General features: G+C 41.4%; 2 protein-coding genes, 1 non-coding gene and 1 pseudogene across 5 annotated transcripts; 2 read left to right on the top strand and 2 right to left on the bottom strand.

The window, feature by feature from the left end:
* Positions 1–31,449: 31,449 nt before the first annotated feature.
* On the top strand, positions 31,450–295,963 carry LOC126416277 (probable ATP-dependent RNA helicase spindle-E). Of its 3 annotated transcripts, none has more exons than XM_050083917.1 (26): positions 31,450–31,578; positions 65,910–66,114; positions 72,958–73,143; positions 79,673–79,894; positions 80,043–80,246; positions 80,366–80,539; positions 86,798–86,985; positions 87,179–87,330; positions 87,451–87,617; positions 88,646–88,813; positions 106,766–106,928; positions 117,371–117,498; positions 121,289–121,507; positions 166,473–166,699; positions 171,319–171,465; positions 181,679–181,826; positions 185,761–185,994; positions 210,375–210,602; positions 212,612–212,749; positions 216,628–216,768; positions 223,944–224,086; positions 244,721–244,855; positions 249,945–250,083; positions 269,344–269,465; positions 284,884–285,102; positions 295,291–295,963. In XM_050083917.1, the coding sequence occupies exons 2-26, from the start codon at positions 65,929–65,931 to the stop codon at positions 295,418–295,420; spliced, it is 4,308 nt and encodes a 1,435-aa protein (XP_049939874.1). In that variant the 5' UTR covers positions 31,450–31,578; positions 65,910–65,928; the 3' UTR covers positions 295,421–295,963. The 3 variants fall into 3 exon arrangements, with proteins under 3 accessions (XP_049939874.1, XP_049939876.1, XP_049939873.1); XM_050083919.1 differs by having other exon boundaries at positions 31,525–31,542; XM_050083916.1 differs by lacking the exon at positions 31,450–31,578 and adding an exon at positions 31,607–31,625.
* Positions 295,964–343,510: 47,547 nt separating this feature from the next.
* LOC126416607 (low-density lipoprotein receptor-related protein 1) lies at positions 343,511–1,115,653 on the bottom strand. The gene is made up of 76 exons (XM_050084360.1): positions 1,115,422–1,115,653; positions 873,182–873,202; positions 712,685–712,807; positions 690,886–691,020; positions 690,648–690,794; positions 689,605–689,718; positions 682,642–682,764; positions 677,681–677,932; positions 659,603–659,765; positions 656,623–656,848; positions 656,350–656,521; positions 651,942–652,082; positions 651,670–651,847; positions 651,338–651,568; positions 651,009–651,222; positions 650,725–650,923; positions 645,693–645,968; positions 640,194–640,439; positions 633,885–634,027; positions 620,031–620,277; positions 614,570–614,743; positions 608,422–608,667; positions 602,524–602,724; positions 597,435–597,639; positions 597,114–597,284; positions 596,711–596,955; positions 596,434–596,562; positions 595,185–595,412; positions 590,763–591,065; positions 585,959–586,195; positions 579,574–579,747; positions 576,955–577,086; positions 550,286–550,417; positions 547,012–547,292; positions 531,236–531,384; positions 519,610–519,854; positions 513,995–514,228; positions 510,125–510,299; positions 509,777–509,981; positions 508,508–508,697; positions 499,556–499,810; positions 498,714–498,941; positions 489,551–489,691; positions 479,147–479,284; positions 475,086–475,205; positions 470,993–471,180; positions 467,026–467,206; positions 466,801–466,929; positions 465,678–465,926; positions 462,200–462,405; positions 460,945–461,132; positions 453,858–454,075; positions 432,531–432,725; positions 428,742–428,944; positions 426,542–426,703; positions 425,808–425,960; positions 425,520–425,644; positions 425,284–425,427; positions 420,117–420,362; positions 417,808–418,017; positions 417,308–417,396; positions 415,562–415,825; positions 412,323–412,630; positions 406,253–406,431; positions 405,946–406,169; positions 397,687–397,863; positions 397,418–397,563; positions 392,096–392,302; positions 387,277–387,415; positions 381,964–382,109; positions 380,390–380,495; positions 372,069–372,288; positions 364,855–365,088; positions 359,288–359,467; positions 352,505–352,631; positions 343,511–345,712 (listed from the first exon to the last, which is right to left on the bottom strand). Exons 1-76 carry the CDS (start codon positions 1,115,510–1,115,512, stop codon positions 345,554–345,556), a joined length of 14,082 nt encoding a protein of 4,693 aa, XP_049940317.1. The 5' UTR covers positions 1,115,513–1,115,653; the 3' UTR covers positions 343,511–345,553.
* Positions 943,300–943,417, top strand: LOC126417902 (5S ribosomal RNA; annotated as a pseudogene).
* Trnat-ugu (transfer RNA threonine (anticodon UGU)) lies at positions 1,052,447–1,052,520 on the bottom strand. The gene has a single exon. It is a non-coding gene; the product is annotated as a tRNA-Thr (tRNA).
* Positions 1,115,654–1,153,433: the final 37,780 nt, after the last annotated feature.

The following is a 1,153,433-nucleotide window of genomic DNA, read 5'->3' as shown; positions in this document are numbered from 1 at the left end:
AAACTGTGAAGGAACCCAAGGAGAAATTTAGAAAGTGATGTAAAATTCAGGGAGAAGAAATCACAACTTTTAAGTTCGTTTATGACTTTTTGACTGTGTCAGACATCTACATCTACTTTTACATCGACATCTACATCTATACTCCACAATCCACCATGAGGTGTACGGCAGTTATTAGGTTTTCGTTCTGTTCCATTCATGTATGGAGCATAGGAAGAATGATTGTTCGAATGCCTTTGTGCACCCGGTAGTTATTTTAATTTTATCTTCACGATCTCTATGTGAGCGATACATAGGAGACTGTAGTATATTCCTAGAGTAATCATTTACAGCTGGTTCTTGAAACTTCGTTAACAGACTTTTTCGGGATAGTTTACATCTATCTTCAACAGCCTTCCAGTTCACTTCCTTCAGCATCTCTGTGACACTCTACCACAGATTAAACAAAACTGTGACCATTCATGTTGCCTTTCTGTGTACACATTCAGTATCCCTGTTGGTTGTATGTGCTACAGGTTGCCCACACTTGAGCAATATTCTAGAACCAGTCACATGAATAGTTTGTAAGCAGTCTTCTTTGTAGATTGATTGGACTTCCCCAGAATTCTACCTCCTGCTTTACTCATGACTGAACCTATGTGATGATTCCATTTCATATCTCTACAAAGTGTTATACAAAGGTACTTGTATGAATTGGCCGATTCCAACAGTGACTCACTGATATTATAGTCATAGGACATTACGTTTTTTCGTTTTGGGAAATGCAAAATTTTAAATTTCTGAACATATAGAGCAAGTTGACAGTCTCTGCACCATGTTGAAATGTTATCAAGATCTGACTGAATATTTATGCAGCTTCTTTTGGATATTACTTAGATAGTACTTCATTGTAGGTAACTGCATCATGTACAATGAGCCTGATAATTTCTGCAAGGTCATTAATCCACAACATGAACAGAAAGGGTCCCAACACACTTCTCTGGGGCACACCCAAAGTTACTTCTACATCTGACAATGCATCTCCATCCAAGATAACATGTTGCATCCTCCCTACCTAAAAGTCCTCAATCCATCCATAAATTTCACTTGATACCCCATATGATTGTACTTTTGACAATAAGCATATATGTGGTATAGAGTCAAATGCTTTTCAGAAATCAAGAAGTACAGCATCTACTTGAGTGTCTTGATCCAAAGCTTTCAGCATGTCATACGAGAAAGTACGAGTTGGGTTTCACGTGATCAATGTTTTCATAATCCTTGGTGGTTGACATTGAGGAGGTTCTTTTGTTCGAGATACCTCATTATGTTTGAGCTCAGAATACGTTATAAGGTTCTACAACAAATGAATGTCAAGAATACTGAATGGTAGTTTTGTAGGTCACTTCTGTTATCCTTGTTGCAGAAGGGTGGGACCTGTGCCTTTTTCCGAGAACTGGTCACACTTATTTATTTGAGGGATCTGTAATAAATCTTATTTAGAAGAGAGGCTAGCTCAACTGTAAATTTGGTATAGAATCGGACAGGGACTCCATCGGGGCCTGGAGCTTTGTTCAATTTTAATGGTTTCGGCTGTTTCTCAACACCACTGACACTAATTCTTATTTCAGTCATCTTTTTCGTGGTACAAGGATTAAATTGGGGCAATTCTGCTGGGTTTTCCTTTCTAAAGGAGAATTTGAAAATGGAGTTAAGCATTTAACCTTTTACTTTGCTACCCTTCAATTTTTGTTCTTGTCTCATTCACTAGGGACTGGACACTAACTTTGGCGGCACTAACTGCCTTTACATACAACCTGACCTTCTTTGGTTTCTGTGAAAGAACACTTGGTGATATTCTGCTACAGCAGTCATCGAAGGAATCACGCAATGCTCTCTTGACAGCCTGAAATAGGTACACACAATGAAAATTGTAAATTTTAACATATTATCCAAGAGCGTAAGCATATATAAATTACAAACATGTATGTGTGAAAGAATGCTTCGAGGAAGCTATCACTGAGGCAAAGTATGTGTAAGAAAGAACTTATGTTAGGCCATGCAGTAGTAGGCAGTGGTTGCTCAAGAGCAGGCAGAGGAGCATTCCAGAGGCTGGCACTGTCTGTTGCAATGCTCCAGAGTCGACAGGAACTTAGTATTAAATATTCAGTGTAATAATTTCGGTGTTGGGTATTAATGATTTGTGGAAGAAAAAAGATTTGAAGTAAAATTGATGAAGAAAATACTACAAATATTGTAATGAAATTTTGATGAAGAATCTTTCCACATATTGTTACATCAATCTACAATAATGTAATCGATATTCATGTATTTATGCGCTTTTGCTGTATACAGAATTTGAACGAGACTAGCTTTGTATGTAACCCTAAGTTTTTTGTTCTATTCTTTGTGAAGAATATTTGCATAAATGTAATGTTTTATGATATGACTTAACAGTTGCAAGTCAGTTTCAGAATATAGTAAGTTTTTCAAGTAAGGTATCACAGTCATCTCCTCAGTCAAGTTCTGTCTCCAAATTCCAAGTCGTTTTTATTTAAACAAATTCTGTGTCTCAGTCAAATATATTGTATTTTGGTTTTTACAACTGTAGTTAGTTTTGTAGTGCTGATAGCAGAACAACACATTATCTAAGGTGACACTAATACAAGGTAAGAAATTTATTTCACACAGTTTATGGATTTTCGCACAGGGACCACTTTTGTACTTATTAAGATTTGCAGGGATGTAGTAAGATTGAGTAGATCTGAATATACTTACTTCTAATTTGTTATTCTCTTAGACAGGTTTTAATTAAACATATAACACGTCAGCCTCAGTTATGTTCAATTATCACAGTTGCTGACAGGGCTGCACAATGTTAAAAATTCTTAGGTTTTAATTAGTTTGTGTTTACTGATATTGCTTTCTTGCTAGGAGACAGACTGTTGAAAACAGGGTCATGTATTTACATGATACACATAATCAGATACACAGTCAGCACACCACTTGATATAACTGTTCTTTGTTAGATGTAAATATCACACCTTACTTTAGACATAAACGTTACACTTGGAGAAAACATTGTCAGGATTGTAACTCTCTGAGCATCTTTCGGTTATAACACGGTCATACTTACGTTCTGCTCTCACTTGCATAATGAGGAGTGTAGTTACAAATTTTTGTTGCTATGTATTAACTAATTTGTATTAATTTTTTCAGCAGGTCAATGGCAAATTTTTTGCTCGATTATATTGTTGTTCATTGCCTTTGTCTCGGTGATTGTTCTGTCATTGACTTTGTTAACTGAGTATGCTGTGCAAAACAGTGAACAGTCAGTAGCATGCTAATGTAACAAACACTAATAATATGTCCAATGCACAGAATAACTTTACTGGTGTGGAAAGAGATATTAATAATACTTCATTGCCTGTTGTGCAGCGTACAGCAGACAATGAACACACATCATTAGTGCCTAATGAACAGATTTTCTCAAATGTGACATTTCCTAGTAATGTGAACGATCAGACAGCACATTATGCTGAATCAGAAGTCACTGAAACAGAGACAGTGTTCAAAACCTAAATTCTGAACAAATGCACATAGATTGTGTCGATTGTAATACGAATGAAACTGCAACAGAGGTGTCCACAGACGACACAGTTGCGCAAACAACACATGATACAAGCTTAAACCCAGTAGATTCTGGAGAAATTACATCAGATTCCAATCCAAAGCTAAGTAATGATATTTCTGTGACTATGCATGAATCATCTCTCATGCAACAAAATATTTAAAGTACATCACACAGTGAAGTTCAGACGGGAAAATATCCCCTATTGATGATTCTTCAACAACTGAATAATAGTATGAATGAACGTTTTAATCAAATATCTGTGAAACAAGAAACCACAGCAAAACATTTAACTGAGAAATAATACAACATAGCAAAACAGTTAAGTGACGAGACTAAATCAGTTGCTCAGCAATGCAGTGACACTACCAAACAGTTATGTGACGATATTCAATCTTTCTCACAACAAATGAATGAACATTTTACAGGACAAGAAAATAAGCTTAATGAGCACTTCATGAGACACACCGAAGCACGTAACTCTCGTTACCACTAGTTTACACAACAACAGGACGAAACAGCCAAAAAGCTTCTCCAAATATTAAATGCAGACCCACAGGAAGATTATAAGAAACTTTTTAGTCAAGTTAAAACTTTTGTAGACGACAACATAAACACAGTTTCTGGTGCATGATACAAACATACAGATCCAAGCCGATCTAAATGAACACAAAACAGAAACCAATACTCGTCTTCAAAACACAAAAGATTTATAGATCATCACAGATAGAATTGAGAAGCTGTAACTCCTAAATGATTCTGTCGCATTTAAATTTGACATTAAGAAACTTACAAAGAACACATATAAGCTACAGAAGCATATTGACACTATTGATTCCAACAGTACAGCTAAATGCAATCGCTCACTGAGAGTTATGATGACCTGGCTACATGAGTGGAAGCTATGGAAAATCACAATATTGCTAAATCTGATGACACTTCACCTATACCATTTAACCATTCGCAAGAATATCAGTCAGTGCAGCATAGCGTTAATCAACTTGGCATACACAACATGTTACATGAGAAAATGAACAGTTCACATCAGGATGCTTCGATTAGGAATTTTGCGACGTTCAGTCAAAGTAATACTAAATCACAGTCAGAACAAACACAACATTTTGGGAATTCCCCTTTCGCACATAATATTGGTATATTACAGAGTGACAGAGAAACATACACTGAACACACATCAGCATGTAGGCACTTTCACTGTAGCGAACCTCTACAACACGTAAGACAAGATGGTTTTGACTCTAAGCATTTCCTCTCAGTTCGCAAGTTTAAAGTCTTTAGAAAAATAAATCAGAAATACTCCACTTAGACTGGATACCATGTAATTGGCCTGTCACCCCTAAATTAGAATTTATCTGCAGCTTTTTGGAAAGCAAGCTGACCACTCATGTGAGCTTGATCTCTAGACAATTTTATGCAGTAGAAGAGTTCCAGAATGCCTCAGTATCGGCCTACTGGTCTGAGGTACCCAAAGAGGCATAAAAGACCAATTAATTAGTCTACCGAATTTTGGAAATTCCAACTTTTCGACAATAATGTCATTCTCTGAACATATGGTTCAACAAAGTCACCACCTCACAGAACCTTACAGCCAATCTGCATTAGTACTACTTTCTATCTCTGAATTACCACAATATATCAGAGTATCACTTTTAACTAGCCAACAAAAGGAAAGCATTTCTGTCTTTCTGATTAATAATTCGCTAATAAGAATTTTTCTTGGGGTAATTACAATAATTGTATGAACAGACGTAACAACCAACCAGACCACTTCAATAACAAGGGTAATAACCCTTTCCATAATGACAGTAATTATCAAGGAAATTTCAAGAAACAGCATCATTACGACAATCAATTCCAGCCATACTAGCGAAAGTACCAAATAGTAATGACAATCAAGGATTGCAGCCTCATGTTCAACAACAAAACCAAGCCCTCAGACGAACTGATATGGCATCCAAGGTCAACATGACTTCAGCATTCCACCGCCGAATTTTGTGGCCGCACTATGGCACAGCAATTAGAAGCTGACTCAAAGCACTAACTTTGTGCAGAGAAACCACTTGTCGCACTTGCACTGCGATGCCCATACGAGAACAACTCTCACAGTAAGAAACGCATAAATCATAATCACAATTTTCAGCACAGTTATGGAAGCAGTAATTTCTTTCAAAACCAAACTCAACCTTGGAACAGCAATTTGTTTTAAATGAACCTGATGTTCTCTTTCATTCACAACAAAACTACACTGATGAGAATTACAGAACAGTGGAGATAGTTGAGATGCTGCAACAGGATCCGAATTGTAATTTGCAGCCAAACAGAACATGACTAGAAAATACACCCATTGCGTTTTCCAGCAACATAGGGCACACTTCGCAGCCTCTTCATATAAATAGTGAAAACGTAATAACATTAGATGACATAAGAGACACATTGTTACAGGAGAAACACCAAACCCAGTAAACCATTTCTCATCCTGTAATCGAGATTCTAATAGGAACACACTTGTATACAGAAATTATTGACTATTGTTCACATGTCTCAGAGATTAATGAAACAGCCTTTAATAAATGCAACCATAGTAATTATTGCACTAAGCAAAATTAAAGTAAGAGGAGCTACTTCAGCAAAGGAGTCCATGTCAACAAACATATTTATCATTTTCAATTGCAGGTATCACATTCCATTCGAACTTCTGGGATGTTCCCCTCCTCATCACTGATGGAATAACAGACATGGATTTCTTAGTTACACTTGATGCGATTATTGATTTTAAGAACTTATATCTGATGCTTAAGAAAGGCAAACAACAACTCCCTCTGGAGTTTAACAACACGCTTTCATCAGAAGACCAAGACATTAACCATATTGAGCTAATTTTTGCATCTAAAGACACCATTTGCCAAACAACATTTTTTACAGATACGTATTTTCGCAGTAATAATGATCTAGCAAATGATTTCGACTAAGACGTAGCACAAACAAATAATGAAAAGTAAGCAAAGCCAAGCAACTATGGATGATGATAGACAACTAAACAGTTACATGATATCTTAATGCAGCTCTCTCAGATACTTGATAACATTCCTGAAAATGTTTTCAGTCTCTCAGACAGAGCTGCTATGTCAATAATAAGGAAAACGCATAAGTTGAGTTCTGGCAACATGTAAGATTTGTCAAAAAGCAGAATGATCCACTGTATCTTATACTGCTCCACTGTATCCGATTGCTCCCATTAAATTACCCGCATGGCTGCTGTTGATATTTTTGGATCCATTCCAAGGATGAACAGAGGATTTTGTTATACTTTTGTTGCAGTTAAATTTACATCAAAATTTGTCTCATTTGCGCCACTAAGCATAGCAAGCGCCAAAGTCGTAGCAGGAGCATTTACCAAAGATTTTTTTGCCACATGTTGGTCACGTCCATAAGGTAATTTTTGATAATGTATCATAGTTTTCACCAGCGATTTGGAAATGCACATTGAGAGCTAAAAATATTTCTCCTATTTACATATCCCAATATCACGCATCTTCCAAACCCCTCTAGAATGTTTAATGAGGGAAATTGGTAAACTTTCTCGCATTTATTGCCACAAAAAACATACTGAATGGGACAGACACATTTCATCATTCCAAGATGTCATCAATTCCATGCCTAATGAATTAATAATGTTATCACAGTATCTTCATTTGAAAAATGTAGAACAACCAAACAAAATTAGAGAAATAGTATCTTTTCCAAAATCACACCGATTACACCACAATGAAATCATTGACATTTCTCTCAACAACATTACGTGAGCAGCACAGCACCACAAGAAATTACAGAAACAGGAGAGTAATTTTCGCGACTTCCAAGCTGGACAAAAAATATTGGCACACATGCATTATTTGTTGAATAACGGTAAAATTCGATGTAGCAAGTTAGAAATTCTTTATCTCGGACCTTAAAGGATTCGTAGTTTACCACACACAAATGTTATTCATATTGAAACATTGTGGACAAGGATGTCCAGAGCAACCATCATGTTTCTTACATAAAAAAATTTATTGAGTAAACTTTGTCTTTTCTCCCTATTATAATGCACCAGTTAGCATATGTGTCACAAATCAACATAAAATTTATTTAATTTACATAGATTTTCTATTTTAACATGTTTTGCAGTATGTCTAATGCCATTAACATATATTAACCATTTTCTATGTCCTTTTGATATGTTACTATGCTCTTACCTATATTATGTTATGTAGGATTAAGAACCTTTTTCACATTGTAATTTTTACTGTACACTTATCATCATCATTCATGTTCCACGCTCTGATGTGCTATGTAATTATACCGAAATATTGTCCCTTAAGTAAGTGCTAAATTCGCACTTGGATTGCACTGCCAATGAAAATAAATCATTAAGACAGAAACGCAGCAATACAAAACAAACTATATGGTGCAAAAATAATTCCTTTCACAAACTAATATTTTTTCTCCAGGTCTTGCAAAAAAAAAAAAAAAAAAAAAAATAAAATAAAATAAAATAAAATAAAATACAAAGATAAAACACCACTCACTATTTACCTTTTCTCTTACTCACTAACCATTTCTTTCAGTAACCCACCGGAACTAAGCAATTTGCCATGAAATACTTAGGTTAAGATTATTAATGGTGATGTTAGATTTAAGGAACCTTATGATGTTTATTATGTTTTGCTAGGAGGATATTTATGAAATGAAGCAAATATTAAGGTATGTACTGACACTATAGAGATTTTGTGAAATGAATGTTTACCTTTCTATAAGATATACAATGATGATGCTTTTTTATGATCTTATTTTATAATGTGCATGTCTGTACAATATTTCAAAGTTAACTTGTTTAAATCATTGTTAACACTGATTAGGACTGTTTTTGAGGAAAGTGACTAGGTGTAATACACTTATGCTGTTCATTTTTTTATGACCAGTAGATGAGATTTCTCATAGTTACAGCCTATAGCTAACTGCACTTTAAAATCTTCATTAGTTATCCTCACCCTTGTATGGTTTACTTTAATGCACTAGTATAATGTGGTTCTAGTTAATAATACTTTTTGCATGTCTATGTTATTTTGGCACTATTTTAGCTTAGCAATGTGATCACAAATTTTCATCTGTATTATTTTGTCTTGACTATTGACACATGACTATGGACGCTTACAATTTATATTTTTTAGCTACAAACTGCACTTTGTCTTACTATCTGTATCCCAGTAGACATGGGCACTCCCTAATACCTGATAACTTATTGTACAAATATTTACCCATAGAAGAACAACTATGTACTGTAGGTCTTAGCGTGCTACTTATTATTTAACACTCATGTATCTTGTTAGTGTTTACTGTGTATGTTAGGCCCTATGTTGTCACTTAACAATGAAAACTTTTACATATTATGGTCACAAGTTGTCACTTAGTGTACTATTCCATGAAGTTTCTATGGTTTGCTAGGCATTGTATGCCTTAGCTTGCCACATGTTATTTATCACTCATGTATCTTATCACTATGATCTGCTATGTACGATATGCCTCACATTGCCGTTTATTATCTGAAAGTTGAAGCATCTTTTTTGAGTCTCCTTCAGGAACTCACTATATACGTTTGTATAAATAGAGATTAGATACTGTAAGATGTAAGGCTGTAAATATTGCAGAATAGACTTTAATCATAGTGACAACTTCGCACTTCTAGATTACTAGCTTACATATAAACATTTTCTTTGATTTCCATGGTAAATTATTCAGTCTTTACCTATCTAGGTGTTCACCATCATTTTGTGCTAAATACCATTACTTATGAGTGTAATATTAGCTATCAGTTATTTATGATCCAGGAGTTGTCTATGTTTTCATACAGGCACAGCGATGATTTTGACATAAGATATACCAGACTGTCAGTTGCACCTTTTAGGTCATATTTCAAAGTGTTAGTACTTACCATTACCAATTAATCATTCAATTACAACCCTGTTCATCCTCATTGCCGTGGAATAATCAACTTACACACAAATCTACAATGAAATGTAACAATACCAATAACATGCTATTGACGAGATTCTTCAATAAACCATGAGCTGTGATGATACATGTCATTGCATCCAGAACTGGACCTACAAGACTTTAGTGTGTCAGGTGGTCAAACTATAATGGGTACTACAGTTTCCCATAGACATAACTGCATATGCTCTAGACCACAATACGCAACTTCAGTCGACTTTGTGTAATGAGCTTCGAGTAAAATGAGTTATTATAGTTACACTTCTGATGATATGGTACAGCCACTGTTTATGGACACTTAATGTGTGGAGTACATGAAAGCAGACTCATTTTAAATGACGACTGACTTCTATCTTGATTTTGTCCTTATTCCATTCTTTTTACTACATACCTCTTGTTATGATTTATTTTGCACTGACATTTCTAAGTAGGGTCATAGTCATATGTTGTTTGTGAGTCATTTGCCACGCTATTCACCAATGTGCAATATGTTTCAACAATTATAGTGCACATGAGCACTATTTGCAATGAATAATATCAATATTATCTTTTTTTCAATACTACACACATGATATAATGTCACTATTTCGTATCTTCAGTAACAAAACGTTTTGTAAAATTTAGATATTTTCACAACTCTAGTGCAATGGAGCACCACAGTCAGTTAATCTCTGTAAATTTTGTTAAAAAATCTTATGATTAGAACAACTGTATACGTAGCCAAATAATTTTGTACACTATTTTACTTCAATAACACTTTTTCTACTGCATATTAAGAATTTGTAGGTTTGTCATTACTACTAGCCATAACACCCCAGCCAGGTTCTTGCCAGGGTGGCTGTGGGCTTGTGAAATACGTACATATAATGAAAGTTGTAAATTTTAACGTATTATCCAAGAGCATAAGCGATATATCGATTACAAAGATGTATGTGTGAAAGAATGCTGTGAGGCATCTATTGCTGAGGCAGAGAACAAAGATGTTAGGTTGCGCAATAGTAGGCAGTGGTTGCTCAAGAACAGGAGGAGTAGCACAGCAGAGGCAGGCAGTGTCTGTTGCAGTGCTGGGGGGTGGGGAGTCGCTTAGTATTAAATATTCAGTGTAATAATTTCAGTGCTGGGTATTAATAATATTGACATATTTATGCGCTTTTGCTGTAGAACGGATTTGAATGAGACTAGCTTTGTATGTAACCCCAAGTTTTTTGTTGTATTTTTTGTAAACATCATTTGCATAAATGCATTTTTTATAATATGGCATAACAGCTGCAAGACAGTTTCAGAATATAGTAAGTTTTTAAAGTAAGATATAGTTAGTTTAGTAGTGCTGACAGCAGAACAACGCATTGTTCAAGGCGACACTAATATGAGGTAACATATTTGATTCACAGCATTTATGGATTTTCGCACAGGGACCACTTTTTTACTTATTAAGATTTACAGGGACATAGTAAGATCGAGAAGATCTGAATGTACTTACCTCTAATTTGTCATTATTGTACACAGGTTTTAATTTTTTATTTTGATAATAATTGTTGCTATGAGCACATCATGGTCACAGATACCAGTTTCGATGTGGACATTCTCAAAGAGGTCAGGACTATTTGTTGCCATTAGATCCAATATATTTCCATCATGAATGAGGTTCCAAACAATCTAGGTAGTTTTCAGAGAAGGCATTTAATGAAGTTTCACAGGATGTCTTGTGACACCAGCCACTAACAAAACAATATTTTTCCCAATTAATTTTTGGATAATTAAAGTCTCCACTGATGATTACAGTATGATTTATGTACAAGTGAACTGAGGTTTTCCCTAAGTTTTTCTGTTACATCAAGAGATGAGTCTGATGGGCTACAGAAGGCTGCAATTATCATTTTTTGTCTTCCCCTGATAATAAATGTCACACAATCAGTCTCACATGCATCTTCAATTTCTACATCAGTGATTTGAGTTTCTTGTCTACTGTGACAAATACACCACCTCCATTTCCCATTTGCCTATCCTTTCGGTATACATTTAAATTTTCTACAAAAATCTCACTGCTGTCGATTTCAGGTTTTAACCAGCTTTCTGTACCTAGTATTGTGTGAGATTTACTGCATTTCATGAGCACTTCAAACTCTGGCACTTTGTTGTGAATGCCTTGACAGTTTACCATTGGGATCTTAATATCCTCACTTGGGGGATGCATTTCTTTCGATCTTACATTGATGCTTCTGAGTTTCCTATAGCTATCTAAACTGGGTAGAGTATCGCTTGATCTAGAAAACCCTTGTGTAAAACCCACACACAGGAAGCTACCTGAGTGGCAGCCTCTGATGTGTAGTGCACACCTGAAAGTCCGAGCCTAGCTTGTCACAGAACATCTCTGGTTCAGATCTCCCTCTCGACTCAGGACCAAAGATCGATGATCACTTCTGGAACAACGCTGCAAATTGTGAATTTTGTTGAAGATCCATGTGCAAAGCTGGTCTTCTCAATCTTCGCTACCAGTCACTGGAATGACACAAGAATGACCTCAGAGCTAAGGAGCTAAGACAACAGGCATTGTTTGATCCAACAAACGCCACAATGTGCAGTTGGTTGCACCCTGTTCCCTCAATGGCTGCTGGAATAGCCTCTTCAACATGTTGAATGACGCCCCAGGCATACACAATGAGAACACCTGCTGTCCTTTCCTGTCCCTTGCTGCCATTTCCATAAGACGTACCTTCATTCGCCGTACATGTGAACTGCCGACGATTAATAAACACCTACCCTTTTGTGTTGGCCTCCTTCTGACGCTGGACAAAATAGATTCCCCCAAAACAGATGAAGTGAGTCCCAGTGGCTCAGTTTCGTTTTTATTGAAAGACACACCTCAAACTTGTTGGTTAGGGGGATCGATACAAAGCTCTGAGTCCTCCCTGGTCCCCATCCAGCCAGTACAGGACTCCTAGATCTACCGTTCACATGTCGCTCGCAGTCAAGTGGACAAATAATGACAGATCCTGTACGTTCTGCAGAGGAGAGAGGATCCACAGGAGAAGGAACCACTTGACATACCTCTGGTACAGCCATTGCAAGTACATGACTCTCAGGACCTCTTCCAACACATCGATTCACAGCAGCTGCCAATCCAGTCGTTTGATAGTAATCAGGGCGATTTCCAGCTGCTTACGAACATCAACCAACTCATCCCAGGCTTGAGAGCAGCGTTCAGAGTGCAGCTGCACTTTGGCTGTGCAATGTATTATAAGGCAGTGAACAAACAAATTTAGCTGCGTACATTGCCACAGTTCGCACGGCTCCCCAACTTCGGAGGTTCGAGCCCATCCTCAGGTGTGTGTGTGTGTGTTTTGTCCTTAGCATGGTTAATTTAAGTTAGATTAAGTAGTGTCTAGGCCTAGAGACCAGTGACATCAGAAGTTTGGTTTAATAGAAACTTACCACAAATTTCCAAATAACTTTAAATTAAGGCAGGCGAACTAAAAAGTTGCTAATTCCCTATAAGAATTGAATTAAATACATAAAACGGGATTTCTATTAATGTAACACAAAAACCTGTGGTAAAAACTACAAGTATTAGTTTCCTAAACCGTTTTGAGGTTGATTATAGTTGTTAGCAGACTCGAAAACAGAGTTTATTTATGAGAAATGCTGATATAATATAGTAATAATAGATGTAACATAAAATCTGCTACAGTAACTAAATCACAAACGCCGATTTGCTACAGATTGCTGAAACATAACAGTGTAATTGAAACCCATTTAAACACGTAAATTTTAACCATAAACAGTAATTTCTGACATAGAGGTGTATGGAAATGTGTACTTGTGCAAAAGTTCGAAGAAAATAATTATAGAATCTTAATTAGACTAATGTGTAGAAACTCTGTAAATGAAGGGAATATTTTCTACGAACGGAGTCTCTATTCATAAATAAAAAATGTAAATGTATTATTGTAAATACATATTTAAGAATTTATTCTCGAATAATATAACAGACATGTACTAATATCAAAGTGTACTAACTGTTTTGAAAGAAACACACGTTTATACACTCCTGGAAATTGAAATAAGAACACTGTGAATTCATTGTCCCAGGAAGGGGAAACTTTATTGACACATTCCTGGGGTCAGATACATCACATGATCACACTGACAGAACCACAGGCACATAGACACAGGCAACAGAGCATGCACAACGTCGGCACTAGTACAGTGTATATCCACCTTTCGCAGCAATGCAGGCTGCTATTCTCCCATGGAGACGATCGTAGAGATGCTGGATGTAGTCCTGTGGAACGGCTTGCCATGCCATTTCCACCTGGCGCCTCAGTTGGACCAGCGTTCGTGCTGGACGTGCAGACCGCGTGAGACGACGCTTCATCCAGTCCCAAACATGCTCAATGGGGGACAGATCCGGAGATCTTGCTGGCCAGGGTAGTTGACTTCCACCTTCTAGAGCACGTTGGGTGGCACGGGATACATGCGGACGTGCATTGTCCTGTTGGAACAGCAAGTTCCCTTTCCGGTCTAGGAATGGTAGAACGATGGGTTCGATGACGGTTTGGATGTACCGTGCACTATTCAGTGTCCCCTCGACGATCACCAGTGGTGTACGGCCAGTGTAGGAGATCGCTCCCCACACCATGATGCCGGGTGTTGGCCCTGTGTGCCTCGGTCGTATGCAGTCCTGATTGTGGCGCTCACCTGCACGGCGCCAAACACGCATACGACCATCATTGGCACCAAGGCAGAAGCGACTCTCATCGCTGAAGACGACACGTCTCCATTCGTCCCTCCATTCACGCCTGTCGCGACACCACTGGAGGCGGGCTGCACGATGTTGGGGCGTGAGCGGAAGACGGCCTAACGGTGTGCGGGACCGTAGCCCAGCTTCATGGAGACGGTTGCGAATGGTCCTCGCCGATACCCCAGGAGCAACAGTGTCCCTAATTTGCTGGGAAGTGGTGGTGCGGTCCCCTACGGCACTGCGTAGGATCCTACGGTCTTGGCGTGCATCCGTGCGTCGCTGCGGTCCGGTCCCAGGTCGACGGGCACGTGCACCTTCCGCCGACCACTGGCGACAACATCGATGTACTGTGGAGACCTCACGCGCCACGTGTTGAGCAATTCGGCGGTACGTCCACCCGGCCTCCCGCATGCCCACTATACGCCCTCGCTCAAAGTCCGTCAACTGCACATACGGTTCACGTCCACGCTGTCGCGGCATGCTACCAGTGTTAAAGACTGCGATGGGGCTCCGTATGCCACGGCAAACTGGCTGACACTGACGGCAGCGGTGCACAAATGCTGCGCAGCTAGCGCCATTCGACGGCCAACACCGCGGTTCCTGGTGTGTCCGCTGTGCCGTGCGTGTGATCATTGCTTGTACAGCCCTCTCGCAGTGTCCAGAGCAAGTATGGTGGGTCTGACACACCGGTGTCAATGTGTTCTTTTTTCCATTTTCAGGAGTGTATATGTATTTTCAATTTTTCTATGTCAATTTTAATTGTTAATTAATCAAAAAATGATTCTAATCAATGCCAAGGATTGTTCAGGATTGTTAAGAAAGTATAAATAGTTACAGCCATGTTGGCAAAGGGAGTCAGTGCTTTGTGTGATGTTGGACAGAAAGCATGTAGCTTGTGACTAAGATTCATTTCATTATTGTAAGTATGTTAGAAATTATTTGAGTTTTGTAAAGAAGGTTGGATTTTTCAAATAAACAATATTCTGAAACTTAATACTTGATTAATATTCATTTGACTTATAGTCTATTTTTATAGTTGTTGTTTAAGAATCTGAGACCATGGTTGCAGCATATATGGTATCTTCGAAATAAAGAACGATATAAGTGGTGTATGGAGCTGGGATGCAGTGTAATTCTGTAAACTAATCTTGTATTCTGTTTCAGAGTTAATTCGCTTGTTGAAATATTGGTCCATTTTTTCGAAAACTGAAAAACCAAGAAAGTGAGTAACCCTACAAATGACGTAATGAGACTTACATTGAAACGCAACTTGGAGAACCAACTGTAAGTACAAAACTTATTTGAATTTTTACTTTTGGAAATTGTTTTTTCGTCTGCAGTGTCATTATGGAGGATAATAGGAAGGTTAACAACAATAGGGTAGTTGACGATAATGGGGAGGTTAATGGAAACATGCAAAATAGTGTAGATATTACTGATAATAATATAGTAAATTGGGACAATGAAATCAGAGAGGATAGTGACCACAGTAGTCTATGTTCACCCTTTCGTGGATTTGAACCTAATGTATCAGCCTTGGATAGGTTAGTTCAGCTTACGGAAGAACAAAAACGGTCAATTGACGAGCATAGAGTCACTCTTGATCAAAAGCTTCATTCAATCGATACAAAATTAGACAAACAGGAACCTACATTTGCGAGACAAAAGAGAGTTTAGAAAAATGCTGGGAAAAAGTAGACGAAAATTCCACAACTGTGACGATATAGAAGGTGAAATTGTCACCTTGAAACAGGAATACCAGATATTTGAAGAGAGACTAGATTCCGTAGAAAATTTGGAAAAAGTTGCTACTGTAGAGGTGTTACAATTGCAAAAGCTCAACAAAGATTTTGTAAAGAAATTCACAGAAACAGACCAAAATATACAGAATTTCACTAAAATCGCAAATGAGAATTTCGCAGAATTAAAATAAGATGTAGGCACTTGTTTAGGCGAAATTTCGAACTTCAAACCTAAATTTCAAGAAATCAAAGATTCCATTGCTGTGAAATGTTTTTGTAGTTACAGTCCATTCTGGAACAATGTTAATAAATAATTTTCAGGGGATGGCAATATACATACAGCTGATTTCATGAACCAGATGAAACATAACTTTGAAAATAAAATTAGCGATAATTTGAAAATTAAATTTTTAAAAAATTTTTTAGATGCGGGGGCTTTGTCCTGGGGGAAACAATCAATCAAACCTGAAATGTTGTTTAATGAGGTAGAATGAGCTTTCATGAACAAATTCTGGTCAGAAACAAAACAAGCCAGAAATAAGTCAGAATTTTTGAATGGGCCAAATTTCAAACTGGGTAGTGGACACATGAAAATCTTGTGTGAACAACAATTACGAACTTTGTTACATCTTGATAGATCACTAGACGAGATGATCCAGATAGATGCATTAAAATGTAGATTGCCAAGCAGGGTACAGTGGACTCGGTACAGTGGACTCTTGTCTACGGATTGGATGTTACAATTGAACAATTTCTTAGATATATAGATAAATTAGACTTAGCATGAGAGAGAAATGACAGATGTAATGACAGATCTGATGATAGCAGGATTAACAATAACAGAGCTTTCAATGATCATTTTAATAGTAGATTCAGAAATGATGACAGAAGAAATGGGGAGAGGAATGATGGGGAGAGACCAGAGAACAGGAATTTCGAACCAAGAAGTAGGCAGTATGGAGCAAATTTAAGGAAACAATAGTAACAATTTTGAAAATAGAAGAAATGGTCTAGTAAACTAAGACCTGCACCTTTTGGAGACTGGCGAAAGGGGCAAAAAGACATGGGAATTACAATCAGGTACATGTAGTAATTCAAGATGGGGAAGAGGCAGAACAAATAGAACATACCAAAATTTTGTACCCAGCGTACAACATGAAGTGAGTAGAATGAAGTTTGCTAGGGAATTTTGGGAAAAATTTTTATCTGAAAACAAAGATGAACAAAAAAGTAAATATTCTAAATCCGAATTAGAAGAAAACACTTCAACAAATTTCTTTAACAGTGGTAATGCAGTAGTAGTTGTTGATAGTGATGAGAACAGACCTGATGAGTATGGTTTTGTGAGAATGTTGAGTGACTGTGAAATGAGAGAAAAAGCTGATACTGATGCTGTATGCGTGGAAGCTGGTATTCATGTGCTTGGTAATGGAAATGAGAATGACAGAGTAATTCCAAATGAAATTGCAGTAGGTAATAGGCAGGAAAATGAGGATGTGGTAGAATAGAGTAGTCACAGTGTTGAGGTTGTTGAGGAAGTGTTTGAAGAGAAAAATGAATTTGGTGTTGGAAATAATATTAAGTGTGATGGTGATGTTTCTAATGAGAATGTTTCAGATGATGATGATAATGATGTTGATGATGATATGTTACTTACAGAATTACATGGGATGGTTTATGTAGAAGTTAAAGTTGATGATTTGATGCTGAATGATTCTGTAAATTCTGGTGTGTGTTTGAGTAATGAATTAGAAACCAGTAGAGCAATGCATGATAGATTAATGTTACCAGTTGATGTTTGTGATGTTGTGTCTGAATGTGTTTCTGAAAATGGAAAAGAAGATCTAATTAGCGATAGAGTACTAAGTGTAGTCAATGACTATAGTAGCAAATGTCAGTATGGTAATCAAAAGTGTAAGGTCTTAAGTGAAATTTGTCAGTGTGTACTCAGATGATAAAATTGCCATAAAAAGTATGGAACAGTCTCGTGGTGGTAATATGATTAGTGAATGTATTCAAGTAGTGGAGGAAGGGAGTGTGTGTATTGAAATCAGTAGCTTGCCGACAGATTTGAGGGAGCTTTGCAAAAACAATTACCCAGTTAATGTAAGTACCACAAAACCGAATAAACAACCAGCAAATAGTAAACTTGTGTTGAAGAATGTATACTCTATGCCCCACAGACAAACCCATGCAGTACACATGTTAAGACACGTTATGAATATTCTGACCCAATAATAATAAAAACACTAATTGAAAGAAAATTGCAACTCATAAAAAGCTCAATTAATGTCCACTGCTTTCTGCGAATTCAAATACTGACAAGTGAGAAATCGGATAACTTAATACATTTGAAACTAATGCTGTAAAATTTATTTGTAGTTTATATTCATATTTCTTTTATGTGTGAATATTTGTATATTTTTACCTGTATTTTGTCTATTCATATAGTGGGGGTTGAAAAGAGTATTTTTGAACATTTGTATATGCTTTTACCCAGCATAGATTGGAGGTTGTTTGATGTTTATGTAGGACCATTTGAATTTGTTGTTATTTGGACTTAGGAATGTGACACAAGTGAAATTGTGCAGACAACCTTAATCACCTGTTTAGCATCATGATATTTGTTCTTTGATATTTGACACACCATTGGAAAATTATTTGTTATGCTTCTTAATTTACACAGTCAAGATCATACTGTATACTTTAGCAAACTCTATGGCGAGTAACCCAGTGGAAGTGAAATAAGCAATAAGAGGAAATTTATTTTCATTTTTGTTATTTCAGAACATTTGAACATTTTTTTGAATTATTATGTACATCATAAATTATGAATTAAATAGTGATTTGAGGAATTGAAATAGTTGAGAATACATTCTGTGCAATGTATAGTCAAGGCAAAATCTGGGGGTGAATATCCTCTCAGAAACAGTAGTTTTGTGGTGAAATTTAACAGATAGGGGATCTGTGGTACTTTCATAGGGGGAGTAGTAGAGGTGTTTGTGGGCGCACGACAGCAAGGTCTTCAGCGCGGTACTTTCATAGATACACAATGTGGCATATGGTGCCTTGCCCCAGACAGTGACTCCATATTTATTTTGTGGAATCACTTGCCTTTTACTATCCTATCATGTTAGTAAGAGCAGTTAGGATCATTCTACTATCCTAGAATATACAGTGTGCAATTTGTGAGACACAAGTCTATATCTTAACCAGGTACTTAACTTAGAGTGTGGAACAACAAAACAACACCAGTTTCAATTTTTTAAAGAAACTTGTATTTAAAAAAAAAGATGATATCCATTTTTCGTATTAAGATTCATTGTGTAGTGATTTGCTACTGTGTACCAGTAAAATATGAACATAGTAAATTAGTATATGGTCCTTCAATGTGAAGGAATAGGATTTATTACATGAAACTTTCAGTGAGAAAGTAGATAATGTGACTGAATGTTTGTCTGGTATGGATATTAAGTACATGACAGATGATGTTCAAAAATATTGTGTGATTCTATCAAAGCTATGAATTCTGATGAAACATATTGTGACAGGCATAACAATTATGTAAGAACAGTAAGAACTATTGCTATTTCAAATGATGACAACCTCAAATCATTCTAATGAAATCGTACACAGGAGGTTGTAAGCTCTTTTTGCAATTGGGGGGTGGCGAACCCAAGGCTTCAAGCTGGTGTGACTCTTTCCTTTTCAAGTCACATCCTCTCTTACTTTTCTGTACAAACTCACCTTCTTCCACTTTCTGATTTGGACGTATAGTTAGAGACTGGATGCCAAAAGGAACTGATGCACATATCTCATACTAAGTCAACTGCCCTTTTTGGTTATCTGGAAACGAGTACAAACTTTGAGCAGGTTTAATGATGTGTGGTTTAATAATACAACCAGAGTATGAATTTTGAGGAGAGTTGGTGTAATATTTACTTATCATGTCTGTACAGTTACTCTCACTATGCCGGTAACGTTATACTCTCATTGTGCTGATGATTTTGTGAAAAGTTGAAAAAATGTTTAGAGTTGGTATGAAGTTTACTCAAGATATCTGTGCTGTTATAGTGACATTCTATCACTTTACATCTGGGATGTGATTACAATTAGGTTAGACTGTGTGTAGTCTTATATATGTGTTCTCATTTGGTCTGTCCTGTTACTATACCTATTATGTGAAAGTCACTGAATAGATGTTGATTTACTATCAAGTACGAAAATACTCTATGTCATCATCTTGTCCTTAACATGTATTAGATATACTGTGTAATTGGAAAAGGAACATTTATCAGAAAGAAATTTATTATGTTTGTATTACTTCTGTAATCCATCTGTGGAGTATAAAAAATGGAATTTTATGTTGGAAATAGTTATTGGGACAGAAGTGTTCTGATTCCCAGGATTTAAGAATCACACATTTTTATTTTCATGTGATTTCTATCGCTCCAATGACCAAACCATTGGTAGTCTTATTTAATTATTCCATCTTAGTACTATAAGATAGGGATGATGTTTGCGACATGTCTGATATCTGTATTTGTCATGCTATCTCCTTAGTATAGATACAAGGTGTTCTTAGCCACAACGTCTACACAAATCTCAAGAAAAAAGATCTCAGCTATCAATTTTATGTGATACAAAATGTTTGATTTAGGTGCTGTTCAATACTGCAGTATGTTACAGCAAGTCATACAAATGTTAGCTTACAGTCTAATTCTTAATGAAAACTGGTTAAATTTCTCCAATATCTTATTGAAAATACTCTGATGACCACTAATGATTCATATGTAATGAGTAGCAAAGGAAAAACTAAACATTGAGGATTCCAATTCGTGGTATAGATGTGGTTCTTGCAGACATCTACTTTCAATTGAAGTCTAGTTGATTCATTAATACGTAACTGATGAGGAAATATATATTTATCATACCTTTAGAGTGGCTGAACTAACCATTTTACTCCTAATATTAACCCATTCATATTTAACCACTGGTACTTTACCCTTTGCCTAAAGCTATGTTGGAATTTACCTTACCTGTGCCCAATTTTATTTACTGTCTGATCTGATGTTGCTACATCATGTTTAATGTGGTGACAATGAACAAGAAGTCTGTCAACTGGTTATTGAGCAGTATATATTCTGGAAGTACCCTGCTGGTACTTAATTTACCAATGTAAATTTGATTCTACAGTGGCATGTGGCCATAGTGGTTCTCAGTCTCTAGAAGGAGATGCTGAAAAGTTTGGGATGTTAACTTTCAAGCTACAAGAACAAGGTGCCTTTGACAGTTATTGTGGGCAAATCCCTTTATCCGTCTTTGTGGTTTCCTGACTTGATATGTTAATGTCAGTTCAGTTGCTCTAAAGTCTGAGTTTGACTGGTAAAGAAACGAGGACGTTTGGTCCTACAAGTGGTACAGTTATTATGTAAATTTCAACAGTTGAAAACTAACATAATTCTCCCAAGAAACTAGAAGTCTAAAAGGCTAACAATTACTGTTTCTTATAAATTTCTTGACAACTACCTTTACATGATATGATGCATACTATAATTATCTATTTAATCTGGTCTACCTAGACTTAATATAATGATATACTGTTACATGCTACAATTTCACAAACCCTTTTTGGGGTTGTTCAAACGTAACAGTCTAATTTAAATCCATTTACACATGTAAATTTTAACCATAAACAGTAATTTCTGACATAGAGGTGTATGGAAATATGTACTTGTGGAAAAGTTACGAGGAAAATAATTATGGAATCTTAATTACACTAATGTGTAGAAGCTCTGTAAATGAAGGGAATGTTTTCCACGAAGGGAGTCTCTAGTAATAAATAAAAAATGAAATATTGTAAATACAAATTATTGTAAATACAAATTCAAGAATTTATTCGCCAATAAAATAACAGACATGTACTAATATCAATGTGTACTAGCTGTCCTGAAATAAACATACGTTTATATATGTATTTTCAAATTTTATATATAAATTTTAATTGTTAACTAATCAGAAAATGATTCCAAACAATGCTGAGGATTGTTCGGGATTGTTAAGAAAGTATGAATAGTTACAACCATGTTGGCAAAGGGAGTCAGTACTTTGTGTGATGTTGGACAGAAAGCATGTAGCTTGTTGAGTAAGATTCATTTCATTATTGTAAGTATGTTAGGAATTTTTTGAGTATTGTAAAGAAGGTTGAATTTTTCAAATAAACAATATTCTGAAACTTAATACTTGATTAATATTCATTTGACTTATAGTCTATTTTTATAGTTGTTGTTTAAGTATCTGGGACCATGGTTGCAGCATATATGGTTGAGTACAAACCCCAATTTTAATTATAACTACGAAATAATATATAGTGCTACTCTTCTTTAAGGACTCTTAGATCTACTGTTCACATGTCGCTCGCAGTCAAGTGGACAAATAATGACAGATCCTGTACTTTCTGCAGAGGAGAGAGGATCCACAGGCGAGGGAACCACTTGACATACCTCTGGTACAGCCGTTGCAAGTACATGATTCTTAGGACCTCTTCCAACACATCGATTCATAGCAGCTGCCAATCCAGTCGTTTGATAGTAATCAGGGCTATTTCCAGCTGCTTACGAACATCAACCAAATCATCCCAGGCTCGAGAGCAGCGTTCAGAGTGCAGCTGCACTTTGGCTGTGCAATGTATTATAAGGCAGTGAACAAACAAATTTAGCTGCGTACATTGCCACAGTTCACACGGCTCCCCCGCATCGGATGTTCGAGCCCATCCTCAGGTGTGTGTGTGTGTGTGTGTGTGTGTGTGTGTGTGTGTGTGTGTGTGTGTGTGTGTGTGTTGTCCTTAGCGTGTGTTAGTTTAAGTTAGATTAAGTAGTGTCTAAGCCTAGGGACCAGTGACCTCAGAAGTTTGGTTTAATAGAAACTTATGCAAATTTCCAAATAACTTTAAATTAAGGCAGGTGAACTAAAAAGTTGCTAATACCCTATAAGAATTGAATTAAATACACAAAACCAGATTTCTATTAATGTAACACAAAAACCTGTGGTAAAAACTACAAGTATTAGTTTCCTAAACCGTTTTGAGGTTGATTATAGTTGTTAGCAGACTCGAAAACAGAGTTTATTTATGAGAAATGCCTATAATATATAGCACTACTCTTCTTTAATGGAATAATAGATGTAACACAAAATCTGCTACAGTAACAAAATCACAAACGCCGATTTGCTACAGATTGCTCTTAGATCATGCAAAGGATTACGGTAGCTTCCCAAAATTCTCAAAATGCAAGTTTATTTGCTTTGATATACAATGAATATCAGGGTGATCTATTCTTTGGCAGAACTATGAACCACAAACGCTGATTGGCTATGACACTCATACTTGTAACTTGCGAAAATGTAGTTTTATAAGTGTCCAAAAATTATTAAAATAATCTGTTTCTCACAAAATTGTACAATGAAATTAAAGACCGATTGTTCTGAACCTGGATAGACCTACTGTTGTCAAGAAACTTTGAAGACCACAATTGAGTTTAAGCCTGCAATTGAGGACAACAGTACAAGTTTGTCACGGCACTCACATATGTTCAAAAATTCACAATATATATCACAATACAAATGGGCATTCGTATGATAAATGAAAGATTACCCAGAAACCACGCAAACAGTAAAATATGTGAATCTGGAACTTTAAATCGGCACACTATCTTGTACACGCAGTCTCATACAAAGGAAAATTCCTAACGCAGCTTTTACAATTAAACAAACGTGCGTACTGGACGAATTTCTTACTTGGCTGACTCTGTGCACACTTCTGCACTGATATGCCAAAGAAGAACACTGCAGCCTCAGTTTATCTCGATCAAAATCGCTAAAATGTACAGCACCAACAAAGCACGTTTTCTGTCTGTTGCAGCTAACAATGACATGGCAATGGATTGGAATGAGCTGTTCAATGGGTAGTGCCTTGAAAAGAGATTATAAGATGAACATCAACAAAAGCAAAATCAAATGTGCTCGATACAATTCAGGTGATGCTGTGGGAATTTAATTCATAAAGGAAGCTCTAAAAGTAGTTGATGAGTTTTGCTATTTGAGCATAAAATAGGTTAATTAGAGAGGATATAAAATACAGACTAGTACTAGCAAGACAAATGTATCTGAAAAAGAGAAAATTGTTGTCATCATATGTATATTTAAATGCTAGATGTCATTCCTGAAGGTATTTGTCTGGACAAATGAAATGCGGACAGTAAAAATTTCAGACAGGAAGGAATAGAAGTTCTTTAAATATGATGCTAAAGAACAGTGCTAAAGATTAGACGGTTTGATTGAATAATTTGTAAGGTGATACTGAATCCGATTTAGAAATAAAGAAATTGATGATGCAGTCTGAATTAAGAAGGGAACAGTTGATTTATTATCATCGATGCTTAATTACTATGTACACACATAATGTAACACTGTACTAAAACTAAATTTCTAATTAGGTATTACTTCTTTAGTAGATTTTTAATCACTTATTTATTGCACCTGTCGGCACTTGAGCGAGGTTCTTTAAACGCTCTGGTTGCGCCCACTTCCCCTACGTGGATAGTATGGGCTCCAACAGTCCAAGCAGTGTCCAAGTTTTTATTCGTTAAGGTCGTCCAATATTTTTAATGCAAGATATCGTTGACATTCCTCGTAAATGGTAAGGGGAGAGGGCTTGATGAGACAGATACATATTTCCTTGCATATAGAGTTTGTGCCTATGCCTCTGATCTTTAGAAAACAATACTTCTAATTATGTAAACCATAAGTAAAGAAAAGAAGAGACGAGCGCAGTGTGACATATTTACCATTCTTATCTTTCTCTCTTTTTAATATTCCTCTTCTGTTTTCTGATTGTACCTGTTCTTTGGCCAGCTTTTGTTTTGGGAACCAGATAATGACAAGGCATCGGCTTGTGACACTTACAATGGCTTGTCCCATATTACTTGTACACTGGCTGTATAATATGTCATCAACAGGAACAAATAAATAAATAAAATAAATAAATAAAGTGGTGTGTGCGAGACAAAACTCGTATTTCAGTCCTTTTAGTAGGGCGTATACCACTCCAATTAACAGTGGAGGTGTAGTTCAATAAGAATCCAGTAGCATTTAAATGCCGAAGTTAGTAACATACATGCACTGAATTTATAAATTGCTATTAAGCATCTCTACACATAGAAGTCTGTGGTTATGTGGCGTCTTCTGTCATCGTCCAGCGCCGACATCCTCGGGTGTTTGAAAGTACAGTGCTGCGAAACTTTCCCGCTGGACGCCAGAGACGTTATACACAAGCAACATTTGTTCTGTGTTTTATTCTTTGATCTTTGATTTCTGTTCCACGTTCTACTCCGTGGCGAAAGCGTGAATCCAAGTGTGTTAGATACGGAATAATTTACCGTACTGAACTTTTCTCACGCCTTCGCACGAGTTATCGATTGCAGTGTATTATTGTCTGTTCCGACCGCAGGGTTTCGTTAATAAATTATTCCATCAAGCTGAGACAAACCCACTTCTCTTAAGCCGGGTTCACACACGCAACGAACGTATCGCCACAAGTCAAGTCATTCTGGAGTGGCACTGTGAGCTACCGTTCACATAGGACGCTACAAATTCTTCGTAATTGCGCAGTTTGCAAAATGGCGTCACCTGTCTCAGCTGATTAAACGGCTGTACATATAACTAAATAAGATGTTTTGGAAACATAATAAATGTAAAATATTACTTACCAAAGTGTTTCTTGTCTCTCTTGTCTCTGTTGGAATTGTGTGAACAATATATTTCGTGTGTGACGGCGCAAAGTGCACTGCGTAAAACAGACCTCTTTGGCATTGTCTAACACTCTTTGTGTGCGCTAATTATTCTGTTGTGTTCGCTGTTCTTGAATGTGCAAATACAGTTATTAGTAAAATGTCCTTTTTTTCCTCCTTAATACTTATTCAGCTGCGCAAATTCCAAGAGGTTATGGGCACAGGCTGCGTTTGGAATAAGTATATCAATAAAATAGTAGGGAGAAAGTATTGGAAAAGTTCCAATTTACGTGAAGTGCGAGTTATCCTTACAAGACGATCGCAATTTTTTTCCGCATTATTTTTCGGTGTTCTTTATGGCAATAAAAAGCAAGTTACCGTTAAGAATGAGTGCGGCACAAATTCCACAGATTGAAAGACTTACAGGTCGCGAAAACTATGCAACCTGGAAGTTCGCAGTAGAAGCGTATTTACGTTTAGACGACCTATGGGACGTGGTAGATGGGACAATGAAATCCACAGATCAGAATTATTCAAGTAAGGATAGGAAAGCAAAATCAAAATTGATATTACTGATTGACTCGGCGAATTATGTTCACGTTGTAAAAGCTGCTACAGCGAAAGAAGTCTGGGACAATTTACGAAGTGCATTCGAGTATGGTGGTCTTACGAGAAAAGTAGGATTATTACGCGAGTTAATTACCACTCGTCTGGACAAATGTAAGAGTGTAGACGAATACGTTAACAAAATAATAACCACATCGAACAGACTAAGAAACATCAGATTCGAGATCGCTGACGAATGGATAGGAACATTGCTGTTGGCAGGACTGCCCGAAAGGTATGCACCTATGATTATGGAATTTGAAAGCTCGGGTATACCAATCACAGGCGACAGTGTTAAGGTGAAAATCCTGCAGGACATAAAGAGTGCTCCAAGCTGTTGTACATTGGAGAAGGAAGGTGCGTCTGCTCTCTACTCAAAAAACAAAAAGGAGAAACCGGTGAGGTGCTATAAATGTCAGAAGATGGGACATATTGCGTCTCAGTGCAAAGAAAAAGTAAGCCCAAGATCAGACACTCAGCAAAAGAGGTATGTTACTGATAGCCCAGAGAGAAGGACCAATAACAAAGGTAAGGCACTGTCATGTTTTTATTCTTTTGGTGGGATGAGTAATCGTGATATGGAATGGATTTTAGACTCAGGTGCATCTGTGCATATTGTTAAAGATAAATCACTTCTTTATGACATCAAAGATAAGACTCATATGGGAATATCTACTGTTGATGGCAACAAGCTCCAGTGTCACCTGGCTGGGAAGCTAGATCTACATGTCAGTGTCTATGGTGAGTCAGATACGATTACAGCACACAATGTTCATTATGTGAAAAATGTGGCAACTAACCTGCTGTCTGTAGGGGAAATTGTCAAGAAAGGAAATACAGTCACTTTTGACATGCAGGGTGCAAGAGTAATCAGTGAAAGTGGTGAAGTTATAGCTACAGCAAGTAACGAAAGGGGTATTTTTAAGTTGGGTACCATTGACAGTAAACATAAAAATGTTAGTGATTCAGTATATTCAGCAGAAGGTTTTTTTATGGCACCGGAGGCTTGGACATCTAAATAGAAAGAGTATGTCTATAATAAAGGATATGGCAAAGGGAATACAGAATTTTAGTGTGTCCAAGGATCCTTGTGAGACATGTATAAAGGGAAAACAAGCAAGGCTACCCTTCAAGACTAGTGAGAGTAAATCCACAGAAGTCTTACAGTTAATCCACACAGATGTATGTGGCCCGGTGGTGTGTGAATCCATAGATGGGAGTAATTATTTTCTTACATTTATTGATGATTACTCACGATATACTCATATTTATTTTCTTAGTTCTAACTACCAAGTGAGAGATATCTTTGAGGAATATTGCAATATGGTTGAAAGGTGGATGGGAAAGAAGATCAAGAGCATCAGGTCTGATAATGGGAGAGAATATATTAACCAGAAATTGAAGAAACTTCTGGCAGAAAAGGGAATCAGGCATCAAACTACCATAAGGTACATTCCATCTCAAAATGGGGTTGCTGAGAGGGCTAATAGGACCATTGTTGAGAAAGCAAGGAGCATGATGACTGACGCTGAATTATCCAAAGATTTTTGGGCAGAGGCAGTGTCAACAGCTGTATATTTGAACAATAGATCACCTACAAAAGCATTAAAGAATAGAACTCCTTATGAGATATGGAAAGAAACCTGATCTAAGCAATATAAGGGTTTTTGGGTGAGATACAATGGCACATATTCCAAAACAGCTAAGTGGAAAATGGGATCTGAAAGCTAGAAAGTATATTTTTGTGGGCTATTGTGAAAATTCAAAGGGCTACCGATTAATGGATCTATTGACTAAAAAGATTGTCACAAGTTGAGATGTAATATTCTTTGAAAATAAAAAGAACTCAAATGAGAGCAAAACCACTAAGTCAACTGTACCTAGTTCAGAAGGTGAAACCTTGTGTGAGGAAATAGAAAGTGAAGAAGAGGAAGACGACAGCCAAGGACAAATGGATACAATTTATGATGACAATGAGTTAGAGGATGAAAAAAATGAAGAAAACAATGTAAGGCGTTCTTCTCGTGTACCAAAGCCGAAGGAATATCCGCATTTTGAGATGTATACAGCACAGTCTTTTAATGATGAGCCAAGAACAGTAGACGAACCAATGAGTGGCCCAAACTCTCAAGAATGGAAAGAAGCGATGAAGAGAGAATTAGAATCTTTATATCAGAACGAAACCTTTGAATGGGTAGATATGTCAGGAGGTAAGAAACCACTGCAGGCAAGATGGGTATTCAATTTGAGGAACCCTGAAAATTCATCCCCAAAATACAAAGCAAGACTTGTGGTAAAAGGATATTCACAAAAACAAGGGGTAGATTACGAAGAAACTTTTTCACCTGTAGTCAAGTATGCATCATTGAGATATCTTTTAGCCTTGGCAGTAAAACGAAATTTAATAATTCATCATATGGATGTTAAAACGGCATATTTAAATGGGAAATTGGAGGAGGAGATATATGTCATTCCACCAAGGAAAGCCATAAAAACCAGATCAGAGAGTAAAAAAATTTGGCGTTTGAGAAAAAGTATTTATGGACTTAAACAAAGTGGACGTTGCTGGAATCGATGTCTACACGAAACTCTAATAAATATGAATATGAAGCAATCCAAGGCAGATCCCAGCATTTACTATAAGGAGAGATAAGAAGAAGTAATAATAATGGCGATATGGGTGGACGATTTCTTTATCCTGACTGAAAGTGAAGGCCAAATGAGAATTTTCAAGAAACAGCTGCAAACCAAATTTAAGGTGCATGATTTGGGAGAAGTCAACCGTTATTTAGGTATGGAGATTGCTAAGGATGAAGAAAGACAAGAATTGAGCATAAGTCAATCATCATACACGGAAAAAATATTAAAGAAATTTGGCATGAGTGATTGCAAACCCATAAGTACTCCAATGGAAGTAGGAGTGAAGTTAAGTGTAAATGGGACTGATGTGGAATGTGACAAGAATGTTCCTTATTTAGAAGCAGTAGGGAGTCTGTTATATTTGTCTCAAACGTCACGACCCGACATTGCTTTTGCCACCAATGCAGTGAGCAGATATTGCAGAGACCGAAAGGAACAGCACTGGAAAGCTGTAAAGAGGATATTCCGATACCTAAGAGGAACCTCAAACTATGAGTTAAAATATCATAGAGAAGGTAATGCAAAACTAGAGGGATATAGCGATGCGGACTGGGGGAGTGAATTGGGAGACAGATACTCCACCACTGGCTGCTGTTTTAAATTAATGGGGGGCCTCACATCATGGTCCTGTCAAAAGCAAAAAACTGTTGCATTGAGCACCATAGAGGCCGAGTATATGGCACTATCTTACACCAAAAAGGAAGCATTATGTCTACGAACATTAATAAGTGAAATAGAACCCAATTTAATTGAGGAACCTACAACCATCTTCTGTGACAATAAGGGAACCATAAACCTAGCTAAAATGATGTTACTAGTGTCAGGACAAAGCATATTGATATAAGGCACCATTTCATTTGGGACCACATAGAGCGACAGAACATTGCCGTGGACTATCTGCCCACAGAAGACATGTTAGCTGACCTTCTGACCAAACGCTTGGAAAGGCAGAAGTTTGTGGGACTATTGGGTTTATCTTGTGGAAGCAACACACAAAATATAAGTTCAAGGAGGGGTGTTGGAATTGTGTGAACAATATATTTCGTGTGTGACGGCGCAAAGTGCGCTGTGTAAAACAGAGGTCTTTGGCATTGTCTAACACTCTTTGTGTGCGCTAATTATTCTGTTGTGTTCGCTGTTCTTTAATGTGCAAATATAGTTATTAGTAAAATGTCCTTTTTTTCTCCTTAATACTTATTCAGCTGCGCAAATTCCAATAGTCTCGACTACATGTTTTAAGAACCGGCCTGCAGCTTCAAACCAAGCAAGGCTGGGTTATAAATACAGTCTGTAAACGCATCACTCTTAAGTGATTTCAGTACTTTTCTTATGCTCATTCATGTAAGCATTTCGATTGCTTCGAATTTTTAATTTTGTTGCAGCTAAATCAATTCCAGGTACATATTCACGCATACTGTTTACTATTTCAATTAATGCAGCATCTCTCAAATTTCTGTCTTTGTATGATTCGCTTTTGAGGTTCCAAAGGCATTCTCGTTCTTGATATACCTCCAAGAATCTCATAATTGTCGCTGTTGACCGCTTTTCCGACATATTAATAGCAAACGCAGAAACAAAAGCGCCATCTGCGAACGAATACGCACTAGAAAGGTTTGAATCCAGCCGCGAGGTAGCAATCGAATGACGTTATTCGATTGTGGAGAAGGCAAAATGGCGCAACGAAGTAGAACCAAGTTCAACTTTTTGTGGCGTGACAAAAGTTGCGCTTCTTAAATGGCGTCACCGAAATCTAGGAGTTCACACATGCAACTACAAAGCAACTGCAGGTCGCCATTAGCAGTGGCGATACTTTTGTTGCCTGTGTGAACCCGGCTTTATTCAGTCTACAATCACATACAGAAGTTAAACCGTCGATCGCGCTAATTCAAACCGGTACCGACAGTTGTAACATTTACAAACCAAAAGCTCCACTGAGAAATACAGCATGCTATTTGAGACCACCATGAAATGAACGTAATTTCAGCCTATAATTTATGGTATTTTTTTATCCGTCTATTACAACAGAACACAGCTACGGGGATCACCTTGCTAGTATTTTATAAAATCGTCTCATAGGTTTTTAATAATAAATAAACTGAGATACGGTAAATGCTTCTGGATTGTCCTGAAATCTGTTCTGAAATAACTTAGTAATTAATTATTAGAAATGCTCCTGAAAGATGATTCTTATGAATGTTTTTGAAGAAATTAATTGAATTTTTTGACACAATGTGTTGCAAAGGGGATATGATGTTTATTGGTAAGATCTTTGCTGTAGTTGTGATCGCTTTGTTATTGTTGATAGTGGTGGTGCGATTTAACTGAGGTAGCTGGTGATGTAGCTGAACTTCAACGAAATGTGATTGTCATGTTGGTTTTTTTCTTTTAGCTAGCTTTTAACAGTAGGTATGTCGTTACTGTTGCCGTGGATGCTATTAATGTACCGTAAATGTGTAAGTTTCAGAACCACATGTTGTGGGATGTTTATGTTGCAGACATGACTGCATCTTTTTGTGCCTGTAAATAAAAAAATAGAGGCTTCTGCAAGAGCTTTAATGCCGTCGCTGTTTGAGAAAATTATACTTATTTGAAGGCAACCTTGATTCATTTTCTGTAATTTTTATTGACTGTTTAGCTTTTTTATAATTTTTACATTACCGGTAATGGCAATGTGCACTAGATTAAATTTTACGTTAAAGAGGCCCAATGTTGAAACTTTCTGAAGTGCAGTATAATTAAAGAACGCGTATTCGAACATCTTAACTTACCCGGTTTCCTGGCCTTTGCCGTGTGGGTGCGCTTATGACTACTATACAGTTGTACGCTTTTTTATCCTCCAGGTCTCTGAGGTGTCGTTCCCATTTTCAGAGAAATCTTGTAAGTGAGCGAATCCTAAAACTTTTAGACGAAGAATCAACTGGTCAGTGTCAGGCCGACAGTGCTGAAGGCGAAGCAATTTGCTGATGATGAAAGTTGACATGGGAGCTATTTTCACCCTACGTCCGGGTTTAGGCGATTCGCCCTATCTTTGCAATAGTTCGGCTAAAAACTATATATAAAAAAGAAATAATTTTTATACTGCTCACCGCACCACAGCACTGGGTTCTTGAAGTCTATATATCTGGAACACTTCCTACATGTACCTGTAATTGTCACAAATAAGAGATACTACTGCCTTGTGACTGTGTGTAAATATAAATACCGTACACATTTTTTTTGCAGTTAAACGAACGAGAAATGATTGATATGACCGATACTGTGCAGATTACATCTACCTTATGGAATTAGTAACGACAATGTATTAATTATCAAATTTTTATTGTACAAAATACCCATATTTATTGACTGATGGAGAGATGTCAAATAATGAATTTGACTCAGAAAGTGACGTAATATTTAGGACAATTAAATAGAATGAGTTAAATCTCTAGGAAAGGTTCAGATATATATTCCGCCTTATGTGTGTGTGGAAGGGTCTTCAGACAGCAATTTCAGAATATATAATAGTAAAATACACACGTAGAAACCAGATTTAAACTGCAACAAACTTCCAGAGGGAGGTATAGTCTGTGACCATAATTTATAAATCCTCGTTAACTCCACAGGTAATTCTTGTGAATATTAATAATATTAATTGTAGTATTGCTGCACATTTATAATGTCATGACTGATTTCTTTCAAAAGAACATCATTAGAAACCATGGCCGAAATGTGGCATTATGACTTAAAAAAGTGTAGTTATCTGACATAATGTGAAAGGAAAATTGTGGAAAATGATCATCATATAAACACTCCATTGATTACCTGGCAGAAACATGGGAAGCAGTGAGTGCAAGCAATGTGGCATGCTGTACACACTATAGGTCCCCAGGCATGGAATTGACTTTTTGAAATCACCTATACAGTGGTGTTGGTTAGGGTGCCAGGTATCACCCACTGCCACCATTCACCCTACTGTGCTTTCGCTTGCGAGTAATGAAATATTACGGAATTTGTATGATGCAATAGAACCTACAGAAGTACAGTACTCATGTGCAGAAGGTTGTGGGTTTGAACCTCATCACATGCTTTAGTTTCTTTATTTTAAAATCTTTATTTAAATTATTCCACCAATTGGTTCAGCTGAATTCTTTGTCTCCGGCTGAGTCCTTCGTTACATCATTTTAATCATCGTATAAACTTTTTCGTTTTCTCAAATTTTTTCTTTGCATTATTTTTTTATTTGGATTTCTTGTTCGTGTGAGTTTAATTAATTATTTCTATGTATTAACTCTGTGCTTTGATTTATTTTCTTTTATCATCTTATATTTTTGTCCATGTTGTTGCATACATTATATTTGTTTCTTACTTTGCCTAAATTTTGTTGTACATATAACCCTCTTCTATTGTTTGAATCTTAATCTGTGTCATTTTGTCCATAGTGCAACAAGAATCTGTTTTTCACGTTTGTGTAATGTTTACCATCCAAAAAAGTAAATCTTACACTGAAAAATAAATTTTTAAATCCATTGCAGAGAGAATAAAAATAGACTATTTTGATTTTTAACCAATAGATTGGCATTTTCAGAGGGTTAACTATGATAAACAAAAATAATTAAAATCACATGCACAGAGATTCCATGTGGAGAACGACAATTAAGAGAGAAAAAGTGAGAGAAGTGGAAGAAGTTGATAAAGTGATCAAAATGACATGATCGAAGTCATTTTGCTCAAGATTTTAAAATAAACTTTTAAAGCACATTACAGAGCTCAAGAGCATTCACACAGGACTCAGAAAAAAAATTGTTGATTACTCATGAATAAGGGACCACTAGAGTGAATGGCTGCACGGAGTTGTACTTGGGACCCCAACCCACACCACCATATAGGTATTTCCAAATAATTGTCCCCCCCTCCCCCCACCTCCTTGAGACCTCTTTTTTTTGTCAGAGTCCTTTGTGATTATGGAAGACAGAAACCATCTACAAGAAAATTTTTATAGAAACCCCCTGAGAAAAGAGAAGCAGCTGTATGAACATAAAGCATCAGCAATGAACCAAACAAATGTTGGCTTGGTTCCTCCTTTCATGTTGTATGAACGGCTGTGTCAAGAGGGTCAGTGAGGAGTTAGAGAAGCTGCTTCGGGCAGCCACTTTGTCAGGTACGGGTTTTTCCCGTTGGTGCTACTGCTAGGTGGGACCTCACAAGACGTAGCCTGCATCTAAATGTGAAAGGAAAAGGCAAATTGGCCGGGATGATAGCAAATTCTTTAAGGTGTGGGGTAGGGGTTGGGCACTGAAACTCATAAACTCATGGGAGTACCTCTTTTTTGAAGTTCAGTGTCCAGTGATTCAGTATTAAATGAAATTAAGCATAATGGTAACGTCAGACGGGCAGGTACGAGAGATGTTAAAATATCACAAGATTCTGATAAAAATACAGTGAAAAATAATGCCAGTATATTACATAAGAATATCAGAGGATTAAAAAACAAAGTAGATGAACTTCTTGTTTGTTTAGATGATTTAGAAACTGAGGATGGAATAGGTATTCTATGCCTGTCTGAACATCATATAGTCACGGATATGAAAAAAGGTAAAGGTAGATTGATGTAAACAATCAGTACATGCAAGTAGAGACATTATGGAAGGAGAAAGAGTTACCGTGTATGTTAAAATTCGTAATAGTGTGAAAAATTTAGAAACTAAAAAAATTTATTTAGGACGACATATAGAAGCATGTGACTGTGAGCTTAAACTAAATAATGGTACTTTTATAAGCTGTGTATAGGTCCCCATTGGGAAATTATTAGCTATTTCTGAAAAATTTTGGTTCTTTGTTGTGTTATCTGTCAGACAGCAAATTATTGTTTGTGAGGGTTTCAGTGTAGATTTTCTGAAAGAGTGTGATAGAAAGAATGACCTTGAAGTATTGCTCGGTTCTCTCAATTTGACATCAGTAATTGATTTTCCTATTCGGATAGTACAGCAAAGCAGCACAATGGTGTATAACTTTTTTATAGATCAAGGTAAATTTGTCAGGTAAATGTTTTTCCTGTTAAGAATGGTCCTTCTGATCAGTATATGACACAGCTCTATACAGTAATGCAAAACAGTCCTCCAAAATAGCGTGTTCAGTTAACAGTTAACAACACCAAATTTTAGGGAAAGCTTGCAACGGTTAGACTGGGATGAAGTGTACAGGGAATCTGATGCTAATTTAAAATTTAACCTATTTCATAATGCCTTTGCAAGTATATGTGAAAATAGTTTCCCTAAGAAACAGTGAAACATAATTGTAAGGAACCATCCAAAAAGCTGTGGCCTCTAAAGGGATGAAAACACCTGAAACAGAAAAAGGAAGTTTATCTTATAGCTGAAGAAGCAATGATCCAGAAACAGTCAGACATTATGAAAACTCTGCACAGTATTAGGAAAAGTTATTAAAAAGTCTAGAAGTGTGCACATAATGTCTGAGATTAGTACCTCTGATAATAAAACTGAAACAATTTGGAAGATTGTTAAATGGGAAACAGGGCAACCGAGAGCACAAGAAGACTGTATTTCTATCAAACTGGATGAAAAATTTGTTTACAAAATGCCAGAAGTTGAAAATATTTTTAGTAATCCTTTATAAGTGTCGTAGAGAAAATATGAACCACCTGTTCATTAGCAAACACAAAGCTGTATGTGGAAGAGGCAATAACGCCTATGCAATGAGATAAAATTGAAATTCAACCCACCTCTCTCCACCTACTGAAATTAGGAAAATAATAAACTCCTTCAAAAGGAAAAGCTCACATAGAATTGATGGAATTTCCAAAAGAGAACTAAAAGCTTCTTCCCAACAGATAAGTGTGAGTTGATGGTTAGAGGTAGTCTGCAAAAACCAGTTGTTGGACACTGATGCATAGTTTATATGGATAGTGTTAACCCCCAAAGCATTAGCTAAGGCCTGAAGATGGTGCACTGAAGCACCAAAACTGGTAGCCATTCAATAAATGACATCATAAGGACGGTTGTAGCTGTTTCATTTTCTTACGTAGATAAACAGGATTCTCAGCCACATATGTAGTAGCTTACTGAAACAGCATTTTTCTGGATAGTCTGAAATGTGCTCTTGTTAAACCATTGCATACAAAGGGGGATAGGTCTGATGCTAACAACTGCGCCCCAACAACACTTCTGACAGCGTTATTCAAAATTCTTGAAAAATTAATGTGTTCAAGAGCAGCTTCACATATTTCTAAAAATGAAGTCCTCTCAAAATGTCAGTTTGGTTTTCAGAAATGCTTTTGACAGAAAATGCTGTATATGCTTTAAATGATCGAATATTAAATGCTCTGAATAACTGAATACCACCCACTTGGCTTGTGACTGTGTAAATCATGAAATTCCTCTATATAAGCTTAAGTGTTGAGGTATGAGTGGGACAGTGCACAAATGGTTTAATTCGAATTTAACTGGAAGAATGCAGAAGGTTGAAATTATCATTACAGATAGTCTGCAAAAATCAGCAGAGTCATCTAACTGGGGAAGTATCAAGAACGGGGTCCCACTGGGTTCAGTCTTGGCTCCTTATTGTTCTTAATATATATTAATAACTTGCCACTCTGTATTCATGAAGGTGCAAAGCTAGTTCTTTTTGCTGATTATACAAGTATGGTAATCACACCCAACAAACAAGAATTAACTGAGGAAATGGTAAATAATGTGTTTTAGTAAATTATTGACTAGTTCTCAGCAAATGGACTCTCACTAAATTTTGAGAAAACACAGTACATACAGTTCTCCACAGTAAATGCCATAACACCACTGATAAATATAAACTTTGAACAAGTCTGTTGCTAAGGCAGGATATTCAAAATTTCCAGGTGTTCGCATTGATGAGAAATTGAATTGGAAGAAACACATTGATGATCTGTTGAAACGTTTGAGTTCAGCTACTTATACTATTAGAATCATTGCAAATTTTGGTGATAAACATATGAGTAAATTAGGCTACTATGCCTGTTTTCATTCACTGCTTTCATATGATGTCATATTTTGGGGTAATTCATCATTAAGAAAATAAATTGTTCATTGTGCAAAAGCTGTAATCAGAATAATAGTTCGAGCCCACCCAAGATCACCTTGCAGGCATTTATTTAAGGAACTAGTGATATTCATGGTACCTTCACAATACATATATTCACTTTTGAAATTTGTTGCTAGAAACCAATCCCGGTTCAAAAATCTACAGCACCAGAAGAAAGAATGATCTTCACTTTTCTGGGTTAAATCTGACTTTGGCGCAGAAAGGGGTGAATTATACTGCCACAACAGTCTTTGGTCACATTACAAGTCTGACAGATACCCAACCATCATTTACAAACAAACTAAAAGAATTTCTGAGTGAGAACTACTACTACTCAGATGAATTTTTTAGATTACATAGTAATTGTAAAAAGTAGTAGTAGCAGTAATAATAATAATTTGCATTATATAGTGTAAAGAAACCTTACCTTAAACTGACACATTCCACATCATTATGAAGTGTTGTATTCATGATCCATGGAACACACTTTAATGTAATGTAGAGCTCAAGCAAAGAAGAGGAGGCTAAATACAGGTTCTTGAAACTTAGGAAGTAGGGCTTTGTGGAATAATTGGTATCTATCTTCAAATGTCTGCCAATTCAGATTTTTCAGCATTTCTGTGATGCTCTCCCATGAGTCAAACCAGCCATGCTACCATTTTGCCACTCTTATTTATATATATATATATATATATATATATATATATATATATATATATATATATATGTTAGTCCTATTTGTTATGAAAATCACATGCTTTTCTAAGATGGGACACAAGACTGATTTATAGGCAATCTAGTCATAAGATATTACTCCTCATCATTTTGTGAGCATACAGGTTTTCATTTCTGAACATTTAAGGCTAATTTGAATCATAATATCCAACTGGATTGTACAGCTTTTTTCAGACAGTACTACCTTTAGGTAACTGTATCATTTACCAACAGTCTGAGGTTAGTACTAATACTGTCTGATTTGTTATTAGTATACAATATGAACAAGGGTCCCAACACACTGCTCTGGGACACACATGAAGTTACTTTTATTTCGGCTCCCCATTCAAGATACCTTGCTGTATCCTCCCGACCAAGGGATCTTCAATCCAGTCACAAATTTTGTTTGATACCCCTGTGTAATTGTACTTTTGTTAATAAACGTCTGTGTCGAACCGAGTCAGATGCCTTTCAGAAATCAAGAAATACTGCAGTACTGTGCCTTTATCTGTGGCTTTCAGGCTGTCGTGTGAGAAAAGTGCATTTTGGGTTTTGCATTATTTGTGTGTCCGGAATCTGTGCTAGTTTGCATGCAGAAGGTCATTCTGTTCAAGATACCTTATTGCGTTGAGCCTAGAATGATTTCTAGGATTCTCTGGATGTCATTGACATTGGATGGTAGTTCTAAAGATCTCTTCTGATACTCTTATTGTAGATATGTGTAACGTGTGCATTCTTCTAATCACAAGTCATAGTTTCTTGTTTGTAATGAGGGATAATTCAGCTGCAAATTCTCTTTAGAAGCTGACAGGGATTCCATTGGTCACTGGTTAATTTTATTTGTTTCTTAAGGCCACTGACGCTAACACCTGTGTCACCCATCTTTGTAGTGGTGTGAAAGTTAATATGCGGCCTTACTTCTGTATTTTCTGTTGTAAAAGGTAGGTTTGCAAACTGAGTTCAACATTGTTGTTTGTTACCCTCAATTTCAATTCTTGTCTTTCATGAGTGTCTGAACACTAACTGTGGTGCCACTGACTGCCCCCACACAAATGACCAGTATTGCTTTGGCATTTGTGAGAAGTCTTTCGATAAGATTCTGCTTTGGTAGTCATTAAAGTTCAGGGAGAAGAAATAAAAAGTTTGCAGGTTGCTGATAACATTTTAATTCTGTCATATACAGCAAACGACTTGGAAGAGCAACTGATCAGAATGTCTTGAGTGTCATGAAAGGAAGATTTAAAATTACCACTAAAAATGTAAAGAGAGGGTAATGGAATATCTAGGTGAAATAAATCAGGTGATGAGGGAATTAGACTAGGAAATGATACACCATGAGTAGTTGATGAGTTTAGTTATCTGGGCAGAAAAATGACTGATGATGTACGAAGTAGAGGGGTTATAAAATGCGATTGGCAATTATAAGAAAAATATTGCTGAAAAAGCTGTATATTTTAATACTGAATATAAATTTAAGTGTTAGGAGATCTTTTCTGAAGCTATTGGTCTGGTTTGTGGCCTCATGTGGATGTACATCTTACTTGATAAAGAGCAAAGGTAAGAAAGAATTTTTTTTTGGTCATCAGTCTACTGACTGGTTTGATGCGGCCCGCCACGAATTCCTTTCCTGTGCTAACCTCTTCATCTCAGAGTAGCACTTGTAACCTATGTCCTCAGTTATTTGCTTGACGTATTCCAATCTCTGTCTTCCTGTACAGTTTTTGCCCTCTACAGCTCCCTCTAGTACCACGGAAGTCATTCCCTCATGTCTTAGCAGATGTCCTATCATCCTGTCCCTTCTCCTTATCAGTGTTTCCCACATATTCCTTTCCTCTCCGATTCTGCGTAGAACCTCCTCATTCCTTACCTTATCAGTCACCTAATTTTCAACATTCGTCTATAGCACTACATCTCAAATGCTTCGATTCTCTTCTGTTCCGGTTTTCCCACAGTCCATGTTTCACTACCATACAATGCTGTACTCCAGACGTACATCCTCAGAAATTTCTTCCTCAAATTAAGACCGGTATTTGATATTAGTAGACTTCTCTTGGCCAGAAATGCCTTTTTTGCCATAGCGAATCTGCTTTTGATGTCCTTCTTGCTCCGTCCATCATTGGTTATTTTACTGCCTAGGTAGCAGAATTCCTTAACTTCATTGACTTTGTGACCATCAATCCTGATGTTAAGTTTCTCGCTGTTCTCATTTCTACTACTTCTCATTACCTTCGTCTTTCTCCGATTTACTCTCAAACCATACTGTGTACTCATTAGACTGTTCATTCCGTTCAGCAGATCATTTAATTCTTCTTCACTTTCACTCAGGATAGCAATGTCATCAGTGATTCGTATCATTGATATCCTTTCACCTTGTATTTTAATTCCACTCCTGAACATTTCTTTTATTTACATCATTGCTTCCTCGATGTACAGATTGAAGAGTAGGGGCGAAAGGCTACAGCCTTGTCTTACACCCTTCTTAATACGAGCACTTCGTTCTTGATCGTCCACTATGATTATTCCCTCTTGGTTATTGTACATATTGTATATGACCTGTCTCTCCCTATAGCTTACCCCTACTTTTTTCAGAATTTCGAACAGCTTGAACCATTTTATATTGTCGAACGCTTTTTCCAAGCCGACAAATCCTATGAAAGTGTCTTGATTTTTCTTTAGCCTTGCTTCCATTATTAGCCGTAACGTCAGAATTGCCTCTCTCGTCCCTTTACTTTTCCTAAAGCCAAACTGATCGTCACCTAGCGCATTCTCAATTTTCTTTTCCATTCTTCTGTATATTATTCTTGTAAGCAGCTTCGATGCATGAGCTATTAAGCTGATTGTGCGATAATCCTCGCACTTGTCAGCCCTTGCTGTCTTCGGAATTGTGTGGATGATGCTTTTCCGAAAGTCAGATGGTATGTCGCCAGACTCATATATTCTACACACCAACGTGAATAGTCGTTATGTTGCCACTTCCCCCAATGATTTTAGAAATTCTGATGGAATGTTATCTATCCCTTCTGCCTTATTTGACCGAAGTCGTCCAAAGCTCTTTTAAATTCCTATTCTAATACTGGATCCCCTGTCTCTTCTAAATCGACTCCTGTTTCTTCTTCGATCACATCAGACAAATATTTACCCTCATAGAGGATTTCAATGTATTCTTTCCACCTATCCGCTCTCTCCTCTACATTTAACAGTGGAATTCCCGTTGCACTCTTAATGTTACCACCGTTGCTTTTAATGTCACCAAAGGTTGTTTTGACTTTCCTGTATGCTGAGTCTGTCCTTCCGACAATCATATCTTTTTTGATGTCTTCACATTTTTCCTGCAGCCATTTCGTCTTAGCTTCCCTGCACTTCCTATTTATTTCATTCCTCAGTGACTTGTATTTCTGTATTCGTGATTTTCCCGGAACATGTTTGTACTTCCTCCTTTCATCAATCAACTGAAGTATTTCTTCTGTTACCCATGGTTTCTTCGCAGCTACTCTCTTTGTACCTATGTTTTCCTTCCCAATAGAAATATTTGAAATGCTGTGATCCAGGAGAATGATGAAGATTAGATGGGTAGATTGCAAACTAGAGAACAGTTACAGAATTCAGTTGGAGAAAAGAGATTTATGTCACAACTTAGTAAAAGAAAGGATAGGATGACAGGACATTTCATGAGGGATCAAGAAATATTTGATTTGTTAAGGCAGTGGACTGAGGCTTAAATACAGTAAGCAGGCTCTAATGAAGGTGCAGGGTTGCCACATATTCTGGAAATCACCGAATTTCAAACACGTCAGAGAAATCAGGGACATTTGAAAAAAACACTAGAAAAATCTTGCTTTTGTCTCAATAGATGAAATGGTTTTCATATTGAGGTGTTATGCATTGCCACTGGCTGGGTGCAGCTAATAAGTGCACTGCTTTCCTACTTGCTCATTCCTACTGCTTCTCCCCTTCTCCTACAACTCCCCTCAGCTTGCAGTCAGTGCTGCCACCACTTCCAGCTGCTAGTCAAGGAGCTGCCGATGATAGGCAGGGAGTTATGAGAAGTGGTTTGCTTGGATCTGATTCTCAGAGACTGTAGATGCAGCGGCCAGAGACGGCAGTCATGTTTGCATGTGTTGTATCAGAGTGATTGTGTGAATGTGTGTGATCTCGTTTTCTGACAAAAGTTATGGCTGAAAGTTTAGTTGTGAGAGTGTGATTGTCTTTTCTACATGGCTGTCTGTGGCTCAGAAGTATTTGAACAAGTTATCTGTTGCATGGATTGATCATCATGGTCTCCTTTCATCGACATGCTGTCCGTGGCTCGTGAATAGCTGGCCACACGAGTGGTGCTCCTCAGCAGGCCAGAGGCCATGTGCAATGGATTTCAGGAATTGTGACTGTCTCACCGCAAGTACACTGTACAGTGTGATGCTTTATAGACATTATTGCACAATAAGTGTAAAATGATAGATGTAACACAATGGCTAATAACCGATAATAACAAACATTGTAGAACCAACATTTTATTCGCAGTCACCTACAGTGTTAGTTTACATAATTCTTCCCCGCTAAGCTTATTTCTGAAATCAGTGAAGGTATTCTAAACCTGTCTTGCGATTCCAAGGAAATACATATTTTTGTCACCATATGTGTTTCATTTTATTAAAATGAAATAACATCAGTGGTCTTAATGAAACACATAAACCATTTGGCTTGCTTTATCCATTTAAATCATTACAAAAGATGTTGATGTTAGTACTTACGATTGTTGCTCACATCAAGAAAAGCCGTATGCTTGAAAGTTGTTTTTTTTCCCCCTTCCTTTCTTTTGCACTATTGTTTCTTGTACTGTAGCTGCAAAGACAGATTGTCAACTTACGTCTTAACTTACCCTTGAGATCTCAAAATTTGTCAGGGAAAAATGCCAAACCTAGTCTGGAAATCAGGGAATTTCACTTGGGGAAACTTGTGGCAATCCTGAGGTAGGATGCAGTCATTAGATGCTTCACACATTTTTGTCTTGACATCTAAATGAGTTCATTCAGCATTTTTCTATCTGTAGCCCTGTGCTTTGTCTTACAGCTGGATGCAAGATGTGCATATCCGATTTCAAGAAGATTGTAATAATACCAGTACCAAAGAAGGCAAGTTCTAATAGGTCTATTATCAAAACCTCTGTTTGAAAAGTCTTGTTTGCAAAATACTAACAGGAATTTTCAGTATAATAATGAAACAGTTGATAGAACATGGCCTGTTGGGGATTATCTGTCTGGGTTTCGGAGTGTATTTACTTGCAAGGCAAAACTAACTGTACATCTTACCTTGGAAAATGTGATGAAGAAAACCAAACCCATCTCTACAACATTTATAGATTTAGGAAATGCTTTGCTTAGTGTTGATGGAAAATGTTCTTTAATTAGCTGAAATCATCATGGATAAATTTCAGAAAATGAATGTTATCTGCAACTTACACAGATACTAGAGTATGGCTGTATTAGTTGAAGATGATGAATGGGAAACAGTAGTTGAGAAGGAAAAGGAGATATTTGGGAGAAAAGGTGTTTTCACACGTAAAACATGCATATATAATATTAATACTGAAACTAATCCACAAAAAGAAGTATGAAATTTATAATGCAGTTCTGTGGAAACTACAGAGTCCAAGTGTACTATTCCTACACAATGTTGAAAGCTTAAGTGTTCAAGCGTTTGAAATTGTACAGAAGAAAAATTCCTGTGCATGTGTTTGCCTTTCTGATGATCACTGTGACTGAAATTCATTTGTGACGGACTTGCTTGCCTATCCAACAATGCTTACATGAATAACAGTACACCTGTATTAGTACATACACGTTATATGCAAAGATTACATTGAAAAACATCAACTTCTATTTTAATTATATATCAGTTCTTTTTTATTTCTCTCTTTCTTATTATCTTTAAATTCTTTTTTTCATGATTACGTCAGCCTACACTTCTTTCTATTCATCGTCCTGTCACAGTCACCATTTGACTGCATTGTTGCTTTTGTAAACCCCCATCCCCAGTCCTGTAAAGGCCGTGCTACTACTACTGTGGAGGCTGAGTTGCTGCTGTCATTACGATACGCTGAGTTTGAGATTTCGTGGAATGGCTTCTAGTGCAGTATACCACTAAGACAATTTCTCCCTGCCACTATTACACAGCTATGCCCCAGGGTCAGGTAACAGGATAGGAGAACGAAGGTTCTGCAATACACCACCAACAAATTAGTAACAAAGTCACACAGATGAGTTTAAAAGGTTTTTTGTGACTTGTTGAATAATTAAGTCTACAACAATGCATGTAATACAACACAAAAAAATGCCCTCAATGTCTGCGTGCAAATAATTGTTGGTAAACTTCACAGTATATAGTAAATGCAATTTACAACAACTGTCTGTTCATTTCTAAGAATTCATTAAATGATGTTCCCTGTCTTAAGTCAGCTCTGGACGATGATTTATAACCAAGTGGGTGAGGGCTGTTCTTATATGTTCCGAGTAGGCTTCTGTCCATTGTTGTCTGGGCATTTGTGGATTGTACTTGGCTGGCAGTTGGCTGAGCCGAGGTCGATATCTTCGTCCTCAGCACTGCCCGTAGCGCTGGTGGAGCTCTGAAAGTATCGAGTCTCTGTGGCACCGGGAGGAGCTAGTGTTTTTGTGCCTGTTGTGCTTTTGCCCTGGCTGTGTCTTGTTCGGATGACACAGCAGTGGAATGTCCTTAATTCACTAGAAAATAAATTACAGGCTACTGGTCTATTCTGTGATCTGTAAAAGGCATTTAACTGCATGAATCACAGCATCTTGTCGAGTAAATTATATGCTGGGGGAACTATTATGAACTTGTTTGATTCATATTTAGGTAACAGAAAATGCATGTCTTCCGTTTTAAATATTGTTTCATTCCCCTGCAGGCTATTGCCTCTAACTGAACAAGCAAGGAGGTCATGTGTCAATGAAAGTTTGATGGATGCTAAAAGCAGTGATCCAGTTGTGGTTTTACTACTCTGCTTACACAGCCAGGATAAAATCACATTTGCATACCTCTGTGTAGTACATTGCCCCCGCAAATATGATGTTTAGTCTTTTATGAAAACTTACCTTTCTTTTATGGCACTTGCAGGTTCCCTATATCAGTGTGACATATTTTGATGAAGACCTGATGAAGATTTGAATTAGGATGTACCCTTTTATTTTAGGTGCCAATGAGAAGCATGGTATGAGTTTTAAAATTTGGTTTTGAAGCAGATATGGAAAAAGACAAGCCGACATAAAAAATGAAATGAGAAGAATGACTGATGATGTAGGCTTGCAAGATGAAATTTATGAAATTTCAAAGAAGCAGGACAGGACTAACTAGAATGGATAGAGTTGAAAATAAGACAGTGAGAGAAATAATGAAAGAGGAACATATGCAAGAGACAATAGAAAGACAAGATTAAGATGGTATGGGCATGCTGAAAGGATGGGAGTTGGCAAGGTACCAAGACAGGCTTTCAAATGACAGTAGTAGGCAAGAGACCTAGTCGAAGACGGGACAGATGGATTGTTGGAGTGAAGGAATGTTTGAAGAAGTGAAGAGAAAAGTCAGGGATTGAGTGGGAACACAAAAGCACTGTGAGGGCAGGAGAGATAGAGAGGCTTATGTTTCAAGCAGAGGCAGCCAGTTGATGACTGATCAATGAAAAGGGGTAAAACCAGTGCCATCATTCTGATATTTGGTATTGTGTTTACTTCCATAACATCTTGAGGTGTAAAGTAAGACTGCACAGAAATCAATGTGCAGTTTTAATGTTCTAGCAGTTGCTCACGTGTCATTTGCAAGTAAGAGAAATTCCTGAGGGGCTAAGTGAAGTGATGCAGTTATTAGCCCAATGAACTTGCATCCAGGAGGAACATGGTTCAAATTTATACCTAACCATCCTGATTTAGTTTATTGTGGTTACCTTAAATCACTTCGGGTGAATGCTAGCAAGCATCCATAAACAAGGCCACAGCTGACATAATTTCCTATCCCTTGTGAGTTTTTGCTCTGTGTTTGATGATCTTGTTTCTGATGGAATACTAAGTTAATCTTCCTTCCTTCTTCTTTTCATTTTGTAATGGTCTTCTTGTCCTTCCCTGTAAATGTGCATAATATTCTCTGGGAATCTTTGTGCAAAGAAAATGCAGTGGAACTAGCATTGTTAGTTGCAGAGTTTTTCTTTGAATCTTAAGAAACCTGCTATGGATGATGATGATGATGATGATGATGATGATGATGATGATCATGTTTGGATTGTGGGGCACTCAACTGCGTGGTTATCAGCGCCCTTACAAATTTCCAACCTTTTCTCAGTCCAATCTTCCACTGGCATGAATGATGATGAAATGATGAGGACAACACAAACACCCAGTCATCTCGAGGCAGGTGAAAATCCCTGACCCCGCCGGGAATCGAACCCAGGACCCCGTGCTCGGGAAGCGAGAACGCGACTGCGAGACAACGAGCTGCGGACCTGCTATGGAAGTTGATACCTCAACACAGAACCAGAGGTAGCAGTGCTTAGGTAGATAATTGGGCTTACAGCTGCAGCTTACAGTTGCTACAAAATTGTCATTTCCTCCAATGTACCAGCATTGCATTTATCAGTAGTACATTGCTGGACATGCCTTATTAACTTACAAAGGTAATTCACTCAACATGTCCTCAGCCATTAAATTACCACTGTGCTTTTCCACTAACCCAAAACATTAGAAAAATGGGTTCACATCCACCAGACAAAGAAGAACTATTTCCAAGATGCAAAGGTATGAAAGACATTAGCTGCCACTGGGCATCGAATTATATCAGTAGGGCAAGTCGAAAATTTGTGCTGGACCAGCTTTCAAATCTGGGTCTCCTGCTTACCACTACGCCATCCGGATACAGTGGTCACCACAACCGCACTGACTACCCTAGCACGCCTCCTGTCACACCCAGATTCTCGACTTATACCACACACTGCTGATGTAGTGCCCCTGCTCATTAGCTTCATTACTTGCAGCCTCTCACTGACTGCTGGAAGTGTTTGAGCTTGGTGTGCATCTGCACTGAAGGGGATCATTGGCCATCATCACCATAATTATATATGTGGTGTCCGTTCTTTCAGATATGAATGGCTTTAAGACACAGGGTGAACTGAAATTTCTAACGCAGAAATTGCTACTATGCTTCCTTACAGTGGGTAAGGTCTAAACTACCATATTCCTTGATTTCATGAAGACATTTGATACAGTTCTACATTCTCGTTTGGTGAACAAAAGTATGAGCTTACCAAGTTTCGGACCAGCTATGTCTCTTGATTCTGAACTTGATTTCAGCTAGAACTCATCACCCTGCTCTTAATGGAACAAAATTGAAAGGTGTACTTCAGGAGTACTTCGAGGAAGTGTGATAGGACTGCTACTGTTAACAGCATGTATAAATGATCTAGATGAATAGTGTCATAAGCTCCATAATGCTGTTTCCAGGTTATGTGGTTGTCTATAAGAAGATAGCAACACCGGCAGCTGTAGCGAGTTGTAGGCAAATTTGCAGTGGATTGATGGTTGATGCAACAACTTTCTTTTTTTCTTTCCTCCCATCCTCATTTTCTCCCCACCAATTCGTCTCTTAAGGTGGTTCTTGAATTGGCCACTTAGCTGCTGTGTCCACCTATGTGCTTACCTTTGCCCAAGTCCCACCACATGAAGGCAGGCGTCCCTCTCTTTCTCTCTCCCTCTCTTTCTCTCTCCCTCTCTTTCTCTCTCCCTCTCTTTCTCTCTCCTCTCTTTCTCTCTCCCTCTCTTTCTCTCTCCCTCTCTTTCTCTCTCCTCTCTTTCTCTCTCCCTCTCTTTCTCTCTCCCTCTCTTTCTCTCTCCCTCTCTTTCTCTCTCCCTCTCTTTCTCTCTCCCTCTCTTTCTCTCTCTCTCTCTCTCCCCCCCCCCCCTCTCTCTCTCTCTCTCTCTCTCTCTCTCTCTCTCTCTCTCTCTCTCTCTCTCTCTCTCTCTCTCTCTCTCTCTCTCTCTCTCTCTCCCCCCCCCCCCCCTGCTCTCTGTCCCCCCCCCCCCACTCTCCCTTTCTTCTTTGTCTTCTTCTGTTCTTCACATAATTTAACATAAATTTTGAAAACAGAAGGATAAATAATGTTTTGATATTAAAGAAGGTGTATTGCATACTTATAGAGCATTTTTGTGGCAGTATGCAAGCCCTGTCTTATACTGCTTTAACTTGTATACAGGCTTAGAGTGCAGTATTGCAAGAATTTGCCTGCTCTAACTTATGTTCTGGTATAATTTATGTCAGTTGTCCAGTTTGTATGGTAGTAGGAGTGAGTGTCAGGAACAACATACTGAAAATCCTTGCTGCAGGGGCATGGGGGGTTAAAATGTCACTTTTTATGTTTTTTCTTGAATAACTCAAAAACCACAGCTTCTCATGAATATATTTCCTGGTGCAAAATTAAACTACATTAATTTTATACAGGAAAGGTCATGTTCATTTTTTTCTCTAGAGCTAATAGTGTCCATGCTGCATGGGCTGAAAAAAATTGGAGGTTATTAAAAGTAGTGTTGGTATAAAATCAATGTTTACCATTAAATCAACTGGGTTAAGAACAAGGATTAAAATACCTGTACAATGTATAAATGCAGTTGAGCCCTATTAAGGGTAAATTATAATCTGAGTGTGAACAGAGTGGAGAATAGAAGGGCGAGGGAAGGTAGGTTTCCAGTTTGCAGTCACGCACTTCACTCCATCGTAAGTCTGCAAATTCAAGATTGAGCAGTTGATTTTCCATTCTGTTTACCCCGCAGTGTTACAAGAAGCAACTACATGGTGTTTTATAAAGTTATACTGTCCCTCTGCAGCATACCACATGAATCGCTTGCACTGCAGTGCGCAGACGTGCCTGAGGCAGGGGGTTTATTTTAAACAAAATTGCGTTAACACTACATGGAATACAAACAAAAGTTACTAATAATATAATGCAACACATGCCTCTGGACAGAACCTCTGTAAATCTCCTCATATTGTTTTATGCTCCTTGTGGTAGAATTGATTCTTAGTCATTCTGTATGACATCTGTAGTGTTCTTACGGAAAGGTGATTTCCCCCTGCTCACTTTTCATTTTGCAGACAAACTATACCACAAATCCATGGTTGTGGCACAATCCTATGCCAACTTACTTATTTTTTCTGTCTAGAGAAATCCTACCTACCCAGTCAACAGCTAAAATCTCTTGAGTGGTTCAGACTCATTGATGGCATTTTCATGATCGTGACTCTCGGCAAGGACAACCATTGCTTTTTCCTCCATAACCTCAACATATATTGCAAAACCATTTCACAAGGTCCTTCTCAACTCATTGATCCCTCTTCCTAGATGTAGATCTCCACCTCTCAGATGGCTCCATAAATACGCCTGTCCATATTCAGTGCACCAACTACATTCCACTTTGACAGCTGTCACCAGTTCCATATCTAAAAGTCTCTAACCTTAGAACCTTACCATTGTGGACACCACATCTGCAGTGGAAAGTGGGAATAGTCAAAATATGCCGATAACCTTACCAGAGCCTTCCTGTCCAACTCATCTTAAACAAATCTCCTGTGCCATTTGCCCCTCTGACATCAGGAAACCCGTTAACAAGCCACCAATCATCACTCCCGCAAAGGTGTGTTCTGCCTCCCATACCTCCCATACAATCTACACAATATCCTTGTCCATCCCTAGCCCAATTCTGCATCCATAGGTGGTTGGTCCTGGTGCAAGACCTGTCGCATACACCCAGCCATCACTACCTACTGCACTCAAGTCACACATTTCCTACCCAATAAAAGACGGGGACTCGTGTGAAACCAGTCATGTTATATATAAACTATACTTGAGTTACTGTACAGCATTCTGTGTGGGCACAACGAGTAACGAGCTACTAACTTTCGCGTAAATGTCCACTGCTAAACTGTTGCAAACCACAAATGTGACCATCCAGTTGCTGAACACGCTGCACATCACAACAATGATTTCAGTAGTTGCATCACTACACAGGCCATTTGGATACTCCCTTCCAGCACAATAGCACAACTGGGAATTGTCTCTAGAGCATATCTGGCGCTCTCACAATCCTCCTGGCCTAAACCTCCATTTACCTCTTCCCACTGGCCTCTCCTAAACTTTTCCCTTCTCTCATCTTTCCACCACATCACTCTTCTTCCGTCCAGGTAGTGCACTGCCTTCCTCCACCACCCTTCGCCCCCTCCCATGGGGCATTCCCCCTTCCTCGCCCCCCCCCCCCCGCTCTCTCTCTCTCTCTCTCTCTCTCTCTCTCTCTCTCTCTCTCTCTCTCTCTCTCTCTCACACACACTCACTATCACCCTCACTTCCCTCTTTTTCACACCTCTCCCTTCCCTCCTCCTTCCCTTTCCATCTCTTCATTTTCTCCTTTTTCTCCCCCACCCTTCTCACTTCCCTCTCCAATTTTTTCCGTCCTATTCCCCTCTCCCTCTTGCTGCAGCACTTTTTCCTCTACCCTGTCTACTCATTTACGTCTTGTTGTGCAGCCACAGAGTCATCTGTCCAAAGACCTGCCTCTTTCCATTACCCCCTCGTTGTTTCTTTCCCTATCCTCTCCCCACCTTCATTAATCCAGGCAACAGCTTCCAGTTATTGAGTGCTAATATCAGTCTTGCTGTGACCACAGGAGTGTGTGTGTGTGTGTGTGTGTGTGTGTGTGTGTGTGTGGTGGAGGAATTGAGGGGGGACACATGGGTGCGCAAGCGTGCGCTTGTGCTAGAAAAAGAACTGTCGCTTGAAAGATAGTGTGAATGCTGTTTTCAGTTACATGTTTGTGTGTTCCATGCTTCAGTCACTATAAGTGAGTGGTTGCCCTTTCTTTGTTACATGTTGCTCCGTCCAGGAATTTCCATTATTGTTATGCTTGAACACCGCATGATTGCTTGTTTGATGTCTGTGTCCCGGATTGCTTATGAGGGGTTCCTTTTCAGTGATCACTTCCATAGTGTGTAGACTGGTATATTTTCTGCTATCTGAGTTTATTATTGCTGCACCATTTTGTGATAACATGTAGTGAGCCCTGCCTATTCCCGGATGGGTTGGGATTTTCTCCGCCCGGGGACTGGGTGTTTGTGTTGTCCACATCATTTCATCATTGTCATCATTCATTACAGTGGCTGGATTGCGGACTGTGTAAAAATTGAGTCTTTGTACGGGTGCTGATGACCACGTAGTTGAGCACCCCACAAACCAAACATCATCATGAAGTGAGCCACTGGTTTCTCCTCTAGCTGGTCTCCTGTCGTACAGAGACTGTGGCACCTCTAGTTGTCTTAACCTGGCAAACATAGCAGGGTGCAAGAGATTGTCAAAAGCTCTTGCAGTGTCTATCATTATGGTCATGACTTATTTGTTTATTGCATTCCTGACAATTTATAATGCTTTGGTTGATGAAATCGGAACCTTTGCCAAAGTGTTTGAGACATTTCGGATGATATGTATTTAGCTCTCTAGGATTTCTGTCTGCTGATTTTTTGATTATGACTGCTTTTTATGTTTTCCAAGCTGAAGCTACCCAGCCCAACCATAAGGTTCATTCAGTGATGTTAAAAAAGGGATTATCTGTGGTGTTAGTCTTTTGAGTGCCTGTGAATGAACACTATCTAGGCCAGGTGCCTTTTTGTTCTTAAGTTTCAAAATTGCTAATACAACTTATTGTTGCACAAAAGGACAAGTAACTGTGGGAGTGTTATATGGGATGTGTAGTTCTTTTCTGAGGGCAGCTTGGTGTTGTATGTCTGCGTTGATGAAGTCATCAGGAGCAGTTTATACAGGAGGAATTGTGGCATACTTCTCTGTACCTGTATCATCGTGCCATCATCCTGCATTAGCATATTCAGAACAAATGGGGTTTTTATGTTTTCTGTTGATATCTTGTATGATTCCCCCTAAATGTTTTGCTCTATTTGCATTGATATGAATCACACTCATTGTTGTTTGTATGAGTCAAATAGTGTCTATGTATCTCTTTTGCTGGCCTGTATACATTTAGTATTATTTGTTTGTCTCTATCTTGAATTGGCTGCTGTTGGTATACAGATGTTTTGTGTGTTTTTGTATTATTTATGTCAGAATGTGAGTCTTGTAGTCTGTCCGCACATGTTGTTCAGATCATGTTCCTTGACTTCTTCTGATTGTTTGTTCCAATCTATTTTATGAAATAGTAGTTGTGTGGTTGGTATTGTGTCCATTCTGTTCAGGTCTTGTATCAAAGTGAATGTTGTCGTGTTGTGGTCACTGTTGGTTATGATATCATGTACTCCCCAGTCCATTTTGTGTGTGATAGCAGCATTTTTTATGTGGGTAATGTCAATGTTGCTTTGTGTTCTGTCATGTCCTGAGTAAATAGGTGTTTGGTCTTTGTGTACTCAGTACACTAAATTGTGCTTCTTGTGTTGCCCATCAGTTTTATCTGAATTCCATAGGGAAGACTTGGAGTGGATGTCTGCATTTATTTACAGATTCCGTAATTGGCTCTATATCCTTATTTAAATTTGCTTAAGGCTGTATCCTATGGTTATACCGTGGATGCAGCGAGGCTGTCAGGCACGTTTCCCTACCGTGTGTTACATCCGGCATGACTAAATGTTGACTGCACAACTGATTCACCTTAAAAGTGTTTATGCTCTTATTGGTTGTAACTATTGCTATTTGCAGTCTACACCACAAGTTGCTGTGATTGCATTATCAGAAAGACGTTGTAAGCTACCCATTCCGTACATAAAATTCTTGTACACAGAGACTGTCCATATGCAGCTCTTGGCTCACTTTCAGGAGCTTAGCATTTACTAGTGTGCTCCTCATTGAATTGATCTGGAGGATTGTGACTATAGATGTTTAACATGGATCAAGCGTTTAGTGTCAGTTTGAGTGAAGTCAGAGTATGTTCTCTCATGTACCCTGATCCTTAAACATTTTTTCGAGATTAAGAGCCTCAGCTCTGCGAATCCAAGCACGGCGCATGGAATTGACTAATGACTCGGCAGAGGTGGGGAGACTTTTGATCCTCAGGTCAATACGGTCTCGTTAATCTGTTACTATAATGCACCTTTGGATGTAGTAGACAGATTAGCATTCAGTCTGACACTTTGAAAAATATCCTTTTTTCTATTCTATTTAATTGTAAATTTAATTCTAAGTTATCATAATTTGATTTCCATGTCATTGGATTTTGCTTGCCAGTTTCGTTTGGTGTTGTGCTTGGTGCGATGATATGAAATGCTATCTGCTTGTCTCTCGGGACTTCGTCTATCACCCAGTTTCCCTTACTTTTGCCACACCCATTTCTGCTAATATATATTTTTTTCATCAGTCTTCTGACTTGCTAACCTCTGTATCTCAGCACTTGCAACCTACATCCTCAATTATTTGCTGGCTGTATTCCAATCTCTGTTTTCCTCTACAATTTTTGCCCTCTACAGCTCCCTCTGGTACCATGGAAGTCATTCCCTCATGTCTTAACAGATGTCCTATCATCCTGTCCTTTCTCTTTATCAGTGTTTTCTACATGTTCCTTTCCTCTCCGATTCTGTGCAGAACCTCCAAATTCCTTATCAGTCCACCTAATTTTCGACATTTTTCTGTAGCACCACATCTCAGATGGTTTGATTCTCTTCTGTTTCGATTTTCACGCAGTCATTGTTTCACTACCATACACTGCTGTACTCCAGACGTACATTCTCAAATTTCTTCTTCAAAGTAAGGCCGATGTTTGATATTAGTAGCCTTCTCTTGGCCAGGAATGCCGTTTTTGCCATAGCGAGTCTGCTTTTGATGTCCTCCTTGCTCTGTCCGTCATTGGTTATTTTACTGCCTAGGTAGCAGAATTCCTTAACTTCATCTACTTCGTGACCATCAGTCCTGATGTTAAGTTTCTATTACTTCTCATTACCTTCATCTTTCTTTGATTTACTCTCAGTCCATGCTCTGTACTCATTAGACTGTTCATTCCTTTTGGCTGATCATGTTATTCTTCTTCACTTTCACTCGAGGTACCAATGTCATCAGCGAATGGTATCGTTAATATCCTTTCACCTTGAATTTTAATTCCACTCCTGAACCTTTCTTTTATTTCTATCATTGCTTCCTCGATGTATAGATTGAACAGTAGGGGAGAAAGGCTACATCCTTGTCATATACCCTTTTCAATATGACCATTTCGTTCTTGGTCGTCCACTCCTCTTGGCTGTTGTACACATTGTGTATGACCCGTCTCTCCCTATAGCTTACCCCTACTTTTTTCAAAATTTCAAACATCTTACACCATTTTACATTATCGAACGCTTTCTCCAAGTTGACAAATCCTATGAACGTGTCTTGATTTTTCTTTAGTCTTGCTTCCATTATTAACTGCAGTGTCAGGATTACCTCTCTGGTGCCTTTACCTTTCCTAAAGCCAAATTGATCGTCATCTAGTGCATCCTCAATGTTCTTTTCCATTCTTCTGTACATTTTTCTTGTAAGCAACTTGGATGCATGAGCCGTTAAGCTGATTGTGTGGTAATTCTCACACTTGTCAGCTCTTGATGTCTTTGAAATTGTGTGGATGATGCTTTTCCGAAAGCCAGATGGTACGTCGCCAGTCTCATACATTCTACACATCAATGAGAATAGTCGTTTTGTTGCCACTTCCCACGATGATTTTAGAAATTCTGATGGAATGTTGTCTATCTCTTCTGCCTTATTTGATCTTAACTCCTCCAAAGTTCTTTTAAATTCTGATTCTAATACTGGATCCCCTAACTTTTCTAAATCGACTCCTGTTTCTTCTTCTATCACGTCAGACAAATCTTCCCCCTCATAGAGGCTTTCAGTGTATTCTTTCCACCTACTGCTCTCTCTCTCCTCTGCATTTAACAGTGGAATTCCCGCTGCACTCTTAATGTTATCATCCTTCCTAGGTGACTTGTATTTCTGTATTCCTGAATTTCCCTGAATATTATTATACTTCCTTCTCTCATTGATTAACTAAAGTACTTCTTCTGTTACCCATGGTTTCTTTGTACTTACCTCCTTCGTAGCTATGTTTTCCTTTCCAACCTCTGTGTTTCACCTTTTTAGAGATGTCCATTCCCCTTCAACCATACTGCTTGCTGACCTATTCCTTATTGCACTACTACAGCCTTAGAGAACTTCAACCGTATCTCGTCATTCCTTAGTACTTCCATATCCCACTTCTTTGCGTATTGAATCTTCCTGACTAATGTCTTAAGCTTCAGCCTACTCTTCATCACTACTGTATTGTGATATGAGTCTATATCTGCTCCTGGGTACACCTTACAATCCAGTATCTGATTTCGGAATCTCTGTCTGACCATGATGTAATCTAACTGAAATCTTCCTGTATCACCCGGCCTTTTCCAAGTATACCTCCTCCTCTTGTGAATCTTGAACGGAGTATTTGCTATTACTAGCTGAAATGTGTTACAGAACTTAATTAGTCTTTCTCCTCTTTCATTCCCTGTCCCAAGCCCATATTCTCCTGTAACCTTTTCTTCTACTTCTTCCCCTACAGCTGCATTCCAGTCCCCCATGACTATTAGATTTTCATCTCCCTTTACATACTTAATTACTCTTTCAATATCCGTATACACTTTCTCTATCTCTTCATCTTCAGCTTGAAACATCGGCATGTATACCTGAACTATCGATGTCGGTGCGGGTTTCCTGTTGATTTTGATAAAAACAACCCTGTCACTGAACTGTTCACAGTAACACACTCTCTGCCCGACCTTCCTATTCATAACGAATCCTACTCCTGTTATATCATTTTCTGCTGCTGTTGATATTACCCTATATTCATCCGACTAGAAATCCTTGTCTTCTTTTCACTTCATGGGCCCCTGCTATATGTAGATTGAATCTTTGCATTTCCCTTTTCAGATTTTCTAGTTCCCTACCACATTCAAGCTTCTGACATTCTATGCCCTGACTCATAGAATGATATCTTTCTGTTGGTTATTCACTCTTTTTCTCGTGGTAACCTCCCTCTTGGCAGTCCCCTCCCAGAGATCCGAATGGGGGACTGTTCCGGAATCTTTTGCCAATGGAGAGATCATCATGACACTTCTTCAATTACAGGCCACATACCTGCTATGATTTTATCTTTAATAGTTATGCAGTTTCCCACGGTTTTGTCACATGTATTCCACTCAGGCCTGTTGTGGTACTGGATGTGGTTTGTCGTACTTCATATAATTCGTATGCACAAGTTTCTGTACATATTATCACACATATCTGGATATTCTCCATTCAGTATGTCTGCTCTGACAAGTCTATGTTTTGAGGTTTCTAATGTGTGTGCTTTTCCCTCTGCCAGTGTGTCTGTATGTTGAATTCCTTTGATAGGATTATGTTTTAGTGTGTTTTCTGACTTCTTATCATGCTCTGCCAATGTATCTATATGTTGGCTCCCTTTTTCGGGGTGAAAAATGCCTCCTGAGACATATTTCACTGGCTTAACATTTTATTCACTCTTATGTGTGTTACATAGTTTTCCAGATTGTGGTGTAAGGAATTTTACGGTATAGTGATTGGTATGTTGTTTTACATTAGGTTGGCTGCTTTGTTTGATCTGATGTTCTAGTTTTTGTAGTAGGCTCATCTGGAAGTTAACCCAATAGTACGTTTGTTTTTTTGATATGTTTTGCTGTTTTGTAGTGTATTGACCCACTGTTTTATTGATATACTTTGTCATGTTGATGTAGCTGTCGTGGAGTGTTAGTGTGTTTGTTAAGGAAGAGATCTGCTCATTTTCAGTGCAGTTATCTGGTCAAGGAACCTTGTGTCTCTGTCAGGATATTGCTCTTCAATAGAGGGACAGTTTTAAGCTTCACTTTTAGTTTATTGTAATACAACCAATCATATGTACAGCATCCAGTTTATTTTGCTGAACACCCATTTTGGTGTTTTTTCTTTCAGAGTCCACACTCTCTGAATGGTGTGTCCATATTAGAAAGTGGTCACTTCAATGAAGATGACCAATCAGTTACCACAGAGACAGCTGTGTGATAGTGTATTGACAGACTGAGAGCAAAAAATGACATAACAGTGCATGCACTTTTCAGAAGACGTACACCCTCTGAAAATATGAGATTTTGAAGAATTCAATCACTGGGGCAGGTGACGGTAGAACTCCAGAAAGGTGAATTATATTAGGTGCAAGGATTGACAGTTGGCCATGAACCTAAATAAATATAATGTTGTGCTCAGAGAGAGGTGAAGAAATCCACAACTGTACAATTCCACTATTGGGGGCAAATCATTGGAATCCATAACCACTGTAAAATATCTACAAGTAACCATCTGGAATGACCTAAAGTGGAATGACCACATAAAACAGATTGTAGGAAAAGCAGAAGCAACACTGAGATTCATATGCATAATCTTAAGAAAATGTAATTCATCCACAGAACTTACAAATTACTTGTTTGACCGAATCTTGAGTTTTGCTCATCAGTTTGCAAGCCTTACCAGGTTAGATTAACAAAAGAGGGAAGATTAGATTTTTAACGTCCCATTGGCAGTGAGGTCGTTAAGAGATGGAGCTTGAGCTGATATTAGGGAAGGGCTGGGAGGAAAATCAGGCGTGCCCTTCAAAGGGATCATCCTGGCGTTTTCGTGGAGTGATTTAGGGAAATCATAGATAATCAAAATCCGGATGGCCAGGCGGGGATTTGATCCATCATCTTTCTGAATCTGAGGCATGCTAACCATTGTGCTACCTTACTCATTACATTAGCTTGGTGGAAGAGGTAGGGAAGCTACAACAAAGATTGGTGTGTTTCGTCATAGGAGCATATAGTCAGTGTGAAAATGTTACAGAGATCTTCAACTAACTCCAGTGGCAGACACTATAAGAAAGACATTGTGCATCACAGAGAAGTTTACTGTTGAAATTCCTGGAAGAATCGAACAACATACTACTTCCTTTCATGAAGTGACCACAATAAGGGAAATCAATGAGCTAATGTGGAAGTTTAACAATGATTATTCTTTGCACGTGCCATTTGTGAATGGAACAGGGATGGTGGAACATACAGTGGTGCCAGAAGTATCATTCACCACACAGTGTGAGATGGCTTGTGTATTATACAGTGTGTCCATAATTAAAGTTCCTGCTTGAAAACACTGTAGAAAGGTAATCACTGCTTAGAATGTTGCCAAATTTGAATAGCAAATCATTGATGCAATGGGAAAAGTCGTGGGAGAAAAAAAAGGAAAATATGAAATAAAAAAAAAACAACGAAAATTTGACCAGTAGATGGCGCTCTAAGTGTCTGAATATAAAAACCAACAACCAACAGATTTGTGGCAAACGACTGTTCCTCAATTTATTTCCAGGTCGCTTAACTTGAATGTCTCCATGAGATATTGCACACTGCTGGCAAAGCTTTTTCTACAAGAACAGTGGCTGTGCACCAGTAGCCGTGCAGAAGTTCCAGACACTCATCGGTATGAAAAAAGAATTGGTCCAATGTCTGCTAAGGGTCTGGAGACAATGATTAACAAATTAAGAAAGAGATGGTCTTTTGATGTGCAATGCAGCAGAGGGAGGAAAGCAGTTCATTCGACATATGTCGAAGATTGCAGGAGGGATGAGCATTGGTGTGCAAAAATGCGGGGCATGGGGAATTGCCCAAACGTTGCACATGAGTGCGAGCACCATGCATAAAATTCTATGAAATGCATTGCCATCCATATAAAATCACCCACAATCAGGAGTTTCTTTCTTCTGACCTGCCAGAAAGACAAATGTTCACAATGGAATTTCTTGCTCACATGGAAGTGGACAATGAATGGCCATGGAAGAGTCTGTGGACAGACAAAGCCCCTTTCCATCTCCAAGGTTATGTCGATATGCAGAATTGCAGAATATGGACAATGGAAAATCTGGACACACATCAGCTGGTACCATTTCATTCTGAATAGTTGACTGTATGGTTGGGATTGATGGCATCGTTTTTCAAGGGGATGAGTCCTGTGGGTCTTGTCACCTGTGCTGTCACTGGTGAACGCTATCAAGGTCTTTTGCGCACCATCATCATTCCAACTCTTCAGCAGGATGGATGTCTGGGTAGGATCATTTTTGTGCAAGGTGGTGCTCTTTCATGCATTGCACAGCCAGTGAAGCAGCTGCTGTGAGGGATTTCAGAAATGCTAGAATTATCATCTGTCATTTCCCTAGAGCTTGGCCATCCGGATCACCTGAACGTAATCCGTGTGACTTCTGACTGCGGGGTTATCTGAAAAATGTTGTGTCTAGTGCTCCAATTATGATCATAGTGGAATTGAAGGCAAGTATTGTGCAACACATTCTAAATGTGACCACTGAGATACTCCAATCTGTTGTGGAACAAGCTGTTTCTCGATTTTAACTTGTAGTCGAAAGCAGTGGACGGAGTATTGAACATGACTTGCACCATTATCATGACAATTCGAAACTGTTGTTATGTTGCTTTTTATGTAAGAGTACAATTAAAAACCAATGTCATCTTGCTTTTTATGCAGTTTTGGCTTTAGGGCAGTTAAAAACCGATTTTTCCCATTCAATGTTGTACGACCTTGCTGTGGTGGATGGGCTTCCGTAGCTAATCATGCCACATCTGTTGACTGCCAAACTTGGGCAGTCATGTACATTGAACATAACAGATGGTGTAATAGCTGTTAGTGAACCTTTTGTGATGTGAGGTCGTGGTCCAAGAAACTCTTCTGTCCCTGACATTTCGTCCAGGACTGTGCTGGACATCCTCAGAGGTGCTTCTTTGCTGAGTCTTGCTGACTGAGTGGTCAGACGTCCGAGAGCAACATATATACTATAGGAAAGGCGGTGAGGTCGAAGTAACACGTGATGAACAGAGATAATCCTTGTCAAAGATGAAACTTGACTATTGATTGTCATCTTGTCAAAGATAAAATTGTCTAGCAATTCTGCAGAGCTACTGTCCATATGTCGCTAAGTTTCATTTCCTATTAAAATTATCCTGAGAGGAGGCAATGAAACTTGGCGACAGATGGACAGTAGCTCTGCAGAATCTCTAGACAGTTTTATCTTTGACAAGACGACAATCGATAAAGAAGTTGCATCTTTGACAAGGATTATCTCTGCTCATCACGTTACCTCAACCACGCCCCCTTTCCTCTAGTATATGTATCGCTGTTGGACTTCCGACCAGTCAGTCGGCAAGACTCAGGGGAGGAGCGCCTCTGAGGATGTCCAGTGCATTCCTGGACGAAATGTCAGGAACAGAAGAGTTTATTGGACCACAACCTCACATCCCGAAAGGTTTCCTAGCAGCTATGTTGTCCGGTCGTGAAAGCCTTCATTCTGTGAGATGGTGTAATGTGCAACTCAAACCATAGCCCTCATATTGCAATTCATCTATCATTTGTAGCCAGCCCCATTTATGTTAAGACGCTTACAGCACCACTACTGGCAAAATATTCTTAAATTTTTTTTCACATTCCCTTGACATTTTCCCCCATGTCAATAATATGCTGTTCAAAATTGGTGTCATTCCGAGGAGTGATTCTCTTTCTACAATATTTTGAAAGTGGATCTTTAATTTTGGACACCCTGTAGATGAAGACGTAGAATTAGATGCAAAGGCACTGACATGCATCTTATGTTAATTCTTTGTACCTCTATACCATCCTCAGGAGAATGTGCCAGAAGGTGATGTGGCATTCTTCATGAAATACATTTTAGCATTCTTTGTCTCAGCCATTCTTCTCTCTCAGTTACCAAAATTGCATTAGTGCTATGGTAACAAATGTGCTACCCAGTAGAGCGATATGTTTCCTCAGTCTGTCAGTACATTCTCACACAGCCGTCTCTGTGGCAGTTGATTGGTGATCTCTTTCTAATATGGGCACACCATTCAGACAGTGCTGTCTCTGAAAGAAAAACCACGAAGTGTGTGTGTGTGTGTGTGTGTGTGTGTGTGCGTGCGTGCGCACGCGCGCGCATATGCGTGCGTTTCCCCACAAGAAATATGGGTCATGGGGACAGTCTGATCTGTAGCATAGCCCTAGATCTACATTTGTTCCAAATTTAATAAATTTTTCATTATAATTCTGAGAAGTTGTGGTCCATTGTAGACATCTTGATCTTACTGTCCTCAAGATATACTTATCAAATAAAGACCTTTTATAGATGCTCATTTCTTACTAGTAAAAATACAATATATAGTGAGTTCCACTGGGCAGAACGTTTTGTGGACTTTATTGGCTGCATGTCATCGGATTAGATTGTTGTTGTTGTTGTTGTTGTTGTGGTCTTTAGTCCTGAGACTGGTTTGATGCAGCTCTCCATGCTACTCTATCCTGTGCAACCTTCTTCATCTCCCAATATATACTGCAACCTACATCCTCCTGAATCTGCTTAGTGTATTCATCTCTTGGTCTCCCTCTACGATTTTTACCCTCCACACTGTCCTCCAGTACCAAACTGGTGATCCCTTGATGCCTCAGAACATGTCCTACCAACCGATCCCTTCTTCTTGTCAAGTTGTGCCACAAACTTCTCTTCTCCCCAATTCTATTCAATACCTCCTCATTAGTTATGTGATCTGCCCATCTAATCTTCAGCATTCTTCTGTAGCACCACATTTCGAAAGCTTCTATTCTCTTCTTGTCCAAACTATTTATCGTCCACGTTTCACTTCCATACATGGCTACACTCCATACAAATACACTCCTGGAAATGGAAAAAAGAACACATTGACACCGGTGTGTCAGACCCACCATACTTGCTCCGGACACTGCGAGAGGGCTGTACAAGCAATGATTCCACGCACGGCACAGCGGACACACCAGGAACCGCGGTGTTGGCCGTCGAATGGCGCTAGCTGCGCAGCGTTTGTGCACTGCCGCCGTCAGTGTCAGCCAGTTTGCCGTGGCATACGGAGCTCCATCGCAGTCTTTAACACTGGTAGCATGCCGCGACAGCGTGGACGTGAACCGTATGTGCAGTTGACGGACTTTGAGCGAGGGCGTATAGTGGGCATGCGGGAGGCCGGGTGGATGTACCGCCGAATTGCTCAACACGTGGGGCGTGAGGTCTCCATAGTACATCGATGTTGTCGCCAGTGGTCGGCGGAAGGTGCACGTGCCCGTCGACCTGGGACCGGACCGCAGCGACGCACGGATGCACGCCAAGACCGTAGGATCCTACGCAGTGCCATAGGGGACCGCACCGCCACTTCCCAGCAAATTAGGGACACTGTTGCTCCTGGGGTATCGGCGAGGACCATTCGCAACCGTCTCCATGAAGCTGGGCTACGGTCCCGCACACCGTTAAGCCGTCTTCCGCTCACGCCCCAACATCGTGCAGCCCGCCTCCAGTGGTGTCGCGACAGGCGTGAATGGAGGGACGAATGGAGTGTCGTCTTCAGCGATGAGAGTCGCTTCTGCCTTGGTGCCAATGATGGTCGTATGCGTGTTTGGCGCCGTGCAGGTGAGCGCCACAATCAGGACTGCATACGACCGAGGCACACAGGGCCAACACCCGGCATCATGGTGTGGGGAGCGATCTCCTACACTGGCCGTACACCACTGGTGATCGTCGAGGGGACGCTGAATAGTGCACGGTACATCCAAACCGTCATCGAACCCATCGTTCTACCATTCCTAGACCGGAAAGGGAACTTGCTGTTCCAACAGGACAATGCACGTCCGCATGTATCCCGTGCCACCCAACGTGCTCTAAAAGGTGTAAGTCAACTACCCTGGCCAGCAAGATCTCCGGATCTGTCCCCCATTGAGCATGTTTGGGACTGGATGAAGCGTCGTCTCACGCGGTCTGCACGTCCAGCACGAACGCTGGTCCAACTGAGGCGCCAGATGGAAATGGCATGGCAAGCCGTTCCACAGGACTACATCCAGCATCTCTACGATAGTCTCCATGGGAGAATAGCAGCCTGCATTGCTGCGAAAGATGGATATACACTGTACTAGTGCCGACATTGTGCATGCTCTGTTGCCTGTGTCTATGTGCCTGTGGTTCTGTCAGTGTGATCATGTGATGTATCTGACCCCAGGAATGTGTCAATAAGGTTTCCCCTTCCTGGGACAATGAATTCACGGTGTTCTTATTTCAGTTTCCAGGAGTGTACTTTCAGAAACGACTTCCCCACACTTAAATCTATACTCGATGTTAACAAATTTCTCTTCTTCAGAAACGATTTCTTTGCCATTGCTAGTCTACATTTTATATCCTCTCTACTTTGACCATCACCGAGCGAGGTGGCGCAGTGGTTAGCACACTGGACTCGCATTCGGGAGGACGACGGTTCACTCCCGTCTCCGGCCATCCTGATTTAGGTTTTCCGTGATTTCCCTAAATCGTTTCAGGCGAATGCCGAGATGGTTCCTTTGAAAGGGCACGGCCGATTTCCTTCCCAATCCTTCCCTAACCCGAGCTTGCGCTCCGTCTCTAATGACCTCGTTGTCGACGGAACGTTAAACACTAACCACCACCACCACCTACTTTGACCATCATCAGTTATTTTGCTCCCCAAATAGCAAAACTCCTTTACTATGTTAAGTGTCTCATTTCCTAATCTAATTCCCGCAGCATCACCCGATTTAATTCGACTACATTCCATTATCCTCGTTTTGCTTTTGTTGATGTTCATCTTATACCCTCCTTTCAAGACACTGTCCATTCCATTCAACTGCTCTTCCAACTCCTTTGCTGTCTCTGACAGAATTACAATGTCATCAGCGAACCTCAAAGTTTTTATTTCTTCTCCACGCATTTTAATACCTACTCCGAATTTTTCTTTTGTTTCCTTTACTGCTTGCTCAATATACAGATTGAATAACCTTGGGGAGAGGCTACAACCCTGTCTCATTCCCTTCCCAACCGCTGCTTCCCTTTCATGTCCCTCGACACTCTATAACTGCCATCTGGTTTCTGTAAAAATTGTAAATAGCCTTTCGCTCCCTATATTTTACCCCTGCCACCTTTAGAATTTAAAAGAGAGTATTCCAGTCAACATTGTCAAAAGCTTTCTCTAAGTCTACAAATGCTAGAAATGTAGGTTTTGCATTTCCTTAATCTTTCTTCTAAGATAAGTCGTAGGGTAAGTATTGCCTCACGTGTTCCAATATTTCTACGGAATCCAAACTGATCTTTCCCAAGGTTGGCTTCTACTAGTTTTTCCATTCGTCTGTAAAGCATTCGCGTTAGTATTTTGCAGCTGTGGCTTATGTAACTGATTGTTCGGTAATTTTCACATCTGTCAACACCTGCTTTCTTTGGGATTGGAATTATTATATTCTTCTTGAAATCTGAGGGTGTTTCGCCTGTCTCATACATCTTGCTCACCAGATGGTAGAGTTTTGTCAGGACTGGCTCTCCCAAGGCCGTCAGTAGTTCTAATGGAATGTTGTCTACTCCCGGGGCCTTGTTTTGGCTCAGGTCTTTCAGTGCTCTGTCAAACTCTTCACGCAGTATCGTATCTCCCATTTCATCTTCATCTACATTCTCTTCCATTTTCAGAATATTGTCCTCAAGTACGTCGACCTTGTATAGACCCTCTATATACTCCTTCCATCTTTCTGCTTTCCCTTCTTTGCTTAGAACTGGGTTTCCATCTGAGCTCTTGAGATTCATACAAGTGGTTCTCTTTTCTCCAAAGGTCTCTTTAATTTTCCTGTAGGCAGTATCTATCTTACCCCTAGTGCATTACCTGCCATCAAACTGTGAAATATGGGGGAAGTGGTGGTGTTACAGTATGGAGATGTTTTTTGTGATTAGGGTGTGGTTCCCATGTTGCATTTAGAAAACACTAAATACAGAAGCATGTGAATGCATTTTACAGCATTGAGTACTGGGTACAGTAGGGGAACAGTTTGGAGATGAGTGTTTGTATCAGTATAATGCTCCCTGTCAAAAAACACCATCTGCGAGGCAATGGTTTGTAGATAATAACATTCCTGAAATGAACTGGCATGCCCAGAGCCCTGTTCTGAACCCAGTGGAACACTTTTAAGATAAGTTAGAATTACAACTTTACTCCAGACCCAGTGTTCATCATCATTACCATCTCTGGTTGTGCCTCTTCAGGGAAAATGGGCTGGCTGCCATTCATCCACAGGCATTCAGACAACACACTGAAAGTGTCCCCCAGGACAGTTCAAGTTGTCGAGAGAGGCAATACAATCTTGTCACAAAACATGTAAATGCATAGTACACTGAGGTGGATTGTGGCCATGCATCATCAAAGAAAAAATCTGTGTACTACATGTATTTACAGGTGTTACACCTGTGTGTAAAATTGTGAGGCACAAGCAACTCTCTCAACTGAAAATTATCAGTTAGAGTCCATGGGTAAAGAATGTATGAATAAATAAATAAATCATTTGTATTTCAGGCTTTGAAAGTAGTCAGTTTCTAGGTGTTAGTTATTAGTAAATGTTGGAAGTTGAACAGTTCTCTTAACATCATCTTATACTTTTTACTGCAGTGCAGGTCAAAATTTAAAGTGGAAAAAACTGTGTAAGATTGTAACATATGTCCTATAAGTCATCGTGGAAGAAAACATTGGTCTTGAAAGCCTGCTTTGAACTATTATCTTTCAATGATAACTGAGCTCATCCTACTCACAATTTTAATGACAGTGTTTTATTGGATGTAGACAAAGCTAGAAGATGTAACAAGTTTCATAAATTTTGTAGCACAGTTTAATAGTGGCATTTTTAAATTAACCATACAAGCATTACTTGTGTCATCATCAGTACATATTTGTAAACATATATTGTCTTTGTCTACCTAAGACTGTTGTAGATTTTTATTAAATATTTTCTTTATTTGTATAAATGACTGAATCTGCATGTGGCAATTTGTAATTTCTATTACTAATATTTCAATTTGATATTTCAGATTGACAAATACACACAGGATGGATTTAATGGACTTTTTTGATCTTTCAAAAGAGTTCAAACCTGTGCTTGTGGAAGGTAGTCAGACTCAAGTGCAGCTGAAGGAGCTCAGGCAAAATATTGTTATTGAAGAGTACAAAAAGACACACAAAGGAAAGGAATATGCCACAGAATATCAGAAAATGGAAGAAGAGGAAATAAAAGGGGTAGATAATTTAGTGAAGAGACTGAATATTTGTATGAGTATAAGTCAAATACAGATCACACACTTTAACTTGGCCCACGACTGGAGAATGTGGAACCTACGGATCAACATGTAGCACACTGTCTGGTGGGACAAGCCCTGCCTTCTCTTCCCAGGGCAGCCAGCTTATAGTTTATCAAAGAAACAAATATTTAATGCACGAATGTGTCCTTAGAAGGACCACGTACAGCCCCTGTGCTCATTTTTGTAAATAATGTTAACAATAAGTATGCGCGAGACCACACACAAATCAACATTAGAGTCACAGTTGCTACTTATTGCTGTGGCTCACATACTCTTATGTAGCTAAGGTTAGAAACGAGTGTAAATATTGTGGAGCGACATTGAGTCAGACAAACTTCACTGATCATAGAGGGATTAAGTTAAAGTGTGTGATCTGTATTAACAAGACTTCAATGTACTGAGTGTGCACTGTTGACAAGCATGTGAGACAATATGTATGACGTATGGGTGGGAATGTTAAGTGGGATGATGGTGGGTGGTTATACTTAGTAATGCACATAATGTCTGAACAACAGGTTCATTGTGTAACTGCACAATACAGAATCATCAAATGTCTTACTAGTGAAAACTTGAAATTCGCAGAAATTTTGTACTAACTGAAATCAGCATTCAGTGATGAAAGACTTCAAAGACGTAGTGTGCTTGCCTAGCATATCGCGTCCATAAATGGTTAATAATGAGAACTGTGATCGTAGTCCACAGATGAGCATTATAGTGAGAACAGTAATGTTATATTGAAGGCAACCAATATTTGACAATTTCCAAAACTGTGTTTTCTATTAAGTTGTGGTTGCTGTCAAGTTGTCATTACAAATGAACTAGATTACCAAAAAGTATACTCCACGTGGGTCTCGTGCCTTTTGACTGAAAAATAAAAGAGAAAAAGCGTGCAGGCTTGTGAAATGTGCTGAACAATGTCTGCAAATGAAAGGGATGATTTTTTGCCTGTGACAAAACTTGGATACACCCTCTACATTCCTGAGTCAAATCAAGCCAGATTCTCAGAGGAAGTATGAAGCCACTCCCATAAAACCCAAGCCTTGACTGTGAGCTGGTAAGCTGCTTGTGATAGGCTTTTCTGACTGGTATAGCATATTGCACATTGATTTCTTCCAGGGCTGTAACACCATCAACTCTGTGTATCACTATGATCTTTTTTAGAGAGGTTAGACTTACTTATCACAGTAAATGACAACTAACCAATATGAAAAGTCATTGTTCTTCACAACAATGTCCACCCCCATGCTGTAACTCTTTTATTTCGTAGAAATTAGAAGAAAATGAGAGGGGAACCAATCAACCACTTGTCTTACACTCCAGACATATTGCCCTACAAATTTCATGTCTTTAGGCCTCTAAAGGAGGCACTGATATGTATAAGATTCCAGGCTGATACAAATGTGGAATGACTTTGTGTACAATTAGCTAGTGACATGACATCATTCTTTTATTATGTCGTCAAGAAAATTCCAGTATGCTGAGCTAAGCACATTTCTGAAGTAGGAGGTTACATAGAAAAGTAATGTATACTTTTTATATTGTAAATTTAAAAATAAACCTGATTTATATTTGATAAGCTTTCATATTATATTTCGCAAATATTTAAACAACAGCATCTTTTCAGTATAGTATAAGCAAAGCTGTAACTTCGTTGGCATTTTTAATCTGTATTACAAGTCAGTATTTAATTATTTGGTAAACTCAGTTTTTATGGCTAAACATTACAGATGACTTTCCACATAGATGGCTTAAAGAGAAAATGATATTCCACATTGTATTTCTCAGGCTCTTTACTACACTGATCAGCCAGAACATTATGACCACTTACCTAATAGCCAGTAGTTTCACCTTTGGCACGGATAACAGTGGCAACACATCATCCCGTGGATGGAGCGAGGGCTTGGTAGGTCACTGGAGGGAGATGGACCACATCTGCCCACACAAGTCACCTGTTGTTGTTGTTGTTGTTGTTGTGGCCTTCAGTCCTGAGACTGGTTTGATGCAGCTCTCCATGCTACTCTAGCCTGTGCAACCTTCTTCATCTCCCAGTACTTACTGCAACCTACATCCTTCTGAATCTGCTTAGTGTATTCATCTCTTGGTCTCCCTCTACGATTTTTACCCTCCACGCTGCCCTCCAGTGCTAAATTTGTGATCCCTTGATGCCTCAGAACATGTCCTACCAACCGGTCCCTTCTTCTTGTCAAGTTGTGCCACAAACTCTTCTTCTCCCCAATTCTATTCAATACCTTCTCATTAGTTATATGATCTACCCATCTAATCTTCAGCATTCTTCTGTAGCACCACATTTCGAAAGCTTCTATTCGCTTCTTGTCCAAACTATTTATCGTCCATGTTTCACTTCCATACATGGCTACACTCCATACAAATACTTCCTGACACTTAAATCTATACTCGATGTTAACAAATTTCTCTTCTTCAGAAACGCTTTCCTTGCCATTGCCAGTCTACATTTTATATCCTCTCTACTTCGACCATCATCAGTTATTTTGTTCCCCAAATAGCAAAACTCCTTTACTACTTTAAGTGTCTCATTTCCTAATCTAATTCCCTCAGCACCACCTGACTTAATTCGACTACATTCCATTATCCTCGTTTTGGTTTTGTTGATGTTCATCTTATACCCTCCTTTCAAGACACTGTCCATTCCATTCAGCTGCCCTTCCAACTCCTTTGCTGTCTCTTACAGAATTACAATGTCATCGGCGAACCTCAAAGTTTTTATTTCTTCTCCATGGATTTTAATACCTACTCCGAATTTTTCTTTTGTTTCCTTTACTACTTGCTCAATATACAGATTGAATAACATCGGGGAGAGGCTACAACCCTGTCTCTCTCACTTCCCAACCACTGTTTCCCTTCATTTCCCTCGACTCTTATAACTGCCACCCCTGCTTAGCCATTTTGCACTTCCTGTCATCTCATTTTTGAGACTTCTCATCCCTCAAAACTACCCATTCTTCTTCTACTGTACCTCTTTCCTATGACATTACTGGGTCTATATTTGAAGGTGAATGTTTCTTTTGATAGCTTTCTTTACCACTATTCTGACTACATTGGTGTACTCTAGCTAGATTAGTGTCATGTCTCTTATAATTACTATTACTGCTATTGTTATTTATTAGCAAATTTTGACTTTCACTTTGATGTACATTCTCGTTCCTGTCTTTGTTTAGGGCATCAAGTGCATCTACAAAGGATAGTTATTCTTCTACAGTCTTCCACCCACTACATAATATACCTTTCCTAGCATAGATAGGTAATTGCCTTATTAAGATCCTAACTAAGCCTTCTTCCTCCATAGGTTTATCTAAGTACTTTTCCCATGATAAGTGCCAGTCAAAATACCTTCTCATTGTTCCCCACATACTGTTATAATACTTTGGATCCCGCAAATCAGATAATAATTTTTTTGGGCACTCATTGACCAATACTTCATCTTATACTTTTCCTGGAAGTCGGCCCAAGATGAAAAATTCTCCATGTTCGCAGTGCCCCATTCTGAAGCCTCTCCTAAAAGTTACCCTACTGTGAATTCTATCTTTTTAGAGTCTTCCCAGTTTTTTGGCAAGTCTAGGTTAAACAGTTTCAGAAAATGAGTTGGGTGTACATCCCCGTCTGGTTTAAATTTTGGTAACTGCCTGGGTAGTCCTGAATTTGCTCCCCATTGTAGGTCCGTTAATGCCTCACTGGTTAACACCACATTAGAAGAAATCACTTTTTTGTATACCTTATCCTGAAGAAGTTGGAATTCTTTCCATAAACTATCTATGCCTTTCTTTGTTTCATTAAGTTCCAAAGCTAAATCTGAAGAAATGTTGTTAGGAGCTACCCTCTCGGCCACTTTTCTGTCTATTAACTCTTCTACTTGTTCCTCCAGATTGCTTATATTTGAGGTATCTGATGTTGCTTGTTTCTCTTTAAAATCCCTTTCCGAGGTATCAAATTGAGTGTTGACACATGCAATTTGCGACTGAACAAAAGAAATTAGCTTATCTTGTTTCTCAATACGCTCCTTCAGGGTGTGCAACATCGAAGGTAACATTGCATACACTTTGAAATGATCCTAATTTTTCGGCAAGTTCTGTTTCTAAGTTGTTAAGTTTATCTTCAACGTCAAATTCTAATTTTTTAGTTAAATCTTGAAGTTGCTCATCCTGTCTCTGGTTAAATTCAGTAAATAGTTGTTTAGCATAAGTATTCAAAGAACTAGTGAGCTCACTCTTTATATCTAACTTCAGATTTTGTACCTTATCATTTAAATAATCAAATTCAGTCTTTAATAGAAGTATATTCGCTGCTCGACTGTTCAAGGTGTCACTCTGAGCCTTTAAATTAGAATGTACTAAACCTACTACTCTCCTTAGGGCTTCATTCTGAGCATTTAATTTTTCACTTAGAGTGGCTGAATCGGCCTTCTGGCCATCCAACTTAGCACTTTGGTCATCGAATCTAGCATTTAGTTAAGTATTTACTGAATCTAACTGTAGACTTAGTCTTTTAATTAAGTTTGCCATTTCAATCCAGTCTGGTGTGTCCCTATTCACTGTCATGGCCATGGCTGGCCCTGAAGTTTGTTGCTGTTCTTGATCCATAATTTTATTGATCTTAGACCTAGTGATCATCTAAAAGAAATTTCACCACTGAGTACAATAACTACACTAAAAGTTTATTATTCACTCATCCCCTCAACTTCTATAAAAAAATTATTGTTTTTCGCTCACCCAGAGTAGAGTTCTAGCTGTGTTGGTGAGTGAATGTGTAATCAGTGCCGGAGGACAGCACTGCTGCCGGTGGCATCGGACATTGGTTTCAGTGTCGTCATCGGTGAGTGGACGCGGAGTCAGCACTGGTGAGCAGCAGCTGGTGCAGTTGGCGTCAGTGACTGGTTACTGTGTTGGTGCCTGCGCGATGCACGCGTGTGAAGACTGCTTACTCCCCATAACTGATCTTCTTAGTCAAAACGTTGAGGTCTTCTCTCTAGTTTTCTTCGCTATTACTTTCCCACATCTTTTACAGTATTGCACTCGCGACTTTCTTCCATTTGTTTATTGGACTCAATACGATTTTTGGAAACAGTTCTCGTAACTTGTTAGGACTGGTTGCTATGGCAACGCTTAATATCTTCTTTCCATTTCTGGTTTTAAATCCCCGTTTTCTTTGGGTCCTGTCACTTAGGTCACCACATTCTAACGTTTTCAGACGACAAGAGACAGTGTGGTATTGGGTTGCAAGGCACACACGTGTCTCAGTTCAGTTAACTTGCACGTTGTGTGTAGCCAATCCTCTTCTCTGGGTAATCAGCTACGTCGACCTCCCACAAACTTCTTCTCCGAAGACTATAGCTGGTTAAGGGAATTTATTAAAATACTTCTCTATCCTTGAAATAATTTTGGTACTTTTATAATACTTTTCAGTTCCATCACTTTATATTTTCAGCTTTCACAGGTAATAACTCTGCAAGTTAACTTATCCCTTATATGTTGGACTGATTTATACATATTCAAATAGCATACATGCATCTTGTTTCGTTCGCAGCCAAGACATGAAAAAATTTGAAAGTCTCTAGTCTCAAGTCCAATACATGAATGTGCATAGCACACTATATTCAACTGTTCAGTAGTCTCTTTTTACAATCGCCACAGACACTAACACATCAAAGAATACGACATAAATATTCGTTGAGATCTCCTCATGTCTTCTGTGGCACTGGCGGCAAACGCTTGTCGTCGTCAGTGACTCTCCCCTCTTACAGTCTCCTAATAACAAACTTCTGACCTGCACATAGAAACAGGTGGATCGGTAGAAATGTTCTCATTGTCCCACCTCGTACTTAAAATATCGATTGTTCGAGACAGTGGAATGCCGAGTGTTTCTAGAATTCTCCCTGAAATTCTTAAGGCACTACACCATCATTCATGTGTGCATTTCTTATGCAGTTGACACATTCCACATCTTAACGGTTACCATGAGATTGATCAATGGAACACGTAACTATCTCTCTCTCTCTCTCTCTCTCTCTCTCTCTCTCTCTCTTATATGTGCGCGTGCATGCGGATAGGTGTGTGCATGCTGCTGGCTGGACGCTCAATACTGGGATGCAGTTCACACAGTGGTCTGGGATGGAGGTTATCAGATGGAGGGGGTGGAGAGAGAGGGACAGGAAGCTGGGGGGGGGGTGACAATTTTTCAGCACTCTTTTTCTGATATGCTGAATGAAATCTTCTGTTTGAGTGCTAGGTCTGCCATGTCTCTGATTATACACTTTCAAACCTGGGACATGTGTTTCAGAACTTATGACTTTCAAAGCTGTGATAGGAATTCAAACTTTTTAATTCAAAACATTGCACATGAACAAACTACCACTTACGCATTCCTGGGGTTGTGGAATCTCTGATAGGGACTTTTTCAGTTGCCCTCCCTTACACTTGTTATCTCTCTCCTGCTGGCTCCTCCATACACACCAAATTCTCAACATTGTGCAAGCATTGAGGTTTAGTAGTTTACTGTTATAAACTGGCCGATGTTCAAAAAATCTTGTTACATGCTACCAAATTTACTATCAAAATGATGATAACTATCCAAAAAATGTCTCTCTCAAAACCTGTTAATTAATTTTTATCCATTATAGGCTTTCGTGACATCAAGAAACAAACTGTATGTACACAAAAAGTAAATACATCTTCCAAATGCCCCTCCTCATTAGTAAAAATATTTCAGTATGATTATATATGCAAATTAAATAGAACTTGTCTTTCAGGCAGCACAAGCGGGCCCTGTAAAGTCAGGTGAGAATTATCTTTCTCAGTTGGAAGAATTAACAAGTGTTTTTTCAACTGGCAATATTGATGACCTTATGCAAGAGGAACTGACACAAGTTTATGATAAATATGACTTTGATCAGAAAGCTAAAAATGTCCTTCCTATTCTGGAACATAAGCAGAAGGTTTGTAATTTTCATTTAAAAATTTTGCCATTTGTTGTGTCTTATGATGTACTTTAGTTAAATTAATGGTGATACGTGATCCAATAAAATTTTTTTATGTGATGGTTTAAAGCAGTATGTAAATATATTACTTATCCATGCACTCATCAGTTACTCTTGTGTAACAGTGTTTTCATTCACCAAGGAGACAAGAGAGATAACAGAGAAAGAACATGAAAGGAATAGAATCCACTCTAATGCTCTTATTGTTGGTTGTATAACGAGATGTTTGCTAGTTACAGCAACTTACACACAGATAAAATCAAATAGTGGAAAATCCAGGATGGAAAATAACAATATGGAAAAGGATTCACTGCTACTCACCACACCGGACTGCAAGCAACTGCGTGTGATGAGAGAAGCAATCTCGGTGGGAAGGGTAAGGAGGAGGCTGGGGTTGGGATGAGAGGGATGACATGGAGGGGTGGGGAATGGTAAAGTATTTCTTGTAGGAGTATGCAGTGATGTGGTGGGGACAGGTGAAGGGGGGGGGGGGCAGACGAGCAGAAAAAAAGAAAAGTAGAAAATGGGAAAAAAGACTGTGGGTGTGTTGGTGGAATAGAAGGCTATTTAGTGCTGGAGTGGGAGTAGGGAAGGGGATAGGTGGGTGAAGGACAGGGACTAACAAAGAAGGTTGAGGCTGGGGGGGGGGGGGTTATGGGAATGATATATTGAAATTCAGAAAAGCAATTTGATTCTAGTGTTTGTAGGAAGGATCCAGATAGGCAGCTTTTGAAACAGTCATTGAAATGAAGCACGTTGTGTTGGGCAGCATGCTCAGCAACCAGGTGGTCTAGCTGTCTCTTGGCCACAGTTTGTTGGTGGCCATTCATGGTGACGGACAGCTTGTTGGTTGTCATGCCCATGAAGAATACAGTGCAGTGGTTGCAGCTTGGTTTTAGATCACTTTACTCCTTTCAGGTATAGCCCTGTCTTTGATGGGATAGGTGGTGCTTGTGACTGGAATGGAGTGGGTAGTGGTGGGAGGACATATGGGACAGGTCTTGCATCTACAGGGAAGGATTAGAGATGGATGAGGATATTTCAGAAATTCAGTGGGTGGCAAAATATTATTGTAGGATGGTTGGAAATTACAGTGTGCAGAATATTCCTTATTTCAGGCCACAACGAGAGTTAGTCAAAACCGTGACGAAAAGTGTCATTTAGTTGCTCCAGTTCTGGGTGATGCCGAGTAATGAGGGGAGTTCTCATTTGTGGCTGGACAGTGGGGCTCTAGGAGGTGGTGGGTAACTGGAAAGATAAGGCACAGGAGATCTGTTTCAGTATAAGTGAGGGAGGGTTATTTTGGTCTGTGAAGGTGTCATGAGGCCCTTGGTATATTTGGAGAGGGTCTGCTTGTCTCTACAGATACTACATCCACAAGTGGCTAGGCTCTGATGAAGGTACCGAAGTAGCCATCTTTGAGGTGGAGGTCAACATGAGAAAGGTGGCTTGTGGGGTTGAGGAGGATGAGATAAGCAAATGTGGAAGGAGGTGTGGATGTTCTGGAGGGATGGGGATAGGGTGTCCTCACACTCAGTCCAGAGCATGAAGATATCATCAGTGAATCTGCACCAGGTGAGGAGTTTAGGATTCTGGGTGGTGAGCAAGGATTCCTCTAGATAGCTCATAAATAGTTTGGCATAGGATGGTGTGTTGCAGGTTCCCATTGCCATACTACAAATTTGTTTGTAGGTGATGCCTTCAAAGGTGAAGTAACTATGGTGAGGATTTAGTTGTTCGTGGTGCCCATGAAGGAGGTTGTAGGTATGGAATCAGTCAGGCATTGGGAAAGGTAGGTTCAGTAGTGGCATCAATAGTGATTTGCAGGCTGCAGTGTGATAAAGGAAGAGGAACAGTGGAGAGTTGGGGGAGGGAATGATTGGTGTCTTTTATATACGGAGATAGGTTATGGGTAATACACTGAAGGTGCTGGTCTAGGAGAGCAAAGGTTCTCGCACTCAGTGAGGGCACAGTAACTGGCCACAATTGTGCATCCTGTGTGGTTGATTTTACAGACTTCGGGAAGCGTGTACAAGGTGGGAGTGCGGGGAGTGGTAGGGGTAGGGGAGGGAGAGAGAGAGAGAGAGAGAGAGAGAGAGAGAGAGAGAGAGAGAGAGGGGGGGGGGAGGAGGTTTATGGGATTGGCCTAAGGATTTGAGGAGAGATCTGAGATCCTGTTGGATTTCTGGAGTGGGTTCACTTTGGCAGGGCTTGTAGGTGGATGAATCCAACAGCTGGCAGAGTCCTTCTGCCTGGTAATCAGTCTGGTTCAAAACCACGGTGGTGGAGCCTTTGTCAGCAGGTAGAATTATAAGGTCGGGATCAAGTTTTAGGTGGTGGAGTGCAGTTCTTTTTGTGGATGTAAGGTTAGCTTCCATGATGAGGGATTTGGGTAATGATGATGATGCAAGATTTAAGGTTAAGAAATTCTGAAATATTAACAGAAGGTGATTTGGAGGCTGTGGGGGTGGGTGTCGTTTGGTTGGACGAGTGAACTGAGTCAGGCAGGATTTAACATTGGTGCTGGGTGGAGTCTGATAGGTAGGGTTAGTGGTGAAAAAGTATTTTCACTGTAGGGATGAGAAGTAGGAGAGAAGGTCTAAGTCCACCATTACTGAATTAGGGAGTGGGGCAAACAGTAAGGCCTTTATAAATGACTGATGTTTCTGTGGGGCTAAGACCAGTGCACCCACTGTCTTTTATCCCCTCCTCCACTTCTCTCCTCCACCCGCTATCTAACCTCCCGACTGCACCTAGCTGCCCTACGTTGTCCCCACCATGTCCCTGCATGCTCCCACAGACAGCACTTTTACTGTCCCCCACCCCAATGCTGCTATCCCTCCCCCTCCCTGACCCAACCTGCTCCTTATCCCAACCATGCAGACTGCTTATCTCATCAGGCATTGTTCCTAGCAGTCCGTCCTTAGTGGCCAGAGACCGTGGTCGTGTGTGTGTGTGTGTGTGTGTGTGTGTGTGTGTGTGTGTGTGTTGCCTACTGTAGAAGGAGACCTTTCAGCCAAAAGCTCACGTTTTTAGCAGTCATTTTGTTATGCCTGTCTGTGACTCGACATATCCTCTATATGCTGAGTACCAATCTATCCTTTTCATAAGATTAACGTATGGGTAACGTGTCCTTTTTGTAGTGTAAAAAATATCTTTTTTTTGGAAGAAATGAGAGAGAAGAAGGTGCAACAAAGTAAAGGACAATTCTGTATATCACTTGATGAAATGAATGCCATTTCATGGCAAAGGTGGAAAAAATAATTCTCTGATAAGATTCCAACACTTTTGTGAAAGTTCCTAGAACTTTTATTTCTCTACACGGGGAAGCAGGGGAAAATATTACGAGACAAGCAAAAGCCAAATATGTCTTCCACAACCCAAGTCAGTTAGAACCTGCCATATGCATGAAAGGAAGTTCATTCAGAGAAAAGAAACACCAATGAAATGAGACCAAAGGAGATTTTAGTACAGAAAGAGTGCACCAACTTTCCAGCTTAGCACCGACTGAGATGACACATTAAGGCACTGGATTAAAGTCCATCAATCCATATATAAGTGTTCAGTAGTTTCCTCAAATCACGCAAGATGAATACTGAAGTTTCCTGCAATGTCATGCCTTTTCTTCCTAAAGCAACAGAGTAAGGATGTACAGGCCCCTTCCTGCAACTGTTTTCCACTGTTCTAATGCAGACCAGAATCACCCCATTTGTTCTTGATGTACAATTGTATTGGTTCAGGATTAAGTGGAAATCATTGTCTGTTTTAGGGTACAGAGATTGTTTTATTGCTTGTCAGTAAATTTTAGGAAATATCATTAGACATTAATGTTGGCAAGGAGTGTCTCAAGAGCATGGCAGAGAGTGGAAAGGTGTGTTGAAGCTTAATTAACAAAAGCTCTGAACCTCGTAGTTATCTCAAGAGGCTGGGTACATCCAGCCGTCAAGACATTGGAGCAGGTAAGACATATTAGACCTACCAAAATCCATCTGCCCAGCCCATTAAGTGTGTTTCAGGCCACGATGAGCAGGTTTTCAGCTGAAAAACTTGTGCAGTGGCACAATGTGCTGCCCACCTACTTGTCATGTCTTTGCTATTGTGTAGGATCAATTGCTAATGGGAAAGTGACTGACTGGGTGTTGGAGATAACATACTGCCAACAGTGAAGCCATCTTCTTAGACTTCTGATTGGTAGTGTTTGTGATGTGGCTTATGGATGTTTGTTGTTGTGGTTTTCAGTTTGAAGACTGGTTTGATACAGCTCTCCACACTACTGTATCCTGTGAAAGCCTCTTCATCTCTGTACAGTGAATGCTACCTACATCCATTTGAACCTACTCGTTACTGTAGCTAAGCCTGGGCTAGCCTCTGCTATCCCTCCCCTTTCGCCACTTCCATCTGTTATCAAATTGGGATGCTGAGTTGAGTTGCAGATAGGCACAATAAAAAGACTGTCACACAATAAGCTTTTAGCCAATAAGGCATTGTTGACCAAGTCTGGCTTCAAGTGCCAGAGATTGTGGTCATTTAAATGTAAGTTGCATTTGCGTACATGCATGCGCATGTTTGCGTGTTTGTCTGTCTGTTTTGTGTTTATTTTTGACATCGGCCTTGTTGGCCCGTAGCTTATTGTGTGACAGTCTTTTTGTTATGCCTACCTGCGACTAAGCATCTCCACCGTATGGTAAGTAGTGTTGATGACTCAGGAGATGTCCTGTCAACTGTTCCCACTTTATTCAGATTTTGCCATAATTTTTTTCCTCCAGTTCACTTCAGTATCTCCTCATCAGTAATATAATCTAATCATCTTCAGCATTTTTCTGCAGTACCACATTTTAAAAATTTCTTCTTGTCTGACCTGTTAATTGTTAATGTTTCACTTCTGTACAAAGCTACACTCTAAACAAATACCTTCAGAAAAGCTTTCCTAACACTTAATATTCGAAATTAACAAATTTCTCTTTTTCTGGAACACTTTTCTTGTTATTGCTAATCTGCATTTTATATCCTCCCTACTTCAGCCATCACAAGTTAGTTTGCTGCCCATCTACTACTTTTAGTGTCTCATTTCCTATTGTAATTCCGTCAGCATCATCTGATTTCATTTGACTGTATTCCATTACCCCCATGTCACAACCACTTTTCAAGGCATTGTCCATCCTGTTCAGCTGCTTGTTCAAGTCCGTTGCTGTCTCGTACAGAGTCAAAAAATGAAAAATCTGGATGGAATAGCGACAGTATTATGAAAAGGATACAGTGCTACTTACCATATAGAGATGTTGAGACACAAAAAAAAGACTTCTATACATTTGAGCTTTTGGCCAAAAGACCTTCTTCTAAAATCGGAAACACACACACACACACACACACACACACACACAAAAATCACTCTGCCCACTGCTTCTGGCCACTGAGGTCGGACTCAGTGGCCAGAGACTTTGATCATGTGCTTGTGTTAGTGTGTATGTATTTTCTACTTTAAAAGAAAGCCTTTTAGTTCAAAGCTCAAATGTATTGCAGTTTTTTGTTGTGCCTGTCTGTGACTCAGTGTGTCTTTTTTTACAGCGAGTAGTAGTTGATCCTTTTCCTTACACTGTAAATATTCCAACCTGGACTTATAATATTATCAGAGTTACAATCTGAGTGTGAAATGTTGTTATAATTGTTCAGCTGCATATTAATATTTCTTTTGTAAATAAAAACCACCTTTGCTTGCTGCAGAAGATGGCCATGCAAACAAACTTGTTAGCAGCATATTATTTTGTGATACAGAGGTAATCTTGAGACCACCTGAGGACTTGCCCAATTTTTGTGGACAATTGCATGACTTGTGTTATGGACCTTATAAATTTCATTTGAGCTTCAAATTCACACTGAAACTCTTAGAAGTGCATAGCTCTCCTTAAGAGGCTAGCTTGAACCAGCCATAAGTGAACTATTTCTCAATTTGGAATTCTTTTTCGTATTTGATACACTTTTGTAATATGGTGTCTAGTTATAGGCCTATTTTTTCTATTTGAATGTAGTAATTGTTTCTCTGTTTTGTTTCTTTCGTACTGGGCAGTATTTATCACCTCATGCATTGCATGCTAACGCACATAACAGCAACTGCGTGTAATCATTTTCTAATATCAGGTGCATGGTATTCCTTTGCATGGACCGTTGTTGAATATGCTATGCTTATAATTGTCAAAACATTCACTGAAGTTTCAGATAATGCTCATTATGCAAGGTTTGAGATACTGATCTTGTTTGTGATGAACAGTGTTCAGTTCCATCGAATCAATGATTTATATTTTTAGACATTTCCCAAAGTCTTATTATATGAATCCTGGAATGATTTCGCTATGAAGGAGGCTGCTAATATCTTTGCTAATCTTTTGCAAAGTAGCTATAGCTTTATATGTGACACTGCCAATGTTAAGAACAGTAATAATCTCCATACTCCAGTAGGAAGTTACTATGACCTGTATTCACATTTTTTCAGATTGTTTCTGTTATTGAGACAAACCAGGTCACTATAATTCAAGGATCTACTGGGTGTGGGAAGACAACACAAGTGCCTCAGTTTATTTTAGATTCTTGTCGTGAGAAAAATAAGCCCTGCAGAATTATTGTGACTCAACCAAGAAGGATTGCAGCAATAACAGTTGCAAGACGAGTTTGCCAAGAACGTAATTGGGAACTAGGTTCTGTTGTTGGTTTCCAGGTAAGAGAGGCGATAACAATAATTTTAAACTCTCAAAATTGTTAAATGTTGACTTGTGATAGGTGTCATTACTGATAATCATCATGGAAGTGATCTTTAATTTTTCCTTGTAATTACGGAATTTTATTTTCTTCCATCTTTTCACTAGGTTGGTCTGAAAGCAGAAACTTCGAGTGATACTCTTATTCTGTACTGTACAACAGGTGTACTGCTTCAAAAATTGATTGGCACTAAACATATGAGTAACTTTACTCATGTCATATTAGATGAAGTCCACGAACGAGATGAAGATACAGATTTTGCATTGTTGGTTGTCCGTAGGCTGTTGCGCACAGCATCTCCACATGTTAAGGTACCACCTTGTTACCTTGTTACCTGACTGGAATGAATGACACATTAACAAGTTCCAGATGTTTATAAATGTCTTTCTGAATTTTTTACATAGTCTTAATACCTCAATTCTTTTCCCAGGTTGTTCTGATGTCTGCAACTATTAATGTTGGAAGATTTTCCAGTTACTTTTCATTTCCTATGAACAATAAATGGGAGCCAGCTCCTGTTATAGATCTTGATAAGTACAGAACAGGAAGACGTAATTACAGAATCAGTATTTACTATTTGTGTGAACTGAAGAAGATTGGGCCTGTAAGTACCCTTTTTAATAATATTTGATGTTAATATAGCCAAGAAATAGTGAGCTCTTTTTACAGAGAGGAACTGTTGCTATGAATTTTGGATTTGTCACATTTTGAAAAAAACTAGAAGAGGATATCAGAGGACAAAATTGCTGTTTGACGATTAAAATCAAGCAATAGAATATCCAGGATGGAATAATGACAATATTATGAATATTTGAATTTTGTAATATTGTGCTCTTTCATGAGTGTTATTCATATAGCCCCTGAACAAAGTGAGGAACTTAGATCGTGAATCTGCCCTTTTACTTGATACATATTACTATGCCCCCAAGACTTTTTCTTTGCGAACTGGAAGTTGTTCTCATTCCGTCTGCATCCAACATTGTGTCTTAAATAATTGTCTCTTGTGGTAACTTGATAAAGATTCATGAGCATAACATGGCCCTTTTATACCACTCTGAAATTTCACCAGACTTGGTCATACATGGAGCTTGTCAAAGGCACGAAGTCAGTGTCCAGATAGTCTTGTAAGAGACAGGAACTGAAATTGAGGGTATCAGAGCACAAACAGAAATGCTGGATGTAATTTTCAACTTTTATTTTACAAAGGAGGATACAGAAGTACTGCCTCCGTTTATATCTCACATGTTGCAAAGATGAGTGATATGAATGTTAGTACCAGTGCTGTCGAGAAACAGGCAGAATCGCCAAAAGAGAACAAGACCTAGTGCCGATAGAATCCCTATTGTATTCTGTGTGGAATTTGCATGGTTAATTTCTCAAGGTCCCCTGTACAAAAATTATGCCCAGTAGCTGTGAGAAAGAAATGGTCATGTCTGCCTACAAGAAAAATAGCAGATGTGATACAAAACATCGGCTGATGAGGCATCTGGTACCAAAACTGCCCAAGTCACTGAAGGTGTATTTTCCAGTGTGGATGGAAAACCTCTAGAGGTCAAACAGTGATGGTCACAAACATTTTTCTTTCATAGTTGCATTCTTAATGCTTTGATATTTTAGTTCTGTTGTTTTGTGAAATGTGATTTGTGACAAAACCTTTTTAATTTAAGTTTTGACGTGGTCATTTTTGTTGCAATTTTATATACTTTTCCTGCTTTTTTAAAAACCTGTACTCTTCTTAAATTCCAAAATCGTGTGACAAAACAGTTATATGAAAATAAAGTGACATTTTAACTACTTTTCTTTGTAGCAGTAAAAAATGCATTTCTACATTTCGTAACAACATATTGAAAAGAACATTAGAAAACTGAGGAGAAAACAAAATAGAGTTTTGTTTGTAGTTCAGTTTGATATTGAACATAACGCACAGAAAATTATTTGCAAATAAAGATGTATGTTGTTATAATCATTATTATGATAGACACTGTTTACACTTACTGAGTAATATTGTTGTTTAAGTCTTCAATTTGCTCTCATTTAGACTACAATATCAGGCATTTCACATGAACCATAACATTACACTACACAATAATGACAAAATGAAAGCACACAAGAAATAGGATTTGTTTCACACCAATTACAGTAAGAAAGCCGTACATATGGAAATTAATGCAAAAGGTTGGTATTGGCAAAGTACAAGTGAAGCATTATGACATCAAAGAATATACAATATAAGGAATTATTTAGCCTACAGCTATTGTCACATTGTTGTGAGTCTGGCCTTACAGCGAGAGACTATGTTTGTGTGTGTGTTGCATTTGTATGTGTGTTCTGATGAAAGCCTGTTTGACTGAAAGCTTTGCTTGACAGTCTTTTTCTTGTGCCTATCTGCGACAGCATCTCCACTACATGGTGAGTAGCAACTTCCTTTTTATAATACTGTCATTATACCATCTTGGATTTTCAATTTTTGTGTAATTCAACATCACAAGATTCCAAATAAAAAACTGAGACATGAAGGTTATTGTTCATTCCTTGCCATGGCTGGATATGAATTCACTGCCTGCAAGACTTAGCTCAGTCTGTTGCACAACAAGTGCTCTGTAATAGAAAGGCAGGGCGGATTTTTGAAGCATATTGTTATTTCAGCTGATAGTGATATATTTCTATTTTTGTAAATTTTGTGTCTTAGCTGGTTTTGATACTATAAGCCGCAGATGCAGAAGTAATTTCAGATGTGCTAAAGGTAGTGTGTTGAGACGCTTCCTGTCCATGTTGTTTCTTAATGACCTAGCAGTAAATATTAAGAGCAAAGTCAGACTTTTTGCAGATGATACAGTTATCTATGAAGAAGTAATATCTGAAAAAAGTAGCACAAATATTCTGTCAGACGTTGAAAAGATTTGCAAGTGGTGCAGATATTGGCAACTTGCCTTAAGCATTCAGAGTGTAAAATTGTGCACTTCACAAAATAAAAAAAGTAGTGTCCTATGAATAAAATATCGATGACTCACTACTGGAATCAGTCAATTCGTACGAATATGAAAAGAAGTGTCACAGTAGGATCAGTTATAGGTAAAGCATGCAGCAGGCTTTGGTTAATTGGTAGGTAACTGCAAAATTTCAATTAGTTTGAAAAGGAGGTTGCTTGCAAAACATTTTCACTACCAGTCCTAGAAAATTCCTTGTGTGTGGGACACGTACCAAGTAGGACAATCAGAGAATTTAGTATGTTTATAAAAATCAAACAATGGAAAATCCAGGATGGAATGTAACAATATTATGAGAAGGCCAGTTGCTACTCATCATATAGCAGAGATGCTGAGTCACAGGTAGGTACAACAAAAAGATTCTCTTGGCCATTAAGGACTTCGTCAACACCACACACACACACACACACACACACACACACACACACACACACACACGCACACGCAAATGCAAACGCAACTCTCACACACGATTGTAGTCTCAGGCAACTGAAACTACACTGGGAGCAACGGCACCAGTACATGATGGGAGTGGTGACTGGGTGGGGGTAAGGAGGAGGCTAGGGTGGGGAGGGGGAGGGATAGTGTGGTGAGGGTGGCAAACAGTGAAGTGCTGCAGGTTAGACGGAGGGAAGGGGGAAGGGGAGAGGTGGGGGGTGGGGGGGGGGAAGTAGCAGAAAAGGAGAGAAATAAAAAGACAGGATGTGGTGGTGGAATGATGGCTGTGTAGTGCTCGAATGGGAACAGGGAAGGGGCTGGATGGGTGAGGACAGTGACTAACGAAGGTTGAGGCCGGGAGGTTATAGGAATGTAGGATGTACTGCAGGGAAAGTTCCCACCTGTGCAGTTCAGAAAAGCTGGTTTTGGTGGGAAGGATCCATATGGCACAGGCTCTGAAGCAGTCATTGAAATGAAGGATATCATGTTTGACAGTGTGTTCAGCAACAGGGTGGTCCACTTATTTCTTGGCCACAGTTTGTCAGTGACCATTCCTGCAGGCAGACAGCTTGTTGGTTGTCATGCCTACACAGAATGCAGCACAGTGGCTTGTAGACCACATGAGTGGTTTCACAGGTAGCCCTGCCTTTGATAGGAGAGGTGATGTTAGTAAATGGACGGGAGTAGGTGGTGGTGGGAGGATGTATGGGACAGGTCTTGCACCTAGGACTATTACAGGCGTGTGAGCCATGAGGTAAGAGATTAGGAGCAGTGGTTGTGTAAGGATGGGCGAGTATATTGTGTAGGTTCAGTGGACAGCGGAATACCACTTTGGGGGAGGGGGGGGGTAAGGATAGTGGACAGGACATTTCTCAAGTGTCACAGAAGTGCTGAAAAACTGGAGCTGCAGACGATTGATGGTAGATGTCAACTATCCAACGAAAACATGCTTGCAAAGTTGTAGCAGTCATTGTTAAATGAAGACTCTAGGAATATTCCACAGCTCCCTAGTTACCTCTCCCGTAGAAACCTTGAATATGAAATTCAGTTAGGTATTCAGAGCACTTGTTCATCCTGCACTCCTTTTACAAATGTTATGGGAAGAAGCCTTAACTTGTGGTACTGTGGGAAATACGCTCTGCCACAAATTCCGTAATGATTTGCAGAGTATATATTGAGATGTAGACTATTTTACTGAATACAGTGGAGCCAAGGGATATGAGTATCCTGTGTGGAATTACAATAATAATTACAGTAAATAGTGGAATAATTTCCGCCAGTTAGTTGTTTGACTGGTAGGGTATTTGAAATATGAATGAATAAGAAGGACAGTTTTTCAGTCTAAAGACTTTGTTTGAACCTTGGTGGAATCAAATGTCTGTAGTGGTGTGAGACTGTTACCAATATATTAAAACTATCTACTGTAGCAGTATGAAGTATGATAAAAAATAACAGGAACTTTTTAATTTCGTGGGCTTTATTACATTCGATATTCAAAATTGTTTTTGTATGTTGTTGGTACCCATTTTCTGCTGTTTAAAATATTTAGTTTATTACTCATAGTCTAAAAGGTTAAACATATTTTCAAGTGCTTGGCAAATCTTTTTCTTTGGAAAAAGATAGATCGAAGAATTTGCATTAAATTTTTCTTGAAAAATGGAATAAAGTACAGCACCACATTTAAAATTATGACTGTGGCTTTTGGAGAATGTGCTATGAGTAAGACAAAAGTTTATGAATGGTATAAACATTTCCAAGAGGGTCAAGATGATGTTGAAGCCAACAGTCGCCCTGGACACCCTAGCACTTCAATTACTGATGACCGTGTGGAAGAAATAAAGAAAATGGTTCTGGAAAATTGCCGATGTTACAAAAACATCATTCAGAAATTGCCGAATGAAGTTGACAGTGATCCAGAACTTTTAAAGAGGGTTATAACAGATGATGAAACACTGGTGTACATGTATGACATCAAAACCAAGGGACAATTGTCCCAATTGAACCTCCCTGAAGAGCTAAGATAGAAAAAAGTTCTACGATATGTGAAGGTTCTTCTCAGTTACAACGGGATAGTACATCATGAGTTCTTGCCTTATGGTCATACAGTTAATAAGGAATACTGATTGGAAGTTATGTGCTGTTTGCATGAAGCAGTTCGAAGAATATGACCAGAATTGTGGCAGAATCACTCATGGAAATTGCGTCATGGTAATGCTACTGCTCACACCTCAATACTTGCTTATGATTTTCTGACAGAAATCAAAACCTTTATGTTGCCTCAACCACTATATCTGCCAGGCACGGCCTCTTGTGACTCCTTTCTATTGGTGTGGCTGAAGAGAACCATGATGAGATAAAAACAGAATCAGTGAAGGAGCTGAGTGCCATGGTGAAAAATAAGTGTCAGAAGTGCTTCCCGGAAAAAGTGCTGGCAGAAGTGTATTATATCAAAGAGAGATTACTTTGAAGGGGACAAAAATTGATGTTCATGAATAAATAAGGATTCTTTAAGGAAAACAAAAATTCTCATTACTTTATCATCACACCTCGTATGTCATTGAAATTCCTTGCTGCATTATAAGTTTACAAGCGCCCATGAGAATTCCCTGTATTGTTTAATAAAAGTATGTACCTAGGATAAAATACTTAAGAGTCAGTGGACATTTTCCTTAGATGCTATCAATGCTCTAAGAGTTTATTTCCTGTCCGCTACATGACATTTAATTGAATAATTTAAATTTGTTACACATTATGATTTAATTTGTTCATTATTAGTGTCTGACATTTGCGGTCCTGTGCCTTGTTATATAATAACTGTCACAATACCAACTAATAATATTCAGATAAATGTTAAATTATTGACAGAGAACAATAAAGTTCTGCAATAGTAAAGATGTTCCCACAGCTTATTTGGCTGTTGCAGATGTTTGGTAAATGTCTTTAAAAATTTAGGATTTAAACTGAACTTTTCTTGAACCTAGCACATACCTACATACCAAAATATAACACCAGGGGGAAAGCCACTTTACTATTGATGACTTAAGTTAGCAAATTATGTGCTCATGAAAAATATTGCCTTTTGAATTAAAGGTGCTTGCTGACAATAAGAACATGTTTGCAGAGAAACTGAAATCATTTTTGTGTGACAACCCATCCTACAGCATAAGTGAATTCTCTCTCTCTCTCTCTCTCTCTCTCTCTCTCTCTCTCTCTCTGTGTGTGTGTGTGTGTGTGTGTGTGTGTGTGTGTGTGTGTGTGAGGGGGGGTGGCGGAGCAGCACATTCCACATTATTGCGAGATGTTGTGAAATGATCCATGGAATGTGAAAATGACTAATTAACTGGTAATTTGCATATCTGTTATATGTTTCATTGTATTTAGAATACGTACTTTTTGACAAGGTATCAAACATGTGAAAAAAATGTGTTTTAAAAAAGCTTCCAGAAGTGAGAAAAGACGAGCCTTGTATAACAGAAGAAGGCTATAATGTGGCAACCCGCCTTATTAAAGAATTTGACCGGCTTGAAGAACAAGGAAACAATACATCAAAAGGTGCTGTCTTGGTATTTTTACCAGGGATTCTGGAAATAGAAAAACTTTATATACTTTTGGACAACTTCTCAAAGTAAGTTACCTTTGATTGTATTCTATTCCAGCTTTATTTCATTTAAATATCTATAGGAAGTCTGATGTTTTCTTGCCATAGCATTTTGCTGTAAAGACGGTTTAGAGGAAGTCCATAGCTTTCAATAAAAATGCTGATTGATAATCATTTTAACAACTTTTTTAAATTATTAAAAATCATGTGAACATTACAGGAATTACAAGTGGTGGGTGAAACCACTCCATTCAACAATCACAACAGACGAACAGGAAATGGTATTTCAGCGACCTCCCCCAGGTTACAGAAAAATAATCCTTTCCACAAATATTGCAGAGAGCTCTGTAACAGTTTCAGATATTGTATACGGTCAGTACTAAATTGTATTTATGCCAAATTACATGTTTAGGAGCTACTGAATTCGTCTCTTAGTGAACTGCCCCATTTGTTCATACTCATGTAGTGTTTTCCTTTACGTTCTGTTTTCAGTGATTGACTTCTGTTTGACCAAAGAACTTTTTTGTGATCCCGATACAAACTATTCGAGTTTGCAGTTGACATGGGCAGCTAAGACAAACTGTATTCAGCGTGCTGGTCGCTCTGGTCGAGTAGCTGATGGCCGAGTGTACAGACTTGTCCCAAGAGAATTTTACGATGTGAGTATCTTCACTGTTGGAGTTTTGGCGACTAACGTTTTAGTGTACTGAGAAGGATTGCAAATGAGCTGACAGAAACACAATAAACTGAATCTTAATTCTTAAAATCTCATGTTCATTATTTGGAAGATAGTACGTGAGTGGAGTGGAGAGGAAAAGAATTGGGGTGGTATTTTATTCTGAATGTCTCAGATTCAGTAGTTAATGTGCTTTTAGTATGATTGTCTAATGAGTATGCCAAGTATCACTATAATGTCAGTTTTATTCACAATGTCTTTGAAGAATGATTGAAAATGAGTATGGAAATGCAATTGAACTTTATTTGAGTTTTATATCTTGTGGACAAGATTGCGATTCTCGTTTTTGTTTGAAGGCAGATTCTCTGCTCTGAGGAAGGGAAACGTTTTGGTCTGTTATTGGAGTGTGTCCTTTTTGGTAACAAATGCATGCACGTGTTGGCATGCATCTACTGAAGCTGTATCAATGTCTTTGCACAGTTAAACGATTAACTTGCATATAGTTTTCTGCTGCTTACACCTACATTAGACAGAGACTCATAGGAGAACAGACTTTTACTTTTAGACATAAATTACTGGATGCAACAGAGTAAGGAAGAAGTTGTTTCTGGATCAGTAATGGGACTAACTTATTGAGAAGATTTTCTCCGTAGGTGTTAACTAATTACAGAGAAAAAGAGGTAATGTTGAAACAAATTTGTTGTTATTTAAGTGCTACCCTTTACTGTTTATAGGTGCATACTAGAATTCTGTACACCATTTTGTCTACACTTGCCCTAAATAATCAGTTTTCCTTTTTGTCTATGATATCAAGATGATATCTGGTTTTAAAAGATGGTTATTCATAATCAATGTTAGAATAATTGTTAAGTATTATCAACAATTCCTATGGTACTTATGTGGACAACTGTATTATCTGCCTCTTTATGGAACAAAAAGCGCCCCTTCCCCCTGCTCCACACATGTGCTCTTATGGAATGTGTAATTCCATTGTATGCTCTTATTTTGCAGAAATGCCTTGCACAGGAAGGCGTTCCTGAGATACTTCGTTGTCCTCTTGCAAAAACTGTTCTCCATGCAAAACTACTAAATATGGGAGAACCCAAAGCTTTACTTGCACTTGCAATGGATCCACCAGACCTCACTAATATTGAAAGCACCATCCTGTTACTCAAGGAGGTAGGCTGATCACACTCGTATTTTACTTGTTTATTTATAAATATATTAATTGTTTAATATTTAATATATGTTTTTGAGTGTTTTCAGGTCAAACTGTCCAGGCTGTTTAGTTGTGTAGCCATGTAACTTTGTGCACACTATGTCATATGCATTACGGAAGAGATCGGTATTCATTGACAAATGTTCAAAGGGTAGAAAAGCAGCTGTTTTTTGATAATTAGCCTTAAGACTTGCATAATCATGGCATGGGCTTCAAGACCAATGTAAGGAGTGACAACAAATGAATAGGATTAGCTTATGGGCTTGAAAGATAAGGTACTTCCATCAAAATATCGAACACCCATACCACATGCCATACATAAATAAATAGGCTAAATTCTTCATTACTAACCCTTCATTTGGGTTCCACTGACTGACAGTGTTTGTAATGCCTGCCAGAGTGAGCAGCCATTGGTCAGTCTGATATACACATACATCTATTTTTATTTTACCACAGAGAGATAAATATGCAAAATAGGGAAATGACAAAAGGCATTAGTAACATATTTTGTTTAATATATCTAATATTATATTAAAGCCCTATTTATATATGATATACAGTTGTATGTTGCTTAAAAGAACTATGGTTAACCAAGTTTAATACATCCTGAAAGTAAACACATAACAGAATTAGTTCACAGACAGTACCCAAATGAAAGAGCACACTATATGGGTGACACTGATTGCAACATTGAAATAAATGCAGTATTATATGCAGCTGGTTTAACAAAAAGTTGCATGTGTTGACAGAAAATTGCCATTTTTGTCAGAGGAGATATGAATATAATCAACAGTTTTGCAATGCAAGTCCCACACCAGTAAAGGTTTAGTCACATATTATTCATTTATCTGTGGTCTGATTATATTGGATAACATATTGTTGTTTATCTGTGGTCTGATTATCTTGGATAACATATACAATTAATCTTTCACTCTGCAGTGAACCATGCACTATTTTGAAACTCCCTGACAGATTGATCTGTATGATCTATCATTTATTTACACTGGAATATTTAAGCTGAAACTTGTGTTTTGTGGGCATTGCTGTGGATAGAGTTAAACCATTTGTTACATACAGGGTGACAGTTATTGTACTATGTGATATAAAATCATCATAACTTCTGAACGGTTTGCGTTAGGCTGTTCAAACTGCATGGTTGGCTGCAGGGCATGTTAGGAACTATACTCCATTCATCATAAAAATAAACCTGATGTAAAGAAACACAAACACAATGATTGGTCAGCAGCCGTAGCTCTCATACTCTGGTGTTGTTCCACTCTTCCATTTTGGAAACATCCCCCAGGCTGCGGCTAAGCCATGGCTCTGCAGTATCCTTTCTTCCAGGAGTGCTAGTTCTGTAAGGTTCGCAGGAGAGCTTCTGTGGAGTTTGGAAGGTAGGAGACGAAGTACTGGCGGAAGTAAAGCAGCGAGGACAGGGTGTGAGTTGTGCTTGGGTAGGTCAGATGGTAGAGCACTTGCCTGCGAAAGGCAAAGGTCCCGAGTTCGAGTCTTGGTCCGGCACACAGTTTTAATTGACTTTCTCAGGATAGTTTACATCTATCTTCAACAGTCTTCCAGTTCATTTGCCTTAGCATCTGATTAAATAAACCTGTGACCATTCATGCTGCCCTTCTCTGAATATGTTCAATATCCCCTGTTAGTCCTATTTGGTTTGGGTTCCACACACTTGAGCAATATTCTGGGACAGGTTGCACAAGTGATTTTTAAGCAGTCTCCTATGTAGATTGATTGCACTTCTCTACTATTCTACCAATAAACCAAAGTCCACCACATGCTTTAGACTGAACCTATGCGATCATTCCATTTCGTACCTCTACAGTGTGTTGCATTCAGGTATTTGTATGAGTTGGCTGATTCCAATGGTGACTCATTCATATTATAGTCATAGGATACATTTTTTCAGTTTGTGAAGCGCACAGTTTTACATTTCTGGACATTAGCAAGTTGCCAATCTCTGCACCATGTTGAAATCTTATAATGATCTGACTGACTTTCAGACAGTACTTCATTATAGATAACTGCTTCATCTGCAAAAACCCTTTTTTTTCTATTAGTATTGTTCACAAGACCATTAATATACACCATGAATAGCAAGGGTCCCAACACACTTTCCTGAGGCATACTCGAAATTACTTCTACATCAGATAGCGTCTCTCCATCCAAGATAACACGCTATGTCCTCCCTACCAAAAAGTCCTCAATCCAGTCACAAATTTCACTTGATACCTTGTACTTTTGACAATAAGTATACATGCGGTACTGAGTCAAATGCTTTTCGGAAATCAAGAAATACTGAATCTACCTGATTGCTTTGATCCAAAGCTTTCAGCATGTCATGTGAGAAAAGTGATAGTTGGGTTTCACGTGATCGATGTTTTCGAAATCCATGCTGGTTAACATTGAGGAGATCATTCTGTTGAAGATATCTCATTATTTTTGACCTCAGAGTCTACAACAAATCAGTGTCAAGGATATTGTATGGTAGTTTTGCGAATCACTTCTACTATCCTTATTGTAGACAAGTGTGACCTATGGCTTTTTCCAAGAACTGGGCACAGTTTTTTGTTTGAGGGATCTACAACAGACTATAGTTAGAAGAGGTGCTAACTCATCTGCAAATTCAATATATAATCTGACAGGGATTCCTTGGGGCCAGGACCTCTGTTCAGTTTTAATGATTTTGTCTGTTTCTCGACACTACTGACACTAATACTTATTCATCTTTTTAGTGGTATGAGGATTTTAGTCAAGCAATTCTCCTGGGTTTTCCTTTCTGAAGGAGCATTTGAAAATGGAGTTAACCATTTCAGCTTTTGCTTTGCTACCCTCAATTTCAGGTCCCGTCTCATTCACTAGGGACTGGCCACTAACTTTGGTGCCACTAACAGCTTTTACATATGACCAGAATTTCTGTTGGTTCTGTGAAGGATCACTTGACAGTATTCTTCTACAGCAGTCATTGAAGGCATCACCCATCGCTCTCTTAACACCCAAACATGTTTCATTCAGCATCTCTATGTCTATAGCCCTACGGGTGATCTAAATGATTAATGGAAAAACTCATATAAAGATGTGAAACAAATACAAACAAAGAGATACAGGGGCTGGCCAGTACTTACCTCAGCTCAGCACAGCCGATAGATACACACAAAACAGAACCAAAAATTTTACGTTCCTAGCTTTCGGAACAAATGTTCCTTCATCAGGGAGGAGAGAGGGGAAAGAAAGGGAAGAAGGGAAAGTAGATTCAGTTACTCACAACCCAGGTTATGTAGCAACAGGGAAAGGAAAACAGGGAGGGTAGCAAGGATGGAGGCATGGTTGTCAGAGGGAAGCCAAAGATATTCTACTGTAAGTACTGTGCCAGCTTCAAACCAAAGAGGATGCATACAGAAGTAAAGAGGTATATAGTATAAAGATAAACACAACTATGTAGGATGAAAAGATGCGTGAATGGCTAAAGACGAAAGGGAAAGAGGAGAAGACTGAAGAGTAAATGGGAGTGAGGTGGTTTAACGTAGGTTCAGTCCAGGGGGATGGCGGGATGAAAGGATGTGTTGCAAGTTCCCATCTCCGCAGTTCAGAGGGACTGGTGTTGGGTGGGAGAAGCCAAATGGCACCTACAGTGTAGCAGGTTCCTAGGTCCCTAGAATTATGCTGGAGGGCATGCTCTGCTACTGGGTATTGGACATCTCCTAGGCGGACAGTTCGTCTGTGTCCATTCATGCGCTCAGCCAGTTTAGTTGTTGTCATACCGATGTAAAAGGCTGTGCAGTGCAGGCATGTCAGTTGATAAATGACATGTGTAGTTTCACATGTGGCCCTGCCTTGAATTGTGTATGTTTTACCAGTAGCAGGGCTGTAGTAGGTGGTTGTGGGGGGATGCAAGGGGCAGGTTTTGCAGGGGGGTCGGTTACATGGGTAGGAACCCGTGGGTAGAGAAGGTAGTCTGGGAATATTGTAGGGTTTAACAAGGATGTTACGAAGGTTAGGGGAGCGACGAAAGGCAACTCTGGGGATGGTGTGGGGAGAATTTTGTCAAGGGACGATCTCATTTCAGGGGTTGACTTGAGAAAGTCATATCCCTGGCGGAGTAATTTGTTGATGTTTTCGAGGCCAGGATAATATTGGGTGACAAGGGGGATGCTTCTGTGTGGTCTGGGGATAGGAACATTGTTGTTGGACGGGGAGGAATGTATTGCTCGGGAGATCTGTTTGTGGACAAGGTCTGCAGGATAGTTGCGGGAGAGGAAAGCACTGGTTAGGTTATTGGTGTAATTGTTGAGGGATTCGTCACTGGAGCAGATACGTTTGGCACGAATACCTAGGCTGTAGGGAAGGGAGCGTTTGATGTGGAATGGATGGCAGCTATCAAAGTGAAGGTACTGTTGTTTGTTTGTGGGTTTGATATGGACAGAGGTGTGGATGTGAGCTTCAACAAGATGAAGGTCAACATTCAGGAAGGTGGCTTGGGTTTTGGAGAAGGACCAGGTGAAATTCAGATTCGAAAAGGAGTTGAGGTTATGGAAGAAATTAAGGAGTGTTTCTTCACCATGAGTCCAGACCACAAAGATGTCATCTATAAACCTATACCAGGCCACGGGAAGCAGCTGTTGGGTCTTCAGGAAAGCCTCCTCCGTGCGGCCCATGAAGAGGTTGGCATAGGACGGAGCCATCCTGGTTCTCATGGCCATTCCCCTGATTTGTTTGTAGGTCTGGCCTTCAAAAGTGAAGTAATTATGGGTGAGGATGAAGTTGGTAAGTGTGATAAGGAACAAGGTTTTTGGAAGATCTTCGGGTGGGCGGTGTTAGAGGTAGTGCTCAAGGGCAGAGAGACCATGGGTATGTGGGATGTTTGTGTAGAGGGATGTAGCATCTATGGTGACAAGAAAGGTTTCAGGTGGGAGAGGAGTGGGAATGGATTTGAGGCGTTCCAGGAAGTGGTTTGTGTCTTTGATGTAGGATGGGAGTCTCCGGGTGATAGGTTGGAGGTGTTGGTCTACCAGAGCTGAGATACGTTCTGTTGGGGCTTTGAAGCCTGCCACAATGGGACAGCCAGGATGGTTCTCTTTGTGGATTTTGGGTAATAGGTAGAAGGTAGGGGTACGTGGCTCAGGTGGAGTGAGTAAGTCTATGGAAGCCGTTGTGAGGCCTTGTGAGGGACCTTGGATTTTTAGGATTTTCTGCAGCTCAGTCTGGATGGAGGGAATGGGATCCTGGGTAACAGCTTTGCAGATTGAGGTGTCGGAGAGTTGACGCAGTCCTTCTGCCACATACTCCACACGGTCAGGTACGACAGTTGTGGAGCCTTTATCCGCCGGGAGGATGGCAATAGAGCGGTCTATTTTCAGCTCCTTAATGGCACGGGATTCAGCTGGGGTGATGTTGGGAGTTGTCGGGATGTTCTTCAAGAAGGACTGGGAGGCAACACCGGATGTGAGGAATTCCTGAAATGTCTGCAAGGGATGGTTTTGGGGGAGGGGAGGAGGATCCCTTTGAGAAGGCGGTCGGAACTGTTCTAGACAGGGTTCAACACTGGGTCTATTAATTGGGGGCTGTGTTTGGGTAGTGAAGTGATATTTCCAGTTGAGGTTCCGGGTGAATGAGAGGAGATCTTTAACCGGGGTAATGTGGTTGAATTTAGGTGTGGGGCTAAAGGTTAAGCCTTTTGATAGAACATATGTCTCTGGAGGAGAGAGGGATCTGGATGAGAGGTTTAGAACTGAATTGGGACTGGTGATATGTGCCATTTGACTGTGGTTATAGTTGAGATTTGGTCTGTGTGGGGTATGTGCTGGGATGGGGAGATTGAGTAGGGTGGCTAGGCTAGGTTTGTTGGCTATGAGGGGGGTTTGTTGAAGGTTCTGTTGTGGTTGGTGTTTGTGAGGGATAGGGAGAGGGACCCCACTTCTTAGGTGTTGCACTAGCACTGTGGATAGTTTTTTCAGGTGGTGTGTGGCATGGAACTCAAGTTTGCCGCTGGCTCCTAGGATGATGTTCCTGAGTGTGTTCTCCAAGGAAGGGTTTGAGAGGTGGAGGACTTTGAAGAGAGATGGGAGCTGTTGGGAGTGGTGGTTACATGAAGTAGTGTAGAGATTCAGGACAAGTTGGGTAAGGGCTAAGGATTGAAGGTTCTGGAAGTCCAGGAGAGACTGGTGGAAGGAGGAATTGCACCCTGAGATGGGAACTTTTAAGGTAAGTCCTTTAGGTGTAATTCCAAAGGTTAAGCAGGACCGGAGGAAAAGTATGTGGGATTGCAGTTTGGCTACGGTGAATGCATGTTTCCGGAATGAATGTAAATAATGTGGTATAGGATTAGGGTACATAGTGGGTAACTGGTGGGTAGGGAAATTAAATAACTAAAGTTAAAATAGTAATCATAAGAAGGAATAAAACACGGAGGGAAGGACGAGAAAGAAAGAAATTGTGTTGGTAATGTTCAATATCAAAGGAAGACCACTAAATAAGAAAAATACGGAAAAAGTTGACCAGACCAAGCAAGTATGTCCAGATCAGGGGAAAAGAACACACGTTGCTCAAAAACAGAGATCGCGCGTGCCGCAAAAGAGATCGCGAGTGCCGCAAAAAAGATCGCGCGTGCCGCAGAAATGTCCCAAAAAAATTTTCCTGTGGCAGAGAAAGATAGCCAATAGCACATCAAAGACACAAACCACTTCCTAGAACGCCTCAAATCCATTCCCACTCCTCTCCCACCTGAAACCTTTCTTGTCACCATAGATGCTACATCCCTTTACACAAACATCCCACATACCCATGGTCTCTCTGCCCTTGAGCACTACCTCTCCCACCGCCCACCCGAAGATCTTCCAAAAACCTTGTTCCTTATCACACTTACCAACTTCATCCTCACCCATAATTACTTCACTTTTGAAGGCCAGACCTACAAACAAATCAGGGGAACGGCCATGAGAACCAGGATGGCTCCATCCTATGCCAACCTCTTCATGGGCCGCACGGAGGAGGCTTTCCTGAAGACCCAACAGCTGCTTCCCGTGGCCTGGTATAGGTTTATAGATGACATCTTTGTGGTCTGGACTCATGGTGAAGAAACACTCCTTAATTTCTTCCATAACCTTCAACTCCTTTTCGAATCTGAATTTCACCTGGTCCTTCTCCAAAACCCAAGCCACCTTCCTGAATGTTGACCTTCATCTTGTTGAAGCTCACATCCACACCTCTGTCCATATCAAACCCACAAACAAACAACAGTACCTTCACTTTGATAGCTGCCATCCATTCCACATCAAACACTCCCTTCCCTACAGCCTAGGTATTCGTGCCAAACGTATCTGCTCCAGTGACGAATCCCTCAACAATTACACCAATAACCTAACCAGTGCTTTCCTCTCCCGCAACTATCCTGCAGACCTTGTCCACAAACAGATCTCCCGAGCAATACATTCCTCCCCGTCCAACAACAATGTTCCTACCCCAGACCACACAGAAGCATCCCCCTTGTCACCCAATATTATCCTGGCCTCGAAAACATCAACAAATTACTCCGCCAGGGATATGACTTTCTCAAGTCAACCCCTGAAATGAGATCGTCCCTTGACAAAATTCTCCCCACACCACCCAGAGTTGCCTTTCGTCGCCCCCCTAACCTTCGTAACATCCTTGTTAAACCCTACAATATTCCCAGACTACCTTCTCTACCCATGGGTTCGTACCCCTGTAACCGACCCTGCTGCAAAACCTGCCCCATGCATCCCCCCACAACCACCTACTACAGCCCTGCTACTGGTAAAACACACACAATTCAAGGCAGGGCCACATGTGAAACTACACATGTCATTTATCAACTGACATGCCTGCACTGCACAGCCTTTTACATCGGTATGACAACAACTAAACTGGCTGAGCGCATGAACGGACACAGACGAACTGTCCGCCTAGGAGATGTCCAATACCCAGTAGCAGAGCATGCCCTCCAGCATAATTCTAGGGACCTAGGAACCTGCTACACTGTATGTGCCATTTGGCTTCTTCCACCCAACACCAGTCCCTCTGAACTGCGGAGATGGGAACTTGCACTCCAACACATCCTTTCATCCCACCATCCCCCTGGACTGAACCTATGTTAAACCACCTCACTCCCATTTACTCTTCAGTCTTCTTCTCTTTCCCTTTCATCTTTAGCCATTCACGCATCTTTTCATCCTACATAGTTGTGTTTATCTTTATACTATATAGCTCTTTACTTCTGTATGCATCCGCTTTGGTTTGAAGCTGGCGCAGTACTTAGAGTAGAATATCTTTGGCTTCCCCCTGACAACCATGCCTCCATCCTTGCTACCCTCCCTGTTTTCCTTTCCCTGTTGCTACATAACCTGGGTTGTGAGTAACTGAATCTACTTTCCCTTCTTCCCTTTCTTTCCCCTCTCTCCCCCCTGATGAAGGAACATTTGTTCCGAAAGCTAGGAATGTAAATTTTTGGTTCTGTTTTTTGTGTATCTATCGGCTGTACTGAGCTGAGGTAAGTACTGGCCAGCCCCTCTATCTCTTTGTTAATATTTGTTTCACATTTATAGCCCTACACTTTGTTTTACACCTGTTATGCAGTAATCTCAGTTTCTTTAAAAGTTTCCTTACAGACACTGTATACCATTGATGAGATCTTTGTGATTTGGATTGAGGATGAGGACACTCTTTGCTTCACCCGATCGTCCTCAACCCAACAAGCCACCTTTATCGTTGTTGGCCTCCATCTCAAAGATGGCTACACCAATACCTCTGTCCATATCAAACGTGCCTAATACTAGCAATACCTCCACTTCGATGACTGTCAACCGTTCCATACCAAAAAGTCCTTTCCACACATCTTGGCCACCCATGGTTCTTGCATCTGCAGTGACAAGTAGTCCCCCTCCAAATATACTAAGGGTTTCACTGAGGTTCTCACAGACCAAAATTACCCTCTCAACCTTGTACAGAAACAGACCTCCTATGCCTTGTCTCTCCAGTTGCCTACCACCTTCCACATTCCCACCGTCCGGCCACAAAGGAGCACACCCATCATCACCTACTCTAGTCCAGTCACAGGCATCAACTATCCCATCAAAGGTAGGGCTATCTGTGAAAGCAGTTATCTAGTCTACAAAATAATCTGCAACCAATGTGCTGCTTCCTATGTGGACATAAACTAAAACTAAACTTCCCCCGCACAGGCCATGAAGGCCAAACGGTACCGACCGGCCACCGTGTTATCCTCAGCCCATAGGCGTCACTGGATGCGGATATGGAGGGGCATGTGGTCAGCACACCGCTCTCCCAGCCATATGTCAGTTGCCAAGACCGGAGCCGCTACTTCTCAATCAAGTAGCTCCTCAGTTTGCCTTACAAAGGCTGACTGCAGCCTGCTTGCCAACAGTGCCCGGCAGACCGGATGGTCACCCATCCAAGAGCTAGCCCATCCCGACAGTGCTTAACTTTGGTGATCATACGGGAACCGATGTTACCACTGCCACTGTGGCAAGGCTGTTGGCCCTGTGTGGACATGACACGACACAACAAAATGTGTCCAACGGACAACAGGATCACCCAGTTGCTGAGCATGCTGCTAAACACAACGCACTTCACTACAGTGACTGCCTGACAGCCTGCACCATCTGGATCCTCCCTACCAACACCAGCTTTGATTAAGTGCGCAGGTGGGAACTCTCCCTGTGATTGAGTCCATGCATAATATTGTGACCGATAGGTGTGCAGATGGCAGGGCATGCATGGGCAGTATAGTAGGGTGGGGACTGCAGGCATGCACTGGAGGGCAAATGCCAAGCACTGGAGCCCCCTGCGGGTTCGGGGGTAAGAATAGGCCCGCGGTATTCCTGCCTGTCGTAAGAGGCGACAAAAAGGAGTCTCAACTGTTTCGGCCTTTAATGTGATGGTCCCCTAAGGGGTTTGACCACTCCATTTCTAAATTTTTCCGTTAGTGCGTACCATTTGGGGAAGGACACCTTACGTGGTGCATCTTAAATCCATCTTGCCCTAAGATCTGGCACACCTGATTTTTCATGGAGTTGGACTTACATCGCGCTTCCGGCCACATCCACTGCAGTGTGTTCCGGGTGGCATACATTCCCTCCAATGTGCACTTCCATCTTTGCCCTCGTGATGTACATGGACATTTCGACACCCGACATCCAGCACAGTAGCCAGTCCGTTGTGGTGGGGTCGTCATGTGCCCTCTTGGTGGTAGCCCCCTGACTAAATAGGGATCGCACTGCTGATGCCTGAGCTGCTACCTCCCCACGCATGCCGAGGAGTAGATGCCTATCCCTCTGGGGCATCGGGACTCCCGGCAAAGGCCATCCTGCCAGGTGGTCTTTGCTGCAGCTGAGTGGCGCCTGTGGGGAGAGCCCCTGGTCGGAGTGGGTGGCATCAGGGCGGATGACCCGCAGTGAAGCATGGTACATCATCTCTCACTGGTGGGCCTCCACCAGCAGTCTCCAAGCGATCGAGGTCTAACCTCAACGGGAAGAAATTTGATCAGAGATCGTTTCCCTCCCTGGCCACTCCGTGGGAGGAAAGTATGGCTAAAGAAGGCAGTGGAGAATATTCCCCCCGGTACCTCGTGTGTACGCGGGTTGATGGGGAATCGTTTATGTCGACCAATCCCCAGTTTTTTGTGGAGCATTGAGAGGACAAGTTCAGGGAGGTGGAGGGCTTGTCCAAAATGCGCTCTGGTTCTGTGCTCATCAAAACGGCATCCTCTGCCCAGTCACGGATGTTGCTCAATTGTGACAAGTTGGGGGATGTTTCAGTTAGCATCACGCCGCATAAGAGTCTCAACATGGTCCAGGGTATTATATTCCACAGGGATCTTCTTCTGCAGTCCGACGATGAATTATGCGCCAACCTCAAACGACGAGGTCTTCACTTCGTCCGGCGCGTCCATCGGGGTCCGAGGGATAATCAGGTAGCCACCGGTGCCTTCATCTTGGCCTTCGAGGGTGATGTCTTACCCGAAAAGGTTAAGGTGATGGTTTACTGTTGTGATGTGAAGCCATATATCCCTCCTCCCATGCGGTGTTTTAAGTGCTGGAAGTTCGGGCACATGTCATCTCGCTGTACTTCCAGCATCACGTGTCGAGATTGTGGCTGTCCTTCCCATCCCGATACTCCATGTGCCCCGCCTCCTATCTGTGTTAACTGCGGAGAACACCATTCCCCCTGCTCACCGGACTGTAGGATCTTCCAGAAAGAAAGGAAGATAATGGAATATAAGACCCTGGACAGCCTGACCTACACTGAGGCAAGGAGGAAATATGAGCAGCTACATCCTGTGCAAATGACATCCACCTATGCCGCTGCTGCAACACCGGTACAATCCTCTCCCGTGTCATCACGTACTGTTGCCTCTCAGCTATGTCAGAATGAACCAGCCCCCTGGTTGTGGGGGACACTTCACTCCCTGTTGCTCCTGCTTCATCTACTTCAGGAGCAACACCCCCCACACCATCGGGGACATCAGTTCCCCTTCCCAGCCAGAGAAGCGTAAGACTTCTTCGGCTTCTCTCACCAGGAAGGGGTCCCTTGGGGACCTCCCTTTGCAAGTTCCGACCGGTTTAAAAGTGGACACCTGCAAATGGCTCAAGCAACCATCGGTCGCTGGTCGTAGGGCCTCACGGTCGTCGTCCGTCCCTGAGACTGAACCAGGGAAGCCCTCACAGCCTGCACCACCAAAGGCACGAAGCGAGACACAGACAAAGAAAAAGGTTCGTAAAAATCACGACAGTGCGGTGGCACCCGTCCCACTGCTTCCTACAACCTCTGCGTCTGAGGACGAGGTGGAGATTCTGGCGTCTGCTGAGGACCTCGATCTCACCGGTCCCTCAGACACCATTGATAGCACTAGCACTGGTGCTCCATCGGAGGCAGCAGATGACCCAGCGGCGTAATCTGCCTTCCCAGTCCCGTCACTCCTTTCTCAGCCATGGACAATGCCATCCTCCAGTGGAACTGCAGCGGTTGCTTCCACCATCTAGCTGAGCTCCGCCAACTTATCAGCCTTCACCCTTTCTTCTGCATTGCTCTTCAGGAAACTTGGTTTCCTGCAATGCGAACCCCTGCCCTCCGTGGCTATCGGGGTTATTACAAGAACCGGACAGCTTATGAAAGGGTGTCTGGTGGCGTCTGCATATATGTCCTTAACTCTCTTTACAGCGAGTCTGTCCCTCTACAAACAGCTTTAGAGGCTGTCGCTGTTCGGGTGTGGATGCCACAGGCTGTTACTGTCTGCAGTCTTTACCTTCCACCGGCTGGTGATGTCGCGCAGCATGTCCTGGCTGCGCTGATAGCCCAATTGCCGCCACCTTTCTTGTTACTGGGCGACTTCAACGCCCATAACCCTCTGTGGGGTGGGTCAGTGGTAAAAGGTCGAGGCGCCAGCGTTGAGCATTTATTGGCGCAGCTCGATCTCTCGATTTTGAATGATGGTGCCTTCACACACTTCAGTGTGGTGCATGGCACATACTCCGCCATTGACCTTTCGATCTGTAGCCCTAGCCTCTTACCATCTGTCCAATGGAATGTGCATGACGACCTGTGTGGTAGTGACCATTTTCCGATCTTTCTGTCACTGCCACGAAGTCACTCTTCTGGGCGCCCCAGCAGATGGGCTATGAATAAGGCTGACTGGGACTTGTTCTCCTCCACTGCCACTATTGAGCCTCTCTCTAATGATGACATTGATGCGGTGGTTCAATCAGTCACCACCGGCATCGTTACTGCCGCCGAATCTGCCATTCCCCGTTCTTCTGGGTCCCCTCGGCGGCGGACTGTGCCTTGGTGGTCGCCTGAGATCGCTGAAACGATTAAAGATCGCCGGCGGGCGCTCCAGCGTCACAAGCGACATCCCTCCATAGACCACCTTATCGCATTCAAACGGCTGCGTGCGCGAGCCCGCCTCCTTATCCGCCAAGGCAAGCAGGAGTGCTGGGAGCGGTATGTGTCCACTATTGGCCTCCATGTCACTCCATCGCAGGTCTGGGCCAAGATTCGACGCGTCTACGGCTATCGGACCCCTGTCAGTGTCCCTGCGCTCTCACTGAATGGAGCGGTTTGTACTGACTCCGACGTCATTGCAAACCGCTTGGCAGAGCATTTTGCTATGAGTTCCGCTTCTGCGAATTACCCCCTGGCCTTCCGCTCCATTAAAGAGCGGATGGAACGTTGGAGCCTTTCGTTTCGCACCATCCATCCAGGATCGTACAATGTTCCATTCAGTGAGTGGGAATTTCGCAGTGCCCTAGCCGCTTGCCCTGATACCGCTCCTGGGCCAGATGGCATCCACTGTCAGATGCTGAAATACCTTTCAGTGGACTGCCAGCGACGACTCCTCGACCTTTAAATCGTATTTGGGTCGAGGGTGAGTTTCCGTCGCAATGGCGGGAAAGTATTGTTATCCCCATTCTGAAACCTGGGAGGAACCCTTTGGACGTGGACAGCTATCGTCCCATTAGCCTCACCAACGTTCTTTGCAAGTTGCTTGAACGGAAGGTGAGCCGGCGGTTGAACTGAGTACTGGAGTCACGGGGCCTTCTAGCTCCATCTCAGGGTGGGTTCCGTAAAGGCCGCTCCGCCGCCGACAATCTGGTGAGCCTGGAGTCGGCCATCCGTACTGCCTTTGCCCACCGTCAGCACCTGGTCGCTGTCTTTTTCGACATGCGGAAGGCGTACAATACGACATGGTGTCATCACATCCTTTCTACGCTTCATGGATGGGGTCTTTGGGGCCCTCTGCCGATCTTTATCAGAAATTTTCTGTCGTATCGTACCTTCTGCATGCAAGTCGTGGCCTCCCATAGTTCCTCCCGAGTCCAGGAGAACGGTGTGCCCCAGGGATTTGTTTTAAGTGTCTGCCCATTTTTAATAGCCATTAACGGGCTCGCTGCGGCGGTGGGGACGTCTGTCTCAGTGTCCCTGTATGCTGACGACTTCTGCCTTTACTACAGCTCTATTGGCATTGCAGCTGCTGACCGTCAGCTACAGGGCGCTACCCGTAAGGCGCAGTCTTGGGCTGTAGCACATGGCTTTCAGTTTTCGGTTGCCAAGACCTGCGTTATGCATTTCTGCCGGCGATGCACTGTTCACCCGGAGCCGCGGCTTTATCTTGATGGCAAACTTCTTGCTGTGGTTGAGACACACAGGTTTTTGGGTGTAGTTTTTGATGCCCGGCTGCCTCATATTCGGCAGCTTAAACAGATGTGTTGGCGGCATCTAAATGCTCTGCGATGCCTGAGCCACACCAGGTGGGGCACCGACCGATCTACTCTCCTACAGCTCTACCAGGCGTTAATCCAGTCTCGTCTGGATTATGGGAGCCTGGCTTATGGCTCAGCATCCCCATCTGCGCTGCGGGTACTGGACCCTATCCTCCACAGTGGGATACGCCTTGCCACTGGTGCCTTCCGGACCAGCCCTGTGGACAGCATACTAGTGGAGGCAGGTGTTCCTCCCCTGCGGTTACGGTGCCAACGTTTGCTGGCCGCTTATGCTGCCCATGTTTTCAGCTTGCCCGGGCATCCTAACTACCGTCTACTATTCCAACAGTCACACGTCCATCTGCCAGAACGTCGGCCCAGGGCTGGATGTACGATCGCGGTTCGCGTCAGAGCGCTTCCCTCCGGGCTTGGGGCTTTACCTCTTCTGCCTCCTTTCCGGGCACATCTGTGTACACCCCGTGGTGTGTGCCTCGCCCTTGCCTTCAGCTGGCATTGGCACAGGGCCCGAAGGACTCAGTCCCTCTGGAGGCTTTCCGCCGCCGCTTTCTTTCTATCCTTGCAACGTATGAGGGCTCTGACATTGTTTACACTGACGGCTCGATGGTTGCTGGTCGTGTCGGTTATGCGCTCACTCTAGGGGACCATTCCGAACAACGTTCCTTGCCGGATGGCTGCAGCGTTTACACTGCTGAGCTGGTCGCCATCTTTCGAGCCCTAGAGTATATCCGCTCCTGCTCAGGTGAGTCCTTCATGATCTGTAGCGATTCCCTGAGCGGTTTACGAGCTCTCGATCAGTGTTTCCCTCGTTCTCGTCTGGTGATGGCTATCCAGGAGTCCCTGCATACTCTTGCCCGTTGCGGCCGCTCTGTGGTCTTAGTGTGGAGCCCCGGTCATGTCGGTATCCCGGGCAATGAACGTGTTGACCACCTGGCGAAAGAGGCCACCATTAAACCACCTCTGGAGCTTGGCCTCCTGGTGTCTGATTTGCGGGCAATCTTAACGCCGAAAACTTTTCGATATATGGGACACTGAATGGCGCAACCTGCCCATGCCCAACAAACTTCGCCGTATCAAGGCGACGACGACTGTGTGGCGGTCGTCCCTTCGGGTCTCCCGCCAGGAGTCTGTTGTCCTCTGCCGGCTGCGCATTGGGCACACTCGGCTGACACACGGCCACTTCTTGTGCCGTGAGGACCCAACTCTGTGTCGCTGCGGCTCCGTTTTATCTGTGGTCCACATTTTATTGGAGTGTCCGCTTTTAGCTGTGCTCAGGCAGACGTTCGCACTACCTGACACGCTCCCTGCCCTTTTAACAGATGACCCTGCTATGGCTGGCATAGTTTTGCGTTTTATTCGGGCAGGGGTTTTTTATCATTTAATCTGAGTGTTTGTGTTTTCTTTTATTGTCTTGTGTTGATTCTGGCGTTTGGCCTACGATTTTAAACTGAGTTTTTAATGTGTTCTCGGTGGTTGGCTTTTCCTTTTTTATCTCTATGGTTGGCCAACCACCGTCACACTCTGTGTGGTTTTAATTTGTTTTGTCAGTTCTTTGAGTTTTTCTTGTCCTGTGTCGTCTGTTGTCCCCATTATCCGTTTTTTTTACTCTGTGTTGTTGTTTTGGAGTTTTGGAACAAGGGACCGATGACCGTTGCTGTCTGGTCACTTAAACCCACAAACCAACCAACCAACTGTCACGACAACTGACATCCAGAACCACAGTTGGCTGTCCTCACCTGAGCTCATGGTGGACTGTCTACAAGAGCACTGAAGTTGGAGCCTTACAGTGCCGCAGAATATTTGGTGAGCGACCTTTTTCTGTCCCCTTACTGCCACCAGCACAGGATGCGGCCATGGCTCACAGTCCTGCAGATATGGCTCACTGTCCTGTGACTGTAGCTTACTGACCTGTGGCAGCAGCGACATCATGACTAGCTGACAAAGTGTCAACACTTCTTTTCAGCACATGCTTACTCGCAGCCATTGACAAACACCCTGAGACAGTTTCTAACTCTGTAAGCTCAACCTGAAAAATAAATGTTATTGCAGATAACACTGTGCCACTGATCCTTCAGTTGTAAACTGGACCACTCACGCACTCTCTGTGCTCGGCCTCCTGCACACGACAGGACCCCAGCACTCCGGGTCACAGCAGTTTGGAAAGTAGAGCACAGTGCCCAAACCCCATATTGGCTGTTATAAGTGATGCTATTGGTAATTGGTACAGGTGCCTTCGGATCTGGTGTATTACTTTTTGGAAAGCCCTCAGTATGACCTTGATGAAATTCAGCTAATTGCCTGTCTTGCATTTTACCAGGAACTTGTCATATTTACAAAGTTTACCAACCTTGTACAATGGTGGGATGTCAGGACCGGGAGAAAACTTGAATGTAGTCCAGTTCATGAGTGCCAACTATGCGGGTGCGCTGGGGCTCGAGCATCCACATACATAATCTTGTGGGTGTACCACACTGATAAAATTTTTAGTTTGGTAAAAACAAAATAAAATAAATATTTCTCACTTGTCTGCATCAGAAAGTAATGAACTCGTAAAACATTGAGATGGAAATTAAAATTACAACTCTGTTCGTTTCAGATGTCTTTGTGCAAAGGCAGCCAAGCACCACACTCCCTGCTGCTTGCGCTCCTCTGGCCAAATCAAAGGCATTCCCCACAATAACAGTCATATTATACTGTGAATGGAATCCTATCCTTTTGACTTGCTTTCATGTTTCCTCACAACTGACATATTACAATATGCCCATTACATTCGTCAGCAATTCTTTTAAAATAGCAGCTTACCAATATTGAGCGTAATAAAGAATAATCTAAGATGCAAGGCAGCTGATTGTTACAGACTACCTCGACAGGTTTTTTAAATTTTTTAAATGTGAAAACGGTATGGTTTAATATTTCAATGAAATTGTTTTCTCATAATGTGGATTGCTATCATTCTGTTTATTGAGATAATGGCTTGAAGGATGCAGGAGCTGTGCCATTGATATGCACTCACAGAAATTTTGAAAGTTGCCACCCTTGGTCCAGTTGCACCTCAGAATTGAATGAGTCAGAAAATGGTTTTTGCTTCTTTCTTCCCCCAAGGAAACTAAGACATATCATATGAGTTGAACAAGACCAGATACATCAACTATGGGGAATTAGTTCATGATTCCTCTTTAAACATCATTAAATAATGATTTTCTTTTATTTTTGGGAATGGCAATTATACTCATCATATTCCATCATTGCTTATCGCAGATTGTGTTGTATCTTGTTAAATGCAGATCTCATTCATATGCCGTAATACACAGAAGTATCTCCAGGTTGTTCTCATCTCTAGATCTTTATTTTTGAAATTGTATCGGCTCTTGATTAGTGATCTGTCCCATCTTACAGTAGAGCAGTCCACTGATTCAAAGATTAAATTGTATCTGGATTTCTATTTTGTTTTAACGTTTTACAGTGGTTTCTCTAGAGTCATGGAAAACTAGTCTTTGCACCAAAATATCTCATTCTTTATATTTTAACTTGTATTCAGTCTGGATGTTATGGACTTGTGCAGCCTGTGTAGATTGAGTAATATGAACTTTTGTTTTATACATTTTGTTTAATGGACAAGTCTTAATTAGTGCCATATTTTTGTTACAGGCAGGTGCACTTTTACCAACTGTGAGTGGTCAATATTCAGATCATGATGGTGATATTACTTTTATGGGACGTGTGATGGCCAGGTTACCTGTAGATGTTTACATTGGCAAACTTATTTTACTTGGACATGTTTTCAGTGTTCTTGGTGACTGTATTATAATGGGTGAGCCTCAACTTTGTAGGATATGTAGAATGTAAGAACTTCGTAAGTAGATTTTGTGTGCTGTTCAGAATATTTTAAATTTCAGCCATGACAGTCTTTCTGTAGGTAATTGATGTGGACTGGTTGTGAGTTTTACATTGACGGTTTCTTGTGCCAGCAGATGATAATATCTCCATACATTTTCAACGTGCTATTCTAAAGTATGTGGTTTCCATAAATTTGTGAACAACTTAGGAAATCATGTATTGTTTCCACAGACATTCTAGACAGTGGGTTGTTCAATAAATAATACCTAAAATAGGAGTACTGCTGGGTAATGGCTAAAGTAGGTTAAAGTGAAGTCCAAGATCAGCCATGTTAGGAATTTCATGTCACAGACACTTCTCCTGACAAGGTGAATTGCACAGGTGCCATTAATCATGTAGATTGGCTCATCACAAATCGACAATTGGCTCCACAGTTATTAGTGAGCAGTGGAAGTGCATGTGCAATGATTGAGACTCTAGCATATACAAAGATATGCTCAAGATAAGGTTGACAAAAGCTCACAACTAACCATAAGATTCAAAGAAAAAGCATTTCATCTGAACTGTTGGAGCAGTTTGAGGTCAGCAGAGAGGACCTTCTTCCATGGAACATTACAGGTGACAAAACATGGGTGTGTCACTTTGAGTGGGGAACAAAAAGACAGTCACTGGAGTGTACTCCCAACAATTTCCAGAAAGAAGAAATTCAAGGCAGCTCCCTCTGCTGACAACGGTACGATGACAATCTTTTGAGGTAGTGATGGTCTCATTCTTGTGGACGTCTCATCAAAAAGGGTTGGTAATTACGTTAGAGGCTTACGTGAAAACTCTAAGCAAACTCAAGAGTCGTTTCTGATTTGTTTGGACTGACAAGAATCGAAGAGAAATCTTGCTCCAACGTGATAATGCACATGTGCAGAAAAGTCTCAGAACCTGGAAACACACAGCCAAATTGACTTCTACGTTATTGCCTCATCCACCCTACATCCCAGACTTGGCATATTTTCATTTGCTCCGACCACTTAAGGATTCTCTATGTGGGAACATGCTTTCTGTGTAATAAGAGTGTAATTTATGCCATGAAAACATGGCTACAAACTCAGGACAAGAGCTTTTACTGACAAGGAATACATCCTCTTACACAATCCTGATGTAAGGATGTGGAACGTGATGAAGACTATGTAGAAAATAGTACACCTTAAAGAAATGTTGACTGCTACTGTTACAAAATTCTAACTCTTAAGAATAAATACGTCCTGAGAAAAATATTGTGGGGCATAATGTATTGAAAGACCCTCATATTATGGCTTGTGCCAGTGGATCTCTCTCTACCATAGAAGCAGGAGCCTGGATATGCACAGTGTTTTTGTTCCTTTAATAAGAATAGATGTTTTATTCAAATGTTTTTATTCCAGTCTTTGATCACAATATCAACTCCTTTGATGATGAATGGTGTCAGTCAATAATGACCATCTTAAGATCTACAATGTTGTTGTTGTGGTCTTCAGTCCTGAGACTGGTTTGATGCAGCTCTCCATGCTACTCTACCCTGTGCAAGCTTCTTCATCTCCCAGTACCTACTGCAACCTACATCCTTCTGAATCTGCTTAGTGTATTCATCTCTTGGTCTCCCTCTACGATTTTTACCCTCCACGCTGCCCTCCAATGCTAGATTTGTGGTCCCTTGATGCCTCAGAACATGTCCTACCAACCAATCCCTTCTTCTGGTCAAGCTGTGCCACGAACTTCTCTTCTCCCCAATCCTATTCAATACTTCCTCATTAGTTATGTGATCTACCTATCTAATCTTCAGCATTCTTCTGTAGCACCACATTTCGAAAGCTTCTATTCTCTTCTTGTCCAAACTATTTATCGTCCATGTTTCACTTCCATACAAAACCTTCCTGACACTTAAATCTATACTCGATGTTAACAAATTTCTCTTCTTCAGAAACGCTTTCCTTGCCATTGCCAGTCTACATTTTATATCCTCTCTACTTCGACCATCATCAGTTATTTTGTTCCCCAAATAGCAAAACTCCTTTACTATGTTAAGTGTCTCATTTCCTAATCTAATTCCCGCAGCATCACCCGATTTAATTCGACTACATTCCATTATCCTCGTTTTGCTTTTGTTGATGTTCATCTTATATCCTCCTTTCAAGACGCTATCCATTCCATTAAACTGCTCTTCCAAGTCCTTTGCTGTCTCTGACAGAATTACAATGTCATCGGCAAACCTTAAAGTTTTTATTTCTTCTCCATGGATTTTAATACCTACTCTGAATTTTTCTTTTGTTTCCTTTACTGCTTGCTCAATACACAGATTGAATAACATCGGGGAGAGGCTACAACCCTGTCTTACTCCCTTCCCAACAACTGCTTCCCTTTCATGTCTCTTGACTCTTATAACTGCCATCTGTTTTCTGTACAAATTGTAAATATCCTTTCGCTCCCTGTATTTTACCCCTGCCACCTTTAGAATTTGAAAGAGAGTATTCCAGTCAACATTGTCAAAAGCTTTCTCTAAGTCTACAAATGCTAGAAACGTAGTTTTGCCTTTCCTTAATCTTTCTTCTAAGATATGTCGTAAGGCCAGTATTGCCTCACGTGTTCCAGTATTTCTATGGAATCCAAACTGATCTTCCCCGAGGTCGGCTTCTACCAGTTTTTCCATTCGTCTGAAAGAATTCGTGTTAGTATTTTGCAGCTGTGACTTATTAAACTGATTGTTCGGTAATTTTCACATCTGTCAACACCTGCTTTCTTTGGGATTGGGATTATTATATTCTTCTTGAAGTCTAAGGGTATTTCACCTGTCTCATACATCTTGCTCACCAGATGGTAGAGTTTCGTCAGGAGTGGCTCTCCGAAGGCCGTCAGTAGTTCCAATGGAATGTTGTCTACTCCGGGGGCCTTGTTTCGACTCAGGTCTTTCAGTGCTCTGTCAAACTCTTCACGCAGTATCGTATCTCCCATTTCATCTTCATCTACATCCTCTTCCATTTCCATAATATTGTCCTCAAGTACATCGCCGTTGTGTAGACCCTCTATATACTCCTTCCACCTTTCTGCTTTCCCTTCTTTGCTTAGAACTGGGTTTCCATCCGAGCTCTTGATGTTCATACAAGTGGTTCTCTTATCTCCAAAGGTCTCTTTAATTTTCCTGTAGGCAGTATCTATCTTACCCCTAGTGAGATAAGGCTCTACATCTTTACATTTGTCCTCTAGCCATCCCTGCTTAGCCATTTTGCACTTCCTGTCAATCTCATTTTTGAGACGTTTGTATTCCTTTTTGCCTGCTTCATTTACTGCATATTTATATTTTCTCCTTTCATCAATTAAATTCAATATTTCTGCTGTTACCCAAGGATTTCTACTAGCCCTCATCTTTTTACCTACTTGATCCTCTGCTGCCTTCACTACTTCATCTCTCAAAGCTACCCATTCTTCTTCTACTGTATTTCTTTCCCCCATTCCTGTCAATTGTTCCCTTATGCTCTCCCTGAAACTCTGTACAACCTCTGGTTCTTTCAGTTTATCCAGGTCCCATGTCCTTAAGTTCCCACCTTTTTGCAGTTTCTTCAGTTTTAATCTACAGGTCATAACCAATAAATTGTGGTCAGAGTCCACATCTGCCCCTGGAAATGTCTTACAATTTAAAATATCTTGCAATTTAAATGTCTTACAATTTAAAATGTCTTACAATTTAAAACCTGGTTCCTAAATCTGTGTCTTACCATTATATAATCTATCTGATACCTTTTAGTATCTCCAGGGTTCTTACATGTATACAACCTTCTTTCATGATTCTTAAACCAAGTGTTAGATATGATTAAGTTGTGCTCTGTGCAAAATTCTACCAGGCGACTTCCTCTTTCACTTCTTAGCCCCAATCCATATTCACCTACTACGTTTCCTTCTCTCCCTTTTCCTACTATCGAATTCCAGTCACCCATGACTATTAAATTTTCGTCACCCTTCACTATCTGAATAATTTCTTTTATTTCATCATACATTTCTTCAATTTCTTCGTCATCTGCAGAGCTAGTTGGCATATAAACTTGAACTACTGTAGTAGGCGTGGGCTTCGTGTCTATCTTGGCCACAATAATGTTTTCACTATGCTGTTTGTAGTAGCTTGCCCGCATTCCTATTTTCCTATTCATTATTAAACCTACTCCTGCATTACCCCTATTTGATTTTGTGTTTATAACCCTGTAGTCACCTGACCAGAAGTCTTGTTCCTCCTGCCACCGAACTTCACTAATTCCCACTATATCTAACTTTAACCTATCCATTTCCCTTTTTAAATTTTCTAACCTACCTGCCTTATTAAGTGATCTGACATTCAACGCTCCGATCTGTAGAACGTCAGTTTTCTTTCTCCTGATAACGACATCCTCTTGAGTAGTCCCCGCCCGGAGATCTGAATGGGGGACTATTTTACCTCCGGAATATTTTACCCAAGAGGACGCAATCATCATTTATCCATACAGTAAAGCTGCATGCCCTCGGGAAAAATTACGGCCGTAGTTTCCCCTTGCTTTCAGCCGTTCGCAGTACCAGCACAGCAAGGCCGTTTTGGTTATTGTTACAAGGCCAGATCAGTCAATCATCCAGACCGTTGCCCTTGCAACTACTGAAAAGGCTGCTGCCCCTCTTCAGGAACCACCTGTTTGTCTGGCCTCTCAACAGATACCCCTCCACTGTGGTTGCACCTGCAGTACGGCTATCTGTATCACTGAGGCACGCAAGCCTCCCCACCAACGGCAAGGTCCTACAATATAAAAATATATATGTAGTGGGCAGTCTGTCTTTCAACACAATACAGCATTATATATCACACTATACTATCATACAACCAGGGAACTCTACAGATAAAATACGGTAAAGTGTACCTGTTCTACACCATGTCCTAATGTGATACGGCTGTAATGGCATCATCGAAACATATAAATATACTCAACACAGCATCGTCACAGAGATCTAAAATATAGTATAAAATAGGCCACATCTTCCACAGAGTCATTTTGCAACTGGCTACTGAGGTGCAGTAGCTACCAAAAATCTGTTTGCCTACATCCGTCATAGATGTCGCTACTGTGGGCTTTGATGTAGTCATCATTTACGTAAGAAACATAGTCTGATAAAAACACATTAGGTAAAATACATGTAGCAGACTTTTAAATATTGATAACTACTATAGAAACCAATTTTGATACAGTAAAAGACGAGTACAGTTACCCATATAAAATTTTTAAAAGGAAATATACAAAGATAATAGATCTGACACTTTTGTGGCAAATTTATGGTCAAAAATAAAATATATGTAATACATTGCCTGTAGCAAACTATAAATTACCTGTGAAAGATAAAATGTCTATATGACAAAATAACTGAAGAAAAGACAGGTCAATGATCAGTGCCGTCTGTTGGGTCACCAGCCAGGATGTTACGTAGGCACACAGCGATTGTGAGAACTTAACCACTAGAGGGCTTTTCATACATTGTGATTTGTCTCCCACAGAAAATGTTTATACAACATATTAATAGTCAATAAATAAAATTATATAGTCTGGCCATACATTCCATGACTAGGTAGGATATAATCAGTTACAGGATTAGGTTTTCTGCTTCAGTCTGGCTTACAACAGAGTCAACAGGCTCTGTAAACTGAAGCAGAAAATCAGTACTGAGGTAATGACTATTAGATTCAATAAGCTGTGTCTTGCAGTAGGTGTCACACCGAACTGTGTGAAAGTGAACATTAAACAGCGGTCAGCCATCGCCTTGTCAATTAAAGCCAAAAGTGAGATAAACTAGATTAGGGCTCAACTATGTGAATCGTATGAACATAAAGACTTGCTAAGTAAAGAAGCTTTTGATTTGCATTTGCAATTAAGTAACGAACTGGCTAGTACTCAGTTCCAATTTGTTTGGCAAGAAATTTCTAATAATGTTGAAAGAACAGAAAAGAGGCATAACAAAAAGTTAGGCGTACTGCTAAAGTGTGCTGTGCTGAGTATATTTATATGTTTTGATGATGCCATTACGACCATATCACATTAGGACATGGTGTAGAACAGGTACGCTTTACCGTATTTTATCTGTACATTTCCCTGGTTGTATGATAATATATTGTGATATGTAATGCTGTATTGTGTTGAAAGACAGACAGCCCAGAAGATATATATTTTTATATTGTAGATCTGAAGATGTCATTATTGACTGAAATTGATATTGTGATCAAAGACTGGAATAAAAAACATTTGACGATGTTGGATCACTGTTCATATTCGTGACTATGTCGCAGCTGGTGAAAATAGATGTTTTACTACAGTTGTTGTTCTGTTTTGTAAATCATTCTACAGTATATGATCAGGGCTAGCTACTATTTACCATTATTGTTATATTGTTTCTGTTTGGCACAAGGACACAGGATGGGAAGGAATTGCTTACTACTTGTCATATTTACACTAAGCCAGAGGTCTTCAAACTATGGCCCTTGGACTGCTAATGGCCTCTGAAGGGATTTTATCCGGCCCATGCTTGAGCAAAAGTGTATTAAAAATAGCATGATTTCTTTCGCTCGTTTAACTGTATGAAGCCGCTAGGAGTATCTTGTTCATAAATGACAGAGGTGCCACCAGGAACATCCTGCATGCAGCTGACTTTAACTCCCTGCCTCTGTTTAGTGTGTTGTTTTTCTTTCTTTCAAATACATATGAAATATGTCTATTGTTACTAAAAAGAGAAAAGTGGGTGGTGAGTGAAGTATCTTCAATACAATATGGACCGTGAAACACACTGAAGAGCAAAAGAAACCGATATGGGCACGCGTATTCAAATGTAGAGATATGTTTACAGGCAGAAGACAGCACTGCGGTTAACAATGGGATATAAGACGAGAAAGTGTCTGGCACAGTTGTTAGATCGTTTACTTCTGCTACAATGACAGGTTATCAAGATTTAAGTGAGTTTGAATGTGGTGTTATAATCGGGTCACGAGCTTTGGGACACAGCATCTCTGAGGTAGCAATGAAATGAGGATTTTCCTGTACAACAATTTCATAAGTGTACCGTGAATATCAGGAATCCAGTAAAACATCAAATCTCTGACATTGTTGTGGCCAGAAAAAGATCCTGCAAGAGCGAGACCAACGATGACTGAGGAGAATCGTTCAACGTGACAGAAGTCCAACCCTTGCGCAAATTGCAGCAGATTTCAATGCTGGGCCATCAGGTAGTGTCAGCGTGTGGACTATTCAATGAAACATCATCGATATGGGCTTTTGGAGCTGAAGGCCCACTCGTGTACCCATGATGACTGCACGACACAAAGCCTTACACCTCGCCTCGGCCCATCAAGACCGACATTGGTCTGTTGATGACTGGAAACATGTTTTCTGGTCGGATGAGCCTTGTTACAAACTGTATCAAGTGGATGGACCTATACGGGTATGGAGACAACCTGATGAATCCATAGACCCTGCATGTCAGCAGGGAACTGTTCAAGCTAGTGGAGGCTCTATAATGGTGTGGGGCATGTGCGATTGGAGTGATATGGGACCCCTGATACATCTAGATATGACTCTTGCAGGTGACAGTTACATAAACATTCTGTCTGATCATGTGCATCCATTCATGTCCATTGTGCATTCGGATGGACTTGGGCAATTCCAGGAGGAACACCCTACACATTCAGAATTGCTACAGAATCGCTCCAGGAGCACTCATCTGTGTTTAAACACTTCTGTTGGCCACCAAACTCCCCAGACATGAACATTATTGAGCATATGTGGGATGTCTTGCGACATGCTGTTCAGAAGAGCTCTCCAGCCCTTCGTACTTTTATGGATTTATGGCCGGCCTCGCAGGATTCACTGCGTCAATTCCCCCCAGCACTACTTCAGACATTAGACAAGTGCAAGCCACGTTATATTGCGACGCTTCTTCATGCTCGCGGGAGCTCTACACAAAATTAGGTAGGTGTACCAGTTTTGTGGCTCTTCAGTGTATTTTGTTGTGGAGAAAGACAACAAACTAATGTGTGTTATCTGCAACAAAGTTATTGCTGTTCTTAAGGGGTACAATACTAAATGCAACTACAAAAAAGACATGGTGCATAGTTAGATAAAGAGGTGCATTAATTTAATGACAGCTGAAGAACTGTTTCCTGAAAGTACTGAACAATGTAAAGCAGCCATTCTGTCAGAAAATACTGTGGCATGCGGAGTTGAAGACATTGCATTTAATTTATCCAGACGGTTGCAAGAAAAGGCATCTAAGTTTGCTTGGTGCTGTAGTCCTGGACAAATCTAGAGACATCTGATACTGCTCAAATCATCTTGTTTTTAGGGGTATTAACACAGACTTCAAGGTTATTGAGGAACTAGCAGATCTGATTTCCTTGCAGGTGCAGATGGGGAAAGAAAAGTGTGTGGCAAATATGCAGGTTTTGCTGAAAAATTAAACTCATAATGTGAAGCCAGTAGTGTTACCAGAACCTTGAAAATACACAGTGATATTTATCACGGAGCACTTTGTGCAAAGTCAGTGGATATAGCCTATATGATGAAGCATGTATTTTTTCTTGTCTATTTCATTCAATGCCAATTCAAATATTTCCTTGAAGAGATGGAATATTTGTCAAGTGATCTCTTATACCACAAGGCAGTTACATTAACTTGTGTTAAAATTTTGCCACTCTTCTTTTATTTGAGAATGGACTTCAAATATTTCTGAATCAGAAAAACAACCCTTTGGAAGGCCTGTTGGACAAAGAGTTGCTATGGAAACTACCTTTTGCATTTGACATTGCTCTTCCATTTCTATGAAATTAATAAAAAATTTCAAGAGGATCGCTGTGTCATTTGTGATCTTTACAAACACATTACATCTGTTAGACCAAAACTAATACTTTTTGAACAGGACGTCTGACAGAAAATTTTTGTGCACTTCTTCAAGTGACAGTCGTGAAAGGTGAACATGTTTCAAGATTTGCACTTTTGTTTGCAATGGAATTGCTTTGTGGTATGAAGAAAGTGTTCTGTTCCAGGTTCCTGGATTAAGATGCTTATTCCATGGAGTTCCCAATTTTCCAGAACCCATTTTTCTGCAATGTGGAAGATGCTCAGGTAGCAGGGCAAATGAAACTCTTAGATCTGTAGGTTTATAACACCACAAAAGACAAGTTTAAAGAAGGTAGTTCTTCAGTTCCTTCCTGAAGAAAACTACCCTAAGATCAAAGACTTTGCCCAAGGTTTGTCATCTGTATTTGGCACTACCTACGGCCAGGAACAAACTTTTTTTTTCTGAAATTTACAAAATATAAACACAAAAGTAACGGTACTGGCAAACATTTACGGACTATTTTAGGCGTAAACAGACTAAGTTAGAGCTGTAGTATGAGAAAATTTTGGATTCAAAAAACAAATTTCATATCTCTCACTAACCAAACTAAGAAGTAATAAAGTGTATCTGAGGTTTCCACTGAATATTGTGTTTGCTTTACACAACAATAAATTTCTTTATAATTTTCATCTCAAATTTCTGAAAAAAATATGTTGTCTGGTCCACAATGAGATTCACAACTTGATATGTGGCCCTTGTGCTGTAGTAATTTGGAGACCCTTGCTCTAAGCCCTCTCTCTTGTTTTAAGATAAAATTAGTTTTGGTGTAATGAATTCTTCACTTATCCTGCTTTCAGCTGGATATCTCCTTCAGTACTCTGTAAGGACATAATTTGTTAACCGAGAGAGAATACAAATGTGTGTTAGTAGCTTTCAGGAAGGCAAATTGCTTTTCTTTTGGAGAATATATCTGCAATACGGAAAGGATAGAGTGCTGCTAGACACGTAGAGGAAGCATTGAGTCACAGACAGGCATTGTGAAAAAGAATGCTAGAAATATTTCAGCTTTCAGACAAAGTCCTTCTTCTGAAGTAGAAAACTCGCATAACCACAACTGACATAGACATGACCACTGTCACCGAGTACTAAGGCCTAGAGACAATGGTCAAGTGGTTTTTGTGTGTGTGTGTGTGTGTGTGTGTGTGTGTGTGTGTGTGTGTGTGTGTTCCACTTCTGGAGGAGGACTTTATCCAAAAGCTGAAATATTCTTAGCATCCTTTAGCACTGTCCCTTTATTTGACTCAATCCCTCCTTGCTGTGGTGGTAGCATACTGTCCTTTCCATATTGGCATCTTTCCATTGTGGACTTTACATTCTTTGTAGCAATGAAAATGCTTAAATTGATTTTCTGAATAAAGATGATAAATTGGCAGGTCACAGAGTAATGCTGTGTGTTAATAGAAAGCTGTAAGTACTATATTATTTGGACTTTACCTCATGGTCTGCAAAAATGATAGTTACAAGTAACTTTAAATTATTTTCTTTTCTTTAATTATTTAGGTGCGGCTATGTCAGTGCGGAGTATGTTCAGCACTCCCTTCCGAGAGCGAATGGCAGCATACCACTCGAAACTGACATGGGCAGATAGCTCATGTTCCGACTGTATTGCATTTCTTAATGCTTACAAGGTAAGGATTATTCATAAAGAGGCAAAAGCAGTGTTCAAATTTCACTGTGTCCATAACATTTTTTAAGCTGTTTGCATCTCTTGATTATGAAAACTGACAGACATTTAGAATTCTCTGCTAAATTTGGCTGGTTGTAGATTTCCAAAATTGGGTTCCTAAGTGGAAGTGTGGTGATATCCTCCAGCCTCCTAACACCCCTTCTGCTTTGGCTGCTGTGGGAAATACTACTGTGCTAAATAGTGATACAGTATATATTAGATGTTGTTATGCTAAATAAGTCTACAGACTCCTTCAGCATCAAGTTTATTAAAGATCCAAGGGATAAATGTTTCTTGGTGCGGAACACTTGATACCACACAGCCTCTGGGACACTGCATGCACTCTGGCTCCACAAATCTTAACCAAAAGGTGTGAGGTGCTGCAAAATTTTATTTCCAATTTTAATTTTGCACCTCTGAAAGACTGTGTATGTTGTTCCCAAACATTTTTACCCTGGATAGCAGGGAGTTTTTTGAAATAGAGTAGTCTCGGCATAGTAAGAAGTACTTTAAAGGTGATGCTGATCATTGAAGTGGGTTTACTGCTATAATTGAAACTTATGTGTGAGGGATATTAATAAATAGATCAAACTTTTGAAACAGCTCACCAACCGCTAGAGTGAGCTTACTGCTGTTGAAGATCTCTTAGAAGTAAATTTTGACGTTAGATTACTTTTCACTGTGCTCCATTTTACATATTTATTTCTAGGGTGGAGCCATACAAATGTGCATATGTGGAAAATATCTGACAAATATCATTATTATCAATTTAATGAAAGAATAATTTGTGAAACTTTGTAGCAGAATACGGAAAGACAAATACGAGGGTGGTTTGAAAAGTTCTCGGAATCACCATGAGAGATGAGTGCTAGCGCAGTGAGTTGTTCATGTGATATTCATTGGACTGTTGCCTGTAAATACATGCCATGTCAGTGCTCTTGGAAGAGAGCTGTGGCAGTGATGTGACTCTGTTGTTGTTCCCGCTTAATGATTTGCGAAGATGGAAAAAATCGAGATTCGAGCAGTGATTAAGTACTTCGTGAAGAAAGGTATGAAAGCAAAGGACATTCATGTGAATTTCCAGAATATACTGTGGTATCTGCTCCTCCATAGTCAACTGTTGCGAAGAGGACAAATGAATTTAAATTTGGTTGGGAGAGCTTAGATGATGATCCGCGCAGTGGTCGGCCAAGATGTGTCACTATTCTAGAAATCATTGCAAAGTGAAAAAAATGGTCATGGAGGATTGCCAGTTGAAAGTGCATGAAATTGATCATGCTTGCCAGATGTCATCTGAAATGGTGTATTACATTTTAACTGAAGAATCAGAAATGAAAAAATTATCTGCGATATGGGTGCCATGACTCCTGATGTGTGCCTGCACACATGTGCCATCGCCATGGCAAAATTACACGAAGTAAGGTATGAATTGTTGCCACACTCTCCTTATTCACCTGATATGGCTCTGTCAGACTTCCATCTCTTCCCAAAACTGAAAATCTTTCTTGGTGGATGAAGATTCACTTCAAACGAAGATTGGATACCCGGAATTGGCAACTATTTTGCAGGCTTGGAGGAGACTCATTATCTAGATGGGATCAAGGCACTGGAACATCGTGGGACCAAGTGCATTAATCTACAAGGAGACTACATTGAAAAATAAAAAAAGTTGCAGTGATGTAAGTACTCTTTTTCTATTCTGTCCTGAGAACTTTTCAAACCACCCTTGTATAAACATTTGAGTTGCTTAAACAGGTGTTTGAAAAGTAATGTGTGTTTATGCTATGATTCATGGAGGTCATTAGTTTATGGTATAAGGGATTACTGATGGAGTGGATATCGTAGGTGGGTGGTGCTTTACAGTTTCAACAGGTAGACTTCACATGAATTGTGTCAGTACAAAATTTCTCTCTCACTTACTGTTTGAGAAACAGAGAAACATAACATACAAATCTTACAACCATGATCCCAAGCAGCATTTCTGCTGCTGAATGCTCGTTTGTGTGGTGAGTAGCACTTTATCCTTTCCATATTACTGTATTCCATCCTTCACTTTCCACCCTTTATCTTCTGGCAGAGGAACATGCAAGATGCTTGAGGAGGTACCTGCAAGGTACCCGAAGAAGTACCTACAAGATGACTGGGTGAACACCACATCTTATTCTTGTTGCTTACTTTTGTGCAATCAATACTTTTTTTATATGGGACAAATTATAGAAGGAATTATTCTGTAAGACATTACTGAGTGGAAATATGTAAAATATGTTAGGGGGTTGATTCATTTGTTTCCAAGACACAGTTATACAAAGAGCAAAAGTTGCTTTAAATTGGAACATTTTACACATTTTACTGATTCTTGTTCATATGCTACATCAATTCAGAATTGTTGAGGCTTTCATAGCCACTTGTTGGCATATTGCCTATTGACTTCTCTCTCAGGTTCTTGGCCGGCATTTGTTTGATGATTTTTCTGATGTTTTGTCAGCAATGGAGGATGAAGCTTTGACAGTGCCAGCCTCTCTTGTTGTCAGAAAAATCATAAAACAATTATTGGCCAAAGAACCCAGAATGGGCCAACAGGGAGTATGGCTACATCAGTTACTGTTGTGACTATTTTTTATACAGAACTAAATATAGTGTTTTTTCTCAAAATTTAGGAGGGTAGCGAAATGAAAGTGTGGTTGGGGTTAAAGTCTCCCTGTTTTCAGAATTTTCAGTTATACTGCTGACTTCGAGGAAGATTTTTCATCTGAGTTTCTTTGTACTTAGGTATCTTGCAGAGATGCAATTCTGTTTATATACACTTTCATAAAATTCCCATGAAATATGAATTTGTTAATTGAATTGACTTATGAAACAGCATAAAACTTACTATTAAAATACCACCTCCCAGGCCTAGGATTTCTAACACCTCAACAACTAAGACAAAAGTAATTAAATCTATTTTGGTATTAACCAAGGCTGTTCTGAAAAGTCACAATAGTTTTAACTGATTATCAAGTTTTTTGCAGCCAAGTCCTACAAAATGTACTACCTTCCAGAACTGACAACAACACTTTACTGATCACCGTAACATTGATTATTTTGCTTATGAGTTCTCCTGATGACAAGTAGCTCTTGCCAAGGGGTTCCAACCAGTTCTCTATGATTAGACAGTGACGAATCACTATATTGCCAATCTGAGGTATGATCCTCTCATTCTTACCTTAGGGTACTGTGGTAGTTGGTCTGATACTCAAGAATCTAATACTAGTTCTTTTGAATTCCTACCTCAAAATGAGCTTTGCATTCAATTGAAGAATGTCATTGTTAATCACCAAGGAGTTGCTGCAAGCTATAGGATTACATTTACAGAAAATATTTTGGAGTTTTCATTTTATTTAATGTTGACCAACTTCGTATCTAATAAGGCAGGAAACTTTGAATGAGTTACTGAATGAGGTCAATTTTTTTCTCTTGAGCCTCACATCGGCTAACATTGTACCATAACAGCTGATGTTGCATTAGACAATATTAGAACATCAGAATCTTTCAAGTCACTCTTTTGTGAATGCATCCAGCTTAAAAAATATATTGATTTCATCCACAACTGTAGCCCTTTAGAGTAATTGTAGAGTAGTAGTTTCAGCTTTTTTCCAGTTGTTAAGGAAAAAAACTGTTTGTAATGGTTGAAATAGTTGACAGTCATTTTCTACATTATTACAAGTGATATATGATCATTCATAGCAAACCGTCATCTTATCTCTCCACAGGTTTGGCATCATCATAAAGTGAGTGGTTTCTTTAAGCGGTCTGCTGGAGGTGGAGATCTTTCATGGTCAAAGCGCTATTTTATTCAGCTTAGTGCAATGCAGGAAGTGGATGTCCTTGTCACAGATCTCAAACAAAGATTGAAACAGATGGACATTGAAGAAACGGTAGGACCAGAGAGGGTTCGGTGGACGGAGACTGAATACTCATTGGTTTTGAAGGTAGGTGTTATTGCTCGCTACAAGTTTTTGTTTCAGTTTCTGCCGAGATGTACCCTGTTGTATAGTACTTTAAGATATGTACATACGTATTTTCAGTTAATTGAATTGCAATATTTTTGACTGCTTTTATTTTTTTGGTCACTTACAATTTTAAGATGCCCTGTTTTCAATCATAATGTAAAGTTTTGTAATGCTGCCTTAGTTTATAGAATATTAGTTCTTGTGTATTTTATCTGTGAAAGTGTAGGGGATGAAGATACATCTGGTAATTGCCATCTAATGAAGAAAGAAAACCATTCTTGATATAAACAAATCATTGAGCTACAGACCATTGTCTACGGCACATAAATGAGATTTTGAACCCTATGCTGTCTGGATATCCGTGCCAGCCATATCATTATGAGAGTGAATCATAGTACTCAGGATCTTGTTGTGTACCTATTTATTGCTCTATGCTACCTTCATACATTCGCCATTTTATTTTCTTACATCGTTGTTTGTATTCCGTAGAGCTTTTGTTTGGTAATCTGTTTGATAAGTGGAACCCTTGTTAGTTACCACTTTTATCATGGAATCTCTGGGTTTTGTCTTTAGTATATTATTAATGCAAATGGTAAAAATATCAAAAAGACTTTTTGTCGTAATTCACAATTTTTTTTCTTTTAAAGTGCCCCAACGAATGACACTAATTTAAACTTTTTACAAGTTTTATTGAGTTTTGTAATACAGGGTGTCGCATTTATCTTGACCACCCTAAATAACTGTTTGTCCAGATGCAAATTACAAAATGTTTCAAGCAAATGTTCTTTAGCCATCAGGGGACCATCAATCAGCATGGCTGCCTTCATTGTAGTTTTGTTTTTTACAAAGATATGAACAGAGGTATGACTTTTTTAAATGGCACTCTGTATTTTTTATTGGGTTATTCGTTTCCTCTCCTAAAGACCTATTCATAAATGTATCACAGTGTAACATTCACTGAAAAAATGTTATTAATTACATAACCCAACATTGACATTGACACTCTCAGCGCTTAGTGCAGGTACTCGGGGTAATGGAACACATCCACATGCTGGTGTTGACAGAGGACAAATGTAAACATAAGTAGAATGCACACTCGTCATTTCTTCAACCATCGTCAGTTGATGAGTTGCGCGAGTAGAATGTACACCAACGAAGAGAAGGTAGAAATGCTACTCATGTATATGGAATGTAAGTTAGCAGAACAGTAATTGCAATACTGTTTTCTTATGTATAGGGACATTTAGTACAGTAGTTTAGTCCTTTTAAATACTGTTGTGTAGAGTAGGCATACAGTAAAGGCTGTCCTTCCTACAAACTGCATCGACATAACGTTTCTTCTGTTGTTGTTGTTGAACGTAGGCGAAATGCTACACAGGCAGCGGAACTGTGCAGAGAGCGATACCCTGACAAGAACCCACCTTCCTGATAGATGTTTTCTCATCTTGTTGCGATGCTTCAGTAAATGGGAATTTTCAACCCATGACAACGCAATCGTCGTAGCACTCGCACAGACGTAGCTGCCGTAGCTGCCGAAGTTACTGTTCTTGCTTCTGTTGCTGTGAATCGACATGTGAGCAAACAACAGCTTGAACATGAGATTGGCATTCCTAAGACCTGTGTACATTGTATTCTTACACATCACTGGTTCCATCCGTACCATATACACCTACCTCAACAATTGCATGGGAATGATTTCCAGAATTTGTACAGTTCTGTCAGTGGGCACAGCAGCAAATCCTAGCCAACCTGAACTTCTTCTCCAATGTTCTATTTACTGATGAATGTTCCTTCTCAAACAAAGGACAGGTAAATACAATAAATATGTGTTATTGATCCAGTAACAACCCACGACCGGTGGAACATCAGCGTCGATGGAGGGCTAACATCTGGTGTGGGATGCTTGGTACTACAATTATTGACCATTATTTCATTAATGGCACAGCGTATGCCAACTTTCTCAGACGAACTCTTCCTCCTCTTCTGGTTGAAGTGCCGCTAAGAACCAGAATGCTTATATGGTATCAACACGATGGATGTCTAGCGCACAAGGCATTGTGTGCACATTGTGTTCTGAACCGAAGGTATCCTGCCAGATGGATTGGTCGAGGAGGAAAAGTTACTTGGCCTGGTAGGTCTCCTGATTTAAATCCTCTGGACTTTTTTCTTTGGGAATGCATTAAAGATGTTGTCTATCACAGTATTCCAACAACTCCAGAGGACATGCAGGAACTTATCGTGCTTGCTTGTAATTCTCTTCAGCAGGCAACACTGGAAGCAGTAAATAATTCTTTCACTCAACGAATGCACCAATGTATAGGTGTCCAGAGTGTTCTACTCCTGGGCAATGCTACAGGAGAGTCAAAGTCAATTTTATGTTATGTTTTTACTTGGTTTTCATTTGTTTTCCAGCAAGTGGACGAGTTTGTGATCCCAGGCTCAAAGTGAATGTTGTGTAATGTAATTAATAACATTGTGTTTCAGTGAATGGTACACGAATTACGGAATAAAAAATACCGGGTGTCATTTAAAAAAGTCGTACCACCGTTAATATATTTATAAAAAACAAAGATGCAATGAAGGCAGCCATGCTGATTGATGTCCCACTGATGGCGAAGGAACATTTGCTTGAAACATTTTGTAATTTGCTTCCGGACAAACAGTTATTTAGGGTGGTCAAGATAAATGGGACACCCTGTATACTGCAGACATGGTTGAAAGCTGTGCATTGACAGTAAATGGGCTTTTAGTCCACAATTTGATATTTAATCTCTTCATTTGGAAAATACTGATCAAATGCTTCATTCAGCCCTTTAAACGCTGAATAACATCTTCAATAAATGTGTCATTTCAACTTATTCCTCTTCTGGAAATCTTTTTATCATTAGGAAACAAACAGACCCAGTGAATGTATATAATGTCTTTTCTTGAAACAAGAATTTAATGTGAAGATTTACTTGGTGGTCGTGAAGGGTTAAATTAAGTTCACTGACCTGTGTAATAATATTGCTTAAATAGGCAATTTGAATCGGCCAGTTTCTATTAAATACTTGATCTTTCAATCCAAAATTTTGTTCTAATAAGAAATAATGTGTCTTGTTCCTCAGTTCAGAAATTGTCTTTCCTTGAGAAACCATCTGACCTGGATATGTAAAAGAAGAGATGTATGTACACTTGCCATGTCTTCACGTAGTATTTTAAATAAATGATTATTTAGTGGTTAAGACTTATTGAAATTTATAATTTTGATGACCACATTAAGAGCATTCTTATTTTGGCAGCAAGCACCTGCATATGGATCTTGCAGTGGCTACTGGAGTAATTTTTGCTGATTTTGTAGTAAGCTGTATAGCCCCAAGAATTTTGTGACTCATAGCCTTAGCTTCATCACACAAGTATCTATGCTATTTTCTTCTCTTCAAGAAAAGAATTTTGAAGAACAAATATTTCAACTGCAATAATACATAAAAAAGGTCCTCCAGTAACCTGTTTTCATGATGATATCTGCCTACTAGGAATGTGAATGTATGTCCCTTTTAATGACTAATTACATGACTTGAGACAAAAAGTAATTTCATTCTTTTTATTGGTTCTAAATCTCTGCTATACTGAAGAACTGTATCATTCAAAAGTAGGATCTTAGTTAATTCTCTTGCTGATTTTTCACATAATATAGCTGAAGATTTAAAAATTTTTCTGCACCTCAGTTGGTTTTTTGTTCACCATTTTCGTGGTGTTAGCCAAGCCAGAAACATTTTAAATTTGAAGAGCTTGTCACAGTTTCAAATGAAGAATTTGACATTTGTTTCTTTAAACTCACCACTAACATAATTGGCAACACTGCGCCGACGCGGACTCTTCGAGTATTTGCTGCATTAAGTAATTATAAAAAACGTTGTTACTAAGCTGTTTTTAAACGTTTACAGTTGTTATAAATTTAATCTAAGTGTTGTTAAATTAGTAGGAGTGTTAGTGAAGTATAAAATAAGATTAAACGGGGTAAGAAGCGTATTTTTCTTCTCGCGCCTGTAGCACGAATCCTAGGCCTAATTTCACGCGTGCGAATCATAAGTAAGCAGTGAATTAAACTTATAGGTAAACGTTTCCTGAGGGTATAAATATAAGTGTTGTTACATTAGTGGAAGTGTTAGTGAAGTGTTAAAGAAGATTAAATGGGGTAAGAAGTTTATTTTCCTTCTCGCGCGTATAGCACGGATTTTAGGCTTAATTTCAAGCGCGCGTATCGTAAGTAAACAGTGACTTAAACTTATATGTAACCACCAGTTTTTTTATTCAGTAGTCTTTCAATTTATTTATATCTGCTTGAATAGTTTCTAGGGTCCTTTGCTTATGTTTTAGTCAGTACTTATATCAATTTATATGATTTCTGTTTTTACCATGAGTGAGAAGTGTGTGACATGCCGTAGGATCGTTAGTTCCGGGGTGTGGTGCGATGGGTGCTGTAGTTTCTTTCATTGGGGCGAATGTAGTGGCGTGGGAAATGGGGACATAAATGAGGCTCATCAGTGGTATTGTAGGATCTGCAGTAGAGACAGGAAAATACTGGAACAGGAAGGGAAAATTGCAGCTCTTCAAGCTGACTTAGACAAGGCAAAGGAGGAACTGGACAGGTTAAAGAGGGAGAAGAGTGAACAGAGTTGGGAAGTGGCAACAGATAATAGGGGGAACAGGCAAAGGAGAACATCGGACAGCTTTGTCATAAATCTTGAAAATAGATTTGACCTGTTGCCTCAGTCAGAATCGGATGAGCCTCATGTAGCTGAAGCTGTAGAAAGGGCACAACAAGCTTTCAAGGACTTGAAAAAGGTAGGGAAATTTGTAAAGGTAGCTCCCATGGTAGAGGTGTTGGCCAACTACTGCAGGAAAATCTAGGTCCAGAGTACCAGTTCACAAACTTTTTCAAGCCTAGTGCAGATCTGAGTCAGGTAACAGAGGATGTAGGTTCTTTATGCAAAGATTTCACGAAGGAAATAGCATTGACAGAGACTCTGAATATTCCATAGAGAGTGACCTGGTGAAGATAGCATCAGCAACGAAGCATACGAGTGTGGGATTTGTGTCTGTGTTGAGACGCCATGATCGGCCTCATTTGAACTCTTCTGTCAGGAGGGTGAACTTGGAGCTTGAGTGGCTGCTTAGGACGGATGTAGGGTCCCATATTGGTTTGATTCCTGTGGATGCTATCGATAGGTGGGACTAAACTAGGCATGGCCTTCACCTCAATAGGAAAGGGAAGGGAAAACTGTCTGGGTTGATTGCAGAAAACATAGGGGGGGGGGGGGGGTGGCACTGTCACAAGGGGGGGGGGGGGGGCACTGTCACAAGTGGTAAAATACCAGTGGTCACAGGTGTCAGAGGAATGCCTTTTTAGGATAGGGAAGGGGGAAAGAAAACGAGTTTTAAGAGAGATTGGCAGACACACTCAGTTTGAGAAAACAGATGAACAGGAGTTAGATTTTAGCACACAGATTGCGTTTAAACAATGTTTAACAGAAAGTAATCAGAAACTGCCAGTTCATCTTCGCCAAAGCAGTTATAATCCCATTAGTATGCAGTATCAGTTATCTTTATTACACCAGAACATTCCGGGACTCAGAAATAAAATTGATGAACTACTCATTTGTATTGATGAAATGAATTCATCTAACCAAATTGACATAATCTGCCTCCCTGCACATCAAGTGACCACTGGCATAGATATGTTAGACCTTTCAGGATTTAAGCTAGCTTCCTACTTCTGCAGAGTAGATATGGATGGAGGAGGAGTTGCCACATTTATTAAAAACTGCCATAAATTCAAGAACATTGACATTAATAAATTCTGTTTAGACCAGCATCTAGAAGCATGTGCAACAGAAGTAGAGTTCCATAACAGATCCTATATAATAGTAACTATTTACCGAGCACCTGCAGGAAATTATAATCTATTCATAAATCATCTAGAAGCTCTTTTGGGTTATTTAACAGGAAGAAACAAAGATATTTTGATTGCTGGTGACTTTAATACAGATTTTCTAATGCAATCTTCCAGTAAACATTTACTGCAGTTAGTAATGTTGCCTTTCAATCTAACTCACACTGTAAACTTTCCAACTAGGATCACTAAATCCTCAAGGACAGGCATTGATAACAGTTTTATAGACAAAGCAAAAGAACAAAATCATATCATAAAACCTGTAATAAATGGACTATCAGATCATGACATGCAGCTCCTTGTTTTAGATGTAAATTCTGAGCAGATTATCAAGACTGCTAAGTCTGAGTACAGGAGAGTAGTCAGTCAACCAAATATTGAGTGTTTTAGAAAACTGCTCAAAGATATGAACTGGAAAGATGTTTATAGTGCCCAAGACATGAAAGAAAAATACAATACATTCATGAACAATGTCAGTACCATGTTTGAAAACTGTTTTCCCCTAAAAGTTACTCAAATTAAACAGAAGTCTATAATAAAACCATGGATTACACAAGCAATAAAGATTTCCTGTAAGTCAAAAAGGAAAATGTATCTGTCGACCAAGAATAGCTCCAATACTGATGATTTAGCAAAATACAAGGAATACTGTAAAATATTTAAAAAAGTAATTCAGACATCTAAGCAAATGCACTACGAGAAGAAGATAGCAATATCAGGGAACAAAATAAAACAATATGGGATATAGTGAAAGAGGAGACTGGTAGAACCAGAAAGGAACAGGGGCAAATAGCACTAACGGTAGATGACACATTAGTAACCGATGGGCATAGTGTGGCAAATTTATTTAACAAGTACTTTATATCCGTTACTGATAGTATGGGATTGTCAGGATCAGTAAATAATGCCCTTGAATATCTGAAACTAGCCTTTACAAATAGCTTCAGCTACATGAATAGGTCACACACTTCACCAAAAGAAATAACTTCCATAATAAAATCTTTGAAAACAAAGGATTCTAGTGGTTACGATGAAATATCAACAAAGTTAATTAAGGCATGTTCTTGTGAGTTTTGTACAATTCTAAGTTACTTGTGTAACCAGTCAATTATAACTGGGACATGTCCTGACTGGCTAAAATATGCAGATGTCAAGCCTCTATTCAAGAAAGGGGATAAAGAGATACCATCAAACTACAGACCGATTTCACTTTTGCCAGCATTCTCAAAAATTTTAGAAAAAGTAATGTACAGGCAGCTTCTCAACCATCTGACCACAAATAACATATTATCAAGAACACAGTTTGGATTTCTGAAGGGTTCTGATATCGAGAAGGCTATTTACACCTACAGTGAAAATGTACTTAATTCATTAAATAACGAATTACAAGCAGCAGGTATTTTCTGTGATTTGTCAAAGGCATTTGATTGTGTGAACCACAACATCCTTTTAAATAAATTAGAATTCAATGGTGTCACGGGCAGTGCTGCAAAATGGTTCAAGTCATACCTAGCTAACAGGAAACAAAGGGTGTCAGTACAAGGGACTAGTGAATTAAGTCATCAGTCATCATCAGAATGGGGAGAAATTACATGTGGTGTCCCACAAGGATCCATCTTAGGAACATTGCTTTTTCTTGTGTACATTAATGATCTCTCATCAGTTACACTGCCAGAAGCAGAGTTCGTTTTGTTTGCAGATGACACAAGTATTGCAATAAATAGTATGTCGAGTGTAGTTCTAGAAAGATCTGCTAATGATATTTTCATGGATATTAATAAATGGTTTAAAGCCAACTCATTGACATTAAACTTTGAAAAGACTCACTACATGCAATTCAGAACCTGTTAGAGGTTTCCACCCAGCATATGCATAAAATATCAAGAAGAGCAGATAGAAGAGGTTGACAGTCTTAAATTTCTGGGATTACAACTTGATAATAAATTCAGTTGGGAGGAGCACACCACAGAACTGCAGAAACGCCTTAACAAATCTGTGTTTGCAATTCGAGTGTTTGCAGATATAGGCGACATAAAAGTGAAAAAGCTTGCATACTTTGCCTACTTTCATTCCATAATGTCATATGGCATAATATTTTGGGGTAACTCTTCAAGTCAAACAAAAGTTTTAAGAGTCCAAAAGCGTGTAATACGTGTTATTTGTGGAGTAAATTCACGGACGTCATGTAGAAATCACTTTAAAGAACTGGGTATACTAACCACTGCCTCTCAGTATATTTACTCCTTAATGAAATTTGTCCTAAATAATATATCTCTTTTTCCAAGAAACAGCTCAGTTCATACATACAATACCAGGAAAAAAATGATCTGCACAAGGACTTAAAAGCACTTACTTTAGTCCGAAAAGGGGTCCACTACTCAGGAACACTCGTCTTCAATAATTTGCCAGCAAACACAAAAAATTTAGTTACAAATAAAGATCAATTTAAAAGGAGCCTGAAAGACTTACTAGTGGCCAACTCCTTCTACTCCATTGATGGATTTTTTAATAGAAACAAATGATGTATTGTGTATATTCATACTATTAGTATTGTTATTTCAGCTATATAAAATAAAGAAGTTGACATGTTCCACATCTACAGTGTCGGTTAGACCGTCAGTGAGAGAGCACTTCGATTTCCTGCTGCTAATAAGGCGAGTACACCGTTCGCTTGTTACACATTTTTGCGAGCTTCAAACAGGTACAACTTATTTTCAGTTATCTGGGTAGTTACTATTTTATTTTTGTAATTTCTTGCGTGTTGGAGTGCCTACTAGACACAACCGTTTATTTTAATAACAGTGTAGTGTACAGTATCGCCGTTGCTATCGACCCTCGTATCGTACAGGCTTTTGTTTGTTTGGTTAGAACAGCTCAGTGTCGGTTAGACCGTCAGTGAGAAAGCACTTCGATTTCCTGCTGCTAATAAGGCGAGTACACCGTTCGCTTGTAGGGTAAACATAGTCATGTGTAGGGACTGTGGTTGTTGTGAGTGGATGCAAGGAGAATTGGCCACTCTTCGCGGGCAGGTGGAGGCTTTGTCTGTTAGGCTCATCGAGCTCGAGGCGCAGGCGTCGGCTTGTAGTGGCGTTGGGGCAACTGTGGTGAGACCTATGCCTACTTCAGTGGCCTTGGAATCGCATGGAACCCCTGATGTCGCTGCGTCTTCCGGCAGTGAGCATCTTACCGGTCAGCCATCACTCCAGGGTGAATGGCGGACAGTGGTGGGCTCGCGCGTGCCTGGCCGAAAGGCGAAGGTGGGATCTGGCCGCGTGGCAGCTGCCTTACCCCTTTCCAACAGGTACGGGGTGCTTCCTAGTGGTGATGACATCGTTTCCGAGCCACCACAGGATGCCTCGCCTGTTGGGCCAGTGGCCGATTCTCCGGCAAGGTCCCGACAGTCACAGAGGGCGGGCCTATTAGTTATAGGGAGCTCCAACGTTAGGCGCGTTATGGAGCCCCTTAGGAAAATAGCAGGTAGGTCGGGGAAGAATGTCAGTGTGCACTCAGTGTGCTTGCCGGGGGGTCTCGTCCGTAATGTGGAGGAGGCCCTTCCGGCAGCTATTGAACGCACTGGGTGTGACCGGCTGCAGATAGTAGCACATGTCGGAACGAATGACGCCTGCCGCTTGGGTTCTGAGGCCATCCTTGGTTCCTTCCGGCGGCTGGCTGATTTGGTGAAGACAACCAGCATCGCACGCGGAGTGCAAGCTGAGCTTAATATCTGCAGCATAGTGCCCAGAGTCGATCGCGGTCCTCTGGTTTGGAGCCGTGTGGAGGGTCTAAACCAGAGGCTCAGACGACTCTGCGACTATAATGGTTGCAAATTCATCGACCTCCGTTATTGGGTGGAGAACTGTAGGGCCCCCCTAGACAGGTCAGGCGTGCACTACACACCGGAAGCAGCTACTAGGGTAGCAGAGTACGTGTGGCGTGCACACGGGGGTTTTTTAGGTTAGAGGGACCCCCCCTTGGGCGAAACGATAAAATACCTGACGGCTTACCAGAGAGGACATTATCATCGTTGATAAAGAACGTCCGTCCTCAGAGACCAAAAACAGGAAAAGTCAACGTAATATTGGTAAACTGCAGGAGTATCCAGGGCAAGGTTCCTGAATTAGTATCTCTTATTGAAGGAAATAGTGCGTATATAGTATTAGGAACGGAAAGTTGGTTAAAACCGGAAGTGAACAGTAACGAAATCCTAGACACAGAATGGAATATATACCGCAAGGATAGGATAAACGCCAATGATGGAGGAGTATTTATAGCAGTAAAGAATTCAATAACATCCAGTGAAGTTATTAGCGAATGCGAATGTGAAATAATCTGGGTTAAGTTAAGTATCAAAGGTGGGTCAGATATGATAGTCGGATGCTTCTACAGACCACCTGCATCAGCAACCGTAGTAGTTGAGCGCCTCAGAGAGAACCTGCAGAACGTCGTGAAGAAGTTTCGTGATCATACTATTGTAATAGGGGGAGACTTCAATCTACCAGGTATAGAATGGGATAGTCACACAATCAGAACTGGAGCCAGGGACAGAGACTCTTGTGACATTATCCTGACTGCCTTGTCCGAGGATTACTTCGAGCAGATAGTTAGAGAACCAACTCGTGAAGCTAACGTTTTAGACCTCATAGCAACAAATAGACCAGAACTTTTCGACTCCGTGAATGTAGAAGAGGGTATCAGTGATCATAAGTCAGTGGTTGCATCAATGACTACAAGTGTAATAAGAAATGCCAAGAAAGGAAGGAAAATATATTTGCTTAACAAGAGTGATAGGGCACAAATCGCAGAATATCTGAGTGACCACCATCAAACGTTCATTTCTGAGGAAGAGGATGTGGAACAAAAATGGAAAAAATTCAGAAACATTGTCCAGTACGCCTTAGATAAGTTCGTACCGACTAAGGTCCAAAGCGAGGGGAAAGATCCACCGTGGTATAACAATCATGTACGAAAGGTACTACGGAAACAAAGAAAGCTTCATCATAGGTTTAAGAGTAGTCGAATCATAGCTGATAAGGAAAAGCTGAACGAAGCGAAAAAGAGCGTAAAGAGAGCAATGAGAGAAGCATTCAACGAATTCGAACATAAAACATTGGCAAACAATCTAAACAAGAACCCTAAAAAGTTTTGGTCATATGTAAAATCGGTAAGCGGATCTAAATCCCCTATTCAGTCACTCGTTGACCACGATGGCACCGAAACAGAGGACGACCGAAGAAAGGCAGAAATACTGAATTCAGTGTTCCGAAACTGTTTCACTGCGGAAAATCGTAACACGGTCCCTGACTTCAGCTGTCGCACGGACGCCAAAATGGAAAATATTGAAATAAACGATATCGGAATTGAAAAACAACTGCTATCACTTAGTAGCGGAAAAGCATCCGGACCAGACGAGATACCCTTAAGATTCTACAGTGATTATGCTAAAGAACTTGCCCCCTTTCTATCAGCAATTTATCGTAGATCGCTGGAAGAACGTAAAGTACCTAGCAACTGGAAGAAAGTGCAGGTCGTTCCCATTTTCAAGAAGGGTCATAAATCAGATGCGAATAATTATAGGCCTATTTCGCTTACGTCAATCTGTTGTAGAATAATGGAACATGTTTTGTGTTCTCGTATTATGACGTTCTTAGATAATACAAATCTCCTTCATCATAACCAACATGGATTCCGCAAACAGAGATCATGTGAAACTCAGCTCGCCCTATTTGCCCAAGAAATTCACAGTGCCGTAGACACTGGCGAGCAGATTGATGCCATATTCCTGGACTTCAGGAAGGCATTTGATACGGTTCCGCACTTACGTTTAGTGAAAAAAATACGAGCTTACGGAATATCGGACCAGGTTTGTGATTGGATTCAGGATTTCCTAGAAGAAAGAACACAACATGTCATTCTTAACGGTTCAAAATCTGCAGATGTAGAGGTAATTTCGGGAGTACCGCAGGGAAGCGTGATAGGACCTTTATTGTTTACAATATACATAAATGACTTAGTTGACAACATCGGTAGCTCCGTGAGGCTATTTGCAGATGACACGGTTGTCTACAAGAAAGTAGCAACATCAGAAGACTCGTACGTACTCCAGGAGGACCTGCAGAGGATTAATGCATGGTGCGACAGCTGGCAGCTTTCCCTAAACGTAGATAAATGTAATATAATGCGCATACATAGGGGCAGAAATCCATTCCAGTACGATTATGCCATAGGTGGTAAATCATTGGAAGCGGTAATGACCGTAAAATACTTAGGAGTTACTATCCAGGGCGATCTGAAGTGGAATGATCACATAAAACAAATAGTGGGAAAAGCAGGCGCCAGGTTGAGATTCATAGGAAGAATTCTAAGAAAATGTGACACATCGACGAAAGAAGTAGCTTACAAAACGCTTGTTCGTCCGATTCTTGAGTATTGCTCATCAGTATGGGACCCTTACCAGGTTGGATTAATAGAAGAGATAGACATGATCCAGCGAAAAGCAGCGCGATTCGTCATGGGGACATTTAGTCAGCGCGAGAGCGTTACGGAGTTGCTGAACAAGCTCCAGTGGCGGACACTTCAAGAAAGGCGTTACGCAATACGGAGAGGTTTATTATCGAAATTACGAGAGAGCACATTCCGGGAAGAGATGGGCAACATATTACTACCGCCCACATATATCTCGCGTAATGATCACAACGAAAAGATCCGAGAAATTAGAGCAAATACGGAGACTTACAAGCAGTCGTTCTTCCCACGCACAATTCGTGAATGGAACAGGGAAGGGGGGATCAGATAGTGGTACAATAAGTACCCTCCGCCACACACCGTAAGGTGGCTCGCGGAGTATAGATGTAGATGTAGATGTAGATCTCCTCAGCATGGATCTATGGAACGAAAAACCAATCTAATCTAATCCAGGTGGCATGTTTGAGGTGACGCCATAGAGCTGTTTGGGAGTACTTTGCTGCATATAACCCACTGAGGATTATCATTATTGTCCATGAATACTTAAGGGATATAACTTCCTTCATACTAAAGTTTTTTAATAATTTGTCAGGATTGATTATGTGTAGAAGTCTGAACTGGCCTAACTTCTGTTGATTATTGTATCACTGTCATTACTACAATAATTATCTTCAGTGAAAGAGCTTCTAAGGCCGGAATATGTTTAATGGTTGCTTATGTTGATAGTATTGTTAACAAAAGAATATAAAAGTCTGACAGCAATTAACACAAACATACATTCCCCTTTTATATAATTTATTTAAGGGAGTGGGAAAGGAAGCAAGGCGGGGGTGGAAGTGGAGGGGTTGCAAAATGTTATGTAAACATTTATTATTTTTTCTTTAAAGTCAGTACTGCCATTAGACTGTTGTTTATTTACTGTGTTACATTTACAGTTACACAATCATGATTTCAGCTTCAGAGTGCCATTATCAAGTGTTTTATGAAAGCAGGTTAGACAATAACATAACAAGTGATATAACCGTATAAGAGTCCACATTTGTAATGCTTGCTTACAAGTTTTATAAATTGCCTAAGATGGCGTACTGTTGTATTACTATACAGTATTAGATACATTGTCTAAGAGTTGATATTTCTGGCAGAGCCTACTGCTTTGTTTCATTACTGAGTAATTGCACTGTTTCCTGGTCCTCCTCCGGTACTGCAACAGCGACTCATCAGTTGCAATTTGCAGTTAGGATGTTAGAAGAATGGGCTACAAAGATGGGTTTTCAATTTTCTGCAGATAGGTGTGTGTGTGTGAGTGTGTGTGTGTGTGTGTGTGTGTGTGTGTGTGTGTGTGTGTTTATTTTAATTGTTCTCGTTGTATTTTTAATTTACCTGACTTGCATATGAGGGACACCATTCTACATTTGGAAGACACAGTAAGACTTCTAGATCTCATTTTTGACTCAAAACTATTATGGATACCACATCTGGGAGATCTGAAAGCCAGAACCCAGAAGGCACTGAGTATTATAAAATGCCTTAGCGACAGGTTGTGAGGAGCGAACAGGGTGTGTCTGCTTTAGTTTTATAGGGCTTTTGTGCATTCACAGCTAGACTATGGATGCTCAGTGTACGAATCAGCAAGGCTTTCTTACTTGAGGATTATTGATGATATCCACCATGAGGGGCTAACCACAAGTGCTTGTAGGACAAGCCCCGTACTCAGTCTCTGTGCTGAGGCTGGGAACTACCGCTCACCATCTGGCAGCAGCTCCTTATGATACATCGGGCATAAAAGTTCTTCACAGCTCCAAATTCACCCGCATACCATACTATTGCTCGTCCACCTCTGGAATGCCTTTTCTCCCATCATCCATGAACATCAGTGTGTGCTGGCATCACTTCTTGTGGAACACGTCCAACCCCAGATCGACAGTTTTAACCACCTGCCACCATGGTTACTATGACACCCAGTGTAATTTTAGATTTAGTTTAGCACAGGAGAGATTGCGCTCCTCCTTATATTTTTAATTCTTTATTTTATCACATTTTAACTGAGCACCACAACTCTGCAGCAGTCTTTACAGATGGGTCAAAACAACGGGACTCTGTAGATTGCTCTGTTGTTTTCCCTGATCATGACCTCAAGATCAAACAACTTCAAGATTTTACTGTCTTTGATGCTGAACTGTATGCGATCTTGCGAGCACTGGAGCAGATGATGTGTGCTTCAGGTGCTAAATTCCTTGTCTGTTCATATTCTCTGAGTACCTTTCACTCCGTACAACACTGGTACCCAGCAGATAAAGTAGTCCAGAATATCCGGAACACCCTCCTCCAACTACAGTGGCTGTGGAAGGTGGTGTCTTTCTGTTGGATACAAGGGCACATGGGCATTGTGGGGAACAAAAGGGCAGATGTAGCAGCTAGGGATGCATGTCATGACCCTCAGTTAGTTCAGTATGGCCTGCCCCTGCATGCTCTCTTCTAGCTGTCGAGGTCCAGAATCAAGTGTTGATGTGAAGACGAGTGGCTGGAAGTGCCAGATAGTAAGCTGCATCTAGTAAAGCCCACTATGCGGTTGTGGCATACCTCCTTCCAGCCACAAAAATGGATTGAGGTCCTTCTTACTTGTCTTTGCATAGGCCATAGTCCTCTGACGCATGGCTGCTTGCTCCGGCATGACGGCCCTCGAGTGTGTGGTACTTTTGACATACAGATCACTGTGCACCACCTTTTACTAGAGAGTGTTTTATTCTCAGACCAAAGGGCAGTGGCAGTCTTGCTGGCAGATCTGCCCTCTATTTTAAGTGACATTGAAACAAATGTGGTTTGAGTTTTAAGTTTTTGTAATTTGTCCAACTTGTTTCCACAAATTTTGAGGAGATGATGTTAGTAAATTGAGGGTGACTGTCTCATCCTTGTTTTTTGTAAGTGGTCAGTGAGTCACATTTCCCTGCACTTTTGTTTAGCTCTTCTATGGTTTTACTTCTGTTTTAATTCCATGTCTAGCACCTTTCACCCTTCTCCGTCATATTACGGCCTGTGAGGTAGAGTGATGGTATGGGTCAACACAAGTGAGGTGGGAATTGGTGAATTAGTGTCATTTTATAGGTTTCCTCTTCACTGTGTGACAACAATTTTAAATGTTTTATCCACATTCATTTCTTTTGATATGTGTGGGGGAACTGATAACCTTGGCACTGAGTGCCCGTAATCTCCAAACACACACACACACACACACACACACACACTCAGTTCCAAGTATCTGCTGTATTTTGGTTTTATTGCCTTTCTTCAACTGATAAAGTGCTTCTCTTTTCGTGGTTTCTAATACCAGTGCACATATGCCTGGAATTACTAACAATCGTAGTAGCTCTCCTTGTTGAACTCTTGTGAATAATGTAGCTTGCTTCACAAGTTGCAATCTCTGAGTTCAAACATACTGTATCCTACAGCTGATGCTAATATACATTGGTGGTATGTTCTGATTGTGTTCAAGGGAAGTCAGAACTGCCTGTTTGCAATGATTATAATTTTGTTCCTCATGTCTGTACCTTATCTTCATACCTCGTGTATGATGTGCAAAGTTATGATGTTCTTCTAGGAACCCTCAAATACCTTGTTATTGCACTTTTTCTAATAGTTCCACTGTTTAATTTTATCTGAGAATTTCTTGCTGGGTTCCCTTTCAGCAAGAAATATATGGTTTTTTTTTTTTTTTTTTTTTTTTTTTTTTTTTTTTTTTGAGGTATTAGTGACAATTTGACACATTGACACCATCCTTCAAGTTCATGGAGCACAGCATTACTTTTGTCTTCTATAGTTCTTGTGGAGTCACCATTTACAGTGAATAATGTCTTTTGCAGGTGTTACCAGTTCACTTACATTAACACTCTCATGTAATTTCAGTAGTATGGGCTCCATTACAATATCCCAAAACCTTGGACCACGCACTGAGCGTGGTGGACAGTTTTTTGTTATGGTCATCGCTGTTTTACTTCCTGAGCACATCAAAGTTGCATGTTTCCCATGGCAATAGTCTCTCAGGCATTTGTAGAGCACTTCTGGACATTTTAACTCCATAAGGTGACCAAAGGAAGATGGTTATTAAAATCACCATTAAAATTGACCATCAGTGCTAGAGCATGTGTAGAATGAGTATCTGTCACTAGCAAGAGCACCTCATTAATTGCATCTTAAATTGACTTGCCTCTTCTAAACTCATCCTTTGTTGTCTGTGATCTTGTAATCTTTTGCATAGTAGTTTTTCAAATATCTTGCCAAGAACAGTCAGAGGATGAATTGGTCTGTAAGATTTTGGTGTCATCAGATCCTTGTCTTGCCCTTTACTTCTATGTGTACAACATTTGAAGCAGTATGTTTGGGGTCATGACAAAGGAGCTTGTTCGCTTCACTAATGTGGGAGAGAGCCATGCTAGAGCTGACTGTGCAAAAAGTATCTGATGGTAAGGTCTTTACCCACAACATGCAACGTCTGGCCTTGTGCTTTATTTATTGTCAAGGATTTCATAAGCTCGCTGGGAATTGCCACTGTTAAAATCGAAATGGGAAATTGTTAGGCATAAGCAAGATTCGGCGTGTACAAACTCACTCAACTACACCATTTACCAATCAAAATTTCCACTTGTATGATGATACGTAGGAGAGAAGTAACTTTAAGTCTCGTCTCATTACACACTTTTGGTGATCTTAAATTTCGCAACAGAATAATCGAGACACCATTTTTCAAATTAATTTTTTGCAATGGAATGATAGATGCACTAAAGGGGTTTAAACATTCAACTAGATTATTGGTAGGATCATCTTGCACCTTAACTCTGTCAGTAGAGATCTAGAAACTTATTCCTAAAATTATATTTGTGTATTCTATATTTTCTCCCTCAACATAAGTAAGTATGTCTGAGTTAATTCTTGCAGCTCGATCATTTTGAGGTGACAATAGAGCCCTTTCACAGACCCAAGAGTTTTCAAAGTTGATGCTTGCATTTGATTGTCGTGAATGAGATGTTGAAATGAAAGCACTGTATAGCATAAATTACCAGCCAAAACAGTTTGACTGTGTTCTTCTGGATAGAAGCCATGGCAAATATTTTAAACAATAAATCAGAAAACTCCTGCACACTTGTGTTGTCTCTTATTCATGGGCGCATGTTCACTGTTAAGTGCATCCGCATGATGTGTCGCTACAGATTTGAGCTCTTCAAGCATGCTCTCATCTCATCCACCCTTATTCCCTATGGTACATCTGGTAATGTCTGCCTAAAACTTCCACACACAAATTTTAACATCACCCATGTGTTGAGTATTTTGTCAAATGTCTCTGATGGTTCCATCAGTTGCCTCCAATGCTTTACAGTTACCTAGGGTGCACTCATATCATATTATTAAGCAGCAGTTGCTTATAACAGTGGCTTTGTCACAGTTCCTGGAGAACTGATATCCAAATCTACTGGGATTTTAAACATTGTATGAGCAGTTTTACCGTAGGGTAACAAAGTGGCTAGTATTTCCAATGAAGTCACAGTAAGAGCTATTTTTCCTTGGGCTCTTAATTGTGCCAATATGATTTAAGTGAGAAATATTTTTCCTCTCTCTAGGTGCATCCATAAACAGAGTTATCCCGTAATATTGTCGACTCTCTGACAAAGGTAATTGAATACTGTGCACTGTTCTTCCATTAGATTTTTTATGCTGTTTTGCAAAGTTTCCACAAGTTCTGCTGCATACTCTCTGGTGATGCATTTTCCTTCTATTTAGTGGTGTTGGCAATCCATACTGAGGAAGAGGATTTTCTCCTTTAAACCAGATTCTGAATAGCCACCAAGCATTGATTAAAAGCACTAATATGCAATCTATCATTCAGTTCACATTCATTATTTTGTCTGATATTTCTATAAAAGCCATCAGTCACCTTATCTTGATATTTCTACCACAACACTGCAGCATCAGAAAGGGCACAAAATACCAGCAAAATGGCAAACAAATGACACAAGCAATGTGGACTGTCACGAACCCGTGTTTCAGTCAGATCATAATCTAATTGTTTGTCATCATCAAGTAAGTGTCGGTCTTGGCCAGCATCTCAGAAAGTGGGATATTCGACACCATTAACTGTTTGCAAATTAGCAAAAGAAGTAGGTCCTCTTACTGTATGTAAAACCAAGTGCAAGTAGAAACATTCAGCATCGTTTGGATGAGAACTATGTACATTCTTCCCATAATCTGTTCTATGATGCTGGGCTTGCCATGTACAGCTCTTCCATGCCTTTTACAGTTGAAGACACCTCACTACTTGTCATAAGTATTGTATGATGGAACTTCATCATACAGCAGTTTTCGAAAAATAATCGGTTTCATAAAACCGAAAGTATGCTAACAAAGTTGTTTGTCTGAGTTTTCTGATCGATCTATAACTCAGTGTCTCTCCAAAAAATGTATATATACACTCATTTTATGACTGTAACACAAATATTTATCAAGATATGGAAATATTTCAAAATTCAAAATAATGCTAACAAATGTATAAATCAGCCATTTATTGAAAGTGTTCATATTGTTGGCCATTGTATTCTTTCTAGTCTTTATTTCGGCACATCCATTTTTAGTGGATGCATTCAGCTTATTGACAGTAGCTGGCCTTGTGGTAGCTGATTTTGTGCTATAAACAGTGAGCTTCACAGGCCCTCATAGGAAAAAGTCCATGGGGATCAAAGTTGGTGAGCGTGGGGGGTCTCGATATTGCATCTTCATCTTATATGTTGGTCTGGTAGGTGTTTGTCAAGGTAGGCGCTAACACCATTTTGGTAGTGTGGAGATGCTCCATCCTGCTGGAAATACCATTCTCCATACTAATATATCTCTTTGATATGTAATATGGCGTATTCCTGTAGTAAGTTCAGGTAATTTTCACCATTCATGGTATACTTGGGAAAAAAAGTGCAGTCAAACCAAATGTTTATAAACCACACCACTCCTGGTAGGCTCACATGGTGTTCCACTGTCATGGGAGGATTCTCAGATGCACGGTAGGTACAGTTGTGACGATTAATTGAGCCATTGAACTTAAAAGTGGTCTCATCACTCCAAACAGCCTTGTATGTGAATGTTTGTCCTGTGTGCATCTGTTTTGGTACCACTCAAAAAATTAAATTCTCTGGTTGTACTCAGTGTCATTTGGAGCACGTAGTTATCTAGGAATAAAACTTTTCCATTGGACACACTTCGAAATGCGACCGACAGCTGTATATGGAACTCCTGTCTCACAAGCTGCTTGCTGCACAGACTTTCGAGATTGCTGAAACCTATCAATGACTTCTTTCTCCTGTGTCATATACAAGTAATTGTTAGTCACTTTGTTGCATCCCACTGAAACTTCATCCTGAACTGTCTTCGCACATCACTTATATTCTCAGTCTTCCAGTAACACATCAGAATGAACTACTTTTTCTCAAGGATCAGTCCACCTTAACTCGTTATTCAAGCAGTCACAACTGAAAGAGGAGAAAAAAGTGTTGTATTATGAGCTGTGAAAGAGTATATACTATTTTTGGGACAGCCTGTATTTTCAGGGTTAAAATATACTTACTGTCCTCCTTCAAGGTAGACATTGAATTGTAGCAAGGTATCTTTTGTGAATGGAGAAGCTCAAAATGCATCTTACTGCCTCTGAAGAACATATGTATCAATCCAATTGAAACCTCATGACTTTGTCCTGTTCATTTCTCAAAGCAGATGTGGCTTGGTCACTGCCCTCGTTTACATACTTGCGTGTTTTTGCACATTTCAATGCTAATGTGAGCTTGAAATGATTTAGATATTATTGGCAAATAGGGTGCAACCCATCTGTTTTCCAAAACAATTTCTCAGCCTCATGATTTTATTGTTGCTGTAAACTTGCCTTGCTGAGGTGGACATTTATGACAGGATGGTATCCATCTACTTTCGTTGTCGTTTGCTCTGCCAGTGCTCTTTGATGTCTTTTAGAACATCACTCATCTTGTGTGCAAGGAGAGTTTGTTTGATGTCCCTCAAGGACTTTCAACCATTTGCGTCATATGATGTAAGGTAGTCTTAGGCCTGGGTTATGGTCCATAAATTCAGCCATTATCAGTTTACCGACATCAGTGGGATATTGTTTCATCCAGCCACAGGAGGCTATATGCATGAGGTAGGCCACACTTTTGACCCAATAATGCTTTCTTCTGTGATCCAATTGATCTGCAACTTCAATTTTCAGTGGCTGTTGTATCATGTCAACGGTATGATGCTTGTCCAGCAAAAGTGTGGCCTAGCCACCAGTGGATGATGGATCTTCGGTGATGAGAACTCGCTTTTCCAGCATACTGAAGGTCTCACAAAGGCCACAGCCAGACAATATCCCCAAACTCATCTGCAAACAGATTCCCTGTGCCACATCCTCACACACTCCTGGTACTCCCACCACCTCCAAGACTCTGCTACAAAGGAGTACCCCTCTCATCATCCAAAATCACCCTGGATTGGAACAAATTAACCATATCCTTCACCAGGGCCTTGATTATCTCTCATCCTGCCCTGAAATGAGGGACGTCCTACCCAAGACCCTTCCCACCCCTCCTAAAGTGGTGTTCCATCACCCACCCAACCTACACAACATCCTAGCCCATCACTATGTCACTCCCATACCCAACCCCTTGCCCTAGGGATCATATCTTTGTGGCAGACCAATGTGCAAGACCTGCTCAATCCATCCACCTAGCACCATCTATTCCAGTCCATCAGAGGCCGGGCCACCTTTGAAAGCAGCAGTGTCATATGCAGTTCTGCTACCACCACTACACAGCCTTTTATGTTGGTATGACTACCAACCAGCGGTCCATCAGGATGAAAGGCCACCCCACAAACTGTTGTCAAGAACAAAGTTGACCACCTGGTGGCACAACATGCAGCTGAGCACAATATGCTCAATTTCAGTGGCTGCTTCACAACCCAAGCCATCTGAATCCTTCCTTCCACCACCAATGTCTCTTTACTATGGAAATGGGCATTATCGTTACAACGCATCCTTCACTCCTGTAATCATTCTGTCGTGCGCCCAAAAAACCGCTCTACTACTACTACTACTACTACTGTAATCATTCTGGCCTGAGTGTCAGGTAACCCACTGTTCCTGTACCTTCCACCCTACAGTTTCCCCTTCCTGTGTCATGTCACTCCCTCCCGATTCCCATCTTCATCTCACCTTCAGCTTGTGCGGCTTCCCACCGGCCGCTACAATCATGCAGGCCCATATACCCACCACCCCTCCCTCCTGCATTCCTAGCCAGCAAACTGGTGTCAGTTCCCTCTGAGCTCCAGCCATGCATCCCCAGTTCCTCTCCCTGCCTCCCACCTCCCTCGCCCTCTCCCTCCACCAAGCAACAACCCGCACAACCAGTTCAATAGCGTTAGCACTGTCAGTCTTGTTGGAACCATGTAGGGTCATCGGTGTGTGTGTGTGTGTGTGTGTGTGTGTGTGTGTGTGTGTGTGTTTTAATCTAGCTTGTCAAAGGATGTATCTGAAAGATACAATTTTTCTTTCTTTTGTGAGTGCCTATCAACAATGCATTGCTTCTGCTTTTCTGTGCATGGTCTGTTTTAATCCTAAAGTATCTACATTCAACAAGAACTTCCCTGCAACATTGAAGTAGATATTAATATCCTTGATGTTGAGAAACAGCTAAAATTAAGCAAGACTTCATGGCCCAATGCATGCCCATCAGATTTTATATAAAATTTTCAGCCTGGTTAGTACCCAGTGGAGTCATGAGATACAGAAAATACCTTGAATAAAAATCTGTGCCCACTGATTGGAAAAATACACATTCCACACCGGTATACAAAAGGGTAACATCAGTGATCCCCAAAATTGTCATCTATTGTAGAAGTGTACAACATATTCTGAGCTCAAACATAATGAGATGTCTCAAACAGAAGGACCTCCTCCATGCCAGTTAGCATGGATTCCAGAAACATCACTCATGTGAAACCCAACTTGCAGTTCTTTCACATTACATCCTGAAAGCATTGATCAAGGAATCAAGGAGATACGGTATTTACTGACTTCAGAAAAGCATGTGGCTTGACACCACACCAATGTTATTATCAAAAGTATATTTATGTGGGGTATCAAACAAAATTTTTGATTGGGTCGAAAACTTCTTGACAGACAGGACACAACGTGGATGGAGAGTCATCAACAGAAGTGGAAATAATTTTGGACATACCTCATGGAAGTGTGTTGGGACCCTTGATGTTCATGTATCCTATAATTACAATATCATCGATACACACTTAGAATCAGTAAACTCATACAAATACTTGCATGTAACAATTTCTAGGAATACGTAATGGAATGATCACATTGGCTCAGTCATTAGTAAGATAGATGACAGACCTTGGTTCATTAACAGGATACTGGGAATGTACAGTAAGTCTACAAAGGACAGTGCTTACAAATTACTTGAGTGCCTCATCTTAGGATATTGCTGAAGTGTTTGGGATACATACAAAATAAGATTAATAGGGTACACTGATGAGCTAGAACAGTGTGACCACCTACCTAAGAGCTGGTATGTCCACCTTTGGCATGGATAACGGTGGCGATGGGGTTATCACATAGGAGGAATGAGGACTTTGTAGGTCGCTGAAGGGAGGTGGCACTACATCTGCCTGCATAAGTCACTTGTTGTTGCTCTTGTGGTCTTCAGTGCAAAGGCTGGTTTGATGCAGCTCTCCGTGCTACTGTATCCTGTAGCCTCTTCATCTCCGAGTAACTACTGAAACCTACATCCCTCTGAATCTACTCACTGTATTCCTCTCTTGGTCTCTCTCAATGTTTTTTATCCCACACACTTCCCTCCAGTATTAAATTGGTTATCCCGTGATGCCTCTGAATATGTCCTACCAACCAATCCCTTCTTTTGGTCAGTTTGTACCACAAATTTCTCTTCTCCTCAATTCTGTCTCCTTCATTAGTTACATGATTAACCCATCTAATCTTCAGCATCTTCTGTAGCAACAAAATTCAAAAGCTTTTATTCTCTTCTTGTTTAAATTGTTTATCATCCATGTTTCACTTCCACATGATTACACTCCATACAAATACTTTCACAAAGGACTTCCTGACACTTAAATATATACTTGATATTAAAAAATGTCTCTTCTTCAGAAACGCTTATCTTGCTATTGTCAGTCTACATTTTATGTCCTCCCTACTTCGAACGACATCAGTTATTTTGCTTCCCAAATAACAAAACACATTTACTACTTTAAATGTCTCATTTCCTAATCTAATTCCCTCAGCATCATCTGATTTATTTTGACAACATTCCATTATCCTCATTTTGCTTTTGTTTATGTCCATCTTATATCTTCCTTTGAAGACGCTATCGATTCTGTTCAACTGTTCTTCCAAGTCCTTTATTGTCTCTGACAAAATTGCAATGTCATCAGCAAACCTCAGCTTTTACTTCTTCTCCCTGGAGTTTAATTTCTGCTCCAAATTTTTCTTTTATTTCCTTTACTACTTCCTCAATATACAGATTGAATAACATGGGGATAGGCTAGAAGCCTGTCTCACTCCCTTCTCAACCACTGTTTCCCTCTCGTGCCCCTCGACTCCTGTAACTGCCATCTGGTTTCTGTACAAATTGTAAATAGCCTTTCGCTCCCTGTATTTTCCCCTGCCACCTTCAGAATTTGAAAGAGAGTTTTCCAGTGAACATTGTCAAAAGCTTTCTATAAGTCTACAAATGCTATAAACTTAGGTTTGCCTTTCCTTAACCTATCTTCTACGAGAAGTCGTAGGGTCAGTATTGCCTTGTGTGTTCCTACATTTCTTTGGAATATAAAGTGGCCTTCCCCAAGGTCGGCTTATACGAGTTTTTCCATTCTTCTGCAAAGGATTTGTGTTAGTGTTTTGCAGCCCTGACTTATTAAACTGATAGTTCGGTAGTTTTCCCACCTGTGAGCACCTGCTTGCTTTGCAATTGGGCTTATCATATTCTTACTTAAGTCTGAGGGTAATTCGCCTGTCTCATACATCTTGCTCACCAGATGGAATAATTTTGTCATGGCTGGCTCTCCTAAGGCTATCTGTAGCTCTAATGGAATGTTGTCTAGTCTCATACATCTTGCTCACCAGATGGAATAATTTTGTCATGGCTGGCTCTCCCAAGGCTGTCTGTAGCTCTAATGGAATGTTGTCTACTCCCGGGGCCTTGCTTCCACTTTGGTCTTTCAGTGCTTTGTGAGATTCTTCATGAAGTATCATATCTCGCTTCTCTTCTTCCTTTAAGTCCCCTTCCATTTCCATAATATTGCCTTCAAGTGCACAAGTGCATCTCTCATGTATAGACCCTCTACAAGGGAGATACTCCTTCCACCTTTCTGCTTTCAGTCCTTTGGTTGGGACTGGTTTTCCATCTGAGTTCTTACTATTCATGCAGGTGCTTCTGTTTTCTCCAAAGGTCTGTGTAATTTTCTTGTAGGGAGTATCTATCTTACCTCTAGTGATATATGCTTCTACATCCTTACATTTGTCCTCTAGCCATTCCTGTTTAGCCATTTTACACTTCCTGTCAATCTCGCTTCATCCGTTACATGTATTGCATTTTTATATTTTCTCCTTTCATCGATTAAATTCACTATCTCTTGTGTCACCCAAGAATTTCTACTAGCCCTCGTCTTTTTACCTGCTTGATCCTCTGCTGCCTTCACCATTTCATCTCTCAAACCTACCCATTCTTCTTCTATTTTAATCCTTTCCTCTGTTCTTGGCAATCGTTCCTTAATACTCTCATCTGCAACCCTCTACAACCTCTGGTTCTTTCAGTTTATCCAGGTTCCATTTCCTTAAATTCTTGCCCTTTTCCAGTTTCTTCACTTTTAATCTGCAGTTCATAACCAATAAACTGTGGTCAGAGTCCACATCTGCTCCTGGAAATGTCTTACAATTTAAAATCTGTTTCCTAAATCAATCTGAAATCTTCTGGTGTCTCTGGGTCTCTTCCACGTGTACATTCTTCCTCTTGATTCTTAAACCAAGTGTTAGCTATGGTTAAATTATGCTCTGTGCAAAATTCTATTAGGCAGCTTCCTCTTTCATTCCTTTCCCTCAGTCTTTATTCACCTACTACTTTTCCTTCTCCTCCTTTTGCTACTATCAAATTCCAGTCCCCCATGACTATCAAATTTTCAGCTCCCTTAAATAATGTCTTTTATCTCATCATACATTGTCTCAATCTCTTCCTCATCTGCGGAGCTAGTTGGCGTATAAACTTGTACTGCTGTGGTGGGTGTGGGCTTCGTGTCTGTCTTGGATACAATAATGTGTTCACTATGCTGTTCATAGTAGCTTATCTGCGTTCCTGTTTTTTTACTCATTATTAAACCTATTTGATTCTGTATTTATAACACTGCATTCACCTGACCAGAAGTCCTGTTCCTCCTGCCACCGAAATTCACTAATTCGCCTAATCTAACTTTAACCTATCCATTTCCCTCTTTAAGTTTTCTAACCTACCTGCCCGATGAAAGGATCTGACATTCCACGCTCTGATCTGTAGAATGCCAGTTTTGTTTCTCCTGATGATGTCGTCCTGAGTAGTCCCACCCGGAGATCCAGATAGGAGACTATTTTACCTTCGAAATATTTTACCCAAGAGGATGCCATATTTATTCAACCATACAGTAGAGCTGCATGCCCCTTGCTTTCAGTTGTTTGCAGGACCAGCACAGTAAGGCGGTTTTGGTTGATGTTACAAGGCCAGATCATTCAATCATCCAGACTGTTGCCCCTGTAACCCCTGAGAAGACTGCTGCCCCTCTTCAGGAACCACATGTTTGCCTGGCCTCTCAACAGATACCCCTCCATTGTGTTTGCACATAAGGTACGGCTATCTGTCTATATTGTTGAGGCACACAAGCCTCTCCACTAATGGCAAGGTCCATGGTTCACTTAATTCCCTTAAATTCCGGGGAGGAGGGTGATGAGCACTGACGCCGCATTTAATTGCATCCCAGATGTGTTTGATCGATTTCAGATCTGGCAAGGTGGGGGGACAGCACATCGACTGGAACTCGCCACTGTGTTCCTCAAACCCCTCCATCACATATAGATGCCCACATGAATGTTCCCGAGAGCATATTTGAATCACCGTTAGTTTGTCTGTATCACACAGTACAGATGTCGAGGAGCTGTTCCTCTGGAAGATGATGGATTTGTGCCCTCCCATTGGCATGATGTAAAAGGTGTTGGTAGTTATCAAAACGGGCAATGCTCTACCACTATGCCAACGTCCAGTGCCAATGGTCATGTGCACATTTCAGTCATAGTTGCCAGTGTCGTGGTGTTAACATTGGCACGTGCATGGGTCGTCGGCTGCAGAGGCCCATCGTTGGGAGTGTTCGGCAAAGTTCTCTTCAAACACGCTTGTACTCTGCCCAGCATTAAAGTCTGATGTTAGTTCTTCCACAGTTCGCCACCTGTCCTGTTTTACCAGTCTGCCCAGGATATGACATCGGACATGTGTAATGATGAGTGGCCACCCATCTCCATGACGTCTGGACATGGTTTCGCCACGTGTTGAAGACACTCATCACAGCAGTGCTTGAACACCTTGACATGTTGTGCAATTTCCAAAATGCTCTGGCGGAGCCTCCAGGCCACCACAATGTGCCTGTGGTCAAACTCAGATGACCATTCACATTCCCCATTCTACACACGGACAGCACATTGACCGATACTATGTGCACCGTGCATGTGTCTGACTAGCAGTCATTCCTTGCCAGGTGATGCTGCTATCACGTGGATGGGTTTATGTCAATAGTAGGTCATTGTTCATAATTGTTTCAGCTGATCAGTGTATGTGGAATGTATAAGAAGAAGGGTGGATCAAATGATCACTAGTTTATTTGGCTAATAGGACAACATCATGGAAATGTTGAAAACCTGAATTGGGAGGCTCTCAAAGACAGATGCCAATTCTCCATGGAAAGCCCACTTACAAGATTTCGAAATCTAGTATTAGGTGATTAATCTAGAGATGTGTTGCAGCCCTCCCTGTATCACTTCCACAGGAAACTGAAAAAAAATTAGACTAATTACCAATTTTGATTCCTTAAGAAACAGTTGTGCGCAGTGACCCTAGGCTGTAAGGAAGGGGAGGTCAGAGGCCCATTAGTTTTTATTATTCTTGCAAATCTAGGTTTCGGCTATAAATAGCTATCTTCAGTGCTAAAATGCAAGGAAAAATTACAGAACAAAAATTAATTTATGTTGCATGGAATAATGAGTCATACGTAGAACAATAAGTTGATGTCATATAGATATTTAAAAAATATATTATAAAACATAAAAAAGGGTTTTGTAACTGCTGTATTGAAACAAAACCTGTTAGTTAATTCAAAACATAGAGGGCATTACTGCAGCACATGACGTCAACTAAGGCTGTTGTATGTGCTATAAACAACCACCTGCCTATACACCTGTAAGACATGTACTGCCACGAATCTGTTGAATTGTAACTCAAGTGGTATGTTGACCAGAGTGAATTGTTCCTATTGGATAATGTGGTGTTTACTTATTGTTCTATTTTAAGTAAATTAGTTCTGATTGTATAATTTTCCTTGTATTTTAGAACTGAAGACGGCTGTTTATAGCTGAAATCTAGATTTGCAAGAGTAATAAAAAATAATGGGATTGTGACTGATTGCTGTGTGCCTTTCTTTCCTCTTAGACTAATTACCTTATGCCGAGAGGCATGTAAGCAGTCATTCTTTGTGCATCTCATGTGTAGTTGGAAAGGGAAGAAACCCCAACATGTAGGTCCATGCTAAGTATCCTCTGGCATGCACTTCTTAGTGGTTTGCACAGTATGTATGACCAAGTGAGGTGATGCAGTGGTTAACACACTGGACATGTGTTTGGGAGGATGATGATGATCGAAAACCATGGCTGGCCATCCTGAGTTAGGTTTTTCATGATTTCCCTAAATCACTTCGTGTAAACTGGGATGGTTCCTCTGAAAGGGCATGACCGATTCCTTCCCTAATCCGATGGGACCGATTACCTCACTGTTTGGTCCCCGCCCCTACATCAACCAACCAACCAATAATAGTACTTATGTAGAAGTAGACTGTTTGGAATCCGGCTGCAGGGTGAGACAGACGACAGTGACATATTCAGTGGCCAGCTATCATCATGCCTTATGTAGTCGTTACTTCATGGATGACTTTGGCATCTGCAGGATTGCCACCTGGTCTCTGATGAAGGCAGTCTTATTCCCTGTTGTTGTCACATTAGTGCTTACTCTTCGAATCAGTATGTGGAAGTGAGGGTTATAGTAATTGTTTTGTAATGAATTCTTTAATGCACTTATATACTGCATGTAAGGATTATCTTATGCATTTATCATCTTATTTACAACACTGATCTGGTAAGTTTTGTGTTCATCTACTGTAACTACCAGGCAAGTTGATAACATTACTACCAAATAAAGATAGACAAACTTTTTTATTACAAGATAATGCTAGGTTAATGCAATAGAACAGATGACTTATGTCTTTTGCCCCCAGAGAGAGAAAAGGGAAGGAGTAGGATGATTGTCACAAGAAAACAATGATGGGACAGGATGAGTAAGCATATCACAATGAGAGGCCATTAGTAGGGTAGGTTTCTAATCTTCAGTTGTTAGAGTAGCTAGGAGGAGCAGGACTGGCAATTAATGAATGAGAGGTAAGACAATGAAAGATTGAAAGCAGAAGTATAAATGAGATGAATATGTACACTGACAGAGTGCAAAACAGTGCAGCACTGTGGAGAAGATGATGGGGACAGAAGAGAGCACTTAAGTTACATGGACAAAGGAGACAAAGACAAAATGTGATGTGTGTGTGGGGGGGGGGGGGGCTGTAAACAAAAAAAAGAGGTGATGCCTGTCCAAAAGAAACAAGAAAGAAAATAAAGATGTAAAAAATAAAATGACATTCTAGTAGACACCATTATCGAGAAAACGGGGGTTGATGGAAATAGGCTAATGGGTACCAAGTTGAGGACAGTGAAAAGGTGAGAGATAATGTTGCAGAGCAAGTTCTCACTTGCAAGAGTTCTGGAACACTGGTGCTGGATGGGAGGATCAGAGTGCCATATTTGGTTTAGCGGAACTCATATCTCTTGCTTGATGCCGTAGAGAATGCTTAGTAACTGCATACAGGACATCACTAAGGAGTAGTACAGGCTGAAGTGTCCATTCTTGTGATTTACTAGTCCAGTGCTGACCCCCCTTCCACGCGTGCGCTCTCTCTCTCTCTCTCTCTCACACACACACACACACACACACACACACACACACACATTATATAGATAGTTGTGCAGTAAACATGTCAGCTTGTAAACAACATTATACTGCCCTTGTTATATCCCAGGTGAGATGTTCATTGCAAAATTGGGAAGCTCACTGTTGAAACTAACTCTGATATTTACTTTAAAAAGACCAATTTACTATGTTTGTTTTGTTCACCATTGCTGAAAACTAGCTTTAACCCTAAGGGCTGGGATGCACATGAGACTTTTTTGCTCTCAGGCAGTTTGGTGCTCTCAGATAGTACTTGCAGAATTGTTCACACTATTGGCAAATTTTATCTGATAGTTATTGTCAGATAGTAACTTCCGAGTACTTTCTGTAACTGTCTGAAAGTCTTTTGAGTGCAGATGTCAGAAGCGCTTATGCACAGCATGGCGAGTGAGTCTATTACTCTTCACGAGATTTTTCAAGTCTTTTTTGTGCATGAGAAAGAGGTTACGATGGAAGAGTGTCATGATGCAGTTGCACTTTTAATACTTATAGTTCGTGTTGGATAAGAGAGTGGATGAGGCAGTAGGATGATTTTGGAACATGTAAGAATCTAATTATATAGCTTATGACGGAAGATCCGCAACAGCATCAAAATTTTACAAGAATGACAGGTGATGGGAGGTGGAAGAAAGACTCCTTATAATTGCACCTGAATTTGCCAAGCAAGGCACTATTATGCATACATTCATTGGTGTTAAAGATAGGCTGCTTGTAACACTTAAGACTTTTACCACCACTTATGTTTATTCTCTCTAATATTTGGTAAAGTAAAAAGTATGATGAAATAACATTATACCAGGTTGCATCTTGATACCAAAGCTCATTTAGAAGCCAAGTTTGGCAGATATCTGATAAGTGAAGCATTTCCAGACATGCACTTATGTAAATGTTTTTACTTGTATTGACTTCAGCAATCCCTCATAAATTCTGCTCTTCAAAACATAGTATAATCATATAGTCAATAAATACTGTGCCATAAAAAAGTGTAGATGCAGGTATGGTACATGAAGTTAAATGGCAATTTTCTGAGTCCCAAAATGATTATTTTCAAACATAAATTCACCTGTTTCTCTATGTTAAGTAATCCATGTTATAAAACTACTTTGCTTGATTCCTTAAATTATGGATATTCTGGTAAATTTCTGTGTAGGTATTAAAAACTGTAGCCATTTCAGCCAGCAATCTTCACTTCTTATCTCAGTTTCTGTAACCCAGTAACTGTACATTCCATAATGCTGGCCTGACCTTGTACAAATTAAATGCACAACTTCATACTGAGTCCACTTCCTGGCAGCTTACTTCATCACTTTTGTTCGCTGACACATCACTGATATCCATTTCACTGTGTGTTCCACTGCAACAGATGTCTCAGCTGTCCTGACAGTGTTGGTACATATGTTGTCATATTTCTTGTGTTTTCATGTGTTCATGTCTTAAGAACTGCATGATACATTTGAAATCACAAGTTGTACTCACAGTTAAAAATTTGTCCATGCTGACAGATAAACCCACGTCACAGAAGACAAGCAAATATTAAAAATGATCTGCCTTCAATAAAACTAATTTTCAAAGTGGTTATTACTGAATAAAGATGAATGAGTCATGTAGTATGATTCAACAGCCATCTACTGTGCTGCCATAGTAACAACACTTACTTGCAAGCCCACTAGCTCACACGTTGTATCTTAACTCAGAAATTTAACAATTGTTATGTTCATTCCTGGATTTTCCATTGTTTTATTATTTTTGTGAAACCCTGCTGTAAGCTCACATGGCACTGGCGGACATGACACACAGTTTCAAAATCCCTGATTTAGAGAAACCCTTCCTAGTCATCCAGAATCCCAAACCCGACACCTAGTTGAAGTTTGATGACATTTTCATGATTTTAACTGGGGGTTAGAACACTCTATCCACATTCCTCCAGAACTTCAACACCTTCTTCTCTGTTCACTTCACATGATCCTTCTCAGTCCAGCAAACTACCTTCCCAATGTCAACCTCCGCCTCACAGACAACTCCACCAGTACCTCTGTCCACATAAACCCAGTCATCACCCACAGTGCCTCCATTTTAACAGCTGCTACCCATCCCACACAAAAAAATTTCTTCCACGAAGCCTAGCCACTGAGGTCATCATATTTGCAGTGATGAACAGTCCCTCACCAAACATGCCATTACACTCTCAATCATGTCCAGAAACAGACCTCCCCAGTTACCTCCATCCCCCACGTGCCCATTGTCCAGTCACAAAGGAGTACTCTTGTTGTGACTCTGCACCATCCAGGAGTGGAGGAAATGAATCACATTCTCTGCCAGGGTTTTGACTACTTGCCATCGTGCCCTCAAATGGAAATATCGTCCTGACTATTCTCGCCACCTCTCCCACAATGGTATTCTGCTGCCTACCCAACTTCTACAATATCCTTATCCACACCTGTCCCATACATACTAGTATGCTGTCTTGACTGAGGTGCAACCACTGGCTCCTTTCTGCATGGTCATGACAACTAACATGCTGCCCGGCCAGATAAAAGACAATCACCAGACGACGGCATGGATATAGCTGGACCACCCAGTTGCTGAGCATGCCAGCCAACGTGATGTGCTTCACTTTAATAGTTGCTTCACATCCTGTGCTATCTGGATCTACCCACCAGCAACATTTTTTCTGAAAGAGATAGGTGGGCACTCTCACTGCAACATCACCTTTGTTCCCATAACTCCCTTGCCTCAACCTTTGTTAGTCCCCGCTCTTCACTTTTTTTCCCCAACACAGCATCCCGATGTGGCACCTAGCAGCCCTGTTATGTCCCCACCATGTCCCTGTACACTCCCAAAGGCAGTCCTCGCATCTCCCCCAAGGTACCCTACTATCGCTCCTTCACCTTGCCCCATGCCACTTCTGTAACCTAACTATCCTTCCCAGCAAAGATTGCTGTTCACCTCAGACACAGTCACGGGTGGCCCTTAGGTCCATGGACAACAGTGGCCATGTATGTGTGAGCTGTCCGTGTGTGTGTTTTGCCTGTCTGCTGTTCTTTATCTGCTGTATATGGTGAGTAGCAATCTATCCAGATATTAAATACCAGGTTTTCCATAGTTTTATTTTCTGGAAAGCTTATTTGTTAAAATTAGATTAAGTCTAGTCAAAAATACAGGGTGTACATAAAGCCTGGGAACACTTTCAATTATTTATTGCACAAGGACCAAACTGCTTACAGATATAATACATATGTCATTTTGAAGAGAAACCCTGAAAGTTTTTTTGCCATGTATACCGCCACAGCACAGTTTGGTAATTTGCCGATAGTCAGTGCTAGGTGCAAACATGCCGATTTCATGTGTGGAACAAGCTTTCTGTTTGTTGGAGCTCGACAAAAACAAGTGTGCTATAGCTGTTCAATGGATGTTTAGAACCAAGTACGATACAAAGCCACCAACAAGAAAGGCCATTTACCACTGGCACAACAAATTCATTATGACAGGTTGCTTGTGCCCGACAAAGAGAAGCGGACGTCCCAGTGTGAGTGAACTGAATGTGGAGCGGGTACAAGAGCCATTCATAAGGTGTCCAAAGAAATCGGCGCATCGTGCATCCATTGAACTCGAAATGGCTCCAATGACAGTGTGGAAAGTCCTGCGACAGAAGCTGTCTATGAAACTATTCAAATTGGAGCTAGTGCAGAAGCTCGATGATGATGACAAGCATTTTGAGTTTTGTTCGCGCTTGCAACAGTTGAATGAGGGATGGGGATGGCATTGTTGATTGCTTAATTTTTGGCGACAAAGTCCTTTTTCACACTAATGGGAAAGTGAACAGGCATAATTGTCGAATCTGGGGTACAAAGCATCCACAGGAATGCATTGACTTTGAGCGTGATTCCCCAAAGATAAATGTTTTTGTGCCTTGTCGCGTTGAAATCTGTAAGGGCCATTCTTCTTCGCTGAGAGCACTGTCACTGGATATTCGTAATTGGACATGTTACAGCAATGCCAATGCCTCAAATGCAATCGGACTGTCTGTTATTTTTCAGCAGGATGGGGCTCTACCCCATTTTCATCGTGAAGTTCGTGGATACCTGAACACGGAGCTGCCGCATCGATAGATCGGCCGTGCTACAGAAGGGGATGCTGTTCCATGAAATGGCCCCCCTGATCACCAGATCTCACTCCGTGTGACTTTTTTTCTGTGGGGACACATTAAAGATTTGGTGTACGTACTGCCTCTACCATGTGATGTAGCAGAGCTCTGGGAGAGAATACGGAAAGCGACTGCCACAGTCGACGATGCCATGCTGGGACGGGTATGGCAAGAATTCGATTACCTTATTAACATCTGCCGGGTCACTCACGGTTCTCGTATTGAATGTTTGTAAAAAAAACTTTCAGAGTTTCTCTTCAAATTGCATTATGTATGACATCTGTACAATGTTTAGTTCTTGTGCAATAAATAACTGATAGAGTTCCCAGACTTTATTTACATCCTGTACGTAAACGATTTTCCTGCATTTACGACAGCCTACAAGTTTTTGTCAATTTTCATACCTGTACTGAGGTGACAAAAAGTCGTGAGATACCTCCTAAAATCATATTGGACCTCCTTTTGCCCCGCAGAGTGCAGCATAAGCGGCATGGTCTCAACAAGTTGTTAGAAGGCCCCTGCGGACATATTGAGCCATTCTATTTCTATAGCCATGCATGACTGGCATGAAAGAGTGGCTGGTACAGGATTTTGGTATGAACAGACGACTTGATTATGTCCCATAAATATTTGATGGGATTCATGTTGGGTGATCGTGGTGGCAAATCATTTGCTCAAATTATCCAGAATGTTCTTCAGATGAATTGTGAACATTTGTGGCCTTGTGGTGTCATGCATTGTCGTCCATAAAAATTCCATTATTGTTTGAGAATGTGAAATCTGTGAATGGCTGCAAATGGTCTCATGTGGTTCAACTAGAACAGAGGACCCAGTCCATTCCATGTAAACACAACTCACACCATTATGGAGCCACTACCAGCTTGCACAGTGCCTTGTTGCCAACTTGGATCCATGGCTTTGCTGGGTCTCCACCGCACTTGAAACCTACCAACTGAAATCTGGACTCATCTAACCAGGCTATGGTTTTCCTGTCTTCTATAGAGTCCAACTGATATAGTCACGAACCCAGGAGAGGCACTGCAGGCAGTGTCATGCTGTTAGCAAAGTCACTCATCAGCTGTCTACTGCCAGAATCCATTAATGCCAAATATCACTGCCCAATGGACATGTTCATTGTAAATCCCACATTGATTTCTGCAGTTATTCCACGCAATGTTAGTGTTGCTCATCCGTTAGCAGTGACAGCCCTACACAAATGACACTGTTTTTGGTCATTAAGTTAAGGCCATCGGCCATTGTGTTGCCAGGGGTGATGAGGTAATGCCTGAAATTTGGTATTCTTGGCACACTTTTGACACTATGGATCTTGGAATATTGAACTCCATAACAATTTCCAAAACTGAATGTCCCGTGCATCTAGCTCAAATTACCATACTGCTTTAAAAATCCTGCTACTTACTGCTATGTGGCCATAATCACATCGGAAACCTTTTCGCACGAATCACATGAGTGCAATGCACTGCAGTTTTATACCTTGTGTTCATGATACTACTGCCATTTATATATGTGCATATTGCTGTCTCTTGACAACTTTTGTCACTTCAGTGTGTGTATTATTTGAACCAGAAAATTAAATTACATAATTTTATTTGTAAACCCTTGTCTGCAATTTTTAATAAATGGTTACAAGCAGGAGTCATCCCTGATGCATCTGATGGGGTTTACTGGATTTGGAAAGGTATTCTGACCTGTTTCAGTTTTCCAATTTTTGAGCCTCGTGTGTACAATCAGTCATGTAAGTGATGCAAAAAGAGACAGCCAGAGTTGCAACTGAAATGGATATTTATGGTGACCGGTTTGCCAAGTAAAATGTCCGTAAAAATGGCATCACAATCTAAAATGAGTTGCTGTCCTACGTTACCCAGCACACTGGAGTTATGCAAGTATTTTGTAAAGAATAAGTTCCTCATCTGCAATCAGTCTGGTTTCTAGCTGGGTCAAAATGAATACTACTACTAATACTACTATACTGCCACCTTTAGTTAAAATAAGTGAATGATATCTCTTGCGGTATGTAATTTAACTAAAACATTCATTTTCTTTTTAACATTCTTCTTCCAAACCTTGAATTTTATGGGATATAGAGCCAATCTCGGCCTGCTATTAAGTCATTTGAAACACCACAACAATTTGAATCAGTTAAAAATAGATACTTTTCTCTTAAGGAAGTTAGGGCTGGTTTGCTATGGGACTTGGACCTGGGATTATTTATCTAGCATTGCAATAGATGCCTGTTAAGCAGATGACCACACACTACTTAAAATACACTGTCTAAAAATTGTCTATTATTCTTTGTTTGAAACTCCTGGGGGGGGGGGGGGGGAGGGGGGGGGGTTATTTCATCACAACTTTACAGAGCTGTGAGGTACTGTGCAGGATATGCTAATACCACACACATGATAGCACAGGTTTGCTGTTTTTGCCTAGCTCCATCTGTGAGTGGGACGGTAAAGTGAAAGATTAACAATGGTACCGAATACCTTGTGGCATGCCCTGTACTGTAGCCTGCAGAGTATATATGTAAATGGAAAAAGACTGTTCAAACATTCAACTAAAAAATTAAATTAGATCTTCATTCAAGGCAGACTCAAAAATACCAGGTGAAAGGGAAACAAGTTGTGAAACGTTGCCAGTAGAAATTACCCAAAAACTATTAAGGTAGGATTCTGAAATATAGTAGACATTAGAACGGGAAACTATGTCATGGTAAAGATTCTTTATGATTCTTAGATCTTCAGTTAATACTAGAATAAGATTCTGTTTTCAACACTTAAGAATACATATGGCAACTGTACCTTTGTACCATATTCCCATTATGCATATAACTTTTATTTAGAAAACAGAAGTTAATAGGATAGGTGCAAATGATATTTGTCCATATGAGAAGGGACTTTCAAAATATACTGAACAGTTGTTAATTGAAAATGAGAGAATGAGAAGAAATTCCAAATAGAGTGACAAAGAATTGAAACACATGTTCTCTCTCTCTCTCTCTCTCTCTCTCTCTCTCTTTCTTTTTCTCTAAGTACAGTTTAATTCTTCCCATTTTACTGTGTTTTTGCTTGCAGTGTTGTGTGCCTCACCTGCCTCTTTTATCGATGTTCTGCCACCACCTGTCACATATATAACAATCAGTCTTCTCATTTCATTACCCACTATATACTACCAAACATTTTCTTCCCGCTTTTTGCTTTTAATTTTGTTTTTGATTAATTTTTGCTGTCTTGTAAATGTTTCAACTTACTCGTGTATTTCTGTTTTCATAAACTACAAGGATTGGAACCTCAATAGTGGCAACTATTTATTTAAAATCTATATCAAATAGATACACGTTTCCGAGTTACATGGTGCTTCGGAGTAGTCACCAGGATTATGTACAACTCATTGCCCTTGATGTGGAAGTCATAGGATCCTTAGCAGTAACAGTTTTGTTGATGATTAGTGTAGTGCCATTTATTGCCCAATGAATCTCTGCTACTTCCTTCAGTTTAGGAATCAAATTGAGGTGACAAAAGTCTTAAGTCTGGGAGCATGGTGGGTAGTGGGAGGTACAGCATTTCCCAGCCCCGTCGAGGCAACAAATCCGTCATAACTTGGGCCATGTGCACCTGAGCATTGTCCTGTAAAAATGATGGGCAGGTCCTGCAGAAAGCTTCCCTGCTTCTTTCTCTAAGCTGGTTGCAGCCTGCATTCCAAAAATGAACAGCTTAGAGAAAGAAGTGGGAACACTTTCTGTAGGACCCACCCATCATTTTGCAGGTGAACATGTGAGTGCATGTGGCACAAGTTGTGACTGATTTGTTCAGTCTGTGGGACTGGGAAATGCTGTACCACCTGCCACACTCCCTGGGCTTAAGCCCTTGTGACTTCAGTTCGATTCCTAAATTGAAGGAAGCACTTCATGACATTTGATTCAGAACTATCACAGAGAATAGTTGGGCAATAGACCACTCCATTCCAACTGTCAACACAACTGGTGCTGCTAAGGATCCTATGACTTCCACATTACTGGTGATGGATTGTACACAATGGTGGTGACTACTCTGAACTACAGTCAGACTTTGAAACATGTATCTATTTTGTATAAATTGAGAATAAATAATTGCCATTATTGAAGTTCCAACCCTTCTATGTACAAAAATTCAAATGGTATTCAACTTCCTACTGGAACAATGTCTGCCATGTGAATCAAGTGAATTTTTCACCTAATTCTGTAAGAAAAGTACCTGCACTTAAAAACATTAAATTCATGTATTTTAATTATTTTGTATCAGTATTAGTTGTGGTCTGGATGTTGTAATATGGGATAAAATACACTGTTAGCTATTAAAATTGCAACACCATGAAGACGGCATGCAGTAAACATCTAATTGATATCAAGTGTACTAGATTCTATGGTATGCAGATGATTATAATTTCAGCATAGCTACACAAATTAGGTAAGAGTGATGCTTCTACAGTCTGTATGTAGGGATAGACGATGCAACAGATTTCTTGTTAGAAATGTTGGAAAGTTGTTTGTTTGTTAGTAAATTGTGTTAAGCCTTAGGTAAGTAGGAGAAATTTCTGCCAGCATGTGTCAGAATTCAACAGTGATTGGGTTGTGGCCCCCTGAAGACTGCTGTTCATTGTTCTGTGATATGGCTGTTTACATTGGTCAGGCCCCCACAACTGTAATGCAGATATGAAATCAATGAGTTTATGAGGGCTGTACTCAACACTTTGCGGAATCTAAGTGGCCCCATGTGATAAGCACCTAATAGGATGCACAGGATTATTCCCAGTAAAGGCACAGATATTTTGGTGGATCGTAAGATGATCATTTATTCATATTTGGTACATGGATACTTATGTGTTTTACCATTAAAACTATCAAACAGCACTGTCCTAACTCTAAATTGTCATTGCTTCCCTAGGCATGGTAGCAAAGAGAAATTGAGGAGAACGCCAAGCCAGATTTCATTTGTCTGTTTCATATGGTCCAGCACCGTTGTAATGGTACAATTTGCTGGTATTATTTGTTAAGGCTGGTGGCTGTATCCAATCTTCAAGGTCTCCATGACATTATCTTTCAAGAAGACAACCTATTCGTATACGGAGGATGTTTAATTGTTGTTCTTTGCATCGTGTTGTCCACATCTTTTACCCACTGGTAACATCCGGTATTTGTTACTAAGACATTTACATACCATCACTCACCAGCTACTGCAGTTGATCAACTTAAGTATTGATGTTTGTGTATCTGCCATCCAAGCTCCATTTGGTCAGTGCCCAGTTGTGTTAGAGCCACTGTTGATGCCAGAGAGGCAGCTCTTTGCACTAAATACCTTATATAACCCAAATCATTTACTGAAGGGACAATGAGTGCCTTCATAGAAAAATGTTAGTGGCTGCGTACGGAACTGTGATCGTACCCAGGCATACACCTCTTCGTCTGAAGCAAATCGAAGGCCATGAATGTGTGTCTTCATCAGGGCTCCAAAAATGTGTAAGTCTCATAGGGAGAAATTGGGACTGTATGGAGGATGTGTAACGGCTTCCCTGTGAAACTTCTCCAGCCAAGTTGAAATAACCATGGCAACATGTGGGTAGGCATTATCTTGCAGTGGAATGATACCATCTATCAATATTTAGGGTGTTTGGACTCGATGGTACATTTTAGTTTTTGCGAAGTGTCCATGTACCCCTGTGCATTAATTGTGGTGCTGTACTCCAGAAAGTCAATGAGCAGCAGGCCCTGCAATCAAAGAAAATCATCATGATTTTCCTGGAGCTGGCATGCACAGCTTTGGGTTTTTTCTGTGTGTGTGTGTGTGTGGGGGGGGGGGGGGGGGGGTTGAATACTTGTGCTTCCAATTTTGGCTCTGGCACCTGCTCTCCAGCTCAAAATGACGACGCCATGTTTCATCTCCCTTGACAACACGGGGAGGAGATGATATTCTTCATCATGATACCCTTTCAGATGCTGCAGTTTTGAGAGATTCTGTCCCACTTCTGCTCCTCCGCCATGTTCTGGGGAACCCATGTCCAAAGATTTTCCAGAACTTTAGTTGCTCTGTCGTGATGGTGTGAGCAGTACTATGATTGATACCCAAGATGAGCTGAATGACTTCCACCATCCAACATTGGTCATTTCTGCTGGCAGTATTCACCACAGAAGGGGTAATGACACACTGAGCCTGTTCTGGCCGACTGCAAACTTTCAATTAAATATGACCTCGAAATCGTTTATTCCATGCAAACACAAGTGCACATGGTATACTGTATTTGCCACACGCAGCAGACATTCGGGAATGAATTTCACTTCCTGTCACTTCTTCCACAGTTAAGAACCTTACTATACCTTGCTTTTCCTCTTTCTCGGCATCCATAGTGAATTTGGATGCGCAAACAACTTGCCGACCTCACATCGAGCACGTTGAACAGGCAGATGGCACATGGTTCCCAATACAGGACACTTCTGTACATACATTTACCTGCATTACCAACATCCATGCCCTGCTCATCATATAGTCTATTTTTCATTTGATTGCTTCTTATAATTTTATCTAGTATTCTTCCTACCTTGTGGAAGCGACAAAAAAAGTATGGAAAATTTAAAGGAACATGAAATCTCCAAGATTCATGTTTTACTGAAGCTTGAAACCTAATGTGGACTTCAATGTGAGATTCTTTTAATAGCTTCCACAACAAAATTGTGTGTTGAAATGTAACAGAAAATCCAAAGCAATTCTGCTCTAATTGCATGATACCAACAGTAATGTTATCAAAGGCAGAATCATTAAAGCAGAGTTGTTACACACAGTTTTCTGAAATTCCTTTGCCAAAGAAGACGAAGTAAATGTTCCAGAATTCTGTCAAGAACAGCTAACTCATAAGTAAATATCACTAGTGTAGTGAAGCAGCTTAAATCAATTAATAAAGGGAAGTCTTCCAGTCCAGTTCAATTCCTTTTGGAGTGTACTGATACAATAGCCATGTACTTGACAATCGTATACAACTGCTTGCTCACTAAAAGATCCATACTAAATGAATGGAAAGTTGTACAGGTCCCACTAGTTCTATAAGAGGAAATGGAATAGTCCGGTGAATTACATACCCATATCAGTTTGCTGTAAAATTTTGGAATATATTCTGTGTTCAAACATAATGAATTAACTTTGAAGGTACTTTGATCTGTTCACACTTAATCAGTATGGTTTCAGAAAATATCATCCTTGTAGAACACAACTAACTTGCATAGGGGAAAGAGTGTTGTGGATATGATAAGTGAGTTGGGTGGCTATCGACAGGGGAGCTTAACCTGATTCCATACTTCTAGATTTCCGGAAGGTGTTTGACCCCATTCCTCACAACACACTTCTAATTAAATTACATGCCTATGGAGTATCACTTTAGTTGTGCAACTGCATTCATGTTTTCATGTTGGAAAGATCACAGCATGTAGTAATCAGCAGAAAATCATGGAGTAAAACAGAAGCAATATATTGCGTTCTCCAAGGAAAAGTTATAGAACATCTACTGTTCCTAATCTATATAAAGTATTTAGGAGACAATCTGAGCAGCTGTCTTAGAGTGTTTACAGATGTTTCTGTCACTTACGTCTTGTAAAGTCATTAGAAGTTCAAAAACCAATTGCAAAATGTCTTAGATGTGATATCTGTATGGTGCAAAATGTGTAGTTGTTTCTTGTATGAGGAAAAGAGTGAGGACATCCGCATAGCACAAAAAGATATCCATTAAATTTCGGTTACATGATAAATCACTCAATTTTTGAGGCTGTCAATCCAACTAAATACTTAGGAATTACAAATAACTTCAGTTGGAATGATCACATAGCTAATGTTGGGGGAAGGCAGATCAAAGACTGTGTTTTGTTGGCAGAACACTTAGAAGACACAATAGGTCTAGTAAAGAGACTGCATACACTATGCTTGTCCATCTCCTGCTAGAGTACTGCTGTGAAGTATGGGATCCTTATCAGACAGAATTTATTGGGGGGGGGGGGGGATGATGATGACAGTGTAAAAGTACAAAGAAGGAAAGCTCATTTTGTATTAATGGGAAATGTAGGAAGGAGTGTCGCAGATATGGTAAGTGAGTTGGGCAATCATTAAAACAAAGGCATTTTTCATTTTGACAAGTTCTTTGCAAGCAATATCAATCACCAAATTTCTCCTCTGAATGTGAAAACATTTTACGGTTTCCATCCTATGTATAGAGAAGTGGTCATCATAATAAAATAAGAGAAATCAGAGCTAGTACAGAAAGATTTGAGTTATTTGTCCCACACACTTTAGAGATTGGAACAGTAGAGAAATAGTCTGAAGGTGACTCAAAGAACCCGCTGCCTTGCAGTTAAGTGTGAATTGCAGAGTAGTTATATATATATCTAAAAACAAAGATGATGTGACTTAACAACCGAAAGCGCTGGCAGGTCGATAGACACACAAACAAACACAAACATACACACAAAATTCAAGCTTTCGCATCCAATGGTTGCTTCATCAGGAAAGAGGGAAGGAGAGGGAAAGACGAAAGGATGTGGGTTTTAAGGGAGAGGGTAAGGAGTCATTCCAAACCTGGGAGCAGAAAGACTTACCTTAGGGGAAAGAAAGGACAGGTATACACTCGCACACACACCCATATCCAACCGCACATACACAGACACAAGCAGACATTTGTAAAGGCAAAGAGTTTCGGCAGAGATGTCAGTCGAGGCAGAAGTACAGAGGCAAAGATGTTGTTGAAAGACAGGTGAGGTATGAGCGGCGGCAACTTGAAATTAGCGGAGGTTGAGGCCTGGCGGATAACGAGAAGAGAGGATATACTGAAGGGCAAGTTCCCATCTCTGGAGTTCTGACAGGTTGGTGTTAGTGGGAAATGTCCAGATAACCTGGACTGTGTAACACTGTGCCAAGATGTGCTGGCCGTGCACCAAGGCATGTTTAGCCACCGGGTGATCCTCCTCACCAACAAACACTGTCTGCCTGTCTCCATTCATGCGAATGGACAGTTTGTTCCTGGTCATTCCCACATAGACAGCTTCACAGTGTGGGTGCTTTCACACGCGGCTCTGCCTTTGATCGTGTACACCTTCCGGGTTACAGGACTGGAGTAGGTGGTGGTGGGAGGGTGCATGGGACAGGTTTTACACCGGGGGCGGTTACAATGGTAGGAGCCAGAGGGTAGGGAAGGTGATTTGGGGATTTCATAAGGATGAACTAATAGGTTACGAAGGTTAGGTGGACAGCGGAAAGACACTCGTGGTGGAGTGGGGAGGATTTCATGAAGGATGGATCTCATTTCAGGGCAGGATTTGAGGAAGTAGTATTCCTGCTGGAGAGCCACATTCAGAGTCTGATCCAGTCCCAGAAAGTATCCTGTCACAAGTGGGGCACTTTTGTGGTTCTTCTGTGGGAGGTTCTGGGTTTGAGGGGATGAGGAAGTGGCTCTGGTTATTTGCTTCTGTACCAGGTCAGGAGGGTAGTTGCGGGATGCGAAAGCTGTTTTCAGATTGTTGGTGTAATGGTTCAGAGATTCCGGACTGGAGCAGATCCGTTTGCCATGAAGACCTAGGCTGTAGGGAAGGGACCGTTTGATGTGGAATGGGTGGCAGCTGTCATAATGGAGGTACTGTTGCTTGTTGGTGGGTTTGATGTGGACGGACGTGTGAAGCTGGCCATTGGACAGATGGAGGTCAACGTCAAGGAAAGTGGCATGGGATTTGAAGTAGGACCAGGTGAACCTGATGGAACCAAAGGAGTTGAGGTTGGAGAGGAAATTCTGGAGTTCTTCTTCACTGTGAGTCCAGATCATGAAGATGTCATCAATAAATCTGTACCAAACTTTGGGTTGGCAGGCCTGGGTAACCAAGAAGGCTTCCTCTAAGCGACCCATGAATAGGTTGGCGTACGAGGGGGCCATCCTGGTACCCATGGCTGTTCTCTTTAATTGTTGGTATGTCTGGCCTTCAAAAGTGAAGAAGTTGTGGGTCAGGATGAAGTAGTTATATAGATGTATATGTAGATAATGTATATACATGACAAGCAAAATTTTAACAACATAAGGAAAAGGGTAGATTGCTATTCACTGTAACAATTGTAAGTTGCTGACGTGCCCAATGAAAAGATTATTAAGATTTAGCTTTTGGCCAAAGCCTTCTTCAGACAACAAAACATATGCACACATTCATTTGCACAAGGTGTGTGTGTGTGTGTTAGTGTGTGTGTGTGTGTGTGTGTGTGTGTGTGTGTGCGTGTGCTTTTCTGAAGAAGGCTTTGGCCAAAAGCTAGATTGTAACAGTCTCTTTTCATTATGCATATCTGCAATTGAGTGCGTCATATTTATGGTGAGTTTGTTACTGATATTCCAAAGTATAGTTTTCATTGTTTGATGAGCAACATTTTACTTGATATCCTTCCAGTTGTTGCAATTTTAATGGGTAGCAGTGTACTTTGACGTGTCTCTCCCCTTTTATCTGCGCCACACATAGAGTTTTTATCTAATTATTCATTTGTTTCTTACTGTGAATGTTAACCAAATTGTTATGCAAAGTGTTGTGAATTTGAAGTATGTTTCTAGGACAGTGCTGTGGTAATTTGTAGAAATAATTTAGGAGTAAAGGAGACCACACTCCAAATAGCAGTAGCGTGAGTCGTCGGCTGGCACACATGAGAGAGAGAGAGAGAGAGAGAGAGAGAGAGAGAGAGAGAGAGAGAAAATTTGTTAGCTATGAGAATATATCCTTTGTTGAGCTTCCCCCCCCCCCCTCCCCCCTCCTCCTCTCTCCCCGTACATTGCGTGCAGCACAAGCACAATGTAGAATGTAGGGGCACAAATGTGTGTGTGCCACTCAACAACTCAACATTTTTGCTATTCAGTGAGTGGCCTCCTTTATTCCTAAATTAATAACATTCTGCCAGAACTTTCCTAATAATTTATACTGCTGTGATAGTTTTGGGAATCATTCATTGTTCTTTCCTCTTACTGTAGATAGTCATGGCTGGAGCGTTCTATCCCAACTACTTTGTGCGCAGTGCCCAAGGGGGACAAGTAGATGAACGTGAAGCTGTTAAAGAGTTGGCTGGACACAATCCCTACAATTCAGTTTTTCTTCAAGGCATGCCCATGAATCAACCTGGTATTTTGTATGTACGAAGCATCAAAGAAGCACTGAAAACATGTGCAAAGGACATGAAGGTGTCTTTTGATGGGTCGACGTGAGTAAGATAATATTTCTGTGGTTAATAATTCATCATTTTTAAAGAAATTTAATGAAGAGATTAATAACAAGAGTAAGGTTGTGTTTAGAACCATATTATTTATGAATTCTTATGTTTCACTCATAGAAGTCTAGTCATTTTGTGTTTGTACCTTATGTGATAGGGAAGCTAAAAATTTAATATATTTATTGACATAAAATGCAGTGATTGTGATAGTGGAGACAGTAAGGTGCTCCTATTGCACCAGAGATGCGTTACAAGCAACAAATGACACTTAGCAGTACAAGACATAATCCAAGTTTTAGCTAAGGTATGTTATTCATCCCAACTTGAAAGAACTGTAGGACTCAGACATGTGCCATTCTTTTTTGCCTTGGAATGATTGTTATGATATTCTGATATGTAATAAGAAATGTCAACAAATTAGTCAAGAAGAGATCTGTTGTAAAGTTTGAGTGACATCCAGTGGCACTTGGTTACCTAGCAGGGTATCATTTGTGCAGATGGAAGAGAGTGTACAGTTTGTGAGACTCCAGTCACTCCTGTTTCATTTATGTTGCTGTTTCCTTTGTTTCACATTTATGACATTCTTCCCACTGGTCCTACTTCCTCATAGATATTTTTGGTATTTCCTTTCTATACCTCTCTGTATGTGTGTCCACATCTCTCTGCATCTTTGCTTGCTGAGCAGTTTCCCTCTCCCATTTCACAAATTTGTCTTCTCACAAACATGTTCATTCCTTTCTACTTACTATCTGATCCAGTACACACTACTTTGTATTCCAGTCACTGTGACATTTTAATGTAACTATTTTGAGACAATCAGTGAATGTACAAAATGTTTAGATGTAACTAACAAAAATAATGAAAAGTCTTCATGTAACAGTTATTAGTTACTGGGAAAGAAACAAGAGTGGCGCCATTACAAGTGTAATAATGTGTGGTCAAGATTGAGGCATGGCCATATGTAACTGAAGCAACTGGAACTGTTTCAGTGAAAAATAATCAGTATTCGTAAAGTGCTGAACAATACAGAGGTCAAATAATGAATGAAAGACCACCAAGGAAGAAGCTTTATATCTTGAAACCTCTATTGTTCAAGGACAAGATGTAAAAACATCAGCCTGGCAGTGAGTGGCCATGTTATTAATAAAAAATGCAATTTGTAATGTAATCTTCTTTTAGGTCAACGTATTTCATCCAGTGTTGTTCTAGTGAATAGCTTCAATTCCTTAAATGTGTATGATGCCGCTTTCCTGAAGTTGGAATTGTATTTTGAGAGTGGTGATTATTTATGGTTGATACAGCATGTCTTTTAGCAACATGTGCCAAATCATTTAAATACAAATTTTTATAAATTGTTGGTTGATGGCTCAGTTCTGTTGACAATAGAAGGATATTATCTGTTTGTGGCATTAGATGGTTATGCCTGTTGCAGTATAATTAATTGATGAGCTGTTATTCAGTTATAATTATAGTTTGGTCCAAGATCGTGTAATTTCTCAAGTGAGTTTGGGTTCATTCTAACACTAAGATTTATACGTCTGAAAAAAATCTGAAATGTGCTGTTCATTTATTTCTATGTGTGTGTAGTTTCCACCACTTTCTACTATTAAATCATGCTCTCATTTTATTTTGCACATGGCTCTTACTGCTTTTATTAATATTCCTACAAGTGACTAAAAACTTCACTCCATGTGCAAATATTAGTCTAAAGCTACTGATATTGACATGGTGCACCGTTTCGAGTGTTGAATTTTACTGTTTATGGTATCTGTGGATGGTTTCCTGTTCACTGTTTCATTCACTGATAACAGAGTTGCACAGGGGGTCTACTTTATAGAGTTCATTTGTGTGCAAAAAGATCATGTGGTTAGTATTAGGTACTGTGGCTTTCAGAGCATAATGCAGATCTTGAATTAATAGTAAATGGACAGTTAGTAAAAAAGCAACTACATGCTTATAACTATTCAGTCCATGGAGGAATTATTTGTGCAATGGCAAGTCCATTGTATGTGTTGAAAACAAAACTTATTTATAATTGAAAACAAGACTTAATAATAACCTATTTCTACATCTATACTCTGCAAGCTATCATATGTACACTATATGATCAAAAGTATCCGGACACCCCCCCCCCCAAAACATGCGTCTTTCATATTAGATGCATTGTGCATGCCAGGTACTCCATTTCAGCGACCTCAGTAGTCATTAGACATCGTGAGAGAGCAGAATGGGGCACTCCGCGGAACTCACAGACTTCGAATGTGGTCATGCGATTGGGTGTCACTTGCACCATATGTCTGTACACAAGATTTCCACACTCCTAAACATCCCTAGGTCCACTGTTTCTGATGTGACAGTGAAGTGGAAACGTGAACGGACTCATACAGCACAAAATTGTACAGGCCGACCTTGCCTGTTGACTGACAGAGACCCTGACGGTTGAAGAGGGTTGTAATGTGTAATAGGCAGACATCTATCCAGACCATCACACAGGAATTCCAAACTGCATCAGGATCCACTGCAAGCACTATGACAGTCAGGTGGGACGTGAGAAAACCTCGATTTTATGGTCGAGCGACTGCTCGTAAGCCACACATCACGTGGGTAAATGGCAAACGACGCCTCACTTGGTGTAAGGAGCATAAACATGGGATGATTGAACAGTGGAAAAACATTATGTGGAGTGACGAATCATGGTACACAATGTGGCGATCCGAAGGTAGGGTGTGGGTATGGCGAATAATGCCCGGTGAACGTCATCTGCCAAGAATATGTAATGCCAACAGTAAAATTCGGAGGTGATGGTGTTATGGTGTGGTCATGTTTTTCATGGAGGGGGCTTGTACACCTTGTTGTTTTGCATGGCGCTATCACAGCGCAGGCCTAAATTTATGTTTTAAGCGCCTTCTTCCTTCCCATTGTTGGAGAGCAATTCGGGGATGGTGTTTGCATCTTTCAACACGATTGAGCACCTGTTCATAATGCGTGATCTGTGGTGGAGTGGTTACACGACAACAACATCCCTGTAATGGACTGGCCTGCACAGAGCCCTGACCTGAATCCTATAGAACACCTTTGGGATGTTTTGGGACGTATCATGCCAGGCCTCACCGACTGACTACAATACCTCTCCTCACCACAGCACTCTGTGAAGAATGGGCTGCCATTCTCCAAGAAACCTTCCAGCACCTGATTGAACGTATGCCTGCAAGAAACGAAGCTGTCATCAAGGCTAAGGGTGGGCCAACACAATATTGAATTCCAGCATTACCGATGGAGGGCGCCACAAACTTGTAAGTCGTTTTCAGCCAGGTGTTTAGATACTTTTGATCACATAGTTTATGTGGCAAAGGGCATACAACTACCTGTGTTATACCTTCCCCTCCCCTGTACATTTGCTGTTTGTAGTGGGTGCGTGGGAAAAGAGACTGTTGCTATCACTGCCTAAGAATAAAAAATTCTGTAATTTTAGCATTGTTGTCGTCACACGAGATGTGTGTCAAATCAAACAGCAGGTTTCTATAGTCTCTTGGAAAGTGGACCCTCAGAATTTTGTGACTAAGGTGTTCCATAGTGCACAACAGATTTCATAGTGTCGCACACTGCATTTTGTTGAGTGAATGAACATTTGATGAGCATTGTAGCTCTTCATTAAATCTTTTCTCTATCTTCAGTTCATCTAACCCAGTACAAGTCTGAGACAGACAGACCAACAAACAATACTCAGGAAATGGTCGAATAAGGGCTTTGTGAGCAACTGCCTGCTGTTAAATTTTTCAAATGAAGGCGTTAGTGATTGACATACAAAGATTGACCATATTATTTACAGATGTGCTGGGATTGTTGTGAAAGTAAGGAAACTATTTCACATCAACTGATCATGGCTTCTGTCTATTTATGTTATGACTAGTAGAGGTACAGGGTGACCTCCACCACGCGCCATACAGTGGCTTGCAGAGTATGTTTGTGGATGTAGATGTAGATGTAGATGTTGGGAAGACCATCTCTCCAATGAAATAGTTGATGGTTGTCTGTGTGTGTATGGGCGGAAGGAGAGGCTGCTTACAAAAGGTTGTGTCAGTTATGTATCTAAGTGAAATTGTATTTCATATGTTCAGATTCTTTGGTACCAAAATTGTACAAATGCACAAAGTGTCAAAAACTCCAACTGATTTGGCTAACAGTAATGAGCCATGAATGCCATTGGAAGCTTTACGTTTTAGATAGTTTTCCGTGAAGTAAAAAGTATTACCTATAATTGCCAATCACATGTTGGCCTTCAGGGAATACAAACAATAAAATATAGCACATTAGAAATAACTAAATGAATATTGCAAGTGATTACAGCAGCTGTATTTGGTTCCAGTAACAGAAGCTATAGACAGAATTTTATTTAATAAATATGGGAAATTACATCAAATGCAGACTTCAATATCATCTCTCAAATACTTGCATGTGACAATATAGTCTGCATCAACATTCAGTTGCACTTATATTCACTCTCTAGCCTAAAGTTGACATATTATTATGTGATTCTGAGTGTATGAACTAAAATGACTTCTAGCAGTTTCTAAAAATAATTACATTTGCTGTTTCTTTATACTACACAGGAAAGTATATATTGAATTTGGACAAACTTTCAATGAACGGGATGACCGTAACTTGGATGCGACTATACCAGGAAAAGTTTCCATGGCCGTATACAGAGCAGTAAAACTTCGCCAATTAAAAATACCAGTTATACTTAACTTGATGCTGTAAGTACTGCTATTGTAGCATATGATAATGCAAATTTTTTAAATAGATCATGACTTTAATTTTGTCACATTTATGTAATTGCCAGAGCCATATTGCTTTATTGATTGTCTCAGCCACTGAGAAGGAGTGATATGAGACCTTTTTTTTTTTTTTTTGCAAGTAATACTTTGTTCGGTCCTTCTTCAATGTGGAGAAAGTGTATTATACCATTTTCAGATGTGTCATATGCCCTGTACACAAATAAAGATTTCATGGGAATTTCCCCATATCGTTAAAGCCCTTCATTGCTAAGTGGTACTTCTGCCGTTGAGCTCATGACACGTTGTGGCCAATACTCTCTCCAGTATTCACTGTTTGAGGAAAACTCTTCTGTGTTCATTTCTTTCTTCTGTCTCATCCATTATTCTTCTGAATTACTGACTCTTAAAATATTGAAAAACTGGGCTAATATCAGTTTGTTTTAAATGTTCTGTAGGGGGAAGAAGAAAGAAAGAAAGAAACTGAATAGTCTATATTCAGATTGTTGTAATTTTTTTTAGTTTACCAGCACTTCAGATGAGGGATGTTTCAAATTTGAAATCCTTGGTGAGGCTCTGGGATGTTATTTGTGTAAAGACTGCCTCGCCTGCGTAATTTTAAATGTAGTGTCTGTAGGTGCTCGGCATTTTAAAAGTCTCAGTGGCAAGAACTGAGATCTCAGTCGAACTAGTATACCCACTTTTTCTAGTATATTAATTATGTCATAATGTGAATATGGTTGCATAGTATACAGATCTCTTAGACACTCCCATATAAATAGTTTAAATGTTACCCACCATGCGGCCATTAGACTTTCCACAGGGGCTTACCAAAACAATCCTGTACCTAGTCTTTGTGCTGAGGCTGGTGAGCTGTCATTTATTATGCAGCAGCCAGCTACACGTGGTTTGACATGCATGTAAAATAGAGTCTACACCAGAATCTGCACTATAGCTACACATTCTATACAGTGTTTGTTCAGCAACAACTGTCTTTTCCGCATGAACAAAAAAAATAAGTGGAGGAACTTGATGCAGCTAACATTTCAGTTCTTATACACAGCTGAAGTAAATAACCAGCATGGATGACTGTTAATCCAAGACTAAACTTGGTGATGGTAAGTGCAAGGTGATAAACACCCACCCATAACTCCTGGCAGGGGAATTCTGGTACTCATTGCTATGTCCTCTTACGGAATGTTGTATCCTATGTAACATAGTGTCGCTGTGAAACACTATGGAAGGAAGTGGCTGACAAGAAGTTGTAGTCAGTGAAGCCAACAATTTGACCATTGAACCCATCTTTCCAGCACCATAGCAGGGACAAAGTGGTCACCACTAGCCATTGAAGAACATTTATTCTGTCCAACAAGAAGACCCAAAGGAATACATACCAATTGGGGTAGCGATCACAGTGCACATTTTAGATTCCAGTATATTATATGTTGACAAGATGAAAACTTTGGCCTGACTTTAATTTTAGATGATAATGAGATGCTTATAAGTAAATTGTTAAATTTTTCTGTAATATTAGAGCCTTTTCCCAGTTTGTGCAGAGATTTTAACTTATGGCTGGTTTGTCTTATTAATTAATCAATCAGTCAACCATACATACCTATATCTGCATCATTCTTAAATCTTTCTGTACGAGTTCTGATTTCTCTTACTTTATTATGATGACCATTACTTCTTATGCAGGTTTTTGCATTTGGAGGAGATAGTTGATGATTGAAATTGCATTAAAAAAAAAAAAAAACTCGCCAAAATGAAAAATGTCTTGGTTTTAATGATTTCCACCTCAATTTGCTTATCATATCCGTGTTGCAGTCTTCCCTATTTCACGATATGCAAAACAAGCTGCACTTGTTTAGACTTTTTCAATGCCCTCCATCAATCTTATCTGGTAAGGATCCCACACTGCAAAGCAGTACTCTAGCAGAGGATGGACGTAGTGTTGTCAGTCTCTTTAATAGAAATGTTGTGTCTTCTAAGTGTTCTATAAATAAAATGTAGTCTTTGGTTTACCTTGTCCACAATATTATCTTTGTCATTGCTAAAATTTAAAATTTAAGTTTTTTGTAGTTTTAATTCCTAGGTATTTTGTTGAATTTTAATTTGTGTAATTTATTGTGTAACTAAAATTAAATGGATTTCTTTTTGTACGCATTTGGATGACCTCACACTTTTTCTTATTCAGAGACAGCTGTCACTTTTTTCAACATACAGATAATATGTCTAAGTCATTTTACAATTGGTTTTGATCTTCTGATGACTTAACTAGATAGTAAATGACAGTATCATCTGCAAGCAATCTAAGAGGGGCTGTTCAGATTGTCTCCTAAAACATTTATATAGATAAAGACCTTTCTGAAAGGAAATTATGAATCCAATTTCGCAACTGAGATGATACGTCATAGGCACACAATTTCATTAGATGTTGCTTGTGAGGAACTTTGGCAAAAACCTGGAAATTTCAAAATATGGGCTCAATTTGACATTCCTTGTCAGTAGAACTCATTACTTCATGCAAATAAAGATCTAGTTGTGTTTCACAAGAACAATATTTTCTGAATCCGTGGTGGCTATTTGTCAATGGTGGGACCTGTGCAATGTTCCAGTTTTTAGGTATGTATCATTTGTTGAGTGAGCAGTTGTATATGACTGTTAAGTATGGAGGTATTGTATCAGTGTATTCGGAAAGAAACCAACTTTTTTCTGGACTGGAGACCTTTTTTTTATTCAGTGATCTAACCTGCTTTGCTACATTAAGGATATCTATGTTTAAGTTATTCATATTGGTTGTTCTTGATTCAAATGCTGGAATATTTACTTCATTTCCTTTGGTGAAGGAATCTGGAAAACTGTGTTTAATAACTCTGGTTTAGTGGCACTGTCATCAGTAACATTACTATTGATTTCTCACAATGAAGGTAGTGATTGTGTCTTGTTGCTGGTGTACTTTACATAAAACCAGAATATCTTTGAGTTTCCTGCAAGATTTTGAGACAGAGTTTTGTTGTGGAAACTATTAACATGTTGAGGACTTGGCTGCTAGGGTGTAATTCATTTTGCTGCTACTGTGTATTTTCTGTTGTTCTGAATTTGGTGTAGCAGGTTTTACTGCGCAGAACTTAGATCAATTTACTGCATTTGAAAGGTGGATCTTTTTTGTATGAAATGCTGCAAAGAAACACAGACTTACATCAGTGACAATTTTTCTATGTTAAAAGGAAAATGTTTTGTTTTCAGAAAAACAACATAATTGTTTTCATCTTTAATTTCCTAAATGTAGAAAAGATTAGAATTTTTTGGTCTAAAAATAAAACTGTTTGAAAATTTTGTTTTCTGTACTGAAAATGTGGTTTAGTGTGAAAAATTTCAAATCATTCTCGAAAACGAAGTCCTCCATCACTTTCTTCTCAATATTATCTATCTCTCCTTGCCACTTAGCCAGATCTTGCCTCACTTCTTTCCACACAAACTTTGCATCTTCTCTGAGGCTATTTTGACTTTTCTGAAGCTGAAATTAATTTAGGAAACTGTCTTTCACTGAGTCTATTGAGAGGTGAAATGTTTTAGGTAGAATTTGATTCAACAAAGCCACCTTTGTTCAGCAAAACCTCTGCCAATTCAACAATGAACTCAGCAAGATGTTTATTAGGAGGCCTCGACTTTTTATATAAAAAATATGAATTTACAACTATTATCATAAAAAGATGAAGGGAAAAAAACTTTCTTCTACCACTTTATTTGTTTCCTCTCAAAAGTGGTGTAGCCTGTTAGCTGGTTGCTGTGGTCCACATGAGCCTTGTTTTTATTGTAATAAAAAATACAGTCTGCTTTCGTCTTCTCTATGATTCATAACTTCATTCTGACATTGACATTAATTGCTGTCATTTTGTGTTTGTTGTCTATACTGTTCACTGAGTTTTACAGTGTTTCACTTGTGCCAGACTGAATGTGGCCTCAATTTACCTGTTGCATTTATCTTGTCAGTGGTTGTTCTGAGTATAGTGGTTTGCCACGTGTTTTACCACCTACAGTAATTCTTAATCAGTAAGTGAAACTATCAGATACAGAAGAGTTCTGCTTAACTTGAATTTAAATTCCACACAATTCTTCAGAAACTGGAAGTTGTGGAACAGTGGGTTCTCATCGGTGTGTCCGCATCTGTCCACTGCCCAGTCAAAAGAGGCAGATTGGTAGCTGGAGACAGCATCAACATAAGCAGCTTCATCTTGAGAGTTCGCTGACACTTCACCATCTGAAATGCCTTCTTCTTCTATAGCATAAATTGTAAAAACTAGCTTTCAGGTGTACAGTAGACAATATGTACACTTACAGAAAAAATGTGATGAAACAAATAGCTTCCATCACTGCTTTCAAAACTAGAAATTTGTTCATCAAGCTCAGAATTGCTGTTGCTCAACAAAGACTCTTGCTTCATCACATGAGGCCATCTTGAAAACAGAGCACGAAGCTGACAACATAGACAACAATCAAGACCCTTTGCTCAGTGTATGACCTTGTGAGGTGCTGTGCATAGCAACAGGATAAATTGGAATGCTGCAGAGCAAGTAAAATTCCTTTCCCACTGATATGAGTGACAGTTGCTACCAATTTTTTTTTCTTTTGGTAGTGCAAGCATCACAGAGTACCTTTATAGAGATGACAGATGTGAAACAAATGTGATATGTTTGCAGACCTGAGAAATGGCCAACATAGGTCCTAGGTCGGTCAGCTTTTTGGAGTAAATCTGTCCAACATAGGAGCAATGTCACTTGTCTCCAATGTGTTAAAAGCATCTCATATTGAAGATAATGCTAAATTTTGAGCTTCTGTAAAACTTTGCCAATCTTGGTGAATTTTTCATAGCTGAAGTGCTTTTCCTTTACCCCTCCATTGGGGAACATTCTTGGAATGTTTTTGGGAATATGTTCTGCATTTTCAGCAGCATTACATCTGAACAGTGTCTCCAGTGTTGTTTGTTCCTTGTTTTCTTTCTTCATTCCCCTTCTCCTATCTATCCTCCACTATGGCATTTGAGGTTCCTCTTTTTCTTCTTCCTCCCTGTGGACTCCTGAAGGTCGGCCGATGTGGCTGATGTGTAACAGCTGACTGTGTAACATACAATTCACAGCCCTGGCTCGACAGTTAGGGTTCGCACATACCCTGTGGTACAGGCCAGGCCTAGGGAGGGGTGATTGCCTGAGTTGTTACCTTCCCAAATTTCCAGTTGTTCCCCTTTTCAGGTATTCAGAAGGTGTGACTTGAGATGTTTCCTGAGGTGTGAACAATCACCTAAGATGGGTGCAGCCCCCAGTTGGAAGGAGCGTACCTCTCTGACCAGGATGACATTGCAGTCCGTCGGATGATGAAAAAGGTAGATACATCCTTAGTGCCCACACACACTCTTTTTCCATTTGATAGAGCAGTGCTTCCATCAAAGATCAAAGCAGGCTATGAAGTTATCACAGTCCGACCATATATTACGAACCCAATGCGCTGCTACCAGTGTCATTGTTAAACCACACTCGAATGTCCTGTCAACATCTGGCCTAATATGTATAGATGCTCACAAGGGTGATTGTCCACTTCTTTCTCCCTACTGTATCAATTGCAATGGCTGCCATGCTGTCTCCTCCCAAGATTGTCCCATGTATTTCATTGAGCGATCCACTCAGGATATACACGTGAAGGAAATGGTGTCTTACCCTGTCACTTGCAAGTTGTTGGCTAGTCTGAAACCCTGGATTTTGCCATCTGATACTATTCTTGCTCCATCTTACCCCACAAATAAGATGACCATGCAGACATGTGACCTCAAATTCAGCACCATGGTTGTAAAATTACCCAGTGTCATGGCAGCCTCCCGGTTATCTCCTCCAGCTGTGCAACAAGCCACCAAACTTCTGCCTCACAGGGTGAAGTCACCTTCTACGCAACTGGCAGGCCAAAAAGGACAGAGGGAATACTCCCACGGAGACTTTTTACGTCCCTGCAAACAACAGTCATCTGAATTGTCATCTGCCACATGCAAAGGTTGCAAGAAATCAAGCAAAGGCAAATGATCCTCTCTTTCTCCAACTCGGAGATCCTCTTCAATGGTGTCGCTACTTGATACCATCACCCAGCCTACATCTGTGATGCCGGTGCGGTGCGCACTGCCAACCTCAATGAGGTGACACCCCTTAATTTTTTCCTTTCTTCTTTTCCTCATTATGACTCCACTCCAATGGAACGTTGCCAGCCTTAGGACCAATGAATAGTAAATACGGCTGCTCTTGAATTGCAGCACCCACTTGTTCTTTGCCTCCAGGAAACAAAATTGCATCCTCATGACCACTTTGACCTTCCCTCTGAAGATGGCATTCCACTTCATGGGGAAGTCATACTGCCCATCCAGGATGACATTCATAGTCAAACCATCTACCTGACTACCTGGCTTCAAGCTGTTGCAGTCTGTATTTTCCTTCCTCATTTGACCTTTTTCCATTGTACTGTTTACATCCCTCCACCATTCGGTGTCACCAGGGCAGACTTCCTCCAGCTTATTGGGTAACTCCCTCACCCCTTTCTGCTGCTTGGTGGCTGAAATGGCATCTCCCCCTTTTGGGTCCTCCCAGAACCTATTTGAGAAGTGCTCTCTTGGCTGACTCTCTCAGTCAAGTTAACCTCGTTTGCCTTAACACAGGAGTATCCACTTTCCTTTCAGACTCCACATACACCTATTCCCATTTGGACCTCTCCTTCTACACTGCTCGGCTTGCCTGTCATCTTGAGTGGTCTGTTCTCTCTGACACATACTCGAGCAATCGTTTCCTGTGTGATATCTATTTGCTGCCTCCTATCCCACATATGTGCAAAACCAAATGGCAGTTTTTTAAGACTGACCAGAGGCCTTACTCCTCCACGACAACCTTCCACGAAGACTATTTCCCCAGATTTGATGACCAGGTAGAATACCTTACGAACTTTTATCTTTATCACTGCAGAACATTTCATTCCTCGCACTTCATCTTTAACACAATGTGTCCTGGTCCCTTAGTGGACTGAGGTGTGCCATGACACAATTCGCGTGCGGAGATGTAATCGCCTTTTTAACGATCATCCTACAATGGCAAACTGCGTTCGTTACAAACAGTTACATGAGCAGTGTCTTCACATTCTTCACGATAGCAAAAAAGCTAGCTGAATTTCATGTAATAGTGCTTATAAAAGTTCCACTCTCTCTTCTGTCGTGTGGACCAACCTGTGAATGCTCTCTGAGACCAAGGTCCATTCCCCAATTTCCGGCCTGACCGAAGCATATGATGGCATAGTGGACCCTATTGCTATCTCCAATGCCTTGGGCCTCTTGTTTGCGTAGATTTCAAGCTCCATCCACTATAACCCTGTCTTCCTCCATTGAAGAAAGTGGAGGTGGCTCAGGTGATACCCTTCTTTTCTCAGAATCGTGAATGCTACAATGCCACATTTACTATGAGGGATCTAGATCATGCTCTCAATTCATCCTGATCCTTCGCCCCAGGACCGCACGATGTTCACATTCAGATGTTGCAGAGCCTTTCTCTAGTGGACAAGCACTTTCTACTTCATATATACAATTGCATCTGGGGAGAGGGCACATTTCCCAGACACAGGCACAAAGTCACTGTCATACCCATACCTAAGCCCAGTAAGGACAAACACCTTCCTTCTAGCTGCTGCCCCATTTCTCTCACCAGCTGTGTATGCAAGGTGATGGAATAAATGATTCATGCAGATAGACAATGCGCTAAACAAATTATTACCACCAGCTTTCAAATGGCGTAACCCATGTTTTGAATGGTTTTCTGTGGAAATATAAAATGTGGCCATGTTTTTCAATTTGGAGAAAGCATACAACACCTGTTGGAGGACTTGTATCCTTTGTACTATCTACACATGGGGCTTCCGAGGCCACATGCCCTGTTTCCTTCAGAAATTTTTGAAAGATCGAGTTTTCAAGGTACATGTGGATTCTGCCTTGTTGGAAACGTTTATCCATGAAACCTATGTGCCTCAGGGTTCTGTCCTGATTGTCATCTTCTTTGCTATTATCATTAATCCTGTTATGGGCTTTCTTCTGCTGGGCATCTCCGGCTCCCTTTTTGTTGACGATTTTGCCATCTATCGGTTCTCCACGGACTTGTCTCCTTGAGCAGGGTCTTCAGCAATATCTTGATGGTCTTTACTCATGGAGCATTGACAATGGCTTTCGCTTTTCCACTGACAAAACTGTTTCTATGAATTTCTGGTGGTGTAATTGGTTTCTTTCATTGTCTTTACATTTTGGGCCTGTTGCTCATCCGTTGTTTGAAACTATGAAATTGCTGGGGCTCATGTTCGGTAGGAAACCTTCTTGGTCCTCCCACATGTCTTAGCTGGCCACCTGCTGTACATGATCCCTCAGTGTCCTACGTTTCCTCAGCAGTACTATTTGTGGAGTGGATTGAACCACCATTCTCCATTTGGACCAGAGCCTCGTCCGTTCAAAACTAAACTATGGGTGTTTCATTTATGGATTTGCACATCTGTCCATCTTATGCCGCCTCAATAAAATTCACCATCGTGGCACCTGTTTGGCCACTGGCGTCTTTTTCACTGGATTTTCTCCTAAGCAGATACGCGTGTCGTTCTTCTGTGATGCCTAGCCATCCGTCATATGCCTCCTTCTTTGATGACTCCTTTGATCACCAGTATGTGGTGCATCCCTCTTCTCTGTTACCTCGTGGAATTCGTTTTTGGCTATAGCTCCAGCAGCTTAACTTTACGCTTCTTGCTGCTTTCCCATTGGGTTGAACCCTTCACCACCTTGGCTACGTGACAGTGGCCTGTTTTCACCTTGGACTTCATTTGCTTCCTAAGGACTCTACTTGAGACTCACTCTATCTACACTGATGGCTCTTGGGCTGACCATGGTGTCTGGTGTGCCTTTGTCATTGGCACGTACAATTTTTGATATTGGTTTCAGGAACACTACCCAGTATTTACAGTGGAGCTCTTCTCCCTCTATCAAGCCACGCAGTACATCCGGCGAAACAGGCTTTTCAAGTGTGCAGTCTGCTCCAACTCTCTCAGTGCCTCTGTGAGCTGTACACCACACATCCTTATTTCAACAGATGCAGGAAAGCTTTCACTTGCTCACTCTTGATGGAGCCACTGTGATGTGTGTGGGTTTCTGGTCACGTTGGTCTTGATGAAAAATGAGGCCGCTGACGCTTCTGCCAAGGCTGCAGTTCTTGTACCTCGGCCCACTAGTTCATCCACTCCCTCAGCAGGTAGTGTCACTTTGGCATCATCGCTGGTCTTCCCTTCATGGGAAAAAGCTCCGGGGAATTAAACCTCTCCCAGCAGCTTGGCCAACCTCCTCTCTGCACTCTTGTCATGAGGAGATCATTTAGCTAGGTTGCGTATTGGACACTGTCTTTTTAACCATCGCCATTTGTTATGTGGTGGTCCCCCACCACTTTGTGGTCATTTTCCTCAACCTTTAATGGTTCGCATTTCCTGACCAAATCCACTTTTTTTTTTCCTCATTTATGTTTGCCGTGTGATTGATCGGCCATCTTAGCGAATGACACACAGGCTGTTGACTGCATTTTACTTTTTATCCATTGCAGCAATATGCCAAAGGACATTTAATCTTTAGTTCAGGACCTCTGTTCTCTCTAAGGCTTATTTTATGGACTTTTCTCAAAGTCCCTGTTTTTTAGCTGTCTTTCCTTCTGTCAATTGAGCTTAATAGGTAGTTGCTTTTAACTCCTTTTTCATCTTCGTGTTCTATGGCTGTGACATGGGTGCGTATGACCCTAGTTGTTTTTGCGCACTAAAACAAAAAAACAATAATTGGCAATTTTGTGGTCTTTTAACTTTGGCTTGCTTGCTGGTTAGTGCTCAAAATCAAATGCATCCACTCATTTTATTATGCTGTTTGAATGTAAGAAGTAACATATTCTGATTAGTTACCATAGTTTTTAAATTCAGAGCATCTCAAAAATAAGTCACATATTGTATTTACATATGGAGAAAAAAAAATCTTAAGTGTGTTAAACATGGAAGGATTTATAATTTGATAAAATCTACTCACCTGCAGTAAGTTGTAAGAGCTTTTGATACATTGTTTGAAGCTTAAAAATTTCATGTACGCTAGTTTATGACTTTGCTTGTGTAGACCTCATCTGGCTGCTGAAAGGGTGAAGAAGTTGGGGTTGTCATCAAAGGGTGCTATGCTGTCTTTAGAGACGAGAGGCATAGAACGAAAAAGTGAGCAACTCCTCCCATCAATTTCGACAAGTTCCATGGAAATTGCAATAACGCATGTGAGTATGGAAACAAGTGTTACGCTAGTTTAATACTGCAAACTGTATTGAATAAAAATTGGAAACGTATTTTCAAAATTGTTGCAAAATTTTTCATGCCCTGATGAAAGGAGGTGGATTGAAACACATTATATAAACATAAATAACATTCTTACTGAGAGTTTTGCTTGTCCTATGTAGAACTTGTAAAATGCTCATTGTTTTCTCTGGATTGTACAACTTTAATACATGAATAGAATTATGTCATGTCCCGAGAAAGAATTCTTTTGAGTTAATAATGCATAGTGGACATTCCTCGTAGATACTAAAAATAAATAATAAATCAAACATTAATTTATCTTACAAAGTTATCTGTGATATGCTTTATTGCGATCAGTGTATTGTACTAAAAAATTCCTTCTGGATTTGAGGGATCTATCAGCCAGGTATTGAATGAGTAAGTGGATTAAAGCTCAGTTGTCTTCTAACCAAACACCAAGTTGAGGAAAGTCTTATTGTAAATGATGATAAACTTGCCTTCGTCTGACCTTTGAAATCGTTTAACCTGCCAGTTATAAGGGTACCTACAGTATAATGTGGACTCAGAACTGTGGTACATCTTCGAGCTTAACATGTTAACAGACCATTGACAGCAGTGATTTTCATCTGAAAATAGCAAAAATCATGTATACACAAAATATGCATTGCATAATGTGACTCACGTTATGGGGATGAATGCTGGCACAATCCCTATGTGAAATGTGATAGGTTTGAAAATAGTGGTAATTGTGTGGTGATGGTCATACTGTTTGCACATGATAGTGGTGATGACTGTCCCATGAATCACGGACCTTGCTGAGTGGGAGTGGCTCCCATGCGTCAGTGATACAGGTAGCTGGGCCTTAGGTGCAATTGCAATGGAGTGATGTCTGAAGGAGAGGTCAGACAAACATGAGCCCCCTGAGGAAGGGAGCAACGTTTTCAGTAGTTGCAAGGGCGACAGCCTTGATGATTGATTGATCTGTCTTTGTAACATCAGCTAAATGGCCTCACTGTTCTGGTACTGTGAACAGCTGAAAGCAAGCCAAACTACACTCAATATTTTTCCCAAGGGGATGCAGCTCTGCTTTCAGGTTAATATGATGATGATGTCCTTTTGTAGCATGGTAAATTTTAGAGCCCATAACTGGGGAGATAGGTTAGTGAATTTAAAAAGGGAAATGGATACGTTGAAGTCAAGTATAGTGGAAAGTAGTGGAGTTCGGTGGCAGCATGAACAGGATTTCTAATCAGGTAAGTACAGGGTTATCAATAAATAATCAAATAGGCTTAATGAAGGAGTAAGTATAATTATGAATAAGAAAATAAGACCGTGGTTAAATTATTATGTGCAGTGCAGTGAGTGTATTATCATATCCCAGATAGGCACGAAGCCAACACCCACCACAATGGTATGAATGATGAACAGAGTGAAAGAATTTATGATGAGATGAAAGAAATTACTCAGATAGTTAAGGGAGACGAAAATTTAGATGTGATGGGGGATTGGAATTCAACATTAGGAAAAGGAAGAGAAAGAAAAATAGTAGGAGAAAATGGCCAGGGAAAAAGGAATGAGAGAGAATCCCACATGGTAGAATTTTGCACATAAAATAATTTAATCATCGCTAACATATGGTTTAAGAATTGCAAAAGAAAGTTGTATACATGCAAGAGACCTGGAGTCACTGAAGGTTTCAGATTGAATATACAGGGCTGCTATAAATGATTCATTTGTTTCCAGTGTTGTATATTTTCCATGGTATTACAAGTTCAGATGTGATTGATACATGAATATAACTGTAAAATCACTCAGTTTGCATTGTTCCCTTCCCACTAATTGGCATTAATAGTGCAGTGCCTTGACAAAATGGTGACAAAGCAAGAAAAGAGTTTTTGTGTGTTGGAATATGCAAGTTGTTTATTTGTTGTTTTTCACCTATCTGGAAAGGTTAATTTCCACAATGTGAGAGTTTAGGGCACTGAAAATTGTCATAAAATTTTGACACATTAGTAGGATTCACTAGACATCAATGTTTTTTGCAGTGTCACAGACAAAGCAGTATGGGTCTTTTTTTTTCGCCATAAGACTCTGACAGGTATCACTTAACCTTGATATAGCTCCTAAGCTATCACAGGAGATAATGTATTTTATTGATGAAAGAAAAAATGTAAAAATGCACTAATTGAAACAGGTGAAAGAGAATACAGTCCTCTAAAAATGATATTGGCAGAATGTGCAGAATGGTTGAGAAGGAATAGCTAGAGGACAGAAGCAATACACATATATAACTACGGAAAGTATAGATACCCACTTAAGGAAATCTAAGGAGACATTTGGAGGAAAGAGGAGCAGCCTTAGGGATTTCAAGAGCTTGGGGGAAATCCAGTACTATGAAAAGAAGGGAAAGTTGAAATGTGAAATGGGTATGTAGAGGTTCTTTACAAGGGTAATGCACTGGATGGCAGTGTTATAGAATGGGAAGAGGAAGTAGAAGAAGAGGCGGGAGATATATCTGCGATAAGAATTTGACAGAGCAGTGAAAGACCTAAGTCAAAACAAGGTCGATACACTAGATGACATTCCCTCGGAATTATTGATCTGTGTGGGAGAGCCAGCGTTGATGAAACTATTGCACCCAGTGTACAAGATGTGTGTGTGACAAGCGAAATACTCTTGGACTTCAAGAAGCATGTAATAATTCCAAATCCAAGAAAAGAAGCTTCTGATAGGTGTGAATATTACCAAACTACCGATTAAATAAGTCATGGCTGCAAAGTACTGCCACAAAGTATTTGCAAACAAATGGAAGATCTAGTAAGTGCCAAAATGCTAATCATATGACTTACCTTGGAAGGTACGTTAAATAAACTCAAACTACATTTGTAGTAGTTGTAAACTGGAGAAAGCTTTTGACAATGTAGAATGGAGTACACTCTTTGAAGTTTTAAAGGTAGTAATGGTAAAATACAGGGTGTGAAAGGTTATTTATAACTTGCACAGAAATCTGAACACAGTAATAAAAGTCGAACGGAATGAAAGGGAAGGGAGTGAAAAAGGGTTGTAGCCTATCATTGACTTTGTTCAATCTATACATTGAGGAAGCAGTAAAGTAAACCAAAGACAAATTTGGAGAATTAATTAAAATTCATAGAGAGAAAATAAAAACTTTGAGCTTTCCCAATGATACCACATTTATGTCAGAGCCAGCAAAGAACTTAAAAGAACAAATGAGCAGAACGGACAGTGTGTTGAAAGGAGGATATAAGGTAAACATCAACAAAAGAAAAACAAGAGTTACAGAATGTAGTCAGATTACACAGGCTGTGCTAAAGAAATTAGATCAGGAAATGGGGCACTAACAGTAGTAAATTAGTACGTGGGCAGCTGGAATTTAAAAAAAATTTCTGTCTTTTGTCAAAGCATGTCTACTGCAGTTCCTCCTCTTGTTAGTAGTGATTTATCCTCATATAGTTAGTTTGGTCCGCCGTGCAACAAGTGGTGGGGGACACAGTGATTCACTTTAAGGCTGTGTGTTGTATGAATAGAGATCAGTATCTGCCTGTGATTGCCCATTCCTATAGACATCTTTGCACCTGCTATATGGATGTTGGAAGCAGAGCATGTGGTATGTCAAGGGTGTTTAAAGGGTTTCACTGGTAATCTGTCATCTAAAGATAAAACTGATTAACAATTACATCTGATTGATTTTTGCCCAAAATACATGCTTGTGGCAATGCTAAAATTGATGTGATGGTTTTGAAAATATTCATGTTTTATCCCTCTGTGAAGTAAGTCAACTGTAAATTACTATTGTTGATTTCTTGCCTTGAATTGAAATTGAATATGTAATTCTGTGTACTTTATCATTGTTGATGTGATTACCACATCTTATGTCCTTGGTTTTATTTTAAGGTGATTGATCCTGGTCATTTCTGGGGAAGAAAGGCCGATGAATACACTACACAAAGAGAAGTTTTATTGCTCACAGAACTGAACAATCAAATGCTACCATGTCTATCAGAACGACCAAAAATCGGGGCAGTTTATGTTGCTCCTTACAGCGACAATCCAAATGCACGTAAGCTGTACTATAGAGCACGAGTTAATGCAATCAATCCAAGAAAAGGAAAGGAACATTTAGTAGAGGTATGAATAGTCTATCATTTGTATCTTTAATTGTTACTGACTGTGTGTGTAGTAGATTTCATCAGTGGAGATGCCGAGTCATAGATAAACGCAATGGAAAGACTTCTATACATATTAGTTTTCAGCCAGAAAGCCTTCTTCTGAAGTAGAAAACACACACATTCCCACAAGCAAAACTCACGCACACATGACCACTATCTCTTGCTGCAGTGGCCGGACTGAACTGTAACTGTGCCTGATGGGAGAGCAGTAATCCAGTGTGGGTGATGGTGATAGGTGAGAGGAGGGGGTAGGGTGCGCTGGATGGAAGGTTTAGTGCTGCTTCCTCCATAGTGTCCCCCGACCTGTTGTATGAATGGATCTCCCATGTGATATGAAGGATCACACAGACCCCAATGTTCATTGCCACAGGTTTCATTCCTTTTCTGATGTGTACCAATGGCTCTAAGAATGATGAGAAAGTTGCCTATCTTTATTGACAAACTTTTTCAAACAATACTGTCTTCCCATTGTATGCAGTGTATGGAAGAATTAGTTGCAACACACAGAGCTTTCACACATGTAAACCTCGACTTTTCCAGAATTATTGTCCTTTGCAGCGATTCCCTCAATAGCTTAAAGGCAGTTTACAATTGCTCTCAGATTTGTCCATTAATCTCCCTCAGTCACAAACTTTTATATGACATCCGCAGCATAGGAACTTCCATAGTATCCCTCTGGATTCCAAGTCATATAAGCATCCCAGGCAATGATCGCACTGAATTATTAGCGGGGGGACATTCTGCAATGGACCTATTGGTAAGACAAATCCCAGTTGCTGATTTACAGGTACATCTCTCACAAAAGTGGTAAGAAGAGTGGGTGATCGTTCTAAATGGTAAAAGCATCCACCAGAAAATGGAGAACATGACTTTGCCTCTCTTGAAGAAAACATTTAGTCTTATTTTGCATCCATATTGACCACACCTGTTTCACACACAGCTACATACTATGTCGAGACGACTGTCCCTAGTGCATCTGCAGAATGGCTGCAGCTATTCAGACTCGTTCTACCTATGGTGTAGATTACATCTTGACAGGTCCCTACCACAGGTGTTACCTGATGATGCTATGAAAGTAGCCCACATTTTAACTTTCCTAGGGGAAAATGGATATCATCATATGGTTAATAGCTAAAGTGTGTGATGGAACGGGTTTGCATCCAACTGCAGGTTTTGCGTCACAGGTCTCCTCACCCATCTCCAGCCATTCTCATACATAAATTCTAAATCTCAAGTCCCTGTACTTGAAATCAATCGGTGTGTTATTCTTCCTCATCACCCACAATGTATTGTATGACTTCTGCCCTCCATACAATATCATCTTCTGGGAGGGGTATTCTGAAGTACATCATTAACCATAGTTCATGTCCAGGGGTGTGGCTTTAACTGTGCGCTTCCTCCCATTGCTCTACCTTCACCAGTGCGTGCTCTACATCTACTTGTACCGATACTCTCAATTCACAGTTTTCCACAAGTAATTTGTGACACATTCACAGCTCTTCACCTACCTCTGTCCTGTATTGCTGTCAAAACTTTACTCTTGGGTCATTAACTAGGAGGATAAAGGAACTAATAAAAAAAAATCCTCCACTGACATGAGTGGTGTAACAAGGCCATTCTGAAGAGCCTGGAACATTGTATAGGGAAGAGTCAGAGCTTTCCAGAATCTCAATACAGAAGATATGACCCAAAATAACACGCCTGTTCAGAATGCTGAACATCAACACATCTCTGAAAACAGCAACATTCAAGCAGCTGATCAGTCTTTTGGAAGAGAAAAACATCCGCATGTTAGTGTTAATATCTTAATAAAAAAATACCCTCAGCAGCACCAGAAGTAAGTATATTAAAAGATGTGAAAATGTGTGAGCCTTCAGAGTCAGTGACTCCTGCTTGAGGCAGAATGGTTCAAGGGAAAGGAAGAGGGATGAAGGAAAAGTATTGATGGAAATTAGGAAATGGGAAGAGTTACAAGAGACTTGAGTACCTGAGATCTTAAAGGTGGAAGATAGAATAATAAGCAACACAGAGATTACTGAAAAACGACATGAAAGAATCAACAAGAATGGAAAGCTAAGTGCATATGATATACCATAGTCAATGGAGGGCCTGGGGGAAAATACAGAGGTCAGAAAATAAACAATGAAAATACAAAACAAATAATAAAAGAGAGTGAAGTCAAGGAAAAGTTACTGCAAAGAAACATAGCTTTAGCCCATGTGGGTAACGAGAACCAAGCACATATTAAAACCAGTTCCCACTTGCGAAGTTTTCGGAAAGTGGTGTCAGGATCCACAGCTTGTTGTCTTGTTGTCAGCGTCACTGCCCTTAGATCATGGGGTATCATGTTCATTTCCTGACTGCGTCAAGGATTTTTATTTGCCTGGGAACTGGGTGTTTGTGTTATCCTCATTATTTCATCTCAACTTTATCAACATGAAAGTCACTAGAGTGGCATCAAATAGAAAGACTTGCAGCAGGCACCCAAACAACCCCAGATGGGGTCTTTGGCCAATGATGCCATAAAATCATTTTATTTTCAGTGCTGTCAGGCAGGAGAATCCAGGTGGCTTGTGTGGTGAAACAGGCACCAAGGTCTTGACTGTCATGTTGTAGAGCATCCTCTGCAACAGGACATTGTGTGTCATCAGTATGCTCATTCCTTTTTACTGATAACTTGGTGGTAGTAATATCCAAGTAGAAGGCCATATGGTTGTTACAAAAGTCTAGCAGTCAAAAAATGCATGCAATTCTGCAGAGGGACCTGAGAAAGAATGGTGAAGCAACATTGCATGTTAGGAATTCTTGGATAGCTTGTAAGGGTTGATTTGGAAGAGGTGGTGGTGGTTGTCATCGTGGGGGGGGGGGGGGGGGGGGGGAAGGGAAGGGTCAGATTGCAGTCATGGTTGAAACTGTTCAAGGCAGTGTTTAGAGAAGGTAAGATATCTTTTTGAAATGAGGTCTGGCCTGTCGTTGCTGTTAGTTGTTGACTTGCATGGTATCATCCATAAAGCCAACTATAAACTACAACAGTAGGCCAGACTTCACCTCCAAAAGCTATCCTACTTTCTCCTACACTAGCTCAACAATCGTGTTTTTATCTCTGTCCCACTCCAGCTCCCCAAACAGCCACATCTTCGACCACCATTCCTTTCCTATAACCGAGCTTTGGCTACCTCATCAATATCCTCCAGTCTGCACCACCACCTCCCACAGCAATAGCAACTCATGATCACAACCACCACCATTCTTTCTCAGGTCCCTACAATAAAACCCTAAACTGTCCTCTGCAGAATTCCAGGCACTTTGTTCCCTGAAAATTGGTGACTCCATCATTATTCTTCCGGTGGACAAGAGTGGGAGTGAGTGAGTAAGGGTCTACAGCAGCTTTCTGATACTTCTGCATGCACCATCTGCCATCAAGATCTCGCCACTGTGATACAAACTGACCTACAGTGCATCCTTAGTACCCCAGGCCCCCCACAAGGACTGACAGATCAGTCAGTAGAACTTCGTACCCCAACCAAACCACATGTACCCGCCATTTACCTTCTTCCTAAGATCGACAGTACCAACCATCCTGACCGTTCCATACTTGTTGACTTCAACGCACCCACTGAACATCTCTCTGCCTCAGTTGATCAACACTTGCAACATATAGAACAAATACTGCCTTCCTCTATTAAAGATACTAACTGTTCCCTAGATTGTCTGAAATCTGTCCCCCTACCACTCTCACCACACATCTTGCTTGTCACCATTGATACCACCTCTCTCTGCACCACCATCCGCCAGTGCTGGTTGAGGTAATGTATAAACATGGTCTATCTGCTGCTTGTTACCTCAACCAGCACTCGCGTGATTCCTAACCTATGAAGTTCTTTCTGCTTGTATTAATCAACTTTATACTACCAACAACTACTTTACCTTTGAGGACGGACATACAAACAGATCAGGATGTTATGACATCTTCAACTTTTGTGGTCCTGTCCTCCTCAGGATGTGCCCATGGGAACAAGGGTGGCTCCTCCTTATGCCAAACTTTTCATGGGTTGCTTGGAGGGGGCTGATGTTGACCACACCCTGATTGATGGCCAGTTATATACTTCTGTTCACATTAAACCTATAAACAAATAACAGTACATGTTATCATGCTTCCTATGTCTTATGTTCCCTCCCGTACAGTCTTGATGTTTGAGGCAAACATATTTGTTCAGATGCAGACTCTTTAACAGCAATACCCCACCATTGTCATGTCAACCTGTAATGTACATAATCATCCCACCAGTGTAGTTTGAAAGCGCATTTCCTGGGCCATCGCATCCAATCCTGGTACTGCTTATCCCTTCAAAAAATAATTTATATGTACACCACTTGTTACTCAGCACTAGCCTGGTCTTGAATGTATTAATCAGTTGCTTTGACAGGGCTCTGACTTGCAAAAATCATGCACCGAAGGTCCTGTCTGTCTGATGTTTTGCCCTCCCCTCCCCTCTCCTCCCCTCCACTCCCATCCCATCCCCTCCCCTCCCCTCCCCTCCCCCCCCTTCCCCCCCTCCCCTTGTGTTTGGTGGAATTCGAATTTATACTTTCGTAATACGAAAATATTCAGTGTGCATGGTGCTGCACATCAGACATCTTTCCAAAAAGTATTTTTTTCCCGTAGTTTTGTATTCTAAATTGACAGAAAATTCTACACTGGTGTATAAAACCATAACCATTCAAAGGATTGATAAGTTTAACAGTTCCAAGGAAAAGTATACTGTCACTTAACATGGAAAAAGTGTATTTTCATCCGGGAGAAAGTGTATTTTTAACTGGGAAACCCAGGAAAAATCCGGGAATTTTTTTTCGTCGTCCTTGTGTACACTCTGATACATAAAAAGTCAACAGCCATTTGAATTGTATGCATCTAAAATTTGTTATTTAGAAGGCAAAGATTACATTGGGTGATTTTTTTAAAAAAATCCAGGCCAATTAAATACGTTTGTTTTAACAGATAATGAGTTACTTTTTAGTCATGGAGATGTTGTTCAAAAGCTCTCTGTTACTCCTGGGGGTACCTGTGACTTTTGTATTCAAAGACATCATTTTTAAGTGTGATGTCTGTGAGTTAATGCAGTAAGAAACAAACAAAGTTCATCAGTTTAATGTTACAATAATGTAATTAGAGATATAACACTATTTGGGAAATAGAATAAAAATCACAATTCATGCAATATTCTTAATTTTGTACTAAACAAAACTTTTTTGAACCATGTAAACTTAACGTCTTATTCTTCTAGAAGCAAAACTGATTTTGTCTTGTCTCTGTTCACCCAAAGACTAATTAATAGAAGCAATAAAGAAATTAACTCTGCTGTTTCTCTTCAACTCACTTTGCAGGATGAATAGAAACATCAAGTTTTTATTTTATTTTTTGTTAGAAAATCATGAGCCAGGTCCAAAAACAAATTACAGTTTTAAAATTAGGCAGAAGACCCATAATCTTATATAATTTATATTTTCATTTTTCTTTTTAAATTTCTTAGTTTTTTCTTTTGAAGTTGAAATTTGTTCCTATTCACCCCATATTACACTATCTATTCCGAGGAGTGAACTGAAATACTATCCACGTACAATGTAGAAACCTCATTATACAACACTGTATGGATAGAAAATAATGAGACACCAGGTATGTTCCACACTTTGGTGAAACTGAATTTGGTGAAACTGAAAAAGATTTGGGGCATAACATGTTGAAGTATTATTATGTTTGTGTGTTTTGACTTGTAAAAAACAGTATTGTAGATGGGGTGAAAAGGGTTAAGGTGCTGTGTTGTTGAAATGGTTAGGATTGGTTCCCCTGGATCTCTAAACTAATTTGTGGTAGTTGCAAAAGTCACATTTTTTCATCTATTGTATCATTTCCTTATAGTTATTTTGAGTTTCCTTTTTGGGTTTAGTATCTGAATATACAGGGTGTTTGCAAACATTTATAGCAAATCCAGAATGAGATTTTCACTCTGCAGCGGAGTGTGCGCTGATATGAAACTTCCTGGCAGATTAAAACTGTGTGCCCGACCGAGACTCGAACTCGGGACCTTTGCCTTTCGCGGGCAAGTGCTCTACCATCTGAGCTACCGAAGCACGACTCACGCCCGGTACTCACAGCTTTACTTCTGTCAGTATCTCGTCTCCTACCTTCCAAACTTTACAGAAGCTCTCATTCTGGAAACATCCCCCAGGCTGTGGCTAAGCCATGTCTCCGCATTATCCTTTCTTTCAGGAGTGCTAGTTCTGCAAGTTTCGCAGGAGAGCTTCTGTAAAGTTTGGAAGGTAGGAGGCGAGATACTGGCAGAAGTAAAGCTGTGAGTACCGGGCGTGAGTCGTGCTTCGGTAGCTCAGATGGTAGAGCACTTGCCCGCGAAAGGCAAAGGTCCCGAGTTAGAGTCTTGGTCGGGCACACAGTTTTAATCTGCCAGGAAGTTTCATTTATAGCAAATGTTGAAAAAGGGGGAAGGGGATACCTAGAATCAAAACAGATGAATTGGTCGCATGAAACATGTTGCACAGATTATTGTTAATGAGAAGGGAATGGTCAGATTTGTTGTATTGAAATCTGTATTAATTTTTGTCCCACTATTAGCCAACTTAGTAAACATTCCGTATGCCGGATTTTAGTTGCAGACATGAACTAGAAGTTACTAAAAACGTCAATGAAATATGACAATGCATGTTTTCTATTCTTGGAACTCTCTAGTGTACAGCTCTGAATTCTCTCATTATTTGTTGTACTCTCTTGTCACTGCTTTCATTTGTTCATGAGATGAGCACTGAATCAGTGATACAAAACAGTCAAAAGACAGCTTTAAATTTGTAAAGAAACACAACTCATATTTTATTTGTATAAATCTTTCCAAATAGCTAGGAAGTATAGTCAAGCAAATAAATTTCCAACATGTCTGCACTAATTTTATTTATTTTAGCTACTGAAAAAATATGAAATATTGTCATTGCTCCATAAATATATACATATGTATTTCTTGTGTGCCATGAAAATACAATTAAGGACGACATTTGACAGCATTTAGTCGCAGAATGACATTGATGTTTTCATAGAAAACTGGGCTGGAGTTAGGGATTAGTCCAGCCTGTATATTTTGAAGAATGACACACACATTTAAGCAAATTTTGAAATCAAGGAGAGGAAAACTGATAGTGTACTAGTGATTTTTACTTAAGAATATTCTCATGGTAGCAGACTGGAAACAGCATTGTTATATCCGTAATAATTTTCTTTGTAAATATTCTGGAAAATGCTGTCCACTGACAAAAATACTCAGTCCAACAGTTGAAGTACATTTATCATACAAGGGGGAACCTGAAGTCTGACAAGGAACACCTCTTGTGCAAGGTTGCAAGTTCAGTCTTTAGTAAGGTGCATTTGATAGCGTTGTGCTGACAATTATGACAGGAAGAATATTAGCTGCTAATGACTCACCGTGTACTTCAGGAGGGCGACAGAAAATGGTCTGCAGGAGGTGCAGAGATTGACCTTCTATGGGATATAGGTATTACACTTCACAAAATGAACAATGTCAACATTCATGAAATATTCAAAGCAAACCATTAACTTACACCATGAATACCGAATGAAAAACGGCATGCCACATTGATTGTAAAGGTTCACCCCATCAAGATCAGAGGCAAACTCTGTGGGAGTTACAAACCATGCACGATGTTCAGTTAGGTATCTACATTTAAAGAAGGCATATAGTGTCATATTGGTGTAATGGGCTGATGAGAACTAATGGAATGTGGTCGTATGCAACTGAATGCAAAACAGTCTGTCATGGAACTTATCGTGAAACTGGCTGTCCTTTAAGGCATAGCTACAAGATAGTGCAATAATACATTTTATAGGAACGGAAAAGACAAGCACCCAGAGGCTGAATTTGTCCAGTGGTACCTCGTGGTATTAATTGCAATGGAACATACTTTTCAAGAGAGATAGTTTGCTCTAAAGGAGTATCTCCCAAGGGGACTTACCACTCTCTGGTGAGTTCGAGCTTGACTGCCATGGGGCCCCAACTTTCACAGCACCTCTTCACTTTTCATGCTCTGAGTGTCTCTACTCCTGTTCTTTTTCCCCTCCTGTGCGTAACATGTCCTAGTATTTTCTGAAATGGGTGTTGCAATTTCAATAGCCCAGCACTGGAACAGTCCCTCAACTGTTTTTCTTTCTTTCTTCATTCTCCATTTCTTCCCCTTTCTCCGCTACAGCCTGTGAGGTTACCCTTTTTTTCTTCTTCCTCTCTGTGCGCTCCTGAAGGCTAGCCTATTATAACAGGTGACTGGGTAATGCATAATTCTCAGCTCCCAGTTGACAGGTAGGGTTCGCATGTACTTCCTGGTACAGGCCAGCCCAGGAACAGGTGACTGCCTGAGCTGTTACCTTCCCAATTGCCAGGAGTTCAGGAGGTGTGACCTGAGGTGTAAACAATCACCTAAGGTGGATGAGCTCCCCTCCGTAGGGACCCCTAGTTAGAAGGTGCGTGCTGTTGGAGATGCTGGCAATTGTGGGAGATTTTTTCGCAATGATGCAATCACCATCTTAGTCTATATCTACTAAACGTAAACAGAATGAGGCTAAAGATTCAAAGACTCTCCCAGCTGCAACTCAGTTCCTCATGCTATCGTGTACCGAAGGAGGCCAGTCCTTTGCTATGGTTATTTCTGTTATTATTCAGAAAGGTGTTGATCCAATTGCAGGCCCTGTGAAATTCTGCCCTTGCTTATATAATGGGACTGTGCTTCTGGAGACCAATTGTGCTTTTCAAGCCCAGCAACCGCTTACAGCTTCGCTCCTCCAAGGCTGTACGGTTCGTGTCGAGGGCCATCGAATTCTGAGTTCTTCTTGTGGCATTATTTACACTCGGGTGCTTGATGGTTTGACCAACGGAAAAATCCAAATTTACCTCTCTGTCCAGGACATCACTGTAGTCCGTCAGGTAATGAGAAAGGTTGATGCCACCTTTGTATGTACACGTACTCTTTTTTCTCACATTTGATCGAGCAGTGCTTCCATCAGAGATCAGAGGAGGCTCTGAAGTCATCACAGTCTGACTGTGTGTTCCAGACCTGATGCATTGCTACCAGTGTCAATGTTACAACCACACTCACATGTCCTGTCAAAACAAGGCCAAATGTGCTACTTTTGAAAGGTATGCTCACAAGGGCATTGCACACCTTCTTCTCCTCACGGTATCAGTTGTAATGGTGACCATGCCGCCTCATCCCATGAATGTCCCATGTATCTTGATGAGTAGGCCACCAGGAGATACAGATGAAGGAAAAAGTACCTCACCCTGTTGCTTGCAAGTTGTTGGCTAGTCAAAAGCATTGCATTGTACCATCTGGCACTTATAGTACTGTTCTTGCTATGCCTTGTTCCACGAAGGACATGGCCAGGCAGACCTGCGACCTCCAATTCAGCACTGCAGTTGTAATATTGCCCAGTATCATGGTAGCATCCCCATCTCCTCCTCCTACAGCTGTGCAAAAAGCCAACAAATCTTTGCCCTCGGGGAATGAAATCACTTGCTACATAACCCACAGGATGGAAAGGACAAAAGTAATACTCCTGCGAAGACGTTTTACGTCCCTCTGGCGAACCTCTGCCAACCGTAAAGGCATTAAAAAATTGAATAAATGCAAATGGTCTTCTCCTGCCCTGACCCGGAGATCCTCTTCCGTGGTGTCACCGCGTAGTACCCTCACCCAGCTGATCTCCATTTGGCTGGTGTGCACCACCATCCATTTTTCTGCCATGAAGTCTGCTGACTAACCGACGGAGAATGCCAACACCTCTGTAGATCTCATGGAATACTATCCTCCAGCCTCTGTGCCACACAACAGTGAGTCTTCGAAGGCTGGCACTCGGCAGCTGCTGAGGTGACTGCCCTATATTTGTTCACTCCTCCCCATTCCCCATTATGACTCCTCCAATAGAACATTTGTGGCATTAGATCCAACAAGGAGGTATTATGGCTGCTTTTGGAATCAGCAGCCTGTTGTTACCTGCCTCCAGGAATTTCCTTCTGCTCCAATTTGACCTGCCAAACCATCTCACTGAACACCCAGCTGCAAGCTGTTGCAGTCCACATTTTCCTTTGTCACTTCACCTTTTCTATTAGTGACATCTGCATTCCTCTGTCATACACTGTTACCAGGGCAGACTTACTCTAGCTTAGGGTGTTAATCGACTCCCTCCTTCCGCCCTTTTTGCTGCTCGGTGACTTTAACGTGTACCATCCACTTTGGGGCTCTTCCAGAACCTGTCCGAGAGGTGCCCTCTTGGATAGCTTTCTAAATCAACTCAACCTTATCTGTCTTCACACCGAAGCATCCACATTCCTTTCAGGCCCCACGAATATCTACTGCCATTTGGATCTCTCGTTCTGCACTGCCCAACTTGCCCATCATCTCTAGTGGTCTGTTCTGTCTGACACGTGCTCAAGCAACCATTTCCTGTGCACTATCCGTTTGCTGACTCCTACCCCACCTCTGTGTAAACCCAACTGGCAGCTTTCTAAGGCTGACTGGAGGCTTTACTCCTCCCTGACAACCTTCGACGAATAATGTTTTCACAGTTGTGATGAACAGGTGGAGCACCTTACAAACGTTATCCTTACTGCTGCAGAAAATTCCATATCTTGTGCTTCATCTTTACTACGCTGTGTCCCTGACCCCTGGTGGACTGAGGTGTGCCGTGATGCGATTCGCACGCGGAGAAATATTCTCCATATTTTTAACAGTTATCCTATGAGGGAAAACTGTATTCGTTATTAACAGTTGCGTGCACATTGTTGTTGCATTCTTCGGGATAGCAAAAAAACTAGTTGGATTTCATTTGTTAATTATTTTAACAGTTTCGCTCTCTCTTCTGTTGTGTGGGGCAACCTCATTTGGCTCTCTGGGGCCAAGGTCCATTCCCTGGTATCCAGCCAGTCCATAACAGATGATGTCATTGTGGATCCTGTTGCTATCTCTGCACCTTGGGCCACTATTTTGTGGAGATTTCGAGCTTCACCCACTATCACCCCACCTTCCTCCTTTGGAAATAAGTGGAGGTGGCTTTTGAGATACCCTTCTCCTCTCAGAATCACGAATACTAAAATGCCACCTTTACTATGAGGGAGCTAGACCAAGCTCTTACTTCATCAGAATCTTCCTCCCCAGGACTGGACAATGTTCACATTCAGATGTTGCTGCACCTTTCTCTTTCAGGAAAGCACTTTCTCCTTCATACGTACAATTGTATTTGAACAGATGGCATGTTTCCGAGATGCTGGCATGAAGCCACTATCATATCCTTATCTAAACCTGGTAAGGGCAAACACCTTCCTTGTAGCTACTGCCCCATTTCTCTCACCAGGTGTGTTTGTGAAGTGATGGAACATAATGGTCAATTCAAAACTAAGAGTGTGTGTTTCGCTTATTCATCTGCACATTCTTCCATCTTATATCATCTTAATGCAATCCACCATCGTGGAATACATTTGGCCACTGGCACCTTCCACACTAGCCCGGTTGAGTGTCTCTATGCAGAAGCTGCTGAACTACCACTGTCATACAGGGGTGATACTGTCCTCAGTGGCTACACATGCTATTTGTCTGCCATGCACGACCACCCTTCCTTTTCCTTCTTCTTTGTTGACTCCTGTGACTGCCAGTATGGGGTGTGTCCTCCTTCTGTGTTACCTTCCAGAGTTCGCTTTCGGCTACTGCTCCAGCAGCTTAAATTCATGTTACCTGCCACGTTCCCAATGGGTGTGGACCATTCACTGCCTCGGCTTCATGTGGCAGCCTGTGTTCATCTTGGATTCCAGTCACTTCCCAAGGAAACTACTCCAGATCTGATCTATCGCAGTAATTTTCTCACCCTTCGCAAGCAGTTTAGCAATAGAACCTACGTGTCCACTGATGGATTGGAGACTAACAGTGGCATTGTGTGTGCCTTCATCATTGGCACCAAATTTTTGGTATTGGCCTCTAGAACACTGGTCAATATTTACAGCAGAGCCCTTTGCCTTCTATCAGCCACCCAGTACATCCGAAGACATAGGCTTTTTAATTGTGTCATATGCTCCGATTCTCTCTGTGTCCTTCAGAGCCTTTGTATGCTATACACAGTCCATCCCTAGTGCAGCAGGTCCAAGAAAGCTTTCACTTGCTCGCTGTTGAAGGAGGCATTGTGGTATTCCTGTGGGTTCCTGATCATGTTGGCCTGATGGGAAATGAGGCTGCTGACACTGCTGCCAAGGCTGCAGTCCTCCTGCCTTGCCCTGCTAGCTCTTCCATTCCTTCGGATGATCTCTGTGTTGCCGTCTGTCAGCAGGTGGCATCACTTTGGCATCACCACTGGTTTTCTCTTCACGGGAACAAGCTCCCAACAGCTTGGCCAACCTCCTCTCAGCTTTCTTGTCGTGAGGAGATCCTTCTGGCTGGGTTGCATATTGGGCACTGTCTTAGTCGCCACTGACATTTGTTAAATGGTGATCCCCACCACTTTGTGCTCATTGCCATCAACCTTTGATGGTTTGCATTTGCTGGCCAAATGCCCCTTTTTTTTATCCACTACATTCTAGCGTATGTTTGCCGTCTGAGTTATCAGCCGTTTTAACAAATGACACGCGGGCTGTCGACCGTGTTTTACTTTTTATCCGTCGTAGCAGTATGACGACAAACATTTAATCATTGGTTCAGTACCTCTACTGTTTCTAAGGTGTATTTTGTGGACCTTTCTCCAAGAGGTAGACCTTGTTTCTAGCTCTCTTTCCTTCCATCAATTGGTTTTAACATGTAGTTGCTTTTAACTTCTTTTCTTAGCGGATAGATCACCTCCAACTTCACACAGTGCAATAAATAACTTTCCAGCCAATTAACCATCTGGAATTACAATTGGCATAATTGTATACGAATCTGTTGAGGCATTGATGTTTGTTGGTCTTGATACAACTGTCTTGGTACCTTAATTTTCAGGGTTCCTTTCATATGCACTTCATTTTCAAAACGCAGATGGTCGGAGTTGGGGGGGGGGGGGGGGGGGGATCTTTACTGAACAGTGGGATAAGTTTGTTTAGCTCATCTACAGATTTTTTGGCCAATTCCACAGTTTGCTGTGCATTGTCAAGTTGACACTTTATTTGAAATTTCTTTATCTTACATCTTCCAATTCTGTAGCACTGCTTGAAGTTCTGCAACCATCCACTGCTTTCCTTGAAGTTACTGTAATCTGTGCCATGTGCAGTTTGATGTGCATAATGTAGTTCGTCACTATTGGTACACCCTGTAAATTGTATCAAGTATCCTTGAAATGTCAAACACCAGTTTTTGTATCAAGTGCACCTTTTCTTCCCTTACATATCTGTAGTTTTTTTATGCACTACACAGTCATATTGCTGTGGACTTATTCAAAATCTGTTGATAATTAGTTTTTTACTTTGCTATGGAGGATCTTCCATGTACGCAATTGTGTTTGGTACCCACTGCTTGGACAGTGTTGTCCTTTACTAACTTTTGCTGGAGATGGGATTAGTAGTTACCTGTCTGTCAAGGATGATGAATTACATGGTTTGATACCTGTTTCAATATCACTTACTGCAGACGTGTGTGTGTGTGTGTGTGTGTGTGTGTGTGTGTGTGTGTGTGTGTGTGTGTGTATTGTTGACAAAGGCCTTAATGGCTGAAAGATATAATTGTGTGAATCTTTTTGTTGTGCCTATCATGACTCGGCATCTCCGCTATATGGTGAGTAGCAACTTTCCTTCTCTAATATTGTTACTTTCACTTGTTAAGCACATATTGTCGTCATTATACTCCTCGTGTACATTGTCCGCACAGTTGAATGTATACTACACCATACATTCCACTGATTCATCTTGCAGAGATGCTGATATTTCATCTGCCACTCCTTTCTCACTACTTGGACAATGATTGTCCTTTAATACATTTTTCTGGAGATGGGGTTAGTAGCTACCTGTCTGTCAAGAATGGTGAACTACATGAAATTGCTTCGTGATGAAACATCAACTTCAACAACTGTTGTTGTCGATACAATGCGATATTTGCCTTGTTTAGCATTGCCATTGCTCCGCTTTGTATCACTGTTGTGAGTTACATATCAATAAGCAGTTCAATTGTGCTCTGTAGCCTCACACTATGCTCACCATTGTATGTCTCCAGTCCCACCCCCTGTTGCCATTAGCACCCAAAATTGTGGTTGCGTGTTAGACAATATGTGGGATGGCGATGTTGTGAACATCATTGGGCTTTTGTGACCTTGCACTCAAGGGGTCCTTGTGAATGAGTTCGAAATGCAGTTGATAATGATGCAGAAATGTGTTCAATTGGTTCATATCTGGTGAGCTGGAGGGCCAGCACATCAATTGGCACTCACCACTGTGTTCCTCGAACCACTCCATCACTGTCCTCTCCTTGTGACATGGCGCATTATCTTGTTGAAAAATGACACTGTCATTGGGAAACATCATCATCATGAAGAGGTATATGTGGCCTCCAAACTTTGTGCGATTCTTCTTGGTTGACATGGTGCTTGCATGAGCTCCACTGGCTCATGAATTCCCGCGTGAATGTTTCCCGAAGCATAATGAAGCTGCAACCAGCTTGTCTCCATCCCGCAGTTGTTCTCCTGGAAGACATCGGATTCACGCCCTCCCATCAACATGACGGAGGTACGGGATTCATCAGATGACACAGTGCTCTGTCAATGTGCCAATGTCATGTAACATCAGCTTGGTATCTCTCTTCACAAGTTGCCTCTAAGAGACTCCCTCGTAGGAGAAAAGTTTGAGCCATCGCTAACAAAGCTGTTTCAATCTGTGTTTACGTCAACCTGCTTTCTGTTCGATGGAAATTATTATGAACAGACAGACAGATTAACGATGGGCTGGCACCATCACCAGTCATAGCTAATATGATCATGGAGCCATTGAAGAAGCAGCCCTGGAGTTGGCAGTCTACAAGCCCTCCTACTTTTTTCAATGTGAATTGTGAATTGTTGACAGTCAACAACTCATTCGTATTGTGGTCACATGGATGACATCACCTACAAAACTTTCTGCAACACCTAAATTTGCTGCACCAGAATATCAAATTCACAATGGACATAGAGGAAAACCATGAACTTCCATTTCGGGACGTGCTTATCAAATGAAGACCAGACAGCACAATAGGATACAGCATCTACCATAAACTGACACATATAGATTTGTACTTGCAGGCCTCCAGCTGTCATGCCCCTTCGAACCCGAAGGTGTCCTAAGCAGCCTAGTGCAGAGAGCACATGAAATGTCATACTGTGACAGTCCAGCAGATAAACTGCAGCACTTACAGGTTGTGTTTCATATGAACAGTTACAGCAACTGCCAGGTACAACAGGCCTTAAAACAAAAGAAGCCAAAACCATAATGTGCTGAAGGCAAAGATAAATCAGTTGCATTGGGAAGACATCGGCAAAATTATGATGAATATTCTGGAAATACAATGTCAAGTGTGTGTTCTACTGACGAATCAAAATAACCTTTTAGGATCACTCAAGGCTATGTAATACTCGGCAAACTGGGAGTCTGCAGCATCCATTGCAGTGTGGGGAAATGCATGTAGGCCAGACTACCCGGACAATACAGGTGAGGTGCACTGAGCATAAACATCACACACACATTGTTCAGCCGACAAAGTCTGTTGTGGCAGAGCACTACATCTTCCATGGACATGAACTGTCACAGCACCAAGTTTTTGCAACACTCCAACACCTTCTGGCATTGTTTTCTCAAGAAACTGTAGAGCTCTGATGCCCTCGGGGGGATCGGCATTCGTTTGCTGAGTACGAGCTTGGTGACCCTGAGATTCCTGAGCTGGGGACTGGTAAGTGAAGCCAGCCCTGTCACCATAAGCTCTAGACATTCTTCAGCGACCATCGTGTGGCACAGTGGTGGAACGGAGATCTTGGCTTGACCACCTGGATCACAAGGATGGTGAAACCACTGTTTAAAAAAAATTGTCAATCACAAGGTGTACTGTGCGCAGATGGGGTGCATGGCCATTAAGGTGGAACAGTTGTCAGGAGGCAACCTCTGGGGAACCTTAGTCGTATAAGGCTTACTCAGGCACATGAGGCTCTCTCTGAGTGGACCCTTTTGTTTCCCTAGCTGCTCGTGGGACTGAGATGGAACCCTCAAAATCATTTCCCTCTCCTCCCAGTGGGAAGGATATACTGCCCGCGAGTGTTCACACCCATTCATCCAAGAGAATGAGAGAGGCTAGTCTCCCGATAGTAAGAACACTTTGGACTTCAGTAACATGGCTGATGGAGTCATGAATATTAATGTGTTTCTGGTGAACGTGGGGGCATTTGAAAAAGTGTTGCCCTTATATATCCATAAGGTTTTGGAAGGCCTTGCTGGCACCTTAAAATCTAGAAAATGACTGTGTAATGTCTCATTGTTGGTAGAAACTAACAAGTCAAAGCGGGTGGAACTTCTTCAGAAATCTCAGAAACTGGGTGAATAGAATATCATTGTAGAGATGCACACCTCTCTCAGTTCCATTAAGGGTGTTGTCACATGCCAAAATATAGTGGACATGGACTTAGCAGAACTGAAGCAAGAATGGGAATCCCAGGGGATAGTCGATGTGGACGAACAAAAGCAAAGGAATAATGGAGAAACTGAAAAGACAGCCACTTTCATTGTCACATTCAGTTCTCTGACACTGCCTGAACATATTATGGCGGGGTTCCATTCACTTAATGTTCAGCCTTACATTCTAACCCTGTGCAGTGTATAAATGCCAGTGTTTCGGCCATACAACCATGAGTTGTGGGGGTGATGCCAGGGTGTATACGACCCGGGACAACCGGGAGATCTGGGAAAAATTCGAGAATTTTTTCATCCGGGAGAAAACCGGGAAAAACCCTGGAATTGTTTACAATTCCGGGAATTTTTCATTGTTTTAGTTTTCAGTTAAATTTTTGTGATTTTGACTGGTAAGAACCAATACTCTTAACAAAGGATATTACTGTATCCGGCTACTGCAGTTAATACTGCGGCAACAAAACATGAACGAGGGGGGGGGGGGGGGGATGCAAATAAAACTCATGTTGCAAAGGAAATGCGCCGTATACAACAAAACACAGTGACATACAAGCGTCTGCCAACAGCAAAGTGTGTCAAAGGCTTTAGGAAGACTATGCAATACTTCATAACAACAAATTGCCTCCAATCGTGACGTGACAACTGTTTAAATTAGAATCGTTTGAGCAGTTGCGGGCGGGCTCTTGCGCTTGCGCAGTTGAGTCACATATGAGTAGTACCTTCTCTCGCTTCTGGTTACAGAAGTGTGGCTGGGCGCCACTATTTAATATCGCCCCGGTTCAGAAATATAGTAAATCTGGGGCTGATGCCCAGAGCAGTCCGAGTTGAGGTGGGGAGATGGGTCGTCTCCATGTGACGTGTTTACGTTCAGTGATTTTGTTGTTTCCTCTTCGTTTATTGCTCTCACGTTAAATGATAACAAACGGATTTTTGCGGCCGGAAGCTATCAAATGAATTAAAATACATTCGCATAATTACGGAAGACTAAAATATGTTATTAGTTTTAGATTTTATTTCTACTTTCCTGACAGTCGAGCATTAATCACCTTGCAGAACAATGAAGTTATTTTTGTCGGTTTGCTAAAGAGATTTGGCTTTCATTAATCTTTTCTGCTGAGGCAGTCAATTTACTTGAAACGAAGTGTTTAATTTCACACGATTAGCTAGTTCCAACTGTCCGCTGCATTTCAAGTGCACGTATGGCGTTATGCCATAATAAAGAACCAAACATTAGATGATACAGTACTGGTACCCCAAGAAAATTTACATACGAATGTGCATTTCAAACCGAATTATGCATTTTAGTACGGTTCACGAAATCCCGATGCGCTTCAAGTTTCTTTTATGACATAATGCAAGATCTTTTAATGTTTTATATGTACGAACATGGAGGCTTCCTGCATCATCGTAGTCGCACAAGCGCAGTGATGCCTGTTATCTGACGCTCTCTTCCAACTGATGAAATGAACCTATTTCTAACAGGTCACGGGAAAATATTGCTAATGGTGGTTTGAAAAGCGTTACATTCAAACCAAATTTCATTTTCAAGATGAACTATGTGCGAGAATGTACGATGAATTTCTTAAATCACAAAGCGTTTGACTCTCATTTAAAAATCCACTCTTTGAGGACGACCATTTAGAAGAATTTTGTTGCCAAACTTGTGTGATGTATCTTAAAGTGTAACACGTGCAAAAAAGATCAATATTGTATGTGGAAGCTTACCTTCTCTTCCACCTTATTAATCTTCGAGACCAGTATTATATGTGAATGCTATTTATATTAGTTTAAACCATTAAGTTTCCTTATTTGTGTTTTCGCGCTACTTGTGAGTGATCTTGCTATTGGCTGACTACATCACGTGTCCTGTGCTGTCATCAGCTGGCGAGATCACGTGACATGAGCTATGACTGGCTTACAAAAGTGCATCGCAATCTCGATTTCAGTGCTTCAGCAAGTGGCATGCAGTGTATGGTGGAATTCAAACTTATACCTTCGTAATACGGAAATATGCAGCGTACATGTTGCTGCACGTCAAAGGTCTTTCAAAACGTGTTTTTCCCCTAAGTTTCGTTTTCTAAAGCTCGGGGAAATTCTACGTCGGTATATAAAACCATAAATATTCAAAGGATTGACGAGTTTTACAGTGCCGAGGAACAGTAAACTGTCACTTAACACGGAAAAAGTATATTTTCACCTGGGAGAAAGTGTGTTTTTAACCGGGAAATCCGGGAAAAACCCCGGAAATTTTTTTTACTTGTCCACGTATACACCCTATGAAGCAATCTGCGGGAAGTGCGGAAAAGCTTCTCATGATGTTGGGACTGACTGTCCGCCTCCAGCGATCTGAATCAATTGCTCTGGGAACCACCCAGTCTGGAGCCAAGACCGCCCTGTTTTTGCTGAGGAACGGAAAATACAGGAAAAAAAAAAATTGACCAAGTGTATTGCCTATGCCGAAGACAAAAAAGAATATATGGTGACGAAACCCCCTGTCTTTGCCACCTTGTAGTATTCCATGGTGCAGAAACCTATTCCCAAGGCAGGCACTTCAACGCACACGGTGTCTAGTGTGCCTGTATCCACCACAAGCACCCATACTTGAACTTGTACATGCCAAGGGAAAAAGATTAAGGACAAAGCAATCCAGGCAGCTGCACCAGGAAAGACCAACAACAGTTCTGCAGTAGCATCCAGAAGGAACAAGAAAAGCAGAGTGCCTTTCAACATCCCCTTTCCCCTCATCCTTGAAGGTACAGGCTGCAAGGAAAGGCTCACAGTGTTCGGGTCAAAAGCTGTCCCGAGCTCCATCAGACATCATTTTTTCAAGTCTGACTGATAAGGAGGACATCATGGAGTTAGATACCTAGAATCCAGGCAGCCCCTCCACTCCCCCTCACTGTACATGTGCTTCACCTCCTTGGTGCAAAGATAGGGGTAAATTAAAACCACATCGATGAAGTGACTTCCATCCTCCACTGGAACTTACAAGGGTTCAGAATGCCTTGGATGAACTCCGTCTCTTATCTCAGGGTAGGCCATTGTGTCTGCACCTCCAGGAGACTAATTTCCATCAATTGCATGCCCCTGAGCTACAAGGCTATATCCTACACAGAAAAGTCGACCTGAGTGGAGAGAGAGGTAGAACAGGCATAGGTATTTTTGTCAGTACCGACTACCACTGCTCGCCCCTCTCACTTATGACGACTTTACAAGCAGTTGCTGTATCAGTGCACGTGTGCCTCGTCCATAGACAATATGTTCCCTTTACTTGCCCCCACATGATGTGCTCGATGAAGAGGCCCTAACTGACCTTATTACACACACACACACACACACACACACACGTAGTGATTTTGATACACACAATGTGCTTTGGGGCTCTGCAACTACTTGCTACAGGGATAGAGCAATTTTGAGGCTTATCATGTCATCATGACCATACGTTCTAAATACGGTACAGAGCATTTATTTCTGCACAGCAACTGGGTCGTTCTCTGCCATTGATCTGTCACTTTGCTCTCCAGCTCTTGCTCACAATGCTCAATGGGAAGTGGTTGACTTGCAAGAAGTGATCACTTCCCAATCTGGATTCATCTGCCAGATGGAGTGGAAACCGGAAAGAAAAACCACTGTGATGGGTGCTCAGTAGAGCAGACTGGACACTTTTTAGCCAGTTGGCCCAGTTTGAACTTTGTGCCAATGCCGGGGCTGTTGTAATGTGGAACAGCACTCCTCAAACCAACCCATGGGTGATTGCCTGGACTATGCCGGCCTAGTTTGCCACAGTTACTGCAAGTCAGAGTCCAGGTTTCAAATGCCATAGAGTGGATGCTGAGAGGTGTAGTTTGGACATCTGGTCCACCAGTGGTGAAGATAACACCTGCCCATTTTCCATGTGGGAGCTGAATTCTGCATTGTCTGTGGCTCGTGGCACGTCCTCTGGTCACGACAGAATCCATTATAGTATGTTGCAGCACCTCACAAGGTGAAGCAAAGATATCCTCCTCACACTTTTTAGTGCCATTTGGGTGTTGGGTTGCTTTTCCGACTTGTGTTGTGAGGCAATTTTAATTCCTCTTTTAAAACCTGGGAAAGACCATACATCCCCGAGTAGTTACCACAGTGTTGCCCTCACTAGCTCTGTGGGAAAGACCTTGGAGTAGATGGTCTACTGCCACCTTGTCCAGATCTTAGAATAAAGAGACCTCCTTAGTTGCTTTCAGTGTGGGTTGAGGAAGTATCGCTCCTCCTTTGATAACCTGACCCTCCTGGAGATGACTATATAAAAGGCATTCCTATGCCAGCATCACCTTCTGGGTTTATTTTTTTACATTGAGAAGGCATACGATACTACTTGGTGGCATCTTATCCTGGAGCAGTGTCACGAGTGGGGTTTTCATGGTTGTCTTCTCATTTTTAATCAGTCCTTCCTCTCGTTACGATATGTTAGATACCGAGTCAATGACATCCTGTCTGATCACTTTGGTAGGGGAACGGTGTCCCTCAAGGTAGCGTTTTAAATATGACTGTCTTTGTCATAGCTATTAATAACATTATGTCCGTAGTGAAAAGTCCTGTCCAGTGTTGTTTGTTTGTGAACGACTTCTCTATGTTTTGCTCTTCTTCAAGCCTCACAACGACAGCACGTCAGTTGCAAGTAACTATTTGACATTCGGATGAATGGGTGTGGAAGAGTGGTTTTAAGTATTACACCAAGAAGTCTGTATGTGTTCTTTTTAACTACTCTCTTTCCTGAATTGAGGATGAGGGACACTTTCCTTCCTTTTAAAGACTCTGTGAGGTTTCTGGGCCTCATGTTGGACTCTAAGCTTACATGGATACCACATTTTAAGGCTCTGAAAAACAGCTCACTTAAGGCTTTAAAGTATTTTAAAGAAGGGATTTGGTTGGCCACTGGGGCATTCAGAACAAGCCCCAAACCAAGCCTTTGTGCCGAGGCTGGTGAACTGCCACTTCACATCAGGTGATGGCTACTTATGGTGCGCCAGGCTTATAAAACACTGTCCACACCATGCACTCCCACATTCCATGCCACTGTTCAGCCTCCACTGGAAAGGCTGTTTGGTATCCTGCACACGATTGCTTTCTAGAAATGGGTGTGGCTGGTATTCATGTTTTACATTGCATTTGGAGCAGAGTTCCATCTTGTCTTCGCCAGAGGTCCAGACATATTTTAGATTGACGAATTTTAAGAAAGATCGTATGTCAGATTTTACACTTCTGTCTCCTTTTTTTAACATTGTACGTATGCCTCACAGTTTCACAGTGGTGTGCTCTGATGGCTCCAAAAAAAGGGGATTCCCTTGGCTGCTCTGTCATGTTCCAATATTGGCCTTCCTGACAAGTATACTGTTTTCTCAGCAGAGCTCCACACAATCCAGAAGGCACTGCAACAGATGCATTGTATTAAGGGCAAACGGTTTTGATTTGCTCCGATTCCACTAGTACCTGACAATCGTTACAGGACCTGTACCCAACTGAGGAGTTGGTCTGACTGATGTATGACCAACTGTACTTGCTCCGATGCCAGGGTAAGCAGGTATCATTCTGCAGGGTGCCACGTCATGTAGGGATATGGGGAAATGAACAGGCCGATCGGGCTGCCAAGGAGGTCTGCAGAGGACAGGGTGTGGCACAGTGTCCTATTCCCTTGCAGGCTGTCGTTTCTGTGCTACACAGGAAGTGCTACACGGGAAGTGCATACAGTACAATGGTTGGGCGGTAATGGCCAATAAGCTGCAGTTGGTAAAGTCAACAACCTGTACATGGCATTCCTCCTGCCAGTTGCTTAGGCAGAACGAAGTGACCCTCACGACTCTTAGAATTGGGCACTGCTCTCCTCCGACAAGAGGATCCTATGTTTTGTGATGCTTGTAGCATGCACATCTCTATCCACCATATTTTAACATGGTGTGTTTTGTACTATGATGCAAGGGCAGAAGCAAATATCAGTGGGAATATGCCCTGTATTTTAGCTGATGATGAGATTAGTGTGACTAAGGTTTCAAAGTTTTTTGATGTGTCTGGACTCTGGCCTAAACTTGTAGGCTGAAGGTTTTAGTGTGTTGCAAAGGGGCTGGCTCCTCCTTTTTTTGTTTTTGCAGTCAACCAGCCACACTGATATGCTCTATTGTTTTAGCTCCTTGTACCTCTTTCACCCTGTGTTGTTAATGTTGTAATATTGACACAATACTTTGTTCTGTGCTTCTGTGCAGTTACACACATACTTTTCCAATTTTTTTAACTTTGTTTTCCGCACTGTCTAGAGCTCTGACAGCTTGGTGGACCGTAAATAAGGACAGCAGTTTTCAATTAAGCAAGGCCTGGAACCCAGCCTTGAGTATCACAAGAGCACAGTGGCAGTCTACATGGAGTTCCACTCCTGTCAGCTGAATAGGATGAAGAAGCATTGTCACCATGCCAGCAGCAATTTGCATCTAGGTCTGGCCACAGTGTAACAGTGGTCCCGGCATATATCACTCAGACATCAGGAATGCCTGAAGATGGCAAGAAGTCAGCTTGCCAAAATATCACACTTCTTAGATGTCACCCACCTGAATACCAGAGAACTATTCAAAAATTAATATAACAATGGAAACTCAAGGTTGGAGTTTCAAAACTATAAGGGATCTTGAGAATGTAAGGAAAAAATAGTTCGATATTTACCATAAAGATGACACATTAAGTTGCAGACAGGCACAACTAAAAGACACTGACACATTAGCTTTTTGCCACAGCCTTCATCAGAAAAAGAAAGACAAACACGCACACACACAAGCACACGCACACGCACATGCACACCCAAGCATAACTCACAACTCACGCACACATAACCGTCATCCCCGGCAGCTTGGACCAGAATACCAGGATTCTGGTCCAAGCTGCTGGAGATGATGGTCAAGTGAGCATGAGTTGTGCTTGCTTGTATGAATGAATCTCTCTCTCTCTCTCTCTCTCTCTCTCTCTCTCTCTCTCTCTCTGTGTGTGTGTGTGTGTGTGTGTGTGTGTGTGTGTGTGTGTGTGTGTGTGTTTTTTTTTTTTTTTTTTGTGTGTGTGTGTTTCTTTTTTATGAGAAAGGTTGGACCAAAAGCTAATGTGTAAGTATTTTAATTGTGCCTGCCTGCAACTTAACCAAGTCCTCTTTACGGTAAGTAGCAATCTGTCTTTCCCTTACATTCCCAAAATTTAATACACAGTTTTCCCTATTTTTCTGAGGCCAGTGAAAGTGGCCTAAGGCTTAAACATTTCTTTTCACCAAGATGGGTGAGGTTAGCACCATCTCAGTACCGTCTGGTGAGCCCTTCTTAGGTTACCAAGTGGAATCACTCACTGTAAAATAACCCAACAAAAGCCTCAGCTCAGTACAGAGTTGGAAGTCTTGTAAATTCTTGGCTGTGCCATGTACAGTTTTGGTAGCACCTCACATGTTATTAATTTTTTCATGTACTAACTTCACATTTAATTAACCAATACAATTGCTAATTATTTCTGACAAGAAGAAATTACTATTGAGCACCTGTAGTTCACAAATTATTTATATTCCAATCTTCTTATGCTATTCTTAACTTTTTGGAATTTCTTCTATGATGTATTAAAAAGAAAATTGTATCCCTTGAATAACTGTTATAAATATTGTCTTATGCTGACTTCATTTTAGGTGTTTTTCATTGATTATGGAAATACAGAATTTGTGACATTAAGTGACCTGAGGAATTTCTCTGAGAAAAACATGGAAGATGGTGTGCATACAATCCTGCCACTTGCATGTGAGTTTGTGTTGTCTGAAATAAAACCATCTATTCTGAAAAATCCCCGAGGAGTTTGGTCAGATGAAGCCCATGAAGCATTCAGGGAGCTTACAGAAGGAAAAATATTTACAGCTGAGGTATGATCTTTAAACAAAACTTTTCTGTTTTTAGGTTGAGTATTTGTATGCATATTCTTTAGAAATAATTTTATGCTAATTGTTTAGATAGATACATGCAAGCTGAAAATTTTGCATAGGTTTTTTGTGGGAAACTCATTGTGAACAACTACAAAAGTATTCCAACTTGTCAATTCACAGGAATATGTTAAGACTTGCAGTAGTATATGTCCTTTTTGTAGTCAAAATTCAGAAGAAAAATAACAGCCAGCCTGTGAATAATACAAGACATGAAATGTGTCTTGCATTCAAGTATGATAAAATATAATACAAATCATGTTCAGTCGAGAATGAAATTTTCAGCAGTTGGGTTGTTAGCAGCATTTGCAAGCTATAAATCAGTGTTTGAAAATTAGCATAATAAATGCTTCCTACCAAATATTTAATTGTTAATTTTCCATTAGAGTGTCAGTTGTAGCCAGTTAACACTTTTGCATCATCTTATTACATTAATAATTGCACTAGAATAACAAAAAACAGTGGATTTGATATATCAGTGGAAGTAATCAATTTTTGAAAATATGATACGCTTGGATAGAGAAAAAAAATCTACTCACCAAATGGCACAAGGAGAAGACATACACAAATGTATGGAAATGTGAAAGCTTTCAGAGCCAGTGGTTCTGGTTAGACGGCTGGAGGGAAAGAAAGAGGAATTAAAATTTCGGTGCTTCATATAGTGTACCACAAAAATACACTGTTCTAACTCTCAGAACCATTATTTCTGAAAGCTGAGATAATGTTGCATATTTTGATACAAGCCAATCAGCAATACTGAAACTTCACCTGCAAACTGACCAGCAATTCTCTCCAATAATTTTATAGTTTTCTCAAGAGAATTTTCCTTTATATATCATTATGAAGCGTAACTAGTATGGAAATTTCAGGAGGGGGAAACAACAAACAAAAATGTGAATAGGCAATTATATATGGTGTGTAGTCACATGCATTAGTCCAGAGATTTGTAATATATGTCTATTTACCAAACACTTTTCAGATATAGGTAAGTAGTTGCCTATTCCCATTTTCTGTTTGTTGTGAATAGTTTGTGAGTAAGAGAAAAACTAAAATTTGTCAAGGTATGCCAAGGAGCGTACCCAAGCAACATGTTAAAACTTCCTTAAGAACATTGCTCTTCCACATGATATGACTCGTAATTTCTGTCATGTAATTCTTTGACACAACTATGTTTACATGAACTGTATAATGGAACTATTCCTAAGCAGATACTTTGTAACCAGTTGCCAAATTTTAATACTTATTAATTGTAAAACGTTCTGGTTCCTCCACACCCTTTTATCAAGTGAGTTTGGGTTTTAAACTTAAAACCCTACTTCATTCACTAATTTAAGTGTTTTTACCATTCTACTAGTAGTTTTAAGTTGTCGAATAGTTTTATGGCAAAGTATGTAATGATACTTATTTAACCTGCAAGTACTTGTTCTGACAGAGGCATTCTTAACACTGCGTGGCATGTATTCCTAAAAGCTTCTAATTTATTGATGCGGGATGACATAGAGCCTATTCCTCTCTGAAAAATGTTGAACGGACTGGTGACCTTTGTGGTATGGTCCCTTCAACCCCCACAAACCAACCAAAAGTTTGAAGTGTTGTTGCCATTCTCTGTTCTTATGAACAGAACTGAAGAGGTTATGGTTTATTATTTTTATTTTTTAAGTTTTGTTGTGAACTGTATATTTTTCTGAAATTCATTGAGGGGGCCACATTTCTGATTTAGTGCTTCATTACTATATTAAACTGTATAATTTTATTATCCAGATATCTGTAATAGTGTTCTGTGTTTGAACGAGTAGTTTATTTAATGAACATAATTGTTTCATCAAATGATTTATGAAAATTTCTGCTAAATATGCTGAAAGGCTGTTCTTTAAGGTAATTTCCTTTTCTTTGTTTGAAATGTACTAGGTATGTAAATTTTGTTATTTTTTCCCTTCTTTCTCCATTCACAGATCTACTCTGTTGTTCACGGGGTGATTTCTGTTGAGCTTTTTAAACATTATAATGGCCTGAAAACGAAGAGCAGTGTGAACAAGAACTTAATAGAGGAGGGTTATGCCGAACCGGCAGAGGAAAGCTTCTTGTCAAAGGTAATGTAAGAGATTTATGAGTCTGGGGCTTAAAAGCAGAGGGTATTAGTTCAAGGTGTGAAATTGTCATTTGCTGTACATATTGAAATCTGATGACAATTTATTTTTCGTTCCTTCTCATCCTTCCCCATCTTTCGTTTGACTGACAGCTACTATTAACTTTCAGAGTCTTTTCATCGTAACAGGTGCACTCTAACTTTTTCCTCTGTTTTGCCGACTGAAAAAACTTAAGATTTCAGAAGTTAATATATATGCCACATTTTGCACACGTCTGCCAGTCTGTTGCTGCTGCAAAGGTAGATAATTTTGTTCTGTCTTAATATCTTTGTATAATTCTTGTCTCTCTCTACTCAAACTGGATGGATCCCTCTCAAACTCAGGTTTGAGAGATCTGTTCCTTCTTTCTAACCTTTTACAAAGTATCCATCTTTCCTCCTAGAGGGGGAAACTTGCAGTTCCGAGAGCTAGGATAGTTTTTCTACTATTATTGGCAGTGTCATATCCAAAGGTAATCAGTGGCCAGCCAGTTTATCTTTTTGTTAGTTTATAGTTTCCTTATAAATATATTAAGTATTGGACTCCATTACAAGCCAATGCTATGTACCAATCCTTAAAAATCTTGTCAAGTGAGGATTGTCTGCTGGTGAATAGTCAGAAAAAAACGAGACTTTAAGGAAAATGAAGGTGTAAGTTCAAATGGGAAATAAAGCAAAATGTACTCTCTCTCTCTCTCTCTCTCTCTCTCTCTCTCTCTCTCTCAACATCACCACTACCACTGTGTTCCATGTCTGCACCGTGGAACCACTGACGTTGGGGAGTTGGATACTGATGACATGTGGAGTAAACCACATGCTCATTGTCTCTTTTGTTAATTTCCACAGGATATTTGGTACTTTGGCCATGGCTACTTGTGGTCATTTGTTTTGACACATTACCTCTTAAATGAAAATATGTTTCAACTTTTTAGCTAATTCCTCATTCATGAGGACCATTTTCCTTAGGCTCGGTGGTAGTAAAATTAGCATGCCTTTTTAAAAAATAAATATGGTTCATATATTCTTGTTTTGTGGTATGTTCCACATCGTTGAGAATGTCCTCAATACAAATCTGTGGAACAAAAAATACATCTAATCTAAAATGACAGCTCATTGGTAGTCATACTGACATACAGTGATAGGAAAAAAAATTGAGTTGTAAAAAAATAGGCAAAATTATCAGGTGTGTTGGTAGATAGTGTGTGATGTTCTAGGCTGTCCTTATACTGAAAAGATATATTTTACTATTTTTGGGCTGAAAACTGTAATATTTAAAAAATGAGCCAGTTTGCTGGGAGTTCTCGTGGATGGTGAATAAAATAGTTATCATCCTTCTTAAAGGCTGCAGATTGTGTACAGTTATAGTGAATAGTCAACTACAGTAGAAATTTACTCAATGGGTGAGTATTGAAACCAACAATGGAAGGATGACCTGTATGATTTGATTTTTGCTTGTTGAGAAATAGGTACAAAGTGGGAATTTGAACTTGAAGTTTAGTGCAGATCATAATGGATTCAGGAGTTTGTATCAAAATGAGACCAGAAGTTGTAGAAGAATTTTGACATTAGTTTGACTGTGTGTGGTGTCATCAGATAGTTGACAGTGGCAACATATCAAGGGCAACAGATCAATTACTGTTGTGCTCTGGTAAGTGAAAATCCAAAACCATCATTTTAAAAAAATGAAATAGGGTATATTAACAACAGTATGAAAAGGATAGATTGTTACTCAACATATAGAGGAGGCGTTGAGCAATCAGACTCATTGAGAAAATATTGCTATATAATTTGATTTTATCCAGCATCATTAATGGTTGGTAAAAGCCTGAAACTATCAAAACAATGGGTTTGTTTATAAAATAACTTTTTCTGCTACCAATCACAGTTTTCTCTTTGTTTGTTGCCTAATGCTTTTTTTGTAAATGGCTGCAATTTTCATGTGTGTTTTTCTTGCATTATACCCTCTTGAAAATGGGCAAACTACTACAGAACAAATATGTACACAACTATTGTACCAGAGAGAAATCAAATGTAATCCAAAAATATCACAGAATGACAGCCTATCAGAGAAGCACAATTAACATTGGTGTGATACTACACAGTAACATACCAGAGGAGATAAAAATTGCTACATATCCAATATTTAAAATTAAGCTAAAGGCATTTCTTATAAAACACTGTTTCTAGTCAGTAAAACAATTTCTGAGTATGTAACAAGAAAAAAGTTATTTGAAAATTAAATTGTAAGAATGGATACTTAATGTTAATTCACCTAGTCGCTAATACTATTTATTATTGCAACTTTTCTTTGACCTGTTCAGTATCAGTTGTACAAAGTGTACTGTGTGATAAAACTGGACCAATAAAAAAAATCAGTAAATCATCATGAATATATGGCACAACACACAAAAAACAAACTTTGAAATAGGACTCATTTCAGAAAATGCATCATACAAAATATAAACAGAAATAAAATTGTGACTGGTAGCAGAAAAAGTTATTTTATGAACAAACCGATTGACTACTAGGTATTATTAGGTATTAGGCTAAGTCCTTTGTCAGTCATAAAAATGTGTGTGTTCTTGTTTTGTTTTGTAGTGTCTGATGAGGGACTTAGTCCGATAGCTGACTATATGTAACATTTTTTGTCCAATGTGCCAGTCCACCACTCAGTGCCTCCATTATGAGATGAGCAGCAATCTATCCTATTTCATATAATTGTTATTCCAGCTCAAATTTTCTACTGTTTGATATAAAAAGAATAGTAACTGTCAGACCATAAACAAGCACAGAAGGAAGTGAAAGTAATCTAAATTTACTGTTTCATTCTATTCTGTTGTAATTTCTATGTTAAAAGCCAAACCATGTTGTAAAAATAAATAACACTTTAAAACTGTATTGAGGCATTTTTTCATGAAGTGTTAAATTTTAGACTTCTGAATAATTCTATTTTGTTGGCCAGGAGGATAATATATTTGTAATTTGCACACAACAAACCTCAAATTATTTCTCATATAATAAGCCACATTTCAAACGCAAAGTTTTATTTTTAGAGTTATGTAATTATTTATGTTGTCAGTGAGCCAGTTCTTTCTCAAGATTGAGATAATCTACTAATATCTGGAAACGTTACATTCCTAGCAGAGCTATAGACCTGTAAAGCCAGACATTACGTCTTACAGTTGTTGCTTTCATAGCTGCTGTTATAATGTTGTCTTTACCAGCAACATTCTTGGAAGATATGGCTTCTCAAACACAATTTTTACACAGACATTTCACCATTCACTGTATAAGTCACATGTTAAAAGGTTTAACAAATATTGCCACAAAATATCTGGCTGATGCATTGCTATCAAGAATCAACAGCCTTGTTATAAATCATGACTAATACTTTCATTAAAAAGGTTTGTGCCAGTTTGATGCATGTAATATTCAGACGACAGCAGTTGACATACCAGTGATATATTTGTTGAAATTTGTATTAAAAAATTACATGTTGCCAAGCAGGGCAATCCAAATGGCACCATTGTGGCATTATCTGAATACGGAGCAGTGTGATTTAATTTTAAACAACTCAGTCAATAATGTAGTAAAAGCCTTTGTTGTCAGTGACTGCCCTTATGTTTGTGATTTTCTTCATAATTGAAAGAAGAAAAACTTTAGGATGTTTATGACCATACAATAATGATATTGTGACTCAGTTATAACTTTCTTTCCACTCAAAAGTTTATGCATTACTAGTTAACATTAGGTTTTTTTATGTTATAAAAATGGTGATTTCTTGGGGCTTATTATAAGATTCAAGATGCATACTCATTATCCCATGAAACTCTTTAATTTCAGATAAACCATGATCTACGTCTTCAGCATAAAGAATGGACAAATGAGCAGAAGCTAGCTTACAACCGCCAACAAGAGACTAATTTGCCGTGGGTGGAGGAAATAGAGCCTGAACCGCCAAGACCTGAAGAATGTCGCATAAAGGTCAGTGATCTATCAAGAGATGTTATGATGCTTAATGTAACGTAATCCATGGACATTTTATTTTAGTGTCTACTTCCATTTCTGTTCCCACCTGACCACATGCCTGCTCTCTCCCATAGGCAGCACTAGCAACTTTGCAAACCCCTTCCCTGCTACCCTTCGCTCTCCCCACCACATGCCTCTTCTGTACTTCCAGCCACCATAACTAAGGATGCTGCTCGGCTCAAACACAGTCACAGTCTTACACTCCAGAGGCGACAGTGGCCCCTTGGTTGTGAGTTGTGATTTTGGAAATGTGTGTGTGTTTTCTACATCTGATGAAAGGCAGTCCAGAAGCTGAATATTTCTAGTATTCTTTTTCATTGCCTGTCTGCAGTTCGATGCCTCTTCTGTGTAGTGGGTATCAATCTATCCTTTCCATATAATTTTTATTCCATCCTGGAATTTATATGAATAAGTGCAGTGCATGCATTAGTTCTAATGGAACCGGTAAGTGTTTTTAGATGATTGTGAAGTGATTTTACGTTGTAGTTTTATCTTTCATGTACCAGCATAATGGAAGCCTATTATTCCACACATCTTTAATGATACCTTACAAATGCAGGTCTTGTATAATAGCAGGCAGATTACATTACAATTTCAGCTGTTTCGCAGTAATGGAATAACTTGTTGTCATTTGTTTACTGGGTTCTGTAGATCATTCTTAATAGCAAAGGGCTTGCAATAGGAGATATGTATTTCACAGTAACAGAGATGAACAAGTACTCATGGCTTTTAGAGTGCCTGTTAACTGGACATTTGTTTCTTGTTTTGATCCATACTACCATCTCTCAAAATACGGAATATATTTTTAAATTTTTTTTTCTCCTAGACACTGCTCTTCAAGACCTGTCCCATACATCCTCCCACCACCACGTACTTCAGTCTGGTCGCAATCATCACCTATCCCATCAAAAGCAGGGCTACGTTGGAAAGCCGTCATCTGATCAACACCTTAAGCTGCAACCACTGTGCTGCATTTTGAGTGAGGGTGATAACCAACAAGCTGTCTGTCCGCATGAATGGCCACTGACAAACTGTGTCCAAGATACAGCTGGACCATCCAGTTGCTGAGTGCGCTGCCTGACACTCTGTTCTTCATTTCAATGACTGCTTCTCAGCTTGCACAATTTGGATCCTTACCACCAACACCAGCTTTCGTGAATTGTGCAGATGGGAACTCTCCATGCAATATATCCTTCGTTCCCGTAATCCTCCTCACCTCACCATTTGTTTGTCATTGTCCTGTACTCACCTATTCCCATCCCTGTTCCCATTTCAGCACTACACAGCCTTCTGTTCCAACACACCCAAAGACTTTTTCCTTCTCTCTTTCTGCTGCCCCCCCCCCCCCCCTCTTTGCCCATCCTCTAACCTTCTGACTGCACCTAGCTGCCCCACCACCTTCCCCCACCTTGTCCCCGTACGCTCCCACAAGCAGCACTTCACTGTCCTCCACCCCTACTCTGCTGTCCCTCCCCCTCCCCACCCCAGCCTCCTCCTTACCCTCACCACACAGTTTGCTTCTACCATCATGCACTGCTGCTTGTAGTCTGGTCTCGGCAGACAGAGACTGTGCTTGTGTGTGTGTGTGTGTGTGTGTGTGTGTGTGTGTGTGTGTGCGCGCGCGCGCGTATTGTCTAATTACGATGAAGGCCTTTTTGGCTGAAAGCTTACTTGCTGACAGTCCTTCTTTTGTGCCTATTGTGACTCAGCATCTCCACTATATGGTATGTAGCAGCTATTCTTTTCAACAACTTTTCTTCCATGCCATAATCCAGTGCCGTTTTCCTTTGTTACTGTTTTCTAAGGCATTACTATACTCAGCGACTGTCCATCTTTCTCTTCTTTCATGTGTTTCACTTGACAACTTCAAAAACCTGCACTGCACACACTGCTTATAGGTCAATTGTCTCAGCTGCCCACAACAGCCAGTTACAAGACTGGGCTGATTGTTGGTGGAGCATGTCATGCCCCACATTACTCCCGCTGATATAATTAATTCTAGACCTTCAAATGGATCACTCTTCCTGTGTCAGCCTCGGCTTTTTCGCGTGTTTTTTTCCATATCTTCCTGTGCAACACGAACTTATATCTCATCCTACTAACCCCTCCCCACCCCCTCCCACCCTCCCCACTCCCCTCCCCACTCTCTCTCCTGTCTACTTCACTTTGCTAACTTCACCTAATCTAGTCACATCAGCTGTCCCCCTTGTTCACATTTATCCAACTTGAGACCTGCAACCCATATTACAATCTTTTTATTTATTTTTTATTCAATCTCATTGTGTTTTCTTGTTGATTTCAGTTGGTTTTGTCTTTTGCTATTGGCCCACTACCCTAGATTTCATCCAATTTCCCCATACTTCATTCATTTCACTCTTTTTGTGGTTTTACTGATGTGTTTTGGCATATTTTTGAGATTTTTTAACAACATATTTCTATGTTATTTATGTATTTTTAAGCATTTTTCTCCTCCACCATGGATCCTTACTCCTTCCATCCGTGTCAGTACAGTAAAGTTTCCTAATCGTTAGACAGAATCCTATCCCACATACTGTTCCTGCATTGTTGCTTGGCTCATGGAATCACCCAAATAGCCTTACATTCAAATTACTCACCTGCGGCTGTAAATTGTCCTTCCACAATGACCTCTACCTGTTCAGAGTCTGCCAGGCTTTAACCCTCACCAACATAAAACCATGTCAATCAGGCCCAAACCTCCTTGCAATACCATCTCTCCATCTATAAAATTCTCCTGCTATGCAATCCCAAATTCCTATATCCTATATCACACATTGAAACTCATGCTCTCCAGGAACTAGAGCAGCATGCACAACACCACCTCAAAAAACTTTCCACCCTGTTCACTTCCTTCTGCTGCCTTGGACTAACACTATCCATCACATCTACAACAACCTCCAAACCTCCCCCACATCACCTCATCGCTGACAGATGCTGCCTTGCAGACCTACTACATTTACCCCACCCTCAAAAACTCCCTCCCACCACTGTACGGAATCCAGAACCGAAACAGACTTGAAACACAGTCCTCTAGGAACCTTAGCCCCACAGAAGTGTCAATCCTTTCCAAAGGCCTCACCCTTTGTCCAACTCCCAAATTCAGTCATGCAGGACTCATTAAAGACATTCTTTCCTTCATCAGATCCCTACATTGGAAACACTTCTCAGTACCAACCCTACCAATCAGACTCAACCAGAGACCCATGTTGGACCCTGCCTGCCTCAGTTCACTTCTCCAACTAATCCTGATCCACGCCCAATGTGCCTTGAGTTACCCACTGTTAACTTTCCAGGATTTTGTAACATAGATCCTTGCCTCACCGTCATTCCCCAAATCCCTCAACATGCAAGCTAACTGTACATCCACAGAAAGAACCACAATCCAACACCTAAAACTGATCCTGACCTTATAATCCTACCTGCTGATGAAAGGCTCCACCACTATTGTTTTGAACTTAGAGGATTACCTGGTAGAAGGACTCTGCGAGCTGTCACATTCATCCACCTACAAACACTCCCACAGCGACCCCATTCCAGAAGTCCAGCAGGATCTCCAGTCTCCCCTCAAATCCTTTGGTCCATCCCAGAACCTCTCACCAGAGTCCATCTTCCTCCTCATGCCTGTCACTCCACGCACTCTTACATTCTACATGCTTAATAAAGTCCATAAACCTAACCACCATTGCAGCCAGTTACTGTACCCTCACTGAGAGAATCTCTGCTCTCGTAGACCCAACTTCTTCAGCCTATTACCCACAACCTGGCCTCCTACATAAAAGATCCCAACCATTTCCTTCCCTGACTCTCCACAGTTCCTATACCTTTACCATATGATGCCGTGCTCGTCACCGTTGATTCCACCTCCTTTTACATTAACATCCCTAATGCCCATGTCCTTACCACTATTGAACACTACTTTTCCCAACACTTGACGGGTTACAAACCTACAGCCTCCTTTTTAGTTGCCATGACTACCTATATCCTTACCCACAATACCTGTCCTTTCAAGACATCATCTACAAACAAATCTAGGGTACAGTTATGGTTACCTGCATGGCACCTTCCTACGCCAAGCTATTTATGGGCCATCTAGAAGCATCCTTTCTAACCACCCAGAATCCCAAAACCCTAACCTGGTTCAGATTCATTGATGACATCTTAGTGACCTGGATTTAGAGTGGGGATAGCCTATCCACATTCCTCCAGGACCTTAACACCTTCTCCCCCATTCGCTTCACCTGGTCCTCCTAAACCTAAGGAGCCACCTTCCTCAATGTTGACCTCCACCTCAAAGATGCCTACATTATTACCTCCACCCATATCAAACCTACCAACTACCAACAATTCTTCCATGTCGACAGCTGCCATCCATTCTATACCAAGAAGTCCCTTCTGTACAGCCTAGCCAGCCCATGACCATCACATCTTTAGTGATGAGCTGTCCCTCTCAGAACATACTGATATTCTCAAAAATGTTCAAATGTGTGTGAATTCCTAAGGGACCAAATTGCTGAGGTCATCAGTCCCTAGACTTACACACTACTTCAAACAAAATTATGCTATGAACAACACATACAACCATTCCTGAGGGAGGACTTGGACCTGCTGTGGGAGCGGCCGTGCAATTCATGACATGGCACCTCAAACCATGCTGCCCGAGATTCTCACTGAGGCCTTCAAAGATTGTAATTACTTTCTTGGCCTTATGCAGAAACAATGTCCTCTACCTTATCTATCCAATCACCCCCACCCCTTATTATTCGAGTACCACTCAGGACTGGAGCATCCGAATCACATACTCTGCCAGGCTTTCAGGTTTCTCGTCGTGCCCAGAAATGAGGAATGTCCTACTCACTATCCCTCCCCTGACTCTCCACAGTTCCTATACCTTTACCATATGATGCCGTGCTCGTCACCATTGATTCCACCTCCTTTTACATTAACATCCCTAATGCCCATGTCCTTACCACTATTGAACACTACTTTTCCCAACACTTGACGGTTTACAAACCTACAGCCTCCTTTTTAGTTGCCATGACTACCTATATCCTTACCCACAATACCTGATACTGCCCAACGAACATAAGCGATATCCACATCCATTCCTAAATAACCCCTGCTACCAACCTCTTGTCTCATGGCTTGTATCTTTGTAATAAACCTAAATGCAAGACCTGTCCCATACATCGTCTCACCACTACCTACTCTAGTCTGGTCACAAGCACCACCTATCCTATCAAAGGCAGGGCTACATGTAAAACCAGTCATGTTATCTATAAGCTAAGTTGCAACCACTGTGCTGCATTCTATATGGGCATGACAACCAACAAACTGTCTGTCCGCATGAATGGCCACTGACAAACTGTGGCCAAGAAACAGCTGGACCATGCAGTTGCTGAGCACCTGTCCAACACAACATTCTTCATTTCAATGACTGCTCACAGCCTGTGCCATCTAAATTCTTCCCACCAGCACTAGCTTTTTTGAACTGTGCAGTTGGGGAATCTCCCTGCAATATATCCTACATTCCCATAACCCTCCTAGTCTCAACCCTTGTTAGTCATTGTCCTATTCCCACTCCAGTATTACACAGCTCTCTCTTCCACCAATGCACTCAGTCTTTTTACTGCTCTCCTTTTCTGCTGCCCCCTTCTCCCCATCTAATATCCTGGCTGCACCAAGCTTCTCTCCCCATCTCATCCCTGTATGCTCTCACAAGCAGCACTTTACCATAACCTGTCCCTACGGTGCTGTCCCTGCCCCTCCTTGCCGCATCCTCCTCCTCACCCCCACCACGCAGTTAGCTTCTACTGTCACACGCTGTTGCCTGCAGCCTGGCCTCAGCAGCCATAGATAGTGGTCATGTCTGTGTGAATGTGTGTGTGTGTGTGTGTGTGTGTGGGTTGGTGGTCTAATTCCAATGAATGCCTTTTTGGCCAGAAGCTTACTTGCCGACAGTCTTTTTGTTGTGTCTATCTGTGACTCAGCATCACCACTATGTGGTGAGTAGCCACTATCCTTTTCATAATATTAAACCGTGGAAAAGCCAGGATGGAATGTAACAGTATTATGAAAAGGAAAGTTGCCACTCACCACATAGCAGAGTTGCTGAGTCGTGAGAGGCATAACAAAACAACTGTCACAAATAAAGCCGACTGAAAAGAATTGTTCAGCGGGACAGGAATGGAACCCTTCCATCAGCATGTGAAACATTCAATGAAACATCATCTATATGAGCTTTTTGGAGCCAAAGGCCCATTTACGTACCCTTGATGATAGCATGACACAAAGCGCTACGCCTTGCCTGGGCCTCTCAACACTGACATTGGACTGTTGATGATTGTAAACATGTTGCCTGGACGGATGAGTCTCGTTTCACATTGTATTGAGCAGGTGGATGTGTATGGGTATGGAGACAACCTCATGAATCCATGGACCCTGCATGTCAGCAGGGCACTGCTCAAGCTAGTGAAGGCTCTGTAGTGGCGTGGGACGTGTGCGGTTGGAGTGATATGGGATCCCTGATATATCCAGGTACAACTCTGGGAGGTGACATGTATGTAAGCATCCTGTCTGATTACCTGTATCCATTCGATTACCTGTATCCATTCATGTCCATTGCACATTCCAACGGACTTAGGTAATTCTAGTAGGGCAGTGTGACACCCCACAAGTCCAGAATTGCTACAGAGTGGCAGCAGGAACACTCTTCTGACTTTAAACACTTCCGCTGGCCACCAAACTCCCCAGACTTGATCATTATTCAGCATGTCTGAGATGCCTTGCAACTGGCTGTTCAGAAGAGATCTCCACCCCGTCGCACTCTTACTTATTTATGGATAGCCCTGCAGGATTCATGGTGGCGATTCCCTCCAGCACTACTTCAGGCGTTAGTAGAGTCCATGCCAAGTCATGGTGTGGGGACCCTTCAAGATATCAGGCAGGTGTACTAATTTCTTTGACTCTTCAATGTAGTAATTAGTAAAATTAATCTGGTGGGTTTGTGAACAGTGAATGCATAAAGCTGGAGGAGATGGGTAGACACAGATTTAATCTGTTACACCTTTATTTATGTTAGTGTTTGGACTTATAAAGGAATTGCTATTTTTCAGGTGGAATTAAAGGGACCCAGAAGCCCTCTAGAAATGAAATTATATAACCTGACCAGAGCTGGCCAGAGGAGAGATGTTGGTGTGGAGTGGAATTCTGTCAATTCCGTACTTCTTGACACAGATCCTCAAGATCCACATGAGAGGTGGGTTATAATTTTGCATCAGTATTTCTAAATCTGTTTAATGCAACCCCCCCCCCCCTCTCTCTCTCTCTCTCTCTCTCTCTCTCTCTCTCTCTCTCTCACACACACACACACACACTCACACACACACACACACACACACACACTCTTTTTACTTTTTGTAATACACAGTTTACTCTCACATTGGAGACAACTTGAATCAGTCCATATATACTTAAGTCTTCCAAATCGAGGTTTAACTTTGCAGCTTCCTCTTCTGCTCTCCAAGTCTGTTTCCCTTTGCTCATCAATTATGTTGTAGGTTTTTTGTTTACATATTTATAGTTTATATCTTATGTTGCTGTTCCTCAGAGTCACCTTTACTTCTCCATTCTGATTCATTGTGGACCTGTCTGAACCAGTTATTACTGATTTTGTGTTCCCAAAAGGTCTTGAATAATTGTTCCACTAGCTTGTTTTCTGGTAATCTTGATATATGGCAGAAAAGGGAATTCTCCTTTTTCAAATTGTACCAGTTACTGACCCACTTTCCTGATACACCAGTTTGTTCGATATCAGTTTCCACTGTTCGTATATTTGGTGTTTTCTTTAATGATCTTTTGCATGATTCTTCTATCTGCTTTCTGTATTTTATCTGTTGTTGATTTGGTATTCAACTTGAATAGTGTTTAACTTCTGTATTTTGATTTCTGTTTAACAATAGAACAATAGCATATCAGTTTGGTGTTCATTGAGAATGATTTTTTTCTTGTAGACTGGTCAAGAGTCACTTTGTACTTGTTTTTTATAGTTGTTCTGATTTCTATTGAGGCTTTCACCTTTGATTTCCACATTATGATTTCACCAAGATATTTGAACATACTTAGAATCTGAATTTGTTTCTTATTGTTCAGTTGAACATCTGACATTTCATCCTTGAAGGATGACAACATATATATTTTTTGAAATGAGATTTGCAATCCAACATCTGCTGTTATTCTTTCCAAGTCCTTCAGCTTGAAGCTTAGCTGCTTCCATAATGTTTACAAGTAGTGCAAGATCAGCTACAGATAATAGGCAATTAAGTTTGATGTTTTTACTGATCCTGATGTATTGTTGGCATTTCTTAGTCCATTCTCATGTGACATTCTCCAGTGTGAAGTTAAACAGTAATGGTGAGAGCCCATCACCCTGTCAAAGACCAGTTCAACTCCCACATGATCCAGACTGCGGGGTCCTGTCCATTCGTATTGTATAGGGTGCCTAAAGGATGCTGCTATACAACAATTCAAGCATATAACGTGTATAGTTTTATTTCAATGAATACTTAACTTTGTGTTTAGAAGAAGTGTCGTAAGCAATGGGCGACATGCAAACACTATTGTTTTTCGTTATAAACAAAGTCCAAACAAGCAATGGATGTGGACCACTAACAACTGTTCTCATAGAATTCTCTGTCAGGCCATGCTAATACTCTGTGAATGTTGTTGTTGTCTTCAGTACTGAGACTTGTTTGATGCAGCTCTCGATGCTACTCTGTCTTGTGCAAGCTTCTTCATCTCCAAGTAACTACTGCACCCTGCATCCTTCTGAATCTGCTTAGTGCATTCATCTCTTGGTCTCCCCTCTGTGATTTTTACCCTCCATGCTGCCCTCCAATACTAAATTGTGATTCCTTAATGCCTCAGACCATGTCCTACCAACTGATTCCTTCTTCTAGCCAAGTTGTGCCACAAATTACTCTTCTCCCCAATTCTATTCAGTACCTCCTCATTAGTTACATGATCTACCCATCTAATCTTCAGCATTCTTCTGTGGCACCACATTTCAAAAGCTTGTATTCTCCTCTTGTCCAAACTATTTATTGTCCGTGTTTCACATCCATACATGGCTACCCTCCATACAAATACTTTTAGAAAAGACATCCTGAAACTTAAATCTATACTCGATGTTAACAGATTTCTCTTCTTCAGAAACAATTTTCGTGCCGTTGCCAGTGTACAATTTATATCCTCTCTACTTCATCCATCATCAGTTATTTTTCTCCCCAAATAGCAAAACTAATCTACTACTATAAGTATTTCATTTCTGATTTAATTCCGTCAACATCACATGATTTAATTCGACTACATTCCATTATCCTCATTTTGCTTTTGTTGTTGTTCATCTTATATTCTCCTTTGAAGACACTGTCCATTCTGTTCTACTGCTCCTCCAGGTCCTTTTCTGTCTCTGACAGAATTACAATGTCATCAGCAAACCACAAAAGTTTTTATTTCATCTCCATGGATTTTAATTCCTACCCCAAATTTTTCTTTTGTTTCCTTTACTGCTTGCTCAGTATACAGATTGAATAACATCGGAGATAGGCTATAACCCTGTCTCACTTCCTTCTCAACCACTGCTTCCCTTTCATACCCCTTTTGTCTTATAACTGCCATCTAGTTTCTGTACAAATTGTAAATAGCCTTTCACTCTCTGTATTTGATCCCTGCCATTTTCAGAATTTGTAAGAGAGTATTCCAGTCAACATTGTCAAAAGCTTTCTGTAAGTCTAAAAATGCTATAAAAATAGGTTTGCCTTTCCTTAATTTATCTTCTAAGATAACTCATAGGGTCAGTATTTCCTCACGTGTTCCAACAATTCTACGGAATCCAGACTGATCTTCCCTGAGGTCAGCTTCTACCAGTTTTTCCATTCGTCTGTAAAGAATTTGTGTTAGTATTTTGCAATCATGACTTGTTAAACTGATAGTTTATAGATACACACAAAACAGAACCAAAAATTTTACGTTCCTAGCTTTCGGAACAAGTGTTCCTTCATCAGGGAGGAGAGAGGGGAAAGAAAGGGAAGAAGGGAAAGTAGATTCAGTCAGTCACAACCCAGGTTATGTAGCAACAGGGAAAGGAAAACAGGGAGGGTAGCAAGGATGGAGGCATGGTTGTCAGAGGGAAGCCAAAGATATTCTACTCTAAGTACTGTGCCAGCTTCAAACCAAAGAGGATGCATACAGAAGTAAAGAGCTATATAGTATAAAGATAAACACAACTATGTAGGATGAAAAGATGCGTGAATGGCTAAAGAGGAAAGGGAAAGAGGAGAAGACTGAAGAGTAAATGGGAGTGAGGTGGTTTAACGTAGGTTCAGTCCAGGGGGATGGCGGGATGAAAGGATGTGTTGCAAGTTCCCATCTCCGCAGTTCAGAGGGACTGGTGTTGGGTGGGAGAAGCCAAATGGCACCTACAGTTTAGCAGGTTCCTAGGTCCCTAGAATTATGCTGGAGGGCATGCTCTGCTACTGGGTATTGGACATCTCCTAGGCGGACAGTTCGTCTGTGTCCGTTCATGCGCTCAGCCAGTTTAGTTGTTATCATACCGATGTAAAAGGCTGTGCAGTGCAGGCATGTCAGTTGATAAATGACATATGTAGTTTCACATGTGGCCCTGCCTTGAATTGTGTATGTTTTACCAGTAGCGGGGCTGGAGTAGGTGTTTTTGGGGGGGGGGGGGGGGATGCATGGGGCAGGTTTTGCAGCGGGGTCGGTTACAGGGGTAGGAACCGCTGGGTAGAGAAGGTAGTCTGGGAATATTGTAGGGTTTAACAAGGATGTTACGGAGGTTAGGGGGGCGACGAAAGGCAACTCTGGTTGGTGTGGGGAGAATTTTGTCAAGGGATGATCTCATTTCAGGGGTTGACTTGAGAAAGTCATATCCCTGGCGGAGTAATTTGTTGATGTTTTCGAGGCCAGGATAATATTGGGTGACAAGGGGGATGCTTCTGTGTGGTCTGGGGATAGGAACATTGTTGTTGGACGGGGAGAAATGTATTGCTCGGGAGATCTGTTTGTGGACAAGGTCTGCAGGATAGTTGCGGGATAGGAAAGCACTGGTTAGGTTATAGGTGTAATTGTTGAGGGATTCGTCACTGGAGCAGATACGTTTGCCACGAATACCTAGGCTGTAGGGAAGGGAGCGTTTGATGTGGAATGGATGGCAGCTATCAAAGTGAAGGTACTGTTGTTTGTTTGTGGGTTTGATATGGACAGAGATGTGGATGTGAGCTTCAACAAGATGAAGGTCAACATCCAGGAAGGTGGCTTGGGTTTTGGAGAAGGACCAGGTGAAATTCAGATTCGAAAAGGAGTTGAGGTTATGGAGGAAATTAAGGAGTGTTTCTTCACCATGAGTCCAGACCACAAAGATGTCATCTATAAACCTATACCAGGCCAGGGGAAGCAGCTGTTGGGTCTTCAGGAAAGCCTCCTCCATGCAGTCCATGAAGAGGTTGGCATAGGACGGAGCCATCCTGGTTCCCATGGCCGTTCCCCTGATTTGTTTGTAGGTCTGGCCTTCAAAAGTGAAGTAATTATGGGTGTGGATGAAGTTGGTAAGTGTGATAAGGAACGAGGTTTTTGGAAGATCTTCGGGTGGGCGTTGGGAGAGGTAGTGCTCAAGGGCAGAGAGACCATGGGTATGTGGGATGTTTGTGTAAAGGGATGTAGCATCTATGGTGACAAGAAAGGTTTCAGGTGGGAAAAGAGTGGGAATGGATTTGAGGCGTTCTAGGAAGCGGTTTGTGTCTTTGATGTAGGATGGGAGTCTGTGGGTGATAGGTTGGAGGTGTTGGTCTACCAGAGCTGAGATACGTTCTGTTGGGGCTTTGAAGCCTACCACAATGGGACGGCCAGGATGGTTCTCTTTGTGGATTTTGGGTAATAGGTAGAAGGTAGGGGTACGTGGCTCAGGTGGAGTGAGTAAGTCTATGGAAGCTGTTGTGAGGCCTTGTGAGGGACCTTGGATTTTTAGGATTTTCTGCAGCTCAGTCTGGATGGAGGGAATGGGATCCTGGGTAACAGCTTTGTAGGTTGAGGTGTCGGAGAGTTGACGCAGTCCTTCTGCCACATACTCCACACGGTCAAGTACCACAGTTGTGGAGCCTTTATCCGCCGGGAGGATGACAATAGAACAGTCTATTTTCAGCTCCTTAATGGCACGGGATTCAGCTGGGGTGATGTTGGGGGTTGTCGGGATGTTCTTCAAGAAGGACTGGGAGGCAACACCGGATGTGAGGAATTCCTGAAATGTCTGCAAGGGATGGTTTTGGGGGAGGGGAGGAGGATCCCTTTGAGAAGGCAGTCGGAACTGTTCTAGACAGGGTTCAACACTGGGTCTAGTATTTGGGGGCTACCCAAACACAGCCCAGACAACTATCCCCAGACCACACAGAAGCATCCCCCTTGTCACCCAGTATTATCCTGGCCTCGAAAACATCAACAAATTACTCCGCCAGGGATATGACTTTCTCAAGTCAACCCCTGAAATGAGATCATCCCTTGACAAAATTCTCCCCACACCACCCAGAGTTGCCTTTCGTCGCCCCCCTAACCTCCGTAACATCCTTGTTAAACCCTACAATATTCCCAGACTACCTTCTCTACCCGGCGGTTCCTACCCCTGTAACCGACCCCGCTGCAAAACCTGCCCCATGCATCCCCCCACAACCACCTACTCCAGCCCCGCTACTGGTAAAACATACACAATTCAAGGCAGGGCCACATGTGAAACTACACATGTCATTTATCAACTGACATGCCTGCACTGCACAGCCTTTTACATCGGTATGACAACAACTAAACTGGCTGAGCGCATGAACGGACACAGACGAACTGTCCGCCTAGGAGATGTCCAATACCCAGTAGCAGAGCATGCCCTCCAGCATAATTCTAGGGACCTAGGAACCTGCTACACTGTAGGTGCCATTTGGCTTCTCCCACCCAACACCAGTCCCTCTGAACTGCGGAGATGGGAACTTGCAACACATCCTTTCATCCCGCCATCCCCCTGGACTGAACCTACGTTAAACCACCTCACTCCCATTTACTCTTCAGTCTTCTCCTCTTTCCCTTTCCTCTTTAGCCATTCACGCATCTTTTCATCCTACATAGTTGTGTTTATCTTTATACTATATAGCTCTTTACTTCTGTATGCATCCTCTTTGGTTTGAAGCTGGCACAGTACTTAGAGTAGAATATCTTTGGCTTCCCTCTGACAACCATGCCTCCATCCTTGCTACCCTCCCTGTTTTCCTTTCCCTGTTGCTACATAACCTGGGTTGTGAGTAACTGAATCTACTTTCCCTTCTTCCCTTTCTTTCCCCTCTCTCCTCCCTGATGAAGGAACATTTGTTCCGAAAGCTAGGAACGTAAAATTTTTGGTTCTGTTTTGTGTGTATCTATCGGCTGTACTGAGCTGAGGTAAGTACTGGCCAGCCCCTGTATCTCTTTGTTTGTATTTGTTTCACATCTTTATATGAGATTTTCCATTAATCATTTAAACTGATAGTTTGGTAGTTTTCACACCTGTCAACACCTGCTTTCTTTGGGATTGGTGTTGTTATATTCTTCTTGAAGTTTGTGGGTATTTTGCCTGTCTCGTTCATCTTGCTCACCAGATGGTAGTGTATTGTCGGGGCTGTCATTCCCGAGGCAATCAGTAATTCTAATGGAATGTTGTCTATTCCAGGGGCCTTGTTTCGACTTAGGTCTTTCAGTACTCTGTCAAATTCTTCATGCAGTATCATGTCTCCCATTTCATTTTTATCTACGTCCTCTTCCATTTCCATAATTTTGCTCTCAAGTCCATCGGCCTTGTAGAGACCCTCTATATCCTACGTCCACCTTTTTGCTTTCCCTTCTGTGCTTAGAACTGGTTTTCCATATGAGCTCTTGATATTCATACAAGTGGTTCTCTTTTCTCCAAAGGTCTCTTCAATTTTCCTGTAGGCAGTATCTATCCTACTCTTAGCGATATATGCCTTTACATCTTTACATTTGTCCGTCCCGGCTTAGCCATTTTGCACTTCCTGTCGCTCTCATTTTTGAGACATTTGTATTCCTGTTTGCCTACTTCATTTACTGCATTTTTATATTTTCTCCTTTCATCAGTTAAATTCAGTATGTCTTCTGTTACCCAAGGATTTCTACTAGCCCTCATCTTTTTACCTACTTGATCATCTGCTGCCTTCACTATTTCATCTCTCAAAGCTACCCATTCTTCTTCTACTGTTTTTCTTTCCCCCATTCTTCTCAGTCATTCCCTAATGCTCGCTCTGAAACTCTCTACAACTTGTGGTTCTTTCAGTTTATCCAGGTCCAATCTCCTTAAATTCCCACCTTTTGCAGTTTATTTAGTTTTAATCTACAATTCATAACCAATAGATGTGGTCAGAGTCCACATCTGCTCCTGGAAATGTCTTAAAATTTAAAACCTGGTTCCTAAATCTCTGTCTTACCATTATATAATCTATCTGAAACCTTCCAGTGTCTCCAGACCTCTTCCACGTGTAAAACCTTCTTTCATGATTCTTAAACCATGTGTTAGCTTTGATTAAGTTATGCTCTGTGCAAAATTATACCAAGCGACTTCTTCTTTCATTCCTTACCCCCATTCCATATTCACCTATTATTTTTCCTTCTATTTCTTTTGCTAGTATCGAATTCCAGTCCCCCATGACTAATAAATTTTCATCTCCCTTCACTATCTGAATAATTTCTTTTATTTCATTCTACATTTCTTCAATCATTTCTTCATCTGCAGAGCTAGTTGGTATATAAATTTGTACTACTGCAGTAAGCGTGGGCTTTGTGTCTATCTCGGCTACAATACTGTGTTCACTATGCTGTTCGTAGTAGCTTACCCACACTCCTATTTTTTTATTCACTGTTAAACCTACTCCTGCATTACCCCTATTTGATTTTGTATTTATAACCCTTTATTCATCCGACCAGAAGTCTTGTTCCTCCAGACACCAAACTTCACTAATTCCCACTATATCTAACTTTAACCTATCCATTTCCATTTTTAATTTTTCTAACCTACCTGCCCAATTAAGGGATACGACATTCCATGCTCCGATCCATAGAATGCCAGTTTTCGTTCTCCTGATAATGACGTTTTCCTGAGTAGTGGCCACCCAGAGAAACCAATGGGGGACTATTTTACCATACAGTAAAGTCGTTGCGAATACTGTCCACTAATGTCCGGCTGAGGCTGGCAGGAGCAGCACTTATATTCACTTTGGCTAGATGCTGCCCCTATCATGGCGATGTCCTGGTCTGCGTGCTATTGGCTGACGTCATCTCACCGCCTTCTGTGGTCTTGCATTCTTCTTCTTCTTCATTCCGATGTTTGTGGCTACACCAGAACACAGACAGTTCATCTCTAAATTGAACTTTTGATTTAGTATTCTTATGGTTTATTCCATAAAGTTTGAGTTTTTGGTGTAGACCAAAGTCCATAAAGGTGTTTTTTTTTTTTTTTTTTTTTTTTTTTTGTGAACAAAAGTGGTGAATGAACTACTTGTTTTGAACTCTATTATTTTTCAGGATCCACTTAAGATTGATACACGGATCAGAGAAGCTTCTTCGTGGTCAAAATCGTCCATGATATTCTCAGTTGAGTTGTTCCTGAAGTTTTGCGTATATAATCCTAGACAAAATCCTATATATGACCTCAAGTAGAGATATCCTGTGATATTTAATTGGGTCTCACTTCTTGTGTAATGGGTGCTTTTCTTATTTTTTATACAATTTTTATGCTATTCTTTCCAATTTCCTCCTCTTTTGTGTCCTACTTCATCTCTTTCTTCTTTTTGATTCATCTTTACTCCCATACCTTTTCTCTCGTCTCTGAACTGTTGCTGTCACAATGCTTACTAATTTACTATCTTAGATTTTCTTCTCTCTCTCTCTCTCTCTCTCTCTCTCTCTCTCTCTCTCTCTCTCTCATGAATTTTCTTCATATTTGGCTCTCCTCCCCCTTGTGCAAGATATTTCCCCCTTTGCCTGGGAGTGCAAGTGACTTGCCTGGCCCACCACACCCCCTTCCTTTTTTCATGGTCTACCAACCTCTTCCTCTCTGCTCCTCGAAGAAATCCTTTCTCCTCCTTGAAAGAAAAACCTGTCTTTGCCTCTAGCCAAGTGTGCTTTGATCTACTCAGATACTTTCTGTTGGCTTTACTGGGAAGGTTGTCTCCCAAATGTTCACTAAGTAATTCTCAGCCCAACTGTCTCTTCATAAAGTTAACAACTTTATGTACTGAAATGTGGTGCCACTAAAGATGCTGGTGATAAAATTGGTAGATTGGATAATTAATGAGGAGATACCAAATCAAATTGGGGAAAAAAGAAATTCATGGCACATCTGAACTAAAAGAAGGGATTCTTTAATGGGACACATCATCAGATGGCAAGGAAACAGGAAACTTCAGTCTGGTAGTGGAGAGAAGTGTTGAGGGAGAGTGGAGAGTATGGGGGGGGGGGGGGGGCAAAAATTGTTGAATGTGACCAACAAGGCTTGAGTGCTGTAAGTAGATTGAATGTGCTCTCAGTTGCAGGAGCTATGTAGAAATGAAGGGACTTGACAGGATAGACTAATGTGGAAATTCACATCAGATCATTATTTGGTGTGAAGGCGACAACAACAACAACAACAACAACAACATGAATTGAATCTGCCTTTTTACACAGTAAACAGTAGAAAAAGTACAATTATACCTGTGGAAGGCAGATAGCTATGTGACAAATGGAATGTGCACTAGGTAAATTATAATTGCAAGAGAAACAATCCAACAGCACTGAAATATGTGTATAAAAAATTATAAAGGCATATTTTTTGTTCATGATGGCATTCTGAAAAAGTTGTTATTTTAAATATATTTTCCTACTTTTTCTTTTGCTTTTTGTAAAATCAGTACATTTTGCACCCAATTGAGAAAGTGAGAGGATGTTAAAAGTGAAAGGTACATTTTTTCCCTGGATTAAATTGGCCCTTTCTTTATTTTGTTTGTGTAACTTACAGTCTGTACTGTTATATAATTGCCAGTCTATACTGCCCTACTGCTTTGCTCCCAAACATCCAAAGTGACTTTTAATGATAACATCAGTAAAGTAGATTTCTACTATTAATTTTTTGTAGCTACACACTGGAAATCCTCTTTTTTACAGATCATTTTACAACTACTAATTCTGAGTCTGTTATGTGCATTGCAGATTATGTCACCTCTGATGAGTTTTGTAAAATTCCTCTGATGCTCATTGTATGACAGTAGTTTTAGTTATTATGTGTTGATTATTTTCAGAATGGCAGTCATTGTCTTTGAAAAACCTTAATTGTTTCATCCTTGTTGGGTGGTGGTGTTACCAAATACAGTCTTTTACATTCCAAATTTCAGTGGCTGCTCTTACTATTCTTCTGGTAGTACCCTGTGAATCATATTGATTGAAGTCTAATACAGACAATCTTCAATGCTTTATCAATCAATGCTGTGCTGGCCTAATAAGCAAGACTGTATACTCGCCCTATCAAGAGCTCAGCATTTGTTTCCTGGGTACGGGATTGGCGACCTTGGGGTTCCTGAGCTGGAATGTAAGCACCACCAGTCCCCTGTCACCATAAGCTCTGGGCATGCTTTGGCGACCATTATGCGGCGCGGTAATGGAACGTTGTATCTCAGGGAACGCGGATCTTAGCCTGACTGCCCAGATCATAAGGATGGTAAAAACCTCTGTAATAAACCCCTCAGGCTTGAGATGTGCTGTGCACTGATGAGATGCATATCTATTGAGGTGGAAGAGTCGTTAGTGGGCAACCTCTAGGGTACCTGCTGCACCACAGACTTATTCAGGCACATGGGCTCTGACTGAGTTGACCCTTATTTCCCTGGCTGCTAGTTGGACTGAAATGGATCCTCCAAAATTTTCTTTTCCTCCTCCCAGTGGAAAGGGTGGGGTGCTGTAAGGTACCAACACCCAAACTAAAAAGTGGCTTGTATAGCCAGTCCTCCTGATTCAGTCAGTAGTAACATAATGCATGCTGTTCCACAGAATGTGTTTCTTATAGTAGTTTCGAGAAAGTTTCTCCATTTTACATACAGAAAGGCTTAGAAGGCATTGTGGGCACCTTAACATCTGTTAAGCACTTGCACAGTGGCACTGTGTTGGTTGAAACATCCAGCTCCCAACAAGTAAAGCACAAAGCCTCAGGGAGTGTGCAAACTGAATAGCACAACACCTTGAACTACGAAAGTGTTGTGAGTTGCAGGGATCTAGTTGACTTTCCCTGAGAAGAACTAGCTGAGTGATCCCAGGAAGGCATTGTCGACGTGCAAAATGTTATGTAATGGTTGGATAACAATCTTGTCAAATCAGACACTCTTTTAACAGCACAAAACTACCAATGCATGTCAAAGCGGGTTTCCTATGCCTAAGTGTATGACCTTATTTCCCAAACCCAGTGTGGTGTTTTAAATGTCAGAACTTTGGGCAAATTACTCTTGGTTGTAAAGGAGAAGCGACTTGTGGCAAATGTGGTAAAGCTGCTCAAGATGGTGTTGGTCATTTCTTTTCTCCAAAGTGTGTCAACTGCTCTGGGGATCACCCTGTCCGGAGTAGGGCCTGCAGAGTTTTCCTTGAAGAATGGAAGATCCATGATATAAAAATGACGAAGTACATCCCGTATGGTGAAGCCAAGAAGTTATACAAGTCCATGCAGGTGCCCATGTTCACTGCCTCATTATTTTCTGTTCTCAAACAGCAAGTCCAGAAAACTGATGCCACTACACAAACTGAGGTTGCTATTGTCAGCACTAGCACCTGTGCTTGTCTGTGCACTTGTGCTGCTGCAGTTTCCTTGAAGCCTGCTCCCTCCCCCCAAAATTTCAGAAAAGGACATGCTTCCTGACATCCTGTAACTACCTGCCCCTCCGAAGGTCAAGTCTTGCCCAATGCTCAGCACTGCTGCTACCACCACCACCACCACCACCACTTCAGAGGTTGTGGCTCCAAATCCACTTCAGACCAAAAAAATCGAAGTCCGAAGTCGAAGGCAAAGAATTGCTCACTGATGGAAGTATGCAGTCTGATGATATTGACGTCATCCTATCTGATGTCTTTCTTGAATCTTCTTCGGAGGTCATGGAGCTTGTGTCGGCTCGACGCGTATTTAAGGAGAGCAAGAAAAGGACATGGCTGGCGTTTCTGGGTTCTATCATTTGTTCCACTTGCCTTACAAAAGTGTGGGAAGCCATCCGGAGGAATTTCAGTGGACAAAGTCGTTTACTGATAGCAGCAGTGCGAATTGGGTGTCTTCAAACAACACTTGGAGATATTGTTCAAACGGTGATAGAGCATTTTGCGAAGACTGTAGCCCCTGCCAGCCAAGATCTGGCATTTTGCTGTTACTGTGCACCTGTAGAGAGGGGCAAGTTAGACTTCAGATCCCACAATTGAGTCTTACAACTGCCCTTTCTCCATGTGGGAGCTGGAATTGGCACTGTCTGAGACTCGTGATACTGCATCTGGTCATGATCAAATCTGGTTCTTCATGCTTTGACATTTGGCACCAGCATCAAAGGAAATCCTCCTTGAACGTTTTTAATTTTATATGACAGTAATGTCAATTCCCCAACTCATGGAGAGAGGCACTTTTGGTACCTCTCCTCAAACCAGGAATGGACCACGCATGTCCCAGTAGTTATTGGGGTATTGCCATAACAAACTGTGTAGAAAATACCCTGGAGTGAATTGTTAACCCTTGTCTGGTCTGGTTGTTAGAGACCAGGTAATTCCTTAGCGACCCTCAGTGTGGATTCCAGAGATTTCGGTCCACTGTCGATAACCTGACTCTGCTAGGGGTGGCTATTCAGCAGGCTTTCCTACGTAAACATCAATGTGTTGGTGTATTCTTCAATATCAGTAAGGCATACTATACTACTTGGAGCACTGTATTCTTGCACAATCACTTCAAGGGGTTTTTGTGGCTTCATAAAGTATTTCCTGTCTCAGCAGTTTTTTAGGAGTTGAGTTGGTGGCACACTGTCAGATGGTTTTTAGCCAGAGAATGGTGTCGCTCAGGGCAGTATTTTAAGTGATACCCTCTTTGCCATAGTCATAAACAGTATCACATCTATGAGAAAGAGACCTGTACAGTGCTCCTTATTTGTGGATGATTTTGCTGTATTCTGTTCCTCCTCCAGTTTTGAAAAAGTGAACCATCAATTGCAACTTACATTGCAGAGGTTAGAGGAGTGAGCTGCAAAGACAGGACTTCAGTATTCTCCAGATAAGTGTGTGTGTTCATTTTAGTCATTCTCGTCATATTTTTAATTTACTTAAGAGACTTGATGAGGTTTCTTGGCCTCGTTTTTTACTCCAGATTGTCGTAGTTGCCACACCTGAGAGACCTGAAAACCAGAACCCTCAAGGCACTGAACATCACAAAGTGCCTTAGCCACAGGACTTGGGGAGCATACAGGGCACATCTACATCTACATCTACATCTACATCTACATCCATACTCCGCAAGCCACCTGACGGTGTGTGGCGGAGGGTACCCTGAGTACCTCTATCGGTTCTCCCGTCTATTCCAGTCTCGTATTGTTCGTGGAAAGGAGTGTCGGTATGCTTCTGTGTGGGCTCTAATCTCTCTGATTTTATCCTGATGGTCTCTTCGCGAGATATACGTAGGAGGGAGCAATATACTGCTTGACTCTTCGGTGAAGGTACGCTCTCGAAACTTTAACAAAAGCCCGTACCGAGCTAATGAGCGTCTCTCCTGCAGAGTCTTCCACTGGAGTTTATCTATCATCTCCGTAACGCTTTCGCGATTACTAAATGATCCTGTAACGAAGTGCGCTGCTCTCCGTTGGATCTTCTCTATATCTTCTATCAACCCTATCTGGTACAGATCCCACACTGCTGAGCAGTATTCAAGCAGTGGGCGAACAAGTGTACTGTAACCTACTTCCTTTGTTTTCGGATTGCATTTCCTTAGGATTCTTCCAATGAATCTCAGTCTGGCATCTTCATTACTGACGAACAACTTTATATGATCATTCCATTTTAAATCACTCCTAATGCGTACTCCCAGATAATTTATGGAATTAACTGCTTGCAGTTTCTGACCTGCTATTTTGTAGCTAAATGATAAGGAATCTATCTTTCTATGTATTCGCAGCATATTATACTTGTCTACATTGAGATTCAATTGCCATTCCCTGCACCGTGCGGCAATTCGCTGCAGATCCTCCTGCATTTCAGTACAATTTTCCATTGTTACAACCTCTCGATACACCACAGCATCATCTGCAAAAAGCCTCGGTGAACTTCCGATGTCATCCAAAAGGTCATTTATGTTTATTGTGAATAGCAACGGTCCTATGACACTCCCCTGCGGCACACCTGAAATCACTCTTACTTCGGAAGACTTCTCTCCATTGAGAATGACATGCTGCGTTCTGTTATCTAGGAACTCTTCAATCCGATCACACAATTGGTCTGATAGTCCATATGCTCTTACTTTGTTCATTAAACGACTGTGGGGAACTGTATCGAACGCCTTGAGGAAGTCAAGAAACACGGCATCTACCTGTGAACACGTGTATGTGGCCCTCTGAGTCTCGTGGACGAATAGTGCGAGCTGGGTTTCACACGACCGTCTTTTTCAAAACCCATGCTGATTCCTACAGAGTAGATTTCTGGTCTCCAGAAAAGTCATTATACTCGAACATAATACATGTTCAAAAATTCTACAACTGATTGACGTTAGAGATATAGGTCTATAGTTCTGCACATCTGTTCGACGTCCCTTCTTGAAAACGGGGATGACCTGTGCCCTTTTCCAATCCTTTGGAATGCTACGCTATTCTAGAGACCTACGGTACACCGCTGCAACAAGGCGGGCAAGTTCCTTCGCGTACTCTGTGTAAAATCGAACTGGTATCCCATCAGGTCCAGTGGCCTTACCTCTTTTGAGCGATTTTAATTGTTTCTCTATCCCTCTGTCGTCTATTTCGATATCTACCATTTTGTCATCTGTGCGACAATGTAGAGAAGGAACTACAGTGCAGTCTTCCTCTGTGAAACAGCTTTGGAAAAAGGCATTTAGTATTTCGACCTTTAGTCTGTCATCCTCTGTTTCAGTACCATTTTGGTCACAGAGTGTCTGGATATTTTGTTTTGATCCACCTACTGCTTTGACATAAGACCAAAATTTCTTAGGATTTTCTGCCAAGTCAGTACATAGAACTTTACTTTCAAATTCATTGAACACCTCTCGCATAGCCCTCCTCACACTACATTTTGCTTCGCGTAATTTTTGTTTGTCTGCAAGGCTTTGGCTATGCTTATGGTTGCTGTGAAGTTCCCTTTGCTTCCGCAGCAGTTTTCTAACTCGGTTGTTGTACCACGGTGGCTCTTTTCCATCTCTTACGATCTTGCTTGGCACATACTCATGTAACGCATATTGTACGAAGGTTTTGAACTTTGTCCACTGATCCTCAACACTATCTGTACTTGAGACAAAACTTTTGTGTTGAGCTGCTTTTTGTCACTTTTGCTAAACAGAAAAATCTTCCTACCTTTTTTAATATTTCTGTTTACGGCTGAAATCATTGATGCCGTAACCGCTTTATGATCGCTGATTCCCTGTTCTGCGTTAACTGTTTCAAATAGTTTGGGTCTGTTTGTCACCAGAAGGTCTAATATGTTATCGCCATGAGTCGGTTCTCTGTTTAACTGCTCAAGGTAGTTTTCAGATAAAGCACTTAAAAAAATTTCACTGGATTCTTTGTCCCTGCCACCCGTTATGAACATTTGAGTCTCCCAGTCTATATCCGGCAAATTAAAATCTCCACCCAGAACTATAACATGGTGGGGAAATCTACTCGAAATATTTTTCAAATTATCCTTCAGGTGCTCAGCCACAACAGCTGCTGAGCCCGGGGGCCTATAGAGACATCCAATTACCATGTCTGAGCCTGCTTTAACCGTGACCTTCACCCAAATCATTTCACATTTCGGATCTCCGTCAATTTCCTTCGATACTATTGCACTTCTTATCGCTATAAACACGCCTCCCCCTTCACTGTCCAGCCTGTCTCTGCTTCAGTTTTATGAAGCTTTCATGCATTCCCAGCTGGACTATGGGGGCACAGTGTATGGATCAGAGAGGCCTTCTTATTTGAAGATCATGGATGCTGTCTACCATAAGGGGATTCGGCACGCCATGGGTGGTTGTAGGACCAGACCTATACCCAGACTCTGAGCTGAGGCTGGTGAACTGCCACTCACCATCCGGCAGAAGCTCCTCATGGTGTGTCAGGCACAGAAGTTCCTCATAGCTCCAACTTCACCCACATACCATGCTCTTACCCATCCGCCTCTGGAATGCCTTTTCTCCATCCGTCCATGAACCACAATGCCATTTGGGATCCGTGTGCTGTGGGTGCTGGAGTCACTTTGTGTGGAGTAAGTAAAAGCACAACTCCAGGGTTTTAACAGTCTGCCGCCGTGGTTTCTGCAGAGGCCCAGGATAATTTTGGACTTGGTGCCATACAGGAAAGATTACACTCCTGCTTCTGTTTTTAGTGCGATATTTTCTAACATTTTATGTGAGCACCGCAACTATGTAGCTGTCCTCACGGATGGGTCTAAACAGGGGGCCTCAGTATGTTGCTCTGTTGCTTTCCTGGATCGTGTTCTCAAGATCCAACTGGCTCAAGAATTTACCATCTTTGATGCAGAAGTATATGTGATCTTGAGGGTCCTGGAGCAGATGAGACATTCTTCCAGTGCTAAATTTCATGTGTCTTCCAATTCTGTGAGTGCCCTTCACTCTCTGAAACATTTGTACCCAGCAGACAACGTAGTACAGAATATCCAGGATGCCCCCCCTCCAGCTATGACGACTGGGGAAGGTGGTGTTTTCTGCTATACCAGGGCACATGGGGCTTGTGGCGATTGGAAGGGTGCATCTAGCAGCCAAGGAGGCATGTTGTTAACCTCATATATTTCAGTGCGCCATTGCCCTGCATGCTGTAACCTTGCTGTTGAGCTCCAGAGACTTGAGTAGGTGGGAGGATGAGTGCCTGGAAGTGACAGACAATAAGCTCCATGTAGTAAAGCCCACAATGTGGCCAGGGTATACCTCCTTCCAGCCATGTTGATGGGAAAAGGTCCTCCTTACTTGTCTTTGCATAGGCCACAGCAGTATGACGCATGGCCTCCTGCTCGGATGAGAGGACTTTCCTATGTGTGGTGCTTGTGGCGTCAGATAACTGTGTGCCTTATTTTATTGGACTGTGTTTTATTTTCCAACCTGTGGGTGGTGGCAGACTTGCTGCCAGATCTGCCCTCTATTTTAAGTAATGTTCAAATGAATGAGGTTCATGTTTTTAGGTTTTGTGAATTGGCCAACATTTTTCCCAAGATTTTAGGGCAATGGTTTAAATATGTTAACGGGGTGATTGGCTCACCCATATTTTTGTAATTGATCAGCCAGTCACATTTGCCTGTGCCTTTCTTTTAGCTCCTTTGTTGTTTCTACTTTTATTTTAATCTTATGTATAGCTACTTTTATTCTGTCTCCATTGTTTTAGAACATGTAAGATAGAGTGATTGTGTGCTCAGTTCGAGTGCATTTCTGATGAGCAATTTTTGAGGTTTTAGCCACATTTGTTTATTTTAATAAATGTATGGATGCTTTTATGACCTCGCTGTTGAGTGCTTATAAGCTCCAATCATCATCATCATCATCATCATCATCATGTGTTCATCCTCATTTATTTTTCCCTAAATTACTTAAAGTGGGTGTTTCGATTCCTTCATTAATTTTACAGTGGTTTATTTCCTCATCTCCCCATCTTCTACTGAGGTCATTGATGAGCTGCTACATTATGACCTTCAGTTTCCTACTTGTGAGCTCAGGAATTAAGTATACAGTTCAGTTTGACTCTTTCATTATATAAAGGTTTTTAACGTCTTAACGGCAATTTGTTGATTGGTTTGTCAGCTTCTGCTGTACCATCTGAATGGCTCTGCATCCATCTATATAGAAACAGTCATCTCACGCATCATTAGTCTTCAAGTTAAATATCTACCAGAGAAAATTCTGTAAAATGACAAAAAGCATCTGCTCAGCGATAGACATAAGATGAATTACTATGAAAATGTTTTGCCCATTTGTTTGAATGTGTGTGTGTGTGGGGGGGGGGGGGGGGGGGGCATTAATTTTGTTAGTATGAAAAACAGTAATGTCACATCTTTTGGAGCTCCATTTGAGGAAGTTTCATCATATACTTCATATACATTACTTGAATTATTTATCATGAATTCTTGCACTCATTTTATTAAATGTGATTATAGCCAATTGTTTGCTAATGCTGTAATGCAATGAAACCTTGATTTTTTCAAGCAGATGGTCAACTTTTTTACAGTATAATGCCTTGAACAATTCACAGAAATATGAACCGGAGTTATTTTATTGTTTAATATGCATAATATTTTGTGAGTGAATATATCAGTGGGGCAGCACATTAGCAGAGTAAATTGTGATTTACTAAATATATTATTTCTATTAAGGCAGTATATTGTTCTGGGGGAAGAAATAGAGAACGTCAATAATTAACTGATCAGTATTTATTGACACGTGGCCTGTAGCGTTTCTTATATATTTCGCCAGTCCAGAAATATTATTGTTGATAAGTTGGATACATATTGCCAGTTCCATGAAGCAGGCAATAATTCCTGCTTTAATGTTTAAGAGCATTTTGTTATTGTGTTGTTTCTTATTGTGTATGTTATCTGAGTACAGCCACAGTATTTCAGAGAGGGTATCAAAGTGAGAAAATAAAGTAGTTTTTGAAAACAGCCACAAGTCAGATTTATTATTTTTTATTGGTGGTTTTGATCCTCAAATGAGATAATACAGAAATTTACATTGACATAAACTTACATTGATGTAAAGTACATATTCTATTTCCAGTATGGTGGTATGGGATTTCCAGCATATTGTCTGAAATTTTTCGTAATGACTTGGAAATTTGGTTTCTGATAAATTCCCCAAAATAAAACAGAAAATAGTTTATTATCACTGGTATGTTGATGACAGTATATTTCTATTTAAAGGAACCAAGCAAGATTTAAATTATGTAATAGACAAACTCAACCACATCACCCAAAAATTAATTTCGCAGTTGAACATGAAAGAGAAAATAGCATCAATTTTCTCAATTTGCCAATTAGTAGATTGAATGGGAAACATATTTTTAAAGTTTTCGGGGTGCCTACATATTCAGATATAATTATTGGGAGTAATTCAAATTGTGCAATCCAGTACAAAAATGAATATTTCTATTCAACTTCACACAGAATGTTACAGTTACCAAAGATGAAGACAGAGCTACAGAATTACAGATAGTCAAAAAGATAGCTTTAGGGAACAATTACCAAGAAAGTGATATAATGAAAGTGTACCACACCATACAGAAAAATATTAAATGAAAGAAAAAAAACAATACAGGCGAGGCAGTAGAAAATAAAAGGTATATTTCACTCACATACAGAAGTCCTATAACAGACTGGATTGTGGGATGTTTCCCAAGACAGAAAGTTAAAGTAGCATTTCAAACTAGCATCTGCCTTAAAGGCATGCTAATACACAAAGAGAACGTACACAAAGGACACATACAATAGTTCAATAGTATATAAAATGAAATACTTAAATTGTCAGAGCATGTACATTGGTTAAACTGGAAGTTAGTTAGTTAGTTAGTTACTTTTAATACGTTTAAAATATTTTATATAGAACATTTCAATTTAAATTCAAATCCTACAGCACTGGATGAACATTTGTGGACAACTAAACATACAAGGACAAGATAGTATGAAAATTATTCACACACAGTTAAAGATCCTCTGCTAAATTTTTTGAAAGATTTGGAAATTATTGTAAAAAAGGAGAAAAACCCACAAGATCTATTAAATGAACAAAACAAATTTAATCTACATAGATTCTTCCATGTATTCATGACGTACTGTTGATAAGGAACCGAAATATAATACTTGCACAATATACTAACAGAAATATTTTTAAGAATGCTAATTCTGAATGTGTATTTATAAAGACATTTTTAAATATGCATTTTTTTTATTGTATTTTAAAAGATATTTTAATTTTTACAAATGTACTGATATCTTTTTGAAGATAAGCAGATATGTACAAGTATGAGATGTCTGTGCACAAACCAATAAAAGAGACAATTAAAATGCAAATTTCATTTTCTGTCTTTGGATACACTATACCTTAGATATTACACGTACTGTTGTTCAGTCAGTTTAATCTTTGGCATTGTCAATGTCATCATTTACTTCTGTACTGTAGTATAGCCAGTTCGAACTTTAGAGCTGCCAGCCAACTTTAAATATAATCTTTAATGCTATCAGCCAACTTTAGGTGCAAGTCACCATACTGGAAACAGCATATTGTACTTAACATCAGTGAAAGTTTGTCAATGTAAGTTTTCTGTATTATCTCAATTTGCATCTTTAACAGTGTATATTCTGGTGACACTTTTGTTCATTTGAACACAGAAACAGTTAAATAAAAAATACTAAGTCCTTCTTAGTCTAAGCAGTTGCTCCCCATGCAGGGAATGCCTGCTCATGCTAGACAAAATAAAGGATCTGTGAGTGTAGCAACAGGGTTTTCTCTTACTATAACTACAGTTTTGCATCAGTTTACTGCTGTGGCCCACTTATAGAATAGAAAGCGAAGTGACTTGACTTAATAATACATTTCCTGACCATATTTCTTTTACAGGATGCTTGTAGCAGCTACAGTTTCCTTAAACCCAGCTGGTGATCGTATGAACCTAAGGCATACCACATTGATGCCAAATATTCATGGGCTTCCAGCACTCTTGTGCCTTATTTTTGCCCCTGAAATAGAACTCAGGTAATACTGCTGCAGTTACTGTATATTTTGACAAATGAATTTATAATTTTTGTCTTGTTGAATTGAAGTGGTCCTGTAAAAAGACATGGTGTTGATACAGCATTCAAACTAGGAACCAGGGTGCACACCACCTGGATTCCACAGCAGACATGCATCTTCAGTTAGTCATGGGTGGAATAAACATTATCCACTGCACATTCTGTCAAATATACTTTGCAATCACTAAAAAAAGTATTTACACACAGCTTACCGCATGCTGGACCAGTGTAACACCATATAAATTCTCCAAGACTTTAGTTCTATCCAGACGTAACCATTCTTATACTAGTTGATGCAGAGGCAGTAAAAATTAAAAATGTGTGGAATAAGAGAAATGGACTAAGACTTAAATTAGACAAATTTTCCTCCTTGCTGTTGACAAAATAAACTCAACCAAAAATCAAACAATGGAAAATCCAGGGTGGAATGTAACAATATTATGAGAAGGAAAGTTGCTACTCACCATATAGTGAGACGCAGATAGGCACAACAAAAAGATTTTCCGACTTAAAGCTTTCGGACAATGGCCTTTGTCAACAACACACACACACACACACACACGCGCGCGCGCGCATGCAAACGCAACTCACACAAGCAACTGCAATTTCAGGCAACTGAAACCACACTACAAGCAGCAGCACCAGTGCATGATGGGAGTGGCAACTGGGTGGGGTGAAGGAGGCGGCTGGGGTAGGGAGGGGGAAGGATAGTATGGTGGGGATGGTGGACAGTAAAGTGCTGCAGGTTGGGAGGTGTGCAGAGAGAGGTGGGGGAAGTAGTGGAAAAGGAGAGACCTAGAGAGAAAAAGCTTTCTCTCTATGTGTCTCCTTTTCCGCTACATCCCCACCATACTATCCCTCTCCCTACCCACTCCAGGTGTGTGTGTGTGTGTGTGTGTGTGTGTGTGTGTGTGTGTGTGTGTGGGTGCGCGCGCGCACGTGTGCGCGTGCTTGCGTTCATGTGCATGTGCGTGCGTGCGCGTGCGTCCGTCTATTGTTGACGAAGGCCATTGGCTGAAAGCTTTAAGTGTGAAAATCTTTTGTTGTGCCTATTTGTTTCTCAGCATCTCCACTATGTGGTGAATGGCAACTTTCCTTCTCATAACATTGTAAACTCCACCAAACCTGCTCCAGGGACTGCTTTGTCCTGTATCTTTAATTTGTGACCCAGAATTTTTTAGAATTCCACGAATGTTTTAGATCGGAGTTAAATTTTTGTAATTTTCACTGGTAAGAACTGACACACTAACAAAAAAATTTACTTTATCTCAGTACTGCAGAATAGCAATGCAACAATAAAACATACATGAGAGAAAAACAGCAATGTAAAACTTAGCTTGCAAAGAAAATGCATCATTTACAACAAAACAACACTTAGTTTCAGTTTTCTGACTTTATTTTTTGCTGGCAATCAAGCATTACCGTATCTACTCGAATCTAAGCCGCACTCGAATCTAAGCCACACCTGAAAAATGAGACTCGAAATGAAGGAAAAAAAAAATTTCCCGAATCTAAGCCGCACCTGAAATTTGAGACTCGAAATTCAATGGGAGAGAAAAGTTTTAGGCCGCACCTCCAAATCGAAACAAAGTTGGTTCATTTTAATATGAGACACAATTTAGGTCGAATGAATGACGATACAGCTACAGTAGTTTGGTTCGAGTCGTAAGCTTTGCAGTTAAGCTTTACCAGGTAGCCATTGCTATGCATCAGGCGCTCCGGCGGTATTTATACGGGTCCCCTTCCTTTTTCTCGTGCTTCGTCTGGTTTGAATTGATTGCTTATTTTTCTTTGATCACATAAGCGCTGTTCTCTTTGCTATAGGTGTTTATGTCACTCTAAGCTGAAAATGCATTACTGTACTGTGTCATGCCTTGTTTGTCACATTCTGATAATGAGTGTTTACGGCCTGTCGCCGCTCGCGGCATGGCTTGGTTTTGTGCGCGCTACCGCTGCATTCAATTTAAAAAAAATTAAAAAAAAGAGGAATCATCTCATTAGCGAAACAATGGCAAGAGACTGCTTGTTACTTACACTGCTGCTTTCTTTGATAATGGTCAACAAGAACCAAATAATAGACTGTGTATGGTACAAGATGTTCTGAACGAGAGTTTAGAGAAAATTTTTCTCCGTTTGAAAAACTTTGCAGACGCCTCTTTAGTACATTACATTCTGCACAGAAATTAGAACCATCTTACATTAAAAAATCTAGTCAATTGCCGTGATTCATCTCTGACTGTATGACTATTAGGTACAAGAATAATGACATGATATGTATGTTCTTCCGCGTTTGCTGTTGTCTCACTCTAGTTTCATAGTTTATGAGGCAGACAGGATTTAAATGAGATAGCAGCCAACACAAAAGAATACATGGCAAAATGTTTATATTCATATTATTCTTGTGGTGAAGAGAAAACTGCATGTGATACACAATTCATGAAAGTTCCTATTAGCAACCATCTCTTCTCACAGGTAGGAAAAAATTCAGAATGTACAGTTGGCCATATTGACAAAAACCCCAAACAGTCTTGCCAGTCGGATTTTCGTAGTACATTGAAATGCTGCTACATTCGAAGATGAACAATACGGAATTTGTATTTACTTCGTTGGATAATGTATGAAAGTGCAGTGGTCGAAACTCTGGGCGGAGGAAGAAGCTCGCCTTCCATATTTTTTTTTTTTTTTTTTTAATGACGCAAAGGTTTTGGCGCTAGTATTTATCTTTGTGCCTGCAAAGCAAGCCTGTGTAGCGCTACATATATTCGACGGCAAAAGTTAGTTGTGGTGGCACCTACCAACATTTTTCAGAACTTCCCCTTACTTTGCACTCGATTCTAAGCCACAGGGGGGTTTTTTGGATTACAAAAACCGGAAAAAAAGTGCGGCTTACATTCGAGTAAATACAGTGAAGCAATTTTTGTCAGTTTTCTAAAGAAATTTGGCTTTTATTAATCTTTTCCATAGAGGCAGTCAAATGATTTGAAAGGAAGTGTTTCATTCCATACTAATAGCTAGTTTCAACTGTTCACTGAATTTCAAGTGCGCATTTTCATCTTCTGGCACGTATGGCATTATGTCACAATAAAGAACCAAACATGAGGTAATACAGTAATAGTACTCTAAGAAAATTGGCTTCCGGCTGGCCAAAAACCACAATGAAAAGCTTTAGTATAATTTTACATATCTGCCTTCCATGAAACGCAGTGTTTTTCGATCCCAAGAAATATTTCAACACTTGACTGGTACTGCCTCTAGGCCTGACGTTATTTCAGAATTTGTATTGTTTGCATTTTAAATCTACAGAACACCATTCTTCTGTAAATTATGGACTGACAACACACCATATTTTATCATTGTAACTCCCCACAAGGCTTTATATTTACTCCTGGAATATAATATAAACTGCCAGTTATGCAGTTCCTTGGCGTCACAAGTAACCTTGTTAAGCTTTATACGTTTTGATAAAGTTATAAAAAGCTTAATTTTCATAGTTCTGGTGTATACAAACAACAGTTTTTATTTTTTATTTTTGCAAGAAATTTGTAATCCTTCTTACTAGCTTTTTGCACTGCTGTTTTTGTTGAAGTCACCACGTAGCAAAATATTAGGGTACTTTGAACTGTAGTCTAGTTTTGAAATGCATATTGTGCCAAGCACTGCTTTCTAATTTTGCATTCCTTATCGGGATAGGATATGATAAAACAATTGCCCTAAGTACATTAACTCCCATGTCACCGCATTGCTTCACATGGTCACATGATGCCACGCTATGCACAAAATTCTAAACAGAAATGCGATGAAAGGTGTACGTGAAGAGCAAATACCAAGCACAGGCTTCCTGCATTATCACAGCTGCGTGTGCACAGTAACACCTGTCTTCTGGCATTCTATGGCAACTGCTCAAGCGAATCTCTTTCCAACAGGTTGCAGGAAAATATTGTGAATGACGGTTTGAGAAGAAATTAGCTTTTACGCAACATGAATTATGTTGTGTGAGAACATGTGATGAATTTCTTAAATCGCAGAACATTTGACACTCGTTAATAACATAACACATTGAGGACCAGCCACTTAGAAAAATTTTGGGCCCAGAAGACCTGACATTTAATGTCGTCATTTAATATTGTACTAGCTCATTTGTGTTTGAATTCTCTTAAAGGGTAACAAACACAAAAAGACCAATCTTACATGTGAAACCTTAGCTTTTCTTGTAGCTATGCTATGTATGTATTAATTTGAATTATGAACATTTCGTATTTGTGTATTCACACTACTTAACAGTCATGTTGCTATTTACTGAATGCATCAGGTGTCCTCTGAATATCTACTGTCTTGACTGGCAAGATAATGTGACATGTGCTGTGTTTGGTGGATCCTACATTTATATTTTCGTAATATGAAAATATGCAGCCTACATGTTGCTGCATATCAAAGATTTTTCCAAAAAGCATAATTTTATTTTGCTGGGTTTTGTTTCCTGAAGTGCTGGAGAGCTCTGTGGCAGTGTATAAAACCTTTACCATTCAACGGATTGATAAGTTTTACAGTTCCAGAAAAGTGTATTTTCACCATAAAAATATGTATTTTTAAGTGGGGAATGCAGAAAAAATCCAGGAATTTTTTTTTCTTTGTCCACGTGTACATTGTGCATATGGTGAAGAAATGATAAGTAGAAAAATACGCCTTACATCATAGCTTTAGTAGTGGTGGTGGTGGTGGTGGTGGTGGTGGTGGTGGTGGTTGTAGTAGTAGTAGTAGTAGTAGTAGTTAGTAGTAGTAACAACAACAACGTCACCCTTAAAGTGACCTAGAAACAAAAAATTCTGTGTAAATCAAAATATTTAAATTATAAATTCATATTTTCAGATTTGAGGCACTAATAGATACAAATGTGTCACATATTTAAACTTCTGTTTGCCAAACATGTTGTATAGACCAGTTTAGTTCAAGACTATTTGTGTGTGCATGCGTGCGTGTGTGTGCACGCCTGTTTTATTTAAGATCAGTTTCTTGTTCTGCTGTAGTTATTGTTTATGTCTCATTGTTTCCAGGACTAATGAGGCAGTAACACATTACACTGGTGCCTTATGCGGTCTGGGATGCAATCCAGACACAAACAAGCCTATATTCCCAGATCATGACCTGGAGGTCACATTTGACACAGAAATCACCATTAGTGATATTCAAAATGTAAGTGACATTCTGTTTTGGAATAGTTACCTATGATGTTTATTGAATTTTAGACTTTGCTAATGTTTGTAAGAAAATGAACTCTCAGTTTTAATCACATTTTAGCCTTTTCCTTTTATCTTGTTCTGTTTACTTTCATGTTTGGAAATTAAATTATTAACAGTGCTCATAACTTGCCTGGTTGACTTCAACTGATTCTTAAACAAATAGAAATTTTATGCCAGTAAATGGTTCTAGGTACTCAGTTAACTTTTTAGAACAGCAATGCATAGCATGTGGGCTGCATGCGGCCCACAATCAATCAGATGGCGGACCGTGCCTCAGTGTTCTTTCTTGTAATTCTTTTTTTACTCATCTTTCATCCTCTCCTTAAAATGGGAGTATGAGCCCTTGTGGAACTTAGTTCTTTTATGCCATGCAATAAAATATTTTTTTGTGAAACAAATGATGTGAACCACACACACACACACACACACACACACACACACACAGAGGGTTTTGTGATTTGCAGTATTAGTAAGTCCGTACACCCCTGGTTTAGAACATGCTTGCTTCTCCGCTGATGAGCATAATCTTGTATTAGTTTGTGTATCATCTTATGTTCAGAGTGCATTGAAAGAACTTCACCAAGTATTTATGTATTTGTTAATGTAACTCCAATTAATAATAAAATATAATATGCAGACTAGATATAACTATTGATCAGCAAGATTTCATGAATATTGCCAGGTTTAGTTAACTTAATGCAGTGTCATTTTGGCTGTGTTCTTCCTGACCATCTTTTGTGTGAGCCTAAGACTAATACAGTTGAATACACATTGACAGTTTATATACACAAACTGTGAGAAAGTAGTCATACACATATCAGGGAAGAATATCAGTCTCATTATGAATAACAGAGAATAACATTCGTCATGGGAGATTAGAAAAAGGGAATTTTGATATAGTTTTAGTTAATTACATTCATGGAAAGATCCCAGAACTAGTCACACATATAAATTGTAACAGTGCCCACATAGTGCAAGGGACAGAAAGGTGGATTAGATTAGATTAGTTTTTCGTTCCATAGATCCATGCTGAGGAGATCCTCGTGGATGTGGAACATGTCAACTTTTTTTTTTTTTAAAGCTGAAATAACAATACTAATAGTATGAATATATACAATACATCATTTGTTTCTATTAAAAAATTCGTCAATGGAGTAGAAGGAGTTGGCCACTAATAAGTCTTTCAGCAGCCACCACAGAAGAGACCAGCAACAGTTCTGTAGTGAGTGTCATGAAGGCACACAACAAGTAAAGTACCTCTCAATGCCCTCTTTCTCCCGCATCCTCGAAAGGACGGTGGAGGGAAAGGTTCATGAAGTTCGGGTCAAAAGCTATCCCGAGCACTATCAGACATTATTCTTTCACGTCTGACTGAGGAGGAGGACATCGTGGAGTTAGATGTCTTGGAGGATCCAGGCAGCCCCTTCACTCCTCCTCGCTCTACAAGTATTTCACCTCCGCAGTGCAAAAATAGGAGTAAATTAAAACCACATCGATGAAATGGCTCCCATCCTACAGTGGAACTTGCAGGGGTTCAGGACCTATGTGGATGAACTCCGTCTCTTATCTCAGGATAGACCACTGTGTGTATCTCCAGAAGACTCATATGGATCAATCGTACATGCCTGAGCTAAGAGGCTATGTACTCCACAAAAAGGATGACCTGAGTGGAGAGAGAGCTGGAGCAGGCGTAGGTATTGTTGTCAGTACCAACTACCACTGCTCGCGTCTCTCACTTACAAAGACCTTACAAGCAGTTGCTGTATCAGTACACATGCGTCATCCGTTGACAGTATGTTCCCTTTACTTGTCCCCATATGATGTGCTCGATGATGAGGCCCTAACTGGCCTTATAACACAGCTCCCTGCCCCTTCATTCCCTGTGGCAATTTTAATACACAAAATGTGCCTTAGGACTCTGCAACTACCTGCTCCAGGCGTAGAGCATGTCATCATGCGCATACTTGCTAAATACGGTACAGAGCATATATTTCTGCACAGCAACTGGGTCGTTTTCTGCCATTATTCTGTCACTTTGCTCTCGAGCTCTTGCTCACACAGCTCAATGGAAAGCGGTTGACAACTTGCACGGAAGTGATCACTTCCCAGTCTGAATTCATCTGACAGACAGAGTGGAAACCAAAAGAAAACCACTGTGATGGGTGCTTTGTAGAGCAGACTTGACAGTTTTTAGCCAGTTGGCCCAGTTGTGCCAATGTCGAGGCTTGGTTGGATCATATTACCAAAATGTCTCTGCAGCATTCGTTCCACAGACTACAGGACAACAGAAGAGGTAAACTGTCCCGTGGTGGATTGACAAATGCCGTTCTGCAATCAGGACTAGGTATATGGCTCTGCGTAGGTTCAAGTGTCGGCCAGACACAGAGAATCTTGCAGCCTTTTGGTTGGCGAGGTTAAAGTGTCACTGAACTATTCAAGAGAGCGAGAAGAGGTCATGGCTACAGTTCCTGAACACCATTAATCATGCCACCAAAAGTTCGATTGTATTGGAGACCATCAGGAGAATTTCTGGGAGAGGAGAAAGGTTCCCCATGGCTGCTGTAATGGGGAACGACACACTCCAAACCAATCTGCAGGACACTGCCCAGACTATAGTGGCGTATTTTGCCACAGTTACTGCAACAGCCAGACGGAATCCAGGTTTCAAATGCCATAGAGCGGTTGCTGAGAGTAGTAGTTTCGACTTCAGGTCCACCTCTAATGAAGATAACAACTGCCCATTTCCATGTGTGAGCTGGATTCTGCATCGTCTGTGGCTCAAGACACATCCCCTGGTCACAACAGGATCCATTGCAGTGTGCTGCAGCACCTCGCAAGGGGAAGCAAAGATATCCACCTCACACTTTTTAATGCCATTTATATGCTGGTCACTTTCCCAACTCGTGGCAGGGGGCAGTTTTAATTCCTCTTTTAAAACATGGCAAAGACCATACTTCCCCAAGTAGTTACCATAGTGTTGCCCTCACTAGCTGTGTGGGAAAGACCTTGGAGCAGATGGTCAACTGCCACCTTGTCTGGATCTTAGAATAAAGGAGCCTCCTTAGTTGCTTTCAGTGTGGGTTGAGGAAGTATCGCTCCACCTTTGATAACCTGGCCCTCCTGGAGGCGGCTATACAATAGGCATTCCTGCACCGGCATCACCTTCTAGGTATATTTTTTGACATCGAGAAGGCCTACAATACTACTTGGAGGCATCTTATCCTGGAGCTGCTTCACAAATGGGATTTTCATGGTTGTCTTCGCATTTTTATTCAGTCCTTCCTCTTGCCACAATATTTTAGATACCGAGTCGGTGATGTCCTGTCTGATTGCTTTGAGCAGGGGAGCGGTGTCTCTAAAGGTAGTGTTTTAAGTGTGACTGTCTTTGTCATAGCTATTAATAACATTACGTCCATAGTGAAAAGTCCTGTCCGGTGTTCTTTGTTTGTGGATGACTTCTCTATGTTTTGATCTTCTTCAAGCCTCACAACGTCAACACGTCAGTTGCAACTAATTCTTTGACATTTGAATGAATGGGCACAGAAGAGTGGTTTTGAGTTTTCCACCGAGACATCTGTATGTGTTCTTTTTAACCGTTCTCGTTCCATTTTAAACTTTCCTGAGTTGAGGATGAGGGACACTGTCCTTACTTTTAAAGACACAGTGAGGTTTCTGGGCCTCATATTGGACTCTAAGCTTACATGGTTACCACATCTTAAGGAACTGAAAAAATGCTCACTTAAGGCTTTAAGTATTTTAAAATGTGTTAGCCACAGTACATGGGGAGCAGACAGGACTTCTGCTCCAGTTTTACAGGGCACTTGTGCGATCTTGGCTCAATTAGGGATGCACGGCATATGGGCCTGCGAGACCTCTTATTTAAAGATGTTGGACCATGGTGCATCATGAAGGGATTTGGTTGGCCACTGGGGCATTCAAAACAAGCCCCATACTAAGCCTGTGTGCAGAGGCTGGTGAACTGCCACTTCACTTCAGGCAATGGCTGTTCATGGTGGGCCAGGCATATAAAACACTGTCCACACCATACACACCCACCTACCATACCACTGCTCAGCCTCCACTGGTAAGGCTTATTGGTAATTGGCAACAGGCAATGAGGCCCTGTGGGATTCCTGTACAGGATTGCCTTCTAGAGATGGGTGTTGCTGGTCTTCATGTTTCACATCGCGGTGGGGGCAGATTTCCATCTTGGCTTCTTCAGATGCCCAGATTTATTTTAGACTTGACGAATTTTAAGAAAGATCATATGTCTGATTTTACATTTCAATCTCTGTTTTTTAACGTTTTAGATATGCATCACAGTTTCACAGTAGTGAACACTGATGGCTTCAAAAAAAAGGAAATTCCTTTGGCTGCTCTGTCATGTTCCAAGATTCACCTTCCTGACAAGTATACCATTTTCTCAGCGGAGTTCCATGTGATCGTGAAGGCACTGGACCAGATGTGTTGTATTCGGGGCAAACAGTTTTTCATTTGCTCCAATTCCCTTAGTGCCTTACAATCGTTATAGGACCTGTACCCAGCTGAGAAGTTGGTCTGGCTGATATATGACCAATTGTACTTGCTCCAGTGGAAGGGTAAGCAGGTGTCATTCTGCTGGGTGCCAGGTCATCTAGGGATATGGGGAAGTGAACAGGCTGATTGGGCAGCCAAGGAGGCCTGCAGAAGAAAGGATGTGGCGCAGTGTCCTGTTCCCTTGCAGGCTGTCATTTCTGCACTACACAGGAAGTGCATGCAGTTGTGGGATGAGGAATGGCTGGCGGTGTAGGCCAATAAACTGTGGTTAGTGAAGTCAACAACCTGGCCGTGGCATTCTTCCTACCAGTTGCTCTGGTGGGATGAAGTGACACTTACACATCTTAGAATTGGGCACTGCCCTCTCACATGTAGCTTTTTAGTAAGGCGAGAGTGTACCCTGTTGTGAGATGCTTGTGGCATGTGCATCTCTATCCGCCATATTTTAAAGGATTGCATGGTATATCATGATGCAAGGGCATAAGCAAATATTGGTGGGGATCTGCTCTCTATTTTAGCTGATGATGAGACGAGTTGGTGTGAGATTTTAAAGTTTTGTGATGTGTCTAGACTCTGGCCTAAACTTTCAGGCTGGAGGTTGTAATGTGTTGCAGAGTGACTGGCTTCTCCTTTTTTTATTCTTGTGGTCAGCCAGCCATATCATCTGCTATATTGTTTTAGCTCATTATACCGCTTTCTTCCTGTGTTGTTAATGTTTTACTACTGACGCAATACTTAATTTTCTGACTTTTGTTACCTGTCTTATACGTGCTGTTTTATCTCCTGCTTTGTGTATTTTCCAGACATTCATCTCAATCTGTTTTTGCACAGGTGCTAAAGACCTTCCTGTTGTGTGCCCATACAAACGTGTCCACATCCAGGTCCACAGAATCGATTATCATAAATAGATTTCTGATTACCTAAGTTGTTAACATCAAACATCATCTCTGAGACTGAAAATTTTGAGCATAAATGGTCAAAGTTCAAGACAGCCATATTTTATGGACTATAAGATGCATTTTTTCCTTCAAAAAATTGCCCCCAAAATTCAGATGTGTCTTATACTCAGAATTGACATAAAAATGTCCAGTGTTTGATTTAAAATTCCCAACAGTTTTAAAAATGGCCATATCTTCAATGCCACGGGAAATTTATCTCTATCTGGCAGCGTATGATTGAACTGGCAGCAGCAGCGCACCAATGCAACGAATATCAGTTATAGGGATACACAAGCTTGGTAACACTGTCTCCTGTCCACCATGCCATCAAAAAGTGAGAACTCTGTCCAGCCTGTCATGCATCATTGCAGTATTTGGTGCCAGTGAACATGAATTGAAAGTGATTTGTGTTATCGGTAGCAGTATAATAATTTTGTTAGTAGCTAATTTTGTAATGGAAAAAATGAAAGTAATTCATGTGATGTGGGCTAAATATTGAAAGTAATAGCATATGCAAAAGAACATGGAAACAGAGCAGCTGAGTGGCAGATCTGTTATAACGTCAAGTTGAACACACATATTTCATGACGACACAACACATGTTAAGTCACAGAGCAAGTTGACAAAGCAAGACATGTGAACACGGTAACATTCAAATGAGCACTGAGTCCAAGTCTAGCGGCCGCTGGCTGGCTGGGCACAGGTGGCGCAGCTGCTGCATGACTGGCAGACAGCGCCGCATGTAGAGGACATGCGTAATTGCGCAGCGGCACTTTGAATGGTTGGCGAGTTACAACAATATCCATCAACAGAAAAAACCATTTGCAGTTGGCGGGCTAGTAAAGAAGAACTGAAAAATGGGGAGGACTAAATTCGCAAATAGAGGACTGAATGTAAAACGGTCAAACAAAAAAGGTGACATATTGAAATGGATTCAAGGATGGCACTGAAATTAATACAAAAATTATTGAAATACACACTTGCAAGCTAGCACTACAGTGGAACTTAACAGACTTTCAGGGTGGGGTTGGTTGGTGCAACAGGTTTATGAAGTGCCATGGACTTAGCATGCGAACAGAAGCCAGTATGTCACAGAAAATGCCTTAAGAATATGAAGAGAAAATATTATCTTTCCTTTGCTTTATTATTCAACACCAAAAGAAAACCAGTATGGAACTAAGCCAAATAGCAAATGCGGACAAAACTCCTCTGACATTTGATGTGCTGGGTAACAGAGCTGTTGCCATGAAAGGTGGTAAAACTGTAACCATAAAAACAAATGGACATGGCAAAATGCACTACCCTGTTGTTCTCTCATGTTGTGCTGACAGTGCTAAACTTAATCCAGTGATCATTTTCAATTGCAAAATAATGCGAACATCTTCTGAAATACTGCCAGAAGCTGGTGCTCACATACAAGACAAGGGTTAGATGGACAACGCTGGTATGAACTTATGAATTTAACAGAGTTTGGGAGAGAAGGAAAGGTGCTGTATTGAAGATGAGTTCTCTTCTTGTGTTTGATCAGGAGAGTACTCATTTGTAAAATTTTATGAAAGAGAAATTGAGACAGGAAAAAAACAAAGCTTGCTGCTATTTTGGGAGAACTTACTTCACAATTGCAACCTCCTGATATTTTGATAAATAAACCATTTGAAGTGTATGTAAGAGAGGAATGGAACAAATGCATGATGGATGAAACTCAGCGTGAAGTCACACCAAAGGGAGCTTCAAAACAAGCTACAGTCAAACTTTTTATATCAGTTGATAAAACGGTCATGGTGTGCAGTGAGAGGAGACATTATTGTGAAATTTTTCAAGAAGTGTTGCATAAGCAACACTCTTGATGCCAGTGAAGACCATCTTATATATGAAGAGGACAACAATGACAATGAAGAGGAAGAAGAAAGTTCAGATGATGATTTTCAGGGGTTTTAAAGATCAGGTTGGTTTTATAAACCAAGAATTTTTTTTTATTCTGCCTTTGTTGCAAAAAAAAAAAAAAAAAAAAAAAAAAAAAAAAAAAAAAAAAAAAAGGCAGCTTAAAAATTAAGGTGCATATAATAGTCTGTAGCATTTTATAGTCTGTAACATAAGCTATTGTACAACACTCATTAAATTGGTACATGTTGAGCAAGGTTTTGAGGGAAGTGAGGACCAGCATTGGTTCGACAGCTGTGTCAAAAAAAGCTGCTTCAAAGGAAAGTGAGCTTCATAATAAGAAACAAAATTGAATGAAGCCAAAATTAATGTGAAAAGAGCCATGTGTGATTGTTCAACAATTTCAAACATAAAATTCTATCTACCAATCTGGCAGAAGATCCAAAAAATTGTGGTCTTATGTTAATCAGGAAACAGATCAAAACCATCTGACCTGACTCTCAGTGATCATTATGACACTGAAACAGAGGCTAGCAGAGGTAAGGCAGAAGTACTCAGTTCCTTTTCTGAAATTGTTTCACGGAGGAAGATTGTAATACAATTCCTCCTTTCAGTCTTCACATGGAGGTAAAAATGATAGATATTGAAACAAGTGTCCATAAGATATAAAATCAACTAAAGTTCCTCATCAGTTGGACGGACCTGATGTGATACCTATATGATTATACACAGAGTATTCAAAAGAACTTGCACATAAGAAGTTGGATTGTTGGGCATTATGAAGGGGCAAGGTCCTGCGTAACACGTAATATACGAGCCAGTGGCATCATTCTCTGCCTCTGACTAAAGTATGTTCTTTGGTTGCACGCAGAACACTTAGTGTTGATTTTAATGTTAGTTCAGGTGTGGTGACAGTACTTAGCCACTTAAGTGTTCAAGTGGCATGAAGCAGATATGGCAGGTATTACATTAAGAAAGAACAGTGATAGTTTTCTGAGCATGCAAATTGTCTAAGGAGAGTCAGAATCAGAAACAGTGTCCCAATGTGGTGCCTAACCCAGTGACTCCAATTACTAGTGGAGGCCACATCTGGAGGTTGTGGATTGGGATAGAGATAGAGATCGTGTTGGTACACCGGCAAAGTATTCTCCATCCCCTTCTGTGCAAAATGCATCACGTATGCCACTTCTTTAGTGCACATCTCTATAGCAGCAGTCTACCATAGGTCATCGGAGGAACAAAATGTTGCTAAGGTCAGCCTGTTGTAGAATTTTAGGGCATAATGTAGCTGTGACATAAAGTCACGAAGGAGGTATATGACCATATTGAAAAATATATGTAGTGTGCTAAATTCTGCATAGGTCCTGAGGGAAAAGTCATTTACTGAGTGCAAAATGACTTTATTAATTCAATATTATGCATTTTGGTGTTTGCCATTATGAGATATTGTGGAACTTCAAGTAGCCAGTGGCCATAATAGTTGCAGGTTGTAGTGGTAACAAAAGTGAGCAGTTACCACAACAACACACAACTTTTATGCCCACTGGTTACTTGAAGTTCCAGGATACCTGACGATGCCAAATGTCGAAATGCAGAACTTTTGATTAATAGCGTCACTTCGCATTGAGTCAATGAATTTTCCCTCAGTGACCTATTCAGCATTTTGAAGACTACGCATATTGTAGAAAATGGTTTATGTTTTCTGGAGTCCAGAGATCTCATCTGTAGCAGCTCATGTAGATTCCGCTAATGACAATTGGGTTTTCCGCTAGTGGTGATTGTGTGAAACCAGACTTCCTCTGTTAATCTGAGAGATCTAGACCTTTCATTCTGCAGCAGTGTGTGTTTTCCTTTATTCCAGGAGTGCTAGACCACAAGGTATACAGGAGTACATCTGTGAAATTAAGTAGGAGAGAGGTAATAGCAGAAGCAAAATTGGGAGAGCAGATTGTGACTTGTCTGGAGTAGCTCAGCATCTGCACATGAAAGGCAAATGTTCTGTGGTCAGTTCAGCACTCAGTTTTAATCTTTTATCTCTTTTGTTGGTTACTATTTTCTGTTTTTTTTTCTTCATCCTTTTACAGTTTTTCTGTTGCTTGTCATACCTAGTTTTCATTATCTCATCTCACAATGTCACGTAGGCCTTACAAATACTTTTATTTAGTTCTTAGTGAGTATCGTACTGTGCCCCTGTTATCATTAGCTTAAAATTACCATCTTCTCTTTAATTGTGGTCTTGTTCCAATTGCATTGTATAACTTTCATTTTCAAAGATACTTAATTTTTTTTGGCAAAAAATCAAACACATTCTGTTAAAGAAAATATACTGTGCCTTAGTAAGTATTTTGTGGTTAGTTTCTTGCCCCCATTATTTACATTTGTGTTTGAATTTGTAGATTTGTGATTTGTTGTGATGGAAGGGGTAACAGTTGTATTATTAAGAATGACAACAAAATAAAGTGCTGGATGACAAGTCCAAACGATTCTCTGAAAATACAGTTACTGAATTTTCAACTTCTCCACATCATTTATGAAATGGTATAGTCACTGTATTACAGCTATGTCATCAGTTGCAGAGTTACTATTTGAGTACCAAAACTGTACAGATCATCTCCAAGCTCATGATCAATTGCAGAATCTTTGTGTTCTTGTAATGTCATTACAGTCAAATTCTTATCTTCACCTACCATACTGCATGTTACAAATTGAAGCAGAGAGGCTCTGATTGGCCCTCTGTCTGTGATGAATTGTGGCTGGTTCGCACCTATATTAGTTGCATCCTCAGAAGCATATGAACAAACTGTGAACTCGATTCCTCCAGAAGTTGCTGGAACCTGGACCTCCACCAACCACTTAAATGTGATTTGCAGAGTATCCGTGTAGATATATATCACTTACTGTCTAGCCATTTCACTACAAGAGGATTGATGCTAAACTACTGTTATGAGTAACTTGTCAAAATATTCAAAATCTGACAAGAAGGAGGTTGTTGCGATTAACATTGTTTTTGTCTCAGATACCAATTACAGCGAAAGTATGATCTGAATATGGTTACTGATCAACTGAAACTGTTATATAATTACTATTGTATTGGATTGTGATCAAGACTATTTAAATTTGTAATAAATAATATAGATTGCTTTGTCTCATTCACCTGACAATGTCAGCTATTACAGATAAGCAGTTCATATTTAATGTGCAGAAACTCTCACCATGCTTTCACTCATGAGGAACCACTTTTGCCACCTGGCCAATGTCCTTTGCGTACCATACTGTGCTCCTGACTTGCCTAGGAAACCTGTTAACAGTCCCAGAAAAACCATGCCATTATTAATTTCTACCACCATGAACTTGAGCAACTAAAGTTCAACTACTTCTAGGGCTTTGACAACTTTTTATTATTAGTTGAAACATGAAATAGCCTCCTCAAAATCTTTCCTACCCCTTCCCAAGTATTATTTATCTCTCTTCCACCTTCCAGATGATTCTTGGACACTAATACATTACTCCTGCTCCCATTACACATCATATACCTATGAAATTCTAGCTTATTTTTCAACTCATCATTTGAGTAGAAAGTCCTGGATCCAAAATGCCGTATTGTCTCAAGCTGTAGCATGTTTCAGCTTGAGTACCCATCGAAAGGCAGCTGAGTGCCCATGGGCAGAGATGGAAAGGAGCGGACAAACAGCTGAGGTGTGGCAGTCAAGCAGCTGGACTGTAACACACAAAACCATACTTCTTCACCAGTCAAGCACACATGGCCAAGTGGTTCGCACTTCTGTAGGAGAAGCCTATACGAGCTGTGCTTGTCCGAAGGCGAGCTGGAGAGGGGGGTCTGCCATGGGTCACGCGGTTTGGAGAAGTGTTGGAACACCCTGGGTTAGGTGGTCAACATCATCGTAACCATTGTTAAGGTTTCTTTGTATGTGTGACAATCAATAAAGTATCATTAGAATGCTAAACACCTAACTGGTGAAGGAAAGCTCCCAGTCACAAAGCGTGCCACATAAGGGGCTGAAGTTCCAGTTTCAAAACACTGTAGGAAGATTTCAGGAATTACTGCTACCAATCACAGTTTTTTCTTCAATTTTTATTTATTCATGACAGGTTTTGAATCGCCTGGCAATTCATCATTAGATGATACAATTTAGTTTGAAGTATTGTGGAGGGTCGTGCATCTGTGGCAAATACAGAGATGAAAAAGTGAGCACTGTATGTGGAAAGAATATTACGATTGTAAGATTAATTTGATGGTTTTACTCACTGTTTTTATTCTTGTGGCAGGTACTGCTCTGGAAAACATAATGTGTGCTTACCAGTATCATTAAATATCAAGTGAAACAGGCATTTTTCCACCAATGGCGACTCCCACATACTTTACAAAATATAAACTAACCAAAGTGTGTGGCTGTTGTTGTCTCCAAAGAGTTTTGTGAAGGCAGAGATTTTCTTTGTTAATTTTTCATTTTGTGTGACATTCGTAAGAAAATATATATTTATTACATTACTATCCTTATAAAAATTATCATCATGTTTTTACATTGCAAAATTTTCTTGTGCTGTTTACAAAATCTACAACAAAGTGTTAGGACAATATTTATGGTAGTGAAGTTATGTTTGACATGTTTCTCATTGCTCAATAAACAGGATAGTATACATATGGGGAGGGGAGGGGAGGGGGGGGGAAGGATGGAGGGATGGGGGGGAGGGGGTGGGAGAGAGAGAGAGAGAGAGAGAGAGAGAGAGAGAGAGATTGTGATTGTGTGTGTGTGTGTGTGTGTGTGTGTGTGTGTGTGAAAAGAGGTAGAGAGGAAGGTGTTTATGTGTGGTATGAGCAAGGTGGGAAATGGGTATGGGAGTGGACGAGTACAGTATTTATTAGTTTTTCAAATTTAAGGAACCTTTAAAATTTTGGAAGAAACGGTTGTTTGTTAAACCAATTTGTTCATTTAAGATGGTGTGGGGTGTTTTAGTGTTATGTGTGAAAATTTATAATTGTTCCAAGAGGTCCATTTTTATTATTTCTTTGTCTACAATGTGTAGAATGTGGAGGTTGGTTTTTATATCTGTGATTGAATGACTATTTTGGGGTAGATGGGCTGCAAAAGTGGATTTATTTATATTTTTTAAATGGAGTGTGTCAGTGTGCTCTTTGTATCGGATTTCAAAATTTCTTCTTGTCTGTCCTATACAGTAGCAAGAACAGCCATCACAAGTTAATTTGTATATACCTGATTTGTGATATAGTGGGCTGGTTGTTTTAATGCTGTGAATTATTTTGTTTTGTATCTTGTTGTTTGTGTGGAGACTGATTTTGACTTTGTGCGGTTTAAATAGTTTTGGAAGTTGATATGATACATTACCAAGGAAAGGCATACAGACATACTATGTTTCTTCTGGTGCTAAGGAATGGTTTGTTTATATTTTGCAAAGTATGTGGGAGTCGCCATCAGTGGAAAAGTGCCTGCTTCATTTGATATTTAATGATACTGGTAAGCACACGTTATGTTTTCCAGAGCAATGCCTGCCACAAGAATAAAAACTGTGAGTAATACCATCAAATTAATCTTACAATCATAATATTCTTTCCACATACAGTGCTCACTTTTTTGTCTCTATATTTCCTACAGATGCACGACACCCACAATACTGCAAACTAAATTGTATCATCTGATTATGAATCGCCAGGCGATTTGAAACTGGTTGTGAATAAATAAAAATTGAAGAAAAAATGACGATTGGTTGCAGTAATTCCTGAAACCCTTAACAAGACAGTCGCTGTGTTCCAAATCCAGAATGGATAAAAGTTTTACTGTAGAAAGAGAACTACTGCTCAGAAAGACATCAAATTTCAACAGCATATTAGTAATGCAGGGGGAAATGTCTTGGGGAAGGAAAAATAATTAATGAAAATTTACCAATAGATGGTGCTGTCTTAATGTGAGTGCGGCCCACTACAAATACAGATGAATCGCAGTATGACAACTGTGCTTTGAGTTGCATATTACACCATCCATACTGTTCACTGTCCATGACTGTTGGTTTCTAATTGTAGTGAGGCTGGCACAAGACATGTTCATGTGCTATCTACTGTTTTCTGCCACAAGTTGAAATCAAAGAAACAGCATGTTCTGCAACAGATCGGAGTGTCTCGGGGGTCATGTTCAGAATGCATTGCGCAATGTATCCCCGCAATTCAGCTACGTTCATAATTGGAGCACTGAACACATCTTTCAGATAACCCCACTGGTTAAGATCAGGTGATCTGGACAGTCAGGCTGTAGGGAAATGATGGCTGACAATTCTAAAATTTCCAAAATGTAACTGTTGCAGCCACTTTACAGGCTGTGCAATTTGCAGAGGAGTGCCATCTTGCGTAAAACTGATCCTACGTACACATCCATTCTGTTGAAGGGCTGGAAGGACATTGGTGGCTGGGCAAAAGACCCCTATAGTGTTTACCAATGACAGTACAGATAACAGGACTCATATCCTCACAAAATACAGTCCTATGATAAACAATGCTGTCACACAGGCACCTTTGCAGAATGAACTGGTACCAGCTGATGTGTGTGCAGACTTTCCATTGCCCGTATTCTGGAAGTCTGTGTATTTTCATGACCTTGGAGATGGATGTGGGCTTTGTATGTCCGCAGAGTGTTCCATGACCATTCATTGCCCACTCCCATGCCAGCAAGAAATTCCAGAGCAAATGTTTGTCCTGCCGGCAGGTCAGTGGGAAGCAGCTTCTGAACATTGGTGATTTTGTATGCATAGCATTGTAGGATGTTTTCAAACAGTGGAAACTGTAGGATGGAGTAATTACAATATTATGAAAAGGTTAGATTGCTATTCACGATGTAGTAGAGATGTTGGATTGCTGATAGGCACAACAAAAAGATGATCAAAAAAATAAGCTTTCAGCTAGAAAGACCTTCATCCGAATTATACAAAACAAACACACACACACACGTGTGCATCCCCCCTCCCACACACACATACACACACACCTTACATTGACAATGTAGGAAAAGATATATTGCTACTTGCTGTAAGTAGCAGACAGGCTAAAATACACTCACTCATAGCTTTCGGCCACAGCCTTTGTCCATAAAGAGGACACACACACACACACACACACACACACACACACACACACACACACACACACACAAAAGCAAGCACACTTCATTCACAGACGGCCGCTAACTCCAGCATCTCCTAGCTGGAATGCAACATCACGGGGGATGCAAGAAGCAATCTGGAGTGGCAGAGAAGGGGAAGGTATAGTAGAGTTATGGGTGGGGAGAGAGACGAACATTGTCTGGTGGAGTGTGCAGGGACAAGACTGCCGACAGGAGCAGCGTCAGGGGGTTATGGGACTGGGATGTGGGGGGAAAAAAGGAACAAAAAAGGAGAGAAGTGGGGAAAGACGGACGGATGCATTGGCAGAGGGCTCCAAATAAACAGGGAGGGAGATGAAAATGAGGAGGATATGGTAGGACAGAAGGGATGGAAACTATTGGGTGGAAGGTGTGGGGACTGTATGTTACCTTAGATTGAGGCCAGGATAATTAAGAGAGTGGATAATGTGTTGTAAGGATAACTCCCATCTGCGCAGTTCAGAAAAGCTGGTAGAGGAAGGAAGGATCCAGATGGCTCAGGTAGTGAAGCAGCCATTGAAATAAAAGTGTTTTATGTTCAGCTGCGTGTTGTGCCACAGGGTGGTCTACTTTGCTCTTGATTGTAGTGTGACCCTGGCTGTTCATCCTGGTGGACAGCCGGTTGATAGTCATTCCTATATAAAAAGCTGTGCAATGATTGCAGCAGAGCTGGTAAATGACGTGGCTGCTTTCACAGGAGGCCTGGCCGCTGATATGCCCAATCCACTCACCCAGCACTTGCTATTCCAGTCATGTCGCAGGTTTATCCTACACCATCAGTGGCTAGGTCACCTGTGAAAGCAGCCTTGTCATTTACCAGCTCTGCTGCAATCATTGCACAGCTTTTTATATTGGTGTGATTACCAACCAGCTGTCCACTAGGATAAACGGTCACCGCCGAACTGAGGCCAAGAGCAAAGTGCACTACCCTGTGGCACAAGAAGCAGCTGAACATAACACCCTTGATTTCAATGCTGTTTTACTACCCAAGCCATTTGGATCCTTCCCTCTACCACCAGCTTTTCTGGACTGTGCAAATGGGAGTTTCTCTTACAACACATTCTCCGCTCCCATAATTATCACAGCCTCAACATACAGTAACATATTGTTGCCACACCTCCACCCAACAGTTTCCACCCCTTATGTCCTATCGTATCCTCCTCATTCTCAGCTCCCACCCGATTTATTTGCAGCCCTCTGCCAACACGTCTGCCTGTCTTTCCCTGCTCCTCTCCTTTTTTGTTTCTTTTTCACCCACCTCCTGTCTCACAATCTCCTGACACTGTATCTGTTGGCAGTCTAGTCCCTGCACAAATCACCAGACAGCATTTGTCTCGTCCCCCACCCATACTCTCCCTTCCCATTCCCCACCCTCTCCAGATTGCTGGTTGCATCCCACGTGATGTTGCATCCCACGTGATGTTGCATCCCACGTGATGTTGCATTCCGGTCTGAGATGCTGGTATGTGAATGCTGTGTGTGTGTGTCTTCTTTACTGACGAAGGCTGTAGCCAAAAGCTATAAGTGAGTGTCTTTTAATCATGCCTGCCTGCAACTTGGCATGTCTTTTATATGGTAAGTAGCAATCTATTCTAGATTGATACTCACCATATAGTGGAGATGTTGAGTCACAGATAGGCACAATGAAAAGATGGTTAAACAAATAAGCTTTGATCCAGAAAGGCCTTCATCAAAATTACACACACACACACACACACACACACACACACACACACACACACACACATGACCACAGTGTCTGGCTGCTGTGGCCAGAGACTGTGATTTTGTGTGTGTGTGTGTGTGTGTGTGTGTGTGTGTGTGTGGTTTTTTTTTTTTTTTTTTTTTTTTTTTTCCTAATTTAGATGAAGGCCTTTCTGGCTGAACCTTACATGTTTTACAATCTTTTTGTTGTGCCTATCTGCAGCTCAACATCGCCAGTATATGGTGAGTAGCCGTGTATTCTCTTCATAATATTGTCAGTGGAGGATGTGTGTAGGATTTAATGTACCATGCTCACAGGCATGTCCAAAGTTCGAGCAATTCCACATGCACTGCATGTCTGCACACCACTGCTCCTCCCCCCCCCCCCCCTTCCCTCCCCTAGCCCCCCCTCCCCCCTGTTGTGCTGTGGCCACAGCTTCAACATATGTCAGATCAACTGCTTTCCTCCTCCTGTCTCATAGCACTTCAAAAGAACCTGTATTTCTGAATTTTGTAATCATTTACTCCAGAGCCTTAGCAGACATAGTTCAATGCCTGTTTTCATAGCCTTGAGTGTCCAGAAGTCTGCAGGGCTACTGGTGCACAGTCACTATTCTTTTAAAAGAACTTTACAAGCAGCATGTGATCCTTTATGGAGCCATTCATGATAGGTGTTGCAGTCCTGAACTTTGGAACATCCTTGTATTGCATGTTTGTCAGTTTGCAAATTTGCGTATTCATATACTTACAATATCATCTGTTAGTCAAATTTTCCCCTCATGACATTTCCCCCTGCATCAATAATGCACTGTCCAAATTTGACATCTTTCCGAGCAGTGGTTCTCTTTCTATATTGTTTTGAAAATGGAACTTTAATTATGAACACACTGTACTTACATGCTTCTCTGAGCTGCACAAATAGGATCTCCTCAAATTCCTACCCCACCTCTGCCACGACACACACACAAGTTGTTGTTATGCAACCTGTACTAGTATGTTTGCTCACTTGCTTCTGCCCCTTTTCCAGTCTTCTGCCATTACGTTTGTTATCACACCATTCGTCATTCCTTTGCCCAAACTAATTTCATATCTTACATGCTGCTCAATATATTTTGTTTGTTTATTTCACTCAATTCATCTCTTTCTCACTATTTTCTCAGAGCTGTTCCTCTATTATGGTCCTATCCCTTCTTTGCAAATGGGCTTGCCACTACTCAGTAATGCCTTGGTGTGCATTTTATCAAAGAAACTGTACTACTATAATAGATGGAAACATTCCACGTGGGAAAAATTATATATAAAAACAAAGATGAGGTGACTTACCGAACGAAAGCGCTGGCAGGTCGATAGACACACAAACAAACACAAACATACACACAAAATTCAAGCTTTTGCAACAAACTGTTGCCTCATCAGGAAAGAGGAAAGGAGAGGGGAAGACGAAAGGAAGTGGGTTTTAAGGGAGAGGGTAAGGAGTCATTCCAATCCCGGGAGCGGAAAGACTTACCTTAGGGGGAAAAAAGGACAGGTATACACTCGCACACACGCACATATCCATCCACACATGCAGACAGATACAGACACAAGCAGACTTCAATCCCGGGAGCGGAAAGACTTACCTTAGGGGGAAAAAAGGACAGGTATACACTCGCACACACGCACATATCCATCCACACATGCAGACAGATACAGACACAAGCAGACTTCAATCCCGGGAGCGGAAAGACTTACCTTAGGGGGAAAAAAGGACAGGTATACACTCGCACACACGCACATATCCATCCACACATACAGACAAGTCGCAGGTTCGAATCCTGCCTCGGGCATGGATGTGTGTGATGTCCTTAGGTTAGTTAGGTTTAAGTAGTTCTGCTTGTGTCTGTATGTGTGGATGGATATGTGCGTGTGTGCGAGTATATACCTGTCCTTTTTTCCCCCTAAGGTAAGTCTTTCCGCTCCCGGGATTGGAATGACTCCTTACCCTCTCCCTTAAAACCCACTTCCTTTCGTCTTCCCCTCTCCTTCCCTCTTTCCTGATGAGGCAACAGTTTGTTGCGAAAGCTTGAATTTTGTGTGTATGTTTGTGTTTGTTTGTGTGTCTATCGACCTGCCAGCGCTTTCGTTCGGTAAGTCACCTCATCTTTGTTTTTATATATAAACTGTACTACTACTTTTTTTTAACTATAGAATTAGAGCTGCTTTTTGTATTTCCTCCGCGCGACTGCTACGGTCGCAGGTTCGAATCCTGCCTCGGGCATGGATGTGTGTGATGTCCTTAGGTTAGTTAGGTTTAAGTAGTTCTAAGTTCTAGGGGACTGATGACCACAGCAGTTCAGTCCCATAGTGCTCAGAGTCATTTGAACCATTTTCTTTTTTTTTTTTTTTTGTATTTCCTATTCTTCCTCTAGGATCTGTGTTAAAACTTTAGGCTAGGCCAAAGTTGATAAGCTCCAGTAAAACAAATGAAAAGTATGTTGTTCTTGTTTCATTATTGTAACTCAGCTAGTAACTTGAAAGCGGTTCAGCCTATCCAAGTTTGTCAAATCGTATGCAGCTAAGAAAGCAACTTTTCTGCACAAATCTTTGTGTACACTTTGAAGTAACATATTTTGTGGGGGCTAAATACATTGATATGTGCATAAATTCTATGTAAAAGCTTTCAGTGAGCTTAGATATGACACTAATCTCTGAAATATAAGTGCATAACAAAACATTTTGATGGTGGTGGCGGTGGTGGTGGCAGCGCCCATCATCATCATCTATCTTCCCAAGATCAAGTTCCTTCCCAAACCTTGTCATTAGTGGTTTGTGTTTGTGTTTAGAAAATGTGTTCCTCTGGAACAAGTAAGAGAAAATGTGAAATCTGCTGCACAGGTATATGAAATCTACTGCATATCATATCCTGTGCTCATTCTGATACCATGTTAACTGTCTTCTAGTAGTCATTGTAGTCTGTTGTGTACCTCTCAATTTTTTGTTAATTTATAGATCAACCGACTTCGTTACTGGATGTCAATGGCACTTTACACCGAGGAATACCAAGAAACATTGGAAGCTGGAGCTTTGAATATTAATACATATCAGCGAAAAGTAAAGGAAATACTTTTTGAGTAAGTATGTTTTCTCATTAGTACAGTCCTGCCGTTTTCTCTAAACAAGAACTAAGAATAGTGGAAGTGTAAACAGAGATATGTAACTAACAATTGGATGACTTCTAAAATCAATAGCTAACTCTAAACAAAATGATGGATATTACAGAACAATTCAAGAAAAGGTGTTCATTTTGTGATGAATTCCCCCCATTTTTTAAAAAAAGTAACATTTAAAAAAAGGATAAATTGTAACTGAACATATTTTACACTACCTAAACTAATTGTAAGGTCCTACATTCTGTTTCTTTAACACATTTTTTGCATTGTAACAATTAAAGATATAAAGTAGTGAAAGTAGTGGACATTTAACTGCTTTTGCTAGGCAGTTAAAAGTCAATGCTGTATCATTCTGAAGAGTAGAACTTCATATTATAATTGTATACCATACATTAGGTTATTTAATGTAACTTACTAACATTTAATCAGTTAATACATGCTGTTCAATCTTGCTAACACTGATACTGGAAATATTGTTCGCTTTTGAAGTGATATCAGAGTGAACCAAATTATTTAAAGCTTGCTAACATTGACAGTGGAAATATCATTAACTATTGAATTGTTGTCAGAGTCAAGCAGATTATTTTATTGAAAACTGCTGTTTAATAGTTTCATTTTCAATATATTAGCTCTGATGAATTTGTAGCTGGTGAGGCACTGTCATTTCACAGAAGTCTATAAAATTAAACAACAGAAAATCCAGTATGGATTGTAACAATATTACGAAAAGGATAGTTGCTACTCACCACATGGCAGAGATGCTAAGTCACAGACAGGTACAATGAAAAGACTATCAAAAAGTGAGCTTTTGCCCTACAAGGCCTTTGTCAGAAATAGAACACACACACACACACACACACACACACACACACACACACGACCATAGTCTCTGGCTGTTGACGCTTCATGTGTGTGTGAATTCTGTTTGCATGAGTGTGTGTGTACATTGTCTATTTCTGAAGGTGGCCTTGTTGGCCGAACGCTCTCTTTCTGACAATCTTTTTGTTGTGCATATCTGAGATTCAGCAAGTATGTAAAATTATGAGACAGAACTGTAGGCCTGAAGTTACCTTCAAGAGGCGAAACATGTATTACTACTAATAGTCACAAATAAAATTACATACATATTCATCTTTTCGATTTGCAGCTCTTGTATTTCTTCCATGTTTGCAGTTAAAATTATTGGATACAGGTTCTGCCTTTTATGCAACACACTGCTTTTCTTGTTACCCAAACATGTTTCAACACCTCTATGCCATCATCAGTGGGTTTTATTTATTGGACAACTGTAAAAGTGAGCATATTTTAGGTTTACACAACACAGAACAACATAACACTCAGACAATGATTACATACAAGACACAACAGTGCAACACACACACACACACACACACAAACACACACACACACACACACACACACACACAAAACAAAATGGCACATACTCACCTACAGTAATAAAATTGTCCACAGAATAGACAACATAGTGGATTAACAGGGACTTCAAATAGGATACAGGGACTTCAAATAGGATACAGGGACTTCAAATAGGATACAGGGACTTCAAATAGGATACAGGGACTTCAAATAGGATACAGGGACTTCAAATAGGACACAGGGACTTCAAATAGGACACAGGGACTTCAAATAGGACACAGGGACTTCAAATAGGACACAGGGACTTGAAATAGGACACAGGGACTTCAAATAGGATACTGGAAAGATAACACAAGACAGAAGAAACTCGGACTGCAGGAGACACCCACAGATAAATTCAAGAGATCAGGAATGTATGAACTCACATGCAACACTTGCCAATCAGTATACATAGGACCAACATGGGAACTTTAAAACAAGATACTCAGAACACCTCAGCACCAATAGCACATTTGCTGACCACCTATTATCCCTTAACCACCATCCAACTACAAGCAACAGACTTAAAAACACTAAAATCCAGCCACAGCCTATACCGCAAACTAACAATAGAAGAAAACTTCCACATACAGAAGAAAGTGGCAGAAGGCAAATAAGTTTTAAATGAATTCACTACACTCTGAAAAGGCACATTATTTAAAACATTAAAGGAACTTTACAGAAAAGACAACACAAACAAAGAAGCTTACTCAAGCGCACAACCCCATGCACGCCCCCCACCCTTTCACCCCCCCCCCCCCACACACACACACACAGAGAGAGAGAGAGAGAGAGAGAGAGAGAGAGAGAGAGAGAGAGAGAGAGGGGGGGGGGGGGGGGGGTAAACAAAATTCAAATTCTGGACCAAACTCACTTGGGAACAAATAAATGCCGACAACATCGTGTACACTGTGTTCTGCAAAGTGAAAAGGTGACTGCAAAGCTGAAAATATGCTAAGTACATTTCATATGTGTGTGCAGTGCCCTTGGAATGAGAAAGGAGGATGATCAGTCACAACAAAACATTATTAATAACAAATAATTACATAAAACATGTTGGCACACCAAAATTATGTTTTTTTAAAATCAAGGGATAGGTTAGCTCACTGATAAAATTCACATCGACAGCGTTTGGTTTGCAGATGACAAGGTACCAATGCAGGACACCATACACATAATCGTGCAAAACCATGTAATATAAAATCAAGGTAAGAATAAAAACTGTCTTTAGGCCTCATTGTGTTAGATCAGTTACAACGTAAAATATTTTCAATTTTTCAGTTGCTCAATAAATAGACCATGCTGATGATGGCACAGAGGTACTGAAACATGTCTGGGTAACAAGAAAAACAGTGTAATGCATAAAAGGTGGAACGTATATCCTATAAATACAACTACATACACTATTGTAGCTTTCATACTTAATGATCTCTTCTTTGGGGATGAGAAGAGAAGGGATTGGGAAAGTTTAAAAGGAAGCACAGGTCACTCAGGCCTGTGATGAGAGGGACACACTGGTGTGAGGTTGAGAGGGGAGCTACTATTAATTGTTATCCACACACCCCTCCTACCTTTCCCTTACCCTGCCCCTCCCACTTACCCTGCCCCTCCCCCCTTAACCTGCTATCCCAAACCCACTAAGTGAATACTGGGCTGGTCCTCACATCCCACCTCAGTTACACGAATTGCAGACATTTGAAAAACATTCACACTATTTCATGGCTTACACTAGACGCAGACAGCTGGAGAACACTAATTCTGTCACGGGGGGAGGGGGGGGGGCCCAAAGGAAATGATAATGGTAAAGTTTTGATAGTGGAGAAAAATATGAATTATATTGATTGTCTTCTTTCCATGTGTATGTTAATAGAATGTAACGTGGATTATAATTAAAGAGTGGAAATGGAAAATGTGCTAAGCATCATATCTCACATTTGTCAGGAGGGAAAAAATTATGTATCTCATTTTGTACCTAACTTATTTGGATCCAAAAAATTGAGAAGATATTAAGATGCCCACCTCACCTGTGCAAAAAATAAGAGACAAATTAGAAAATGAACAATTTATTGAGAACATTCTGACAGTAAGATACTATGCAAAGAAAACTCTAAATATTGACTGCTGTTTCTTATACAACTTAATTAATGGGATCAGATATTCTAAAGTTTACTGTAAAATTCCCTGTGTTGTTGAGCAAGAAATGGCAACATCGTCAACTGGTCTTTTTATTTTACCTTTCTTACTGATGAAGTATGGTATGGCATACACCAGCCATGGTCTTTCCTTTTTTTGAATTCATTGACATTTTTTCACTCTTTTGTTGGGAATAAGATTTTTTTAAACATCTGTTTGAGACAGATGAGTATGAGAAACTTCAATCGTACTACATTTGGAGATCTTACCAATGTTTTAGCAGAATCTTTAAAATCAAATAAGTCAGTTGTATGCATGGGATGGCTTCGTAGCTTTAGCTGAATTTACAATCTTGTGTAAATCTTGCAGATGAAAGACCTCCTATACATTTCTTTATTCCTCAATGATTGCAAAATCTCTGTTACACCTCAAAAAGCTGTGGCCACTCACCAAAAACGTGTGTTATCTTTTAAAGGCATCTCTATGTTAATGGAGGAGACCTTAGAACTTTGGAAGGAAGCATGGCTTGTCACAAAAGGCATAACCTTCTAATAATGAATGTTTGAAACATTTTCTCCATGATTTGACATATGGAATAAGTCTGGAGACATGCAATGGAGTACTGTGAACACACTATCACTGAAGAAGCATTTTGTGAATAAATGACACTTGGAAGATTTTACATTCCCACTGTACAGTTAACGTTCTCTGTCCTGCAAAGATGAAACATGAAGAAAGTAGTATGCAGTTGTTATCATCTAATTCTCCTGAAGATCTGCATATGTGTGATTTGCTGGTTAATTTCTTGGGTTTTAATCGAATGATATTGACATTTCAGTAAAAAATTAGAAATGATCAGCAAAATAATTCTGACAGTTCAGAGAATTGTGATTCAATTGATGATAGTTGTTCAGATCAACAGTCCACAATGAGAATACTTTCCTAGCCCAAAGAAACTGTGCACTTTAATAACTTTTAGTGACAAGGAAAAGGCTGTGTGCTTTTGGTTAAATGAAAGAGAGGAAAAATGCTTCGAGTTGAGCAGTGTACAAATCTGATTCTGTTTTGTAAAATTTGTACACAAATTGTACTAATGGAAGCAAGAATTACATGAAGAATGAAATGTACACAAAAATGAAATTAGAAAAGTTCAAAAGTTTATCACTGCACAGAGGAGACAATGTGCCATTATCAATGGAAGTGTGAGTTATTGGTGGATTTGACTCAAAAGCAAACTGGACATTGATGATTCCAGGCTTTTTCAAACTGTTTAAGCAGACTCAAGGTAGTGTAGGGGAAGTCATAACATTACAAAGTTTACTTTAATTCTTTGACTACTGTTTATCAATTAATTGACTACACTGTACACATTAACTGGTCACATTCACCTGCTTCCCAAGAGCTGTGTATGAGTTTAAGTACAGCATTTGGAATTTCCTTCACTCTCGATGAATTAACTTGGGCCTCCTTGCTGACCCATGAGTGGTAATACAGGTACACGAGTGCTGTTTGAGTTTAAGTGTAGAGCGGAATTTCTGCCTTATATCTCAATAACTTCGCACAGTTCTGGCTGCAAAGTTGTGTTCAGGTAATTGTACTGTTACAGACTTGTTTTGCTGTATTCAACTTCACTTTGTCTTATTATTCATAAGGATTGGTATCTTCCTTCATCATCTATTCCGCAAACAAACTAGCTACGTGTTGTGGTCACAGGGATGGCTTATTCAAGGTCAAAATAAATGATAACACCTCCACAGATTCTGAAAACGACAGTACTGAACTGCCTACATCACCAGTTTTAACACTAAGTTTTGTGTTTTGACAAGGGGATGTAATTGATAGTTCTTTCAAAATGGAAAGTTATTGTAACATTCAGAGGTGTCTAGAAAAATTTCATCAGGAACTGTTATAGAAAATGCCATGTCTGCATTGACCATAAATTCACAGAAAAGCTCCAAAGCCATTAATGAAGAGAAGGAGACATTGCAGTAAGCACTCCAGAAATATTCAGCACAAGGTGAGGTAGGACACACAGGTAACCCTAGTCCAGGTAGAAACCCAAATACAGGATACATAGTGCAGGTAGATGCTTTAGGTGATATTGAGGTAGCACATGGCTTTGCTTGTTGCAAGCATGTCTGCAACAGCTGAAAGATTAAGGAAAACTGTGAAGGAGGTGTCATTAATCAGTAATATTATAGAGAGACTCATAGCTGATGCGAAGATGAAGCTTGCTGTTATCCCTGCAATGGCTGTGTATAACGCTGATCAGTCAGGTAATGTGTGTGTGGGGGGATGTGAAAATTGCACTTTTGCACTTTTTTTTAATGGTGAAAAATGAGTGTATTACTCATTCTAACACCTTTACATCTATCATGATTAAAAATTAAAAAAGAACTTTACTTGCAAAAATATTGTATTCTATATATCAGAATCTGGAGAAATACAAATGAGTAATTTTCAACATTTCATTCAAAGATTCTCACCAATTGCAAAAAAATAATTCTTTTCCTTTGTTGGAATCATGGCTTGGACATAACAACACATCTGGCTTTCAGAGGACAGCAGAAAGCCAACTGATATATCTTGGATTCCAAGAGTTTTGACAGTGAGAAGCATTTATCAGAAAATCGTTGGACAGTTAATTTTTGATAACTCTTTGTCATTTCAGATTTATCAGTAGAGCAGTGTTCTTAAACTTCAGTCATTTGTCCATTATCATTTTGTATTTCCACATTTTGCAAACTTGGTAAAGAATGCCTGGTACGTAGCAGAGTATGCAGGGCAGTGGCTAGGACCATTTCTTATCCCATCGGAATTCTGCTTAACAAAATTGGTAATTACTGTGAGGTGCATTACCTTTTCGTTCTTTAGGTGTGACTGGTCTAAGGAAAATGTTTGTTTTCATCACATAAAAGACATCCCCATTTTTGTTATGACTATAAGGAATAAGCAAAGAACTGTTTCTTTCTGAAGATGAGAAGACCTCAGTTATAGCTATCATAATTGGCTTACGTTTGGCAGCTAACTTATGTACCATCTAAAATGAATGACTCTTAAGATATGTTGGCTCACTAGTATCATATTTTTCAGAAAACTGCTCCTAAAGTTCGTGACACGCAAATTTGATGGGACCTGTAGATAATTAAAAATTAAGCATATTAATCATCATACATAGAGCCTGCAGGTGTTGTATTTTCAGAACTGAATTGCAGTTATGAAGCCTCAAAGAAAAATTGTAACTTGGTGATAACAATACGCTGGATACCATGGTTTTTTCTTTCTTTGAGTCACCTTTAGTAAGAATTACAGTGGTCCTTTATTGTCAATGCTGGACGTAATACGAAACCAAACTGGTTTTGTTCTGTCAGGCACAGTCATAATAAAACAAAAATAAATAAAGATACGCACATTTCCACTTGATAAACACACACAAAAAAAGCCTTACAAAAGATTCCACTGCAAACACTACACTTTCTTCTCATTTTAATCTTGCATAACACATTGTTGAACCAATTGGCCCTCCTCATAACTTAAGACACTTTTGAATGTGATTGGGCATACTTCTTACCACGTTGTCCAGATAAGCTTGTCAGATATTGTCCCATTCCTCCACAGTGATCTGTAATGTCTGGGACAGGTTAATTGAAAACCAGTCATTTTAGCATGGTCCACGCATTATCAATACAGTGAGATCTGGAGAAATAGAGGCCGTTCCATCCAACTGATTCTGTGCTCCACAAGGAAGATGTTCACAAGATTGTGACAATGGGGACATGCAAATGGTATCCATCAGCATGACTTCCCTCCACTCCAATATGTTCACCAAATGGAGGTACTTCACATCAGTCGTCTTCCCATGAATTGGCATAAGGTGTGCCCTGCACCAGATTTGACACCACCACAAAACATGACTGAACTGCCTTGATGATGGTGGCAGTCTACAATGCAGTTAGGGTGGAATTGTTGTCCTCATTGCCTCCACACACTAATAGCAGTATTTTCAGGGCTGGAGACTGATATGGGTGTCATCAGAAAAGTACATTGTGTTCCACTGTTGTCTAATCCACAAAGGCGGTTTTGTGCCCATGCGACACAGGCCCTCTGTAAACCCGATTTGGAGGAGGAGGTCTTCTGGCGCACAATCCCTGCTACTTGGTATCTTTTCTGTTGACACCTGCACTCGTATAGCTGTTTGGGACTATCACCACAGATATTTGCCATTGTGTTGTGGAGTTCTGCTTGTTGTTATAAACAGATATCGGTCCTGCACACCTGTTGTTTTTCCATTTCTTCTGCTGCTATTTATGTGAAGATCCTCAACTGATCCTGTTCCTGGAAACTAGTTCCAGATTGCAGAGACATCATTTTAACTCACAGCAACATTCGTTGTGACATCCACCTGTCTCATTCCCTGCTCCATTATACAGACTGTACAGAGCTTTGATTGTACATTATTGTTGTCCGAACCATCCTGAAGCAACACATCTCTCGCAATGAAACACAGCACAAGTACTGCAAGGTTTGCAGGTGAAATAGTTGCAATGGACTGCCCCATCATGGTAGAAATGTTGACTGTTTCCGCTATAATTAAATTGCAAGCAAACCAAGCTATTGATATGGCAATGTATTTCTGTATCTTTAGTATTAAAGTTTTGGCAATAAGCAACATCTATTTTAACCACTGTACATCTGCAACAGTTTAGCTGTTGATATGAACATTTTTGATGATCAGTGTTATATGTGAAAGCTTAGCTTTTTTTGAAGCTATACTGTATGTATATTAATTTAAACAATTAACTTTTCCTGTTTATGTGTTCACACTACTTAACAGTAATGTTACTATGACTGATGACATAATGTGTGCTACGCTCTGACTATTTGCTGTCATTGGCTGGTGAGATCACGTGACATGAGCTCTAATTGCGTGACAAAATCACATCATGCCATGCAAACTGATTTCAGTGCTTTGGAAGCTATCATGCTGTATTTGGTGGAATTCATATTTATACTTTCGTAATACAAAAATATACAGTGTACATGTTACCATTCGCAGGATTGATAAGTTTTACAGCTCGAGGCAACGTGTATTGTCACTTGAAATGGAAAAAAATGTACTTTTGCCTGGGGTATAGCATATTTTTACCTGGCAAATGTGTATTTTTAGCTGAGAAATCTAGGAATTCTGTCGTCTGCATGTACATAGTGGAGGTACATATCTATCAAATGCATGGTGAAGCATTCTTCTAAATATTTCTTCTACATGTTTCTCTCCATAACTAATTGTTTTGAGTTCATTATTGAGTTATGACAAATTCCTCTTTGTTTAGTTTTCTGAACATTCAGATCCATCTACTTGGTTTAGTTGGTCCTTGTGCTTTGGTAATCATTGTTACTACAACTACCTCATGGTCACTGATGCCAGTTTCAATGTGGACATCCTCAGAGTCGTCAGGTCTATTTGTTGCTATTAGATCCAGTGTATTTTCACCATGACTGGGCTTAGGAAGAATATGTTCTAGACAGTTCTCAGAGAAGAAAATTAGTAATGTTTCGAAGGATGATTGATCAAAGTCTCTTTCAATAATGACAGTATGATTGTGGGAATTGTGTATTGGTGAACTCAGGTTTTCTCTATAAGTGTCTGGTTATTCCTGGAGGTGAATCTTATAGTTGATAGAAGGCTCCAATTATAAGTTGATGCCCAGCTTTGATACTGAGACTTGCCCAGGCAATATTGCATGCAGTTTCAATTTGAGTTTCTTGCCTACTGCGTAAAATACATGACCTCCATTTACCATTAGTCTACCCTTTTATATACACATATCTAAAAACAAAGGTGATGTGACCTACCAAATGAAATTGCTGGCAGGTCGACAGACACACAAACAAACACAAACATACACACAAAATTCAAGCTTTCGCAACAAACTGTTGCCTCGTCAGGAAAGACGGAAGGAGAGGGAAAAGACAAAAGGATGTAGGTTTTAAGGGAGAGGGTAAGGAGTCATTCCAATCCCGGGAGCGGAAAGACTTACCTTAGGGGGAAAAAAGGACGGGTATACACTCGCACACACACACATATTCATCCACACATATACAGACACAAGCAGACATGTCTGCTTGTGTCTGTATATGTGTGGATGGATATGTGTGTGTGTGCGAGTGTATACCCGTCCTTTTTTCCCCCTAAGGTTAGTCTTTCCGCTCCCGGGATTGGAATGACTCCTTACCCTCTCCCTTAAAACCCACATCCTTTTGTCTTTTCCCTCTCCTTCCCTCTTTCCTGATGAGGCAACAGTTTGTTGTGAAAGCTTGAATTTTGTGTGTATGTTTGTGTTTGTTTGTGTGTCTGTCGACCTGCCAGCACTTTCATTTGGTAAGTCACATCACCTTTGTTTTTAGATATATATTTCCTACGTGGAATGTTTCCCTCTATTATAACCATATCTTTTATATACACATATATTTTTCTAAAAGCTTCCTTGCTTTCAATTTCAGATTGTAACCAGCTTTCAATACCCAGTATTATGTGAGCTCCACTGCTCTTCAGGAGTGCCTCAAATTCTGGCACATTGTTGTGAATCCTTCTGCAATGAATCAGTATGATTTTTATACTCTTGCTTGTGGGAGGCATTTCTTTAGATGTGACTCTGGCGTTTCAGGGTCCCATACAGCTATTGTTGTCTGGATTGGATGGAGAGCGACCTGATGTAAGAACCCCTTGTGTGCATCCCACACACAGTTACCTGGGTAGTGGCTTCTGATGTGTATGAAAATTGTGTGAGCAGGGCTGGTATTCTCATTGCTCTTTGTTAGTTGCTGGAATGATCTAAGTATGGCCTTGGAACTCAGACAACATTCTTTGTTTGTTCCAGTGTGTGTCACTGTCTGCAGTTGCTTGCATCCTCTTCCTTCTGTGGCAGCCAGAATAGTCTGTTCAGCATATTGACTGAGGCCCCCGATGTCTGCACTGAGTGCACCTGGTTTTCCTTTCCATACTTTGCTGCAATTTCCCTGAGGGTACCATTGTTCATTGTACGTTTGAACTGCTAACTATTAATAGACCCTACTCTTTTGTGTTTGGTTCTTCTCGACACAGGTACATCAGGTTTCCCACAAGTGAAGTTAGTCTCACTGGATCAGTTTCAGTGGAAGACAGTGCTTCAAACACATTGGTGCACAACAACATGAGGAAACATAAATTTCATTGAAAATCTGTGTTTTCTCATTTTGATATACACTAAAATTCAGGGTGAACGATTCTTTGAATGAAGATGCTACTGCTAAAATTGTATAAAGCGCATATGTTGTTTAAATCAGATGCATTTTTTGCAGCACTGTGTATGGTTTGGATGCAATCAACAAAGAAAACCTGCTTAAATTTGAGGTGAAGTTTTTGGACCTAAATTTTTGAGGCAAATTTAATTGATGTGTGATTTTACTCTTTACTTGAAATACTGAAAGGTGGCTTATATACATAAATAAAAGTAAATAAATGTGCAAATTGCATTGATTTTGCACTTAGCTGGTTTTGTGACATTGTAACATTAGTAAATCTCACAAAAATGACGTAATAATGAAGCACAACAAAGCAAGTCTTCCCCTTGGGGCAGCAAACAGTGCAACAATATTGACAGTCAGAAAGTGGGAGAAAGCCGCCACAAGAAAGAACAAAATGTTAGGCAATGTTCAGAATCTACATCCAGGATCGAAAATAAGTATGCCTCCAAAACCCAAAAGGACAGATTCTACATAAAGAAGTACCACCAGAGAAATATGATGCTATGCGGTATGTCCATTAATGACCACTTTGACTCTTTAAGTATCCTTTTTCCAAAATGTACAATGTTTAAGGAATTAAACCTACAAATTAGAAGTCTTCGTGAGTGTTCACCTCAGGGATATGCATGTGCATTATGCATAAGTGAGCATGGGCTGGAAAAAGGATTGGAATGCACGGCTAGTACTTCAGATTTTTAAGTCATTAGTGACTTTTAGTAGGAAAATAGGGCAACCATAAAAATAACAGTGACAAAAATTAAACATGTAAAATGTATTGAATGAAACTTTGAATATTGTTTTTGTGAATTAACTGTCGGTAAAGGTGTTAACGTGTGTTTGTACTGTTGGTGTCAGTGAACTTTATAATGCTTCCTGAAAATATTGAGAGGCTAATGAATGAACTGAAATATCATCATAAAATGTACACTTGTGCTCAATGATTTCAGTGTCAACTTTAAAGCAAAGCAACACTCTGCCATTCTGGCCTCAGAAAGGTCACTCAGAACTGACTAACTGCGATGTCACCTACGTCAGCGACATCATTGGATGGAGTATAGATGGATGTGGGGGCAGCACATTGCTCTCCTGGCTATTGCCAGCTTTCCTGACTGTGGAGCTGCTGCTTCTCGTTTGAGGGGCTCCTCAATCGGCATCACAAGCCTTAGTGCATCCTGGTCCAGACCTCGCACCACGGAAACAAAACTCTGGTGGTACTGGGAATCAGATCTTGGTCCTCTGCATATTAGTCAAACATGCTGACCACAGAGCTATAGAGGTGGACTTCAGCAAAAGCCATTAGATCTCTTCAGAAAGTATGACTGCAGCTGTGCATAAGTTTCACCAGTGCATAAGTTTCACCAGTGCATAAGTTTCACCAGAAATAAATAACAGTAATCTTGTTGATAATGCTCTGCAGATTAATAGACTATAGAGTGATTGAAAAGGGAAAACCAGATTTCAGTTGTTTATTACAGACAAACTATGAAAGATAGAAACAAATTGCATGTCATTGGATAGAGGAAGGTTCCTAGTTTTATGTTAGCACTGACACCCTACACTCGGTGTGAGCACCGTGCATTGTTTGAAAAACATGGAACAGTAGTTTGTTTGATTCCACACATGAATCAACAGCTCCCTGTTCATTAAATTGACAGCTTCAACAATTCGGTTTCTCAGCTATTGAAGAGTTGATGCCATAGGTTGGACAAAGACTGTGTCTTTTATGTACTCCCACAGAGGAAAGCACAAGCTGTGCAGTGTGGTGACCTGGGAGACCAAAAACAATGAACAAGATCTTGTTGTTAACCTACTCCAATTCGGCATTGTGGGACAGTGTTAAGATAACGCTGCACCTCGATGCGGAAGTGAGGTAGAGTGCCAATGGGCATAAAAATTGAATCTTTGTGGTGCTAAGGAAGCGAATAATTTTGCAGCATGTCCCGGTATCACATTCCTGTCACAGTTCCCACCGCAAAAAGTAAAGGTCCGTAAACTGTGCAAACCAAAATGGCAAAAAACACATTTAGTTTCGATGAGCTTCTTTCGTATTTGATGACAACACCAGTATTTTGTGACCCCCAAATTCTTACAGTATGGCAGTTTGCTTTACCCTGTATATGATATGTCAATTTGTCTGAAAAGATGAATTGTTCAGAAAAGTGTCATCTGCCATATCCTGCAGAATGGAAAATTCTTGCCTTCTGTTATGGTTGCCAGGATGCAATTGCTGCAGTAACTGGAACTCAATAGGCTTCATATGCAGGTGTAGTTTCAGTACACACCACACTGTTATTTGAGAAAGTTATGTTCCTGCCTCACCCATGTTATGGTCGTCCGAGAGCTGCATGTGAATGCATCTCAGGTACACTCGACATTTTCATTAGACTTGTGTGGCTCTTCCCTTTGCATGTGCAACCAACTTCCAAGAATTTTGTATGCCAGTCATAAATCGCTTTTGCAGAGGCAGCTTGTTACTGAATCAGCACTGGCGGAATGCACATTACACTTGAACACTGAATTGAATTCACATAAATTCCAATAAAGAAAATTATTTCTCTTGTATAGTTTCCATGTTGCTAGAAACAAACAACAGCATAGCTGTGTCAAAATTTTGATCCTTCTTCTATGCAGTGAAATGTGTAATGTGTTTCTAGCGTTTATAGTTTGTCTGTAATAAACAACTTAAATCTGTTGTCACCTGGTATTTAGTGAACACCATACAAGAGTATCCCAAAACTTGATTTAAAGCACTAGCTTTTCAACTCTCATTGTATAAGTTCATATGAATGAAAAAAGGAAAGAAGAGGAACTGTGTTTATGTATTCACAAACTCTTGTAAGAGTAAAAGGTGCTATTTACAAGTTGAAAAACAAAATGTCGTATGGCATTGACGGTATACCAGATAGAATACTCAACGCAGAGCAGAAAACACAATTTCTGCCCTTGCATTCATTACTGAAATCTCATTTTCCACAGGACTATTCACTAGTAATCTCAAAAACTTAACAGTGGAACTTTTTTGAAATAAGAGGACAGCTATGAAATAACAAACTACAGATCATTGTCATTGTTATCCAGATTCGCAAAAATCATTGAAAATATAATTTATGAAAGACCATCAGATTTCCTGAATCAAAGTAAAATACTTTTCTTATTTAAAGATGGTTTTAAGAAAACAAATCCACTGAAACTTCAGTATTATTTTGACACAAGTTTTCAGTGCTGTGGACTATAATGAACTAAACTGTGGCCTGTTTTCAGAAGGTCTTCAATGTCATATGTCGGTGATCATCTAGTCAGTAAGTTGTATTATTATGCAGCTTGGGGAATGGTCTGTGCCGGTTTAAGTCTTATCTGTCGGACAGATACCAGAGAGTGGAAGTATCTAACAGTGGTGGAGCTTTTATCCCAACCTTCAGAAAAGTTAATTAAGGAGTATCCCTGTGTGCTGTATTATGCCCTTTGCTGTTCTTAGTATTTATAAATGATTTACTACTACAGTTAACTGCAGCAGGAAACCCAAAGAGGTAGGAAAATGGTTTTGCTGTAAGTTTTTGGTAGTAAATGGCTGGATGAGATTCAGTCACTTACATTTAGGAAAACATAGGCTTTCTGAAGACCAATGAGCTCTCAGCAGTTTTAAATAGTAATGTTCACAGGTATGAAACAGTGAACATAGAATATTTTTAGAGAGAAGTGTGCAGAAACACCTAAATTGTTCACCATTGTTTTAAAGAACTACTATTTATAACCTCTAAGAACCAAAATGCAGAGACACAATGCATACATCATTTCTATATAAAGGCCACAGACAGTGATTTATAAGTAAAATCAAAAAAAGTTAAGTGTAAGAGGGAGAAACCAATGATAATTGACAATGATAACTGATTTTTCTTTAGAGCTTTGCCTCATAAGACTCGAGCAAATCTCAGGACTCATCAAAAAGGAAGTAAAAAACAGGCCCACAGTGAACACCTTCTAAAGCATTCATGAACTTAGGATACATCACCATTAAGTTAAGTATAATACATGAAACTGAGATGTAACTTATTCTGTGACATAAAATAAAATAGTTTCAGGGATAGTGCAATGTGACTAGTGACAATGATGTATAATTTGGTGTGTAATTTTATTCTTAGTGATCTAAATACTCATCACAAATAAATACAACACAATATGATCAAAGGTAGCTTACAATATTTACTATAGTATAGAGATATAAGCTGTACAAACATGTCTCATAAAATAATATATGGCAAATCGTGTGTAGGTATTTGTTGTTATTAAACAGTGCGTACATGTGCTTATTGAAACAGAGTATACTGAATCAGTGTACACACTAAGGTGACATCCACGCATTGTATATTTTCTACAGATGTATAAATAAATAGTGTTATTCAGCTTGTCAGTAGTTTATAGAATTTTAGTGTTTGCAGTCTCATTTGAACTTTTTTTGGAAAGAATTTCTTTAAACTGAATTCTTAGTATGTTTTTGCTGAATCTTCTATTGTTTCATTCATCAATTACATTTATTTTGATTTTTCAGGCTCCTCAAAGTAAAAAGAAAAGATGTTCCAATGGTTGTGCCATTGTCACAGTTTGCTTGGAAGTTGGCACCAAAACACCTCCTCCTCAGTCCAGGAGATGCTCCTGGGGTAGATCGTATTATATTCAGACTTCACTGGGCAATAGAACTGCAAGAAGAAGACGAACAACACGTCTGGATGAAGCAGCATCTTGAGCAGCTACACTCTCTTGTTAAAATGTATGTCATAAAAAAGAATCAACTGCCAAATTTTAAGAGAAGATGCACAATATTATTTTCTATGTCATACGATCACCGAAGTTAAGTGCTGTCAGGTGTGGTTGGCACTATCCAGGCCGCCATGCGCTGTTGCCATTTTTCGGGGTGCACCCAGCCTCGTCATGCCAATTGAGGAGCTACTCGACCGAATAGTAGCGACTTCGGTCAAGAATACCATCATAATGACCGGTAGAGCGGTGTGCTGACCCCACGCCCTTCCTATCCGCATCCTCCACTGAGGATGACATGGCGGTCAGATGGTCCCGGTAGGCCACTCGTGGCCTGAAGACGGAAAGTGTGTCATACTTTCTCTGTCAGCCTGGAAAAATATTGTTAACTGTATTCATTAATCATATTTTAAGCAAGCTAGCTCTGTTAGTATTTTTCATTCATTTGAGCTTTAATGAGTTTAAAAATTAGATTATTCCCTGACCATTATGATCAACAATCCATAGTTAAATGTAAAGGAGACATTGGTTGCAAAGAACCCGAAAGAATCCTTCGGCAAATCGGTAAACTCCAATCCCCACAATTTCTTTATGTTCAAAACGTGTCTTACAATGGTCAGACAGTGCCAAATATGTTGCAACTTTTTCACTATACCTCTTCAGTTGTATTTATTTCCAGTGTTTGTAATTCACTTTCTTTCCCAAATAGGATTATTACTCCCACTACCTTGTGGTTGTATGACTCTAAAATCTAATAATGTTTTGGAACCACTTTGTTCATTCCAAGAGTAGAAATTAATTTTTGAGTTACTCTTTTTAAGCATGAAAAATTATTTTCATTAGTGTGGTAATTACTACACTGCTGGTCTCCTACAATTATTTAAATTTGTTGCATACTTTTTTCACAATTTATTATATATATATAAAATCTCCCCCCTCCCCCTCAAATCATTTCTTGCTGTATGGTTTAGTTGTATGAGAATAGTCTTGTACTGTGGGAAATTGTGTGATAATTTATTTGGAGTGTATAGCATGTCTCTTTTTGCTGTCAGCAAACAGTGAATCATCAACAGAAAATTTTGTAATGTGGAAGACAATTTGTCTGATGTGGCGTGTTAAAAGTATTTTATTGTTTATACCTAAAAACAAAGATGATGTGACTTACCAAACGAAAGCGCTGGCACGTCGATAGACACACAAACAAACACAAACATACACACAAAATTCAAGCTTTCGCAACAAACTGTTGCCTCATCAGGAAAGAGGGAAGGAGAGGGAAAGACGTAAGGATGTGGGTTTTAAGGGAGAGGGTAAGGAGTCATTCCAATCCCGGGAGCGGAAAGACTTACCTTAGGGGGAAAAAAGGACAGGTATACACTCGCGCACACACACTCATATCCATCCGCACATACACAGACACAAGCAGACATTTGTAAAGGCAAAGAGTTTAGGCAGAGATGTCAGTCGAGGTGGAAGTGCAGAGGCAAAGATGTTGTTGAATGACAGGTGAGGTATGAGTGGCGGCAACTTGAAATTAGCGGAGATTGAGGCCTGGTGGATAACGGGAAGAGAGGATATATTGAAGAGCAAGTTCCCATCTCCGGAGTTCGGATAGGTTGGTGTTAGTGGGAAGTATCCAAATAACCCGGACGGTGTAAAACTGTGCCAAGATGTGCTGGCCATGCACCAGGGCATGTTTAGCCACAGGGTGATCCTCATTACCGACAAACACTGTCTGCCTGTGTCCATTCATGCGAATGGACAGTTTGTTGCTGGTCATTCCCACATAGAATGCGTCACAGTGTAGGCAGGTCAGTTGGTAAATCACGTGGGTGCTTTCACACGTGGCTCTGCCTTTGATCGTTTACACCTTCCGGGTTACAGGACTGGAGTAGGTGGTGGTGGGAGGGTGCATGGGACAGGTTTTACACCGGGGGCAGTTACAAGGGTAGGAGCCAGAGGGTAGGGAAGGTGGTTTGGGGATTTCATAGGGATGAACTAAGAGGTTACGAAGGTTAGGTGGACGGCGGAAAGACACTCGTGGTGGAGTGGGGAGGATTTCATGAAGGATGGATCTCATTTCAGGGCAGGATTTGAGGAAGTCGTATCCCTGCTGGAGAGCCACATTCAGAGTCTGATCCAGTCCCGGAAAGTATCCTGTCACAAGTGGGGCACTTTTGTGTTTCTTCTGTGGGAGGTTCTGGGTTTGAGAGGATGAGGAAGTGGCTCTGGTTATTTGCTTCTGTACCAGGTCGGGAGGGTAGTTGCGGGATGCGAAAGCTGTTGTCAGGTTGTTGGTGTAATGGTTCAGGAATTCCGGACTGGAGCAGATTCGTTTGCCACGAAGACCTAGGCTGTAGGGAAGGGACCGTTTGATGTGGAATGGGTGGCAGCTGTCATAATGGAGGTACTGTTGCTTGTTGGTGGGTTTGATGTGGACGGATGTGTGAAGCTGGCCATTGGACAGGTGGAGGTCAACATCAAGGAAAGTGGCATGGGATTTGGAGTAGGACCAGGTGAATCTGATGGAACCAAAGGAGTTGAGGTTGGAGAGGAAAATCTGGAGTTCTTCTTCACTGTGAGTCCAGATCATGAAGATGTCATCAATAAATCTGTACCAAACTTTGGGTTGGCAGGCTTGGGTAACCAAGAAGGCATCCTCTAAGCGACCCATGAATAGGTTGGCGTACGATGGGGCCATCCTGGTACCCATGGCTGTTCCATTTAATTGTTGGTGTGTCTGGCCTTCGAAAGTGAAGAAGTTGTGGGTCAGGATGAAGCTGGCTAAGGTAATGAGGAAAGAGGTTTTAGGTAGGGTGGCAGGTGATCGGCGTGAAAGGAAGTGCTCCATCGCAGCGAGGCCCTTGATGTGCGGGATATTTCTGTATAAGGAAGTGACATCAATGGTTACAAGGATGGTTTCCGGGGGTAACGGATTGGGTAAGGATTCCAGGCTTTTGAGAAAGTGGTTGGTGTCTTTGATGAAGGATGGGAGACTGCATGTAATGGGTTGAAGGTGTTGAACTACGTAGGCAGAGATACGTTCTGTGGGGGCTTGGTAACCAGCTACAATGGGGCGGCCGGGATGATTGGGTTTGTGAATTTTAGGAAGAAGGTAGAAGGTAGGGGTGTGGGGTGTCGGTGGGGTCAGGAGGTTGATGGAGTCAGGTGAAAGGTTTTGTAGGGGGCCTAAGGTTGTGAGGATTCCTTGAAGCTCCGCCTGGACATCAGGAATGGGATTACCTTGGCAAACTTTGTATGTGGTGTTGTCTGAAAGCTGATGCAGTCCCTCAGCCACATACTCCCGACGATCAAGTACCAGGGTCGTGGAACCCTTGTCCGCCGGAAGGATGACGATGGACCGGTCAGCTTTCAGATCACGGATAGCCTGGGCTTCAGCAGTGGTGATGTTGGGAGTAGGATTAAGGTTTTTTAAGAAGGATTGAGAGGCAAGGCTGGCAGTCAGAAATTCCTGGAAGGTTTGGAGAGGGTGATTTTGAGGAAGAGGAGGTGGGTCCCGCTGTGACGGAGGACGGAACTGTTCTAGGCAGGGTTCAATTTGGATAGTGTCTTGGGGAGTTGGATCATTAGGAGTAGGATTAGGATCATTTTTCTTCGTGGCAAAGTGATACTTCCAGCAGAGAGTACGAGTGTAGGACAGTAAATCTTTGACAAGGGCTGTTTGGTTGAATCTGGGAGTGGGGCTGAAGGTGAGGCCTTTGGATAGGACAGAGGTTTCGGATTGGGAGAGAGGTTTGGAGGAAAGGTTAACTAATGAATTAGGGTGTTGTGGTTCCAGATTGTGTTGATTGGAATTTTGAGGTTTTGGAGGGAGTGGAGCTGGAAGTGGGAGGTTGAGTAGATGGGAGAGACTGGGTTTGTGTGCAATGAGAGGAGGTTGAGGTTTGCTGGAAAGGTTGTGAAGGGTGAGTGAGTTGCCTTTCCGGAGGTGGGAAACCAGGAGATTGGATAGTTTTTTGAGGTGAAGGGTGGCATGCTGTTCTAATTTGCGGTTGGCCTGTAGGAGGATGCTCTGAACAGCCGGTGTGGATGTGGGAGAGGAAAGATTGAGGACTTTTATTAAGGATAGGAGTTGACGGGTGTGTTCATTGGCTGAGTTAATGTGTAGGTGAAGGATTAGGTGGGTGAGGGCAATGGATTGTTCAGTTTGGGACTGGTATAGGGACTGATGGAAGGAAGGGTTGCAGCCAGAGATGGGAACTTTAAGTGTGAGGCCTTTGGGGGTAATGCCAAATGTCAGACAAGCCTGAGAAAATAAAATATGCGAGCGTAATCTGGCTAGGGTGAAGGCATGTTTGCGGAGGGAATGTAAATAAAACTTAATGGGGTCGTTGTGGGGGTGTTGTGAGGGTGACATGGTATTAGAAGGTGGAAAATGTAACATGAGGTTGAAATGGATATGAAAATAACTGGAGAAAAAAGGCGAAAAAGTGTTGGATAAAGCTGGGCTATGTTGATCCTGTGGTGAACTTGGGTTGGTAGACAACGATGTGCACAAAGGTTACGTGGTTGTGTTGCCGCCAAAACACGTTAAAGGATGGAGAGATTTGGGAAAATTTCGAAAAAACGGCGTGTAAATGTATTAAGAAGAGTGGTTTTGTGGTGGCAGATTATGAAAATGAGGCTAACAATTGTCTGGTGAAGAAATAATGGCGTTAAAACCTGTGGGAAGCGGCTAAAAATTATCAGTGATGTAGGAAAAACGGAAATGGAAATAAAGCGAAAGTTATCTGACTTCCAGCCTTGCCTCTCAATCCTTCTTAAAAAAACCTTAATCCTACTCCCAACATCACCACTGCTGAAGCCCACGCTATCTGTGATCTGAAGGCTGACCGGTCCATCGTCATCCTTCCGGCGGACAAGGGTTCCACGACCGTGGTACTTGATCGTCGGGAGTATGTGGCTGAGGGACTGCGTCAGCTTTCAGACAACACCACATACAAAGTTTGCCAAGGTAACCCCATTCCTGATGTCCAGGCGGAGCTTCAAGGAATCCTCAGAACCTTAGGCCCCCTACAAAACCTTTCACCTGACTCCATCAACCTCCTGACCCCACCGACACCCCGCACCCCTACCTTCTACCTTCTTCCTAAAATTCACAAACCCAATCATCCCGGCCGCCCCATTGTAGCTGGTTACCAAGCCCCCACAGAACGTATCTCTGCCTACGTAGATCAACACCTTCAACCCATTACATGCAGTCTCCCATCCTTCATCAAAGACACCAACCACTTTCTCAAACGCCTGGAATCCTTACCCAATCTGTTACCCCCGGAAACCATCCTTGTAACCATTGATGCCACTTCCTTATACACAAATATCCCGCACGTCCAGGGCCTCGTTGCGATGGAGCACTTCCTTTCACGCCGATCACCTGCCACCCTACCTAAAACCTCTTTCCTCATTACCTTAGCCAGCTTCATCCTGACCCACAACTTCTTCACTTTCGAAGGCCAGACACACCAACAATTAAATGGAACAGCCATGGGTACCAGGATGGCCCCATCGTACGCCAACCTATTCATGGGTCGCTTAGAGGATGCCTTCTTGGTTACCCAAGCCTGCCAACCCAAAGTTTGGTACAGATTTATTGATGACATCTTCATGATCTGGACTCACAGTGATCTTCATGATCTGGACTCACAGTGATCTTCATGATCTGGACTCACAGTGATCTTCATGATCTGGACTCACAGTGAAGAAGAACTCCAGATTTTCCTCTCCAACCTCAACTCTTTTGGTTCCATCAGATTCACCTGGTCCTACTCCAAATCCCATGCCACTTTCCTTGATGTTGACCTCCACCTGTCCAAATGGCCAGCTTCACACATCCGTCCACATCAAACCCACCAACAAGCAACAGTACCTCCATTATGACAGCTGCCACCCATTCCACATCAAACGGTCCCTTCCCTACAGCCTAGGTCTTCGTGGCAAACGAATCTGCTCCAGTCCAGAATCCCTGAACCATTACACCAACAACCTGACAACAGCTTTCGCATCCCGCAACTACCCTCCCGACCTGGTACAGAAGCAAATAACCAGAGCCACTTCCTCATCCTCTCAAACCCAGAACCTCCCACAGAAGAAACACAAAAGTGCCCCACTTGTGACAGGATACTTTCCGGGACTGGAACAGACTCTGAATGTGGCTCTCCAGCAGGGATACGACTTCCTCAAATCCTGCCCTGAAATGAGATCCATCCTTCATGAAATCCTCCCCACTCCACCACGAGTGTCTTTCCGCCGTCCACCTAACCTTCGTAACCTCTTAGTTCATCCCTATGAAATCCCCAAACCACCTTCCCTACCCTCTGGCTCCTACCCTTGTAACCGCCCCCGGTGTAAAACCTGTCCCATGCACCCTCCCACCACCACCTACTCCAGTCCTGTAACCCGGAAGGTGTAAACGATCAAAGGCAGAGCCACGTGTGAAAGCACCCACGTGATTTACCAACTGACCTGCCTACACTGTGACGCATTCTATGTGGGAATGACCAGCAACAAACTGTCCATTCGCATGAATGGACACAGGCAGACAGTGTTTGTTGGTAATGAGGATCACCATGTGGCTAAACATGCCTTGGTGCATGGCCAGCACATCTTGGCACAGTGTTACACCGTCCGGGTTATCTGGATACTTCCCACTAACACCAACCTATCCGAACTCCGGAGATGGGAACTTGCTCTTCAATATATCCTCTCTTCCCGTTATCCACCAGGTCTCAATCTCCGCTAATTTCAAGTTGCCGCCACTCATACCTCACCTGTCATTCAACAACATCTTTGCCTCTGCACTTCCACCTCGACTGACATCTCTGCCCAAACTCTTTGCCTTTACAAATGTCTGCTTGTGTCTGTGTATGTGCGGATGGATATGAGTGTGTGTGCGAGTGTATACCTGTCATTTTTTCCCCCTAAGGTAAGTCTTTCCGCTCCCGGGATTGGAATGACTCCTTACCCTCTCCCTTAAAACCCACATCCTTTCGTCTTTCTCTCTCCTTCCCTCTTTCCTGATGAGGCAACACTTCGTTGCGAAAGCTTGAATTTTGTGTGTATGTTTGTGTTTGTTTGTGTGTCTATCGACGTGCCAGCGCTTTCGTTTGGTAAGTCACATCATCTTTGTTTTTAGGTATATTTTTCCCATGTGGAATGTTTCCCTCTAATAATTCATATCATGGATTTTATTGTTTTATGGATATGGTCCTAAAACATTTCAAAATTTTATGAATTCTCTTTTCTGGAAAATATTTGCAAGAAAACTATTATTTTGATGATGCACTTTGGGAGGATTGTGGAGTGCTTCATTTTTCGTTCTCTTGATGGCATTGTTGTAGTCTAAAAAAGTAAGGAGGATCTTCTTTTAAGTAATGTGAAAATTTACTCGTGGTAAAATGATGGTGATCTGCAAAAATACTTCTTTAGCATACAAGATAGTGCAAATATGGTCTCTCGGATCTCACTGACCTACCACAAAGCTACAAGCAGTGTTCCTGACAATAACTTGTTATCTTTGAGCAAGTAGAAATTTTAGGGTTCCCTGATACACACCTAACAGTTAAACACTTGACTGAGAGCCAGCATTTAGTCTGCAATAAGTCCATGAACCTGCATCATGAGCTGGATCCATTGCATGTTGACACACAGTGAAAGACTGAAGATGCAGTGTTGAAAATATATAAGCAAAAAAAGTCAATAGTTCAAGAATAAACACTAGATCACTTTCAGTTTCATCTAGCAGATATGATAAAGATGCCTTTCTCATCTAAAAAGATGTTTCGGAGTTTATTGAAATTTAGTTTTCTGCTTACAATGTGTTTAAAAAAGGACGATGGCTCAAACTCGCGTCCTTTCATCCCGATTTAGGTTTTCTATGACTTCCCTAAATCGCTTCAGGCAAATGCCAGGATGGTTCCTTTAAAAGAGTACCGCCAACTTCCTTACCCATACTTTTGTAATTCCTAATCCGATGGGACCGATAACCTCTGCCCCCCCCCCCCCCCCCCCCCAAATCAACCAACCAAAGAATGGATTGAATATTGCCACACAAAATGGTTCAAGTGGCTGTAAGCACTATGGGACTTAACATCCAAGGTCATCAGTCCTCCTAGACTTATAACTACTTATACCTAAATAACCTAAGGACATCACACACATCCATGCCTGAGGCAGGATTCGAACCTGCGACCGTAGCAGCAGCGCGGTTCTGGACTGAAGCGCCTAGAACCAATCGGCCACAGTGGCTGGCTTTGCCACACAGTATTATGTGTTGATGGGACTAAGCCTAAAGTTAAGTGTAAGAAGTGAGAAACAGCAAAAGGTGTTCCAATTCATCCATGACAGCATTCTAATAAATTTGTCCAAATTACCTCAACTCTGGTATCTGGCTCCGCTGAAGCTGAATGCTTGCCAGATGAAATGGGCCGAGATGGGATAGTATTGTCACTGTCTGACCACCTGAATCTACCCGCCAATAGTGTTTCTTGAGGCTATTGTAAATATGGCTGCCCAGCAAATGGTTAGTCAGTTCTGTACTCACATGTGATACTGTTGGTTACTATGTAAGGCAACTCAGGCAACTGTAGCCACACTAGCTACAGTTGTCTGAGACTGCAGTTGTGTGTGTGTGTGTGTGTGTGTGTGTGTGTGTGTGTGTGTGTGTGTGTGTGTTGTCTATTTTTGACAAAAGCCTTTTGGGCTGAAAGCTTTATTTGTGACAGTCTTTTTGTTGTGCCTATCTATGACTCAGCATTTCCACTATATGGTGAGTAGAAAGCAGCATACATCAGTCATCCACTGCTGCTAGTCGCATTGCAAACCGTGACATGGGGGAGTCAAAAGAAGAGAAAAGAGGTGTTGTTCGTGTTCTGACAGCAGAAGGAGTAGGAGGAACGGAAAATCATCGACTAATGTCACAAGTGAATGGCAAACACTGCATGTCCCTTGTTAGGATCAAGGTGTGGCACAAGCGTATCAGGGAAGGACGGGTGTCATTAGCCGATGGTGCATGGTGTGGAGCACTACACTGCATTACCAATGACATTGTCCAGCTGGTGGATACACTCATTACCCAGGACCACCAAGTGACAGTGAAAGCCATAGCTGCTGTGGTTGGATTGAGCATCAGAAGTGTTCACACCATCATGAAGGAATGACTGCACATGCACAAAGTAAGTGCCCAGTAGGTGCCCCACAGTCTTCAGTCACACCCTGGAAGCATGTCGAATGGCCCATTGTCTTGCTCATCTGCAGCATTTTGTTCAGGAAGGTAATGCATTCCTGGCATGAGTGGTGGTTGGAGAGGAGTCATGTTGTCATCACTTTGAATCAGAATCAAAATGACAGTCTCCAGTGGAAGCATCCAGGGTCACCACTACCCAAAAAAGCCAAAGCCATCCACATGAGTGCAGGAAAGGTTATGCTGACATTATTCTTTGACCAAGATGGCCACCTTCTGATTCACTTCCTGCAGCACGGGACAACAGTGAATGCCCAGTGTTACTCGCCAACCTTGACCACCCTTTGCCAAGCGATCAAAACAAAACAACCAGGCATTCTCAAATGTGGGGTGATTCTGCTCCATGACAATGCAAAGCCTTGTATGGCCAACACAGCTGCGGCACTCCTCCAGAAATTCAAAAGGGAGGTTCTCGGCCACCCTCCCTGTGATTATGCGATTTTTAGTCCCCTTAAAAAGGCTCTGAGGGGCAAAAGATTCAGCTCGAGTGACGACGTCTAGCTGTAGGTGCAGAACTGGTTAACATCGCAGCCCCAGGAATTTTATGAGACAGCCATTCACCACCTTGTGTCACAGTGGGACAAGTGTCTTAACAGCCAGGGTCAATACTTCTAACATACGGGTAATGGTTTCTGCAATTATGCCTCTGGTTCATTTCCTTTTGAATGCCTCTTATATCAATATACAGTGAAAAGAACAGGTGGTCATATTATGTGTGTGTGTGTGTGTGTGTGTGTGTGTGTGTGTGTGTGTGGAGGGAGAGAGAGAGAGAGAGAGAGAGAGAGAGAGAGAGAGAGAGAGAGAGAGAGAGAGCGCGCCCTTCTTCTGAGAAAGGCCATCGTCCAAAAGCTTGTAAGTTTCTAGTATTCTTTTCATATTGTTATTATTCCATCCTGGATGTTCCATTATGTGGGAAATTATTTTATGTATTTATTTTTTCAGGCCTCATCTGAAAAAAATAATTCAGTGTAAACTGTGTGATGTGGAAGTGAATGGGACATCTTCTCTGAAGATTCACTTGGAAACTGAATTGCATAAAGGGAAGGAGTCAACTTTTACACACTACTGTTAGTGTGTAGTATCAAAAGCCTCTTTATATTAGATAATGTCTTTTTTTGGATAGACTACATGTTCCTGTTGGAAGGTTATTGTGATGTAATATTTGTATTTTGGGACAATGTTGGGACTTGAATCTACTAGTTTTTATACAAAGAAGAATTTTTTATTTTATTTTGACGAAAGAGTGATTTGAAAGGAAAATGAAACAAAACTTTTGTACCATAATAAGTTTCTATATGGACAGTAAGTTTCATATAGTGTATGTAAAAGAAATGTGCCCAGAACTCAAGAATTTGTGTACAGATTTTTGCATTGTTTCACTTTATTATATTTATGTTGCACATTATTTTTCTGTGAAGGGAACAGGAATCATTTGTATTTTTCTCTTCATCTCACTTTATCTTAACTATTATTCCAAAGCTATTTCCAGTGTTTATATCAATCTTCAGTACTTAAATTATGTGCAGTAATTTGTTAGTTACAGTTTATTCATCAGTATTATAACAAAGACAATTGTAATTGTGAAACTCCTAGTTTGTGCAACTCTGTGAACAAGTGATTGTGATCTGTGTCATTGTTATTTGTAAATATTAAAATTGTATTGTAAGTATTTTGTTCGTAATATGTGTCATTGAATTTATAGTTACCTGAATTTCATTTGTGCAAATTAATTGGCACTTTTTGTGTAAAGCCTTTTTTTTGGGGGGGGGGGGGCATTTGCAGGGAAGCTGCTGAGAAAAAGCATTGTGGATGAGAGTCCATAGATGAAGGGAAGGCTGTGCCAGATATGGAGCTGATGAGGCAGAACATAGAATGAGATCAAAGACAGAGATTGGAGTAATACCTGGAACTATAGTAGTGTGCACAAAAGGTGAAGAATAATTCAGGGAGAGGAAGAGAATACATTTTGACATTACCAGTTTCTGCTCTATTTCTCTTCCTCTCTTAGTGACTGTGCTGTTGTGCATGTCCAGACAATGTATTTCCATGTGTTGTTGCTATTGTGATAAGACTGAGACCTGGAGGGTTACAGTACAAAAGGTGTGATGGAGGGATAGTTTCCAGCTACACAAATCAGACAAGCTGGTGGGTAGGACACATAGCTACAAGTTGGGAAGCAACCATCACTAGGTAGCCAATCTTGCCCTTATGGAAAGGTATAACTGCCATTTGACTGTATGACATGCTTTATTACACAATCTAGATTTCGGTCTTAGGCCATTTTCAAGTGTTATAAATGTAAAAAAATTATCTGAGTTGTGTGGAACGCAAGTCATCGTTAAAATATATATTGTCAGTTATATAAATCTGATGTTTTAAATTTTATAACCAAAGATATATATTTTAAAGATGACTTGTGTTCCACACAACTCGTATGATATTTGACATTTGTAACACTTGAAAATGGCCCAATGATGAAATCTAGAGCATGTATTAAAGTTTATCATACAGTCAAATGGTAATTATATCTTTCCATAAGTTTTTGTGATTGGGGCTCCAGGAAAAATCATCAATCTTGCCCTTGTCGACAGTTTAGCAATGACCATTCATATGGGGGACAGCCATCTAGAGTAGATACTGTAACTGCTGTAGCAATGTTACAGTGAGTAGAGCTACCACCAATGGCCTGGGATATACTGGGGGTGGGGGGTAAAGTGGAATATGTGTCTGTAAGGAGTGCCATAAAGATGGATCAGAAAATTCTGTGCATTGTGTGAGTGAGAAATCAATGCTTCCAGAGGAGTGGGAAGAAAGTGGCAAGGCCATACAAGAGAGAAATTTTGGTGGGAAAGGCTGGCAGATATCGAAGTGGAGGCTTTTTTGGCGAGTTTACTATGAACTGAGGCTTTTGTGAAACTGGGAGAGAGGTGGAGGTCGATGTCTGGGAAGGTGCTGCAAGGTCTCCATGTGTAATAGATATTTGTCATCTAACCACAACTCCATAGAAAGTGATGTAAGTGACATACAGTACAGCTAGTTGTTCCTTCCCATTCATGACTGCAAAAGTTAACGTGACCCTTCCTTGGATCAACTTCGTGAATTGATGCTTAGAACTCCTCCCCGTGTGTTCTATGCAGTTATCTCACTGATGAATCCGTTGAAAAGTTCTTGAAGCATATTGGATTTGATCAAAAATCTATTGATGTGGCTATAAGTGGAAGTACAGGTAGCTTATCTACTTTAAATAAATTCCAGGATGCCATTATGGTGCATTTATTGACAAACACTGCAAAATAATTGACATTCATACAATCAAACACAAACCACCCAAGAATTAAGGAAAACTGAGAGCATAATTTGCGTAGAGATTGTTTCTGGATTGCCTCCTAACCAATTGAAAAGATTGGTGTCCAACATAAATCTTTAGTACACTTTGTATGGTTTAGGAACTATTCGTACACTGTTGGCAGAATAATAATTTTCATTTGTTCTCTGATATAATTAGTTCACAGCATAGCACCACTGTAGAAGCAAATGTTTAATGACATGTAGGCTTTCCCTAGCGTTTATTATGCTCAAGTTGAGTTTTAATAATAATATTTAATAAACAAAAAAGTCTTAGTTTCATGCTAAATGTTGGTGGGTGGTCCTGTCATTGAGAATTGCAGAGTATGAGCCACTCTCACAGCTTACACATAGTTCCTACTACCACATGGCAGGACGAGTCTCTCTGCCTGTGTTCCAAACGTGAGAACTGCGTCTTACTTGTCACTGTAGCATTCTACATTACTACTCAAGGAAGCAAGTTATTCCTGTTGACTGGGGAGCATCCCATTTGTGTTGTAATAAAAAAATTATTATTACTAAATATGCATATGAAAACACTCTTTAAACTGATACAACACGATTGTGCTACTAGAAATGCCTGGGCGTCATTATTACCCATCGTACTTTATACCTAAAGTCGCACATCTTCATCATCCTACATACGAGAGAGTGTAAGAGTAAAAAATAAAATCATGTACGCGCATTCACAATTAACATCTCTGCCAACTCTTACATTCAATCAGTTCTCTCTCTCTCTCTCTCTCTCTCTCTCTCTCTCTCTCTCTCTCTCTCTCTCTCTCTCTGTCTCTCTTAATAAATACTAACTTCGCAATATCGTGGGGGTTCGTTCATCATGCACCTACACACAATACAGTGTTAAAATTACCAAGTAAAATGTTATCCAATATAAAAGGAGCGTCACATACCATCTTTGGTTTTTTCCTTCCCCCTCATGGCCACCCCCTCCCCTCCTCCCCAGTTAAAATAAGTAATGTCATGGTATTACAGTAAAAAAGAGTAGCCTTTACATTTAATCATTTCTCTCTACATAGCAAACATATGCATCCAGCATCAAAAACAGAATTTTAATTAAACCTGTTGAATAGTTATTTAACTTAAGTAACTAAGAAATGAATTTTCATTATGAACTTCCCTAAATGCAAATTCTTCATTAACTGATTTCCTTAGTGTCTTTACAAATTAAGCAAATTTTGCAAAATTACAGAAATGCCCTATAGTATCATTTACTTGTCTTTTCATTTTACTATGGTTTGTTACAGCTCATTCTGTTCATCGCAAGTCTTTCATGAAGCACTTATGACTATACAGTTGTTATTTTAGAATACAGTTCACTGAGCTTGCCCCCTTTTATTTATTTATTTTTTTTTTTTAACGATTCTGTCAAATCTGATTGTTTGCCATCATCACACAGCCTCCAACTACGTCCTTTTCTTTGCTGATTGGGTTTCTGATTTCCTTGAACCTTACTGATTTATTCACCATGGCTTCAATCGTGGACCAAGATTACAAAATAATTTTACATTTTCCATAATGCTTGTATATTTTTATTAACTATTTCCCCAAATCCCATATAAATATTATCAAAAATTTATTGAAAAAGACTAATTCATTGTTTTTATGTATCAAAAATAATTATCTCCAGATTAAGGATATCAATCCATTCCATGGTAAATATTCACATCTTATGTTTGCAAACATCTCCCATCGTGATACACCCATGCTTACGTCTTTGTGATCTCACTGCTAGCTCCAGCACTGACAGCTGGCTATCGTATTCCACAGGATAAGTATCGGGGAGACACACCTGTGTCCACTGTCCTTAAACATCACACCAGTCCATTCTCCACCCAATTCATTCATCGCAATGTCCTCAGAACTGGCAGCCTCTTATGCATTGATAAACTTTTAGCGGATTGGACATTATTTACTGTAACTATCTTGTTAACATGTTACTTTACATTTGTTGACTTACATTAGTTTGTGTGTGTGTGTGTGTGTGTGTGTGTGTGTGTGTGTGTGTGTGTGTTTTGTTTCTTCCTGTACACGGTATTCATGTTTATCATAGCCAAATGGCTTCCCCTTAATTACCTTGCTATTTTTTAATATCTACAATGTTATACACTTGTTTTACCAACTGGGACATTGCATGTGACACTTCCACTGCATTCAGATGAGGTACTCTGCTCTTCACGTATGGACTGTCGGAAACCTCATAAAATGTCTTTTATCTCAACATTAACATTGGAAGATTTTTCACGGTCTTTCATTAAACTTGCCCTGTTTGGAAACAGATTTTGGCATTTCAAAAGCAGATTCCTTAACTCTCCATTTAGACTTTTATTAATTACTCAAATTCTCTGTACATAAACCCTTGTTTCATTATTTGATACACTTGTTCCAATATTGATCTAACTATTCTTTCCTTTCTGTGAGGTATTTCTGTTGGATTTCCAGGGAAAAGATTCAATCATCACCTTCACATAGCATTGATTGTGTGCTTCTTTATGAGGACTTATTGTAATATCAATCTTTATTTTAAAGTTTGTACTATTTGCCTTCATGGACCTACTACCATTCTCAAAAACATATCCTTTTCTTTAACAAAACTGATACACAGATCTGGTACCACCGTGTCGATTTATTGATTGTTACCTCCGATGTCATCTGCAACCTTAAATCTCTGTATTGGTAATACAAGTACTCTCTCTGTTTCTTAATTATATACCTGAGAACTCTTTCTGCAATGGTGCTTAATTTTCTGCAAGTTTCAGGGACTACTACTGCTTCAATACTGATCATCTAATATTTGCTGTAAACTAATAATCCTCTTAACTATGCTTTCGACCTACCCATGTTTTTTTGACATGATCATTGTCCTGTCTATTACAATGACAATGTTAACTCTTCTCATCTGTATGTTTTCTCTGCCACAATCATTATGTAAGCTGTTATCATGCAAATGTGAATTCTCACCCCTGTTTGCTCGTTATAAACATTGTTTTGTCTACTATTATGGAAACATGAACCGCTTCATTTCCACATATTCCTTTTCTAGAAAAATGGTTACTCTTATCTCTCATTCTCAATTGTGAGAACATTGTTACAGTTTCCGTTCCCAGTATCCTTTGATTTCCATGTCGTGCCCTTCCAACTGTTACCCTTCATTGCTTTTTCTGACAAAGCAACTAACTGATACAGTACCTTCAAAACATATTGGTTTTCTGTCTGTTATTCCTGATGTGGCATACTTTTCTTATTTTATGGAAGGTACCAACTTTTCAAACAGTGGTCCATATTGCTGACATTTCCACTGTTATAAGGGTGATCAAAAAGTTTACATTTGAAGACTGTAAGGTCCAGAATCGTTATGCCAGTCAGGCAAAATCATTGTGAGTGTTGAGGCAATCATCCCACTAATGAACCACATTGAAGATACTTATTTGCTAAAATAGTGTGTCCTGCTATATGAAGAAGTCCGTAACCGAATGCTACACATCTACGTCCGACAGGAATCGTCCCTGCTTCAAGGTCTATGTAAAGGGACAGAAGGGGTGATAATCACATGGGGGGAGATGGGGACTCTAGGACGGGTGCATGACTGTCCCCCACTTGAATTTATGTAACTTCTGCATTAGACCATTTGCGATATGGGGACCGTGTTGTTAAGAAGCAGCAGCAGCCCTTGTTGTAGTTGTACCTTAATTGCACACATTCTTCAGTCTCCACTGGTGTTTATCTTTCTGTAGCCAAGAAAACAATAACAGCCTGTTTGTTCTATCTAGAGACATTTAGTAATAATGTCACCATAATTCACACTTCAATATTTACTGCACACACATAAGAAAGACACGAATACCACACTAATTCTTTGCCTACACGTTGGTGCTAATACAGGGTGATCAGAAACAGTCTCAAAAGCTTCTAAGGGTGTGCAGGGTGGGTTGTGCTGAGAAATGATTGTTAAGAAAAAATGTGATACATTCTGCTGTTCTGAGTTAATTACCATTGAAGTTAGCCAACCAGGGCCATTTAACGTGTAAATTGAAGCAGCCTGCCAGAGATGGTGTCACTAAAAGTATTCTCCATTTGGTTTCGTAAAACAGGACAAGAGAGCGATGTAAAAAATGAACACAAGACGGTAGTAGGGCTCAGACTCAGCCACATGCTGACCCGTCTCATGCACTATCATCTACACCATGAGAACATTTGCTCACATTTGAACGTGTAGGGCCTGACTGGCTAACTTCAGTGCTAATAACTCATATACGGTGCAACATACTGAATTGTTTTCTCAACAATTATTTCTCATTGCAAAATTTGTGGGCTTATTGTTATTGTTATTATTAGTGCAACCCTACTTTTCAACTTTTAATTTAACTTTTTATTTACATTTTCAGCAGAAAGTTCAGTGTCTGAGTTACTAAGATCACTGATCTCATGCCAAATACCATTAACCTTCTCAAACAACTGTTTTGCATTACTGACCCTTAGTTTGCAAAAATTAAAAACATTCTCATCTTCACTGACATTTTTTATATTGTTCAGTCTTAAGGGTTTCACTAGAACTCACTTTTTTTACAAAGTTATTTTTCATTAACATGTGCTTTACCATGAAACCAGTAATATTTTTTATTTAATTGTTTAAAGTTCTCTTTTCTATTCATAGCAGGTGTGTCTCCTCTCCCGCTCCCTCCCTCTCTCCCCCTCCCCCTTCCCCACCCTCCCCCCCTCTCTCTCTCCCCCCCCTCTCTCTCCCCATTGAAAGCTGCTTCCATTTTATCAAATTTATTTCTTGTGTCCCTTGTGAATGCTCGTTAGTCTCATTGATATCTTTCCTTATTAGATCAAACGTTTTATTAGTATCCCTAGAAGATTCTAGTCTTTTTGATATCCTTTCTTATTTCATCTAACCCAGTTTTAAATATCTGCACTGTTCCCCTTATCCTGCTTTCCTGCTTACGTTTTCTCTAGTTACTTCCTTATTAATAATTACCTCAGCACTTGTCTCAGCTATGTTATCTCCTGAACCAAAAGTTTCTAGACCCATGTCCTGCTCTTTGTTTTCTTCTACGGTACTCATCCTAGAGCTCTTTCCCTTCTTAGAGCTCTTAAGCAAATACATATATAACAATATTTAACCAATACTATTTTATCCCCTCTCATAAGTAATGTGAACTTTGACTTGCTTTTTGTACGCTGTGGATGATGTTGGTGATTGAAGGCTGCACTGGTGCTGCATCTGCGTACTGACTCTAGGCCTCTATATGTGTGCCTCAGCTATACCCCCTCACTGCTCCCAAGGCAGCTTGAACTGCCTCCCATGTGCTCCCTGCGCATAACAATTTTTCCTTGCCATATCTGCTGTCACTGTCTTCTGTCATCTTCCTCGCGTTGCCCTCTTGATGACTGATTGTGATGTCACTTGCAAAATGTGTGTAATCCTGGGATGCAAATTCAGTTTTTCAGTGAAGCAATCTTATTACTTCCCGTGACACACACTGGTACAAAAATTTGCATAATCAGATTACTTTACATTTAGAACTCTTTCACTCTTTGCATCATCATAACTTCATTTGTGGAAATTTTGATCTTTCTAGATGTACCGGGCCGCCCAACAATATTGTAGTTTATGCTTTGAAGTATTTGTATCTATATATCCCAATACATAATGAAGGAACTGAAGATAATTTAAAAAACTGTGGTTTGAAATTTACAGAGAAGATGCTGCTCTAAAGTCCATCAACATCAAAAACCCCAGAAGCGACAACTGAGATCCCATTTATTGTGCTAGATGTGCATCAGATCGCCATTTGCCTTTTGAGCATAAAGCTGTGAAGTCCTTCATTAAATTCCTCTAAATATTGCACAACTAGGAGTTAACAAAAAACACTATGTGCTGTGGCACTTTATTGTGTTTTAGCAAATATAAGCTTTATGCTAGTGGAAGCTGTATGGCCTCTGAAATAGGAAAGTGATAATTTTCAACATAAGGGGGGATATTTTGTGGTAACAGCCCCAAACCATTTCCTTCTAAATGCAAGAATCATCTAGTGTTGTTCTCCTGTTGCAGACCTATTTCAGTAGAAAGTGTGCTATTTTAACATTTTTTCATGTTCCATATGACAAAGAATGTTCATCAGAAGCAGCAGTCAGGTGAACGAAAGTCCTTGGTGGAATATGCAATGGCTATTCAGAAAGAAACTTATGTTTAGTCTCTGCTTGACAACAGATGGCATTAGTGTCTCCTTCTTGAATGTCAGAGCATCTATTGAATTTGTAAGCATCAGGTTGTAATTGTTTGCAGTTCGTGTTGGCTTTGTTTGTTGTGCATGTTTAAAATGTGTACTGCAATAGAAAATAATCAAGTTGTGAAGTGCGATCAGTGATGAGATTTTTGTTCACAAAAAGTTGGAACAAACTGAAATTTGTCAGGAACTTTATATGGTGTATGTAAATGACACGCGAGCAGAGAACACCTAGTCTTCCTAGAAAGACAGAAAAAAATCTAAGAAATTAAGATCACTCAGCATATGCCATATAAGTTGACAAGGAAGATGTATGCAGGCAATGCTATCCTGTTTATGAAATCATTCACATCAGTATCCAAACAGCCTGCTCCAAAGACTGATGTGAGCATACAAACAGATACCACAATTACCAGAGTCAACACCTGCACCTGCACCTGCACCTGTTAATGTAATTGTGGGGGCACGACCTTCAACAACAGATCAGTGATGGCAAAACTGGACAGAGCAACAACAAATGTAACCAATGCTGTCCAGGTAAGCATTTTCCCTCAGGAAATAAACAGGCAAGCTCAAAGTCTCTGACCACACAAAAACCCTCACAAAATAAACACTTAGAAAAAGGAACCTTTAAATCCAGAAAATCAGCTCCCAAAACCATCTGTCCATGTCTCACTATAGTTGGCTGATGACCCAAGAAAGTTCTCATAAAAACTATGATTGCTCCAGTGAATGCAAAAACCTGACTCTCAACCAGATATCAGTTAGTGATTAAAGGAGCCATGTACACCAATATGGAAGCCGATGGTGTGCTGCCAACCCTGTTGGAAAAGAAGAATGCCCCATCCAAGAATCAAAATCGTATCAGGAGAGAGAAGAAAAATGTAAAAGTCAAAGTGTTCCAGCAATACCAGCTTTCCCTGCTACAGCCTAACATAAACAACAGAATATGAACATTGACAATGCACCCCCAACCAAGCAGTGCAACAATTTAAATTCTAATTATGACACTGCTACAGTGGAACTGCAATGACTATTTCTGCGATTTAACTGAGTTCAACCATCTGTAACCTATTTAATGGTAGATGCACTACAGGAATGAGTTTCCCAGAAGATTGTCACCTTATCATCAAAAACTACAAAGCAAACCACAACCACCACACAAATACAGTCAGAGCAACTTGAGGAGAGTGTACATTAGTAAGCTCATAGATATTCAGTGAAAAATTGCACTCCCCAGCCACTGACATACCAGGAGCAGTAGTGGTTTCTGTTTGTGTATAAACAGGATTTAGTGTAGTTGTTCTCACATGCTTCTGCAAAGAAGTGAAATGTGTCTCAGAAATGTACTATGTTGACTAGTGTATACTGCCTTATTCTAAAATTTTGTGTGAATTTTACTGCATTTGCCTTGTGGAAGCTGACTCTGTAGTGTAGTAGGGGGAGGGGTTAGGTAGCGTAGCAGAACAACTGAGAGTGTGCCCAGTGACTCTTTGAGTTAGTATTATATTACTTGTGGTTTGACAAAAATTGATTAAAGATGGATAGGGAGGGTGTCTGTTGTGTATGGATCCAGGAAGACTTGGCCACTGTCTGTAAACAGATGGAGGTTGTGTTGGCAGTGGCCAGCCAGCTTCAGGCTGCTGCCTTTGGCTGCAGTGGCATTGGGGCAACTCGGAGATGCTTGGGCACCTCTGGAAGCTATAGTACCACCTGGGATCCCTGATTCCGCATCATCTTCCATTTCAGACATCCCAGCCGGTTGACACTTCCCTGACGATGGAGAGCAAAAGGTGGTGGCATCACAGATCTCTGGACAGCAGGCAAAAGTGGGTACTGGCCACACGTTTGTCCTCCTTTGCTTTAAAAACTAGTTTGAGGTGTTGTCTATCTGAGCCAGCACAGGATGCCTCATGTGTCGGGACTGGGGCTGATCTGCCTGAAAGATCCACCCAAACACAGAGGGTTGGATTACTTGTCATTGGGAACTCCAACATTACAAAGGTGATGGAGCCCCATCGCGAAATAGCAGGTCAGGAGAGAAGTCCAGTATCCATTGTTTGCTTTCCAGGGGAGGTCATGTCCGAGATGTAAAAGAGGCTTTGCTGGCAGCAGTTTGAGTGCTTAAACCATATGCTTAGATGATTCTCTGACAATCTTAGATGTGGCTTTCTTGACCAATTCTGTCAGGTGGAGAACTGTATGGCACCCTTAATAAGTCAGGTGGCCACTACATGCAGGATCGTGGAGTATATGTGGTATGCACTTGCGGATTTTTTTACTATAGAGAAATCTCTTCACAAGCCTGATAGATATGTTCTCATTTCTGACAGGGAAGAATATTTTTCAATTAATTAAAGGAAGTAGCATTCGTTATGACAGATTGAATAAAGAAAATATTATGGTAGCAGCTAACTGCAGCAGCGTCTGTGGAAAGGTCCCAGCCCTAGTCTTGCTTATAAACAATAGTAATTCTCATATAGTACTAGTGACTGGACACTGGATGAAACCACATTTTAATAACAATGAAATTCTAAATTTTGATTGGAATGTATATCACAAACATAGACTCAATGCCCATGGTGGAGGGATGTTGACAACCATATAAAATACAGTGATATCTAGTTAAATTAGTACACATTCCAAATGTAAAATAACTTGGTTGAAGATAAGTGTTAAAAGTGGATCAAACATGGTCATAGACCCCTGCCACAGGAGCAGTGGTGGTGGAACATGCAAGGGGAAACTTGGAGAATATTTGATGTAAATTACTTAGTCAGGTTATAGTATTAGTTGTAGGTTTCAACATATCAGCTATAGGCTGGGTGACTCAAGTGACTGAAGCAGTTATTAGTCATAAGGAATTATCTGAAATTGTTCTTCATGCCTTATACGAACATTACCTTGAGCAGCTAATCGGAGAACCAACTCGTTAAAAAAAAAAAAAACACATTATTCCCCTGGTCACCAATAGGCGCAAACGTTTCACTCAGTTAAAAGAACAGGGAATCAGTGGTCATACAGGTGCTGTAGCATCACTGAATACATCTGTAAATAGGAATATAAAGAAAAGTGGGTAGGTATTTCTGCTTAGTGAGTGTGACAAGAAACTGATGTCAAATTACTTGAGCACTCACCAGGAAATTTTCATCTGCTATTCTGACAATGTTGAGTATTGATGGACAAAGTTAGAAAGCGAGAAGACCTGGGTTCGAGTCCCAGCTGCAGCACAAATTTTAATTCACTTCTTCTGCTTCAATCATTATCGTAGTTAAAGTATTGCTGAATATGGTTGAGACAGGTAAGTGCCAAGCAAAGTTGTGAGGGATAGGAAAGACCCATTGTGATTCAACAAGTTAGAAGCTACTATAAAAGCAAAGAAATCGTCACTGCAAATTTTTAAATGCAGCCAAAGGCTCACAAACATCAAAAACTGACCGAAGCCAAAATTAGTGTAAGGAGAGCCATGCATGAAACATTCAACAAATAAAAAAATCTAATTACTCACCTGAAAGTAGTTCAGTCTTATGTTAAATTAATAAGTGGGTCGAAGTCATCTGTCCAGACATGCTGCAACCATAATGGTATTGGAATGGAGGGTGACAGAGAGAAGGCCAAAATACTAAACGTCCGTTTCCAAAACTATTTCACAGAGAAAGATTGTACTGTAGCTCCTCTTTAAATTTTAACAGAACATCAAAATGATACGTACTGAAATAAGTTACCACGGGATAGAAAAGAAACTGAAACTGCTGAATAAAGGAAAGGCCATTGGATCTGACATGATACTATTATGATTCTTTATACAGTATAGGCAAGAACTTGCACCTTCTTTTAGCAGCAGATCATTAATCCCTGTTGTCTATGGCCTGTAATGCACCACAGTTGTCTCTGTGCCAGTTTTGGGTAGAACCATTCTGCTTCGCGCAGTATGCTTAAATCACAGCAGCACTTGATCAGTTTGCAGACTTAAGTTATTTCAGAAATGCTTCCACCCTCAGCCCAAAGGCCAATGATCATGCCCTTTTGGATGTTAGATAAAGTGCTCTGCTTCCACAATCCTCTGACATTTTTTATATACCCTGTCCTGCTAATGGTGTCGTGTGCCATCTGTGAGTTGTTATTGCGCATTGGCATAAAACACAGACAGTGGTCATATCAATGTGACTAGACCACGTAGAACTTGGCTTCTGATTGTATGAGTGGAATGGTGAGAAGGAGAATGATTTCTTGTATGGTGATTTTACGTCAGTTGTATTTTCTGACGATGTCAAATGGAGAGCAAGCCACTGCGAAAAAGCAATAAAGCTCCTGCGAAGTCAGGCGGTGGTTAAGAGACAGTGCTTGTAGTTACTGTGGCAGTTACTGGGAGCATTGCAAGTGCTCTTGGCCCATAGGCTGGATGCTGCTGGGTTCCAAGACAATGGAAATGTGTAATCAATATCAATACAACTGACACATTCCTCAGTATCACATGGCAAAGAAATTCAGTTCATCTATGAGTGCTGATCTGCACACCAGCATCCAAATATTATTTATTACAAGAAAATGTGTTACAGTGAGACAGCAGCTAACAGTAAGTTCTCAATTATGACCACTGAAATTAATCTTTGTTTGCACGTCTGAAAGAACAGACCTTGTTAATGATCCACGGCTGTATAAAATAATTCAAAATTTATTCACTGACTGAATTCTTTGACATCAGCTGTATTAGATATAGATGTACTAATAGGTAGGAATGGATGTACTACCTATTAGGACATCTATACCTTATACAGCTGATGTCAAAGAATTCAGTCAGTGAATAAATTTCAAATTATTTTTTACATTGGATCATCAACAAGGACTGTTCTTTGTCTGTTCTTAAATACATGCACACAAAGAACACACTTACACATTTTACTTCAGTAATCAACTTGCTTCAATTGTGAGTGGATGGTGAAAAATTCTGATACTGGCTCAAAGATTGCTTTGATGTCAATGAAATCTCGTGTTTATTATGTAGGTGCATAATGCACAGAAACGTAAGTTAAGAGTAACTTGATCTATGAAATAATTTTGATTGTATGGCTTTATAAGTACCAGTAGTTACATTTAATTCAGACTGATATATTGTTTGTATCTGATGGACAGTTATCCAAAATTTATTGAGTTTTATTTGGAATCTGCTCTTTCATTTTTAGCTAACTGCTAAAATCAAATATAGAACTGAGTTCAAAGGGGGCTGTACTTCTTTTGAAACTGACCCACAAGAAGGATGCTGCAAATATGAAGCCACAGATAACATCTAGATAATAGAACTGAGGTCTTGAACAATTGGTAATTGAAGATGTATTGACACACACACACACACACACACACACACACACACACACACACATTACTTACATGACACACACACACACACACACACACACACACACACACACACACACACACATTACTTACATGACACACACACACACACACACACACACACACACACACACACACACACACACACACACACACACATTACTTACATGGAAAAAATTGCTGCAAGAAAGATTTGGGCATTAGGGGCTGTGCATTTGTTGAACGTTGACCCAAAATGTTCAAAAACACTTTCCAGCAACGTTTTAACCATTTTAAGTAGGATCAAACTCATTTTGTGTACAGATTTGCTACTGTGGATAAGATATCGATTAACTAACTCATGTCAAAAATTAAACAATAATGAAACTATTTTGTGGAAATTTGCTGAGAGTAAACAAAGCTAAATGGGTTGTGACCAGAGTATTCTGCAATGCAAAAGTTAAAATAATAACTAGAAAATGTTATGTTTTTTTTAGACCATGTGGATGAAAACAGTACACACAAAGAGTCTGGTTCATAAAAGGAAAAAAAATCATATTTCATCACAATAATGAATCTCTTGATGGAGCTACTTCGACAATGGTAAAACTGAAAGCTCTGGATTATGAGTTGGTCAAACAGCGACCTAATCTTCAGATTTGGCACCTTCTGTCTTTGACCTACTTGCAGCTGCAGAACATTTTGAGTCCAATGAAGGGAATAGTGGACAATTTGTTTTGACCTAACAGCATTTTTTTTTTATTCAAAAAAGACCACCATTCACTTGCAGACCACAGGCCTTTGCCTTCCGCCTTGCCTTTGTATCATCCGATAGAGGAATCTGTGTGTCCAGAATTAGATTTATTTTCTTTAATGATTTTTGTCCTTTGTCAGCTAACTACTAGTTATTTGCAGCCATTCACATTAATAAATTTAGTTCAAGCTAAGAAAAAAATATTACCCATTTCATCAAGGCCAGAAGAACTGTGAAGAATAGCCAATAGTGTTTAGGGACTTACAGTACAATGAAGCAATCATATTGTTTTCCAACTCCAAGAACACTCTTAGTTGAGTGGCTATGACATTAGGTGAATTGCTAGAAATCAAACATTATAATTCAGATCGATTTCTTGCTGATTGTTGCCAGTGTTGACTAGCAGACAACACTTTGTCTTGGGAATCTATATCTGTGAAACCAAAAGTCACATTGCTGAAATGTGTGTCACTGAGTTTGAAATCATCTTATTTGATGTCATATTAGATACATTAAACTATGTGCTGCTTACTAACTTAAATTGGTAGCTACTGGAAAAACGAGGGAGGTGGCGCAGTGGTTAGCACACTGGACTCGCATTCTGGAGGACAACTGTTTAATCCCGTGTCCGGCCATCCTGATTTAGGTATTCTGTGATTTCCCTAGATCACTTCAGGCAAATGCCGGGTTGGTTCCTTCGAAAGGGCACGGCCGATTTCCTTCCCCATCCTTCCCTAATCCGAGCTTGTGCTCCATCTCTAATGACCTCATTGTTGACAGGACGTTAAACACTAATCTCCTCCTCCCTCCTCTGCTGCTGGAAAGCATTCAATACCAGTCAATATATTTCAGCTTCTATCGATTCAGCTATTCCCATGAGCCATTTCACCAAGAGTCTTAATAAAGTATACAATAGTTACGAACTTGTCTACTGTAAACAAAAATATGATGATATAATGACCAGAAGGTATATTGTTAAGAGACAGTTTAGTCTGAAAGGTTCAAGAACGAGCTTTTACTGAATGTTTTGTGAGCAGCAGTAGTTTTGCTGTTATACATTTTTATAAGTATACACTGGGGTAATGTTAACTATCGATTGATTGTTTTGTTTCAGTTTTGTTTTAGGGAGCAAAAGGCACTAGGGTCACATGCGTCCATGTCAAAACTGTAGAACACGAAGATGAAGAGAGGAGTTAAAAATGACTACACATGAAGGAAGGTCTATAAAATACACCATAGAGAATCTCAGAGGTCCAGAACTAAAAATTAAATGACCCTCGCCATATTGCTACGACAAATAAAAAGCAAAACGTGGTTGACATCCCGCTTATCTTTCGCTAATATGGCCAATAACTCAGATGGCAAACACGAATGGGATGTAAGCGGTTAAAAAAAGGGCATTCCATCAGGAAATGGCAGACAGTCCAAAATTGAGAACAATGTGCACGAAGTGGTGAGGGAGCAGCACTTAACAAATTGTGATGGCTACAAGACAGTGCCCAATACGCAACCTAGTTAAAGTGATCTCACTGTGAGGGGGCCGAGAGAAAGTCGTCCAAGCCACTGTGAGAGTCTTAATATCCTGAACCTTGTTCCCATGAAGGGAGGTCCAGTGATGATGCCAAACTGACACCACCTGCTGACAGACAGCAACACAGAGATCATTGGAGGGCTTAAGACCTAGCAGGCTGAAGTACGAGGATTGCAGCCTTGGCAACAGCTTCAGCAAACTCGTTTCCTGTCAGAACAACACGATCAGGAACTCATGGAGTGTGTACATGACCATATGGATCATGGGGAAGGGGGAATAGTTATACAATTTAAGAGCTCAAAGAGATTAGGTAGTGAATAAAATATTTACAACACCAAAATGAACATTTGTGACAAGTTAAAACTTGATTGAATGGTCCAAGGGTGTACTACCAGCCCATAATGTCCAATGGGTACAACATTTCAGTGATCAGAGGTATCGCCATCTTCAGGTGCACTGATGAACTGAGCTCCTGAGGACATGCAGCCGACTTATACCTCTTCCCACCACAAGCCATTCCCTCTGTGGTCTGCACCCGACAGCTCATGTTTGCAGCTGCGGAGATGCTTGTGTTGGTGCCTGTGGTAGCATTGATCTAATTGATTTTTCCACCCTGGTTGCCAGATCACTGTTGGGTACTGAGAATCTTCTTAATTAAATCCAGTGCTGGTTCCCAAGTCTTGCTGAAATGTCCACAGAAGATGTCTTCAGAAGCTCAGTTCATCAGTGCACATGGCAATGGTGATACGTCTGATCACCAAAATATTGTGTCCGATCAACATATATGCTGGGAGAAACTGAAGAATCCCAACTTAAAACTTATTTCATACAAGCAATTGAACACAGCCATTTGTTGACAACATCTATGTGTAAATATTACTCTGGTCATAAAAAGCAGAAATCAGTATCCAAGTCCTGGTATGGCAGAAATTTCAATTTGTGAATAGTGTCCATTGCACTGTATAGTATACCAATGAGTGAATATATATGTTTAAGTGAGCTGCACACTGTCCACGAGGTGCAATAAATCTGTTCTTTTTCCTAAGTGCCATTTACACCGTTTAATAGATAGACCCAGCAGATTAAGTTGCACAGAATATTCAAGACACTGTCAACGTATTATAATATCCAGGGAACAAAGTTTTAAACTGCTTGGCATCTGGTAACATGGGTGAGCCAAAGAAATAAGCAAGCTGATATTGTGGCAAGTTCTTTTGGAATAGGTAGGATTAATAGAGTTAGTAGAAGATTCAAAGAAGACCTGCATGTTTCATCATGGCCTCAACTGGTCGGCCATAAGAGCATTGTAGAGATTCTCATCCAAGAGACACTGGACACCATGAATAAGCTTGCTGTAGAAGTTTTGAGCTCTGGTTTCTCTTATTTTATTACTATGGAATCATAAAAGGATAGCAAGAAGTGGTCAGGAGTGTACAATGAAAATGAATATAGGAAAGACAAAGTGATGAGAATAACATAAAAGTAAGTGCCAGTTAACATATTCTTAGACAGAAAGAAGATAGAACAAGTAAAATGTTTTCTGTGCTTGGAAAGTTTAACGACATGAAACAGAACCTGTATAGAAGAAATAAGGAGGGGGGTAACTATGGGAATTAGAGTATTTGAGAAAGTGAAAAAGTTACTAACAGCTAGAAGAATTCCAATGGAGCTTAGAGGATAAGAACTGCTAATTGTGTTATCTCAGGAGTGTAATACAGCAATGAATCATGACATATGAAAAGATAGAAGAAAGATAATTAGAAATTGTGACTATGGAAAAGAATGCTTAAGGGTTAGTGGACTGATGGACTTAAGAATGAAGAGGGAATGACAAAAATGGGGAAGAAAGAAGATTATTGGAAGTGATTAGAAAAAGGAAAAAATTCTGGCTGGGACTGCATAGCAATTGGCTCCAACACGATTATAGAGAGATAAAAGTGGAAGAAGTGAAGGGAAGAGGTAGGAAGAGAACTGGAATTGTTGATGACATTAGAAATGGACAAATGTACAAACAGATGAAGAAAGATGCTCAGAACAGGACACAATGGGGAGTGCCTAGTTGACACCCGTTATAAGACAGATACAATGAAGAAGAAGAAGAAGAAGGTGGAAGTCAATAATATACTTTTGGATTCAGATGAGAACCTTGGGATTAACATTTCATGAAAAGAGCTCATCATAACAAAAAATGGCTTTGTTTTAATGACTGCTGCTTGAACTTGCAAATCATATCTGTGATGCTCTGTCCCCATTTTGTAGCACTACAAAATGAGTTGCCCTTCTCTGAACTTTTTCAATGTCCTTGGACAATCACATCTGGCAAGGATCTCATACCACACAACAGTACTCCGGAAGAGAAATGACAAAAGTAGCATAAACAGTCTCTCTAACACACTTGTTGCACTTCATTGGTAAGCATTCTACCAATAACATATAGTCTTTGGCTTGCCTTCCTCAAAACATTTTCTGTGTACTGTCATTTCCTTTCCTGTTCCACTTGTGAATAGAGTAAGGGGACTGTGTATATGCCTCCGTATCATCCCAAATTTATCTTATTTTTGATAAGAAGCTGCCTATGAAGAACAATCTCAAAAGCCTTCTGGAAATCTAGAAGTTTGGAAAGTACACAACAGTGATCTGGCAACCAGGGTGGAAAAATCAATTATATCAATGCTACCACAGGCACCAACGCAAGCGTCTCCGCAGCTGCAAATATGAGCCAACAGATGTGGACCACAGAGGGAATGGCTTGTAGTGGGAGGAGGTATAAGTCGGCTGCATGTCCTCAGGAGCACAGTTCATCAGTGCACCGCAAAATGGCAGTACCTCTGATCACTGAAATGTTGTGTCCATTGTACACTATGGGCTGGTAGTACACCATTGGACCTTTCAATCAACTTTTAACTTGTCACAAATGTTAATTTTGGTGTTGTAAATATTTTATTCACTACTTCATCTCTTTGAGCTCTTAAATAAACTGTATAACTATTCCCCCTTCCCCAACACCCATATGGTTGTGTACACACTCCATGAGTTCCTGATCATGTCGTTCTGACAGGAAACGAGTTTACTGAAGCTGCTGCCAAGGCTGCAATCCTCGTACTTCAGCCTGCTAGTTCTTTATCCCTGTCAAAGATCTCTGTGTTGTCTGTCAGCAGGTAGTGTCAGTTTGGCATCACCACTGGACCTCCCTTCATGGGAACAAGGTCCAGGCTATTAAGACTCTCCCAGTGGCTTGGATAACCTCCTCTCGGCCCCCTCGCAGCAGGAGATCAATTTAACTAGGTTGCGTATTGGGCACTGTCTTTTTAGACATCACCATTTGTTAAGTGATGCTCCCTCACACATATTTTGGCAGACTGAAAGGAAGTACTTTCAAAAAGCACTATCTTGAACCTCAGTGACTTTTATGTCATCATCGGAAACTTTAGAACTATCTACAAACTGGGATCAGATGTAAATGTTGCCCTGTAAAAAATGCCATAAAACCTCCCCTTTCATTTCATTTCAAGCTTTCAAATAGAATATTAATTAAAAAGAAAGGTCAGAGCATAATTACTATTCAAGGGGAACAAAATTAGAACACTGGTGTAGGATGTGGCGAAAGTATCTGCAAGAAAGGTAAGTCAAGGATGGTCATGAATGCAGCAGAGACAGCTAAAGGTGTTGTGGCAAAAGCAGAAAAAAATCAAAGATGTAACAGCCACTTTAACAGAATCACTTTGGATCAGGTTGTACAGACATTCATGAACCTTTATTTACACAAGAGCAGATATGCTGAGTCGCAGAAAGGCACAATAAAGAGACTGTCACACAATTAGCTTTTGGCCAACAAGGCCTTTCTCAAAATTAGACAACATACACACTCTCACGCAAATGCAAAACACACACACACACACACATGCGCGCGTGACCATAATCTTTGGCAGTTGGAGCCAGACACACATTATTACATTCCATCCTGGATTTTCCATTGTTTTATTTTACAAAAATGTCTTCAACTGCAATATGGACCTGAACTTGATGAAAAATCTGATTTGAGAAAGCTACATGATGAGGCTTAAGAACATATCAGTAACTGATATAAAGAAGCAGTAATCTCATAATAATGTGCTACTTCAATATGAAGTTGATTATAGTTGTTCAAGAAAATTATTTACTTTTTATATATTATGCTATTTTTTTCCAGTGGTCACGAATAATTTTGTAATAGGAATAAATATTGCAAAAAGTTTGTTATTTTTCATTGGTACCCATAATTTTAAAACCAAAACCTTTCCAGAAACTGTTATGTCCAAGTTACAGTTCTAAAAGCCATTATGTTCAAAGTACAATATTTATTTTAAATGAAAATATTGTGGTCTGATTTGTGGGAAGTATAAATACACATCCAGAATATTGTCACGTAGAGGAAGGAGTAAATAGATGAATGACAAACACTAACTTCACTTAATGAGGGTTATTCAGCACTTGCACATATAAGAGTGCAGAGCAAACTGCCTCCGGCCAGAAAATATATATATATATATATATATATATATATTCTTCGTGAATTTGTGGCGGTACAAACTGCCTTAGACGACCCTGCGAACACCTCGTGGTTTATGCAAGATGGTGCCCGGCCACATCGCACGGCCGACGCCTTTAATTTCCTGAATGAATATTTCGATGATCGTGCGATTGCTTTGGGCTATCCGAAACATACAGGAGGCGGCGTGGATTGGCCTCCCTATTCGCCAGACATGAACCCCTGTGACTTCTTTCTGTGGGGACACTTGAAAGACCAGGTGTACCGCCAGAATCCAGAAACAATTGAACAGCTGAAGCAGTACACCTCATCTGCATGTGAAGCCATTCCGCCAGACACGTTGTCAAAGGTTTTGGGTAATTTCATTCAGAGACTACGCCATATTATTGCTAAGCATGGTGGATATGTGGAAAATATCGTACTATAGAGTTTCCCAGACCGCAGCGCCATCTGTTGTTGAAAATTGTAACTACTGTAATTTCGAAAGTTTGTCTGCCTGAAAATGTACTGTTGTCCCAAGCATATATATATATATATATGGTGTTTCAAAAATGACCGGTATATTTGAAACGGCAATAAAAACTAAATGAGCAGCGATACAAATACACCGTTTGTTGCAATATGCTTGGGACAACAGTACATTTTCAGGCAGACAAACTTTCGAAATTACAGTAGTTACAATTTTCAACAACAGATGGCCTTGCGGTCTGGGAAACTCTATAGTACGAAATTTTCCACATATCCTCCATGCATAGCAATAATATGGCGTAGTCTCTGAATGAAATTACCCGAAACCTTTGACAACGTGTCTGGCGGAATGGCTTCACATGCAGATGAGATGTACTGCTTCAGCTGTTCAATTGTTTCTGGATTCTGGCGGTACACCTGGTCTTTCAAGTGTCCCCACAGAAAGAAGTCACAGGGGTTCATGTCTGGCGAATAGGGAGGCCAATCCACGCCGCCTCCTGTATGTTTCGGATAGCCCAAAGCAATCGCACGATCATCGAAATATTCATTCAGGAAATTAAAGGCGTCGGCCGTGCGATGTGGCCGGGCACCATCTTGCATAAACCACGAGGTGTTCGCAGGGTCGTCTAAGGCAGTTTATACCGCCACAAATTCACGAAGAATGTCCAGATAGCGTGATGCAGTAATCGTTTCGGATCTGAAAAATGGGCCAATGATTCCTTTGGAAGAAATGGCAGCCCAGACCAGTACTTTTTGAGGATGCAGGGACGATGGGACTGCAACATAGGGCTTTTCGGTTCCCCATATGCGCCAGTTCTGTTTATTGATGAAGCCGTCCAGGTAAAAATAAGCTTCGTCAGTAAACCAAATGCTGCCCACGTGCATCTCGCCGTCATCAATCCTGTGCACTATATCGTTAGCGAATGTCTCTCGTGCAGCAATGGTAGCGGCGCTGAGGGGTTGCCGCGTTTGAATTTTGTATGGATAGAGGTGTAAACTCTGGCGCATGAGATGATACGTGGACGTTGGCGTCATTTGGACCGCAGCTGCAACACGGCGAACGTAAACCCGAGGCCGCTGTTGGATCACCTGCTGCACTAGCTGCGCTTTGCCCTCTGTGGTTGCCGTACACGGTCGCCCTACCTTTCCAGCACGTTCATCCGTCATGTTCCCAGTCCGTTGAAATTTTTCAAACAGATCCTTTATTGTATCGCTTTTCGGTCCTTTGGTTACATTAAACCTCCATTGAAAACTTCGTCTTGTTGCAACAACACTGTGTTCTAGGCGGTGGACAGAACATTCCAGTACAATGATTCTTGCCATTTATGGATACTTCTAGAATGTACTCGAATCGAATATAGAAATTAAAATTGCACAGTTCAGGTGAGTTTTGAACTCACAGCCTTCAATGCAACTTCTTCCGTGACATTGCTCCCTCCTTAAGAGAACAGCACCTCGATGTTACTTCCACCTAGTCCGAGAACAAGTCATTGGTCCTGTATACTCCGACTCCCGATGACTGATGTTCACCCTGGCAGTGATCTTCTTAGAACTTCCATTGGGTTGCAGGATCCTTAGAGGGCTTCAGTCAAAGGACGTGGACCATATCTCTTATCTTTCGTCGTTTCGTGTTGGGGTCAAAATCTTCAACTTCATAAGCAACATCAGACAACTGTCTTACAACCTTATAAGGTCCAAAGTAGCGCCTGAGGAGCTTCTCAGAGAGACCAACCTTCCAAACAGGAGTGAAGATCCAGACGAGGTCACCAGGCTGGTAGACAACATGGCGGTGGCTCGCATCATACCTTTGGCGATTGTTTTCTTGAGCCTACAGCGTGTGGAGTTGAGCTAACTGCCGAGCTTCCTCAGCTCTGGTTAACACCTGGCCGATGTAGTTATCGTCCGCATCATCAGGATGTAACAGAAACAGTGTCCACCTCGCGCCCATGCACCAGGAAAAATGGCATAAATCCTGTGGTGTCTTGTTTGGTGGTGTTGTAGGCAAACGTCATGAAAGGTAGCACCACATCCCAGTTGCTCTGCTCAACATTGATAGCATGTTGGCCAAGGTTAAGGCATTCAGTAAGCCCGTTAGTTTGCAGATGGTAGGCAGTTCATCATGTGATGAGTAATGTTGCACCGACGGTTTACCTCTGTCACAAGATTCGATTGAAAAACTTTTCCTTGATCCGTAATTAACAACCTTGGGGCATCTTCCACAATGAATTTGGCTACCTCGAATGCTTCAGCTGTTTTCACAGCTTTTGTAATGGCATTGCGTGTCAGATAATCAGTGCAAACAATAATCCATCTATTGCCACTAGCAGACATTGGAAATCATCCGAGGAGGTCAATCCTAACATGCTGGAAAGGCGTTTCAGCTGGTGGAATTGGTATGAGTCGGACAGGTGGTTTCTGAGGGACTGCTTTTCTCCTCTGGCACTCTCGACGGTGGAATGCATAGTGACGGACACTCCTAAGTAAACCTGGCCAGAAAAATCTCTTGCGGATCCTATCGTATGTCTTAATAAATCCTAAATGTCTGGCCTCAGGTGTGTCTTGGAATTTCTGTAGAACATCTAAGTGCATGTGTTTAGGAATCACTGGTGGCCACCTCTTTCCAAACGGATCAGTTTTTCTTGCAAAGTAATCCACTAACCACCTTAAATTGTCCTTTCAATCCTCTGTCCAATTTAAGGCAAGCATAATTTGAGATATCTTGGCATCCTTCTTCTGCTCAGCAGAGAGATCCTGGAGTGCAGCAAGACAGTCACTATCTTCATCAAAGTCTTGATGGCCTTGCACAGGGTTTCTTGAGAGACAGTTGGCATCTTGGTGTTTTCTTCCACTTTTGTACAGTATGGTAATGTCATATTCTTGAAGATGTAGTGCCCACCTGGCTAGCCGCTCTGTTGGATCCTTAAGACCTGTCAACCAACGATGTGAATGATGGTCTGTAACAACTGTGAATGGCCTTCCATAGAGATACTGTCAAAATTTGCACATTGCCCAGATCACAGCAAGACATTCTCTCTCTGTAGTTGAGTAGTTTCTCTCAGCTTTTGTAAGTGTCCTAGAAGCATAGGCTATAACCTATTTTCCATCCGAAATTTGCACCAGAACAGCACTGATTCCATACCCACTGGCATCTGTGTGTAGTTCTGTAGGTGCTCTCTCATCATACAGACCAAGTACAGCACATCGAAAGAATCTTGTTGAGAAACCCCCCCGCAGATAAACTTGGTGTCAGCTGCTTTTAACAACTCAACTCTTGAAGTGGCCTGGCTTTAATACTAAAGTCTTTGATAAAACAACGGTAATAAGAACACAATCCGAGGAAGCTTCTCACATCTCTAATACTTTTAGGAATAGGAAATTCCGTTATAGCTCTCGCCTTGTCTGGACCTGGCTGCAAACCTTCGTTTGACATGAGGTGCCCAAGTATTTTGATTTCTTTTGCTCCAAAGACACACTTTCTTGAATTAATTTTCAGTCCGGCTTGTTGGAGACACTTAAGAATGGCCTTCACAGTCTTTTTATGTGTTCATCAAATGTCTCTGAGAACACTATAATGTCATCTAAATAACAAAGGCACATAGTCTATTTCAGGTGCCTTAGAAGATTATCTATCATTCGTTCAAAAGTTGCAGGTGCATTACACAAACCAAACAGCATTACCTTAAACTCATACAGGCCTTCAGGGGTGATGAATGCAGTTTTCTCACGATCAGCCTCATCTCCTTCAATTTGCCAGTATCCTGAGTACATGTCCATGGTTGAGAAAAACTTAATCTCCCTTCAGACAATCTAGTGTATCGTCAATTTGTGGAAGAGGGTAAATGTCATTTTTAGTTATCTTATTAAGCTTCCTGTAATCAACACAAAAGCCCCAACTACCATCCTTCTTCCTGACGAGAGCTGCTGGTGATGACCATGGGCTCTGCGAAGGCTGAATGATGTCATTCTTCGTCATTTTCTCTACCTCGTCGCAAATTATTCAACGTTCCATTGCTGACACACGGTATGCTCTCTGGCTTATTGGTTGATGGTCTGCAGTGCTAATCCGGTGCTTCACTGTCGATTTGTCTAATTTGCTCTTCACCTGTGGATTGAAGCATTCAGAGAATTCTTGAAGAATGGCAAGTAGCTTCTTCTGTTGTTCCTTAGTGAGGTCTGGTGATAGTCGAGCTAGGAGATCTTGTCTCATAATGGTAGCACTAATTTCGCCCACAGACTCGACGCTCAGCTGTTCTGAAATTAACAACTCAGGATTTGCTATGCACATGCATCTTGGAAGGATCTGCGGTTCTCGGTGACAGTTAACTATCCACAGTTCATCGAATCTGTTCCTAAATGGGTCGACCGAGGCTGGAATGACCAAGTTATTCTTCAGTGGTATGCTTCGCTTACATTCCACTAAGAGATCCATGGGCTGATGCATGGCATGACACTTGACAGTTACATTTCTAGCGCTGACTGCAGGAATGATCACTTCATCCAGCACACATAGTCTCCACACACTTAGATGCGCATCTTCCTGTCCACAGCATCTCATCTCGTCTAGCACAATCTTCGAGTGCCCACAATCTTTTTTTTTTGCTTGAGAAGCTTTCAAAAAGTCCCATCCTAGAATGACGTCATGACTACAATCTTGTAAGACGATGGATTCTAAGGGCTGTGTTTGGCCACTTATACCCACATGAATGACACATCTTCCTGTGGGTTTTACATATTTCCCATTAGCTACCTTCAGCAGAGATGTTTTGTTGTTGACAAATACGGTTTTCTGCAACTGGTGACAGTACTTCTCTGAAATGACTGAATATGATGCTCCAGAGTCCACAAGAGCTTGGGCTGGTCGGCTATCCATAAGGATATCAACATAGTTTCCTATCATTTTTGTAGTGATTGACGGTCGGTGGCCTCACCTTCAAGGAAGGTCACACCCTTTAGTTTTCCAGGTTGTAGCAGCTAGGTGATCGGCTGGAGCTTCTAAATGGCAATGGAGACCTTGATCGGCATCTCCAGCATTGGCGTCGGCTAAGCTCAGTTTGTTGTCTTCTGGCGCAGGTGTCATCAAATATCCACCGCCTTTCTTGACAGTAGCAAACCACATGTCCTGGTCGTCTGCAGTGGAAACATACTGTTTGGTTATCCTGGGTCCTCCAGACATCAGTCTTCCTTGGTGTCCAAACAGTTTCCTCATGCAGCATTGTAGGAATGTAACTTCACCTGGGTCTTGATTTTTTTACCGTTTTAAAAGGAAATGAAGGATGAGAGATTGGGTTCAATGTCTGTTCCACTTCCTCCCTTATGACCTCTTGAAGCGTTTCGGTTTTTTTGCTTGCCGTGCAATCCAAGTGCCTTCTGAACTTCCTCTCTCCCTATCTGACAAAGAACACTTGTGAAATCAGTTTCTTCCTCCATCACAGACATCGATATGACATTTGGAAGCTGTTCAAACTTCTTGCATGTAATTCTTTTTTGATGCATTGTCTCGATATACTGGTACCATTTTATGAAGTCGTCTGCTGTCAAAGTAGGGCTTAATACATGTCCTCAGCAACACCCTTAGTGAGATGTGCAACCTTATCTTCCTGCTTCATTCGAGGATCCACTATTTTACACAGCTCCAAGACGTCTTGAATGTAGGATGCTGTCGTTTCTCCTGGATGCTGTGCCCTGCACGTCTGTCATTGTGTGTCTCCGAAATACTTGCACAGTTCTGCCTGGAATACTTGCCAGCTTGTGAACTTCTCCTCAGTGTTCTCATACCATTGCTTGGCAGTGCCCTCCAAGTAGAAAAATATGTCAGTCAAACACACGGTGTCATCCCATTTGTTAAATTTGGCTATACGCTCTTACACCTTCAGCCACTTGTTTGGATCTTGACCATTGTCACCAGAGAACCTGGAAGGATGTCTCATGTGGTGACACACAGCTGCTGTCATCATGATGTCCTCTTCTTCTTCTGTCTCTGATAGATTTCGATCTGTTGAATATGGATCAAACCCGGGTTTCTCGCCATGTAAACGGCGGCTCTGTCATGGCCTGATGGGAGTCACTGTGTCGTCGATGTGTGGTACCACAGTTCCAATGCCCAGCATCTCCACCAGAGTAATGTCACGTAGAGGAAGGAGTAAGCAGATGAGTTATGAACACTAACTTCACTTAACGAAGGTTTATTCACACTTTCACATACAAGACCACGGAGCAAACTGCCTCCAGCCTGAACACTTACAGTATATTTACAGCTACAGAACATTCCAGTACAATGACTCTTGCTGTTTGTGGATACTTCTAGAATGTACTCGAACTGAATATAGAAATTAAAATTGCACAGTGCAGGTGAGTTTTGCACTCACGACCTTCGATGCAACTGTTTAGTATCATATCCACTACACCATGGTGCTACTCAGGTTCTTCTGTGACAATATCAACAAACAGTGTAATAAACATACTGGTCAACGAGACTTTTTGTCTAGACAGTTATATCTAAATCAGTTAAGTAGAATTTTTGCCCAATTATAGGTAGCACTTGTAAACAGCAGCTAGGTAATGGAAGAGGAATGAATGTTTTCATAGTTCTCTCTATAGATGAACTGTTCAAAAAACTTTCCATCACTCCACTAACTATCACAGTTTGTGGTTTTATCGGAAACGTGTTTCTTAATATTCTCTCAATCACAGTACATAAATACCTACAGCCACATGCATATAATGAAGCTGCACCCTCCATGCAGCTCAATAGTGCATGATGTGTCTCCAGCTGTAACTGGGACATTGTGGTGTATGTACACTGTTCAGTATGTTATGTTCTTTGAAGGGACATTTTAAGCTTGGACTTTGCATACATTGTCGTTTTACAGGAAGGAGGACTGTCATCATGGGAAGTTGCTCACCAAATATGTATGCACAACAGCGACATCAACCACTGCTGTGAGAAAGAAAACATCAACTGTGTGTACAGCCAAGGCCTGTCACTTTCAATGTAGACCCATAATGTTTACTATATTTCCATTTCTCATTAAGATTTTACTTTCCATACTGAGTCATTCTAGCCGAGTACATGTGTTGCTACGTAAGTGTTACATTGATGGACCACGGAGCCTGAACAATGATGCAGCCTAACGCAGCATTCTTTTAATGAGCAATCAGGAGGCTTGGAAGTGTTAAGAAAACTTCTAAAATCTGCGTATTTTTTGTAATTGTTTGAGACACTACACAGAATACATTAAAGCACACGGCACAAGGAATGTCTGACTTCATATTTTATTTAAACAGTAACCAACTCATATTGCTCACTTATTACAAGAACAATTCATTGATACCAACGTGGCCTTACATTAACAGGCACATATTGCTTTTGTTTACGACACTCTTTTTCTTTAAATCGCCCCCAGGGGCTCAGCATTCATTTGCTGGGTACGGGCTTGGCGACCCCGGGGTTCCTGAGCTGGGGACTGGTAAGCGCCACCTGTCCCCCGTCACCGTAAGCTCTGAGTACACTTCAGCGACCACCGTGCGGCGCGGCGGTGGAATGTTGTGTGTCTCAGGGAATGGGGATCTTGGCTTGGCCGCCCGGATCGCGAGGATGGAACAAACCTCTATAAAAAACCCCTCAATCTTCCGGTGTGCTCCGCGCCTATGAGATGCATGGCTGTTGAGGTGGAACAGTCGCAAGCGGGCAACCTCTGGGGCACCTGCCACACCCCAGTTGTATAGGGCTTACTCAGGCATGCGGGGCTCTGTCTGAGCGGACCTTTAGTTCCCTAGCTGCTCGTGGGATCGAGATGGACCCCTCGAACTTTTCTTTTCCTCCCAGCGGAAAGGGTGGGCCGCTGGTAGGTTCTAACACCCAATCTAACAAGAGGGCTCGTGTAGCCAGTCCTCCTGATTCAGGTACTAGTAACAGAACGCATTCTGCTTCTCAGAATGTGTTTCTCATAATTAAAAGAAAAGATGGGAGTTTTGAAAAAGTTTCGCCATTTTATATACAGAAGGGCTTAGAGGGTATTGCTGGCACGTTAAAGTCTGTAAAGCGCCTGCGCAATGGCACCTTGCTGGTTGAAACATCTAGCTTCCAGCAAGTCCAGAACCTTCAGAAGGCACGCTTTCTTGGGGAGTTTGCGATAGAGACTGACTTTCACAACACCTTGAACTACAGCAAGGGTGTTGTGACTTGCAGAGATCTCGTCGACATTCCCCAAGACGAACTGAAGTCTGAATGGTCCCGGGAAGGAATTGTGGACGTGCAACACGTTATGAAACGGGTGGATGGTGCTCTCATAAAAACTGACTCCTTTATTCTTACATTTAACAGCACCAAATTGCCAGAGCATGTGAAGGCAGGTTTCCTACGTCTCAGTGTACGGCCTTATTACCCCAACCCCATGCGGTGTTTTAAATGCCAACACTTTGGCCACACTACTCTCGGCTGTAAAGGGGAAGCCACTTGTGGGAAATGTGGTAAAGCCGCTCATGAGGGAGTTGATTGCTCCTCTCCTCCCAAGTGTGTGAACTGCTCTGGGGATCACCCTGTGTGGAGTACGGAATGCAGAGTTTTCCTTGAGGAACGGAAGATCCAGGAACTTAAAACCACTAAACGCATCCCGTATGGTGAGGCAAAGAAAATCTACAAGTCCATGCAGCCGCCCACGTTCGCTGCCTCCTTTTCTTCCGTTCTGAAACAGCCTGTCTTGAAAACCGATGCCGCTACCCAAACGGAGGTTGCTACTGTCAGCACTAGCACCTGCGTTTGTCAGTGTACATGTGCTGCTGCCATTCCTGTGAAGCCTGCTGCTCCCTCCCGGCCTTCTGACCAGGCTGTGGTAGCTGACATCGTGGAACTTCCTGCCCCTTCCCGGGTCCAGTCTTGTGTACTGCCTAGTGCTGGTACACCCCCTACTGCTTCTGAGGTTTTGGCTCCAATGCCACCTCAGGCCAGAAAATCGAAGCCAAAGACAAAGGTGAAGACTCGCCCACTAAAGGAGACTGACGTTCTACAGTCTGCTGATGTGGATGTCATTCTCTCTGACGTCTCTCTCGACTCCTCTTCTGAGACGATGGAGGTAGATGTCAGACTGGGGCAATCGTCTCGCCCCAAAACTGAGCCTCCACCTGTTGTGGGCTCTCCTCCCCGGCAGAAAGTGCGACTGAAGGTACTCCCGCCCTGATAGATGGCTCCCATTATTCAGTGGAACATGAATGGATTCTGGGCACATGTGGAGGAACTGCACCTCCTAGCACAGCAACGCCCCCTGTGCTTGTGTTTACAGGAAACACATCTCAAACAATCTGATGCTCCTGTACTCAGGGGCTATAGGTTGTATCGCAAAGATGACCTGACTGGAGACAGGGCCAAAGGCGGAGTCGCCGTGTTTGTCGATAATGACCACCACTCCTCTGCTCTCCCCCTGGATACTGACCTGCAAGCAGTTGCAGTTGCAATTTATTCCGGTCGGAGGCTTACCGTTTGCTCCCTTTATTTACCCCCTCTGGATGCAGTGAACTTAGAGGCTCTCACAAACCTTATCGACCAACTCCCCCGCCCATTTCTCCTCCTGGGAGACTTCAATGCCCATCATGTCCTGTGGGGCTCCACTTCTCTTTGCGCTCGAGGTCGAATTTTGGAGGGCCTCCTAACATCTCAAGTGTTGTGCATCCTCAACACAGGTACTCCGACTCATTTCTCTAGTGCTACAGGGTCATTCTCAGCCATTGACCTATCTTTCTGCTCTCCAACCCTCACTGACTCCGTTCACTGGGAGGTCATTGACGACCTACATTCCAGCGATCACTTCCCTATCCGCATTCATCTCCTGGATGGTGTATTGCTGGAGCAGCGGCCACCATCGTGGATGATTGGCAGGGCTAACTGGCCACTGTTCACTCGGTTGGCTGTCTTTGACCGCCACGCCAGCGTACAGGAATGGGTGGATCACATCAAGCTTGTGATCCACCATGCTGCTGACCTGTCCATACCACAGTCTTCTGGCACTCTTAAGCGGCGCCTTGTGCCTTGGTGGACAGAAGAGTGCCGTTCAGCCATCCGTGACAGGCGTGCGGCTCTTCGCCGATTTAAATGCCGCCCAACAACGGTCAATCTTACCGCCTTTCGTATCGCGAGAGCCAGGGCACGCCGTGTCATTAAAGAGAGCAAGAAAAGGTCATGGCAGGAGTTTCTGGACTCCATCGACCGTTCCACTTGTTCCACAAAGGTATGGGAAGCCATCCGGAGGATTTCCGGTAAACGCAGCCGTTTACCAATAGCTGCAGTCCTGAACCGGGGATGCCTCCAAACGACACCCAGCGCCATAGCTCAGTCGCTGGCAGGGCATTTTGCACAAAGTACTGCCACTGCAACCCAGGATCCAGCGTTTCGTCGCTACCGTGCGACTGTCGAAAGAGCGAATTTGAACTTTCGGTCGAACGGTTCTGAGGCCTACAACTCCCCTTTCTCCATGTGGGAACTTGAGTCAGCTCTTACTGAGACTTCTGACACTGCACCAGGTTACGACCGCATCCGGTACTCCATGCTTAGACATCTTCCAGCGGCGTCCAAGGAAATCCTCCTTGAATGTTTTAATCTCATATGGCACACGGGAGTGTTCCCAACCTCGTGGAGGGAGGCAATCCTCATCCCTCTCCTCAAACCAGGAAAGGACCGCACATGTCCCAGTAGTTATCGTAGTATCGCCTTGACAAGCTGTGTCGGAAAGACCCTGGAACGGATGGTTAACCGTCGTCTGGTCTGGCTGCTAGAGACCAGACAGCTCCTTAGCCGCTTTCAGTGTGGATTCCGAAAATTTCGTTCCACAGTCGACAACCTGACCCTCCTCGAGGCGGCTATTCAGCAGGCTTTCCTCCGTCAGCATCACTGTATCGGTATCTTCTTTGATATCAGTAAGGCATATGATACTACTTGGAGACACTGTATTCTTGCACAACTGCATCAATGGGGCTTTCGTGGCCGCCTCCCCATTTTCATTCGGTCTTTCCTGTCTCAGCGGTTTTTTCGGACCCGCGTTGGTAACACACTGTCTGATCGCTTTGAGCAAGAGAACGGTGTCCCCCAGGGCAGTGTTTTAAGCGTTACCCTCTTTGCCATAGCAATCAACAGTATAACGTCTACAGTGCGGAGTCCAGTACAGTGCTCCTTGTTTGTGGACGACTTTGCTGTTTTCTGTTCCTCCTCTAGTGTTGCATCCGCGAGCCGTCAATTGCAACTAACGGTGCGGCGGTTAGAGGAGTGGGCTGCAAAGACGGGTTTTAGGTTTTCTGCCGATAAGTGTGTTTGTGTTCATTTTAATCGTTCTCGTCGTCTTTTTACGTTGCCTGCCTTGCATATGGGGGATACTGTCCTACAGTTTGGAGACACAGTGCGGTTTCTAGGCCTAATTTTTGACTCCAGGTTGTCATGGTTGCCACACCTACGTGACTTGAAAGCCAGAACGCTGAAGGCACTGAACATCCTCAAGTGCCTCAGCCACAGGTCTTGGGGAGCGGACAGGGCGCGTCTCCTTCAGTTTTATCGAGCTTTCGTGCGCTCACGGCTGGACTATGGCTGCACAGTATATGGGTCAGCGAGGCCGTCTTATTTGCGGATCCTTGACGCTGTTCACCATGCTGGGATTCGACTGGCTACGGGTGCTTATCGGACCAGTCCCGTACCCAGCCTCTGTGCTGAGGCTGGCGAACCGCCACTTACCATCCGGCGGCAGCTCCTGCTGGTGCGCCAAGCTTGTAAGTTTCTTGCAGCTCCCAGCTCGCCTGCTCACCATCTTGTTGCCCATCCACCTCTGGATCGCCTTTTTTCCCGCCGTCCCCGGGCTACGTTGCCGTTTGGGATCAGAGTGCACCGTGTGCTTGAGTCCCTCGGTGTGGAGTCTGTACAACCCCAAATCCTGGGTTTTAACCGCCTGCCTCCCTGGTTACTGAAGAGGCCACGTGTGATTTTAGATTTATTGCAGTACAAGAGAGATTGCACTCCTGCCACCGTTTTTAATGCAGCATTTTCTGCTATTTTATCTGAGCACCACGACTATGTAGCTGTTTTTACGGATGGGTCAAAACAAGGGGATTCCGTGGGTTGCTCAGTTGTTTTTCCGGATCGTGTCCTCAAGGTCCGCCTGCCTCAGACTTTTACTGTCTTTGATGCAGAATTGTCTGCGATCTTGCGGGCACTGGAGCCGATGCGACTTTCTTCCTCTCTTAAATTTCTTGTCTGTTCCGATTCACTCAGTGCCCTTCAATCCTTGCACCGTTTGTATCCGGCGGATAAACTAGTCCAGACCATCCAGGATGCCCTCCTCCGACTACAGCGACTAGGGAAGGTTGTAGCTTTCTGCTGGGTTCCGGGGCATGTCGGCATTGCTGGGAATGAACGGGCAGATCTCGCAGCCAAGGAGGCGTGTCTTGATCCACACGTATCTCAGTGTGCTATCCCGTTGCACGCACTCACCTCGCTGTTGAGCTCCAGAGTCATGTGTCGGTGGGAGGCTGAGTGGCTGGAAGTGACTGACAATAAGCTCCGTCTAGTCAAGCCCACAACGCGTGTGTGGTGTACTTCCTTTCAGCCCCATCGACGGGACGAGGTTCTCCTCACTCGGCTTCGAATAGGCCACAGCCCTATGACGCATGGCTTCCTGCTCCGGCGAGAGGACCCTCCACTGTGTGGTGCTTGCGGCATCCAGGTCACTGTGAGCCACATTTTACTGGATTGTGTTTTATTTTCTGACCAGCGGGCCTCGGCTGATTTGCCAGCGGACCTGCCAACTCTTTTAGGCAACACTCGGACGAATGTGGTTAAAGTTTTAAAGTTCTGTGCCTTGTCAAATGTTTTTCCAAAGATTTTAGGGAGCGGATTTTAATTTGCTCACTGTGTGCCAAGCTCGCCCATCTTTTCTGTAAGTGGCCAGCCAATGACACATTCCTGTGTCATTCTTGTTGCTATGTTTTCCCTTCCACTTTCTTATGTAGTAATTTCCCTCTTTTCCTGTTTTCCTTGAATGTGTTTTTCCGTTTTATTAGGTCTCTCCACATTCGTTCCTTTTAATGTGTGTCAGGGCGCTGATGACCTCGATGTTGAGCGCCCGTAAACCCCAACACACACACACACACTTTCTTTAAATCTCAACACATTCCCTTAAACAAAAGAATACTTTGCTATCTCACAACATATTTGTAACCATCTTCTTCTACTTCTTCTACCTGTGGCTTTACAACACTGTGTGGATCATCACCTCTTTAACATTTTCCTTCCATTCTGCTCATTCATTTATTTTCCTTCTCCATTCTCTGATTCCTAGGATTGTGATGTTTTCTTCCACGCCATCCAGCCATCATTTACTTAGTCTTACTATTAATCTTCTTCCTGTTGGTTTCCACTGGAAGATTTTTGTAGTTCTTGTGTCCTCCATCATCTGGATGTGCCACAGCCAGGCTCTTCTTTTGCTTTTAATTAGCCTTGTACAGTATCAGCTCCTTGTATGAGACAACCCAATTCATAATTGGTTCTTGCTCTCCAACTATCTTCATTATTTTGGATCCCTCCATAAACCTTCTATAGTAGTCTTCATTAAAATATTCAGAGTTGTTGTTCATCAGTATTGGTTAGCATCCAAGATCATTTTGAGCTGTCTAATTTACCATCTAAAATGTGATTAGCTTTGTGAGTGTTTGATAACACCTCTGAAAATATATATCTACTAAACAAATAAAAGATTTTAATTTCAATTAAACATAAACTTTTCTTTCAGTCTTTTAAAAGACTCTTTTGGAGATGTTTGTTTAGAATGTTAGAAAGTTGTTCTTGAGTTTGGCAGTATTGTATGAGGGTAATCCCGAAAGTAAGGTCTCCTAATTTTTTAATAAGTACATAGACCTGTTTATTTCTACAATGGTTTACATCAGTTTACAGCTTGAACATTTAGCTATTTTTCGACATAATCACCATTTCTATTGATGCATTTTTGTAAATGCTGTCCCAGTTTTTGTATGCCCATGTCATACCAGCTGGCTGCCATGCTGTTTAGAAAGTTATGAACCTCTTCTCTCACTTCGTCGTCGAAGCTCAATCACTGGGACCACAATTAATGCTGACAGGTACCGTGAGACTCTAAAAAAACTCAAACAGGCAATTCAGAACCGGAGAAGAGGAATGTTGAGCACAAGAGCGTACGCATTCTCCATGACAATGCTCGCCCATACATCGCTTGGCAAACCGTTGCTCTCCTGCAACAGTTTCAGTGGAATATAATCACCCACCCACCCTATAGTCCTGACTTGGCACCCAGTGACTATCACCTGTTCCCTAGGTTAAAAGAACATTTGGCCAGAAAGCGATTCATCTCCGACGACAAGGTGAAAGAAGAGGTTCATAGCTTTCTGAACAGCTTGGTGGTTAGCTGGTATGACATGGGCATACAAAAACTGCCACAACGTCTACAAAAATGCATCGCAGAAATGGTGATTATGTCAAAAAATAGCTAAATGTTCAAGTGGTAAACTGATGTAAACCATTGTAGAAATACACAGGTCTATGTACTTATAAAAAAATAGGAGACCTTGCTTTTGGGATTACCCTCGTATGTTGAATCAGCCGTGTTTCAATTCATCATTGATGACAAGATAACTTCACATCAATGTGAATGCTTTTTCTTGCCATTTCAAATGATTTTATCGTTTCCATTGCGCATTGGTTATCCACACAAAGTGTCATTTCCAAGTTTTTATTCAGCAATTCTTCTGTGAAAGTCTTCAAAACGTTCATCTGTTGACAACATTGAGCTGCAGGTATGTATGGTGCAACCACACACTATTTCTTGCAACACCAAGTGACTGGAGCATTATTGTACAGAAATATACTATATATCCTGTAGTACTTTTTCCGTCTTTCCTGTTCCCTGTAAAATCTGTATCAAGTAAGCCACTATTTCATGTTCTTTTTTTTCTGATGAGTAGAATATTCCACTCCCCATTGTTGAATTCAGGTATCTTAAAGTTCTCTTCAGATGATATGTGTCTGTGTGATTTAGCTTACAAATTGATCTGCTTTCATAGTTCACTGTAAATGTCAGGTTCAATCTGTTTTGCATGCTAAATTCAATAAACTGCCTATCACTTCACAATATTGAAAGCCTGACTTTGCCACACTAATTGCTTCAGCTTCTCCTTGTGGTGAAAATGGAGTTGTTACGGTTTTTGATTTTTCTATTCGGTACCTTTTCATCATCATTTTCTTAGCATATTTTTGTTGGTGAATATAGATAACTGCTTTTATTCTTTTGATTCAAATCCAAGACTTCCTGGATGGTAAATATCCCCCTGACCCACAGTTATGGACAACTTTTCCATAATTCTGCCCATTTCCTAAACCTCACTCGTCCTTTGCCTTCATCCCTCTTCCTTGCCCTTCAACTCTTCTGCCAGAAGAAAGAGCCACTGCATATTTCCTTAACTTTTATATGTGTTTGCTCCTGCCAGGTCTTGTGAGTAGATTTTTGTCTATCCAACTATACTATATTTTCAAAAATTGTTTTTTTTTTCCATTGACATACATTGTTGGTTCTCTATCAATTGTCAAAATTTTTCAATTTTTGCTGGAGATTTTTTTCTTTGACAGATGTCTTCTCCAAATAGAATCCCATCATCAACGCATACAGCAAGATATACTTTCTGCTCGGTATCTGATTTGTAAACACATTGGTCAGATTTCAGTTGGATGAGGTTTTCATTCTTAAGAAATTGACACAGTTTTTTATTCCATTGCAAAGGAGCTTGTTTTTTAATCCTAACAGTGCCTTTTTGAGATGCCTCTGGAACTTCCATAAAAACTTGTTCTTTCAGATCACCATTAAGAAAGGCTGCTTTGACATCAAATTTTGTGATTATCAAATCTTTTTGTGCAGCAAGTGTAAATAGGAATTTCAGGCTATTAATTCATACAATAGAAAAAAAGTATCTTTAAAATCCAGTTTTCCTTTATGCTCTTGACATCCCTTGGCAACTAGGCTAGCTTTTGTACTTTCCACTATCTTTTTTTTCTTCAAAATCAATTTTCCTTTAGTTATTTCATTTCCATGAGCATTTCTTTTATTTACCATAGATCACATTTCATTGTTCTTCAATAATGCTTTCTCTTTATTTGTGCCTTAATCCACTTTTCATTGTCTTTGTCTTCAATGCATTCCTTGTACATGAGCTTGACTAAATATCGTATCACTTTGGCAAATTTATATGATGTCCGATTTCTGATATGTTTTTTGACTTCCTGAAATTTTTCTACCTTCTTCTTGTGGATTTTCTCTTGTTCTTTCTCCTCCTCCTTCTTCCAAATCTTCTCTTCCTTCTTCTTCTTCAAATATTTAGTTTTCTACAGTTAGATTTATTCCTTATTCTTTGGTCTGCTCTTTTTTGCCTTCATATTAATGAATAAACTCACCATCTCTTGCTTCAGGAAATTTACAAGTCTTAGGATTCCATATGACATGGCCACTGTCCAGGTGTTGTGCAAGAACACCTCTGTCACCTCTTACCATTAGTTTTTGAAATACTCAACTTTTTTGTGAACGCCACGGATCCTAAGATACACCTCTGGATAAATTTTGTCTTATTCTGTACCACATGTGAACTGGAGTCACACCAACAGCTGTACTAGGAATTTTGTTCATGAGACAAATTGTTGTCAAGACTGTAGAGACTCACCTTTTGTTTCCAACTTTTGAATCAAACAACATGGTCCTTAATTTGTTCATGATAGTAAGATTTATTCTTTTTGTCAAGAAGACTAATTAATTGTGTAGTCAATTACTATACCTCTATTTTTATACCATACCTAAAAGTCAGTCCTTCTGTACAGTTCTCCTATGTCACATATTATTTTTTGTCTTTAGGTTGAAGTGAGCTTCACTTTCATTTAAATTTTACTTGAAGTGGTAATCTGTTTCATTTTTGTGCATGGTAAAATTTCAAAAAAAGTGTACACTCATGAAGACTTTAAAAATATTCTTCATTGAGATAAGATGATGAACTTATCTTACCACATACATCATTGTTTTAATCTCAAGGGGTCTCATTGCTCTGTGCTGTACAGTGTTGAATGATATTTGAATAAATTCTAGTGTCCGATTCCACCCATTGGCTTTGACCGGTGAAATCATTGCTACTCCAAAGATGCTACAGAGAGGAAATATTTGATAATAATGATGCTTATTCGGGAACAAACAAATGTAGCACAGAAAAAAAATATATATACATACAATAAATACACTACAGTTCTCTGCATTGTAAACTCATGACATTACGGAATCATGATAAGTCTTATTAACAAATATTGAATCTAATAGGAATACCACAGGAAACTACTTACCTATGAATTACATCACAAAAAAATATAGTAAAGACAAATAGACAGAAAAAAGGAAACATACATACATGAAATATATCACAGTTTACATGAGTAAGTAAAAAAAAAACTACAGACAACCTTCAACATACACTACAACACTCAGCATTGCAAACTCATGAGATTACAGAAACCTGATAATTCTAATTAATAAATACTGAATCTAATGGGACTACTGCAGAAAGCGGGAGTTTTGGGTGGGAACAAATCAAAATGCAACACAACTGCAAAGTCAAACAAATAGTAACATACACAAAATGCAACAATGACAGTACAGAAAATAGCAGAAAATCAACACAGAAATCATAAAAGAAATCACTGCACACACACACATAATGAAAATTAATTGAACGTGAAATTGACAAGTATAACTCACCTATGAAGCTCAATTCTAGTTGCATATTCCAAGGTTGGTTATTTTTTGTATTTTTGCCATAGGTGTTATCATGCTTTCTTTTAGAATTTTGTTTCTTGGTACCATTTTATTATGAAAACATCATCAATTCTTCATATGTTATAAACCCTTTTTTGTGTAAATTTTGTAGTGTGTAATGGAACAAGTATTTTGCTCACAGAATTGCTTGTTCAGGAATTATTGTCAATGGTATTGGTTCAATGAGATTATTTTCTGTATGCGTTTGCTTGTAATATACAAGAATGTCTCTCAAATATAATCTTGAAACTCCACTGCATAAGGAGTCTTCAACATCATCTTCTTGTGTTGTCAAAGGACCAAGCAAATTGCTGTTGTCCATGTCCAAACATTACAATATTTTTTCGTTCTGTCACATTAGAAGATTTTCACCCACAATGCCACAAAACACTATTTCCTGCTTCAGCATCAAATGCTGAAAAGCTACTACAACCACATCTATCCCTTCAAACTATTGTGGAATTCACCAGAATCTTTTGTCGCAAAGTAGCTGTGTCCTGCTCCACAGGTAATTCTACTAATGTAAACATTGGACCAGTGGCATGAGATTTTGGTTTCAGCAACTGATGTCAACTACAAAGTTGGTAAACACATGCAAATAACATGTAGTGTTAACTTTCTCCACAAAAAGGTAATGTCACTCAGAGAACTTCAAAGCTGATTTTCTCGATAATTTTTGAGACACATGTGGAACTGCTTTCACTGGTTGATGTTTGAGTTCTGAACTCCAAATACCATAAATATTTTAAAAAATTACAGAAATCCAAGTGCCCTGTGGTCACCTTGTAAGACACTGACTTTTCGCACAAAAAATTCAAAAAATGAAGGTTCCTCAGAGAGCAAAGGAGCCCCATGTTAGAAATTGCTATTAGAGAGAAACTGACCTGAAAAGAGAATTGAATGGAGAATATAATGATAGTAATGAAAATGAAATGGAGGCAGAGAGACATGCAGCCCTGTGAGTGAATGGTAAATAGACTAAGAAATTTCTTTGCTATATTGCATGAGACAAAGTAAGATAATATGACAACATAACTGAAGATGGGTTAGAGGACATTAAAAAGCCTGCACAATCAGAATGAATTGTATTGCTGAAGAAAGCAATGAAAGGAAAAGTTTAGAGGATACCTTTAGCCAGCGGTGGATGTCAAATGGCTGATGATGATAATTAATTAACACATAAATTACCATTTCCAGCCTTTAGTGCCCATATAAACCCACTGCTTTTCTTTGGTGTGACCAAAGTCTTTCTGAACATCCAGTGGGTTCATCATATAATGTTACATTATGGTGCATGTTTTCTGTCAGTAAATGACGGCATAGGATGGATGGTACAAACAAATTAGTCTTATGACATATAAAAAGTCACATGCGTGCTTTATGATCTGATCTACATCTGAGAAATCTGAGGGTATAAATTTTGGGTTTTAAGTGGACCCATTGGAAGAAAGTGTGTGTAAATTGAGGTTATATCAGAAGAAATACATAATATTTATATTACTTCCAGATGTCTGGTTTATGAGATGAAGTGATACTATATTGGCTGAATGGTAACATCCTTTTATTTCTTTATATCTTTTAAAACACAATCACACAAACATTTCACAACGCTGTAAGTGGTTTCAACCAGTCATTGGTCATCTTCAGACTACAGGCATTTCCTACATGTGGCTTCTGTTGTATTGTTAACAATGGATCAAAACTGGTTACATCACTTTGAAATTATCATGGGAATGTGTACCAAAAAATATAAAAAACAAATTGACACTAGTCAGTCACTGATCCACCAAGAAAGAATGTCAATTTTTTTCCAAAATGAAAGCAGTTTTCTGATGAAGGCCTCTATTTTGGATATTTCAGATAAAATGACTCAAAAATTAATATTATAGAGGGAAACATTCCACAGGGGAAAAAAAGGACAGGTATACACTCGCTTACACACACATATCCATCCGAACATCTACGTTAGCCTCTTGGTTCATCCCTATGAAATCCCCAAACCAACTTCCCTACCCTCTGGCTCCTACCCTCGTAACCGCCCCCGGTGTAAAACCTGTCCCATGCACCCTCCCACCACCACGTACTCCAGCCCTGTAACCCAGAACATGTACAAGATCAAAGGCAGAGCCACGTGTGAAAGCATCCACGTGATTTACCAACTGACATGCCACACTGTGAAGCCTTCTATGTGGGAATGACCAGCAACAAACTGTCCATTCGCATGAACGGACACAGGCAGACAGTGTTTGTTGGTAATGAGGATCACCCTGTGGCTAAACATGCCTTGGTGCATGGCCAGCACATCTTGGCACAGTGTTACACCGTCCGGGTTATCTGGATACTTCCCACTGACACCAACCTATTACAACTCTGGAGATGGGAACTTGCCCTTCAATATATTCTCTCTTCCCATTACCCACCAGGCCTCAACCTCTGCTAATTTCAAGTTGCCGTCCCTCGTACCTCAACTGTCATTCAGCAACATCTTTGCCTCTGTACTTCCATCTCGACTGACATCTCTGCCCAACATCTTTGCATTTACATACATCTGCCTGTGTCGTAGATGTGCGGATGGATATGTGTGTGTGTGCAAGTGTATAACTGTCCTTTTTTCCCCCAAGGTAAGTCTTTCCGCTCCCAGGATTGGAATGAGTCCTTACCCTCTCCCTTAAAAACCACATCCTTTCGTCTTTCCCTCTCCTTCCCTCTTTCCTTATGAAGCAACCTTGGGTTGCGAAAGCTTGAAATTTGTGTGTTTTTTATTGTGCGTATCAACATACCAATGCTTTCTCGTTTGGTAAGTTACAGCATATTTGTTTTTTTATATATAAAAATTAATATTAGATAGAAGTGGTACCAATGAAACTGAGATTAACTTTGTCATGAAACAAAACCTCACATCTACAAGTTTTTGATCTTACTATCAGTTACTAACCTACTGGACAAAGAACCTATAATTATACTACTGATTCAGATGATTTCTGGTATTTTTTCTATTGAACAAGAAACAGATTGTATAAACTCTGAATATACAATCATTTTGTAAACCATGTCAGTCTTATCTACTAAGAGATGGCCCAAACTGTGACAGGCTATTCAGTATTTGTCGCTGTACTGAAGTAAAATCTTAAGAACACAGAAATCAAGTAACATCTATTTGTAGCAGTTACTTATTCCCTTCAAAGTATGTTCTTCACACAAGCAATTCAAGTGGTGGTGGTTGGGGTGGGGGGTGGGGGGGGGGGAGGGGGGGGGGGGATAGTGAGGAAGAAAAGTATCTACACTAATAAGTTGCCGCAGAGTTCTGCATGATTTTGAAATATATTTTGGTACAATATATGAATCAAGGGTTGTGCGATTCTGAGATTGACACAAACAATACCAGGCCACAAAATATAGAAAATTGCATTTGGAAATTGGTTGTTCTCACATATCCTTTAACACTCTCTTAATGGACTTTGAACCTGTTCTTCCTTTTCAGTTAGACCCTATAGGATGCGCTCTGAATTTGGATGAAAGTCTCGACGGGGAACAAGCAACCAGTGATGTGAAAGTTGATGAAGGTAACAATGTAGCCTTTGTTTTACTGTTTGACAATAAGACAGAACACTTCACATCCACTTCTGCTGGTGTTGTTCCCTCTGGTAATTTGAGAAGCTGATCAGTGGAGGAGAAACAATACATAGACAAACAAACTATACAGAATAAATATGAGGACTAAATGGTATTACCTGAAAATACATTCCACCTCACAAACTTATGTAAAATCAATGCTTGGCTCCCCATAAGTGACCTAAACAGCAGAAAAAGTAGCATAACTTTAGATAGAAATAGCCAATGCAGTCTTCAGACCAAGAAACTCATCAAGAGAAAATGTAGTTGTTAGTCTAATGAACCAGGTGATGTATTCTATGTCTAATATTGTGTACTGTTCACTCAGCATAAGTCAGTGTTGTAATGTTTGGCTATCTTTGACAATGGCTTTTGCATGGTAACAATAAATAGTGGAGAAAAAAAAGTCATCAATAATGTGCTCAAAATGTAATGCTGCATCAGGTTTAAATGGCATAAAGAAATGTTAGAATGAAGTTTTCCACAGTAACGTTCTTGGATAAAACTTTGAACAGATTTCTAGTCACACCAGATTTGTATGTAAACTTAAGCTTCCAATGATTTCTTCTGTTATCATTGTCCATACTTATCAATAGACCACATGGGACTTTACTTAGTAGGCTGAATTACGTTATGCAGACATCACAGAACTTCCACGTATCATCAGAGATTGCTGACATCTGTGATGGGGGAACATTAGTAGCAATTGTATTGGTGGATACCTCTGCTTATTTCCCTGTAATCTTTCTGTGCCAAGTGACACTTTCCATGCACCATTGGGGGTATAGCCCCTGTCCTGATTGTTGCAGACCAAGATCTCAATGGCTTCTTTGATAACAGAATCCCACTAAGCAGATGTAGTTGTTGTTGTTGTTGTAGTCTACAGTCCAAGGACTAGTTTGATGTAGTTCTCAATGCTACTTTTTCCTGTGAAAGTTTCTTCATCTCTGAATAACTACTGCAACCTACATCCTTCTGAATATGCTTTGTCCTATCAGTGGATGGAACACCACTTTAGGTCTGGTAGGAAATATCTCGGATAGGATGTCCCTCATTTCGGGGCATTGTGATATGTAATCAAAGCCCTGATGAAGGTTGTGGTTCAGTTGTTCCAGTCTGGAGTGGTACTGGGTGACGAAAAAGATACTATTTTGTATCTTGGTCTTACGGGTGGTTGGAGAATTGGAGGTGTGAGGGGAAATGGCATGGCTGATCTGTTTACAAAGTAGGTCTGGGGGATAGTAGCTGTCTGTGACCGTCTTTGTGAGAACCACAGCATACTGAGCAAGGGAGTTATGTCACTGCAGACATGCTGACCCCAGGTGGCCAGGCTGCATGGGAAGGATTTTTTGGTGTGCAAGGGATGACAGCTGTCGAAATGCAGGTACTGTTGGTGGTTGGTGGATTTAATGTGGACACAGGTGCGTATGCAGCCATCAGGGAGGAGGAAGTTAACATCTAGGAAGGTGACATACAAGGTTGAGAAGGATCACATGAAGCAAATGGGACAGAAGTTATTGAGGTTGTGAAGCAATGGAGATAGGGTGCCTTGGCCCTTGTGTCCAGATCATGAAAATATCCTGAACGAGCCCCAACCAGACCAGGGATTTGGCATTTTGGAAGGCTAGGAAGGTCTCTCCTAGATGGCCCATAAACAGGTTGGCATAGGAGGATGCCATGCAGGTGGGCATGGCTGTGCCGCAAATTTGTTTCTGTACCTTCCCTTCAAAGTAGAAGTAATTGTGGCTTATGATAAAGTTAGTAAGGTGAATGAAGGATCAGGTAATGGGTTTGGAGCGTGAGGGACATTAGGAAAGGTAGTGTTCAATGGCACTAAGACTTTGGGCATTTGGGATGTTGGTGTATAGGGAGGTGACATCAACAGTGATGAATAGGGATCCAGGAGGTAAAGGAGTGGGGATGGTGGAGAGTTGGTGAAGGCAGTGGTTGGTGTCTTTGATGTGGGAGGCTAGATTATGGGCAATTGATTCAAGGTGTTGGTCAATGATGGCTGAAATTCACTCGGAGAGAGTGTAATAACCAGCCACAGTGGAACATCCAGGCTTGTTGGGTTTGTGGAGGATGTAGAAAGTGTGTGTGTGAGGAGTCATACAGGTGAGGAGGGAAATGGATTCAGGGGAGGTTACGAATAACAGTGATTACCTGGCAGAAGGCATCTGCCGATTATCAGAATCCTCCAGCTATGAGTTCTGTCCATGAGATCCCATCCCAGAAGTCTAACAAATCTCCTACACCCTGTTAAAGCCTTAGGCCGTCCCAGAATTTCTGCCCTGAAGACACCATCATTTCCTTCAGCAACTCTCCACCATACCTACCCCTTTACCTCCTGGATCCCTACACATCACTCCTGATGCCACCTTCCTATACAACCAACATCCCTCAAGCCCATGATCTTACCACTACCGAACACTACCTTTCCCAATGTCCATTAGATGTTTCCCAACATCTTTTAGACACCAAACTCACTACCTCATTCTTCATACATCTTACTAACTTTATCCCAATCCACAATTACTTATCATTTGAAGGGAAGGTATATAAACAAATCTGCGGCACAGCCGTGGGCATCCGCATGGCACCCTCCTTTGCCAACCTTTTTATAGGCCATCTAGAGGAGGCCGTCCTAGCCTCCTTAAACACCAAAGCCCTAGTCTGCTTCAGGTTCATTCATGATACCTTCATGATCTGGACTCAGGGCCAAGACACCCTACCTTTGCTCCTTCACAGCCACACCACCTTCTATCCCACTTCACGTGGTCCTCCTCAACCCAGTGTGTCACCTTCCTAGATGTTGATCTCCTCCTCTCTGATGGCTCCATCCGCACCTGTGACTACATTAAACCCATCAACCGTACCTTCATTTCGCCAGCTGCCATCCCTTTCACACCAACAAATCCCTCCCATACAGGAAGGCCACCTGGCGGCAGTGTACCGGCTGTGACAAGAACTCTTTTGCTTAGTGTGCTGAGAGTCTCACCAAGGCCTTCACAGACAGGCACTAGCCCCCAGATCTAGCCCGCAAAACAGATCTCCCACGCCATTTCCCCTCATACTCCCAATCCTCTCACCACCTCAAGAAGAAGCCAAAAAAAGTGTCCCATACATTACCCAGTACCACCCTGAACTGGAACAACTGAACCATATCCTTTGTCAGGGCTTTGACTCCCAATCATCATGCCCTGAAATGAGGGAGATATTACCAGAAATACTTCCCATACCTCCTAAAGTGGTGTTCCATCACCCACCCAACCCCCACAGTATCCTAGTCCGTCCCTCTGCCACTCCCAATCCCAACTCAGGACTTGCACAATTCACCCAGTCAGCACTTCCTATTCCAGGTGTGTCACAGATTTATCCTACCTCATCAGGGGCTGGGCCACCTGTGAAAGCAGCCACATTATTTACCAGCTCTGCTGCAGTCATTTCACAGCTTTTTATGTTGGTTTGACCACCAGCCAGTTGAGCACAAGGGTGAATGGCCACCCCCAAAACTTTGGCCAAGAGCCAAGATGTAGACTATCCTGTGGCACAACATGCAGCTAAACATAACATGCTTAATTTCATAGCTGCTCCATCACCAGAGCCACCTGGATCCTCCCCTCCACCACCAGCTTTTCTGAAGTGCATAGATGCGAATTATTCTTACAATACATTCTCTGCTCTGATAATTATCCCGGCCTTAACCTACGGTGACATACTGTTCCCACGCCTCCCGCTCTGTTCCAAAGCAACTGCCTGTTTTTCCCTGCTCCTCTCCTGTTTTGCACCTCCCTGCCCATAACCTCCTGCCTCAGTGCCTGTTGGCATTCTAGCCGCTGTGCACTCTATCAGACAGTGTTTGTCTCTCTCCTCAGCCATACACTATCCCCCCCTCCTTCCCACACCCTCCAGACTGCTACTTGCATCCCACGTGATAGCTCCATTCTGGCCCAAGATGCTTGAACTGGCAGTCATGTGAGCATGAGGTGTGCTTGCTTGCATGTGTGAATGATGTGTGTTTCTCTTTTGGTGATGAGGGCTCTGGACAAAGGCTTTATGTAACAGTCTTTTAATTGTGCCTGTCTGCAACTTAACATGTCTTCTTTACAATAAGTACCAATCTCTTTTCCCTATATTGTTGATAGTTCTAACTGAAGTTTCCATAGTTTGACTTTGCCAGACCTAGCCTTAATTCCTGACAATGTAATCTGGAACACAGCATTGCATGGCAGTAGATCCAGACAGGGGAAAAACTGAAAAAGAAGAGAATCGAGGCAGTTGACATTTAATGTTACACAAGTAGGCTGAGAATTAATTGGAGTAATAAGGTAAGAAATTAGGATCAGCATGGAAAGAAACGTGAAAAGCATTAAGCAGAAGAGTGCACAGAATTATAGGATGTATTAAGACATCGGGGAATAACTGTAGGGAAGGACAGACAGTGGAATGTATTCAACAAATAATTGTGGGCACTGTGTGTAAGTGTTGCTCTGAGAAGAGGAGGGGGAGGAGAGGAGGAAGATGAGCAAAACAAACAATCATCCAGTCTCTTTGGACTGAGAGAGATTCAGCATGGATGTGCTGTAGTGTTAATAACCCAGTCACCTTCATTCTACTAATGCATGACTCACCTTCTCTAGATCAGTACTTTAGAGTACAATGGAAGAGTAGTGGAAAAGTGGGTATAGCTTTCTCATACTGACACACACACACACACACACACACACACACACAAGTGCACATGTGCCAGTTGCACAGAATGAATTCTTGCTTCACAACAATATAAGAATTCTAACACAAAGAGAAGCTCCAACGAAATTGAAGTTGTTCCACTGAGTCTTGAATACCAAAATTAGATAAAGCTGATATGGTATTCTTCCTTTTGTTATTCATTATCTTCTTCACCTCAATTCAAAGGCTTTTGTCTCACCAAAAGTAAAAATAAAAACTAGAGTCAGTTATCGCTCCCTGACAGTCTTCTTTTTCTTTTTTTCCATCACAGAGCCAGCTATCATCACATAATACTATTATTTCCAACAGCTATTATTTCCACAATTCTGCTATTTACTTCTATAACAGTGATACTTGATTCGCATTATTAAAGGAAGTGGCACAGTGGTTAAAGTGCTAGAATTATACTTACGTTTTCTATGATTCCCTTAAACTGACTATTGTAAATGCTGGGATGGACCTATGAGAAGGACGTGTACGAATTTGTTCTCCATCCTTATCCTAGCCAAGCTTGTGCAGCGCTTCTAATGACTTCATCACTGATGAGATGTTAAATCCTAAACTTTTTTCCTTTGGATCTTGTTGATCTGTTCAGAATATAATTTTAGGGAAAACACTGTTTTTGTGATTTTCTTTTGCTACTGCAATTGTTTCAGAATTTGCTTGTTCAGGTAACTGTAATCTTTGTTTAATTTACAGTTAACGGAAGAAAGTATCTTAAAAACAAACACCTTCTGTATAATGATAGTAACATTTATATACAAAAATATTTTACATATTACAAAACAATTTATATGAATACAAAATAATTCACAGCACATAAATAGTACACCACTCTACTAAACATAAAAGTCAAAACATTGGTAGGATGAGCAACAACAAAATGTACAGCATCATTTTGTAAGAATGTGTAAAGTTTAAAAATTGTATGTTGTTTGGGAAAATTATACCTATAATAAAATATGGCATAGGATTCACCTTGGTTATGGTCTTCAACATTGAAGACACTACAATGTCAACATCTTCCAAAAGATATGGATTTATGTTTCTCTTGGTGTTTTGTCCTTTGTAGCTCTTTAGTGAGGTAACTATTGTATTAAACATTTCAAAACACACTCCTCATTCACACAGAATTACTTATATCATATAAATTCATATTTTGTTAAAGCAGATATTGTATTGACAGGTCTGTGAAATCAACTCTTCCTTTGACACTGACATGTACAAACTCATTTACATTTTAATACAAACAGGAAGAGTTGTTTTATTCACATACAAAAAGATTGCCTGCTTCAGTGGTGCAGTAGCTAGTGTCACTGCCTACTAAAATCAAGATCTCCGTTTCAATTCTTAGAGATCCCATCAGATTCTTCTGAAAATGAATAGTTTAGGAGAGGGTCTATGCATTTCTTCAGGCTCATAATAAAGCAGCAGTGTCACTTGCCTTGAAACCCACTGAATTAGTAAGAAGCCAATGGGTCTGCACAGGGCCGTGAGTCACATGACATTTCTTTATTACAAAAATAAAAAGCAGTATCTGCATATAAAATTTTTCAGATGTAGTTTTGGTATTTCAATGTAATCAGCAAGATGAATGGAAATTTATATACAATGTAAGTCTGTTATAAGAACTCAAAATATATACAATGTGTTTCAATTCTTAACCTTACATCACTACACACACAACACACACACAGAACATTAACTTCTGATCAAAAAATACATATAGATCAGTGAATCATTGGTAGTGAATCACCTCTCTCTCTCTCTCTCTCTCTCTCTCTCTCTCTCTCTCTCACACACACACACACACACACACACACACACACACACATTCTTCCTGACACTCACTCACTGAGATGCTCATCAAATGCTGATTTTTGCCCAGTCTTTTCATAATAATGCATAGTCAGATAGTTTGGTTTATGCGATATGTAAAAGCTATTAATACATCTTGAAACCTCATACTTGGCCCTATATGTGCAACCATTTTTCACTTGCTCTTAATTAGAGAACATCTCACTTGATTCAAGTAAAATCCCCTGATTATGCATTCAATACTGCTAAAAACAACATGCAAAATGTACTCTCATATACATAATACTTATTTATAAATGTGATTAAAGCTTTATTTGTAACAAAATTGGGTGTTCAGTAAAGCAGAATGACAATATATGTCACTGATATGTTGTTGATATGGCACAGAAATGATGTTGCCTGGTGAACATATAATGGATAGAGTTTTGCACAATGTAAACAGCAGCTTCCATAGTTATGCGAAATGAAGATTATTTCAACAATGTACTTTAAAGTTATTTGTCAGTATTTTTTTGAACTCATTTGTCGAATGCTGTCCTCCATGGAACACTCTAAATAAATTCAAAACACAGAATATTACCTTATAATTTCAATGGAACAGTGAGTTGGTACACATATTTTCACTTCTTGTCTTTCAGTTTCGACAGTGACTTATCCCCTCCTAAGGGACAAGAATTACTGATAATACGGACAGTCAAGGCTGATCAAAAAGAAACAAATAGAAATAATTTTATCTCCTCTTTCTGAGCTACTATCAGAAATTGGAAGAGAACATGTTGATGCCATACATACAACACATATGGGATTCTTATAACTACTGCATGAAAATGAGAGCATCATGACTGGTGGCAAGAGTGCTGAGATGTATTCGGTATACCAAGAGTAGTTAAAGCTAATATTCAACATTTGTCCACTGTGCCAGTTAAGACAAAGTATTATTTTAGGACTTATGCTTTTGGTTTTGGAAATTGAATTTCAGTTAAAAATGTCCACAGCTTATAGCTTTTCTCTGCTTTCAGCTGCTAACAGATGAGAATCCTTGGTGTATTCATCATTATGGAGTAACCCTGTTTTCTCTTCACTTGCAGCAGTGCCTGGTTCTATACCAGTGCTGCTGTACATTGAGTCATATACCGGATTTGCAAAATTGCCAGTCTGTAAAAAAAAAAAAGAGACAAATTTGAAATAAAGAAAATTTACATCAGATGAATGGTTTTGAAAATTTACACTAGATAATAATTAAATGAGAGTAACACACACTACCCCTGCCGAGAGAGAGAGAGAGAGAGAGAGAGAGAGAGAGAGAGAGAGAGAGGTGGTGGTGGCTTGATTAGAGGTCAATTTCACAAGATGCAACTCCCACTCTAGCTTTTTCAGCCACAAATCTGCTCTCTGGGAAGAAAGGAGGAAAAGAGTTACGGTGGAGTAGGAAATAAGAGAAGAGGGTCACTCTCTCATAAACTGTATTAAGAGAGATGTAAGTTTATTTTATCAGTTTTGGTGAAAAAAAATGAAGAACACATTACTTTTATCATCTGATAGCAGTATCAAGCTTTTAATACCTACGGCTATAAGTGGAACACTAATAAAAGAGCAAAAGAACTACAAAAGAAAAGTTTACAAATGAAGAATGGAAAATTATAATGAAGTCTGCTAAGGAAATAAACAGCTTATCTTTATCAATACAGCTTTGGACGGGTTATATTTTATAGAAATGAATAATTATAAATGAGATGCTGTTTCAATAAAAATGCAACAGAGTCAAAGGTTTTTAACAAAACTGACATGGCAAGAAATCTGTTGAATCTACAGTATAACCAGCTTTTATGTTCCCAGAATTAATGTTTTCCTGCTGCTTATGACATTTTTTACCGTTCTTGCCAAATTTCCTATGCCCACAATGTTAATTTGCACCCAATTTTGTGCCAACATATTTATAATTTTCCCACAATTTATGCATTATGAAAAAGTGTTTGTGGAGACAAAATGATGCTGGCATGATGTTAGACATCCAATAGTGTTTATAAAGATTACATGGTTAAGCTTCTTTACACCAGAGTGCTATACTCAGCGGATATCAAACGGTTAATGGGTAACAGTTGGAACAATTCGTGCCGTATCTCCTGCCACTGCCAAGCTCTATTTGGCACCATGGCTGATGGAAGTAACTAGATTCATTTGAATAAAGATATTATGACCAATCACAACCATTTCCAAACTGTCTCTACTGTGCAAACACATTTTTGTAATGGTTGTGATCACCATGACACCTTTATTGAATCATATTTAGCGTGTTTCAGATTTTGGCCACTCGCAGTGCTAGCTGACACCGTCATTCACTTTTGCATTGCTCAAATGTTTGTACTGTATAGTATAAACATAGTGCCGGTTAAGTAATGTTTTCATGCTGACCAAAACGTGTTTCGAGAATTTGTTGTCAAGTGCAGTATTTATGTATGATTTTTTTTTGCAATTTTACATAGACAAGGTGGGCGATAGTTTGTGTGTGTGTGGTTTTCTACATAAGTGAGGAGGCACAGTACCTGATAACCTCAAAAAGAAGACTATAGGAGAGACGCAGAACAACACATGCAAATGCAATACAAAATACTTGTCTACAATATTTGCACTTGATAGTAAGAAAAAATTCTCGAAATACGCCATGCAAAGGATGAAAAACTACATAACTAGTGCAGTATTTCATTATTTAAATGACAAAAGACAGCTACAGGCTTTCAAAAACATTGATTATAACATATGAAATTGAGTCAAACGTTCCTACTTTCCAGACAGTTATCAATTCTAGTTACATCAGCAGTTTTTATTAGATAATAAACCTTTATTAGGTAATAAATAAGTCCCTGACAAGTCTTTTGATGCATGTTATGTATGTATATCACACATAAAGTGCAAAACTGCAAGGGGGTATCCTACACATAACTTCTACAGCTTAAAACATTATTTCCCACATTTTACATTTTCCCGCAGTTTACACCATTTTTTTGAAGCCCCTTGAAAAGTGGAAAGGCGGGATTTCACTGTATTAATCATATTGAAAGAAATGCACGTGTCACAGAAACTGACAATGGCCAAGAGAATGGTGTGCTGACTACATGGCCCTCTATATTTGCATCTGGTGACTCCATGCGATGCAGATGTCACAATGATCAATTGGCTCCTTTGGGCCTTCCAGGGCCTCAGTTTAGTTTAATTTAGAAAGAGCTGTAAAAGGGTCCAATAATCCATATATATTATAAAAATGTACATACATAAGTCTGTGTTTTCCACATCTCCTAAATCACTGGACCGATTTTCAACCAAATTTGGTACACATATCACTTATTGTCCTGAAAGAATTGCTGTGGGGTAACAACCACCTTCCTATCAAATGGGTGGTGGTGAAAAAGCAGTGTAGCCCACAACACACTTCATTCATCCATCCATCCAATATTTCAGAATGAAAGAAAAAAAGTTTATCACACACTCCTTTTTCCTGTTCATGCAGTAAAACTGCGGCATTAAGCATGACACTTTTACTTACTATGTCTTTACTACCAACTTTATTTGTCACACACTTTGCAGACAGTATCCACATACATGACTGAATCTATCTACAAACATATGTCAATGTACAGCATATAGTTCAGTTGATATGACATCATAAACATTGAGCTACGTGAAAATCAAACCACAGGGCAAATTTCAATAGGGATACAAGTGAAATTTGTGTACAAATATGTGTGAAATATGTTAAATATATGTGAAATATATTTGACATTGTGTACACTGTCGAGGGCATGGATAAAAAGCTCATCCTGAACCCCTGTAACAGTTTCAACCACATTTGGTACACATATTAGCTATGATCTGTAAATCAATACTGTGGGGGTAAGAACCACCAGCTTCTTATTGTGGTGGGGTGGTAACATGGAGAGAGAAGGGTGGGGGGAGGAGACAAACAAACAGAGAGGGGGAAGGACGTGATAAGATGGCTCTGAGCACTATGGGACTTAAAGGACGTGATAAGAGAGAGAGAGAGAGAGAGAGAGTGGGGAGTGGGAAATGGACAGAGAGAGATGGGAGGAGGAGATGGACAGAGAAAGGAAAGAGGAGAAGACAAACAGAGAGAGGAGGCAGGAGAAGCTGAACAGTGAGAGAGGAGAGGAGATGCAAAGAGAGAGAGGGCAGGAGTAGGTGGACAGAGAAAGTCGGAGGAGGAGGAGATGGAGAGAGAGAGAGAGAGAGAGAGAGAGAGAGAGAGAGAGAGAGAGAGAGAGAGGGGGGGGGGGGGGGGGAAGGAGTAGATGGACTGTAGGAAGACTGGAATAAATATATATGGCCAGGTGCTCAGCTAGTACGTATATAAAATTCAGACATTTTGGACTAAGGAAAGGGGGAAACTGCTACAACTGATGTGGGAGCAATGTTGTAAAATATGTGGTGGAAAGCAATGGTGGAACACAAAAAGGTTGAAGGAAAGGCAGGAAAAAACACCATAAATAAAATACCTTTAAAGGAACTGAATAATACTTAAGATAAGTCAAAGAAGAATCAGCGTAGATAACACCAAGTCCTGGAATATGAAGCTCTGATTTAAAAGACTTTTCTTTGTTTCAGTGACGTGTTTTGGAGGAACATGTAGAATTATGGTAGACAGGAATTTTGGCCTGTTTGTACCATGCTGTCACTCATAAAAATATGTATGAGAAATTGTGCTATTAACAAGCATATACATCTTCTGATTCTAATTATAAAATGTTAAAATAAGGACAGATAATTATTGATCTCTCTTATAGCAGCATCATAGCTTGCAAGACAGGGGGTGAACCAGATCCAGATCGAAGTGATGTGGTAGATTAATGAATGTTGGCCCGGTACACCAGCCAGCCTGAGAGTGGTTTCTAGGCAGTTTTCCACATTCACAGTGGTCTCCAATCCTCACCTCAGAAAATAAGATATATAAACAATTAAAATACGATAACAGAGAGAGGGAGAGAGAGAACACGGTTTCCATCGCTTAGGTTAACTGACAGTTGTGGCGACAGGGAGAGCTCCCAGCCACAACATAAAATAAAATAAATTTGCCAAATAATGAAAACAGAAGACCACATATGACAGGATAAATCCTAGGAAATGAAGAGTACAGGCAATAGTTAACATCAAGATTGAAAAGCAGCAAAATGGCTTCTGAAAATTCATGTTGAATATTGACAAGGCCTATACAACAACAAATAATAGATAAATAACAAGGATATAGCTTAAAAGTAGTGCTTTAAGTACATCAGTTCTTGATTTTGAAGCTACAGAGGCAGTAGGTGCCAACCACACATGTATGTGAATCATGTTTATTTACGTTCCACCTACAGTTTGGTCAACGTACCTTCATCAAATTATAAAACCAACTAATATAGTTTACAATAGCATGGACACACTTAATAATGGAAGACCACCTATTTGCCAATGTGAACTCCTGAGAACTCATCAGAGTGAATTTGAAAATTTCAGCAAATGAGAAATTGGTTAAACAATTAACCAAAACATAAAAAAGTGCCTAATTATGGTATGGTTACAGTGATGAAGAAAGGCAGACTAAGAATGTTTGAAGCCAAGGTATGGGGTGGATGGACAGGGTAGAAAAGAAAAATGGAAGAGAGGAGGAAAAATTGAGAGAGGAGATTGGAAAGATTGTACAAATTTGGGACTAATAGATTTTCAAACCAAAGGCTTCACAGGGCCATAAAATGTATGAGGGACATTTTTTTATGGACATTTCAAAAGTCAGTTTTGTAATTGTTTCTGTAGGAGAAGGTGGTAAACTAGATGTCATGAACAAATGCCCTATGAATCCACATCCACTGCTGGTTCAACAAAATAAGAGGTGCCAGTGAAGGAGGACTGGCACATGTCCAGAGTGCCGAAGAAGAAGAGTAGCAGGAGACTGGCATGCCCAAGGCTATTCAAGCACATGTCACAATGGCAGACAGACATGTGCTAACAATGACATTTTGAAAAAATAGGACTTCTGCTGGATGTTCGGGTCATTCTCACATGATATTTTGATGGCATAACTCACTGTCTTCTTCAGGTGCTACATGTGAATGGTACTTACGCAGATTGAGTCCAGTATTTAGGCCTGTAAAGTGCTGAGCATAAGCCTGAAGAATTACATGTACTAATAATGTGATAACCAATGGTAGTGCGTGCTGTTATCCAGTATGAATGGGCTAGAGTGGAACTAATGTGACCATCATACATAAACGACTACAAACTGTGCACGGTGAAGAGGTCATGTCTCGCCAAATGGTTGGTCGCTGTTGTTGCACATTCAGAGAAGGAAGTTGTTGAGGATGAAAAATGAAGTTGGCGTCCCTCCACATCCATAACTGAAAACAACACTGCTACAATACAGGACATTGCTTTAGAGGACCGGTACATAATAGGTCAGACGTGGTATCCACACTGCATATTGGCCATGCTCAGGCCCATCGCATGCTCCATGGTAAGATGAATCCTGAGAAACCTGACCCCGGATTACAAGAGTGCAAGAATTAGAATCAGCATCAAACACTTGATGCAGTATGCGTGAGAGGAAAATGAGTTCCTTTTCAGAATAATCACAAGTGATGAGACATGGGTGCAGCACTATTCCCAGAATCCAAGTCCGCCTCAATAATGTGGGAGTATCCCAGTTCATCAGTGAGGGAAAAACACTAAGTGTCGGCCTTTGCAGGAAATGTTATGGTCACAATGTTCAGGGATGTGGAAGGTGTGATTTTCCTTTATTTCCTCCAGCAAGGGACCATCAATAAGGCATCCTACTATGACAATCACACCAATCTTAGGTCCACCATTTGAAGAAAGAGACAAGGGCTCTTGAGTGAAGGTGTTGTGCTCTTGGACAACAAGACAAAACCACACACTGCAAGGCTCACACAAGATAAGATTTATCGCTTTGGATGGGAGAGTTTGGGTGACCTGGCCCACAGCCCCAATCATGTCCCATTGGACTTTCACTTGTTCCCTGCATTGAAAGCTGTGCAATTGGGATGTCAATTCCACACTAATGCAGAGGTGGAGCAAGCTGTGTGACAATTCTTTGCATTGTAGAGCACTAAAGTTTTACCAGAGTGGTTTCTTCCATCTGATTGCATGCTGTTACAAATGTCTTAATGTCAGTGGTGAATGTATCAAAAAATAGTGCAAGGTGTATAGCTCATGATGCCATTGTGTATATGTTTTTGGCAATAAAGCTTCCATGCGAAAAACAATGACAAAACTTACTTTTGGAACATTCTTTGTACTTGGAGGAAAAGTATCTATTGACCTATTCAGTTAATAGGAACTTTTTATTTATCTATTATGGGTTGGTGTGGGGGATGTCCTTGTGGAAAGAGTCACAAAGTATTTTTAAACTGTGTTGTGTTGAGCAGTATGTTCCCAACTTAGTTGACTAAGATTGCTGGTCAGCAGAGTTTGCAATTTTGATTCATACTATTGGCACCTATTTGGTGAATGAGTTACACAGAATACTGCATTATAACAGCAGCAGAGTTCATAGGCAATATGGCTGCTTTCACAGATGACTCCATTTGTGGTCCAGAATAAATTACCTAAAACAGGTATAAGGTAGAGGAAGGTGGATACTTGGTATAGTTCCTACACCTGAGTCGCATACAGGATTATCATCTGTGGGATATCAAGTAAGAGAAGCATAATGAATTGATCACAATAATACACAGATTACATGAATGGCAGAACATAACTTTGATATCCTGTGTTTGAAAACTATAGTCTGAATTTGAAGTTAGCAAGCAGTATCATTAGCTTTATTATGTGACTGCCACACACACAGCACTTCACATTGAAGGTGTGTAGCAGTTTTTCCTTGTAATTACTGTGATATACTTCTTTTTCTCTTAAATAATTTATAATGGTAAAACTGCTTACCTTATCTGCATCAAGTGTAAAACTCCTATCCAGAACATCTCCTTCATCTTCAGCATCTTCACGCAAGTACATAGGATTACTTATTTCCACATTCTCCTGCATCCTAGTGTGCATGAATGGCTTTCCGCTACGAATAACAGAAATCATAATCATTATTTGTATGTTTCATTATTAGTTAAAGATGAGATTACTTAAAAGAGTACGTTAATTTCAGTGCTGCTAAAATAAGACAATAAATATTTATCATTTATCATAGTACATCAGTGAGCAGTCTGTTCATTCTAATTTGCCATATCCATGCAAAGATGGAGAGGAGAAGTATCTAATTATTAGTAAGAGTTATAAATCATGGCCTCACTTGCAGTAAAAACACTGTCATCTGTCAGCAACTGGGAACCTAACACAAACCATGTAAAATGAGACTATAACAGGAGATAAGTTAACTAGTGAGTAAATTAAAATGTATGCAGTGGGAAATACCAACCTAACAGCAGTAACACAGGTGACTAAACCCTCATAAATCAAAACACAATTACAAGAAATATATATTGTGTACCACTGACTACCAAACTGATGTGGGCCTGTAATGGTATAGTTTTCTTTTGATACATCCACAGGTGTCATTGAATGCTGTGTTGGAGGGGCATGTGGCCAGCATACTGTATTTACTCGAATCTAAGCCGCACTCGAATCTTAGCCGCACCTGAAAAATGAGACTTGAAATCAAGGGAAAAAAAAATTCCCAAATCTAAGCCGCACCTGAAATTTGAGACTTGAAATTCAAGGGGAGAGAAAAGTTTTAGACCGCACCTCCAAATGGAAACAAAGTTGGTCCACTGCAATATGAGACACAATTTAGGTCGAATGAATGATGATACAGCTACAGTAGTTTGGTTCGAGTCATAAGCTTAGCAGTTAGGCATTGCTATGCACCAGGCGCTCCGTTCGTATTTATACGGCTACCCTTCCGTTTTCACGAGCTCCGTCTGGTTTGAAGTGATTCCTTATTTTTCTTTGATCTGATAAGTGCCGTTCTCTTTGGTATAGGTTTTTACGTCACTCTAAGCTGAAAATGCATTATTGTACTGTGTCATGCATTGTTTGTCGCATTCTGATAATGAGTGTTTACGGCCTGTCGCCACTCATGGCATGGCTTGCTTTTATGCGCGTTACCGCAGCTTACAATAAAAAAAAAGAGAGGAACTGTCTCATTAGTGAAACAATGGCAAGAGAATGCTATTTGTTGTTACTTACACTGCTGCTTTCTTTGATAATGACAAACAAGAACTAAATAACAGACTGCATATGATAGAAGATGTTCTAAACGAGAGTTTAGCAAAAACTTTTCTCCGTTTGAAAATCTTTGCAGACGCCTCTTTAGTACATTACATTCTGCACATAAATTAGAGTCATCTTAGATTTAAAAATCTAGTCAGTTGCCGTGCTTCATTTCTGACTGTATCACTATTCGGCATAAGAATAATATGAATATAAACATGACATGATATGTATATTCTTCCATGTTTGCTGTTGTCTCACTCTAGTTTCGTAGTTTATTAGGCCGACAGGATTTAAATGAGATAGCAGCAAACACAAAAGAATACATGGCAAAATGTTTACACTCATATTATTCTTATGGTGAAGAGAATACTGCATGTGATTCACAATTCATAAAAGTTCCTATTAGCAACCACCTCTTGTCACAGGTAGGAAAAAATTCAGAACGTAGAGTTAGCCATATTGACAGACAAACATCCCACACAGTCTTTCCAGTCGGATTTTCGTAGTATACTGAAAGGCTGCTACATTCGAAGATGAACAATACGGAATTTGTATTTACTTCATTGGATAATGTATGAAAATGCAGTGGTCGAAACTCGGGGCGGAGAAAATACCTCGTCTTCCACTTTTTTTAAAAAAAATTTATTTACTGACGCAGAGGGTTTTGGTGCCAGTATTTACCTTTGTGCCTGTAAAGCATGCCTGTGTGACGCTACATATATTCGACGGCAGATGTCACTTGTGGCGGTACCTACCAACATTTTTCAGAACTTCCGCTTACTCTGCACTCAATTCTAAGCCGCAGGCGGTTTTTTGGATTACAAAAACTGGAAAAAAGTGAGGCTTAGATTCGAGTAAATACGGTACTGCTCTTCTGGCCCTATGTCAGTTTACAAGACTGGAACCGCTTCTCCTCAATCAAGTAGCTTCTCAGTTTACCTCACAAGGGCTGAGTGCACCCAACCGCTGTGGCAAGACCGTTGGTTTTTGCAGTAATGTAGTCATATGTATTAATGACACAGTGTGGTTCCAATTTAAAAGATTTTCGTGTGCTTCAGATTCTAATTCTCATTAATATCATTCATTCGCAGTCTGCAATGCATCCTGTTCTATTCATAAATTGCTGATTATCTTCACAAGAAGCTTCGGCCTACTATTTCATACTTTACAGTTTTTTTACATAATAATTTTATTTGTCAATATTAAATTATATTTTTTGTGTCTTTTAACAATGGTATCTATGAAACAGTACACCATCTATATGAGTTGGGCAGTTCACAATTGTTGAATATTTCTGTTATCAAATTCTGAAGAGATTATCTACACAATGGTGCAATGCCAGACTGATTTTATATTGCTGCTGTCCTCCCTTTTCAATCTCTAATGATCTCACTGTCAACAACATGTTGAATATTAACCTTCATTCTGTTTACTATTTCCTTCTTTTGGCTCCTTACACTTCTTGCTGGTAGCATTACCAAAGCAATGACATCACTTTTGTTGGTTACAACAAAATTAAGTTCCTTTTAAGTCCCCATTAATATAAACAAACGTTTGAAGACAAAATCACCTTTGGTTTCGAATTGAGTGGTACAAGCAACAACAATTGTGATTCTGATACTTACTGGGAACCATATTTCAGCAAGTGTCTTGCCTACATATGCATGAATGAAATTTGTTCCCGATCCTCAAAAAATATTTATGATATATATATGCAGCAGTTCTTTCTCTGGTTATTGGCGATCAAGCTTCAAGCTTTCTATCAGCAAGAAAGTTGCAAGAAAGTAATCTGGACTTTGCTTCAGCTGAAGCTTTGCTCTTTCTCCATCAACAGATTGTGTAGCCACTGGGATACAAACCACCGCCAATAAGCAATAGATTGACATTGTTACAATTCATATCACAAAAGCAATTAAACCAATGTTGAATATTCTACAGTGCCCACAAAATCATCAGAGCGTTTATTTATAAAATAGTTTTTTGTACCTCTGTTTTGGCTTAAAATGACTTGAAAATAAATGTGGGATACTTTTGTGATCCCGAATGGCTGAAATATGCTGAAGTTAAGCCACTGTTTAAGAAGGGAGATAAAGAAATAGCATCAAATTTCCGTCCAATTTCACTGTTGCCAGCATTCTCAAAAATTTTCGAAAAAGTAATGTACAGTCGTCTTTATAACCATCTTATCTCAAATAACATACTGTCAAAGTCACAGTTTGGATTTCTAAAAGGTTCTGATATTGAGAAGGCTATCTACACTTACAGTGAAAATGTACTTAATTCATTAGACAAAAAATTGCAGGCAACTGGTATATTTTGTGATCTGTCAAAGGCATTTGACTGTGTAAATCACAATATCCTTTTAAGTAAACTAGAATATTATAGTGTAACAGGAAATGCTGCAAAATGGTTCAAATCTTATATCTCTGGCAGGAAACAAAGGGTGTTATTAGGAAAGAGACATGTATCAAGCTATCAGGCATCATCCAACTGGGAACTAATTACATGTGGGGTCCCACAAGGTTCCATTTTGGGGCCCTTACTTTTTCTTGTGTATATCAATGACCTTTCATCAGTAACATTACCAGATGCCAAGTTTGTTTTGTTTGCTGATGATACAAACATTGCAATAAATAGCAAATCAAGTGTAGTCTTAGAAAAATCAGCCAATAAAATATTTGTAGACATTAATCACTGGTTCCTAGCCAATTCTTTGTCACTAAACTTTGAAAAAACACACTACATGCAGTTCAGAACTTGTAAGGGGTGTCCCAAGAGTATATGTCTAACATATGATGACAAGAAGATAGAAGAAGTGGACGGTGTTAAATTCTTGGGATTACAGCTTGATAATAAATTCAACTGGGAGGAGCACACCACAGAACTGCTGAAGCGTCTTAACAAATCTCTGTTTGCAATGCGAATTTTGTCAGACATAGGGGATATAAAAATGAAAAAGCTGGCATACTATGCTTACTTTCATTCCATAATGTCATATGGGATTATTTTCTGGGGTAATTCATCAAGCCAAGCTAAAGTTTTCCGGGCACAAAAACGTGCAGTAAGAATTATATGTGGTGTGAACTCAAGAACATCCTGCAGAAGCCTGTTTAGGGAACTAGGGATACTAACTACAGCTTCCCAATATATTTATTCCTTAATGAAATTTGTCATTAAAAATATATCACTTTTTCAAACCAACAGCTCAATTCATGGAATCAATACTAGAAATAAGAATAATCTTCACAAGGATTTAAAGTCACTTAGTCTTGTACAAAAAGGTGTGCATTATTCAGGAACACACATTTTCAATAACTTGCCAGCAGCCATAAAAAGCTTAACAACCAATGAAATTCAGTTTAAGAGAAGCCTAAAGGATTTATTGGTGGCCAACTCCTTCTACTCCATTGATGAATTTCTGAGGAAAACCAACTGATTTGTATATAAGTACAACATAACTTCTGCACAATTTCAGTGCAGTAATGTGTTCACTGAAAATTTGTGTGTGTGTGTGTGTGTGTAAGTATAATCTAACTTCTGCACCATTTCAGTGCAGTAATGTGTTCATTGTAAATAAGTATTACAGTAGTTGTATTACATGTTTCTTACCTTATAAATAAATATAAAACTTTTTTATTTTAAATTCAGTGCAATAGTATTTGTAAAATGACTCTTAGTGTTCATTAAAAAATGACGATCATTCCACTTGGGACCTGTGGAATGGTACATTAGCTTATTTGTTTTAGTTTAAATATTTGTCATGTATTGTTGTTTTTCTGACATGTTCCACATCCTGGAGGACCTCCTCACTACGGATCAATTGGAATGAAAGTAAATCTAATCTAATCTAATCTAATCTAATCCCTGGAACACTCTTTCCAACCAACCACACCGTTGCTTCTTTACAGTGGACACATAATATTCGATTTTTCATTGGATTTTAGAAGCATATTATTTACTCTAGGTAATTTATACTTGTTTTTAGTGATATCTTTAAAGTGAATGGTGATCTCGATATTTTTGATGGTAATAAATAGCTTCAATTATCTACCGTTGAACTTGATGTCAAAATTTTACTGTTTTACAAAACAAGTTTTTCTTAGGAAGGCAGAAAAAATATATGTAAATAATTCCTACATTTCAAATTTTTACAGGCTCTAAAGCCTCTCTCCGTATATATCTATTGACATCTATTTCGGCTGAGGCCTTTTGCTGTGGCTGACTGGATTGCCTCGAGATGAAATATCTAAAGCGCCTCAGAAATTAACCATTAATACCCTCTGGAATCATTACACCAAACTCCCCTTCAGTTATGAATGACTGAGGGAGATAGTTTGACACTTTTTACTGTCTTTTAATTTTTATATATTTTTATTAAGTTTGGCTTTTAATTTTTATGTAAGGTTATTTCTTCTCCTTGATCATTTAACAACTTGTGTAGAAATTTATTTCAGTTTATCTCATGTAGCTAACATTTTGTTAAAGTCTTACGCCATACTGATAATGAAACCATCACAGGTCAAGCAACAGTTCAGTTGAAAACTGAAAAATTATTTGAAACCTAAAACAAATGAGACTGATTTGAACCTTGCACCTCCTAGATATGAGTAGAATATATCTATGCTACTGTGACACCTTCATTTATGATAAGGCAGAGCATGCAACTTGATGTTTCATTTGTTTGTAAATTAAGCAGCATCATTTCAATAGTGGAATAGTTTAGTTAAAGGTATGATGTTTTAACAACTGAACTGCATCTTTATATTAAATAATTCACTGTTTAGGATAACTGGGCTTTCTAGATACTATTCTTTGCAAACACCTGATATTTCACTGTTTTACAACAATACAGTTCAACAAAAATTACAAATTAATTTCTGCTTCATATTTGGGTGAACATTTTAATTCAACACCAAAGTCCTATATTCTCCAAGAGAAGAAGCTCGTACAGCTGTCACAACGAGACACATAATCCTAACTTAAATGTTATAGAGACTGTGAACAAAGTATATGGTGCAAATTTATAAAATATCGACAGCTAAACTAGACTTCTCAGCTAGCTTTGATGTTACAAATAAGAATTACTAAATGTATCAGAAATGCAGCATTAAAATGTATAATATTTTCCTTTGTTTCATGCAAATGATGGGCTGCAAAGTTTTGAACACAATAGTTTCATTTCCAAATACAACAAATTTGTTTATGCCAAGGTACAATATGTTATGACAGGAAATTTGAAGCCCAAAAGTGTAAGGCAATTAAAATAAATAATAAAATTCGCTACATGAAAGAGTAGTAATTGCAGCATTTTTTGAACATTTAAAAAAAAAAAAAAACCCTTACACACACACACACACACACACACACACACACACACACACAGAATCTAAATTAGTAATATTTTTATAAAAAATTAATTTATTACTAATATACATTGTAATATCTTTTGGACAAAACCTCTTAAAATGCCAAAAGCTCTACAGCACAGAAATCTTCACTTACCCACGTCGTCCTCGGAAAACAAAAAATGCAGCTGCGGCAGCAATTAATACCAACAGTGTCACTACAACAATCACAATCACAATAATAACAGGCTGCCTATTGTCCTCTGCCTTGCCTGGTGTGGCTGTACCTAAGCTGACTGGCCTCTCACAACGTGCACCTCCAAATTCTGGTGGGCACCTGCAAAATTTTAATTGCTCTGGATATAAATGCTGTACGATAACATATTAGCAGCATACATGTAGTTTTAAAAGGTGAAAGAGAACTAAATTTGCCACTATCAAAATGCAATCCTAGAAAACGGAGTGCTGAGATTACTACAAATATGTAAGGTATCCATCTAGCATATTTCCCTGTGTCTACTCTTTGAATGAGTATTTAACACAGGATGTGTGATTTACAACAGTTGCTAGTAGAGGTAGTGCTTGAAGCTTGCATGGATTTATTACATGCAGTAAGAATAGTGAACCTGCTACAACTCAAAAGAGAAATGATGATGTATTAATGTACCAAAACTTGGCAACAAGCAAGTTACTGGCAATGCTGCCTAGGAAAAGGATAAGTAATGACAATAGTACACCAACAAATGTTAAAGCAGGATGGACAGGATCAGAAGATGACAGTGTGGAAGAAGAGTATAGGTGAAAGAAGCTGTTTAAGTTGACCAAGCTCAACAACATGTACTACAACTGAACGGTTGAGCTTACAACAAGCAACATGCCCATACACTAAGATCATGGAAGTCACATAGCAGAGGCAAAAAATGCTTGCATGCTTGTGTGTGATAGGTCATCCAGCTTCATGCCCACTGTCACAGGAACTTGTACATTAATAGCAAAAATAATTTGCTGCACCTAACAACAATTTAAAATCAGAGATGGAATAACAATAATACAAAATGGATAGTTTCTTACTCCCCACACACAGTAGACACTGTGTGGCAGACAGGCAGTGTGTGTGTGTGTGTGTGTGTGTGTGTGTGTGTGTGTGTGTGTCTTCATTTGAAGGGAAACCGTGTCTGATACTTTATAATATCGAACAGTCTTCTTTTGATGAGTCTGTCTGCCACTCAATGCCTCCTCTACATGGTGACTAGCAATCTACCCTATTTCACATTGTTGTAATCTATAGATAATTCCAATAACAACCAACAAGAATAGATTAGCACTAGTTGTAATTTGCTGTGAGTGTTCTTCACAGAACTAACCTGCAATGGGTGCTTCTGCCCATTAATATGCACACTGGAGAAGAAAACTGGCCTCCCCCAGGAAACAACATGCCAATACAGTGTTATACAGCCTCCTATGCTTAATAAGGCCTGAATTCGGTGAGGAAGGGAGACTAAGGCCAATCATTGATGATGAGGTCCTAATAAGACAGCGAATTGCAGGAATTTAGATTACTACATTTCACCTGCTGTTCCAAATAGTCCCTCATATTGTCTAGGGGACAATTTGAGCTGTGATAAGCTGCCCAAGTTTTCGTCAGACCAGGAACGTAGTAGTGTGCAGTTCTTTGAACACATCTGATGTCACATTGGAAGACAGTGCAACCCTCTGTTTCCCTATTTATATAAGGGTTATCCAGATAGTAATAGACATTTTGGTCTGTCATGGCGGTGGGCAGAGCTGTGGCCACCATCTCGGCACCATAAAGTTTCTCCACTCAGTACGCATCTAGCGGTGGTAGTGTGTAGTCTGTGGCTCTGCTACTTTGCTTTGTGTGACATGTTAAAACCTACGCTGCAACAGAAAATCCCGCCACTTGTGAGGTGCGTTCTGTGATTAGGTTTTTGTTGGCAAAAACTGCAAAAAAATTGAAATTTCTCATGACCTTTTGTCATGATAAATGTACGGTGTGTGTACAGAGATGGAATAATGAGTGAAAGCCAATGGTGCATTGGTTTTAAACATTGCTGTACCAATGTTCATGATGACTGCAGTGGTAGGTCTAACTTTGAGACTGACAATCTGGTGATGAAAATCAATGACAAAATTCATGAAAATCATCCTTTCATGATTATGGAGCTTTTGCAATATTTTCCCCAAATTTCACATAGTTTGATGCATGAAACTGAGGTTACTTGGTTACCACAAATTTTGTGCTAGGTGGGTTCCCTAAATGCTAAAGGAAGACCACAAAAAATGGAGACTGGCTGCAGCACTGACCTTCCTCACAGATTACAAGAAAAATGCTAATGAAGTTATCAATTGTATCATAACTGGGAATGAGACTTGGTTGAATCATGTCAATTGTCAAACAAAAAGGCAAATGACAGAATGGAGGCACACAAATTCTCCCAAGAAACCAAGGAAGTGTTTGCAAACACTGTCAGCAGAAAGATCATGGCTGCCATGTTTTGGGACTTTTAGGCAGTGATTCTTGTTGATTTCCTGGAATGTGGTACAACAATTAACTCAGAGGGGTACTGTCAGCCACTGACGACATTAACATGGGTGGTACAAAATAAGCATTGAGGAAAACTTAGCACAAAAGGTTTGTTTTTTCGTGACAACACACGTCCATACACTACCAACCGTATCGCGAGAGCTCATATGGGGTTTTGAATGGGAAGTGTTTGATCGTCCACCGTACAGCCTGGATTTGACATGGTGCAACTATCATATCTTCTCAGCAATGAAGACATGGCTTGCTAAACAACACTTTGACACTGAAGCCTAACTGTATGCCAGTATAAACCAGTGGTTGCAGTCACAGGTGGCAGATTTCTTCAGATTGAAAAACTTGTGCCGTGTTATGATATTGAATGGCTCACATTTGAATGGCGTTTATGTATAAAAATAGCTGAGAGCGTACCTTTAGAAAGTATATAACAAAATGTGGTTTTTCCATACCATTATTTTTTTATTTCAAAACATTCATTACTTTCTGAATAGCCCTCACAGTGCAATGATCAGATGTGGGCATGGAATTTTATTTATTCTTGTATCAGAAGCATACATGTTATACACAATTATGATGATTACTTTTGCCCAAAACTTTGTCAGTTCCAATACATTTCTGTTTCTTGATGAAGTTTATCTTCTGTGCAGGAGGCTGGGAACAGACAGCACTGAAGCATATGATAAATAGTCTGGTCTTCTCCACATTCACACTGAATATCATCTTGATCAGTGTAGCTCCATCTTGCCAAATTAACCTCTGATCCACCAACTCCAGATCTCATGCATATTCAGGGACTTCCAACTGTCCATACAGGAAGTTCCTGCTATTGGGTGTTACGGATTGGTCATTTGTGTATTGGATGGTTAACAGAGAGGAGAGGGCACACTTCATTGCAAAATGAACCTAACCATGTTGCTTAATATACAAATGTGTCTATTTCAAGAATATTGGAGTTACTCAAATTCAAGTGGAAAATGTATTCCACTTTTGCACGAAAGTTTGCCACTGCCGTATTGCTCCTGTAAATTAATCTTTAAGATCATGGCTGTCCACAGTAGCATTTTCCAGCTTACGTGTTGTTCACTGAAGAGGCCACATTCACTAGGGATGGCATATTCAGTCAGCACAATGAGCATTTGTGGGCACCATAAAATCTGCACTGTGTGCAGCACCACATGGCACATTGCTTCACAGTCAATGCGTGGGCAGTTTTGGTTGACGACTGCTTAGTCAGGCCATAGCTTGGCCTCCATGAAAAGTCAAATGTCTCTGGCACAGCAAATGGTTCCAGCATGATGAGACGCCTGCTGATTTTGGACTGTCTGTTCGTAGGCATTTATTGTTTGGGCATGGTGGCTCATAAACTCATCAGACTTAACGAACCTTGAGTTATTTCTGTGGGGAGTCATGAAGCCTCTAATGTATCACAATCCTGTGGAGTCTGAAATGGATCCCACCACAAGAATCATCTATGCAACTGCTACAATAAAAGAAAATTCCAGAATGTTCGAACATGTCCGGCAGTCAGTGCTCCGTCGGTGTCACATACGTGTGGTGTCTGATGGTGCAAACTTCGAGCATCTGTTGTAACACTCTAGCTGTATTATTCATGTTGTACACCATGGGTAATGAGGGGGTCCAATAAATGTTTCGAATGAATAACTCCTTTCTGATCTCTGCTACCACTTAGCTACATCTGCATCTACATCTAGATCTATACTCTGCAAACCATGGTGAGATGCATGGCAGAGGGTACATCCCATTATACCACTTATTATGGTTTCTTTCCTGTTCCATTCACATGTGGAGTGCAGGAAGAATGATTGTTTGAATGCTTCTGTGTGTGCACTAATTATTCTAATCATCCTCACACTCCATATGTTGTTAACAGACTTACTAAGGATAGTTTACATCCATCTTCAAGAGTCCTCCATTTCAGTTCCTTCAGTTTTTCTGCTACACTCTGCACTGGATCAGACAAACCTGAAGCCATTGATGCGGCCCTTCTCTGTATACATTTAGTATCCCCCTTTTAGTCATGTTTGGTATGGGTCCCACACACATGAGCAACATTCTAGAACCGGTCGAACAAGTGATTTGTAAGCAATCTCCTTTGTAGACTGATTGCAGTTCTCCAGCATTCTACCCTGAGGTCTACAACCGGCTTTACCCACAGCTGAACCTATGTGATAATTTCTTTTCATATCCCTTCAAAGTGTTACACACAGGTATTTCTATGGGTTGGCTGATTCCAACAGTGATTCACTGATGTTGTGGTCATGGGATACTACTTTTTTCATTTTGTAAAGTGCACAATTTTACATTTCTGAATGTTTGAAGCAAGTTACCAATCTCTGCACACTTTGAAATCTTATCAAGTTGTGAATAAAAATATATGCAGCTTCTTTCATACTACGCCATATATGAAGCTTCAAAGTAACCAGTGTGCTCTTTCAGAGGACTGACTAATATCCCATTTCACATATGTGAGCACTTTCCTTTGTAATGGGATCTATGGAACAAAAAAAAAAAAAAAAAAATAAATAATAAAAAAATAAAATTAAAAAAAAAATAAAAATATATATATATATATATATATATATATATATATATATATATATATATATATATATATGTGCAAATGAAAAGATGACAGGTAAGTAATAGCCTACACACTACTTAAAACAATTTGTTTGATATTTATTTAACAAAACTACGAAAAGAAAAGTTGCCATTCACCATATAACGGAGATGCTGAGTCGCAGATAGGCACAACAAAAAGACTGTCACAAGTAAAGCTTTCGGCCAGTACAGCCTTCATCAAAAATAGACGACAGACACACCACAGTGCTACAGTTGCGAGACTGCAGTCAAGTGTGTGTGAGTTGCATTTGCATTTGCATTTGCATGAGCGTGTGTGTGTGTGTGTGTGTGTGTGTGTGTGTGTGTGTGTTTTGTCTATTGTTGATGAAGACCTTACTGGCCGAAAGCTTTATTTGTGACAGTCTTTTTGTTGTGCCTATCTGCGACTCAGCATCTCTGCTATATGGTGAGTGGCAACTTTCCTTTTCAAATATTGTTACATTCCATCCTGGATTTTCCAGTGTTTGATATTTCTTTATAAATTTGTAATGCCAAGTAACATATTTCTTTGTACTCACAAACATGCATGCTGAACACTGCCGGCCTGAAGATTGCAGGTACCACCATTTAAGCAAAGTCCACGGCACGTAGTTGTTATTTTGATTTCACACCGTAGACCTGTCCATCCAAGTGGACAGATGCATGTTACAGGATGTGTTACCTCTTCTTTCTGACAAGTACCACCATTATGGCAAAATTCACTGCAGGGATCAACTTCACGACAGTCTGCCCCTCTGTAGCCTTCGCGACACCTGAAATGCAGCATTGGTTTATGCAGCAGGAAATCAAAAATGGCGACTGCTAGTATAACTAAAGATACTATAACTTTTTACAGTAGCTGATTTCTGTCTGGGTTCCTTTATACATTCACTTTAGCCTGTGCAACTACAAATGGTATAAATCAGAGTTGTGAAAAGTTTATTGTAACCAAACTGTACAGATTTTGTTTCCAACAGCTGCTGCTCTTTGTTAATGTATACCTTGACCTGTTTCACATCCTTGAAGATGGGATCTACATAACATTATGGAAGAATATTAGGTGTGTGTGTGTGTGTGTGTGTGTGTGTGTGTGTGTTTGAATCCTACATGACAAGAAAGCCCTTGCAAATACTTGTACACTGTAACAGACATACCTTTTTATTTTCCTGTCATGGCTTCTATTTATCTTTTTAAACTTTCTAAGTATAGTGGGAATTAGTCAAGAGTGGTGGCAGGAGGAACAGGAGTTCTGGTCAGGTGCATACATGGGTTATCAATGCAAAGTCCAATAGGGGTAATGCAGGAGTGGGTTTTATAATGAATAAGAAAAAAGGAATGAAGGCAAGCTACTAAGATCAGTATAGCAAAAACATAACCACACCCAAGATAGATATGAAGCCCACATCTACAACAGAAGTATAAGTTAATATGCCAGCTAGCTCCACAGATGATGAAGAGATTGAAGAAATGTATGGTGAGATAAAAGAAATTATTCAGATAATTAAGGGAGATGAAAATTTAATTCTGGTGGTGGGGAAGGGGGGCTAAAATTCAATAGCAGAAATGGGAAGAGAAGGAAAAATTGTAGATGACTATGGATTGGGGGAAAGGATTGAAAGAGGGAGCTGCCTGGTAGAATTTTGCACAGAGCATAATTTAATCATAGCTCACACTTGGTTTAAGGATAATGAAAGAAGGCTGCATACATGGAAGAGACTTAGAAACACTGGAATGTTGCAGATTGGTTACCGTATTTACTTGAATCCAAGCCGCACTCGAATCTAAGCTGCACCTGAAAAATGAGACTCGAAATCAAGGAAAAAAAAAATTTCCCGAATCTAAGCTGCACCTGAAACTTGAGACTCAAAATTCAAGGGGAGAGAAAAGTTTTAGGCAGCACCTCCAAATCGAAACAATGTTGGTCCATTGTAATATGAGACACAATTTAGGTCGAATGAATGACGATACAGCTACAGTAGTTTGGTTCGAGTCGTAAGCTTAGCAGTTAAGGTTTACCAGGTAGCCATTGCTATGCGTCCAGTGCTCCGTCTGTATTTATACGGGTACCCTTCCCTTTTTAACGTGCTTCGTCTGGTTTGAATTGATTGCTTATTTTTCTTTGATCTGATAAGTGCCATTCTCTTCGTTATAGGTGTTTACGACACTATAAGCTGAAAATGCATTACTGTACTGTGTCATGCATTGTTTGTCGTGTTCTGATAATGAATGTTTACAACCTGTGGCCACTTGCAGCATGGCTTGCTTTTCTGCACGCTACCGCAGCTTACAATTAAAAAATAAAAGAGAGAGAGAGGAATCGTCTCATTAGCTAAACAATGGCAAGAGACTGCTATTTGTTGTTACTTAACACTGCTGCTTTCTTTGATAATGATCAACAAGAACCAAATAATAGACTGTGTATGACAGAAGATGTTCTGAATGAGAGTTTAGCGAAAATTTATCTGGCATTTGCCAGGAGCAAGACAGGGAAATTTAGGAAAAACCTAAATCTGGATGGCTGGACAGTTGAGAGACTAAAGAGACATTCATGGGAAAACAGGTTGTAACAAGGCCACTGGGGTAAGAATTATGACAGTCAGCTGTCCTGATCAAGATAACGGAGACTTTTAGTCTGATGTGACGAGCAAGAAGATTGTGAAGATTGTATACAAAGATGATGACAGGAGAAACTATGCTCGCAATCCATATTTGTTTAAAATTAAAGATTTAAACTCTTCATTTTTTTTAGTATTGCATAACATGGAGGGCAAGACAAACTGGCACATGAAGCAAATACTCGCACACAACTAACAGTCAGAAGACACCCACAGACAACACACAGATAAAACTTTAGTTTTAGCTGAGAAAACATTAGTTAACACAGCTATCCTTCTTAACATCAAGCTCAAATTTACCAGTCACCTTATTACATTTCTGGTATTTCTATAGGGGTCCATTAGTGTTTGTTTTGCTTCTGTTGCCTACAGAAGAACAGTAGTAGGAAGATAGCTCTCACAGCGTATGTTGGCTAACATTTCTTCATTCATTTGTTAGCGAATACAAAGAAGCTCCAGTAACAGTAACATGTATCAAAATATTAAAAAAGAAAGTGTTAAAACAGACAGTCATACACAGTGCCTCAGATAAAGATAATATGACAATAAAACATAACATGTTGCCAATATATAATTTACCACAGAATGGGTTGGGTTGTTTGGGGGACAAGACCAAACAGTGAGGTCATCGGATTAGGGAAGGCCGGGGAAGGAAGTCGGCCGTGCCCTTTCAAAGGAACCATCCCGGCAGTTGTCTGGAGCGATTTAGGGAAATCACGGAAAACTTAAATCAGGATGGCCACACGTGGGATTGAACCGTCATCCTCCTGAATTTACCACAGAATGGCATCATCTATATTCAAGACATAAATGACACCAATAAGAAATAATGTACGACCAACATAAATTGCAACTCAGAAGATAAAAATGTATAGATGAAAGAAAAAGAAACTTGTGTTTTGCAAAAGTACATTTTAGTCTAAAAACTGTTTTACTCTACAAATAATGTACAAGGGATGATCAAAGCCTAGGGTTACATGGCTGATATACCTGGAGCTTCATCTGTTACAGGGACATTAGTAATGTGCAGAAATTCTGATGCTTGAGGTTGGCAACTGCGCAGAGTTTTCTCAGCCACCCACTACCTATAGTGTTAGTTGTAGGTAAACACAAAAGGGGACCAATTTGGAAAACTGGTCTCGCAAAGAAATCTACATCCACATATATAGTCTGCAAACGGCTATCAAGTGTATGGCAGAGGGTACATCCTGTTGTTGTACCAGTTAATAGGGTTCTCCCCATTCCATTCAAGTAGAGAGTTGCAGGAAGGATAACTGTTTAAATGCCTCTGGGCATGCTGTAATTAATCGAATCCTGTCCTCATGATTCTTATGGGATAGATATGTAAGGGGTTGTAGAAAATTCCTAGAGTCAGCATTTAAAGCCAAATCTTGAAAGTTTGTAAATATTCTTGCTCAAAATACTTTATGTCATCTTCAAGAGTCTGCCAGTTCAGTTTCTCTGCTCATTTATTCGATTTCTGTGGGTGAAATATGTAACAGCAGTGGAAATTCTCTGGCAGCTGGTAGAGAATTACAAAGAGACTCATATCTTGTAAGCATGTTGCAGAATGACATCTTGAAGATTTTGGCCGGTAGAGAAAATGTCATCAACAAGGATTGCAGTTGTCAATCCAGCATGGCATCAACAGATGTGAACACAGCTCACAGGAGTAGCTGAATGATGGTCCATGTGGATCACATTATGGGATATGATACTAGAATATTGTCTGGAAGCATTTGTGTCATTGTTCACAATCTTCTGCAGTATTGGAAAGTTCGTTCCTGACAGGTTCTAAGAAAACTGTCCACCAACACAAGCAGAAGTACAAGGGGGCAAGTCTGCAAATTTCCAACAGTTCTGCACAGAAGGGCACAGTTTTTCGAACTGCATTGTCACAACTGACAAAACATGGATTTACCACTACACTCCCAGCAGTAATCAGTTGTCAGTAGAGTGAAAACACCCCTCATCTCCAATGACAAACAAGTGTAAGGTGATGCCAGGAAGATGATGGCCTTAACATTTTGGGACAGCACGTATGTCAAACTCATGGAGTTTTTGGAAAGAGGAAAGACAGTGACCAATACTGCAAAACCTTGACACAATTTCATGAAGCAATCAGGAGGAAGTGGACAGGATTTTTCAAGATGACATCATCTTCCTCCATGTCAATGTATGACCTCTTACAACCAAGGAGACCACCACACTGTTGAAACAGCTTCGCTTGGACACCATTGACCACTTTCCCTACAGCCTGGATCTCGCCTCAAGCATCTTTCATTTTTGTCCTTACTTGAACAAGCAACTAGGGGGCCAACGGTTTGCTTCCAATGAGGATGTGAAGCATTTCACAACAACATAGCTGAACACATAAGGACAGGATTTTAACCAGGAGGATATATTCACAACTTATCTCATGATTAAAAAAAGAACTCATTGCTTGTACTATCAGTTGGCTGTACTGGTTGTATGAAATTAAAAATACACGTTTTGCTGCAGGCTTTTAACTTAAGTTTCTAACCACTCCTCATAGTAACAAAATCCACAGTGTGTGTTTATTTTTGTACAGGGGAGCATACATGACAGTCAAAAACAGCCATGCTCATGTGCTGACTTGCAGTTCCAGATAGTTTGAAAAAAATACTTCAATTGACAGGATGACAGTTACAAAACATTTACAATCAGAGGGGTCCCTGTGCAAATTGCTTCTGATAAGTAACAAATAGTTTTAGTTTGTTAAAATCACTTCTTTATAACTGTTTTCAATCTGAACATGCACATGATGACTGGAAGTTGTTGCTTGAACAAAGTTCTTGTTTAACTACACTATCAGTGTTCAGTCACCAGACTATCATAGCTATCAAGGTTTGTATTCACTGAGGACATTTTAAGATGAAACAACTACACAAACCTGATATGCTGGAAAGGGATATGTTGAGATTCACTGGAAGAATACTAAAAAAGTATTATTCATTCAGAATGCTGACAAGCGTGACTTAATGAGAAAAATCAGAAAAGATGTACATTTTATCATGGGGTTGTTTAGTCACTGCAAGAGAATAACAAAAATACTCCATAAACGTCAGTGGCAGATGTCAGTATAAAAAATTAAATGTTGCATCATTGAAAGGGTCACTATAAGCAGCCATTTCAAGAGGAGTTAGAAAAATAATACTGCCTGTAACACATCTTTTATAATGATAATGCCAGTGAAATCAAAGAAATTGCACGTTGTACAGAAGAGTATTAACAGCCACTATTCCTGTCAATTATCTGTAAATTGAACAGGTAGGGACAAAAATAATACTAGTACACCATGTTCTGACTATCACAAGTCATACAGTGGGTTATAGAGTACAAGTGTAAATGCAGAGGCTGGGGAAAAAATAAAATAAAATAGGTGGGCTCACATTCTATGAATTGATTGCTTAATGCAATGCCATGAGAGCTACTGCACTTTCTTTTGAGTACGCAATGTTCAAAGCTTAATGCTTCTGAGAAACGCAAGTGACCAAAATTGCAGATTTGCTGGAGTCTTTTAGTTACACATTTGTCTACGCCATAAATTCAATAAAAGTTTTACCTCTATCATGCAGCGCAAAGTCCAGGAAGGAATAACAACAGTGTGGGAAAGAACAGACTGCTACTCACCTCACAGAGGAGACACTGAGCTGCAGACAGTGTACTGACTGCTTCCCACTTCTCCTTATTGATGGCGACAAACAGTCAATTCTGCAAGGCTATTCAATTTCATGCACACAGCCACTCTTCGGCATGATAATATTAGTTGCATCAAAACTCACGTGAAAGTATTCATAGTAATAGGCGGTTAACAATAGCCAAGAATAATAATGATTCATTACAAAGGCAAAGAAAATTCTTTCAAGTTGTTAATATGTGTGACACTATTTGCAAGTAAGTTGCATGCCCAATGCTATTAATCGCAGTGTGTAATTAGCACTATGCTTTGCCCAGCATAAACTTTCGCGCTATGGAAGAAGCCAACAGTACAACACACCTATGTAACTAAACAAATTTATAGGGAACATATGCTGACCTTTGACTGAAAATACTACTTTATGTTTTCAGATGGTTCAGTAATCCATTAGTTTATCACACAGGTTTGTTCAGAGATTATTTTACAAATTTATTTTGTAGCAAGACTTACCAGATCAGAGCATTATGTATTCGGATCACAGCAACTAATTCAGTTAATAGTCTGTTTGTCAAAAAATGATCGGTCTAACTTTCTCTCTCAAATAACACAAACGCTCCAGCTTTATTTATTAGGTGAAGCTTGTAATATTTGAAGTTAAGCTGTTCTGGTGTAATAGCAGTTGATGGCCACTAACCAACGATGCTTTAATGGCAGAGCTTTGCAAAGCTAGAAAAATTCTTATTATTCAATTCCATATCACAGGAGGGAAATGAAGGTAAGGGAAACCATGAAATTAACAGTTGATGTATTATTTGAACACATTCACAAAATACATACAGCTTCAACAAGATGATAATTCCATCACTTAGTCAGATACGCTAGTACAGTGATGATCTCTGTCTTTCTCGAGAGCAGCAGCCGAATCAGAATGAACAAACGTTAACACATAAAAAGAGAAGGTTTCGATGACATTACTTTCGATGTTCCGTGATACTACTATCACTGTAACACACCCTTTTTCAGCACAACAATTTACACTGCATTTCATTCAATATTTATCAAATTAACAGGGGACAGTACAACAGGTACAATGAAAAGAGCACTAGAAATGTTTACCTTTAAGACTACACCCTTCATCAGAAGAAGAAAATACACACACATTCGCACAAGGCACACACATCACCTTAGTACCCATAGATGGCTGTGTCCATGTGTGTGTCACTTGTGTGAATGTGTGTGTGTGTGTATGTTTTCTATTTCTGGCACTCTTTTTCACAGTGTCTGTCCATGAAGCAATACCTCCTCTAGGTGGTGAGTAGCAACCTATTCTTTCCATGTTGTTATTACCTCTATCAAGATCATAAGTAACTACTCTGCACATGACTGATAATTATTTATTATCTGAAGATATAGTTGAAAGCTCTAAAATGAAACTCATAATGAACTGTGAACTGTAAAACAAGTGTAAAATACAAACCGACAGACAGTGCGATCATTGACAACAGAACATGTTCCACCATTGGCACATGTACTGGAAGTACACTGTGATACTGTGTTGAATTCACATTCTGGGGGGCATACGCAGTTTTCTTCACCAGGTGAGCAATTGCAGTCGCATACAGCTTTTTCACATCGCCGACCTGTGTACCCTGGCTTGCATTCACAGACACTTTCCTTTGCATAAGCACGGCATACCCCTGGAAAAAATAAATAAATAAATAAAAATAAAATAAAATAAAATAAAATTTGATATTACACACCATTCACAGAGTGGGCTCTTAATATTAAAAATATTATAAAATTAATGATACGGACATTTTCCTCCAAGTTATTTTCTTCCTTAGATATAATGGACGTACGTCTATAAGTTACAATATTACTTGCTTAAGACATTTTTCAGTTAAATTTATGAAAAGGAGGCAGATTTATAGGGAATCTAATTCTTACATTTTTGTTCTGTTTCAAAGGACGGGGAACATCCTTTTTATTACATGCACTATTTTGATGCATAAAATATTTTACAGTGACTCTGTGTTTTCGCTAAAAGAGGGTAATTTTCAGGTGGTTCAATATGACAGGAATTTAGTTTCTAAATATTGGAGAAAGTGTCTTAAGTGCTTTTGAAAATAGCTCACACTGCAGAAAAAGTATCAGAGATACTTTCCTACTGTAGTGATGGTAAACATTTGTATCTTAGTTTGATCATGTTAGTATAATATTTACAGCGTACAGTGCAGCAATCATAAATATTTTAAGCTTGGGATTTCAATTTCCTTCATTGTTTGTTTGACAAATCTTGAACAAGTCCTTCTGATTGCTATTTTAACTTTTACTTTTTAAGTATTTCTATGGTCAAATACAGTTATATAGTCTGAACAGTACCAATAGAACTGTTCGATTATGAAAATGAAAAATGGAGACTAACACATACAAAACTGCAGAGGAGTTGCTTCAAACTAGTTGTTGCTTGATTTCATTTGGTAAAAAAGTGAAAAGAAATTTTAAAAAGACATAACACTGGGAAGTGAGGGGTAAGGGACATGTGTGATGAAAATAAATAACAGAAAGAATTTCATAAGGAATTATCACAGACAAGGCAGAAGCTGATGGCAATGGAAGTTTAATGTGTGGCTGACTTAATATTACAAACTGTTAAAGAAAATGGGAAATAAATATTACATTCGCAAGTAAAGTGTATATTTACATCTCCTGCAAATTTTTGTGGGGGTCCACAGACTGCATAGTTTCTACTGTGACTGCTAGGTGTCAGCAGCAGCCAACATAGGTGCGAAAATTTGTAATTACTGTAAATGTTTGTTGTTGTTACTTCATAGACATTAACTAGCATATGTGAGCACTATACTACACTATGAATGTTGAATTTCATTATGATCTTGTGTTTCATATGTTTGCTTGTCATGTAAATTGGACATGAAAGTAATTTAAATAAAAATATCATCTGCTTACTTATGTATTTGAATATAACTATTATTTTTCAATTTATTTTCTTCAGTAAATATTATTGAACTGATATTCCATCTCTGTGTCCAGTTTCAACACTACAAATAACAAGATTGGTGTGTTCAAAGGAGGCTGTACTATGACTGCTATAAGAGTTTTGCAGTTTACTTATGGTGTGAATATTTTGTTTACATTCTACCCCATCAAAATCTTAATTATAATTAATTGCTATGGGCAGTCTGTCTGCACACAACTAAACTTATAAACAATTGTAGCACATTTGTCTCAAAGGGCACACTGGCACACTGCTGCTGACCAAAAGCAACTCCACCCTAAACCTAACGTTCACTGAACAGTAGTATTATAAGAATATGTGGTCAGCACACCTCTCTTCCATCTGTTAAAGCAGTTCTTTGAAACCTGACCCACCATTTATGTACAAGCAGATCATTAACTACTGTTGTGAGGGACAACCAAAATTTGTTCCAGTCCTCCAGCCAAAGGAAATTCCTTGTCAGTATCAATGATAACCCTTGAATCTTGCAGAGGCTGTCAGAAAAGCTGATGGCTGCTACACAGGAGGATAACACAATACCTTGTTGCTGGGCATTGTCTTGCGTATAACAGAAGCTACCTGGCTAATACATCTTGCCAGTTGAATTATGTGGATCCCAGTCACAATACCTCCAGTTACAGATTTTTAGGACGGGAACAAGGTCCCAAACAAACAGCTGGCTATCAACATCAACCTGATCCTAATTTCTTGTCTCTTTCCACTTCTCAGCTTTATTCCACACCTTCACTTCCACATATTTTCTAATTACTTGATAATGACTGTGATGAGGTAGGTACATCGGTTCCCGTCAGAGGACTGAAGTTACGTACTGTCAACAGTGGCCAGTACTTGGATGGGTGGCCGTCAGGGTGTGCTGCATGCTGTTGAGAAATTTGTGGTAGGACACATGAAACAAGTCCCTCCATTGTAACATCTGCTTCCACTGGTACCATGATTTCCTACCACTTGTTATCTCTCACCTTCTGTATTAAGATAGCCTATATTTCAGTATCAATGTCCTGGAATTCTCAACTGCTCAAAAAAACGTTTTGGACTATCCTCAAGATTACTATAGCCTTTTTCTTTATCTTTAATCATAAACTTCTAAATATTCTTTTGAGGACAGGAAACTGCTGTGTACAGCCACTTGTGTAATGGAGATAACAGACTGTCCAGGAACATTAAGATGACGACCTGCCAAAAGCCTGAATAACCACCTTTTGCAGTGTGGGCATGCAGGAACAGAATCAATGAGGTTCTGGAACATACTGTGGAGCCAGTGCTGATTCCAGTGCTGTGGCCAGCTGTGCTATGTTTCGCGGTTGAGGATCCATGGCACAAATAGCCCCATTGAGGTAGTCCCACAGATTCTCAACTGGGTTTAAATAAGGGGCATTTGGTGGTTTGGGAAGTGTGGTAAACTCATCCTGGTGCTCTTTGAACCAAGCATATTCACTGTGAGCTGTGTGACATGTTGCACTGTCCTACTGGTAGATGCCATCGTGCTGACATTAACAAACTGTATGTCACAGTGGACATAGTTCCCAAGGATAGATGCATACTGGTTTTGATGTATTGTGGCTTCCAGAATGATGAAAACACCCAGAGAATGCCACAAAAACATCCTCTGGCCTGGACCTTCTGACAATTGTTGCACAATGTTTGCTTTCAGGTGTCTCACGTTGTACATACCAGTGGCCATTTGTACATGTCATTTGAAAAGGCCACCTGACTCCACTCAGTGGATATCCACCTGTGGCTCTGTTACAGAACTTCCGGCCTCTGTTGCTGATGAACAGCAGTCAGCATGGGTATATTAACCAGGCACCTGTTGCAGAGGCCCATATGCAGCAACATTCGCTAAACGGTCACTGAGAAGACAATGTTGGTAGCCACTTGGTTCATCTGGCTGATCAGTAGCTCAACAGTTGTACACCTATTTGCCCATGCACATATCCATCCCATCATTCATGGCTTTCACCCATGGCCCGTGATGCGCTCTCGTTGCCTCAACATTGGTTTCAGATAGTACCATTTTACCACGCACAGTATATTTTAACCACAGTGGCACGCGGACTATTTTTAAACTTAGACATTTCAGAAATGTCTCCACCCCTAGGCCCTAAAGCCAATGATCATCCCCTTTTGGATGTAAGATAAGTCACTCTACTTACAATCACTTTGTTTCCACATTACAACAATGGCTACGCTGTTTTCCGCATCCTCACCACTTACTTTATATGTCCTCTGTGGTCGTTGCAAGTTGATGTTGAACATAGGTGGTGGTCACATTAATGTGACTGGGCTGTATAGTAAACATGATTTCTCAGTGCAGTTAAAGCCTGCTTAGCTGAGTGGCAACATACTTACCTACCATGCAGCAGGCCCGGGTTTGATTCCCAGTCAGGTTGGAGATTTTCTCTGCTCGTAGACTGGGTGTTGTGCTATCCTCAGCCTCATCCTCATCATCATCATCATCATCATCACTGACATGCAAGTTGCCCAATGTGGCATCATCTGCAATAAGACTTGCAACTCGGTGGCTGAACTCCCCCGGAAGGGGCCTCCCAGCCATCAATGTTATACGATCACTTCATTTTTTTCTCAGTGTGATTTGGCAGAGGATACTGCCTGAATGGTGAAGGGATGCTCCACCTTGTGTACACTGTTCTGTCTGCTAGCCAGCCTCATAGGGTTCTTTCAAACTTAGTGTGAGCACACGTTGTCATGTTACAGCAAGAAGGGTTGTGAGCATGGAAAGTTGGCTACTGAATTGGCAAATACCACAGCAATGTCGTTTCAACATTCAGTCACTACTGTGAGAGGCAAAACTCACTAGACCTGCTTCACAGTGGTTACCTGCAGTCAGCAGCTTCATCTGATGACTGGTACTACTAGAGATCAGAAATAAGCTCTGTATACTCACTTTAAACTCACTAGTGTGCCTTTCGATGTTATCTCCAAACTCGCTGTCACCTTAAGCAAATGTCTAACAGCTATATTGACATAGACACACTTTTAAGTCCATGATAACAGAACAAGAAAACAGAACGTAAGTATGTAGTGTATTCTCTAAAAGTGATTAATAATTAAATTAAATTTACGCTCATGTTCAAAAAGTCCATGATGACAGAACAAGAAAACAGAACGTATGTAGTGTATTCTCTAAAAGTGATTAATAATTAAATTAAATTTACGCTCATGTTCAAAAAGCTACAAAAATTAATAAGCTATGCATCTCGCTACTAGCCCATAAACATAAGTTGCCATGACCAAAACAACACACAAACTGTGTACTTATTAGTCGTGGAGGCATAACAATGATTTTGCTCTGTGTCCTTTTTCATTTCTTGGAGTACATGTTTCCTCATGGTGGAGGCAGAATAAACAAGAATACTACCATTTTGTTTGCAATAGATAAACTTTTTTAGTTTTTTGTCTGAAGTGTGGATGATAGCTCTGAACTTTTTGCAGACATCACTGTTCCTCTTATGGAGCAAACCTACAATTGTATACACTGCTTCACTTAATCTTTGTCTTACATAATTCACATGCTCACAAAAAATAGTTTCTTTGGAGGCCATCTGATGCTGACAATTGATTTTCACGCTGTAAGTGGTTTTTGTACTAAGCACTTTTGTACTAAGTCACAACTAGCCTCACACTCCTGCCTGCTTTAGTAAGAGCGAACAAGATGATGAGAAGAATGCAACCATAGCACTAGCATTCTCAGACTCACCAGACATGTGTATTGTAGTGGGAAGGAAGCAAGCCAATATAGTACTGGTATAAATGGCACCTCCATTTCTAATGTACGCAATGCTCGACATTAGACTCATACTTGCTCTGTTTCTGATCTCTAGTATCTACAAATTATGGCTTCTAGGAATCCTGATTGCAACAGAACTGCATGCTGCCTTTCGGATGGAGGTAACTGGGAGGGCCATGTTGACAAGATGATGTAACAGTCTTCACACGATCAACATGGCCTCTAGACATCCATTATGAACTATAGTACGATCTCTCCACTCCCCTCCTCTTACCCAGTGATGTACGAAGAAAACAGGTACGAATATACTTTCACTAAACCTGTCTCTGAGGTGTCATGATCTCTTCACCCATAAGTGCAGGTTTATATGATGCATGGTGATCATCATAGAAGTGGGTAGGGCAGCAAGGAGCCAATGTACACCCCAACCAAGTGGTTTCATGAGTTTAGCAGGGAGGTAGGTCACTCATATTTTGGGCAGTATAAATTACAAATGTTAAGTGCAATATGTGTAACATCAGCTTGACTGAGCTTGCTCAGAACAAGCTAAAACTTGCCATGTATCATCACTGGAATCCTCCTCACATACTATACAACCTAAGCAGGATTGCCATTAAAGAGTGCAAAAGGCTTGCGCAGCAATACCTTAAGCATCTCATGGTCAGCTTAACAGGGTGTTCCAAATAGAATATACGTATTCTGAATGCATATATTTATTAAACGATATAGGATAGATTGCTACTCACAATAAAGATGACATGCTACGTTGCAGAAACCACAACAAAAAGACTTCAAGATTTAGCTTTTGGGCAAAGCCTTCTTCAGCAAAGAAAACATACACACATTCATTTGCAGATGCAAGCACATCTCATGCACACATAACTGCCATATCCAGCAGCTGAGACCAGTCCGAGCTGCCAGAGATGGCAGTCCTGCATGTGAGGTGTGCTTGCTTGTGTGAATGAATGTGTGTGTTTTCTTTGAAAGTTAAATCATGGTAGTGTTTTCACTGTGCCTGTATGCAACACATCATCCTTACGGTGAGTAGCAGTCTGTCCTTTTCCTTACATTGTTGATATTCCAACCTGGAGCTTCCATTGTTGTATTTATTAAAGTGTTCAACATACAATTATGAAACTTGGAACACATATTTACGAATCTCCAAGTTTAGACTATAGATGTTCAATACGTCCTCTACCAGTGACATGAACAGTATCACATAGATACTCAAATTCCTTCCATACTCAGGTAAGCATGTCCATCAGCATGACCATTATCACTGGTGTTATGATAGTACAGATTCAACTCTTCTATGTTCTTTGGTAGTGTTGGTGCATAAACATTGTCCTTAATTAAACCCCACAGGAAAAAGTCACAGGACACTAAAACTGGTTATCATGGAGACCAGCTGAGAAGTACTAAGTAACCAACTCAATAGGTAGGTAGAGTTTCATTCAGATATTCACGCACTTGGCAACTCAAGTGAGGGGGTGCCCCGTGTAGTTGAAAAATAAAGTTATTTTCATTCAGCCTTGGAAACAACCAGTTTTATAATACGTTATGAAAAGGATAGTTGCTACTCACCATGTAGCAGAGATGCTGAGTCACACATAGGTACAACAAAAAGACTATCAGAAAATGAGCTTTTGGCCAACAAGGCCTTTGTCAGAGATACGCTCACGTAAATATAACTCGCAAACATGTGACCGCAATCTCTGGCTGCATAGGCTTGTTACATTCCATCCTCAATTTTCCACTGTCGAGTTAGTAACATAGGGTTAAAATACACTGACTTTGTGTGAATCTTGTACATGATCAATGTGTGCATGTGAGTTCTGTAGTCCCCAAATTTGACCACTATGTTTCTTTACTTTCCCACTAAGGTGGAAAGTCACTTCATCACTGAACACAATGCATTGTGTGGAAGTGTTATCACTGTCAATAGTATTCTGAAGCTTGTCAGAAAATGCCAGACGTTTGTGTCCATCATTGTGATGTAGAGCTGATAACAGCTGCAACTTGTATGTCTTCATAAGCAACTGACATTTCAAAGCATGCCAAATTGTTGTTGTAAGCAGTTGTAACTCCAGTCTGGCATGACAAGTTGATTTTGTAGGACTATGCTGGAAAGAGTTCGAATTCAAGTGGCATTTTCATCAGAAGTATGAGGGCAGTCAGGACACTTTCCTTTACATATACATCCTGTGTCTACATGCTGTCAATACCATCTGTGAAAGTTCCATCAATTCGGAGGATCAGTTTGGTACCTCAACCTGAAACATCTCTGCATTGTCATCTTGGAATTACATTTTGCAAACACGAGAACACAAGACAATTTCTGCTCCAGAGTAGCCATTTTGCAACATGAGACCACAGTCAAGCAAGCGGAAGACAACAGAGATCTAGCAACGACAATGTATTCGTTCCTGCAGAGGTGGCAATCAATGTGTTTGACAACATTATACTTCGTAATACACTCTGTATTTTATAAAGAAACAGTGGAGCAATAGGTATTGAATGATACCCAGCAAATTTTGATTTCAAATGGTTCAAATGGCTCTGAGCACTATGGGACTCAACTGCTGAGGTCATTAGTCCCCTAGAACTTAGAACTAGTTAAACCTAACTAACCTAAGGACATCACAAACATCCATGCCCGAGGCAGGATTCGAACCTGCGACCGTAGCAGTCTTGCGGTTCCAGACTGCAGCGCCTTTAACCGCACGGCCACTTCGGCCGGCTTTGATTTCACTTATGTTCACTTACAAACACACAGTCTCAATTTTTGTGATTATTTTTTTGGCTTTAACAAACAGGTATCACTTCTGAGTTCATATTTGCATGTTGTCTATCTTTGATTACTCCAATCTCTTTTCCCACATTTTATATGTCATTTATTTCTGACACATGTGTTGTATTTGTTTGTATTTTATCTAATTACTTTCATTTCAGCTGTGTAATTATTAATCTTCTACTTCAGCAAGTGTAAAATCATAATTATGAGTGTACTCACCTCCATTCAGACAGATGCCTTCGCAATTCAGGATTTCACATCTTTTGCCAATACGACTTGGTGGACATACACAGCGAGGTTCACTTTTGTTGATAATACATATACCCTGAAAATAAATTGAAAAACTTATTGATAGAAATTTTGTCAGTATTGTGGATGGGAGCAAAATCACATTTTTCTAATCTCGGAGTTAATAGGTTTGAACTGAAATGTTTGCTAATTAGATTATATTTTTAACTTTCTGTACGAACTTACTATTCAAAATTCATATTCTGACAAAGGCACTGAAGATCTGTGGATGAACAAAAAAGGAAAAGGGGGAAAAAGGGGACTGTGCTTAGGTGAAAACTTGTTCTTCCAACAGGAGACTAGGCTTAAACACTTATTGGGATATGGATGGACCAGAGAACAAATGTTGGGTACCAGTAGACAGTTACATCACAATTAGGTTCTTACCTGAAGCCCACTGAAGACACTGATTTTTCAACATCGGATAAGGAGGAAGCACATTTATGGCAGCTTGACACTCCATGCCCATGAAAACTGCAGCTTCTGTATGTACCTCTGCCTTGCAGTATTGCAACAGCAAAGGTCCTTTTCATAACTGGGTCTGAGTGATACGTTCTTCCTTTTTAACCATGCTTGAACTATTATGTTTCGCTTTTCTGTATGTATCATCAGCTGTGTCTTAAATGTGACATCATTTTTTTTATGTTGATCATTCTCATAACCATAGCTTTTGTGTAACTACAGTATATATGCACTTGACGGCTTCTGTTTCTCTGCAGTGATGACATGTTCTTCACATAATGAAATTTTGTGAATATTGTGAAAAAGACAGATTGCTACTCACCATGTGAAGAAGCTACTGAGTCACAGATAGCCACAATGAAATGCCAGCTATACATTAAAGCTTTTGGCCAAAAGGCCTTCTTCTAAAGTAGAAAACACAAAAACACAATCACACAAGCACAACTCACACACTCGAATATGGTCACTGGCTGCTGATTCCAAAGTCAGTGACCCTGTGTGTGAGTTGTGCTTGTGTGAATGTGTATGTATTTTCTACTTTATAAGAAAGCCTTTTGGCCAAAAGCTCAAATGTACAGCAGTCTGTTTGTTGTGCCTGTCTGCAACTCTATGTCTCCTCTACATGGTGAGTAGCAATCTACCCTTTTCATAATATTGTCACTATTTCAACCTGGATTTGTCATTGTTTGACAATTCTAAATTTGTATACAAAATCTTGATTAAAATGCCTTATTTTTCAAATTGTTGAAGTAATTACCCAATTATAGCAGTGAGCACTGCTTGTTATGTTTTCTCTGCTACTGACAAATGGACCCTTAAGAAGCTCCAAAATAGTATAACAGAAAATTCTGCCAGTTACAATTAGTTTTTGTTTCCTGTAGTATGTGTTGCTCTTTACCTATGCTATTTTCTTTATGGTGCTTCCACATAATCCACAGATTTCTACTTTTATGCTCAACAAATACCACTGACATTTCCAACAAAAGAATATACATGTCTGAATAAACACTATATGTATTTATATTTTTTATTTTCTGCCTTACATGTTCACAAAATCCGGTACAAGCAGACATCTCACAGCGTGTTCCATTGTATCCTGGTGGGCATATGCAGTGTGGGGCACCACCTTCTAATGAGCAGACACCAGTGTTCATGCACCTCAAGTTTTCACAGTGTTGACAGTTTGTACCTGTTTAATAACAAATAAAAGGCATTGTAAATGACTGCCACTCACACAAGAACATCAGAAAACAATACAGTAGTGATAAAAAATTAAAAAATAAACAACATAGAAGAAGAGCACTTACATACCACTTGCTGCAACAGAAAATAGGATACAAGAAATATTTAATACATGGAGGTGCTGGTGGCAATAAAAAGTCTTTCCAAATACTTTATCAACAGAGATATAAGGTGCAGGGAAGAACAACTGACATTTAAAAAAGTCCTGTCCTATATTTTGCCCCTCTTATCATCCAGAGTTTGGAGACACAATCCTTCGCTCCAAGATATTACATATTCTTCTTCTTTGCCACTCTATTTTCTCTGCTGCTGACTAACAGGCTCTTTAAAAGTTACAAATGCTATAGAAAGGAAGAAGAAGAAGAAAGAGAAGACAGGTGATTACTTACCAACAAATTCAGTATTCAGTATTCAGTTTATTCACCATTGACCACTTACAGCGGAATAGGTCTGAACATTAAATATACAATTAACAACAACTTTACAGTAAAGTTTTTACAATTTAATTCCTTTTCTTTTAGGAATATTCTTATATACTAATGTCAATGCTTATTTCAAAATATTCTTTTATCTTATAAAATGGGTGTTTGAGAAGCCAGTCATAAACCTTACGTTTGAAAATATTATTGGTCAGTGACCGAGCAGATGCTGGAAGTTTATTGAAGAGTTTTAAACTCATTATTTTGTGTGAGTTTGCAGTCTTTGTGAGTCTGTGTCTTGGTATGTCAAAGTCCAGTTTGCCTCTGGTGTTGTGGGGATGTATGTTCTCTCTGGTCTCGAACTCATTTAAGTTGCTTTTGACATAAAGCAGGGCTGTGTAGATGTATAGATTCACCACAGTTAATATCATGTGCTTGATAAAGAGGGGATGGCAGTGTTCCTTGGGCTTAGCTTTGCTTATTATTCTGATTACTTTTTTTTGAATTTTCAGAATTTCACTGACAAAGCAAGAATGTCCCCATAACAATATGCCGTAGGAAATGTGTGACTGAAAGAGGCCAAAATATACCACCTTTAGATACTCATCAGTGACTATATCTGTCAGTCTCCAGATGAGATAACACACTCTTGCTATTCTCTTGCAGATATGGCTAATGTGTTCCTCCCAGTTTAATTTTGAGTCAATGTGGAATCCTAATAATTTTATTGATTTGCTTTCAACAGCTGTAGTTAAACCCAGAATTAGCTCTTGTGTTTTATCAGGATTACACAGGAGTTCATTAGAAGAAAACCAATCCATTACTAGTTCTAGTTTTTCCTGTGTTGCCTGATGCAGTTCTGTTGTGGCATGGTGTGTATTGAGCAACGTTGTATCATCTGCATAAGACACAACTGAATTTGCTCCTACATGGTAAGGTAAGTCATTAATTGCAATGATAAACAGAAAAGGACCTAGGACGGAGCCCTGAGGCACTCCAGTCCGAACTTCCTTCAGTGAGGAGCATCTATTCTTAATTGATACATATTGTCTCCTGTTACTTAAGTATGATTCGATTACATCCAAAGATGGTTTGTGTATGCCATAAAATTCCAGTTTTGCAAGTAGGGTGTTAGATGGTATGCAGTCGAAGGCTTTGCTAAGATCTCACAGTACGACTGACACTAGATCCTTATTTTCGAATGCAGTTAACACCTGGTTAACAACTTCAGTGACAGCAGTAGTGGTGTTTTTACCATGCTGATATGCAAATTGTCTGTTGGAGAAGAGATCACGCTTATCAAAATAGTTATTTAGTTGACTGTACATTACATATTCAAAAACTTTAGAGAAAATTGGGACAATAGAAACTGGTCGATAGTTTTGGGGCAGATGCTTATCTCCCTTTTTAAAGACCGGTATTACTTTAGCAGTTTTGAGTGCATCTGGGAAAACTCCAGATTCTAAACACATATTAAAAATAAAAGAAAGAGGTTGACAGATAAGGTGTATTATTTTTTTCATTAGGTAATTAGAAAACCAATAACAGTCCATGCTTTTGGAGTTGGTGAACCTTGCCACAGCTTTTACAATATCCTCTGGGGTGACAACATTCCAGTGGAAAGTATACATACTGTGGGGCACAGCACAAAGATGATCTAGTGCACAAGTGCCATTTTGCTTGATTTTGTTTTTCAGCTCACTCACTGAGGTTAGGAAGTAATTATTTACTTCTTCTGGGACCAGCATTGCATCTTGTGTATGGGTTTGTGAATTATATTGGTTGATGATATCCCATGCTGCTTTACATTTGTTGGGAGCACTTTCAATGTAATGTTCACATGCTTGTTTATTGGCCAAGGACAGTTTGTCTTTGTAGATTTTTTTACATTTTAGATAAGCTCTATAAGAAGTATTATCTAGCTCAGGTCCTTGTTTACAAGAATTTTTATATATTCTGTACAGTCTGAGCATCTCCTCCCTAGTGAGAGCTAGCTCATCTGTATACCATTTTAGCTGTTTGTTTTTCTGTTTATGTTTAGGGCTACTTTTGATTAATGGTGAGCAGGAGTACCATAACTCTATGAGTATTTCCAGGAATTTGTTAAACACCATTTCACCAGCACCCTTTCCAGGTTGTGTGTTGTATACAAAGTCCCAGTTAACATAAGATATTCTGTCAATAAATAAATTAATATATTCATCTTTCTGCCCTCTTACCCATGTGGCATTAGACTTGATTCTGACTGATTTGTCTGATTTAGGCAACTGATCACAGGAGAATGTTAAAATCAATGGTTCATTATAAGCTAGGGCTCCACTGGCAAGTCTGACGTCGTACATATCTCTAGAAAAATTTACTATAATATTATCTAACCACGCCTTATCCCGTGTTGGTGTGTAATTTGTACATTGTAAATTTAGTGATCTTAAGATATTAAAAAACGTTCTAGTAACATGTTCATCACTGTTGGCCATTTCAATGTTGAAATCGCCACAGATAATTAGTTTTATGTTAGATTTTAGTATTTTCCTCATAAGCAGCTCAAATCTTTCGAAAAATGTATTTACATCTCCTCCTGGTGATCTATATAAGCTAACAATTATGGTATTCTCTACGTTTAGTCTCATACAGCTAAATTCTCCATCTAGTTCTGCACAGTAAGAGCTAACATCTATTTTAGTAAACATTATACTATCTTTAACAAATATTAGGGCACCTCCATTCTTTCTTTCACTTCTACACATAATGTCTCCAACAGCATACCCCTGAGGAACAAAATGATGTGGATGCCAGATAGATAACGAGCTTTTGAACTTTCATTCTTTATGTGTGGACAACCAGGTGCTTACCTCTATGATTCATGCATCACTTGATGCACCTTCCCCCCAATCTCTCTTGTGTGTGTGTGTGTGTGTGTGTGTGTGTGTGTGTGTGTGTCTGTGTGTGTGCGGGGAGGGGGGGGGGGGTGCACTCATGTGTGCAATGTATCTGTGCAAATGCCACAAAAGGAAAGAGAATGAAACTTTAAATCTAGCAGATATCTGGTCCGAATGTTGTTGTATACCCATGTGGTATCCACATTTCATCTTTAGCAGAGTTATTTCTTGTCCTCTTTTGTTGTTGGCAAAAATTAAACTGTTGACCACATTCTATAGTTTGTTGACCTATGTGCCCTATTCCATTTGCCCTTGTATGGTGACAGTTAATTGACACTAGATTCTTCTCAAGTAGTGACAATAGAGCCCCCTGGAAATCTCATCAACAAAAGAAGTGTATATTAAACAATATTTCTTTTTAACACATCACAATTATGTATATTTGAGCATCGTTAACAGAAATGTGGTGGAGGGGTGGTCTCCATCTCATACACAATAGATTTCATAACATTATAAGTACTGTATTTTACGGACTACAAGATGCACCTTAATTTTTATGCCTATCAGGACATATGACATGTAAGTTCAGGAGACACATGTCAGTTTCTAGACTGTAACTGACTTCTTATAACATTTACGTTATTATGGCATTTTTACTATGCTTGTTGACAAGTTATATTTTGACATTATTTAACTTCCATATTACATATCCATTTTCATAATAGATGAAATCATACTAATTATTTTATTTTCATTGCTCTGATGAAGTTTGAGGACAAACTGTTTCTGAACATTTGTGTTTTTTAATTGTTGCTAATGATGCTTATTGCTACAGTTTGACTAATTCTGCTGTACCTTGATGTTGGATACTACGTAGATACCACTAGATACCGACCCTGGCACCAAAACTACTCGTGATTAAATAAAGAGACAAGTGCAAACGGTGCTGACTTTTTATTCAAAATTTATCAATTATTTATAACCTCGAAAATTGTTTATTAATGACCAGTAATAACAACAAACAGGTTTACAATAGGGTTGGTAGAAATAAGCAATTAAGTAATGTTGTTTCAGAGCGACACAGTGATGCAAGCTCCTCCTACATGGCAGTAGTGGTTTTCTTTTTTTTTTTTTTTTTTTTCAAAAATATTTTCCAAGTTTGCAGTAAACAGCTATGGGAAAATAAAAGAGTCACTCAAATTTCAATTTTTGACTGGTTTCTGAATCAATTTTGTCTAAACACAAAATCAGTAACCCTCATATTAAATGCAATTACTCTTAACTAAAGCTTTTTATAACCTCTGATATATTGTGTGTGACACTACTTTCTGTTATACTCAGCTACAAAACAAGCTAGGTCTCTGTTCTGTTGAAGATCTATATCTTTTCTCCTTTTTTGTCCAAAACAGCCAATGAATAGTTTGGTAAACATCATGAATTCTACAAACAAATGAATACACCTTCTGATTCCATACGCCAATGAAAATTAAGTTGAGCATGGAATGTTATAGGCTTGGTGTTCTTCCCAGATACACTAAAATTAACATAAAAAAGATTTTAATGGAATATTGAAAAGTGTGTTTTTGATTATTGTTCCTTATTTCATAGGGCTAATGAAAATGACTTAAGCCATTGGTTTAGCCAACAAACAGTACGAACGAGCACTGAGGGATAACCACTATAGTCAAATTCAAATTACAAAGTAAATATTACTGAACCTATAGATGCATGCTGTTAACAGTTCTGTTACTGGAAAGAAATGTACTGAAAATGACAATAGCAAAATAAAAAAGGACAGAGAAGAAGCATGGCTGACCTGCATATCCTTTGGGGCATCGGCACCCAACAAATCCTGTCATGCTCCATTGGCAAGTCCCGTTGTTCAGACAGTGTCCATCACAAGCATTAGCTGGTGTTTCGCAACGGTCACCAGTCCACTGAGGTGGGCAGTTGCACTGAAAGTATAGAATAATATAGAATAACATAAGGCATACTTTTTTTACTCAAATAAACACACATTACAATTCATAATGAGATTTCCACTCATCAGCGGAGTGTGCGCTGATATGAAACTTCCTGACAGATTAAAACTGTGTGCTGGACCGAGACTTGAACTCAGGACCTTTGCCTTTCGTGAGCTAGTGCTGTAACAACTGAGCTACCCAAACACGACTCACAACCCACTCTCACAAGCAGAACTGAAGCTGTGAGAGCAGGTCGTGAGTTGTGCTTGGGTAGCTCAGCTTCTATGTTTCGAAAAACAAGATACTTGTCTAGCAACTACCTGGCACCCAAAATTCTAAAAACTAAATAAGGAAAAATCAAGAGTTTTTCAATTCAAATATTTAGGCATAATCATTCAGAAAGCTGGCCTGGGAAACACTGAATACAAAATACATCATCATAAAATGGAAATAGCTTTTAGCCTTTCAAATGATATCTGCAACACAAAATGCATCTCAAAATACACCAGACCGAAAAAATACACTGCAGCGATCAAGTCAGAGTGTCTTTACGGGCTGAAATACTCATTTTATACAGAAGGTGGGACATTAAAGAAATCCAAAAGACAAAACAAAAGATAACCAGGAAAATTTTAGATCCAAATTATACTAAAGGAGAAATGTACAGACAAACGAAGTAGAAAAGTATTATTATTATTATTATTATTATTATTAAGCATTACAATCCATGAAGGCTTTTTGCTGCAGAATGGACAATGTTGAACCACTTTGCTCTGTCTTTACAAGTAATTTGCCACTGTCTGTCATGTCCTAGTTTTCTGAGATCGTCTTGAATATTGTCCAAGTATCTCATGCGTGGGCGTCCAAGAGGTCGTCTTCCGGTGGGAATCTCTTCAGTCACTTTCTTGATGGTCCTGTTTGGTGGTGCTCTGATGACATGCCCTATCCATTTCAGTCTTTTGGCTTTAATTTTGGCCACTATATCGGAGTCTTTATATAATTTGTAAATTTCATTGTTATTTAGCAATCTCCATTCATCACTGATCCTATCTCTTATGGGTCCAAATATTTTTCTCAAAATTTTTCGTTCAAATACTCTTAATCTGTTTTCCTCTTTTTTTGTGAGAGTCCAGGTTTCAGATCCATAGGCGAGTACTGGTATAATCAATGATTTGTATACTTGTAGTTTGGTGTTCCTAGAAATTAACTTGCTTTTGAAAACTGTCAAGAGACTATAGTAGCATTTGTTAGCCTTCTGAATTCGTGATTCTATTTCAATTTTTATGGAGTTGTCAGAGGTTACTATTGTACCAAGGTAATTAAATTCATTTGTCTTTGTGAAAGCTGTGTTATTAATTTGCAGTACATTATTATTTGATGGATAGCGGGATAAGATAAAGTACATTGTTTTGTCTGTATTCAGCTGGAGGCCTGTGCCATTTGTGGCTTTAATTAATTGTGCTGTAAGAAGCTTCAAATCATTCTCACTGTCAGATAATAATGCAATGTCATCAGCGTATGCTACAATGTTAATTTTGCTTTCCAGTTGTGCTCCAATTTGTAGTAGCTTTACTTTTTGGATTATTCTATTGATTACTATGTTAAAAAGAACTGGTGAGAGTGAATCCCCTTGTTTGACTCCAGTTTTAACCTCAAAGTCTTCAGAAAGTTTGCTAGCTACTTTTATTTTGTATTTTGAGTTTAAAGTGCAAGATTTTATTAAATTTATCAATTTGTTAGGGATGCCAATCTGCCTCATGCACTTCCATAAATATTCCCTGTTGATACTGTCAAAAGCTTTTTTAAAATCAATGAAAAGCATATGTACATTTTGATTGAATTCATATTTCTTTTCACCCAACATCCTTAGGACATATATATTGTCAATAGTCGATCTGTTAGGTCTAAATCCACATTGGGCATCATCTAGGGAGTCTTCAACGTAAGGGCTTATCCTTGCTAACAGTATATTTGTCAGAATTTTATATGTTGTGTTTAGTAACGCAATTCCTCTGTAGTTTGAACAATTTGTTGGGTCCCCCTTCTTGTATATAGGGCACACAACTACTTCTTTCCAATCATGTGGGACCTGTTCCTGCTTCCAGATGTTGGTGATGATTTTGTGTAAGCAGTTTACAAAAGGAAATTTACTGAGCTTCCATATATCTGTGTCTATACCATCACTTCCAGGAGCTTTATGTCTCTTCAGCTTCTTGATGCTTTCTTTAATTTCTGCTAAGCTGGGCTCTTCGTCCGATGGGTCAGCAGTAAGATATTCATTGTCATCTTCCTGAGAGACGCTTATAGTTGGAGCATTTAGTAACTCATTAAAAAGTATACCATCTTTTATTAGGATATGAAAAACAGCTAAAATTCTGTGATCACATTAAAAGAATGGAGCCAACCACATTAACTAGACATACTGTGGCATTCTGTGAATCCCACAGTTAAGCTAAAACTGAGACAATAAAACTGATCAGTACAGTTAAAGAAGAGATAAAGGGAGCAGGAATTACATGACTTAATATACCAGATAGCACAAATATTTGGCAGAAAATTCATGACCGAACAGTTAGCCTATGAGGAAACTCCAAAGAAGACTGGAACAGCTTGCTCTGATGAGCAAACAAGAGCCCATTCTAAAGAATGAAAGTAATAAGGGCAAAAACGAAAGCTAAAACAAAAGCCTGAAAATATCCCTTGCTGTACATCATGTGGACTAGTTGGGCCCAAAGATGAATAATAATTGAATTGTAATGAGTGAATTTTGTTTTCTGTTTGCACTCTCAATTGACATTTCATACAGTGTTGAGCAAAGTGGTGAAGGGTGTGACTAGCAATGGGCAGGAGAAGACACTATACTCTCTCAGAGAAGTACATTTTATGATAGTAGGTGTCTGTAATAAAGTGGTAGAATTAGTATGTTTGGTAATTAATAAAAACAGTGTTACAATTGTTTGGAGCTTTATTTTGTAAGAAAGTTTACTTTGTCTCCCTCCCCCTCCCTCCTTCCAAAGAACTAATATGAATCCCCCTCCCCCCAACTCAGCTCAGATCCTGGGTGTGCTCTTGGTTGAGAAAGCTGTTTTTCTTTGTTTTACTGTAATTTCACATTTTTATCTTGCTTTAGTAAGGAGGTCTCCATTTTCATGCACAGCTTTGAACATTACCCATGGGGAGTTTGAAAGTTATAGGTTTCCTAATTTTCCTTATTGCAGGATACAGGATACATAAGAAGATCCCACGTCTACTGTAATATTTTGAAAGTAAATGTTGTCTGTGAAACTATAACAATTGAGTGTACCACTGATTCTGATGGCCAGAGTCACTTTTAATCAACAAAAATTATGTTACATTTGGTACACAACAAAGGTTAAGCAATTATGTCATCCTGTGAACTAGTATGTTCAAATTATCCTAATAAGTTAAGAGTTCTCTCAAATGTTATGTTAATGACACAAGACAATCAAGTGCCATAACTGAATGCCTCCTGAACGTCCATATTTGTTGCCTAGCATGCACAGATTAGCTATAGGTTTTCATAATGTTTGCCACAATGTGAAACACTGCTGAAACTATCATCCAAAATAAAATTAATGTGAGATTTACCAGAGAACGCAATATAACACTATTCCTGCACCCGACTCTGACATTCTGTCATGCAGTCACAGCACCTGAGCAATGAAGAAGGGCCAAACAGAGCTAGTGAAGATTAAGTTTAAGACACTCCTAGACACGGTTGAGGAGTGAGGCATATGGTAACCTCCTCCCTCTATGGCCTTTGTGAATGAACTGATGTGGTGTGTATGTATCTGCCCTATATAACCTGATATTTCTTCCTGTGTCAGCACTTAAAGGCATCATAATATTTGCACTTCCTTTGATTAAATAGAAGGTCATAGGAATTAACTGTGCAGCTTCGCAGATGACACATAGGGTGCTGTGAGTAGAAGCCAGACATCTATAAAACATATTGTTCTTAGAGAAACTGGCAAATTCAGTGGAGACTTTGGTGATCTTTCACCTACCAGGGTTATGGATTTGGTTTATGTGCCATATGATATTGTATTCTGGGCTGCGAACATTATGATATATTCATGACTGTGTATCCTGTATAATGATGCTACAATCTTGGTCACTGATATCTAATTGCTGGTATATGTTCCATCTTGATGAAATGTCACATTGCATTTTATGATTATTTCGCATAGTTTGTGCACATTTTATGTATGCCTTATGTACGTTGCATGAAGGTGAAGCCAATGTGATGTCATTTTGATCACGCACATTTTGTCTTTGGTATGACAAACAATCTTCATCTTGTGGACATCAAGGAGCTCCTCATTGGTTTAGCAGTATTGATGTCTATCACTTTACTAATTTTATAGCAGATAAGGTCATTAAAATAACGAAGTCAGTGATTTGATCAGAAGAGGGAAGGGAGTAAGGTTACGAGAGGGGGGGGGGGGGGGGAGGGAGTATTAGACACAGGGCTTGATCATCAAAGAAAGTTTGCTACTTTCTTTTAATTATAGTGTGTATCCTATTAAAATCTATGTTTACTACAGGATACAACATGTACGGCACAGTTCTCTCAGTAAACAGTTCATGAAAAGTTACCAGCAAAGTTAATAAATAGTAATAGTGGAGCCATGACAAGTGTTCTCTTGCCTTTGGTTGTGGTGTCGATGACAAGAGATCAAAATAGCACATGCCCTTGTTGTGGCAGTACTGTGAGCATCGATAATGCTGGCAATGATCTCCATCATACTGTGGAGGACACACACATTTTGGACCATCAATACCTATCTCACATCTTCCCTTGTGACAATTCAGATCGCAGGCCTTGTTCCTTGTTCCGTTTGATTTGCAGACAGTCTGAAACACAGAGGAAATGTTTGCACAATGTCACTATAACAGATGCGAGTATAATTATTAAACAATAAAGCAAAATTTATCCAAAAATGAGGAACGGTAACCAATCACTTGCAGATGATAAATGAACTGCATTCAAACTTTTGTAATCTGTGTGTGTGTGTGTGTGTGTGTGTGTGTGTGTGTGTGCGTGTGCGTGTGTGTGCGTGTGTGTATGCGTGTGTACATATGAAAAAAAAAAAAAAAACTGGAAAAAGAGGAGCAGCTTGCTAGAGAACTTGCCTATGCTGTTATCACTGTATAAGTGAGACACATCAATTAACTGCAAGTGGGTGGCTGCTTTTCCTCATTTTTACCTATCATTCCATCCTGCAACATCCGTCACTCTAGTTTAAAATTTTCTATTATTTCAGTAATACTAAGGACAATTTTTCTTGTTTTTTGAATTTCGCTCATTCTCTGATTACCATTGATTATCACACCTTGGTAAATTTTTTATTAAATTTAGATACATAGAAAAATAATGATATGATATGGAGATCCAGAATGTTGTGGGCTACTGACCAAGCTTATGCTGCCATCAATGAGTTCAAACTGGTACCTGCATATGATCAGTGATGTAGTTTACAGATGAAAAATTGGCTAAAGCCTTCTTCAGAAAACATAACATACACACACACACACACACACACATTCACACAAGCAAGCACACCTCATGCACCCATGACTGCCATATTCAACAGCTCAAAACCGAACGCAAAAGCCACATTGGACAGCAATCTGTAATGGTACAATGAGGGGGAGGAATAGCAGGGTATGGTTGGGGAGAGAGAAGAGTGCTGTCTGGTGAAATTTTCAGGGCCACATGGAGGCACGAGAAGACTGACAGATGCAGCATCAGAAGGTTGTATGGCACAGTGTAGGATGGAAGGTGGGGTGAGGGCCTCTCCATTCTTCTCCAAGTCTCTATCTAAGAACACCAACCTTTCAGCAGGAGAAATGACAGCCATACAGAACCTCAAGACAAATCTTGACCTAATCATGCTACCTGTAAACAAAGTTTCCAACACTATCACGAATTGCAGTGACTATCTGGCAGAAGGCCTCTGTGAATTATTTGTCTACTCCACCTATAAACTCTGCCAGACTAATCCCATCCCAGAAGCACAATTGAAAGTGCTGGGTGAGTTTGACAGGACTGGAATATGAAATTCTGGGTGTGTGGTATGGGCAGGTCTTGCACCTGGGTCTTCCACAGCGATATGATCCCTGTTGGCAAGGGGCTGGGATAGAGAGTGGCATAGCGATGGACTAGGATGTCGTGGAGGTTGGGTGGGTGATGGAACACCACTTTAGCAGGGGTGGGAAGTATCTTGGATAAGATTTCCCTCATTTCAGGGAAAGATGAGAGATAATCAAAGCCCTGGCAAAGGATACGGTTTAGTTGTTTCATTACAGGATGGTACTGGGTGATGAAGCGAGCATCCCTTTTAGCTGGTTTTAGGGGTGGTGGGATGAGAGGGTGTGTGTGGTGAAATGGCACTGGAGATCTGTTTGCAGACACGTATGGGGGGGTTGTGCCTGTCTGTGAAAGGTTTGGTCAGAGCCTCAGCATACTGGGAAAGGGAGTTCTTGTCACTGCTGATACACTGTCTGAAGGTGACCCTACCCAGGAGGGATTTTTTGGTGTAGAAGGGATGACAGCTGTTGAAATGCAGCTACTGATGGTGGTTGGTCAGTTTACTGTGCACACAGGTGTGGATGGGGTCATGAGAGGGGAGGAGGTCAGTGTGTAGGAACGTGGTCCACTGAGTTGAGGAGGACCACCTGAAGCAGATGGGAGAGAAGGTGTTGAGGTTGTGAAAGAATGAGGGCTGGTTATCTTCACCGTAAGTCCAGATCATGACATTACCATCAATGAACCTGAACCACTACAGAGGTTTGGAGTTTTTGGAGGCTAGGCAGGTTTCTTCTAGAAGACCCATAAACAGATTGGATTAGGTGGGTGTCACTTGGGTGCCCACTGCTGTGCACAGATTTGTTTGTATACCTTCCCTTCAAAGGAGAAGTAGTTTTCGGTTAGGATAAAGTTAGTAAGGTATATGAGGAATAAGGTAAGTTAGTAAGGTGTATGAGGAATAAAGTAAGTTAGTAAGGTGTTAAGGAATAAGGTAAGTTAGTAAGCTGTTAAGGAATAAGGTAAGTTACTAAGAAGTATGAGGGAAAGGTTAGTGGGTTTGGAGTCTGAAGGACATTGGGAACATTAAGTGTTCAATAGCTGCAAGTCCATGGGCATTAGAGATGTTGGTATATAGGGAAATGGCATAGGCAGTGACGAGCAGGGATTCAGAAGGTAAAGGGGTAGGGATGGCAGAGAGTCTGTGAAGGAAGTGGTTGGCATCTTTGGCACGGAAGGCTAGATTTCGGGTAATTGGTTGAAGATGTCGGTCAAAGAGGACCGAAATTCTTTCTGTAGGAGCAAAGTCACCAGCTACAATGGTCCGTCTAGGATTGTTGGGTTTGTGGATTTTGGGGAGAATGAAGGAGATAGGTGTGTGGGGTGTCATCCCAGCCCCTTGCCAACAAGAATCATATCCCTGTGGAAGACCCAGTTGCAAGGCCTGCCCAATCCACCCACACAGCCCTTCCTGTTCCAGTCCTGTCACAGGCTTGTCCTATTCCACCAGAGGCTGGGCCACATGTGAAAGCAGCCATGTCATACACCAGCTTTGCTGCAATCATTGTTCAGCTTTTTATATTGTTATGACTACCAGCTAGCTGTCCACTATGATGAATGGCCACTGCAGAACTGTGACTAAGAGCAAGGAAGACCACCCCATGTCACAACATGCAGGTGAACAAAACGTAGCGTATTTAAATGGCTGCTTCACTTTCTGCAGCATTCAGATCCTCCCGTACACCACCAGCTTACGTGAACTGCGAAAATGGGAGTTATCCTTATGACACATCCTCCGCTCCCGAAATTATCCCAGCCTCAATCTACAAAAAACTTACTGCTGCCGCACCATCCAACCAACAGTTTCTGCCCTATCACCTCTATCTTCACATCCCCTCACCCTCATTGTGTGCTGGCCTCTTCCAACACAGAGCCCCCCCCCCCCCTCCCCTGCCACACAGCCCCCCAACGCTGCACCTGTCAGTCTTTTCATGCCTCCACCTAGTCACTGCACACTCTGTCAGACAGCACAATCCATACTCCATTAATTCTTCGCCCACCCTACCCACTACAGATTGCTGCTCAACATGACAGCTGCATTTCGATCCAAACTGATGAACTGATGGAGATGGCGGCCATGTGGGTGCGAGGTGTGCTTGCTTGTGTCAATGTGTTTTCTTTTTTGAAGAAGGCTTTGGCTGAGAGCTAGATGTGTAACAATCTTTTCATTGTGTCTGCAACTCAACGTGTCATCTTTATGATGAGTAGCATTCTATTCTTCATACTGTTGATATTTCAACCTGGAGCTTCCATTGTTATAGAAGTTTTCATAGCACATCTATATTTCTGACTGGCTCAGATATTTTACACAATTATATAAATGAGCTGGCAAGCCACATTCCAAATGATAAGAGCAAGATGCCAGCGTGTATTGTTGACTAACAAATTAATACACTGTGACGCAAGGAAAATGTTAAGAATAAGTGGAAGTTAAATTTGCAGCCAGTTCAGGCCAAAACAAGTTCATCTGGTATCTTTTACAGAGCTTTGTTTATGGCATCAGAAAATTATAACATTCTACATGAACTAATGTGGACTGTCACGTATTTTCTGAAAAATGCATACACACTGCTGGCTGCCAGAATAGTGTATATTGCAGAAATATTTTACAGCAGTAAGGTGTAGTATAATAACTGCTATCAGTCACAATACAAGGCGATTTTATTTAATGCACGACTGTTACAAAAGTATCTTGACTTTTTACATGTTAACTGTTGTATTGGAACTTAAGCTGGTTTGCCTATGTTGGTATGGTTTTATTTTTTTCTGTGTATTTTTATCCATTCATTCATCTAAGTAGTATACAGCAAAGATTAAAACTTAGTATGCCCGCAGCAGTCAAGCCTGTGGAGCTAACATGAAAGGGTGAAGAACATTACTTTTCTTATGTTTGTAAAAACTTCTATTGGATGTTTTATCGGTCTTGTACAGTCTGTCTTTTCCTTACCATGATAGAGAGAGGACATAGATTTCTGCTTAGTTCACTAACGATGTGGAATATATTAATTCTCATTGTTCTAGTTCCTTATTTCACCTAATCTATCTAGACGCATTGCCAGTACCTGCAATACTTCGGAGAAGCAAGAAATTTAAACAGAGCAAGCTGGACACCACAACATTGTTTTAAACAAAGTAGAGGAGGTAAATGAACTGTCATCTAATAATCGAATATATATGTTTCAGACTTTTCATGCATACAAAAAAATCATAATCCTGACAGTCTGGAGTGTGTGTCGCTGTGTGTAAATTAGCTGAGACAAACACTCCTAAGCAAACTCACTATTGTTGCACCTCTTGTGCAGTGCCAACAAGTTCCCATCATAATTATTATTCTGAAAACTATTAATTAATCAGTAGAATATATTAGTCACCACTGTAATTATTGGTTACAATGGTGACTAGGTACAATGTTAATTGACACTGCAATTCATATTCACCATTGAACTTTGCTGTGTTTAATTCATCTGACTTCAAGGCCTCAAGGCCTTCTCGTTTAGCAAAAACTGTGAAACCCCATTCAGATTTAGACACGTCTGGTCAAAATTTAAGCACAACACCTAAACTGAAACAACTTTGATCTAAACATGCATCTAACAAAAATATTTTATCTTCTATACTGTGACATTTGACACATTACCTCTTTTCTTCATCCAAGCCTCTTAGTAACAACAAGAAACATGTATCCTGAAGCAACAGTAGTAAAACTGTTTGCAGACATAGCTGCTTGAATACTGGTTTGCATGTTATTGTTCAGTGCAGTAACACCCACTCTCTCTCTCTCTCTCTCTCTCTCTCTCTCTCTCTCTCTCTCTCTAAATATATCTGAGCAGCAGATTTTTCCACATATTAAGTTCAGCTACAACAATAATAGTTTCACTTACATAGCCACTTGTATCATTTACTGTAGTTTTTGTGAATCCATCAGGACAAAGGCATGATGGCTGAGGCTCCATAGTTGTTTGATTCATTCCAATCACACAAAGTGCACTTTTATGGCAAACGAATTGGAAGGCACAAATGTCAGAAACTGAAACAAATTAATTATATGTAAGTTTCAAATACTGACACTGAATGAAGCATTTCAGTTTAGCAACAAATTTCTTTCATTCATAAGAACAGAAGTAAAGGTGGCACACATTGACACACTTACTGTTGTGATCCTGTTTGATCTTGTGGGCAATTATTATGTCAGTAATTCTAAACATGCTCTGCACCATAAAAGTTGGGTCCCCATGGCCAAACTTATTCAGACGAACCACACTGAATGGACGGTACATGCTGACATACAGCGTGTCCTCGAACACATCCACTTTATATGGTTTCATTTCTGAAATACAATCAATAAGAATAGAACCGTAAACAATTAATAAGATCAAATTAATAGTTAGAGTAAATTAAAATAGAAAAATTATTCAATTTGGTACACTGATACTGGTTCATCAGCTGTTTCAGCAGAGACTCCTAGTTGGGAGTCAATGCAAACATGGTGTAGAAAATGCTAAGGTGTGAAAGTAAACATGAGTGCTCTAAAAATGAAAGTCACAACAGAGCCACAAAGTATCGATGAAACAATAATAAAATAACATGGAACAACAGAAGAGATCCATGTTTTCAGTGAACAAGGTACACACACTAACGAAAGACAAGAAAATCATAACAACTGAAGCTGTGTACTGTATTAATCACCACACTGCTTTGTACTTCACAGTCCACTCACATTAATAATGCCACTGCCTATGTTCAATGTTAACGTGCAATAATCGCTCACAGATGGCATGTGGCAGCACTGGCAGTGGAGGGTATATAAAGCCTGTCAGGGAGAGAGGGGGGGTGTGGAATACAATGAGGGATTTACCTGATTGCAAAAGAGTTATGGGTGGATGCATTTCCAAACCAGCTAATTTTATAAACTATTTGCATGCGGCAATAGTTTATACTGTGCATGGCAAAATGGTGCTACCCAAAACAGGCACTGGGGCAACTGTGATGCACACAGGCCATAGACGACAGGGATGAATGATGGCAGCCAAGATGTGTACAGGTAAATAGACATGCAACTGTTGAGCAACTGACTGAACAGATGAACTGAGGGGCTACCAACAGTGTCTCTTCAGTGACTGTTCAGCTCGTGTATATGGGCCTTAGGAGCAGATGCCTGATCATGAACGCTTGCTGATTGCTGTTCACTGGCTACGAAGACTGGAATTTGCACACCAGTACCACTGGAATTTGCACACCAGTACCACAACTGGATGTCCATTGAGTGGCGACACATGACCATTTCAAATAAATCACATTTCACGCTCCATCAGACTGGAAGCGAACACCTTGCAATGATTACTGGAAGGGTCCAGCCCAAAGAACAGAGCATTGTCGTCTGGGGAATGTTTTCATGGCATTCCCTGGGTGATCTTGTCATTCTGGAAGGCACAATGGGTCAACACAAATATGCTTCTATCCTTGGGGACCATGTCCACCCTTACATGCAATTTGCTTTTTCTTTTTCCTCATCACAATGCCATTTACCATAAGAACAAGAAAATGTGTCACACTTTTCACAGTGTATGTGCATGGTTTGAAGAACTTCAGTATGAGTTTAATGTACTCCTCAGATTTACATTTCGTCAAGAACCTGTGTGATCACCTTGATTGGGCTGTCTGTGCCATAGATCCTCAACCGAGAAACCTAGTGCAGTTGACGATGGCACTGGAATCGCCAAGGCTCCAGATCTCTATCGGTCCCTTCCAGAACCTTACTGACACTCTTCCAGCATGTCCACACTGCAAAAGGTGGTTATTCAGGCTTCTGACAAGTGATTACATTAATGTGACTACACTGTGTATTTATGCTTATGTCGGCTACATATAACATGACACCATGCTTCCATAACGTCTCTCTGCAGCAGCAAGCCTCACATGCCCCAACTTGTGGGGTGCATAAGGTTGGCAGCACATTCATGACTCATCTGGTCATGTGGCATGGGCCTGTAGTGGTAGAGCGGGAGTAGTATTGTTGCATGTGCGTTGTGGCTATTAGCTGTGTTATTGTTTAGTTCTTGTGTGATCTGAGTGTAGTGAGAATAGTTAGTATTGCAGAGGGGGCATTTTCAGTGGAAGAGGTTTTACGTGCAGGAAGAAACTTTATGAAGCATTTGAGGTGGCAATTTAGTTTGCGTTTTCTTGTTTCAAGGTGTCCACATTGTGGCAATGTATGTTATTTGATTTGCAAATGAGTGACAGCAGGATCAGTTCATGATGCAACATGAACTGGTAGGCCCACAATTTTAAGAGAATAGAAAACTGATGACATTTCAGACATCATGTTGCAGGGATCAACAAAATCAGTGTGGAGATTATCTCTAGAGGCTAAAGTCTCTCGTACGAGAGCACATAAGGCAGAAACCAAACTGGGGATGTATGCATACAAAATTACTGCTGTGCAACAACTACATTTTATGGCTGATGCAAAACAAAAAATACATACTGTGAATGGTTTCAGCAATTTGTTAACTGACATGGAGTTGGTGTTTCAGATTGAACCTTTTTCACAGATAAACTTGGTTTCACCTATCTGGCTGCATTCATTCCTAAAATTCACGAATTTGGTCTTCATAAAATCCACATGCATTAAGAGAAAAGCCATTGCACACAGAGAAAATTGGAGTGTTGGTTGCCATAATGCAAGCATGAACTATAGGGCTGATCTTTTTTGATACTACCATCACTTCTGATGTGTATTGTTCCCAGATAATTAATCCATTTAATGCCTTGATAAATGAAAATGATATGAGTCATTCATTTTTCCAACAAGACAACATTAGTGCTCATGTGACTCACAAGCCCCCATGTCTTTTACACGAAATCTTTGGAGACAGAGTAACTACAAAAGGTCTTTCACCCTGGCACTCACCTGATCCATCTACACCTACTGCTTTAGCTTGCGCCTACGAGATTTATGTATCAAAATAATCCAAAGTCACTAGATGAACTGAAGACAATGTGTTCAGAAATAAATGTAAATGTGTTGACCTATGCCTTCAGGAAAGAGGAAAACATTTCCAGCACCTACTGTGATTTTGATGAGTACAGAGTATTCAATTACAATTAATATAATTAATTAATTTCATCGTTTTAACTGCAATACACCGAATCTCATCACCCATCATAATTGTAGCTACTAGCAGTGAATCCTGGCCCCTAGCTTACGCTGCAACATGAATGTACTGCCAACCTTATGCACCCCACAAGGCGAAACATGTGGAGCTCACTGCAAGAGACTTTGCGGATGCACTGTAAATTACCAGATATGTAGCTATTCTGTTAAAGGTGGGGGCGGGGAGAGGGAGAAGCTGCTGCCTTTTCAATTATATTACCCAACTGCTGTTTAGCATCTACTGATAGCTTAATATTCACCTGATCACACTGGTAGTTTTCACCATGTAGCGGAGATGCTAAGTAGCGATAGGCACAACAAAAAGATTCACACAATTAAGGCTTTTGGCCATTAAGGGCTTCGTCAGCAGTACACAAACACACACACACACACACACACACACACACACACACACACACACACACACAAACACAACTTGCACACATGCCTGCAGTCTCAGAGAGCTGAAACCACACTGCGAGCAGCAGCACCAGTGCATGATGGGAGTGGCAACTGGATAGTATGGTGGGAGTGACGGACAGGGAAGTGTTGCAGTTTAGATGGAGGGCAGAAGAGAAGGTGCAGAGGGGGTAAGTAGCGGAAAGGAGAGAAATAAAAAGAAATAAAATGAAATTAAAAGACTACGTGTGGCGATGAAATGACGGCTGTGTAGTGCTGGAATGGGAACAGGGAGGGGTCTGGATGGATGAGGACAGTGACTAGCGAAGTTTGAGGCCAGGAGGGTTATGGGAACGTAGGATGTATTGCAGGGAAAGTTCCCATCTACGCAACTCAGAAAAGCTGGTGTTGGTGGGAAGGATCCATATGGCACAGGCTGTGAAGCAGTCATTGAGATGAGGGATATCATGTTTGGCAACGTGTTCAGCAACAGGGTGGTCCACTTGTTTTTTGGCCACAGTTTGTCGGTGGCTGTTCATGTGGACAGACAGCTTGTTGGTTGTCATGCCTACATAGATGCAGCACAGTGGCTGCAGGTTAGCTTGTAAATCACATGATTGGTTTCACAGGTAGCCCTGCCTTTGATGGGATAGGTGATGTTAGTGACCGGACTGGAGTAGGTGGTGGTAGGAGGATGTATGGGACAGGTCTTGCATCTACATCTATTACAGGGGTATGAGCCATGAGGTAAGGGATTGGGAGCAGGGGTTGTGTAAGGATAGACAAGTCCATTGTGTAGGTTCAGTGGACGGCGGAATACCACGGAGGGAGGGGTGGGAAGGATAGTGGGCAGGACATTTCTCATTTCAGGGAACGATGAGAGGTAATCGAAACCCTTGAGGAGAATGTAATTCAGTTGCTCCAGTCCTGAATGATACTGAGTTACAAGGGGAATGCTCCTCTGTGGCCGGAATGTGGGACCTTGGGAGGTGGTGGGAAACTGGAAAGATAAGGCATGGGAGATTTGTTTTTGTACAAGGATGGGAGGATAATTATTGTCAGTGAAGGCTTCAGTGAGACCCTTGGTATATATATTTTGAGAGGGACTGCTCATCACTGCAGATGCGGTGACCATGGGTGGCTAGGCTGTACGGAAGGGACTTCTTGGTATGGAATGGGTGGCAGCTGTTGAAGTGGAGGTGTTGCTGATGGTTCGTAGGTTTGATGTGGAAGGAGGTACTGATGTAGCCATCTCTGAGGTGAAGGTCAACATCTAGGAAGCTGGCTTGTTAGGTTGAGTACAAACAGGTGAAGCAAATGGGGGAGAAGTTGTTGAGGTTCTGGAGGAATGTGAATAAGGTGACCACATCTTCAATCCAGATAGCAAAGAGGTCATCAATGAATCTGAATCAGGTGAGGGGTTTAGGATTCTGGGTTTTTAGGAATGATTTCTCAAGATGGCCCATGAACAGGTTAGCATTGGATGGTGCCATGTGGGTGCCCATAGGTGTACCGCAGATTTTTTTGTAGCTAATGTCTACAAAGGAGAAGTAATTGTGGGTGAGGATATAGTTGGTCATGGAAACTAGGAAGGAGGTTGTTGGTTTGGAATCCATAGGGCATCTGGAAAGGTAGTGTTTGATAGCAGTAAGGCTATGGGCATTAGGAATGTTAGTGTGCAGGGAGGTGGCATCAATAGTGATGAGCAGTGCACCGTGTGGTAAATGGACAGGAACTGTGGAGAGTCGATTGAGGAAATGGTTGGTATCTTTTATGTAGGAGGATAGGTTCCGGGTAATAGGTTGAAGTTGTTGGTCTATGAGAGCATAGATTCTCTCAGTGGGGGCACAGTAACTGGCCACAATGGAGCTTCCTGGGTGGTTGGGTTTATGGACTTTAGGCAGCATGTAGAAGGTGAGAGAGCAGGGAGCTGTAGGGGTAAGTAGAGAGATGGACTCTGGGGAAAGGTTCTGGGATGGGCCTAAGGATTTGAGTAGTGACTGGAAATCCTGCTGGATTACTGGAATGGGATCACTGTGGCATGGTTTGTAGGTGGAAGTATCTGACAGCTGGCGGAGCCCATCCACCAGGTAATCTTTGTGGAGTGGTGGAGCCTTTGTCCGCAGATAGGATTATAAGGTCAGGATCAGTTTTTAGGGAGGGATTTGGGGAATGATGTTGAGGCAAGGTTCGAGGTTAAGAGGCAGTGGGGGTGGTTCATGGATGGATGGAGGAGTGAAATGAGTTAGGCAAGGTTCAATATTGGTCTTTGGTTGAGTCTGATTGGTCAGGTTGGTGGCGAAAAAGGGTTTCCACTGGAGGGACTGGGAGAAGGAGAGAAGGTCTTTAACTAGTCCTGCATGGTTGAATTTGGGAGTGGGGCAAAAGGTGAGGCCTTTGGAAAGGACTGTTGCTTCTGTGGGACTAAGGCTTCTGGAGGATAGGTCCATAACTGTGTTGCGAGTGTGTCTGGGTTCTGGGTTCTGTGTGGTGGTGGGAGGGAGTTTTGGAGGGTGGGGTAAGTGTAGTAGGTCTGCAAGACACGAGTTTGTCAGCTATGAGGGGGCGAGGGGGAGGTTTGGAGGTTGTTGTAGAAGTGGTACACAGTGGTACTCCGAGGCGGGAGTAGGAAGTGAGTAGGATGGAGAGCTTTTTGAGGTGGTGTTAAGGATTGGCAGAATCTGAACAGGTGGAGATCAATGTGGAATGAGGGGTGGCAACCAGAGATGGGTAATTTGATGGTAAGTCCATTAGGGGGGATTTCATGAGCCAAGCAAACAATGCAGGAACAGTGTGTGTGACTGGGATCTGGCTGGGGATAAGGAAACTTTTCTGTATTGACACACATGGAAGGAGCAGGGATCCATGGTGGTGCACAAAATGCAAAAAATTACGTAAGAAAGTAGAATTACGTCCGAAAAATGATGCTAAAATACGTCCAAATATGTGTGAAAAGTCATGCCCTGAAATGAGAAATGTCCTGCCCACTATCCTTCCCACCCCTCCTACCAAGCTATTCCGCCATCCACTGAACCTACACAATATACTCGTCCATCCGTACACAACCCCTGCTCCCAATCCCTTACCTCATGGCTCATACCCCTGTAATAGACGTAGATGCAAGACCTGTCCCATACATCTTCCTACCACCACCTACTCCAGTCCGGTCACTAAAATCACCTATCCCATCAAAGGCAGGGCTACCTGTGAAACCAGTCACATGATTTACAAGCTAACCCGTAACCACTGTGCTGCATTCTATGTAGGCATGACAACCAACAAGCTGTCTGTCCGCACGAATGGCCACCGACAAACTGTGGCCAAAATACAAGTCTACCACCCTGTTGCTGAACACACTGCCAAACATGATATCCCTCATCTCAATGACTGCTTCACAGCCTGTGCCATATGGATCCTTCCCACCAACGCCAGCTTTTCTGAATTGCGCAGGTGGGAACTTTCCCTGCAATACATCCTACGTTCCTGTAACTCTCCTGGCCTCAACCTTCATTAGTCATTGTCGTCACCCATCCAGACCCCTCCCTGTTCCCATTCCAGCACTACACAGCTGTCATTTCACCACCACACTCAATCTTTTAATTTCATTTCTTTTTATTTCTCTCCTTTCCACTGCTTACCCCCTCCGCACCTTCTATCCTGCCTTCCGTCTAAACTGCAGCACTTCACTGCCCGCCACTCCCACCATACTATCCCTCCCCTCCCTGCCCCAGCCTCGTCCGTACCCCCACCCAGTCGCCACTCCCGTCATGCACTGGTGCTGCTGCTGGCAGTGTGGTTTCTGCTGAGACCGCAGACGTGTGTGCAAGTTGCATTTGCATGAGTGTGTGTGTGTGTGTGTGTGTGTGTGTGTGTGTGTGTGTGTGTGTACTGCTGACAAAGGCCTTAATGGCCGAAAACTATAATTGTGTGAATCTTTTTGTTGTGCCTATTGCGACTCAGCATCTCCAAAATCAATATTTTATTTATTTTAAATTTACGGCTCTGGAAGACAGTTCCATGTGACGATGGGGGGGTGAAAATATTCCAAATAAGCCAGAATCTTGTCTTTAGGCCAACACAATGTGAAATACTTTTAAAAGCAAACTATGGGGGGCAGAGCTTCTTGATAAGTTTTCTATCTTTTGATTCAATTTTAATTTGCTATGCAATTCTACCCCAAGGAAATTTTACACACAATGTTTCATTCATGTACAAGCTGCTGCTAGTTAATGAAGCCCTGGTCTGAAAAGAAGATGACGAATCAAACACAAGAGGACTGCTAAGGAATCTATGCTATAAATAATAAACAAACATACTGAAAAGAATATTAGAGATGCATTAGTTATTGGGCTACAGAAAGGCCAAGTTCAGAAAAAGAGAACATAATTCATTGAGAAAAGGAAAACTCAGAACTATGGTACACAAATGCTGTAGAGTACAAAAGGGGAACCAACACAAGTGAAAACGATAAAAAAGGAACACTGTAATAGAAGAGATATAACCAAAGTAATACAACAAAAATACTGGATGCATAATTGTATACCTGTGTAATGAGTTGTGATGTATTAAAACACTACATAGTGACAGATGCATCCAGATCCTAGTTATTTTAATGTACAGGACACTGAAAGCTGCATGAGAATAATGCTAATATAAAAATTTAACACAGTACTTGAACAAAAATGGAGAAGTACATGAGATACTCTATCTCTCTTGATGGTTTATGTTCTTCCCAAGAAGTATGAATGAGATGGTAGGGAAGTAGATATGACAAACTTTCTTGGAAGCCACCAAACTGAATCTCAAAATATGGAATGCCTTATTGTAATAATTACCATACATGTCACAAAAGAATACCTGAGGGAAATATATGGACAATTCGTCGATCGTGGCCATACAGATCAACACTTTCTACAGTAAGAGCTTTTGGATCACTCCAGTAGAGGCGACGAGCTGGATAATCAATTGCTAATCCAGCTGGCCATTGCCCAGATGCATCAATAAGAGTGTGGCGGTTTGTTCCATCCATTGCAGCAACTTCTATTCGAGCCTTTTTTCCACAGTCTGACCAGAACATAAGTCTAAAAAATAAGAAACAAAATAAGAATAAGCAATAAAAAATATCTTCAAAGTACCAAGGCACCTCTACATGGGAAATACATACCCAGATTGTGGATCAACAACAATATCATGTGGCTGGTCCAGATCTGTACTGATGAGTGTTGTTCGCTCAAGACCATCAAGTTTTGAAACCATAACAGTGTCAGCTCCTGCATCTACCCAGTATAATCGTTTTGTAACCCAGTCAATTGCAAGACCTTTTGGATCTTGCAAATTCTCAAGCTGTACAAATATTTAAGAAATTTTTTATAATTATCTCATAAACAAATTTTCAATAACTATACATGAGCTGTACTAAATAAAAAAATTGTCATAATTTTCTCTTCAACAAAATCAGGGAGGAACAGAAAACAGTCATAAAAACAATTTGTTGTGACTCACAATACAACAATGTGAGGTTTTAGCTGAAGAACCTGTAGACTTTTGTGTTACAGTACTTGTTCATTCTTACACTGTTTTCTACACATTCAATCAGCAAAGGAAATGTTCAGATACATGGAATGATGGCCAGAAGAAGTTTCCACTATGTACTGTTGACTGTACTACAAATTAACTGTAATTTATCTGTTACAGTCAGTTCATGTTTAAAACTGCTATAAATGTGAATCCAGGAGAAAAAAGTATTTGTTATTTTAGTATTGAGAAACAATACTTCTCTATGGCAGATTTTTATTATTATGGAAAAATTTTGTAAGGGATGAAGATCAGCAAAATAGATCTCAGCAATATTTGTACTTATCAATTTTACACAATATTTTTATTGCTCACTATTTTAGGATAAACACTTTATTTACTTTATCTTCATCATTCAGAAAATAATTCAATACAGCTACTGAAAACATGTTCTTTGCAGATAACAAATTGACATATATTTTTAGGTGTGTAACGCATCATATTTAGCTTCTTGACCAGATCATCAAGGAGCTGATTTTGTTGTCTCTTGTAGTCTATCTGTTAATCAATATTTTTTCACTTAGGATGTCTGTTGTCTAATTGCATCTATTACCGGTACTTACGATCATTTTATTTGTTGAGACTGCCTAATATGAGATGTGTGGGAAAGAGATTTTAACTGTTTACTGTGAATATTTAAGCTTATACCATCACCTAAACATTACAATTTTCAAACTATTCTTTTTGTTTTTTGGATGAAGAATTCTGAGGAACATGTCAATGCACTACTTGGAAAATCACTCAGGGGAGAGGACACTGACACATGGATGTGTGACTGATGCAGTACCACACACTCAGTCACATTATTCACAGATTTAGAGAAAATTCATTTAGTGCCTTCTACCAAAACCGAAGACATCTTAACAGTAAAAATGATGATATTCTCATATCCATATGGGAAAATGAAAGTACATGGTGAGGCAAAGCATCCTTCATAATTTAAAGTTCAAATGGGGGAAAAAAACTATATTAACATGGATGATATACACTGAAGCACAAAGAAACTGGTAAAGGCATGCATGCTCAAACACAGAGATATGTAAACAGGCAGAATACAGTGCTGTGGGAGGCAATGCCTACATAAGATATCAAGTGTCTGGCGCAGTTGTTAGATTGGTTACTGCTGCTAAAATGGCAGGTTATCAAGATTTAAGTGAGTCTGAACGTAGTGTTATAGTAGGAGTATGACTGAAGGGATCTGGCATCTCCGAGGTAGTGATGAAGTGAGGATTTTCCCGTATGACCATTCCAGAAATGTACCTCGAATATTAGGAATCTGGTAAAACATCACATATCCTGCAAGAATGGGACTAACGGTGACTGAAGAGAATCGTTCAATGTGACCGAAGTGCAACCCTTCCACAAATTGCTGCAGATTTTAATGCTGGGCCATCAACAAGTGTGAGCGTGCAATCCATTCAATGCAACATCATTGATAAGGGCTTTTGGAGCCAAAGGCCCACTTGTGTACCCTTGATGACTGCACAACACAAAGGTTTATGCCTTGCCTGGGCCCTTCAACACCGACACTGGACTGTTGATGACTGGAAACATGTTACCTGGTCAGACAAGTCTCATCTCAAATTTTATCAAGCAGATGAACATGTACAGGTATGGAGACAACACCATGAATCCATGGACACTCTACGTCAGCAGGGGGTTGTTCAAGTTGGTGGGTGCTCTGTAATGGTGTGGGACATCTGCAATTTGAGTGATATGGGGCCCCTGATATGTCTAGATATGACTCTGACAGGTGACACATATGTAAGCATCCCGTCTGATCACCTGCATCCACTCACTCATGTACATTGCACATTCTGATGGACTTGGGCAATTCCAGCAGGACAATGTGACACCCCACACATCCAGAATTGCTACAGAGTGGCTCCAGGAGCACTCTTCTGAGTTTAAACACTTCCACTGCCCACCAAACTCCCCAGACATGAACATTATTGAGCATATTTGGGATGCCTTGCAGCGTGTTGTTCAGAAGAGATCTCCACCCCCTCATACTCTTATGAATTTATGGACAGCCCTGCATATGATTTTTGCCTTAAATCACAGTTTAAACATAGGGGTCCCAGAGACCCCACCTCATGGCATACGCTACAGAAATGCCAACAAGTTAACATAGCAATAGGCTGACATCGCGATATCAGAACAACAGCAGCAAAGATTGAATAGGACATTTAATACACATAACTGACATTCAGGTAGTGCAAATTACAATCTGTAATGAATTCCAACCATACTGTGGATGGGTAAGGTAAGAGCTTGCACTGAGGAATCATTTATGGTAAAAGGTTAATTTGTTGTTGCTGCTGAGCATAATTTTTGGAGTCCTTCCAGATTCACTCTCATCATGTAGTTCCAGATCAGAAAACCATTAGCTTGTGTTTATCACGCTTTAGTGCAACTGGGATGAATTAATCAACAAAATTTCTGATATTTGAGTGCACGGAAACCTCATGAACTTCATGAAAAACCACTACATAACAATTGTGTTACTGTATGGTAAGCATTTGGAAGAGCCAGGATAATTGATCCTTACTTTTTTGAGCAGATGGTGCTACTGTGACACTCAACTCTCGACAAGACACTCACATCATCAGTACTTTTTTTGTACAAAGACTCAATGTGCTGCAGATTGACTAAGTCTGTTTCAGCAGGGCAGAACTACCATTCACACGACTCAGATTTCTCTCCAAATGCTCACATAGATGTTTCCTGGACACTTAATTTTTCACGTGGCAACATCCTCTACTGGCTAGCACAATCACCAGGCCTTACCCCCTGCAATTTTTTCTATGGGGTCCGCCCCCAGTAGCTGAGTGGTCAGCGCGACGGAATGTCAATCCTAAGGGCCCGGGTTCGATTCCCGGCTGGGTCGGAGATTTTCTCCACTCAGGGACTGGGTGTTGTGTTGTCCTAATCATCAACATTTCATCCCCATTGACGCGCAAATCCCTGAAGTGGCGTCAAATCAAAAGACTTGGACCTGGGGAACGGTCTACCCGACGGGAGGCCCGAGTCACACGACATTTATTTATTTTTTTTCTATGGGGCTGAGGTGTCCAAACACTATCCGAGATCTGTGACAGCCCAGAAAAATGCAATACATGAAGAAATTGGTCTTATTCCTCAAGAAATGCTCATTAGAGTGGTGCAGAATTTCCGATGTCACATTGATAGTTGAGGACACCTCTTGAGTGACACATTGTTTAATAAATGAAGAATTCCCACCACATACACTGAAGAGCCATAGAAACTGGTACACCTGCCTAATGTGGATTAAGAGAAAGTTTTGATCTGTTGGAAGTTTATCCCATTTCTGTCAAATTTTGCTGAAGCAAGAGCAGAAGGCTGTAGTATGTTGAAGATTTAGGCTGGTGATTGAGGCAGTTTGGGTAGCACAATAAGGTGCACATCATCTGTGAAAGGCAAGTACTCTGGTTCGTGTTGCACTCTGGTGCCAGAGTTTAACTTGTCACACAAATTATATACAGTGTAGCTCTGCAATAGAACAGAAGAACTCCACCTCTAGGTATTTTAGTTTTTCATGTTTTAGCTAAACTAGGTTCATCCAGTCAGTCAGTTTGTGAGTTCTTGCATGCGAAAGCTTCTAACTTTTTATCCCATAAAAGGTCTAGTGAGAAATAAAATCTTGCATCAGTGGGTTTTTATGGATACTATATGAACCAGACTTAATGCTTCTGCCAATTAGCTGTGACAGTAACCCAGTATCAGAACCATTACACAGTGTCATGCATGGGGTATGGCCAACTGAGAAGCAATGCATCAATTGTATGAATGTATGAATGACAATTATCTTCCAAGTGAATCTCTAAGATTCACATCAACACATTCCACAGCACACTACATTGAGGGATCATTATACAGTTTACAGAGTGACATTATGTCCTCACTGTTATCCATTTCATAAAGACTGATCCCTGGCTTCAGGCTCCTATTCATCCTATACATCACACGTTGTTGTGCCTTGTGGGCTGGTGACAATGTCTACTATATGTGAATATTACATACAGGTTGAAAAGGGGGTAACATACACAGAAATATTCAAGAGAAAGCGTCCAATTTCAGGCATTTTTGGCAAGTGTCAACTTTGAAGAGTCACAGATGCCAGATTGTAATTACATGAACAATTTCCTTTGCACAAGTTTGAAGTTACGACTATTCTCTATTTACAGGCAGATTTTCATTATTTTCTAATTAGTTATTTCATTGCAAATTAAAGGAGCTGCAATGAGCTTACCATTATAGCTCTTATGGTATAGAAAACAGTGATGTAAAGTTTGAACTTTTGTTGGGCACATCATACATCATTACTAACAAATAATACCGATGTTTGTTAGTTACGAGAGTGTAAAGCAGTTGCCTATATGAGGCTATGCTAGAACACACTTGTCACACCAATATCTTGCCACTGTAATACATAATAAGCGCCTATTCCATCTGCAAAGAGTGACTTTGTTTTCATGTTCCAATATAACAATGTCATCACAGCCAGCAGCTGTGTGTTTGTGTGTGTGTGTGTAGTGCAGGAAACTGGCTTTTCAGAAGCAATAAAACTGGAAATTGTGCATGAGCCCTAGATATACATACAGCTATGAATAAATGAATGGTGAAATTTGTTGCATATTTGTAATAATAAATGAAAGTTCTATCTATTGTGTGCACTGATGAACTCAAGTAAAGGGTTGTTGCATGAAAAACAGGAATGCCTGCACTTCATTTCTCAACTATTCCATAATGCCCACTGCCACTGAAAACTGTCTTTCCACATAGGTTTTCCTCCTTAAGGACTTGATTGAAATCTGATTATTGTACCTTTCCTAATACTTAGGTAACAAACAGTTGCCTTTACTGAGTGTAACTCACAACTGTTAGTGCCATGTTCCTTTTCAGACCCACGATAAGCAAGTGCCCTGATAACTATGGAGCTCTCTCTATTCTGATCTGGACTTTCAATTGTTTGAAATGTCAAATTTTTTAAAACTATAATGGTAAATGCTTTGTTCTGACAAGTATTTAGTGTTACTAGCATACAAAATATAGCCACATAAACTACATGGTGAATCTGACGCCAATATCACAGCATTTGTATTGTAGAGCATGACCTTTGATGCAGAACTGTTTATTACCAGTGTAAACTCACTGTACATGTATTCATCTTCACTGGCAACTCTATTGATCCTCAAGCTGGCATAAAGGAGTGAAGCATGCAGATAGCATATATAGATGTAAGTTGATGTACCCATTAAGTAACAGGGCAAATGTGGCCTCAAGGATATAAATCACATGGCACATAAATGGGCTGAAAAGCAACACAGAATCTGGCCATGATATTGTAGAACTACAGGGAGTAGTTAGTAGAATGGACCTTAATTTGACATACGATTTCAGAAAAACAGAACTCTGGCAGACAAAGTGATTATGCATTGCAAATTATTTTGAGATAGAGGATTTACAAGCAAGAAATGATTAGAAAAGAACAATCAACTAAACATACAAGATTAAAATTCCTGATTACTGCTAATAAGCAGTTGTTGGTAACAGAAAGATAAAAGATGAGGACTCACTTAAAAGAAAGAGCAGCAAATAAATGCCTATCTTTCATTTACATTTGCACAAATACTTACTAGTGTTCGTATATGATCTTCTCTTCGTGTTCTCCTGTGACCTGTAGTAGTAGAATCACTACTGCCAGCAGGTGGGGATGGGAGAAGTAAAGGCATGCTTTGTATATGATGGTGTTGATAATCAGACCAGAAAATTGTGCTCTCATGGCCCTCCCATAGAATAGCCACTGATTCAAGCTTGTAAGCATTTAATGTGCCACCATTAGCTTGCTTGACAGTCAAACTATTGCTCCATTCTTCACTTGGTTTATATGCATTTAGAAGACGTAGCTCAGCATCGTTAGCTACAATTAATGTGGGTGGTCCTCCTGTCAAAAACAAGAAAAAGACATTTTTGAACCAAACATATAAAAATAATGATGTTACAATGTTTGAAATTTCAAGTACAATGCACAAAGTTCCATATACAGATATGCAAATATTTTAACATGTTGTTCTACAACTAAAACTAAAGAAAAAAGTTCATATAAACATAGGTCTGCAAATGTTTAGTTACGGAGTTACAGTTAATAAACGATTCTGCCTGAAATCTTCGCTAATATGAAGCCATTGCAAAACTGTACAAGGTTAAAGTAAAGCACGATTTCCGTTTATTTTGTTGTTATTGATCTGGTGAATCTAATAAAACATGTCCCAGACATTTATCTGCAGTAGTTTCCCAGAACATCCAGAGAAGCAAAGAATTTCGTAAAATTCTCAATTTATTAACTGTTGTTGTTGTATTTGTAGTCTTCAGTACTGAGACTGGTTTGACGCAGCTCTCAATTCTACTCTATCCCATGCAAACTTCTTCATCTCCAAGTAAGTACTACAACCTACATCCTTCTGAATCTGCTTAGAGTATTCATCTCTTGGTCTCTCTCTATGATTTTTACCATCCATGCTGCCCACCAGTACTAAATAAACTGGTGATAGCTTGTTGGCTCAGAACATGTCCTACCAACTTCTTGGCCCATTTTTTAATTCCAGGCGATTGCACTAAATTTTCAACAGAAGTTATAGAGAATTTAAGTTTGGAAAAATGATGGTAATAATGTTAACTTAAACTGTATGAACGTGTCAAAAAATGTCTCCATCAAGTTCAATGCATTCAGTTGTACATGTATGAACAGATTTTGTTGCTCATTTCAGTTTTACAGGGTTGTTCTTAATTTTGTCTGTTGCATTCATAATGCTGGCAAGTAATACCTCACTTGTATTGACTTTGCCGTCATAAACTATGTCTTCCATCCATCCCCATATACAAAAATCCATTGGTGTTAAATTGAGCGATCTGTGCGACCACAGATGTGTAGCACCATGACTAATCCATTTCTGGAGAAAATGTTCATTTAAATGTGTAGTAATGGCATTGGTGAAATGTGGAGGTGCGCCGTCATGTTGAAAATACATTTGCAATCGCGTAGCAAGTGGAACATCTTCGAGCAAGCAGGGCACTTCTTCTTGAAGGAATTATAAGTACGTCTTGACAGTTAGATGTCCTGGGAAAATGAATAGTCCAATAAAGTGTGTGTTGAATATACCACACCACACATTTACGCTAAATCACAGCTGTAAATTGTGTTGTACTATTGCATGTGGGTTTGCTTCAGACCATACGTGCTTGTTATGTAAATTGCTTATACCATCTCAAGTAAACTGTGCCTCATCAGTAAATAAAATGTATTTGTGTAACTGCCGATTAGTATTTAACCAGTTGCACAACTCGAAGCAAAGGGGAGGATCTCCCAGATGTAAATGATGTACTTTTTGTTTATAGTAGGGATACAGATTATTGTACTTCAGTGTATGCCATGCCTTAGATTGTGTAATGCCTAATCGATGAGATGTATGCCGTGTGCTGGTACCCAGGCTATGTGGAACAGCATCCAAAACACCCTCATCATCATCTTCACATATCAAATGCTCGTACTGATTATGAATACAAGGTAGAGGACCTGTCTCCCATAAGATTCGAAATACTCCACTAATGGTCATACATTTAGAATCCTCCAAGATGAGTAATGTAAGTGATATTCATTGACTGCAGCTGTAGCATTACCATCACATTTGCCATAAAAAAACACCGTATCAGCATATTCCTCTGCCATAAATTTGAAAGGCTACCTATTTCATAAATAATCCACAAACTAAAACAGTTACTATGTGGTTTCACTTAAATACACTGTTGTTATTATGTTCTTTCACTAAACAATACAGAAAACTAGCTCACTTGGAGATTAGGAAATGACTGAAACACCTCACTAATGGTTGCCAACAATGACATAAAAGTTTCTACATTTTTAATAGAAAGTAAACAAAATTACTTGTATAATAATCTTTGCGTCTCTGAATGTTCTGCCAATACATGCCTGGGACATGTTTTATTAGATTCCTGGGACATGCTTTATTAGATTCATCAGACCAATAACAACAAAATAAATGAAAATCGTGCTTTACTTTAACCTCGTACAGTTTTGTAATGGCTTCATATTAGCAAAGTTCTTAAATTTTGGGCAAAATCTTTTATTAGCCATAACTCCACAGCTAAACATTTGTGGACCTATGTTTATATGAACTTTTTTCTTTAGTTTTACTTGTAGAATAACATATTAAAATACTTGCATATCTTCATGAATCACCCTGTATTTTCGCAACAATTAAGCCACCATAACTGATGAAAGATATGACTACAATGTGCATTTACTGGCATCTATAATAAAATATGAATATATCTGTCCCTATGCAAAATCACAGAGGTAGTGCTGCAAATAAAAAAATTTGGTTCTCATATATGTCAATCTATGCTCAATGGTACAAACTTGATCTCTCCACAACGATAACCATCCTGTGCAGCTTCAAAGTATGCAACAATTATCTGATTGGAAATAATGATCCACCGTTTCCTTAGTAAAGGATTCTCTCCACGTGAAGAATGTGCTAAACAATGAGACAGTTTCTTAACAGAAAGGATCTTAGAATCTCAAATGATGATGATGTCCAGCTCCTTGATAAAATGTGGAAAAGTTACCTTGACAATGAGTTTCAAAATTTGTTATGTGTCATCAAATGTATTTTTGAAACCTTTTTAGAGAGAGAGTGTGAGTTACTAGCTGCCTTTTCAACCAGTGGAACATCTTCCACATACTTACATTTCTTAAAACTATATAGACGAAACACTCAATTAATCAGCTGCTACTGGTACTCAAGAAAAAATGTTATCCTATGGCAAATCAAACAGTAGATAACAATATAAATACCTTCTGCTAAGCAGGTTCGGTTCTTCTCTAATGGGTTTCCAGTGGCCATTGTGTAGCCAGCAGCACAATGGCAGCTGTAATTTCCTGATTTCTTCTCAACACACATTTGCGAACAGGTGCCAAATGTACATGGTGGCTCATCACACCCTCTTTCATCAGAATTATCACCACAATCATTCATACCATCACAACGAAGCACATTGCTTATACAAAATCCATTGTCACAAGCAAACTGCTGTTCCTTACATATACCAAAAAATTTACCTGAAAAGTTTCAGAACAAATTTTTTAGAATCAGAGAGGATTAATTAATTAGAATACAAGTTGATCTGCGAATTTTGTAAGCAATATAACGTCCAATTAATTTTAAAACATAATAAAAAATATGATTAGATATTAAAGACCATCTGTACATGCAAAGAAGCACTGCATATTTCTGTTCAAGCATTGGAAAATCCAGAATGGAATAACAATATGAATTAGGGCAGACTTCTACCCATGACATAGAGGAAGGGTTGAGCAGCAGACAGACATATACAAAAGTAGACTGTTGGAGGTTAGCTTTCAAACAAAGTTCTTCATCAGATGAAGAAGAAACATCTGCACACATTCATGCACAGATAGTTTACACACCCAACTCACACACATATGACCACTGTCACTGCTTGAGGGGTCACAGGTCACAACAACCAGACACAATGGTGGCCGTGTGTGTGTGTGTGTGTGTGTGTGTGTGTGTGTGAGAGAGAGAGAGAGAGAGAGAGAGAGAGAGAGAGCTATGTATTTATAAATGAGTGAATATGTGTTTCTTCTTTATCTGATGAAGGAGCAGAAAGACTTACCTAAGGGGGGTAAAAGGACAGGTATACACTTGCACACACACACACACACACACACACACACACACACACACATATCCATCCGCACATACACAGACACAAGCAGTCTTTCCGCTCCCGGGATTGGAATGATTCCTTACCCTCTCCCTTAAAACCCACATCCTTTCGTCTTTCCCTCTCCTTCCCTCTTTCCTGATGAAGCAACCATTGGTTGCGAAAGCTTGAATTTTGTGTGTATGTTTGTGTTTGTTAAAGTGTTATATAGCAACACATAACTTCCTAGACAAAAACAGGAGAGTCTGCAATGATGCACATATCAAGCACTTATCAGCTGACTGCCATCACATACCAGGTCCATAATCCACAACTAACATTGTAAAAAATATTTGTGTTTTAGTATTTATTGATGCTGCAAAGAAAGGTACTGCTGGCAGCTATACAGATGTTTGTAGTATCTTCTTGCAGTACAATTTACATGAGATCAATAAATGAATTTAGTAATGAAACATATTACAAGATCACAGATATTAACATGTATTAAGATAGATTGCTACTCACCACTTAGAGAAGGTGTTGAGTGCAGCCGACAGACACATTTAAAAGTGGACTGCTGGAGGTCAAAAGCAAACCTCCAGCAGTCCACTTTTAAATGTGAGGAGTGATACCACAAGCTGCTGTATTTTCCTGTCATACCTCTTATTTTCCCTTAAAAGTTGTTTGCATTTAACAAAATTCAACATTTTATTTGGAGGTGACATCAGCAGAAAGCAGCTCTGTATGTTTATGGTGTGTTTAACAAACTAAACACCTGATCATAACATGTAAGCTATTATTGCAGGGAAATTGTTTATTCAAGTTACTGCTTATGGGTAGCATTACAGATAAAAATGAGTGATTTCTCACTTACATATTTCAATATCTTCATCAGAATTGTCACCACAATTATCATGACCATCACAAACATTTGTTGCAGGAATGCAGACATGATTTTTACACCTGATAAGTAACAGAGATAACCACATTAATAAAACTTGCACTGCTACAGTTATGCAATTTAATAAAGGTGGACTGAGCATTTTAATTGGTTATAATGTTGATTATGTACATTTTAAATGATACAACTTGAGTATTGTGACTATTTCTTTCTTATAACTGCACATAATAGCTCACTACACCATTGGCAAAGACCTAACCACCACCACCAACAACAACAGTTTACGTTTTATAGAACCCAAAACATCATGATCTGAATATGGAAAGATTGTACACACAAGTTTGAACAAATATCCTAAATTTTCATATTCTCATCAGTGGAATCTTTTAATATAACAGGTATGTGCTCTTAACAATTTGTACATGTAATATGCGGTTAAATACACCAGCTACTTCTCTGCCTGACATACTGACCTGTGTCTTCCTGGAGGGCATGGAACATTTGCACAAAGGGTCTTGGATTCATCAGAACCATCACCACAGTCATCGTCACCATCACAACGCCACCTCAGGTTAATGCACTGTTTATTGTGGCAGGTGAACTGCCATGGTGGACAGGTGTCACTACAATTCATTTCATCTGATGCATCACTACAGTCAGCATCACCATCACATTTCCATTCACTAACAAGCAAAGAATACAATTACATATTAATATGATAGTCCACAAGGAGTAATAAAGCACTGAAGACAACAGCTGACTTACTTTTACTAACGTTTTACAACATAAATTGTGAGATTTATGGTTCAAAAACATCCTTCATGTAATACAAATAATGGAAGGAGTAAAAGTAACCACTCATCATATAATTCAGACACTGAGCAGTCCACAAGCACATAAACAAGATTGGAAACAATGGTGAGATTTTGGACAATGTCCTCCTTCAGAACAAACTTACATAAAACACACACACACACACACACACACACACACACACACACACACACAAAAGCCAAAGTGGCAGCCTAGCAGATCCCTTTCTAATTACATGTGTGTTCAAGTTTCCATACTTTTACTATTCTGATCTATATATGTGTTAGAAAGAAATATGTTATGATGCAGAATGAGTTTGAAGACTGCAAAGAACAACATCTCTGGCTCAAGTCTTCCTGTTGATGATTAAAGATTTATCTTTTCATACAGAACTGTTTCTATTCCACATATAATTTCTACATTTGTACATACTTGGTTGTAATTACATTTTTAAGTATTCCTTTATTTATAGAAAGTTTAATTTGCACTATTTCATCTTGCTTTATCATATAAAATATTTTTTATAAGGGAATTTAGAAGGCTATTTGATAACCCGAGCAGAAACAATACTACAATTTTTATGAAAAAATTATGTTGAATGGAGTGAATGGTAAAAACAAACAAATACATTATGCAACTATTACACCTGTTCATAATGGTTCACCAAAGAAGTACCAACAGAGAGTAAAAACGAAGACAAGATATAATCTCATCTCTCTAACTGTAAATGGGAGAGTTATTCCTCCTTCGTTTCATTCTATGACTTCCTGAACAGATGCAGTGCCACATTCAAAGGCTTTACAGTATGATTTCTTTCTTGTCAGGTTTCAAAAACAAAATGAAAAATTTTCATTTCCTATCATCAATTAACTGGAATAGTGCAGATAGTCAATAATTTTCACCACTGTTCTAATCTAAAATTTACTGTCCTACAGAAAGGGCACAAGCAGATGGTGAACCACATGTAGCAGAAATATAAAAGCAATGCTATCATTCTGAAGCTGTTAGGGAATTCTTTGGTACAGAGCATGTAAGCAGACAAGTTATAACAAATGTATGGGAAAAAAGTGCATTTCAGGGTGGGTACTCAAACTTATTCCTCCTTCGTTTCATTCTATGACTTCCTGAACAGATGCAGTGCCACATTCAAAGGCTTTACAGTATCCTTGAGAATTCCAGGTATGAGGAGACAGATGGTGTCAAGAAGCTCCTGATAAATTAATGGCGAGCAGGGGTTGGTGGGTGGGGGGCAGCATACTACAATAATGACTTTTCTTTCCTCTCAGCTGAGCTTTGTACCAGCCACATGTAGTTATTTAACCACAGTTTTCAAAATCAATAATTTATGTGGAATAATATTCAAATAATTAACACATTTTGAGATATTAAGTATTTTAAAATTTGTAATTTATGAAATTCAATAAAATTCAATTACAATACTTGGTTAAAAACACAGAGTTCCCTGGGATTTTGTGAAACTATGGACTTCACTGAGATTTCCCTGATTTTTCCAGGTAAAATGCAATTCCCAGAATTCCTGGTTTTCCAGGAGAATTGTCACCCTGCATTTACAATTATTACAATACCACAACAAAATGGGATAAAAGCACATCTTAAACTTGAAGGACACTGAAGAAGAAGGTACCATATACTGTGAGACTGTTGATGGAATATGTATTCAAATCACAAAAATATGTGATTTTTGTGCTAAGAGATACTAAGAAGAAGAGAGCAACGGTAAATTTTTTGAACCACTCTTCTGTTACTAACAAGCTGTTGAAAGCATCTGTAGGTAATAATTTGTGGATGTTACTATACCATACTTAAATTATTTTTCCCACTGCCATTTCCCTATTCTCCTCCTCTCACCTTCCCATCAGATTTTAGTAACTTTTAACTATTTAAGTACAACTTTATCTATGGCTGAGCTTCATGTTTAACTATTTAAATCAGCTGTTATTTTGCTTACATGTAGATGCAGTAGTGAGGATTTGCACACTGGAATTCAACACTACTGCAAGTGTTATTGCAGTCAACTTCATCACTATGGTCTTCACAGTGGAACTCCCCATCACATCGCTGACTGCCACGTATGCATCGGCCATTGTGACATTGAAATTCTGATTCACTGCAATTTCGTGGTTTGCAGTCCCTCTCATCAGAATTGTCACCACAGTCATTATCGTAGTCACAGCGCCATCGTCCAGGAATACAACTGCAAAGAAAAAAATAATTTGTATCAATAGAAGTGCATGGACTATTTTTAAAAATGTGTTCTTCACAAAAACAGTATTGGATTTAAGTCATAGGGAAACATTATTCAGTCCCCCCCCCCCCCCCCCCCCCCACAACTCCCCCTCCTACCACACTGACAATACTGCTAAATAATGTCAATAATCATAACTTCGTGCTGGAATTCAGTTTGCATTGAGTCCAGACATGTTACAACTGCTATATTCAAGGCCCTCAGGCAACAAATGCATGAAAAAATCTAAACCAAAAACTTCACATGAAGCCTTAACGATGCGAAGTACAGTAATGTACTGAATACAAACTGACATTTGATAACAGACTTCAGTACACGAAATAAGCTGGAGATTCAAAAGAATTTTCCAGATATCTGTAGTTATTAATGAAATATTTATTTTTTCTTCAGAGAAAATGATAAAGATTATACTTATTTAAATGATCAAAATCCGCTGTAGAATGTATAGTCTGATACACTACATTGCGAAATTTGTTTGCTATGAAGGTAGCATGACTATTCAAATCCAATGGATCTTGTGTGGCATCCTACACTGCAAGATCCAGCAAGTGGCTACAAAAAGGTGTGTAAACAATGGCACATACTCGTAATCAGGAAAATTGTGACATGCTCTTCCACTTGAATTCAGCAAATGTCTATGAGTAGCCATGCATGGAACTGCCAGAACATCTGTTGAAGTCATGTCTCTTAAGAGATAAAGATCTCCCGTGCACATGGAACACTAATAACTGAAACTGATACAAAGTAGCAGTCTGAAGTCACAGGAAGGAGCAATGACAAGCTGTAGTGTTTCGAGAATTTCCACATAAATTCTAGAACCACTCAGCCTTCTACCATCTCGAACACACGATATTTTACAGGTGAGTGTGGGATGACAGAATCCTACCTACTGCGCGTCACATGTTTGTGTGTGCATGTTTGAAATTCAGTCGTGAGAGGAATCTAGACGCGGCAGTCGAACGGCAATGACAGGTACATGTCGGGTAATCCATGGAAGTTTTAGTGAAAGTGTACAGAAGAACCATGGAGCTTCTATGTTATTCTTATTTTTATAAGTAGAAAGAGTCTTAAGAAATTCCTGTGAACACTCCAAACACCTAAATCCACCACTAATGAGATCTAGACAACAGTTAAAAAAGAGAAATTTTCCACAATGCTTTGAACACAAATGAAGTTGCCATTAGTGACACTAAACCATGGACAAGGTTTCTGAGCTTTATTTTCAAGAGTTTCATGATCACAGCAATATTTTTTTGCTTGTTCAAACTCTCAGGTGATTGAGATATTAGCACACATAAACCTTACCTGCAATCTAACCAGAAACTCAGAAGGCTTGACACATTCTTTCATGAGAAAACAAATTATACTGTTTTGAACAACAGAGGATTTGTGATCTGCTTTTAGTACTGTACAATATGATGTCAATTTGGATGATAAATCTGTTGGATGATACTGCTGTCTGATGTTTACGACTGATGAGTGAACAGATACTACAGCAAGTTATGAGTGTTGAGGCCTTCCATATAGTGTCACCATTTCTAGCATACCACTCTACCACTGGAATGAATGGAATAAAAGTCCAGTTTAAACTGGAATGACCCTCTAACATGGATCACACGACAGTGATAACTGGAAGTTTTGCAGATAGAATCAAATAGGAATGGGAGATTACAAGAGAGGTTAGTTCTTAAATAAATGTATGTGACATTATGAATCGTATCAATTCCTAGCTTTCGCTCATGTCCGCCAATAATGCATGTATGTTTCCTGCCTAGGGGGCTTTAGGTTCACATGCAAAAGAATTGTGTACCAAGATAAAACAGAATGAAACTCGTTACACAGACAGAACACCATAGCATACAAAGCACTGTAATATCATATGTTCAGTTTAATGTGAAGATTTAGAGAGGTAATTATGGAATAATCCTCCTGCTGATCTAGTTACTTAAAGTTGGATGATGGCTTAAGTTACCATATCATCTGGTCATGAACATGTTTGCTGGTTGATACTTTATAGATTTTTCAGAATAAGGTAACAAATAACCACATTCAATGCATTAAAACAATACTAATCTTGCATAAGGACATACATTATCCTTCTGAAATATGGGTTTCAGGAGCGAGTCTAGGAAGGGGAAAATAGAGTTGAAAAAATTCTGAATTTGCCACTGTGTTATAGCTGAAGGCAATACTTTAACTTGCAGTGATATATACACAATGACACCATGCATTCTGAAGACACTCTGTAATGAGAATTTGGTTCTCATGCAACACTGGACATTTATATGCTTGGATTTCTCAGTAATGTGTACGCAGAGGATTTGGTTTGTCTACCAAGCACACAGCATCATTCTGCTTGGTAAGTTGCTAAACACTCAAGACTGAACTGCCAACAAACCTGATTCTGTGCTGGTATTAATGGGAAACGATGTATATGGTGACTGAAGAACATCTTTTGTAGTTGATGGTACTGTTACAATGATTCTGTCAACATACAATTTTGCACAGATGTCACGTCACGGTCAGGAAGGGAGGATATCAACGACCTGCTATTAGTACTTGTCTGATGAACACAGAGATGATTTTATAGGCACCTTTCAGATTTTGATACTGCTGATTTTCTTCATATTCTCTAGCATGCACTGGTACTACAAAGAGTAGCCAGGACTGTCCAAGAGGTAGCTAATTTACTTAAGTGATCAGCTTGCATCACTGTATTGAACTTGCATTTTCTTTCAAACTTTCAAGGCTATTATAAACTACATAAAATACTTGACCAAAGTGGGCTGAAATGTCTTCACCCAGTTACATGACTAAATACCCATCTGCCATGGCAACTATAAATCATCCAGTACATGTTGAACAACACGAATGAAATGTTTAACTCTCATCATGCATAAATGATATGCTCCCTCTTATTTGCAGGGGTACATCCTGCAGTAATATGAAAGATTGTCCTGGATAAAATCTTTGTAAACAGCACCTGTAAAGTGATGTTGGAAGAACACATGGACCAAAAAACTGCTGCTGGTAACTAGCTCAAATGCTGTCAGAAGTGCAAGTGCATTCTCTTGTTGTTTCTTGCTAGAACAACATAATTATAAATAAAAAGCACTATATTGTGTACATTCTAATGGATTAATTTATCAGTTAATCAGTTTTCAGCTTATGAGGCCATTATCATACTTTAACTCACTACTGTCAAAGAAGTTACAATGATTGTAAACTACCTTGGAAAATATGTTACTCATCTAGACCAAGGCACAAACATGCAGCTCATCTTTGAGAGTGCAGCTGTATAAAAGGTAAAAGCTGAATAATAAAAGAAGCAAACCAGGGTAAGATACCTAAAGTGAAAACAGTGTCTATATAACACCATTAAATCAGAAATCCCAGTAAAATAAAATTACTATCTGACAAGACTTGTTGAAGAGGGATTACGTACGGAAAGTGATACACAAATCTGTTACACAAAGAGATATGAAGAAATTCCTTGACCTAATTTTGTTGTTGTTGTTGTGGTCTTCAGTCCAGAGACTGGTTTAATGCAGCTCTCCATGCTACTCTATCCTGTGCAAGCTTCTTCATCTCCTGCAACCTACATCCTTCTGAGTCTGTTTAGTGTAATCACCTCTTGGTCTCCCTCTACAATTTTTAGCCTCAATGCTGCCCTCCAATACTAAACTGGTGATCCCTTGATGCCTCGGAGTACGTCCTACCAAGCGATCCCTTGTTCTAGTCAAGTTGTGCCACAAATTTCTCTTCTCCCCAGTTCTATTCAATACCTCCTCGTTAGTTATGTGATCTACCCATCTAATCTTCAGCATTCTTCTGTAGCACCACATTTCAAAAGCTTCTATTCTCTTCTTGTCTAAACTATTTTTTGTCCACGTCCAGGTTTTCTCAACAAATCACACCAAAAGATTCAGTGATAATATCTGCAGACTGTCTCTGTGCCTCGATGCATTGCTATATGTATAGCAACTATACTAAATTTTATAACAAAGGAACAGGTCAACAAATGGACACTGCAGAAACATGTATTTTTGTGCATGTGATAAAAAGCATGTATTGTTATGACCACTAATGTGATGGATTGTGACAATTATTTTTACATGCGGTTTACAATTACATCATGATTACAGTTTATAAGACGTGTTACTCTTATGCAAGCATTAAAAATTATTGTTTCATAATGTGGATATGTTCAAACACTGAAAGTTTAAAGTGCAAATGATGCAAAGTTGATGAAATATAAATTTGTTTATGGTTGCAAGCAAAAACAAAACAGTTATAGTTAAGATGGCAGAAGTCAATCCCTGAAAGCTGCAGAGGACCGAGCATGTCAGCTGCATGCAGCTGCCTTAACCAATACAGTAATATTTGGAAACCACATCTGTGGCAACTGGTCAAGTGTTGTCACAGCTCTGTAGATGACTACTGCTTTTGCCAGCAGCCGTTAGTGCTTGCAACTATGCTGCAATCTGTCAGGTATGTTCTTATGCCTTTTCTACTCAGCCAAAAAAATACCATTTTGTATAGTCAAATGACTGTACCGAAAAGAGACAGATGACCTGCAAGACAGTTACATCGTGCAGACTGCAGGAAATCAAACAACGTGCAATTCCCCGCCACTGCAGTACATTAGAACAAAAATAACCAGTTATTAATGTGTTAACTTATATTATCAATGCAATTCTATAACATTCAATTATTGGTTGCAAACTGCAACTGCTGGATTTTACCTTGAAAGTGATCAATAATTTAAAAAAAATTAAGAACTTTTCCATTTGGATGAAAGGAACCTGCTACCAAAGTTTTTAAATGTACTTTAGTACATTTTGTACTTAAATAGTGCCACAATACTTACGTCCCACTTGTGCATTTAAAGTAAGTTGGGTCACAGCTTCTTGAAAAATGTGTCAAACATGATTCTGGTTCATCTTCTCCTGAAGAGCAGTCCGTATCTCCATCACAGCGCCACGTATTTGGTATGCAGCGTCCTGAATTGCACCTGTGCAAAGTAGGCTCTATGTTTTATTAACTCGGAAATCATAACAACATTTATAGATAATAGATTTGTTGTCACTAAACAATTTATGTCACCTGAAATGGTTGCTAGGACATACTCTATCCTTGCAATTAACTTTTTCGTCTGAGTTGTCACCACAGTCATCATCTCCATCACAGACCCAGACTGATGGGATGCATTTTAAATTGCTGCAGAGAAACTGAAAAGTAATTTTGTGTTACAGAAATATTTTCATATGAAACAGCTATTGAATGTTGCAAGCTTCCTGTATCAGCAACACTACTGATTAATTATGAACATAGTTTCAACATGATTTGATGCACTCTTCAGCAAGCAGTTTGAGCCAACTGAGTTATGGTTACCTGGTTATGTGGACATGTTTTTGGGGGGCAGTTCTGTTCATCTTCACCAGCTAGACAATCAGGATAATCATCACATTTTCTTGTGAGTGGAATGCAGTGATCGCTGACAGTTTCATTGCCTTTACATTTGAACTGGGTGCTTAAGCATGTGTACTGGAAGAAAACAAATCTCATAGTCACAGTAAGTAAAAACAACTTTAGTTTATAATTAACATAGTTCCCCTTTTTAATTAACTAACTTTCAAAAGGTATAGAGCAAAAAACAATAAAATGAGATCACTACCAAATAAATACAAAGTATATATATTACTGCAATACACTTCACAAATTTAGAGACACATGAAAAAACTAAAAATGAAATGAATTAATAAGTCACGACTTTTTCATAAATCAGATGGAAATGAGGCTTAAATTCCACACCTCTGTGATCAACTCCCCCCCTCCTCCTCTGTTTCTCTCTTTTTCTCTCTCACTGACACACACACACACACACACACACACACATTCTGCATTAAAATGCAGAGCAACATAAGTTTTTAAACTGGCCGTTATTCAGCCTGTTTCACTTTACATTATGTCTGAAATAGTTTGCAGTTCTATTTGCTACTCCAGGCTTTAACGTTCAACAAAAACAGATTTTTACATGTAACAGAAAATGACGATTTTGTAAGGTGTAAATACATCCGTAAGTAGTTCATGAAGGGAAATAGATGTCAACAAGTTTCGTAACTTACATTATTACAGTCTTTTTCATCTGAGCTGTCACCACAGTCATCTTCACCATTGCACAAATATGATGGATGAATACAGCGAGAATTGGCACACTGGTACTGCCCTGGACGACATGAAAACTTTGGGCAGCCTTTGGGTTCATCAGAGCTGTCACCACAGTCATCCTGCAAAGAAGAAATTTTAGAGAACCACAGTTTCAGATACCTTTATCTTAAAATACAGTATTAACATAAAGAATATGAAAATTTCTGAATTTTTCTGTGACATAAAATGCAGTTTCTTTATACCATTTTTGTGTAACATCCTTATACACCATAATATTGTGTGCTGGTAAGTGCACTCCTCCAATCAAATATGTTTACCTTATGTCACTGATACATTTGTAACTGTTGGCTGAGCCTCCTAATTTGTAAGTCTGTATATTTCTCTCCTTGCCTAATAAACCTTATATGAAATGTGTTGGGACTTGCAAGCCAGCATACTGTGTATTACTCTATTGTCTATGTTAAATTAATATACATTAGTACACATATAGAATTACAAGACTGTGATATACTGTAAAGAGTTGCAGAATTGTAACAAATTAGAAACTGCATGAGCCATACTGATTCCTGTTTGTCTGTGCCTTCGATGAAAACGTAGTTATGTGTTTATGGCTGCAAACAGTCATATGAAATTATTAATTCAAATATTCTTATAGTTTGTAAGGGCATAGCTCTATGGATTTCAGATTTTTGCCCTCATCCAGTACCTTATTTGCTACAGTCTAACAGCAGAAAATAAAATAAAATCTTTCCTATCCTTAACAATATTATGAAAAGGATGAAAAGCCTTTGTGGTGAGCAGTACTATTCTTTTCATAATATTGTTGATACCCCAATGTGGACTTTCCACTGTTTGATCTTCCGTAACAATACTTAAAGTAGTAATCTGTTTGCTATTGCTGGTGCCTCTTCTTTGTTTAACAACTGCAGGGTAAATTCATCTCATGTTGCATATTCAGTATAACAAAAATCAAGTCACATTTTGCAGCAATGTCTGAAAAAGACGTCAGAAAAAGCATCTGTCACCACAAATCAAGCGGTAACAGTATCTAGTGTTGTAGCAATGGATCGTTTTTCATCTTGTGATGCGATGTGATAGCATGACACAAACTCTTTTGTATAACATCCATCACTTTTGCAGACTTAAGTATTACAACTTGTTTTTTGCAAACACGTCTTGTTTTACATATATCCACACTTTCCACACAGCACTGTTTCATATTTTGCCCCAAAAACACACACTTTCCTAAACTATGGTTATCAAAGACGTGATATCTGACAGTGTGAGTTAGGTCTTTTTTGGCGTTCTCTTAGAAACACACATTTCTGAGCAATAGAAAAATGTATACACAAAAATGCATTTAACAATATTTGAAGTCAGTTTTTTTTTACTGATGTAGAAGGTCCTTAAAATTGCTGAAGAAATGACTGCTGCAGAAACTGACTGTTTCATTTACTATTAGGTACATATATTTCAAGTTCCTCTATCAGGTCTAATTTCTTCACCCTTTATAATAATGTGAAGTGGTTGGAGGTCATTTATCAAAAGTAGGTGGCTTATGTTTTGGATGTAGGTAGTTACTGAAAATTTGTGTGCTTTATCGGGTCTGAAGCAGTCAACATGATCTAAGAAGACATTACCATTAAAATATGACTTCAGTCTCATTATCCCTAATTTGCAGCATCAGTTGAATGCAACCAGATGCTGTGAAACAAACAACAGACATAAGCAACAGCAAATAGACAACTAAAATTAGAACTGATTTCATTAATTTTATATTGTGGCATGTAGATTTGCTGTGTTAGATTTAAGCAAGTAAGTCCAACAACCAAGGTGCATATAGAAAAAAGCAAATTTCAAATTCAGGCAATGAAATTTTTTTACAAAATCAGAAATACACAACTCTATTTTAGTTCTCTTACCAAGAAGAAATCCTTAGCAGTACTGGGGATCACTCAGTCATTCAGACAATGATTCTCCACATAACAGGTATCCTGAGTTCTTAGTTATGGCTGAAATTGTTATTTTCTTTTTCTAATAGATTTTGAGGCGTGTTGGGGTAACTATTACACTAATTTTACGAATTACTAAAGTGACTATGTGATGAGATGTTTTCCGTAGAGACAAAAGCCACACATACTCAAATATTTAACACACCTGTGTGTCACATCGCCACCAAAATGGAATACACTTGTATGTTGTGGCACATACAAACTGAGCTGATGTGCAATTGGCAATGCAACTATATCCATCCTCCGCAAGGACAAAATGTTCAGGGCAAGAACAGCGACGACCTCCATTTGGTGTCAATAAACAAAGGGTGCTGCATCCACCATTGTCTTCACATGGATTATGTTCTACTGCAATATTTCAAAATAAAATTAATAATATTTATCTGAAGGCAACATCTATAGATTATCTAAAATACACAATTTTATACATGAACTAATCAAAACTTTAAATTAAAATTTTAATATGTTTGTAGATAATAATTCATTTCTTTGGATCCTTTTAGTTTTCTATATTCTTTATTTTCTGACCTGTCTATTTTTCATCGACCTCCACCTCTACCACATACAATGCACTTAACATTTTCCTCTTAACTTTTGCACCATGTTTTGTCAGTAATCCCTGTCTTGCTTATTGCTACCTTCCACACTTAAGCTCTCAGGTTTCCAAGTCTTATGTGGCACAGTTCCCAATAATTAGTCTTTCCTTCTCATCCAGTACAGTTAGGCCCCCCCCCCCCCCCTCCCGACCCGACATTGTGGGTGACTTTTCTGAACCCTCCACATTTCCTAAACCTTGTAAGTTCTTTTACTTCATCAGTCTTCCTGCCCCTTCAACCCTTCTCACAGAAAAAGGAGCCACTGGCTCCAAAAGCTTGCACATTAACTTAACCTTTTGTTTTCCTGTTTTCCACTGTTGCTGTTTGATAAGTAGATATTTCTGTTTATTGAATTACACCATATGTTCAAAAATGGATTATATTCATTGATATACATGCCTACCATGCTTAGGGTTCCTCGAACCACCTTCAGAATATTTCTCTGTCATTCCACTCTCTAACTCTGCACTGGAAAACTGAACACGTAAATCTCTCTGTACGAGCTCTGATTTCTATTATTTTATTATGATGATCATTTCTCCATGTGTATATTTTGGGTGCAATAACAGATTTTTGCATTCAGTTGATAAAGCTGGTGACTGACACACTGTGAAAAGATCTTGCTGCAATGAAAAATGCCTCTGTTTTAATGATTACCAGCACAGTTCACTTGTCGTATCCATGACATTTTTTTCCCTATTTTGCAATAATACAAAACAAGCTGGCCTCCTTTGAACTTTTCTTATGTCCTCCATCAATCGTGTCTGCTAAGGATCGCATACTACCCAGCAACAGTCTAGAAGAGGACGGAGGAGAGTAGTGTAGGCAGTCTCTTAAATAGAACTATTGCAACTTCTACGTATTCTGCCAATAAAATGCAGTCTTAGGTTTGTCCTTCACACAACATTACCTATATGATCTATCCAAGTTGTTTGTAACTGTAATTCTTAAGTATTTAGTTGAATTGACAGCCTATAAATTTGTGTGATTTATCATGCAACAGGAATTTACAAGATATCTTTTCGAACTCATGTGGATGATCTCACACTTTTTCTTATTCAGAGACAATTGTCACTATTCGCAGCCAGCAAGTATCATCATTTTGCAATTGGTTTTGATGTTCTGTTGACTTTACTAGAGGATAAATGACAGCATCAACTGCAGACAATCTAAGAGAGTTTCTCAGATTGTCCCCCAAATCGTATACAGATAAGGAACAGCAGAGGACCTACAACACTTCACTTGGGATTGCCAGATATCACTTTTGTTTTACTCAATGATTTTCCATTGACTACTATGTACTATGACCTTTCTGACAGGAAATCACAATTTCCTACCAGTATGCAGCAGTCAATGGAAAATCATTGCGTCTCTTGTGAGGAATAATGCCAAAAGCTGTCCGGAAATTTAGATATATGGAATCAATTTGAGATCCCACGCTGATAGCACTCATTACTTTGTGTGAAGAAAGAGCTACTTGTGTTTCACAAAAGCATATATTTTCTGAATCTGTGCTGACACTGTGTAGACAGGGCGCTACCTTCGAGTTGGTTCTTTATGTTGGAACACAGTACATGTTCCAAATACCTACTGCAAATCAGTATCAGTGATATGGGTCTGTAATTCATTGAATTACTCCTATTTCCTTGTGTGCTGGTGTGATCTATATAACTTTTCAGTCTTTTGGTATGAATCTTTCACTGAGTGAGCAACTGTCTATGATTGCTATATATGGGACTATTGTATAAGTATACTCTGAAAGGAAGTACATTGGTACACTATCTGGACTGAAAGACTTGCTTTTATTAAGTGATTTAAGTTGCTTTGCTACAGCAAGGAACCATTTCTAAATTACTGATGTTGGCAGCTGTTCTTGATTTGAATTCTGGAATATTTACTGCATCTTCTTTTGTGAAGGAATTCCAGAGAACTGTGTTTAACAAATCTACTTTAGTGGCACTGTCATCAGTAATATTACCTTTGGTATTGCGCAGTGAAAGTATTGATTGTGTCTTACCACTGGTGTTCTTTACAAGCAAGCAGAATCTCTTTGGATTTTTTGTAAGATTTCATGACAGAGTTTTATTGTGGAAGTTACTAAAAGCATCTTGCAATCCTATTGAGATAGCTAGCTTCGACATGGTTCCTAACTGAGAATTCATTAAACTTCTGATTGCTTCATGACAGGACATATTCTTCATACCTTCTTGCCCTTGTTCTGTTCTTGTACTCATATTATGAGGGATCATTTGGTTACTATCCAGTGACATAGATATTGGGTTACAGTCTTTCATATTGAATCTGTTGAGAATTTGCTCTAGATAGTGTGTCAAGCCTATTGACAACCTTCTTTGCGGTTCCTATTAACTGGGATACCGAAACAGTTAGTAGCTTCACCATTATCTTTGCATTAGAATTTTTCTCTTAGTCTGTTTTTGAAGATATCTGTCTCTTGTGGATTGTTACTGAATATTAGTATGTCATCCACATTAACAGGTACTATTAAAATATTTGAAATCTAGGTTTTTGCAATAGGCACATGGTCAGCTGTTTGATGTTGTGAAGTTTGGATCCTACAGCAGAGAGAGTACTGTCCAGCAGTGGCCACTGTGCTTCAATCCGTATAATGCCTCTTTAAGTCAATTAACACCAGTAATATGAACATTTATTTGTGTGGCTTTTTTCAAGCACCTACAAAATATAAAAACCTACAAAATGGAAAACTGTTTTTCTGTGTAAAATGCTTTGCAACAGAGGCATTTTGGCATTACAAAAGTTTTACATGGTGGAACACGCATCTTTAGGTAAAATGACCATAAAAGCTAAATATATTTAGGGTCTTGTGAACAAAGACAAAAGAGAACCAAATAGATCCTGCAAAGAGACTCTACAAAATGATACAAAATAAAATATTTACATGAACTGAAATGCATAAGAGACTAAAGATGGTCACAATTAATGGGAAGGATATTGGTAAACTGAAGTTTATCTTCGAGGGAGTCTAACAACAAACTATTTGAATTGCTTGTTCTTGATAAAGCTGCATGTTGGATGTTTAATGGCAAATTTTACAAATGGGCAATAATCAGATGGCAGAAAATTAGGACTCTGATGAAATAACAGATCTTTTTGTCATTTTCTTTTTTGTTTTTGCTTCAGTTTCCTATAAGAAGCTGTTACACAGTGTCTATTCTGAGCACAAATAAAAAATACCAACAAAGTTGTAATGTTTTTCATTCAGTTCAAATACACAACAGCATCTTATATTTTTTCACAATTCAATTAATTTTCAGGTTAACTTTTATAGTTAATAAGGAAAGTAAAACAATTTTACTTACAAGGTTGCTGTCTGAATGGATGAAAAACATGAATGTCCATTGGTCGATGTATTAGTGTTTTTAATGTCTTTGTATCATTTCCAAAATATTTATGAGCACGTTCAACTGACTTTGTTTCCCAGTCTGTCCAATATAAGTAATCTTCAAACACAGTAATAGCAAATATATGATGTGGAAGGTTCTTGGAATTACTGTCTGAAAAAGAAATTAAAGTACATGACAAAAAATGACTTATTTTTTGTGAGGAGACAAGATTATTTTTATTCCACAACAAAACAAATGGCACTAAAAGATTTATCTCATGTTTTTTGTACATACGTAATTTTAATAGTGTATACGCTTTAGAATTATAGATGTTATTGGTGTATTAGTCCCTTTAAACTTCTGGTTTAAAATTTTGTATCTTATAATAGTCATCTTAACAGCTAACTATCACTGTTTTCTACATCTACATCTACATCTACATGGATACTCTGCAAATCACATTTAAGTGTCTGGCATAGGGCTCATCGAACCACTTTCACAAATCTCTATTATTCCAATCTTGTATAGCGTGCGGAAAGAATGAACACCTAAATCTTTCTCTACGAGCTTTGATTTCCCTTATTTTATCGTGGTGATCATTCCTCCCTATGTAGGTCGGTGTCAACAAAATACTTTCGCATTCAGAGGAGAAAGTTGGTGATTGGAATTTAGTGAGAAGATTCTGTCGCAACAAAAAACGCCTTTCTTTCAATGATGTCCAGCCCAAATCCTGTATCATTTCTGACACTTTCTCCCATATTTCACAATAATACGGAACGTGCTGCTTTTCTTTGAACTTTTTCGATGTACTCCATCAGTCCTATCTGGTAAGGATCCCACACCGCGCAGCAGTATTCTAAAAGAGTACGGACAAGCGTAGTGTAGACAGTCTCCTTAGTAGGTCTGTTACATTTTCTAAGCGTCCTGCCAATAAAACGCAGTCTTTGGTTAGCCTTCCCCACAACATTTTCTATGTGTTAATTCCAATTTAAGTTGTTCGTAATTGTAATAACTAGGTATTTAGTTGAATTTACGGCTTTTAGATTAGACTGATCTATTGTGTAAAGTTTCAGATATAATTATTATATAGCATTAGTTGTATTTCATAGATCCCGCAGAGTGTTGTCTCTTGGATGAGGAAAGAAGTCAAGGATGTGCATTTAATTTAACTACAGTATAGTGAAATGACATGACATTACATATGAGGATAAGAAAGAGGTATTCCAATTTTTACTGGTTAAAAATACATTTTTTTCCTGGGTGAAAATGAACTTTTTCTGGGTAAACATACACAATAATCTACACGAAAAGTAAATTTTTCCCTTAGGACTGTAAAACACATCAAGCCTTTGGATGGTAAAGGTTTTATACACTGGTGCAGGACTTTCCAGCAAAGAACAACACATTTTGGAAAGATCTCTAATGTACGGAAACACACACATTGCATATTTTGGTATTACGTAAGTATAAATATGAATTCACAAAATACAGCATTATAGTTTCCTACCACAGAACATGAAAATATAAGAAATGTGATGCCCATGGTACGACGCAAAAACAGAGCTGTAAACTTTGAATTCAGGAAAATATGGTGTGATTATATGTATTATAACTTTGAGAAGTATGACTACTAGACAATATTTTTCACTGAAATTTGCTAAGCTTTCACATATAATACTGGTCATCAAAAATTTTTTGCTGCTTTTTCCCAATGTGTGGTTAGGCAGGATCCTAAGTGCACAGCTAGCTTAAATTGCAGAAGCTCAAATTTCACTGTTGCGCAATGAACATTTTGTGGGTTATCTGGTTGAATACATGTTGTTTGTCGAGCACTTTCCCACAGAAATACTGAACACATGTGAAATTGCTCAAGAACTTACCTTGCACTTTTTCTTGAAGGACAATTATACTTTTGTCATCATTATTATGTGATCTGTAATATATGACAGAACTAAAATAGATATGAGAAACTAACCTTGAAGATTGGACTTATTTAGTATGTGTTACCCTCTACGATATATCAAACACAAATGTGCCAGTAAAATTTTAAATAACGGCATACATGGCAGTTCTTCTGGGAGCAGCATTTTTCTAAGTGGCTGCCTTCAAAATGTTTTGAATGATTTGAGAAATTTGTCACATATTCTCACACGTAACATAATTAGTCTTGTGCAAAATAAAATTTACTTTGAAAGTAACACTTCTCAGCCCTTGTTCGCAATATTTTACCATGACCTGTTAGAAATGTAAACAGTTGTGATGTCATCGAAAACAGTTTGTTGTTACAAAGTGTTGCACAGCCTTCATCTTAAAGCCCTAGCCATATTTTGGGGGGGGGGGGGGGGGGGGGGGGGACTGATGACCTTAGCTGTTTAGTCCCCCTTAAACATCCCAACAACCACCACCACCATATTTTGGTGTTGGTAAACGCTTGTATGGGCACTGTGTTTTGTTGTTGTAAACAGTGCATTTTCTCTGCAACCTAAGTTTTTGATGTTATCCTCTCATTTATGTTTTCCTGCTGCAGTATTATTCTGCAGAAGTGGGCTTAAGTCAAATTATTTGTTAGAGCCAGTCACAGAAATTTGACTGAAAATGAAAATAATGAAAACTTCCCGGAATCCTAAGAAATTCCCAGAATCCTAAAAAACTCCTGGATTTCCCAGTTGTCCCATGGCATATACACCCTGATTAATGTATTATAGTGCAGATTTAAGTGTCAGGAAGTCGTTTCTGAAAGTATTTGTATGGAGTGTAGCCATGTATAGAAGTGAAACATGGACGATAAATAGTTTGGACAAGAAGAGAATAGAATCTTTCAAAATGTGGTGCTACAGAAGAATGCTGAAGATTAGATGGGTAGATCACGTAACTAATGAGGAGGTATTGAATAGATTTGGGGAGAAGAGGAGTTTGTGGCACAACTTGACCAGAAGAAGGGATCGCTTGGTACGACATGTTCTGAGGCATCAAGGGATCACCAATTTAGTATTGGAGGGCAGCGTGGAGGGTAAAAATCATAGAGGGAGACCAAGAGATGAATACACTAAGCAGATTCAGAAGGATGTAGGCTGCAGTAGGTACTGGGAGATGAAGAAGCTTGCACACGATACAGTAGCATGGAAAGCTGCATCAAACCAGTCTCTGGACTGAAGACTACAGCAACAACAGTGCTAATTCTAATTACACATCAACGTGAAACATTAAATTAGAGTTTCTGTGACGATACTCTTCAATAAAGTAGAAGAAGTTGCCCAATAGAAAGTTCTTTAATTAAGTTTCGAACTCCGCTACATTATCCACATGACATTTAGTGCCCTCTGGTAGGAAGTTGAATACATGTGTACCAATGTATCTGGCTCCTTTTTGTACTAATGTTAAACTCTTGGGTTCTTTATGGACATTGTTTATTGTCCTTGCTATGTTCAGGCTTTCTACTTTTTGAAGACAAGAATATTGGTTAAGACAAAGGACATTAATGAATATACGTATTGTAAAATAGTTATCAAAATACCCAGTTTTTTTAAGAGGTCTCTGCAGAATGTTCCTGCATTAACATGAGACATAACTCTTATGACATGCTTCTGAATTCTGAGAATACTATCTCTGTATGAAACTTCCTGGCAGATTAAAACTGTGTGCCCGACCGAGACTCGAACTCGGGACCTTTGCCTTTCGCGGGCAAGTGCTCTACCAACTGAGCTACCGAAGCACGACTCACGCCCGGTACTCACAGCTTTACTTCTGCCAGTACCTCGTCTCCTACCTTCCAAACTTTACAGAAGCTCTCCTGCGAACCTTGCAGAACTAGCACTCCTGAAAGAAAGGATATTGCGGAGACATGGCTTAGCCACAGCCTGGGGGATGTTTCCAGAATGAGATTTTCACTCTGCAGCGGAGTGTGCGCTGATATGAAACTTCCTGGCAGATTAAAACTGTGTGCCCGACCGAGACTCGAACTCGGGACCTTTGCCTTTCGCGGGCAAGTGCTCTACCAACTGAGCTACCGAAGCACGACTCACGCCCGGTACTCACAGCTTTACTTCTGCCAGTACCTCGTCTCCTACCTTCCAAACTTTACAGAAGCTCTCCTGCGAACCTTGCAGAACTAGCACTCCTGAAAGAAAGGATATTGCGGAGACATGGCTTAGCCACAGCCTGGGGGATGTTTCCAGAATGAGATTTTCACTCTGCAGCGGAGTGTGCGCTGATATGAAACTTCCTGGCAGATTAAAACTGTGTGCCCGACCGAGACTCGAACTCGGGACCTTTGCCTTTCGCGGGCAAGTGCTCTACCAACTGAGCTACCGAAGCACGACTCACGCCCGGTACTCACAGCTTTACTTCTGCCAGTACCTCGTCTCCTACCTTCCAAACTTTACAGAAGCTCTCCTGCGAACCTTGCAGAACTAGCACTCCTGAAAGAAAGGATATTGCGGAGACATGGCTTAGCCACAGCCTGGGGGATGTTTCCAGAATGAGATTTTCACTCTGCAGCGGAGTGTGCGCTGATATGAAACTTCCTGGCAGATTAAAACTGTGTGCCCGACCGAGACTCGAACTCGGGACCTTTGCCTTTCGCGGGCAAGTGCTCTACCAACTGAGCTACCGAAGCACGACTCACGCCCGGTACTCACAGCTTTACTTCTGCCAGTACCTCGTCTCCTACCTTCCAAACTTTACAGAAGCTCTCCTGCGAACCTTGCAGAACTAGCACTCCTGAAAGAAAGGATATTGCGGAGACATGGCTTAGCCACAGCCTGGGGGATGTTTCCAGAATGAGATTTTCACTCTGCAGCGGAGTGTGCGCTGATATGAAACTTCCTGGCAGATTAAAACTGTGTGCCCGACCGAGACTCGAACTCGGGACCTTTGCCTTTCGCGGGCAAGTGCTCTACCAACTGAGCTACCGAAGCACGACTCATTCTGGAAACATCCCCCAGGCTGTGGCTAAGCCATGTCTCCGCAATATCCTTTCTTTCAGGAGTGCTAGTTCTGCAAGGTTCGCAGGAGAGCTTCTGTAAAGTTTGGAAGGTAGGAGACGAGGTACTGGCAGAAGTAAAGCTGTGAGTACCGGGCGTGAGTCGTGCTTCGGTAGCTCAGTTGGTAGAGCACTTGCCCGCGAAAGGCAAAGGTCCCGAGTTCGAGTCTCGGTCGGGCACACAGTTTTAATCTGCCAGGAAGTTTCATATCAGCGCACACTCCGCTGCAGAGTGAAAATCTCATTCTGGAAACATCCCCCAGGCTGTGGCTAAGCCATGTCTCCGCAATATCCTTTCTTTCAGGAGTGCTAGTTCTGCAAGGTTCGCAGGAGAGCTTCTGTAAAGTTTGGAAGGTAGGAGACGAGGTACTGGCAGAAGTAAAGCTGTGAGTACCGGGCGTGAGTCGTGCTTCGGTAGCTCAGTTGGTAGAGCACTTGCCCGCGAAAGGCAAAGGTCCCGAGTTCGAGTCTCGGTCGGGCACACAGTTTTAATCTGCCAGGAAGTTTCATATCAGCGCACACTCCGCTGCAGAGTGAAAATCTCATTCTGGAAACATCCCCCAGGCTGTGGCTAAGCCATGTCTCCGCAATATCCTTTCTTTCAGGAGTGCTAGTTCTGCAAGGTTCGCAGGAGAGCTTCTGTAAAGTTTGGAAGGTAGGAGACGAGGTACTGGCAGAAGTAAAGCTGTGAGTACCGGGCGTGAGTCGTGCTTCGGTAGCTCAGTTGGTAGAGCACTTGCCCGCGAAAGGCAAAGGTCCCGAGTTCGAGTCTCGGTCGGGCACACAGTTTTAATCTGCCAGGAAGTTTCATATCAGCGCACACTCCGCTGCAGAGTGAAAATCTCATTCTACTATCTCTGTAATTTAAATTTCCCCATAAAATCATTCTGTACCTCATTAGTGAATGGAATTATGTAGGTTAAAACAATTTCTTCATTTTTAAATCGCCTGTAGAAGTAATGATTTGTACTATAAACATAGCTGAACTAAGGCACTTCATTAATTCTTGGCAGTGGGTTTTGCAATATTGTGTTTGTGATCTACATGTACCATAAAATGAGGTGAATCTGATCAAAAATGGCAGTTTTTTTAAATATTGTCCTTTTACTGTTGTGATATCGGAATAAAAATTCAGTAGGCCCCTATGTTAATTTCAAAACACTGATAATGATATATTCATGTATTATGTTATTTTTATTTTATAATTACAGTTATAATTTTAAGTTAATTTTTGATAGGTTCCACCTCCTCAGTTGGCGTGGATACGATCATCATTGTATTTTGCATGCAGGATCGGAATCAGACATCCAGTGGAGTGAGTCCAATCACTATTTTCATTTTTTAAAAATATATTGCTGTATTTGTAACAAAATTTTACAATTTCTAGACTTAATAAATTTTTACAAGCACATTAAACTTGAGATTTTTGCTATAAAAACACTTTCATTCACGAAATTTGGCAGACAAATATTAATTTTTAGTTATTCAATGTCATAACCAATGTGAAAATTATTTAGTCAATGTCATAATCATCCATCCCTTCAAAAATAAATTTTCAATAATTTGGGCTCTTTCTACCTCAGTTGCATTGTCAATTTCTGGAAAGACAAAATAAACATTACCATCAAGAACTTTCATTCTCATAAATGTCATTTCATAGGTGTCATTAGAGATGCTTTCAATTTAACCAATAAAAAACCTGAACCTTTTTTTCATAGGAAATTTTACTGTGGTGAAATCATTTTCTTTAAATTTGTGCCAATCTTTATCCTTCTCCTTGTCCATTTCTTCCATTTCCTTTGACTCGTGCTGTTCTAGATCACGGTTAGATGTTCCAGATAGGGACTCCCTGCTTGTGGCCCCATCACCATCATTTTCATTGAAGTCGCTGATAACAATTCCTTTTCCTGAAGTTAAGGCTAAATGCTTTGCTTGGCACGGCCTTCCGTTTGTTTCATTAGAGCAAACCTGTTTCAACTTCATTCCGAAGGCTGCCACCCAAGAAACTTCTGATGAGCTGGTGCCATGTGCATTGTTATCGATTGCTTTTGGAATTTATGAAATGACTTTATTGGAACAGAAAGGAAAAATTCCTGCTTTTATGAACACAAATATTACATTTGATTTAGATGTGATAGCTATATTTTCAAAGATTTTTTTCAACAGCCTAGGAAATTCGGATTTTGGTGTAACTCCTCTATTTTTATCACTCCTCTATCCTTCCTTTTCCAATCATCTAGCACATTTCTTCAAGCAAGTTTTAAAGGTCTAAAAAACGTTACATCAAGTGGCTGACACAAATGAGTAGATTTAGGTACCAGAAGCACAAATTTAATGTCCTGTTCCTGGCACAGTTTAATCACATTATATGACAGATGACTCGAGAGATTGTCACCTATAATCACTTTAGGTCCTTCTAATTGCTACACATAAGGCAAGACAAACCATGATTCAAACATTGTTAGGTCAAATCAACCACTGTGATTCCTATTATAACCTGCGCCAGTTATGCCCCCTTTGGTCCAAGTATCGTAGAGGTCAAATGCTGGTGTTGGGATGGTAACCAGCCACAAATTTACTTTCAGTTCCTTTATTCAAAGGGTACCGTTACCGGTTTCGAATCGTTACGATTCATCTTCAGACGGTTTACATGCTTTCCTTGTAACATGTGGTGCATTTTTTACAGATTAATTGTCCTAAAATATAAATAATACATAATTATAAGCATGCCACACACAGATGATTGCGTTAAAGATTTATGTTGCACAATAAGAATGCAGTGGGAATGTATCCACATCTGTTGGATGAATGTTATGAAAACAAACACTCCAAACCAACACTTCAAGTAAGTCACATCCAATGAAAATCTGTAACACAACCATCTGTGTGTGGAGTGCTTATAATTATGTATTTTTTTATATTTTAGGACAATTAATCTGTAAAAAATGCACCACGTGTTATAAGGAAAACGTGTAAACCGTCTGAAGATGAATCATAACAATTCGAAACTGATAACGGTACCCTTTGAATAAAGGAACTGAAAGTAAATTTGGGCTTGGTTGCTGTCCCAACACCAACATTTGTCTTCAAATAACAGCCATGGTCTCCAACCATGTCATCATACGACAAAATTGCATATCGTAGAGGTATTTTGCCCTATAAACTGTGTATTGTGGGAGGACTGAGCCATTGGCAGCTGCTGCTGTCATCACACTGATACTTCATTTAGAACTATCCACTATCTTTTCACGATGTCTTGTGCCTCGCTTCACTATTACTTTCACTTGTCCACGATCGTCACCAAAATTTGTCTCATCATAGTTTATAATGTTGGAGGGGAGGAAACCACTCAAGGTCACTTCAAGGTTTTTCAAATAATCGATCACTGTTTCTTGGGTAATTGCTACCATTGCCCTCTTAATATTTTCACCTACTCTAACCATTAGTTCTTTATTTCTTTTCAGAAAATATTTTACCTGATTGTGCCCAGGTCGATTGTCATGAAACCTTTTTTCAATCTTCCCTGTTCGACTGATGTTCCTAACATCATTATTCCTCGCAGGAAACCCCCATTTCACACAACAATCCTTCAACCAGGCTTTTCTCTTCACTGTTGGTTAACGCTGGTTGGCCGCGTATTTTGTATTTGTGCCTTTCCTTGAGTTTGTCATTTAATGTGGTATATGGAACTGTGTATTGCTCTGAAGCTTTCCACATGCTTAATTTTCATAATTTGTCAGCTTTCACCGCATTTAGAAGAAATTCTGGTTTGTAGTTATATTTCCGTGTTGGTCCCAGAATCTTTTGGTATACTCGTATGATCAGATTCACCTTACAAAAATGCAATTTTGTAATTAGGCCAGCATCGTGACTAAGCAGTATCAGCAATGGGGGGGGGGGGGGGGGGGGGGGGGGGGGGGGGGGGAAAGCTATATCACTTAAGAAGTTCATATGCAAGCAATAATATTGCAACTTACCACTTACACTTCAGAAGTAACAGGCGCCAGCAGACGTTTTCGCACTGTTGTGTTGACTACACGAGTGTAATGCTAAGCTCAGTTATCTAGACATGGAAAAACCAGTAAATGATCGAATTGACACCACCTGATCAGATTCACCTCATTTTACAGTAGCCCCAAAATCCTAACACTTTCTGATTCTTGTGTTTCATTGTTTGAGAAACTTATTTTTATAGCTTGTGGATCTCTGTGGGAAGTACTGACACAGATGTGCTGAGCCTTGTCAAAATTCAGTGGTAATTGATTTATGTTGAACCACCTGTTGATATTGTTTAATATTTCATAAGCTGCCTTTTCAGAAAGGAGATGGTACTTTTTTTATTCCTACACTTGAATAATCTGCAAAAAGTACCAAATTCACATCTTCTGAAACTGCAAGTGGGAGATCATTTACATATATCAGAAACAACAGAGGACTCAAAATTGAACCTTATGGTACACCATGTCTGACTGCTTCAAATTGTGAATGCCTATCTTTACATGAATGCATGCTGTCATTTAGATAAAAACCACGAAGCTACTGTGTCTTCTATTCTGTAATATTTTAACTTCAGCATAAGGATAGCATAGTTTGCACAATCAACAAACTTAGCCAAGTCACAAAATATTCCGGATGGTAATAATTTCTGATTTACTGATTCTAATGTATCATATTTCTAGGTAAATATAAACTGTTCAGTTGACAGTCCATTCTGAAATCCAGACTGTTTGTTAATAAAGATGTTTTCTTGTTATAAGTGCGTATAAAATCCATCATACATTATTTTCTCAAAATTTTTTGAAATATTGGTAGTAATGAGGTGTGTCAGTAATTATTTATCTCTTTTTTGTGAAGGGGCTTGACAACAGCATATTTAAGTCTCCCAGGAAACCACTGCTGTAAAAAGATTCATTACACAACTAACTCAGGAATAAACATTTCATTATTTTACTACTGATTTAACAATAACCACTCGAACATTTATTTTTAAGGGAGTTAATCAAATTGAAAACTTCTTTTGGAGATGTTGGATGCAGCTGAAACATTTCAAGCTTGTCTGGGTAGGCTTTTCTTCGAAACAGTACACTATATACTAAGAAAGTATTTACACTTAAGTTATCTGCCACTGACAGGGAAAAAAAAAAAAATAAATAAACAAATAATAATAATAATAATAATAATAATAATTATATATATATAGTTATAATAGAGGGAAACATTCCACGTAGGAAATATATATCTAAAAACAAAGATGATGTGACTTACCAAATGAAAGTGCTGGCAGGTCGACAGACACACAAACAAACACAAACATACACACAAAATTCAAGCTTTCGCAACAAACTGTTGCCTCATCAGGAAAGAGGGAAGGAGAGGGAAAGACAAAAGGATGTGGGTTTTAAGGGAGAGGGTAAGGAGTCATTCCAATCCCGGGAGCAGAAAGACTTACCTTAGGGAGAAAAAGGACGGGTATACACTCGCACACACACACATATCCATCCACACATATACAGACACAAGCAGACATATTTAAAGACAAAGAGTTTGGGCAGAGATGTCAGTCGAGGCAGAAGTGCAGAGGCAAAGATGTTGTTGAATGACAGGTGAGGTATGAGTGGCGGCAACTTGAAATTAGCGGAGATTGAGGCCTGGTGGATAATGGGAAGAGAGGATGTATTGAAGAGCAAGTTCCCATCTGCGGAGTTCGGATAGGTTGGTGTTAGTGGGAAGTATCCAGATAACCCGGACGGTGTAACACTGCGCCAAGATGTGCTGGCCGTGCACCAAGGCATGTTTAGCCACAGGGTGATCCTCATTACCAACAAACACTGTCTGCCTGTGTCCATTCATGCGAATGGACAGTTTGTTGCTGGTCATTCCCACATAGAATGCGTCACAGTGTAGGCAGGTCAGTTGGTAGATCACGTGGGTGCTTTCACACGTGGCTCTGCCTTTGATCGTGTACACCTTCCGGGTTACAGGACTGGAGTAGGTGGTGTGTGTGTGTGTCTATATATATATATATATATATATATATATATATATATATATATATATATATATATATATATATATATATATATATATATATATATATATATATATATATATATTAAAAAAACAAAGATGATGTGACTTACCAAATGAAAGTGCTGGCAGGTCGACAGACACACAAACAAACACAAACATACACACAAAATTCAAGCTTTCGCAACAAACTGTTGCCTCATCAGGAAAGAGAAAAGGAGAGGGAAAGATGAAAGGATGTGGGTTTTAAGGGAGAGGGTAAGGAGTCATTCCAATCCCGGGAGCGGAAAGGCTTACCTTAGGGGGGAAAAAAGGAAAAAAGGATGGGTATACACTCGCACACACACACATATCCATCCACACATATACAGACACAAGCAGACGTATTTAAAGACAAAGAGTTTGGGCAGAGATTACGCTCCCATATTCTATTTTCTCAGGCCTGTCTGACATTTGGCATTACCCCCAAAGGCCTCACACTTAAAGTTCCCATCTCTGGCTGCAACCCTTCTTTCCATCAGTCCCTATACCAGTTCCAAACTGAACAATCCATTGCCCTCACCCACCTAATCCTTCACCTACACATCAACTCAGCCAATGAACACACCCGTCAACTCCTATCCTTAATAAAAGTCCTTAATCTTTCCTCTCCCACGTCCACACCGGCTGTTCAGAGCATCCTCCTACAGGCCAACTGTAAATTAGAACAGCATGCCACCCTCCACCTCAAAAAACTATCCAATCTCCTGGTTTCCCACCTCCGGAAAGGCAACTCGCTCACCCTTCACAACCTTTCCAGCAAACCTCAACCTCCTCTCATTGCACACCAACCCAGTCTCTCCCATCTACTCGATCTCCCACTTCCAGCTCCACTCCCTCCAAAACCTCAAAATTCCAATCAACACAACCTGGAACCACAACACCCTAATTCGGTAGTTAACCTTTCCTCCAAACCTCTCTCCCAATCCGAAACCTCTGTCCTATCCAAAGGCCTCACCTTCAGCCCCACTCCCAGATTCAACCAAACAGCCCTCGTCAAAGATTTACTGTCCTACACCCGTACTCTCTGCTGGAAATATCACTTTGCCACGAAGAAAAATGATCCCAATCCTACTCCTAATGATCCAACTCCCCAAGACACCATCCAAATTGAACCCTGCCTGGAACAGTTCCGTCCTCCGTCACAGCGGGACCCACCTCCTCTTCCTCAAAATCACCCTCTCCAAACCTTCCAGGAATTTCTGACTTCCAGCCTTGCATCTCAATCCTTCTTAAAAAACCTTAATCCTACTCCCAACATCACCACTGCTGAAGCCCAGGCTATCCGTGATCTAAAGGCTGACCGATCCATCGTCATTCTTCCGGCGGACAAGGGTTCCACAACAGTGGTACTTGATCGTCGGGAGTATGTGGCTGAGGGGCTGCGTCAGCTTTCAGACAACACCACATACAAAGTTTGCCAAGGTAACCCCATTCCCGATGTCCAGGCGGAGCTTCAAGGAATCCTCAGAACCTTAGGCCCCCTGCAAAACCTTTCACCTGACTCCATCAACCTCCTGACCCCACCGACACCCCGCACCCCTACCTTCTACCTTCTTCCTAAAATCCACAAACCCAATCATCCCGGCCGCCCCATTGTAGCTGGTTACCAAGCCCCTACAGAACGCATCTCTGCCTACGTAGATCAACACCTTCAACCCATTACATGCAGTCTCCCATCATTCATCAAAGACACCAACCACTTTCTCGAACGCCTGGAATCCTTACCCAATCTGTTACCCCCGGAAACCATCCTTGTAACCATTGATGCCACTTCCTTATACACAAATATTCCACACGTCCAGGGCCTCGCTGCGATGGAGCACTTCCTTTCACGCCGATCACCTGCCACCCTACCTAAAACCTCTTTCCTCATCACCTTAGGCAGCTTCATCCTGACCCACAACTTCTTCACTTTTGAAGGCCAGACATACCAACAATTAAAGGGAACAGCCATGGGTACCAGGATGGCCCCCTCGTACGCCAACCTATTCATGGGTCGCTTAGAGGAAGCCTTCTTGGTTACCCAGGCCTGCCAACCCAAAGTTTGGTACAGATTTATTGATGACATCTTCATGATCTGGACTCACAGTGAAGAAGAACTTCACAATTTCCTCTCCAACCTCAACTCCTTTGGTTCCATCAGATCCACCTGGTCCTACTCCAAATCCCATGCCACTTTCCTTGACGTTGACCTCCACCTGTCCAATGGCCAGCTTCACACGTCCGTCCACATCAAACCCACCAACAAGCAACAGTACCTCCATTATGACAGCTGCCACCCATTCCACATCAAACGGTCCCTTCCCTACAGCCTAGGTCTTCGTGGCAAACGAATCTGCTCCAGTCCGGAATCCCTGAACCATTACACCAACAACCTGACAACAGCCTTCGCATCTCGCAACTACCCTCCCGACCTGGTACAGAAGCAAATAACCAAGGCCACTTCCTCATCCCCTCGAACCCAGAATCCCCCACAGAAGAACCACAAAAGTGCCCCACTTGTGACAGGATACTTTCCGGGACTGGACCAGACTCTGAATGTGGCTCTCCAGCAGGGATATGACTTCCTCAAATCCTGCCCTGAAATGAGATCCATCCTTCATGAAATCCTCCCCACTCCACCACGAGTGTCTTTCCGCCGTCCACCTAACCTTCGTAACCTGTTAGTTTATCCCTATGAAATCCCCAAACCACTCTCCCTACCCTCTGGCTCCTATCCTTGTAACCGCTCCCGATGTAAAATCTGTCCCATGCACCCTCCCACCACCACCTACTCCAGTCCTGTAACCCGGAAGGTGTACACGATCAAAGGCAGAGCCACGTGTGAGAACACCCATGTGATCTACCAACTGACCTGCCTGCACTGTGACGCATTCTATGTGGGAATGACCAGTAACAAACTGTCCATTCGCATGAATGGACACAGGCAGACAGTGTTTGTTGGTAATGAGGATCACCCTGTGGCTAAACATGCCTTGGTGCACGGCCAGCACATCTTGGCACAGTGTTACACCGTCCGGGTTATCTGGATACTTCCCACCAACACCAACCTATCCGAACTTCGGAGATGGGAACTTGCTCTTCAATACATCCTCTCTTCCCGTTATCCACCAGGCCTCAATCTCCGCTAATTTCAAGTTGCCGCCACTCATACCTCACCTGTCATTCAACAACATCTTTGCCTCTGCACTTCTGCCTTGACTGACATCTCTGCCCAAACTCTTTGTCTTCAAATATGTCTGCTTGTGTCTGTATATGTGTGGATGGACATGTGTGTGTGTGCGCGAGTGTATACCCGTCCTTTTTTCCCCCTAAGGTAAGTCTTTCCGCTCCCGGGATTGGAATGACTCCTTACCCTCTCCCTTAAAACCCACATCCTTTCGTCTTTCCCTCTCCTTCCCTCTTTCCTGATGAGGCAACAGTTTGTTGCGAAAGCTTGAATTTTGTGTATATGTTTGTGTTTGTTTGTGTGTCTGTCGACCTGCCAGCACTTTCATTTGGTAAGTCACATCATCTTTGTTTTTAGATATATTTTTCCTATGTGGAATGTTTCCCTCTATTTTTTTTTAATATATATATATATAAAATGCTTCTGCAATTTTAGAGTTATATATGATCAGATACCTACCAGTAAAGAAATTTATTCATTTTCTTGATTTGTTTCTCCTGTCTCATTTTTTTACTATAATCCAAATAGTTGTCACCTTGTTGCTAGAAGAGTTTTTTTTTTTCTTTTTAAGTACATACATTTTGAAGCTCTAATGACTTAGCTTGGAAGTTTACATTGCAGTTAGTAATGCGATTGGATCCTCTCACCATTCATATCCATTTATGCCAAGTTGAGTCTTCTCTTAATTTTGCACAATATTCTGATCCCATTTGTAATCTAGGATTTAGGTGCTTTTAATGCCCTGCCACCGATTAATGTCTTCAGAAAACAGTTTTCAAGTAGCCCATGACTGTGGAAGTTTCAAGTAGGAATATTAACAATGTAGGAAAAGACAGATTGCTATTTACTGTGAAGAAGACAGTGCTCTGATACCCATGACAGATCTTTCACAAAACCCACAGAAATTCTCGTCGTATCTAAAGGCTGTTAGTGGCACCTCAGTTATGGTCCAGTCCCCAGTGAATGAGACAGAAACTGAAAGTGGGAGTAGCAAAGCAAAAGCTGAAATGCTAAACTCCATTTTTTTTAATGTTCCTTTATAAAGGAAACCCCAAGAGAACTGTCCCAAATTAATCCTCAAACCACTGAAAAGACGAATGAAATAAGTATTAGTGTCAGTGGTGTTGAGAAACAGCTGGTGTTGAGAAACAACTGAAATCACCAAAAATGAACAAAACTCCAGGTCCCGATGGAATCTCTGTCAGATTCTGTACTGAATTTGGGGCTGTGTTCATCACTCTTCTCTATAATCTATCGTAGATTCCTTGAACAAAGGCCATGTCCAGTTCTTGGAAAAAGGCACAGGTCACACCCGTCTACAAGAAGGGTAGTAGAGGTGATAGACAAAACTACCATCCAGTATCCTTTACATTGATTTGTAGCAGACTTTTAAAATATATTCTGAGCTTCAACATAATGAGGTATTTTGAAAAGAATAACCTCCTCAATGTCAACCAACAAGTATTTCGAAAACACTGATTGTGTGAAACCCAACTCACATTTTTCTCACATGACATATTGAAAGCCTTGGATCGAAGAACCTGGTAGGCACAGTATTTCTTGATTTCGAAAAAGCAATTGACTCAATAATACACCTACACTTATTGTCAAAAGTACAATAATACAGGGTATAAAGTGAAATTTGTGACTGGATCGTGGACTTTTTGGTAGGGAGGACACAACTTGTTATCTGTGATGGAGAGTCATCGTTAGATGTAGAAGTAACGTCGGGCATGCCCCAGGAAAGTGTGTCAGGGCCCTTCCTGTTCATACTGTATACTGATGACCTTGCAGACAATATTAATAGTAAAGTCAGGCTTTTTGCAGATGATGCAGTTATCTATAATGAAGTATTGTCTGAAAGGAGCTGCATATTCAAACAGATATTGATAACATTTTAACAGGATGCAGAGATTGGCAACTAGCTCTAAATGTTCAAAAATGTTAAAGTTAGCATTTCACAGAATGAAAAAATGTAGAATTCTATGACTACAATATCAGTGAGCCACTGCTGGAATCAGTCAACTCATACAAATACCTGGGTGTAACACTTTGTAGGGATATGAAATGGCATGATCACATAGGTTCAGTTGTGGGTAAAGCAGGTGGTAGACTTTGGTTTATTGCTCGAATACTGGAGAAGTGTGATCAGTCTACAAAGGAGTTTGCTTACAAATCAGTTGTGCGGCCCAGCCTAGAATGTTGTTCAAGAATGTGGGACCTGTACCGGTTAGGACTGATAGGAGACATTGAATGTATACAGAGAAGGACAGTACGAATGGTCACAGGTTTGTTTGATCCATAGGAGAGTGTCACAGAGATACTGATGGAACTGAACTGGAAGACACTTGAAGAGAGACGTGAGCTATTCCAAGAAAGTTTATTAACAAAGTTTCAAGAACCGGCTTTAAATGATTGCTTTAGGAAAATACTACAACCCCTTACATATCACTCACATAGGGATCATAAAGATAAGATTAGAATAATTACTGCATGCACAGAGACATTCAAACAAGCATTCTTCCCATGCTCCATATGTGAATGGAACAGGAAGAAACCCTTATATCTGGTACAATGGGGTGTACCCTCTGCCATGCACTTCATAGTGGTTTGCAGACTACTTGTGTAGATGTAGACTTCTTGCAAATTGTATGAGGGGAGTTAGATTATACGAAACATAGCTCTAGAATAGGTATGCTCTAAAATTTTAAACTCAAACCTCCACTTAATATTACCTCATTCTGCTTGGGAGTCAATAATGCACTAAGTAGCTTCATAAATAGCGCAAAATTAGCAGATTGACCCCCGTGTAATGTGATTATTATTATTAACTTTGCATGAAAATGCTGAACACTGCAAAATCTATGAGTATCACTGTACTGTATTCACATTTATATCCCTTCCTAATGTAAGTGACACTTCCTTTCTCCAAGCCTGATCTACAGTAAACGGATGCTAAATCACATCCATCCATAATTAGTATTCCTGTATCTACTGCTGATTTATTTTTAGAAACACATATTGTAGCTGCATGATTCATAGGCTGCAGTTCATCTACACGAATGTCAGTGCCCCCTTTAAACATACTGCTATCAACCCACCAATTTCACTTGCCCACTCCTGTTCAAATGTAAGCCATGGCTTGTAAATGTCCACCTGTTCATGGCATCAATAGAAATTAAATTTATGTTTGATTTGGCAGCTGACAGATGCAGTTGATAACTCCATGTTTACCTGATTCACAGAGCTGTTAAAATGGAGCCGATTGTAACCTCTCAAAAAACAGGCACAATGTGTACATTTTTATAGCTTATTTCTGAAGCTATCCTCACCAGGTCACTCTTGATAGTGTAACCACAGTCCCTGTCAATATTGTTTCTGCTCCAGCCACTGCAACAACATGACTGTCATTTCCAAAATGGTTGTACAAAGGATCTGTACCCTCTATTACAGGGCTTGACTTGAAGGAATTTGTGACCTATTACTTATTTCCTAGTTCTAGCTTCGTGGGTAAATCAGATGGCAGACTTTGGTTTAGTGGTAGAATACTGGTGAAAAGCAATCAGTCTACAAAAGAGATTGCCTACAAATGACTTATGCAACACATCTCAGAATATTGCTGAAGAGTGTGAAACCATGTACCAAATAGGACTAGCAAGGGACATTGAATGTTTCCAGAGAAGGGCAGCACAAATGGTCACAGGTTTGTTCGAGCTGCAGGAGAGTGTCACAGAGATGTTGAAAGAACTGAATGAGCAGACTCTTGAAGAAAGATGTAAACTATCCTGAGAAAGCATATTTATAAAGTTTCAAGAACCTGCTTTAACACTTTGGTGACGAGTGGCATAGGAGCTATGTTGCATGGATTATACACACAACATGTGATTTATTGTACATTGGCTGCTTCTCAGCTCTGTAAATGTACTCCAACATTTATACTACTTCTGTTGCCTGTATGAAGATACTCCATGATGCTTCTATTACACACACACAAACAAACACACTTGCGCACGAAGAGAGAGAGAGAGAGAGAGAGAGAGAGAGAGAGAGAGAGAGAGAGAGACAGAGAGACAGAGAGACTCAGATGACATCGTTTTTCACATCTACTGGCAGAAAAGGAATACATACACTAACGGGTGTTGCTTGTTTTGTGGAGTTCACATTCCCCTTCGTTGCCATATGCCATACAAGGGGTTATACAGAGTGCAAATGACAATTGTTGTTTTCTACACACCTTACATTTATTTTCAAGATGGGCTTACAATACTGTATTGAAAAATAGGAAAGGGCTAGCTAAAGATCTAACTACTCAGAAGCTGGATAAAAATGAACTTTCATTCTGCAGATGAGACCATTTGCTGTTTGTGAAATGGGAAGATTCTAAGAGTGTATTTCTTCTGAGGACAAAACACAAAATGATTGCATCCAATGTCAATCTCAGAACAAGATTAGAAATGACAAGAGAGAATGAAACCTACTTGTACTTTGCATTATAATAAAAACAAGGCTGATGAGGGCCACATTTACCCGCTAATGGGCTACTATCGGTCTGAGAGGAAGCAAACATAGTGGTGGAAGAAAGCTTTTTTCCACATTTCCATGATGTTGATTGCAAATTCATATGTTTTATATAAAAAGTCCAAGCCTACTAGCAAACATTTTGTTGAATTTGTCACTGAATTGGCAGTGGCTCTGATGAACAAATACACTTGGTTGAATGAGTTTGCACTCAATATAGTTCTTCTGTAAACTGAATCTGAAAAAAATTCTTCAATTTTTTCAGCTTCAGAAATATCAAAATGCCCTCTGTGGAGAAATAAGGTTTGTGTAGAACGAACCAAGGCAAACTTGGGAAAAACGACAAGAAAAGATACCAGGCACTATTGTGAAGAATGTGACATAAGACTTTGTTTTCCAAATTAACACGAAATTTTTCACACTAAAGCAAATATTTAACTAAGTAATTTTCAGTAAGAAATTACAATTTTCCAACAGTATTGTTTATAGTACCAACCCATTTTATTCTACGTTCATTTAGCAAATGAAACACAAACAAGTTTTTGTTGTTGCGAAAATAACATATTTTCATTTCCATGTAAAAACATGGTCACTCTTCATCTCCACATGCATAGGAAAAAGACCACTCTTCCAAATGGAAAAAACTGACTTAAATCCTGTGCAGTAGAACTTACGACACAAAATTCAGAAAAACTATGAAAAACCACAATCTCCACCATATGAGCTACAACCTAGCTGCCCAACTCTCAAAGTGTTAAATGATGACTCTATGAATATACTATAACCCACTACATATCACAGGCTGTATACGTGGACACGGAAAAAAAACTCCTGGATTTCTCAGTTAAAGAAATACACTTTCTCCTGAGTGAAAATACACTTTTTCCTTGTTATGTGCAGTGGTGGATACATATGGGGGCGTGCATCCCTCCCTTGTGAGGCCGCCCACATTACCCCCACTGCTCATGTGCAACTCAACTGGATATGTGTATAAGCCCGCCAGCAACTACTCAAATGAACCAAATGAAACCATTGTGACGTCACGCCCATTGGAAGCAGTTTCTTGTTGTGAAGTACTGCACTGTCTTTGTCCTAAATCTTTTGACACATTTTGCTGTTGGCAGACGCCTGTGTGTGAACTGTGTTTTGTTACTGTAAATGGCACATTTCCTTTGCAACTTAGGTTCTATTTTGTTTTCCTCGTTTATGTTTTATTGCTGCAGTAGCAGGCTAAAGTAAAATTCTTTGTTAGAGTATCAGTTCTTACCAGTCAAAACTACAAAAATTTAGCTGAAAACTAAAACAACAAAAAGTTCCTCAAATTGTAAAAAATTCCCATGTTTTTCCCAGTTTTCTCCCAGATGAAAAGATTCCAGGTTTTTCCAGGATTTTCCAGTTGTATATGAGCATATACACCATGTATCAGTTCCATACGGATTGTGAGGACAAGGTTAGATTAATTACAGCACACACAGAGGCATTTAAACAATCATTCTTCCCATGCTCCATGTGTGAATGGAAAGGAAAAAACTCTAATAACTGGTAAAATGGAGTATGCTCCCCTTCACAGTGGTTTGCAGAGTACATATGTATATGTAGGTGTAACAACTGATGTACACCTCTTCCACAGCTATTATCTAACAGAAAGACTTTCCTCCTGTTTCCCAGTTTTTCTGAAAGCACTGGTTTCCCACTGAAAGTCGGCTGTGAATTAGCTACACTTCGTCTACAGGGGATTCTTCCTTAGTTAATGGATAGAGTGGGCCTACGTTACTTTTTGTGCCAGTGACAAAGCTGTCTGGTAATGTTCACTTCCTGTAGTCCCTGTTCCCTGCTACCACTTCCCATTACCCTTCACCATCCTTAACCTTCCCAATTCTTTTCTAGCACTGTTAAGTTCTGCCTTAAGAGCTTTAATTTTTCCTTCTTGCCCAGCTGTTCTTCTGTCTTGTACATGGACTCTTCAATACCTGGCAAATGTCACTTATGTCACCACTTTCCAGACCACTACATTCTCCCAGTGAAGCCATCTATCACCACAGCTGCACTGTAACCCAGAAGTAACTTTTCTATGGCAACTAAGGCACTTCACAGTCATGTCTGTTTACAGACAGAACTGAACCTGGGCCATCTAAAAAAAGTAAATCATTAAACACTATGGTTATAAACATAAGCAATCTAGTATCTTACATGTACAGCTACCCAGTCACAAGATAAATAAAATGTGGGATATGGAAATTGATCGGTCTCTGAGCAGTGTAACATTAGGGCTAGAGATGTGTATACTACAGATGAAATTTAAAAGATATTTTAAAAAATACACCTCAGAGGTAGAAATCTTTGATCACTCAACTAAAAAGGATGCTTATATATGTACAGAAAGCCAAATCTCTTTACATATTACACTAATTAAAAATCCATTTTTTAGTGCAGATAAAATCACAGCGTAGACAGTCAAAGGTATCAAATTTCACATAATCATTATTGCTATAACTAAAAAGAAAATATATGAATGACAGATGAACAAGTTTTTCACAAAAGTGTTTTCTAAGACACAGAAACTTACTGCGACTTATAATAACTCTTCTTTTGTTTCCATTCAGATCTGATACTGCTATATAATCTTCTCTAGCATCAGCCCAGAATAATTCATCTGTTTCAAACGAGATTGTTATAGCATTTGGCCATCCAAGAGAATCATTTATTAAAACACGTGGAGATGAGCCATCCATTCCTGCCTTCCCAATGTGTCTTTGGTCACCCCAGTCAGTCCAATACATATATCTGGGAAAAGAAATTAACTCATTGAGACTGCAGAAAATCAGCACAAAGTACAAATGCATTTGATATTTACTAAATATCACTGTTCTCAAAATGTATGTCTCTACATTTTGTATGGTTACAGATTGTGGATAACAATAGGAAGTGCATGTTGAGGACAAAAATAGTTTTTGTAGTTACAAATTATAGATAAAATCCTTAATAGCATTCTGAAGGTCCATGTTGAAGACAAAAATAGTTTTGAAACAATGGAAAGTCCAAGTAGGAACATCAACAGTAATATGAAAAGGGCAGATTGGTATTCACCATAAAAATGGCATGTTGAGTTAAAACAAGCACAATGAAAAGACTGCTACACATTTAGCTTTTGGCCAGAGCTTTCTTCAAAAAAGAAAACATACACACATTCACACAAGCAAGGACACCTCACACACACATGATTGCTACCTCTAGCTGCTCTGGCCAAATTCCTATTGTATATTAATGACTTGGCAGACAACATTAATAGTGACCTTAGCCTTTTTGCAGATGATGCAGTTGTCTATAATAAGGTACCAACTTAAAAGATGCATAAATATCCATTCAGATCCTGGTATGATTTCATAGTGGACCAAAAATTGGTAACTTCCTTTAAATGTACAGAAATGTAAAATTTTGTGCTTAACAAAAAGCAGGCAAGCAGTATCCTATGGACTATAACATCAATGAGTCAGAGGTAGAATAGGTTAACTCAAACAAATACTTGTGTGTAACAATTTGCACAGGTGTTAAATATAATGACCACAGAGGCACATCTGCAGGGTAAGCATGTAGCAGATTTCAGTTAATTGACATGATACTGGGAGAATACAAACAGTCTATAAAGTAAATTGCTTACAAAACACCCATAGTGCTCAGAGCCATTTAGAGCTTACAAAACACTTCTGCATCCCATAATAGAATACTGCTCTTATGCACGGGATCCACATCAAATAGGAATAACAGGGAGTACTGAATGTATATAAAGAAGTGCAGCAAAAATGGTCACAGGTTTGTTTGACTCCGAGAGAGCATCAAGCAAATGTTGAAAGACCTGAACTGACTGACTCTTGGAGAGAGATACCAGTTATCCCACATGTAAACATACTATAAAAGTTTCACAAACCTGCTTTGAGTGAAGAATCTACAGATGTTCTTCAACCCATGAAGAGAAGATTAGACTAATTACAACATATCCAAAGGCATTTAAGAAGACGTTCTTCCCATGCTCCATATGCAACCAAAATGGGAAGAAATCTTAACAAGTAGTACCATGCTAAGTACCCTATACCATTTTGTTCACAGTTATTTGCAGAGTATTTATGTAAAAGTAGAAAGCTGCAAAAAATTAATTTCTCTCATCTGTATGGCCAGTGCATGTTATCAGGTTCCAAAAATTCTGCTATTTCACAGCACACATTATAGCTGAAATCACCAGTTTTTAGGACAAACAAACTTGAGGCAGTGAAGTTCACTGTGCATCAGATGAGCTGTCAGGTCCGACAGTGCTATAGGTAGTCAATGTTGGGTGGTTGTATGAGACAGCTACTGAATGAGATCCTACAAAAGTAGTGGCAGACGGTACATTTACAAGTGATCTGGTAATGCTCCTCACCACACCAAATCTTCCTGACAAAAAATGACCATTTGTAAACAGGTTAACTCTATAGGGGAATAAACATAGCATCTTACAAATTGTGACATGTATCTGAGCCAATTTATGTAAGGATTTTTTGGATCTAAATTCTACAGCACTTGACATGCCTTGCAGTTTTTCTTAATTGAGTATTAATGGTTAACCACTTGGCCTTGTATTCATTACTGGTCCCAAATGGAAATTTTATGGGGAACTGATCTTTCATTATTATTGTGTACTGATTATGCCCATGAAAGACATAAACAATTAGAAATAATGTTAATACTTGTGTGCAGGGTTGCCAACACTTGCAAATACAGTATTTGAAGTACCAACTGAATGAATACCACATTCAAAGATGCCATGTAGCTATACCAATATTTTACTTATCAACACCGGGAAAAGTTTACGGATGAATCAGTTATTGAAAATCAGCGGAATTAAAGGTGTTTACATATGGACATCAAAGCACAAGTACTTCTTAATTGTTAAATCTTTACTATAACATCTGTATGTAAACATTTAATTCTGCATATTTTCATGTCAGACATTTGACAATAAGTTTATCCCAGATGATGTTCAGGTGTTGACAAAATAAAATATTGATGCAGATGTACTGTGTCTGTGAGTATTACGTAAGTCAAGAAATGTTAGTTCACTCCAAGGGGTTGAGTACAGAAAATGCTTAAGTATTTGTAGCAACACACTCCCCTGGTCAACACGTATTTGTGTTTTTATGTGTGTATAGTTATTTCCTAAATGCACTGAAAATAGAATGTAAATTACATTAAAAAACATTATTATTCAATTATGTACAAATGAATGGGATGAGGCAAAAGATTTGACACCATTTATTATTACACTTCAACTAATGGGAAAATTGTATTCCAACCCCTTTACGTGGTAATTCCATCTTTTTCATCACTGTTATTTCCACTACAAACTGTGATTTATCAAATATATGATATACGTGTATAAATCATTTGGTTCAGTCAATGCAGATAAAAAAAGTAATCAAAGTTGATCCTTAATAAAGCGCACTGGATAAATCTAGAGTAATAAAGTCCTCTGTGTACAGAAACAGTTACATAACACATCTAATACAATGTCACATCCTGGCAATATAATTAATTCAATGGTCATAATTTCTTCCTCTTCAAGTATTATTTTGGTACCAGAACATCCCATAACATTATTTTTTTGTCTTTCAAAGGAAATTAGACATAATTTTGCCTGTTAATTTATTGTAGATCTTCTTTCCTAAACAAGGTGATTCAGAATTCCTATTACACTGTTATAGGTATTGTACATGAGACTCAGAACAGCGATACTTGGTAATAAACCCACGTACAGAAATGCATCTTTGAAAGATAAATGACTCTGAATGATCAAAGTAAATATACATGACAGAGATCAGTGTCTCATGACAGGTGATGTGCTGTGTGACATCATGACACATCATCAGAGAACAACACAATGAATTGAAGTGCTTGTACATCAGCTGCGACTGGATGATAGAGAAAGACAGAGCATTACAGAATGGCAGAGTACACGTTCTCCAAGTATACCAATATGTTGCTCATCTATGGTGAAAATGGACGAAATGGTCAACCAGCACAATGCCTGAATCATGAACGATATCCATGTTGTGCCCATCAATCACATACTATTTTTGTAAGATTGGAACAATGGCTTTGGGAAACCAGCACTTCAAGACTAATAGGGCTTAATGAGGTCATGCTCAGACGTGCTGCACTGTTGACATGGAAGAGGGAAGTCCTTCAACCGGTCAACCAGAATCCATCAATGTGTATCTATTACATCACAGATTTCATGGAGGTATCCCAGAGCATCATCTGGCAAGTACTCCATGAATGGCAACTTCAGCCATACCACCTCCAGAGACTGCAGAAAAGGGCCCATGTGATTTTGTGTCACATGCCAGTTAATTTTCATGGTTTCCTCCACACTGTGTCAACATTTGAGACTTTCCTTGGATCATTATTTTCATAGGTGAAGTGTATTTTGCAAACAAATATTTCCTCAACCATCATAACAACCACATTTGTGATGAGGAAAACCCTAAGGCCACACATCCCTACAGATTTCTACATCGTTTCTGTATTAATGTGTCTGCTGGTATACCCATGATCATCTGATTGACCCATGTGTTCTACTGCACCACCTAATGGGTCAAAGCTACTTGCCCTTCCTGCAAGACATCCTTATGCAGTATTTGGAGGATGTGTCAGTGCTTATCCATCACACAATGTGGTTCCAGCATGATGGTGTGCTAGCCCACTTCTCATGCAACGTCTACCAGTGCCCTCACCAAACATTCAGACACAGTTGGATAGGTCACGGAGGGCCGATTCATAGGCCACCACAAGCACCCAATTTAACACCTCATTTAACACCTTTTTTCTGCAGGCCTACATGAAGAGTATTCTTCCTTAGACTCCTGTCAAGTCACAGTATGATCTCTTTGCACATGTTTAATGGTTGCAGTGGAGGTCTTTCAGGACACTCCAGGACTTTTGGGCCATGTATACGTGAATACTGTTCACAAGTATGATTTGTGCAATGAAACTCATGGTCAAATACTAACAAAGAGATAGAGGGGCTGGCCAGTACTTACCTCAGCTCAGTACAGCCGATAGATACACATAAAACAGAACTGAAAATTTACATTCCTAGCTTTCGGAACTTTGTTCCTTCATCAGGGAGGAGAGAGGGGAAAAAAGGGGAAGAAGGGAAAGTGGATTCAGTTACTCACAACCCAGGTTATGAAGCAACAGGGAAAGGTAAACAGGGAGGGTAGCAAGGATGGAGGCATGGTTGTCAGAGGGAAGCCAAAGATATTCTACTGTAAGTACTGTGCCAGCTTCAAACCAAAGAGGATGCATACAGAAGTAAAGTATAAAGATAAACACAACTATGTAGGATGAAAAGATGCGTGAATGGCTAAAGAGGAAAGGGAAAGAGGAGAAGACTGAAGAGTGAATGGGAGTGAGGTTGTTTAACGTAGGTTCAGTCCAGGGGGATGGCGGGATGAAAGGATGTGTTGGAGTGCAAGTTCCCATCTCCGCAGTTCAGAGGGACTGGTGTTGGGTGGGAGAAGCCAAATGGCACATACGGTGTAGCAGGTTCCTAGGTCCCTAGAATTATGCTGGAGGGCATGCTCCGCTACTGGGTATTGGGCATCTCCTAGGCGGACAGTTCGTCTGTGTCCGTTCATTCGCTCAGCCAGTTTGGTTGTTGTCATGCCGATGTAAAAGGCTGTGCAGTGCAGGCACGTCAGTTGATAAATGACATGTGTAGTTTCACACGTAGCCCTGCCTTGAATTGTGTATGTTTTACCAGTAGCGGGGCTGGAGTAGGTGGTTGTGGGCGGATGCATGGGGCAGGTTTTGCAGCGGGGTCGGTTACAGGGGTAGGAACCGCATTCACGCATCTTTTCATCCTACATAGTTGTGTTTATCTTTATACTTTACTTCTGTATGCATCCTCTTTGGTTTGAAGCTGGCACAGTACTTACAGTAGAATATCTTTGGCTTCCCTCTGACAACCATGCCTTCATCCTTGCTACCCTCCCTGTTTACCTTTCCCTGTTGCTTCATAACCTGGGTTGTGAGTAACTGAATCCACTTTCCCTTCTTCCCCTTTTTTCCCCTCTCTCCTCCCTGATGAAGGAACAAAGTTCCGAAAGCTAGGAATGTAAATTTTCAGTTCTGTTTTATGTGTATCTATCGGCTGTACTGAGCTGAGGTAAGTACTGGCCAGCCCCTCTATCTCTTTGTTAGTATTTGTTTCACATCTTATATGAGATTTTCCATTAATCATTTAGAAACTCATGGTCACCACTTTTGAGCATATGCTGTAGTTCACACAGGTACGAGTTGGTCAATGCATGTGCTTCTTTTAAAGTTGTTTATCTTCCCAACTACACATTTCTGGACATGAGTTTATTACCAAATATTGCTGCCCTGTGTCCCCTCTACAACACCTATAACTGCATAGTACAAATTCTGAATCGCCTTGTATAAAGTGAAGTCTGAGCATATAACTTCAAATAGTGTATAGGGAAGCATAAAATTTTTGTTGTTTTTTGTACTGCAATTACAATGAAAATTATTCTCCTCAAGCAATTCCAGGTTCTTGAGTAAAAAGATTATGATTTCAAAGTTGTGTAGTGAGTGGTCAGTTAAAAGATATAGATTTTTTATTAAATAATGGACAACAGAAATCTTCCAAACAGTGAAAAGAATAAAAGTAACTAGTCATCATCATATAGTTGAGGATTACACAGATGCATAAACATACTTGAACTTGTACCTATGATTCCAGACAATATCCTTTCTCAGAACAAACACACCCATGCAACTCCCCCCCCCCCCCCCCCCCCCACTCCCATACACACATATCCACATAGACCTTGAACTAAAGGTTGGGGTGATGTGTTGCAGCGGTTGGAGGGGATGAAAAGAGCAAAGAGAGGAGAGGAAGGGGGCTGCAAAAGGACAGAAGAGAGAGTGTTATGTAAAGCGAGGGGAAGTAAGGAAACAGGATGGGATGAGGTGTGTGAAAACTTACCTCTTTCTGCAAGCAGGGAAAGTCACATGCAGCATAGCTTTTCTTATTTAAAAAATAATTGGTTTTTGGCATTTTAGTGAATAATTTTGTGAGCTCTGATATTCCTGAACTTAAGAAAAATTAATACACATCTTCCCCTATTAGCTTTTCATATTATTTCCAGCCTGAATATGTTCCTTAAATATGAGGGGCAGTCAATAAGTAATGCAATACATTTTTTTCTGAAAGTAGGTTGGTTTTATTCAGTATTCCTATCATACCCACTCTTTTGGCTACAAAATCCAATTTTTCAACAGAATCTCCACTGAATGTGACGTAAGTTCAAGAAGCTGTAGGGGCTGAAGTGGGAATATTCCTTGATGTCCCACAACAAATCACACTTTTTTTTCAACTGAAATTGCCTGGGAAAAATAATTTGTGGCATCACTTAGTGAATGACCCTCATATTATGAGCTGAACTTTTGTTTTGGAGTTTTTTTGGTTCAATGTAGATTAGCATATAACAACAAGAAGATATTAAAAAGAGAGAGGGGGGAGAGGGGGGGGGGGGGAGAGAGAGAGAGAGAGAGAGAGAGAGAGAGAGAGAGAGAGAGAGAGAGAGAGAGAGAGAGAGATAACTGCTTACCCATTCCTCGGATCAAGAGCAATAGCTCTAGGTTCTTGTAGACCACTGTTTATTAAGACCTTACGATATCGCCCATCAAGTCGTGATACTTCAATTGTGTCAAAACCTTTGTCACACCAATATAAATTATGTGCAACCCAGTCAACAGCCAGACCATCAGCATTTCTGAGTGTTGCTGAATGTAAAACCTGAAAGAAGCACAGCAATGTGCAAGAAACATTGAGCTTCATTAACACTGTGTACATAAATAACTGGCAAAGTAAGGAGAGTGCAAGAAAACATGAAGATTTAGAAGAATTATTTTCATTCGTGGCAATTTATTTTTAATCTGTGGATTTGTCCAATCAATTTTAAAATAAACTATTAAAACCCACATGGAACATAATGAACATAAAACTGAACTGTAATAAGCAAGGATCTTACAGACCACTAGTGTTGGTACAATTATTCATAGACTAAAAATTTCAAGCAGATCATCTTGCTGGTTTTTAAATCTTAATTACTTTTTTGTTTGTTTAAACATTCTGTACTGAAGAAAACTGCATCACAGATTCAAAAGAATTCTCAAGCCCTCAGACCAGAAACAATTGAAACCCAAGGACCAGCCTTCACTGGAATTCCTGGCTGTGGCACATTTAAGGTTACAGTTTCCTAGAAAATATCTGGGGTAACTATGTGTTTATTACATAAGGCTGCATGACAGGCTTCTGAGCTACGCAGGTGAAAAATTCATTATACAAAACTATCAAAGCCCACAAGAGCTTTTGGTGACGTGTAAAAGAAAATGTTTGTCAACTGCTAACAGAAACAGCCTGCACTGAAGCCAGTGATAGAAAGATGAGAGATGAAATTACAAATTCTGTTTAACAGAATGCTTTCAGTAATGGAGACTGTACTACAGTTGCTCTGTTACATGGTCCCCTGATGCGAAACTGTAGAACTATCTTTCCACAGAAATTTTTTAAAAAAAGGGAATTGTAAGATAAAAGTATGAAAACTGGATGAACTGGATTGTCAAATTTTATTTGGGCTACGCTGTAGAGCCATCCCCACATCCTGTTTGCAACAGGTTACTCCAGTAGAAAAGACTGTAATAAACTAAAGAGACAACATGTAATTACGTATTTGCATTACGGTTAGCCACAGTCTATAGAAACTGTGCACATCCCACGTATTCCTTTGTAGTATTGCAATTTCCTCAAACAGGAATGCAGTAAAAGCATCATTCAAATACAAATATTTACATTATAATTACCTCATGAGTGGCATTTCCTCCAGGACACAATCGCTTTAGACTGGACCCAAGTGGTGTAACATCACTCCAATATATACACTGTGTAGACCACTCAAAATCAAGAGCAACTGCATTTGTCATGTTGTGAACCAGTAGTGATGCGTGGCCAACAAGGTCCATTTCCCGTATGTAATAGCGGTTTGAGAATATCAGTTTTGGCTCAGCAGCTGTGCAATATTAAAATCATTGTTATAAATCGAGAACGTTAATATAAAAGTACAATGGTCATTAATTTCAATGTAACTGATGAGTGAAATATACTGATATACCACTAATAACCACTAACCAACATCCACCCTTCCATTTTTCACCTATGTTACACTCTAAGCAGTGATTTAATTATAGATACTATAGCTGCAATTCACAGCCATCACAAACTGTCTCTGTCTTAAGAGAATGCCTGGACATGGGCAGGGAGGGAGGGTCAGGAGAGTGGCGGGAGAAGGCGATACACTATCTGGATGGGGAAGGAGTGGTGTGGGCAGAAGAGAGAATAGAAAAGGTAAGGTGAGGCAATGGGAAACAGGATAGTGAAGGTGTAGGCAAGAGGCATTGCAAGAGCACAGAATAGGCTGTAGAGACAAGTCCCACCTGCAAAGTTCAGAGAAACCTGGTCTACCTTCCAGCACAAGTTTCTCTGAACTACACAGGTGAGAACTGTCTCTCTAGCATCTCTTGTACTCTTGAGTGACCAGATTGTTGATACTATCACTATAGATGGTTTGACTTTGTCAATAGAGCCACAACTTCACCTCTGTGTGCACCACTTTACCACTCTCAAACTGAAGCCCTTGGATGTGTTCAAATGGAAATCAGATAGGGCCAAGTCAGGACTTTATGGAGGATGATCAACAACAGTGAATGCAAGGCATCAGATTGTTGCAGATATCATAGTGCTAGTGTGTGCTCTGCCACCATCATACATCATGCTGATGGAGAGGGTGCTCCATGTGTGGATGGACTCTTCAATTAGAAACTCGGTAACAGCATGCTGTTTCTCATACACCAACATAGTTACATTACCCCCCTCGCCCATGTTACATGCTACCGTTCGGAGGGAGCCTTCTTGTGGCAGAGGGTTGCAGCTTGCTTCAGAGAAGCTGAAAAGACAACCAAGTAAAAAGCATTACTTTTCAGCTCACTCGCAACATATATCATTTGTCATATGAAGTAACAGGTTGCTTTTGACTACAAAAATACCACAAAGGATACCTGTATCACTGATAGCCTTCATCCCTCATGCACAATGAAACAATACACTCCGCACATCAACAGAAAGCAGTCAACTATATGTGATCTAAAAATATCTACAAAGCTAAAATCAAATAGTTTATTTCTTCATTTAGTAGAGTGAAGAATACGTGCAGTACACTAGGTATTGTGGAGGTTTAGCTACAAGGAAACACTGAAAACGGATGTACAGTGAAAGTGACATATAACTTTTGAATGGGTTACCAAAATGGAACCATAAGCTATTCAAGGAAAAGCCATCTTCACATGTCTGCAGATTTGTAACAACCATTAATTCACAGACAAGCCTCACAGTCAGACACTAATTTTTACACCTACAATAATGTTCATCTGCGCAAGATAAATGACACAAAGAGGCACTGAAGAAAGCACTTCATAAATATTCTGTACAGTGCGAGGCAACCCACATGGGTAACCTTGGCCTACGTATAAGATTAAACGCAGGCTACTTAGTTCAGTTAGATACAATAGACAAAAATGATGTAGTACACAGCTTGGCATGTGGCAAGCACATCTGCAGCATTCAATCAGTTAATCACTTCCATTTCCACACTGACTGGACACTAAATAGAACAAAAACAGTGTGGTGTGTATGTGTGCCACTCATAGTTTCTAAGCCTCAAATTTTATCATCTGTTAAAAGTAAAATTTAACTTATATTTTGGTCTGTCTGTGATGTAATGGTCTAAGTAAAAACAAGACCACAAAAGTGACTAATTGAATATGAATCTTTGAAGTCCAAAACTAGTCCTGTAGCATCTTTAAACAAAGATTTACTCAAATTTGTGAATGGATACTGTTACTAAAGTTAAATCTTTTATATATTGTATACAGCAACATTTCTCAGCATACCACAAGCTACAACACGATGTGTATTGATGCACTGCTCTTTTTAACTTTATCAGCCACTAACTTTTTCGTTCCACTCCAACCCATTACATTCAACTGATAACTTTAAAAACAAATTGACTTCCAGTATCAAATGGATGACAATTTGTATTACTACCAATTTTGTATTATAGTCAGCTGGGAAGAAACAATTCACTTACACTGATCAGCCAGAACATTATGACCACCAACCTAACAACAGTATGTCCACCTTCGGCACGGGTAATTGCAGCGACACATCATGGCATGGAAGCAATGAGGCCTTGGTAGGTCACTGGAGGGAGTTGGCACCACATCTGCACACACAAGTCATCTAATTCCCGTAAATTCGGAGACGGAGTGATGAGCTCTGACGTCACGTTCAACCACATCCCAGATGTGTTCGATAGCGTTCAGATCTGGTGAGTTGGGGGGCCAGCACATCAACTGAAACTCACCACTGTGTTCCTTGAACCATTCCATCACACTCCTGGTCTTGTGACATGGTGCATTATCTTATTGAAAAATGCGACTGCAGTTGGGAAACATAATCATCATAAAGGGGTGTACATGATCTGCAACCAGTGTATCATGGTCCCCTACATACCTCCACAGGATCCATGGAAGGCTATGTGAGTGTTCCTCAGAGCATAATGGAGCCACTGCTAGCTTGTCCCCATCCCACAGTACGGATGTCAAGGAGCTGTTCTCCTGGAAGACGAGGGATTTGTACCCTCATATCAGCATGATGAAGACGGTATCAAGATTTATCAGACCATGCAGTGCTCTGACACTGTGCCAATGTCCAGTGCTGATGGTCAAGTGCCCATTTCAGTTGTAGTTGCTGATGTCATGGTGTTAACATTGGCACATGCATGGGATGCCGTCAGCGGAGGCCAATTGTTAGGAGAGTTCGGTGCACTGTGTGTTCAGACACACTTGTATTCTGCCTAGCATTAAAGTTTGAGGTTAGTTCTGCCACAGTTTGCGAGCTGTTCTATTTTACCAGACTGTCCAGCTTACAACATATGAAATATGTAATGAGGGATGGCCGCCCAGCTCCACAACATCTGGACGTGCTAAATTTTTAATCAATAACTTTACTTAATAACAAAGTGTTAAGTGCTATTATATAAATGAGGATTTTAGCACTGAAACTTCATGGCAGATAAAAGTATGGAAGAGCACTGTACTGTAAATGCATAAATCTGAGTTCCAGTCCAGCACAGAGCATTAAAGTGTCATTAAACTGTTACGCATTTTTAAACTTATAGTTGTTTTGAATCATGGTTTTTGTTAGCCTTAAATGTGAGTTACTTACTAGTATTGGCTTTGCAAGAGTGTTTATCACTGCGTAATATGTAACCATCAGCACAGGAACAGACATACGAGCCCATTGTGTTACGGCATATCTGACTACAAGGACGATCTGCACATTCATCAACATCTGCACACAGGTGCCAATCTTTTTGATTTACTCTGAAGCCTGGGCGACAAGTACATGCATAGCCAACTTTAAGGTCAACGCAATCATGCATGCAAACTTTAGAATTGGCACACTCATTGATATCTGTAAAAGAATAAAAGAAAAATCTTCATTAATGACACCACATCCATTCTCATTTTATGGGACTAAAAGAAATAAGCTTACTTCTACATCTAAGAAACCCGTTTTTGTACATAACTGTGTCACAAGTATGACGATGAATACCTGTTGTCATATTGTTATTGTTAAATATCATATTCCATGCACAAAAGATTGAGAGGAAAAACTAGATACAATCTTCATTTAGAGCCTTCACAACCTTACATAACTAAGTTTATTGGTTCATGGAATGAGAGCAAGAATATAAGTACACAGAGAGTAATCATGACTGGAATGCATTCGACAACTGAGTTTGTTTTGTGCTCTTTTTACAACAGGAAAAGATCAGAAAGCTGAACATAAGGAATATAAATGAATATCCACCAATATTCTGGGGGCCAGGGAAGATGTATAACACTAAGAATACAAGAGCCAGACCATTTGAAAACAAATTTTAAATTCCAGTTCCTTTTCTCTCCCTGTAACTTTGCTGATGGTAGCAAAGAAAACACATGTACATTGTCATCACAAGGCTTCCTTAGTAATCTTTCTTTCATATTATTAACATTACAAGTAATGTTCATACTTGTAAAAGCTTTAAACTTCTACCAATGTTTGTTATGTTTGACATGGTGGCATGAACAGTGGTGTTTCTTTTATAAGCTATTAGCGAAAAGACATAAAATTAGTAGAGACAGAATCAGAAATGAAATCTACAAAAACAATACATGGAGAATTTTGTTTTAGTACAATTGGTCATTACTGCCAATTACTTTCTTCGGGTTAATAATGTAATACACATCACAAAACAGATTAAGTGAATCAAACAAGGAATTTAGCTGTAATTTTCTGAACTTACTGCACATCTCTTCATCACTATAATCTCCACAGTTGTCCTGGCCGTCACACAGCAAGGATTCATTCACACAGATGCCATTTGTACATGAGAATAATCCATGATCCTTACATGATATTTCTGTTTCATTTGCTGTAAGGAAAAAAATTGTGATAACTGGATGAAAATTACACAACTTAAGTCAGAGGAGAAAAAACAAAAGACTATTTAAACAGTTGAATATCTTACAGCATGCCTTTTCTGTCTCGTCTGAATTATCTCCACAGTCATCTGCACCATTGCAGGCCCACGTTGAAAGAATACAGTTACCATTGTCACAGCGAAACTCATTATTCAAGCAAGTTTTTAAACAGTGCTCATGTTCGTCACTGCCATCTCCACAGTCATCATCACCATCACAGTAAAAAATCTGTACAAAAGAGGACCAGTAATTTAAATTAACAGGAACTTAACTTAATAGCAGAAAAATAAATGCACAAAAATCTTGTTTATCTGGACCAGGTGGGACGGATGCCATCCAGATTACCCAAAACCCAGATAATCTAGATATATTCTACTAAATCTAATGACTCTAATATGTACTAGAACATATAAACCTTTTATTTTGACATTAATAAGAAAAACTTTTTTGGCACTTATTTATACTTTAGTCTACTTATGTTTAATTACTGAAATAGTGTATGTTTCTTTTGTTTCAAAAATGGGTGGCATTTGAGGGCAGCATTATTGTGTGGATACCTCACTAACATCAGTTCGGCAGGAGTTGTTTCTGGCTGACATTCTACATAAACCATTAGGTTTTCCAGCTGAACCATTGCCTCTGCATGCTCTCTTTTCTCACTGAACCAAACAAATAATGCTCCATTCAATGTTTCATTGTTGCTTTCTTCATTATACCGTAGTTCTGCAAATAGTCTTCAGTCACAGTTTTAAAACAGAAGTGTTCAATTTCTTTTCGGTTCTTCTTCCTGTCTGACACAGCTGCTGCCCCTACACCATATGCTGCAGCTGTGTTTTTCAGCATTTCTACTTTGTCTATTGCATTTAGTATTTCCAACTTTTCGGTCATCGAAGAAACCACTTTCTTTCACTTCGAAACTATTTCACACATACATACTCAAAACACAAGAACACGAGTAGTACAGTTTCTTAACTCTGTAAGGACGAGATCTACACCGACCGTAACAATGGCAGCTGGAAATGGGATTGGCAATCCCTATGCTGCTTGTGGTGCCAAAATAACAACTGTATATATACTGTACCACACCAACTGCATACTGCACCTTTTCAGGTTAAAAAACAGGAAAGGAAACAAAAAAAAAAAAATTTGGATGAATCAGAAAAACTTATTAATGAAGGGCCAGGTGAATGAGGCTCATGTGCAGTACTAATTTCAAAATAAAAGTTTGCTGAATTATAGTAAACTAACAAAGTGTCAAAAAACAGGCAAATATTGCATATTGCAGTCCTACAGACAACAAAGTAGACTGTAAAATAGCAAGAGTTTAGAACTATGGTATCCTAGGCAATGAGACAAGGATATGGAGAAAAAGGTTGTTAACACTTAACAAATTGAAAAACCTGGACAAGAGAAAGATGACCATTTCTCCCCACTGTGTGATGAATCTGGCATCTACACCATGATGACACTTACCTACTTTGAGATTCTTCTTGTCAACCACATATATTTGGTAACATCCTTGTGTGACACTGCATACTCCTCAAATAGCCACAAAGACATTGCTTTATGACACTGTTATCATACTTTAGCACAGCTCTTTAACACTAAAGACTATAGCCAAATGATTGATAAGATTTACTCCATTGAAAAGGGCAACCGGAATAAATGTTGCCATATGAAAGTTGCCTACTAATTTCTCAACATTTCCTGCTGTTTGTCTCTTTTTAAATTTCTCACCTCCTCTGCTATAATATATAATATCATGCAAATGTAAAATTCTGAGAATACTACAAACAAAAGTGTGAGAGAAACCATTTGTCTCTCCATGTAGTGGAATCTGTAAGGACCAGATGGGTAAGTAAACAAAGTGATGAATAAACTGGCTCAGCTTCAGAACTTGGGTTCTTCATCTCACCTCGATGGCAGATAGAAAATTCTGTTTTAATTATTCTTTGTTTCCCATCTTTATGTATACGAGGGCCGTTCAGAAAGTAACCTCCGGTTGATTTAAAAAAATACACCAAGTTAAATAAAAATATTTTAATATATACATCTTACAACTACATCTTTGCACTATTTTTCTACATAGTCTCCATAGCGATTGAGGCACTTATCGTATCTCTTCACAAGCTTTAAAATTCCTTCTGCATAAAAATCACCCGCTTGTGCCTGGAGCCAGCCTGTGACCGCATCTTTGAGCTCTTCGTCGTCATCAAACCGCTGTGACCCGAGCCATTTCTTCAAATGCATGAAGAGGTGATAATCACTTGGCGCCAGGTCTGGGCTGTAAGGTGGATGGTTGATAACGTCCCACTTGAAGGACTCAAGAAGGGCCGTTGTTCTGCGAGCAGAGTGAGGACGGGCGTTATCGTGCAAAAAAACGATACCGGAAGTCAGCATACCACAGCGTTTGTTCTGTATAGCCCGTCGTAACTTTTTTATTGTTTCACAGTACACGTCTTGATTAATGGTCGTACCACGTTCCATGAATTCAACCAACAACACCCCTTTGGCATCCCAAAACACCGTTGCCATCAGTTTTCTGGCAGAAAAATCTTGCGAGGCTTTTCTTGGTTTGGCAGGCGAATTTGAATGTGCCCACATCTTTGATTGTTCTTTTGTCTCAGGGTTCACGTACTTAATCCAGGTTTCGTCACCGGTCACGATTCTGTTTAACAATGGTTCTCCTTCGTCCTCATAACGTGACAGAAAGTCTAATGCAGAGGCCATTCTTTGAGTTTTGTGGTGGTCGGTAAGAATTTTGGGCACCCATCGTGCACAGAACTTACGGTAACCCAATCTTGCTGTCACTATCTCGTACAAGAGAGTCTTAGAAATCTGTGGAAAACCAGTAGACAACTCCGACATTGAGAAACGTCGATTTTCACGAACTTTTGCATCAACTGTCTGAACGAGTTCGTCAGTCACCAATGATGGTCTACCACTCCTCTCTTCATTATGAACGTTTTCTCGTCCACTTTTAAATAAACGTACCCATTCACGGACAACTCCTTCACTCATAACTCTTGGTCCGTACACGGCACAAAGCTCACAATGAATAGCTGCTGCAGAATATCCTTTGGCTGCAAAAAACCTTATGACAGCACACACTTCACATTTGGCGGGGTTTTCTATTGCAGCACACATTTCAAACTGCCACAAAAACTAAACTAGCGCAGGTACGACGTTCACTCTTCCACGGCTTGATGCCGACTGACCTGTTGAGTGCGTGAACGCACAGATGGCGTCGCTACTCCCCCCACAACCCGCACTGTGACCAATCGGAGGTTACTTTCTGAACCGCCCTCGTATATATTTTTTTTTAATTTTATGATCTGTTACCTTTTCTTGTTTCCTTGTTTCAAACTTCTGCTGTCAACTTTTGATCCTCTCTCCTGTACTGACTCTGTTGCCTCTTGTTCCTATTTGCCTTTCTCTCCTAACTTCACACTCTATTACCTATCCCCTCCAATACATTTCTTTTTCCAAATTCTCAGGTTTTTGAGCATTCAACTCTCTCTCTCCTCTCCACCTAGTGCCACAACCTGCAGCTGGCAACCATGCGATATTAAAATAAAATCTCCAACTATTTTATTTGTTTGTAGTAATACCATATAATGTTACGCAGTAATAAGAAAAAAGTCAAGTTTCATTTCGTAAAAATATATATGTGTATATACAGTTTAATTGACCTTCTCCTAAACAGTTGTGTACTGACTTCTGGAGATGAAGCGTATACACTTGGCAGTGCTTGATGGGCACTGCATTAATTTATTGTCACATTTGCATCAATAATTAATTTAGTAACTGGAGAATAATCATCATATTTTTATTTTGTCAATGATAAGTAATATAAAACAAATAATGCTATAAATATTTGATATCTTCCATATGATTTTATATAATTTCTTCCATATGATTTTATATAATTCAGCTAACACAGTAGTTATTCTTCTTATTTTTGTTTTAAGCATTAGGTCTCCGGTATTAGTGTCCTTAATGCATTAAACTTACCATGGATATACATTGCTGATTAAGACACTGGAACTCCTGTGATAAACAGGGTGCCTGTAAGCAACCCTGCTCTATGCTTTCATCAGACTGGTCCTTACAATCATCTTCATGATCACATACCCAAGCAAGAGGAATGCAACGTCCAGTTGAATTACATTTATGATCTGTCTCTGGACATTTCCTGTGCCCTGTGTAAACATTATAAATTCATTTGTTAGTGCAGTGTACATAATGCATTTGCAAATGATGACCCAAATTGAAGGCGTGTAATAACATATAAGATATTTAAAACATGCTTGAAACTTTAAGGCACAGGTTGTGAAAAAACTGTATAGTCAGCACACATTTCATGCCTGGGTACTGTTGACACTAAAAATTATTTTTCATCAGAAACAAAAATAGCCTTAAGGATATTGCTTGGTACTACAGAATGCAGATTCTGAAGCTCAAACTGTGCAACACACTGGCTGTGGTCTGCACTGTAACTGACTTTTAAGTCAAATTTTGGATACCAAGTCATCACTGTAGGTTACAATTACTGTAAACTCCTTAACGGTGATAGGTACCATTCACGAGCTAGTCTGAAAACTGTTCATGAAACACTATTTTTATGTTATGTGTCTTAATATTACTCCAAAAATTACTAAGACAACATCAGTGGGCAATTATGTGTGTGCTCTAACAAAGCAAGCCAACAGGTAATGCTAATAGTGGCATATCTAAACCAGTGGCAACCCAGATGGACAGACTACATCAAAGAGACCACATGTCCAATATCTTGTGGCAGCCAGGACTTTGCAGTGTGATCAGGCCAGTTTCCAAAAGGGTGAAAACTTTCAGATCAGAGAGAATCAAGTGAAAGCCCTACTATTGGGTTTACCATGAACATCTGATATGCAGTCATGTGGCAGTTTTCCTACTGGAAATCCTCAGAAAGCCTTGGACAGTAGGACTGATTATGAGCAGTTTAACAGCCCTTTTAAATTATTACAGATTTTTTGAACAGAAAGGTGGATCAAAGTACTAGTGTGATATGTATGGGTTATGTGTCACAAACAAACAAAATGCAAAAGGAACTACAAATTTTGAAGGTGAACTTCATAATAATTTCAGAAAGTAAAAATAAAGTGATATGATCTGTGGACTAAAAGTGTTCATTATTACATACAACTTTTACATGCATCATGTCCATGGAGTTTCTGCAAGTTTTCCACTATCACCTACTAACCTTCTATTACGCCACCATCTCTTTCCTGTCTTATATTTTGGAATACAACAAATGACTCCTTTTTTACCACGCATTTGCCAGGCTCCATGTCCCACCATCCTCATTTCATTCTCTTTCTGGTCTTAATTACATCTCCAACTGCAGTCTGTTCCCTTATACATCTGTTTGCTTTATGCCTTTCCTATTTATTTCCAAAATGCATCTCTCCATTGCCCACTGAACAAGCCTCTCGTACTGAGTCGTTTTAGCATCAAAAATCCATGTTTCAATGCCAAAATTAAAAACTAGTAATACACAGATTGTAAACTCCCCTTTTCTGATACATAAGAAGCTTAGTTTGGAAACCTCTATCTACTTTACTGTCTGACCACACTAGAAACACATTTTAGGTGAATCTAGAGGCAATCTTCAACAGGGGTTTATGATAGTGACACAGGTGTATAAAATTAAATATATTTACAAAAAAGATAATACTTATGGTATTTACAGAAGTGAGTTAGTTGTTATTAAAGAAAATGAAAATATTGAGAAATTGTTTTATGGTTATGTTAAGATTTCAATAACACATTAAATTTCAGTGTTTCTATGGGACAATGAAAATAGAAGCAAGAGATAAGAAACAATGCATTAATTCTAAAGAATAATGGTTGTGGGACCACTGTGTGTGACTGTAAATGTTGAATACTGACGAATTAAAAAGCTAATAAAATAGAGATAATAGAAGGAGATAAAAAATACATATGCCTGAAAAAGTTAAACAATGCTAGCAATTTTAAATATGACTGACAGAATAGTAAAATACAGAAACAAATGAAAGAAACATGCCGCAAGAATAAATGAAGTCAGAATACCAAAGTCAATGCTGAACAACAGGCTGAAACAAGGAGAAAGTAAAGATGAACAACCAAATAAATAGGAAGCTGAAAAATTTACATTTGCAATAAATGCAAATACAGACGCAAATTCTGCCTCAAAATGCATATTTATGTAATAATTTCTGTTTCACAGACTACTGTATCCATATGAACAATTTTATCAGAGATTGCTGCAATAATTTTTTTAAATATGAGATTACTGGTTTTGGTCTATTTTAGACCATCTTCAGACTTTGCACAATGCTGGTAGGTGGTCGCTGTGAATGGAGCAGGTGCTACACCTCCACCAATACTATCTGCTAACTGTTAGCATTTGTGGAGGCGTGGTGCCTGCTCCGTTCACAGCCACCGTCTGCCATCAGAGTACCGGGCATGAGTCGTGCTTCGGTAGCTCAGATGGTAGAGCACTTGCCCGTGAAAGGCAAAGGTCCCGAGTTCGAGTCTCGGTCGGGCACACAGTTTTAATCTGCCAGGAAGTTTCATATCAGCGCACACTCCACTGCAGAGTGAAAATCTCATTCTGGAAACATCCCCTAGGCTGTGGCTAAGCCATGTCTCCGCAGTATCCTTTCTTTCAGGAGTGCTAGTTCTACAAGGTTCGCAGAAGAGCTTCTGTAAAGTTTGGAAGGTAGGAGACGAGATACTGGCAGAAGTGAAGCTGTGAGCACCGGGTGTGAGTCGTGCTTCGGTAGTTCAGATGGTAGAGCACTTGGCCGCAAAAGGCAAAGGTCCCGAGTTCAAGTCTCGGTCAGGCACACAGTTTTAATCTGCCAGGAAGTTTCATATCAGTGGACACTCCACTGCAGAGTGAAAATCTCATTCTGGAAACATCCCCTAGGCTGTGGCTAAGCCATGTCTCCGCAGTATCCTTTCTTTCAGGAGTGCTAGTTCTGCAAGGTTCGCAGAAGAGCTTCTGTAAAGTTTGGAAGGCAGGAGACGAGATACTGGCAGAAGTAAAGCTGTGAGTATCGGGCGTGAGTCGTGCTTCAGTAGCTCAGATGGTAGAGCATTTGCCCGTGAAAGGCAAAGGTCCCGAGTTCGAGTCTCGGTCAGGCACACAGTTTTAATCTGCCAGGAAGTTTCATATCAGAGCACACTCCGCTGCAGAGTGAAAATCTCATTCTGTAAACACCATTTGTATGTGAAAATGAATGCAAAATTCTACAGCTAATAGTACATCATATTTTTAATGATGGTAATATAGTGTACATGTCAATGTCCGAAAACTGTACATTTGTGTGGACTGTGTATAAATTAACGAGAAAGCAAGGAACTAATCTGTAAAGGGGGGAGAAAGCTCTAATGTGTGCTAGAGAATCAGATGTATAGTTAATACCTAGTCACTATTTGCGAAACAGATTATACTTGCAAAATGAAATATCTCATTTGTCAATATTGAACAAACTAGACAGCCTCTTAATACAATGAATTCATCAGGCACTGAAAACTTGAGAATATTGGATCCTCTGTCTCTATTCATGAACTATATCATCATATAAAATCTTAAGCATTGACAATGTCATTCATTTTATATTTTCCAAATTTAAAAAGAAATGATAAATATCAAAGTTTAATATAGGCTGCTCTCTTTTATTTAGTATGTCAGGGGGAGGCAACTTTAAAATGTCTTATGGTCTTTTCTTCTCACAAATGTTTTCCTTCTGACAAAGATCATATTTTTAGATAAAAAATTTATGTAATGCAGGGATTAAAAATGAGAATGTTCTTCAATATGTGTCAGATACAGCTTTTCAACTTTAGTCACAAATTAGTTAAATAACAGAACAAATAATAGCTTACTATGAAAGGAAAATTAGTTTTCTGTTGTCTTTATTGTACACTGTATGCCAACTTGTGAAATACTCATTTCTTCTTTTGTCTTCTGAGGTTTACTAAAATATGTTTGAAAGTAAGAAGGTTACAGAAATGATCTAGAAATAGAAAATGCGCAACTACTATAGCATTTGTTTCCATAAAATTATAGACTTACGGCAAAGTTCAGATTCATCTGAATTGTCAAGGCAGTCTGGCAGACCATCACATTCCCATGATGATGGAATACATTCGGAGTTGTTGCATCGAAACTGATCTGAAGGGCAGTTTTGCTGTGCTGCAATAAAAAAATATCAGAATTACGATTCATCCCAATAATGATAATAGAAGTAGGTCTCACATTATCAGAACACTTTTACTCACAATTAAGCACATTAAATTAAATTATTTTCAGGATTCATATTGAAGAACCAGTTTTGGGAGGTAACCGAAAAGTTAAACACCAGAAACTTGATTCTGTTCTACTTTCAGCAATACTGAAATACTTTTTGGTCTTCCTTAGAAGTATTTAATTCTTTTGATGAGTACATGCTACTGAGTATGATAGTTACATGGTATTTCAAAACAATTTTCTAAAGCTACTTGTTTATAAGAAACCTAAGATTGTCTCATAATATTCTCCACAGAGCATGAAGTGCCATTTTGGTTCCATACATAGCAGTTTCCTTGGTTATTAGTTGTACCTGCAGCAGTCTATCAACATCTTAATTTTAAAACTAAATTATCCACAAGACCACGAAAAACTTTTGATTCTTTTTTTAAATCCACAGTTACTCATATTTTTCTGTTCTTAACCTCAGTTTTCATTGCTGACAGCAAGGACAAAATTGTAACTTGATAATGGGGTAGGTGGTTTGATTGGAGAGATCCTGTTACGGATTTCTGGTAATTTGTTTAGTTAGTGTAGTCTAGAGTTTGGAATACCTTAGGAAATCGGGGTAATTATTGTGCTTAATACTTTCCTGACATTTCCACTTCATAATAATATCTCTATCAGTGGCCCCAAATACTGTGAAATCAGTCTAAATTATGTATCAGAAATTGTAAGCTTATACAATCATGACCCATTTAAACTCATTCAGTTCTTTACTGACACTCTGACAAGAAATAGGTTGATGTGTTAACACAATATGTCTACACTTATATAGGCCTACTCTAGGTTCGAAACTTGACATAACACGGAATCGATTCAGGGAGTGTCAGATACTTTTCAGATACAGAGTGCACGTGTAATGGCCATGATGGTCTAGCAGGTGGAGTGCTTGACATCAGTCCCTGAGGTCCCACCTAGGAGCAGGGATTTTTTTCTCATTCCACTCCCTCTGGCATAGCCCCAGGTCCATTCAGCCTGCTATTAAACTGAGTATAGGAGATCCTTTCCAGAGGTAAAACTCAGAAGTCAATTCACAGGTTGAGCACCACAGACTTTACCTTACCTTTTTAGTGTATTTGCCTTACCTTTTTAGTGTAAGTATGATTTGACAGTCTACAGCAAGAATTATGCTGTTGAAGGAATTAATGTAATACGTACACAGATGTTTGATGGTAGAACTATAACAGTTCATTTTTATCTTTTGTAACTAAAAAAGATATTTTGGTCTCTTTGTATGATTTCTTCGTAAATACAGCTCACTGATAGTATGAGATTCAGTTGGCTATTTGCATAGCCAACATCAACATCATGAAGAACATCTGCATGGCCCATGCCATAAAGGCTATTTGTATAGCCCATGTCATAGGACAGACAACAAAACAGAAAATATCGGCAACCATGAAACTGATCCAGCTAAGAATCAAATTTTAAACAGTTATTTTCTATTGTCAAGTAGTTTCTGATACCACCATTTTAATGTCACAAATTGCAAAAACATTTACATTGAAAGAGAATAATAAAGATTTATTATTTATATATATTTTATGAAATTTGTGTCATCAAGTGAGCAGAAAAGACTAAAAAGTCAACGCTGATTTATCCATTATTCTGGTGGTTGACCTGCATTGGCTGCAGATTGTTACTGGAAATACCACAACCAGCCAACTGGTCACTATACCGTATTTACTAAGCCGCACTCGAATCTAAGCCGCACCTGAAAAATGACGCTCGAAATCAAGGAAAAAAAATTTTCCCGAATCTACGCCGCACCTGAAATTTGAGACTTGAAATTCAAGGGGAGAGAAAAGTTTTAGGCCGCACCTCCAAATCGAAACAAAGTTGGCCCATTGTAATAAGAGAAACAATTTAGCTCGAATGAATGACGATAAAGCCACAGTAGTTTGGTTCGAGTCGTAAGCTTAGCAGTTAAGCTTTACCAGGTAGCCATTGCTATGCGTCAGGTGCTCCGTCCATATTTATTCGGGTACCCTTCCTTTTTCACGTGCTTCATCTGGTTTGAAGTGATTGCTTATTTTTCTTTGATCTGATAAGTGCTGTTCTCTTTGTTATAGGTGTTTACGTCACTCTAAGCTGAATATGCATTACTGTACTGTGTCATGCATTGTTTGTCGCATGGCATGGCTTGCTTTTGTGCACACTACTGCCGCTTACAATTAAAAAGAGAGAGAGAGAGAGAGAGAGAGAGAGAGAGAGAGAGAGAGAGAGAGAGAGAGGAATCGTCTCATTAGTGAGACAATGGCAACAGACTGCTATTTGTTGTTACATACACTGCTGCTTTCTTTGATAATGATCAACAAGAACCAAATAATAGACTGTGTATGATAGATGATGTTCCGAACGAGAATTTAGCGAAAATTTTTCTCCGTTTGAAAATCTTTGCAGGCGCCTCTTTAGTACATTACATTCTGCACAGAAATTAGAGTCATCTTAGATTTGAAAATCTAGTCAATTGCCGTGCTTCATTTCTGACTGTATCACTATTAGGCATAAGAATAATACAAATATAAACATGACATAATATGTATATTCTTCCGCGTTTGCTGTTGTCTCACTCTAGTTTCGTAGTTTATTAGGCAGACAGGATTTAAACGAGATAGCAGCAAACACGAAAGAATACATGGCAAAATGTTTATATTTGTTTTATTCTTATGGTGAAGAGAATATTGCATGTGATTTGCACTTCATAAAAGTTCCTATTAGCAACCATCTCTTCCCGAGGTAGGAAAAAATTAGGAACGTAGAGTTGGCCATACTGACAAACATCCCAAACAGTCTTGCCAGTTGGATTTTCGTAGTACATTGAAATGCTGCTAAATTTGAAGATGAACAATACGGCATTTGTATTTACTTTATTGGATAATGTATGAAAATGCAGTGGTCGAAACTCGGGGCGTAAAAAAAAAAAGCTCGTCTTCCACCTTTTTTTTATTTATTTACTGACGCAGAGATTTTGGCGCCAGTATTTATCTTTGTGCCTGCAAAACATGCCTGTGTAGCACTACATATATTCGATGGCAGAAGTTAGTTGTGACGGGACCTACCAACATTTTTCAGAACTTCCGCTTACTCTGCACTCGATTCTAAGCCACAGGCGGTTTTTTGGACTACAAAAACAGGAAAAAAAGTGCGGCTTAGATTCGAGTAAATACGGTAGTTCTCCAAGTATTTTAAAAAGTTCTTTTTTGTCACTGGAAAGAAATAATATCATAACTTGGAAGAAACACTCCGAAGTGTAAATCGAAATGCATATTTCTTTCATGGAATGAAATGAGTACAAACAACCATACAACCATTCATCATACTGTGGAAGTCTTGAGAAATATATACATACACTAAGAAGAAGCTAAGGAATGAGTGTGTGTGTGTGTGTGTGTGTGTGTGTGTGTGTGCGCGCGCGTGCGCGCACTCGCGCGTGCGCATGAGTGTGGAAGACATGCATGTGCATGAGTGAGGGTATGCTCGAGCTTCTTGTTGTTGTAGCTACTCACTGCACAGTGTCACCATTATATCACTGGTGGTTGATTGTCTTTACTCATTGCATTATTTGGTGTCCATCAAGACACTTCAATTGTATTTTTTTATGCATAGAAAGAAACAGGCACAATTTACTTCTTAAATAAAAAGAAGTGACTAAAAACAAACTGATACTCTCACTTCCTCTTGTATCATATCAGTGATGTGTGATCCACTTGTTACCCATGATTTCATCTGCAACAACTATGATTACCAGCCATCAACAGAATAGGGTCTCTGATTTCATACTTTATCCCACTAAGGTTCCTCAGACAAAAGGAAAGTAGGTAAATTCCAGAATCAATACTTACCACAGTTCCTCTCATCTGAACTTAGATTATCTTCACCAACATCATCACAGTCATTAGCATTATCACAGCGCCACTGCATACTGATACATTTTCCATTTTGGCATCGGAACTGATCATCTCGGCATGCGGAGGTTGTAACTAGAATGTATAAAAAATCTCACATTCTTCTTTGCACAGATGTTTAAAATTTCACTACAAGATAAATCCCCCAATTTTTATCACTCAGATTGTCTGTTTCTCTATTTTTGTTTGAGGATGAGGTCTTTTTGTGATGAACATACTGAATAAAAAGTACTAAGTTAACTTCCCACAGCACGTTAACTAAGAAGCTTTTATTCATTACTTTTGTTGGCTTGAATTTGAATACTATGCAACATCTACAGTACCAAATTAAGTAAGTATTTATATGTGACTTCATCTTGCCCCTTTCAAATTGATGCTATCCAGTTAATTTTTATAAATATGAATGCTGGGAGATATCTTACAGGTAACTTTGAAGATGACATTGCATTATGAGAAACCAAACAGATTGAATAATATAAGTCACTCCTGTAACTTCAACCAGTTATTAATAAATTTTTGAGGGAGACAGTGTCAATTTTCTATTTCTATGAAGTGCTTGCTTATTGTTCAACAAAATGTCATTTTACAGGCTGGGATGGGGAAGGGGATTGGAAGACTGGGCACAGAAGATGATTCCATTTGAAACACAAGGAGAGTGATAACAGCAGCTTGGGTGGTAGGGTGGAGCAGAGTAATGAAATGTGGGAACTGAGATACATAATATAGCCTGTACGACAAAAGCGTGAAATACATGGGATGCAAAGAATAAGGACTGCAGAAAAATGGATTGAGGAATAAAAAGACATTAAATCTAGCTAGTATTTCAGAAGCCCCCCATGAACCATAGACCTTGCCATTGGTGGGGAGGCTTGCGTGCCTCAGCGACACAGATAGCCGTACCGTAGGTGCAACCACAACAGAGGGGTATCTGTTGAGAGGCCAGACAAATGTATGGTTCCTGAAGAGAGGCAGCAGCCTTTTCAGTAGTTGCAGGGGCAACAGTCTGGATAATTGACAGATCTGGCCTTGTAACATTAACCAAAACGGCCTTACTGTGCTGGTACTGTGAACAGCTGAAAGCAAGGGGAAACTACGGCCGTAATTTTTCCCGAGGGCATGCAGCTTTTCTGTATGGATAAATGATGATGGCGTCCTCTTGGGTAAAATATTCTGGAGGTAAAATAGTCCCCCATTCGGATCTCCGGGCGGGGACTACTCAGGAGGACGTCGTTATCAGGAGAAAGAAAACTGGCATTTTACGGATCGGAGCGTGGAATGTCAGATCCCTTAATCGGGCAGGTAGATTAGAAAATTTAAAAAGGGAAATGGATAGGTTAAAGTTAGATATAGTGGGAATTAGCAAAGTTCGGTGGCAGGAGGAACAACACATTTGGTCAGGTGAATACAGGGTTATAAATACAAAATCAAATAGGGATAATGCAGGAGTAGGTTTAATAATGAATAAAAAAATAGGAGTTCTGGTAAGCTACTACAAACAACATAGTGAACGCATTATTGTGGCCAAGAGACACGAAGCCCACGCCTACAACAGTAGTACAAGTCTATATGCCAACTAGCTCTGCAGATGATGAAGAAATTGAAGAAATGTATGATGAGATAAAAGAAATCATTCAGATAGTGAAGGGAGATGAAAATTTAATAGTCATGGTGACTGGAATTCGATAGTAGGAAAAGGAAGAGAAGGAAACGTAGTAGGTGAATATGGATTGGGGGTAAGAAATGAAAGAGGAAGCCGCCTGGTAGAATTTTGCATAGAGCACAACTTAATCATAGCTAACACTTGGTTCAAGAATCATAAAAGGAGGTTGTATACATGGAAGAAGCCTGGAGATACTGAGAGGTGTCAGATAGATTATATAATGGTAAGACAGAGATTTAGGAACCAGGTTTTAAATTGTAAGACATTTCCAGGGGCAGATGTGGACTCTGACCACAATCTATTGGTTACAAACTGTAGATTAAAACTGAAGAAACTGCAAAAAGGTGGCAATTTGAGGAGATAGGACCTGGATAAACTGAAAGAACCAGAGGTTGTAGAGAGTTTCAGGAAGAGCATAAAGGAACAATTGACAAGAATGGGGGAAAGAAACACGGTAGAAGAAGAATGGATAGCTTTGAGGGGTGAAGTGGTGAAGGCAGCAGAGGATCAAGTAGGTAAAAAGACGAGGGCTAGTAGAAATCCTTGGGTGACAGAAGAAATACTGAATTTAATTGATGGAAGGAGAAAATATAAAAATGCAGTAAATGAAGCAGGCAAAAAGGAATACTAACGTCTCAAAAATAAGATTGACAGGAAGTGCAAAATGGCTAAGCAGGCATAGCTAGAGGACAAATGTAAGGATGTTGAGGCTTACCTCACTAGGGGTAAGATAGATACTGCCTACAGGAAAATTAAAGAGACCTTTGGAGAAAAGAGAACCACTTGCATGAATATCAAGGGCTCAGATGGAAACCCAGTTCTAAGCAAAGAAGGGAAAGCAGAAAGGTGGAAGGAGTATATAGAGGGACTATACGAGGGCGATGTTCTTGAGGACAATATTATGGAAATGGAAGACGATGTAGATGAAGATGAAATGGGAGATATGATACTGCGTGAAGAATTTGATAGAGCACTGAAAGACTTAAGTCGAAACAAGGCCCCGGGAGTAGACAACATTCCATTAGAACTACTGACGGCCTTGGGAGAGCCAGTCCTGACAAAACTCTACCATCTTCAAGAAGAATATCATAATTCCAATCCCAAAGAAAGCAGGCGTTGACAGATGTGAAAATTACCGAAATATCAGTTTAATAAGTCACGGCTACAAAATACTAACGTGAATTCTGCACAGACGAATGGAAAAATGGTAGAAGCCGACCTCGGGGAAGATCAGTTTGGATTCCGTAGAAATATGGGAACATGTGAGGCAATACTGACCCTACGACTTATCTTAGAAGAAAGATTAAGGAAAGGCAAACCTACGTTTCTAGCATTTGTAGACTTAGAGAAAGCTTTTGACAATGTTGACTGGAATAATCTCTTTCAAATTCTGAAGGTGGCAGGGGTAAAATACAGGGAGTGAAAGGCTATTTACAATTTGTACAGAAACCAGATGGCAGTTATAAGAGTCGAGGGGTATGAAAGGGAAGCAGTGGTTGGGAAGGGAGTGAGACAGAGTTGTAGCCTCTCCCCGATGTTATTCAATCTGTATATTGAGCAAGCAGTAAAGGAAACAAAAGAAAAATTCGGTGTAGGTATTAAAATCCATGGAGAAGATATAAAAACTTTGAGGTTCACCGATGACATTGTAATTCTGTCAGAGACAGCAAAGAACTTGGAGGAGCAGTTGAATGGAATGGACAGTGTCCTGAAGGGAGGATATAAGATGAATATCAACAAAACCAAAACGAGGATAATGGAATGTAGTCGAATTAAGTCGGGCAATGCTGAGGGAATTAGATTAGGAAATGAGACACTTAAAGTAGTAAAGGAGTTTTGCTATTTGGGGAGCAAAATAACTGATGATGGTCAAAGTAGAGAGGATATAAAATGTAGACTGGCAATGGGAAGGAAAGCGTTTCTGAAGACGAGAAATTTTTTAACATCGAGTATGGATTTAAATGTCAGGAAGTCGTTTCTGAAAGTATTTGTATGGAGTGTAGCCATGTATGGAAGTGAAACATGGACGATAAATAGTTTGGACAAGAAGAAAATAGAAGCGTTTGAAATGTGGTGCTACAGAAGAATGCTGAAGATTAGATGGGTAGATCATGTAACTAATGAAGAAGTACTGAATAGGACTGGGGAGAAGAGGAGTTTGTGGCACAACTTGACTAGAAGAAGGGATTGGTTGGTAGGACATGTTCTGAGGCATCAAGGAATCACCAATTTAGTATTCGAGGGCAGCGTGGAGGGTAAAAATTGTAGAGGGAGACCAAGAGATGAATACACTAAACAGATTCGGAAGGATGTAGGCTGCAGTATGTATTGGGAGATGAAGAAGCTTGTACAGGATACAGTAGTATGGAGAGCTGCATCAAACCAGTCTCAGGACTGAAGACCACAACAACAACAACATTTCAGAAGCTGAATCTCCAAATACTGCCAGTACAAACACATTTAAAAAAGAATCAAACAGCTGTTAGCTTTCAGAACAATATATAGGGTATAAAAAACTGTATGTTTTAATTTTATGAAATTTATGGGAGATAAAAAGAAACATATTTTTATTGGACAAAATGTCACAGATGTGTCATTTCCCCACTAGAAGGTTTTGACACTACCGATTTCATGCACTGTTCAAACTGCCATGTGATGAATATTGTTTTAGAGATGTTGCCGATGTCCTATGCATTTCTTTTTGTATGGGGAAATGAAACGTTTTGTGTATGAGACACTGGTAAAAACTCCAAATGAGCTGGCTGCCCATTTGGCTGAAGCTGCAGCCATCGTTCATGACACATCTGGTTGTTTTGAGTGTGTTAGACAATCATTAGTATGCAGATGCTAGATGTGCGTTAATATAAATTGACAATATTTTCAATAACATCTCTAAAAAAATATCCATCACATGGCAGTTTGAACACCATCTCTGAACATTACTAGTGTCACAACTTCCATGTACCGTAATGGGTACCGGTGATCCTGTGACATTTCTGTCACATAAAAAATGTTTCTTTTTATCTCCTCTAAACACTCTTAAAATTTTGTACACATGATTTTTTTATATACTGTATATCTTCTACTGGGAAGGAAGAGGAATGGCTTGTGGGAGGTTCCTTCTCACAATAAATGAATTATTCTTAACTTGCATTTTGAGTGCCCCACACTTGTTAACTAAGGGACGTTATACAGATAAAGTGGCCTATAACAAGCACTAGTGGTTCACCAATGTATTTTTTCTGCCAAATAGCTTCCTTATTAAAATTGTTGGTAGGAAAATGTAGAAACCACATTCATAATTTCATGGATTTTATTCAGAGACTTGGCAATGCCAGGCTAAATAGTATGGATGGTCTCATTAGTTTTGACATGGTATCATTACATACCAAGGTACCTTTAAAGGACTCTAGGACTCTTGATAAGAACATCACAGCCTTATTGGAACATGTGCTTTTGTCATCTTATTTTCAGTTTAATGGTGAATTTTATGAGCAGATTGATGGAAGTTGCTATAGAAAGCCCCCTCTCCCCTCTGGTAGCTAATTTATTCCATGGAAGACATGACACTGGACACAGCATGTTTTAAACCAACAGTCTTCTGGAAGTATGTGGACGACACATTTGTAATATGGCCACATGGGATGCACGAATTACATCAATTTCTTGAGCATTTGAATTCTATCCATGCTAGTATCAAATTTACTATGGAAATAAAAAAGAATGGCTGCCTCTCCTTTTTGGATGTTGTCATTCACCTTAAAGTTGATGGTACATTAGGACATGCTGTATATCATAAACTAACACTTACAGTCTATATCTACATGCCTTTAGCTGCCATCACCCTTCGCAGACCATAGGTGTCCTTAAAACCTTAGAGCATAGGGCGCACTGTATATCAGATAAAGATAATTTGCAAGAAGAGCTCACATACCTCAAGAGCATTTTTAAAATAAATGGATTTTCTCTGTAACAAATTTGTTGAGCATTCAATGTAAAACCTAGAATGCAGGTATATGATGGGGAAGAAGATAGTAATTCCTTCAGATCAAGGGTGCTTTTGCCCTAAGTGACTGCTCTTTCCTCAAAGATAGACCGTATTCTCGAGAGACACTGTGTTAAAGTGATCTTCTGGCTCCCACGAAAATTGCAGCTTTACTTGGCTCTATAAAGGACGATTTATTACTTCGTAAAGTGGGTGTATATCAGATTCCTTGCGGAAATTGTGAGAAATTATACATAGGCCAAAAAACATGCACCGTTTATGAGATATGTGTGGAACATTGAAGACACCCGCTTATCACAGCCAGAGAAGTCAGATGTGGCTGAACATTGTACTGATACTGATAATGTAGTTCAATGAACCACAGTGATGTGAAGATTTTAACATCCACCTCTTCCTTTTCGGACTGTCTTTAAGGAAGCTATAGAGATTAGATTAGCTAATAATTTAATAAATGGAGATAATAGTTTTAATTTGGGCACAGTGTAGAATCCAGCTCTTGGGGTAATTAAACTGCAGAGAAGTCATCATGGTATCACCACCACTAAACATACATCGATGAACGAATCGAATGTCTGTACACCTTCGCTACAGGTGGTGTGTGTCTAAGCGTATCTCTTTGCCACTGACTAGTGACTGTGACCTGCATGCGCAATACTGTCGTGGTGGAGGACATCAGGCCGCACTTGGCACCTTGTCATCAGTCTTGCGACTCATTCTGGGGATGGCCAGACAATATGCATCTGAAATATCAGTGAAAGAAATTTTATTTGAGTGCTGCATGCCCAAAATTTAATGGACTATTCATTATGCCATGAGAAGTTGAAAATGCAAATCAAGTGTGGTTTGGTAGCTCAGTGAGAAAGTGACAGATCACTAACTCAAAGTCTAAAGTTCAGTTCCTAATCTGTTGTAAGAGATTTTCCTGTCATTCATGACTCTGTTGCAGCAATTATCACAGTTCAGACTTTGCAATACGCTCAGAGGCATACAGACAAGCTGCCTACAAAATTCTGCTGTTGTGTGCCAAAATACTGCTGGCACAATACTCCACAACAGTGTGTGTCTGCCACAGTGGTGGGCTGGATTTTCACATCCCGTGGCACAACACTGTGCTTCTGTGGTCACATCAGTGACCTAGGATGCACTCCAGTCACAACATAGCTGGATACAATTCTGCCCTTAGCAGCACTTGTATTCATACTACAACTGGTACCTCGACTTCCACCTACAGTAAATTCTGTAACAGTCTCCATGTCACCCAATGGCCACATTTAGGCACTTCAGCTTCACTTGACAGTGTAATCAGCCTAACTAGTGGACAGCAAGACACTGCCAGATCTGATGGGTTCTGGGTCTTTAGCCAGTGTCACTGAGGGTAGACCTGCCCTAGGGTCTCTCTGTCAGGCACTCCAAGTGACTCCAAGACTCCTGGGTTTGGCACAGGGCATCTTCACGCCAGGCTTGCTATTCGCTGCCACTGCAGTGTAAGCCCACAGGCCGCCAGAGGTGCCTACCTCATGTGAATACAGCCAACACGCTGACCTGGGCCTTCTGCTGAGGTAGCACCACTGTCACAGTATGAATGTGTCACAAACCTGGAAGTCATGCACAGGTAGCAACTATTGCCTGGATTAGTACACATGCCACTGAAACGCCGTCATCAGTCTCTTTATGGAAGTCTTGCACGATAAAGTATGTAATTACTAATTGACCTCTCCTGATTCTGCACTCAACATGGTCCTGCCACAATGCAACTCAACATGATTCTGCCACAATGCAACTCACTACACTACTCACACCATTCTGAGGCAGAATCGACCATTATGAGGCAGTGTACAGCAATCCCTCCAGCTGTTATTGCCAGTAGATGAATCTTGCTTGTGCTGTTTCCTCTTTATTCAAGCAGCTCCTCGTGTGGCCTCACAAGATTCATCAGAGAACATTCCGGGACTCTAAATCGGTCCTTCTGCACTGAAGGTAGCAATGCTAACCATCTGATAATGAAGTGCTGCTGTCAATAGAACAATACTAATCTACAAAACATCAGTCATGAAATTTAATGCTTACAGCCAGACAGTTGACTTCTTGCATTAATATTCCAATTACATATCCTCAGACTTCAAGAAGAATATAATAATTCCAATCCCAAAGGAAGCAGGTGTTGACAGACGTGAAAATTACCGAACTATCAGTTTAATAAGTCACAGCTACAAAATACTAACATGAATTCTTTATAGACGAATCGAAAAACTGGTAGAAGCCGACCTCGGGGAAGATCAGTTTTGATTCCGTAGAAATACTAGAACACATTTGGCAATACTGACCCTACGACTTACCTTAAAAGAAAGATTAAAGAAAGGCAAACCTACATTTCTAGCATTTGTAGGCTTAGAGAAAGCTTTTGACAATGTTGACTGGAATACTCTCTTTCAAATTCTAAAGGTGGCAGGAGTAAAATACAGGGAGCGAAAGGCTATTTACAATTTGTACAGAAACCAGATGGCAGTTATAAGAGTAGAGGGACACGAAAGGGAAGCAGTGGTTGGGAAGAGAGTGAGACAGGGTTGTAGCCTCTCCTCCGATGTTATTCAATCTGTATATAGAGCAAGCAGTAAAGGAAACAAAAGAAAATTTCGGAGTAGGTATTAAAGTCCTTGGACAAGAAATAAAAACTTTGAGGTTCGCCGATGACATTCTAATTCCGAGACAGCAAAAGACTTGGAAGAGCAGTTGAATGGAATGGACATTGTCTTGAAAGGAGGATATAAGATGAACATCAACAAAAGCAAAATGAGGATAATGGAATGTAGTCCAGTTAAGTCGGGTGATGCTGAGGGAATTAGATTAGGAAATGAGACACTTAAAGTAGTAAAGGAGTTTTGCTATTTGGGGAGCAAAATAATTGATGATGGTTGAAGTAGAGAGGATATAAAATGAAGACTGGCAATGGCAAGGAAGGTGTTTCTGAAGAATAGAAATTTGTTAACATCGAGTATAGATTTAAGTGTCAGGAAGTCGTTTCTGAAAGTATTTGTATGGAGTGTAGCCATGTATGGAAGTGAAACGTGGATGATAGATAGTTTGGACAAGAAGAGAATAGAAGATTTTGAAATGTGGTGCAACAGAAGGATGCTGAAGATTAGATGGGAAGATCATATAACTAATGAGGAGATATTGAATAGAATTGGGGAGAAGAGGAGTTTGTGGCACAACTTGACTAGAAGAAGGGATTGGTTGGTAGGACATGTTCTGAGGCATCAAGGGATCACCAGTATAATATTGGAGGGCAGCATGGAGGGTAAAAATCGTAGAGGGAGACCAAGAGATGAATACACTAAGCAGATTCAGAAGGACGTAGGTTGCAGCAGGTACTGGGAGATGAAGAAGCTTGCACAGGATAGAGTAGCATGGAGAGCTGCAACAAACCAATCTCAGAACTGAAGACCACAACAACAAACAACATACTTTGTAACCACCTTCTGAGTAGAAGACTGTTACTGTATCCCAGGCATTGTAAGTGACTACTGCCAATAAAAAAAATTTAATTGTAACAGTTATCTGAAAAACAGTGAGATGATAATGAGAATTAAGCATACTAAAAGTGCAAGATTTTGTTACTGAGACCATAGCACCACAAAATAATCTATATCTCTGATACACCATACTGATATCCACTTAAGTAAGTGAGTGGTGGGACAATGCACAGCGGCAAGGAGTAATGTATGGCAAGATGCTTCAGTCAATAGCATCATTCTGCAGTGTCTGTCTGTAGTGCGCACTTTGGGTCTTGTATAACATTTAGCGTTGATTTTCACGTATGTTCAAGTGGGTGAGAGCACTCAGCCACTGTAGTGTTCATTATGGGAGTCATGGGGGTCATAAGACAAACACAATAAGTATTACACTAAGAAGTGAAGCGAGAGTTTTCTGAGCATATAATTTTTTCTAGAGAGAGAGAGAGTGAGAGAGAGAGAGAAGCACAGACAGTGGTCTCACCCCACAATTGTCAGTTAACAGAGTAAGAAATGACTGGAGCATGAGAAAGAGAAAAAGTGTATACTGAAGCTGCTACAGGGTATTCTGTACTCCTCTCTATGTAAAATGCATAATGCAGAGGCGTCTTTACTTGCACACCACCATAAAAGATGACTGTGTCAAAATCCTATATTTCTGGGACTTAATTATTATGGAACGTGAGAAAATAGGCCTGTTGGTCAATGTAAATCATTTTTATTGTGATATCTGCCTTGATAAATCTGTGTACCTGACCCTGAACATAATTCACTACCACAGAAAAAACTGCAGTGTAGTTACACAGATCAACAATATAGCATTATTTATGGTGGTGGACACATATGTTTCTAAGGGCTGCAGCCTATGTCATAGAATGTCACACTTTTAAAATATTTGGGTCTTAGGATTAATTTCTATGAGTTTCTCATATCTGTGACATATATGCTTTCTCACTTAGGAGAGCATAAACTTTCAATGTGTGGATACAGCAGTAGTCCCCGCATCATTCAGTACATGACTGCAAGAAATGCATGATACAGAGTATACAACAGAGAAAGTAAGACCAATAAACAGGGAAAATTTAGGAGAGAACTGGTACAGAGTCAAGAATTATGATAATATGTGAAACACAAGGATTTTTGCACAAAACAGCAGCACTTACCTTCTGGACAGTTTGCTTCATCACTAGAATCCCAGCAGTCATTTTCACCATCACATATCCATTTTGGATGAATACATGCAGTTGTTGTATTGCAAGGAATTGTAGGAGCTATAACACCTAATCCACTGCAGTCACGTGGAGCTGAAACAATTTGTACACACTATCAATTTTCTTGTACAGATGCTGAAATGACAGCTACAAGAATAACAAATCATGTAATAATATCTATATCTTAATCAAACAATGTAATATCCAGGATGGAATGTAACAATATTATGAGAAGGAAAGTTGCTACTCACCATACAGCAAAGATGCTGAGTTGCAAATAGGCACAGCAAAAAGACTCTCACAATTGATGTGTTCAGACATTACAGGCTTTGTCAACAATTGGCGCGCGCACACACACACACACACACACACACACACACACACACACACACACACACACACTCGAGCAAATGCAACTCACACACACAACTGCAGTCTCAGAAAACTGAAACCACACTGCAAGCAGCAGCAGCAGTGTATGATGGGTTTGGCAACTGGGTGGGGGCAAGGAGGAGGCTGGGGCAGGGAGGGGGAGGGATAGTATGGTGGGGGTGGCGGACAGTGAACTGCTGCAGGTTAGACCAAGAACAGGGGAGTGGCAGGGGGGAGGGTGAGGTGCGGCGAAGTAGCAAAAGAGAAGAGAAGTAAAGAGACTGGGTGTGATGGTGGAATGACGGCTATGCAGAGCTGGAATGGGAACAGGGCAGGGGCTGGATGGGTGAGGACAGTGACTAATGAAGGTTGAGGGAAGGAGGGTTATTGCAGGGAAAGTTTCCACCTGTGAAATTCGGAAAAGCTGGTGTTGGTGGGAAGGATCCATGTGGCACAAGCTGTGAAGCAGTCACTGAAATGAAGGATATCATGTTTTCAGCGTGTTCAACAACAAAGGTGGTCCACTTGTTTCTAGGCCACAGTTTACCAGTGGCCATTAGTGCGGACAGACAGCTTGTTGGTTGTCATGTCTACATAGAATGCAGCACAGTGGTTGCACCTTAGCTTGTAGATCACACAGGTAGCCCTGCCTTTGATGGGATAGGTGATGTTAGTGACCAGACTGGAGTACGTGGTGGTGGGAGGATGTATGCGACAGGTCTTGCATCTAGGTCTCTTATAGGGGTATGAGCCATGTGGTAAGGGATTGGGAGCAGAAGTTGTGTAAGGATGGACGAGTATATTGTGTAGGTTCGGTGGACAGAGGAACACTCTGGAAGGGGTGGGAAGGATAGTGGGCAGGACATTTCTCATTTCAGGGCATGACGAGAGGTAATTGGAACCCTGGCAGAGAATGTAATTCAGTTACTCCAGTCCTGGTTGGTATTGAGGTACGAGGGGAATGATCCTCTGTGGTGGCCAGATAGTGGGTCTTTTGGAGGTGGTGGGAGACTGGAAAGATAAGGCAAAGGAGATTTGTTTTTGTACAAGGTTTGGAGGATAATTACGATCAGTGAAGGCTTGAGTGAGACCATCGGTATATTTTGAGAGCGACTGCTCATCACTGCACATGCGACTACCATGGGTGGCTAGGCTATATCGAAGGGACTGATTGGTATGGAACGGGTGGCAGCTGTTGAAGTGGAGGTATTGCTGGCAGTTAGTAGGTTTGATATGTATGGAGGTACTGATGTAGCCATCTTTGATGTGGAGGTCAATATCTAAGAAGGTGGCTTGTTGGGTTGAGTAAGACCAGGTGAAGCAAATGTGGGAGAAATTGTTGAGGGTCTGGAGGAATGTGGTTAGGGTGTCCTCACCTTCGATCCAGATAGCAAAGATGTCATCAGTGAATCTGAACCAGGTGAGGGGTTTAGGATTCCGGGATTTTAGGAAGGATTCCTCTAGATGGATCATGAATAGGTTGGCTTAGTATGCTGCCATGCAGGTGCCCATAGCCGTAACCCGGATTTGTTTGTAGATAATTCCTTCAAATGAGAAGTAATTTTGAGTAAGGATATAGTTGGTCATGGCAATTAGGAAGTAAGTTGTTTGGTTGGAATCCATCGGGCATCGAGAAAGGTAGTGTTCAACAGCGGTAAGTCCATGGACATTAGGAATGTTAGTGCGCATGAAGATAGCATCAATAGTGATGAGCAGGGCACCATGTGGTTAAGCCACAGGAACTGGAGAGAGTCGATTGAGGAAATGGTTGGTATCTTTTATATAGGTACATAGGTTCCGGATAACAGGCTGAAGGTTTTGTTCTACAAGAGCAGAGCGGCGGCACAGTAATCGGCCACAGCGGGTTGTTCTGGGTGGTTAGGTTTATGGACTTTAGGAAACATGTAGCAGGCAGGAGTGTGGGGAGTGATAGGGGTGACTAGAGAGATGGACTTAGGAGAGAGGTCCTGGGATGGGCCTAAGGATTTGAGTAGTGGCTGGAGATCCTGCTGGATTACTGACCATCATTCCCCAAATCCCACAACATGCCAACTAACCTTTCATCTACAGAAAGAGTCACAGTCCACCATCTAAAAACTGATCCCAGCCTTATAATCCTACCTGCAGACAAAGGCTCCACCTCTCCACAAGGATTACCTGATGGAAGGGTTCCACCAGCTGTCAGATACTTCCATCTACAAACCTTGCCACAGTGACCCCATTCCAGTAATCCAGCAGGATCTCCAGCCACAACTCAAATCCTTAGGCCCATCGCAGGACCTCTCCCCTAAGTCCATCTCTCTAGTCACCCCTATCACTCCCCACACTCCTGCCTGTTAAATCCTTCCTGAAGTCCTTAAACCTAACCACCCAGGACACCCCACTGTGGCCAGTTACTGTGCTGCTGCTGAGAGAATCTCTGCTCTTGTAGAACAACAACTTCAGCCTATTACCCAGAACCTACCGTCCAATATAAAAGATAGCAACCATGTCCTCCATCAAATCTCCACAGTTCATGTGTTCATGTGCCTTAACAACATGGTGCCATGCTCATCACTATTGATGCTATCTCCATGGACACTAACATTCTTAATGCCCATGGCCTTACCACTACTGAACACTACCTTTCCCAACACCCGATCGATTCCAAATCAACAACTTACTTCCTAGTGCCATGACCATCTGTATCCTCACCCACAATTACTTCTCATTTGAAGGAATTATCTACAAACAAATCTGGGTTAGAGCTATGGGCACCTGCACGGCACCATCCCAAGTCAACCTATTCATGGGCGATTTAGAGGAATCCTTCCTAAAAAACCAGAATCCTAAACCCTTCACCTGGTTCAGATTCACTGATGACATCTTTGCTATCTGGATCGAAGGTGAGGACACCCTATCGTCATCCCTCCAGAATCTCAACAACTTGTCCCCCATTCACTTCACCTGGTCTCACTCAAACCAACAAGCTACCTTCTTAGATGTTGATCTCCGCCTCGAAGATGGCTACATCAGAACCTCCATACATATCAAACCTACTAACCGCCAGCAATACTTCCACTTCGACAACTGCCACCAGTTCCGTACCAAGAAATCCCTACCATTCAGCCTAGCCACCCATGGTAGTCGCATGTTCAGGGAGAAGCATTCACTCTCAAAATGTACCGAGGGTCTCACTACAGCCTTAACTGATTGTTATTATCCTCTCAACCTTGTACAAAAACAAATCTCCCGTGCCTTTTCTTTTCAGTTTCCCACCACCTCCCACAGACCAACCATCCGGCCCCAGAGGATCATTCCTCTCGCACATCAGTACAACCCAGGACTGGAGCAACTGAATTACATTCTCCACCAGGGTTTCAATTACCTCTCGTCATGCCCTGAAATGAGAAATGTAGAAATGTCTTGCTCACTATCCATCCCCCCCCCCCCCCCCCTGTGGTATTCTGTCATCCACTGAACCTACACAGTATACTTGTCCATCCTTACACAAAATCTGCTCCCAATCCCTTGCCACATGGCTCATACCCCTGTAATAGACCTAGATGCAATACACTCATTCATCCTCACACAAAATCTGCTCCCAATCCCTTGCCACATAGCTCATACCCCTGTAATAGATCCAGATGCAAGATCTGTTGCATACATTCTCCCACCATCACCTACTCCAGTCTGGTCACTAACATCACCTATCCCAACAAAGGCAGGGCTACCTGTGAAAACACTCATGTGGTGTACAAGCTAAGGTGCAACCACTGTGCTGCATTCTATGAAGGCATGACAACCAACAAGCTGTTTGTCCACACGAATAGCCACCGATAAACTATGGCCTAGAAACAACTGGATCACCATGTTGCTGAATACACTGAAAACATGATATCCTTCATTTCAGTGACTGCTTCACAGCCTGTGCCATGTGGATCCTTCCCACCAACACCAGTTTTTCTGAATTGGGGAGGTGGGAGGTTTCCCTGGTATAACCCTACTGGCCCCAACCTTCGTTAGTCACTGTCCTCACCCATCCTCCCCTTCCCTGTTCCCATTACAGTACTGTACAGCCGTCATTCCACCATCACACCCAGTCTTTTTACTTCTCTCCTTTTCGCAACTCCCCCCCCCCCCTCCCCCCCAAAAAAAATCCCTCCGGGCCAATCCCCTTGCCTTCGTCTAACCTGCAGCAGTTCACAGTCTGCCACCCCCACCATCCTATCCTTCCCCCTCCCTATCCCAGCCTCCTCCTTACCCCCACCCAGTTGTCAATCCCATCATGCACTGGTGCAGCTGCCTGCAGTGTGGTTTCAGTTTCCTGAGACTGCATTCATGTGTGTGAGTTGCGTTTGCATGTATGTGTGTGTGTGTGTGTGTGTGTGTGTGTGTGTGTGTGTATTGCTGATAAGGGCCTTAATGGCCAAATGTTTTAATTGTGACAGTCTTTTTGTTGTACCTATCTGCGACTTAGCATCTCCACTATATGGTGAGTAGCAACTTCCCTTCTCATAATATTATCTATATCTTAATTAACATAAAATCTTCATTCGATGAAAAATAGGTTGTGAAGTACAGATAAATGTGCTTTACATTCCACAGGTTCACTTAGAATGTTAATATTTCAAAAATGTAAAATCCCATCCCACATAGGAGTAACACTTATGATATAAGAGTTTAATTTCCTAGTAGCAACAAGGTCATTACATCATCATCATCATCACCATCCCACATCATTCCATCTTATTTGGTGGGTCATCAAAGAAGACTTCTCTGCCAGTTACGGTCCTCAAACTTCTCTCCTCCTTCAGTGCTATTCCTGATATGTCCTCTGTTCGATGTCAGATTTCACCATATTCTTTTTTTTTCTTTCTTTCTTCTTCTTCGCCTTCTTTTTCTTGTGCCTTTGTCTCATATCAGCACATGTTCAGCATAGTTATTAATGGATTTGGCATTATTAGTTGAAGAGGTGGTCAGATGCCTTTCCTGCCATCACCCTATTACCCTCTGGCATAGAACACACATATCTCAACTGTCTGTGTGTAGTGCTATTCATGTAAAAGCAAGTGAAAGTTTTCTAAATTTTTGTGAATCATGTAACTGGGACAGGATTTTAGTACCATCTGAATATTCACCTAATGAAAGTGGGAAACCGGCTAAGAACTACATCCAGGCTGGCCAACGGACTGTCCCCCATCGTTAATCTACCTGGCAGATTCAATCTGGAGATGGTGTACCTCCTTGTCCCAGAAGTGGTGCTCTAACATGCAAAATTACCTGGGCACGTTACTCTTGGGCCTTTATCTATTCCACATTACTACTGGTAGCTTGTTAGCATCTATGTGTCACATGTCAGTAGAAAATGCTGGACAAAATATGTAGGTCAGTTGATGGACCGCATTTTACATGCACACGCACTCATGCACACGCACAAGCACACAGACAGACAGACACACACACTAGCCTCTGAACTCCTTTGGCATTATTGCGGAGCCACTGAGTCATCTGTCAAACTACCTGCCTCACTCTATCCCGCTACCGTCTCCTTGCCTCCTGCACCCTCCCTACCCCATTTCCAACTCCATTAGTCCACACAACCACTTCCAGTAATTGATAAGCAATAAGCAGTCATGCTGCAGCCACAGACGTGTACACTTAGGTGTCTGTGTGTGGGAATCTGTGTACTTTTTACTAGAAAAAGAGCAAAAGCTCAGAAGCTAATGTGAATACCATTTTCTGTTACATGTTTGTATATCCCACACACATCAGTCCACTATAGGTGAGTGATTGCCTTTCCCTTGCATACGGTATAGGTAAATTTGCCATTTAAAATAGTAAATATAGATATTTCAGTATAATGAAAAAGGACAGTGGCTGCTCAGCAAATAGTGGAGATGCTGAGTCGCAAAAAGGCACACCAAAAAGACTGTCACACAATTAGCTTTCAGCCAACAAGGCCTTTGTCAAAATTAGACAACATACACACACGCACAGACTCAAGCAAACACAACTCACACGCACATGACCACAGTCTCCGACAGCTAGAGCCAGAGACTGGTCATGTGCGTGTGAGTTGTGCTTGTGTGAGTGTGCGTATGTTGTCTAATTTTGACAAAGGCTTTGTTAGCTGAAAGCTAATCGTGTGAAAGTCTTCTTGTTGTGCCTTTCTACAACCCAGCATCTCTGCTGTATGGCAAGTAGCAACTAGCTTTATAGCTACACTCCTGGAAATTGAAATAAGAACACCGTGAATTCATTGTCCCAGGAAGGGGAAACTTTAATGACACATTCCTGGGGTCAGATACATCACATGATCACACTGACAGAACCACAGGCACATAGACACAGGCAACAGAGCATGCACAATGTCGGCACTAGTACAGTGTATATCCACCTTTCGCAGCAATGCAGGCTGCTATTCTCCCATGGAGACGATCGTAGAGATGCTGGATGTAGTCCTGTGGAACGGCTTGCCATGCCATTTCCACCTGGCGCCTCAGTTGGACCAGCGTTTGTGCTGGACGTGCAGACCGCGTGAGACGACGCTTCATCCAGTCCCAAACATGGTCAATGGGGGACAGATCCGGAGATCTTGCTGGCCAGGGTAGTTGACTTACACCTTCTAGAGCACGTTGGGTGGCACGGGATACATGCGGACGTGCATTGTCCTGTTGGAACAGCAAGTTCCCTTGCCGGTCTAGGAATGGTAGAACGATGGGTTCGATGACGGTTTGGATGTACCGTGCACTATTCAGTGTCCCCTCGACGATCACCAGTGGTGTACGGCCAGTGTAGGAGATCGCTCCCCACACCATGATGCCGGGTGTTGGCCCTGTGTGCCTCGGTCGTATGCAGTCCTGATTGTGGCGCTCACCTGCACGGCGCCAAACACGCATACGACCATCATTGGCACCAAGGCAGAAGCGACTCTCATCGCTGAAGACGACACGTCTCCATTCGTCCCTCCATTCACGCTTGTCGCGACACCACTGGAGGCGGGCTGCACGATGTTGGGGCGTGAGCGGAAGACGGCCTAACGGTGTGCGGGACCGTAGCCCAGCTTCATGGAGACGGTTGCGAATGGTCCTCGCCGATACCCCAGGAGCAACAGTGTCCCTAATTTGCTGGGAAGTGGCGGTGCGGTCCCCTACGGCACTGCGTAGGATCCTACGGTCTTGGCGTGCATCCGTGCGTCGCTGCGGTCCGGTCCCAGGTCGACGGGCACGTGCACCTTCCGCCGACCACTGGCGACAACATCGATGTACTGTGGAGACCTCATGCCCCACGTGTTGAGCAATTCGGCAGTACGTTCACCCGGCCTCCCACATGCCCACTGTACGCCCTCGCTCAAAGTCCGTCAACTGCACATACGGTTCACGTCCACGCTGTCGCGGCATGCTACCAGTGTTAAAGACTGCGATGGAGCTCCGTATGCCACGGAAAACTGGCTGACACTGACGGCGGCGGTGCACAAATGCTGCGCAGCTAGCGCCATTCGACGGCCAACACCGCGGTTCCTGGTGTGTCCGCTGTGCCGTGCGTATGATCATTGCTTGTACAGCCCTCTCGCAGTGTCCGGAGCAAGTATGGTGGGTCTGACACACCGGTGTCAATGTGTTCTTTTTTCCATTTCCAGGAGTGTATATTGTTACATTTCATCCTGGATTTTCCATTGTTGGAAATACAGATGTTATGATTTTTTGTATAGTATGACGAATGATATGGTTGCAGTAGATGGTGTTTACCTTAAGATGGTGAACTGCACTGCTGTAACTGGTCAGAAAGATACGAAGCCTAATACACATAGCTGAATGTATTATTATTTCACATTATTGCACATGTTCTTATTCATGTTTGTATACCTCCAGGGGTATCCTATCAATCATCCCACACAACATTCACATTTACCCACTATCTAAATGATACTGCAACATCCTAGATGTAACATAAATGATAATTTGAAACAAAAGTATATTTAAACATCTATCAACTCCAAATAGTTTCCCAGATAAACCATTGTAAATATTTATTTGAATTATAAATGGTTCAGTTTTCTTATATTTTTTGTTTCATTACTATTATTTAGGGCACCAACTCAGTAGTGGACATACTACAGTTTGTTGACTTAATGTGGACAATTGTGTGTATATTCATTTCCACCTCCCATATTTATTTGAAATTAAAGATCTATTCTTCTGAAACTAAGGAGTTAGGAAGATAGGAGATGCAATTAAGGAACAGAATGTAAATACTAGAATACGTCAAATGCTAACTCAAAAGTTTCTGACTGAATTAGTCTTCTCCATACACTGTGTCTCCTTTAGTATTTCTATGTTTCTCTGACAAGAGAAAACATAAGTATTGTTTTTATTTTACAAGAAACAACATTCTGTTTGCAGATATGGTGACTGACTTATTGCAAAGTATTATTTTTTTTAATTTTTGACCCAATAACTTTTTAATTATCACTCATAACTTGATTTGACTTTCAAAGGCCATCTTCAGATGCTATGGGCAGCATTTGATGAAAACTGTTCATGCATTATAACACATAAGCACTTGTTCATCAAACACCGCCTGTAGCGTCTGAAGATGGGTCTTGAATGCCAAAGCTGGTTACAATTGTGCCATAAAAAAGTGAAAGAGTCAAAAATACAAAAATAATGCCTTATAAATTTTTGCCAGTACTTAATTGTACAATAAAATTACATTAAAATACAAAGGTTAATCTTCCACAAACAATGACTGAAAGACTTACGACAACCAATCTCATCACTGACATCTGGACAATCCGGATCATGGTCACATCGGAAGTCACCAAGAATGCAATGACCTGAGTTACATCGGAAGTAATGATCACCAGAGCAAAGGCAATTTACTTCATCACTTGCATCACCACAGTCATCCTTATTGTTGCACGTCTGGTTACGGAAGATGCACCTATTATTTCCACATTGGAAATAATCTTCGGGACAAGTGCGAAACTCTGTTGAAAGTTTAAAAAATTGGTTTTTGTTAGGTTATTATAATTATATTTGCTTTTATTGATACCATTATGTAATTGCTTTGCATTAAGCTAAAATAATTGGTAAAAGAACTACTAACCATTAGTGGCAGATTGAAACTGTGTCTAAGGAAAAAATCAAGCTGAATATCTGTTCTGGTCTGCCAGTGTTATTAAGCAGAGAGTTATCTGAGCACCTTCATGGCCTATAACATACATTCAGTCTCCATAAATTTCTCATCACTTATGTTATCACTTCAGAGCATAGGCCTTTACTTATTGAGAAACTGAAGCTGTGTCCATGGCTATGAAGTGCAGCACTTATTCATAATGGCTGGGCTGTTGACAGCAGTACACAGTTTAAACCTGCTGCTAATGGTTGATTTCAGTATTCACTTTATTCTTGACTGAAAGGCACATCATTCATATCAGAGAATATTTATTGTAAGCACAGAACAACAGAATTATCACAAAGTCCTTATATTATTCCCAAAAATTTGAAACATATCAACTGTTTGCATGGAAAAGGGTCACAAGAAATGTATGCAAAGTGAAGAAAAATTAAAAGTATACTACATTGTGAGTTTTTTACTTACCACACACGGCTGAGTCCTCATCAGATCCATCTTCACAATGAGGAACTTCATCACAAGTTAAATGAAATGGTATGCAGCCTCCAGAAGCACAACCAAACATGTTAGTGTTACATTCAGATTCTGTTACTAAGCAGCTGGCATTGTCAGCCTGCAGTTTCCGGCCAGAAAAACAACTGCATATGACAGACCCTGCCTCATTTAGATCACATTTGTCTTCACAACCACCATTCCTATTGCGGCAGGCATTAGATGTACCTGTTAAAATCACATATCGTTGTACTAAAACTGTATTCCTCACACATAAAATAAATCAGAGAAATATTGTATCTATAAGCTATACTGTATTTCCATGAGCAGAAGGCAACCCTGAGTTTAAGATGGCCTCTCTTTTTTTAAGAGGCTCCTTGAGAAAAATTTATTTTTACATATTTCGACTAATCAAATTTGCAAACTGTTTTATTGACATAAGCCAGTGACCTTGCCACAGTGGTAACAGCAGTTCCCATCAGATCACTGATGTTAAAGTGCTGTTGGACTTGGCTAGCACTTGGTTGGGTGACTGTCCAGTGTACCAAACACTGTAGGGAAATGAGGTGCATGCACTCAGTCCTTGTGAGGACAATTGAAGAACTACTTGACTGGGAAGTGTTGGCTCCAGTCACGAAAACTGACAAGAGCCGGGACAGCGGTGTGCCCCTCAATATCTGCATTCAGTGATGCTTGTAGGGTGAGGATTACAGCAGTCGGTCAGTACCATTGGGCCTTTAAGGCAACCGGACGTAATTTAGATTTAGTTTTATTGACATGAAGTATCTGCCTAACAAGTTAACATTATACCTAACCTAAACATATGCCATTTATTAGTTGTCTGCATTTTGATAACAGAAGGAGAAAAAAAATGATGAAAAGAGATGGTTTACGTTACTTTTTATCTTCACTACCTTTTCTGCTTACTATGCCTGTCATCTATGGTATCACTATTATTAAACATCATCATTGTCATAATAGCAGAGTTGTGAAATTTATATCTCTGTGGTCAAAAATATTTGGCTTTTTCTTTTATATAATTACAATTTCTGAGGTAGCAGTGGAAACTGAGAACACAGTTTCTTTTTCTGAGTACATAGCAGATTTTAGTTCTGTGCTGACATGAGAATGTTACAATGTCTCTCACTTCCAAACATATCATCTGCTCGCTACTCTCTTATTGGCTGTGTAAAACCAGTAATTGACGCACCCCCTTTCATTCCTGTCATACCTCACCTTGAGCGTTGCCAACATTGCTGGAAGAAACATGTAAGTGCACTGCCGGTCCCTATCCACGCTTCTACAATCTCCTGCAGAAATATATGCTATTGTTGAGCATGTGTCCACTTCAAACTACAAATGAATTCATGCAAACTGAAGTTTAAACATAGTAGATGTTCACAAAAAGCCAAAGTATGTGGTATATATTCCCATGGTTGGCAGCATGACATTTTTTGTCTACTCACCACTCCCTTCCCTGCTCTCATCTTCATTCTTCACTGTTCTCCCTTCGACCCTCCCATAGTGTTGTGCTTGAACAACTGTGAAGTATGAACTGCAATATCTTCTAGGATGCATATCATATGTAACAACAGAAACTAATACATAAATAAAAGATTGCTGTCATTATTTAATCCTATTCTCGAACTTTAATGATGTCTGTTAGCACTATTTTCATGATAGGTCTTACTGCCATAATTTACTCTCATGACAACAATTAGTTACTTTAGTGTGATTTATTTTGTTTATTAGACATTTAATTCTGGATTAAATTTGATTTTTTATGTCATCTGAAGGTCACCATCTTGTTCTAAAGTTGATAAAAATTTTGTTAGTGTTTTTACCCAGTATTTTAATAGCGGTTCATAAACAGAAAGCAAATTTCTCTTTTGCCACCTACTTGCTAAATCATTATGGTCTCTCCTAGCCAAATAAAATATTGATGTGGGTTCAGAATCAAGTAATGCTTTTTGAAGGACATTTTCTCCTTTGAATGTTACTCTTACATAAAAAAATAGCATAAATGTTTGTGTCCGGTATCAATACATGTATGAGAACTTTATTACAAACCTGTTCAACTACAACATGATCTTGTAAGATGATGGAATTTCATGCTATTTCCTCTTGTGTGAACAACAAAATTGTCAGATTTTAAGGAGAGAAACATTGTTGTAGGGGCTAGCTCACAGTACTCACATATCCCCTAGACTAGTACTGTTCAAGCAAAGTCAACACTGTGTGTAGTGCTTAGGCACAACAGGAAATTTGGAGTTTGTTCAAATGTATCTTTTGTCCAGCCCTACCTTTCTGAATTCTTCAAAATAAATCTACATGTGAGTTGAATATCCAAAGATTTATGTAAGATGAACCCTACAGTAACCAAACAAACAATGCAAAAATGTTGGCCTCAGTAGCAATAGTTTAATCTTTGAATATGACAATCCTGTATTTTTAGAATGAAAAATTTGGGAAAGAAGATCTTCTTGTAATTGGTAAATACAGTAAGTCTTGAAAGTAAAAATTTAAGATCATTAAACTCTATTATAATGACTTTAGCGCCCAAAAGTCTGCACAGAATACAAATTTTAAATATCTTTGCTGCACTTTACTCATCAGCTACACCAAGACAATGAAGATATGAAAATATCATCAAGTGCAGTGTATGGCACTGCAGAAGCAAGAGACAAAATTTGGGAAACAATTGCTGCCCCACTTTGTGATATGACATCATCAAAACCTCAGTAGTGAAGCATTAAAGGTTGTATGGTTGGGGAATAACTATATCTTTAACACAATAAAATCAACTGACAATATTTTCTGCAGTTATATATTTCATGTAATTTTTACGGGTGTATTAACTGTGAATCTGAAGTAGTTTCTTAGAAATCACGAAAATTGTGAGTTCCAAGATGTAAATGGATGTGTACCAATCTTAAGTTCTGTTTGGAAAGTACATTCTGATTTATTGGTAAGAGAACAAACTGCCAAATGCTGCAAACATGGAAATAATATTTATCCATGAAACTTTGCAATGCCTGAATGTAAGCCTTCAATTGTAGTTCAAATATAAATGATTGGTAGTGGGTTTACTTCAAGATTATTCTCTAGTTTCTGCTCGCAACACATAATTTTAATTCATGGGGAATGTTGACAAAGTACAATTACACCATTACTTGTACATACAGGAGTTTTTTATGCTATTGCACAATTATTTAATTCACACAATATGACAATAATTCACTTCACAGTGAGCAGTTGATTTTATATGCAATTTAGTACTACACTTATAGCTGGGCCAGGGCAGTTGCTAATATTATCATTTATGTTAGTTCCAAGTTATACATGCATTTAGGGATAAGCCACCACTTAATTTGTTTTCAAAAGGTATCTCCAGGCAACATTTTAACATAATTTGGTAGCAAATTATGAAAATCAGCTCCTTTGATGTAAGGACTTTCTGCTGTTAACTTCAACCTTCTATTACCATATGTAAAACTGTATTATGCCTTGCATCATTACTCTGAATGTGCATTTTTCTGTTTCTGACATTAGTGCCTTCTTTCACTAATGGAACAGTTTCAAACAATAGACAGCATAAAGTGTGAAAATATTAAATCCAGTAAACAGGTTTTGAGAAGATGTTCCTGGTTTCACTTTCACTTCATTCCTCAAGCCTCTCATTTACAGTAAGAGAACCCTTTTCATATTTGTTTTGCAGGTCCTGCCTCATGCTACAATTCCATAAGACCAGAAAAGACGTACATGGTTTGTCCATAAATTAATATCACCAATTGTATTCCGACACTCCTGCTGTTTTGTCTATCCACCAGGGCATGTTGGCAGGGTCTGCTAACTTCCCAATGCATCCAAGTTTCCTCCAAGCTCCTTGAGAATAAAGACATGTTCCTGCATGATCCTCCGCTTGGTGGTCCGGTTCCACCTGTGATGCAATGTTCACTTGAACAGCGTGTAATGGATCTGGGAGATGTGTTTATATACCAAATCTAATGAGGGAGGTTGTAAATGTTTTCTTATATTTTTGTCAGAATATTTTTTTTGAATTGTAATTTGCCTTATTTTATGCTAATTTGCTTATATGTTCGAGAGTGACAGCATACTGATTAATATTAGTAGATGTGACGAATAATATCAAAGAGACTGGTTACAAGTGGAAGCTTGTGTGTTGTGTGAAATGTCTTTGATGCTGGAGTCGTCTTTGACCGTAGTCAGTCAGCAGTGAACACTCGGTGTGTGACGGTGGAACAATGTACAGGTCCCTGTTATTATAATTTGCATGTGACCAGAAAAAATGAGTTATTTTATCTACTTTTTTATATAAACATCAAGAAGGAAGCATATTCGGAAAAATGGTATTTGAAACACCAAAAATGCGGCAAACGCATTGAACCAGACATTTCCGCAGCCGACAAAACAGCATTATGGAATCATACTTTCACTAGACGACTGAAGCCAACACAAAAAAGTCAAATATCATCTTATAAACATCCACGGAAAAGTGAGTACTGTCATGAAATCTGCTAAATTCAAGTATATAAAAATAGTGAACATATTTCAAGCAGTACACAATCAAATTTTTCGTGAAACTTTGGAAGTCTAAGGCCAAAACATTTCCAGTGATTGAGCAGGCATTTGGGAATAAATGTCTGTCACAATAGCTGGAACAAGACATTTTGGAAGGCCAAGATGGGTCGACAATGAGATTCATTCCAGATGTCCTTCAAAGCTGAAAGGTGACAATGGGACTCATGTGTTCGAAATTTTGAACAAGACGATGGAAGGAGTGTTTGTCTGATATTTAAGACTTTGCATATACCCAAAACCATCTTCCATGAGACTGTAACTGAAGAACTGCAGATGACAAAAGTGTGTACAAAACTTGACCCAAAAATTCTGACTACAGACCACAAGTCCACTGGGTCAGCATTTGTGAAGAACTTCTGGAATTGTACAGAAATGATGCTCCAATTTTGGACAATGTTTTACTCAACACCAGTTTTGAGTTTTTAGATGACCCTGAAATAGAGAGATAGCCCCAAATGGCACAGATCACAGTCACCACACCATGAGAATGGTTATATGAACAGATCTAAAGTGAAGGTAATACTCATTGTCTTTTTTGCTGCTAGTGGTATAATCCACCACTAGTTTGTACCACCTACACAGACTGTCAATACTGCCTTTTATGTGAAAGTGATAAAAAAGGGCACTTGCATCAGACCACACATCACTGATTCTTGGAAGTTCTACAAAGACAATGTGCCTAAACCATGTCAGCTTGTTCTATATTTTTACATGTTTGCTTACTGGCGTGATCCATCTCTGTCTAGTCACAGGCTGGTGCTTTGGTCACCTGTTAGTTGACTCTTTGGTTGTAGTTTCTTGGGGCACATTGTTGACCACATGGGCAGGCAGTTGGTCGCCGTCACTGAGTGAGAGACAAGAGGCACATGTAACATATGGTGAGCTGTTCATGGAGCTTACGGATGCATGGTTGTCCAAGTGGCCAGGGGTTAGTAGAGTTGTGTCAGACGGCAGTACTTGGGCCTATTGTCAATGCAGTCAGTTTACCCTGGATTCAGAAGGCATAGTTGCTGATGTGGGTGCTGGGGTGCTTTTCATTTTCTGGTGCTGTCTGTTCTGCTCTTTGGGGGTAAGGTTACTTGATTGACATATGTGCTCCCATGTTGAAGCTACTCCCGCTACACTGGATTGCCTGTGGTTCTCCATCACTCTGTCTCAAGCATTAAATTTACCTTTTGTGCCTCTGTTTGAAATTATCTAACTGCCATAATCGATGTGTTTTAAAATTTCTTTTAATTGCAACTTGATCAATGTCAGCTTATCTTGTCATTTGGGCCTGAAATCAATTGTGTCATATGTTCTAGGCCACCACATGTATTAGTGACCACTGAGGTCAACATTGAGTGTTATTTGTATTGGAAGTTGTTGTTTCCCTGACTGAGGTAATGACTATAAAACTGCCTATGGCCTTGGTGAGCAAACACTAGCAGTCCAGTAAGTCTTGGCTCATTTGGGTAGTTAAGTTCCATAGCTCTGGCGAGATTTTCCCCCTTAAAAAAATTAACATTTATTGTTCTAAATACAAATACTATTGTAGTAGTTTGAGTGTTACCCCTCAAGATTTGCCTGTTGCCTTTTAAATTACTAAGTTTATGTGTTTGGGTAGCCCTGTGATTTCTTGGGTATTAGATTAACTTGTTGTAATATTTTATGTAAGATTAACTGGTTACTCCTCTTAGTAATTTTTATCATAATATTCTTCTTGCAATACATAAGGTTTGGTTGGAGCTTTGAGCCACCCTCGCACTGAGTTTCTTGATTGTTTTGAGTATTTTTATAAGTTCTATGATTATTATGCATGAAATTATATGTCTGCTTGTTTGCTCTTGCCTATCTGAGCTGTTTGTTGCATTTGGAGGTGCTGCCCTGGCATGTTATCAGTCACCCACCAGTTCAGTGGGCATATCCTGTCCACATTGGCTGTGTACGTGCATGTGGGCAGTGCGCTGCTTCCCATCTCACTGTAGCCTCTGAGATGTTGTGGCCTCCAAGCTTGCTGCGGCATTCCTCATATGTTGACATTCTATCTCGTAGCAATCGGCTGTTAATTTAACATGAAGGGTCCGTTATTCTAAACTGTCTTACTCAGAGCTGGCCAGCTGTATCTGCCCCTTCCATGTTTTACCTGTTTGAAGTCTGGTTTTAATGTAATAGTTTTAATATTAGTGTAATGCTCAATTTTTTACATGGTATTTCATTATTTTCCATGGCAGTATTTCAATTAAGTCCAAGGAGCTTCTCTGATTATCAAATATTGGATATTTGCCTTGCAAATGGTTCCTGTGCTTATTGCATAAAATTATAGTAACTAACAAGCCTCAGCTCGTCAGTTACTAGACTTGCATAATTTTATGTTACTACACTTCTTGTAATGACGATGAAAATGATGATGATGATTGGTTGCCTGGTCGCAGCCCACTGGAAGACTGACTAGCCGTTCTACGAATGCAACAGCAGCGACTTATGAACTGTATTGCTTCACTTGTATTAGGAGTTGTATATACTGAAGAGACTTCTTATTTCACTATCGCCAAGTGTTTGCGACATACCATTGTAAATTCCCAAAGTTGTCATTCATCTTACTGTAATAAAAATTCATTGATACAATTTGCTTGAATTGTTGTCAAGCAATCCTAGAAAGTAGGTTTCCTAGGCACCCCATATTAGATGAGTGGACAGAACAGAACATATACTATTATATAAAGACAAGTTACTGTTTGTCTTTGTTACCAAAAATCTTGAAAGTTATTGATTGATTAATCTCAAATTTTTATATGATACACTAATAAACATTCAACTGGACATACTGTAGGCTATGTATTTTTGTAAATGAGTATGTTGCATTTATGGCTTATCAGTTAATGCTTATACTACTATTACTACGGAATATGAAACTTTGTAATCCTACCCATTCACAGATTAAAAATATGCCAAATACCGCTGTTGAAATTACTATCCTCACAGATCCAGCAGCTTGAGAGGACTCTCTCATACCCTGGCAATGATCCCAACCAATTTGCCCATCCATTTGCAGCAACTTCAATTTTCTATCAAGGTTTTGTTTGCAATAACAATAAACAAGGCTCAGAGCCGCAGATGGGCAGAGAGAGGGGGCAGGAGGTGATGCACAAACAGAGAGGGGGGGGGGGGCAGGGAAAGATGGACAAAGAGAGAGGGAGGAGGAGATGGACACAGAAGGGGGAGGGGGGGGGGGGAGAGGAATTATGAAGTATATCCAATTCCCTTAGATATTTATAACTTGCAATGCATTGCAGGATTTATTGTATACTGAATTTACTCGAATCTAAGCCACACTCGAATCTAAGCCGCACTCGAATCTAAGCCCCACCTGAAAAATAAGACTCAAAATCAAGGAAAAAAAAAATTCCCAAATCAGTTGCCATGCTTCATTTCTGACTGTATCACTATTCAGCATAAGAATAATAGGAATATAAACACGACATGATATTTATATTTCTCCGCGTTTGCTGTTGTCTCACTCTAGTTTCATAGTTTATTAGGCAGACAGGATTTAAATGAGATAGCAGCAAACACGAAAGAATACATGGCACAATGTTTACATTCTTCTACCTTTTCTTTTAATTTATTTACTGACGCAGAGGTTTTGACGCCAGTATTTATCTTTGTGCCTACCAAGCATGCCTGTGTAGTGCTACATATATTCGACAGCAAAAGTTAGTTGTGGCGGCACCTACCAACATTTTTCAGAACTTCCGCTTACTTTGCACTCAATTCTAAGTTGCAGGCAGTTTTTTGGATTACAAAAACTGGGAAAAAAGTGCGGCTCAGATTCAGGTAAATACGGTAAACACAAAAATTTATATCCAAGTTGTTACTCTCGAAGTGAGCTCTTGCCTTATCAAGAAAGTTTTGAACCCCTTCAGTAAGGCTGACCTCACTGCCAAGACAACAGACACTAGATGTGTCATCAGCATACAGTAATTAGATGCTTATTATCTACAGAACTTGACAAAACATGTACATAACATATGAATAGTACTGGATCTAATATTTATCTTTGTCACAAAAGAATTGCTTTTTTATAGCAGAACCTGTAAGAAAGAATATTACTATGTTAAAAATATCTATTTACAAACTAGATTCATGTTCTGCCATCTATTTTGGAAAAAATTTGAGGTTAAAGACAGATACACTTAGATCATTCATAATTGTGACATTTCCAAAAGTCATCAGTTGATAATTCTGCCACAAGGCCAATGTTGCTGTTCAATTTAACTACTTTTACTGAATTACTCTATGATACAAGCAAGTGTAATTATACTTGTTGAACTGAAAACTCACAGTCATTTGTATCATTTGCAACTGCAATAATGCCCATTGGCCGAGGTACATCTCTCCTTAGCCATACTACATCATCTCCAGTGTATTTGTTAGCTCTAATGACAGCATGCAATACCCAGTCTGTCCAGAATATGTAATCCCCATACACAGCTATATCAAATGTGTGTTGAGGCTTTACCCTGCTTAAAACCTGTGAACAAACAATTCTGCTACACAAAAACATAGTATAAAATTGCATGAATGCAATACAAGAAAAGACAAAATTATAAGTGGCATTCAAAAAGAAACAAGCCGGAGGCATAATTACATAAACCAGTACCTCAATGTTAGAAGTATTGACACTGCCCCACTGTGACACAAGGTGGTAAATGGCTGTCTCATAAAATTCCCAGGGCTGCGATGTTAACCAGTTCTGCACCTGCAGCTGGACGTTGTCGTCCGATGTGAATCGTATGCCCCTCAGAACCTTTTTAAGGGGACCAAAAATGGCGTAATCACTAGGAGGGTGGCCGAGAACCTACCATTTGAATTTCTGCAGGAGTGCCGCGACTGTGTTGGCTGTACGAGACTTTGCACTGTCATGGAGCAGAATTACCCCAAGTGTGAGATTGCCTGATCGTTTTGTTTTGATTGCTTGGCGAAGGGTGGCCCAGATTTGCAAGTAATGCTGGACATTCACTGTTGTCCTGTGCTGCAGGAAGTGGATCAGAAGCGGCCCATCTTGGTCAAAGGAGAGTGTCAGCATAAGGACAAACGATTCACCTCAGATGACAACATCCAGTTGGATGTGGGGAACTGGTTAACATCACAGCCCTGGAAATTTTGACAGCTGTTCACTGCCTTGTGTCATAGTGGGACACGTGTCTCAACAGCCAGGGTCAATACTTCTAACATACAGGTACTGGTTCCTGTAATTATGCCTCTGGCTCATTTCTTTTTGAATGCCCCTTACACTTCTGAAATTATTACAGTATATAGTTCTTGTTCTTGGATTTCTCTTGCACATAAAATTGTTACAATGAACATGTTTAATGAACATAGGTAATTTATCTACCAGCACTTTTAAAGAATTATTAACTATTAAACAAACCTCATTTCAAAATACTGCTTCCTATTTCACGCTCCTTTGGGATGAAGTGACACTCTTAATACACTAGGTAGTACCTTACAAGGCAGCACTGTAAATTAGACTATTACTGTAGGTATATCTACGTACAAAACATAACATCAGACTCTCATTTTGCTCTACAGAATGAAGTTGCTCTTTACCACTCTGTTCGTGCCATCATAGTTTGCTCTTTCAATCTTGTCAAATCGTGCATCACTCCAGTACAGCTTCTGTGCCTTGTGGTCCAAGGCAAGAGCATTGGGCATCCGAATGTCTTTTGTAATGATTGATTCAAGACCTTGTCCATTTACAAAAGCCCTTTGTATCGATGGATTGTGCGAATTCCAGTTTGTCCAGTATATACGTCTGCAAAGAAGTGATGGCAGTCAGCACACAAAGAGAAGACTGACTTCATGGATTATTATTATTGCTATTATGAAGAGTACACAAATGCTACTTCAAAATTTCTATAAAAGAAATTTAGAAAACCACTGACAGTAAATACTTACGCTTCACAGCTGTCTACATCAATGCCTCTAGGTTTATCTGTCTGCTCTAATTTAATTACTGTTTTGATAACATTGTTTGTTAGATTGATCTTGCTAATAGTTGGATCATTGTTACAAGTCCAGTACAGCATGTTGTCAAATGCCTCATATGCCAGGCCTTCAACTAACCCCTGACCTGAAGAAAAATTAAAGTGAAACACTGAATTCGAGAATGAATACAGGGGAGAAATAATAATAATAATAATAATAATAATAATAATAATAATGCATTGCAACATCCATAATTCAAGAAAAAACAATCGTGGAAAACTGTGAGGCAAAGATATTGACATATACTACAAAGAACCCTTAACTCTGCCGTAAAATGTGTACTATGTCTCTTGACACTAAAGCTAACTTTTTGTGTCTGTGTTTGCTTTTAAATAAATGTGTTTTGGAAAAGGAATCTGCCTTGAACAACACAATTTTCTTCTTTTTCGACCCAGACATGTTTGAGTGAATAGCGTAGATTGTTCACATAATGAGAATATTATGAAAAGGACACACAGCTAATGAAAAGGACACATAGCTACTCACCGTACAGTGGAGATGTTGAGTTGCACACAGGCACAATAAAAGACTAAACAAGTAAGCTTTCGGACAAAAGGCCTTCTTCCGAAATAGACAACACACATACACATTCATGCAAACACAGCTCTCACACAGATGATCACTGTCTCTATTTGATTTTGCATATGTTGTTCAGCTACATGATCAACAGTATGTACGATTGAAGTACATAATTTGGTAATACAACATGAATAAAGTAACCACTCTCCCAAACCTATAGAATTATTATGCAACGTTTTACTTGTTATTTGACAGATAACAAAGAGAAGCCACTGAAATTTCACTGAAACATATATAGGTGAAGAAATTAAAAAGATGTTTGCTAAAGACAGAATGCTTTTCCAAACCATATTTATGTGTAATATTTAGAAACTTCCTGACAGAATGAAACTTTGTCCCAGCTGAGAACTAAAATCCGGCTACTTCTTACAGACTGAGCTATCTATGCACAACTCACAACAGCCCCTCACAGCCTCATTCCTGCCAGTACCTCTTTCCTACTTCATAGAAGTCCAGTCACATAACCTGCTGAACCAGCATTGCCTGTGAATGGTTGGGTTCTGGTTTGTAGTCCAGATCAGGCACACAGACTTAATCTATTAGGAATTTTCATATTGTAATATTAATTAATCTGGTAGATCATAGAGTTATCTCTGACCATCTTATCTTTCTCAGTGTTACTTTTATCTTCTATCAGAAGATAAATAAAGTGTGGTGGGTAAACAGAGGATGTTCAAAAAAGCAGATAAAAATTTGCTTGATGCCTTCCTGAAAGACAATCTCCAATCGTTCCAAGCTAACATTGTAACTGTAGACCAGATGTGGCTTGAATTGAAAGAATGAGTATTGACAGCAGTTGGGTGATTTATACCAAATAAATTGACAAACGATGGAGCTGATCCCCCATGGTACACAAAACAGGATATAACAGTGTTGCAGAAACAATGAAAAAAGCGTGCCAAATTTAAACAAATGCAGAACCCCGAGACTGGCAATCTTTTACAGAAGCTTGAAATTTAGCTCAGACTTCAATCTGAGATGCTTATAATAGTTTCCATGATGAAACAGTGTCTCAAAACCTGGGAGAAAATCCAAAGAGATGCTGGTTGTATGCAATGTATGCTAGTGGAAAGACATAATCAGTGCCTATCCGGGGCAATAGCAATGGAAATACTATTGATGACAGTGCTGCTGAAGCAGAGGTACTAACACAGCATTCCAAAATTTCTTCAACAGATGGGATGAAGTTAATATTCCAGATTCGAATCAAGAACAGCTGCCAACATGAGTAACTTACAAGATGATATCCTCGGCATACTGAAGTGACTTAGATCACTTAATAAATGCAAGTCTTCAAGTCCACATTGTATATCTATTAGGTTCTTTCCAGAGTATACTGATGTAACAGCTTCATACTTAAGAATCATATACAACTGCTTGCTCGATGAAACATCTGTACCCACAGACTGGAAAGTTGCACATGTTACTCCAATATTCCAGAAAGGCTATAGGAGTAATCCCCTAAATTACAGGTCCATATCATTAATACTAAATTGCTGGCCCATATCATTAACATCAATATGCAGCAGGATTTTGGAACATATATTGTGTTCAAACATTATAAATTACCTTGCCTATTGACACAAAATCAACAAAGATTTCAAAAACATCATTCTTGTGAAACACAACTAGCTCTTTTCCCACATGAAGTTTTGAGTACTACCGACAAGTGATTTCAAATTGATTGCATATTTCTAGATTTCTAGAAGGCTTTTGACACCATACCTCACAAGCAGCCTGTGTGCTTATGGAATATCATCTTATTATGTGACTGGATCCATGATCTCCTGTCAGAGAGGTCACAATTCGTAGCAACTGACGGAAAGTCTTCAACTAAAACAGAAATGATTTCTGGCATTCCCCAAGGTAGTGTTATATGCCCTCTGCTGTTCCTTATCAATATAAGAGACAATCTGAGCAGCTGTCTTAGGTTATTTGCAGATACTGCTGTCATTTATCGTCTAATAAAGTCATTAGAAGATCAAAACCAATTGCAAAACAGTTTAGATAAGATACCTGTATGGTGTGAATATTGGCAACTGACTCTCAATAATGAAAAGTGTGAGGTCATCCTCATAAGTGGATTCCAAGGAATCCATTACACTTTAGTTACACGATACATCAGTCAAATATGAAGGGTGTAAATTCAACTAAATACCTAGGAATTCCAATTGCATACAACTTAAATAGGAAAGAATACACAGAATATGTTGTGGGGAAAGTAAAGCAAAGATTGCATTTTATCGGCAGAACACTTAGCAGATGCAACAGATTTACTAAAGAGACTACGCGTAATTGTCATCTTTTGACATGCTGCTGTGCAGTGTGGGATCTTTTCCAGATAGGATTGATGGAGAACATCAAGAAAGTTCACAGAAGGGTAGCAAGCTTTGTATTATTGAGGAAAAGGAGAACAAGTGTCACAGACATGATACAGTACTTCGGGTGGAAATCATTAAAACAAAAGGTGTTTCTCATTGTGGTGTCATTTTCTCACAAAATTTCAATCATTACTTTTCTCCTTTGAATGCGAAAATATTTTGCTGAGGCTGATCTGCTTAGGGAGAAACAATAACCATAAAAAAATAAGGGAAATCGGAGCTTGCACAGAAAGAATATAGTTGTTCATTTTTTCTCATGTGCTGTTCAAGAGTGGGACAATAGAGAATTAGTGTGAACCCTCTGACGGCACTTAAGTGTGATTTGCAGAGTAGCCATGTAGATGTAGACGTAATGTAGATTTATTATCTTTGTGCCATAATCAAAGACACTTTGTAAAATAATAATAGAAATTTCTGGATGGAGCAATATGTAAAATAAGGAAAAGTCAGTCACTCACCTATAGTGAATCGGTCAGTGGAGCACAGTAATACATAACAGAAAAGTGCATTCATGCTAGTTTTTGAGCACTAGCTCTTTTCCAGCAATAGTACACACCTTCACACACACAACCTCACAGGTGCTGTGTCTGTGTGGTTGTGTGTGTGGATGTGTGTACTACTGCTGGAGAAGATCTAGTGCTTGAAAGCTAGTGTGAGCGCTGTTTCATATTATATTTTACTGTGCTCCACACAGTGGATGCCTTTTCTTTTATTTTACACTTTGTGAAATGATACTCTTGTGCTGTACATATGCTTACTCCTTTACAGCTCATTATATTCTATGCAAAAATATGCTTAATATGGCATTTATCATACTTACTGCTTACAATGACTGTATGATTCGTTCCATTGAAGTAAACTGAATTAATGCTCCCTTTATGAATATCAGAGTAAAATATCTTCTTTCTATTGTAATCAAAAGATAATCCTATAGCATTGTGCATATAATCTTGTGACTGAATGCTTGGAAATGGAGCATTCAAGTTGCTTTCATCAAACATATGAATACTGTCAATTCGTACAACACGTGAGTACACTAAAAAGCTGTCATAATCTGAAAAGAAAAATACGTATTAGCATGATGGAAACAAATAAGAAAAATCAGGAGTATGGTACATATCTTCACTTTAGTTCACTGGTATACATTTAACAGGAGAAACGGCTGCAGAATAAAACTTTTTCACACAGAATGCAAGGATTTCAAATAAATCTTTCTTGGAAGTAAGCAAATACACAAGTCAGTACAATTTCCATTTCAACTGTTACCTGTTAAAAATTGATACAGGAAAAAAAAAAAAAAAAACAAAAAAAAAAAAAAAGGAATTAATGAGGAAAGGTAATCACCCATGCGTAACATTCACAACATAAGGGTTATATTTAATGGTATTATTTTCTGCTACTATGAAGTATTATTTAGGGTGAAAATGAAGAAAGCTCTTCTTTATAATGAAATGCCAACTCTGGTAAATGACTGTACTGAAACGTTTCTTACTGTGGAAAAAATGACATGCTGTTCATGGTGATTAAACGATAAACTGATTACATTCTTTTATATCTTTTGTGACATAATCACAATGCTGCAAATGGTTTCAAACAACCAGTGATGATATTCAGATTGAATATGACCACTGGCTGACTGAAACCAATAACGGCATTCTGTCATAAAAAATATAAAAAATACAAGAACATGGGTCTACTGAATACAAGATGTTGTTAAACTGTTAAGTTTTAGACAAAGTAATTCTTCAAAGCTAACACACACACACACACACACACACACACACACACACCGAAGTGTCCTGGGACTGCGCTTCAAATGACATGAGTAGCAATAATGACTGAAGTGGGGTGGGATGACATGAGGAATGGCAGTGAAAGAGGTTAGGAAAGAATGTGCCAGGGTAGAGGGACCTTGTAGTCAGGTACACGTAATACACTGAAGAGCCAAAGAAATTGGTACACCTGCCTAATACTGTGTAGGGCCCCTGGAAGCATGCAGAAATGCCACAACACAATATGGCGTGTACTCAAGTAATGTCTGAAGAAGTTCTGTAGGGAATTGACACTGTGAATCCTGCAGGACTCTCCATAAATCCGTAACAGTATGAGGGGTTGGAGATCTCTTCTGAACAGCATGTTGCAATGCATCCCAAATATGTTCAATAATGTTCATGTCGGAAGAGTTTGGTGGAGAGCATAAGTGTTTAAACTGAGAAGAGCATTCCTGGAACCACTCTGTAGCAATTCTGGACGTATGGAGTGTCACATTGTCCTGCTGGAATTGCCCAAGTCTGTTGGAATGCACAATGGCCATGAATGGATGTAGGTGATCAGACAGGATGCTTTGGTACGTGTCAGCTGTCGGCGTTGTATTGGGGGTCCCATGTCACTCTAACTGCACATGCCCCACATATTACAGAGCCTCCACCAACTTGAACAGTCCCCTGCTGACATGCAGGGTCCATGGCCTCTTGAGGTTGTTTCCACACCCCTACACTTACATCTGCTTGATGCAATTTGAAATGAGACTTGTCCTACAAGGCAACATGTTTCCAGTCATCAACAGCCCAATGTCAGTATTGGCGGCCCCAGGTGAGGCATAAAGCTTTATGTTGTGCAGTCATCAAGGGTACACGAGTGGGCCTTCAGCTCCAAAAGCCCATATCAACGATATTTTGTTGAATGATTCACACATTGACAATTGTTGATGGCCCAGCATTGAAATCTGCAGCAATTTGTGGAAGGTTGCTCTTCTGTCACACTGAACAATTTTTTTCAGTTGTTGTCGGTCCCGTTCTTGCAGGACCTTTTTCTGGTCGCAGCGATGTTGGAGATTTGATGTTTTGTGGGATTCCTGATATCCACGGTACACTCATGAAATGGTGTACAGGTAAATCCTCACTTCATCACTACCTCAGAGATGCTGTGACCCATAGCTCATGTGCCAACTATAACACCATGTTCAAATTCACTTAAAACTTGATAACCTGGCATTGTAGCAGCAGTAACTGAGCTAACAACTGTGCCAGGCCCTTGTTTTTTATATAGGTGTTGCTGACTGCAGCGCCATATTCTACCGTTTACATCTCTCTGCATTTGAATAGGCATGCTTAAACCAGTTTCTTTGGCACTTCAGTCAATGTCAAATTTTATAATTGCTGTGATGTACAATTTTAACCAGTCACTGAAATTTGAATGAAGCATGTATTTTACTGCTGGGAAACAATATTTGTTTGTTTGTTGTAAACTGTTTTCTTCCTGGTGATGTGTGACTCTAGTAGCCTAACAGTTGTCTTATTCATTTCAGTGAATATACAACTGCACCTTGTAATAGAACTAGTTATGGAGTACTTAATGAATGCTTTGACACCACTAAAAGTTTAGCAGATTGTATATTACCTGATTCACAATATGTAATGGATAAAAGTTAGAAAGTATGGTTTTTCTTAATTTCTATCAGCAAATTAAAATGTATGATTCACTTATATACTGAATAAACATCATTAACATTATTTCAGATCATTTAACTGTAATTAACATTAAGTTATAATTAGTTAGAAAACCTGATGTTGTGAATTAGCATACTGTCGTAAATTTCATAAAATTTATAATTTCATTTTTAAGATTGCATTATTACATTCCTGTAGAAATTTTAGGAGAAATATCTATGTTGTAATTAAACCAACAATTAATTAGAAAAATTCATAAATTTCAATTCACCTACAGACTTTTTTGAATATTTATCAGTCATCTGATGTATTTAACATGACTTGTGCACTTTATGTATCATGTCAATAATGAAAAACCAATTAGATCAGTAGTAATTAACTTTTTCACTAACAATGCTCGAACATTCTGATGTAAACACTATTGATTTTCAGTCATTTTGGTACTATGAAATTATCATACAGAACTTTAACATAAAATTCTGTTTTGGCATTTCTTACTGTACCTTAGTAGTTGTTAGGAATAAAATCCAACATGCAATGAGATGTAACTAATGATTTTACAATAGCTAATGTAAGTTTTTGTAACATGATAAACAAATCTCCTCACACAAAGGTCAAAAGAACAATAATTATAAATGTACCTAGAATGAATGATCATTTATTGTCTTTAAAACTGTACTAACAGTTGCCTGTAACAGTTGCTGTTTTGTCAGTCATGTTGGTAGAAGACAGTTTATGTGTGAACATCTTTGTAAATGCTCATGGAAAATACATCTGTGGTTAAAAGGATACATCAGTGTATTAGAAAATATTATTTCAATATCTAAGGCAAATCTACGATATACATCTCCTAATGGACTTTACTGGTAGAGGAGATTCACCAGTTCAAAACTAAGTATTGCACTGCAAAAAACTACATCACTCTCATCCTACAATGAAGCTTTCACAATGAGAAGTATTTTAAGGGGGAACTGCAGTTAAGCAACATTAAAACCTCCATGAAAATTTTGATAATAATTTTAAATAAAAATATCTTCAAGCTTCTTATTATTCATAAGAACCACTACATTCAAAACATGTCAAAGGGCATTAGAAGATCCATTCTTTTGTGATTCTGTATTACATGGTTTTAATAAATAATGCAAACGACTTTAATGTTTTCGGTTTTATTCTACATGCTTGATGATCTGCTGGCTGTGTGTCTTTGGAGTGAAAAGTAAATCAATCCTTCTAAATAGGACAGTTTTGGAGTTGAGTGGGTGATCTCTTACAATGTATTTTCTTTCTCAGGATTGTTAATTCTGAGGAAGATGCAAGAGTAGTTTCAAGAATTTGAAACTAATATTTCAGGTTAATTCGGCAAGTCTACGCCCCAACCCCCCTGCCCCCTCCACAACCAAAATGGGGGGGGGGGGGGGAGGGGGGAAATACTATACCTCTTGGATTTGTCACTCTGTTATATTGTGTAAGTATCACAATATTTCATTGAAGCAATTGTTTGACATCTCCAGGTGTTGCAGCAATTACTGCTGCAAAACACAAGTAGAGATATTCATGTGGTGACATCTAAATCTGACAGAGCTTGAACAGGAATTATTCATGCACGAAAAATTTCTTACACTTTGATGAAAATACTGCTCATTGCGGCCTCTGTCAGGAGCAGAAGATAAGCCTATCTACATGTGCACCATGGGCAGAGATTGTGCTGACGTACAGTGAAGTGCTTATATGCACAGCAGACAATCAAATCAATACGGATACAGGATTTGAATTGGAATGTAATGCTAGCTGCTCTTAAATTCAAATGGGGAAACATGAATCTCCACTTACAGGTGTGACACAGTGCATTACCTGGTTTTAATAAATAATGCAAATGACTTTAATGTTTTCAGCTTTAATGTGTTCAGCTTTTAACTACGGTAACTTCGGCAGCACAGTCACTGCCGACAGCACATGCACAGAAGGCCTCTCTTTTCCTCCCCACAAGGAGGCACTATGAGCACTATTTTTGACCAACTATGAAAGCTTTTCAGTTTCTATGTGATTCTTGCTTCTGGCCTCAATAATTTGGATGCTGCCATACCAATATTCCTGCTCACACCATGCAGGAGTAGCTATCACAGGCACCTTACGATCTCTTAACAGTTTGTTTGATGAAATATTATGAGACTTACAAAATGTTACCTGGTGTCAAATGCAACAAGAGTATACATAGATCCCCTGGGAAAACCTGAAAAGTTAAATGTGAAAACTATTTCACTATGTCTGCTTCATATTCACACAATATGGTTCCTCCAGCAATACTATGGTCAAAAATGAGGTATTTCAAAATGCCAGTCAATGCTAAAACAGAATGGTGGGTTGTGTAGTCATACTTAAGTAAAATAGTTTGCAGCAAAACACAAAGATAGTTTGATAACAAAGCACTTACGAATCTAATGCTAATAATATTCACTACATTACAATAGCCAACAAGAAAAAGTGGAAAAAACAAACACAGTGGGTAGATAGGGTTTTTCTATCCTATAAGTCGTCTTCAGTACTAAAATAATATAAAATCAATAAACTAGCATGGATCATTGCGTGCTGGAGACTTAGATATGGAACTTACATTCTTTGGTATAGACAAGTTTACTTGATTTTGAACACGTTGTCACTGAAACTACAGGAAATAGTAGGATTATCACAGTAACCAATTAATATACTGTGATTAAAATTCTGTAAAACAGAGTCGATCACAACAGATGTTTATTTTGGTTGGCAACTGGTTTCAGTCTATCATTTACATCATCTTCAGACAGTAAGCACCATGACCCAGCTGCTATAATGGTGCTGGTCCTGAAGATGGTCTAAATCACAGATCAAAACTGGTTGCCAACCAAAATAAACATCTGTTGTGATCGAGATTATTTTACTGAATTTTAACATTCGACACTGATCGCTATTCATTCTCTGTGAAAGAATGTTTTCTAAAATTTTAATATACCTTCACAAGTTTTTCCATCTGCAGAAACTTTACCATGTGCACATGCACAAACTGGATGTGTACCATTAAACAAACAAAGTTCTGCACATCCTCCATTATTTTCAGCACATGGATTTGTTCCCTGCTGCTTATATTTTGAAAAAACTTCAATATCCTTTAGTGAATCACCAAGCCCACGCATCAGCACTGTGTAATCTGAAAGATTTGATGCTTGTGCTGATTTGACACTACCACCTTCATGTGTTCTGGAAAGAAAATGCATTTCATTAGATAATGTACACAAAAATAAGATAATATATTTAATATTGAGAATTTCCTTAGTATAATTAAAGCACAATATTGCCAAATAATTAACACAGAAGAGAAAGAAGTTCACACCAAAAACTTCAATTATCATTAGAAGTTAACACAATCACACAAACATGATTTTAAAAGCTGCTTCTCCCTGTTATAGTTTTTAGAGACAAGATATGCACACTGTAACAATATTATATATATATATATATATATATATATATATATATATATATATATATATATATATATATATATATATATATATAATGGAAGGAAACATTCCACGTGGGAAAAATTATATATAAAAACAAAGATGAGGTGACTTACCGAACAAAAGCGCTGGCAGGTCGATAGACACACAAACAAACACAAACATACACACAAAATTCAAGCTTTCGCAACAAACTGTTGCCTCATCAGGAAAGAGGGAAGGAGAGGGGAAGACGAAAGGAAGTGGGTTTTAAAGGAGAGGGTAAGGAGTCATTCCAATCCCGGGAGCGGAAAGACTTACCTTAGGGGGAAAAAAGGACAGGTATACACTCGCACACACGCACATATCCATCCACACATACAGACACAAGCAGACATTGATGTCTGCTTGTGTCTGTATGTGTGGATGGATATGTGCGTGTGTGCGAGTGTATACCTGTCCTTTTTTCCCCCTAAGGTAAGTCTTTCCGCTCCCGGGATTGGAATGACTCCTTACCCTCTCCTTTAAAACCCACTTCCTTTCGTCTTCCCCTCTCCTTCCCTCTTTCCTGATGAGGCAACAGTTTGTTGCGAAAGCTTGAATTTTGTGTGTATGTTTGTGTTTGTTTGTGTGTCTATCGACCTGCCAGCGCTTTTGTTCGGTAAGTCACCTCATCTTTGTTTATATATATATATATATATAAAAAATAGAGGGAAACATTCCACGTGGGAAAAATTATATATAAAAACAAAGATGAGGTGACTTACCGAACGAGAGCGCTGGCAGGTCGATAGACACACAAACAAACACAAACATACACACAAAATTCAAGCTTTCGCAACAAACTGTTGCCTCATCAGGAAAGAGGGAAGGAGAGGGAAAGACGAAAGGATGTGGGTTTTAAGGGAGAGGGTAAGGAGTCATTCCAATCCCGGGAGCGGAAAGACTTACCTTAGGGGGAAAAAAGGACAGGTATACACTCGCGCACACACACACACACACACACACACACACACACACACACACATATCCATCCACACATATACAGACACAAGCCGCATGTTTGCGGAGGGAATGTAAATAAAACTTAAAGGGGTCGTTGTGGGGGTGTTGTGAGGGTGACATGGTATTAGAAGGTGGAAAGTGTAACATGAGGTGAAACGAAAATGAAAATAAAAATATATGGGGAGAGATAAAGGTGAACCGGAAAGTAACTGGAGATCTGGAATGAAAAAAGGCGAAAAGGTGTTGGTTACAGCTGGGCTATGTTGGACTTGGGTTGATAGACAACGATGTGCATCAAGGTTAGGTGGTTGTGTTGCCGCCAAAACACTTTAAAGGACAGAGAAATTCGGGAAAATTTCGAAAAAACTGCGTGTAGTATATTAAAAGGAGTGGTATTGTGGTGGCAGATTATGAAAATGAGGCTAACAATTGTCTGACGAAGAAATAATGACGTTAAAACCTGTGGGAAGCGGCTAAAAATTATAAGTGATGTGGGAAAAACGGAAATGGAAATAAAGCGAAAGTTATTAGAACTGGCCGAAATGGTTGTTTAAAAGGTGAAAGGAGCTGTTTGTGAACTAGAAACGGTGGATATTATAGCGGCGGTATTGCTGAAAGCGGCAAAAAAAATTTTTTGGTTATGGTTTGGAAGTGGGTTACGTATTATTTAGTATATATAGGCGGGATAAAATAGTATAGCAGATTACGGTAAAAAGGAGAAGGTGAATACAAAGTGAAACTACTGGCAAAAACAGAAAGAGGAAAATAAGACGACAGAAAAGATTTCGAAATGCAACAGTGACAATAACAAACGTAATTGTTGGATTCAAATTAATGATATCAATATAATAGAGGGAAACATTCCACGTGGGAAAAATTATATATAAAAACAAAGATGAGGTGACTTACCAAATGAAAGTGCTGGCAGGTCGACAGACACACAAACAAACACAAACATACACACAAAATTCAAGCTTTCGCAACAAAATGTTGCCCCATCAGGAAAGAAGGAAGGAGAGGGAAAGACGAAAGGATGTGGGTTTTAAGGGAGAGGGTAAGGAGTCATTCCAATCCCGGGAGCGGAAAGACTTACCTTAGGGGGAAAAAAGGACGGGTATACACTCGCACACACACACATATCCATCCTCACATATACAGACACACACACACACACATATCCATCCACACATATACAGACACTCTGCTTGTGTCTGTATATGTGAGGATGGATATGTGTGTGTGTGCGAGTGTATACCCGTCCTTTTTTCCCCCTAAGGTAAGTCTTTCCGCTCCCGGGATTGGAATGACTCCTTACCCTCTCCCTTAAAACCCACATCCTTTCGTCTTTCCCTCTCCTTCCTTCTTTCCTGATGAGGCAACAGTTTGTTGCGAAAGCTTGAATTTTGTGTGTATGTTTGTGTTTGTTTGCGTGTCTGTTGACCCGCCAGCACTTTCATTTGGTAAGTCACACCATCTTTGTTTTTAGATATATTTTTCCTACGTGGAATGTTTCCCTCTATTGTAACCATATATATATATATATATATATATATATATATATATATATATATATATATATATATATATTTATAAAATAGAGGGAAACATTCCACGTAGGAAAAATATATCTAAAAACAAAGACGTAGTGACTTACCAAATGAAAGTGCTGGCAGGTCGACAGGCATACAAACAAACACAAACATACACACAAAATTCAAGCTTTCGCAACAAACTGTTGCCTCATCAGGAAAGAAGGAAGGAGAGGGAAAGACGAAAGGATGTGGGTTTTAAGGGAGAGGGTAAGGAGTCATTCCAATCCCGGGAGCGGAAAGACTTACCTTAGGGGGAAGAAAGGACGGGTATACACTCGCACACACACACACACACACACACATATCCATCCACACATATACAGACACAAGCAGACATATTTAAAGACAAGGGGTTTGGGCAGAGCTGTCAGTCGAGGCAGAAGTGCAGAGGCAAAGATGTTGTTGAATGACAGGTGAGGTATGAGTGGCGGCAACTTGAAATTAGCGGAGATTGAGGCCTGGTGGATAACGTCCGTCCACATCAAACCCACCAACAAGCAACAGTACCTCCATTACGACAGCTGCCACCCATTCCACATCAAACGGTCCCTTCCCTACAGCCTAGGTCTTCGTGGCAAACGAATCTGCTCCAGTCCGGAATCCCTGAAGCATTACACCAACAACCTGACAACAGCTTTCGCATCCCGCAACTACCCTCCCGGCCTGGTACAGAAGCAAATAACCAGAGCCACTTCCTCATCCTCTCAAACCCAGAACCTCCCACAGAAGAACCACAAAAGTGCCCCACTTGTGACAGGATACTTTCCGGGACTGGATCAGATTCTGAATGTGGCTCTCCAGCAGGGATACGACTTCCTCAAATCCTGCCCTGAAATGAGATCCATCCTTCATGAAATCCTCCCCACTCCACCAAGAGTGTCTTTACGCCGTCCACCTAACCCTCGTAACCTCTTAGTTCATCCCTATGAAATCCCCAAACCACCTTCCCTACCCTCTCGCTCCTACCCTTGTAATCGCCCCCGGTGTAAAACCTGTCCCATGCACCCTCCCACCACCACCTACTCCAGTCCTGTAACCCGGAAAGTGTACACGATCAAAGGCAGAGCCACGTGTGAAAGCACCCACGTGATCTACCAACTGAGCTGCCTACACTGTTACGCATTCTATGTGGGAATGACCAGCAACAAACTGTCCATTCGCATGAATGGCCACAGGCAGACAGTGTTTGTTGGTAATGAGGATCACCCTGTGGCTAAACATGCCTTGGTGCACGGCCAGCACATCTTGGCACAGTGTTACACCGTCCGGGTTATCTGGATACTTCCCACTAACACCAACCTATCCGAACTCCGGAGATGGGAACTTGCTCTTCAATATATCCTCTCTTCCCGTTATCCACCAGGCCTCAATCTCCGCTAATTTCAAGTTGCCGCCACTCATACCTCACCTGTCATTCAACAACATCTTTGCCTCTGCACTTCTGCCTTGACTGACATCTCTGCCCAAACTCTTTGTCTTTAAATATGTCTGCTTGTGTCTGTATATGTGTGGATGGATATGTGTGTGTGTGTGCGCGAGTGTATACCCGTCCTTTTTTCCCCCTAAGGTAAGTCTTTCCGCTCCCGGGATTGGAATGACTCCTTACCCTCTCCCTTAAAACCCACATCCTTTCGTCTTTCCCTCTCCTTCCCTCTTTCCTGATGAGGCAACAGTTTGTTGCGAAAGCTTGAATTTTGTGTGTATGTTTGTGTTTGTTTGTGTGCCTGTCGACCTGCCAGCACTTTCATTTGGTAAGTCACTACATCTTTATATATATGTCTGCTTGTGTCTGTATGTGTGGATGGATATGTGCGTGTGTGCGAGTGTATACCTGTCCTTTTTTCCCCCTAAGGTAAGTCTTTCCGCTCCCGGGATTGGAATGACTCCTTACCCTCTCCTTTAAAACCCACTTCCTTTCGTCTTCCCCTCTCCTTCCCTCTTTCCTGATGAGGCAACAGTTTGTTGCGAAAGCTTGAATTTTGTGTGTATGTTTGTGTTTGTTTGTGTGTCTATCGACCTGCCAGCGCTTTTGTTCGGTAAGTCACCTCATCTTTGTTTTTTTTATATATATATATATATATATATATATATATATATATATATATATATATATATATATATAGCCTTATAAATTTGCAAAACACAATCTAAACAAAATACTGTGTCTTTGAGAGTGCTATAAATACCGTTGTTGTCAATCTTCAAGTAAATTAGTAGTGTTGTGTTGTATGGGATAAAAATATCATAAAAAGTGCATATTTCTTCTTGTTCCAGCAGACATATTTTTAGGCTTAGTTTCACACACAATAAATGATAGCAAATTATTATATAATTTTGTTTTGTGGCTACATGTTAACATTTTATAAAAACTGATTATCCTTGTTTGACAAGTGTGGACCTTGAAACAGGTTAATTAAACTTGGAGCTTTTTCCAAACATTCTAAATTGTGGTTCCCTTGGCACGTTTTCAGTGGGAAAGATAATGGTACACTTAAACAGTACATTTGTGGCTCCAGGCGAAGTTACAATATGTTAAATTTGAATTACACCTCTTAAAGCAACAAGAGCTGAGAAAAAATTAAGAAGCAAAAGGTGAATGGGAGCTAATAAGTTATTAGCATATCTGAACTTTAGTTTACCAACAGATTTTGTTTGTCATGAGTTCTGGAGAAGGATGAGCATCATATAGATGTAGAGAATATAGGATGCAGCAACCAATGGCACTAATTGTAAAAATAAACTGGTAGAGAAGCAGCACAGGAAAAGACGAGTTTTGCTGCCAGTCAGAATTCATGGTGGTGGCGGCAGGCTCAGTGTACCAGTTTGTAAAACTTAACACTGGTATCAGACAGGTAATGTCACTTGTGATATATGTGTATGTATTTTAGAAAAGAGGACAATAAGCTGGTAGTTGTGGAAGCTCTAAAAGGCATTATGGCTATTGGGGTCAGGTGAAATATCTCTTTTTCATTAAATTCAGTTGGTTAATTCAACATTGCAGAAAATTAAACTGACAGACTGCAAATAAAACCTAGCAAGTTTTAAATCTCTGTCAAGGTTTCAATGCTTCTGCTATTCAGTGAGTGGTCTTCTTTACGCCTAAAACATTTACATTACGGAATATTTTTGGGAAAGAGATGAGGAAAGTACCCATAGAAAATATCACTCTTCCCATTAAAGAGAAAGCAAACATTACAGAAGACAGTTTATGTGCAAAGATATTTACAAAGGATGCATTCTAAAAGCAGATGAGAAAACTGATTCTGGTGATTCAAAACATACAACAAAACAATCTATGAAGAAATAATGCACAGAAAACTTGGTGAAATAAAAGTTTCAGAAGGTGAAATTGTAAATACTGATGACAGGCTCATTTAAAACAGAAAAAAACTACGGTTAGCTTGTGTGGCTGTTAGTTACTTCCTCAGAGAGGAAAGATGAAAAGGTCAGACAAGGCTGAAAAGTAGTGATGGGTCATTCAAATCCAAAGTTGAGAGATACAACAGGTGAACCTGGAGATCTGACAGACCTGCTCCTCCTTTTCTAATTTCTTCAACCTATCACTCTTTCCCCTGTGAGAATGGAACAAACCATCCCAAAGCCAAGGATAGATTCCAGGCTTTAGGAATCAGAGACCCTTTGGCTGCACCGAGACTGCTACAACCACAACTGTTCCTGTATTTACAGGGTGTATACGCGGACAAGGAGAAAAAATTCCCGGATTTGTCACACGTTTGTTCCAGGTTAAAAATACGCTTTCTCCCGGGTGAAAAAAAACTTTTTCACTCTTTACTGAAAGTATATTTTCTCTCGGAACTGTATAACTTATCAGTCCTTTGAATGGTTATGGTTTTCTACACGGGCATAGAATTTCCTGGTGCTTTAGAAAACTAAACACAGGGAAAAGAACATGTTTTGGAAAGATCTTTGATGTGCAGCAACATGTATGCTGCATATTTTTGTATTACAAAAGTATACATTTGAATTCCACCAAACATTGCATGTTACTTTCCGAAGCACTGAAATCGAGATTGCGACGCATATTTGTAAGTGAGTCATAGCTCATGTCACTTGATCTCGCCAGCTGAAGACAGCGGGTATTCAGAGCTTAGGACACGTGATGTGGTCAGCGAATAGCAACATCACTGTTAGGTAGTGTGAACATACAAACAGAAAAAGTTAATGGTTTAAATTAATATACATAGTGTTGCTACAAGAAAAGCAAAGCTTTCACATATAATATTGGTCTGTAAGATTAATACGCTGCAAGAGAAGATAAGCTTTCACATATACTGTTGTCTTTCATTTGCGTATTACAATTTAAGATATATGACACAAATGTGCCAGTAAAATTTTTAATAACGACATAAATGTCTGATCTTCTGGGCTCAAAATTCATCTAAATGGCTCGTTATCAAAGAGTTGATTCTTAAATGAGAGTCAAACGCTCTGTGATTTAAGAAATTCATCGTACATTCTCGCACATAGTTCAACCTGCGTAAAAGGAAATTTACTTTAATGGTAACGCTTTTCAAACCACTATTCAGAATATTTTCCCGCAACCTGTTACAAATGGGTTCGTTTCTGCAGTTGCCAGAGAGCGCCAGATGACAGGCATCACCACACTTGAGCAGCCATTTTGTAATTACAGAACATAATTCACAAAGTACCAATATCTAATGCTTATTAGGCCTACTACAAGCAAAAAGATTTACATTAGGAAATAGTTTCACACTTCATTCATACACTCCAGTTTCTCAAGCATGAGATTGATAAGTAGTAGTACAAAATTTTTATACAAACTTGGAGTCATCATATTGTTCCTTAATTTGTGTGATGTCCCCATTTCTTCTCTACCTCATTCTAACAAAGAGTCTTGTTATCACTAATTCTGTAACTATTCCTGCCAATGTCAAAGCTTATTCACGGGTTAACTTCACTAACTCTGCCAGAATCACCAGTTTACTTACCCATGATTATTCTCTGGCTAGGCGTTGTTACATATTCATAAAACGCGTTTTCTGCCCTTCTTCGAGAATAGAACTTAAAGTGGCTGCTAGCCGGGGACTGTACAACTGGCCCTGACTAGTATTTTCTGTCAAAATTTCATTTTCTTGGATACACCGAGAACGTAATACGTAATCTTTCTTATCCGTTATTCATTTATTTGCACTCTCTGAATCTATAGGTTTCGCTAGTAATTATAACAAAGCTCATCATTCGCAAGCCCAATCAGCCACAAAATCAGACAGCGGTGGGCATTCATCAGTTCGGCCTTAATCCGCTCAGCTCATACAGACCCGTCCCCTTTTGTCTGCAGGAAAGTTTGTTTCTACATGTGAAGAGGATTCCCCTGACAGGGACATCTTGTACACTATGCACGCATTCACAAATCAGCTTACGATTCTTTCAGAAATCAACTTCGTTCAAAAATGTTCAAAAAGTGACAGGGATGCGTTTCAAAGTCATATGAATAATTGATATACTAACATACACTGGAGGCTAGGTGCTTTGTGAAACCAGGTTTTTTCCCTCAAGAATATGAATTTGCCCCCCCCCCCCCCCCACCTCCTAGATGTGGGCCTGCTGCGCATGCATGAATCTGACAGCTTGGGCGTGGGCGCTCCAGTAAAATTTTTCCCAGTAGAATCTAACTGCTTGCTGTGACTGCTTACACAGCCGACAGTCACATTTCTGTAGCCAGAAGCAGGAGAAGGTACTACTCAACTGTGCATGCGCATGATCCTCCTCGTAACTGCTACAACAAATCTAATGTAAACAGTTGTGACGTCATGCTCATTGGAGGCAATTTGTTGTTACATTGCACAGTCTTCCTAAAGCCTTTGACAAATTTTGCTGTTGGCAGATGCTTGTATGAGCACTGTTTTTTTTTGCTGTATATGGCACACATTTCCTTTGCAATTTAAGTTTTATTTTCGTTTTTTCTCTCGTTCATGTTTTATTGCTGCAATATTATTCTGCAGTAGCAGGATACAGTAATATCCTTTGTTAGAGTATTGGTTCTTACCAGTCAAAACTATAAAAATGTAACTTAAAATGAAAACAATGAAAAGTTCCCTGTTTTTTTCCGGTTTTCTCCCAGTTGAAAAAATTCCGGGGTTTTTCCCAGATCTCCCAGTTGTCTCGGGTCGTATACACCCTGATTTAGCACCGTGTGAGTACCCTGTCACACTCTTTGGGTGCTGGTACGCAATTGTACAGATCATGTTGCACTCCCAGCCACTTCTGCACTTCTGGTGCACAAATTTTCGCTAAACAGACACCAACATGGACATTAGAAATCCAACTACTTTACCACTTGTTGTTTTGAGACAGTAAATTTAAGAAGTTTAGGACCCAAAGATAGGCCAGCAGTTTTGGTAGAAAAATTAAAAAGGTCAAATGGAATTTAGTACAGCTATAAGAAATGTGGCAAAAAATGCAGAGCAAATGTAATTAATCTTCCTACCACATGGCGGCGTCGGATTCGACAAATCTCATTTGTTTTCATTCAACTGTAAACAGTGCTAGTGTGCAGTAGTGTGTGTTACGTATGTAAACCAAATGAACTTGATTTATAAGCGGAAAAAACAGATTTTTAGTCAAGTGTCATATACGATACAGCCTTGTGACATTTCTCCTATTCCACCTTGTGGCAGGAAGATTAAAATCAAGACATATGTTTTGCTAGTAAGGAACAGGACATGGAGAAAATTCAGGTTTAGAATTTACTGTAAAAATACATAAATAAATAAGTAAGTAAGAAAAATTATTGCAAGTATTGAAGAAAACTCAAACAGAATAGCAGGACTCATTTCAAACATAAACAAAAGGTATTCCACAGAAATATTCTAGTCTATGGCCCAATGTTCTATCATTCTGATGACGATTCAGGAGACCTCTGTGAAGAGTTATAAAAGCTGAGAAAAGACAACAAATCCCACTACAAAATCTGCTGGCTTGGTAAATTGTCACTTACCCACTCATTCATGTAAAAAGATGGTAGATTGTTAACACATGAGCTATAAATAAGAGGCCAAATATTTAGTTTTAACCTTCATCATGAAACGAGGAGAAACAAAGAAGAGATGGAAGAATATTAAGATTTAATATCTTTTTGATAATGAGGTCACTGATATGGTGCAGCAAAGAAGAAGAAACAAGAAAACATCATTTGCAATGTTCTCCTTCTGCATCTGATCTTTGGATAAGAGTAAGTTTTCCCTTGCCCTCCAAATTGTTCTTCACTTTTCTTTGCTCTTCACCTTTTGACATAAAACTTAAACGAGTTTCATCTTATTTTCATTTCTGGTGAAGCTGATGGTTCTTCCTTTTTTTTTTTTTTTTTTTTTATTTATTCTCTTACTTGTCTCATGACAAACTGGAAGTTGTATCATTTAAAGGCAAATTACCAGAGCCCCGTCAACAGGCTTATGTTTCCCCACTATTACATACAGATTCAAGGCAAGTTTGATGAACATATTGCTTGTGGTAACGTGAAACCTCACTTTCAAAAATAATTTCAGATGTTCTTTGTTTCCTAGTGTAGCAAGTTGTTATCCACAGGAAAGACTGGCTGTGTGGTGGGGGGAAGTTTCTACTAAAAACAGAGAGCAAATTCACAACAAAAAGGAAAATTTACTTGTTCCTCAATTTAGATGGCAGCCTGCACCAACAGATAAACATTTTGCAGCTTGATCACATAAAAACTCTCAAAAATTATCCGATTATTTTTGTTTCCCCATGTGGCATTTAAAAGATATATGTCTTCTAGTTTAGGTGGAGATCTTCCTTTTCTTATAAGTGATGATGCACTACAATATGTAAGTGTGAAACTTTTCCTTCTGTATGAGAACCACAGTTGTTACAGTCAGCAGAAAACAACTATAATTTTGTAATATTATAAACATACAACACTATAGTTCTGAAACAAATACTAACAAAGAGATAGAGGGGCTGGCCAGTACTTACCTAAGCTCAGTATATGCCTCCATCTTTGCTACCCTCCCTGTTTACCTTTCCCTGTTGCTTCATAACCTGGGTTGTGAGTAACTGAATCCACTTTCCCTTCTTCCTCTTTTTCCCCTCTCTCCTCCCTGACGAAGGAACAAAGTTCCGAAAGCTAGGAACATAAATTTTCTGTTCTGTTTTGTGTATCTATCGGCTGTACAGAGCTGAGGTAAGTACTGGCCAGCCCCTCTATCTCTTAGTTAGTATTTGTTTCACATCTTTATATGAGATTTTCCATTAATCATTTAAAACTTTAGTTCTAGTCTACTCAAGTTTTTCAAAAATTGTCACTTTAATTCTTGCTGTATAGTAATCAATAGTTGCCCTTCAACATAAGGATATGTTTACTCAGACAAACCTTGTATATTTCATGACTTAACAATATCTCCAACTGAGAACGAAGATATGTTCCAGAAATACATAACTGGGGATAAATAATATTGAAGTGAGTAATGGAAGTTCTTTTATGACCCAGCACCAGTGAGAAACTACTTTTTGTTCTTTGAATATCCCTTAAATTAATTATACTTACATATCAATCCAATAAACCGTGTTGTTGTAAACACTAATGGCAAAAGGATTATCCAATGAGTGCTCCAGCAGAACTTCTTTCTCACTTCCATCATAGTTCATTCTTTGAATGACATTTGTTATAGACTCACACCAGTACAATTTCTTTGCCTAGAATGATCAAACAGATGAAGAGTCAAATTTCAAACACCTTTCACATGTACTAAGTAACTAAAATCAATAAATGTTATACAGTTCACAGGCTGAAATAAGTCTTTGGTACTGTGAGTGACTGAAAGAAAGAATTGATAAATGCCTCAATTTTATGAGAATACATACAAGATTACAAGTGAAAGAACCAGAAGATTGAGGTATTGCAAGTTTACATCAATGTAAGATAAATGTTGGAAGGCTATGAGGCAAATATATCCCTTATGCTCTTCTATTCAGAATCAGTTATCAAGTTCAGTCCAGGACCCTGAAGGAACCATCGCATCAGTCCTTGAGTCTCTATTTTCAAATCATATTCTACTTACCAGCTTCATTGCTAGGAACAAGAGAAGCATGGCTGACAAAGCCACAAATCACAAAATATTGTTGAAACTCTATCTTCCAGAATCCCCCAAAATCTTGTCATTAGCCAAAGGAAATATATTAGCAACAGAAAATAGAAAGACGGTTATGTGCATATACTGGAAGAACCAATAGCCAGGATTTCAATTCTCTTCAACTAACAATGAGCTGTTAGTAATCAATAGAGCAAACGTGAATGCTAAACTCTAAGCAAATCATATGGGAAAAACAGAAAACGAAGGGCCTATGAAAAAAGCATGGCCAAGTGAAATGAGTCAGTGACAGGGGATGAGGGCAGTGTTCTGCTTTGCTGTGTTGTGAGACAGAGCAATGAGAGTATTCAGCACAAATGGAAATGGAACAATAACAACCACCTTTCAAACTAATATTATGCTCCCCTGTGTAGAAGAAATTGCTTACTATCCCTTCCTCCCAAAACAGTAGTTATGCTGTAATGTTAATATAACTATTGGGTTTTAATTAAATTCAGATTCAGATTGTTTATTAGCCTTCACCACATGTAATGGAATGGGCTTCATATCAATGGCATGATCCTATGTCATCCTATATTAACCAGTTGCACAGAGTTGTAATCATAATTCCAAAAATCAATTTCTACACTACTAGCATCCAAGAATTCTCTAAAACTGTAGAATGGATTGTTTATTAACCAGTTACATAACTTACTTTTTAAAGTTTTGACTGCAAAGTGTGACAATTTATTAAAAATTTTCAAACAGTTCACTTTGTGAGGATTGCCTGCTTGAATGTCAATACTCCTTTTGTACCTAATGTCATGACAGTGTATGTTCTCTTTGGTGTCAAACTCTGCTTTGTTGTTTTTAACATATATCAATGATGAATGGCTATAAAGATTTATCACTGTAATTATTTTGATATTAGTGAATATACGGCAGTGTTTCCTTGGACTGATGTTATGCATTTTTTACAGCATCTTTTTCTGAATCACTAGTACATCACGGACAGAACTGAGTGACCCCATAACAACAGCCTATAAGATGTGTGAGACAGAAAAAATAAAAAATAAGCTGTCCTAAGAAAATTATTTCTCACTGGATCAGATAGTTTTCATACGAAATAGGACATCCTTAGTACCTTTCTGCAGACAGGATTAACAATGGGGTTGACAGTTTAGTTTGTAATCAATATGTGTTCCAAGCAGTTTTACAGTTTTTGCTTCTATGTCTTTAGCTAGTCCCACCTGCAGGTGTTGGGTATTCTCTGGATTCCACAGTAGTTTATTTGATGAAAACCAGTTTAGTGTTAAGAAGAGAGTGTCCTGTGATTTCTGGTGTGCCCTAAAAATATCTCAATCTGTGGTGATTAAAGTTGTGTTGTATTCACAACAGATAACTAATTGAAGTGAAACATAATGCGGCAAATTGTTGATTGCAATAATGAACCAGAATGGTCCAAGGTCCAAGGATGTAGCCCTGAGGCACACTAAATGTGACTTTCTTCAGGAAAGAATGCCTAATGTGAGTTGACACAAATTGCCTGTGGCAACTCCTTCTATAGTCTCCACTTGTATCAGCAGATGACGAACTGTGCAGACCAGAAACCAGACCCCAACACCCTCAACGATCACTTACACCAGAGGGAGAGTTTATATGTCTACGCTTTCCAGATGCCACACATAATGAACAATTGCCTAGAGAAGTCTCTTGTTCCGATCTAATGAGGCAACACCTCTTGACCTTGCTCTCGGCAGCTTGGCCAAACAACAACATTTAGCTCATGTGTTGTCTGCCGCACTTCACCGGGGAATGTGCAAACAGCAGAATTATTACCCCATGTTTAGGGTCAGCGTTTTTTTTCTGGTTCATTTAACAAGAGGAGTGCTACCACATTTTTCCATGCCGACTTTCCGAGCTGCATTCCTTTGAGGTTCTTCTATTGAGTATGGGTGTATAAAGCCTGATGCCAGAAGCCTGGTTCTTCCTTCCAAAATACTGCGAGCAGTGTGGTGTAAATATTTCAGTGAATGCAGTGTGTGCCAGGAGTACCAGGTGGGTTTATTATCATTCCATCCTCTGCCATTTTGGTACCCCTTTTGCTCCCAAGTGCGCCACTGAAGCAGGGTTTCCCATGCCTCCATATGACGCCAAACAAAGGCTGTAAGCCATTCATGGTCCACCTGCCCAGAGACTCTGCCCTGGGTGAGGGTACTCCTTTATTAAGAGATATTAACTTGTTAAATTTTACTGTAGCTGTTAGCTTTCAGGAATACTACCTCAGAACCAGTTCAAATGGCTCTTGAAGCATGTCCCGTTATTCATTGTCATAATTTTTAATTAGTGCGCCACTTACCTACGTATGCCCCTTAGGAGTATAGAAGAGAACCTAAATCGTCCCTTCATTGGTGACCCCTCTAAACCAAAGTGCCAAGTCTCTTTACCAAAAATGTTGATTTTTCTTTTTTATTATTCTGACAGCACTACCCATATGGTTGCAAACTCAATTCCCATTAGCTCAGCCAGATGCATCCCGCTTGCAGCCTCACTCCCTCCTTGTCTTCTCCACTCCTCCCACACCCCTCCACACATGCCATCTCACTGCATGCATCACTGCTACCCTCCTGCACCCCTCCACCATGCCCTTCCTTTGAGCACAACACACCTCTCCTGCATCCCTTCCCACACCCCTCTGCATGCGATATCCCCCCACTCACACCACCATGACCCTCTATGCCCCAGCCACAACTGACAGCTGCACACCCAAAAAAGCCACAGTGTTATCGTGTGGCTTACTGAACACTGTTTCCCATAACAACACGTGGTGAAGATTGTATTGCTTGGTCCACACCATGCACGTCCCGCCTACCTTCTTCTCTGCAATATTGCTTGCCAGCACCACCCTGCGCACCGCAACATGCTGGCCGCACTGTTAAATCGCAATGTTGCTGCCACAGATTTCCAAACCTATGGCAGTCACACCAAACGGGCCTTTAACCAGCAGCCTACCATTACCCCTCCTGCCCCAGACCTATGAGCACTTTGGAGGTGTTGGACCTCTGCACGCAACTGTCAGCACCACAGAATTGCTTGATTCAGCTGACCAATGGGGCAGCAGGCCCAGCACAACCCGACTCTTCATACCACTCCCTCCTGTTACACTGCTACTCACTTGCTCCCCTTCAATGTGAGACTCACACCTGTGGCATGCTTCGATTGAGGCAGTTTTCACAGGTTACTGTATAACGAGTGATGTAACAAAACTTGGGATGGTTGTCAGCCACCTAACCTATTCACTGCCACCCAAGTGTGGGGCATTATTTCACATCCACATCTCTATGGCAGCTACACTAAACTAAAATAACACATCATACCTAGCTTTGTGATTCAGGAGCTGCAACGAGCACATAATTTGTTGTCATTAAAGCAGTGCAATGAAATGCGCCTGTCCCTGTTGCTGGATCACATCTGAACACTCACCAAACCACACACCCTCCATGAAAGCCCGCTCCTAAACTGCTGGCTCATGTCCCTTCCCACCCCCATATATTCTGTCCTGGCCTCCCAAGCCCATTTATAGTAAGGTGTCACAATGGTCTTGCCCAATAATCTGTACGAAACCCTGAACTCCTTACCCGCTAGGGCTGCAGCACACAATGCTGCCTAACCCTGTGGCTCTGGCCAGGTATTCACCCAGCCATCCCACCCCACTCCAAGCCCCCACATGCATGATGTCACTCACGCCACCTGTGCGCTAACAAGTCTCCACCCAGCATGCAGGGCCCCAACCTCTACCACATTCTGATCCACCTGAGCTCCGAAATGGATGCACTTATCGCTAGTGTTGCCCATGTACACCTCACACACCCATCACCAGGTGCTGACTGCCTTATACATGCTCAGGTGAAAATAGCCACCCTCACTTGCGCGGTCCTTACAACCCCCCCTGATGATCACAACCACTGTGAATTAGGCATAGCTGGCTGGTACCACCAAAGGTTTGGTGAGAATGTCACCAACTGCAGACTTCTGTGCTTCTGGTCCCTAAATCCTGGCAGCCACTGGCAGTAGGCATGCCTGGTTGCTGTACCTCACAGCACCTATTCGTATGGGATGTGAATCCAATAACTCAGCCATCCCTACTTATGCGGTACATACCCTCTCATTTGATCTAGGCTTCTAGCTCGAATTACCATGGACCTTCATGGTTGCAGACATTACCAACCCCATTTTGGGTACCAACTTCGTGGGTCATAACAGCCTACAGGCCGATGAAGCAAAGTGCTGTTCAATTGATGGCACCTCCGGTAGGATCGTCCAATGCAGCTCCCACCCCACCACATGTTTTGCTGTTAAACAACTGGCAGTTTCAGGGCCATATGTCCAGCTCCTTGCAGAATTCCCCCTTCTCACCCAGCCCCCCCCCCCCTCCCCCAGAATGTTCAGCATGACACTATGCATCACATTGCCACTACACGTGCTATCCCCTCCACCCTTACAGGCGCAACATCGCACAAAAGGAGTTCCAAGAGCTGCTTGCCAGTGGCGTGCTTCACCCTTCCGAAAGCCCTGGGCTTCAGCTCATCACCTCGCCCACGAGAAGGATGGTTCCCAATGACCTTACAGCAACTACCGTAAACTCACACCCACATAATCCCTGAGCGCTATTCTGTCTCACACCTCCACACCTAAGATTGCCATCTCAGGAGCTACTACCTTCAGTAAGATAGACTGCACTAGATCCCACACATAAATTCCAGTTGCTCTGCTTTCACCTACTTAGATAAATATTCATCTACTCCAGCGACCCTACTGAACACCACCTACACATCACAAAAATTTTTCCCACCTACAGAAAGCTGGAGTGATCCTCAATATCGCATAATGCATTTCTGGGGCAAGCAAGGTCAAATTCCTCAGACATTTAGTCTCTGCTGTCACCTCCTGCCCCTTTCCCTAGACAGTACGGGCAGTAGCAGAGTTTCCACACACTACTATCTTCAAAGACCACTGGCATTTCATTGGCATGATCACCTTTTTCTGTCACAATCTTAATGATGCCTCTGCCACCCAAAAGCCCTTACCACAGAACTCCATGGTATTAATAACGAAGGCAACAAGCTGGTCCCTTGGATTCAGGGCATGATTGAGAGCTTCAAAAAAACAAAACGGGACCTCACCAATGCAGCCCTTTTGGCCCACCCTCACCCTAATGCCCCCCTTGCAATAGTGGCGGACATGAGCCATAAGGCTCTCGGGGCCGTCTTACAACAATACGTGGACAACATCTGAATGTCCGGCAACCACTCTCCTTCTTTTCGTTGAAACTCTCTGATGCACAGCGCTGCTTGGGCGCATATGACCATGAGCTGCCCCAATCCATGAAGCGGTCCGCTGTTTCCAATCTTCAGCTGAGGGAAGCTCTTTATGATCTTCAGAGACCACAACTCCTGGCCTTTGGTTTTTGCACATTGACAGTTTACACTCCAGGAGTGTATTGCACAATTCACTACCAACATCCAGCATGTTGCCAGCATTGATAAAATTCTGGCAGATTGATTAGTTGCTCCTGTGCCATCACCCAACCCTTAGACTACAATGCCCTGGCCGTTGCTCAAGAGGGAGAAACACAACCTAGCCCATGCCCTTCAGAATGCAGACTCTTGCCTCAGCCTCCAGCTAAGATCTATACCTGACTTCAACCTTAAGATCTGGTGTGATGTTCTTGTGGACCCTTCACGACTTGACAGTTGCAAAGATTGCTCCCACCCCTTCCTTTCTTCTCCCTTCTAAAACCGGCATTTGACCACATCCACAGCCTCGCACACCCAGACATCTGTGCTTCCACCACTCTCATGAACAACGCTTCGTCTGGCCGGGCATCCAACATGACTGCAGCAACTGGACACAGTCCTGTGTTCTGTGCCAGCATGCCAAGGTCGGACGGCGTGTTTACTCCCCTGTGGCCGCCTTTCCTCCACACAACACTGGTTACCATGTGTTCACCTTGACATTTTCAGTCCACTACCCACCTCCAATGGATATCAGGCCAACACCGTCCCCTCCACTGTACCCAATGTGCCACCAGCTGATGATACTCCTGACACCATGTCCAACATGCCATCAGCTGAAACTGCCTCTGATCCATCACCAAATGACTATGTGACTGACCCACCTTCCAGTGCCTTGGACCCTAATATTGCCATCACACTACTCTTTTCACAGCCTCCAGCCAAGCAGACAGTGCCCCACCCCACAGGCACCCACCACCACCAGCAGAGTATTGTCACCACTGTATTAGCACCTGCGCCAAGGAAGCAGTGATGCTATTTCATATGCTCCCAATGCTGTGCACAGGAGCTGCCCATGTTCCTCCTCTCACTGGAAAGCACAGCACAAGCACAGCAGCAACAAGCTGTGAATGCCACCCAGCAAGCATCCTATCAGCTTCAAATGCCCCTCTGTGCAGTTGGCACCTGTGTCTTCCTCTCAAAAGGGAGGAACTGTGTGCTGAGTCCCTTCATTGCTTCCACTTGTAGCAGCACATGATATGCTGTGCAGACTGGAAATGCAGCCCCCAACACCCTCAATGGTCACTTTCGCCAGAGGGAGAGCTTAGATGGCCACACTTTCCAGATCCACATATGCCAAACTGTAGCTTTAGGCATCTCTTGTTCCACTCTGATGAGGCAACACCTCTTGGCCATGCTCTTGGGAAGTCGCCCATGCAACGACACATTGCTTGCATCGTAGTCTGTTGCACTTCGCGATGGTATGTGTGTACAGCAGAATTCCTACCCCGTACTCAGTGTCAGTGTTCTGTCATGGTTCATTTAATGAGACGTTAGTTGCTGTGGAGAGGGCACCAAACAGCGAGGTCATCGGTCCCATTGGATTAGGGAAGAATATGGAAGAAAGTCGGCTGCGCCCATTCAAAGGAATCAACCCGGCATTTGCCTGAAACGATTTAGGGAAGTTACAGAAAATCTAAATCAGGATGGTTGGATGCAGGTTTGAACCATCATCCTCCTGAATGTGAGTCAAATGTTTTGACAGGACGAGTGCTAGCACATTTTTCCACATCGCCTTCCCAAGCTGGGTCCCCTTGAGGTGGTTCTATTGACTATGGGTATACAAAGCCTACAAAGCCTGATGACAGACACCTGTTTCATCATCAGCACTTGGAATATTGTATGCAGTGTGGTGTAAATAGTGCACTGTGTGCCAGGAGTAGCAGGTGGTTTATTATCATTCCATCCCCGGCCATTTTAGCACCCTCTTTGCCACCAAGCATGCCACTGAAGCAGGTTTTCCAGTGTCACCAGATGAAACTGAACAAAGGCTGTAAGCCATTCATGGTACGCCCTATCCAGAGACTCCACCCTGGGTGAGGGTTCCTTAATTAAGAAGTATTAACTCATTAAATTTTACTGTAGTTGTTAAGCCTTTGGAAATAATATCTTAGAACCAGCTCACATGGCTCTTCCACCATGCCCCATAATTTATTATCTTCCATAATTAGCACACTGCTCAAGAATGTATGACCCTTAGTGGTGTAGAAGGGAACCTAAATCATTCCTTCAGCCTCCATGTTATTTAGGTAAGAATTGATTATTTCTAATGTTGTATTACTTACTCCATAATACTGCAGTTTGGCTATTACGAGGTCAAAGAGGATACAGTTAAATGCCTTACTAAAACTGCATAGCTCAAGAGAGACCACATCCTTATTTACAAATGCAGTTAATGTGTGGATGATGGCCGGCCGGAGTAGCCGAGTGGTTCTAGGCACTACAGTCTGGAACCGCGCGACGGCTACAGTCGCAGGTTCGAATCCTGCCTCGGGCATGGATGTGTGTGATTTGAATTGAATTTTATTTGATCCTGTAAGATTACATTGTGTACAGTAAATGTACGTGTAATATAGGACATGTCAAAGTATAAAATTCTTTATCAATTATTTTTCTACACCTTTAGCTTACATTTTTAAATCACTGATAATGAGTAACAATATATACAAATTTAATGGCATAAGTATTCTGCAACACTGTAAAACTCTTTTTCAATGAGATAGTCTTTAAGTTTCTTTGTAAATTCATTGTGAAGTACACTATCTTGCAGGGTTTTGGGCAGACTTCTTAGTAGTATGATACCAGAGTACTGGGGTCCTTTTTCTAGCATTGCCAGTCGGTGGGGTATGCTCCGTACTTCATTCTTCTTTCTTGTATTGTGGGTGTGTACACTAGCATTTGTAATCCAGTCCTCACTACCTTTTGTGATGTACATTATTGTTTTGTATATATACAACGATGAAAAAGTTAAGATACCTAAATTCTTGAAACAGTTTCTGCATGTTTCAGAGGTCTTTCTTCTTAAAATGGTCCTAATTGCTTTTTTTTGTAATGTGAACACTCGTTTTGTCTCTTGTTTGTTTGAGTTTCCCCACAACGTCACTCCATACTGTAAGTATGGTTCGAAAAGTCGATGATACACTGTACACAGAAGGTTCTTGTCTGAATACTGTGATAGCTGCATCATTAAGAATATGACAGAGCTCAGTTTCTTACAGACATTATTAATATGTTTTTTCCATTTCAGTTCATTATCCACAAGAATACCTAAGAATCTAGCAGATTCTACTTCTTCCAGCCTTGTTCCGTCAACCTCTAAATCCATGTCTACAGCCTTTTCCTTGTTTTTAAACACTGCATACATAGCCTTTTTTAGATTTATAACCAGTTCATTTTCCAACAGCCATTGAGCTGTGACATTTGCAGATATGTATGCTCTTCTCTCAAGCTGTTCCATATTTTGGTCACTATTTAGTATTGTCATGTCATCAGCATACAATATTTTCTTCTCTTCCTCCTCAACACCTATATCATTAACAAATACATTAAATGCCAATGGCCCCATTACCGAACACTGCGGCACTCCATATTTGATGGATTTGGTTTCTGATTGGTACGAGTTTCCTAATGATACATACTGCTTGCGGTTGCACAAGTATGATTTTATCCATTCACCTGGTTGCCCCCGAATGCCATAGTTGCTTAATTTTTGTATCAGCATTTCATGGTCAATGGTGTCAAATGCCTTTGAAAGATCCAGAAACATGCAGAGACAACCTTTTTCTCATCTAAGGACAGTAAAATGTATTCTGTTAGACTGACAATTGCTGATTCTGTAGATTTACCCTTTCTGAAACCATGTTGTGAGGTCATGAGAATGTTATGTTTGTCCAAATAGCTAACTAATCTGGTACACATAAGCATTTCTAGGATTTTTGAGAAACTTGATATCAGTGAAACTGGTCTGTAGTTGTTGGGATCATCCTTACACCCTTTCTTGTACACTGGCACTACCTTAGGTTAGTTAGGTTTAAGGAGTCCTAAGTTCTGTGGGACTGATGACCTCAGAAGTTAAATCCGATAGTGCTCAGAGCCATTTGAACCAATGTATGGATGTCGTCTGTCTCCCTTCTTGTGAAGGAGAATAAGTAGAGGGTCTCAGTTTGGAGAAGTTGTCTTCATTCGTAATCATTCTATGGAAAATTTTGGTAGTTCCTTTTATATAGTACTAAAGGGGAGGTACCTTGAGATGATGGTGTTTCAAAAGAAATTATGGGAGTGGAGAGAGAGGGGGCTGTATAATCAAAGGAACTAGCAAAATTTTTCACAGAATGTTTGCAAAAGAAGACAATTTCCCTGAACCAGATGTCTTTAATTATTCTTCTTCACAAGAAGGGAGACAGATAAGACATGAAAAGCAATAAACTTACCAGCCTCCTCCCTGTTATGTACAAGATATACGTAAAGGCCATCAACAATAGTACAAAATACACATTAGATTTCAATTAAGAAAGGAACAAGCTGGCTTTAGAAGTGAATTTAACACAATGAACCCTTTGCAAATCATGAATGAAATTATAAAATGGAGCAATGAATATGAATTACTACTTTGTATGGGATTCATGTACGAGGGCTATCCACAAAGTACATTACGTTTTGAAATTAAAAATAAATAAAGTATTGGAATTTTTTTTTATTATATACAGATGAAAGCCACACTTAAATACTACTTTTCTACATAGTTGCCATTTAAATTAAGGCACTTATCGTAGCGATGGACGAGCTTGGAAATTCCTTCGTCGTAAAATTTGGCCACCTGGGCCTTCAACCACGTGGTTATCTCTTTTGGGACAGAAAAGGTGTGATTTTTGTAGAGTTCCTGGAAAGAGGCACTACAATAAACTCTCAAAGGTATTGCCAAACTCTGCACAACCTCAGAAGAGCAATACAAAACAAGCGCAGGGGAAAGTTGGGCTCAAAGATCTTGCTGATTCACGACAACCCCCGGGCCCACACGGCAAATGCCACTCATGAAGTTCTCGAATCTTTTAAGTGGGAGTTGTTTCCTCATCCGCCGTACAGTCACGACCTGGCACCGAGCGACTTCCACTTATTCCCAGCAATGAAGAAGTGGTTGGCTATGCAGCGTTTTGATGACGATGCACAGCTTCAAGAAGAGGTAACCATGTGGTTGAAGGTGCAGGCGGCCAAATTTTACGACGAAGAAATTTCCAAGCTCATCCATCGCTACAATAAGTGCCTTAATTTAAATGGCAACTATGTAGAAAAGTAGTATTTAAGTAGGGCTTTCATCTGTATATAATAAAAAAAAATTCCAATACTTTATTTATTTTTAATTCCAAAACATAATGTACTTTGTGCGTAGCCCTCATATTTCAAGACTGAATTTTGGCCCTGTTTTAACAAAATCCATAAAACTCACATTGATAAAAAGGAATACAAGGAAATGGAACATACATGAACCACCTCTGTTTTTATGTTGTGTACTGTTTGCCTCTGGTTCAGATAAACTTCAACAATGAATTGAAGAAATGAATAGAGCAAGTCTGAAAGTTAATTACAATAAGACTAAAATAATGTATAATCAATATATTAAAAAGAAATTAACAATGTCATATAACTGGCTGACAAGTTAGTGAATTTTGCACAGTTGAATACAATAATTAGATGGACAATGTAAGAAATAAATACAGGAATAAAACTGACCTTTCAGTGCTTTTGTAAAATAACTGAGGTTTTCATAACTACGCTTCCATTGTGTCTGAATGTAAAGTTTAAAAACGTATAAATTACTGGTTTTGATTTGTAACAGTGTGGCAAGAAATCTGAATGTGAAAACCAGTGAGTAATGAAGAGGTGTGTGTTGCAACTGCTAGGAGAAACAGGAAAACAAGCAAAATACATCTGGGAATAGCCTGTAAGGAAAGACATTAGGTTTTTAATAAAAATAAAAACAAATGGGCAGGATTTGCACTCAGGTAAACGTATGATAAAAGCACCAGGGCAGTTCTCTGCTAGATTCCAAGAAATAAGAAAAGACTGAAACAACATCATAGTAAAAGGTGGGTGGATGACATCAGAAAATATGCAAGAGTGACATGGATCCATAAAGCTACAGGCTCTAATACTTGTAAAAGTCTAGAGGTGGCCCTTATCCAACAGTGAATGTCAAACTGCTGCAGCTGTTCGTTGTTCCTGATTTCTATTCAATAAATGTCCTTAAAGATTATTCAGAGAAATCTAAGTGATATAAAGCGTATTGAAAAATAAGTGTTTCATATTATTAGAGGAGACAGTACTGATCAAAATCAGACAAAAAAGTCCTATAAACACATCTGGAAACAAATGCGCCTTTTTGTTTTATGATAGCCATCTCTCTGTTGACACTACTAAAAGTGTTCAATGAGGTTATCACTCACTCTTGCCTATCTTTTACTGCTCCTCCTCAAGGAACCAAGAACTTGTGCAAAAACACCTGGCTGCCCATGGATTTGGTCACATGCACGAAACACATGCTCTGATAATGTGTACATTTTGTTGATGGTTGTGGAATATATAAAAGTCTTGCAATGTCCCCACAGCTTGAAATCTTACAGGATTATGGTCAGATGAATAATGAGACCAAGCTACTGGACCTCCTTGAGCAGAACATTGCTCATTAAATGTTTGTTGCCGTATATCCACAAATCTAATGTGCACTCTTTTTTTTTTTTACTGCATGCAGTATTCAAAATTGGGGTGCACATAAGATTCAATGGTGCATTAGATTCGATTACAAACTTAAATCTATTGTTCATCAGCAACATAATTGAAATTTAGGTGTTGTTCCTTAAATCACAATGCATTGTTGTGATTTTCAACTTTGTTACATTACGACTGGCTTATACTGCATAGTGTGTTTACATAAGGTAGTCACAAAATCAAAGGCAAGCAGAGAACACTGCATGATGCTACTTTCAAATGTAAAGTAATTCTTTATATAAAAAATGATAACAGGAGGGTGGGACAAGAGTTCAATGTAGCTAAGAGTAACATCCACTTATGGGAGATACGGAAATTGATATTATTTGCAACTGCTGCTACTAGAAAAAAATTCACTGGCCCTCACAAAGGAATACATCCCGTTGTTGAAGTAAAAGTTTTGAAATTTGTCCATGAAAGGAGGAAGAATGGGAAACCTATGACTAGTGACACCATAAGAAACAAAGCAAAAGAGGTGGCTGTAGTTCTTAATATACCAAGGTAAGAGTTTAAGGCTAGACACGGATGGGCTGATCACTTTATGAAATGGGCGGGCTTATTTCTACGATGCTGTACAGATAGTATGCCAAAAGCTTCCACAGGGTTTTGAGAAAACACTTTGGAAAGAGAAGATTTTTTTAGATGGGCCAAATAGGCAATGTCGATAAGCTACCAATTTGGTTTGATATTCTACATTATTACATGACTGATGTGAAGGAGACATAACAAGTTGCTGTCAAAATATCAGGTAGTGAAAAACACTGTTTAACTGTAATGCTGGCAGTCACAGCAGATGCTGCAAACTTTCCAATTTCTTAATCTTCAAGCAGAAAACAAGCCTCAAGACCCCCAAAAACTGCTCCCTGATGACGCCATTTTTCGAAATCCAGGGAGAGTATGGGTGACTGAAACTTTAATGATTGACTTGCTCTGAAACATATGGAAACTCCATCCTCATAGACTTTCTAAATTACCATCAATACTTTATCTTTATGCATTTCATGGACATCTCCCTGACAATGTAAAAAACAAGATCCACAGCCTACCCAATGATCTTCTTGTTATTTCTGGAGAAATGACTTCTGTGTTAGAATCCCCAGGTATTAGTACAAATAAACCTTTTAAAGGTTATGGTCAGGAACAGTGCAACAAATGACTTTGCAAACCAAACCATGAACTGACACCGACATGAAAAATTAAGCATGCTGCACCCCACATTCTTGCATAATGAGTTTCAGCTACCAGGAAAAGCATAAAAGCACCAATGATCATAAAATCATTCAAGAAATGCTGTATTTTAAATTCCCTAGATGGCAGTGTAGATGGTGTACTCTGGAATAACACTGAGGATGATGCGGAAAGAGGAAATGAATCTGTTTCTGATGCAGACTCCTCAGAGAATATTAGTAATGGTGACATTTTGAATAACAATGTGTAATGCCCGAAAATTACAGCAGGTTTGTTTGCACGTCATGTATGTAACCAAGCTGGGCATTGTTTTATGATAATGACTTTGTCACTTAACAATAGGTCACCGAAAATTGTTGTTGTTTTGACTGTTTATATATACATCCATTGTTGTGTAAAATAAATGTAGCATACCAGTGATGTGCCAACAAGCTCTTTATTAATGATTTTAATTTCTAAAATTGGGGTGCATAATACATTTGATTGTGCATCAGATTTGTGTAAATACATTAGTCACTGCCATATGAGGTGTAGAGAATGAGGTGGTACACCCACTGTGGACAAACCACATCAGTTGTCTTTCTGCAAGGATAGTGTTCCACCAATAGTGTGAGCAATCTGTCACACAGAAATTGGTTACAACCAGCACATGTTAATTTGTTTGGTAAACTGTGTGGCCTTATGAATCTTTCACCCACAATTCCTGCATACACATTTAAAATAAATCGAACCTGATGCATTGTATTTATGATTGCTTGAGGGATCTGAATTGCCCATACATGATTTGACATGAATAAAATGTCTGCCCTTACAGAACTGACCAACCACAAGAATGTGGTTTGCATCTTCAGCAACTCAAATTCTTGACAGACTTGCTTCACGAATTCCTTGTACTTAATGCAACACTTACTCCATCATATCTGACTTGCAAACTGTGCAAAGGCTATCATGATCCCTTGTGCTTTTGTGAATAAGCAGGTGTCTGCAAGTCACTCGAATATGCCAAAAATTCCTTCAGATGGAATGTGATACAGTGGATGCTGTTAGGGGTGTATGGCATGTGACTATTAATCAATGCCATAAGCTAAACCACAGCAGAATACCATGCCTCTCATTTCCCACATGAAATAATAGGACTCCATTTCACAGTTTACATTGTTCACTCTCCACAGAAACACTAATCTTGTTCTGAGGGCAGCACATCTCCTAACAATAGATATGGAATGCCTAAAGTATGAGACATTTGTTAAGAGCTATGATAACACAATAACAGTTACAGAACTAAGCACAGAGAGAAACACACACAATAAGAAATGTGTGATTAACACCAACAGGAAGACAGCCCACACCATTCAGTATAGTCAAATCTTGACTAAAGCGCATTAGCTCCGAGTTCAACAACTATTTGTTTTCACACATATGTTTACATGACTTTTTATGCCAGGTTTGACCAGTAGTATCTCTTGTAAGAATATTGGACATTTCTTTTAAATTTGCTTTATAAGCTAAAGACATAATCCTCCAAATATTTTAAAATAGCAGGTTGTAATTATCTTATTATAAACCCTTTGAATACATGACAGAGCTTATGAACGAAAGAAGTAACTACATTATAATAAGTTAATGAACTGTTGGCCTATGAGGTTTGCATGTTTCTCATGTATTATGTAGAATAATTAACAAGACAGTATGAATAGGATATTGCTATTTGAAAAGATGCCTCTTCAGACAGCTCCTCAAAGAAGCCTTCATAAGGGGACAACTTACTGATCTGAGGACCCAAAAATCACCTACTTTTTATTTTATTTATTCTTGGTAATGTAGTGATTTAACTCCTTCTTCAAAAAGCTAATAACTGTTAGTCTTATAGTAGCAACTGTTAGCAACTACTTACAGAAGAACTATTCCAATTCATAAACCAAAATACATAACAGAACACATTAACACACCTGATAATCAATAGCAATATCGTTGACATGGATGGTAGTGTCATTTAAGAGAATTATTCGATCAGAACCATCAAGTCTGGAACGTTCCAACCTTGGTTCTTTGCCTATATCACTCCAGAAAAGGAATCCTGCAACTGGGTCAACGGCAATGGCTGCTGGCCTCGACAGATTGCCATTTATCAAAACATAGCGACACGAGCCATTTAGTCGGGCCACTTCAATTATATTGAATTTTGGATCAGTCCAGTAAAGGTTTTTGCCAATCCAGTCAACTGCCAACCCTAAAACCAAAAGGAATAACTTGTATTACCAGTAAAAGAGAGGGAAATTACCAATAGCAAATGTCTTAAAGAGACAATGAAACACAGTGTTATCTGAAAACTGTTTTAATTTATATATATATATATATATATATATATATATATATATATATATATATATATATAAAAAACAAAGATGAGGTGACTTACCGAACAAAAGCGCTGGCAGGTCGATAGATACACAAACAAACACAAACATACACACAAAATTCAAGCTTTCGCAACAAACAGAGGCAACAGTTTGTTGCGAAAGCTTGAATTTTGTGTGTATGTTTGTGTATCTATCGACCTGCCAGCGCTTTTGTTCGGTAAGTCACCTCATCTTTGTTTTTATATATAATTTTTCCCACGTGGAATGTTTCCTTCCATTATATATATATATATATATATATATATATATATATATATATATATATATATATATATATATATAAAAACAAAGATGAGGTGACTTACCGAACAAAAGCGCTGGCAGGTCGATAGACACACAAACAAACACAAACATACACACAAAATTCAAGCTTTCGCAACAAACTGTTGCCTCATCAGGAAAGAGGGAAGGAGAGGGGAAGACGAAAGGAAGTGGGTTTTAAAGGAGAGGGTAAGGAGTCATTCCAATCCCGGGAGCGGAAAGACTTACCTTAGGGGGAAAAAAGGACAGGTATACACTCGCACACACGCACATATCCATCCACACATACAGACACAAGCAGAAACTCTTTGCCTTTACAAATGTCTGCTTGTGTCTGTGTATGTGTGGATGGATATGTGTGTGTGTGTGCGAGTGTAACCTGTCCTTTTTTCCCCCTAAGGTAAGTCTTTCCGCTCCCGGGATTGGAATGACTCCTTACCCTCTCCCTTAAAACCCATATCCTTTTGTCTTTCCTTCTCCTTCCCTCTTTCCTGACGAGGCAACCATTGGTTGCGAAAGCTAGAATTTTGTGTGTATGTTTGTGTTTGTTTGTGTGTCTATCGACCTGCCAGCGCTTTTGTTTGGTAAGTTTCATCATCTTTCTTTTTAGATATATTTTTCCCACGTGGAATGTTTCCCTCTATTATATATATATATATATATATATATATATATATATATATATATATATATAAGAGAGAGAGAAGGGAAGAGAGAGAGAGAGAGAGAGAGAGAGAGAGAGCAGGAGTGTCATGATAAAGTGTGGATTTACAGATTGTGGTAGCTAAACATTGTCAAGAAGCAATTGCAATAACAAAAAGTTGTGAAAAAAATTGTTTAACAACAATTTTTCCAAAATGGTACGCTTTCATGTGGCTATTCTCTATTTTTAAAATTACTATTCATAAGAGAAACACACAATTATAAAAAATAAGGCAGAACAAAATTATTTGAGTGAAAACTTTCTATATTCCAAGAATTTTTACTACTGAATAATTTATTCTTAGCCTGTTTCTGAATGATTTAAGATTATTTAATACAATGCACATGATTCAACATAACGCCTTGAGCCTTCCAAGAGCATTTTGCATTTTAGGATACTGAAAAAAAAGCTGGAGAAGAAAAAGTGCAGGAAAGTACCAGAACAATAAACTCTAAACAGGTGTGGAGTGTCACAAAAACATGTGATGAATGCCTCAACAAAATTCTAAAAACTTGAATGTTTAGTTAGGTTCTGTTATGAAGAACAGAGAGAACTTCCTCCTGATGCCACTTGGTAAGTGCTCACTGTTTCAATAAACTTGCAAAGTGTTCAATACACAACTTTAGAAAAGTAAGTAGCCAAACTATGTCACCTTAGCTTAAGACTTATCAGGCCTTTTAGTTTCAGTGAGTGCCTTCATTGGGATGACAGTACCTGATTGTCTGTGTCTATCTTGACTGTCATTATAACTCTATAGAGAGTATAATAATGAGAGTTCCCAATAGCAACTAAATGATTTCAAACTGAGTATGGTCTTACCTTTGGTTATGATGCTTTGGGAAAATTTTACTTATCTCCATTGTGAGTCATCCATGCACTTACCAGGAGATTATCTTGCATTAAAAATATTCTGTTTCTTGAATAGCTTTGGTGTCATGAATAATCAATAACCTTCATATATGTTTCAAACTCAACTGACTTAAAACACCAATGGAACTATCTAGATCACCAAATATGTGCTGGCTATTGTATTGTTTGAGGTTCTCTCACCTGCCATATAGTTTCTTCTTTTGTAGATGACAAAGCCTTAGGTTCTAAAACCTGGTATCGGCATTGCCTTTTTGTAAGGGTAATTTTTTATGCTACTTAATGAAACCTATGATTTTCCGACTTTATTTAAATGGCTTGATATTACAATAACAACGAAAACATTTACAAATACTGTGCAACTGTGCACACTTTTCTTCCACAGCACCTCCACTCCAGTCCGACTGAATTATTCTCTCTCTCTCTCTCTTTATTCTTCTCCATAATTATCATTCACCCATTTGTACAACATCTAACAGGGCATGAGCCTTTATTTCCAATTGTCTATATATCCATGACTCTCTTCTCTTTGTATCTGCAGATAAAAACTCATATTACTGCTGGTTTGAAATCTATAATGTTTAAGGGGCTGCAATGAATCCACAACAGTGCTGCACCAAGTTCTCTTTTTGTAAATAATAAACTCAAGCTTACAGAAGCTAAACTCAAGCTTACAGAAGCTAAATTATTAGTATAGCATTACACTTTTTGTTCAGAAAATTTTTACCATAGTCACTATTTCAATGCACAAAATACTGACTACAATACATCTTCAGTTAAGATAGAAATACTATTTAAACCTATAAATAAAAATTCTTTTCTGAAGAACTGTTCTTTTCTGAAGAATTGTTATTTAATGAACTCATATATGGCATCTTTCAGAAAAGCAGAAACAAATCCACACAACTAATAGTTTTATAAAGTGAATCATAAAATTAGATAAAGTTGTAAATGCTGATTAAAACAGCTTACCTGATATCCAGTCAATAGGAATATTCTCAATAGATTCAAAGTGTTCCACAACTTCTTCTCTGCCTGTGCCATCACGACGGATTCTTGTAACTGTTCCATGGTCACTGTCAGCCCAGTACAGGTAATCTTCAGCTGTAAAAATTGAAAAATTATTGACTGTAAACAAACGCCCACAAAAATGTTTTGTTACAAAAGTCTTCAGATACTAATCATGGAATACTACTGAACAATATGGATAGCTTTTTATTGTTACTTCATCACTAGTTTCAGTTTGTACATCATCATGAGACACTTTAACCACTTAGGAACGACAACGTCACAATAAGTGGGCCAAAGGCACCAGTCAACACTATGTACATTTTAAGCAATTGTCCATTATGTATTTTAAACTGTCACATGAGTACAGAACCAAAAGGTTGTTTGCTGAAAATGTTTTCTGGTAGACATAAAGGAAATGTGGTCACTGGGAATACTTAAACGGTCATCTCAGTTAGATAAAAAGATGAACAAGATGGTGGAAGAAATCAAATTATTATTTGAGTGGTTGGAGGAAGTAAAAATTGAAACAAAGTAGAGGACAGACCACAGTTTGAAGTAAAGACCCTAATAAAATTCCCTGTGCAGTACTAATAGCATCATTAAATTTTGAACATATCTACACTGAAGAGCCAAAGAAACTGGAAGATTTGCCTAATATCTTGTAGGGCCACTATGAGCATGCAGAAGTGCCGCAACAAGATGTGGCATGGACTCGACTAATGTCTGAAGTAGTACTACAAGGGGGTGGAGATCTCTTCTGAATAGCATGTTGCAAGGCATCTCACATGGATTGATGAGGCAACATGTTTCCAGTCATCAACAGTTCAATGTCAGTGTTAACGAGCCCAGGTAAAGCTTTGTGTCGTACAATCATCAAGGGTACACAAGTGGGCCTTTGGCTGCAACAGCCCATATCGATGATTTTTTGTTGAATGGTTCACACGCTGATGCTTGTTGATGGCCCAGCACTGAAATCTGCAGCAATCTGCAGAAGGATTGCACTTCTGTCATGTTGAATGATTCTCTTCAGTTGTCGTTGGTCCCATTCTTGCAGGATCTTTTTCCGGCCACAATGTGTCGGAGATTTGATGTTTTACTGGATTCCTGATATTCACAGTAAACTCATGAAATGATCATATGGGAAAATCCCCACGTCATCACTACCTCTGAGATGCTGTGGCCCATCACTTGTGCGCCGACAGTAACACCACATTCAAACTCACTTAAATCTTTGTTGTTGTTGTCGTCTTCAGTCTAGAGACTGGTTCGATGCAGCTCTCCATGCTACTCTATCCTGTGCAAGGTTCTGCATCTCCCAGTACCTACTGCAAACTTAATTCTTCTGAATCTGTTTAGTGTATTCATCTCTTGGTATCCCTCTGTGATTTTTACCCTCCACGCTGCCCTCCAATAATAAATTGGTGATCCCTTGATGCCTCAGAATATGCCCAACCAACCGATCCCTTCTTCTAGTCAAGTTGTGCCACAAATTTCTCTTCTCTCCAATTCTATTCAATACCTCCGCATTAGTTATGTGATCTACCCATCTAATCTTCATCATTCTTCTGTAGCACCACATTTCGAAAGCTTCTATTCTTTTCTTGTCTAAATTATTTATCGTCCATGTTTCACTTCCATACACGGCTACACTCCATGCAAATACTTTCAGAAACAACTTCCTGACACTTAAATCTATACTCGATGTTAACAAATTTCTCTTCTTCAGAAATCCTTTCCTTGCCATTGCCAGTCTTCATTTTATATCCTCTCTACTTCGACCATCATTAGTTATTTTGTTCCCCAAATAGCAATACTCATTTACTACTTCAAGCGTCTCATCCTGCAATTGTAGCAGCAGTAACCAATCTAACAACTATGCCACACACTTGTTGACTTATAAAGGGTTTGCCAACCACAGTGCCACATTCTGCCTGTTTTCATATCTCTATATTTGAATATGCATGCCTATATCAGTTTCTTTGGTGCTTCAGAGTAAATCTCAAAAGAAATTATGTGAAATAATACAGGAGCTATTCTGCCTGTCGCAACTGTAATGAAAACTTAATTGGACCAGATATGTTTTGCTGTTTGAAAGCATCTTCAGTGGTCTATTTTGTGGCTCCTACTGACCACTGAAGATGCATTAAATAAAACGAAATGTTTCTGGTCCAAATAAGGCTTTATTACAATTTCAAAAGACCAGATAATGCCAATATTACTTTAAAACTGTGACTGTGGAAGAGAGGCCTTGAAAACAAAAGAAATTATAAAGTAGACAGGTATGGCTGTGACAACGTGACTATTTTTAAACAAAGAAAATAATAATATAATGGAAGGAAACATTCCACGTGGGAAAAATTATATATAAAAAACAAAGATGAGGTGACTTACCGAACAAAAGCGCTGGCAGGTCGATAGACACACAAACAAACACAAACATACACACAAAATTCAAGCTTTCGCAACAAACTGTTGCCTCATCAGGAAAGAGGGAAGGAGAGGGGAAGACGAAAGGAAGTGGGTTTTAAGGGAGAGGGTAAGGAGTCATTCCAATCCCGGGAGCGGAAAGACTTACCTTAGGGGGAAAAAAGGACAGGTATACACTCGCACACACGCACATATCCATCCACACATACAGACACAAGCAGACATCAATGTCTGCTTGTGTCTGTATGTGTGGATGGATATGTGCGTGTGTGCGAGTGTATACCTGTCCTTTTTTCCCCCTAAGGTAAGTCTTTCCGCTCCCGGGATTGGAATGACTCCTTACCCTCTCCCTTAAAACCCACTTCCTTTCGTCTTCCCCTCTCCTTCCCTCTTTCCTGATGAGGCAACAGTTTGTTGCGAAAGCTTGAATTTTGTGTGTATGTTTGTGTTTGTTTGTGTGTCTATCGACCTGCCAGCGCTTTTGTTCGGTAAGTCACCTCATCTTTGTTTTTTATATATAAAGAAAATAATAACATAGACAGTATGCCAGTGGATCACAACTCAAAAAGACATACTTCATATTTGCTTCTACATCTATGTCTACATATACATCTATCAATGTGTGTGTGAGTTGCATTTGCATGAGTGTGTACGTGTGTGTTTGTCATCTAATTTTGACGAAGGCCTTACTGGCCGAAGTTATATTTGTGACAGTCTTTTTGTTGTGCCCATCTGTGGCTCAGTATCTCCGCTATATGATGAGTGGCAACTTTCCTTTTCTCAAATATTGTTGCATATACATCTAAATACATACTCCACAAACCACTTTATTGTGTGCGGCAAAGGGTCTCCTGTATCAGTCTTAGTTTTGTCCTTTCCTGTTCCACTCACAGACATAGCTAGGGGCAAGTCTGTAGGCCTCCATATGAGCCCTAATTTCTTGTATCTTACCTTTGTGGCCTTTATGCAAAATGTATGTTAGCAGGCGCAGGATCATTATGCAGTAAGCTTCAAATGCTGGTTCTCTCAAATTTCCCAATAGTGTTCCTTGAAAATAATGTCGTCTTCCATCCAGGGTTTTGCATTTGAGTTCCTAAGCATCTCCATAGCACTTGCTATGGTAACCGGTAACAACTCTAGCAGGCTGCCTCTGAACTGTTTCGATGTCTCCCTTTAATCTGACATAGTGTGGACCCCAAACACTTAAGCTGTACTCAAGAATAGGTCACACTAGTGTCCTATATGCAGCCTCCTTTACAGATGAACCACACTTTCCTAAAATTCTGCCAATAAACCCAAGCCGACAATTCATCTTCTGAATCACAATCCTCACATGCTATTCCATTTCGCTTTGCAATGTTATGTCCAGATATTTGTATGACATGATTACATCAAGCAGGACACTACTAATGCTGTATCCAAATATATGGATTTGTTTTTCCTATACATCTGCATTCATTACGTTTTTCTACATTTAGAGCTGGCTGCCATTCATCATACCAACCAGAAATTTTGTCTCCACAGCACCATCAGCAAACAACCACAGATTCCTGCCCACCCTGTCTGCCAGATAATTTATGCATTTAAAAAATATAGCAATATTCTATCACGCTCCCCTGGGGCACTCCTGATGATACGCTTCTCTCTGATGAACACTCGCCATTGAGGACAACATACTGGGTCCTACTACTTAAGAAGTTTTGCAGCCTCTTGCACATCTGTGTACCTATTCTGTATGGTCACATCTTCATTAACAGTCTGCACTGAGGTACCATGTCAAATGCTTTTTGGAAATTTAGAAGTATGGAATCTGCCTGTGCCCTTCATCCACAGTTCACACTATATCATGTGAGAAAAGGGCAAGCTGAGTTTCACAAAAGCAATGATTTCTAAAACAATGCTCATTCATGGACATAAGTTTTTCAGTCTCTAGGAAATTTATTATATGTTCAAACTCTATATATGTTCTAGAATTCTGCAGCAAATCTTTGAAAGAGTCTCAAACGAATTTTCAAAAATACACAGGACATTTAAGAAGCTTCTCATACACATGTCCATACCTACACATATTGTATTCAAGTAAAACTATCACTATACTTACAGAAATATAGTACAAGAGCACATCAGATGCAAACTAACATGTTGTTACTAATGTCAATGTGATATGTTATCAGTCTCTCATAGTGAGATGGAAAAATTTGCAATCTTATTCATGTGCTATGAAACTACAGAAACTGCCTCACTAGCTTATCTTAACATATTTATTACGGGAAAAGTCAACCACTCCCTACGTTAGATTGAATATGGAAGGCCAAATTATATTGTCTTTCATCTTTATTTTTCAACGCATCACATTAACAATAGTACATGGATGGTGTGCTAGATGTTGGCTATTGTATCTAGCATTCTATCAAACAAAGATTTGCAGATAAAGTGAAACTCTTTTTGCAGAATTTCTTCAGCTGTGGATGTAAGTACCCACAATTTCAACATGCACTACAGTTTAGGACAACTGTAATAACAGAAGTAATCGAAACATAACAGAAAAGACCAAGAACTGCATTACATCTAACTTGCAAAAGGTATAATCTACAAAAATGAAAGCCAAATGAAACATTCAGTATCTGCATTTTGCAATGTACTATCTAACTTTCTTTGGTCACCAGTTCAAACCCTGAAACCAGCAATTATTTACTGTTTAGAATTTATCATTTCTAGAAGATTCCTGAAATGTCTCACATTTGTAATGTTTATATTTTCTGGAATATCTTATGTTTGTATAAATAACAAGATTCTGAATATTCGGTGTTTGTATAAATAACGGCACTCTCTGCTCATGAAGTCAGTTCGGTTTTGGCTGTACGTTGGTGTCAGCAATAAATGTGCTTTTAGTTCTAAGTGTCATACTTCACTCACAATGTTGTCTTTGAATTTGGATCTGATCATGGTTTTAACAAGACACTGGTGGCTCCATTTAGGCAATGTAGGGGCAGTTGCCTACATAGACAGCAGCCAGAATACAAGCAGTACATTGTTCCTAAGATCCATTTATTCAGGAGACAGATGGATACCAAAACACCAATAAGTAAGTTGCGCACCAGGCATGCATCCATTTTCTGCAGACACTGGTCAGGGCCTAACAAAATGGCTGAAAGGAATCAACTGAGTTGCCAAATACAACAAGTGGGATGACTTGATGTGTTTGGCAAATGTGTACATTTACTTCAATGGGACAGCCAAACAGTGGTTCAATGGCTCAATAATTGGGACAAATCACTGGGCAAACTTACATAAACATTTGGCAACAATTGGCAGCAAGTCCACTTAGCAGAATAACAATTGAAGAACAGAGCCTACCTTCATAACATGACAAAAGCTGATAAAATCACACAATGATTAAAGAAGTCAGAGAAGACATGTTCCAAGCTCTTCTCATCCAGAATCCCACAATAACAGAATAATTCATCAAATGGTGCTAGAAAGTCATGAAAAAGCAACAAAATGAGTAAGATGAGACCTCTCTCATAAGTCACAAAGTAAGACAAGAGTACACAAGAGAAAGCAGCCTCGAATGTCAAACTGATACATCAGGAGACAACAGAGAATGTCGAAGAAGATGTGAATCAATCTCTACCATGAATCTGTGCCACAAGCTGAATGTGCCTGGAAGAATAGACTCTGTCAACTTGGACTTACGCTGTGAATGTGAAACAACAACCCAGCTTCCGGCCAATGCAAGTACAACCAAATTCTGTGCAAAGTAGAATGCCCAACAGAAGAAAAGGCATTTGGAGGACGAACAATAACCTGCCAATGTGTTTTCACTGTAGATGCTCTGGACACACTGAATGCTACTGCAGAGAAAGTTCTATTCATGTCAGTCAGCCACAGTTGATTATAATTGAACTCTGGGACAAGCTCATTGCCACACCCTGGACAAAGTCGCTCCCCAATGCTCCGCAGCAATTTCCCGTTGCCCTACAGAGGTACCAGCCACTTGCTTGGACCCAGACTTCAGGAAAACTACGTGAGGCGACCACCTATGGAGGTGAGGTCATCACAGATGCAAGTCCTCCATGGATGACAGTCACCAAGAAGTCAAGATATCTCACTGACACCATCATCAATGGCCAACATGACAGGGTGCTAGTCGGCTCAAGGGCTTCTGTTTCTGTGATGTTGGGTGCTTATCATCCAACTAAAGAAGCGTATGTTATGTAACACGAAGGTGATGGAGCTGAAAGTCGCAAATGGAAAATATGTCTAGCCAACAGGAACATGTACTGCTAGAGCAACTATCAATGACAGAACACAGTGGTTCAAATTTTCTGACTTATTGAATTTGTAGTCATAATGTAGTTCTTAGATCGATGCATCAAAAGCATCATAGACTGTGAAAGATCAGAGCTCCAGACTTATTAAACTACTTCAATGAGCACACATAATAGTGATTGTTCTGGGCAGCTGTTTGCTGTTGCAGACATTGTTATCATGCCATCATCAGTGAGAAGAGTTTCAGTGATCAGCTGAGATGTTTGGTTCAACTGTGAAGCTTCTGTCAATTTCAGAAAGCTACTCAGGCTTACAAAGAAATTCTATATGCCAATAATGATCATAAGCATCATACATGGTCAAGTAGAACTTTTGATCACTTAGTGTCATGAGCAGCCACAACTCATCCCTTAAGGTATGATCATAGGGACAGCTGAACCATTCAAGAAAGCGCAGCTAAGTGTTACTGATGGAAACTCATATTCCGCTGCCACTATGGATAACACAGAGCAGAAAGCTACTATTAAACTGCCACTAGGATTTAGCCTGATCGAGGAACACCATCAGTGCATGATAGACATTCCATGTCAATTTTGGATGCTTTCTGATCCAGAGTGGGGAAAAGTCAGATGAAATAGCCCATGGTAAAACACAATATCAATACTGGGGATCATCCATCAATCAGGCAGCATTCATATAGTTTTGCCAACTACATGATGGATAATCCGGAAGGAAGTGGCAAAGATGCTGCATGATCATGTCACTGACCCTTTAGAGAGTCCTTGGTCCTTCCTTACAGTCCTTATAATGAAGAAGGACTGCCTTTATAACTCCTGACAGCCTTTATGAACTCAAAGTTATGTCGTTTTGACTGTCACCTTTGAATGTATTAGTACAGCCTGCTTCAACACCTTAAATGTACGATATGTCATTGCTGTCTGGAAGACATTCTTTTAAACACATTTGAAGAATATCTCAGCCTCACAACAACCATGTTGAAGTGTGTTGAGACTGCAGGCCTCCACCCAAATCTGAGAAGTGCCTTTCATCACCCATGTAATAAAGACCCAATGGCATCTAGTGAATGGTGACTCAGTCTGTCCCAATCCAAAGAAAATAAGAGCAGTCATAGACTTTCTGATTCCTCAGCACATTCGTGATGTGTAATGTTTTCTTGGAAAGTGCTCATACTACCAACAACTCATAAATGATTTCTGTATCAAGGCACATCATTTGCAAGAACTGCAGTAGGGTAACACCAAATTTTCCTGGAACAATGTGTAACAAAGATCTTTACTTGTCCTTAAGGTGATGCTACCATCATCTTCAGTCCTAGCATTGTATCACGAGAATGCCGAGGCAGGACCTCACACTGACACTAGAGGATATGGGATAGGTGCAGTTAAGTGCATATTCAGGAGGGTGCTGAAACGATGACAGTTCATGCTTTCAGGGAACTCTCTAAGCCCAAGAAGAACTATTTTACAACCGAGAAAGAGTGCCTCGCAGTGGTTTGGCCAATTAACAAGTTCTGACTGTACTTATTTGGCAAACCATTCACTGTTTAGAGGAACCACCTTTCTTTATGGTGGCTAACTAGCATGAAGGATCCGTTGAGATGACTGGCACAGATCCGTTGTGTCGACTGGCAAGTCGGGCACTGAGGCATAAGCAGTACGATATCAAAGTGGTGTACAAAAGTGAATGCAAGCACAATGATACCAACTGACTTTCAAAGAATCCTTTGGCAGAACACAGCAGCTTGGATGAAATCTCGGTCATCGCTGCATAAAAGGACATCCTTCTTGAAGAGAGGGAGTACTGAAAACTAGAGGAGGACGACGAACCAACCATGGGAAAATTTCAATTATTTAATGGAGCAGCATATAAGAGGAACTATGACCCAATGGGGAAGAAATGGTTGCTCATCCCAGTCCATCTACAACCAGCTATTCTGGACTATTTCCACAACACTCTAACATCTGGTCACCTGGGATTTATGGAGACTCTAGACAGAATCAGACGCATGTATTACAGACCAGATCTGTACCAGTCACTTATGACACTATGTGAGCCATTGTAAGGAATATAAATGATGGAAGCAAGTGTCAAAGTTATCTCTGGGGCATCTGACACCAATTCTGCCTGCAGCAACAACATTCAACTGAACTGTATTCGACCTCTTGGAGAGGTTACTGAAAGGGACAAATGACAATCAATAGATAATAGTGTGGACCCACTACCTCACCTGCTGTGCTGCCACCAAAGCTGTGCTGACTGCTGAGGCTCCAGAAACTGTAGAAGACATCATTTTGATGCATGGAGCATCCTGCATGATGATCTCTGATCCCGGAAAAACTTCGAAGTCAGAAGTAGTATCAGAGGTAATTTCACATTGTTACATCACCCATAGGATGACAACTGCCTACCATTTGCAAATAAATGGCCTCACAGGATACTTCAATAAGACTTTGGCAGGTATTCTATTGATGAACATTGATGTTGAACAGAAAAGATTGGGGTAAAATATTGTCTCCTGTGACACTCACTCACAGCAGAGTGGAGCAAGACCATATGGGCTTCACACTATTTTTTTTGCTTCATGGTCACAAGACTGAAATGACAATGGGTACTTTGATCACATTTTGACTGGGCAGTACTGGGGATGACTAAGTGAAATATCTTGTCACCAGGATCAAAGAAACAAGGTAGCTAGCTCATATATGGATCTTTATCACCCAGGAGGAAAACTGTTGTTTTTGTTGTTGCGGTCTTCAGTCCTGAGACTGGTTTGATGCAGCTCTCCATGCTACCCTATCCTGTGCAAGCTTCTTCTCCCAGTACTTACTGCAACCTACATCCTTCTGAATCTGCTTAGTGTATTCATCTCTTGGTCTCCCTCTACAATTTTTACCCTTCACGCTGCCCTACAATACTAAATTTGTGATCCCTTGATGCCTCAGAACATGTCCTACTAATTGGTCCCTTCTTTTTGCCAAGTTGAGCCACAAACTCCTCTTCTCCCCAATTCTATTCATTACCTCCTCATTAGTTATGTGATCTACCCATCTAATCTTCAGCATTCTTCTGTAGCACCACAATTCGAAAGCTTCTATTCTCTTCTTGTCCAAACTATTTATTGTCCACGTTTCACTTCCATACATGGCTACACTCCATACAAATACCTTCAGAAACACCTTCCTGACACTTAAATCTATACTCGATGTTAACAAATTTCTCTTCTTCAGAAACGCTTTCCTTGCCATTGCCAGTCTACATTTTATATCTACTCTACTTCGACTATCATCAGTTATTTTGCTCCCCACATAGCAAAACTCCTTTAATACTTTAGGTGACTCATTTCCTAATCTAATTCCCTCAGCATCACCCGACTTAATTCGACTACATTTCATTATTTTCATTTTGCTTTTGCTGATGTTCATCTTATATCCTCCTTTCAAGACACTGTCCATTCCGTTCAACTACTCTTCCAAGTCCTTTGCTGTCTCTGATATAATTACAAAGTCATCGGCGAACCTCAAAGTTTTTATTTCTTCTCCATGGATTTTAATACCTACTCCGAATTTTTCTTTTGTTTCCTTTACTGCTTGCTCAATATACAGATTGAATAACATTGGGGAGAGGCTACAACCCTGTCTCACTCCCTTCCCAACCACTGCTTCTCTTTCACGCCCCTCGACTCTTATAACTGCCATCTGGTTTCTGTAAAAATTGTAAATAGTCTTTCGCTCCCTGTATTTTACCCCTGCCACTTTTAGAATTTGAAAGAGAGTATTCCAGTCAACATTGTGAAAAGCTTTCTCTAAGTGTACAAATGCTAGAAACGTAGGTTTGCCTTTCCTTAATCTTTCTTCTAAGATAAGTCGTAAGGTCAGTATTGCCTCACGTGTTCCAATATTTCTACGGAATCCAAACTGATCTTCCCCGAGGTTGGCTTCTACCAGTTTTTCCATTCATCTGTAAAGAATTCGTGTTAGTATTTTAGAGCTGTGACTTTTTAAACTGATAGTTTGGTAATTTTCACATCTGTCAACACCTGCTTTCTTTGGGATTGGAATTATTATATTCTTCTTGAAGTCTAAGGGTATTTCGCCTGTCTCATACATTTTGCTCACCAGATGGTAGAGTTTTGTCAGGACTGGCTCTCACAAGGCCGTCAGTAGTTCTAATGGAATGTTGTCTACTCCCAGGGCCTTGTTTCGACTCAGGTCTTTCAGTGCTCTGTCAAACTCTTCATGCAGTATTGTATCTCCCATTTCATCTTCACCTACATCCTCTTCCATTTCCATAATATTGTCCTCAAGTACATCGCCCTTGTATAGACCCTCCATATACTCCTTCCACCTTTCTGCTTTCCCTTCTTTGCTTAGAACTGGGTTTCAATCTGAGCTCTTGATATTCATACAAGTGGTTCTCTTTTCTCCAAAGGTCTCTTTAATTTTCCTGTAGGCAGTATCTATCTTACCCCTAGTGAGATAAGCCTCTACATCCTTACATTTGTCCTCTAGTCATCCCTGCTTAGCCATTTTGCACTTCCCGTCGATCTCATTTTTGAGACGTTTGTATTCCTTTTTGCCTGCTTCATTTACTGCATTTTTATATTTTTTCCTTTCATCAGTTAAATTCAATATTTCTTCTGTTACCCAAAGATTTCTACCAGCCCTCGTCTTTTTCTCCACTTGATCCTCTGCTGCCTTCACTACTTCATCCCTCAGAGCTACCCATTCTACTTCTACTGTACTTCTTTCCCCCATTCCTGTCAATTGTTCCCTTATGCTCTCCCTGACACTCTGTACAACCTCTGGTTTAGTCAGTTTATACAGGTCTCATCTCCTTAAATTACCACCTTTTTGCAGTTTCTTCAGTTTTAATCAACAGTTCGTAACCAATAGATTGTGGTCAGAGTCCACATCTGCCCCTGGAAATGTCTTACAATTTAAAACCTGGTCCCTAAATCTCTGTCTTACCATTATATAATCTATCTGATACCTTCTAGTATCACCAGGATTCTTCCATGTATACAACCTTCTTTCATGATTCTTGAACCAAGTGTTAGCTATGATTAAGTTATGCTCTGTGCAAAACTCTACCAGGCGGCCTCCTCTTTCATTTCTTAGCCCCCCCATGAACCATGGATCTTGCCGTTGGTGGGGAGGCTTGTGTGCCTCAGCGATACAGATGGCCGTACCGTAGGTGCAACCACAAGAGAGGGGTATCTGTTGAAAGGCCAGACAAACATGTGGTTCCTGAAGAGGGGCAGCAGCCTTTTCAGTAGTTGCAGGGCCAACAGTCTGGATGATTGACTGATATGGCCTTGTAACACTAACCAAAACGGCCTTGCTGTGCTGGTACTGCAGACAGCTGAAAGCAAGGGGAAATTGCAGCCGTAATTTTTCCCGAGGGCATGCAGCTTTACTGTATGGTTAAATGATGATGGCGTCCTCTTGGGTAAAATATTCCGGAGGTAAAATAGTCCCCCATTCGGATCTCTGGGCGGGGACTACTCAAGAGGACGTCATTATCAGGAAAAAGAAAACAGGCGTTCTACGGATCGGAGCGTGGAATGTCAGATCCCTTAATTGGGCAGGTAGGTTAGAAAATTTAAAAAGGGAAATGGTTAGGTTAAAGTTAGATGTAGTGGGAATTAGTGAAGTTCGGTGGCAGGAGGAACAAGACTTTTGCTCAGGTGAATACAGGGTTATAAATACAAAATCAAATAGGGGTAATGCAGGAGTAGGTTTAATAATGAATAAAAAATAGGAGTGCAGGTAAGCTACTACAAACAGCATAGCGAACGCATCATTGTGGCCAAGATAGACACGAAGCCCATGCCTACTACAGTAGTACAAGTTTATATGCCAACCAGCTCTGCAGATGATGAAGAAATTGAGGAAATGTATGATGAGATAAAAGAAATTATTCAGGTAGTGAAGGGAGACGAAAATTTAATAGTCATGGGTGACTGGAATTCGAGAGTAGGAAAAGGGAGAGAAGGAAACATAGTAGGTGAATATGGATTGGAGGAAAACTATGGGTACTATAAGCTATAATGCCAAGTAACAGTTGGGAGGCAGGGTATGGATTTTTGCCTATGCAGAAAGCAGGATTATCAGAAAAGATTTTGGGCTATCATAGAATCCTTTGGCAATTGTCAGCTATCACATATAAAGCTGAGCATTATGAGCTTTCATCAAGATGACAAAAGGGAAAAATGTTGTCCACGTCCTCCATATGAAGTCCAAAGATGCAGATCGATGATGGGAGGTTCAAGGAAACTGAAGATCCACTCAGTTATCACGAAACTTCAATGGGGAGGTTACATTCAACATTCACCACACGGAAGAGAATGTAACAACATGACTAGAACACATGGATAGACCAGCACTGTCACACAGAGAACCATTGCCAAGATGTAGATCCAGAGTGTTGTAGTCAGCTCCAATGAGAACTCCTGAAACAGCTAGTTGCTGTTTCTTCAGGAGAGGGAGTGAGCTGTGGTGTGTACAGTGGGCTTACAGGATAGCAGTGCTGGCTGGTATGCTGTGAATCACCAGTTCAAACCGTACCACCAGCAATTATTTGTTATTTAGAATTTATCATTTCTGGAAACTTCTTTAAATGTCTTACATTTGTTATGTTTGTATATTCCATAATATTCAATGTTTGTGTAAATAACAGTAGCCTCGAATATTTGGTGTTTGTATAAATAGCTGTATTCTCCATCCAGTTCTGTTCAGGCTGTATGTTGTGGTCAGTACGAAACATGCTATTAGTTCCAACAGTTGTGTTTCACTGGACCCTGCCTTCGGAATTGGACTTGATCGGGATTTCGACATGACAATATTCTGTTTCATTTTCCATTAATAGAAAAGTAAAAGTATTAGGCATTGTTACCATATCAACCAGTTGGTTGTAAATGCAATAATTTTTATCGCTCGGTCACCAACTAACTGATCTGGTGACAACGCCAATAGCTTCCTATAGCTCGGAAAATGTATGTTTTCAGTCATGAGTTCTCATTCATTATTATTACTCCAAGTACAAGGCCTCAAAGTGTGTAATGGGAAGAAGAAATATGTATTAAAGTAGTGAAGTTTGATGATGCTTATAAGCTTTCAAGCCGACACGTCAATGTTCCATGTTCTGGCTCTGGCTCTACTTGGGCCAGTTGGGCCCACTGATCACTGTGTCATCCACTGCCAACAGCATTATTGGATGTAGTTTGAACGGACATGTGATCAGCATACCAGTCTCCCATCATTGTTGGGTTTCTTGTCCTTGGAACCTCTACCAATTGGTCAAGTAGGCCCTCAGTCATCATCACAAAGCTGAATACCAGTCCTCTGACAAAGAAAAAATCCCTGGCAGTACAAGTAATTGAACCTGGCTGCCCAGTGCATGGCAGACAGCCACACTAACTACTTAGCTATGGAGGTGGACAACCATATTAAATACCCAAGACATATCAACATACTTACCGCATATATTGTTCTCAATGTGAGACTCATTCCTAATAAATGCATTACATGTGGCACATTCATACAAATGAAATGCTGTTATCATCTACTGCAATAGTAGAATTGTCAGCATATCTGACTGCTATGCAAAGAACATGGGTTCAGTTCCTTATGTTACATATGATTTTTCCTTTGTGGGAACACTGGAACAGTTTACAATCAGACTCAAAGACAATGGCACAGCAGTTCGTTTACAGTACATGGTCTGCAACATCTGTTTGAAGAGATGTAAATTAAGTGTGTGAAGAAGGAAGGAACAGTAGTAATGAAATTGAGAGGAAAAACCAGGCAACATAGCCCCGAACTTCACAGAGAAAGAACTGAAAGTGTAGAAAGCTTCAGTCATGTTGAAACTACTGTATCAAACCAGGGAAATGGTGAGTTAGAAATCCAAAACAGAGTGTCAAAAAGTTGAATGTTCTTTTACCAAGTGGGAAATCTAGTTGGGATAAAGCAGTTCCCATAAAAATGCAAACAAACAAAGAATGCTCAAATCATAGCTTCTGCCAATCATGACATAAGGCTTAGAGACCTGCATGTTACCATGAAGAGACATCAACAAACAATAAAACTAAACCCCATCCAAACAGGCCTTGGAAGGCCCAATGTTACTGACCTACTGACATGTCATTCCCAGCCAACAGGCTTCACTGGATACAGGGGAGGGGAGGGGGGGCCATGTGGTCAACACACTGCTCTCAGCTTCTGTGACTGGAGCCTCTACTTCTCAATAAAGTAGCTGCTCATTTGGCTTCACAAGGGCTGAGCAGCAAACCATAAGCATGCAAAATTAAATTGAACAATCTGCTACGCAAACGTGAGATGAAACTGAATTAGAAATGAGTGAATTAAGAACAACATGCAAGTGACTAGCACAATGGAGGAAAGATTATACATTACACAGCTGAAATGGTTTGGATATGTGCAAAAGATGCAAGAGACTAGAACCTCTATACATTACTTGGACATTCCAGAAAAAGGTATCTAGACCAAATAATTGAACACCTTTTCCATGAAGGAGCAACACTGAAAGATGTAAAAGGAGAGGAAGTTTACAGAAACAGATGGAAGCAAATTGTCCACAATATAGCAGAGCCCCCCCCCCCCCCCAATTCAGTACTCGATAACTTGGCAGTCCACATAATTCGGCCATCTGCTTGCAGGGTAGAAAAACCTTTTGTCTTGCATCACACTTCCATTCCTCCACTACATGACTGGCACTGGCACATGCTCAGTATGTCTGGAAGAAGGATATGACAAGTGTGTTAAGTGAATTTGCACAGAAACATTGAAAGAAAGGAAAAGTATGAAGGAAAGCAAATTTTATGAGGTAAATGAAGCACTTTACATTTAGTTTTGCCAAACAAGAGAGAAGGGAATGCCAATTAGTGGGTCAATCTTGCAAGAGAAGGCCTTGAAATTTTATGAATAGTTAAAAAAAACATGATGATCCTAAATTTGTCACAAGCACTGGCTGGCTTGATCATCCAACAATATAGTGTCTGTGGGGGGAAAAGTATCTGGTGACACCAAGGGTATGTCTCAGTTTAAGGAGAAGTTTCAGAAAATTATTGAAGTTGAAGGTTTGAACAAAGAGCAATTGTACAACTGTGATGAAACAGGGTTGAATTATAAACTGTTACCAGCTACAAGTCTTCCTTTCAAGGAAGAATAGTAGTCCGTGGTTTTACGAGGAGCAAGGAGAGGGTTACAATCCTAGCATGTAGTGGAAAATGGAAATGAGCGTTTGGCGTCATTGGCCGGGAGGCCCCTCGCGGGGCAGGTCCGGCCGCCATATCGCAGGTCTTATTACAGTCGGCGCCACATTGGGCGACCTGCACGCCGGATGGGGATGAAATGATGATGAACACAACACAACACCCAGTCCCTGAGCGGAGAAAATCTCCGACCCAGCCGGGAATCGAACCCGGGCCCAGAGGACGGCAATCCGTCACGCTGACCACTCAGCTACTGGGGCGGACAGCATGTAGTAACACAACAGGTGACCACAAACTAAAACTTGGTCTCATAGGAAAATCAAACAACTCATATGCTTTTAAGCATATTGAAGTGCATAAACTTTCAGTTTGGCACCAAAACCAATCAAATGCCTGGATGAGTGGTGTACTTTTCAAAGAATGGTTTCATAAAGTATTTGTCCAATTGCTTGAGCAATTTTTAACATGTAAAAATCTGCCAAGGAAGGCTATTCTGATTTTGGGCAATGTGTCTTCACACCCAGACACTGAGCAATATTTCTACCACCCAATGTCACAGTGCTATGCCAACCCACAGACCAAGAAATTTGGGTTAGTCTCAAGAGAAGATATAGGCACAAGCCATTATACTCCTCCTCTCTTTCTGCAAATTATGATTGCCAAGGTCCTATCCAGAAATTAAAGAAAATTGACCTATTGGATGCTGTTGGATAGGAAGCAGACTCCTGGAATGAATTAGAGTGTCACTAAAACCGGTTTGTTTCTGAAGAAAACTTCCTGATCATGAGGGGCATGAGTCCATTGAACATCATGATTAAGAAAATGTGAACTTAATCAACCTCATGAACAAAGTTCCTGGATGTGAAGAGGGCAATGAAACTGAAGTTGAAGAGTGGTTCCAGAATGATACCGAACAAGACATTATGTCCTATGCAGAAATAATTGGGGCTGTTAAAGTTAATGAAGAAATTCACAAAAGTGATGAAGACACTGATGTAGAGTACTCCACTGTACAAGACCCTAAAATATCACATAGTGTAAATCTGCCTTTCAGTATTTTGAACAAGAATGTGCATTGGTAACTGACTTACTGTTCCTTCATCGCCTTCATGATGAAGCACCAAGACACAGAGTGCAATGTGGAAAACAATAAGACATTACAACTTTTTAAAAGTTGGCTTTTTTATTTTCATTAGAGAAAGCTTCATGCCTTTGTAAAGTAATTTTCTGAACTCTGTCTTATCAGGTAAATTACCATATTCATTAACTTTTATTAGTAAAGTCTCTGTGCCTTCATAAAGTAACATTCCTTCACTATAAGGGTAAACTGAAATATTTGTAAGTTACATTTATATACAGTTCAAGTATCAGGTATTTTCTTGAGTTTATTCGGACAATTTGAGTTTTGACTAATAGCATTCTTCATAAACTGTTGTATTCCCAGGCAACAAAGAAAAGTTTTTTATGGTGAAAAATATTATTTATTCTTTTTTTAACAGCTTTCCTGATAACCCAACATTTTCACATATTTGGCCCCCTTCTGTCCACCTTAGGCCTACCTGACTCACTTGAGATAGCCGGATGATGATGATGATTATGATGATGATGAAGGAAGGACAAGGTCTGTCTTCTATAGCTTACTTGGGATAGTTATTTGTGCCAGTGTATGTAAATCATAGCCAGCAATACGATGAATGACAGACACAATGATGTCCAACACCATTGCCTAAATTGTTAATTTATTACAATGGCCAAGAATACATGCTAAAATGACACCAAATCTTGAGTAACTCAAGCATATGGAAAATACAGATCAGTCACAGGTTTTATTTTAATAACACTTTCATTTTAATACTGAGTAAAATGACAGCAGCATTTACCTTAGATGATGCAGACTGTAATCACCAACTTCTACCTGTGTGTGCCACAGCTACTAATGTAAGCCCTTCCTTTAGAATACTGTGTGTTGTGTGTGTGTGTGTGTGTGTCTGTCTGTGTGTGTGTGTGTGTGTGTGTGTGTTTGTGTACAATACACAGATTTCATTGCCAGGTAGTAACTCTCTTACCACCAGATAGTATGCCTACTTTGAATGGAAAGTCCACTTTTCTACCACAATCTATCAGATGACAATTCCAGCCATAATAGAATATGACACACAAATTCATCATTGTTATCATTATTATCAACACAATCTCTAGCAAATTAAAATCCACTGGTAATAAAAGCCTCCTCTCAACTTTTTTCTGCATTACTGTCTGTAAAGATACATATCGATGAGTCTTCTGCATGTTTCCTAACACCACCTACCTAAATTCCATTATGTCACTGTCTCAACCTATACTTATCTCTTGGAATCTACCAAGGGGAATTTTTGGTCCATCAATCATCCATGAAGTTAAATGTATGTCTTGTTTCCTCTGGGCAGCTGGTGAAGATTTTGCTGAAACAGAGTCTAAAGCTTTCTCAAACCTATGTGCCCTAGATGACAGAATTATACTCATTGCTCCTCTCTATAATTTCATTCACAACTTGCAAATGGCCCACTGCACTAGATCCATTTCTAACACCAGTCTGTTACTTTGCCTAATTAAAATTTAATGTTTTTATACTCAGTTGGTGACAACTTCTGTAATATCTTTTATATCACAGAGATGAAACTTACAGATCTACAGTTTTGTCTTGTGTGGTATTGTCCAATGATTGCATTGCCAACCAAAGCTGGCAACACATACTTATACCACAGACATCAGCAATGTCTCATTGCAATCTGTGATGATGAATGTAAGGTGCTCCTGAAAAGACACACCCTCTCTCTCAGCACTGCTGCATCGTCACATGGAGGTTGACACAGAGCCGAGCATGGACTCGGCTCTGACCAGTTCATGACCACTGCTGAAGCAGTCGACATCCTCTACTCATGACACCAGTGCTATTCAAGTCTCAGATGGAACTGTACCTTTGTAAATGTTGAACTTTTACTTCAAGAGAGGAGTTTGTAACAGTGCACATTAAGTGACCCTTTACTGTTCAAATACAGATGTAAACATTTGACACACTCCTACAGCAAGGGATTGAATAAAGTCCTCTCCCAGAGCAACCAAACAACCCACAGTTATGACTGGATGATTGTAGTTTTGTCGGGTCGTAACATCTTGTCTGTCTTTGTTCTAGTAAAGGGCACATTTACAGTTTCATCCCAGTTTTTGGAAATAGTCTTCATTCACAAAAAATCAGTAAAACCTTTTGCAACTCAGTTTAGTACAAATTTTCCTCAAACTTTAAACATTTCTTTAGAAATACCATTATCTCCAGGTGCCTTTCCTTTCTTCATACCTAGAATAGCTTGTATAAACATAATCAGGCATAAATTCTGGACTCTCAGTATTTTCATTATCATCCATGTTTCTGACTCATCTCTTGAGCAAGACAAACCCTTAAAAAATCTTGGAATTCTTGTAAAACTTCTTTTATGTAGCTGTTCCAAGTGACGAAATGAAGTGCCTGCCCAACATACAAAACAAAAGAAAAAATTTGGAGTAGGAATTAAAATCCGTGGAGAAGAAATAAAAACTTTCAGGTTTGCCGAGGATAGTTTAATTCTGTCAGAGACAGCAAAGGACCTGGAAGACCAGTTGAACGGAATGGACAGTGTCTTGAGAGGAGGATGTAAGATGAACATCAACAAAAGCAAAACAAGGATAATGGAATGTAGTCGAATGAAATCAGTTGAAACTGAGGGAGTTAGTAGATGAGAGTTGCTATTTGGGGAGCAAAATAACTGATGATGGTCGAAGAAGAGAGGATATAGGCTGGCCATGGCAAGAAAAGCATTTCTGAAGAGAAGAAATTTGTTGATATCGAGTATAGATTTAGGTGTCAGGAAGTCTTTTATGAAAGTATTGGTATGGAGTGTAGCATTTATAATAAATAGTTTAGACAAGAAGAGAATAGAAGCTTTCAAAATGTGGTGCTACAGAAGAATGCTGAAGATTAGATGGGTAGATCATGTAACTAATGAGGAGATACTGAACAGAATTGGGGAGGAGAGGAAATCATGGCACAATCTCACTAAAAGAAGGGTCTGGTTGGTAGAACACATTCTGATGCATGAAGGGACCACCAATTTAGTACTGGAGGGAATAGCGGAGGGTAAAAATCGTAGAGGTAGACCAAGAGATGAATGTACTACGCAGATCCATGAGGATGTAGGTTGAAACAGTTACTCGAAGATGAAGAAGCTTGCACAGGATAGAGTAGCATGGAGAGCTGCATCAAACCAGTCTCTGGACTAAAGACCACAACAACAACAACAACAACCTTCTCACACCCTCTCTAAGACAGCTGCAAATAGTATCATCTAATGCAGCACACTTTCATCATGTTCCTATTATTACTTGCTTTAATATTTTGCTTTCTCTATGTCTACATCTACAGGGTGTACATAAAGTCCAGGAACACTTTCAATTACTTATTGCACAAGAACCAAACATAGTACAAATACCACTGTGTGTCATTTTGAAGTGAAACCCTGAAAGTTTTTTTCATGTATACCGTCACAGCGTAGTTTGGTAATTTGCTGATAGTCAGCGCTAGTTGCAAACATGGCGAGTTCAGGTGTGGAGCGAGCTTTCTGTGTGCTGGAGTTCGACAAAAACAAGTGTGCTACAGCTGTTCAACGGATGTTTAGAACCAAGTGCAGTACGAAGCCACCAACAAGGAGGGCCATTTACCATTTGCTCAACAAATTCATTATGAGGGACTGCTTGTGCCCGGCAAAGAGAAGTGGATGTCCCAGTGTGAGTGAAGCGAATGTAGAGCGCATATGAGAGACATTCATAAGAGTCACTCATGGTTCGCATATTGAATGTTTGTAAAAAAACTTTAAGAGTTTCTCGTCAAAATGCAATATGTATGACATCTGTACAATGTTCTTGTGCAATAAATAATTGAAAGTGTTCCCAGACTTTATGTACACCCTGTACATCTAAACTCTGCACATCACTATGACATGCATGGCAGAGCATACATCCCATTGCACCAGTTATTAGCGTTTCTTCCTGTTCCATTCACTTAGGAAGTGTGGATGAATGATTGTTTGAATGCCTGTGTGTGTGCAGTAATTATTCTAATCTTATTTTCACAACCCATAAGCGAGCGATACATAGGGGATTGTAGTATATTCATAGGGTAACCATTTCAAGATAGTTCTTGAAACTTTGTTAACAGACTTTCTCAGAATAGTTTATATCTATCTTCAAGAGTCTTCCAGTTCAGTTCCTTCAGTATCTCTATGACTCTCTCCCACATACTAAACAAACCTATGACCTCTTGTGCTGCCCTTCTCTGTATACTTTTAATACCTCCTGTTAGTCTTATCTGGTATGGATCCCACACCCTTGAGCAATATTCCAGGATGGGTCACACGAGTGATTTGTAAGCTATCTCCTTTGTAGACTGATTGCATTTTCCCAGCATTCTACCAATCAACCAAAGTCTACCTTCTGTTTTACCCACAACTGAGCCTATATGATGATTCCATTTCATATCCCTGCAGAGTGTTACACCCAGGTATTTGTATGAGTTGGCCGATTCCAACAATGACTCATTGATATTATGGTCATAGGATATATTTCTGAACACTTAAAGCAAGTTGCCAATCTTTGCATCACTTTGAAGTCTTCTCAAGGTCAGACTGAATATTCATGCAGCTTCTTTCAGATAGTACTTAATTACAGATAACTGCATCATGTGCAAAATGCCTGATGTTACTATTAACACTGTCTGCAAGGTCATTAATATACAACATGAACAGCAAGGGTCCTAACACACTTCCCCTGGGTTGCCTCATCCAACTTGAGTTTCCCTCTTCTTTTGCATTTTTCATATCTTCAACATCTTGTGCTTGTTACATATATACCATTGTTAAATAACTGCCTCATTCTTTTATTACCGTATAATCTACATTTTTAATATCCTGACTTTGTGGCTTTTAATCTGGTACACCTCCCTATTTTTTGACAAATTCTATGAATCGAAACTTCTGACTTCCTGTCTGATGAATCTGTTTCTTTCTAGCTCTCTTATCTATTTTTACTCTAAAAAGCCTATTGCCACCTACAATTCAAAAATGGTTTAAGACTGTCACCTCCTATGCAATTACTTTATTATTTGATGAAATTTAGTCAGTTTCATATTTAGATCCATTTGATCCTAAAATTATTTTACTTTAATGAATAAACATAGATACAATTTTACATACACTGGCTGTTCATTTTAACTGAAGTTATTGAAATATCTTGAAAACTACACATCGGATCATAAAAAGTTAGAATTCCAATTTGTTTGTCTTGGAGGGGGACATTCAATGATACCACACTTAACACCCCAGCCCACCCAATACATGGGTGGCTGGGTGTATCTTTGAAATCTTCAATGGGAAGCCCCTTTTTTATATCAAATTATGATTCTATGGCAAAATCTGCATATGTTTTGTCTGAAGCATTTTCTTTTTCATTTCACCACAGATGGTGCTGTAATTGGAGGAACAGAAATAGATACACAATCATAAGTTATAAAATGCTACTCAAAGACCCTTGAATATCCAATGGCCCTTCAGATCCCACCGCCATGTTGCGATGATAGGACAGCCCAGTATTTCATAACTTCTAAAAATTGGAAACCCCATTCGCATCTACATCTACATTTATACTCCGCAAGCCACCCAACGGTGTGTGGCGGAGGGCACTTTACGTGCCACTGTCATTACCTCCCTTTCCTGTTCCAGTCGCGTATGGTTCGCGGGAAGAACGACTGTCTGAAAGCCTCCGTGTGCGCTCTAATCTCTCTAATTTTACATTCGTGATCTCCTCGGGAGGTATAATTTGGGGGAAGCAATATATTCTATACCTCATCCAGAAACGCACCCTCTCGAAACCTGGCGAGCAAGCTACACCGCGATGCAGAGCGCCTCTCTTGCAGAGTCTGCCACTTGAGTTTATTAAACATCTCCGTAACGCTATCACGGTTACCAAATAACCCTGCGACGAAACGCGCCGCTCTTCTTTGGATCTTCTCTATCTCCTCCGTCAGACCGATATGGTACGGATCCCACACTGATGAGCAATACTCAAGTATAGGTCGAACGAGTGTTTTGTAAGCCACCTCCTTTGTTGATGGACTACATTTTCTAAGCACTCTCCCAATGAATCTCAACCTGGTACCCGCCTTACCAACAATTAATTTTATATGATCATTCCACTTCAAATCGTTCCGCACGCATACTCCCAGATATTTTACAGAAGTAACTGCTACCAGTGTTTGTTCCGCTATCATATAATCATACAATAAAGGATCCTTCTTTCTATGTATTCGCAATACATTACATTTGTCTATGTTAAGGGTCAGTTGCCACTCCCTGCACCAAGTGCCTATCCGCTGCAGATCTTCCTGCATTTCGCTACAATTTTCTAATGCTGCAACTTCTCTGTATACTACGGCATCATCCGCAAAAAGCTGCATGGAACTTCCGACACTATCTACTAGGTCATTTATATATATTGTGAAAAGCAATGGTCCCATAACACTCCCCTTGCTGTGTACTGTTTGCTAAAAACTCTTCAATCCAGCCACACAGCTGGTCTGATATTCCGTAGGCTCTTACTTTGTTTATCAGGCGACAGTGCGGAACTGTATCGAACGCCTTCCGGAAGTCAAGAAAAATAGCATCTACCTGGGAGCCTGTAACTAATATTTTCTGGGTCTCATGAACAAATAAAGCGAGTTGGGTCTCACACGATCGCTGTTTCCGGAATCCATGTTGATTCCTACATTGTTCTATTCCTCCAACATATCGGACAGGGGACACTTGGTGCGTCACTGTGGCCATGTAGCGAACTATGATGTATAATAACTGGCAGTACACTGAGACTGGAGCTCACATGTTGTGCACAAGTAAAACTGATTGCGGCTCAAAACGTTACGATATGTGCACAGTGTTTATTGCCTGCACACCTACCTATCACATGGAGAACAGTTGTGCAAGTGATTGATGAATATTGCAACCAAAAAAGAAAACGCTGAAATGATCCTGGTTTATGGAGAATGTTGGAGAAATGTTGAGGCTGCTGTTGCCTTGTATGCCAAGTGTCTTCCACAGAAAGTTTGCTCTCATTTGTTCTTTTACAAGGCTGTGAACACCTTTAAGTCAGATGGCAGCAAATAGAACAGCAAAAGGAAATGAAGCAAACATGTACAAGAGAAGCCAGTGAAATAGCCGTACTAGCAGCAGTGCACCACAACTGATGGATAAGCGCCTGTCAATGCAATTATACCGTGACTCCAGTACATCTGTAGGTACAGTGAAGAGCCAAAGAAACTGGTACACCTGCCTAATACTGTGTAGGTCCTCTGCGAGCATGCAGAAGTGCCACAAAATGATTTTGCAAAGACTCGACTTGTGTCTGAAGTAATGTTGGAGGGAACTGACACCATGAATCCTGCAGGGCTGTCCATAAATCCATAAGAGTACGAGGGGTTGAAGATCTCTTCTGAACAGAATGCTACATGGCATCCCAGACATGCTCAATAATGTTCATATCTGGGGAGTTTGGTGGCCTGCGGAAGTGTTTAAGCTCAGAGTACTACTGGAGCCATTCTGTAGCAATTCTGGACATGTGGGGTGTTGCATTGTCCTGCTGGAATTTCCCAAGTCCTGCTGACATGCAGGGTCCATGGATTCACAAGGTTGTCTCCATATCCGTACATGTCCATCCGCTCGATACAATTTGAAACAAGACTCTTCTGACCAGGCAACATGTTTCCAGTTGTCAACAGTCCAGTTCAGTGTTGATGGGCCCAGGCTTTGTGTTGTGTATTCATCAAGGGTACACGAGTGGGTCTTTGGCTCCAAAAGCCCACATTGAAGATGTTTCATTGAATGGCTCACACACTGACACTTGTTGATGGCCCAGCATTGAAGTCTGCAGCAATTTGTGGAAGGGTTGCACTTCTGTCACGTTGAATGAATCTCTCCAGTCATCATTGGTCCCATTCTTGCAGCATCTTTTTCTGGCTGTAGCAATTTATCAGATTTGATGTTCTACTGGATTCCTGATATTCACAGTTCACTCGTGACACGGTCGTACAGGAAAATCCCTACCTCACCACTACCTCAGAGCTGCTGTGTCCCATCCCTCATGCACCAACTGTAATAAATCATGTTCAAACTCATTTAAATCTTTATAACCTGCCATTGTAGGAGCAGTAACCAATCTAACAACTGTGCCAGACACTTGTCTTATATATGGGTTGCCGACCACAGTACCGTATTCTACCTGTTTACATATCTCTGCATTTGAATATGCATGCTTGTACCAGGTCCTTTGGTGCTTCAGTATAGCCACAATATTGCATCACCTTAAGTATCATCCATACCAAGTGTCACTGCATCAAGGATTTCATGGCACTGATTTCCATAAGCGGGTGGTGTTTTATGAATGGGCACATCAACAAATGCAAATAACCCCCATGTTCTTTGCCAAGGACCTATTACTGATGAGTCTACATTCACAAACCATGGTAGCATTAACTGGCACAGTATGCATTACTGGAGTGCAGATAATCCTACTGGTTACGGTAAGTTGGCCATTAAAATCCTTTTTTGGTTAACATATGGGGTGGCATCATGAGGAACAAACTCGCTGGTCCATATTTTATTGACGGCACACTGAATTGATGCAAATACCGAACGGTTTTGGATCAGGAACTACTAGTATTACTGCATGATGTTGCCCTTGACATCTGATAACATATGTGGTTTCAGCCTGACGGCTGCACAGCACATTACACAGTAGATATTAGTCTGTGATTACACTGGCTGGTGGATTGGCAAAGCTGGCCCTGTTACTTGGCCCACTAGGTTGCTGTATTTGACATCACAAGATTTCTTTCTGTGGGGATATTTAAAAGATAAGGTGTGCCAGCAAGTGCCAACATACGGTGATGACATGGTTGACTGCATCAGAAACTCCAGTGCTGACATTCCCACAGATATGCTTCTGCCCTGTGCATGGTCATTTGAAAAGCAGGCCACTAAGTGTTTTGAAGTTGGCAGTATTATGTTTGCACACTTACTCTAACTGGAAAAGTAGAGCAGCATTCGCCTCAAGCCACAGCCACAAGCCTGTATGTCGAGTAGTCCCCTGTTCAATATGTCAGAGGAGTACCACATTGCAAATTGAGTTTCCCATTAGAAGTTATGAAATACTGGCCTGTCCTATCCTCACAGCATGGAGGTGGGGTCTCATGTGTCATTGGATGCTCAAAGGCCATTGAGTAGCACATCATAAATTATGATTGTGTACCCATTTCTATTCCTCTGATTACAGCACCATCTGTGGCAAAACAAACACTGTGAATTTTGCCACAAAATTATAACCTGCAACAAAAAATGGGGGTTCCCACTGAAGATTTCAATGTTGCCTCACCACTGATGCATAGGGTAGTGGGGGGAAGGGGGGTTCGAGTGTGGTATCATTCAATGTTGCCCTCCAAAACAAACAAACTGGAATTACAACTCTTTTTTATCCAATGTGTAGTTGCCGAGATATTTCATTGTCTTCGGTTACAATGAACATCCTGTATATCTTCAGGTTTACAACTGTTTAGAAGACCAACCTGCATAGAAGTCAATGCTTGTTGCAATTGAAACTCGAGAAATTGGTCCCAGTATATCAGTTGTGTTGTCCTCAGAAAGGAGCATCCCTTTGATTTCTGATGTCATTGAGTAGAACAGAAATTCTTCAATGCCTGGAACACAATATAACCAACATAAACAAATAAGTAAGAATTTCACAAGTTCTCTATATAAGGTACTAAAGATGAAAATCTGTTAAAATTATTTACCTCAAAATTTTCCAATTAATTAAAGGTCACTGGATGTGAAGAGCAACCACTAATAACAGAACTTGATAGCAATACCACGATTTGGAGGAACAGCAGATACATAACTACTATCTGTCCATTATGTACAAATCTGTTTTTCCCTGTTACAATTTTTAGTATATTGTATACAAACAACAGTACAGGAAAGAAGCCTGATACTCCTTGAAAGGACATGAAACATTGACTAAATACTGCACCAAGACTAGCTAACCGGAGAAGAAATATTAGACATGTGTCTAGGTTCAAGACTTAGACTGCCACATTGTTTCAAGTTGTTATAAACATTTGAAACATAATATGCTCTTAGATGTTTAAAAATGTGTAACACACTACATGGCAGGAACATAATTCAACAAGGTGCTGGGTTATAAAAATATTTCATTGTAAACCTTGACATATCTCCTGTACAATGAATCAAACAATTTGAAAATTGTATGTAACGGGATGAATAAATCACTTTGTACATTTTCATTTCATTGCAGTAATATTGCAGAGTCAAGTACGAGTATCTACTGTTTCTTCCTCACTATGGTCTTAGCATCACAGTAGTTTGGCAGAGGATCTTTGGAGTTTGGAGGAAACTAGTGAAAATTTAAAGCGTTATTATTCAGTCTGTGGAATGTGTCAAGGCAGATCAATTAATAAGAACACTGTCTGTGAAAGTATGCATCCAGGACTAAATCCAATTCTGGTAGGCAATTTTAACTAGTAACAAATATTCAACACAGTACATAAACTGCTAAAATCTGCAGATTCAGTTTCAGCAAAAGCACTGAACTGTGGCTAATACAAACTCTCTGCTTTATTTCTTTTCACATAGCATGGCAGGAAAGCTACTGTGGAGTGCCAAATGTACCTGGGTTCATGAGTATTACCATGCTGGCTCATTTTAGAAGAAGGAAGAGTAGGGTTTAACATGCTGTTTGCAATGATGTGGAGATGGAGCACAAACTCAGAATGATGAAGGAAATTAACTGTGTCATTTTCAAAGGTGTTCAGAAGTGGTTATGGGGAAGGGTCTCCATAATGCTCATAAACTACTGCTAACCTACTGTGGTGGTAATTTCCTATGGGACCAAACTGCTGAGGTCATGGGTCTAAATCTTCTGTCCTAAGGCATCAGTGAACAACAGTATTAGAGGGTCATGTGATCAGCACATGCTGGGCAGACCACTATTTTAAACATAAGGTTCTGAGCAAGAAGAGAGAGGGAGAGGGGAGGGTAGAGGGGGCAAAGAGAGAGAGAGAGAGAGAGAGAGAGAGAGAGAGAGAGAGAGAGAGAGAGCAGGGAGGCAGACAGAACCAATAATTTTTCAGCATTAGCTAAATTTAAAAAAATAAAGTCTAAGACTAATTGTTGTAACACATTATATGGTGTGGTTTCCAATCAGTTTGTTAATCATAATTGGTACATGAAGCAGAATGCAGTCATACTCTAGTTCAGACACCCTAACATTTTTATTGAGTTATTTAGCATTCGAAATAATTACATTTCATTTTTTCTCCTCTCACGTAGACTAAACCAACAACAAAAATATCCAACATGTCAGTTTCATAAGTTGAAATTACTACACTAAAAAAAGGAGAAAATGTCTTGTTTGATGATCTGAAAACTTTGAATTTATTTTACAAGAAGTGGAGACTCTGACCAAACTTGAGTGACAGAACAGCAACACAACAGCACTATGTGAACTTTTGTCAGGAAAAGATAGAGCACACTCTTCAGTCTAAATACTTTGCCATAAAGCTGGATTGGTCACTGATCTGTATAAAGATTTTAAGAAACACCAAGCAGAAACTCAATAAAAAGAATATTTTGAATAAATTAGCTAGTGCTTCATGGGGAACTGATGCACCTGTTCTCTAGGCCATCCTCCTTGTGCTCTAACATCAATGCACCCAATGATAAGACTGATTTCCACCTTATTGAACACATGATAGCCATTATAGTAACACTGAAGTTAACTCTTATACCATGGCTGCATAACAGGAGTAACATTGCCAGTAATAAAGGTAGCTACAAATACTTACATGTAAAACTTATAGTTACGACTCACCATATAGTGGAGATGCTGAGTCACAGATAGGCACAACAAAAAGGCTATGAAACAAAGCTTTCAGCCAAACAGGCCTTCATCAGAATTACACAAAATACACACACACACACACACATTCTGATGGTTTGTTTGGCTGAAAGCTTTGTCTGGCAGCCTTTTGTTCTGCCTATGCAACTAAGCATATCTGTTATATGGTGAGTAGCAACTATTCTTTTCATAATATTTTCATTATTCCATCCCAAATTTTCCACTGTTTGCTTATAGTTATAAAATACATATCAGTAATATTACAAACCAACACACTCTTCAGGCCGTTCCGAATGAGCAGTGTATCCAGTAGCACACTTGCAAGCTCGCTCTGTTTCTGACACTGGTAGGCAAAGATGAGCACAACCACCTTTATTATCAGAGCATGGATTTTTGCCGACTTGTTCATTTGGGTCATAGATCCGCAGAGATAAGACATTGGCTGTAATAATGGAAGAAAAATGTTACAAAAAAGTGGGGTGAAACCTTTGTCTTACATGTGAAACTAGTACAGTAACAAAATAAATCAAGTTCAGTCCCATTTCCACCTATATATGAGTGTTCATGTGCCCTTAAGAATAATATTATCATGTTTCAGCTCCTATTGATGAACCCTCCTCCCCATATTAATGCCTCAACTACTCAAATATCTACTTAGCAGTCTCTTTGTGCATTTCATTGTTTCTATTCCACCAGTATTTTCCTGTTTTGTACTGACGTATAGAATTTTGTATCATTATTATTATTCATGGTAGAATATACTATTGAATTTGTAGTTTCTGTCATATGAACTACTACTTGCAAGGTGCAGGAAAAACACTTACACAAACAAATGACTTACAAACGTCATCATTACATCTATCTTAAGAAATGGCACAATAGGAACAAGTGGGACTATTAAGGGACTAAGTAGGATAGTTACTTGGTGCTACTTGGCAAAGGAGACACACCATGGCAAGATAGAAAATGAATATCCAACAACACACAAGATTTGAAAATGCAAAAAATTACAAATAGAATTAATGACAGTTGGCAAGTCAAGAGATGAAGAAAATAAGTACTTCGACATAAATGGAAAACAATCAGAACAAAATTATGATGTAAAGCAAACAGAAATAGAATTCAATAAAATAGGGGGAAAAATTCATGAGAATAGCTAAAATCATGTAATATACTATTGCAAAAGAATTATTTTTGGAAAAAATATTCAAGTCCAACAAGCAGGAGAATAATATTTCAAATTAAAAAGCTAATGGTGATTAATGAACTGCAAACAGCCACTGTTACCTGTTAATTTGTCACCATGAAAAACAAGCAGGAATTTTGCCCCATTTCATAGATATTTGCCTAGATGAGAAAACTGAAATTACCTATAATTTGAAATATTACTGTATCTCATTGCTACCTATCGGGACCCCTCGGAGAGCATTAAAGATAAACACCAGTCCTAATTGTCCAATTGTAAAGTGACCTGTTTCCAAATTACATACAAAAGTAACCACTATTTCATTATACATATAATTCGAAAACGATGCTTTGCTGATTAACATTGTTCTTATGTGAGAAACATAATATAAATGTGAAATTAATACTGTAACTAATCGAAAGAAATGTAGCACATGGTCAGGATGTACCAGTAAACCTATCATTATAAAATTACTGCAGTAATTTAAATAGAACATATAAATAAAGCAAGTTAATTGAATCTGCAATATATGTTAGCACTAAAATTCAGGCACTAGTTGATTTGTTATAAACAAATTTAGAAATGTAATTGTTACCTGTAACATAATTGGTCAGAAAATGTTATATTAACTCATAACTAAGTTGAAAATAGGTTCACCTTGTTCAGCACTGAGATTTTAAATTTTTAGCAATGTGTAGCTCATATTCGGTTTAACTTTTAATTGTGATTTTACATAAAATTGTAAATTTCATTGTAGGTAATTGTTAACAAAAGTATAAATAGAGGTCACGCAGACGCCTTGGGGCACTCGTTTTTTGGCTAGGGTTGCGAGCAAATGTATTGTATGCTCACTCGTTTGTTGATCGTTGGGAACTCTGTGTCGTTTGATGTCAACTTTGGGTACATGTGATGTAACCGGTACAGTTCACCAGGCTCGGACACCAGAGTCCTGGAAATATATTGGTATTAAAACTGCACTGTACTTTGGAATTTATTTGGGAGTCTTCCGCAATCCTTTTCATAGGCTGCACAGTGACGAGACATGAATCCAGGAATTTTGCAAAACCCCAAGAACTAAACAACTCTCAATGTTGGTAGAATTGACATGAAAACAACAGCGCATCGACTGGGCATTTCACTCAAAACATTTGCAATGCGGAGGTGGGAAAATATAAACATCTCAAATTCAAAGCAATTACTTTGACCTTACATTTCCTTACTTAAAGATAGATTCAATTGGATTGGTGTTCTTATAGTGAATAAGAAAAACAATAATGCGGAAAGGACAGACTGCTACTCACCACAGAAGAGGAACTGAGTAACAGAAAGGTACAATGCAAAAGTATGCTAGAAATATTTAAGCTTACAAACAAACCCCTTCCTAAGTAGAAAACTCAAATACATTCACACAAGCATAAGTCACACACACATGGCCAGTGTCTATGGACAATAACGGCTGGAGACAGTGGCCATGTGCATTTTGAGTTATGCTTCTGTGAATGGGTGTCTCTTGTCTATTTCTGAGGAAGAACTTCGTCTGAAAGTTTAAATATTTATAACATTCTTTTTCATTGTGCATGTCCATGACTCAACACCCCCTCTGTGTAGTGAGAAGTAATCTATCCTTTCCACATTATTGTTATTACACCTTGGAATTTCCATTGTTTGAATAAGCAAAACATGTAGAACTGCTTAATTTTAGGGATCGCAACAATAAACAGAGATTAACAGTTAACTGAGAGTAATAGAATAAAAGCCACTGAAAAATGAAAAGAACTTTTATTTTTAAGATATGTCTGTATTGTACAACTTAAGAAAACTGGAGACTTAAATTTCTTCTAGTTACTTAGTTAACCCCAGCAAAGACAGTGATTCTGAGGCAAAAAGACAGTGAATGATGACAGAGAACAGAAGAATCTGCAAAAAATCAACTAATTCTAAAATCTTTGTTGACAGAAGTGAATGACTAAACACGGAAATTTGTGAAGCTTAATATAGTCCTAAAACATGAAATTATTCCATCATAAACATGGTTTTACCTACATCTTGGACCCCTTTACTTATATACCACTTTTTCAGACAGTTTTTGACAATGTAATGTCATTGGACAGATAAAAAAATCTACTTACCAGGACAACACACATATAAAAAAGGTATTATGTATGCAAGCTTTCGGAGCCAGTGGCTCCTTCCTCTGAAAGAAGAGTTGAAGGGAAAGGCACAGGGGTTGAAGGAAAACGACTGGAGAGGTTTAGGACAAGGGGTAGAGTTCGGTAAAGTCACCCAGAACCTCAGGTCAGGGGAGACGTACTGGACAGGATGAGAAGGAAAGACTAATTGTTGAGGACTGCACCAAATGAGATTTGTAAACCTGAGAACTTGAAGGTGGAAGACTAGATAATATGCAAGACAGAGATTACCGCTAAAACAATGGGCGTGAGTTAACAAGAGTGAAAAGCTCAATGCATAGTATGCATTAGAGGTGTGGTGGGAAGGGGCAAGGAGGGAGGCAGAGTTCTGAGAAACTGGTGCCTGGGGGGAATAATAAAAATGCCACACGTGGTGAAACAGGCAACGAGGTCCTGACTGTCATCTTGTAGACATGCTCTGCAACAGGATTTTGTGTGTTGCCAGTATACACCCTCTGCCTATGGCCATTCAGCTTAACTGATAACTTGGTGATAGTCACGCTGATGTGAAAGTCTGAACAATGTTTATATAACAGTTGGTACACGAAATGTGTCGTTTCACAGGTGGTTCTTCCTTTGACAATCTATGTTTTGCCAGTTACAGGGCTGGTATACGTGGTGGTAGGAGAGAGTACAGAGTAAGTCTTGAAGTGGGAATGGTCACAGCGGTAGGAACCAAAGGGTAGGGAAATGGGTGCAAAAGGAGCACAGGGTCTGACAAGGATATTGGAAAAATTAGGAGGATGATGAAACATTATTCTGATTTTAGGAATCTTGAATACTTGAATGTATTAATCAGCTACTTCAACAAGGCTGTTACTTCCTAAAATCATGCCCTGAAATGAGGTTCATTATGTCTGCAATTTTGCCCACCACCTCTAGAACAGCTTTTGTCACCCTCCCAATCCCCACAACATCCTTGTTAGATCCTATGCTCCTTCTGCACCCATCTCCCTACCCTATGGCTACTACCCATGTGACCACCCTGCTGTAAGATTTGCCCTATGCACCCTCTTACCACCACCTATACCAGCCCTGTCACTGGCAAACATATACTGTCAAAGGGAGAGCCAACTATGAAACAACATGTTATATACCAGCTGCCATGTGAACACTGTTCAGCCTTTTATATCGGTATGAGTACCCTCACGTTATCAGCTAGGAAGAATGGACAGAGGCAGAGGGTTTATATCAACAACACATGAAATCCTCTAGAAGATGAAATCCTCTACAAGATGACTGACATGACTTTGGTGCTGGTTTCACCACATGCGCCATCTGGATTCTTCCATCAGGCAGCAGTTTCTTGGAGCTCCGCAGATGGGACTAGCACTACAACATGTCCTTGGTTCTCGCAACCCACCTGGCCTTAATTTAAATTAACTTCCCCTGCCTCACAATTTATTCACAGTAACTACTCCTTTCTTCACTCCGTTTTAGTTTTCTAGACCTTTCATTTTCTGACCTGTCTATATTTCATCAACCTCCCCCACCCCACCCTCCACCATTATAACATACAACACACTTAGCTTTTCACTCTTATTAATTCATGCATAATATTTTAGCAGTAATCTCTGTCTTTTATATTACCCTGTCTTCCACCTTTAAGCCCTCAGGTTTTCAAATCTCATCTGATGCAATCCTTAACAATCAGTCTTCCCTTCTCGTCCCATTCGGGTATGTCTCCCTTGACTTCTGAGTGACTTTTCTGAAATCTACCCCTTTTCCTAAACCTCTTGAGTTCTTTTCCTTCACCTCTCTTCCTTCACATTCAACCCTACTGTCAAAGGAATGAACCACTGGCTCTGAAAGTACTCTATCTGTACTGCACATCATTCTAAACTTATCTGACTGTTAGCAGTGTCCTATCATATATACACTTTATAAGCACATATCACAGTGTCATAACTTTAATAGTTTCAAAATTTGCACTGTAATTTTAAGTTCTTATTGTACAAGATGTAATCAGAAAATTTGTGATTAAAAGTCTAGGAAGTGAAGATCATCAATGATCTTAAAATGATGGTGAAACATAGTATAAACCAAGATACTGATTTCCTTAACTTTGGAACTAATCTTCTCATTCTAGATGGGATCAAAGTGATAAGCTGCTTGAAAGCCGTCAAGGACCTTCAATTGTATAATCTTCGCAGTTCATGACCATAGTGAAGGAGATTTGGAAAAAATGATATCAGCTTTGTTTTCAAGGTCCTAAATGGTTATTCATTCCATAACTATTGTGTGTTTCACTGAGAAGGGATCTTAGGAAGGAAGTTGGAATCAATTTGGAGGCGAGGAATTCCTGGAAGATTATCAGCATATGGCTGGGGTACAGGAGCAAGAATCACATTTGGAATGGGTTGGAACTCTAGGACACAAGATTTTATCCATGGTTTCACTTGACTGCAGTCTATAGGCTGGGTGATAAAGAAATGCTTTCACTGAAGAATATGAGTGCCGTAAAGCAATTCCTTTACGACTCCCTCATAACTGAACCTGTGTTTTAAGCAAAAGGTGAGAACTTTTGAGACAACTGAGACTTCTAAATGGGTCAGGCTTTTCAGAAGATGACCATGTTGAAAGTCTGAGAGGGTATTCAGGAGCAGTGTATTTTCTAGGGGTGGAAGAGGCTTCTAGAGATGTGGGAGATGGAGAAGGTGAACAACACAGGTCTGACGGCTGCAACTGGTTGACACAGGGGTTGTTTGGTACTGACATATGTAGCTGAGATATCTGTTGGGAATGTTGTTTCAGCTGCAAGTGTGTGTGTGTGTGTGTGTGTGTGTGTATGTGTGTGTGTGTGTGTGTGTGTGTGTGTGTGTGTTTGTAGTTAAAATACAAAATGTGAGGTAGCTCAGAAGCTAGTAATGTCTCTACAGTGTTCTGTTTCTGTGCAGCATGGATCAATTGTTTACAATTACTAGTATGTAGTTGTCCTTCCTTATTTTTGCTTATTCTTTCCATTTTGGAAATGTAATAATAATGTACCACAGAAACTTATGTTCCAATTATGTATTTCCTTTGCTACATCACTTGACTGTTCATTTTTCCTGCATGCTATTTGAGAGTAGAATGGCAGAGAAATACACTGAAAGAGATATGATAAACCCTCAGCCAGGCAATTAAGTGTGAGTCATGTAGATGTAGATGTGAAGCATTGGAGAGAAGGTTTAAAGATATGAATAAGATTACAGGAATGAAGATAAGGTATCAGGACAATTACAAGATCCATATTATTTTATAAAGAAAGTGTCACTGATAAACAAATGTAAACTCACCAGTATTACTACGCAATATAACATCATCCAAGCCAGTTGTCTTATTTGCTATATGGATTGCTGCATCGTCTTGATTTGCGTAGTAGATGAGACCATGGTAGATCACAAGGGCTGACTTCTGTCCTGGTTGTAGCTGAATGGTTTCCACAGATTCAGTCTTAAAATCGTAATACTGAACAGAATGTGTCATAATATTGACCCAGTACAGTCTCCAGTCTGCCAAATCCATTGCAAGACCTAGTGAAATAAAGTTTGGCTGTAATTTACAATTTCTGTTGCTTTCTGAACATATTAAATCTCAGGATAACAATAATAATAATTATAATACACACTTACTCATACAATAACCTCTTTCCATGACAATATTCATTCCACTCAACTGATTTTACAAATCTTTGCAGTCTCTGACAGAATCACAGTGTCATCTGCAAACCTTGCAGTTTTTATTTCTTCCCCCTGAACTTCAGGTCCCTTCCCAAATTTCTCTTTGGTTTTCTTTACTGCATGCTCAATGTAGAGATTGAATAACATGGGGGAAAAGCTACAACTCTTGTCACACTCACTTCTCAACTACAGTCACTCTTTGACTCTTATGACTGCAGTATAATTTCTATAAAAGTTGTAGAGAAACAACTCTCACAGTACATTATCCCTGAACTTTCCCTCACAGAACTTTCAAAATTTCAAAGAGTGTACTCCAGTCAACATTGTGAAAGACTTTCTCTAAATCCACAAATACTGTGATGATTTTTTAAAATCCATCTTCTTTTCTGAAAGTATCTGTCTGGAGTGTAGCCTTGTATGGAAGTGAAATGTGGAAGATAAATGGTACAGACAACAAGAAAACAGAAACTTCTGAAATGTGGTGCTACAAAAGAATGCTGAAGATTGGAGAGTAGAGGTACTGAATCAAACTGGTGAGAAAAGAAATTTATGCCACAATTCAACAAGAAGGAGGGATTGATGGAAAGGATACCCAATGATGCATGAAGAAATCATCAATTTCATACGGAGGGAAGTGTGGGGAGTAAAAACTGATGACGGAGACTAGAATTTGACTTGAGTAAGCAGATTCAAGTGAATATAGGTTAAAATAGCAATCAATCTTGATCACAAGGATTTATTAAAATTAATCACACATCCAAACGGTAATCAGTTTCAATTTTATCAAAAATCATCTTCAGACCATGTCTCACCAGATGGTGAGCACTTACCAGTGGTGTCCCGCAACACTTATCAATGCTCCAGCTGTCATCTCTGTTCACTGCCTGATGAGACATGGTCTGAAGATGAGTTTTGGTAAAATTGAAGGTGATTACCATTTGGATGTGTGATTATTAATTTTAATACATCCTTGTGATCAGGACCGATTAGTATTTTAGCTGTCTATAGATCACTGATTTTTTCCAGTACTATTTTCAGAAGTTATGAACAGAGGTTGCAACAGCTATGCAGAGATGATGAGGCTCACACAGGATCCCACCACGGAGAAACTTTCACTGAGTGCCCAGAAACCACACTTAGCCTTTGAGTTGTGGACCACTAAAACAAAAACTCATTTTCTTGGTTGAGAATGCACACATCATACCATCATTAAAGTCTCACTATTAACTTCCCACGCATTTATTATTACTATTTTGTATTGCCCATGAGAAACAATTTATAATATACAAATATGTCCGGAATTAGAATGAGAATTCTATATCCATTCACATGTGGGGGAATGGACAGTTATGCCAAAACTGAAGTTAGTAGAATGCCCGAACATATACAGTTAACGTTAATTTCTTGGCACGAGTGTTTCACACCTGTGTATGTGACTTTATGATTATATATATTCTTTACGGATAAAAGGTTTCATGCTGTATGTTACTGAATTGAGTTAGACACTCAGTTAAAAGATCTTTATTGGAAGGTAATTGTAGTTCTCAGTAAAGAAAATAGTGAAAAGACCCGTTTCATAAACAAGTTGATGGTGTTGTCTGAAAAATGTGTCACCACAAGGAAGCATATTAACGCCTGCTCTTTATAGCATATATGCTAATGAGCAACAACTTCCAGACTGTGCCAGAATTATGAAAAAGCTCTGGCACTGGCAACTCACGCTAAGTTCTTTGAAGACATGGAGGTTTACCTAACAGATACTTCAAAGAAGATAAGTATTTATTATAATAGTAATCAAGTTTGCCCAAGCCTGTGTTCATCTTAAACACAGATAGGCACATCATAAACTCAGTGTCTCATGGCTAAGAGTACAAATAGGAGATACACCACACCCAAAATATTTAGGTCTCACAGTTGATTGCATCTTGATATACAGCAGGACTGCCATAACACAAAGGTGGAAGAGGAATTATCTTTAGGAATTGGTAATACATGGGGATATCATCCACTAACAACATTATAATAACATAACAACATTTTTTTTTATTATAATGTTGTTAGTGGATGATATCCCCATAACATAACAACATTATAGATTCAGAAGGATGTAGGTTGCAGTAGGTACTGGGAGATGAAGAAGCTTGCACAGGATAGAGTAGCATGGAGAGCTGCATCAAACCAGTCTTAGGACTGAAGACCGTAACAACAACAACAACATTATAAATCTGCTACTCCATGGCAGAATACATATTCCCTGTCTGGTGCATGTCTGCCCATGCCAAAGAGATCAACAAAGCACTGAGTGAGATGTGCAGGTTTATTACCTGATGTTTGCAGCCTACACCACTTGTCAAGGTATATCAACTGGTATAGATATTGCTCCTCCAGATATCCATTGTGAGGTTTCCATCACAGTGGAAAGCTCAAATCTGGCCACCAAATCTAGCCACCCATTACATGATTATGCATCAACTGCCCAGAGATTAAGGTCCATGAAAGTCTTACGTAAACCACAATCATCTTAGAAATGATTCCATCTACAGCAAGAACAGAAATAGGGAATTTATCAGCTGTAAAAGATCCTCTTTGGCCTAAAACCACTGAAAATCAAGAGAAGTGGACTACTGCTTGTTGTGTGCTGTCAGTTATCTATGATCTGGAATCTGAAAGGCCCAAGTGTAATTTGCAAAAATTGGCCTCTCCAATGACAACTATCAGCCATAACTACAGAGAAGTGCAAATATGGCACACTTGCCCACTTGCTCTGTCCTGCACCAAGCACTAATGCAGATTTACTTCTGGTCTGTCCAAACTTTTTGCAGGATACCTTACTTTAAGTCATCCATGGTGAAATCTTGCATGCTCCTAAACCTGGACATGCTTACTTTAGGTAGTTTGTAGTTTTTCCCTTTGTATTTATACTTCTGATAGGACTTTTTTTAAAGAAAGGAGAAGGAAGAAACCACACAAACTTTTACACAATTTTTTTCCTCTTCATACTGATTTCCAGAATACGCTAACAATCTCTGTTCTCCCACGTACATCTGGTAGCTACAATTCCCTACAGGCACAGCAAAGCATAAGCTGTTCATTTTCCTTCACCAATTGAGGTATCAATACACCAGACATGAACTACTACTCTTATGATATCTTGAAATTAGATGCTCTTGTTTCAACAAACTGAAAAAATATGTTAAATCCTCACTGACCTCTTTCATAGCAGATTGACTGTCACAAAAGTCTTTCAACAATATCATCATATGCCAAGCACATTCACTGAACATCTTCACAAGGTCAGCATGTTAATTACTGGATCTGGCAATATGGATGGCAGAGGGTCGCCAGATTCACTTCCTGTCAAAGTACTTTTCCCTCCTGGAACAAAATTTGGGTACCCCAACTGTCTGCATGTAGTGTTATCCAAAATGCCAGTGTGTGAACGTTTTCTAAATGCTGGTGAATTGTGTAACTGACAGACACACTGATATCAGCTCAGTATTCACTGAGTTGGATGTGGGAAACCATCTTAAAAAATGGTATTCAGGCTGGATGGTACACTGGTCCTTGTCATTAATCTGATGGGCTGATTCATTCAATCTGGAGCCAGTGTTGCTGCCTGAATTCTGGAAGCAACATACTAATGCGGGTAGCTACTTGGTGGGTTAACTGGATTATATATATGCAAAATTTTCAGTTACTAAGGAAAAGTAAGAACTAACTGACAGAACACTGAAGGAAGGTGAAAAGACACAGTCGAAAAAAAGAGGAAAAATGACATGACAGAAGAAAATAACTATCTTTTTTTAGCAATGATAGCATCAGAATTTTATTTATCTGTATAAATAAACCAAGGGAAAAAACACTGAAACTTGCTACATCTTTTTTCTTTAATGAATGGTTTATTTTTTTGCAATTAAATTAAGGCTGGCACCTCAAGATGGTTAGGTACGAGGAAAAATAAAGTATTTGTGCAACAAAAAATGTGACTGGCTCTCACATTTATTCTCATTGGTCATTTCTATGAATTAAGCATACATATATATTCTCCCATGTCACCCAGTGTGTAGTATCATTAATAGTTTGTAATTTCATTTATTTTTCATTTCTTTTCAAAAGTGTTTTATATGAAAGAAATACAGACTGCATGCCATTTCATACATGTCAACAGTTACAGAAGTTGATGATGTACATGAAGATTTGCAGAGAGAATTAATATTATTGTATGAACTAAATGTCTTATTTACTTGACTGAATTAGTATCCTTTACAATTATCATCTAAAGACTAAGAACACAAATAATGAACAAAGAGTAAATATGTCCATAGGCCTATCTCTGAAAACTAGAAACTTTGTCCTTAAGCAGAATGAAACTAAATGCAAACATGCAAAACTTTTTAAATAGAAGTAATTATTAACTTACTTTGAGGTGACACAAGCAGTGGATTTTCCCGTTGGGTAACAATCATTTTCCTTTCACTGCCATCCATACGGCTGCTTTCAATTACATACTGACTATCTTGCATATGACTCCAATACAAGCCACCTCGTAAAGGATCCACAGCAAGAGAACGTATTTGAAAGACATCATCTGGTCCAACCACAGCAGAAATATATTCTCCTTCAAGGTTGCATACTAGTATGTAGTTATAGACAGCACCCCATGAACTTACAAACATATTTCCAGAAATCCAGTCAATGGCTAAACCTGTAGGCTGTTCAATACCTTGGAAAAATTCAGAGTTGTGAATTATTTATTTGATACTTATCTAAGTTACAATATAGTCTAGAAATGGAAACTCAAAAATTTCCAGTAAGATTTTGTTACATATAAATCTAAAAAATAAGAAGACATTTCTTCAATTAAAAATGAAGACACAATGAATAGCGTCAATACTTGAACCAACCTAAAATCCACCCACATTGAAACAATGAGAGGCTAATGTACACAAACTAGGAAAATATATTAATATTAATGTATTTTTCTCTTAACGAACCAAAGAACAAAGCCAAAGTGCTTCATTTATTCTTGTGCTGATAGCTAGTAAGTAGGTACTTGTACTTAATTTTTTTTAACTACCACATATTCATTGATACTGTCATTTATTCCTTAAAATGTCATTTATTTCTTCCAATGATTTTATATACTCATTTAATCTTCATCTTACTTGTGCTTAAATTTTTTACATATATGAGACACTATATACGAAATTAAAAAGAGATTTTCTGTTAATATGTTCACAACAGACATAAGTCCTTCTAAGAAAGTAAATGAGTCAAAATTAGGATAGAAAGCAAGCTAGATAATATAGCAAACACAACTTTACAAAGGATTATGAGAAACCTGAAAGCAAGAAATTGGTGCTGTTATTTCAAGCCCCATATGCAAACAACATTGTAGTAATCATAATTTATTGGGGGAAAATAAGTGAACAAAAACTGCAATGAAAATAATACTTTGAGCTTGCAATTTATATTACAACAAGAAGAAAATACACAACTATGCAGTGTTGGTCTGAACAATAACACAGCATCCTTTGAACAATATCCACAGAAATCTGCTTATGGGCCCAATTCATGAATTTTGACTTACCAAACTAAGAGCAGTAGTTCAGTATTATTTAGTCAGTTCTTAGCTATCTATGATTAACTTTTAACCCTGACAGGTGAAACTAAAAATAAAGAGAAAAGAAGAAAAAGATTATGTTTATGATGGATGATGTTGATAATGACATTAAATGAAGTTGGACAATGACAGTAAAGAAAGTACATGTGATTTTGATGAGACATACAAGCATCTGGAAACAAAATCCTCATGTGGTGAACAACATACATTCTATAACCATGAAAGTAAAGTGAGAAGTCATTAAGTAGGTCTTTAATTACAGATGGGAACTGTTTGCAACATTGCAAAACTCTGAGTGATGAATCACTTCTGCTTGTCAATCAGTCTCATCAAAGTTAAAAGTGAAATATTCGGAGAGTGGGTTGTGTGAAAAGGTTCAAAATTAACCTGTGAAGTTCACTGTTATGTTTGACAAATGTCACACACTGGCATGGATGATAAGTAAACTACAGACCCCCTGTCACCTTATAGAGCTATAGGAGCACTGAATTAAATGATCCTGTGACATTATGGTTCTGGAGGCTCCATTTGGAGTTGTTCGACTGTCTGCTGCAAGTCTCTTTAGTGACACCACTTCGGCAATATTCATGTCAATAAAGAGGAGATGAAATGGGGGTTGGGCTGTTTGGGGTAAGAGGCCAAACAGCGAGGTATCGGTCTCGTCGGATTAGGGAAGGACGGGGAAGGAAGTCGGCCGTGCTCTTTCAAAGGGGGACCATCCTGGCATTTGCCTGGAGCGATTTAGGCAAATCACGGAAAGCCTAAATCAGGATGGCCGGACGTGGCATTGAACCGTCGTCCTCCCGAATGTGAGTACAGTGTGCTGGAGATGAAATGATTAGGACAATGCAAACACCCTGTCTCCAAGCAAAGAACATGTTTGACCCAGCTGGGAACCAAACTTGGGACCCTGAGATCTAGAAGCAACAACGCTAACCACTAGATCACGAGCTCCGGACTTTTGAGGGTATCATAACCACATATAGCCCACAATATGTGCTTGCTATCATTTATTTCAGCAAAGGTCTAGTCACCTCAAAGAATACCAGCAACACAATTCTCCAAATTGTGAAGTGTATTATCTTTGGCTATTTTTGTTTATTTGTGAGATTCTTGTAAGTGAATGGTAATAATTACAGTGACAGGGTACAAACAATGAACACCAAAGCTGTGATGAAAGAGAAGAAAATTATGAAACTGTTAACATGAATGTTCCTCACAGCAAGACAGAGCTCAGATTGCAACAGAACAGCTTTAATATAGTTGGGGCATGGAGGGGGTGGGGATGGTGGAAGAGAGGGAGGGTGGGAGGGAGGGAGGAGGGAGAGGGGGGAGGGAGGGAGGGAGGGGGAGAGAGAGAGAGAGAGAGAGAGAGAGAGAGAGAGATAATATACTGTCAAGAGTCACATTAAAGTTGACATCGTATACCGCCTTGCAAATGTTGGTGTTTGTTTCATCAGGGAGAAACCTTGAAAAATATATCCATGTAAATGCATAGTATCTTGTTAAAATCATATGGTAGGCTCAACAGCTCATGCTAGTTTCACGGGCCAATTGCACTGAAGTTAGCATGATCTGCTGTTTCTACCTCTTGGTTTGGATACACTGTAATTATGTGATTATTTTTCCAGTTGTTTCTCTGATAAAAAGTGATGCACATTATGACAACTTGGATGTGATTGGTGCAAGTGCAAGATTCTTGATGATAGCATAGTTTTGAACAGTGGTTGAATAACAGATCATCTGCAAATAGCTTAAACATGTTGTTTTCAACAAGGTGTCAGAATATCGGTCGGACTTTGAATAATAAAATGTAATTACTACAAAAACATAATTTAGAAAAAACCCACTTCAGCAAGAAGAAAAGCAGGAAACTTTACTCATTCATTATTTAAAAAATATCAGTTTACCAATATCTCACAATGTGCAACAGACTGTTTATATGAAAGCATCCAATTACGTGGTTACTTCAAATTAAAAAATAATTCTCTTTCTGCAGAATAGCTGTAAAAAAGTAATATGCATGTTTCATTACACCATACATTAGCCATTCAACTCTAATGCATCCTACACTTGCTGAAAAGTATACTTTGAAGAATGCACATAGTGGATAGGAAAAATTGGATTGTTCCAGCAATGATTAATTGGCTTTAAATCAGATAATTAAAGAGGTAGAGAAGTACTGAAAATGTCTTGTTGTGTCCTTCCAACTACTTATAGGCATGTCTAGCACATTTGGAACATCAATACAACACTGTAAAGTTCTGGGTACAAATAAAATTGACATGTTGAGTGGTTGATATGCACACAAATGACATTTACATTCTTACGAAGTTTTAAAACAACGCCCCAAAACACACACACACATTTCATCCCTCCCCCAATCTGCTAACTCCAAGGGAGGACACATCTGAAGATTAATGACAATTGTTTATTTATACGGCTTATGGCTACTCCGTGCCCCAAAAGTAAGGTGAGTGGTGGCCTTCAGTCCTTCATCCATTTGGGATATCATATTATCTTGCTGGAAGATGCCTCCCGTATTGGGAAAACCATCAGTATGTATGACTGTACGTTACTAGCAAGGTTAATTTAAACCCAAAACAACTGTGTGTGGTGGAATGGGTGCCACGAATCCATTCACTGGATCATGACAGCAATAACAGAGTTTTTCATGCAAACGTTGTTCTCTGGTACTTCTCATATGTAAAATAACATATAGCTGTTTCAAGGAAAAGAAAAGAGCACTCTTAAAATGAAGTTACCTTTTATTAAACAAAGATGTGATATTATTTTCACACAGCTAAACACACTGAAGGCTTTACTATTGCTAGATCTTTATTAGGGTATGCAATGTCGATTCAGTTCCTCTGAGGACCTACAATCTGAAGTGCAGGCTGTACTGTCATTTTGAGAACCTTTTTGGTAACCCAGTGGTTTATTCTGATTGTGTTTCTAGTTGGTTCATTTTTCTCACAATGGCTCATGCTTACTTCTCACAATAATTAACTGTGATGCTTACAATTACAACATTGGTTATTTAAAGAATGTTACTCTTGAATAAATAAATATTTTATAATAGCAGTTCACAAATTATATTGGATCAGAAACATGACCACATTTCATCAAGAAGCCATTAAAATCCCATTTTGCAACAATTATAAATCATCCCTTTTATTTGCAAGGAAACAGGCAAAGTTTTTACTCAACAGAGCTTACCTTTGTCTATGATCCTCTCTGTTTCTCCACCAACCAAACCACTTCGCTTCACTTCATTGACTTGAATATCTGTCCAGTAAATCTTGCGTAATTTAATGCTGTAATCTAGTTGTGAAGGTGACAGGACCTGTGGTAAGCTGATTGTCGGTATTGTATGATAGTACGGCATGCCGAGATCCACTCCGCGGATCTCGCTAGTGCGGGAGAATAGTAGCACCTGCTCATTGACTGCAACACACAGAAAGGGGACGCCACACACACAAACATAACGCCGAAAAGATTAGTTATATGCTTCAGGATAAATCCACAGATTAAGAAGCAAAATAACAACATATCAGAGAAGCAAACTTCAGAAAAAATTCTAGGTTGTACGGATTGATGCTGATGGAATAACATGTGGTCTAACAATAAGAAAAGATAAACATTTTTTTTGTAAATGGTGTTGCAAGTGAAAAGTTTACTTATTGATTCTATTCAAATAAAAACAAAGTTCTGCATCAAAGTCCTTCCTGAAGTCAAGAAATATGATATGGACTTGGCTAGTACTACTGATGGCCTTCTGCATCAACAAAAAATGAGAAAGGATTGTCTCATGACTGTTCTTTACTCTTTATTTACACTTTGTTATTGTATGAGTCATACTCCCTGATAAATTTAAGCACCACTGAAAGTAAAATAATTTGGACAAACATTTGTCAATGGGGAATGAAATAGACACCACTGCAAAGATAGTCCAGCAGCACTGCAGACCTACTCCAACATACAAAATCCACAGAATAACTTTAAGCTGTAACTAAACAGTTTTTTTGTCACTTCTTGCCCCTAGATGTGCTAATCCAGCATGGTGTGCAAGAGAGCTTTTGTGAAAGCTAGAAGCACATGACAGAGTTATTAGTTGATTAAAGCTTTGGTATAAGCTTTATGGTGCAGACAGATAACTCAGTTGCTATTGAGTGTTGCTTGTGGGAAGCAAGGGTCCAGGTATGAGTCCTGCACCATTACAGAATCTTATGAAAAATTTCAGGTACTAGCCGATTCTCAAAAAATATGGTGTAAAAGGCTCAAGTACCAGATGTCTAGAATGGATGTTAAGCTATAGACAGCGTTGATAATGAGAATTCAAGATCTTAAGTAGCATAATTAAAACCTTTACTGACATGCTAAATTAAAAAGTGGTATTATTATTCATGTACATGTGCTTGCATTTAAATTTTCTTGTTATGGGACTCAGTGATGTACTGCAACTTACCAATGCAAGTTCGATTATCTTCACTGAGCCGCATGACATGAGGACAGTCACATTTGTATGTCCCAAACTGGTTCAACAGACATAAATGTGAGCAGTTTCCATTGTTATCTCCACAGGGGTTGACTACATCTGAAATTAATTATAGGTATTTGGACTATTTAGGGTGAACATACTATATGAAAAGAAATAATTCAAAAATTTAATGCTGTATGACAAATTTTAAAAAAAAAAAAAAAAAAAAAAAAAAAAAAAAAAATTCAACCAAAAATGAATTTACCTCTTGGCTGTCTGCTGGGATGCATTATCTGTATGTCAAATGGCTGAGTCAACGTCCTTTGTATGACACTTATATCAGACCCATTCCATTTATTGCCTCGAATAACAGCATTTGTCCTCCAGTCTGTCCAGTAAACATAATTTTCATACAGTGCAATAGCAAATGGATGTGACAGTGTTTCATGGCCTCGTATAACTTCATGATGTTGTAAACCATCGTAAGTGGTAGTGTGGATTGAATCTGACCTGCACATTGTTCAAGTCCATTGATGGTACCCATACTTTTATAGGAAAAATAATCAGTGCAACTGCCAAACCAAACATTAGCTACATGATTATCAGAAAGTAAGCTGCACACAGATTTATCTGATGGGAGTGAATTAAGAGGATGGAGAAAAACTCACCTAGCATCAATCCAGTAGATTCTACGAAGCACATAGTCGAGTGTAAGACCATTTGGCCAAGCTCCATCTGTAAGCTGATCGACACGAACAACGACCTTGCGATACTGACCACTCATACTACAACGCTCAATTCGGGGAGAGTTGACATCCCAATCTGTCCAGAACAACAGTCTGTGAAAATCCATAAATGTTAAGCGTAATATCTTACCTACAAATGCACAGTGAATTCACTCCTTAAATATATTTAAAAGGCATGACTCTTTCTTAATCAAAGTTTTCTTAAAAGTCTACCAACTTAATAAGATTCTAAAATGTATGTACCCATCTCTTGGATCCAGAGCAATGGCCCTTGGCGATTCCAGATCACTAGCTATCAATGTACGTCGGAAACTGCCATTTAAACGAGCCACTTCAATCTGATCCAGGTTACTTTCTACCCAGTACAGATTTTCTCCAATCCAATCCACTGCCAAACCTTCTGCTGTTGAAAGACCAGTCTGGACCACAACTTCAAAGTTACTGAGAGCTGCAAAAGTACAACAAATTAAACTAAAAATTTAATTAAGTAAAAGCTCTTATAAGTTATCGTATGGGTAATTAGTTAATTATCTATCACTGATGCCAATTCCTTTTTGTAGTGTGGCGGTAGGAGAGACAGTTCCTTCTGATAATGGGTTTGACAAGTTGGAAAAAGTTCAAGGCAATTGTAAAATGCGTTTTAGACAGGTACGTGCCGAGTAAAACTGTGAGGGACGGGAAAAACCCACCGTGGTACAGCAACAAAGTTAGGAAACTACTGCGAAAGCAAAGAGAGCTTCACTCCAAGTTTAAACACAGCCAAAACCTCTCAGACAAACAGAAGCTAAACGATGTCAAAGTTAGCGTAAGGAGGGCTATGCGTGAAGCGTTCAGTGAATTCGAAAGCAAAATTCTATGTACTGACTTGACAGAAAATCCTAGGAAGTTCTGGTCTTATGTTAAATCAGTAAGTGGCTCGAAACAGCATATCCAGACACTCCGGGATGATGATGGCATTGAAACAGAGGATGACACGCGTAAAGCTGAAATACTAAACACCTTTTTCCAAAGCTGTTTCACAGAGGAAGACCGCACTGCAGTTCCTTCTCTAAATCCTCGCACAAACGAAAAAATGGCTGACATCGAAATAAGTGTCCAAGGAATAGAAAAGCAACTGGAATCACTCAATAGAGGAAAGTCCACTGGACCTGACGGGATACCAATTCGATTCTACACAGAGTACACGAAAGAACTTGCCCCCCTTCTAACAGCCGTGTACCGCAAGTCTCTAGAGGAACGGAGGGTTCCAAATGATTGGAAAACAACACAGGTAGTCCCAGTCTTCAAGATGTCAAGCAGATGCGCAAAACTATGGACCTATATCTCTGACGTCGATCTGTTGTAGAATTTTAGAACATGTTTTTTGCTCGAGTATCATGTCGTTTTTGGAAACCCAGAATCTACTATGTAGGAATCAACATGGATTTCGGAAACAGCGATCGTGTGAGACCCAACTAGCTTTATTTGTTCATGAGGCGTTCGATACAGTTCCGCACTGTCGCCTGATAAACAAAGTAAGAGCCTATGGAATATCAGACCAGCTGTGTGGCTGGATTGAAGAGTTTTTAGCAAACAGAACACAGCATGTTGTTATCAATGGAGAGACATCTACAGACGTTAAAGTAACCTCTGGCGTGCCACAGGGGAGTGTTATGGGACCATTGCTTTTCAATATATATATAAATGACCTAGTAGATAGTGTCGGAAGTTCCATGCGGCTTTTCGCGGATGATGCTGTAGTACACAGAGAAGTTGCAGCATTAGAAAATTGTAGCGAAATGAAGGAAGATCTGCAGCGGATAGGCACTTGGTGCAGGGAGTGGCAACTGTCCCTTAACATAGACAAATGTAACGTATTGCGAATACATAGAAAGAAGGATCCTTTATTGTATGATTATATGATAGCGGAACAAACACTGGTAGCAGTTACTTCTGTAAAATATCTGGGAGTATGCATGCGGAACGATTTGAAGTGGAATGATCATATAAAATTAATTGTTGGTAAGGCGGGTACCAGGTTGAGATTCATTGAGAGAGTGCTTAGAAAATGTAGTCCATCAACAAAGGAGGTGGCTTACAAAACACTCGTTCGACCTATACTTGAGTATTGCTCATCAGTGTGGGATCCGTACCAGATCGGTTTGACGGAGGAGATAGAGAAGATCCAAAGAAGAGCGGCGCGTTTCGTCACAGGGTTATTTGGTAACCGTGATAGCGTTACGGAGATGTTTAATAAACTCAAGTGGCAGACTCTGCAAGAGAGGCGCTCTGCATCGCGGTGTAGCTTGCTCGCCAGGTTTCGAGAGGGTGCGCTTCCGGATGAGGTATCGAATATATTGCTTCCCCCAACTTATACCTCCCGAGGAGATCACGAGTGTAAAATTAGAGAGATTAGAGCGCGCACGGAGGCTTTCAGACAGTCGTTCTTCCCGTGAACCATACGCGACTGGAACAGGAAAGGGAGGTAATGACAGTGGCACGTAAAGTGCCCTCCGCCGCACACCGTTGGGTGGCTTGCGGAGTATAAATGTATATGTAGATGTAGAACCCTTTGGTGCACCATGGGGGCCTTTAAAGCCTAGGAGTGAATTAATCACCCATTTCATTATATTAAAATTACTTATAATTGGACCATATTTTATGTAATCCTAAAAAATATGTTTACGATTAAGAAAGACAATAAAGTTGTATTTAATGTCGCAAGGAAGAAGACGCTCTCATAGCTGAAGTAAGTAATTGTGTTTGTTATTCTCTCTGTTTTCCTTCCTTTTCTCTTCCTCTGATGAAGTAACTATTTAGACTCTCTTTCTAATCAAGGAACATTCGTTTCTTACAATATGGAATCATCCAGTACATCTCGAAAGAGAGAACATAATTCTGCTGTAAATGCAGATGATCTAAATGCTTCAATGATTATTTCTGAATGGTTGGATGAATGTGAATCTTGCATTCCTTCAAAAGATGGAACTGATCTCGCATATACATCTTTCTCAGACATTCAGAATCTGAAGAAAGTGGTAACCACTATTCTGATGTAAATGAAGTAGGCTTACCAATGAAAGTCTGGCCTGATAACAGACGGCTGCCAGCAAATTCAAATAATGTAGCAAGTACACAATAGCCTGCAGACTTTTTTATTGGGTGCAATGGGACTCTGGGGAGCAAAACAGCACCTCCTTCTAGCAGAACGCTTACACATAATATAATGAAAATTTCTCCAGGTCCTGTCAAGTGAAGCCACTACAAATACCAAGAGATGCTTGTAGTTACTTCATTCCAAATAATATTGTGGATGAAATAGTTCACTGCACAAATCTGGAAGGATGATGCTCAGCAGCCGTAAAAGGTCAACATGGTGTAATGTCACAAACAAGGAAATGAATGTATTTTTTGGAATTCGCCTATTAGCTGGCAGTTAGAAAAAGCTGGGATGTTACTATAAGGGAATTATTTCACAACTCTTCTGGCAACCCTGTTTATATGACAACTTTTTCTGTAAACAGGTTTGAAGAAATAAGGTTTGACGATGGACAGACTTGACAAGCTAGGAGCCTAGATGGTAATATGGCAGCTTTTCGCAATGTGTGGGAACTATTCATAAGCAACTGCAGGCAAAGGTTTCATCCAAGAGAGAGCTGTAGAATAGATGAACAGCTAATGCCTTTCAGAGGGTGTTATAAATTTCTAGAGTTTATTCCAAGCAAACCAGGAAAATATGGAATAAAGATATCTGGCTCTGCGACTCTTTGACATCATATACTATAGATGGGTTAGTCTACTCAGGAAAAACTACAGATTGCCCTCGTGAAGCTAATGTTGCAGCTCATGTGATAAAGACTCTGGCAAAGACGCTCAGAGGAACCTCAACCAACATCATGATGGACAACTACTTTACCAGTGCTTCCATGCTCCAAGATTTATTGAAGGATAAAATTACAGCAGTCAGCACTCTTCACCATAACAAACAACAAATTCCACCTAAAATGAAACCATGTAAGAGGTTTTATCTTCAACATTTGGATTCATAGATGATTTGACTATTGTGAGCTAGGCACCAAAGAAGAATAAGAGTGTGGTGCTACTAAGTTCCATCATCACAACACCACAGTTGATGAGACTCATAAGACAAGAAACCACAAATGATTCTATTTTATAACAAAACAAAATCAAATGTAGATTCTTTTGATCAAAAGGTACATACATACACTTGCAAAAGACAGACAAGGAGATGGTTGTTTGTAATTTAGGCTAATGTAATGGATGCAGCAGATATAAATGCTTTCTGTTCATTCACGAAACAACATCCTGAATATAACAATGGAAAATCACATAAAAGGAAGCTTTTCTTGAAAGGCTTGGCCCTACAACTTATTAATCCACATATGCAGTCCAGAGCCAAAACTCGAAATTCGCAAAGAAATGTCATATGAGCATTGGCTAGATGTGGGATCAAAAGGTGCCAGGAAATGGATATTAATAACCAAAGAAAAACGCCCAGAAGAAGATGCTTTTGTGCCCACATGAACCGCAAAGGAAAGTTGCTCACTACTGTTCAAAATGTTCTAACAATGTATGCAATGAACATAGTGTGCTCCTTTGTGAAGATCATTTCCAGTGATGTCAAAATTTAGTGACAGGCAGCCTAACCTGTATTTGTGTAATATGCTGTGTATCTCAATTTTCATGTGCCCATGTTACATGCAACTTAGCCATTTTCTTTCTTTCCATTTTGTATCTGGATGCTTTATGCATACTGATTTGCAATGTACCTCTCCAATGTACAATTCATAGTTTATTTGAATATCAATAAAAGTTACTGTATACAATAATAATACAATTAGTATTCATTAAATTAAAACTTATTCCACTGAAATTATTTCCACACTTTTTCTTTAATATTTTTCTAATTAAACTAGCTACAGACATGTTTTGTAATAGTAAGATTTCATAATAAATAATGTAATGGAGCTGAGAAATAATCATATTTATGGAAATCTCAATGGGGCTTCTGAGGCCTCCATCATGCATTAACATCAGTCCAAACACTCTTGCATCCAAGGGTTAAGTACAAATGTACACAATGAGGTTATTACATAAAGTATGAAAGAAAATTTCAACCGAGAAATTGCTGGCCAGTAAATATTTATTACTGCTGACAGGCACATGCAAAAGCAAAAGTGATGGCATTATCCTGCGTTTCAGACTATTGGCTTCTCTTTGGGGAGAAGGGGCAGATAGATCAGGGAGGGTTAAAAAGGATGGAGGGGTCACTCAAACACCATGATAAGAGGGACTTACCACTATTAACAAATAGCTATACAGATTTACTTACAGCCACCAATAAGTGTCCCTCTGTAAATTTTGTCATCAATTACATCAGTCCAGAATATAGTACTCGTATTATCTTTATAAAAGAAATCTAATGCTATTGTGTTCTTCAAACTCATTATGAGAGCTTTTACATTGAAGGTGTTAAGGTCAACACTTCGTAATTCATGACGATTGCTGAAGATTACATATGGAATAGCTGGATCTGCAACAATAATTAAAATGAGAAAACATAAACAGCATGACAAACAACACCTTTAGGCCTTAGTTACCATAAATGCACATAGTTGCTAATAAATCATTAAACAAATTTAAGCTTTTAACTAAATACAAAGTGCAATGGAAAAGTAAAGCAAACAAGAGTTACAAATAAAATACCTTTATTGGCCTCCAATGTAATCACTATTAGCTACAACACACTTTTGTCATTGGTTGTAAAGATGTTGGAAACTGTCAGCAAACACTTCTTGTGGAATTGCTAGAAACACCATGGTCACGTGCAAAATCTGCTAACCGTAACCCTTTCAAGGCTAGTTTAAGCCTGTGAAAAAAAGAAAAGACTGCTGGTGTAAATATGGGGAATAAAGAGGGTGTTGAAGAACAACCACCATGTAACTGGCAAGAAAAGCGAGCATGCAGATTCTGCGGATATCCAACAAAGCAAGACAACAGTGCTTTGAGCAATTCCACAAGAATAGTTTGCTGATGGTTTCAAACAGCTTTACAACCAATTTCAGAAGGGTGTGGTAGATAATGGTGATTACTCTGAAGGTCAGTAAAGAAATTTTTTTGTAGCTCTTCTTTCTTTTATTTTCTGAGACCATTCACCGAAGTTTACACATGTATCTTGTACTTATTATTTTCTGCATGCTCAATGCTCAGAACATGTTACTGTTTACTATCAGGAGGTCTATGTCTCTCTTAGGATCAATATCCAACTCTATTAAAAACATGTAGCATCTTACAATTCACAAATCTTTCAAGTAGTGCCTCAGCTCCTTGTACTTATTATTTTCTGCATGCTCGATGCTCAAAACGAGTTATTTTTTTACTATCAAAAGGTAAATGTCTCTCTTAGGATCAATATCCAACTCTATTAAAATTATGTAACATCTTACAATTCACAGATCTTGCAAGTAGTGTCTCAGCTATCAAAAGTTCATAAGCTGTGTGTAATTTCTCAATGGATTTTAAACATTTTGAAGAGAATCTATTATCTCCTTCTCCCCCTCTCTCTGTTTATCTCTTCTTGCCCCGCCCCCCCTCCCCTTCTCTCTTTCCACAGTCAAGCCTGTCCACTCACATGCCACCTGGAATGCATTCCAATATTCGGGTGCACTCCAAGGGAGTGTTATTGGATAATTACTTTTTACAATATATATAAATGACCTAGTCGATAATGTCAGTCGGTCCATGAGACTTTTCGTAGATGATGCTGTTGTATATAAAGACAAAATGCTACAAAATTGTAGCAAAATGCAGGAAGACCTGCAAAGGATCAGCACTTAGTGCACAGAGTGGCAACTGACTCAACATAAACAAATGTAAAGTACTGTGCATACAAAGAAAGGAAACGTAGTTCATCAACAAAGGAGATTGCTTAGAAAATCCTCATTCAACCAATAACTGGTTATTGCTCGGCAGCCTGTGAGCTGTACCAGACAGGATTGATAGAGGAAATAGGGAAGACTCAAAGAAGAGCAGTGCATTTTTTACAGGTTCATTTACTTTGCACACATGTGCCAGCCAACTCCAGTGGTAGATGCTGCTAGAAAGGCATTCTATATTATGGTATCCTTTACTGTTAAAGGCGTTCTGCATCATGGCATACTCTACTGTTCAAGTTTCAAGAGCATACATTCCTAGAAGAGTCAATCAATTTATTGGTCTCTCCTACATATAATTCGTGGAAAGAACATGGAAACAAAATTAAAGATATTCAAGCCCACACAGCATCTTACTAGCAATTGTCATATCCAATGACTGGAATAGCAAATAGGGGAAATGGCACTGGTGCACAATGTGCACTCTGCCACACACCATAAGATATAGATGTGCCCGCACCACCCGCCAGTCCTACAAGGCAGCTGAGATCAGGCAGTGGCAGCCTATTTCACACCCACTTTCACCCCTACCAACAGACTGACACAAAAGAAGTTAATATTGTACTGCCATCCAGTCCTGAGTTATATTTAAAATTTCAGGTTTCTAGCTCATCTGGAAAATTTATACAGAACTAACAGAGAAGAAACTGACCTAACGAAAAGGTATTAAAATAAGAAAAATTGTACTTATTGTAATTGATGATTGGGCCATGAGATTTTAGAACAAATAATTCTTTTATCCAAATATTTAGTGAGAAAAGGAAAATGAAGAAGTTACAATAAGGATGAAGATATGGAATTTGTATTTAAAAAAAACTACTAAAAACAGTTAACAAAGCCAATGTTCTTCTCATATCTACAAGAATTTTGGAGGGATATTATAAGCGGAAATGAGATGAAATAAAATATTAAAATCAAGTGACATTTAGAAAGTGCCAAGAAGAAGAATGGAAAACAAATGAGTCAATGATATAATGTAGTTAATAAAGAGGTAATTAACAACATAAGGATCTAATGAGATATGTGAGGGCAAGAAGACAGTACTAAATGGAAAGAACTGGCAACTTGCATAACTGAAAGAATGGCCATCTTGAAAAAGTATGACGTGGCATACAGGATTTGTAGCTTATTTATCATGAATGAGCCAAGCTAAATATTCACCACACATATGTAGCAGTTGGTGTAAATGAAACAGATGTGACCATAACAAAGAACTGATGGCCAAGAGAGAAAGGAATAGTTGAAAATTACAGAATGAGAATGCTCTGGGTCCATTAGCGAGATGGTTGCAGTATTTAAACAGCTAACAGTGAGACAGTAAAGACATTTCTCTCAGACTGTCCCTAGTTACAAAAATCCCTTCAGGTGCAATACTCTGGAACTATTAACCTTTATGAAAATCAAAGTGTAAAGTTAACTTTGTGAATTATGATAAATGATGCATGCATCTTAATATCAAAGAAATTGTAGAAGAGAGGTTACTCATTAAGGGAAAACTTTGTACAGCGTATAAAATTCCTTAGCAGTATTAGAACATTTACACTAGAAAAATACTTTATGAACCCACGTTGAAGGTAATTGAAATACGAGTTCCTACCTTACAAAATGCCTTTTTTTTTTCATTCAAGGCCTTTCCTATAAGTTAATGATGGCAATGCTATTAGTAACATAAAAAAGGAAAGAATATTAGTGGTTAACATCCTTTCATCAAGATCACTGGAGACAGAACACACATGCTCCGATTATGGAAATGCCCTTTCAAACGCACCATCCCACTATTTGACGTAAGTGAATTGGGAAATCATGGATAACCTCTGATAGGAATTTGAAGCTTTGACCTCACAAATGTGGGTCCAGTGTGCTAGCCACTGTGCCACCTCACTTTGTCAGAAACATAAGGATGACCTACCATGTAGCTCTCCCTTCAGTCACATGGGACATGAATCTAGTTTCTAATTGGGTGAAATTTGGGAAAAGGTGGAAGGGGGGAGCGGCTATTGCATATATATTTGGGCCAAAATCTCTCTGAAGAGTGATGACAGAACGTATGTCAATCCCTTTGGAGAATCTACACCAGATCCTATTGTAATAACTGTTCTAGCACATGTAGGTGGAAAAGATTATATCTTGTCCAAATTTCAAGAGGAAAGAGGAATTCACACAGCTGCAAATATATCTACACCACACAAAAACTATTAGTAAATGAACAAGAAGTTAGGATCCAAGAGGCTGAGAATAAGGACAAAATAGTTTTTTAATTAAATGAGAAAGACATTTTTCTTATTAGTAGGAACGATGTGAGAGGGAAATTGCTGATTCCTGAAGTAGCTATTCAGTAAGGAAATATCAAATGAGGAATCCGTTTCATGTTCAATGGTCCAATTGTTATTAACAGAAAAAAAAAGGAGGGCGGGGAGTGCAACAGGGATTCTCTTTTGCACATCTCTTATTTTTGTATTAGTGTCAATATATTACGTGTAAACGTAAACAATCCCTACCCATTGATGGTTGACTTTATATTATTTAAAATAGAAAAAAATGAATTAAGAAATTTCTGTAGTTCACTTTGACATACATTTCATGTCATAAATATCCTAGAAAAATCTCTATTACACATCTGTATCGTTTCTTGTGTTCTCTACCTCAATTTTAAGACCTCAATCTTCTATCTTCAGCACACATAACAACAGCCCATGTGTATCATATTTTGGGCCAGCTGCGCCATATTTAAGAACTCCGACCCAAAAAATGTTTTTATTTTTTCTAGTCCACATTTGTAACTTTAAAGACTTAAATACATCATCATTTTAAAGTAGCTTACATTGTCTAACATATACAATTTTTTCCTAACAGTTATTCTTTTTCTTTCAAAAATACAGACAATTTTTGTGATTTTGTATCATATTTAGGTTGCCATACTCTACACTTACAGTTACTTTTCAATATACTCATCACAATGACAGGCATTTGTCTTACCTGTGGACTGGCTTTCCAATACCTTCTTTATAAAATGTTGCTGACAATTAATTTAAATGAGTAACCTAAATGTTCTGTAGTAATAGAATATGAAAAAGATTTTGAAACTTCTGGAAATTCCATATACAAAGCATTTACAGTGAACCTACAGTTTTCTCTAAACACTTCATCAACTCAATGAAGAAGGTCCCTTATAGTGACAGACTTGTGTCCTGGGTCCCTTCATCACGCAAGTCAGTTTGGCCATCTTTAACTTTTCAACACCATCCATGCACAAAATCATCATTCAATGTTTTCTCCGCGCACTCAGCTCATTCTCTGAGGAATTTCTGCTGCACTATTCCTTTCTGTTTGCATGAAATGAATAGTGCTTCAAAATTCACACTTGTTGGGAGAAATGTTGATGTGATTGTAGCTCAGCACAGACTGATGTCTTGAACTCGGCTGTGACAGAGTGTGTGGTGCAGGGGATGCTCAGTTGCATGCTCCACATGCCAAACACCTGTTGTTTATCAGGCATTTATGCTGTTCAGTTGTATATAATGTACAAGGAGAAAATGGCTATCAATCAACATAATATCTTGTACCCCAATCAATCAGGATCATAACTGAGTGAGCGAGCAGGTAACTGCCACGTTATCAGTGCCAGTAACTTTTGAATTATTAAATGTTTCACACTGTGGTCATTGGATATCAAGCACTTTCTGCCATATGTGTATCTACAAAGATTTATTTAATGTGTTATGATTCATAGACATCACACCATGTCTTCTGGAAATTGCTGAGATCACTAACAGTAAATTCTTCAAAAAATAATGCCTTATGCAAAAAATATTTCTCTTTTCATCTCTCTAAGAAAATTGTTGCAAGAACTACATAGCCGCGTGATCTCAGGCATCTTGTCACGGTCCGCGCAGCTCCCCCTGTCGGAGGTTCGAATCCTCCCTCAGGCATGGGTGTGTGTGTCATCCTTAGCACAAGTTAGTTTAAGTTAGAATAAGTAGTGTGTAAGCTTACAGACTGATGACCTCAGCAGTCTGGTTCCATAAGACCTTACCACAAATTTCCAAAAACTACATAAAACCAAATGCAGATTGTTTCTAGATAATAGAAGAATCATCTGTATGAGGAAACATTTCCATTCTGGTACAGAGGGGAAAAAATCTTTGTTTGCAAGTAATATAACTGAAATTATAAAGATGTGTAGTTTGCCTACGTAACTCTTTATCTTTAAGAACAATATGCATGATGCTTAAATTTCATAAAAATGTAGCTCACAACCTCATCCTCATGTATTTGTTCTAAAGCATTTTGAAACTTACCTGTACTTTTGCATGTGAATCCATCAGACTGCAAAACATACCCTGGTTCGCAGGAACATTTATGTCTGGAACCATGCTGCTCACAACGCTGAGAACATGTTCCCCACATATCACAAGGATGCCATGGCGAACATGTAGAACCATCAGTTTGTAGATACATTCCTGCAGGACAGGAGCAAACTCTGCCCTCTGGTGCATTATGGCAAGTATGTGTACAGACATGCTGAATATCACACATACGATCATCTGAAAATATATACAGAAATCGCTCAAGAAGAGAAACTACACCCAGAAAATATGGGAATGGAAAATATAATTGTAAAAAAAAAAAAAATAATAATAATAACCACAACCTCAAGAATGAACATAAAATTAATAATATACAAAGACAGGTCCTGTGTTTAGCCTGAAACTCGAATAATGAATGTACCTGTACAATAATTTTTGCACCTGAAGATGAGCTCATGAATGTTGAAATTAAACAAATTATACACTATATTCAAATATGTTATATTGTCCATGGTAAATTATTGTCAATTAATTTTGTGCCGTACAATTTAATACTATTTTAATGTTGTAATTCATATAATCAAAGTGAATTCATAAATTTGAGAAGCATTAACTCCAATTTTAAAGTAATTTCACTGAATCTGTAATTTCCTTTTTATGCCATGCCACATATTTCTGAATTTTCCATTACCCAATCCAGCCACAAATTTATCATTAACACTGGAAAAAAATATCAGAAAGAAAACAACAGGGGAAGTGACATTACAAACAGCAAATGTTTTGTTTGTGATTTCGGTGAAACAGTTTGTCTCATTAGCACTGCAACATTAGTAATGCAAATTTGTTAGAAAATATTTCAAAAAACATCTTTATCTTATACGAGAATAATTGCTGTACACTAGAATGGTTTCAGGGTCTTAGTCTCACCATCTGCTGTGTCTGAAAGTTGGTGTTCTTTTCAACCACATTTTGGAATGTTATTATGATGGTCCACCGGTTACAGAAATTTGCCTGCTAGTTGTTTGGGCATGGACATGACATCCTACTACTGCTAGGTAGGCTATTTTTTAAATTATTTCTTCTGCTTTTTAGTTTCTAAATTTTAGTTTTTTTTAAATTTTTTAATTGTTCAATGGAGTAGGTCACAACTATCGTTTTACAAAATCAAACAATGGAAACTCCAGTCAGGAATATCAACAATGCAGGAGAGACAGATTGCTACTTACTGTAAAGATACACAATAATTTGCAGACAGACACAATTAAAAGACACTTACATAAAGCTTTCAGCCATAGCCTTCAAACCATTCATACATACAAGCAAGCAGACCTCATGCACACATCATCACATGGGATGCAAGCAGCAAGCTGGGGGGAATGGGGAGGGGGAAGGAATAGCAGAGTATGGGTAGGGAGAGAGGCGAGCACTGTCTGGTAGAGTGTGCACGAACTAGAATACCAACAGGTGCAGTGTAAGGAGGTTGTGGGGCATGGAACGAAAAGGGTGAAAAAGGAAGAGAGCACAGAAGGATGGTCAGGTGCACATTGAAAGAATTTCAGCCCTCATTGACCAATACATCCAACCAATTGCCTGTAATCTAGCCTCCTAAGCTGAAGACACCAACCACTTCCTTCACCAACTCTCCACCATCTCCACCTCTTTACCTCCTGAATCCCTAGACGTCACAGCTGATGCCACCTCCCTGTACACCAAGATCCATCTTGTGCCCATGGACTTACTGCTACTGAACACTAGCTTCCCCAACATCCTTCACACTCCAAATCCACTACATCACTCATTATACACCTTACTAACTTCCTCCCAACTCACAATTACTTCTCCTTTGAAGGGAAGGTATACAAATAAATCTGAAGCACAGCCATGGGCACCTGCATGGCACCCATCTCTAGAGGACACCTTCCCAACCTCCCAAAATGCCAAACCCCTCGTCTGGTTCAGGTTCGTTGATGATATCTTGATGATCTGGACTCAGGCCCAAGACATCCTATCTTCACTCCTTCACAACCTAAACACCTTCTCTCCCATCTGCTTCAGATCAACCCATCATGCCACCTTCCTAGACACTGACTTCTGCTTCTCTCATGGCTCCATCCACATCAAATCCAGCAACCACAAACAGTGCCTGCACTTTTACAGCTGTCATCCTTTTCACACCAAAAAATCCCTCCTATACAGCTTGGCCAGCCAGGGATGTTGTATCTGCAGTGACAAGAATTCCCTTGTTCAGTATGCTGAGGCTCTCACCAAGGCCTTCAAAGACAGGCAGTACCCCCAGTCTAGCCCACAAAACAACGTTATGTTCCATTTCCACTCATACCTCCAATCCATCCACCATCCCCAAACCAGCCACAAAGGAGTGCCCCTTTCATCACCCAGTCCCACCCCACACTGGTACAACTGCACACATCCTTCACCAGAGCTTTGATTATCCCTCATCATGCCCTGAAATGAGAGACAGCCAACCCAAGATGCTTCCCACCCCTCCTAAAGTGGTGTTCCAGCATACACCCAACCCCCTGTCATCCCAGTCCATCCCTACACCACTCCCAATCTCAATCCCTTGGCACAAGGATCATGTCCCTGTGAGAAACCCAGGTGCACGACCAGCTGAATCTATCCACCCAGCACTTCCTATTCCAGTCCTGTTACAGACAGGTTTACCTTACCCAACAGGGGACGGGCCGTCTGTGAAAGCAGCCACATCATTTAGCAGCTCTGCTGCAATCATTGCACAGATTTTTATATTGTTATGACAACCACCAGGTGTCCACCAGGACAAATGGCCACTGTCAAACAGTGGCCAAGAGCACAGTAGACCAACCTGCAGCAGAACATGCAGCTGAACACAACACGCTTGATTTCAATGGGTGCCTCACTATCTGAGCCATCTGGATCCTTCCCTCCACCACCAGCTTTTCTGAACAGCACAGATAAGAATTAGCCTTACAACACATTCTCTGCTCACATACCAGTAATTATCCCAGCCTCAACCTATGGTAAAATAGTGTCTCCGCACCTTCCAACCAACAGTTTCCACCCCATCTGTGCTATCATCTCCTCCCTATTCTCGTCTCCCATCCTCTCTGTTTGTTGCCCAATGCCACTGCACCCGCCCATCTTTCTCCAATCCTTTTTTCTTCACTTCCACGATCTCCCGACACTGCACCAGTTGGCATTCTAGTTCCTGCACACTCTGCCAGACAGTGTTCACCTCTCCTCTCACCCATGCAGTACTATCCCTTCCCCTTCCCCGCCTCCTCTAGATTGGTACTTGCATCCCACATGATACTTGCATTCCGGCCTGAGCTGCCAGATTGGCGGTCATGTGTGCATGTGGTGTGCTTGCTTGTGTGTATGAATGGTGTGAATTTCTCTTTTGTTGATGATGGCTGTGGCTGAAAGTTCTATGTATCTTTTAATTGTGCCTGTCTGCAACTTAACTAACATTTTACTTTAGATCTCAGATACACCTGATGAAAGGGCTAAGAGCTCAAAATGGCCACGACCAAGTTGCAGAACAGTGTTGTATGTCTCACAAATAAAATGTGTGACCTTTGTATTACTTACATACATATACAATCATTCAGATCTAAGTATTTATCATGTATCTTTACAAATTGACAAAGTGTTTTTACATAAAATTCTGATTGCTGAGATTTCCGTCAGCCTGTGACAGCATCTTTAAGTCCTTCATCAGAGTCAAAGTACTGGAGGCCAACTTCATCATGTACATATAAAGAGGGAAATCATTGGTCATAAGGAGAAATTTCTCATTTGAACTGATACAACAATTCTTGTGTTTGCAGAACAGAGAGTGGCAGAATATTTTCATGCAAAAACATGACACTAGTAGTCAAGAGACCATGTTATATCAATAATTGATCCATTTTGTTGTGTCATTTAAGTTCCCAGTTGTTAATGTTTCATAGAAGGCTGCAGAATTGATTTTTCTTCCACATTCTGTAAAATCTACAAATAAGATTGGTTTAGCATTGGAAAAAAAAGCAGTTGCATTAACCTTTCTGACTGAAAAAATATGGCATTGTCTTCTTGGTTTGTTGAGTATGACCCACATCACTGACTGCTGTTTTGTCTTCACTCTATCATAGGAAACTCTTGTCTCACAACTGGTCACGACTCTGTTCAATAGGACTTCTCCTTCCACATTTTAAAGCAGTGAAGGAAAGCCCAGAGAAGGAACTGTCTGTTAACTTTTATGGCTATCGAGGCAGTGGCAAAGACAGGCTGTGCAGTGAGTGGGAAAAAAAGGAGAAAAGGAGAAGAAGAAAATGCAAGATGAAATGTATGCCGCTCAATCAACTGAACAGTATCCAGTGAAACCTATTTTAAAAGAGCAGTTGAACTTCAAGTTCCACGGTCAACAGTAGATGATCACATGAAAAAAAAATTGGAAATGAAAGTATTTAGACCAATGTTTGAGAATGAATTATCAGATGACATCAAGTGGTAAGTTGCTGTGCTCGATTGGCACAATTTCCAAATGCCACGTCTCACACTGTAAATTTATGATGAATGTATGATATATTGCAGTTGACACAGGAAGTATATGATGTTATGTTCTACAGAAAATCACCATTATGTATAAAAATTAGAAAAGACCCCCCCCCCCTCCCCTTATATTATAATATGAATCATTGCAATACTGGTTGGGACCATATTTTTTGGAAGGGTGTGTGAAAGGGAAATCTTTATTTGGATTTGTTACAAACGTGGTTAACACCTCAGCTTGCAGACAAAGAAATCATGGATCATGTGTGGCTACAGCAAGACAGAGCTGCAACACATTTTGCTATTTAGATGCACGAGCCCCTAGAACACTTTTGAGGGCACTGGACTGTGCATGGTTCAGCAACATCTCCTTCACCACTGAAATGGTCAGCATGAAGCCCAGACCCTGCCATGCCAGACAACTCATTATGGGGAAGTCCCATGTTGCTCAACATCAGTGAAGAATTTTGCAAAACTTTTGAGGAAGCCTCTTGAAGCAAAACTCAGCAAGATGTTAGGTGGACATGGAGATCTCTGAGTAAGACATAATGGTGCACAAACAGATCCACTGGATATATAGTTCTTGTATACAAGTACTGCAACATGCAATACAATGTTTTGAGCCAGTGAAATGGGGACTTGTCAGACATACTTTAGGATGACAGGAAAAATCTAAATTAAATACACTGAGAATTCAAGATAGCAGGTGTCACAACAAAATTCATCAGTTATGAATGACAAATAAAAGGCACTGGGGTAGCAAACAACAGCTATGCACAATCTCTTCTCTACTGTGAACAAGTGTGAAACATGCTCACAACAAGGAAAGAATTTGCTACACCATTGCAGTAAAATTACTGTATATGTCTAAATGGAAAGTGTCATCTGGACTCTCCCTCTTGGTTCAATAAGACACTGAACCCTGATCTTACTCCAGGTTACTGCTTTTATTCATATTCAAAGCATTCATGGAACAGAAAGGATATTTTATTCCTATTCTGATTCTTCTTCTCCATTTTGTGAATCTCATTACTATTTTGCTTTTTATTATTATATTATTATTATTCATAGATAAATTGTTGGTTTAGTAACTACATTAAACATTAGTAAGGCATTAATAAGTGCAATGAATTTCCATGTCTTCACCATACTTCTGAAGGATTCAAGAGAGCTCTTGCAGGGTTCAACATTTCATACAAATATGATGTGCCAAAAGAAAGAAACTGAGATCCTGTGTTGAATTTCTAACTAATCCCAAGTGCAAATAACATTTTGAATTTCACAATATATTCTAAGTCTTCTTACAGTTGGCAAAGAGAACTGGTTAACAGGTCAGAGGAGAAGAGGGCACACAGTCTACATTAAAACTATGCTTCCCAGAGCTCAAATTGTCAACTTTATTGATGACTGTTACTTTAGGAGATACATACAGCAATATCTGCTTCCTTAGTAATTGTGTTCCAGTTAATACAGAACTTCTACATAGACGTTGTTGACACTGAATAACTGTTAGCAGAAAGTTACACCCAAAGAAAAATTCAAAGAAGAAAACATGAAGTTGTTTTCAGAATAAAATTTTGGTACATACATTTTAAATGCTAATACATACCACAACGCATGCCTTCATCTGACCCGTCTTGGCATTGTGTTTTCCCGTCACAGAGCAACTCAACCGGAAGACATATAGTATTGTTATCACACACTCTATTAGGATGTTCACACTCATAGGGTGATCCATACAAACTTGATACAGTAGTAGTAGCTGGAGCCATGGACACATTTCCTGAAATATTTTAAATTTTGATATGTACATTTTTTTGAGAAATGCTTGTTAATTGTATAGAAAAGGAAAAAGGGTCATAGCTTTGAAAAACATAACATCTTCTATACAAGTGAGGATACCAAAAGATGAATGAAAGAGGTAAGCACAAGGCAGTACAAAGCTGAATAAGACACAGTAACATAAATACAATGTACACATTACAAAGCAGAATACACATTCTCTTTTTTTTCCTTCTCCTGTCTCTTACTACTATCTTACATACATTTAGTTAGATAAAAGTGTTAGTAAATATTCAGCTACAGCATTTACACATAGTTAACTTCATAAACTAAAGCATTGGCAGAATCTGGCCAGATGCTTTACCCTGTTAATGTATTGGTTTATGCATACATTAGGTGCCAAAATTAAACATAATCCCCCAAATTATGAAAGCTATTAAATATGCTATAACTGCACATCATGAAAATGTCATCAAAGTTTGTATTTTCCTCCATATCTTCCAGGTACACTCAAACAAAGTTTTCATTTACAAATTATCAGTGGAAATGCACAGAGATGTTGGCTAAGAATAACATTTAGAGTGTATTATATCCTATATCTTTGCATGCAGATGATGAATGAATTCCATGTTTTGGGGAGTTAACATAAGGTACAACACTAATCTAAATACACATGATCATGATTGGGTGAATGTCTTGTTATTTAACCAAAACTGGTGGTTTTAATAAAATGGCAGAGCTATTGTGCCAATCCAGATTTTTTTCCTATACTTAAAAGTTGTAAATCTTTGTTCCCTTAAAATAAAATAAAATGTTATATTAACAAAATTCCTAGACACCACAGTTAATATAAGCTCTTTGCATGGTGACTGATCAATCCTCTACAATAGGTATATTGTAAAAATCAATACGGAAAATAAACAGTGGTGAAAGTCAGAAAATACTGTTATCACCAAAATATGAAGATTGCCTCAACAAATACGGTTCTTAAAAGAAACAACAGACAAATAAATGCAGGGAAATGTGCTTTTAGCAATATCCAATATTCATACATTTATGCCAGTAAGCACTGCTCTGTGTTCTGCAAACTCTTCATCTCTCAAGCACATTATATCAGTACCTTTGCAAGCATGCCTTTGCTAAAGTAGAGTTTGGCTAACACATCATATTCCTTTAAAACTGTGTGTTTCTTGGTATCATTTCTGAGGCCCTTGCTCTAGAAGTATCTTTCTCTAGATCCAACTGTTCCATGTACCACTTTTCACACAGGAAAACTTCTTTCTCTACCCAAAATTCTATGACTATGTGGTTTGTTGGTTTCCACTTCAGAATGCATTACAGCTTCCAGTAATGGCTACATGTCACTTCAAAACTGTATGAAGTCTCTTGGCCACCCACTTTCATTTCTTACAAATTTGTCTCAACTAACTCCAAGTACCTCGTGTATTTCTAAGCTGATTAAGCTTTGCAACAACAATCCTCTCACTGCTGCTGCCCCTAAATTTTAAATCTGTACATTTTTAAACTGCTTATTGACAGCAAAAGAAAAACTGTAGTTCTTTCAAGACCTCAGAACTGAATTCAGGGGTTGTTTTACTCCAAATAAGTTGAGTACTCTTACTTTTTACCTTCTTTTGAAGATATAGCAACCCAAGTATATTCATCAACCTAGAGCTTTGAATTGTGATTTATTAGTCTCATAACATACACTTACAAATCATGTGATTATGGTACAGGAGACACGTCAAAAATACAAACTAGAATTTAATACTAATTTTTAAAACTATATTTAGTCTATGTAGCAGTATCTATATTTTCTTATTTTCCAGCATAGGATTGGGGAGAAGAAAAGTTTGTGGCACAACTTGACTAGAAGAAGGGATCGGTTGGTAGGACATGTTTTGAGGCATCAAGGAATCACAAATTTAGCATTGGAGGGCAGCGTGGAGGGTAAAAATCGTAGAGGGAGACCAAGAGATGAATACACCAAGCAGATTCAGAAGGATGTAGGTTGCAGTAAGTACTGGGAGATGAAGAAGCTTGCACAGGATAGGGTAGCATGGAGAGCTGCATCAAACCAGTCTCAGGACTGAAGACCACAACAACAACAGGTAAATATCTTTCTTGATAATGGACAATTTTTTTTAACCATAATATAATGCTAATTTGCGGTTGGATTCTGCTCAAATTATCAGTTCATCTTCCATGAACTCTTCTAATGAGTAACAACATTTGCGTATAAGAATTTCATGTAACTTCTTCTTTAGTATCCCTAGTTCCATGTTTAGAATGTTTTTGCCTTTAAGTTTATTGTAGACTTTCATGCACATATATTGTGGGGACTGAGCATATAATTTCAATCTATGGGCAGGAAGCATAAAATTATCTATATTCCTTGTACTGTATGGATGATCAAATTGGTTTCTAATGAACAATTCCGGTTTGCTGTGTAAAAATATTATTAGCTCGTATATGTACAGGGAGTGGACGGTCAAAATTTTTAGTTTCTGTAATAATGGACGGCATGATTCTATTTGCTGTGCAGTGCACATATTTCTGATAACTTTCTTCTGGAGCTTCAGTACACGAGATATATTATTGGACCTCCCCCAAGAAAATAATGCCATATCATATCACTGATTCAAAGTAACTTAGATATGCTACCTTGTGAGTGGACATGTTAGTATCTCTTGATAATATATGCATGGCATATGCAAAGCTACCTAGTTTGCTGCACAGGTACTCAATATATGTGTTCCAGTTTAAATTCTTATCGAGGTGTAGACCTAGAAATTTGGCAGAGTGCACTTCTGTTAATTCTTCACTTTTATGATTTATACTATTTTCTTGGTCTCTTGACTGTTTGGTTCTGAATTCAATTTGTTTCTGATATGTTAAGCTTCAGATCATTTAACTGGAACCATGACTCTAGCCTGTCTAGAGTACCAGTGACTCTATCAAGTATCGTTTCTGTTTCTTCGCTTTCTATCAAGACAGACGTGTCATCAGCAAACAGAACGGATGGTGATTTTATGTTTAATGGTAAGTCGCTGACATACAATAAAAAGAGAATTGAACCGAGGATCGAACCTTGCGGGACACCCTGTGTTATTGTTTTCCAGTCTGAATGGTAGTTTACACCATTTGAAGAGATGATTGTTCTTTGTTTTCTATTAGATAAGTAAGAAGTAAGCCACTGAAGTACTGCACCCTTAATCCCATATTTTTCTAGCTTGTGGATTAGCAAGGAATGATTTACAGACTCAAAAACCTTTGACAGGTCGCAGAAAATTCCGGCTACTTTACTTTTTTTGTCTAGAGCTGTGCTAATTTTTTCTATGAAATTATTTATGGCTTCTGTTGTATTTTTCCCTTGCTGGAAGCCAAACTGATTGCCTTGAAAGAATCAAATGAATATTGCTGATAAATGTTTGAACCATTTTCATTAGCTACTGAAATCTATATCCATGCCTCCTCCCCTTTTCCTCATCCCCACACTTTATCTTACACCAACATCACATACTTAGTAACTGCAACTGAACATTTGCTCAGAATGAACACTTCCTGAAATATTACAATGCCTTACCTTCTTCTTCCCTTTTTAACTACAAACAATAAGTAATTCACCTTTTAGAGATTGGCAAACAGATTGCTCACATTGGCAAACAGATTGCTCACATTTACATTGCAACCTCTTCATGAATTTTGTAGACAGGATATTTCTGGACTTTGTGTTTATGGTACAATGATGATAAATTCAGCATTTGGACTTGTTCTAAATCTGAGTTTCTAATTTTTCTGGAACATCTTAATTCAATTTCACATGCAAGGTTCCTCAGTCTCACACTACATTTCTAGTTAATGACCCTCACCTTGTCACATCCTACCTTCTGTACATGATAAGCCTATCAATAAACAACAGTATTACCATTCTGACAATTGCCATGTTTTGCATGTTAACAGAACAGGTCAGCAGGAGAATCTGCTAACTCTCAATTCCAGAAGGATTAGTCTCGTCACATTAACTGCTGTGTTTTTGATGCACCATAGATTGGTAATAAGTATTATCATTTGAGCTGCTAGAAATAACTGCCTACTACATAAACAGTTTTATTTTACTGCAGTTATGTTCTTGTCTTTGGAATTAACCAACATACAAAGTTCATTAAGTCAAAATAACACTCTTGTGGGTTGGCACTGTCTTCTGTTGACTGCTTCAGTTCAGTGCTCCTGTATATACAGCCAAGACATAAGTGGTAAACATATCTGTATTAATTGTAATTTTCTATACAATTATAGTCAGCTCAACAAAGGCTTTCCTTCTTGAATCACCCTACTAGCTTGCTTCTTACAAAACAACAACTGAATGTATTTCACATTACACAAGGCTATACTTCTTTGGAACTGAAAAGCACTGCCACTATGTAAAAATTGGTCAAGTTATGTGCTACACACGACGACTCCCAGTATTATTAAGCCGTTCCACAAAGAGTAACTTTCAATAGTCCCAAATCTATTTCCCTGAAATATGTTCACAACTTTTTTGTCTATGCTACTCCATTCAATTTCCTTGATACATTGTTACTACTCCTGCTTCAAAACTTGTTTTGAATGTTCTCTTACAATTGTCTTCTTCAAGTATGGGATGGTGAGAGACACTTCATCAAAGGGAAGGATACTTTTGAGCTGATTCACAACACATACAAGCTGTAGATTCAGTCAACGCTCAACCTTTAATGTCTTCAAAGCTGCAAGTCAGGCTGAAAAGATATAAGACTCACCAAGTATAATAAACAAAACCTTTTAACAAAATACACTGTGCTGCAGGGTGGCTGTGACCCTGATGTGCCTTCATTATGCCTGTGATATAATTTCTTGCATCTGATAATCTAAATCCAGAATTACACAGATGAGAAGCTACTTAAGAAGAGTGTTTGGTTCTTTGCATTAAACTAGTCTCGCTTTTGCTGTCAGTTGACATCTCACTCCTACCACAGGATGCAATTTGTCAGTCAATTCAAGTTCTGGAGAATAAATGGATGTGCCGCATTGATGAAAGATGTAATATTATGTGACTGAAGTGACAACTCTCCTTAATTTCTTGTCAAGGATATCAAATAAAGTAGCATACAACTGAGCTGTGATTCTTATTACTTTTTTTCCAGATAGTAGACAAATTTCATGCCAGGTAAATTGTGGGAAAAGAAATTAGTGTTAGACTGTTCCATGAATCTTCACTACATTCAATGTCAAAGAATCTACTGTATAAAAGGTATAGCACAATGTACCACAGGAGGCTTCATCTGAAGAATCGGAGCAGTCTTCATGACCATCACAAACAAAGGTGTTCCTTATACACAATCCATCATTACATTGGAACTCATGAGCACCACACAAAGGCCTGATGTCTGTTGGATGAACAGGACTGGTGACTGTTGTATTACATCCCTGCTCGTCGCTACCATCAGAACAGTCTTGATGTCCATCACAATGAGCTGAACTTGGAAGACACCGATCATCTCTTCTGCAGTATATCTATAAATTCAAGACTTCATTGAAATAGTAATCATATATTAAAGATTTAGTACAATTACTGTATAACACTGTACACAAATAATTATTAAAAATGAATAACAGTGGAGTCAACTACCAATTTGAGCAAACACACAGTGACAGACATTTTACTCATATTACTGTATTATTTGTGTTATTTTAAACACTACATAAATAATTATCAAATATTAATAACAGTAAACTCATGACAGGTATAGTCAACACACTGTGACAATTTGCTTATTCATAATATTGTATCATTTGTGTAATTTTAAACTGTCAGTGAAGTGGAAATATAAAATCTCTTGTGCAGAGCTGGTACATGATAGCATGATTGGTGTTAATGAAATGGGACACAAGAGTGTGTCTGTGTGTGTATTTGGGGAGGGAGGGGGGGGGGGGGGGGGAAGAGGATGACAACATGATAAGAAACAACATTTGGTACGACTTGTCGTCCAGGAACACTTCACTATGAATCAGGTACTGGTACAGAAAGGTAATGTTGGTGCTTACAAAGGCCTTTTAATATGTCTGCTTGTGTCTGTATATGTGTGGATGGATATGCGTGTGTGTGCGCGAGTGTATACCCATCCTTTTTTCCCCCTAAGGTAAGTCTTTCCACTCCCGGGATTGGAATGACTACTTACCCTCTCCTTTAAAACCCACATCCTTTCGTCTTTCCCTCTCCTTCCCTCTTCCTGACGAAGCAACCGTTGGTTGCGAAAGCTAGAATTTTGTGTGTATATTATTGTTTGTTTGTGTGTCTATCGACATGCCAGCACTTTCGTTTGGTAAGTCACATCATCTTTGTTTTATATATATATATATATATATATATATATATATATATATATATATATATATATATATATATATATAAGAAAGGAGAGGAGGCGCCAAAGTGCTGCAACTGTAGCGAGCGACATGTGGCGAGCTACAGAGGCTGTGCGGCCTTCAGACGTCGCCCACGACAGCGAGGACGGGCTGCACCTGCACGAAAGGCGCAACCCGGCACCAGCTTCGCCTCTGCCACCAAGGGGGAGTCCGCTGACGCCCCCAAGGGGCGGAAAGTGGCCTTCCCGCCACTACGACACGAGGACTCGACTGACTCCTCGACAGTCACAACTGCGCCTAGGCAGACAGCCCACCCGGCTGCCACCCAGGACGACCACCACAAGGGGGGAGGGCGGCAAACTGCTCGTCCTCCCCCCCCCCCTGCCACCCCTCAGGCTGCCAGGCATGCGGCTCCGCAAACGGACGTGGCTGCAACGCCGCACCCTGCTGCCTCCGCACCCGCAACTGTGGCAGCACCCGCGCCATCACCAGAACTGGAAGCAGCAGGCTTGGGAGCACTGCTGAGCTCTCTCTCTGCCCTGCTCCAGCAACTGCCGGTGCAAGTCACCAGAGTGACGGGGGACCTCCAGGCCACTACCGTCGCCACGAGGCCGCAGCACGAATAACGCCCTTATCCACGGTCTGACCATCTGCGGCTTCAAAGCCAACAGCCCGTTCCCACAATAGTTCATGCAGGACGAGGCCGTCGACCTGTGCTTGGTCGTAAGATGAGACTTTCGACGTAGTCGAGGGCGTCGTCACGCGCCGTAAGTGAATGATGCACCTGCTCCAGCACCTTGCGCAGTGAATTGACAAAAACTCCTTACCATTTTGCGGCTTTTTCTTCTTTCTCGAAATCATAGCTGTGTGTCTCTGATGTTGAGGGCGCCGAAAACATTTCAGGTAACAACTAATCACATTCGTTCAGATGGAATAAAACTGGCTTCTATCTGCCATGTTTACCGATGACGAAAATGAAACAGATGAGATTGACATTGAAATAACACCGTCCTTGAATTTCATTAGGGATATTTTCTTGCACGCCATTTAGATGTGAATCACGTTACACAGGCACTGCGTGGAATATTTCTTGCTTTATTTAAGTGCCACAAATCCCCTGAGAGATCCATATTTCATTACATTTTCCATCAGACGTCTACCACAATACCAGCGCATGCCATATGCAATATATATATGCAAAATATATATATATATATACCTAAAAACAAAGATGATGTGACTTACCAAACGAAAGCGCTGGCACGTCGATAGACACACAAACAAACACAAACATACACACAAAATTCAAGCTTTTGCAACAAACTGTTGCCTCATCAGGAAAGAGGGAAGCAGAGGGAAAGACGAAAGGAAGTGGGTTTTAAGGGAGAGGGTAAGGAATCATTCCAATGCCGGGAGCGGAAAGACTTACCTTAGGGGGAAAAAAGGACGGGTATACACTCGCACACACACACATATCCATCCACACATACAGACACAAGCAGACATATTTAAAGACCAAATATTTAAATATGTCTGCTTGTGTCTGTATGTGTGGATGGATATGTGTGTGTGTGTGCGAGTGTATACCTGTCCTTTTTTCCCCCCAAGGTAAGTCTTTCCGCTCCCGGGATTGGAATGACTCCTTACCCTCTCCCATAAAACCCACATCCTTTCGTCTTTTCCTCTCCTTCCCTCTTTCCTGATGAGGCAACCGTTGGATGCGTAAGCTAGAATTTTGTGTGTATGTTTGTGTTTGTTTGTGTGTCTATCGACCTGCCAGCGCTTTCGTTCGGTAAGTCACCTCATCTTTGTTTTTTTATATATATATATATTTTCAGTAATGAAATTAGTCAGAAATAATCCATCACTATTTGAGAAGAACAGTGACGTCAATATCTACAATACTGGAGGTAAAAACAACTTTTATTAGCCGTTATTAAAGCTGGCAGTGGTTCAGAAAGGATTTAAACATGCAGCAACAAAAATCTTTGATCACCTGTCCAATAATATAAAATGTCCGACAGGCAGCAAAGCAAATTTTAAATCTAACCTAAAAATCACTTCTCCTGGACAACTCCTTCTATTCCATGGATTGATTTCTGTTTAAAAACTGGTAGCACATTTGGGGAAAAGACCTTTGTTTTTAAGCATAGTTGCGCGAGCGAGGTGGAAAATATAGTGTGGTCATTAATGTTAACACTAACCATGAGAACATATCCTGTAAACTCATTTGTTGCACATCATTTTACTAAAAGAATTGTTCAAATGTTCTATGGAACATATAATTGACTGACTGACTGACTGACTACAGCATTATTCTGGTGAAGGACTTAGTCCAATAGCTTAATAATATCCAGTAGCCTGTCTACCACTCAGTGCTTCCTCTGTGAGGTGAGTAGCAATCTGTCCTAATTCATGTTCTCAAACAATGGCAAATCCAGGATGGAATGTATCAATATTATGAGAAGGAAAGTTGTTACCCCATATAGTGGAGATACTGAGTCGCACCAGTTGCCTGAGACTGCAGTCATGTGTGTGTGTGTGTGTGTGTGTGTGTGTGTGTGTGTGTTGTTGACGAAGGCATTAATCGCTGAAAGCTTTAATTGTGAGTGTCATTTTGTTGTGCCTATCTGCGACTCAGCATCTCCGCTATATGGTGAGTAGCAACTTTCCATCTCATAATACTGGTACTTCATGTTCTAGTGATCATTAACCCTTCAACTGTTTTTGACATAAAATTATGTTGAGCTAGCTGATGATATATGTATCTCTGTTTCAACATAATATTACATCCTGGCACATAGCCTTGTATTTTGTTTGTTTTGACATAGTAATTCAATTTGATAGATAAAAAATTCTACTGACAAAGTAGTAGCAGGAAAAAAAATATATATAAAGGTTATGGAAATGTGCCAGCTTTCAGAGCCAGTGGCTTCTCCTTCTGGCAAAAGGGTTGAAGGAAAATGAAGGAAAAGGGGAGAAAAGTCACCCAGAAACCTGGATCTGGGGAGAATTACAGGATGAGTTGGAAGGACTGATTGTCCCCTGATCTGCCTACTGGGCGACTTTTCCATAATTCTCTCCGTTTCTTAAACCCCATCAGTCCCTTTCCTTCAACCCTCTTTCTTTCCCTTCAATCATTCTGCCAGAAAAAGAGGCCACTGGCTCCAAAAGCTTACTTGTTTCCTTATTCTTATACATGTTTTCTCCTGCTGCCACTTGGCAAGTAGATATTTTATGTGCCCAATTATATTATATTTTCAAAAACCAATTATTATTGTTGATATACTGACAACATAATCCATCAGAGGAGAATTAAAGAGTCCTTTGGAGAAAAGAGACGCAGTTATATAAACAGCTAGAGCTCAGATGGATAGCTAGTACTAAACAAAGAAGGGATTGCTGAAAGATGGAATGAATATACAGAGGGGCTCTGCAAGATGAAGTAAACTTGAAAGCAATATTATACACCAGAAATAGACAGTAGCTCAAGATGAGAGGGGAAATATGACTCTGCAAGAAGAATTTGATAGAGCACTGAAAGATCTAAGCTGGAACAAGGCCCATGGAGCAAATGCCATTCTCTTAGAACATTTGATATCCATGGAAGAGCATGTCATGACAAAACTCTTCCATCTGGTGCGCAAGATATAAAGACAAAGGAGAACTATCCTTAGGCTTGAAAAAGAAAGTAAAAATTCCAATTCCAAAGAAAGCACATGCTGAGAGGTGTGAATATTACTGAGCTGTAAGTTCAAAAAAACATGGCTGCAAAGTACTCACACACACCAGTTATTTACATAATAATGGAGAAAATGGTATAAGTCGAACTTGGGGATGATCAGTTTTGGTTCTGAAGAAATGGTGGAACATGTAAGGTAATGCCGACCTTACAATCTATCTTAGAAGAAAGGTTAAAGAAAGGCAACCTTACATTTATAGTTTTTATATATTTTAAGAAAGCTTTTGACAATGTCAATTGGAATGCACTCTTTGAAACTCTAAGGGTAGCTGGGGTAAAATACAGGGAGCAAAAGGTTAATACAACTTGTACAGAAACAAGACAGCAGTTATGACAGTCGAAAGGTATGAAAGGGAAGCAGAGGTTGAGAAGGGAGTGAGACAGGATTGTAGCCTATCCCCAACGTTATTCAATCTGTACACTGATCAAGCAGTAAAGAAAGCAAAATAAAAATTTGGAGAAGGAACTCAAGTTCAGGGAGAAGAAATAAAAACTTTGATGTTTGCCAATGACTGTCAGAGACAGTGCACCTGAATGGAATGGACAGTGTCTTGAAAGGAGGATACACGATGAACATTGTCAAAAGTAAAACAAGAGTAATGGTGTGCAGTCAAATTAAATCAGGCGATGCTGAGAGAATTTAATTAGGAAAGTGGTGGACAAGTTTTGCCACTAGGGCACTAAAATAACTGTTGATGGCCGAAGTAGAGAGGATTTAAATGTACACTGGTAATGATAAGAAAAGCAATTATGAGAAAAGAAATTTAACACTAAATGTAAATTTTAGGGTTAGAAATTCTTGTCTGAAGGTATGTGTGTGTTGTGTAGGCTTGTAAACAACTGAAACATAGATGACAAGCAGTTAAGACAAGAAGAGAATAGAAGCTTTTGAAATGTGGTGCTATAGAAGAATGCTGAAGATTAGATGGGTAGATTGCATAATTAATGCGAAGAAACTGAATGGAATGGGGAATAAAAGAAATCTGTCAATAAGAAACTAAAAGAAGGAACTGGTTGATAGGACACATTCTGTAGCCTCAAGGAATTGTCAATTTAGTACTGGAGGGAAGTTTGGGGAATGAAAATTGCAGAGGGAGACCAAGAGACAAGTACAGTAAGCAGGTTCACATGGATGTGGGCTGTAGTAGTTATCTGGAGATGAAGGGGCTTGCACAGGAAACAATGTCTCTCTCGACGAAACTCTCAAGGCCACCAACAGAAGGAACACCAGTACCACCTCTTACAATGGCTACAGTTAACCATCCGTTGCCATGGGTAAAGGAATCATTAATGTCAATGCTGAAGTTCAGTCTACATCCACAAAAGACACATGGTCCGTCGACAAGTGCGGTAGCAGCAATATTCTTCACAGTATTCTTCTTCTTGTCTGCAGCAGATGTCGAAAATTCGATGTTTTCAATTGTTTTATAGACTGTTTGACGAGAACGTCGATGGTACCTTATTTATGAAAATACAAAGTACAATCCCAACAAATTTTACATATTCACATACACCTTTGCCTTTAACCCAAATGAATACAGACTCATTTACAGATATTTTACGTCTACTACGGGTGTAAGGGGTTGTGGGGAAGGTGACATATAAACAGATTTACCAAAGTCTTTATTTGCAAGTTCTCCAATATGATATGTGCGATAGGAAATAATGTCTCTCTCGACGAAACTCTCAAGGCCACCAACAGAAGGAACACCAGTACCACCTCTTACAATGGCTACAGTTAACCATCCGTTGCCATGGGTAAAGGAATGATTAATGTCAATGCTGTGCGCTAAGTCCGCGGCTGGCGCGCTGCCAAGATCGCGTAAGCGAGCGTCGCGCGCTGGGGTCAAAGGTCAAATTGATAAGAACTTTAACATGGAACATGCTGTTGCCTCCTTGAGCCCCCGGTTCGTGATGTACCCTTGTCCGGTTCTCAGCTACGCTACAGATCATTTTATTTATGAAAATACAAAGTACAATCTCCAACAAATTTTACATATTCACATACACCTTTGCCTTTAACCCAAATGAATACAGACTCATTTACAGATATTTTACGTCTACTACGGGTGTACAGGGATAGTGGGGAAGGTGACATATAAACAGATTTACCAAAGTCTTTATTTGCAAGTTCTCCAATATGATATGTGCGATAGGAAATAATGTCTCCCTCGACGAAACTCTCAAGGCCACCAACAGTTCTCCAATATGATATGTGCGATAGGAAATAATGTCTCTCTCGACGAAACTCTCAAGGCCACCAACAGAAGGAACACCAGTACCACCTCTTACAATGGCTACAGTTAACCATCCGTTGCCATGGGTAAAGGAATCATTAATGTCAATGCTGAAGTTCAGTCTACATCCACGAAAGACACATGGTCCGTCGAAAAGTGCGGTAGCAGCAATATTCTTCAAAGTATTCTTCTTCTTGTCTGCAGCAGATGTCGAAAATTTGATGTTTTCAATTGTTTTATAGACTGTTTGACGAGAACGTCGACGGTACCTTCTGTACGGCATCTGTTGGTGGCCTTGAGAGTTTCGTCGAGAGAGACATTATTTCCTATCGCACATATCATATTGGAGAACTTGCAAATAAAGACTTTGGTAAATCTGTTTATATGTCACCTTCCCCACTATCCCTGTGCGCTAAGTCCACGGCGGGCGCACTGCCAAGATTGCGTAAGCGAGCGTCGCGCGCTGGGGTCAAAGGTCAAACTGATAAGAACTTTAACATGGAACATGCTGTTGCCTCCTTGAGCCCCCGGTTCGTGATGTACCCTTGTCCGGTTCTCAGCTACGCTACAGATCAATTTATTTATGAAAATACAAAGTACAATCTCCAACAAGTTTTACATATTCACATACACCTTTGCCTTTAACCCAAATGAATACAGACTCATTTACAGATATTTTACGTCTACTACGGGTGTACAGGGATAGTGGGGAAGGTGACATATAAACAGTCTATAAAACAATTGAAAACATCGAATTTTCGACATCTGCTGCAGACAAGAAGAAGAATACTGTGAAGAATATTGCTGCTACCGCACTTGTCGACGGACCATGTGTCTTTCGTGGATGTAGACTGAACTTCAGCATTGACATTAATGATTCCTTTACCCATGGCAACGGATGGTTAACAGTAGCCATTGTAAGAGGTGGTACTGGTGTTCCTTCTGTTGGTGGCCTTGAGAGTTTCGTCGAGAGAGACATTATTTCCTATCGCACATATCATATTGGAGAACTTGCAAATAAAGACTTTGGTAAATCTGTTTATATGTCACCTTCCCCACTATCCCTGTACACCCGTAGTAGACGTAAAATATCTGTAAATGAGTCTGTATTCATTTGGGTTAAAGGCAAAGGTGTATGTGAATATGTAAAATTTGTTGGAGATTGTACTTTGTATTTTCATAAATAAATTGATCTGTAACGTAGCTGAGAACCAGACAAGGGTACATCACGAACCGGGGGCTCAAGGAGGCAACAGCATGCTCCATGTTAAAGTTCTTATCAATTTGACCTTTGACCCCAGCGCGCGACGCTCGCTTATGCAATCTTGGCAGCGCGCCAGCCGCGGACTTAGCGCACAGCTGCATCAAATCAGTCTTTGGACTGAAGACCACAACAACAACAATTCATCACATGACCCATTTATGAGAGGAGTAGCAAGGACAGCTGCATCAAATCAGTCTTTGGACTGAAGACCACAACAACAACAATTCATCACATGACCCATTTATGAGAGGTGCTGCATTCTGCCCATCATCAAAACTATTTCAGCATTCACTCTACCTCCTTCAGTAGGTAGGTTTATAAAGAACTTATTTAGAATATGGTGACTTAGTAGCTGGTGTGTGTGTGTGTGTGTGTGTGTGTGTGTGTGTGTGTGTGTGTAAAAAGCTATGGGCTATGAGCTTTGGATGATTCTGAATGTGTTATTTTGTGGCCACAAGCATGTATTGATGAAGAATATACTAAAACATCCAGCAAAAGAAATGAAGCTTGCAGTGGAAGCATGATAAGTAATTCACAGGACAATGAGTTTGACAACTAACCTGACTGTCTACTTTGTGTGAGCATGTACAGAACTTGAAGTGAATGTGTTTTGATGACATTTGTGCAGTACCAATAAAGTATTAATTTATTGGAGTTTCAGGACTGGAAATTGCAATATACAATTCATAGGATTATTGAAAACTAATTCTGAAATACCAGCTAGGTAAGGGAGACAGATCTGGAAAGTGAGACTCCTTGTCAAATGTTGACGATCTTCTCTGTCTAACTGAAAGACATTTTCTGGTATATGTGCCAGCTACAAAGAAAAAGGTGAATGCAATGGGAACGTGCACTGTTAGTGCATCAGAAATATTAGAAGACAACCAATTCACCAATGTAAAGAGAGTGATGTTGAACTGTGTGCAGCTACCTGTCTGGAAATCTTTCCATACATAGAGACCATTTTAACTTACTGACCAAGTTTTTTGTAATTATAGTGGTCTGAAACATCTTTTGAGTAAGTTGCAAAATTTCATGTCTGTAAATCAAATATAAGTTCAGTTATCCTACAACCACCTTGCCCATATTGTTCAAGCCCTATGAATGGAACACTGGGAAATGCAAATGTGTCTCAAACAGAAACAATGAAGACATTAAAAATTGATAAAATATTTGTGAAAAAAGCTAATCAAGCATAGCAAACGTCGTGTACACTATAAATCCAAACATCACCTCAGCCTTACTAATTACCATAGGAGATATTTATTCAATTCCTGGATTAGGATATTCATGTTTGACACATTTAGATTTGAGAGCAGCTCCACTGCCTGGATTGCAAGAAGGTCTCATTGTTGCTCTACCACTTAGGAAGACACGTTCAGATGCTGTTTGGGCGACAACATTAAATACTGACAATTGTGAGAACTACTGTTCCACGTAATCATATCTCACTATAAGGAAATTTTGCTACATGGAGACCGCTAGTTCTATAGCCTAAGACCTCCATGGTGGATGGTGTCTAGCATTCTTAGATAAGGTCCTGCTGATCTGTACATCATGCAGCTGCCCTCTAACCATGATCAATTAGGGCTTCAAAATCTTTAGAGCCCTAAAGTTCTTCTTTTAAGAACTTTTAGGTGTATTAGCCAGTTAAATTTCTCATCAAATATATGGGCGAAAATAATGTTTTCAAGTCTCAATGTTACTGCATTAAAAACATGTTAACACACAAAGACACATTAACATACACACACACACACACACACACACAATTAACACACACACACACACACACACACACACACACACACACACACACAATTAACACACAAAGACAGATTAACATACAGACAGACACACACACACACACACACACACACACACACACACACACACACAATTTTCTCAGGGGAGAATGGACAGCTTGCAGCTTCCTCCCAAATCTCCAGTCTCCTCTGTGTCATTTGTATTTAGTGGGCATTATCATCAGTCTCTAGATTGGGACCTCAACAGAAGATTTTAGAATCATCCATAAACAGAAAACAACCAACTAGGCTCCTTACTGTTTATACTATATTGTCTGTTCCTGTTCCAAAAATTGTGACATTTAAGAATCCCCCCCACCTTATTACGAACTCATCATCTGAAGTAGCATTGGCAACGAATAATTGCAATACAATTGGGAGACAATTACAAGATCCCAATTGTGTTCCTGTCGTAGGACGTTATATTGCCACGTTGTATAACAGGTTTCATTAAAATCAAGAATATGCCTAGTAACTGTTCCCTGCATACAAAGTCCTCTTGTTTTGCAGACTTTAGTAAGGTAAGTTTGTCAAGTGTTGAGTGATATATGTTGAGCCCAGACTGGACTTGACATAGTAGCTTTCTGTATTCAAGGGCCCACACAAAGCAACAGATGATCTTGAGCTCAAAGTTTTCCTCATGCATCTGCTGAGAGTCATATTTTTATAGCTAATCAGTTTTTTGCAGTCAGCTTTTGGGTTCAAGAGAGGAACAATAGCTGCCTCTCTCCACGAGTTGGAATTCACCTTCAATCCGAATTCAGTTAGAAAAAGTGAAGAGATGTTCTTTTGAACTATTCCTTAAATCCTTTAATATTCATACATCACTCCACCTAACCCTGCTGGTGTACTGTAGTTCACCGACAATGCATGTTCTAATGTCCACATAGTGAAAGGGCAATTGTACTTCAACAAATTCAAAGAACTTGACTGGGTTTCGATAGTAAAGGTATACAAAATCAAGGCTCATATTGGATGAAAGTCTGTGTACATGACTGGTGGTTTCATAGCCTTAAACATGATAGCATTTGGAGAGGGTGTAGTTCACCAATTAATGGTATTCCTTTGAGTATGGTTTATTCAACAAGAAGCAGGAGTACCCAAATACACATTACACTGTCAATGTATACCAGCAAAGGAACAGTGTGTGAAAAGTGAAGTCATAGAGAAGCTCTGTACAATATTTAACTTTAATGCATACAGATATTCAGAGGTGTTCGACTGCTTCATAACAGTCATACATAATCAAAACAACATATCTTCCAGCAACCATTTTAAAATGGACAGTAATAAATTTTTTTCCCCCATCTTATTCCAGGTTTACTTCCTAGATATATAATCATCCGTGATACTGCTTCACACACAATAAGCAGAACAATAAACCAATTTTCTCTTGTTTGTTGCAAAGTAAAATACAGGACTAGCATGCAAGCACTCATGTAAATCTACATCTACATCTACATTGATACTCCGCAAGCCTCCCAACGGGGTGTGTATGAGCCAGATCTAATAAAAGCGGAATATCTGACACAAGTTAAGGGGTGGCAATATACTCCTGTGCATTCCACGAATGACATTTAGAAGGAAAGATTTGTTACTCTCCATTGGCCATCATATCAGTCATAGTCAAACTGGGCAAAGTGATTTGGAATCTCATTAAAAATAAAGACATATAATCAAAATGTGTCAAGCATTGCACTTTTGGAGATGAGAAAAAGTATGGTTGATACTTTAGTTGATATGACATTAAAAAACAAAGAAAGCAAGTCACACTTGGAAAGTTTGGCAAGAGAATGCTTTGATGAATGAAGAAACTGAAACTACAGTAATATCAGTCTGCACACTTTCAAATGAAGGGTTGTCATTAGTGTCAATAGAATTTCAATGGCAGATGAAAGTTCCATGGACAAAGGAAACAAAGACTGTTATATCATTGTGGAACATTCACAGTAATAGTGATGCTAGAGAAATGCAGTGAGAGGGTAATATAAGATAAACGAATGTCTCATTTCTACTCTTGTTGTTACAGCAAAATGGGTATTTACATCAGTGAGTGTCTAGGAATATATTTTGTATGAGACAATTTCACATTTAAGGGAATGGTAATGTGAATAGTTGCCTTATGAATCTATTGTTCTGATTCGAAAGAGTAGCAGTCAAATCCCTGTCCAGTCATCAAACTTTTAGTTCTTTGTCGCTTCCCTAAGTAGATTTTTAAAAAAGTTAGTATAGTTTCTTGAGCTCTGTCTAATAACTTTACGAAATGCATTCAAGTTATAACACCTCCGATTTTTTTCTCAGAAAATGATTACACAAAAACTTTGAAATTTGCGTCAGTTCTCAACACAATCTCCCTGCAGCCGTACAAATTTTTCACAATGTTGATGCCATGATTCCAGGGCCACTGTGAACACTTCCCTAGGAATCTGGTTTGACCACTGGCTTAGCATTACTGGCATGGTTAGTGAATGTGTAACCAAAGAGTGTGTTTTTCATAATTGAAAACAGCCAGAAGTTGCTAGGAGCTAGGTCAGGTGAGTAGGGAGCATGAAGAAACTACGGCATCTTGTTCGCCTGATAGGCTGGTACGTTGTCTTGGTGAAAAAGCACACGTGCAGCCTTTCCCAGCCATTTTTCACTCAATGCTGGATGGAACTTGCTCTTCAAAACATCTTGGTAGGATGCATCTGTCACTGTAGTGCCCTTTAAAGCACAATGAATAAGGATTATGCCACTGCTGTCCCAGAACAAAGCCACCATCATTTTTTCAGCACTGTCGCTTACCCAGAATTTTTTGGTAACGTAAGTGTGCGTGCTTACACCGAGCTGACTGGCTCGGTTTTCAGGATTTGAAACCAGCATCCATGTCTAATTAATTGTCACAATTGATGAAAAGGAAGTCCCATTCATGCCATCATCATGCATCAACATTACCAGGCAACATGCCATGCATGCAGCCTTGTGGCATTCGTGACACCCACTTGGAAGATACTTTTGGAACTTTCAGGTATTCATGCAGGATTGTGTGCAGAGAACCCATAGAAATGTCAGTTTCAGAGGCAGTGTGTTCCATGCTCATTTAGCAATCTTCCAAAACAACTTTCTCAACTAGCTCAAACACGTCATGAGACTGGCTGGTGTGAGGCCAAAACTGTCTCAGTTTGTGTCATATGACGATTGGTCTTCTTTGAACTGCTGCACCTACTAATGTACATTAGAGACATCCGTGACACCATCACCACATGTCTTACTCAACTGGTAATGATTTTCAATCAGTGTCACACCACACAAATGAAGAAAATGAATGATTACACACTCTTATTGTAATGAAATCATTGCCACTTTAAGTATCAAAAACACCTCTCATTCTAGCTGCTGCCATTAGACTTCTGTATGCTATAAAGTGCTGAAATTTCTGTCATGCTTTCAAAGCAAGTGCATGCATATTTTAAAACAAATCACGTGTTTCTATCTATTCCCTGTCCTGAGGCAAAAAAATAAGATGCATTATGGCTTGAATGCATCTCTTGTTGATGACATACAAAATCCTAATTTTCATTTCTGTCTTTCTCGAGTGTAAACAGAATGATGCTCCCACTCTAGCTGAAGCGCATTTCATAACAATTCTTAACTTATAACAAAGAGAAATTTCCATTCCACCCAAAGCAGTTAATAAAACTGAAGTAAAGTGAGAAACTAGTCTGTACCTGATCACCAGCTTGGCACTTGGCACTGCAGTCTGCTTCGTCACTACCATCATCACAGTCATCAGATGAATCGCATCTCAGTTCAAGTGAAATGCACCTTTTGTTCTTGCATGTAAACTCTGTTATACTGCATTTTGGGTAAACTGTAAACAATTCAAGTGTCAATCTATACAATATAAAGAGTACAGGAAATTTCTTAATGTGTATTGGTACATAATCTTTCATTTTATTTTTACAAACATCAGAGATGATTAAAAATAATACTAGCCTTGAGAACATCTGATTTATGAACTTCTTTGCATGAATGCTTAAAATGGCTGCCAGGTTGGAACTATTTGGAATGTACAGCTTTGGGGAAGAAATGGGTTTACCATAAACACGTCTATACACACTAATGTTTGTGAAAATCACAGCCTTAATGATACATTTGAACGAAATTAACTTTATAGTTCTTGACAACACACAACTGATTAGAATTTCAAAACTGTAACTGCTCTCTGACAATAAGAATTCAGTATGGTGTGAAGTTCCCAAGTACTGCAATTATGAACCTCTAAACCACTTACATGCTGACAACATCCAGTTGTATCTAATGGCCAGTCATGCAAATATTTCCGCTGCTGGTATGAATGACACCATTTGTTCAGTCTCACGATGGTCACAAACTCTGAGTCTTCAACTAAACCCTAAGAAGTCATATGTCATCCTCATACTACACTGAAAGTTGACTAGAAGGCAGTTTCACGAAATAGTTCCTCCAGCATACCTTGATGGTGTCCATCCAACTACCCACTGAAAAACAGTGACGGATATTGGAATAATCTTGGATGAGGATCTAAATTGAAGAGATGGAACTGACACAGCATGCCTCTTGCCTACACACAATCCAAACTATTTAGAAAAATATTTGCACCTCATATAAAACAAAATATATTCCAGTCTTTAGTCCTGCCAAATCTTTACTACTGTGGTGTAGTTAGACATGCCCAACTAGTGAAAACTCCAAGATGACTTGAGCCAGTTAGGAATGAAGATACGTTTACAACACTTGAGTCTTTGATCACATCAATCCTTCCTATGCTCAGGTTGGATGTGACTGGGCAGGTGACATATTTTTCACATGCTCAGGTTTCTTTATCACTGTTTTTTAGTTATATGTGTCCTCAGTATACCTTCTCCAATATCAAATACCTACCTTCATTCCACAATTACAAAGTTGGCAACTTGGCTGCACCTATGCATAACACTAAATCCATGCCCTTCTCCATTTCAGCCATGTGATTCTTAAACCAACTACCCAGAAACATGTGTCTCACACAAAACCATTCGTCATTCAACAAGAGATTGAAGCTTTATCTGTCATCACTGGCATAGCTTCCCTCTTTACATATCCCACGTGTTTCCCATCTGTCCAACAGTGAAGCCGTATCTCTGTCTCATTGTTAACACTATCCATGGCTTTCTTTTCCCTATCTATTTCTGTTTCCTTCCTTCCATCTCATCTGATAAGCTCACCATATTATTCCTCCAACTTCTTTTACAAATTTCCTTTCCCTTTGTACTACTGCCACACATATCTGTTGAATTTCATTACTCACATAAAGCAAGAAAGTAATAACAAAATTTCTTAACACAACGTACTTCTGAAATTTCACATACTCATTGCTCTTATCTATAATCACTTACTGCTTATGCATATTGTAATGATAATTCAATAAGAATATCTGGTTTGATGTAAGAGAGGGTGTGAAGGACCTCACCTTGCTAAATACATAAATAAATATAAATAAAAGAAGACTTGGATACATTCCAGGGGAAACCTCCTTCCACATTGTTGCCAGAGAACAAACAGAAACAAGTTCCCGACCAACTATATCCCAGACATGTTCCGTGGATGACATGAAAGCTGGGCATGCATGCCAGGAGTCAGCATGACTGCTTTGGTATTCATAGGCTACTTTCAGTCTGATGTATTTGTAGTTTCTTTATAATCAGAACTGACAAATTGCTTTGTGTGCTACCTGCCCAGTCCACTGCAGTGACATCAAACTGTCAATCCACAGGGGCCCACACCCACACTGGTGTTCCCGTGCCTTGCAATTATTGTGTACAAAACATCTGTGTTCATGTCTATGTCATGAGATGTTCTTAATCTCAAGTTATGGACACAATAATTGATCCAGTGTCCATTCACTGTTGTGTACAACCTTCACATGCTTTCACAGTTGCAATTAATTTTATGGTTTTTCATTAATCCAGTTTGTTGTAACTCTGATGTTTCCAGTCACACAGCGGAGGACATAGGTGAGTCTCCTCTCTGGAATGTAGCCTCTTCTCACTGGTGTGCTGATTTACACGTCCTTCCTGTTGGTGTTCATAATGGGCATTCTTCCTGATGTTGCAATTTTCACAAACATTAGTGTTTCAAACAATTGCGTACGTTTTACTGGATTCATTTTTTTTTTTTTTTTTTTTTCAAAACACGAAAGTGAGACTAAGACTAACTAAAAAAATATAATAATTAAATTTTGCAGTGTGTCACTGGTGGAACATCAGCTGTAAAAGCTTCAATGATCACATAGTAACACAGAGAGTGTCTAAAATGAAACAGATCAGTTTATGAAAAACAGCTGCTTTAAAAAATACATTGGGTAACTTGTTTGGGACATTCACAAATCTGTAACATATAAGGTGAAAACTGAAGCAGACTGGGTGATGAAGCACATGTTAATCCCCTGAACAGAAATATTAGCTTGTAGATGTCGATATTTGTGAAAAATAATTATAGCTGAAAATGGGACACGCTGTCTCCCTTGCTTCTGAAATATGAAAGAATAATGAGTGAGAAAAAGGATTAAATTAGCATATAAATCAGAATACTGGATTATTCAAGAAAATGACCTTATTTAACAACCTTTGAGTTTTTTGTAGGTATCTCATTGTGGCATTTTTCTGTGATTCTATGTGAAAGATATGATTCTGTCGCCCATCGCTCACTGACCTGGAATACCTTAAATATGGGGCAACAAAACAGCAACTAACATAATATTTGAGAATATCCTGCAATGTATTTGGGAGTAACTCTCATATTTTGTTCATCCTTGCCATGTTATTAACTGCTGTGTTGTGATCACAATGTGGCTGATTAGATAACCATAATGGTCATTTCATGGCAATTTGAGGTTACACAGAGGGTATTCACAGTCATTCTTTCTACACAACATCTGTGAATGTAACTGTGGAGGCTTTTGATAGAGGCAAATGATATAATCTGAATATGATTTTAGTTTCAGACCTCATACATTTCCAGATAGCTAAGTTTAAATTACTACCAAATAGTAATCTAAATACTCCAATGTAAGCAGAAACATCTTACTGAAAGAAAGCAAATGAAACTCCACCTAGCAGAATATTTTGACAATTTCCAGTAGCAGTTGAGCACTGCCTGTTCTCTGTAAATATTTATATGTGCAGCTTATTAACTGTAATAACACAGAAGAACTCCCTCAAACATCCCAAGTGGGTGCTAGTAGCCCAGTTTTCTTGTGTAGTCTAAAATATAAACTATCATTATGATCATCAATATCATGTTCTATGCAGACTTCCAACGACCAAACAAAAATTAATTGGGTTTCCAACAATGCAGAAAGTGTGTACTAAAAATACTCTAATAAAAACATGAAAGAGGGATTTGAAGAACAGCAGCAATGATTCATCTTATGTTGTATCTATTACACTTAACAAATAAAGTGAAGATTTTATGCAATGTATACCACATCCCACAAAGAAACATACAGGGTGCATCACCTAAGACTTGCACCATAAATATTATTCAAATAAAAACTGTTATTGTTGTGCAGTTTTTGCATAATGGATTGGTACTCAGGGGCTCTTACTCTTAGCCAATCAACAGGATGTAATAATACTTAGAAAGCGTACATTTTGCCCAAACATACACTTTTTAAATGAAAAAATGCCTATTGACATTGATGGACTAAAAGTACATTTTCTAGAATCTGTGGAAGATGGTCTGCTAGAAGGCTGCAATACTTGTGCTTGTTCAGTGTTCTGTCTATGAAAAACACGACTATGAGCTGAAGGTTCACTATTCCAACACGACATGTCTAGGCTCCATGGACATTGATGTTCCACCTGATGAAGCCAACAGAGATTGTCAGCAGACCAATAGTGCATTGGTAAACCCCATCGTCCACTCACAACCTACAACTTGTTGGACTGCCGCACACTAACTGACTAGCAAGTCACAATGCTGTCTAAGAACACAGAAGCACATTGTAAGCAATCATAACATCATACCTAGGAACCATGCTGGCTGAATGACACGAACAAGTGTCAATCTAGGTCAACCTAGAAACTATGCAGGCTGAATGGCACAAACGAGTGTCAATTTGGAAACTTTGCAAAGTATGATATCTCATAAATGAATTGCCCTAGAATCATGCAACAATCACCACTGACATTCTAATTTACCCTACTTTTAGTTTGTTAATGTCAACAGGCTTTGCTCCATTTTCAAAAAAGTGTATGTTTGCACAAAATATACACTTTCTAGTATTATTACAATCTATTTGTTAGCTATCAGCATTAGCCCCTGACTACCAATCCATTCTGCAAAAACTACACATCAATACCACATTCCATTTCTGCAATATTTGTGGCGCAAGGTTTAGATGATCTACCCTGTATATCTTCCTTAGAAAAAATTTATTTCATAATCAAAACTGTATTTAATTACTACACAGCTATGTTTGTTGAAATTCACAGATACAGAAATAAGTTAATTTAAATATACTTTCTGCTTATATTTGTCATTTTGTGTGTCTGATGCCATAAAAAAAAGGTGGAAGGAACCTCTTTCTTCTTTAATAAATAAGGGTAAGAAAAGTACTTATAATTTCATTAAAGAATATACAATAAAGAATAACACTTTCAATTTTCTTTGAAAGAGCACTTAAGTTATTTAATACCTACTTATTTTAGATCTGTTAGCTGGTGGGGTGAAAATGCTTATTTTTGTGTTCACAGTGTTTAAGTATATTCATAAATATTACAATATTATGTTTAACATAGACTTAATTTACAAATAAAGACGTAAATGAAACAGAAAAGCTTCTATTTACCAATCTGCAACTGGCACAAACAAAAGATAACAAATCTTATCTTTTGAACAATAGGTTTCTTACATCTAGAAAAAGAAAATAACAAACTGAAGGGACAATTCATTGGTTTGAGAGGATAGTCATATAAAGTTATACAATAAAAGAAAGACAACAGGACACAATAGTGTGAAAATCAACAACTGAAAGCTCACAATAGAAGAACATTGAAAATTTGGGGGGTTAGAAACAACCATAAGGCTAGTCAGAGAACATGGGAATGTTTGGTGAACATGAAATATACACCCAACAAATATTGCCAACCAGAAAAAAAAATTTAAAAAATCAGGAAAGAACAAATTACAGTCAGTGATAATTTTGGATATTATTATTGTAGGGAGTGTGAACAAGCTCAGACTGGTGGAGTTGGGGAACAAAATCAACCATGTCCTTTGAAAGGAACCACTGTGGAACTTTCTTAAATCAGGATGGTTGGACAGGATTTTGAAACACCGTCATCCTGAATATGATCTGTCACTGGAAAGAAGGATTTGAAGAATACTTGGTCATTGCCATTTTCAGAGAATGCAACTGAGCAGGATATTATGTATTCTCACTTCTGAGGCAGACACTTCATGACCTCACACCCTTGCTGATAAGTTAATGGTTATTATGAAGACATAGAAAGCTGAACAGTGGCTCCATGTCAGCTCATGTATGACATAAGTCATCTTATGGGTGTACCCTCTTTTGATAAATGATGCCTTAAACAGTGATGTGGGAAGGAAACTGGTTGAGAAAACGTGTAGTATCTGAGTAGGATGCTACAAAGGTTGACTGGGGCAACAAAAAGCTGTGTAGAGTTGGGGAGGATAACAGTTAGTAGAGTGCATGTGATTTCAGATAATTATTCTTTCATCTGTTGCTTGCATCAGTTGTTAATTATGCTCTTTCTTTGCCATTGTTTGTTCTGAGTTCCTAATATTATCATTACAAAATACACAAAGAGTCCCTCTTAATCCAAAACATTGTCCTCTTTCACCTGACGAAGGAACCATCAACACCAAAAGTGCTTTTATTTCACCTCGTGTTCTACCTGATATAAAGAACCTTTTTCCTCTAACAGTTTAATTTTCATTATTGCATTCTCTATTATGAAAAAGTGAAAAATATGAAAAAAAGTTTGACAAACCACAGTGTTCATCAGAGTCATCTCCCGGCCCACAGTCATGAGCATGATCACAGAACCAGGCAGCTGGAATACAGCGACGAGACACTTTACAGGTGAACTGAGTAATGCTGCAAGTTTTATTTTTACAGCGTTCTGGGTCTTCATCTGTGGCATCTGCACAGTCTCTGTCACCGTCACATACCCAGTGGTTCGTGATGCATCGGTTCCCATCACATCTAAACTGATCCTCACGGCATGGCGTATTCTCTGTCAACATGATATTACAACTGGATAATAATTAATGTAATTTTATTAGATACATGCTAAGTTAACTGCTTTCTCACCAACTGTGCACAAAGACCAATGTGTTACATTATCTCTGACTCGACAATATTTAGCACCAATTAAATAAAAAATTTAGTCACTGTAAATCACAGTTCTTTATGAAGGAAAATGTTAATTAGATACAAATGAAAATAAATAGCCTGCAGCTATGCTGAGAATTGAATAATCAGAAACTCAGTCCAGGAAGAAGGTAATACTTCCCACACTTATCTAATACCATAACTCTTTTTGTTTGATTTTTTTTTTATATGGTTCTTTTTTCTCGGCTACAAGCGCACCATAACATGATGAATAACATATTGTAATGAAGCTCCATGAGCAGGCCCCAAGAGTTCCAACAACTGCCTAAGGCATTCTGGTCAAGTATTCTGGATGGATATGAGGTTAATATACTGCTCTCACAGCTGTTAGTATCAGGTTCTGAAACTTGAACTATTACTTTCTTTCATGTGCATCCTAAGTTGTTATGGTGAGACTGAGTGTCTCTCGTTGCAGTTGTCTCACCAATTAAAAATCCTTAGAATAGTGAAGACTGAACCAAATTCTTTGATGTAACTATCACATATGTTAAGCACTCAGCTGTGCTGGTGGTCTATACCCTGAAGTACTTCCTCAAATCCATGAAATTTCCAAATGTATAAGTGGAGAACTTTGTGGCATACTGGTGAACTACCAGTTTTCCATTTTAATTCTGTATAATATTTTATCATTATGCTCTGCAACACATTTTTTTTCATTGGACAACCATGAGCTCAGTTTTATAGTAGTAAGTTGTTTGCACATTACTTCACTCTTGTCAAATATAATCTAACATTTATGCCCTTTAATCTAAAATTTGGACTCCATATTTCTTAAGCTGCAGATATCAGATATCATGTCTACTGATGACAATCGGCAACAAGAAACTGTTTGCTTAAAAAGTTTTGCTCCCACATTTACATTGTGTTGATAATTAGCACCAGTTCATTCATTCATTTAAATATTGAATCACAACTGAGAGCCTTTAGAGACATGGAATGAGATAGATACAAATTTACAAGAGAATAGGTATCAGAGCTACCATGTCAACAATTACCTAGCATTAATCTATGGAACACTATTTGTTCTTTTAGAACAATTTTGAGCAAAAATAATATAACATGCAGAATAGCTTCTATTGAGAATATAAATACTGCTTTCACAGTTATATTGAATATCTGCTGTATATTATAACTCTTCTTGTTTAATGAATACATGAGTGCATTAATAATCCTCTAAGGGCAATAGTTATTAAAGTTCTATATTAATGGAGTTCTATCAGCAATGATAGTTGTCACCAACATAGTTTTTCAATATGCAAAACTGTATAATAAAATAAATTGTATGGGGATATTTTTAATTTTGTTTTGAATTTGCATGGGTTCTCTCTTTCTGGATAATGCATGCTGTAATCTTGCAGCAGAACATAGAACTTCACAATAAATGCTAAATAAGAACTCAAAATTTTCATAAATGTTAGTTGTGTATCTTATATAATGGTAACGTGAATCACATTTATCTGGAGTGGGTTTTTATAACTGGCCAACATACCATTGGATGATAACTGTCTTGGAAACTGATTACAAGAATGTAATAACCTTCAAAGTGATTCAAAGTGATTCTGCAGTTACTGTTCACTTTTGCATGTACTTGACTGATACTGCAGAGTGTCCCACATAGAACTGGTACAACTCACATAGTGGTTTATCATCTCTAGTCGAATTGCTTGTCAAGGAGCAACACCGTCTCGAAAGTTGGCTCCATCAAGGAATGTAAAGAAACGTTTAAGCGACGTATGGTGGTAGGAAACCCCCAATGATCAGCACTAACCAAGATCTGAACAAGAAATAGAGGGCTGTATGATCCATTCAGTGTGTGCAGAGGAATAGGTGACTGACAGCAAGGACCCCTGAAACTAAAGACATAATTTGCATGGACATTACGAGAAGCTGCAGCAAGTCAATAAGAAGGTTATCGCAGCAGGTTGTTGTATCTCGTGCATAATGTACTAAAACATATGAAATTAAAAGACTGTCATGTGGGTGTGGTGCAAGAGTTGAAATCTAAGGATCAGGAAAAAAAGAGTTCATTATTGTAATTGGCAGTTAATATCATCAACCACCAGCAGTAAATCGGACCCTTTGCTCTACTTCATGTGAGTTGAGGCCTAGTTTCATTAGTTAGGTTATGTATACTCTGAGGATTGCAGATATTGGCCATAGGAGAACCCAAATGTTCTGTATGAAGAACCTCTCCACTCAGAAAAGATACATTGTTTGTTATGTGCATTGTTGGCCCCATATTTTTCAATTACACCTTTAACAGGGTCAGATATCTAGAGATCTTTGATTCTTTCTATTCACAATTAACAGTTGCAGAGAAGTTGTATGCAGTATTCCAACAACATGGAGCAACTGCTCACACATTCTACCAAAGTATGGCCCACATCACCAACATGTTCCCTGAAGACAGACTTGTCAGTAAAGGCCTCTAACCCCCACCCCCCAACTACCTGGACTTAATATTGTGTGATTTTTATTTATGGGGTACACTAAAAAGCAAAGTATATCCTGATAACCCTCGCAAAACAGAAAACAGAAGATCTTAAACAGAACATTACTAGAGAACGTAATAACATCACACCTGCTGAATTACAGCATGGTGCTGCTAACATCATCAAAGTCAGCGATGCCAGGGTGCCCATGGCCACCACCTCCAGTATCTCTTATAAAGAGGTAACTACATGTTTTTAACACTATTATTATCTGTTCTTTTTCAGTTAGTTCATTGTTACTTGACTCTCGTGCATTAGGTGTACTGGTTTTATGCGGGACAAGCTGTAGCTGTGATACTTCAGAGGGTAACTTCCAAGAAAAATTATGAATGAAAATAATTTACATTAATAAGCATTTTTACCTGGAAGTCAACATAATTAGTGAGGTTCATAGGTGCAATATCTTTCAAGTGTTACTATATTGTAGTTGCAGCTACTTTTCACTGCAATCAGATACTAATGCAAATTTGAGCAACACTTCATTTTGTCAGATTTTATTAGGATCAACAGAGAAATGGTATTGCTTGTCCTATATCACTAAAAAATGTTAAGAATTCACATTTCATACAGCTGGTTCCTTTATAAGCTAGTTCACATTCTGATTTTCAGTAATTGCTTACTACTACTACTACTACTACAATTACTGCCACTGCTACTATAAAGAAGGCCAATGAAAGCAATTTGGCTATAGAAATAATAATGGTGTCAAACCTTGACATACAAATGCCATCTTCGATAGTATCACAATGGATATTATATATAAAATTAATTTCAAACAATAGCTGCAGCTGTATTTCTTTTGGTGAAAGGGGAAATCAAATCAAAGCCAACCTTACATTTAAAGATGATATACTGCAGCAACAATGTGGAAAAAAGTGCTGCTGTCACTGAGTAAAGCAGTTTTTTGTTTTGAGAGAATGGTCTCTATATCCTTTAAAAACGATGATCCTTACATTTTTGTAAAAAAGCTGATGCAATTATTCAAACTGACTGAGAATAATTACCAAATGAATTGATGGTGAGCTGGACATAATCAGTTAAGAACATTAAAAAAATGTGTCAATTGCACCTCTCAGATGTCAACTGATGACCTCATAAATAAAGAATGTTCATCTGCTTCAAAAATATTGGTGAAGTTGATTATTTTCTTGTATCTAGATCACTCATCTTGTGGTTAAGAAAATCATGAAGTGCCATTCTTCATGTATTCATAGAAAAAAAATTTCAAGACAGTTACACCTGATGTGGCAGTACAATGGAAACAAAGACTTCTGAGCATGTAATGGAAGTTCCCCTACCGCTGTCACCCAAGTGTCACTATATCCCTATAGAAGCAGAAGCTCCATGAAAATTGGGCCTCCACACTTGTTACATCATGCAGTGTTTTCCTTCTGATTTACTCCTCTATACTCTGGAAAACACACAGTGTGAAGAAATATTTAGGCCAGCTTGGGTTGGAAACTAAAGTGGAGTACAGCGATGATACACAGAAGGCTGTTCCAGCTGACGTGCATGCCCACAGGCCATGCCTGACAGAGGGCATGTTTTCGGGTCTCAAGGGTGTCCGTTTCCCATGCAGCAGCTTTGGAACAGCCTGATACACAGGCTCTTAATAACAAAATAGCACCACATCACAGGTTTTGAGTAAAAGAACTATTAGAAGTTTTTTCTTTGTAGTACAAACATTAAGGAATAAAGTAATACAAAGTAAGCTTTACCAAAAAAATAAAAGTGAAAGCAGGCTTTTGTGGCACATATTGCTGATGAAATCTTCTCAGGCTTCCAACCAGGTGGCTGTGTTCAAATTCTCTCACGTTTTGATAAGTGACATTCTCATCATCTTCTGGCGAAGTGAAGATGATGAGAATGATACTCATCAAAACACAGCCACCTAGACGTAAGCACAAGATGATTTCATCAGCAAGAAAATAAAAATTTCATTTAAAAAATGAAAGACTCTTAATACAAAAGTGGCAAAACTAGCTAACACATTTCAAGGCTAAATAAAACAAAAAACAAAGTATATAGTAAGTTTTATTTCATTCTCACCTGAAAGTACATGAAATGCCATTTTAGTCACAGTAATTTTTTTTTTTTTTAAAGGATAACGTGTGTTAACTGAGTGCTATTGTTGGATACATGGATTTAATGAATGATGGAATGGTTCATAACACGCTGGAGTAGTACAAGTTTACAATCAGTCAGCTATGTGTACCCCTACTGCTGCACACTGATCATGCATAGTGCCTTACGACAAATGTCAACTTTTAAGATAAAAACAAGCATACATGAGAACAATGGTTCAAATGGCTCTGAGCACTATGGGACTTAACATCTGTGGTCATCAGTCCCCTAGAACTTAGAACTACTTAAACCTAACTAACCTAAGGACATCATACACATCCATGCCCGAGGCAGGATTCGAACCTGCAACCGTAGCAGTCACGCGGTTCCAGACTGAAGCGCCTAGAACCGCACGGCCACATCGGCCGGCCATGAGAACAATGTGTGACTCAAGGATTCTTCATCAAGCAAGATGAGGAATGTTGTCTTCAACTTGTTTTTGTGCATGACTGTCAACATCTAGTAAACAATCTACTCACTGCATCCAGAACCAAGACCAATAGTCTCATCAGAACCATCTTGACAATCTGCATCTCCATCACAAACATATCGTTGGTCAATGCAGAGGGCCTTGTTTGTGGGTGTAGCACAGCGAAATTGACCAGGTAAACAGGGAGACATTGAAGAGCTGTTGGCAGAGACCTGCCCACTTCCAATTTTAAGATGGTCATCATGTGATGAGCAAGTGTGGCCATCTGGGAGACTCAGACATAATTCAGGACAAAGATCATGATTCCTGGAGCATTCATTGTCCCCTGTAAAACGTAATGCACATTACCACACTAAAGAACATTCACATCTTAGCTAAATGTTGCTCAATAGTTACATTTTTTCTTCAGACGAAAGATCTCTCCTTGGTGAGTTCAATGGTATAAGTTACAAATTTCTTAAATATAATACATTTCTTTTGAGACTTCTAGTACGGCTTTGAACTACCATCAAGCTTAAGGTGAATTAATATACAATTGTTACTTTTTCCTCTGCAGAAAATCTCAAGTACTATTCAGTGGATGATGCTTATTTTGATTATTACAAGTTTTTCCACAGAAGTTGCACTACCAAATCTGACACTTACACAACACTCATCTATTCAATTTCAGAAGGCATTTTTATTTCATCTGAATTTATAAACTTGGTTGAAACAAAAAATGGTTCAAATGGCTCTGAGCACTATGGGACTTAACATCTGTGGTCATCAGTCCCCTAGAACTTAGAACTACTTAAACCTAACTAACCTAAGGACATCACACACATCCATGCCCGAGGCAGGATTCGAACCTGCGACCTTAGCAGTCGTGCGGTTCCGGACTGAGCGCCTAGAACCGCTAGACCACCGTGGCCGGCTTGGTTGAAACAAAACAATATCTTAAGTATGAGTTAAATTAATGCACACCAAATATTTACCAAATAACTGTAAACTAAATATGACTGTCAATGTCTAACATTTCGTCATCAACCTGGTATGTGAGCACATTCTCGTAATAATTTCACTGGTAATGGAAGAAAAGGATACAAAGGAAACCCTTGGACAGTTGTACAAATATTAAAAGTATGCAGTCCATTTATTGGTAATTTTAATCCAATTAGTACCTGCTAAAGGTTCCATAGAACATTACCAAAGATATGATTGCAGATCTCAGAAAATGAGCCATTGTAGGTTTTCATGACTGGTGTTTATATTTCATTGGTGACATATAGCTTTTGGGATTTAGATCATGTACTTAGGTTTAGTTTTGTGGCTTAAGTTATTGTCTTCAGATATAGGATACATCAGCACAGATTACAGTGACCTGAACTCTGTACCCATTATTGAAACTTTCAAGCCGACTTGTTGACATATTGCCTGTTGGCTTCTGTCTTGAGTTCTTTGGGTGACATTTGTCTAATGATTTTCCTGATGTTTTGCCAGCACAAGTGATTGGCACAGGTTCACCCATTATATCTGTAGCAGACAGGAAACGAGATCTTGGCCAAGCATTACATTTACTGATGCATGAACATCTGAAGGCTTTTTCCTGGTTATTACCACTGCGGTTCTCCCCTTGTTATCTGCAACGGTCGTTTGCTGCAGCATGAGAAACCAGGATCTGTTTAGCTTGAGGCTTTCTTCTTCCTTGTTGAATTTATTGTCATGTTTGTGGATTTCTATGACTTCCCTGAACAAACCAGTGTGGTGGCTCTTCTCCACAATGAGAACCTCTTATGAGTCGGTGAATTTTATAATGTGGTTGGCCTCACAAAGCATGCTCTCTGCCAAGTCCGATTTCTCCTCCTGTCCAAACTGCAATATACCATTTGTATTTGGTGATCTTGGTATTGATGAATCATCCATTCAGCCTAACATACAGTTTACCACATTTACATATTATGTGGCAGATTCCCGACAATACAAATGGGTCCTTTCGACATTTGCTGATCTGAGACACACTTTGATCTTCTTGGCTGGTTTGTAAACAGTCTTTATGCTGTGTTTGTGCAATTCATGGCCAACTCTGTCTGTCACCTTGGGATGTATATGGCAGAAAGCCTGTATCTAATGTTTCTCCTTCTGACATGGCACTTTGCTAAATGTTAGGTATTGTGACACTTATTATGCAGCAGTTGCAGTACCCACTGCTCCTCAGAGTGCATTCCAGGTGTTGCACCTCACATTCGAAGTACTGGGGTTCACGTGTTTGTGTTGCATGTGTTGTGAACATATTAATCATTCTCCTTTTCAGACTCGGTTGTCAGTTTTCGACAAATGTGTCCCAGGTTCTCACCAATCCTTGCAACTACCAAAGGGCATCTGTTGGTTCTTTTTTATCTCCATAGTATATTTTAGTTGGCATGAAACTGTTCAGACATAATAGGAAGTCACAGAGCTGTTCCTCACCATGGCTCCAATATACGTGTTCTAGACCTTAGGTTTCCAGCACCTGTCTTTCAAAATGTTCCATAGAGAAATTGGTAACCACTGGATTAAGTGGGCTACCCATGCGCAGCTGAAGCAGAGGTGCCAAGTGTTTTGCCAGTTTATACATTACTGACGTAGGGGCTCTTACAATTTGTCTTAATGGTATAAGATCTTCACAGATTTTTCATAACCCTTACAGCTAAAGTAGTATGGCTTATGTGTTGTGCAGGTTTATCTGTAAATTCACCAACAAAGAAGATACCTTGATTAAACGATTTGTATTCCAAGTGATCCAATGCACTAAATCCAAGCTTAGCTTTCAGTACATTATCAGATCTAATAGAGCAAGTATCACAGTCTTCATCCTTCAGATTTTATTACAATGGTCACATTTTCCTTGTTGACAGAGAGTATCAATATATGCTTTTGTCTAAGTTAAGGCTCTTGGTAGCTTTTAACTCTTCTTTTTTCAAGTTGCAAGATGGTGGCTTTGCTCTATGTAGTATCCTGCCGCTTTCAGTGCATATTTCCTCAGCTTTTTCACAACGCAGGGTCAAGATGACCCCTTTGGTGTTAGCAATGACATCCTCTCCAATTAAAAGTTCTAGGGATGAAGTGACATTCCCTCCTTTTTGGACAGAGATTCCTTTGAGGTCACTGGTCACTTGCATTGTGTGTGACATGTCAGGAATCAACTTGTCAATCTGCTTACTGCATCTTTCATATTTTTTTCTGTCTCTCGATGCAGCAATCAAGTTTATCCTGCATGCTCCTGCGAGTGATGCCGTTGATCTCATCCCAATCATCTTGATGCATGCTGCCATGGAATTGATAGAAAATGCCCAAAAGTTGTCCATCAGTTCTTGCCAAGTCTCACTGTGTTGCCTAACTTGCAAAGGCCACAGCAATACAATGTAATTTGATTATCTTAAAGTCCACCAAGTCTAATCAAATTGTATCTTGGAGTATTTTCAGTGAACAAATCAATTGTTTATTTCAGATCAAAGGCCACAACATATCTAATTTGAGTCATCGAGTTTTCTTGTTGAATTTGCTCTCACATAAGTGAATAAACTGAAGGGTTTAAATTAGATAACCTCTTGGCTTGGTGTTAAATAAAGCAAGTAATGCTAAAGCACCTACTGAATTAGTTACAGAACAATATTTGGCTCAACCTGACTATCTAAGACAGCATTCAGATGAGGCCCTGTTGTAGTGGCAATTATATAGTTACTAATAAAAATGTGTGTGTTCTTGCTATTCTTACCTGTAATGTATTTGAACTTTGTTAGCTGCAATTAATGTCATAAAATTCAAGTATCTATTAGAATATCATCTGAAGACATCCTCTGCAATAGGAAATCAAACTAAATGGTGATGATACACAGACAGATTCCCGACAATACAAATGGGCCCTTTTGACATTTGCTGATCTGAGACACACTTTGATCTTCTTGGCTGGTTTGTAAACAGTCTTTATGCTGCGTTTGTGCAATTCATGGCCAACTCTGTCTGTCACCTTGGGATGTATATGGCAGAAAGCCTGTATCTAATGTTTCTCCTTCTGACATGCCACTTCGCTAAATGTTAGGTATTGTGACATACCTGTACACTTTTCGTATAACTGTGTAAAATTCTCTCCCTTTTCTTCCTATTAAAATTTCATTAACAGTAAAAATTCTTTGAATGAGGTAGTAAATTTAAATGGTGAGTACAGTGTTTGCTTCGTACTATCTTAAGAGTGACACTTCGGTATCAAGTAGCAATATCTACGGACAACAATGAAGTAAACTTCTAATTCACATGTATTGGATAGCATATTATAAAAGAGAATAAGACTGCATAGCTACCTGGAAACTTTGAAAAGAAAAAACTAGGGAGCCTAAGTACAGAAAGGAGAGTAGTACCTGTACAATTATACATATACACGCATACTGTATCAGACTTAACTACAGTGCACATCACATTGAAAGGTGCCTCTGTGCACAGAAGGAGAGCAACAGGGAAAGAAGGAGAGGAGACGAAGTTTGGTTAGGCACAGCAGAGGGGCCACATATGTTGCCAACCTTTTCAAAGTGCTGATGCAGGCAACAACGAAAGTAATTGCATTGCCACTGTAGTGTGGCCACACCACAATATGAAGGAGATCATTTATTTATTACTGTTTAGTGCTGTTCATAGTAAGGCATTAAGATGAAGACCAGCCTAATTGGCTGCCAGTAATTAGAAGAGGGGGGATGTGAAGAACAGTTCAAAAATGAGACATACACTATATCACTATTTTGTTTAGTTTTGAGGACTGTATGAAAATGGCTTTAATGAAACAAGAAACTACACAGGTAGCTGAAACTACTTGGAGACTGTGTTGCCTGTCTTGTTAGTTTCATTTCCTGACAGGATTGCGTATTGTAACTTTAATTATTAAAGCTGCTCTGAAACAGTCTGATACATTATCAGATTTCATTTTCCCTTTTTCATTACATTATATTAAGCTCTGGTATGAAACCATTATGACAGATCTCTGTCACACCATCCAAAGAGTAATTGCATTAAAATGAATAAATGAAAAAAAAAGAAAAAAAAAGAAAAGAAATTAAAATGGTGGGAACACTCACCACCTTGTGCATTCTTAGAGTACACCTTAACTTCAAATAATGTTGTTCCTTCATCAATTAACAGTTCTGAAGTTCCATTCCCTATGCGCAGTCGGTGTATAGTGCCCCTCTGAAATTCAGACCAATAAAGTGCACCATCATGATACACTAACCCATATGGGCGGTCTAAATCAGGATCAGTTTTCTTGTTGAGCACAACCTATTGAAAAGAAAAGAAGAGGGAAAAAATAAGATGCTGATAAAAGAAGAAAATGAGATGCAATAGAAGCACAGCAGTTACTTACTTCTGTGGTGGTAGTATCTAATGTTATACTTTCTATAGAGTTCAGGTAAGCATCACACCAGTAGAGCACATGGTTCTGAAAATCAATTGTGAGTCCACTGGCCCATTTGATTCCACTACCTACAAAAATTTCTCTGTTTGATCCATCCATCCACGCACGTTCAATCTGTCCTTCCTTGCTCCAAAAACTGTCCCATTCACTCCAGTACATGTATCTGCAATAAAACAAGACACATTTGAAACATATAAATTAAGACAAATTTGAGAGAGATGCAAGGCAGAGATATGCGGGGAAGGGTGGGGCTGATAAAGATTTAAAAACATAATTACCCATTAACAGGATCTAGCGCAATTGACCTTGCAAAGAAAACATTTTCGACAATTAGTTTCCTCTGTTTGGGATTTTCAAGCTGTGCAACACTGATGGAACTAAGCCCAGCATCAGTCCAATAAAGATTTCGTCCTAGCCAATCAACAGCTATACCCAAACAATTGCCAATAGCTTGGTCTATGAAGACAGACCTTCCAGTACCATCAATTTTCTGGCGTTCAATAACATTCCTGTACACAAAAAAGGACAAAAATCATTTCTTTTTTGAGTTTTGAAAAGCAAATACTGAATAAATTTAGTGTGATAAGTTACATTTGCTAAGCTGCTTTACCTGTGACTGTCAGAAAAATAAATGTAGCCTGTGGCCGCATCATAATCTAGGGCGACTACCCGAAGGACATTAGTAACTGGTACCATAACTTGGTAATCAGGATTTTTTGTCATTGGCATTCCTTTGATAACTGATGGAGATTCTTTGCTATAAATCAGGAACTCTGGTAATCTTGCCTCTGATGAAATTAGAAAGCAGGTTTAAAACTAATTAAAAGGAGTTTATTGATGCAAAAGGAAATAACCATTGACACTATGTTATGTTAAGCATACCAACACATTTGGTCCCATCCTGGAGTTTAAAACCAGGCTGACAAAGGCACTGAGCAATTCCTTCACTTTTACTTTCATTTTTCCATGCAGTAATGCATATTTGGTCACAGTTTCCATTATTGTTTTGACATGGATGCTGCACTGAAATACAAAACACATAAAACAATAAAATGCAAAGAAGCTTTTGCAGAGACTTTGCACACAGTACTGAGCAATGGTATATTAAAAGTTCTAGACTACATCTTTGTCTATATTTATCTCATAATTTATTTCACCATTCAAAGCAAGTCTCAGTTTCCATACCAGATGGTAGCACTTGCCCAAATAAGTTATGAGGTTGACCACTATTTACACCATAAACTACATTACTGACTTGAGTAACAGACAGAGAACAGAAAAATATAAGATTAGATTAAGGCATCTGAGGAACAATTCTCCTCTTGCATTTGCTTCATCCAAATGTGGATATTAAAATGTACTGGAAACTGTAAAAAGGAATAAGACTTCCCAAATCCTTTGGAGAACAGAGATAAAATTTTTTTGCAGATGTCACAACCATCAGAAATGGAAGCAGAAGGGAGGGGGAAAAAAAGCTCTGCTTCTAAAATTCTCCTTCATTACTTGTTACAAGCACAACCAGGCAATTTCCGTCTGCATGGTCATTCTTAAGATCTTCATCAGAATGAATGTGCAAGCAAAACATAGGCAATATTAAACAGCACATAGGCCATCCACATGTGAAAGCACCACAGCCAAAATCAACCCAGTCTAAATCTTTATGCCACCATAGAGGTTGAAGCACATTTCTACATCTACATCTACATAATACTCTGCAAGCCACCATACATTGTGTGGCGGAGGGTATCCAGAAACCACTACCAGTCATTTCTTTTCCCGTTCTGCTCACAAATAGAGGGAGGGAAAAACGAATGTCTATTTGCCTCCATATGAGCCCTAATTTCTCTTATTTTATCTTTGTGGACTTTCCAAAAAATGTAAGCTGGTTGTAGAAGAATCGTCCTGCAGTCAGCTTCAAATGCTGGTTCTCTAAATTTTCTCAATAGAGTTCATCAAAAAGAACATCACCTTGCCTCCAGGGATTCCCATTTGAGTTCCTGAAGCATCTCCGTAATACTTGCATATTGTTTGAACCTGTTGGTAACAAATCTAGCATCCCGCCTCTGAGCAGCTTTGATGTCTTCCCTTAATCTGACCTGGTGGGGATCCCACTCTAGCAATACTCAAGAATGAGTCTCACTAGTATCCTACGTGTGGTCACCTTTACAGATAAACCACACTTTACAAAAATTCTTCCAATAAACTGAATGAAGTCAATCATTTGCCTTACCTACTACAATCCTTACATGCTCATCCCATTTCATATCACTCCATGACTTTACACCTAGATATTTAATCGAAGTGACTGTGTCAAGCAGTAATACACTGCTAACGCTGTATTAGAACATTATGGGTTTATTTTTCCCATTCATTTGCATTTAACTTAGTGTGTCATAATCAAACCGGTATACAGTAACTTATGGGAGAGAAACACCTTCAAAACATAACACTTAACTGCTGTTCTGCTGTATCATCAACCACACTTTATGAAGCCTATGTAGAATCTTCATGCTATTAGTAAAGATTTGCACTTTATACATCAGGGTTACCACAAGCGAAATTCCCTGATATTTCCCTTCCTATAAACATGAAAAAACTACATTTCTTCAGGGACTTCAGCTAGTTTGAAATATTCTGTGTGACCTATTTAAGCTCTGTGACATCATCATCATCATCATCATCATCATCATCATTAAAAAAGCTCAGTCATTGTAAATGTTTTCAAATATCACACCCCAATTTTTTTTAACAGCAAATTCATAATTTGTTGTTTGTTTGTCATTAACATTCTGCAAAACTCTCTGTTCACTCTTGTGTCTCCTTTATGTTGTTGCTTTTAGTTCCTTCAGCCAAACAATTAGTACTTTTACATGTAGTCTCAATGTACACACATGTGGCAAGGTATGAGTGGTTGACAGTTATGTTTTGAAGTGGGAAAAATTCTCTTGCAAAAGCTGCTGCAAAAACAGGTTTACACATGGCACACTATATGAACACAATGGGTCCAATGTGATAACATACGCTTTTAGACTGGGTTGGCAGTAGCTGAGATGATAACACATGTAAATGGGTTACAGTTTATCAAATATAATTAACATTTTGCTTGTATATCGATTCTGATAAAAGATTATTGCAAAAGGTCCTGTAGACTGAAACTGGCCAGCTGTGTTCATGTTGAGGACAAAGTAAAATATTAGCAGCTGCTCAGACATGAATTAAATAATATACAATTTAACAAATTATAATAACCACAAATTTCAAACAGGAAAAATAATAACATCATTAGAAGAAATGTGCAAGGTGGGATTGGGGCTCACTGGCTTTGCATTTTATCTTGTATATCTAGGAATAATGAAACAAATTAAAGATCAAGAAAGAAATGAAGTGCAAAGGGGGCTGATAACAATGAATAAGTAAAAGGTTCATAAAAATGGCATTAGAAGGAATAGATGAAGTACTTGGAAAATTATGTTAATTAAAGAAAAAAAAAGAGACAAAACTGATTAACAGAACCCAGAATGATAATGGAGGTTTGCTACACATCGTATTCAATAGGTGTGCTGACATTCGAGAGCAGTTACTATGACACAGTGAAGAGCAGTGGAAGGGCAAAATTGTACAACTGAAAAGACTGAAATTCTTCATACAAAATATTGCATTGTGCATAGTAATATGTTGATAATAACAATGTGCCAATTAATCAGTGAGTGCTGCATCAAATGACCGGATTTCATTATGTACAGTCATTAAGTTACTTTTTAGCACCTAAAATTGATGTAAGGGATATTGTACATCATTTTTACAACAATGTTACCAATAAAGATGTATGAGCAAACTTTCTACTTTTATTTTGTTGAAATGAGTTAGTTTAACACATATATAAAAATGGAGAGGGGGTGGTTGCAATACCATGCACAAGGAAGACAGAATTTAATATTTAGTATGCAAAAAATAAAAGAATGAACCTTTTTTAAAAAGGATCTATAACATTATTAACCAGCAGAGCCATAAAAATAGTGGCACAAATAAGAGAATTTCCTGACTTACACTGTGGCACATAGCAGCAGAACATATGCTTTGGCCACCAAATCAATGGGTTCTTTTTAACTGTGGCACTAAATATAAGGACTACAAAATAAAATTCAGTGGAACACTGGATTTACTTGGGCAAATACTGCAAGCTCCACTGACAGATACCTGCTTCAAAGACACTGACAGCAAAGTGATTACCCCTATTGCTGAAAATTTGCAAAGGTAAATACAGCAACATATTAAAATACTGTACGTACTTTCAAAACTAATCAGTCAGTGACCTAAGGTACCACTCCTAAAAGACAAATATGCAGTAGCTGTGTAATTACAATAATGGAGATAATTAACTATGAACTTTCTTTCTGCTGATCCTTCTCATTTTCTTAATAACTTCTTACAAAGTAATTTATGACAGAACAGGGACCCATTTTTACTGTAAGGATCTTTTGGTTTGACTTCTTTAAATGCTTCATTCCAGAAAAAGTACATTTTGATCTCACAATGAAGTTCGGCTGTATTGAACAAAACCAAAAAAAATTATCCTGTAGCTTGTATAAAATGGAAAAGTCAACTCATAAAATTAAGAACTCACAGTTAATTTAAAAAAATTTACTCAACTGAGATTTCCGTTTTGTACACGTATGTAATTTTAACAAGTCTTTAAACTGAATTTTCTATTTTATAAAATTACCCTGCTGAAATTTTCTGTGATCTTCTCAAACGCTTTCAGTGTACAGATCACAAAATTTTAGTTGCAAGAATTTAATATATGATGTCAATGGCACACCATGTGTAGGGGCAGAATTTTATATACCTAGTAGGAAACAGGATAAGGGATTAGTACCGGTAACCCATTCTAAAGTTTCTCATAATGTTTTGTTAAGACTAAAAGAAAAAAAAATTAAACAGTTAGTAAAGGTTCATGCTTATTTCTGTGCCAGACAGATTAGTGATACTACAGCAGATTTAAGCTCGCAAGGAAAAATGTCTTTCATTGACTAAAAACAGGCCAGATAATAAACACTTTTTGGCATTCTAGCAATTTTTGTACATTCTAAAAAAGATGTATGTTAGAAACACGTACGTTAGAAACTTAATGTCCGACAGTTCTGTGTGCAGTGCAGCTACATGTGATTGCTTATTGTTAATTCCTATGATTACTGCCACTGTTAAGTTTTGTGATTTCAATGGCTAATCACTTCTGCAGCAAATTTGATGGTCTGGAAGCATATGTTGCACTAATATGAAGTATACTTACCAGATGGCTGTCGCTGTCGATGGTAAACATGAATAGTAAATGGTCTCCCGATATCTGAAAATGTCATTTCAGTCTCATGGGTAAATTTGTTTACACGTATTATGCTATAATTTCGCCAACTTGTAACAAAAAGGGAATTTTCAAAAACGGTCAGCCCATAAGCATTTTGTATCTGTGGAATAGGTAAGATGCCAAAATTAAGTACATCATCAGTAACAAATCATTGTAAAAGTCAGAAACACTATAATTACTGTCTGTAAACATGATCATTACCGGTGGGCCCCTTTTAACGATAACTCGGTTTGATCCATCATAATTAATTCTCTCTACGACGTCCAAATAAGTGTCTACCCAATAGACTTGCTGTGTTGGATAATCCACTGTGACTCCATAAGGGTACACAATCTTGTGAGTCACTAATTTTGTACGTTCTGATCCATCTAGCAAGCTACGTTCTAATGCAGCTGGTGAACCTCCCCATATTGTGAAGAACATATAGCTGAAAATTGAAAAAAAAAAAAAAATGTTAACAAGTTGTTTGTGGTGATTCACTATTATTATGATTAGACACAGCATTCCCTGACTAGTTCTGTCATCTGGAAGAGCTATGTTAATTCTGATGTGACAAGAAAATTGTTCAGGCAGAGGTTGTTTGGTTTCAAAAGATTGCTCTGCTTGCATTACTAAAAATCACATGAATGACATATTCTCAAAAACACAATGGTCATTAGCATTTTTGTAAAATGGGACTATGGTATTTGTGCACTACATTAGCAGATCTGTATGAGGCAAACTCAATGATATAACTTATTTGCATACTTGACAAGAAATCATGAAGTAAAAATACACTGAACATCAGGATTTTTCCGCTGGTGTTGCAACAGGTTGAATGCCGCATCATGCACACACTTAATGCAACTCTTCACAGTATGTCACACCACCAATGAAAGTGGTGCATGATATTAAAAACTCTCAACAGACAGTTATATTAATCATTTATTTTTACTACCCTTAGTGCATAGATATATATTATGAAATATTGTAGAATCTAACGCCCGGGTGTTTGTTCCACATTCATCTCATTTAGATCAGAGCTACAAGTACTGGAGCAGAGATAGTCCCAGACCGAATGTCTGTCTCTCTCTCTCTCTCTCTCTCTCTCTCTCTCTCTCTCTCTCTCTCTCAGACACACACACACACACACACACACACACACACACACACGTTTTGCCCCCATCCACAACTTGCAGCTCACATTTCTGCTCATGTCCCAAAATGATACTCTTGATCGCTAAGAAGTCTAAATTTTGGAGTCTATTTAACTCCTACTTCTCACTACTAGTGTAAACACTGTGCCCCTCTTTACAGGATTTGTATAAAAAGTATTGAGACTGAGATTGTGAATCAAAATTTATTGTAGATATCACTACAACCACTTAGCACTCTTCAATGTATGATCCTTGAGAGTCAGCAACCCATTGCATGCGAGATTTCCACATTTCAAATGCTGTCCTGAACACTGAGTCCGGGATGGCCTTCAAAGACATCACTGTGGCAGTTTGGACCTCCTCCAGGGTCCCATGATGGTGTCCTTTGAAGGAAGTTTTTAGTTTGGGGAACAAAAAAAAGTCTGGCGAGGCCACATTGGGACTGTAGGGGGGCTGGGGAATCGTTGGAATACCTTTCTTGGCATAGCTGTCCATCGTGAAGCAGGTATGACTCGGTGTGTTGTCATAATGCAGCTTCCAATCATCGGCAATGGCTGTCATCCTGTGATGGACCTTGGCTTCCAGTCTCTTGAGCACTTCACAATAAAAAGCACAATTGACAGTTTGGCCTTGGGGCTCAAGATGAACCATGCCCCTGACGTCGAAAAACACAATCAACGTGGCTTTCACCTACGATTTGCTCATGCAAGCCTTTTTTGGACATGGGGATGCTGCGGTGTGCCTTTCAGCACTCATGCATTTTGTTCCCGGGTCATACTGAAAAACCCAGGTTTTGTCTCTGATGATAACATTATCTAAAAATTCCGGATCAACTTCAAGGATATGGAGATTGTCTAGGCAGGCATCCACACGTGCTTGCTTTTAAACATCTGACAAAATCTTCTTGGTGCAGATCTTCCTCATCGACAATTCTTTGGTGATGATGATGTGCACTGTCATTTTATCAAGTCTGAGGGCATGTGCTATCATCCTGGCACTCATTCAACAGTCAGTGTTCAATAAAATGCGCACACAGTTGATGTTTTCATCAGTTTTGCTGGTTGGTGGGTGTCTGGAGCGTTCCTCATCCTCAAAGCTGTCCCGGCCCTCTTTAAAGCTCTTCACCCACCTGAAAACCTGGGCCTTTGACAGCCAACCATTGCCATAGGCTTGCCGACACATATCCAATGTTTCCGTACCCGATTTTCCTAGTTTCACAAAAAACTTGATGGCATAATGTTGCTCTATCTTTTGCTGCATGTTGTGCCACGACCGACAACTTTGCAATGTGTCTACTCAATGCATGATGCTGCTGAGACAAGAGCCCACAGGCGACTGGCACGCCATGCGTTTTCGGCCAGACACCCCCACCACCAATCCCCTCAGGTGAGTATGGGCAGCAAAGTACAGTCACGTTAGCAAAAAATCAGTCTCATTACTTTTTATACAAACCCTGTACTTCAAGTTATGCTTAACTGTCATGGGATCGTAACAAATGAAGTGCGAGTTCAAAATTTTTGTATCTTAGGCAGTTCCACATTCTTTTAGCTCTACATGATCATAAAAGTTCAAATGTCTGATGAGTACACAAACTCATTTCATACTTACATTTTAACACTTTATGCCAAAAAATGTATTTGAAAGCTCCAGATTTTTAACTGCTGTTCAGATTTTCCAGTAAATCATAACCGCAATGTGTTAAATGTCAAAATTGTTTGCAGATCGTTTCTATGGTCAATAATGCACAAATAATGGTGTAATCATACATAATTAAATGCCACAGAACACCCAAACATGCTGGTTCTATTTCATTAAGATGATGACATTTACGTTGTATCAGACAAGTTGTATCAGTCAATACTGAGCTTGCAATGGTTACACCCATATATCTTGATATGGCTAGAAGTCCTAGAATAATTTATTTTGTCATATTATCACAAGATCATGCAGGTTATGTTACAATATCATCTTCGCCATGTACAGGCAACACCTTGAAACATTAATCACAGATTTTGTATGGCATATTATAAAGTGGGGTAACATACCCTTTTGTGGGGTCAACTGCTATTCCTTTTGGCTTGCTCAGACTACTGTCAGTGATAACAGTGCAAATCTTAAGCATTGATGTGCATAAAAATATTATTTCACGAGAATCATCAACAAAGTACCAATTTCCAGAGACCCAGTCAAGTGCAAGGTGTGTTGTTGCTGAAAATAAATAAAAATGTTTACAAGAGACAATCCTGCATTTACTTACTATGGTTCACTTTAAGCATTGACAACAAACAAATTGTGAAATTAAATCAGCCAGCAATAAAAGCTTTGAAGTTCTAGGAAACACCAAATTCAAAGTTAAGAAAATACTTCATCTGCTGTGTGACAAGGTTTATTAGAATCATGCACAAGTCTGAAAATTACTCCACACTGAAAAATTTCTTTATGACATTTTAATTTACCAATTGATGGGAGGAAAAAAAAAAATTTCAGCAATATACTTAAAGTTTGGGTTTTTCTCGACAGGCAATGGGTTAATTTATAACGTTGCATGACTAAATTCAGTTGATATCCAGTTATTAAATACGGCTTCCCATGGTGTAAAAAGAGAGACAGGGAGGTCAGGAATTATCAAGAATTAAATTTTAATTTTTAACATATTTGCCACAACCGTTAAATTTCTCCTGATGGTGAAATACAAGTATTTTTGACAATGTCTGCTAGAATTTCAAAGTTTTCTTCCTCGCACCAACGGCTGCACTTCATAAATTGAACTATCAACAATGTTCATATTTTATATGAGGGGCGTTCAATAAGTAATGGGACACATTCTTTTCTTCGCCAATTTTGGTTGAAAAAACGCAGAATTTGCTGTCAGACAACACAGAATATTCCTGCTTCAGCCCCTATAGTTTCATGAAGTTCTGACAGGTGATGGCCTATATGTAGCCTTCAGAAAGGCGACTGTAACAGAAGTGTGTTCCAAGCAGAGGGCTGTCACCGAGTTTCTTTTGCTGGAAAATCAGAGCATTGCAGATATTCATAGGCACATGCAGAATGCCTACGGAGCCTCGGCAGTAGACAAAAACACAGTGAATCGTTGGGTGAGGCATTTGTTGTCTTCGCAACAATGTCGTGCAAACCTGTCTGGCCTCCCACGTGCTGACCGGCCACACACAGCTGAGACTCTTGCTATGTTGGAACATCTGAACACTCTCATTCAAGATGACTGGCAGATCAAAAACACCTCGTCGCATAACTGAACACCTCCATTGGCAGTACTGACACAACCAACCACCAGTGGGAGGTCTGTGCCCGCTGATTTCCTTGCCACCTAACGGAAGACCGGTTTGGCCGAATGAAGGGTGCACCCCTTGGGAAACAGTACAGGGATGATGGGGAGGTTATCGACACAGCAAGATGTTGACGCTGACATCGACCAGCAGAGTGGTAGCATGTCGGCAAACAGGCCCTCTCAGTAAAGTGGTGTAAGGCCATTGCATTGAACAGAGATCATGTTGGAAAATAAGGTTTTAAGCTGAAAGAGTGGGGGCAATACGGTATACTGGAATCCTGGATAAAACCAAACTGCTTTCAGAAAAAAATTGTTGCGTTACTTATTGGATGCCCCTCGCAGTTGTGAACAGAACAGTATTTGTTGCACACAGAAATAGAGGTCCACTCTTTTATTTATTTCATTTTACAAAGAAATGATTGATATTATACACTGAGGAATAATTACATTAGAGACTTAACCACAAGATCCTGCAGCCCTGATAACGGCACATTGCACTGTGGCATGGACTTGGTGAGACACTAAAGGATTTTCATCAATCATCTCTCACTAATTACCTAAAATCACAGGCGCTGGTTGCAGCTCAGTACTAGACACACCTATCATTCAAAAACTGGGCTCATTTCATATGAGAGCAATATATAGACGTCTCATGACATGTACCTTGACAGTTGCTGCCTTCTGTTGTAAATTTCTAGAATTATTTTGAGAGAAACGTTAGCAAATGTAACAGCTGCTGTTGCAAACGGCTGAGCCAGTATTATCGGATTGATGTAATTTCGTGCGTGTACTCGTTACGTTTTGCAGTTTGTTGTAATTCTGCTACAAATATGTCATGTTTGTTAAGTGAACAAGAAATTTTCAAAGTTTGAGAGGAAGAAATGTCTCAATAACTCATCTCGCTCTTTTTTTTATGGATAATGACACTTTCTTTCAAAATTATTTTAAAATTTGTAATCTATCAAAGAACTAAAATGAATATGAAAAATAAATCTTGAAGCTTGGTCTTTTTTAGTATGTATTACTCCTGGAGATATATCAATTACATATGTGCCAGTAATACTTTAAATAACAGCATAAATGAATGGTTTTTCTAGGTTTGATATTCTTCTATGTGTTAAGAGCTCAGTAAGATAGAGGTCAAGTAATCTGGGGCCCACACGAGCATAAATATGTTTGCAGAGCAATCCTCACGCCATTCTGCCACTGTTGGAGTGAGGAAGTGGTGTATTTTCTTTGCATATTACTGAATTGTGAGTCGTATCATTCACTGGCGAAGGGTAATGGGAAGTATATCATCCTACTGTAAACAACCTCTAGATAAGAATACCTTCACAATCTACCTAAATGGAACCTTGTTGGCAAGTGATATGTACTGCCTCTTGTTGTTGTTGACATTCTCAAGCCCTAGCTCCATTGAATACCAACATGCATCATGACTTACCAGAATAGCTCAACATTTTGCAGTGCTTCAAGTGCTCAATGTGAACCAAAAAAAAAAATCCTGTAAACAATTCCTTAGGCTGTTGTCAAGCCATTTCTCCACAACATCCTTTCTTCCAGGTGTGCTAGATCCACAAGGTATGCACGCCATCACCTCAGTGAAATTTGGAAGGTAGAAGAGAGATACTAGTGGCCGTAAAGCTGTGAGGGTAAGTTGTGAGTCATGGTTGGATAGCTCAGTTGGTAGAGCACTTGACCGTGAAAGGCAAATATTCCAGGTTTGACTTCCAGTTCATAACATAGTTTTAAGCTGACAGGAAGTTTAACTCAATGTTAATACTCCTAGCTCTTCCTGACTGCTGTGCCCTGGAAAGTGCACTGAGCTGTGGTACACATTCACTAGTATCATCATTCATCACTTGTTGAGCAGGGAACTAATGAGTAATTTACTGCATTGCTGTCCTTCTATCTGCTCTTACAGTCCACAATAGATAATGTGAGCTCTCTCTCATCACTATTTTGTTACACAAGGCATTTGATTCTGGAGACAGCAGTTTTCCTAATACCAATGTACTCATTTTCCACTTTCGATACAGTGTCATTTGTACACCAAAGTGCTTGCACTCCATAGTGGTGTCCTCTTGCCCATCTTGCACTTGACTGTCATGTGAAGAGTCAGCACATAGTCTGACAACAATCCAGTCATGTTGAAATGATCCTTTAGCCCAACCAACAAAGACCAAAAAATGTTAACCTGGGGAAAAAATTTGCATAGTTGCAAATTTTTGTGCATTGGTATAGGGGAGTGTCATCAACAACATACTAAAAATATTGAGCAGTGGGGTGTGAGAGTGGGGACTGTGCAAAGGTCATTTCTTTAGAGCAAAATGTTTCCCAGTACAAAATTCAACTACTTTAAATTTCCTACAGAAAAGGTCCTATTCTATTTTCTCTAGGTCTTTAAGTTTCCACACTGCAAGAGATGGAAACATCACAGATTATTAAAAATTGTATTATACTGGTATAAAATTGATGGTTATTGTTAAACTAGCCTTCTGCCTGTGGATTTGTTAGCACATGCATTCAACACACACACAAACTATGTGATCAAAAGTATCCAGACATCTGGCTGAAAATGACTTCCGCCGAAGTATCGGAGGAATACATGCAGCACATGAGTTCGCGACAAGTGCAGTAGCAGCAACACTCTTCACTGGAATGCGATTCTTCTTGTCACCTGCTGTTGTAGCAAACTCGATGTTATCGATGGTTTTATAAACTGTCTGTTTAGAACGGCTACGAATTCTCCTGTAAGGCATCGTGGCGGCGTTCAATGCAGTTGCCTGTGCAGTAGGCTACTTACAGGAGAATTCGTCGCCGTTCTAAACAGACAGTTTATAAAACCATCTAGAACATCCAGTTTGCTACAACAGCAGGTGACAAGAACAATCGCATTCCAGTGAAGAGTGTTGCTGCTACTGCACTTGTCGATGGACCTTATGTTTTCTGTGGTTGTAGACTTAATTTTAGTATTGACATTAATGATACTTTTTCACACGGTAATGGTTGGCTTACTGTAGCCATTGTACGTGGAGGTACAGGAGTACCTACTGTTCCTGGACTTGAAAGTCCAGTCATAGTACGGTCATAGTACTTGCACTGGATCCTGATGTAGTTTGGAATTCCTGTTTTATGGTCTGTGTGGCTTATGCTGGAATTCAATATGGTGTTGGCCCACCCTTAGTCTTGATTACAGCTTCCACTCTCGCAGGCATGCATTCAATCCGGTGCTGGAAGGTTTCTTGGGGAATGGTAGCCCATTCTTCATGGAGTGCTGCACTGAGGAGAGGTACTGATGTCACTTGGTGAGGCATGGAACGAAGTTGGCGTTCCAAAACATACCAAAGATGTTCTATAGGATTCAGGTCAGGACTCTGTGCAGGCCAGTCCATGTTATTGTCATGTAACCACTCCGCCACAGGCCGTGCATTATGAACAGGTGCTCAATCATGTTGAAAGATGCAGTCGCCATCCCCGAATTGCTCTTCAACAGTGGGAAGCAAGAAGGTGCTTAAAACATCAATGTAGCCCTGTGCTGTGATAGTGCCACACAAAACAACAAGGGGTGCAAGCCCCCTCCATGAAAAACACGACTACACCATAACACCACCGCCTCCAAATTTTACTGTTGGCACTACACACAATGGCAGATGATGTTCACTAGGCATTCACCATACCCACACCCTGCTACCGGATCACCACATTGTGTACCCTGATTCGTCACTTCATACAATGTTTTTCCACTGTTCAATCGTCCAATGTTTATGTTACTTACATCAAGTGAGGCATTGTTTGGCATTTACTGGCATGATGTGTGGCTTATGAGCAGTTGCTCGACCATGAAATCCAAGTTCTCTCACCTCCCGCCTAACGGTCATAGCACTTGCACTGGATCCTGATGCAGTTTGGAATTCCTGTATGATGGTCTGTATAGATGGCTGCCTATTACACATTACAACAGTTTTCAACTGTCGGTGGTCTCTGTCAGTCAACAGATGAGGTCGGCCTGTATGCTTTTGTGCTGTACATGTCCCTTCATGTTTCCACTTTACCATCACATCGGAAACAGTGGACCTAGGGATGTTTAGGAGTGTGTAAATCTCATGTACAGACATACGACACAAGTGACACCCAATCACCTGACTACATTCAGGGTCCATGAGTTCCACAGATCACCCCTTCCTGCTCTCTCATGATGTCTAATGATTACAGAGGTCGCTGATATGGAGTACCTGGCAGTAGGTCGCAGCACAATGCATCTAATATGAAAAACGTATGTGGTTTGGGGTGTCTGGATACTTTTGATCACATAGTGTATATTGAATATATCTTCCCCTGACCCTCTCTGTGTCCACATCTTCCTCCCTCTGTCTGAACACCCCATCCTCCCACCTCTAACTGGCTATCTCCTTCTCCGGAGCCTCTCTGTCTCTTTGTCTCCTCCTCTCCCTCTCTTTACCAATTTCCTTAACTCTCTGTCTCTGACCATATCCCCCCCCTCTCTCTTTCCATCTCTGCCTCCCTCTTCCTTTTCCATCAGACCATGACACCTCTACACCTTTCACTTGCCTCATGCATATCCCCTGCTCTTCCCTCTGTCCATTACCCCCTCCTCACTCTGTCCATCCCCTCCTCTGTACATCTCAAACTGTCCCCAGTCATCACCACATCTATCCTCTGCAATATACACTCCTGGAAATTGAAATAAGAACACCGTGAATTCATTGTCCCAGGAAGGGGAAACTTTATTGACACATTCCTGGGGTCAGATACATCACATGATCACACTGACAGAACCACAGGCACATAGACACAGGCAACAGAGCATGCACAATGTCGGCACTAGTACAGTGTATATCCACCTTTCACAGCAATGCAGGCTGCTATTCTCCCATGGAGACGATCGTAGAGATGCTGGATGTAGTCCTGTGGAACGGCTTGCCATGCCATTTCCACCTGGCGCCTCAGTTGGACCAGCGTTCGTGCTGGACGTGCAGACCGCATGAGACGACGCTTCATCCAGTCCCAAACATGCTCAATGGGGGACAGATCCGGAGATCTTGCTGGCCAGGGTAGTTGACTTACACCTTCTAGAGCACGTTGGGTGGCACGGGATACATGCGGACGTGCATTGTCCTGTTGGAACAGCAAGTTCCCTTGCCGGTCTAGGAATGGTAGAACGATGGGTTCGATGACGGTTTGGATGTACCGTGCACTATTCAGTGTCCCCTCGACGATCACCAGTGGTGTACGGCCAGTGTAGGAGATCGCTCCCCACACCATGATGCCGGGTGTTGGCCCTGTGTGCCTCGGTCGTATGCAGTCCTGATTGTGGCGCTCACCTGCACGGCGCCAAACACGCATACGACCATCATTGGCACCAAGGCAGAAGCGACTCTCATCGCTGAAGACGACACGTCTCCATTCGTCCCTCCATTCGCGCCTGTCGCGACACCACTGGAGGCGGGCTGCACGATGTTGGGGCGTGAGCGGAAGACGGCCTAACGGTGTGCGGGACCGTAGCCCAGCTTCATGGAAACGGTTGCGAATGGTCCTCGCCGATACCCCAGGAGCAACAGTGTCCCTAATTTGCTGGGACGTGGCGGTGCGGTCCCCTATGGCACTGCGTAGGATCCTACGGTCTTGGCGTGCATCCGTGCGTCGCTGCGGTCCGGTCCCAGGTCGACGGGCACGTGCACCTTCCGCCGACCACTGGCGACAACATCGATGTGCTGTGGAGACCTCACGCCCCACGTGTTGAGCAATTCTGCGGTACGTCCACCCGGCCTCCCGCATGCCCACTATACGCCCTCGCTCAAAGTCCGTCAACTGCACATACGGTTCACGTCCACACTGTCACGGCATGCTACCAGTGTTAAAGACTGCGACGGAGCTCCGTATGCCACGGCAAACTGGCTGACACTGACGGCGGCGGTGCACAAATGCTGCGCAGCTAGCGCCATTCGACGGCCAACACCGCGGTTCCTGGTGTGTCCGCTGTGCCGTGCGTGTGATCATTGCTTGTACAGCCCTCTCGCAGTGTCCGGAGCAAGTATGGTGGGTCTGACACACCGGTGTCAATGTGTTCTTTTTTCCATTTCCAGGAGTGTAGTTCAAAGAAGGACGGTACTACTTCCACAATATGTCTGACATGCAGAGCAGGCTACACATCGTGAGCTCGAAAATCATTTAACTGCCCCCTATTTACCGAGCACCGTGCAAAGCGGCTCAATAAAGCAGGCTGGTAGTACTCGAACACAACACACCTTTCATGTAGGGTAGCCTACATGTCAGGCCCGACATGCAGGTGCCTTGCAAAGCAGGTGATCTGGCAGACCGATACTGTTCCTATGCAACATGCCTGTCACGCAGGGCAACATATATACCAGGTGCTGGGAAAAAACTTGTTTTCAGCTGTATCTGCGTACTACTGGAGCCAGGAGGTTATGAACCCAATAGTGCTGATACTCATGAGGCCTACAGTTTCTGTGCCAAACTTGGTTGAAATCAATTCAGGAGCATGGGAGGAGATGCTAGACATACATACATACATACATACATAGAACCTGTTATACATGTGTAACAGATAAAGCAGGTTAAAAACAAATATTAGATATGTGTATCACATCTAAGTGGAGTAGAACTGTATTAGAGGATAAATTGTGTCCTGGGGATGTGATGGGGTTAGATGTGTGATGGAAAGTAGGTCACTAGACTGTGGTTATGCACTTCCCTCTTTCATATGTCTGCTAAATCATGTGCGAGCAGGCAACTCCTCATTCTCTCTACTGCACTGTATCACAAAAAGTTACTACAGGGTCTATTATGTGTTTCAAAAATTTAAACTGACCCTTCGGCAGCTCCCTTTATTAATCACCTGGTAACAGAATGTACAGACATGTCTGGATGTATTAATTTTCTACAAAATGGATACAGATATGAACCACTAATCATACAAATGCAAGAATATAACTTTGTGAAACACCTTGTAGTTGCTTTTTGTGATGTAGTGTGGTAGGGAGAATGGGGAACTACCTGCTCACTTGTCATTTTGCAGACCTACGAAGGAGGGAAGTGCATGACCACAATCCAGCAAATACCTTTCCTCTTGCTTCTAACCTCCACCTCGACTTTTCCACCCTAAAAACACAGTTTATCCCTAACAGTTCTTCTGTACTTAGATGTGATACAAATAACATTTGTTCTTAACTCACATTATTTAACATAACACATTATTTATACATCATTAAAACACTATTTTTAACAATCTGTGATTTTTCCATCCCCTGTAACATGCAAACTATTAGTCCTACAGAAAAAAGGACTAGGACCTTTTTTGTATGAAATTTAATGTAATCTAATTTGGTACTAAGAAACATTTTTGCTAGAAGTCGCAGTTTACAAGATAGACAAGAAAAACATAAAAAGTAACCTTTAAATCTAAAATCAAACATTGGAAAACCCAGGATGGAATATTACAATATTGTGAAAAGAATAGGTGCTTCTCACCATATACTGGAGACACTGAGTCGCAGATAGGCACAACAAAAAGACTGTCAGAAAGTGAGCTTTCAGCCAACAATTACTTCGTTGGAAACAGGCAATATAGACACACACACACACACACACACACACACACACACACACACACACACACACACACACACACAAATGACCACAGTCTCTGGCTGTTGCGGCCAGACTGGGAGCAGCAATGCATGATGGGAGAAGCAACTTGGTGGTGAGGGGGGAGGGATAGCAGGGTAGGGATGGGAGATGATCAAGTGTTGCTTGTGGGAGCATAGAGGCACGAGGTGGAGAGAGGGTAGGGCAGCTAGGTGCAGTTGGGAAGTTAGAAGAGGGCAGGGGTTGGAAAAGGAGAAAAGTAAAAAGACTGTGGGTGCGTTGGTGGAATATAGGGCTGTGTAGTGCTGGAATGGGAATAGGGAAGGGGCTAGATAGGAGGGTTATGGGAACATATGATATATTGCAGGGAGAGTTCCCACCTGTGCATTTCAGAAAAGCTGGTGTTGGTGGGGCAGATGAAGATGGCAGAGGCTGTGAAGCAGTCACTGAAATGAAGAATATCGTGTTGTTCGGCATGCTCAGCAACAGGGCTTTCCAGATTTTTATTGGCCACAGTTTGTTGGTGCCCATTAGTGTGGACAGATAACTAGTTGGTTGTCATGTCCACATAGAAAGCAGTACAGTGGTTGCAGCTTAGCATGTAGATAACATGACTGGTTTCACAGGTTGCCCTGCATATGATGGGACAGGTGATGTTTGTGACCAGACTGGAGTAGGTAGTGGTGGGAGGATGCATAGGACATGTCTTGCATTTAGGTCTATTACAGGGATATGAACCACGAGGCAGGGCTCTGGGAGCAGGGGTTGTGTGGGGAAGGATAAGGAAATTATGTAGGTTCAGTGGGCAGCGGAATACCACAATGGGTGAGGTGGAAAAGATAGTGGGTAGCACATTCCTCATTCTAGGGCATAATGATAGTCAAAAGGCAGAGAATGTCATTCAGTTGCTCCAGTCCTGGGTGGTAAAGAGTTGCAAATGGGATGCTCCTCTGTGTCTGGATGTTGGGACTTTGGGAGGTGGTGGGTGACTGGAGACAGAAGGCACAGGATGTGTTTTTGTACAAGATTAGGAGGGTAATTATGGTCTGTGAAGGCCTCAGTGAGACCCTCAGTATACTTCGAGAGAACCACTCGCCACTACATATGCGATGGCCATGAGTGGGTAGGCTGTATGGAAGGGATGTCTTGCTATGGAATTGGTTATAGCTGTCAGAATGGAGGTATTGAGATTTGATGTGGGCAGAGGCACCGATGTAGCCATCCTTGAGGTGGAGGTCAATATCAAGGAAGGTGGCTTGTTGGGTTGAACAGGATCAGGTGAAGTGAGCGGAGGAGAAGGTGTTGAGGTTCTGGAGGAATGTGGATACGGTGTCCTCACCCTCAATCCAGATCATGAAGATGTCATCATTGCTTCTGAACCAGATGAGGTGTTTGGGATTCTGGTTGTATAGGAAGGATTCCTCTAGATGACTCATGAATAGGTTAGCATAAGATAGTGCCATGAGGGTCCCCATGGCCATACCCCAGATTTGTTTGTAGATAATTCCTTCAACCACAAAAGAAAATGGTATAATAGGAGAATGATTGTTATGAATAGGAGGATAGGGCACAGAGTGTGTTACTGTGAACAGTTCAGTGATAGAGTTGTTGTTATCAGAATCAACAACAAGCGAACACTGACAACAGTTCTGGTATACATGCCGATGTCACAAGCTGAAGATGAAGAGGGAGAGAAAGTGCATGAGGATGTTGAAAGGGTGATACAGTATGTAAAGGGAGGTGAAAATCTAATAGTTATGGGGACTGGAATGCAGGTGTAGGAGAAGGAGCAGAAGAAAGGGTTACAGGAGACAAGTAATGAGAGAGAAGAAATATTAATTGACTTCTGTAATAATTTTCAGTTAGTAATAGCGAATACTCTGTTCAAGAATCACAAGAGGAGGAGGTGTACTTGGAAAATGCCAGGTGATAAAGGAAGATTTCAGTTAGATTACATCATGGTCAGACAGATTCCGAAATCAAATACTGGAATGTAAGGCATACCTGGGAGCACATACAGACTCAGATCACAATGTAGTGGTGATGAAGAACAGGCTGAAGTTTAAGAGATTAGGCAGGAAGAATCAATATGCAAAGAAATGGGATACGGAAGTACTAAGGAATGATGAGACATGCTTGAAGTTCTCTTTAGGCTATAGATACAGCAATAAGGATTAACTCAGTACACGGTACAGTTGAAGAGGAATGGACATCTCTAAAATGGGCAATCGCAGAAGTTGGAAAGAAAAACAGGTACAAAGAAGGTAACTGCGAAGAAATCATGGGCAACCGAAGAAATACTTCGTTGATCAATGAAAGAAGGAAGTATAAAAATGTTCAGGGAAATTCGGGAATACATAAATACAAGTCACTGAGGAACAAAATAAATAGGAAGTGCAGGAAAGCTATGACGAAATGGCTGCATGAAAAAGGTGAAGAAATTGAAAGAGAAATGATTGCTGGAGGGACTGACTCAGCATGTAGGGAAGTCAAAATAACCTTTGGTGAAATAAAAAGCAAGGGTGGTAACATTAAGAGTGCAATGGAAATTCCACTGTTAAATGCAGAGGAGAAAGTGGATAGGTGGAAAGAGTACATTGGAGGCCTCCATGCAGAGGAAGATTTGCCCGGTGTGATAGAAGAAGAAACAGGAGTCGATTTAGAAGAGATAGGGGATCCAGTATTTGAATCAGAATTTAAGAGAGCTTTGGAGGATTTAAGAACAACTAAGGTAGAAGGGATAGGTAACATTCCATCAGAATTTCTAAAATCATTGGGGAGGTGGCAATAAAATCACTGTTTATGCTGGTGTGTAGAATATATGAGTCTGGCAACATTCCAGCTGACTTTCGGAAAAATATCATCCAAACATTTGCAAGGACTGGAAGAGCCAACAAGTTTGTGAATTATCATGCAATCAGCTTAACAGCTCATGCAGCCAAGTTGCTGACAAGAATAATATACAGAAGAATGGAAAAGAAAACTGAGGATGTGTTAGATGATGATTATTTTAGCTCTAGGAAAACGTAAAGGCACCAGAAGGCAATTCGGACTTTGCGGCTGGTAATGGAAGCAAGACTAATGAAAAATTAATACAAGTTCAGACCTGGAAAAAGCATCGACAATGTAAAATGGTGCAAGATGTTCGAAATTCTCAGAAAAATAGGGATAAGCTATAGGGAGAGATGGGTAGTATACAATATGTACAAGAGCCAAGAGGGACTAATAACAGTAGACGACCAAAAACAAAGTGCATTAATTAAAAAGGGTGTAAGACAGGGATATAATCTTCCACCCCTACTGTTTAGTCTGTACATCAAAGAAGCAATGATGGAAATAAAAGAAAGGTTCAGGAGAGGAATTAATACTCAAGGCGAAATGATATCAACGATACGATTTGCTGATGACATTGCTATCCTGAATGAAAGGAAGTAGAATTACATGATCTGCTGAATGGAATGAACAGTCTAATGACTACAGAACATGGATTGAGAGTAAATTGAAGAAAGAGGGAAGTAATGAGAAGTAGCAGAAATGAGAACAGTGAGAAACTTAACATAGGGACTGATGGTCACAAAGTAGATGAAGTTTAGGAATTCTACTACCTAGGGAACAAAATAACCAATGACGGACGGAGCAAGGAGGACATCAAAAGCAGACCAGCTACGGCAAAAAAGGCATTCCTGGCAAAGAGAAGTCTGCTAGTACTAACATAGGTCTTAATTTGAGGAAGAAATTTGTGAGAATGTACGTTTGGAGCACAGCATTGTATTGTAGTGAAACATGGACTGTGGGAAAACTGGAACAGAAGAGAATTGAAGCACTTGAGATGTGGTGCTACAGGTGTATGTTGAAAATTAGGTGGACTGATAAGGTAAGGAATGAGGAGGTTCTGCACAGAATCAGAGAGGAAAGGAATGTATGGGAAACACTGACAAGGGGAAGGGATTGAATGACAGGACATCTGTTAAGACATCAGGGAATGACTTCCATGCTGCTAGAGGGAGTTGTAGAGGGCAAAAACTGTATAGGAAGACAGAGACTGGAATACAGCCAGCAAATAATTGAAGACATAGGTTTTAAGTGCTACTCTGAGATGAATGGGTTGGTACATGAGAGGAATTTGTGCCACATCAAAATCAAACATGTCAGGAGAGTAATGACTTTTTAAAAAAAGGGGGGAGGGAGGAACGGTAATGATCGGTAGTGCTATGGTCATGGGCATTTGAGATGTAAAGGGAGGTGGCATTAATAGTGATGAGCAGTGCACCATTTGGTAAAGGAATAGGAACTGTGGAGAGTCGGTGGATGAAATGGTTGATATCTTTTATATAGGATGGTAGGTTGGGTGTAATAGGCTGAAGGTGTTGGTCTCCAAGAGCAGAGATTCTCTCAGTGGGGCACAGTAAGCAGCCACAATGGGGCATCCTGGATGGTAGGGTTTACAGATTTTAAGAACCGTGTAGAAGGTAAGAGTGTGGAGAGTGGTAGGGATGAGGAGAGAGGTGTGCTCTGGGGAAAGGTTCTGGCATGGACCCAAAGATTTGAGAAGAGACTGGACATCCTGTTGGATTTCTACAGTGGGGTCACTGTGGACAGGTTTTGTAGGTGGATGAATCAAAGCTAGTGGACTCCCTCTACCAAGTAATCCTTGTCGTTCAAAACAACAGTAGTGGAACATTTGAGTCTCTGCTCTCGTAGAAGAGCACCTTCAGCCTATTACCTGCAACCTACCCTCCTATTTAAAAGATGCCAGCCTCCACTGACTCTCCACAGTTCCTGTTTCTTTAACAATGTGCACTGCTCATCACTACTCATGCCACCTCCCTTTACACTAATATTCCCAATGCCCATGGTCTTACCACTATTTAACACTACCTTCCCAATGTCTGACAGATTCCAAACCTACTATCTCCTTCCTAGTCACCATGGCCAACTATATACTCATCCACAATTACTTCTCCTTTGGGGCATTCCCTACAAACACATCTAGGGTATGGCTATTGGGATCGACATGGCACCATCCTATGCCAACCTATTCATAGGCTATCTAGAGGAATCCTACTTAAATGCCCAGAATCCCAACCCCCCACCACCTGGTACAGATTCACTGATGACATCCTTGTGATCCGGATCAAGGGCGAGGACACTCTACACTCATTTCTCCAGAACCTCAACACCTTCTCCCCAATTCACTTCAACCCAACACGCCGCCTTCCTTGATATTGACCTCCACCTCAAACATGACTACATCAGTACCCCTTATCCAAATCAAACCTACCAACCACCAGCAATACCTCCACTTCAACAGCTACCACCCATTTCATAGCAAGCAGTCCCTTTGATACAGCCTAGCCACCCATGGTTGTCACACGTGCAGTGACGAGTGGTCCCTCTTGAAATATACAGAGGCTCCCACAGAGGCCTTCACAGACCGTATTACCTTCCCAACCTTGTACAAAAACAAGATGCCTTATCTCTCCAGTCACTTGCCACTTCCCAAAGTCCCACCGTCCTGCCACAGAGTAACAATCCCCTTGTGACTCATAACCACCCAAGACTGGAGCAACTGAATCACATTCTATCCCAGAGTTCTGACTACTTCTCGTCGTGCTCTAAAATGAGGAATGTCCTACCCACTATTTCTCCCACCCCAGACCCACCCACAATGGTATTCTGCCGTCCACCAAACCTACACAATATCTTCATCCACCCCTACACAACCCCTGCTCCCAACCCCTTGCCTCATGGCCATATCTCTGTAATAGACCTAGATGCAAGACCTGTCTCATACATCTTCCCTCGACCACTTATTCCAGTCTGGTCACAAGCATCACCTGTCCCATCAAAGACAGGGAAACTTGTGAAACCAGTCATGTTATCTACAAGCTAAGCTACAGCCACTGTGCTGCATTTTACGTATACATGGCAACCAACAAGCTGTCTGTCTGCCTGAATGGCCACCAACAAACTGTGGCCAAGAAACAGCTGGACCACTCCGTTCCTGAGCACACCGCACAACACAATGTTCTTCATTTTTATGACTGCTTCACCGCCTGTGCCATCTGGACCCTTCCCACCAACACAAACTCTACTGAACTGTGCAGGTGGTAACTCTCCCTGCAATATATCTTATGTTCCCGTAACACTCCTGGCCTCAGCCTTCTTTAATCACTATCATTATCCATCTAGCACCTTCCCTGTTCCCATTCCAGCACTACACAGCCCTCTATTCCACCAATGCACCCAGTCATTTTACTTCTCTCCTTTTCCACAAGCACCTAGCTGCCCTATCCTCTCTCTACCTTATGCTGCCTCAAGCAGCACTTTACTATCAACCAACCCTAACCTGCTATTCCTCTCCCTCCCCACTCCAGCCTCCTCCTTAACCCCACCACCCAGTTGTTCTCCCATAATGCACTGCTGCCCACAGTCTGGCCACAGTAGCCCGAGACGGTGGTTATGCGTGTGACTTTGCATGAGTGTATGTTGTCTTTTTCTGAGGAAGGCCTTGTTGGGCAAAACTCACTTTCTGACAGTCTTTGTTGTGCCTATCTGTGACTCAGCACCTCCGCTATATGGTAAGCAGCAACTATTCTTTTCATAATATTGTAACTTTTAAATGTTCACGCCACCCCCTTGCTCAGGAGTTTTACACTTCCCCCAACCACTGTAGAAAACTTGTCCTGCACATATTTTTCCACTAATTTTCCTTTGTTGACTAGACTACTTCCCTCATTATTTATGATGACATGATATCATACAAACTATATCTGTTCATGGCTGAAATACACATGCTCCTAACATGCATGAAACAAACTATACCAAATGCTACACCATCCATTAGATTTGAAAACTTTGATTGGCAAACCTAGATGATTTCTTCGCACTGTCACATTTGTGAGACCCTTTTGTTTTGACTCATGAGACAAGATTAAAGCAGTTACTACTTTAATAATAATAACAAATGCTCTGTAGCAATCTAGCTGCATTCAAAAATATTCCAAGGCCCAGACTCTAGATTAGAAATGTACACTGTCATAGTCAATGGACCACTTCCAACTATTTCTCTGGAACTTGTGCATAAATTTTCAAAAATACCAAACAGGGTAACACTTCTAAACAATATAAGTTAATGATTGCATTAAAATCAAAGCATCTGAAGTTCCTGCAAAAAGAAATACAAGTTATTTAAGGCAATTAAACTTCATCCAGTACACTATTTCTGTCAACAGCCTCCTCAGATAGCTAACAGTTCCCAGTGTAATCAGTGCAAGGCACCTATTGAACAATTAGCTTCATGCACACACTTAGCTGCCCCACTCTACTATGAAAACAGAAAAAAAATTGATAAGCTTTCACACTGGAAACAGTTTTGTGAGTTCCTGTGAGCTTTTTTTTACTGTAAGAATACTGTCAATGGCGAGTAACTTCTGATATGGTCAACACGTAACACTATCAAATATCATCTCTGCACCAGAGGAGCCAAGACTCGCCTCCTACACCAATAAGGGCAGTCTGGTGACTCCCACATTGCAAATGTTCCAAACAACTCTTAAAACTTTAAAAAAAAAAATTGAGGTTGTTCAGCCAACCACCCCCGAGAAGCATCCTGATTGCCTAAAGTTCTGTATATGTTTTCTCCTGTCACTGGTTGATTAGTAGGTCTCTCATCTATCCAGTTGTATTATATTTTCATGATAACTCTGCAATTCAAACTTAAGTGGTTAGCAGAGCGTTCATAGAACCACTTTCAAACAATTTCTCTATCATTCTATTTTCAAAAAGCACATGGGGAAATGAACACCTTAATTTTTCCACACAGGCTCCAATTTACATTATTTTATCATGTTGGTCATTTCCCTCAATGCACGTTGGAGTCGAGCATATATTTTGCATTTGGAAGACAAACTTACTGATTGTTATTTATAAAAAGATCTCACCCCAATGAAAATTGCCTTTGATTTACCGATTGTCACTTCAACTAGCTTACTGTATCCACGACAGTCTCTTTCCTATTTTGTAATAACATGGCATGAAAAGAGCAATCTTACTTGGAACTTTTTAGATGACCTCTGGTAAGGATCGCATACCAAATAGCAGTACTTCACAAATGAATTGACTACTGTAGTGTAGTTATCCTCCTTAGTAGATTTGTTGTGTCTTCCAAAACACAGTCTTTAGTTCACTTTCCCTACAGACTTTTCAGTGTGATGCTTCAAATTTAGGTTGTTCATATCTGTAATCCCTAAGTATTTAGTTGAATTGATAACCTCTAAATTTTTTTGATTTATCATGCAACCAAAATTTAACGGATTTTTTTTTTTTTAGTATTTATGTGGAAGACCTCACGGAAGACCTCACACTTTTTATGTATAACTTAGTCTTAGCTAAACATGTAACATCACCAGAAAGTTTGAAACGCTTAAATGAGCTTAGGAAACTCAGAACATAACATTCAGCTTGTCCTATTAATCTCTCTTACAGCCCACTTTATGTGGATTTGGGATGATGAACCCATCAGCTACTGGCTACAAACAAAAGAGAGTAAACCCAACCTATTGTCCCTTGTATGTCTCACAGAAATTCATCCACATGCCAGATAATTGCTCTTTCAACCACTTGTTTCTACATGTTCAGAAATGAAATGTGACAACATGACACACAAAGCTGTTTCATGTTTTTGTGCACAAATAGAGCACTTCCTATTCTATGCAACAGGTATCATAAATTAAACAACTCACTAATGTATGTCTTTTGTGTATTACTAACTAATGTAAGTTCTTATCTGTGATAAAAATGTTTTCTTTGTAATACAGGAACATATTTACAAAAGAAAAATATAACACTGTTTCATCATCAAAGTTTGTACCAAATTTAAAAGTTGAGGCTCCACAAACTTAACTATACTAAACTGGAATGAAAGGCATAAAGAAGAATCCAGGCAACATACAAAATGTCTACGGAAGTTATATTGCACTTACTTCCACCAAAAACCTAACTCATTGAAGTGCTATTGGTGGTAGTAATTATTTCACAAAAGAATACAAAAATTTTTTTGGTTTTATGATGCTCAACCTGTGAGAAGAAATGAGAATAAGTTTAACACAGTACAATTGCTAAGTGCTAATTTGACGTCTTTGTCTTCATGGAGCAAGTTAGGGATTATACAATAAAGTTAAATTGTTAAACAAGTATTACTCACAGTCAAAAGTGTATGTTGAAGGTGACTCCACAGTCCACCAGTTTTCCAGATTGTCCACACTGGCACAGCGAGGCTCAGAGTGAGGACCATTACGATATATGTAGCAGATGGTACGATTGCGATGATTGAAGTCCAAAGCCAATGTATGCTGATCAAGTTTTGTACCATTCTCATACACAGTACCATTTAGATGGATATGATAGATACTGTAGATGCTGCTAAAAATCAAAGATGGTGGCTCGTCCTCTGGAACTGTTTATGGCCAAATTTAATAAAAAAACTAACAAAAACTTCAACTTAATTATATGAAAAAAAAAAAAAAATTTGAACTTCTTTCCCACTATAGTGCAAGTAAAGGTATGAGGAAAGGTACCCACTCACTGAATACAAAAAGCAAAGCGCTGAGAAGGAGACTAGCACTTCAACATCTAGTTTGTGTTCATCAGTCCATACGCTCTCACTCATTCACTCACTCTCTCTCTCTCTCTCTCTCTGTTCTGGCCCCGTTCTCTCTCCCCCTTGATGCAGTAGCTCTCAAGCTGTGAGGAGTTGATTCAGGTGGAATCAGTGGACATGTGTGACCGAGCAGTAAGTGATGGTGAGATGGTAAGAAATGGTGAAGAAAGCCACAGCCATGGGCAGTCACAGGCTGTATGCAAAACAGAGGGAACGGGCAGGAGGAGCTAAGGGAGAGGGAAAAATAATAAATAAAAACTGAGTGTAGATGATTTAGAAACAGAAAAAGAATCCAAGGATTGAGAGACATGCGCACACAGACTACAAAATCTAACAGATATGAGATATGGGTATGACTCAGTGGTTCAGTAGATAAGTGCCTCACAAGAAATCCTTACGCCTGTGATTTCATCCCCAACAGGTCCTGTACTTTTTATGTCACTTACCACTTCTTTCAATTTTGGCAATGATTTGTTAATGTGGAAATGCTACACTACACTTTGCTTTGGAGTTCATGTTCATGTTAAACTGTAGATCCACCCTATAACTAGCTGGGTAAGTTAATTCCAATGTCAAAGGAGGGGTAGGGCATACCACCTCCAGCAGGATCACATGTGGTATAGCACGGTGGTGTTCAAACCAACTTTCAGATTGATGACAGCTTTGCCTCTAAAGGTAAAGCTTTGCCTCTAAAAGTAAAGCTGTCATCAATCTGAAGGTTGGTTTGAACACCACAGTTCAGACTGATGATAGCTTTACCTTTAGAGGCATAGAGATATATGAAGCTATATAAAAAGAATATCTAGGAACAAAGAAGTGTTATTGTATGACAGTGTTTTGGTCTTCAGGAAGTTTCAAATCAGCGCACACTCTGCCGCAGAGTGTATTCTGGAAATAATGCCCCAGGTTGTGGCAATGCCAACTTTTGCAATGTCCTTTTTTTCCAGGACTACTTAGTCTGAAAGGTATGCCGAGGCACTTCTCTGAAGTTTGAGAGATAGAAGAGAGGTACTGGCAGAAGTAAAGCTGTGAGGAAGGGTTGTGCATCGAACCTGTGGAGCTCAGTTGGTAGAGCTCTTCACCATGTAAGGCAAAGGATCCAGGTTCTGACAAGGATCAAGTACACAGTTTTACCTGCCAGGAAGTTTATATCAGTGTGAATTCCACTGTACAGTAAAAAGTCATTCTAGCTATTCAGCATTGGTGGGAATCATACTCAGAAAATCTAGGACATTTCACAAAAGAAAAAAATGATCATCATTTACAATATGCTAATCGGAGAACACTTAAGAGGCTAAGAATCAGCGTTTTTAGGTGTATGAGCAACATGGTGCACTGAGGTCACATTGACAGTAAAAAATGCAAGTGTTGTGTGTGTGTGTGTGTGTGTGTGTGTGTGTGTGTGTGTGTGTGTGTGTGAGAGAGAGAGAGAGAGAGAGAGAGAGAGAGAGAGAGAGAGAGGTATTTGGTTTATGTGCCCATTTGTCAGTCAAAACTGCTCCATACAGTAATAATTATTTTCTTCAGAGTATTGTTTACATTCAACACTTTGCCAGCATTTTAAGAAACTTTAATAATGTATATTATTTGGGCCATAGATTTTCTAATAATTCTAAAAGTGACAGAATCCATAAAAGCACAAATAAGACTATTAGAGTTTTACAATCAGGGATATTCCCTTCTACTGGTGATGGAAACAAACAAAACAGTGAACTATGTAAAATATTTTAAAAATGATATTTTTTGAATCAGACTTAGTGGTGCCCGCGTACTGTTTCATTTCCTGCTTCCTATAAATTTTCCTCTGACTTGTTTATCAACCTGTCTGTTGTCACATATCTGTAGTCAGGCTAGTTAGTGCTCTTTAATTAAATGACTGCTACCACGAAATGTACGGTGGCTTGCAGAGGATACAAACAATGGTATTAAAGTAGGGATGGAGTTTAAAAGTTGTTTATGGCACACCTGCACTTTGAGTCTCTTTTCACTTAACTTTCTGTGTAGTAAATATTTTCACTTGTAATTTCTAACACGTGGAGCTTTCTTTTCTTTCCTTTCCTTTTTTTTCTGTGTGTACCTCATCAAATCTTGAATCTGTAGTTTTCATCTTCAAAAGATCACACAATCTTAAAAACGGTCATGTCCAGGAATGGAGATGCCAATTTTTGTTTTACAACACAGTCCCCCTCTGAAGAAATTACATTTTCCTCAACATACTGCTCACTTATTTAAACCCTCCAAAAGTAGAAAGTGTCAAGCTCCCTACATAAAATAATATAACAGTACATTCGTATACCATTTTTTATCACGTTTCCTGCAGTTTGCATCACTAACTGTATCATATAGTAGTTTCTGAGTAATTAGGAATCTGTTCTCTTTCAAAACTGCTCCATACAGTAATAATTATTTTCTTCAGAGTATTGTTTACATTCAACACTTCGCCAGCAAATTTAAGAAACTTTAATAATGTATATTATTTGGGCCATAGATTTTCTAATAATTCTAAAAGTGACAGAATCCATAAAAGCACAAATAAGACTATTAGAGTTTTACAATCACTATGGCCCAAATAATATATATTATCAAAGTTTCTTAAAATGCTGGCGAAGTGTTGAATGTAAACAATACTCTGAAGAAAATAATTATTACTGTATGAAGCAGTTTTAAAAGAGAACAGATTCCTAATTACTCAGAAACTACTGTATGATACAGTTAGTGATGGGCCATAGATCAAGCACTAACACAATGAAATTTTCTTGTTAAAAATGTGGTAATACTGATGCCCACATCTACAACATTTCTCCAACATTTAAGCAACAGTTTCCATTTATTATACATGTGAATTCTCATGGCATGTTGATTGTCAGTGCAGAAAGCTGTCTAACTCTCCCTTTTAAGCTAATCAGAATTCTACCCTCTGAGAACCATTTTAATTATTTGCTGAGTGCATACAACTTATGGAAGAGGTTTATTACATTTAAAAGTAATGTATGAATCAGAACATAGGAAACTGTAGTCTGTTTTCAAAATTTGAGTTTGGATTTGTAGCACATTTGTAGTGTGCTTACTGCAGCAGGTGTATGTTATTCAAAGCCTGGTTTACTAGGGCCAGCTGGATGCAAAAACAAGGAAGTGAGCATTTGCAGGCAGTTCACCAGTGTTCACTAACATTCACTTGTATCTCTGAACAAGCATTTACACAAGAAGGAAGAAAATGAACATAGCCTTATATTGTCTTCATAGCCAACAGTTCATGTGAGTGGAGATGAAAATCAGAGGGAGCCAACTCCGCACTGTATGGTGGGTATCAAACACTTCCCACTGATAATGCTGCAACAGCATCCTCAGTGCCTTGATGGGAGACTATTTTTCTAGGAATCTTTACGTGCTCATGGGCACTCAGAATGGAGAAAAGCGATGTGACATGATCGACGGGCATCCTAGGGACACAGCACAACATATTTACACAAAGCTTCATCTGATTTTGACTGTGGTTTCCATTTCATGATTGATCAGACCTTACTTTCTGTATAGCCCTCATAATTTGATAACATGATAGGGTGATCCCAGGTGACTTTTATTCCAGGCAAACCATTTTTATTCATCATCAAAAATCTTTAATGTAACAGTGATACAGCTATGTAATTATGACTTCTATGAAAGTAAGCAATGACAATGAGCAAGCCTTTCATGCGTTTTTAATTTTAGTTGTCGTAATTAGACATACTTACACTTGTTTCCTTTCAAGGAAATTTATTGTGCTTTTCCTCTTTAATTTAAAGAAACACAAAGCCTGTGCTTATTCATTCCATTCCTGCATAATGCAAGATTCTAATGAATTTATCATCTTTCTCACATCCCAGATTAACTTCTGAGTGTTTTGGCAATTTTTTTGGATTCCAGAAGCACCAATGAGATCTATATGCTTCTATCAGGAACATTATATTTTCTTTACAGCACTCCATGACTCAAGCAACTCTTGTCAAAAACAGAAGTAGGCAAGACAGAAGAAGAAAGGTTTCTGTACTGGTAGTACTGAAGCGGAGGGGGCGCAAACTTCCTTTGAAGGTATGTTAAAAGTTAGAATGACAGGACATAAATGATCACTATCAAATGCAAACCAGACACTGCCGAATGCAAACTGTTCATGCTCACCTACAGATTACACCAGAGAGAACTGTCATTCACTGATGCTTCTTCACTTGTGTTTAGTCCAGTGGAAACCAGGCTTAAGGTGTTGTTTATGAAAAACACACTTCATAAATGCCACAGAAACAAAATATTACACTACTGTGACCAACAAACATGGAGACATGAGTGATGATGGATATTTGATGCAATATATTGACATGACGAATGAAGAGTTTGCTATGTTTTACTTATTATGCCTGTTATTGCTCCTGATACAACATAGATCTCTTAGATTGGATAAATTTGGAAGCATGAGGATATATTGTATGTGCTTAAATCTCTCTGCAAGAAATAGAACTTTCTGTCACATTTACCATTCACTGCTTCACAATGAGTTCCTTTTTCCCTGTAGCCTTCCACACAAGAGCAGGAGTATGAACCAACAGCATTACTGCAAAGCTGATCACAAGAGCCTTCAATCTGACATTCATCAGCATCTGTGAACAAATGTAACAAAACTAGTGCATACAACAAAAGGCATTTAATAATATACATTACGCAATGTTCCCAAAATATTGCCATTTCTGCCTTAAACAGTAGTTTTTGCTATGTGTTAGATCATGCTGTATCTAATTTTCAGTCTTCTAAAAGGAACAACTGTATACATTCAGTGAACACAAGACAGAGAAACTATTTCTAAGTGTGGAGGGCTGCCTGTAACATCCCTCAGTCAAAACATGACTACATGCTGGTCATTCACAGAAGTGGATTTTTTTTAAAAAAAAAAGGGTACAACAAAATTTGATAAATGTAATCCAGCCACAAACATACAAACAAATAATACAACTGGACAGAAAAAAAAATTCTACTCGCTCTGCAGTGGCAGGAGAAAAGCCATGCAAAAATGAAGGAAATGTGGAAGGTTTTGGAGCCAGTGGCTCCTGTTTCTGGTAGAAAGTTTGAACGGGAAGAAAGAGGGATGAGGGAATAAGGATGAAGGAAAATGACTGGCATGGTTGAGGAAAAGGCGAGAGTTATGGAAAGGCCACCTAAAATTCTGGGTCAGAGCAACTTTTCCATAACTCTTCACATTCCTAAACCACACAAGTCCTTTCCCTTCATCTCTCTTTCTTCCCTTTCAACGCTTCCACAGCTTTCACACTTCCTTCACTTTTATACCAGTTTTTTCCTGCTGCCACTTGGTGAACAGATTTTTTTTTTATCCGATTATATTATGTTTTCAAAAATTTATGATTTTCTTTGATATACTACTTACTCAGAAATTTATCTATGGAGGAGAAGAATTTGTCAAATAGGAATGGTTTCAATTTATGTTTTTTTTTTTTTTAACTATCATTGTCTAACAGAGCTTTTAATTCACGAGGGAGGTGATCAAATATCTTTATGTCTGCACACTTTGCTCCTCTCCATGCAAGATTAAGGTTAAATTGTGAATAGTGGAGGCTATTTCGGTTACCAGTGTTATATTTATGAACACTCCAGTGGAAGACTCTGCAGGAGAGACACTCAGTAGCTCGGTACGGGCTTTTGTTGAAGTTTCGAGAACATACCTTCACCGAGGAGTCAAGCAGTATATTGCTCCCTCCTACGTATATCTCGCGAAGAGACCATGAGGATAAAATCAGAGAGATTAGAGCCCACACAGAGGCATACCGACAATCCTTCTTTCCACGAACAATACGAGAATGGAATAGAAGGGAGAACCAATAGAGGTACTCAATGTACCCTCCGCCACACACCATCAGGTGGCTTGCGGAGTATGGATGTAGATGTATATGTAGAACACTGCTATTGCTTTCAAGTAGTGCCTGATTCTCCACAGCAAACTTCATAATAGAGTAAATATATTGAGAGGCTGCTATTGATATGCCTCTTTTCTTAAATAGTTGTCTACATAAAGTTCAAAATTAAACACTAGATAATTTTTTTGGTGCTTTCATCACCAAAATCAACAATTAAACCTGCTGCTTACAATTAATGAAGCACTTTGATCCAGCTATGTTTGTAGCAAGCATGATTACTACCATAAGTGATTTAAAAACTAAGAAAGTACTTTATTAGCTGCCTATCTCCATTCATTACTGAGTTATGGAATCATTTTTTGGGGAAATTCAAGTCACAAGGATAATATTTTCAGACTACAGATGCGTGTTTCAATTACATCTGGCATTAATTCAAGAACATGCTGCGAAGACCTCTTCAAAAAAACTGGCCATTCTGACAACTACTTCACAATATATATTTTCATTAATGCCCCTTGTCATAAACAATATTTCTCTCTACACAAAAAAGTGAAAAGCATGAATATAATACTAGGGCATGAATATAACACTAGGACCAAAAACAACCTCTACAAAGACCTCAAGGGATTAACATTAGTATAGAAAGGAGTCACATACATTGGTAAATGAGAGTTCAACAACCTATTAGAGCACATTAAATATCATATAGATAATGTAGTCAGGGTTTCCACAAGTTTCCCCAAGTGAAATTCCCTGATATTTCCCCGATTTCCAGACAAATTTTGACATCTGAAGGTTAAGTTAAGATATAAGTTGACAATCTGTCTTTGTGGCTATGGAACAAGAAACAATACTGCAAACGAGCAAATATGTATTAAAAAGAAAGAAAGAAACACACACTTGCAAGCAGAAGGCATTTCCTGATGCAAGCAAAAATCTTAAGTACTAACATCAACATTTTTTGTAATGAACTGTTTTTAGATGGAGAAAGCAAGCCAAATGGTATATGTATTTCATTAAGACAACTTATGTTATTTTATTTCAATAAAATGAAACACATCTGGTGACAAAAACACCCATTCCTTTGGAGTCGCAAAACAGGTTTAAAATACCTTCACTGCTTTCACAAATAACCTCAGAAAAAAAGTAGACTTCTTGAAAGAAGTGTATAAGGCGAGAATTGTGTAAACCAACATTGTAGGTGACGCCAATAAAATTTTGGTTCTACTTTGTTTGTTATTGTTGGTTATTACCCACTGTGTTATATCTATTATTTTACAGGTAATGTGTGATTCTTCTTTCGAGAAATATATGAGTATATAACATACAAACTGCCAGCGAATGACACAATTTTCTTCTTCTTATCAGCCATACTTTCTAAAATATAAACTTCTTTTGAAGTGCCAAAATGTACTAGAACAAATAAAATGAATATAAAATGCCACACTGTACAACGCACTCGCAGTGAGACAGTCGTAATTCCTGAAATCCATCGCCCATGGCCTCTGGCCTGCTGAAGAGCACCGCACTCCTTGGTCCATGGACAAACCATGAAAATCCGCTGCATTACGCCACATACAAACAGACCCAGCCTGCGGGCAGATCAGGGAGACTAGACCCGACGGGCAGGGCCTGTACATTGTCTCTGAGAATCAGATCCAAACAAACCATTCCTCATACCTCCCTGCCTCTCAGCGGCAGCTGCTCGGCTAGCAGCAAGAAGTGGTGGCAGCACTGACTGCAAGCAAGCTGAGGGGAGTGGTAGGAATGGGAGAAGCAGTAGAAATGAGCGAATAGGGGGGCAGTGCACCTACTCAGCTGCACCCAGCCAGCAACGATGCATGACACCTCATTAAACAAATAATTTCATCTACTGAGACAAAAAAGTGATTTTTTCAGTGGTTTTCTTTTTCCAAATTTCCCTGATTTCCCTGATGTGTTTGAAATTCCCTGATTTCCAGAACCTGTGACAACCCTGGTAGTAGAGTTTAGGACTGCGCAACTCCTAGTGCTCCACTGAAGACTAATCTTTTCAAGAACTCTTAAATTTAATGTTTCAGGTTAATTTCTAATTGGAATTGGCAATTTAATACACTAATGTAATGTCATTTCACTGTATTGCACTTAAATTAAATGTACTTCCTTGCCTTTTTTCCACATCCCAGAGATCACTCTTGATGGAATCCATGTAACACCATTAATGTAGTAATCTAAAAGAGCAAGAGTTGCTGAACTCTAGCATTCAAGATCTATAACATGTGATTTTCAGTACATGTTCCGATTACTAAGCACAACCAGGAATTTTAAACAATCAGTTTTAGGTATTTTCTTTCCCTGATACAGTACTGTTACCATTTTAATAAAATTTAATGAACATTTTTTTTCTTTTTCCTAATTTGAGTGACAGGCTACTTACCAAGAATCAATCAAAAATGCTTTTGAATATTTCATTTAATACCTATTCAATAGCTACAGCTTTGTTGCGCTTGATTATGATGATTACCTATCAGCAAACTACACATTTCTGCTTCAGTATCAAATGGAGGGTCTTTTATATATAGCAACGAAAGGAGAGGACACAATATTGAAAGATGTGGAATACCAGTATTACTTTGCTCCCACTAAGGAGAAGATTCATTGCGAGAGCTGCATTATCTTTCTAACACGACCCTTTACTTCCCATCAGTTAAATATGAGTTAACCATTTACTCATTGTATCTCAAAAGCTTCCCCAAAAGAATGTTGTGATTTGGACAGTCGTATAATTGCCTTACACAGATAAAAAAACATCCTGGTAGGTGAAATCTTGTCACTCAGATATTTTAATATGCAATCTGAGAAACAGTAGATGGCATGTTCAGTAGAGAGCCCCCTTTGGAATCCAAACTGTAACTGACTTGGGTATGAAACTTCGTGGCAGATTAAAACTGTGTGCCCGACCGAGACTCGAACTCGGGACCTTTGCCTTTCGCGGGCAAGTGCTCTACCATCTGAACTACCGAAGCACAACTCACACCCGGTCCTCACAGCTTTACTTCTGCCAGTATCTCGTCTCCTACCTTCCAAACAGTAAAGTTGTGAGAACCGGGTGTGAGTCGTGCTTCGGTAGTTCAGATGGTAGAGCACTTGCCCGCGAAAGGCAAAGGTCCCGAGTTCGAGTCTCGGTCGGGCACACAGTTTTAATCTGCCAGGAAGTTTCATATCAGCGCACACTCCACTGCAGAGTGAAAATCTCATTCTGGAAACATCCCCCAGGCTGTGGCTAAGCCATGTCTCTGCAGTATCCTTTCTTTCAGGAGTGCTAGTTCTGCAAGGTTCGCAGGAGAGCTTCTGTAAAGTTTGGAAGGTAGGAGACGAGATACTGGCAGAAGTAAAGCTGTGAGGACCGGGTGTGAGTCGTGCTTCGGTAGCTCAGATGGTAGAGCACTTGCCCACGAAAGGCAAAGGTCCCGAGTTCAAGTCTCGGTCGGGCACACAGTTTTAATCTGCCAGGAAGTTTCATATCAGCGCACACTCCGCTGCAGAGTGAAAATCTCATTCTGGAAACATCCCCCAGGCTGTGGCTAAGCCATGTCTCCACAGTATCCTTTCTTTCAGGAGTGCTAGTTCTGCAAGGTTCGCAGGAGAGCTTCTGTAAAGTTTGGAAGGTAGAAGACGAGATACTGGCAGAAGTATAGCTGTGAGGGCCGGGCGTGAGTCGTGGATCGGTAGCTCAGATGGTAGAGCACTTGCCCGCGAAAGGCAAAGGTCCCGAGTTCGAGTCTCAGTCGGGCACACAGTTTTAATCTGCCAGGAAGTTTCATATCAGCGCACACTCCGCTGCAGAGTGAAAATCTCATTCTGGGTGACTTGGGTATCTTACATATGCAGATAGTCTCAACGATTCTTAAGTACAGCACATTTTTCAAAAGTTTTGAAAAAGAAGTTAATGGTGAAATGAGTCACTAGTTTAAATTCCTCATAATTATATATGAGGAGGAGTGATCTGTACATACTTCTAAGAAATTTTTTACAGACAAGATTGTGGTCCAAACCATTTTTTATTGACATAATGCACTATGTATTTCAAATGAGAAAGTTCCAAGATGAGCTTCACTCACGAAGTAAATGTAAAAATTGGCATAAATGTGCACTTTTACTATATATTGTGGATTTTAACAACCGACAAGTGTCACAAGAATGCTACATATGTAGACATGCCAACATCCACAAAGTGCATTTTTTAGCTTTGCCTATGTATTTACTTGTGACAAATCTGTTTGTAATTTTATTTTTGACAAACCTTTGTGGAATTTGCAATATACTCTCCACTAAAATGTTAACATGGCATGAGTAATGAACTCACTATGGAACTTGACATACAACCAAAAAAGTTTTTAAACATCTGAAATGGAGCAAGGTGGCGCAGTGGTTAGCACACTGGACTCGCTTTCAGGAGGACAATGGTTCAAACCCACATTGGCCATCCTGATTAGGTTTTCCATGATTTCCCGAAATCACTTCAGGCAAATACCGGGATGGTTTCTTTGCAAGGACACGGCCGACTTCCTTCCCCATCCTTCCCTAGTACGATGGGACCGATGACCTTGCTATTTGGTCCTCTCCCCCAAATCAACCAACCAAATATCTGAAGCTGACTATCTTAGCTGTTGAAACAGGTCAATAAAAAAAACAGAGTTGAATGTGGATAGAGGCTATAAAAAATTCTTTAGAACCAATAGTTATTAAGATCTGTCCCACTAACTTTCTTAAAGAACACCTCAGTCTGCCTGGAAAGATGTCTTATGAAAGTGATGTACTCAATATGAGTACAGTAGCTATATCAGATGAACATGTTTTACACATTTTGCTTGAAATGACTGCATGACAGTTTTCACCATTAAGAAGTTAAATATTCTCCTGGTTTCACTAGAAGTGATTGAATGCTTGTGGTACTGATTGTCACATAAAGACTGCAAAGCTTCTTCTTTCAGATGACTGTACTGAATTTCTCGGTTACATTTTGAAAATTATTCTTAAAGACATTTTTTGTTGTGTGTTTGATGTCAAGGACCATTTGGTCATATCTTCAACTAGTAGATCATCTTGTTCATGGTTAAGACTTTTCTGTTTCCCTTCTCCATATAGTTTTGATTCTATTTTCAGAATTACAAATCTCTAACATCACATGCAAGCTTTTTGATTTTCTTGTAAATCTTCTCAATAACCAACAATGCCTTTTGTATAATACAAAGACAGTTGCACACCTGTGCTTATCACTGATCATTAGATATAGTTCTCTCTTTCTGTTACATGATACTTCATCTTTTGTTACCACAATTTCTTTGATATACCAGTGATGCCATATTTCTCAGTTTTAATCAAGAAACAGCTGATAAAGGTGGAGAGAAATCTGATTAGAAATTTACGGCCACTGCTTAGTATAGTTCAATCCACCTGACACAGACTATCAAATGGATAGATTTTTTCCCTGCTATAATGTGAACAGGATCCCATTTTGTACAATGAAGTATCATAAAATTTCCTACACAAGAAAAGTTTAAGAAGACAACACAACAAATGAATTAAACTTACCTACACAGTTTGTGCCAACAGGCTTCTCTCCTTCTCGACAATAACATATAGCGCCACTAGGACTATGTCGACAAGCATGTGAGCACATCATACTGGAACAGCTCACACCATCAGCTGGAAATATACAACAGAAATACAATCTCTCACAACTAACAGCAACACTAAGAAAAATGAACAGGTTTTCTTTGTGCAAGAAGTGAGAGCACTGTTGTTATTTAAATTACAACAATGTGCAGCAACCACTGCCAGAGAAAAAATATTTTTCCCTATTCTGCTTCAGTTATATTTAAACAAATATAATAAATACATAGCACAAAGAAACAACTGGTGTGCACTGTTATGATACCTCTGCTTATATTTTGATTCAGTGAGGGAAGGACACAAAATGAATTGATAAGGAACTGGACAAAGTAGTAAGAAATAAACTCATCTTCCTCTATCATGTTTAGAGGGGCATAAAAGTAACAAATAAGGCATGCAGGGAATTTCAGGAACCCTTAGGTTACATGTGAAACTGTCGGTGTTTACTTGTGTGTTAGATAATAGGAATTTAAATGGTGAAAAGATAAAGTCTATCAAAGTATAAAATTAAAGCAGTATCTTCTTCTGCTACATATACTTGAAGTAGATTACAAACGCTAAGGTGAAAAGGTAGTTCAGTACAATGTCACCAGACATCCATCACCAGCCCAACACTATAATGTTGGGCTGGTGCCTGCAACACACTTCACAGTGGTTTGCAGAATATGTAGGTGTGGAAGCTGCAAAGAATGACCACATCATTCATGCCACATAATGTATGAAAATAATGCAGTAGTTATGACTACCTGAAATCTCCTTCTTATAATGTAAATCTAGTGTTTTCGGGCTGCATTGTTTTTCTTGGTAGAATAATTTGAATATTTTTATGCAAAAGGAAGCGTCAGTTCAAACAATGTAATTAGTGTTAATAATAATAAAAATGGCAACAGCAGTAATAATAATAATAATAATAATAATAATAATAACAAAGTTCTGAATGGCCACAAATTAGCTTCACTTACGGTAAACATAATCTGGTTTGCAGAAGTCTCCTTCGTCTTTTCCATCTGGACACTCAGACGTGGAATTGCAAAGTGCTGACACTGGAAGGCATTCCACTGTGTCAGGACATCTAAATTCGTTCCAGAGGCATTTGTAATTCACATGACCTGTAAAATTTAACTACAGTTATCAAAAGTGTCCATGAACCAACATTAATATTCTGAAGAGTGTACATTTGATGTGGATTTCATCACTTACACCTTTCAAGGTCTTCATCCGAAGCATCATCCTCTGGACTTCCACAGTCAATCTCGCCATCACATAGCCATGCTAAAGGGATGCACAGCTTGGATTTTGTGCACTGGAATGACTGCGGCCTGCAGGTTTTTTGTTCTGAAAGGAATATGTTAAAATTGTTAATAAATACATGCATATTCAATTTACATTCATTGTATGGGGTCAGTCTGGAGTGATGGGGTGGGGGTGGGGGGGGAGGGGGGGAGGGGGGGGGGGAATTTGCATCTTACTTCTTTTCTGGGAAACTGTATTCACATCTACTCAAAATATTTTTCTTCAAGGTGAATGCACTACTGGAACTTCTCAAACAGCCTAGTGAAGACTCTGCAATGTGCTTTCTTTGTGAAAGCTCAGAGGAAAACACAACTGCTTCCAATGCTTATAAATGACTCATTGCGCTTTGAAAGGAGCAAGAAATCACAATGCCATGCAAGGACACCCAAATAATAGTTAGTAAGGGGAGGGCAGGAGGGCGCTAGTCCTGGGGTAGGGAGTATTTTTAATATTTTGGAAGACAAATGGTGACTTCCAAGTACCCATAAAAAAGTTCAATTTCTAACTCTGTTAAAAACTGCCTAATACCAACTTTTAAATCATTTTCTCAAAAGAAGAACACCTTATTACACTATATGTTTTTCCTTTCCCTGAGAGCTAGGGGGCTGTGATTCCTCCTTGCCCCTGGGTACAGGCGCCCTTGAAGCAGTCCTCAAGAAATTCTTGTGTTTTGGCAATCCTACAAGTAGGCACACGATTATTTTTGTCAGCACCATCTGAGTTATTCCAAAGAGGTTCAAAAGACATAAAAAACTTAAATACACAGTTCTGAAGTTCCACAGTAATCACTGTATTTAAGTTTTTAATATTTATATTCCTCCAAGTACTGACAGAATATTCCACAAACATTACAAAAACACAATCTTTAGCCCATCATTCTACAGATACCATCTCCAAGTTTGGCTGTGCTTACGTATCCACTTCAGCGAAAAAAAAGTACAGTGCCTTTTTTCTTACACTCTTTACTCTCTCCACTTCTACATGACAAATAACTTTAACAGAGAGTTAGATGAATACCATTACATCTCTGGACCATATTGACAAAAGGAAAGTCATAGTTTTAACCACTATTAACAACAACATTACCACAGATGAAGCGCTACCTTGTCCTAGCATAGGATGGGAAATGGAACTGGCCATGGTTTTGTTGGAGAAAACATTCACCTGAAGTGATTCCTGAAAACCACGTGTAATTTACATACAGATGCTGTACATGGATTTGAACCTTATTCCTCCGAAATATAAAACCAGTGTCTTACAAGCTTTCTGAGAATTTAACTTGACTTGGGTCACACTGGTACATCTACATCTTTGATGCATTGGTGAACATTAATTTGGATACGTGAGGAAAAATGTTGAATATGGGATCCAGTGAGGTTTGGTACTAGGCATACTCCTATTCTTGACACACCAGAGAGAGCCAGGTGAATAGCAAAACAGGATAATAACTAGTTCACAGCAAGCAGTTTAATCTTAATCTTACAAAAACTAATTTTATGCATGCAAAACTAAAACGACTTCCATGGACAACATGTAGTGGTCAATGTGCAGACACAAAATGACAACTCATGTGTGAAGTTCCAAGCAATCGAGATGGATATCAAACTAAGGCAGCACATGGATAAGTTAACCAAAAAGCCTGTTTTTGTCTGATTTCCACTTAGAAAATGGTGTTATTGTGTTGTCCAGCAGACAGGGTTCATAGCATACTTTCACTGGCTGCTGCTTGAAAGCATAATCTTCTGGGAGAATGCAGCTGAAGTCAAGAAAATATTAGATCTCCAGAAGCATGCACTAAGAATATTACGAAAAAATTAAAACCAAACACCTGGAAGAAGCCTTTTCAAGGACCCTGAGATCCCTACACTGACATGCTAATATTGAATCACAACACTCAAACAGTGGATATTGAATCTGACTAGGTCAAGGAAAATTAAATAAGCACGATAATCCCCACCTTAAAAAACAAACACTCAGCTGCTTGGGATGGTATGTCAAGTGCTGTAGTTCAAAAATACATAAAACAAATAGTTAAACAACATCAAAGACTCATTTATGCATTTACTGTCTACGTACTTAACAAACTGCAAGTAGTCTACTAAACTTTCATGCAGAACAGATAATTCCCAGTCTTCTAGACTTTGAGGCATTACAGTCAGTTGCAATGAAAGGTGTAACTGAAGCAACCATATATCTTCTACATCAAGGACTACACGCTAACATCAGTAAATCCCAGCTAACAACATTTCAAACAACTGGCTCTTATCAGGCTGAAATCAGCAGTATACATTGTGTTGAATCATAGAAACAGATAACATTAAATTTTTTTGTGTCCACCTGGACAAAAATCTTCACTGGGTAAACCACATTAACTCTGTATGTGAGACAATCAGCAGTAGCTTGTACATTATAAGCCAACTGGCAAAAATAGTTCCAAGTCAAACTTTAAAAATGGTCTACTATGGAACAATTTACCCATTTCTTAATTATGGAATTGAACTGTGGGGCTGTGTGGCAGACCTGTACCTGAACAGAATATTAGTACAACAGAAGACAGTTACTATGTTAATGCATAGACTGAGATCCACTCAATCCTGTAATGAAACCTTAGGTCAACATAAATCATTAACAATTTATTATTTATGCTGCTATAAACTTATTACATTTGTTGGGAATAGTAAAAACAAAGAAAATAAATGTAGTGGTACACACAATTATGATACTACAAGTAAGGGTAAGTACTTCAGGCAGAGGACAAAACTAAAAATAACTGACAACAGCCTCTATATTAATGGGTAGACCTGGTTCAATAAGCTCCCACATACTCTAAAAACTTGTGAAGCAAAGCTATTCCACAAGGAGTTAAACGCTTTCCTTGTAAATAGGCGTTTGTATTCACTCAGTTAATTCTAAGTTACATGTTCCCTGTTGCAACACATAATATACTTACAATACTAAGATAAATATATGTACAAGTACTACATGTAACTACCGAGCAAGGTGGTGCAGTGGTTAACACACTGAACTTGCTTTCGGGAGGACAATGGTACAATCTTGCATCCGGCCATCCTGATTTAGGTTTTCCGTGATTTCTTGAAATCACTTCAGGCAAATGCCGGGATGGTTACTTTGGAAGGGCACGGCTGACTTCCTTCCCTAATCCAATGAGTTGATGACCTTGCTGTTTTGTTTCTTCCACCAAATCAACCCCAACCAACTATCAGTTTAATAAGTCACAGCTGCAAAATACTAACGCGAATTCTTTACAGACGAATGGAAAAACTGGTAGAAGCTGAACTCAGGGAAGATCAGTTTGGATTCTTGTAGAAATGTTGGAACACGTGAGGCAATACTGACCCTACGACTTATCTTAGAAGAAAGATTAAGGAAAGGCAAACCTACGTTTCTAGCATTTGACAATGTTGACTAGAATACTCTCTTTCAAATTCTGCAGGTGGCAGGGGTAAAATACAGGGAGCAAAAGGCTATTTACAATTTGTACAGAAACTAGATGGCAGTTATAAGAGTCGAGGGGCATGAAAGGGAAGCAACGGTTGGGAAGGGAGTGAGACAGGGTTGTAGCCTTTCCCCGATGCTATTCAATTTGTATATTGAGCAAGCAGTAAAGGAAACAAAAGAAAAATTCGGAGTAGGTATTAAAATCCATGGAGAAGAAATAAAAACTTTGAGGTTCGCCGATGACATTGTAATTCTGTCAGAGACAGCAAAGGACTTGGAAGAGCAGTTGAACGGAATGGACAGTATCTTGAAAGGAGGGTATAAAATGAACATCAACAAAAGCAAAACGAGGATAATGGGATGTAGTCGAATTAAATCGGGTGATGCTGAGGGAATTAGATTCGGAAATGAGATAATTAAAGTAGTAAAGGAGTTTTGCTATTTGGGGAGCAAAATAACTGATGACGGTCGAAGTACAGAGGATATAAAATCTGGACTGGCAATGACAGGGAAAGTGTTTCTGAAGAAGAGAAATTTGTTAACATCAAGTATAGATTTAAGTGTCAGGCAATCGTTTCCGAAAGTATTTGTATGGAGTGTAGCCATGTATGGAAGTGAAATGTGGATGATAAATACTTTAGACAAGAAGAGAATAGAAGCTTTCGAAATGTGGTGCTACAGAAGAATGCTGAAGATTAGATGGGTAGATCACATAACTAATGAGGAGGTATTGAATAGAATTGGGGAGAAGAGGAGTTTGTGGCACAACTTGACTAGAAGAAGGGATCGGTTGGTAGGACATGTTCTGAGGCATCAAGGGATCACCAATTTGGTACTGGAGGGTAGTGTAGAGGGCAAAAATCGTAGAGGGAGACCAAGAGATGAATACACTAAGTAGATTCAGAAGGATGTAGGCTGCAGTAGGTACTGGGAGATGAAGAAGCTTGCACAGAATAGGGTAGCATGGAGAGCTGCATCAAACCAGTCTCAGGACTGAAGCCCACAGCAATAACAACAGTAAGAATATTAACAGGAATCCAAAATACATTTCACAAAACATTCACCTATTAAAATCACTGCAATAGTAGAGATTACAAGTGTGCAAGGACAAACTGTGGCACGGAATGGAAATGTCAAACTAAACCCAACAATAATGCACCTCCTTCACTGGAGAAATAAATTCTGTATGCATTTTCTCAATCATAATTCATATACTGAGAAAAACAAACACATAATAACAATCACACAAATAAATTTTGCCACTAATTTCATTCAGTAAATTTACAATACTGTAAAAGCAGTAACTTTAATTATAATTAAGAGATCCTTAGTGGCAACAGCACATTAAAGTAAGGTAACTATTACAATCCAATAGTTACCTTCAATTACATTCCCAATATACCTAAACCTTAAAAGCAATGTTCCTTATGCTTAACTTAATAAATTATTAATGTCAGAATCAAATAAGTAGCATAACACAAATAACCACAAACAGCATCACTGATATTTTGCAGTCAGTATGTCTGCACAGCACAGGCTGTTTGTAAGTGCTTCAATGAACTTCATGTTGACATTGTTCCCAGTTTGTTCATTCAGTGTACAAACTGCATCAGTATACTCACAAATGGTTGGTCATAAACATTTCCACAACTTGGGTTGTTGACTCAGTAACATGATACCACACAGAAGCAATCACATAAATGAAGGCTTTGCAATTCACAAATTTGAAAAGTGTTAGTACACCATATTCCTCTTGCAGTTATTCGACATGCTTACTCAGCAGTTTGTCTCTTAATCTTTTCCTGAGCTCCTTGGTTCACTGGCTGCAATAATGCCATTTATTAGGAATATAACCTATTGTCCATTAATGAACTTTAGCTTTCTGGCTATCACCAGCATTATTATTTGAACTCTTACTTTATTATGAGTAGATGTGTAATATATCTTCGGTGTGATGTACACTATATGAAACAATGTTGTGTCTACATATGTTCTCATACCATATTTTGATCCCTGCCATATTATGTCGTACACCACATTGAATGGATTAATAAGGATACAATGCAATACCAGTACAGTACGTTGGATAACAGATATTTCACTTTGGCGCCATCAGCCATTGTTACTCCATCATATGGCAAACTTTCTTTTAGAAATTCTTTTACACTTCGTCACAAGGACCAGTTTTAAAAAAGTAAACAGTCTATCCACACATTATTTTGCGAGTTGTAAGACACTAACAAGGAGTGATGATTCAATTGCTTTTAAAGCACTTTGATTTTTTGATTTCCCTATTAAAAAAAGGGGGATTTTGTAATTTCCCAGACACTTAATAGCAAGTCAGTGTTGAGATTCTATTCTTATTACATACTTTTGCAGGATTATAATTTGGAACTTCGTGTCTTATTGGGTGGCGTCTGATAATAAAGGCTTCGTGGGCGTTTTAAACTTGTCTAAGGAAATGGACAGGAAATGAACATTTCGATTTCTTTTTCCAGCAGCTACTGTCTCGCCCGAAAGGCTTTCACTATATTAGTTAGTGACAATTGATAAACCGAACATCAATCTCCATGTTTTCACAAAACCAGACGAAAAGGATATCATTTAGGGAATCATTCTTTGCTGTTTCGGTTGCCCTGCGGCTTTCTAAAGTTTTCTGACACAACTTTGAAACAAAAGTCTTCAGTTTTTTTCGGTTATTCTTCCAGTCTGACACGGTCAAAGTTCCCGAGACCAAATCCAACATCACTGTTTTCTGCAAATCTCCTTTACTCATCCTACGCAGTGCATGTAATTTTTCGCCCATGGGCAGTACCACCTTCTTTCCCTCGGATGTTATTTTACATCTGCAACAAATGGAGACAATACTGTATTTTCCCACTGAACATTAAACTCGTCTTTCTCTCGGATGACATTTTACATTTGCAACAAACGGAGGCAATATAGTATTTTACCATTAAACTTTAACTCGTTAACTGACACTGTGTCATCATCCATGTATGGCAATTGGCTGCCTCTAAATTTAATGATTGTCGTCTACTTATTGATGCCTTTTGTTACTCCTAGAGTATCTAATTAATACAGTGTAGATACTGAACAAAAATAAATAAATAAATAAAACGATCTGGATAAATAGGAGAGACTTACTAATGGAGCTAGATAAGCGAGATTCCCCATGTTTTTACTGACAGCTACTTTTTTGTAAGCCTGAATCTTTTGAATGGTCAACCTGAGTCAGCAATAGAAGACTGGTGTTACCACAATATTTCCCAAAGTTACTTACGGAAGAGGGTATAATATTATACACAGGATGAAGGGAAATTCGCGCACTCGGGCTTCGCAGCGCAATCCTCACATGCCAGTGATAAAAAAATGTCTATCACAAAATTTCGTCCGGCGAGTACATCCGGCAGAAAAAGGACGTTAAAGAGTGGCAATCTGGCAACACTGTAACCACATGTATGGTAGCTACCTCTGTCAGCATACAGTCTTCGTGCTGTACAGTTGGCGCAATAAATAGCGTTTTGGTTAGCATGCAGCTAGTCGATGGTTCGATTTCGGGTTGAGGCCATTGTTTTTTGTTTGGTAAATGTAGTGCAGGTGGTGCGGTATCTGGCATCTTAACCGTCAACAGTGATCGCAGCGGGTCCTCTAGAAAAAGCTTGCACTTACATACTACAATCGTAGATATGGAAGATTGGTCAGCTTTGAAAGAAGCCCTTTTCATGTCATCGAATTTCACAAGTACCTCATCCACTAGATGCGAAACCTGTTTTCTTTGTATGGTCCCAGAGATTAGTAGCAACTATTTTCTTGCCTCGTTCAGGTCCATACATTTCGTTAGGGCCTTACGTTACCAACAGGACTACCAATGTGCTTTGCGAATAATGTCCAAACTCGGTTACTATTTGTATGTGTTGTCACACCATGGTCCCATGCCTTTCAACACTGAATCTGGTTCAAAAATGGTTCAAATGGCTCTGAGCACTATGGGACTTAACTGCTGTGGTCATCAGTCCCCTAGAACTTAGAACTACTTAAACCTAACTAACCTAAGGACATCACACACATCCATGCCCGAGGCAGGATTCGAACCTGCGACCGTAGCGGTCGTGCGGTTCCAGACTGTAGCGCCTTTAACCGCTCGGCCACTCCGGCCGGCACTGAATCTGGTAACCGCATGCTGTTTAGTACGTATTTCAATGCGTTATTATTATTATTCTAACGGCGGGATTGTGGAAACATCACGTCTGTTACCGTTAGGGACACAGAATGTACTTCGAAACAGAACATTTCACAATAGGCGATGTCGGCATGAATCGTGCAGAACAATATCTGTCGGAGGAGTAATGCGCATTACATGGACCATGCGCATCTTTAGCATCTCGAAATTGATATTTTTTTGTAGTTATTCTGTCCTATGACAGGTCATTTGCTTCAACAGTCTATTTCTTATTTGTATAACCACGTATTTGTTACGTTCAGAGTTACAAAATGTTGTAAATTTAGGATACATGTGACGTTAGAAACGGCGTATATTACCGTGTGAAATGTCAGAATGATATTAGCTAATAAAAAAAGCGCCCAAACCCAGGATCGAATCCACGACCTCCTGCATGCGAACCCAAAACTTGAGAAGTGGTACCAACTGAATGGATAGGTCAGGAAAGCTGTGCGGCTTCGAACGTGGGTAGTCATTGGATGTCACTAAAGTAACAAATCCATTAGGGAAATGTCAACCTTTCTACAGTGCCCAAGTCGACTGTTATGATTGTGAAATGGAAACGCGGAAGACTGTGAGTTGCAAACGCCAGGTAGACCTTGTGACTGACGGGCAGAGATCGCCAAGCATTGTGGAAGGTGCTTGTAACAGTCGCACGAGAGCAGCGGAAGTAATCATTCATGCGTTCCAAAGTGCTACCAGCTGTCCAGTTAGCACAATGATTGTGCGTAGAAAGTTAAAAAAATGAGGTACAATGGTCGAACAGTTACTCATAAACCACACATTTCTGTAGTCCAGGGATTCCCAAACTTTTCCTGAGACGGAAATCGTGGTACTTTGATGGAACACCTCTTTTATTTTGAAGTTCACTATAACTTTAAAAAACGAGAAAAACTTGTTTCTTTCAGTGATTACTTCAATTTTAAACCACAACCAGTAACACTGAAATCAGAATAAAATTTTAAAAATGTTTAAAAAATTAGAGAATATGTCAAAAAAGAAACGACATTATTGCTTTTTGTGGAGCACTTACTCACTTCCCGCAGAACGCCCTGTTGTAGTCAGAGCTCAGTGACGCTTGAGGTGTCGCAAAGAGCGATGCGATAGGACAGTGGATGACTGGAAACTAATGATCTGGAGTAATGGAAGGGTTTGGGTTTGATGAATGCCAGTGGAACGTTATCTACCACCAGGTGTAGTGCCTACAGCGAAGTACGGAGAAGGTGGTATTACAGTACGGGAGTGTCTTTCGTGGTTAGAATGCGGTCCCCTACTTGCGCTCAAGAAAACACAAAATATCCAAGAAAAAGGATATGAACATTTTACCGCACTGTGTACTGCGTACAGTACGTGAACAGTTCAGAGACGATGACTGACTGTAAACGATGACTTATTGTATCAGCATAACAATGGACCCTGTTACGTAGCAGCATCCGTGGGGCAATGATATGTAACATTCCTGAAATGGTCTGGCCTGCCCAGAGTGCTGACCTGAATCCAATGGAACACCTTCGTGGTTTTTATTTATTTATTGTTCCGTGGGACCAAATTAAGGAGAAGTCTCCATGCTCATGGAACGAGTCAATACATGAAATTATAACACGATTGAAGAAACAGATAAAATGAAATATAAGAAACATATTCAGGCGACAAGTCGTAAGTTTAAATAAAGAAAATCAACAATGTAACACTGGAATTTGCTTAATTTTTTAGCTCTTCCAGGAGCCCCTCGATAGAATAGAAGGAGTGAGCCATGAGGAGGCCGGCCGAAGTGGCCGTGCGGTTAAAGGCGCTGCAGTCTGGAACCGCAAGACCGCTACGGTCGCAGGTTCGAATCCTGCCTCGGGCATGGATGTTTGTGATGTCCTTAGGTTAGTTAGGTTTAACTAGTTCTAAGTTCTAGGGGACTAATGACCTCAGAAGTTGAGTCCCATAGTGCTCAGAGCCATTTGAACCATTTTTTTGAGCCATGAGGAAACTCTTCAGTTCTTGTGGTAGCTTATTGAAAATGGATGCAGCAGAATACTGCACTCCTTTCCGCACAAGAGTCAAGGAAGTGCATTCCACATGCAGATTTGATTTCTGCCTAGTATTAACAGAGTGAAAGCTGCTAACTCTTGGGAATAAGCTAATATTGCTAACAACAAACGACATTAAAGAAAATATATATTGTGAGTGCAATGTCAAAATTCCCACACTATTGAATAGGAGTCGACAAGAGGTTTTCGAACTTACACCACACATAGCTCGAACAGTCCGTTTTTGAGCCAAAAATACCCTTTTTGAATCAGAAGAATTACCCCAAAAAATAATACCATATGGCATAAGCGTATGAAAATATGCGAAGTAGACTACTTTTCGTGTTGAAATGTCACGTATTTCAGATACTGTTCTAATGGTAAATAAAGCAGCGTTTAGTTTCTGAACAAGATCATGAACATGGGCTTTCCACAACAGTTTACTCTCTATCCGAACCCCTAGGAACTTGAACTGTTCCGTCTCGCTTATAATATGCCCATTCTGTCTGATCAAAATATCAGTTCTTGTTGAATTGTTAGTTAGAAACTGTAAAAACTGAGTCTTACTGTGATTTAGCATCAAATTATTTTCCACAAGCCACGAACTTATTTCATGAACTACGTTATTTGATAATGTTTCAATATTACACACAAGATCCTTCACTACCAAGCTGGTGTCATCAGCAAACAGAAATATTTTTGAATCACCTTATTGAGTTAGAAGGTCGACTTCGCTCCAGACCGCAGCGTAAAATATTGCTACTCTCTCTGGTTTCGGCTCTTAAGGAAGAATGTCTAACATTCTTCCACAGACTTTTAGATACCCTAGTGAAAGAGTACAGAGCAGATTTCAAGCCGTTATACACGCGAAGGGTGACGCACCCCATACGAAAGTCCACTAACAGGTGTTCGGATACTTTTGATCGGACAGTGTATGTATTACCGGCACAGCGAACTGGTTACCTGGCCAGTGGGCCAGCAACGTCGTTTTTGCGCCTGAGGAGCATGGTGGGGAGATAATGGTAGCATACAGAGAAGGCTTTTGACAATGTGGACTGGAATACTCTCTTTCAAATTCTGAAGGTGGCAGGGGTAAAATACAGGGAGCGAAAGGCTATTTACAATTTGTACAGAAACCAGATGGCAGTTATAAGAGTCGAGGGACATGAAAGGGAAGCAGTGGTTGGGAAGGGAGTGAGACAGGGTTGTAGCCTCTCCCCGATGTTATTCAATCTGTATATTGAGCAAGCAGTGAAGGAAACAAAAGAAAAATTCGGAGTAGGTATTAAAATCCATGGAGAAGTAATAAAAACTTTGAGGTTCGCCAATGACATTGTAATTCTGTCAGAGACAGCAAAGGACTTGGAAGAGCAGTTGAATGGAATGGATAGTGTCTTGAAAGGGGGGTATAAGATGAACATCAACAAGAAGCAAAACGAGGATAATGGAATGTAGTCGAATTAAGTCGGGTGATGCTGAGGGAATTAGATTAGGAAAAGAGACACTTAAAGTAGTAAAGGAATTTTGCTATTTGGGGAGCAAAATAACTGATGATGGTCGAAGTAGAGAGGATATGAAATGTAGACTGGCAATGGCCAAGAAAGCGTTTCTGAAGAAGAGAAATTTGTTAACATCGAGTATAGATTTAAATGTCAGGAAGTCATTTCTGAAAGTATTTGTATGGAGTGTAGCCATGTATGGAAGTGAAACATGGACGATAAATGGTTTCGACAAGAAGAGAATGGAAGCTTTTGAATTGTGGTGCTACAGAAGAATGCTGAAGATTAGATGGGTAGATCACATAACTAATGAGGAAGTATTGAATAGGATTGGGTAGAAGAGAAGTTTGTGGCACAACTTGACCAGAAGAACGGATCGGTTGGTAGGACATGTGTTGAGGTATCGAGGGATCACCAATTTATTATTGGAGGGCAGCGTGGAGGGTAAAAATCGTAGAGGGAGACCAAGAGATGAATACACTAAGCAGATTCAGAAGGATGTAGGTTGCAGTAGGTACTGGGAGATGAAGAAGCTTGCACAGGCTAGAGTAGCATGGAGAGCTGCATCAAACTAGTCTCAGGACTGAAGACCACAACAACAACAACATACCAGTACTTTCCGAGTGAAGCGCTGTTACACAGTAGACATCTGTATGCGCCACTGAGTGACGTGTTCATTTAGAACCAGAACAAAAACAGAATGTACACTACATCTCACCTCGGTTACTAACGAAGCTTCACTGTCAGTATCCGCAAAGCTACGACGGGCGTTTAGTAACTAATGCAACACTTTTTTTTCTGAAAGCAGACAGTTTTTATTCAGAATTCCATTAGGCCATATTTTCGCTACTCTTTTGGCAACAAAATCCTATTTTTCAACATAATCTCCTTTCTTTGCGACGGCCTTACGAGCCCTTACTGGGAGGGCCAATATGCCCGCATGATACCACTCTGCCGGTCGAGTCAACGTTTTGCAACAGCCTCTCAATCACACACGTACTGTTTCCCGCAGAGCGCATCCTTCATTGGGCCAAACATATGGAAGTCGAAAGACGCGAGATCCGGGCTGTATGATGGATAAGGAAGAACAATCAAATTAATTTTGTGAGCTCCTCTCCCGTGCGCGCACTTTTGTGAAGCCCTTTTGCTGTCATGGAGGAAAAATTCGTTTGCTTTTTTGCGGCGAAGAGCGCGCTGAAGAGATGGGGAGAACGGGCTTGTTTGCGTGACCTTGTTGCGATGATGGCAGATGCCTCGCCCAACGACTCACCGTGCTTTTGTTCGCTGTCAGGTCTCTGAAGACATTCTGCAAGCGACTATCAGTACTGCAATGTTCTTGTTTCCCGCCAATGAAACTTAATGACAGCTCTCTGCTTGGAACGCACTCGGTTAGGCCGGTATTACACTATCAAATTTCTTTGTCAAAGATTTGATGAAAGAAATGATCTAATATTCCTCAAATATATTTGACGAAGATCTTTGACGTAGCGCTAGAAGGGGTATTACACTGTCATCATATTTTTCGTCAAAGTTCAAGATGGCTGACAACAACTTGTTATTAACCTCAGTAGTTGCACGTATCGCAATTGCAATGTGCGCGCATGCGGAAAAGAAATGGGAGAAAAAAAAAAGGAACCATACATACGAGGTTGACAGTCTTAAATTCCTGGGATTACAACTTGATAATAAATTCAGTTGGGAGGAGCACACCACAGAACTGCAGAAACGCTTTAACAAATCTGTATTTGCAATTCGAGTGTTGGCAGACATAGGCAACATAAAAATGAAAAAGGTTGCGTACTTTGCCTACTTTCATTCCATAATGTCATATGGTATAATATTTTTGGGTAACTCTTTGAGTCAAACAAAAGTTTTCAGAGTCCAAGTGTGTAATACGTATTATTTGTGGAGTAAATTCACGGATGTCCTACAGAAACCTCTTCAAAGAACTGGGTATACTAACTACTGCCTCTCAGTATATTTACTCCTTAATAAAATTTGTCCTAAATAATATATCTCTTTTTCCAACAAACAACTCAGTTCATACATACAATACCACGAACAAAAATGATCTGCACTTACTTTAGTTCAAAAAGGGGTCCACTACTCAGCAACACTCATCTTCAATAATTTGCCAGCAAACATAAAAATTTTAGTTATAAATAAAGATCAGTTTAAAAGGAGCCTGAAAGACTTACTAGTGGCCAACTCCTACTCCATTGACGAAATTTTTAATAGAAACAAATGATGTATTTATTCATACTATTAGTATTGTTATTTCCGCTTTAAAAAAATTGGCATGTTCCACATCCACGAGGATCTCCTCAGCACGGATCTATGGAACGAAAAACTAATCTAATCTGGGTAAAGCGACGACACGATAAAAGCATTCAACAAAACTTGTTACATGAGCTTACAGTGGATGGCGTCAAGTCGTAGATCAATTACTTAAGAATGGATGAGCATACATTTCTGTATGTGCTCAGTGAAGCGTATCTTTATATCACAAAGCACAATATTCACTGCTACATCTTCAGAAGACAGGCTCACTGTAGCACTCCGATTCCTTGCTACGGGAGAGGGTTATGTTAGGTTATGTTAGGTCAGGTCAGGTCTCCAATCTTCTTAATCTATTTTTGTATTCAGGGTGCCTCACGTTGTAAAGTGCCCCATCAGCTTCATACGTCTCTATTAATTTTGTAGTTGTCTGCACACACCAATTGTATTTACCGCCAATTATAAAAACACTACAGACGACAGAACGCTGCAGCGATGCTAGCGCTCCATGTGGTAACATGTCACATTGCAGTGAACAGAAGACAAGCGATTTCTTTGATCAAATCTACAGCGAGGCCCTAGATTTGATCAAATATTGGACGACATTTGACAAAGTTCCTATTACACCATCAAATATCTTTGACAAATATTTTTGACAAAGATATTTGACAAAGAAATTTGATAGTGTAATACCGGCCTTAGAGACGCAATTTTGAAGGCTGCATATGGCGTCGCCACCTATGAAACTATAGAGGCTGAAGCGGGAATATTCCAAGACGTCCCACAATACATTCCACAGTTTTCAACCGAAACTGGCCAAGAAAAAAATGTATTGTATTACTTATTGAACGCCCTAGTATCTTCCACGATGATGTCGCTATTTTTCACAGGCGTGTCTGTTTATTCGTCATCTGCTGTTTGAGTAGTGGATAATAATCCTGACTCTTTGTTAGAATCTATGCCGAGCCCCGAGGATCACGACACACCGCTTGGGGTGCTAAGTCGAGAGGGGCGCCACAACTGTATAATCTCTACACAGGATGTATCACAGTGAGTAGCAGCCGCTTGAGGGTGCGAGGCGTGCTCAAGTACAATATTTCTACACAATGCGTATCATAATTAGTAACAAAAACTGACATGGGTAAAAGCGTACGAGGCACAAGCTGTGATCAGGGGAGGGAGGGGGGGGGGGGGGAGGCGCCAACGATAAGTCGCATGTGTCGAAAAATAGTCTCGAACCAGCCCTGAATTTTGCTATACAGGGTGATCCATTTATCGTGACCGGGCCAAATATCTCACGAAATAAGCGTCAAACGAAAAAACTACAAAGGACGAAACTTGTCTAGCTTGAAGGGAGAAACCAGATGGCGCTATGGTTGGCCTGCTAGATGGCGTTGCCATAGGTCAAACGGATATCAACTGCGTTTTTTTTAAAATAGGAACCCCCATTTTTTATTACACATTCGTGTAGTACGTAAAGAAATATGAATGTTTTAGTTGGACCACTTTTTTCGCTTTGTGATAGATGGCGCTGTAATAGTCACAAACATATTGCTCACAATTTTAGACGAACAGTTGGTAACAGGTGGGTTGTTTAAATTAAAATACAGAACGTAGGTACGTTTGAACATTTTATTTCGGTTGTTCCAATGTGATACATGTACCTTTGTGAACTTATCATTTCTGAGAACGCACGCTGTTATAGCGTTATTACCTGTAAATACCACATTAATGCAATAAATGCTCAAAATGATGTCCGTCAACCTCAATGCATTTGGCAATACGAGTAACGACATTCCTCTCAACAGCGAGTAGTTCGCCTTCCGTAATGTTCGCACATGCATTGACAATGCGCTGACGCATGTTGTCAGGCGTTGTCGGTGGATCACGATAGCAAATATCCTTCAACTTTCCCCACAGAAAGAAATCCGGGGTCGTCAGCTCCGGTGAACGTGCGGGCCATGGTATGGTGCTTCGACGACCCATCCACCTGTCATGAAATATGCTATTCAATACCGCTTCAACCGCACGCGAGCTATGTGCCGGTCATCCATCATGTTGGAAGCACATGCCATTCTGTCATGCAGAGAAACATCTTGTATTAACATCGGTAGAACATTACCGCAATACCGCTTCAACCGCACGCGAGCTATGTGCCGGACATCCATCATGTTGGAAGTACATCGCCATTCTGTCATGCAGAGAAACATCTTGTAGTAACATCGGTAGAACATTGCGTACGAAATCAACATACATTGCACCATTTAGATTGTCATCTATAAAATGGGGGCCAATTGTCCTTCCTTCCATAATGCCGCACCATACATTAACCCGCCAAGGTTGCTGATTTTTTACTTGTCGCAGCCATCGTGGATTTTCCGTTGCCCAATAGTGCATATTATGCCGGTTTACCGCTGTTGGTGAATGACGCTTCGTCGCTAAATAGAACGCGTGCCAAAAATCTGTCATCGTCCCATAATTTCTCTTGTGCCCAGTGGCAGAACTGTACACGACGTTCAAAGTCGTCGCCATGCAATTTCTGGTGCATAGAACTATGGTACGGGTGCAATCGATGTTGATGTAGCATTCTCAACACCGACGTTTTTGGGATTCCCGATTCTCGCGCAATTTGTCTGCTACTGATGTGCGGAATAGCCGCGACAGCAGCTAAAACACCTACTTGGGCATCATCATTTGTTGCAGGTCGTGGTTGACGTTTCACATGTGGCTGAACACTTCCTGTTTCCTTAAATAACGTAACTATCCGGCGAACGGTCCGGATGATGATACCGAGCAGCATACATAGCACACGCCCGATGGGAATTTTGATCACAATAGCCATACATCAACACGATATCGACCTTTTCCGCAATTGGTAAACGGTCCATTTTAACACGGGTAATGTATCACGAAGCAAATACCCTCCGCACTGGTGGAATGTTACGTGATACCACGTACTTATACGTTTGTGACTATTACAGCGCCATTGCATGACTTGTATTCAAGGTCATCCATTTCACCTTCCGTCCCTAGGCCTGCCCATATACCTAATAATGGCTTCCAGTGTTAGATTACACTTGAACTTAAGAGGGGGTATAATGTTACACCTGAAGCTGTTGCACGATGTATATTCAAGGTCACCTCCCACCCGTCCCACAGGCTTGCCCACTCCCATGCATCTGTAGGTTTCATAGTGTGAGGGTCCAACTTGTGGTCATGTCTCGTGTTACTACAGGGCAAAGTAACCAGTGCTAGCTATATTGTAAAGGTTTTGATCCCTGTGCCCCTACCATTTCTTCGACAGGAAGATAATGTGCGTTTTCAGTAGGACAATGCACATCCATATACAGCAGCTGCGTCGAAACGTGCTTTTCATCGTGTATGACAACTGCCCCGGCTAATAAGATCGCCAAATCTCTTGTCAGTTAATAATGTATAGGACACGATGAAGCGGGAACTTACGAGTATTCTCCTGAGCCTGCACAAAACATTGTCGAATTGCAACAAAAGGTAAAAGGTCCTGGAACAATCTATCACATGATGCCATCCACCACATTTACAATCGTCTGTGTGCTAGAATGCATGCCTGCGTTGCTACCAGAAGAGGACGGGGCGGGGCTGCACTGTGTGCGACTGTTTAGGCAGTCTCTACTGTGACATATATGTTTCATTTGGTCTTAACTTATTGCTTTATATTTGTAGAATGATGAACTATTTGACGCACCACTTGAATAAAATTGGCCTGGTTCTTGAGGGTGTTCCATTTATTTCTGGCAGTGTATATAAAAGTATGCATGATGAAACATTTAACGTGGAAGTATTGTAGCAAAGGCAGATGACCTTCATTCGACCAACACCTGAGTCCTGTTCCTCAATTTTGGGAATAGAGGAGATCTAAAAATTACAATTTTAGAATTTTAAGACCTCCAAGATTAATTTCTGTGCATGCCGATGCCTGTACTGTATACAGTCTCCAGATATACACTACTGGCCATTAAAATTGCTACACCAAGAAGAAATGAAAATGATAAGCGGGTAATCATTGGACAAATATATTATACTAGAACTGACATGTGGTTGCATTTTCACGCAATGTGGGTGCATAGATCCTGAGAAATCAGAACAACCACCTCTGGCCGTAATAACGGCCTTGATAAGCCAGGGCATTGAGTCAAACAGACCTTGGATGGCGTGTACAGGTACAGCTGCCCATGCAGCTTCAACACGATACCACAGTTCATCAAGAGTAGTGACTGGCGTATTGTGACGAGCCAGTTGCTAGGCCACCATTGACCAGATATTTTCAATTGGTGAGAGATCTGGAGAATGTGCTGGCCAGGACAGCAGTCGAACATTTTCTGTATCCAGAAAGGGCCGTACAGGACCTGTAAAATGCGGTCGTGCATTATCCTGCTGAAATGTAGGGTTTCGCAGGGATCGAATGAAGGATAGAGCCACGAGTCGTAACACATCTGAAATGTAACGTCCAGTGTTCAAAGTGCCGTCAATGCGAACAAGAGGTGACCGAGACGTGTAACCAATGGCACCCCATACCATCACGTCGGGTGATATGCCAATATGGCGATGACGAATACACACTTCCAATGTGCGTTCACTGCGATGTCGCCAAACACGGATGCGATCATCATGATGCTGTACACAGAAACTGGATTCATCTGAAAAAATGACGTTTTGCCATTCGTGCACCCAGGTTCGCCGCTGAGTACACCATCGCAGGCGCTCCTGTCTGTGATGAAGCGTCAAGGGTAACAGCAGCCATGGTCTCCGTACCATGTCGGATGGAAGGAAGACAACGAAGAAATTCAGGGGCGGGCTGCTAGATTTGTTATCGGTAGCTTATGGAGATGCTTCGGGAACTCAAGCATGGACTCCATGCTGCTGCAAACGTCGTCGAACTGTTCGTGCAGATGGTTGTTGTCTTGCAAACGTCCCCATCTGTTGACTCAGGGATCGAGACGTGGCTGCACCATCCGTTACAGCCATGCGGTTAAGATGGTCGTCATCTCGACTGCTAGTGATACGAGGGCGTTGGGATCCAGCACGGCGTTCCGTATTATCCTCCTGAACCCACCGATTCCATATTCTGCTAACATCATTGGATCTCGACCAACGCGAGCAGCAATATCGCGATACGATAAACCGCAATCGCGATAGGCTACAATCCGACCTTTATCAAAGTCGGAAACGTGATGGTACGCATTTCTCCTCCTTGCACGAGGCATCACAACAACGTTTCACCAGGCAACGCCGCTCAACTGCTGTTTGTGTATGAGAAATCGGTTGGAAACTTTCCTCATGTCAACACGTTGTAGTGGTCGCGACCGGCGCCAACCTAGTGTGAATGCTCTGAAAAACTTATCATTTGCATATCACAGCACCTTCGTCCTGTCGGTCAAATTTCGTGTCTGAAGCACGTCATCTTCGTGGTGTACCAATTTTAATGGCCAGTAGTGTATTAATGTGACCACCTGTCAAAAGCCCCAGAACCACCTTTTGCAGTTTGAGCCACTGAAAGATATGCAGGAAGAAAGTCAATGAGGTTATGGAATGTACTGCCAGGAATGTGGAGCCATGCGACCTCCAGTACTACGGCCGGCTGCGCTAGGTTTCTTGGTTGAGGATCCAATAACGTGAGCCGGCCAACTGAGGCGATCCCACAGATTCTCGAATGGGTTTAAATACAGGAAGTTTGCTGGCCAGGAGAATCTCATCCTGGTGCTCTTCGAAGCACACACGTAAATGCCATTGTGCTGAGGAGGAACAAACTGCATGTAGGTGTGGGAATGGTGCCCAAGGACAGATGCATACTTGTCTTGATTCATTGTGCCTTCCTGAATGACGAGACCACCAAGAAAACAATTCCCAGAGCATAAGGTGCCTTCTTCCAGCCTGGATCCAAATGACGATTGCCGGCCTCTGTGGCCGAGTGGTTCTAGGCGCTTCAGTTCAGAACCGCGCTGCTGCTACGGTTGCAGGTTCAAATCCTGCCTCACGCATGGATGTGAGTGGTGTCCTTAGGTTAGTTAGGTTTAAGTAGTTCTAAGTTGTAGGTGACTGATGACCTCAGATGTTAAGTCCCATACCGCTCAGAGCCATTTGAACCATTTTTTTGTTTTCTGACGATTGTTACAGGGTGTTTGCTTTCACTCGTCTCACACCGTACCCGCCAACGGCTATTTGTCTGATGGAGCATTACACGTGATTAATCTGAAATGCCCAGCTGTCGCGACTCAGTGGACATCCAGTTGTGACACTGGCGAGTAAATTCTTCCTTCTTCGCTGACGTTCAAGTCAGCACGGGTACACGAAATAGGCTTCTGCTGTAGAGGCCCATACGAAGCAACGTTCACTGAATGGTCGTTCAGGAGGCACTGTTGGTAGATGCTTGGTTCACGCAGGTGGTCAATTGCTCTACAGTTGCACGTCTATTCGCCTGCACAAATGTCTGCAGTCGTCGTTCATCCCTGTCCGTGATGCACCACAGCTGACTCAACGTCGGTTTTGGATAGCGCCATTTTGCGGTGCACGGTATAATTTAACTACAACACTTTATAACATTAGCCATACCAGAAATGCTTCCACCCTTGTCCCAAATGCCAATGATCATAGCGCCATTTTGCGGTGCACGGTATAATTTAACCCCAACAGTTTATAACATTAGCCGCTCCAGAAATGCATCCACCCCTATCCCAAAAGCCAATGATCATAGCGCCATTTTGCGGTGCACGGTATAATTTAACCACAACAAAAAAAAAAAAATTTCAAATGTGTGTGAAATCTTATGGGACTTAACTGCTAAGGTTATCAGTCCCTAAGCTTACACACTACTTAACCTAAATTATCCTAAGGACAAACACACACACCCAAGCCCTAGGGAGGACTCGAACCTCTGCCGCGATCAGCCACACAGTCCACGACTGCAGCGCCTTAGACCGCTCGGCTAATCCCACGCGGCTTAACCACAACAGTTTATAACATTATCCGTTCCAGAAATGCTTCCACCCTTGTCCCAAATGCCAATGATTATAGTGCCATTTTCCGGTGCAAGGTATAATTTAACCCCAACAGTTTATAACATTATCCGTTCCAGAAATGCATCCACCCTTGTCCCAAATGCCAATGATCATAGCGCCATTTTGCAGTGCACGGTATAATTTAACCCCAACAGTTTATAACATTATCCGTTCCAGAAATGCTTCCACCCTTGTCCCAAATGCCAATGATCATAGCGCCATTTTGTGGTGCACGGTATAATTTAACCACAACAGTTTATAACATTAGCCATACCAGAAATGCTTCCACCCTTGTCCCAAATGTCAATGATCATAGCGCCATTTTGCGGTGCATGGTATAATTTAACCACAACAGTTTATAACATTAGCCATTCCAGAAATGCTTCCACCCTTGTCCCAAATGCCAATGATCATAGCGCCATTTTGTGGTGCACGATATAATTTAACCACAACCGTTTATAACAGTAGCCATACCAGAAATGCTTCCACCCTTGTCCCAAATGTCAATGATCATAGCGCCATTTTGCGGTGCACGGTATAATTTAACCACAACAGTTTATAACATTAGCCATTCCAGAAATGCTTCCACCCTTGTCCCAAATGCCAATGATCATAGCGCCATTTTGTGGTGCACGGTATAATTTAACCACAACCGTTTATAACATTAGCCGTTCCAGAAATGCTTCCACCCTTGTGCCAAATGCCGATGATCACACCCTTGAACGTCTGATAAATCGCTTCGTTTTTGCCTTACAACAACGATTACACTCGACATAAAGGTTTTCTGGGTATGGTACCGCGTCATAATGTATAAAACTACTGCTGCTAGAGAAAAACCAACGTTTCGGCTAGCAGACCATTAGACCCAGATGAAGGCCGCTCAACCGTGGCCGAAACGTTGGTTTTCTCCAGCAGCAGTAGTTTTATACATTATGACGCGGTACCATACCCAGAAAAGTTTTATGTCGACTGACTCTGGCCGCAGAAGCCAACGCAATTATAGCGATTACGCTGTTTTTTGCATCCCCCAGAGATGTCTCCACTGACAGTGCTGTCGCCTGCCACCTATGAATGTGTCGTTGACGTCGAACATTGGCGTGGTCACATTAGTGTGCCTGCACCGTGTATGACAGTTGCACATCTGAGCTCTGCGGCTTCCTCGCTACTGGCAAGTCGTTACAAGTAGACAGAACTTACGGCACTCTGGTGGCTCGTCGGAGCCGTCAGCGCAGTCCGGATAGTCGTCGCAGTGCCACCTGCCCGGGATGCACGCGCCGTACTCGCACTGGAACATTCCCGGCGCGCAGCTCTTCGGCGATGCTGCAACAAAGAAGAGGTGGCGGCTCAGAACGCGATGCACCGGCTGTTGAAGGGCTGGAAGACAACGGGACCTGCTACCAACGATAACATCGCTGGTGAGGTAGAGAATGTACGCAATGCATAGAGAAAGGCATGTACCGGGTGATCAAAAAGTCAGTATAAATTTGAAACCTGAATAAATCATGGAATAATGTAAAGGGCTATTACAAATGATTGAAGCGATTTCATAAATTCACTGTAGCTCCACTCATTGGCATATGGTCACGACACACTACAGATACGTAGAAAAACTCAAAGTTTTGTTCGGCTGAAGCCGCACTTCAGGTCTCTGCCGAGCGCATTGAGACAAAATGGCGACAGGAGCCGAGAAAGCGTATGTCGTGCTTGAAATGCACTCACATCAGTCAGTCATAACAGTGCAACGACACTTCAGGACGAAGTTCAACAAAGATCCACCAACTGCTAACTCCATTCGGCGATGGTATGCGCAGTTTAAAGCTTCTGGATGCCTCTGTAAGGGGAAATCAACGGGTCGGCCTGCAGTGAGCGAAGAAACGGTTGAACGCGTGCGGGCAAGTTTCGCGCGTAGCCGCGGAAGTCGACGAATAAAGCAAGCAAGGAGCTAAACGTACCACAGCCGACGGTTTGGAAAATCTTACGGAAAAGGCTAAAGCAGAAGCATTTCATAAACAGGAGATTGGAAAACCGATGGATCGGTCGTGGTGGAGATCATGATCAACAATTCATGTCATGGCCTCCACGCTCTCCCGACTTAACCCCATGCGATTTCTTTCTGTGAGGTTATGTGAAAGATTCAGTGTTTAAACCTCCTCTACCAAGAAACGTGCCAGAACTGCGAGCTCGCATCAACGATGCTTTCGAACTCATTGATGGGGACATGCTGCGGCCGGCCGAAGTGGCCGTGCGGTTAAAGGCGCTGCAGTCTGGAACCGCAAGACCGCTACGGTCGCAGGTTCGAATCCTGCCTCGGGCATGGATGTTTGTGATGTCCTTAGGTTAGTTAGGTTTAACTAGTTCTAAGTTCTAGGGGACCAATGACCTCAGCAGTTGAGTCCCATAGTGCTCAGAGCCATTTGACATGCTGCGCCGAGTGTGGGAGGAACTTGATTGTTTGCTTGATGTCTGCCGAATCACTAAAGGGGCACATATCGAACATTTGTGAATGCCTAAAAAAACTTTTTGAGTTTTTGTATGCGTGTGCAAAGCATTGTGAAAATATCTCAAATAATAAAGTTATTGTAGAGCTGTGAAATCGCTTCAATCATTTGTAATAACCCTGTAGATAGAGAGGTAGAAATTGACACACATGCTTGGAATGACATGGGGTTTTATTAGAACCAAAAAAATACTAAAGTTCAAAAAACTTCCGACAGATGGCGCTTCATCTGATTAGAACAGCAATAATTAGCAAAACAAAGTAAGAAAAAGCAAAGATGATGTTCATTACGGGAAATGCTCAATATGTCCACCATCATTACTCAACAATAACTATATTCGAGGAATAATGTTGTGAACAGCACTGTAAAGCATGTACGGAGTTATGGTGAGTCATTGGCGTCGGATGTTTTCTTTCAGCATCCCTAGAGATGTCGGTCGATTACGATACACTTGCGACTTCAGGTAACTCCAAAGCCAATAATCGCACGGACTGAGCTCTGGGGACCTGGGAGGCCAAGTATGACGAAAGTGGCGGCTCAGCACACGATCATCACCAAACGACGCGCGCAAGACATCTTTCACGCGTCTAGCAATATGGGGTGGAGCGCCGTCCTGCATAAACATCGTACGTTCCAGCAGGTGTTTATCAGCCAGGCTGGGGATGATGCGATTCTGTAACATATCGGCGTACCTCTCACCCGTCACAGTAGCAGTTACAAAACCAGAATCACGCATTTCCTCGAAGAAAAAAGGCCCGATAACGGTAGATGTGGTAAATCCGACCCACACCGTGACTTTCTCGTCGTGCAATGGAATTTCCACGACAGTTCTAGGATTTTCGGTAGCCCAAATTCTGCAGTTGTGGGCGTTAACAGACCCTCGGAGCGCGAAATGAGCTTCGTCGGTCCACAACACATTACTCAACCAGTCGTCATCTTTCGCCATCTTTTGAAACGCCCACACCGCAAATGCCCTCCGCTTCACTAAATCGCCAGGTAACAGTTCATGATGCCGATGGATTTTGTACGGATAGCATCGGAGAGTACGCCTCTGTGCCAACCAAACAGTAGTGTATGGAATGCCGGTGCGACGTGCGACTGCACGAGCGCTGACTTCCCCGTGCATAGACGAACCCGCTACAGTCTCTATTTCCTCCTGAACTGCCTCAGCAGCATTAAGCCCTGTGCTCGGTCAGCCACTACGGGGTCTATCGTCTAAACAACCCGTGGCTTCGAACTTCGAAATCATTCTCGCCACAGCTGCATTTGTCAACGGACCTTTTACCCGTTCGAATCCCCTTCCTATGGCGATAGGATCGCAACGTTGAACTAGCACATTCCCCATTCTGATAATACAGCTTCACTAAAAGCGCCTTTTCAGGTAACGTCAACATGCTGCGACTGCTGTCACTTCTGATTCTCTCTCTCATTACAGCTCCTTTTATACTCGATTGTCATGCGCAGTCACTGACGTTTTGCTGTCCAGCGCCATCTGTCGGACATTTTGTGTTTTTTTTTTTGTTTGTTATAATAAAACCCCATGTCATTCCAAGCATGTGTGTCAATTTTTACCTTTCTCTCTACATTATTCCGTGGTTTATTAAGTTTTCAAATTTATACTGACTTTTTGATCACCCGGTACATTCGGCAGAATTACTTAGTTGACGAAAACATAAATGTATATTAGCAGACTGAGATGAAGAATGAAATTTGTACCGAGGTCGGGATTCGAAGGTGTGCCCCCTGCTGACTATCCGGGACGCGCCAACCACTACGCCACGCTGCCACACTGGCCTTGTACAACTGCACGGACTGGTCCAGCACGCCTCCCTTCTCAGTCCAAATTCCCATTCACGCCTCAGCCCAGTTCATATTCCCACTAATGAGCAAGAGACCCGGGTTCGAATCGCAGACTCGGTACAAATTTTCATTCGTTGCTTCAGTCTAAATATACACGTCATATAAGTTTGAGACTTGAAAACGTCTCCGGAACCACAAAGTCTCACTCGAAAACACAAATATGATAAGAAAAACTAATAGGCATACAGCAAAATTCTAATTTGTAATTCGCAATGTTGGTAAATTGTAGCGAAATTCAGACGACCTGCACAGGATCAACACTTGGTGTAGGGATTGGCAATTAACCCTCAATATAAACAAATGTAGCATGCTGCGCATAAATAAACACAGAATTATGTTAACTGATTCTTCCGTCAGTTGTTGGTAGAACGATGCTGTGGTAAAAACTTGAACAGCAAAGAATAATAATACATGAAAAGCGCGATATAATTAGTTTCTCCACGTCTGCATGATGCTATTGACGTCACAACAGTTTTTCAGTTTGACTGGTCGAATCTGATATATCTTTGGTTTGCGGGGCACTCAACTGCGCGGTCATCAGCGCCCGTACAAAGTCCCAATTTTTACACAGTCCAGTTTGTACATAATCCAATCTAATCACTGTCACGAACAATGACGAAGGTGATGAACTGACGAGGACAACACAAACACCCAGTCCCCGGGCAGAAAAAATCCCCCACCTGAGCGGGAATCGAACCCGGGACTCCGTGATCCAGAGGTAGCAACGCTGGCCACTAGACCACGAGCTGCGGACGGTCGAATTTGACGTCGCTTCACTACAGCATAACTTTCAGATATGCTTGATAATGGCCTAATATAAAAGCCGAAACCAGTCGTGTGAACCTAATGAAGTTCTAAAAAAAGCAACTGGAGCGGCGTTCTATTAATAAGCAGTATATTATCTATGTTTTACAGGATTATTTTTTTCAAGTTGGCCAGTTTTCAGCTTACGGGGCCATCATAAGACTTTAACTGACTATCGTCGTCAAAGAAGTTACAATATTTGTATACAACTTAGGCAAAGATATTACTGATCTAGCCTGAGGCACAAACATCCAGTAAATCAGTAGACCACTGAGACAAAAAGCAAAGGCAACACAACATGTTTTGTTTAACAAACAGTGTCTGCAACTATTAATGTTTTTCCTGTTTGATCTTTTTTTTTTATTACATTACCACTGCTCTGTCAAGGATGACATTTACCGGAAGTCTGTGCCTCAGCCTAGATCAGGAACGTCTTTTCCAATGTTGTATACAGACTTTGTAACTTCTTTGGTGACGATAGTCTTGCAGGCCGAAAACCTGTTAACTTGAATAAATTAATCCTGTAAGAGAAATCTCACATCTAGAAACATCCACGCATTCATAAGGCCAAAAACAAATTGTATTCCTAAATAACACGCAAAAATTGGCCTAAAATTTAATACATTTTCTGTCAAAAGTACATTCTGTCCCAATGGTTTCATTTTGATAATACTTAAAAAAGCACTAGTAAAGACTTAAATTTACTTTGCATTGGCTTTTGTTATACTTAATTTCATTGTCAATGGTTTCATATGACCGCTACAAAAAAAGCGCATGTTAGGATCTCCGACAATCACGTAGCATAATCTCCGCGCCGACTGTTGCTTTGAACGCTATAAGTGACTGCTACGATGTACTACATTCTAGAAGTACCTAGTTACAACGCTAAAAGTGTCTGCTTTGCAATAGTATCTTTGGTTACATGCGAAAGGCTGTGGTGCTTCAAAAAACAAATTAATAAAATGTTGGTTTCAGGCAGAAACAACTGATCTCGAAGCGCTATATGAAATAAAGATCAGGTTTTCGGGACGATTCGGCGGTGCGTATCTCGCCACTGAGGCGTTCGTCAATCATATTCTCGAGTACATCTGTTATGGTATGTCACTTTTCTGGATCTGTACGTGTGTTTGATTTTCTGTTATCGTGTAAGACGATTCTGGCTTAGGATCACGTTCTTGCCGTCGTGACGATCATTGTGTACATTTTCAGCCATCGACTTCGTGTCGACATTAGTTTACACCATCTAAAAAAAAAAAAAATAGCAGTTTCCTAGGTACAGTATTTTTTTCCTAGATACTAAGCCATAAGTGTACTACGATTGGTTGAAATGTCGAAGGTTATACTGTCTCACCTTTCTTTGGTATTTTCAATATTATTCCGTTTATACTATATGGCGTCTGTTCAGAATGGAAGTCAAAAAGTGCAGAAGAAGGTACTGAAACATACATCGTCTATCCTAAACTAGTATTCGCACTTGTTTTCATACAGAGAGGGATCAAAATGGCTCTGAGCACTATGGGACTTAACATCTGTGGTCATCAGTCCCCTAGAACTTAGAACTAGTTAAACCTAAAGTGCGCGTCATTTATGTTGGCGGCCGAGTTTAGGTTCGTTCTGCGCATCTGACGTCAAAAAATACAGTCATCCAATGAACAGAGAACGACGTTGCCAGATCTCGACTGCAGAGCAGAGCACGGACGAGTGTCTTCAGTTTTAGAAACGTTCAGTCATAAACAAAGTAATAGAACAAAAGCAATGTCTTGATAGCAGACTTTGTTTTTTGAAAGTTTGTAAAAACCATTCTTTATACCAATTGCTTCATTTTCTATTAATTAATTAAACCAAACAAGCAATAAGACCCTTAATTCAGGCGATAGCAAGGAAAGGTGTTTGTATCAATTTCACGAACCGCTTTTTCGCAATAAAGAACAGCGGTAATTGTTTATTTCCTATTGTACTTCGACGAAGTGCGAGTAATTCATAGGCATACCAACAGTGTTTGTCAGAATTTTGCGTGACCTGTTCTAGTCCATATGGAGAGATATTGCAGGATGAGCTGCGCTAGCATAACGGTTAAGGCGTTGGGTTAATAAGCGATAGGTTAAAAGTTCAAACCTTGTGCGATGCTAAATATTTTTTTTTTATTTTAAAACAATATCGAAGTGTCTTACTTCATGAATTTTATTCGTTTGAATGCAATTTTTTGAAATTTCTAGTGCTTTGTCTCTTCATTAACCCTTTCGCTGCTGCAGTCACGTGCTCCCCGCATTCCGCGCTGTGCGCGATTTTGTCATCACTGCACTGCTCGCCTGTGCAGACACATGTTGTTCCCACTGCTTTTACACACTTATCATTCGATTTCACAAAAACTATTTGGCCCAAAAATTAGATTTTTACACATCTTGACTGATACCTTCCCCCATAAATGACTTAATTTTGTTTCGATGTTTAACCCAGTTATTGTGCAGCATTAAATGTAGTAAACCATTGCACGAAATTTTGTTGAGTTTGCAGAGGTAAAAGTCTATAGCGTATACTTTCCGTATGGTCGATTTTAGTTGCCACAATGTTGAGAATGAAATGTGGACAAGGTACCTAAATTTCATATAAAATTTACTGTATAACAATATCTCATTTAATTTAAGTACCACATAGGTGTCGTATGTAATATTGAGAAATATTCCGTCTTTCGCGACTGTAATAAAAGTTTTATTACACTGGGCGCGTTTGGCTTTATTTTAAAGCACTTCACTCAGTCAAAGGAAGTGGGGGGAAGGTATCAGTCAAGAAGATGTGTAAAAATCTAATTTTTGGGCCAAATAGTTTTTGTGGAATCGAATGATAAGTGTGTCAAAGCAGTCGGAAACACCATGTGTCAGCACAGGCGAGCAGTGCAGTGACAAAATCGCGCACAGCGCGGAATGCGGGGAGCACGTCTCTGTAGCAGCGAAAGGGTTAATGCGGCCGTGGTGGCTTTACTTCATAAACTGCACGCTCCCCCCTAAACGTAAGCTTGCGAACTATACTATACTATGGCGCTGTTTCTATTCGCGCGTGCGTCGTGTGCAACTGGCAACGCAGCAATCTCCCGCGTCTGGGCGGGCATGCGCGAGCCGCCAAGGTAAAATAATTCAACTATAACTAACCTAAGGACATCACACACATCCATGCCCGAGGCAGGATTCGAACCTGCGACCGTAGCAGTCCAGAGAGGGATCTCGTGACTCTTATTATGTGTGGGCATTGGTTACGTTCCTGCTTTTCGACCACTGCGAGGTGTGCATCAAGCATTACTGACATGAGAAAGAAGAACTAACTTTTCTAGGAAAATATACAATCTCTGTATGAGCCTACGCTGTTGGAAAAGAGAGAACACTCACTGTAGTGTTAAGAAAAATTCCCACGTCTCGTTAACTGCTGAAGCTACTTTACGCGCAGGGCGGACACGCGGGTAGCATATACGTCAGGCTACAACAGGAAGCATTTCGCCTATCGAAACTGCGTCATGCCAGAAGCGTGCTGCAGTGATTATTTATTGGATATTTCACACTCTGGAACACATCTAATATTACGCAAAAGTTATTCGTGTTTTGACCCCGTAAGAAGTGTATTCAAAATGAGAAATACAAGATGTTTCGAAAAGAACATACATACTACAAAGTATTATGTTGTCAAAACTATCGATCGGTGCGCCGCAGCTCGGTTACTGGAGGAACAAATACACTGTATGGTTCATATTCATTGCCGCTACATGTCGGTTTTCTGTTTGACTGGTTCCCGTCACAAGACGCAAAATGGCTACTCTGAAGCAGAAATCATTTTGTGTTCTCGAGTTTGGGAAGTGTAATTCAGTGACTACAGTGCAAAGACGTTTAGGGTTTAGGTACCAAACCGACTCTGCGAATGGACAGAACATTCGCAGACGACATAGACAGTTTGTAGACACAGGATGTGTATGTAAAGAAAAGAGGCCAGGCCGCCTTCCTGTTTCCGACGAAAATGTCACGCACGAATTCAAAGCACTTTGCAACGCAGTCCTACAAAATCAGCTCATCACTACAAAATCAGCTCGTCGTGCCAATCGTGAGATAGAACCACCCACAACAACGATTTGGCTTGTTTATAGACGTCGGTTGGCTATGAAACCGTACAAGTTACAGCAGCTACAGGCTCTACGTTATGACGACAAACACAAATGTGTGACATTTTCCGACAAGCTTCAGAATACTACTGACAATTATAACACTATCACACAACGCATCGTGTTCAGTGACGAAACGACTTTCACCTTAGTGGGAAAGTGAACGAACACAATGTTAGAATTTGAGGTCTACAGAACCCACATCCAAGCAATGAACATGTACGAGAGTCTATGTGTTTTGTGCGATACCCCACTCATCTATTAACGTCCAATTCTTCTTTGACGGAAAAAGGGTTCACGCTCAGCATTATTTTGTTATGTTGCAAAATTCTTTATTTCCGAGCCTGACCGAGAACAGATTTGTTTTTCAACAAGACGAGGCATCCTTAACTGTTGTTGACAAATGCGTAAATATCTTAAACTCTACCGAGCATTTTTATTGGTCATCAAACAGATGGCAACTTAGCATTTCGCAGCTAGCCTCCACGGTCACCGGATTTGACGCCCTGTGACTTCTTCCAGTGGGGTTTTTATTAATGACAACGTTTATGTACTAACACTACTACAGAATCCAGAAGAGTTGAAGAATCTGATCCGTACTGCCATAACATCAGTGACGATTGACATTCTTCCCCGAGTACGGGAGGAATTCGAGTACCGTTATATTGTTTATGTTGGTGATGGGGGACATATTGAACATCTAACTCCAAACTTGAGAGATTGGTAAAACGTATAGTCTTATTGAAACACGTGTAACATCTTGTGTTCAGGAAGTATGGAATGTTGAATTCCTTACGTTTATTCCAGCAATGTAAACAATGGCGACTCTGCATTTACAGATGCAAGTAATTTACTTCTTTGAGAAACACCACTGTAATCAGGTAAATATTAAGCTGTTTAACATAACTGAGGGAGCAGCATCTTATTGTTCTTGACGTAGCAGCTTCTTCGTAATGTAGTGGACGAAATTCAGTTGATTTTGACTTTGTTCTTCACAAGTTTATACTCCGCCTCTGTGGCTAAAAACAGCACAAATTATGAAAGGTTATTATTTTTTATTATTTTTATTTTATTATTTTATTATTTTTATTATTTTATTATTTTATTTTATTATTTTATTATTATTTTATTATTATTTTATTATTATTTTATTATTATTTTATTATTATTTTATTATTTTTATTATTTTATTATTTTTATTATTTTTATTTTATTATTTTATTATTTTTTCTCCATTTCTCAGTGGATGGGGATTTTCAAATAATTCCCTATCTCTCTAATCGCAACCGAAGACGGCACTATGTTGACCTCTTCGCCAGGAACACTACTCCTTGCATTGTATGTAATTAGCAAGCTGTTTTCCGGAAAAAAGCGAATCTCGCTTGGGGCCAGGAAACAAGAACAAACATATGTTACTTCGTGAAAACATTCCTGCCAACATAAAAATAAGAAAAGCAATTTCCTTGGAACTCGCCGGATAGCTGGGCGCAGTAGCGCGTAGGTTCCGGGACAAGGGGAGGCAAGCCCGTCCCTGATTTAACGACGAGGCCTGGTCAGTGGACAAGTGTGGATGTGGTTTCTAGGCAGTTTCCCACATCCCGTTACGTGAATACAGGGCTGCTACTGGCAGCCCGCCTCGGGTACACGCTACGCAAACATTCTGGAAACATTCTCTCTCTCACACGTAGGATATACTTTAGATGTAGGTGGATGAGGTACACAGATTCCGTCCCGGGGTGTGAATAAGACTCTGATGACCTCCGATGTCTCCTAAAACCTGGAAGCTACAGCAACTATATCCTTAGAGATTACGAGACACTGCGGATAGTTATAATCTGCACAGACTAGGCTTATTGCTTCAGCTAAACACAGCCGTGGTAGGTAGATAAATTTTCGTATTCTAGCCTTAGTGTCAAAAAATGTGTGAAATCTTATGGGACTTAACTGCTAAGGTCATCAGTCCCTAAGCTTACACACTGCTTAACCTAAAGGACAAACACACACACCCATGCCCGTGGGAGGACTCGAACCTCCGCCGGGATCACCCGCACAGTCCATGACTGCAGCGCCCAAGACCGCTCGGCTAATCCCGCGCGGCTCTTAGGGTCAATTTGGTCCCATCGACCGCCGCATCATCCTCTGCCAATGGCGTCATTGGATGCGGTATGGACATGTGTTGTCAAGACTATGTTACGATTTGTTTACACGGCGTCTCATTTGCTGCTTCCTACCAACAGCATGGATGAACATAGAACCAACCTATAGAAATACATTCACTAAGTATATAGTGATTTTTGCGTTACCCTGTATAATTAAAAATATTATAATGTACTCTGTGCTGGAATTCATACCACTTGCTGCGATAAGCCGAATCAATTTGTCGAAGTACCCACACGAAAACCTAACAAACCGCTCTGCAGTGTGCAAACAGAGCGACTAATCTTGCGCCTGGCGCTTATGCTGCACTCTTAACCGTTCTGCTTGCCAGGTTGGTGGCAGCAGTTAAAAAGGAGTAGAGCCAAGAGCACAGCTGAAGCAATATGGCAGGGGATCGTAAGATTAGGGTCTCACGCTCCGTCGAGGACGATGTCATTAGATGCAGATGGCTAGCTCGGATTGTGGGAAGGATCGGGAGGGAAATCAGCCGTAGCCCATTAGTGTTGCGTTTATTTGTTACACTGAAAAAGAATTTAAAGAGGAAAAACAACTTTTACCTTTCTAATTTTAATACAATAAATGGTACGGCTAAGCAGTAATGAGAGCAAACCATACATTTAGGTGTTAGGTTACAAATTTTTTATTGAAAGCAACGAATTAGACACGAGTACAGATTAAAAATAAAATACAAGTATAACAAATTGCTTGATATGATGAACAGCAAAAAACTCAACACTCACTTGCCCATTACATTGTCTGCACTGGGTAAGTCCTTTCGGTGGGGTCGCATATTTCCTCACGTACATCTGCACAACTTCTCCTTGAAAACTTACAGCAACGATTTATTTCCATTTTGAAGGTAGAGTATGCGGACACTGTGTACAATGACATCCAATTAACCAACTGAAAAGAGCCCATCCAGTACCATTACCTGTCACTATTCACACTTTGATCTGGTCGATCAGTTCTATCCATATACTTTTCGTATTCTGGCCGAGTAAATTCAACGTGTTTCCTTACTTGGTTCATGTCACTTGTATTTGACGCTGCAACTTTTACACAGAAATAGACCCTTTTTTTGGTAGCAGAATGAGTAAAACCCTTTTATCTTTCTGTATTTCCTTCTTCTTGGAAGGGGGAAATTTTGGGGGATACAATTTTCTCTCACAGTCCCATTGCCTCCACAACATTCTTTTCTATGAAAAGTTGTAACAGTAGTCGTAACAGAATATGCATAAAAATTAGTAAAGTGCTCTCATTAGCGTCTCGTGTTACGTTTACGCTGACAAATTAGCATGCGTCCGTGTAATAAAAATGATACTGCACACAATTAAATAAGTGACATGAGAGTGTTTGTTTGTTAAGGAACTGTTTACAATTTTTGAACCTTAATGAAGATTTATTTTAGTAGTTATGCCGACTCTAAATGAGTAGTTTCCAGTATGATGATAATTACACCCAGAGAGGTAAAATAAAATTTTCTGAGGGGTAAAAACAAACTCTCACGAAAATAAATTATTTTCAAAAGCTCCTTACTATTATGGCTATTTCGTAAGACCATAATACTGATTATATAAGTAACTAATGATCACATTTTTCTAAAACATTAGCATTCACGAGCGTGTGGTGGAGGTTAGAAACGGATATACAAATAACATCTTTCTTGTTTCTGACATAATTCAACCAATATACATACATCTTATACTTTGTACTGTGCGTCTCTGACAACAAAATTTAGACATAAATGAGTCGATAACTCATGAAAATGACTTCGTGTTTAGGTAGTTCCGGCAATTGATCAGAAATTGGTTCATTACTCTCTTTGCATCAAATAAACGAACTAATTGGCAGCACAACACAACAGTATCTATGTAATGGCTACTACATTACTGTAGGACATACACATTATAGTTATTATGATTAGTGGCAGTAGTCGGACACAAAAGCGTTGGGAGCCCGAAGTCTTCCAATCTATGCCAGTGCAGAAGTAAGCGGTCCAGCAACCACGTGATTTACAGACAGTAAGTGTAGTGCACACATTTTAACTTGGTTTGTTTTAAATGAGGGTGCAGGATGAAGGAACTATCTGTAAGGAGTAAATTGGTGCAGGAGAAGTATGTTTTTTGAAAGAAGTGCCTACTCACAATGTGAAAAGATAGCTTTCTTTTCTGAGAAGGAGTTGTAGGTAGCACTTGGCGATGTAATGAGGATTACTTCATCATTCTATAAGAGGAGGTTGTTAGAAATGCAGGGTGTTTATAAATGAATATCGGGGTTTTAACGCTTTATAATATTTATTAAACTTTCATTTATAAATGATATGTCTAATGAAAGAGCAACTCAAACAGTTTTACCAAGAACCTTATAAATGTTCAATGTGAGCACCATTTGTCACACGGCATGCATCAAGTGTATACCCGAGTTCTTCCCAAACGTTGTTAATTGTGTCTTCAGTGATTGTAGCAACAGCTGCTTCAGTCCGGTTTCTTAATTCAGGGAGGTCTGCTGGTAGCGGAGGCACGTAAACACGATCCTTGATGAAGCCCAAAGAAATAAAATCTGTTTGAGTAGCTCTTTCATTTGACGACAACCTGATTGGTTGAACTTCACTGTACCCAAGTGCTGGACAGGCCGCAAGGGGCCCAATGACAGGGCTTGCTTTGCATGGCCTCCACGTTCACCCAACCTAACGCCATGCGATTTTTTCCTTTGGGGCTTCATCAGGGATCATGTGTACGTGCCTCCGCTACCAGCAGACCTCCCTGAATTAAGAAACTCGGATTGAAGCAGCTGTTGCTACAATCACTGAAGACACACTTATCAACGTTTGGGAAGAACTCGGCTATATTGATGTGCGCCGTGTGACAAATGGTCGTCACATTGAACATTTGTAAGGTTCTTGGTAAAACTGTTTGAATTGCTCTTTCATTTGACATATCATTTATAACTGTAAGTTTAATACAATAAATATTCCAAAGCGTTAAAATCCCTATATTCATTTATAAACACCTGTATATAGTTCTAATTGAATCATTAGTTCGTGGTTTAATAAAACACCTGTGTTGTTGTGGTCTTCAGTCCGGAGACTGGTTTGATGCAGCTCTCCATGCTACTCTATCCTGTGCAAGCTTCTTCATCTCCCAGTACCTACTGCAACCTACATCCTTCTGATCTGTTTAGTATATTCATCTCTTGGTCTCCCTCTACGATTTTTACTCTCCACGCTGCCCTCCAATACTAAACTGGTGATCCCTTGATGCCTCAGGATATGTCCTACCAACCGATCCCTTCTTCTAGTCAAGTTGTGCCACAAACTCCTCTTCTCCCCAATTCTATTCAATACCACCTCATTAGTTATGTGATCTACCCATCAGCATTCTTCTGTAGCATCACATTTCGAAAGCTTCTATTCTCTTCTTGTCTAAACTATTTATCGTCCACGTTTCACTTCCATACATGGCTACACTCCTACGAAAACTAAATACCATTTATTTTTCGTAATTGTAAAAATGCAATCGTTGAAAGAAAATTCTTTGCCATTCTGAAGTGTAATCCTCAAATGGTTCAAATGGCTCTGATCACTATGGGACTTAACATCTATGGTCATCAGCCCCCTAGAACTCAGAACTACTTAAGCCTAACTAACCTAAGGACATCACACAACACCCAGTCATCACGAGGCAGAGAAAACCCCTGACCCCGCCGGGAATCGAACCCGGGAACCCGGGCGTGGGAAGCGAGAACGCTACCTCACGACCAAGAGCTGCGGACAGTCGGCTAGAACTTAGAACTAATTAAACCTAACTAACCTAAGGACATCACACACATCCATGCCCGAGGCAGGATTCGAACCTGCGGCAGTAGCGGTCGCTCGGTTCCAGACTGTAGCGCCTAGAACCGCACGGCCACTCCGGCCGGCGAAGTGTAATCCTCGATAGTGTTGACTATAGTGGGGGATCCGTGGACTGTATTAGAAAATATCTGATTACATTTTAGATCCATTGTGTAATGAGATTCCGACTATAGAAATAATATTTAAATTCAATTGGCAGTTGTTGCCAGTAATGTACTATTTTTCACAACTACAAAACAGAAATGAAAGAATACATGTTCAGCAATTGGTTAAACGAGCATAAGAAGATTACAGAAGTTCATCGTTATCTACACACACACACACAAAAAAAAATCAGTAAAAGCCTAGTCCTGTCACGTGTACCGCTAATGTTATGCTGGGAACTAATGAGTGAAAGGAACCATCGCGGCACTTGCCATAAGCGATTTAAGGAACCACGAAAAACACACATCTCGTTGTACAGACGCATCGAACAACAAAAGAGTCGGAAGTTTAACCTCTCCTCGTAGCCGCGGTACACAGGAGGAGGTGGGTTTTTAAGCTTCGGGGGAGCCACGAAGGGGCTGTTACGGCACTTGACACTTCTCGGCGCGGCCAATCGCGACGCCGCCCGAGAGCGCTGCTGAGGCGCTCTCATCGGCGTCAAGTGGGCAGCCTCCGGTTTCGTAACAAGAGCCAGCCAGCGCTCAGCAGCAAGGGCCTGCAGATACCACAAGTAGCGCCTCATTCGCCGCTCTGCCTGCGCTAACGACACACCGCCTCACACGTAATTACGCTCATACAAATTATTCTCACCATTTTATTTAAACTTCTTTACAATTTTTCAATATACGCGGTCGGCGGGAGAGTTTTAACAGTAACAGTGCCACCTACAAGTAACCAAATCAGCTACCAGCACCGTACAATGTAAATTACTTAATTTAAAGTCAACACGAACGAAAGGTAGTCAATGTTTTAATAATCACCTCTAAACTTAAGGTTGTTGTTGTTGTGGTCTTCAGTCCTGAGACTGGTTTGATGCAGCTCTCCATGCTACTCTATCCTGTGCAAGCTTCTTCATCTCCCAGTACCTACTGCAGCCTACATCCTTCTCAAACTGCTTAGTGTATTCATCTCTTGGTCTCCCTCTACGATTTTTACCGTCCACGCTGCCCTCCAATACTAAATTGGTGATCCCTCGATGTCTCAGAGCACGTCCTACCAACCGATCCCTTCTTCTAGTCAAGTTGTGCCACAAGCTCCTCTTCACCCCAATTCTATTCAATACCTCCTCATTAGTTACGTGCTCTAACCATCTAATCTTCAGCATTCTTCTGTAGCACCACATTTCGAAAGCGTCTATTCTCATCTTGTCAAAACTATTTATCGTCCACGTTTCACTTCCATACATGGCTGCACTCCATACAAATACTTTCAGAAACGACTTCCTGACATTTAAATCTATACTCGATGTTAACAAATTTTTATTCTTCAGAAACGCTTGCCTTGCCATTGCCAGTCTACATTTTATATCCTCTCTACTTCGACCATCATCAGTTATTTTGCTCCCCAAATAGCAAAACTCCTTTACTACTTTAAGTGAGTCCTTTCCTAATCTAATTCCCTCAGCGTCACCCGACTTAATTTCATTACATTCCATTATCCTCGTTTTGCTTTTGTTGATGTTCATCTTATACTTAAAGTAATCCAATTAATTTTTTTGTTTGTTTGAAGGGACATGCCTAAGGTCTCGGTACACATTCTAGAAGAGCCTAAACGAATGGCGCAGTCCCTTGATAATGTGGAGTATCGTAAGGTAATTCTTTTTTTGCAACACTTCTGCTCTTGGCGAAAATTAGTGGCACGAAGACTTCAGTCTGTACCAAGACAGCAGGAATGTACCTGAATATAAACAGGCGAAATACCCTCAGACTTCAAGAAGCATATAATAATTCCAATCCCAAAGAAATCAGGTGTTGACAGATGTGAAAAATACCGAATTATCAGTTTAATAAGTCACGGCTGCAAAATACTAACGCGAATTCTTTACAGACGAATGGAAAAACTGGTAGAAGCCGACCTCGGGGAAGATCAGTTTGGATTCCGTAGAAATACTGGAACACGTGAGGCAATACTGACCCTACGACTTATCTTAGAAGTTAGATTAAGGAAGCCAAACCTACGTTTCTAGCATTTGTAGACTTAGAGAAAGCTTTTGACAATGTGGACTGGAATACTCTCTTTCAAATTCTAAAGGTGGCAGGAGTAAAATACAGGGAGCAAAAGGCTATTTACAATTTGTACAGAAACCAGATGGCAGTTATAAGAGTCTAGTGGCATGAAAGGGAAGCAGTCGTTGCGAAGGGAGTGAGACAGGGTTGTAGCCTCTCCCCGATGCTATTCAATCTGTATATTGAGCAAGCAGTAAAGGAAACAAAAGTAAAGTTCGGAGTAGGTATTAAAATCCATGGAGAAGAAATAAAAACTTTGAGGTTCGCCGATGACTTTGTAATTCTGTCAGAGACAGCAAAGGACTTGGAAGAGGTGTTGAACGGAATGGACAGTGTCCTGAAAGGAGGATATAAGATGAACATCAACAAAAGCAAAACGAGGATAATGGAATGTAGTCAAATTAAATCGGGTGATGCTGAGGGAATTAGATTAGGAAATGAGACGCTTAAAGTAGTAAAGGAGTTTTGCTATTTGGGGAGCAAAATAACTGATGATGGTCAAAGTAGAGAGGATACAAAATGTAGACTGGCAATGGGAAGGAAAGCGTTTCTGAAGAAGAGAAATTTGTTAACATCGAGTATGGATTTAAATGTCAGGAAGTCGTTTCTGAAAGTATTTGTATGGAGTGTAGCCATGTATGGAAGTGAAACATGGACGATAAATAGTTTGGACAAGAAGAAAATAGAAGCGTTTGAAATGTGGTGCTACAGAAGAATGCTGAAGATTAGATGGGTAGATCATGTAACTAATGAAGAAGTATTGAATAGGACTGGGGAGAAGAGAAGTTTGTGGCACAACTTGACTAGAAGAAGGGATTGGTTGGTAGGAAATGTTCTGAGGGATCAAGGGATCACAAATTTAGCAGCGCGGAGGGTAAAAATCGTAGAGGGAGACCAAGAGATGAATACACTAAGCAGATTCAGAAGGACGTAGGTTGCAGTAAGTACTGGGAGATGAAGAAGCTTGCACAGGATAGAGTAGCATGGAGAGCTGCATCAAATCAGTCTCAGGACTGAAGACCAAGACGATAACAATTAACTGTATACATTTTTGTTTCGAAGTGAGAAATGATACTTAACGATTACCTCTCGTATCGATTTGTGAGTGTTCTCCTTTTTGACTGACAATAACATTGTCTCTAATGCAGTGGTTCCCAACCTTTCTCAGACCTTTACTCCTGACTGCAATCAGATATCGGCTAGTTAACCTCCTCTCTCCTCCTCCGCATCCCCCATACATACATTTAGCGCCTAACTAATCTTTCGAAAGTAAAAGATATTTTTTGAAATATCTTTTTAGAATGACGAAAGGTAAATGATATTTTGTTCTTGTCGATTGTTATTAAACCACAAATTAATGAACCAGTGACACAACAGGTATTAGTTTTTCAAAAAACGATGAAGCAATTCTCGGGGCGTCACATATATTATCTACAACTCCTTCTCAAAAAAGAAATCTACCTACCTACACTGAGGGCAGATACTTATTATGAGACACGATTCCTCTGCAGAACTTCTCTACCTGGCTAAATTTTCTTCAGTCACATCTCGCGCCCCCATTTAAGATCATCCCACTATGTTTGTTGTTTCTAAATCACTTGATTGTTGGACTCCTTTCTTCTGAACTGGCTGAAATGAGAAGCCTTCAGGGCCCCAATGCTTTTTGACCACTTTCACTAATAATAATAATAAAGTGCGCATAACATTATAACATATATAATACAAATTATTATTATTATCATCATTATTAATGATAACAATAACAATAACACAATGCTGTTTACGCCCTGCAGCAGTGTAGCAGCCACTACATAGTTAACTTTGTGCTGTGCTGTCAGTAGGTTCGTTTACTGTTGCGAAGTGAATAATGTAGCAATTTTTCGTCTACTGGGGTAACAACCTACAACTTGCAGTAGCGACTTTCATGAGATATTTAAGCCTATGTTATGTACGACTCTCAATTTTCCTATCATAAATGTATGCTGCGAAGTATAAAGTATTTGTGTAGTGGGTAGACTATGTGAGGATGATGTTTATAGATTCGTTACACAGGTTGTAGCCGCCACCACAGTGTATCGTGCGTTAATGTTAGTTCTCGAAAAAAGAATGCAATTATCACTAACTTACGTAATCATTATTACTGGTTCATGACAAATGATAATTGGAATGATCTTTGAAAGTTAATTTAGTTTCTTGACTGAAACACAGTTGAACCCTTCTGTTTTTTATGTAAGAGAATGAAACACCTACAACCGTCGTTATGATGTCATTTTCTGTGTGGCTAACAGTTTCGGTGCTCCAGTGGACCATCTTCAGGCGTTAGCTGATACCGAGAGGGGTAGCACCAAACGCATAAACGGTGTGTCAGTGGCCAACATCTACAACTGGTTTCCGCAGACTACCTGTAACCGCAATGTTGTCTCTTTAGTCATCAAACTATCAGCTATAAAGTTGCGAGTAAATATCATACCGACGGCTGTAGGTGTTTCCTTTTCTTACGTAAAATGAACGGCGGAAGTCCTCCATACCTCCGATCACAAAGCAGGACACGCAAAAACCTTTTTTTTTATCCCTTAAGGGGTAATTACTTCCATTCTGGGAACCACTGTTGTAATACATGGTGCGTCTGAAAAGCTCGGTGAACAGTCTCCTAAAATAAACAGGAGCAAGAAACAAAATACCTTTCAGCATTAGCTTCATCACACGTCTGATATCGGATATATAGCTGTTGGAAACCGTCAGGAAACGCTCGTTGTGAATCACTCGATGCGCTATGGTCACCTGTTGTTCGATATCCGCAATCTCTGCGAATATTTGTAAACGACGGTGCTTACACTGTTTTTTGCTATTCTTTAGCTCTTTTGCTCTCATTCCCGAAGACAGCAGTCGATCACCCCCAAGTTCAAATGGTTCAAATGGCTCTGAGCACTATGCTACTTAACTTCTGAGGTCATCAGTCGCCTAGAACTTAGAACTAATTAAACCTAACTAACCTAAGGACATCACACACATCCACGCCCGAGGCAGGATTCGAACCTGTGACCGTAGCGGTCGCTCGGTTCCAGACTGTAGCGCCTAGAACCGCACGGCCACACCGGCCGGCACCCGCAAGTATCTGTCGGAATCGTTCGATATTGCCTGGGATTGTGTGTGTCGACTCGTAAGGACTCCTCCTCAACACCATCCTACCCGTCTCGATACCGTTTACATCACACACAGACACTATTTTTACTCACTGCTTTAGCACCGTACACTTGCATTAACATTCCACAAGCCGTTCCCTAATACGAATCAAAACGTCATGTTAAGGCGTTGATCCATTTTGCACTTCATTTTGCAATGAATCAAGTGCTACGTATTTTTGCGAATGAATAAGCGAATCATGTCTCTGAGAATCACAGCAAACGAGTTGGAAATAAGCAAAGACGGCGTAAACACTGTTGTTCACGAGCATTCGCAGACGTTGCGGATATCCAACAACGCGTGACCACAATGTTTAAGTGATTCTACAAGTAGCGTTTGCTGACATTTTTAAACAGCCTTACAGCCGATATAAAAAGTTATGGTTGATCTGAAGGCCAGTAAAGGTATTTTGTTCGTTACTCTTGTTTCCTTTATTTTCTGAGACCATTAATAATAAATAATGAGCGTATGGCATTGGTGGCCGGGAGACCCCTCGCGGGGCGGTTCGGCCGCCGCTCCGTAAGTTCTTCAACACCACTACGGCGACTTGCGAGTGAATAAGGATGAAATGACGATGAAAGACACACAACACCCAGCAATCTCGAGGCAGAGAAAATCCCTGACCCCGCTGGGAACCGAACCTGGGACCCTGAGCGCGGGAAGCGAGAACGCTACCGCAAGACCACGAGCCGCGGACTTCTGAGACCATTCATCGATCTTTTCAGACGCACCTTGTACAAAAGTATGTATTAAGTTTGTCCGGTAAAGTATTTAGGTGTCCCTAGGACAGCGGTATCGTCAATTTAAGCTGCTGTTGCGTTTTGCTGTGAGTGCTATTGGCATTACGGTATTTTCAGCGTGGTTAACAGACAAGCTTTGGCCTCTAAACATTCGTGTCTAACGCACCCAGCCATAGATAAGGATTTAAAGTTTGCATAGCGGAATATTTTACGAGCAGCGTAAATTAAATCAACTTTGGCTAGGTGAGCAAAAGCTACGTTTGTTTGGTATGGGAAACCAAACGAAGACCATTTTTAACGAAACTGTCTCTGGGCGGTTGCTTGAATTTGCTAACTTCAGTGCTAAATAACCCGGAAACGGCGTAACGCAACGAACTTTTATGTTAACCTTTCTCAACACAACCTTTCCTGCAACACCAAGCTGTTTAAACTGTTTCTCACCACCCTGTATGTTAGAACACACCGTGTCGCTGTCCTGTCACTGCCTTTCGTCAAATGACCGCCTCAAGCATTTCCTCATAGCCTCCAAAAACGGCACTGTGGATAACAGGAGGGAGCACAGTAGCCGGAAACTTCGATTTTCCTCGCCGGTTAAACGGATCTGGTGACTACCTATACTCGAGTGAAATGACTGCGACCCCCTGCTCCATCACCCACTCCATCGTCGTGTCCGGCCGGGTTACGATTGCTCGTCGATTTCTGTGGTAGTACCGGAATATACACTACTGGCCATTAAAATTGCTACACCACGAAGATGACGTGCCAAAGACGCGAAATTTAACCGACAGGAAGAAGATGCTGTGATATGCAAATGATTAGCTTTTCAGAGCATTCACACAAGGTTGACGCCGGTGGCGACACCAACAGTGTGCTGAAATGAGGAAAGTTTCCAACCGATTTCTCATACATAAACAGCAGTTGACCGGCTTTGCCTGGTGAAACGTTGTTGTGATGCCTCGTGTAAGGAGGAGAAATGCGTACCATCACGTTTCCGACTTTGATAAAAGTCAGATTGTAGCTCATCGCGATTGCGGTTTATCGTATCGCGACATTGCTGCTCGCGTTAGTCGAGATACAATTACTGTTAGCAGAATATGGAATCGGTGTGGGGTTCAGGAGGGTAATACGGAACGCCGTGCTGGATCCCAACGGCCTCGTATCACTAGCAGTCGAGATGACAGGTATCTTATCCACGTGGCTGCAACGGATCGTGGAGCCACGTCTCGATCCCTGAGTCAACAGATGGGGACGTTTGCCAGACAACAACCATCTGCACGAACAGTTCGACGACGTTTGCAGCAGCATGGACTATCCACTCGGAGACCATGGTTGCGGTTATCCTTGACTCTGCATCACAGACAGGAGCGCCTGCGATGGTGTACTCGACGACGAACCTTGGTGCACGAATGGCAAAACGTCATTTTTTCGCATGAATCCAGGTTCTGTTTACAGCACCATGATGGTCGCATCCGTGTTTGGCGACATCGCGGTGAACGCACACTGGAAGCGTGTATTCGTCATCGCCATACTGGCGTATCACCCGGCTTGATGGTATGGAGTGCCATTCGTTACATGTCTCAGTCACCTCTTGTTCGCATTGACGGCACTTTGAACACTGGACGTTACATTTCAGATGTGTTACGACCTGTGGCTCTACCCTTCATTCGATACCTACGAAACCCTACATTTCAGCAGGATAATGCACGACCGCATGTTGCAGGTCCTGTACGGGCCTTTCTGGATACAGAAAAAGTTCGACTGCTGCCCTGGCCAGCACATTCTCCAGATCTCTCACCAATTGAAAACGTCTGGCCAATGGTGGCCGAGCAACTGGCTCGTCACAATACGCCAGTCACTACTCTCGATGAACTGTGGTATCGTGTTAAAGCTGCATGGGCAGCTATACCTGTACACGCCATCCAAGCTTTGTTTGACTCAATGCCCAGGCGTATCAAGGCCGTTATTACGACCAGAGGTGGTTGTTCTGGGTACTAATTGCTCAGGATCTATGCACCCAAATTGCGTGAAAATGTAATCACATGTCAGTTCTAGTATAATATATTTGTCCAATGAATACCCTTTTATCATCTGCATTTTTTTTTTTTTTTTGGTGTAGCAATTTTAATGGCCAGTAGTGTAAATGGAGAGAACGGGCTGGTAGTAAGCTGCGACTCAGTCGCCGGTAAACCAGCTTATTAGCTGTAACCAGCAGTGGTGGTTGTGGACCGCCGTGTGACGCCTCGTCACCAGCAGAGATGCAGCGCGTCGCACTCTACCGCCTGCGCTAATGAACGGCGCTGCTAATTAATCCGGCGCCCTCTGTGAGAGACGGCACCCGCACCGGTGACCTCCACTCGTCGGCACTCCGCATCCTACTTGGATTCCCCACACAAAGTAGTTACTCGATCCACGCTACTATAGCCCACGTCACGTAGGATGGCGCTTCCGCGCATTGAGGCGGAGCTGTGGGGAAAAGTGGAGGGCACGATGTCTGCGCATGCGCAACGGCTGACAGCGGACAAAGCCCACGTTGCCGAACTGTGTTGCTGCACGCAACGATCAGGTTCATTTGCCTAAGGTACGAGGGTCACTCGAAAAGAAATGCACACTATTTTTGTAAAAATACAGTTTTCATTCTGCTTGTGTGAAAGTTTTACAGCGTGTAGATACATGCTTCCCGCTTGTTTTCAAACTTATTTCAACCTGTTCCCGTGAGTGGCGCCGTCACAGGATGTCTTCAAGATGGCTGCTACGCTTAACGTTCGTCAGAAGCAACGTGCTGTCATAGAATTCCTGTGCTGTGAAAACGAGACAGTGGAAAACATCCACAAGAGGTTGAAAACGGTGTATGGATATGATGCTGACGATCTCAGTACAGTTAGTCGGTGGACAAGCAGGTTACGTGATGAAAGCGGGCACGGCAATATTGAGGATTGTCCTCGCAGCGGCAGGCCTCGTACTGCACACACTCCAGACAATGTGCAGAGAGTTAACAAATTGGTGACTGCTGACAGAAGCATTACAGTGAACGAATTGTCACGCTACGTTGGGATAGGGGAAGCAGGTGTTTGCAGAATACTGAAAGTGTTAGCGTTAAAAAAGGTTTGTGCCAGGTGGGTTCCCAGGATGTTGACTGTGGCTCACAAAGAAACAAGAAAAACGGTACGCAGCGAACTTTTGGAACAGTACGAGAATGGTGGACATGAATTTCTTGGAAGAATTGTGACGGGTGATGAAACATGGCTCTATCATTTTTCACCAGAGACGAAGAGGCAATCAATGGAGTGGCACCATGCAAATTCACCCAAGAAAAAAAAATTCAAAACCACACCTTCTGCTGGAAAAGTTATGACTATGGTGTTTTTCGATTCCGAATGACTCTTGCTTGTGGACATCGTGCCAAGTGGAACCACCATAAATTCTGATGCATATGTGACGACACTGAAGAAACTTCAAGCTCGACTGAGTCGTGTTCGACCACATCGGCAACAGCAGGATGTTTTGTTGTTGCACGACAATGCACGGCCCATGCCAGTCAAAAAACTATGGAAGCGATCATAAAACTCGGATAGACAACACTGAAACACCCGCCTTACAGTCCTGACCTGGCTCCATGTGACTATCGTCTCTTTGGGAAACTGAAAGACTCTCTTCGTGGAACAAGGTTTGAAGATGATGACTCCCTTGTGCAAGCTGCATGGCTCCAACATGTTGGTCCAGAATTTTACCGTGCGGGTATACAGGCGCTGGTTCCAAGATGGCGTAAGGCAGTTGAAAGGGATGGAAATTATGTGGAGGAATGAAAATATTGTTCCTAAAGGATGTATCTACAAATTGCAAAACTTTCAAACAAACAGAATAAAAGATGGATTAAAAAAATAGTGTGCATTTCTTTTGGAGTGACCCTCGTACATCGTATTATACGTTCCAATCTACAAGGGGAATAATAAATTTTAAAACCAATTACGATCAATCGTCATGAGAGACAGCTTACTTCACGTCGTGACGACGTTGCTCCACTAGTCCACAGCTCTGTGAAGATGTCAAGCACAATTTTCCTCAAAAGAACAGTTGTCTAACGGCAAGCTTATTGAAACTGCTTGCAGTAAGTGTCATTTATTGTGACTGGGACTGTATTATAAGTAAAAAAGAAATACACAATACAAAATTAGGTTTAAACACAAACCGAAATCATTATATTTGCATCCCAACTGCATCTATTCCGAGATGTTTTTAAAAATATTTACAATGCATGTATGACGGATTGTTTGACTGCAGTTAAGTGTAATCACTGTGTGTAAAAAAATAAATATTGGTAGAAAAACTACTGCAAAAGACTATCGTAAAAATCGTCAGTATGTTGTCATATTTTTCGCTGTCAACGAGCATGACGAGTATAAATTAACTCGTTCGATATTACAGTGAGAGATCGCGTTTATAAGCCACTGAACAAGCAAACAATTAACCATCTTCTGCGAGTAGTTTGCAGGAATGCTGAACGATAACGTTGAAAACTATCGGCATTTCCTAGACCAGGAATCCTCAAAACTATGAAACATTATTACTTTACTTTGTTCCAAAGTCTACACCGTAATACCACAGTCACTGCTTTCTCAGTCCGTGTCTGAACCATCTAATTGTAAATTTACGATGATAGGTTCAAGGCTTATATCCATCTTCACCTCCCTATAAATATCTCCTTCCAGAAGCTTTTCATCGCGCCTCTCAGGCTGTGCTCACACTGAAGGGGGCATGTTCCCTGTTGTTTCTTGGTTCAAAAACGGCTCTGAGTACTACGGCACTTAACATCTGAGGTCATCAGTCCCCTAGAACTTAGAACTACTTCAACCTAACTAACCTAAGGACAGCACACATATCCATGCCCGAGGCAGGATTCGAACCTGCGACCGTAGCAGTCGCGCGGTTCCAGACTGAAGCGCCTAGAACCGCTCGGCTACACCCCGGTGTTGCTTCTTGCACAAGCAATTCAGATTCTGTTAACCTGAATTTTTTTTCACGTAGTCTTTAAACTTTGTCCAAATCAGTTCCACGAGATTAAACTGACAACCATATGTGGATAAACGCAAAACTGTGTCACCACATTTACGTGCAAGAAAGTTAAAGTTTGTACGTTCTGTTGCGTGACTTGTATAAACTAACGATCTCCAGGAGTTCGCCACGAGTCTCGTTTATACTGTGAGGAATATTTTTATTTTTAAACCAGGGCACAATATCCGATTTCCTGGCGTTTGTACTCGGTAATTTCTTTGTAACAGCTGAATGATAACTGGCATGGTAAATTACAATTATCGACTTCGAAGCACGTATGACAAGAATTGTTCAGTGGACCAAATCTTGCTACTGACAGCGTTCATTTCCGAATGCTAGTCATTGCCATTTTTCTTAGATCTAAATACAATTTTACTCGCAGGGATAAAACCAGAAAAAGAGCCACTATACAATAATAATCCGAGAAACTACTCCTATGGGACCTTTAAAACAGCTAGAAGAATCCACTTACTTTCCTGGAATGATTCTGATTCATCCATGTTTGATAAACGTAATACGCTGCTGAAATGCCTCCTTCTTTTGTACCATACATATTTATAAGGGATGTGGTTCGTTCTGTACCTACGTCACTTCTTTCAACTAAAAACTATCTTTTGAATACATCGTGGGAGCAGACAGTGATCAATGTTATTACTAATAGTTACTATTAAAATCAATCTTGATCACAAATTTATTCTGGTAACCGGTTTCGACCACGCCTCTGGTCATCTTCAGACCAAAATGCTGTATGAGCAGGTGCCTCATTCTGGTGATAAATCAGATGCCGTCCACCGGGCAACCGGCATACCCAAGCCCTGCCGTCGGATCGCCACATTGTGCACCGTAATTCGTCACTCCACACAACATTTCTCCTCTGTTCAATCGTCCAATGTTTACGCTTCTTACAACAAGCGACGCGTCATTTGCCATTTGACGGCGTGATGTATGGCTTATGAGCAGCCGCTCGACCATGAAATCCGAGTTTTCTCACCTCCCGCCTAACTGTCATAGTGCTTGCAGTGGATCCTGATGCAGTTTGGAATTCCTGTGTGAAGGTCTGGACAGATGTCTGCCTATTACACATTACGATCGTCTTCAACTGTCGGCGTTGTCTGCCAGTGAACAGACGAGGTCGGCCTGTACGCTTTTGTGCTGTACGTGTCCCTTCACGTTTCCACTTCAGTGTCACATCGGAAACAGTGGACCTAGGGATGTTAAGGAGCGTGGAAATCTCGCGTACAGACGTATGACACAAGTGACACCCAATTACCTGACCACGTTCTAAGCCTGTGAGTTCCGCGTAGCGCCCTATTCTGCTCTCTCGCTATGTCTAATGACTACTGAGGTCGCTAATATGGAGTACCTTCCAGTAGGTGGCAGCACAAGGCACCTAATATGAAAAACGTACGTTTTGGGGGGTGTTCGGATACTTTTGATGACATAGTGTACCTTCCAGAACCTCGCTGACTCTCTTCTTGCACGTCTCGCAGCAGTCCGCACTGCAAAAGTTTGTTATTCAGGCTTTTGATAGGTGATGAATTAATGTGACTGGACAGCGTATGTATCAACAAGGTAGCGGGCTTTTTAGCCGACTGTTGTTTCATTCAGACACCCGATTGGTTTAATGCTTGGGTTTCTCTCTGTACAGTACTTTGTATAATATTCGTAAGAAAGTTGCTTTGTTCTTAAGTAATTCTTCAGTGGCACACGAATATGAAACTGTGTGACGAAATTTGTTAGTAAAAATCGGAAGTCCAAGAGTATCACAGAGCTTCCGTTTTCTTAATAAACCGATGAATCCTAAATACTCAAGTGATAAATAGCGCAAATTCTCTTTCTCAGGCACCCTTCGAAAGTGATCTACATATTACGAAGGAAAATGGGGTATTACAGACTTACGGGCGTCCGCTGTGGCCGAGAGGTTCTAGGCTCTTCAATCCGGAACCCCGCGGCTGCTACGGTCGCAGGTTCGAATCCTGCCTCTGGCATGGATATGTGTGATGTCCATAGGTTAGTTAGCTTAGAGCCACTTGATTTTTTGTTACAGACTTACGGATCGAGTGTCGCGAACCGTTTTCCTCATCCGTGAGATACCAGTTTTGGCAACCGCCAATTACGCCCGCAGCCCCGTCTGTTTACAAACCTCTCCAGCACGGGAAGGCCTCCACACCCACCGAGATGGCGCCTTCCTCATTACGGCGTTCTTGCGGTGACGGTGTTTTGCTGCCGCTTGCGCGCTGTCATTTTCCGGCGACAAGGAAAATACATTACAGGGGAATTTCTGCTTCCCACGGCCGTCAGGCAGAAATAATGGATGCTGGTTGACGGCTGGGGCGACACGAGGCTCGCAGGGCGACGTGAAATATGTAGGGGCGTCTGTTCTCTCTTTTTTTGTGGGGGGTCCGGTTGTCCGTGGGCGACCCTCCCCGACGGTACGATTTATGTGGAGGGCCGCGTCACACTGCCCGTCCGCCAATTAAGCTCCGCGCCACGGAATGAAAACGGGGCGCAAATTTACGCCCCGTCCTGGATGTTTGTAGCTGCGACGCAGGGGTCCATGGCTTTCGCAGTTGAATGAAAGAAACTATGGTTCTCAATCAATATTGTCCCTCTAAGAAACAACGGAGCGGATTGGTTTGGTGGTTAGCACATACGTCTAAAAAATGAAATCGACAGGAAGTGCAAAATGGCTAAGCAGGGATGGCTAGAGGACAAATGTAAGGACGTAAAGGCTTATCTCACTAGGGGCAAAATAGACACTGCCTACTGGAAAATTAAAGAGACATTTGGAGAAAAGGGAACCACTTGTATGATAATCAAGAGCTCAGATGGAAACCCAGTTCTAAGCAAAGAATGGAAAGCAAAAAGATGGAAGGAGTATATAGAGGGTCTATACAAGGGCGATGTACTTGAGGACAATATTATGGAAATGGAAGAGGATGTAGATGAAGATGAAATGGGAGATAAGATACTGCGTGAAGAGTTTGAAAGAGCACTGAAAGATCAAAGTCGAAACAAGGCCCCAGGAGTACACAACATTCCATTAGAACTCTGATAGCCTTGGGAGTGCCAGCCCTGACAAAACTCTACCGTCTAGTGGGCAAGACAGGCGAAATACGACTTCAAGAAGAATATAATAATTCCAATCCCAAAGAAAGCAGGTGTTGACAGATGTGAAAATTACCGAACTATCAGTTTAATATTAAGTCACGGCTGCAAAATACCAACGCGAATTTTTTACAGACGAATGGAAAAACTGGTAGAAGCCGACCTCGGGGAAGATCAGTTTGGATTCCGTAGAAATGTTGGAACACGTGAGGCAATGCTGACTCTACGACTTATCTTAGAAGATAGATTAAGGAAATGCAAACGTACGTTTCTAGTATTTGTAGACTTAGAGAAAGCTTTTGACAATGATGACTGGGATACTCTCTTTCAGATTCTGAAGGTGGCAGGGGTAAAATACTGGGAGCGAAAGGCTATTTACAATTTTCACAGAAACCAGATGGAAGTTATAAGAGACGAAGATCATGAAAGGGAAGCAGTGGTTGGGAAGGGAGTGAGACAGGGTTGTAGCCTATCCCCGATGTTATTCAATCTGTGTATTGAGTAAGCAGTCAAGGAAACAAAAGAAAAATTAGGAGTAGGAATTAGAATCCATGGAGAAGAAATTACAACTTTGAGGTTCGCCGATGACATTGTAATTCTGTCAGAGACAGCAAAGGACCTGGAAGAGCAGCTGAACAGAATGAACAGTGTCTTGAAAGGAGGATATAAGATGAATATCAACAAAAGCAAAATGGAATGTAGTCGAATTAAATAGGGTGATGCTGAGGGTATTAGATTAGTAAATGAGACGCTTAAAGTAGTAAAGAAGTTTTGCTGTTTGGGGAGCAAAATAACTGATGATGGTCGAAGTAGAGAGGATATAAAATGTAGACTGGCAATGGCAAGGAAAGCGTGTCTGAAGAAGAGAAATTTGTTAAGAACGAGTATAGATTTAAGTGTCAGGAAGTCGTTTCTGAAAGTATTTGTTTGGAGTGCAGCCATGTATGGAAGTGAAACACGGACAATAAATAGTTTGGACAAGAAGAGAATAGAAGCTTTCGAAATGTGAAAATTAGATGTGTAGATCACATAACTAATGAGGAGGCAGTGAACAGAATTGGGGAGAAGAGAAATTTGTGGCATAACTTGACTAGAAGAAGGGATCGGTTGCTAGGACATGTTCTGAGGCATCAAGGGACCACCAATTTAGTACTGCAGGGCAGCGTGAGGGTAAAAATCGTAGAGGGAGACTAAGAGATGAATACAGCAAGCAGATTCAGAAGAATGAAGGTTGCAGTAGGTACTGGGAGATGAAGAAGCTTGCAGAGGATAGAGTAGCGTGGAGATCTGCATCAAACCAGTCTCTGGACTGAAGACCACAACAGCAACAACGACGTAGGTTAGACCGTTACTTCGTTAGATGTGAATAACAGACATGTAACAACTATGACTTCCCCCTCATGAACCATGGACCTTGCCGTTGGTGGGGAGGCTTGCGTGCCTCAGCGATACAGATAGCCGTACCGTAGGTACAACCACAACGGAGGGGTATCTGTTGAGAGGCCAGACAAACGTGTGGTTCCTGAAGAGGGGCAGCAGCCTTTTCAGTAGTTGCAAGGGCAACAGTCTGGATGATTGACTGATCTGGCCTTGTAACAATAACGAAAACGGCCTTGCTGTGCTGGTACTGCTAACGGCTGAAAGCAAGGGGAAACTACGGCCGTAATTTTTCCCGAGGGCATGCAGCTTTACTGTATGATTAAATGATGATGGCGTCCTCTTGGGTAAAATATTCCGGAGGTAAAATAGTCCCCCATTCGGATCTCCGGGCGGGGACTACTCAAGAGGATGTCGTTATCAGGAGAAAGAAAACTGGCGTTCTACGGATCGGAGCGTGGAATGTCAGATCCCTTAATCGGGCAGGTAGGTTAGAAAATTTAAAAAGGGAAATGGATAGGTTAAAGTTAGATATAGTGGGAATTAGTGAAGTTCGGTGGCAGGAGGAACAAGACTTCTGGTCAGGTGACTACAGGGTTATAAACACAAAGTCAAATAGGGGTAATGCAGGAGTAGGTTTAATAATGAATAGGAAAATAGGAATGCGGGTAAGCTACTACAAACAGCATAGTGAACGCATTATTGTGGCCAAGATAGATACGAAGCCCACACCTACTACAGTAGTACAAGTTTATATGCCAACTAGCTCTGCAGATGACGAAGACATTGAAGAAAAGTATGATGAAATAAAAGAAATTATTCAGATAGTGAAGGGAGACGAAAATTTAATAGTCATGGGTGACTGGAATTCGAGTGTAGGAAAAGGGAGAGAAGGAAACGTAGTAGGTGAATATGGATTGGGGCTAAGAAATGAAAGAGGAAGCCGCCTGATAGAATTTTGCACAGAGCACAACTTAATCATAGCTAACACTTGGTTTAAGAATCATGATAGAAGGTTGTATACATGGAAAAACCCTGGAGATACTAAAAGGTATCAAATAGATTATATAATGGTAAGACAGAGATTTAGGAACCAGGTTTTAAATTGTAAGACATTTCCAGGGGCAGATGTGGACTCTGACCACAATCTGTTGGTTATGACCTGTAGATTAAAACTGAAGAAACTGCAAAAAGGTGGGAATTTAAAGAGATGGGACCTGGATAAACTGAAAGAACCAGAGGTTGTGCAGAGTTTCAGGGAGAGCATAAGGGAACAATTGAACGGAATGGGGGAAAGAAATACAGTAGAAGAAGAATGGGTAGCTCTGAGGGATGAAGTAGTGAAGGCAGCAGACGATCAAGTAGGTAAAAAGAAGAGGGTTAGTAGAAATCCTTGGGTAACAGAAGAAATATTGAATTTAATTGATGAAAGGAGAAAATATAAAAATGCAGTAAATGAAGCAGGCAAAAAGGAACACAAACGTCTCAAAAATGAAATTGACAGGAAGTGCAAAATGGCTAAGCAGGGATGGCTAGAGGACAAATGTAAGGATGTAGAGACTTATCTCACTAGGGGTAAGATAGATACTGCCTACAGGAAAATTAAAGAGACCTTTGGAGATAAGAGAACCACATGTATGAACATCAAGAGCTCAGATGGAAACCCAGTTCTAAGCAAAGAAGGGAAAGCAGAAAGGTGGAAGGAGTATATAGAGGGTCTATACAAGGGCGATGCACTTGAGGACAATATTATGGAAATGGAAGAGGATGTAGATGAAGATGAAATGGGAGATACGATACTGCGTGAAGAGTTTGACAGAGCACTGAAGGACCTGAGTCGAAACAAGGCCCCCGGAGTAGACAAAATTCCATTGGAACTACTGACGGCCTTGGGAGAGCCAGTCCTGACAAAACTCTACCATCTGGTGAGCAAGATGTACGAAACAGGCGAAATACCCTCAGACTTCAAGAAGAATATAATAATTCCAATCCCAAAGAAAGCAGGTGTTGACAGATGTGAAAATTACCGAACCATCAGTTTAATAAGCCACAGCTGCAAAGTACTAACACGAATTCTTTACAGACGAATGGAAAAACTAGTAGAAGCCGACCTCGGGGAAGATCAGTTTGGATTCCGTAGAAATACTGGAACACGTGAGGCAATACTGACCTTACGACTTATCTTAGAAGAAAGATTAAGGAAAGGCAAACCTACGTTTCTAGCATTTGTAGACTTAGAGAAAGCTTTTGACAATGTTGACTGGAATACTCTCTTTCAAATTCTAAAGGTGGCAGGGATAAAATACAGGGAGCGAAAGGCTATTTACAACTTGTACAGAAACCAGATGGCAGTTATAAGAGTTGAGGGACATGAAAGGGAAGCAGTGGTTCGGAAGGGAGTAAGACAGGGTTGTAGCCTCTCCCCGATGTTGTTCAATCTGTATATTGAGCAAGCAGTAAAGGAAACAAAAGAAAAATTCGGAGTAGGTATTAAAATTCATGGAGAAGAAATAAAAACTTTGAGGTTCGCCGATGACATTGTAATTCTGTCAGAGACAGCAAAGGACTTGGAAGAGCAGTTGAACGGAATGGATGGTGTCTTGAAGGGAGGATATAAGATGAACATCAACAAAAGCAAAACGAGGATAATGGAATGTAGTCGAGTTAAGTCGGGTGATGCTGAGGGTATTAGATTAGGAAATGAGACACTTAAAGTAGTAAAGGAGTTTTGCTATTTGGGGAGCAAAATAACTGATGATGGACGAAGTAGAGAGGATATAAAATGTAGACTGGCAATGGCAAGGAAAGCGTTTCTGAAGAAGAGAAATTTGTTAACATGGAGTATAGATTTAAGTGTCAGGAAGTTATTTCTGAAAGTATTTGTATGGAGTGTAGCCATGTATGGAAGTGAAACATGGACGGTAAATAGTTTGGACAAGAAGAGAATAGAAGCTTTTGAAATGTGGTGCTACAGAAGAATGCTGAAGATTAGATGGGTAGATCACATAACTAATGATGAAGTATTGAATAGGATTGGGGAGAAGAGAAGTTTGTGGCACAACTTGACCAGAAGAAGGGATCGGTTGGTAGGACATGTTCTGAGGCATCAAGGGATCACCAATTTAGTATTGGAGGGCAGCGTGGAGGGTAAAAATCATAGGGGGAGACCAAGAGATGAATACACTAAGCAGATTCAGAAGGATGTAGGTTGCAGTAGGTACTGGGAGATGAAGAAGCTTGCACAGGATAGAGTAGCATGGAGAGCTGCATCAAACCAGTCTCAGGACTGAAGACCACAACAACAACAACAACAACAACTATGAGACATCTGCTCTGTCAGCCATTAAAATGTAAAATAAAAAATAAAATAAAAAAAGAATGATAAAGAAAGAAAAAGCTAACACATAACTGCTTACAGATCTATTCAATATCTAGGCGTAACACTGGAAAGTGATATGAAATGTAACAAGCACGTAAGGTTTGTTGATGCGGAGGGGAGATGTCGACTTTGGTTTACTGGGAGAATTCTAGAAAGTGCTTACAAAAGCCATGAGATAGCGACATGTACATATACAGATGGTGGTAGTACGTCTTACACAAGGTATAAAAAGTCAGCGCATTGGCGGAGCCGTCATTTGTACTCAGCTGATTTTTGTGAAAAGGTTTCCGACGTGATTATGGCCAATATCGGGAATTAACAGGCTTTGAACGCGGACTGATAGTTGTATCTAGACGCGTGGGACATTCCATTTCAGGAAGCGCTGGGGAATTCGATTTTCCGAGATTCACAGTATCAAGAGAGTGCCGAGAATGCCAAATTTCAGCCATTACCTCTCACCACGGACAACGCAGTGACCGACGGCCTTCACTTAACGACCGAGGGCAGTGGAGTTTGCGTAGACATGTCTGCTTGAGATAACTGCAGGAGTCAATGTGGGATGTATCCTTTAGGAAAATGCGGCGAAATTTGGCGTTAATGGGCTATGGCAGCAGGCCGACGCGAGGACCTTCACTAACAGCATGACATCGCCTGCAGCACCTCTCCTGGGCCCAGTTGAATCCTAGACGACTGGAAAGCTTTGACTGGTGAGATGAGTGAGTCCCCATTTCAACTGATGGTAGGGTTGGAGTGTGACGTAGACATCACGAAGCCATGGACCCAAGTTATCAACAAGGCACTGTGCAACCTGATCGTGACTCCATAATGGTGTGGGCTGCGTTTAAGTGGAATGGTCTTGGTCCTCTGGTCCAAGTGAACCAATCATTGACTGGGAATTGTTATGTTCGGCTATTTTGAGACCATCTGCCGCCTTTCATTGACTTCATGTTCCCAGACAACGATGAAATTTTCTGGAAGACAATGCACCATGTCACTGGACCACAATTGTTCCCAATTTGTTTAAGAACGTTCTGGACAATTCCAGCGAATGGTCTGGCCAGCGCGACATGAATCCCATCGAACATTCGTGGGTCGTAATCGGGAGGTCAGTTTGTGCACAATATCCTGCACCGGCAACCCTTTCGCAACTATGGACGGCTATAGAGCCAGCATGGCTCAATATTTCTGCAGGGGACTTCCAACGACTTGATTATTCCACGCCACGTTGAGTTGCTTCAAATGGTTCAAATGGCTGTGAGCACTATGGGACTTAACTTCTGAGGTCATTAGTCCCCTAGAACTTAGAACTACTTAAACCTAACTAACCTAAGGACATCACACACAACCATGCCGAGAGGCAGGATTCGAACCTGCGACCGTAGCGGTCGCGCAGCTCCAGACTGTAGCGCGTAGAACCTCTCGGCCACTCCGGCCGGCTGAGTTGCTTCACTACGTCGGGCAAAAGGAGGCCCGAATCGATGTTAGGAGGTATCCCATGGCTTTTGTCACATCAGTGTATTAAGGAGCCAGCTACAGAACACTTGCGCGACCAATCCTTGAGTACTGCTCGCGTGTTTGTGTTCCCCATCATTTTGGGTTAAAGGAAGATACTGAAGTAACTCTGAGTCGTGATGTGAGATTTGTTACCAGTAGGATCGATTAATACGCGAGTATTGCGGAAATACTCCACGAACTCAAATGTGAATCCCTGGAGGCAAGAAGACGTTCTTTCCACTATTGAAAAATACTGAGAACTAGCATTTGCGACAGACTGCAGAACGATACTACCGCCAACAATATTCACGTCGCGTAAGTACGCAAAGAAAAAGTAAGAGAGAAACTACGGTTCATAGGGAAGCACATAGACAGTCTTTTTTCTCTTGATCCATCTGCGAGTGGAACAGGAAAGGGAATGTCAACAGTGGTACAGTGTACCCTCCGCCTGTCACTGTGGCTTGCGAAGTATGGGCATAGATGTAGATTAAAATGTATGAAAACATCAAATGTCAAATTTTCTCCTAAATCAGGAACACGGCCCAGCTAGAGTCAAACATTTACGATTCTTTGATGTTATTTTGACACTTTTTTAATATATCGATTTCTTGTCTGTATGCCGGCTGCGGTGGCCGAGCGGTTCTAGGCGCTTCAGTCTGGTACCGCGCGACCGCTACGGTCGCAGGTTCGAATCCTGCCTCGGGCCTGGATGCGTGTGATGTCCTTAGGTTAGTTAGGTTTAAGTAGTTCTAAGTTCTAGGGGACTGATGACCTCAGAAGTTAAGTCCCATAGTGCTCAGAGCCATTTGAACCTTGTCTGTTCGGTACAAATTTTGAAGTTGATTTTAAATTAACTTCCCGACTCTTGAAACTTTCAACACGACTCAGAATTCGATGACAATGCAATATTAACCCGCTTTCGTGTCTGGTATGTGGCGGATGGTAGTTTGGTGCCACTGCTATTTTCTTCTTTTGCTGTTGCACTTGCAAATGTTTAGTGGTAAGAACGGTTCCTGGAAAGCCACGTGTGAGCTCGATTCTAATTTTTATCTACGAGATGTTTTCGTGAGATAAACGTAGGAGGTTCAAATGGCTCTAAGCACTATGGGACCTAACATCTGAGGTCATCAATCCCCTAGAACTTAGAACTACTTAAGCCTAACTAACCTAAGGACATCACACACGTCCATGCCCGAGGCACGATTCGAACCTGCGACCGTAGCAGCAACGTGGTTCCGGAGTGAAGCGCCTAGAACCGCTCGGGCACGGCGAACGGCTAATCGTAGGAGGAAGCAATGTATTGGTTGGCTCAGATGATGAGAATCTGAAATAATATTCAAATTTGCCACATGTTTCGTTGTCATATCATCAAAATGTTTAAAATCGATTGAAAAATTGAGACATAGAAGACTTAAAAGCAGAAAGTAAATATTTAAATATAATACTTTTTACGTTTCTGAAGCGGACTAAAAAGTATAATGTAATTTATCCTAGAGCCATACACATTCATAACCCCATATAGAGAGTCTTGAAAATTTGTGCTTGTGAATTTCTAAGAGCTATGGTTCAAATGGCTCTGAGCACTATGGGACTTAACTTCTGAGGTCATCAGTCCCCTAGAACTTAGAACTACTTAAACCTAACTAACCTAAGGACATCACACACATCCATGCCCGAGGCAGGATTAGAACCTGCGACCGTAGCGGTCGCGTGGTTCCAGACTGTAGCACCTAGAACCACTCGGCCACCCCGGCAGGCCTAAGAGCTATGAAAATACAGTTTAAAACGAAAAGACGTGGGATCCATGCAATACATAACTGAGCATGAATAGTTCATCTTCTTATTGTTATCTATTACTTGCACAAGTATTTTCATGGCTATGAAAAATTCACAAGCACAAATTTTCAGGGCTATCTGCATGGGGTTAAAAACCTGTGTTCGCTAGGAGAAATTATTTTGTACTTTATAGACCGTTTTAAAAACGTGTTACATTATAAAGTTTTAAATTTAATAATTTTTACCGTTTAATTTATGTTCTGCAGTACCTAAATCGTTGTTCAGTAAACAAATGAGTGTTGATAAGAGCTGAATGTCGATAATTACCGAAACAATTATTTGCCGAGTAGCGTATCAGATAGCCGCTGACTGCGACTTACTGATTGATTGTGGGCAGTATGTGATTAAAATCGTTTCGATTTGTCGAGTATATCAAAACAAGGAAGATTTCTTCGATTTATCGAGGTGCTTTCGGAACACAGTACAACCAGATCGCCGGCCGCTGTGGCCAAGCAGTTCTAGGCGCCTCAGTCCGGAACCGTGCTGCTGCCTCGGGCATGGTTGTGTGTGATGTCCTTAGGTTAGTTAGGTCTAAGTAGTTCTAAGTCTAGGGGACTGATGACTTCAGTCGTTAAGTCCCATAGTGCTTGGAGCTATTTGAACAACCAGATCGTTTTATCGAGTAATACTATTTATCGAGTCTGCTAGAGGCGACTGTGCGTGTAATAACTCAAACACATCTCCTAAAATGTTTTGAATTCGCGCCTGGGACGAACCACAGCGGCTGAAAGTGAAATGAAGATGTGTGGAGGCCGCATCCGAAATCGGCCGCGGTACAGTTCTGTAGTGGGTGGCGGCAGCGGCAGCGGCAGCGGCGGCGCGCTACAGCTCCGCTCATGCATAATGCAGCAGCCGGCGCCAGGCGACGTCCGAGCCATCAAGATGGCTGCAAGTTGCCGCCCCTAGGCCGAGTTAAGAGGCCGCCTCTACACGCCCCCTGGTGATGCGGCCGCAGAGTTTCGCCAACTTTGCACCGCTGGGGCGAGGGCAGACGCAGCGGCGAACGGCGCGCCCTAACCCTGCAGAGCCATCACTCTAGTTCTACACAGGTCCACCACGTTTGTTCTTTCAATAATCTTTTTTTTTTCCTTTATTGAGTTTCGATTCACCCCGAAGAGGGCGGGCTGGCAGCAGCTTACAAGGTTCAAATGGTTCAAATGGCTCTGAGCAGTATGGGACTCAACTGCTGTGGTCATCAGTCCCCTAGAACTTAGAACTACTTAAACCTAACTAACCTAAGGACAGCACACACATCCATGCCCGAGGCAGGATTCGAACCTGCGACCGCAGCAGTCGCACGGTTCCGGACTGCGCGCCTAGAAAGCTTACAAGGGAACCTCCCCATCACCCCCCCCCTCCCCCCCCCAGATTTAGTTATAAGTTGGCACAGTGGATAGGCCTTGAAAAACTGAACACAGATCAATCGAGAAAACAGGAAGAAGTTGTGTGGAACTACGAAAAAAATAAGCAAAATATACAAACTGAGTAGTCCATGCGCAAGATAGGCAACATCAAGGAAAGTGTAAGCTCAAATGGTTCAAATGGCTCTGAGCACTATGGGACTCAACTGCTGAGGTCATTAGTCCCCTAGAACTTAGAACTACTTAAACCTAACTAACCTAAGGACATCACAAACATCCATGCCCGAGGCGGGATTCGAACCAGCGACCGTAGCGGTCTCGCGGTTCCAGACTGCAGCGCCTTTAACCGCACGGCCACTTCGGCCGGCCAGTGTAAGCTCAGAAGTGCCGTGGTCCTGTGGTTAGCGTGAGCAGCTGCGGAACGAGAGGTCTTTGGTTCAAGTCTTCCCTCGAGTGAAAAGACCAATTTTTTTATTTTCAGACAATTATTATCTGTCCGTCCGTCCGTCCGATGCGATCACTTTTTTGGGAGTGATTATCAGATCCACAAGAAAACCTAAATCGGGCAAGGTAGAAGAATCTTTTTACCCATTCGCCTAGTGTACAAGTTAGGTGGGTCGACAACATATTCCTGTCATGTGACGCACATGCCGTCACCAGTGTCGTATAGAATATATCAGACGTGTTTTCCTGTGGATGAGTCGGTTGACCTATGACCTTGCCATCAAATGTTTTCGGTTCCCATTGGAGAGGCACGTCCTTTCGTCCACTAATCGCACGGTTTTGCGGTGCGGTCGCAAAACACAGACACTAAACTTATTACAGTGAACAGAGACGTCAATGAACGAACGGACAGATCATAACTTTGGGAAAATAAAGAAAATAATATTTTCACTCGAGGGAAGACTTGAACCAAGGACCTCTCGTTCCGCAGCTGCTCACGCTAAACATAGGACCACGGCGCGACTGAGTTCATACTTCTTGATGTTGCTTATCTTGCGCATGGACTACTCAGTTTGTACATTTTGCTTATTTTTTTCATAGTTCCACACAACTTCTTCCTGTTTTCTCGATTGATCTGTGTTCAGTTTTTCAAGGCCTGTCCACTGTGCCAACTTATAACTAAATCTGAGGAGGGTGCGATGGGGAGGTTCCCTTGTTAGTACGCCGCTCTGCAGCCTACAGATTTTTAAAACAGAAGAAGAAGATAATAAACAATAAAAGCAGGCGATAAAAAAGTGACTTAAATTGTAAAATGGCGGAAAATGGTAGAAGTTAAAACACAAAATAAAACAAAGGGTTGGCGATGCTAATAAAATACACAGGAAGCAGACAGGGAAAATAGTAGACAGACAATTAAAAAAACACGGCGACAGTCTGGTTTCTGTTAGCAAGAGATATAAAAATCACACCCAGCAACAGTGTGATTTCTGTTCGCAACACTTCGGAAAAGATGCACAACACTTAACACTCATTTAAAACACTGCACTAAAAAGTTGGCACGAAGATGACACACCACAGCCAAGGGCAGATAGGGGGGACCTGGACAGATGAGGGGAAAAAATGTGGGAAAGGAGAGGAAAACCGAAGTGAGGGGGAAGAGCCGATGGAGGGTGAGGACTCATGGGATGGGGGGGGGGGGCAGGGCAGATGCGAGAGGGAGTGGGAAAAGGCAGAGGAGGGGAATGCGAAAGGACTCAGGGGAGAGAAGGGAGGCAGAGAGAGGGTAGGTGAGGAAAAAACAGGATGGAAGGGGAGAGAGGGACCCTGGGAAAAGGACAGAGAAAGGGAGGGGGAGGTGAGGATGAGAGTTGATAGGAGGGATAAATGGAGGGAGAAAGGGCATCATTCAGGAGGGGGAGTTGACAGAAGCCACCTTGGGAAAGGAAATGAAGGGTGTAGAGGTGGAGGGTAGGGGGGACACAACAGTGAATGTGTGGCAGAGGGTGGGGGTTGGAGAGGAGAAGAGCAATCATGGGATGAGGGGGATCAAGGCGGTGGGGGGTATAGAGGATGCAGATATGTTCGAAGGAAAGGAGCAGATGGGAGAAAGGAATCAGGTCATAGAGGATCCGCGTGGGGGACGGGAGGTGTATATGGAGGGCGAGGCGGAGTGCAAGGCGCTCGACGATCAGAAGGGACTTATAGAATTTGGGGGGGGGGGGGGGGAGGGGAGCGCATATCCAGGCAGGACTGGCTTGTCAGAAGATGGGACGAATTAAGGATTTGTAAATGTGGAGGATGGTAGAAGGGTTCAACCTCCATGCCCAGCCAGAGAGGCTTTGGATTGGATAGAGCGGAGATGAAGGATCCAGGTAAGGTGACGGTCAATGGTGAGGCCAAGGTAGGTGATGGTGGGGGGAGAGGCGGACAAGACAGTTGCAGATGGAAAGGGAGAAATCAAGGAGCCGGAAGGAGCGAGTGGTACGACCTATGATGATTGCCTGGGTTTTGGAAGGATTGATTTTCAGGAGCCACTGGTTACACCATGTGGCAAAAAGATCAAGGTGATTCTGGAGAAAACGTTGTCAATAATCGTCTTCCAGTTAGGGTTGCAAATCTCTTACAAAGAAAATGAGGGATCGAGATTGAAGCCTAAAAAATAAAATTTCGTATAGTGTTTCCTACAAATAACAGCAGTAATATATTTAAAATAGCCACACACGTTCTATTTTAGATTATTGCTAATAAACGCTCTTGTCACATTAATGTGCGGCCTGCATACATCTTCATCCTGATGTCAGCGTGCAATAACCGCTCACAGACGGTAGATGGCAGCACAGCAGTGGAGGATAGATACAGCTTGTCGAGGTAAACAGTGCAATCGTTGTCTTAATGCGGAAACGGAGCTCTTTATCTGACGTCCAAAAGGGAATAATCACTGGATTTCGGAACAAGGAGGGAAGCATTTCGGAAACGGTCAAGTTCATAAACTCTTCTTGTGCCGCCGTGGTTAAAATAAACCGTGCATGGCAAAATGGCACTATCCAAAACAGCCTCCGAAGCAACTGTCGTGCACCATGGGTCATAGATGACAGGGGGTGAATGACAGTTGCAGAAATGTGTACGGGTGGAAAGATGTTCAACTGTTGAGCAACACGACATGTGTAGTCTAAACTCATTGTAAACTTGTGTGTCTCAAAGGAGTGAAGTAACGATAGAGTGAAATGAACATAGGGACAAATAAAAAGTCAGCACTATAAAACAGTACAAAAACTGAGAAAAAACCTCAGCAAAATATTCCAGGACGCTGTATCATGAGATCTAAAACAAAGCAAATAATTACTAACGTAGACGTAAGCTATACTTCTATAAAAGATGCGGTCAAGATTTCAGTTCGCCGGCTGCCCCTTGGTACAACTAGCAAAGCGGTTAGCTTCGCTGCGCGTTTCCCTCACTGCTTGGCCATGGTGTATATGCGCTTGGAGGCTGGAGAGGGAGAAACTGCCAACTCGAAGCATTTAAACAGAGCGCAGACCCACTGCGAATGACTTCGTCGTGTATTTCAAATTTCTCAACAACACAGATCACAAACAAACAAAAAAAAACTTCAGTATTATTTTATTATTTTTAGCGCGATACAATTTCACAGATTTTCGCGCTCAGGTTGACACATAATTGACTTCTTCATTTTCATAATCAAGAACACGACTTTTACACTGATATTTCGATCGAATTATTGTAGCACTTTTGCCACCTCATTATGGAGACGTGGAAACTACACTCCTGGAAATTGAAATAAGAACACCGTGAATTCATTGTCCCAGGAAGGGGAAACTTTATTGACACATTCCTGGGGTCAGATACATCACATGATCACACTGACAGAACCACAGCCACACAGACACAGGCAACAGAGCATGCACAATGTCGGCACTAGTACAGTGTATATCCACCTTTCGCAGCAATGCAGGCTGCTATTCTCCCATGGAGACGATCGTAGAGATGCTGGATGTAGTCCTGTGGAACGGCTTGCCATGCCATTTCCACCTGGCGCCTCAGTTGGACCAGCGTTCGTGCTGGACGTGCAGACCGCGTGAGACGACGCTTCATCCAGTCCCAAACATGCTCAATGGGGGACAGATCCGGAGATCTTGCTGGCCAGGGTAGTTGACTTACACCTTCTAGAGTACGTTGGGTGGCACGGGATACATGCGGACGTGCATTGTCCTGTTGGAACAGCAAGTTCCCTTGCCGGTCTAGGAATGGTAGAACGATGGGTTCGATGACGGTTTGGATGTACCGTGCACTATTCAGTGTCCCCTCGACGATCACCAGTGATGTACGGCCAGTGTAGGAGATCGCTCCCCACACCATGATGCCGGGTGTTGGCCCTGTGTGCCTCGGTCGTATGTAGTCCTGATTGTGGCGCTCACCTGCACGGCGCCAAACACGCATACGACCATCATTGGCACCAAGGCAGAAGCGACTCTCATCGCTGAAGACGACACGTCTCCATTCGTCCCTCCATTCACGCCTGTCGCGACACCACTGGAGGCGGGCTGCACGATGTTGGGGCGTGAGCGGAAGACGGCCTAACGGTGTGCGGGACCGTAGCACAGCTTCATGGAGACGGTTGCGAATGGTCCTCGCCGATACCCCAGGAGCAACAGTGTCCCTAATTTGCTGGGAAGTGGCGGTGCGGTCCCCTACGGCACTGCGTAGGATCCTACGGTCTTGGCGTGCATCCGTGCGTCGCTGCGGTCCGGACCCAGGTCGACGGGCACGTGCACCTTCCGCCGACCACTGGCGACAACATCGATGTACTGTGGAGACCTCACGCCCCACGTGTTGAGCAATTCGGCGGTACGTCCACCCGGCCTCCCGCATGCCCACTATACGCCCTCGCTCAAAGTCCGTCAACTGCACATACGGTTCACGTCCACGCTGTCGCGGCATGCTGCCAGTGTTAAAGACTGCGATGGAGCTCCGTATGCCACGGCAAACTGGCTGACACTGACGGCGGCGGTGCACAAATGCTGCGCAGCTAGCGCCATTCGACGGCCAACACCGCGGTTCCTGGTGTGTCCGCTGTGCCGTGCGTGTGATCATTGCTTGTACAGCCCTCTCGCAGTGTCCGGAGCAAGTATGGTGGGTCTGACACACCGGTGTCAATGTGTTCTTTTTTCCATTTCCAGGAGTATATTTGAGGACAGCAATGTAGACGTCCTGGACAACTTAAACGCAAAAGGATCTGTCACTGAAACGGGGATTACCTTACAGCTCAATCACTTGTATCTGCACGTACACAGAGACGGTTTCAATTGAAATGGCAAACGGTCTCGAAAACAGATGAAAGACTGACTACGTTCTCAAAACGTTTAGGAAACTATCCGTGTAATACTTTCAATTACAACAAATTCATCAAACTTCGTTTTCTCTTTATCGCTAGTTAATTTTGGGAATTGAATTGTGTTTGTCAGACTGTGTTCCTTGAATAGCGGGAATTTCTTTTCAAATGCAGCCACATCAAATCATTAAGTAGTTTTTCTCACCTTGGAATGTCTTACTGTGTGGTCAGTCTTTTGTTAAATCCATTTAAAATGCGAGGTTTGCAATATACTCTAGTTCTTCTAATTTTGTTTTTGCCCTCTTTTTTCCTTCGTAAATTCATCAATAGCGAGTTTTAAATCTAAAACTCGTTCCACGCATGTTCCTTGAATTAGCCAACGTACTTTGCACTAATATATATAGTCTCCAAACTCTTCGTTCAGTTCCATCGCAAGCTGCTGCAAAAGACTGTGAAATAACGCGCGCGACTTAAGAAATGTTACTATTTATAGCACCAGTTTCTTCTCGTGGTGCATGCCTGCAAATTTAGCACAAAATGCTTGTTGATGGCTGACCAATGTACGACGCGTGTTTTTTAAGTAAGTACCGTTTTGAAATTTAAAAAAAAACATGCTTAGATATCTCAATAATTTTATTTTTACATGAAAGCCTGTGCCTTAATGTACTTTTCTACATAATTTCCGTCAATATTGAGGCATATGTCATAACGCTGTACCAGTTCTTGAATACCCTTCTCACAGAAGTCTGCCGCCTGACTTGTTAACCACTCGTCTCGAAGACGCTGACCGCCCAGGTGTTTCTTCAAGGAACAGATGGTAGTCACTGGGCGCAAGATCGGGACTGTACGGAGGATGATCTAGTGTTTCCCATCGAAAAGATGTGATGAGATATTTGGTCTGATTCGCCACATGCGGACGGGCATTGTCTCGGAGCAAAACGATGCCCTTGCTCAACTTCCATGGACTGTTGCTTTGATTCTGGTGTGACGTAGGCCACCCATGTTTCATCACCCGTAACAATTTGGCTTAAGAAATAATCACCGGCGTTGTATTACCGCTCAAGGAAAGTCAGTGCACTGTCTAAACGTTTGGTTTTGTGCACATCCGTCAACATTTTCGGTGCCCAACGTGCCCACAATTTTCGGTAATTCAAGTACTCAGTCACAATGCCATACAAAACACTACGAGAAACATTAGAAAAGTCATCCCGCAAGGAGGAAATGGTAAAGCATTTGTTTACTCTCACCTTATTGTCCACTTCCTGCACCAAACTTTCATTAACGACCGAAAGACGCCCACTGCGTTGTTCATTATGCATATTTGTGCGGCCATCTTTAAATGCTCTCACCCACTTTCTTATCATTTCATCACTCATGATGTTTTCTCCGTAAACTGCACAGATCTCACGATGAATATCGATCGCTTTTAGGCCTTTAGCAGTAAGAAACCTTATAACAGCCCGTACTTCACACTCGGCGGGACTCACGATTATCGGAGGCATCTTAAACACTTAGTACACAACGTAAACAAGAATCAGACTGTAATGGCGTCAGTGCGTAGATTAAGGTTCAGGCTTTCATGTAAATATAAAATTATTGAGATATCTTAGCAGGTCTTTTTTAATTTCAAAACGGTACTTACTTAAAAAACCCGCCTCGTATCTCGTTTGTCGATTGTTGTAATTTTTTTGCTCTTTACTGTTGGCTAAAACTTTAAATTCTTTCTGCATGGTATTGCAATATCGTTCCATAGCAAATTTGCAGTACCCATCACTTATCAACGGCATAACAGATACTGAGAATTCTCGTCCCTGTCTTGCGTCATTCCCATTCGTTTTTAAAGGCTTGTGATGATAGATTGCACAACTGCCTCTTTTTGTGCAAACAGCCACTGGATCTGAGAACGTCCTCCAAATAGCGAATGGTAAACAGCACTGGCACCACGATTCTGCGGAACTGAAGAGAACTGCGCCTCCGAAAACGCTACGCCGTTATACTGTGTAAATGAAATGTCGTGCTCTATCTAGTACTTCCAAGATGGAACGAGAAAAACAGAGACAGGCAACGATTTTGGCCTGCACATGGCCCGTACAACTTGCCCGCGTGAAGTCTGGCACTCCATGGCCGGCCCTGTTTTATAACGTCATAAAAAAATTGTACCATCATTTACCGGGTGATCAAAAAGTCAGAATAATTTTTAAAACTGAATAAATCACGGAATAATGTAGATAGAGAGGTACAAATTGACACACATGCTTGGAGTGACATGGAGTTTTATTAGAATCGAAAAAAGACAAAAGTTCAAAAAATGTACAACAGATGGCGCTTCATCTGATCAGAATAGCAATAATTAGCATAACAAAGTAAGACAAAGCAAAGATGATGTTCTCTACAGGAAATGCTCAATATGTCCACCACCCTTCCTCAACAATAGCTGTAGTCGAGGAATAATGTTGTGAACAGCACTGTAAAGCATGTCCGGAGTTATGGTGAGGCATTGGCGTCGGATGTTGTCTTTCAGGATCCATAGAGATGTCGGTCGATCACGGTACACTCACGACTTCAGGTAAACCCAAAACCAATAATCGCACGGACTGAGGTCTGGGGACCTGGGAGGCCAAGCATGACGAAACTGGCGGCTGGGCACACGATCATCACCAGAGATCTTTCATGCGTCTAGCAATATGGGGTGGTTCTAATAAAACCCCCATGTAATTCCAAGCATGTGTGTCAATTTTTACCCCTCTATCTACATTATTCCGTGGTTTAAGTTTTCAAATTTATACTGACTTTTTGATCACCCGGTATATTTCTGGAACTCTTGAAAATGATACAATACTCGAAAGATGACTGGTCGTTCGTAAATAATGAACTAATGAAATCAGCGTGCAGCAGAAACTGGATAAACGCGTACTGCGTCATACACAAACCTACAAAAAAGGCTACGATGCTGGTTAACGTCCTCGAATAGCTAAACAATATTTGCTTAGTACATCATTTATTTTGCTTCTAGATAAAGAAGTATCAGTCAAGAATAAATGGGACACACTGTATTCGTGGATGTTGTTACGACCGCACGCTGGCCTGCATCACATACTGTACAAGGAGGGGCAGGGTCTGTGCGGCGTGCATCCACAATTGTTACGCCTGCAACGAACACAGGGAGCTCGCTCGCGTCAGCTCCTCCCAGCTGGTAGTCATCCAAGTGCGAGGCCTGCCTAGCGTTCACAGAGCAGCTTCGCCGGCGCATTCCGCTCCGAGATTCAGATGTCAGCGAAGCAGCGACAACGACGCATTATCTGTTCACGCAGTTTGCTCCTGGCCGCTGCGCATCACGCAGTTTGCTTGCCGTGAACCTTCTGCCGCCGTCTGACACAGCGCAAGAGCACAAACTTCGAGCCAGTGAATAACAAAAATGGCGATAGCGTCTCTTATCTCGTAAATCGCCGGTCTGATTCTGCCCTGGAGACAGGCGAAGTGTCGCTTGCAGTTACACTACTGCCCATTAAAATTGCTACGCCAAGAACAAATGCAGATGATAAGCGGGTATTCATTGGACAAATATATTATACTAGAATTGACATGTGATTACATTTTCACGCAGTTTGGGTGCATAGATCCTGAGAAATCAGTACCCGGAAGAACCACCTCTGGCCGTAATGACGGCCTTGATACGCCTGGGCATTGAGTCAGACAGAGCATGGATGGCGTGTGCAGGTACAGCTGCCCATGCAGCTTCAGCACGATACCACAGTTCATCGAGAGTAGTGATCGGCGTATTGTGACGAACCAATAGCTCGGCCACCATTGACCAGACGTTTTCAATTGGTGAGAGATCTGGAGAATGTGCTGGCCAGGGCAGCAGTCGAACGTTTTCTGTATCCAGAAAGGCCCGTACAGGACCTGCGACATGCGGTTGTGCATTATCCTGCTGAAATGTAGGGTTTCGCAGGGATCGAATGAAGGGTAGAGCCACGGGTTGTAACACATCTGAAATGTAACGTCCACTGTTCAAAGTGCCGTCAATGCGAACAAGAGGTGACCGACACGTGTAACCAATGGCACCCCATACCATTATGCCGAGTGATACGCCAGTACGGCGATGACGAATACACGCTTCCAGTGTGCGTTCACCGCGATGTCGCCAAACACGGATGCAACCATGCTGTAAACAGAACTTGGATTTGTCCGAAAAATGACTTTTTGCCATTCGTGCACCCAGGTTCGTCGACGAGTACACCATCGCAGGCGCTCCTGTCTGTGATGTAACGTCAATGGTAACCGCAGCCATGGTCTCCGAGCTGATAGTCCATGCTGCTGTTCGTACTGATGGTTGTTTTCTTGCAAACGTCCCCATCTGTTGACTCGGGGATCGAGACGTGGCTCCACGATCCGTTACAGCCATGCGGATAAGATGCCTGTCATATCGACTGCTAGTGATACGAGGATCCAGCACGGCGTTCCGTATTACCCTTCTGAACCCACCGATTCCATATTCTGCTAACAGACATTGGATATCGACCAACGCGAGCAGCAATGTCGCGATACGATAAACCGCAATCGCGATAAGCTACAATCTGACCTTTATCAATGTCGGAAACGTGATGGTATGCATTTCTCCTCCTTACATGGGGCATCACAACAAAGTTTCACCAGGCAACGCCGGTCAACTGCTGTTTGTGTATGAGAAATCGGTTGGATACTTTCCCATGTCAGCACGTTGTAGGTGTCGCCACCGGCGCAAACCTCGTGTGAAAGCTCTGAAAAGCTAATCATTTGCATACAACAGAATCTTCTTCCTGTCGTTTAAATTTCGCATCTGTAGCACGTCATCTTCGTGGTGTAGCAATTTTAATGGCCAGTAGTGTAGTAATGAGATGAGAAATGATTGCAGTTGTGTGAGCATTATATAGCGACAAGTCATTGACAGATGTAGGAGTACCATCAGACGAGCCACAGGGAGGTGTGTAAGGACCTTTGTTGTTCATCCGTACTACTATATAAAGGCAAGGCATAGTTCAATATTGTTACCAAAAATCTCGAGAAGTTCTTGACCGATTTACTTCAAATTTTCACAATGCTCTTTACTAAATGTTCGGACGGACAGAGGCCACATAATTCTTCAAAATATATTGTGTATAAAAATATATGTAATATTTAAGGCGCGCGCCGTTTGAGGCGCCTTGTCAGGGATTGCGTGGCCTCTCCCGCCGGTGGTTAGAGTCCTCCTCGGGCATAGATATGTGTGTCTTGCTGTTAGTTTAAGTAGTGTGTAAGTCTAGGGACCGATGACCTCAGCAGTTTGGTCTCCTGGGATTTCGCACACATTTGAACATTTTGAACAATATTTAAGGATGAAATGATCTTAGCAAAAATCTTGAAAAGTTCTTGATCGTTCTACTTACACATAATTTTAAAGAAAATTTGCATCGCAAAAATGTGCTGTTTCGTTTCATTCCACTGAAACAGAAAGTTCTCTCTTCGGCTTATCGGCTTTTGTTACGAAAATACTACGGAGTCTAAACCATCTGAAACTTTGTAATCCTACCAGTTTGTAGATTAAAACCACGCGAAATACTGTCAAAAAATGGCTCTGAGCACTATGGGACTTAACTTCTGAGGTCATCAGTCCCCTAGAACTTAGAACTACTTAAACCTAACTGACCTAAGGGCATGACACGCACCCATGCCCGAGGCAGGATTCGAACCTGCGACCGTAGCGGCCGCGCGGTTCCAGACTGTAGTGCGTAGAACCGCTCGGCCACTCCGGCCGGCGCGATATACTGTCGATGAAGCTAATGTCCTCATGGATCCAGTAGCCAGGCCTCTTTCATACCCAGTATATGAATAATCATAGCTGATTCACCCATTCATTTAACAGACTTCAGTCTCCTATCAATGTTTGGTCCGCAACACCGATAAACAGGACTCAAACTCGGAAAAAGGCGATGGAGGGAGAGGAGGTGGACAGAGATGTGGACGGAAATGAACATAGAGGGAAGGAGGAGATAGACATAACGAAGGGATTGGGGGGGTGGGGTGGTGGGACGAGAGAGAGAGGGAGGAGGAGGCGATGCACAGAGAACGGAGAGAGGAGGAGGAGAAGGAGGAGGAGGACAGAGAGAGGGGGAAGAGGTGATGGATGAAGAGAGGGGAAGAGGTGGAGATTACAACGTACAGCCAATTCCTGCACATATTTAGCAGTTGCCAAACATTGCCGGTTAACTAGAACTATATATTAACGACGTTGCTCACAATGGTAACAGTAACCCGTAAGCACTTGTGCTATCAGACCGACATAATTATTTCCGTTGGCAGCTTGTCAACGAGTTTTATAGCTGTGAATTTCATCCTTTTATAGGTAGAGTTAAAAAGACGTTGTCTCGCATCTTGTTTTGGTTGTAGGGCACCACAACCCCGAGGAAGTTTCGTCAGGTGGGGAAACAAAAGGCGAAATCTAATGCAAAACGAGAGCTAGCCGTCTGAAGATAAACATGTCGGTTCGAAACCGGTAACGGAGCTGTTTAAATAAATAAATACCATTGTAAAAAGTGGCTGGTTGCTGTAATCCTCCGTGTAAGAGTGAATTTATAATTGCGTCAAAAATGGCTGCCTTCACAGGACCCGAGGTTTGAACAATCGAAGTCGGCGACAACAGTTCATCGTAATTTCCGTACCGAATACGCTAAAGATCCTCCTAGTAGGCCTACAGTTTATGAGTGGCATAAATGTTTTGTAGAAACAAGGTGCCCGGTAAGACATGGGAAATCATCAGGTCGTCCAAGCACATCTGACGACATCGTTTAGCGAGTGAGACAACGTTTCGTCAGCAGTCCTACGAAATCGACCCGGCGTGCATCTCGCGAACTGCAAATCCCACATACGACTGTTTGGTTTGATTTGGAAAATAGTTTGCATTTGAAACCGTACAGACTGACGATCGTACAAGCAATAAAAGACACAGGTAAAATTGCTCGCAAGAACTTCTTGGAGGATATGTTAAATCGATTAAGTGAGAATGAACGTTTCTGGGACTAACTCATCATTTCTGACGAGTCGACTTTTCACTTAAGTGGCAAGGTTAACACACAGAACTTTAGGATTTGGGGCAGTGAAAATCCACATCAAACATTGCAACATGTTCGTGATAGCATTAAACTGAACGTTTTTTGTGCATTGAGCAAGAACAAAGTGTACGGCCCCTTTTTTTCCGTGAGAGAACCATCAACGGGATAGCGTTACAACAATTTTTGATACCACAGATAGACGAGGATGATCAAGAACGAGATGTTTACTTCATGTAAGATGGTGCACCACCTCACTATCTGGCTGACGTCCGGAATTTTCTTAGTGACCGCTTTCCAGAACAATGAATCGGCCGTGACGCGCCGATTACGTGGTCCCCACGTTCCGCATACCTGACACCACTCGATTTTTTTATGGGGCTTCATCAAATATATGGTGTTTGTACCTCCTGTGCAGAACCTTTGTACAGAAACCAGATGGCAGTTATAAGAGTCGAGGGACATGAAAGGGAAGCAGTGGTTGGGAAGGGAGTAAGACAGGGTTGAAGTTTGCACAGGATAGAGTAGCATGGAGAGCTGCATCAAACCAGTCTCAGGACTGAAGACCACAACAACAACTACCTCCTGTGCCGGCTTCTCTACTTGAACTAAGAGCAAGAATTTATGCAGCCACTGAGCAAGTTACACCTGCAGTGCTACAGCAAGTTTTGAAAGAAATTGACTTCCGATGGGATGTGTGCAGGATAACCAATGGAAGCAACATACAACCTCTTTAATTTAAAGTAAAAGAATTGATGTCTTTCCCAACAAAATAACACTAAACCCCGCTCCATATCTTCTTTCGATAAATTTATATCAATTTTTGAAGTTGTTAAGTACTTTTTGAAACACCCAGTATTGTATTTGTCAATATCTCCGTTACTCTCAAACTACAAAAGACTGTTGATAATAAATGTCCTGTGAGACTGCGGTTAATATTTCCAGTTGCCTTTTAGATGTATGTGTGCCAACCTTACGCGCAAGTCTAGTCTCTTTTGTAATAATGTATACATTTTGCTTAAGTATTGCAAAATACTATACTGTATGATGTCAGTGAACGAGTGCATGGGGGCTTAATTAAATAGTTTGAAAATAATTTTTAAATTTTTAGTAGCTGTAAGTCCGATTACGCAAGTCTCGTAAACGGTTGGCCCTGACTAGTATTATTACGCTATCTGACTGCATAGAACAACAACAAAGAATGAAATGAAAATTTTCGTTAACACAATTAATTAATTAAGTCCCCAGCAACTATGAAACCTACGAAACCAAAGCACAAGTATAACTGTTCTGTATGTGGAAGTATGACTCAACGCACATCTGGCACGGTTCTTCTTCAACAAGACAAGAATTTTTAAATACCAATTATACTGACGTGATAAAAGAAAATTAGAAATACTATAATTGCACAAGAAAACCAGAATTACACTCTAATACAAGAACACACGCCAGATGCTTTGTTGACTGAACCTGAAATGACGCATTATTTAGGACACTGAAATAATGAGAAAAAAAAGAAAAGTAGTTTGTTACCTTAATTTATATTGATGAAAAGCACTCTAATCATTACAATATCTCCACACCGACTCGCTACTACCACATCTCAACCAGAACTCTCCAATATCACATCTCAGCAAGCACCGCCTACTAGCACATCTCAACAAACACTCTTCACTACGACATCTCAGCACCGACTACCACGAGCTCTCGACAGGCACTGTGGAGGAGGCTTAATAATACTCTTTGGCGCAATCTCTGGCGCAGTGGCTCAGTGTAGCCACCTTTCATGAGTTACCGATTTATATTTCCAAATTTTATCATCTAGTCTTTCGGCAAAACTAGCTTGACCTAAACCTTTTATCAGGTCTAGTACTGTATATGGTTTTCCAAATGGCCCTGAGCACGATGGGACTTAACATCTGAAGTCATCAGTCTATAGTTTTCCAGTCTAAGTTTCTATCAATATGCACACTCAGATCCTTAGAACTTTCTACCTCTTTTATTAGTCTTTGTTGACACAGTCCATTAATAGAAGGTAGGGTTCCCTTCATCAAATTTTAAATCCAGTCCATTCGCACAAAAACAGTTAATAACTTCAATAAAAACATCTTTTCCTTGTCAACAGTCATTGCTTCTTTTCTTAGCTTGACAATAATCCTTGTCATCTGCAAAAAAGATGAATTCTGCATCCTCATTCACAACTAGGGATCGAACCCGTATTGAGACCTGCCCACGAAGCCACACGTACAGAAAACAAAGAATGAGAAAGAAAAAGAAGCAAGTTACTAATAATTAAAATAAGAAGAGAACAACAAGGCTCTGCAACCTGCACACTTCAAAGTGAGGATCGCTGCCTGCAGTGCCAGAGTATGTCTGTAAGACATACAGTCTAAACAAAAAAAAGAAAAAAAATACGCGACGCATCATGAATGGGACGGAAATAGATAGATGTGATGTACATGTAAAAACAAACAAAAAAATGATTACAATTTCAAGAAAATTGAGTAATTTATTCAATAGAAAGAGCTTCACAAACTGAGTACGCCAATAACGCGCTGCTCCACATCTGGTCCTTATGCAAGCAGTTATTTGGCTTGCAATACATTGATACAGTTGCTGGATATCCTCTTGAGGAGTATTGTCCCAAATTCTGTTCAATGTGTGCGTTAGAGCGTCAAAATCCCGAGATGGTTGGAGGATCCTGCCCATAATGCTCGAAACGCTTTAATTGGGGAGAGACTCGACGACTTTGCTGACCAAGATAGGGTTTGGCAAGAATCGAAGACAAGCAGTAGAAACTCTCGTCGTGTGTGGGCATCATTATCTTGTTGAAACGCAAGCCCAGGATGGCTTGCCATGAAGGGCAACAAAATGGGGCGTACAATATCGTCGACGTACCACTGTGCCGTAAAAGTACCACGGATGACAACCAAAGGGGTCCTGCTATGAAAAGAAATGTCACCCCAGACCATCACTCCTGGTCAGGCTGGTACCCCACCGCTATTCAGGTATTCACTGGTCATCGGGGCTCAGTACGAAGCAGGACTCATCCCTGAGGACAGTTCTACTCCAATCAATGAGATTCCATGCCGAAGAAGTGTCTCCACATGCCCTGGACAGAGGTGGAATACCAACCTGACTTTGGCCCACCATACTGCCCAATAACCACTGATCTGAGGTGCCATTTCTTTTCATAACAGAGTGCCTTTAGTTGTCGTCTGCGGTACCCTTACAACGCAGCAGAATATCGACGATATTCTACGCCCCGTTTTGTTGCCCTTCATGGCGAGCCATCATAAACTTACATTTCAGCAACGTAATGCCTGCCCGCACACGGAGCGAGTTTCTACTGCTTTTCTTCGTGATACCCAAAACACTACCTTGGCTAGCAACATCGCCGGATCTCTTCCCAATTGAGAACGTTTGGAGAACTGTACGAGGGGCGTTTGAAAAGTCCGTGCAAAGTCCGAGAGATGGCACACCGGCGCGTATCGAGGTCATATTTAGTTAGTAGCATCTTTGGAAAGAACGCACACCAAGTTTCAAACATATTGATCTATTTCTTTCTGTTTGGCATTCGTGTGAATCAAGGAAGTCGAGTAATTGTCAAAAAATGGACGAAAAATAATTTCGTGCGCTGATTAAACATTACTTTATGAAAGGTAAAACGCCTCGGGAGACTAAAGAGAGGCTTGATAAACATTACGGTGGCTCTGCACCTTCGATCAGAACAGTTAATAAGTGGTTACAAAAGTTTCGGAGTGGCCATATGAGCACAAGTGATGCTGAACGTTCTGGACGCCCTGTGGAGGTTACGACTCTAGAAATCATTAACAAAATCCATGATATAGTGATGGATGACGGAAGAGTTAAGGTGCGTGAGATTGCTAGTGCTGTGGGCATCTCGAATGAACGGGTACATAATACAGGGTGATTCAAAAAGAATACCACAACTTTAGGAATTTAAAACTCTGCAACGACAAAAGGCAGAGCTAAGCACTATCTGTCGGCGAATTATGGGAGCTATAAAGTTTCATTTAGTTGTACATTTGTTCGCTTGAGGCGCTGTTGACTAGGCGTCAGCGTCAGTTGATGCTAAGATGGCGACCGCTCAACAGAAAGCTTTTTGTGTTATTGAGCACGGCAGAAGCGAATCGACGACAGTTGTTCAGCGTGCATTTCGAACGAAGTATGGTGTTAAACCTCCTGATAGGTGGTGTATTAAACGTTGGTATAAACAGTTTACAGAGAATGGGTGTTTGTGCAAAGGAAAAAGTTCTGGACGGCCGAGAACGAGTGATGAAAATGTAGCACGCATCCAGCAAGCATTTGTTCGCAGCCCAGGAATTGGCTGTTCCCTCAGCTCGAACAAGAAGCACAACAATTCATATTTCAGCAGGATGGAGCACCACCACATTGGCACTTATCTGTCCGTAACTGCCTGAACGTCAACTACCCGAGGCGATGGATCGGCCGCCAGGCAGCCCGTGACAGAGCACTTCATCACTGGCCTCCAAGAAGCCCTGATCTTACCCCCTGCGATTTTTTCTTATGGGGGTATGTTAAGGATATGGTGTTTCGGCCACCTCTCCCAGCCACCATTGATGATTTGAAACGAGAAATAACAGCAGCTATCCAAACTGTTACGCCTGATATGCTACAGAGAGTGTGGAACGAGTTGGAATATCGGGTTGATATTGCTCGAGTGTCTGGAGGGGGCCATATTGAACATCTCTGAACTTGTTTTTGAGTGAAAAAAAACCTTTTTAAATACTCTTTGTAATGATGTATAACAGAAGGTTATATTATGTTTCTTTCATTAAATACACATTTTTAAAGTTGTGGTATTCTTTTTGAATCACCCTGTATATTGCATAAACATTTGGACATGGGAAAGCTACCCGCAAGATGGGTTCCGCAGTTATTCACGCCTGGCCAAAAACGGAATCGTGTGAAGTGTTGCAAGGATGGTTTGCAGCTGTTCAGGAAGAATCCGCAGGACTTTAAGCATCGTTTCGGCACCGTGGATGAAACATGGATACATCAAAAAAATGGTTCAAATGGCTCTGAACACTATGCGACTTAACTTCTAAGGTCATCAATCGCCTAGAACTTAGAACTAATTAAACCTAACTAACCTAAGGACATCACACATATCCATGCCCGAGGCATGATTCGAACCTGCGACCGGAGCGGTCGCTTGATTCCAGACTGTAGCGCCTAGAACCGCACGGCCACACCGGCCGGCATGGATACATCACTATACTCCTGAGACCAAACAACAATTTAAACAATGCGTTACCAATAGAGAATTTGCACCATAAAAGGCGAAGACCACTCCTTCGGCCGGAAAAGTTATGGCGTCTGTCTTTTGGGATTCGCAAGGGATAATCCTCATCGACTATCTGGAAAAAGGATAAAACTATTACAGCTGAATATTATTTATCGTTATTGGAGCGTTTGAAAACCGAGCTGTAAGAGAAATACCGGCGATTGGGCCGCAATAAAGTCGTTTCCATCACGACAATGCACCAGCACACACCTCAGCAGTTGTGGTCACAAAATTAACGGAAATAGGACTCAAACTCGTTTCACATCCTCTCTATTCTCCAGACTTGGCTCCCTCGGACTACTATTTGTTCCCCAATTTGAAGAAATGGCTGGCGGAATAAAGATTTTATTCAAATGAGGATTAACAAATTAGAATAGCGTTGGACGAAGTGTATAAGTCTAAAAGGAGACAATGTCGAAAAATAAGAAAGGTTTACCCCAAACACGTAAGTAGTTTTTATTTTTGCACGGACTTTTCAAACGCCCCTCGTATGTAGTTCTCTCCCAGCTCGGGATTTTGAAGATCTACCGTACCAATTGGACAGAATTTGGTAGCCTATCCCCCAGGAGGGCCAGAAGTGCAGCATCGTGTTATTGACTTCCTCAATTTGTGAAGCTCTTTCTCTTGAATAGATCACCAAATTTTCCTGAAATTGTAATCATTTGTTTGTCTCTGCATGCACGTCACATCTGATTCGCCGCCCATTCGTTTCGGTTATATCCAAAAGGTTCGTGCGCCGTGTATGGATAAAGGCACCGCAAAGAGTCAATATATCTGAAGCTTGAGAGCATTGGTTGCTCGATTTAACTCGTTTCTTTCGCTTAAATATATCAGCGTCTGAGAAGTGCAGTAGCACAGGAAAGCGATCCCGGCAAACGGAATTGTATGTAAATGCCCAGTGAGGAAGGGTATCGTCAAAACTGGTGGAGCAATAAAGATCCGAGCTGAACAATGGTCCATCCTTGCGGTTCACTGGGAATGAAGCACCCCGCAAACCTCTGTTCTGTCGACGGAGGAGCAGAGCCTCGCTATAAAGAACAGTTCACGCAGAACGTCAAATATTTGGCGCAGTGCCAGGAAGGCCAGCACGTGTAGCCCGAGCCATCACAGGAACTCTACCAATGCAGCTTGGTGGTGTCATGTTAGTCTTGTTTCAACATATACAGTGTGTTCCAAAAAGGTCTGTCTGACTTTACGAGACTATATCTTGTACATGAATAAAGGTAGGAAGTTGGGGTAAATTTTTAACTTATGCGTCGAAGCTAACAGCTTACCTTTGAGCCAGTTGTTAAGTTCCCGGTTCTACATCTACACATATACTCCGCTAGCCACCAAGCAGTATGTGGCGGAGGGCACAATTCGCGCCAAAGTCATATTCCCCCCCCCCCCCCCCCCCTATACGAGGGAAAAACGACTGTCTGAACGCCTCAGTACGAGCTCTTATTTCCCTTATCTTTGAATGATGATCATTGAACGATTTGAAAGTTGGTGGTAATAATATATGCTCTACATCCTCGGTGAAGATTGGATTTCGTAATCTAGGGAGCAGCCCCTTCTCTTTAGCGCGTCGTCTATCTGCAAGTGTGTCCCACTTCAAACTTTCTATGAGATTTGTAACACTCTCGCGATGGCTAAATGTACCAGTCACGAATCTTGCCGCTCTTCTTTGGATCTTCTCAATTTCTTGAATCAGGCCCAACTGGTAAGGGTCCCATACAGACGAACAATACTCTGAGACTGGACGAACTAACGTATTGTAAGCTATTTCCTTTGTTGAAGGACTGCATCGCTTCAGGATTCTACCAATAAACCGCAATCTAGAGTTCGCCTTACCCGTTACTTGGGTAATTTGATCATTCCATTTGAGATCATTTCGAATAGTCACACCCAGATACTTGACTGATGTTACGGCTTCCAAAGACTGATCATTTATCTTGTACTCATACATTAATGGGGATTTTCACCTTGTTATACGCAGTAGGTTACACTTACTAATATTCAGAGATAACTGCCAGTCGTTACACCACCAAATCGATGTCAGTGAAATTGGCCGGTAATTATATGCATCCGATATTCTACCCTTTTTATAGATTGCTATGACCTGGGCCTTCTTCCAGTCCCGTGGAACTTTCCGCCGGTCCAATGATCTCTGATAGATGACGGAGAAGAATTATGCTATATTTGTAGCATAGTTAACATAAAATCTTACGGGGATACCGTCTGGGCCAGATGCCTTTCTGGCGTCTAAGGATCTTAACTGTTTCACAATCCCAGATACACTGAACACTATGTCAGTCATTCTTTCGTTTGTTCGATAATTGAAAAGGGGAATGGTGCTGTAGTCCTGTATCGTAAACGAGTTTTTGGAAGCTAGGTTTAAAATTTCGGCCTGTTGTTTATCATCATCAGTTACATTACCCGTACTGTTAGCAAGATAAGGTATTGAATTATTTGTAGCGTTCATAGATTTTACGTAAGACCATAATTTTTTTGGGGTTACTTTTAGAATCTTCAGATAAAATATTGCTTTTAAATTCGTTAAAAGAGTGGTGATAAGATCTCCCTTTCGCTCGCTCGTTAAATCGCACATTACCCAATGTGCGATAGTACAGCAACAAAATAAGATTTTCGTTCTGCATTTTAATAGGTGCAACTGAATTACAACAATGCGGTGCGGTTTTCGTCGAGAGTAGGCACTGCACATACAGCTCAAAAGCATGTGACGGTCAGTTTCAAGACACTGAAATCAAAGAGATGATCCTGTCTAGGTATTTTCGCCACCCAGAGCAAGTCTTTTAAATTTGACGCCACTTCGGAGAACTGACTTGTCGAATTTTCATTCTCTTTAAAGATTAAACGACATTCGAAGCGCCGCGCGTTCTAGGGCGCCTTGTCACGGTCCGCGCGGCTCCCCCCGTCGGAGGTTCGAGTCCTCTCTCAGGCATGGGTGTGTGTGCTGTCCTTAGCGTAAGGTAGTTTAAGTTACATTAAGTAGTGTGTGGTGTCACCGCCAGACACCACACTTGCTAGGTGGTAGCCTTTAAATCGGCCGCGGTCCGTTAGTATACGTCGGACCCGCGTGTCGCCACTATCAGTGATTGCAGACCGAGCGCCGCCACACGGCAGGTCTAGAGAGATTTCCTAGCACTCGCCCCAGTTGTACAACCGACTTTGCTAGCGATGGTTCACTGACAAAATACGTTCTCATTTGCCGAGACGATAGTTAGCATAGCCTTCAGCTACGTCATTTGCTACGACCTAGCAAGGCGCCATGTTCAGTTGCTATTGATATTGTAAATAATGTACAGACAAGAGCTACGTTCAACATTGATGGATTAAAGTTAAGTATTCCACCAAGTACCACCTTTTTTCTGAAGTCTGAATCACCTTGTCCTGTTCCAGACCTCACGCCAGCCTGCGTGAGCTTAAACGCGTGCCTTTCGGCTTCCTCCAAACTCCGTGGGTTGGCTCCTGCCAATCCACAACATAGTGCGTAAGCTTAGGGGCTGATAACCTCAGCAGTTTGGTCTCTTAAGACCTTACCACAAATTTCCACATTCGAAGCTATATTGGTTCTTTGCGCCTTTCTTTTTATGTCTGAACTGCAACTGCTCACATCTTTGCAAGTTATTTAGACCATCTGGCTGGACAATGCCGGCCAAGTTTAATGCGCCGGTGAAGCTCTTGTCCCGCATTATCGCTCAGTCCATGTGGGTGTAACACAGCATAAATGCGTATCCTTAGGATCGTACTTGACTGTACTGGACACAGCTTAGCTTCCGTTCCACGTAGAACGAAATCCAATGAGATTCAAGCAAATGCGGATGAATACATGGCGTAATGTGTACATCAGGTTTATTCTTGCCGAGCGGTCTTAGGCGCTGCAGTCATGGACTGTGCGGCTGGTCCCGGCGGAGGTTCGAGTCCTTCCTCGGGCACGGGTGTGTGCGTTTGTCTTTAGGATAATTTAGGTTAAGTAGTGTGTAAGCTTAGGGACTGATGACCTTAGCAGTTAAGTCCCATAAGATTTCACATGCATTTGAACATTTTTTTGTTTATTCTTATGATGAACAGAATATAGCAGTACGCCGTGGACCTGTGTGTTGTGTCCTGTGTGGGATCGCGGTTGTTATGCGCCGGTGCTTGGCACTGCCGGATGGAACGGAAGTACGGACTCTGCGTGTATGCAGTCAGCGTGTGTTATCTCAGCACCGAATGAACGCACCTCTCGGGTGCAGCTTGTGGAACAAGCTATTGCCGATAGTGAGTGGAACGCGGCCAGCTTTGGATGGGCCTCAAAGTGATCTAAGGACTATTCATTAATTTTAAAGGGAACGGTGCGCCAAATGATTTAGGTGCTATTTAACAATATTCAAATTTGCTAGTTGTTACTGTTATTCCAATTTGGGAATTAACTTTGGGTAGTGAACTGTGGTGTCAGCAGTTGGCTATTGCCGACGTGTTATTTGTAATTGCTAAGCTATCCGCTGCAACTGTTGATCAAAGCTCTGGTAATGCATAAGGTGCTTCTGGCGATTAAATTGAGCATTGTACATAATTCTGGGCTCCTTTTCATATTAATTAATAAACATTCTTGGTAACTTAAATTCATGGTTTGACCTTAAATGAAATAAGCATGAGTTAATTATGCCAAGCACTGATGGTTTTGAGTATTAAAAGATTATATGCTCATTCCAGGTTTCCTTGTGTTGTAAGTGATTAACAGCTTTTATGTTGCAGGAGCTATTTCTGTGTGCTAAAGTTTCTACTACTAAGTAGATGTAAGGCCTAATTGGCTGCCAGAGAGGTGGCATGTATAAGTGATGTGAAAAGGGAGCTCAATCTAGTGTTAATGCTGCCATGTACACGGCCTCATTTTGGATACGAAGCGCCATACTTCCAGTTACAGTATTAGTGGTCAGCATGGCTTTGAACTTTCATCCTTTTTTCTTGTTTCGATTCATTTCAATGCTTTACTTAAATTTTGAAATCATTAATACCGAAGTCATCGTCAGCAGTATCGAGGCGAAATTGTCTATACTTACTTGTATTAGTAACATCGACATCGGAACGTCGCTAACGGTGAGTGTGTAATCTGTATTGATTGTTACAGAGGAGCTGCTCGGTCTTCTGAGTAAGTCGTCATTTCCTAGTGGGACTAGCGTTCGCAGTGTTTCTTTTTTTTGTCTAACAAGTTTTTTTATTCCACAAGAACAGTAAGAAAAATGGCTAGCTTACAATGAAATGACATAAATAAGGTGAAAGATAATTGCAGTCATAAATAACAGCATTCAAAGAGTAACGAATGATATTCAGTGTTTAGATCTAGCACAGTTTAGGTTGGGTTGTTTGTGGGAAGAGACCAAACTGCGAGGTCATCGGTCTCGTCGGATTAGGGAAGGATGGTGAAGGAAGTCGGCCGTGCCCTTTCAGAGGAACCATCCCGGCATTTGCCTGGAGCGATTTAGGGAAATCACAGAAAACCTAAATCAGGATGGCCGGACGCGGGATTGAACCGTCGTCCTCCCGAATGCGAGTCCAGTGTGCTAGCCACTGCGCCACCTCGCTCGGTGCACAGTTTAGGACTTTCACTGTCACCTTCAACTGGTGGCAGTTCAGCATGCACATTTTTTTCTTCTGCAGCCTGAGGTTCCTCATCATCATTTCCCAGACGCAAATTAATCAGTCAGCAAATCCTTGATGTGTGTTCCTTCCAGGGTAAATTACATGGACAGAAGAGAAGTCTCGAACAGCGACATCGCAAAGTCCTTCACTGCCTTGTTATTTTTGTCAGTTCCAGTCTTCTAAACGCATCCTTAGGGAGTTCACGATCTTCCTTTATAACAGACACCAGATGTTTGCCGTCATATTCTTGTATCTGCTGTACTACTGATTTATTTTTCATGTGTGGCTTGCGCGTGAGGTTAGGGTCGGGAACGTGACACAATCCATCCCCTCTCCACGAGGAATCCAGTTCCTAACCTATACCCACGCTGTTGAACACAATTCGGAGCATGTTACCATATTTCTTTTTGCGGTTCTGATACTTAAGTGTTTTCTCGAATTGATTTTCCATATACATCTTGTATTCAAAACCCGCCAGGTTAGCCGAGCGCGCTAACGCGCTGCTTCCTGGACTCGGGTAGGCGCGCCGGCCCCAGATAGAATCCGCCCGGCGGATTAACGACGAGGGCCGGTGAGCCGGCCAGCCTGGATGTGGTTTTTAGGCGGTTTTCCACATCCCCCTAGGTGAATACGGTGCTGGTCCCCACGTCCTGCCTCAGCTACACGGCTCGCAGACATCTGAACACTTTCGCACTATTCCATGGATTACACTAGTCGCAGACAGCTGGGGTACACTAATTCCTTCCCAGTGGGTACGGGGTGGCGCCAGGAAGGGTATCCGGCCACCCATTCAACTAACATTGCCACATCCGATTAACCATGGCGACCCTGCGTATCCGCGGGAAAAACGGCACGGCGAAAGAAAGAAAGAAAGAATACATCTTGTATTCAATATGTTCATCGCTTCCAATATTGTTAAAAATGTAACTTGTTTATTTGCCCATTAACTGCGTTATTTTTTGCCTGAGGGTAGTAACTTTCTTCTGGTCTGAAGAAACAGTTGGTCGGTATTTTGTTTGCTGAAGTTCTTGTTATTTGAGCAATTTTCTCCCTGGTCCACCTCTAGCTGATAATCCGATCTCCACATGTGTAACGATGAGGCACACTATCAACGAGGTTGCATTTGCTGCAGAGGTTAGTTTCACTTAAACTGATGACAAAGAGACGCTCATTAGTGTTGATGATGTTATTGACTACGTTGTACCACGCTGTTCTCACGTCAGACGAAAGAGCATCACTACTGATGTTTTACCAGACTACATTCAATGCTATTCCAGCATATTTAGTTTCTATGTAATTTTTCGTTTCATGTTTCCGTCTTTCAGCTAAAATCGCCTTTTCTGTAACGATTTGGAGTTTAAAAGCTTTTTACTGAGATAGCTTCTTAGTTCAAGATAATACTCCCTAATATGTTTTAGTTTCAAACTTATTTTTTGTATATTTATCGGCGGCTCTACACTTTCTGGCCTTACAACGTTGTATGGTTTTGTGTCGCAGCAGAACGACAGTGGGCGTCTGTGTGAGGGCTGTTGGCGTCAGCGGCAGAGGCACAGGTGAAGAGCAGCGGGAAGCCGCGCGCTAATGAACTGCGGCTGCCTTGCCGCCGGGGGTTCCCCCACGCGAGAGCCACACCACAGCGGGTCCAGCCACCTGCCGCACAGCAGGCGTACCAACAGCGCCGCGCCGCGCGGCTTCTGTTTTACGTTAACGGCAGAGGCGAACACGGGCCTTACATTACGGAGCTAAATTAGGCATCCCGTAAACAACCTACCACCGGGCGCCAGCGCTGCACGGGCAAACCCAAAGCTCTGTTCTTTATCGCAGTTCTCCTTCCACATATTTTAATATGTTTGTAAATATATGCAGAAATCCGTCTACAATTTTACTGCTCCTCTATTTTTCCCCCTTTGTCAACATGCCTTTATTTACAAAGTCTTTTTCATTGTCATAAACAACTTACAACTTTAGTTCATAGCAACTGTTCAAAATTGTGAGAGCCAGTGTCATTGTATGCATTACAGTCCACCGACACAACTGAACTCTGGGTTTAAAGTAATTGGCCCCATTCTTTGCGTATGTTCTGATGGGCCAAAGAGTTGTGTAACGAATACACACCGTATACTATTCTTCGATATGTGCATTTACAGAGGCCGACGTAAGTATCCGAACATAAAAATGTTTACTAGTTCTATCTTTTCTATAGTGATGCGAAGAAAGTAGACATAAACGCAACTGGTACAAAATACAGTTGAATCTTCTACTAAGCATACAGTCTCAAGAAAGACAACTGAAAAATATTCCCAGTACCAGAAACAAAGAAAATAATTTGTTTACATCTGGACATAAGTATTCGAACACAAAACGGCTACTAATTGGTTATCAACCTCTTCCTTTGAATTACTGCCGTTAGTCTTTTGGACATTGACTGTATATGTTTTTTGTGACTGCAGAGCCCTTACTCCTCCACACTGTTTGAAGATCTTCTTTCAGGTAGTCCTTACTTCTGACGTGATGATGCCTAGCACATTCTTCAAGTACATTCCAGATGTTTTCTATAGGATTTAAATCTGGTGATCAGGGCAGTGTCTTCAAAGTGTGAGGAGAACTGCACACGATCCAAAGTTTCACAATTTCAATAGTATGTTTTCGATCATTGACCGGCTGCAGGAAATAATTATCGTTTCCTAATACCTGTGTGTGTGTGTGAAATCTTATGGGACTTAACTACTAAGGTCATCAGTCCCTAAGCTTACACACTACTTAACTTAAATTATCCTAAGGACAAACGCACACACCCATGCCCGAGGGAGGACTCGAACCTCCGCCGGGACCAGCCGCACAGTCCGTGACTGCAGCGCCCTAGACCGCTCAGCTAATCCCGCGCGGCCCTAATACCTGACTCTCTACACTACCCTTAAGATTGTTTCCAAGGATCTCTTGTTTGCTGTCCGCTCGCTTAGCTGGGTGGTAAGCCGGCACGGTAGCTCAGCGCGTTCGGTCAGAGGGTTTAGCTATCCTCTGTAATAAAACTGAGTAAACGGATCAACGAAAAAACTGAACGAGTGTCATTGGACGTCCGCAACGAACAATATAGGACAAAATCAGATAAAAAAAAAGTGGTAACGTGCTCGCCTCCCGCGCAAGCGGGCCCGGGTTCGAATCCCGGCCGGGGTGGAGATTTTCTCCGTTCGGGGACGGTGTGTTGTGTTGTCCTCATCATCATTTCATCCTCATCACCAGCGCGCAAGTCGCACAATGTGGCGTCGAATGAAATAAGACTTGCACGTGGCGGCCGAACTTCCCCGAATAGGGGCCTCCCGGCCAACGATGCCATACGCTCATTTCATTTTTTCCTTATTTGCAAACTTGTCCGTGATCCCATCTGTGAGCACCACTTCCCCACCGCTTGATCATGCCGGACAGCCCCATACCACCACACTGTTGCCTCCACGTTTCACTGCAGCTATCATATTCTTACAAGGGAACCTCCCCATCGCAGCCCCCTCAGATTTAGTTATAACTTGGCACAGTGGATAGGCCTTGATAAACCGAACACAGATCAATTGAGAAAACAGGAAGTAGTTGTGTGGAACTGTGAAAAAATAAGCAAAATATACAAACTGAGTAGTCCATGGGTCACATGTGCAACATTACGGAGTTTGAAGGTTTAGGAGCGCCGTGGTCTCGTGGTAGCGTGAGCAGCTGCAGAGGTCAGAGGTCCTTGGTTCAAGTCTCCCTACAAGTGAAAATTTTACTTTCTTTATTTTTGCATAGTTATTATCTGTCCGTCCGTTCATTGACGTCTCTGTTCACTGTAATAAGTTTAGTGTCTGTGTTTTGCGACCGCATCGCAAAACCGTGCGATTAGTAGACGAAAGGACGTGCCTCTCCAATGGGAACGGAAAACATTTGATCGCAAGGTCATAGGTCAACCGATTCCTCCACAGGAAAACACATCTGATATATTCTATACGACACTGGTGACGGCATGTGCGTCACATGACAGGAATATGTTGTCGACCGACCTAACTTGTACACTTGGCGAATGGGTAAAAAGACTCTTCTACCTTGCCCGATTTAGGTTTTCTTGTGGATGTGATAATTACTCCCAAAAAAGTGATGAAAACATAAGAGTTTGTCACATAAACTGGAAATAAAAAATTAAAATTTTCACTCGATTGAAGATTTGAACCAAAGACCTTTCGTTCCGCAGCTGCTCACGTTACCACGAGACCACAGAACTCCTGCTGTCCCAGTGTCCTTGATGTTACCTATCTTCCCATGAACTACTCAGTTTGTATATTTTGCTTATTTTTTCTCAGTTCCACACAACTTCTTCCTGTTTTCTCAATTGATCTGTGTTCAGTTTTTCAAGGCCTATCCACTGTGCCAACTTATAACTAAATCTGAGGGGGGTGCGATGGGGAGGTTCCCTTGTTAGATTCCCCTCAATATTTGGTAGCTTCCACATTGTAACTCGTCTGTCACCACTGTAGAAGGAGAATTTGCTCTCGTTCGACAAGAGAACGTGACCCCCAGCACTCTGTTGCTTTTACCACTTACTGGTTTGCAAATTTTATTAAAACCCGTTCAGCTATTCTTGTGTGAACCTCGGTGACAGAATATTGTTCAAGGCTTCCTCTAATCTCTTATCTCAGATACCATCACTCCTGGATTCTGCTTCACAACTTTGGATTTGCCTCCTGCCTCTAGTAGTTAAGTTAAAAAGGAGCGCCTCATCTCGACTTATTGTCAACAGAATTAGTCTGTCTGAAGCACTGAATGATGAACATGCAGTTTTGCTTCTGTTGACTGCACTGGCAATTTTGGAGATGGATTTATGTTTTTGTACAGATTAATTACAGCATTTCTCTCTTCGACTGCTGGCTCCCTCCCTTAGGCCTCATTTTACTTGTGAACGCTTACGAGTACACCACATGTGTGAGCGAATGTTGCAACTTGTGTGGCACAGTACGAACACAATGACTGTGTGACGGGTGCATAAACCATACATGCAGTCATGTGTCTCTCTACTCATTTGTGTTCGTTCGAAAACTTGTGTCGCCCTATAAGTGGGACCGCAGGATAAATACAGTACAGATTGTGTGATAAGTACGTTAATTAGGATTTTTCAATATAGTTTCTGAAACACACAATGATATAGTTTACAAATTCAACACTACTTCATAAACACTGTTGTTGTGATCTTTAGTCCGAAGACTGGTTTTGTGCAGCTCTCCATGTTACTCCATCCTGTGCAAGGCACTTGGTTTCCGAATAATTACTGCAACGTACATCCTTCTGAATCTCGTTAATGCTTTCGTATCTTGGTCTCCCTCTACGATTTTTACCCTCCCCTCTCTCCCGCTAAATTTCCCTCCAGGGCTAAATCGGTGATGCTTTGATGTCTCTGAATGTGTCCAACCAATCGATCCCTTCTTCTAGTCAAGTTGTGCAACAGATTTCTTTTCTCCCACTTCTGTTTGGTATCTCCTCATTAGTTACGTGATTTACCCATTTAATCTTCAGCAGTATTCTATAGCACCACATCTCAAAAGCTTCTTGTCTAAACTGTTTATTGTCCATGTTTTACTTCCATAAGTGCCCACACTACACAGAAATACTTTCAGAAAAGGCTTCCTGATGTTTAAATATACGTTCGATGTTAGCAAATTTCTCTTCTTCAGAAACACTTTTCTTGCTGTCCATATTTTATAGCCTCTCTACTTCCGCCATCATCAGCAATTTTGCTTCCCGAATAGTAAAACTCATCTACCACTTTCAGAATCTCGTTTCCTAATCTAATACTTCAGCATCACCCCAGTTTATTCGCCGACATTCCATTACCCTTGTTTTGCTTGTGCTTATGTTAATCTTCTATCCTCCTCTCAAGTCACTGTCCATTCAGCTCAACTGCTCTTCCAAATCCTTTGCTGTTTCTGAAAGAATTACAGTTTTATCGGCAAATCGCTGGACTTTAATTCCTACTCCAAATTCTTCTTTACAGCTTCCTCATTTTATAGATTGTTTAACGTCGGGGATAGACTACAACCCCTGACTCACACCTTCTCAACCATTCCTTCCCTTTCATGCTCCTCGACTCTTATAGCTGCCGTCTGGTTTCTGTACAAGTTGTATATAGCCTTTCGCTCCTTGGATTTTACCCTTGCTATCTTCACAGTTTCAAAGAGAGTATTCCATTATAAATATTACGTTATTTATAAAACATATAATGTAAAATACTATATTATTCGAATTCCTCTTTCGGTCTCTCCACCTGCCAAGTTGATGGACTGATGATTATTATTGCATTTCTTCGTCCGTTAGGGCGAGAATGGGCTGCCAGCGGTGCAACGCCGAGAGCGTTAATTTTATGAAGCATACCTAACAGGGGATGATCATGGTTTGTATACTGAGGGAGGCTACGGAATTTACCGATTCGAGATATGGTGCTTACAGCATTTATGCCACACTTCAGCTCATGTTTTATAATACCGTATTTGAAGATTCACGCTGCTGTAAGTTAGCAAACAGTCAAGATCGGTAGCCTGCCCACTCCGCAAAGCGGCAGATGGTCAAGTACAGGGAGTTCCAAAAGTATTCGTCTAACTTTATTTGTCTGAAAAAAGTAAGTCTGCGGCACGTGAAAAGAAGCTCATACAAAATGTGGAGAGTACCTCAGTAAATAATTATTTGTTGAAAAACAAGGAACGAAATACATACATGCCATCAAAAGTTAACAAAACAGAAAATTTCATTCAAAACTACTTCATAATGAATTCGTCCATCATCTGAATATGCTTAGAATTCGCGCCTAGGGGCGAAATTTGAACGCTGATTCACGGCACACTAGAGCATCAACCGTCCGCCACAACAGTCTGCCACCTGTTGTTGTTGTTTTGAGGGTGCAGGGACAGTGAAATTTGCAATTTGGGCTGTAAGGATAGTGAGACCCGCGTAACTGAAAGAAAATTTATTCTACGCTTGCATATTTTTGGGTCATAAATCTTCTGACTGGTTTGAAGCGGCCCGCCACGAATTCCTCTCCTGTGCGAACCTTTTCATCTCAGAGTACCATTTGAAACTTACCTCCTCAATTATTTGCTGGATGAATTCCAATCTCTGTCGTCCTCTGGAGTTTTTACCCTCCTCAGATCCATCTAGTACCATGGAAGTTATTCCGTGATGTGTTACCAGATCTGCTACCATCCTGTCCCTTCTTGTCAATGTTTTCCATACGTTTCTTTCCCTGCCAATTATGCCTCGAAGGTCCACAAGAACCCAATCTTTACAAACTTTATCAGTCCACTTAATTTTCAAAATTCTTCTGTAGCACCACATCTCAAATGCTTCGAATCTCTTCTGTTCCTGTTTTCCCACAGTCCACGTTTCACTGCCATACAATGCTGTGCTCCAAACCTACAATCTCAGAAATTGCTTCCTCAAATTAAGGCCTGTGTTTGATACTAGCAGACTTCTCTTGGCCGGGAATGCCCTGTTTGCCAATGCCAGTCCGCTTTTGATGTTCTCCTTGCTCCGCCCGTTATTGGTTATTTTGTTGCTCAGGTAGTAGAGTTTCTTAATTTGGTCTATTTAGTGATCCCCACTTATGATAAGTTTCTCGCTGTTCCCATTTTTGCTACTTCTCATTATTTTCGTCTTTCTTCGATTAACTCTCCTATTCTGTACTCCTTAGATAGTTCATTCCATTCAGCAGATCATGTAATTCTTCTTCACTTTCACTCGAGATAGCAATGTCACCAGCGAATCCCATTACTGATATCCTTTCTCCTTCAATTTTAATTCCACTCATGAACCTTTGTTTTATTTCCATCATTGCTTCTTCGATGTAGAGATTGAAGAGTAGGGGCGAAAGACCGCATCCCTGTCTTACACCCTTTTTAATCCGAGAACTTCGTTCTTGGTCGTCCACTCTTATTATTCCCTCTTGGCTATCGTACATATTGTATATTACCCGTCTCTCCCTATAGCTTATCCCCATTTTTCTCAGAATTTCGAACATCTTGCACCATTTTACACTGTCTAACGCTTTTTCCAGCTCCACAAACCCTATGAACGTATCTTGGCTTTTCTTTAGTCTTGCTTGCGTTATCAACCGCAACGTCGGAATCGCCTGTCTGGTACCTATCCCTTTCATAAAGCCAAACTGATCACCATCTAACACATCCTCAATTTTCATTTCCATTCATCTGTATATTATTCTTGTCAGCAACTTGGATGCATGGCCTGTTAAGTTGACTGCACCACAATACTCGGACTTGTCGGCTCTTGCCATCTTCAGAATTGAGCAGAAGATATTTCTCCGAAAGTTAGATGTTATATCGCCAAACTCATGCGTTCTAAACACCAATTCTTAAATACTGGATGATTACAGTCTGTAAAATTTGCGAGCCGTGTGTTACGCTGCCTGAAGACATATACACATGTCTCTAACTGTAATACTTACCTAGTTGTGTTACATCTTTAATGTAAGGTTATATATCTTGATGAGTGGATTCTAAGAAAGCATTTTAAAATTTTAAATTCGATAAATAATTATACGAAATATTGAAAATCAAATTTTCGTTCCCCTTAGTAGCTGTTTGATAGACAACTGCAGCTGGGAATGAGCATTGTTTTAGTTGTTTCAGTAACAAACAGGGTGTCCTAGAACCGTTGGAACAAACTTCGAGGAATTGACGTCTTGAGGAACAAATCGAGGATAGGAACCCGTGTCTGGAAACGTCATCCAACGATGGTACCGAGCGTCAGTGGAGAAGATGGAGCTTCTGCTGTGTAGATAGGTTTTGCCTCCTATGAATGCGATGCTCTGTTGCCTTGCTGGATAACAATTTCCGACACGGGTTTCAATCAGTGGAGAAGATGGAGCTTCTGCTGTGTAGATAGGTTTTGCCTCCTATGAAGGCGATGCTCTGTTGCCTTGCTGGATAACAATTTCCGACACGGGTTTCAATCTGCAGTTTATTTTCCTCTGGTACTCTCTAAAGTCTACAATGTTTTTCGCTATGCAGGAGAAAAATAAACTGTATCTGGAAACCTGTGCTGCAAACCGTCATCCACCAAGGCAACAGAGCATCGTCCGCATTCATACGAGACCAGGGCTGTCTCTGCAGCAGCTAGCTCAGTCTTCTCCACTGCCGTTCGTGAGAATCAGTCGCGATCACTGAATGAAAAACAACATTGCGAGACGTTCCCGCCGCGCGGGACTAGCCGAGCGGTCTGAGGCGCTGCAGTCATGGCCTGTGCGGCTGATCCCGGCGGAGGTTCGAGTCCTCCCTCGGGCATGGGTGTGTGTGTTTGTCCTTAGGACAATATACGTTAAGTAGTGTGTAAGCTTAGGGACTGATGACCTTAGCAGTTAAGTCCTATAAGATTTCACACAATTTTTTTTTGAGACGTTCCGCCTACGGTGCGTCGGCGTACAAAGCCATTACCGAAGGGGTGGCCCTGTTTCAGCCGCCGGCGCTTATGACTTCGACGCTCTGTAACGTCATTGGATGACTGTTCTCCTTTTCTCCCTCAAGACGCCCTCTACAATTCCTCTAAGTTTGTAGCGACATTTCTGGAACACGCTGTACGTCGTTGACGATGAGAGCTGATAAGCGACGGACCTTGAGATCTGCATCAATTCAATATTCGGCGTCAAACTCGAAACAACAATAAAAAATTACTTCATTTTTAAGGTAAAACAAACAAGAAAGTGATGACATGTTCTACCTTAAACAGTGAAACCTACGAGCGCCACATTCGCAGCGATAAAGACTGCATTGGCTACAAAATATTGGCATGTGGATTTCCTGAACACGCCGCATGAAAATAAAGTTGTGTAGCCACGTAGTCAAACGGACATCTCATGTTGGTTTTCTTCCACGCCCAACCAGAAGTCAGACACTCTCCAGTCACATGTCAGTAGCCTGATCAACCACCTTTTGCAGTGCGGAAGGCTGCAGAAACTGAGTCAGGGAGGTTCTGGAAGGTACCGAAAGGATGTGGAGTCAGCTGTGCCGCGGCTAGCTCTGTTGAGGATCCATGGTGAATACAGCCCAGCCGAGGTGGTCCCATTGATTCTCGGTTGAGTTTAAATCCTGACAGATTGGTGGGCAGAGGAGTAGGGTAGACTCAGCACTGTGCTCTTCCAAGCACGCACGTACAATGCGAGCTGTGTGACACGTTTCACTGTTCTGTTGGAAGATGCTATCGTGCCGAGGAAAAACAAACTGCAGATACGGAAAGACTTGGTCCCCAAGGATAGATGCAAACATGTGTTAATCGAGTTTAACTTCCGGAATGACGAGATCATACAGGGAACGCCACGAAAACATTCCCCCAAACCTCCTCCGGCCATGGAACCTGCAGACAATAGTTGCAGGGTGTTCGCGTTTCAAGGTGTACATGCCAATAGCAGTCTGTCCGATGGAGCATAAAACGTGATTCGTCTTAAAAGGCCACCTGTGCCACCCAGTGGGCCGGTCAGTGTGGCCGAGCGGTGCTAGGCGCTTCAGTCTGGAACCGCGCGACCGCTACGGTCGCAGGTTCGAATCCTGCTTCGGGCATGGATGTGTGTGATGTCCTTAGGTTAGTTAGGTTTAAGTAGTTCTACGTTCTAGGGGACTGATGACCTCAGAAGTTAAGTCCCATAGTGCTCAGAGCCATTTGAACCGAAGTCGTGTCAACCGAAACACGACTTACACGAAACGGCTCCAAAAACGGCTAATCCAAAAATTAATATTGTTGTGCACGGAAATAATTCGAGGGTATGAGCGTTCTGAGCTGTAACTGGTGGGGAGAGGTGAATGAAGGGAAGTGTGGGGGATAAACGATGAAGGAGTAGACCAAGGCTTTGCCTCAGTAAGCAGCTGCAAACGGATTTGGGTTTCATTAATTATACATACAGTAAAGCCCTGGCTAACCGAACTCGGGGCTGGCCGGGGTGGCCGAGCAGTTCTAGGCGCCTCAGTCTGGAACCGCGCGACCGCTACGGTCGCAGGTTCGAATCCTGCCTCGGGTATGGATGTGTGTGATGTTCTTAGGTTTGAGTAGTTCTAAGTTCTAGGGGACTGATGACCTCAGATGTTAAGTCCCATAGTGCTCAGAGCCATTTGAACCATTTTGAACCACTCAGTGGACGTCCAGATCCAGTATGGGCGTGCAAAGCCTTCGTCACCGATGAACAGCAGTCACCATGGGTGCATGAACCACGCGCCTTCTGCGGAGGTCCATACGCAGCACCGTTCGCTGAACAGTCGTTGAGGGGACACTGTTGGTCCCCCCCTCGGTTCATCTGTGCGATCGGTTCCCTAGTAGACATCTTCGTAGCCGTAGTTCAACCCTGTCACTTATGGCCGACCGAGCGATGTGGCGCAGTGGTTAACACACTGGACTCGCATTCTGGAGGACGACGGTTCAATCCCGCGTCCGGCCATCCTGATTTAGGTTTCCCGTGATTTCCCTAAACCGTTCCGGGCAAATGCCGGGATGGTTCCTTGGAAAGGGCACGGTCGACTTTCTTCACCTTCCTTCTCTAATCCGATGAGACCGATGACCTCGCAGTTTGGTCTCTTCCCCCAAACAACGCAACCCAAATCAACTTATGGCCCAGTAGTGCACCACAGTTGGCTGGGCGCCGGTTTTCAATAGCGCCATTTTGCCATACAATGTATACCATAACCATGGCGGCGCGCAGAAAACTAGAAACGTAGCCCTTTCGGAAATGCTTCTTCTGTTGGGCCGAAGAGCAATGGTTATGGACGTCAGATAATCGCTCCGTTTCCGCGTCACAACTGCACTGTTGTCTGCGTCGTCCTCCCAACCCCCTTCCGCCCTCCGTACGCTCCGCTGCAAGTGCTGCTGTCTGTGAGTGGTTATTGCGTGTTGACTTCGAACATAGGTTGTGGTTACATTAATGTGACTGGACCGTGTAAGTGAACAAATCGTCCATTCGGATGCTAGGGACACGTCTGTTCTTACAGTGTTTTCTTTTAGCAGCAAGAGAGAATAGTACACTACTGGCCATTAAAATTGCTACACCACTAAGATGACGTGCTACAGACGCGAAATTTAACCGAAAGGAAGAAGATGCTATGATATGCAAATTATTAGCTTTTCAGAGCATTCACGGTGGCGATACCTACAACGTTCTAACATAAGGAAAGTTTCCAACCGGTTTCTCATACACAAACAGCGGTTGACCGGCATTGCCTGCTGAAACGTTGTTGTGATGCCTCGTGTAAGGAGGAAAAATGCGTACCATCACGTTTCCGAGTTTGATAAAGGTCTTATTGTACCTCATCGCGATTGCGGTTTATCGTATCGCGACATTGCGTTGGTCGAGATCCGACGACTGTTAGCAGAATATGGAATCGGTGGGTTCAGGAGGGTACTACGGAACGCCGTGCTGGACCCCAACGGCCTCATATCACTAGCAGTCGAGATGACAGGCATCTTTTCCGCGTGGCTGTAACGAATCGTGCAACCACGTCTCGATCCCTGAGTCAACAGATGGGGACGTTTGCAAGACAAAAGCCATCTGCACGAACAGTTCGACGACGTTTGCAGCAGCATGGACTATCAGCTCAGAGACCGTGGCTGCGGTTACCCTTGACGCTGAATCACAGACAGGAGCGCCTGCGATGGTGAACTCAACGACGAACCTGGGTGCACGAATGGCAAAAGGTCATTTTTTTGGATGAATCCAGGTTCTGTTTACATCATCATGATCGTCGCATCCGTGTTTGGCGACATCGTGGTGAACCCACACTGGAAGCGTTATTCGGCGTGATGGTATGGAGTGCCAATGGTTACACGTCTCGGTCACCTCTTGTTCGCATTGACGCCACTTTGAACAGTGGACGTTATATTTCAGATGTGTTACGACCCGCGGCTCTACCCTTCATCCGATCCCTGCGAAACCCTACATTTCAGCAGGATAATGCACAACCGCATGTCGCAGGTCCTGTACGGGCCTTTCTGGATACAGAAAATGTTCGACTGCTGCCCTGGCCAGCACATTCTCCAGATCTGTCACCAACTGAAAACGTCTGGTCAATGGTGGCCGAGCAACTGGCTCGTCACAATACGCCAGTCACTACTCTCGATGAACTGTGGTATCGTGTTGAAGCTGCATGGTCAGCTGTACCTGTACACGCCGTCCAAACTCTGTTTTATTCAATGCCCAGGAGTATCAAGGCCGTTATTGCGGCCAGAGGTGGTTGTTCTGGGTAATTGTTTCTCAGGTTCTATGCACCCAAATTGCGTGAAAATGTTATCACATGTCAGTGCTAGTATATTATATTTGTCCATTTCTTGTTCGTGTAGCAATTTTAATGGCCAGTAGTGTATAATATCAGACTCCCACTTCCAATCAATTTATACTTACTGAGGTGTGCACTGCACACGCATTACAAAAGTCTCGTGTCTCCAACGAGAAACTACGGTGGCCACTGCAGCTCTTCGGCGCGCAGTAGCCAGTGGCAGAAAGTCCGGAAAAAGAACGCAGCCCATGCTTGGTGGGGATTCGAGCAGCAGGATAACTAGGTAGAACCAGATGAATCCAGCCGAAGCCGCAGTTCTCTATGAGTGACGCATCATTAAGCAGAGTGTCTCTCTCTCTCTCTCTCTCTCTCTCTCTGTGTGTGCATTAAGAGAAAGCATAGCACTGAAGCTGTGCGTGCGGTCGCGCTGACACGCACATAAGCAGGAAAAATATCTCTGATTAAAGAATGAGAGATCTGCCGCTTTTCCAATCAGTAAATGAGAATCGGATCCATACTTCAGTTACAAGGCACAGCGATCTGCCTAGCTATCAGTAGCATTCAGTTTGTGTCTTCTACCACGTTTTTATCAGGTCGCTTTCTTCTCGCTGCTTTCTTCGGCTCAAATTTTGGAGTTAATTTTACACTACCTTCCAGATGACTTAGAGACTTGATAATTTCAGCACAGCTCACAACTGGATGACAATGTAATATTAACTCGCTTCCTTTCCTGGTGCATGGCGGAGGGTACTTTATATACCACTGTAATTTCCCGATGAGTTAGAGACTTAAAACTTTTAACACGGCTCGGAACTGGGTGACAATACAATTTTAACACGCTTTCATTTCTGGCGTGCGGCGGAGGGCACTTCGTGTACCACAGCTGTTTCCCCCTTTACCTAGCCGGCCGGTGTGGCCGAGCGGTTCTAGGCGCTTCAGTCTGGAACCGCGCGACCGCTACGGTCGCAGGTTCGAATCCTGCCTCGGGCATGGGCGTGCGTGATGTCCTTAGATTAGTTAGGTTTAAGTAGTTCTAAGTTCTAGGGGACTGATGACCTCAGACGTTAAGTCGCATAGTGCTCAGAGCCATTTGAACCGTTTGAACCCCCTTCTCTTATTCCACTTGCCAATGTTTCGTGCTAAAAACGGTTGCTTGAAAGTCCCCGTGTGAGCTCGATTGTTCCTAATTTTTACCTTCGTGAAAAAGTCGTAGGAGGAAGAAATGTCTTGGTTGACTCAGGTGAGTAGAGCAACGGAAGTTAACCTGAAATTTTCCACATGTCTCTGTTGCAATCTCATCAAAATGTTTGAAATCGATTGAAAATGTTGAAACACACACAATACTAAAAACCAGGAGATAATTAATTAAAACACGTTTTAAAAACGGACTAAAACGTATAAAATATTTTTTTTCTAGCTCCTACAGATTCCTACTGAAATGCTTGTGTGTTCTCAATAGTTATGAAAATACTTGTAGAATTTAAAACGAAATACGTGGAGCGCATGCAGTACCTAACTGATGCATGAAAAGTTCACCTCCTTGCTGTTATCTGATGAATGTGACATATGTTTTTCGTTTTAAATTCCAGAAGCATTTTCACAACTATTAAAAATTCACAAGCACAAATTTCCAGGACCATATGCAGGAGGTTATGTTTCTATGTGGGGCTAGGAGAAATTGTTTTATACTTTTCAGTCCGTATTAAAAACGTGTTACGCTAAAAAGTTCTTTATTTCAATAATTACGACTGCTGAGCGGCCCTGAAATAAATAATCACGCTAGACACAGTGATCAAAATAGGAATGACTATTTTGACGTTTTTCTAGTATTATCGCAAATTTGCAAACACGAAAAGAATGATAGAAAGCAGATTTGTAGCGAATTGAAAATAAGAATAATACACACTGTAAACGCGAACTCTACTGACAACGTTCCGGATGTTGTTCGTGGATATTTTCTGAGTATTTTGGTGCAAAGGACCCGTAGCCTCCAGTGGCTCGTTACAGAGAAATAATGTAAACGTGATTTATTCGATTCGTTACCCCAGAATTTGATCTGGTCTTGTAACATAAATCAAAACGGACTTGCTGTGCTGGTACTGCGAGCGGCTGAAAGCAAGGGGACCCTACAGCCGTAATTTTTCCCGCGGGCATGCCGATCTACTGTTTCGTTAAATAATGGTAGGACCTCTAGAGTAAAATATTTCGGAGGTAAAATAGTCCCCATTCGTATCTCCGAACGGGGCTACCCATCATCATAGAACACTCGTCATGTTTCACTCTTGGGACGTAAACTCGGTCAGAAGTTGTAAACAGTGTAATATAAGACTCATCCGACTAAAAGACGTTCTTTACTTGCTCCAGAGTCCAGGTTTTACGACTCCCGACCACGTTTTCCTGTTACGGGTATCACTGATGATGGTTTCGCAACCCCAACTCGCTCTTAAATCCCCAGCCTCGTGTTGTTTTAGTGCTGACAGGGTTCGCCAGTGCGACAACCAGTTCTGCAGTGACTTTTGCAGTCGTGGTCCTCTTATTTTTCGTCACAATCTTCTATAATGACCGTCTGTGGTGATCGCTTAACACACACTTTCCGCCGCGTTGTGACTTAGCGGATAAATCTTCGTTTCGGTGCCTCTTGAAATACCAGACACTTCTACCTTGGTTGCGGAAGCACCCATCAAACGAGCTCCGACAATTTTCCGACGTTCACTTAGCTCCGACGTAACATTGTTGCGACCACGATTGGCGGCTGCGACGTACTCAAGGCACTGCACATATTCAGTTCGTGGTCATACACAATTTGCAAGCCTAGGATTTATGATCAAGCATGCATTTCTCGCGCTGTTCCCACATTTTTGTAAAAACCCCAGTATATCAATAATACAAGGGCAGATACCTAGCGGCCATACAACCCAGCACCTCTCCTCGACATCGATTCAACAGATGAAGCTAAGTAATCAGGCATGCGACGTCCAGCTTTCGTACGATTCCGTGACACAATGTTACCCTGCAAATTTACATCGAATAAAAATTCTAGACACTGGAGGTTGTGACGGGGATCAAACTGACGAGGCTGATTCGAATCATATAGTATTGGCAAACAAGAAGAACAAGGAAGCACAAGAAGTACTGTACAGGAAACTGGTTGGTTGCAAGTGGCTTTCCTCTGACTTTTAACTTCTTACTCTACATATTCGATGTAGACCACTATATTTTGATAGCGGAATGTTGAAAAAAGGCTCATGTTGTTGTTGTTGTTGTTGTTGTTGTGGTCTTCAGTCCTGAGACTGGTTTGATGCAGCTCTCGATGCTACTCTATCCTGTGCAAGCTTCTTCATCTCCCAGTACCTACTGCAGCCTACATCCTTTTGAATCTGCTTCGTGTATTCATCTCTTGGTCTCCCTCTACGATTTTTACCCTCCACGCTGCCCTCCAGTACTAAATTGGTGATCCCCTGATGCCTCAGAATATGTCCTACCAACCGATCCCTTCTTCTAGTCAAGTTGTGCCACAAACTCCTCTTCTCCCCAATTCTATTCAATACCTCCTCATTAGTTATGTGATCTACCCATTCAGCATTCTTCTGTAGCACCACAGATTTAAACTTTTTACTATACGTCCTCTTCATGGCAATTGGCATTGAAGCAGTCACATAGTGAGTGCGCGTACAGCGAAGAAGACTCAAAACTATCTTGCGCAAGATACTCCGTAAACTTGTAGATTTGTATGTTGTGTAATCATGGCCGTAACTGAAGTTCTAAAGTATTGTACACAATATGTGCTTATTCTGTCAGTTTACTTTAACTCAAACGTTGGTATTAAGTTGTCGATGTTGCATAAACCAAAATAAATAAAGGATTAAAAAAATGTTCATTTTAGATGGGGTGCCACAATTGCTGGAGACTGTCCCCTATTCTCTGTGATACGATGTGGTTTTTAGTACCACGCAATTTTTTTTTTTCACGTCCATGAGGTGTGCAATATACTCGAGACTTCCAACAATAGTTTTACGTTGTTTTTCCTTTCTTAGTCATCACCTTACGTCGTTCGTTCCACTCGTTAGACGATCGGCACCTGAAGGTCACGACACAGTTAATTACTTTCGTGCTACTTGTTTCGTGCGCGCATAATCCTGTTATACGCCCGGACGGTTGGAAATAAGCCAACGTCCGAATAACATGACTTGCCATTACGACGAACAAATCCCTGGCCACGCTGCCGCCACGGCCACGAACAGAAGGCGAGGCCCTGGGGAAATCTCCAGAAAGCACACTCGCTGGGGGCGGGCATGGCGAAAGATTCTCCGGCGCAAAGTAAATGCTTTCAAAGGATTGAAGACAAAAAAAGATAAGCTTCTGCAGTAGAGAGTCGTACCTCTTGTTATGATACTCCTTACCCAATGCTACGGTTAATAAACCTCTTCATTTCTGCAGTCGCCCGTGTTTTTTTAGGAGAAGGAGGAAATTGCAGAGTTTGATATTCAACAGCCATGTAAAAGCCATGGATCACTAGAGGGATTCAAGTATCTTATGAAAGGGAAAGGAAAATGTATCTGTTGGCAAGAAAAAGTAAAGATCCTGCAGAAGTTACGCACTGCAAATACTACTCAAAATTACTAAGAAAATTTATTAAAAAGTCAAGAAACATGCTCACTCATTATGTCAGACAGATCACTAATCCCGACGGCAGAATAAATACTATAAGGAATGTAGTGAAACGAGAGACAAAACAACAGCCCACACAACAGTATAACATCACTGCTGAACTAAGTGGAAGGGCTATGTGGTGTGCGTACTGTAAGACCTTCGGCACACACACCATCAGATTATTTGACTTGTCGCTCTAGCGAAGTAGGCGTCAGCAATATGTCTCGTGGTCTTATCGTGGCGTGTTTATCTTCTGCCGTTAGGTCAGGCGACAGAAATGCCACTTGCACGCTTAGAGTAGCAGATTGACGGGGACCAACTTTAAACAGAACGTGATTAATTTTCACACACATTTATTAAAATAATAAAAATCATAGATATTACGTAACTGATTCTGGATGCTGTTTACAAGTGACAATCTGAAGTTCCTTTGGTCTTGGTACGTTAATCTTATTCTCACATATCTCTGATATTTGACAAAGTGTCTATACATTTCTCTTCATGGCTATGTACAGGAATATGATAATCTTATTCGGCGCAGACTGAAACTTGACTACAGACTCATGCAGACTGACTAATCGGAGGTCTGTACACTCGTTATAATACCTCTCACGTTCATGTATCACTGCGCGAGTGTGATCCGCGAGGAGAAAAGGTTCTACGTGAGCATCAATCTCATTGGCTGCGTTACATATTAATACGCGGATCGGCGGAAGCAGAATTTGGTCCGTCTCTAAGACAGCGCCATCTCGCAGTGCGGAGACGGACGAGCGCTGTGCCTGCGCTGTTCTGCTTAGCGGGGCGCGCTCTAGTGGGAAAGCTGTGTACGCGCTGACTACGCGGAACTATGTACACAACAGACTATAAATAGTCAAAGGTGGCAGGTATATTTAATAATTATTTCTTGATGTAGGGGCAAACTGTTCAAGAAAAAAATCACAGCAGTGTTGAAAAAGCAACGCTCATAAAAATCGATAATATGAATCTATCACCAGCTTCTCCTTCTGAAGTTAAGAAAACTGTGTATTCTTTAGAAAATAAAAGCTCATCTAGATCTGACTGAAAAGTGACATTTTAAACCCCTCTATATGAAAGGTGATAGGAGAGATTCCAATAACTACTCAGCTAATTTACTACTAACATCGTTTTCCAAAATTTTTGACGTGTTGCTTTCTAGAATAGTATCCCACCCCAGCAACAACAGCATCATCACTAAATCACAATTCGGATTTCAGAAGTGTTTCTCTACTGAGAATGCTATTGACACGTTCATTTATCATATTTTACAAGCATTAATTAACAAAACAGCACCAGCTGGGATTTTCTGCGAGGTATCTAAGGCATTTAACTATGTGAATCGCAATTATTTTATAGATAAACTGAGGTTTTATAGAACTGATGGTATAGCCAACCAATGGATAATGTCACATCTAACCAATAGAATGCAGAAAGTTACACTTTGTAATTCAACCTACGTAATCAGGAGAGGTTCTTCTAACTGTGGAACAGTCACGGATGCGGTTCCCCAAGATTCAGTCTTATCTCCACTATTTTTCCTCACATATGTAAACGATCTTCTGTCTAATATGCAACAAGCAGAATTAGTTCTTTTGTGGATTACACTAGTATTGTAATCAATCCACGCATACGTACACCAGCAGAACAAATGCTAAACAATTTTCTCAGAAGTATCATTGACTGATTTTCTGTGAATGGTCTCACTCTCACTTTTAAAAGGACACCATATATTCAGTTCTACACATCTGGAGGTGAGGAAATATTAAAAACAGAGGAAATTTAAACAGTTTTAGATCTTCATTTTGATGACATTTAAATTAGAAAAAGCACATTTCGGAAATTGTAATAGAACTTATTTAAGCCATAATTGTACTTGTACTTAGTCATTGCAAATCTTGGGAAGAGACAAAGTTAGCGTTTTATGCACATTTTCATTCAGCCATTTGATATGAAATAACGTTCTGGGGTAATTCCTCTTAAAGGGAAAGTCTCCATCCCTCAAATAAGAGCTGTAAAAATAATATGTAGTGCTCACACACGATGATTTTGTAGATCTGTTAAAGGAGTTGGGCATTCTGATAACTGCTTCACAATATTGTACATTCTTTAGAAAATAAAAGCTCATCTGGATCTGACTGAACAGTGATATTGTTAAACCCCTCTATATGAAAGGTGATAGGAGAGATGCCAATAACTACTCACCACTCATGAAGATTATTGTAAATAATAGAGTGCAGTTCAAAATGAACAATTATGTATATAATTCCAATACTAGAAGGAAAAAGGACATTCATCACTCCACATTGTTGACTTTAACACAAAAAAGGCGCACAATGCTACATCTAAAATTTTTGATCACTAACCCAGTGATAGAAAATGTCTGACCAACAGCAAAGTAAAAGAAAACAAAGTGAAAAGTTTCTGCTTTTATTCTCTAGAATAATTTCTGTTGCTGTAATGTGTAAACTGTTATGGGTAGGAATAAAAAAAATGGTTCAAATGGCTCTGAGCACTATGGGACTTAAATTCTGAGGTCATCAGTTCAAAATGGTTCAAATGGCTCTGAGCACTATGGGACTTAACTACTGTGGTCATCAGTCCCCTAGAACTTAGAACTACTTAAACCTAACTAACCTAAGGACATCACACACATCCATTCTCGAGGCTGGATTCGAACCTGCGACCGTAGCGGTCGCGCGGTTCCAGACTGTAGCGCCTAGAACAGCTCGGCCACTCAGGCCGGCTGGGTAGGAATACTAACTCACAAATGTATATTAACAAACATTTGTAAATGGTTCGTATTTAATCAGATTTACGAATTTATTTACGATGTATATATAAAATGATTCGTTCGACATCATTACGACTTAGCGTGTAAATGATGCATGGAACATGAAACTAACTAATTCACTCACAGTAGTTTAGGTTAACTTAAATTCCAATGAATAAAATATGCGTACGTATTTAGTGTGACGATAACTGCTCCAGTTTTAATTAATACTTAATGACAATATGTCATCTGCAATGATTTGAGCGGCAGTCATAAAGAATACATATGAAAATGTGAACGTAAGTTAGCATTATACTATTCTGACCTGCGCAGGTGTTGTCAATAGAATTTTGGTGGGCAATAAATTATAACCTAAACTGCCATGTAATCACGTTCCTTGGTAGTTTGAGGAAGAAATTAAGAAAAAGTGCTTTGCGTCAAGACAGACCCATAATCCCAGTTTATTCTACAGTTGTTGGCGAAGCTTTCAGCTCCAATCCATAGCGGACTGTGGCCTCGATAAAATATGTATAACCAACGACTCGTTTTTTAACTGCAGGTGATCGGCCGATCGATCTTCCCTTAATTGTAGGTTGCGATAGGGATTCCCCTGGAGAACTGTGAAACAGGCGATACCTAAATAACGATAAATCTTTCACATCGCCAGCCATTAAGTGTTTCCAAGTGACCAGTGGTGTTTCTTGCACCTTTGCGAGGCTCCGCTACACACTCCTCGCTGGGTATTTACATACTTCATAATCACCACTTACCGTATGTGACACGTAAACGAGCTGTATCTACACAAAATAAGAACGTAATTGAATATAAATTTCCGAGTAATTCTGCAAATGATCTTCGCCGATGTAAAAGACGGACATACCGAGTGGTTATAATTCACTGACAGTGTGCCGAGTGATGCAGTGCGGGCTGTATATATTGCAGGCCGCTAAAACATCGTAGATATGTTCAGTAATTGGTGCTCTTAAGGAGTATGCCCGAAAAAATACTAGTTCCACTTTCTGCCACCGAGTAAATATAAGGCGCTGTAAGCAGTCAGAATATGAAATTTTTCCTGGTTCGACGCCAGTATGGCGTTTATCGCTTGGCGAAACGTGTTGATTTCTTTTGTGAAGCGACGGTAGGTGCAAAGGATTTAGAAGGTCGAAGTTTCCCGCAAGAAACGCAACCGCTACTGAGAAGGAAGACCGTGGATTTTGGCAAAGTTGTCTTATAGAATAGCAGCAATAGGATCGCTGCATTGCGGGAATATCGAAGATAGGAACAGTTTATGTCAATAAATGGGCTAAAGAATATGATCTAGAAATCTGAAGAAAATGGTGAATTAGGCGGTGGAGCAGCGAGAGGGAAGGGCCATTCCAATGGCATTTGTTGATGAAGTTGCTGTAGCAAAGGCCGACCATGCAGAACATGCCTCAAATTCTGCAGATATCTCCCCCATGGTCAACAGCTCAGAAGATTTTGCAGCACATTTTACACCGGTCTCCCTACAAGATTCAGAATGTGCACCAAACGAAGTCCCAAGATAGGCTTCAATCCTATGACTCTGCCTTACGTTTCACACGTGGAAATGGATGACATGTGGCTGGGAAAGATTCTTTGAATGGACGATACATATTTTACTCTGCATGGTGCTGTGAATGCAGATAACTGTCGCGTAGGGGCTCTAATCCACATGTTGTGGAGGACCACCCACTGCACTCAGCTTAGGTGACTGTGCGGTGTTATTTCACAACACCCTTTATTCCCGGTTCATATTTTCGAGGAGATTACACCGCACGAGCCTGTTCGGTATACAGTGCCATCTGAAAGTTATAAGGACTTCCTTATGCAACATACGACCCCAGAATTGCAAGAACGCCACACCAATATTTTCATGCAGGGTGGGGTAACAACACATGTAGCTTTCTAGCTGAAAGACTTGCTTCGAGAAAACCTCGGTAACGGACCGCGTAATCTCTAGGCAATTTCAAGATACGAGGATGAGTCAAATGAAAACCTTAAATTTGTAATAACAAAAAATCGAAATTTCGCGCCGTTGTCTTGCAAGTTGGTAAGCGTGCTACAAACAGCGTGGAGAATGGCCTGTAGGTGGCAGCATAGTGCAGATCCACACATACCGTTGCAGTATCAGTATAAAGATGGCCGCCCCACTAGCGACTTACACCAGGGTAGAACAGCGTTCTGTTATTCGGTTTTTGCATAGTGAAGGTGTGAAACCTAATGAAATTCATCGACGAATGAAGGTTCAGTACGGTGATGCATGTTTGTCACAGCAGCAAGTCTACGAATGGAGTAGGAAGTTCGCAAATGGTGTGACCTGAGTGGAAGATGCTCTTCGCCCAGGTCGAGGCACAACGAGTTGTGACTCCACAGAACATTGCAGCAGTTGAAGCCATAGTGAAGGAAAACCGCCGAGTGACACTGCATGACATTGCAGCATGTTTACAGATTAGTCATGTGTTAGCACACCACGTTGTGCATGATGTGCTCCGGATTCACAAAGTGTCTGCAAGATGGGTGCCACGGCAGCTGACTCCTGAAATGAGAGAACGACGTGTTGATGATTGTGAAGATCTCCTTCGGCGCTTTGAACGAGAAGGTGATGGCTTGCTTGCAAGAATCGTTACTGGGGACGAAATCTGGGTTCACTTTCACCAACCGGAAACGAAGAGAGCAAGCAATGAATGCCGCCATTCCTCATCACAAAAACCAAAGAAGTTTCGAACAGAACCATTAGCAGGGAAGGTTATGCTGACTCTCTTTTTGGACGAAAAAGGCGTCATTTTGGAGCATTACATGCCTAGAGGGACCACTGTCACCAGTGCATCATACACAGATCTCCTGAAAAATCATCTGCGGCCTGCAATCAAATCAAAGCGGCGTGGATTGCTGTCAGTAGGTGTCCTTTTGCAACATGGCAATGCAAGGCCCCACACTGCCCGTACAACAGTTGCAACAATCACAGACCTGCATTTTGAGTGTCTTCCTCATTCACCATACTCAGCAGACCTTGCCCCAAGTGATTTCCAAATGTTTGGACCACTCAAAGACACAATGGGAGGAAAGAAGTTCCGTTCTGATGGAGAGGTACGCCACGCAGTGCGTGAGTGGTTGCGCGGACTACCAAAAGAATTTTTTTCTAAAGGAATTTATGCACTTTGTAAGCGCTGGAGGACTTGCATTGAGCGTGGCGGAGAATATGTTGAAAAGTACAGCTTTGTACCACTTCTGCACAATAAATAATATTTTAAAAAATATTTAATGTTTTCATTTGACTCACCCTCGTATATGGCCTTCCAGATCTCCCAACTTAATTTCATATGGCTTCTGCTTGTGGGGATAACTGAAATATCATGTCTATCAGGAATGTATCCGGACTCTTCCTGATCTGAAGGATAGCATACGATGACATATTGCTCTGATTACACTGGCTATGATGCAAGCAACTGTCGACCATGTCGTGTTACGGATGCAGCATGTTGCTGAATCGGGAGACCATACTGAACACAAGTTGTAGCTTGTGACCATATCCTAATAAACGTGCCTGATCCATCGTTATCATGTGCTCCATTGTTCCTCCACTTATCCTGTACCCACACCACATTCTGACTACTTACTGCGCCATATTTTCATCTGGTGGCAAGAAGTGGAACTATTACTTTTTTTTTCAGCACACATCACGATCGTACCGATTACTGGACACATCTACGACCTTTCAGCGTCTAGTGACGTATACAGCCGTATTGCAGCACTCGGAACACCTTCAGTTTAATTACAACCACTCAGTATAAGGGAGTTATTTTCGGGTGTCGTATCTGTTCCACGATTACGTATATCTGAACAACATTCCAGTCATGTTAACGGGTACTCTGGAGGTTAGCCTGTGTCGAGCTCTCTAGTCGACCCCTTCCAGACGGTGTAAACCCGACGGTGTTTTCTCTTTATATCACACACCAATTTATGTCCAATTTTGTTTTCGTCCATTTAACAGCCACCATGTTCTGATAATAACGCTAAACAAACCTGCGACTATTGTCGTTGTTGTTCGTCTTCTTCTATTCGTCAGCTCTTACCCCATTGCGGTTACGGGCTGCACTGCACTCGGAGAATTGCTAAACTGTTTTCTGTGTGTGGTGGTATTTTAACTGTTTGTGTATCGTATGTTCTGAGGTGGAAAGTGAAGGCCAGAGCAGAATTTGGCTGATAGAACATGGGGAACCGTCTAAAAACGAAATTCAGGATGGCCGGTGCACCAGCTAGGGTCGTTAGTCCGACGCGTGAATTCGATTCCTGTCAGGTGGCTGTCCTTCCTGTCACGTTAGCTAGTGCATTACGCGTCCCGCTTCGCGATCAGGTTACTAATGCATTATATTTAAGTAAAAACGTCATTACACACTTATATTTTTCCATTAGACACAGCCACAGAACGTGATACATTCTTCGCCTGTTTCGGCTATACATTTTCCATTTTCAGAATCCTTATGTCACAAGGTAGCGTATGGCAAGTAAACACCCAGAACATCGTTTAGTGGCTCCACACCATCTGCTAGCAACTTTTCAAACCACTTCGAAACTTCTGTAAAGAGTTACGCTCTACCAAAACTACGGTTCGGTAGTTTTGGTAGAGTACATAAATGACATAGTAAATGATAGGATCACAGCCAGTACTTGTATTACTCGTAAGGAAAGAAAAGTAAATAAATGTATAAGAGAGAAACTGGGAGCTGACGAATTCTCTTTGTTTTTTGTTTGTTTAGTTCTTTGTTTTGCACATAATTAACCACACATCACTTAGGGTTATTCCACTGTGTATTTTATACCCTTACAGAATATTAATTACAGTTTATACGTAATAAAAATTAGCTGATGGGGTAACTTCTGCTCCTTTATGTAATCAAAGCAATTTCTTTTGATGCGAGTACTCTTTGTTACTTTGTAGTCAACAGAACGTTCTTCACATGATGGAAAACAAGAGATTCCTGTTATTACCGCTAAATGTGAAAGTTGTTTATGAATAGCAGAAACGTGTTTTATATACGTCCGATGCAGAACTGAAGCGATTTTTGATATATTTTTGTTCTGAGGTTTTTTATTTTACATTTGTTGAGGAAATTGCGTTTTCTAGTGCCGTACGATAAATCAACAAATTTCGAATAAAACCTGAAATAAAAGCTGAAAATATCAATTTTGCCATAAATACTGTTTATATTTAAGTAACAGACAGGAGGATACCTACATAGAATAGTATGTTGCGCAGGTTATGCGGCCCTTTATACCGTATATCCTCACTCAGTTTCTAGACGATTCAACGTTTCAGGTTTCTGTTCGCATACGTTAGGAAAGCGATCACTATGAGGAATGGAGGAGGATATTGGTGTTTAACGTCCCGTGGACAACGAGGTCATTAGAGACGCAGCACAAATGGTTCAAATGGCTCTGAGCACTATGGGACTTAACAGCTGTGGTCATCAGTACCCTAGAACTTAGAACTAATTAAACCTAACTAACCTAAGGACATCACACACATCCATGCCCGAGGCAGGATTCGAACCTGCGACCGTAGCAGTCGCGCGGTTCCGGACTGAGCGCCTAGAACCGCTAGACCACCGCGGCCGGCAGACGGAGCACAAGCTCGGATTAGGGAAGGATGGGAAAGGAAGTCGGCCGTGCCCTTTCAAAGGAACCATCCCGGCATTTGCCTGGAGTGATCTAGGGAAATCACGGAAAACCTAAATCAGGATGGCCGGACGCGGGATTGAACCGTCGCCCTCCCGAATGAGAGTCCAGTGTGCTAACCACTGCGCCACCTCGCTCGGTCACTATGAGGAATGCCCGATAGATATGTAACACACCTAACGTACAGCTAACACGGGTATGACCTTAATTTACCAAAGCTACTAGGAAACCTACAGTAATTTACGGTAACTTCTGATGGTCTATGGTGGTTTTACAACTCAATTTCGGTTTGAAATTCCTACAGCTTTCCCGGTTCACTTAGTTTTAAAATCACGGGCTGCTTCGCCGGAGAACCTGTATGTACTGTGCCCATATTTCCTGAATTTTTTAAAGCCGACTGGTCGCCGTTTGCTGGTTTTCGCTCGTATTCGAAGGCAAGCTGGGGAACTTCAGTTAGCACAACAGAGAAAAAACTGCCCCCTCCCCCACTCCACACACACACACACACACACACACACACACACACACGTGCGTGCGATGTACAGTGGCAACTGTCACTACGACAACTGGAATCCGGCCTGCCGTCCTGTGTGCATTCCAGGGAGTCAGGCAAAGACGGACAAAAAAAAAGAGACGCAGAGCGGAGTGTAAACGCGACGGACGATGAGTTCTCTTTTCCTTTTTTTTTTTTGTGGCGCAGCCCCGGTATCCGGGCTCGGGCCAAAGGTCGGCGGGTGAACTGGCGGGCTAGCGCGTCTGCCCAGGCCAATTAAAAGCGGATATTAAAACCCGCCTCTCCGCCATACATATTTTACTACGTCCGAAATTGCGCAGAGGCGATAGCACTCGCCCGGAAAGAGATAACACCACTCCAAAGGAAGCGCAGAGGTGCCGACCTCGGTAATGAGACGTGGCACATCTCTCTCAACACGACTCCAGCGTATCCGGTTTTTCCGTGCACGCTTTTTAGACGACTGCTGTACCAGGGAACATACTAATGCTGGCGGTGTACGAAACCGCGTGCAGTGCTTCTTGCATGCAGCTTCGTCAAGCAAATAAACCTTTGTTTTGGGACTGGTTGGCTGATTTCTCAACCTCTTCAGATTTACACAATTGCTGCTTCGTGACCATGAATAAGTTTTGAAATACACGTTTACTTCAACTTGCTCCTCGTGATGATTCCGTGATGTGCCGAGTGCCGTGATCGACTAGAGAAGGCGACGCGAGGAATCGGTTTCCAGTGAGGGAGGGTGATGACCCTCAAGGCAGCAACCTGGTTTCTCTAGGACGCGAATAGCCCGCTACTGCGCAACTCGAACCTCCGCTACGCCCGGCCAAACTGCGTGGCGGCCCCTTCTGGCTGCGTCCGAAGGGAAGCCACAGCGGCGCTGGGCTCAAGTCACCCGCATCGACTCTTACGATACCTCGACTCGCTCTGGCCCGTGGCCGCGTGGGGTACTCCGCATTCTCACTTTTCTCCTCTATCTTTATGAAGAAGAAAGGCAGTTAAATTTCAGGGTAAAGAAATAAAAACGCTACGATTTACCAGTGACATTGTAATTCTGCAAGACACAGCTAAGGACCAGGAAGACCAGATGAACAGAATGGACAGCGTCCTGACAAGACACTTTTGGGCCAGGCGGTATTCTGAGATACTTGCCGGACGACACGCAGACAGCGAAATCTGACCACGTCTAGCGCTTCTATCCACCCATTCGTCGACCAGACTGGTGTAGCAGTGGAAAAATAGCAAAAGGAAAGCCGAAGTTCCAAATTTCGCATTTAAGAAATCGTTCACGTAGGAGAATCGTATAAACCTACCGTCGTTTGACCACCGCGAGACATCCCATATGGAAGGCATAGCAATAAGCGTTCCTGGCGCAGCGAACCAACTGGTAGCATTGAAACCAAATAAGTCGGCACCTCCGGATGGAATCCAAATTTGGTTTTACAAAGAGTACCCGTACCGGTATACAAAAATGGAAATGAGCGATTGGCGTCATTGGCAGGGAGGCCCTTACAGGGCAGGTCCGGCCGCCTTGGTGCAGGTCTGAATGCATTGGGCAACCTGCGCGCCGGATGGGGACGAAATGATGATGAAAACGATACAAAACCCAGTCCCTAAGCGGAGAAAATCCCCGACCCAGCCGGTAATCGAACCCAGGCCCCTTAGGACGGCAGTCCGTCACGCTGATCATTCAGCTATCGGTGCGGACACCGGTAGATAAAAGAGTAAAACAATGGACCAGCAAAATTACAGAGCAATGTCCTCAACATCGTTTGGTTCAAATGGCTCTGAGCACTATGGGACTTACCAGCTGAGGTCATCAGTCCCCTAGAACTTAGAACTACTTAAACCTAACTAACCTAAGGACATCACACACATCCATGCCCGAGGCAGGATTCGAACCTGCGACCGTAGCGGTCGCGCGGTTCCAGACTGAAGCGCCTAGAACCGCTCGGCCACCCCGGCCGGCCTCAACATCGATTTGCTGCAGAATTATTGAACATATTCTCAGTTCGAATATAATAAATTGCCTCGAGACCTAAATGATTCTGTCCAGAGTCAGCACGGTTTCACAAAGCATCGCTCGTGCGAAACTCGGCTTGCCCTAGTTTCACATGACATCCTGCGAACTATGGATGAAGGACAACAGGCAGACTCCATATTCCGAGATTTCCGAAAAGGTGCCCCCATTGCAGACTGTAAACGAAGGTACGAGCATAAGCAATAGGTTCCCACATACGAGGGTAATCCCAAAAATAAGGTCTCCTATTTTTGTATAAGTCGATAGACCTGTTTATTTCTACAATGGTTTACATCAGTTTACAGCTTGAACATTTACCTCTTTTTCGACATAATCAGCATTTCTGTTGATGCATTTTTGTAGGCTCTGTGGCAGATTTTGTATGCCCATGTCATACCAGGTCCCCGCCATGCTGTTCAGAAAGTTATGAACCTATTCTTTCAACTCGTCGTCGGAGCTGAATCGCTTTCCGGCCAAATGTTCTTTTAACCTAGGGAACAGATGATACTCACTGGGCGCCACGTCTGGACTGTAGGGTGGGTGGGTGATTATGTTCCACTGAAACTGCTGCAGGAGGGCAACGGTTTGCCGAGCGATGTGTGGGCGAGCGTTGTCATGGAGAATGTGTACGCCCTTGCTCAACATTCCTCTTCTCCGGTTCTGAATTGCCCATGTGAGTTTTTCGGAGTCTCACAGTACCTGTCAGCGTTAATTGTGGTCCCAGCGATTCAGCTCCGACGACGAGATGAAAGAAGAGGTTCGTAACTTTCTGAACAGCATGGCGGCGAGCTGGTATGACATGGGCATACAAAAACTGCCACAGTGTCTACAAAAATGCATCGACAGAAATGGTGATTATGTCGAATAACAGCTAAATGTTCAAGCTGTAAACTGATGTAAATCATTGTAGAAATAAACAAGTCTATGTACTTATAAAAAATAGGAGACCTTACTGTTGGGATTACCCTCGTATGTGAGTGGCTCGAAGACTTGTTAAGTGGCAGAACCCACAAAGTTGTCCTTGACAGTGTGTTCAGGGGAGACAGGGGTATCGTGAAGACTGCCTCAGGGAACTGTTGTAGGACCAGTGTTATTTTCGGTATTCAAAAATGATATGGAGGACATGGTGAGCAGCAATCTGCGTCTGTTTCCCGCTGACGCTGTGGTGTACGGGTAGATGTTGTCGTTCAGTGCCCGCAGTTCATTTCTAGTCGGTAGAATGAATGGCAGTTTGCTCTAAATGTACAAAAATGTAATTTAATGCAAATATGTAGGAAAAAGAAACCTATAATGTTCGATTACAGCATTAGTAGGATGCTGCTTGACATACGTCTACTCTTAACATTGCAGAATTATATGAAATGGAACGATCATGTAACGACTGTAGTATGGAAGGCGAATGGTCGACTTCGGTTTACTGCGATAACTTTAGAAAAGTGTAGCTCATCTATAAAACAGATCACATATATGACACTAGTGTGACCCATTCTTGAGTACTGCTATGCGACCCATTCTTGAGTACTGCTAGAGTTGTTAGGATCCGCACCGGGTCAGATTAAAGGAAGTCGTCGAAGCAATTCAGAGGTGGGCTGCAGGATTTGCTACCGAAGAAAGGCGACATTCTTTTCGAGAAACACCATCGAGAAAATTTACAGAGCCGGAATTTGAAGCTGACTTCGCAACGATTTACTGTCGACAACGTACATCTTGAGTAAGGTCCACAAAGATAAGTGAAATTAGAGGTCGTACGGGGGAAAACAGACAATCGTTTTTCCTTCGCTCTGTCTGCGAGTGGAACAGGAAAGGAAATGACTAGTGGTGGTACAGGGTACCCTACGGCACGTACCGTACGGTGGTCTACGTATTGTGTCTGTAGATACCAGTACAGGGTGTACATAAAGTCCAGCAACACTTTAAATTATTTACTGCACAAGAACTAAACATTGTACAGATGTCACACATATTGCATTTTGAAGAGAAACTCTGAAAGTTTTTTTTTTATTTTTTTTTTTTTTACAAACATTCGTTGTGTGAACCACGGATTTCTTTGGGGCCCTTATGTATGTCTCTCGTACGTGTTCCACATTCTCTTCACTCACACTAGGACATCCGCTTCTCTTTGCCGGTCACAAGCAACCGAAGTAACGAATTTGTTGTGCCAGTGGTAAACGGCCTTCCTTGTTGGTTGCTTCTTACCGTACTTGATTCTAAACATCCGTTGAACAGCTGTAGAACACTTGTTTTTGTCGGACACACAGAAAGCTCGCTCCGCACCTGAACTCGCCATGTTTGCGACTAGCGCTGACTATCGGCAAATTACCAAACTACGCTGTGACGGTATACGTGGAAAAATGACGTATGTATGATACCTGTACAATGTTTGGTTCTTGCGCAATGAATAATTAAAAGTGTTCCTGAACTTTATGTACATCCTGTGTAAGATGAATATCAACCAAAGTAAAACAAGGGTAACGCAATGTAGCCGAATTAAATTAAGTATTGCTGAAGGAACTGGATTAGGAAATGAGTCACTGAAGGTAGTCCAAATATTGCTATTTGGGCAGCAAAATAACTTAAAAATGGCAGAAGTAGTGATAATATAAAACGAACGTTGGCAATAGCTAGAAAAGCGTTTCCACTGTGGGGATACAGATGAATGCTGAAGACTAGATGGGCACATTGGGTGACTACCTGAATTGAAAAGTGCCTAACAAAAAGAACTCAGCATGTCATTCTGAACGGATAGCAGTCTTCAGATATAAGAGTAATTCCTGGAACAATCGTCAGGAAATGCAGTCCATCCTCAAAGGGAATCCCTTATAAAACACTCTTTAGACCAATACTTGAATAATGCTCGTCAGTCTGAGATCCGTGCCAGATAGGACTCACAGAGGAAATAAAGAAGTTCCAAAAATGATCAGCACGTTTCGTTGCAGGTTCATTTGGCAAGCGCAAAATCGTCACGGAAATGCTCAGCCAACTACTGAGGCAGACGCTACAACAGAGGCATTCTGCATTACGTCGTGGTCTACTGTGAACGTTCCGTGAGCATATATTCACGGGAGATTCAACCAGTACATTGCTCCCTCTTTCATACATCTCTCTCGAAAAGACCGTGACGATAAAACTAGAGATGTTATAGGCCAAAGGAAGTCTGCAGTTCACACTTAGGTGCCTGGCAAAGGGTTCATCGAACCATTTTCGTATTACTTCTCTACCATTTCACTCTCGAGTGGCGCGTGGGAAAAAGGAGCACCTAAATCTTTCCATTCGAGCTCTGATTTCTCTTATTTTATTATGATGATCATTTCTCCCTACTTAGGTGGGTGTCAAGAAAATATTTTCACATTCGGAAGAGAAAGTTGGCGATTGAAATTTCGTAAATATATCTCGCCGCAAAGAAAATCGCCTTTGTTTCAGTGACTGCCACCCGAATTCGCGTATCATATCAGTGACACTCTCACCCGTATTGTGCGATAACGCGAAACGAGCTGCCCTTCTTTGCACTCTTCCGATGTCCTCCGTCAGTCCCACCTGGTAAGGATCCCATACCGCGCAGCAATATTCCAACAGAGGACGGACAAGTGTAATGTAGGCTGTATCTTTAGTGGGTTTGTCGCATCTTCTTAAGTGTTGTGCCAACAAAGTGTGGTGTCACCGCCAGACACCACAATTACTAGGTGGTAGCCTTTAAATCGGCCGCGGTCCGTTAGTATACGTCGGACCCGCGTGTCGCCACTGTCAGTGATTGCAGACCGAGCGCCACCACACGGCAGGTCTAGAGAGACGTCCTAGCACTCGCCCCAGTTGTACAGCCGACTTTGCCAGAGATGGATCACTGACAAATACGCTCTCATTTGCCGAGACGATAGTTAGCACAGCCTTCAGCTACGTCATTTGCTACGACCTAGCAAGGCGCCATTACCAGTTTATATTGAGATTGTTATTAATGTATCAACAAGAGCGATGTTCTCCAATTATGGATTAAAGTTAAGTATTCCAGCAGCAACGTACCTTATTGGCTATTTTTTTTATTCCGATTTTGGCCGTCTAGGGACCGCGTTAAACAACTATTTTTCAATGTACATTTCTCCTATTGCGCTCCTCCTCTTTTCTCTTCTGCCAATATGTCTTCATCCTCTCTCTGTGCTGCTCCCTTCGGTCTTCTGTCCACCCTGTTCCTCCAGTTCTTCTCTTCTTCACTTCAAATCCTTCAAAATGTTGTTGTCTCTCATTAAGTCTCTGTTGGTTATATCATCTTCTCCTATACCCATCTCCTCTAAGTCTGCTTTGACTTCTTTGAACCAGGTAATTTGGGTTCTGGGGTTCTTGTCAAAAAACATGAATATTTTCTTGGTCAGCCTTTCATCATTCATTCTTTTCAAATGGGCGTAAAAGCTTACTCTTCTCTTCCTCATAGTATCTCCCACTTTCTCAATTTTGTCATACACTTCTCTATTACTTCTAAGCTTCCAAGTCCCATTCTCAAACCTCGGCCCAAGTACTCTTCTAATGATTTTTCGCTCCTTTTTTGCTATAGCTTCCATTTCCTTGTTAGTGTTCATTGCTAAACATTCAGATGCATACAGACACTCTGGCTTAATCACAGTGTTGTAGTGCCTTATTTTTGCGTTAATTGATACTGACTTGTTGTTGTACACATTCTTTGTTAGCTGGAATGCCATTTCCATTTTTCTTGTTCTTGTTTTATTTCCTTCTTTATCTGAAGCATTGGGCTGGATGATTTCCCCTCAATATTTGAAATTAGAAACCTTCTTCATCTGGCCATACTTTGTAATCATATTGTTCGGTGCCTCTTTTACATTGGTTAGGTACTCTGTCTTTTCAAAGGAGATTTTCAGTCCTGCTTTTTCTGCTGTTTCATTCAGAATATTGATCTGTTTGACTGCTTCTTCCAAACTTCCTGCCAGAATCGCTAAGTCATCAGCAAAAGCGAGGCAATCTACTTCTAATCCATCCTTTATTCTTCCTAATCTGATTTTTTGTATTCCTTCTTCAGTCGTTTTCTTCCTCCACTCTCTAATAACTTTTTCTAACACATTGTCCTGTTCCAGACCTCACGCCAGTCTGCGTGAGCGTAAACGCGTGCCTTTCGGCATCCTCGCATAGTGACTTGGCTGTCTTGCCAAGTCACAACACAAAGCTCAATCTTTGTTTCGCCTTCCCCACAATATTGCCTAAGTGGTCTTTCCAATTTAAGTTGATCGTAATTGTAATTCCTAGGTATTTAGTCGAATTGACAGCCCTTCGATTTGTGCGATTTATCGTATACCCAAAATTTATCGGATTTCTATTAGTAGCGCACTTTTGTTTACTGCCAGTTGCCACTTTTCGCACCATACAGAAATTCTCTTTAGATCATTTTGTAATTGGAATTGATCGTCTGATGAATTTACCAGATGGTAAATTACAGCGTCATCTGCAAAGTCTTATCAATCTTCGTCCGAAGTATACACAACAGGAAAAGGGCTAAGTGATACTGTTACACAAGGTATCCTCCGCCACACATCCTAAGGTAGATGTATGTGTAATGGAGGTACTGAATCGAACTTGAGAGAAAATAAATTTATGGTACATCTTGAGTGTGTGTATGGGGGGGAGGGGGGGAGGGGGTGGTAAAAGTTAAAGAGGAAGCTCAACCCTTGAGTGTAGTGACCACATTCATATAGATGCAGCATGCAGTAATTATGCAGAGATGGTGAGGGCTGCACGGGATAGTGTAACGCAGAAAGCTTCGGACGGAAGATCACAACAACAAAGAGAAAGGAATGTCTTACGGCATTGTTCTCCGGGACATGTTCCTTATAGGTGTGGTGTTCTTCATTCGCGTTCATTGGCACACCTGTTCGTGAAATACGTGTACTGCCTCTTGTTGAGTAGAACGGTGACAGTTCTGGAATTCGTCACGTAATTCAAGAAGGGTGGGGGGCTTGAAGAGTCGTGAGGATTTGAGTAGAAACTATCGCTAAAAACTGAACTCCGTCCGAACAGGCTTTGGAAGGCCCAGCGGTACCGACCGGCCGCCGTGTCATCCTCAGACCACAGGCTGGATGCTGATATGGAGGGGCTTGTGGTCAGCGCACCGCTCTTCCGGCCGTATGGCATTGTACGAGACCGGAGCCGCTACTTCTCAATCAAGTAGCTCCTCAGCTTTGCCTTACAGAGGCTGAGTGCAGCCCGCTTGCCGACAACGCTCGGCAGACCGGATGGTCACCCATCCAGGTGCTAGCCCAGCCCGACAGCGCTTAATTTCGGTGATCTGGAGGGAGCGGGTGGTACCACTGCGGCAAGGACGTTGACAGAAACTATTGCATGAATTGCAACTAGATATGAGTAGATCTTGAGGAACTACGTTTTGTCCGGTGAAAAAATCTTGCCGGTGAACAGCGGAGTAGCGTCGTCGTCTTGTCGCAGCGTTTCAGTGAGTTTCGAACCCATTATCTTCAGGCGAGGTTTTGGGATACTGTCTTCTGCGTATCTCCACAGCCGCTGCACCGCAGACCTCTTTTCTGTCTACGAAAGAGGGTGCCACGCTAGCAGTGGGGGAAATAAGCGCGGCCGTTGATGCCTGAAGATGATGGCTACGAAACTCACTGAAACGTTGAGACAAGAAAATGACACCACACGGCTGATCACCCGAGAAGATTTTTCATTGGATACGCCGAGAAAGTCTCCAATTACATATAAATTTTGTCCTGACATTGTTTATCAAATATTTGTATGACGTACACTAGAATCAATACCAAGCTACATTAACAAAGAACAGCATAACCTTGCAAGGCAAGTTTTTTTATTAAGTGCAGCTTCTAAACATAGCCGTCGTACCGCTGCTGGGTAATCGTATCTCTTTGCTCCCTACAGACATCGTAACAAAAGCATTCGTCCGTGTTTAAATTTTTTGCTGTTATTTTTGGAGTGCCGTATTTAATTGAAATACGCGTAGAGGTTCGTTTCCTTTGCGCTATAGACCCGAAAGGGGTCAAAATTCATCGGCAGATTAGAGAATTAGTGTCACCAATAGAGAGTTGGTGGAAAAAGTAATTCACAGATTCCAGAAAGCAGACGCTTTATGATTTCGTCTTTATATAATGAGCTTCCTCCAGGTTCAAGAAGTGTTCTTCAAAATCTTGACAGAACGCTCAAACTACTGGAAGGTGAGCTTATGCTTGGCTACTGAAGTCAGGTGTCACGATTGTGTGAGAATGGATTCAGAAGTTGTTCGTTCATTATACTAAGCACCTTTATATTGGTAGAAACTTAGTTGAAAAGTAGATTAAGATATAGTTTTGCTTATAACAATGTTTAAGAAATGCAGCTCTATTTGTTTCATATAAAAGCGGTTCTTGTTTATTAAACACACCTTGCAAGAAAGTTATATTATTATAGTTTCTTTTTTTACAAGTTTGATAATATATGAACTGGCAGGCGTGTGGCTCCGAGACCAGATCAATACTCGAATCGAGTGCCGCCTGAATATGTATTCAAAATCGTAGCTACTGCACCATCAGACTGGGTGTACTATTACGCGAACTAGTTTGTTACAGGTGGTTAGCCTTCAGCAAATAAATTACGTAACACTGTTGATGCTTCTGAATAGGCATTTGCGTTGTTCTACATCTACATTAAGGATAGATTCTGATCCGAGACCGAAAAATAGATGAATTTTTTGACATAATTTGCATCCATAAAGTATACGGATTATGCTTGCAAAAGAATATTTTGATTGTGAAAGTGCTTTAGACATTCTAGCGTGTTGAACGGAACCATGCACCGTCTGAGATTGTAAGGTTGCTATAATTTCGCACCTTACAAGCACTCATCTACATACTTTGCCGTGAATTACAACGGGAATTAGGTATAATTGGATAGGTTGTACATCGTATATATGAATATTTAAAGAAGACTGACATTGTCACGTACAACTTGTAAATAATTATTAACGCTTATTGCATGAAAGGTGTCGGAGTGTCTTTATTATCAAAACGGCGTAATGAATGATTGCCTATACTAGTAGAGGTTGGAACGCCAGTGGAAATGAAATGGCAGGCATAACTCAAGCCCTGGATGGAAAAGCCCGCACAGGTGTGTTGGTCCTGCTTCACACAGGAAGTGCCGGTCTGGGCGGAAGAACAATAGAGCGGCGGCCGGTCCGTTATTGTAGTAGAGCCGGAAGGATAACCGGATAATACTTCGGGAACTCTGAAAATTTTGGACACAGCAGAGAGGAAGCGTTACCTCTTAGATCGCGTAGCCATAAAAAGGGGCAGATTTGGACAACTAATCAGCAATTTTAGTTAGGAAATTTGTAATAAAGTGTTTTTTTAATCTACAATAAACGTATAAGCAGAATCAACGTTTATCATTTAGTAGTACTAGTTCCCTTAATCATTCATTTATGTTTAGGTTGTAATTTATATGTTAAAGAGCAAGAGAGATGAAATAATATTACGATCAAGAGATCTTCAGGGCGTAATCAGACAGGGCCAAATCTTCATTTTAGCGTTCAGTCTTTTCCGTTGCGCACATTCATTTTACACTCGCTTGGAGTAGCATCTTGGAAGATATGTGCACCTATAGACGCTCGATGAAAAGTATCGAAAAGTATGCCAATTTCTCTCCAACGAAGATTTGCTTGAAAGGTGCACTGGTGCCAGTACGTAAAATGACAACGAGAGCTTCACTGCGCGAGTTTGAAAACTGGCACGGAAACATCTTCATTGTGGGGTAAAAACTGTTGAAATAGCCTTCATGAGAGCTCTTTTTGTACGTAGAACGTCAGTAAAATGTGTTTTATTTAAAAAGCTTTAAGAGCTTTCAGGCAAAAAATTGGAATGCATTACTTTTGAGCACATCCTCATACATATGCTCCCATGGAGCACACCCGACGTCCCTTTGTTTCTGTCGAACATTCGACGTCATATACCAGAAAACAACCGATTCTTTAAAGAATCGAGCTGACGTGTATAAAACAAACGTCCGATTACTCTGCAAATAACTTTAATGTCCTAGAGCTCTACCTTTAAAGATATAAGCGAGAAAATGTTTAGGAAAGATTTGAAATTATGCTTAAAGTTTGTTGGCAAAGCGCTCTCATTACGAGATACTGGATGGATATACACAGGATAAACTGCGCTCCATTTTAAGCGACGATATGTTTCACTGTTTATCACGTCATATCTCTTGAAGTGTGGGTCGTAGAACGGTCTAATTCTGCAGGTACGTTCAGTGATAGATGTAGATACTGTCTGCAAAGCGTGCTGCGAATAGAGTTAGCAATAAAAAAGTAATAAATCAAAACGTCACGACTGATGCTGAAGTTTTACTGCATGAACAGTGAAAATATAGCGAGCGATAAAATTTTCTCCTTTCATATAATGTGTAGGGTGTCTAGGACAAAAAGTTTCGTAAAGGTTTGAAATTATGTGCAAACTTTGTCGGAAGTTGCTAAGTGCTCTCATCCTCAAATAATGGATGAATCAAGTGCGGGTATTTCCGCGCCGTCAGTTACCGCTGCCTCAAGTCAAACAGTTTCTAACTCTATACTTGTCTTACTGTGTTTAACTTTTAACATGAGATTATACCTCTTAATTGCTAGATTATAACAGAAACCGATATTTTTAAATTCGGTTGATAATAACGCGAAAAATAGAAAATCAAATTTTTGTTGCCCGTAAGCCGCAACTGATACCAGGTTCCGGGATGGCATTTTAGTAATATACACTACTGGCCATTAAAATTGTTACAGCAAGAAGAAATGCAGATGATAAACGGGTATTCATTGGACAAATGTATTATACTAGAACTGACATGTGATTACATTTTCACGCAATTTGGGTGCATAGATCCTGAGAAATCAGTACCCAGAACAATCACCTCTGGCCGTAATATCGGCCTTGATACGCCTGGGCATTGAGTCAGAGCTTGGATGGCGTGTACAGGTAGAGCTGTCCATGCACCTTCAACACGATACCACAGCTCATCAAGAGTAGTAACTGGTGTATTGTGACGAACCAGTTGCTCGGCCACCATTGACCAGACGTTTTCAGTTGATGAGATATCTGGAGAATGTGCTGGCCAGGGCAGCAGTCGAACATTTTCTGTATCCAGAAAGACCCGTCCAGGACCTACAACATGCGTTCGTACATTATCCCGCTGAAATGTAGGGTTTCGCAGGGATCGAATGAAGGGTAGAGCCACGGGTCGTAACACATCGGAAATGTAACGTCCACTGTTCAGAGTGCCGTCAGTGCGAACAAGAGGTGACTGAGACGTGTAACCAATGGCACCCCATACCATCACGCCGGGTGATACGCCAGTATGGCGATGACGAATACACGCTTCCAATCTGCGTTCACTGCGATGTCGGCAAACACGGATGCGACCATCATGATGCTGTAAACAGAACCTGCATTCGTCCGAAAAAATGACATCTTGCCATTCGTGCAACCAGGTTCGTCGTTGAGTACACCATCGCAGGCGTTCCTGTCTGTGATGCAGCGTCAAGGTTAACCGCAGCCATGGTCTCCGAGCTGATAGTCCATGCTGCTGCAAACGTCGTCGAACTGTTCGTGCAGATTGTTGTTGTCTTGCAAACGTCCCCGTCTGTTGACTCAGGGATTGAGACGTGGCTGCACTATCCGTTACAGCCATGCGGATAAGATGCCTCTCATCTCGATTCATAGTGATATGAGGCCGTTGGGATCCAGCACGGTGTTCCGTATTACCCTCCCGAACCCACCGATTCCATATTCTGCTAACAGTCATTGGATCTCGACCAAAGCGAGCAGCATTGTCGCGATACGATAAACCGTAATCGCGATAGGCTACAATCCGACCTTTATCAAAGTCGGAAACGTCATGGTACGCATTTCTCCTCCTTACACGAGGCATCACAACAACGTTTCATCAGGCAATCCGGTCAACTGCTGTTTGTGCATGAGAAATCGGTTGGAAACTTTCCTCATGTCAGCACGTTGTAGGTGTCGCCACCGGCGCCAACCTTGTGCGAATGCTCTGAAAAGCTAATCATTTGCATTTCACAGCATCTTCTTCTTGTCAGTTAAATTTCGCGTCTGTGGCACGTCATCTTCATGGTGTTGCAATTTTAATGGCCAGTAGTGTAGATTCCTCCAGCCCATTACATTCGCCAAGACATTCCGTATAATCTGCAACTATTGTTTGCAAGATGTATGGCATAAGTAAAGGAAGCTGTGTTTCACACGAATGCTTTTTTCTGAATCCGTGTTGATTCTTTTTCAGAGAAGCTTGTTTCCTCTGGGAACTTCATAATGTTTGAGCTCGAATATATTCTAGGATTCTGCAGTAGTGTCTTTTTTTTGGTAGTTCGCTTGAAAATGCAGGTATTTTGCAGAATCTTAAAAAAAAGCATAGTACTAGAGAAAGAAAGAGGCATGTTCTTGTCACAGCCGTTCACTGAAAATCGCTAGCTGAAAATCACTAGCAACGTTGCAGTACTTGTGTAATTCGCCCTAGGAGCCTAAAATACGAACACGATCAGTATAAAAAGTGAGATCAGAAAGAAGACACTGTAAAACGCTTGTTAATCTTCATCATAATCAGTACTGCTATGAAGTATCTCTCAGGAAGCGCTGCAGAATGCCGTATTCGAGCTTCGTTGCGCGGCTTGCAGCTAATAAGTAGCATTTCACGCCATCAATTTGCACACTTTAGTGACACATGACAAGAGTCTCACAAAAACTAATGACAAGCAGTAAACAAGTGTGACGGAGTTTCACTGGCACCCAGGGTCAGACATTCTCCAGGCAGCTCACAAGGACCCGTGCAGCAAAAAACACTCGACACTACACGTAACGAAAAGGTTAGCGAAGTTGGTAGTCGGCGTGGGCGTGCAGCGAGCAACCACCGTCCGCCGTAGATGCGTACTGTACAGTGAACAACATGACACCAATATTTACTTTATTTGCACGCTAATATTTATAGCTTTTACGAGTAACATATTTTTAGGTCGGTTAGTATTTCCAACTATCACGGCACAAGTAAGCCATTAACTTCTATCTTCCCACCGCGCAGCATATCAGGTATCAAAGTGTGGACGCAAAACGGTTAGTCTACACTGACAGGCGTAGTTGTGGCTACGCAGAAAACATCAGGTAGTTAATTATGTAGTATGTTTGCGGCAAGGCTTTTAGTTCCCGAACAACCTGTATAGTCACAGTGTTTGAGATAGGCCATTCTACAGTTGTTGACTTACTGTCACAAACTCACGCGAGTCGAGAAAACTCAAATCCACACGTAAACAGCCATACTCACCTGAAACAAACGAAAAAACAGTAACATTAGAATCACTACAGATGTGGCTAAAACGAGTATTTGGTACAACATATAAGGAGATACAACTAACCGTTACTCGATGTATTTATTCTTATTGTTACTTATATTCATTCTAAATTTGTTCTAGAGTAAATTAGTTTGTAAATATAAGGAAATGTAGGGAAATAATCACTGACAAAGGATTCATAGTGTCGTCGGCGGAACGATGTGTTTTGTCTCAGGCTAGGAGTCGCATGCACTTTTCTCGTACGTAACATGCCACTCCCCCCCCCTCCCTTCATTAACATATTTTACAACAAAATACAACGCAATATAACAAAGCCTCATATTACTCATCTTAGGCAGTATGGAGTCGGAGAAGTAGAACAATAATTATAATATAATTTTTCTGTCAAGTAATACTACTGATACGGTATAACTTCTACACAACCAAAGTGGTTTGTGGAATAAAACTGAAACAAAGTTGCATAAATGATGCAAATTTCAATAATTAATCTGGGGCATTTACAGGATTTTGACTGAATCATTTCTTGTGTTTCTAATTTACTGTACTTATCTTGTCTAAGGTCGGTGCGCAGCATTCTAGCATTGTTTCATCGCACTTAGCGACAGATTGTTACATTATATTGAACGAAGACAACGGTTATTTAGATCAGTTTAGGTAGTTTAGATTTGTTTAGTAAAGCTTCGATGTGTTGTAACGCATTTGGTTTATGGTATACATGAAAAAATCATGTAAGTACACTGTATACGGGAGTGTTCGTTTCGGACTCTGATTTCACGCGAGTAAACTGCCTGTGAATTTTTGAATGTATCCCAATAAATATAGAGCCGGACTTCGCTCGATTTTTAACTTACCGTTGCATCTCATACTGAACAATTTTAGGTGTTATCGTGGACGAAGGTTGCTCACGTGGAAGAGACCTGGGACGCCGAAAGAATTCAGAAATGGAAAGACAGAGGCTTATAAACCAGATTTTAAACTGCAAAACATTTCCATGACTACAATTTATTTGCTATGAACTGCAAGTCAGAATTTAATAAATTAGAGAAAGGTAGGTAATTAAGAAAATGGGATCCGAATAAATTGAAAGACCTAGAAGTGGATAAGAGTTTCAAAGGAAGCAATACGCAACGATTGACTGAAACAGAGAAAACGAATACAACAGAAAACGACTGGGTAGCTTTCAGAGATGAACTAGAGAGTATCTAATAGGCAAAAAGACATGGCCCAGTAGAAACCCATACAATACAAAAACGCAGCAAATGAAGCAGGCGAAATGGAATACAGACGTCAAGAAGGTGAGATTGACAGCAAGTCCTGAATAACTAAACAGGAATGGCTAGAGGGGAAATACAAGGTTGCAGGAATATGTATAACCATGGGAAAGGTAGATGCCACCTATACGAAAATTAAAGGGATATTTGACGAAAAGAGGAGCACATGTATGAATATTAAGAGCTCAGGTGGGAAGCCAGTACGAAGCAAAGACTGGAAGGCTGAAAAGAGGAAGTATTACATAAAGGGGTCTGTATCAGGAAAAGAAACTTCATGACAGTATTATAGCAAGAGAGGTAAAGTAAGACAAGATGGGAGATATGATAATGCGAAAAGTATTTGACAGAGCACTAAAAGACGCAAGTCGAAACAAGTCACGTGGAGAAAAGGACATTTCTTCATAATTACTAACATCCTTTGGAGAACGAATCGATAAAACTAGTTTATCTCGTATACAAGGCAGGCAAAATGCCCTATGACTTCAACAAGAATTTCTTTTTCAAAGTAGGCAGATACAGAGAGATGTCAATATCACCAAAATATCAGTTTAATAAGTCATGGCTGCAAAATACTGTTACGAATTATTTACAGAACACTGGAGAAACTGGTAGAAACCGACCTCGACACAGATCAATTTCGGTTACGGAGAAATGAGGGAGCACACGAGGCGAAACTGATTCTACCATTTACCTTAGAAGATACTGTAGGTTAAAGGAAAGCCAACCTACGATGAAAGCATTTGTAAATTTATAAATTTTTTTTAGTATATCGACTGAAATACATTTCTTGAAAGGGTAGCAGGGATAAAATACAAGGAGCGAAAAGTTATCTACAACTTGCACACACACCAGATTTTATAGTAGTCAAAAGCACGAAAGAGAAGCAGCAGCTGAGAAAGGAGTGTGACACGGTTGCAAATTATCGCTGATTTTATTGAATCTCTGCGTTGAGCAAGCTCTCAAGGAACTGAACGTTTAGGAGAAGAAAAACGTTTGCCGACGGTATTATAATTATGCCTGAGACTGCAAAAAACTTGGAAGAGCAATTGAAGAAAATGGATAGTGACTTGAAGAGAATTTGTAAAATGGACAAAAATAAAAGTAAAACAGGAGAAAACTAGATAGGGAAGTTCAAAAATGGCTCTGAACACTATGGGACTTAACTGCTACAGTCATCAGTCCCCTAACTAGTCTAAGGACATCACACATATCCGTGCCCGAGGCAGGATTCGAACCTGCGACCGTAGCGGTCGCGCGGTTCCAGACTGTAGCGCCTAGAACCGCTCGGCCACCCCGGCCGGCGATTGGGAAGTGATATAGTGGAAGTAGCAGATGGGTTTTATTATTTAGGCAGCGAAATATTTGATGGTGGGTGAAGTAGAGGAGGTGTAAAATGCAGGCTGGCTGTAGCAAGGAAAAAATTCCTGAGATAGAGGAATTTCAGCTGTTGAGAATTCTTCCGGGTTGTACGGCCGTGGTCCATGGAACTCTTCTATCCCTGACGTTTCGTCCAAGACTACGTTGGACATCTTCGAAGGTGCTCCTGGTTGTGCTGAGTCTTCCAAGCGAAACCCGATGCCACCGTCGACAGTGCAAGTCGATGCTGTGGTGTGAGCGGAAGACGGGCTGGAGGTAGTCCCACTGCTAATAACCGGTTCGCAACAGTTCGGGTTGACACATCTGGGCTCGCAAGCCCCCTTATCCGTGTGTGGTAGCTGTACGCCCTGCCACTGCTGCCCCTACAATACGACGATCCTGGAGGGTGTCTGTGCTGCGTGGACGTCCACAACCTCATCTACGGGTCTGAGAACGTTCACGTGACCACTGATACCACAACCGTTGCGCTACTGTCGCAGCACGTCCAACTGGAGCGGCAATTCTCCGGAAGATCCATCTCGACACTCTAAACATAGCCAACGCCTTGCAGACAAACAAAAATTACGCGAAGCGAAATCTAATGTGAGGAGGGCCATGCGACAGGCGTTCAATGAATTCGAAAGCAAAGTTCTATGTACTGATTTGGCAGAAAATCCTAAGAAATTTTGGTCTTAATGACAAAGCGGTAGCCGGCCGAAGTGGCCGCGCGGTTCTGGCGCTGCAGTCTGGAACCGCGAGACCGCTACGGTCGCAGGTTCGAATCCTGCCTCGGGCATGGATGTGTGTGATGTCCTTAGGTTAGTTAGGTTTAACTAGTTCTAAGTTCTAGGGGACTAATGACCTCAGCAGTTGAGTCCCATAGTGCTCAGAGCCATTTGAACCATTTTGAACAAAGCGGTAGGTGGATCAAAACAAAATGTCCAGATACTCTGTGACCAAAATGGTACTGAAAGAGAGGATGACAGACTAAAGGCCGAAATACTAAATGTCTTTTTCCAGAGCTGTTTCACAGAGGAAGACTGCACTGTAGGTCCTTCTCTAGATTGTCGCACAGATGACAAAATTGTAGATATCGAAAAAGACGACAGAGGGATAGAGAAACAATTAAAATCGCTCAAAATAGGAAAGGCCGTTGGCCTGATGGGATACCAGTTCGATTTTACACAGAGTACGCGAAGGAACTTGGCCCCCTTCTTGCAGCGGTGTACCGTAAGTCTCTAGAAGAGCGTAGCGTTCCAAAAGATTGGAAAAGGTCACAAGTCATCCCCGTTTTCAAGAAGGGACGTCGAACAGATGTGCAGAACTATAGACCTATATCTCTAACGTCGATCAGTTGTAGAATTTTGGAACACGTATTATGTTTGAATATAATGACTTTTCTGGAGACTAGAAATCTACTCTGTAGGAATCAGCTTGGGTTTCGAAAAAGACGATCGTGTGAAACCCAGCTCGCGCTGTTCGTCCACGAGACTCAGAGGGCCATAGACACGGGTTCCCAGGTAGATGCCGTGTTTCTTGAGTTCCGCAAGGCGTTCGATACAGTTCCCCACAGTCGTTTAATGAACAAAGTAAGAGCATATGGACTATCAAACCAATTGTGTGATTGGATTGAAGAATTCCTAGATAACAGAACGCAGCATGTCATTCTCAATGGAGAGAAGTCTTCCGAAGTAAGAGTGATTTCAGGTGTGCCGCAGGGGAGTGTCGTGCTATTCACAATATACATAAATGACCTTGTGGATGACATCGGAAGTTCACTGAAGCTTTTTGCGGATGATGCTGTGGTATGTCGAGAGGTTGTAACAATGGAAAATTGTACTGAAATGCAGGAGGATCTGCAGCGAATTAACGCATGGTGCAGGGAATGGCAATTGAATCTCAATGTAGACAAGTGTAATGTGTGAATCTCAATGTAGACAAGTGTAATGTGCTGCGAATACATAGAAAGAAAGATCCCATATCATTTAGCTACAAAATAGCAGGTCAGCAACGGTAAGCAGCTAATTCCATAAATTATCTGGGAGTATGCATTAGGAGTGATTTAAAAATGGAATGATCATATAAAATTGATCGTCGGTAAAGCAGATGCCAGACTGAGATTCATTGGAAGAATCCTAAGGAAATGCAATCCGAAAACAAAGGAAGTAGGTTACAGTACGCTTGTTCGCCCACTGCTTGAATACTGCTCTCCAGTGTGGGGACCGTACCAGATAGAGTTGGTAGAAGAGATAGAGAAGATCCAACGGAGAGCAGCGCGCTTCGTTACAGGATCATTTAGTAATCGCGAAAGCGTTACGGAGATGATAGATAAACTCCAGTGGAATACTCTGCAGGAGAGACGTTCAGTAGCTCGGTACGGGCTTTTGTTGAAGTTTCGAGAACATACCTTCACAGAGGAGTCAAGCAGTACATTGCTCCCTCCTACGTATATCCCGCGAAGAGACCATGAGGATAAAATGAGAGAGATTAGAGCCCACACAGAGGCATACCGACAATCCTTCTTTCCACGAACAATACGAGACTGGAATAGAAGGGAGAACCAATAGAGGTACTCAATGTACCCTCCGCCACACACCGTCAGGTGGCTTGCGGAGTATGCATGTAGATGTAAATGCTGCAGTTTCACCCCTTTCAGATTCACTCAGTTGGTTCTAGGGAACACGAATGCGTCTCCGTAGCTTAGATCTGCATGCTTCACTTCACTCTCATGCACTACTCTGAGCCTTCTGGCTGTGAGCACTCCGTGTTAAAGCGTAGACATAGATGGCGTTCTAGTAGCTATGCCACTACGCTATCTGTTGGTGGACGACGTTGAAACCATTATCAGTACATCGACTATCCCCCAGATAGCATATGCCATCATCGAATTAAAATCGACATCGTCTTCCCAGGCGGACTAACTTTTTTTTCGGCAGTGTGTGCGACATAAATGGCCGCATCTTTTGATTGCACTGTCTTAGAAGCTACAATTTTTACACCGCAAAGGAATCGTAGATATTAGCATGTGACACAAATTTGATGCGCCGAACTGTTCCATAGAAAAAGAATCTTAACAGACAGATGGATAAGAAAATGACATATAATTTTTGCGTGCTATATAATCAGAAATTGGCAAGTTTCGGATTATTTTCTTTACTTGTTCTGTGATGAGTAAGTTTTCGAGTTTCAAAATATGTAGCATGAATGGCCGTTTCTTTTGAATGAACTGACTTAAAAGCTTAAAATTTTTACACCTCCAAGCTACCATTGCATTGTATTGTTTGTTAACCGGGGGCCTAAAAACGACGGAGAGGCTCCGTCCCCGCCACACCCGCAGTGGCCCACAGCCCCACCACGACTACCGCAGTCCACTTCACTCTTCCGCCGCCCCACACCGAACCCAGGGTTATTGTGCGGTTCGGCCCCCGGTGGATCTCCCAGGGAACGTCTCACACCAGAGTGTAACCCCTTATGTTTGCGTTGTAGAGTAATGGTGGAGTACGCGTAAGTGGAGAACTTGTTTGCGCATCAATCGCCGACATAGAGTAGCTGAGTCGGAATAAGGGGAACCAGACCGCATTCGCCGAGGCAGATGGAAAACCGCCTAAAAATCATCCACAGACTGGCCGGCTCACAGGACCTCGACACAAGTCTGCCAGGCGGATTCGTGCCGGGGACCAGTCGCTCCTTCCCAATCCGGAAGGCCGTGCGTTAGACCGCACGGCTAACTGGGCAGGCCAGCTACCACAGACCTCAATATGGGACATAAACTTGAACTTTTTACGTCTCCACATTCCTGAGAAAAAAGGTTCCTAACAGTCGGACAGACAGACAGACGGACCACAAAGCGATCATATAACGATTCCGTTTTTACAGGAACCCTAAAAATCGACACTCCTAGCAATAACAAAGATTTTATTAGCAGTACGACTTTTATGTATTGTCAGTCAGCTTCTGTAATACATGCAGACTACGGGGTAGCTTTTCCGACTACGGTCATACGGAGAAAGCAGACGTCTGCGGCCCCCCGTGGAGTCGCGCAGACAGACAGGGAGTCAGTGACCGAGGCAGGAAGCTGCCCCCCCCCCCCCAATCAAGTGATGGCTGCTCATTCAATGCTAATGCTGCGCTGCAAGACGGCCACGTAGGTCACGCATCTCCCTGCGGCAAGTGCCACCAGGGGTCGGAACACAGCGAGACACACCCACAGTTGCACACTGATTGCGGCGCTTGACAAAAGCTTCCGGAACGTGCCTACACGTCCATTTCAACACAAGGAATGTTACATTACAATCTGTTTTGAGAGTTCATGGTAGACGTTATTTTAATCCGTACCCTGGTAAAGTTATATAGGATTAACAGAGGACTGACTTGACATAACACAAGACGGAAATGGAACACGGGATACACAGTGGTAGTGTAGTATAAAATTCCCACTGAAACCACAATACGAAATGATAAATCGTCATTGGTACATATTTGGAATATTCATAATTCAATCCATATTAATGTCTTAACGACTAAATTAACAATAAAATGGTCTTGCATTGTAACCTCCCCACCGCAATTTTTAAAAGAAAATATAGCAATACTTAATAGAAATGGGAGCCAAGTGTAACCTCCCCACAAAAATTTTAAAAGAAAATAACGATACTAATTAGAAATGCTGATGGACATGGCTCTATGCGTAACCTGCCTACAATCAAATGTACTGACAATGGCAACAAATGTGAAATTCGCAATCTGACTCAATTATAAATCCTTCAAAAAATTAAAGTCCATTCAGTGACAAGAAAATTCAATTAAACCGAAATATCGGTTTTTGGCCCTGTGTAAAAACAATCAGAATTAAAGTCTTACCTCAGAATAAATGGATGTCACATATCTGCTCTTGTTGTTGGGCACCACTTGGAGGAACTACATTGCAAATAATAATATTCTCCTTTTTTTTGTAATTCTAGTGAAATTTTTCTTCAAAAAGAAGTGGAATGAAATGGGAAGTGCAACGAGATCTTTAGTTCAAGAAAAATTAAACTTTTGAGAAAATGCTTTTGAAATAAAAAATTATTATTGGGAGACTTGTTGGAGAATAATTACAATAAATAAAATTTTTCATTATCTAATGATTATATTAATTAACAGTGTACCTTATTCCTCATCTTGACCATTGTTGCCGACCGCCTACATCACACAACCGCACTGGGCTGCTACTACTGACCGACCGCTCTGCATGACGACTACAGACTGAGTACTGCTCTCAACTAGACAGAGCTACAGACTCGCAACGACTGACTGACTGCTACTCTGCATAGCGACAACTAACTCGCAAAGACTACTACTGACTGAGAACCGCTCGCAACACTCGCGCGGTCAAGCGCATACTCTCTGGTCACAGATGCTACAATGCCTCGCCATCGCTGCTGCGTTACATACGTGTTTCATAACCCTCCACTCGGGGGGCAAAAATTTGGCAGCGATGGTGAGTCATTTGGACTTGCCAAGCGCGGCAAAATTTTTCTTTAATTAACAAAATCCTACCACTTACAGAATATTTAAATGTTGTGCACACGCACTAAGTACAAAATATATCAGACAAGGACAAAATGTGAATACTAAACATAGTAGCAAATCAGAAAAAAGTATATACAAACTTTTTGACAGATAAAGTGCACAGGCACTGAAAAAATTCTTTAGCATATGCAGAACAAATAAACAGACTGGCAAGAATAATTAGATGTAGTACATAAAGTAAATGTTGTGCACACGCACTAAGTACAAAATATATCAGACAAAGACAAAATGTGAGTACAAAACATAGTAGCAAATCAGAAAAGTATATACAAATTATTTGACAGATAAAGTGCACAGGCACTGAAAAAATTCTTTAGCATATGCAGAACAAATAAACAGACTGGCAAAAAATATTATTTTGACAAGTGTACATGCACTGAAAAATGTCTTTAGCATTTTCACAACAAATAAACATAATGGCAAAAAAAAAAAAATTCATGTCCAAAGTGCACATGCACTGAAAAATGTCTTTAGTATTTTCACAACAAATAAACATAATGGCAAACATCATGTCGACCAGTGACATAAGTGTACTCACACTGGAGTTTAGCGAATCGAAAAATGTATAACCTATGAACATAAATGATGTTACCAAAAAAAAATTTTTTCTTTATGTGACAAGAATCAGGATAGGAAAGGGAAGGATTGCATCATGGTTGTAGCACTTTAGATTGCACACAGCTGCTCTGAAAGTCCATATCTTTCCACAGTAGTACAACACCAAGTGACACAACTTGAAGTTCTTTTCCCATCAGAATTTATCAGTGTAGCCAAGACACTGAACTGCCGTAGTAATGTTCCATGTTTTCATTTTGGCAGTACATTAGGTACACCAAACAGTGGGACCATAATAATGTCTTCATCGCTCATGGTGGTGGACAGCATGTCGTGTCAACACCACACTCTTACAAGGCACACCAACGTAGAATTAGTGCAAAACCAAATATAGTGCTCCATGATCACTGGGATAAACAGGACAAATGGACATTGCAGTAATTCAGGGTAGTCAGCTTATGAGGTGAAGGACATCAAGTCACATAATATTGACAATTACAGTCTTCATTGATAGTTCGTGGCATTCATAGCCCAGTTATTGAACATTTCTGTACCAAGTATGTAGTATTACAGAAAAATGTTCATTAATTGTTTTACATAGAATCAGTAGCCTTCTTTTCCTGGTTACAAAATATTATGAAATAATCGCATTCTTTTCAGTTACAGAGTATAATTAAGAATCATTAACCTTCTCCTAATTACAGTTAATTATTCATTTGTCATTCCAATCTATGAAGAATCATTAGCCTTCTTCTAATTACAAAGCATTATTAAACAATCACATTTATTTCCAATTACAAAGTATGAACATTGAAAACAAGAGTTAATTAATGGCATAATTAATAACAATTTCGTTGATTGACATTAATTATTGGCACTCAGTGGCCATCAAGTATTCAATAGAATAAAACATAGTTCATCATTCAGTATTATTCAGATCATTACAAAGTCATTATTAAAAATCAGTTAATTACAGTCAAATCATTAGTAATCACAGGCATTACAATAAACAGTGGCAGTTATTAGCTAGTGACAAAGCATTATTTTGAATATAGTCTCATTAAGAGGTCATTACTCGAGTGACATGCTATTCAGAGTTGATCAGTATTATTCAGAATTATCATAAACTAGTGACATTATGTGGGACTGGTAATACATTTTTTTTTTTTGGTAGCAATGCATTGCGTTGGGATCGATAATTAATTGCTGAGGCATAATACTTTTTGCTTTTGACCTATTGCTGCAAATGAGGATAGGTAACGTCATTCGTCATGAGTCAGCTGTAGCAAGATTATGTAACAAGGCAGTACATGTGATCACATTTATAAATGATAAACACAAATGGGTAAAAAATATAAAAATGCAAGTACTAGAACAGGTATAATAAGTAACAGGTTTAGTAAGTGTCATGAAAAACTTCTCCTGGAAAAAATACAAAAACGGATTATTGACCTGAAAGAAGAAACGCACACTATGCTGAAAAGTAGTGAACTTCGAATTAACAAGTAGTGAAATGTGTATAAAATGTGTTCCATAGCTGTCCTTTCCAAAACTTTCCGTCATCCTACTATGCAATGTAACACCTGCTGTCAAAGCAAACCGCAACAAATACTTAAATAACTACGTGGCATAAAGAAAAAAAACTTCATTATCCATATCATCATAACTTCACCATTATCATCACCTGTAGAGAAAAACTTCATTATTCATAATACCATTTCCTTCATCATTATTCATCAGTATTCACTATCATCTGCAAAAAATCACTTCATTACTCATTACCTAACTATTCCTTATCTCTAGCATATTTCATTACTAAAACTAAGATGTGTAGTTCTCTCTGACAGCCTGCATCAATCACCTTGTATTCTGAAAGAAAAAATTAGTTAAGACTGCTATTCTGTGATGAGTATAGTATAGTCTTGTTAATGCTTGTTAATCCTGATCCCTTTACTCTTCCTCATAAAGTTATTGCATCTCCTTTCGTTTATTCCGTAGGTGAAATTCCCATTTATGTTAAATTTATTTCTTAGAATCATCATTCCTTTCTGAAATTGATGAACAAAGATTAATGTCTTGCATTTAAATCCTATACCCACTAAATAATGACTGGTTTATGGTGGCACAATTAACCATACAGCATAACATGACAGAAAACGTAATATGTCCAAGACATTGACAGTGTTCGGATGCGAAAAAATGTACACAGAATAATACAATGCAGTAGCAAAAAAAAATGTGAAACAGTCACGATGTTGAGATGTCATAAGGCAAAAAAAAAAAAAAAATGTCAAAGTCGACTGGTGTGTGTTATATCTTAACTATTTCATAGTGCATACAAACAAAACTGGAGTACAGTCATATACACAAAAAATGGAAAATGTGCACGGTCTGATGTGTAACGACAAGAAAAGCGACCTGCTAACCTTACCTTGCCGGGCACTTGCCAAGAAAAAAAATACGATAATCATCAATAAGTAGTCACATAAATATAATTGCAGAAATAGTCGTAAATGTGTAAATTCATCTGGAAAAATATGCACGGTCTGATGTGTGACGACAAGAAAAGCGACCTGCTAACCTTACCTTGCCGGGCACTTGCCAAGAAAAAAAAATACGATAATCATCAGTAAGTAGTCAGGTGAATTAATTGCATTAGTAAATGGCATCATAGTGTGTTGAATCATACAGTGGTTTCACTCAATAAACGGTTTAATGTTTGAGATATGGTGATTGCCTTTCGATTTTCTGGTTCTCAAAGTTTCGACGTGTACAACATTGGGGTGAGGGATGCTGCGAATCCGATACGGACCTGCGTATAGAAGTTCAAATTTACTGCACTTACCTTTTAATTTGCTGGATAAATAGTGTGTACGTACTAATATCTTCTGTCCAACGTGAAAGTCGCGGCGTGTACAAACCTGTTTTTGCTGTCTTCTCCGGCGCTCTGCGGCACGTTTGATGTTGTTCAGCGCAATGTCAATTATTTCGTGGTGTCGTAGGCGACGATTTTTGGGGAATTCTATTAATTCTTTAATTTTGTTCGGTGGTTCAACGTTTTTCAGGATAACAGTCGGAGATAGCATAGTGGATTCATTTGGAATGGAATTAATTACATCTTGGAATGAGAGTATGTGTGTATCCCAATCAATATGTCTTTTGTGGCAGTATATTCTGCACAGCTTACCAATTTCCTTCATTAATCTTTCACAAGGGTTCGAAGAAGCGTGGTACTTGGATATATAGATCGGAGAAATGTTTCTAGCTCGTAACATGCGTGTCCATACACTACTACGAAATTGAGATCCATTATCAGAAATTACTTTCATTACATGCCCTACATGAAATAGAAAATGTTTTACAAATGCTTTCGAAACAGTTTTAGCAGTAGCTTTGCGTAACGGAGTGAAAGTAACAAATTTTGAAGTGAGCTCAACAGCGACAAAAATGTAGCAAAAACCTCTGTTAGTTCTCGGAATCGGACCAAAAATATCTACTGCGGCCATGTGTCTTAATTTCACAGGTATAATGGGATATAAAGGAGGAATATGTGAAGTGGTGTCTGATTTAGCTTTCTGGCAAATTTTACAAGACGCTAAAACTCGTCGTATACGTTTTTCCATGTTGGTAAAATAACAGTTCTGTCTCAGTATAAGAAAACATTTTCGTGCTCCGTAATGTGCGTAACTTAAATGAGTGTACCAAATTAGTTTGTTAACCAGTTCGTCAGGAATGCATAATAACCAAATGTTGCTGTCAGGATGAGAGCGGCGAAACAGAATGTCATTGCGTACAGTGTAGTGGTTCCTAATCGTAACATTTTTCCTATCTTGCCAAAGGTGTTTAATTTCTTTCCACACATTGTCCTTATTTTGTTCTTGTGCTATGTCCTGTAATGACGATGAAATAAAATTTTCAAATGCAACCTGCTGAATGTACATGACACTGAAATTTGCTTTGCAGAAGTTGGTTGCTACGTCTTGCTGATTGTTACTGAGAGAACGCGATAGTGCGTCTGCTATAACATTTTGCGTACCGGGAATGTGAACTATTGTAAAATTAAATTCCTGTAAATATAGTTTCCATCTGCTTAACCTGTCGTGAGTGAATTTAGCTGAAAGTAAAAATTGTATCGCTCTATGGTCTGTGTAGACGGTGGTATGTCTGCCGTAAAGAAAGTGCCTAAATCTCGTGAAAGCCCATACAACACATAATGTTTCAAGTTCTGTGACGGAATAATTTCGTTCAGCAGGTGACAAAATGCGACTTGCAAATGCGATGTTTTTAATTACTGTAGAACCATCTTCTTCTATTTCCTGGAAAATGTGTACGCCTAAAGCGGTGTTGGAACTGTCGGTAGCAATGGAAAAATTTCTGGTAAGATCTGGGTGCGATAAAAGTGGAGCATTCAACAAAGCATGTTTCAAATAACATTCTCGTGAACAAAATTCTGCGTGTCAAAAGTAATGTTTGCGTTACTGTAATATGCAATCTGTACTGTGTCTGGTCAAATTCTGTCGTACGTGCTATTATTTACGGGAGAATGTTGTGGCATATCCACTATATGAACTGTTCTGTTATTTCTTACTGACCTATTACGCTATCGATGACACCTATTGTCTGTTTCATTCATCATAATGTGTTGTTGCTGGTGTTGTTGCTGCTCATAAGATCGACTGTTATTAAATGTACGCTGAAAATTGTGCTCATCATTTTTTTTTTACGTCTGTCATGATAGTAATTTCTATACGGCGCATTGCGATACGAGTTGAAATAGAGTGTTGTCTGTACGTAGTTATTTCTTTGCTGCCATGCGTTACTATTTGTTGGAGCTGAGACTATACATGCACGCGGCGAAACATTAAAGTTTGGTTGACCTTGTAGACTGCATTGTTGGTTAGGTATGCTAAGCGGCTGACTTTCATGCTATTGTGGTGAAAAACATCTATTGTTACAAAAATATGGTTCCGACTGCTCAAAATTTTATACATACTGATGATTACGATTTTATCTGTAATTAAAATTACGGCGGTACTGGAGTGCCTACTGAAAATTGTCACATTCGGTAAAAGATTTGTCGTATCCGGTTTTCATTACATACGTTTCTTAATACTAGGTAGAGCAATAGTTAAAGAGCAGTTTGGATAGATATAAAGGATAGTAGAAGAAAAGGCAGCAGTGCAGAAAACTAAAGATGAAACAGCACTACTACAGCTCGGGGCCCTATGCTCGCTACGGCACATATTCATTAAAGCGTAATGAATCCCCTGAGGTCCTTTACGCACTGCAAATAAATTTTAGCTTTTGTGTTACAGGCAATAGCGGTAAAATTTCAAAGGCAAATTGTTGTATTCGTGCTAATTCAAATTTCTTCATTACAGGCAATGCTGTTGTAAATACAAAAATAAATTGCCGCATCTGGTTCAAAGCTAGTTTCTCCATTACCGATAATAGCGGTGAATGTACAAAGATAAATTGTCGTATACAGTGCAAATCGTGTATCTGTGTTCTGTCATTATTAAATTCTTTACATTTGCTTACAAATGCAAATTGCTCGAAATCTACGTTCTCGTCACTCAGTTTGATAACACGTTCAGGTTTGTGTGTGAATCTGTTCGTCTGTGTCATTTCGGATTTCAAGTTGCGTAGCTTTTCAGATTTTAAGTCGCGTGGCTTTTCGGATTTTAAGTCGCGTAGTTGCTGTAAATTGCTCACATTATACACGCTGCGTGACTCTGACACATGTTCATAAAGTGGCGTCTGTTGTGGTATGTTATTAACTGACATGTTTTTCATCTCTGTTACTTCTTGTTGTAAATTTGATAACTTCCGACGTAACGTGTTGTTAGATGAATCGATTTCATTAATTGTCAGCTGTAAATTTTGAAATTCAGGTGTTTGGATAAAAGAAACCGGTGCAGTATCGTCTGATTTATTGTCATTAGTATTTTCGATAACATCAGTACGACTGGCCAATTCATCACATTTTTCAGTCAGTATTTTAACCTGATCATCGGTTTTAGAATCAGACGCATTAATCTGTTTTTGCAACTTGCGCGTAGTTTCGCTCAGTTTTTTAACATCAGCTTTGATGACATCGCAATCCTGTGTTAGATCTAGTTGTTCGAATCTATCTGTCACTGTTTGAATATTTACTGTGTGTGTATCCGTTTTTGCTTTAAGATCAGAAATTTCATCCCGTAATTCCGCGTTCAATTGTTCTATGGTATTAATTTTGTCGGACACTGTAGTAATATTATTGTCTACATACGTCTTCGCTTTCGCGAATATTTTACGTTTGTCCTCTTGTCTCTGTGCAGTGATTGTTTCCATGACTTGTCGTTTTACTTTGTTTTGATCTTGAATAAATCTGCGGAAACGCTTATCACTGTTCTGTATGTGCTGACTAAAGCGCTCGTTAATCTGAGTGTTCTGCTGTTCGAATTTCGCGTCTATCTTTGCGTCCATAGTGCGCGAAAGTTCTACCGTCATTGCTTTAAACTCGTCCCGTAATTGTGCAGCTTTTTCAGAGCATTGTTTAGCGACTCCGCTAATTTCGTCTCTGAGTGTTTCTGTTGCGACTGTTTGCATTTCTCTTAATTCTTGCGCAACAGATTTAATTTCTTCGCTATTTTTTTGTGAACACGCCTCAATTTCCGCGCGCAACTGTTCCTTAGTGTCATGGCACTGCGCGGCAACGGCTGTAATTTGTTCACTAATTTGTTTGAAATTTTCGTCATTATTGTCAAGTTTTTCATTTAAGTGTTTGTTATCTTCCCTAAGTTGTTTGACCTGTTCATTGAGTTGTTGTTTAAGATTTTCGTTATCTTGTTTGTTCTGTTCCCTAAGTTGTTTAAAATCTTCACTCTGTTGTCTGAAATTTTCCCGCAAAAATGCCATAATTGGATCCGAGCCAAAATTACCATTTCTATTATCTGTACTGTTCAATAGTGGATCTGGAATTGTTTCACTTTCTGTAACCATTTGGTCATTCTGAAATTTACAAAAAGGTTTGTCAGTCAAATGTATACTATCAGTCATTGTTTCGGAATTAAATACATCTGTCCTACTTTGTGTGATCTGTTCATTTTCATTAGACAGATTTGACTGTACATTACTTGAATTTTCCAAATCGGGTGTGTTAAGCTCTACAGCGCTCATTACCATAGAGCATTCTGCGTCATCAATTGTCGTCAAGTTAACAGACGAGACAATTGAGTTCGTTTGTTCATCATTAAGGTGAAAGTCATCATTAGTGGTTGGAATGCACTGATTGTTAGTGAACGCAGGATTGTCATCATTACGTTGCGTATCACAATTACTATCGGTCACGTTGTTTAAGTCGGTAATTTCATTCACAATACTTCGCGATACACTATTCACAGTCTTTCGCGGCATTTTTACAATAGTCAAAATTTTTCACAAAGCAAATAAGCACAAAGCAAAAGCAACACACAAATACAACAAAGCAGCAAATTGCCGTTGACCTGTAGAAAGAAAGTCACAATATTATTAAAAGCGTTGCGCCAAATCCTAATTATCTAAGCAAATAAGAGCAGATATCTGACTGTCGCTCAAAAGACTCTCAACGAAATACGATCCTGGACTGGGTGTCGCCAAGTGTAACCTCCCCACCGCAATTTTTAAAAGAAAATATAGCAATACTTAATAGAAATGGGAGCCAAGTGTAACCTCCCCACAAAAATTTTAAAAGAAAATAACGATACTAATTAGAAATGCTGATGGACATGGCTCTATGCGTAACCTGCCTACAATCAAATGTACTGACAATGGCAACAAATGTGAAATTCGCAATCTGACTCAATTATAAATCCTTCAAAAAATTAAAGTCCATTCAGTGACAAGAAAATTCAATTAAACCGAAATATCGGTTTTTGGCCCTGTGTAAAAACAATCAGAATTAAAGTCTTACCTCAGAATAAATGGATGTCACATATCTGCTCTTGTTGTTGGGCACCACTTGGAGGAACTACATTGCAAATAATAATATTCTCCTTTTTTTTGTAATTCTAGTGAAATTTTTCTTCAAAAAGAAGTGGAATGAAATGGGAAGTGCAACGAGATCTTTAGTTCAAGAAAAATTAAACTTTTGAGAAAATGCTTTTGAAATAAAAAATTATTATTGGGAGACTTGTTGGAGAATAATTACAATAAATAAAATTTTTCATTATCTAATGATTATATTAATTAACAGTGTACCTTATTCCTCATCTTGACCATTGTTGCCGACCGCCTACATCACACAACCGCACTGGGCTGCTACTACTGACCGACCGCTCTGCATGACGACTACAGACTGAGTACTGCTCTCAACTAGACAGAGCTACAGACTCGCAACGACTGACTGACTGCTACTCTGCATAGCGACAACTAACTCGCAAAGACTACTACTGACTGAGAACCGCTCGCAACACTCGCGCGGTCAAGCGCATACTCTCTGGTCACAGATGCTACAATGCCTCGCCATCGCTGCTGCGTTACATACGTGTTTCAGCATGTCCTGTGCAAATTGTGTCAAAAGCTGCGGGTAAAGAATTACATATTTGTGCAGATCTACAAGTACCATCTAGGCAGAAAAGAACAGTTTGCAAACACCAGTTTCTGTATTACAGCCACACGTACAGACACATCAGTATACAGACACATACACTATGTGATCAAAACTCTCCGGACACCTGGCTGAAAATGGCTTACAAGTTCGTGGCGCCCTCCATCAGTAATGCTGGAATTCAATATGGTGTAGGCCAACCATTAGCCTTAATGACAGCTTCCACTCTCGCAGGCGTATGTTTAGTCAGGTGCTGGAAGGTTTCTTGGGGAATGGCAGTCCCTTCTTCACGGAGTGCTGCACTGAGGAGAGGTATCGATGTTGGTCGGTCAGGCCTGGCAACAAGTCGGCGTTCCAAAACATCCCAAAGGTGTTCTGTAGTATTCAGGTCAGGAATATTTGCAGGCCAGTCCATTACAGGGATGTTATTGTCGTGTAACCACTAAGCCACAGGCCGTGCATTATGAACAGGTACTCGATCGTACTGAAAGATGCAATCGCCATTCCCGAACCGCTCTTCAACACTGAGAAGCAAGAAGGTGTTTAAAACATCAATGTAGACCTGTAAGACCTGTACTGTGATAGTGCCACGCATAATAAAGGGGTGCAAGTCCTCTCCATGAAAAACAACCACACCATAACACGACCGCCTCCGAATTTTACTGTTGGCACTACAAACGCTGGCAGATAACGTTCACCGGGCATTCGCCATACCCACACCCTGCAATCGGATTGTCACATTGTGTATCGTGACTCGTCACTCGGCCGGCCGGAGTGGCCGAGCGGTTAAAGGCGCTACAGTCTGGAACCGCACGACTGCTACGGTCGCAGGTTCGAATCCTGCCTCGGGCATGGATGTGTGTGATGTCCTTAGGTTAGTTAGGTTTAAGTAGTTCTAAGTTCTAGGGGACTTACGACCACAGCAGTTGAGTCCTATAGTGCTCAGAGCCATTTGACTCGTCACTCCAGCCGCTCGACCATGAAATCCAAGTTTTCTCACCTCCCGCTTAACTGTCATAGTACTTGCGGTGGGTCCTGATGCAGTTTGGAATTCCTGTGTGATGGTCTGGATAGATGTCTGCCTATTACACATTTAGAACCTCTTCAACTGTCGGCGGTCTCTGATAGTCAACAGACGTGGTCGAACTGTACACTTTTGTGCTGTACGTGTCCCTTCAAGTTTCCACTTCACCATCACATCGGAAACAGTGGACCTAGGGATGTTTGGGAGTGTGGAAATCTCGCGTACAGACGTATGACACAAGTGACACCAAATCATCTGATCACTTTTGAAGACCGTGTTTTCTGCGGAGCGCTCCATTCTGCTCCTCACGATGTCTAATGACTACTGAGGTCGCTGATGTGGAGTAACCGGCAGTAGGTGGCGGCACAATGCACCTAATACGAAAAACGTGTGTTTTTCGGGGTGTCCGGATACTTTTGTTTATACATTGTACATATAGGAGGCACATAGTGACATACACTTAGAGACTGAGCGTTTCATTTTCTGCAGAATAGCACGTGGTGATATAGTGATTGAGCTTTTGGTCTTCCCTTGACATTCTAAGTACCAAGTCCAGTAGATTATCAGCGCAGAGAGCTATATCTTGAGGTTGGCACTGCTGACGAACTCTTAAAAAAATGTGTGTGAAATCTTACGGGACTTAACTGCTGAGGTCATCAGTCCCTAAGCTTACACACTACTTAACCTATATTACCCTAAGGACAAACACACATACCCATGCCCGAGGGAGGACTCGAACCTCCGCCGGGACCAGCCGCACAGTCCATGACTGCAGCGGCTAAGACCGCTCGGCTAATCCCGCGCGGCGACGAACTCTTACAGAACTTTCACGTTGCTATATAGTTGAACGCTAACAAGGTTTGGAGGCTGCTTGGGAACTGAGGACAAAGAGCCTGAAGATTAGCTCTAAGAAAATTTATGTGAAACGTGTTCAGGGGATATTTAGAAATATTTGATTTGGATCTCCTTCCTCTTAGCAGGGGTGGCGCTTCGGTTGAGCCGATGTAGGTATTTGTTGAATTTCCAGTGACTAATGTTCAGCCGTGCTGTAACTGTCGTGAAGCTCCTTCCTGTCTGTGCCTTATTATACTATGGTACTCTTGGAATCGTGGGATGAATTAGTGGGTATGACTACCTTTGATTTTAGATGTCTGCGACCATTTATCTTACCTGTCCGAAGACAACTGCTTCCTGAGCAAGGATATCGTATCTTTGAGGGGAAGTTTATCACCCTTTAATAGCACCACGCAGAGATGCCTGCTTTGCTAGGGCATCAACTTGTTCATTTCTAGATAATCGAGAGTGGTCTTTCATCCATACCATCACGATGTTGAGACAGTTTTTCTGCATCCCAAACACAACGTGATAATTGCTGCAACTAGGGGGTAGCTAGAACTATTATGATAGCCTCTAATCAGTCGTGGAGCTGATATACGTATTATCGGAGACGATGACTATTGTGTGTTCTGTGGTCATCTGTGCGAATGGTACACTTCCAAAATGGCAATCATCTTGGCTGTCGTAATAGTGGAGTGTGGCTCCGGCTTGTATAGGCTTCGTTGTTTGCTTAGAGGTACCCAATAAGCCCTACCAGCATCTTCGCTAGACTTGGACCTATCTGCATACACGACGCACAGACAGCATTTCAGTTGCTGTTGCGTTAGTTGTGTCCTGGCTCTGACATATTAAACTGGTCCTCCCAGAAATCTTGTGCCAACGACGTGTCAACGGGTTACAGACCTGCGGTGGTATTCATAAAGATTTAATCATCACCTCAAAAATAAACGTTACATAATAAATTTCTTATTCATTCGCAGGTAGATGAGTACAGTCCTGGTACACACTGAAATCTCCACCCCACAGTACCACAGCAGCACGCCAGCAGAGAAGCTAGAAGGAAAAGGGGGGGTGGGGGTGGGGGTGGCTATGGCGACACAGAAAGGGCACATAGCCATCTCCTACACTAACACCGCCGACACTGCCAACGCCATGATGATACAGGATAAAAACAAAAAGAAGAAATACGAATAAAACTCTCAATCTTTCCAATAATACTTTTTTCCTCCTCCCAACAATTTCATTGTTTGTCCTTAATCACTGCTGTATGTTCTTTCTGTCGGTCCCTCTCTCATTTCTTCCCTAGCCTCGACTGCTGACACGCCCACAGTGTACATACACCACCAGTAAATTAGCTCTATTGATCAGCTCTTCACATACTAGTATTAATTGTGTTTGTTTAGTGCTTTCTCTCTTTCTAAATGTTATACCACACAGTAAATATAAGACCTAACGTATCACATCTTGTAAACGACAGACTTATGGCCCTCAAATTTCACAGTAAATGTATCTTAAGCTAAGGCTGACCTCTGAACGAATGCTGGTTTTAACGGTGCGTTGAATGGTCTGCTGGATGTGATATTTCTTAGCCTGCCTCTTTGAAGCTCTCACCCAGTAACTTATAGACATTTTTCACACCGAAAATCTATTGCCAGATGTGAAGAAAGCGACCTCTGCAGATTTGTATGACCTCTGTAGACTCATAAGGAGCATCCACGAAGGTGTCAGGCAGCAATAAATGCTCACGGAGGGCACTCATGTTGTTGAAGCTCACAAAGTCCAATGGAAAGCACCCGGGACGTTGGGATGAATGATTGTTTCCACTTTGTTTTCGACACCTGTCGGGCATTTCAGTTGTTTTTATGTAAGTGATTGAGGATATGATGATGTTTTGTTACATACTTAATATGTCAATGATGTGGTAGAATTTAGTAACATATCCAGTCCTCAATTACCGCTCAATGGAGTATGACAGAGTCCCAGAGTCATGTTTACCTAATTATTTAGAGCAATATCTACCACATATCGCTGGAAGCCGTAGTTTTCTAATTATACAAGAAAAACGTAAAAAAGTGACCTTTAAATGCATTTTTCTTGAATGGAAAACTATGGCCACTGGCAAAATTTAACTACATTAAATTTCCTACAAAAAGATTCTCTTTGTTTTTCTGTAGGTCTAATAGTTTGCTCGTAGCGATCGAGGGATTATGAAAATCTCTCGGGTGGTTTTTGAAGGCACTGCGGTTTGCGTAAAACTCATAGGTTTTACCCTGTATGTGGATAGTTGGGTTTATGAGGAGTTATAGGTAGCTCTCGCGATTCACTGAGAATTGCTTCATTACTCTGTCAAGAAGGTTGCTAGAAAGAAGCAATACGAATGGTCTCATTGACTCATTCTTTCCTCGTTTAATAAAACACTTACAAAAAATAAATGTCATTTACCTTTCTCCATTTCAAAAATAAAAGGATTGAAAGAAAATTATTTTTCATTCTAGAGTTTAGTCAAGCACTAATGTTGATTGAAGTGCAGGGAGGGGTCGGGGAGAGGGGGTTACTAAGTAGTACCTGATTGCACTCAGAGGTAATGGCCTCAGAAAGGCTGGGAACCACTGCTGTAAAAGAAGACAATGGCCCAGGCGAGCTGCTACCCCGAGTTTCGCAATTCTACCAGCAAGGACGCTGCCTGGCGTACACTGTGGACAGTCTGTCACGATCTTAACACATGCGCAGAATGCATGCATAGTGCAGATAAACTGAGCGAAGAGCGAAGTCTTCGTCAGTCTTAGATGCCTCAGCTAAGGACAAAAGACAATATCGTGCAGTGAACGACGACCGGCTGCAGGCTCGAAATGTCTTTCGATATTCCGTTCGCCGGGGGAAAAAATTTAAAATTCGCATTGTAGTCAGCTTTACAGAATGCACAGTGTCGTGAAAAGAAGTTAAAAGATGAACACCAACCAAAAATAAAACGAGGTTAATGATATGTAATCGAACTAAATCAGGCGATACTGAGGGAATTAGGTTAGGAAATGAGACACTAAAAGTAGCAGATAGCAAAATAACTGACGACTGCAGACGTAAAGATAATACAAAATGTAGACTGGCAATAGGAAGGAAACGCTTCTGAAAATGAAAAAAATAAAATTTAACAAATGACATAACAAGGTGTAACAAAATACTCTCTATAGGTCCTCGATAGCACTGTAGTGTTACACGGAAGTGTAGGGTGGACGATAAAAAGTTCAGACAGGAAGAGAACTTAAACTTTTGAAGTGTGATACAATACAAGATCGGATAAGTAATGAAGAGATCCACAACTGAATTGGAGGAAAAAAAGAAATCTGTGGAACAACGGGAGTAAAAGAAGGGATTGGTTGGTAGGACACAGCCTGAGTCTTAAAGGGATCGCCAATGAAGGGAAGTGTGGGGGATAAACGTTGAAGGAGTAGACCAAGGCTTTGCTTCAGTAAGCAGCTGCAAACGGATTTGGGTTTCATTAATTATACATGCAGTAAAGCTCTGGCTAACCGAACTCGGGGCCGGCCGGGGTGGCCGAGCCATTCTAGGCGCTTCAGGTCGCAGGTTCGAATCCTGCCTCAGGCATGGATGTGTGTGATGTCCATAGGTTAGCTAGGTTTAAGACGTTCTAGGGGACTGTTGACCTCTGATGTTAAGTCCTATAGTGCTCAGAGCCATTTGAACCATTTGAACCGAACTCGAGTCAACCGAAACACGACTTACATGAAACGGATCCAAAAACTGCTACTCTAAAAATTAATATTGTTCTGCACGGAAATAATTCGAGGGTGTGAGCGTTGAGATGTAACTAGTGGGGAGAGGTGGACGCCCGAACATGAGTTGCTTCCCCAGCCACCAACTCACGAGTCTAGATACAACTATACTGCCAACAATAGTGCATCCAAGTGGTCGTTTAATTCCATTGCGTGTGTAATTTTTGTGCTATGGCGATTAAGCGGAAGTGTGTTGCGATTATTTTCGCTGAGAAATCAGTTGCTGTCAAAGAAGTTGATGGAGATTATGCGTGAGGAGGGAGGCATCCTAGGTTAGTCCGTGCAGTTGTGCAAATCCACTGTGTCAGGGTGACGTAGTGGTTAGTGCACCTGCTACTGAGCCGGAGACCAATGTTCGAATCCCGGGCTTGGTACAAATTCTCATTCGTCGCTTCATGCTGTATAAATGCTTCACAGATGTTCGAGACTTGTAAAGATCTCCGAAACCATACAGTTTCACTGATTAAAGCACCTATGCCTGGGTTTCAGGCACCATCTCCCGTTTCATTCGATGCTGAGACGATATTCCTTTACAGCTTGAGAGCCTCTGCAGCGCTCTTCGAATGTAGAGGGAATACCAAATGGGTTGAGGCGTGAATGGGAATTACGATTGTGGAGGCAGGTAGTGCCGAAGTGCCAGTTGCATGGTCACTGCAGAGGTTTTATCGTGATAATCGGGCTACTCGAACAGGACATCTGAGTCCTAAGGTCCTTTCTCGCAACCTGTTCATTACAGGCTGATCCGACACAGCGGTTCCAGTGGCTCTTCTGAGATACTGCAGTGCTCTGGCGGTATCCGTACGACACTGCGATGCAGAGATGGCCACATACCGGTCTTCATGGGGGGTTTCAATGCGTCGGCGACCTTGTCCAACTCGCCTTACCTACTGACCCGTCTCCCTGTACCGTGTCCCCTACCTATGGCTGACACAATTGGCTCTGAGCACTATGGGACTTAACATCTGAGGTCATCAGTCCCCTAGACTTAGAACTACTTAAACCTAACTAACCTAAGGACATTACACACATCCATGCCCGAGGCAGGATTCGAACCTGTGACCGTAGCAGCAGCCCGGTTCCGGACTGAAGCGCCTAGAACCGCTCGGCCACAGCGGCCAGCCGGCTGACACATGGAGAGACATTGCCATCTGCAGCAACTCAACCGAAAATTCATCTTTTTGGGATCAGACAGACAGCCTTTGCAGCTTGCATTAAGATATTGCGTTGCACATGCTTGGTTGAATACAAGCTTCAGAAATGACAACTGTCATCTGTTAGGTCGCTAGAAAACACTGGAAAACCGATACACACTTTATTTGTTCTGTGAGGTCACCCGATACTAATGCATAACACCGCCAGTTAAGATGGGATTGTAATTTCTACCTACATTTAAAGCGAAGATTTCAAAATGTGAATTAAGACCACAGGTACAACATATATCAAAACAGATATTCCCCTAATTCTTCTGAACAGTGTACACGCATGTACAAATTACAAAGTATGATTATGTAAGTGAACTGTGTGAGGAAGAAAAAAGTGTTCAAATGTGTGTGAAATCTTATGGGACTCAACTGCTAAGGTCATCAGTCCCTAAGCTTAAACACTCCTTAACCCAAATTATCCTAAGGACAAACACACACACCCATGCCCGTGGGAGGACTCGAACCTCCGCCGGGACCAGCCGCACAGTCCATGACTGTAGCGCCTCAGACAGCTCTGTTAATCCCGCGCGGCTGTGTGAGGAAGATGTTTGTACTGCCGTATCCATAGGAAACAGCTAAGTCTTGTAGCAAACTAGCAACAACTGGAGAATAATGTTGAGCCTAGAAGTCTTAAGGCGTGGCAAGGAAAAGCCACTGTACAGCCAGCGAGCCAACCAGGTGCCAGCATGTCGGGTGTCCACGTATAGCGATAACGGTATAAGCTATCAACACAGAGTGGCCCACGGACATTGTAGAGTACAAGTGATAGGCGTAGCTCCAAGTGTACTCAATACACATATCGATAATAATACTGAGGCGAGCACCTCCTGGCTAGACAGAGACTGGACGAGAGGGATAGAGAGAGAGGGTCTTTGGTAGGAACACGGATGCTTCACGAAAAGCCAAAGGCCGGCTAAGGACACAGTGTGTCACCATATAGGGAGAGACGCCTCTTTCCCTCCACTCAGCATCGGGGAAACTATTGAAAAGCAGTGCAGAATTAGAGGCGATGAGGTGGCGAGAGGTCTTGGGAGTCACGTCGTGTCAAGGACGGTCGGGGACGAAGGCGACGAGGAAAGCCAAATACAACTCGGACGCTGCGAGTAGTGGAAGGAGTCAACAATGAGAGAGTAAAGGGAAGTTAGAGAAACAGGTGAGTAGTCAGGAAGGGCAAGGCAGAAGCTGCAGTAGCATCAGCGCAGTTAATGAAACCATGGCTGGGGACATCTATGTGTCGTATACCGGGCGCGGGCTCAGCTAATACCGACAGTCTCATTTCAAAGCAGACGGAAGGGTGCTAGCCAGTCACTATCTCTGTACTAAGACTTGGCCTCCTCGTTGCTACAACTCTTTCAAGGCAAGTAGAGCAAGAGTTGGTTTTGTAAACAAATTCAGAAGTTGCAAAGCACTTCAAGTTGAGGTTATTTGAAGTCACTTTGCAATCCTTACCTTTTGTAGTAAGGTAATTATACCCAGGTCAAGACTACCTCTCACACAAGCCAACCAGCTAATTCCCTTCTCACGAACCCTGTCGCCCAGTCTCAGGCAATACTCACGAAAGGAATGCGGCAGTACATTTGTTTCTCAGCCTGTAGCCTCCGACACTTCGTGTCACGCTTAGAGTTGCACTCTACAAAAACTATGGTTCGGTGGTTTAGTAAAGTACCGTACATAAATGACGTAGTAAATGGATTTCCGGTAGCATTTTTGACGCTGGTAGGGAAAGAAATATTAATAAATGTGCGGGAAGAAAGTGGGAGCCGACATATTTTTTTGTCTGTTTCTTTGTTTTTCACATAATTACAACTGCACATCGTAGCTTATATCGTTATAAAATGTAAATTGCATTTTATAATTAGTAAAAATTAGTTGGTCGCGTAACTTCTTCTATGTAACCAAAGGTGTACTTCTGATGCAAGTACATTTTATATTCTCAAACGTAAAAAAATCTTTATAATTATGGTTGTGATTTGTACTAAATGTAATGTTCTTCATCAAAGGCAAGAGTTTCCTGTTATTATTGATAAGTGCGAAAGTTGTTTATGAACAACAGAAGCACGTTTAATATAAGCTCTACGAAGTCTTGAAGTCATATTTGATACGTTTTTGTTTTGCGCTTTTTTAAAACTTTACCTTTTTTTAGGATATTGCGTTTTCTAGCGCTATATGATAAATATTTCTTTTTTTTATTTTTACTGCAATATCACTCTGTTCCACATTACATATCAACAATTTTCGAATAAAACCTGAATTAAACATTGACATTTTAAATTTTGCTGTAAATTCAGTTTATTTTTAAATAACAGAAAGGAGAATAACTATGCAGAACAAAAATATTCTGTAGGTTACGCGACCCTTTATATATCCTCACTCAGTTTCTAGACGTTTCACCGAATCTGGTAAGACACTGATCGGGCGCGCAAGCAAAGGGAGCGAAATGAGGTAACGACTGATGGGTACGCAGCACAAGTAATGGGCAAGAAATGCGGTTACGATCTTAACTGACCGAGGCTACTAGGAAAACTGCTGTAGTCTAGGCTTACTTATGATAGTCTACCATACCCTACGATAGTTTTACAACTGTAATCACGCGTTAATGCTAGTATTTAAAAAAATCTAACTGCTCGTAACTTACGTAAGCAGTAATATTACATTCCTATGAAAGAGTGCTAATAGTAATGACCTTTTAAAAGATTTTGGTTTCGTGACTGTTTTGACCCCTCATGAACTTGCATTTTATCCGTCAGGTGGTATTTAATCCCAAATTAGGAACCACTGGTTTAGATTAAATCGTGAAAACGATGGGGATCCTCAAATTTTCAATCTGCTTACCCGCTATCTTGCTTTTCTTGTTATTGGCAGTCTGAATCTTTCACATTCACCTGGTAATCAAAGTGACTCCTCACATGATAACTGCAACGGTTGGTAGGAGGAGGGAGACAACTCCATTTCTGTAGCTGTAACGATAAAACTATAAAAAAAGGGACATCCGATAATTAAAGCAATATTTTTTCCTGAAAGCAGGTTGGTTTTATTTAGGATTCCTATAAACCATATTATTACCCACTCTTTTGTCCACAAAGCTCTACATTTTTCAACATACGAGGGGCGTTTGATAACTCCGTGCAAAGTCCGACATATGGCACCACGGGCGAGTATCAAGGTCATGTTTAATTAGTAACATCTTTGGAAAGAACGCACACCAAGTTTCAGCCATATTGGTCTATTTCTTTGTGTTTGGCATTCGTGTGAATGAAGGAAGTCGAGTGATTGTCAAAAAATGGACGAAAAAGAATTTCGTTTGATGATTAAACATTACTTTGTGAAAGGCAAAACGCGTCAGGAGACTAAAGAGAAGATTGATAAACATTACGGTGACTCTGCACCTTCGATTAAAACGGTTTATAAGTGGTTTCAAAATTTTCGGATTGGCCATATGGGCACAAGTGATGCTGAACGTTCTGGACGCCGTGTGGAGGTCACGACTCCAGAAATCATTGATAATATCCATGATATGGTGATGGATGACAGAAGAGTTAACGTGCGTGAGATTGCTAGTGCTGTGGGATCTCGAATGAATGGATACATCATATTTTGCATAAACATTTGGACATGAGAAAGCTATCCGCAAGATGGGTTTCGCGACTGCTCACACTTGACCGAAAACGGAATCGTGTGAAGTGTTGTAAAGATGGTTTTCAGCTGTTCAGGAAGAATCCGCAGGACTTTAAGCGTCGTTTCGGCACCGTGGGTGAAACGTGGATACATCACTATACTCCTGAGACCAAACAACAATTTAAACAATGGTTTACCAAGAGAGAATCTGAACCAAAAAAGGCGAAGACTATTCCTTCGGTCGGAAAGGTTATGGAGACTGTCTTTTGGGATTCGCAAGGGACAATCCTCATCGACTATCTGGAAAAAGGATAAAACTATTACAGGTGAATATTATTAATCGTTACTGGAGCGTTTGAAAACCGAGCAGTAAGAAAAACACCGGCGATTGGGCCGCAAAAATGTCCTTTTCCATCACGACAATGCACCATCACACACATCAGCAGTTGCTGTCGCAAAATGAATGGAAATAGGATTCCAACTCGTTTCACATCCCCCCTATTCTCCAGACTTGCCTCCCTCGGACTACTAGTTGTTTCCCAATCTGAAGAAATGGCTGGTTATTCAAACGAGGAGGTGATTGCAGCAACTTACAGCTATATTGCAGACTTGGACAATTCCGATTATTCAAAAGGGATCAACAAATTAGAGCAGCGTTGGACGAAGTGTATAAGTCTAAAAGGATACTATGTCAAAAAATAAAAAAGATCTACTCCAAACACGTAAATAGTTTTTATTTTTGCACGGACTTTTCAAACGCCCCTCGTAATCCCCGTTCAACGCAAGGGCCTTCCGCCACCTTAGGAGGGTCTGTATGGCCGCATGGTACCACTCTAGCCGTCGACGGCGGAGCCAGCGTCTTTCTGCATCAATGACCTCCCCGTCATCCACGCTCTGCCTCCCGCATAGTGCATCATTCACTGGGCGAAACAGACGGTAGTTGGAAGGTGCGAGATCCGGGCTGTAGGGTAAAAATCGTTCAAATGGCTCTGAGCACTATGGGACTTAACATCTGAGGTCGCGGTGGAGCGGTCGCGCGGTTCCATACTGTAGCGCCTAGAACCGCTCGGCCATCCCGGCCGGCTGGCTGTAGGGTAGTCTACGCCATTGAGTACCCCAACTGATGGACGTATGTGACAGCACTACCAACAGAGACGTCCAGTTCTGCAGCGAGATGTTCGATTCTGATCCGTCGACCACTTCGAGTGAGAGTGTCCGCACGTTCCAGTATTGTAGGAGCCACAGTGGTGTGCGGCCGGCCGGTAAGCGGGATATTTGACAGGTGGTTTGCACAACATTGTTGCGATGATGACAAAAGCCTCGCCGGACGACTCACCGCGCTTTTGTTCATTGGCAGATTTCCGTAGATATTCTGCAAGCGTCTATGAACATCTGAAAAGCTCTGGTTTTCCGCCATAAGAAACTCAATGACACCTCTATATTTGGAGCGCACCTCCGCTGCATATGCCGTTTTGAGGGTTACGTACAGCGCCGCCACCTATAGGAACTTCATGAAACTATAGGGGCTGAAACGGGAATATTCCACGATGTTCTACAACAAATCCTGCATTTTTAACCGAAATTTGCCGAGAAAATAATGTGTTGCATTACTTGTGGAACGCCGCTAGTAACTGACTGCGTCGGCCGCAGTCGTATACTTACGACACTCGAGACAATGGCCCGACTGGGAGAAACCAAGAGCCTCGATGTTCTCTTTGCCTGCTCCGGACTGTATTAAACATTGAGTGGCGGCCTCTTACGGGACTCGGATAGCCGGCTGGGTCGGAGGCGTAGGCGTCCCCGCGGTGCAGCAAAGAAACAAGTCCTGCGCCGCATGCCGTCTGTTGCTCTGCACAATGCAAGACGCGCCGTATTACGGCCGCTGTGAGCTCGGGCCGTTCCTTTTCTCGTACGTTAAGAAGAACAGCGGCTCCGGAGAAGCGAAAGACGCTGGGCATAATGAATACATACATGCGGAACGAGAGGCCGTGCATTGGAATTAATCAAAGAATACGCTCGTGTGATATTCACGGTAATGGTGGCGCTTGTTCGGGCAGTTGCTGGCAAAGCGGCGGCGGATTCATGGGTGAGCCTTTAGGAGCAGAGGTTCTTTTCTTCAGCTTGGGACGCGTACCGAGTAGGATTAACAGAACGGTCTACCCGACGGGAGGCCCTAGCCACACGACATTTCCATTTCAACAGAAGAGACAGACAAGGCTAACGAAGAGCGGAACGTTTCGTCACTGGATTGTTTAGTAAGCGCGAGAGCGCCACGATGATAATCAAGAAACTTCACTTGCAGTCATTACGAGGCGTAATCTATCAGTGTTGAAATTCTGAGGGCGTACCTTCGAAGAGCAGTTTGGGAACATATTACTTACAAGTAAAAACGTCTTCTGTGTCCATCACTTATTTATTTTTGTCACTATGGGTTTGATAGTTAACACCATCATCTTCTTGTGGGGAATTGTACAGTTAAGTAGCTGGTGTTTGTGAAGAGTACAGACGACTTTCCACAGCAGCAGATCAAGTGCAATGTAGGTAATGTTGCGTCTTTTGCTAGTGATAAAATCGTGGTTTTAGTAAAGGCACTGTTAAGTTAAAAAAAAAAAAAACATGAATTTGTGAGAGTAAATAGTACTTATAAGGGAAGTAGTCGAAAAAAGATTCCATACTGCTTCTTGTTGCATGCGCTCTTCAATGTACATTATGTTTACACTGTCACTGGTTTTACACACGTTGCCTACGTCCGATACAAACACACTTTAACAATTAAGGAAAAAAAAAAATGATACACCACGAAGGAACTATCCTAATGGGACTGAAATCAACAGATTCTCTGTACATGTAAAGACAAACAAATGATTAGAATATTAGAAAAATTGGACGATTTTCTCCAGGGAAAGAGCTTCAGAAATTGAGCAAATCAATAACGCGTTGATTCGCCTCTAGCCCTAATCCAAGCAGTTATTCGGCTTGGCAGCGGTTGATAAGAGTTGTTGGATGTCCTCCAGAGGGCATTCGTGCCAAATTCTGTCCAATTGCCGGTTTAGGTCGTCAAAATTCCAAGACGGTTGGAGGGCTCTGCCCATAATACTCCAAACGTTCTCACTTTGGGGAAACATTCGGCGATCTCGCTGGCCAACGTAGGGTTTGGTAAATGTTAAGACAAGCAGTAGAAACTCTCGGCACGTGCAGGCAGGCATTATCTCGCTGAAAATGTAAGCCCAGTGAAATCTGGTTTCGCAGGACAGAGCGGATCAGGTTGTGGTAAGGGGCCAAGGTCAATTACTGTTATACAAGAACACACACAATTTTATTGCTCAAACCAATGCACAGTTTTCTCTTTAAAACAACAAAGATCAATTCACGGCTGAGGGCCCAAGTAACTTCTCCAGAATAAGTTTGAATGATTTCTTCTAAAACACCAGGATTAGAGTAATGGCTAAAAGGCCCTACTTAAGCAAAATTGCAATATCTTCTCGGCTAAAGGCCGAAATAATATTTCAGATCAGCTAAGAAAATTCTTTGAAAGCCAAGCATTTACAAGTTTCGGCTAAAGGCCATATTAAGGAAAAGTCAAATTAATCCTTCTGCTGAAGGCAAATAAAAAAAAAATATTTTTAAATAATAAAGAGACGTTTTAAAGATAAGCTTTTACACAGTACAACAGAAAAACATCCTGAGAAAACTTGAAGTATCTTGTCGGCTGAAGGCCCAAACAATTACTCAAGAATAATTAAAAACAATCTTAAGATAAACATTTACAGAACACGGCTGAAGGCCATTTCAAGAATTCAAGATAATTAAAGAGAAGCTTTACAAACAAAGATTTACATATTAAAGCCACAGATTCTGGAACGAACGCGGCTGAAGGCCTAAATACAGAGTAACAAGAATTTTAAAACAAACACGGCTGAAGGCCTAATCTTAAAATAGTTGTCATGAAGTTCGGCTGAAGGCCATGTACTTAACATAAAAAAGACAATATTAATACACTGCTGAAGGCATGGCACAGTACCTGCGACCAAATAAAATGACAATCACAAACAACTAATAGTGGTGCTCAGAAGGGCTCCAAGGGTCGGCCTGGTGAGGAAACTAACCACAGTTTAGGTGAGACAGATAGCCAAGCTTAACACTAAACAATCGGGTTGCAGCACGACGGGTGACGAACCAACCAACCGCCTAATCAATTCCCTTCCACCCGACCAACAGCACGACAACCAAAGGTATCAACACGGCGAAGAAAACACACTACCGCAAAACTACGCAAACGACCAGTGCAGGTAACCGGGACGTTAACGGCCACAAGGCAGAAGATACTTCCCTAATAAATTATAATCATTTGGAAGGTTAAAGACCATACATGGAGACAGCTGCAAAATTTTGCTGAATGCAACACACCACCACGTTGCTGCTTGCGGGGACAGTCCAGGATGCAACAACCAGCAATCAACAAAGAGATGTCACAACGGTTGAGCTTTCATGACAGGTTCATTCATTACTCAACTCCAGTATGCAGGTATCGTGGACGACGAACTTAGCAGTTCTCCGACAGCGCGTGCACGCCACCAGCGGCGCCAGCCTGACCACACGACGCAGTCTTCCCCGCTGCTCCGGCGCAACCAACCAACTGCCACACACACACACACACACACACACACACACGTACACACACACCATGACACGGAAACATAACTGCCACACCAAAGAAGTTACGGCAGTAGTAGTATCGATAAACGCTGTTTCTGCCACTGACGGTGGCGAGTGAGCAACTCGTTCAGATAGTAACGGAGGGAGGAATAAGACGCCACTTGTGGTGACAAAATGCCCAAAAGGAAAAAGGGCATTAGCGCGAGCTGACCACAGCTCACCCAGGATGACTTGCCTTGAAGAGCAACAAAACGGGGCGTAGAATATCGTTGACGTACCGCTGTGCTATAAAGCTGCGACGGATGACAACCAAATAGGTTCTGCTCTGAAAAGAAGTACCAACCCAGGCCGTCGCTCCCTGCTCTGGGCCGTATGGTGGGCGACAATCACGTTGGTAATCCAATGCTACCCGGAGCGTCTCCAGACATCTTCGGTCTTGGAATATCATTTACTGTAGTAGAATTACGAACTGAGCTCCGAAGATCAGCGAAGATGGGTCTGGAGATGCCCCAAACAGCGGTGGGACCAATGTGACCGTCGGCCACCATACTGCCCCACAACAAAGATTGGTGATGTGGGATGCCATTTCTTTTCATAGCGGGACCCTTTTGAGTGTCATCCGCGCACCCTTTTTCTCTTAAGGGGTATTTTTATAAATGACCGGTGAAACCTGGTGGTAGTCAACGGAAGGCAGGATTCGGTTACGATTGTGGGCGGGGTTGTAATAGTTACTATTGGTTGCCTTTTACAATTACAAACAATTTATTTTAAACCAGTAATTCCAGACTCAACAATAAATAAAAAAAAATATCTCACGTTATTAATGAAGGAATAAACAACAGCGTAAATAGTACTGTTTTCAGTGAGTTATAATTTAGCAAATCACCTTTAAATACAGATGCAGCAGATAATGAGTACTGTTTTCAGTGAGTTATAATTTAGCAAATCACCTTTAAATACAGATGCAGCAGATAATGTTTAAAAGCAAGCCACAGTGTTCTTGGCAGAAGGCCCTACACGCCAGGAATGGCAATAAATTAAGAATTGTTTAAAACTCGCTGCAACCTACAAATTACAGGTATTGAAATATTAAAGGCAAGTCGCCACAAACACAGCAGACGGCACCAGACGCCAGGAATGGCAGTAAATAAGGTTTTAAGTCCTACTGCTAAAATATATCAAATTAGAATTTTAAGACAAATGACCACAATCACGACTGAAGGCCTTACACGCCAGGAACGACAATAACATAAAAAAATTTTGAAACTGCTGTAAAACAGCAAATACAATAGCAAAAGTTAATTAAAATAACAAGCAACTGATCCAGATGCTCCAGAAGTCTACCTCTGAGAAGGTCCGGCAACAAACACTTTCGCGAGCGATGAGATAGGCCGCTAAGAGTTGCATTCACTTCACAAGATGGTAACTCAGACTAGTGGCAGTCTAACGAATGACTAATGATAATGTTGCTGAAGCTACCTGATGTCCGATAAACCATATGCAACGATGGAACAATACGCCAAAGCCGGAACCGGCGGTCTGCACTACGTCCCCAGAATACTGTGTTTAGACCGCCCGGAACGAGAAAGGAACCACTACCAACAGAGTAGAAAGCACTCCACTCGCTGCTCTTCGCTTCGGCGACACTACGAGCAGCAACACGAACCCAAGTCACTGGAGAATCGCGAGATATCACAGTGGTGGAGGTTTTTCTACTTGGATTGAAATGCAGTCATCTTAGGGCTGGCTGTATCCGGTTTACGACGAGGTCGTGCTCCCTCGTGACCACAGCCCTTCCATCCGGCAGTCCGTGTGTGCCGCCAGCAGTCCCGTCGTGGTCTGGCACTGCGCGGACCTGGCTCCTCCTGAGTCCCCATCCGAACTGACCCACTCACAGCACCCAGAAAAACAACGACGTCGCCCCAAAGATAAGGTAACAGTTATTACATATCGATAACCGCCGCTGCTGTCACTAGCGGACCGGCAACGCTAGCGAAACCGAGTGGCGCCAGTCAACACGAGAAGAAGACAAACAACCCGCAACCATGCCAACGAAACCATACCGTCTGGCCTCCAACAGAGGGCGGAAACCTACAAACAGTACCAACGCGAGCTGCAGCACGGCTAAATCGGCTACCTGAAAAATCAGTTATTCAAACGCCGTCCGTCCCCAATTGCTCCGGACAATTGCTGTACGCGCGCGAAGTGTGCACAGCGTATCACTTGCTAACGGAGATCAGCCTCCGAGACGTGCTGCAGCTAATAGCAGCAACCATTGTGTCCGTGCACGTGATCACACGTGATTCAATTGGCTATGTGGTTGGTTGCCCAAGCGGAAAACATTTGTCTGCTTTACGCGGTGGCGGATGTAAGCAATTCTGATACCAATGGACTAGTGTTTGTCTTAATATCATGACGAGCCGGATTCGTGTGCTCATTGCAAGTCATACACGCTGACACAGAACAAACATCTCTGGGTAAGCGAGTAAATAAAGAAGACGCAGCGCCAACAGTTATGATGAAGGTGCGTTGCGTCACGGTTCACACAGAACAACGTTAGTTAAATTTGACAACCAAAATGAGGGAACAATGACGTACTCTGAAACATGAACACCTGAGCAAACTACGAAAATGCAAACCTGGAGGAGAAACTGTGTACAAGACAGTGCATAAACGTTGACTCGTGCGGTAATAAAAGGCAAATGACTGGTTGCTAAAGTTGCCTGTACATAACAAAGGTATTAAATGCGGAACCAAGAGTCTGGCAACTTTTTCGCAATCCAGCGGAGATACGCGTGCTAACATTCGAGAAAAACTAACCCCTCGGTGATGGGGTAGCGAAGTGGTACCAGGATGCGCCAAGGACTCTAAAGACTTGTTGCGAAACTTCGTGCGCTTCACGCTTCATCAGAAAGCCATTTGGGTTGTTTGAGAACTTTGGAGATTAGATTGTATCGACTACATCTGCCGCATCTCCTGTTAGTGTAGTCTGTTCTCTTGTGTGCCATGCACCTGGTCTCTGTCTACACAACTGGGATAAACGTTCCAAGCTTACTGCGTAAGCCGCTGTTACGCTACATAACTTTTCTTAGTTAGCCGAAATTGAAAGCTGTCACTTGGCTTTAAATCCGGAATCCTCTGTATGGAGAATCATACCATGTACTTCTTTGGAGTTTATAATGATAGTATCCCGTCCGTAGAAAGTTTCCTAGCCTAAATCAGCCGCCTCCTGTAAGTCAGACGGTATTTGTAGTCGTCCTCTGGTGCACGCCTTTCAAGTACGTAAGCAACATAACAAGGTGCCACCGAGAGGTCAAATCTCGAACTGTGATGGCTAAGGAACCTTTAAATAGAAAGGGAATTTATTGTGCGGAAAGCTACATAAAGAGCTCAGGAAAGACTAGCCTGGTGAGTGGCAAACACGTACACTGAGAAGAGAGGACGAAAGGAGGTTGGAGACATTTGAGAAGTGAGTGTAGAAGAGGATGGAAAGGATTAGTTTGGTACAGAGAGGAACTAATGAAGACGTTCGGGACAGAATAGGGGAGAGAAGAAGACTCTGAGAGAGGGCAACCGTGTAAAGACCTGCCTTCTAGCAGATACCATAATAATAATAATCTCACCGCAGACACATTTAATATCTTCGATGCCGGCCGAAGTGGCCGTGCGGTTAAAGGCGCTGCAGTCTGGAACCGCAAGACCGCTACGGTCGCAGGTTCGAATCCTGCCTCGGGCGTGGATGTTTGTGATGTCCTTAGGTTAGTTAGGTTTAACTAGTTCTAAGTTCTAGGGGACTAATGACCTCAGCAGTTGAGTCCCATAGTGCTCAGAGCCATTTGAACCAATATCTTCGATACTGCATATTTTTGCGTTGCAAAGTGAGACGCACTGAAACTAATTGCCAGCCATTTTTTTAAAAAAAATCCATTGCGTTCTAATTTTAAGTTTTTCAGATGGGTCTCATATCATTCCTGATGAAAGCCAGGACAGTTTCTCCCAACAGACCATGGACGACACACACCTTTCCCTGCACCGCGAGATTTGCAAAACGAAATAAAATTCTCTACTGCAAGTTTCTGACTATCATTATCAATAGTAAATCTTTCTGGCGTTTCATCGTTACATATGTCAAGCGGTGACTCGTAACTCCTTTTAAACAATTAGGACTGAGATGATAAAACTTGCTGCAGTAAGTATCGTCGAAATTGTACAGTTTAGATGAGTTGTGTAAAACAGATACTGAACTACTTATTCAATGTCTTGGTGATCTTGACAAGCACAAGATCGGAAGAATTAACGTGAATGTGCAATTTGACTTGAAATAACAGGCACACATTTATACATTTATAAGACATTTTATTACTCAGACCGACACAGGTGGTCCTTCGCAAACAACAGCTCAATAGTGAACATCGAACTCTCCACTCATGCACTTATATACACTTTTGTACAATGACACCGTTGCTGATTTTACAGTTGTCAGTAAATACAATTGAAAAGTGTTTCATCAAGTCAATTTGACATACGTAAAGGATCAGTATAAACGCTATTCTTTCCTTCGTACATACAGATTAGCCAGAAAACAATGATAACAGCCCGCATCTCGTGGTCGTGCGGTAGCGTTCTCGCTCCCCACGCCCGGGTTCCCGGGTTCGATTCCCGGCGGGGTCAGGGATTTTCTCTGCCTCGTGATGGCTGGGTGTTGTGTGCTGTCCTTAGGTTAGTTAGGTTTACGTAGTTCTAAGTTCTAGGGGACTGATGACCGTAGATGTTAAGTCCCATAGTGCTCAGAGCCATTTTTGAACAATGATAACATTTAAATTTACATGAGATACGCGGAATAAACAATGACACAACAGCAAAATTAAGTACTGTGTTCCTATCATGTTTTCGACATACATTTTAACAGAGCTTTCAGATAACATTAGTATTTTACACAGACTGTATCTTCTGACGATTTGTTTACATGAGCCGGCCGTTGTGACCGAGCGGTTCTAGGCGCTTCAATCCGAAACCGACATACCATACGTTCCAGCAGCTTACAAAGAACGTTGGTGAGGCTGATGGGCCTATAGCTATCCACATCAAGCGGGTTTTTACAGGGTGTGAGCACCGGAATGATGGTGCTCTTGCGCCATTGAGATGGAAAGACGCCATCGTGCCAGATCCGCTTGAAGATGACTAGGACATGTCGCTTGTCGTCAGCTGGGAGATGTTTAATCATCTGACTGTGTATCCGATCAGGCCCAGAAGCTGTGTCGGGGCAATGTGCAAGGGCACTGAGGAGCTCCCACTCTGTAAATGGGGCATTGTAGGATTCACTGTGGCGTGGCATGTAGTGAATGAGGGACTTTCCCTTCCAGCCGCCGTTTGAGAGTGCGAAAGACTGGGTGTTAAATCTCGGACGTAGAAGCTCGAGCAAAGCGCTCAGCAAAGTGCTCGGCAATGGCGTTTGCGTTGGTAGATAACCCTCCATTTATGTTAACACCGGGAACACCTGTTGGGGTCTGGTACAAGAAAACACGTTTGATCTTTGCCCAGATTTGGGAAGGTGACATATGGCATCCAATGGTCGAGATGTATCTCTCCCAATATTCCTGCTTCCGTCGTTGGATAAGTTGACGAACGCGGGGACGGAGCCGTTTGAAGGCTATGAGGTGCTCCAGGGAAGGGTGCCGCTTATGTCGCTGTAGAGCACGCCGACGCTCCTTAATTGCTTCAGCGGCTTCCGGCGACCACCAAGGGACTGCCTTATGCCGAGGGCACCCTAAAGAGCGAGGGATCGCGTTTTCTGCAGCAGAAACAGTTGTTGTAGTCACCTGCTCAACCATTACATCGATGTTACCCTGTGGGGGGATTCAATGGTGACAGCAGAGGTGAAAGTTTCCCAGTCCGCCTTGTTTAAAGCCCAACTGGGCGAATGGTTGCGCGATCGAATCCCGGTCAGACCATGGAGTTTTCCGTCTTCCCTTTGACCTAGCATACATCTCTCAACGATGTGGAGATTCTCCAGAAAAGACACGTGGTTCGGATTCCACGTTAGACTGTAGGCCTCCTTTCTCCTGTTGGATACCTAGGATATATTATCATAATTAGTTACTACTCTTTTTACTATGATGTTCCGAAAATATTTTGACGTAAAACATGACATTGTAAGTGACACAGACAAATAATAATAATAATAATAAATAGACTTGGTGTCTAGACACCTATAGCGGGCAGTATCTAAAACAGAACAATGAGTATTAATTAGCACACTGTCTGCGATCTATAAATTTTCAAACAGTTTTTGACTGGATATCAACAAAATCTAAACGAGCATCTCTAGAGAAACACGGCACTGTTTCACACTGTGCGAGTAAGCGTAGCAATATCAACGTCAACGGTACAGCTTAGTTAGGCTTCATCAGGCCAGTGAGAAATTTGGAACTGAAAGAAGAGTCAGTAGAAGAGGAAGTTTCCAGATCCTTGAACTCAGGAGAAGGAATACATGTACTGGTACTGATTATCACCGACGGTTTTTTGATGCCGTTGTACGGCTTGCCTCGAGTCTAGTCTACTCATGGTATATCGTCATTAATGGCCAAAACCAACATCAGTGAATGCAAACGATAGTACAAGCAACAAGGTTCCACTAAAAATGGGTCCACAAAATAGCCGTTTGCGACCTAATTGCGAAGATCTGGATATGAGCTGCGACTGATTTCACTATGACACATTCTACACACTAGTTAATACACTACTGGCCATTAAAATTGCTACACCAAGAAGAAATGCAGATGATAAACGGGTATTCATTGGACAAATATATTATACTAGAACTGACATGTGATTACATTTTCACGCAATTTGGGTGCATAGATCCAGGTGCAACCACAACGGAGGGGTATCTGTTGAGAGGCCAGACAAACGTGTGGTTCCTGAAGAGGGGCAGCAGCCTTTTCAATAGTTGCAGGGGCAACAGTCAGGATGATTGACTGGTCTGGCCTTGTAACACTAACCAAAACGGCCTTGCTCTTGTGGTACTGCGAACGGCTGAAAGCAAGGGGAAACTACAGCCATAATTTTTCCCGAGGGCATGCAGCTTTACTGTATGGTTAAATGATGATGGCGTCCTCTTGGGTAAAATATTCCGGAGGTAAAATAGTCCCCCATTCGGATCTCCGGGCGGGGACTACTCAGGAGGACGTCGTTATCAGGAGAAAGAAAACTGGCATTCTACGGATCGGAGCGTGGAATGTCAGATCCCTTAATCGGACCGGTAGGTGAGAAAATTTAAAAAGGGAAATGGATAGGTTAAAGTTAGATATAGTGGGAATTAGTGAAGTTCGGTGGCAGGAGGAACAAGACTTCTGGTCAGGTGAATACAGGGTTATAAATACAAAATCAAATAGGGGTAATGCAGGAGTAGGTTTAATAATGAATAAAAAAATAGGAGTGCTGGTAAGCTACCACAAACAGCATAGTGAACGTATTGTTGTGGCCAAGATAGACACGAAGCCCATGCCTACTACAATAGTACAAGTTTATATGCCAACTAGCTCTGCAGATGACGAAGAAATTGAAGAAATGTATGATGAGATAAAAGAAATTATTCAGGTAGTGAAGGGAGACGAAAATTTAATAGTCATGGGTGACTGGAATTCGAGAGTAGGAAAAGGGAGAGAAGGAAACATAGTAGGTGAATATGGATTGGGGCTAAGAAATGAAAGAAGAAGCCGTCTGGTAGAATTTTGCTCAGAGCATAAATTAGTCATAGCTAACACTTGGTTCAAGAATCATGAAAGAAGGTTGTATACATGGAAGAACCCTGGAGATACTAAAAGGTATCAGATAGATTATATAATGGTAAGACAGAGATTTAGGGACCAGGTTTTAAATTGTAAGACATTTCCAGCGGCAGATGTGGACTCTGACCACAATCTGTTGGTTATGAACTGTAGATTAAAACTGAAGAAACTGCAAAAAGGTGGGAATTTAAGGAGATGGGACCTGGATAAACTGAAAGAACCAGAGGTTGTACAGAGTTTCAGGGAGAGCATAAGGGAACAATTGACAGGAATGGGGGAAATAAATACAGTAGAAGAAGAATGGGTAGCTTTGAGGGATGAAGTAGTGAAGGCAGCAGAGGATCAAGTAGGTAAAAAGACGAGGGCTAGTAGAAATCCTTGGGTAACAGAAGAAATATTGAATTTAATTGATGAAAGGAGAAAATATAAAAATACAGTAAGTGAAACAGGCAAAAAGGAATACAAACGTCTCAAAAATGAGATCGACAAGAAGTGCAGAACGGCTAAGCAGGGATGGCTAGAGGACAAATGTAAGGATGTAGAGGCTTATCTCACTAAGGGTAAGATAGATACTGCCTACAGGAAAATTAAAGAGACCTTTGGAGAGAAGAGAACCACTTGTATGAATATCAAGAGCTCAGATGGAAACCCAGTTCTAAACAAAGAGGGGAAAGCAGAAAGGTGGAAGGAGTATATAGAGGGTCTATACAAGGGCGATGTACTTGAGGACAATATTATGGAAATGGTAGAGGATGTAGATGAAGATGAAATGGGAGATACGATACTGCGTGAAGAGTTTGACAGAGCACTGAAAGACCTGAGTTGAAACAAGGCCCCGAGAGTAGACAACATTCCATTAGAACTACTGACGGCCTTGGGAGAGCCAGTCCTGACAAAACTCTACCATCTGGTGAGCAAGATGTACGAGATAGGCGAAATACCCTCAGACTTCAAGAAGAATGTAATAATTCCAATCCCAAAGAAAGCAGGTGTAGACAGATGTGAAAATTACCGAACTATCAGTTTAATAAGGCACAGCTGCAAAATACTAACACGAATTATTTACAGACGAATGGAAAAACTGGTAGAAGCCGACCTCGGCGAAGATCAGTTTGGATTCCGTAGAAATGTTGGAACACGTGAGGCAATACTGACCTTACGACTTATCTTAGAAGAAAGATTAAGGAAAGGCAAACCTACGTTTCTAGCATTTGTAGATTTAGAGAAAGCTTTTGATAATGTTGACTGGAATACTCTCTTTCAAATTCTAAAGGCGGCAGGGGTAAAATACAGGGAGCGAAAGGCTATTTACAATTTTTACAGAAAGCAGATGGCAGTTATAAGAGTCGAAGGGCATGAAAGGGAAGCAGTGGTTGGGAAGGGAGTGAGACAGGGTTGTAGCCTCTCCCCGATGTTATTCAGTCTGTATATTGAGCAAGCAGTAAAGGAAACAAAAGAAAAATTGGGAGTAGGCATTAAAATCCATGGAGAAGAAATAAAAACTTTGAGGTTCGCCGATGACTTTGCAATTCTGTCAGAGACAGCAAAGGACTTGGAAGAGCAGTTGAACGGAATGGACAGTGTCTTGAAAGGAGGATATAAGATGAACATCAACAAAAGTAAAACGAGGATAACGGAATGTAGTCGAATTAAGTCGGGTGATGCTGAGGGAATTACATTACGAAATGATACACTTAAAGTAGTATATGAGTTTTGCTATTTGGGGAGCAAAATAACTGATGATGGTCGAAGTAGAGAGGATATAAAATGTAGACTGGCAATTGCAAGGAAAGCGTTTCTGAAGAAGAGAAATTTGTTAACATCGAGTATAGATTTAAGTGTCAGGAAGTCGTTTCTGAAAGTATTTGTATGGAGTGTAGCCATGTATGGAAGTAAAACATGGACAATAAATAGTTTGGACAAGAAGAGAATAGCAGCTTTCGAAATGTGGTGCTACAGAAGAATGTTGAAGATTAGGTAGGTAGATCACGTAACAAATGAGGAGGTATTGAATAGGATTGGGGAGAAGAGAAGTTTGTGGCACAACTTGACTAGAAGAAGGGATCGGTTGGTAGGACATATCATGAGGTATCAAGGGATCACAAATTTAGCATTGGAGGGCAGCGTGGAGGCTAAAAATCGTAGAGGGAGACCAAGATATGAATACACTAAGCAGATTCAGAAGGATGTAGGTTGCAGTAGGTACTGGGAGATCAAGGAGCTTGCACAGGATAGATCAGAATGGAGAGCTGCATCAAACCAGTCTCAGGACTGAAGACCACAACAACAACAACAGATCCTGAGTAATTAGTACCCAGAACAACCACCTCTGGGCGTAATAACGGCCTTGATACGCCTGGACATTGAGTCGAACAGAGCTTGGATAGCGTGTACAGGTACAGCTGCCTATGCAGCTTGATACCACAGTTCATCAAGAGTAGTAACTGGCATATTGTGACGAGCCAGTTGCTCGGTCACCATTGACCAGACGTTTTCAGTTGGTGAGAGATCTGGAGAATGTGCTGCCCAGGGCAGCAGACGAACATTTTCTGTATCCAGTAAGGCCCGTTACAGGACCTGCAACATGCGGTCGTGCATTATCCTGCTGAAATGTAGGGTTTCGCAGGAATCGAATGAAGGGTAGAGCCACGGGTCGTAACACATCTGAAATGTAACGTCCACTGTTCAAAGTGACGTCAGTGCGAACAAGAGGTGACTGAGACATGTAACCAATGGCACCCAATACCATCACGCCGGGTGATACGTCAGTATGGCGATGACGAATACACGTTTACAATGGCGTTCATCCCGATATCGCCAAACACGGATGCGACCGTCATGATGCTGTAAACAGAACCTGGATTCATCGGAAAAAATGACGTTTTGCCATTCGTGCACCCAGGTTCGTCGTTGAGTACACCATCGCAGGCGCTCCTGTCTGTGAAGCAGCGTCAAGGTTAACCGCAGCCATGGTCTCCGAGCTGATAGTCCATGCTGCTGCAAACTGTTCGTGCACATGGTTGTTGTCTTGCAAACGTCCCCATCTGTTGACTCCGGAATCGAGACGTGGCTGCACGATCCGTTACAGCCATGCGGATAAGATGCCTGTCGTCTCGACTGCTAGTGATATTAGGCCATTGAGATCCAGCACGGCGTTCCGTATTGCCCTTTTGAACCCACCGATTCCATATTCTGCTAACAGTCATTCGATCTCGACCAACGCGAGCAACAATGTCGCGATACGGTAAACCGCAATCGCGATAGGCTACAATCCGACCTTTATCAAAGTCGGAAACGTGATGGTACGCATTTCTCCTCCTTACACGTTGTTGCACCACAACATCGTTTCACCAGGCAACGCCGGTCAACTGCTGTTTGTGTATGAGAAATCGGTTGGAAACTTTCGTCATGTCAGCACCTTGTAGGTGTCGCCACCGGCGCCAACCTTGTGTGAATGCTCTGAAAAGCTAATCATTTGCATATCACAGCATCTTCTTCCTGTTGGTTAAATTTCGCGTCTGTAGCACATCTTCATGGTGTAGGAATTGTAATGGCCAGTAGTGTACAACTCTACTTGCCCCCACTGACTGGGCTCAGAAATTTCATTTAGATGTCATTTTCGATGCTAACAAAAACGGTTTCTTAACTGTATACCTAAAACGAGCAGAGGAGCAACAGCCAAGTCCATCGTTGCTTCATGAAAGGGGATAGTACGAACCACTGTGTCTGTATTCTAGGTAAGTGTCTTCATTCGGTGTTTCAGTTCAAATCAGTAGCTAGCCGACTGGCCGTTGACGGCCTCAGGGTGACGAAGAGAGGGATGTAGGGGCGGGATGGCGGTGAAGGTGGAGGGGGAAGAAGGGAGGACGCGCCTCATGTCCTCCGGCTTGGAGAAGGGATTAGGGCCAGCAGGGTTTCAGCTGCTAACAGCTGTCAGTGCGCCCACACGTGTCGACACAGTTGCCAGTACTGTCTCTCCCTAAAGACTGACTCACTCGAAGCAAGCAGTAAACTGATATGTGCATGGAGAGCACTGATTACTGAAGCAGTTCACATAGTTTGGCGGACCCAACCAGAAAATTTCATAAGCTCGTATTACCCTGCAAAATAACATCGTTGAAGATTTTTATAAAATATTAGCCGGTAGACTAGGGTACTTTTGCAATCAGATTTCTCAGTGATCAGGAACATCGATATAGTCTCAGACTGCAGTTAAATGCTCTTCAATTTATTACACAATGGTAATTAAACATGCGAACTGCTTTCCCCTCAGCTTCGTCTACGACTGAAAGTTTAAATAAGGTCAAAGATTCTTGACAGTGTAACACGGGCGACAGTAGTCGATAAAGCGGTCTCACCCACCCCAACTCACCTCTGGCGCCACTAAACAAGTGTGCACACCAACAGTTTGCTGAAGTGCATTGGTAGTCTGTCTTCGTTCCGCGCTCTCTTTTCGGTATTCTTTTTCTTGTGGATCGTAATCATAGCCCAAAACTATGAAAAACACAGCCCTCAGTCGCGAACACAATTAATTTGTGGCTTAGGTTTTGGTGTCACAAGGGACACCTTCTTCGGACAAAATTAAAACTAAATGTTACAGCATCACGTACCAAAAAATACGAAAGCTGCGCTCATACCTGACAGCGTCAGATAGAATTAAAATAAAATGCAACAGAGGTGCAAGACACTAAGGGCTGCCATGTGTCCTCTGCTACAGTCAACACAAAACTGAAACATCATGTGACTTGTGCGCCACGGCAACTTCAAGACAATACCACCATCTGATGGCTAATTGGTAAAACAGGCCATTTTGTAAACATCCCCCGTAACTGCAGAGAGGGAAATAAACGAACACCTGAACGGTGTACATGAAGTAATTACAATAGTGGGATACTGCATGATATAAAATACAACTAGTAGTACAAAAATTCCAGAATAAATGCATAAAGAAGACATATACGAAATAATCCATTAAATGACATTACTGCTTGCTATAATAGATACGTTATAAAAACCAAAAAAAATTTTTAATTTACGTATGTGAGCCGTAAAAAGTAGAAAGAAAAGGTATCTCTGAATCTGCAAGAAGTAGTTGGTACGTCAAAGTGTTAGATCTCGCCAAGCAGCGGCTTTATACCATTGAAATAACTTCCTCCGCGCAACTGCACCTGCTCGTCATTCGAAAGTAAATACTTGAAAGCTTACAGCTCCTCTAAAATATCAAGTTTACGCCCTTTTCTTCCCTATGCAAAATTTTCAACTTCTCAACCCCTTTAGGAGAGTGCCCTGTGATTAACAGGTGATCTGCAAAGAAGAACTTGTGACACCGAAACCTAGGTCACAAATTAATTGTGTCCGCGACTGAGGGATGTGTTTTTCAAAATTTTGTATTATACAACAGTCGCTGATTGACCACTACGTTAAAAACCTTGAAATCATAGTCGTTGGGACAATGAAACGACTATCAAGACTGCAACTGCTTACGTACAACGGAAGTGTTTGTGGAAAGTGAAATGTTCCTTGCTTAAAAATAAAGCAGCCAAGGTAACCGCAGTTGCTACGTTAACAAAGGCACCACGAATAACAGGGAAGGAATTTAACAAAGTTAAATGCATCAGGTTAGGAAAACAGAACATTTTAGTTCCCTAGTCGGAAGAGTTTTGACATGTTCCTTCAAACTGAATCAACTAGCAGGAAGGTACGGCGCTACCTGCAGTTTGGTGGTACTGTTATGACTTCTCTTAGGTAAGCAACGGTACGCTGGATTTTGCCTTGTACTTTTTCCAATAGAAAACTGAATGAATTTTCTGACATCTCAGAGGGGAAAAATATTATTCTGAGGTCTTCAGCTCCTGGTTCTCTAGTAAGTAAATTAGATGCTCCATTAAAATCTCTTCAGAACACCCATTCTCATGCTCATCTTCACTGCAATGTTTAAAGATGGTTAGAAATCAAACAAAATGTAATACTGTTCTGCAAGGAGCCACAGGAGACCACGAGTTCCTCGTACCAGACTACTCATGAAATATCCGTGACTAACCTCCGAAGCGTTGTGCACTTCGGGTCCACCGGTATAATACCACTGGTTTCGCCACCGTATTGTGTATCACCATAGCGAGTGCAACGGTGAGTCCAACTGACGGTTAAGACCTGAGATATTATAACCATTATCATCAGGTCTAAGAACCGGCTACACGAATTCTACCGCCGACATTTCAACTCTGGTGTGTTCGTGGCTCGGGCCTGATGGATGGGTATAAGGCACTGGTGAGTCACAGTTTTTACTCAAGGATCACATTGTGTCTTCACACACCTGCAGCTACACATGCTATACATCCCCTTTTTTTTCGTTTCAGTGTTTGAAAGACCGCTTATCTACGCGGATCAGAAGAAGGCTCTAAGCACTATCGGACTTAACAGCTGAGCTCATCAGTCCCCTAAAATTAGAAATACTTAAACCTAGGCCGGCCAGCGTGGCCGAGTGGTTCTAGGCGCTTCAGTCTGGAACCGGGCGACTGCTACGGTCGCAGGTCCGAATCCTGCCTCGGGCATGGATGTGTGTGATGTCCTTAGGTTAGTTAGGTTTAAGTAGTTCTAAGTTCTAGGGGACTAATGACCTCAGATGTTAAGTCCGATAGTGCTTAGAGCCATTGGAACCATTTGATCCCAACGGCCACGTATCACTAGCAGCCGAGATGACAGGCATCTTATCCGCATGACTGTAACGAATAGTGCAGCCACGTCTCGATCGCTGAGTCAACAGATGGGGACGTTTGCAAGACAACAACCATCTGACGAACAGTTCGACGACGTTTGCAGCAGCATGACTTTCAGCTCGGAGACCATGGCTGCGGTTACCCTTGACGCTGCATCACATACAGGAGCGCCTGCGAAGGTGTACGCAACGACAAACCTGGGTGCACAAATGGCAAAACGTCATTTTTTCGGATGAATCCAGGTTCTGTTTACAGCATCATGATGATCGCATCCGTGTTTGGCGGCATCGCGGTGAACGCACATTGGAAGCGTGTATTCGACATGGCCATACTGGCGTTTCACCCGGCGTGATGGTATGGGTAGCCATTGGTTACACGTCTCAGTCATCTCTTGTACGCAATGATGTCACTTTGCACTGTGGACATTACATTTCAGATGTGTTACATTTCAGCAGGATAATGCACGACCGCATGTTGCAGGTCCTGTACGGGCCTTTCTGGATACAGAAAATGTTCGACTGCTGCCCTGGCCAGCACATTCTCCAGATCTCTCACCAATTGAAAACGTCTCGTCAATGGTGGCCGAACAACTGGCTCGTCACAATACTCTTGATGAACTGTGGTATCGTGTTGAAGCTGCATGGGCTGCGGTACCTGTTCACGTCATCCAAGCTCTGTTTGACTCAATGCCCAGGCGGTCTCGCGGTTCTAGGCGCTCAGTCCGGAACCGCGCGACTGCTACGGTCGCAGGTTCGAATCCTGCCTCGGGCATGGATGTGTGTGATGTCCTTAGGTTAGTTAGATTTAAGTAGTTCTAAGTTCTAGGAGACTGATGACCACAGATGTTAAGTCCCATAGTGCTCAGAGCCATTTTTTTCAATGCCCAGGCGTATGGTCCAATGGCTCTGAGCACTATGGGACTTAACATCTGAGGTCATCAGTCCCCTAGAACTCAGAACTACTTAAACCTAACTAACCTAAGGACATCACACACATCCATGCCCGAGGCAGGATTCGAACCTGCGACCGCAGCGGTCGCGCGGTTCCAGACTGATACGCCTAGAACCGCTCGGCCACACTGGCCGGCGCCCAGGCGTATGAAGCCGTTATTACGGCCAGAGGTGGTTGATCTGCGTACTGATTTCTCAGGATCTATGCACCCAAATTGGGTGAACATGTAATCACATGTCAGTTATAGTATAATATATTTGTCCAACGAATGCTCGTTTATCATCTGCATTTCTTCTTGGTGTAACAGTTTTAATGGCCAGTAGTTTAGTTTATATTTTGATTTTATTCAAGGTGGTCCCACTCTTTTAATTTGGAGGCCTGTGTCTTTTTATGTAGGTCCTGCTCTGCGGAAGATTTCCAGCAGGCTTACGAATTCAGAGGGTTGTTTTATGCTATGTGCCAGAGATGTACTATATTAATCTAATTTAAACCCTGTTCAAATCAAATGGCTCTGAGTACTATGGGACTTAACTTCTGAGGTCATCAGTCCCCTAGAACTTAGAACTACTTAAACCTAAGGACATCACACACATCCATGCCCGAGGCAGGATTCGAACCTGCGACCGTAGCGGTCGCGCGGTTCCAGCCTGTAGCGCCTAGAACCGCTCGGCCACTCCGCCCGGCTTAAACTCTGTTATTCGACTTTTATGGACTTACGTTTTATGTACATAGGTTTTTTTTCTTAAGAGTTGTAGTATTAGTTTTGTTTGGTTGTTTTGATGCGTCGATTTGGATAGGCATCATTTATTTATAGCTTTGCAGATGCACCTGAAGATGGGCCACAGGTCCCAGAACCGGGTTGTGATTTCCTTTTTAGGAATTGAAACATTTAACAACAATAATAGATCTCATTACTGATGATAAATAACCCGCCAGGGTAGCCGAGAGCGCTATCGCGCTGCTTCCTGGGCTCGGGTAGGCGCGCCGGCCCCGGACCGTATCCACTCGGCGGGTTAACGACGACGGCCGGTGTGCCGGCCAGCCTGGATGTGGTTTTTAGGCGGTTTTCCACGTCCTACTAGGTCAATACCGGGCTGGTCCCCACGTCCCGCCTCAGTTACTCGACTCGCAGATATTTGAAACACATCCCCACTCCTTCACGATTTACACTGGACTCAGACAGCTGGGGTACACTCCTTCCCCCGGGGGGTATGGGGTGACGGTAGGAAGGGCATACGGTTCAAAATGCAAATGGCTCTGAGCGCTATGGGACTTAACATCTGAGGTCATCAGTCCTCTAGAACTTAGAACTATTTAAACCTAACTAACCTAAGGACATCACACACTTCCATGCTCGAGGCAGGATTCCAACCTGCGACCGTAGCCGTCGCGCGGGTCCAGACTGAAGCGCCTAGAACCGCTCGGCCACACCGGGCGGCAGGGCATCAGGCCACAGCTTAAAATTAACCATGCCAATTCCTTACTTAACCCCGCGACCCTGCGTAGCACCACATTTCGAAAGCTTCTATTCTCTTCCTGTCCAAACTATTTATCGTCCATGTTTCACTTCCATACATGGCTACACTCCATACAAATACTTTCAGAAACGACTTCCTGACACTTAAATCTATACTGGATGTTAACAAATTTCTCTTCTTCAGAAACGCTTTCCTTGCCATTGCCAGTCTACATTTTACATCTTCTCTACTTCGACCATCATCAGTTATTTTGCTCCCCAAATAGCAAAACTCCTCTACCACTTTAAGTGTCTCATTTCCTAATCTAATTTCCTCAGCATCACCTAACTTAATTCGACCACATTCCATTATCCTCGTTATCATATGTTGAATTAAAAAGTACAGATATGAGTAGGTTTCGATACTTTCGGGGTACTCACATGATTAGGTATCGATACTTTGATGCTGTTGGAACATCTCTGAGGCCATCTCGAATATGTTAAGGCACATCTTTGCATCATTGCTCAAAGCAGACGAGATGCATCGGCAGGTTCAGGATATCCTATGTATGAAGTGTTTTCTCCGTCTCTCCCCCCCCCCCCCCCCTCCCACCCTCTCTCTGTCTCCCTCTCTTTATCTCTTCCTTTCTCTCCCTCTCTCTCTCTCTCTCTCTCTCTCTCTCTCTCTCTCTCTCCCACACACACACAGACACATACCGACCGTTCTATTAGCGACAACGCGGCACACCTGATGCGGAATTCGCCGTGCGGGCGGCAGAGGTGATAAGGGACGGAATCCCGTCAAAACGCCGCCTCGCGCAGCGCGCGGCAGACTGCCAGCAGTTTAGCTCCGCCCACGGGCGGCAGGAATTCGGCTTATCTCTGCGACCTCGTTACCCCGGGCTCCCCGCTCTCCCTAATAACAAACGCCGCTGTTTGGCCCTCCCTACCCGGCTACACGGCCGCTTGTCCGTGTCGCCGACACAGGCAACACTACATGTACACTGCTGCCCATTAAAATTGCACTCCAAGCAAGAAAGTAAACAACATACTTCTGTTTCTTGGAAGAATTCATGATTAAATTTTTGGGATGTAAAATTTACACTACTGCCCATTAAAATTGCTACAACAAGAAGAAATGCAGATGATGAACGGGTATTTATTGGACAGATATACTAGAACTGATATGTGATTACATTTTCACGCAATTTGGGTGCATAGATCCTGAGAAATCAGTACCCAGAACAACCACCTCTGGTCGTAATAACGGCCTTCATACGCCTGGACATTGAGTCAAACAGAGCTTGGATGGCGTAGCTTCAACACGATACCACAGTTCATCAAGAGTAGTGACTGGCGTATTGTGACGAGCCAGTTGCTCGGCCACCATTGACCAGACGTTTTTAATTCCTGAGAGATCTGTAGAATGTGCTGGCCAGGGCAGCAGTCGAACATTTTCTGTATCCAGAAAGGCACGTACAGGACCTGCAACATATGGTCGTGCATTATCCTGTTGAAATGTAGGGTTTCGCAGGGATGACGAATACACGCTTCCAATGTGCGTTCACCGCGATGTCGCCAAACACGGATGCGACCATCATGATGCTGTAAACAGAACCTGGATTCATCCGAAAAAATGACGTTTTGCCATTCGTGCAACCAGGTTCGTCGTTGAGTACACCATCGCAGGCGCTCCTGTCTGTGATGCAGCTTCAAGAAGCCTACACCCAGCCATTGTCATCGAGCTGATAGTCCACGCTGCTGCAAACGTCGTCGAACTGTTCGTGCAGATGGTTGTTGTCTTGCAAAAGTCCCCATCTGTTGACTCAGGGATCGAGACGTGGCTGCACGATCCGTTACAGCAATGCGGATAAGATGCCTTTCATCTCGACTGCTAGTGAAACGAGGCCACTGGGATCCAGCACGTCGTTCCGTATTACCCTCCTGAACCCACCGTTTCCATATTCTGCTAACAGTAATTGGATCCCGACCAACGTGAGCAGCAATGTCGCGATACGATAAACCGCAATCACGATAGGCTACAAATGGACCATTTTTCAAACTCCGAAACGTGATGGTACGCATTTCTGCTCCTTACACGAGGCATCAAAACAACGTTTTACCAGGCAACGCCGGTCAACTGCTGTTTGTATATGAGAAATCGGTTGGAAATTTTCCTCATATCAGCCCGTTGTAGGTGTCGCCACCGGCGCCAACCTTGTGTGAATGCTCTGAAAAGCTAATCATGTGCATATCACATCATCTTCTTCCTGTCGGTCAATTTTCGCGTCTCTAGCACATCTTCTTCGTGGTGTAGCAATTTTAATGGCCAGTAGTGTATTACACGAAATCGGCAAGTCTGGCAGCAAAAGTTGGACAAACCGGGCTGTGAATCGACGATAACTGTGAGCCTGAATGATCGATACGGTTACATCCTGCACGCTGCATTGCCCAGTCGTGGTAGCGGCGCACCGATCTCTGGACAACCGATGGCCAGCTGTTTTCAGTGCGTGACAAATCCGCAGAACGTGCTGGCCGGGGCAGCAGGCGCACGTCCTCTGTATTGAGGTCGGCCAGAACAGCTCGGGAAACATGCGATCTTGTGTTATCTTGTTGAAATGCAATGTTGCGGAGAACTCGAAGACAGGGCACAGCTACCGGCCCTAGCACGTCAGAAATGTATCGGCTAGTGTCCAAATGATCGGCCATGTGAACCAGGGGTGATAGTGTGGGCATCCAATGGCACCCCACACCAGTACAGCAGGCACTGGGCGGTCTACAGCTGCACTCACGTAAATTGCCCGACAGATGTTTCATTGAACCACTTTCACGTTATTTCTCTGCCTTTACACTCTCGAACAGCGCGCGTGAGAAACGAACACTTAAATCTCACTGTGCGAGCTCTGATTTATTTTATTGCAGTCATCATTTGTCCCTATGTAGTTGAGTGTCAATTACATTTTTTCGCATTCGGAAAACGAAGCTGGAGGCTGAAGCCTCGTGAGAGCGCCTCGCCGCAACGAAAAACCCCTTCGTTGTAACGACCGCCACCCCACTTCGCGTATTATATCCGTGACACACTCTCCCCTATTTCGAAACAGTACAAAAGCAGCTTTGAAGTTTTTTGATGACCTCCGTCAATCCTATCTGATGATGAGTCCACAGCGCGCAGCAATACTCCAGAAGAGGACGGAAAAGTGTAGTGCAGGCAGACTTATTACGTTTCCTAACTCTTCTGCCAATGAAACGTATTCTTTGGTCGCTACCTCAGAACGTTATCTATGTGACCGTATCAATTTAAGATGTTCGTCACTATTATCCCGCCGGCTGACGTGGCCGTGCGGTTAAAGGCGCTGCAGTCTGGAACCGCAAGACCGCTACGGTCGCAGGTTCGAATCCTGCCTCGGGCATGGATGTTTGTGATGTCCTTAGGTTAGTTAGGTTTAACTAGTTCTAAGTTCTAGGGGACTAATGACCTCAGCAGTTGAGTCCCATAGTGCTCAGAGCCATTTGCACCATTTTGAACTATTATCCCGAGGGATGTAGTTGAATTAATAGCTTTCAGATTTGTGTAATTATCACTGTAACTGATTTTCTATTTCCAAGAGTCAAAACGGCGGTAAGGGACACCATTTTTAAACAACACAAGATGTTCAAAAAGCTGTGACGAGGGTTTTGGAGGATATTACAGTAAATGAGTTCCAGAAATGTTACATTCAGTGGCACAAGCGCTGAAAGAAGTGTGTGCAATCAAAAGGGAACTACTTTGAAGGAGACAACACTAAACTTGACTAAAATGGTAAGCAACATTTTTTTTTTTTTCGCATCAGTCTCATTACTTTATTGTCACACCTCGTACACCTGCTCCATACTGGCGTAAAAAACACTCTGCAACAGAGTATGTTAGACACATGCATTCTTTTTTCCATTTACAGTGGCCGGCCGGAGTGGCCGTGCGGTTCTAGGCGCTACAGTCTGGAAGCGAGCGACCGCTACGGTCGCAGGTTCGAATCCTGCCTCGGGCATGGATGTGTGTGATGTCCTTAGGTTCGTTAGGTTTAATTAGTTCTAAGTTCTAGGCGACTGATGACCTCAGAAGTTAAGTCGCATAGTGCTGAAAGCCATTTGAACCATTTCCACTTAGAGTGCACTCCACTGTAAATAGTGACCACATAAGTTTTCATGTTTACATTTATGCAGGTCAAGTATTTTACATTTCAACTTCTCTCCATCACAATCATCACAAAAATTTTCTGTATTCATTATTGCAGTGGTTCTTTTGCCTTTCATTTGTCGAAACCGATTTAGGTAGATGTTCTGCATACCGGGCACTATGTAATTTCTCACACAACATATGTAAATTTAACTGGAACCGTAGAGATTAGTTCTGGGCTAATTAATTTGTCGCCTCATCGCGAGAGCTACGCTGGTTCTTTTAGAGAACATGCTACTGGCGAGGTGTTCTGCGTAGGCATTAGGGCAGCTGTTAATCTCCCCCCAAAAAGAAATAAATGAAGCAGATTAGTCTCGCGTGCAGTGCGGATTCAAATGCAAAAAGTAAATTAAATTGCAGCTGTTGTTTTAAAGAGATTAGTTCAGAGCGTGTTGACCGTTAATTAATTAGCATCCACCTGGCACAAAACGGAGTTCCGTATAATAGGATTACTTTGAATACGCGGAAACGCAGAAAGAGTTGGCGGCTAAGTGCGGAAATTCTATGAGAGTTTACGACATAAAATTTAAGTAATGATGAGAATAGTATTGTGACTGGTTTGTTGCATCATCGTCTTCATCATCATCAACAACAAGTTGGCCGGCCGGTGTGCCGAGCGGTTCTAGGCGCTACAGTCTGGAACCGCGCGACCGCTATGGTCGCAGGTTCGAATCCTGTCTCGGGCAGAGCCATTTTGAACCTTATCCCTTCGAATATAGCAAAGATGATCCTTGATCCTTCTATACTTGATAGTCAAATGAAAACGCGATAGTTGGGAAAAAGTAAGTAAACAGTTTATTATTTAAAAAGTAATAGCCATTTTCGTCAATAAATTTATCCTATTGTAAGACACGCTGTCCAACGCGTTTATGGTTCAAATGGCTCTGAGTATTATGGGGCCTAACATCTGTGGTCATCAGTCCCCTAGAACTTACATCTACTTAAACCTAACTAACCTAAGGACATCACACACATCCATGCCCGAGGCAGGATTCGAACCTGCGACCGTAGCAGCAGCGCGGTTCCGGACTGAAGCGCCTAGAACTCGTTTATGGAGAGATGTTTGCAGTTGCCTACGCAGCCATGATTGTGTGCACCTCTTCGGCGAACAAGCAAATCCAGGCCACTAGTGTCTTTCTTCGGGGCTCGAAAAATGTGGAAATGGCCTATAGAGAGATGGGGACTGTATGAAGGATGTGTAAAGGCATCCCAGCGAAACTTCCGCAGCTCAGTCGAAACGACATGCCAAAAAGATGCCGCCACCCTCCTTCACATGGTGCGACGCTGAAGAAGTTTCGCTGGGATGACGTTACACATCCTCCATATGGTTCCGATCTCTTCCCATGCGATTTCCATATTTTCGGAGTCCTGAAGAAGGGCATTCGTCGCCGTCGATTTGCGGCTACGATCGGGTGCACGCTTGGATGCGATCATTGTTCACGTTGGCAAACATTTTTCCATGAAGGCACCGACCGTCTTGTTTCACAGTGGAATGGAATAGATGTACGACGTATGCTATGGCTATTACTTTTGAAATAAAGAGATTTACTTACTTTTTTTTTTCAACTGTCTCGTTTTGTCTTGACTGAGCCACACACCGTGTGTTCGCCTTGCTATATGTCCCGCACAGCTGTTTCACTTTCATTACAGTCACAATCATATCACTCGCTCTAATTTGTTCCTTGGTCCGTCTGATTGTTTCCCCGTCTCTCCTGCTACTTCCCAGCATGTACAATGATCAGCCGAAACATTATGACCACTATCCATCGCTACGTTGGATGCCGCCTTGCGGCGTTGCGGGCATGTGACGCGGTAACTCAAGTATGTAAGCGGAGAAGACAAATTGTTCAAACGGCTTTGAGCACTACGGGACCTAACATCTGTGGTCATCAGTCCCCTAGAACTTAGAACTACTTAAACCTAACTAACCTAAGGACATCACACACATCCATGCCCGAGGCAGGATTCGAACCTGCGACCGTAGCGGTCACGCGGTTCCAGACTGAAGCGCCTAGAACCGCACGGACACACCGGCCGGCGGAGAAGACACGGACGGGGGTTCACGCTAGCGAAGACATGGGCTGCAAAACGGGAAATCCATTGAGACAAGCGATTTTGACAAAGGGAAGATTATTATTAGGCACAGCCTGTGAACGAGTATCTCGAAAACGGTGAAGCCGGTCTTATGTCTTCGTGTTGATGCGGGAAGAGGCAGAAGAACAGTCAAACTATCATTAGGCGCTAAGTGGTTGGACGTCCACTACTCTTCATAAAACGTGGGGTTTGGAGACTTTTCTGGTCTGTAAAGTAGGATAGATGGTGATCTGTGGCATCTCTACCGAAAGAGCACAACGGTGGTTCACGCACAAATGCTTTGGAGCACGCCGTTCATCATACATTGTTGAACATGGAGCTCCGCAGCAGACCACCCCTACGTGTTCAAATGGTTCAAATGGCTCTAAGCACTATGGGACTTAACATCTGAGGTCATCAGTCCCCTAGAACTTAGAACTACTTAAACCTAACTAACCTAAGGACATCACACACATCCATGTCAGAGGCAGGATTCGAACCTGCGACCGCAGCAGTCGTGCGGTTCCGGACTGTAAGATTGTAAAACAAGTGTTAAATCATTGCTGGTCTGTGAATCTTTTAAGTAAATATTAAAATGACGAAGGTTCGATCCTATAGCCTGACAAAGGGCTTACGGATTTCCAGAAACAGTATACATGTGCCAGAGACCGCAAACTTGGCGGCATGTGTTTTGAAGAACAGTCGAATAATAAATTTTAAACCCGTTATGCAGAGGGCAATAACAGATTGTTGTTGTATACTCATGTAGTCGTGTCTAACTTACGATGCAAGCAAAATATAAGGCTCTTGATCGTAGTAAGTAATTATGGGGAGGTCTATTAATTACGTGAGCTCAAAAGGGGGGGGGGGGGACGAGGGGTCTCATTTAAAGGAGGTGGCAATGAAAATCTCATGTTAACTTTTTAGGTCAGAGAACACAATTTATTTCAACGGACAATATTAAACAGCCCACCAGTCTTTGTGACCCCTCTGAACTGAACTGAACTGAATGTTTTACACCTGGGCATCCCCGGGATTCTCCGATTTGAGACAAGGGCCGCACAAATACCAGATTCATTCGCGAAGATCCCTACCGCACCGGTCGAAATCACTGCGGGTCAGCCAGTGAGTTTGTCGTGAAATTCTCTAAAGGATATAAAGCCGATGTTATTGTGTTGTACCAAAACTTTTAGAGTGCGTATGTTTAGCGGCATGCCGACATGTCGAAACAAACGCGTCAGCATGAAGTCAATCTTTGTGGAAGGAAGTTATGTTGAAGTTCACCGACAATAATTCTCTAGTGATCGACTCAAGGAAGAGATTGAAAAGCAACGTAATCATACTGTTCAAAGGAAGTTACAAACAAGTTTGTCGTTCATCTACGAAGTAAGTGAAGGTTCAATGACATTTAATGTACATAATAAATAATAAATAAAAGCCCCGTCAAAACGGTCATACTACGCTTCGACACACGGTTCCTTAGCAATTCGAACAATTTTCCTAGCACACTTTGTAAGTGGCGTCGATACTTTAGTCCTCAGTATACCACTGAGCATCTAGAGATACTAACTTTCTTGTTATCGCATCTCGTATACATCCAGAGTTCTGGAGAGAACTGGTACTGTATCGATTCATATGCAGTATCTTCGCAAATATCGTTGGTATGGAAGAAAACCTCTCATTACCTAATACTGCTTTCTCGACTTTTGGTGGATTATTTTGGCGACCTCGTCATGACTTTTCAAATACTGAGTGGGTTGCAGGACACTACATCTAAATATAATGTGTAATATGGTCTCCTTTCGATCCCCGCACTTTTTTGTCTCGGACTTTGGGAATATTTCGGATGTTTCTGCCAAACTGAGTGGTGTTTAAATAAAATGCCTGCAGCCACTATCGCTTTATAGACTGATCAGCTTGTGATTTAAAAGTATTGCTTCAAAGTTGCTTTTCGTGCAGTTGATCAGTTAGCCTCCTGCGTCGTTTCTCACGTGGAATAGTCAGCATGAATGAAACGCTAAATAATCAGTTCGTGTCAGTGTAAACTACTGATACTAAATATCTGATCCACGTAATCCGTACACTTGTGCAGACAGCCTACGAAAACAGATGTCTTTATGGAAGTTAAGCTAAAATGTATGTCATCGTGATCTATAAAGTTTATGGAGAGTGGGTGAGGATACTTAGCACACATATAATGCGAAGATGACACGACACGAAACAGCAGCATAATCGATACATGCAGTTTTTGTTAGTTGTTGTTGGTTCAGAGCAGCAAGAAGGTATGTCTTTGTTTTCGCTATTGGAACACGGTACGCAGGGAGCTGCTCTTATAAAAGAAATTTACCAGGTGTGACACAGTATGAAAATCGATGCAGTCACACGTAAATCAGGAGTAAATCCATTTACTTACTGGAATCTGTGCCTTCGGAATCTGCAAAAGAGAAGAGCAATTATTATTAACACATCGGTTGCAAATGGGCTTAAATATTACAGCTGAACAATTAAAGAAAAATATTTAGTTAACATACATGTTTTGATAGATACATAGGTTATGTATCTATCACAACATGCGGTGCATGTTCTGTGACTAAGCTGAAGTGCTCAGTGATACAAATTTACGTGTGCAACGATAGAAATGTGGTGGAAACGCATTCAGTGACGAATCTGAAGCGCTCAATTATGCAAGTGCAATGATGTGAATGCGGCGAAAACTACAAACGTTGTCTGCTGGACGAAAATTATGAAAACAAGTAATCCAAACCGACGTTTCATGTAATTCACATCCCAATGCAAATCTGTACCTCAACCATCTTTGTGACGTGCTCACAATTATATATTATTTATATTTTAGGATAATTAATCAGTAAAAAACGCAGCACATGTTGTAATGAAAGCATAAAAGCCGTCTGACTATGAATCTTAATGATTCGAAACCGGTAACGGTACCCTTTGAATAAAAGAACTTAAAATAAATTTGTTGCTGGTTGTCGTCTCAACACCATCAACACTCTACAGTTTCAAAGAAAAGCGTTCCAAACAAATTTACTAAATTTCAGCTCCGTTTTATTTAGATTTATTTCTCTCAAATATAGGTCGATTTTTGTACATCACCTGCCACTGTTGCTGCAGAAAGTAGTTCATTTTCTGCAATCAGTGTTGCCAGTTCAAGCCTTAAAAGTTAACTTCTAATAAAGGAAGTTTTTTTTTTTTTAAAAAAAAAAGGAAAAACGAACGTATAGAAATTCTATCACGCACGTGGCCTAAGAAGACGCCAAAAGTATGAATAAATAATTATTACACTACTTTTCTGCGTTCATTATTACAAATTTCACGAATGTTTTTAACGAAACAATAGCTGTTGCTTCAAGAAAAAAAAAACTTTTTATCCTGGTAGTGGTGAAACACTTGAACACATCAACGATCGGAGGACGCGACAATTTGAAATACTCCATTACGGAAAGATTGTAAATCGGTGTCGAGTGAGTAAATTAATCTTGAGTCAGGACAATAGATGAGGATCATGAATAGTATCCCTGACATTGTCGACGTTATATCAGCATAAGGTAGCTCCACCACCTCTTTGTTATGAAACAAAGCAGTTTACAAAGACATGTCTCGCAGGGATTGATCATTGAAGACTTCGTAGCGCTTGAAATATTAATTTAAAACTATTCGTTCTTTATCTCAGGCTCACTTTGGGATCCTGTACTGTATGTATAACTTTAACTGATTTGAGACAGCTCATGTATGACATCAGCAGAGCATTGTTGTCGAATGAAACCGTGGTCGTCTACGCCAAATAAGACTTCGTTGATCGTCAGTTTAACTCTAGGGTAATCAAACAACCGCTCAGCACAGTCAGAGATTGGTATCGGGCGCAGTCCACCTGCACAAGATGTGACGCAGCTAGAATTACGCCCCACTTTAGTATAAAATTTTTCGTTACATCTGAAGGGTGCATGACACAGCTGCACACTAAAGCATTCAAGGAATTCGCTGTTTTTTACCAGTTGCTGCGTTAAATGTTTCTCGCGCAGTTCTTGTTACAAAAATTCGCTGGACAGTCACTTCCTCTCTCCAGCCCATCACGCTCACATGGTCCCTATCGGAAGGGCGTCGAAAATACGTCAAGGTGCTTAATATTCTGTAAACATAGGAGCGGAGAAACCGCTAAAAAGAATCGAGAAACAGATTACGCTTTATATTTTCGAGAAGTGTTCCTCTGAAAGAAAAAATACGCCGCTAGTGACAAAGCAGATTTCAGATAGTCGCCCAGTACTGCCGCAAAATATGGCCCATCTAAGCGCAGCTATACGCTACAGGGCACGCTTTATTTTCCGCAGGGAGGAGGCTGCAATGAGATGAAAACAACCACGCATAATTTCGTACCGCAATGTTTTCCATAGTGTTAAACTTACAACGAACACATAAAATTTATGGTACCGTCATTGGTACGGCCATTTCACACGGAGAGATTCAAGTTCATTACATATTACATACACGTATACAAGGTGTTACAAAAAGGTACGACCAAACTTTCAGGAAACATTCCTCACACACAAAGAAAGAAAATATGTTATGTGGACATGTGTCCGGAAACGCTTACTTTCCGTGTTAGAGCTCATTTTATTGTTTCTCTTCAAATCACATTAATCATGCAATGGAAACACACAGCAACAGAACGTACCAGCGTGACTTCAAACACTTTGTTACAGGAAATGTTCAAAATGTCCTCCGTTAGCGAGGATACATGCATCCACCCTCCGTCGCATGGAATCCCTGATGCGCTGATGCAGCCCTGGAGAATGGCGTATTGTATTACAGCCGTCCACAATACGAGTACGAAGAGTCTCTACATTTGGTACCGGGGTTGCGTAGACAAGAGCTATCAAATGCCCCCATAAATGAAAGTCAAGAGGGTTGAGGTCAGGAGAGCGTGGAGGCCATGGAATTGGTCCGCCTCTACCAATCCATCGGTCACCGAATCTGTTGTTGAGAAGCGTACGAACACTTCGACTCAAATGTGCAGGAGCTCCATCGTGCGTGAACCACATTTTGTGTCGTACTTTTAAAGGCACATGTTCTAGCAGCACAGGTAGAGTATCCCGTATGAAATCATGGCGGTGAATCGAAGAAGTACAGTACATACTGACGAAACTAAAATGAGCTCTAACATGGAAATTAAACGTTTCCGGACACATGTCCACATAACATCTTTTCTTTATTTGTGTGTGAGGAATGTTTCCTGAAAGTTTGGCCGTACCTTTTTGGAACACCCAGTATACACTACTGACCATTAAAATTGCTACACCACGAAGATGCGAAATTTAACCGACAGGAAAAAGATGCTGTGATATGCAAATCATTAGCTTCTCAGAGCATTCACACAAGATTGGCGTCGGTGGCGACACCTACAACGTGCTGACATGAGGAAAGTGCCCAACCGATTTCTCATACATAAACAGCAGTTGAGCGGCGTTGCCTGGTGAAACGTTGTTGTGATGCCTCGTGTAAGGAGCAGAAATGCGTAACATCACGTTTCCGACTATGATAAAGGTCGGATTGTGGCCTATCGGGATTGCGGCTTACCGTATCGCGACATTGCTGCTCGCGTTGGTCGAGATCCAATGATTGTTAGCACAATATAGAATCGGTGGGTTCAGGAGGGTAATACGGAACGCCTTGCTGGATCCCAACGGCCTCGTATCAGTAGCAGTCAAGATGATAGGCATCTTATCCGCATGGCTATAACCGGTCGTGCAGCCACGTCTCGATCCCTGAGTCAACAGATGGGGACGTTTGCAAGACAACAACCATCTGCACGAACAGTTCGTCGACGTTTGCAGCAGCATGGACTATCTGCTCGGAGACCATGGCTGCGGTTAACCTTGACGCTGCATCACAGACAGGAGTGCCTGCGATGGTGTACTCAACGACGAAGCTGGTTGCACGAATGGCAAAACGTCATTTTTTCAGATGAATCCAAGTTCTGTTTACAGCATCATGATGGTTGCATCCGTGTTTGACAACATGGCGGTGAACGCACATTGGAAGCGTGTATTCGTCATCGCCATTCTGGCGTATCACCCGTCGTGATGGTATGGGGTGCCATTGGTTACACGTCTCGGTCACCTCTTGTTCGTATTGACGGCACTTTGAACAGTGGACGTTGCATTTCAGATGTGTTACGACCCGTGGCTCTACCCTTCACTCGATCCTTGCGAAACCCTACATTTCAGCAGGATAATGCTCGACCGCATGTTGCAGGTCCTGTACGGGCCTTTCTGGATACAGAAAATGTTCGACTGCTGCCCTGGCCAACACATTCTCCAGATCTCTCACCAATTGAAAACGTCTGGTCAATGGTGGCCGAGCAACTGGCTCGTCACAATACACCAGTCATTACTCTTGATGAACTGTGATATCGTGTTGAAGCTGCATGGGCAGCTGTACCTGTAAACGCCATCCAAGCTCTGTTTGACTCAATGCCCAGGGGTATCAGGGCCGTTATTACGGCCAGAGGTGGTTGTTCTGATTTCTCAGGATCTATGCACCCAAATTGCGTGAAAATGTAATCACACGTCAATTCTAGTATGATATATTTGTCCAATGAATACCCGTTTATCATCTGCATTTCTTCTTGGTGTAGCAATTTTAATGTCCAGTAGTGTAGATTTAAGAAATCTCTCTACAGTGCCTTGCGTGCGGTAGGCGGTTTCCGGAGACACAGGTGTTTGACGTCTCTCTGTTGTGCGGCGATTCGTGGCGAGAGCCGATGGACGTGCAGCCCTTTGCGGCGGTACTGCACCGTGCCGGTTAGGAGAAGGCCGGACGAACGCCTAGCTTTACGATCAAGCTTTCAGAGGAAACACTATCGAACGATGCTCTTGGCTATGTCAAACACGTTCTCGCCCCGCGGTAAAGTCAATACTGTTCTGATAAACATGGAGGTCCGTGAGGGCGAGAGGCTGCCTGCGTGCGTGCGTGTGTGTGTGTGTGTGTGTGTGTGTGTGTGTGTGTGTGTGTTTGAGAGAGAGAGAGACACGATAAACGGTGACGGACCGAAGCACTTTCAGTGTTCATCGGAACCTGGAACGAATCATTTTCACAGTTGCTTGGTCGCAGAAACACTTTGACGAGGAGAACACGGCAAGTGTCACAACGTGATTTCCCAGAAACTTCGCTCGGTGCAACAGGAATCAAAAAATAAGCGAACACATGTCTCGGCTTATCCGTTGATACTCTATAGTTTCTGAAATGTTTTTGACGTACCTTCCAAGTACTTTTGTGCTTTTTACCGCGTGATATTATCAGACGAAATGGTGGGTCTGTGGTTAGAGCTCGCCTTCTTAATCTTGCGCCACGTGTTCAAAATCTGACTGTTACTTTTATTTTTGTTTTTTATTTATACAGGGTGTTACAAAAAGGTACGGCCAAACTTTCAGGAAACATTCCTCACACACAAAGAAAGAAAATATGTTATGTGGACATGTGTTAGGAAACGCTTACTTTCCATGTCAGAGCTCATTTTATTACTTCTCTTCAAATCACATTAATCATGCAATGGAAACACACAGCAACAGAACGTACCAGCGTGACTTCAAACACTTTGTTACAGGAAATGTTCAAAATGTCCTCCGTTAGCGAGGATACATGCATCCACCCTCCGTCGCATGGAATCCCTGATGCGCTGATGCAGCTTTGGAGAATCGCGTATTGTATCACAGCCGTCCACAATACGAGCACAAAGAGTCTCTACATTTGGTACCGGGGTTGCGTAGACAAGAGCTTTCAAATGCCCCCATAAATGAAAGTCAAGAGGGTTGAGGTCAGGAGAGCGTGGAGGCCATGGAATTGGTCCGCCTCTACCAATCCATCGGTCACCGAATCTGTTGTTGAGAAGCGTACGAACACTTCGACTGAAACGTGCAGGAGCTCCATCGTGCATGAACCACATTTTGTGTCGTACTTGTAAAGGCACATGTTCTAGCAGCACAGTTAGAGTATCCCGTATGAAATCATGATAACGTGCTCCATTGAGCGCAGGTGGAAGAACATACTGACGAAACTAAAATGAGCTCTAACATGGAAATTAAGCGTTTCCGGACACTTGTCCACATAACATCTTTTCTTTATTTGTGCGTGAAGAACATTTCCTGAAAGTTTGGCCGTACCTTTTTGTAACACCCTGTATAGAGTGATTCAAAAGTAACTCTACAAATTTCGTGTGTGTAATGTATGCGTCAAAATAATCGGCAAATGTTAAATAAAGTTTCGTCTTAAATTAATTTATTTCAGAGTTATGCGGCAGAGTAGGGATCACAAGTGCGACACAAACAACACAAAATTAATTCTTCTCAGAAAGCAGCGACACGAAGGGTCCCGAAATTCAACATAGCTACGTACCGTACATTTACCCCAGGACATGTTTAAAATGATGTCGACGTCGGCAACGAGAGTGACGTGCTAGACATCTTACGCTCTCAGAATGTTGTAGGCTCCGTTCATCCCATTTTCCACAGTCATTTCCATTTCGTTGCTCTAGTACTGCTACATTCTCAATTGCAACACCATACACGAGCTCTCTGACACGGCTCCAGGGGTTAAGATCCAGAGATCTGATGGGCCAAGCAACTGGTCCCCACGACCTATGCACTTACCAGGATAAGCAACATTGAGAAACCCCCTTGCTTTCCGACTGAAATGTACAGGGCACAGTCGTGCATAAACCATAACTTGGTCCGTATTGCGAGTGGGACATCATGAAGCAGACCATCCAATTCATGTTCCACAAACTGTCGATACACTCTGCCAGCCAGGCGCTGTGGAATAAAATGTGGCCCGAAAAATGAGAAAATTATTTGCAACTGTTTTCAGTTAAGTTCTTGTAGTGTATCTTCATTCATAATCAACTGCGCGCGCCTGTTTTCGGAAAAGTGATACGTTATGCGTGGTTTACTGTGAACTTATTGCCAACGCGCGACATCTTCATGAATCTTAACGATGGTTCTTTTGCGAGTGATATTGTTACGAAGAAATGTCACTGTAGCAAACATGCCTCCGAGCGATAGTCGTGGTGTTCGGATACCTGTGTTTCGAACGTTTCTACGTTCGGTATCATCGAAGGCAGTGCACCAAACCTTTCTGAAGAATAAAGATACGATTAAATAGAAGAATTAATACAGAAATTAAATTGCCGCGCTGGGTAGCCGCGCGGTCTAGGGCGTATTGTCACGGCCCGCACGGCTTCCCCCGCCGGAGGTTCGACTCCTCCCTCGGGCATGGGTGTGTGTGCTGTCACTAGCGTATGTTAGTTTAAGTTAGATTAAGTAGTGCGTAAACTTAGGGACCGATGACCTCCGCAGTTTGGTCCCATAAGACCTTACCACTAATTTCCAAATTTTCCAATAAAGAAATTGAAATGACAATGAAATAACAAATGGTTCAAATGGCTCTGAGCACTATGGGACTTAACATCTGTGGTCATCAGTCCCCTAGAACTTAGAACTACTTAAACCTAACTAACCTAAGGACAACACACAACACCCAGCCATCACGAGGCAGAGAAAATCCCTGACCCCGCCGGGAATCGAACCCGGGAACCCGGGCGTGGGAAGCGAGAACGCTACCGCACGACCACGAGATGCGGGCGATGAAATAACAAAATATGATAATTTAGAAAGATAGTAATCTCTCAACATACGATATGCACATATGAAATAAATGTGAGATATCTTTGTGAAATACGGTTGTAATTTTACAATTAATATAATCCCCCAGTATTCCCTAGTCTGATAAGAAACATTCGTGTAGTAACGTTGTACTGATGTGGGTAGATAAATGAAAACAACAAAAATAAAATAAATAAAAACAATTAATCAGGCTTCGAACGCGGAGCGCAAAATTAAAAAGCTGCGACGCTAACCACAGCGTCACCATTTCGTTTAAGGATATCAAACGATAAAAGACACCTATACTACCTGAAAACTAACTCGAAAACTTTGTCCGTCGTTTTTCCAGAAACGGTCGAGTATCTACGGATAAACCGAGACACGTGTTCGATTATTTCGACTCCTGCCCCACTGAGCGAAGTTCCTGGGAAATCGGGTGATGGCATTTGCTGTGTTCTCCTAATTGCCGGCCGAAGTGGCCGTGCGGTTAAAGGCGCTGCAGTCTGGAACCGCAAGACCGCTACGGTCGCAGGTTCGAATCCTGCCTCGGGCATGGATGTGTGTGATGTCCTTAGGTTAGTTAGGTTTAATTAGTTCTAAGTTCTAGGCGACTGATGACCTCAGCAGTTGAGTCGCATAGTGCTCAGAGCCATTTGAACCATTTTTGCTAACGTACATTCCACAGATCACAAATGAAACTTCCTTTGCGCATGTGGAATCGTCAAAAAAAAACACTTGTCACCTAATATAAAATGTTCAGTACACTTAGCTGCATACGATAATTCTTACGCTATTGTAGCCACGTATAACTAAATAAAAATAAAATAAAAACTTTTTACAGCACTTATTTAGAATAATTGCAATACTGCACAAAATTACTGCAGATGTCAGATTGTACGCAATATTCATATTATGTGATGTTATTGATAAATACACGCATCAATCGGTTCTGCTAAGAAATTCATCAATGGAGTAGAAGGAGTTGGCCACCAATAAATTCTTTACACAGTAGGATAAATGTCTAAGTCGGCCGCTGTGGCCGAACGGTTCTAGGCGCTTCACTTCGAAACCGCGCTGCTGCTACGGTCGCAGGTTCGAATCCTGCCTCTGGCATGGATGTGTGTGATGTCCTTAGATCAGTTAGGTTTAAGTAGTTCTGTCTAGGGGACTGACGACCTCAGATGTTAAGTTCCATAGTGCTCCGAGCCATTCGAACCATAAATGTCGTAACGCCGGTGGTAATTACTTCTGAGTGGAACCATTCCATGGCATCGCTGTGGCAGGTGTTCGGGTTTCACTTGACTGCCCCTCTTATTTCGCCTGTCTCGTATATCTTGCATAGCAAGTGGAAGAGCTTTGGTTCGAAATATTCTCTCAAAGTCTTAACAATGCCGAGAGACTGTCGCCTACTCCACGTGTCTTCTTTCAAGTTGTGTGTCAATTATGTCCCTTGCGAAGAAAGACAGGACATGGCGTACTGGAGCTTTACGTATTAAGCTGTCGACGAGGTAAGCAGGGCCCCGCCAACAGTAACACATAACGTGTAATAGGAAGCGGTTCCTTTAGGCTCTCGGGTTTCTTCCTCCCCGCTGTGGCCGGGGAAGGGCCGTGGTCCCTATCTTATCCCGGAATGCGCGCCTTTGATGTGGGGGGCGGGCGACTACCTGAGGCTTTGTTGGCGCACGGTGGCCGCTTGCAGCCTCTCGGAAGCCAGCCAGCCCTAATAATCACCTTCAAAGGGCCTCCGGCCGCCCTTCAACACATCACACTACTTCCCAGCAAGTGATAAAGGAGCTTCGCCTCTGACTCCGAAAGGTCGCAACTTCCGACTGAAATTGCGCCTCGGCTCCGACAGTTTTCAAGAAAAGACTTTATCGGAGGTTAAAGTTGAATGTTTGAACTTCAAACTTCACGTATGAAAGCGTCAAACAGTAGCAACAACGCAATTAAAGGTGCCTTCAGACCTGTGCGCCTAGTCACCGTACGCCCGTGTTTGCGTCTTTCTCGACACGTATGCATGCGCGTCTTCATTCGCACCTAGACAGAACCACGCACGCGCTTCCAGGGATCAAGATGTCCGATTTGCCAGTAGGGACTGTCGTCGCAGCCTGCATATTACGAGATAAAGACGAAGTCACAGGAAAAAGATAAAAAGTACTGGGATAATTAATATCTTTTACGTAATGCATGTATTGTCATGGTTATAATTAAAGGGTCAAATGTTACTGATATACGAAGTGTCGTGGACGCTACAAAAAGAATAGAACCTTTATTAAGGGGAGATTCTGGTATTTTAAATTGGTGAAGTTTAGAATTATTTTTTTCATACAAGAATTGTTTTTATTAAATTGTTGTTGTTGTGGTCTTCAGTCCTGAGACTGGTTTGATGCAGCTCTCCATGCTACTCTAACCTGTGGAAGCTTCTTCATCTCCCAGTACCTACTGCAACCTACATCCTACTGAATCTGTTAATTGTACTTTGTGCAAAATTCTATCAGGCGGCTTCCTCTTTCATTTCTTACCCCCAATCCATATTCACCTACTACGTTTCCTTCTCTCCCTTTTCCTACTACCGAATTCCAGTCACCTGTGACTATTAAATTTTCGTCTCCCTTCACTATCTGAATAATTTATTTCATTTCATCATACATTTCTTCAATTTCTTCGTCATCTGCAGAGCTAGTTGGTATATAAACTTGTACTATTGTAGTAGGTGTGGGCTTCGTGTCTATCTTGGCCACAATAATGCGTTCACTATGCTGTTTGTAGTAGCTTACCCGCACTCCTATTTTTCTATTCTTTATTAAACCGAGCCCTGAATTACCCCTATTTGACTTTGTATTTATAACTCTGTAGTCACCTGACCAGAAGCCTTGTTCCTCCTGCTACCAAACTTCACTAATTCCCACTATATCTAACTTCAACCTAACCATTTCCCTTTTTAAATTTTCTAACCTACCTGCCCGATTAAGGGATCTGAAATTCTACGCTCTGATCCGTAGAACGCCAGTTTTCTTTCTCCTGATAACGACGTCCTCTTTAGTAGTCGCCGCCCGGAGATCCAAATGGGGGACTATTTTACCTCCGGAATATTTTACCCAAGAGGACGCCATCATCATTTAACCATACAGTAAGGCTGCATGCTCTCAGCCGTTCGCAGTACCAGCACAGCAAGGCCGTTTTGGTTAGTGTTACAAGGCCAGATCAGTCAATCATCCAGACTGTTGCCCCTGCAACTACTGAAAAGGCTGCTGCCCCTCTTCAGGAACCACACGTTTATCTGGCCTCTCAACAGATACCCCTCCGTTGTGGTTGCACCTACGGTACGGCTATCTGTATCGCTGAGGCACGCAAGCCTCCCCACCAACGGCAAGGTCCATGGTTCCTGGGGGTATAAACATCTGTAATACACATACAGTTGTGTATGAAAGTCCACCTCCTTAGCCGAGTGGTCAGTGGGTCTGACTGCAAGGCAGCGGGTCCAGGTTCGATTACCGCCCAGGTTGGAGAGCTTCTCCTTTCGAGGACTGGATGTTGCATTGTCCTCAACTTCATTTCATCATCATCAACACGTAAATCGCTCAATGTGTGATCAACTGAAAATATTTGCAACTCGACGGCTGAAATTTTCCGCGTGGGGACTCCCTGCCATCAATGCCATGTGATCTCATTTCATGTGTATGAAAAAAAGTTTTCTATCTCATAGCACACTAAAAATGGCAACTGCAACCGATTTCAAAGTATATGCCTCGTGGCACATCCTGGGTTGCGCTCTGCGTTCAGACTTGTGGCTACTTCTGAAACCCACAATAATAGAAAATACCTAAAACTGGAATGAATTTCGGTAGGTATGGGGGTAGGTGGGGAGGGGGGGAATCACGAGGGGATTCTGAAAAACACCTCAAAAATGGCAACTATTTGAAAAATATGCCATGATTTTCTAATTTCAAATATTTAAAACAAATATTTGAAATTCAAATACAAAAAAGTCTCTCGCTAAGACCCCCTAAATCTTTCATTTAAAATAAAAATCAAATGAATCAGTTACGCTGTCGAAGCTCCACAGCGCTTCGCGCGCTGAAGAATGTTGCTTCTAGAAAGTTTAAGATTAAAGTTTGGAGCAAGAAGAAAAAAGTCGTTTCCGAATTTACGGTTAATCTGCAGTCCCAAGACCATAGAGGCATCCTTTCTCTTCCTCAAACATGCTCTGGTTCTGAATTTGGAGCCCTCCCGACTCTTTAGCAAACTAAGACATTCTTTACCCATTGCTCCGCGGTAGCAATGCGTTTCCTGTTCGTCTCTCTGACGATTCCTGATATGTTCATGGTCTTCAGAACAAATGGATAGCTTTATATGGCCGGCTTGTGTGGCTGTGCGGTTCTAGGCGCTTCGGTCTGGAACCGCGTGACCGCTACGGTCGCAGGTTCGAATCCTGCCTCGGGCATGGATGTGTGTGATGTCCTTAGGTTAGTTAGGTTTAAGTAGTTCTAAGTTCTAGGGGACTGATGACCACAGATGTTAAGTCCTATAGTGCTCAGAGCCATTTGAACCAATTTTTGATACCTTTATATGAATACGCCAGCAGCTATAAATGCTGCTCTTGAAACAGTTTTTGCCCTTCTATGAAGATGTTCTCGGTATCAATTCCCAAATGCACACGTTGAAGCTTTTGCAGTCATTTCATGTATTGGCTCTGGTGCACCTTTTAAGCAGATCTTCATTGGGCAGAAATTTGTAAATCTTTTCTTTAACTAAGTCCTCGTGTGCCTACAGCTGCCCATATTTCGGTCGAAGCACGGTTCCATTCAATACACTGTAACTTCTAAAATACCTTCATAAGAAAAAAAATTCTGTCGCAGGCATAATTTGTGTACTTCTGGAATGCAAATTATGTAAAAAAAACACTTCTTTTCATCGGTCTCGACCAGAACCTCCCCTCAAGTGGTAAGGCACAGGCATGAGAGACAGGCTCCATACGGCCAGTCGGAAGTAGGGCAAGCGAGCGTAACTCCTAGCACACCCCGGGCGAAAGTAGTATGCTGCTACACTCGTGGCCAATACCGGGGTGACAACATGCTATAAGCAATAGAAGTAGTCACAGACAGCTGACCGAAGCAAAATCAAGGTATTACTGGCATAGGTGGGACGTTTCTAGTCTGTTTAAGAAGGTATGAGAAACTTCGAGAAACATTTTGGTCATTAAAAGGACTTCCAGTGCAAGCAGGAGAAAGCAACACTGTCAGAGGAACTCTGCCAAGTCCCTGAAAGAGCAGTATATAAACGGCAGTCCGAGATAGTCTTGTCAGCAACAGATGAGCTAAGTACTGACAAGGGAACCTTCCCATCGCACCCCCCTCAGATTTAGTTATAAGTTGCCACAGTGGATAGACCCTGAAAAACTGAACACAGATCAATCGAGAAAACAGGAAGAAGTTGTGTGGAACTATGAAAAAATAAGCAAAATATACAAACTGATTAGTCCATGTGTAAGATATGCTCCATCAAGGAGAGACAGATCTCAGGAGCGCCGTGGTCCCGTGGTTAGCGTGAGCAGCTATGGAACGGGAGGTCCTTGGTTCAAGGCTTCCTTCGAGCGAAAATTTTAATTTTTTATTTTCAGACAATTATCAAAGTTCAGGCACTCACACATAAATCAACTTCGCTCTCCAAAATTCCAGGGCATGTTCAGATTTGCTTGGACATATGCAGGATTTGGCGGTCTACACACGGAAAAATTTGAAAAAGTTAAAAAGATATGTTTTGACAGAGCACAGGGAAAAGTGTGCGACTGTGAGACTCTTGGATTCATTTGTTGCAGTTTATGTGACAAACTCTGATGTTTTCATCACTTTTTGGGAGTAATTATCACCTCCACAAGAAACCCTAAATCGGGCAACGTAGATGAATCTTTTTACCCATTCGCCAAGTGTACAAGTTAGGTGGGTCGACAACATATTCCTGTCATGTGATGCACATGCCGTCACCAGTGTCGTATAGAATATATCAGACGTGTTTTCCTGTGGAGGAATCGGTTGACCTAGACCTTGCGATCAAATGTTTTCGGTTCCCATTGGAGAGGCGCGTCCTTTCGTCTACTAATCGCACGGTTTTGCGATGCGGTCGCAAAACACAGACACTAAACTTATTACAGTGAACAGAGACAGATCACAACTTTGCAAAGAAAAATTTTTCGCTCGAGGGGAGACTTGAACCAAGGACCTCTCGTTCCGTAGCTGCTCACGCTAACCACGGGACCACGCTGTTCCTCAATCGTGTCCCTCCTTGATGGAGTATATCTTGCACATGGACTAATCAGTTTGTATATTTTGCTTATTTTTTTTTATAGTTCCACACAACTTCTTCCTGTTTTCTCGATTGATCTGTGTTCAGTTTTTCAAGGCCTATCCACTGTGCCAACTTATAACTAAATCTGATGGGGGTGCGATGGGGAGGTTCCCTTGTGAGAGAATTAGCGAATGAGTCGCACAGTCGGAGCCACAGTCACCACCAGGGAGCACCTGAGTCATCGCTGAAGTGAGAGTTCGATGATCCTGTACCAAACCATGAGAATGTACACGTTCGAGGGAGGCACTGATTTTCCAATAAGTAACCAGCCACAGATCTTAGACTGAGTTTTCTAACCGTCAGAGTAGAGCAAGCTTTGCTCGGCTTGTCTCTAGATGTAGAAAAGAGCAATAATGTTGATGGTGTTGGGACAGCAACGAGCCACAAATTTATTTTAAGTTCCTTTATTCAGAAGGTACCGTTACGGTTTCGAATCATTACGATTCATCATGAGACGGCTTTCATGCTTTCATTAGGACATGTGCTGCGTTTTTCACTGACTAGTTATCCTAAAATATAAATAATACAGAACTATAAGCACGCCACATAGATGGTTGAGTTACAGATTTGCATTGGGATGTGACTCACGTGATATGTCGGTTTGGAGTACTTGTTTTCATAGTTTTCGTCCAGCAGACAACGTTTGTAGTTTTCGCCGCGTGTAGTTGCACACATGCATAATTGAGCGCTTCAGATTTGTCACTGAATGTGACGTGCTTTCAATTATTTATTACTTATATTTTAGGATAACTAACCAGTAAAAAACGCAGCACATGTTGTAATGAAAGCATGAAGCCCGTCTGACGATGAATCGTAATGATTCGAAATCGGTAACGGTACCTTTTGAATAAAGGAACTTAAAATAAATTTGTGGGTGGTTGCTGTCTCAACACCATCAACATTTGTCTTCAAGTAACAGCCACGGTCTCCAACCATGTCATCATATGACAAAATCGCAAAGAGTAATAATGTTTTTGTGTGTCAGAATATACAGAGGAACAAGTGGTGCCTTACGTTTGTTACCTGGTGTGTAGTTGTATGAGTCACAACGAGGAATAGCTGGTAATTTTCTGCGTGCAGGAAGGAAAGAGCACTGTCTCGCACTCGTTTCTTATCTTGGTTCGAGCTTTTGATGGTATCATCAGAATGAGTCGTAAGCAAAGCGCTCGTCTCTGATAGTAAAAAGTAATAGGGGTAGGTGGGATAAAGTGGCCAGGGCGGCAAAAGCGGCCGTTGCATATTTCTTGCCCTGAATAGTGCTGCTGCCGAAGGACTAGTTCTACAATGCACCATCTCTGTTGTCAGTGAGTTTGACAAAGGAAGTTTGTTCCGTTATATTTTTCTGATTTTCAGTCATGTGACAATGTAATGTAAGCAAGTTAAACTAGTCCTGTTACCTCACTTATATTTAGAGTAACACTTTTTTACCATAGCAATGTTTCGACAAAGTCTTTTGGATTATTAAATGAAACAACAAGTTCACTGTTACCAGCCACCGTTTTATTTATTTCCACGACGCGTTTCGAAGGTTTAAACCTCCATCATCGGGTGGATTTACATTAGTAAGTATTACATTTGTGTGTGTGTGTTGTGTTACGATTTTTTGGAGGAACTTGTGGCACTGCCTAGTGGAGAAACGAGACACTATTTCAGAATATGGTTTAGGATTACTTTTGACGAAAAATTAAACTGATATCTAATGGTAAACATTAAATAAGTAAACTACAGTACCTTCAGTGATCACAGGTTCCTTTCGCTATCGTAACACATCGCATGTATACTGCCACATTTGTAAACAAATATGGCGTCTGGAATCAGCTGGGTGCAAGGTTCGTATAGCAGAGGTGAAGACATAATCGCAAAGTGCAAAGAATATACATCATAACAATATAATTACAGAATAATTGCTTTAAGCATTTCGCGGTGTTTGTTTTGAGGTGTCAAATATATGTGTGTGTACTTCAGGTGGTAAATAAATCCAATTCTGACAAGTTAAAACAGCAAACATTCGTACTCGTTTATACAATCAGGTGAAATGTTAAAATGGCTTAAGCTTCATAGTTATTGATATCAATTAGGTGAAATGTTCAATACACAGCTTTATAATGCAGAATTACAGTTGGGAAAGTTGCTTCATAGATTAGAATATGATTCCATAACCAAATAAAACGGTGACTGGTAACAGTGAACTTGTTGTCTCATTTAATGTCAGTAACAGTCACGGTAAAGCCTAACCTAAAAAGTTCGCATTTAAAGAAAAGTCTTTTGGACTAAAAATGTCGCTCTTGTTGTTTGTTTCTGTTTCATAGTTTCATCTGTGAATACACCGGCATGGTACCCGATCGGAAAAAGTGGCTACATTACTCTTCGGGAAAAGTGGCAAAGTTGTTTACCCTGGTAAAGGTTAATTACTTCCATATACAACGCATAACACTTGTCGATCAGATTTACTTCCAACCACTTTTATATGAAAAGCTATCGCCTGTCGTTCTATCTCTTGAATTCATGTACATTATTTTAAACCGTCTCCGTTATGTTATATGTGGCTAATAAAAAAATACAACAGAAAACGATCTGGTCAAGGCGCTTGGACATCAAGATGCCTAGAAAGTTTGTCCAAAAATCACAACAAACATGGGATCCTGCTGCGATGTAACTGACCGCATTATACCCATAGGTAGGGAAAAGTGGCCACTTAATGAGCCTTCGGAAAGATGTATATATCTCCTACATATCATTTTCGTTTTCACCTACAAATGTTTGGAGTGATACCTTGTAATACGTATATTCAAAAAGTGTAGGGGTGATCTTTAATACATAGTTTGGTGAAAATTCAATTTATCCCACACTCCCCTATTCAGGAAGTTGGGGTTGCTAGATTGGTAGAGTGTAATCACTGTTGGGTAAAAAGCCACTTTAAGACATCTCTCTGAGTGGTAAGGACGAATTATTGAAAAATAAAGTATTCTTAAATTGTATTTGGAAGTGTTTGCAGCCTTATTCACTTCCTGCCAACTTCTTCCCGTTCCTACATAGCTTCTGTTTAAGGTCCTAGGAGATGTTCTCATCTCACTCCATTAAAAGGAAATTAGCATATCTCAGCGCACAGTATGACCATCTTGGCTGCGACACGCCGGCCACATCTCCATACCAGCCTGGTGGGACGGAAAAGTGTCAGCGTGATGGAAGAGAAAAAGATGGCAAAGAGGATTATGTTTAAATACCGTACTCGCGATTTCGAAGTAACCAGTAAACCCAGAGCCTTAAAAAAAATCGAACACCCACTTATAAAACAACTTCAAACGTCTGACTACTTTGCAAATGAGTTAATGTGATAAATAATTGACTTTAAGGATGTAGGAAAGAAACATTTTAGGAAACGTTTGAAATTATGCTTATAGCTTTTTGGAAGTCGCTAAGAGCTCTTATTCTCAAGTACTGGATGAAAACTGTCCGGGTATTTGAAAAACGTGATTATGCTGCCTCGAGACAAACACAGTTTCTGCCTGTTATACCGTCTTATTGCGTTAAACTTTTACTATTCAAGTACACCTTTTAATGAGTGGATTACGACAGCAGTTTAAAAACTTTTAATAAGGACAACAACTAAGCGAAATATTGCAGATCGAATTTATGTTATCCTGGAAGACCTTAAATAGCCACCTTCAACTGGTACCGGGTTCCGTGTAGCGGTTTAGTACTCATCAATCTTCTTTCCCTCACCCTTCGGCCAGTATCAGCTTGTGAGTGTAGCTCTGCCAGTTCCTGGTTTCTTGATACCTCCATTCCATCTTGGGGCCAAATAGCTTCCTTAATATCTTTCTCTCGAAGACCCCGTTTCTGTTCGACTGCCCTCCTTAACGTAAGTATTGCAGACTTATATAGAGCTACCGGCGGAATTACGTTCTGCTATGGCTAGATTTTAAAACTTCTCGAAACGACTCTGCTGCACAGAATCCTTGCCTTAACCTCAGTTTTCATTCTAGTCTGATCGTTAAAGATGTGCCTACTCTGTGTGAATTCATCTACTGGCAAAGGGGCACCATCATTAATTTTTCATTTTTTGTGTTACCTGTCTGTCTTATCTCAAATTATATTAAAAGTTGCTGATAATTCTTCCGGGTTGTATGGCCGTGGTCCATGGAACTCTTCTATCCCTGACGTTTCGTCCAAGGCTACGTTGTACATCTTCGGAGGTGCCGGCAAGACAGAGCACAACCAGGAATACCTCCGAAGATGTCCAACGCAGCCATGGACGAAACGTCAGGGATGGAAGAGTTCCATGGACCACGGCCATACAACCCGGAAGAATTCTCAGCAGCTGAAACATTCGGTGGTGAAAGTCTTCATTGTGTATTAAAAGTATTGAAAATAATGCGCCTCCTTTTCAAAATGCTCTGACATTCCAGTACTGGACATAACTCTGCCAGGTTTTGATGAAATCCCAGGAAGCTACAGAGGGCAGACAAATACAGGGAAACGCAAAAAACACAACACGTTACCATGCCTAATACGGCGCAGAAAACTCGCTGACATTCAAAACAGCTTGCAGTCGTCTCGGAATGACGACTGTTGAGATGTGTACGAGCGGGTAGACGTGCAGCTGTTCAGAAAGTGACCGCCCAGATGAACCAATGAGCTACCAACAATGTCTCCTTAACGACTGTTCAGCAAGCGTCGCTGTGTTTGCTTTCAGACTTTTTACTCCGTACATGCCAACGGCGCCGGCCGAAGTGGCCGAGCGGTTCTAGGCGCTACAGTCTGGAACCGCGCGACCGCTACGGTCGCAGGTTCGAACCCTCCCTCGGGCATGGATGTGTGTGATGTCCTTAGGTTAGTTAGGTTTAAGTAGTTCTAAGTTCTAGGGGACTGATCACCTCAGAAGTTAAGTCCCATAGTGCTCAGAGCCATTTGAACCATGCCAACGGTGATCTGTCCGACGAAGAAAACATGATTCATTTCGAAAGGCCTCCTGTCGCTATTCAGTGGACGTCCAGTTGCGTTAGTGGTGTGCAAATTCCAGCCTTCGTCGCTGATGAACAGCAGTTAGCACGGTTGCATGAAGTAGGCGCCTGCTGCAGAGGCCCATACGCAGCAAAGTTCGCTGAACGCTCATTGATGAAACAGTGTTGTTAGCCCCTTGGTTCACTGGGCGGTCAGAGTTGCACCTCTGTTCGCTCGTACACATCTCTGCAGCCGCCGTTCACCCCTGTAATCCATGGCTCACAGTGGGCCACAGTTGCCTCGGCGTCCGTAATGGATAGCGCCAGTTTGCCAAACACAGCGGCACTCAAACAGTTTACAACCTTAGCCTTTTCGGAAATGGGCACCCTTCGTCCGCAAGCCAAAGATCACGCACCTTTGAAGGTTTGTTGAATCGCTTCATTTCCGAAATACGGGGTGTCAATAAAGGCCCTTTAAAACTTCAAAATGTTATTACAACGGCAGTTACTGAAATATTTTAAGGGGGGTAGGACGTCAAACAGGCCGACTTGGAGCAGGAGAGGCGCCACCGGACATTTTAATTTCCATTGTCTATACTTTTATAAATAAGTTCCTAAAACTTTGTCAGCATGGCCAGGTAGGATGCAAGATTCACACTCATAGAAGTGGAACTTCAAAAACATAACAAAGTAAATTTTTTTTACTTGTGAAATTTCATCATTTTTTCACTTACTTTTGGCTGCATTTGTTGCTATAGGTACAGGACCAGGTAGGATTCAGGATTCACACTCATAGCAGTGGAACTGCAAGAACATAACAAAGTAAATTTTTTTACTTGTGAAATTTCATCATTTTTTCACTTACTTTTGGCTGCATTTGTTGCTATAGGTACACGTTTCTTCAAAAGTAAGAGAGATGCTTCGATGAATTTTGCACAGCAAACAAACCATACTTACAGGTGTATGAAACTCTAGAATTTTCCAAAAATATTAAAAACTGTGGTAAAAAGGTAATTAACTATAAAATTTGAGTTTTTTCTAAATATGAAGTTTAAAATGTAACAACTCATTCATTTTTTCATAAATTAAATAAATTCGAGTTTCATAAACCTGTAAGTGTGGTTCGTATGCTGTGCAAAAGTCATCGAAGAATCTCTCTTACTTATGAAGAAAATTGTACCTATAGCAACAAATGCTGCCAATAGTAGGCAAAAAATGATGAAATTTCACGTGTAGAAAATTTATTTTGTTATGATTTTGAACTTCCACTGCTATGAGTGTGAATCCTGAATCCTTCCTGCTCATGCTAACAAAGTTTTGTGAATTTATTTGTAAAATTATAGACAATGGAAATTAAAATGTCCTGTGGTGGCTCTCCTGCTCGAAGGCAGCCCATTTGACCTCCTACCCCCCTTTACAAAATTTCTTTTATTGTAATCACTGTTTACTAAAGGTTTTTATATATACGAAAATTTTGTGTTTCAGGTACTCTGTTGATGGGAGGAACCGAACCTCTATAAAACCCAACTCCTAAAGAGAAGGCACGACGTGTGTCCTGGTTCATCGAGACAAAATCGGATGTTCAGACTCAACGAAACTTCAGATCGAAGTATGGAAGAGATCCATAATCGTACCCTTCGATCCTTGCATGGCACAAAAAGTTTATGGAGACAGGGACAGTGTTGGATAAAGGGGGGAGCGGGCGACCAAGAACATCCGAGGAAAATATCGATCGCGTTTTAAACGTCTTCACTCGTTCACCTACAAAGTCCATCGCACTGCTGCCAGACAGTTGCAACTGCAACGTTGAACTGTGCATAAAGTCTTCCACAAGAACTTACGGCTGTACGCTTACAAAGTGCGACTGTTACAGACACTTGAGCCAAATGACAAGCAAAAACGGACAGAGTTTGCACGCATCATGCTGGAACGCCTTTCGGAGGATGAAGCATTTCTTAAGCGAGTTTGTTTCAGTGACGAGACAACTTTTCATGTTTCATAGACGTTAAACAGAAACAATGTGTGAATCTGGGGATCTGAACACCCCCATGTGACTAGGGAACTTCACCGGTATAGTCGAAAAGTGAATGTGTGGTGCGGAATCATGTGCAACCGAATAACTGGTCCATCTTTGGTTCAAATAGCTCTGAGCACTATGGGACTTAACATCTGAGGCCATCAATCCCCTAGAACTTAGAACTACTTATACCTAACTAACCTAAGAACATCACACACATCCATGCCGAGGCAGGATTCGAACCTGCGACCGTAGAAGCCGCGCGGTTCCGGACTGAAGCGCCTAGAACCGCTCGGCCACCGCGGCCGGCGGTCCATCTTTCTTCAACGTGTCAACAATTACTGCAGTGTTTACCTCGACCTTCTGACCAAATATGTAGCACCACAACTGACTGACTTCCAACCAACTATCATTTTCCAGCAAAGGTGCACCACCACATTGGGGACTGCATGTTCGTCGGTTCCTCAATGAAACATTTCCAGGCAGATGGATGGGGAGGGATGGGCCAATTGCTTGGCCACCGCGTTCGCCAGATATCACTCCCTTGGACTTTTTTATGGAGGTATGTAAAAGATATCGTGTATCAAACACAGATACGTGACGTTGCAGACCTGAAGCAAAGGATTCGTAATGCCATTGCCACCACTGATGACGTTATGCTACAGCGAACATGGCAAGAAATCGAGTACCGTCTTGATGTGCTTCGTGCAACTAAAGGCGCCCATTTAGAGGTCTATTAAAACACTATCAAAAAATCTTTTATAAACACTGATTACAATAAAAGAAATGTTGTTAAAATATTTCAACAACTGCCGTTGTAATAAAATTTTGAAGTTGTAAAGGGACTTTATGTACACCTTGTACTACAACGGATGCACTATTTTTCCGCGTCCCCAGACATGCTGTACATATCCTTCACTGCTAGTGCTGCCACCTGCTGTCTGTGAGTGGTTATTGCATCTTGACGTCGAACATAGGCAGTGGTCACATTAATGTGCCTGGAACTTGTATTTAAATAAGAAGCACAGTGTTAGAGAATTTTGCCGCTGTTGGCAGAATATATATTTTTCATGTTCTATAATCTTGCTGTGTACGCAGCCATACACGGTATACAGTGATTTCAACAGCCGGTCACACCCCTCGCCAGGCACGAAGCAATTCAGACTGTCGCCACAGAGATGCCACTCATAAATACGAGTGTATTTATGCTTCGTCCACAATACCTGAAAAGACTCCGCTCCATCCGGCAACCGTTTTATGTCAGCTGTCACAGAGGGCGCTGACACTAGGAACTACTTTCTGCATCCACCATCGAGTCAGCAGATGCACGGCCTTCCGCCATTCGCGGATAAATGGGGACACGTAGCCACAATCGGATTCTGTCGCGGTTCGTCGCCAGCACCAGTTCCTGTCTGCAGTTAAATTGCCAGGCGAGGCCTATCAACAGCTGATGCCGTTACAGCCAACTGCTATGAGCGGGTAATCGTCGAGACAGTGCACAATTAAGTGTCGAACTGTTAATCAGCTGAGAGCTTGAACTAAATAGCTGCTGGTTATAGCAGTCTACACTGAACTTCTATACATTAGATAGATCTGCTTCACTGTGTTGGGTTATGTTAATGTGCAGGACTGTATCTACAAAGCTACGCATCATACATCACTCAAAGCTGAGTATTTCATTGTAAATAGCGTTTATTGGTTGTCATTGCCTTGTCCATGTATTCTGCATTATAATAAATACCACCTTGTGACTCTTTCAGTTGCTCCCGGGTAAAAAAGCACCTCAGTACGGTGACGATTTTGCTGTGGAAGGGGTTCGCTGCCTTGTATGTTAGGCACGAGACTTGTTCTCGTGAACAAAATTTCACTTGTGTTTCTAACACGCCATCCTGTTTGCATAAATGCACACAATGACTTAAGTAATGTAAATGAGAGAGAAAAAATCTGTAGTCAATGATAATGATGTTCACATTTATTTTTCTGTTCATCTCTGCAACCAAAGACCTCCAGAAAGCATTGAGACTTCTTCCAAAATAGGGTTTTGTCTTTGCCACTGTTGGCAACATTGTTATTTTATATGTTATTTGCACTTTGTAAATTATACACGCCATCTTTGCTCACTTCAGTGTTTACAAAGCGCATGTGACGACGTATGTGATGTAAAACGACAGAAAAAAGGAACATGTGCCCAGCGGAGATGTTTTTACTTTTACGTTTATACTTCTGTTCATTTTTTCTAGGAGGTCCATAAAACTGCGAGACATTTTCTAAGATAGTGTTTTGTTTTCGGCATCTTCCTCAAGACGGAACCACATGTTACATCAAAGTGGTAAACGCAATACTTACATGTTGTATTAATTGACATAAATCCACCTCATTATGGAGGTTTAAACCTCTAAAACGTGTAGTGCAAATAAATTAGCTACTACTGAAGATGGCCACGCTAATGAACATATTAATACCGAAAAGTGTTCGGGCAAAGAAAAAAGCTGAGATCTTACAAGGGGAGGCCGCCAATTGTGAAATTCAGATTCGATTCATACTGCGCATAATAAAAGCTCATGGCCAAAGGTGTAATGTGGCAAAGCACCAAGATGCACTTCTCAGCCGTTGTCGAGAAAATCGACAGTTAAAAGAAACCGTTGCGGTGAAATACTCTCTACGATTACTAATTTTCTACTGCGTTGTGGCGCAACGGTTACCAAACTGTTTTTGTTACATCACAACTCGCACGCGCGGTTCACACTGAGACGATAGGATACGAGATACGATGCAGAAGCAGTCTTCATCGGAGGAGCGCAGAAAAACGTAATGGGAGCGACTTAACTGGTTCACGCTGGGACAACACCGGTACGCGCCTCTACCGTATCTCCCAGTGCAACACGGAGTGCTGGTCGCTTCACGCAGCTCATATCGTACTATGGACGCGCAATGAAATTTCAAATCACCCGATTTGCATTAAAAATGTTGTACGTAGATGAAGCAAAGTTACATCCGTCTCTGTACTTACTTTCTCACTAAAGTTTTTACTTAACGCGTAAAAAAATAAAAATTCCTGTTTTGAAATTCGCGCATGTTCGCCGCTACGCAGTGTTTCTCATTCGATTTTGACCCAATTATTAGATTAAAAAAACAGAAAAAAGCCACTCATCCCAGTTTGACAATGAACTTGTTTGCTTTTCGTTGTTGCAAGTAGCTGTTGTGATACTTCAAAGTAAAACGCCGGGCATATTTTGAAAAGAATGAGTGAAAAATGTAGTCTTTGGCCGTTTTACTTTTGGTGCATTTTACTGTATATATTGCTGCGTAAGAAATGTACTAGGTCTACAACTTTGCTTCCGCCGTTTTTTCTCGAAGTTCGGGGCTTTATTGTGAAAAACTTACAAAAAAATTATGATTCATAGTATTGCCCATCGCTGGCCACTACATTCCCCCATCTTTCGGATAGCAGACGAATGCCGTGGCGGAAGAACTGGGCCTCTTTTGTGGGGATCCATGAATCAATTCAATTTTTCACTTATTCATATGATCGGAAGTACTGGGCAGCCAGACTGTATGCCACTGGTCGAAAAAGGTGGTAGGCAGAGAGAGCAACGTATGGAGAATACGGCGGGAGGTATAGGAATTCTCATTTCAACGTTTCCATGTATATTTTGGGGGGTTTTGCGACATTAGGTCGAGCACTGACCTGCAGCAAATTAACTTTACGTGTCTATAGCTGTATTATGGCCGTTCGTGTTTCAGTGATGGGCTCGAAAGCATCAATTGCTTTCGATAATGATGTCCTGTGACTGTCTTCGTCTGTTTCAGTAGCTACGAAAACGTCCTGTCTTCCACCGCCATGCCTGTCTTCGACATCAAAATCACCGTTCTTAAGGCGTTGAAAACATTCTCTGCACATTCTTCCACTAATAGTTCCCTCACCATTGATCTTGCTCAGCAGTTTACGAGACACAGCCACAGATTTCTTCACGTTAAAGCAGAAAATTAAAACTTCCAGCAAATGGCGAGAAATGAGTACGTAATTTGACGTACCTAATCGAGAATAACCTTATGATGCAAATAGACTAATATTTTTATGGCATTATATTTACAGATGCCTAAGCTTATTGTATTACATCTACATCTACATGATTACTCTGCAATTCACATTTAAGTGCATGGCAGAGGGTTCATCGAAACACAATCATAATCTCTCTCTACCATTCCACTCCCGAACAGCGTGCGGGAAAAACGAACACCTAAACCTTTCTGTTTGAGCTCTGATTTCTCTTATTTTATTTTGATGATCATTCCTACCTATGTAGCTTGGGCTCAACAAAATATTTTCCCATTCGGAAGAGAAAGTTGGTGACTGAAATTTCGTAAATAGATCTCGCCGCGACGAAAAGCGTCTTTGCTTTAATGACTTCCATCCCAACTCGCGTATCATATCTGCCACACTCTCTCCCCTATTACTTGATAATACAAAACGAGCTGCCCTTTTTTGCACCCTTTCGATGTCCTCCGTCAATCCCACCTGGTAAGGATCCCACACCGCGCAGCAATATTCCAACAGAGGACGAACGAGTGTAGTGTAAGCTGTCTCTTTAGTGGACTTGTTGCATCTTCTAAGTGTCCTGCCAATGAAACGCAACCTTTGGCTCGCCTTCCCCACAGTATTATCTGTGTGGTCTTTCCAACTGAAGTTGTTCGTAATTTTAACACCCATGTACTTAGTTGAATTGACAGCCTTGAGAATTGTACTATTTATCGAGTAATCGAATTCCAACGGATTTCTTTTGGAACTCATGTGGATCACCTCACGCTTTTTGTTATTTAGCGCCAACTGCCACCTGCCACACCATACAGCAATCTTTTCTAAATCGCTTTGCAACTGATACTGGTCTTCGGATGACCTTACTAGACGGTAAATTACAGCATCATCTGCGAACAACCTAAGAGAACTGCTCAGATTGTCACCCAGGACATTTATATAGATCAGAAACAGCAGAGGTCCCAGGACGCTTCCCTGGGGAACACCTGATATCACTTCAGTTTTACTCGATGATTTGCCGTCTATTATTACCAACTGCGATCTTCCTGACTGGACACCACGAATCCAGTTGCACAACTGAGACGATACCCCACAGGCCCGCAGCTTGATTAGAAGTCGCTTGTGAAGAACGGTGTCAAACGTTTTCCGGAAATCTAGAAATACAGAATCAACTTGAGATTCCCCGTCGGTAGCGGCCATTACTTCATGCGAATAAAGAGCTAGCTGCGTTGCACAAGTACGATGTTTTCTGAAACCATGCTGATTACGTACCAATAGATCGTTCCCTACGAGGTTCAAAAATGGTTCAAATGGCTCTGAGCACTATGGGACTCAACTGCTGAGGTCATTAGTCCCCTAGAACTTAGAACTAGTTAAACCTAACTAACCTAAGGACATCACAAACATCCATTCCCGAGGCAGGATTCGAACGTGCGACCGTAGCGGTCTTGCGGTTCCAGACTGCAGCGCCTTTAACCGCACGGCCACTTCGGCCGGCTTCCCTACGAGGTGATTCATGTTTGAATACAGTATATGCCCCAAAACCCTACTGCAAACCGACGTCAATGATATAGGTCTGTAGTTCAATGGATTACTCCTACTACTACTGGTGCGACCTGCACAATTTTCCAATCCGTAGATACAGATCTGTCGGTGAGCGAGCGGTTGTATATGATTGCTAAGTAGGGAGCTACTGTATGAGCGTAATCTGACAGGAACCTAATCGTTATACAATCTGGTCCTGAAGACTTGCCCGTATCAAGCGATTTGAGTTGCTTCGCAACCCCTAAGGTATCTACTTCTAAGAAACTCATGCTAGCAGCTGTTCGCGTTTCAAATTCTGGAATATTCCATTCGTCTTCCCTGGTGAAGGAATTTCGGAAAACTGCGTTCAATAACTCCGCTTTAGCGGCACAGTCGTTGGTAACAGTACCATCGGCACTGCGCAGCGAAGGTATTGACTGCGTCTTGCCGCTTGTGTACTTCACATAAGACCAGAATTTCTTCGGATTTTCTACCAAATTTCGAGACAATGTTTCGTTGTGGAACCTATTAAAGGCATCTCGCATTGAAGTCCGTGCCAAATTTCGCGCGTCTGTAAATTTTCGCCAATCTTCGGGATTTCGCGTTCTTCTGAACTTCGCATGCTTTTTCCGTTGCCTCTGCAACAGCGTTCGGACCTATGACCAACCACATTGCCGCTACTGCCGTCTATTGCAAAACGGCGGAAGCAAAGTTGTAGACCTAATGGCTAACATGTGTAAATTGTTTTTAACGCTAGAAGGAAGGCTGCACCACTTTCCAGCCTCGAGTAAACACGTGATACATGTTGCCGTTTGGCCGCTACGACATGCGACACGCCACACTCGACGCCATCCGGGAGCGTCGAGCTGTGTGGAGCTGGCTCGTGTTGCTGACGATGCAAGCCGAAGCAGTCGCTCGCACGTGTTCTTTCAAGCTGGGAAGGCGTCTTGACCTGTGCAGTTCTTTCTGTGCTGCTTATAGTCACCATGTCGTCCACACAAGAGGACTGTCCGAAGATGATACCTTTCGCCCAGCTACGAAATCATATTCGGGGACAGATGTGACTAGCTCGGCGCACAGAATGATAGCAACGGAAATGAAAGAAACAGGTAACAATTTATTGTTTAATATGTACCATCCTTTTTAACTCATTGCTGCTCCTTTATTCAGATAACAAACTTACCGCTTTTGTCAGTGATGGTAAAATGTTAATCGTATTCTAAAAACTACTTCATTCGAAACTGAAATGGAGGAGCCCCTATTTAGGGCTCTGGAAATCGTAATTGCAGGTACATAAATTGAGCAAGCTTCAGTTTGAGTACATTCAAACATACAGCTTCGAACAAGAATTATCTACAGCTACTTGGACGAACAGACGAGGCTACAGTTCAAGTTATCACTTTGGCTGCCATGACGGCGTATAAATTATAATAAACTTTTGTAGTATAACCCAACAGAAACGACTCACAGGAGGTACTGCCTACACCTGACAACCGTGAATTATTTAAATGGTTTTACTTTTTTTGCTCTTTTATTCCAGTGGAAGAACCTCGTCAGTGTAAGAAGAAAAAGATACGAAGTAATTTGCTTTAGTATGTACCCAGAGGATGTGGAAGAGTAATGGAGAAATACAGAAACTCACTTCCGTATTTTTTTAAACTGTATAGGGTGATTCAAAAAGAATACCACAACTTTAAAAATGTGTATTTAATGAAAGAAACATAATATAACCTTCTGTTATACATCATTACAAAGAGTATTTAAAAAGGTTTTTTTTCACTCAAAAACAAGTTCAGAGATGTTCAATATGGCCCCCTCCAGACACACGAGGAATATCAACCCGATACTCCAACTCGTTCCACACTCTCTGTAGCATATCAGGCGTAACAGTTTGGATAGCTGCTGTTATTTCTCGTTTCAAATCATCAATGGTGGCTGGGAGAGGTGGCCGAAACACCATATCCTTAACATACCCCCATAAGAAAAAACCGCAGGGGGTAAGATCAGGGCTTCTTGGAGGCCAGTGATGAAGTGCTCTGTCACGGGCTGCGAACAAATGCTTGCTGGATGCGTGCATTTCGAACGAAGTATGGTGTTAAACCTCCTGATAGGTGGTGTATTAAACGTTGGTATAAACACGCAGAACAACTGTCGTCGATTCACTTCTGCCGTACTCAATAACACAAAAAGCTTTCTGTTGAGCGGTCGCCATCTTAGCATCAACTGACGCTGACGCCTAGTCAACAGCGCCTCAAGCGAACAAATGTACAACTAAATGAAACTTTATAGCTCCCTTAATTCGCCGACAGATAGTGCTTAGCTCTGCCTTTTGTCGTTGCAGAGTTTTAAATTCCTAAAGTTGTGGTATTCTTTTTGAATCACCCTGTATTTTAGCTCGGTAATACGATATCACATAAGTGAGACTGGACTGCTTCCTTTTTGTTTATCATAACGTAGGTTGCATCGGGTATCGTTCGTCACAGTAGCAATGCGAGTGTCGACCCTACCTGTACACAAGCTTGGCGTGATGCGATCTTAATTACGACGAACTGTATAGAATGTCGTGTCGCCAAAGTGTGAATAGCGCCATAAAATGGCGCTAAAGCGCAAATATTGTTGTGCAGTACAGGAGCTGACGGCATGCTGCTGACGAAAACTTTACTGTAATTGGAATAATTAGCCGTATGAATATAGGCCTGAAGCCCCGAAACAAGTCATGACAAAAATGAAGCTTTTAAAAGCATTTGTTGCTGACTGCCTACTTCATCAGCAATAAAAAGATTTCAACTTAAATTTACCCATGTTATCTGGACGTTACTTGAGTGTGCGACTATACTGTAAGATTTTTATGAAATAATATACACCGCAACCGTCACTTGTTATTAACATTTTATTAACACGGCACCTTTCGGCTTATGCTGCCATTGTCAGGCGGATTTATAGTCAGTTTTACATTGTAATTAATATGAAGTGAGGTTAGTTTTCTGTGTTGTGTGTGTCACTGAGGTTATGTATCGAAAAAGACGTTTGTTCAGGAAGATAAGTATGTTATAGTGCGTACATTATGTGATAAGTGTGATTAGTGCATTTGCTTCCATTTTTAATGGTAATTTCGACGTTTGGCACGCAGAGCACAATAACAAGTACACCACAACTAACACTTTCACGATCATTTTTAATGGTAAATATTTGAGTAATAGTTGGTGAAGACTTTTTTTTTACTATTGTTAGTGTAATAGGTAGCAGTAGCCACCCACATAAGAAACACAGGCCACACATTCCATAATATTGCGCATGATCTTCATTATTTTTTTGGTCATCAGTCTACTGACTGGTTTGATGCGGCCCGCCACGAATTCCTTTCCTGTGCTAACCTCTTCATCTCAGAGTAGCACTTGCAACCTACGTCCTCAATTATTTGCTTGACGTATTCCAATCTCTGTCTTCCTCTACAGTTTTTGCCCTCTACGGCTCCCTCTAGTACCATGGAAGTCATTCCCTCATGTCTTAGCAGATGTCCTATCATCCTGTCCCTTCTCCTTATCAGTGTTTTCCACATATTCCTTTCCTCTCCGATTCTGCGTAGAACCTCCTCATTCCTTACCTTATCAGTCCACCTAATTTTCAACATTCGTCTATAGCACCACATCTCAAATGCTTCGATTCTCTTCTGTTCCGGTTTTCCCACAGTCCATGTTTCACTACCATACAATGCTGTCCTCCAGACGTACATCCTCAGAAATTTCTTCCTCAAATTAAGGCCGGTATTTGATATTGGTAGACTTCTCTTGGTTAGAAATGCCTTTTTTGCCATAGCGAGTCTGCTTTTGATGTCCTCCTTGCTCCGTCCGTCATTGGTTATTTTACTGCCTAGGTAGCAGAATTCCTTAACTTCATTGACTTCGTGACCATCAATCCTGATGTTAAGTTTCTCGCTGTTCTCATTTCTACTACTTCTCATTACCTTCGTCTTTCTCCGATTTACTCTTAAACCATACTGTGTACTCATTAGACTGTTCATTCCGTTCGGCAGATCATTTAATTCTTCTTCACTTTCACTCGGGATAGCAATGTCATTAGCGAATCGTATCATTGATATCCTTTCACCTTGTATTTTAATTCCACTCCTGAACCTTTCTTTTATTTCCATCATTGCTTCCTCGATGTACAAATTGAAGAGTAGGGGCGAGAGGCTACAGCCTTGTCTTACACCCTTCTTAATACGAGCACTTCGTTCTTGATCGTCCACTCTTATTATTCCCTCTTGGTTGTTGTACATATTGTATATGACCCGTCTCTCGCTATAGCTTACCCCTACTTTTTTCAGAATCTCGAACAGCTTGCACCATTTCATATTGTCGAACGCTTTTTCCAGATCGACAAATCCTATGAAAGTGTCTTGATTTTTCTTTAGCCTTGCTTCCATTATTAGCCGTAACCTCAGAATTGCCTCTCTCGTCCCTCTACTTTTCCTAAAGCCAAACTGATCGTCACCTAGCGCATTCTCAATTTTCTTTTCTATTCTTCTGTATATTATTCTTGTAAGCAGCTTCGATCCATGAGCTGTTATGCTGATTGTGCGATAATTCTCGCACTTGTCAGCTCTTGCCGTCTTCGGAATTGTGTGGATGATACTTTTCCGAAAGTCAGATGGTATATCACCAGACTCATATATTCTACACACCAACGTGAATAGTCGTTTTGTTGCCACTTCCCCCAATGATTTTAGAAATTCTGATGGAATGTTATCTATCCCTTCTGCCTTATTTGACCGTAAGTCCTCCAAAGCTCTTTTAAATTCCGATTCTAATACTGGATCCCCTATCTCTTCTAAATCGACTCCTGTTTCTTCTTCTATCACATCAGACAAATCTTTACCCTCAAAGAGTTCTTCAATGTATTCTTTCCACCTGTCTGCTCTCTCCTCTGCATTTAACAGTGGAATTCCCGTTGCACTCTTGATGTTACCACCGTTGCTTTTAATGTCACCAAAGGTTGTTTTGACTTTCCTGTATGCTGAGTCTGTCCTTCCGACAATCATATCTTTTTTGATGTCTTCACATTTTTCCTGCAGCCATTTCGTCTTACCTTCCCTGCACTTCCTATTTATTTCATTCCTCAGCGACGTGTATTTCTGTATTCCTGATTTTCCCGCAACATGTTTGTACTTCCTCCTTTCATCAATCAACTGAAGTATTTCTTCTTTTACCCATGGTTTCTTCGCAGCTACCTTCTTTGTACCTATGTTTTCCTTCCCAACTTCTGTGATGGCCCTTTTTAGAGATGTCCATTCCTCTTCAACTGTACTGCCTACTGCGCTATTCCTTGTTGCTGTATCTATAGCGTTAGAGAACTTCAAACGTATCTCGTCATTCCTTAGTACTTCCGTATCCCACTTCTTTGCGTATTGATTCTTCCTGTCTAATGTCTTGAACTTCAGCCTACTCTTCATCACTATTATATTGTGATCTGAGTCTATATCTGCTCCTGGGTACGCCTTACAATCCAGTATCTGATTTCGGAATCTCTGTCTGACCATGATGTAATCTAATTGAAATCTTCCCGTATCTCCAGGCCTTTTCCAAGTATACCTCCTCCTCTTGTGATTCTTGAACAGGGTATTCGCTATTACTAGCTGAAACTTGTTACAGAACTCAACTAGTCTTTCTCCTCTTTCATTCCTTGTCCCAAGCCCATATTCTCCTGTAACCTTTTCTTCTACTCCTTCCCCTACAACTGCATTCCAGTCGCCCATGATTATTAGATTTTCGTCCCCCTTTACATTCTGCATTACCCTTTCAATATCCTCATACACTTTCTCTATCTATTCATCTTCAGCTTGCGACATCGGCATGTATACCTGAACTATCGTTGTCGGTGTTGGTCTGCTGCCGATTCTGATTAGAACAACCCGGTCACTGAACTGTTCACAGTAACACACCCTCTGCCCTACCTTCCTATTCATAATGAATCCTACACCTGTTATACCATTTTCTGCTGCTGTTGATATTACCCGATACTCATCTGACCAGAAATCCTTGTTTTCCCCCCAGATTCAGCCTTTGCATTTCCGTTTTCAGATTTTCTAGTTTCCCTACCAAGCTTCTGACATTCCACGCCCCGACTCGTAGAACGTTATCCTTTCGTTGATTATTCAATCTTTTTCTCATGGTAACCTCCCCCTTGGCAGTTCCCTCCCGGAGATCCGAATGGGGGACTATTCCGGAATATTTTGCCAATGGAGAGATCATCATGACACTTCTTCAATTACAGGCCACATGTCCTGTGGATACGCGTTACGTGTCTTTAATGCAGTGGTTTCCATTGCCTTCTGCATCCTCATGCCGTTGATCATTGCTGATTCTTCCGCCTTTAGGGGCGATTTCCCACCCCTAGGACAAGAGAGTGCCCTGAACCTCTATCCGCTCCTCCGCCCTCTTTGACAAGGCCGTTGGCAGAATGAGGCTGACTTCTTATGCCGGAAGTCTTCGGCCGCCAATGCTGATTATTTATCAAAATTTAGGCAGTGGTGGGGATCGAACCCGGGACCGAAGACGTTTTGATTATGAATCAAAGACGCTACTCTAGACCACGGGTACATAAAATGGGCAGTGGACACCAAACGGACTTTGATGATGAATTTGAAATATTCATTTCTGGCATGGTGTATGTGGACATGTTGCTAAATGATAAACGTGAAAGCCGGCCGGAGTGGCCGAGCGGTTCTAGGCGCTACAGTCTGGAACCGCGCGACCGCTACGGTCGCAGGTTCGAATCCTGCCTCGGGCATGGATGTGTGTGATGTCCTTGGGTTAGTTAGGTTTAAGTAGTTCTAAGTTCTAGGGGACTGATGACCACAGCAGTTAAGTCCCATAGTGCTCAGAGCCATTTGATAAACTTGGAAGTAATAATACAACTTCTTTAAAAACTTCTTCAATGTTGTATGTCTTTTTAATAAAAAAAAAGACCTTATCAATTACTCGCGTGATATTTGCAATGATATAAATACACGTAGATATAAATGTTTCACCTTCATCATACACTAGTTTTGTAGCAATACAAAGTATTTCATCTTGGCTTTTAAGACTCTTTGGAAGATGTAATACAAACGATTGTGCAAGTGTTAAGTTGTGACGTACTTGTTACTGTGCTCTGTGTGCCAGGTAATGAAATTATCAACAACAATGGAAGTAAATGGACTAAAAAAAGTGACTAATCATGATTACAACGTAATGTACACATTATAACGTATTTATTTCCCTGTATGGGCGCCTTTTTAGACACATAGCCTCAAAGGCACACACAGCACAGAACACTAACCTCACTTTAATATTAACGACAGTGTAACAGTAAGTATAAATGCACCTGATTATGGCTGCATGCTACCGAAACGTGTCGTGCCAATTAAATATTAGTAAGAAGTGACTGTTGCTGTGTATATTATTTCATAAAAATAAAAATGTTCAAATGTGTGTGAATTCCTAAGGGACAAACTGCTGAGGTCATCGGTCCCTGTACTTACACACTACTTACACTAACTTAACGCTAAAGGACAACACTCACTCCTATGCCCGAGGGAGGACTCAAACCTCCGGCGGGAGAGGTCGCACGATTAGCAATATGGCGCCTCTAACCGCGCGGCCACTCCGCGCGGCATAAAAATAAAAGATTAGTTGCTGATATAATAAGTGGCACCGAATTCCCGTAATACAAATGGCACTAATTTCATTAGAAGCCCACGATCACAGTTCTCGACTCAATAGGGCAATGCGTTGAGAAGCCGTTGGTCGCGGAGCTCGGTATGTCCCACGTTGGCGAACGTCTCTGAAAGGGCCGATAGATACCGGGAGCAGGGCGAGGGCAGCAGGTTTGATTCGGCGTTGCCAGTGCGGCCCCGACCCACACAAAGGAGCCACCCAAGACCGCAGCACACCTGCGTTCCCAAGGCGCGGGTGAGTCGCCCAAAGCCGCCTTCCCATCCAAACACTCCGGGGGGGCAGCAACATGGCCACAGCGTCGCTGCCGTAACACACTACGGCGCGTGTTTGCAGTAATGGACGAGTTTACTGTATGAGGTAGAAATGCAGATGCAGGCGTGTACCTTCGGTTTTTATATTAGCTAGCAATAGCGGTGAAGTGCGGAACATTAAAAAGTTTAAAGACGCTTAAAAATCAGATTACACATTTCCTGCAGTACTGAAGCGATCCCTAGAGTAATATTGGGAAATAATATTGTTCGGTATATTTACGGTTGGCTCCAGAGAGGTAAGCCGTATTGGCGCAAACTGTGAGTGAAATCACGGACGTGCAAACACGGCGGATACGAACGACGACTGTCATTTGACTCTTGGGCTAGTTTTGTGCTTGTGAAACGAAAAGAGGGAGCATAGATTGATGTAGCGGTAGTACTGACGCATGAAGATAGTGACAAAAAGATAAGTGAGCCAAATGATCATCGGAATTGTCTGAGTTTGGACGCTCGCTCGTTTGATGTAATTTTGCTCACGGTCAGGGTCGTAAGCATAGACCTAACTTCGTAACTTGTGATGATTTCTGAAAGTAAGTTTGGATCGTTTCGGGAGTCTTGTTTCGAAGCACAGCATACTTCCACGCGAGCTTGTTTTTGTTCAGCAGCCTGCAGTCGTGGCACGAGTTTGGTAGCCACCGTTATCATTCCGAAATCTTCTGTCACAATGCGCTGCAGTGAACTCCAGGTCACTCCCAAATACTCTGCAGTTTCCTCAGTGGTCCGTTGTCGATCTTCGTTGATAACTGCGTCAAGCATTTTCAAGTGTTCGGATCGTTGAAGAACGACCGGAACTAGGTTTGTCATCAGTTGACATTTCACCATTTTTGAAACGGGAACACCACACAAATACATGGGTTTTCACTATAGCATCGTCCTTGTATGCTGTTTTTAACATTTCAAGAGATTCTATTCCACTTTCTGCGAGTAAATACAGAATTTCGCCGCCGCACGCCGTACACGCAAATTAACCACTGCAAAAACGAGAATCACACAGAAAAGTTGTCACCATAAACTTTGCCAACCTAGTCATGACCTCCTTCAGCGACGGTATTTGGCTTACTGACTCTGTAATGCAAAACGCGTTACCACAAAAGCTCCGTTCACCAAAAAATTGGTTCGGCTTCTTTTGTATAGCCCCTCGTATTTCAATTGCGATAAAAAATTTCTTGATCGTGCAAAAAGGGCGGGGGATCAGAGAACCACAGTTTTGCCTACAGTAGTCTTGAGCATCAACCTCGCTTTTCGATACACTCGTAATTCGCTTCAGGTCTTTTCTATAATTTGTCGACAATAAATTTAATTTCTTTACTAATTGAAACTTGCCGGCCGGTGTGGCCGTGCGGTTCTAAGCGCGTCAGTTTGCAACCGCGTGATCGCTACGGTCGCAGGTTCGAATCCTGCCTCGGGCATGGATGAGTGTGATGTCCTTAGGTTAGTTAGGTTTAAGTAGTTCTAAATCTAGGGGACTTATGACCTCAGATGTTAAGTCCCATAGTGCTCAGAGCCATTTGAACCATTTTCTAATTGAAACTTAAGTGCTTCCGGGTGCATTTTCCAACATCTCGACAACAACTGATAGTATTGTTCTGTTTTCTTTTGGCGATTACTATACTCGTTTCATTTAAGACACCATAATGCTCGCAAAACCATATATACTAATAATTCTGCACTGAACCTGCGTTCCCCTGAGTTCAAAGTCCGCTAAGTTTGAAGCTGTCGGGAAAAATACACAGTTTATCATACGAGACTGAGCTGACAAACAGATATGGCACTATATTAGCCAGACGATATACAGTGTAATCAGTTTCCACAATAAAAATCTAGTTTCAGTATATCTACCATTCTTATCTATAGAACGTCAGTAATATCGCACACAGTCTAGGCGTCGCTTTTACATGCGATGGCTGAAAACAATACTGTCGAATCGCTAGTTCGATAAATCGTGAAAGAACCTCAATAAATAGAAGAAACCATGCACGTTTTAGTACACTGGTAAAACCTAAACGAATATCGTGACACTGCTTCGCAAGCGGTCCTTATACACTCCTGGAAATGGAAAAAAAGAACAGATTGACACCGGTGTGTCAGACCCACCATACTTGCTCCGGACACTGCGAGAGGGCTGTACAAGCAATGATCACACGCACGGCACAGCGGACACACCAGGAACCGCGGTGTTGGCCGTCGAATGGCGCTAGCTGCGCAGCATTTGTGCACCGCCGCCGTCAGTGTCAGCCAGTTTGCCGTGGCATACGGATCTCCATCGCAGTCTTTAACACTGGTAGCATGCCGCGACAGCGTGGACGTGAACCGTATGTGCAGTTGACGGACTTTGAGCGAGGGCGTATAGTGGGCATGCGGGAGGCCGGGTGGACGTACCGCCGAATTGCTCAACACGTGGGGCGTGAGGTCTCCACAGTACATCGATGTTGTCGCCAGTGGTCGGCGGAAGGTGCACGTGCCCGTCGACCTGGGACCGGACCGCAGCGACGCACGGATGCACGCCAAGACCGTAGGATCGTACGCAGTGCCGTAGGGGACCGCACCGCCACTTCCCAGCAAATTAGGGACACTGTTGCTCCTGGGGTATCGGCGAGGACCATTCGCAACCGTCTCCATGAAGCTGTTCCAACAGGACAATGCACGTCCGCATGTATCCCGTGCCACCCAACGTGCTCTAGAAGGTGTAAGTCAACTACCCTGGCCAGCAAGATCTCCGGATCTGTCCCCCATTGAGCATGTTTGCGACTGGATGAAGCGTCGTCTCACGCGGTCTGCACGTCCAGCACGAACGCTGGTCCAACTGAGGCGCCAGGTGGAAATGGCATGGCAAGCCGTTCCACAGGACTACATCCAGCATCTCTACGATCGTCTCCATGGGAGAATAGCAGCCTGCATTGCTGCGAAAGGTGGATATACACTGTGCTAGTGCCGACATTGTGCATGCTCTGTTGCCTGTGTCTATGTGCCTGTGGTTCTGTCAGTGTGATCATGTGATGTATCTGACCCCAGGAATGTGTCAATAAAGTTTCCCCTTCCTGGGACAATGAATTCACGGTGTTCTTATTTCAATTTCCAGGAGTGTATTTCAGTCAGCGGATATCCAACACTCGGTAATTCGAACTGTTTCGTCAGTTGTTTCGGTATCTGTTTCGTCACTCAGCTCTTCACGACAATCTTTTTTTCTTAATCAACATTGCATGATGTACTACAGTACACAAATCAGTTGAAAAACAAACAAGTGCAACTGTTTGCATCTCTTAGGAAAGAAGTAGGTTCCTGAAGCAGTGGATTAAAAAATGGCAGCCACATCTTGGTATTTTGCACGGTGGCATAACTGGCGATGATTATGTTACTATTTTGGCTGGTCAAGTCCATCCCACGGTACACAAATTGTTCCCCAATGATAACGCTGGGTTCTAAAACGACAGGCCCCAGTTCACAGAGCATGGATCGTCCAGGACTGGTTTGTGAGCACGAGAATGAATTGTCGCATCTACCTTGGCCATCACAATCGCTAGATCTCAACATTTCAGACGCTGTGTGGTCTACTTTGGAGGGAAGGATGCGTATCGCCATCCATCTCCACCATCGTTACCAGAACTTGCCTTTATTTTGCACAAATAATAAGTTTCCCTTGAGAACATTACAGGTTCTGTATTTATCCACTGCGAGACGACTGGAAGCTGTTTTGAATGCCAACAGTTTTCATAAAATGCATTTGACATGGTAGTGTGTTGTATTTGTAGTGGAACTTCTTGGCAGATTAAAACTGTGTGCCGGACCGAGACTCGAACTCGCGACCTTTGCCTTTCGCGGGCAACCGCTCTTGTCGGCCCTGTAACTTACTGCAATTAATGTAAATAAGTAATTCAATAAGTAAATTTCATGTTGCATGTTCGCTCCTGAAAATCACACATTACTACGACCGCCACGAACACTGAACCATCTTTCACCGCAACATCAATAGCTAGGAATTCTGAATATTTATCATCAAAATGAAACCAAATGGTTACCCGGTAGGTTGTGGTGAACAGCTTCCAATGACATGTGAATAATATTTTTTAAAAAGTGCATATATTTTTTGAACAGATTTCGTAAACGTGGATGTTAGCCTTTCGTCGCCACACATGCGAAGTGCTGTCAGACACAAATAACGCTGAATGAAGCGATCGACGTAATTAAGGAGAACTCGAGAGGCTGCCGACACTCCCATTCATGGTTCTGCCCGTGATACATCCTTAAGTCACAGCTATTCTGGATCAGCCGAGAAGATACTGAGCGACTTTGTTTAGTCCTTTTTTTCATTTTCCCATCTCTTTAGCGTATCGGCTGCTCTATTAACACATTAAAGTTTCTCCGCTCGAAAGCTTTATCTTCGTTGTGTGACCCTTTGACCCAGACTAGGCCGCGTTGCGCACAAGAGCGACAGAACAGAACAAAATAAAGTCTTCCTTTTCTGGAGTAGAATTCATTCGCAAGAGCAGTAAGCTTACAGTACAGACATAATCATGCATAATCATATGGATTTCCAGAACAGTATAGGATGCTGATTGAGTTAAAATCATATAATGTTCATGACTTGATTGGTCAATATTTATCAGATTATTTGTTTTGTTCCGCTAGTAATCAAATTACTTATTATTTCTTAATTTAATACATTGCTACTGATTTCGAGCATATTCTGCCATCCTCGTGCTATTTTATAATCTGCACGAGAAAAGAATAATTACTGAAACTACGTAAAATTAACTGTTTGATAATTTACAAACTATGTCAAAGAACCGCGTAAATCGTACATAAAGCACATCTTGGTAGAAGGATTTCATATTTAAGGTTGAAAAACAAAATGAGTGTCATACAGCTTGTATATGGTTCAAATGGCTCTGAGCACTATGGGACTTAACTTCTGAGGTCATCAGCCCCCTAGAACTTAGAACTACTTACTCCTAACTAACCTAAGGACATCAAACACATCCATGCCCGAGGCAGGATTCGAACATGCGACCGTAGCGGTCGCCCTGTTCCAGACTGTAGCGACTAGAACTGCTCGGCCACTACGGCCGGCACAGCTTGTATAGTTTAATTGTGTGTGATTTTATTATGTAATGTGTTGGATGTTATTAGTTTCGTAAATTACTAGTTAACACTGTAAATAAACATGTGAGGTGCATAAAACGAGTGTTGCACATTCGATTTGACATTTACCACCTTATGTCATAACCAAAGACTCTATTGTGTTCTAAGTCTTTGTTTCTGATATTTGGTTTCCTCGACACTAGAGCCGTTTGTGGACTCTACTTAGTTTTTTTTCTGACAGTGACAAAACAAGCTGCTAGAACAAAAAGTCAAGTCTGTTTACCGAGCGAAGTGGCGCAGTGGCTAGCACACTGAACTCGCATTCGGGGGGACGACGGTTCAATCCCGCGACCGGCCATCCTGATTTAGGTTTTCCATGATTTCCCTAAATCGCTCCAGGCAAATGCCGAGATGGTTCCTTTGAAAGGGCACGGCCGACTTCCTTCCCCGTCCTTCCCTATTCCGATGAGACCGATGATCTTGCTGTCTGGTGTCTTCCCCCACACAACCCAACCCCAACCCAACCCAACCCTCAAGTCTGTTTATGTTTCCAATCTTAAGGGCCCTACACACGCACCAATTCATCGGCCGACCGACCGACCAATTTCGTGGCATCTAAGCGCTGCACTGGTGTCTTCCCCCACACAACCCAACCCCAACCCAACCCAACCCTCAAGTCTGTTTATGTTTCCAATCTTAAGGCCCTACACACGCACCAATTCATCGGCCGACCGACCGACCAATTTCGTGGCATCTAAGCGCTGCACGACCCACTGCGTTCACCGCTTCTTTCGCCGCCTCTTCCTATCGCAAGTTGGCAATTGTTTATCTTACGGTTGCTGAAGTTATGTTCTACGAGATGGCGCTCATTATTAACTAGGCGATTTGCCTTGGCTGTTTTGGTGCCAACAAGAGCACAAGAAAGCTAAGAGAAAGCAGTGGCCGGCCGAAGTGGCCGTGCGGTTAAAGGCGCTGCAGTCTGGAACCGCAAGACCGCTCTGATCGCAGGTTCGAATCCTGCCTCGGGCATGGATGTTTGTGATGTCCTTAGGTTAGTTAGGTTTAACTAGTTCTAAGTTCTAGGGGACTGATGACCTCTGATGTTAAGTCCCATAGTGCTCAGAGCCATTTTTAGAAAGCAGTGGGCAAATAAATGGCTAATGCACCTATGCTCTGTTACTTATGGAAGTGGGAGGGGATGTTATCCGGAATTATTTAAGGATGGATGAAACATGCTTTCAGAGCTGCTGATAGTCATCAAACGTTTGTTTGACGAAAAAGAAATCAGTCATCACAGAAGCTGTAAACGGCGAGGAGAGGCTGTTAGCTACATTACAGTTTATAGCCAAAGGCAGGAGTTACAAGGTCTTCAAAAACGGTGCACTTTTTGCCCCAGAAGTATGATCGAAAATGATTCCTGAAACATGCGACACGTTTTAACGTTAACACAATGGTAAAGCAAACTAATAAAACAAATTAAGGTGATGTAAAGTTCATGAATTTTTATGAATGTAGTACAGAAATTGCAAGTTAAGAAACTAATTTCAGATTGAAAGAAGAAATACAACAAACGATGGTGGCGTACATCGTGTAATAAATACAGCAACAGATGCATAAGAAATTATGCACGTAGCAACTCTTCATAGCAGAAGGTGTGGAGGCTGCATTTCGTTGACAATTGTAACAAAGAGGTAACTATATTTTATGAACACAAGACCGTCAATTGTCTTTATTTCGATCTATAGGTTTTATTTATATATGTATCGGAAACGAAATCTAAAACCTAGGGTCTGTATTTCAATTTTTAGATTTCATTTTCGATAAGTAACAAGAGTAAAACCTAAATATGCATAGCTGAAGGACTTTTTTTCCATTAAAGTATATATGTCGTACTGCATCTGTGTGCCACAAGAAAACCACAAGGATACGTTACAACTGAGACAAGTGATTCATTTCTTGCATCTCTCTTGCTATACTCCTCGCAAGACGTGTCCCACAAACGCCTAGTCTTTAAACTTACCCAGAAACTGTCATCAAAAGTATTTGCCACCTCGCAACCACTCATGTTAGCCATATTTGAACAACGTTTAGTCCCACGCACAGTAATCGGAAGACGAACTTTAGCACGACAGCGCTACATCGGGCACAGTTTGTCGGGCGAAGTGGTGGGGGTCCGGTTATCGGGTAGCCATACCCAATCGACCACCCGACAGACAAGAAAAATGTCTGTCAGTCGGTCGGTCTGTCGCCCAACAAGGCTACACAAATACAACTTGTCGGTCTGACGGCTGATATATTGGTACTAGATTATGGCCCTTTAAGCGTAGGTAAAAAATCTGACATACAGACAGAATATTAAATAATTCGTGTAAAATATTGATGCCAAAATGACCAGCATGCCTCCAACGAAGACATTTCTAAGATCAACAAGATGTGGCTCAGCCTGGGAACAACCACCACCTAACAGTTTACGTCACTTTCTCGACTAGCTACTATGTAACGTATTCAAATGGCCTGATGCTGACATGGTAATAAGCCCAAACTGGTAATGATACAAATTTTACTTGCCTGCATAGCGGATAGTGTTAGCATGCCGCTCCCAGGATTCGGGAGGCACGCCGACTGTGGATCAAGTTAAAATGGTTCAAATGGCTCTGAGCACTATGGGACTTAACTTCTGAGGTCATCAGTCCCCTAGAACTTCGAACTACTTAAACCTAACTAACCTAAGGACATCACACACATCCATGCCCGAGGCAGGATTCGAACCTGCGACCGTAGCGGTCGCGCGGTTCCAGACTGTAGCACCTAGAACCGCTCGGCCACCCCGGCCGGCGTGGATCAAGTCCGCCTGGCAGATTAACAACGATGGCCTGTGTGGGCAGGCACAGATGTAGGTTTTAGGCGGTTTCCCAAATTCGTTCGAGTGAATACCGGGCTGATACCCACGTTCCACATCAGTTACACGATTCGTAGACATTAGAAATCTTCCGCACAATTGCACATGGATAAAACTACACGCTGACAGTTGGAGTACACGAATTCCTTCCAAGGGGGGGGGGGGGAGGGGGGGAGTGGAGTGAGGTCAGAAAGGGCGTCAGGCCACCCTTAACATTAACAATGCTAATCCGATAATAACCATGCCTACCCCGTGTGGGTACGGGATAAAAGTAAAAGACGAAGATAATGATACTGCTCTTGTGACCTGAGGCAGGGTGTAAACGATAATTGTTTACAACGAACCACAGTGTGTAGAGGAGGTCTAGACGAACAGTCTGATGCAGGACACTGACGGTCTGCCTAACAGGAAACTATCATAAACTGGCCTACAGAAAACCACCTAAGCAACAGCGCATGCGCGGGATGCAAGATTTTCGATATTGGCTCTGAGCACTATGGGACTCAACTGCTGTGGCCATCAGTCCCCTAGAACTTAGAACTACTTAAACCTAACTAACCTAAGGACACCACACACATCCATGCCCGAGGCAGGATTCGAACCTGCGACCGTAGCGCTCGCGCCGTTCCAGACTGTAGCGCCTAGAACCGCTCGGCCACTCCGGCCGGATTTTCGATATTCTGTCGCTCTTTGCGCACTAACTACAGACCATAGACAATAAATGAGAAGAACCTTTTTTTGTAGGAAATGTAGTGTAATTTTGCACTGGAATACGTTTCCGCTAGACGCCGCGAATTTAAAGAAAACTGTACAAAAGTGGCCTTCAAACGCACCCCAGCCCTACATTCACTCCCCACTGGTCAGAATTTTAGTACGTTGTTTATGGCACTCTCTTCCACCACTCAACAAAATTTTGCGAGTAGACGAATTATATCCCATATGTACCCTTTTGGTTTTCAGTTTTTAGACTAATGTTCACCGACTTACCTGTGCACCTACAAACTGTAAAATTGACGTCTGTGTAAATTTTATCTAACAGCGGCAAAGTAACAGTAAATTAATGAACAGCAGCTCCAGGTTTTTTTTTTTTTTTTTTTTTTTTTTTTCAGAACTTTATTAAGTTCACATGACAAGTTTCGGACTTTATGTTAGGCCAATATCAACTGTGTCTGAAAGTTACGCTGTTGATGTTGCTTGTCTACATCACAACTTCCAGATACACTTGATAATGGCCTGATGTAAAGGCCGAACTTAACTGCAGCCAGTTTTCATTAAGCGAACTACAGTTGTGGACTCAGCGTCAACCAGACGCAAGGAACTAGTTTTGTTTGTCCTTCTTACTGTGCTTGTAGCAACTAAGTTGATATCGAATTTTAAGTGTGATTAGTTTACGCATAACGTTTATAAACGTCATTTTTCTTTCAATAAGGGGAACTTTAAATTAATAACGTTAACGAGGTAGTCGACTATGCCAGTGGTGTAATGGCCCAGTCAATGAGGACCAAGAGAGGTATAATATAGGAAATAATATTGTATGTGTAATACAAAATCTTTCTACAGCGGGCCGGCCGGGGTGGCCGAGCGGTTCTAGGCGCTACAGTCTGGAACCGCGCGACCGCTACGGTTACAGGATCGAATCCTGCCTCGGGCATGGATGTGTGTGATGTCCTTAGGTTAGTTAGGTTTAAGTAGTTCTAAGTTACAGGGGACTGATGACCTTAGAAGTTAAGTCCCATAGTGCTCAGAGCCATTTGAACCATTTTTTCTACAGCGGTAGGAGCGGGTGCCTTAAATAACATACTGGACTAAACATCCTGACCTGTGGTTGGAGGGGGTAAGTGTTGGGTTGGGGATGGAGGTGCGTTTAAAGGCCTCTTTTGTACGTTTTTCTTAAGTAACATGGAAACTGCTGCCTATCAGAAACGCTTTTTATCTCTCTAAGGCCAAATGATCGCATGCAAGGGCTGAAAGTTGAATATCTCGCGCACGCGCATGCGCTGTAGCTTGCGTGGTTTTTGTAGTCGAATTTGTGGTAGTTTTCCGACTTGATGGACGATAAGTGTTTTATATGCCCGGCTCCTCAACTGAGTAGTCAACGCGTCTGACTGCCATGCAGCGGGCCCGAGTTCGATTACCAGATGGATCAGACACTATCTCCACTCAGAGACTGGGAGTTGTGTTGTCATCATTTGATTATTATCGATACGCAAGTCGCCCAATATGGCACACACTGAAAAGGCATCTCGGCGGCCGAACTTTCCAAGATGGGGAATCTCGGTCATCAATGCCATACGATCATCATCATCAGTGTGTTACATCAAATTGTTTGTCTGGACTTCTTATACACCAGTGTGATGAATAATAAACAATTTTCGTTTGCATCCAAAGAATTAAAAAAAAACTCACGGGCGACCACTGTCCCTAAAGCCATCGGCACACGGACTGTGCATCCGAACGTTGAGCGTTGAGCGTGGCGAGTTTCTGACGTCATAGCGTGGAACACCACGTTCGGGAATCTTTCCGAACGTGCAGAGCAATATCTGGCATGTCAGATATTCTCAGCGTGCGTCTGAGCGTTGACCAATCAGATGGCACAACGCCACCTACGTCACACGCACGCCATCTCCCTTCAGCACAGAGATGCGAGGCGCCATATTGGCATTCAGTTCAAGCCTATATGTATATATGCCGTTTCTGAGCCCCAGAAAATTGAGAATCACTCGAAAACCGCTTGATTAACTGTGTGATTCGTTGCAATAAAATAACGAGAAACGTCATATTCGTGGCAAAAGAATTATTGTAACTTGGGTATTAAGAGAGTATGTCATTTGAAGGTAGCGAGACACTGAGGATCCACAAAAAAATCTATTGTTTTTGGTACAATTTATTATAATTAAATTTCTGGTAGTAACATAGCTACGATTAAAGCATTTAGCATGTGGCAACATGTCAGAATTGTCCATAGATGAATTGTTGTCACTTTAGCGTACGTCAACGATCCCCGGCCAAATTGGTAGTAGGACGATAGTTCGTGTCCCGCGAAGCTTAAATGTTTCTTTTCCTAACATTTGCGTATTTAATAGGTTTTGATGCTTTATTATTAGTGTAACGTAAGTATATACTACATATTTGATGTTACGTAAATATAAATTCACCTTCTTTTGAGGAGTGAGTTTGTTCGATTGGCTTAATCTACAGGACAGCTTGCGCTACTTGTATAAAGATATTTTGTTCCTTTTTTCTTTTCAATTTCGTAATTCACGTCTTTTAAAGATTCTGTTACTGGGTAGGAACAGAGATCAAGTAAGAATGACCTAAGAGTTCTACCAAAATGTGAGAAAGATAAAATAGCGTTTATCTTATGTGGAGAACTATTGCAAATTTGTATCGCACTGTTTGTAATGGAACTTTTATAAGGCTGTGTCCTTATTGATTGGACATGGTACTTTCCTTTTTGTCTTAAAACATGTACATTGATATTGAAGTTTTTGTGTGTCTTACATATAGAACAACGTGACTAGGATATGGAAAATGGGGGAAATGTGCGTTTTAATAGAGCTAACGTGGGATTTTACGCGCACCCGTTGAGTAAACAATGTGATATACGAATAGAAACACCCACAACTGCCTCTGAAGTGCGTCGCGATCGCGTATACCACGTTGGGGGGCCACGTACCGTATGCACAAATCGCATTGTTCCTGAGCGTTCGGCAGCACGTTCAACTCGGCACGCTCAACGTTGACGTTCGACAGCACGGTCCGTGTGCCGACGGCTTAAGGCAGTATGTCTAGAGTGTGTAATTTAAACGAGACTGATAGTTGTTTTCTACGTGATCAGCTACTGGAAAAATTGAGTTTCTCGAGCACGCAAACCTTCTGGTAACCAGCTTACTTCCGAAAGTAAGACGCCGCGGGCGCATCGCTTTTCGCAGCAAATGGAAGTAATCTTTCAACTGCGCAATGGCGGCTATCCGGCTTGCAAAGCCGTGGAGCCCGGCGTCAGGGGAAATGAAAAACGCAGGGGCCAGCGCGGCGTGCGGGCGCTATGTCCGCCATTTGTCGGCGGCCAGGGGTTCCCTGCGCCTGGGGTGGCACCCTCCCCTAACGGCGACCCAGCCTCTCCCCACGGCTTCACCCCCTGCGTGACAAAACTTTCCATCGTCTCTCGACAACAGGCTTTTCACGAAGCGTTCACCTCCGTGCTACTGTAGATGAAACGCCGGTAAGATTCTTCTAAATATCATCCATAAAGGCCTGAGAGCTTACTTAAAGAAATATCACCAAAGCAAGCTGGGTTTGTACATAAGAAAGGGACAAGATAGAAAATTCTCAATGTCATTCAGCTAATTGAGGAATGCAGAGAATTCAGTACCCTCTTAGCTCTTTGATTATACAGAGGGGTCCAAAAAAATGTATCCACTGTTTAAAAGTCCATAACTTGCAAACTAATTGACGGAGTTGTCTCAATTTTCGTGAAAGTGTAGTTTAAAGTCCAACTTAAAGATATCACTGAAGGTGTTCGAAATGGTCACTATTAACATCCACACGCAAACGATGCCGCCGAACTGCAGCACGAGCTACTGACTGCAACGTGGTCAGTTGGATATTTGCACATGAATGTGGATTCTCGAAGTTCATCCAATGTGCGTGGCTTTTGTCGATAAACGACGTCCTTTAGTGTTCCTCACAGGTAAAAGTCCTGAGGAGTTAGGTCTGGGGAACGTGGTGGATACTCCACATCACCTCTACGGCCTATCCATCTTCATGGTAGATTTTTGTCGAGATACGCCCCAACACGATTTTGGTAGTGGGCTGGGGCACCATCTTGTTGAAAGTAGACTCTTCCGTCTCCATACAAGTCTCGGATGGCAGGTAAAACGGGTGTCTGAAGCTTCTGAAGGTACACCTCACCGGTAACTGTGTCGTCAAAGAAGAATGGCCCAATCAAGCCCCGGTAAGACAACGCACACCACACATTTACTCCTGGCAAATTCACGGCTTTGTCTATATGGACGTTCGGATTTTCGGCGGCCCAGTAGATGCAATTGTGGCGATTTACTGTACAATTGAGTTTGAACTGTGCCTCATCAGACCACACAATCATCTCTGCAAACTCTTCATCGTTGCGCACCTTGTTAGTAAACTACTCGCAGTACTCCATTCTACGATCTGGGTCGTCCTCGTTCATTGCGTGTAGCAATCGTGGGATGCAGCACTTCCACTTAGATTTCATCAAAATTCGCCGAACACTTGAGCGACTCACTCCAGTTTCACGGGCACACTGTCTCACAGACTTCTGAGGTGAGCGAGTGGATTGTTTAACACACGACGGGAGTTAGCTGGACTTGTTACTGTTACAGGTCGTCCAGATCGTTGTTTATGTACATCCTTAACCCAGCCTTCGGCTTCAAATTTGTCTCGAATGCGACGAATCGTTAAACGTGTTGGTGGCTTTGTTTGATAGTCATTTCGCCATTGCCGTTGAACCTCATTAATGTTTTCATAGTTAAAATACCACTACAACACCCTTTCATCGAATGTAAGCCTTGCGCCAGCCATGTTGACTCGTTGTTGTTGTTGTGGTCTTCAGTCCTGAGACTGGCTTGATGCAGCTCTCCATGCTACTCTATCCTGTGCAAGCTTCTTCATCTCCCAGTACCTACTGCAACCTACATCCTTCTGAATCTTAGTGTATTCATCTGTTGGTCTCCCTCTACGACTTCTACCCTCCACGCTGCCCTCCAGTACTAAACTGGTGATCCCTTGATGCCTCAGAATATGCCCTGCCAACCGATCCCTTCTTCTAGTCAAGTTGTGCCACAAACTCCTCCCCAATCCTACTCAATGCCTCCTCATTAGTTACGTGATCTACCCATCTAATCTTCAGCATTCTTCTGTAGCACCACATTTCGAAAGCTTCTATTCTCTTCTTGTCCAAACTAGTTATCGTCCATGTTTCACTTCCATACATGGCTACACTCCATACAAATACTTCCAGAAATGACTTCCTGACACTTAAATCTATACTCGATGTTAACAAATTTCTGTTCTTCAGAAACGCCTTGCCATTGCCAGTCTAAATTTTATATCCTCTCTACTTCGACCATCATCAGTTATTTTGCTCCCCAAATAGCAAAACTCCTTTACTATTTTAAGTGTCTCATTTCCTAATCTAATTCCCTCAGCATCACCCGACTTAATTCGACTACATTCCATTATCCTCGTTTTGCTTTTGTTGATGTTCATCTTATATCCTCCCTTCAAGACACTGTCCATTCCGTTCAACTGCTCTTCCAAGTTCTTTGCTGTCTCTGACAGAATTACAATGTCATCGGCGAACCTCTAAGTTTTTATTTCTTCTCCATGGATTTTAATACCTATTCCGAATTTTTCTTTTGTTTCCTTTACTGCTTGCTCAATATACAGATTGAATAACATCGGGGAGAGGCTACAACCCTGTCTCACTCCCTTCCCAACCACTGCTTCCCTTTCATGTCCCTCGACTCTTATATAACTGCCATCTGGTTTCTTTACAAATTGTAAATAGCTTTTCGCTCCCTGTATTTTACCCCTGCCACCTTTAGAATTTGAAAGAGAGTATTCCAGTCAACATTGTCAAAAGCTTTCTCCAAGTCTACAAATGCTAGAAACGTAGGTTTGTCTTTTTTTAATCTAGCTTCTAAGATAAGTCGTAGGGTCAGTATTGCCTCACGTGTTCCCATATTTCTACGGAATCCAAACTGATCTTCCCCGAGGTCGGCTTCTACCAGTTTTTCCATTCGTCTGCAAAGAATTCGCGTTAGTATTTTGCAGCCGTGACGTATTTAACTGATAGTTCGGTAATTTTCACATCTGTCAACGCGTGCTTTCTTTGGGATTGGTTTACTCGAGTAACTAAGTGCAACTAAGAACAAAACACTACCTGGCGACTGTCATCTGACAAAACAAAACAACGCAATACAACGCTCGTGTGGCGATTGCCGGAACTACAAACTATTACACTACCAAAGATGAGATAACTTCGTCAATTAGTTTACCAGTTATGGATTTTTAAACAGTGGATACATTTTTTTGTGCCCATCTGTATAAGGGACGATCAAAAAGTTTCCGTTTGAGGGCTTTGCCTCAGCTAATATGCAACGTTGTGCGACTCCGATGCGGGTGTATACGACATATAGGCAACGGTTTAGTGTGGCACTCGCGTCTTACCGGCGTGCGTGTGGTAAATGCGGAAACTTTACATGTGGATGCATTTGGTAATAATTTCGCCAAACACGACCAGCAAGCTTTTATTCTTTTCTCGGCTGCCGAAGAACAAACACCGGTAGACATCCGTCGGAGAAAGAACAACTTGTACGTGGCAGCAAGTATGTCGAAAACCACCTTTGTGGAAAACTGCGACAAGGGCGCTGCTGCTGCGTGATAACGCAAGTTGCCGTATCACAAATGTCGTAACGCACAAGTTGCGCGAACTCAGGTGGAAGACACTCGAGCACCCGCCCTACAGTCCTTGAAGGGACGATGACTTCTGTCGGACGAGGATATGCAGCAGGCGGTTATGGACTTCTTCAGACACAGAGTTTTACCAAGCAGATATCTTTAACCAGGCAGGTCTGCTTGATCGGCATACCGATTTTGGACCGTGCGCTCTTCGAACGGATACTTTTTGATCGATCGTATAGCAAGGTTTTCGACAGTGTTCGATGGAAAGAACCGTGGAGTGTGCTAGCAGAAATGGGCGTTTCGGGTCACCTTATTACCCTTATCATAAATCTCTACTCTCATTCCAAGGCAGTAATTAGGCTTAAGAAGACAATTTAAAGTCCTTTTCAACCATGTAAAGGAGTTATAGAGGGATATATTTTATCACCAGTTCTTCGCAACATGTGCCGAGTATATTTTACGAGAAAAAGTCTTCATGGCTGGACTGGGGGGACCCGAATTGGAGGACGAAGATTCGCTGTTGATACCATACTGCGCTCAGAATCAAGAGTGGGAATAAACGAAATACTGAACAGAGTTAAGAGAGAAACTTGTGTTTTTAGTAAATAAGAGAATGACTAATATCCTGATAATTGAAAGACCTAAGTCATTACCAGCTACCACTGTACTATCAGAATATGAAGAATTGATCCCTTTGTGTATCTGGGCTCAGGTTCAGAAAGGGGTTTGGAATAAATGTGACATTTGCACGGAGATCGGGGCTCTTCCGGGCTGACCGTTTCTCACAGGTGCACGCACACTGAAAAGTCTAGCGTGCTAGCTGGCTCGCGCTCACACCACAGCAGTGAGCAACCGTGTTTGGCTTCAGCGCGGCTCATTAACGCGTCTCGTGGCCAGTTTTTTTTCCCTTTTTTACTTTTCCACGTCGAGTTCCCGCTGTTCATCTTCCAGGTGACCATAATCTTTTGCATGCAATCTATTGTTAAGTTGTTGTAAGCTTAATTTTTTCGTTGTGTTCAAAGTTTTGAAGTAGATTAATAGAACACTAAACGTATCAAGGTACCATCACATACTATAAGCTTATAGACTAGGCATTCTGCACTGATACGTTGACGTTGATATGTTTGGCCGCTTTGAAGTTTCTAACCCGACCATCGTATTACTTTTTATCCCTTTCAAAACAGCTACCCTCCGTTCTAAGGAGAGACTGAACCCTAAAACGTTAGTTACAAAATGATGGCTATTTCACATCTTTAGAATGTTTACTCTCAGATCCCAAAACGATTCGGCAGATTCGAATTACAAGTACGTCTAAGAAATGTTTGAAATAAGGCGATGTGGCACAACGAAAGATGCCACAGTTAATTTTTGGTTTCAGTCACCTCGAAAAGAACCACCATTTCTCCGAATCTGCTTAAACTCAAACTGGGAAAATCAAGTTGCAAGATTTCCAAGAAAACTGAAGCGAAACAACTGGCAGCCAGTCGCTGCAAATTAATTGTTTTGTCTGCTGACTGTGTAAAAAGAAATTAGGGAATGCACTGAATCCTGATCAGTACCATCAACAAGCTCCAAGGAAACAGTCATTGGCTTGCAATCTGATATCAGCTAACACTGCATCTCTTCAAGTGGACTGAAAGTAAGATTTTTATTTAGAAAATTCAAGAAAACGGCTATCCTGATCTTGAAATTACAAGAAGCAGCCTCACATACGCAGGAAGGTAAAGCGTTTTGATGCCGGTGAATTTTAATGGGTATGTGTCTTGCAGTAACATTCATTTTTGATAAAATGTTAAAATCCATTTTCCCATAAGTTTGTTTACTAAGCTCAGTGCCAACTTTTTATCATAAATATTAACCAATATGGAATGAACTCTATAGATGTAGCAGTCAGGGCGAACAGGCTTAGATGGTAGGTCATGTTACACGTATGGGAGAAGCAAGGTTACCCAAGAGACTCGTGGGTTCAGCAGTAGAGGGTAGGAGGAGTCGGGGTAGACCAAGGAGAAGGTACCTGGATTCGGTTAAGAATGGTTTTGAAGTAATAGGCTTAACGTCAGAAGAGGCACCAATGTTAGCACTGAATAGGGGATCATGGAGGAATTTTATAAGGGGAACTATGCTCCAGACTGAACGCTGAAAGGCATAATCAGACTTAAATGATGATGATGATGATGATGATGATATGAGATTTTTACAATTAGTAATCTTGAAGTGTTTGCATATTTCTATCCATTAATATTATCGAAAATGTAATTAGTTTAATTTATTATCGCATTTATGCACCGATAATTAAAGAAAATTTACGGTTAAAATTGTAAATAAACGCTGAAAACAAATTACTAATATTTCTCATAAAATGAATGTACGGAACCCTTGAACTATGTCTTGTGAATGTACCTACAAAATGTGGCATGTGAAAATTATGGTGTGAATACAAAAAAAAATGATTTTCGAGAATACCATTAAAATCATATTAAAAATCCAAAACTTGAAAAACAGTGACGTTATGGATTTCAAAACTTGGGTATTTTTGAAATTTTGTTGCTACCCGCAAAGTAGAAGAAAGTTAAATTTTTGAGTGGATTCTCCCCTTAAGCACTGCGCCTGTATGGTCATTCCTATGAAGGCAGAACACTGTTTGCACTTTCGTCCATTTCACAAAGAGCGTCCACACAACCGAGGTGGCGGACGAGCTTGAGCGCTCTTGTTCGCCTAGTCGCATCCACAACAGTTTTTACATAGGTTGAAAAGTTGCAAAGCTGTGTGTCAGTCACCTTTTTATGATAATTTATTTTGTCTTTACCAGTTTTATGCTGGTTTGCACGTCTTCTAATGGAGATGCATGTCATTTGCCTGCGTTTCCGCTGCAAAGATTTTATATTCGGTGTCCACCACACAGATTTTGGTTCCAAAAACCTCTCAAGCAAATGTTGCGAATATTCCCTAGAAAAGGCTTGGCCTTTGAGATAGTCTTGTTGTCTTCATTAGGGGATATGTCGCAAATTTTGAGTGACATTTAGTCGACTTTGTGTCGTTTCCAGGGAACACCACAAAGAGGTGGTCCCTTTCAGTCCCCCATTAGTTTTACTTACAATATTTACGTGACTGCCAATGGTTACATTAAACTACATTTCAAAATTTACAGATTTTTCAATGAATCTGACATTTTCTTCGTTATTGTAATTGCTATGCGTAGGCCACACAACTCAGCAATGTTTTTAAGTATCCCTCACTATGGATTTTCTCTAAAGCCTTTGAAACCGTTTCGTCAGTCTTCATTGCTGACTCTTGTTTTTTTTCCTTCCTTCTCTCTCTTCCCACCAAACTTTAAAAACAGTCGGTCACACTTGTAGCCATGATACTCATATTCTCGGAGATTTTTCACTAACCAGAAAACATCTGGATGAAATTTTGATATTAATGTGTTTGTTCTTCGGTTCCATCCTTCAGAAACGTTATAAGTGCGATGGCACCTTCCACTGAAGTTTCACATCTCTCTTGCCATATGTTCTTTATCGAGCCATTGATCCAAAAAGTCATAAACCTGTCGGTTTTCAGGCGTGCTGTCTTGAATACACAGCCAACCATCGTCTCAACATTTCTATCGAACATGTGCTAGAACAGGACACATTCTTATCTGACAGCATATTTCCTCGCTTTCCTTATAGGCCGAAACGAGGCCGCAACACTGAACCTGTTTCTACAAACATGACTGCAACTAGTAATCTCTGTTCCAGGAAACAAACGATTAGCTGCTTGGGCAATGGCAATTTCGAAGCCCTCATTGAACACCCAGGGTTCCATCCAGACACGTTAGTTTTAACAGCTTTAAAAATGTTCATAGTTTTTTCGCTTTTTATTTGGAAAAACTGGAATGGTGTTTGTTTCCTCTAAAGAACTATTAATCGGCGAAGAGTATAAACAACTATGTTTCGTAGTTTGATAAACACGTTTTTCATTTTTCACTGGCAAACACCAGTATTCTGTCACACGGTCGCCTGTTATGATCTGCAAGCAAAGAATTGCTACCATCATTCATCGGCGGTAAATCATTTTCTTGCAAGTACAGGGTGATTCAAAAAGAATACCACAACTTCAGGAATTTAAAACTCTGCAACGACAAAAGGCAGAGCTAAGCACTATCTGTCGGCGAATTAAGGGAGCTATAAAGTTTCATTTAGTTGTACATTTGTTCGCCATTTCAGCCAATAAAGTTTTTGGTCCCTTTTTCTTCGAAGGTGCTACTGTAACTGGACTACAGTATCTGGAGATGTTAGAGAATTGGCTGTTCCCTCAGCTCGAACAAGAAGCACAACAATTCATATTTCAGCAGGATGGAGCGCCACCACATTGGCACTTATCTGTCCGTAACTACTTGAACATCAACTACCCGAGGCGATGGATCGGCCGCCAGGCAGCCCGTGACAGAGCACGTCATCACTGGCCTCCAAGAAGCCCTGATCTTACCCTCTGCGATTTTTTCTTATGGGGATATGTTAAGGATATGGTGTTTCGGCCACCTCTCCCAGCCACCATTGATGATTTGAAACGAGAAATAACAGCAGCTATCCAAACTGTTACGCCTGATATGCTACAGAGAGTGTGGAACGAGTTGGAGTATCGGCTTGATATTGCTCGTGTGTCTGGAGGGGGCCATATTGAACATCTCTGAAATTGTTTTTGAGTGAAAAAAAAACCTTTTTAAATACTCTTTGTAATGATGTATAACAGAAGGTTATATTATGTTTCTTTCATTAAATACACATTTTTAAAGTTGTGGTATTCTTTTTGAATCACCCTGTATATTCCACCAGAATCGGTGGGTTGGCTGGTTGATTTGGGGGAGGGGACCAAGCAACGAGGTTCCGTCGGATTAGGGAAGGAAGTCAGCAGAGTCCTTAAAGGACCCATCCCGTCATTTGCCCAAAGCGATTTCGAGAAATGATGGAAAACCTAAATGATGACGGCCGGACGTGGGTTTGAACCGTCGTCATTCCGAATGCGAGTCCAGAGTGTTAACCACTGCTACCTCGTTCGGTGAATCGGTGGGATCTTTTGTAGATCTCATATACTTTCGCCTAATGCAATGTAACGATTGTTTCGCCCTTCTGTGTGATAGTAACGATGTTACTAAGTCGTAACTTCAACTGAAGAACTGCTCTACTGCTTCAACGTAAACAGATGTAACTGTAGTGTCTGTTCCTTTTGCCCCTTTCTTTGCGCTGACAAAACGTTTTCAAACTTCATTTGCTTCTTTATCTGAAATAAAAACGTGGCTACCTTCCTTTAATACTATGTTATTTTTTGTGGATAGTCTTCTTTTCCATTTTTTCTTTTTGAAGTTTACACCCTGCCATTAAGTCACTTCTTGTTTGTATAGTCCACTATATACTGACGACAGTTGTAAATCGTAAAGGCTTCCCTTTGGTGGTCTCGGTGAACTCAGTTACCTCAGAACTAAATCACAGAACATTACTTGCCAATCAGAGGTCAACTGAAGTACTGAACTCTGGGAGAAAGCCGCGCACACTACGAACTGGTGCAAGGACATGGAACTCTGTCAGAACATGGGCTTTGGCCTTCTCCAGAATACGTCATAGGTAGAGGTGGACAGGCCGGTGCATCCTACAGTGTCCTGGACTCCGTGCAAATGTCAACACATTCCATCTCCGTACAATTGTCATTCTGTGCAAGTGTCACAAACTCTTCAAAAAGAGTGTGACACTTCCCAAGAAATACAGCGTAGAACTGCTCTGGGTGGGGACGCAGCATCTAAACTGACAGTAATTTGGAAAGACCGAACCCTAGCCAGACTTATTAAATTGAGAGTGCCGAAACGCGTGGTGTTTCCATTTTCCCTTATGGGGCTGTAAATACTGAAGGAAGAATTTAAGCCTTTGAAATTTGGGCGTGCAGGCGGTTGCTGAGAATATTATGGATCAACAAACGAACTAACAAATAAATTTTTAAGAACTGACGGTGGAGAAGAGGTTGTCCAGTAACTGCTTAGCAGTTGACATTCCGTGTTGTTATGTATCTTACTCCGTCCACCGACACCAGTTTACGGCCTGAAGATGGTCTAAATTACAGACCGAAATCGATTGCCAACCATAACATATTAAGTTTTTATATATCTATCCTTGTGGTTGATGGCCTGCTGGATTTCAGCCATTCACTTGCGTAATAAAATGAAACATCTACAGTCGTCGTTTTGATGTTATCTGATCATACTGCAACCAGTTTTGGTGGCTGAATACACCATCTTTAGGTCTTAGCTGACGTTGAGGGCGTGGACTCTATTCGCAAACACGATTCCATCAGTGACCTACATCTATGAACTGGCTTCCGTAAATACTGTAAAAGCGATGTTGTGTTCGCAGTCATCTACTACCAACTTAGGAACGCGGCGAATACAGCCGTTATGAAATACATAACCATTAGGTGTATAACAGAACGACAACAATGAAAATTTTTCCCGGGCTGGGGCTCGAAGGCGGAATTCCCCATTATGCCCCCACGGTCAGATCCAGACTTCCATATGTCGTCAACCATGTGTCTATAACCAGCACTCATACATCAAGTATGTGTATTCCCGTACGGAGGAGACATTTTACTTGAAAGCTGCTTGCCTGGTGTCCGCGGATAAACACGAATAAACACGATATTGCAGTGCCAGTGTTATTCCGAATTACGATGTAAGGAACATAACGTTGCTCTTCTTAACAAACAACACAGACATTGTAGTATCGTATTTATCCGCGAGACACCGGGCAAGCAAAATGTCGCTCCTGTACGGGAATGTACATAATGGATGTAAGAGCACAGGCTATAGACACATGGTTGACAATATGTGAAAGTTTGGGTCTGGCGTTGATTGCTCGTATAGCCAAATACAAAGGCTACCGCTTGCGATAAGCGGAAAATACGGATTCGACTCCAACCGGCGCAAATTTTCATTGTTGTCATTCCATTATACAGCTGATGGTTGTCGGTATTCGCAACTGCGAATACATTTCATGTTGATCAGAAACAAGCGTATTGCATTTTTAGTGTTAATATTTTGTACTTACTGTAAGTGGCGAAGAAACATAAGCAAGCCGTGAATACTCACCTGAAACAATAAGAAAAATTACTTGTAATAACAACTTTGCTAGCTACTAAAAATAACATGGTTTGTATGCTACTTACAGACTAGGTCTTGTGTGCAAGACTCGGCTTAGTGACTACATTATGCATTCAAAATTGGTGCACCCGTATTTTTCTACTATTCCAGAGACCTGGGCAATAGCGACGCCTTCTGGTATACGTGCTGGCAGGTGACACTCAACATAAACAAATGTAACGTATTACTGCATTAACAGGCAAAAACACCCATTATTGTATGACTATATCAGGGGTTCCCAACAAAAATTTTCTCGATGACCCCTCATCGAGCATGATTGGTACCTTGTCATATCACAGTATCAAGTACCTAAAAAAGCCAAATTAAGAGTCTTTTTATACGTTGTGTATTTTTGGTATTTAGAAAAAACATTGACATTTTCATTATTGAAAAAATATTGAGCTTAAAACTGCTCATGCAGGAAACGGCCGAAACAAAAAATCTTTTATGAACGAGATATATTTAATATATTTTTTATTCTAATAGCATCTTGTGGACCCCTCTGGCATAGCTCGCGGACCCCTGGGGGTTCGCGGACCACCTGTTGGGAACCACTGGACTATACGATTGCCGAAAAAACACTCGAAGCGCTCACATTCATAAAATATTTGGAAGTATGCGTACAGAGCGATTTAAAGTGGAACAACCACATAAAAGGAATCGCAGGTAAGGCAGATGTCAGACTGTGATTCATTGTAAGAATAATCGGGAAGGAGATGGCGTACAAAAGCCTATTTCGAGCAATAGTGTGTAAACTGCCCGACTGCTGCACACGGTGCAATGTTACGCAACAGACATGTGGACCGGAATATTTTATGAGCGTTTATTTTTTTGTATGAGCGTTTATTTTTTTGTATCTCCAACCACCTACGGTCGCAGGTTCGAATCCTACCTCGGGCATCGATGTGTGTGATGAGGTTAGTTAGGTTTAAGTAGTCCTAAGTTCTACGGGTCTGATGACCTCAGATGTTAAGTCCCATAGTGCTCAGAGCCATTTGAACCATCTGGGAGCGCGTACTGCATCCAGGAACTTTGTAAAACACGATCGTTTTGGTGGTCCAGATGTTATTGTGTGTGAGGCATAACGTTACATGGGCTTGCTGACCTTCAAATCTTAGAACACGACACACTCACAAGTCAACAACATTATGACACTATCCGCCTTTCCCATGTGCGTCTTCTCAGGGGTTCGTTCGACCCTGAGTTCATTTTCATGAATGATAATGCGCGACCGGGATTCAGAGAGCGTGGAGAAGGCTACTGACGCTCATAACAACAAGCATACGATCTGGCAAAGTGCCTTATAATTGTTCGGCGCTCCTCATCCTACATCCTACTTTAAGGAGGAGCGTAGAAGGCAAGATTAAGCTAGCTGTAGGAGCTGATAAAGCAAACAGAGCTAGAAGTTGAGCTATTATAGTACATTAAAGACCTTTAAACCAGGCTATGTGTACTTATATTTACTGATATAAGGAAACTGACATTTGAGTTAGCCAACAGAAATCAAATTGGCGATCGATTCAGCAAACAGACTTGGTGGCAGGTAAATACTTATTTAATTTAATCAAACAAAAATAAGCATTTAATATCCTACCAATAATTAGATAAACCGCAGCTCTGTTATGTTTACAGAAGACGTTTGCAAATAAAAGTGAACATCTAAAAAGAAATTAGTGTGTGTTATTTTGCTCAACGGCACTCATGACGTGACAATGTGTAAGCATTCTAATGTTGTTGTTGTTGTTGTGGTCTTCAGTCCTGAGACTGGTTTGATGCAGCTCTCCATGCTACTCTATCCTGTGCAAGCTTTTTCATCTCCCAGTACCTACTGCAACCTACATCCTTCTGAATCTGCTTAGTGTATTGATCTCTTGGTCTCCCTCTACGATTTTTACCCTCCACGCTGCCCTCCAATACTAAATTGGTGATCCCCTGATGCCTCAGAACATGTCCTACCAACCGATCCCTTCTTCTGGTCAAGTTGTGCCACCAACTTCTCCCCAATCCTATTCAATACTTCCTCATTAGTTATGTGATCTACCCATCTAATCTTCAGCATTCTTCTGTAGCACCACATTTCGAAAGCTTCTATTCTCTTCTTGTCCAAACTATTTATTGTCCATGTTTCACTTCCATACATGGCTACACTCCATACAAATACTTTCAGAAATGACTTCCTGACACTTAAATCTATACTCGATGTTAACAAATTTCTCTTCTTCAGAAACACTTTCCTTGCCATTGCCAGTCTACATTTTATATCCTCTCTACTTCGACCATCATCAGTTATTTTGCTCCCCAAATAGCAAAACTCCTTTACTACTTTAAGTGTCTCATTTCCTAATCTAATTCCCTCAGCATCACCCGACTTAATTAGACTACATTTCATTATCCTCGTTTTGCTTTTGTTGATGTTCATCTTATATCCTCCTTTCAAGACACTGTCCATTCCATTCAACTGCTCTTCCAAATCGTTTGGTGTCTCTGACAGAATTACAATGTCATCGGCGAACCTCAAAGTTTTTATTTCTTCTCCATGAATTTTAATACCTACTCCGAATTTTTCTTTTGTTTCCTTTACTGCTTGCTCAATATACAGATTGAACAACATCGGGGAGAGGCTACAACCTTGTCTTACTCCCTTCCCAACCACTGCTTCCCTTTCATGTCCCTCGACTCTTATAACTGCCATCTGGTTTCTGTACAAATTGTAAATAGCCTTTCGCTCCCTGTATTTTACCCCTGCCACCTTTAGAATGTGAAAGAGAGTATTCCAGTCAACATTGTCAAAAGCTTTCTCTAAGTCTACAAATGCTAGAAACGTAGGTTTGCCTTTCCTTAATCTTTCTTCTAAGATAAGTCGTAAGGTCAGTATTGCCTCACGTGTTCCAGTGTTTCTACGGAATCCAAAGTGATCTTCACCGAGGTTGGCTTCTACTAGTTTTTCCATTCGTCTGTAAAGAATTCGTGTTAGTATTTTGCAGCTGTGACTTATTAAACTGATAGTTCGGTAATTTTCACATCTGTCAACACCTGCTTTCTTTGGGATTGGAATTATTATATTCTTCTTGAAGTCTGAGGGTATTTTGCCTGTTTCATACATCTTGCTCACCAGATGGTAGAGTTTTGTCAGGACTGGCTCTCCCAAGGCCGTCAGTAGTTCCTGGGGCCTTGTTTCGACTCAGGTCTTTCAGTGCTCTGTCAAACTCTTCACGCAGTATCATATCTCCCATTTCATCTTCATCTACATCCTCTTCCATTTCCATAATATTGTCCTCAAGTACATCGCCCTTGTATAGACCCTATATATACTCCTTCCACCTTTCTGCTTTCCCTTCTTTGCTTAGAACTGGGTTTCCATCTGAGCGCTTGATATTCATACAAGTGGTTCTCGTATCTCCAAAGGTCTCTTTAATTTTCCTGTGGGCAGTATCTATCTTACCCCTAGTGAGATAGGCCTCTACATCCTTACATTTGTCCTCTAGCCATCCCTGCTTAGCCATTTTGCACTTCCTGTCGATCTCATTTTTGAGACGTTTGTATTCCTTTTTGCCTGCTTCATTTACTGCATTTTTATATTTTCTCCTTTCATCAATTAAATTCAATATTTCTTCTGTTACCGAAGGATTTCTACTAGCCCTCGTCTTTTTACCTACTTGATCCTCTGCTGCCTTCGCTACTTCATCCCTCAAAGCTACCCATTCTTCTTCTACTGTATTTCTTTTCCCCATTCCTGTCAATTGTTCCCTTATGCTGTCCCTGAAACTCTGTACAACCTCTGGTTCTTTCAGTTTATCCAGGTCCCATATCCTTAAATTCCCACGTTTCTGCAGTTTCTTCAGTTTTAATCTACCGTTCATAACCAATAGATTGTGGTCAGAGTCCACATCTGCCCCTGGAAATGTCTTACAATTTAAAACCTGGTTCCTAAATCTCTGTCTTACCATTATATAATCTATCTGATACCTTTTAGTATCTCCAGGGTTCTTCCATGTATACAACCTTCTTTCATGATTCTTAAACCAAGTGTTAGCTATGACTAATTTATGCTGTGAGCAAAATTCTACCAGGCGGCTTCCTCTTTCATTTCTTAGCCCGAATCCATATTCACCTACTGTTTCCTTCTCTCCCTTTTCCTACACTCGAATTCCAGTCACCCATGACTTAAATTTTCGTCTCCCTTCACAATCTTTCTAATGATACATTGTAATAATTACATGGGGTGCAATATAATTTTCATTACGAATCTCTGTATGGTTAATAGTTTTTAATGTTAACTTACAAAAAATAAACCTTATAATTCGTAAAATGTACCCACAGTAGGGATTTTCCCTTGTGGTATATGACCTTAGGACACCTTTCCCTATATACGTGCATATTTAGGGTTAAGTAACAGGTACACTATTTTGTTGTAGTGATTTTTGTTTATTTCTAATCAGTTTTAGGCTTATTGTGCCATCTGTAGGAAACAACTGACTAGCAGCTGAGAGGGACACAAGTTCTTAGGCAACCAAACATTGCAAGCAAAGACACTCTCCACTCGCATGGAGTGACGTCCATCAGACTTGTTTCTTAAGGTTGAAATTACACTTTACACAATGGATACTGTTAAGCATAATAAATACCTACACAAGGAAAAAAGCTAAGCCTGTTACAATCATTTGAAGTAGCCAGACTTACTGCTCAAAATTCGCAGCTGGTTCTAAGTGACCAATTACAGCTGAGCGCATCTCCACTTGTAAGTTTCAAATGATGCAATCAACCCGCCACATACCAACAAACCGCCAGAATGACGTACACTGCAACACAAAATTAAGACAACAGAATTTCCTATCCCTTACCTTGCTTATCCTACAAACTCCAGTACTTTAGTATTGTGTATTTTTAACCATGCACTGTGTTTAATACTACCCATTTCATTTCATAAAAATGTAACCTACAGGTCATCCCCGTCTGCACGTCGAACAGATGTGCAGAACTATAGACCTATTTCTCTAACGTCGATCAGTTGTAGAATTTTGGAACACGTATTATGTTCGAGTATAATGACTTTTCTGGAGACTAGAAATCTACTCTGTAGGAATCAGCATGGTTTCGAAGAAGACGGTCGTCTGAAACCCAGCTCGCGCTATTCGTCCACGAGACTCAGAGGGCCATAGACACGGGTTCACAGGTAGATGCCGTGTTTCTTGACTTCCGCAAGGCGTTCGATACAGTTTCCCACAGTCGTTTAATGAACAAAGTAAGAGCATATGGACTATCAGACCAATTGTGTGATTGAATTGAAGAGTTCCTAGATAACAGAACGCAGCATGTCATTCTCAATGGAGAGAAGTTTGTCGCAGAACATAAGTTACTAGTGCTCGGTTAGACAGTTATCAGGCAATGTCACGACCTCACAAACTATGGCGTCATAATCATATATCCTGTAATACTGCACAATTGCGTGTGTTAATTACTTTGTCTAATACTGACCATTGTCTAAAGTTTAGTTCACAATGTTAAAAAACATGTTTGTTGCACAACATAAATGACGAGTGCTCAATTCAACAGTTTCTCAGCCAATGTCAGGACCCCACAAACTTCACCTTAATAACCATTTAACCACTAATATTGTGTACTTTAATAATTTATTATGCGTAACAGTGTCCATTGTGTAAAGTGTAATTTCGACGTTGAAAGAAGAGTTTGATGCAAAACAGTCTATGCAGGTGGAATTTATCCTTATGTTTGGTTACCTACGAACTACTCTCCTTATCAGACGTTAGTTGTTTCCTGAAGATGGCGCAATAAGCCGAAAAATAGTTTGAAATAACAAAAATCAGTAGAACAAAAACAGTGTACTTGTTATTCAACCTTAAAAGTGAAATTTTTCTACCAAGGAGTAACGGAATAATCCATAAATAAGATCACGTGCAGAATTATGTGAATCCTGCGAAGAATTACTCACAGCTATACTTCAATAGAAAACCGCAGCGCAACACAACGTAACAATCTCACACATCGATTTGTCTGCGTATACGCTGTCCGTACAGGTAAGCCGATGCCAATTTCCCAGCGCGTACAGGGTCCTTAACTGTAACGACGGAACCCATGCAGAAAGGCATGGTCGCTGACCTGGCTATGGCGCCCGCGCCATGCGAGGCGGCAGCGGCGGCTCCTCTCTCTCTCTCTCTCTCTCTCTCTCTTTCTCTCCCCCTCTCTCTCTCTCCCCCCCCCCCCCCAAGTCGGGCTATGAATGGCAGCGCCAGACGGCCGCCTCCTAAGCAGCAAGCGGGTCGCCCTTTCAGAGGGTCACGCCGCTCCTCGTCGCCAGATAAGAGTCGTCAGCCATGAACCGTGCACGTACTCTGCTTAATGGCGCGCTCACAATTCTGCTTAGTGCGATGTCGCGGCTCCGCAGTCATTAATACAACTTTTTTTTAAATACAAGTTCCACTACTCTACTTTATTACGAAGGAAGATCAGAAAGTAACGCACAATAATTTTATTACCAAAAAAAATTTAGAACCTTACAAAACAAAAACAATCACAAATGAACTTACATCTTTTACCTACTTTTCTACAGAGTCACCAACGTTCTCAACAAATTTCTCTAGCCGTGGTAACAGTTTCAATATGCACTGACCGAAAAAGACAGTTTTGTTGGAGTATAGCCATATACGGACTGATGATTTCACTTCCGCATCTGTCGCAATGTTGGCCGGCGGCCAGGCATTTCTTCGTGGGACCAAACAGATGAATGTACGATGGTGCAAGGACAGGACTGTATGATGGATGCTGGAGCACCTCCCACCCAAATTTTCCGATTTTCTCACAACAGGAGCAACAACATGTGGACAATCATTCTCGTGAAGAAGTCTGACATCGTCAGCATTAATGTTGTGGCGTTTGTCACAAAGGGCGCGATGCAACTTAATCGAACTTTTAATGTAGGCTGCAGTATTCACACTGATCCCATGTTCAGCAAAGTCCACCAATAACACACCATGCATATCCCACAATACTGTCACAAGTACCTTCCTAGCAGAGTGAGTCACTCTGAATTTTGTTTCGCAACTGACCAGCATGTTTCCAATCCATAGAGGCCTGCTTGGTTTCAGGCGTGTAGTCGTACACCCACGACTCATCACCTGTGACGATTCCTTCGAGAAAGTCATGCCTATTTGCGGCGTAACGTGTTACGTGATCCAAGTTTGCCATTATTTGCTGGCCCTTGCGGTTGTCCGTCACATTCTTAGACACCCAGCGAGCACTAACTTCCGAACTTCCAACATGTCACAAACAATACCGTACACCGCACCATAGCAAAATTTGAACTGTTGCGGTAATGTTCACAGTTGCACACGCCGGTCGTTCAAAATTGCTTCCTCAACGGCTCCGACATTCTGCGGGGTTGCAACCGTTACTGGATGTCCGGAGCGTGGCGAATCACGGTTCTCTTGGCAGGATGCGTACCATCTGGAGACATTGCTACGGTCCATACAGTCATCCCAATACACGCCACGCATGCCCCTGTTAGTTTCATTTGATTTATCCCTTTTGGCCAGCAAATATCGAACTACACTTCACTACTCTAGACGACAGTGACATGAGCGCCATTTTAGTTTCGCAGTTCAGGCTTCTCTCGCTAGAGCTGCACATGAAAACAAAATACACTCTGTAGAGCACACTTCAAACTATATTGTCGTGAAATTTCCGCAGTCCAGTACCAGGGGAGAAACAAAATTGTGTGTTACTTTCCGATCGTCTCTCGTACTATTATTTACTGGCTGCTTCACTATTCCTTTTGCAATCTTCTAAGGGTTATACAGGGTGTCCCAGGAGGAATAAGTATTGAGGGATATGACAGGTACGCTCATCTGAGAAAAAGTGGGCAAATGCCCTATTCCGAATGGTTTTCGAGATAGAACACATGTAATGTATATTTGTTTCTGGCCAGTAACGCTGTATTCGACATAAAGGCTTTGCTTTTTAGTCTGCATTAACTTTCAGTTTTCTACATTTAGAGCTAACTACCGTTCATCACACTAACTAGAAATTTTGTGTAAGTCATCTTGTATTCCCCTTCAGTCACTCAACGATGTTACCTTTTCGTACACCAAACCATGATCACCAAACAGGTGCAGACTGCTGCTGACCCTGCCCGACAGATAATTAATCTACACTAGGTGATCAAAAGTATCCGGACACTGATTGAAAATGACTTCAAAGTTCGTGGCGCCCTCCTTCGGTAACGCTGGCATTCAACATTCTAGGTGGAGATTTTAATTTGCCTGATATAGACTGGGAGACTCAAACGTTCATAACGGGTGGCAGGGACAAAGAATCCAGTGAAATTTTTTTAAGTGCTTTATCTGAAAACTACCTTGGGCAGTTAAACAGAGAACCGACTCGTGGCGATAACATATTAGACCTTCTGGTGACAAACAGACCCGAACTATTTGAAACAGTCAACGCAGAACAGGGAATCAGCGATCATAAAGCGGTTACTGCATCGACGGCTTCAACCGTAAATAGAAATATTTAAAAAGGTAGGAAGATTTTTCAGTTTTGCAAAAGTGACAAAAAGCAAATTACAGAGTACCTGACGGCTCAACACAAAAGTTTTGTCTCAAGTACAGATAGTGTTGAGGATCAGTGGACAAAGTTCAAAACCATCGTACAATATGCGTTAGATGAGTATGTGCCAAGCACAATCGTAAGAGATGGAAAAGAGCCACCGTGGTACAACAACCGAGTTAGAAAACTGCTGCGGAAGCAAAGGGAACTTCACAGCAAACATAAACATAGCCAAAGCCTTGCAGACAAACAAAAATTACGCGAAGCGAAATGTAGTGTGAGGAGGGCTATGCGAGAGGCGTTCAATGAATTCGAAAGTAAAGTTCTATGTACTGACTTGGCAGAAAATCCTAAGAAATTTTGGTCTTAATGTGAAAGCGGTAGGTGGATCAAAACAAAATGTCCAGACACTCTGTGACCAAAAAGGTACTGGAACAGAGGATGACAGAATAAAGGCCAAAATACTAAATGTCTTTTTTCAAAGCTGTTTCACAGAGGAAGACTGCACTGTAGTTCCTATAGATATCTAAATAGATGACAGAGGGATAGAGAAACAATTAAAATCGCTCAAAAGAGGAAAGGCCGCTGGACCTGATGGGATACCAGTTCGATTTTACACAGAGTACGCGAAGGAACTTGCCCCCCCCCCCCCCCCCTCTTCTTGCAGCGGTGTACCATAGGTATCTAGAAGAGCATAGCGTTCCAAAGGATTGGAAAAGGGCACAGGTCATCCCCGTTTTCAAGAAGGGACGTCGAACAGATGTGCAGAACTATAAACCTATATCTCTAACGTCGATCGGTTGTAGAATTTTGGAACACGTATTATGTTCGAGTATAATGACTTTTCTGGAGACTAGAAATCTACTCTGTAGGAATCAGCATGGTTTCGAAAAAGACGGCCGTGTGAAACCCAGCTCGCGCTATTCGTCCACGAGACTCAGAGGGCCATAGACACGGGTTCACAGGTAGATGCCGTGTTTCTTGACTTCCGCAAGGCGTTCGATACAGTTTCCCACAGTCGTTTAATGAACAAAGTAAGAGCATATGGACTATCAGACCAATTGTGTGATTGAATTGAAGAGTTCCTAGATAACAGAACGCAGCATGTCATTCTCAATGAAGAGAAGTCTTCCGAAGTAAGAGTGATTTCAGGTGTGCCACAGGGGAGTGTCATAGGACCGTTGCTATTCGCGATATACATAAATGACCTTGTGGATGACATCGGAAGTTCACTGAAACTTTTTGCAGATGATGCTGTGGCGTATCGAGAGGTTGTAACAACGGAAAATTGTACTGAAATGCAGGAGGATCTGCAGCGAATTGACGCATGGTGCAGGGAATGGCAATTGAATGTCAATGTAGACAAGTGTAATGTGCTGGGAATACATAGAAAGATAGATCCCTTATCATTTAGCTACAAAATAGCAAGTTGATCGTTGGTAAAGTAGATGCCACACTGAGATTCATTGGAAGAATCCTAAGGAAATGCAATCCGAAAACAGTAGGAAGTAGGTTACAGTACGCTTGTTCGCCCACTGCTTGAATACTGCTCAGCAGTGTGGGATCCGTACCAGATAGGGTTGATAGAAGAGATAGAGAAGATCCAACGGAGAGCAGCGCGCTTCGTTAGTTACAGGATCATTTAGTAATCGCGAAAGCGTTACGGTGATGATAAACTCCAGTGGAAGACTCTGAAAGAGAGACGCCCAGTAACTCGGTACGGGCTTTCGTTGAAGTTCCGAGAACACACCTTCACCGAGGAGTCAAGCAGTATATTGCTCCCTCCTACGTATATCTCGCGAAGAGACCATGGGGATAAAATCAAAGAGATTAGAGCCCACACAGAAGCATACCGACAATCCTTCTTTCCACGAACAATAGGAGACTGGAATAGAAGGGAGAACCGATAGAGGTACTCAAGGTACCCTCCGCCACACACCGTCAGGTGGCTTGCGGAGTATAGATGTAGATGTAGATGTAGACTTTGGTGTTGGCCCACCCTTAGCCTTGATGACAGCTTCCACTTTCGCAGGCATACGTTCAGTCAGGTGCTGAAAGTTTTCTTGGGGAATGGCAGCCCATTCTTCACGGAGTGCTGCGCTGAGGAGAGGTATCGATGTCGGTCGGCGAGGCCTGGCACGAAGTCGGCGTTCCAAAACATCCCAAAGGTGTTCTATAGGATTCAGGTTAGGATTCTGTGTAGGGAAGTCCATTACAGGGATGTTATTGTCGTGTAACTACTCCGCCACAGGTCCGGCATTATGAACAGGTGCTCGATCGTGTTGAAAGATGCAATCGCCATCCCCGAATTGCTCTTCAACAGTGGGAAGCAAGAAGGTGCTTAAAACATCAAGTAGGCCTGTGCTGTGACAAAGCCACGCAAAACAAGAAGGGATGCAAGTCCCCTCCATGAAAAGCACCACCGCCTCCGAATTTTACTGTTGGCACGACACACAATGGCAGACGATGTTCACCGGGCATTCGCCATACCAACACCCTGCCATCGGATCGCTACATTGTGTTCCGTGAATCGTCAATCCATACAACGTTTCTCCACTGTTCAATCGTCCAGTGTTTATACTCCTTACACCAAGCGAGGCATCGTTTGGCATTTACTGGCGTGATGTGTGGCTTATGAGCAGCCGCTCCACCATGAAATCCAAGTTTTCTCAAATGGTTCAAATGGCTCTGAGCACTATGGGACTTAACATCTGAGGTCATCAGTCCCCTAGAACTTAGAACTAATTAAACCTAATTAACTTAAGGGCATCACCCACATCCATGCCCGAGGCAGGATTCGAACCTGCGACCGTAGCGGTCGCGCGGTTCCAGCCTGACGCGCATAGAACCACTCGGCCACAGCGGCTGGCTCAAGTTTTCTCACTTCCTGCTTAAGTGTGATAGTACTTGCAGTGGAACCTGATGTAGTTTGGAATTCCTGTGTGATGGTCTGGATAGATGTCTGCCTATTACGCATTACAACCCTCTTCAACTGTCGGCGGTCTTTATCTGTCAACAGACGAGGTCGGCCTGTATGCTTGTGTGCTGTAGTGTCCCTTCTCGTTTCCACTTCACTATCACATCGGAAACAGTGGACCTTGGGATGTTTGGGAGTGTGGAAATCACGCGTGCAGACGTATGGCACAAGTGACACCCAATCAGCTGACCACGTTCGAAGTCCGTGAGTTCTGCGGAGCGCCCCATTTGCTCCCTTCCAGACCTAAGTCACTGTGACAGAGTGTTAGTCTGCTGCCATCTATGGAAATGTGTGAATAATTAGGCGTCAAACAGAGATAGTAAATTTAATTTTCCGACCCACCAGAAGTGACTCTCGTCGATCTGTAGCCAAACTTGCGTTACATCTTCTCTGGGAAATTATCTGCATATCATCGAAATGTGTTTCATATTATACAATGGAGGGCTTCATAGACAACAAATTGTTGAACCGGAAGAATGTGTCTCTTATGGAAAAAAATAATCTCATGAATTCGAACAAGGGACACTATTCTCGTACATATAAAGCCTGCACGTTGTGTATTCAGCTGTATTGACTAAGGAACAAATATATACTCAGTTAACAAGCACAGTATGTATTGATAATACCAGCATATTCTATTTGCAGAAAAGATTTTGTACCTCCTTGGAACAGATTCGCAACATTGATAAGATCAGTTTCTGGTAATTTTAGAAGCAATATTTTCTCGTCTGAATATTGCCAAGGAAAAAGAAAAATACGGCATGTTGAATTTCTTTTACGTCAGTTCTGTACCGGATTTTAACTCTGGCTATCTCCGTCGGCCAAATTTTGTGCCATCAAATGTACACTGAGTAATTGAGATTGTAGAAATGCAGCATACACTGGAGCCCCCCGTGCCTCCCTCTTTTGTCTGGTCCAGTTAAAGCCCTGTTGAAGGAACAGAGCGAAGAGAGCGCGTACTGCTTGTAGGATAAACTCCGGCGACGGTACGTGCCAGCTTAAGACTCAAATACATCACGACATTATAGACGCCAAAGGGTAGTGTCAGACACACAAGCTCTCGTAGGCAAATAACAAGGTGGCGTGTGCAATACCAGTGCATAATGACAACCGCTTGTAGCTGTAGTTCAGCACCACACAAAAAGTAGGAAAGAAGTATGAACTACGGACAGTTTCGTAACGCAATTACAAGTCTGCAGAATTTTCACGGTGACACCCGCGGAAACCTGGCAGCAAAGTAAACTGAGCTACGCCGGTTTAAGTACAGTTTATATCTGGAACCAAATGTAATTTACTACTATTTACCGTGATACATTAATGTTTTTTAAGAAAAATTCATAGACAGCGAAGCCATCTCGTTCACGTTTTAACCAGAAATCAACGCGAAGGACAAGGAGGAGGGTACTAATGACTATGTCACAATGTTAAATGTTTTTCCTACTCCTCCGATTGATGAAGCCTACGTAATTAATGTGTTAGGGAGAAGTAGATAATGTCAACATTCTTCACTGAAGATATACTCCTGAAATATGCAAATTCAAGCTGATAGATTGGCGGCGTTAGAAAACTAAGTTCAGTTTCTGTGAAATAAAAAAATAACGTAAATTTATCTATGCATTTATCTCACACTTAGGTTAGTACCTTCAGGATATCTCCTACATCTAATCAGGCATCTTTAGAGTGTCAACTTAACGATATTCATAGTGCACGGAGGATAAATGATAATAATAAGTTATATTAATTGTTACAACATGCATAATACCTTAGCAGTACAGAATAATAATAATAATAATAATAATAATTATTATTATTATTATTACACTTCGAGTACCTGGATGGCCAACGGCCTTGCCTCAGTGGTAACACTGGTTCCCATCAGATCACCGACGTTAAGGGCTGTCGGGCTGGGCTAGTACTTGGATGGGTGACCATCCGGTCTGCCGAGCGCTGATGGCACGCGGAGTGCACTCAGTCCTTGTGAGGCAAATTGAGGAGCTACTTGACTGTGAGGTAGTGGCTCCGGTCTCGGAAACTGACATACGGCCAGGAGAGCGGTGTGCTGACCACATACCTCTCCATATCCGCATCTAGTGACGCCTATGATCTGAGGTTCAAAAATGGCTAGTCCCCTAGAACTTAGAACTACTTAAACCTAACTAACCTAAGGACATTACACACATCCATACCCGAGGCAGGATTCGAACCTGCGACCGTAGCGGTCACGCGGTTCCAGACTGAAGTGTCTGAGGATGACACGGCGGCCGGTCTGTACCGTTGGGTCTTCAAGGCCAGTTCGGGAGGAGTTTAGTTTTTTAAGTACCTAGATGAGGTCCATGAACTTACTTTGGGACAAAAATACCATAAATATTTCGCGTACAGAAACTCAAGAGGTCCCATGGGAGAAGTCAAGACATCTGCAGCTAAAATTGTCTGTACATACATACAGAAATAAGGTACTGCAACACAGTTGTCGGATCAGAAGCCCCGCACTCCTGCGAAGCTCTCACACTTCGGAAAAACTACGACATGAAAAACATCATAAAGAGAGAAATAGAAAATGATGATGATGATGATGATCGGCCCAAGCGGGGTGGATGGCGAGAGACTAAAGTCTCACAAAACAAGGCAAAAATTATCCCACCTGGCGGCAGATACATGAAAAAGAACAAAGTTTTGTGGACGCGTCCAGAGGACCCAGACAAAATATTTATATTCAAAATTTTAACATGTATGGGAGGACGAAAAACTACACCCTGGATTCAACAAGCCAAAAAATATTTACAAAATGGATAGATAAATTTCTCGCAAGTTTTAGACAGACGCTCGTACAAGTGGGAAGTGCACTCGGAGAACGAAACAGTGGAGAAAACCGGAACTAAATGGACTGAAGAGAGAGATTTCAGGGGGTAAAAATGACAACTGCATGGAAAGTCAGAAAACTGAAACGTAAACTGTTGCTTGATCCCACTCCAACCGCACATAACAGTAATAATCATGTAGCAATGGTGATAGTAAGATTAGTAATTAATGTGTGGTATTCAAGAAATTGTGTTGAATTACTCATTACGTTCTTGTCGAACGTGAGTAGTGAACTCTAACAGAAATGTGGAGAAGCTGACTGGTCGGGGAAAAACCGAGATACACGGGATAAGGTCAGTAGATGAACTGGAATGAATAAAGCAGCAATAGACAGGCATGAATAAAATGTGGATAGTGTCGACAAAGATACTGGTACAAAATTGAGCACAATGAAACAGTTCGGATACGCCGAGAGCGAGGTTTCCGACGTTGCACCTATCAGTTTTTATGAGTCACCAAGTCCCGATGAGACTCCCAGCAGCCGTATTGCAGCCAAGATGCAGTAGTTCCATATGGCAGGTACACTCAGGCGACAAAAGGTGAGTAATAGCTATATGCACATACAGGGTGGTCCATAGATAATGGCCGGGCCAAATATCTCACGAGTAAGCATCAAACGAAAAACCTACAAAGAACGAAACTCGTCTAGCTTGGAGGGGGAAACCAGATGGCGCTATGGTTGGCCCGCTAGGTGGCGCTGCCATAGGTCAACGGATATCAACTGCATTTTTTTAAAATAGGAACACCCATTTTTATTACATATTCGTGTAGTACGTAAAGAAATATGATTGTTTTAGTTGGACCACTTTTTTCGCTTTGCGATAGATGGCGCTGTAATAGTCACAAACGTATAAATACGTGGTATCACGTAACATTCTGCTAGTGCGGACGGTATTTGCTTCGTGATACATTACCCGTGTTAAAATGGACCGTTCACCAATAGCGGAAAAGGTCGATATCGTGTTGATGTATGGTTATTGTGATCAAAATGCCCAACGGGCATCATCCAAGTGTCCGGACCGTTCGCCGGATAGTTACGTTATTTAAGGAAACAGGAAGTGTTCAACCACATGTGAAGCGTCAACCACGACCTGCAACAAATGACTTTTCAGCTGCTGTCGCGGCTAATCCGCACATCATAGGAGACAAATTGCGCGAGAATCGGGAATCTCAAAAACGTCGGTGTTGAGAATGCTACATCAACATCGATTGCAACCGTACCATAATTCTATGCACCAGGAATTGCATGGCGACGACTTTGAACGTCGTGTACAGTTCTGCCACTGGCCACAAGAGAAATTATGGAACGATGACAGATCTTTTGCACGCGTTCTATTTAGCGACGACGAAGCGTCATTCACCAACAGCGGTAACGTAAACCGGCATAATATGCACTATTGGGCAACGGAAGATCCACGATGGCTGCGATAAGTGGAACATCAGCGACCTTGGCGGGTTAATGTACGGTGCGGCATTATGGGAGGAAGGATAATTGGTCCCCATTTTATCGACGGCAACCTAAATGGTGCAATGTATGTTGATTTTCTACGTAATGTTCTACCGATGTTACTACAAGATGTTTCACTGCATGACAGAATGGCGATGTACTTCCAACATGATGGATGTCCGGCACATAGCTCGCGTGCGGTTGAAGCGGTACTGAATAGCATATTTCATCACAGGTGGATTGGTCGTCAAAGCACCATACCACGGCCCGCACGTTCACCGGATCTCACGTCCCCGGATTTCTTTCTGTGGGGAAAGTTGAAGGGTATTTGCTACCGTGTTCCACCGACAACGCCTGACAACATGCGTCAGCGCATTGTCAATGCATGTGCGAACATTACGGAAGGCGAACCACTCGCTGTTGAGAGGAATGTCGTTACACATATTGCCAAATGCATTGAGGTTGACTGACATCATTTTGAGCATTTATTGCATTAATGTGGTATTTACAGGTAATCACGCTGTAACAGCATGCTTTCTCAGAAATGATAAGTTCAAATGGCTCTGAGCACTATGGGACTTAACTTCTGAGGTCATCAGTCCCCTAGAACTTAGAACTACTTAAACCTAACCAACCTAAAGACATCACACACATCCATGCCCAAGGCAGGATTCGAACCTGCGACCGTAGCGGTCGCGCGGTTCCAGACTGTAACGCCTAGAACCGCTCGGCTACTCCGGACGGCTGATAAGTTCATAAAGGTACATGTATCACATCGGAACAACCGAAATAAAATGTTCAAACTTACCTACGTTCTGTATTTTAATTTAAAAGACCTACCTGTTACCATCTGTTCGTCTAAGATTGTGAGCCATATGTTTGTGACTATTACAACGCCATTTATGACAAAGCGAGAAAAGTGGTCCAACTAAAACATTCAAACATTCATATTTGTTTAGGTACTGCACGAATATGTAATAAAAATGGGGGTTATTATTTTAAAAAACGCAGTTGATATCCGTTTGACCTATGGCAGCGCGATCTAGCGGGCCAACCATAGCGCCATCTGGTTTCCCCCTTCAAGCTAGACAAGTTTGGTTCTTTGTAGTCTTTTCGTGAGATATTTGGCCCGGTCACGATCAATGGACCACCCTGTATACAGATGGCGGTAGTACCGCATACACAAGGTACAAAAAGGCAGCGCTTTGCCAGAGCTGCATTTGTACTCAGGTGATCCATCTGGTTTCCATTTCGGAATTCATTAGACAATTCAATATTCCGAGATCCACAATGTCAAGAGTTTGCCGAAAATACGAAATTTCAGGCGTCACCTCTCACTACGGACAACGCAATGGCCGACGGCTATCACTTAACGACCTAGCTCAGGGGCGATTGCATACAGTTTTCAATGCTAACAGACAAGCAACATGGTGTGAAGTAACCGCAAAAATCAGTGTTGGACGTACGCCTAACACATATGTTAATGGGATATGGCAACAGGCGACCGACGAAAATGCCTTTGCTAACAGTACGTCATTGCCTGCAGCCGCGTCTCCTGGGCTCGTGACCATACCCGTTGGTCCCTAGACAACTGTAAAACCGTGGCCTGGTCAGATGAGTCCCGATTTCAGTTGGTAAGAGCTTATGGTAGGGTTCGAGTGTGGCCCGCACCCCACAAATCTATTGACCCAAGCTGTGCTGTGCAAGCTGTTGGTGGCTCCATAATGGCACGGGCTGTCCTCTGGTCCAGCTGAAGCGATCTTAGACTGGAAATGGTTATATTCGGTTACTTAGACACCATTTGCAGCATTTTACAGACTACTTCACGTTCGCAAACAACGATGGAATTTTTATGGATACCGGGCGATAGTTGTTCACCATTGGTTTGAAGAACGTTCTGGACATTTATGGACAACATGGTTGTGGAGATGAAGCAGCGATTAGTACGATTAATCAATTATTCAAAAACAGTCTTAATCGCATGTATTATTGTTATACCGCCAACTGGTTTCAACCCAACGTAGGGGTCATCTACTGGGCGTTTACAACATTGGTCGACTGCTGGTGGTGTCACTCCTGTCTACATGATAGTTTCCTGCCGTTATATAGACAGGAGTGACACCACCAGCAGTCGACCAATGGCGTAAACGCCCAGCAGATGACCCCTACGTCGGGTTGAAACCAGTTGGCGGTATAACAATAATAAATGTGATGAAGACAGTTTTTGAATAATTGAACGTTCTGGACAGTTCGAGCGAATGATTTGACAACCCAGTTCGCTCAGCATTTATGGGACATAATCGAGGTGTCAGTTCGTGCACAAAATGCTGCATCGGCAACACTTCCGCAATTGTGGACGGCTACATAGGCAGCATGGCTCAATATTTCTGCAGGTTACTTTCATCGACTTGTTGAATCCATGCCACGTCGAGTTGCTGCCGACGTCGGGCAAAAGGAGGTCCGACACTATATTAGGAGGTATCCCATGACTTTCGTCACCTCAGTATATACGAGGGAAACCCAAAAGTAAAGTCTCTTATTTTTTTAAAGTACAGAACTCTGTTTGTGTGGCAGTTGGTCCCACTATTAGACGAGTGCTTCACTCGCTGTGTGTCAAAATGCGGACGCCGCCCTGAGGTGCTGTTTTGGCCTGGCAGCCGTTGGGAATGGAGCTCCCGTTGGATGTTACCGCCAAGTGCAAATTGCGCGCAGTTGTTCGGTTTTTGAACGCAAAAGGCACTGTGCCGATTGAAATCCATCGCCAATTGACAGAGGTGTATGGTGAGTCGTGCATGGATTTCAAAAATGTTCGTAAGTGGTGTAGAGAGTTTGCAGCTGGTTGGACCGAAATTCACGACGAAAAAAGGAGCGGGAGACAGTCAATTTCTGAGGAGACAGTGTTGAAGGTTGAGCAAAGAATGTGTGAAGATCGGCGGATTACCCTGGATGATCTCTATACGTTGGTTCCTGAGGTTTCCCGAAGCACCGCTCACAGAATTTTAACGGAAACATTGAACTACCGGAAGGTGTGCGCAAGATTGGTGCCACAAATACTGACTGAGGACCAAATGACGCAACGAGTTGATGCTTCCCGCACGTTTCTTCACCGCCCTGTAGCCGAACAGGATAACATTCTGGACTTAATTATGACGGGTGACGGAACCTGGGCATACCACTTTACACCTGAGACTAAGCAACAATCACGCCAGTGGCGGCGTCCTTCTTCGCCAAAGCCGCGAAAATTCAAACAAACACAGTCTGCCGGTAAAGTCATGAAAACCGTTTTTTGGGATCGGAAAGAGGTTTTGTTGGTCGACTTTATGCCCACTGGGACCACAATTTAAGCTGGCACACACTGTGAGACACTGAAAAAACTCAAACTGGCAATTCAGAACGGGAGAAAAGGAATGTTGAACATTCTCCATGACAACGCTCGCCCACACATCGCTCGGCAAACCGTTGCTCTCCTGCAACAATTTCAGTGGTACATAATCACCCACCCACCCTGTAGTCCTGACTTGGCGCCCAGTGACTATCACCTATTCCCTAACCGGGCGAGGTGGCCGAGCGGTTCTAGGCACTACAGTCTGGAACCGCGCGACCGCTACGGTCGCAGATTCGAATCCTGCCTCGGGCATGGATGTGTGTGATGTCCTTAGGTTAGTTAGGTTTAAGTAGTTCTAAGTTCTAGGGGACTGATGACCTCAGAAGTTGAGTCCCATAGAGTTCAGAGCCATTTGAACCTATTCCCTAGCTTAAAAGAACATTTGGCTGGAAAGCGTTCAAACTCCGACGACGAGGTGAGAGAAGAGGTTCATAACTTTCTGAGCAGCATGGCGGCGAGCTGGTATGGCATGAGCATACAAAAACTGCCACAGTGTCTACAAAAATGCATCGACAGAAATGGTGATTATGTCGAAAAATAACTAAATGTTCCAGCTGTAAAGTGATGTAAACCATTGTAGAAATAAACAGGTCTATGTACTTATAAAAAAAATAGGAGACTTTATTTTTGGGATTACCCTCCTGTCTACATCTGCGTACTTTTGTACCACAACACCAAGATTTAAAAGGACGACTCGTTATCGTATTCTGTTTTGAATGGGTCCACGTCTATGGACGTTAAGTCAAACAATGAATGTCTCAGAGTTTATTTTTCTTGCTTTACAAAGCCTTCCTAAGAATCGAAGACGAAGAGCGAGAAATGCTCAGATAAAAAGAAGCAAGGATGATGTGAGAAATAGACTTAAGGAAGTAAAACGAGCATTTATCGCTAAAAGACTGTCTACTATTATCAAACAGAGGCCTTAATTAAAGGAAGATATTCCTGAGAGTGTACAAATGGTTCAGATGACTCTAAGTACTATGAAACTTAGCATCTGAGGTCATCAGTCCCCTAGACTTAGAACTACTTAAACCTAACTAACCTAAGGACATCACACACATCCATGCCCTAGGCAGGATTCGAACCTGGCGAGCGTAGCGGTCGCGCGGTTCCGGACTGAAGCGCCTAGAACCAGAGTGTGTACAACTGGAGAACAGCATTGTATGGAATTGAATCATGGGTAACGGAAAACTGGAAAGCGTGTGCGATCTGGTGTTACGCAAGGTTTTGTTGGTATGACACTGAATATCTGTTATCTAAGTTTCGATGTAATGATGGCAGTAGCCGACAAAGCGTTATAAATAAAGTAGAGAGAGAGAGAGAGAGAGAGAGAGAGAGAGAGAGAGAGAGAGAGAGAGAGAACTTGTTAGAGGTTTTGTAGGGCGAAAAACAGACTGCAACAAAAATACATATCCGAGAACTTTCGCAGTTCCTGTAGCATGCATTAGTATGAAATATTTCTACGAAGCGGACGTATGTCTAGAACAGATAGGGCAGTGATTAATCTGCAAAACTGTCAATAATGGTCTTCTAATACTTAACCACAACCCTTCCGATGAGCATATTTTCTTTCGTAGGCCTTCTGAACGTCTGGAAAAAGTATCCTCAATTACCCTGATACACAACTTTCAGACGCCTCCGAAACACTCAGATTATGTGGCACTGAAAGGCAAATCTGATATCGTCGCCGGGTAGTGATTACGATTTCTCACTTTAAGCTCTCTGGTTTCTGCTGCCTGTTAGTGAATCACCTCCAGGGCCGACGTCTACGTAAAATCTTGTTTACATCTTGGGTGGCGCGTGAGAAAGCGGAAGAGTGACTCTGTTAACAAACACAAAGTACCCTGCCACCGACATAACATCGTGAGTGGAAGGTTGAAAATATTTATACTACTCCTGTTTACTACCGTTTTTCCACTCTTCTGCCTGTCTAGTGTGGCACTAATGTACTGCTGACGGGCTAAATAATTTGGTCCCGTTTTATGGAAAACAGCGTCTCCCGTGTTTTTTTTTTTTTTTTTAATTTTGTATAACAAACCCTCGAAGGCCGTACACTCCAGATCGGTACGCCAAGCAGGCCATAAGCATTGAGGCAATCGTCTCACCGACGCGAGAAGTTGATACTCGTTTGATAAAAACAGGTCCAGCTGCGTGAAGAGCTTCATAATTGCCTGCTGCGCGTCCCAGACCGACAGGAATCGTCGACCTCTGAAGGCCTTTTTTAAGAGACAGAAGGCGTGATAATCGCATGGGGAGAGATCTGGACTATAGGGCGGATTATCCTTGTCTTCCACATGCGTTGGCGTAACTTGGGGGTTACGAGTATTGCGATACAGGGACATGCGTTATCATGAAGGAGCAGAATCATTTGTCGCAGTTTTCAACAGACATGCTGGTCAATACACATCCTTCATTCTCCGATGGATGTCTACCGATATTGTCCTTCGGCAGCCAAGAAAAGAATAACAGCACGTTTGTCCTGTTTGAACGCATTTAGTAATAACGTCGCCATATTTCGGGTTCAAATGGCTCTAAGCATTTCGGGACTTAACATCTGAGGCCATCAGTCCCCTAGACTTAGAACTACTTAAACCTAACTAACCTAAGGCCGGCCGGAGTGGCCGAGCGATTCTAGGCGCGCCCGCATCTCGTGGTCGTGCGGTAGCGTTCTCGCTTCCCACGCCCGGGTTCCCGGGTTCGATTCCCGGCGGGGTCAGGGATTTTCTCTGCCTCGTGATGGCTGGGTGTTGTGTGCTGTCCTTAGGTTAGTTAGGTTTAAGTAGTTCTAAGTTCTAGGGGACTGATGACCATAGATGTTAAGTCCCATAGTGCTCAGAGCCATTTGAACCATTTTTGATTCTAGGCGCTACAGTCTGGAACCGCACAACCGCTACGGTCGCAGGTTCGAATCTTGCCTCGGGCATGGATGTCCTTTGGTTAGTTAGGTTTAAGTAGTTCTGAGTTCTAGGGGACTGATGACCACAGCAGTTAAGTCCCCTAGTGCTCAGAGCCATTTGAACCATAACTAACCTAAGGATATCACACACATCCATGCCCGAGGCAGGATTCGAACCTGCGACCGTAGTAGCAGCGCGGTTCCGGATTGAAGCGCCTAGAACCGCTCGGCCATAGCGGCCGGTATAGTTCAGGCTCCCGCATTTACCGCACGAACGTCGAAAGACATGAATGACTTTGCCCACATGTCGGTGGTTATATACCCGCATCTGAGTCGGGCTACGTTATATATGAGCTGCAGCAATGCCCTCAAACAGAAAATTTTTGATCGCTCATTACGTTTAAATAAAATCCGTTGGAGGATGAACGTCTCCATCATGTACAGACTGCAACAGTCAGATGCAGTACTGACGTCAACCACAGCATCTGCTCTGGTCAATTGCTGTACTAAAGTCACAGTATGAGGTTTCAGTTTAACGTTAGTGTGTGTGCACAGCTGTATCAGCAAATGACACAGAATTAAGTGCTAGATGCGAGAACCATTTCCTCGAACTTCCCTCGAACGCCGCCCCTTACGCGTCTAGTTCGGCTAATGCCGTTACGCCAACTGCCGGAGCCCGGAGAGCGGGCCGGAGTGTGTGAAATGATCGGAGCCTCCTTTCACCGGTACTGATTCTCGCACAGCGCCAGATACACCGCCTGCGTCATAGGCAAAAAAACAGTATATATGTACAACAGTAGTAACAAACCTCGGTACATCCAACTTTCGGTAGGTCATGGGATGACAGCTGTTTCTATACAGCGTTCTCCAATACTATGTTACCACTGATATGCTACAACCCTATTTTCAAATTTTCTTTTATTCCAGACTATAGAAAGCCAACTGACTTACTTTGGAAGAGGAAAGGAAGGTAGAGCTTGGATAGAAGTTTTTGGGTCACCCTTAATAATAATTTCAGCGATGGTTTCATAAGGATCCTCCAATGCGTTTAACTAACCGACTACTGAATGAGAAATTCGTGCGAACCGGGTCTGTAGCCAATGACTGTAAAGGTAACAGTGGACGTCCAAGAAGTATTCGAATGAAAGATAACAACAAGAATTTTCAAAGCACAATTGTTAGGAGCCCAGGTAGCTCAAGTACGTCATTAGAACTGGAAACAGGAATCGGGCGGACAAGTGCCTTAAGAACTCTCCATCTCGATCTGGATTGAAGCCTTACCATATTCAAGTGACAAAGGACCTATCTGATACTGATAAAATTGCTAGTGTACGACCTATTATTAGAAATGACGTACATAGATCCTAATGTTGTTTCTTCATATCGGATGAAGCCACATTTCATCAGCGGCAACACGAATAAGCACGACTGCGTCATTTGGAGTACTGACAATCTCTGTGAACTAAGAGAGCGCACTCGATCCTCTTCGAACGTTAACGTATAGTGCGGTATTTCGAAGAATGGAGTACTTGGTCCATATTTTTTTATGATCAGATGTCATGGGACATGCTTATCCAGATATGTTGCATCATCGCATTATTCCTTAAAGGTTCGACATTACTTGGATGCAACATTTCGTAGACACTGGTTTCTTGTTACCAATATTAGTTTATTCCCAAGAATAAGCAGCTTTCACTCGGTTAATACTCGGCAGAAATCAAACCTCCTTTTGGATCGGACTTCCTTAACTCTTGTGCAAAAAGGTGTGCAGTAAACTGCTGCATCCATTTTCAATAAGCTGCCACTCGAATTCGAAAATCTTAGCAGTAATCCACGCGCTTTCAAATAGAAACTGAAGAGTTTCCTCATGGGTCACTCCTTCTATTCTGTCGAGGAGTTCCTTGAAAAATTAAGCTGATTCTTATTGTATTGCTGATAGCGTTTACTTTAAACTTATGGACTGACTTTTTTTCAGGTTCATGAACATTTATTTTTATCTGTTATTACTTTTATGTTGTAAGTTCATGTACTGACACGTTCCATGACATTGGAGATTTGCTCCTCAATTTGGTCCTGCGGAACTTGACGTGTAAATAAATAAATAAATAAATAAAGAAGAGGCAGACCTTTGGTGTGGTCACCACTGTCACACGATTGGACTCCATGTGTTTTCTGGCTGTGGAGAATGGTAAAAGAACGCGTGTGTGCTACAAAATCTACTGACATTAATGACCTTAAGGAACGCATAACGCAAGCTGTCCGCTTTGTACCGCCCCGTGGTTTGAGGCACATTGCCACGGTTCGTGCGGCTGCCCCGTCGGAGGTTCGAGTCCTCCCTCGGGCATGGGTGTGCGTCTTGTCCGTAGCGTAAGTTAGTTTAAGTTGGATTAAGTAATGTCTAAGCCTAGGGACCGATGACCTCAGCAGTTTGGTCCTATAGAAACTTACCACAAATTTCCAAATTTTTCCAATTTCTACCTTCCAAAATGTGTGAATGAGCTGTGCACACCCATTGAGAACCAAGCAATACAAGTCGAAGAAACGTACTAGCTTTATTTAGACTTGGGTACGCAGTGTATGTTTTATATGAAAACAATAAACTTAAAATAAGAATGAAATAATAATAAATAAAAAAAATAAGTCAATCCCATGTAAGTGGTAACATGTTTTTGAACAATGCTGTATCTTTACGTTGTCAGGATGACACTTTCAGCTGTATTTCTTTTTCTTAGGTCTTCAGCCATTAGGCTGATTAGCAGCAGCTCGTCATGCATTCCCGTCTTCGGCCTTCCTTTTGAGAGTGGTGCAGATGGTGCAGCTGATATCCTCCATAATGTGGTTGCTGCATTTTGGTCTCTGCCTGCCCCTCGTGTTCTCTGCTGTACAGTCCTTTCACTGATACTTTTAATGACATCGTCATGTCACGGCAGATGACCGTCCCACGCCCTCTTCTATGTTGGGTGAGCACTGCTCAGGCAATCTTTTAACATTCCGCAGTAGCGCCACATCTCGAAGGTTATTATTGTCTGTTCTTATGCTTATCCGGGTGTCCATGTTGCAATTCCGTATAAAAGCACTCTCCACACAAGTAAGGGAGCGAGAAAGAAAAAGACCCAATGAAGAGCGGTGCGTTTCGTCACAGCGTCGTTTAGTTGGCACCAGAGCATTACAGAAATTCTCACAAACTCCTACGGCAGGGCCAAAACTGAGGCGTTGTGCACCGCACAGTGCTTTACTATTGAAATTCCGGGAGAGTACGTTCCGGGAAGAATCGGGTAACACATTACTTTCTCTCAGATACGTTTCGCGAAATGACCACAACGAGATAATTCGCCTCGTGGAGTGACCGCGTGGTTTCAGACGCCATGTCACGGATTGTGCGGCCCCTACCGCCGGAGGTTCGACTCCTCCCTCGGGCAGGGGTGTGTGTGCTGTTCTTAGCATTAGTTAGTTTAAGTAGTGTGTAAGTCTAGGGACCGATGACCTCACCAGTTTGGTCACACCCTTTTGAACATTTAAAAAAATTCGAGAAATTATAGTTAATGCACTCTTCCCACGCGACATTCTCGAATGCAACACAGAAGAGGGGTATAAGATAGTGATACAAAAAGCACACTCCGCCACACACCTTCAGATGGCTTGAGGAATATAGATGTAGCTATGTCGTAGACTACCCCTTTCGTACAATGTCACCCACATCTTTTCGTGCGAGCTCTAATGTCTCATCTTATTACAATGGTCATTTCTCCCTATGTAAGTGTGAGTCAGTAAAATATTTTCACATTCGATGGATGAAGCCGGTGATTGAAATATCGTGAAAATATCTCGTCGCAACAGGAAAAACGCCTTTTTTTTTAATGATTGCCACTCTGACTCGCGTATCGTATCAATGACATCTGCCGTTATTTCGCGACAATATAAAACGAAATGCCGTTATTTGACATTTGTGATGTCTTCCATCAATCTCATCTAGTAAAGACTCCAGACTGTGCAGCAATACTCCAGAAGAGGCTGGAAAAGCGTAGTGTAGGCGGCCTCTTTACTAGGTTTGTTGCATGTTCCAAGTGTTTGCCAATGAAACTCAGTCTTTGGTTCGTTCTCCCCTCAACATTTTGAATGTCATTGTCCCATTTTAGGTTCTTCGTAATTGAAATCCTCACTGTTATGGGTGAAGCAACAACCTTTCAGTTTCTGTGCTTTATCGTGTTTCTGAAATTTGACGAATTTTTTGGTACTAATTTCCATAGTTTTCATTGTTTACCATCAGTTGTCACGTTCACAATAGAGTTATCTAACTCATTTTGAACCTCTGATGACTCTGTTTGACAATAAACGATAGCACTATGAGCAGACATTGCAAGAGGGCTGCTCAGATTGCTCCTAAATCGTTTCTGGAGGTGAAGAACAGCATAGGGCCCAATACTTCCTGATGCAACCCCAGAAATCACTTCTGTTTCACTAGATAACTTCCCGTCATTACTATGGTCTGTGACCCACGTGACAGAAAATCACCAGTTCATTTGCGAAGTTGAGACAATACTCCGCAGACACGAAATTTGATTATACGTCACTTACGAGAACAGTGTCAAAAAGCTTCTGGAAATTTAGAAATATGGAATCGACTAGAGATCCCTTGAAAGTAGCACTCATCACTCCACGTAAATAAATAATTTTTTGCATTTAAAAAAGACGATATTTTTTGAATCTGTTACATGGGAACCAATTTTTGCTAAGAGAAAATTTTTCTAAGGATGATTACTGAGCCTTAACCGAAAGTGTCTGCTATGTTAAGTTCGAACCAACTTTTACAGTGCACAAATTTGGGAAGAACAATGGGCCTTATTCCTAAAGCAACCGATTAAAGCATAGTTCAAACGCTTGCGGTCTAGATTTTATTTACGAAAAGAGGGGAGACTTCAGTACAATTATATCTCAAGACTTAGGCTGCGATTACAGCCAACGTCCAACATCGGCCGATGTCTTCAAATCAGTACGCCACTACATCCATGGGCACAGTTTAGCCGATCTCATAGCCTGGAAGTGCAGGCTTTGGACGGCAGTAGGTGACATCAAATCAGTTTGTTTTCTTCGATCAAACTGGCCGACGTTCTCACACATGAATTATGGAATGTGAAAAGTTGATTAGTTTTGCCCAAGGAAGCAGTATGTGCCATTCTGAGGATAAATTTCATAATCGGGAATCTGTGGACTGAAATTTCAGCTTTATTGGTAACCAGAAGTAGCCAAAATCCTTATCGGAAATTTAGGGGTAAATTATAACCTTAAAAATAAATAAAAATGAGAAGAGTTGCATATCATTTGCTTCAAGTCATCGTAGTGTATCTGTATTAGGTTGTGGTAGGTGGGAAATGGCTGTTTACAAATTATTATTAGTTCTACATCTACATCTACATGTATACTCCGATGGATTTATGCCATAGGTCGGTAATTCTGTTATATGAAGCGGTTTGCAAATGTGGTGCATCTTTTTCCAGTTTTCAGTACTTTTTGTGTTAGGTATCTTATTATAAAATTTATGTTTGTCTTTCACATGTACACTGAATGGCAGTCATGGAAGGTTAACTTCCTTCTGTTTTTTTTTTTTTAATTTATTATATTTTGTGCAGAGTGCTTGTAATTTTGCTTTCCAGTGTCAGCAGAATCATCTAGTTTATCTCATATTTCTAAAGCCTCTCTGGTTAGTCCACTAACTAAGGAAACCTTGTTTCTACTCATATCCCCGCTGAGTACCTAAACATCGAGCCACATAGGCTATGTGAATGAATATTGTAATTCCATAGTTTAAATTATATAAGGTTATCATTACACTTATAATGGTGATCTGTTTATAATATTGTATGTATAGCATTGTCTGTCAATCCACTATGATGTAAAATTCGAAACGTAACTACGGACATTCAGATGAACAGAATTCACCAGAAAAGACATCCTGCCTGAAGAATCTCATCTTAAAATTTTTCCTCTGTATTTAACACATTCGCGAGCCTACCTGTGTTTCCCAACATATGTCATAACTATTTTATCCTACAAAATTATCAAAGGTATATACATTAATTATACCTAAAATTCCTATATCTCTCTGATTTGGATTGTATAATAATGTAAATAAAAATGAAATCTGTAGTAATCTTTATGGAAGTGTGGTGTACATATGCAACGTGAAGTGACTTGCAACACTGATGGATAGCACGTTGTAAAAATTCCAAAGCATAAGGTATGTTATACATAATTCTATAGGTTACGTAACAACACAAGTTCCTATCAGTTGTTATTCATCCTCTTGCAGATCCGATAATGACAGTAAAGCAGTGCTCGAAACCGATCATCCAATAAAATGCTTTTTTAGTGACTTGTTAAGTTTTCTTAAGTTATCAAACTAAGAAAAGAACGTGCAGCACCTTTCACTTTCTTTTTGAGACAGATAGACGAGGGCTGTTCAATAAAAATTATAATAATTTTTTATGGTAATAATTTCTCGCGCTAAAATTTAATCTTATGATATTCTGGTAGCGTAATGTGAAACAAACACGCCGTAGTAGTTTCATTTTTCTGGTTCCCGCCTGTGAGAGGCAGGCAAGGTCAGACATGTGCAGTATCGTCTACCGCTGCAATGGAGCTAACACGCGAGAAACAATATGCGGCTTTGAAATTCTGCTTTCGTCTCAACAAGTCTTCAGCTGAGTCCTATACAAAGTTACAAGGTGCCTATGGAGAGTCTGTTCTCCCCTATAGCACAGCCCGAAGGTGGTTTAAAATGTTTAAAGAGGGGAGACAATCAATTTCAAGAGAAGATTGACCCGGTGCTCCAGTTACTGCTCTTACGGAAGAAAACATCAACACTGCCTCTGTCATTGTGAGACAGGATTGACGATTTACCTTAAGATCACTTTCTGAAATACTGAACATTTCATTTGTTTGTGCGCGAGGGGTTCCACGGCTGCTGATTCCCGAACAAAAGGACATAGTGTGCCGGCCAGAGTGGCCGAGCGGTTCTAGGCGCTTCAGTCTGGAACAGCGCGGCTGCTACGGTCGCAGGTTCGAATCCTGCCTTGGGCATGGATGTGTGTGTTGTCCTTAGGTTAGTTAGTTTTAAGTAGTTCTGAGTTCTAGGGGACTGTTGACCTCAGAAGTTAAGTCCCATAGTTCTCAGAGCCATTTGAACCATTTTTGACATTCGTGTGCAGGTGTGCATGCAGTTAAAGTTGATGTTAAGAGGAAGATCCGAAGTTTCTTTCAAATGCAATCACATCTGACGAAACTTTGTTAGATCATTTCGATCCTGAGAGCAAACAGCAAAGCCCTGTGTGGAAATCTCCTTCATCACTAACCCCCCAAAAAGCAAAAGTGGTTGCATGTGCTGGCAAAGTTTTGGTCATCTCATTCTTATGTATTCACGGAATGGTTTATCAGCATGTTGTACCTGCACACACATCAGTAACTGGACAATACTACAGGGATGTCCTGAAAATATTGCAAGTCCACATCAGGCGCAAAAGACATTTCCGTAAAGTAGGTGGATGCTCCACCACGATAATGCGCGGCCGCATATTGCCAACGTTCTTGCTGAATATCTTGCAAAAATCAACGTGAAGTGCATCCTTCACCCTCTCTATAGTCCGGATTGAGCCCCATGTGACTTCTTTCTATTCCCTAACACGAAGAAAATCCTTCGTGGGAGGCATTATCAATCATCAGAAGTAGTGATGAAGGCTGCGGATGAGATTTTGAAGGACCTTTAAAACATGGTTTCCAGCTTGTATTTGAAGACTGGCAGAAACGCTTGGACAAATGCATCGCATTCGTGGGACACTACTTTGAGAAGGACCATCAAACTTATGACGATGAGTAAAGGTATGTTGTCAAAAGAAAAAAAAAAATAATAATCTTTATTGAACAGTCCTCGTAGCTCAGTCACATGCATTCAGCGTCTTTTTAATAGCAAAAGCCGCAATGCAGCACTCGCCTCCAAGCACAGACGCGTCATGAAATCCATGAAGAAAACAAAAAATGGTTCAAATGGCTCTGAGCACTATGGGACTTAACTTCTGAGGTCATCAGTCCCCTAGAACTTAGAACTACTTAAACCTAAGGACATCACACACATCCATGCCCGAGGCAGGATTCGAACCTGCGACCGTTGCGGTCGCGCTGTTCCAGGCTGTAGCGCCTAGAACCGTCGGCCACCCCGGCCGGCGAAATCCATGACGTCCACGGTTACTAGAATAGATTATAATAAACTAAACCACCTCCTTGATTCCGTTAAAAACTGGCGGAGTAGTAGTTCGAACACACTGTGACAAAAATGTCGACCGATAATATCGGACGACATCAGGTGACGACGTCTGACGTTCGTCGCCGGTGCTACTACGAACGTAGCCTAAGGCTCGATGCTCACGAGCGATCTATTATCGCGAGCTCCCAGCGTAATTTTCCCGCGCGTTTCAGCAGTGCACGTGAAACAATGGAGCCGCGCACACTATGGCTGTGACGCAGCGAAAGAATTGTGCTCGCCAATCACCGCCGCATCGCAGCGATATAGCCGATGACCGCGGAGCAGCAGTCGTCGTTGGTGAAAGAGGTAGTGCACACACGTTCGCAACTCCACCATCTGCTGTCAGTCGCCTTGGATGCACGTGAAACTGTTTACGGAAGAGGTGAAGAAATATCCTGCAATAAGGGATACATCTCGCAAGGAGTAGTCATGATAGGATTTAGAACAGAGCCACATCGTTTCAAGTGTGCGAAAAGTTTTGAGAAGGCTTTGCTGCGAAACAGTATCAGGAGCAAAATGATATAGGTATCACTGTTAACTAAAATGTAAATGTCGTGTGACTAGGGAGTCCCGTCGGGTAGACCGTTCGCCGGGTGCAAGTCTTTCGAGTTGGCGCCACTTGTGCGACTTGCGCGTCGATGGGGGATGAGACGGTGATGATTAGAACAACACAACACCCAGTCCCTGAGCGGAGAAAATCTCCGACCCAGCCGGGAATCGAACCCGGGCCCTTCGGATTGACAGAAGTCTCGCTCACCACTCAGCTACCGGGGGCGGACACTGATAAACTGTTAAACAATTTTATGTTTGTGTTCTAGTGGTGACGTTTCTGCTCGAATGCGGCCATTCAAAACTGGAAATTGCTTACTGGCGACAGCCCTTTCAGGTGAATGAACAAATCTACAATTTAAAGCAAATTCTGTTCAAAACTTCGAGTAATCCATGCTTTTATTCTATTGCTGCCACGAAATACGTAACTGCACATACTGATATAATTAAATTCTTTCGCGTCCGGTAACAAACTGGTTGTTTACGACTGTTACGGACCAGATTTACATACGTTTTGCGATAGTACTTTGCCAGCACTATCTGTAAAATAATCACCGAAAACATTACTTCCACTGTTAAATGAACTTCCTTCTTGGTTTGACGGGATTTCGTTGTCCAGATTACATAGCGCCTATATGCTTAAGACGTGTTCCAAGTTAAAATCATCTCTGAAAACGCAGCAGTTGTGAAGGAGACAGCAACATTTGGTAATGCAAACGGTAAAGTTCAACTTAACATTGCCAAGTCTGAAAGATTCTCCATTTATTGGTTAGAATTCTAAACGCGCACTACAAATATCTTGGGAGCACGATTTATATGGTAGTTACAGATCCTTTTCCTGTAGGAGAGGAAAATTCCGATGTACAGCCACATGGCAAAATCTGGCAGATTAGATTAGGCGGTATTGAAGGTCTGACCGCTTTTGACGGATGATTGCAGTTTTACTGCTAATTTATAAAACTATGGTGCACTCATTCGAAAATAAAGAATTTACTTTCATCTTCTCTCAAGTCTATAAAAAGCGAAACGAAAGCACCAGTTATGAACTAACTAGCAGCCGAGTTGCGTTTCTTAATGTATTCATGAACGAAACGAGCAAACACTGCCTGGCCGGCCGAAGTGGCCGTGCAGTTAAAGGCGCTGCAGTCTGGAACCGCAAGACTGCTACGGTCGCAGGTTCGAATCCTGCCTCGGGCATGGATGTTTGTAATGTCCTTAGGTTAGTTAGGTTTAACTAGTTCTCAGTTCTAGGGGACTAATGACCTCAGCAGTTGAGTCCCATAGTGCTCAGAGCCATTTGATTTGCCAAACACTGCCTGCTTTCTTCTGCGTGCGTCCACAGTGGTTGGCTTCCAATCCAGTACTATTTCGCGATCATCGCTGCGTCGCCGCTGTGGGTGAGCTGGAACGATTTCTAATGCCGCGATCTCGATGCGAACACGCGCGGCTGTTACTCGCTCGTGTGCATCTAGGGTAACCGTACGTCCCGATTAATCGGGATTGTCCCGTTTTTTGAGGCTCAAAAATTTGTCCCGACTTTTTTTTAAAAACAAGCAATTTGTCCCGATTTTCAAGGATTATTTTCAGACATTTACAAAGTGGTTAAAATATTTTCTGAGTTTCGATTTTATAAACTATCAATTGAAACTGACATTCCGTATGTTGGTACCCCCTGATAATGTACAGCTTAAGCTCTATAATTGTTGCGTGCTCTTATTTTCTTTGCTTTTGCTTGCCATTGTTGTCAGCACTCAGTATCAGTTTCGTGAAGTGCTAGCACGTCGTGGCGATGCCGAAACGAAAATCAAAGTTTTCGGAAGAGCTTCAGAGGAAATTTCCTTGCTTCACTGCTACAGACAATGACTGTTCAGCAAAATGTAACGCATGTAACTGTGCTGTATCCGTGTCTCATGGTGGTGCTGCAGATCTCAAGCATCATATGGAATCAGAGGAACACAGGAAGAATTTTCGATCGGCAGGTTCCTCGCAAAAAATGACGAGATATTTTGTAACTTCAAATACACAGGAACAGAAAAACGTAGCTGCAGCAGAAGGAACCCTGTCATTCCATGTTGTTAAACACCACCAAAGCTATCGTTCTAATGACTGCAGTGTTCAACTAAACAAAAAAAAATTCCTGATTCTAAGATTGCAGAAAATGTTTCGTGTGGAAGAACAAAGTGTGAAGCAATTATCAACAATGTTATAGCTCCGCATTCCCAGAAACAATTAATAGCTGCTGTAAACAGTGCAAAATACTTTTCAATATCTACTGATGCTAGCAGCCATGGGCATCATAAAATTTTTCCTGTGATAGTTCAGTATTTTTCTGTAAGTGAGGGTGGACTGCAGACGAAATTGCTTGATCTTGATGAATTGCAGAACGAAAAGCCCGAAACAATTTCCAATTATCATTTTCATGTTATACAGTCATTCAGTATCATCTGAAAGTGTGTTGCATTTGGTGCTGACAATACTAACTGTAATTTTGGGGTTTAATGAAGAAAGAGGGTAATAATGTTTTCACACATCTGAAAGAAAAATTAAAAAACTCTGACATTGTTAGCATGGGTTGTCCAGTACATGTTGTTCATAACACACTTCAAAGTGCTTGTGATGTTTTACCTGTTGACATTGATTGCATTGTCATGAAGTTGTACAACCATTTTCATATTTTTTTTCTATTCGTGTTGTAGAACTCACTGAATTCTCTGAATCTGTTGGTGTGACTTATAAAAATTTACTTTCCTTTTCCAAAACAAGGTGGCTTTCATTGTTGCCAGCCATAGAAAGGATCTTGAAAATGTATGAACCTTCGAAATCTTACTTTTTGTCACAGTCTAACTCAAAGTGCCCTGCAACCTTAGAGTTTTTTCAGTGATCCTATAAATGAATGTTATTTACTTTTTGTACACTCACAAATGAGTGTTTTCAAACAATCCATTCTGAGCATTGAGAAAGAGAATAATTCCGTATGTGAAGTATTAGCAGTCTTAAATAAAGCTTTGACAAGTCTAAATTGAAGGAAACATGAACATTTTGTACCACTAAGTGTAAAAAAACTGCTGAATGATTGTGATGACGATTCTGTTAAGAAATTTGACATAGCAGTATCAACGTTTTATGATGCTTCAGGAGACTATTTATCCTCATGGTTACAGGGAATATCTGAGTTTTCTGTATTCTCATGGATGATGCTCACAGAACCACCAGAATGGTCAGTAGTTGAAAATACTTTAATGTGGCTAAATGAAAAGGGCATTTTAGTAAATGACAGCCTCTTATTTGATGAAATAGTTCATATACAATCATTTGTAAAACAACAAGGGGAAACAGACAGTGAACAATGGAATCAGTTGATGGCACATGAAAAATGGTGTAGGTTTTTTAGATCTTGTCAGTGTAATGAACAGTTCAGAGAATCGCTTAATATAGCGCAGTACTCCTTTTCACTTCCTGCCCACAATGCAAATGTTGAGAGAGTTTTCAGCTTACTATCGTCACAGTGGACAGATGAGAGGAATAGATTTACGGTGAGGAGCGTTAAGTGTATTTTACTGACCTGTTTAAACTTCAGCAAATACAGTTGCACTGACTTCTATTCATACCTATTAGGCAAACCTGAGTTGTTGAATGAAATTTCATCTTCGAAGAAATATGATTGCAGTGTGGAATCCACAAAACCATAAATTCCTTGTGTTCACAAAGAACTTTTTTTGTAGTGATAGTTACTGTATGTCTTTCTACATTCTGTGTTAAAAATGTTACATTTCTTAATAAGTAAATTTCTGAAAACTTGAAATGTACTTCTTTCCAGTCTTTCCGTTCTTTGTTTGGTTTTGTACACACACACACACACGCACACACACACACACACACACACACACACACACACACACAAATATCAGTGAAGGCTATATCTGCAGAGGAAGAAGAAATGTTAGCATTAAAAGTGATATTTAACGAGAAATAAAAATTGTCCCACTTTTTGGCCAAGAAAATGTATGAAAGTCCCACTTTTGTCCGAAGAAAATATGGTCACCCTATGTGCGTCGCGCCCAAGAGTCGCGACAGTTCTCTTAAACACGATGGATAGCGTACGTGACTTCATCCACAGCGACAGGCGCTAATGTTGGACGACATGTTGGCAGTTCTGTGAAAGGGGAGGTGAACGCTTTACAGAAAAGGGAGCAGGCCGGAGCTGAGAGGCATTTCGACGCGGCGAAACAGCTGTCTATGTGGTGGTCTGCCGCTGCGCACAGAATTCCAGTCTGCCGCGGGATGGATGACCTCAGCTCCGCCCGCGGGCGGCTGAAACCCACGCAGTGTGGCAACGGCTTTTGCGGCCTACACGGCGCGAGCTTGTCTGCTGCCCGCAACACGGGTCAATTAGATAAACACCGTTTACTGGCCTGCTGGTACTGCAACAACAAGCGCCAAACACCCCTCATTTTATGGGCTCCACAGCTCAATGCAATTGAGCCAGTACTTTCTGCACACTCGCAGAAGGGGTTTGCTGTTGAGGTAGTCCTCCTGGGCTATTTGTACAAGGTGACACGCAATGAAAGTGAGCCCACTTTCATTGCGTTTCACCTTGTACAAATAGCCCAGGAGTAAGCACTTGGCCAGGAGTAAGCACTTGGCCTACATCTACATGGATACTCTGAAAAATCACATTTAAGTGCCTGGCGGTGGGTTCATCGAACCACCTTCACAATTTTCTATTATTTCAATCTCGTATAGCGCGCGGAAAGAATGAATACCTATGTCTTTCCGTACGAGCTCTGATTTCCCTTACTTTGTCTTGGTGATCGTTCCTCCCTATGTAAGTCGGTGTCAACAAAATATTTTCGCAATCGGAGGAGAAAGTTGATAATTGGAATTTCGTGAGAAGATTCCGTCACAACGAAAAACGCCTTTGTTTTAATGACGTCCGTAGCAAATCCTGTATCATTTCTGTGATATTCTCTCCCATATTTCGCGATAATACAAAACGTGCTGCCTTTCTTTGAACTTTATCGCTGAAATCCGTCAGTCCTATCTGCTAAGGAACCCACAACGCGCAGCAGTATTCTAAAAGAGGAGGGACATGCGTAGTGTAGGCAGACTCCTTAATGGGTCTGTTGCATTTTCTGAGTGTCCTGCCGATAAAACGCAGTCTTTGGTTAGCCTTCCTCACAACATTTTCTATGTGTTCCTTCCAATTTAAGTTGTTCGTAATTGTAATACTTAAGTATTTAGTTGAATTTACGGCTTTTAGATTAGACTGATTTATCGTGTAACCCAAGTACAACGGATTCCTTTTAGCACTCATGTGGATGACCTCACACTTTTCGTTGTTTAGGGTCAACTGCCGCTTTTCGCACCATTCATATATCTTTTCTAAATCGTTTTGCAGTTTGTTTTGCTCTTCTGATGACTTTATTAGTCGATAAACGACAGCGTCATCTGCAACCAACCGAAGACGGCTGCTCAGAGTGTCTCCCAAATCGTTGATATAGATAAGGAACAGCAAAGGGCCTCTAACACTACATCGGGGAACGCCAGAAGTCACTTCTGTTTTACTCCGTGACTTTCCGTCAATTACTACGAACTGTGACCTCTCTGACAGGAAATCACAGATCCAGTCACATAACTGAGTTGATATTCCATAAGCACTCAATTTCACTACGAGCCGCTTGTGTGGTACTGTGTCAACTTACAACGGGACCCTACGAATTTCCCTTCACCAATTTGGTTCGTATCGGCAGGATGGGGAGGCAGGACTCAAGCTTCAACATATGCAACCAGGAAGACTCAACTCTCAACTGTTTTCGAGAAGATTGGTTTGAAAATTTTGGGGTGCTTATATACATTAAATGATAAAAATAATGGGACAACGATATGCGCATACACGGACGACGATACTATCTCGTACGCAATGTACAAGTATAAAAGGACAGTGCATTGGCGGAGCTGTCATTTGTTCTCAAGCGATTCATGTGAAAAAAATCACTGACGTGATTACAGCCGCACGACGGGAGTTAACAGACGTTGAACGCGATATGGTATTTGGAGCTAGACGCATAGGACATTATATTTCGGAAATCGTTAGGGACTTCAGCATTCCGAGATACACAGTGTCAAGAGTGTGCCGAGAATACCAAATTTCAGGCATTACCTCTCACCACGGACAGCGCAGTGGTCGACGGCCTTCACTTAACGACCGAGATCAGCGCCGTTTTCGTACAGTTGTCAGTGCTAACAGACAAACAACACTGCGTGGGATCAATGTGGGACGAACGACTAACGTATCCATTGGGGCAGCGCGTCGAAGTTCGGCGATAACAGGCTACTGCCGGCCAGGGTGGCAGAGCGGTTCTAGGTGCTACAGTCTGGAAACGTGCGACCGTTAAGGTCGAAGGTTCGAATCCTGCCTCTGGCATGGATGTGTGTGATGTCTTTAGGTTAGTTAGGTTTAAGTAGTTCTAAGGGACTGATGACCTCAGAAGTTAAGTCCCATAGTGCTCAGAGCCATTTCTGAACAGGCTACAGCAGCAGACGACTGACGTGAGTGCCTTTGCACGATATCGCCTGCAGAGCCTCTTCTGGCCTCGCGGCAACATTGTTTGGTCCCTACACATTTGGAAAACCGTGATCTGGGCAGATGCGTCCCGATTTCAATTGGTAAGAGCTGATTGTAGGATTCAAGTGTGACGCACCCCACGAAGCCATGGACCCAAGCTGTCAGGAAGCCACTGTGAAAGCTACTGGTAGCTCCAGAATGGTATGGGCCATATTTACATGGAATTATCTGGATCCTTTGGTTCAACAGAACCGGTCATCGACTGGAAATGGTTAAGTTCGGTTACTTGGAGACCATCTGCAGCGATGTCATGTCACTGACAATTGTGATTGTTTGAGAAGGGTTTGAAGAACATTCTGGAGAATTGAGAAATGATTTGTTCACCCCGATCGCCCGACATGAATCCCTGGGGATAACCGAGAAGTCAGTTCGTGTACAACATCCTGCACCGACAATACTTTCGCAATAATGGACGGCTATAGAAGCAGAATGGCTCAACATCTGTGCAGGGGACCTCCAACGACTTGTTGAGTCCATGCCACATCGAGTTCCTGCACTAGGCCGGGCAAAAGGGACCCGACAACATATTAGGAGGCATCCCACGACATTTGACACACCAGTAAGCTCTATATGGTCGCAAATGTGCAAACAGTTCCAGCCGAGTGAGTAAGCGCGTACTTTCAAAGAGCGAGGTTTCTGGACTGAATTTTGCTGCTGGTACAGTTTTCATTCCCACGTAATTCCAGCAACATACTGTGACTGTAGAACAAATTATCAATATTTAACGACTCGTTTACGGGATATTTATTCTGAAAAAAGAGACAAAATTTTTTCTCGAGAAGATTGCAACTAAAAAGGGTACATAACAAGTGACAAGTATAATGAATAACCTGTAGAGCACAGCTTGAATCGGGATGATACTTATAACAGACACAATAATTGTTATTATTGAGAGGTACAACACGCGTGAAGAACGCCGGATTTTTCAATGTGTCTATTGCAAAACAAACTTGGTTTAGTTCATAAAAGGTTCTTCGTCAACACACAATTTAGCAGCGTGCCACGCATATCGAAGCATATCACCGAATACTGGTGCAGACGACTGATAGTGTACGAGTGATTTAATTTTCATGCAGTCTTCTCTAGAACCTACCTCCCTATGCTTTCCGATTATGTACGCACAATTCTGTAGTCGTTTTACAAGGTTCCTCGCCTGCATGTAAATATAAACGTCAAAGGCTGCACCGGCGGAATAGATTGGGGAGGGATTACTTTAATGCTGCACGTTGCCAGAGTAACGTGGGAATGAAAAAATGTGCCGGTAGCCAGATTGGAAAAATTGGAAAATTTGTGGTAAATTCTATGGGACCAAACTGCTGAGATCATCGGTCCCTAGGCTTACACACTGCTGAATCTAACTTTAACTTACAGTAAGGACAACACACACACCCATATGCCCGAGGGAGGACTCGAACCTCCGGCGGGGGCAGCCGCGAGAACCGTGGCAAGCCGCCCAAGAGCCAGATTGGTCCCCAGGAAACCCGCGCTTACGGAACTAACTGTTTTCTCGATCGGCTATGAACTCCTTGAATGCTACAGACCGTTCAAAGAAAATAAGCAGGCTTAAAGTTTTCAAGCTCGATTTTCTCCAAAATTATTGACAGATGTGTCTTCCTGTTTACATATGTTGAACTCCTAGTTGTGCACTACACACCCTGTCAGTATGAATAAAATAACAAAACTGTGAGGTCGTCCACATGAGTGCTAAAATGAATCCGTTGAACTTCGGTTACACGATAACTCAGTCAAATCTAATGGCCATAAATTCAACTAAATGCCTAGGAACGACAGTTACGAAAAACTTAAATTGAAAGGAACACATAGAAAATGTTGTGGGGAAGGCAAACCGAAGACTGCGTTTTACTGGCAGGACACATCGAAAGTGTAACAGATCTACCAAAAGGCGACTGCCTACACTACGCTTGTCCGTCCTCTTTTAGAATATTGCTGCGTGGTGTGGGGTCCTTACCAGATAGGACTGACGGAGTACATAGAAAAAGTTCAAAGAAGAGCAGTACGTTTTGTATTATCGCGAAATAGGGAAGAGAGTGTCACTGAAATGATACAAGATTTGGGGTGGTCATCATTGAAACAAATGCGTTATTCGTTGCGGCGGAATCTTCTCACGAAATTTCAGACACCAACTGCCTCAAATGACTCTGAGTACTATGGGACTTAACTTCTGAGGTCATCAGTCCCCTAGAACTTAGAACTACTTAAACCTAACTAACCTAAGGACATCACACACATCCATGCCCGAGGCAGGATTCGAACCTGCGACCGTAGCGATCGCACAATTCCATACTGTAGCGCCTAGAACCGCTCGGCCACTCTGGCCGGCCAAACGGTCTCCTCCGAATGCGAAAATATTTTGTTGACGCCGACGATCACCATAATAAAATAAGGGAAATCAGAGCACGCACGGAAAGGTACAGGTGTTCGCCCTTCCCCCGCGCTATAAGAGATTAGAATAATAGAGAATTGTGAAGGTGGTTCGGTGAACCCTCTGCCAGGCACTTAAATGTGATTTGCAGAGTATCTATGTATATATAAAGTTCGTACGGTCTCCTTGTTAGTCCTTTAAATCTTTCAGCTTTCTGTGTCCACTTACCTGATATTTCCTATATCATCTATGTCACTCTCATCCGTAATAATACAAAACCTCTTGCAGTATTATGTTTGACATGTTGTTCGCGCCTACTTCGATAGATATGTTCCGTTTTTGTTCAAGTTTTTGTTTCAAGCTACGCCGCTATCAAAGCTAGTAGACACTTAGATATGAGAGAAATTTTCTGAATATAAATCCCTTGTTTCAATTTTGTAACAAAATGTAAAAGAAGCTTTCGACACGGCTACCCTTAACTGCAAGTGTATACCTCAGACGTTAGGTGTGTTTTATATTGCGAACATCAAACGTTAACGCTGTGACATGTCATACATCGTCTATCAAAAGCCTGCCGTAGAAGCGAGGTCGGCAGAGAAACTACGCTGGCAGCTTAAACTAAGAAATGCGAACAACAGATGTGCATTCCCTCAGCCAGTTGTGAGCAGGCAATGTTGAGTACTGCAAAGACTCAATGGAGAAACGAAGTGAGTGTCTCGAAATCAAGTATTCCAACACATTCTCCACACCTTTGGGACGATTTTAGGGAGTATACGGGTGGGGAAACAATATTACAATGCTCAAACTTGATTTTGTATCCCACCTTCTCTGTTAGCTTAATCTGTAATTTCCAAATACATTATATGTCCCCGTTCAGGTACCAGCGGGTTCAGAGCATTTTTAATACTATGCCCTGCGAGTGAAACAATTCAAATGGATCAAATGGCTCTGAGCAGTATAGGACTTAACATCTGAGGTCATCAGTCCGCTAGAACTTAGAACTACTTAAACCTAACTAACCTGAGGACATCACACACCTAAGGACATCACACACATCCATGCCCGAGGCAGGATTCGAACCTGCGACCGTAGCGATCGCACAATTCCATACTGTAGCGCCTAGAACCGCTCGGCCACTCTGGCCGGCCAAACGGTCTCCTCCGAATGCGAAAATATTTTGTTGACGCCGACGATCACCATAATAAAATAAGGGAAATCAGAGCACGCACGGAAAGGTACAGGTGTTCGCCCTTCCCCCGCGCTATAAGAGATTAGAATAATAGAGAATTGTGAAGGTGGTTCGGTGAACCCTCTGCCAGGCACTTAAATGTGATTTGCAGAGTATCTATGTATATATAAAGTTCGTACGGTCTCCTTGTTAGTCCTTTAAATCTTTCAGCTTTCTGTGTCCACTTACCTGATATTTCCTATATCATCTATGTCACTCTCATCCGTAATAATACAAAACCTCTTGCAGTATTATGTTTGACATGTTGTTCGCGCCTACTTCGATAGATATGTTCCGTTTTTGTTCAAGTTTTTGTTTCAAGCTACGCCGCTATCAAAGCTAGTAGACACTTAGATATGAGAGAAATTTTCTGAATATAAATCCCTTGTTTCAATTTTGTAACAAAATGTAAAAGAAGCTTTCGACACGGCTACCCTTAACTGCAAGTGTATACCTCAGACGTTAGGTGTGTTTTATATTGCGAACATCAAACGTTAACGCTGTGACATGTCATACATCGTCTATCAAAAGCCTGCCGTAGAAGCGAGGTCGGCAGAGAAACTACGCTGGCAGCTTAAACTAAGAAATGCGAACAACAGATGTGCATTCCCTCAGCCAGTTGTGAGCAGGCAATGTTGAGTACTGCAAAGACTCAATGGAGAAACGAAGTGAGTGTCTCGAAATCAAGTATTCCAACACATTCTCCACACCTTTGGGACGATTTTAGGGAGTATACGGGTGGGGAAACAATATTACAATGCTCAAACTTGATTTTGTATCCCACCTTCTCTGTTAGCTTAATCTGTAATTTCCAAATACATTATATGTCCCCGTTCAGGTACCAGCGGGTTCAGAGCATTTTTAATACTATGCCCTGCGAGTGAAACAATTCAAATGGATCAAATGGCTCTGAGCAGTATAGGACTTAACATCTGAGGTCATCAGTCCGCTAGAACTTAGAACTACTTAAACCTAACTAACCTGAGGACATCACACACCTAAGGACATCACACACATCCATGCCCGAGGCAGGATTCGAACCTGCGACCGTAGCGATCGCACAATTCCATACTGTAGCGCCTAGAACCGCTCGGCCACTCTGGCCGGCCAAACGGTCTCCTCCGAATGCGAAAATATTTTGTTGACGCCGACGATCACCATAATAAAATAAGGGAAATCAGAGCACGCACGGAAAGGTACAGGTGTTCGCCCTTCCCCCGCGCTATAAGAGATTAGAATAATAGAGAATTGTGAAGGTGGTTCGGTGAACCCTCTGCCAGGCACTTAAATGTGATTTGCAGAGTATCTATGTATATATAAAGTTCGTACGGTCTCCTTGTTAGTCCTTTAAATCTTTCAGCTTTCTGTGTCCACTTACCTGATATTTCCTATATCATCTATGTCACTCTCATCCGTAATAATACAAAACCTCTTGCAGTATTATGTTTGACATGTTGTTCGCGCCTACTTCGATAGATATGTTCCGTTTTTGTTCAAGTTTTTGTTTCAAGCTACGCCGCTATCAAAGCTAGTAGACACTTAGATATGAGAGAAATTTTCTGAATATAAATCCCTTGTTTCAATTTTGTAACAAAATGTAAAAGAAGCTTTCGACACGGCTACCCTTAACTGCAAGTGTATACCTCAGACGTTAGGTGTGTTTTATATTGCGAACATCAAACGTTAACGCTGTGACATGTCATACATCGTCTATCAAAAGCCTGCCGTAGAAGCGAGGTCGGCAGAGAAACTACGCTGGCAGCTTAAACTAAGAAATGCGAACAACAGATGTGCATTCCCTCAGCCAGTTGTGAGCAGGCAATGTTGAGTACTGCAAAGACTCAATGGAGAAACGAAGTGAGTGTCTCGAAATCAAGTATTCCAACACATTCTCCACACCTTTGGGACGATTTTAGGGAGTATACGGGTGGGGAAACAATATTACAATGCTCAAACTTGATTTTGTATCCCACCTTCTCTGTTAGCTTAATCTGTAATTTCCAAATACATTATATGTCCCCGTTCAGGTACCAGCGGGTTCAGAGCATTTTTAATACTATGCCCTGCGAGTGAAACAATTCAAATGGATCAAATGGCTCTGAGCAGTATAGGACTTAACATCTGAGGTCATCAGTCCGCTAGAACTTAGAACTACTTAAACCTAACTAACCTGAGGACATCACACACATCCATGCCCGAGGCAGGATTCGAACCTGCGACCGTAGCGGTCGCGCAGTTCCAGACTGAAGTGCCTACAACCGCTCGGCCACTGCGGCCGGCAGTGAAACAGTTCCAGCAACCCATCTGCCTCGGTTTATTGACTTATTCCAGAACGAAGTAGATTAAGAACGACGAGAAAACGTGCAATTTATCGGCTTCGCCGAGTGATGTGTTGGTCTCCGACGTGAAAAATTCAGTCTGTAGAAGCCCCGAGGTAACAACGGACGCCGGTGCCCGATCGTTTCTCGCACGGGCTAGCCGCTAACGGCTTTTCAATTTTCTGCCTCGGAGTCCAAAAATCCCCGCTCCATGAAACTCGAGGAGAAAAAGAGCGCTTAACGGCTGGGTGCTGCTGGGAGCGGAAATTTCAAGCCGAAACGCGGAGGCCTCGAGAGAAATCGATCGTGGACTTTTCTCATTAAACAGTCCTATTATTATCCTCGCTGGCCACTCCATCCTCTGCAGACTGCGACTTCTCGTGCTTGCTTCAGACGGGCTTTGCCGAACGAGAACAAGGCAGTATTCGCTTCTAAGCCGGCCCTTATAGTCACCGGATTTACTTAATCTGAACGTCACACTCTGTTTCCTGCTAAACTCAAATTTACGTGCACTTTATTACTTTTTAAGATAATCCAACTGTTGAAAGCTCTCTAACAGGTTTGAAATCAAGTACGTCACTGAGTTTAAACGCTTCGAACTGAAAATTAATGCCGTTATTGTGGGATTATTTAAGGTGTGCTGCTTTAACAAAAAATCTTTTTCACTGCGTAACTCTGAATTCGCAGCAGGATGAAGCAGCTCTTCATATGCCATTACAAGAGTTTATTCGTGCCCGTTACACCTCATATTGATGTTCGTTATGACCATAATGACGAACATGAGTTACAAACCCAATTAAAGTTTAATGATTTAATACCCATTATGTAAAGAACATCTGACACTTAGGTAGCTATTTCACTGGAGCTTGATAGCATTATTCACTGCCGGAAAAAAAATTGTACACTTGGAAAGACGACATCGATTTTGATCAGATGGCGACCTGTGCCACCTGGGGGATAGTAAACTACCGGCCATTAAAATTGCTACACCACGAAGATGGCGTGCTACAGACGCGAAATTTAACCGACAGGAAGAAGATGCTGTGATATGCAAATGATTAGCTTTTCAGAGCCTTCACACAAGATTGGCGCCGGTGGCGACACCTACAACGGGCTGACATAAGGGAAGTTTCCAACCGATTTCTCATACACATACAGCAGTTGACTCGCGGTGCCTGGTGAAATGTTGTTGTGATGCCTCGTGTAAGGTGGAGAAATGAGTACCATCACGTTTCCGACTTTGATAAAGGTCGGATTGTAGCCTATCACGATTGCGGTTAATCGTATCGCGACATTGCTGCTCGAGTTCGTCGAGATGCCATGACTATTAGCAGAATATGTAATCGGTGGGTTCAAGAGAGTAATACGGAACGCCGTGCTGGATCCCAACGGCCTCGTATCACTAGCAGTCGAGATGACAGGCATCTTATCCGCATGGCTGTAACGGATCGTGCAGCCGCGTCTCGATCCTTGAGCTAACAGATGGGGACGTTTGCAAGACAACAACCATCTGCACGAACAGTTCGACGACGTTTGTAGCAGCATGGACTATCAGCTCGGAGACCATGGCTGCGGTTACCCTTGACGCTGCATCACAGACAGGAGCGCCTGCGACGGTGTACTCAACGACGAAACTGGGTGCACAAATAGCAAAACGTCATTTTTTCGGATGAATCCAGGTTCTGTTTACAGCATCATGATGGTCGCATCCGTGTTTGGAGACATCGCGGAGAACTCACATTGGAAGCGTATATTCGTCATTGCCCTACTGGCAATGGCATTGGCTACACTTCTCGGTCACCTCTTGTTCGCATTGAAGGCACTTTTGAACAGTGGACGTTATATTTCAGATGCGTTACGACCCGTGGATCTACCCTTCATTCGATCCCTGCGAAACCCTACATTTCAGCAGGATAATGCACGACCGCATGTTGCAGGTCCTGTACGGGCCTTTCTGGATACAGAAAATGTTCGACTGCTGCCCTGGCCAGCACATTCTCCAGATCGCTCACCAACTGAAAGACGTCTGGTCAATGGTGGGCGAGCAACTGGCTCGTCACAATACGCCAGTCACTACTCTTGATGAACTGTGGTATCGTGTTGAAGCTGCATGGGCAGTTGTACCTGTACACGCCATCCAAGCTCTGCTTGACTCGATGCGTATCAAGGCCGTATTACGGCCAGAGGTGGTCGTTCTGGGTACTGATTTCTCAGGATCTATGCACCCAAATTGCATGAAAATGTAACCACGTGTCAGTTCTAGTATAATGCATTTGTCCAATGAATACCCGTTTATCATCTGCATTTCTTCTTGGTGTAGCAATTTTAATGGCCAGTAGTGTAGATGTACTGATAATGGTTTCAAACATCGTCTGCCAACTGACAGCATATTGGCACAGCTACCACATTGCCATCTGTGTCTACCCTTTAATAGGGAATTATGACTGCCAAAAGGCTCAGTGTGGTGCATACGTGTAGAGCAACGATGTTGATCACCAGACGAGGTTCTGGGCGTCCACGCAGCACAGACGCCCGCCAGGATCTCCGTACTGTAAGGACAGCAGTGGCAGGTCGTACAGCTACCACAGCACAGATCCTGGATTGCGAGAAGTACAGGCTGTCCATAAAGTCGCTTTACAATATATATATATATATATATATATATATATATATATATATATATATATATATATATATATATATATATGGTTCAAATGGTTCTGAGCACTATGGGACTTAACCGCTGAGGTCATCAGTCCCCTAAAACTTTGAGCTACTTAAACCTAACTAACCTAAGGACATCACACACACCCATGCCCAAGGCAGGATTCGAACCTGCGACCGTAACGGTCGCCCGGTTCCAGACTGTAGCGCCTAGAACCGCTCGGCCACTCCGGCCGGCAAAGTCCCTTTACAACTTCGAAATTTTATTACAACGGAAGTTGTTGAAATATTTTAACAACATTTCTTTTATTGTAATAAGTATTTATAAAAGTTTTTTGACAGTGTTTAATAGACTTCTACATGGGCGCCTTTAGTTGCACCAAGCACATCAACACGGTATTCGATTTCTTGCCATGTTCGCTGTAGCATAACGTCATCAATGGTGGCAATGGCATTATGAATCCTTAGTTTCCAGTCAGCAATGTCACGTATCTGTGTTTGATACACGATATCTTTTACATAACCCCATAAAAAAAGTCCAAGGGAGTGATATCTGGCGAACGCGGTGGCCAAGGAATTGGCCCATCCCTCCCAATCCATCTGCCTGGAAATGTTTCACTGAGGAACCGACGAACATGCAGTCCCCAATGTGGTGGTGGTCCGGCCGGGGTGGCCGAGCGGTTCTAGGCGCTTCAGTCTGGAACCGCGCGACCGCTACGGTCGCAGGTTCGAATCCTGCCTCGGGCATGGATGTGTGATGTCCTTAGGTTATTAGGTTAGTTAGGTTTAAGTAGTTCTAAGTTATAGGGGACTGATGACCTCAGATGTTAAGTCCCATAGTGATTCGGTCAGAAGGTCGAGGTAAACATCTGCAGTAATTGTTGACACGTTGAAGAAAAATGGACCAATTATTCGGTTGAACATTATTCCACACCACACATTCACTTGTCGACTATCCCGGTGAAGCTCCCTAGTCGGGGGGGGGGGGGGGGGGGGGTGTTCAGGTCCCCAGATTCTCACATTGTGTCTGTCTAATGTCCCAGAAACATGAAAAGTTGCCTCGTCACTGACTCGCTTGAGTAATGCTTCATCCTGCGAAAGGCGTTCCAGCATGTTGAGTGCAAACTCTGTCCGTTTTGGCTTGTCATTTGCCCCAAGTGTCTGTAACAGTTGCACTTTGTAAGCGTACAGCCGTAAGTTCTTGTGGAGGGCCTTATGCACAGTTGAACGTGGTAGTTGCAACTGTCTGGCAGCAGTGCGGATGGACTTCGTAGGTGAACGAGTGAAGACGTTTAAAACGCGATAGATGTTTCCCTCGGATGTTCTTATTCCCCCGCTCCTCCCTTTGTCCAACACTGTCCCTGTCTCCATATAATTTTTGTGCCATGCACAGGTTGAAGGGCGCGATGGTGGATCTCTTCAATTCTTCGATCGGAAGTTTCGTTGAGCCTGACCTCCTATTTTGTGTCAGTAAACTAGGACACACATTGTGCCTTCTCTTGACGAGTTGCCATTTTATAGAGGTTCAGTTCCTTCCATCAACAGAATATCAGAAACACAAAATTTCAGTACCGTATATATATATATATAAACTTCAGTAAACAGTGATTACAATAAAAGAAATTTTGTTAAAGTATTTCAACAACTGCCGTTGTAATAAAATTTTGAAGTTTTAAAGGGACTTTATGGACACCCAGTACAACTCCCGTTCGCCTTTCGTGTTTGTGGAGGGGACGCTGACTAGCGCCCAGCACATGCAAAATGTTGTTCTTCCTTTTCTTGCAACAGGAAGGTGATGGGTTGTTCCAGCAGGATAATGCTCGCTCACACACTGCCCGTGAAACTCAACGTGCTCTGCAAAACGTGCTGCAGCTATCCTGCCAGCACGATCTCCGGACTTGTCTCCAATCGAGCACGTGTGTGATACGAAAGGACGAGGAGTGACTCGTGCTACTCGTCAGCTAACAGCTTTTACAGAACTACGTGAACAGGTCGAGCCAGAAAGACTTTCGCCTCGCACTCTGTGAAGAGATTTTGGATCGCACAAATGAAAACTAGACTTTCCTTAAGAGAATCATAAATGGGGTCTACGGTTATCATGCCGAGACCAGGGTTCATATTCACAATGGGTCGGGAAAGGTTCTCCAAGACCAAAAAAAGCTCGTCATACCAAACTTCCTGGCAGATTAAAACTGTGTGCCGGACCGAGACTCGAACTCGGGACCTTTGCATTTCGTGGGCAAATGCTCTACCATCTGAGCTACCCAAGCACGACTCGATCCGGCACACAGTTTTAATCTGCCAGGAAGTTTCATGTCAGCGCACACTCCGCTGCAGAGTGAAAATCTAATTCTGGAAACATCCCCTAGGCTGTGGCTAAGCCATGTCTCCGCAATATCCTTTCTTTCAGGAGTGCTCGTTCTGCAAGTTTCGCAGGAGAGCTTCTGTAAAGTTTGGAAGGTAGGAGACGAGGTACTGTTGCGTCCTGAAGGAGGGTCCTCTCAAACTTCCGTCCGGCATTTTTAAACCGTGTGAAAGACTTACAACACCGAGTACGGCTTCAGCACTCATCACAGTAGGCTTCCTGCATAATCTGGTGTGTCTCCGTAAGCGTTTTCTTGAGTTCCACGCCCTATTTGCCCAAGAAATTCACAGTGCCGTAGACACTGGCGAGCAGATTGATGCCGTATTCCTGGACTTCAGGAAGGCATTTGATACGGTTCCGCACTTACGTTTAGTGAAAAAAATACGAGCTTACGGAATATCGGACCAGGTTTGTGATTGGATTCAGGATTTCCTAGAAGAAAGAACACAACATGTCATTCTTAACGGTTCAAAATCTGCAGATGTAGAGGTAATTTCGGGAGTACCGCAGGGAAGCGTGATAGGACCTTTATTGTTTACAATATACATAAATGACTTAGTTGACAACATCGGTAGCTCCGTGAGGCTATTTGCAGATGACACGGTTGTCTACAAGAAAGTAGCAACATCAGAAGACTCGTACGTACTCCAGGAGGACCTGCAGAGGATTAATGCATGGTGCGACAGCTGGCAGCTTTCCCTAAACGTAGATAAATGTAATATAATGCGCATACATAGGGGCAGAAATCCATTCCAGTACGATTATGCCATAGGTGGTAAATCATTGGAAGCGGTAACGACCGTAAAATACTTAGGAGTTACTATCCGGAGCGATCTGAAGTGGAATGATCACATAAAACAAATAGTGGGAAAAGCAGGCGCCAGGTTGAGATTCATAGGAAGAATTCTAAGAAAATGTGACTCATCGACGAAAGAAGTAGCTTACAAAACGCTTGTTCGTCCGATTCTTGAGTATTGCTCATCAGTATGGGACCCTTACCAGGTTGGATTAATAGAAGAGATAGACATGATCCAGCGAAAAGCAGCGCGATTCGTCATGGGGACATTTAGTCAGCGCGAGAGCGTTACGGAGATGCTGAACAAGCTCCAGTGGCGGACACTTCAAGAAAGGCGTTACGCAATACGGAGAGGTTTATTATCGAAATTACGAGAGAGCACATTCCGGGAAGAGATGGGCAACATATTGCTACCGCCCACATATATCTCGCGTAATGATCACAACGAAAAGTTCCGAGAAATTAGAGCAAATACGGAGACTTACAAGCAGTCGTTCTTCCCACGCACAATTCGTGAATGGAACAGGGAAGGAGGGATCAGATAGTGGTACAATAAGTACCCTCCGCCACACACCGTAAGGTGGCTCGCGGAGTATAGATGTAGATGTAGATGTAGATGTAGAATTTAATGCAGTCGCGTTGCTCCTCTAACTCTGCCATGTCGAAATTCGCAAATTATGCGTCACAACTTACTACTCAATACAGCACTGAACAATAACTAAGGTAGTTACACATTAAACACAGGCGTGTGCATGGATGCCAGCACACCACTGCGACAAATCACAGTTAAGAACAACAGATTCTGAAAAGTAGCATTCACAGAAATCACTGCTATCGGAAAAGCGCGGTTTAGCCCATCACTAGTACGTATAGTACTCGGCATGTGGCGGGAGGAGGGAACAGACAGTCGCTCGACTAATCTCGGAGTGGCAGCACGGACTAGCGTGATGCACAAAGGCGCGTGCACACCCGCGGCCAAAGGGAGGTGAGTCACGCGCGTGCATTACGGCTGATGCTCGATATCCGCAGTCGGCCATCCAGCTGCAGATTGAGCCCCGGCGGCCGGCGTGCGCTGGCCAAGAGGGAAGTGCCCACTTTATCGCATTGTCAGCAATCTGCGCGGGGGGAGCGCCTTCCCCAACCCTGCCATTGGGCTGGAGAGCAATCCCACGAGCGCCGCCGCTGCCGCTGCCTTTGTTCTGCTCTTCGATGACGCCGTCGTCTCCCCCGTACCGCTCCTGCTGCTGATAGGGTCAGTCGGTGAGGGACGAGCAACAAAATCTTTAAAATTAGAAGGAAGGTCAGCACTTGTCGTACCTTTGATGATTTATTAACAGCAAAATCAATTTCCGATCACATAATGATCATCTTCAGTGCTAGAAGTTAAAAATTTCACATAGCGATCAGTGAATAAGAAACAAAAGACCGCAAATGCACCTGAGTATAAACCAACTGTTGGTAAGAACATACCTTTAGCGTACAATTTAAAGCTCGTAGGCACTGGTGTCTTAGTTATTAGCAGTTAACAGTAGCTATGAAACGATCACAATAACTGAAGCCGCTGTTTACATTCACCTATAGAGCAGACCTCGGTGTGACAGTCTTGGAACGCCCTCTATGTGACATGTCATGTGAAGACTCAACGTTACTTTACCTGGCAAGAGATTACCACAAAATACCAAATGTGCACTTGCAAATCATTAATTGAATATTTCAGTTTTAAAATTGTACATTAAAAACGCATAGCAAAAAGGAAGGAGGACATGCACATCTTGCCAACATACACTGGAATGTTATTTTCAAAACAACTTACAAAAGAAACATGCAAGAATAAAAATCATCAGGTAAATTATAAGGTGTCAGATAATAGGACTACCCCCTTCTAAGTCATCTCCCTTTGTCGTCCCCCTCCCCCGCCCCCGCCTTTCGTCTTTTCCTCTCCTCCCTCCTTTTTCTTCCCCCTCCTCTGTCCAGGTCCCCCCTCCCATCAGCCCTTGCCTATGGAGTGTCATTTGCCGACTTTTTAGTGCAGTGTTCCCAGTGATTGTTAAGAGTTTGTGAGTCTTTTCCGAAGTGTTGCGAACGGACATCATGCTGTCGCACGGTGTGATTTTTTTTATATCTCTTGCGAACTCCTCCAGCTGTCCTTAAGATTTTATATTTATTTGGTTACTAGTTTCAACGTTGCGTCAACTCCATCTTCAGCCTCATACACTTTGACGAAGTCAATTGTGTGTGGTTGAGTAATAGAAGCCGGTGTGGCCGTGCGGTTAAAGGCGCTTCAGTCTGGAACCGCGTGACCGCTCCGGCCGCAGGTTTGAATCCTGCCTCGGGCATGGATGTGTGTGATGTCCTTAGGTTAGTTAGATTTAAGTAGTTCTAAGTTCTAGGGGACTGATGACCACAGATGTTACGTCCCATAGTGCTCAGAGCCATTTAAACCATTTTTTTTGAGTACTAGAAGTTGTTAAGTCCCGTAGTGCTTCGAGCCATTTGAACCATTTGAATTGGCGTGCTTTGTGTTACACTGCCACAAGACATATACATAGTTTCTAAGTTTAATACTTCACTTCTTGCGTCAAACCTTTAACATAAGTAATCATTTTGAAGTTGAAGCTCTTCTGTCCGTTTTTGGTTACAAATAGATCTGTTTTTGAAGATGTTACATCCTGAGGAAAACACAATTTTTATTTCCACAAAATTAGTTAATGGCAGGTGTAACCATAATACGCCCAGTCGCAAATTTTCGAGGAAAATAACTGTCCTGCAGTAAATTCTGTATTGTTAAAGATGACAAACTGTGAAACAAAACAGCTGCATTAAATTACATAAAATCCAGGAAATCCACAGGATGTGGTAACAAGGCATATGTCCAAAATTTTGTCCGTTCTTCAGATATGTAAATACTGTCTTAAAAACTCAGATTTATATGTGTGCAAGTAGTAAAAAGTATTTTTACTGTTTTGTAGAAGATAACAAAAAAGCCACAGAAGATTCTAAAACTTCAGCGGAACATTTTTGGGAAATAAAAAGTGTTTTTTTTCAAGGCGGCCCTCTCCAAAAACAAATCTTTAACTTAAAATTATACCTCTTAATGAGTAGATTATGACAGCATTTTAAATATTTAAATTAGACCAGTATTTTTACGAAGTACTAAAAGAAAAATTTTTATTGTCCCTAGAGGCCGTTAGATAGGTAAATTGCAACCGTTTATCAATACCAATGGAAAAAATGCTCCGGTCGGTGCCCAAAAAAAAAAGCGAATATCTTCTTCTTCTTAGAACTTTAAAAGACTGACAGAAACGTGTGGAACGGAACCATTTGCCTCAATCCTCATTCCCTCTTCCTCACCTAAAATTTTGGCATGTGAACTCATTGGCGCTCTTTTAACACAAAAAATTCTAAATACTTTTTGCAGTACCTCTCAGTAGTTATGCCTTCGTTGTCGGCATCTCCCTCTCACTGCCAGTGTCTGTGTGTCTCTCCTGCTGTCTCCTTTTCCTCCCACTGATTCACAGTATATTCCAATGTCACTATCGCCTCTTTCGCTTAGACTATCTCCTGTCTTTCTTTACCACTGCTGCTGTCTCCACCGCACCTGAGCAGCCCAAAAATTCTAGGCGGTCCAACTTATTATTGCCCCTATACCAACGTGTTTAAAGTTTCGGTCCAAAATGCGCCCTCGCCTTTGACTTATCGTCTCCCTCTCACTGCCAGTGTCTACGTCTCTCTCCCGGTGTCCTACGTGTTAAACTTCGCTGGTCTGGGAGAGTCCAGACCCTCCCCCCCACCCCCCAGCCTATGCATGCTCTTCACTCAACTTTATTTTTCATTTCCACTGCCTCCTCTCTCCTATACTCCCACTGCTTCTATCTCCACCCACCTCTGGCTTCCTTTTACTGCCATTGTCTCTCACTGACCATGCACGCCTCTTCTTTGTTTGGCTCTCACTGCTATTGTCTACATTCGTCTTTCTTTCTCTTTCACTTCCACTTTTTCTCTACCACCATGTCTCCTTTCCCTGCCAACGTCACTGTCTCTAAGCTATTCTCTTTCGGCCCAAGAAAGCCTAAATATGTTCGCATATATATTAGGTTAACAAAAAATTGTTTCATTTACATTTTTTTCTGAATATTTTGCTCTTCGACCACAATGCATCGAAAACATCCAGCTTATGATTTGCGCCCTGATAGAGTAAAAATTATATTAGAAATGTTTTACCGACTGTGCAGTCTCTCGAGTTGCACACAATTTTTGTAAATAATTTTGAGTTCTTTTCAGCCAAGTTAAGGTTTTTTAGCCCATTTTTTGTCACTGCACTACCACTTTGGGCATGTGTGTATAGACGTGAAGTGCCCATTACAATAAAACAACGCGTCGAAGTTCTTTGCTGAAAAACTGCTGATTAAAAACAATTTGGTGATCTCAGAATCCTAGTCATGAGTTCACTACGTCAGTTAATACCGCATTTACGCTTCAGACCAGTTTTACGTTCATATTTTACGTGCGTAAGTACGGTAACTTTGAAGTTCTGGATCTCGGTAACCGATAATGATATTGATAAAAGTTTCAAAGTTGGTCGAGATTTCTTATATGGAAAAAAAAAAAGGTTCAAATGGCTCTGAGCACTATGGGACTTAACATCTGAGGTCATCAGTCCCCTAGAACTTAGAACTACTTAAACCTAACTAACCTAAGAACATCACACACATCCATACCCGAGGCAGGATTCGAACCTGCGACCGTAGCAGTCGCGCGGTTCTGACTGAAGCGCCGGCCGAAGTGGCCGTGCGGTTAAAGGCGCTGCAGTCTGAAACCGCAAGACCGCTACGGTCGCAGGTTCGAATCCTGCCTCGGGCATGGATGTTTGTGATGTCCTTAGGTTAGTTAGGTTTAACTAGTTCTAAGTTCTAGGGGACTAATGACCTCAGCAGTTGAGTCCCATAGTGCTCAGAGCCATTTTTTTGACTGAAGCGCCTAGAACCGCTCGGCCACTCCGGTCGGCTCATATTAGAAGCATATGGTAAAAATTTCGACTATTTGCCACGAATACAAATTATGGAAGTGGCCATCTCCACAACTGGTACGTTTCGTATCCAAATTCGTGGTCTGTTGGGGTTTTCTTGGGAACTCCCTCTGAACAAATGGTGCTTCTATAAGCCCTCTTGGCCGGCCGCGGTGGTCTTGCGGTTCTAGGCGCACAGTCCGGAACCGCGCGACTGCTACGGTCGCAGGTTCGGATCCTGCTTCGGGCATGGATGTGTGTGATGTCCTTAGGTTAGTTATATTTAAATAGTTCTAAGTTCTAGGGGACTGATGACCACAGATGTTAAGTCCCATAGTGCTGAGAGCCATTTGAACCATTTTATAAGCCCTCAAAGGTACACTCAAGATCACTCCAGATGCGTAAGAACCAACAGATTGGCCCAATTTTCCTGGGTTGGAGGAAACGCATAATGTTTAAATACTGACACTGTACTATAGGACAGCGACAGTACGGCCGTTCTTCCGATAGGCACACACTGGTCGATACGGCAAGAGCTACCCAAAATACCTGAACTTTCATCTCTGATCAATAAAACCCGAGCTATGACCCCGTGAAAAATCGTACTTTCGGGCGCGGCATTCTTGGCCTAAATTTTGCTCACGAGGCTGACTGGCCAAAAGGTCACCATCTCCTGGAATGGGTTTGGAAGCTCGGGGAAATCGGAATCAGCCGGCAGCCCTCGTGGAGGTAGTATGGCTGTCGTGGACCCTGTGGGACGTACTGAAGTTTTAAAAGTGTTGCGTCGATGAAGTCGAGAACGAATACTCCTCAGTGGTTAATGTAGTGTTTACCGATTTTTGTCAGAACTGGCAGATCGAAATCACCAATTGCTTAGCTGTTCCTGCTACACTAGTCAGCAATGCAAACTCCACAAGGCAATCGTCGAACTGGGGATTTCCCAGCCACAAGTGTCACGAACCCTGCTCGACAGCTAAAAGAGCTATTTTCAACAGACGGAAATTCATCTTTAAATTCCAAGACGTGACGACACGAACACTCATTTTTAAATTCCACGATGTGAAGATACCGAGCCATAGCAACCGCAACACTTCACTGGCTCCACAAGTGCACACGTAATAGCTGATCCCTGAAGAAGAAACCGCCTGCGGTCATTTTATAATTTGTTATTTGTGTACAATGTTAATCACTCGTGCGATTAATCATGTGTCTCTGTGTGTTGTGGCCTTCAGTTCGAAGACTGGTTTGATGCAGCTCTCCATGCTACTCTATCCTGTGCAAGCCTGTTCGTCTCCGAATAGCTACTGCAACCTACATCTTACTGAATCCGCTAACTGTATTCATCTCGTGGTCTCTTTTTACGATTTTTACCCTCTCACTTCCTCCAATACTAAATAGGTGATCCCTCGTTCTCTCAGATTGTGTCCTACCAACCTTTTGGCCAAATTATGCCAAAATTCTATTACGCCTAATTCTGTTCAGTACCTCCCCATTAGTTACGTGTTCTACCCAAACAATCTTCAGCATTCTTCTGTAGCAACACATTTCAGAAGATTCTATTCTCTTTTTGTCTAAACTGTTTATCGTCCATGTCTTACTTCCATATATGGTTACACCGCAGAAAAAAAACCTACAGAAAAGACTTTTTGACACTTAACTTTATATTCGATTTTAACAAATTTCTCTTATTCTGAAAGGCATTTCTTGCCATAACGAGTTTACATTTTACATCCTCCACATCAGCCATCATCCGTTATTTTGCTGGTCACATAGCACAATTCATCTAGTACTATTAGTGTCCAAATTCCCCAGTACCATTAGTTTTGATTGTACTACATTCCGTTTTCTTTGTTTTGCTTTTATTGATATTCATCTTCTATCCTCTTTTTCTGTTCAGTTGCTCTTCCAAGTCCTCTACTGTCTCTGACAGAATTACAATGTCATCGGTAAACCTCAAACTTTCTGTTTCTTCTCCCTGAACTTTAATTCCTACTATAAATTTTTCTTTAGTTTCTTTTACTGCTCGCTCAGTGTACAGACTGAATAACATTAGGAACAGCTACAGCTATGTCTCACTCCCTTCTCAATCGCTGCTTCCCTTTCATGCCCCTCGAATCTTGTAACTGCCATCCTGTTTCTGTACAGGTTGTAAATAGCCTTTCGCTCCATGTATTTTACCCCTGCTACCTTCAGATTTCAAAGAGAGTATACCAATCAACCTCTTCCTGTCAAAAGCTTTCCGCGATTAATTATGTATTTCCAATGATGAACCCCAAAACTTACTCTAGTGGAAAATGACTGCCTGTTATTAACATCATCACTATAAGAATAAGAAATTTTTGTGTTATTTGGAGTGATTACATGTAATTAATGAATAATGAGATATATCTAAAATTCACTCTTAACACAACAAATGCGTGTATAATTGCAATTGTAAATATATTAAAGAATAATACGACTGGCCAATAACTGGGCAGCTGGAGGCCAAATAAATACAAAAATTGTATGTTGATATATAGTAAAGGCGCTGGTGACCATTTGGCTTAGAGTTATGGATCCGGTATTATCGTCATTATCCCCCCTCCTCTTCATCATCAAATCGAGGATTCCATGAGGCTATGAAAGGTTGCGCTTTTGAAGTCAATTGCCTTCTGTTCGTCTTACCGGTTGTCCTTTTCGCAAGGTCCTAATTTAGCGGACACGGGCCATAGTGAAGTTCCTGACTGTGGAATCTCTCTCCAAGACTGGGGAGCGTCGTTTGTCGGCCGACCGAACACAATACACAAGAACAATCGAACGGGGAGAGATGTGGCGTGCCCCGTATGTAGATACAAAGGCACCTGCCACGACCGCCCACACAATGGCGACCTCGGATGCGGTCTGATTTAATACGTTCCGCGACCGACTAGCAACACATACAAACAGCCTAGGCTACCAAGTCCCCCCGCCACAAAGTAAGCATTAGCGGCAACCAACATAACTCCCTACGTGTATTCATTTTTACTACTGCATGGACACCGTGACTTAAGGGTGTAGTTTATTCTCCCATTTTACTCCAGTATATCAAAAAGGTTCCTTGTTGACGTTTTCGATACGTTGAAGTCGAGGTACACTCAAGATAAGAAAGCATCTCTTATCAGTGATTACGGTTTCAACCTCAAGAAAGACGCTTTTGGGAATATGCGAATAAGGAAAAGAAATTGTCTCCTCCCAGTCAACAAGGATTTATTAAACTCACTTTTTGGACTTTTCAGAGACGTGAAAAATGTCAGGAAGTCTACATCTTGGCTGCCAGATTGAATCAAGATTGTCTTGAAAATTTTTTTTCTAGAATTCGTGGTCTTGGTGCTTTTTATAATAACCCCATGCCCTTCGAGGGTAAAAACAGAATTCACCTACTAATGCAAACTAGCAGTACGACAAATATACTTTTGTCGCTTGGCGCTTTCATTGCAGGCGACACAGATCAAAATTCTACTAAAAGAAACGGAGGGCGTTTTCGAGAATTTTATTTCTAGTGAATTGTTTAATACAGTAGCTGACACGTCACAACACGATACTTCAGATGAAGATTATTTGCCTCCAGATTGCGATCTTAGTGGTTCAGCAAGCTCCAATGAAGACGTTACTAATGATGCCTTGAAATACTTGGCAGGCTACATCACATTCACGTGCAAAAACATCGATAGTTCATTAGGAAGTACAACAGCTGCGCTAGGATTCTCCTTTGAGGATCCATGGCGCGAACACTGTGTTCTATGTAGTCCCACAGATTCTCAACTGGGTGTAAATCCGGCGAGTTTGGTGATCAGCGGAGTACGGTAAACTTATGCTGGTGCTCTTCGAACCACGCATGTACACTACGAACTACACTCATGCTCATAAATTAAGGATAATGCTGATACATGGTGAAACAGCGCACTGGTGGGCGGTTTGCGGCTTTAAATCACCTCGGCGTATGACCATGCGGTGCATTTGACCTGTGGTCGTCGCACGGTGGCGCTGGCAGCAGTCCACATACGCAGAGGTGAGTTGGTGCAAGTCAGAGTACGGTGCAGTGTACAGACGTTTTCAGACGTGCTTATGGTGACTGTGTGTTGAAAATGGTTCAAAGAACACATATTGATGACGCTACAGTACGGAGCGCCAACAGTGAAAAAAATCAGAAGAAGACCGATATCTCACCATCAGTGTCCGCAGACGGCCACGGAGTACTGAAGGTAGTCTTGCTCGGGACCTTACCGCAGCCACTGGAACAGTTGTCTCCAGACACACAGTCTACAGACGACTGAACAGACATGGTTTATTCGCCTGGAGACCTGCAAGGTGCAGTCCACTGACCCTTGCTCATAGGAGAGCCAGTAAAACATGGTGTCAAGAACACAGTACATGGTCATTGGAACAGTAGTCCCAGGTTATGTTCACGGACGAGCCCAGGTATAATGTGAACAGAGATTCTCGCCGGGTTTTCATCTGGCATGAACTAGGAACCAGATACCAACCCTTTAATGTCCTTGAAAGGGACCTGTATGGAGGTCGTGGTTTGATGGTGTGGGGTGGGATTGTGATTGGCGCACGTACACCCCTGCATATCTTTGACAGAGGAACTGTAACAGCTCAGGTGTATCGGGACGTCACTTTGCACCAGTTTTTCCGCCTTTTCAGGGGTGCAGAGGGTCCCACCTTCCTCCTGATGGACAATAACGCACGGCCATCGTGGAGGAGTACCTTGAAACCGAAGATATCATGCGAATGGAGTGGCCTGCCTGTTCTCCAGAACTAAACCCCATCGAGCACGTCTGGGATGCTCTCGGTCGACGTATCGCTGCACGTCTTCAAACCCCTAGGACACTTCAGGAGCTCCGACAAGCACTGGTGCAAGAATGGGAGGCTATACCCCAGCAGCTGCTCGACCACCTGATAAAGAGTATGCCAACCCGTTGTGCGGCCTGTGTACGTGTGCATGGTGATCATATCCCATATTGATGTCCGGGGACATGCGCGCGAAACAGTGGCATTTTGTAGCACATGTGTTTCGGGACGGTTTTGTCAACTTATCACCAATACCGTGGACTTACAGATCTGTGTCGAGTGTGTTCCCTATGTGCCTGTGCTATTAGCGCCAGTTTTGTGCAGTGCCACGTTGTGTGGCACCACAGTCTGCAATTATCCTTAATTTACGAGGCGTGTTTTTTAAGTAAGTACCGTTTTGAAATTTAAAAAAGACGTGCTAAGATATCTCAACAATTTTATTTTTACATGAAAGCCTCTATGCACTGACGCCATTACAGTCTGATTCTTCCTTGTTTACGTTGTGTACTGAGTGTTTAAGATGCCTCTGATAATCGTGAGTCCCGTCGACTATGAAGTACGGGCTGTTATAAGATTTCTTAGCGCTAAAGGCCTAAAAGTGATCGATATTGATCATGAGATCTGTGCAGTTTACGGAGAAATCATCATGAGTGATGGAATGGTAAGAAAGTGGGTGAGAGCATTTAAAGATGGCCGCACAAATGTGCACGATGAACAACGAAGTGGGTGTCCTTTGGTCGTTAATGAAAGTTTGGTGCAGGAAGTGGACAATAAGATGAGAGAAAACAGACGCTTTACGATTTCCTCCTTGCGGGATGACTTTCCTAATGTTACTCGTAGTGTTTTGTATGGCACTGTGACCGAGCACTTGAATTATTGAAAAATGTGCGCACGTTGGGTACCGAAAATGTTGTCGGATGAACACAAAACCAAACGTTTAGACGGTGCATTGACTTTCCTTGAGCGGTACCACAACGACGGTGATGATTTCTTAAGCCAAACTGTTACGGGCGATGAAACATGGGTGACCTACGTCACACCAGAATCAAATCAACAGACCATGGAAGTTGAGCAAGGGCATCGTTTTGCTGCAAAACAATCCCCGTCCGCATGTGGCGAACCAGACCAAAGATTTCATCACACCTTTTCGATGGGAAACTCTAGATCATCCTCCGTACGGCCCGGATCTTGCGCCCAGGGTGACTACCATCTGTTCCTCCACGTGAAGAAACACCTGGGCGGTCAGCGTCTTCAAGACGATGACGAAGTCAAAACAGTGGTGATGCAGTGGTTAACAAGTCAGGCGGCAGACTTCTATGAGGAGGGTATTCAAAAACTGGTACAACGTTATGACAAGTGCCTCAATATTGACGGAAATTATGTAGAAAGGTAGATTAAAGTACAGGCTTTCATGTAAAAATAAAATTACCGAGATATCGAAGCACGTCTTTTTTAAATTTCAAAACGGTACTTACTTAAAAAACACGCCTCGTATGTGCATGAGTGTATGTGACACGTTGCATTATCCTGCATGTAGATGTCATCGTGCCGAAGAAAAACAAACTGGATGTAGGGGTGGACACAGTCCCCAAGGATAGAGGCATAATTGTGTTGATCCATCGTGCCCTCTAGATAGAGGAGATTACCCAAGAAATGTCACGAAAACATTCCACAGACTATAACGCTCCCTCGTCCAGCCTGCACGCTTTGCCTTCAGACGTTTCACGATGTACACAACGGCCATCCGTCCGATGGAGCATAAAACGTGATTCATCTGAAGGACCAACTGTGGCCACTCGGTGGACGTCCAAATGCGGTACTGGCGTTCAAATTCCATCCTTCGCCGCCGATGAACAGTAATCAGTGTGGATGCATGAACCAGGCACCTGCTGCAGAGGTTCATATGGAGCAACGTGCTGAACGATCGTTGATGAAACACTGTTGGTAGCGCCTCAGTTCATCTGGTTGGTCAGCTGCTCACCGGCTGCACGTCTATTCGCCATGCACAGTATACGTTAACAAAGGCCGCAAGGGAACAGTTCACTAACTTAGGCGTTTCAGAAATGCTTTCTGCGTTGGCCCAAAAGCCAATAATGATGCCCTTCCGGACGTCAAATAAATCTCTCCAGTTCCGCATTACAACAACTCCATTGTTTTCCGCTTGCTCCTGACACGCTTTACATGACATCCACTGCTAGTGTTGCCACCTACCGGCTGTGCGTGGTTATTGCACGCTGACGTCGAATATAGGAGGTGGTCTCACTAATGTGAATGGAGCTTGTAGTCTTGCTAATCGCACCGAAGTCGATTAGATCAGTCACACTGAGTGCACTGTAGTTGAAAAAGTGATAGAAATATGAGCTACGAAACTGATCCGACACTGAGGAATTTCATTTTCAAATGGTTCAAATGGCTCTAAGCACTATGAGACTTAACATCTGAGGTCATCAGTCCCCTAGAACTTAGAACTACTGAAACCTAACTAACCTATGGACATCACACATACCCGAGGCAGGATTCGAACCTGCAACCGTAGCAGCAGTGCGGTTCCGGACTGAAGCGCCTAGAACCGCTCGGTCACACCGACCGGCTAATTTCATTTTATTTAACTGACAAAGTTCGAATGAATGAAATATCAGACCAGCTTTGTGAGCGGATTGAAGAAATGCCAGCAGGCAGAGCGCAGCACGTTATTCTTAACGGAGAGAAATGTTCACATGAAGTAGTCACCGTCGGGCGCATCCCTATGGAGTGTTACAGAAGTAAGACAACACACTGGATAATGTCGAATGCTCCATTAGACTGTTCGTGGATGATACTGTTCCATACAGACTAGTCGCAAAGCGAAAAAATATATACGTAAATTTTACGCATAAATATGCAGAAAGGCACTTTACTGTATAAATTTTTAGACAACATAGTTGTATGGAGATAAACAGCGATTACTTTACTTATAATCAATTATTCAAAGTGACAGTCACAATCGCATTATTTATTTTGCCGCCAACCGGTTTCAAACCGCGACGGGGTCATCTTCAGGGCAATTTACACCATTTGGTCGCTCGCTGGGGTCGCCACCCTGTCTGTGCACGGTTGGTTGCTGTATGATTACAAGACTGCTGAACAATCGCTGGAAGAAATCTTATCCATTAAATATCTTTAAGTATATGTGTGGAGCATTTTCAAGTGGAACGACCTCATAAAACTATCTTAGAATATTGAGATACCAGAGTCAGCTTCACAGGAAAAATCCTCAAGGATTTTAGTCCTCCACGAAGTAGCTTGCAAAACCCTCGTTCGGCCGATCATTAAATATTGCTCGTCAGCCAGGAATCTGCGCCAGTTAGGACTGATAGAGAAAATAAACAAGGGCAGCACGTTTCGTCACAGGTTAGTTTGGTAAGCGGAAAAGCGTCACGGAGATGCTCGGCCAACTTTAGACATTACTAGAAAAGACAATTAGTATATCACTTCTTTCTACTGTATATATCTCGCGAAAAGACCATGAAGGTAAAATTAGAAATATTCGAGCTCTCACGAAGACTTACCAACAATGGTTCTTCACTCGCACCAACCAAGAACCAAGATTGGTACGGGAAAAGCTGTGTGTGTGTGTGTGTGTGTGTGTGTGTGTGTGTGTGTGTGTGTGTGTGTGTAGGTGGGGGGGGGGGGGGGGGGGGGGAGGGAGTGACCATACGCTCTGCCGCAAACCATATGGTCTCTTGCATAGTATGGCTGTAGATGTACATTGCTTTGCACTGGAATCTGTTCTACGTCAGAAATTGCATGTGGAGTCCCCAAATAGGTAAGGTTGCACGTGTATAATACAGTCGTCTACTGCACAAATAACGTCTTCTGGATACAAAGCTAGCGGAACAGTACATGCAGTACTACATGTAACAGCAGCCTGAAAACAACGGCGAGGTGAATGCGGGCACCTGGAACACACGTTAAACAGGTCATAGGGGCGGAAGCCATGCAGTGACGTCTAATGAGTTAACAGTTGAAGCGATTGGGAAAGAATGGATTTCTGTGGCAAGGACTTCTGCACGGAGATGGAGATACACGCAAATGTGTTTACCCGTCGAGCAATCAGACATAGTGTGTGGAACGTCAGGAGATCATACACCACTCTCAAAAGTATTTTCTCCACTTGCTATCATCAGTCTTCAAGGTAACCCTTTTCAGACGACAGCTGGCAAGTTTAGCACACTCGGTAAGTAACATGTTTGTGCTACAATACATTGCTGCACAGTATCCAATATGTTCAAAACAAATACATGAGTCTCTTTTGAGGGTCATTTATTGCAGCACAGTTATTCATTTTGCCAATGTTCTGTTAGAAACGAAAACAAAAAATAACCTAGTTTGCAGTGAAGTATATAAAAAAAATTCTTTTCAATGTTTTCGCGAAAAACCTTTGAAATTATGAAACAGTCGTACGAAGAAATACGCATAGTCCACAAATGTAGAAGTACAGTATTGTATTTGTGAAAAACCTTTGAAATTAGGGAACAGTCATACAAAGAAATATCCATATTGTGCAAATGTACAGTATCCAAACTGAGAAATACAATCCCACCCAGTTTCTGTACGTTCGGCGCATCTGCTTCGCATGTACACAACGCGACTTCGTAAACATCTCTATGGCAACGCCTCTTCATAGCCCTATAGACGGTTATCGTTTTCGCCAACAGACGTTTACACTTCGCAGTTGAAAGCTGTCAAAACCGCCGCTAGATATCATGGATTTCTGTAAGTTCACTCGGCTGTAGGAGTGCCTTAGTAGTAAGAAATAAATGTATTAAGACATTTTTTTACTCGTCTCACTATTTATGACGTCATATTTCCTGATCTATGTTGGCACAATGATATACATTTGTAGGTGCTTTTAGCGGCATAGGTGAATACTGCTTGCGAAATTTATTGCAAATACAGTTTATGCGTTCACCTACCTTCAATTAGCGGTATACGTATTTGGGTCTTCAGTCAGTACATAGTTTCACAACATCGATAGCAGATTGGATACTGCAGATTTGTAAAATAATTTTTTTGTTTGCTAATACACTTCGCGAGTTGTATATTTACTATATATTGCTTTTTAGGTGTACTTACTTTCTACTCTGCTTGTCATTATAGCGATTGCGGCACAAACACGTTTTTATTTCAGTTTTGCACAAAAAGAGCTCGGCAATCGCTATGTTGCATATTTTTTTGCATTCGTAAAAGGCATCTGTGCTATAAAATTATGTCTGCTTGCAGCTTCTACTGTGGTCAAACTTATATTGTGCTTACACGTTCTGTGTGAGTAAAAATAAAATGTGCTGAGTACTCTATATGGTTATTAAATATGTGCGTTAGTGACTTTTTAGTTAGATTACATGGAATATTATGAAATAAAAAATAATATTTTTATACATGAATGTTCAGCTGTTGTTCTATTTTTGTTTATAAATCACATGTCAACTGTGAGAGAAAAATGTAACATTAACTCTTCTACATGAAATGTACTATATGATTTTTATTTTATAGTATTACATATAGTCAAATTAAACAGTCACTAATGGTTCAAATGGCTCTGAGCACTATGGGACTCAACTACTGAGGTCATTAGTCCCCTAGAACTTAGAACTAGTTAAACCTAACTAACCTAAGGACATCACAAACATCCAAGCCCGAGGCAGGATTCGAACCTGCGACCGTAGCGGTCTTGCGGTTCCAGACTGCAGCGCCTTTAACCGCACGGCCACTTCGGCCGGCTAAACAGTCACTAATGCACTAATTAAGTACCCATAAAGAGTACTCAGCACCTTCATGCTTAACAGTTTGTCCTTTTAGTCATACAGAACCTGTAAGCAAAATATAATCTTTGATCACATATATATTTTTGGGATGTACACAAAGATGTGAGTCGGCAATATGGCGGATGCTGGGCTATTTTTGCACAAAATAGTAGTAAAGAAATTGTTTGCGCGTCACTCGTAAAGGCAAAAATCGGAATAACAATAAGCAGAGTAGGAAATAAGTACACCTAATACATCGTAAATATACAACTCGCGAAGTTTAGTAGCTAACACAATCGTCATTTTGCACAAACCAAAGGCAGCATCCAATCTGTCGATGTTGTCGCTATTACGGAATGAAGACTCAAATACACTACAGGCCATTAAAATTGCTACACCACGAAGATAACGTGCTACAGACGTGAAATTTAACCGACAAGAAGAAGATCCTGTGATATGCAAATGATTAGTTTTGCAGAGCATTCACACAAGGTTGGCCGGTGGCGACACCTACAACGTGTTGACATGAGGAAAGTCACCGATTTCTTATACACAAACAGCAGTTGACCGGCGTTGCCTGGTGAAACGTTGTTGTGATGCCTCGTGTAAGGAGGAGAAATGCGTACCGTCACGTTTCCGTCTTTGATAAAGGTTGGATTGTAGCCCATCGCGATTGCGGTTTATCCTATCGTGACATTGCTGCTCGCGTTGGTCGAGATCCAGTCTTAAGCCGTCGGCACACGGACCGTGCTGTCGAACGTTGATGTTGAGCGTGCCAAGTTCAACGTGCTGCTGAACGCTCAGGAACGATGCGACTTGTGCATACGGTACGTGGGCCCCAACGTGGTATACGCGATCGCAACGCACTCGAGCGGCAGTTGAGGAATGTTTCAAGTTCGTAATTCACACTGTTTACTAAACGGGCGCGCGTAAAATTCCCACGTTAGCTCTATTAAAACGCACATTTCCTCCATCGTCCACGAAAAGGAAAGTACCATGTCCAATTAATAAGCACACAGGCTTATTAAAGTTCCATTACAAACAGTGCGTTACAAATTTGGAATAATTCTCCGCATAAGATAAACATTATTTCATCATTCCCACATTTTAGCATAACTCCAAGGTCAGTCTTACTTCATAACTGCTTCTAACCCGTAGCAGAATCTTTGCAACATGTGAGTTATGAAGCGTAAAAGAAAAAGGAGGAAAATATCTTTATACAAGTAGCGCAAGCTGTCCTTTAGATTAAGCCAATCGAACAAAGTCACCCCTCAAAAAAAGGTGAACTTCTATTTACATAACATCAAATATTATAGTATATACTTATATTAAACTAATAATAAAGTATCAGAACCTAATAAAAACGCGAATGTTAGGGAAAAAATTTGGTTGTGTCAAGACGCGAACCACCGTCCCAACAAATTTACTCCGTGTTGGCCAGTGCCGCTACTCATTACGCTAAACCGACATCAAACCTTTCGATCTTAATCTTAGTATCTTACCCCTTGCTGAAAACCTTAATCGTAGATATGTTACTAACTGAAACAATGCGCTTTGGGTGGATCTTCAGTGTGTCGTTGCCTTCAAATAGCCTACTCTCATAATATGCAACTTACAATACTTCTTTTGCCACGAATACTATGCTTCTCATTATTTTATTGGAACGAATCACACATTTAACAACGGGTTTGCCAGTGAATGTCAATTTGCTGGTGCTCAGAAACGGCATAATTATATACATGTAGGCTTGAAATGAATGCCAATATGGCGCCTCACAACTCTGTACTGAAGGGAGACGGCGTGCGTGTGACGTAGGTGGCGTTGTGCTATCTCATTGGTCAACGCTCAGACGCACGCTCAAAATATGTGACATGCCAGATATTGCTCTGCACGTTCGGAAAGACTCCCGAACGTGCTATTCCACGCTGTGACGTCAGAAACTCGGCACGCTCAACGCTCAACGTTCGGATGCACGGTCCGTGTGCCGACGGCTTTAGCAGAATATGGAATCGGTGGGTTCAGGAGGGTAATACGGAACGCCGTGCTGGATCCCAACGGCCTCGTATCACTAGCAGTCGAGATGACAGGCATCTTATCCGCATGGCTGTAACGGATCGTGCAGCCACGTCTCGATCCCTGAGTCAACAGATGGGGACGTTTGCAAGAAAATAACCATCTGCACGAACAGTTCGACGACGTTTCCAGCAGCATGGACTATCAGCTCGGAGACCATGGCTGCGGTTACCCTTGACGCTGCAACACAGACAGGAGCGCCTGCGATGGTGTACTCAACGACGAAACTGGGTGCACGAATGGCAAAACGTCATTTTTTCGGATGAATCCAGGTTCTGTTTACAGATTCATGATGGTTGCATCCGTGTTTGGCGACATCGCGGTGAACGCACATTGGAAGCGTGTATTCGTCATCGCCATACTGGAGTATCACCGGACGTGATGGTATGGGGTGCCATTGGTTACACATCTCGGTCACCTCTTGTTCGCATTGACAGCACTTTGAACAGTGGACGTTACATTTCAGATGTGTTACGACCTGTGGTCTACCCTTCATTCGATCACTGCGAAACCCTACATTTCAGCAGGATAATGCACGACCGCATGTTGCAGGTCCTGTAACGGGCCTTTCTGGATACAGAAAATGTTCGACTGCTGTCGTGGCCAGCACATTTTCCAGATCAGATATCTCACCAACTGAAAACGTCTGCTCAATGGTGGCCGAGTAACTGGCTCGTCACAATACGCCAGTTACTACTCTTGATGAACTGTGGTATCGTGTTGAAGCTGCATGGGCAGCTGTACCTGTACACGCCATCCAAGCTCTGTTTGACTCAATGCCCAGGCGTATCAAGGCCGTTATTATGGCCAGAGGTGGTTGTTCTGGGTACTGATTTCTCTGGATCTATGCACACAAATTGCGTGAAAATGTAATCACATGTCAGTTCTGGTATAATATATTTGTCCAATGAATACCCGTTTATCATCTGCATTTCTTCTTGGTGTAGCAAGATGGATGCAAGCACGTAAAGCGTCTCAGCTTAAATAAAAATACATAACAAAGAGGCTGGTCACCGTATTTATTAAAATAATTCCACCACTGTATACCGATACGTCGAGTATCCCCTTTTGCTCTTTCGCAGAACCTGTAAGTTACCGTTCGCGTATCCTAGTAGACCACGAAAACGTGGGGAGGCGGCAGGAATGCAGGCGTCGTCGTTCCCAAGGCAACAGGTAGGGGCGGGCGGCAGTGTTTGCGCAAGCTATCAGCAGCAGCGGCAGAAGGCGCGTTATCTGGAGCATCTCATCCGGCGGCGCGCAGCGAGCCAGCGAGTGAGACTGCACCGCGTTTTAGGAGCCGAGGTCCTGTGCCTGGCCAGCCCGGCTGCTGCGTTGCCACCCCGCAGCCAGCAGCGGCAGCCCACCTACCCTGTGCGGTGCAGTGCTCTGCTCTCCCGCTACATTGCCGCAGTGGGCCGGCTTGCCTGGGTACCTGTTGCCGCCTTCTGCCTTGGGCTGCGCGCGCACACACGCACGAACACACACACACACACACACACACACACACACACACACACACACAGCCTTTGTTCCACACAACAGGCTCCCGACACGGCCAACTACAGTCATATAGCTTACTGTGTCGTTACAAACACACACACGCACACACACAGAGAGAGAGAGAGAGAGAGAGAGAGAGAGAGAGAGAGAGAGAGAGAGAGAGAGAGGGGGGGGGGGGATTTCTGTTACTACTATTGAACCCACAGGCGTTTCGTTTCGTTTTGTTGTTATAAAGCCGCCCGGAGTGGCCGTGGGGTTCTAGGCGCTACAGTGTGGAACCGCGGGACCGCACGGTCGCAGGTTCGAATCCTGCCTCGGGCATGGATGTATGTGATGTCTTTAGGTTAGTTAGGTTTAAGTAGTTCTAAGTTCTACGGGACTGATGACCTCAGAAGTTGAGTCCCATAGTGTTCAGAGCCATTAGAACTATTTTTTATTTCTTTATTTATTTTTTTGTTATAAAACATCGCAGAGGCGTCATTTTACGTCCGATTTTCGTTTACATCAGAAGGCGTCGTCTGTTTGCAAATTTTTGAGGTAATCCTTCGTTTGGCAAGGATTTTTTTTTTTGCACAATCTCACATTTTTCTGGAGTGAAATACGACGCAATACGGAGACCTGCCTGTAAACAATGGCAAAGCCGTCGGCACACTGACAGAGCATTCGAACGAGAACGTCCAGCGTGCCGAGTTTCTGACGTCGCAGTGTAGAAAAGGCACGTGGGGGAGTCCGAAAGCGCAAAAAAATGGCTCTGAGCACTATGGGACTTAACGTCTGAGGTCATCAGTCCCCTAGAACTTAGAACTACTTAAACCTAACTAACCTAAGGACATCACATGCATCCATGCCCAAGCAGGATTCGAACCTGCGACCGTAGCAGTCGCGCGGTTCCAGACTGTAGCGCCTAAAACCGCTCGGTCACTCTGGCCGGCTCCGAAAGCGCATTGCAATACGTAGCATGTCAGATTTTCTGATCGCGCGTTTGAACGCAGAGAAATGAGGTAGAAGAACACCACCTACGCACAGGCGCTGTATTGGCTTTCAGTTGAAGCCCATACGCAGTGGATTTTATATGAATACGTGCCTTTGCAAAGCACCTGCAATTTCAGGATCTCTCGAAAACACACCGTTTTTGTTCTATTTGTTCTAATTAAATGACGGGAAACTTCGTACTGGTGGTCAAAGAAGAACTGTAATTTCAGTATTATGAAAGGACGCCGTTTCAAAGCAACGGCACATCCACGATGCATAAAAAACGCGTTGCTCTTGGTACAATGTGTTACAACTAAATGTCAGTGTATAACATATCTACGTTCAGATTTTCGGGAAATGGTAAGCTGCCAAATTAGGTCATACATTATTTATGAATGGTGTAACGTAATAACTAGAGATGCAGAATTGTAAGGTCAAGACGTCGTTGTTACCGGTTCGCGTCCTACTACAGCCAGTTTTTTTTTTTTTTACTTACCTTCGCGTTTTCTAATAGATTCCCATACCTTTTTTTTTATCCATATAGTACCACCATATCCGGTCTGTAAGTGCGCTCTCTCTGAACACCGAGTTTATTTTATTCGCTTTATCTAGAAGAAAAACTTGAAAAAAGCTGCACAGATATTCAGTCTGACGTCGATAGAATTCAAAGTCGTGCAAAGAGTTGCAGCTTGCCTTAAATTTCAACCTGTGAGATAACAAAAAAAAAGTCCCCTCATGAAAATACCTGAGGGTAAGAATTTGCGGGGATATTAAATGGAATGATCACAGGTGTGGGGCGCAAAGCAATTGGCAGTTTTCGCTCACTTAGTCGGATATGCTTGCTCAGCACAATACGTTTCGAGAATTTATTCTCATTTCCAGGAGCATTTGTTTACCAAATGTTTTTGAGGATGTTTGCATATCTGTCTCTTGCGCTCTAGTTATCTTTTTGGAATTATGACCCCCAAAAGAGAACTACAGCTCAAGAGACGCAGAATAGCATACATGCAAACATCACAAAAATTATTTATGTAAGCAAATACTCTTGAAAATAATAAATTCTCGAAGCCCATTGTGCTAAGCAAGAAAAGTAACAGGTGCAATTTTTCATTATTTAAATCAAAACGTTTCAAGGCCCAGTAAGTAATGAGGAATCTGGGAGTATAGTACAACAATCTTCGTATCGCTCCCATTGGAATCTCGAAGACTAGACTAGTTACAACTCGCAAAGAGCCTACCATTTTTCCTGTGCTCCATAAGTTTTTGGCACGGTAAGAAACAAGAATAAATGGTTCAAATGGGTCTGAGCACTATGGGACTTAACTTCTGAGGTCATCAGCCCCCTAGAACTTAGAACTACTTAAACCTAACTAACCTAAGGACATCACACACATCCATACCCGAAGCAGGATTCAAACCTGCGACCGTAGCAGTCGCGCAGTTCCAGACTGAAGCGCCTAGAACCGCTTGGCCACACCGGCCGGCCAAGAATAAACCCTCTGTCTTCCACTTCGTAGTCGTTTGCTAAGTATGTACACAACTGCGTTTTCGAAACGGCCACACAAGCTTGCCTTAAAACTTCTGTTGCGGAAGTAGGTAGTTTCATGTTAAAGGAACGGATCCCATTTTACATGGTTGGGATTCTACGAAAATCATTGAAGACGCACAATGTTGGAAATGCTGTCTCGGCTGGGCAACCTGGGCCCTTGATACGCCTATTGGAGACGGGATACACTCAACCCTTCAGGAGGAAGGGAAAAAATAGGTTTGGTAGTAAGAGATAGGATCAGTAACGCCTAATGCACGATACCGTGTCAGCCCACGCGCTGTGGTTAGAGGCGTAATAAGCGAGGGCACCGCGCAACAAAGTAGAAAATTACATCCGCATTTAGCCATGATCTGAGGACAGGTCGTCGCTCCCACACGGCGCGTTGTGCAGCTATTTAGTAGGCAGCGCTGCAACACGCCATCTCTCCATGAGACAGCAGTATCTTCCAAACAGGGCTCTCAGGCGGTAACGGGGCCAGTAATAGGACTGTTGCATATTGTACGTACCCGTTACGGAGTAACGACTATCCCACGAGCCTGAAAGTATCGTTTCGTTAAGCCGTCACCACGCGGAACGCGCTTTCGAACGTCAGCTCTGAGGCTGAATCCTCAGCGACGAAGTGAGTTTTGCATATGGTACGTGCCTCAACGTGGTATATGTGATCGAGAGGGTCTGGGTTCGATTTCCGGCAGGCAAGGAGATTTTCTCCGCCGCTCGGGGACTGGGTGATGTGTTTTCCTCACGTTCGTATCATCATAATTGATACTATTAAGATGGTTGTATGGTATAGCGTCCCCAGTGCTATATTACGAAAAGACTTAAAAAAACGGTATTTATAAAGAAGAGAGATTTAAAACTTGAATAATATAGATTTTTTTAATCATGTCATGTTGTTCTGTCTGTAGTAAAGATAAATAAGCTTCAATATTCACAAGCATGTTATAAGGCAAAAAGGAAAGTACGATCTCCAATCAATAAGGGCTCAAAAATGGTTCAAATGGCTCTAAGAACTATGGGACTTAACATCTGAGGTCATCAGTCCGCTAGACTTAGAACTACTTAAACCTAACTAATCTAAGGACATCACACAAATCCATGCCCGAGGCAGGATTCGAAACTGCGACCGTAGCAGCAGCGCGATTCCGGACTGAAGCGCCTAGAACCGCTCAGCCACAGCGACTGGCTCAATAAAGGCATCTGTTTGTAAAAGTTCCATTACAAATAGTACGAAACAAATTTACGATTGTTCTCCGCATGAAGTAAAAATTATTTCATCATTCTCTTTTTTTAGTAAAAGCCCTATGATCATTCTTACTTTATCACTGTTCCTATTCGGTAGCAGAATCTTCTCATGCGAAATACAAAACTTGAAACAAGAAAGTGCAAAATATCTTACAGAACATAGTGCAAGCTGTCTTGTAGATAACGCCAATCGAACAAACTCACTTCTCAGAAAGAGCGTCCTTACATTTACATAACATTTAATATTATAGAATACGAGATGCGTGATAAAAGTAATAAAACTGACAACACTGTGAGCCATCTGGCAACGCTGTGTTGTTCTAATTGTGTGGACCGGTGTGTTCATCCCTTCCAGATGCTCAGCCCGAGTTTGAGTTTCATACAACCATTACGTGATTTTTGAGAGCGCCATCAATAAAGTTATGTTTTTGTTGTGTGTTACGAAAATGGAACAACGGAATTCAAAGCAACGTTATGCTGTCAAGTTTTGCATTTAACTTGAGGAAACCACGCGTGTGATCTCTGAAAGGTTGAAACAGGCCTATTGGGAACACTAGTTATCAAGACCATACGTTTTTCGCTGGCACAAATCGTTTCTGGAAGGCTGAGAACACGTTATAGCTCGAAAGGGAAATAAAAGATCAAAGTAATGCTGATTTGCTTTTTCGACAGTAGGGATATCGTACATAAAAAATTTGTTCTTCCAGGATAAACTGTCAACCAAATGTTTTACAAAGATGGCCTTGATAGGCTCAGGAAAAGGAGAATCGAGTGAGATCGAACATCACGGACAAGTGGATTTTGTCTCACGGCCACTTCCACCACGATATTTTTGGGCTCGAAAGGCATTCCTCTTGTTTCACAGCTCCCCTGAGTCCCTGTCGCTTTTTCTGTTCCGAAACTGAAAACTGTATTAAAAAGACGTCACTTTGGGACTCTGGAGAACATCCAAAAGAATGTGAACGACATGTGAAACGCCCTATCAGTTGCAGCCTTTCAGTGCTGCTATCAAGGCTGGGAACAATGACAGCCGGTGTATAGCTACCGAAGGGAACTACGTCGAAGGGAAAAATAGTTTTAAAAAAATCTTTTGGTAGATAAAAAAAGTCAATCACTCGTTTTCTCAGATCCCCTGTATACTTCTGTTACACTAATAAGAAAATAGGAGAAAACGCGAACGTTAGTAAAAAAAAAAAGTTTGGATCCAGTGAGACGCGAACCAGCTACGCATAAGCTGTACATGGGAATTATGCGTTTCTATTCATTAAGCTACACCGATCATGAACGATTTACGACCATAGTTTGCACATTACCGTTTCCTGAAAGCTTTAATCGTAGACGTGTTATTAACTGACATTTAACTTTATCATATTGTACCAAGAAAAATGCGTCTTTTGATGGATCCTCAGTGTACCGCTGCCTAGCAACGGTACACTTTCATAATACGCATTTTTGTCCCCAAATATGTCGTTTCCCATTATTTTATTACGACAAATCGTAGTGTGAATGCAAGAGAGATGTACAGAAATGTTTCCATTTGTTATGAATTAGGTCAAACAAGTGAGAAAGGTTTAATATTGATTTTATTATTAACCATTGCTTATGCAATTTGTTCAGTATGATCACCGGAGACGTCGACGAGGTAACGTACAGCACCAGATTTGCACTTGGTGGACAAAATTGGAACTAATTTTTTCGAGCGTAAATCGATTCCACATTAAAGCACTAGCATATCTACAAAGTTCCGCTGCCATAAGATAATTAGAGCCCACAGCGGACCTCCTTGAGTTGAACCACTTTAATTATAACCACCAGGTACAAGTAAGGCGCTATGACGTCAGAAGATCGACACAGCTCAAAGCTCAACGCTCGAACGCACGGCTTATGAGCAGACGCTTTTGCCGCCTGAATCGTTTCGTTACTTGCACGTTTTCTTCGCGATTCTCGGCACACTTCGCTGTAGCAACTGCCTGTATGCACCTGAACACCATCATGCACTCCCCGAACAATTGCCACTACCTCGACTTCATTTCATACCATGTGCTGGGGACCTGCTGTTACCATTAACTTTGATCCACCAGTTGACTAACTTTCTCCCCGAAGAGCTAATTTCTAGGTAGACTTTTTATTGGAAAGACTGGTAGTTCACATTTTTTAGACGAGGCTGCGACCATTCGAACTCCTCTGCTTTTGTAAACGTTCAGCGTCCTCCATTAAGCCACCGAAACACAATGAGGAATGAAGCTGCAGAAGCGGAGAGCGAGGTGCGTTGGAAGAGAGAGAGAGAGGAGTGAGAGGGGGGAGGGAGAGGGGGAGAGAGGGTGGGTATTACCGACACAGTGGCGCGACGCGCGTACCCGCGGCCCATTCAACCTCCGGGGCGGCGCGTTGCCATGGCAACCTAGCGTACGCCGCCGCTGCCGTGCCGCGCTCGCAGGATCGCATCGATCCGCCGCCGGGAGCCTGATGTGCACACAGGGCGCCGCGTTCGCCGCGACAATCTCCCGATGCTGATGGCACAGTGTCCCTGGCTCCTCGCTAGAAGATCGGATCGCCTTTGTGACAGCATTCCTATGTACACTGACAGTGAACTGCTAGGAAACAACGAGGGTTTCAAAATCCATCGCTGCATTTCGGAACCACGGAAACACTTATTTGGGAAAAAACGTAACAAGAAGTCTCCAAATCCAAAGCGATCAGCTATATACCTCATTTGTGTGTCCATATGTCTGTAGTATCTTTACAATCGAGGGGACCGGTGGAAGAAAGTGTTGACTCGCAGTTTGAAAAGATTAGTTTCATCACATATCTATTGTGTTTTCGAATGCACGGCGTACTGGTAACAAGTAGTTCTTTATGTACCGTTAGGAAACACTATCTACTACAATATCTCATCAAAAGTACCCTGGCACGCCTATCTAACGCGGAATTGACCACTAGACGCCACGACTAGTGGACCTGACAGTATGAAAGAAAGCAGGTGAGTATTTTGTTGTCCGTAGAGTGGAAGTAACAGCAGAATGGGTCGGTAAGAGCAGCTTCGAACGTGGGCTAGTTATTGGACGTGAGCTAGATAACACATACATCAGGGACATTTCAACCTTTCTATAATCACCCGAGTCGACTGTTGATGATGTGATTTTGAAGTGGAAACGCGAACGAACTACCACAGCAAAACGAAAACAAAGCAACTTCGTATACTGATGGACAGAGGCTGTCGAGCGTTACGAGAGTGCTTGTAAAATGTCGTATGAAATCAGAGGAAGGAATCACCCGTGAGTTCCAAAGTGCTCCCAGAATACCAACTAGCACGATGTCCGCGCGTAGGAAGTTACAAAGAATCGGGTACAATGGCCGGGCAGCACCCCATAAGCCAGACATTTCTGTAATCAATTTTAAGCGACGCTTGTGGTGGTGTAAACAGAGACGCCACTGGACAGTAGATGACTGGGAACGAGTGATTTGGATTCATGGATCAAGCTATAGCCTCTGCCATGCCGATGGAAGGGTTTGGGTTTGCCGAATGGCTGGAGAACGTTACCTGTCATCATGTGGTGTTGTTGTTGTTGTTGTGGTCTTCAGTCCTGAGACAGGTTTAATGCAACTCTCTATGCTACTATATCCTGTGCAAGGTTCTTCATCTCCTAGTACCTACTGCAGCCTACATCCTTCTGAATCTTAGTGTATTCATCTCTTGGTCTCCCTCTGCGATTTTTACCCTCCATGCCGGCCGCGGTGATCTAGCGGTTCTAGGCGCTCAGTCCGGAACTGCGCGACTGCTTCGGTCGCAGGTTCGAAACCTGCCTCGGGCATGGATGTGTGTGATGTCCTTAGGTTAGTTAGGTTTAAGTAGTTCTAAGTTCTAGGGGACTGATGACCACAGAGGTTAAGTCCCATAGTGCTCAGAGCCATTTGAACCATTTTTACCCTCCACGCTGCCGTCCAGTACTAAATTGGTGATCCCTTGATGCCTCAGAACATGCCCTACCAACCGATCCCTTCTTCTAGTCAAGTTGTGCCACAAACTCCTCCGCAATTCTATTCAATACCTTCTCATTAGTTATGTGATCTACCCATCTAATCTTCAGCATTCTTCTGTAGCACCACATTTCGAAAGCTTACATTCTCTTCTTGTCTAAACTATTTATCGTCCATGTTTCACTTCCATACATGGCTACACTCCGTACAAATACTTTCAGAAACGACTTCCTGACACTTACATCTACACTCGATGTTAACAAATTTCTCTTCTTCAGAAACGATTTCCTTGCCATTGCCAGTCTACATTTTATATCCTCTCTACTTCGACCATCATCAGTTATTTTTCTCCCCAAATAGCAAAACTCATTTACTACTTTAAGTGTCTCATTTCCTAATCTAATTCCCGCAGCATCACCCGATTTAATTCGACTACGTTCCATTATCCTCGTTTTGCTTTTGTTGATGTTCATCTTATACCCTCCTTTCAAGACAACGTCCATTCCGTTCAACTGCTCTTCCAAGTCCTTTGCTGTCTCTGACAGAATTACAATGTCATCGGCGAACCTCAAAGTTTTTATTTCTTCTCCATGGATTTTAATACCTACTCCGAACTTTACTTTTGTTTCCTTTACTGCTTGCTCAATATACAGATTGAATAGCATCGGGGAGAGGCTACAACCCTGTCTCACTCCCTTCCCAACCACTGCTTCCCTTTCATGTCCCTCGACTCTTATAACTGCCATCTGGTTTCTGTACAAATTGTAAGTAGCCTTTCGCTCCCTGTATTTTACCCCTGCCACATTCAGAATTTGAAAGAGAGTATTTCAGTCAACATTGTCAAAAGCTTTCTCTAAGTCTACAAATGCTAGAAACGTGAAGGAGCCTTTGTGAGGCAATGGTTTGTGGACAGTAGTGTTCCTGAAATAGACTGACCTAACCAGGACCCCTAACCAGGGATCAATTAGAGCGTCGACCACTTCAGACGCCAGCGTCCAACATCACTATTTGCTCTGGTTTCAGCTTTTGAGAAAGAACGGGCTGCAATTCCTCCACGAACATTCAGGTACCTCAATGAAAGTGTCTCCGCGAGAGTTCAAGACACCATAAAGACGAAGAGTATACACTTTCATTTTAATGCCCATCAACAGGTATCCCGATACTTTTGATATTGCTCTGTCTTATTGCATTTTTCTTCTTCTTTGAATTTAACCAAACTTGAATTTAGTGAAACTTTTAACACGCTATAACTGCTATTGTGAGTTAGCAGTTTCTTTCGTCGACCCTTTCTACCCCCTTACTAAAAGTATTGTTTATGGCCTAATTTAGCATTGGCTTGCACCATTACACATTTCTTGACATTACACCACTAGTGGCGAAATATTTTGTTGTATTGTGGGTCAATGAGTGTCTTGTGCTGCAAGCCAACGCGAAACTTGACAAAAATCGTCAGTGCCAAGCGTAGAAATACCTTAAATGTGCAAGTAGACAACACTTCTAGATGAAAGCATAAATCAGACAAAAGCGCTACCAGTGTCAGTGTTTTAAATGAATAAAACAAATTCGCAGTTTTTAGTAGTTGCAAAGAGAGATCTGGAGTATCTGACGTAATTGCTACATACATCAGATGTTCTTGGTGGTAAGAAACGACAAAAAGGGGAAGGAAGATTTTAATGTAACGTACCATCGACGACTAGGTCATTAGAGACGGGGTGGTAGGAAGGAAATCTGTCGCTTGCTTATTTAAGGCCATCAACCTTATGAGATTTAAGACAGATAATAACGGAAAAGATAAAACTGGGTCGCCAGGCAATGATCCGAACCCCCCCCCCCCCCCGAATTCAACTCAACTGTCCAACTGTCATACCACACTACTCCACATTGCGCTCTATTCTTATGGAAACCGAGCGAGGTGGCGCAGTGGTTAGACACTGGACTCGCATTCGGGAGGACGACGGTTCAATCCCGCGTCCGGCCATCCTGATTTAGGTTTTCCGTGATTTCCCTAAATCACTCCAGGCCAATGCCGGGATGGTTCCTCTGAAAGGGCACGGCCGACTTCCTTCCCCATCCTTCCCTAATCCGATGAGACCGATGACCACGCTGTCTGGTCTCCTTCCCCAAACCAACCAATCTTATGGAAAGACGATTCCAGCCGCCGTCGCCTATTCGGTTATTACTCTGGAAAAATAACTGGTCTGTCAGAGATAAGTTGGCATGTTCTCGTTGCGAACACGAAGTGAACTTCAAAAAACTTAAACTAAAGAAAACATATGGTCTGATATGCCGTTCGGCAGTCTGATATGCCGTTCGGCATAGGTGTTTACCAGTAGACCTAAGGTAGCTTGCCTGACTTCAGGAGTAAAACGCTATTTAGAAGTGAGTACTTATGGGTCTTTCTTTGTAAAAACTGGAACCATGCCAGCTTTTCTTACCAGATCTGGGGGATCCCTCCCCCTATTCCGTAGGAGGGGATATTTCTGACATTTACATTAACAAACATTTCGGTAACAACAACGTTTAGGTGAAAGCCAAACGCTACTGCCCTACATATTATGGGAGCAGCGTCAGTGTTTTACGTCATTCGGCCCCAACCTGAGGCCGCTCGTGAGTGGGGACCGCTGTCCTAACAGTCATTTCTCATTTCAGTCTATTCTGTGTAAATCAACTGACGTTCTTGTTCCCCGGAGCAAGTATCAAGCTTGCTGCCTCTACTAAGACGTGCCTGTCTGTTGCGACCCTCTAGGGTGACGCCTACAACAGCGTCTAGAAGGTGGACGGAGTTATTAATTAATTCTCTGGAAAAAAATGTGTGGTTTTGGAAATCAGCCTTATGCAAACACAATTAGTTTATTTATTTTTTTATATTTACCCAGACATGTTTCGACACCAATGTGTCATCTTCTGTGGGTCAAGATTTGTTACTGTGAAGTACAATATCACATTTGTAATAATTTAAATGCTGTAGGCGTAAGAAATATAATATTTGCAATTTGCTTAGTTTTCTTTGGACATTCACCTTAAAATTACATCGCTAGCTGAACTGTGTTATTATACGTCGATTTTAGTGTTCGTTTTCGTCGATTTTTTGGCAGCATGTCATCTGCAAACTAGCCATGAAGAAAAATTATTACGTATTTGTGGAAAGCTGTTTCGAGAGTAGAGGTTATGTACGTTTCTCGTCCTGTTTCGTGTCCCTGGTTGGTGTCTCAATCAGCTGCTGTTTAGTGCATTGCTTTCACTCAGTTTATCACAAATTTCCGCTCACTATTTCACCTCACATGCACTTACACAAAATGTGGCGAAATGTGATCTGCGTAGACACCTCTGATTAACACACTGAATGAGAGGTGTCATGTTATCGTCGATGTTCACTTGTTCATGGTTGGTCTTGTGTTTGTTATGGCGCTTATTTTGAATGTGTATGTGTGTGTGTGTGTGTGTGTGTGTGTGTGTGAGAGAGAGAGAGAGAGAGAGAGAGAGAGAGAGAGAGAGAGAGAGAGAGAGAGAGAGAGAGGTGGGTTGAGAACCCAGAAAACAGAATTTTTTATGTTTTTTTGTGGGGAGTCATTTTTGTAAAGTTCATTAAGTGTTCCAAACAGTGTTTTGTTGCACAGTGTTGTATTTTCATTCAGGACACTCTTTCCCTGTATTTTTGCTTTTTGTATGTGGTAGTTCTCCTCTATTGTGAGATTTTGATAGAGACTATTGTTTTCTTTGATGATCTTCAGATCAGTCTCCATGTTTTTTGAGTGGTGGTTTTCTTGTAATAGATGGTCACTTCTTAGGGCTCTGAGGTGTTCGGAGAACCTCCTTTTGAAATTTCCGCATGTTTGGCATATGTAGACCGACTGACATGACTGCAGGTTAACTGATAAATTCCAGATTTGGAGAATTTGTCTGCAGAGGTGTTCTTAGGTCCCCTGGGACAGTTGCACAGAGCTGTAATTCGCAGGGTTCTAGCGTTGCTATTTACCTCCGGTAACCTAAACGTTAAAACATCTAGCTGCTCTCTGTATTACGTCTCCGATTTCCCATCGAATATCCCTCGCTGGCTTCCAACAGTGTTAAGCTTAACAACGTAGAAGTCAATATACGAGAATGACGTATTTTGTGGAGATTTACTCTTGAGTCATGGTTCTTCGATAGATCTACGCAGTGCTGCTTAAATGACAATGTCCGATTGAGGGTGACAGATAGCTGCGAAAGCACTTCTGGGAAACTTCGACCCCGTCAAGTAACATGGCCAACTTCCTGTCTAGCTGTTTATTATGGAAATGAAACGCTGTGACCTCTGTTTTACTTGTGTTTGGTTGGAGCATCTCTGTTCTTACATATTAATACCAGGTAATCTGCATACTCTTTGATGTTAGAAGTTGCCCTATCGTGGACATACAACCTAAACAGAATGGGAGCGAGAATAGCTCCTTGAGGCAGACCATTGTTCAGAGTTCGCCAGTTGCTAGCTTTTCTACTCATAAGAACTAGAAGACATCAGAATATTTAATACATGATCAATCTGTATGTTAAATAGCATCCTCCTCATGTTATAAACAAACCTGTATTTCAGTGACCATTCTGAAAAAAAAAAGCTAAGATCTTCCCAGCACTCATTACATATTTTCACATATGGCGAAGAATTTGCTGAACTCCATCTGTCGTTGAACTCGATTCGCTCGTTGAAGAGCATGTTCGCGCTTTGAATTCTAGTATGCGTAACTACAGGATTATGTGATGCAAATGAAGAGCAACAGAATTCTGCCTAACGACCATTATCAGATGCAAATCTGCCGGGAAAATTACTTTCACTGCACGGTTTTCGTGCAGCGAGCGGGGCTTCTACATATTAATGACGCCGTAAGTATTGATCATTACTAATACTCCGCGCTGACTCCTGAGCGAAAAACGATCGGTAAACATGATTTATTGAAAGGCTGGTGTCAGCTCCAGGAAGCCACCGACAGACTGACCGTGAAATACGGCCGGCGCTTTAACTCAAAGCGATAATGAATTCCAAACAAATCTTTTAAGGTACGAAAGGGTCGTAGTGGTTGCAGAGTAAAGTTGATTACGCGAGATATAGAAAATTGTTGACACATCAAACTAAATCCCTAAAAGGGATATTAAATATTTTTATGTCTATTGGACGAAACTACAGAACACGTCTAAAATCGTTACCAGTTCTGACCGTACATTGGGCATCTTCGGACTCCATACGTCGTAGATGGCATATGGCGAACAAAGTGTCGACTTTGTCATATTCACCCATGTTAGAGACGCTTTATTTGCCATATAACACCTATGACAATGGATTCTGAAGATGACCAATGTATGACGGAAACAGGTAACAACTGTAAAAGCCTTAAAGAGTGACAGTCATTGAACTATATTAAAAATGCCAAATTAGTTACAAACTACGGCGTGTATACACTTTACTTAACATGAAAATGTCACTACAGGTATTCGGATGTTCGACGTGCCTGCCATCATTGGCGATGATGTGGCGCAGACGAATAGCGAAATTGTGCATGACCCGCTGAACTGTCGGAACATCGATGCTGTCGATGGTCTCCTGAATGACTGTCTTCAGTTCAGCAATGGTTTTGGGATTATTGCTGTACACCTTGTCTTTAATGTAGCCCCAAAAAAAGTAGTCACATGTGTTCAGATCCAGAGAATATGACGGTAAATCAAGGCCTATGTCAGTGGCCTCTGGATACCCGAGAGCCAGCATGCAATCCCCAAAGTACTTCTCCAAGACATCAAACACTCTCCTGCTTCAATGGGGTCAAGCTCCACCCTCCATGAACATGTCTTCTCGAAATCAGTATCACTTTGGATAATGGGATGAAATCATATTCCAAAACCTTCATGTACCGTTCGGTAGTTACCGTGCCATCAATGAATATCGCACCAATTATTCCGTGACTGGGCATTGCACACCTCACGGTCACCCACTGAAGCTGAAGAGACTTCTCGATCATGAAATGGAGGTTCTCAGTCCCTCAAATGAGCCATTTTTGCTTATTGACGAACCCATCCAAATTGAAGTAGGCCTCGTCGCTAAACCAAACCATGCATGCGCATACTATTTCCCATCATGCCCCACGGCCAACCGGGCAGTTTGACGGTCCTAACGCAAACCGTTCAGAAGTTACGCTGATTTTATTTCATATAATTCCATAACTGTCACCTTGTACGTGATTTCGCCTAAAATAAATAAAAGAAATGTAATGTACGTCAAGAGCTTGCTTCCAGGACAGTGTGTGGCTTTTTTTTCAAAAAGATATTACTAGCCGTGACGAATAATAATAATTACCCAACGTAAGTACGAGGTCAATTTAGACCTGGGCTGCTTTGTGTTTCTAGGACATTTTCAGTTATTACACCGATCGTTTCGGGAGTTTAAATATGATATTAAAAGGGAAGGTAAGAGTAAGTGGGTTAAAATTTGGTGTCTCGTAGACAATGAAATCATGAAAGGGGCATCGTAAGCACTGATAAGGTTGGATAACGATACTGGTAATGCCCGTTTTAGTAGGAACCATCCAAGCATTCGCCTTAAGTGATTTAAGGAGACAGAAGAAGACCCAAATCTGGATATTCACTAAAAACTTTCGAATTGACAGTCCATGTTCGAAATGTAAAACTTCCAACTTCTCCTATAGTTTCGTCTCCGGCTGCGGGGGACATCCTTACAGGTGAAGCGGCGAACTGCAATCAGAACTCGGGCGCTGAATATATAGGTCGTATAGAGGGCACCACTGTCCATCAGGTGACTCTGGCTACGAGACTATCTCTGGTAGTGCGAACATTCTCGATTGAAGGTAATCAATCGTCATTCTGTTGGTCCAAAGTCGATATCCATATTCTGACACCTTATCTTCTCTTTTGAAATTATTATGGTGTTTAGAAACCCAATATCTTCTCTATATATACACTATGGTAGTGCGATGTTTTGATGTGATGTTCGTCTCACTGACTTTTAATTCATGATTACCCTTTTGATACACATGTTCCACTACGGCCAATTTATCTGTATGTCTCAGATGGCAATTCCTCGTACGTTCAGTTAAACAACTGTTAGAAATTCTTTTCGTGGTACCAATATAAGAAGCGTGTTTTTTAAGTAAGTACCGTTTTGAAAATAAAAAAATACGTTCTAAGATACCTCAATAATTTTATTTTTACATGACAGCCTGTACCTTAATCTACTTTTCTACATAATTTCCGTCAATATTGAGGCACTTGTCATAACGTTGTACCAGTTTTTGAATACCCTCCTCATAGAACTCTGCCGCCTGACTTGTTAACCACTGCATCACCACTGTTTTGACTTCGTCATCGTCTCGAAGACGCTGACCGCCCAGGTATTTCTTCAAGTGCAGGAACAGATGGTAGTCACTGGGCGCAAGATCGGGGCTGTACGGAGGATGATCTAGAGTTTCCTATCGAAAAGATGTGATGAGATCTTTGGTCTGATTCGCCACATGCGGACGGGCATTGTCTTGCAGCAAAACGATGCCCTTGCTCAACTTCCATGGACTGTTGTTTTGATTCTGGTGTGACGTAGGCCACCCATGTTTCATCGCCCGTAACAATTTGATTTAAGAAATCATCACCGTCTTTGTGGTACCGCTCAAGGAAAGTCAGTGCACTGTCTAAACGTTTGGTTTTGTGCACATCCGTCAACATTTTCGGTACCCAACGTGCGCACAATTTTCGGTAATTCAAGTGATCGCTCACAGTGCCATACAAAACACTACGAGTAACATTAGGAAAGTCATCCCGCAAGGAGGAAATCGTAAAGTGTCTGTTTTCTCTCACCTCATTGTCCACTTCCTGCACCAAACTTTCATTAACGACAGAAGGACGCCCACTCCGTTGTTCATCATGCACATTTGTGCGGCCATCTTTAAATGCTCTCACCCACTTTCTTACCGTTCCATCACTCATAATGTTTTCTCCGTAAACTGTACAAATCTCACGAAGGAAATCGATCATTTTTAGGCCTTTAGCACTAAGAAATCTTATAACAGCCCGTACTTCACAGTCGGCGGGACTCACGATTATCGGAGACATGTTAAACGGTACACAACGTAAAGAAGGAAGAATCGGACTGCAATGGCGTCAGTGCGTAGATTAAGGTACAGGCTTTCATGTAAAAATAAAATTATTGAGGTATCTTAGAACGTCTTTTTTTTAATTTCAAAACGGTACTTACTTAAAAAACACGCCTCGTATATTAGTCCACAAGTACGAGGAACTTTACACGGTCCAGTCACATTAACACGACCACCGCCTATGTTCGACGCCAACACGCAGTAACCACTCACACTTCAGGTGGCAGCACTAGCAGTGGAGTGTATATATTGCGTGACTGGGGAACGCGGACAGCAGTGCAGTCGCTGTCGTAATGCGGAAATGGAGCGATTTATCTGACGTCCAAAAAGACGTGATCAATGGCTTTCGGTCCAAGGGTGGAAGCATTTCCGAAATGACTAAATTTGTAAATTTTCACGTGCCGCCGTGGTTAAAGTTTACTTTGCATGGCAAAATGACGCTATCCAAAACCGACGCAAGGGCAACTATGGTGCACCACATGCGGTGGACGAGTGGAGTCAACGACGACTGTGGAGATGCGTACGAGCGAAGAGACGTGCAACTGTTGAGCAACTGACCGCACAGATGGAAACAGGGACTCCCAGCAGTGTCTCATCAACGGCCCTTCAGCAAACGGTGCTACGTATTGGCCCCCGCAGCAGGCTCACTATGACTGCTGTTTGTCAGCGACAAAAGATGGAATTTGCACGCCGAGACCACAGCTACACTTCACTGGGTGGCGATAGGTGGCCTTTTCAATCGAATCACGCATCTTCGGTGTGCGGCGTGAAACGTCTGAAAGCAAACGCCCTGGAACAGTCTCGAGAGGGTCCACGCCAGAAGAGGAAGCGTTGTTGACTGGGAAATGTTTTCCTGGCATTTCCTGGGTTATCTCGTCATTCTAGAAGGCACGATGGATCAACAAAAGTAAGCATCTATCCTTGGAGGCCATGCCCACCCCTACATGCAATCTGTATTCCCTCGGCACGAAGGCATTTACCAGCAGGACAATGCAACGTGTCACGTAGCTCGCAGTGTACGGTCGTGGATCTAAAACCACCAGGATGAGTCTAACGTATTCCCTGACCACCAAACGCCCCGGATTTAAACCCACTCGAGAACACGTGGGACCCTCTCGATCGCGCTATGACTCGTCAGCCGAGAAACATAGCGCATCTGGCCACGGCACTGAAGTCAGCATGGCTCCGCAATGCCGTCGGTGGCTTCCAGAACCTCACAGACATTCTTTCTGAACGTCTCGCAGCGGTCCGCGCTACAGAAGGTGATTATTCAGGCTCTTGGCAGGTGGTCGCATTAATGTGACTGGACCGTGAATAAAGGCTATATTTTTAACATCAGATCATGCTCCAAGCCTGCACATTTCACGAAACTTTGAGAATGTACCTAGTAGTGGTCTTGAAAGCCAATTATGTTTAAAGTAATTGAGCCCTGCTGCGACACATATTGGTGCTGTTTGTAGGTTCCGCCCTTTGTTGGAGGCCAGACGGTATCATTTAGTTGGCATGGTTGCGGTTGTTTGACTTCTTCTTATGTTGACTGGCGCCACTCGCTCCCGCAAGCGTTGCCTGTCCGCTAGTGGCAGCAGCGGCGTTATCGATATGTAGTAACTGTTACCCTATCTTTGGGGCGACGTCGATGGGTCGTGTGAGTGTGCCAGTTCGGTTGAGGACTCAGGAGGAGGAGCAAGGTCCGCGCAGTGTGCAAACACGCCGGGACCGCTGGCGGCATGCAGGGACTGCCGGATGGAAGGGCTGTGGTCACGAGGGTGCACGACCTTGTCGTAAACCGGATCCAGCAAGCTTTAAGATTAGTGCATTTCATTCCACGTATAGAAACCTCCACCAATATACGATCTCGTGATTCTCCAGTGACTTGGGTTCGTGTTGCTGCTCCTAGTGTCAACGAGGAGAAGAGCAGCGAGTGGATTGCTTGGAGAAGGCGGATCTGATTAGCTTTCCTCGACTTCTTATTACTATTTACTGTGTTCAAATTGTTACAATTTGTTAAGTTCAACCAGCGGTAATTTTTCTTGCCTGGTGGCCGCTAACACGAGTGGTAGTGATTCCTTTCTCGTTTCAGGCATTCTAATCGCAGTATTCTGGGGACGTAGTGCAGACTGCCGGTTCCGACCTTGGCGTATTGTTACATCGTTGCATTTGGTTTATCGGACCTCAGGTAGCTTCAGCAAGATTATCATTAGTCATTCGTTAGACTGCCACTAGCCTGAGTTACCATCTTGTGGAGTGAATGCAACTCTTGGCTGCCTATCTCATTGCTCGCGAAAGTGTTTGCTGTCGGACCTTCTCAGAGGTCGACTCCTGGTGCACCATCTGGATCAGTTGCTTGTTTTTTAATTAACTTTAGCTATTGTTCAAAAATGGTTCAAATGGCTCTGAGGACTATGGGACTTAACTTCTGAGATCATCAGTCCCCTAGAACTTAGAACTACTTAAACCTAACTAACCTAAGGACTTCACACACATCCATGCCCGAAGCAGGATTCGAACCCGCGACCGTAACGCCTAGAACCGCTAGGCCACCCCGGCCGGCTTTAGCTATTGTATTTGCTGTTTTACAGGCTTCAAATTTTTTTTAATACTATTACCGTTCCTGGCGTGTAAGGCCTTCAGCCGTGATTGTGGTCATTTGCTTTAAAGTTCTAATTTGGTATTGGTATTTTAGCAGTAAGCCTTAAAACTTACTGATGCCGTCTGCTGTGGCGACTTGCCTTTAATATTGAAGTACTTTTAATTTGTAAATTGCAGCGAGTTTTAAGCAATTCTTAATTTATTGCCATTATCTGCTGTATCTGTGTCCAATGGTGACTTGCTAAATTGTAACTCACTGAAAACACTATTGCTTACACAAGTTTATTCCTTCATTAATAACGTGTGGTATTGTTCTATTTATTGTTGAGTCTGGAATTACTGATTTAAAATAAATTGTGTCTAACTGTAAAAGGCAACCAATAGTTACTGATTACGGCCCCGTCCCCAATCGTAATCGAATCCTGTCTTCCCTTGACCACCTGGTCACAGTAAAATTGCTGCGGAACGTATAAAGCTTGTAGTCCCCCTTCTGGCTTCTTCTACAGCGTAATGCAGATCTGTGTGAAATGCATATAAGCTTACGCCAAGGCCGCTTATTCCGCACGAATCTTCTCTGGCCCTAAGGACTTTAAACTTGCTGAATAAATTGTCACGTATTTCGCAATTCCGTGTCGAAGCACGCTGGTTTATGTTCGTGTAAAACGTAACTGAATTTTCACTGCCTTGCAGGTAGAGAAAAATGTGAGGTGAATGCGGTAGGTTCAGATACAGTATTGTGCGGGCTGAAAGAGCACCGCCTTATCTGTATGCAAGGTCGCTCTAAGGCTGCAGGTACGCAAACAGAGTGTTCATCGCGAAATGGGACGTGCGTGAAGACAACAGTCGAGACTGGTGCAGGAAACTTCTTATTGAAGCGCGCACTTGCTGTGTGGAAAAAACAACACGCTACCCTTGTGTTTATAATGGAGAACTGCGTGAAATGTCTGTCGGCTGACGTGAAACAGTTTACTTCCTTCCTTCCAACGTCTACATCTATACTCCGCAAACCACCTTATGATGTCTGGCAGAGATACATTATTTATCACCACCACTCCCCCCCCCCCCCCCACTCCCCTCTCCACCCTTTACTGTTCTGATCGCGAATGGTCTGTGGGAAGAACGAAAGTTACTAAGCCGCCCACAGATAGTTAATTAGTTACATGCTCCATAGCTAATTTGAACAATTATTTTATCGAAATGATGTGGAGTCACTTCACAGGATATGTACACATTGATGAGTCCTGTTCAATAGCTTTTTTTGTCCGTCTTTCGAACGAAATATATAATTGATTTTGCGTATCAGGGTTTGACTGTTCGTTGGTAGGTTCCGCTGTAAATCAGTTTGCACTTATTCGTGGTTCACAGCAGATGGCGAAGCACGATGTGCACCTAGATCAGTATTGTAAACAGCATTTTAGCATGAAGATTTTTTTATTTTTTTAATTTGCCTTTAAAAATTATATAACATTGAAACACGTAAAGGGGTTTCATCCAATAAAAAGCAGTGACAAGTGACGTTCCAACTTGAAATCATCATCATCACCATTATCATCAATCACCAGCACCACCACTACCACTTTACATTTAACATTCACCTCCACATGAAGGCATCATCATGAAGCAACCAGTACAACGTCAGAAATTAAACGATGGTGCCTCACGTATGTATCAAGAACACGAACTTCATCGTAGTTCCTCCTGTTCAAAACTCTATAAGCTTTCTGTAGAACTTATGAGGGCACTTTTGGCGACAAGTAATATTTTTTACTCAGTCTTCTTTAAATTCTCAATTTCCCATTAATTTTGATCGGTAGAAAACTGAAAAGCAGTCAGAATATTTCCCGTTGCAGTCGGAGTAGTGTTATCAACTCAAAATTATCAAAAGCTGGGCGGTACTTCACAAAAAGCCTGACAGCTTATTTTAGAATCAATAAATTGTATGCATTTTACTCTGTGGTGTAATAAACATGCTCTAATCTCAATAAGAGCAGAAAATAATACATCACAAATCTGCTATAATGTTAAACAATAGATACAATACAATCACCCTGAAGTAATTTTCAGTATTTTTCAGTGGTGTATCCTTTGCAAGTGTATTTTTCAATAGTATATACTGCTGAGAGAAGAGAAAAATTATTATCTTGAAGCTTACAGCTATAAAATTCCTCACTGGGTATATCCCTGAAATTGTACTTGGCCAGTAAAATTGCTTCGACTGAATCTATCAACGAACGGTTCCTCTCTTTTGCCCACTCAGCAATTAGGAGAGAAAACGCACGTTCAGCAGATGCATTGCTACCAGGAATCGCAAAGAAAAACTAGCAAACTTTCAAAATTTCAGAAAATGCTTTATTATTTTGGGGCTTTTTAAACAACGAACACTACTGTTGTTCTAGCTTAGAGTTTTCGTCCAGCATAGCAGATTTGACACAATTCTTGATATTGCAGAACTGATCAAACAATTTCGAGTAATCTATTTTCACATCTTTGGTCAGCAAGTACTGAATACTTGGAAGAATGTCCTCAAAGCAAAGGTTGCTTAAGTCTTTGAGTTTCCCGTTTGAAGCATTTGAATCCTTCAGTTGCCTGCATTCATTTTTCTGTGTGTTCAGTGCAAGTTTCATAGAAACCAGATACGTTTTCCACGTGTACCTGGCACTAATTTTCAAGCCAACCTGCGAAAAGGAATTCCTATTATACTTTCGTTTGACTGTTGTTTGAGAGCAGAATACACATTTTTCCTCCTCTGCGAGGAAGAGCACCGATCTCAACATTTGCATTGTCACCAACAAAACGAATGCATTGGGAATTAGTAAGGAAATGCAAATTATCCGTAATACAATTGGTAATACTGTCTGGAATTTCGTTTGGACAACTTCGTAAGTCAAGGACCTTTGTTCGAATACCACTGGTTTCGCAATGAAAATGCTGAATTACAATTGGCAACATTTCCAATGCAGTATGATTACTTTCATCTATCGCCAGGCCAAAACATGGAACTTTGTCATTCAAAGTTTTGGCATAGACATCTACAGAGTGAAGTACAGGGCTATTACAAATGATTGAAGCGATTTTATAAATTCACTGTAGCTCCATTCATTGACATATGGTCACGACACACTACAGATACGTAGAAAAACTCATAAAGTTTTGTTCGGCTGAAGCCGCACTTCAGGTTTCTGCCGCCAGAGCGTTCGAGAGCGCAGTGAGACAAAATGGCGACAGGAGCCGAGAAAGCGTATGTCGTGCTTGAAATGCACTCACATCAGTCAGTCATAACAGTGCAACGACACTTCAGGACGATATTCAACAAAGATCCACCAACTGCTAACTCCATTCGGCGATGGTATGCGCAGGTTAAAGCTTCTGGATGCCTCTGTAAGGGGAAATCAACGGGTTGGCCTGCAGTGACCGAAGAAACGGTTGAACGCGTGCGGGCAAGTTTCACGCGTAGCCCGCGGAAGTCGACGAATAAAGCAAGCAGAGAGCTAAACGTACCACAGCCGACGGTTTGGAAAATCTTACGGAAAAGGCTAAAGCAGAAGCCTTACCGTTTACAATTGCTACAAGCCCTGACACCCGATGACAAAGTCAAACGCTTTGAATTTTCGGCGCGGTCGCAACAGCTCATGGAAGAGGATGCGTTCAGTGCGAAACTTGTTTTCAGTGATGAAGCAACATTTTTTCTTAATGGTGAAGTGAACAGAAACAGTGTGCGAATCTGGGCGGTAGAGAATCCTCACGCATTCGTGCAGCAAATTCACAATTCACCAAAAGTTAACGAGTTTTGTGCAATCTCACGGTTTAAAGTTTACGGCCCCTTTTTCTTCTGCGAAAAAAATGTTACAGGACACGTGTATCTGGACATGCTGGAAAATTGGCTCATGCCACAACTGGAGACCGACAGCGCCGACTTCATCTTTCAACAGGATGGTGCTCCACCGCACTTCCATCATGATGTTCGGCATTTCTTAAACAGGAGATTGGAAAACCGATGGATCGGTCGTGGTGGAGATCATGATCAGCAATTCACGTCATGGCCTCCACGCTCTCCCGACTTAACCCCATGAGATTTCTTTCTGTGGGGTTATGCGAAAGATTCAGTGTTTAAACCTCCTCTACCAAGAAACGTGCTAGAACTGTGAGCTCGCATCAACGATGCTTTCGAACTCATTGATGGGGACATGCTGCGCCGAGTGTGGGAGGAACTAGATTATTGGCTTGATGTCTGCCGAATCACTAAAGGGTCACACATCGAACATTTGTGAATGCCTAAAAAAACTTTTTGAGTTTTTGTATGTGTGTGCAAAGCATTGTGAAAATATCTCAAATAATAAAGTTATTGTAGAGCTGTGAAATCGCTTCAATCATTTGTAATAACCCTGTACAATGACGTTAGTTATAATGGCTTATGTTTCAATTCTTCCACAAGATAGTTTTTGTGAACCCTCAGATTTTAGATGCAGTTTTTTATAATTTGCTTGTACAAAACCCTTTGGTATGCCAATGTGGCTTCTCCGTTTCTAACTACAGGCGCATGTCTTTTACCCACAGATTCAAGATTCGAGTTCCAGCCAGACGTGGAGCTGATTTGTACCCTGTCCCTTTTGTGTTATTCTGTGCAAGATGTCTTTCCAAGCCCATAGCACTCTTATATCCCATATTAACGGATCAAACGGTGCGCGCTTAGCTTCAATTCCGTTTCATACAAATACAAAATACTGATATTTTGTTTTGATCTTTCGGAGTAACAAGCGGCGGTATGTTGGCCTGAAATGATACAGCAGAGAAGGATTTGAGACGGCGTCAGCCAATAGAACGCTGACTAGGACGATATCACGACAGGAGCGGCACCTATACGAAGAGAATATTAGCCGCTCCAGATGGCCTCGGCCGCCCTAGAAGAAGCGCACTGGAAGACGAGCCGAGGTCCAAACGATTTCGTCGTGACTTGTGATCTATATTAATTGCTTGGACGGAAATTGTATATATCGAAGGACATTGATTATTTGCATGTCGCCAATTGCCGGCCGGAGTGGCCGAGCGGTTAAAGGCGCTACAGTCTGGAACCGCACGACCGCTGCGGTCGCAGGTTCGAATCCTGCCTCAGGCATGGATGTGTGTGATGTCCTTAGGTTAGTTAGGTTTAAGTAGTTCTAAGTTCTAGGGGACTTATGACCACAGCAGTTGAGTCCCATAGTGCTCAGAGCCATTTGAACCATTTGAACCATGTCGCCAATTGCTTGCGTCACCTCTTTGTAAAATGGTAAAGTTAAGTATTGTCAATTAATTTTCTTTAATAAACTCCGTTAATAAGATTTGCTTGTATATTGTCTAGCTATCCTAGAAAACAGCTTCCTAGGCACCCTACATTAGACGAACAGGACACCACATTTGATTTGTCTGAAAACTTGCACTGTCTTTTCCTGCTGTCACTAGTATTTAAGTTAGAATACGGATCACTTCAAATCAGACATTAACTAGACAGAGCATGGAAATATCAAAACAGTCTGAGGCAAACTACTGTATCTCGAATCGAGAAATCATATAGGTCGACTGAAAATATCGAGACAGTGCGACATGAACTACAATATCTCGAATCGAATTTCCGTGTACGACGGCTACGAATGCGACGTTTCTCACAACTACACGACTGGTAGCGAACCTCGTGACAAAATACATAGCCAATGGTGTGCAGCTTATAATTCAACCCAATTACGCTACACTGAAATTCGTCAGACGATGACATGTAACTTCGTTACCAAAAAGACAGACATTTACTAAAAAAACAAAAATTCGAGCCCGTAATTAAAAAAAGAAACATCGAGGTGCCCGACAAGTCCGGAAAAAGCCGGACGGTTGGTAACCCTGAATTGGAGAGGCTTGGCCGTGTGGAGCATTTTTTATACAGACTGACGACAGTGACTGCTGAATGCGGCTGTTCCACGTGGGAGTGTAACAGGTTCTGCCTGCTTCTGGACGGCGCGACGGTGGCGCTCCTCTCGGCGCCCGTCGTAACCATGCTTGGGCAGCTGTGGCAGCGAGCATGCGGGACAGGTGCCGACTTTGCTGTACTCACCTGCAACAATAAAGAGAAAACGTTATCGTCACCAGATGTAATAAAGGAAAACCAAGCGCTGATGCAAGCAATGCAGCTAGCATCATTTGGGAATTCAGGCTTTCTTGGTGAATTTCATTGATGACAACACGACTGCTCAACTCGGCTGACAATAACCCGAAAAGATTTCATACAGGAAGCGCCTAGAAAGCCGGACGCTGCCTCGGGCATGGATGTGTGTGATGTCCTTAGGTTAGTTAGTTTTAAGTTATTCCAAGTCTAGAGGACCGATGACCTTAGATGTTAAGTCCCATAGTGCTCTGAGCCATTTGAACCATTTGAGTGATGAAAGCCCGTAGGCTTCCGTTCTTGTCTCTCTCGTTGAACTGTTACAACTGTGACGTTGCTAATATGTTGCTTGTGACAGGCGGCTGCCCATACGTATATATAGCCTCGTTCCATTAATGTAACAGGATATGTGCGAGCTGCACGGTGACAAGCCGACAGCGAATGTTTTGCTTGGCTGGAAACCCGCGCGACAGGTGCAGCGGCCAGATGTCGGTTTCCGGTTGGCGTCTACCGGACGTCACGAAGACGGTCGTGCGGACATGGTGCCTGAGCAAGATTTGCCTTCAAAAATAGATCGAACGAAAGCAGGTTCAGAGTTATGGAAATTGCACATGTAGAGAGCGCTTTTGACAACATTGGCTGGGACACAGTGTCTACGACTCTTTAAGTTATCAGGGACAGGATACAAGGAGCGAAAGGTTATCTACATCTTGTACAGAAAGCAGACTGCAGTTATGAGAGCCAGTTAACAAGAAAAGGGAGCTGGACAGCGTCCTAGCATATTTCCCATGTTATTCATGGAAGACTACGGTCCTGCAGCAGTGAAGGAAACTAAATACACATTTGGAAATGAAGACGAAATAGAAGCTTTCTAGGTTTGCTGAATGTTTTGGAAGAGCAACTGAACGGAATGGTTAGTGTCTTGAAAAGAGATTGTAATATGAACAGTAAAATTAAGATAAGGGCAATGTAGCCAGCCGAATTCAGAAACAAGACGCTCCAGTAGACAATTTTTCTTGTTAGAGAGCGAAATAAATGATAATGGCCGAAATAGAGAGGAAACAGAGTGGAGACTGGGAACAGAAAGGAAAGCTTTCCCGTAAAAGAGAAACATCTTAACACCTAACATATATTCAAGTGTTTTCTGAGAGTTCAAATGGCTCTGAGCACTATGGGACTTAACATCTGTGGTCATCAGTCCCCTAGAACTTAGAACTACTTAAACCTAACTAACCTAAGGACATCACACACATCCATGCCCGAGGCAGGATTCGAACCTGCGACCGTAGTAGTCGCGTGGTTCCGGACTGAGCGCCTGAACCGCTAGACCACCGCGGCCGGCTTTCTGAGAGTATTTATCTGGAGTGTAATCATTTATGGAAGTGAAACGTGGACGATAAGCAATACGGACAAGAAGAGTACAGGAGCTCTTGAAATGTAGTGCTACAGAAGAATGCTGAAGATCAACGGGTAGGGCGATAAGAAGGTCATCCGTCCACCCTGTACCACCAACACTGCCAAGTCGACATTAACATGCCGACTCCGTGAAGATGCAGGATGAAGACCAGGAAAAAAAAAGATGGCAGTATACACTACGCTAAAATGTAAGAATTAGCAAGCCCAATATTTTGTAATTTCACTGCATCCTATTTTATTTGAAACTTTCTGTTCTTTAAATAATATACTTAGTTATAAACAGGGATTTATAGGAACTAAACTTTAATATACGCCAATAAACCTTCGATGTAGACTTAGAGAAAGCTTTTGACAATGTTGACTGGAATACTCTCTTTCAAATTCTGAAGGTGGCAGGGGTAAAATACAGGGAGCGAAAGGCTATTTACAATTTGTACAGAAACCAGATGGCAGTTATAAGAGTCGAGGGACATGAAAGGGAAGCAGTGGTTGGGAAAGGAGTGAGACAGGGTTGTAGCCTTTCCCCGATGCTATTCAATCTGTATATTGAGCAAACAGTAAAGGAAACAAAAGAAAAATTCGGAGTAGGTATTAAAATCCATCAAGAAGAAATAAAAACTTTGAGGTTCGCCGATGACATTGTAATTCTGTCAGAGACAGCAAAGGACTTGGAAGAGCAGTTGAACGGAATGGACAGTGTCTTGAAAGCAGGATATAAGATGAATATCAACAAAAGCAAAACGAGGATAATGGAATGTAGTCGAATTAAATCGGGTGATGCTGGGGGTATTAGATTAGGAAATGAGACACTTAAAGTAGTAAAGGAGTTTCGCTATTTGGGGAGTAAAATAACTGATGATGGTCGAAGTAGAGAGGATATAAAATCTCGACTGGTAATGGCAAGGAAAGCGTTTCTGAAGAAGAGAAATTTGTTAACATCGAGTATCGATTTAAGTGTCAGGAAGTCGTTTCTGAAAGTATTTGTATGGAGTGTAGCCATGTATGGGAGTGAAACGTGGACGATAAATAGTTTGGACAAAAAGAGAATAGAAGCTTTCTAAATGTGGTGCTACAGAAGAATGCTGAAGATTAGATGGGTAGGTCACATAACTAATGAAGAGCTATTGAATAGAATTGGGGAGAAGAGGTGTTTGTGGCACAACTTTACCAGAAGAACGGATCGGTTGGTAGGGCATCAAGGGATCACCAGTTTAGTATTGGAGGGCAGCGTGGAGGGTAAAAATCGTACAGGGAGACCAAGAGATGAATACACTAAGCAGATTCAGAAGGATGTAGGTTGCAGTAGGTACTGGGAGATGAAGAAGCTTGCACGGGATAGAGTAGCATGGAGAGCTGCATCAAACCAGTCTCAGGACTGAAGACCACAACAACAACAAACCTTCGATTTTTAAACCGAACTCCCATGTGTAAAACAGCGAGAAAGAGATTAGATAATTTATGAAATTACACTAAGTTTGTTGTAAGTCGCTAAGTACTCTCATTACAAAACACTGGATGTATATAATCTGGGAAATTTGCGCTTCAATTTGAGCGGAAGCAAACTGTTCACGCATCTCAATGTTTATGACGTCATGTCTCCTGAACAACGTGTTGTAGAATGATATAGTTTTTCAGGTACATTCACTGATGTATGTGGATACTGCCTGGAAACTGTGTTGCGAATAGGGTCTACAGTTAATAAGTAACAAATTAAAACGTCACGCCTCATGCTGAAGTTTTACTCCATGAACAGCGAAAATGTAGTAAGCTATAAACATTTTTTCCTTTCACCTATTTGTAGGGGTATCAGCGACAAAGTGTTTCGTGAACGTTGGAAGTTGTGTGTATAGTTTGCTGCAAGTTGCCAAGTGCTCTCATTCTCACACTGTTTCTAGCTTTGATTGTATAAAACATTTACCGTAAAAGTATACCTCTTAAAGAGTGGGTTATGTCAGCAGTTCAAAATTTTAAATTCGGTCAATAATCACGCGAAATACTGAAAATCAAGCTTTTGTTCGCCCTGCAAGCTGTTAGACAGGTAACCCGCAGCTGGTACTGTATTCTGGTATAGCGATTTAGTAATATAGAGTGAATACGAACCGAGAGAGGAGACACAGTGGTTGATACACTGGACGCGCATCCACGAGCACGGCGGTTCAAATCCCGGTCTGGCTATGGAGATTTAGGTTTTTCGTCACCCCGAGGAGAATGCCGGGACGGTTCCTTCGATAGGCTCGCATTCTACCTTCAACAGCCTCGTCGTTGTTGGCGTGACGTGAAACAAAACAATATCTTAATCATTTCCAGTAGAAAGGCCAGCGGACGCTTCGAGGGGGAAGACGTTACACTACAGTATACAATGTATGGCCTGGAGTTTTTTTTTTTTTTTTTTTTTACTTGATCGAATTTTTACGATGTTCACAAATTGCAACATCTTCCAAGCTGTAATTAAGTCCATATAAACATGGTTTTTTCCGAATGTACTTCTGACCAAAAAGTGATTCTGGTAACTGAAGTACAAGGTTTTTGTTACTCATGCCTTTTGCGTTCTTGTGGAGATATTTCCATATCAACTTCCATTCCCTAACAAACATTTCTTTATACGAATTTTAATAAGTTAGCTTTAAATTTTTTTAATGTAATGAAATATTTTCTTTAAAAATTTTCATCCCCTATCGCACTCCCTCAGGGATTGAATTTCAAGAAACACTGAAACACGCACTTTTTTTATTTCTGAAGGAGAAGTCAAATACCAGTTGTCACAGATGTAGCCTTAAAATCCTTTAGTAGTTCTTTTGTAATTATTTATTTTTAAATAACCTACACCCACTGTTTTATACCCTTTGTGGATGAATAATCCAAAAACGGTGAAACACGTATTATTTATTTTTTGAATGAGATACCAACTATCAGATTTCGTAGTTCTAGCTCCAAAAGTCCCTTAATATCGACATACTTTCAAAAAGCCTTCCGTCCCCTATTTAACCTCCTCTGGAGTGGAATTTCGGACAGTCCCTTCTTAAACGATGCCTACAGTATAAGATCTACACCCCTTCCAAACTTCAAGTTTCTATCCTTAGCGGTTTGGGTTGGACGATAATTAGTTAGTGAATCAATCTGATCCTAATTCACTTCCTTACGGACTGAATTTCCAAAAACAGTGAAGCACGTATTTTTTTCATCTCTAACCGAGAAGCAAAACACAAATTTTCAAAGATTTAGCTTTAAAAATGCTTTCGCAATGACATACTTTCAAAAAACTTTCACCCGCTATTTCTCCTCCACAGGGTTAAATTTCAAAAAATACTGAAACACGCATTTACTTCTGACGGAGAAACCAAATACCAATTGTCCTAACAGCAACATAAAAAAATAAAATAAAATAAAACATTCATCCCCTATTTCGCTCCCTTAGGGCTGGAATTTCTAAAAATCCCTTCTTAAACGATGCCTATAGTATAAGATCCACACCTTTTCCAAATTTCAAGTTTTTGTGTTGGCGACACGTGGCTCACGGGCGAGTATTGGGAGGAATTTTGTTCAGTGTGCTGTCAGTCTAATGGTTCGTGCAAAATCGACCTTCCCAGGAAACTTAACAGACACGAAATCTTCCGTTTTTCCTGTGGCAGGAGCGTGCCTACGACAACGGTGCCAGAAGCTCTCTGGAAACAAACGCCGAAAAAAAGGCCAACGGATGTCGAGATGGAACAAGAGGTGACACGTAGACGAACATTGCACGGACAAGAGGTGTCGTGCACCCGTCTCCATGATGGATGAGCCCCTCCTTGGGAGGCCGGGTCCGTGCGGCACTGAGGTCATTAGCGCCGCAGAAAACCACGTTGCATTATGCAGGCAACCTCTCCGTGTGTAGCCAAACCCTGACGCAGTTGTTCCTCTGTTTTCACCCACGCTCACCCCACTGCGTTAAATCGTTTCGGGTGGCCAGCCAAAACAATAAATTGCGTGTTGCTATCCCCAATCATCTTGCACCTCTGGAGTAGATCCAAGGTCGAAGCATTGCTGTCCGCAATGTAAGCAGTATGGAACCGATACGCACTGATCCACAGCAGTTCTGTGTCGATTAATTTGCTTGTGTACTCTTTCAGATGAATCCGAAATCAGGTACTGCATTGTAAGGCGTACCCAGGGTCAGAGACTCAGATCACAATTTAATAGTCATGAAGAGTGGACTAAATTAAGAGAATCGTCCCGAAGAGTCAGTGTGAAAGGACGTGGTACGCTACAGTACTGATGAACAATGAGACGCGTTTGAATTTTGCTGGCCGGCCGCGGTGGTCTAGCGGTTCTAGGCGCTCAGTCCGGAGCCGCGCGACTGCTACGGTCGCAGGTTCGAATCCTGCCTCTGGCATGGATGTGGGTGATGTCCTTAGGTTAGTTAGGTTTAAGTAGTTCTAAGTTCTAGGGGACTGATGACCACAGATGTCAAGTCCCATAGTGCTCTGTGCCATTTGAACCATTTTTTGAATTTTGCTAAGGATGGCGATAGTGTGACAAGGAATGCCACAATAGAGTTCAGTTGAAGAGGAGGTGACATCTAAAACGTCACACATGTTGGACAGACCAATATAGGCAGAAGGAAGGCGGAAGAAATACCTCAACGGATGAAAGAAAGAAGTACAAAAACGTCCAGGGAAAGACAGGAATACAGCAATATAAGCCACTTAGGAATGAAATAAACAAAAAGAGCATGGAAGTCAAGGCGAAATGGGTGCAAGAGAAATGTGAAGAAACCGTAAAAGAAATGATCGTCGTTTGGACCCACTCAGCATATAGAAAAGTCAAAGCAACCTTCGGTGAAATTAAAAACAAGGGCGGCAACATTAATATAAGACTGTAACGGAAATGTTACTGTTAAACGCAGAGGAGGAACCGGACTGGTGGAAAGAGTACACTGACGGCCTCTACGAGGCGGACGACTTGTTTGATAACGTGACAGAAACAGGAAATGGAGTCGATATAGAAGACATAAGGGATCCAGTATTAGAGGCAGAATTTAAAAGAGCTATGGAAGATATGAGTTAAAAAAAGAGGATAGATAATATTCCACCTGAATTTCTAAAATCACTGGGAGAAGTGGCAACCGAACGACTATTCACGTTCGTATGTAGAATCTACGAGACTGGTGACGTACCCTCAGACTTTCGGAAAGATACCATCCACGCAGTTCCGAAGAGAGGGAGATAAGTTGGAAAACAAATCCCTCAATTAGGTTAATCGTTCATGCCTCCAAGCTACTGACATGTATATATACGGAAGAATGGAAAAGAAAATTGAAAATGACGGTCAGTCAGGCTTTAGGAAAGATGAAGACACCGGAGAGGCAGCTCTCGCGTAGCTCTTCATAATGGAAGCAAGGTTCAAATGGCTCTGAGCACAATGGGACTTAACTTCTACCGAGCGAGGTGGCGCAGTGGTTAGCACACTGGACTCGCATTCGGGAGGACGACGGTTCAATCCCGTCTCCGGCCATCCTGATTTAGGTTTTCCGTGATTTCCCTAAATCGTTTCAGGCAAATGCCGGGATGGTTCCTTTGAAAGGGCACGGCCGATTTCCTTCCCAATCCTTCCCTAACCCGAGCTTGCGCTCCGTCTCTAATGACCTCGTTGTCGACGGGACGTTAAACACTAACCACCACCACCACCACCACTTAACTTCTGAGTTCATCAGTCCCCTAGAACTTACAAGCACTTAAACCTAACTAATCCAAGGACATCACACACATCATGCCTCAGGCAGGATTCGAACCTGCGACCGTAGCGGTCGCGCGGTTCCAGACTGTAGCGCCTAGAACCGCCTGGTCATCCCGGCCGGTAATGGAAGCAAGGCTGAAGAAATATCAAGACACGCTCGTTGACCTAGCAACAGCGTTCGGCAGTGTCAAGTGGTACAAGATGTTTGAAACTCTGAGAAAAATAGGAATAAGCCCTAGAGAACGACGAGTAATATACAATACGCACAAAAACCAAGAGGGGACAATAAGACTGGAAGACCAAGAACAAAATGCTCGGATTAAAAAGAGTATAAGATCAAGATGCAGTCCTTCGCCCCTATTGTCCAATCTATACACCGAAGAAATCATGACGGAAATAAAAAAAAGGTTCAAGAATGGGATTAAAATTCAGGGTGAAAGGATATCAATTATAAGATTCGCTGATGACATACCTGTCCTCAAGAACAGAATGAACAAAGGAAATCGAAGAAAGACCTAAGTATTGAGAAGTATCAGAAATGCGAACAGCTAGAAACTTAACATCAGAATTTCGGATCACGAAGTTTAAGGAGTTCTGCTACCTAGGCAGCAAAATAACGCATGATATATGTAACAAGGAGGACATAAAAAGCAGGGTAGCACAAGCAAAGAGGGAAGACATTTGTGAGGATGTACGTTTGGGGCACAGCATTGTGTGGTAGTGAGACATGGACTGTGGCAAAACCAGGAACGGGAAAGAATCTTAAGCATTTGAGATGCGGTGCTACAACAGAATACTGAAAAGTAGGTGGACTGATAACATAAGAAATGAAGAGGTTCTCCAGGGAACTGGTGGGGAAACGAATATATAGGAAAACACTGACAAAAAGAAGGGACAGGCGGTAGGATATATGTTAAGGCATTTGGAAATAACTCCTTGGTAGTAGAGGGAAGTGTAGAGGGTAAAAAGTGTAGAGGAGGACAGACATTGGAATGCATCCAGCAAATAATTGGAGACATAGGGTGCAAGTGCTAATCTGAGAGGGACAGATTTAGCGAAGGAGCCAAATTTATGGCGGAAAAAAGGAAGCGCAGAGCTGGATCAATCTTGCGACTGTGTTTCGTTCATCAATTTCATACAACGATATAGGCACAGTCGGAGCCATGAATTACTAACTGGTCTCACACAGAGACAGACAGTACCATCTATATAAACGATTTGGGAGACAATCTGAGCAGCCGTCTTCGGTTGTTTGCAGATGACGCTGTCGTTTATCGACTAATAAAGTCATCAGAAGAGCAAAACAAAATGCAAAACGATTTAGAAAAGATATCTGAATAGTGCGAAAAGTGATAGTTGACCCTGAATAACGAAAAGTGTGAGGTCATCCACATGAGTGCTAAAAGCAACTCGTTAAACTTCGGTTACACGATAAATCAGTCTAATCCAAAAGCCGTAAATTCAGCTAAATACCTAGGTATTACAATTACGAACAACTTAAATTGGAAGGAACACATAGAAAATGTTGGGAGGAAGGCTAACCAAAGACTGCGTTTTATTGGCAGGACACTTAGAAAATGTAACAGACCTACTAAGGACACTGGCTACACTACGCTTGTCCGTGCACATTTAGAATACTGTTGTGCGGTGTGGGTTCCTTACCAGATAGGACTGACGGAGTTCAGCGATAAAGTTCAAAGAAAGGCAGCACGTTTTGTATTATCGCGAAATATGGGAGAGAGCGTCACAGAAATAATACAGGATTTGGGATGGACATCATTAAAAGAAAGGCGTTTTTCGTTGCGACGGAATCTTCTGACGAAATTCGAATCACCAGCTTTCTCCACCGAATGCGAAAATATTTTGTTGACACCGACTTACATAAGGAGGAACGATCACCAAGATAAAATAAGGGAAATCAGAGCTCGTACGTAAAGATATAGGTGTTCATTCTTCCCGCGCGCTATACGAGCGTGAAGGTGGTTCGATGAACCCTCTGTCAGGCACTTAAATGTGATTTGCAGAGTATCCATGTAGATGTAGATGACTATGTCAGTGCGTGAAGTACTAGTGATCAAAATATCTGCCAACAACCGGAAACAAATCGTACTCACGCATCGAGTGTTTTGCACTATCGTGCGTTAGTGACTTAGTTTAGTGCTCCTGTGCAACTGGTGTAACTGCGGAAACGTGCAGCCTACGCTTTTAACCTCCATCAGAAGAAGTGGTAAGATGCGGGCCGCAGGTGCGAGCCGCGCAGACGCCTGCCGCAGCGCGTCACGGCAGATGCACTGGTCTCCCATTGTGCTAGCGTTCACCCCATCCCCCCACCCCCCGCCCTGCTCTGTACTGGGGAGCAAAAGAGCCACAGGCGATCAATAGGGCCTCACGACGCCTTCCCAAATGAGACACGCCGCGGACGACCATCTGTCCACGCTCGACAAGTGCGTTCGTTTTGTCCCGGCAACCCGGCATTCCTCACGACCCTCCACGATTCCTCCTGTCCAATGGCCACCCCAGTGACGCGCAGAAACCTTCCCACTGGATCCTTCTGTCATCCTCAGGCGGAACGTATTTCTCGTGCTGATCCAAGTTTAGAGTTGACCTGGTACATCAAATGGAATGTGCTCCTTAAAAGTGATTTGCGACCCGAACGCTCTCCAACGGCGGTTGTCGTCTCTGTGTGGCGCACGAGACACAGTTTGTTTACAAAAAACAAAAACAAAACACGGTTCCGTAGAAACGTAATTATATATGTAGACAGTTCATCCATCCCAAAAATCCAGCTTGCACAGGATAGAGTAGCACAGAGAGCTGCATCAAACCAATCGCTGGACTGAAGACCAAGGCAACAACTAGCTGCTTCAGTTTCTGCACAGCATTTTGATTCACCCTATAAGTAATATATTTACGGTAAGTTGAAGTTCTGCGTTCTGGCCCTAGATGGCCCAATCGGGACTGACCAACCGTCGTGTCATCGTCTGCCAATGGCGTCATCGGATCCCGTATGAAGGGACGTGTAGACAGAACACCGCTCTACCTGCCGTTGTCGGGTTTCTTGAACTTGGAACCGCTATTAGTAGGTCGAGTAGCTCATCGGTCGGTCTCGCGAGGCTGGAGGCACCTCGTTCCAATCGTCCCACCAAGGAAAAGTCCCTTGCAGTACTCCAAATCGAATCCGGGACTTCCCTCGCTGACCACTCAGCTACGGAGTCGGACATGCGAGAACATACTTCTCTGAAATCGTAACAGAGCCCCAGGATGTTTTAGAAAACGAGGAGCTGATTAAAAACAATTGCAGAACGCTGGAATCGAACATCTTTTTGCTCACAGTCCACAACTTTGCCCATTGCACTACAATTAAAAAGTTTTAACTAAGTCTATGATGTTGATCTTACGATTTTCTAACTGTGTTAACTAACAATGCCATTAGTTGGCACGTATCATAAAAATGGCTGTATGTGTTTGTGAATGTGTGTGTGTGTGTGTGTGTGTTTTCCACGTCTCCTCCTAAACCACTGGACTGATTTCAACCAAACCACTTGGTACACACATCCCTTCCTGTCAGGCAACAATTGCTTGGGGGGGGGGGCGAAGGGGGGTAACCACCACCTACCTTTGAAAGTTCTGCGGATATGACGTCGTAAACAATGAGATGTATGAAAACTGCCACATAATGCATGATGTTTTAATGCATTTATTCTTCACTACAAAGACACTCGTACAGTCGATTCAGTGAAATCTCTGACATGTGGCAGCGCTTTTGACAGCTTTCGAATGCGAAGCGGAAACGGCTTTAAGGAAAAACAATACCCATCTATAGAACTACGAAGAGGTGTTATCATAGAGACGTTCACAAAATAGCGTTACAGACACGCTAAGCAGATGTGGTCAGCTACCTGAACATGTAACTAGAAGTATTGTTTATTGTTAAATAAAGATTACAGAGAATTTGTATTCCGCATTCGTAATCTGGGTACTGTACTTACACATTTGTACACTATGCACGACTGTCTCATAATTACTTGAAAGGTGATAATTAATTGAAAGCTTCAGCTACCCGCTCAGTCCGGAACCGCGCGACTGCTACGGTCGCAGGTTCGAATCCTGCCTCGGGCATGGATGTGTGTGATGTCCTTAGGTTAGTTAGGTTTAAGTAGTTCTAAGTTCTAGGGGACTGATGACCACAGATGTTAAGTCCCATAGTGCTCAGAGCCATTTGAACCTCAGCTACCGACAGGTGTTGCTGACATACATTTATGGGGACAGCTGAAAATGTGTGCCCCGACGGGGATTCGAACCTGGGATCTCCTGCTTACATGGCAGACGCTCTATCCGTCTGAGCCACCGAGGACACAGGTGAATAGCGCAACTGCAGGGACTTATCCTTTGCACGCTTCCCGGAGACCCACATTCCCCAACTGTCCACAATCTACATACGTGAAGTTCCTAATAGATACTTTGCCCATCCACTCGTTACTCGCGCCCACTTAAGTTGACGACTCCCGTAAGAGTTCGGGCGACCTGTGCGCACTCGCTCAGACGAAGGTCAATGGCCGGTTAGCCCTTTAACTATATATGAAGATAGTAACTGTTCTCGAAAGAACAGATACCATTGATGACCGTGCAACTTCTCTAGAATAAATGATAATTAATTGAAACCCTCAGCTGCCGACAGGTGTTGTTGACATACCTTGATGGGGACAGCTGAAAATGTGTGCCCCGACCGGGACTCGAACTCGGGATTTCCTGCTTACAAGGCAGACGCTCTATCCATCCACTCCTGATTAACAAACCTATCCATAGTAATGTGTATACAGTTCTAACGCTGTCGGAGAAACAAATGCCGCGCGGGATTAGCCCAGCGGTCTAGGCGCTGCAGTCATGGACTGTGCGGCTGGTCCCGGCGGATGTTCGAGTGCTCCCTCGGGCATGGGTGTGTGTGTTTGTCCTTAGGATAACTTAAGTTAAGTAGTGTGTAAGATTAGGGACTGATGACCTTAGCAGTTAAATCCTGTGGTGTCACCGCCAGACACCAGACTTGCTAGGTGGTAGCCTTTAAATCGGCCGCGGTCCGGTAGTATACGTCGGACCCGCGTGTCGCCACTGTCAGTGATTGCAGACCGAGCGCCGCCACACGGCAGGTCTAGAGACACTTCCTAGCTAGCACTCGCCCAGTTGTACAGCCGACTTTGCTAGCGATGGTTCACTGACAAATTACGTTCTCATTTGCCGAGACGATAGTTAGCATAGCCTTCAGCTACGTCATTTCCTACGACCTAGCAAGGCGCCATTATCATTTGCTATTTATCTTGTGATGCATGTACCGTCAGACCGATGTTCACCAATTATGGATTAAAGTTAAGTATTCCAACAGCTACGTACTTTTTTTGGCTAGTATAATTACTTTACCTGTTCCAGACCTCACGCCAGCCTGCGTGAGCTTAAACGCGTGCCTTTCGGCTTCCTCCTAGTGGCTTGGCTGTCTTGCCAAGTCACAACAAATCCCGTAAGATTTCACACACATTTGAACATTGTTGGAGAAACAAATCAGAGACAGAAGAGGGTAGCACTGAATGTACGCTTCACGGCAAAGAGTAAAGTGGTGATTACTCCTGTCAACAGCAGGTATCGAGAGTGAGTGGAACAGTTTGTTTTCCAAAAAGAAAAGCAACGCAGACAGTCCACATTTGCTCTGTTGTGCAGGTATTATCAGTGAAACACAGATATCAAATGGGGGTTAGAAATCAAAACTAAATGCAATAGTCCTGTACCGAGCCCTGGAGAACGAGGGCCCAATTGATCATCGGCGTCATCGATGATGCACGTAGCTGTCGGCTGATTTAGTGCCAATTAACGCGTTCCTTTCAGCGCACAACAGGAGTCCGCGGGGGATTGTGCCGACTGCCTAAACTCGTTACCCTCGGCTAGTCGCTACTGTATGCTGTATGGAATCATAGGCCAGTCTATACTTACGAGTGAAAGCGCATATGATGTTACGCGAATGCTACCGATGGAAGCCGAAGCTTTCACTCACAAGTGTGCTTTGAAGCGGGGAAGACGACTGCAGCTGTGCACTTTACAGCTCCCACGTTGCGCTGACAAAGTGATTTCAAGAGAAACGAAGGCTGAATGTGAGAACTTGGTGCAAACAACACGTGAGCGTTTTAATTGAACTGGAGCCGTTTCTTTTTGACATTCGAAGAAAAGATTATCATAATAGGAACAAATCTAATACAGCACACGTTAAAAACGTGTAGGCCGCAGGCAACAGTGAAAGAAGATAAAGAAAATCTCTAGGTTCACAGTACTGCAGAGAAAGACGTTTCATTGAAATCTCGAAGAGAAATGGTGCTGAAAGTGAGGATGTTCTAGTACGAAAAGTATGCTATTTTGACAGACTTCGATTCACTAGCGCCGGCCGAGTGGCCGAGAGGTTCTAGGCGCTACAGTCTGGAACCGCGCGACCGCTACGGTCGCAGGTTCGAATCCTGCCTCGGGCATGGATGTGTGTGACGTCCTTAGGTTAGTTAAGTTTAAGTAGTTCTAAGTTCTAGGGGATTGATGACCTCAGCAGTTAAATCTCATTGTGCTCAGAGCCATTTGAACCATTTTTGATTCACTAGCGACATGCAATGTTAGACTTGTCCATAACATCTCGAAAACATACTGGGTTTCTTATCACGGTTTTATGATTCGTAATTTCTGTTGTTGTTGTTGTTGATGTTGTGGCTGCTGCTGCTGTCGTCTTCAGTCCGAAGACTAATTTGATGCAGCTCTACGTGCTAGACTAGTTTGTTCAAGTTTCTTCATCTTCATTTCCGCAACTAACATTTATTTGAACGTGATTACTGTTTTCAAGCCTTGGGCTCCCTGTACAATTTTTACCCCTCCCCCCTTCCAAATTTTTTCCATTACCAAATTAAAAATCCATTGAAGCCTCAGGATGTGTCTTGTCAACCGAAGTTTGGTCAGGTTCTGCACAATTCGATTCAGTACCTCCTTCGCCCTACCCATCAAATCTTCAGCAGATATGAAACTTCCTGGCAGATTAGACTTGTGTGCCGGACCGAGACTCTTTGGTAGAGCAGTTCCACGCGGAGAACAAAGGTCCCGAGTTCGAGTCTCGGTCCGGCATGCAGTTTTAATCTGCCAGGAAGTTTCATACCAGCGTACATTCTGTAATCTTCCGCATTTTTCTGACGCACCACACTTCAAGAGCTTCTATTACCTTTTTGTTATTGTTGTTGTGGTCTTCAGTGCAAAGACTGGTTTAATGCAGCTCTCTATGCTACTCAAATGGTTCAAATGGCTCTAAGCACTATGGGACTTAACGTCTGATGTCATCAATCCCCTAGACTTAGAACTAATTAAACGTAACTGACCTAAGGACATCACACACAACCATGTGCGCGGCAAGATTCGAACCTGCGACTGTAGCAGCAGCGCGGTTACGGACTGAAGCGCCTAGAACCGCTCGACCATACCGGCCGGCTCTCCATGCTACTCTATCCTCTACAAGCCTCTTCATCTCCAAGTAACAACAGCGTACTACATCCTTCCCTTGGTCTTCCTCTATGATCCCCCCCCCCCTTCCCCCGTCTCTTCCCTCCAGTACTAAATTGGTGATGCCTTTCTGTCTTAAAATGGGTCGCAGCAACCGATCCCTTCTTCTAGTCATGCTCACGTATAGACAGTGGGCACGCGAGTGATCACGTGACTCGATCGCTGCGCCATCTGTAAAGGTTTAACGATCCATCTGCGCGTTCGCACCGGGGTGATTAATTTTTTGTCCGGCGAGCTTGCCTTGGTCATCCTCAATTAATTTCTAAACGACTGTTCATCCCATGAAAGAAGCTATTTTCGAAGAAATTTCAAGAATTCGCTCTCCTCCCATCTGCTCGTCCCCTTTTTCACCCACCGTGACGGTTTTCTTCTTTCCGTGTTGTTAACTTCCGCGGCATATAATACAGCGGCCGCAAAGAAAGCAAGAATTGCTATTTTCCTTTTAGCACTCGACGCTCTGTGCGTGCACGACTGATGTGCGCTCCTTGGCTCGTCTAACGATACAATACTTTTTCCGTTCGATTTCGCGTGCGCGTGGCTGCACTCTTTAGGGAACGTGTAAATGAGCACTGATACGTGATGTGCACCCACCAGTAGTCGCTTTAACCAGAAAGTCGCTCGTGCGACACGGGTCTACTGCCTACGAGCCAGTCGGCCGCGGGGGCAGCAGCGAGCCACGGCTGCCAAGAATGCGTGTCCTCCCAGCAGCTGGCGCTGCACGAGGCCGCCGCTGGCGGTGCAGCGGAGCGTCAGAAGCGGGAGGCAGCCAGACTGCGGTGGTCTTGCTGAGCGGGCAGCAAAATGGAGCCTGGAATTCAATGCTGGCTGTCTGCAGGAGACCGCTATCGCAAGCGCTGCCTCACATTCACATCTGGGTCATAGCAGTGTCGTGGGGTGATACTCTAAGTGCCTTAAGCCGTCGGCACACGGACCGTGCTGTCGAACGTCAACGTTGAGCGTGCTAAGTTCAACGTGCTGCTGAACGCTCAGAAACGATGCGACTTGTGCATAGGTGCATGGGTCCCAACGTGGTACACGCGATCGCAGCGCACTCCGGCGGCAGTTGCGGGAAGTTTCTAGTTCGTAAATCACACTATTTGCTAAATGGGCGTGCGTAAAATTCCCAGGTTAGCTCTATTAAAACGCGCATTTCCTCCATTGTCCACGGAAAGGAAAGTACCATGTCCAATCAATAAGGACACAGGCTTATAAAAGTTCCATTACAAACAGTGCGATACAAATTTGCAATACTTCTTCACATAAGATAAACATTATTTCATCATCCCCACATTTTAGTAAAACTCTAAGGTCAGTCTTACTTGATCACTGTTCCTACCCAGTAGCAGAGTCTTTGCAACACGTGAATTACGAAGCATAAAAGAAAAAGGAGCAAAATAGCTTTCCACAAGTAGCGCAACGTGTCCTGTAGATCAAGCCAATCGTACAACCAAAGAAAGGTGAACTTATATTTACATAACATCAAAAATTATAGTATATACTTATATTAAACTAATAATAAAATAACAGAACCTAATAAAAACGCAAATGTTAGGAAAAAAAATTTACGTACTGGCGAGTCACGAACCACAGTCCAAACATAAAAATTCCATGTATCAGTAACGCAACTTTTTTTTTTTTTAATCTCATTTTGTTCGTTTCCGTTCGTTGCATCTGCTCGATGCGGACGTCGCAAGACACCCATTTCAGTTCAGCGTTGATATATTAACTCAGCTTTTTTTTTTTTTTTTTTTTTTTTTTTTTTTACAGAGGGCACCCAACCCTCTGACCGAACACGCTGTTACCGTGCCGGCTTACTCACCATGCTAAACCAACATTTTGTTGTTAACTGCTATTCATAGGATCTTACCAATCTTACCACTTGTTGAAAGCTTTATTGTAACTATGTTACTAATTGAAATTTAATTATAACAAATTGTACCAAGAACAATGCGTTTTGGGTGCATCCTCAGTGCATTGCTGCCTTCAAATAGCATACTCTCATAATAAGCAAGTTTCAAAAGTTCTTTTACACGAATATGATGTTTCTCATTATTTTATTGCAACGGATCACACAGTTAACAACGGGTTTTCCTGTGATTCTCAATTTGCTGGTGCTCAGAAACAGCATATATACGTGTAGCACCCAGACACATCAAGAGGATGGCAACAACGTCGCTATTAGAGATCAAAAAAGGGGGCAAGTCCAATGTTGAGGTTTGCATACTTTAGAAACCAAGGAGGCGCTGTTACCCTGCGGCTATAGTGGCTTCTCTGCTTCCCGCTGTAGTTCCGCGGGTATGACGAGAACGATGGTGCTGTGATTGCTTCCTAATGGACTGTTGCGTGCAGGGCTGAGTCACCAGCGGCGAGTTTCGTGTAACATCTCCGGTTCTGTTGTTGCCATAGACAAGGTCCAACCACATTAATGTGACTACTGCCTAAGTTTGAAGACAACTGCAATACTCACCCACGGACGGCATGTGGCAGCACTAGCAGTCGAGAGTATATAAAGCGTGCCAGGGGGAAGCGGAAAACAGTGCAATCGTTGTCCTAATGCAAAAATGGAGGGATTTATCTGACGTCCAAAAGGGAATAATCATTGGACTTTCAAAGGGTGGAAGCGCTTCCGAAACGGCTAAGTTTGTGAAATGTTTGCGTTCCGTTGTTGAAGAGCACCACGAATGCAAAATGGCGCTACCCAGAACATGCGCTGAGGCATCTACGTCACATTCTGCAAGCCACCTAACGGTGTGTGGCGGAGGGTACTTTCAGTGCCACTATCTGATCCCTCCAACGCTACCGAGCGAGGTGGCGCAGCGGTTAGCACACTGGACTCGCATTCGGGAGGACGACGGTTCAATCCCGCGTCCGGCCACCCTGATTTAGGTTTTCCGTGATTTCCCTAAATCACTCCAGGCAAATGCCGGGATGATTTCTTTGAAAGGGCACCGCCGAATTCCTTCTCCGTCCTCCCCTAATCCGATGAGACCGATGACGTCGCTGTTTGGTCTATTTCCCCAAACAACGCAATGTAACCCTCCAACACTGTTCCACTCGCGAATAGTGCGTGGGAAGAATGATTGTCAGTGAATCTCTGTATTGGCTCTAATTTCTCGAGTTTTCTCCCCGTGGTCAATACGCGAGATTTATGTATGTGTGTGTGTGTGTGTGTGTGTGTGGGGGGGGGGGGGGGGAAATTAATATGTTGTCCGACTCTTCCTGAAAAGCGCTTTCCCGAAATTGCAATAGTGAATCTCTCTGTGATGCACAACGCCTCTCTCGTAAAGTCTGCCAATGGAGTTTGTTTAGCATCTCTGTTACGCTCTCGCGCGAGCTAAACGATGCCATGACGAAACGCGCCGTTCTTCGTTGGATCTTACCTCCTCTATCAGTCCTACCTAATAGGGATCCCAGATATATGGACAATACTCAAGAATCGGCCGAACAAGCGGCTTATAAGCCACTTCTTTCGTGAATGAGTTACATTTCCTTAAGATTCTTCCGATGTGTCTGCTTTTCCATTATCTGTTTTATGTGGTCATTCCACTTAAGGTCGCTCTGGATCGTTACGTCTAGTTATTTTACGGCATACACTGTCTCCAGCTGTTTGTTATCAATAGTGTAGCTGTACAGTAGTGGATTTCTTTTCCTATCTATTCCGTGGTCTTGCGGTAGCGTTCTCGCTTCCCACACCCGGGTTCCCGGGTTCGGTTCCCGGCGGGGTCAGGGATTTTCTCTGCCTCGTGATGACTGGGTGTTGTGTGATGTCCCTAGGTTGGTTAGGTTTAAGTAGTTCTAAGTTCTAGGGGACTGATGACCATAGATGTTAAGTCCCATAGTGCTCAGAGCTATTTCATATCTATTCGCAATATGTTACGTTTATTTACAATCAGGGTCAACTGCCAGAACCTGCACCATTCACCAATTCTCTGCAGGTCGTTCTGCAAATTCTTACTACCTTCTGACGCCGCTACTTTGGTATAGACAACTGTATCATCTGCGAATAGCCTTGAAGAGCTTCCGACGTTTTCGACTAGATCATTTATATACAGGGTGTAAATTTTAAGTTGATAAAACAGAATAACTCCAAAAATACGCTTCACACGAAAAAATTTGTAGAATATAAACTTGATTATTTTCGAGGGGGACATCTGCTGGTGCTAAAATTAGCCCGCCACCCCAGCCCCCTGGGCGTGGGGCGGGAGGCAACTTTAAAACTAAAACCCTCTCTCCACATAGGGTGGGATTTGAGACACTCAAATGGCTCTGAACACTATGGGACTTAACATCTGAGGTCATCAGTCCCCTAGAACTTAGAACTACTTAAACCTAACTAACCTAAGGACATCACACACATCCAAGTCCGAGGCAGGATTCGAACCTGCGACCGTAGCGGTCGCTCGGTTCGAGACTGAAGCGCCTAGAACCGCTCGCCCACATCAGAAGGCGGGATTTGAGAGAAGAATTAGAGTTTTGCACATGTTGATCAAATATTAATTATTTGTGCAGATTCACATAAGTTTTGTTTGTTTTGTGGTCATGAGGCCACACTACTTTTAATTATCTAACAAATCATCTGACTAGTTTTAACGAATCAAAATTTACGAAGTAAATAAGTATTTTTTATTTATCCGTAACCATTAACCATGTAAAAATGAGAACATGGATTTTCTTGAATCACAGCGCCAACTGTCAAGAATCAAAACAAATATTTAAGACAAAATGTACGTAATTTTTTATGCAGAATCTGATTCTGCAATAAAAAAATGGGGGTTCCCATTTGAAATTTTATAGTTGTCTCCCGCTCCACCCCCAACGAGCTGGGATTGCGGGCTAATTTTAGCACCAGCAGATGTACCCCTCGAAAATAATCAACTTTGGATTACACATTTTTTCGTGTTAAGCTTATTTTTCGAGTTATTCTGGTTTGTCAACTTTAAATTTACACCCTTTATATTGTAAACAGCAACCGTCGTATCACACTTCCCTGTGGTAGTCCGGATATTTACATCCGTCGATTTAGTTCCGTTAAGAGTGACGTGTTGAGTTCTATCTGCAAGGAAGTCTTGAATCCAATCGGAAGTCTGTTACGATCGTAAGCTCGCAATTTTTTCATTAAACGGCAATACGGGACGGTGTCAAGTGCCTTACTGAAATCAAGGAACACGGCATCAACCTGAGCGCCGTTGCCACTGCGCTGTGGATCTCATGGAGCACTGGCATGCACCATGGGCCATAGATGAGAGAAGTGAACGACAGCTGCGGAGACGTGTACGCGCGAGTAGATGTGAAACTGTTGAGCAGCTGAGTGCACAGATGAACCATGCGACTAACAACAGCGTCTACTCAACGATCCTTCGGCGAAATAGACCTCTGCAGCAGGCGCCTCGTTGATGTGCCCATGCTGACTGCTGTTCATCGGAAACGAAGGCTGGAATTTGCACGCCAGTATCATAACTGGATGTCCACCGAGACGCGACATGTGGCATTTTCAGGTGAACCATCTTTTATGCTTCATCGGACAGAAAGCAATCACCGTGCAACAACTGTCGGAAGGGTTCAGGCATGACGAGGGAGCATTGTTATGGTTTGGGGAATATTTTTGTGGCATTCCCTGGATGATCCCGTCGTTCTGGAAGGCGCAAGGGATCAACGCAAGTATAGCATGCGTCTATTCTTGGGGAAATGTCCACCCCCACATGCAGTTTGTTTTTCCTCATCTTGATGGCATCTACCAGCAAGACAACGCAACGTGTCACACAGTTTGCAGTGCTCATGTGTGGTTCGAAGAGCAGCGGAATGAGTTTACCGTACTCTCCTGGCCACAAAAGTGTCCGGATTTCACCCAATCGAAAACATGTGCGATCACCTCGATCGGGCTGCGTGCGCCATGGATGCTCAATCGAGAAAACTGGCACGGCCAAGGCACTGGATTCAGCATGGATCCACATCCTCTTCAATCTCTTGCAGAACCTCATCGACTCTCCTTCTCCACATCTTGTAGCCATCTGCGCTACAAAAGGTGGTTATTCACGCTTTTCACAGGTGGTGATACACTACTGGCCATTAAAATTGCTACACCACGAAGATGACGTGATACAGACGCGAAATTTAACCGACAGGAAGAAGATGCTGTGATATGCAAATGATTAGCTTTTCAGAGCATTCACACAAGGTTGGCGCCGGTGGCGACACCTACAACGTGCTGACATGAGGAAAGTTTCCAACCGATTTCTCATACACAAACAGCAGTTGACCGGCGCTGTCTGGTAAAACATGCCTCGGGTAAGGAGGAGAAATGCGTACCATCACGTTTCCGACTTTGATAAAGGTCGGATTGTAGCCTATCGCGATTGCGGTTTATCGTATCGCTACATTGCTGCTCTCGTTGGTCGAGATCCAATGACTGTTAGCAGAACATGGAATCGGTGGGTTCAGGAGGGTAATACGGAACGCCGTGCTGCATCCCAACGGCCTCGTATCACTAGCAGTCGAGATGACAGGCATCTTATCCGCATGGCTGTAACGGATCGTGCAGCTACGACTCGATCCCTGAGTCAACAGATGGGGACGTTTGCAAGACAACAACCATCTGCACGAACAATTTGCAGCAGCGTGGACTATCAGCTCGGAGACCATGGCTGCGGTTAACCTTGACGCTGCTTCACAGACAGGAGCGCCTGCGATGGTGTACTCAACGACGAACCTGGGTCGACGAATGGCAAAACGTCATTTTTTCCGATGAATCCAGGTTCTGTTTACAGCATCATGACGGTCGCATCCGTGTTTGGCGATATCGGGATGAACGCCATTGGAAACGTGTATTCGTCATCGCCATACTGACGTATCACCTGGCGTGATGGTATGGGGTGCCACTGGTTACTTGTCTCAGTCACCTCTTGTTCGCACTGACGTCACTTTGAACAGTGGACGTTACATTTCAGATGTGTTACGACCCGTGGCTGTACCCTTCATTCGATCCCTGCGAAACCCTACATTTCAGCAGGATAATGCACGACCGCATGTTGCAGGTCCTGTACGGGCCTTTCTGGATACACAAAATGTTCGAGTGCTGCCCTGGCCAGCGCATTCTCCATATCTCTCACCAATTGAAAACGTCTGGTCAATGGTGGCCGAGCAACGGGCTCGTCACAATACGCCAATCACTACTCTTGATGAAGTGTGGTATCGTGTTGAAACTGCATTTGCAGCTGTACCTGTACACGCCATCCAAGCTCTGTTTGACTGAATGCCCAGGCGTATGAAGGCCGTTATTACGGCCAGAGTTGGTTGGTCTGGATACTAATTTCTCAGGATGTATGCACCCAAACTGCGTGAAAACGTAATCACATGTCAGTTCTAGTATAATATATTTGTCCAATCTGCATTTCTTCTTCGTGTAGCAATTTTTATGGCCAGTAGTGTATTAATGTGACTGGGCAGTTTCTTTGTTAAGAAGCATTGGTGTGGTGCAGAGTCAAATGCAACAGCTTCTGGAAGTAGCCGCCGAGAATGCGGTTTGTTAAACGGTTGGAGGGCCTGTAATTATATCGTTTGCAACCGTCTTATAATCGGTCTTTTATGGCAACGGATAGCAAGCTACTGGGAGGCGATCACCATGCATCCTTGTGCCCATCGTTTATGTTGGGCGCCACGCTCCGCAGCGAGCAGCAGACGGGACGTATCCGCAGCTGAGAGCAGTGCGGGGTCGCCGTGACGCGTCGTTTGCTGCGAGCGAGCCCGCGAAACAGGAGACTGGACACTCGCTGCAGATAAGGCGCCGACGCGCGGCACGCTTGTCGCCTGCGCAACCACGCGCGCATCTAAGCAGAGGCTGCCTACTGCTTCAGTCAAAAATGACTCTGAGCACTAAGGGACTTAACATCTGAGATCACCAGAACTAATTAAACCTAACTAACCTAGGGACATCACACACATCCATGCCCGAGGCAGGATTCGAACCTGCGATCGTGCCGGTCGCGCGGTTCCAGACTGAGGAGCCTAGAACCGCTCGGCAAAGCGGTCGGTTCGACTGCTTTAGTCGACATATACTGGGCGAAGAGGCTGTGTGGCGGCAGAGCCATTGCAGAAACAGTTGACGTTCGCTCCGTGAACTGCCTGTGTTACTGCTCGACCCTCTCAGGTGGGGACGATCAGTGAGCTCGAGACGAAACTGAGGGAGACTACTCCGCGAAGTCAAGCCTTAACGCATGACTTTACCGAATCAGAAAGTCTTTGCCCTGCCCCCTCCCCTATTTTTGCCGAATTCGGGTCAAAGTGCGAAATCAACAACGTCGATTCCCAGCGGTGTACCTTTATTGGTCCAGCTCGGCCGAATCTGCCGGTAGCTGCTGCCAGCTGTTGAAGACGGCGGTTGTGCTTCACGCGCTCAAGGGCTTGTTGTCGTTGTTGTGGTCTTCAGTCCTGAGACTGGTTTGATGCAGCTCTCCATGCTACTCTATCCTGTGCAAGCTTCTTCATCTCCCAGTACCTACTGCAACCTAAATCCTTCTGAATCTGCTTAGTGTATTCATCTCTTGGTCTCCCTCTACGATTTTTACCCTCCACGCTGCCCTGCGATACTAAATTGGTGATCCCTTGATGCCTCAGAACATCTCCTACCAATCGATCCCTTCTTTTAATCAAGTTGTGCCACAAACTTCTCTTCTCCCCAATCCTATTCAATACTTCCTCATTAGTTATGTGATCTACTCATCTAATCTTCAGCATTCTTCTGTAGCACCATATTTCTAAAGCTTCTATTCTCTTCTTGTCTAAACTATTTATCGTCCACGTTTCACTTGCATACATGGCTATACTCCATACAAATACTTCCAGAAACTACTTCCTGACACTTAAATCGATACTCGATGTTAACAAATTTCTCTTCGTCAGAAATGCTTTCCTTGCCATTGCCAGTCTACATTTTATATCCTCTCTACTTCGACCATCATCAGTTATTTTGCTTCCCAAATAGCAAAACTCATTTACTACTTTAAGCGTCTCATTTCTTAATCTAATTCCTGCAGCATCACCCGATTTAATTCGATTACATTCCATTACTCTCGTTTTGCTTTTGTCGATGTTCATATTATACCCTCCTTTCAAGACACTATCCATTCCGTTCAACTACTCTTCCAACTCCTATGCTGTCTCTGACGGAATTACAATGTCATCGGCGAACCTCAAAGTTTTTATTTCTTCCCCATGCATTTTAATTCCTACTCCAAATTTTTCTTTTGTTTCCGTTACTGCTTTTTCAATATACAGATTGAATAACGTCGGGGGTAGGCTACAACCCTCTCTCACTCCCTTCCCATCCACTGCTTCCCTTTAATGTCCCTCGACTCTTATAACTGCCATCTGGTTTCTGTACAAATTGTAAATAGCCTTTCGCTCCCTGTATTTTACCCCTGCCACCTTCAGAATTTGAAAGAGGGTATTCCAATCAACATTGTCGAAAGCTTTCTCTACGTCTACAAATGCTAGAAACGTAGGTTTTTTTCCCCTAATCGATTTCCTAAGATAAGTCGTAGGGTCAGTATTGCCTCACGTCTTACGAGCAACGAAATGTGATTCGTTTTCTATAGGCCGAGAGCCCATCGAAATACACAGAGAGATGCAGCTCACGTATGCCGAAAAGTGTCTCGCTTGGACGAGCCATGTGATAGTGGTGGTGGTGGTGGTGGTGGTGGCGTTGGTGTTGTGAGTTCGCAAAAGGCCGTGAAGACTTGTATGACAATGAGCGCTCTAGAAGCGTTGGCCGCTGACTGGCGACAACATTTCCCGCGTTGATGTAATGATGAACGGAGATCGGTGTATGCACCTCAAGGACATTTCCCAGGAACTTGGAATTTGTTATGGGAGTGTCTACGGCGTCGTTCAGGGGTCCTTGGAGTGTCAGTGGGTGCCTAAGCAGTTGCATGACCAGGTCAAAAGCAAGCGAATGATTGCTTCACTGAATTATCTGCAATGGTTACAGTTTCTTGTAGCGCATTGCTGCTGACGATAGAACGTGGATAATCCGTTTCACGTCGAAATCGAAGCACCAGAGTAAGGTGTGGCAACATTGGGCTTGGCTTATGGAAAAAAGAGAGAGAGATCCGTTCAGTTCCAGCTGTTGGGAAAGTGATGTTAACGGTCTTGTGGGACTGTCGCGGTCCGCTTCTGGATTTCATGCCACTAGGTGCAACCACCAATGCCGGCAACTATTCTTCCACACTGTCGCTTCTGCGGGCTGCCACCAGAAAGAAGCGCCGAGGGATTATCGAGGAGGACAATGTGGTAATCGTCGACGACAATGTATATATAGGGTGCCCTACTAGGAGTTCAAAAAATGATTCAAATGGCTCTGAGCACTATGGGACTTAACTTCTAAGGTCATCAGTTCCCTAGAACTTAGAACTACTTAAACCTAACTAACCTACGGACATCACACACATCCATACCCGAGGCAGGATTCGAACCTGCGACCGTAGCGGTCGCGCGATTCCAGACTGTAGCGCCTAGAACCGCTCGGCCACCCCGGCCGGCTCCTAAGAGTTGTCAAGTGCATTTTCTCTGATGTTTCGGCCGATATTTGCAATTCTATATTTACAGCTTTTAGCTGGAGTCATCCTGATCAGATACTGCTAATCACGTCTTTCATGCGACGCCCAGTCTCAACGGAAGGCGCCCGTTTGTTTCCTGTTACAAACAAAACAATTTTTAAAGCTGAATTTTACGTGCCCTTTCGATAGAGCGGTCCCAAATTAGTCTAATGCGATATTCGTTTTATCTATACGTATTAACAGGGGCAGTAGAACAACGAAGAGTGTCCAGTACTCCAGCAGAGGCTGAGCAGCGCTACTGTGTGGCCGTAGCCGGCCGATGTGACCGAGCGGTTCTAGGCGCTACAGTCTGTAACCGCGCGACCGCTACGGTCGCAGGTTCGAATCCTGCCTCCAGCATGGATGTGTGTGATGTCCTTAGGTTAGTTAGGTTTAAGTAGTTCTGGGTTCTAGGGGACTGATGACCTCAGAAGTAAAGTCCCATAGTGCTCAGAGCCATTTGAACCACTTGTGTGGCCGTAGCAGTAAGCGTGGGCCAAGGCGGTGCTGATGCTGCTAGAGTACTGGTTATTCTTCGTGTTGTACTGTCCCTGTTAATACATATAGATAAAACGAATATCGCATTAGACTAATTTGGCACCGATCAATCGAATGAGAATGTAAAATTCCGTTTTCCGTTTTAAAAACCATTTTGTTCGTAGCGGAAAAGAAACTGACGCTTTCCGTCGTGACTGGGCATCGCACGAAAGGAGTGATGAGCAGTATTTGCATGGTGTGGCTCCAGCTAAACACTGCAGAAACTGAACTGCAAATATCTGCTGAGACGCCAGATTAAATGCGCCTGACGTCTCTTAGGAGGGACAGCCATTTCTCTGCTGTCTCCACTGTTCCCGGAAGTCTTCTGAAATCTTTCCGTTCGAAGAGCCACTGACTCTCGAATGTGCCTGTGAATACCAGCGAGCCGTGCGGTACTCCCGTCTCGTTTCTTATTCGATTTACTGGCGTCACTAAGTTGCTGGCTTGCCTGCCCTTGAGTGGCAGCAGAAGCGCTTATCGATACGAGCGCTGTTGTACTATCTTCGGAGCGACCGCTAGTATTTCCGGGTCGTCGTGTGTCGGGAGTTGAGTTGGGACGGCGCAGCAGTGAGGTCCGGACAGCCATGACTCGCCCGACCGTTGCCGGCACACACGACTATAGAGGGGACTCCCTTGGTTAGTCGTTCGGTCAGTCGTCTCATCGGAGGACGTGTATTTCGTCGCCGACCGCTTCCAGGTTCTCCGTGTGTATCGACTTGTGATTCCTCCTAGTTGTTCCACAGTGACTGGTTTTAGTATTGTTCGAGTTGTTTGTAAAAGTGTTTCACCGAACCGTGTGTAGCTTGTGTCGTTTTGACTGAGCAGTTATTTTAATACTGTATGTGTGCTGGATTGAGTCAGTCGGTTGGGACGGAGCAGCGAGCAAGTCTCCGCGGCGCGAGGCCAGGCCGGGACCGTTGGTGGCGTGCAAGCGATGTCGGATCGTGAGGCGCTAGCCGCGAGAGCGACAAGTTCGTTGCCCACCGAACCTGGACGCTGAAGTTGAGTGTGCAGTTAACCTGTTATGAAACCTCAGCTATTGTGACATCTCTTCGTTCATTTGCGGGTTGTTGCTCCCTGGGCCGTTCGGTCTAGCAGCAACGTATGATGTGTTGGAATCGGCGAAATCTTGCAGTCGTCTTCCTCTATTGTGATTAATTATTAAATTGACTGTTACTTGCCAGTGAAGTGCACCACGGGTATTTCTGCCCTGTGGCCGTTAACGCCACAGTTACCTGCCCTGGTGGTTAGTGTAGTTTGTAGGCAGTGTGCCTTTCCTCGTCGTGTTGATGCTGTCCGGCACGGCGAAAGCCTTTTAAGTTGTTTCGTTCATATTTTGCTTAGAGTGGTTATTGTTCCCTTGACTGTTTTTAGACGCCAATTTCTGAAGATGTAGTGCTGTTCGTATCCTCGTCCTCGGCCGGTATTTTCCATCGTTGGGCCGCTGGTCGGACGGAAGTGAATGGGTTAAATTGCTGGTCGGTCATTGGGCCATCCCTACTTTGGGTTGCCATCCGATTATTTAACTTCAATTCTTGGCTGCTTGTCTCACCTCACCTTACGTTTGAGGTACCTTCTCAGACCGACCCTTGGAACACTTCCGAGCACCGCTTTATCTGTTGGTTATAGATTGTGATTTTCATTTTAGTTTGAAATATTCTTAGAGGCCTTCGGCCGTGTATTAATTCTGTTCTTTTTAAACTTTACGTAGAGGCCTTCAGCAGTGTTAAATTAAAATTTTGAAGATTGATTTTATTTTAAAAAAGGAAAAAAAATTTCCTTCAAATTGGTTCTATCTGAAATTGTTTGTAATCCAGGCCGTAAGCCATTACTTGTTCGACGTGTTATGCGTGGCCTTCAGCCGAGGATCTGCGTGAACCCCTTTTAATAAGGCCTCCAGCCGTGTGTATTCTTTCAAGGAAAGTTTTTTATAAGAAGGAAGGGGTTTATTTTAAATTGCTTGTCTGACTTGTTGTTCAGGCCTTCAGCCATTGTTTCAAATTTGTTTGTGGCCTTCAGCCGTGCAATAAGTTAACATTTCTTTAATTAGGCTTTCGGCCATTCTGTTGTAAGTTTAAAAAGAAATTTCTTGGTTGGAAAAATTGTTTATTAATGTGTTTTAATTATAGTTGCCCTTCAGACATGTAGTGTAGTCTTTCAGCCTTCAGGTGTATTGTTTAGTTGTGATCTTTTAAAGCAATGTGTGAATAAGTGGTTCTTAGAAAAATAAAGCTGTGTGTTTGATTGTGCAACTCACAGTAACTGTTCACGGCCCATCCACAATCACAACCTTATCCTGTGCGCTCTCTGAGTACCTACCAACCAGGTTTCACCTAATCGCGTGGGGGTTTAATAGGAAGGAGATGGAGAGGAAGATGTGCATGTGACGCTAGCTTATGTTATTGGCAGTTGGTCTTCATCTCGCTCCAGGCCACCAGTCCACGAGAATTTACTATACAATGGCGACTCCGGATATCGAAGAACACGTGTTGCTGCTTGCTTTCCCATTGCGTGCAGTTGAGAAAGGGTTATTGACTTCTTGAAAAGTATCGCCGGTAGCTTCCTGATCGTATCGAGCTCACGAAGCATGAATGCTCGAAGATTCAAGAAAATAAAACTCTCGTAAGGCATTAACAGCACGTTTCATGACCGCAGCGGCATCAGAGGGAAAGTTCAATTCACAGAATACTGCGTTCTCCGTAGCATCGTCCACTCGGAACTTTTTACTGTCGATGTGAGCTGCATGAAGCAGTCAGCAACACTGTAATAACTGCCTCTTCCCTGAAAGTAGCATAACTCGAAATAATTTGTTTCGTTTGACAATAAATTAGTATTTTTGATAGCTTCTAACTTGCTTCCAACACGAGTTCTCGAAGTTCAGTTTTACACGATGCAGGAGCGAGGTCACGCTTATTGGCCAGTTTATACGCCACATATAACTCAGTGATAACACTTTGACCCATTCAGTTCTGCATCTTCTCTACAACGTTCTTTCTAAAAGACGCATGCGCGCTCTCTTTAACATTGTGATTTACCAGTGCATGCTACACCTGCGCAGTGCGCAGATATTAAGGAAAGAAACGTGTCGCACTGTGTAAACTTTTTTACTTTGATGATATCCTTTTCCGGATATCTGTCAGTGCTACACGTCTTGATCTTTTGCTTACTCGATTGTGCGACTGTCAAGCAAGACTACATGGTTGTGTCAGACTCACGGGTTCCCTGACACAAAACTATGTATCTGGACAGTTTAGTTGACAGGTCAGGGCCACACACTATGCAAGGAATATTTTAGGCTACCCTGCTCCCACTTCTTCTTATCCCCTGCTCTAAATTCTGACATTACGTTGTTTGGATGACTAATTCAGCTCTAAAGTATCATCAAGTTAGAGTAATAACTTGTGACATTTATTAAACATCGGAATAGTGACATAATCAACGGCATGTCAACACAAGAAACAATAATAGAAATATGAAGATAGTTCTCGAAAGAACAGATTCCATTGATGACCGTATAGCTTCTCTATAATAAATGATAATTAATTGAAACCCTCAGCTGCCGACAGGTGTTGTACATATCTCGATGGGGACAGCTGAAAATGTGTGCCCCGACCGGGACTCGAACCCGGGATCTCCTGCTTACAAGGCAAACGCTCTATCCATCTGAGCCACAGAGGACACAGATGAATAGCGCGACTGCAGGAACTTATCCCTTGCACGCTTCCCGTGAGACTCACAGTGCCAACTGTCCACAATCTACATACGTAATGTTTCTAATAGATGCTTTGCCCATCCACTAATTACTCGCGACCACTAAGGTGACGATTCTCGTAAGAGTGTCCTCGGTGGCTCACATGGATAGAGCGTCTGTCATATAAGCAGGAGATCCCGGGTTCGAAACCCGGTCGAGGCACACATTTTAAGCTGTCCCCATCGAGGTATGTCAACAAAACCTGTCGGCAGCTGAGGGTTTCAATTAATTATCATTTATTCTGGAGAAGCCGCACGGTCATAAATGGTAGCTGTTCTTTCGAGAACTGTTACTATCTTCATATATAGTTAAATGGCTACCTGGCCATTGACCTTCGTCTGTGCGAATGCGCACAGGTTGCCCGAAATCATACGGGAATCGTCACCTTAGTGGGCGCGAGTAATGAATGGATGGGCAAAGCATCTATTAGGAACATTACGTATGTAGATTGTGGACAGTTGGGAATGTGAGTCTCACGGGAAGCGTGCAAGGGATAAGTCCCTGCAGTCGCGCTATTCATCTGTGTCCTCTGCGGCTCAGATGGATAGAGCGTCTGCCTTGTAAGCAGGAGATTCCGGGTTCAAGTCCCGGTCGGGACACACATTTTCAGCTGCCCCCATCGAGGTATGTCAACAACACCTGTCGGCAACTGAGGGTTTCAATTAATTATCATTTAATAATAGAAATATTAACTGTCAGCCGGCCGGTGTGGCCGTGCGGTTAAAGGCGCTTCAGTCTGGAACCGCGTGACCGCTGCGGTCGCAGGTTCGAATCCTGCCTCGGGCATGGATGTGTGTGATGTCGTTAGGTTAGTTAGGTTTAATTAGTTCTAAGTGACTGATGACCTCAGAAGTTAAGTCGCATAGTGCTCAGAGCCATTTGAACCATTTTTTGAACTGTCATTCAGCTGCCGTGCGAACGTTCAGTGATTGTAGTTATAGTCTTCAGTCCGAAGAGTGGTTTCATGCAGCTCTCACGCTAGTGTATCCTGTACAGTTTTCTTCGTCTCTGTATAGCTACTGCAAGTAACATCCATTTGAACCTGCTTACGATAGTATAGTCTTGGTCTACGTTCCCTCCGCCACTCCCCATTCCTTCCCCACCCACCTCCACACAATCCCCTCCATTATCAAATTAACGACTTGCTAATGCCTTACGATGTGTCGTATAATCCAATCCGTTCTTTTAGCTACGTTTTGCCATAAATTAATTTTTGATTCAGTTAGATTCAGTATCTGTTCATCAGTTATTCGATCTACTCATCTAATGTTCAACATTTTTCTGTAGGACCACATCTTAAAAGATTCCATTCTCTTCACACAGACTGACGACAGTCTGCACGTGAAATCCAAGGTTTAACTATTACTGGCAATACATTGGAGATACTCCAGATTACAAACACTTAAATTTATATTCGAAGTTTATGTATTTCTCTTTATTCGAAAACTTTTCTCGCTATTGCCAGGCTGCATTCTTCGTTGGTTTCCTTTGCTTCTCGCTCTGTGTACAGAGTGAATAAGAATGGTTCAAATGGCTCTGAGCACTATGGGACTTAACATCTGAGATCATCAGTCCCTTAGAACTTAGAACTACTTAAACCTAAATAACCTAAGGACATCACACACATCCATGCCCGACGCAGGATTCGAACCTGCGACCGTAGCTGTCGCGCAGTTCCAGACTGAAGCGCCTAGAACCGCTCGGCCACTCCGGCCAGCACGGAGTGAATAACATGCGGAATAGATTACAATAATTTCTCACTTCCTTATCATGTGCTGCCTCTCCTTGCAGAATTGCATTCTGGCCTCTATGTAAGTTGTATAGTACGTGTTACCTTGCTGTATTTTATCCCTGATAACATCAGAATTTCAAAGAGTGTTTTTCAGTCAATATTGTCGAAGGCTTTTTCTATATCCACAAATGCCTTTCTTCAGCCTTCTTGTAGCGTAACTGGTAGAATGAATACTGCCTCTCGTGTTCCTCACCTTCCATAAGTGGGCTTCGACTAAACTTTCCATTCTCCTATAAATAATTCTTCACCCAGGCGAAAGGCTGCTAGAAACATGCATCACACCACCGCAAGTCAGTGTTATGCCATGGAGGACATTCGCCTGAACTTCAACAGGACGTCAAAGGCACCATGACAGAGGTACATACGTGAAAATTATTGCAGTCCACCTGCATCCCTTCATGCTTGATGTCTTCCCCGACAGCGATGCATCTTCCAGCAGGATAATTCTGTGTGTCACAACGCCAGATAGAGCTACAGTGATATAAATTCATAGGCTTCCACGGCCAGTATAATTTTGAATAAAATAATTGTGGATATTAGGCCGCATCCTTATAAACTACTAAAGCAGGCCTGGCCAATATTTGCGCTCCCGGAACATTCCGCGAGCGCAAAAACTACTACTCAGTGCTCCGGATTCCCCCACCACTGCGCTATTCGGAACAGGTGTGTGGGTGAGGCAGCTAAACGCCAAAGGATGCACATCCGAGAAACTTAGGAAGATTTATTTGTAACACAGTGCAGCTACTACAAAGAGGCGATAACTGCAGCAAACTTTTATAAGAAATACAGACGTACGTTAGATAGTACTAACATGGTGAGCAGATCTACAAAAAACTTTACATATGGGCGTTTAACCTTAAGTTGTGATGTTTACACATTTATAAGCATTTCAGTTTCTGAATATAAGAGGGTGAGTCAAATGAAAATCTTAAATTTGTAATAACAAATCGAAATTTCGCGCCGTAAGCGTGCTACAAACAGCGTGGAGTATGGCCTGTAGGTGACAGCATTGTGCAGATGCACACATACCGTCGCAGTATCAGTATAAAGATGGCCGCCCCAATTGCGACTTGCACCAGGGAAGAACAGCGTTCTGTTATTCGGTTTTTGCGTAGTGAAATTCATCGACGAATGAAGGTTCAGTACGGTGATGCACGTTTTCACAGCAGCAAGTCTACGAATGGAGTAGGAAGTTCGCAAATGGTGTGACTTCAGTGGAACGTGCTCCTCGTCCAGGTCAGGCACAACGAGTTGTGACTCCACAGAACATTGCGGCAGGTGAAGCCATACTGAAGGAACACCGCCGAGTGACACTGAATGAGATTGCAGCATGTTTACAGATTAGTCATGGGTCAGCACACCATATTGTGCATGATGTGCTCCAGTTTCACAAAGTGTCTGCAAGATGGGTGCCACGGCAGCTGACTCCTGAATGAGAGAAAGACGTGTTGATGCTTGTGAAGAACTTCTTCAGCGCTTTGAACGAGAAGGTGATGGCTTCCTTGCAAGAATTGTCACTGGGGACGAAACCTGGGTTCATTTCCACCAACCGGAAACGAAGAGAGCGAGCAAGGAATGGCGCCATTCCTCATCACCAAAACCAAAGAAGTTTCGAACAGAACCATCACCAGGGAAGGTATTGCTGATTCTCTTTTGGGACGAAAAAGGCGTCATTTTACGGCATTACATGCCTAGAGGGACCACTGTCACCAGTGCATCATACACAGATCTAAATAACCAATCTGCAGCCTGCAATCAAATCAAAGCGACGTGGATTGCTGTCAGCAGGTGTCCTTTTGCAACATGACAATGCAAGGCCCCACACTGCCCGCACAACAGTTGCAACAATCACAGACCTGCATTTTAAGTGTCTTCCTCATCCACCATACTCACCAGACCTTGCCCCAAGTGATTTCCATATGTTTGGACCACTCAAAGATTCTGATGAAAAGGTAAGCCACGCGGTGCATGAGTGGTTGCGCGGACTACCAAAAGAACTTCTTTCTAAAGGAATTTATGCGCTTTGTAAGCGCTGGAGGATTTGCATTGTGCGTGGGGGAGATTATGTTGAAAAGTGATACAGCTTTGTACCACTTCTGCTCAATAAATAATATTTAAAAAAATATTTAAGGTTTTCATTTGACTCACCCTCGTATAATAATACATCTGGTACTATGGTTCGTGATACAAACATGTGTGCAGATTAAAATCTGTTAAACTCTAACGTTAGTGGGAATTCAACAGTTTCATAAAAGGAAAAAAGGAGACATTCGCGTACATGTTTTGAAACAGACACTGAAATAACTTTAGGGGGTTGTCTGTGCAGTTGACGATATTGCTCTTCGAGTAACATTTTATAGAAGTCTTGTAACTGGATGCAAACAGGTCGTTGGGCTGAGTACTTCCATCAGGTTAAGATGAAAGTAATGAGGTACATCATCAACCAAAAGTGAGAACGATCTGACAAATAAATCGAAATCTGTCTCATTCGTGTAATGTCTTGAAATCTCTTTACGAATTCACAATGAAATGTTTCGATTACTAACACGTAGTTAGTCATGTATGGTCCACAAATGACTGACTTGAATTACGATAAATGTTCCAAATCATTAATCTGACGCTGATTTTTCCACAGGATTACTTTTTGTTTGACGTCTACCTCATCCGCCGTATCTGTTAACAAATGATTCTCGTCTTAATGAGGCAGCGGCCTTGCCGCAGTGGATACACCGGTTCCCGTGAGATCACCTAAGTTAAGTGTTGTCGGACGTGGTCGGCACTTGGATGGGTGACCATCCAGGCCGGCATGCGCTGTTACCATTTTTCGGGGTGCACTCAGCTTCGTGATGGCAATTGAGGAGCTACTCGTCCGATTAGTAGCGTCTTCGGTCAATAATACCATCATAACAACCGGGAGAGCGGTGTGCTGACCCCACGCCCCTCCCATCCGCATCCTCCAAAGAGGATGACACGGCGGTCGGATGATGCCGGTAGGCCACTCGCGGCCTGAAGACGGAGTGCTCCTCTTAATGAATTCAAAGAATTGCAGTTGTCGACCATAAAATATGATTTCTCCAATCTATTCACTCGTAATTGAGTTTTTTTCCCTAACGGCTGCCTTCATTCAGGTAGCGTTCACTGTCGTTTGCCAGAAGACGAGTGCATCATACCGTCTTTATCGCTGGTGTTGCACTGACCGTATTTCCGTCTCAGTACTGCGATCGCATAGTAAGTACTTTGTATGGCGTTTAAACAATACGCAAAGTAAAGCAATTCCCACTCTGCATTGAGTGATGTGGCTTCTCCACCTTTTCTTTTTTTTTTGACAAGGGCGTGGAACCATAGTATTCCCAACGCAGAACGTAAATTTAATTCGACGGCAGCAATACTGTCAGCGAAGTGCTTGACTTCTGGCAAGGTGAATGCTTTGTTCCAGTGACGTCGGGCTGCAGCCTTCATCTCAGTCTTCCTCACCACCCCTCAGCGCCGTTCGCCGCTGCACGCGCAGCGCTAGGCAGGACTGCGGCCGGAGCGCTGTTTGGCCAGGTCTGTAGTAAAGCAACTAGACTGCCGGCGTTTCGACCGACTTTGCAGCGATACCCTTCAAGTCGGTTCTTGTATACTGCTGTCTTGGCCACAGAATTTGCCTGATCTGAACCCGAAGGAACACATACGTGACGATGTTGGGAGTTACCTCTGAGCCCGCAAATTTAGGTAATTGCGTAGACTAGTTTAACATACCTCCGGAAACCTACCGAGAAATTGTCGAATCCCCATCACGCAAAATCGTTGCTATGTTGCATTCCAGAGGTGGACCAACGGTTTATTTACAAAGCGGTCATAGTGTTGCGCCTCAAATGTGTATTTTAAGCGCGTCAATCTTAGTGCTTAAAGTTTGTGGTTTGTGCACCAGTAATAGCCAAAAACTGCCGCTGTAGAGCGCTGCGGCTGCAAATTATGTGCTGATAAGCGTGTTCCGTGTGAGGTTCAAATGGCTCTGAGCACTATGGGACTCAACAAATGCTTCAAATGACTCTGAGCACTATGCGACTTAACTTCTAAGGTCATCAGTCGCCTAGAACTTAGAACTAATTAAAGCTAACTAACCTAAGGACATCACACACATCCATGCCCGAGGCAGGATTCGAACCTGCGACCGTAGCGGTCGCGCGGTTCTAGATTGTAGTGCCTAGAACCGCTCGGCCACCCCTGCCGGCCCGTCTGAGGTATTAGCTCGTTCCCGTACGTGCAACGACCACGCTGGAAAGCACGCTTGCGTCCTTCACGGCGAGAAACGCGTCCTACATGACGATGGCTTAAGGCACATCGATCGGAGATTCGTTATCGAAGGAGCGACCGATTGCGCAGGAGCGTTACCCACTTCATAACTAGTAACCGCGTAGCTATTGTGCTGCCACGGAAGCATAACTGCCGCCTGAGATCATCTTGGCGGTCAGACAAGAGGCCTATAGCGCAGGTGGCTCAGTAGTCAGTACAGATGCAGTGAGCGCGTCGCGCGCGGCTGGACGCCGGCAGCATTCTGCGAGTCTGCAAGCGCACCGGGCCGCATCACAATGCCGGCGCGGCCTTTGTGCGCTGGGGCGACGCTGGGCGAAGCGACTCTGCCCGGCCGCGTCACCCAAGACGCTGTTTGCTGCGACCAAGGACGCGCCTCCTCGGTGGCCAAGCGCAATAGCGAATCACCAAGGGTATACACCACAGTATGGCAGATGTTACGAGCGACAGTAGCGCTCCTAGTGGCCTGACAGTGAACTCTGAATACGAGATGAGTGTGGCGCGAAAATCGTATCCTTGCTCTGCGATGATAATATTTTTATATATTTCAGGAATAGGCCTGATAGGTGGCAAAGTGTGTGAAGTGCGCGCAAAATGCTGTGCCCGCTAGATACGCAGTCTGCTGGGTTTGCTGGTGACAGCGGCAGTGGTGAGGGTCATTCAGAGCGCTGTAGGGGAAACGTCGAGCGCTGGAGGGAAAGTTCCGTTCTAAATTGAAGTGCACGCTTTTTGTAAATATTAAGTGGGGCACCTTCACATCCAGGCAACGGCCTTGCCGCAGTGGATAGACTGGTTCCCGTGAGATCACCAAAGTTAAGCGCTGTCGGGCGTGGTCGGCGCTTGGATGGGTGACCATCCGGGCCGCCATGCGCTGTTGCCATTTTTCGGGGTGCACTCAGCCTCGTGATGCCAATTGAGGAGCTACTCGACCGATTAGGAGCGGCTTCGGTCAAGAATACCATCATAACGACCGGGAGAGCGGTGTGCTGACCCCACGCCCCTCCTATCCGCATCCTCCACTGAGGATGACACGGCGGTCGTATGGTCCCGGTAGGCCACTCGTGGCCTGAAGACGGAGTACCTCCACGTCCACACTTCCATGGTGATCATTAAAAATATCTACTGTCTGTCACCTCTGCTTTCGTTAGTATCTAAAAAGAATTCCGCCGAAAATGCAGCGATTTATTTTCACCTGGCTTGTTAACCATTTGTAACTTTCACAGAAACGTCATGAGTGGCGAATTTTGAGTGAAACCTGCACATTTCTCTGGTTGCCATGTCAAAATTTGCATCTTTTGCTGAAACACACTGTCTCGCTTCACTAACATGTGCAGACACAATTTCGAAAGAATTCTGAAACAGTGGTTTATTAAGTGTATTAGCCCGCTCCGTCAGCCGAGCGGTCTAGCGCACGGGTTTCCGGAGCGGGGAGGGGCGCCTGGTCTCCGGCACAAATGCGCCCGGCGGACTTGTGTCGAGGTCCGGTGATCCGGCCAGTCTGTCGATGGTTTTTAGGCGGTTATCCATCTGCCTTGGCGAATCCGGGCTTGTTCCCCTTATTCCGCCTCAGCTGGACTATATCGGCGATTGCTGCGCAAACAGGTTCTCCACGTATGCGTACACCAGCATTACTCTACCACGCAAACATAGGGGTTACACTTGTCTGGAGTGTGACGTTCCCTGGGGGGAGGGGTGTTCCACCGGGGGCCGAACCGCACAATAACCCTGGGTTCGGTGGGGGGCGCTGGAGGGGTGAAGTGGACTGCGGTAGTCGTCGTGGGGTTGTGGACCACTGCGGCTGCGGCGGGGACAGAGCCTCTCCGTCGTTTCTTGGTCCCCGATTAAAATACAACATACATACAAGTGTATTAAGTAAGGAATTGAGGAAAAGTAAAGTCAGTAGCTTATGAAAAAGCATATCCTCGGTACAAAAAAACGTGTAAGCCTTCAAATATGTTGTTCCAAAATCCATAGCATTTCTCGTTTCACCAGCTATTGATGACCCTTAACATTTACATTCTTCACCGAAAGAGTCTGTAGTTATTGGAATAACATGGTACATAACGAGGTTTTACATAATAACGATATGGTAAAATACCCTCCTCTTTGTGTGCTATCATTTGCCAAAATCTGATTTCGATATTGGAAACCGTTTATGAAATATGAGGAATGTTGTGGATATTTCACTCTGGCTTTATCGCTGGCGTGGCGCGATCGCAAATGTGTGTGCTACATCAATTCAGTTTTCTCGAGACTGTTGGCAGATAGATACTTCTACCCAAGTCTAAAGAAAAATTCAATATGTTAGCTAAATTTCATGAGCAACATCATATTACGTAATACGCAAACGCAAAATCGCAGCGACAGCGCACTGGACGAAAACTGGTCACTGTGCATCGCCCACCGTATCCTGCGCGAGCTATAAATTAAAATGTTTTTGTTGCCTTGCGAAGCGCTATTGCAGAAATCTCAATAAAAACTAAAATTAACTTCTCGTAGCTGGAGTTCACACTCAGATAAATTTTATAAATGACATCGTGATAGCCTTTTGACTGCAAAATTATTTGCTTGTAAAACCTAATACTGAAATTACAACCGCGACGCCAAGTGGAAATAATTCCGCTTTAGCGCATGTCAAAAACTAAAAATCATCTGACACGACATGACACGGCACGACACAGAAGCAGGTTTCACCACATTGTGTTTCTGATAACTACCTTATATTTATTGCACTCTGTGAATTGTATTCTAAATATGCGACCAATATTTCGCATAATTTTTGCTGGCAACCATAATATTGGGGTGGGTTAAATGATTCCATATAAATGTGTTTTCTCGTATAAAACTGAAGCTCGTTTCGTAGCATGGTATTTTAACTCCTGTCTCTTTGTTACTGCTTACGAATCCTTGTGTGAACTGCTCGATTTAAATGCGTTGAAAGTATATTGCTTGTATTCTACGTTATTTTTCTTAGCATTTGTTTTTCGTACTTTCTTGCATTTAATGGAGGTCCCCGAAATTTTCGTTGCAGAGGATGGTTTTAGTACAGTGATTTCTGCCAAAATATATTGTTTGCAATACCTGTTAATAAGCTGTGAACACATTTGCGTAATTCACGTTGCATTTTTATAATTTTCAAGGAGGAATACTCCAGTCCTTAACACTACAAAGCTTATTCATCTACACCTACATCCATATTCCGCAAACCGTCGTGAAATGCGCGGCATTTAGTGGCGACAAGCAACACTATTTAAACCAGTATTACATTCTCATTCTATAACAAGACGTAATAAACTTGAATACTGCTTCTGTTTCATGTGAAACAAAATCAAATGTGGAATCTATTATTATTGGTTCCTCTGTCTAAGTTTATTGTAATTAATTAAATAGAATTTTACGTTGGACGCTTTTCGTTTTTATTTACACAGCATCTAATGTTGTCTTTCTGGAAATATAAACACACATGATTTTACATTTCGATGGCTATAGATTAAAAACAGAATTTCTTCATAAAGTTGACGTGCAGTTTGCGTACGGTGTTTCTGGCCCTCGTTTGCACATTCTGCAAACCACTGCTTTTTACTTCTTTGTTAGCGGAGGTTGAGATAGAAAGAAGCTTCGTTGTACATATAAGCTTAGTAGTTTTCTGCATTTTTGTACTTTCTTTTTGCTCTGTTGGTGTTATTTGCACTTCACCTCACTTTAGCACAGCATTACAATTTTTACTTTTGTTCATTTGTTTATCGTGTAGGTTGTGGGCGTTGCCAACATGTGATTTAAAAAAAATATAATTCGTGTATGTTTGGCTGTGGCCGAGCGGTTCTCGGCGCTTCAGTCCGGAACCGCGCTGCTGCTACGGTAGCAGGATCGAATCCTGCCTCTGGCATGGATGTATGTGATGTCCTTAGGTTAGTCAGGTTTAAGTAGTTCTAAGTCTAGGGGACTTATGACCTCAGATGTTAAGTCCCATAGTGCTTAGAGCCATTTGAACCATTTTGTGTGTGTGTGTGTGTGTGTGTGTGTGTGTGAGAGAGAGAGAGAGAGAGAGAGAGAGAGAGAGAGAGAGAGAGAGAGAGAGCAAAAAGACAAAAGACTTACGTGTATATGTACAACGAAGTCTCCGATATCAAAGTAGGAAAAAGCAGTGGTTTGCAGAATATGTGAACAAGAGACAGGAACACCGGAAATAAACTGCACACCAAGTTTATAAAGAAATACTGTTTTTCGAAAACGCATGTATCCGTATTTCCAGAATGATCACAGAAGGTGCCTTCGTAAATAAAAGTGAAACGCGTCTGGTGGAAAATTTCCTTTAATGAATTGCACTATGCTCAAGACGGAGAAATCAATAATAATTGACTTTAACGGCTGCTGCGGAAAATGGCCACGCAAACAAAGTATGGAATCATTTAATCAACTCGGTATTACAGATGCGAGCAGAACTCGAGCAGAATACGAGCAACATTTTCACAATGGAATTTAAAGAGTGCAATACACACACGAAGTAATGAGGTACCCAGCCTCTGTTTCAAATGAAACCAAAACAGTATGGAAGACTTTTGTCGTACAATAAGAAACCGAGATGATGGACTGATAAACACGCAGCGCTCCAAGTGGCCTGCCAGCGAACCAGAGTCGTCTTACCGGACGTCCGTAAATGAGTGTCACCCCTATGGTATATTCTGCTTATTTGACACGAAAGCTAAATAACCCACCGCGTTTGTTGTTCCCTCACTGGAACCTCCTTGCAGCGCAGCGTCGCGTGTGATTCATTATTAAAGCGGCCTCTAGACGGTCAATATTTTCGATTGTGAAATAATACTGGGCGAATGTGGGTTAGCTTGGAAGATTGCATGATAATACTGAAGAGATTAAAAATTTTAGGAGATAAACATACCAAAACAAGTCTAATAATCTGTTTAGTGTTGATTTTTAACTATTTTTTCCGCACCTATGTTTTATTACAGAACTCGAAGAAGCTTCACAAATTTTCACAACACATACGCACGACAAAACCACACGACCTTAGGACAGAGAAAGGGATTGTTCAATGACTTAAATATTTATCTCTGTGACTGCCTAAAACGATGAAGACTGATGTGTCGACAGAAGTGCCGACACAGTGTCTTGAGGAGACCGAAATGCACGCTATAAGCTCACGCAGGATGGCGTGAGGTCTGAAACAGGATACGTAATGAATGCTATAAGGAAAAGTACGTAGCTTCTGGAATACTTAACTTTAATCCATCAATTGTATACATCGTTCTTGATGAGACATGCTTCATACGATAACTATCAATTGCTATGGCGCCTTGCTAGGTCGTAGCCATTGACTTAGCGGAAGGCTATTCTAACAATCTCTCGGCAAATAAGAGAAAGGCTTCGTCAGTATAGTCGCTAGCTAAGTCGTCCGTACAACTGGGGCGAGTGCTAGTAAGTCTCTCGGGACCTGCCGTGTGGTGGCGCTCGGTCTGCGATCACTGACAGTGGCGACACGCGGGTCCGACATGTACTAATGGACCGCGGCCGATTTAAAGCTACCACCTAGCAAGTGTGGTGTCTGGCGGTGACACCACAAAGACTTTCAATGCTTTGGAATGCCAAATTGTCTAAGATACGTTGGAATAAGAACGAGCCGGCCGGTGTGGCCGAGCGGTTCTGGGCGCTTCAGTTTGGAACCGCGCGATCGCTACGGTTGCAGGTTCAAATCCTGCCTCGGGCATGTATGTGTGTGTGATGTCCTTAGGTTAGTTAGGTTTAAGTAGTTCTAAGTTCTAGGGGACTGATGACCTCAGATGTTGAGTCCCGTAGTTCTCAGAGCCATTTTTTAAAATAAGAACGAATTAACTGATACTTAAGTAAGGCGTGTTTCCAGTGGCACTTCATTCGACGACCAATCGCGGAGCTCAAAGACCGGGCGATTGTTTCTATAAGGGAGAACTTACGATGAGGAAAGGATGAATTTCAACGACGCAGCAAAAAACCTAGCAAATTTCAACGGTAAAATAAAGAAATTTATGCAGTGTATTTCATCAACAGGGGTAGAACCGTTACTACTTGTTAATTCTCGCAAAAAGTAAACCAGTAACCAGTCGCTGTTAATACTGCTATTTATTTAGAATAAATAGTACCGTTATCAGTTCCGGACCTAAATGTTGTTCTAATCACGATTATAATTACGCTTACTTACACTGAACAAGAGATTTCGGATGATTTTAGTTATGGCGAAAATCCTTTGGAGCGGTGATGTTCGAAATATGGCTACTTTAGTTAAATTGAACTAACACTGCACTGAAGTAACATATTTAAAGAAGTTTCAAAAGATGGGAAATTAAGTTTGGTTTGTGCTACTTATATCGAACGTACTGTGTTATTTTATGGCACTGTTGATTGTTTTTGAAAAGATTAATAAATCACATAGTAATAACTTATCAGCATTTTGGAGATCCAATCAACGCAGAGCACGACACACCCACAACTAAATATGTTTTCCAAAAATGTTCAAATGTGTGTGCCCGAGGGAGGACTCGCACCTCCGCCGGGACCAGCCGCACAGTCCATGACTGCAGCGCCCCTGACCGCTCGGCTAATCCCGCGCGGCTAAATATGTTTTTGGAAAGATGGTAATTTACAAACAGTGTCAGTGCTTTTTAGTTCATCGTTAAACAACTAACCGCACAACCAATAACAGCCAACGGGTCCCTTTCAGCATAAGCTGAATTAAACTACAAATGTGAACAGTCGTCTGTTCGAAAATAATAACGGCGCTATTTGCTCTCAAGGAGGAGATATCCGCTTCCTACTCTTGTGCTGGAATAAACTTACATTTCAAGTGTTTAGTGGTACGCGGGATGAGAGAGATTCCTGGTCATCCGAAATGTTTTACCTTTAAAACAAAATTTTATGTTTTCGACTTTTCTCACTGTTTCACATTGAAGAACACACTAGTTCGTAGAAATTTCTCTGCATTGTCTGGCCGCCTCCAAAATATCTGCGTTAATTTACAAGTTGCTGAAAATTCTTACGTCACAAAGACATTTGCACAACCACAGATACAGACCGGAGCTTCTGGGACGATTCTCAGGTGGCACGGAGCTTGGACGCGGAAGAACAGGGCGGGATTGTGTAGAGGCGCTGCACGAGCCGCTCTTGGCATGGGTTGGACGCGAGCCAAATGGAGTACCAACAGCCTCATAAATCGATCAGCCTCGTGGATTCTCGCCGTTTAACACTGTCAGCGCCACTCGCTACCCGCCGTAGCCCAGGCGACGAGTTCGATCGAACATTGTCTCATCATGCTACCCTACAAAGAAACTGCTTATCATCTATGTATCTGCCTATCTGTCTGTCTATAACGCTGCGTAAGCCACATGGAGGATAGTACATAGTATTAGCATTATCTGTTTTCTTTTCTATTCCATTCGCATATTGAACTACGAAAAATGACTGTCTACATCTCGTTGTACGCGCCCCAATCTTCCTTTTCTTTGTCTACTAATCCATTTAAGAGATACACAGGGTTTAGACGAAAATACGGAAACAGCGTGTTACAAGGATGCTTGAATATAAATGTAGATGTTAGCCGTTGTTGTACGAGGGTGAGTCAAATGAAAATCTTAAAAAAATTTTAAAATATCATTTATTGTGCAGAAGTGGTACAAAGCTGTATCACTTTTTAACATAATCTCCCCCACGCTCAATGCAAGTCCTCCGCCGCTTACAAAGTGCACAAACTCCTTTAGAAAAAAAATTCTTTTGGTAGTCCGCGCAACCACTCATGGCGTACCTCTTCATCAGAACGAAACTTCTTTCCTCCCATTGCGTCTTTGAATGGTCCAAACATATGGAAATCACTTGGGGCAAGGTTTGGTTAGTATGGTGGATGAGGAAGACACTCAAAATGCAGGTCTGTGATTGTTGAAACTGTTGTAAGGGCAGTGTGGGGCCTTGCATTGTCATGCTGCAAAAGGACACCTGTTGACAGCAATCAATGTCGCTTTGATTTGGTTGCAGGCCGCAGATGATTTTTTTAGGAACTCTGTGTATGATGCACTGGTGACAGTGGTCCCTCTAGACATGTAATGCTCCAAAATGACGCCTTTTTTTGTCCCAAAACTGAGTCAGCATAACCTTCCGTAGTGATGGTTCTGTTCGAAACTTCTTTGGTTTTGGTGATGAAGAATGGCGCCATTCCTTGCTCGCTCTCTTAGTTTACGGTTGGTGGAAGTGAAACAAGGTTTTGTCCCCAGTAACGATTCTTGCATGGGAGCCATCACTTTCTCTTTCAAAGCGCCGAAGAAGTTCTTCACAAGCATCAACACGTCGTTCTCTCATTTCAGAGTCAGCTGCCGTGGCACCCATCTTGCAGACACTTTGTGAATCTGGAGCACATCATGCACAGTGTGGTGTGCTGACACATGACTAATCTGTAAACATGCTGCAATGTCATTCAGTGTCACTCGGCGGTTTTCCTTCACTATGGCTTCAACTGCTGCAATGTTTCTGTGGAGTCACAACTCGCTGTGCCTCGACCTGGACGAGGAGTATCTTCCACCGAAGTCACTCCATTCGTAGACTTGCTGCTGTGACAAACATGCATCATCGTACTGAACCTTCATTCGTCAATGAATTTCAATAGGTTTCACACATTCACTACGCAAAAATCGAATAACAGAACGCTGTTCTTCCCTGGTACATGTCACAAGTGGGGCGGCCATATTTATATTGATACTGCGACGGTATGTGTGCATCTGCACTATGCTGCCACCTACAGGCCATTCTGCAGGCTGTTTGTAGCACGCTTACCAACTTACAGGATAACGCCGCGTAATTTCGATTTGTTACTACAAATTTAAGGTTTTCATTTGACTCACCTTCGTATTTGACAACGAGCGGCACCTATGCAATGCCGGAAATACGTTGGAAGTGTCATTCGTGGTCTTCCGCTAAGTAACAGCGCGGTCGAAAGTGTGTGTTGCGAAACTGTGACGAATTGTCACTGAAGAGGATTGTGACATAAAATAAGAGAACTACAGCTGCGAAAGTCACAGCAGAAATGAATGTCGCACTCGGGAACACTGTCAACACCAAAACAGAACGAAAAGAGCCGCGTGAGCCGGAAATTGCCGGGCGTGCTGGAATTTCAGAATCACTTATCAGTGATGAAAATGCTCGTAACAGGAAAAAGCAGAACCGAGAAGCCATAAAACCTGTACTTTATGGAGCAATGGAAGAATGTCATTTGGTCTGATGATTCTTGTTTTGTACTGTTTCCAACTTCTGGCCGAGTTCACTCCCACGAGTGAAATATGCTGGGGGTTCAGTGATGATTTGGGCAACCATATTGTGTTGTCCCTTGGGCCCCATGGTTACTCTGCATGGTCGCAGGTCTGCCAATGATTGTGTGACCGTTTTCGCTGATCAGGTCCATCGCATGGTACAATGTCTGTTCCCCAGCGGTGATGCTGTGTCACAAGACTGTTCACACAGCTCGCATCGTCCAGGACTAGTTTTGTGAGCACGCCGATGAATCGCCGCACCTCTCCTGGCCACCAGTCACCAACTCTCAGTGTTATTAAGGTTCAAACGGCTCTGAGCACTATGGGACTTAACTTCTGAGGTCATCAATCCCATAGAACTTAGAACTACTTAAACCTAACTAACCTAAGGACATCGCACACACCCATGCCCGAGGCAGGAATCGAACCTGCGACCGTAGCGGTCGCGCGGTTCCAGACTGTAGCGCCTAGAGCCGCTCGGCCACTACGGCCGGCTGTTATTAAGGCTTGGAGGTTTACTTTAGAAAGAAGAGTCCATGATCGTTACCCACTTCCACCATCATTAGGATCTACTTGAACGTGTCACTACTTTGCAGGAAGAATTATATAATATTCTCTTGAAAGCCACACAGGAACTATATTTACCCATTTCGAGACGACTGGAAGCTATTTTGAATGCCAACGGTTTTCCTACACGATATTAGGCATGGTAATGTGTTTTCGCCCGTCCCCTGTACATTAGTGGCAGCGTAATAATCGTACAGTGGTCCCTCTAGACATGTAATGCTCCAAAATGACGCCTTTTTTTGTCCCAAAACTGAGTCAGCATAACCTTCCGTAGTGATGGTTCTGTTCGAAACTTCTTTGGTTTTGGTGATGAAGAATGGCGCCATTCCTTGCTCGCTCTCTTAGTTTACGGTTGGTGGAAGTGAAACAAGGTTTTGTCCCCAGTAACGATTCTTGCATGGGAGCCATCACTTTCTCTTTCAAAGCGCCGAAGAAGTTCTTCACAAGCATCAACACGTCGTTCTCTCATTTCAGAGTCAGCTGCCGTGGCACCCATCTTGCAGACACTTTGTGAATCTGGAGCACATCATGCACAGTGTGGTGTGCTGACACATGACTAATCTGTAAACATGCTGCAATGTCATTCAGTGTCACTCGGCGGTTTTCCTTCACTATGGCTTCAACTGCTGCAATGTTTCTGTGGAGTCACAACTCGCTGTGCCTCGACCTGGACGAGGAGTATCTTCCACCGAAGTCACTCCATTCGTAGACTTGCTGCTGTGACAAACATGCATCATCGTACTGAACCTTCATTCGTCAATGAATTTCAATAGGTTTCACACATTCACTACGCAAAAATCGAATAACAGAACGCTGTTCTTCCCTGGTACATGTCACAAGTGGGGCGGCCATATTTATATTGATACTGCGACGGTATGTGTGCATCTGCACTATGCTGCCACCTACAGGCCATTCTGCAGGCTGTTTGTAGCACGCTTACCAACTTACAGGATAACGCCGCGTAATTTCGATTTGTTACTACAAATTTAAGGTTTTCATTTGACTCACCTTCGTATTTGACAACGAGCGGCACCTATGCAATGCCGGAAATACGTTGGAAGTGTCATTCGTGGTCTTCCGCTAAGTAACAGCGCGGTCGAAAGTGTGTGTTGCGAAACTGTGACGAATTGTCACTGAAGAGGATTGTGACATAAAATAAGAGAACTACAGCTGCGAAAGTCACAGCAGAAATGAATGTCGCACTCGGGAACACTGTCAACACCAAAACAGAACGAAAAGAGCCGCGTGAGCCGGAAATTGCCGGGCGTGCTGGAATTTCAGAATCACTTATCAGTGATGAAAATGCTCGTAACAGGAAAAAGCAGAACCGAGAAGCCATAAAACCTGTACTTTATGGAGCAATGGAAGAATGTCATTTGGTCTGATGATTCTTGTTTTGTACTGTTTCCAACTTCTGGCCGAGTTCACTCCCACGAGTGAAATATGCTGGGGGTTCAGTGATGATTTGGGCAACCATATTGTGTTGTCCCTTGGGCCCCATGGTTACTCTGCATGGTCGCAGGTCTGCCAATGATTGTGTGACCGTTTTCGCTGATCAGGTCCATCGCATGGTACAATGTCTGTTCCCCAGCGGTGATGCTGTGTCACAAGACTGTTCACACAGCTCGCATCGTCCAGGACTAGTTTTGTGAGCACGCCGATGAATCGCCGCACCTCTCCTGGCCACCAGTCACCAACTCTCAGTGTTATTAAGGTTCAAACGGCTCTGAGCACTATGGGACTTAACTTCTGAGGTCATCAATCCCATAGAACTTAGAACTACTTAAACCTAACTAACCTAAGGACATCGCACACACCCATGCCCGAGGCAGGAATCGAACCTGCGACCGTAGCGGTCGCGCGGTTCCAGACTGTAGCGCCTAGAGCCGCTCGGCCACTACGGCCGGCTGTTATTAAGGCTTGGAGGTTTACTTTAGAAAGAAGAGTCCATGATCGTTACCCACTTCCACCATCATTAGGATCTACTTGAACGTGTCACTACTTTGCAGGAAGAATTATATAATATTCTCTTGAAAGCCACACAGGAACTATATTTACCCATTTCGAGACGACTGGAAGCTATTTTGAATGCCAACGGTTTTCCTACACGATATTAGGCATGGTAATGTGTTTTCGCCCGTCCCCTGTACATTAGTGGCAGCGTAATAATCGTACAGTCAGCTAAGAATACAGGTTCTCTGGATTTAGGCAACTGGATTTCACGAGAACTACGGTGTTTTCCCAGGATTCCAAGTTACACTTACTGAGCATTTCTCTTACACTTTCGTATGGGCTCTTCCGAATTGTAATGACCCTAGCAGAGCATCTCTGAATTCGTTACGTGTCTGCTGTAATGCCTACTTGATAAAGACGCCGTATGGTGAAACAGTATTCAAGAATGTGTCGCACTGGCATCCGTTGACTGTTCGTCGTGTTCACATAATGTGTTGACTTAATTCTCTTCCTTTTTCTAAAGCTTCAAATGAAATTGGTCAATGGTCCTTCTTTCGTCGCTTACTGGAGAACTCGATATGCGCGACAAAATCATGACATGATCTCATAAAGCTGAAATTGTAATCTTGCATTTCGTGTAGTTTTAACGATATTAATGAAGCAGTTTGTACAATTGTATCCAAAATATGTGTTGAAAGACGAATATAACGTAATTGATACCAATTTTATTATTTTTTAAGAAAAAACTTAATTATTTTTTATATTCTGCCTTTATTTCAAAAGTTAATTATTCAATATTAATTCCATCCGAAATCAGTGACACTAAAATTGTTAGTTATAAACTTTCAAAATAACTTGAAAAATATAACAGATCAGTAACTCGTTTGGTGTGCACAACACTTTGTTTGAGATATACGTATAATCTTTGTTTTTCTTCGTTAGTAATTGGAGCTCCTATGTTGGCGGGAGTGACACGTAGTTGCTGGCGCATAATAGGATGCTGCACCTTTTTGCAATTTCAAGATTTTATAGCTGGAAGTTAATTCAAATGAATTTGTATGATGAAAATTGAGAGTGTAATTACGCACTGGTGTATTGTTTTATTTACGTGAATTTCTTGTTGAAGAGGATGTATAATTTTGATTTGTGGAACCACTGTGACTGACTATAATGAAACAGTTCTAAATTTGAAGGCAATGTGGAATCGTGAAAACTACTATATGTGAAATGAAGGCAATAAATCACAGATGAACGCATTTTAACCAGACGGTGACCTCGTCTGAAAAGCAGAACATGGACCGTACTACATTCTTCGGCGAATCATCTTTTCGACGAGGAACTACAAGAAACAGATGGGTAATACAGTTTATATTGTGCGACCTTCTTTCTCAGACATTTTGGCTGCACCACGTGCACCCGATACAAACAACAATTTGAAACATTTCTAAAGTTGGTTCATTTCTTTTATACATTAATAGAGAGGAGGATGGTACAGCAAGCTACAGTTTTCGGTCAGGCTAATGTTTATCTTACCGTTATTAAAATGTGTGTGTTTCCAATGTTGCGCTAGTTTATTCATTAATGCTTCGTAAATATTGAACACTCATGTGGTAATTAGGATTTTACTGAATTTGTATTCAAGATTCCAGTGCTTCTATTACATGTCAGGTAAGTCTCGGGTTTACATCTTAGTCAGTGTGCGTTCTGGTCTTATTTTCGATTCTGCTGAACGCTAGCATAAAAAACGGTTATATTATGTCTTCGATTTTGTATGTTTCCCTTTGCTGCAAGGCTGTTACTTGCTGTGGATTTCCATTTGGAATGAAAGTGAGGGGGCAACACATATTTGGTTCAAATGGCTCTGAGCACTATGGGACTCAACTTCTGAGGTCATTAGTCCCCTAGAACTTAGAACTACTTAAACCTAACTAACCTAAGAACATCACAAACATCCATGCCCGAGGCAGGATTCGAACCTGCGACCGTGGCGGTGTTGCGGTTCCAGACTGCAGCGCCTTTAACCGCAGGGCCACTTCGGCCGGCCGCAACACATATTTCCAGTGTTTATCAAGCAACGACAAAAGACAAAAGTTGAAGATACCCGCCTGCTCCTGATAGCCAAAGTCTATAGATGTCCCACACTATCAAAGTCAATTTCCGCTTAGCTATCACAAAGTGTTGTGCGCACGTCTCAGCCAATAAGCAGGGATTCCGTTTCTCAATGATTTTCATGTTTTGCTGACCAACTCGATACAGATAATATGAAATAAAGAGGAAATTAGTCTTACACCGAAAATAAATGAAAGCGCAGTGCTTTATTAGACTTGGTTTAGCCATCGGTGGTGAGTTGCACCGTGCCTTTTTCCAACCTGAGAACTGACTCACCCACACTGTTCAAAATGGTTCAAACGGCTCTGAGCACTATGGGACTTTACGTCTGAGGCCATCAATCCCCTAGAACTTAGAACTACTTAAACACAACTAACCTAAGGACATCACACACATCCATGCCCGAGGCAGGATTCGAACCTGCGACCGTAGCGGTCGCGCGGTTCCAGACTTGTAGCGCCTAGAACCGCTCGACCACTCCGGCCGGCCCCATACTGTTAAGAGAGGAGCTACGGAAGGGAACCTGTACACTTGCAAGGTTTCGACATTCTAATTTCGAGTTACTGTTCGTCATACAGTTTTAACCTGGTAGGAAATTTCACTTTGCTCTACAGTATGCGCTGTTATGAAAGATTATTGCAGGGGAGCAACAGCTGAACTTGGAATAGGAACCAGGGTGCACATGGGATGTATGAAGGTCGTGTTTGTTTAAGAGTAGAGGAGTGAATGTTCAACATACTGACACATAGGATTTTGTTAACAGAACATTCGCAAGTGTGCTGCGACTGTTTTATGGATGTTATTTTTCCACCAAGCATTTTTATATTTGCACTCCACGGCATTAGTACTATTAATTCATAGCCAATTTAGCGCCATTAGTACTTTTTCTACTATCAATCCCTTTATTATGGCACTATGGTTTTACTACCTTTTATAATCTTTAGTTTTAGCTATTTGTGATCGCTCGGGCCAGTCAGCTGCCGTAATTCTTCATTTCCCTCTCCCGCCACATTAAGGGGCCTCTCTCCGGGCTCTCAGGCTGGTTTACGGCATGCTACCACCTCTCGCCACCGTACCACACCTTCGCGTCCGCCTGTTCCGTAGTGCAGCCCGGTGTCTACGGCGTGCGACTATGTGTTGCTCGGTCTATTTTCCGGTTTTAGTGCTTTAAACTTCTGCTCGGTTTTTCACTCAGATAATTAGACGTTCCCATACAACGGATTTCTTTATCCGTATTCCTTCGTTTCTAAACTGGCTAACCCGATCGCTCATTCTCGGTTATGTTTGTATCAGATGGCTCTGAGCACTATGGGACTCAACATCTGAGGTCATCAGTCCCCTAGAACTTAGAACTACTTAAACCTAACTAACCTAAGGACATCACACACATCCATGCAACACAACTAACCTAAGGACATCACACACATCCAACCCGAGGCAGGATTCGAACCTGCTACCGTAGTAGCTGCGTGGTTCCGGGCCGAAGCGACTAGAACCGCTCGGCCACAGCGGCCGGCCCTATAATTTTTCCGAAACTGGTTGTATTTATAATAAAACAGAGCCACTATTGAAGCGAATATTTTCTGTCTAACAATAGTGACACAGGTGACGTCCGTCTGTGGTCAGCAACGAAGTGGTAAAGAAAATTCAGGAGTGGAAACTGAAAACGTTTTAAGTACCAAATCTGCTATTGGTCAGGAGACTGTTTGTGCATAAATGATATGTGTCCAAAAATGTGAGAAAGTATTCTAATAGCACACAAATATGCTGCTCACTGCACCATCGCAAAAATGAGAAATTAGAAAATATATGTTTTATTAAGAACGTTCTAAATGCTATACCCGGAAACTGACTGGTTCTAAGTTTTTTTTAAGAGTTGACATTCGCACAAATAGCGCCGTTTACGCTATCGAGCCGACAGGATTACCTAAAGCGACTGTTCACGTTTATATTACATTACGGGAATCGTGATCTTAGTGTACGCAAGTAATGAGTGGATAGGCAAATATCTATTAGGTACTTTACGTATGTAGAGTGTGGACAGTTGGGAATGTGGGTCTCACGGGAAGCGTGCAAGGGATAAGTCCCTACAGTCGCGCTATTCATCTGTGTCCTCGGCGGCTCAGATGGATAGAGCGTCTGTCATGTAAGCAGGAGATCCCGGGTTCGAGTCCCAGTCGGGCACACATTTTCAGCTGTCCCCATCGAGGTATAGCAACAACGCCTGCCGGCAGCGGAGGGTTTCAATTAATTAACATTAATGATTGTTTACCTTAGTTGTCGGCTGTTTTGTCAAAAACAATAGTGCCGCTTGCATCACGTAGAGATTTGCTACTGAAATTCTGAAATAGTGCGTCCTCTGGAGCAGTCGGACAAAGTATCACTTCGCCTCAAATATGTCTTGCGAAATGACCTCGACGAGAACTTTCGAGCTAATACAGAAGTTGACCGACAGTCATTTCTCTCACGCAGCATTCGCGAATGGAGCAGAGAACGGGGGATAAGTTGACACCAGAGGTACTCTTCACCACAAATACGGATTACTGATGCAGACGTAGACATGATGAAATACAGGGGATGGAGAAAACCGGAAACACCAACATCGCAAAACATTACCACGTCTAATACGACGAAGGAAAACCGTTGGCAATCAAAACGGCTTCTAATTGGCTCGAGATGGATAAATACAGGTCCTACATGGTTTTCAAGGGAATATTATGGCATTCTTCCTGCAAAATAGTGGTAACTTCGGATACCGATGGTCGAGGTGGAAAGCGATCACACACCCTTCTCTACAAAGTAGACCACAGAGGCTTAACAATATTGGGATTTGATTAGTGTTGTATCCGGGGATGATGCGGCAGTTCATCCTCGTGCACAGAACAGCAGTCTTGGACAATGAGAGCTATGTGAACATGTGCCCTTGTCAACTTGGAACGCAGTATCACCATTGGGAAACCAATAATGTACCATGGGATGGACCTGATCAGCGAAAATGATCGCATAATTCTAGGGAGTAATGCGATCTAGCAGAGCACCCCCGTGGCCGACGGAATACCACTGTATGGTTACCCAAATCGTCACGAAATGTCCGCCAAGTTTCTTGGAACGTAAACTCGGTAAGTAGTTGGAAAAAGTTTGAAACACGAGTCACCCGAACAACTGACATTCCTCCATTGCCCCTTAGCTCAGTTTTTATGGATTCGGAGCCACGGACAATTACATCACTGATTTGGGGTTTTGGAATTCGAGCTCGCCCTACAATTCACTGCTTATGGAGCTCGTTAGCGTTCTTTGGAGCTGACATCCAGTTCTGCAGTGACTTTTGCAGTTGTCATCCTGTTTTTTTTTTTCGTCACAAGCCTCTTCAATGACCGTCCATCACGATAACTCAACACATCTCGTCCGCGTTGTGACTTAGCAGATGGTGTATTTTTTCGTTATCTCTGTATGCTGTATAAATTTTCGAAAAACGCGCCTCTTCAAACAGGATCACCTCGGCTCCCTTGGTTATGGATGCACTCACCATACAAGCACCAACAATTTGTCGATTTTTTAAATTTTTTTTAATTTTTACGTCCCGTCGACAAGGAGGTCATTAGAGACGGAGCACAAGCTCGGGTTAGGGAAGGATGGGGAAGGAAATCGGCCGTGCCCTTTCAAAGGAACCATCCCGGCATTTGCCTGAAACGATTTAGGGAAATCACGGAAAACCTAACTCAGGATGGCTGGAGACGGGATTGAACCGTCGTCCTCCCGAATGCGAGTCCAGTGTGCTAACCACTGCGCCACCTCGCTCGGTCTGTCGAATTCACTTCGTTCCGACATAATGCACTCACAAGTACATCCGACCGAGACAGCTCAATGGTTAGCACACTGTACTAGCATTCGGTAGAACGACGGCTCAAATCCGCGTCCGGCCCTCCAGATCTGGGTTTTCCATGATTTCCGGAAAGTGCTTAAGGCAAATAGTGGGATGGTTCCCTTGACAGGGCACGGCCGATTTCCTGCTCCGTCCTTCCCTAATCCGAGCTTGTACTCCGCCTCTATTGACCTCGTTGCCAACGGAACGTTAGATATGAATCTCCTCTTCACAAGCACACACAACACAGTTGTGACCACGATCAACACTTGCAACTTATTTAGGACATTGCACAGGTCGTTCAAAATGGTTCAAATGGTTCGGAGCACTATGGGACTTAGAACTTAGAACTACTTAAATCTAACTACTTAAATCTAACTAACCTAAGGACATCACACAACACCCAGTCATCACGAGGCAGAGAAAAACCCTGACCCCGCCGGGAATCGAAGCCGGGAACCCGGGCGTGGGAAGCGAGAACGCTACCGCACGACCACAAGCTGCGGACGCACAGGTGGTCAAATACAACTCGCCACACGTACAGACTTGCCTAGCATTTGTGTTTATGTTCAAGCACGCATATCTCGTGGTGTTTCCCTGTTTTTTATCAAACCCCTGTATGTGTGAAATACCTAGTAAATATATGTGAAATGTGTAACATTTGTATTAGCAGGTGGAGCAACGGGCAAAACGCTACTGTGTAATATATCTGCTTTCGCTATAGCAATATTTAATTTATAATCCAAGGAGTTTACTTTCCGGATGATTCTCACATGTTCTTACGCCTGCTGCGCCACGCGGAATTTTCCCTTTCTTCGCAAATGCGAGGACCGGTTTCCCAGTCACGGAGTCACTAGATGACAACGAGCAGAAGACAAAGAGCGTCATTCTCTGGACTGCTGCCATGGCACGCCAGCGGAGCAGCAGAGGTTCTATCTGCGTGTCACTCTCGTGATTGAGCCTCGTTGAGCCAATTGACAAGAGAGCTCGGCGGCCACCCGAAATGATACAAGCTGTGTGTCTGTGCTGCCGAGGCGGGCAGCTCCGAACGCGTTCAGACGACACCATACGCGCAAGCAACACAACTCGTTTATGGCTTACGTATTACGAAGGGCGTTCAATAATTACTGCAACACTTTTTTTCTCGGACAATGTCGGTTGAACAAGTGCGGAATATGTTGTGGGAAATTCCGGAATACTCCCGATTCAGTTCCTAGAGTTTCGTGACGTTCAAATAGGTTGCGGCGCTCTACGAGGGACGTTTGAAAAGTCCCTGCAAAGTCAGAGAGATGGCACCACCGGAGCGTATCAAGGTCATGTTTAGTTAGTAGCATCTTTGGAAATAACGCACACGACGTTTCAGCCATATTGGTCTATTTCTTTGTGTTTGGCATTCGTGTGAATTAAGGATACGAGTGATTGTCAAAAAATGGACGAAAAGAATTTCGTATGGTGATTAAACATTTCTTTATGAAAGGCAAAACGCCTCAGGGGACTAAAGAGAAGCTTGATAAACATTACGGTGACTCTGCACCTTCGATTAGAACAGTTTAAAAGCGGTTTCAAAATTTTCGGAGTGGCCATATGGGCACAAGTGATTCCGAACGTTCTGGACGCCCTGTGGAGGTTACGACTCCAGAAATCATTGATAAAATCCATGATATGATGGTGGATGACGGAAGAGTTAAGGTGCGTGAGATTGTGAATCTCGGATGAACTGGTACATAATTTTTGCATAAACATTTGGACGTGAGAAAGCTATCCGCAACATGGGTTCCGCGATTGCTCACGCTTGACCAAAAAAGGAATCGTGTGAAGTGTTGCAAGGATGGTTTGCAGCTGTTCAGGAAGAATCCGCAGGACTTTAAGCCTCGTTTCGTCACTGGATGAAACATGGATACATTACTGTACTCCTGAGACCAAACAACAATGTAAACAATGGGTTGACAAGGGAGAATCTGCACCAAAAAAAGCGAACACCATTCTTTCGGCCGGAAAGGTTGTGGCGACTGTCTTTTGGGATTCGCAAGGGATAAGCCTCATCTACTACCTAGAACAGGGTAAAACTATTACAGGTTCATATTATTCATCATTATTGGACCGTTTGAAAACCGAGCTGCAAGAAAAACGCCGGCGATTGGACTGCGTAAAAGTCCTTTTCCATCACGACAATGCACCAACACACATCTCAGCCGTTGTGGTCGCAAAATTATTAGAAATATGATTCCAACTCGTTTCGCACCCCCCCCCCCCTCCCCCCCCCCCCCCCACCTATTCTGCAGACTTGGCACCCTCGGACTACTATTTGTTCCCCAATTTGAAGAAATGGCTGGCGAGACAAAGACATTACTCAACTGAGGAGCTAATTGCAGCAACTAACAGCTATTTTGCACACTTTGACAATTCCTATTATTCGGAAGCGATCAACAAATTAGAACAGCGTTGGACTATATCGAAAAATAAAAAAAGGTTTATCCCAAACACGTAAGTAGATTTGTCACGTTAAAATTCAAAATACTGTCTACAGATATTTTCCAGTATTAAGGACATACTCATTTGTAAAGATAATTCATAAAAGTAAAAAAAATATTGACAAATGTGTTGATAAAAGCAATTGCCATATGTCTTAAAACACACAAGGAAGGGCTTAACGGAGCTTGTCCCTCTACTGTAAAGCAGGTGTAAGTTACCGAGCAACCACTTTTTCCTTTTTGCAAACTGAGGACATAAAACAGGATGACTTTATTATTAAAATTCGTTGCAAGGATAAAGAAATTGGAGCTTTAGACTCCTGTATCGGCGCTATGTCACAGCTATGTGTTTACTTGTGGTGTTGACGCTGCAAACGCGGCCATATCCGCCGCGGTCCGCGGCCGACACGTACACGATGGCAAGTACCGCCCTCGACTCAGCCCACTCCACTCGCTTGTAGAAATACAGCGTGTGTCAAAAAGAATGACCTGATTACAATACTCCATATTTATTGATGAAAACATACTACAACATGGGATAAACTGCAAAATATTCAGAAACTATGTGCTTCTACAAATGCTCTGTGTGTCCACTAGCAGGAGAACAAACACCATCTAGGCATAGCTACACTACTGGCCATTAAAATTGCTACACCAAGAAGAAATGCAGATGATGAACGGGTATTCATTGGACAAATACATTATACTACAACTAACAAGTGATTACATTTCACGCAATTTGGGTGCATACATCCTGAGAAATCAGTACCCAGAACAACCGTCTCTGGCCGTAATAACGGCCTTGGTACACCTGGGCATTGAGTCAAACAGAGCTTGGATGGCGTGTACAGGTACAGCTGCACATGCAGCTTCAACACGATACCACACTTCATCAAGAGTAGCGATTGGCGTATTGTGACGAGCCCGTTGCTCGGCCACCATTGACCAGACGTTTTCGATTGGTGAGAGATATGGAGAATGCGCTGGCCAGGGCAGCACTCGAACAATTTCTGTATCCAAAAAGGCCCGTACAGGACCTGCAACATGCGGTCGTTCATTACCCCGCTGAAATGTAAGGTTTCGCAGGGATCGAATGAAGGGTAGAGCCACGGGTCGCAACATATCTGAAATGTAACGTCCACTGTTCAAAGTGCCGTCAATGCGAGCAAGAGGTGACCGAGACGTGTAACCAATGGCACCCCATACCATCACGCCGCGTAATACACCAGTATGGCGATGACGAATACACGCTTCCAATGTGCATTCACCGCGATGTCGCTAAACACGCATGCGACCATCATGATACTGTCAACAGAACCTGGATTCATCCGAAAAAATGACGTTTTGCTAGTCGTGCACCCAGGTTCGTCGTTGAGTACACCATCGCAGGCGCTCCCGTTTGTGTGCAGCGTTAAGGGTAACCGCAGCCATGGTCTTCGAGCTGATAGTCCATGTTGCTACAAATGTCGTCGAACTTTTCGTGCAGATGGTTGTTGTCTTGCAAACGTCCCCATCTATTGACTTAGGGATCGAGACGTGGCTGCACGATCCGTTACAGCCATGCGGATAAGATGCCTGTCATCTCGACTGCTAGTGATACGAGGCCGTTGGGATCCAGTACGGCGTTCCGTATTACCGTCCTGAAGTCACCGATTTCATATTCTGCTAATAGTCATGGGATCTCGACCAACGAGAGCAGCAATGTCGCGATACGGTAAACCGCAACCGCGATAGGCTACAATCCGACCTTTATCAAAGTCGCAAAAGTGATGGTACGCATTTCTCCTCCTTACACGAGGCATCACAACAACGTTTCACTAGGCAACGCCGGTCAACTGCTGTTTGTGTATGAGAAATCGGTTGGAAACTTTTCTCATGTCAGCACGTTGTAGGTGTCGCCACCGGCGCCAACCTTATGTGAATGCTCTGAAAAGCTAATCATTTGCACATCACAGCATCTTCTTCTTGTCGGTTAAATTTCGTGTCTGTAGCACGTCATCTTCGTGGTGCAGCAATTTTAATGGCCAGTAGTGTAAATTCGTCAGTATCTGCTTTTACATAAGTTATGACGGATGTTATTCTGTTCTTCACTTCTTCTATGTCACGAGGTAAAAGAGAGAACAACACAGTTTCCTTCACATATTTCCAGAAGAAAACGACCTATCTTCAACTACATCAGAATTGGTTCCTCCGATGACTTCATTTTCCAACAGCATGGAGCGCCACCACACTGGAACAACAACCTACGTCAGTTTCTCAATTACACTCTGCCTCACTGCTGGATAGAGGGCACGGGACCCCGAGACAATGCCATGCTGCACTCTTGGCCTCCGAGATCGCCAGACGTGACTCCATGCGTTTTTTTGTGGGAATGTGTGAATGAAAGTTTGCTTATCTCCCCTTTACCTCGCAAGTGGAGAACAGAGTAACAGCCGCCATAGCTTTTGTAAAGTTTATATCGAAATAAGCTATCGTGTAGATGTTGTTTGTGCTGGTGCTAGTGCACGTATAGAGCATTTGCAACAGCTTAGCTAGAACTTTACGATTTTGTAAGTGTTTTGCAATTAATCCCTTGTCTGTAGCTTTTTATCAATAAATATGCAGGCTGGCAATGGCAAGGAAAGCGTTTCTGAAGAAGAGAAATTTGTTAACATCCAGTATTGATTTAAGTGTCAGGAAGTCATTTCTGAAAGTATTCGTATGGAGTGTAGCCATGTATGGAAGTGAAACATGGACGATAAATAGTTTGGACAAGAAGAGAATAGAAGCTCTCGAAATGTGGTGCTACAGAAGAATGCTGAAGATTAGATGGGTAGATCACATAACTAATGAGGAGGTATTGAATAGGATTGGGGAGAAGAGAAGTTTGTGGCACAACTTGACCAGAAGAAGGGATCGGTTGGTAGGACATGTTCTGAGGCATCAAGGGATCACCAATTTAGTATTGGAGGGCAGCGTGGAGGGTAAAAATCGTAGAGGGAGACCAAGAGATGAATACACTAAGCAGATTCAGAAGGATGTAGGTTGCAGTAGGTACTGGGAGATGAAAAAGCTTGCACAGGATAGAGTAGCATGGAGAGCTGCATCAAACCAGTCTCAGGACTGAAGACCACAACAACAACAACATGCGTCCGCGGCTCGTGGTTGTGCGGTAGCGTTCTCGCTTCCCACGCCCGGGTTCCCGGGTTCGATTCCCGGCGGGGTCAGGGATTTTCTCTGCCTCGTGATGACTGGGTGTTGTGTGCTGTCCTTAGGTTAGTTAGGTTTAAGTAATTGTAAGTTCTAGGGGACTGATGTCCATAGATATTAAGTCCCATAGTGCTCAGAGCCATTTGAACCAATAAATATGCAGCTTTAATATCAGGTCATTCTTTTTGAAACATCCTGTACGACTTATCTTTTGTTATCTGACAGGTTCTGAGGATGACAGTGGCCGAAACGCGTTAAGGTGTACAGATAAAAAAAAAAATAAAAAAAATAAATAAAATAAAAATAGCGATCAGGACGTGCAATTATATTGAAGAGCGATGTCATTTTCATACGAATGAGCCTCCTTAAATTCTCGAACACTTTACACATCTTTTCTAGATGCGTTTCATATACTCTCATCACGTTTTCGCGTGTTTGACAAGATATACAAACGTAAGAAGACACAAAAGCAACATATTTGTGGCGAAACAGGGAAGTGGCCACTACTGACGAAACTGGAAATCTACAACGAAACACGTCGAGGTGCTGGGGAATCATTATTTACATACAAGGAACATATCTTCTGACCGAAAAGCTATAGCGTTGTTTTTCTTACGGACCCTACAGAAGAACGACGGATTGCACCGATCTGTCGCCAGGTCGTGCTGTGTGTCTGCAGATCGCAAGTGTGTCGTCACATCGCAGATTGCAGCGATCTAACGCAAAACGCTTAGAATTCTCGCGTAAGTCCCTCATTGAAATTACAAGAGTTACGAAAATCACTAGGGCCGTCATCGATAACATCTGCACAGACACATGAAGACTGAAAAACCATTGTGTAAATACTTACAGCCAAACTACCAGACTAATGAATGAAAAAAGGCATTGCGTTAGCACGCTGGAAAGAAGTACACAACCCATTTCGCGCTAATGGAACGTGACTTACAGTTCCCAAGAGAAGCGTTTCCAAATACGTTTAATAAATTTGAGCATTTGTTGTTAATTTTATTTATTTATTTTTCAAATATTAGTGGACATACGGAGAACAACTGCCACCGATGTTAAACATAACGGTTCGTTTTGCACAGCAGGATGTTGCCGGCGCAGAACGTTCGTAATACTAGATGACATTGTTTGGTAAATAGCTCATGGTTTACGGGGTCGAACCTATTGCAAGCGATATCGTTGGTGATGCCACCAGCGGTCCGTCACTTTTTTTTTTGGGACCCTTTATTCTTTCTTTGAAACAACCGTGGCGTATACTGAAATTACACTTACAGTCACAAAAATAGCTTTAATTATAATTGTGTATCTCATTATGTACTTACTTTTTATCTTGAGGGTCTGATATGTCATCGTGCATGATTAATGATGTTTTGACTATAGCCCAAGTTTTTATACACATTCATTTGATACACTATTCGCAAATGTGACTGATTCTGTACCTCATTACTCCGCTGTGGCGTAGGAAGTAAGATCTCGCTTTTGACTCGCTGCGTTTCACGAGATTTGACGTTCAGATCGTAGTCTCTAAAATGAAAGCCCGAAATAGCGGTTCTCCACACTTTCTCCTCACTGCAGTCAGTCACTGCGCTAATTGGTCTCGGCTACATGAATGTGTATCCCACGACGCGGTTTCTTTTTCTGTGGCTTCAATGAAAGGTTTCGCAGACAGACGCCGAGTGACAAAACAACACATTTCCGTGTCCTGTAGTCAGTCATTGCAGTAGAATGATGGGGCAGTTTCATGGACAAGACATGATTTATGTGTGTGAATGCAAACGGTAAATCTGCGGACATGTTGATGAACAGCTCTCATATTTACTGCGAGGACGTCGAGATTCAGCGATGTTTGACGTGTGTCACACCGGTTATCTTTCCGCGAAATATGTCTAAGAATTTCAACAATGCTCAAAACCCGAGCGTTTTCCATCGTCGGGAGGTGCTTAGTTTTTGTTTCATCCCAGTTTTGGTACAGCCATCGTTCTTTCTATAACTACTTTCCCGTCGATAAGAAAGAAATCATCTAGAGAGTGAAATGCTCCTGCCCATATATATCAGCATGGATTTCCCAAGAAGCGCTAGTGTGAAAAACAGCTCGCGTTTTGCACACACGATATCCCGCGAATCACGGATGCAGTCCGACAAGCATATCATAACGAAATTACTAAACGGGTAAACAGATACACGGTTTCTGTGGGCAAAAATACTTACATTTTCAGTATTTCAAATAATTACTTATCGAATTTGACAATTTAACATACGACCGCAGTTGTACCCTCTAAAAGGTATAACCTTCCTTTAAAGGTTTAACACTGTAAGCCAAGTGTCACAGATAGAAACCGCGTATGTCTGGAGGCATCGCAGCTCACTATTATCGAAGCTGTGTTAGTCTAGTATTCGAACAAACTTTAAGCACTAAGCGCCGCGCGGTTGTCCATAGCGTAAGTTAGTTTAAGTTAGATTCAATAGTGTGTAGGCTTAGGGACCGATGACCTCAGCAGTTTGGTCCCATAAGAGCTTACCACAAATTTCCAATTTCCAGCATTAAGTACGACAGTGTCCACATATACCTCTGAATGTATTGGTGAAACATAGTTGACCAGATATGACGTCATAAAGATTGGGCTGTGTGACAACGAAGCTCTTCTTAGCACGAAGCCGTTTTACACAAGGTAATTTGATTGTTTAAAGAACTCTGTGTGTGTGTGTGTGTGTGTGTGTGCGTGTGTGTGTGTGTGTGTATTTGGGGGGAGGGGCAATATCAATTAACCAAAGTGTCAAAAAGATTAAGGCAATACCAATTAATGGCAAAACATGACATTACTGCACCGTAATGTGACCAGAGGTCCTATACACTGCAGAATGCCTTGCTATGAATAAAAAAGGTCTGATCTAGAATTTAATAATGAGAGAAAGAGATATTGATCAAAGAAAATGGTGAATTCAGGAGATAACGCCATCATGGACTCCATGATGGTGATGAATTCCCATACTCCTTGAAAGAGCGTATGGGAACGATGCGGGAGACCGGCACCGCCGTACTAGGCAAGGTCCTAGGAGGTGGCTTGCCATTACCTTCCTCCGACCGTAATGGGGATGAATGATGATGATGAAGACGACACAACAACACCCAGTCATCTCGAGGCAGGTGAAAATCCCTGACCCCGCCGGGAATCGAGCCCGGGACCCCGTGCTCGGGAAGCGAGAACGCTACCGCGAGACCACGAGCTGAGGACCTGGACTCCATACCCACGTAGAATAAACCACAGACAACATTCGAAGGAGTCCCAAAAGTTTGAGCGATCGGATGTACCATTACGTTATTAACAAAAAAAATCAATGACGGGTGGTTCACCGAGGCAGAAAAAGGCCTACAATACGCGGCGCTAACATTGGAGGATATCCATATACTCATTCCGCTCAAGAATAGACACCAAGAGCACCTTGGTTTCCAAGGAAAGTCAAAACTTACAACAGTTAGGACGTGGACTGAAGCGTGGAAAAGACTACGGGAACAACGAGCAACAGTTAAAGCCCAGGAGCAAGAAAAACGAAAAGTGCAGTTGAAATAGCGTGGTCCGGGGACGGCCAACACGAAAAGAAGAAGAAGAAGAAAGACATAAACAGCATTAATACCTCAATGGATAAAAGAAAGCCAGCAAATTTTGCGTAATATCACCTGACAACAAACATGTTTCGATGCTTTGAACGGTTTTTGGGAAACTATTAGTGTCCATTCGTCATAAATAGGTTCCCCGTTGACATGTGCTGTAAGGAGAGTGAGTAATCCTGTGTACTATATATAGAACATAAGAAGATTTTGAGGACCAATTTATTAAAAGGCTCCTTATTCAGAAACAAATAACGATTGAGTGTCGTGTAGTATTCATTGAAAAGTGCCACGGAAGTATTAATAACGCGACAGCGTACAGCGCTCCCTTTACTAATGCGCCGCTGTGGTCGTAAGCGATCAATGGCAGTAGTTATCGATGCATTCCTGTCAAGTGCTGTCACGCCGACCATTAATATAGTTGCCGATAATAACGGTAGCGGTCGGATTTATTTTCGAGCGTGGCGAAACGTGATGTTTGTCGCGGCGGAATGAGGCAAATGTCAGACCGCGAGTTACGTCAGCTTGCAAAATGGAGCGAGATTTCTTGCGTGTCTCTGGTGACCGGTCGGTGCTGCGGTGAAGCCGAGTGGACTGCTAGCGGCAAGAAGCCTGACGGATGGCCGACACAGCTTGGAATAGCCGTCCTGACTGTTTTATGGGTAACATGGCCCGCTGTGTCGCACATCCGTGGTCTGTTACCATAACACGCTGTTCCGTTCCGGATTCGTGTCGTAACCGATGTGGCGGCATGACGTTCTCGCGGGGGTTGAGGAGATCTGCAGCTACAACATGGGGCATAGTCTCGTGTCAAAATGCAGACATTAGAAAATGTTAGAGGCTCAGGCGAAACGAATCATTTGTGGTGTCCATTAAGAAAAAGTCATAATGTTGTTGTTGTGCGCTGTTTAGTCCGAAGACTGGTTTGATGCAATTCTCCAAGCTAATCTATCTTGTGCCAGCCTCTTCATCTTTGCGTAGCTTCTGCAACCGACATACATTTGAATGTGCATACTGTATTCGAGCCCTGGGTTTCTTTTAACCCCCCCCCCCCCCCCACACACACATTTCCTTCCATTACCAAGTTAAGAATCCTCGGTGCCTCTGGATGTGCAGTCATGGACTGTGCGTCTGGTCCCAGCGGAGGTTTGAGTCCTCCCTCGAGCATGGGTGTGTGTGCTTGTCCTTAGGATAATTTAGGTTAAGTAGTGTGTAAGCTTAGGGACTGATGAGCTTAGCAGTTAAGTCCCATAAGATTTCACACACATTTGAACATTTTGCCTCTGGATGTATCCTGTCAACGCATCTCATCTTTTAGTCGTACTGCGCCATAAATTTCTTTTCTCCCCAGTTCTATTCAGTACCTCTTCATTAATTATTCGATCTAATCCTCAGCATTCTTTTAAACCACTAAATTTCAGAAGTCTGAACTGCTTATTGTGCACTTTTTACTTGCGTACGAGACTACACTCCAGACAAATAACTTCTGTATGGAAAGGTTTTACAAATGCTGCTACCAGCCATAATTTTTTTTCATTGAAATTACGAGATCGCCACAGTTGCATGGAAGTGTGATTTTATTTAAATGGCGACCAGTCTCGGACCTTAGTCCGTTATCAAGCCATTCGCATAAGTAACATGTCAAAACTCCGCCTCAGTTGCGAAATGTTACTGGTCTTTACCCAGGTTTCAGCTAGAGTAATCTAGCCTTCTTCAGAAGCATAAAATGTTGTGACTTAGCACGACAGCCAAGTCACAACGAGAGGAAGCCGAAAGGCACGCGCTTAAACTCACGCAGGCTGGCGTGAGGTCTGAAACAGGATACGTAATGAATGCTATAAAGAAAAGTACGTAGCTTCTGGAATACTTAACTTTAATCCACATTTGTAGAACATCGCTCTTGATGATACATTAATAGAATCTCAATATCAACTGAATACGGCGCCTTGCTAGGTCGTAGCAAATGTAGCTGAAGGCTATGCTAACTATCGCAAATGAGAGCGTATTTGTCAGTGAACCGTTCCTTGCAAAGTCGGCTGTACAACTGGGCGAGTGCTAGTACGTCTCTCTAGACCTGCCGTGTGGTGGCGCTCGGTCTGCGATCACTGACAGTGGCGACACGCGGGTCCGACGTATACTAATGGACCGCGGCCGATTTAAAGGCTACCACCTAGCAAGTGTGGTGTCTGGCGGTGACACCACATAAAATAGACTATTACATGTCAGAATAAGACAGGCACCTATGACTTTCCTTGGGCGCATGCGCGTGATCCAATGTGTTGCTCGTTACATATCCGCGTGCCACAGTCAGTTACAAAGTAGCGTCCGCGGCTAACCGACCGCTTTCCACAAAGTGGGGCCGGGGCTGTTCCTCAGCTAAGTGACGTACCACAGTACTTTAGCTTTTTATGTTTGACCGTGGCTTATTCTGGCATGTATTAGTTTATTTTATGCTTCTGAAGAAGGTTACATTACTCTAGCTGAAACCTGGGTAAAGACCAGTTACATTTCGCAACTGAAGCGGATTTTTGACATATTAATTTATCACAGTTGATGACGGGGCTGCAACATGTTAAAAGTTCTTAGACTCCCGTAAGTGCTACCATAATGACTGTACGCTGGCCACATTCCTTGTGTGAGAGGCTATGTGCGAGATACAGTACTATTTGCAAAAGGCAGTCCGGTGCTGCGTGCACGCTGTGTACATGGTCGCCAAGGTTAGATGCATACTTACGTTCATCCACTGTGCCTTTCAGTACAACTATATCATCTAGGGAATGCCACGAAAATATTTCCCAGACCATAACACTATCTCCTCCAACCTGCCCCTTCCGACGGTTGTTGCAAGGTGTTCGCCGTAAGGGGGTCCACACCGTGGTTCAGGTCGAAAAAAATCGATTTTCGGTTTTCATCATATTTCGATAGATTAAGGTTTTATTTAAGTACTCTGAAAAGGATTTTGTTGCAAAAAATTATTTTGAGCATTTAAAGAGCCTTTTCCTACCACGTGTGTTTATGTAACACGCCCACTTTTCTGCATTCTGCATATATTTTAGATCTTTATATCCCCTACATTGCATGTTAGGTTTTTTTTTTTTTTTTTTTTTTTTTTTTTTACTCCTGAATGTGTTGGCTATCCTTGGAAATCAACGGTCGGTATTCTTTTGTTTCTGCTGCATGTAAACAACACGCTTTCAAACACGCGGTTAGTTTTGTTCAAGTGTGAGTAGTTGTTATAGAAAACTTGCACGTATACTATGGGCAGGCAATTAGAAGAAATAAAAAAAATCTGGAGGCAATGATGAGAGATGTTTGGGCCATATTCTTCCATAAGTCCTCTGCTGATGATAAGCCATGTTATGGATTGTGTCCATCAGGAGAAAATTCGTGGTGCAAATACAATAGGGCTCAGGCAACTGGAGAATCTTATTCTCACCAGCATTCTCTTCCTGCTGCTGTTATTACAGCAATTAAACCTATTTTTAGAGACTTGGCTCATCCTGACCTTCTAAGGAAGTATCTGCATGGGCAGACACAGAACCCAAATGAATGTTTCAACAGCATAATTTGGAACCGCCTTCCTAAAACTGTATTTCTAGGCATGCATACAATGAAACTAGGAGTTCATGATGCTGTTATTACATTCAGTTGTGGTAATATTGGAAAGTGTTGGGTACTGAAAAAGCTGGGAATTAATCCTGGTGAAAATACGATCACTGGGCTGCAACATTTCGGTAAAATGAGGACAGCCGATGCAGACAGGTCTGGATCTAATGTGGCCAAGAAAGCAAGACAAACATCCAGGAAGGTGAAAAAGAAGCTGGAAGACCTGCTAGTGGCCAAAGAAGGGCTATCATATGCTTCAGGACAGTTTTAATTAGCTGTAAGTAACAAATTTCCAAAGTTTTTTCTTTAAAGTCAATTTACTGCAAACTAAAATTTTCATTACATATGCCCCATTATATCAGAAACTACACTACTGGCCATTAAAATTGCTACACCAATAAGAAATGCAGATGATAAGCGGGTATTCATTGGAGAAATATATTATACTAGAACTAACATGTGTCAGTTTGGGTGCATAGATCCTGAGAAATCAGTACCCAGAACAACCACCTCTGGCCGCGATAACGGCCTTCATACGCCTGGGCATTGAGTCAAACAGAGCTTGGATGGTGTGTACAGGTACAGCTGCCCATGCAGCTTCAACACGATACTACAGTTCATCAAGAGTAGTGGCTGGTGTATTCTGACGAGCCATTTGCTCGGCCACCATTGACCAGACGTTTCCAGTTGGTGAAAGATCTGGAGAATGTGCTGGCCAGGGTAGCAGTCGAACATTTTCTGTATCCACAAAGGCCCGTACGGGACCTGCAACATGTGGTCGTGCATTATCCTGATGAAATGTAGGGTTTCGCAGTGATCGAATGAAGGGTATAGCCACGGGTCGTAACACATCTGAAATGTAACGTCCACTGTTCAAAGTGCCGTCAATGCGAACAAGAGGTGGCCGAGACGTGTGACCGATGGCACCCCATACCATCACGCCGGGTGATACGCCAGTATGGCGATGACGAATACACGCTTCCAATGTGCGTTGACCGCGATGTCGCCAAACACGGATACGACCATCATGAAACTGTAAACAGAACCTGGTTTCATCCGAAAAAATGACGTTTTGCCATTCGTGCACCCAGGTCGTTGAGTACACCATCGCAGGCGCTCCTGTCTGTGATGCAGCGTCAAGGGTAACCGCAGCCATGGTCTCCGAGCTGATAGTGCATGCTGCTGCAAGCGCGGTCGAACTGTTCGTGCAGATGGTTGTTGTCTTGCAAACGTCCCCATCTGTTGACTCAGGGATCGAGGCGTGGCTGCACGATCCGTTACAGCCATGCGAATAAGATGCCTGTCATCTCGACTACTAGTGATTCGAGGCCGTTGGGATCCAGCACGGCATTCCGTATTGCCCTCCTGAACCCGCCGGTTCCATATTCTGCTAACAGTCATTGGATCTCGACCAATGCGAGTAGCAATGTCGCGATACGCTAAACCGCAATCGCGATAGGCTACAATCCGACCTTTATCAAAGTCGGAAACGTGACGGTACGCATTTCTCCTCCTTACACGAGGCATCACAACAACGCTTCACCAGGCAACGCCGGTCAACTGCTGTTTGTGTATGAGAAATCGTGTCAGCACGTTGTAGGTGTCGCCACCGGCGCCAACCTTGTGTGAATGCTCTGAAAAGCTAATCATTTGCATATCACAGCATCTTCTTCCTGTCGGTTAAATTTCGCGTCTGTAGCACGTCATCTTCGTGGTGCAGCAAATTTTAATGGCCAGCAGTGTATAATAGATAAATGAATGAAATTTTAAGAGACTCTGCATAGCATAAAAAGCCACCTCTCTTACTACACTCATTAATATTCCTCCATTATGAAGTTCACAAAAAATATTTTCTGCAGAAAAAACTTAATATTTTTTAAAATAAATATGAAAAAGTATTTCTTAAAAACTATAAAAAGGATAAAGTAGATTTTAGTATAGTTGACTCTATTGGCATCATGTAACATACAGTAAAAATATTACGTCCTGCATCAAATAGTTTTTTCAGAAATAGGTCAAATACCTGCCTAAATTAACTTGGGTTAGGAAGACAGGGTGTGGTCCCCTTAAGACGTTTCACGCCGAACACGCCATCGGTCATCTGTCCGTTGGAGCATAAAACGAGATTCATCGGAAAAGGCCACCTGTCGTCACTCAGTGGGCGTACAATTGCCGCACTGGCATGCAAATTCCAGGCTTCATCGTCGACGAACAGCAGTCAGCACGGGTGCGTGAATCGGGCACCTGCTGCGTACGCCCATATGTAGTAGCGTTCGCTGAATGGACGTTGAGGAGACACTGTTGGCAGCCCCTTGGTTCATCTGGACGGTCAGTTGCTCAACAGTTGCAAGTCCCGTATACATCTCCGCAGCCGTCGTTCACCATTGTCGTATATGCCCCGCGGTGCATCACAGTTGCCTCGGTGTCAGTTCCATAAGTGCCATTTTGCCATGCACGGTACACTTTCTACATCTACATCGACATTTATACTCCGCAAGCCACCCAGCGGTTTGTTCCAGTCGCGTATGGTTCGCGGGAAGAACGACTGCCGGAAAGCCTCCGTGCGCGATCGAATCTCTCTAATTTTACATTCGTGATCACCTCGGGAGATATAAGTAGGGGGAAGCAATATATTCGATACCTCATCCAGAAACGCACCCACTCGAAATCTGGACAGCAAACTACACCGCGATGCACAGCGCCTCTCTTGCAGAGTCTGCCACTTGAGTTTGCTAAACATCTCCGTAACGCTATCACGCTGACCAAATAACCCTGTGACGAAACGCGCCGCTCTTCTTTGGATCTTCCTATCTCCTCTGTCAATCCGACCTGGTACGGATCCCAAACTGATGAGCAATATTCAAGTATAGGCCGAACGAGTGTTTTGTAAGCCAGCTCCTTTGTTGATGGACTACATTTTCTAAGGACTCTCCCAATGAATCTCAACCTGCCACACGCCTTACCTACAATTAATTTTATATGATCATTCCACATTCCGTACGCATACTCCCAGATATTTTACAGAAGTAACTGCTACCAGTGTTTGTTCTGCTATCATATAGCAGGCCGGGGTGGCCGAGCGGTTCTAGGCGCTACAGTCTGGAACCGCGCGACCGCTACGGTCGCAGGTTCGAACCCTGAATCGGGCATGGGTGTGTGTGATGTCCTTAGGTTAGTTAGGTTTAAGTAGTTCTAAGTTCTAGGGGACTTATGACCTCAGAAGTTAAGTCCCATAGTGCTCAGAGGCACTTTTTTTGCTATCATATAATCATACAATAAAGCATCCTTCTTTCTATGTATTCGCAATACATTACATTTGTCTATGTTAAGGGTCAGTTGCCACTCCCTGCACCAAGCGCCCATCCGCTGCAGATCTTCCTGCATTTTGCTGCAATTTTCTAATGCTAAACTTCCCTGTATACTACAGCATCATCCGCGAAAAGCCGCATGGAACTTCCGACACTATCTACTAGGTGATTTATATATATTGTGAAAACCAATGGTCCCATAACACTCCCCTGTGGCACGCCAGAGGTTACTTTAACGTCTGTAGACATCTTTCCATTGAGAACAACATGCTGTGTTCTGTTTTCTAAAAACTCTTCAATCCAGCCACACAGCTGGTCTGATATTCCATAGGCTCTTGCTTTGTTTATCAGGCGACAGTGCGGAACTGTATCGAACGCCTTCCGGAAGTCAAGGAAAATGGCATCTACCTGGGAGCCGCTATCTAATATTTTCCGGGTCTCATGAACAAATAAAGCGAATTGGGTCTCACACGATCGCTGTTTCCGGAATCCATGTTGATTCCTACAGAGTAGATTCTGGGTTTCCAGAAACGACATGATACGCGAGCAAAAAACATGTTCTAAAATTCTACAACACATCGATGTCAGAGATATAGGTCTATAGTTTTGCGCATCTGCTCGACGATCCTGTGCTCTTTTCCAATAATTTGGAACCTTCCGTTCCTCTAGAGACTTGCGGTACACGGCTGTTAGAAGGGGGGCAAGTTCTTTCACGTACTCTGTGTAGAATCGAATTGGTATCCCGTCAGGTCCAGTGGACTTTCCTCTGTTGAGTTATTTCAGTTGCTTTTCTATTCCTTGGACACTTATTTCGATGTCAGCCACAGTGGCACACGAACAGTTTACAGACAGCCGTTTTGGAAATGCTTCCGTCCTTGGCCTGAAAACCAGTGATCATGACGTACTGGATGTAAAATAAACCGCTCCGTTTCCGCATTACGTAAACGTCGCCCCACACGCTTCATTCACCCTCCACTGCTAGTGCTGCCACCTGTCGTCTGTGAGTAGTTACTGCACGTGGCCGTCGAACATAGGCGGTGGTCACATTAATGTGTCTGGAACGTGTATGCCTGAAATGCTCGATGAATTTAGTGAGAACTATTACGCGGCAAGTTGCGCGCACCAGACGAAGACAACGTATTCGAGCACTGACAATGTGCCTCTGTAGAGGAGCCTGACGTCACACAAAAACCGGACAAAAATTGGTCACCCTCCCAAAACACACCATGCTAAAATCGTGTACGATCGCCTCTAGCTTCAATAACTGCCTCAATTACACGATGACGATGATCCAAAAATTTCTCCAGGTATGCTGCATCCAGTTGACGCCAATCACTCGTGGTCAGATCCTGAAGAGCTGCCACTCCACGGGGATGTTGAACACTTCGTTAACCTGTTGTTCAAAATGGTCACAGACATTTTCTATGTGTTTCTCAACTGGAGACAAAATCTTTAAACGGGTTCTCGACCATGTTTCGCACTTTATTATTAAATGTACTTCTTCAGTACATATGCTATACATTTCGTAATTACCGGTTCTGGTTACTGTCATCATCACATATGTACCAACAGAACACGTACCGGGTGATCAAAAAGTCAGTATAAATATGAAAACTGAATAAATCACGGAATAATGTAGATAGAGAGGTACAAATTGACACACCTTCTTGGGAATGACATGGGGTTTTATAAGAACAAAAAAAAGTTCAAAAAATGTCAGACAGATGGCGCTTCATCTGATCAGAATAGCAATAATTAGCATACCAAAGTAAGACAAATCATAGATTATGTTCTTTACAGGAAATGCTCAATTATGTCCACCATCATTCCTTAACAATAGCTGTAGACGAGGAATAATGTTGTGAACAGCACTGTAAAGCATGTCCGGAGTTATGGTGAGACACTGGCGTCAGATGTTGTGTTTCAGCATCCCTAGAGATGTCGGTCGATCACGACACACTTGCGACTTCAGGTAACCCCAAGGCCAATAATCGCACGGACTGACGTCTGGGGACCTGGGAGGCCAAGGATGACGAAACTGGCGGCTGAGCACACGATCATCACCAAACGACACGCGCAAGACATCTTTCACGCGTCAAGCAATATAGGGTGTTTTTTATGGTTCTAATAAAACCCCATGTCATTCCAAGCATGTGTGTCAATTTTTACCTCTCTATCTACATTATTCCGTGGTTTATTAAGTTTTCAAATTTATACTGACTTTTTGATCACCCGGTATTTTTGTCGCGTTAGTGTTTTTCCTACTGGTGTTGTTTTGCTGCTGACAGGGTTCGCGAGTGTGACACTGTTGTGCACTGACTTTTGCAGCTGTCGTCCCCTTTCGTCACAATACTCTTGGATGACCGATCGTCACGACTACTCAACACAACACTTTCGTCCGTGATGTGACTTAGCGGATAGTGTTTTTCCGCTCTCCATGTACGCAGTATAAATCTTCGATATTGCGCCTCTTAGAACACCAAACACTTGGTCTAACGTTGGTTACCGAAGTAGCCGCCATACGAGCGCCAACAATTTGCCCACGTTCGAATTCATTAAGCTCTGACATAATAGACTCAGAACTACACAGAACACTGTTCACTTGCTACGTATTGAGGACACTGCACAGATGGCAATCGTCGTCCAATACAACGGCGCAACCTGCAGGCTTTGCTTGTATCTGCATTTATGTTCAAGCCTGCATATTTCGCAGAGTTTCTATATTTTTGTTCAACCCCTGTAGATACGTAAATAGCCACCGTGTGTGTGTGTGTGTGTGTGTGTGTGTGTGCGTAAATAAGATGTTAGCTACACAGCTGTTAGCCTTGTCCAGACCAGATTTACCGGCACATCTGCGTTCCCCGAAAAAAATAAACTCCGAGGCAAGGGCAACAGGAGAAGCAACCTGGCCGATACGTGAGAGCCCGACGGGCACAGAAAGTGAATTGCTTGCCTTGGAACGCGCCAAGATTGCTCGCATTACGAGCACGTGTAACACGTCGCTAGCGGGAGCAATGGCCTGTGTCTCTGTCTCAGTCTTTCACACACACACACACACACACACACACACACACACACACACACACAATACTGGAGTAAGCGCTCTGATGAGCTACAGTGGTGCTCTTCCCCCCCCCCCCCCCCCATCTCTCTCTCTCTCTCTCTCTCTCACACACACACACACACACACACACACACACACATAATACCGCAGTGAGCGTTTTAATGAAGCTACAGTGCTTCGACAAGGTGTTAGTATTTGGGACGTCCTTCACAGTGACATACTCCCAGTACATCAAGATATTCATGACTTCCTGATTCGTCGACCTCGGTCCACAAGCGCACCTCTCGTGACACACACACACACACACACACACACACACACACACACACAGAGCACAGAACCAAGCGCGACATGCTGGTTTTGTTTGTGCTCCGTAAAGATAAGCAGATAGATTGAATGAGTTAAACGCTATTAAACAAATAGAAGTAAACAACGCATATGATGTCAGTATGGTGAATCGCCTTATCCACAAGGGGAAGGGGAAACAAAGTAGAACTAGCTATGGACAACAAATTCATTACCGTGCCATATATTGGCAAAACCACAAAATAATTGGCGAATATACACACGACGCACCACGAAGGAATTATCCAAATGAGACTGGAATCAGTAAGGGTAATGTACATGTACAGACAAATAAATGATTACAGTTTCAGAAAAACTGGTTGATTTAGTCAACACAGAGAGATTCACAAACTGGGCAAGTGAATAAACCTGGCCCTTATGCAAGCTGTTATTCGATTTGGCATTGCTTAGTTGTATGTGTTCCTGAGGGATATCGTGCCAAATTCTGTCCAACTGGCGCGTTAAATCATGAAAATACCGAGCTGAGGGCTCTGTCCATAATGCTCCAGATGTTTTCAGTTGGGGAGAGATCTATTGACCTTGCGGGCCAAGACAGGTTTTGGCAAGCACGAAGAAAAGAAGTAGAAACTCTCGCCATGTGCGGGCGGGCATTATCTTGCTGAAATGTAAGACAGGATGGCTTACCGTGAAGGGCAACACAGCGTGGTACAGAATATCTTCGACGTACTGTTGTGCTGTTAGGATGCCGTCCTACTATGAAAATAAATGGCACACCAGACCACCACTTCTGATTGTCGGACCGTGTGGCCGGCGTTAGGTTTATATCCCAACGTGTACGGAGGGTATCAGGCACCTCTTTGCTGGCCATCGGGGCTTAGTTCGAAGCAAGACTTATCACTGAAGATAATTCTACACCAGTCAATGAGACTCCAGGCTGAAGACGTCTCTGTAGAAGCTCCGGGCAACTCTGGGATAGCAACCTGACCCGCTTGGGATTTTGACGATCTAAAGCGCCAACTGGACAGAGTTCGATATAACATCTCTCAGGAGGACACCAGCAGTTCTATCAATCAGTGCCAAGATGAATAACTGTTTATATCGGGGCCAGAGGTGGGCCAATGCGTTACTAACTTGCTCAATTTATGAAGCTCTTTCTCTTGAATAAATCAGCCAATTTTCTGAAACTGTAATTATTTCTTCGTCTGTAGATATGTAGATCACATCTAACGATTTCCATCCCATTCGGATAATTCCTTCGTGGTGCGTTGCTTGTTTTGTAGAGTGAATTTAAACCGTGAAATGTCTAGATGATATTCCGAGCGAAAACCTTAGATGGGGCATGACATTGGGAACGGGAAAGTAAATAGAACAAGAGGGAGTTCATAAAATACAGCGATCCTCGTGTGACGCCAACGTATTAGGACAAACATAAAGAACATTTTGGACAAGTTATGAAGAGCACAGAGCTTTCAGATGGATAAATACCGGTAAATCTATCATAGCCAAACACGTATACAATACAGGCCACCTTAGAAAAGGCACTGAAGAGGATTTAGAGGTGGTGCACGTGAAAAATATGCAGGAATTGCACTGGAATCTGTATTGTAGTGGAGGTATGAGCACAACAACTCGTAGAAACTAATAGAGAGAGAGCGAGAGAGAGAGAGAGAGAGAGAGAGAGAGAGAGAGAGAGAGAGAGAATATCCTCCACTTAGTACAAAGATATGTCAACTGTAATATTCCCCGGTTGTGAATTTTCGAAGCAAAATAACTTTCTAAATTACGTTCTCTGTGATTGCAGATGCAAAAGAAAGAAAAACAGCTGTAATCCCAAATATGAGAAACCACAAATTCGAATTAGTGAATACTTTCTTAAAAACTCATACATACATACTGAAGAGCCAAAGAAACTGGTACACCAGCCTAATATCGTGTAAGTCCCCGTGAGCATGTGGCATGGACTCGACTAATGTCTGCAGTAGTGCTGCAGGGAACTGACACCATGAATCCTGCAGGGCTGTCCATAAAGCCGTAACAGTACGAGGGGGTGGAGATCTCTTCTGAACGGCAAGTTGCAAAGCGCTCCAGATATGAAACTCAGAAGAGTGTTCCTGGAGCAACTCTGTAGCAATTCTGGACATGTGGGGTGTCACAGTGTCCTGCTGGAATTGCCGAAGTCCGTTGGAATGCACACTGTACATGAATGGATACAGGTGATCAGGCAGGATGCTTACGTACGTACAATTTGAAACGAGACTGGGCCGACCAGGCAACATGTTTCCGGAGGTTGTTCAAGGATATTTGTTGACTATTTTGGTGTAACAGACCGGTGGTCTCCGATGGCTCGTTACAGAGTAATTGCATTTCGCCTGACTTCGTACACCGTCATTTATATTTGTATGTGTATTGTACTGCAAGTTTGCACACAAGAAAGCAAACGTCGACGGCGTGTGCTGTGTGTCTTGTGTGCAACAAACCCTTTCTGTTCACTCACGGCACTTGTCATGACTGTAATAACGTCAACTTTATTCTTCGTCCTCTAACTTGCAATCATTGCTGCTCGGTTTTGTTTCTCTGGCAGTGTTATTCGTAAGTTAACACTGATGCACAGCAGTATCGACAGGTTTAATAAAAGTAAAGTCATATAGCACTGGTTAGGTAGGTGATCCCGAAGAGCAGTTCAGTTGCCTGATTGGAAAGACTTTTTTCCCTGCTCCTCGCACACACTGGCACCTTTCCCTCGCGAAGAGTCAAAGTTGTGTGAATCCGAAAGTGTAGGTTAGTGTAATCGGCGTGTGTAGTGTAGTCTCACACTTGTGTTAAGATTATTGTGAAAGAAGAGAGGGGATGAAACCCGCTGCCGGTATATAGCCTACTTCTTTAAAATAGCCCCAAGAGGACCGCCTAGCTTAAAATCCCATCCAATCACGCTGGACGGATCACCCTGAAGATGGGCATAGGTTTAAGGAGACTAAATATCTAAGGTCATCAGCCTCCTACGGGTTACTCGACTGTTTTCTGGAAATTGTCTTAAATGATTAATTATGTCATGTTACGCTCCTCTTGATTTTCAGTATTCTGTTATAAAAACGGAAATGAAATTCAAATAATTTGAAAGTCCGCTAAAACGCTCCATTAGGGTCACGTGAAGCCTGTGACATCACTGGCTAGCCCGCTGCTCCTATCACACAGCTCATTCACAGTGATGTCTTGTTTTGGAATTTACGTTTCCTTAAATGAGTTACAAATGGTGTGTAGTACCATACTGTACAGATACATCTATAAAAACTCCTGATAAGTTGCTTTTGAGTATTACAGAGAATGATGAGATGATAAAATGCGGTTGCATTGTGCTGACAAATTGCCACCACGTCGACATACAAGTTAACGAACTTAATTAAAAATGTGCTGCACTGTGAAGCTGACATTAATTTACCTCCGATATATGCTTTACCACTGTTACAAGGAGGGACAGCGTCATTCAACGAAATTAAACTCTTAATGAAAATTGTTGTTTTAGCAAAATCTAACTAAATTATTTGGTAGCTTAGTTGTAAGCCGGCACGGTATCTCGGAGTGTTCGGTCAGAGAGGCGCTGGCCCTCTGTAATTAAAAAAAATGAGTAAAGGAATCAACAATGAACTTGAACGGACGTCCTGTGACATCCGCTAAGACCAAACGTACCGTACAATATCGTACAGAATGAAAAGAAAAAGTTGTTACAGCGGTAACTCGTCGAATGCTATTCGAAGATGTTCATAGATCGCTGGTTCGAATCCAGTCCGAAAGAATATTATTGTGTTTTCCTTGCTGTTTACATGCGCTTACATTTGCAATCGCTGTTCAAACACGTCGCGTTCAAAAAGACATTTGCTAATTAATATGACCACGCACTTTTTACATTATTAGAAACAATGCTCTTTTTACTTTCGTACTGCTCACCTAGGATACTTTTGAAGTTTCAGCATCTTGCAAAGAGATGAAATATGTCAGCTTCGAACACTGACGTTAGTTTACACTCACAAACATCACAGCCCTTACGTTATGTAATTTGAGAGTTGTACATGCTTTAAATCTCTCTGTATAATGGTTCAAATGGCTCTGAGCACTATTGGACTTAACACCTGAGGTCATCAGTCCGCTAGAACTTAGAACTACTTAAACCTAACTAACCTAAGGACATCACACACATCCATGTCCGAGACAGGATTCGAACCTGCGACCGTAGCGGTCGCGTGGTTCCAGACTGAAGCGCCTAGAACCGCTCGGCCACACCGGTCGGCCTCTCTGTATAGAAAACCTCATCGTCATACACCTAGTTGTACCACGTAAGTATGGGGATATCTTCACTACTAGCAATGCTTTTCAAAAAAGTGAATTGTTTGTTCGCAGAGTAAATGTATTTGTCCTCTGTTGTACATTTATCAGACTAAGATTAATGTGAAGCTATATACAAAATGTCCCACCATCGAAAGAATTACTATAATCAGTTCATGCTGATGCTATTCTCGTATTTTGTGTAAAACTTTAAAAAACACATGACCCCATTATTTACAGTCGACTGCGCTATCAGTTGCGCCAGCGAGCTCCTGCTGGGCACAGCAGAGGAAACACCACTAAGGTTTGTCAAGAATAATTTTATTGTACTTTGGTCGTCGCTCATGACTGATAGTCGACACTTGGTTATAATATACGGACCCATTTTTAAACGTTCCACAATCCCTTGGTTTTGAGCGAGTTTAATGATGTTGGCAGGGAGCAGAGAAAAGAGTGTCCGTCGTTGTACATATCGTCGCTCTAAACTGATGGAGCCTAAACGCATCAACTTTCGCTAGGTTTCCGCCATCACCACAAAATTCCTTTCTATTGATAATTAAAAGTTGTGATTGGTTTTCCATCACTAAATAGCTAAAAAGTTTGCAGAAAAAGTGCGTAAAAACCTCGTCATTTCGGCTAACACTCCTATAATACAAGTATAGCTTCTTCTTTACTCCTACTCTGTGACGTCACCAAAGGATCAGCCAGTAACTGTGTTTTCGGTCACGTGACCCAAACCTGAACTTTAATGATTTTTAAGCTGTAAGTACATAGAAATAGCACATACGTTATGAAAATATTCACAGTAAATGTAATTTAAATGTAATAATCAATCGGAATAATAACAATCCGAACCACATTTTTAACATAGGAAAATACCCTATTCATTCCCGAGGTCGAAATCTGCATAACCTATCCGTCTGCGTCTTTAATATTGCGTGTGAAGTGGGAGAACGATTTCCAAACGTTTGCATAGTGTGTATCGGAGGTGGAGCATGCGTACCAGCCCAGTATTCACCTAGTGGGATGTGGGAAACGGCATAAAAACCATTTTCAAGCTAGTTGGCTCACCAGCCCTCATCATTAATCTGTGAGGTTCGACCCAAGTCAGGTTCGTCCCAAATGACCTGGAAGCGGCCCCTTAACGTGCTCCGTTATCCGGATGAGTACGGAACACCATCAACAGTAACACGTGCCCTCCCTTCACGAGACACTGCGGCGAGGTTTGGAATGTGGTCCAGGGCACTGATGCAAAGACTAGCGATCAGGGACTTAACAAAAAAATGGTTCAAATGGCTCTGAGCACTATGGGACTCAACTGCTGTGGTCATAAGTCCCCTAGAACTTAGAACTACTTAAACCTAACTAACCTAAGGACAGCACACAACACCCAGCCATCACGAGGCAGAGAAAATCCCTGACCCCGCCGGGAATCGAACCCGGGAACCCGGGCGTGGGAAGCGAGAACGCTACCGCACGACCACGAGATGCGGGCTGGGGACTTTAAACCACTACATATCCTCCCCCCCGTCTGCCGTAAAGACAAAGGTAAAGCAGCCAACAGCACAAGGTGTAATCAGGCAGCTATCCACCCACGTACTGGCCGCGCCCGACGTTGTTTAACTTCGGTGATCTGACGAGAACCCTTGTATTCAATTAGGTAAGCCGTTCGCTGATAGGTTCGTGGATGAAGAGCTGGCCGATATGCATCTCGTGTATGCATTTACTACATGCACTACTGGCCATTAAAATTGCTACACCACGAAGATCACGTGCTACAGACGCGAAATTTAACCGACAGGAAGAAGATGCTGTGATATGCAAATGATTAGCTTTTCAGAGCATTCACACAAGGTTGGCGCCGGTGGCGACACCTACAACGTGCTGACATGACGAAAGTTTCCAACCGATTTCTCATACACAAACAGCAGTTGATCGGCGTTGCCTGGTGAAACGTTGTTGTGATGTCTCGTGTAAGGAGGAGAAATGCCTACCACTGCGTTTCCGAGTTTGATAAAGGTCGCATTGTAGCCTATCGCGATTGCGGTTTATCGTATCGCGACATTGCTGCTCGCGTTGATCGAGATCCAATGACTGTTAGCAGAATATGGAATCGGTGGGTTCAGGAGGGTAAAACGGAACGCCGTGCTGGATTCCAACGGCCTTGTATCACTAGCAGTCGAGAACACAGGCATCTCAACCGCATGGCTGCAACGGATCGTGCAGGCACGTCTCGATCCCTGAGTCAACAGATGGGGACGTTTGCAAGACAACAACCATCTGCACGAACAGTTCGACGACGTTTGCAGCAGCATGGACTATCAGCTCGGAGACCATGGCTGCGGTTACCCTTGACGCTGCATCACAGACAGGAGCGCCTGCGATGCTGTACTCAACGACGGACCTACGAACCTGGGTGCACGAATGGCAAAACGTCATTTCTTCGGATGAATGCAGGTTCTGTTTACAGCATCATGATCTTCACATCCATGTTTGGCGACATCGCGGTGAACGCACATTGGAAACGTGTATTCGTCATCGCCATACTGGCGTATCACCCGGCGTGATGGTATGGGGTGCCATTGGTTACACGTCTCCTCTTGTTCGCATTGACGGCACTTTGAACAGTGGATGTTACATTTCAGATGTGTTACGACCCGTGGCTCTATCCTTCATTCGATCCCTGCGAAACCCTACATTTCAGCAGGATAATGCCATACCGAAATGGCTCTGAGCACTATGGGACTTAACAGCTGAGGTCATCAGTCCCCTAGAACTTAGAACTACTTAAACCTAACTAACCTAAGGACAGCACACACATCCATGCCCGAGGCAGGATTCGAACCTGCGACCATAGCCGTCGCTTGGTTCCAGACTGAAGCGCCTAGAACCGATCGGCCACTCCGGCCGGCAATGCACGACCGCATGTTGCAGGTCCTGTACGGGCGTTTCTGGATACAGAAAATGTTCGACTGCTGCCCTGGCCAGCACATTCTCCAGATCTGTCACCAATTGAAAACGTCTGGTCAATGGTGGCCGAGCAACTGTCTCGTCATAATACGCCAGTCACTACTCTTTATGAACTGTGGTATCGTATTGAAGCTGCATGGGCAGCTGTACCTGTACACGCGATCCTAGCTGTGTTTGATTCAATGCCCAGGCGTATCAAGGCCGTTATTACGGCCAGAGTTGGTTGTTCTGGGTACTGATTTCTCAGGATCAATGCACCCAAATTGCGTGAAAATGTAATCACATGTCAGTTCTAGTATAATACATCTGTCCAATGAATACTCGTTTATCATCTGCATTTCTTTTTGGTGTAGCAATTTTAATGGCCACTAGTGTACAATGAAGCAACAGCATAAGTCGCATTCCTGAGCTGTTCCTGCTGCGTTTCCAACCACATAACGGTACTTTCCTGCGGGTTACTGCACTACTGTCTTTAGAGTTCTATGTTTTGTTGGTTGGATATTACAAGCTTTTCACTGATGAGAAGGTATTTTCGCAGAAACAGACGTAATTTGGGTGATAAAGTAGTATAAGCTAGTATCACATTATTAAGTGAAGATTCACTAGAGACCACGAGTACCATATACCAAAGAGTCACAAAATTTTCCTAAACAATCTCCGAAATTTTGTCGTTGGAGTTCGGGTGCACCCTGTACGTTCATTAGTATAAACACGACGCAAGTTACACAAGCCATCGCATGCTACAAGCACTGCAGGACAACCTTAGTGCGTTGTCAAAAGAGACTACACGTTCCGGGTTTCCTGCAGAGACAACTTTGCTGCGGTGCGGATAACAGGTGCTTAACAGGTTAGGAGTGAAACGGCGCTGCAATTGAAAACGTACGCCGGCCGTTCTGACTGAGCGGTTGTAGGCGCTTCAGTCCGGAACCGCGCTGCTGCTACGGTCGCAGGTTCGAATCCTGCCTCGGGCATGGGTGTGTGTGATGTCCTTAGGTTAGTTAGGTTTAAGTAGTTCAAAGTCCAGGGGACTGATGACCTCAGATGTTAAGTCCCGTAGTGCTCAGAGCCATTTGAAAACGTACACCAAAGTTGAAGTCTGTGGGATACTATGATTCTTGTGGGCAAAACGCCTAAATTGCGCACGGATTAGCCACGAAATTCTGGCGGTATGACGATTAAATGCGGTGTCGCTTCCAACCATCGTGAAATGGTGCCAACAGTTTCGGCAAGGCCGCAGAGATGGAGGTGGCGGCGATCGGATTTTCCAGATCTTGCTCCATGCGATTTACATCCTTTCGGCAAGCTGAAGGAACGTCGGTGGGGAAGAGACTCTCCAACGATGAGAACGATCACACTACGATGCTACACATTATTATGATCTGTCATAACAATCTGCAAGCAAAGGGCTTGCCGCAGTGGATACACCGGTTCCCGTGAGATAACCGAAGTTAAGCGCTGTCGGGTGTGGTCGGCACTTGGATGGGTGACCATCCAGGCCGTCATGCGCTGCTGCCATTTTTCGGGGTCCACTCAGCCTCGTGATGCCATTCTAGGGGCTACTCGACCGAATAGTAGCGGCTTCGGTCAAGAATACTATCATAACGACCGGGAGAGCGGTGTGGTGACCGCATGCCCCTCCTATCCGCATCCTCCTCGGAGGATGACACGGCGGTCGAGGGTCCCGATGGGCCACTTGTGGCCTGTAGACGGAGTGGTCATAATAATCTTTAACTTACTTTCCGAAGTCGCCTCGTAGATCCATTGTTGTTAAGTATTGCCACTTACTTATATGGTCCAGTCGCATTAACGTGACACCGCCTATGTTCAACGTCATTGTGTAACAACCATTCACAGATGGCTGGAGGCAGCATAGCTTTGGAGGGTATATAAGACGTGTAGGGGGGGACAAAAAACAGTGAAGTCGTTGTCACATTGCGGAAATGGAGCAATCTGCCGTCCTAAAGGGCATGATCATTGGATTTCGGGCCAAGGGTGGAAGCATTTCCGAAACGGCTAAGTATGTAAACTGTTAACATGTCACCATAGTTAAAGTATTCCGTGCATGGTAAACTGTCCAAAACCGACGCTGAGGAAACTGTGGTGCACCACGAGCGGTAGATGACAGGGATGAACGACGACTACAGAGATGCGAACAGACGTGCAACTGTTGAGCAACTGACCACCCAGATTAGCCAAGGGACTACCAACAGTGTCTCCTCAACGATCACTCAGCGCACGTTACTGCACATAGGCCTGCCCAGCAGGCGCCTGATTCGTGCACCCACGCTGACTGCCGTTCACCGGCGGTGAAGACTACAATTTGCGAGTCATTACTACAACTGGACGGCCACTGAGTTGCGACAGGGGGTCTTTTCAGATGAAACGTGTTTTATGATCCAACGGACACGTGGCCATTGGCGTGTATGGGGTGAAACGTCTGAAAGGAAACACCATGCAACAATCGTCTGTACGTTATGGTCTTGGGAACGTTTTCGTGCCATTCCCTGGGTGATCTTGTCATTTTGGAAGGCACAATGGATCAAGACAAGTATGCATCTTTCCTTGGAAACCTCGCACATCCCTACATGCAGTCTGTTTATCCTCAGCACAATGCCATCTACCAGCAGGACAATGAACTGTGTCACACAGCTCCCAGTGTACGGGCGTGTTTCGAAGAACACCAGGGTGAGTTTACCGTACTCCCCTGTCCGCCCCGGTAGCTGAGTGGTCAGCGTGACAGACTGTCAATCCTAAGGGCCCGGGTTCGATTCCCGGCTGGGTCGGAAATTTTCTCCGATCAGGGACTGGGTGTTGTGTTGTCCTAATAAGCATCATTTCATCCCCATCGACGCGCAGGTCCGCGAAGTGTCGTCAAATCGAAAGACCTGCACCAGGCGAACGGTCTACCCGACGGGAGGCCCTAGCCACACGACATTTCCATTTTACCGTACTGCCCTGGCCGCCCACATTCCACAATCGAGAATCTGCACGACCACCTCGACTCGCCGTTTACACCGTGGATTCTCAACCGAGAAACCTAGCGCAGAGGCCACGGCACTGGATCACATCACTGTCGGTACCTTCTAGAACATGACTGACTGTTTCTGCACGTCTCGCAGCGTTTCGTCTTGTACGGGAGCAATCCCAAAAGTATGGTCTCCTATTTTGTATAAGTAAATAGACCTGTTTACCCACCAGGGTAGCCGAGATCCCTAATGCGCTGCTTCCTGGACTAGGGTAGGCGCGCCGGCCCCAGATCGAATCCGCCTGGCGGATTAACGACGAGGGCCAGTATGCCGGCCAGCCTGGATGTGGTTTTTAGGCGGTTTTCCACATCCCGCTAGGTGAATACCGGGCTGGTCCCCATGTTCCGCCTCAGTTACACGACTCACAGACATCTGAAAACGTTTGCAGTATTTCATGACTTACACTAGACGCAGACAGCTGGGGTCCACTACTTCCGTCCTGGGGGGTTCGGGGTGGCGTCAGGAAGGGCATCCGACCACCCTCTGCCACTTACCACTGCCAAATCCGTAATAACAAAGCCGACCCGGCGTTGGTGCGGGACAAAGGCCCCGAGAAAGAAAGAAAGACCTGTTTATTTCTACAATGGTTTACATCAGTTTACAGCTTGAACATTTAGCTGTCGATGCATTTTTGTAGACGCTGTGGCAGTTTTTGTATACCCGTGTCATACCAGTTCGCCTCCATGCTGTTCACAAAGTTACGAACCTTTTCTTTCACCTCGTCGTCAGAGCTGAATCGCTGGAACCACAATTAACGGTGACAGTTACTGTGAGATTCTGAAAAAACTCAAACGGGTAATTCAGAACCGGAGAAGAATGTTGAGCAAGGGCGTACACATTCTCCATGACAACGCTCGCCCATACATAGCTCGGCAAACCGTTGCTCTCCTCCAACAGTTTCAGTGGAACATAATCACCCACCCACCCTATAGTCCTGACTTGGCGCCCAGTGACTATCAACCTGTTCCCTATGTTAAAAGAACATTTGGCCGGAAAGCGATTCAGCTCCGAAGACGAGGTGAAAGAAGAGGTTCATACCTTTCTGAAGAACATGGCGGCGAGCTGGTATGACATGGGCATACAAAAACTGCCACAGCGTCTACGAAAATGCATCGACAGAAATGGTGATTATGTCGAAAAAGAAGTAAATGTTCAAGCTGTAAACTGATGTAAACCATTATAGAAATAAACAGGTCTATGTACTTATAAAAATGGTTCAAATGGCTCTGAGCACTATGAGACTTAACTTCTGAGGTCATCAGTCCCCTAGAATTTAGAACTACTTGAACCTAACTAACCTAAGCACATCACATACATCCATGCCCGAGGCAGGATTCGAACCTGCTACCGAAGCGGACGCGCGGCTCCAGACTGTAGCGCCTAGAACCGCTCGGCCACTCCGGCCGGCTATGTACTTACAAAAAATAGACCTTACTTTTGGGATTACCCTCGAAGTAGGTGGTTATTCGGATTTTTGACAGTTGGATACATTAATGTGTCTCGACAAAGCAGAAGTTTCCCGCACTGAAACGGAATCGCACTGTGTGGTATTGTGTCGCCTTCACGAGAGTGTATAGTGCCGAACCGTACGGAGAACAATACTAATTATATGGAAGGCAAAATTAATTAAAAAATAACTAACCGTGTTTTCGTGGGCTTAAGATACTCTAGCCTTGACACTTTCTTCAAGGATAGTGCGACAGGTAGAAGTAGATGGTCACTGATACAACACACACACAAAAATCAGCCACGCGCAAGACTCGTCCTTCAGTGGAAAGGGAGAAGGAGGGGTGGGGGAGGGAGACGGGGAGGGAGAGAGAGAGAGAGAGAGAGGGGGGGGGGGAGAGAGAGAGAGAGAGAGAGAGAGAGAGAGAGAGAGAGAGAGAGAGAGAGAGAGAGAGAGAGAGAGAGGGGGGGGGGGGCAGAGAGCGGACGTGAGTCACGCGTTTGCCGGACATCTCCTCACATGAGTCGGCAGGGCAGCGGAGGCGTCGTAAAAACTGTGGAAGACGCTGGAACCGGTTGGGAGCAGGTTCCAGTACAAAGCAGACCGAACAAGGACGCCCCTCCGAGCTGGTGTGTTGGCCTCTGCTCAGGTCGCACTGAAGCTGCGCCCCACTGTCCCAGCGAAGAAGAGCGCGATGTGAATGACATTTGTAACGCCTGAGAAGTCTATTCACAAGCACCATTGTAGCCTCCCGTTCGGCTTTGCACTGTCGCTTATCGCCGTGAATAATTTCGTACGGACTTATTGAAAGGGCCCCTTTCCTTTCAGACCCTTAAAGTAAATGATCCGCCTCAATACATCTGACAATAAGCTACGAAAGGAAGTGTTATGAAGTGACGAGTAATATGCTGAATGTAATAGTAGAGATAATCATTCTGCGCATTTTTCATTTTTTAAAAATATTCTCTCTCATATACAGAATGGTATGCATTGGAACCCTGTTTTGATCCGTTTATATCGCGTGAAATAACATACAGGAGAGATTGGCAGTCTGGAAACTGACGGTGGAGACATACAAGGAGAACTAGCGTTACGTTAATTCTGCTTGTGAACATCAGATAGTTCCAATATTTCCGCCCAGGTCGAAATATTAACGAAGTCGCGGTCAATGAAACGAAAATAAACGCATACGTAATTAAAATGCTACAGGGAGACACAAGGCATGGCTACAGGAAAACAAGTTCAAATGGACGTAGGTTGTTGTTGTCGTGGTCTTCGGTCCTGAGACTGGTTTGATGCAGCTCTCCATGCAACTCTATCCTGTGCAAGCTTCTTCATCTCCCAGTACTTACTGCTACCGACATCCTTCTGAATCTGCTTAAAGTATTCATCTCTTGGTCTCCCTCTACGATTTTTACCATCCACGCTGCCCTCCAATGCTAAACTTGTGATCCCTTGATGCCTCAGAACATGTCCTACCAACCGGTCCCTTCTTCTTGTCAAGTTGTGCCACAAACTTCTCTTTTCCCCAATGCTATTCAATACCTCCTCATTAGTTATGTGATCTACCCATCTAATCTTCAGCATTCTTCTGTAGCACCACATTTCGAAAGCTTCTCTTCTCTTCTCTTCTTGTCCAAACTATTTATCTTCCATGTTTCACTTCCATACATGGCTACACTCCATACAAATACTTTCAGAAACGACTTCCTGACACTTAAATCTATACTCGATGTTAACAAATTTCTCTTCTTCAGAAACGCTTTCCTTGCCATTGCCAGTCGACATTTTATATCCTCTCTACTTCGACCATCATCAGTTATTTTGCTCCCCAAATAGCAAAACTCCTTTACTACTTTAAGTGTCTCATTTCCTAAACTAATTCCCTCAGCATCAGCCGACTTAATTCGACTACATTCCATTATCCTCGTTTTGCTTTTGTTGATGTTCATCTTATATCCTCCTTTCAAGACACTGTCCATTCCGTTAAACTGCTCTTCGAAGTCCTTTGCTGTCTCTGACAGAATTACAATGTCATCGGCGAACCTCAAAGTTTTTATTTCTTCTCCATGGAGTTTAATACCTACTCCGAATTTTTCTTTTGTTTCCTTTACTGCTTGCTCAATATACAGATTGAACAACATCGGGGATAGGCTACAACCCTGTCTCACTCCCTTCGCAACCGCTGCTTCCCTTTCATGCCCCTCGACTCTTATAACTGCCATCTGGTTTCTGTACAAACTGTAAATAGCCTTTCGCTCCCTGTATTTTATCCCTGCCACCTTTAGAATTTGAAAGAGAGTATTCCAGTCAACATTGCCAGGTAGCAGCGGTTATTCGGAGATGAAGGTGCTTTCACATGGTAGAGTAATGTCAAGCGTTGCATCGAACTAGGCTTTGTTTTTCACTTTTCATTACCTTAAAAGGAAATTCAATAGTCAGTACACTGCATTGTAGTATGTGTGTCGTTAGACATCAGACTGATGGACGACAAATCTTTTCACTTATAAAGCTGAAAAAACGGCTAATCTGGTATAAAAAAAAACTACATTTTTACCTTATGTGGGAAGTGTGTGCGCTACGAAGGCAAGAATGATTAGCGTTATTCGCTATAGGAACTGTCGGCGTGGAATAGCGGTGTATTTTGATTATCCTTCACACTTCGACCCGTTACAAACTAAAGGCCGGCCGGTGTGACCGAGCGGTTCTAGGCGCTTCTGTCTGGAAACGCGCTGCAGCTACGGTCGCTGGTTCGAATCCTGTCTCGTGCATGGATGTGTGTGATGTCCTTAGTTAGGTTTAAGCAGTTCTAAGTCTAGGGGACTTATGACCCCACATGTTAAGTCCCATAGTGCTTAGAGCCATTTGAACTATTTGAACAAACTAAACTATTTCTTCACGCCTCAGGATGCGTCCCTTCAATCGATCCCTATTTTTTTTTTTTAGCCAAGTTGCGCCATAAATTCCCTTTTTTGCTCAGTTATATTCAGTACATCATCTGTTAATCGATGTACCCTTCCATTCTTCAGCATGCTTCTGTAGCACAATATTTCAAAAGCTCCTATTCTGTTCTTGTCTGATATGCTTATCGTCCAAATTTCACTTCCGTACAGGGCAATATTCCAGAAAAATGCTTCCGGCAAAGGTTTCCTAAGGCTGAACTTTATCATATATTACACGTTTCTTTTTCGAAAACCTAAAACTCTTACATCAAAACATGGAAATAAATAAATGCAGTATTATAGAACTATAGCAGTCCTAATTCTGCTGTGCGGTTCTGAAAGACTAGGCACCCACAAAGCTAGTAAGAACAAAAATGTTGCGAGTAGAATTGTCAGAACGTGTAGTCTCTCAGATCACACATCAATTAATGACACACTGAAATAACTAAATATAGAGCCACTGCTAACGCAGAATACAGCCATTTCACTTAAGTGTACAACTGTGTACAACTGAACCTAAATGGAACGAATGCCCTGTATTTAAACCATAATGAAGACCCTCTAAAGAGAAATTTCGATGAAAACATGTAACTTATCGATACCTGACTTCCAGCAACCGTCCAGATAACTCGTACTAGCTGCTAGTCGATCTAGGTATAAAATTTTAACAATCCATGATTAGCTTTGTAATGGGATCTCATTTCGGATAAAGTGTAGCTTGGTACACATTCTACGCGGAATTACTTGTAGCTGGAAATATCTAATCAGAGCACCGAGCATAATTGTGAGTCCAGAGTTTAATGAACTGTGGACACAGAATAGTGTGGACTATAAAAAGGATGGAAGATTATGCTCTAACGTTCCAGGGACGTTAACAGAAGGAGCATAAGTTCAGACTGGTGGGAAAAAAATACAGATTATCCTTTTCGAGGGAACCATCCTTTCATTTGCCTTAAGCGAATAGGAAAACTATGGGAAACCTCAGTATGGATGGTCAGACAGAGATTCGAACCATGGTCCACACAAATGCGAGTCCAATACGCCAACCTCTGAGTCACCTTCTCGGTGTGAGCACTTAAGTTCAAATCTAACAATTCATCCGGTTTCAGGTTTTCCTATAAATTTCAAAAACCACTCCGAGGGGGAGAGTGAGATAGTTCCTGTAAATAGGTACGGATAGATTTTCTTCCCGACTTCTTCCAGTTAGATTTGGCGTCATATGCTGCGGTATTATTTATTTTACAAACCGGTTTTCGGCTGTTATGCCATGATCAGGTACAGAGAAAGTATGCGGCACAGTGAAATTTTGTTGGATCAAAGATTTTGAATCACTATTGTATAGAGTATCTTCATTTCCAGAGATGAAAAATGTTAACGTTAGGTCTAGGAATAAAACAGGAGGAATTATTTCAGTGTAATAATCCCTGTTGTTCTATTCCTACATCTAACGTTAACATTTTTCACTTCTGGAACTGGAATACTCTGTAGGTACACTAGTTTAAAATTTTTTATCCAACAATATTTCACTGCACCACATACTAATAATCTTTGTACCTGATTATGGCGTAACAGCCGAAAACCGATTTGTGAAATAAATAATAAATATTGTTGAATATTACACCAGTGTTGTGTGTGTTTTCATTCATAGTGTATAAAATATTCTACCAAGAAGCACGGAACAGTCAATCAACTCAACTGTATTTGTTTAATTTATGAAATCTGTAATATATTACGTGATACAAACGATACAGTATGACTACAACTACTTAGTGCGTTTCGAGGGACAAATACTAATAAAACTTAAATAAAAAAATCTGCGTTCATAATCGCTTTACTTAACAACCTTGCCGGCAGGTGTGGCCGAGCGGTTCTAGGCGTTTCAGTCTGGAACCATGCGACCGCTACGGTCGTTGGTTCGAATCCTGCCTCGGGCATGGATGTGTGTGATGTCCTTGGGTTAGTTAGGTTTAAGTAGTTCTAAGTTCTAGGGGACTGATGACCTCAGATGGCGAGTGTAAGCTGCCAAGACGCAAAACTCAGATTGCCAACGAACCGTTGGCAATTAAAGATGGAAGGAATCGCGGACAGATGGAAGCAAAAAAAGTCGTGATAGTTGTTCCTCTTGGTCTGTTGGGTTCGTGAAGCTACAGCTCGACACTGAGATACTATGTGGATGACATTGGAACAGAGACTGTCCATGTCCTTATCAGCACCTTGAACGGACTTTTAGTATCGCTCGCATTTGAGAAACCCAAGATAACTTCTGTAGTACATCCGCTGATAAAGGGTTCAGTACCATTTTTCCCCTTCTTTACCTTCTAATTTATATCATGGCGAGTATACAGTTGAGTTTTTTTTGTGGCACAAATGAACTAGTTTTTCTTTTTACATTTATTCATCCACCACTTTTTTTTTAATATCTACGCCATCACTATCAGGTGTAAAAAGTGAAAGACGCTATAATAGCGTATCAGTAATGCATAAACACAAGATTCAGCAGCATGCACCATCCCTTGGATCTTTTTCATCTTCCAATACGACAAACTACGTGGTGGTCACTTGGTGGAGTTGCAAAAATCGTTTAAACACATCACCGGTTACAATTTATAATTTATGTAACTATCCACTTCATAACGATGATGTGAGCACTGAAGCTCATAATGAACTAATTAATTGTTGTCCAATGCATAAGATTCAGCCTCCATTCACAGTCCTTAAAATGCAGTTAACTACGTCTAAATCTATTAGAAAACAGTACCACTGCAGTCATCTCTGTGTATCGTTGTGTACTACAGGAAATTCACACTGAACGGTTCGTCTTCGTCAATCAGTATTTAAATAGTAAATTTAAAGAGTGCACCTTATTGTTGATGCCAGTCTGAAACTGACGAAGCATAATGAATCCGTTCGCGACTAAATGACTACCATCAGTTCACTAAATATAAATGCGATTATTTCAATTCATTGTTGAAAAGGAAGTTAAAACAACGCGCAAAGACCAGGGAATGAACGCTGGCGAAGCCAAAGCCAAACCATGCAGATTTAGACACCGTAAGGGCTAACAAACCAACAATATTCGCTCCCACAGACACCTTCGTGACTTTCCAGTCTTTTCAAACGTGAGAAACGGATTTGTACGGACAACGCAGCACATTAGAAGGTGAAAGTGCTCACCCAACGGTTACGGCTACTGACCCACTGTCCCGCTAAACAGCTTCATTTTTATCCTCTCGACACCACTATTCATATCGCCCCACAACGAAGCACCTTCTCCCACTTTCACTTTTTCGTGCCAAATAAATGCTTCATGCAGATTTGAGAAGTAGTGCAAGTGTGGAAACTTTTCCGGATCGATTTTCACGTGAAATATCACAAGCCTCTCCCTTGGTACGCTTCGAAGCACAGATTAAAACAAAATGCTGCGAACTTTCGTACTGCGGCGAAAATATGAGCGTATGCATCGTGACCAGAATACACAAACGGCTCTTTGACTGCACCACATTACCGAATTATCTAATACAAATAGAAAAAAGTCCCACTATGCTGTGATGGCTTCGAATTTAAATCCAAATTGCGCCTGTTTATTGTGACGTTTGTAAATACTTATGTTTTATATTTACATTGCATTCTTGATCACTTATTGGGCGTGAAACAGTACTTGTCCACCCACGAGTCTCTTACTCCGTTCATAATGACCTCGATGTCGACAGACAATGAACTCTGAACTTACTGTACTAGTGCGCCATCTCTGATGACCTCGCTGTCACCACACTTTTATTCCATAACAAAAGTTATAATATTTCGTTTCAGAAACTTACAGAACGAAGACTCTGCTGTACGCGAATATGCGTCCTAAACGTTCACTGCCGATGCAGGATTTTCTAAGTGACAGCAGTCGCACTTCACAGATCCCATGAGAACCATAAAACGTTTACTGGATCTGAAAAATGTATATGAAATGTTTTGCTTGGCATATATTTGGTACTAATATTCGTCCACAAATTATTTCCTTTGTAAACAAAGCGCTGTTTTTTTTTTTTTTTCTTGAAACCAGTATACAGTTTAGAGGTCTCGAAAAGTGTGCGATAAATCTTTTTAAATCTGAATCTGAACGATTGGGGCCTGGCTCGGAAACTTCCATTCTATAGCACACACATTCCGATTTCAGGTTCAAACACTGCGGAACAAACGTCAGATGAACGGCTCTTCTCAGGTGCTACAATACAAAACAAAGCAACATCTTACCGTCACGATGCCTTTCTCGCGGATTTTAAGTACTGAAAGTAGTGAGGTATGGTTCGTGAGCCAACTGCAACTGTGCCTTTCCTAAAAGACCTCAGCAACTAATTCACAACTTATTTCCTTACTGATCACCATAGGCAACAGTTAAAATATCTATAAGCCTGTGATGTCGCAGCTCGACATATTCTATGCGAAGAGCAATGAAAGTGGGAGAGAACACAACATATCATCACACGTTAATTAACATTCGCAGTTTTGCTCTATCGCTCATGGCTGTAGGTACCATTCTCGCAGAAACAACCAGCCCTTCAATTCCAAACAAATCAAGCAACTACTTGAAAAAAAGCTAGTTTCGTACCGGTGTATGGATGAGACGAAGTACAAGCTATCGCAAATTTCACAAAATTTGAAACACAACAATCGAAACTCTCGTGAATTAAACACGTTCATCTGAATTCGGCGATACTTACAATCGTCATAATGTTGCTGCCATCCACGATGTTGGTCGAAGCAAGCCATCAGCACAAGTAAAGCACCCACACAAAGTACGTGATGCCTCATTTTCGTTTTCTTTCTTACCAGAAAACGAACAGCAGTATTTTATTATTTCCAATTGCTGCTCTACCACTATGATAAACCGGGCATTGTTCGGTCACGAAAGCGAAACAAGCTACACTCTCCTCTCAACGACCGTCCGCGACGCCGTCCGCGGAGCGACTGAAAGGCTCCGGACGCGACTAGCGTCCAGCGATATTGCGTAGAGCGCCAGAGATGTTAAGCGCAGCACCGATGATACAACGCGCCGCTGTAGCGCACTTAGCGCTCATTTTCAAAGATGGTGTTTTACTGAACAGGCAGTCTTTCGTAGCAGATAAATTGTTTATTATTTACAGATTCGAAAAAGATGGTAATAATAATACATCATATGTGATCGCTATATGTTTGAGGTTCTTGCAGTGCTCAACATATTCTGGAAATAAATTCCTTTTTAAAGCGTTTTCAGCACCTAAATGAATCAGGCATCAGAAAAACAATAGGCACGTCTCGACTGAATATGATTTACACCATTATTAAATGTCTCGAAGCTATAGTCGTGATACACTCGCAGACTAAAATCTCACTCCGCGAGCAGATGTTAGGGAGAAGATGTACTAGGATACGAACAGCCTCGAGCCAAAAATTATTTCCTTAAGCACAATGGTGCTTTGGGTCAGTCTCCAGGGGCAGGCTTCGTGAGGTTATTTACATCCTAATTTTATATGTTTCTATAAATATGAAATATGTAGAGCGGCAGAAATATTAATACCGCAGATAAGTACACAACATCCTCTTGTTTAATACTCACCTGTACATGACGCAGTATAGAGGGTGAATCACTTAATACCTGCACCGCAAATATTTCAGACGTGGAAGGCGCTATCGAAATGCGGTTTTCACATAATTGAATTGTAAGTAAGGATACGTATTTGCAGTCAATACCCAGATTTTGGGAAGTTTCTGAAAGCGCAGTTAACAGTCACAAATATTTAAATGGAACAGGGTCCATTGACAGTAAAATCCTAAGAGTAGCGTAAATGAGAATGTCAGTGGTACATGTTGCGGGAAGCTTGTGGAAGCAGTTTACGAATTAACGTATTATGAACACTGCAGACACCGACAGCTGTTTATTCCATCGTATTTCTTAGATTCTAGGCGAAGGCGAGGACGTTATGCGTTTTTACGAGTACGTTGTGTTGTATGTACACTGTGACTGCTTTGCGATGGTCCTGTCAGTTATTGCGTCATAATGGACGCAGTAGGACGTGCTTGGAAGATGGTATTTCCCAAAGCGGAAAAAGCGGACATGTCCATGGTTTATGGTGAATGAAGGAAGAATTCCGTTCGTATGTGTAACGTGCACACCGAAAGTTATCAACCATTGCTACAGTTATATGTGATCCTCTACAAACAATGATGTGCAAGTGGTGGTGTAACGCCTAAGATACGTAACAGAACGAAACGTTTGACTGGACGGGAGGATGAAATTAATGTTCTGATTGCTGTAGCAGTAGATCCGCAAAGTAGTTTCCTTGCGATCGCACGATGAAGCGGCATGCATCAGGCAAGTGTATATCGTGTTGGTTCAAATGGCTCTGAGCAATATGCGACTTAACTTCTGAGGTCATCAGTCGCCTAGAATTTAGTTAGTTTTAATTAGTTCTAAGTTCTAAGTAAGGACATCACACACATCCATGCTCGAGGCAGGATTCGAACCTGCGACCGTAGCTGTCGCTCGGTTCCAGACTGTAGCGCCTAGAACCGCACGGCCACTCCGGCCGGCTATAACGTGTTGTCCATCGTCCTAAGTTCCATCCGTATCACATCTCTCTCCATCAAGTGGAGTCTCGAAATGATTTACGAAACCTGTGAACTTCTGTATATGGACATTAAGGCACGATACTCTGGACGTGTCGTGTATCTTGTTTACGGATGAAACAACCTTTACTAACCATGACCAAGTCAATCTCAAGAACATGCACTACTGGTCTGTTGAATATCCCCATAGGCTTCGTCAGGTGGCTAATCAGCGTCCATGGTGTTTAAACGTGTGGTGTGGAATAGTGCAAGATTACCTCATAGGTCTGTTGTTCGTAGAGGCAACACTGATTTCGTACAAGTATCCCAACCTCCTAACGGACCATCTTCCACAGATGTTAGACTTTCCCTTTATACTTCGAGGAACCTGTGGTATCAATATGATGGCTATCCTGCCCGTAGTGCACAAATTACGACTGCGTATCTTCAGGGATTGTTTCCATATCGATCGATTGAACGAAGAAGACCTGCACGTTAGCAGGCCCGTTCGTCAGATCTGACACGCTATTGTATTTAATTCTTGGGGGAGGGGGGGGGGGGGGGGAGCATCTGAAAGACGCCGCCTACAAGGACATACAGCGGCACCAGATGATATGGAACGGCGTATTACTGCTGCCTACGCTGCAATTTTCGCTTAAATGTTAGACCTTGTACAGAAATAGTTGCATGTCGGACTGCAAGCTTGTATTGACTCTGGTCGTGGTCATTTTGGGCTCAGGCTTTGAGGGAACATTGGTTCTTTACGTGTGACTCCACAGAGGTACTATGCTTGCCCTTTGTTTGTCCTAGACAGTGTACCATTTAACGACACGACACCTCCGGACACGTATTAACATCGGTGTAGGACAGCACATACACACCCACGTCTGATTCACATTCGTTTCCGCTACCACACGGACCAAACAGCTGTCGGTGATTACAATGTTCAGATTACAATATCTCGTAAACTACTTGAACGAGGCTCCTACAACATTGACATTGCAATCTACTGTACTTCGAGTGGGGTACTGTCAATAAGCTTCGTTCCATTGAAATATTTGTATCATTTGTAAACAAATACACACTCGAAACCGATACCACTATTTGTATGTTGCAAAGGCGGGACCCTGTCAACCATTCCAACCTGTGAAATCAACACATCAACGGTGCCTTCCATACCCGAAATATTTGCGGTGCAAATTTTCGGTGATTCAACCTGTATGTTGCACAATATGATTAGTGCACTATACTTCGTTCATCCTAAGTTTCATACGGTCGTAAACAATGCACTATGTTTTGTCACGTTTGTTGTTACCTCACTGTAGTCTCCTTCTCGCGGAACGTAAATCACAACCATCGATTACAGCCGCGTACTATTACAATGGTATGTGTGGGCTACAGCCTCGCAGCTCAAACGCAGCGTTTGGATTTGTTGTCTGACACAGCGACGGGCAAATTTTTAAAAATATCGATACATACTGTACACAAATTTATGGATGATATCAATGCTTACGCAAATTATCGATACAGCAGACTAAAATATCAATATTTTGATATATCGGTCGATATTTTTAAGATTTACAGGATTTAAAAAATTGATCAAAGCCACAGAAATGATTAACAAACATTTAAAAATTGACAAATACTTTATTATATCCAACATTAATCCATGAAGACAAACAATGTACTATAAAATCACTTATTACAGAAACTAATTAAGGAAGCCAATAACCATAAGCGACAGACATCAATAGAACTCTTAGTTTAATATGTTCACTCTGTCAATCTGCTTCTGTTATTTGACACAGCTAAATTTGTTAAGGAAGCCATTCTTTCGAACTAAACAGAAGAGTCTTGGCATATTAAGTATTTCTGAGCGTTTTCTGACAAAAGAAGTGTGAAATGACGAGTATCAGTCCAGATGTGGATGTTCTAGAGTGTTCGTGAATGGTCTCGTCGTATCGTCAATAGACGGAATGCGCCAACTACACTGAGTTATGCTGTTGTTGGGAATATTTTTCGTGCTAGACATGCCTGACGTGCGACGAGTCAGTGGAAAAGAAATGGGCGACACAAAAGAAGTCTCGTGAGTGACACACTACTGATATGTGTTCTGAGCGTAAAATGGTGTACTTACCATAATTATTTCAGACAACAGAGTCATTTTCCATTAAATACCAGTGCAGTAAAGTGTGAGATTTTTGTGTCGAGTCCATCTTTTGTTGATACAGGCATTCAGGGGCTGAGGAGAGCGCACATTCTGCCTCACAGTTTGGAGAAGAGAGTGGTAATTTCCAGCATTCTCGTACAGTGCTGTTACCAAGCGGGTGCGTTTTGCGCCTCGTACCTGTTTGTTTGCAACGTAGAGTAGAAATGACACACACGATTAACAAGCTCTCATGAATATGCAGTACAGATATATTTACGTTCAAATCTGGTTCTCATTTTTAGCCCTGAACAGGAAATTAAATTAAGTCCATTGTAAGTCATTTACTATGAGATTGCAAAGATCGCTAGTAGCTGGAATGAGCAAGAAATCTGTCGATGCTAACTATAGTGCCTATAAGTCAAGAAAAGAGAGACAATAAAAAATATCGTTTTCGAAATTTATTTATTTAATATACGAGTAGATGATTCAGCACATAGGTAATTCAAATAACGACGGCACATATCGATATTACTTTGGAAAAATATCGATATTCCTATATATCGATGTTTCTTTTCCGTCCATAATCTGACATTTGTTTATACAGATGCTGGCAATCCTGTTACATAAAACTATTGTGTAGTTAACATGGATGTTGCGTTACTGCAACGGCTCAGCAGTCCAAATTCACACTCACTGAGAAAGTTAACTGCACGCACAGATATAATCTTCTTGTTTTTGGATGTTTAAGAGCCGGCCGGAGTGGCCGTGCGGTTCTAGGTGCTACAGTCTGGAGCCGAACGACCGCTACGGTCGCAGGTTCGAATCCTGCCTCGGGCATGGATGTGTGTGATGTCCTTAGGTTAGTTAGGTTTAATTAGTTCTAAGTTCTAGGCGACTGATGACCTCAGAAGTCGCATAGTCCTCAGAGCCATTTGAACCATTTGATGTTTAAGAACACAAAACCACTGCCTTCTGCAGACGTCGTCTTTGTAGATTCAAAGTGCGCTACCTTGTTTGGAAACAGTAGTGGTTTCGCAAGAAGCTCAATTTAATTTTAAACATCTGTGAATGCAGTAAATACAGGGTGATTCAAAAAGAATACCACAACTTTAGGAATTTAAAACTCTGCAACGACAAAAGGCAGGGCTAAGCACTATCTGTCGGCGAATTAAGGGAGCTATAAAGTTTCATTTAGTTGTACATTTGTTCGCTTGAGGCGCTGTTGACTAGGCGTCAGCGTCAGTTGATGCTAAGATGGCGACCGCTCAACAGAAAGCTTTTGTGTTATTGAGTACGGCAGAAGTGAATCGACGACAGTTGTTCAGCGTGCATATGGTGTTTCGGCCACCTCTCCCATCCACCATTGATGATTTGAAACTAGAAATAACAGCAGCTATCCAAACTGTTACGCCTGATATGCTACAGAGAGTGTGGAACGAGTTGGAGTATCGGGTTGATATTGCTCGAGTGTCTGGAGGGGGCCATATTGAACATCTCTGAACATGTTTTTGAGTGAAAAAAAACCTTTTTAAATACTCTTTGTAATGATGTATAACAGAAGGTTATATTATGTTTCTTTCATTAAATACATATTTTTAAAGTTGTGGTATTCTTTTTGAATCACCCTGTATAATACTGCGAAGGAATCAACAGAAAGAGATGAAATTTAAATGCGAGTGGCGGTGAAAGGTAACAACCTATGAAACAGGAGACTTAAAATCAGATTTACATAAAAAAATATAATAATGCTTTTGAAACAACGCGCAGGCAGATGTAACTGTCTCGTTTACACGCAAAAATGAATGTTGAAGATTAACATGTCGTCGTCGACTAGGTGATGAGAGACGGATTACAAGCTCGGATTGGACGAATAAAAGAAAGGAAATCGGTCGTGCCTCGTTCAAAGGACCCACGATGGCATTTATTTGCCTTAATCCAATTAAGGCTACCACGAAAAATTTAATTCTGAATGGATGCGTGGATATCGTCCAGATTTTCAGACGAAAAAGTAGTATAGGAATACCAAGACGGCTTCAAAACACAGAAAAGCATTAACACTGTAAAAAGAAATAAGATGATGGGAAGCGTTAGATGGATGTGGATAAGCTACAGAGGCAGACGGATCATCCACGACATACGGTGCCCGAAAAAAAGAAAAAACCAGAAGGGGAGGAGGAAAGTAAATGAAACTCCATGGGTTGAGGGGGTGTGTGAAGTAATTTCAGATATTAGAATATCGCTACAAATTTACGAACAAATTCGCTGTGTGAGACAAAAGGAACCATCGCAGCTTTTGCCTGGAGCGATTTACGAAAATCTCTGGAAACTAAATCTAAATGGCCGGACGGGGATAATGAAGTGCGAGTCCAGTCTGCCGCTTTACTCGACGTGACGCCAGCAGTGCCGGCCGGAGTGGCCAAGCGGTTCTAGGCGCTACAGTCTGGAACCGCGCGACCGCTACAGTCGCGGGTTCGAATCCTGCCTCGCGCATGGATGTGTGTGATGTCCTTAGGTTAGTTAGGTTTAAGTAGTTCTAAGTTCTAGGGGACTTATGACCTCAGCAGTTGAGTCCCATAGTGCTCAGAGCCATTTGAACCATTTTTTGACGCCAGCAGTAATCTCGCTGTGTGTCCGCAAAACGTTGCACTATCTCTGGTCTGGATGCATGCACTGATTCGCTTGAGCAGGGTCTCAATAAGCCGTTGCATCCTCTTCTGTGACAAGATGGGCCACAACTGATCCCTGACATCCTGTGTAGTGGTAGTGGGACGGGCTTGACGTGCGAGCTGTCCCAACGCGTTCTGTCTGGGTGTGTTGCTGACCACTCGAGTGCCTCAACATCGCACAGACTGAGCACAGCCAAACGTGCCCTATGTGGACTGGCATTGTCGTGTTGAACAATGTCACCACGATACTGTCACATGAGAACGCAGGATGACCGCGACGTACCATTGTGCCATGACGCCAGAACAGAAAGGAAGATTTGACTTCAATGTTCGATAGACAGTGTCGGCATTAGAAGTGGAGCATAAGCTCGGAAAGATGGAGATGGAAATTAGCCATGCCCTTTTCAAAGGAACCATCGCGGCATTTGCCTGGAGTGATTTACTAAAACCTCGGGAAACCTAAATGTAGATGTCCGGACGGGGATAATGAACCACCGTCCTCACGAATGTGAGTCCACTGTGCCACTTCACTCGATATGCCACCAGTAGTAATCTCGCTGTGTGTCCGCAAAACATTGGAAGAATGTGACCTCCCCCCAGGTCGCTGAAAGATTCGCCAACGATGGTCGTACAGGGTAGTGGAGTAACACGGTTAATCGATGAACACGGTACGATGCCATTTATCAGCAGTCCATGCTTTCTGGTCATGGCATCACAACAAAGGCAGTTGTTTATGTTGTGGCGTCAACGGCATTCTACCCATGGAACAGTCATTCCCTAGTCCGGCTGCCGTTAGTCTCCAGTCAATGGTGCGAATGTCGCAGGGAATCAGTTACTTGTCCCTGAATGGCAGAAGAAGATGTGAAGGGTTTTACAATGTGCTTTGTGCACAATATGGCGGTCCTCTCTTGTGGTAATCTGACGTGGTCAACCAAACTGCCTGCGCTCATTTATCCATGCAGTCCAACATGGCGCCAGTGTACCATTAGGAAACACCAAAAATCTGGATATTACAAGGTTCAGCCAGTCATCCAAATGGAGATACATGAACTCGGTCAGGTACTGATAACGCAGTCTCATACGAGTGCGCAGCATCTCCATGTTCTTCACAGCGATCACTCAACAGCTGACGCTGTTGATGCGACCAGGCCGGGTAGCTACACCACATTCGAGCAAACCCCATATACTTTGGCGCCCATTCTGCCTGTTTCAGAGAACATATATCAATTACGAGGATGTACGTGTGAAATAGCGCTGCGAGGCAGCTATCACTGAGGCAGAGTATGTGCAACACAAAACTTAGGTGGGCCGTCGTTCCTCGAGAGTAGCAGGGTTAGCGCGCCAGTGTCTTGGCAGTGTCTGTTGCGATGCTCTGTAGTGGGCACTTGCTTAATGTTAAATATTCGGTGTAAAAATGTCAGTGTTGTGTATTAATGATTTGTGGAAGAAGTAAGAGTTGAAGTAAAATTAATTAAGAAAATACTACAAATATTATTCTGAAATTTTGATGAAGAATTTTTCTACTTATTGTTACATAAATCTAAAATAAGGTAATCAGTATTCATATATTTATGAGCTTTTGCTGTAGAACGAATTTGAATGAGACCAGCTTTGTATGTAACCCCAAGTTTTTTTTATTTTTTCGTAAAGATAATTTGTTTGTGTAAATGTAATTTTTATGATATGCCTTGACCATTGCAAGTCAGTTTCACAGTATTGTTAGATTTTCAAAAAAGATATTACAGTCATTCTCCTCGATCATGTCCCGTCTCCCAATTCCAAGTCGTTTTTATTTAAACAAATTCTAAATGTATCTCGGTCAAATATATTTCTTTTTGATTTTTGTAACTGTGGTTAGTTTAGTAACGCTGAGAGCGGAACAACGCATTATCCAAGGCGGCATCACTACAAGGTAAGAAATTTATTTCACACAGTTTATGGATTTTCGCACAGGGCCCACTTTTGTACGTATTCATATTTACAGGGCCGCAGTAAGATCGAGTACCGCTAATCTGTCATTCTCGCGCACAGGTTTTAATTAGTTTGGGTTTACTGGTATTGCTTTCTTGGTAGATGGTATCATGCCAAGGAAGAAACAAATTGCGTATGAGTTTGGACATGGTCCCCAAGGATAGAGGCATACTTGTGTTGATGCACTGTACCTTCCAGAACGATGAGATCACTCAGGGAATGCCATGAAAACATTCCCCAGACCATAAAGCTTCCCTCCTCTGGTCCAAAACCTTCTAACATGGAGCAGCGGTCAACATGGATGAATGAACCAGACGCCCGCTGCGGAGGCCCACATTCTGAACAGTCGTTGAGAAGACACTGTTGGTAGCTTCCTTGTTCATCTGGGTGAACAGCTGCACGTCTATTCGCCCACACAAATCTTTGCACCCGTCGTTCACCACTGTGATCTACAAGAGTTGAATGAAAAATAATGCCTCCACCTTCGTTAATTGTATATGGATGCGAATATTTTAATAAATCAAACGCAGAAATAATCTTTAGAATGTGATCTTTAATTACCAATATTCACTTTTCCACATAATCACCAGCCAGTTGGATACATTTCTGACAACGATGAACAAGTTTTCTGAAGCCGCCACGGAAGAAGTCGACAGTCTGTTTCCGCAACCGCACTCTCATAGTTCTCTCAACGTTTTCATCAGAGGCATAATAACGGTTCTGCAGATTGTCTTTCACTATCGAGAACAGATGAAAGTGAGACGGTTCTAAATCTGGACTGTATCGAGGATGCCGTACGGTGGTGAGATTCAGTCTCTGAAATTCTGCTGTGGTCGCACGTGAAGAATGTGGTTTGGCATTGTCACGCTGCAGGAAAACATTTCCCTTTTCCTTTTGGACCCTTGTTAGCCGTCATTTCAGAGTTCGCAGCGTTGTGGTGTAACGCTCTGAATTTATTATTGTTCCACGATCAAGGAAATCCACATGGAGAACACCATCTGCGTCCCAGAACACTGTGGCCATGATTTTTTCAGCTGAGGGCTGCGTTTCGTCTCCGGGTCGTAATGGCGTACCCACGTTTCGTCTCCCGCCACAATTAAATGGAGAAAGGTGACACCTTCTGCTGCCAAGAATTCCATGACTGCACGTTGCTTAAATCGCATTGACCGACCGTCTGCACAGTGTTCCTTCTTTACACTGTAACAACACAGCCGTTCAATGCTAAGGCTTCCCGCCAACTGGAGCTGTAGAGAAGACGCTACGGAACAAGCCAGTACTTGCCGCATACCAATGCTGCCAACTGTTGAAGAGTAACGAAGGTGGAGGGATTACTTTTAAGTCAACCCTCGTATGATTCTTGGTGCATCACTGTTGCCTCGTACCAGTTTTGGATAGCCTCATTTTGATACGCATGGTATACCTTAACCACAGCAGCACAAGAATAATTAAAAACTTAGCCGTTTCGTAAAGCCAATGTTCATGCCGATTTGGACATAAGATAAATTGTTAGATTTCCTCATTACTAAAACGACTGTACTGCATTTTGGTGTCTCCCGACACACTTTATATACCCTCCACTGCTAATGCTTCCACTTGTCCTCTGTGAGTGTTCTTGCACGTCGACGTCAAACATAAGCAGTGGTCACTTTTGTGTGGCTGGACCGTGTATGACACAACCTGTAGGGTATCTTACAATGATGACTGAAGGAGCAAACATCATCTCAGACACACAAGGATTTTACGATTGGTCTAGTGATGTTTAAAATGTTGCGTTCATCGCATTCTCCGACGCCAGGTAAGTGTTAACGAGGTATTCCACAATCATCACTTCACCGAAGCCGTCTAGCTGAGAGCGCTGTCCTAAAACTCGAAAAATCGTTGTGGGTGACACCATTTTACCATGGAAAATGCTGGGATGATGATGGAGTGCCGTTTGGTGCCCTCGCTCCAGACTTGTGATTATAAAGACGGCATAGTTTACATCATAGGTCGTGGGAAGAAGTCTAGATTTAAAGAAATTTACAGAAGAGTATCTATTCAGAATCTTGAAACACACAGAGAAGATATTTGGATGACAAGAGCTTATGAACGCTTCAGAAAATGTCAACAACTATTGAATTGTTTTATCAATAAATAATTCTTCTTTTCTTAGCTGTATGGTTAAGAGACCTTTGGAGATAAGAGAACGACTTGTATGAATATCAAGAGCTCAGATGGAAACCCAGTTCTAAGCAAAGAAGGGAAAGCAGAAAGGTGGAAGGAGTATATAGAGGGTCTATACAAGGGCGATGTACTTGAGGACAATATTATGGAAATGGAAGAGGATGTAGATGAAATGGGAGATGTGATACTGCGTGAAGAGTTTGACAGAGCACTGAAAGACCTGAGTCGAAACAAGGCCCCCGGAGTAGACAACATTCCATTGGAACTACTGACGGCCTTGGGAGAGCCAGTCCTGACAAAATTACCATCTGGTGAGCAAGATGTATGAAACAGGCGAAATACCCTCAGACTTCAAGAAGAATGTAATAATTCCAATCCCAAAGAAAGCAGGTATTAGATGTGAAGATTACCGAACTATCAGTTTAATAAGTCACAGCTGCAAAATACTAACACGAATTCTTTACAGACGAATGGAAAAACTAGTAGAAGCCAACCTCGGGGAAGATCAGTTTGGATTCCGTAGAAACACTGGAACACGTGAGGCAATACTGACCTTACGACTTATCTTAGAAGAAAGATTAAGGAAAGGCAAACCTACGTTTCTAGCATTCGTAGACTTAGAGAAAGCTTTTGACAATGTTGACTGGAATACTCTCTTTCAAATTCTGAAGGTGGCAGGGGTAAAATACAGGGAGCGAAAGACTATTTACAATTTGTACAGAAACCAGATGGCAGTTATAAGAGTCGAGGGGCATGAAAGGGAAGCAGTGGTTGGGAAGGGAGTAAGACAGGGTTGTAGCCTCTTCCCGATGTTATTCAATCTGTATATTGAACAAACAGTGAAGGAAACAAAAGAAAAATTCGGAGTAGGTATTAAAATCCATCAAGAAGACATAAAAACTTTGAAGTTCGCCGATGACATTGTAATTCTGTCAGAGACAGCAAAGGACTTGGAAGAGCAGTTCAACGGAATGGACAGTGTCTTGAAAGGAGGATATAAGATGAACATCAACAAAAGTAAAACGAGGACAATGGAATGTATTCGAATTAAATCGGGTGATGCTGGGGGTATTAAATTAGGAAATGAGACACTTAAAGTCGTAAAGGAGTTTTGCTATTTGGGGAGCAAAATAACTGATGATGGTCGAAGTAGAGAGGATATAAAATGTAGGCTGGCAATAGCAAGGAAAGCGTTTCTGAAGAAGAGAAATTTGTTAACATCGAGTATAGATTTAAGTGTCAGGAAGTCATTTCTGAAAGTATTCGTATGGAGTGTAGCCATGTATGGAAGTGAAACATGGACGATAAATAGTTTGGACAAGAAGAGAATAGAAGCTTTCGAAATGTGGTGCTACAGAAGAATGCTGAAGATTAGATGGGTAGATCACATAACTAATGAGGAAGTATTGAATAGGATTGGGGAGAAGAGAAGTTTGTGGCACAACTTGACCAGAAGAAGGGATCGGTTGGTAGGACATGTTCTGAGGCATCAAGGGATCACCAATTTAGTATTGGAGGGCAGCGTGGAGGGTAAAAATCGTAGAGGGAGACCAAGAGATGAATACACTAAGCAGATTCAGAAGGATGTAGGTTGCAGTAGGTACTGGGAGATGAAGCAGCTTGCACAGGATAGAGTAGCATGGAGAGCTGCATCAAACCAGTCTCAGGACTGAAGACCACAACAACAACGTGGTTATTCACTTCATATTTTCTACATCCTCAGTTGGATGTAGAGGTAAGTGTTTAAGATTCGTTCTCTGCACTCCTCATGAAGAATAGGAAAGATAATTTTGGAGACTTCACCTATAACAGCAGTACTTGACTGCTACTTGCATCCAAGAGCCCTTATGTGCCACTTTGTATATGGTGAAATGCCAATCGCCCAATATGTGAACTGATGTACACACAGAAACTGGAAAAAAGGTTCTATTTCTGGCGTCCATGTCTCTTGCGCCAGCAGGCCTGAGAACATGTAGTGCAGCTGTACCTGGTGCAGCCTTGGCCGAGGTGTCATTGGTCATGTTGCACTGCAGGTTGTGATTTTTAATCTATGTACATGTCGACACTAGTAGAAATGTGTGACATCATTGTTTCACCAGAATCAGCGACATGTATACAATAAACAATATTTATCGCGAGGACATAACATTTACTGGTATCCAATCTTGAGAAACTGTTTGATGTCAATGTTTTTCCGTAGAATCGCTTTCCATGTGGGCATGGCTAGTATAAGCGACACGTGAGCGGACAGAAAAATCTAACACAACAGTTATCAGAAGCACCGTACAGCGATTTCCACAGAAACGCACTTCTGGAAGCGGCAGCTTGCTTGATGATGAAATCATTTTTCTCGATACACATGTACACGTGACTGGATGCACAAGCATCCAGACTGCCGCCTATGTATGATCAGCACTGAACAGTTCCTACCCATTTGAGTTTGAACAGCATCATGGAATGGTCAGTACATATTGATGGTGATGGAGCAAATAAGCACCCCTACTCAACGATTTATTATATTTGGAATAAATGAAATATGAGGGTACTGCATATAGGCCTAAGCAACAGTTACTTTATGTGTGTGTCTAATTTTTTTCGATGCTTGTTGATGTTATGTTGTTTTTATGTTTGGTTCATAGTTTTTCGATGAGTCCCACAGTAATTGACTCAAGGACCAGATGTAATTGATTCTGGTGTGTAATGTATCTCTATAGATGTGTGTTTTCGACCTACTTGTGTGTGTGTGTGTGAGAAATCTTATGGGACTTAACTGCTAAGGTCATCAGTCCCTAAGCCTACACACTACTTAACCTAAATTATTCTAAGGACAAACAAACACACCCGTGCCCGAGGGAGGACTCGAACCTCCACCGGGACCAGCCGCACAGTCCATGACTGCGGCGCCTGAGACCGCTCGGCTAATCCCGCGCGGCTCGACCTACTTAGACAATGACGGGGTCCGTTGCAACCTGTGGCTGTACAGGTATGAGGAGCCCTTAGAGACTCGCCTTCATACACTCTTTTTGAATTTTTGTGACTAAAGCCCTTCTGGCTCATTATTTATGTTATACTTGACATGTGAGTACTGTCTCTGTCTAGTATTGTTAGTCAGTGTAAGGTAGCAGATTTTAGCACCTTACATGGTTCAAATGGCTCTGAGCACTGTGGGACTGAACTTCGGAGGTCGTCAGTCCCCCATAACTTAGAACTAACTAACCTAAGGACGTCACACACATCCATGCCCGAGGCAGGATTCGAGCCTGCGACCGTAGCGGTCCCAGCACCGTACATGATATTTATTCAGAAAATAATATGTGACAGATACCATGCGGTCAGAGAGAGACATTTGACATAACGATACTAGTATCGACATATCAAGGTTAATACTGGCACGCAAGATTTTAGAACCGTGCATATTATCATTGGGAAGGTGGTTTGGGCGGACACAGGAAAGAGTTGTTTGTGATGTCGAACAAGCGAGGTGGCCGGTGCTTCACACAGCGGCTGCTTTGTCGGTTGATTGGCACACGTGACCACAGGGGGTATTGGGGGAGCTGGAGACCTCACAGGTGGAAGAAGACAGAGAGAGGGCGTACCTGCGGGACAGAGAGAGACTGTTTCCCGCCGTTACGGCTAACGGGACACAAATACGGCGCGCCCATGAAAGGTGGGAGATCTGCGCGAAATTTTTGTCCTGATTGGCCGAAAAGCGTAGGAATACATGTGCGAGGAACGGCAAAGTCTGGCGGCAACAAGATTGGGACTCTGGTGTCGGCGGTGGTGCTAGCAGGACCCTCAGGGTCTGATCCGCAAGAGCTCTCACAGGAGAAAGGCGATATCACGCTGGTGCCTGTCGTAATCTACGTGGTGAAGTATGGTGATATTAGAGCAAACGTCTGGCAAAGGAGGGCATTGTAATTGAAATTGCGTCCGCGTTCGACTAGCTCTTTGCTTGAGGTTGACACACAATATTTTTAACGCAACGCAATCTGACTTTGAATAATCCCTATGGCCCTGACTAACATTAAACTATACCTTTCACAAATCACTTACCTCACAAAAATCTTCGTTACTCGAACTATTGCAATACAGCGAGCGCCACTACTGCCAGCCAAGTAAAAGATTGAAACTACTGAAGGCACTAACTACTGATAGGCATAGTTAGCAAATGAAAGATTTTGATAGAGAACAAACAATGTATTTACCTTAATAGTGTTCAAAAGTCATAATATATATAACAGTTCATGACATCCAGTCTTACAAATTTACTGTCTCTGATGGACACACGTCCAGATCAGCCGCTATCAAAACTCCGCCATTTCTCTCCCCACATCCACCACTGCTGGCGGCTCACCTCCAACTGCGCAACGCTATGCGCTGTTAACAGCCAACTGCCCAACACTACAATAGCACAATAGCGAATGTTACAACAATGCCAACCAGCCACAGACTGCACACAGCACAGCCAGTGATTTTCATACAGAGCGCTACGTGGCGGTGGCGTTACCAATATAAGAACCTAAACAGCCTACTTACAAGGTCTCTGATTCTGTGTCTGTCTAGGTGGAACTTCAGTAAAACCACTTGCGTGGGCAGTATTAACCTACGTAAGTTAAGGAAAGGGACGATTAGGGATAGAGCCTGCATTGTGCCAATTATAGGATAGTAGTTTAAGGAATTAATTTGATTGTAATGTTTTAGGTTTGGAATGTTGCTCATCCTGCTTTTAATGAATAAATGTGAGATTTAATAACAGACCATAATCAAAGAATTATCATTTCCGTAGGTAGCAAACTACTGATAGAATAAGAGTTTTATTAATAAAATAAATTATCATATTAATTTGATGCAAACGACACTGCGGGTATATTCGCTGTGTTAAACAGAGCCAATAAGTCAGATAGCAGTAGTGAACTCTTGAAGTTTCATAGACATTATACCCCGTACATTGGATCAGTTCTTAAATTTTTTACATATAAAAAAGTGTTTCTTCCACAAATTTGTAATTATGTTATAAACCACTTTGTGTGTCTAAATTCTGATGAAGGCACTCTTTGCGTTGAAACCTGGTCAATAAGACTAAAAAAAGTGTGACTGAGGGCTCATTTATTTAATTTCCGATTAATAAACGGTCACTGAACCAAGCAGCCATGCTTAAAACTGGACTTCAGCGGATGCAGAGACTTTGGAACCAGCACCGACGGCCTGCCCCTTAACCTCGGCTGGCCGGTGTGGACGAGTGGTTCTAGGCGCTACAGTCGGGAACCGCGCGGCCGCTACGGTCGCAGGTTCGAATCCTGCATCGGGCATGGATGTGTGTGATGTCCTTAGGTTAGTTAGGTTTCAGAACTTCTAAGTTCTAGGGGACTGATGACCTCAGAAGTTAAATCCCATAGTGCTCAGAGCCATTTTGAACCTTATCCTCGTGCCGTACATCGTTCCCAGGTGTCAATGCAGATAGTGCTACAACCGCATCACGGAGCTCTTCCCAGGTTGAAGGCTGCTTATGGAAGACAAAATGCGACTTATCCGCCGGGCGCATTCCCCTAAGAATCATAGACACCAATTCTTGTTCAGGCAAATCAATCGACAAGGCCAAAGAGGCCGTCTGAACTCTATCGACATACTGATGTAACTGCTCCTTATCACGCTGCACTTCCCAAATGTAACGACACTCAAGCTGTCTTCGAACTCCGGTGGTCAACCTCTGCCTAGTCACGAGCTCCGTCAGTTGCTGTAAGGAGAACCCTTCCGCAATGGCACGCGAGAGGAGGTTCTGCAACTCACCTCTAGTCAGCGGGTACAACAGTGACAAAATTACTTGGTGCGGAACGTGAAAGGCAGCCACGTGTTGTTCAAGGCGAATCAACAACCACAATAATTTCTCGATCTGTTCAAGTCGCTCCACAACAAATTGAGTAATATCTCGGAAGAAATACGCCAGAGGATTAGGCAAATTGGCAAATATTGCGTCTAAGTTGACAGAGAATGTAACAGTACCACCCCCGGGCAGTCTAACTTCACAGAGGATGTAACAGTACCACCTCTGGCAGGCTCTCGCCCTCTCCCTGACACAGCAAGTCCCGCTCTTCAATCAAACTCTAAACACATAAGCTTAAACTGTAATACCCTAATCAAAGCTCCCAATTCAACAGTTATTTTTTTATGATGATCTTCCAAGGCTAACATTGTAAGATGTCAGGCAAATCCAACACCTTCCATGAAAACCCTGACATGATAGCAAATCCGAGAGTATGTCACATAGTTCTGAATAAATCCTGACATTAAATTAACCAAAGTAATACGCCAGAATGAGATTTTCACTCTGCAGCGGAGTGTGCGCTGATATGAAACTTCCTGGCAGATTAAAACTGTGTGCCCGACCGAGACTCGAACTCGGGACCTTTGCCTTTCGCGGGCAAATGCTCTACCATCTGAGCTACCGAAGCACGACTCACGCCCGGTACTCACAGCTTTACTTCTGCCAGTATCTCGTCTCCTACTTTCCAAACTTTACAGAAGTTCTCCTGCGAACCTTGCAGAACTAGCACTCCTGAAAGAAAGGATATAGCGGAGACATGGCTTAGCCACAGCCTGGGGGATGTGAGTACCGGGCGTGAGTCGTGCTTCGGTAGCTCAGATGGTAGAGCACTTGCCCGCGAAAGGCAAAGGTCCCGAGTTCGAGTCTCGGTCGGGCACACAGTTTTAATCTGCCAGGAAGTTTCATATCAGCGCACACTCCGCTGCAGAGTGAAAATTTCATTCTGGAAACATCCCCCAGGCTGTGGCTAAGCCATGTCTCCGCTATATCCTTTCAATCAGGAGTGCTAGTTCTGCAAGGTTCGCAGGAGAACTTCTGTAAAGTTTGGAAGGTAGGAGACGAGATACTGGCAGAAGTAAAGCTGTGAGTACCGGGGGTGAGTCGTGCTTCGGTAGCTCAGATGGTAGAGCACTTGCCCGCGAAAGGCAAAGGTCCCGAGTTCGAGTCTCGGTTGGGCACACAGTTTTAATCTGCCAGGAAGTTTCAAAGTAATACGATCAACGAGTGAGCGAATGGAATACCACAGACTAACACAAGAACGCCTAAATGCATGTCATACCTTCCCACCGTGAAACAGACGCAGTTCCGAGGGGAGAAACGAGTACAGAAGCCGAGAGCAGAACCATGTTAAGCTAGAAGGCCCTACGATAAGGGACGGACACTCACATGCCAGCTGACCGCCAAGGCCACCCCCCAGCCCATGTTAAAAGATAGAGCCCTCCAGAAGAACAGTATAGATCTTACGATAACACTAAAAGGGCCACACCAGCTGCAAGTTTTAGCGTGAGACTATAAGCGTCTCTGTTACGTTGCAAACGTTAAAAACATAGCCCCACCATGAAAAGTATAACGTTCTCATTGGATAGACAGAATTTTTGTAGGTGGAGCTTAAGGTTAACATCGAGACCCTGATTGGTCAGTTGAAAACACAGCCAGATAGCTTTTCTTAAACCAACTTTGGTGAATTGTAGTAAAGAGAAGTTAGAGAGAGTTGCTTCCGAGACGGCGAGGTGTGTGGAGTTGCGCCGCCGCTGCCCCCTGTCGCTGCCTAACCAACGACAAGGTAATGAACGCATGTGATGCGAGCGCATAAGGCTTCACTCAGAACTGCAGAAGTCTCGTCTGTTACATTCCCCTTTTACGTAATACTAGTATCGATCGTCAATTAAACTTCGTGGTATTCACATTTTGCTACGAGAAGTTAAAATCTGAAACGCGATGATTTTTCTGTTATATAATTATTGAGAAGCCACATCAGCTACTGTAATTTACGACAAGTTAAATAAGTAATTAAAGATAATTGAGGGTCACTGTAGACCATTTTTGATAGCTTTCTCTTTTCTGACACTTAATTTAAACTTGGATTATAGATGTGATATGGCATAGGTCATCCTTCGATCCATTGTAAAACTTGGAAAGCCTTTCAGGGAATATTCGTTCACATTTTTGTTGAACGTAGTTGGTTTTTATAATCCTGTATTAAAATATTTCCTTTTATCAATAGTGCAATTTATAAACAATGCTTTGTGAGTAGAACAAAATTTCCAATGGTAAACTTAACTGCTTTTTCGACGTTATTTTACCAGCTAACTAAAAATAGGAAAGCCTTGAACCCCTTCCACTAAATTTAGTTAGTATTAAGATTCTTTTACAGGGAGTGCAGTGGAGCTTACGCCGAAATCATTAAGTATTTGATTATATCATCGCTAGTCTCACTGAACTCTTCTGAACTCTACATGTCATGTGTGGTCTGGCGTCTCCTTACCAGCAACAGGTCCCAGGTTCAAACTAGTCAGTTCCCTAAAAAACACGCTCAGAGCGTCGTTGCGCGAACGTGGTAGGGAGACACGACTTAGAACAAACAGACACCACGCAGAATGTTAGAAAATGCCGAAATTCGCTATCAGATTAGTTAAATGCATTAACTGCGCCCGCACCCTATTCAGCTGACTGTCACTAGGTTGGGTTCCTTCCAAAACACGGTCTCTAACAGCCTTAAACAAATATTTAATGGCCGCTCCTGTCTCATCCACCACCGCCGGCGTGACGTCAACCGGATGAAGAACGGCAACGCGCAAACGAGCCACTAAATCCGGAACACTGCCCTCAACAGGTTGGCGCCTTATTGCCAACTCGTGAACTAGATGGTTCTTCCTTAGCAGGCCGATCCCTGGACACTGTCTGACCGCCATTGGAATACGCCTGAAACAATCAACCACCAAAACAATACGGTGCCACAGAACAGAAACAATGGTGAAACTGACAGTAATTGGAATGGCAAGCACAAACGTAACCACGCTCTGCTACCAGTGAATTGCCTGGGCTAGCAGGTCAGACCGCATTAGGTTGTGGAAAGGGGCCAAACTCAGTCCCTGGCAGTTTACTCAACGTACAAACTTTATTTATCAACACAAAATATTACAACAAGGATGAAAAACACTCAAAATTTTAATCGACCTCCTTTGATTAACTTTAGATCGGCTGAAGACCACATTCAAAATCCATGGCACAAGGCTTAAGCAAAATTGAAATACAAGGTTCTACTGGAGGGTTCACCCAAGAATTTTTTCTAAATCTTCAATCTAATCGCCGGCCGGGGTGGCCGAGCGGTTCTAGCCGCTAAAGTCTGGAACCGCGCGACCGCTACGGTCGCAGGTTCGAATCCTGCCTCGGGTATGGATGTGTGTGACGTCCTTAGGTTAGTTAGGTTTAAGTAGTTCTAAGTTCTGGGGGACTGATGACCTCAGCAGTTAAGTCTCGTAGTGCTCAGAGCCATTTGAACCATTTTTTTTCAATCTAATCGGCTGAAGGCCTTAGAAAACTAATTTTAATGGAACTAGGCTGGAGGTCGCATATTGAGCAATAAGAGGAGTTTCAATCAAAAGGCAAAAGGCCTTATCTTAAAACATTTCATGCAAATTGGGCTGAAGGCCCCATTCAAAAGCATAACAATCTTATGCCTTAAGGGCAAGGAAATAAGATTAATTTAAGAGATATTAAAACTCGGCTGGAGGCCGCTCACTAACAAATAATTTAACAGCTTAAGCCCTAGAAAGAAGAGTTTCAATTTTAAAGGGCAGAAGGCCGTATCTTAAAACATCTCATAGAAAATAAAGAATAACAATCTCATGCCTTAAGGGCAAGACAAGGGCGTTAATTTAAGAGATACTGATACTCGGCTGAAAGCCACACATCAACCAAATAACGAAAATCCAAACAGGGAAATTGCTACATAACACACAAGGAACGGCGCTCAGAAGTTTCCAAGGGTCGGCCTGGGATTGTAACAATAACGCCCGTTTAGGTGAGACAGGCAGCCTGTCCAACGAATTCTTAATCTGGAGGCAACCCAACCGACAGACAGCTGACCGACCAATCAATCAAATCAGTCCCGCTCCACACAACCAGCAAAACTACCACAAGATTTCAATACACGACATACAGAATATTGGCGCTGACAACGATCAACAACACCTCAGCTGTCGAACTACACGCCGCGATGGACAGCACAACATGACGAGGAAAATACACTGCCTAAAATTACGTCAATGAGCAGGGCAGTTAACCGGAACGTCAACAACCACAAGGCAGAAGATACCGCTGGTGAACTTCAATAACAGGGAATAAATTAAGTTAAATTTCACAGGAAGACGGCTGGAAGCTTAGCCGACTTGAAAATACGCACGTTGTTGCTCGCGGGAATGTCCCAAAAACGACAACCAGGATCAGACGAAGAAATGTAAACAGCTGAGGCTCGATAGCAGGTTGAGGACTCTGATGTCCAAGATCGGTGGGCGTCGAACTTCGTAGCACTCGCACGCAGCACCTCACACTCCAACCGCGCGTCCACGCCGCCAGCGGCTTCAACACGACTCCGCGCGACGGGGAATTCCTTGCTGCTCCACGCCAACCGACCGACTGGACTGCTGGTCCGTCGCGACTGCTGCTCCGTCGCGACTGCACTGCTGGTGCGTCTCCCACTCACTCACTAACCGACACATGACGACCCAGAAATACTATCGGTCGCTCCAGAGATGGTACGACAGTGCGCTTATCGATACGCGCTGCTGCTGCCACTCACGGGCAAGTAAGGCAGGAAAATGGTGACGCCAGAAAATGGAATAAGAAAACGAGGCGGCACTACCGTAATAGAAGATGACAAACAATGGGATGAACACAAGCCGTGCACGGCTCAATCAGGCTGTCTGTAAAACAGGAAAACGCCCATTAATAACAGGTGCATGGTCCTGTCTTCTAGAATTATGTGAATCTTGTACAATTATATTAATAAATGAGCTGAAATATATACTAGAACTCACGTAAAAGTAACTGGATGTAAAACCTATGCCGGCCGGTGTGGCCGTGCGGTTCTAACAAGGGAACCTCCCCATCGCACCCTCCTCAGATTTAGTTATAAGTTGGCACAGGGATAGGCCATGAAAAACTGAACACAGATCAATCGAGAAAACATGAAGAAGTTGTGTGGAACTATGAAAAAATAAGCAAAATATACAAACTGAGTAGTCCATGCGCAATGTATGCAACATTTAGGAAAGTGCCAGCTTACGAGCGTCGTGGTCCCGTGGTTAACGTGAGCAGCTGCGAAACGAGAGGTCCTCGGTTCGAATCTTCTCTCGAGAGAAAAGTTTCATTTTTTTATTTTCAGACAATTATCAAAGTTCAGGCTCTCACACATAATTAACTTCGCTCTCCAAAATTCCAGGGCGTGTTCAGATTTGCTTGGACATATACACACGGAAACATTTGAAAACGTAAAAACATTTGAAAACGTAAAAAACTGTGCGACCGTGAAACTGTTGTATTCATTTGTTGCAGTTTATGTGACAAACTCTTGTGTTTTCATCACTTTTTTGGGAGTGATTATCACATCCACAAGAAAACCTAAATCGGGCAGGGCAGAAGAATCTTTTTACCCATTCGCGTAGTGTGCAAGTTAGGTGGGTCGACAACATATTCCTGTCATGTTACGCACATGCCGTCACCAGTGTCGTATAGAATATACCAGACGTGTTTTCCTGTGGAGGAATCGGTTGACCTATGAACTTGTGATCAAATGTTTTCGGTTCCCATTGGAGAGGCACGTCCTTTCGTCTACTAATCGCACGGTTTTGCGGTGCGGTCGCAAAACACAGACACTAAACTTATTACAGTGAACAGAGACGTCAATGAACGAACGGTCAGATCGTAACTTTGCGAAAATAAAGAAAGTAAAATTTTGACTTGATGGAGGACTCGATCCCAAAACCTGTTGTTTCGCAGTTGCTCACTCTAACCACTGGACCACGGCGCTCGTGAGGTTACACTGTCCTTGATATTGCCTATCTTGCTCATGGACTACTCAGTTTGTATATTTTGCTTATTTTTTCATAGTTCCACACAACTTCTTCCTGTTTTCTCGATTGATCTGTGTTCAGTTTTTCAAGGCCTATCCACTGTGTCAATTTATAACTAAATCAGAGGGGGGTGCGATGGGGAGGTTCCCTTGTAAGCGCTTCAGTTTGGAACCGCGTGACCGCTACGGTCGCAGGTTCGAATCCTGCCTCGGGCATGGATGTGTGTGATGTCCTTAGGTTAGTTAGGTTGAAGTAGTTCTAAGTTCTAGGGGACTGATGACCTCAGTAGTTAAGTCCCATAGTGCTCAGAGCCGTTTGAACCATTTTTTGTAAAACCTATCCATCATAAAGTCATACAGACGGAGAGGTGGACTGTTTAAAAGAAAGGGAATATGACAAAATGCCGTGTCGTATATGAAGGAGAAGGAAACAATTATCAGAAAAGACCGCATGTTACCTTAAGGAAGTCAGCTAACTTCCCCATAGCAGCACAGCATAGGACCATGCTTGCGGAAGCGCAAATGCGGTCAGATGTGCGCGGCAAAACAGGTTCGCTTAGCGCTCACATAGCTATGAGTATGACGCACTAGGAAAAACACATAGCAGCTGTCTGGCAAAAGATAACCATGTGATGCACAGAATCGATCGTAAGAAGCGTTACATCAATTAGTACTTAACAAACAAGTAGATTAAAATGCATATACGAGTATGCTAATCGTAAGAAATTAATGCAATCACAAAAGCAACAAAATTAAGTAAAACCAAATATATAGTAAGCTGCTGGCATATGAATCAAAATAATAAAGTGATGGTAGTCTAGTACGCCATAAGAACAGAGTAACGTGCAAGAAATTGGCAATGTATGTCCAGCACATGCATTCGATAACCAACAAATGCAAACATCAAAGCACTAGAAATGAAGCAATATAAATGTACAAATATAAAAGCCACAAAAATCACCTATAATGAAATAAAGACCTTAAAAACTCCATGAGGATTCTCCCCCCCTATCTTCTCAATACATCAAAAGGGTAATGTTAGAAATAATCCTATCGTTTGCTACAACCTGAAACAGAAAAAAATTTTTATCATTGGACCAACATTGTATAAAGCGATAACATTGAGTCGTAATAATCTTGATTTTTACTAATCAGTCGACCGTTCAGCAAATTATTCTTATCAACCTGCAGGTGCTTAACAGTTTTCAACTCCTCGAACAAATTCAGCTTTTTCCACTTCTTGGGAAAGTATAGTACTCTCAGGTTTCCGGAGACTAATGCCAACTTGACTTAATATGATAGGCGTTCATGAGATATGTGCGGAATGCTGTCTAACCTGGCCTTAACGTGACAAATGTTCGCTAAACCTCGTCTTGAATATTCTGCCAATCTGGCCTATATAAGACATTATTTTCGAAATTACTGCAGTCTAATTTATACACATCAGATACTGTATACTTGTGACTGTGGGGGCGTTGATAATGAATATAACTATGCTGAATTTTATACCCAGTAGTGAAGAAAAGAAGCATAGTCTGCTTTTTTAAAGAGCTTAACTAGATCATGGGAGAGGGGCCCTTGAATGGGATCCTCACAAATTTGTACACACATCAAAAAAAGTTTTGCATCACCTCGGTTTCGAGAGTTCCGGAACCCGTACAGAAAATTGGAATAGAGAGCAACATAAACATTTCCGTCCTTTTATTGCTCATGCAAACCACACATTGCATGATGTACCACCATACTGCGAGACCTTCAGAGGTGGTGGTCTAGATTGCTGTACACACCGGTACCTCTAATACCCAGTAGCACGTCCTCTTGCATTGATGCATGGCTGTGTTCGTCGTGGCATACTATCCACAAGTTCGTGAAGGCACTGTTTGTCCAGATTGTCCCACTCGTCAACGGCGATTCGGCGTAGATCCCTCAGAGTGGTTAGTGGGTCACGTCGTCCGTAAACAGCCGTTTTCAATCTATCCCAGGCATGTTCGATAGGGTTAATGTCTAGAGAACATGCTGGCCACTCTAGTCAAACGGTGTGGTTATCCTGAAGGAAGTCATTCACAAGATGTGCACGATGGGGGTGCGAATTGTCGTCCGTGAAGATGGATACCTCGCCAATATGCTGCCTATAAGGTTGCACTATCGGTCGGAGGATGGAATTCACGTATCGTACAGCCGTTACGACGCCTTCCATGACCACCAGCGGCGTACGTCGGCCCCACGCAATGCCACCTCAAAACAGCAGGGAACCTCCACCTTGCTCCACTCGCTGGACAATGTGTGCAAGGCGTTCAGCCTGATCGGGTTGCCTCCAAATACGTCTCTGACGCTTGTCTGGTTGAAGGCATATGCGACACTCATCGGTGAAGAGAACGTGATGCCAATCCTGAGCGGTCCATTCGGCATATTGTTGGGCCCATCTGTGCCGCGTTGCATGGTGTCGTGTTTGCAAAGATGAATCTCGCCGTGGACGTCGGGAGTGAAGTTGCGCATTATGCAGCCTATTTCGCACAGTTTGAGTTGTAACACGACGTCCTGTGGCATTATTCAATATGGTGGCAGTGCTGTCAGGATTCCACCGAGCCATAATCCATAGGTAACGGTCACCCACTGCAGTAGTAGCCCTTGGGCGGCCTGAGCGAGGTATGTCATCGACAGTTTCTGTCTCTCTGTATCTCCTCCATGTCCGAACATCGCTTTGGTTCCCTTGTTGAGAGCCCTTCCTGGCACGAAGTAACAATACGAACGCGGTCGAACCGCGGTATTGACCGTCTAGGCATGGTTGAACTACAGTCAACACGAGCCGTGACCTCCTTCCTGGTGGAATGACGGGAACAGATCGGCTGTCGGATGCCCTCCGTCTAATAGGCGCTGTTCAAGCACGGTTGTTTACATCTTGGGGCGGGTTTAGTGACATCTCTGCACAGTCAAAGGGACTGTGTCTGTGATTCCACAACCACAGTCAATGTCTATCTTTAGACGTTCTGGGAACCGGGGTGATGCAAAACTTTTTCGATTGTGTGTTTAGGAAATAAAAAGATGGGAAGACCTTTAGGCTTAATCGCTGATGTTTTCTCTTTCGGCACTTTATCATCTGTTTCAGGATTGTAAGGATTGTTAGAGCAATACGTTTCAAATTCCCTAATACATTTGTGGCATTATTCGTAGCCGGTTGAACACAGAGCGCCCACTAGCCGTCGGCAGCGCCTCTTACATGTCTCAGACGGGACGCCAGCAAACAAAGCGAGTGCGCACTGGCATTCTTTTCTGTCCTGCCTCCTATATACACTACTGTCCATTAAAATTGCTACACCACTAAGATGACGTGCTACAGACGCGAAATTTAACCGACAGGAAGAAGATGCTGAGATATGCAAATGATTAGCTTTTCAGAGCATTCACACAAGGTTGGCGCCGGTGGCGACACCTACAATGTGCTGACATGACGAAAGTTTCCAACCGATTTCTCATATACAAACAGCAGTTGACCGGTGTTGCCTGGTGAAACGTTGTTGTGATGCCTCGTGTAACGAGGAGAAATGCGTACCATCACGTTTCCGACTTTGATAAAGGTCGGATTGTAGCCTATCACGATTGCGGTTTATCGTATCGCGACATTGCTGCTCTCGTTGGTCGAGACCCAATGACTGTTAGAAGAATATGGAATCGGTGGGTTCAGGAGGGTAATACGGAACGCCGTGCTGGATCCCAACGGCCTCGTATCACTAGCAGTCGAGATGACAGTCATCTTATCCGCATGGCTGTAACGGATCGTGCAGCAACGTCTAGATCCCTGAGTCAACAGATGGGGACGTCTGCAAGACAACAACCATGTGCACGAACAGTTCGACGACGTTTGCAGCAGCATGGACTATCAGCTCGGGACCATGGCTGCGGTTACCCTTGACGCTGCATCACAGACAGGAGCGCCTGCGATGGTGTACTCAATGACGAACCTTGGTGCACGAATGGCAAAACGTCATTTTTTCGGATGAATCCAGGTTCTGTTTACAGCATCATGATGGTCGCATCCGTGTTTGGCGACATCGCGGTGAACGCACATTGGAAGCGCGTATTCGTTATCGCCATACTGGCGTATCACCCGACGTGACGGTATGGGGTGCCATTGGTTGCACGTCTCGGTCACCTCTTGTTCGCATTGACGGCACTTTGAACAGTGGACGTTACATTTCAGATGTGACCCGTGGCTCTACCCTTCATTCGATCGCTGCAAAACCCTTCATTTCAGCAGGATAATGCACGACCGCGTATTGCAGGTCCTGTACGGGCCTTTCTGGATACAGAAAAAGTTCGACTGCTGCCCTGGCCAGCACATTCTCCAGATCTCTCACCAACTGAAAGCGTCTGGTCAATGGTGGCCGAGCAACTGGCTCGTCACATTACCCCAGTCCCTACTCTTGATGAAGTGTGGTATCCTGTTGAAGCTGCACGGGCAGCTGTACATGTACACATCATCCAAGCTCTGTTTGACTCAATGCCCAGGCGTATCAAGGCCGTTATTACGGCCAGAGGTGGTTCTTTTGGGTACTGATTTCTCAGGATCTATGCACCCAAATTGCGTGAAAATGCAATCACACCTCAGTTCTAGTATAATATATTTGTCCAATGAATACTCGTTTATCATCTGCATTTCTTCTTGGTGTAGCAATTTTAATGTCCAGTAGTGTATTTCCCTGAGGGGTCAATTTGCTACCTAACGCTGGAGGTCGCAATGACTGGCATACCCGCCCTCTGCACTTGTTCGGATTGGGTAGGAAAACGGCCTCTGGCTCGGCAGGTAAAGTGTCCCTTACTGCCTCAAAAGTATTATCAGCACTGGGTAGCAGCTCTTACCTGTTGCTAAGGCCCTGCTGCTCGTTCAGCCTTTGCCTTCCGCCCAGTGACACGCGAACTCATCACTGTCCGCCACTCACTACCGAGTGAAGATGGACCGTTAAGATGTTGTGTCTCTCAAGACGCAACGACTACCAGGTCACCAGGAGATTCCAACAGCACCAAAAGGGTTGCAGGTCTCTTCACTGGCGTCCCGATGGCGCCGCAGCTTTTAACAGTAGCTAGGAGCTTGTCGCCCATGGCCAACGCGGCTCCCAGCTGTTTGCAGGCGGCAGACAATTCTCCTTGTGTTCACTCACATCAAGCACAGTCCCTAACCATATCGTACTGAATAAGAAAAGTGAATGATATCTCAAGAAATACAAACATAGCAAACGATGTATACAAACTGTTTACTACAAAGTAAACTCATCCAAAGCCGGCCGGAGAGGTCGTGCGGTTCTAGGCGCTACAGTCTGGAACCGAGCGACCGCTCCGGTCGCAGGTTCGAATCCTGCCTCGGGCATGGATGTGTGTGATGTCCTTAGGTTAGTTAGGTTTAATTAGTTCTAAGTTCTAGGCGACTGATGACCTCAGAAGTTAAGTCGCATAGTGCTCAGAGCCATTTGAACAATTTTGAACCAAACTCATCCAACACAAACGTTCGGAAAATACACCAGCTCACAGAACAAAAATAAATAGTTACTTAGATTAGAATCCATATGATCCTGTAGTGTGCAGCGATCGTTGAATGTAGACAATGGAGAAATGAACTGCAATTGACTGCGAAATCCTTCCTTTTATTGTACTATTTTCATGCCTTTATTTTATTTATTTGTTCACTTTTTATGTGCCACTGGCTACCTTCATACCTTTCGATATGATAATACTACTTTACTCCACACGCTTATACTGTAAGCTCAGAAATGACGCCAATTTGTTTTTACGATGTGTACGACTTTAGTTTATTCTCAGAGAGGACATACTCTACTGTAGTACTATTTTGATTCCTTTATGTTTTAATTATTTTGGTACGTTATTTTTAATATTGTACTTTTTGCTGTTGCATGGATTTGTAAATGGATCTTCTCACACTTGTCTGTAATCCGAAAGTATATTCTATACTATCCCGTATTCATTGGTTTCGAGTGTGCTATACTTACGGCTTCAAATATGTGATTTATTTCCAATAGTTTAACAGTTACTTTTGGATTTGTTGTTCAACACATTAAAAATTTAAAATTTTTCTGAAGATCATGTAACTTTGCTGTTACTGAACTGTTCATCAATGCTCAATTGTGGGCACCACTCATCTTTAACGTGACATTTATTTCCTGTTCAACGATGTTAGTAATGGCTCTGGTTCTTGTTAGACTCCCGTAAATGTTCTGCATAAAGTAATATTGTTTACAATGTGATATCAAGGGCTAATGTCATCTGTTGTTATATGGTAGATAACTGTGTGGTGCTTAAGTCTGCACTTGCGGTTCGTTGTTAACTATCTCGTATTTGTTCCCGATTCTCTTGTTTTGTAATGTTTAGCATCGGAGGTGGCTATGTAATAGTTGAAATCTAGATCTGCTGTAACGAAGTGACGGATCTCGTAGGTGATTACTGTTCTTTTCTCTATTGCTACAAATAAATGGCACAACTAGAAATAGCTAAATATTCAGCTACTGTTGACTTCCACTCAGAAGTAGGATACCAGTAAGATAAACGATGTACACAAACTAAGTGCAACAGATAAACTGCTCCTGATCTTCTGTCCTCTAGGAGGCAGGAGGTCTTCTGTTTGAGAGGGAGTACCTCCTGGCGATAAACCAGCACGGTTTTAGAAAGCATCGCTCGGGAGAAACACAGTTTGCCGTTTTATCACATGATATACTGTTTTTCTCACATGTTAAACTGCGATCTGGTCTGAAGGGCAACAGGTAGATTCTGTATTCCTACATTCATGCTCATAAATTGAGGATAATGCTGATACATGGTGAAACAACGCTCTGGTTGGCGGTTTGCGGGTTTAAACCACCTCGGGGTATGACCGTGCGGTGCATATGACCTGCGGTCGTCTCACTGTGGCGCTGGCAGCAGACCACATACGCAGAGGTGTGTTGGTGCATGTCAGAGTACGGTGCAGCGAGTAAAGTGTTCAAATGGTTCAAATGGCTCTGAGCACTATGCGACTTAACTTCTGAGGACATCAGTCGCCTAGAACTTAGAACTAATTAAACCTAACTAACCTAAGGACATCACACACATCCATGCCCGAGGCAGGATTCGAACCTGCGATCGTAGCGGTCGCTCGGTTCCAGACTGTAGCGCCTAGAACCGCACGGCCACTCCGGCCGGCCAGAGTAAGTGTGCATACGTTTTCCGACGCGCTAATGGTGACTGTGTGTTGAAAATGGTTCAAAGAACACATATTGATGACGTTATGAGGGGTGGAATACTAGGGCGACTGGAGGCTGGTCAAACACAGCAGGTCGTAGCACGGGCCCTCCGTGTGCCACAAAGTGTGATCTAAAGATTATGGCAACGATTCCAGCAGACAGGAAATGTGTCCAGGCGCTACAGTACGGGACGTCCACAGTGTACAACACCACAGGAAGATCGATATCTCACCATCAGTGCCCGCAGACGGCCACGGAGTACTGCAGGTAGCCTTGCTCGGGACTTTACCGTAGCCACTTGAACAGTTGTCTCCAGACAACAGACGACTGAACAGACATGGTTTATTCGCTCGGAGACCTGCAAGGTGCATTCCACTGACCCCTGGTCACAGGAGAGCCCGTAAAGCCTGGTGTCAAGAACACAGTACATGGTCATTGGAACAGTGGTCCCAGGTTATGTTCTCGGACGAGTCCAGGTATTGTCTGAACAGTGATTCTCGCCGGGTTTTTATCTGGCGTGAACCGGGAACCAGATGGCAACCCCTTAATGTCCTTGAAAGGGACCTGTATGGAGGTCGTGGTTTGATGGTGTGGGGTGGGATTATGATTGATGCACGTACACCACCGCATGTCTTTGACAGAGGAACTGTAACAGGTCAGGTGTGTCGGGACGTCATTTTGCACCAGTATGTCCGCCTTTTCAGGGGTGCAGTGGGTCCCACCTTCCTCATGTATGACAGCGCACGGCCCCACCGAGCTGCCATCGTGGAGGAGTATCATGAGACAGAAGATATCAGGCGAATGGAGTGGCCTGTCTGTTCCTCAGACCTGAACCCCACCGAGCATATCTGGGATGCTCTCGGTCGACGTATCGCTGCACGTCTTCAAACCACTACGACACTTCCTGAGCTCCGACAGGCACTGGTGGGAGAACGGCAGGCTATACCCCAGCAGCTGCTCGACCACATGATCCAGAGTATGCCAACCCGTTGTGCGGCATGTGTACGTGTGCATGGTGATCATATTCCATACTGATATCGCGGTACATGCGCAGGAAACAGTGACGTTTTGTAGCACATGTGTTTCGGGACGGTTTTGTCAACTTATCACCAATACCGTGGACTTACAGAACTGTTCGTGTGTGTTCCCTCTGTGCCTATGCTATTAGCGCCAGTTTTGTGTAGTACCACGTCGTGTGGCACCACATTCTGCAGTTATCCTTAATTTATGACTATGAGTGTAGATTTCCGGAAAGCTTTTGACAGGCTGCCTCACTGGAGACTATTAACGAAGACATGAGCATACGGAATAGCTTCCCAGATATGTGAGTGACTCGAAGACTTCTCAAGTGACAGGAACCAGTACATTGTCCTCGACGGCTAGTGTTCATCAGAGACAAGGGTACAGTCACATGGGCCCCACGGAAGTGTTATAGATCGATGTTATTCTTTATATACCTAAATGATCTGCCGGGGGGGGGGGGGGGGGGGGTGAGGAACAATCTGCGGCTGTTTGCTGATGATACTGTTGTGTACGTGAATATGTCATTGAGTGACTGTGTGAGACTAGAAGGTGATGTAGGTAAAATTTCTAGTTCTTGTGTGATGTATACAGCTTGCTCTATATATCAATGTAAGTTAATGCAGATGAGTAGGAAAAACAATCCTGTAATGTTCGAATACAGCATTAATAGTGTACTCTTGACACAGCCACGTCGATAAAATGTCTGGGCGTAACGCTGCAAAGCGATATGAAACGAAACGAGCGCCTAGTAGGGAAGACAAATGCTAGACTTCGGTTTATTGGTAGTTTCGGATAGTGTAGTTCATCTGCTCGAGTGTTTGGGATCCGCACCAGATTAGATTAAAGGAACACATCGAAGCAATTCAGAGACAGACTGCTACATTTGTACCGGTAGGTTCGACCAGCACGCAAGTGGGAACTCAAATGGGAATCCCTGGAGGAAGAGGACGTTTTTTCCGTGAAAACTATTGAGAAAATTTAGAGAACAGGTAATCGAAACTGACTGCAGAACGATTCGACTGCCGCCAACGTACATTTCGCGTAAGTACCGGGAAGGAATGACTAGTAGTGGTACAAGGTATTCTTCGCCATGTAGATGCATACATAGTTGTAGAAGGTAGACTGAGACAGCTGATACCCCACTTTACAGTCAGTGCCATTAAAAACACGAGTGTATTTGCCTTTTTTGTGCTTCGATAGAAGCATTTTTTCCGGTGATCACGTTCTTTCTCCTGCTACAGCAAGGCATGTCTCTCGTATGAATAGAACTTTATGGGTTAGCGTAATTTTGATGGTTTCCTAATGTGTAACTGCAATGACGCAAAACTAATTTTACATCTCATATCGGATTTTACGTGCATGAAAATTTTGCATGTTCTTCATTACCACACCCTGGAAGGCATATGCAGTATCTCAAATCTGTGACGGATCCTCTTTAAGCATCTTTTTTCGTGGTTGCACCCAGAATAACAGCGAATATATGAGCAGTATTCAGAATTGCAGATCTTACTATATGTGTGATTCTGCTAGGTGGTTTAATGCAACATTCATAACGTTACTTCAATTGGCTGTATAGTAAGTTTATCAAAAAATGGTTCAAATGGCTCTGAGCACTATGGGACTTAACTTCTGAGGTCCCCTAGATCTTAGAACTACGTAAACCTAACTAACCTAAGGACATCACACACATCCATGCCCGAGGCAGGACTCGAACCTGCGACCTGAGCGGTCGCACGGTTCCAGACTGCAGCGCCTAGAACCGCTCGGCCACACCGGCCGGCTAAGTTTATCAGGTTTGATTCCATGGAGAAGCAGTTATGCCTAGCGACCGTATTTATTTCCAGTAGTAAAGGGTACAGCAATCACTGGCAAATAACGTTTATCGCATATTCAAATTTCTGGCACTGTGTGGTTATCTTCATGGCAGAAATTGTAAGTTAAGACACTGAAATCAATTATATATGGGTGTAGTCCCAGCTGGACTAATAATGTCAAAGACTGAGTTCACACATGACTGAACCTTTGATAAGATTATTCCCCTTGGGACTGTGTGCTTACGTAAGTGATTTTAATGTTTTAACTTACATTTACTACACCGAACATGGCTACACAGTGACCGAAATGGCGATATACAATAAATAATATTTGCGACTGATTGCGGTACCCTTTATTTAATACCGTCCGGCAAGCACGATACGGTGGCTTGCGGAGTATGTTCGTGGATGCAGGTGTCGATTTAGAACCACGAAACTGCGAAGAAACTCCTTATGATCGTGGTATAGTACCAAACGCCATTCGGAAATCTAGGAAATCGGAAACTACCTGTTCTCCTGTTTTAGTGTTTGCAAGATGTCGTGTATGGATAAAACACATCTGTGTTTCAGCCGAGTGGTTTTCTCCTAAAATACCGCTCTGATTTTTTTTAGAAAATGGGTGTTTGCAGGCAAGGGCTTTCTGTGGCGTTCGCGGCCGCATCTCAGAGGCGAGGGAACAGCTACGTGTGTGTGACTCGGACGCCCTTCCACGCGAGAGCGCGCGCACGCAGGCACGCACACACACACACACACACACACACACACACACACTGCCCTCGGGGCTGGGAGGCTGCGAGCGTTCAGTCGGCTGTTCTGTTTGTTTGGACGCGCCTCTGTGGAGCCGTGCGATCGAAGCTCTCGGTTGCTCAACTCTCTGGCCCGGACGGCTCTGCTCGGGAGCAAATACGGGTGCGCTACACACAGAGGCGGTGGCCGGCCTCTGCTCTGCTCTTAAGCCGCCCAGATGGACCAGCGTTTCGAGTTTCTGGGAGCGTCTATGCAGCCGAGAACTGACCGAGCCACCGCTCCACCGAGGGCGTACCGGAGAACACAGGCCGCTGAACTGCGCTTGTAGTTAAACTATTGGCGCCAACGTACATTTTATGTACAGGACACGAAAACATGGGCTCGCACGGAGGCATATACGTAGCCATTTCTTGTTCGCTGTACTTGCGAGTGTAGCGGGAAAGGAAATGATTAGCAGTGGTGGTATAATGTACCCTCCGCCACGCACCAAACGGTGGCATGCGCTGCATACGTGTGTATGCAGCTGTACGTATAGAGTAAAAAAAATAATTCTTTTGACTTCTTTTGATCGTGGTATAGTGTCCAACTGAAGAATACAGGCCGCTGACTGGCGCTTGTAGTCGACCGCTGAGGCCGAGCGGTTCTAGGCAATTCAATCTGGAACCGTGCGACCGCTGCAATCGCAGGTTCGAATCCTGCCTCGGGCATGGATGTGTGTGATGTCCTTAGGTTAGTTGGGTTTAAGTAGTTCTAAGTTCTAGGGGACTGATGATCTCAGATGTTAAGTGCCATAGTGCTCAGAGCCATTTGAACCATTTGGCTCTTGTAATCAAACTGGACACTGCCTCACTCTCAGGTTTAGTTCACAATCCGGAACAACAGTTTTAGTATACAACCTGATACACATACACTGAGGTGACAAAAGTCATGCGATACCTCTAAGTATCTGGTGGGATCTCCTTTTGCCCAGTGTAGTGCAGCTACTCGACGTGGCATGGACTCGACAATTCATTAGACGCCCCCTGTGGAAATAGTGAGCATTTTACCTCTATAGCCGTCCATAATTGCGAAAGTGTGGCCATTGCAGGATTCAGTGCACAAACTGACCTCTCGGTTATGTCCACAAATGTTCTATTGGATTCATATTGTGCAATCTAGATGGCCAAATCATTCGCTCGGTTTGCTCAGGATGTTCTCCAAACGACTGTGGCCCAGTGACATGGCACATTACTATCTATAAAAATTCCATCGTTGAATCGCTGCAAATGGTCTCCAGGTTGCCGTACATAACCATTTCTAGTGAACGATGGTTCAGTTTGGACCAGAAGAGCCAGTCCATTCCATGTAAACACAGTCCACACCTTTATGGAACAACCTCCACCTTGCACAGTGCCTTGTTGACAGCTTGAGTCCATGGTTTCGTGGGGTCTGCGCCACATTCTAACCCTACCATCAGTCCTTACCAACTGAAATCGGGACTCATCTGACCAGTTCACGGTTTTACAGTCGTCTAGGGTCCAACGGATATGGTCACGAGCCCGGGAGAGGCGCTGCAGGCGATGCCGTGCTATTAGCAAAGGCACTCTCGTCGGTCGCCTGTTGCCATAGCCAATTAACGCCAAATTTTGACGTACTGTTCTAACGTATACGTTCGTCGTACGTTCCACATAGATTTCTGCGGTTGTTTCACGTAGTGTTGCTTGTCAGTCAGCACTAACAACACATTGTTTTCGGTCATTAAGTGAAGGCCGTCGACTTCTGCCTTTTTCCATGGTCAGGGGTAATGCCTGAGATTTGGTATTCTCAGCACGCTCATGACACTGCGGATCTCGATATATTGAACACCTCGACGATTTCTGAAATGGACTGTCCCATTCGTCCAGCTCCAACAACCATTCCGCGTTCAAAGTCGGTTAATACCCGTCGTGATGCCACAATCATGTCGGAAACCTTTTCACATGAATCACCTGAGAACAAATGACGGCTCCACCAACGCACTGCTCTTTTATACCTTGGGTACGCGACACTAGCGATATTTGTGTATGTGCACATAGTTATTGTGTGTCTTCTCTCACCTCATTGTATATCACACTTAGGATGCTCAAGTCAAAATCTCATTGTTTGTTATTAGAACGTCAGCATGTCATTTATATTAAGTATACGCACACTGAGGAGCCAAGACATAACCGTTTCCCACAGCGAGAATGAATGGCACGTAGCGGCGTTGCGGGCAGAGCATCAGAAGAAGTGATTATTTCTCGAAAACGTGACATTTTAGCTACAATTTCTTATAATAACACATGTAGACGCCATTTTGACGCTGTACTACGGCTCTGTCATCTGCCAGAACGGTTCTAAACTTCACCGGCGCACAGAACAAACACCAAATGTGAAGCACCAACAAGAACATATGTCTGATAATGGCTTTTTAAAAAACGTGTTACTTTACTTATTGAACGACCCTCACACATATCGATAGCTTACTGGTCAGTGTAGTTGGTTTTTTTTAGTGTTGTAACTTCTGTGCCCCGAAAGTGTAACGTTTCACCCCTACAGGACACTGATGATCTATGAAAAAAAATGGCTCTGAGCACTATGGGACTTAACATCTGAGGTCATCAGTCCCCTAGGCTTAGAACTACTTAAACGCAACTAACCTAAGGACATCACACACATCCATGCTCGAACCTGCGACCGTAGCAGCCGCGTGGTTCCGGACTGAAGCGCCTAGAGCCGCTCGGTCACCGCGGCCGGCAATCTATCAAAAGCGCGTCTTTTTGGTACAGTTTGCAAATTACATGTCGGATACTGACATTTGTAAATAGTCTTTACACAGTCTATACCATATACTGGGAGCTGACTGTTGAATCGAAAGTGTAGCTCAGCGCCGTGAGCTCTCGAGTTACGAATAAATAATTAACATGCTCATGGCCACCTCCTTGTAGTCTTTTATTTAACCTTTTGTTTTCTAAAAGATCCTGAGTCCTTTTTCATTTAATAGAAATATTACCTGCAGTAGATGATATTATTTATTGTAAATAATGTATTTGCTGCAATTCTTGTTGCAAAGATTAACGAGTGGAATGTTTCCGTAGAGGCTAAAAATCTTGACATGAATGCAAGTCTGCGTCTGAAGGTAAACACAAGTTAAACACTGGAAGTTTTACTATTATGATGCTTTCTGTAAAATATACATGTATCCATCCCTGTCTTTGTGGACTGGCTCATGTTTGTAGCCTGCCTGCAAATATCTTGTTTAATGATTGTGAGCAGCTTTCGAAAATATCATCTCTTCCATTGGACTGAAACTGTGAAATGAATCTCGATCCTGGAATCTATGTGATGAAGTACGTTATTTTAGAGTGTTAGTAGTCAGAGCAACATTGAGAATATGGAGATTATCCTTGCTTATCCAGTTTAATGCCGGTAATAGTATGAAAGTTCAGTTGAGTAAAGGAATAACTTCTACTACACAGTACATATGTCAGATCGTTGTACAGCAATGTGTAGTGTTCCTCATCACCAATCTGCTGTTCAAGTCATCGACGAGTCCATCATCCACTTCGCTATTTACTCAGCTCATATTCAACAATCGCTAACAGAATAAACGTAGCTACTTCACGCGCATCGGCCGGCCGCGGTGGCCGAGCGGTTCTAGGCGCTACAGTCCGGGACCGCGCGACTGCTACTGTCACAGGTTGTAATCCTGCCTCGGGCATGGATGTGTGTCATGTCCTTAGGTTAGTTAGGTTTAAGTAGTTCTAAGTTCTAGGGGACTGATGACCTCAGATGTTAAGTTCCATAGTGTTCAGAGCCATTTGAGCCATTTTCACGCGCGTCCATGTTGGCAAGGAAACTGTGTGATTTGTGGGCCAAATAAAGCCGACAACAGCGCCTGGAGAGTGCTGAGAGTCGGCCAATGTGGCCGAGCAGTTCTAGGCGCTTCTGGAACCATGCGACCGCTACGGTCGCAGGTTTGAATCCTGCCTCGGGCATGGATGTGTGTGATGTCCTTTAGTTAGGTTTAAGTAGTTCTAAGCTCTAGGGGACTGATGACCTCAAATGTTAAGTCCCACAGTGCTCAGAGCCATTTGAACAATTTGAAGAGCGCTGAGAGCGAATATCACGTGACCCAGCTCGCCCCGTGTGCCGAAAGGGCTGTCTTTCGTGAAGTCGGATGTCCCGTTTGTGTCCATGCCGACGTTAGCTGCCTCGTCCCATTTGAGGATGGCTTAAGGAAGTTATGCAAGCGGAGCAGAGAACCATTCCAGCGACCACGCGGGCTGTAGATAAGAGAAGTTCCACTAAGGTAAGTCGTGTCTTTCTATTCCGTTCCGTGATCTTTCAAGCTACCGTCGCATGTGCGATGATTCATTTGGTAGGACATTAATCGGACGGTATGTTGCATTTCGTATCTATCATTCTTTGGTTAAGACTCGAAGTGGTCAGCTTCCAAAGGACCGAATCTCTACTTCAGCCCCTGCGGATGTAACGT

The sequence above is a fragment of the Schistocerca serialis genome, chromosome 8 (assembly GCF_023864345.2).
Source record: "Schistocerca serialis cubense isolate TAMUIC-IGC-003099 chromosome 8, iqSchSeri2.2, whole genome shotgun sequence".
Taxonomy (NCBI): domain Eukaryota; kingdom Metazoa; phylum Arthropoda; class Insecta; order Orthoptera; family Acrididae; genus Schistocerca; species Schistocerca serialis.
The sequence above is the reverse complement of the archived record's forward strand: the minus strand, read 5'-3'. Positions and strand labels throughout refer to the sequence as shown.

Excerpts from the sequence above, each read along its gene's own strand:
- LOC126416277 (XM_050083917.1), top strand. The coding sequence starts at position 65,929 with ATGGATTTAATGGACTTTTTTGATCTTTCAAAAGAGTTCAAACCTGTG. Across the intron at positions 244,856-249,944 it reads GCCCCTGAAATAGAACTCAG|GACTAATGAGGCAGTAACAC; the intron begins GTAATACTGCTG and ends CATTGTTTCCAG. Across the intron at positions 250,084-269,343 it reads CCATTAGTGATATTCAAAAT|ATCAACCGACTTCGTTACTG; the intron begins GTAAGTGACATT and ends GTTAATTTATAG.
- LOC126416607 (XM_050084360.1), bottom strand. The coding sequence starts at position 1,115,512 with ATGAGGCATCACGTACTTTGTGTGGGTGCTTTACTTGTGCTGATGGCT. Across the intron at positions 652,083-656,349 it reads TCGACAGCGACAGCCATCTG|TGCAGCATCCATGTCAAAAC; the intron begins GTAAGTATACTT and ends TTTGTATTTCAG. Across the intron at positions 397,564-397,686 it reads GATCAAACAGGATCACAACA|TTTCTGACATTTGTGCCTTC; the intron begins GTAAGTGTGTCA and ends AATTTGTTTCAG.